A 916944-nucleotide genomic window follows, 5' to 3' on the forward strand; every position below is an offset into this window, starting at 1 on the left:
AACCAGTGGCCTATTTCATGAGGGCAACTTCAACACCAACCACACCAACAAATAAAATAAAGGATGTCGAGATTGTAAGGCTTTTGATTTTTTTCTCCCCCTACACCATGTGGATTGAACCCGAAGCCAATTGACGCATGCGCTTTTGAATTTACCTGACACCAATACGCCGCTGCCCACAACAAAAGACAGAACAAGGCTTTATCCCCCCCCCGAATTAAAAACTAAACAAAAGAAAGCCCAGCCATCCAACTCCAAATGTACCTAAAAGAGAAGTCCCCTGCCCCAGTCATCAATGTTGTACATGTACATGTATTTTTTTCAGACTGACAACAAGTTAGCGGCTGATGAACGTAGGGATATGTATTTCATATGAGACACTGGGATAGGTGCCATTCCAAGTCAAGTCCTCCCCACTTCTAAGTCTCTATGCGTGTCTTAGTTTGCTCTCGCCAACACACATTTGAAACAGAGAAGACAATTTACTGACGATGAAAAATTGATATCAGATAATGTTTTATTCACGTCTTCTATGAACCGCAAAATAAAACCAAATTACTGCAGCACTGGAAAAGTGATTTTTATCAAGTTTGATGAAATTTCTGCCACGACAAAATGTATATTAAAAATCGACAATCAATCAAACATAGAGCTAGTGTCTTGTTAGAAGTATCTGAGGAATCAACAGATATATATTTGGGATGTTGTGCAACGTTTGAACAAGACGTAAAATTTTATTTGGCATTTTTCTAAATACTTTCTATAAGTAAACAACTGTTAAAAGACTATTACGATTGGTACATTGGAAAACATCGGTTGCTAGGGTGTTAGTTCTTGCCAATAAATGCACAGCAGTAAAGACACTTATTCTAATCAATCAAAAGGGAACGAAATTATCTTAATACATTCATCTTTTAGATTTTATAAGAGGTGCGCCGGGAATGTTGGCGAGTACGCAAGCGCTGTGACCATCTACTCTGGTGCCCAGACTACATCCCGGGGTCAACGTACAGCATGCGGTTGGGGGTCCCTGGACCTTCGTTTATTATCACGCAAGGTGTTGCATCGGTCAAAATTCGCTCTTTGACTTTGGACGCGGGGACGTCGTTACCCAGGTGAATTGCCGCCACTCCTGCCAATAAATGCAAGAAACTTTCTTCGGTGAGTATTTCTAAACCTAAACCAGGCCATCACGGTATAACGCCACCTTCTAGACCGGTTACATGTATTAAACGTCTGTGCCGGCAGAGCTACAGTACTCTGGCTAACATGGCTAACGATCCCTTCGTTGGAATGGGACCAATTTTTTTAGCTAAAGGGTGTTACTTAATCACAGCCGATTTCGAACACAATACAGTATCAACAGTCCCAGTTTGACTGGTACACGAAGTAACCAGCTCAACACTGCGGTACCTCTCTCGAATATGGTTTCGTAAAGACAGATCTGGTCCTAATATGAATGCATTCCGGCAGTCATATCACCAGCAACCATGGCCAGACTGCTGAATGGTCGACCGTTTCAAAAACGTTTGACTCGTTCCACCCCATTTGTGCTTCTATTTGAATTTGAATCCACTTTATTCCACTCTTAGAATACAACTGAAATTCCACACCAGCTTATTTGTTTAGCTTATCCATTCATCGAGTCACAATTCTCGTTCGAAACCAGATGTGTACATTTTTATCACAGGGAAACAATTTCTCTTACTTGACCGTGTTTTGTCGGTCTGTCTTTTTTCCCTTCAAATTATCTAGAGTGATAGCTTAAAGTGACATCTTATTTGTCTAACTGTAATCATTGCATCACTGGAGAGGTAAATTTCATTTTACTTTTCAAGAGTCCTTATTTCACTGCTTTGAAATAGATAAGGTTCAGATAAATTAACGTAAAACGAAAGTGTCATTAATAAGAATACATAGACGTGTAATAAGGGTGTTTCACAATAGTGCGCCACCAATTTGTCGACCCAATGCGCGTTTGGAAAGGGTCGACAGATTTGGCGCGTTGTGATTGGCCAACGCGTTGCAAACTCTTGAAGGCGTAGGATTAAAGTGCATCAGCTGGTTGAAATAGTTTTGAAATAATTTTGGGGACACTTACTTTGTTCAACATTAGTTTTGAGAACGCTCCCGTGCAGATTATACACGCCGATCATAAGTGAAAAATCACATTTATTCATACAGTGGTAAAATGTTTTGAGCATGCGTACAAACATACCAGCACGTCATCTGCCAGACTGTCTTGAAAGGTAAAAAGGGCTGGTTTTCTTTGGATTGGATGGCAACTTACGCTGTTCGGTGCAGTCGCCACGGAATCAGTTTCTCGGTTATAGTGTTTTGGTCAGGGTGTGAAATAAATATGTCATAATGCTTTTTGGTGTGAGATAGGGTCTTTGCCCTACGTACCTGCAACGAAAGCCGCCGATACGGCTGTTCCGTACGAAAGCGTGTAATCGTCGTCTCCGTCATCCGTCTGTTGTCGGATGGCCGTCTTGATCCTTGTCCCCGGAGCGAGAATGTCGACACACGTGCCATAGTAGGACGACGGTGCCTTGTGGTCCAGCGCGTTCGTATCAGCGACGTTGATTACCTGTCGAACGACGACAGAACAACATTGATGTACTGTATCTAAATCTTGCTCAGAATGTTTTCCCAGAATGTCGGCGGTATTCACATCAGAGTGCTGAATTTACCCCATTTCACTTCAACTTGATATTTTCATAGGCATACTACTTATATATGGTACACGGTGTGGTGTCAAACATCTTAATATCATAAACGTGATATGCGAGTTTTATAAACAAAGAATAGTGTGCTTCACCTGGATTTTTGGGGTGGTGGTTAAGGTTTACGAAGATAGTTTGCAATAAAATGAAAAAAAAATTTCCTGTATAGTCATTGGTTTATATCGAAGAATCTGTCTCTTTACACCGAAATATCCCCCATTCAAGACCTCCGTCAGGACAAGGTTTGTAAGACCACGATTACTACTCACGCTGTGAGTTCGGCCCGGCGACAAGGCGCAAGCATCAGACCCGGTCTCCGACACGGTGCCGGCGGCAGTCACGACCACGCAGCCCTCGTTGGGGTTAGAGAAGAGAGATTGGGTCAGGGCCTCTGCCTTCAGGTCCACGCTGACCGACTTGGGGAGGGTGTGGCCAAGCAAGACGACACAAGGCGTCCGACCGTGATCCTTCACCCACTGCATGCCTAATCGATAATGCAGGGCAAGATGGGGAAAGTTGGTGGTGAAATGTCACCCGGGCGAACGTACCGTGAAGTCAACAAAAAGCCTTCAGACCCCGAAACGTGTACCATTCTTAATTTCTTTGCAACGGGACTCAATTCAAGGCCCTGGGTGAAGGTTTTGCCGATTTTATGAAATCTTTAAATGGTTTGAAGCGTGGAGGGTCTACTGAATTAAGGAGTTGTAACAAAATAAAGCAAATCATGAAAATTTAGTGGCCGACCTGAGAAACTATGAAGGCTGGACATTTGGACACTTTCATTTGGCCTCTTTGGATGAGGGTTTCTACATTATATAGGACCCTCTCACGGGTCATGTTTGCAGAGGCGTATCCAACAGGGGATCCCCCCACGTTGTTTTAAAACAAAGAATACTTCATACGTGAGTGGGGAGGAAAGTGATCGGTACATTTATTTGTCAAATACTAGCACCAAAACCTTAAGAAAATAAAACCACCTAATAAAAGCAAGGATCTCGGGACCGTGAATAAGGCGTTTGATTATTTTCCCAACATCGTCTTTAATGAGCCCGAAGTTGCATTCGCTTTTGAATCCCCCCCCCCGAAATCAAAAGCTGGATACGCCGCAGCAGGTTTGGGGAGGTCTGCTTGAACCATTCGGGGCGATTGGAAGCGGACTTACCGGCAATGAAGTTCATCTGGTTCAGGTCCGTGTCGCAGTCGGTCACCCTCACACCAAAGACGTGCGCAGCCTTGGCCACCCCGACGCGCTTACCGGCCACTACACTTGCGACGGTCGTACCGTCCTTCTGAGGGCAATCGTTGCCCTAAGTGAAAAGGTTTTAAAAAGGTTGTGTCAGAGCTGGCGAGTTCCTTGAATCTTTGGATGCAAAGGGCAAAGGCAATCTGGTTTGGGGGCTGTCTCTGATATCCTGAGGCCGTTTTAAGACCAGGAATACTACTACCTACCGGCTGCCCAAGGACGTCATGAACCATCCTCGCTCGGCATTCTAGTTCGTCATGAAGCAGAGCAATGCTAGCATCCACCACGTAAACATTCACTGCGAACCCATCGCCTGGAATTACATTGAGAAAAACTATGTTAGTTCTCATTTTTTTTCTCTTAAACATCAACGTTTATATGTCACTATCTTCCTTGTTTTTCCCCCTTCAGTCTATACATACAACAATTCTTAAAATAACTGGAAAACCTAACTGATATGCAATTTTATCTGATAATGAACGCGCTGGGAGAAATGCCGTTAAATGGGCAGAAAGGATCATAACATGGAACTTCAGATTGAGAGTATGAGCATACACAGTTGATGTCAGTGTTCAGTAATTACAGATCGCACCTTACAAATTCGTCGCACAGGTCTGATTTCGACGAGGACAGGTTTAAAGCTGTTGACACTTTAAGCAGTACGCGCCATTTGAAAAAAAAGAGAGGGATTTTACCGGCAAAAGTCATATTGTAGTCTCGATCCGGTCCTATCTGGTTGATGCGATCTAGGCCATAGTAACCGTCGTCATCAACCCTATCTTGACGCTCGGCATTCTCCGGAATCGGTTTGCTTGTGTGCGCCGCGTCCCCTCTCATCCGCGTCTCTTCTTCCACGAACTGCACCGATGGATGGTAGCGTACCTGCCGGAATGAAATCAGGTTCGGGAAACAGATCGATGCATTCAGTAGACTGGATTGAAACGAGTTGAATTAAATGTGATGCCGATATTGGACGCAGAGCGTCCTCAAACCGGCATTTCCCGGTCCCAAGCTCGATAAGCGACTACCGCGTGAAGGATTTTCGATAACTGTATTAAAAAACACCCAAATTTCGAGATTTAAACAAAAAATGATTTTACTTTGAAAAACCTATTGGCACTACCACCAAATTATACATTAAAGTATGAATCGTTATTCGTTTTGTTTTTACCGTGTCTAGAGATTTGTAGTCTAATTCCAACAGGAATAGCTTCAAGTCTGTACCATCAATCTCGTCTAAAACCTTAATGTGACCGAAGCCGGTTCCCTCCTGTTCATTGCGATCGTTTTCAGCCGCCATCTCCAGCCTGAAGTTGTTCATGGCATCTTTGCTGTTGCCCTGTTGATAAAAAGACAGAGTCTCCGTAGAACTAAGTATAGGGACTACAGGTATATGGCTTCCACTTACACACGAAAAGTGAGTTTTGTGCGCTTCGTGCTTCGTTTTGTTTTTGGAAAGTCACTCTAAATTACAGTAAAATGGCAAAGGAATTAAATGTAATAACGCACTTAAAAGGGTTATGGGAGCTGGTGCGGTAGATATTTCTATTTTTTTTTTTACAGTACTTAAAATGTTGATAAATCCCCGTATAAAGTTGCACAGAATGATCAGAATTATTACTCACCTCGATTCTAACCAGGTAGTGACTTTTAACGGGATCAAGACTTTCGAACAAAGGAGCCGGGATGCCGCACACTAGCCTAGCTAGCAGGAGAGCGATGAGGCCGTGGACAGACATGATGTTGGGTGACAAACTGCGGGGAAAGAGGTTTACCTCATCGACCAATTAGTGAGCAGGATATACACCACATGACTGAATGAAGACAGCTCAAGAGACTTATGAGCAGGTAAGCGAGTGGACAGACAACGAGGACACAGACGGACATTAAATGCCAAAGGGCATTTCGTGATTGGCAAGTTTCTGTTGAAATGGTAAGAACAGTTGGATAGACAAGCAGAACGGACAAAGATAGGAGTAACACAAAACGTCGGCAATTTGTCCAAAAAAAAAACCAACCAAAACAAATCAAACGAAAACAACACATCCACAGCAACATAAAAATAAACTATAGCATAAACACTGTGCACAGCAACACGCATGCTGTTAATTTTGGAACTCAAAACACAGATCCTCTGGAGGAGTTCAGACAAAGTGAGTTAATTTTTTTAAAAAAGGGTCATACCTCAGAAGTCGACTTAACACTTTGAAAACCTTTCCACAGCGGATGTGAGAATAGAATCTTCCTACACTTTGATTTTATAGTCGAGCAGTGACTCGTGTCGTGGCTACACTACCCCCATATCAAATGCTCGGTATCGCTTTCAGTGAAATGCGTAAAATTCGATATCGCCTCCGTTTGAAATTGAAACGACTGAGATTAGCTTCGATTTTGTTTGACTGATTGAAAAATCAAGAGCTGGCGATGAAAAGATGGAAGGAATGATAGGTCGCTGCCAAGTATCGGTAATCAATCACAAAGATGTTCCAGCTTTTTTCTGCGATTCTTATGACCTTTTCGAACGACGAAAAAATATCTGAAATGAATTGGAGACACTCTATCTGTCATCCGCCGCTGAAGGTTAATCAATCCCATGATAAATTAATGTTGCAAATAATAGTAATATTGCAAGAGATTCAGCAAAGGAAGCACTGTAAAAGCCGTGTCGTTTGACGCACCGATTTTTTTGGGGGGGGGTTCAGGTCGTTTAGATCTAATAAACTTTTTCATTGTTCATGCTGTTGACATATCAGGAGGATATAACTCTCTCACATTTTTTTATTCTGAAGCAGAAATCACAGGTGGGGTGGCTTGAGGTCACGTGACGAGACGTGATCCCCCATGGCTGTTTTGTTTCGCACTCCAAACTCTTGATCCTTGCTTATTTGATGTGTTTGTTTGTTCCCCCCCCCAAAAAAAAACAAAAAAAAAACAGCAGTGCAAAAAACCCACACACACACGCACACAAAATAAAAAATTAGAGGAATTATTTCAACAGGTCTTTCTCTCGGAAAAAAAGTGTTTTCTGGCCCCATAGGAACTCATGATCGATGCGCGTTACTCGCATTTTAAACAAGGAAACAACTTTTGAGGAAAAAAAACTTCGGAGGACTGTTGACCGTATATTGTTCTTATTTATTTGATTAAAACTGAACTCGATAAATTAACAATGCAATTAAAAATGTCCACTTTATGCATTGTTCACTGTTACAAGAGGGTGACCTACTTTGTTCAATTTTAAGTAGAGTAAAATAAAGTGAATTCATATAGCAAATAAATAAGAGTTTGGATTTCTAACAAGGCATTTTTTCCACTGTTAATTGTAAATCACTAAAACAAGGGGACAGGCCTTATTTTAACATGACAAGTGTTATGAGTAAATAAATTGACGACATATTAAATCACTGGAAGGCGAATAATTCTTCAATGCAAAGACACTGCCGACTCCCTGAAAAAAAGATGTGCTTTGAATACTTAAATTTTGCAAAGAACTGTAAATAGGCAGCTCTAGACTGCATTTAATGTCTCTCACGTCATTTGAAAAGTACCTGGTGACATATGCCAGTCTCAGGGAACTCGGGAAATGAACTACTTTGATTTTATTCAGTCTACAATAAATACAACAAAATGCAAGAACACTAAAATATGATAGCAATCATTATGCGAATATACCTTCCACCCAAATGGTTTGCATAAATGCTTTTTCTTGTTTCCCGTAAAGGTTAGAAAAATCTGTCAACTGGAATGCTTGAAATACATTAATGTTCACCAACATTTCAGTCAATCAGTGTCAATGCCTGCCAAAGGAAAAACTTTATAACTGCCCAACTTGTTGGCTTTATTCAAATGAAAGTGGTCCCCAAATCAGCTGATTTACTACAGGTATCTTCACCTAAATCTGGTAACATTAATGAAAATGGCATGCCTGATTTGCAGTGATCTTTGCTTTTGATTTTCAACCCCGTTCTGTTTTTAACTTGTCAGACTTTTAAACACCACAAGTATAACTTGACTTAAGCCACTTGAACTAAGGTTTTAAATGTCCCTTTTACCATAAGATTTTTTTGTCAGGTGTCTTCAAGACTTGTTAATGAAGTCAACAGCCTGTGAACATAGAGCTCAGCATGTGATCACTGTACCTCAGAGGGACAGTGCTGATCCTGTGCTGTGTTGCATAGTCGTTGTATGCAAGCGAGGGATTACGCCGTGGGAACTTTGGGTCAGTTTGGTGATTTCAGAGACCTCCAGATTGAAATTTGTACTCGTAAGTGATAAAAAGTCTCCTTCCAAGCAGAAACAGCATGATGATGGTGATGACCACCATCATGACCAGAGCCCACCTCCCTCCAGAGTTGTCCTCATTTAGTGTCTGGTTTCTCTGGGGGCCTGTCCTGGGTTGTGTCGTCTGGTCCCCACCAGGGGCGGCTGCTGCTGCTGTCACACGCTGTCTCAATTCGGGGGTGGTGGTCCCACCTGGTTGGATGGTAGTGGTACCAGTTGCTTGGGGATCAGTGCTTGGTGATTGGCTTGTTGCTGCCTGGCTGCTCTGCGATTGGCCAGCTGGAGATTGGCTGGCATTTGGAGGTGTCTGATTGGTCCCTTGAGTTGCCGCTGCTGGGTTGGCGGCATTCTGATTGGCCAATAGCTGCTGGTTCATATTCATGAAGTTTGGCGGGTAGCCTGGGAACATGCTAGGCTGAAAGTGCATGCCCAGAGCTGCTGGGTTGAACGCAGCGAAGGGATTTGGGGGTGGAGCTGGATTGATTGCTGGTGGGGCGGTGTTAGCCTGAGCTTGTGGTGCAGCTGCCGATGGGTTACTGGTGGCATTCTCGCTGGGCTTCTTGTCCTCTTCCTTCTGTGATTCCAGAAAGATTCAAAAAGTTTCAGTAATGAAGTGATGGACATATAAAACCAGACCTGGAATGTTATGGTTTAAACCAAGGTTGCTGGAATTAGTGACTCAGATTTGACTGTCCTTGATAGACTGATAGACTCAGGAAAAATCTAGCTTGTTTCGTAAGCCTGACCTACACACAGGTACATAACAGTCCAAAATACTCCACAGCCAGCTTAGACGTTTATAACAGTCTTTCCTGGCACTTTCTGTGTCTATTAAAACCCACTTTTGTCGAACTCTCTCATTTAAAAGTCTTCTACTACGTCAGAGAGCTACTTAGACAAGAGGCTACCACAGGAGCAGCTGAAGAGATCAAAAGCAAGGTTCAGGCATCGCTATTCCGAAGGATTGGCATTTAATGACTTAAGACAGGGGACAGTTGGGTCTCCAAAGACCAGGGGTCTTCTGTTGTCCTGCCTACCTTGAAGCTGATCTGTGAGGCCAGCTTTGCCGCCTCCCGCTGCATCTCCTTGGACTTCTCTGAGGAGGTCTCCTTGGGGAGGATACACTTGTTGGCCTTCTTGCAAGATGGGCACGTCCAGTCTTGGGATCTGGGTTTAAGCAGAAGCCAAGATATGCCGATTGGCCGCCCAAAAACGAACAACTCACCAGAAATGGTGACAAATGGCAAAATAACAAGATTTTTCATGAAAACGGAGCCAGGCGAGATAATGACTGCATGGATCCTCAGTAGATGATCAGGTGAGTTTGTAAGCAATCTGCGTAACCCATTGGGCAGCCATGCAAGGAATTGAAGCACGTGGGAAAAAAAATGAAGGTTGAGCCAGGTGTAACATGTCACTCAGGCTGTTACCATTCTGCTAACGCACAGCGTAAAGTTGTTACACCCGTTGTATATATTAGCATTGTGTATGGAAACCAATAAAAAATGGTTTTATTGTATTAAATGAATAAGGTTAATACAATGTATACTTATTCATGTAAACAACCAAGCATCCACAGGCAGCCATAAATCATCTTTAACTCAGAGCCATGCTCCAGCAAGACAAAATGAGCTTTCAATTCTTACTTCTTGGCCAGTAATTTCCGTTCCTCTGGAGTGTAGTCAAGTGAGCCTATGGCCCCCTCTCCTTTCGTTGGCATAAAGCCGATGATGGCAAGCATGACGGTGCGGACTGGAAATAAGGGGAGAACGGCAGGTCAGGTAACAGTACAATAGTCCTACATAGTTTAGTTTTGTTTTTGTACATGTCTTTTTAAAAGCATTTCTCAGACTGCCAATTGTCAAAAAGCGAAAAACTAATCTAAATTTTATTACTGATTTGGATTAAGAGTTTTAGAATCTTGAATTAGAATCCAAATGTTTGGAGTATTTTATCGTGAATTGAAGGAATGAGGCGTCTTACTACTCCAGGACGGTTGCCAAGTTTCAGGGTGGTGACCGGATATCGACAGGCAAATCTTGGTGCCAACTTCAAATCTACCGGTGGGCTGCAAAAAAGTGTAACAGCAATAATAGTATACTGGGAAGAAAATGCAGGATAACTAAATGTACAAGTCTAAAATTATTATCTATTTAATTATTATTAAAAATCTCACTTTTGTAGCTTAGCATCATTATTCTGTAAGCTGTATACCAGAAATTAAAATAAAAACTACAAGGATGTAAAAAAAAAAAGTTTTCCAGCTTACTGTCAGAAGCATGATGCTAGGTGGCTTCATTGGGTAGTCTGGTGGAAGGGTGATCCTGCCGTGATACACGCCACCCTGGAAATCTGAGTCAGGGGGACCTCGCACAGTGAAATGCCACTCAAACAGATTGTCCTGTATCACAGTGGAAAAAAAAAGAAAACAAAAAGAAAAATAGTCAAGTGCCTAATTATGTAAACACAGTAAAGTGCTAGGTTTCGGGCAATTTGGACATGTTGGAAAAAGTGTCTCCATCATAGAAGTACTCAAGTAGAAACCTAGGATCCAGACTGCAGATAACTATAGCAACTGGTGCTAACACTGTCCATGCCTCCATAAACCAGTAAACCTGGTAAACCGTGGTGTGTCATGCTGCATTACCTCCAGTGGCTGTGCGTAACATTGTTCGGTAGGATCACTCAGTTCCTGAGCTTCTTTCATCAACCGCTTGACAGCTGACATTAACAAAAGAAAAAACACAGATCAAGCCACAATACACAAATATGGTGCAAACTGAACCTACAACTTTTTACCCAGAGGCCTTAAAGTCATTCTTGGCTTTCTTTTCTCGGAAATCTTTAAAGACTTATTGTTGTTATTGTTAGGAAATCCTTATTTAGTTAAAAAGTCCGCGCCGGCGTTTGTGCAATTTCTTACATTTCACTCAAAAAGGGTGACCCTGGCTTGATTTTTTTTCCTCCAGAGTTTCACGACAAAAAAGTCAAATTACCTGGACTCCTCCGAGAGTATTGCCCTTCCATCTTTGTCTTTGAACCGGTTTGTGAGAAAAGTCAAAATGAAATTGTAAACAAGTCAACTTTTACCACTCCCGCAACCCGACTCTCAGTCTGACAATCTGTGAAATTCCACTTCGTTATATCACTCCTGAAGAGGGTACCAGACCCACGTAAGAAATTACATTGACGTGGCCTGTGTGTCAACCTCGTGAGTTACGAACGATCCCAGTACGTTAGAAGAACATGTTTTGGCCTTTATATATTTTAAGCCTGAGAACTGGGAACGAGAATAAAGCCTATCTTAGCAATATGTTGCAGTTCTTGATTGGTCGCCGCACATAACCCGGAAGTAGTAGTACGTTCAAAACAAATGCGACTCACGCGCGGCACATGATGGTGTCTCAGAGTCGGACACTAGTCTAGGATTTGAATCATACCCTTTTGTTTCCAAGCATCGAGATGTCATTTTGGCGGTGTTTCGGGGCGGTCAGTGTTCTAAGGCATGGAGAGACTTGTCGTCAGGTCGTACAACTACCCAGAAGGTGGAAGAAAATGAAGAAAAAATGGGGAGCAGTAAGTGATGTTGCATGACTGACATGACCTAGTCTGATGTCAATTCCATCATGTCCACTTTTATAACTTTTACGCAGAAGTGGGACCTACCTACATTTCATTGACATTATCAATGAAATATGTCCCATTCATTCATCATCTCTCTAAGACATAATATTGTTGAACAATATCAATACTCTGTCTGGAAAGAATATCGACAAGAATATAATATCAAATCAGTGCTCTGAAATATGTGGTTGCTGAGCTTTCGGTAACTGAGTACCTTTTTCAGGGCAAGCAGTCTGCTTACCTTGAAAAAGTTACTCACTTACCGAAAGCTCGGCAATCACATATTTCAAAGCACTAATTTGATATTATAGTCTTGTTGATATTCTGATCACGGTGCTACGCAGGCCTTCCATATTTCTCTGCCTGGAAAGAGGTCCATACACGGACAACACCAATTTTCCCTTAAAATTTTATTACACTAACAGCCATCAGAAATTTAGAACATGTCCTAAAATTTTGTAGAAAGTGAAATTTAGTGAAGAAAATTCTGAAGCATTTACTTTTTTTTTTAAAGACAAGTCTAATAGGTCTGTGCACAGGGACATCAAGTGTTGTCCCTGCACTTGTATGATGAACATGATGACCTCTGTCGTTTTGTCTTTCTATAATAATTTGTTCGAGAAATATTTTGATCGCGTATCACAAATTTTTTAATTCTCTGAGGCAAGTGAGCTAGAAACAGCAAACTGTTCACATGTTTTTTAACTTTTGTTATTTTTCATTTTGATGTTGGAATAGATACAGACGCAGCGGAAAGTGGAGCCCTCGTTCCACGCACTGCGGCATTTTGATGAGAACTACGGTCTCCAGTTTGGCGATGCATGGCCCACCATCCGCCTGGGGCTGCTTTCTCAGCAGAAGTATGGTGTCCTCCTCAACAACTACAGCATCGTGGAGGAAACGGAAGAGTTCCTCAGGAAACTTGGTGCAGAGGAATTTGTTCAGCCAGCTGCCGGTGAATTAGCAAAGATGATGGAGGACACATGGTCATCAGAGGACGTTACTGATTGGAGCACAGAATCCTCAGATGAAGAAAGCCAGAATTTGGACAATTTAGATGTTTCCCAATGTCCCAAAGATGCTGACCAAAATCTTGAGGATCGTCTCGGTCAGATGAGTACTGTAGAGAAGTCTCGTGAGCCAGGGACGCAGTCTCAATCAGATCAGAAGAGTTCATGGGAGGAGAAATACATTGTGATGCCTGGATACGAGGCTAAGATGGAGCTTCTCATGAGCTCAGATGCTGGGAGATACAAAGGGTTAGACTCTGCTCAAGCAGTCCCAGAGATTGACGCAAGGCACGTCCAGAGACCACTGAAAGTCAGTCAGCATCTGAAGTGCTTTGTTTTCAGAAGTGGGAGTGTGGAACGATTCCCGCCATCCAAGCTGGATTCTGGAGGGCTTTTTCTGCAGTATTACACCATGGATGCTGCATCCATCTTGCCAGTGATTGCACTGGATGTTGGACCGGGAGACTTGGTACTAGACATGTGCGCAGCCCCCGGCGGCAAGACACTGGCCATAATGCAGACCATGCTCGCAGGTTGGTGGACTGGCTTAGTTTACCGATCCCCCACTTTTAACAAAGTTTGGAACAGCACCTGTCTCTGCCAGGCTCAAATTGTGTGCTTTGAATCATATGAGTCGCAAAGATGGACATTCAGTTGTCACCACATAGTCATACCCTGCTTTGATTTGGATGAGAGCGGGGCTGGTGTGATACTTAAAGGGGCAATATGTGATGTAAATTGTGCAGCTTTTAATCGTCCTTGCTGGTACATATATTTCAATGTCACCCCCCTGTTATAAATCCACATTTACTTGATAGAAATGGTTTGCAGTACCCTCTGATAAATCTGACTTGGACCAGCTGGCCGAGCCGAGCAAGCTCGGTGGTCGAATGGTTAAGACGTCTGCACTAGTAAGCAGGAGGTTGTAGGTTCGAGTCTCACCTGAACTTGTGAATTTTTTACAAGCGCTCAGATAAACACCCAGTATACAGTGTTATGAGTATGTGTCGGTGTGCAAGGGCAAAAATCCCACATTGGCAATTCTGTCTTAACTTTCTGAAGTAGATGTGTTGTTATGTGACCTTAGGCATTGTAATAAATATCTTGTATTTTTTAGGTGTAATTCTGAATGTTTTGGATGAAATAGTAATTTGGGGGATGGCTATAGACCTGATTAGGAAACAAATATTTTTGTCCGTTTCAAGACATTCTCTGTAAAATTTTCAAGGCTATAGCCCACGTCCCCTCTTGATGTGTATGTTACAAAACCCTTTTTATGAAAGAGAAAGTGTTTAAACCTCATTTCAGTGATTTGCAACTTTTTTTCTGCAAATTTTCAGGTGGTGTGGTTGCCAACGAACCAGAGACTGCTCGGAGACGTCGACTCCTCAACGTCTTGCGTTCCTACACCGGCTTTCACTGGCAGAGGAGCGAAGAACTACGATTCACGGCAGAGGACGGACGCCAGTGGGGCGAGATGGAACCGGATACATATGATAAGGCACGGCAAGGTTGATGATCTCTTGGGCTGCCATTCAGAGAAGCCTCTTGTTTTAATGAAAAAAATCCCCAATGGAAATGATTGACCTCATGAAACAAGTTGTGGCTTGGCAACAGCTGCAGAAAATGGATTGGATCTTATCAAGTCATTTGGGAGTGCTTGCAGGCTGTCCAGGATACCTTCTTAACTTCTCAGAGATCACGGTAATGCATCCATCAGTACAATATCTCCTTGGTTTCTTGCAGGTTTTAGTCGATGTTCCATGCACCACAGATCGGCTGGCGGTCACCAACAACGACAACAGCATCTTTGCTGTCAGGAGGACCAGTGAACGTTGGGGACTTCCCAAACTCCAGACTGAACTTCTGTGGTGAGCGCAGTGTAGTTTCCCACATGAGCAGATTTGATTTCGGGTCTACATTTTGAGAACATTTCTCTGAGCTGTAGTTGAGTGCTTCCAGGCTTTCCAAGCACTCAAGAAGCACACCTTAAGACCCAAGCTGTGTTGACTTACATGTAGTGTGGACAAGGGCTAGGCATGCACAAATGTGATCCTGAGAGTCCTTTGTACTGTATGATTTCAGAGGCGAATTATTTTAACTATCCCCCTTTTCTCAAATGTGTATTTCACTCCATGCAATCTACAACCTCACTTTTCTAATGATATGGTCTCACCTTGGTGGACTTTTGAAAACTGGCTTAATCTAGGTTTACACTACGTTCCCGGTGGTTAAAATGGTCTGTACGTGAGACAATGCCACGGCAGTCACGGTGCGGATGAGAAACCTAGTAGGCTGTAGTAAAAGGTGATGAATGCAGTACAGTGCGTGAGAGGCCGTAACAAGACTTGGAGACGGTCCATAGTGGGACGGGCAAATTTTTGACATTTAAAAATCTGGCCCTGCAACCATGGCAATCACAGACTGTCACGTTTGCCCATCCCATCCCCCGTGTTGTCTCACGTCCATACCGTTTTGTCCACGGTGGCCACCGCAATTGTGATTGCCGTGGCCACCAGGAACATAGTGTAAACCTAACTTAAGAAAATTCCACGGTGCTCTACATTTCGGGCAATCGTGATTGCCGTGGCCGCCTGGAACATACTGTAAACCGAGCTTTAATTGTAGTCTTACACAAGGGAACTGCCAGTTGAAAATACACCAAAGCAGTGTTCAACTACTTATTGGAATGTTTCCTTTTTGTCTTTATTCCCTCGATAAATCAGTGCCGGTCTTAAGGCTGTGAAACCAGGCGGTGATGTTGTCTACTCGACATGCTCGCTTTCACAACAGCAGAATGACGCTGTCGTAGAGAGCGCCCTCTTTCACTGCCAGGCAGAGACGGACATGGAAGTGGTCGTGGTCGAACTGTCACCGCTGGCCCAGTGCTTGGGTCATGTTTTCAAATTCTGCGACCGCGCAAAACACGGACAGCTCGTATTGCCAAACCTGAATAGCAACTTTGGTCCGATGTATTTCTGTAAGCTGTGTCGGCTGAGGTAGCGAAAGGGTGTATTTGGTACATGTTAGCAAATTGTGTCCTGCAAAGAAAGTGATCAAAGAAATTGTGTTTGCAAGTACACCTACAGATGTGTCAGCAACCGTGTCATTTTGAAAGGTTTCTTTGATTTGGACCATTGTTAGTGTGTGAAATATCTTAACTTTGAAATGTGTGTCATTTTTGCAGGGGTTGTGTCAACAATCTGGCATTCCCAAATAATCCGTCCTGAGGCTCTGTTGAATCAGTTCATTCATCGCTTTGTGCTGCCGAGGTAGATGCATTCTGAAGTTTTCTAGGTTCTGCAACTGTCGCTCGTGGCATTTTGTCAAGATGTTGTTAATGTGTTTCAGTATTGCAACCCTTTTTTAACTGGAGCCAATTTATGTTAATTGCTTACTGTTATACATGGATAAACTGATGCTAACACGTTGAACCTCCAGAGCCTCGATTTCATAGGAATTAAACTGAAGATTTACGTTCAGTTTTTTCTTTCCTAGGGCAAGGCACCAATCAAATGCATTAAAAGCAGCAAAATGAACCTCTTGCTGTTTTTTTTTGGGGGGGGGGTTACAAAGGAAAATGTGAAAATTAATTGTGTTGCATTGAAAGATAAAACATGCTTTTTTTGTATTAGAAGTAATCTTAGCTGGTAAGAGAAAATTTTGCCAAATTATGCCAAGGTTAATCCCATGCAGTCAGTTTCGGGAGTCAAACAGTTTTTTTGAAGAGTAATGTGCTATAATTTGTTGAGGTATTCGGAATGATGAAATATGCTTATCTTGCTTCAAGGTATGTTTTGGGGCTATTGGGAGCAATGTCAGTTTTAATAAAAATGCACTTTTCAAATTGAAATATCTTGAAATTCTGTCAAAATGATTCATCTATTTTCAGCCCAAATTTTATGATATGCAATTTTGCTTGAACTTAACACAAACGATATTTATGAGTCCTTTCAGCCTATTCCCAGTGCTCTAGAAGTATTGATGCAAAAATCAAATTTTGTTCAAATGCAAGGCTTACCCTTTACAGATTTATTTAATTCTACTTAAGATTCCAGCTGTATAATAGTCCTGAGAACATCTTCCTCATCATTTGAAGGCATTTTGAAGCAATTTGGAGAAAAGTCAAATTTTGGTCAAAATTTCATCAAAATGCAAGGCTTACCCCTTGCAAATCTGTGTAATTTCAGCCCAAAATTTCTGCAATGTAATTTTTCATGAAACTTGCATAAAAGACGTCTTTTAGTTCTGAGAACATCTTCCTCATCATTTGAAGGCATTTTGAAGCAATTTGGAGAAAAGTCAAATTTTGGTCAAAATTCCATCAAAATGCAAGGCTAACCCCTTGCATATCTAATTAATTTTAGCCCAAAATTTCTGCAATGTAATTTTGCATGAAACTTGCATAAAAGACGTCTTTTAGTTCTGAGAACATCTTCCTCATCATTTGAAGGCATTTTGAAGCAATTTGGAGAAAAGTCAAATTTTGGTCAAAATTTCATCAAAATGCAAGGCTTACCCCTTGCAAATCTGTGTAATTTCAGCTCAAAATTTCTGCAATGTAATTTTTCATGAAACTTGCATAAAAGACGTCTTTTAGTTCTGAGAACATCTTCCTCATCATTTGAAGGCATTTTGAAGCAATTTGGAGAAAAGTCAAATTTTCGTGAAAATTTCATCAAAATGCAAGGCTAACCCCTTGCATATTTAATTAATTTTAGCCCAAAATTTCTGCAATGTAATTTTGCATGAAACTTGCATAAAAGACGTCTTTTAGTTCTGAGAACATCTTCCTCATCATTTGAAGGTATTTTAAAGCAGTTTGGAGAAAAGTCAAATTTTGGTCAAAATTTCATCAAAATGCAAGGCTTACCCCTTGCAAATCTGTGTAATTTCAGCTCAAAATTTCTGCAATGTAATTTTTCATGAAACTTGCATAAAAGACGTCTTTTAGTTCTGAGAACATCTTCCTCATCATTTGAAGGCATTTTGAAGCAATTTGGAGAAAAGTCAAATTTTCGTGAAAATTTCATCAAAATGCAAGGCTAACCCCTTGCATATTTAATTAATTTTAGCCCAAAATTTCTGCAATGTAATTTTGCATGAAACTTGCATAAAAGACGTCTTTTAGTTCTGAGAACATCTTTCTAGTCACTTGCAGGCATTTTGAAGCAATTTGGAGGAAAGTCAAATTTTGGTCAAAATTTTATCAAAATGCAAGGCTTACCCCTTGCATTTTTAAATAATTTTAGCCCAAAATTTCTGCAGTATAATTTTTCATGAAACTGCATAAAAGACATCTTTTAGTTCTGAGAACATCTTCCTCATCATTTGAAGGCATTTTGAAGCAGTTTGGAGAAAAGTCAAATTTTGGTCAAAATTTCATCAAAATGCAAGGCTTACCCCTTGCATATTTCATTAATTTTAGCCCAAAATTTCTGCAGTATAATTTTGCATGAAACTTGCATAAAAGACGTCTTTTAGTTCTGAGAACATCTTCCTCATCATTTGAAGGTATTTTAAAGCAGTTTGGAGAAAAGTCAAATTTTGGTCAAAATTTCATCAAAATGCAAGGCTAACCCCTTGCAAATCTGTGTAATTTCAGGTCAAAATTTCTGCAATGTAATTTTTCATGAAACTTGCATAAAAGACGTCTTTTAGTTCTCAGAACATCTTCCTCATCATTTGAAGGCATTTTGAAGCAGTTTGGAGAAAAAGTCAAATTTTGGTAAAAATTTCATCAAAATGCAAGGCTTACCCCTTGCAAATCTGTGTAATTTCAGCTCAAAATTTCTGCAATGTAATTTTGTCATGAAACTTGCATAAAAGACGTCTTTTAGTTCTGAGAACATCTTCCTCATCATTTGAAGGTATTTTAAAGCAGTTTGGAGAAAAGTCAAATTTTGGTCAAAATTTCATCAAAATGCAAGGCTTACCCCTTGCAAATCTGTGTAATTTCAGCTCAAAATTTCTGCAATGTAATTTTTCATGAAACTTGCATAAAAGACGTCTTTTAGTTCTGAGAACATCTTCCTCATCATTTGAAGGCATTTTGAAGCAATTTGGAGAAAAGTCAAATTTTCGTGAAAATTTCATCAAAATGCAAGGCTAACCCCTTGCATATTTAATTAATTTTAGCCCAAAATTTCTGCAATGTAATTTTGCATGAAACTTGCATAAAAGACGTCTTTTAGTTCTCAGAACATCTTCCTCATCATTTGAAGGCATTTTGAAGCAGTTTGGAGAAAAAGTCAAATTTTGGTGAAAATTTCATCAAAATGCAAGGCTTACCCCTTGCATATTTAATTAATTTTAGCCCAAAATTTCTGCAATGTAATTTTGCATGAAACTTGCATAAAAGACCTCTTTTAGTTCTGAGAACATCTTTCTAGTCACTTGCAGGCATTTTGAAGCAGTTTGGAGAAAAATCAAATTTTGGTCAAAATTTCATCAAAATGCAAGGCTTACCCCTTGCAAATCTGTGTAATTTCAGCTCAAAATTTCTGCAATGTAATTTTTCATGAAACTTGCATAAAAGACGTCTTTTAGTTCTGAGAACATCTTCCTCATCATTTGAAGGCATTTTGAAGCAATTTCGAGAAAAGTCAAATTTCGTCAAAATTTCATCAAAATGCAAGGCTTACCCCTTGCAAATCTGTGTAATTTCAGCCCAAAATTTCTGCAATGTAATTTTTCATGAAACTTGCATAAAAGACGTCTTTTAGTTCTGAGAACATCTTCCTCATCATTTGAAGCTATTTTAAAGCAGTTTGGAGAAAAATCAAATTTTGGTCAAAATTCCATCAAAATGCAAGGCTTACCCCTTGCATATTTTAATTAATTTTAGCCCAAAATTTCTGCAGTATAATTTGGCATGAAACTTGTATAAAAGACGTCTTTTAGCCCTGAGAACATCTTCTTCATCAATTGAAGGCATTTTGAAACAGTTAAGAGAAAAGTCAAATTTTGGTCAAAATTTTACAAAAATGCAAGGCTTACCCCTTGCAAATCTGTGTAATTTCAGCTCAAAATTTCTGCAATGTAATTTTTCATGAAACTCGCATAAAAGACGTCTTTTAGTTCCGAGAACATCTTCCTCATCATTTGAAGGCATTTTGAAGCAATTTGGAGAAAAGTCAAATTTTGTTCAAAATTCTATCACAATGCAAGGCTTATCCCTTGCAAATCTGTGTAAATTTCAGCTTAAAATTTCTGCAATGTAATTTTTCATGAAACTTGCATAAAAGATGTCTTTTAGTTCTGAAAACATCTTCCTCATCATTTGAAGGTATTTTGAAGCAGTTTGGAGAAAAATCAAATTTTGGTCAAAATTCCATCAAAATGCAAGGCTTACCCCTTGCATATTTAATTAATTTTGGCCCAAAATTTCTGCAGTATAATTTGGCATGCCTTGTATAAAAGACGTCTTTTAGCCCTGAGAACATCTTCTTCATCAATTGAAGGCATTTTGAAACAGTTAAGAGAAAAGTCAAATTTTGGTCAAAATTTTACAAAAATGCAAGGCTTACCCCTTGCAAATCTGTGTAATTTCAGCTCAAAATTTCTGCAATGTAATTTTTCATGAAACTTGCATAAAAGACGTCTTTTAGTTCTGAGAACATCTTCCTCATCATTTGAAGGTATTTTAAAGCAGTTTGGAGAAAATCAAATTTTGGTCAAAATTCCATCAAAATGCAAGGCTAACCCCTTGCATATTTAATTAATTTTAGCCCAAAATTTCTGCAATGTATTTTTTCATGAAACTTGCATAAAAGACGTCTTTTAGTTCTGAGAACATCTTCCTCATCATTTGAAGGCATTTTGAAGCAATTTGGAGAAAAGTCAAATTTTGGTCAAAATTTCATCAAAATGCAAGATGCAAATCTGTGTAATTTCAGCTCAAAATTTCTGCAATGTAATTTTTCATGAAACTTGCATAAAAGACGTCTTTTAGTTCTGAGAACATCTTCCTCATCATTTGAAGGTATTTTAAAGCAGTTTGGAGAAAAGTCAAATTTTGGTGAAAATTTCATCACAATGCAAGGCTTACCCCTTGCAAATCTGTGTAATTTCAGCTCAAAATTTCTGCAATGTAATTTTTCATGAAACTTGCATAAAAGACGTCCTTTAGTTCTGAGAACATCTTCATAGTCACTTGCAGGCATTTTGAAGCAGTTTGGAGAAAAATCACATTTTGGTCAAAAATTCCATCAAAATGCAAGGCTAACCCCCTGCAAGTTTAACTTCAGCTGAAAATTTCTTCACAAATAATTTTGCGTCAATCTACATGCATGATGATGGCATCTACTAAAAATAAAAGCCAGTATCTCAGGGGGTTCGATAAATATAAACGTGGATCCTTCAAATATTTTATAATGCTCCTCATGAACTAAAACACACACCTCAAACATAAAGAATAAAGCTTGCCAAGTGCATATAATTTATTCCTTTCACAATAATATATACATAAGGCGACACGACAACTGTATTCAGTTGAAGTACCGTTTGTTCTTGAAGGCAATCTTGACCCATTCACAATCTGAAAACAGAAGTCACTGCTGCTTTGAAAAGGGTAAATGAGATGAAATTTTCAAGTAAAACGGTGAAAGATTTTCCAGGCTTCACCATGTGCTACATCCACATTTCGCCAATTTCTTCTTTAAAAAATCTTAAAATGCCGTAATTGAAAAATCTTCATGGTGTCTTGATTTCTGATTATTCATGGAAGAGATAACACATTCATGTAGCTGGAGACCAATTTCAACTCAAGTCACGGAGCAAGATCGCTCTTGGACTTGGGATAAGCAATCCCAGAAATAATAAGATCAGCAAACATGTCCAGATTGCAGATGGACATTTCAACTAAGTAACTAATTTACACCTATGGAAGAGAGGCACAATTCAAGAAGCAGCATTTTCAAAAGAATGTCTTCAAATATGAATTATCCAGTTGCTAAAGATGAAGCAAAGCTTTGAAGAATGTTAGTTTGGTTTCAACTGCAAAGGTTATGAATGAATGCCTTATCCACTGGCTTATACGGGCATCCAGAGTTAATTCCGTGGTTGTCATTTTTTTTTACTTGGTGGGTAGAAAAAAATTTTCTCTTTCTCCCTTCCCCTCCAAAAAATTCTTATGATCATCATTTTTCTTCTTGGTAGGAAATTCCAGACAGGCTCGGCGGCATAGAAAATGAAGCCAAAATTACAGGTCAGGAAGAAATAAGAACCAGAGAATGAACAACGGATGCACTAAAGCCAGCAACCTAAGATCTGTCAAGGTGCCGGTCACTAGCAGATCCGTTGGAATGCATTGGGAAAAGGAGTGTATATTGCTTTCACGTTGACTTGTCGAACAATATTTACATTCATTTGTTGCACTTTGCCGATCATATCAAGAATTGCCCGTTTACAGCATGGATTTTTTGCCCCATGAGAACTACTGACTGGAGGGAGGAGATGACCGTAGTTTTAATAACATTTTTCTCAAAAACTAAGGGGACTTACATGGACAAGTATCCCCCAAAGGTTAATAAGGTGATTATCCCTGCTCACCAGGCCAATAAATTACTCCTAAACCTTCTTTATCTAAGGGGAAAAAAATGAATCAATGTAAAAACACAAAGCAAACTGGTCTGGTTGCAATATGACCAAAAAAAAAGAGGTCGAGGACATGCAACTTTGGAAGAATTAAAACTTTGGGTTACTGGTCTTTTCAACAGGACAAAAAAGCTTGGAAAAACGTCACTGGTCATGGGGGTAAATCTTTTTCAGCCAGGGCCGAGCCAGGTAGCGCGTGCCGTCAAACTTCTCAAAATAGTCCTCCACGTCGGGGTGTACTATCTGCGATGGAACACACCAGAAGAACAAAAGCTTTACATATTTAATTCATTACAAGCCCATGATTCTATTGTGTAATTCAAGAACCAGAATTAGAAGCCATTACTTCGGTGGCACAACGCTCGTGGACAGGTGGTACGAGCACGTTACATGCATTTTGGCCGATAGGGTGTCGTGATTTATCAAACGCACGCACGCGTGCGTCAAGCTGAAGAATGTGTGTGTGAGTGTGGTGCCACCATAGTAATGGGGTTTAAACGGATTGGTCTATATGAGTGCAAAAAGTATACTTATATAAAAATCAAAGAAGGGAAAAAGGGAACTATACTTGGGTAATAGGACAGCATCATTAGAGTAATCAGGCTTCTGGTAACCAGTACAAATATGAATATTTGGAGATATGATATACAAAAAAAATGTCAAAGTGTTTGCTAATGGGCTCAACAACTCTGAGCCAGAGTCCTGTTGGAAAATATCATTTGTTACCGGCTTATACCCAGCTGTGAGTCCACACACGCAGTGTACACATCCAAACCATTCCATCTACAGATCTTTGCCACTCCGGCTTGAATCCTACTTTGTCATATGAGTTTTTAGATTAATTTGAATGGGCTAACGACAGGACCAGACCACAGCTCCAAAGCATAAATCAGCGGTCATGTGAGACAAGTCCTACCATTCATTTTCGTACGGGATTCCATTCACAGTTCCCCCACAAATTGTTGAAGGAAAAAACACCAAAATAAACAAACAAAGAGCAAAGACTTAAAATGAATGACTGTCGGTAAAAATTCTAAACAACTACAATGTGAACAAAAATGACCAGATTAAAAAAAAATCCGCTGTTAAATGAAGTAAAATGAAAGGCGAAAACAAACACGACAGAGCAATGTTGATAAATACCTTTTCAGCATTAAAAAACAACGATTAAAAAAACAATTCCTGATTCACTCGGTTGTAGGGTGGTCAGGAGAGGAAGTTTGCCATGGTGGTTGGGGGGGATGTATAGTCACCTTTGTATTTCTGATAATCTCTATGTTTTCCTCCACGACGTATGTTGTTTGGACGTCCATCCGGTCTCTTGTGTCCACTAGGACTGAGTAACTGGGCAAATTGCGCCAATGCTGACCACCGAGTAGGGGGAAAAAATTGAACACAAAGAGACCGTGACAGATTGGTGATATAACATGCAAGGAGAAAGGAGGAGGCGGGGCAGACGGTGGGGGGGGTACTGACAACAGATTTCAAATTCCTCCACCGGTGGAAAGGAAGGCAGGAGACCGATGATGAAGGGATACCTCACTGGGAAGAAAGAGAGGCTCGCATTGACTCTGGGCGATGTAGACCACGGCCGGCTCATAGTCTCTAGCATCTGTGAGCACAGCGTAGAATGGCTGCTTAAGCTAGCAGGGAGGTCAAGGGTTAGCAATAGGGTTAGAGATCAGCAAGGGGGCAGAGATCAAAGGGTGGCATTTCAGGTACATGCTGCCCAGGAAGTTGTTCATGTATATAGAATTTGAGAGTGGGAAATATATTCAAACAGCATGAAGACTGAAGTATAAAGGGTGAAAGGTTAGCTGGGGGTTAAAGGTCATGGAGGAATTTAAGGTCATCAAGACAGGTGTTACATGAACACAATCATGACAGCCTCAAAATATTTCTCTAAAGTGGTACTAAATGATCTTTTCCAAAGTTACATAAATTCTGAATTGACTTAGGAAAATCTTTCCACCCACTGAACAGGGGTAAGCTTTCTTCATTTCAGTTTTTTTCTTTTCACTGACAACGAACATGCAGGAGTTTCATCACGAGCCACTGCTCCTGCCAAGGTCAATTGTGAAGATGACTATTCGATTTCTCCATGCTTGGAGGCAACGTACCTTATGATTGCCATGCATTTGCTGAATCCATTCTTTGGGAGCCTGTAAAGATGAGAGAAAACAGTTTTCCTTTGCTAAGTCAGCCTGGCAGTAGAAGATAGCGACCAGAGGACAGATATAGAAAGTGTTTTGCAGCACTTTCTGACATACACAATTTTGAATTTTGAACTTAATTTGGAAAAAATTTTTACCAAAAAATCCATTATAAATTTAAGAGCTCAGATGGCTGAAAATGAATCACTGCATTTGCCTAACTCTGAATCACGAGGAAATAACACCAAAAACATCAGGAAATATGACTGGCAAAAATTGACTGAGAAAAAACAAATAAACAAACACACATCACAAACAAATAAGACATTGATTCTCCTACCTTTGCCGTTTCATCCCATCCCACGATGACCCCTCGGTATCCCCAGACCTTGTGACGGATCACCTGACCAATGCGGTATTTGACCTTTGTTGACCTCGGGCTCCTCGGCTCTGTTGACCCTGTACGAAAAATACATTTAAAAAAAAAAAAAAGAAATATATAAATGAATACAAAATATCACTAAATACTGTGAGTGGATTTCTAATATCGTTTCATCACACATGTATGTGTTCTTCTAGGAGTAAATCTCCTAGGATCCAACAATACCACCTATAACACTCTTCACTCATAAGCGGCGAACCATTCTGTTCACCACGGTTGGCCAACTAATTTTGACATCGTCACCTTCTGTCTTTTACGTCAAGTTGAAATTGACCAAGAACATTCTGAAGCACAGGAGCTCTTGATAAATGACCAGATATCAGTTCAGAGGTGTTTCCCCCCATGGATTAAAGAGAAGTTCACCTGCAAAATATCCACTTTTATCCTTGTAACGAAGCACCTCCACAGCGGGGGACTCTCCCCTGTCTGTGTCATCTTCAGCCGTGGTTGGGTAGGCATACTTCTCAAAGCTTCCTGTCACATACTTGATGGCATTCTCATAGCACTGCTTCCATGTCTTTAACGACAGGACTTTCTTTTTCCATGCCGTTAGTTTGACCATTAAACTAAAAAGAAAAAAAAAACACCTTTGGAATCAAGATGTTGCTTTTCATCTTCTAAATTAACTTCCTTTTTATTGATGAATATTTGCATAATTTAGAGAAGCAGGCCTACTTGAATATTCAACATTTACAGACTGGATCTTTATATTCATCATTTGGGAAAAGTATACTAACATGTACGCCATGACCGTTTTTGTTTTGTATGATATTGTTTTGCTTTGCTTTCCTTTGTTTTTCAGACAGGTTTTTTCAGGTCTACAAACTCTTTAGGTAATTCTTCTCTATGACAATGTAAGCGTAAGCATGAGTTATTCCAGCCCTGACAGACAGACCTCATGAACGAGCATTAAAGGAGGAATTGCTCAAGCCGGGGACATGTCGTAGGGCCTGAGTAACATACGTTTGCAAGTTGTGCGTCCTCTCTGTGTTACTGACTGGCTTCCATTGGGTGATTAGATACTGAATGGGAACAATCAGCAACAGCAACGTCAGCTGGAAGATGGCCGCTCGATTCACGGGCATCGTTTGCAGCTTACAGAAATCTACAAGAATAAAAAAGTGGAACGGAAAGAGTTCCGGATACGGACAACACTGAGTTTTCTTTTAAAATATTAAAATATCACAACAGCCATCAAAAAGGAACAACATGTCCTGAAAAGTGAACCGTAGCTACGAAAATTCTGAAAACACTTAGCCTACGTTTTTTCAAAAAAGGTCTCATAGGTCTGTGCATATAGGGACATCAAGCGTTGGTTGTATCTGGAACTCTTTCCAAGTTGAACAAACCAATACAAAAAACCGTTTGGCTACACTTGCACACTCGCTTGTCTCCTGTCTATAATCATGACAACTGAAAATGAAACTATCCAGCCTGAGGGTGTGAGGCCTTGTTTGTTTCACATGGAGGTAGGGTTTACGGGTTTGCCTACGTTTGCACACATGCCTGCACGTGTTTCTGCTTGCAAGTGGTACACCTGCCTTGATTATTCAAGTTGATACAGCACGAAAAACAATTAACAAGGAAATCAAAAACACCGATCAAACGTCAAATCATAGCGAATTGTTTCCATACCGTAACTTGGTAAGCACATATATCTGCACGTTACGTTCACATGAGTTACGCAAGTAAAATCACATTGAGGTCAACAACAATTTGAACAAACGAGTTCACTAAGATAAGACCAAGCCCAGAGATCGAGACAATTAAACTAGGGGCAGTGGGGCTACAGTACCTCATTTCAGACAGCACTTCCTCTTCTCCACGCTAGCTTCAGCCCTGTTGAAGAACAGTTTGTCATAATCTTATAATTAAATCAAAATTCGGAACACCTAACAACAACATGCACATTTTCTGACGTGGTGTTGATAGCCGTACGTTCAATGAAATAGTGCCACGACGTCTGACCCAGCTCATTTGCATATAACCCCCCTCGCAGTATACACACATCCCACATCCCCCGTTTTATGGAATCCACGAAACGTGACGCATTATTCAAAGCACCCAAAACCGTTGATAATACAATGAATATTTCAATTAAACATGACATAAATATTACCATTTTTATCATTTTAATATCCAGTCAATCAAGTCCAGTAATTCAGAATCCTTCATTAAAGGGGAAATGGGCGGAGCTTGGCAAAAGAAAAAGAGGGACCAAATAAACCTTCTTGTACACGTAGTTTTAACTTTTTCCTAATCAAAATTTTGCTTCACAAATAAAAGATACAATATTTGTAAATGAGATGCGCATAGACACAATCATTGTACTATACATTTCGTTTAATACTTACAACAAAACTTTCCTGTGTCACGGCTAAATTTGGGCACCATTAAAAACCAAAAGTAAAATTCCTTTTAACGCCAGTAATGCTTACCATTGAAGAGATTTTGTTGAAAGCTGTGGTCAAATGAGCATAGACAACATAGAAAAAAAATAATAGGAAAAACAAACGCTAGACAGGTATCACATTTTCTTCATGAAGAAAGAAAGATCACGTCATTTTCTGTCTTTTGTTTTGGCAAGTGGCCAAGAAGATTTCTTGAAGGTGAGTCAATCTCAAACGAATTCTTGTACATTTTAATGCTACCTTAACAAAAGAACTTTATAATAAAAATACAAATTTAGGAAAATAAACTTCAAATGCTGCACAGCTGCAATGGCCATGAGACATTACCTCCAGAACAGTAGAATTTACAAAGTTCATAAAATGTCCCATTTATATTTCACAAACTCTTTTGAAGTAGGTATTTCTTATAATCTTTCCAATGGCCATTGATAAAAACTCACACCCCTTACCCTTAAAATGGAAATAAGTCCCTTTGCATAATTTCAAAGTTATACTAAATATATCACATAGTAAGTACATTCCCATTACAACCATCCACCACATATAAATGCTGAACTACTGCTCTCATGAATATGCATTACACTTTCAACTTTCAATATAAACCACAGATAAGTTTTAAGGTAACATTCAAATGGTTTTCCTGAGCACGTATTGAAATATTCATGGCTTTTAATAACTCTACAATTATCAACAGAATATAAATGACTTGGAACAGTTACATTAAAGAAATATTTGTCCTTCTGTTAAAAGACAATCAACAATTTCCTGCATCTTTGGGGGTACTTGGCACTTTATTTTGTCATCTTAGCAATGTGATGTAGTAAAAGCTGTTAATGATTGGCTACAAATATCAAATAAAACAGTGTTTTTTGGCAAAACCTTCACAAAGGGAAGAATTAAAATCATCTGTCAGACTTGGTCGTGTCTAGAAATATTTTCTCAAAACCCCAAACTGTCCTCTCGAATGGTTGACAGAAATAATCTGACTGGTATCTGACAAATAAAAAAAGATTATCCCAACTCTACAATGCCGTCTGCAATTTTACACACAAGTAACAAACTTCTGTCCAACATGGAAGACACTTCTGGGTTCTGGAGGTGAAATGTCTCTTTTTGGATACATTACCTTGTAGAACTATCGGTAAATAAATGTCAAAAGTAGCTTTGAGAAATTGTTATTCCTTTTTTTAAATGATTCTGTCACCTTGCTGTATCGGACTTTTACTTTTAAAAATTTTCTTCAGTCTTTAACAAAGGCTGATAGGCCTTTTGAGCTAACGACCCCCCAATCACAAGTGTTCAACCCATGGCAGGGCTAAACCTTAGTTACAGCAAGTTCAAACATGGTACACTAACAGAGACAGTGCATCAGTTTTGAGGCCTGCTCCCACAAACCGAGACGTACGTCAGGATTTCATTCCGTGTGGATTCGGATGTTTCTAGATTAAAGATAAGAAGTCTCAAATGACATATTACGCCAGAGCTGAAAAAAAAAATTCCCTATGAGGAGCTGTTTGTCTGTAATGGACTGGCCCCCTCTACTGCTATTTGGCTGTGCCTGCCAGTGCGCGTCACCCTTGCAGTGTATACAGAGACATATATAATGTGATTGCAGTCTTGGGCCAAGACTACACCAGTAGTATCTTTTGGAATTCCTCTAACATGTTAAGTGTGACCAGGTGTTCGCAGTGCAAATGTGCCTTAGTCCTCATTTTGCGAGGGCGAGTCACCGTGTTTAAATTTGTCTCAGAATTAATTACATTTAATAACACGAAGGAAAACCCAAGGGAATTTGTTCACAATTATCTACAATTAGTTACTTTTAAGTATGCGATGCTAATTCTACGAAAATATATAGATTTGGATTTGCAAAAAGGTAGTCACTGGTTTCATGTCTGATGTTGGTGATGCTTCTGTCTGTTTCAAGCTTACCAGTGAAATTTCTACACAAACATTCAACGGTGTAACAGTTACTATCTAATGACTGTATTGTCTCCAACTTGTCGGTAAAACACTCCAGGTTGAATATTCCTACATTTGAGAATTTACATGTCATTACAAGCATAGTTGTACTTCTTGAGTTCATAATATCATTCTGAGTTGTACAAAATCACACATTTTCAAAATAGGAATTTTTGAACATTTTTCATTCATACCTTGGGGAAATTTTTACAAAGGGTATGAATGTGGGAGGATATTTATGTGTGAGACATGGGTACCAAAATGGTGCTCACGTACCAAAATGGTACCCACGTACCAAAATGGTACTCAGGTACCAAAAAGGTACCAAAGTTTTGCTGAAACCCCTTTCTTTGGATTTGAAGGCTATAAAGCAAAAGCAAATTATCTTGGCTGTAATTTTCTTTACAATCAATGTTGGAGCAAGGGAAAGCGCCACACTTTCATCAACATCTGTTAAAAGTGCTCATGATTAAAACAAGTTTCTGTTGAAATTGCACAGATTTTGCATGGGATAGGTCCTAACATGATCCCCAATTACCCCTGGCAATGGACAAATAAATCACCCAGCCAGAAGACTAAATGTGTCCAAACACTAAATTAGACACTTGGGACAATGATTAAATATATCTCAATATGCAGGTGTTTCAAATAGAGATAAAGAAAGCATTCAGCACCTTCAGCCCAACTGAGGTGTAAAATATTGCATGCTGGCCCCTCGATCAGTGGAACCACAATACTGCCCTCAAGGGGTCATGCGCAACCTGAATGCACGCTATGGCACACACCATCAGGGGTACACAGAAAGTTTGTCAACCACACGCATAACACACCTATGTCATTGGTAGATTTCTTCCATCCCTTCACCACTGCAGGAAGCCCTGCTAATACTGCGCAGGTTGTGATGCACTCAGGATATAGCAGAGAGGCGTATTTTATGCAGAAAGACAACTCCATGGATCGTGGCGTTCAAACACTGACGATACAACTAAGAATCTTCCCAATCTATGGATTACACACGTGATGACCTGAATACCTACACACAACTCGACACAGAACGACCTGGTAATACATCTGGCAAATCTAATTCATGGTTCACACAGAACAACTGAGCTGGTTTTTTTTTTTTTTAAACTTTATGTGAATTCTCGATTTCAGACTCGCGGTTTCTTCATACAGCTAGCCCTGAAGTTCTGGTTAGTTGTTACTGCACCAGGAAATGAAGGACTAAACAATGAGGGCGCCATTATACAATCCTCTCGTAGAAAAGAATGTACGCCTGTGCCGAGAGTACCTTGGACTCTTGAACCTCGCTGACATGAGAGTCACTGATGTAGAACCATTTACCCTCTGGGGGTGTGACGCTCCGCTTCGCCGCCGATGCAGGAGCTTGGCTGTCGTGCGAGTTGCAGGACGTGGCGGCCTTGGCGGCCGACTCAGTCCCGCTGTCCTCCCCGTTGGCCAGTCCGTTGGTCTTGTTCCACAGCTCGTTCATGCTGTTCAGGTTGCGTGGGATCTGGTGGATGTACTGCCGCAGGGTGTCGCTGGGTTGCCGCACCTTGACGTAGGCCGTGTAGTGGCCAAAGTGTAACCGCCCGCTGTGCTCCACAATCCCGTACAGAGCGTACAGCACCTGCTGATTGCTGTCACTGTATGGCTGGCAAAAGAGACAAAAATGAGTCCCATTTTTGAACAACAAAATTTGAATGTCACTCAACCAATCACATCACAGATTTACCCATATCTAAGAAAGTCTTCAGAATCCAAGGTAGTCTTTTAACAGAAACTTACTTTACATGATGTGCTGCAGAATGGTGCCAGATCGAGGACGAGCGGGAAGTTGATATGGCGAGTGATCTTACGTAACGAGTATCCAACCTGAAAGTCAGAGCAAACTTGAAGCTAATGTCATCCCGACGACGGAGCCAACTGGACAAGCATGAATGCCACAATAGAACAAACGTTTAAACGTCTACTGACAGTAAGTGGTGAACACGCAAAAATTGAAACTTTGCTAAAACAACATTTCCCAAGCTATTAAAAAAAGATCCAAAAAAGCCCATTACCTTTGTCCAGCAAGTCCAATTCTACATTAAGCTGACATATTTCAATTGACTTAAGATTACATCTCAAATTTACAAATATCTCTAACAGTGCCATGTTTTGCCCATGAAAAAATACCCAACATTTGACAACATGTCATCGGGAGAGGTTAGAATATTAAGATATGTGCCATATATGAACTGCATTCATGTGATCTTCAAGACTCATGGAATAGACTGTATTACAACAACCTGAGGTCAAAGTTGAAAGGTCACTGGCCCAGCAGATACATACCTGTTGGAATCGTTTGAGATGAAGTGTTAAGATTGACGGTGGTTGATGGATAAGAAGCTGCTTGCTGGCATCAGTGTAAACTATTTTCTTCTCTTTATCCTTGACGTCTGAAAATAAGATTTTCAAATCCATCGCTGTTTTAACTTTTCCCATAACTATTTTGGAATTACATACAAATTTGTGACAGGTTTAAAAGGGATGGTCAGTTGACAAATACAGATTTATGCGGAGTTGTTTCATTGCGTTTGTCCTGTTGTTACATTTACAGATGAAATAAAGTCATAAGGTTTGACTCAAGCGCCTACTTGTTGGGAAAATTTGATCTTGATTACCTGCATTCTTGGAACAGTGCTCGCAACCGAATCGGTTCGGTCCCGTCAGCCATTCTGGAGCTGTGAACTGGCTGAGGCAGGACTCCACGGAGCACTCCAGCGACTTGCCCTGGTAGCGTGGGGCCAGGGTTGACATGACGCGGGTGCGGGTGGGGGAGGCGGGAGAGACAGGAGGGGAGAAGTCCTCCTGCTTGGCCAGCCTGACCGGCGTGTAACCGCAGGCGATGCTAGACTTGTTGGCCTCTGAGGTACTCTCAAAGGCATTGGCCTGGCTCTTGGGGTCGGTGGGTACCACGGTGTCCTTAGTACTGCTCGTGCTGTCGCCGGTGCTGCTACCGAGACCGTTGCAGGCTACATGCTCTGGTTGGGTCTGACTGGAGGTTTGGTCATTGAGCTTGGAGGTGCTCCCATAGGAATCTGAGCTGCTGGTGGGACGGACCTTCTCGGATAAGTTCCCGTTGATGTTCTCCAACGAGGTAGCAGCAAGAGCTGTTTTGGTTGGGTTCAGAAGATTGTTTTTGGCATTAGTTTTTTCTTTGAGGGTCATGCCTTTCATTTGGCCAACCAGTTTATCAGTTTCTTCATCTGTGTCGATATCTGGAGGGCTCTGATGGTTCTTAGTCCTGTCTGGATTTGATTCATCTTTTGTGATGCCACTCGCCGATTCCTTGTCTTTGCTAGCCTCTGCTCCAGGCTGCACTGGATTGTTCGCTTTGTTTGAAAGACCATAGGAGGATCCCGTCGTCCGGACGGTCCTGGTGAAGTCAACGCTGCTTTTGCGACCGGGGCGATCAAAGAGTGACGTCTCGCTGTCAGCGTCATTTGAATCTTGGAATGCCTCCTCCTCATCTGATTGGATGGGGGTTCCTTCTGCTCCGCCCTGAATGGCTGAATCTCGCTGGCCACTCTGTGATTTTCGATGCTTCCTCTGTGAATTAAGCAAAAACCCAAAACCATCAGGAAAAATCCCGTTTCTGCAACCATTTTTCTCGCGACATCCCAAGTTCCTCTGTAAACTTTGACCTTCAACTCAACTGTTGACATGGATACGCATCTTACCTTTGCATCCTTTTTGGCCTTTTCCCGTGCCTTCTGAATCTGGTGTTTGCTCATTTTATTCTCAATCTCCTTCAGACCTGTCGCCTGAGCAACTGGTGCTGCAGCTTCAGCACTTTTTTCCAGAAGGGTTGGTTTTTCGGAGGGCCGTGGAGGGGCGGTATTTCTTTTGCCCTGTCAGATTTTGTTCCAGTTAGTAAAAAAAAGTAGAGGACTTGTAAATACGCTCTGTTTTGCATCATACTTATCTACAAAACACCTGACTTGGTTTAAATCTCACATTTTAGTTTCACTGAATAACGTCACCATTCTTTAAGAATCTTCAGGTAAGCTTACATACCTTGGACTCAACTATCGGTAGAGAAAGATCAAGGAATGGCTCCAGTACTTCAGACACCTGTCAAAAAACAAGACATCCCTGTAAGCAATCACCCTTCTTCATTCAACTTTTACAATGAAAACTGTAATTTGGCTAAAACTTCTTGACGGGAGACGTGAAGTTCACAATTGGAATTAGGACCGGGGACACTGGAAGTCAGGCCGTGGTCACAATTTCTGTTATTTCCACAGATTTGCTTTTGGGGGGGGAGGAGTTAGGGGGAAGGGAGGGAGGGGCGGGGCTGTGTCTGGTACACTGGCACTCACCACGTTGCATTCATTGCAGTGGACAGAGCTAAGTAGCTGACCACTGAACACACTGTCCACAAACGTGTGCCTACAGTGCTGGCCGTAGGCTTTGATCTTCTTTTTGGTGGCCTCGTCCAGGTTCTTGACCTTTGACCCCTTGATGTCAAAGTGCGCCAAGATGGCCTCTTGCATCCTCTGACCACAACAAAAATGACAAAACCATAGAATCAGAATGCTGAGAAAGAGATGTCCAAAAATGAATGCACTGGTTCTTAAACATCACTAATTTGCGGAGGCAAGGGGATGCGAAACTGTTTTGGTTCTCAAAAACAGAATAGAAAACAGAGGAATGCAGACCAACTCTCTCAAGTCCGGAAATATAACATTCTGTACCCTCAGAACTTTGAAATGAAAACATTTGTAGGAAATGGCTCAAAACTAAGAACCATTCTCAAAACCACAAACTATCTGCTGAAAATGGAAGTTTTTGTTCCTCATAATGTTTGACCGTTGGCATTATCGAATGCATTCCAACAAGTCGTTAATTTCTAATGGAAGTGTCAGGTTGGCAAAGCCTACCTTGATCTCCTCTGCCCTCATGCCGTCCAGCAGATATCGCAACAGTTCATGACTGTCCTGTTGCTGGTAGCCTTTGAACCGTGAGGCCCTGCAAATGCAAGGACGACAACAACCTGTCACTGTTTGCCCCATTTGTGGTCAGATCCCCCAAGAAAATGAGCTGTAGCCACATTTACAATTCTGTTTTAGTTTGAATGGGAAAGATCAAACCGAGTTGTTTGCTTTGGTGCATCACCCGTTTCAGCATTCCGAGGAAAACTGACATTACAGGCGTGAAAAGTGTTGAGGGTTCAAATTTATTTACATGGTGCAAGTTTATTTCAAAGACTTTTGCGTTCAAAAGTTGCTCTTGTGACTTATGTCCCATTTTGTTAGGTTGGGTAACAACCTGTATCTAGTCACACACCATCTGCTTGGCCTGTCTTTCTACATGGGTCCACACAGTGATGGTCCTCACACACAGTCACACACCCATCTGTTATAGGCGTGTCTTTCTATGGGTCCACACAGTGATGGTCCTGTATCTAGTCACACACCCATCTGTTATTTGCATGTCTTTCTACGCGATTGGCTCAACCAATTACACCTACAAAAAGTAAACACGGGACAACAAAACTGACGCACCAAAAATCTATTTTGATGTTTACGAATCCAAAGACTGTCAATATAAACATGGTTGGGTCACAGTTGGTAACGCACCGTTCATATTCTGTTCTTGCATTTCTTTGATCTCTTTCGGACGAGGAAAAATAATTGGTCTTACTTCTGACAAATCTGATTGAAGAGCCCCCGCGGGTTGATGATGTTACTCTTGCCGGCTTTGTTCATCTCGTCCAGGAAGCTGATGAGCGACGAGGTCAACGACCCCGCAGCTGGAAGACCAACAGTTATCGGGGCCTGCAGCGAACGAAAAGTAAAAACTAGTTTAGTGCACGAAACCTGCCTGCATACGAACCGCAAGATGAGAAGTGTATTGACAAATAAATTATTGACTTTTTCCTTTGGCCTCTGATGATCCCCTAGAGTTTGCTCACCACCGGTTCGCCGAGTTCTTCTGGCTTTTTCGGCGTGTCAAACCAAAAGAGCATCTGGCCAGGAGGACTTGTGTCAAGGGTGACCGACAGGTGCGTGTCCTCGGGGATGCAGACCTCCTTCCCAACGGTCCACTTCTCGTGGAGTAGCTCTCGCAGGCCTTGCGTCTGGGTGATGTTCTTGGGGTTGAACAGGCAAAAAAGAATGCAATGTGGAGGTGCGTTCCATGACCTGAATGTGATAACTTTTTGTGATCTTACTTTACAAAACGGTGAAAGAGTAAAAACTGAAAAAAAAATGTGTACGTTGAGGCTTTTCCATGGATGGAACGTACCTGCATGACGGCATTGAAGAAACAAGTGTTCCCAAGATTGTTTAGACCCTGCCGAAGTGAGAAAAAAAAAGTCAGTACAATTGTTGATGAAAGCCTTTTCTCTTGAATTAACATCAGGGACATCTCGTACAAAATATGGATTTTCAACTCTAAATAGCAGAAACGTCAAACAGCTGATTGACAGTTCAGATTGGGGGAGGGGGGGGCATGCTGAAAGCTTCCAAGATCTGCAGAGTACAATTTGGAACACAAACCTACATCTCTCCTGTGAGTTGTACCTCATATTTACAAGGCACAAACAGATTTCTAGAAGCTTCTGTTACCATGGGACTGACCTTGACTCTCGTTACTCCGTCCACCTTGATATTGTTGGTGCTGGACCCATCGCTGACCGTTGGGCCTTTGGTTGGAGCGGGCTCGCCGTCTGAATCCTTTGATTTCTTCTTGGCTGGAAAGAAGATGGTTCGTTTCAGAGAGTTAGATACTCCTGCAAAAGCAATGGCCATACCGTCAAAGGGAACTGCATTTTCAACAGCAATGGGATTTGTCAAACTGATAAGTATGTTTGAATTTCTGTCTATAGTTTAAGCAATGCTCTACAAACCTAATGACAAACACATGTGCAAAATCAAAATCAAGTCTGCAATATAACAAACTCCGATGAACTGAATTTGATTAATAGAGTATCGAAGCTTGAAGTCATTTGAACCAGGAAGAAGAGCGCGAATGAATGGGGAATGTGCGCATATTGGTTCCCGCGCCTTTGCTTCTTACACATATAATTGTGCGTGTGACGCATTTACTCCAGCACTCTATAGAAACAGACTTTAAGTGTCAGGTAAGAAGTGTCAGTGGATATTGGTACGATTTCACAAATCACTGAAACACAGGAGGCTAAAATGGCTTACTGGAAGGCCACCCATTTTGGAGGATATGCAATGAGTGTTGATCAAACAGAACCAAGACACCAGATGTTGACAGCATAAAACAGTGTTCTCTTCCCTGAAGGGAAGTGCGGCCTGGTAGGGAAGACTTGTGGCTTCTCGTGACCAGAAGGCCAGGGGTTTGACTTGAGCGGCTGGCCATGGGCTGTGGCCTTGGGCAAGCCATTTCATCCTTAATACTGGCCTCTCTCCTCCTGTCGAGTACCAGAGGGTACCAGCACTGGCTGGGGAGTAACCTGTCATGGACTGGTACCCCATACTCTTATTCAAAATTGGCTCAAAAAGAGATTTGTTCCGTCTTTAGAAGAATAATGGGCTGAGGGGGGGGGAAGAGGGAGGAGAAACAGACTGCTGTTGGACATCCAGGGGTGGGAGGGACCCGCTAAGCTCACCGGGCAGCTTGGGGGCGCCCAGTTCCTTGCGGATCCATTCCACACACTCAAGCAGCTTGCGGCTGTCCTCCGGGTAGATGTTCTCATCGCACTTGTAGCACCATACCGCCATGGTGTCCACGCAGAGCGACACGGTGTGGCTGGCGCTCCGAGGGGTCTCATAGTGTTTGAGGGCGTGCTGGTGCTGGGAACCGCGCCCGCAACCCTCCGACAGAAAATACAAGAGATGACTTTTAATTCCATGCCCGATTTTTATTTTGTACAATGCAGAATAGTCAGTGATGACTTTTTTACTTAGCAGAAACAGAGTGTGAACCAGTTTACCTCTGGAACATTATTCCAGAGGTCATGGGCTTGAATCCCATTTCAGCCAATTTTCTCTGTTCAAATGAAGATCAACATAAAGAATACACATAGTTCCCTCAGTTTCATCAAGAAATCGTCACTGAACGTTTCAATGTCACGTTATACCTCAATATATTTAAATACATGCGTATACCAAATGAAAATGAGAATCTCAGTTGAATGCATGGATTTCACCTGGTTTCCACAGAAGAGACATAGCCAGGTGGTGTTGCCATGGTGATCAAGACTGTCCTCACTACAAGCCGCTGAATGCTTGTCTGACGCCCCTTTGTCATTTACACAGGACTGCTCATCAGAATAAAAGAAAGGACAAGAAAAGTGAATAAAGTAATTCTGTAGTTAGCCATGGTTTGGACAGACTGAAGACAGTACCGTATTTTGAAATTGCACGTCGTGAATGGATTCACTGGGATGTTTCAACTCACCACACACTGTCCCAACTTGGAGGACCCGCCGGCTTGCTTGAGCCCTTTCTTTATCCCTGACAAGTTGACGGCCTTGTCCATATGAGCACAAATCTTTGCTGGGAGGCAAAATGGAAAAGCATGCTTTTCAGCATAAGTTGTTCCACTGTGAATCAATTAGGAGATGCTGTTTTCACTCAATCCTGTCTTTTGGAACTTCAAGTGTGTGAGGTTTAGTTGACAGAACTTTGGCCCGGTCGAAGCTCTGTTTGTCTTCAGTAAGCACCTACCTCTCAAGATCTCTTCATCCGACGTGTTGTGGTAGTCATTCTGCTTGGTTTTGTTGCGTTTCTTGGCCATCTCAGCTGATGTGGGGTGCTCCTTCACGCGCATTGAAAAATCCTCAATCTTTGAGCCTCACATCAGAAAATAACTAACGAAACAAATGCAAAAACAAACACAAAAGGAATGCTTTTTAAGCCAAACCCTGAGGGATTATGAAGAGTTGCATGTAGCTGACTGGATGAAGTTGACGTAACTCCCACGGACTTCCGTATTTTGTCCTGAGGACAGGCAAAAAACAAATTTTGACAGCAGTTTTTGTTTTCTTCACAATTCCGAAGCCCCATTTATTCTTTACACACATCTTTAACACTGAGGAACAAGTGCTCTCATTTCCTTTCAAGACAGTGGGTGCAATTGAAATAAAGCCTCAAAGAGCACTGAGGGGTGTCAGTTTCAAAGATTTTTCCTGAGAAAGGGTATAGGCAGGTTTTTAACCTTGGCTGGAAAAGGACAGGCAGAGTTTTTACAAGGTACACTTGATGGTACTGGGTGTGATCAGTCAATCTGCACTATCGGCATCGCTCAATCTAACAGCACAATCTGACGATGTGGCGATAATTCTAACATACTCCTCCGTCGTATACTGGGCCCTGTCCCGATTCATAAGGATTTCTTTCGAAAAGTTTATCCGGGATATCCGGGGGCATAACTTAACTCCTTCGCGCCAGGAGGCGGCTAGACACGCCGTAAAAATTGAGATCCTCAGCCCGCTTTTCAGCTAGTATTCTCAGCCAACGCTCGAGCGAACACGATGAAAGAAGGCAGACCCTGGATCTTGTATATATGGTAATTGGTCTTTGTGCATAGCCCAGAAATGAAAAGACCAAATTTCCATCATGATCACCAGCTTCACAATAGTCCCTACTTTGAAAAGAGGCAACGGGAATGTGGAAGGGTGAGTAGAGCCGCATGCCACCAAACAATCAGCCTTTTCACCGTGTAATTCAAAGCATGCAGAGCACACAGGGCCACAAACCGAGAATTTGCGGTTTGGCAGGTGGCTTTCGTGGCCAAGCGAGGCTGGAATTCTTGGAGTCGGCTTTCGGGAAGAAATTCCCATCGTCAAAGGGTTAACATTCGCTTGATTTTATGAGCTGAAATTGCATCGGTGTGTTCACTACTTACGGTGTAAACCATCCGCTAGGTCACTAATTGCAGAAAACTCATCTTTTCCTCATTTGAGGAAAAAAATGCTGCCTTTTTTGCAGTTTTCCCTCCCCAGACGAATTTGGCTTGACATGTACATTAATACACAGAATCCTTTGTATGGTTAAGTAATGGTACCCTGTACGAGAGCCTGTCTAGTTTGCAACAAGACTTCAGCACCTACGGATCTCGTTCAGATCTGCGAGAGTACCTGTCGATCTAAGTACTCATGAAAGATCACGGCTGTTTTGAGTCACAGTTAATATGCAATGCCCTTGGCTGGTTCCCTGTCAAGTCACACACTGATTACGGCAAATCATTGGTAGTGCAGCTAGCATTCTATGACTTGACATGAAAGGGACGAAACAGTTTAGTGCAAGTGGGACAAATTCGTCCAGAGTAGGAAAACAGCAAAAAACCAAGCAACATCATGTTTTTCCTCCAACATGTCCAAATGAGGAAAAGGCGAGTTTTCTGCAATAAGCAACCTAGGGGATAGTTTACCCCGTAAGTAGTGAACATACCGGTGCAAGTTCAGCTCATAAAATCAAGCGGATGTTTAGTTATGCCCCTGGATACCCCGGATAAAACTTTTCGAAAGAAATCCCTATGAATCGGGACAGGGCCCAGTCTACGACGGAGGAGTATTCGTCAGCAGGCCCTGTTTACCGGTCTAAATTGAAATTGGTCCATAATTTCAATCAAGAGTTTCACAAAGAGAAAGTTGAATGCGCGAATATTTGTATGCGCGAATTTAGGGTAGGCCTACTCCACGATAGGCCAAAGCATTTTCAGAATCTATGGAATGTATGGTCTGACCCTGACGTAGCCCCACTAGTGTGGCAAGGATGGAGCGGGAGTGAGAGTCCGTGCCACACTAGTGCCGGGGCTTACCCTGACGGTGTTTTTCCATTGATGTCCACGCATGGGATTGCACATGTTGCATGGGGTTTATGTTGTAATGTTGGCAGTGACTAAAATTTGCGGTATCCATACTACCACCAAAAAACACCGGAATTGACTTAGAACGAATCAAAACATAGGAAATTGACCAAATATGATATGATGAAAAGCCTTGGGAAAACATGAAGCAACCTACCTGCAATGGAATGACACTCGTTCCATTCGGGTACTCTCGATTCCGACATGTATATTTGTGGAGTCACCGTCTCCCAACTGCTGAACTGGAATCGCTGTGCAAACATTTGGACCGGTACCAGACTCTTCGCCGCTCCCCTCACGCTATAGCACTGTGGGCGGCTTTTTTTTCCGCCTCGTATTTCTCATCAGAAGGGCGCCCTCTATTTAATTCTCACAACAGCGATTTTGAACAAATTTCAACTGGCTTACAAAAATGCTTTAAATTGACTTGCCACAGCGGACCACAGGGATATTCGATCAAAAGCCAATATCAATAAAAAAAAAACAAAAAAAGGGGTGGCGTGTGGGCGGTTTCGAATCACAAGGGCCGCGCCTAAAGAAATCCCCTTTCCTGTCCCCGCCCACCTTCATTCAGGCAGGCCATACCATTAATTAAAGTGGGTAGGAAACTAATGCGGCCGAGGGTGAACTAGTACAACAGCAAGAGAGGGCATTCGAACCAAGTCAAAATGATGACTAGATCTGTAAAACAAGGCAGGAAAAGCTCAAGCTCCAAAAATAAGTGTTTTTTTTCAAGGAACAAATAAACCAACAAGTGATATCTATAATTAAACCAACATTTCTTTACTAAATTACACAAAGTTTCAACTTCTGAAACACAACAAATGTAAAATCCAATAATACGGTAAAAATGAGCTGGACGGAACAGCAAACATCGAATAAGTTTTGTAATTGATTTCAATCAAAACTAAAAGAGTCTCTTCCGACCTGCACGTAAATCTTTACAAAGTAAAACATTAGAAAGAATTTTCTACCTGAAGTGAAATGGAAAATTGTATGCAAAATTTACTAACAGTGATCTAAAAACAATTCATTTTGAGGAAAATAAATAGATTCCAAAATCAGCAAAGTGGACGGAAAGTTATTTTCTGTACACTATTTACAACAAATTTTAGTCAATCATTCATTCATTTTCCACTGAAAGGAATACTGAATGTGTTTTTTTTTTAGGGGGGTCTTTTCCGGAAACACAGAATATTCAAAAGTTGAAAACAATTGACAATTTATTTTCCAAACCACAGTTTAAATTATAAACATGCTACATGTAAGCTTTATGACAAAATCAATAACCATATTATTGCAATTGATTTGCAAATCTCTGAAACAAATCACCATTGAAAAGCTTGGGGTTACTGGCACAGAGAAAGAATTTAAATTTTAACGTGGACAATTTTAGGAAAAAAATATTAATATACATGTACGTATGTGCAAGACATAAGTCAGATTTTTGACTTGTAAATTCGTGGTTCGGGGAAAAGAGGGGTTAAAGCAGCAGAATATGGGCGTTTCTTGCAGGTTGGTCTGCCGTGGTCAGGGGATGAAACTGACCACCCTAATAGGGCCGTATGGTGGCCGCCATCCCCCGGAGCGCCCACTTGCTGGCCGGCACGTTGTCGTGCCGGACATCCATGGTGAAGACGGGCTCACGTGAGCTTATACGCGTTGGGTAGACAGGGCAGTTGAAGGTCTCGGCAGTCTTCTGGGGGTCATTGAGGGCGGGCTTCTCACTCTGCGGCATGCAGAGGACGTGGACAATGGGCAGAGGGGTGGGGCCGTGTCGCGGGGGTGTGTCCTGCAGCTCACCCGTGGTCTTCTCCCAGGTGCAACCCCAGATGTAGATGCCGTACACAAACATGCCCTCCTGGGGCGGGTCTCGCACCTTAACAAGAGGGAGGAACAAACTTGAAATTTCAGTTCGAGTATTAAATTCTAACCGTTGCATGACTGCCGCATCTGTGCCTAATGTGGTCAGTAATTCCAACCCGCTCCCTATACCTTTGGCTTAAAAAGAGTTCAACTCAACTCAAAACAAGTTCAACCAGGAACTAAGCTTCTTAAACTAATAAGAACGGAAGCAGAAGGTGTACAGAAAGGGCTAGATTAATGACTCACGTGATCTTTGTCTCGGGCAGTGATCTCTGTCTGGAAGACAAACGGCTCCACCTGGCTGGTGCTGTTGCCGTAGGAACGGATAGCGTCTTGACGCAGCAAGGCAAGGAGGCTCTTGGGATGGAAAAAGGCTCCTAGCCAGTAGGCTGGGAACTTATCCCGACCCTTGAAAGGGGGAAAATTTGAGAAAGAGAAGCATGTCTGATAATCCATACCACCATCACTAACCTTTAACTGGTTTAAGTGGACATGCTTAACCTGTCTGGCGCGCCTTACCACCTGTTGAAATTAAAGACAGTTGGAGGATGGAACCGGTTGAGGCGGTTTAACTGACCTGTATGATAATCCGCTCCAGATGTTGACAGCGCAGGGATAGGTCGTTCAGGAACTGTCCCAGTGGCCAGTTGATTGGTGGCATGGAGTCGCCGGCCAGGTCACACCAATGAGCTGGGATGCGATGGTGGTAGAGGTCGTCCGCTATGGAGACCAGAGTCTCCGACATCTGGTCACCAAATACTTCAGTGGGCTTCTCTGTTAGAGCCTTCAATTTCTGAGAGTGTGAACAAAGTTGAATTTGTTCCTTCAAGATATGGTTCCAATACTTTTTTTTTAAGATTGGCAACAGGATCTGAGAGAGGGAAGTGAGGGGGGGAAGGGTAGCTTATCAAATCACAGGTGGGTTCCACTAATAGAAAAGATGAACACGTTAAAGGCGCCTATCCATATGTACTTTTTTTAGAGTGCACTGCGTACACAATGCGTTCATGCGTTTCTCTTTCATGGGCACAAAAATTGACTCCATTAACATAACACACATGTGCATGGCCGCCAAAATCACTCCCGGGAGGCGATTTTGACAGATACGCAAAGCAAGTGTTGACGCGCACATGGAAAGGCGCCTTAACACGTCATTTCCCACCAGAAACACACCACAGAAGGTGCAAATGTCCAATTCACCACCAAAGTAATAAACTTTTGAACTGTTTCAAAACAAGAAAAGACCCTTCTTAGCATCTTAAATCTTCTTCATTTCACCAACTCTCATTCAGCAGCCATACTGTAAAATGTTTCTATTCGTTTTACCTGCAGCGATGTTTTGATGTCCACTAGCAGCTTGAGCATGAGGTCGATCTCTCGTAGGATGAAGCGATTAAAGGGCGTGTCCCCACCTGTCTTACGCACCCGCTCAGTTACGTACTCCTGTGCCAACATCCAAAGTGAATATTTAGGAAAAGCATAGAGAAATGCCATTTCGCTATATTTTGCCGGGAAAGCTGTGGCATATCTAAGGAAGTTTAATCTTTTCTTACCCCCTTCAAGAAAGCTGGGAAATCAAGAAAACCGAAACCGTCATTTAAACTCAATCATTCTTGAAACGTTCTGTTCACACTCCTCCTGAAAAATTGCTTGACCTCCATCCCAAGAAAAATCTCAAGTGTGGGTGACCTTGAAGAGCACCCTCGCTTGTCCATGCATGCACGGATCCGATAGCTCACCCTGTTCCAACCCCGGGGGACCTTGTTCAGCATAGTGTGGCAGATCTCCCAGAGTTCCTGTTCCTTCCTGCCGTGCACGGCCGCTATGCTGGCGCTGGCGTATATGCCCATTGCGGCCACGTTGGGATACATGGTGCTCCCGTTCACACTGGCAACCGACGGACCTGTGAGAGAAAACAAGTAGAAGAAGTTATCAGATTTGGCAATATGCGCCAATCAAAACATAACTGGCGTACAAGGCACTAACAGTCACACTGACTGACCCTTCACACACAGAGTATAAGGTTGAATGCTATTACTCACACATACGATGTCACATGTCAGCCATGTTGAGGGTACATGGTGACTCCATTGACACTAGCTAATGACAGAGCCAGGAATGGAAGTCTGAACCACGATTACGATCCAATTAAAACTGTCCGTACTCAATGCACAGATGCAAAATTCCTCAAAATTGACAACTTGGTCAACCCTCCTCCGAGATCTTCCCAGTGAAAACAGATGGTTTCCTCTAGGACCATTCACGGCACTTTATTCTACGGCGAGACACACCCTTTATACACATACCCTTGAAGGGTGTGGCAGGGCGGGGCTGTAGTACGTGGCTGAGTGTCCTGGATGCTGGCATGGAGTCAAGAATGGCATTCAGTCGCGTGTAGATATACTGATCGTCTCCAAGCTGAGTCTGGGAGAAGTATAAACAGAGACGACAGATTCCAGTGATTAGATCCATTGTATTCTTGTTTCGTATTTTTCCGCCTGTATGATTGTGGAACACCTTTACTGTGAGTGTTTTTGAAACGAGAGGATTTGGCTTAGACTTCGGTTGCGATGGCGCCAGTCAGAGCTCAAACATGTGGTTTCCAACGCTGCCTCAAAATGGCTGGAACCAGCGAAACCAAACTTTAAGTCGAGTCCACACGTTTCGAAAACGCTCTATGATGTGAAATTATACTGAATGACTTAAAAGTGTTTATAAGCTCAAATAATGTTGGCTTCCAGAGGTTAAGTCACATCTGTTTGAGTGGGTTTCTCTCCAATCCCAAAAGGCAATCAAACAAAGCTCTTGTTCCTGTGACTCATGTTTGTTTTCCTTTCCACAAGATATCTCAACGAACTTTCTGATGAAGAATTTTCTGATTTTTATTTCCTGGTAGTTCTCAGACAAAACACATAAGAAGCCACGCAGGTGACTCTCTTGGAAGTTAAAAAGGCATTCTGGAAAACACAAACGTGCATCAATCTGGTACTTATGAAAGAAATTATTTTGATAATTAAGACAAGACATCGGGTGGGAAACAGGTCAGAGGATGTGGGAGGTATTAGGTACAGTGAAAATGAAAGGAAGTGACGTTCAGACATGCACTGACAAACAAGACACGAGGTCGATAAAAATATACACTTTGCAAAAATGCTACCAGTGTGAAGCACGCAACATGCAACTCAAAATTTACATCTAAGCTAAATGCATTGAGCTACGTGTGATTTCAAGCTATTTCTGCAGCTGATTTCGACCGAGCTCGGCTCTGCAAACGTTTAAAGATTCATCAAAAATTCAAACACAAAAATTCACCAAAAAAACACAAAAAGGGTAGTTTTTTCCTTGGGGAGGAGAGATGTTTCATTTCTTGTGTCACTGGTTTGTTTAAGAGGACTAAAAGAAGAACAAGACATATTGAATGGGTTAAACGGACCATTGCAAAATAAGCAATGCAAAAATTTGGGCGACAAGGAGCAAAATATTATGTAAAATATCACGAGGAGGAAATGAACATGCCAAAAATGTATTTGTCAAACAGTTAGTCAGTTCACAGCACACTGTTAGAACGATTCGCACACTTTCACAATGACATACATGTACTCATTATTCATGGGCTTACCATCAATCGGCCATCGTCCTATTTAGACACAATGCAATGAAATTACGGCGAAAATAAGAGACAATTATTGCTGATGGGATAATGGTAAGTTAATTAAGTGGCTGTTGGCTTTGTGTGAAAGCTGCAGAGGGCGTTATGAAGCTGAAACGAACTAGCTAGCAGCCATGTCTATCGTCAGTGTGTCCCTGCGAAGACTTAGACCTAGCTCGAGACAACAGATTTGGAAGCAGCCTTAGGCTGTGTCTGAAAGTTACGGGCTGTGGCTAGAATTAACACATGTGGCTATGGAAGCTTCTGGTCTTGCGGCTGCAGCCAACTGCTATAGACATGTGTGTCAATCCTAGCCGCAGCCACTTGATTTGGACACACTCCCCCTCCCTCAGGCTATACTGAGCAAATCACACGCAGTCAGAGCTTATCTTAGGACGAGTGGCTCAACAGCAATTATTCTGTAGCTTTACAATGCCGAAAGTATGCAACCTGCAGACGATGGACTTTTTTTGCTTCTTGACAGGAAATTCTAGCAGCTAAGCCATGCCGTTATTAGAGTTTAGCGGGGTGCATCAGCCTGGGGGGGATGATTTGAAGTGCATTCAAGTAATGAGGTTAAAAACAAACTGTTTCAACACCAATATTTTCAGTAATAAACTATGATACTCTTGACAATATCTCAAATGGTCACAGTCAATTCAAAAATCAAGTATTTCATCTCATTGTGTCACATTACGCACCGTTTACCTTTCTGCCAAAAACAATTTCAAGCATTTACAGAACTTGCACAACTATCAGAAGAGAATCCCAGAACCTTCAAACAAATTGTCTGACCTAAACAATAGTGAAGTTCATCTCCCACAAATACAAATCCTTTTACCTACAAATCCTTTTACCTACAAATCCTTCCCCACATATTCACTAATTCACTCCATATACAGTCATTTCCAAAAGTTTGAAGACCACCCTTAATGTTGTTGGTATTTCTGTCACTGGGCCTGCATTACACTGTTTCACTGAATGAACATGATTTTACAGTGGTGCATGACATCAGTGTAGTGCTATATACCCATTTGAATGAAATTTTTTGCAAAGGCAGGTCTTGTATGACATTTTGTCTGCAAGGCAGCATATTAGACTGTTAACATGTCAAATCATGGAAATGTAGTCAAAAATGTTCAACCAAGGCATCAAGGTTACACATTGGAAATAAACATAAGTTGATTGATTTAAGTTTGGTTTTCCTTCAGGTTAATGCATTTTCGATGGGTGGTCCTAAACTTTTGCAAAGGACTGTATACTGCCCACTTGCAAAATTACTATCAGGCTTTTGAAGAGTAGAATATGTCCTTGATTGCTGGTAGAAGGCACCTACCTCGGTTGACGTGTGGATGTTACAAGCCTCGGGCACATCCAAACTGTGATTGGTCATTGATTCTAGAGCCTGCATAATAGCTGTCAGACGGACGTTGTTGCTGAAAAATGCGGCTGGGATCTTGTAGCGTACTGAAGAAAGATATTAACAGAATTTTACTTTCACATGAAACCATTTCAGTCTAAGAAAACCAAGTCAAAACTTTACTACATAAAGTCAAGCAGTTAATTTATGTTTACCCTTTTAATAACTTGGCCTATTACTATTCTGTCCGAAACTGCACGTAATTTCAGAACTGAGAGATTTACTTCACTGGATCTTTAAAGATGCATCAAACAAATGGAACAGGGTTCTTTTTTTTCAATATGAGAGAGAAAATCTTGAGGGGGAATTTCAGAGGCACAAGAGATCTGCTACAAGGAGAGACCGAGGTCCACTTCTTTTTCTGTGAGATTCTGCCAGCTTACATTTGGTGGCTTCGTACTCCCGCTTGACGGCGTTGGGCCCCACCCAGTAGTCCACCATGGCCGACAGGTTGGCCTGGTCATACTCGTCTGTCACGTGGCTGCCATAGATCAGCTCGGTGATGACGTAGCGCAGGCCGATCCAGGAGATTCCCTTGAGACTCTCACCGTCCAAAGTGGTGTAGTCCTTGAAGGGGGTGGCCGCGATCTGAATGGCCTCCTGGAAGGGGCGACAAGGGAGGTTGAGTGAGGGGCACAGTCAGGCATATTGTTTCTTAACTAAAGACCCGAGAGAACCATGTCTCCCCACAAACAAAACTCAAACTCCAATTTTGTTTTTTCAAGCCAGTAACATGTTGGCAAAATATGGGCACTGTTAAAATCTCAAAAAACTGCCCAGATAAGCTCTGGCAGTTAATAAATAGCCAAAGCCCCAATAATATGTGACTTAATCCTACAAAATCAGTCCAGGGGCCATTTTGAAGCATTTCTGTGTCTTGTTTGCATTAGAAAGAGAGTACTAAGCTCTCTGTTTTGATGTATCACTCACGTCCTGACCAATGTGCCCTTGATGTGGGTGAAAAGGTTGAAGGTTCCTACAGATTTACATTGTGTGACGTTCTATCAAAAACCCCTAAACTCAAACATGGTTCTGGCAATGCACAACTCATTTTAGTATGTTGGATCACATTCATGGAATCACAACTTTTTTCTGTAAGAAGTTTGAGAAATGTTTCAAACTTTTTGCCACTGCAACGCATTACAGTTTGAAAGCTGCGATGACAGTTTCAGAACGTACGCTAATCTCGTTGAAACCAAAGTCCATGGTGTGCGGGTGGTTCCAGCCGGCACGGTTGAAGCGTCCTCGCAGGCGGATGGTGGCGTGAAGCATGGCAAGGTTGTGGAGCAGCGGGGGCCATTCGCTGCGCGAGCTCAGCTTGAGGGTGTCGGTATCGATCAGAGACATGGAGCGCAGCAGGCTGTCCTTCATGATCTGAGGAGAGATCACAGTGTTTGTTAGAAAAATGAAATGTATAGGCCTTGCTGAGGATACAGTCATGCTTATTCTAACCTAGCTCAGTGCTGTTCAAAGGCTTGCGATAAAAATCCTAAACTTACTCGGTCGGGAGTCTAACCCAAGACCTCCTTCTTACTACAACAGACATCTCACCATATTCGGCTTGCCAGGGTTAGCAGGCCGGGTTGAGTCAGATGAGCAGTTGGAACTATGCCACAAATAATCTTACAACGCAATTTAGCATTTCACTTGTGACTTTTCTTGCTGAGGCTGTGGGGTGTGGGTTATCGAAGCCACTGTTGATCAGTATTTGACAATGTTCAGCTCTTATTTTCAGGCCAAAGTCTCAAGGACAATCTCTTCATTAGTAGATGTGGTTCTGAAAAGAACCGGAGGGTACTCTGTTGATACATCTTGGATTTCCTTAAGATGTTCTTGTGTAGTTACTGCGAGGACTTGCAAAGTTTTGGACTACAACGCTGGCTCCGGTCAGGAAAAAAGACAAGAAATCAAACTCACCCGTGGTGAATCAACGACTACTTTGATGGCAAACTGCAGCAGCCGGACGGGAATGGTGGGGGTCATCTTGGCCGAGATCCAGAGACGGAAGTTGGTGTCACCGATCTGGTGCTTATGGCTGCTCTCCTTGAGGACGGTCTCCAAGGTGTTCAGGACGTGGGTGGAATTATGGGCATTCTGCAACAGCACCCAGTGACCCTGTAATAACATGCACAGATGAACAGCTGACAAGTCAGGGCTCCACGCCTCCGAAATGGATAACTGGGCCAAATGTAAATTTTTTTTTTTCATCAAAGTCATAAAGGAACACTTTTGGAAATCAGAAAATCAAATGGATGTTTCACTCTGTTTTAGAATTGCATGAAAACGTCGAGGGCTTGAGCAAACTTGCAATACCACATCACTTGGCTTATGATGTGTGAGAGTGTGCATGATGGCGTGTGTCCATGTCTATGCCAAAATAACTGCAATCTTTAACATGGCCTACAACACTTTGGGGGCACATGTGAGGGGTTGTATGTGGGTGTCTGTCACAAATTACATCATCACTGCTTCTGGCATGACTGTCTGTACCGAGAGTCCTACCTGTCACTTAGATTCAATTCCAATGCAAGTGTATACAGATTTGCAGGTGGGCATATGTGTAAGGATGTATGAGGGTGTTTGTCACCATCTGTGTCGCCCTTACCTCCTGCATGGCAGTCTGTATGGACCTCCTCATGGACCTCTCTTCGTTCTGCTCCGAGTTACTCAATGCCACCACTACTGCCTTGCACTGCTTCTTGGCAGCGTACTCCTGGAACATCCTCTCGGCTAGGTCACCTTCCTTGGTGTAGAGGAGCAGGACCGGGGTCAGGGGGGTACTCTGCTTGACCACGCCCGGCAAGTCCAGAGCAACCTCACCTACGTACCTGGGAGGCAAGGGGGTGTACTTCTGTTGGTTTGCTTTTGCTGGCTCGTATCGTATTTGTTTGGGGGCATTCAGCAGTTTGGGTTTGAGTGAGGAGAAGTTGGTTTTTAGGGGATGAAAGTGGGACTAAGAAAAAGTTAGGAATTGGATTTTCTGAGGCAGTGGCATCAGTTGAGAATGCATATCAGAAGAGTCCACAGATGAGGCAGTGGAATCCACTGATAATGCTTATCAGCAGAGTCCACAGATGAGGCAGTGGAATCCACTGATAATGCATATCAGCAGAGTCCACAGATGAGGCAGTGGAATCCACTGATATTGCTTATCAGCAGAGTCCACAGATGAGGCAGTGGAATCTACTGACAATGTTTATCGGCAGAGTCCACAAATGTAGCAGTGGAATCTGTTGATAATATTAATCAGTGAAGTCCACAAATGCAGCAGTTGAATCCACTGATATTGTGTTAATACCTTGATGATGATCCTCTGATTCTGTGTGGTTGAAGGTGACGACAATGGATGACAGAAACATGTAACATGAATGACATGAGGCAGTGTTAACAAAAGAATCAGAAGTGCTATTTTATTAGATTTTGTTTAAATTCCAATTTGCTAAAATAAAAAGGAAGTTATTCACTGTTGAAAGTCACACACTGCTAAGAGAAATTAAATCCAACGGAAGGAACTTATGACAGATGGCAACTCAGGTGATCAACGAGTGACTTACTTCTTCCCGAGCACTGCATTGACAAAGACAGTCCCGGCTTGCATGATGCGGTCTGGTCGGAACGCCCGCAGCACCATCAGCCTCTGCATGGGATTGTAGATGTCGTCCATCTTCTCGGGCAGGACGGCTGTCTCAGGTGTGTCGTGCTCCCCGAGGGTCCGCCACTGTGTCTCTCGGCCGTCCTTGGGCATGCGGTCAAACATCTCCTGGAACCACTCGTAGTGGATGGCCAGCAACTTCAAAGATGAAAAAAAAAACCTGGCAACATTAACATTCATTTCTGGTGAGTTGGGTTAGTGCAACTGTAAATAGCTTAATAAGCAAAATTTCTCAGCGAAATTTTCTAGGCCAAGGGTCTACTGGTCAAAGAATACACCTATCATTTTGGAACATTATTCATGAAAGTTTTACGACGCCAGTTCAAATGTAACTTTTTAAACATACTTCAGGTAATGAAAGGTAAGCAGAAGAAAATTAAGTGATTGTTTTTAGGAGCTACAGCTGTTGCATTCTCAGTTCGAAACGAACAGGGAAAGAATATTTGGACTCGTGAAAATCTCACAGGCTCGACTTTTACGAAAGCGGCGGCACACCTGCAAGTTGTGGAACTGTTCATCCAGCATCCAATCAAATGGCTTCTTGGCCTGGGCGATGCGGTGGTCCGGCGCCACCATGTGGCCGAGGGCAGTCATGATGGAGGAGCCCAGCTGCGGGGAGATGACAAATTCGCGCTCGCCGGGACCGACGTTCCCCAGTGAGTCCTCAACCTAAAAAGGTTCGGGTTGGCAACAGGAAATGTGTCAGTAGGCACTTCGCAGTAATGTGACCAACAACCATGACAACTGCTGTAGGCTAAGTTTAAACGTAACACAGGAATTTAAATCAATGAAATGGGATTCAAGGAATCAGCCTACTTTTTGTCTTAAGGAAAGTGACTCTGGTCTACTCACCTCCATGGCTAGTAGGAGAGCGTAGATCATCCTGTCTCTCTCAAGCAGTGATCTAGCAGTGGCCTGGAAGGCATTATATGTCAGACGCTCCACCACAGCTTTCACTGCAGCCCTGTTAAAAATATTAATGAAACTCAATGAGTGGTCTCCAATCAAGCAGTGGAAGTGTCCGATCTGATCTTCAAAGCTAGGCTTGGGGATGGTGGGACATAGACATTAGACTTTCATTTTAACGAGGACTGTTTCCCATCTGGTTAACTTTGAGTACAAAGAAAATTATTGAAGATAGCAATAGTGCAAAGGTTTAAACATAAGGGTAATTCCAGAAATTTGGGGTCCATTTTGTTTTGTGTCCCTGTCACATCTGATATACGATTTTTTAACTTCAGAACGCATTTTCTTATTTCCAAGAGTGATGATTTAATGCAAACTACCTGCCAAACAAACAGTAATAGTTTGAAATCAATTCCGGTGATATTTCCGTGTCAAATAACAAAGGTCAGATGTAACAGGCACACAAAAAGTCACACTTTTGAACCCCTAATTTCTGGAATTGCCCATTATGTGACAACCCAGGATGTGCTAAGTGCATGACAAAGTATATTAATTAAAATTGGGAGGTGTGTACAGACACTCTTTGAAAAGTTTGATTAGAAATCAGAGGGGCTTTCACAGACGATGTAACCTCAAGCCAAAGGGTCTACTTGTCCAACCATAGGCGTCTGGTTCTTCTCTCCACTTACGACTGAAAGGTTTCAAGTTCATGTATTACAAGCTCTTTTTGGGGGGTCAATAAATACAACCCTTTTCATTTCAATCTCAAAAATCATTTCACAGACTGGGTGCATTTTCGGCTTCATCCGGTGCAAACACTGCAAAGAATGGATGATGAAAAGCTGAGTGCAACGGCACTGTGCTTGTGATGGACAGAAGGATATTAAGGAAAGAATACAGTTCGGCCAAGTTATCACAACCAGGCGGTTGGCTGATGAAATGTTCAATGGCAGTGACAGGTGCAAGTCAGTATGAGAGACGGGCAAGAAATTGATTGTCATTCAACCTTTGGAATTACTACTCACGTTCTGGACAGCCATAGCATAGGATGAAGATAAGCATGAAAAAGAGGCAAGCATGCATTTCAACAGGTATATTAACAAACAGGACAAAAGAAGTCTCATGCAAGATACAAGTGGAAAGTAAATAAGATGCTTACAGAGTTTGCCAATGCATGAAAAAAGTTGATCTGTCATCGCCATCAAAAGTTGTCAAAAACTTTAGACAGAGTGTGACAATACGAAAGTACTTCCACATTAAAGATTCTACTTCTTTAAAATTTGTCCATCTTTGGCATAACAATGCAGCATTGTTCTCCTTTAATCACTGTCCACCTCACCTTTCCGAGTGCTTGATTGAAGAGTCATACACGTCCAGGAACTGTTGCCACGATGTCTGGTACATGGGGTTGATCTCGACGACGGAGCGAGCGGCGTCAAAGCAGACGGCGCCCCGCTTGGCGATGGAGCGATACCCCTCCCGCGCATTGTGAATGGCCTTCTCAGACATCTGCACTCTGTCTTGGCTATTGAAAAAAAAGAGGGGAAATCCACGATGAACTTACTCTCCAAGAAAAAAAACAAAAGCTCTTCAAATCCAGAGTGTCATTGTTCCCTCAACTTTTCTGTTTCTGTCACACAGTAAGCCTCCAACAAAAACATTCTACCAACCATCTTTCATTCTATCTGTCATCTTTCAGAATATCTAGACTAAGCCAGTAGAAAGTACACATTTTGCACTCTGGAATTTAAAAAACGTGGCTCCTGGATAACTGAGAACTTAAAAACTTGGACAGTCTGTCAGCACAGCCCTCAAGATTTTGCAGTCAGTTGTGAGGCTAACCTTTCTAATGTTTCATCGTAGTGCTTCTTGAGCTCAGCCAGTTTCTTGGTGGTGGCCAGGTCGTTCAACAGTCGGGTGTCTGAGGCCAGGCAGTCCAACATCTGCTGTTCCAGCTCATTCAGTCTCTTTAGGTTAAAGATCTTCTCCTGATTAAAAGGGAAAAAAAACCAGCAGTCAATTTTTGGGATTCATCTCATCTCCTCTTGATCAACAATTCCTTTCAGACGCTGCTACTGATCTCAACATATTCCGCAGCATGATAGTAATTTCCTTCACTTACCTGAGCATGTTAATATCCTACTAGATCCTGTCTTTCTTTCCTGATCCTAATGAGTTTCACGGAATGACTTCCTAAATGCTATAGTGTGGAACAATCTGCTTTTCCTAAAAAGGAATTTTCCCTTGCCATAATACCATCCAAATACAACCGGGCCTTCCTATGGTACGGTATAGGATAATTCTCCTTACCTCATTAGCCATGACACTGTCCTCAGCTAACCTGGGTATAGAGTACTGTGGGATAATCTAATTATCCTATATAGGATGGTTTCATAATACCTTAATGGCCACAATGCCGTCCTCACCCACCATAGCTCTACTATGGCAGAGTATAGGACAATGCAGTTTTCCTATACAGAATGGTCCCCCTTAAATTATTGGCCACAATGCCGTCCTCACCCACCATAGCTCTCCTATGGCAGAGTATAGGACAATGCAGTTTTCCTATATAGAATGGTCCCCCTTAAATTATTGGCCACAATGCCGTCCTCACCCACCATAGCTCTCCTATGGCAGAGTACAGGACAATGCAGTTTTCCTATATAGAATGGTCCCCCTTAAATTATTGGCCACAATGCCGTCCTCACCCACCATAGCTCTCCTATGGCAGAGTACAAGAAAATCCAATTTTCCTATATGGGATGGTTTCCCCCTTTACCTTATTAGCCACGATGCCATCCTCATCCAGCCTGGCCTTTTCCAGTGCCATGAAGCGGTCCAGCAGCTCCTCCTCACAGTCTTCCCTGGTCTGGTAAAAGTTCATGACACTGGTGTAGGCGGCTAGGCTGTGGGGGATGCGCTGGGGGATCTCTGTAGTGTGCAGGTAGACCCGGAAGTTGGGATGGCACTCCACCTCGTGGTCAGCGACCTAAGAGAAGTGTAGGAATGAGTGATTGTACAGGAAGTACAGGAATGGAATAATATAGGAATAAGTGATTGTATAGGAGGACAGGAATGGAGAAGCATAGGAATGAGTACTCGTATAGGAAGTATAGGAATGGAGAAGAACAGGAATGAGTGATTGTATAAGAAGTATAAGAATGGAGAAGCATAGGAATGAGTAGTTGTATAGGAAGTATAGGAATGGAGAAGCACAGGAATAAGTGATTGTATAGGAAGTATAGGAATGGATAAGCATAGGAATGAGTGATTGTATACGAAGTATAAGAATGGAGAAGCATAGGAATGAGTAGTTGTATAGGAAGTATAGGAATGGAGAAGCACAGGAATGAGTGATTGTATAGGAAGTATAGGAATGGAGAAGCTCAGGAATGAGTAGTTGTATAGGAAGTATAGGAATGGAGAAGCACAGGAATGAGTGATTGTATAGGAAGTATAGGAATGGATAAGCATAGGAATGAGTGATTGTATAGGAAGTATAGGAATGGAGAAGCATAGGAATGAGTAGTTGTAGAGGAAGTATAGGAATGGAGAAGCACAGGAATGAGTGATTGTATAGGAAGTATAGGAATGGAGAAGAACAGGAATGAGTGATTGTATAGGAATAAATGGAGAAACAATGGAATAAGGAATTGTATGGGAACTCATGAAGTACAGAAATGGAGAAGTATAGGAATGAGTAACTGTATCAAAGGCATATAAGAATAGAAAACTACAGGTATCAATGATTTTATGGGATGTGCACACACCATGGCCTTCTAATGTTAGGAAGGTGACTTTTCATTTGTATTTTTTTCCCCACTGAGCATGGCCATTTCCACTGTTCAAATACTGGCGAACTAGGCACCACGTAGGTAAACATTGGTCAGCATTCACATGCAAAGCCTCATTTCAGCAAGCACAATTGAGTTACAAGGTCAAAGTGCTTTCTCTTGTGTCACCCACCTGCCGTGAGTGAATGAACCTATGGCCATGACAGTTCTTGATGATGAAACCTTCAACTCTTTGGTAGGTAGTGTCCAAAAAATTGTTAAAACGAGACAAGTTGTCTTTAGGTCAAATTCTATAAATAATGCACACTGATGAAGGGTCAACTTTTCTTCCTCCATATCTCAACACGAAACTTGACAGATGCCGGGCTCACCATCATCTTGAAGGGAGCCTTGGCGTTCATGAAGGCCATGCGGCCCCGCAGCAGGCGAGTGAAGCGCTGGTCATGGGCCAGGGTCTTGGCATCGCAGTCCATGATGACTAGAGGGGTGCCTTCGGTCAGACACGTCTCCAGCTGGGATCGTAGCTCCTACAGGAAAGACACGCAGGGTAGTGTTGAGAATCACTTAAAGTTTAAGCATGAGGATTGGATTGATTCTCAAAAACGGCACTTATTTGACCTACCCTTGCCTGGTTCTGAAGGTTTATTTACTGTCAAGGGCATTTCTAGAGGGTTGGAGTTCTCTACACCCTCAAAATTTACCTAGACCCTACTTACCAAAAAGCTGTCTTTCTCCCGTTTCATAAACACTCCTCAAAAATTCATTGATACAGACAAGCTAATTTCAAATTTAACAAAATCCAAAATCCAAAATATTCTAAATGCTCAGTGTTCCCCAAACCAAATATAGACACACTCTAAATTTACCAAAGTTTTCAGCATTTGCCCTACACTGTTCAAAATTGTCAAAAACAGGAATTTCCTAATCAAAATTTAAAGTAATGTATATACTTCTTTTTAACATCACTTGTGGTTGAGAACTTACATGATACTTGACCAGCAAGACCCTGCCACTCAGGTAGCACTTGAGCCAGTCGATGACGCGGCTGGTCGGGTCGCAGAGCAGCGTCCAGGCCGAGCTGCTCAGCTCTTGGAGGATGAAGCAAGCATTGTTGAGGGAGTTTGGAGTGGAGGGGAGGTTCAGGATGCGCAGCGACTCGATGTCAACCTTGAGGGGATGAAGAAGAGGAGGGATTATGACGAAAGGGATTAGAGAGAGTTTGAAAGAAAATCTACTCAGTCAAGTCCTAGTGGGGAAGTCAGGGATCAGGATAGAGAGGATTTCAAGACCATCTCTAGAATCTTAGATATACTACTCGGAACATAGGAACTACCATTTAATAATCTATACATTTTGTTGCAAGGGGCTTGCCAGTTACAGCATTTCACCTATTTTCCGATGTAAAATTGAAAATTTTATTAAATCACACCACTTGAGAAAGCATTACTTTACAGAGAGCTTCCAAGCAGTCCTGATTACAAAAACGTGCAATCTTTGTTAACTACGGCAGTGCACTCTGTGTGAACGGTGAGGGACACTTCACAAGTTAGTAAGGTAATCTAGCACATCTAACTGCGCACAGGTAACTTAGGACTCCATTCTCAAAGCCCTGAATGGTGATAATAAAGACTTCTTTAGTCAGCAAAGCTACAATACTGGGCTCGCTTCACCTCTGCTAGGCCACCCACCTGGGAGTAGAGGAACTGGATCAGCGGGACGTCAGCAAACAGCTTCTTCTTGGGCACAGGCAGCCCGTGGTGCCCGCACATCACGTTGAAGTACTCTGCCAGCCGGTGGCGCGAGTCCGGGTCCATGCCACCGCAGTAGGTCAGGAAGGCTGCTGCTGAGACGCAGGTGCTAAGCAGCCACTCGTTGATGGCGTTGTCATCGACATAGGCTTGCCAACGCTTAAGCTCCTGCTGCAAGCTAATTGGAGAAACACAAGACATTATAAAAAAACAGAAATATTATTTTAATATTTATTACATTATAATAATAACAGATATATTAATTATAGATATTATTTTTAATTATATTATTGTATAGTGTCTAAAAATTGAAGGTTGGTAATATAAACTGTGTGGTGAAAGTTGGTTTGGAGAGAATAATGAAACTATCCTTGGAAAGTTTATATGTAAGAGGTCCAGTTGGATCAGCAAATGGCAAGTTAGAATGGTAACCATTTGTCAACCACTGATCGATTTTGCCTTGTAACCTGTGCATAAAATATATGGGTACCCAGCAAAACCTAGCAGAGCTTGGCATCAAGTTGTCACTCACTGCCCAAATGTTTGTTGAGCATGGGTCAATTTTCCCTGCATAAAACATATCATGACTACCAGGCATGATTGGCAAGTGGTTGACTAAGGTTCACTGATCTGACCTCCTAATCATGTTGGTGGCAGCCTTGAGTCTCTCATTACTGGCCTGCAGCTCGCTCTCCAGGGCATGCTTGACCACCACGGCTGCGTCAAACTCCTTCTGCAGCTCGGTGACAGCCTGTTGAAGGGCCGGAATGTCCGCCTCTGTGTAGACTGGCTCCTCCTCTTCCTCGGCCTGCTCCTCCCGGGCCAGTGCCTCACGGGCCTCCTGGGTGCAATGAGGAGGGTTGGTCATGGTGAGATTTTTTGGTGTGAGGTTCGGGTTTACTGGGTGAGGTTTGCATGAGGCTTCACAGAGGAGGTATGGAGTATTTCATGCTTCATTTGGTATGTGATAAAGGATCCTTTTTTTAAGGAATTTTTGGAGAAGTATGAAAGTAAAAAGAAAAATTTGTGTTTCATTACACTTCAAACAAACTCTGCAGTTGAAAAATTTGTTTGGGAAAGAAGTTTAACCAAGTATATAGCACACAAAACCTTAAAGAAAATTTGTAAATTTTGAAAGTGCCTTTCATTAAAATTTGTGATATATAATGCTTCTGCTTGCACATTCTCATTTTGTTTGCAACTTGTTTGTTTGCTGTTGCAGCTTCCAAAGAACAAAAACTTATAAGATTAAATATTAACACAGGTGAACATTCCGCCAAAAATTATCTGTACCACTCCAAAAAACAACATGAATGATAAAGTATTAGTGTTTTTATTTATACATCATGATTAAGTAATCAGTACACAGGACGATCATGCAATTTGATAAAACAAAAATTGGAATTAAAAGCTGTTTTCACTCTTAAAATACCAACAAAGGTAAAGTCAAGAAGTTTGCTGAAATTCAAAATTGACAATAGTTAAAACACACGTGTCAATTCCTTAGAGCTAAAGCATGCAGTGTTAAGCAGACTGCCAGCATTAACTTGGCCGAGTACCCCCCACACCACGGTCCTACAGAGAGAAGCTGGCTAAAAAAAATAATAAATAAAAGTAATTTGATACAGCACCCTCTAACAATAATGATCATTGCATATAGACAGGCTGCTCTCCGGATTACTAACAGTGCTAGCAGTCCACAGAATTGCATTATTGGGGTGGGCACCACGCTGAGAGCTCAAGTACATGTACATGCAAAACCTATGGATCCAGCAGTCTCCTGGCTTAGCAATCAGCATGTTAATGCCATCGTCATGGTAACTGGCTTAAGCGGGAATAAAACCAAAGCACTGAGCACTGCCAGGTCTACCAAACCATGAGTGATAATTAATTCCAATGTGGGATTGGGCAGTGCAGTGGACCTTACCAAATTCAGGGATCTCCGAATGATACAACTAGGACCATTTCATCACCCCCCAAATAAAAAACGTTTACGAACACCACAACACAAATTATATGGACACAGCTCATGCACGTACACATACAATGGAAATCTGTCCACAAATAAAAAAAAAAAAAATTAAAAACCACACACTTCGCACGCATCACTGAAAATGACGAAAGAAAACAGCCAAGTATAATTACTCTTCCCACGGTGTAGACGCTTTTCATTCAAATAAAATTTCCAGTCTTCGTTTTCTTTGTTGATTTGACCAACAATAAACATCAGGAGGACAACTGTGTACTGAATTCCTGATAAATTCCAAGGCTGTCAAAGTATAGTATGCTGACTTCTGGGCTACCATCTCCGCTCTACTTGGGTTGGACGTGCCAACCCAACTTCAACAGGAAGGCTGACTGAAACAGGAATTGAACCTTTCACCACTAGAAGGCCATACAGATAGTCTACAAATGGAGCTATCTATCAACACTAAGGTAATCAATTCTGAACATGTCACTGTACTTCTGGACAGAGCACTTGTATTTTAGTCCATGTGTTATAGGTTCAAATCCAATTTAATTTTCATCGATTCCCCTTGTAGGTATAATTTTCAGGTTTATTCAACTGCTGCGTGCGGCCTAGTGCGAAAAGCAAAACCATGGTTTTAAGGCAGAATAGGGTCCGCCTCTTGGTTTGAATTTGAAAGGTTTCAAATAACTGGCATTGTTCATCTGACCGATGACAGTAGGTAAGTTCATGAATATGTATGAGGCAACACAACTGGAAGGTAAAGGGACTAATTGAGATTGTAGGTATGGTAGCATGCATGGATCAGCATTGCACTCATTACAGAGGAGTATATATAGGCACAGGTGGCACACACTGGAATGGGGCACAGGGTGGGGGAGGGGCAAGATAAAAGCAGAGGTGGGGTGAAAGGTCACTTATCCAAACATCTTACCGCATTCCCAGCCTTGGTTTTATTGTCACAGTCAAAACACACCGAGTGTGAGGTTAGGATGGATGGAAAACACAATCAGGAAAAAGAATGTTAAAAAAAACCTCCACAGCTTGACATTTCTACAATGCTTTCTTTAACTTTTAATATTGACAATATAACAGTGCGGAACCATTTTTCTACAAAATTCTGTTTTTCTACAAAAATCAGTCAACAGCACTCTGAAATTTCTCTCAGCTGAATTATGAATTTTTGGCATATAGTCTGCCTCAGGGAAAATTAAAATAAACGGTAACAAATTTGCGACAGAAAAGCATGATATGTGTGGGTAAACAATTGACATTTTGGGTGCTTTAAGCGTTGAAAACTCCCCCAAAGGATGACAGTGCATTGAACAACGAATATTAATTGAGAAGACGAGAAATGTGCAGATGATGAAAAGTGGAGATTGGAATAAGGACACTGACACAGAACTCTGTGAGTGACCAACACTTGCTACAAATACATATTAACATCAAAAGGACAGAGCTGCCACCAATAAGACATTGTGGGTCACTTTGCAAGACCCAATACGGATACTGTGTCTGATCCATTCATAGATAAAACTTTCTTCTAGGTGTTTCTAATACAAAGAAGTCATTATTGACCTTACCAAAGCTGCAGTGTCTAGGAGGTGTCTGAAAGGAATCAGATATTTCTAGGCCTGAGGGTGGAAGAAGGCTAAATGGAAGGAACCAGATGCGTTTTTAAAGAGGAAGTTCCATGCATTACTGCCAATATGTCTCGCGACAACACTCCCTCTGATGTGTTGCATCTACTCACCCTTTCGTCCTGCTCCTTCTGCAAGCGCTCGTTCTCCATCTTCTCCTTCTCCAGCTCGGCCTGCTTCTCCAGGGCGGCTCGCAGGGGCCCGCACTGATGCGAGTACTCCACCAGGGAACAGATGTAGGCCACTAGGTTGCCGGCGTCTTCTGAGCTGTAGCGCACGGCTGCTATGGTGATGCCTCCCGACTCCAGGGAGGAGGGGCTACGGCGGGAGGAGGCAGGAAGCTTGGGTCCTCCTGAAGGTAGATAAAATGATTACGTGTACACTTAATTATCCATCATTTTGATGACAACGGTCAACTGTGCCAGTCAGAGTACCAATAAGAAAGACATCTATCCGTATTCTAAAATACTGGCTATTAATCGCCATTTAAAACGTCATGGGAAAGAGACAGGCATGGGTTGGGGATTAGTTCTCTGAGTGACATCCATTAAGAACTAGATGACAAAGAAGGAACTGGGTCTTTACTGCTCATATCCTCAGAATGCCATCCAGTGCGGACTGCACGACAAACGACAAAGAGAAAGGCGTGGATGAGTTATGTCCACAGAATACCATCAAGTGAGGACGCTCCTAAGGCCACAACTTTGGCACTACCAGGGAAATCTCAACAAGGGAAGCTGCACGGTATTTTGTGCATCGTGGATGCGGATAGAAGTAAGTGAGATCGAAAGTGGAGTAAGTGGAATTAAGATGGACAGATGTCTGTTGATTGACTGAGGAGGAGTTGCCACCTTGGAGGAATGCAAATCTTACCGGGGACTTCGAGGAGTGAGCCCTCGCCCGTCACCCCTTCGCCATCCCCCTTAGGCTTGGGCAGGTAGTGCTCCACATTCATGCGGATGTTGGGGTCCAAGCCGTTCTCCCAGTCCACCCCTTGCAGGATCTCCACAAACTTGGTGGAGTCGTTGAGGATGTTTTGCATCTGTTTCCACTTCTGCTTGTCGGTCAGCTGGTCCTTTGACTCTGCGATTGGTCAATTGATTGGCCAAGTGAGGCAAACGGCATAAAAACAATATACATGTACAGAAAGGCTGAAATTTGCTGAGCTTCTCAAAATGGTCCATATACCAAATCTAATTGGATATTCAAGCAACAAGCTGACAGCTCTCTTTCACGTAGTAAAACACTAAACCTTCAGTTTAAACTTCAGTGGATGACAATTTATGATTTTTCACATTAAAATGACCAGCAGCCTGATTATCATGTGCGGAATAAAATTACAAAGCTCTTTAGTTGAAAAGTCCTTTCCAAAATATGTGACCCCTAGCCTGATCCCACAAACTGAGGATTAAACGGCAACGAGTATGAAGTTGAACAATTCAAATATATCACTCGAACAGAATTGATAATTTCCACAGGGTATACGACTCGGTTGGTGAAATGAGATCTAACTCTCGGATAGGCTGTGTCTGAAATAGGTCTCAAGGGCTATGGCTATGTCTGCTGTCGGCATCTGCCTATGTGCTGACAGTGGCAAAGACCTAGACATAGGCCGTGTCCGAAACGGGCTTCCAGAGCTATGGCTAGGTCTATTGTCTGAGCGTCTCCACGTACTTTCAATGGAGTGAAGACCAAGACCTAGCTCTAGACAACGGATTCGGATGCAGCCTGAGTCCCAGATACACGATTTAGATTCGGACATATTCTGGACACTCTGACATTTCAAACAATTTTGGGGGGGGGGTTTGATAACTCATTTTCCACAGATGTGCCATAAATGACAATGTTCAGATTAAAGGACAGAGCAAGTATCCAAGTTACATCGAGTGTTTGATGTACTTCTATTTTTATATTGCTAAAGACAAAAAAAAAGCATGGAAACATGGACAGTGAATTTGAGGAGTGCAAATTACTGGACTTACTGGACTTGGTGACAACACTCTCTCCTTGGTGGTGACGAGAGACAAGGCAATTCATGCAGGAGGGTGTATCAGTGTCACGGTGCATGAGACGGTGCAGGCAGGAGGGGGAAAATGAGGAGAGGATAGATGAGATGGAGAGATGCGGAGGAAGAAAGAGGATCAGATTCACAGGAGATGGAGAGGGGCAAAGGAAAGCGTGGAAAAAGGGGGAAAATAAAAGGAAGGCGAAAGAAAAGGAACATCAGGGTAGTAAAAAAGAAGTAGATAGACGAGAAGTGGAACGGGAAGTGAAGGAACCCACGAGGTGTGGGAAAACAGGGCAAGATAGGGAGGGTGTCAACAACAGGAAAGGGGAATCAGACAAGATAGGGAAAACAAACGCAGAAAGAAAATTACGATCAGGGAGTGAATCAAGAGTGAATGAGGACGGAGGAAATAAAATAAAAGTGACGAAGAAAAATGAGTCAAAATACAGTATATCGTGCCATGCAGTGTCATGCAAATTGGTGAATGGACTGGAGCCCGTTTTGTACACCTGCTAAGCACAAACATACGGTAAAAAGAATTCCAGGTAACCAACCACAAACATCATGCTAAGTGCTACTCCTCCTGGATGGTTCCCAACTGAATTCTGTAAGCAATTTGCTGATAATTGTTTTCATGCTTAGCATCTCTGCAAAACTGAATCCAGTCCATAGCGGATGTGTGTAAGAATAAGCACTTGATAGTTACGTTCAGCAAAAAATTACACCACAGCTAACTAAAGCATGAATCACTTTGGCTTACAGGCAGTGTATTCCATCTAACCTAACTAATTTTCTAGACTTTTGAACAATTGATAAGCAAGAGACGGTAAATTTTATGACCTTAGGTTCAGCCCTGACTCCAGCTGATTAATTACAGCATTAAATGCTACATCTACAAATGGTCCTTGGTAAAAGGTAACCGACTATAAAACTAAAGCACTAAATGGAATGCTTGATTATATTAAGTACCTTTATTTAGCTACGTTAGAGGATAACACAGATTATACATTTTCAGCATGCAGGGATATTTCATGGCAGGTAGAAGCAACCTTAGCAGCAGATGAGGATGGGTCACTGACCAAATGAACTTTTATTCCTGTAGATAAATTACTTGCATTGTGCTGATGAATTATAAATGACATATGTATGATTATCTTGAGTAAGGGATCCACGCAACCATTGCATGGGAGCTGTAGGCACAGCCATTTTGCAACAGAATGTGCACAAAGGGCTGTGTCCGCATCATGTGGCTATGGCTCATATGTCTATGGGAAGTGGCTCTAGCCAGTAGCCATTGGCAACCATGGGTTCATATTTTTTTTCCTGTCGCAGCCATTAGAGTTGGATGCAGCTTGTAATTACACAAAATTCATGCTCTATGGGCCTTGAGCAGTACCAAGAGAGGGCGGAATAGTAACATTGGCTCCTTTGGTACTAACTGCACATCACTGGTTCACGAACAACTAGGAAACGCAAGCATTGCAGTCACACCACTACCAACAAAATCAATTCTCCTGACCAATGCAGCTCTTTTCAACCGATGAGGGGTGCTTCTACTCGAGGTGGATTCTAGATGCTCTGAATCTCCAAAACCATTAGGGAAACTTCTTCGTGTTTTAATTGTGAGAAGCTGGAATGGACTGCGATGATTGACAGTGTGGAATCAGCGGTCACTGATGACTGGGCATATGAATGAAAACAGCCAATGCGTTTCTTTGCTTCACGTTTGAATTCTCCACCGAATTGCTGTCATTCATGCTGTTTTGGATTTGCACGGGCAGCTTGTTCGGCACAAGAATGACCAGTCAAAAGGTTGTACACTTGCCATAACATGTTAACTGGTAAGCCACTATGCTAACCAAACACGTGCTGCACTTAGACCGCATTTGAGTCACTTGGCTGTAGCTAGATATTACACACTAGACTACAGTAGTGGCTGAAGCCAGTTCCCATAGGGTCATGTGTGACTTCAAGCTGCAGCCAAGTGATTCGGACGCAGCCTGGGCAAGTTGTCTCTGCTGAGCAGCTCCATGAAACCCGGCAACGCATCATAACAGCAGTTACTGACTCATGACTGGGAAGTGATTCAAACAGAGAAAGCAGCACCTGATGTGATCATGTGAAAAGCGGCACCTGACATGATCATGTGACTGAGGGAGGGGCAATGGGGTTTTTCTACCTGAGGAGTAGCCCAAATACTTTGGTGGAGCTGGCCGGGTCTTCCCTGTAACAACAAGACTCGGGTCATGACTTTGTGGTCATCTGAACACAAAACAAAGTTTTCTGTTCTCTCTTTTTGGCAACTGCTTCGGCAAATTTTAGTCAATTAACAAGAGGATTGCAGCCTAGTCCTGAAAATCAAGCTTTAGCCCAATGAACAGGGGACTTACGTCTTTAAACGGCATTTTTCAAGAACTACATTATGAACACAATATTTGAGCCAGACATATGTACATCATCACAAGTAGACAATGTGACATGATGAATGCCAAGTTAAAAATGTTGTTAAAAATGTTCATCGTGTGCCCCCGACACCTGTCTGATCATGATTGTGTTCTCCAGCAGGATATTTTACCACAATTTCTCATCAAGTACATGTCATTGGGTCCCTGAGGGTAAAGCTCTCAAACAATGACCAAGAGAAAAATAAAAGCTAAATTATTCTGAGCTACTCGCTGATGTCAACTTTATCACTCAAACTGGCTTCTTGATAAGAGAAAACGGCTTTTCACTCTAATTAAAAATTACTACAGATCATTTAGTGCTTCTGTTGCCATAAATGGAATGTAGGAAATAACACATGCAAAAACACTCATATGCAAGTTATTTTCCAATTTTCTAAATCATAATTCTTTTAAAGAGAGTGCGACCTAAGAGAAACAAGAAACAAGCCAAACTCAGTGAGGAAAGTCACTCGTGTTCTGAGCATGGGATGGAATTTGCCTGGCTCCAAACCAAAAAAAACAGAAAATTTCAACACAGAAATCAGCAAGGCGTGCTGAGAACAGGTCAAGAAACACACAGGCATGTCACTTTAATAATCTGCAATGTGAAGAGACAGGTTCTTTGTACTCACTGGGCGTGCGGTGGGTCTTGGTCGGGCTCTTGGGACTTGGGGAAGAGAGGGAGGAGTGCCGGCCGGAGAGCACTGAGGCATCCTCGTTGGGCATCTTGGTCTCAGACCGGTCCGAGGGGTTCTGGCCCAGGGGCCGGTTCTTGCCCAACAGGGCCATGACCATCTCCATCACCTGTAGGACTATCTGGGGCGGGTTCTGAAAGGAACGGAGCCGCTCGATGCAGGACCGGTCTACCTTCTCGCGCCAGTGGATAACCTTGAGAGAAGAAAAACAGATACTCGTCAGGTCACCGGGATATTGTTATGCAAGTTTGAACAAAATGAACTTCTTCTCATATTGTTTGGGTGCGGTTTGGACAATCCTGTCGCAAAGTACATGGTTTGTCTCTGTGAAAAAATAACAATGAATTCAATCCATTCTCCAATACAAGCAGCAATTTCAGAGAGTTCCTAAGAAGACAATATGGCTCAGCAAATTTGAGTGTTTTAAGCAACAAAACAGTCGAGAACCACCTGCTAGCAATACACACGACGTGACATGTCATCTGCCAATTTGACTTGGCTAAGTAGGGTTTTTTTTGTGCTAGGCAGAGCTGTGATATCTCTGGCTGACACCCACCTGGTCCCGAGCCTTTTGCAAGACTCCCCGACACTCCGCTACCTTCTTGACAGCCAGCTCCAGGTCCTCCTCAATTGCCATCTTGCGCGACTGCAGGTTCTCCTGCCGCATCCTCTCAAACTCCTTGTCATATTCGTCCCTCTCCTCTGCCAAAAAAACATCCAAAACAATTTATCATGGCTTCAACCTTGAAACCTCCGCCAACACATGTAGTCATGGTGTGAGGCAGCGAAGCATAAGCCATTCAGATGAACGCAATGTCCAAATGTTATGGCTGCGGCTACAAAAATTCCATGTGTCTGTGAAAACCACTAGCCACTTCTCATAGACATGTATGACTTAAACAGAGGGATGCAAAATAAAGCTTGAGATATTACTCAAAGGTATCCTAAAACCCTGTTAAAACCCTATTAAACTTCAAAAATCCTTGAAGTAAACCACATCAGACCACCAGTTTGATTTTGCATTCTGTCAATTTCTTGGTCAGAAGATGAATCATAGCGCCCTCTAGCACTTGTGCAGAAACCCTTTTAGATCAGATTAAATGTGGTGTTCATCTCTGTTCCGTGTAAAGTAATTTCATTTTTATAACCCTCAACGGTTTCTCGGGAAAAAAAAATGAAACTTAAAATAGAAAGCAGTGTATAACCAGTTCAAAGAGAACCCCAAGGGAGATGCACACGAGCGCCCTCTACTGGTCAGGCGCAAGAGCCAACGGACTCACCGGCAGCCAGCAGCTCATCCTCTGTCTCCTCCTCGCTTTCCACCTCATGCATCTGCAGGAAGGCGGTCAGGCTGTTGCCGGCCTCCCCAGCGAACTGGGCCTTGGTCTTCTCCAGAAGGGTGGCCCGCTGGGTCAGCGCAGCCAGCAGGGAGGCCACCCGCCCGCTGGCCCCCTCGTACTCCGCCTGCAGCTGCTTGATGTCCCGCCGCTTGGCCTGGGTGTCCTGCTGGGTGCGGGCCAGGCAGGCCAGGGCTTTCCTGCATCAGGAGGATGGCAATGACACAGGTCTCAATGATTCAAAAGACCAGGAAGCTCCTATAAGCAATGAAAACCCTTGGGCTCATTTTGATATATCTGGCAATATAAATGAATCTGATGTCCAAGCTGTGAAAGAAACTGGAGATTACCGACTTATCCAACAACCAGAATTATAACTCATCACTTTACTGACTCACCAAAAAGTATGTGCACTTCTCAGATAAGTCTGTAAGTGACGTTGAAAACAAAGTATCACCACTACCCTGTAGATAATAATTACCGACATATAGCTGCCCAAACACACTACTGCACGCACTAAGTGCATTAAGGGGAATAAGTCAGCACTTTATGGGCAGTATACTGCCATCTGTGGTGGCTGTTCTATTGATCAGAATTCTTTTATGAAGGGAGTGATCCAAAAGTCTCAGGGGTTAGCTCACCGTAGCTGTCCAACTTTGGCCGTGTTCTCCTTTCCCTTGGTGCTGTAGATGTAACGGAAACAGTCCAAGAACCGTCGGAAGGTGCGGGGACCAATGAAGAGCTCGTGCTTACCGGGCATCTTGGGGTCACGGTGACGTAACTGGAGAAAGTGACGAGAGATGAAAGGATGTGTAAAAGATGGTCACCAGGCTTCCAGAGTTTAAGGTACGTCATGATATTATGTGCTAACAACGAGCAAAGAATATTTTCCAAACATTAAGTTGGGCTTTATTGGACCTGGGCTTCATCCTGGATGGCAGACTTATTTTCCCAAATTGACTGTGGAACTACGTGAAATGTTCTAGATTTTGGCCTCCTACATGGCAACATATACATGAACATATGCATTAGTCACACAAGGTCAGCAGGTTCAAATTCAGAGTGCTAAAGTCTTGAACTCAAACCTCCGGCCAGTGTGGGAGATCAGTCTTGGAGCTGGGCAAATCCCCTAAACCAGACCTTGATAACATCTCCCAACAGCAGCTTACATACAGGGGCCTGCTGAGTTTACATAGATCAGACATCCAAAAGTTCTCTTGGCTGTGGCTATGGCTAGAAATAACACAGGTGCCTATGGGAACCACTGATTAGCGGCTGCAGTGATTTCCCATAGATGCGTACATCACTACAAGCCACAGCCAATTGATTTAGACACTGCCAGAGGGATTTCCCTCATCTGCAGGCAATGGATCACAGCAGCGTTCCCGACGGTGTTTATTTTTTTACCTTGATGCGTTCCTTCATGATGAGCTTGGTGTAGGGCAGGTTGGCCACGTCCAGCGTCTGCACTTTGATGGCCTCCTTCTTGCCGTGAATCTTGAGGGTGGTGATCTGGACGGTCTCGCTGGTGCTCCCCGCCCAGGGGATCTGGTTGCAGTCGTGCAGGATGAAGCTGTGGATGTTGGCCAGGCAGGACACCAGTTTCTCCCTGGACGGTTGAAAGAAATTGGATACCCATTTAGAATGATACAAGAGTGACACAGCGGTTCTTTCCTCACCTTTCACCTGGATCGACATGTGGGTTTTCACTCCCTACTCAACTACACAGATCTTATCCAGAATAATCTTCTAGGGTTTTCATCCCAACCCTAAAAATGTAACTGTTTTCATTGTCTCTTCTCTACATGTTCCTTCAGGCTGGCAAGCTACTGTGCCCAGAGCACTTTTGAGGAGCCTTGATTTCATGGCCAGACTAAGCGTTCTGTGAACAGATCTTTCGCACAAGCCTGGGGCCAATTTCTAAGCACAGAAACGTGCTGAAGCAGTGTGTGAGTCAAGTTTGTCGTCAGAAGCCCACTACCAGTTCATCACTGAACTGGGTAGCTCTATCAAGAGAGAGCCCCACTACTGTCCCGTCTACTGACCGCGTTTCTGCTGTGCTGTCTTTGGCCAGGCTGTGCTTGTGTATGAAGTAGGTGGCCTCGCCGAGCAGGGCGCTATGGGACCAGTCGCACATCCAGTTCATCTGCATGCCTGTCACAAGGCCGGGGTATTCGCTGCAAGAACAAAGCAGACAAGGCTTTGAATAGAGAGGGAATTTAGTACTACCTTTAGAACGTGACCGGAGCAGTTTTCACAAACTTTGTTCATTGCACAGAACTGCTACATGGAGCGGGAATGTGGCTGCACTTGCTTACACCAAGGCTCTATCTTGTAACCATGGAAACTACTCAGCTGTCAAGCTGGAATTAATTCAAGTTGCAAAAAGTTGTGAGCACAGTGCCTTTGTTCAACTTACAGGTGCAAGGGATCATGGGTAATATTGTTCCACAATATGTCATTCACAGTTTGCAACTTGACTATCAAATCAATTATTGCTATTCAATTTAAGTGTAACAACTTGTTTTTCAAAAGAAAAAGATGTTTCATGACATCTTGCAAAGTACCACAAACACAAATTCAAAGACCCCATCTCTGTTTGAACCATCTGGACTTTCGCATCTTACCTGGGGGCAATGCGCAGAAGTTTGTCCGTGGGAGGAACGCAGATAATAATGTGGAGGTTGGTCTTGACTCGAGAGACGAAGAACTTCATGGGATCGATCAGCGTGTTGGGAAAGTGCCGCTTCATGGCCGGTCCGAGGGCCTGAGGAGGGAGAGGAGAGAAGACCAGAATCTAATATCACTCTGGGAAACTAGTTGGCCCAGGGTTCGATTCCCACCTATGTAACATTCAAGATGTTAATAGACACCTCGGTTTAGAGACTAAAATGAATATACACAAATCATGAGCAGGTATATGCATGTGAGACTTCCAACTACATCAAACCACATGCAGTTGAAGGTTGGAATTCAACCCAAGCTGTTGGATAATTTACTAGTGCAGGCCCTTAAAAATTCTTTTAAAATAGGGTCGAAATTTCCACTTGGTGCAAACACCGACTCCTGATTTGACTGAACATTCTGAAATCCAAAAGCAGGAGGTCAAAAACACCAAAACAAACCAACACCCCAAATCTTACATAATTCAGTCCAATATAGCACAAACAAAACCTGAGGCACAATTCTTGCAAACAACTCAACTAGAAAAATCTCCAAACAAAATGATTTACTTATACCAAATCAAGTGATTGGTCATATGTTAGCATTTCTGTAAATCAGCAGCAGTTGACGCTGAACCATAAAACCTGATATCACTGTGACAGTGAGTCACACTTGGCTTTCATTACACAGCTTGACGAATCGCCAACAAATTTACTCTGCAAGTACGCAGCGAATACGTGCTCAGCAATTAAGAAGTGATATGTGTCCATAGCAACACGTGGATATTCACGTCCTACTGCTGTGACGGTATCAGTTATTTACTGGTCACTAATGGCAACGTTTTAGAAAATAAGGAGCCTCGCACGGGCTAGATATAATCAAGACTGATGATCAATAGACGGTTTATTTACTTGCACTCCAGCATCACAAATTGGACTTGGGATCTTCATGGCAAAACAGGTCATATAATTTTTAACATAAAAGGTGACAGCTTGGGGGGAGAATGAGTAAGACGGAAGGAGAGAATCAAAGCCATTTTTAATAAACTACAAATAATGGCTACAATTTACCAGCAAATAATCTAGATGAAACCCAAGTATTGTTGGGGGAGGCGACCTGTCATCACATCATGCAGGTTAATAGGATTTTTAATGGACTCTCTTAATTGCAGTATCAATCACGGCAGGAAATGAGACCGGCATCTTTGATGATGGACGTCAGAGATGCGAGCTTAACTGATGGTACTAAAGACAAGAGCTAATTGTAGTGCAGGTTAATTTCAACCCCGGTTCTGATGATTACACCTCGTTGCCGAACAGAAAGCAATATCATGACACAGAATCTGAGGGGCTGATTGGCATTATTACAGAAGCGCTGCACAGTAAAGTTTTAGCCTAGGAAATTATGCTCCTGTGACATACAGCCCTTGCCCCTCAAAGTCACCTACAGGTTGTAGCAAGGATTGTGGTTTATCTCTTCTATACACCACAAGGGTCGTCGCACGATAACTAGAGCTCTGAAGAGGCTTGTCACAAAGCACTCTACTCAAGAAATTACAGGATGGCTGACGGACTGACTGACTCCTTGGGCCTGTCCCCTTTTGTCGTCGCCCTGCGGACTTGTTTCATCCTCATCCTAGCAATGCTGATCATTGCTGGCAATATTCTCTCCATCGCTGTGACGCGTCGTGTGACCAACTTAGCCGACAGCACCAAGGTTCTGATGATGACGATGGCCGCGTCCGACCTGCTTGTTGGTGTGCAGTCGCTTCTTTCTACCGTCGCTTCGGCGTTGGACAGATGGCCGTTTGGGACGACTGGATGTGCCTTGGCGACCTACAGTCTGAATGTGACCCTAACTATGTCCATATTTTCTCTCAGTTGTCTTAACATTGACCGGTACATTGCCATAGCAAGGCCCTACAGGTTTCCTGTTTGGTGCACCAAGCGACGTGCAGTCATTCTTGTGCTCATTTTATGGATCCTCTCCGTATGTACTTCAATAGCTTCAGAGCTTTATGGAGTGCGGGTTAAGTACTACGCTGCCTCTGCCATTTGTTTTTTTGGAAACAATCCTGACGCCATAAACATGGCCGCACTTCTCATCTTTGACATAATTCCAGTGCTTGTTATGGTGAGCGTTTACTTCCGTATTATTCAGATCAGTCGCCGGCACGAGCTGCGCAACAATCCACACATCGACGGAAACAACGGTCGGGAACACAAAGCCCTGAAGACGTTCCTGGTGGTGACCGTGACGTTTGCGGCTTGCTACACACCCCTCACTCTCATGAAAACCCTGGAAGGTTTGGCCAACTTGACCACTCCAAACTGGCTGGAGTTTCTGACCATGTGGGTGGCGGTCTCCAACAGCGCTTTCAATGTGTTCATCTACTGTCTCTTTAACCTGGCTTACAGACAGACAGCGAAGAGGATCATTCGCCACAGATTCCCATGTTGCACAGTGTCTGCTGTTGAACCGGTGACCATCTAATTGCCATGAAACGGCATGAACTGGCCAAACCATAACCTGAACTGAAGTCTACACAATATGAAGCACTGTGGCATGACCGGATATGCTGAGATTTAGTCACATTATTGAGGGATTTCAGATGAAACCGAAGGTTGCAGCACTGCAAAACAACACAACAACCCATCAATACGCTTCTGCCTTTCAGGGGCAGATCCGGGGGTGGGGGGAATAGGGGCCATGCCCCCTACGAGAAGGAGCCAAGAGAAATATTTTTTTTAAAAAACAGTGAGACACTGGTCCGTTTCATTTCCCTACCTTCAAAATGCATGTAAAAAGGGCCTAAAGAAAGCTTTACACCTCAGACAGGCTATAACAGGTTACAAGATAAATTTCCAAAAATAATTTGCAACCGCCCCCCCAAAAAAATTAGTTTTGGATCCGGCCATCTTGCTTTCTTGCCTCAATGTTCACAGCCACTGGAGAGTACTTCAAACTCAACACTGTACAGTAAAACCTGCGATTTCAAAACAAAAACTTAAGATTTGGAGGCATATAATTGTGCTGTACTGCATTGACGGCATTTATTGTCAGCATGCTACCAGTGGCAACGTTTTAGAAAATAACCAGCCTTGTCAAGGCTAGATATAATCAATAAATGTTACTAGTGGCAACATCTTAGAAAATCACCAGCCTTGTCAAGGCTCAATATAATCAAGACTGACAGCAAAGGCACAGACAGCACAGCACCACAAATTTCACTTTAATGTGGGGTCAAATGGAGGCAAAAACACACGATATGAATAGTACATTTTGTACAAAGTGACAGCTTGGAGAAATCAAGGACAGGATGGCAAGATAATAAAGCAGAATTACTGCTTTATCACCCCTAGTTGGTAGTGGGGGATGGGGGGGACAACTGTTCGTCTCATCACTTGAAATTTTTAATGGAGAACCATAAGTGCGGTATTAATCACTGTAAGAAATGAGCTGAGGTATCACTGATATTGGATGTCACCAGAGTGACCTTAACTGACGGTATTAATGACCAGAGGTAAATGCAGTGCGGGTTCACTGGTCATTTCAATGCCAGCTCTGATGATGCCACGCCGTTGCCAAACCAACAGCAAAATCACGACACAGAATCTGACGGTCTATGTGGAATCAGACAACAAGGATTTGTTGACTTCTGGCTAGTCTCTGAGGGCAGTGTGTTAGAGTTCAACGATGGCTGACGTACTGACCGATTCTTTTGGCCTGTCCCCTTCTCTAATCGCCCTGCGGACTTGCTTCATCCTCATCCTAGCAATGCTGATCATTGCTGGAAATAGCCTCTCCATCGCTGTGACGCGTCGCGTGGCCCACTTAGCCGACAGCACCAAGGTTCTGATGATGGCGCTGGCTGCCTCCGACCTGCTTGTCGGTCTGTTGTCGCTTCTCTCTGCCTTTGCTTCGGGCTTGGACAGATGGCCGTTCGGGACGACTGGATGCTCCTTATTCACCTACAGTTTGAACACGGCTTTCTGCTTGTCCACATTTTCCCTCATCGGTCTCAACCTTGACCGCTACATTGCCATTACCAGGCCTTACAAGTTTCCAGTGTGGTGCACCAAACGGCGCAGTGTTACTCTCGTGTTCATTTTATCAACCCTGTCAGCGTGCACCTCAATATTGTCGCAAAGCTTTGGTGTATCTATTCTATACTACGCTGCCTCGGCTATGTGCTTTTTGGGAAGCAATTCCAACATAGCTAACATGACCGCACTCCTCACCTTTGACATTATTCCGGTACTAGTTATGGTGTACATTTACTTCCGCATCATTCGGATCAGCCGCCGGCATGAACAGCGCGACAATCCGAACAACGACGGAAACAACGGTCGGGATCACAGGGCTCTGAAGACGTTCCTGGCGGTCACCATGACATTTGCCACTTGCTGCATGCCCTTCACACTCATGAAAACCGTGGAAGGTTTTGCAGTCTGGACCAGCCCACACTGGCTCAAATTCCTGACCATGTGGGTGGCGGTCTCCAACAGCGCTTGCAATGTGTTCATCTACTGTCTCTACAACCAGGCCTACCGGCAGATGGCTAAGAAGATCATCTGCCGGAGGCTCCAGTGTTGCAAAATGTCCGCTGTTGAACCAGTGAACATCTAACGGCCAAAAAAAAAAAGGAACTTGGGGCTGGCCAAACCATAAACAAAACTAAATCCCACAAAAGTTACATAACCGATGCAAAGCGTGGATATGTTGAGATTTCCAACTGAACAAAAGGTTTCAAGCCAACGACAGCAACTTGCCAAGACTTCTGTAATCTAGCCTCATTTTGTGCAATGAGTTGAGGGCACTTCAAACTCAATTTTGTAACACTTTCAAGTTAAAAAAAAATTGACAGTGAAGAAGTATTTAAGCTCATCCACAACTCTATAAAAAAAATCAGCCCTTACAGCCTTTGTAAATTAAAGAACCATTTTATATGCTCACAAAGTATTATTGTAAAGCTTATGACAAACCTTGTTTTTTTATTGCTTACTGTTTAGAGATAATATAAATGATGTCTACTAATAAAAGGCTATGAAGTTCAAATTAAAAAATCTTTCCCTCAAAAACACAATAAGATTTTGGATTTTTCAACCCTCTTTTCACATCAGTAAAGTCTAACAAACATTTGTATGCTGTTATTTTCAGAGTACTTTAATAGGCTGTCAGTAAAATATATCAGCCAATTTTTTTTGGAAAATGTGAAATGAGAACTACGCACAGTGCCGTTATTGCTTACTGAGGACTGCCATTAGATGAAACTTGATACAGGTGGCCTTGTGGATCCATGTTGATGCAGGTTTCTTTCAAAGTAAACTTTGGTGTTACTGCACGAGTCACTGCTGAAATAAAACTGTGTGTCGTTGCTGAAAGAGTTACAAGACTGGTCCTCGAATTAATATTGCGTACAGGGCTGTATGTCACACCGGTCCATGTGCTGTTTTGGGTGCAGCTAATAACATCCTCACTTGTGGGGGAAAAAAATAGAGGAACCTGCTCTCGAACCCTGGGCGTTGTTAAGATTGGACTTGAAGATAAATATGGCTGTAAATTGATCATTGTGGTCTAGGAAATTGTATGATTGTAATGTCTGCCTGCCTCGGCCGTGGACTAATAGCAGTAGTTTGAATGAATAGGAAGCTTTTATGTTGTAGTTACGCATGGTAACAAGGGACATCGATAGGTATCAATTGAGTGCCAAGTAGCACCACTTGTCATACCTTAGTGGTGTACTTGGTGAAGGGTGGGGCCTCATCTTGAAATTTGAAGAATGTGTTGAAACAACTTACACATTTTCAACACAGTCTACAGCCAAAAGAACTGAGGACAGTAACTTCAAGAAATTACATGGACTTGTTGATTTCTGTCTAGTCCCTGTGAGGGCAGTGTTGCAATCCAAGGATGGCTGATGAAATGACTGATTCTCTACACCTGTCCCCTTTTTTCATCACCCTGCGGACTTGTTTCGTCATCGTCCTGGCAATGCTGATCATTGCTGGCAATATCCTCTCCGTCGCTGTGACGTGTCGTGTGACCAACTTGGCTGACAGCACCAAGGTTCTCATGACAACATTGGCCATGTTCGACCTGCTCATCGGTCTGCAGGCAATTCTCTATGCCGTCACTTCGGCCTTGGATGATGGCCATTTGGAATGACTGGATGTGCCATAGCTGCCCACTCTATTGAGATGGTCAGCAACATGACCACATATACCATCATTTGACTGAATGTTGACCGGTACCTCGCCGTTACAAGGCCCTACAAGTATCCTGTCTGGTGCACATTTAGTGCACCAGACAGGGCAATCATTCTTGGGCAGGGCAATCATTCTTGTACTCACGCTGATGACTGTAACCATTTCAACCTCGATTACTGAATATAGCTTAGGAGCAGAATCCAAGTATCACCCTGCCTCTGCCTTGTGCTTAATTGACATCACTGATGTCATACACACAATAACCACTGTTTCGTTCAGCACCATACCAATGCTAGTCATGATCTGCATTTACTACCGCATTATTCGGATCAGCCGCCGACACGAGCGGCGAAATAATCAAAACAATGAGGGGCACAACGTCCGAGACAACAAAGCTCTGAAGGCATTTCTGATGGTCACCTTGACGTTTGCCGCTTGCTACACACCGTTTGCAGTGCTACGTAGTGTGGAAGGTTTGGCCGGCTGGAGTAGTCCACACTGGCTGGAGTTCCTGACCATATGGCTGATTGTTGCCAACAGCGCTTGCAACGTGTTCATCTACTGCCTCTACAACCATGCCTATCGTCAGATGGCAAAGAAAATCCTTCAGGAGAGACTCTCGTGTTGCAAAAGTTCTGTCGTTGGACCGGTGAACATCTAATGGAGAAAGAGCAGCATCACTTGGCCCTACCATGAGTAGGACTATTCAAATCCTTCATAAATTAAAGCAGCGTTAACCTCTTCGCTACGGCAACGTTAACCCCTTCGCTACGGCAACGTTAACCCCTTCGCTACGGCAACGTTAACCCCTTCGCTACGGAGGACTGCTACTACCGCACCATTGTGTGAGCATTAGTGCATACCACACATACAGTCTATTCACCATGCAGCTGCTGGTTCAATGGGGCCTGCTGCTGGACAAAGCCCTCCATTCAGGGCATACCACAGCCCAGCAATCGCGGTCAAAATAATCCAGTCGTGAAGGGGTTAAAACTTAGTCACATAACAAGGGGTTTCGAATTTGAACCAATATATATCTGGATCTGCAAAAGAGAAACATGTCAATATGGGCCTGCCTTCTATCCGTGTTGTGCATAGCTGATGGAGGGCGCTGCACAATCAGTTAAAACCTGGATGCCTGGAAACAGGTACTCCACCCATCATCCTTGATTCAAGTCAGCCATCCAAAGCCTACAGGAAGTTAAGGGCAAGTTCACGTACAGTTACAAAATATCACTGTAGACTCACCAAGCCTTTTTCTTTTTTTTTCTTCTGGAGAAATTTGCGGCACAATCTGCAAATGGGACAACTGCGATGGACACTTGGGACAATCGGGTGCGTACTGGCTACTGACTGTTGTCGTCAGCATGGAGACTTTTTCACTCCTTTGTCTTAATGTTGACTGATTTATCGCCGTAACAAGGCCTTACAAGTTTCCTGTCTGGTGCACCAAACGCCAAGCTACAACTCTTACACTTATTCTGTCAATCATTGCTGTTTCTATTACAGTGGCTGCACATGTTACTGAGTCGGATGTATTATCCAGCTTCTGCCCTGTGTGGCTTTGGTAGCACTTTTGATGCCGTTAACGTGGTGGTCCTTGTTGTCTTAAATATTATTCCGGCACTGACCATGACTTGCATTTATTTCCGCATCATTCAGATCAGCCACAAGCATGTACTGCGCAATGCCCCTAACAACCAGACTGAAGGAAATAATGTTCAAGCGAGACAATAAAGGCCATTCAAGGCCTGCGTAAACTCCAGTCCAATTTAATCTACCTTGATAAACAGTGACTTCAGGAAAAATACAGATTTGTTAAACTTAGAAGTAAAGTAAATCAGGCTTTCATTAAAATTCAATCAGTTCCTTAGATAACGGCATGGGCCATTATAACGGCACTGAATCTATGAATAGACGATGAAATTGGCGATGGTGCGCGAACATTCACCGGTGAAGCACACAAAGTATAATTACTGCTTGATGGGAGGTGAATAAGAAAATTGAGCAAGGTTGCTGTTCCAGTCCATCTAGCTCTTTGTACCTTCAAACAAGGGGGCTGATGGCATGATGGAAACACTGACTGCTGAAATTGAATTGAAATGACAAAGATAGTTGGGTTTCCATGGTGATACAGCAGAAGGAGGAAGGGGAAATGATATATTTACACACAATTTTCTCAACCAACCATAATATGCTTCGTCGAGGCAAAGCCAAGTGCAGGCATTCTGTGACAAATCTTTAAAAACCATTCATGACCGACTATGAGAGCAACTAGTTAGCGGTTTGGAGTTGTGGCTGAGAAAAATCATGTTCCTTTTAGGGTTGTTACAGTCAAACTGGCTTTTTTTTTAATAGTGAGGGCCGAACCCTCACTGTCAAATTGAAATCCATCAGAGATCTGCACAAGTTGCAGTGCAATTTCCAACTGAGTAGAAAAGAGTTGAACGGAGACTTCAAGGAACTGAATTTGTTTGACTCCTGTCTTGTCTTCTTAGTGATATTTAAATCAAGAGTCCAAGGATGGCTGACGTACAGACTGATTCTTTTGGCCTGTCCCCTTTTCTCATTGCTCTGCGGACCTGTTTCATTGTTACTGTTGCAACACTGATCATTGCTGGCAATAGCCTCTCCATCGCTGTGACGCGTCGTGTGACCAACTTGGCCGACAGCACCAAAGTTCTGATGATGACGCTGGCCGCGTCTGACCTGCTCATCGGTGTGTTGGCGCTTTTCTCCTCTGTTGCTTCGGCCTTGGGCCGGTGGCCATTCAGTACAATTGGGTGTGCAGTGGCTAGCGACTGTGTCAATATTGCTATCAGCATGACAATATTCTCCCTGATTGGTCTCAATGTTGACCGATACATCGCCGTAACGAGGCCCTATGAGTTTCCTGTCTGGTGCACCGCACGCCGTGTTATCACTCTTGAAGTCATTTTGTTGAGCGTCACCACATCAAGTTTAATAGTAGCCCATGTCACTGGGGTAAGCTTCAAGTACTACCCTGCCTCTGCCTTGTGTTTCTTTGGAAGCAGCTCTGATGCCGTCAACATGGTGGCTCTAGTTGTCTTTGATCTCCTTCCGACGCTGGCCATGACCTGCATTTATTCCCGCATCATTCGGATCAGCCGTCAGCACGAACTGCGCAATGCCCGCAACAACCAGACGGAGGGAAACAACGTCCGAGACAACAAAGCCCTGAAGGCGTTTCTGATGGTCACTCTGACATTTGCTGCTTGCTACACGCCTTTCAATCTCATGCGGACCGTGGAGGGTTTAGCCAACTGGACCAGTCCCCACTGGCTGGAGTTCCTGACCATGTGGCTGACGGCTGCCAACAGCGGTTTCAATGTGTTCATCTACTGTCTCTTCAATGAGGCTTACCGTCAGACAGCGAAGAAGATCATTCACCAGAGACTCCAGTGTTGTATGAAGTCACCTGTTGAACCACTGAATATCTGACTGGGAAATGGAAAAGGCCTCAAGGCCATTCCATAAGCAGACACTAAGACTATCAGACTTCCGAACAGTTGACGAGAAGAGGTTTGTTGGCATATTTTGTAAAAAAAAACCTTAAAAGTCGCATCCTTAATGTGCACAGCCAAGTAGGGACACCACACAATGACTCCCCCAATCAACCTGAACTATCTACACATTAGTGTATGTAATGACTTGTGTTTCGGATTTAAAGGACTAGGGTTTTCCAAATCTGGACGTTATCTGTCTCAAGCTTTGTCTCTGATGATAGAAACCATTCTTAGGCCTACAATGTTTGAGCTACGTGGAAAAATACTTCCACCTGGGGATCAACAGCGTACAGTGTTACGTTTTTCTCACAAAATGTGACTTATTGAACCAAAAAGCCTCCAAAATCAGGGAGGTGAAAAAAATGAAGCCAGCATGGAAAACCCCAGATACAAGTTTTTTCCCTGTCTGAGTGAAGTTGTTGATAATGTATGGGCCAAGGGAATCGCCAGATGATGGATATTATGAATTATCAATTCCCCTCACATTGTTGGACACTGCACAAATTGGCACCAAAGTACAGCTTGTCAAACGGTTTCACTGTGGGTCTGTCAGAATTGCTTGTCGTCACTTTAATTTTATTATCGCTAGTTGGCCGAAATCGTGCAGAGCTTTATGACACCAACAAATTGGCAGTGTAAACATAGCTTGTAATGATGAGTGTTGCAAATAAAACAGTCAGGGTAGCTTAGTCAAGCGATGACTGCATTCAAGGCTTCTTTCTCTCAAGTGCAAGTGTGTTAGTAAACATCCGTCGGGACAATCACACGATTCCCATCAAACGATGCAAGACCTCCGGTCTGAATTCAAGTCACGAGCTGTCCCCAAATGAACTGCAGCGAAAAGAAATCCCACATCATTGTTCACCGCGCATTACTTGTGACTGGGATGGTGATTGGTCTCGTGATGGTCCCAACTTCAATGCTCAAATGCAGAAAGAATTAATAGATTTCAGGTCTGCCGGGGGCTGGTGTCTGGTTGAGGTTGATGGTGGCAGGTAAGTGGTTGGGGATACATCTTATAATCGATGATGATGAATACAATCAAAACGAGGCCAAATCACTCAAATCTACTGAAAGTCTTGTTGACGTACAGCTATAGCCCTTGACCTGATTTCACGGAGTTGTCTCGCCAAAACAGCATATATACAATCTGAGCACAAATAAGCTGGGAGTCACAGGCAATGTAGCAATATATGACACTTTAGCTGGTAACTTGATTTTTTTTCTTTTCTGCAGTGAAAATAATTTGTTTCTTTTGCCAAGCAAAACTTCTCTGTTCATTTGAAACAGTCTTGATGTCTCCCACAAAGAGTCGCAAATGCACCTGGGCGTTCCCGACCTTCTGACCTATGTCACAGGGTCAACTCATTTACATATCTGCACACTTGGAAAAAAGGCTCTCAAACAGACACGCTTAAGGGCTAAGGTAATGAGATGATAAATCAGGCAAACATTAGCGATGTAATTGGCAACAAATATGATTTCTAGAATCAATTATATCACTGTCTTGTCCTTGTAGCTACGTCTGGTGTCTTCCTATCACCCAACTTAACCATTTAGCCCCACTGTGTCTAAAAAAGATCTCTTTATGATTTCCTCGATAGTTTAAAAATTTCTCACCTGAAGAAGTCCGTCTAATTCATCATTGGAGAAGAGGGGTGGGTACTCGCCACAAACGAGCAGACTGTTGATGGCGTCTAGATACACCTCTTCCTTCAAATCCCGGGCCTGTGGTCCGAGCAAAAAAACATACAGGAGATGCAATAACACAGGCCATCAATGGAGAGGCTAAACTTTGGCAGACTATCAATGGAGAGGCTAAACTTTGGCAGACTATCAATGGAGAGGCTAAACTTTGGCAGACTATCAATGGAGAGGCTAAACTTTGAATTAAGAGAATTAAGAGACATTACTGCTCTGATACCACATAGGGCCGTGCCAAATATCCGAATATCCAAATATTCGACTGATTATCCAATATTAGAATTTTTTCCCAATTTGAATATTCGAATGCAAAATTCATGAAATGGAAGGGAGAATATTCTTTGTTTTAAATGAGAAAATTTGTACTTTGGAGACTTGTTTCAAGCAGATACAAATGAAAAATGACAGAAATCTTACAATTCAAAAAGTAAATCATCCATTAAAAATTAAAAAAAAAATTAAATAAAATTTTCAATCGGGCAAGACGTAGTCTTCATCTCTTAAATCTTGCAAAATCATGGCTGGAGATACTCTTAGAAGCTATTATAGTGATTGTAAAGTACAACTGTGTGCATTATTGCAACTGATTTGTAAATGGTGTGTTCATTAACAATCTGTCCGTCAGTACAACTGAATATTCCGTCAAATGAAGATCGAATATTCGAATAGTGAACTATTCAAATTGACTCAGCCCTAATATCAGGCTCACAGAGAGGAGGCCTGAGCCTGTTAAACTTTTTGACCAATAGGGGATGTGACATGCCTAGAAGGAAAGCCCATTTTCAAAATTAATAATGCAAGAAGGAAGGTGATTCCATCGCAGTAATGATCAAGTTAAATCTGTACCTACAGCTTAGCCACAATTCAAGTGCTTGTTACCAATACCCACATGCAGTGCAGTTATGCTCGCTAGACCCTCGTCAAATTTTTGTATAAAAATCTTATCGGTACTGACATTTTGTCATGAGCTGCAACTCTCCCAGCATACATGGTCAATGACAACTCATACAATTATATTGAACAGTTCCCTCAATATTAGTGAGCAATGGATAACCAGAGTCGTGGTCATGCCCTAGGGCTGGTTCCAGAGGGCTGACTACAGGGTCCAAACTATCCATCGTTTAGATGATGTTGCTTGAACTGGAGAGAACTATAATTGTTGCTCAAACTTGCCAGGTGGTATCCCCCAAAATAGTCTGGATTGGGTTGGGTTGGGTTGGACTGGGTTGGGTTGGTTTAGGTTGGGTTGGATTGGCTTAGGTTGGGTTGGATTGGGTTGGGTAAGGTTGTATCGGGTCGAGTTGGATTGGGTTGGGTTGGGTTGGACTGGGTTGGGTTGGTTTAGGTTGGATTGGGTTGGGTTGGTTTAGGTTGGATTGGGTTGGGTTGGGTTGGATTGGGTTGGGCTGGGATGGGTTGGATTAGATTGGGCTGGGTTGAGTTGGATTAGACTGGGCTGGGTTGAGTTGGGGTGGGTTGGGCTGGGCATATGAGGAATGTTACCCACTTACAGTGAACATGAGGGTCAGCATCTTTCCCTCAGTTCCAGCCAGCCTGACGGCCGAGCGCAGACCGTCAAAGAAGTTGTTGCTCCTGGATGTGTCAATGGGATGGATGGGCATGTCGGCAACGTGCAAGGCGAGGTTGACCAGCGTGGTCAAGTGACTACCAATGGCGCCCACCATCAACAGGTTACCACTGTAAAAAAAAATACAACTCACTGTTTACTACTGGGTCGTTTCATGAGTGATGATTCTCTTCACTCAAACTAGCCTCATGTTGGGTAAAACAATCTATTCTTGGACTGCAGTGTTACATAGAGCACAAGTATCTCTCAAATTGCTGGCTACGCTTGTGCGACTATATGAGGCAGGCCTACTTTCATCTTTGCAATCAGTCTTGTGTGGTAATTTAATGAAAGCCTGGAAACAGCATCCACAGTGTGGCTGTGCTGGATGTAGACCAAAGATCCCTCAGAGTGACCCATAATTAGTGTGTCGAGACCCTGCATACAGTTTCTGGCATAAACAAAGCATTATTGTTTACTCACCAAGGATGACTGTGGTTATCTTGGGTTTTGTGAATGAGGCAAAGTTACCACCAGAAATTAATTGAGGTCTACATGTCTTGTGTGCTTTTGGTGACAAATTGCAGGGTCATGTGACCCTATTTACATCTGGTCAGAATAGGGTGGTTCTGTGAAATTTTATGGCATCCAGCACTCCAAACTAGGGAAAAAGTGAGCCTATTACGAGACTGAGGTGTCAAAGAAATATAACCAAGTCTGAATTCTGTCTCTCATTTGAAAGAAAAAAAAATGGTCGCCTCACCCATGGTGGAAGCTGAGCACGCGGTGGATCCTGATCACATGATGGATGATGTCGTCCGACAGCATGATGTTGATGGTGACGTTGCCAAACTCCTCGTTGTAGCGGGTCAGGTGAGAGTGGACACACTGGTGGACCTTGTCCAGCTGCTCCACGGGCTGCAGGACGACCTAAGGAATTCAAGAGAGGGTCCAACTCAGTTGAGGGCGGCCAATGCGGCCCTGGTTTCGAATCCCACCAGAGTCAGTCTGTGAACGTGTTTCTTCTCCCGGGCACTTGGTGATGCCCTGTGTCAAGGGAGAACAGCTTCGCCAGGGTGTGAGTCCCAACTGAAGTTCAGCCTAATGAATTTGTTTCTCACAGAGGCTCAGGGCAAAAACTGACCCTTCCATCAAGTACGACCAGTGAGAAACGGGTCTGAATCTCACCACAGCGAGCGGATAAGTCCTCGTCATATGCTCTCAAACCTTCAAAGAATGCATTGTTACCCTAACTGCTACGAAAAACAGATGGACTGACTTACCCTGACAGATTTCTGAGAGAGAGAAGTGACGGGCCGGACGTAAGTCCTCGGCTCGATGGGGAATGTCACAAAATCCTCATACAGAATATCACCATCAGGGATTTCTGGAAAGTGCTAATGGAAACACATAAAAGGGATATCATGGCATTCAATCTGGGTCCTTCCAAACTGAGGAATAACTGCAATATGTCTTATATTTCTTATGCACTGTCAGCGGTATGGTGACTAGGCATGCATATGGGTCATTCCATGACGTTGGGGCACAATTTGTGACAGTGTCCTTGTTACATGGGAAACTTTAACCGCCTGTCATGACCTTTAGAGTAGGTCATTTACTCTCTAAAAATAACACACACCTCTGTATTCAGCTTAGCAAGATGTATAACAACGTCAATGTGGAATCCACATGCAGGGAAATAGCTGTTTATTTTTATGGAACTCACATAACAATGGACACTGTCACAACTTGTGCCCCAACCTCAAGGAATGACCCGTCTATGAATGGAAAAATGTAAGGGTTCTAGCTTGAGTAGAAGTGTTACCGTTTTGACGATGTCCGCCAGTGTCTGCTCAAACCAGTTGATGTCTGCCGTGCGACAGAGCCGGTCCTGCATGATGCGTCGTACCTCATGCTGCCAGAGTGACGTCACCATGCTGATCTCGCCTCGGGCCTCCTCGGACAGGCGCACAAGGCACTGGGGAGAAAAATGTTTAGAGCATTTGAAGAAGATGTCACAAAATGACTTGCATGGACGAGTTTGCTCCATGGCGACATGGTGAATGCTGCCAACTATAAGATTTTGGTAAGAAATATACCAACTCACGTGAGTCAACATTTGTGATTTTGAACAGTTGGCCAACATATCCAGTCTTTTTTCTCCAAAAGTTGGTTTCCAGACAAAACCAATACCAATAAGTAGTTTGGAGTGAGCCATTGTGTAGCTCTCAAGTGCTGGCTTTAAAGGACTGGTTAGCTCATACCTGGAAGGCCTTGGTGAGATCCCGCAGGGTGAACATGTAGTGGTGCCGGCCAGGCATCAGGGAGGGCCGGAGGACGGCCTGGACCTTCGTCAGCAGCTGGCAGGAGGCGGTCACTATGGCCTCATGCAGCTCCTGGGCTAGGCTCTGGCCGTTGTTCTTGTGCATGTTACCGTCCAGAATGGCGTCCACGATGCCGGTCAGCGTCGAGTCGTGGGGCTCAGGTAGGCTGACCACGGCAAAGTGCCGCTGTGGTCAAAAAACTCAATTTGTTAATCAAAGAAATTTTCTTCTTTGTAAAATTTCAGTGCCAAACTCAAGTTTGCAGTACACATCTCATAAGATCGTAAGGTATGGGACCAGGATTGTAATAGTGTGCAGGATTGAACATTTTAAGGAATTTTTTAAAACAATGACCTTTTTTGCAAGAATCTAACAAACACAATATAAACATGAGTAATTGTCAAACTATTTAATGCAGAAAAAAAATTCAGCAAGCCCCATTTCTGTTTTTTGAATGCAGCATTTACATTGTTCAGCATTTTCAACAAGACTGATCTGAAACAATGAAAAACTCTTAAATCGCTTGTATAAGACAATGCAAGGCATTCCGAACAGGTGTCAATGTGGCAAGATGTGCTTAAGAAAACAAACACCACAAAAGTAAGTGAACAGAGAATTGACATTTGTTAAAATATGAGCAGTTGGGAGGTTTTAGTACACGTTGAGTATGGAGTGTTACTGGAATGATAAACCGTCGCACCGTTCCAGAAATCGTGATCTCCTTTAAACACTAATGACAGACGGACAAAAATTTTGTTTGATGAAAAGAGACGAAAAGTTACCAATAGCCTCTGAGGCATCTTCTTGTTCCCGACGCTAGGGTAGACGTTGCGTGTGTGACCCGACAGTACCACAAGGTCCTGGATGGTACGCCACTCAAATGGCTTCTGCAGCGTGACCAGGACGCGGTCGTCCAGGAGCTGGCGTAGGAGCTCGTTGCAACGCTGCACGCCGTGCTCGTCGGCAGGGGGGAGGTTGAGGTCGTCGATGAAGAGCTGGAGCCGTTTGTTGTCGCGCGCTCCATAGACAAACCCTGATTGGTCAAATTTTATTCATTTATGAAATAACATCCAACAGCGCATTTGGCACCAATTACGGGATGAAGTAATGATTAAAAAGACCATGTAGAAATGTTCAGTTTTAGAGGTGGGAAACCCCAGATAAATCTTCCAGGGAAAACCTACAGAATCAGGCATGGACTCCAAACCCGATCCACATCCTGACCCAGGTCGGATTCGAATTCGGGTCACAAAAGGTGGAAGGCGAGGAAAGAACCACAACACAAACAGGATTGAAAACGGTTCAGAAAGTTAGAAAGCACAGTTACTAAGCTTATTCGGAATGGTAAACAATTTGGGATCAATTGAATTCAGTGACTGAAAAAAAAAAATTCTGAAAATCTTGCTATGAAGTTTAGCAAGTGCTCCATTCTGACTTCACTTTGGTCTCAGTTTGGCTTTGGCTCGGTTCAGTTCTGCGGTTCGTTTTTGTTCGATTGAGATATGCTCCTTCTTTACCTCTGCGATGGTGGATGTTGGTCACAATAAACTGCTGCAGTTGGGAGGCAGTAGACGCGCCAGAGAAGACCAGACGCTTGGTGACTTGATAAGATGGATCTGAAACGGCAAAAATGTCTGGAGATTAAACACTAAACAGAGAGATTTTTTTTTTCACTTCTTTTTTTTCCAACTGCTTGTGCACCATGGTAAAATTCTAGAAGGGGTATACAGAGTACCCAAGTGTGATGCCATTTTGAAGAAGGAAGTGTAGTGCAAACAGCTTGTTGGCTTACTCACTGGTTCTCGCTCTGGTGCTTTTTACAGACATAATTGTGGGTGTCAAACATTCAGATATCATACATCTTGATAGTACTTATGTTATAATCTTTCCTCACACTTATAAAGACCGTTTATTCTGAAGTATGCAGGTGGACTAGACCTTTACCAAACTCTAAATCGGACAGAAATTCAGTCCTTCTACTTAATCTCACCCAGCGTGTTGATGAAGTCGTTGATCATGGCCGTCTTCCCTGAGCCTGGAGGTCCAACCAGGAGGACGTGCATATTGGACAGATTAGCAAACTCCAGAATCACTCGACAGCGAATCTGAAACACAACATTTGAAAAAAAAAAGGGATTTTTTAATCGAATTTCGAATATTTGAATTCTGCCCTCTACCAACACACAGTCAAGGGATAGATTTTGATGTGAAAAATCTCACAAATTTTAATCTTAATTCCTATTTAGGTTGGTTTGGACATACCGTGTCAACTGTTTCCACAAAGATTTCTCCCAGCAGGTCGTGGGTGTCGGACGTATAGGTGACCTCGGGGACGCGAGACAGCCATGGGTCCCATTCGCCGGACTCATCCACGTAGTAGTCAAAGACGGAGATGTCGTGATCGTAGTCGGGCAACCTGAGAAAGAAATCAGGAGAATGATGAAAGTGGTTCAAGTTAACGCAACAAGTCAGTTCACCACAGCAGAACTTGTCCTTTATTTGGGCTTGGCATTACGTTTTCCGTACTCTCGTCAACCTAAGGGTTTTACAGAGGATTTGACCACCAGGCTTTTGCATCAAAGAGGCCACTTTATAACTTCGATTTTTTTCAACTTGCTCACATGAGACGCTGCCATAACCATACATCACGACAACTACTCACGCCGACGTCAGTGTCCGCAGCAAGTCGCTAAAGTTCTTGCGGTCACTGCCTTCCAGGAGCCCGCCGAAGGACCAGATGAGGCAGAAGAGGAAGAGGCGCTCGATGTGCAGCTCGCCGCCAATCTCCACGTGCTCGTTGAGCATGGCCGTCAGCAGGCCCAGACACATCTTGAAGAGACCCACTTCGCAGACTGGAACCAAGGGTCTGGGTATCGCGAGACAATCAAGAATTCCGATGTGAACAATTCGTACATATGCTCGTTTAAATGAGTTCAGCTTTGTGAAATCCTACCAAAATATGTGATCTTGGGGCACAATTTCACATTCATGAATGCCATTGCTCCATGTATGAACTAGCCTTTTGAGTTGTGCAAATGTAAACACTTACAAATACATGTGTGCTTAATTTGGGATTCGCCAGAAAAGAGTTTCAGAGTGGTATTAAAGAAGCATGAATTTTCACACTGAACTTGATCAAGTTGAACGGATGTCTTTTGCAACAACAATCAATTGAAACTTCAATCATCAGTCATCAAATCTGCACAAGTAGAGACAAAACTTATGACTGACGGCTGGAAAAATAAGAAGGTATTTTCTGTCGTTTCTCTTGAGAAAATTGACCAAAGTGGAAGGAGAGAACGTACCTGGTTTCGTACAGGACAAAATTCACGACAGCATCCATGGTCTTGTTGAAGGCTTTCTGTAAACACTGCACAAATACAGGAAATAAAGTATCTCTTCAATCCTAGGTCTGGCTAGATAGGCCTGGCTAGATAGGCCTAGCTAGATAGGCCTGGCTAGATAGGACAGCTGCTTGATAAAACAGTCCAAAGTATCAGATATTCTAATAAAATTATACATTCTTTAGCAGTAAGCTGTGTTGGTGTTTGGAAACGAGGGACAAAGGAACATCTGAGTTGGAAGAAACCTACGTGAACTTCTTGCTGGTTGCGATTCTCCATCCAGGCCTGAGCGATGGGACGCCAGCCCAGAACGTCCTTATCCAAATAGACGATGCCCTGGTAAATCAGGAGAAAAAAAGCATAGAACGATAGATTCTGGCCAATTCAAGAAGGCTTGTGTTAGAAACCTTCAAAAAACAAAAAGTGCCTCATAGTTAGGATTTGGATATTGCCTCCTTTTCCACTCCAAGAATTCGACATGTAAATTAACAAGGTCTTACAGCTCTGGTGACGGTCGCCGGCGAGGCAATGGTCAGGTCGCCGGTCTCAAACACCAGCTTAACGTTGTCGCTCAGGAAGAGCCGGTCACCATTGTGCAGATGCAGGACCTTGTCGTTGTCCAAGACGCTGTTGAAGTTGTCCGCCCAGCTGGGGGTCAGGGGACCGTCTAGGCACAGCCAAGTTGTGCTGACATTCTGAACAGGAAAAACAAAGAAACTTCTAGAGTTATTCTCTTTTTTAAGAGTTGGAATGATGTAATATTGAAACTCATTAAAACTGTCTCCTGCTCACAATCACAGCAAGTTTCTGCCGGTACCCAGGATGTATTTTGCCCACGGCTTACCAGGGAAAAATTGACCAGTGGTCGAGAAATGGTCGCCCCTCGAACATGCCCTTGGCTGCTTGTGTTGAAAATATTTCCAGGCAAAGTAGCTCTTTAAAAATTGGTCCGCTAACGTGGACAGGTTCTCACCCGGTTGGCCTTGCGCCAGATGTTGGTGAAGACGCCGTCCACCCAGTCCCGGTTCTGGTTGAGGTGGCCGAACATGAGGGCCAGGTCGTCCACCACAAGCGGGTTGAGGCGCTGCAGCTTGTGGCTGATGGCCGTGATGCTGCTGGACACCACGCTGCTGCGGGACTGGCGGGAGTGGGCAGGGGCAATGGCCGACAGTGCCTCCACCAAGGTCTGGATGGCGCTGGACTTGCCAGTGCCCGGGCCACCCGCGACGATGATGGCTACAATTCAAGACACAAAAACAACTGTCAAGATGCATTGTGGTTCTTCGCTCATCAAAATGTGGGGTAGTGGTGTTTTGTGCCCCCTCACAAATTCCTGGTGCCCCCCCCACTGAAAAAACAGATGAATGGATATTCAACAAGGCTAAGAAAAACTTGCCCCAAAAAAACCACACCACTGAAAGCTGGTGCCCCCTCCCACAAGATGCTGGTGTCCCCTTTATGCACCCCCACTACTAAAATCCTACCTATGCCACTAACCTGGGGATGTCGTTTTTATTTCATCCCCTTGATGAATTTCATATTAAAAAGACTCATATGAATAGGTATATATAAGAAAGGGCTACGTGAGGATAAATATGACGATAAAGATCTTATTTTTAGGTTCCTTCTTTCTCAAACCTAAGTCCACGGTGAAAGTTTGTGATGGATTTCCAACATCTTAACCACATAACTATCCCCTTTGGAGGGTCTGGTCTAGCTTTTGCAAATTTGAAACTGTTACCAAGAAACCCTCAAGCTAAAACTGTACCTGCCAGCAAGACAAAAATGATACCTATCTATAAACATGTAACTGAGTTCACTTTCCTCTTTGGTTTCATCCGACATGGAAAGCTCACATAACAAAATCTGAAGCGAGGCTCTCCTAATTAAAAACGGCCACACTCAATCCAATCATCCCTGAACATCTTTGACAAAAAGACAAGAACACATGCTCCTCTCCTATCTGAGTATAATTCCCCAGATCCCCCAGAATGTCTCACCGTGGTTGACTTGGGAGACGGAGTACAGCTGCATGACCTTGTTGACCCAGTTGGTGTGGGGCATGATGCCGTTTTCTTGAGCCTTGTCCACCACCATGTGCTCCACGTTCAGGTGGTTGCGGCGCGCCCGGCTAGACTGGGGCGTCGGCGGGCTGCCCATGGCTGTGAAGACATCCTTGACTACGTTGTTGAAGATGTACAGAGCCTGGTGTTGGACAAAACAAAGCACGCAACTGTTAGTTGCTTACCACACGAGAAGCCCACCCGATGCTGAAAGGAACAGAAAATATGAAGGATGGGGACATTGGGAGCTATTTTCTGTCAAAATACTTCATCACTCATGTACCTGCTTCGCTTACTCTATCTGACAAGTACACTTTCAACCAATGAGATGGATTCTGAAAGAATTAAGGGCCTCCTACATGTAGTTTTCACAACTAGTCAGCCATACCACAACACTTCATGTGTAGACTCTATGCTGTAACTCGACAACCAGAATGAGAAGCCATTACTGCGGTGGCACAACGCTCGTGGACAGGTGGTACGCTTGCGTTCCACGCCTCTTTGACCCATAGGGTGTCGTGATTTGCCAAATGTACGCGCGTCAAGCTGAAGACTGTGCGTTTGAGTGCGGGGCCACCGCAGTTATGGCATTGAATCGGATTAGACTATACACAACATAGGTCTGCTTATGGTGTGGAGTTATGAAGTTAGATGACTTTGTGGCAGGAGCAACGGACGGTTCATTCAAGTTTAGGGAAGCCATCAGACGGCTATTACACTCTAAGAATTGCTATGAGCTGTATCAACTTTTGCTTTCTCGTTTCCCACTTGGCCACATTTCAATTCCACTTTAAACTGTAGCACCTGAGCATTTGTGTGAGGACGTTAATAATCAAGCTGATGTTATGTTAGAGTTCATATGGAAGAGATAGGCCGCCTACATTTGCTGGCTGTTCCCTGACCCTAAATCTGAGAGAGACTGGTGCAGCATCTGGGCAAGTTGGTAGTTTTCAGTGGGACATTTAATTCGAGTGAACTCACATCCGGTTTGAGCCTGGGCCCGATGACATTATGCAGAGCCTGAGCGACCACTGCGTGCTCGGCCTTGGCAGCGGGGGTCATTGGATTGGGCACCCCTGGCTTGCGCTGTTGCTTCTCCACGGTCTTCAACATGGCCGCCGAGGCTGTGCAAAGACAAATCAAACTTTATAAGTACAAACCAATGGTTGGAAAGTAAAAGTCAGTCTCGCCATCCTCCAGTTTACCTCAGAGGAAAGTTTCTGGAGTACCATCACACGTTAGCCTTACTGCTCAGAAAAACATTACTATCAGAACGTTGACGTTTACCCTGTCTGACATTTGGCCAAATTTCTTGGAGCTCCTCTGAAGATAATACTGCTAAGCAAATTTTACATGAGCTAAGCAAATCATCTCAAAGCTAGTCGTAAGCGGTACAAATGTCACTCAATATTAGCTGGTAACCTGCTTTTAGCTAAGCAAATCTTCTCTGTCCTTGTCAGTATTTCAGGAAGGATCACGTCTTTGTCCTCAAGCAAGACACATTGCTCTGATTTTGTTCCAAATCGTTAGCAAACTTCCTCAGTGCCAAGTCAGTTACGGATGAGTTTCAAGTAAGAGCTACACATTCACAGAGGATTATGAAATACAACTCATCGCTCATCAACTTTTAAACCAACAAATCTCACGCATTGCACTCCCTGGCTGGACAATGGACCCCTGGGAGCTCGCTCGGGACAGCTCCATCCGCTCCTCCTTGGTCAACTTGCGGCCGAGATGGGCGTGCTGGACAGCCGTGGACAACCCACTGATGCCGAAGAGCTGGTGGTACTCTTTGGACCTAGGAGGAGGTGAGATATTAAGGAAAGTAAGCAAGAGGAAGGAGAGATGACGACAGAAGACAGAGATTTGAAAAGAAATGCAGGCTGTTGGACATTTGATCCTTGCTTTAACGAAACTTTCAAGTTTGCTCAATCAGTGGGTCTTGAAAGACAAATTTTTCTGCAACACATCACTCTTTAACAGACGATTCCAGGCTTCCCTCGTAATGCCAGTCACTGGTTGAAAAATGCCCTGGAATAGGAAGAGCCACTGTCATCTTTGTTGACCAATGAAATTCTCAATCATTCCCAACCAATTACAAGTTCTCCACTATACCAGTTCTTCTAATGCCAGGAGGGTTTTACTTGTTTATCTACAATAATCAGCAAATATTTACAGGGTTGATTTGGAGCACCAGTTGCATGTGCTAGTATCTCTTAAAAGTGAAATGTCTTGATTAGTAAAGATACTTGGCTGATTCTGTGAAGGTGTCGGCACTCAGTATCTAGAATGGCTGTGGATTAATGTCTGAAAACTGCAATCCCGTGTAGTATTACTACGATGTGCAATAAGTTTGTCAAATTGAAGCTACAAAAGGTTAAAATTGAATGCACTCCATCTAAAATCATGTTAATGCTACAGATCAATTAAAACTATGGATATCTTCTGATTCTTTGAAAGTTATCTACAAGTAAAGGCAGGTAAACAATGAAACCATAAGAAGTTTTGTCTGCGAAAACGAAAGGTGGGGTGGGAATTTTTTGTCTCAGGGTTCTGTAACCATGATGGTGAATCACCTGTACTACACTGCCAACAACACAAGCGCCAATTAGAGCATAGGGCTGCAGTCACATGTCTGACCTTTGGCCAATCCACTACAGGAACATGAAGGTCACCCCAGAATTCTAAGTCTCACAGCAAATTAAACAACTATACTCCACTTGACATCAAATTAGACACAACCCCTGTTAAAGGTTTTATTTCTATTTACAATTTTTTTAAAAATTAGAACTCAAATAAAAAGGGGACCTGATACTCCAGTATTGAATAATTCACTGCTGCAAGTGCAGTTGTCTAATCAAGCCATTAATGAAGTAGCAAAGTGATTGGTTGAGAATTGAGAGCCGGGGCCTGGACAGCCAATAGAAAAGGCTGTTAGAATTGTTGGCAGAGAACTTTTACACTAAACATCGCAAGTCGGCGAGTCAAAACAACTTTACCAATGCAACAGGAGGGTCAAAACGTTTGTGGGGAAAAAGTACAAACTACGAAGTCGATTCTACTGAATACATTTGATGAAGCACAGCTTTGGGATTACAACTATTATGTTTCAATGACAGCTCTTTTGTTTCCATGACATTAATCTGAAAGTTACTAAGTGGGAGACAGACACAAAAACTTGCCATGCCTGAAGCCATTTTCAGCACTGAGCCAGCATGAGAAAAAACCACCACTGAAGCAAAACACTTTAGCCTAACTTCCTATGCGTGTTTGTGAGTATCCTTGCTGAATTCTCCAAAATAAACTACAATGCATGAGACTATAAATGATAGGCACTTTGTTCTTGAACAAAACTGAGAATACCAAGAGTTGTGTGACGTCATCTGAGAACAGGCTTCTAGAACTAACGGCTACGTCTACTGTTAGCATGCGTGCATAGATTTGCAAGTGGCAAAGACGTAGAAGTACTCCAGTGACTCTAAAGTCATCAATCTATCACAATCTAACAAACCAGGTGTTAGACTTTGATGGATGTGGGAATGGGTTAGGGTTGAAATATTAGTGTGCGACAGGAAGAGGAGATTTAGTGGCCACATCACTTCATGTCTCGTGCAAGATGCCGAGTCCAAATAAGCTGGCTGCGGCTGGAAATAACGCATGCGTCTATGGGAAGCCGCTAGCCAACGGCTTCCATTGGTGCACGTGTCACTTTAAGTCACAGCCACAACTTTCGGACACGGCTTTGGATGGCCAAAACCCTACCCTTCCACATCGCGCCATTGTCCCACGGCATGCAATAGGACGCTGATCATGTTTTTGATGTTAAACACCGGGTGCTCGTCGGGAGTCCTGGGGGTTGTTATTTGAGGGAGGAGTTTAGGGAATGGAAGAAGGAGGGGGGTAGGAAAAACAAAGGAAGGGGAGGAGCATGCAGGTAGAATTAGAGGGGGGTGAGTAAACAAATAAACAAATTTCATGCAATAGACAACATTTGGGCATTATTTTTGGTTTGATGAATATTTCCAAATAGGTCACTTGGGAGACATTTTGTGGTAAATTTTTCAACATTAGGGAGACATCGGTCATTAGGGAGACATTTCAATGTCTCCCTAATGATCCAACTACCAAAAGGAGGAAAATTTTTACCGTCCACATTTTGAGAGATGATAGATTAGGGTCTGAAAGGAAAACATGCAAAGTTTGGTTAAGATCGGATTGGGAATATTGAATTATGGGACGGTAAAGTTTGAAAAATTTTGTGCATGTTCCTATGGGAATGTCTCCCAAGTGCCCCATTTTCGGTAATAAGAATATTAGCAATAATTATTTTTAATTGTTTTGCAGGTTTGAAAACTGAACGTTCAAATGCTGTTACGCTTGCACGGCCCTTACCAAATAAAATAAATAAATAAACGTTATTTTGGTGGCAAATGAAAGCCGGTATTCCACATTTGATTCTCTGGCAGAGCAATGGTAAGACATTCTGGATGTCTCCAATTCATGTCATCCCACTCTGAAGTCTACTACGTTCCACTGACACTGGATATCAGAGTCGATTCCTTTTCTGGAAACTTACAGCTGCTCCTTGCACTGCTGGGCCACCATCTTGAGCCTGTCGGCGAGCATCCGGGGCGACCGGAAGCCGTAGGCCGCACAGCGCGCCTTGAGAATGAGGGAGAAGTCGGGCATGACCAGGGCCACGGTGCGGAAGAGGAGCTTGATGTCGACAGGGATGCCCTCCGGCGGGGCCGTCTCGTTGTTGACGGTGATGAAGAGGGAGATGCCACTCTTCAGGGTCACCTGGCGGAAGAGGCCATCGAGGCAAGAAATCAATCATTTATGGCTCTTGGACCGTGAGCTTAACCATGAAATGCTTAACAATTTGGTCTTTCTTCATCGGTGCAGGAAATGTGGTGATGATCAGCAACTTTTTGCTGACTACCGATTGATTTTCCCTGGTGACCTAAGCATATAAAATATCCTGAGGACCGGGCAAAATTGACCAATTGTTGACTGACGGGTGCTGACTGAACTTGCGTAAAGCTCATCAATGATGAGAGTTACTTGTAGTGACCTCTGAACCTCACCTCTTCTCCATCTCCCAAGATGCAATGTTTGCTCCGGGATCGCACCGCAGCCATGATGGCATGGACGTGATCCAGCACCATGGCGATGGCGCCGGTCTGCAGCAGCTGGAACTCGTCAAAGCAACCCCAGCAACCATCCTGAGGATGCAGCATAAGACGAGATGAAAATGAAAGACCAATCGAGGGGTTAAAGACAGAAAATAATCTAAACTCCCCAATGCTCAGTTGTAAACCTCGGAATGCTCTTCCGTTCAGAGTAATTAGCCTTTATAAAGCATGGAGGACACAAGAGGGCGCTGTTTGAAGTGCGTAAATTTGAAGCAAACACAAAAGATTGGACCCAAATCAAATAGCGCCCTCCTACTGTGTCCGCCACACTTCAGATAGACTGATGACCGTGTATTGTCTCAGCTGAACATAAGAAGTCCATCTGAAATCCTGTCCGTTAGTAAGCTATACCACAACCATTTAACGCAGCATGGCAAAGATACTGCAGCGTGAACAAGTGGGGTCTTGTTCTCCTAATCAGCGACACCAAAAAGGGGGACACAACTCAAGGGATTTACAACGACAAAACTTCTTTTTTCATCCACTGAAAATCTGGCTTACAGCTTTCCGCACTGCGGTCAGAACAATAAGTACTACGTTACAACTGCTCATCCAAAAAGAATGTTTAACAATGTTAAACAATTCCCGCCCGGGGAACTTTGCCAATCCCTTCCTGCACCCGCCCAAACCCAAAGCATCCCGAAATAGAAACCAATTTTCGGTGCGCACAAAAAGTTAAACTATTACAAATGAAGCAGGTCAGGGTGCTCCACCAGAGGCCCTACGCTGGCGACCCTCCGGATCTGCCGGCAGCTAGAGCTATTCTAGTTGCAACAAAAGCTATATTAACGGTCCGTTACAGAAACCACAAGAACTACGAGGAGTCCAACGTTAGCTTCAAAGCCAATGGGTGCTTGTAATCAATAGAAAGCTTGGGTGTGTGAGACACTGACTAACCAGCTAGTCAGACAGACGGGTGGTAGACTTTCTAGAGTTTCTCAAGCTAGCCCCTAAGCAAAGACTGGATGCAGATGGACAGGTGGGTGGTGCGGGACGTGAGAAGAAAAACAGATGCAACTAGAAATGCAGCAGCGAGCTCTGCAAGTCGTCTTACCATCGCCAGGCCTTGAAGTATCTTCCCAAGCCCTGCGGGGTCACTCTGCCCGGAGCATCCAAACACAGCCAGGTACTGGCCCAGCATGAAGGCAAAGCCTTTGGCCGTCTCTGTCTTGCCCACTCCTGTACCGCCAGTGACCGCGCAGTTCTTGAACTGCCTCATGGCCTAAAATAAAAATCGCATTTTCAAATGTCTGTCTCTGTCAAGTGCTCTTCACTTCAATTTATTGCAAGATGACAAAGCGCCCTAGGCAGTATATGCACCGAGTTCATTACAAGAGCTGCTTATTCACAAGAAATCGTGTTTAGCTAATATATCTGCTAACCATAAATTAGCAGGGTGCCAGTCACAAGCAGTATACTCATCATTCCATTTTGGCTGGTAACCTGCTTCTGCCAAGAAGTCATTATTTTCTGCGTTTAACAAATTTCTGAGCTCAGTAACCATGAGTATTGGGTCCCCGAGGGAATTCAGAATTTTGGACTCACCTGAGCCATGGTGAGAAAACACCTCTCAGTGATAGGGGTGAGCACCAGTGAGGCTTGACCACCATAGAACTCTGAGCCGTAGGTGAAGCGCTCATCCAGCATGTAGATCTGGGGGTCCACACGGCCCGCTGAAAGATGCGTTAACATGTAAAACTCAGAAACAAGTACTCAAAAATTGGGAGCTCACTTAAATAGAGGGAAAATGTTCAGAAAGTTCTGCTCAACCCTAACACCGACCTGTATTGAACATATGAAATGTAGCAAGGAATGGCAAGTGCTCTTCCTCGCAAGCAAATGCTCAAAAATAGTCCTTGCTACAGTTTCTAATTCAAATACACGTGAAAGTTTGAATATGCCAGCGGGTTCAAGGACTAGCCCACGGCCTTGATTTAAGACTACAACAGTCTGACCAAGAGCTTGTACGGTGTGTGTGTGCAAAGGGGTAGCAACAGATGAGGACAGAGAGTCAACCTACCAGTGAGATGGTGGTAGAACCTGACGCAACGCCTCCACTCAAAGTCGCCAATCTCCCTCAGCTTCCGGTTACTCATGTGCTCCAGCGTGTCCCGCAGGTACAGGGATTGCTGCAAGCCAAAATGGTCCAACATTGTACAGGTTTTGCCGAAACCAAAGCATGAGGCAAGCCTCGTGAGGTAACTCTGAGAAGAGGTGAATCTAAGAAAGTGGTTCCTCTGGAGATGTTCCCGGAGATAAATTGAGTAGAATTTTAAAGCAATCAGTCCTTCGACCTCAGCAATCAAAATGGAGCCATGCCCTCATCTAATGTCTACCCGGTTTGGTTAAAACAAGAGGTAGTCCTCATAAGGTTAACCCTATTCTAGGTTACTCTGGAGAAATTACACAGAATAATAGCACATCCTTTAATAATGATCAGACTCTTCAAAACCTCAACCTCCATTAAGATGCCATGTGCTCATTCAAAATGTTCCGGGTTTTGCTATGCCACGAGACTGCCCTCAGGAGGTTAATCTCTCATGAGATCACTCTTTGAGAATTGAAACCAACCAGCACACGGCGTACTCACAGCGATAAGACTCTCCAGTCTCAGCCTCTGCAGCGGCGTCATGCCCTCGTCCAGTGTCTTCCACGTCCCCCTGGTCAGCGCCGCCGACAGCCGGCCCATGGTGGTGCCGAACTTCTTGGCCGTGTTGGCGATGGCCTTGCGGTCATTCCTGATCTCCATGATGCCCAGCTCGCACTCCTTGGTCCAGTACATGAGGAGGCCCAGCCCGGCCACTTGCATGGGAAACTGAGACAAGCACAAAAGTAGAACAACTTATATCCGAGACATCTGAGGTAAGGTTAGGGTAATGGTTTTTGCGTGGTCTTTCACCTCTGTGGTCCTGGGTTCGATTCCAAGCCCGGTCCACATGTGCATTGTGTTTTCAGTCCCTACATGATTCCGTGGGTGTAACCCAGAATATTCTTCTGCGTTTTTTCCTCCCACCACTACTGTCTCCTCTCAACAGGTTTCTTCAGGCTTGCGAGGTACAGTGCCTAGGGCACTTTCGAGGAATCCTTGGTTTCCTTGAAATGCTTAAATAGCTCTGCAGGATAAACTAGACCTGGCAAAATGCCACCCTTGGGCCTTTTTGACAACTGAGATGAGCGGGTCAGTTTCTCACCTTGCCTGCTAGCTCCTCAATGGGTAAGCCCGCCTCCACGTCCTCGATCATCTTACAGACATTGGAGTAGATGGTCTTAGCGATGGATTCCTTCAAGGCATGAAGCCAGATCTCTACACTGTCTTTTAGTGATACCTGGCAAATAAAAGGGGAACACAGCCAACACGTCGATATTAATTTCAGCTGACACGCTCTCCTCGTTTTCGACTTCAAGGGATTAATGAAGACAAGAGAGCAAGTTTCTTTGTGACAGGTCCTTTTTTTTGACGGGGAGAATTAGAGCCAACAGTAAAATGTATTAGTCGTCACGGAAACGGCCAGATAGGATACCCAGCTTGTTTCATCTTCCTCACCTCCTCATCCAACTGCAGCACCTCCGTCTCCTTGGAGACCACGGCCACGGCCTGCAGCAGCAGGTGCTCCGACTGGATCCCACCCCCGGCCCCGCCCACTAGGCTCTCCCCAAGGGTCATCCGGGAGTGGTGCTGGTAGGAGGAGGAGGGGGCGTAGGCTTGGGAGGAGGACTCGGTCCGCAGTGGGGAGTGGTGTCGCTCCCGGGCGCTGTGGTAGGACTTCTCCGGGGAGGAGTTGGCGCTATGAGACAAGGAGAAAGGCAGCTGCTCCAGTCGGATGTCGTAGACGCTGTTGAAAATGCACCTGTGAGGTCGAGAGAAGGGAATTCACGGTCAAGACATATTGCTATGTAATTCTTTTTCAGACAGTGGCAAAGTCCAAATTACTGGCTACAGCTCACAGACACGTGTCTGTGAGAAAAGCGTGAAGCCGCTCTTTGATGGCTTCTGTATGCATGCTGTATCATTTCTAGCCATAGTCAGGTCAATTAAGCCCAGTCCAAGACACCGAACAATGGCAAAAAAATAAACGATGTGCTTGTGGAAGTTACTGGCTAATGCCTGCAGCCGTTTTCCACCGATGCAAGTTTCATTACCCGCCAAAGCCAGGTCATTTTGACACGGCTTGCGAGATATGTCTACAGCCTCTCAAGACAAATTACAGAAGAAACTTTCACTAAAAACTAAAGAATGGCATTTGACTTTTTAAAGCAAGTACGAGTTACGTCATTGTGAACGCAAAAATAAACAACCACATATGTATAGATATACATATACATTGATAAATACACCAGCTAGATTACAGAAGGTAGATTCTTGTAATGCTGATGGTTTTAGAGTCTCCAAGCTTGTCTTACCTGAGATGTGGTCGGACTGACTCGAGGTCAAACGGCCGGCTCAAGATGGCCAGCAGGACAGGGTCGGACAGGAAGTAGAACCTGGGGAAGGCCTGCCTCTTCTTGTCCAAGTAGCCCATCAGCGACTTGAAGCAGATCTCCAGCTCCTCGTAGATGTGTCGCAGGACCACACCCTTGGGTACTTCCCCACCGTAGGTGCACTGCCGAGACAGGAATTTACAACATTTTCTTCTCAGTACAGGGCCGTACTTTACGAAATTGCTTTAAAAAAAAAACCCAGCGGTGAACCAGTCACGGGCAATGTGCAGTGCGCGATGGGAAAATGAACGGTGTATTTATATTTTTCGCTAGTGAACTGCATGCAATTGAAAGATTACATCTGGCTCTGTGTAAAATCCTGACAGTGGCAAAGAGCGTTACGAATCTCATTCATTTGTACTCCGCACACCACATTCGAGGACTAGCTAACATTCTATTAACTGACAAAAACCTGACATCATTCACCTGCAAGACATTCCTGGTGTCGTAGGCTCTCTTCATGATCTTGGTCCAGCTCTTGTCAATCCGGTTGAACCTCTTGGCCTCCTGGGGCAAATCCTTGGCGGTGCGGCCCACGCTGAAGACTGCCTCCAGGTACTGCCAGAGATCCTGCACCTCTAACCACTGCTCAAGGACTTCGGCAACGCCTGCCCAAAAAAACATCAAACGTCAACAGCTACGGATTCACTAGAAAAGAGGGACTTGAACCGTTGGCTTTGTCCGTTAACGAGGGAGGACACTTCGTTCTCGGGCAACAATGTTGGAGAAGGTATGGCCCAGTGGCTAGGGTTTGTAACTGCTGATCATAGGGTTGGGGGTCCGAATCCTACAGGGGGTACCATACTATGACCTTGGGAAAGTTATTTTACCCCTACTTGCCCCTCTCCACCCCAATGTATAAATGGGTACCTGTGACGTCAGACACCAGACATGCGTGCTGGTACCAGCTACTGACTGGTCTGGTGTGATGGAGAATACTATATAACCATGACAACCATGACTGTCCTTCAGAATTGTGCAGCTGCCTATGGCATGGAATCCTGCAGGCTTCTCTACTTCATTTCCAGTACACTGTCCCTTGTGCAAACCCTAACTTCCTATGCCATATGCATTATAAAATGACTACTCGTTATCAAGAGGAAGCAACATTCAATCTGGCTTGGTATATCCACATGGCCAACAGAAGGTGCTGATTTCCCGATGTTTATCCATTTCAACATAAAGACCATCACCATAGGTTTCACAAACAAGCAGAACAAAATATATCGAAGACGAGACACAAAGACAGGTGCTGAGTCAAGAGAAAAGTGACTAGTGCACGACTATAAACATCTCTCACAAAGAAGGACTTGCCCCTGAAAAGACGACGCTAAACAAGACAAAAATTAAGGTGCTTGGGTACTGACTGGTGACATGCGTTGTGCATGGTACATCAACAGATATGCCAAGATTCATGAATGAGAACTTTTTACCAGAAAGAGTGTTTCACTTCGGCTTACGGATGAGAAAAGAACAGATGATGGATTGTTAGTAAGGTAATGAAATTACAAAGTATTACAACATCTGTGGGAAAAATTTGAGTATGTGAAAGCATGAAATAACTTTAAGAGATTAAGAAAAAGAGTTGGTATCATACTTAAAAACTGATTTATACTTCTGTGTTACGAAAACTCTTGTTTCAATGTCGAGGGTAAAAACATGAATTCACATAACAATCCCTTCCTTAGGAATTACACAAATAATGGTAAATAGGAAACAAAACACATGATCAACCTTTCGACCAACTGCAATGTCACCCTCATCCCCACCAATCACATGACCACCTAAAACTGACCAATTGTGTCTTCAGCCTTATGAAAACTGCACACTAACCAATCGCATTTTCCGCCTCGTCACCAATCACGTAACTGCCATCAATGGCCAGCCACACCATCAACTTCCTGACCAATGACTGATCCCGCAGTCAATTTCCCAACCAATCCTGACAGCCCTCACAATCACATTACCTCCCTCCTGACCAATCACAGCCCTCACCTTTGAGCTTCTCTGCCCATCCCGCTGCCTCCTCCCTCAGTGGCCCGATGTACCTGGACGTTAGCATGTTGGCCAGGAGAGCCTGGGCGTTCTCCAGTTGCTCAAGGAGGTGCTCCGAGTTGTCCTTCTCGAGGTAGATGGGGCCACGTTTCTTATACTCCTCAAATGACAGGACCTGAAAGTGTTAAACACAAACTTCTCAAGTACAGAAAAAAACTTGCATCAAATCTGCACAAAACAACAAAAATGACTCCATTTCTGAATATCTATACCCCTCAAACAGCAGATTCGTGATCTAACAAGGGAACTTGGCAACAAGCCATGTCATCCTAAGGAAGAGAAGTAGCACTGTGCAGCACGCTGATGTTCAGGTCTTGTTGCATTCTGCTTACGTCCTTGCGGTTCATATATCCCTGTTAACCGACCTTCATTCTCGCAGTGACCTTGCGGTCGCTCTTGCCCAAGTTCAATCAGCAGCCAGTGGTCGATTTTGCCTGGTAACCTATGCATAAAATACATCCTGGATACTGGGTAAAAATCGCCCAGTGGTTGAGAACTGGTTGGTGGTCTAACTTGTCCCGTGTCGACAGCTTGACTCCTACCTGCTCTGTCCATTCTTCTTCCGTGATGCGCAGCTTGACCTCCAGCTCCTGCTCCTTGCTGGCACAGCGACAGATGTCCTCAATCTCAGCCTGGTGCCTGAAACGACGACAGAGTCAAGACAGTGAGAGAAACCCGAGCCACGCAAAATGAGTTCCAAATTAGAAATCGCCTCAATGCGATGGTATGGACTTACTCGATGAGTCCGATGTCTAGGATGTGAAGCAGCTTGAAGACGTTGGCTTCCAACTGGAAGGAGCTGCCTGTCACAGACATCACTTGAAGCCAGTGACGATTGCGTATCTCCTGCAAGAAACAACAGTCACACAAACATTTCATTTTGCCATCCGTTGAGATCTTGACCGGGACGGAGTTCTGTCTGTAAATGGCCAAGGATGTTAAGAATTCCCTAACAATTGTTCCACAGTATTTTGAAGTGTCTAGTCGTGGTCCTTTTTTTTAATAAACGGAGTGTCATCTCCTTCAGGATGAATTTCCAGTCCTGTCACGCCACACGTTACCTTGGAGGCCAGCTTGTGGAGTATCGGGAAGACGTCCAGGTAGAACTTGATGGAGCTCTTCATCTCGTTGTAGGCGTCCCAGTCCTTGAGCTTGTCCGGAAGATTCTGGCACTCCTCCCAGTAATTCTCCACCTGTCATGGATCACAGTCAAGCACTTAACGGCAAAAAAAATCTGACATTTAAGACAGCAGACGTATACACAAGAGGACATTCTGCCTGGCTGTATAGCCTCACAGAGACATCTGGGCAGATCCGACAATGACTACACGCTGGATGATCAGGGGTAATAATATTATCCCACTGAGCACTTCAATCCTTTCAATGACTGTCCTTTATGAATCAGCTTTTAATGGTAATTTTTATAGCCAAATTGTAAGGAATACGTCTTGCATTCATATATACCTCTCGGTTTGCTTTCTCCAGATCCACGTCAGCCCACAGCTTGTCCCTGAACTGAGAGTCAAAGGCAATAAACTTCTGGAAGAGACCATACAGCAGGCCAAGTAGGTCTAGTTCCTGTAAGAAAAGAAGACAAATTAAACTAAAATGATGCACGGGTCTCAGTCTCAGATTTAATTGAAAACTAATATAGCTGAGCCAATATCAGTTAAGAAAAAAAAAGGAACTGCTAAGCAAACTTTCTAGCAAAGCAAAACACTCTGAATAACTTTTGAGGATTAGAAGAATGAGTGAAAAGTTTGATGCCAAGAGTTTTGAGGCAACTTTTGCAAAACCATTTTTAAAGTTGATCTGAAAAGAGGCAGCTTTAAACCCGGAATACTCAACCAAAAAATGCATGGTGCCGTACACCACCAACATATGTGATTTTCACAACTGTGTATGACGTGGGATTTCTAAAGATAGTACCTCTCCGGTCTTGTCCAGTTCGGGGAAAGGCTTGCAGATGATGCCAAACAGTCTGGAGACCGAGTCCAGGGTCCTGCGCTTGGAGTCGTACAGCTTGAAGATCTCCTGGAACTCGTGAAGTCTGGACACGGCCTCTGCTGGCTGGACACCAGGCACCGCCGGCCCTTGGGAGTCAAAACTGTTACGGAATTGAATGACCTCCACAACAAAGAGCTGGAAGGAGAAAAAGAAGAAAGATAATGAGATTACAGAATTCTGTAACCGGAATATTGGAAGCTAGGGTGTGGATTTTCTTTATAATTCTTTGCAAAACTCTAATCTGAAACTAAATATGGAAAGGAAATGTGGAACGCTAGATTTTCCAGTTTGATTTCTTGATCTCTGAATAACCTGTAGTCTTCCTCTCCATTGCTGATTTCTTCCAAGACAAGGAAAAAAATTCACACTATGACTCCAGGAAGTAAAACCTAAAACAAGTAGGTAGAACCTGCTAAAAGTGCTCCTCGTTACTACGGGTAGGATGAGAGAATGGAACCGTTCCGTAGGAGACACTGCTTCAATCAACTTGTATTATCTTACACTTCTGTTGATGTAAGCCTGACCTTCAAACTGGTCAACTCAGGCAATTGGATGCAATCAGACACAACTACAGCATACCTTGACTTGCTTATCCAGCTCCTGCTCAAACGCCCCCCTGCGTTCCCGCAGCAGTTTGACTCGGCACTGCTCGGCAAGGTCAATGACCTCTTGCCACTTGTCTCTCAGCTGTTCAACCTCCTCCACCTCCGAGCGAGGAAGTCGAAGTTTGTAACTCCTGAAAAAACAATAACAAACAAACAGACAGCGGTGAAGACTGACAGACTGCACAGTTCATGATATAAATGCGAAAAAGAACTTCCTGCCGGCAATGCTGCACCCTGACCTCTGACCCTTGACTTCATCACTCACCTGAGGTCGGCATACATGGTCTCTATGGGTAGGTAGATCTTGTCCACTTTGTTCTCCATGTCTCGGACCTCCTCCAACCAGTTCAGGGTCCCATTCAGCTGGTCCAGGGTTACCACCTCGGCGGTCAGTCTGGCCCGCATGCCATTGCGGTACATAACAGCCTGGTCAAGCCGCCTCTGCAGGGGTCAGTGGAGGATCATTATTATTGAAAGTCAGGAATAAATTGACAGACGATGGAATACGGCACATTTATATCTTTAAAACAAAATGAACAACCAGACCCATTTCTGTAGTTGAGTACTGTGTACATTCTTCATGCGTACACCAATCACAATTACGTAACTATAATTATTTACAATTTATGTTTTGTCTCCACTTTTTGAAGAATCAAAGCAAAGAACAAATTCTTAAACAACAGGTCAATATTATTACTTGAGTCATACAACTTATCTGGATTGTAAAACTTCAAACTAACAATACAAATACACGTAGGGGGACTCGCTGTAAGAAACTGTGATTTCAGTTTAAGTGACAACCTATTTATGGGAATTGCAACAAAAACATTCCTTTGTAACTACTGGCCTAGTGTTTGCAGTAGTACTTGTGGTAAACTGTGAAAAGTACTAATGTAGTACTCAACTGTCAACCTGACCACATCATCAGTCCACAAACAACCCCGGTCAGCAAATATTGTACCTGAGCAATGAACGCTATCATGCCAAACTGTTACTACTCTGTGAAGCCAAGACAGCCATTAATATTTCTTACATGCCACTTCCCAATTCTGACCACAAGAGGGCGCCACACACGCGGAGTCTATACCCACCTTGGCCTCCTCATGCAGCACCTGGGCGTACTGCGTCTTCCACTGCACGGCAAATCCGTACAGGGCATCAGTGATGGGCGCGGTCCCCAGGCAGACCGAGCCCACGGGCAGCACGGCCGGGACCGCCCGGATCTTCTCCTCGATGTGCAAGAGCCGCTCCACTTCTCTCTTGACGGCGAAGGTACCTGGATCACTATCGATAAACTCATAGTAGGCCGCGTACATATCATCCTTCCAGAGGAAATCGTAGAACTTGAAGTGGAAGAGATGCTTGTCGACGACGCGTTGAAGGTCTAAGGTGAAGTAAGTGATGATTGTGAGGTGATGATGACGATGATCAGAAAATTTTGCAATTGATTAGTTGCAGAGAGCTGCTCAGTTATTGAGTGCTCACCAACAGTTTTGTTCATCATTAACTTTTTCTACTCTATTCTCATCAGTGGTAACAAAATTGCCCGACTGAATTTTGTGACTCAGGTCTCATTTTGTTAGAGCAGGCCGAAAACTACTCATTGTGATGGGTAAGTTTTACAAGCAACATGGAAAGCAAACTCAGATGAAAGTTTATCACCTTCAACGACCCCGTCTAGTTTCCTCATGGTGCTCTCGATGGCCGGCTCCTGAACCACTTCGGTCAGGAAGGGTTCCCCGATGTCCCCTCCCGCCCACCAGCAGATCTTGTCGGCCGTGTTCAGGACCACCTCAGCGATGCGGGCCAAGGCAGTCTTGACCGCATCCAGGGTCGGGGAGATGATGATGTTGGGGATGGAGAACTTCACAGCGACCTCAAACCTGAGACGGTTGAGGACAAGCTGATGGTTACTTTCAAGTCATCAATACAGACGTCTTGACTTTCAATTTCAACAGATTCTAATGAAACAAAAATCCATCAGAATTCCAGCTCATTTCTATTCTAAATGTGCTGCTCTACCGTTTTACTAGCTTTCTTAAAGTCACAAATTCTTCAGACTTTTTCGATGGATTCTGATTAAAACAAAATATACATTAGTTCTAATGAGTATGCCAACACTGTCCACTCAGAGAGCACTGAAAAATGTATTTTCTCATCAGCAATGACCCCAAATAGTGTGAGCTGGAAGATGTTATTTGCAGATGAATAGATTGGATTGGCATTCCTGGGTGTCTGTGGATACCAGATTCTACGGTGATGATTATGCAGTGCAGCACATAATATTTTCTTAAGACAAGTATTTGCCTTGAGCAGAAGCACCCCCTCATTGGTTGAAGACAGCCATGCTGGTCGGGAGTGTTCGTTTTGTTGGTAGTGATGAGCACACAACGCGCATTTCGTAGTTGTTCGTGAACCATCGAAGTGACGTTCCTACCAAAGGAGCTCCTGTTGCTAGAAAAATTGCGCCCTCTCTTGGACCAGCTCAGGGCTCATCAAGGCGATTTGGAGGAATGCAATCAGGCAAGGGCTAAAAACGTTAACAGAAATCTGCTGCGCACTTGAAGAATCTTCGGTATTAGGGCTAAGATGTCAGGGCAAATATGAAAACTAGTTTTACTGACCTGAGGTACGTGATCTCATGCGTCTTCTCTGAGGTCCACGACATGTCCGACAGGAAGGACAGTGAGGACGTGGCCCTGCTCAGGGCCGTGCTAGCCCGGCTGTGTCTGCCGCCAGACATCCCTGACCGGCCCGTGCTGGGCCGGCTGCGACTCCTGCCTGGGGTGGAGGGGAGATGGGGGTCGTCCAGCCGGCCGTCTGGGGGCAGTGGGGAGGAGGATCCGGCCAGCTCGCGACTGATGGCCTCGATGATGCCCTCGCAGCCCGCGGCCTCGGCAAGGGTGATTAGAGTACGGCAGATGGAGGACGTGACAGCCTGGTAGACCAACTCCGAGTAGTGGTCTACAGAAAATAGAGAAACAAAATCAATGTTCAGATTGGAGCTTTAAATTGCAATGCTGTACACACAGTCTTGTCAGAGAGTTTGTAAGAAAAAAAACGTACAAGCTTAAAAGTAGAACTCAAGCCCACGACCTTCTGCTTACAAGAGCAGGTGTCTTGGCCACTTTACTGCTCCCAATGCAGGAGTTGGTGGATGATAAATGCTTTCTGAACTATTGTGTTGGTATGTAAAATGAACCTTGTTCTCCGAGGGTAACTTGCGCAATTCTGGCATTCCCGTACTTTGGATTGAATGGTCGCTCACCCCTAAAAATGTAACGTGATAATTACTGAAGGTCCATGCAATGGACATGTATAACATTTTTCTCTGTGTGACTCCGTTTAATCTGAAGGTGAATTGGTTATAGCAAAACTCTGACGCCGGCGAAATGACTCAGAGGAAACGTACAGAGTATGTCACTGATGACGATGTCGTCTCCGGTGTCGCCACTGGACGCCTCGGTCCGGGGGGTCAGGTTGACTGCCTGCTTGCCCGAGTGGCGCCTGGAGCTGGCGCTGAGGCTCTGGCGTGGACTGTGGTGGGAGGGGCTGGTGGCCCGGCCAAGGAGGATGTTGATCAGCTCATGGACAGCCTCCTCGATCTCGGTGGCCAGGTCGTGGAGCTGGGCGCTACGGTCACCGACACTGTCCAACATGGCCTGTGTGAACTCCTCCGGGGGCTGTAAACAAGAAAGAACAGGTGGACGTGAACCGAGACCAATGGAAGGCAAGTTGAGTGCTCTATAAAGCCACTGAGACCAAAACTTGGTGTTTCCTTGACCAACAACAGATGTCAACAGTTTCATTCCAAAGCAACCCCTGACCAGCATCAAAGGACGGGTGTGAAGATGTCGTTTTGCAAAGCAAATGATTCAGAGATGCCGTTTGAGCCTTAGCATGCATCTTACTACACCGCCTTGTGGCTACGGCTTCCATAACGTGTCATTGGCGTTTTGTGTTAAATAGCCACAGCTTCCTAGAGAAAGATCAGCTTGAATGGAAATGGCCACATTTTCTTGTAATCATGTGAGAAATTCTTCAAATCATGAAATGACATTCTGATGAGTCTTACCCATGACCTGCTGAAGGCCAGATCGGTGTCAAAGAGGAAGAGCTCGCTGATCTTCTTGAGCTTGGCGTCTACCTTGGTGTCAATGACGTGATTGACAGTGTCCACCTTGTGCTTCAGTTTGGCATTCGCTGTGAGAAGATAACAGATATTGTTCACCTTCTTGCTTATGACTGGGCTCGCGGCATGGCTTATGAACGAAGTTGCGACTTGGCTTGTGATGGGGCTTGTGACTGGCTTGCGAATGGGTTTGTGATGCGGCTTGTGACAGGGCTTGTGATGTGCCTTGTGACTGGGTTCGCGATGCAGCTTATAAATCGGCTTGTGACGGGGCTGTGATGGTCTCGACCACAAGGCGCTTGCACGACCAACAGAAAATCAAATGACTCACCAGTGTGGACTTGGTGCAGGAATGCATCAATGTTCATGGAGTTCCAAGCCAATGTGGTCAAGCCGGGCTGCAAGGTGACCGTAACGCTGTTGATGTGGGGTTTGAACAGGCTACGGATGGGGTCTCGGATGGAAGCCACGATGTCATGGAACTCCTTCAGGCAGAGCTCTAGGTGGTTGAAGTAGCTCTTGAATCGCTGCTCCTAAAGATCCAAAATGTACCCCAACAAATCTCAAAAACTCATAATGCAAATGGAACACGATATAAAATTGTTTAAAGTTAAATACGCGGCTTTCTGTGACTTAATGAACTTTAATCCCTATTTCTTGCCTACTTTCAGTTATAGAGATGTCCTCTCGGTGATTTTTCTCAAACCTCTTAAAGCAACAAATTGCAGATCCTAGTTAACTTAACAGATCCTGAAAAGAGTTATGGACCAAAGCGCAAAATGACTGGGTAACTTCACTAAGTTGTGTTGTGAAATCATGAAGTCATGTCAGACGAGATCAGTGTGAATGAACTGATCTCAATCTATACCATCAAACCTTACTCCTAATATGGCGTACCTGTTTCAGAACCATCTGGGCTGAGTCTGGTATGTCGATGCCAAGCCGCTTCAACCAGCGGCACTCATGGATCAACTGTAGAACCCTGCAATGAAAATATATCCTTAACGATTTTCTTATTGTAAAAGCATGGCACTGGATAAAAACAATTCTTTTGTCTAGCGGAAAGCACATTCACCCAAAACTTCAGTAAACCTAAATGACAGGTAAAAGCTCAAAGTACCTACCCTTCATCTGCGTTGACCACCACCTGTCCTGTCTCGGGATGGCTGATAAGTAAGGTTGCCCTCAGCCCGGCTTTGGCGTTATCGATGTGCGCCCTCCACTGGGCCAGCCACAGGCTCTCAAATGTCACCAGGGCCGTGGCCACGCGGTTGTAGAACCGCACCACGCGGGAGAAGTCCCGCAGGTGGGTGACGGCCCGGTTGTCGCGAAAGACCTTCATGGGGTCCTCGATGCGCTGGAGGAGCTGGCGGGACCAGGAGATGGCGCCGGCTACCGGCGGGGCGTTGCGGATCATCGGGGGCTCCTCCTATAGAAAATGGGAGGGGAGGACAGGTGATTGTAGAAACGAGTTTCACAGAAAATAAAACCAGGTCTGGTCCAAATGAATGGCTCTGGCTGACGGTAATGCACATGTCTGTGGGAAGTGCCAACAGCCTTAAGGCAGCAACTTTCATAGCCACTCATGTTATATCCAGATGGCTCTGGCTGACGGTAATGCACATGTCTGTGGGAAGTGCCAACAGCCTTAAGGCAGCAGCTTTCAGAGCCACTCATATTATATCCAGCCACAGCCATAACATTCAGATACAGCCAAACGACTTGCGTCAAACACTTGGATCCGGTCATCACTGGCCGAAACTCAGAAAATCTATCTGCACCTTATACTTCTCGTAGATGTTTTTGACCTCCTCCAGATCGGCCTCGTACCAGTTGAAGATGTCCACGTATTTCTCGGCGATGGCTCTCTTCATTCCCTGACGATACGCAACAGGGGTGAACCTGGAACCAAACAGTGCATTTCAGTATGGATGTATTCACGTCAACACCAACAGCTTTAGATGTGTCATCAATAATATGAAAAGTAAACAGAAAAAGCTTATTGTAAACAGAGGCCAATTTTAGAGAAATAACAAAGAGACTTATTAAAACTAATTGCGGAGTTAGGGTCAATTCAGACATCCAAACTGCGAAGCCAACTGACCTCGTGATGACGTCCAACGCCTCGTGTGTCTTCATCCTTCGAAGGAAGACGGCCTGCAGGTAGGCGCAGAGGTACATCTCGATCTGCTGAACGGTGCCGAGGAACTCCTCGTAGGTCTCGCCGAACTTCTCCTTTTCCTTGCCCTCCACGTCCAGCATGACCGCCGTGTCCACGTGGGAGGACAGCAGTTTCTTCATGGTGGCGATGTGGTCCTTGACAATGGAGGAGATGCTGGGGCCTTCGTCATCGGCGTTGTCTGTGCTGTAGAGCTTCCCTGGAAGAAACGCCATGAGGGGAGGGTATTGTATTGGGTCTTTCCATGAATGATTGAGGACGCCGTGCTGGCTGACTAGGTGGCTGGTGCACATTGTGTGAATCACAAAGCCTCACAAAAAGCCACAATCAAACAGGTAATACATACTGTGCATGTGAACGTGCTCAAGGGCCCAGCCAATCACAGGACATGGCACAATGACAGTAACCAATGAGATGTCCAGAGATGGCAGGTCACTGCCTGTCTTTGCCCTGTTAGATCTGAACCCAACTTCATGGAGCTGCAGACCAGGAACAAAATGCTCAGCAGATAATTGTGTTGAGCAAAATTGGCAGGTGAACCAGACTAAAATAATTTACTTTGCAGGGCACTTTGGATGGTAACCTAGTTGAGCTAGCAATATATTTTCTACACTTAGACACTTTCAGTATTTAGTAGCTCCACATATCTGCATCTGGTACCCATATTGATGATGACACTTACTGAGCAGAGCTGCATTGTGAGCAGTGATACCCGTACTGCCGTGGATGAGGTCATGAACTTCGTCTGCGTTGGACGGCACCTCGCTCTCCATGGGATCTTCGGTGTTCTCCTCCTTGCCTCCCTCCTTTGTTCCATGCTCCTCCTCTTCCTCATCCCCACTGAGATTCTCTTCTTCCTCAACAACAGGGAGGATGCCCGGGGCATGAGGGTAGGGGGTCTTGGTGGGACTGACTGGTTTAACGGGCGATTCCAAGGTTGGAGTACCTGAGGAAGAAACGGTGGAAGGTCATGTTAAGTGACTGCCAAATTTATTGTGAAGTTGAACGAGGTCATTAGGACATCATACCACAGAACAGGAATCAGAGAGATTTGCGCTTGTCTGCGAATGTCACATCTTGGCTATGAGCAGATTAGAGGCACCTGGAAACCAAAATTGTTACAAAATTGAATATCTTGATCAAGTTACTATAGAATGATCTTGTGATGATAATAACACTATCACTGGTCCAGCCAATGGTGGTAGAAAGCAGTGTGACGTCTATTGTACGGAGTCACTTTTCTGTGTCAGTTGCTTCAAACCCAAGAAAGTGCTTTCCGCCATTAAAGGGGGCCATTGGGAATGTCCAATGAAATGCTACAGGATTCCTCTGTACATAACTTCTTGGCTGAAACAATTTCTCCTGACCTTTAAACCTCTGAAACTGATCTCTGTTAAGCGTCTGGACTTACTGCTATGCTCTGAGGGATTGGTCCCTCCTCCTCCACCTCCCAGTGCCGCAAGCTCCGCCCCGTCCTCCGTGGCATCGTCGTCGACCACCAGGTCCTCCTTCCGTGGGCGGGGCAGGCCCTCGGTGCTCAGTCCCAGCTTGCTGTACTGCACCAGTGTGTAGATGGCGTCAATCACCTGCCGCAGGCGAGCACAGAAGGACTCCATGTGGCCGAAGATGGACTCCTCGTCGGTGAAGGGAACGCCATGGCCGTGATCAGAGTCACCTAGAAGTGATTTAAACATGCCTGTATAAGTGTTTGGAATGTGAAAAAGATGCCAGGACCTTTGTACACATTCACACGAAAACTGGTTGCGTATACAGTATGCCACACAACTGCAAGACAGTCCAGGCACACTATTCCTTCAAAGTTTGCTTCCATTTCAACTTTCAACACCAAAGCCAGGCTTATCACCCCTAATACTTTGAATACTTCTTCATTTAGAGGCTGTAATCATTGTTAATGGAACGCCCAAAGCCTTGTTTCAAGTTCATTTGCTTCTGATCTAAGTGGGGCACCAGATGAATCACAAATTTCACAGAGGCACTCACCAGCCACCGAGGGTGTCTTGGAGGCCTTCCCCATCAAGGTCAAGGCGCCCCTGGAGTGGGCCCTCACCCTGGAGGTAGGTGCGCCCAGGGAGCTGATGGAGGGGAACTGCATGAGGGTGTGAGCTCCGCCCAGGTTGTCCCGCAGGGTGCGCACGGTGTCCCTATAAACGCTCTGAGAATTCACACAAAAAGAAAAGAGAACGATTGGCTCAAAAGCAGAGGACCAGATTGAAAGGTCAGTGTGCAATATCTGTGCACAAGAGAAGTCCAAGGTCCCATTTCATGGATGTACAATGTAGAAAATCCTACTTAGCAAATTTATGAGCTAAGCAGAAATCAGCTGGGAACCATAACATTTAGGCTGCTGAACTAACATATTCCATGCTTAGCGATTTGCTAATCCACACTCACGTAGAGCTTCAGGCATGCCTTGAGGCGGCCTAGCAGCGTGTCATCCTCAGGGTCAGCCTTCTGGTCCTTCCCCTTCCGCCGTCCAGCCCTGGACCTCCCCTGCTGATCAGTGGAATGGACCCTGCCCTCTATCTCTGTGTAGAACTTGGGCCACAGCAAATCCTCCTGGGAGGGGGTGATTGTCTCAGCCGTGATGTACTCCTTGCAGGCGTTGACAAGCTGATTGGTTATCTACAAACAAGTGGTTGATTGAAAGCTAAGTTGACCAAAGAGTTTACCAAAGTGCATGCTCGTAACACTAACATCACTCATGAATAAATTACCCCCAAAATTTCTGACAACAGTTGCTGATTCAACTTTAAAAGTTTATTTCTTTTTTAAGAGAGTTATGAGAAGAAATCAGAAAAATATCATTAACTGTTGCCTGGAAACCACACACACTTCAAAAACTAACTAAGGGTGGCATTTATGTTTCTTCTGCTCTCCATACCTTGGTGAAGAGCAGCCCCAGATAGCCAGAGCGTGCGTAGAATCTGGAGATGGAATCCATCTGCTTGACGTTATTGGCCAGCCCAGGCAGGGCCGTGTTGATGATGTCGGCCGGCGAGGCGCTGTGGTAGAGGTGCTCGAAATGCCGACGCAGGGCCTCCAAATACTTGACTTTGTCCTTAGTTTCGTTGGCTGCATCAGTGATACTGTGACAAAGAGAAACTACTCATTTTTAAGCTGCAAATGAATAAAATGGCTTAATTTACTCATTACCAACTCCATCCAAAGAAAAAAGTGAAATGCCTGGATTTAAAGATTTGATATGGCAAAAGTAGAACCATCAATATGATAAAAAACAAACCAAAAGTTTCCTAGGTTGAAGGCAACAAGTAAAATTGCGAAGCCAAGAACTAAACAGGAAAACATACCCGTCATGATGGGGGACTTCTTTTGGTAACATCTTGCTGAATAAACTCTCCCTCCCTTCTCTTAAAATATTGCTGACTTGCCATTTAAGCGATTAAAAAACTGAGGGATGCCAACGGCTGGTTGGAGCATTACCTTGCATCGATGGCCTTCCATTTTTTGAGGACTTTGGACTTGGAGGTGATGAGGACCCCGATGACTGTCTTGCACTCCTTCCCCTTCAGCTGCTCCATGATGTTGGACAGCATCCTCTGCCGTCTCCTCCATCGCTCCAGCTCGCTCATGGGGCCTGAGGTGGGATCCATGAACCTGCAACAGAGGAGACCATTTGATTAAAAATATCAGTTTTTAAGGAAAGCGGCCAGTGAGCCTGATCAACTGCTCCTCTCTGAACTTAGATCCATATTCACCTTTCATCCCCACCGTCAGCCAGGGCGTTATCGATGGTGGAGATCCACTCTGTCACTAAGGCCTCATATTCCGTAATGATACTGTGGTCGTAAGACGTCGTCCGATGCTTACTAAATTCCTGGCTCACCATGTTATCCGGACGTCTCAAGACCTGGTGAACATCAACGGAATACTCACATTTAGCCTGTACACTCACAAGTATACTTGTAGTTTGGAACTACATTCTACATTTCAATGCTAGGGCTAAAGGCTTGAATACATCCTGTAAGAGTGAACGATGGCCTTAAAAGACCTTTTATCTGTCAAATGGTAGAGATAAATTGTCATACAAAGTCTGAGAACTCAAGTTTGCCTTGACACATCTTTCCTTGTTTTGGTACAATAACTTTCTTATAGACTGATGTTGGCTCCAGCAATAAACTGTTACTATTAATCAAATTATCAGGGAAAAAAGCTCAATGCCTGTCTATTTACTTCCAAAACAGTTTAAGAAATCAGCACTACAGCTTCACTCTTTCCAGGTCTTGGATACTGCATCTCTTCTAACAGTCTTCTATAACATTAAACTTAGTTTAAACAGCGAACAGCCTCAGACCAAACTGTTTGTGGAATTCTTGGCTTGGCGGTGATATACCCGGCACAGGCCTCATTCAGATGCACATCTAATGGAACAGCTTGTACAACTTGCAGCACAGCACTTGAAAACTTCAAACTCCATTTGCAACACCCAGTTTCCACGAAATTCTAACAAACTGAACAGTCTAGATGAAAACTTTCTTGAAAAACATTTTTGGCGGCAAAATTTGTGCGATGCCCAAACTGATGTCACTGTTTACATGTTGATTCTCCATAGTGTACCGCTAACTCCCAGACTATATTTTCTTGATAGAACAAACGCCAAGCATGCAACAAGCTATGAACACAATGCAACCCTGCATTCGATACGTGCAACATAAAAGACACAGCACATTTGGGATATTTCGCATGACAAGATAGAGGTTGCAAGCCTACATTTTTGATGACCATGGGAAGTGGATTAATAAGACATGCCAAATTGCATGAATAACATGGAAATGTTCAAGTCCAATCTCACGTTCCACTGTATGATTCAAGGTCCCATCCTTCCATAACTCTAGCAGCTCTATTGAAGTCTGAATATTTATACATCTGGATGTTGCCATTTCCAAGGGTATATAGGTGGACGAAAAGTGGAAGATTGGGAGATAAACTACATGAAATCATAGAAAAAAAATGAGACAGGGATAGGATGAGGAATTTCAGAATCATTTCAGCGACAAACAGTGATGACTGGTAGGATTTTCCCACACATCTGGTGAGATCCAATTTGAGAAGAATGACCGGCTACATGAAAGAATCAGGGGGAATAGGCATGCAAAACAACTACAAAAAGGGTCATGCAGCTACGGAAAAATCTACAAATTTCAAATGAATTCTGCTGGAAGAGAAGAGGAATGTGCAGAGTACAAGGCATGCATGGATCAGCGTGCGGTTTGCCCTCACCAAGTCCACTGGAACTTGTCGCCTTTGACTCTGCGATAATTGAAGGGTTAGTAAAATATTAGCAAAGCCATTTTGTTTTAACAAACGATTTTTGTCAATGAAAATATTCAGCATCTAAGTGGGCCCTAGGCCTAGAAATCATCTAGCCCAACACAGGCCCTAACAAGTAAAAATGCACCAATAAAAATCATTGAAATCAATTGAATTGAACAGGCTAACAACTAACATTAGGCTTACACACAATTTGTTAGCCTATTCTTGATTCATGCATGCTATCAAGTATCATAACTTATAACGCGTTGGTGTTATGGAGCACTTTATCAGATTATTGGGCCACATGTATTGTGCCACAACCCATACATTAAGTAGGCATAGGCCTACCTGCTGTCTTCCTGAAGCAGGCACATTAACCGTTTCTGCCAGTGCCCCGGCATATTTCTCCAGGCTATTCAGACACTGCGAGACATTCTCCTCGCTGCACTGGCCCCAGTCCTTCTGTGCTCGAAGCAAAGGCAAGTAAATATCAGACAGCAAGGTGTTGAGGTTGTCCAACACGCTGTGCCGCAGCTCCCCGCAGAAAATGTCCTTCTCCATGTGGACGGGGTCCACGTCGTGGTTGACATGATGGCGGAGGAAATACAGACAGGTCGTGTCCTCGATGTTCACCTCTTTCAACGCGGCCAGGGAGCTCACGACGTGCAGCTGTCTCGTGCTCTGCAGCCCGCTTGGAAAGAGAGAGCTCGTCTGGGGTCTGTCGGAGTAGAAGAAGAGCTTGTTGGGCCCTCCCGTGCCCAAGAATTGGTTGATGAGTTCGAGCGTTTTGGGCTCGCAGAGAAAATCCTCCAACAGCGTTGGGTTGTCGTGAAACCCGCCGATATGGAATGATTCCTGGATCTTCGTAGCGATCCACCAGTGTCTCTCGTCCATTTTGTCTCAATTTTCTCAGCACAGCACGATTTACAAACTCTGAAATAACCCTTCTCGGTAATCCTACTAAAATGCAACAAAATTCTACTTCATGAGCAGCAAAAAATGGAGCTAAATCACGTGTTGTCAGCATGATAAAGTTTTGCGGAGTTGCCGCGGATTTGTTGACAGCGGGCCGCCATTTTGGAAGTGGTCGTCAGGAACTACGAAGTTCCCGGATGTACCAATTAATTACGGGTGTTTCTCGGGCCCATGACATTTCGCCCCATGTTACGTTTCGCCCCATATGAAGTTGCCATTCAAGTGTGTAGACATGCTCAATCTGGGGTGTAATATATTTTGCTCCAACCGATCTAAGTCTTCACCTGAATTTTGCCACTGGAAACATCGCACCAAGTTGTCATGGCCCAACTTCAAATTGTCAAGGCCCGTGCACTAACTTTTCTACGAAGACAAAAACTTTCGTCACTCTTAACGAAATAACCTAGGCCTATATGGAGTAAATGAGGCCGTTACAGTTACATGTAAAGTACAGCTCAAAAATCATAAGATGCCGGATTTTAATGGGTGTAATCCTGCTCTGCGGAATTCGCCCGTCCGATTCGTGTCCAAAAATCATGCCGGGCCCACAACGGGTATGAGAACTATGAAACAAACACAAATTCTGCACAAATGGCCTCAGGAAATGAAGAAGGAAAAGGGCATATTGTAGTCTAAAAAAGAATAACAAATTTCAAGTATAAAGCAATTTGGTCCCGAGTGATCCTGCGAGTCGAATCTTCACACAGACTAGTTGTGTGGAGTGACCTAATTGGAAAGTCGCGCGACGGTACAATGTACTAAACGCGCTATGGATTGGTGCCTCGGAAAATTACCGTGACAAAATTAAGCCAAACAACAAAAATGATGAAAAGCCGGATGGTTGAGAACAGCCAAGATAACGCTACATATTTTTGTTTCAAAATTATTTGAAATGCCCTAGCCAGTGGGTCGATTCTATCAGCACTATAGCTGCATATACGGTGAAATAATTTAAGTGAGACTACGGCGCGGCACAGCTCTAACCAGTTGTCCACATTGTAACGGTTATCGGCATTTACTGGGAATCGAATGTGCAGCAAAAGTTTTGTAGACCAAGCACACCCCCCCCAATAAATCAACAGAGAGTTAGCAAGCTATCAGGGGCAGATCCGGGATTTTCCAAAAGGGTGGCTTGAACTAAGGCAGTAATGGTCAATGCCCGTATGGGTCCGGAGCCATTTTGGATTCTAGGAGCTCTGTGATTCCATTTCAGACAGTGTGCCCTTCGTTTCTCTTCTCCCTCTCTCAATTTCATCTTTTTTATTTTATTTATCTATGTATTTTTTTGCTGAAACGAAAGAACGCACGCTTAACAAGGGATGTAAAGCTACGTGCTTGCACTACAAACACTGGAAATGAGAAGTCATTTGAAATCTGAGATGATTTGGGGGATATATTCATAGCTTGATAAACAGGGGTAATGCTGCAGTTCAATCAAAAACCTCCTTACCAATGAATAACAGATAGCTAGGCAAGGCAGACTGCTTAGTTAACTAAGCGTATAATTAACCACAGTTGGACGTCTTTACATGCATGCTAAGCAAAAAGCACTTTAGCTCAGCCGGACATGCTGGACCTACATTGCCTGCTCTTCTGGAGTCTTGCCGGTCATCTTATACTTGTGTGCAACATAGCGTGCGATGGCGCTTGACTGGACAAGCTTCAGTCCGTCAATCTCTAACGAGGGAATCTGCCTGAATAAAAGATCTCCATCTGAAATAAGAAAGACAACATCTTATGTTATTGATATCAAACGTCTTATTCAAAATAGCCAGATTTAGTTATTTTCTACGTCGCAAGTTGGGCCTAACTCGCTTCAACGTTTGTAATTTATAGATGTAAAAGAACATCAGCTCTATTGCTACTCTGTTATGGACCAATATTAATATGAATAATTACTATGTTGTTTTTCCGATCAAATCAATCATGATACTAAAAGAATGTTTGGCAGAATAATTGAGTCAGGTTGGCGCAGTGTTTCTTTCCTCGCCTTCCACCTCTGGGGGCATGGGTTCGAATCTGGCTCGCTCCACATGTGGATTGGATAATCAGTCATACATACCCGAGTCCGTGGGTTTTTCCCGAAACATGTATGGCGGGGTTTTTCCTCCCACCTCTACAACTGAACATTTCTACATTGTCTTCTTAATTTCCAGTTCATCCTGGGTAACTGGAACCAAATGTGTTGTTGGATGATCAGATATAGATGAAATAAATTAAAAAAAAAAAAAGAAGTGAACTATGGAGCGAAAGAAAGTTCAACAAAACCTGCCAAATATTTCGTTCGATTTGGCCTATAACACTAGGCTTACCATCTAGTAGCTTCTTCATTTGCTCTGGTTCTGATATGAAGTAATCTTCAAACTAAATGGTTGGAAGCAAAGAAGAGAAAATGGTAGACGGTTGAATCTCAGTGTGATGTTAAGAAAACTGCTGAAAAGTTTACACAATGACAATTAAACTGAAACCTTGAAACCGCGTCCGAGTTTCCATGATCATCGTATGTTGTATGCAATACCTCCACTCCTGCAGCTGTTAGGGTTAGTCGGATCACTTCAGCGAGGCCTCGACCCTGGGTGTATGTCAGTTTTGCTTTGGATGCCATCTTTCCACCACGTTAGGAGAACCAAATTGGCGCTCTTTGTACAAAACTGAATCACTCCAAATTCCAACATTTCAGTTCAAGTGGGAGAAGTGCAACTCCTTGTACTTTGATCACAATAAAGTGCATGATTCTACATTTGCAAAAACCTTTTTATAGAGGTTTGCATCAAAATAGCAGAACTTATTTGCAAAATTTTGAAAGGCCATTATATTCCCTAAACACTTAGTTTTCACAATATCACATAAAGTATGACTGAAATTAATGTTATTAATGTGGCCAGTTATTTAAATGTAGTTAACAACCTACCCCAATATTCCAATGTAATTGTCCGCAAGTTAAATAGACCATATAAAGCAATCCACCTTCGACCGCACTCTCGAAAATGTTCTTATCAGTGAAGAGCAGTGACCTTATAACCCTTATCCTATCAAGAGATTGTTTATTTACACTTAATCTTGGACAGAACGTGAAATTTTACTGCGACGGTAGAACGAGAAAAAAGTCATTTTAGGCGAAATCGGCACTTTTTTAACTCGAATGTCCGTTTCCGATGCATATTAGGGATGGAGTTTTACCCAAACAAAATAAGTAATAATGATTTGTTCCTACGTTTCACTCGAAATTTATTCGCCTTCTCAGAGACCTGCACTTTTTAAGTCGGCTCTGTACACTGCTTCCTACCAGTGTATCTTAAGTCTCAATATCGGTCACCCGCTCAACTCACAAACTTTGTTTGGGTGCGCAAAACACACCGGCGCATCCATCGGGGTGGTAGACAAACGTCAAGTACCCGAAGTAAATGTGACCAATTTTGCTTTTTGTTATTTTTTTGTAGGAAGCAGCACCACTATTTCAGAAACGGTTCGACTAGCAACTCCGGGGAGGGGGGGCTTAAGCGCGCGCTACCGTTGAAAGATCGGAAAATCTGGGATGAAGGCTTTACAAAGTTCGGAAAAAAGGCCAAACCACACTGTGTATTTTTGAAAAGGAAAAACTATCCGGCAAAACTAACGGTGGAGGCATGGAGACTAAGTTCAAGAAAAACGTAATCTTTACAGTAAGTTCTACACTTGTAAATCGGAAATAAACATAAATGCGGGGAACAATTTAATGATTAAGGAATCACTTTTTTGTCTACATGCAATCTATCATACATTTTGTGTGCACAAAGCCCATGAAACACAAAATACTCAGGCCTACCGTGATTAAAGTGACACATGTTGTTTATTGTTTAAATATTTCTTAATATGGCACTTGGTATAATGAATTTGATTTCGATGGCACAGGTCTATTAGAAGCGACATTAATTCGTCCAAATTAGTTGTTTGTAATAATAATAATAAGCCAGATTTATACTGCGCACGTATCCACCCTGCTCATGTTCTCCGTGCTCAGAGAACTTGTTCCCCTTATTGATTCACGCGGTACATGTGAAGAACTGGTCGTCGCACATAACTAAATTCTTGACAGGCTTGTACTTCACCCATTTTAAGAACGTCTGTCTTCTGCCAAACGCTTACATCTTTTCCCCTTTTGTTGGCACTGTTGGTTCACAACTCAATGCTCAGCACAAGTCTTTTAGCTGGTAAATTGTTTAAAAAATATACAGACAAATTTATGAAACTCGCGAGGATACACCCATTTGCAGTATAATTCAGTGTGTCCATTGATGACATAAATATGTTAATTACAATGTGAAAACTGACTTTAATTCATATTGTCTGTTATTTTTTACATCACGTCCCAGCGATGCTTAAATCCCAACACTTTGCAAACAGTGGTGGCATAGTCTTCCGTCAGCGAGTGGGAGCTGTCTTCGTTGCAGCCCTTTCAGAAAGGCACTCACCAGGGGCACGAAAGAGATCTTGCTGGTGAAGGTCCGGGGGGGGGAATAGCACCCCAAAATGAAACTTAGCAAAACAGTTTTGTTTTGCATACTCTGTATTTGCTCTTACCATATCTTGCTCATCAGCAATAACAAGGTTTTCAGAGGTATACTTACAGCCACTCTAGGAAACTTAATGCAAAACACAGGAGCGCTGAATAGCTGAGAAAACCGCAAAGACTAGTGGCGTACCTTTCGGGGTGGGGAAGAGCATTATAATTTTTTTCTTCTGGAGGGCGAAAGAGCGCCAACGTTTCAGAAGCGGTGCTACCGGCGCCTTCCTCCTTTGGGGAGGGCTAAAGCGGCGCGAGCTAGCATTTATACATCTTAAAATCTAGGATGAGCTCTACAAGGGTAGGAAAACGGACGATTTGTGTATTTTTGGTAAAGACTAAGATTAACACACACACATTGTTAACGCACTTGTGAAACGGCAGAAATGAACGCTAGAAACAATTTAATAATCATTTTTAAAAGTACAATCTGACATCCATCATCACCCGCCCTGGTCATTTGATGACATGGGGAAGTTAACTACCATTCGAACACCAAACTGTCATTATTAACTGCTATCCAAGGTAGTCATTTCAGTACAGTATAGTAGACTGAACATCTCTTGCCAATTTCCATGTCTAAGCACGCTGTCTGGACTACTGCAGAATCCCCTACTCACATCAGTGGTTACTTTGGATTTCTATGTAGCACGATTTACTCTGATTAAAACCAAACACAATCTAAACATTTCCAAATGAAAATTCGTAAATCACAAAAAGGCGATGAAAAATGAAGTACATCATTAAAAGAGGACCAAATATGAAGAAATTTAATGTGTCACACAGGAAAGCACATAATGATGGGGAAATGTTACTATCTTTACCGATTATTATGAAATATTTTGTTTATTTATGAAGTAATATGAAATAATAAGAAGAGTTAAATGGCATATGCTCAAAAATGCAAATTTTTAGCTGTTTCTTAAAAAGTAAAGTGCTAAAAAGTGTCAAAGAATTTCCTGATTAGCTTAAATATGTAATGCACATCAAAAACAAGGCAAATAAAACAAGCCAATATTTTGGGACAGTATATTTCTAACACAAAGGCTGCCAGTCTTCTCAAAAAGGGTGGCCTCCTTCGCCTGTGCCCCTTTCTATAGGCAAGGCTGATTTAGCCCTTCTTCATCAATCACAGTCCACCTATGATACTGGGGACTACTTCAGTGGCAAGTCTGTACAAGGCAATAAAGGCAATATAAACTTCTTTTGGCAATAAAAGCACTGTCATACGGCTATCCGCCCGGAATTGAAGAGCACCCCCAAGCGGCAAAAGAAAGACACGTGGTAGTACGTTTCCCGAGCGGGTTCTTGTATGCATTCTGCATGTACGCAGAGACCATACATTAAAGAATAAATTTGTTACGCGTACTCAGCGTGCTCCGCGTCAAACGTGCCACTGATCTCCATTATAAATGCCTGCTTACGCAGTGAATATCAAAAAAAAAAATTATAATAATAATAAATAAAATAAACGCCCTCTTTTGTTACGCTCGAAGCGGACAACTGAGAAATATACACATTTTATGCAAATATGTGAAGAAGCGTCAACTGCATATATAATCTACACGTACCTCGTTTCTTGTCGCTTAAGTATATCAATTAGAAAAACAGGGATCCGATATTATACATGTACAAATAAGGACGCACATACACGCAGGGCGGATCCAGGAATTTTTCCCGGGGGGTGTCAGGTCAGAGATTTGGTCTAATGTCTCATTGGCCGGATTTCATCCCAGGGATGCTAACTTCCAGCACTTTGCGAACGGTAGTGACGTAGACATCATCGGGCGGAGGCTGCCGTTGGGGCCCCTTGAGGAAGGTACTCACCCGGGGCAGGGACGAGATCTTGCTGGTGAAGGCCTGGCCGGGGGAAAAAAAACTGCATATTAATATGCCCATGACAGGTAGCATGCCCAACTTGGTAATGTGCCACACAGAGTCATTCAAATGCACAACATATCTGACCATAAAAAGAATTAAACAAGGATTTTGTTCTGAAACTGTCTTCCCTAAAGTCAAAGAAGGGCTGTGAATCATTGACTAATCCAACAATGGTATTATATGAACCAAAGAATTTTAGTGCTTGGGACACATCATGTACTTGCGCTGGTGTAAAGTGACTTTCCAAACACTTACTGCCACACTAGGAAACTTGATGCAAAACTCTGGTGCAATTTCTTGGAGGCACAGGAAAACCTCCAGCCAGCCGATGTCGGCAAGGGAAAGAGACTCACCAACCAGGAAACCAGAGGTGCTCTGTTTGTAAACCTAGAAGCCAGAAAGGAAGTCAACCATTTGGGGGAAAGTCAAAAATATCCATTTGGTCTTATCTGATACACATTTCTCGGTAACATCCTTGTGACTAGGAATTTCATTTGACAACTGCATGTTCTTGTTTTTGCTGTTTCAAGAGGGACTGGCACAAAGCCTCTTCCGTGATTCTGTGAATTTCACAATAAAGAACAGGCACTGTAGTTACAGTGCTAGCTGGTTTATCTATAAAACGATATTAACGACAATATTCACAATTGACTATGTTGAATTTCCAATTAAGAGCTATATGTGTTTAGGGGAAGTCAGAAATTCATCAACCACAAAAAATTCTAGGATGAACCCTGCTACCTTGTCAAAGATGGGAAGGTATCGGTTGTTGGCCTTGCTCTTCGCAAATTCAAACTTCTTTTGCTTGCCCTCTTTGGTCTCTTCGAAGGCAGCAGATGCAAAGCCAACACTGTAGAAATCCCGCGACCCCTCGTACAACATATCGATCCTGAAGTGACAGAAAATATGTGGCAATCCATGGCAAGTTTATAAAGAGTCCTATGCTTCTGTTGCAAAATATCAGTTCTCAAGAAAATGTTCTGACTTGTTTAATGTTTCTTAGGAATGAGATGGGCAAATGGACTTACATTACATGTTCTTCTGGAGTCTTGCCCATCATGTTGTGCTTGTGTGCCACATAGTGAGCGATGGCGCTTGTCTGGACAAGCTTCATTCCATCGATTTCTAACAAAGGAACCTGCATGAACAGAAGATCTCCGTCTGAAACATGAATAAGAGAACCAAAATGACTAGCTTTACAATACCTGTAGAAATCCCTTTTGAATGAAACTAAAAGAATGATGGACCTGTTGTCATATTAAAAAGGGAGTTGTTTTGACATACCATCTCGAAGCTTTTTAATCTGTTGTGGTTCTGTAAGGAAGTAATCTTCAAACTGAAAAACAGAGAGAGAAAACAAAACAGCTTTAAAAATGCAATGAACTTGAATTAATTTACACAAAGTATGAAATATGTTGATGGCAAAGCAAGTAAAAAACTAAAATATTCAAGGATGGATGGAACATTTGCCCATAATTAATTGCATATGAAAAATAATTGGAGAGAAGCTTCTCGGTGCCAGTGACCTTGGTGGAATAATTTCCTTTTCAGAGCGATCCTTCTGCTGAGGCGTGAATTGAAAAAAAAAAAAAGACGATTGACAAATGGCAAGACCAATTGATAGAATACATTTTAAAGATGTGCATTTGCAACATGAACATCACTCCCAGAGTAGCATAACCTCCCCTTCAAGTTTTCATGGCCGGACAAGTCATACCCCCCCACCTTCCCGGTTCATGCAGTTCCTGGCACAATTACACCCCAAGATCACGCCTCATGTCTCTCCCACCTATCTATGTCTGTGATCACAAATTCAGATTTTTAATAATGCCCAGTAAGCTTGGCTGGGTTCGAGTATTAGATTCACTAAGACACAACGTATCGCCTCTTTCAACATTTAGCATGGGTGTAAATACCAGGGCATGGGGGTATATATCCCTCCACTTTTTTGTGGTGAGCCAAAAATTGAAGTGGATTGTGAAGAATTGTTTGGACTTCGTAAAAACCGAACTTTTTCAATATCACTCAAGAACGAGATTCGAGAAAAGAAGTTTAAAAAGCCATCATGCCATTCTGATTTAAGATGTATTCTGCATGAATGTAATGCATATTACAAATGTACATCTACATCATGAACATCACCCCCTATAGTGTCATATGGTTCACCCCCCTCCCTTAAAAATGTTCATTTCCAGGCAAGTCATATGCCCGCACCCTGTCCACAAATCCCTATTCCAACCCTATTATTATTCAATAAGTGTCATCCAGTCACCCCACACGAAGCGTGTTCTAAAAGTTAGTGGGATGTGTCAGAAGATGTCAGGTTGCTAACTGAAGATACAGACACAAACCCCCCAATTTGCGGCACAAATTTACGCCACTGAGTGACGTTTTCACTTAAGACACTGTCGGTGATGGTAAAAAGAGGCGATTTGTAGAGTCCTAGTTAAATTAATAAGAATACTGATACCCTACCTCCACGCCAGCAGCCGCTAGGGTTAGTCGGACCAGTTCCCCTCTACCTCTGCCTCGAAAGTAGGTCAATTTTGCTTTGGTTGCCATGGTTTTCTACCTGTTCAATTCAAGAGTAATTCACAACCCGTTTGAAGTGCCTAGTACCTACGTGCGCTACTACACCTGAATCCTGAATTCTTAAGTGGGGGATGGACCGCGGCCGGCGAGAGAGCCGGGGCGTGAACACGAAGACCGATTGTAGTCCATTTTAATCGAGGGGTGTTTCCTCCGATAGATACCTCATCTGCAATATTTTGATTGTTTATTTTAGCTTGTATCAGACAACTCAGTTTTTTAAACATTAGTTTGAGAAATAAAGGTCATATTATTAAGAAAAAGAAGTTAATGTTTTCAATGTCTCTACAAATACGCAACTGTTGTTGATAGAACACTTGTCCACCCCCATCGTTTTAATGCAATCGTCTAAGTAAATTTAATCAAAGTCATCTTGGCCAGTGTCAAGCACGAGCGCATATTCCTGAACACCCCCAGATCTATTTGCCTTGTCATGTTAAAAATGCTGACTAACATAATAATTGCCTTTTGTCATTCAGATATCATTTTACAGTCGAACCTCATTGGACTTTTCAGATTCACATTGTTTACAGGAACTTTTATTACCAGGAATGACAACAATGAATATCAAAGGGGCCTGACACTTTCCGAATAAGAAGAATATTTTATTAACGGTGGTCTAATTACTGAAGTTCGACAATGTAAATTTTCCATATGGGTGAATTACAGCATCAAGTTCAATTGTGAAACAATACAGTAGATTAGTGAATTCCTAAATTTCACTGGAATTAAGTTGAGTGTCATATCATCGCTTTCCCCCATTTATTATTTCATTTTTCTTTCATGAGACAACTAGCTAAGTCACATGGGTTATCTCCGCTCAGTTCATTTTTCATTTGTGGCTTCCTTATTTTTATCTGGCCGAAGTAACAAAAAAATGAAAACATTTAGCCTAAAATGATTAATCTAAAATAACGCTTTGCTAGCTAACGCCTGTGTCAATTCAACAATAATAATTTCAAACGTTAACCTTCCCAGCCGAACGCTTCACCCCGAAATGTTGGAATTTTGAAGTAGTATCGCGCTGGAAAGTTTTTGCAATGTGCCCCCCCCGGCCCCGAATGCCAATTTAACGCACGTGTTTTACAAGCTTTCGCAATATAGTCTTGTTCCCAGTCTCCCTGAGCGTAATGTGTAATCTTTTTTTGGCAGGAAGTCAGACTTAAACAAAATGGCCGAAACCCAGGCGGATTCGAGCGTCGATCGCGACGGAATGGCACGGAAAAACATGATAAAGAAGGCTAAAAAGTCTTTAAAGAGTACCCCGTCATCAAAGGCTTCTGATACAGGTAATTGGGAATTTCCATGATTGGCTGATTTGAACAGACATCGCTGAAAATTGCACGATCAAAGATGAGCTATTAATTAATTAGGCCTATGACCTGATGACCATGATTACCACGCGTTAATTGAACGCACATGGGTAACAAAATTCTTTTTTGTCAATTCAAAATTGATTCCATCTCATAGTTACAGGGTTTTCAATTGTTTTGGATTCGTGGCTCTGGAAGATTTTTTTAAGGGGAAAAAGTTGGAAATTAAAAATGTCCTTAACCTAACTTGTGAATATGCAGTTGAAACGACTATCGCAGTTTAGAACCAGACAAAGATTTGTCATGGTAAGAATTTCTAGGTCCAAAAAACAGCGACTGCACTTGTGCCCAGAAAAATTGCCTGGTAAATTATACATTGACAAAGAAAATTGTATTAGTTTTTACAGTGCACAGATTCCTATTTCATGTATTTACTGTGTTTGCGAAACAAATATTGTTTCCCGTTTTAAGGAATGACACAGCCTTCATCAGTCACAAAACCCAAATCAGCTGCCAGCAAAGAAGCCAGTCCATCTTCTAACCCTAAGAAGAAAAAGATGAAGAGGAAGTCAGCTCCGGAATATTTCAACAGAGGTAAAGTTTAAATTGTTTTCCCTGCAAGTCAGTCAAAAGACTTCAAAATTGTTTAATTTTATGTCCAACCTTAAACCCTAACGATCCCAACCCAGCCAAATTCCAACACCAGGGTTTGTTGGAATCTGTTGGGATTAGTCCTGCACTGGTATACTGGCTGTGTTGATGTGGGATTTGGCATACGGCAAATAAACAGAGTCCAACTGTTTGTGGGAACAGTTTACCACACAGTATTAAGTATTGCAAGGATGTGGAAGGCTGCCATCACCCTAGGGAGTTATTGCCGTTGTACCAAAATTAGGGGGAACGATAAACTTGTATTCATTTTTAGACTATGTGACAAAATCTGTCTTCTTTTCAGAAGTTAAAATTCCCAAGACATCGAAGGACGGTGAAAATTCTCAGGAGGATGCAGTCATACGAGACGGGGGAACAAAACCAACTTCAGAGCAACACACTGAAAAACAGAAGAAGGAGGAAATGCGGCGCCTGGCAGGAGACAGTAGGGACGATGATGACCCACTTGATAGCAAGGAATGTGATGATGAGGAAGAGCTAGAGTGGGAATCCGACGACGATGATGACACCTTGGAGGATGCTGACGACGACGATGAGGAAACAGACTCAAAGAAAGAGAAGAGAAGAGGAGATGAGAACATAGAGGAAGATGAAAATGACACGGCCAGCGAGGAGCAGACACAAGCAGAGACATCATGTGAGTTTCTATTTTTTTTGTCACTTTTGCTTTATTTTAAGCGAAAATTCTAAGCAAGTGTGGCTGTAAAGAAAACAGTTAATTTGAAGCAGGGAGCTAATTTACTTTTTGGAGGTGTTTTCCTACCTCATTGCAAATAGTGATAGCTGTCGAAATTTTTTTACATGATGAAAATGATGAGAACATTGTCATTCACAGGTGTGAAGAAGTCCTTTCTGACCCAGCAACTTTTGCAACATCCCAGTCTCAAGGCAAATGTTGTGCAATGAATCTTTTGAAAATATATGTAAAAAGAATAGATTCACAAGCTATAACTTTCACAAATCTTTTGGGGAATTCCAGAAATTAGTTGTCCATTTTTTTTTCTGTGTGTCTGTCACATCTCACATATGATTTTGCAAGGTTAGAATACATTTTCTAATTTCCAAGAGTGATGAATTAATGCAAAATACCTGCCAAACAAATAGGAATAGTTTGAAATTAATTTCTGGTGATATGTCTATGTCAAATAACAAAGGTCAGATGCAACAGGGACACAGAAATGTCACACTTTTGGAACTCTAATTTCTAGAATTACCCTTGTACAGAATCTTGACACCCACATTGAGCAGAAGTACCCCACAGTCAATTGAAAGGAGCCATGTTGGTGGAGAGTGTTCAGAGGGTAGCGACCACATCACATGCATTTCATAGTCGTTAGTGAACCAAAGAGTGCAGTTCCCACCAAATGAGCCTCCGTTGCTTGAAAACGTACGCCTTCTCTTGGTTGGTCCCCCTCGGGTCTCATTAGGGACTCTTCTGAGGTGTTCCAATATATATTTGTTTTGGGGAAATTTCTTGCAGTACCAGGCACAAGCACCATTCTGACCGACACCAGCTTCAAGTGCTTGGAGGGCAAGGTGTCGGACCTGACACTGAAAGGCATCCAGGACATGGGCTTCACCCATATGACAGAGATCCAGCACAGGTCCATTCCCTACCTCCTTGATGGCAGGTTAGTCCCCTGGAACCGTTCAGCAGAAAAAACTTTGCTCTTGTGTGTGCTAAATGAATGAACAGTGAGGTTTATAGTTTGGTTTTCTTCTCTGGTACATGTAGTTTTTTTGCAAAGTAAAATTGCTTTTGGCCAAGGAAAGTTGGGCATTTTGACCAATTTATTTTTCAAGTTAATAAGCAAAATTTTGCCAAGCAAAGGAAATATTTGCATTTCAAAAGTGGATTACCAGCCAAAATACAATGCATTCTACATTTCATGGGACCAGTTCCATGCTAATTTTTACTTAGCTCATAAACTGGCTAAGTAGAGTATTCTGCTATCCTGCTCAGCCGCTCTGCAAAGTTAACCACTTTGGTTAAACCTAACAAAGCTGCTCATTTGAAATATTGTTTAGCAAATGGCTTTTTCTTTAATTGCTTTTTGTATTTGTTTCCTCGTCACATGCTACACCTCAACCAATAAAATTGCTTTGGGTTTTCTACCAATCAGGGACTTGCTTGCAGCAGCCAAGACTGGCAGCGGTAAGACCTTGGCATTTCTCATCCCAGCCATTGAGCTCATCTATAAACTCAAGTTCATGCCTCGAAATGGTGAGACACTCTCTTCACTCAGATCTGCCCAGAGTTTCAGTCCAAAAATTTATTCTTTAATTATGTATTCATTAATTCGTCAGTCTGTCTCCCTATTGTATTCAACAATGTGCAGTTTGTATTGACATTTGATAATACCTGCTGAGAAGTGATAATGCCCGCTGGCACCTGGATACGAGACAGTTTAATTGATTCTGATTGGTCAAGAGTCTGTGTGCATATGGCTTGCCACATGCATCAAGTCCACATATAAGGAGATTCTATTGGACAACTTGCAAAAGGAATATACCACAAAATAGGGTGTTGGGAGAAAATGAAAGTGAAATTCTAGAACAGAATCGTTGGAAATCCATCATATAGGTGACCTGTCACCACAAAATGAGCTGAAAGTTGGATTTTTCAAAAATTGAGATATTGTTATTTTTAAATCAGCAGAAAGAGAGCTTTTCAGTGGCATGTACATGGAACACTTAGGGTAAAAGTATGAGGCGACAGTGTGGTATTATTCTGGCAGCTTTGCGTCTTTATTTCTAACATTGTTTCAACATTTTTGACCGGGCACAAATAATGCTTTCATCAAAAATGCTGAGAAAATGATATTTTTAAATATCTGATCCTGCTCACAAAATTGGAATTAAATGGAGGGGTTAATCTTTCAAAATAATTACAAAATGCCAAAGTTGACCTCCCTTAATATTTGACTGTGAACCCTCAAAACAAGATTTTGTCGTGCCAGGACACATATTGTCTTGTTTTGACTCTTTGACTAAAAAGGTACATGTATTTATGAATTGGAATAAATATGTGCTTGGCCAGTCTTCCGTTCAAGATCAGCCAAGCTCGTATTTATTCCCTTATTAACCAACAACAGGTGATGAATGGTAAATCTGACAAATTTGGCCTATTTGAGGAACTTAATCATTCATTTGCTGTTAAAGGGACGACACCGAGACCTTTACTTCCCTCCTTCTTTCCCGTCTGTTTCTAGTAAAATCTCAGATTATGCTGCCACCATTTTCAGCAGATTTTTGGACTGAACTATTGTCACCGTTGTTACTCTTTGTTCTTTGTGTCCCCAAAAGCTGTATTTTACGAATACATTTTATTGTGACACCTTTAAATTCCTCACTTCTACCCTTCTAGTTTTTTCGGGGGGGGGGGGGTATTTTGTTTTCAAAAAGCCTCACTGCACAAAATCATTGTCCTTGATTGGTTGGCAAAGAACCAATCAGAGCCAAGGAATTGCCAAATTTAATAATTCTGTACAAAACAGCTCTTTTATGTTGTGCAACGTGACCACCTAGAAGGCAAGTAGACGAGTGCAGGCTTTTAATACCCAGGGCAATCTCCTGCATCAGCTTATGTCATTAATGCGATGATAAATTAATAAGTGTGGCCAAGTTACCATTTAGGGGTTCAATGCCTTTGTAGGTACGGGGGTCATCATCCTGTCTCCGACCCGAGAGCTGGCCATGCAGACCTACAGCGTCCTGAAGGACTTGCTCAAGCACCACTACCACACCTTTGGCCTGGTCATGGGAGGTACCTGCCGCACGGCTGAGGCCAAGAAGTTGGCCAAAGGGGTCAATGTGTTGGTGGCCACTCCGGGGAGATTGCTAGATCACTTACAGGTAAGCATTGCTGCGACTAGATGCAGCTGAATGTAAATATGAATCAGCGCGTGAATATTGGGTGCGGTTGCTATGACACTGCAGTCAAGGGTCAGTGTTCATGAAGCAGAGAATGTTGCGGGGAAAATTCACGGGCTAAGCAACAATTGGCTGGGAACCAGTCGCAGGTGGTATGCACTGCATCAAAGTTTGGCCAGTAACCTGTTGTGGCTTAGCAGATGCTTTCTGGTGCTAAGCAACTTCATGTGGTCAACAGGTCTATGAATTGGGTGCTGGACTCCCAATGTTAGTCATGCATGACCAGTTGGACAAGAAATGAATACGGCAGAGACTGGTAGGGAACACGCACAGTTTTCCAAGTCACTCTTGTCCAAGAGGTTTTTAATGTGTGTAACAGTATTATTTTTGAAATTTGTTACTATTTTTCTGTTGTTTTTTTTTTCCAGAACACTGAGTCATTCATGTACAAGAATCTCCAGTGTCTGGTTATCGATGAGGCGGATCGTATTCTCGAGGTGGGCTTTGAGCCAGAGATGAAGCAAATCATTCGGTTGCTTCCAAGTAAGTCAGTCCAGTCGTTGGAGAAGGAAATGTCATTTAATGTGCATCAGATTTATGTGGTGTAAGCTCACAGTAATAGCAGTGTTGTCGCCGATTCCTTTTTCGAATTCCAAATACTGAACTGGTATGGAGGGAGCAGACCTAAGAACCTAGACAATGCATTAAAGTGAGATAACAAAATAAAATGATGACTTCAGACCATCACTGTTTAATAAGATTGAGTTTTTATGATGAATTTTGAATACTTTACTCTTTAAAACGTTATCTTACACAACTGTAAGTGTGTAAGTTTTAAATTTTGATTTTATAATCTTCCTTTTGTGCATTACTGTCACGTGTCCACTGCTCTGTAGCTTTATTCCCTTTGAACAAGTTCAATATTTGAGTTCGTTACTCGAAAAGTACTGGATTACAACACTTAGTAATAACATGTAGGGTTGGGGCTTATAGTATCGTCGACATTTTTTTTTCTCAGAGAGCTGAATGTTGCCTGTCCTTTCTTGTGTTTCCTCAGAGAGACGTCAAACGATGCTGTTCTCTGCCACCCAGACCAGAAAGACTGAAGACCTAGCGAGGATATCCCTGAAGAAGGAGCCCATATATGTTGGTGTTGACGACAACAAAGTAACGGCTACAGTAGAGGGCTTAGAACAGGTCAGTTAAAGGGGAATCCTTCTCCTAGATTTGTTTGTTTCAAATTTGGACAATGAGTATCCAAGCCGTTGAAAGTGTTCAATTTTTTTTCTCTTTTTGTTAAATTTTGCGAATGCTTCTGTTGTCAGGGTTACGTGGTGTGTCCTTCAGAGAAGCGTTTCCTTCTCCTCTTCACTTTTTTGAAGAAGAATCGTAACAAGAAGCTGATGGTCTTCTTTTCCTCCTGCATGTCGGTCAAGTACCACAGCGAACTCCTCAACTACATCGACCTGCCCGTCATGGCCATACACGTCAGTTACTTTTCTTGATCCTTCCCAAACCTCAGCATCATCCGTGGGCGTTGTCAGGATTTTTTTCACCCTGGAGGATACTGATTATTTTCCCGGGAGAGGGGAGGGAAGGCTAAGCACATATCTTCTAAGAACTGATAAAGTAATCAATACTGGGAGGGATTGATTTTTAGGTGTTTTCAAGCAAATGTGTGATTTTCATCTCCTGTCATCATTTTTCCCATTTATTGCTTTTTTTTTTTTCTATTTTTCAAATTTTTGTTCCGGGGATGGGGGCAATACCCCCCTTCGCCCCTTCCCCCATGATGCCCAGGGCATCATCTTTTTTGTTGCCTTTTCACCCTTGCATAAGTGAGAGAGGTTTTTGTTTACACGTAATGACAGTTTTAAATGATACTGTGATTTCATTGGCCGACAGAAGTCTGGTATCAGGTCTACAAAAACAACTGATTTCCCAGTGCATCATACGTAGAATTTTGATAGTACATGTGATGGTCATAATGACTGTTTACGATACATGAGCAGTATGATTGTTACCCATGTCCTTCAGGGCAAGAAACCCATTTTGGCAGCAACCATCAACACACATTCAGTCTCTGCCCTCACTGGTGCCCGTACTTCGGGGTTGGGAGAGGCAAGTAGGGGAAAAGTGACTTGCCGGAGATGACAACATGCAACCAGGTGGCGCATTCGAACCTTGGACCCTACAATCGGCAGTCACAAACCCTAACCACTATGCCGCACGCCCTGGTCGGGATTCAATACCAAGTTGCTCGTTTCTTCCACAGGGCAAACAGAAACAGACCAAGCGAACGCAGACCTTCTTCAAGTTCTGCAACGCGGAGAAAGGCATCTTGCTCTGCACCGATGTGGCTGCGAGGGGCTTGGATATACCGGAGGTGGACTGGATCGTGCAGTACGACCCGCCAGACGATCCCAAGGTCAGTGCACGCAGTTAGTTAACCTCTGACCCCCGTCAGGGGACAGGGGCCGTGCTGCATGCCAACCAACATCTCATATCCACTGCTGTATTCAATATCATATCAAAGTATTTGCCGATGTCGAAGAAGCTAGATCAGCTAGTATGCTCCCCAGGGAGCTGAGACGGTTTCAGGAATGCTCAGTTGTTTTGAGCCTAATGTGCCAGGATAATGATAATACAGCACCTTGAGCAGCAGTTGTGATGGATATGTGCGCTCTATAAATATCCTCCATTATTATTATTCGTTTGTATGAGCAATTCTCTATGTACTTAAAATGAATCGGAAAGCAAGTAAATGTCGTCCAAGCAAGCAGCGTATATATTGGCTACAGAGTCAGCAACGCTGTGAACGCAACTATAAATTTTGATTTACTCAATCCAGTTGTGGTTATTACGAGCAACTGTACTGTCTTTTCTGTGTCTCCACGTCCAAGATGGATGCTGTCAAAGATTTAGGTCTCAACATCTTTTTGCCAGAGCTAGGCCTGTGTCGTTGCTATTTGCAAACGCTGACCCCTGTTGATGATGGACTTCATGTAGCTCCAGAGACCCATTTCTGACAGCGCTTTGATGCACACCACTTACAACATTTGTCAAACGTCCGAGTGCATTAGTGCACAGAAACAATTAGTACCTTGGTGCAAATCAGACTGGTAATCAATCTGCCGGCAGCACAGTTCACCAGTGCTCCCTGAGGACAGTGGATTGCAGTAAGGACAATGGAAAGCATCATTTTGTTTTGGGAAGAGCTTTCAGAAATCCTGATAAATTGGCTACATAGTCAAAAAGGGAGGGAAGCCAACAAGATGGGGATGGATGGAAATTTAGAATTGATGTGACTTTGTTTGAAAGCGTTACCCCCCTCAAAAAAAGTGAATGTTGGACTTACTCCTGTTTTACATCTTGTATAAGAGAAGCAAAAAATACCACAGCCAATTGTAGAAAATAAGGGAAAAATTTGCCGTTCTTATTGAATATCAGTTTTGTCACAAGTTTTAATGTAATGCCTTAAAGATGGATGGATGCAGATGGTTATAAAAATGCTACACTGCTCCTTTGACTTACAAAATCAAGGACACTTCTCTAATTCACAGTGGCTCTATCGTTGCATTTAGTTCAAGCTGACATAGGTAAATTTACCAACCTTAATCTATTCGCCCCTTCAATCCATCAAAATGTGTTGGCTAAGTGCCCTGCAAGTAAACCACTGACGCTGTCGCCATGGTCACCCCGACAATCCACTGGACGGCCTGGATTCATAGATGGCATTTATTAGTTTCTGTCAAACAATGCAAAAAGCCAGTTGGCTGAAAGCCTCTTGAGAACCCGTTTTGGAAAGCAGCCAAGAACCGTTGTCAACGTCAAATCACTGCCCACGTAATGAGCAATTTGTGAGGCACAGCAACACCAAGAGTTATTTGTGGCCTTATCATTAACTTTGATATTTAGATGACCACTTTGAGCTGTTTGCTTCTTAGAGCAATAATTGGCGCAAACAAATAAGGTTCAAGGAGGGAAATGATCAGTTGATATTTCGCTCAAGATTTTGGAAATTAAACCGATGCTTGACAGACGTGCATTGAACTTGACGTGTGGAGGTCGTATGCTTAACTGGACAGGTGCAGTGTCAGCGTTAGCTGTTGAAGTCAAACTTGTGTATTTCAGCGTCGGCAGGGACGTTAAAACCAGCACTGAATGCTGGCTTGTATCCAGCAATAATCATCCTGAGCTCAACATTGATCAATATACGCTGGAAACGATGGCTTGGTTCGTAGATCTTGGAACGAATAATGCATCGACAGAAGCATACGGTGACAGTGGCCAGTCACGTGTGGCCATGGGAATCACCATTTGCATTTTGGCAACATTGGGAGTCTTGTTGAATTTTTTACTGAATCCGCTCATGCTGTTGGCTTTACGTCACACCACCAGCATTCAGCCGACAACCAAAATCTTCATGATGTCCCTGACAGTCTCTGATCTCTTCATGGGTGTGATCTGGCTCTTGAGATTACCCGAGTTGTACCTCGGAATGTGGCCCTTGGGCAGTTTTCTCTGCGCGGCGTGCGGGGCAGTGGCTTTCACAACTCGTGGAATGGGCATCTATTCCCTTCTGCTGATAACAGTAGACCGTTACATCGCAATCTCCCACCCGCTCCGCTACCCCACTCTGATGACTGTGTACAGGTCAAAGGTCATTGTCTGCATAAAGTGGTTGGTGGTGACAGCATTCAGCATTTCTGTCTTTGGAATCTACAAACCAAAACACATCATGGAGAAGGGTCCCCTTATGTTATGCATGTGGAGAAATGACTGGCGGATACACCTTTCGATTTTCTGTATTGTTTGTGCACTGTCTGTTGTGTTTGTGCTCTATTTGCATGTTTCTTTGATTGCCCAGCATCAAGTCCGGCGTATTGCCTCTGAAAACCAAGCAGGCAATGGCCTAGGCATGCCCAGGGCCCTGCAACGTATGAACACCCGGTCGACCACCACTGTCGCCATCATCACTGGTACCCTGACCATCACTTGGATACCCATGGTAATTGTCTTGGCAAAGGTGGTTGAAAAGGGGGGAGTCTTAACTTCTGACGACTTCCTGCGAATCAGTCTGGTGGATGTTCTGATGGCACACAACAGCTGGCTGAATGTCGTCATCTACTATCTCCGCAATCGGGACTTACGGCAGGCACTGCATATCTTATTGTCAGATTGGCACAGGCGTATTTGTGGAGAATCACTACCACAGAAATAGGCTCGTGGAAAAAAAAAGGAACAGACTGTTCAACCTATCAAGAAAGGAATTTTTATCACAGTTAATTTTAGCGTTATTTTTAATACACAATGATTACCGAACCTGGAAATATGGATGCTGTGCCCCAGGAGTGAAACAGACACCAGTTGTTTGCCATGCTGTTGTCATGGAAACCATAAATCAAAGATACTGGAAAACAGTTTGAAACTAAAAGCTTCCTGCGAACTGTTTTTGCCGTGACTAATAAGGTGCAGTTGGAAAGCATGGAAAGCATACACATCTGAGACATTGTGGAACAGAGGAACTGATTCTTGGACTTGCATTGGTTGTCGCAGTCCCTCTGTGTGCACTTGCATTGCATATATTCTTGCTTCATGATAGATCTTTAACTTTCACAGACAGCTCTCTTCAGTACACTGTAAACCCATGAGAGTGTAGTGGTAAGTCTCTAGCGATTATAAATACTTTTTGTCATGTCGAGCCCATTTTTTGGGGGAGGGGGCAGTCTGTCATACACTACAAGTCCCGTAGTGAAAGGAGTTAAATCCTTGTCTTCTCTCCAGGAATACATCCATCGAGTGGGCCGCACAGCCAGGGGGTTAGAAGGCAGAGGTCACGCCCTCCTGATCCTGCGACCCCAGGAGCTGGGTTTTCTGAGGTACCTGAAGCAGGCCCGAGTGCCGCTTAGTGAATTTGAGTTTTCCTGGACCAAGATCGCTGATATACAGTCGCAGGTATGCATGTTCAAGTTAATCGTAAGAGAAACAGGAAATGGAGGGAGAAATATTTATGTCGTTGGCATTTGAAAACCAAAAAAAAATGTTTTGGGTCCATTGTTGTAGTTGAGACCACCACAAGTCTAGTCAGAAGTCCTTTCATAAGACCAGTCGCTAGTCATACGATGATCATCAACAAAGGAATGCTTTTGTTCATCTGAATAGCTTGTGACTTGGCACAAGACTGGACGGCATGTGATAGACTTGCAAGAGCTTGTGAGGGTCTCGACTATGCACAACACTCTTTAGGTCATTCGAAGTAGCGTTTCAGAAAATAGTCTTGCATTACACCCTGTACCAAATTCTTGAATGCTTGAAAGTTACGTTGATCGTGATTTTCGGAAACATGTTTGCTCTGGGCAGCTCGAGAAGTTGATTGAGAAGAACTACTACCTCCACCGATCGGCTCAGGAGGCCTACAAGGGCTACGTACGGGCCTATGACTCGCACAGCCTCAAGCAGATCTACGACATCAACACCTTGGATCTGAAGAAAGTTGCTAGGTCCTTTGGGTTTAAGGTTCCACCGGGCGTCGACCTCAGTATCCTTTGATTGTATTGCAGTTTTATTGAGATAGATCCGAGCAGTTCTCTTCTGTTAAAAAATTCCCATCAAACTTTGTTCAAAAACTTATGCTGTTAGTTTGACAAGCAGATGAAGGTTGTATTCCAACACCGACAAAGTTGCGCAGCCATTCAAAGTCACATGAAGTTGCTTTCCTCACTGTCATTCTGGGCAATACTGTGACACTGCTTATGTTTGGAGAAGTAACTATTCAGTATTTTTCATCTGTCCACACAAATTTTCCAGCCAGTACGTAACAGCTTTTAATCAGTTTACCCATTTGATAGCGTCAGTGTGTGCTAGACATGTTTGGATAACGCTATAATCAATGAGCCACTTTGCTATCTTTTTAAGAAAAATTCCACCTTTTGGCAAATATTGCTTCAAGTAAAAACACAGATATAACAATGGCATCCACGAAGCCGAAAAAAAGTGTTCTCCTTAACCACCATATTTGTAGGTATCCACGCGAGCAAGAAAGCCCAGAAGAAGAGGACTGGTTTCACTCCAGCTCAGCTGAGCCAAAAGATGGCCCAGAAGACCAAGATCTACAAGCACATCAGCAACAGCAAAGATAAACGCCAGTTTGCTAGATAGGAGAGAGGAGATCAGAGAGAAGGAATGGAGGGGGGGGGCATGGGCAGATCGTGGTTACCTGGCTTGGACTACAGACACATAATAGCCGGCAGTCACTGAATCCATCCCCTGCCTGTTACAATCCAGGACATCCAAGTTTAGTCAAGTTTGTCTGGTGTACCGATGTTTTAGTTTGTATCAGAATGGTTTTGCTTGTAATAAATGAATTTTGAAGGTTTACTTAGAATTTGAGACTTACAAGTACCTTCAACTTCAAAGAGCCGGTAAGCAAAAATAATATTGCCAAGCAACTTTACACGCTTAGCAGAGTTCAACTGGGAACCAGTGGTAAGTAATATTTACCTTGTGGCATTTTGGCTGGTAACCTGTTCTTACTCGGCAGATATTTTCTGCTTTTAACAAAAAATTGGACTCATACACTCCATATAATCGGACTCGTTGCGTAGCAGGAAAGGCCATGCTGTGTAATTCCCAATGATGACCGAAAACTTGGTAAAACTACAATCATATTCTTTTGTCATCTTATTAAAAATCGGAGATAATTTTTAAAGAAGCTTTTGTGTGTTTTATTTGTTTCCTCCAGTCTGTGTTTTGACCGTCACGACCAAAAATAAGTTTGTTTCTCACAGGGCTGGGTATGTAATACTGGCATTACGTGCGGCAGAAGTGGGGGGGGGCATGGCCCCTCACTTTTTGCAAGACCTATTATGGGGTTGGGCTTAATGGATCGACATGTTAATGGCTTATGCCTGATGGCCTCACAACTGGGCCCCCCCAATTTGTAAACTGTAATGCCACTGTCAGTATTGTCATGGTCAAGATCTTTGCGTGTTAAAGGTTGTTACTGAATTATAGCCGGCGCACTTCCCTGCACAAAGAAATCCCGCACAGATCTAGAGTCTTGGCAGTTTGTCCGGAGCTGCACTTTGTCTTTATTTGTTGTTTGTGTACGTACCAGCTTTGCGACGGCAAGCAGCATTTATCCTGAAGTGCACCCTCAATTTCTTGACCAAGACAACTGTCAGCATTGCATCATTACAAGTGTAAATTTTGCCCAATCAAATTTGCCTCATTTGAATCATTTTTATTATGGCATTTGTACAAAAAGGTATTTTATGAGATCTCATGATCACTCCTTGTGATAAAATAGCGCATTTTGTTTGTTATGAACTTAACCATAACTGTCTAGTTTTGGTCAACTTGTTGGCCAGTCTTAGCCAAATTCATACACAGACTTTGAAAATTGATGTTTTGGCGAGATAAAAATACAATTACAAACAATTTACACACAATTTGCTATGGGAGGACGCTATATTTGCCGATGTTTGATAAATCAAACTGACTATAGGTTACGCGACTAAGCGGGCGCAATCGGTCTATTATTCAAAAACCGAGAAAATGGAGGAATTTGACCAACACCTTGAATGGATGACATGAAGCACGTGGTAAAAATGAAGAAGTGATGAAGGCGCGCAATGGCCCAAGAGCAAACAAATGAGGGCGCCAGACATATACATGTAAACCGTACAGGTGCATTTACGTGTGGAAGTACATGTACAGTGGATTGTCCATGCACCGTACATGTACTCGTACATTGTGGAACCAATTTACGCATGCTCATTCACAGTAGTTGGCCCTTTTGTCCGGAGAAAAACAGTACACGACAACATTCATTTGTGAATACGTGTACGACGATTTGCTGAGGGAATTCTTTGTTCGGGAACTGGATATGGGGCCTTAAACTGCGAGATCCGTGGAAAATAAAGACGTAAGCTTTAAAGATTTGTAGAGTAAAACGAGATCCTTTTTTTTGCTGCTATTCTGCTGGGTTGATGCTCTCTTGCAAATTGCATTTCTTCGTAAGGCTTAACATGCTTAGCCTGCTTTAGTCTGTAATCGTGGAGGTCATCATGATCATGATGATGTGGTTTATTCCTTAATGACATCATGAATCATGGAGGTAGGATGAAGGAATACTCAGTAACATTGGGCCTGTTTGTTTCACACGGATCATGATCTATGATTCACTGACATCAGAACCCATCGAATAGTGCGAACCAGCTTTTGGATCACCGTGGAGGTAGGAAGAGATCACTGATCGCGATCCAGATCTGTGTGAAACAAACAGGCCCATTACTCAACATGCTCAAGCACGAAACCCGTTTTGTCTGTCCATGGCACGATTTACTCATTAAGGAGCATGAATGACGGCATTAAGCCAGTTACGACCTTATCAGTCGCTCTGCAGGTTAGAAGAGGAGTGTAATTTCATGTGCTTGGCTAATAAGCCTTATTGCAAATACTGCATGGATGATTTTACACAATGGTAGATAGGCATTGTGGGAAAGAAAAAGGGACAATGTTTACTCCTTTTACCTTCCCACAATTCCTTTCTACCATTGTGCAAAATCACCTGGATGCAGCATGTGCGAAAAGGCTTAAGGATAGGCCTACTTGTGTCTAAATTTGACATGCTACTTTTCTGTAGGTTAGGGCTATTTGTAGAAATTGTTTTTGAAATGATCCTAGTTCGAGTAACTCCAGTGAACATGCTTGTGAATTTCTGGATGTCAGAAGGGCTCGAGTTACTCAAGCTACCCGTATAATGACTGTAATCAGTCTATGCTGAAGTCACTCTTTGGGTCATTTGGTGAACACCTCAATGAAGCACAGCTGTGTTGTGTTGTGCACTGCACCAACAGTCCCTCACAGAAATATCAGATTGCACTTTTGTGCTGCCCAACAACTGTGCTTCACTGTTTCATGTGCATAATTGTGCAGTAAACCAAATGCAGTGAAGAGGACTGCACAAAAGACCCTGGGTCATTTTGTGCTGGCAACCTACTGTGTACACACTGAACCTGTGCATGTTTGTGGTCCATGTAGAAAATACATGCTCACCAGTGACTGTGGGCATTTGTGCACATTTGTGCTGTAAAACCAAAGTAGGGTTTTGAAAAGGTCAAGATGTCTAGCCCAATTCCTTTAAGATTGTCATGGTCATAGCACTGCAATATTTTTCAGAGTGTACTGTGCGTGCCAACGAGTATCTTTAACATGTGAACATGAAAAGGCCATTTGGAAGGAGTTCCATATACGGATGTCACTTGACACCCTGTGCATAAACCCTGTGAGACTGGTCTTAACATTTCTAAGTGTTTTCTCAGTAAACGACATGGGTTTTTCCCTCCTAAAGAGAACTTTTCTGGACATGTTTTTGCTATCTGATGCTTAATAGGTCACTGTAGGGAATAATTACTGGCTTACGTATATATATGCATGTACATGGAACTCTTCCCATCCATTTGTGTAGAGAATGTTGCACATGCAGCATTTTAAGTTTTGAAACCAAGTTAGAGAGATGAATTTGATCCATAATGATGTTATTAAGGAGTGTCCAGATTCTCTGAATTGGGTCAAGTTATTTTAGAATATTTGATATCATCATTTTTTTTGGTCATCAAAGTGTCAAAGTGATTGATTTGTGATGGTAAAATCCAAATGTCCCATAGGATCTACATTACAGGGGCCACAATTTTTTGATAACCTTTTTGACAAATACACTGGCGTACCCATAACTCAAGTTACTTCAATCTGTTTCCACGAGTAATGTGTCATGTTAAAGGCTGTTATTAGAAAGCTACAGGTGTTCATCCAAATTTGTCCATTTAGGTTTGTTTCCCTTGTCTGGGTCACTCCGAGGTCATCAGGGCTCACCACAGATGAGCATTGGGGTGCGAGCAGCCTCTTCAGGGTCAAACCATTCTATGAGTCCTTTACAATCCGGCCTTGTTTGTGAATAGTTGAGTCAGTGAGTGAACAATGCTGTTTGTTGGGAGAGGAATGCCCTATATTGTATGCAAAATTAAAGCTTTAACAACAGAGAAGGAAAGTGAGTCATGTCATACATGTAGCTTTCTTCTGCATTGTCGAAAGTCCTGCTGATCAAAATGTCTAACTCGGCCATGAGCACATGTACCAGGTATTTGAAGTAATCTTGGTCATTTTCATCGTGTGTCAAGTCCAGAACCTGTTTCATATATAATTGGTAATTTCCAACATGTTCCCAGTGCGGTGGTCGCTTTCACAGCAAAATAACAGGAGAGAGTTTTATGTTATAATTTACATGTTTGCATAGTGTATGTACAATGTACATACATGTACATGTACATATCGGTAGAAATGCCACATCAGAGCAACACTGTTAGTGGTATTGTTGAATTAAAAAAGCTCATCAGGCTGATTCAAAGAATCTGTAGTTTTGGCTTATAATCAATTATTAGTGGCTTCATATCGACATCTCATTCATTAATTAATCATACAGGCAAAGTAGGGTCATGACCCTTTTGACCCTGTATCAGAATCCTTGACCTTTTTTGTTTGAGTCTATTGTGTACATGTATTTGTAACAATTTTGGAAGCCATTTGAATTTCTTAACTTGAGGCATTTTCATTTGCAGTGAAGGGAAAGTACATGCAGCTGCAGCCAAATCAACTGGCTGAGGCTAAGAATAACACATGTCTATGGGAAGTGACTGTGGCCGCTAGCCAGCGGCTACCATAGACTTGTGTTTTTATTTCCAGCTGCAGCCGTAAAATTGGCCGCAGCGTTTGGGAGTCGCAGTGATTAGTGAGGGGTCGCCGACTGCAGAACTTCTCCCATCAATTCTTGCCTCCCTCCTGAGTCTCATTTCTGGTTTCTGTTCCTCCCCAGGCCAATCACCAGGATGTGACTCATGGCAAGCGAGCGTTCCTCTCTCCTCCCTCTGAGCAGACCCTGCGAGTGCCCCCCCTTCCTCCTCCCTCTGAAGGGGTAGCCGAGGAGGCTAGTGGCTTCTGACGTTCTTCTTCCTACCTGACGCCCCCTCACGTCATCCGCGGGTCTGACATCACTACTGTGGTAAGCCAGTCAGGCGTTACTCTGATCTTGCTTATATTGATTACTCATGGTCGTAGTTTGTCATCTTGCCAAGTATCAACCCCCCCCAAGAAATAACCCTCACACACACTAGGAACTTTTTCTTGAAAGTGCCATTACTTCTTGACAAAACAGGAAATTTATCTAGTGTGACCCGTCCCAAAATGTTATTATCATCATTATGAATATTATATCACAATCAAAACAATGCAAAATATAAACAACAGTACGGTAGGACAAGCAAGGGACACATGTCGGGAATGAAGAAATGTTTACTTAAAAACTGTGCCCCGAAGGCCTCCAATGCCATTAGTAAAATAAAACTAACAAACAAACCACACTTTTTAAAGAAATCTTGCACTATTTATGATGTTACATGTAAATCAAAGAAACCGGACTGTATTTACGTGTATCTTCAATATTCTACACCCTCATACATGTGATGACCATTATTCTCAGGGTGCCAAAATGAGTCATGATTCTTCGGAACAAAGAGCCCCGCAAATTGAAACAAAATTACTGAAAAAAAGTGGCCTTAGGATTCATTTTCTAGGATTTGGTATATTCAGGGATTGGCGGATCATGTACATGTATGCGTAGCAATGCATTTTGAGGAAGTGAAACTTGCTGTTTTATACACCTTCTATTTTTGAAGGGGTTGAATGAAATAGGGGCGATGTTAAGTCAATTTCCAGGCTGACTTGTGTGAAGGGCAGGCCCCTGTGGATGGCCTTGGTCTCGGCCATGACATTTGCTCAATAAGCAGCCATAGGAATCCTTGGTAGTGCCCTCAAGAAAAATTCTCTTCACAGCTTGTTCATCGTCAAGAAACTAAGCCTTGCTCTAAGAATGATATTGACGCCTTGGAATTCTGAGCAGTTCTCGTTACCATGCAACACAGCTACTCCATAATGTTGTAGTTGCCCAGTTGTTGTGTAGAGTCGATGTACCGGTCCATGTACATGTACTTTCGAATATGATGGGTACGTGTACGTGGTTATTGCCTATTTCACGCAAGAACAGTATTTTTTGACGTTAGTTGTTTTAAGGATAGCCCGGAACTACATGTATTTAAAATCATTTTAAATTTTTTTGACGATAGTTGTTTTGACGTAAGTTGTTTTAATGATAGCCTGGAACTATTTAAAATCATTCGATCCCCTCCTACAAAAGTAATCAAGTAATGTTTTATTTTGCCAAAAGTTGTAAGCTCAGTACAGAAATAGTGTCCTCATTCATACATGTATCGGGATTGACATTTTGTGGTGAGAAAAATACATGTACCCTTGTATTGAGAGAATGACTTTTGTTGAATGTTTATCTCTTTGCCATTCACATTCTTGACTCAGGTGTATTACATTTTACCAGGTACAAGTAATTTGCACATAAGATGACCTCGTAAAGATCAAGGTGAAGTTAATGTATTTACTGCCCAATATGCATCCCAATGAGAAGGTTCTCTGTGGGCTGCCAGTGCGCATAATCGGCCCTAGAAAGTGAGTCAGGCGTAGTCGCGGCAGAGGCTAATCCACACACCCGAGGAATGTGTGTCTGTGTGTATACACACACACACGGCGTGTGCACCCATCGTTGGCAGCGTTTGATGACACCAGGGTTAGTCACAGGAGGATGAGATGACAGGCAGCCCAGCGCTTTGCAGCATGTAGTCTGATTTCTGTCGCATTGCGCGTCGGGCAAACACTGATGAGTGCAGGCCGGAGAGACTGCAGACAAGCGGGTTTCCTGGATACCTAATGGCTTCTTTGACGTGCGTAGAATTGGGCATGGTCTTTTTATTCCCTTCTCCTCAAAAGTCAACCATGGCTTTGGCTGGTTGAGAAGCATTGTTAAAATCAACTACATGCACTGGTATGTTAACGAAGTTGTGTACAATGTGAGTGAAAAAAGCCAGGTGAGATGCTAGAAAGTGTATCTTTTCATTTGTTGGTAAACAGTAATTTAGCCACTGATCGGTTCTTGATATGTACTGTACATGCTGGATTGTATGCATGTACTGGGCAGGGCTTTGTGTTCACGAGCATGCATATATATGTACATGTACGTACATATACCGAACATATATCAACATGCTTCCAAATGTGAGCTCTGTGTACACATACATGTAGCATTGTAGTACCCTGACTTGTCAAATCTGTATTTCTTAACTGGGGCCGTCGCCGATCTACATGCAAAGAAATGGCATATGTACATACATGTATACTCTGATGCGTTCTGGACAGTTCAAGCCCGGGCAGTGTACATGTTGGGACTTTTAATTAATACAAAAAATAGAGTTAATGCTTAGCGCAGGATGTTTGCACAAATCCAAGAGGCTTTGCCAAAAGATCAAAGGGAATTAATTTGAAAGAGATGCATTATACGGCAACTAATTACTGCAGCTAAATTCCCTGAAAATTCTGACAAATGCGCGGGTATGTGACATGTACATGTTTCAAAGTTTTTCAAAGCGCCTGGTCTTTTGCTGTAATCTATCCCTAGCCATCAAGGTGTCATTTACCTGTACCTGTAAATCACACAGTCAGATCTTGTCAGTTTTGGAAACTCCATCCATTTACAGGTGGGTAATTCCAGAAATTAGGGGTCCATTTGTTTTTTGGTCCCTGTCACATCTGACATATGATTTTGTAAGTTCAGAACACAATTTCCATTTTCCAAGAGTGATGAATTAATGCAAATTACCTGCCAAACAAATAGGAATAGTTTGAAATCAATTCCGGTGATAATTCCATGTCAAATAATAAAGGTCAGACGTAACAGGGACACAAATAGGTCACACTTGTGGACCCCTAATATCTGGAATTACACTTGTAGGTACACGTGGTTAGGGATAGATTTATTATGAGATGATGTTACTGTGGTGGTGGTGCTGCATGCACATGTATTCTTAAATGAGTGTGCATTTGCAAGTCACCGTACGCTGTTGGTTGAGAGGCACGGAATGCTCGCATGCTACCTGTCTACGAACGTGGTGCCACCCCAGTAACAACCTCTCATCTGGTTTGCTGTAGATTACCGTAGGCATGCATTGGACCCAAGCACTGAACTGTTTTGTTTCTTTTCCGTTGTCCCACCACGCAGCAGCCACGACTGCCATGTACGCCGTGCTGGAAAACAACCCGGCGGCCCGCAGCGACTGCACCATCCTGTCCCTGTCCTGGAAGGGCACGGTGCCGGACAGCGAGAAGGACAAGAGCTACACCCGCAAACGGTGCTACACGGAGGGCTGGCTGGCCACTGGGAATGTCAAGGGGATCGTGGGGGTCACCTACACCTGCAGCCATGCCCGCAAGAATGCCGCCACGCCCTCCCGGACCAACTTCAACCTGCGAGGCCACAACAGTGAGGTGAGGATGGCTCTTCTACACCTAAAAACAGGCCAGTTTGTACTTGACGGCAAAAGCAAACACGGGTGAAAAATTATTGCGTCTCACCAAAAATCTGTATCAAGAATTTGCAAAAGTTGAATGCATTTCAGCTGAAATCGGTCTCATTACAAATGTGTCATCAGGCTAAATTTGCCTTGCTGCCACTTTGGCCTGAAGAATGAACTGGCCTGAATCCACATTGTCAGTGAACTATGACCCAATGTTGTCGTGGACCATTTAAGACCATCACATGACCTCCAGTCTGAACTTCTCTGCAAGAAGTTCTGGAAAAACTCGTTTGTCCTGGTCTTGTAACTGGTTCTGTGACCAGTCTCTGATTGGGTCTTGATATACTCGTACACTCCGATCCTCTCTGGAATAACCCCGATGACCATAAAAATTTATAACCTTCCCCTGAAGAGTATGGCGTGGTGTTCAGGCTTCAACTACATTTGTGAGTCCAGTGACATTTGTTGTAGCATCAATCAGGCGTACCTTGCCCTGAAAACCCCAGGCAACATTTGTCTCCGCGATGCAGATTCTAGACTTGGAACGCTCGCGTTGTTAGTGGGCAAATTATCTTTGTTTGCTCTATCATCCGAGCACTGTTTGGCCATTAATTATCTCAGGAACTGCACAGCTTAGGGTTGGTAAGATGTCTACAAATAATTTCAACCGGAGCGGTTTTTCAAGGATCTTTCGGACTTTCCTGTATTGAATTGGGCTATTATGTCATTTGTTTGTGCATCCTGTCTCGACTGTTGGGCTTATCCTGTTCTGAATTCTGTCATGCTGTTGCGAACATAGGCACCTTGTCTAAACCTGTTTTAGTTTAGTTTTAGTTTAAACAAATTGTTTTTTTCATCTCCTGGGCCAATTTCATAGCACTGCTTAAGCAAAACATTTGTTTAAGCGTGAAAAAACCTTGTTTGATAAATCAGGTTACCATCCAAAACTTCTTGTGATGTATATTGTTTTGGAATGGTATTTACCTGTCTTTTGGTTAGCATGACAATCACATGGATATTGAGCTGGTAACCCTTGTTTATTAAGCAAGCTTTTCCATGTTTACATGTAAGCAAATTCTGTGCTTAAACAGCTCCGTGAAATTGGCCCCTGGACATCCAAATCCCTACTTCTATGAATCTGCATATATGCAGATGCTTACCATTAACATAAACACATAGAAATTTCACATTCAGAAAAAATTAACGAAGCACGCATGAAATGTTGGGGGGGGGAAAAAGTTAGTTTCCCTCGATTTAAGAGCTCATTTCACTGATCCATTTTGGATCTACAGGCTGCATGTTGGCTTTTTGTCATGTCCAGTGCTGAGTGCCAGGGCAGGGGTGGAAAAAGAGAAATAAAAAAAAGGAGAAAGATAACGAATGCTGTTCCAAGCAGAAGTACATGCACTCCAAAAGTTTAATAAGTGATGTACAGGGACATGTATATGCACTAATTCAAGAAATGGCTTTATCTGAAATGGACTTTCTTGTCTCTGGCTGTGGCCATGTTCACTCGCATGCTAATAGAATATTAATAAGCCACAGCCTGAAGTTAACCCGATTCTGAGGCAGTCCATTATGCATGTGTCGTGATGATTCACTTCTCGCCCATGACCCACACAGGCATGGGACGAATGACATCCATGTAGACTGTACGTGTAGCTCTCATGCAGTGCAAAGAGAGATGTATCAGCAGTCGGGCGTGAACAAAATTGCCGGCGTGAAATTTCCTCCATTCAGAAAAATTAAGGGCCTCATCTGTCATTTTTTAGCGGTTGAATACGTATTGAGGTAAGCGTTCACAGTGAACGACTTTGAAAACGAAATGTTTTGCTTTCTTTTGAAAATGTGCACAATTCTGATCTGTACATGAACACGTGTTGGTATAAAAAAAATATATGACATTTTCGATGGTAGCTTTTATTGCCCTTTCTCGTACTTTTTTTACACTTCAAGGAACGGACATGAAATGGAAAAAGCTTCTTTCTCTCATTACTTTCTTTACTTTTCTTCAAACGTTTTGTTGGTCGGGGGAGGGGGTCGGAGGATGTGGCCTCTGTTGGTTGGCCAGTGTACCCGTCATACCGTCATACTGTAGTAGTCATGAAAATGTCTTGTGTGGTGTACAGCACAAACGTAACAAAAGGTACTCATGCTATTGGTACGTGTACTCGCAAGTCTTGTGCCCGTAATCCATGATTCTTAAAGACGTCCGTTCACGTTCAAACCCATAGCACAAGAGTTTGTGTACCTGCTTTGCCATGGAAAGACAGTACAGGTTCCTGCCGGTGCATGTAGTCTCACAAATGCTGCGGGGGAAGCTGCGGGGGAAGCCACAGGGGCCAAGAAATTGTGAGGACGTTTATTTGCAGGCAAACAGCGATTTTCATTCAAGTTGGCGCCAAATTAAAGGAAAACAGCTCTCAGCTTGTGCATAAAAGAAACTGCCAAGGAGAGACATCAGCGATTGCGATCCAATTCCGGTGTTTCTTTTGTGACGTCCGTTTCAATCCAGTGTGGCACTGCACGCCTTTGTTGTAACTGCCGCACGTGGATGGAGACAAACAAATTGACGTGTAGGAGAAAAAAATTGCAAAAAAAAAAGGATCACATTGTGTCGCTGGAGGGGAAATTCTCTGGGGGAAAATATGTTGACAACTTGTCTAAACAAAATTGGAGGAAGTGACGATTGCCGTGATAGTCCCTTTTTTCGAAAGGAAGCACCCCTACGCCAACATGGTTTCTAACTTGTTAAAAACACAATAATTCAAATATCCCCTGAGCATGATCGAACATACACACTGTTTTCTGTTCTTCTCTTTTAAAACAAGGCCTCTGTTGGCTTTAATTTCCCCTAAGTCATCCATTCTTTTTTTTATCGGCACAATTTGGTAATAGGTACTGCACTTGTGGGCTGGCTCCGTGCTGCAGTACGCAATTATTTCCATCTAAATTTTACCATATTTTTCCCCTGGCCTTGAAACCAGCTCCACCTGGCCCTTCTCTTTTATGGGTCTGTCTGGCAGCACAGATTGAGAGATTATGGCGGGTAGTTAATCTACCCGCCATAACGACTCTAGGAGCTGAAGGGCTCCTGTTACTGGCCTAACACACACCTGCAGTTCTGAAAGTGCTTGAATACTGCTGGTACATGTACATGTACATATGTGCGTGCCTCACCCGTGAGTCTTTGTTCACAGGTCGATCAAGCAGGTGGCAATTTTTTTACAAAAGTGAAATAGTTTTTGTCATTTAGTCGATACAAGCCTGCAGGGGAGAGTAATTATGGATCAGAAGTGTGGCATGTTTTATGTACGGTTGAAAATGTTGAGAACGACAGGCGACAGGATTGACTGTAGCAGTTTGGCACTGAGATCATATTTGTGTGAGTATCCACTCTCTGACAAAAAGCGAGACCCTCATCGGCAAAGACGAGACAGCCTTGTGGGCAAAATTTCAACTTTGCACACAAGCATCCACATGTCAACAGAACACATACTATATAACTTGTGCTCAGTTTGTCCAAACCCACAAACATTTACCGAGTTTGGACATCCTTTATTTTTCTGTCGTTGGGAAAGGTCAGTGAAAGTACTCATTTTTCTTACACTGTGAGCCGGCCTCTACACTGGATTTCTATTAATGGTTTCCTACACAGTTCCACTTCCTATTGCAATTGATAACCCTCATGCCTGGCAAACTTCTTCCAGAAAAAGGGGGCCTCTAACCCCTGTGTGGACCTAGCCCAGGTTGGACGTTGTCTTCATTTCATTAATGTAGTACGGTCAGGGAGTCCACCTGGGCTAGTGTGGACCCAGCTCAGTCCGTGCAAGGTTTGCGCAGCCTGCATGTAGGACCTACATGTATTCTGTTCACGGGTCCACATTAGCTACACGTACATTTGTGTAAGACTTTGCACACCCGAACCTGTTCCTGCATGTGTTATTTTGCCCATCAAAGGGAAACCATTCCCATGCCATTTCCAAGTAAAGCCCACACCATCTGTCGCTCCTGTGTTGGGCAATGCAAGTACATGTACGTGTATACATTGCTATCACTGGACTGGATATGACTAAAAGATCACACAATGTGTGCCATACATGTACATTCATCATTCCATGAGGTTGGGGCACAATTTGTGACTGTGTCCATTGTTATGTGGGTTCCGTAAAAATGAAAAGTTATTTTCCCTGCATGTGGATTCCAAATTGACATTGTTATACAACTTGCAAGGCTGAATACAGAGGTGTGTGTTATTTTTACAGAGTAAATGAAATACTCTACAGGTCATGACAGGTGGTAATAGTACTCATACTCCTGAAAGAAGATAGTTTCATGCAAAGCTCGCAGTTTACATGTATGTGCTTGCCGGTGCTGCGGAAACTTGAACCAGTGACACAAATCCGTACCTTTGGACTTCCATAAGATGCTGCATGATACGGTATTGATGGGTTTCGGCTAACCGGAGCGAATAAACATCTCCGCAATTTGCTGTGTGTCCCTGAGTGCCTTGGCTGAGTGAGCTCTTGTGTTGTTCGCGTACATGATAGCGGGCAGACAGCATCTGTATGCCGTACATACATGTATGCACTATTGCCGGCCTCCTGTAAATATTGAACCAAGGCCCACGCCGGATGTACACGTTTGCGCGTTAACCCTAACTGTCCTCAATCCTCCAATATCCTCCGAGTGCAGTGGTTTTGGAGAATTGAGGCTGTATGTATCCGGCAAAAACTTGTGGCAGATTTGGAAGGACGCCTTGTGTCAAGGTCTTGGGCCAGACCGTACCGTACCTTGTGTGATACCACACTTGAAATCCTCTGCTTTGCTCCAAGATATCATTTTCTCAGCCTCAACTTATACTGACGGGTACTGCTAGAGGACTTTGTGAAGGCAAAGTTCCGTACATGTGCACACGTAGGTAAACCACGGGAGGGTCAAGTGCAGCAATACGGTGGAATTTATGGACCGTAAACTGTCTCGTGAAAAAATCGGCTCAGTGTTTTTCACGGGTCTAAAAATCAGCAAGCCCGATCTTACTGCGGGATTTTGCAGATCTATGCTTTGGAATGTGCATAAGTACACACAGTACACATGTAATGTTGTACATACATTCACGTATGTTCACTGTACCATTACATGCACTTTTCAGTATACATGCCCATCAGCTTGAAATGCCCGCTAAAGTCAAAGTCCAATGACGGGTGGTATTGTTGTACACAAACAATAAATTATGGTGTAGGCCTATGTAACCCCCAAACTCAGTCTAAAATACTGAATTTAACAGCAAGCTTCTTCATGTATGTACTGGTTGTATGCTTACCGTACTCATACATGCAAGTTTATTAGAACATTATAACAAAGGTTGTACCTAAATTTGTAACGCTGTATGTGCGCTTTGGTCATCTACAGATGTAGGTTCATTAAAAATTGTGAAAAAGAATTGGGTGAACTTGTAAAGCTACTAAAGTGTTTAAAGTATATTAAATGACTTCGTAATTTCTTTTGTCAATGTGTAACGTATCTTTCCAGAGAACGATGGTGCAGGGTGAATTTGGTAAATTTGGTAAATTGGAAGCGTACAGTCAATTAACTCTCCTGGTATTTATAAGGCTTCAGAATTCCAGCTGACTGCGGCAGAAATTTCAGTGAAAATGGCAAAGGTCGCTTTTAGCCAGGCAAACTGAGAGAGACAGTTGGCAAGGGCCCACTCCAGAGGTAGTCCTCTTGCTCTCTGCGTGGTGCTAATCTGCGGGTAATTGAAAAATGCATCACAGACACAAACCTGGACCTTGCAAGTCAATGTGATGTTCGAGTGCATGCAAACGCATTCAGTCCTCTTTTGTCATAAAGTTAACAGGATCAGACAAATTTCTTTGGATTTTGTCATGAAAGGAGTGGGAAAACAAAAGAAAACACAAGAGCTCAAGAAATTGGAATTCTCAAAATTTTGCTCTTTGTAAACAATGTTCTGTTGTAACAGTGTTCTTTAGAACAAGAGTCAACTGTACACGTAGGCCTATGTCCATTATACCTGCAGCCGGTACATGTACTCAGTTTTAATGTGTTTGGGATGCATCCTTTGGGCGTTTATGGAAATGTGTGTAATTGACACCATATGTATCTAGGTGCATGTACGTTTAAAGCACGCACAGTATTTACACACAAACAAAGATGTTGAAAGGACATACGTGTATATTGGTGACAGTCTGCAGCACTTTAGGAGTAAATACACATCCATGTCGCGTTTTCATGAAACAACAAACATAGTGTGGGGGGGGTTTACAGAGCTTTCCCTCTGCAAAAACTTTGAAGAAACAAGAGTTACCCGGTACAAATTACAGTATGACTTTTTTCCCCACTTGTAGCAGCAAAATATGCAGCATGCGAAGATTTGCTGGCGCAGTGCACATAGACACACATGTTAAAAGTGGACTGCGCAACAATTTTACATGTGTCTTTTGAAATTACCCACTAAGCCTACTTACATGTATACTGTACCATCCAGGCCTGTGTATGCACATACTTGTACATGTACTAGCCTACACAACATCGGCTGCAGCGTATGAGTGTATCATTTATGTACATACATTGTACAGTATGTTGCGTATGGATTGTTCATGTATAGGATATTCATCCTCTCCAACATGTCCAATCTAACCTTTCCCTTGCCCGGTTTGTTACCCCCCAGCCATGTAATTCTAACCCTGTATGCAGTAGGCATCTGCAGCCATCCAGCGGTATATCTATATCCCCTACCAATTCCTAACCTAATCAAACAGCGTATAATTCGACACTTATTAGATCTACTGCAATAATTCAGTGCCAGTTTAGAAATCTGCCGGAGAAAAAAATTAAGATGGAGAAGACGGAGAGGGAAAAAACCCGAAAAGAATCTCCCTTCGTCTTTGTCCTGGGGCCAGTCGGCCCTCTCCTGCAACACTCGTCCAGCAATCTCTATCTCTTTAGGACAGGCCCATGACTCTCGAATTGCGGAGCATTGCAGTGTCGTCGCTGAATTGGCCATAGAATCTAATATTCCCATGATGTTCGGTTTCCAGACCATGCGTTCTTCATTTAATTTTGCTCTCGCCGGCCGAGGGCAAGTAAACAGAAACACACTGACATTAGGACACTCAATTTTTTTTTCACTGCCGTCATGTTATTTCAGGAGTCGGCAGTCAAAAAAGTCTCATTGATAATATGTGATTCATCAGGAGAAAGAGAATACTAACCATGTATTTTTTTTTCTGAGCTCGGTTTCCTTCACTCAAGGGCAGAAGAGAAAATTCTGTCTTCCAAATGCAGATTTTGGAGGCCAATATACAAGCATCATTACATACCTGTCCTCACGGAGCTTGCCCTTAATATGAAGTCGCTTGAATATTTAATGTGTCCGTAGAATTACATTGTGATTGACATGTGCAGGAACTCGTATTTAGTTGGAAAAATCACATGACCCTCCCACACAGAAACCATCCAAGTACCGGGAGGGGGGATAATTACTAATTCTTTTCCATGGCAACCAAAAGTTCTGTAGGGAGTGAAGCCACATTAGTGCCATACCCAAGGTAAACCCAAGGGATTTATGGCCATACTGAATTTGAAGTACGTTAATCTCGATAGATGTACTTTAACCCTTTTGCCAAACACAACAGGTTCGAAAACCCTCAGTTGCCATCAAGTATTGATGCTGGGATATTGTCAGCGGGATTTGTGTTGGCTTCTGAACCATGCCGATCCTGAGATGAGAGTCAGTTGCTCCAAATTTTTTTGTTTGTTTGAAAATTATAGCTTCTCCCCTTAAGCCGCCTGGCATTATCATGATCAGGATTGTCTGTGAGAATGATAAATGGAGACTTTGAGTCTTTGTCAGGAAAGGCTCATTCCTTCAATCATTTCTGGGGCACCTGATCCAGGAAATCTTCCAGTACAGTTCTACCCTTCAGCTTTCACAGTTTTCATCAATTTAGTTTCAGGCCCAAATCCTCCTATTTCTTCTCCAATCCGTGGGGTTGGGGTTGATAGGAGATATTTACATCATTTACTTCCCAAATTCATGGAGTGGCTTAAGTTATCAAGGTGCATAACGCAGCAAATCCTTCTGGAAAAGATTTAAAACTCAACAATTTTAAACTTCAAATTCAGGTGTGTGTATGCAAAATCGAGTGAGCTTTTCTCCTTGTCTAACTGTAGATCAGATATGAACAGATGTATGTTAATCGTTGGTGTTACAAGGCATTGACATTAATTCCTAATAGTTCACTTGTGGTAGTTAGTACTTTGCCTTGATCAGGTTTAGATTGATGTGAGACAACTGGAGAAATTCTCAGAAGGGAGAAATAGAAATGATTCTTTCTTTTTTTTTTCGTCTCTCTTGGTTGTTGATTTGCAGGTGGTCCTCGTCCGCTGGAATGAGCCCTTCCAGAAAATGGCAACATGCGACGCCCAGGGTGTGATCTTTGTGTGGATCAAGTACGAGGGCCGCTGGTCCATTGAGCTGGTCAATGACCGTTCCTGCCAGGTAGGCCAAGTCGCAACCATTGCGCCGAGGAGGGGGGGGAGGGAGACTGTTAATAGCATGATGGGGGCGGGGGGGGATATTTATTCATGGTATTCGGTCAGGCTACTGCCAGAAAGAGGGAGAAAGGCAAATGGTAAACATTGACATCCATTTACGAGATGGAATTTAAAGTGCTTATTTAAGGTTGAACAGCCTGTGTGCATACTTTAAAGAGGCACCCGGAACTGTCCGTGGAAACTGTTTTCTTGTGTCGTGTGTGAGTTGGTGAAGGATGACATTGTATGCAAAGTTAAGCAGTGTGGACGTGTCAGTTAACTTGTGCATATTTTGGAGTTGACGTAACCGATGCTGAAGCTTGTTTTGACGTTATCAGGGATTTTTTTAGAAAAATGGTTAAATATGGTAGCATGGGGTTTAACTCAAGTCCCAGCTGTGGTGCACTGGCGTGACTTTTCAAAATAATGGATTTCAGGATTTTTTATCCAACTTTTGGGATTTTTTTTTTAGAGGTTTAGTCTTCTAGATTTTGCCTAAGGCTGAGTCAATTTAAATAATTTACCATTTGAATATTCGACCTTCAATTTGATCAAATATCCGATTATTTGGGTGCACCAACCGGCAGATTGCTGATGAATAATATACAAAATCACTTGTAGAAACACACACAATTGTACGTTATGATCAATATAATAGCTTTCCACATCTAGGAGTATCTCCAGCCACGATTTAGCAAGATTTAAGAGATGAACAAGACTTCTTGCCCTGTTAAAAATTTCTATTCCTTTTAAATTATTTAATGAATAGTTGACTTTTTACATCATAAGATTTCTGACACTTTTCATTTGAATCTGCTAGAAACAAGCCTCCGTAGAGTAACTTTTCTGATTTAAAACAAAAGAAAATTTCCCCATCCTTTTCATGAATTTTGCATTCAAATATTCAAATTAAAAAAATGATATGTTCGAGAATCGATTGAATAGTCGGTTATTTGGATATTCGGCACAGCCGTAGTTTTGCGTTGGTAGCCTAGCAAAAAGAAAAATCGGAGTGACATTGTTGGTACTGTTAACCCCACTGTTGGATGCTTTGCTGACTTCTTTTCCCAATTTCACTCTGATAATCTAACGCTGGTACCTTTGACTGAAGACATTTCTTCTGATTCTTGATATTTGAAAAAGTTGCTGGGGGAAAAAAAGTTCAAATGACAAGTAAAATTCCTGTTTCTGGCTGATTTGGAAACCCCGCTCATTTCTCATGAATCGGAACTAGACATAATTTTGGGGGGAGTACACTACTTATTCATACAAAGAGGCCAGCTTGTAAATTCCGTCATTACAATTCACGCCAGCTGTGTGTGGAGTCACGCAAGACTTGCGCACAGATGCCACGCGCGTGGCCTCTCAGAGTATCTTCTGTTCTGTGGTCACATCTAGAGACAGCAGGAGTTTATTTTCATTTCCCACTGTCCTGAAAACCTGGCCAAGGGATGAAAAAACAAATTTCTGTCCCTGACAGCTGCCGTGGCGTAAACTTGAACGATTGGTGACTCATTCCACACACTCTCTTTTCCTCATTGCTGGTGATCTTGTCAGATTATCGGCAAGCCTGCTGCGTGAAGCAAGTTTTGGCAGGCACGTGTTTGAGTCACCTCAAATCAGTAAGATAGCTTGACGATTTCTTTTTTTTCCCCTTGAATCTCATTTTTCCAGGGACTAAAGATGCATATGGTTGCATCATGATGTTTTGTAACGGGATATTTTCGGTTCGGCAATTTCCTGTGACCGTAGGAGTAGTTGTCAAATGTGCTGTTTCTCGTCAAGACACATGAAAGTGTATTGACGCACCCCATTAGGTAGCCATTTGCATGTACATGTAATTTAAAGTGATCACACAACTGTGCTCGTAGGCATACGGTATTACAAAGTCAATTATGTTTAGTGCAAATGTACATGTACGTTGTATCAAAGGAAACGATGCTGTACAGAATTTTTCCCTTTCCTCCTAGCCAGTCCTTTTAAGAGCAGTCATTCTCTTGGGAATTTTGTTTTAGTTACCGGGATGTTCCGGGACCGGTATATCTAGAATGCGAAATTTTTCAACCGTTTCCCTTGCTGCACAAAAGAGTTATTTGAGGGATCTAAAATGTGGGTCTTGTACTAAGTACATAATATACAGTATAAAGGATGAAAACTTGCATTGCTTCTAGTTTTGACTTCTCTCTGGAGAATGAAACAGTGGGTCATTTGTCAGTCCAATTTTCACCTTTCACACAGATGTCATTCCCACTCTAAATAGAAAGCACTGTCAGGGTTCATCTCCGAAATGTCACAGCTTACCCATTCAGAAAATAATTTCTACTGTGTCAATGCCCTGCCATGTACATGAGTGTACCCATGTACTCAATGATACAGACATTGTTTAATAAATGTGTATATAGATTTGCCTCTACTTGGCCACGGATGCATTTATGGAGAAACGTCTTTACAGTCCCTGCATTGACAAAGGCCCCCCACTGCTAAAAATAAAATGATGGACAGCATTGATCTCCGTCAATTAAAGAACAGATTAGGGTTTGACCGCAGTAGGTGTACATTGTAGATTGTGGTTACCGACTTCCCTCAGGCTGCATCCGAATCTCGTGTCTAGAGCCAGGTCTAGGTCTTCGCTCCATTTGAAATGTATGGAGACACATAGACAATAGACCTAGCCGTAGCTCTGGAAACCCGTTTTGGACACGGACTCAGCTAAGCCAAAGCAGTTGTCATCCTCTTCCAGATTCCCGAATTTCATCCCCCTTGAGCTGTGTTCAGTGCCTCGCCCAGGAAAGTCCCCAACAATACGGATCTCCACTGATACCAGGTATCAGGCTCCGAGTCCCTTCTCTAATGGTGAAATAACACAACTTGAGATGCGCTTGTTTGTAGGTCCCTTAAAGGAATAGCATTGCAGTAGTAGGGCGGTTACCCCCAAAACTGTGGGACTGATCACCCGCACGACGACAAATCCCACAGTTCTTGGGGCAGGAGCAGTGGTGTAACTAGGGCTAAATGTCCGGGGGGGGGAGCTCCCGGGATCCACACATTTTTTCAAGGGGACACCACAAGAATGTAGGCTGCAGCTGCATTTCAGTGGAGATTATTCAAAGATTTCAAATGGGTGTGTGTGTGTGTGGGGGGGGGGGGAAACGGGCATCCGCTTAGGGCTTGTCCCTCTTACCCCGGTAGTTACGTGGACAGACCTGTTACTAAAGATTGATTGCCTGTCACTGGCACTCTTTATTGGCACTTCAGGTGCTTATTCGTGTTTGATAGACACTTGAATGGTCATTGGCATTAGGACATGTACATGTACATCTGCTTACCTGTACAGTGTACCGTGTACTTAAGAAGTTCTTCAAACATGTACATGTACTTTACATGCATGCTACACATGTACACATGAATAGTGTAACTTGTCAGATACGTGCACTGCACATGTACAATTGTACTTGTGCACATGTGCTTATTGATACATTTACCACATGTGCGACATAAATTGCAGACAGCCAGCCTTTCCAGGAAATATCACAGAACAGCATAGGAAGGAATATACATGTACATGTATGCACAGGTGTGAACCAATTTCCTCGGGTCAGCCAATGCTCATTTTCCCATATTTCACCACCTCATCCAATAGCGCAGTGCACACTGGTACACTGTACATGTATGTATGCACTGATGGCCCCAAACAATCGTGGATGTTACACAAAAGAATTAATGACCGTCCACGATTCCCGATACGTCCACGATTGCCAAACGTGTACAAAACATATTAGAGGCCTTCCAAAAAAGTATGAAGAAAAGAGGACAATAGGAACGTCCACGATTGCCCCCCAAAACACGTTTATACATGGATGAATGCGCAGAAGTTACATGTACATTGGACAGTGGGTGATGACACCTGGGAACATTTTTTTTTTTTAAATTTTAAAAACCAGAACTTCAACAGAACTTCCACCAATTCTTTGCCCTTTTTATTAAGCACTCTCAGAATGTGTTCATTAAAAGAGGAAAAGTGATCGTTTTTTCAAAAAAACGCGAGAAGGACATGTACTGGTGTGGTAGTGTACATCCTATAGCTGTTGCGTACACCCCTGTATTGTTGAACAAGGCCCAGTCTGTCTTTTAAAAATTGTCTCAGACAACTTTTGGGGATCCAATTTTCAGTGGCTGGAACCTTTAGTTCATAATATACTGGTAGGAACGTCACTTCCCCAAAGAAGAGATTGTGGTTACAGAGCGTCTGTTCTGCAGTGTTTTTTTCTTCTTTAGAGACTTTTCCTTTAAACTGACAGACTTGTTGACACAGAAAGCGGAGCCGGTGACAGTGCAACATCTTGATCTGTCCCGTTGTTTGTCAGGAAATCATCGCCAGGAGTGGTGGGCATTAACGATACTCCAATTGGTGGCAGTCATATCCCTTGGCTTTCCCACTCACTCCCCCCCCCCCAAAAAAAGGGAGAAAAAAATCAAGGGCTTCATTATCCCCTCACATGTCCCCCATCCGTAGTTCTGCTGCTGCCTGCCGCAGGGCTGCTCCACAAAAAACTAAACAGGAATTCATGACGACGTTAATGACCCGTCGCACGTCATCATGCACACACACGTACATGTACACCAGGGCATTTTTCTCCCGAGTCTGGGCCCAGACAGTCTACGGGTGAATCATGGAAGGCCCAGCGAATCACCATACAAGTAGGCTGCCGCAAAGCTTGCTGTGCTGCCGTGCGCTATCGGCGATCAATTTTCTGCTATCATTGGAACATCAGAAAAGGGAATAATGGCACCTAACAGCAGCCACCACTTGAAAAGAGGTTAATGCTCCATTTCTCTTACCTGAGGCCACCAGATGGTCTGGTTTGACTGGGAATACATACATACATGTAATAAGCATTTTGCGAGTTAAAATTGAATTAAATCTGATACACTGAGTTATTTGTTTGCATTTAAACATAATTTGAATTCTCCAGACTAAAGACACTGTTGCTATACATGAACCTTGTGATTCAGAGCAAGCTTTTGCATGGCAACCACCATCCCTGGAATGGACTGGTTCCTTTGTGCAAATCACGAGGTGTGTCTCTAGTATGGAAAATTCATATTGTTATGTTCGTGTGAATTTAAAGAACTCGGTGTACCAGATTTTTATTCAAATTTAATTTGCAAAAGGCTTATTACACCTCTCCCTCTCCTACTCAGGCTTTGCAGATTTCATGGAGGATTTCTAATTTGATTTTAATTTATGGGATGGCAAAGCTACAGGATTATTATAAGGTGTCATTCTACCTCAGAGTTTGAAAAAGGTGTCTGTGTATTGCATAATTCCTCTGTTTATCCCAAACCTTGGACCTGATATTTCCACCTGAGAAAATGTTTCATCAGGCAGCCTCGATACCCCGGGATTTTTCCCCGCTGCAGAAAGTATACAGTCCGTGTGTACACGTGTATAATATGTCTCTGTATATAACGCAGTGACATTAATTCATCCCTTCATTTCTTAAATCCATTATTTTTACGTCAACTTGTACTGCGCCGTTGATCATTTTAAGGGAACGGTGCATAAGAACTTTTCAATTTTTACTGTTATTATTATACTTGCCAAGATTTCCCTACACATACATGTATGAGTACCTTGTAGGCCACTGCTTTTGTAACAAAATGACTAAGTACATGTATTGTATGCTCAGAAGTAAACTACAATGTAATCAGGTTGAGAGCAGTTTCAAAAGTGTGGTTAAAAATACAGTGCAGTGACCTCAATTTTTGAATGGAAAAAAAAAGATTACTATTATGGAGGCCTCTAAAAGACAGCTGACTAGATGATGAACCTCTCTCATTTGAGCATGCACACATTTATGGTGTTTATACATGTTCCTTGAGTTTCTCTCGCCAAGGTTATGTGGAAGTGAACACAGTGAAGCAGGGTACAGCTGTACCCACAGTGTTGAATGGCAGTGAAGTGCTCTCACCTTGTCGTAATATTACCGCTGGCAGGTGTTCATATGCAGATTTATGTAACCGCAAACTTGACTCTGACATTGGCGCGTCAGTTGCGATGGCGTTATCATACCGGAAGCCTGTGAGGCTCTTCAGATTGTTTCTGTGCCGTTCGCGAGTGCCCGAGAAGTTTTTCTGATCAAATCGGGCTAAAAGGAGGCGAGCACATACACGAATCGGGTCACGAGTGACAGGCGACGGGACCCCTCAGGTGGCTAATTGAATAAGTTATCAAGGGAGGCGTGAACGGCCTTTGCAACAGTGCCCGAGATGGGTCAGCGGAGAAGACGGGCGGGAGGAAAAATCAGACAACCTGGGGAATGTTGTTGCCCTCGGAATGCAGGGACCAGAGGAAACTGGTTCATATGCACGTGCTTCTGACTTAAACCATGAGATAACTGCATGGTTCATTGAGTTTCATTTGTCAGGCCAAGGGGTAAATTGTACGCTTGTGACCTTTCTGCAGCATTTTACATGCCATGTGAGTTTGAGAAAACCCTTGTTGTTCTCATTCACTTCCATCACTGATAGTTTCCCTTAATAATGCAGATACACGGTCATGCGTTGGTTCTTTCTTCCTCTGTGAGGTCACAGAAATTTTTGCCGGTTCCCTCTATCAAAAATTCGATGCGCAGTAAGAACGGCACAAATTTTACCCAACTGGTGCCAAATTAAGCATGACATAACTCTACGAAAAGACTTAATAATAATAATAATAATGTAGATTTATATAGTGCACTTATCTGGGAAAACCGATCGAGGTGCAATTCCATTATTGTTACCCCTGCTCACTGGGCCCGTGAAACATTCTAAATACCATCTCAGCTCCCTGGAGAGTATACAGCTCAATGCTGCCATTTCTGCGCAATGCAGCTAAATCAACCACAATCACCATCTCGGTCCTAACAGGGTACCCAATTACTCCTGGGTGGAGAAAGACAAAGCGCCTTGCCGAAGGGCACAAGCACCATGACCCCAGGCTGGATTCGAACCCGAACCCGATGCTCTTAACCACAAGGCCATGGTACAACCAAGTGCACGGTTGTACTGGGGAAGAAGGTGCAAGGGGGGGGGTATTGAAGACGACGGTGTAGGGTCAAGCACAGTGTCTTTCCTATTAAATGGCAGACTAATCCGAGAGGATGCTGCCACTGCTGTGGCACCGCTCTTGTGCAAATGTCACATGAATTCTTTACGAGTTGCAAGTCTACCGTTGGGCATCTCAGTTGGCTGAACAGGCATTTGATGTGCTTGTGACCGACTCCCAACGTGTAGTAATTACGGTTGATGAGTTACTCAGTACTAAAGCTTGCCTTCCACCTCTGTGGCCCAGGTTTGAATCATGGGCAGCATGTGGATTGGGTTTTCACTCCCTGCTTGATTCCATGGGTTTCCCTTGGACTATTTATCCAGGGTTTTTCTTCCCACCTCCGAAACTAAAAATTTCTTCATTGTCCTAATTGTCAGTTCATCCTGTATTTGCTGCCGAATGCATTGTTGGAGGCACAGAAATAAATAGATAGATAATAACAAAAAATAACAACAGAAAGCTTGAACTGGAATTAGTTTGAAAACTGGCAGCGTCCATGATCGTGAATGAATAACCAAATACAAGGATTAACATCTGTGGGAGAAAGAGCATAACCGTTGACTGGATATTTCCCAGGGATCAAGGCTAAACATGACATGCCAGGTCATAAATTGTTCAACGGGGCACTGAGCTGAAAATGGCCAGGACTGGGGAAAAACAAAAATTAATGAGCAAAGGTCCCCAGTGATGTGCAATCGTGCCATTCACGTGTCTGACTTGCACTACACAGCATTGGGGACAATGGGTCCCCCCCCCCAAAAGTGCATGTTTGTGCCGTGACCTCCACAAACGCTGACTTTGTAAGACTTTAAAGGGTGCACTCCATTATTTCTCTGCATGACTGAACTAAAACACTGTTTTCGTACAAGTACATACAAGTTCATGTACGTAATTGCCATTAATCAGCTGTGCTTGATTTCCTTGGAGAAAAATGCCGAGTGCGTCTGTCTGGGTGGCATGGTGGGTTCCAGTGTCATGAACATATAGCACCCAGGGAGTTCTGGGCTTTGGGAGCTGTGTGTGCTGAAAGGATTTGTAATAGAGCTTTGTATTTTTTACCTGTCTTGGCACAGTTGTATAATTGACAAGTGTCAGCAAAGGCACAGGTGTCACTGGAGCCTGTTTCAGCAAAGGCACAGGTGTGACTGGAGGACGTACAGTAGAACATTGCACCACTTGTACTAAAACAATTACTTTAATACAACCTGCCAGAAAAAAAACAGTGTCCATACAAGTGCTGTGCAGCCCATTAATATAAAACTTTGAACATACAGTTTGTAGATGTGGGCTTACAATCGGTTTATTCAGGCGGATATTACTTTGTGCCTCAGAAACATAAGTCTGCCACCACGGTTCATTTCTTCAGGCAGCTTATATTTTGAACAGTTTTCCTCGCCTTTTTTCTTTAATCGCAGGTGAGCGACTTTGCATGGAGTCACGACGGCCGCATGGCCTTGATATGCTACAAGGACGGCTTTGTCCTGGTGGGATCGGTCACCGGTCAGCGCTACTGGTCATCCATGCTGAACCTGGAGGCCAAGCTGCTGTGTGGGGCCTGGGCACCAGACGACAAGCAGGTAGGTGTCCGGGATGCACACTCCAAAGGCTCCTGCACGTGGCCACTCGAGGGTGCTTTTAAGGATTCCAGAATACCTGTTTGTTGTAACTGGATATTTGCACTCTCTGTCACAGGAACTGTTCCCGAACAAATTGAACATGAAGGGAAGTATTGCATCACCAATGAATTTTGTTCATGTTTTTGTGGATTAACACTTGTAAAATCTTAGTTTAAATACTTTGAACAGAGTGTAAGAGGAAAAAATACAATTTCAGTTTGAAATAAATTAAATCAGTTTACGAAAAATAGAGGGAAGGCAAAAACTTTCATATTTGTAAGACTTTAGTACAAAAATACATTAACTCCCTCTCTCAAATAATTTGGGACATTACATCTTTAAATGAAAAAAGTAGGATTGGCTATGTCTACACTATTGTTGGTGCACAGGTATTGCTTGGCACATCAGATGGACAAATCCTGGTCATGGATATCCATGGAGCCATCGTGACCCAGTGCACGCTGGCCGAGGATCGGCCAATCAAGGCCCTTCTCTGGTCCTCGGAGAAATTCCGTATGATCAACGTCAGCGACAACGAATCAGATGAGAAGCCGGACAAGAAGAAGCGAAAAGGTGAGAATTGATTCCGTGGCTGCGGAGATTCTCGGTGAGATGGGTTATGCATGCGTGTGATCTCCTTGGCTCGTGTCAGAGAGGGGATAGTACCGGATACATGTTTGTTTATTCTTGTACGCGTGATTCATATATATTTCAGGGTCCTTCGGCGAGCAAGGATGGCCTTAAAAGATTAAGAATTAAGTACACTTCGCTTGTATGGCTGAAAAATGGCAGTCGAGTCAATAATGGGATGAAATTTTGAAGCCAACTAATGAGGAAGTAGAGACCTTCAATCAAATAAGGTTTCAGAAGTTCACGAAAAATCTCCCCCCCCACTTTTCAAAACGTTCCAGACATCATTATTATCATTTATTCGGCCATTCAGAGCAGGCACTGGTTGGACAATATTCAACAGACATAAAAATCAGTGGACTAAACCAAAGGACATTACAAATAACAAGAAGAACACATTGACAAATCTGCAGTGCGCGTGTATATTTTTTCCATTTTTTAGATGAGCATATCATACAATGTTTTTGTACACACTTTGCTCGTTTGGTGTACTGTTACATTCAGGTGAGTACGCGTTTGGGTTCAAGCGCACCGTACATACATGCACGCCAGTGCACGTGTAATGGTACTAATTCACCATTGATTCACCAAACCACGACCAAATTTTGGTCAGGCAGTCAGTTTGTTACGGTGGAGCAGGTGACGAAAATTTGATCTTTCTCCAAAGAGTCTTCTTCAGTCTGCCGCCTAATACCTTTGGGATGAGATAATTCCAACTGGAGAGCTGACAAAACTGAAACCTTAGAATCTACATGTATTTCTGAATGTGGTCTGGCCCCAGTCTAATTTAGAGACAAGGAGTAGAGAGAGAAAGTAGAAGGAATGAATGATGTGGCAGTGAATTCGTCATTCACTTTATACTCAAGAATTTTTTGTTCTGAAATTTAGGCTATTAGGTTCCAAGGATTGGAATAGGTTTGCGTGGATAAATTGATAGCATTTTACACCCCCCTCCCAAAAAAAATCATCTTTGGTATTAGGATCATAAATTTTACAAAAGCTTGTCATAAATTTAGGGTGTGTAGGAGTGTTGGCTAATTTTAGTGCATGACACTGCTCAGGATATTTATAGGGGCTGTTATTTGTCGTAGTAAAGCCCCGATTTAAAATTGAATGACGGTCTTCTTTGCGCACATACATTGCCCTCTCTGTCATATGAATTCCCCAAAGATTGCAGCTGATCTTGCCAGTTTCCAACTGCCTTTTGCCTGTAGATGTTCATGCTTATCAAGGGAGAATAGATGTGGGGAAACCTGTCAGATCGTAATTTGTTCCAGTTTGATGGAATGGCTCACATAATGCACGCTCGGCTCCGCATGTTTGCATATAATTGGCAAGACATCGCGTCGTGTGGTGATTGACTGTGCTCGGCACGTACATGTGCAGTATCCTGAAGCCTCGGGGCGTATTTAAACTTTAATGAGGCACTTTGGCTTGTCATTGTCGTGGTGCGGGTGTTCCTGTAAATTTGCCCGTCGGGCGGGGGGGGGGGAGACGGGAAAGCCTGCAGAGAACAGGTTTTGACGTACATGTATTCCCGGATCAGGGCTTTAGGAGCTTGCTCGTCTGGTGAGGGTTGCAGGGCAAATTGTGCATGGCGTACACGTCTGCCGGGGAAGCGTTAATCTTGGATCAGATTCAACTCGGAGGTGATTATATTGAGAGTGTCATTTGTAGGGGAGAGAGAAGAAACAGGTTTCCGATGTATGAAACCAGCATCCACAAAGAAGAACATAGCACTGCTCCTCATTGGAAGGGAATTCAAAGTGACTTTTCATCGAAATTGAAAATTATATGCAAACGATGGATTTTTAAAATAAAGTGTAAAAATGGTAGGAGGCACCTGAAAATAACTTAACGAGACAAAGTTAACTAAAACAAAGGCTTTTTTAATTTAAGCATGAGAAGCCAGTAGGTCTAAAGGTTTGTACATGTACCTTTTGAGATAAACAGTTCTCACTGTGAAACCAGACTTGTTTATCGGAAAGCAAACGACCCTCATCGCATTTGTCCCAGGATTCATTCATCTCAGTTTTGATGAGCTGGTCTTCCATCACCACTGGCAGAAGCCAAAAAAGGTCGGGGGAAAAGGAAATGAGAGCCCATGTGGGAGAGTTGCTCAGTCTTGCCAGTTTACAAGACTGAGACCTGAAGTCCTGAACGTCCCTCCCCCCAAATCAATCCGCTGTGACCTTTGGGCCGCACCGTTGTCATGTGGCAAAGACAAGGTTCTGATTAACTCACAGGAAAGTGCTCGCCCAGGAATGGGCGTTTGCTTTGTTACAAGTGTTGTGCGCTTAAAGTAAAAATGGCCTACAGTAAAGTGAAAAGGGCTGAATGAACGTCGGATAATTGTCTGAGAACTTTCACTGTAGTTCATAACTTGTTGCATTGTACAGTGGAAATAGCAGTAGTCTGGTACTAATCCTCAAATCCTGCTGATATGCTCGGATAAAGTGTACTTCAATATTCCAAGGGGCCGTAGAAGAGGGGACAGAAATTATACAGAGTCATTTCGTGCCAAGAAAACTGGAAACTGAGTGACAAGCTGTATCGGTTCAGGACAGACTTCACATCTGCCTGAGAGAAGGTAAAAGTCAATGCATGTTAAACACCTGCATTGCACTATTATTATTCATGTGACTGTCTCCTTGTCATTTTGGAAGATTACCTGTCTAGAAAGTTAACGGATGCAGGTCAGTCACCCCTAGTTGCAGTCACGTAGTCTGTCAGTCTTTCGGGAAGGCATTTTGCACATCCAGAACGACTCAGTGCCTCACCTACAGGCTGCGTAATCTACTACATGTTGTAATCACCACTATTCACCGACCAATGTCTGCGCCCTGAGTAATGAAACTTCCTGCGGATTTGTGTCTCGCCGTCTTCGTGCCAGCACAAAGTCCTCTCACCCCAAACCTTGCACTTAGTTCTTTCTTAATTCGCCTTGGAGGGAAACTGATTAATTTCCAGAAATGTAATGTTGCCAAGCATGAAAAAAGAAAAAAAAAAGCAAAACAAAAATTCAAAACCTTACAAAAACAGAGGGGGGAAAAGTGCAGATGATGTGCTCTGGACAGCGACTTACGAAGTACTTTTGAGGGAAACTGATTAACTTTCCAGAGTTGTACTTTTGCTGAACATGAAAAAACAAGGGGCATTTCCACGGTGACTCGCATTACATTTTAGTCCATTTTGAAACTTTAATAACCACACATGTACTGAAATGTAGCAGTTCGAAATTCCACTGTCTTTCTACTGCTGTGAGAGCCATACCAGCAATATCTGAAATGAAAAAACAGTTCTAGTAAAATTTAATGACTTTCCTTATGGGTACCATACTTTTACAAAAATGAAAGGCAATTTATGACACCTTGCAAATTATTAAAATATTTAGTACCTACAGGCATGTCCTTGTAATGTGATAGGTGAAGTACATACAAATATGAACATTTCATGAGCTGTCACTGTGTTTCCTTGGATTGTTTGGCACTAGTAAACATGTCTAATGTCGTGGGCCACAAATTATCAAAGGTGACCCTGCAGGCACTTCTGCTGGGTCATGTGGAAAACCGTCAACAACTCTCAAATCACTTTATGTGTGGTTTGTGAAAAAAAATGCTCCTTAACCATTTTACTACAATGCCATACAGCAATACAGGTATTTTCCAAGTGCTACGTGTAATAAGTACACTGGACAGCAAAAGAAACTTGCCACTTCTGTCAAAGGTCACACATAAAAATTCACCTCATAGAAATAAACAATTTTTGTACACAGGTATGCTGCAATACCCCTTACAAATCACATGCCCAAAAGCAAGTGATTGTCTTTATAACAAAGAAGAAATTTGGTCACTGAATCAATCAATTAATATTGTCAACTGTACAAGTTTTAGGCCTAGTACATGTATTTCAAAATGACACTTGAAATGCAGAAAGAGAAAGATAAAACAAAATTAAAAATAAAAAAATAAAAAAAATAAAGAGAACAATCTCAAACTGGATAAAAGTTGGCAAGTACTTTTATTTTCCCAGACCGGCTGACTCCCGAGAAATCTGCTCCTTTGAAATTGATACAGACACTTGCTTCAACTGAAAAATTCCAGAGTGCAGCCTGCCTCTGTGCACGTGCACAGGACTCTCAGAGCAGTCCGACAACCAGACATGGGACATGCGCATGGCTCCGGTGTTATCAAACACTGTCTGGGCTCTGTCAACAAAAACATGGGCTCCTTGTGAAATATGACACACACAGACATGCACGCACAGTATGTACCGTACCGTACTTGTATCTTTATGGTTATTCGCAAACACCAGGATGATTAAGGTGGGGGGGACAAGACTTGGTGTACATGTATGTGTTCACGTGCTGTCTTGTTCTGGCTTTACACTCATCCAAAGCTATGAAAAATTTGCCACACTGTACATGTAGATGAAGACCTGTGTCGTGTTACATGTGCGTGTTTGCCTTCCATTTTTATGCCAGGTATTTTTACATATTCAGTACACTGGCATGTACATGTATTTGTTGAGAATGTATTATTAAATATATTTGGATTAACACGTGTGTGTGTATAGAGCACTTGCAGGCTTGGCACAGACGCACCAGATGGCATTGAATGCACAGTTATAATTTTCCTACAAAGATGGCGCCCTAAGAGAGAGATCTATAAAATAATGTTCATCTGTAACGTAGACAAATGAGGGACTCATCACCTGTCCAACAATACTCCTCGAAAATACAGTCGTAAAGTTTACATTTGAAAGCGAAACTCAGTTGAAGCTTGACCAACTTAACCGGATGAGTTGACAGTCGTCTTATACCAGAAATCTTTTCTAGGTTTTCATAGTTCCATAAAAGTTTGTTCCAGACCAAAGCCGTCTTCGGTCCGGCTGTTACACTACTGGGCCATACATGTACATGTGTTTGAGGTACAATGTACATGTACATGTGTTTGAGGTACAATGTACATGTACATGTGCATGTACACACTGCACAGCTGTTGAATTCTGCTCCATATTACTGCCGACTTGAACCCATCGGTTTTTATCTTTATCCCTTACAAGTTTCTTCCTGCTTGAGAAAATTGAGATTTCCTTCCTTATTGTGTTGGCGAAACAGCACAAAGTGCACTTACTCGTAACCTTATTGGGCCTGGTACAGCAGTAAACAAGAACTCTAATAATTAATGCTATTAAACTGTCCCTATCCATTTGTTTCATTTAGTTGTGTACATGTATTCAAATTTATGCCAAAAGAGAACCTGTAAAATGAATGTCGCTTTCGATCATGTCTCCAGGATACTTTTACTTGTGACTCCAATGTGAACCGTTCTGTTGTGTTATTGTACATTAGGGATGAAACAGTTCAGGCTTATGAATGGAAGTAACACCAAGTAGTGAGCGTAGAACTATCCAGTTGGAGTATTCAGAGAGCAAAATGAAGGCAAACTGCGCTCGACTTTCCTGAAGCCGAGCAGAGTACACTGTTTGTCAAGACCTCCTCTCGCCAGCGGCTCTTCCCAGAGCCGTTACTTCTTCCTGAAAGAGAATGCAACCACAGTGTACATGTACCTGCACAAATATGGAAAATGCGTGCTTAGCAAAAACAGGTCACCAGCCAAAATTTCCTTAGATGCAACATGTATTTGCACTGGTACTCGAACAATTTTGGCGTAGCAGTGTTTCTTCTCAGAACCACACTTACTCATAAAAGGGAATATTGTACATGGTGTAACCGCAAAAAATCCTTAACTGTCGATCCGCCATGCAAACTTTCAAGCGCTACCTAGCAGTGTTTTCTTTGTAGCAGCTGTGTAAAATATTGTCCCCCTAAATCCTTGACGTTGTTCCAGCAAATTTTGCATTTCTCCTCTAGCTATTACGGATTTTGACTTTCTCATTCGCCGTCGAGAGACTTCAGCATGGGCCCTGGCCTGCTGAAGATGGTGTGCATGCTCAGTGCATCACCCTACAATGAAAAAGTCAGACATCCTAAACAGTGAAGCCTCATGTGTGTCCTTGGGTACCGGCACGTATACCAGTGAATAACCTGCGATAAACTTGTGCCCAATTGCATCAGACCTCGTTGTAATTACTTCATTTGGAGAGAAAAAATGAAGGAAATAATTATCCAAGGAGCTTCCTTGGCTCACAGGACAGATTTGGTTTCTGGTCAACCAATTAAAAAACAAGAAAAAACAAACAACACCAAACTAGGAAAATTCTTTGAAACAAGTCTAAAGGTCGTTTTAATCAAAGCCACCTGAGCCCGAGCATTGTTCAAGACCTGCATATGACAGAATTTTTTGGTTACACTGTTACGATCCTGCTACTTAATGTGTCTCTTTCCTTGTCCCCCAATCTCGCCCCTGCAATACATGTACATGGATACAACTATACAAGGATGTATCCAGGGACGTATCCTGGTTCGAAAGCCCTCGTTAAAAAGCAAACAAAAATTTCCCGCTCCCTCAGAAACTAATCACCACTGCTCGGCTGGAATCCAAGATTGCTCTGCAAGGGGCCGTATCGGACAAGGCGAATAGTGGATCAACTGTATTCCAATACCCGGGTCCTGTAATGAGACCTGATTCATGTTTTCCATCAGCGATGGTTGACCAAAAGGTCTGGAATATGTATTTACTGTATCCCTACTTGCAATCTTTAGATAAAATAAATTACCCGGTACTCTCTTTCAAATATTCATCATTGCTGTGAAATGAATTTGCATTCGTTTGCACAGCACTTCCCAGTTCAAAATGATATCACTCTTCGGTACGGTGCACATCAACATTGAGTTCTTCATGTGGGTTTGCTCATTAAAAGTATGACAGAGGACATGTCAGAAGGGATATGAATTTTCTAATGTCTACATGGCCTATCATTGACTGCATATGATGTGTACATACATGTTTCTAATTCATAAATGTAATTACTGTTGGGAATACTTATGTGGGTTATTCCAGAAATTAGGGGTCAATTTTTTTGGTGTCCCTGTCACATCTGACCTATGATTTTGTAAGTTCAGAAGTAATTTTATAATATCCAAGAGTGATGATTGAATGCAAATTACCTGCCAAACAAATAGTAATAGTTTAAAATCAATTCCGATGATATTTCCGTGTCAACTAACAAAGGTCAGATGTAACAGAGACACAAAAATTTCACACATTTGGACCCCTAATTTCTGGAATTACCCATCTATGAATGTGGAAATTATGCATGTAAGTTACAATTCTTTTCTTTTCTTTTGACATCTACCGGTACGTGTACTAGTTCATGTAGGTTCATCCTGATAAGACTTGTCTTCGCAATCACAAAGCAGGGCCCAATTTCACCGCGCTGCCTACCGCAAGCGAAAAATGGGTACTTCCTCCTGCAGCAGAAAATTCTGTGCTCATGGCAAACGTATCTCACGAGTTGGCAAGGATTTTTTTGCTTGTGCGCATGTATACATCCCATAACTAAGGAGTTTGTGCGTAAAGGGTTAGTGCAGAATGGAGATCCTAAGTGCGGAATTCTGCAGTAAGCAGCGCCATGAAATTGGGCCCTGATCTTGCTGTCATAAATCGCTTTAGTTGTTCACAATTTTTGCCAAGTCATAACATAAAACAGTTGGTCTTGATTTTAAGAGCTCCTTTAATGTATGTCTACATGTATATATCCTGATGTTTGTATTTAGTATGATGTCGGCCATGATGCATGCTCAGGTTTCATAAGCTTCTGGTTAGCAACCCGCTACAGAGAAGTTTAAGCAGGAGAATGTTAGCATTGTGTAGAGACATGGGTCCAGAAGCTCAAATACTTGGTCACAGGTTTGAATCCCCTTTTTGTTTTGTTTTTATGAAAGTTTAATTTTTTCCTCTTGTGATTTTCATCAGGAAGTGAGCGCCGGTCACGACTGTGCAAGAAGCGCTGTCCAGTAATGGCTGTGGACCTCGGGGACAGTGAGATTCAGCTGATGAAAGCCTATGATGACCTCACCCCCATCAGCATCAAGACCGAGATGACAGGTCAGAGATTTCTCCCCCCTCCCCCACCAAGCAGATGTTGTGGTCTTGAGCCCTCTTAATACAATGTGCTGCACATTATATTTCAAACATATTCCAAATGATACTCTGGTAAGACAGCCGCACTTAAAAGCTGTGGGTGGGAGGTTAGAATCCTGGGAGACCTCAGTCAGATACTCTGAAATTTGGAGTTTAAAATGAAAACCCCAAGAGTCTATCCTCTTAAATGCCGTTATGGCCTGAATAGTTTAGTAGATTTGTCGTGGTATGGACTTAAGTCAGTACAAAGTTTATGGACAGAACCAAGCAACAAGATGCCAACAGAAAGCAGATCTGAAGACTTGTCACAGCCTAAACTATTAACTTCTTGCGGCTAGGGCTTAATTCACTTTTGAGCCAATGACATTGCTAGGGAGAAATGCAAAGCCACAGACTCCACTCCCATCAGACAACTTTATTAAAGAGAAGATCCGGACTCTCAACAAGGATGAGTTTTAAAGTGATAAAAAAAAATGTTCCAAGATGAATGAGTTAACACAGCCTGTAGCTGCAGTCCTGCCCAAAGGCAGGTGGATTTACCCGGCATCCATCCTTCTCGTTGATTGGCCAAACAGACATCAAGATGGAGTGGAGTAGCTGCGGTGCCTTCCTTGCGGTTGGTGGCGCGCAGCCAGTGGAGAGCATCAGCGCCATTAAGTTCTACAACACCAACGGACACCTACGCTTCACTCTCAACATTCCCTCGCAGGTGAGCGACCTTTGGCTTTTGTTTTTTTTTAAAACTTGGAAGGAGCATTTACAAATGCGAGCACAAGAAATGATGCAGCTCTTGAAAGAGACGGTTAAATGCACTCGATACATTCTGTTCCCCCGGGGTCATGAAAATCCAAGAATAGTTGAAATGTGGTCAGTTCCAAAGCCAGCTGGGGGCATGCACCAACACCGTCCCTGACTCTCTTGCGTGTTTAATTGCTTTGATCAGAGTCATCAGCTCTGTCTTTGCAGTCGAATGAGACTTTCTAGAATTCACCGAGATTTAGGTGCACAAAAACTGTGTTGAAAATAATGTGCCACTTCCATAAAAATAAAATCCTCATTCTTTTCAAGTTGAGCTGTTTTTCAAAAGCCAAGAGGGGCAAGACTTGCTGATGAATGTGTGTCGTTGTTCAGGCATGCAACTTTTCTTTGGACCAGCTGCTTTCCTGTTTTCCGAGCACTGTCGGAATCGTGTGCAGTTTCATGTATTTTGGCCTCACTCTTTGCAAGCCTGCTTGTGGATTTCCTACTTAAATATTTTAGCATTTGGAAGTTCTGTGGTCATCAGGTCTTTTTTTTTCAAACCTTGGGTTCCCCTCCACAGCGCCCCCTGTCGGCGCTGACGTGGGGCCACAATGACCGCCGTCTCTTCGTGGCCTGCGGCGCCATCCTCCACGTGGCCTGGGTGGAGAAGGGCGTGGCACCCCTGCAGGTGCTGTGCCGGGAGGTCATCACAGCGCTGGTCAGCGAGGAGAAGGCAACGGCCAAGCTGCCCCTGCCCGGCCGGCTGCGGACATACACCACAGACCGGCTCTCCCTCACGGTCAAGGTAAGCTTTGGCGTTTGTGACGTTTGTTGAGGATGCATGTGCCTTACATATCACAGCTCTCACAAGGCACGCAGTATCTAACTATCTGTGGTTTAAAACATCGATATCAAATCTTTACACCTCAACATTGGGCTCAAAACATCTGTGTATTGCTGAAACCATCTCAGTTCCCTTGGAAGTACATGTACTGTATGCTTGTCCAACTCCTTAAAAAGCTTAAACACATTGACCCTAACCCCCTAGCCCTTTTTTGCTAGGGACCCTTCTCAATCCTCCAGGATCCTCTAATTTCAGGGGTGAAAAATTTGGATTTTCCCTCATTCCTCCAAAATTTCTTGAAAATGTTACTTGGAGGTATGCCCACTGCCTCAATCCTTCAAAATCGGCAATTCCTGTCATCTTGTTGAGGCAGTGTGAATGGCATTCTTGAGCAGTGCGGTTGGTTCAAAGGAAATATCGGGCTGAATTTATGCATGACTAAGCAAAAACAACACAAGGTCTAACCCACGACCTTAGTGCATAGCATCCTTTGCAATCAACCATGCACTTTCGCCATTCAACTTCAATCCTCCGAAATCCTCCAACAGGGTTATAATGATCTCTGCCCTCAAAGAAACATGTACACCCATTTCACTCCTGGATGGAAAGAGGCACGTCAGGGGTAAAGTGACTTGCCCAAGGTCACAGCATGTAACCAATCTGCCAGGACTCAAACCCCTGATCCTTACTATTGGAAGTTACAGACCCTAACCACCAGGCCGTACTTTCCTCCTCCCCGCCCCCCCATTGATATTTTACTTTGTTTTTTGTTGTCAGAATCCTTGTCAAATGTCAGTTGGATGTCCATTTAGGCTTTTGTTTCTTTTTCAGGAGATTATTGAAATGGGAATGAGTGGCACAGAAATGACCCTCTTAAATTGGGATAGTGATGCAGTTAGTTTGATCTGCATTGGTGTTATTGTCTCGCTCACGGCCCACAAAATCCACGCTGTATGAATATGCCACAGACCAGTTCACAACATTGTGAAAGCCTCAAGATGCTACAGAGACGGTTGCCATGAAGGTTGACTTGATTCGGCTTTTGGTGTGATCAGGAAGTGGCTGACAAAATTTGGAAAGTGTTTCTTGTGGAAACCTGCCTTTTTCAATTTCTTCAAGGGAAGTAGACCTTCAAAGAATATTAATCAAATACAGATTTTACATTCAATGTTTTACATAGAGACACATTATGCAAAAAAACTAGTTCAATGTTGAAAGAGATTCTATTATTACCATAAAAGGCTTCGATGTTGACTAATATTTCCTACAGTCACGAGAGTTTTGGTACCAGCTTAATTATCTTCCTCCCCTCCACCTGATAGCCGTTAGAAACATTCCTCCAACATGGCCATGCGCGATTTTTTTTCATTTCCTCCTTTGTCTGCAGTATAAATGTAATGAGATTTGCTTTTTTGAGATCTGCCGGCCATGCGGAATGATATGCCCCATCATGCTGCTGTTCAGTCTTACAATCCCCCTGTTAATGTGCAATCTTTACACCCGTGCACGACATCCAGCAACCCGTGCAGTGATTAATTTTCCCCAAGCAGTGCCACCCCCTTCCCCACTGCTCTGCAGCTATCGTGTCGGCTGGCCCTGCGTGATCATTAGCCCAGACGGTGTCTTCATTTCCCACCTGTTAACGTCCAATCGTAATTTCCGGTCTTTGAAAGGCAGTCCATCAGGAGGTATTATGGAAGATATGGCCCGAGCTTTAGAAAATTGAATAATGCCTCCCCGGGTGGCCTTTTTTTTAAAAGTGTATTTTGCTGTAATAGTCCGAAATATAAAACAGGTTAATCTCACCCAATCAAACCAGAAACTAACCAGAAGGATATTTACCCTTGGCTTTAAAGCTAGATACCTTTTCTTGAATTATTTAGTTAGCTTTCAAAAAGTCCTGAAAATGCATTCATTGGTAAACATATCACTGGGAGCACAGTCATAGTGTAGTTTTGAACAATCTTGTCAACAAAATAGATCTCTAGAATGTTACATGATTGTGTATTGAGTTCCATGTAGTTGAATAAAATGGCAAAACTGAGAAATAAAAAACACAAACTCACAAACAATCTCTTATAAAGGACGTAAGAAGTTTGCAGGAAATTATGGGGGGGAGAAGATTTGTTTTCATCGACACGATGAGTGATTTTGAAGCTCATGTCTCCACAATCCAGACCTCTTACCGGTTGCTTGGGGAGAAAAACACAACATGCCTGCTGTCAGTCAAGTGAATTACATGTACTGTACTTCCACTTTGAGGACATCTGTTTGCAATCCTCAAGACAAATGTCTGAAAGACAGAGAGCCGACAACCCTCGAGAGAACCATATTAGACTTGTATCTGTGTCGTTCCTCCTCACAGCTTTTAAGATTCAGATTTTTTTTGAGGGGGTGAGGGGATAACACCCAAAAAAGGCTGAAACCTAAGACGGGTTGAGTAGAAAAAAATATCCAGCAATTGATTGGCTCCCTGAGCGGCGGATTTGAGGCCAGCTGAATGGCCCAGGTCCCGAGACGGCGTTGAATGTCTGCCTGTCATGTGTCTTCCATTACTGTGGCTTTTGTACAAAATGTGCATTAGGCACTTGGTCGATGGATTTTTCCTGGTATTATCAGGATGTCCACGAGTTGTACTAGATTAGAAATTCCACTGTAACTGAATTGATTGGGAGAAATTGGAGGAAACTGTAAATGCTTTTTGACAATCCCCCCTCTTTTACCAAGCTGAAAGGAATGTTTTTAGTTTGGGACCAGTGAAATTGTATTTGTAGCATTAAGGAGGAGAGACGTTCCATTCTAGACATTATGGGATGACACTGGATTAACCAGAGTGGCAAAGTTGCTGTCCTCGTGAAAAGGAATGTAATTGAAGGAGAGACAATGAATTGACAATGGTCGGAGAAACTCCCGCGCTAACGAGGCAGGACATGTCATACTACTAGAATGCAATGCTCAGATACATGTACCAAGGCCTCACGTGACTAGTTGTAGCTATAACAGATGTCTAGAATTGTGGCCCAGTAGTGGTGTATCTTTGAGAAGAAGTAATGCCCCCTTCCGAAGAGGTTCTGAAGGAAACAAAAAAGTGGCACTCTTTTACTAATTGTGAGTCATCAGAATGTGTAATCGAAGGAACGTAAAAGGAAGTATTTTTGGTGCATGCTACAAATTTTGATTAGATTGGTAAAGACGGCAGCCAAGACATCCTGATGCATCTTTCAGAAATGGATTTATGAACCACATGGGAACAACCTGTGTGATTATCTTTTTTTCTCGTGAAGCATACTGTGGTACTGTAGTACTTACAGTATGATGCATTCAGACCATCAAAAATGCAGACATCATCAAAGTCGCTTTGTTTTACCCTCTTCCCGAAGCAGTTCAGTGTCAGCAACTTCTGCGGACGAATTCTACAATTTACATTCATGCGTGAAGGCAAGCACTTCAATCGTTGTTTCCAAATTGTCTTTATTTGTGCATATCTTAACATGATTTTTGCATTCATTTTTTTTCTCTCTTTCTTTCTTTGCTCAGGGCTGTATTCCAGATCCAACCAAGCTGAGAGAATTCGGCAGCAGGCCGCCGCCAGGTATGGTGATATGTGGGTTCTCCGTGTTTGTCCTCCTGTGTCATTTTCTGCCTGTCCGTTTGTCCACTTGTCCTTGTGAGGTGAGGGAGTAGATTACAGGTTTCTTGCTAAGGTTTGATTCAACCGATGTAAGTCAACTTTAGCAAAGTATCAAGAACTATCAGCTGTGCTTTAAACACACGAAGTATTCAATTTTATATTGGCCATTTTTTGCCCCTCACTGATGTATATTTATTAACGCTGTATACTAAGTGTTGTCCAAAGGCTTGTGAGAAAAATTTACAAGCTCATCTCTGTTGGAATTGAACCCACAACCTCCCGCTCACTAGTGCAGACATAAAAGATTTCGCTAACTGCACAAAGAGGGATTTGGTGGTCCAGTCAGATTAAAAAGGACCTCCGGGGTGTGCGTGTTTCCCAAGGCAAAAGTTGGGGTCTTTTGATCTCGACACAAAACGCAAAAGTGCCATTGTTTTGCAGGCAACGAACGCCTCCACTGCACCATGATCCGGACTGGTGATGACACCAACCCCAGCAGCTCATGTTACACGCTGTTCCTGGAGTACCTAGGAGGCCTGGTACCACTCCTCAAGGGTCGGAGGGTCAGCAAGCTTAGGCCAGAGTTTGTCATCTACGATCCCAAGGTGTCCCTAGACCAAAAACAAGGTAGACCTTATTTATGAATTTGAAGATTAAAATGAAACAAGTGTGGCTTTTCAAGACTCCATAAATCCAACTATCTGGGTGAAACACCATTGCAGTGTTTCAAGGGTTGAAGGTTCATATCCCTCCTTGGGAAGCACGCTTAGATCAGCCTGACTCTTAAAGATGACATCATAGTCAACTGTAAGAATGAGAAGCTGTACTAACATGGAAAACCTTGACTTTGAAGCTAGTCGCTTGAAACAGAGAAAAAAACTGTCCACCTGTAATATTGATCCTGCTGATTGGAAAAGAGACTCCCTCTGTGGTATTTGCCTTGCCCCTCACTTCTGTGACATACATGTAGATTCTAATTTAAACCAAGCATTTACCATTATAACACTCTAGAACGTATTCGTTTACATTTCTGATTGTATCTGTCAGTTTGCACATGAGGCTGCCTGTCTTTCACTCTTCATTTACGTTCTAATCCCACCCGCGCCTACGTCACATGACCAGTCTTGTTCATTTGATCTTTCCATACAGTCCCGGGCGAGGAGGATGAGCGGTTGCCCCTAGCAACCACCATCATCTCTTCCAGCAGCAGCTCCAGCTCGGAGGACAGTGAGGACGAGACGCTGGCCAGGATGATACGGCGGAATGGCACGTCCAGCGGCAGCCCCCGCCTGAACGCAGAGACGAGCAATGGCGCTGACTTGCCCAGACGGAAGGAGCGGCAGTACAACAGCCTGTTCCTGGACAGTTTACCGGAGGTGGGTCCGGAAGAATAGGTCCTTCTCATTTATGGGCCAGACAGGTGTTTCGTTTGAATTTGAATATTTGCTAGACTCTAGATTGATAGGATTTATGACACTTCATCTTCACCGCTGACACGCTTAAAGGAACAAGCCAAACCCCTCCCAACCTCATGGTCCAGCCCGCCCCCTTCCCGGTTTCATTATTCCACTGATGACTGTGGTAAGTCATTCTTTAAGAGTCTGACCTCTACTGGAACCCTCGTCCTCGTTTTTATTTGGAAGTCTCCCCGAAGACAGACAAAACCATCCCAAAAAGATTGATAAATGGGAGGAGCCATCAACACAGGGCTTGTGGTCAAGACTTAGAGGTCTTAGAGGTCAAGACTCAAGTCCTCCAAATTTCTATATTCATCTTGATAATTACCCAGGTCTTGGTTAAACTCATGTAAGTGACGATTCCCGCTGGGTAAATGGTTGGACCAAGTCTGACGTCCAGCCGGTAATCCCAGCCATGGTTTTACCATCTTTCGTCCCCGTATTGTTCCAGCAAAACCGGCTGGTGGAGGTGACGTCCAACATCTGGGGCACCAAGTTCAAGCTGCACGGCCTGGCCCGCTTCCTGCCGGCCAACCTGGGCCAGGTCCATTACCGGACAAGCCTGCTTCACCTGCAGCCTCGACAGATGACCATTGCGTTGGTCGAGCTGCGGCCTGATGCCAAGCCACGCCGGGATGACGATGAGGACGCTGACTTTGACCCCAACGTCTTTAGCGAGGACGAGGACGAACCGGGAGGTGAGCTGCATAAGATTTGCAGTGCCTTGAAGTCGAGTACTCCACAAGCACTTCAGCATTGCACACTAGTTACCACAAGCACCTCACTAGTACTTTAACTGCTAACAATAGGTCAACAATAATAGCTAGCACAGTTCAGATGAACATTAAGAGTTGGGGGTACTTATGATTTACCTTGTAAGTCCTATGACTAAATAAAGTACTAATTTGCAGCACTTCAGATTAATCCTTTCAAATTTGGTGGCCAATTCTCAATGTCAAATAATGGTGACTGTAAGAAAGCATACTTTCCACATAATTAGACCTGAGAAGTGTTGTGTAGGTGCCTTAGCTTTGAGAGACCGATTTTCTGAATCTCGGAATCTTGTCTTCCCTCAATGCTTTGTATTAGCTTCGTGCATAAAAACCGGCCCTGGAGCTGCAAAGAGTACAATCATTGCTGAGATGGTGTATAGGTGTATCTCTGTAAACATTGACTGTCCATATGAAGAGTAGTGTAGAAATGTTTATTTACCTGCTGCGTTAAAAACGGGTCTACCAGCAGTGCATTTATTTGCCTCTCGATCTAGCGGCCAGACGTATGCGAGTTGGCACAGCCAAGTCGAGGCGTAAACCAGGCCATGTGTCCCCAGGCCTAGTCTCACACCCAACCACTTAACTTCAGCCGTTCATCGTTCACCAGGGAATCTAAATGGTTCACTGTGCTTCCTGTCGGGCCGGTATAATGGACCGCCATCTCCTCTAGTAGAGATTTTTTTTTTGACTCTGCAATCCCAGTGTGTGGTTTCGATACAGCTCCCCCCTTCCTTGATTCATCAGCAATTAAAACAGCCTTCTAGGGTGTGCGACAGGAAGAGAAGTCCATGACCTGTTTGTTTGTCTACCTTCATCACGGATGTTGGGTTTTCTTTGGCCACGCCGTATTATCAAAGTTGCTATTCCTGTGTCCGAAAGATGGATCCTCCCTTGACTAAGCCATTACTCAAAGTAGCATTTAAATTCAGGATTTTCCTACAGAACAGGCAGAGCACACAGTTCTGCAAATCTGCGGATGCTTATTTATCGAGACTTTGAAAATTATGACTGTATTTTTTTTACACATGCTTGATCTCTTTACAGGTGACAAACACTCGTGAGATTTGTAGGCTAATTTATTCAGAACATGTACAAGCACTTTTGATGTGTAAAGACAAGGTACCTCAATTTCTTAGTATTCCTACCATATTCATCAACATGCCCAGAAATAGGCCCTGCTTCCGATGCAGAATTGAATTCCTGGTTCAGCACAATTGCTACAAAATTTCCAAATCCATTTGTCATCCCAGTTTTCCGCCCCCGCTATCTTGGATCGGACTTTGGCAAGGCATTAAGTGGCGCCGCGGGTGCTGCCTCTGTCCCCAAGACCCGTTTTTTTTGTACCCCCCAGATATTTATCGTCTGTCGTTTCTGAGAGACAAGGGCATCTGATGCCACCCTGCATAATTGATGAGCCTCGCACACAGCCGTTTGGTCACCCACGTGAAATTCGCAGGCATCATTTTGTTTGTAGCCAGCATATCATTGCTTTGCGTTTGTTTTAGCTGAGACTTTGATAGTTTTTACACTTGCAATGAGCATGGTGTATTTTTGCACAGCGTTGAAAATAAAAATTTAAGACAGCGATATTAAAGAGGTTATCTGTTAAAGAAAAATTCAGTGGACAACAGTGGAAGAACAAATCACAGAAAATGTTTTTGGGGTTAAATAAGATGCAAGAGTGTAAAACAAAAGATCATATCGATTGTATTAGAATAAATTACAGGGTTTACAGCACAATTCTGAAGAATTCCAATTTTTTGTTTAAATTTTAGAGCCGCCACCTCAACCACCCATGAATAGGGCAGGAGGCCCCGCCCCCATTGCTCCAATGAAATCAACGAATCGTAGTTTCTCAAGTAGCGATCTGGATGTTGCAGACCAGGAACCCCCTCCGCCAGCAATGGAGGTTTCCCAGCCACTGGAGGTGACCAATGAGAACATTTCTTCAACCTCCAAGGTCCAACCGGATCGGGAGCAGTTCATCCGGCAGGGGGCCATCCCCAAACGGCGGACTAGCAACCTCCTCAAGACCTCCCTGGAAGCCACTACCACGGTGGCAGGGAGGACAGGAGCCCTGGATGTGGTGGAGAATGCCCAGATCATCAATGGCACCACGGAGATTGTGGACGGGACGTTGATATCCAGTGAGCCCTGTGACTTTGACGAGCTGCAAACGGACATGCCCCGTTGGGCGGACAGCGCCAGCCAGCTGATCCCCACTGGCGTGGCACAGCACCACCCTCCAACGGATGGAGGCATCGCAAACCAATCTGTGGACCACAAACCACTGCCGATGGAGGTACAAGAGGGAGTCGTGGTTGCAGTGCCCTCAGGCAGAAAACGCGACGTCCCACTACAGGCAGAGAAAGAACCTTCAGTGCAATCTCAACGGAGCCTGAAGCCACGGGAAAACCGGCCACGCTCCAGCTCCAGCCCAAAGAGTATAATGCAAATGGACACCAGGACGAATAGCGGCAGTCCGCAGAATGGCTGTGGGAGGGACAGCAGTCCGTCGGGGTCTGGAAAGTCCCCACAGGAGAAGAGGAAGCGGCCCAAATCCAAAACCCGCAGCCGGAGCGAGAGCAGTGCCGGCACCTCCCCTGGCGGCAGCGGTGCAGTCAAGCAGAGTGATAGCGAGATCGGGCCAGAACCAGAGAAAGCCAAGAAGGCATCCAAGGACCGGCGGACCTCGCTGTGCGGTGGGGGGAGCCCGTCCTGGAGCCGAATGAAATCGCACGCGGGCGCCGTGGACAGCTCGGAGAGTGACGCCGATAATGCCAACAGCAGCGAGGAGACGCCGGCGGCCGGTGGGGGCAGTGCCAAGTCCCGCAGGGCCAAGCTGATGCGGCAGTATGCGGACTGTAAGTCCAAGGTGTTTGTCATGCGCAACAAGGCTCCGCTCTGGAATGAGAGCACCCAGGTCTACCAGCTGGACTTTGGCGGGAGAGTCACCCAGGAGTCTGCCAAGAATTTCCAAGTGGAGCTCCACGGCAAACAGGTGAGTTTCTCCTTTAAAATCCAAACAAGTGTTGGAGAGTACCCTCTTTGTGCTGGAAAAGTACATTTATCAATCAGATGGCAGTCCACTGAAGTCACAATTTCAGAGATTTTCATACTCTCAGCAGTACGCTCTGATCATCTCAAGCTGAGTTCAATCAGTGATCATCCCTTACTTAACTACTGGACACGTGCCTGGTACCCAGGACATATGCTGTGCATAGGTTACCAGGGAAAATTGATCGGTAGTTGACCAAATTTTGCCTCGCATGAAATAGTAGTTTTTTATACTCACAGGAGATACAACCATTAAGTCGCTCTTTTGGGCTCAGCGTCGAGTACTGTCTGCCATTACTGGCATTAACAAAAAAAGTCAGAGTTTTCAGGCAGGGTGTCTCACAATGCTGACAATAATTCTTGTTCGGTTGCGATTCCTGTCCCACCCCAGGTGATGCAGTTTGGGAGAATCGATGGCCACGCCTACACGCTTGACTTCCAGTACCCCTTTGCGGCCCTGCAGGCTTTCGCCGTGGCTCTAGCCAATGTGACTCAGCGTCTGAAGTGAAAAAAAGCAGAGAAAACTTCTACGTAAAGTTTGTTTGCCCAGTGAGAACCAGCCAACCTTACTCCTGACGCCTTCGTAAAGGTCACATCCACTGCCACCCAGTTGGCCCAAAAAGTTGAACGCTGTCACTTTTGTTACCATTCACTGCCTGGTCGCTGTAGCCACAGTCAAAGAATTTTTTTCCCAATAATTTGCAATGCAAAGAATTTTTCACTTATACAGCTCTATACCCTAAAGAATTCTGAGTGGATGAAATAGTGACTCACCTGTGTGACTCACGACCTACAACTCAATTTATTTCTCACAGAGTGTTTATGAGTGCTTCATTAATTAGTATTTAAAATCTCAGTATGTCTGTTGTGGACATGGTGAACTGTAAGTACAAGTTTTGAAATATTGTTTTGCAACAAGTGCATATTTTCTTCACAAAAATGGATTTTTGTCGATGGAGTTAACAATACGTTTGGATTTCTCACAGTGACATTAACTGCATGTATCTTTGAAATGAATAGTTTAGACAATTCATGCAGTTCATGCAGACTTTTGATCCCAGTCATGCTGAAACCAGTAAAACCTGTTGTGATTAAAATGGCTTTGTATTGAGATTATAGATTTCTATAAGATGTCCACTCACCTGGACAGCATTGCAACCACAGTTGTATGTGGTTGGTGTTAGCATTTTGTGCAAGTGTTGTGAGACTTGTACCAAAGTGCCTCGACTACGCACAGTTCCACCTTTTGTCATCAAAATCCTTGATTTTTGTGGTCAGTTGACTCTTGGAATTGTAGAGTTGCCCAGTTTTCTATTCAACAGCAGATTTCATGTTCCTTAGTGAACACAAACAAGCACAAAAAACTGCCCGGCTGAGGAGAAAGTTTGGCCTAGCAACAGCAGGGCACTGGCTAATAGTCCATGTGACCTAGGTATGTCATTCCACGACTGGTCATCAGCAATACTCTGGGGAGCAAGTCAGTCTAGCAATCTTGTTTCTGTTGTGGTCACAGACAGTTATTCTAATATATAATTGAACATTTTCCATTTCTTTCCCCTCCCAAAAGCAAGGAAGAAATCACTTTTAAGCATGTTCCTCACCAAAACAGTTGAACTATTTCTCACTTGTAAGTTTTTGCAAGGCTGAAGGCATTATTTTGAAAGACTTAAATGATTTGTGTGTTTATTTATCACTCAATCCTTATGACAAAATAATCCAGGAATTTAACATTTAATATTTTGCTACGTATAAATAAATGCACTGTCTCACCTTGTTAATACCACACTCCCCAATTTCAGGTGCTGAAAATCTTCACCATCCTTAGGCAAGGCTATCCAATTTTGTCTCGAATTTAATGCAGTGTGTTTAAGAAGTGAGGAAAAAAAACGAGTCTAACGTCTAACCAAAGTGAGCTGTTTGAACTGTCATTCCTATGCAATCTTTGCGCTTGTAAGCTAGTGGACGATTTTCGTGAATTTTTTTTCTTTTTTTGACTTTTGGAGAAGTGGTTGTATAAACATTTGTTATTTATATTCGTCCTTTTCTGAAGGAGGTTGGTTTTGGGTAGAATGAGAGAGTAATTGAAGGTAGTAATGTGGGCCGGGTTAGACAATTCAAATGGGCAGTGTCACTTGACTTGATCGTTACTTCCACTGTAGGGTTAGGTGTCAAAATTCAGGAAGGCACAGTGTTACTTGTTACTGCAAAACAGTTGGAGAAGCACTTGTTTTGAATTCTGTTTTGGTTCATATTCTAATTCTCAAAGTTAGCTTTCTTTTTTTTTTTACATGATATGCATTTGATGCTGTAATTGAGTTGGATTAAAACACTGATCCACTCAAGATCATCTATGGGAACATCCCTGTGACATTTTGAGGTTTTTTAAAATTTCTCCCTTGTCAACATCTGCCTTTCTGAAAAAAAAATGCCCGTATGGACTTGTCCATGTGGACAAGTAGTCGTCAGTCTCAATATTCCAAAGTTCTTCAAATTACCCATAAATCACCTTGCCTTGGGAGAGTAACAGTGAATGCTTCTTATAGGGTGTTGTCTACAAAGGAGCTGGACAGGTTAACATGAACATGGGAAAGAAACGTGATACCAAGGGTACATGTACATTTATGTGCAGATCTGTATGAAAGGTTACTCTGGCTAAGGATGTACAGTGGTTAAATTTCCAGTTTTTCAGTTTATAGTTTGGAATGTATGAGGCATAAAACACAGTGAAGGCTGCCAGTAACTTACCCCAGCGTGAAGGCAGTGTTTCCCCGATGGTTTGGGGTAATTGTTTGATTTGTCCACGCCTTGAGCTCTCTCCTGCCTGTCCCTCGTGTGTTTCGGTGCGGAGGCTCTGACTGGATTGAGACCAAAGACTGTCCCTCTCGAAAGGAAATCCAATTTCATTTTAATGTCGAATCTGACAGGCAAAATTTTTGTTCCGTCCATTTTTGGCTGCAAGAGGGAATAACGACTTTGTAAGAAAATAGTTTGCTCTACTGCTTTATTCAAATTACAGTCTGCCTGCCTATTCACAGCTATAAAATGTTTTGGGGTGTAACAGTTGCAAAAATACGTCAACATTGGAAAGCGCTGCTGATGTGACTTGCGCCCTTTACTGTGTTTTGCGTGGTGAGCTGGTTGAATGCATTACACTTAAAGTGTGTCCAGCAACAAACTCTGTCAAGGACTGGCAAGGACTATTCAACTCGGTCATTTTTACCTACGTGTAGTTTCCATATGCTGCTCAGTGTAAGCTGAAATAGGAAAGAAAGTTTCAGTGCTGCTGGGAAGTATTTTAATTAGTGTTTATTCTCAAGTGTTCGATCGACACTGACCATGTGCTCAAATAACTTGTGTCAAGACGTTGACTGCTTGCATCTGATGAAATACGTGCTGAAGTGTGCTAGAGCTGAAGATCTTGGTTTGCAGCAGCCATGTCTTGTTGTGTGGAGTAATACACATACTTAATTAAAGGAAGCGGAACTTTAAGCTGTAAACATGTCACTATAATTATTGGAGAGGGAAACGCCGAACCGTTTTCTCCTTTTCCGGTACATGCTGTAAGGAAACAGTTTTCATTCACTGCCAAAAACAACAACCAGAAGAACAGAAAGCTTTAGAAAAGGCTGAAGGTCTCTTAGTTACCGAATGCGTACAGTGCCAACGCTAGTTTGACTTCAGTCTTTTGGGACTCGGCATTGAGTGGATTGGAAGAGGGCTGACTATTTTGGAAGTTTAAATAGAAATGGTGCTATGACATGACGCGTTGTACTTAAAACTGATTTGTCCTTTCCATTGAGGGCACTAGTTGGAGGTTGATCTCCATGGGAGTTGATCCGTGACGTGAAGCTGTGTTACATTTAGTGGTGGTAACTTCCTCACACACATTGTTCTAATGTTCCTGGGCATTAATATAATTTCTGATGTACATCGTATATGGCTTATGGATTGTGAGGAGAGTACCATTTAATGGTGTAGGGCTCAAGGTGGAGCCAGTGTTCAAGAATTTTGAAGGGGGGGGGGAATGACGCATGGGAGTTTCAAAATGGAGGAAACATAGAAAATGACCATCACTTTAAGTGATGATGTTCCATCTTGCAATCTTTTTTGCACGGTATTTTGGATCACTCTGAGACCCCCAAGTTTTGTCATAATACAAGTAGCGCCGCCCCTCCTGTAGTGCCAAGTAAACCATCATAAAAGAGAAAGAGTTTTATTTGTCAAAGGCAGCCATTGCATTAAATATCGAGTTTGTTCCAATACACTTTTATTTTTGCTTATTGTAGTCTGTACATACACCGTGCATTTAACTTCAACAAAGACAGAAATTAACCATCTGAAAAGCACAAGTCACGTTATATTGCTTACTGTAATTATCCTCTCATATATTCAAATGCATTACCTGAATGTTATGTGTTATTTATTACTGGTTCATTTAAGCGTCATATCCGAAGCTTGCCTGTATTTTACTGAAATTGCAATAATGGCAGCATAGTTTTATCTAAATTATTGCTTTGAAACAAGCTGTTCCAACTATAGTGTGAAGAAAATTTGCCAGAGTTTGACGTGATGACAATTCTTTGGGTTTCCAGCTTCAGCAGGAAGGTTTTGTGTATTCAGCTTTTTTTTTCCTTTTGAACAATCAGAGACAAACAGACAAACCTGAATGCATGGAGTTTGTGACTTATTTCCTCCAATGATAACAAAAAGTAGGCAGGCCAAGGATATTGTAGTGTTGTAACCAAGACCTTTTTAGAAACCTCACTCAAAATGCTTAGGTAATTGAATGTGAGATTTGAAATGAATATTTCAACCTGAATTAAACTCTTACTCCAAAACATTTCACCAGCTAATTACTCTCTGTGGCCTAACTGACTCAGTATGTTTTTGAAAATTTAAATGATTAAAGTCATTGAGGTTGTTTCAGGTCTCAGAAAGGTCTTGGTTACATCATTTATATGTTGGTATATCTTCAGTATTAATTTTTTTGGTTCTTGCATAGATGTGTGCCAAAAGAGAGCATAATTATGAGCAACTCATTAATGGTGCCATAAGCTGGTACCTAATTGGTTTATTCTGGTTCATAACAGGGATTCAACCAATACAAAGTGTTGGTGCATGGATTTGCTGAACACTTAAATGTTACACAATATTGTAACGAATATTGTTTTTTTTTTTTTTGTGGCATGTGTGCTGTGTTTTCTTTCGACCAGTCAGATGTCGATTTCCAAACTGCCTAATTGTTCAATTTGAATATGTTCTCTGTTGCAGCATTGTGCCCTTGGTGAACTCATGGCCATACTCAACTTGCGTTTATTCCTCTGTGACAAAGGCTTGTGATTGTGTTGAACCAGTGCAGAAAGCCACAGCCACTTGGGAAAAAAAGCAAACAAATATTTCACTCAGTTGTCCCATTAAAAAAATCTTCTGATGTCTTGATTCCTACTCTTAAAAGCCAGTAAATTGTTTTGCTTAGGTATTGATGAAAGAGTTCTTTTTCCATCACAATGTTCCTGTGCTTTTTCCCATTGAAGAGCCCACAGAAAAGGCACCTTAGGCGATGGAAATAATGGACCCCAATTGGGAACTTCCTTCTTTTTTCCTACAGCCCCTGATTATGAAGTCAGGGAAGATGAATTCTGGTGAAGGAGATTGTAGATTAGAGTGAAATCTTCAAAATGCCTAGCTCATTTCAGGTTGAGCAAGCTCTAAATGATCAGTGACCTTACCTTTTTGTATTGTAATTCTACGACAGTGTTGTAGTGAAGACCAATGAAGACCTTAACAAGACCACACAAGACCAACACAAGACCTCTAGTCTGAATTCAAGTCAAGCTATTCAAATGAACTGCAACAAAAGCATTCCTTTGTCATTGTTCACCCTGTTACTTGTGACTTGTCTTGTGCATGGTCTTGTGTCTAGTCTTGTGATGGTCTTGACTACAGCAGTGCTCTATGGTATCTTTGTCCTTAGTGCAGAAGCTTCAAGATTTATGTTCAAGCCGTAACTCTTCTTAAATGGGGAAATTCCACAAAAATTGTATTTTTTTTCCCAGCAATTATTTTTTACAACAGTGTTGCATTTGCTCACAAAATTGCTTTAGTGTCTACAGAAAAGGTTTAACTGGCTTCATAAGAAACTCACTTTCCATTAAGATGTGATTGTGGACACGACTGGAAACTTGAAGTAAAATATTTTACAGAGGTCGTTTGGATATGAAGGTAACAGAAGAGGTAGATGTAAGTGGGTGGGGGCAGGGGTTGATGGGGAGGGCTTTGGTATTTTGAAATTAAATTAAGAATCGTATGCATGGTCCTATGCCTCGTTTCTGTTCCATGTCACATCTCTGTTTTTCCATCTTTATTGTATTCACAGTAAGATATTGTACCTGTAGTCTTGTATATGCCATATCTTAATATGAACTCTGTGGCATTGACATTATAAATTAATTATTGAGTAACTGAATGTCAGAAAAGAGATTTTATATGTCAAGAAATGGGTAATAAAACAGGTGTATTCACACAATGTTGATTGTGATAAAAAAGTAATGAAACCAGATTTCTTACTTGGAAATATGCATTATGAGTCATTTAGTTAGAAGTATGATTCCCCCAGTATCCTTCCCTGACATTCAATGTTCACGATTTACGGCTAGCTTTAAAAATTGAACCTGAATTGTCCTGAACTGTGAACTTTTTCCTTCACTTGACTTTAAACTCCTGTAGTTTTTTCAAACTCTGAAAGTCAGTGAATACACGTACTGTGCTCTTCCATTTGAATAATGAAATACCCGTTTGTGGTCCAGTGAGCAGCTGATTAGAAAAAGACTAGAACTCCAAGATGTCTGTGAACTTGAATTGCACTCCACAGTGAAGGACATCGTTTTGTACAAGTTTCCAGAAAATTCATTATTCCAAACTTTTGAGCCAAAATTAAAATTGTAAAGGCTTCACCGTGGATTTTCTGCCTCAGAACTGCCTCAGAATGATATTTGATGGCCCATAATATGCTCTCAGGACCATGAGACATCATTTACACAAGTTTCAAATGAATTTATTATTCTGAAATGTTGGGCCCAAATCAAAAAGGAATTTGCAAGGGCTTAGCCTGTATTTTGATTATATTTTGGCCAAAAACTGACTTTTTTACAAACCGCTTCAAAATGATTGTTTATGGCCTGTAATGTATTCTTAGGACCAACAGACATTACATTACAAGTTTTAACCAAATTCATGATTTTGAATTTTTGAGCCAAAATCAAATAAATTTGTAAGGGGTTAGCCTTGCATTTCAATTAAATTTTGACCAAAAACTGACCTTTTTGCAAACTGCTTCAAAATGATTGTTTATGGCCTGTAATGTATTCAGAGGACCAACAAACATGATCTTTGCAAGTTTTAACCAAATTCATGATTTTGAATTTTTGAGCCAAAATCAAATAAATTTGTAAGGGGTTAGCCTTGCATTTCAATTAAATTTTGACCAAAAACTGACCTTTTTGCAAACTGCTTCAAAATGATTGTTTATGGCCTGTAATGTATTCTGAGGACCAACAGACATTACATTTACAAGTTTTAACCAAATTCATGATTTTGAATTTTTGAGCCAAAATCAAATAAATTTGTAAGGGGTTAGCCTTGCATTTCAATTAAATTTTCACCCAAAACTGACTTTTTTTGCAAACTGCTTCAAAATGATTGTTGATGGCCTCTAATGTATTCTAAGGACCAACAGACATTATTTATGCAAGTTTCAACCAAATTCATGATTTTGAATTTTTGAGCCAAAATCAAATAAATTTGTAAGGGGTTAGCCTTGCATTTCAATTAAATTTTGACCCAAAACTGACTTTTTTCCAAACTGCTTCAAAATGATGGTTAATGGCCTGTAATGTATTCTAAGGGCCAACAGACATTATTTATGCAAGTTTCAACCAAATTCATGATTTTGAATTTTGAAAATCAAATAAATTTGTTTGCATTTCAATAAATTTTGACCAAAAACTGACTTTTTTCCAAAAGGGCTTCAAATTGATTCTTGATGACTCATAATATGTTCTTGGGGCCAAGAGACATCATTTATGCAAGTTTCAACCAAATTCACGATTTTGAATTTTTGAGCCAAATTTAATAAATTTAAAAGGGTTAGAGTTGCATTTTAATTATGACCCAGATTTGACTTTTCTTGACATCGCTCCAAGGTGCTTTTGAACCACCTTGAATTTATGATGTCTTTGAGGCAACCACTTGCCATAACCACATGTATATGTCAAGACAACTTTTTTTCCTGAAATTTCCCATATCTGGACCAAACTACGAAGTTCCACAAAGACAAGCACAGATGAGAAAACCTCACACCAAATTTACTCTGCATGGAAGTAACAATCTTTTAATAAATATAACTACAACGCTTTTCACCCACGGCATTTGGCTGGGCTTCATAATTACTACATTATCTAAAAGCCTGGCAACTTGTATTTGGGTGGTCTGAAACTACATCTTTCACCTACTTTGGCCATAATACGAACACCTGACATTGTTAAGGAAGCCAAAAGCATATGTGAACTTCACAGACGTTCAGATTAATTTTCTGGGTTGGTTTGGCATGACTGTCTGTTGAATGGGTTGTTTGTTGGGGCTTGGAAGCCATTAATGCTTTGATTATAAAATATTGTATTTAGTTTTTCTTTACTACCTCTGCCTTTTGAAATCTACCTGTGTCAACAATGCACACACGGCAGCGTAAGGCAGACAACTTAGATGTGACCTTAATCACATCCAATCTACATTTGCCACTGTCATTTTTACAATCTGCTTGAATTCTGCAATTAATCAAAACAAGATAAATTGGGCAGAGTACCTCAAGTATCTGGCTGTGGAAGAGGGCTGTGTTTGAGTCAAGCAAATCATTAAGACTGGAAAACTTGATACAGACAAGGAATCCAAATTCAAAACGGAATTAGCTGCATAAGTTCCTCTGGAAGTATTCAAAATGAAAACATTGCCAATAAGATCTTAAACTTTATAAAAATAAATCAAGAAATTCAAAATAATGTCATTTAGCTAAGACTGAAATGATACAATTGCTGGGTGATCTGATGTCTTTTTCCCCCTTGGAAGTGTTTCTAAGCTTCCATTAAAGGTCTTGGAAGTCTCCTTACGACTCTTTACAGAGAGTGCAAAACTCCAAGGAATCTTAACTTTCAAGTAAAGTTACTGCCTTTCTCTTTTCCTCCGTGGGGTAAAATCTTTCAGGCTGGAAATAAGACCAGGAACATTCTTCACACAAATATGCACACAAAGTGAATGTGACACTGCCAAATAAAACTCGGTATCAAGGCAGTAATGAAATGCAATCGACTTCCTGGAGGTTCTGGTATGAATCCTCACCACAGCCTCAGAGGCTCAGCAATAAGGGTGGCGTATTACCAAGACCAGTCACATCCACTGTATGTTGTGGATGTTGGTACCTATCGAGATAACCCCAATTAAAAAAAAAAAAGGAACTTTTAATCAGTTCCTACATAAAGAGGCTTAACCCATGCAGGAGCGAGCTTGTCACATTTTGTTCCATAAATCACATGTTTTTACGACAAAAGTCATCCCCTTTCAAACCAGGAGGAAAAAAAGTCATGTCATTTCTGTGAATTTGCAAGAATAAACTTCAATGAAGTTTTAAAACACATCACAAAGGTAAATATTCAATATCTGTAATTTTAATGAATATTCATAAACTTGAATATTCCTTCAATACATTTAATTAAGCTCATACATATTCAACAAACGCATTGTCTGTGCCCTTAAAACCTTCATCTTTTCCAGCAATCCACTCTCATGAAAATCTACAAAAAAGAGTTCTGTCCCTATTTTATACATGGCTCCCACAATGGCGTCTATTAAATTTGCTCATAACAATAAGAAAAACTGCCTCACCATTTTGAAAAGAAAAGGCAGATGATGAGAAGAAATTTCACGACTGGAAAAATTAACCTGGACGAACCAAGGCGCTTTTGAAGCAGAATAATACTGACAGGCAATGTACAAGCATGTTACAAGAAAAATGGATGTTTTAACAACCCGGGGATGTAACTATTTTTGAGAAGAAAACAGGGAAAGAGGTGACAGAGGTGATGCAGAGTCCATACCATGTTGTCGTCGTACACATGCTCAGTACTTATGCGCATACTCACAGTGGAGTACATATACTCACGCTCATACTGAAGTACTCATACTCATGCTCACTGTGAAGCAATGGCAGTCATACTCACAGTAAAGTATGCGCACTCATACGTTGAAATACTCATTCTCATACTCACGATGATTTACTCGTACTCAAGCAAAGGTACTCATTCTCGTGAAAATGTACTTGACTACAACACTCTTCCATAAATACATTTCAGATGCGACATAGCAAAATAAAGGTATGGGAATATGAGGGGGCCCAATGGGGTAGTTTATATGTTCCCCTCCTACTATTCCACCTCTTGTTCCTTGACATGGTAAGCCCTACCCAAGATGATGCGATCCCGCAGCAGCTTGAAGAGGACATAGTAGTTGCAGAATAGGAGTAAGGAGAGGGAGATGACGTGGTTCCAGTGGGTGTGCATGGCCAGCAGGTACAGCTGGAACAGAATCACCCCGACCTGTAGGCAGAGAAGGCCATTCAGGACCCGCAGCGGCTCGTGGAACATGAACTGAGGGGGGAACCAATTCAAGGTTAGATTCAAAAATTGGCACAGATTGGTGTCGCTGATCATTGTTGGATCTGAGACCACTATAAGACCAGTCACAAGACAATCACAAAACCAAACAAGACCAGTCACAAGACCAGTCATAAGACCAGTCACATGACCATCACAAGATCAGACACAAGACCCATCACAAGTCTGTCACAAGATCAGACACAAGACCATCAAAAGATCAGACACAAGACCAGTAACCAGACCAGTCACAAAACCCGACACAAGACTAGTCAGAAGACCAATCACATAACCATCACAAGATCAGACACAAGACCTGTTACAAGTCTGTCACAAGACCAGACATGAGACCAGTAACAAAACCAGACCTAAGACCAGACATGAGACCAGTAACAAAAGCAGTCCCAAGACCAGACAAAAGGCCAAACACAAGACCTGTCATAAGTGACCGGGTGAACAACGACAAACATTGCTTTGCTGCAGTTTATTTGAATAGCTTGTGATATGACTTCAGACCGGAGGTCTTTGTTAGTCTCATGAGGGTCTTGGATGATCTCAAGGGTTGCAACTGCAACAATCGTATCTAGAATCAGAAAATGGCTCGGTTATTTGAAACTGGGAGTGTCATTGGTCAAGTACATGTTATTACAAGTATTCAGGAGTCATCAGGAAACAATCGTTTGTAATGGAGCTGTTCTCAAAATTGCAAGTTTACATGTTGAACCGTATGTTCTAGTCATCTAAACACATGATTTGAAAAGCATTTTACACTGCCTTTCGTAAACGGACCGCACCGTGTCACCCTGCATTCTTGCACAAAGTTTACATACAGCCGAAGGTTCTCCATTTGGTTAAATGACTGTCTGAGATAATAGTGACTGCTCAGGGTGCATCTTTAAAGATTCCTTAAGGTATGGAAAAGCTTCTAAGGCCAAGCTCTGCAAAGATCAGGTGAGGAAACTGCTGGACCAATGTCTTGACTTACGTAGAATCTGGCATAGGAGCCATCTGATGGAAGCGCCACGTTCTGCTGTCCCATTGCCTTGTAAAGTCCCTTGTTGTACCTCACTAAAACCCCTTGAGGCCAGACAGTTGCGTCAGACCATCTTCAAAATCAATCAAGAATGTATTTATTTATTTATTATTTCCTATAACTAACATCTGACATACCAATATAGTATTCATGAACTTGGCCAAGACTGGTAAGCACGGACAATGGAAGTTGAAAGACAACTTTGTACCAGCCAATCAGAAAAATTTACTATCCGATCACGTTAATTCTATTTAAACTGGCATTGAGTTGGCCAAACAGTGTCTAAACAGCTGTGCTCAGTATAGAGGACTACTGCACAAAGCACAGTAAAGTCTTTTCATATTGGTCACAAAACGACACTTAATTTTATGGTTTACACATTGACTACTAACTATGAGTACACTCGTAGTCACAGGTGTACCGCATTCCGCCACTAGGAGTATATTCGTAGTCACAGGTGTACCGGATTCTGCCACTAGGAGTATACTCGTAGTCACAGGTGTACCGGATTCTGCCACAATGGGTATACTCATAGTCACAGGTGTACCGGATTCCGCCACTAGGAGTATATTCGTAGGAAATGAAAGGCTATTGCAATGTAAACTGAATACACTGAAATCATCACAGAACACAACAAATGCGCTGCTGGCAGTGTGGAGGGCGTACACCTGTAAAATGCTCATGTTCAAACAGACACCTGAAAGGTACCTATAAAATATGCGCGCAAGTGTACAACGCTTGGCAAATGGGAACGCCCCTTTGAAATTATGCGCGGCAGTCAATGTGCAAAACGGCTACAGCTCATGGCCTTCCCACGAGTGCAACAGTCTCCTCCTCCATCACCCCCCCTCCCCGACTTACAAGTGTTGTGGGGTGTTGCTGTACCCGTGGTCCACCTTCTGCCACTTGCCCAAGTGCAGGGAGCAGCGGTGGAGCGTGTCGCAGTAGTATGCTGGCAAGAAGTGGGAGCTGAACATGATGAAGGAGTTGATCCAGACGAAGGCGATCATCAGACACGCCCACCACAGGTCCAGATACATGGATGGCTGCCAAGAATGCGACGTGCATTTTAAAACAGGTTCAGCTTTGGTGACAGAATCTCCAGGTCACCTGCTATGTTTCAAATGACGCTTACACCTTTAATACTATTAAGAACAGGGGTGAGATTGACCAATGATAAAAATAGCTGAAAACAGCTGAAAAAAGCCATAGAGAAGCTGAACAGTGAAAATCTCCTATACTTTTGTACACAGCCAGTGAGGAAAAAAAAAGCTGAAATCCAAAACAAAAGAAGCTGAAATCAGCTAAAAAGCTGAGAAATCTCACCCCTGTAAGTATCCTGAATTTGCAAGAAACCAACCTCTGGCATTGACCCCTTGGCCGGAAAGGGAGCAGTTTGTACCTTACAAAAATCTAGATGTCGATGATTGATTGGGAGAGGGTTATCTTGTTTGAATTGGTGCTTTTGAACCATCCCAAATTTGCCCAAACCCCACCCTGGTCTTGGCGTCTTTGTTGAAGAGAAAGCAAGACTCGCATGAAGGATTCAGCCATTTGGGACTGATTCTGAGAACAACTCTGATTTCTTCAAACCCATGACTTAGCCTCAATGTTCTGTTTTAAGCGGATGCAGCACATATCAAGTGATTTCTCGGCTAAGTGTGATAGCAGAGAAAACATGAGTGAGTCGATTATAATATCTCAACTTGTAGGACCAGTACCCTGAACCATTTTAAAATAAAAAGTAGTCTGACATCTTTATTTTTCAAAAGTATAAAGAAGGGTTGATTTGGTCGATGAACATGATTTTGTAAACTAGTCTTTGCCGGAATTTGTTACGCTTTTTATAAATTTACAAGAGGTTCTCTTCTTTTGTAGCTTTCAAGAAATTGTAAGGTCACTTTTGTCCCCTCCCCATCATAAAAAGGGACCAGAACTGGACTCACTTGTAGAAAACAGATGGGCACAAAGCCTACATAGTAGGCGCAGACCATGGAATTGAATAGCACGCTCTTCATGCGGGTGTTGAAGTCGTACTTGAGGACGTCTGCTTCCTTGCGGACCTCCATGGGCACGTGGGTGCACTTGTGCTGGGTGGACGACTCATGGGCGCAGCCGAGCGAGGGCGAGGGAGAGGACAACGGGGAGGCGGAGACGGACTTGTCGAGGGGGGAGGGAGCCTCGCCCTTTGGCCAGAGCTTGTTGACGACCGTGGCAAAGACCGACTTGTTCAGGTCAAACGTCAAGCCATAAAGCAGGAAGTATGACACCAGACTGAAACAAATAGAAGCAAGATCCATAACTCCATGACATAACTATTTATACATATCATTAAACCCTACCCTAACCAGAATCTTTTAAAATTCACAATGAAATTTTTGGTTTTTTTGCAGGATTTTAGAGGGCAAAGAACACCAGGCCCTCAGAAATTTGTAGGGCTAAGTATTTTATGCATAATTTACTTGTTAATTTCCACTTGTACTTTGAAAAAAAAAAGAAACTCACGGGTATGCTAGGAAGAACAGATTGAGTGGCGAGTTGCTAAGGAACAGTTTCCATAGAGACCAGACAGCCAATCCCAGGACGCTGATGGCGAGAATGAACTTGATGGACTTCACCAGGTAGAACAGGACTGAGAAGACCTTGGCATCCTTGGCAACCTGCCAGAAATTAAATCTTCCCTTATTTTAAGAATTTACAAATACGGTGACAGAGCACAAACCACGACGATCCAAAGCCATTTCGTATAAAAGAATGTGTCTGAATGTCTTGGCTACGACTGATAAAAACACACAGGTCTATGGGAAATGGCTGCAGGTGCTAGCCAATTCTTTAGCTATGACAGACTGCAAGTAACACAGACAGGCAGAATTTATTTGAGAGAACATCTTGGCTTGATTTAGCATCTGTTACTCCTACATCCGGCATCCCTGGCGCGCATCCCTGGCGCCGACAAAAAAACTAACGCGAGCCTGGCAGCAAATTCAACAAAGGGCCAATGGTTCATTAGCTAGTACTATTAAGAGCGAGCATCTCCAGCTGAACAATGTCCAGTACCAACTCAATGTCCTGGCCAGGCCAGGCCGCTCCTGTCCTGTAATGTGATACCTGTGATAATTAACCCTAATCCTCCAGCCTACTTTGGCTAGAAAACCTGCCAGACCTGTAATGTGATACCTGTAATAATTAACCCTAACCCTCCAGCCTACTTTGGCTAGAAACCCTGCCAGACTATCAGACTACATAATTTGTCAAAGTGGCTAGCCTGCCCTGAGTAACAAGATCCAATAGGTCAACTCTCCCCCAAGGCCAAACAGCCTGGGAGCCTGTGGTTGCCAGTCACCCATAAGATCCAACAGCTTCCATGGTCTCAACATGGCCAGTTTGTTTGGCTGCTGTTGATTACCCAGAGCATCAAAGTGCATCAGAATTTTTCCCCTGATGCACTGTGCTGCATCTGGCTGGGTTATAGGGTTAACAACCAGCAATGCATCCGATTTGGAAAGTTGGTCTCTAAAAAGTCAACTGTCATCATCTAACATGTTTTGGATCACAGCAAAGTAAAATAGGGTCTCTGAACACTGTAACTAGTGGGGAGACAATGGGACAGTTGTTGGAATAGTAACCTGACCTCTACAATGAAGCTCCAGACGAGGCGTCTTGTCAGGACGATGATGATGAACATCACCAGGTATGGGTCAATCAAGTACAGATTCTGTCACACAAAATGAAAAGCTGGCTGATTAACAAAAAACTAACAAGAGCAGGCTTAGTTTAAAACTCGAGGAAAAACTTGCATGACCTTGCTGCACCTCAAAGTTGAAGGGCTTTCTTTGAATTGCCCCGACCCACCTTGATCCTCCAAAATCATCCGGGTGGTTTGGGAAGATTTTGGAGGATTCAGGATGAATGATGATTTCAACATTGGAGGATTTTGTTTTGGAGGATTGAGGATGAATGGTGATTGAAGCATGCAGGACTGAGGATGAATAGTGTTTTAAAGGCTGGAGGATTTTGGAGGATTGAGGATGAATGGTGACGGAAGTACTAAAGATCGGTCACATAGTGGTGCACATATGGTCACACATTATACTGTTTACATGTACATGTACCCAAGGACAGTGTGTTCTATTGTTCACCGCTGCTGGTCATAATTTATACAATCCTCAACTGCAGTGTGTTAAAACAAAGGCACATGTCTGCTTTGTTTATTACAAAAGTAAAGCCATTAGCCAACTATGCAGAAAAACAGCTTCAGCCCAGCAACCAACCTGATATGCCCAACCCTCCCCTCCCCCAAAAACCAAAAACACAAAAAACCACAAACTCGAAGTAGGGCCAGGGACAATTTTGGAGGATTGAAGATTCAGGTACCTTTCATTTTGTCATAAGCCCAAAAAATGAAGGATTTTGGAGGATTGAGGATGTACCCTCGTAAAAAGGCCCTAGTGGGTTAGGGATAGAGTTATTTCTCTCCAAACATATCTATTACAAATCTACAGCAAAGGAAAAACATAAATTGTGGTTATTTTTAATTTCTCTTATGTAATAAGGTAGGCCTTTAACTTTGTTGATGTCGATGACTGCATGAGTTTAGTCTGTGATTTGTCCAACTAATCAGTGGCAAGTCTACAGTCTTTGGCAGAGACGATCGTTAAAGACGGAGGTAGTAACTAGTATTGGTGCTCACCACGGCTGTCAGGGATGGGGACATGGGCAGCCACCAGACGGTCTTGTAGATGTTCACATACTGCAGGAAGAGCACGGTCAACAGGTACAGCACTACGGTGACCTCAAAGGTCAGGTTGCCCTCTACGGGCAGGGCTGGGATGACAGGGTGGTGGATGGGAGTGATGGTGATCAGGGTGGCCAGAGGGGTGCTGGTTGGCATGGCACCGGGCCCATTCCTAAATGGAAACGAGTCACAATTGCATCTCACTTATTCTAACTCTCCGGAACAGTTTTAGCTGCTTGAAAGCCATCCTAAATTTAAGATTTATCAAACTGTTTGACATGCTTTCACAGTAGCCAGTCTGCCCATGGCACTCTCTTTAAACACAACCAAATCAAAGTAAAATGTTTCTCACTATAATTCTTTGGAATCTGGATCCCCATTTTAAAAAATTATCATACATGTACTTGCAGAAAGACCATTAATGAGATTATGCATAGGAAAGAAACATGCACACTGATGGATGCCACTAAAGTACAAGGCACTTCTTTGGTTGTGTACAAAGATGTTAAGCCCCCTCGGGAAAATCAACAATAGGATTTTCAAAGTATTTTCTAAGAAAATTGGGAATGATTCTCAGTTTCAGATTCAAGTCTTTTCCAAATGTTCAAATTGGTGCAATAACTAACATAATACACAGACGAAAAAAGGTGGCATCAGGATGTGACATTAAACATGAGTTCCATACAGGAACATGACTTGAATGACACCCTATCATCATGATCAAGCCTGTGTACAAACCCCCCACTGACGTTAGTGACACTGACAGACTGAAACTAGTCTGAAAAATTTTGAGAATTTTCTAAATAACTTCTATCAATTTTTGATAAAAACTGATGTATCACTGCATGGAAAATTAGCAATTACCGTGTATATATGGAACTCTTCCCAAAATTCTGCCCTAACGCTAGTAGTAGAGACAAAACATGTGTCACACAACTGTCAAAATTCAATGCCTGTTTCAATGTTAATGTTACTGACATGACTGACACTACACAGTGAATACTGACCTGTGTCGAATGGTCGTCGTTTGCGCCGAGTTTCCCAGCACATTTGTGGCGTGCATCGGAGGAGGCGGGGCTGTCCGGCTAAGCTGTGGCCTACCAGGACCTCTCCGTCCTCCAGCCATTTTCCTTAGTGAAGGCAGGATGGTGTAAAATTGACAAAACCTTCAAAATAAAACCTTCCGAAATTAACATCTGTCAAGTTTCAAAGAGACTTCCACTACAAAAATCCTCAAAACAAAGTTAAATAGCGCCCTCTTGTGATATTGTGAGGTAAAAAGAAATAACCTTTGACTTTTGAGAATAATTATTTATTCTAAATTAATAGTTTTATCATAATAAACTTTAAAATTTCAATTGTTTCATGCAAAACAGTATAAATTTTATGACAAATATATTTTGGGCGGCAAAATATCACAGAATATTGATTGGTTTCAATAGTAATGACTTAAAGTTTACATATATTTGAGTGGGACTAAACCCGATCAATTTTGATCCCACGAAATTTATTTCACATAGCAACCCACCCAGTCAAGCTGAGAGGTGTGTTGGAATATTTTTCTTCGGCTTCTTTTTGCAAAGCTTCTGTTCTATGCCTCAAAAGCTAGAAGAATTAGATATGACGACATTCAGGGTATGTATAGCTCTTTTGCAAGTTTAACTGTTCACTTTTGTTCAGCAAGGGTAGTATTAGTAGAAAATCTTCAAGTTCAAGCAAAAAGTTTAAAGTAACTTGGGCCTAAATCCGTGTCGTTCAGTACTACAGTCAGTGGCACTGCTATTAAGAAAGGGCGCCCTCAAAGGCAAGGCCTGCCTTAAAATTCGTTTATTGTTACAAATTTTAAATGCTCATGGTTGCATAGGTTGTATTCAACAAACAAAGGAGCAGTTGTACGCCACATCCTTGCTCGAATTTGTTTTTTCCTGCATCTTTGCTGCCCATCCGTTTCTGGTGTTCAACGTTTTTTACAATTTGCTGCAAATATAAAGAACCTTCACTATTATTAATTCAAATATAGGCCTATCCGGTTCGTAAGTGTGACGTCACTTCAGTTTAAACCACGCCTACCGCACATGTGCACTGCACATAGGGTTACATGCATTAACCGCCGTTTACATGGAACCATGGAACCGGAAGTTAACGGGCACCATCAGCGATTGTCCAATGAGAGCTTGCAAGTCGTGACGCGTTTGCCTTTGTGACGAAGTCACTTACAAACCGGATAAACCATTCAAATCAATCTTTTAACAATGTCGTTACAATTAAAATGCATTAAAATGCTTTTATTCAAATTAATAAAAACATGAAATCCTTTAAATGATGCACTCTTACTTGCTTACATTATTCATTGCTATCATGTCTCTTTTTAACACGGCAGCCTGCAGACTCAAAGCGTGAGGAGTTCCGGAAGTACCTGGAGAAAGCTGGGGTGTTGGACACCCTCACCAAGATCCTGGTGTCACTATATGAAGAGCCAGAGAAGCCTAACAATGCCCTGGAGTATCCTTTCTTGAATTTCTCCCTCTTGCAGTTGCAGGAACTTACACAAATGAAGTGTTGATAGTGAAAGGCCATATTGCTTTCAAGGAATTTGCGACACTCTTCTGTATTTTTCTTTACTTTGAGTCATCCCTTGCCATCCTGGTCAGTACCAGATGTGACGAAGTGATTGTCTTTTAATTCATAACTCATCAAAAATTTCCCGTCCTATGGGAACACTGAGATAAAATTCTCTTTGAGAAAGCCATTTGCTGCCAAAAACAGATCCAAGGAAAATGCTATCATTTGGCTCCCAAAAGAAATTGAAATCTCTGCTCTTGAGTAGTTCAGGAGAGGTCATGGACGCAGCAAATTTCCACTGGTGTTTTCATCAGGACTTGGGGGCTATTTTCATATCACCAGATATGCAGTTTTCCCCTTAACTGATGTGATCGCTAGTTTCCTGAAGCAGCACCTGAACGTTGCCGGTCCAGAGACAGCCGACGTGGAGGCGTTGAGACTACAAGTCAGCGAGCTACAACAGAAGGTTGAGCAACTACAGGACGAAAATAAGGAGCTGAGAGCTAAGGTGAGATGCAAGTTGGTGCTCTCCAAAACTGATGCAAAGGAGATTACATACATGGATTAGAGAAGCGTCAAGATGCAGATAGGCCTTTCGTCTACTTTAAAGGATCTGAAAATTAAGTAACTCTGATAGCTAAGAGTCGCCTATAATTTTTTTTTCATCTTACTATCCAGAGTTTCTTGTTTTTGTAAATTAACTATTGCAGTGGAAGCTGATTATTTCAGTTGATTTCACATTCTTGCTGATGGGAAGTCAATGTTCTACCAAATGAACATTGTTTATCTCAAAGATTCCATATGAAAACAAAAGGCTAGGAAGCTGGAAGTCATGGGTTCGACTTCCACCCAAGCATCTTGAAGCTCGTCATATCCGGAAGTGAAACTCGTAACCTTTTCGGCTTTTTTCTCTTCCTCAGCTGCAGCAAGAGAACCCAGATGAGGGGCAGGGTTCAGAGAGCTAGATCCCACATCCCCGAGGCCCCGCTATGTACCCTGACACCATCCACAGCCAGATTCCGCCAATATGCTCACCAGGGCACCGAGTGACTTACACACGCTGTCGTTTGGAGGGCAGCTTACCTTTCACATGTTTACTGCTGAGCATCTTAAGTGATCTGAGACACTAAGTGACTTAAGACTGGAGCCTTTTTCCTATTTAATATCCTGAACAGAATCAGAATCAACAACAAATTGTCCGGGAGCACCCTCGTCCGCCCATGAATGAAGACCCTTTGATTCTCACATGGATTGCCACTTCACTTGAGTCTGCCAATACAGTACCTTTACATTCAAATAAGAGTTGCCACCACTTCATTTTATCAGATATCGCAGGCACCCATGAACTCTGAGAAGCTGTCTGTACAGCTGTATTCATACATCTATGTTAATCTTTAAGATCCCTTGGTAACTCCTGGTGAACAGTGTAAGCTAGTAGTCTTCTGCTTGTAAGGGATCTAGATTTGTTTGCCGTTTTAGTATGAAACCCATCTTCTTCATCTCATTACACTCGTAGGGTTAAATATCTACATGTATAAAAGCTCGATGTTTTCGCCACAAGGTGATAGTTGCTTGTTGAATTTCCAAAGTTCTTAACCATCGTTTTGATACGTGTATGCTGTCTGGTCACAGTTCATAATGTTGTGTATATAATTTTGTGCGACTTCTTGGTTTTTTCCTTTTGAGTAATAAATATATTTGTGTCGTGTTGGTAGGTGTCAAACTTGTGTGACATTAGAAACAATGCATCCCATGCTTACATTGAGAAAATTGAACTATACAAAATTCAAAACAGGTTTTGTTCGTTACGTAGGAGATTTTTCACATTATTCTTTGTGTTTAAAACCTGCACCTCTTCTCCGTTTGTATTAAAAGTGGAAATTGAATAGTTCTCAATTTTGTCTGATTTTATACACTCTCACAATTTCTGACATTTTGGTGGATGGTTGTACTTCATTTACGTAAACAGCTGATGAGACATTCAAAGTTACTATAAAAGCTACAACAGTGCTGGATTTCAGAGTCATTCGGATGGGTAGTATTTTGAAAAGGTGGAGAGAAAAGCTTGTGATGAGCATTTCATGGGGGAGCATTTGAAGTGGGATAGGTGACTTCCTTTTCAGTTCCTGCCAGCAGCAATAATGTGCTCTTGTCAACACTATTCCATGTTCTGAACCAGAGCAGCCATTACAAAGTAGAACGAACCCCTCCAAAATCAACTTTCCGGTTTAGATATACCAAGCAACAGCAGGCTCTTTCTAATGTGTACAACCTGCCTTCCAGACGCGTCATTTGAGGACTGGTACAAGAACAGATTACAACTCCATGTGTCCTTCAACCAAGAACGTGACTGTCTTATTAAAAAATAAAACTGAAAATACGAGCAGGTACGCTATGTCCAAATCCCACCTTAAATGATAAAAGTACTTAATGGAAATATAGCCAGAATGAGCCAAGTACGGACTCCAAAAATGGGATACTTGATTCATTTATGATATTTACAGCAAGTGATTTGAAGAACTTACTTTACGTTTCAAGCCATGATTGAAAGCAAAATGGCAAACAGTTCAGTAGCAGCCAAAGGCCTAAAAATGTCAGTAAATTCTGGGGTATGGTTGGGTCAGTTGGTAGTCCTTCATTTCGATGACCAGTTAAGACTTAAAAAGGCAACTTTTGCAACTTGATGGGGAAACGATACCATCACAGTCCAGAACTTTGCCAAGAGCCTACAAACCAAACCCTGAGACCATCAGTTTTGCTCACTGGGGTATTGGGGGAAAATTTGGAAAGTGGCAGTGACCCTCGTTATTAGCACAAGCATTCATGGGGAGCCAATCACGTTGCAGTTGTTCACTGTAACACTAGTCTTCTGAATGGAATTACAGATCTTGCCTTGTCCAGCCCCACCAGTCTTGTATCTTTTCACTTAAAAACGGTAACAGAATTCAAGGAATTGGTGCTACTGGTCAATGATGAGTTCGTCAATCCCCCAATCCTCATAGCTCCCGTCCGGCAGATACCGTCGGATGATGATGGGGATTTTCCTGGCCTTGAGCTCCTTCATGGCTATCTGCAAGGGGTCTGTTTCTCCTTCCAGCTCCACCATGACTGGCGCATTCATCCTTGAAAGGGTAAAAAAAAAAATGACACATGACACGACCTGAAAAAGATGCATTCAGCCTAGGAAGTCTTGCACGCAGTGGGCTTGTTACAATACGCTCAGTCTTCAAAGAACTTTCTGTTTCTGTCCACTGTCCATCAGCTCTGAAACTTAACCTTGTCCAAATTGGCAGGGGCTTTGGGAATTGGGGGAAGCCCTTCATCTGAAGGGGGCAAGGGGGTTACAAATGAGTTTGGTAACAATGTTCAACGATACAAAGCTCTGTTCTCTCATCTGACTGTAGATCAAAAGTATAGATGTCAAACAGCAGTGTGTAATGCTGCTGTTTCTATGTCCTGCATAAACACATTAAATTCAAGTGAGTTTCTGCTGGATGTCATGCACGCTCAAGCTCTACAACTGGGACAGACAGCATGTCCACGCTTGCGTAAATTTATCTGGAAGCTGGGCTGAAGGAATGTTGAGGTACTGTACATACGCTATTTGCAGCGCCCGTGTGCCAAGCACCCTAGCCCGCTCATATTTGGTCATATAGGGGGTTGTAATCCTCTCAGTCTGTTGCTGTCCCTCCCCGGCTGGTAGAACGTCAATGTTCTCTCCTCCTTCCTCCTGCAGCGCAGGTTGACACAAAGAACACGGCCAATTAGACTCAAGTCGGAACATTTTGTCACCCAACACTCAGAAATACACAATTCTTGCTAAGCACAATTAGCCTCCCTACAATACAATGAACGTGGAATAGTTTTACAAAGTACGTCAAATTGATCAAATTGCAACAGTCACAGAAATTGAACAGAATATTTTATGACTTGGGGGTCCATTTGTAAAAAGAAATTGGTAATAAAACCAAAAACAGGTGCAGAATTTGCAAACTTAAACTTCAATAATTTTCTTTCTCCAAATGAAAAACAATTTTGAAGATGCACTTTCACCTGCATTTCTGCACAATTTTATCCAAATACTACGTTCTACTCTCTCACCTCAACATCTTGCATGTCCTCCAATGGTTCATCATCCACATCGTCCTCGAAGCCATCCTCAAAACTGTAAATATCAAAGTGGTCCGTAGTTAAACAGTAGTCAACCTCCATGTTCAAACACAAACCGTCACAGGCTGGCGGATACTAACGTTGGACCTACTTGGGCATGCCCAGGCCTTACATACGTGTACGTAAGCTAGGTCCCGTCAGTTTTGTGCGAACTTGTCATGCACGCAAAACTGTTTTTACCGCAACCCTATCGCTATCGAATGATTTCCAGCGGAACACGACACTTCGGAAGTGAAAATCCGTACTCAAAAACACACTAACCATTAACCAAATAAAGGAACAAAAGCCTTTTTAGAGAACTTACTTGTCCACATCTCCTTCTTCGTCTGCCATGCTGGTTTTTCTGAGACTATAAAATGGCGCCACCAAGTGATCAAAAATCCACCATAGTAAAACGCAAAAGCTTTGCTGTCGCTCCGAACAGGTTTGCTACCCATCATTGAAAACCCAAAGGTCTGATTTTTTGACAGTATCTCTGACCTGGTAAATTGAGGTATGTCACTGACTCAAGTTCAAGAGCTTTCCTTGGAAAAAAATCCACTGAAACAAGGAAAGTCCTTTGGAGCACGAGGTTTATTATTTTTCTGCAAGAGAGGTTTTTCCTTCCACTCGCTCCCTTTTATTTTTTTTTCTTCATTTTGACATAAAGCCAGAAGCAGTATTGTGTAGGAAGTTTCTGCTGCTTCCCCTATACATTTCCCAATTACTTTTCACCTGGAAAGTGCACAATGACACCCACTTTTGAATTTCCCCGTTTTTACCAGTTTTGGAGGGGGTATACGAAGCCTATTATGTGAGCGTGTATAAAGCATGGGCGAAGATTTCTTGTCACATGTGTGGGGGGGGGGCGATTTCTGGAAGCTCAGCACGGCCTCCATGCATCCCAGGTGAAATCGTGGCGCCAACAAGTGCAGAGTCGGTGGTTCAGGCTACGGGTGTGCACTGCATAAATCAGTCACTTGAAAATATGTGTATGTGTGTGGGTGAGTGGGGGGGTGATTCTTCACGTCAAAGGGGGGGGGGTTCGACCCCTCCCCCATCTCCGCCCATGCGTGAAAGGTTAACCGTCAGAGAAACCTGTTTAAAGAGGACGTGAAGTTAAAACTAGGAAGCAAAGTTCCTCAGTAAAAAACATATCCATCGAAAGCCCTGAAAGGTATCCTTTTCAAAGAACTTATAGAGCAAGCTCTAACAATAGGCTCATTCCATAAAAAAGGACTTAGTAGGCCTACAATCTAATATCGATGACACATTTTCGCCGCCATCCGTTTCTCATCAACCTTAAGGACTACGTGTTGGTTTCATCGATCGCTAAATATTACGAGGTGATGAAAAATTAATAACGAATTACAGATGCGTTTGACCTTGCTTCGACGAGTAATCTTTTTATTAACAATAGGGACGCACATATGTACCGGGAGGGAGTATTGTTTTCCCTCAATGTGCACGAATTGGCGCTTTGTCGGATGACGGACATTTAAAAATAGGACATTTCTGCAGTGGGTGTGTGCTGCATCGTTATCATTTAATCCTTTGCATCTGACAGAAAAGTCCACTAGACCACGTTTGGTCTTCGATGATCAAGCTTCGACACCGGTAGTTTTTGAGTTACATTTGGCGAGGAGTGCACGCGGATGCCTTCATCTTTTTTTCTTCCATACCGAGGTGTTAACGCACATTCGAATTTTTAGTCTGAACGACGCTGTTGGCACATCCACCCGGTAACGTATAATTATAAATCCAAGTCTTAACGTCAGAATTTATTACGAGGATTTCTGTATAACTCATTAAATGCGAGATGCCAAAGTGACATTCGAACACAGATTTTGTTCCTTTGCGTTTATCCTTCACCATTTCCCGTATCTACAAACTTAAGACCAAGAACTGGCATTTTTCTGCATAGGTTTCCTCACTGATATAAGCAGTAATGAATATGGGCGTCCTTTCTGTATCTCTCAGTCGATACCTATCATGCAGTCAACGTGTGCGTTCATCCAGTTCATTTACAGTACATCGTGGCGAATTTCGTGGCGAAAATAAATTAAGCGCACCTGCCTTTAAATGACTATATAGGCTACCTAAACGTTTATATGAACAAAAAACGCCAACTCGTTGGCAATATTTATAAAAAATTATTCCGCAACCATCAGTGTGCCGCAGTAAAATCGATGTTTTTGACGACGCCAGAACATGCTTTCAATCCAGACATATTATGCACGTAATTTGCAAGCTGTGACTCGTTTTATAAAAAAAAATTGAAGCTGAACGCTACGATATTTTTGTCATTGTGATAAATGCTATTAAAGTGACACACATGCTACATTTTGCGAAGTATTTATTTCAGCGCAGCAAGGCACACTAGGCCTACAGCACAGGATAGCAGTGTGCATGATTGACGGTGAGTTGACGGTGAAATGCAACATCCAGATTATGGCGTAGAGAATCCGAATTTCAAGAATCCAAGAGTTTTGAATTAGAAAACTATTATTACGTAATTCTTTTAAATTTTGTTTTCTCGACAGATCACTCGGAAAGTTAAGATGAGTGCGCCCGATTTCATCCATGTCATGCAAGAAGGTCTTGCTCGGATTCTTCGCTGTGGCATATGCCAGGAGAGATTTAACGCGCCCAAGATCCTTCCATGCCACCACACCTTTTGCTCCGAGTGCACGGTCAGGCAGGCCAGCGCTGGCGAGGTCGTCTGCCCCGAATGCATCAGTAGCCATCGGCTCCCGGACGGCGGTGTCGACGGCTTCGGCGACGACACCAAGATCGCTGCCCTGCTGGAGCTGCAGGAGCGCTGGCTGCTCGGCTTCCGGGACAGTCGGCCCGGAGCCGGTACGGACGAGATGAACTCCCTGAAGGCGGAGTTCCACCGGCTCCGGGCCACTGTGGAGGACTTCAACAGGTGCGCGGACCTGTGGGAGCGGGTCCAGCAGTCGACCGACGAGGACATGGCGGGGGTAAACAACGGGAGGCATATCGATGGAGCGGTGGGGCTCCTGCGTAAACGGAGGCGACTCTTACATCAGAAGCTGGACGAGTTCTTGAGGGAGGAGACCTCGTCGATCCAGTCGCGGGTCAAGTGCGACTTCAATCGGGCCAACGAGTACTGCTCGTTCGTGGAGGGCCGGCTGAAGGATTTTGACAAGCAGCCGGCTAGCACGGAGCTAAACCATATGAGAGGACAGTGCGCCGCTATCTCACAGCAGACGAGCCAGTTGCTGAATAACATCTGCGAACAGACTGCCAAGATGCCCTTGAAAATCGTCAAGGCGAGTGACGACATCAGAAGCCCCCAGCCAAGGGCTTTTTATGGTGTCGATGTTGCTGTGCAGGTGTCTACTGATGATGATTTGATGCACAAGTTGGAGCGAGGGCAGAGCCTTCCCCCGATCGGCTACGTGCCACCCCTCAGATCTCGGAGAAACTCTGACGACAGTGACTCGACCATTTGCAGCCGGAAAAGTCTCTTTTCGATTTACGGGGGGAGATTCATCCTGAACCGCAGTAACTGCGACGGCTTCACGTTGAATAAGATACGAGAGTATGGAGACATACACAAGGTGAAAGTGTTCGGAAGGAGTTGGTTTCAGAGCGGGAAGAAGCGGTCAATTTCAGGTCCGGCCGGTTTGGTTGTGGTTCGAGACAGTCTGCTGGCCGTCGCGGACGTAGCCAATGGTTGCGTTCGATTGTGCACCTCGTCAGGTCTGTCACCAAGACGGCTGCTGACGCATGACGGTATGTTTTCCAACTTTGGCAACCCGCAGGCGGTGTGCGTGGATCTGCCGCAACGTCATCTTTACGTCACCGACAAGGACAACGCATGCGTGGTAATCCTCGACATTGACACCGGCGAGGATGTCAACACCATCACGTGCGCGGGGCACAGACCAATCGGCGTCGCCCTTGACTCTGACTCGGCCACCTTGTACATCTGCTGCGAGGACAAGCACGCAGTGGTCATGTTCCGAACTGACGGTACCCTGGTGGGGCAGATCGGGGAGAGGGGACGGGAACCTGGCCAGTTCCTGTATCCGCATTCCCTGGCCATCAGCCCTGATAACCGTCTCTGGGTGACCGATACCAATAACAACCGTATTCAGGTAAATGAAACAAGTGAACAAACATGGAAAACTGGTCAGTCTTGACAAAGTCAAACAGTGTGGCATTTGAAGAGGCAAATGCGGTGGGTATGTTTAAAGAGTTTGATTTCCCTGCAGAATTAACTTTTCTGAGCTTCGGTAAAATGTTCCAGAAATTTACAAGCTTACTGACTCACTGTGCAGGGTTAGTGGTGAGTTAAGCCTATGTTATTAGTAAGAAAATTATGTCAATAATTATTCGCCTTTTCATCGATGCAGGTTTTCACCCTTGCGGGCAAGTTTGTCAAGACCGTCGGCTCGCGTGGCAGCGGGCTGGGACAGCTCAACCATCCAAAGGGCATCACGATCGACGACCGCGGCTTTGTCCTGGTGGCTGACACGGGCAACCAGCGCGTCCAGATCTTCGACTCCGCGGGGAAGTCGCTGCTTGTCTTCGGCAGGGAGGACGGCCCGTCGGCCGGCCCCAGCGTGCAGCAGAGGCCAAGCGCCGGCGGCTCCAAGGTGTCTAGACATCAGGGCGTGGCGGGGCCCGTTGGGGTTGCCTCCTCGAGCTCCAGTGGGGTGAGGGGTAAGGTGTTCGTGAGTTTCCAGGGAGATCCAAGGATCGTTGCGTACTTGGTACAGTATCAAAAATAAACGGGAGTCTTCCTTCACCAATACTTCGGATTTTCAGCAAAGCAATGGCGAACTAACGACAGGCTCCCCTCTACATGTCTCGGACACAAAAGCTGCCTTTCAATAAAACCGACTGAAATCAAGTCTATGGAAAGGCGACGTGACAGCTCTACAAAGTTGGAGTGAAAATTTGAATGATTAATTCTATCCCCATCAAGTGGCGAGTGAATTTTGTCAAATCGTGAAGTTTAAAGATTTAATGTCATCTCTTCCATACAAAAGTAACGTTATGGTGATGGATGGTGCTGATTAGATCTATAGTTTCACATCAAACATCTGATAATTTCGGATGATCTATATTCACCTTAAAGACCCTGCTTTCTTTATATGCGTGTTATTCTTGGTTGCATTTATTGCTACTTAATGTTGTTCGCTTTTGGCAAATAATTATAATCAAATTCCAGTAACACGTTATGAGTTCTAAATACCCAATCTTTCAAAATCCCTTGATTTCAATTAATGTATCAGGTACCGCGCATTGGAAATTGCTTATCAAATTTAAATTAATTTCAGCGTTTCATTAATAAGTTATTGTTTACTTTTAAATAAAAAAAACGCGAAACCTACACTTACGGGAAACCAATCTTTCACGTGACTACAGCTCAGGTTGTTACAGAGACGCATGGAAGGCTGATTTTCGCACAATCTGCGTTTGAAAATGTCCTCATAATTAACACAATCATTATTATTATTACCCTTTTGGCCTCTCGTCACGTGAAATTCGCAAGATGTACAAGACCCGATCACAGGTGAAGAGTATAATGAAATAAAGGCTAGTTTTTCCTTCAAATTTGGACCCTCGTTTGTGATGTTTTATAGAATCATGGTAAGAGCATACTGTTAACGTCTTTAGCACATTTTTATCAGCATATCTGGACATCCTTCATTAACCCTAACAGTCCACAATCCTTCACCTGTTGGAGGATTGAGGACTGTTAGGGTTAATTAATTCGCTTTATAATGGATTTATGCTCAAGATTAATCGAACAATTTGGCTGTGCTGGTTCCCACGGCAAGGCATGCACTACGTCCGTCAGGATGACGTCATCTCACCCACCGAGACTTCAATCCAGTCTGCTGACTTTCACCTCATCTGCCTGAAAAAATAACACAGACATGTCATTGTGGGGCATTCGCGACTGGATTTCATCCCGACACGATCGTCTTGAATTCAAATGATATTTGCCGCGGTGTAAAGTGCTACCCGCGTGAATGGAACCGATACGCACTGGTTGCACTGGGGTGGTGTTCCATTACTTATGGTTGGGGTGCCGTTGTGCAGAGGTTGCTGGGGGCTCGCGGATGTCGGCATGGTGATGGTGCTATGAGCCATGGGTTTCAGCCGCAGCGTGTACATCTTCTCGTAGTAGCCGATGCTGGCCTTGGTGGCCTCCAGAACTTCGGGGGTGACTCGCCTCAAGTCGATCGGCTTCTCCACGTGCTGTTCCAGCCCGGCCGTCCGGAAGGCTCGGTCGTACTGACCAATGATCTTGTTGATGATCATGAGCCGGGTGGAGTAGATCCAGGTCCGCTTCTCCTCCTTGATGGGCCGCCACTTGTCCATGGACGGCGAGAAGGGGATGCCAACGGCATCGCAGTAGGCGTACAGCACCCCTAGCGGGTTGTGCATCAAGTCGTCGGCGTCGATGATGATTGGCTCCTGGCCCAGCTCGTTGGTCACGTGCTGGAACAGGTTGTACATCTCCTCGTAGACCAGCCCCTTCGGGAGGACCTGGCTCAGTTTGAGGTTGAGGAAAGTCCGGGCGAAATACCTCTTCACCAAGGTGTTCATAGACAGGAACACCCGAGCCGGGTGCCTGATGAGGAAAGTGTGACGGTAACCCGCCGGTAACTTGTCAAACTTGCCCTCCACCGAGTAGGCCAGCTCCTTACAGAAGAAGATCTCCTTCTTGGGCTTAGCGCGGGCCTCCATGATCTTCTGTACCCAGGCGTAGGTGTAGTGCGGGTCGCGCACCACGGACTCCAGCACGGGGATCTTGATCTGGTTCTCGGGCCCCAGGTGGCAGGCCGCGGTGTACAGCTCGTGGCAGACCTGCACGCGGTCGCCCAGGGAACTGATGCAGCGCTCGAAGGCCGTGGAGAGGGAACGGGGTGGTGCCCACAGCAGGACCCGCGTAGTCTTGGGCTGGGACTGCTGCCCACCGGCCATGTTGCTCTGGGATGGCGTATCCATCATTGGATGAGGCACATGGCTCCGTTGATTATTCTGAAAGAGGGCAGAAATAATGGTCACAATTGGGAAGCAAAGAGCCGATAATGCCACTTCTCAAGCGGCACCATGGCCAACTTCAGGGCTATACATTTATAACTGACTTTAACGAACTCCCAAAAGCAAGCGCTTCCTTTAGCAATGTGGCATCTACAACAATATTGTCACTGCATACGTCAATCCAATTAACCCCTCAAACTAACCACCAGACCTACATTCGTAAACTCACCCAACGCCACTTACAACCGTACACTCGTAGACGAACCGTCATCCATCTCTGGTGGGCTCAAATATCTCAGAAAAAGATCACAATTTCCCCGATCTACTGCAAAAGCCTGCCATGGATATGTAACCCCCCACGAGATAACTACCGGTAAGGAGATTTATTCCTTCGCTAGTCCAGAAGAGAACGGCATTGTCGTGGTCCTGCTATTTCCAGCTAATACACCGGGGTCAACAAACTTCCAGCCCGTTATTTGTCATGGTAATGTGCGGCTCGCATTTTTTGGCTCACATTTTTTGCTAAAACAGCTGTCCGGGTAGGGTCTCCTTTGCGATGCTTATGCGAAGGCAGAGACAACAGCTCCATGAATTCTGGCTATCTGTCGTCAGATCACACCCAGAGGTTTAACTTACTTTCTCCAAGCCCTCAACCGCAACGCACAGGTGGAACAAAGGGGTGATAACCAGCAATTTCAGAAGTTCTATCACCACCTTGACCAGCCAGTCCCACGCACTCTGGACAATGTCATGACAGCTCGCCAGCATCACTCCGTTTGTCTCGGGAATGTTATGGCGTTTCTATCGCACACGAACATATTTTGACTGCACAGAATTTGCGTAAATACCACAAGACATCCCCTTTTCCGCTCTTGATTACAAGCATTCCAGCAACCAGTCATACCCAATCTCATGGCTGCATCAAACAAAGCGCGAAAATACGTAGCAACAGAAACGGCAGTGTTCTGTATCTAAGCAATGCGCGCGGACAAAACCGCGTCATCACGATGAGAACGTGCATGTTCATAACAGCATCCACTATTTACTGTGCGCCTTTTACGTCACGAGAGAAAAAAATCGAGAAAATCCATCAGTTAAATTCCCCGCGGTGACTTGCTTATTGCTCAATAGTCAATCAAAGAATTCCACATAACGCTGTCTTCGACTTTTATTTCTGTAAGGTTAAACTCGGAGGTAGATTAACCAGCTCAACAGAAGACCAATGGGTCATTAAACCCAGTACAATACTTTAGATTATTCTGTATTCCGATGGGAACACAGCCAATCCCTCTTTTCTTTGTTTAGTTTTCCCACTTTAACTACAAAAAGTGGAGCAAAATTTTGAAACCCACCGATACCAGCTCTTTATAATCTGGATACCGGCCTTATATACCAGTACATCGACAGGATCGATGCTCGGCGCGGTCGTATGTATACTAGGCAAGATATGGGACGGAGGGGTACCCCCCTTACCGGTCCAATCCCTATACACACTCTAGACTATTGTTACCCAACACATCCCCCTTAGAAGTCAGCAAAGAGTTCCTGAGATTCCGATCAAACAATGACCAACACAAAGGCAGGGGGGTTCTCTCCGTCCCATATCTTGCTTCAAATGGTCGTATTCGGCCGTCACGTAGCCCGTACAAGAATATCCTTCATCGGTTTTCAGTGTGTGATACTAAAATTGATTCTAACCCAGACAATATCCGTTCGCCATAGAAATGCACTGTAGCGCAAGCAATCCATCATAATCCAATTAAACTTACCTCGCGTATGAAAAAAAAGTACTGCAAGAAGAGTAAAGTCTACTTGGGTTGGCCAAAATCCCCCCGAAGTTGTAAAGGTATAGCATGCTACTATCTCGCATTCCTCAGTATGATTCTGAACTGAAACAAACCAAACAAAACATGGAGTAGACGTACATGTACATACCTACAACAAGCGAACCATGGCATGTCACTGTCGTGCTCTGCCAAGCCGCTTAAAACACTGCGATGGATTTGGTGGACTTTCTTGAGGGTACCAGGAGATTTTGTCTGAAGATTCACTTGCACGTCGAACAGCACGAGAAAACACAGACACACATCGCAAAAATTAACAGGCTGGAACGACTGACGCGTGAAAAAAAGTAATACATACTGGTGAAAAGGAATCTGTTTCAGATGGGTAAAACAATCTGACGTCACCTCCTGCCACGAATTTTTATTATTTTTTTTCTCATATTCTTTGAAAAACGTCCGCTGGTGGTGAACGGTGAAGGATTGCCGGGCACAACGAGGCAGCTCGCCAATGTAAAAAAATACCAGTAACACCTATTGAAATGAGAAAAAGTTTGGCAGAATAATGTTGCGCAAGAGAAAGGGTTTAAAGATTTTGTTCTGTTAAATCTGTTTTAACGCGCACAGAGCCTTCCAACAGGTGAACCGACTAAAGGCATTTTGCAAACTAGGACGCCCAAATGGACGATTCCTTCATTGCGAAAGCATAATTTTGGAAAATAAAATTTGTAAAAAAAATAAAAACTATTCCAATAAATCTATAAACTTACCTACAATAATTAGATAACACATTACTCGGAAACGCCACGAGAAGGGCCAATAACCGACTAATGTCGATGTAATTTAAAGAAAATGACATTCTCGAGTAGGCCTAACTGTATACAAGTACCACGATGCACGAACAAGCGGTTGTCTATAGTGGAAAATATGGAAAACACGAGGAATGCATTACTTTCAGTTAAATAACATATGCCACGAATTCGCGAAGGTTCAGTAAACCTGACCGACACAACAGTCAGGGCAGCGCGAACTAAAAATATGTACATGTAGAATTCACGGTCCAGTCAAGGTCAGTTATTGAGCTCTTGATGGCGGCGGCCGAAGCCGAGGTAAAGGCTGAATTTTATAGACACAAAGAGCCGAAGGGAGCAATATTCTCGAGGCTATATCAGAATCAAACCCGATTATTATACAGAATAATCAAATGAGATGAGCACGCTGAAGAGACAAAACGTTCGATCGCTGCTCCTTACTGGAACGCATCCCCCACGCGCATGATGATTTCTTCATATCTTTACTTCTTTCTCCGTTTTCAAAATTTTATTTTACGATTTCAACAAGGCAAAAAGATAAGAAAAGGCAATGGTGATGACTCCAGTATCACAAAGAATTCTTAATCGAGAAAGATCGCACAAACAGGAATTCGTAGTTTATTAGTTTGGGGTGAACAGTGCAAAACAACACTAAAACAACAAACAAACAAACAAACAACAGAGCGAATTCAGAATGGTGCTGACACTCTCAACGGCATGACTCAAAATTGCGCATTTTTTATTCCAATGGGCCACCAAAAGCCATAAAAGTCTCAATATACCAGTACATTATGCAAAACAGTATGCTAATGAAGACATCAATATTTATAGCCTATGACTGGAAGTCACGGGCCTCCAAAGAGCTGGGTATGCGTTTGCATCAATTTGGTGGAATCACTGTCTCGCACAACGTATATGAGGGGAAAGATAACCCATGGAAATGTGAAAAATGCTCTCTGGTTTAGAAGGCTGAATTTTAAATGTTGCCAAGTACAATTAGTGATAATATTCAAGCGCTGTGCCTCTCTTGTATAAAAACTTAACTTTAAAATATGAATTATTACCCCATGGCAGAATTTTGACAGATACAGAGAATCTTGTTGCAGTAGCCAAGCCATGGTTAGGGAAAGAAGAGAGCATCTAATACGATGAATCATCAGTAAGAACCATGAAGGACAAATTAACCAAACAGACTAAATGCAATGTGTTTGTCTCGTATAACTAAGGTGAAGATGAATATCAGAATGCTGTGACTATGACATAGATATCCAATTAACCAATGCAAGTAATGATGTCAAAAGTACTTCCCTTTATTATCTGCAATTTGCCATAATTTTTCCGGGTTTGTATTTTTTGAAAAATATGCAAAACTAAACAAGTTAGACACAGATTCCACATTTAGGTTTACTGTCTTTACTGTCTTTAATATTAACATACTCAGGTTTGAGGAAAACAGACATGATTAAAAATCTACTTTTAAAATTTTTAATTTTAAAAATATTTCACTGCTTGGTATGAAGGCAGACGGAATTAGGGACGGATGTGGAATTAATAACAATCAAACTCGGACTCATTTAAAAATCATCTCGCTTTTCAAATGTGTAAAATCTTTGAATAATTACAAAATCAAGGAAAATATACAGGTCAGTTGAACCATATTGATACAAATAGCAACACATACTCGATTGCACGATAAAATTACATTTGACAAAAATACTGAAGCATGTGATTGTGGTCGGGTCCCCGTCCACATCCAGTCAGCGATGAAGACGCTGATGATGAGAATGATGGTGATGATTGCTATGAGGTGTACATGTACTCACGAGACCTCGTTATGAATGACATGAATCAGGTTGTTCACGTTCATTCCAAGCAGGTATCCTCGTAGCAACAAGTAAGCTTTCCGTCACAGCATTCCCCCTGGACCTGAAGAGGAAACAAAGATCTGAGCTCGGATCGAACAGGTAAAGACTACACGCAAATTGATCGGGCACCATCGCGTCCTGTCCTTCTTAAAACCTCAGAGATCTACTTGTATAGGTGCTGTGCGATGGGGTGCTGAGGGTATTATGCGGGTGTGAAAATGACCGTACCTTCGGTGATGTGCTCCAGAAACTGATGCAGGTGCATGAGAAGGGCGCCCTCGCTGGTCTTGATGAGGTCAGTCAAGAGGGCCTCCCCACCCTCACTCAGGAATATCTGCTTAAGGCGGTAGTCCCACACCAGGTTCTTCAACGTCATGACACCTGGCGAGCCAAAAAGAAAGACGGCATTATCGAACAGTGTGGATAACGTTTGGCCCCATTTGTGACCCAACCTAACAGATCACAAAATTACCCAACAGAAGACAAAATTACCTATTAATGTGAGGTCCTGAGACTGTCTGTGATTGCGTAGGAAATCCATCAGTTCTGAGACAACACCAAGAGAAGCCAGCTTCATATGAATGACAGTCTAGAAAGAAACGCAATGAATGTTAAGATTTCAGATACAAATACAACACAGTTTGATGGGAGATCCTTCTTCCCTAAGGTATTGAAAGTTGATAAACTAGTTCGTGACAGTTATACATGGATTACAAACAGAAGCTGCAGATAGTCCTGTGTGGCATACTTGCAAAAGCTTATTAACTGATTTCCAACTGAATGAGCACAAAAATATGGCTTTTCCACATACATCAGTGCAACTCGAAAACTTCATGGATTTGCTGAGCAGAATAACTGCTGATCAAAAATGGATGGAGAACCAGTCTCAAGTGATTTACTCTGCGTAACACTTTGGCCAGTAACCTGTCTTAGCTAGATAATTTTTTTGTGCTGAGCAAATTTCTGTGCTTAGCAGCTTCGTGAAATTGGTACCCGAGGATAAGCAGAAAATTAAAATAATTACCTCGCCGAAGTCCACAAGGTCATACACGAGCAGCAGGCAAGCCCTCCTGGTTTGTGCGTTATCGCTGTTGAGACCCTTCCATGCCTGGTTTCCGCAGGCCTCCAGCAGGTGGATGGCACACTGCCACCCTATTGGCTCGTCTGTGTTGCATGTGAGCTTGTGATTGGTGGAATTCAATGGTGGCTTTGTTTTGAACTTGGCACCTGACGGATATTGATGAAAAGGACTTTTGGATTGGCAGACTGCAATAATTGATTATTGGCAAACTCAACGAGGTTCATACTTGATGTAAACGGGGTCAGGTAAACTTTCAACAATGCTAGGTTCCTCTCCATTAATGACCACCAACCTTTGCTTGTCTTCTTCATCGCCTCTCCGTCGGACCGACCCTTGACCCCAAGAGCATCTCGCACAACATCGGCCGAGCCAGTTGACATTTGACTCAGGACCTGGCTGAGAATCTTGTCTCGCTCTGCCAGTGTTTTGGCCATATCTGATCTGCGTTGGCATGAGTACGGAGGAGGAAATATTTGGGTGTAGTGAGATAAAGAAGTGTGTAATTGTTTAAATAATGAACTTAATTCAATTAATATGGGCGTTTTTCATGATTTTCCGTTTTTAAAATTCTGCAGAAATTCATTACTTCATTTACTGGACGTTTACACCCACACGAATGACAGTCTGGTGGCTACTCTAATCTGACAGGCAACATCTTCTGATGCCCGTGTATTTCAGCCAGGCCTGCTGCCTTGTAAAGAGAGCCCAGATTGTGCGGTGTTGCGTAATTTTCTTTTGTTCTCAAAACTGGAGTAGTTTGCTGCTGGCGTCTTTTTCAATGGGGCCAGATTAGTATGCAGCAGTATTGTAATGCTCAGCACTTCAGCACTGGAGAGCTTTCGTCCGTGGTTGTAATCCTTCATATTGAAGGCCACAAATAGTGGTAGAGTTTTTCAAAAAAAGGATGGATTACCTCCGCTATTGACAACTGAAAAAATGTTCTTCAAGTCCCAGCAGCTAGCTCTTTTGTTCAGAGTGCAATCTTTTGTTACAAGACGCGGCTCCTTTGTCTGATTTCGGGCTCCCAAGCTATGCGTGTAAACATAAGGTACCCCATACCGGATCCCCCGGTGCGAAGTGGTTAAACCGAGCCACAGTTGTTCCTAGAAGTCCGATTCTAGACAATGAACTGTCGACTGAGAACACTGGCAAATACGTAAGACAATTGCCTGTTATTTTTACCTTGATTTGTGTCTGTTTTGTCTCTCCTTAGCCTGAGCTGACTCCCTAAGTTGCTTGATCTCCTCCAGGTGGATGGGCTGAATGACACAGCGCAGACACTCTGCAGCAAGTGCCTGCAATTGTGACAGTTGAAATTAACACAAAAAAAAAAGTGTTTAAGTTTGATGGGTATCAGTGTATGTGTGGCAAATCATGTGTATGTCGTTGTAATACCTGGATATGTGGCACTTGACAAGCTACCCATGGGCCCACTGCCCCGCAAACTCCTTCCTGAAACAGTCTTGTTCTGAATTTTTTCTGGAGTTCCTTTCCCTCTTCCCCTATTGCAGGTCTGTCCTCCTGCTCTCGTTTGGTAACCACTGGTGACATCTTCCGGGCATAACCAGCAGCTCGGACATTCCTTTTAACCTGCAGCTGCTCCCTCTGTTTGCTCGAAGGCACTGCCTTTGCTTGCTCCTTGAAACCACTCTTGTTCAGGTCAAACTTTAGGTCTGGCTCCGGGCCCCGTTTTTTGGCTGATTGAGGTCGTGTCTTGTTTGGTGTAATAGTTTTTGGAGAGTCTCCAGATGCATTGTTTGAGGACTGGTGATGGTAAGAGGACAGTCCTCCATCAGGTGTCCTCGGCTCCTTTTTGTCTCCCCAGGCCATCTTCCACTGATGGACGCTGTTCATTCGCTTTTCCCGCATTTCATTCTCCCGCTGTCGGTGCGTAGTGATGTTCTCAATCTTAAAGCTGCTTGGAAAAGCTTGATCAACTGTTTTTATGTACTGATAGTGGCCGATGGAGGTTTCATCTACAGCTGCTGAATCTCTGTTCCATTTCTGATTTTCCTCAATTTTCGCCTTCACTTCCTTCTCAACTTCGCAGTTCCACAGCTCTGCCGAGCATCTGGCAAACAGGTACACACACTCCATGAGCTGTTTCACAAACTCCAGCTCCTCTGTTCCAGGAAGGGGGTTAGCTTGACTGGGGGGCGACACCATCTGCCACACCTTCATCATGGCCTGCAGGTGCAGCACATCAACGTTCCTCTGTTGTTGCTGAGTATAATGTTCCCCCGGGACAGAGAATAGATGCAGTGTGTAAGTGTTCAGCAGATCCAGGACGCAAAGAGCTCCTTGGTGGAACATGAATGACACAACCTCAGTGCTGAGTTTGTGCACTTTGCCATTTGACCTAGGTAGGAAAATGTACTTAGAAATGACTAACGTTGCAATTTAATCTCCTGCCTATTAGTTGAAACAAGAAATATCAAGTGTCGGCGCAAATGTGTTCATCAACATCATCATCATCTTACCCGTCAACGGACACCCTGGTATTGTGACTTGATGTCCTGTTACGTTGCAAACCGATGGTCATTGTAGCCATGTAACTCAAACAGCACACGGTGTCCGATAGGGTCTTGTAGAAATCTTGGCCAGGCCGAAAGCCAATGGATTTTATCTGTCGGCTTTGGTCCAAGGTGAGCTTGGCTTTTTAAGATGACGAATAATAAAGTCATTTGGTTAGTTTTACTCTTCAATAAGTTGAACAGCTTGTAAAAGCTGTTGTTCGACCTTTGTCAGAGAAAAATCTAAGCAGACTTCCATACTCTTGTAAACCTCCAAGATCATTTAAAATCCCACAAAAGATGTGAAAGGATTCTAAAAGACTGAGGAAGGTGGGGGCCAGCCATTTACCTTTATGGGGACATGTTCCTTTTAAGTTCAAGTATAAAGAATATGCCATTGCTTTCTGTATAAAGGGTGATTTTTGTAGAATTCATATGGGTTATCTGCAACAATGCTAGACACAGAATATCTTACCCTCTTTATGAATTGTCTCCACCAGGATGCTGATGAGCACTCTACTTCCCCTCTCGCATCTCCCGCTTGCCTCCTTCCTCCTTGACATCGAGTGCCCCGCCTCCTCCTTGCCGTGTCTTACTCCACCACCCTCCTGGTCCAGGACTGGCTCTCGGATGAAGGCGGCCTCTGTCTCCAGGGCAACCTCCCTCAGCTGGCTGGTGGTGGCACGCTGGAGCGTTCTGGTCAAAGTGGCTACGCAAAGCTCCCGCAACCTCCTACAATATGGATGAAGATGATACACCAAGTCACAATGATAATGTCGTCTTGATGGGAGTACACTGATGAAGCCACGTAAGGTGTGGATCTGGGGGGGGTTAGGAGGTCAAACCCCCTCCCCTGCTCTGAGACCCCCCAAAAAGGAAAAATTGAAAGGAAAGGGGGAAAAAATAGGAAGATAATGAGACTAATTGAAGTAAAGTGCACCAGCACCATGGCGTGTATAATGTCTCACCATCATTTTTGCTCGTCCATAAAATTGAGACATTAAAAAAATCTCTGGCCTGACCCCCCCCCCGGAAAATTTCTGGATCCGCACCTGCATGTATTAACAATCCCAGGTACTCTGGTGCTGAATTAAATGAACTTTGATATATTTAAAACTGACGTGATAAACAGTTGGACACCTTGGAAAACATATAGTAAATCAAAGCTGTTGAAAGCTATACATCTGCATGGCTAAAATTTTTATACATGGCATCAAAAATGAAATTTTTATATAACGATCGTCACATTTTTCTCATGAAATGTGAAGTAACTTTGAATATGATTCAGACAAAACGAAGAGTTTGTATCTTCTTTTGGGCAGTTAAAAGCAACTTGAGGTAAGGTCATAAGCATTGAATTGAGGTTTGAATGTGGCATCGTATGATGTATTTCAAAACGTTTGTTATTTGACTCTCAGGGTGAAATGCACTGTGGGTCGGTTAATTGATGGCAAGCATATCACATCTAACAAAATATAAAGCCAGGGAGCTCAACCATGAAACAATCAAGTTATTAGCCATTGCTTCACACAAGAAATGAAATGTGAACAAGATGGAATGGTGTCTTTACTTCATAAGGCAAGGTTGATCAGGAATGGTTTCATTCAATATTGGACAAACATTTTCTGCTAATGGACTGTCATTTTTGCTTGGCAGGAAACTTAACCGGACAGAAGGAACAAACATTTCCTGCTAATGGACTGTCATGTTTGCTTGGCAGGAAACTAGACCTGAGGGAAGGAACAAATTACATGATGCAAAAAGTCAAACAATTGTGCTTTCAATGACATCCCTCTCTGGGATGACGAGAGGAGAATTTGAGAATAGTCTCAGGCAGTCTCACGTGCCTCTATCATCACTGTGCTGGTTGCCAAGCAGCTGGCTACAGATCTCTTCAAATCACGTTGACCCTCAACAGCTACGCTGGCCTGCTACCTTGTTAGCTGCCTCGGCTTCCCATATCATCACTTGTTTGCCTACTTGAAGAGAGTACTGTCCGAAACATTAAAAGCTTAGTCTTCGGGCAGAGATGGATAGGCAGCAATCTACTGATGTACATATGTGTACCGAAGCCTGTCTTCAGTACCCAAACTTCAAAGAGTTCAGCATCATTGGTACTTCTTGAGCGTCTTGAAGCAGAGTAGCCACTACAAAAGACAGGAGCTTGAGAATGCTTCATGTGCAAAATAAAATTTTTTAGGCATAGTAAACTCGCCACGTTCAAGCTGCGGAATTAAGGATGACCTCGATACAAGACTTTAATTCAACCTTCGACCTCGTGTCCATGTACCAGAAACAACATTTGCCTCTTGTAATGTTGGCCAATGTTTCATGATACTGACCGAAATTGTGATTTTCACTCTAAACCCTGTTTGTTTGCTGAGTCTATGCCACGTTTGCAACATCCAGCCGGCAAGCAAAGTATTCATGGCATCCCTCATGATCTCTGATCTCTGTACTGGACTCTTTTGGGGCTTGCCGCAAATTATTCAAAATATCACTGGGAAGTGGCCGCTTGGTGAGAGTGCCTGTGTGGCTTACGGTATCTTGAAGTCGGCCCTGATTACCATGGGCATGGAATCCGTGCTGTTCTTGACTACAGATCGCTATGTCGCCATTATGCATCCCTTGCGTTACCAGTCCATTCTGACCAGGCGTCGTTCGCTGGTAGCCATGGCGGGTGTTTGGGTCGTCACTTGTGTAGTATGTGTGCTGCTGTTTGGGATATCGGGAACCGGCAGGCGCATCATTTCTCAGGAGGTCCCGCACTGGTGCGTGGAGGGCAAACGTGTCTTTGAGAATTACGTGGTCTTTGGAATCTATTCCGTGGTGCTCCTCGCCATGTTTGCCATGTACACCCGTATCATAAGGACAGCTCGCAGCCAAGCACGACGTATTGCAGGCAACATCCGGCCAGCCGAAGGGGAGGCTGGGCAAAGACGGCGGACGCGAATCGCGACAAAGTCAACTGTGACAGTGATCATCATAACAGGGACTCTGCCGCTGTGTTGGGTTCCAGACTGCCTGAGGGCACTGTTCAGAACTCTCTTGGGTGATCTATACTGGCCTAATCCAGGCGTTGAAATTCTCATCAACACACTCTTACTCTTAAATGGGGGCTTGAATGTTGTCATTTATTACATCAGAAACAATGATATACGGCGAGCACTGAACCAACAAGTGTCCTTCTGCTGTCAAGTCATGCGCCAACGACTACACCAGTTTGTTTGACAGAAAATAGCAATTGCACATTTGCAAGTTGAAGTCCAAAGGCACAATACGTTCATAGCCAAAGCACAACAGCTGATGTAAGCTTCAGATATCGTCCGGACTAGGAACTCAGTGTTGAGCATGTGCCAATGACAACTCTTGCCACTTAGAAGGAAATCCCTTCTGGGGGTTTCTGGGTGCACAAAGCTATATTAACGAGTGACCACTGGTACGTGCCAGCTAGCACTGCTTGTGCATGCTGATCGCCGAGAAATGTCGTGAGGAAATGCACTGAACAACACTAAGTCACAACATATGAACTCATTTCTTTGAAGTCTGTCAGACCCGAGAAGCTTCAGCCCGACGACAGGGGTCGATCTGAATAGCCTTGGGCACTGACGGCTAAACACTGAACGTACCTGCAATGTGTCGCTCTCAACACCTGGAGAATGCCTCTAAGTTTCCCTTCGTCCAGGAAGGCGGACAGGCCATAGTCGGTACCGCACAGCGCCTGAAAAAACTCTGCCGCTCTGATCTGGACACCACTGAAACAGGATCAACAAAAAATGCACAAAATTAAAATGAACTATTTTGGATAATGTTTAGAGTTTAAGATTGACTTTCCTCTTTAGAGACCCTTAGGCTCCTAAGGAACAATGCAATAGGCATTTCTAAACTTTCCCAACTTACCAACTGTCTTCTTTCAAAGCGACAGCGACGTGCTCCATGATCCGATGCTCTAGCACTCCAGCGACGGTGTGATCTGTGTGCTGTATGAGGCGTCTGAACAGTTCGGTCAGACTCTCCTACAAAGGTACCAAGTTTTTATCGGATTATTTCAATTTGTTAGGAGGATAAGTACCTTCCAGTCAAGATAATATGCAGTAATCATTCACTACAAAAGAGAAAGAAAATATGAACAAGGTATGGGGGTTTATGTTCACCACAGAGCTATTCCGGAGTTCGAAAACATCTCTCTGTTGGTAGGAGACTCTGTATGTGTACATAGACACCTGTGCCGTGGAGGCAATTTTTTTTTTTCACATTTAGAGCTGTCTAAGATTTGTCTCTGATTACTGACCTTCATTGCTGGATATCTCATCCACACCTCCATGATGTCCTCCACGCAGTGGTCCAACAGCAGCACGGCGATCTCGAAGAAGCCCGCCAGGCTGCCGAGCAGCCGGCCCAAGGCGACTTTGGTCTCCAGGGCCTGATTGGCTGATGACAGGGAGCCAATCAGCACTGACAGGCCCCTGGTGATCAGGCCCTCCAGCCAATAGTCAGCAAGCTTTCTATGAGTCACAATCTGTTTGATATCAAATGAGAACAACTGTATATATAACAGTCCAATCATTGGTCGAATGGGGTTCTCTATTAACCAAGTGAAAATGAGGTCATGGTTTTGTGAATTAAATGTTTAAATTCTTTTATTTGAAATTGTTTTACTAAACTGTAACAGCAACTGATTTCTAAAACTTAACTCTTTCACTTTTATGCTCTCTTGTTAAATAAAATGGATAAAAGTTAGATATTGTCTTTATTCAAAACTAAATTAAAGTCACATGAAATCCTTGACCTACTTACATTAACTGAAAAAGTAAATAAATAAATAAAATTTGTTATTACATCAATCAGTCCAGTGCCTAGAGACCACAATATCCCTATACTGACAAAATGGTACAGCCCTTACCTTTTCCAGTACTGCAGCAGCTGCTGAGTGACTGGCAGCTTCCATTTTATCCTGCAGGAGGGTGAGGAGCTGAGGGACAATGTTCATCCGCAGGAGGGCCATGGTGTTGGCTTCGTCAGTGGCCGCCTCCCTCAAGGCAAGGAAAGCAGCCTGCCTCACTTGCTGGCTGGTGCTTCCGGTCAGGCGTACCAGCTAGAGGAACAAGAGGAAAAAAAAAATTAACACCTTTCGGCAAAAATCTGCAAAATATCTATTCCAGAGCAGTTACCATTTCTGTTTGACTCGTTTGTCAAGTGAAAATTATAAATGAGGTCCAATCTGCAAGTGAGCATTCAAATTCTGTGAAGAGGTAGTGACAGCCTAAGTTATTCACTTTGGGCATCCTCAAGGTAAACTCTATCATCAAAAATTGAAAGTACTTTCTTTCGTAAACTTTCGGGACAAAAATTCACAGGATGTATGGATATTTTGGCACAGAAAACACCCCATCTAATTTATGAGTCAATTTATGTAATTTCAATGTTGGGTAAGTTTCAGTGTGATATCAGTTTTAATTCCGAGAAGGGAGGACATTAAATCTCACCTGATACAAATGAGTTTCTGAGACAGCATCGCCACGGCAACAAGCCGCCAAGTTCTTGATAGCATTGAGTCGCCTTGCCGACCCTTTCCTCTCCTCGGTGACCAGCATCCCAATCACAGCAACCAACGAGAAGGCCTCATCATCGCTGTCATCGTCCGAGTCAGATTCTGTATCACTGCATGCCGTGCTGGTTGCGGGGCCAGTACCATTTCTGTAGCGTTGGCCCCGAGATGAGGATAACTCCTCAATGTTGCCGCATGAACAACGCACACTGAGCTTGGACATGAGCGAGGATGAAGTGTGGAGACTGTGTGGTGCGTGCGGATGCGGATTAAGAGATATTTTCTCCAGTTGGTCAAAGACAGCACCAAGCTTGAGGTTGTCCTGGCTGAAGTAATCAAGAAACGAATGTGAAATGCCAATAATCATCATCAAAATGCTATGACACGACCACCTCTTCACCTGTGGCAACATACCACAAATTACCAGATTACTATATGATCAAAGCAAATAGCACATTTATTATTATAAGAGAAATTACCTTCATATTGTCTTAATTGGCAGAAAAGTGACAATGTCTTAATTTGCTGTTAAATGTCGTCACTCTTCAGTTCTAACCACTTTTAGATCAAGTGAATTTTGCACAAACTCGGTCATTTGGAAGTTTTGTTTTATGTCTCATTAGAAATAACAATATTTGGAATGTACACACCTCAAGCTGTCCTTTGGATGGAAAAGGGAGTCATGCTGTCTGGCTGCAGTGGGCTTCTGCAAACGTCTACCTTCCACGGCTCCTGGGGGGTCCATTATCAAGTCATTCTAGATCATCCCTGCTCCTCTACTTGAGCAGCAGGTAGGTGTGAATTGCCTCCGTGATCATGTCCACCATGTCCACAACAACCTGGAAAAAAATCCGGAATCGAAGATACATGGTCTGCAAACTATTGATGGGACTGCTTTCCACCTTTCCTCCACCATGGTCATGATGATATCGTACTGGGGCCCAAGACAAAATCCCAATGCATGAATACATGCTAACGTTGGATAAGAAGTTCACACATAAATTGCTACTTGATTCATGGTCAAAAGAGCATTTATTGTGCAGAGGATACAATATTTAATATGTGCTTGACAAAAATACTACCGATTAAAAGTTAAAATAACCAGACAACCCTTAGCCCTAATCTACCCGGTACCCCGATGCCCTGCCCATCATGCCCACCTCGTTTCGCGTTCGCCCCATGCCATACCTGCACACCACCCAACCTGCAGGCAGATGGGCCCTACCATCTGACCATAGGTCCTTCTAACCTTTCTCAACCAAAAGCACCTTTATCCAGTTCCCACAGCTAAACAATAACTTATATCGGAATAAAGTTATAAACATCTTGATGGAATGACATCAAACGCGGGCTAGGCCTACCTGACTGTGAGATCGAGAAAGGCAACCGCCAACATACACAAACTTGCAAAACTATTTATAGTCTGGTGGCAATTATAACCGTCTTAAACTAACCCTTCAAAGTACAAAGTATACTCCAGTTACCAGATACCAAAATGGCGGACAGGGTGGAGGAGCGAGTGAAGCCTGCGGCAGATAATGAAGGTTGTTATGGCGATTTTGAGCGATAAATATCGAACTGATTACATATAATTTGATAGGAGACATTACTTTCGACAGGTGTATTTTACTTTTAGTTATCTTCATGTCGCAGGCATCAAGAAAAATGGATGTTATGTTGATCGAAATGTTACCAATTTATCGTTCGTATGTTGTATTTTTTTTCCGTGTAGTGTACTCTCAGTCTGAGTAGCCGCACTGGCGGGTGGTGGCGCTGTGCTTTTAAGACTAAAAACAACCAACAAAATCAAAACAAATATCCCATCTCTAAACCACACCTCTGTCTAGGGAACACAAACTTTTCTATCTCCAATGTAATTTTTTCCCCCAAAATTTGGAGGTTACTTTTTTCCTCTTTAGGCATTTTACATTTGAAAACATAGGCCTATCTTTTTAATACATGTCATTAAATGAGTTAAGGTTTGTTTTAGGACTTTTAACGTGGAAAAGGACTGTGAATAAATTTTTATTTACAGGCTGAGGTGAGAAGGATGTACTTGTACGTGTATTATTATTTTATTTTGATTTATCCTGGAACAGAGCATAGGAACATACTCAAGGGCTCTTGAGTATGCTGCACATCAAATGACCGCTTTTTTATATTGCTTGTGTATCATTTGTGATGACCGGCACAGTTTACAGTTCTGCACTGTACGTCAACCTGTGAATCGGTATCCACCCTTGTAACCATTCTTGTATTGCAGGTGAGCATTGGTCACTAATGATGACCGATGGAAGAACCAGGCAAAGTCTGCAAGGGACTTGATTTCACCAGCAAAACCACCTGATCTCATTAGCCTGTTCGGGATCAGGTCAGGTCGCTGCCCTATATTTAGAAACTGGTGGGCGGAGCAACAGGTGCGTATGCAGTAATACATAGTGTCACTAGCACCTTGTCTCAAGTATGCCAGTACTGTGTTTCAACCTCAGGGGTCGAGGACACGGCAAACTGTAAGAAAACGACCGACCCTCACCAGCCCACTGCCAGACCTGAAATAAGTCACAATGTGCCCCCTCCCTCTCTGCCGTCGGGAGAGAAGCGGAAGGCTCCCTCGAGCCCGGACGAAGGAACGCAGAAGAAGGCGAAACCGTTCACAATGAATTTTGGGACGAAGGCAAAAGGAGGAACTGGTGAGATAGAGAAGAATAACGGTGTAAAGTCGGGTGGGAGCACGATGAAGTGTGAAACTGCAAAACCTGTCAAATCAATCTCGTTAAAACTGGCCCAGGTGAGTAGTTTATTCAACCTTGTGTCGTTTTTTCCCGCTCACACATTGTTAGGGTGTCTGTCTTACAGTGTCCAAAATATCCGTCATTTCATATTCTTTACTGATCATCATTTTGTGATCCAACTCTTTTCTGACTGCTTGTCAAGTTTGTGGGATTATGATCGGCTTCAGTTTCTGTTTTTCAGAATACAATTAAATAAGTCAACAGTTGGACTCCACTGTTTGCTTTGTTTATACTGTCAAATTAACATTTGGCTCACCACCAAATACCAAAAGTCTGATTTTGAAAATTGTTAGATATACTAAAAGCATTAATCAATGAATGCCTTCTCATGTGTCAAATGGTGCACCATGTGTCCTTTCGCTCTCATGAGTGGGTGGCACAGCACCCTCTTCAGTGTGCACCAAGCCAGTAGAAGGTTTGCAGTCTTAAGCAAGTGTGCTTCAGTTTTTCAAACTTTTCAGGCTTCTGTTGACAGCCTTCAGGCCCATGAATAAGTCAACTTTTCTCTTGAAGCCCGAGTTACTCAGAAATTAAATGAAATAGTGGTTTGAGATCCAGATTTTTTGTCGGTTATTTATCTATTTTTCTCATGTTAGAAACCCAAGGAGGCTGAACTGAAGGCACCCACCAGCAGGGCTGTTGCCAAAGCCTTTGCAGAGGACAGTGATGTGAGTGACAGTGTTTTTATAAGATAATTTTTTGGCTGTTCATAGTACTTCTCTCCACTGGAAAACAAAATGACAAAAGGACAATATTTGCTCAAGACATCGGAATCTGTATCGCAAACTGCCTTCATAAAAAGCTTGACAATGAAGCTTAGTCTTTAAAAGTATTGGATTGCTGCCTTCAAGAGATGAAAGCATTTGCTACACATTTGTTAAGAATTACCTATCTTGAATCAGTTGCATCATCTTGAAGTGAGATCATCGACACAATTGTCTCTTGCTTTTTGTTCCAGGAAGATGAAGAGGAGATGCCGCCAGAGGCCAAGATGAGAATGAAGAACATTGGCAGGTGAGAAACCATCAGGTTGCCGACTGTTAAAGGAATTCTTCCCATCAACAGGTATCAAGATAAGGTGTTGCGTTGAGTGTGCCAAGAAGCCGTTGGTGATGTACATGGGTGCAGGTCCCAGTATCGGATGCACTTCAGGGGTCCATCGATTCTGCTTGGGCTGCCTAAAAGCCCAAGCTTTGATTGTCAACTGAGGGTGCTGTTACAAATGTTCATTCCATTTTGCAATGCTCAGAGTCTGCTGTAACCCTCCTGGATTGTACAAAATTCATGAGGACGGTCAGAGAACTTTGCAGAATGAAAGATTCTTGCTGAAAATCTGTAAAGAATTAAGGTTGAAGTGCATGCTCATATTTATTTACAAATTCTGGTGCATTTTGGATATGAGTCGAGGAAATGTGAGAGCGTTGAGGACAAAACTGCATTCAAGTCACCTGTTTTACTCAAAACTCACACTCAGCCACACTCAGCAAATTTCACCTGAATACCTCCCACTCAATTAAATTTCTCTTCACCCCTGTTAAAAAAGAAAAACCCTTATTAATGAAACTGGGTTTCTTTAAATGCAGTATCCCTTTTTGCTCCAACATTTTAAACTCATCCAGGGAAACTCCAACCTCAGCAGGCCCCAACTCCTACAACAAGTCCAAGTACGGCTTCAACGACCACGCGCGGGTCTGGAAGAAAAGTGTGGATGCCAAACTTGAGAAACCAAACAAGGACAAGAAGTGAATCAAAGCCAGAGCCATCAAGAAACTATTTATAAAGTCACAGGCTTGTTAGCCAAATCTTTGGAAGGCATGCTCCAGTTTGACTCCACTTAAACTCTGCCTGGAACAGAATTTTTCTGTGCAGAATAAGAAAATAGACACGTCGTCAAACACTTGTCTCCATTAAAATTAACATCTGTAAAAAAAGGACATTTTCCTTCTAGATAGTACATATAATACTCACAGCCTATCGCAATTGTTCCTTGTCGAACAAGAAACAGAAAAAACTTTCATCTTTATCAAAGACCAGACTTGTAAACGATTCAAATTGGGCAGCTGACCTTAGTAAACAAAGGATTAAACTGCTCTTTTAATGGGGCTAATTACTTTGGATTAAAAACCCTAACCCACTTAGGGCCTTTTGCTGGGGCACACCCTCAATCTTCCAAAATCCTCCAGTGGCCCAAGTCCAAAAAATTTATCCTCAATCCTCCAAAATCTGCCGATCTTTGCACTTATTCTGAGAAAGAGAGGTACCCAGCTCCTCCATTCTTCAATATCCTCCGCCAATTCCTGCCATTATGTTGAGGCATGGCGAATGGCTTTCTCAAGCAGTGCTGTCGATTTTGAAGGAATGTCAAGCTGACTTTATGCATGGCTAAGCATAAACCACGCAAGGTCCAACCCAAGACCTTCACACATGGCATCCTTCCCAATCAGCCATACACTTTTGCCACTCGTCCTCAATCTCCAAAATCCTCCAAAACCACCCAAAGGATTTTGGAGGATTTGTTTGGACAGTTTTGTTTCCTTCTGCATGTGTTTTCACAGTAGGTTTTTGTTTACAGAAATGTTTGAAAGCATATAGAAGATGTTAGACAGTGGAGTTTGCAGGTTGAAAAAAGCAAAGCATTTTCATTAGATTAAACTTGAGGAAATCGGTCAGCATGTGAATAAATAGTTCAGGAATTTTAACTTTTTCCCCCTTCGTGCTTGGGCTAAATGCTGCATGTTATTTTTTGTTTAACCAAGATCAGAAAGAAAACATTGGATGGATAAGCGTCTTCTTGAAAACAAACGAAGTGAGGGCAACTTGTGCCAGGGTTTCTGTGCCACAGTGTAGCCTTCACTCAAGCCGTTGGTACACATGCCTCTCACTCTACAAATGAGCGCTGGGATCTTCAAGGCGAAGGCTGAAACATGCCTTCATTTGCTTTCTGTGTAATAGTTGCACGACTAATTTAATTCTGTTGTTGATTTTGTTCAAAATAGGAATTTCCTTTTCTATGCTGTAACATTGAGATGGAAAATTGGATTTGAAAGGGGAATAAAAAGAAATTGTATTATATGTGTAAATAAATTTTAAATGCATGTCAATGTGTCAGTCAATTCTGTACAGTTGCTGTGTCATGAACTGAATCATTGATAGTGATGGATTGTGAATTGAATTGGTAAAGATGGTCGTTTTATTGACCTTACATTAAGTGTAAGAAAGACATGCTAATCATCAGCCCCAACACTTGATAAGCCAAGGTGCATAACCTTGATTTTTGAAACGATGGTTGTGTCTGGTTACAGGGTTAAATCCCTACTCCAGCTCCCTTAACCTCCCGCACACTGTACTGCAGCGAGGGCTAACAGACGCTGGCTTGGTGGCTGGGGGGGTTAGGCACATAGACCATGGCATAGACCAACCCACCCCCTCCCATTTCCGAAAACCAGGAAAATGGTAGTGGCGCCCTTCTAAATTGATCAACTGCGCGGCACCAGTCTACTTCTGCCATGTGCTACTGGAAATTGTACCTCAACAGGAACAAGACGGCACTTGTGGGTTAGCTGTATTTTGTTTCTGTTTCTCAGCTGTAATACCAGTCCAAAATCATGTCAGTCGTTCAGCCAGAGCGAAGAGTTCTTTCTATCCAGAGTCATGTTGTGTCCGGATACGTTGGAAATAAATCGGCGACATTTCCTATGCAGGTATTTCAAGGTTACTCGCAATACTGGCACGGCATCAGTATGACCTGATGACCATGACCGATAGTCTAGTCGTCATCATGGTGGGACATGGCCATGATGGCGGGTACGGCCTACGGCGCGGCGTGTACGGGTGGCCGTGGGTGGGGGAGGCACGGGGGGGCGTTGTGCATGTTGGAGGGTGTTGAGGCCTGAGGAGAGGTGTGTAAATGAGGGTGGGGGTGGAAATAATATAGTAGTGTTAGTACCTGGACCCAGCATTGATCATTTGAATGATTGCTAGTATCATGGTCGTTGCAAGTATGCCGGAATTAGGTGTTAGTACCCCCCGAGACAATTTTTTTGCCAGATGCCAGAACTTAAGGGTTTGTCTCCTGTGGCAGACTCCACAGTTCTGGGAGTATGTCAGCAAGGCAAAGTCATGAATGTGCAAATATTAAAAACACAAATTAGACCGAGCCAATTTTAGCCTAGGTTTAGTCCTACGGGTACTTCAAATAACAAAAATGAACGTTCTGTCATTTATTGCAAAAAATCAAAGAGTAAATAGCATTTCTCATTTTGTTTGAAATGAGCAAAGTGTTTTGACTCACCTTATTACGACCATGTATCCTATAGGCCTTGTATACAACCAAAGGAGACTTTTTTTTAAATTTGTTTTTGTTGTTGCAGGTGCATGGTTATGAGGTTGATACCATCAACTCTGTACAGTTGTGTAACCACACTGGGTACAAGGTTTTCCAAGGTCAGGTGTTGAATGCTAATGAGCTGCGGTGCTTGTCGGATGGTTTGAAGGCAAACGACATCAACCATTACTCACACCTACTTACAGGTATGTGAGTGTGTGTGTGTGCCTACTCTTTATACCCAAAGACTAACCTTCTCATGTGGTGAACTCTCTGTTAAGCTCGACTTGTGTTGGTTTCCAAAAATGCTAAAGTGCGTTTATAAATCCCCCATTCCCTCATCGTTCGTCTCAATTTTGTCCCTCTGATAGGTTATGTAGGGTCCAAGTCCTTCCTCAAAGAAGTTATCGAGGTTGTGAAGGAACTGCGTGAAAAAAATCCCAACATCATCTACGTGTGTGATCCTGTGATGGGGGACAACGGCAAGTTCTACGTTCCGGAGGAGCTGCTTCCAATCTACAGGGATGACCTCTTGCCCTTGGCCAACATGATAACGCCTAACCAGTTTGAGGCAGAGTAAGGCTGTGTTCAAAAGTAATGGCTGCGGCTTTAAATACCACTCTGGCCTATGGGAAGCAGTTGCAGCCGTTAGCCAATTGTTATCATGGGAAACTACCTAAAACCAATCAAGACATTTTGTTGTTTATGACATAGTGGTCAGATTCCTTGAAGATAGGACATGGTTAACCGTGAAGTTGGTTTGTGTACAACAAAGTTACCAGTCTCTCCTGGTTATTTTACCTTAGAGTCAAAGATATGTTTGAAACTACAATCTTGTTTATCTCCATACGTCTTAGGGTCAGATGCCCTGAGGACAAGGATAAATTAAGGCAACACTGAAGATGATGTTTGTGCTCTTTAGGCGCATCTTCTAGAAGCTTAAACTTAAAGAAATCCCAGAGGGTACTTAACTTGAAGAAAGGCTAGGTGTCAGCATGATCCTTTTAAACTCAACTTGTTTTATAAATGAGCTTAATGTCACTGTATCTGCTATTATCTCTGTAATCAGCTCAACAGTTGCTGAAAAGTGAATCAGCGAAAAACCCTTTAGACATGAGCATTCTTTTTCAACTTATGTTTAAAAACAAATTGCTGATTGGCCCGTAGGTAACCCATAGGAAGGATGTTCCTTACAAATTTGCATATTTCCTCCACTATTCCATCACGTTGCTTCCGTTTGCAGGCTTCTAAGTGGCCAGAAGATAACCGACGAGAAGAGTGCTTTGGAAGCAATGCAAGTTTTACACGACAAGGGTATTCGCACCGTGGTACTCAGTAGCATGTCCACAGGCTCAGGGACGCTGGTTTCATATGGAACAACAGTCGTAGGTAAGTTTGAAAAATCCAGGTGTGATATCATGCAGTCCCAGCCCCCAAATTGTATTTGGGTTTGAAGGATTTTGTAGGATTAAGGAGTATGTACAGTGCATTAGATACGAATTGATGGCCTTTGATTAAGGGAGAAGTCGGCACAGTGGTCGTGATGTTTATTTCCTCCTCAGTATTATTGCTGAACGACTTTGAATGTGTATCCTGATGAAGGGATGGGCATCGGCAAGCTGTTTGGATGCTGCAAATGCAGCATCTGGGGGGAAAACTTGATCCAGGAATGGAAATGTTTTGGTTTTGCTCTAGATGGCAAGAGGACAGGCTGCCGTGTGGAGTATCCAGCATTTGATTGTCAGTTCACCGGGACCGGCGACCTCTTTTCTGCTCTGCTCCTTGTCTGGTCGCACAAGTACCACAACGACCTGCAGGTGAGTGTTGGTTCAGCTGTTTATCTCTGCTATTTTGCAGGTTTGCAGTAAATCTCAGAAAGAAACCTTCTCAGAACCTGAACTATAACCCTTCCCGATCCTGTAGGTTTGGGAAGACATTTGCTCTATTGAGGATGATAGCACCCAGGTATTGCTTACAGCAGATCGATTGGGTTTCTGCACTGTGGATATTTTGAAGGTTTCAGGAAAGTTCCCAGCAGTGCCTCAGAGGCAGTGTTTTTGTTGAGACGTACACAAGACCAGTCACAAGCCCAGATACAGGGCCATCAGTGAGTGGACCAGAGTAGAAAGACACGCCAATAACAGATGGGCGTGTGACTAGATACAGGACCATCACTGTGTGGACCCATGTAGAAAGACATGCCCATAACAGATGGGCGTGTGACTAGACACTGGACCGTCACTGTGTGGACCCAAGTAATAGGATGAGCAACGATAAAGGAATGCTTTTGTTGCAATTCATTTCAATAGTTTCCGTCTTTCAATCAGACTGGAGGTCTTCTCATGATCTTGTGGGATTGTGTGATGTCTTGAAGGGGCTTACAAGTCAAGTCTTCTTCATTGTTAGATTTGCTCGATGATTGGAAAACTAACTTGCCATTTTCACTGGCTTTCAAATAAGCGTACGTCCACTTGCTGTCCTTACGTTTCTAGCTGGCCCTCGAGAAGACATTATCAGGCATGCAGGCAGTATTGAAGAGAACCCTTCAAAGCGCACAAGGTAAGGACTTTCTCTGTTGGCCACAGTTTTATCCCAAGTAGGTAAAGGCAACATCATCTTTTGTACACTAGTGCCACAGAAGGTTCCATTCTTGAATATCGGCAGAGTTTGCACATTGAACACTCGCAATCCACTGTTGGTGCAAAGTGTAGACAAACTGTCTGTCTCTGGCATTAACCCACTTGTGCATCTTGGGAGAAGATGCAACAGCTGTTAAAAAATGTCTGTAAATGTTTTATTTTTGATTGACATGTCAGTATTGAAGTTGTTGGAAATCTTCTCTGTAGGTAATTTTTTAAGAGATTTCCTCGTTTTTCACATATTTCTTCACACCGACTTCTGAAAGATACCCCGGATGAACAATATAAAACAATGCTGAAATTTCCTCCCCAGAATTGCAGGTCTCCCCAGGCAAGCACCAACCTCTCTGTCTTTCCCCATATGGCATATAACACTCTTCATAACGTCTGGCTTTTTTTTTCACGGCAGAGCTAGCGGGTCCAGGCAACAAGCCCACTCCCCCGCAGCGAGAGCTGAGAATGGTCCAGAGCAAGAGTGACATTGAAGACCCCAAGCTGTGCATCAAGGCCACGCCCCTTCAGTTTTGACCACAGCAAAAAAACAGAGTAGGGGATCCATAAGAATGGTGCAGTTTTCCATTCCTTCGAAATCTTTTAACCTGACTCAGTTAACTGTATTCAGACGTATAAAGTCTTTGTATAAATTTCAACAGAATCAATTACCGAAAAAACATCCAACACCGGCAGTGGTGCACTTGGAAACACTTGCGTGTACATAGAGCTTCTGTTGATGTGAAGAAATTCATGAGCGGGTTTCTTTAGAGCAAGTCATGTTCTGATACAATCCAAGAATTGAATGGAAAACTAGCTCTAAACCCTCTCAGACCCTTCAAAATCCAGCACAGGGTTTGGAGGATTGTGCAGACAGAAGACAGTAGAGCTCATGCGCTGTTACCCTACCTTGGGTGCTGGGCCTCACAAGTGTCAGATTTTGTCATTGGTTTCCTAAACAGTGACAGATTTTGGAGAATCGGGCAATGTTCAAAGCGAAACTGGATGGTTGGGGGTCAACATTTCCGTGGACGTGTTTGTGACCAAGAGTGAACTTCTGTTTTGTAATCTCTCATTTAACCCCTTCACGATGGGATTATTTTGACTGCGACTGCTGGGCTGTGGTATGCCCTGAATGGAGGGCTTTGTCCAGCAGCAGGCCCCATTGAACCAGCAGCTGCATGGTGAATAGACTGTACATGTGGTGTGCACTAATGCTCACACAATGGTGTGGTAGTAGCAGTCATCCGTAGCGAAGGGTTAATGCTACATCATTGTTACAAGATGTATTAGTCACAAATCAGGCCACTCTCTTTGTATCGCTCAACCTTGGCACAGTTTTTGGACTCCACACCCTAAGTTTGTGCAAACTCGTACCCAACTCGAGTTAACCTGTAGGTCAGATATCGTCACTAGATCCTATCTTTCCAGCTCCGTGCTACACATTGTGGTATGATAATGTGTTTTGCTTTCAACCTCAGGCAGACTGCCACCAACCAGTCAGTCTCAAGGAGGGAATATTTCTTTTCATTTTCAATGCCAAGTGTCCCAAGTCTAGTGACCAAATTATGCCGCACTCTTTATGCATAAAACCAGGGCATGGACCAACCTGACTCTTGAAAAGGCTACATTTTACATACAGTCCTGTGAATTTTAACATTATGACCTCAACTTTAAAAACAGAGCAAACCGAATTTGAGCAGAAAATCTCCAGTTCAAGAATATTTTTTTATTCCACATTAATTGAAATTTCTCACCTGATAACGTTTTATAATTCTTGACATATTAGGTAATAAATGTTTTGTGGCTTTTTAACAAATGTAATTTCAGCACGGTTGTTCAGCCAAAGATAACACTGGGGTGAGATGACCAATGACAAAAATAGCTGAAAACAGCTGAAAAATGCATAAAGAAGCTGAACTGTGAAAATCTCCTTTACTTTTGTACACTGCCAGTGAGGAAAAAAAGCTGAAATCCAAAACAGGAAATGCTAAAATCAACTGAAAAGCTCAGAAATCTCACCGTTGAAGACAAAAATAAAGAACAAGTGAGTCAAAGATAGGTACTAAATTTCACAGGCTTCAAAAGTTATTTGTCTTGACTTCGTACATGGAGTGCATGGCTGTCAGCGTTAGCAACATCTTGGTTTAACAACTTCTGAATTGATTTTTTGTAAGCGATTTCCCCTTTCCATACTTATATACAGTGTTGATTTTACCGTAACCAAACATTTATGCTAAGCAGCTACAGAAAAGTTTGTATCACTTTCTTCTTTCGAGGTACGTGGCTAAGTATTGAATAAATGAAATGTTTTTCTTTTTTGCCTTCTTTTAAAGTTCAGGAAATAACAGGATATTCTGGGCATTTAATAAATTGACTTTTGATTTTATTTTTCTTTTTGAATGGTGATCTTTGAAATTGTATAGAATATGGAGTCTGCACGTTTTAGGATTTCTCTCAACCCTTCAAGGGTATCCAATGTGGAAGTTGGAATTTTAAGAAACATTTTTAACAAATCATTTCCCCTCCATTAGTTATTCCCATTGTAGAAATTAAAAGAAAAATAAAAGTATAATCCCATTGACCCTTTCTTAAAAATCCTGCCATGAGTTGCGGATCAGTGGTAAACTTCACTGCTGAGGAGGCAGTGAACTGAAATCTTGACAATGTTTGTACCCCTCTCCCTCACCCTACCCGAAAAAAAATTCAGCAGTGAACGTGACACATGACATGGTGTCCAGACAGTAGGCTGGTGACGGGTGTTACTTAGATGCCCCATCCCCCATCCACTCTGTACTCTGCGCCGGTCACAAAACTTGCCTGAAACAGAAAAAGTGGAACAAATTGTTACCACCGCCACGAGCTGCACCGACGTCTTGGCCGACACTAGGAAGCCTAGTCGTGTGCTTTTGTTGGGGCACCAGAATGTGTAACTGCTAATTGTATTTCACATGAATCACTGGGCTCACTGCTGCAGGAACAAAATCAAGCTCGCAAGGAATTTTGCGGGAGCAAGTGTAGGGGCTGAGTTGAATGTTCCGAGGGTGGAAGCTCCTATGAATGGGAGGTAACGAGGTGCCGGAATCAAACAACCAAGTTAGTGATGGTTAAAATAATGGGGTCAAGTACTGCATTGAAGCTTACCTCATCCGAGGCTAAAAACAGGGCAATGTTTGCCACTTCTTGGGCTGTCCCCAGTCGGCCCGAAGGCTGGCGACTCAAGAAAAACTTTAGGCTCTGACAGAAAATGGGAGGAACACATCCATGTCAGTATCAGTGCGAAGTATTATGCCTAGAGTCGCAACCCTACTTGACCAGAACTGTCATTTTCTGCGTGGACGTATATATGTTGTTACAGAAACTTCCAATGTTTAAACGATGTTTTTAATTGATTTAAACAAAATCAACGGAAACTGAGTCAGGCTTTATTTGAATGCACTGTATTGGAAAAATTTCAAATTCCAGTCGTAATTTTTATTCTTTCAAGGCATTTTGTCAGTCAGTTGATTAAACAGAAATGGCTGACTGAGTTGAGCCCAGATGGGTGGGTTGGGTTGGGTTGGACACAGCTGTCCCTGGTACATGTACCTTCTCTTCGTCTCCCGAGGCTGCCATCCTTTGCCGCAGCGAGGGTGTGTCTATCGTTCCCGGGGTGATGGAGTTACAGCGAATACCGTCCTTAATGAAGTCGCAGGCAACGGATTTGGTCATCCCTATCACGGCCGCTTTACTGGTCCCATAGATGCAACGATTAACGGTTCCTTACATAGACAAATACACCTGAATTATTTATCTCAAAAATAAAGAAATCTCCAGGTTTTATTTCAACAAGACACCCCTCCAAAAAGTGCAACACTAATAAACAAGAAAAACCAAAGTCAAGATTCATTTTCACATATTCAAATCAATCTAAGCTAGAGTTGACCCAGGGTGAGCACTGCACCAAGGCGTGGGTAGATCCGATGGGGTAGGAGTGGGGACAACAGGAAATGTACCCCCCCCCAATCCTGTGATTCATTAGCATAGCACTACCAACCTTTTATTAGTTTGAATATGACACGTATATACAGTACACATTATACAACCATATCCTATTTTAAACAATTAGTACGGAGGAGCTTAACTACTGCAGTGCCACTGGGTAACGTTAATGGACCAGAACATGAAAAGTACCGATGGCTTGTCAGTGTAGGTTAAGTAAGTCCCTCTTCCCTTTTGCCAGCCCTCTCCAAAGTTTGGTTCTGGATCTGCCTTTACTCCTGGCTTAAAAAAAAAGAAAAAAGTAATGGAAAATTTCAGGATGTTTGGCTTACCTTTGATACTGGAGACTATTGAGGCCATGTTGACTATGCTGCCAGATTTCTTTTCCATCATCTGCATCATTTAAACATGACAAACAAACCACCACTTCAAATACAAATGACATATATACTCTCTGATTTTGTGGAGTTATTTCTCTTTGTGAGTGCTATGTTATTAGTCATGACGCACAAAAAACCACAAAGTTACTGGTGACTTCAACAAGAATGCATTTCGCTGATGGCAGCACCTGACCTTGGGAAGGAAAGCCTTTATCATGTTGAACATGGACTTCACATTCACGTTCATGACGAAGTCAAAATCTTTCTCGGCGGTCTCCAAAATGGTTCCATGGAAGACAAAACTATGGAGAAAAGGAAAGTTCCAAATCCGTAGTTTAAGGCTCCCACAGAAATCAGAAAACCAACTTTCAGAGCTTTGTCCAGGACTTTCCAGGACTAGAATATGACGATTTCCATAATGTTTAATGCCATCAGGCAGAGGAAAGTTATTTTACACATTGAACGAGAAGACGAGAATGACCTGTATCATTCCATTTTTCACATCAAAAGCCGCCCATCAAAATAACCCTTGCATGATCTTGAATTCCATAACGTTTCCCATGACTTATTTTCCTCTGACAAAAGGATTCCAATTCCCCATTTTTTCATGACTTTCTAAGATAACTTTTCCATGACCATGGCTAGCTGATCTCAACAACTGTAACTAGAGGGATTATTGATCATAAAAGGTTAGGTGGTATACTGTTCACAGTGACTACCAAACACAATCAAAATGCCATGCTGTTGGTTGACAGTATCCCAGGCTTACGTAGTTACAACACTGATATTGTTTTTTCCTCTGTTTTTCTTTGTTGGCAAGTTTCTTAGCTCAATCTTGGAAAATATCAGTGCAGAAAAACCTTTTGCCAATTAAGGGCATCATATCTGACATGCACGCATCGGGCTAGTGTTCTCTTTAGTACATGAAATACAGCTGTGTAAATTCTGCTGAAAAGTTAGGTATACCACACACCACGGGATTTGCTTCTGTCGCATGAACCAGTTTTGGCATGGGACACGTCTTCACTCGTAAACAGTTCTTCCCCACAGCTTCAGTAGAACTACAGTTCTCAAACTTGGCAGGCACCTGTTGGTGGCCTCTCCACCTGGACCACTGTTCTAAACCAAGACTAATAAGGACCCTCCCAATTGTCGGTCTCTGGTCAGCACGCGCGTCGATTTTGAACATGGGCGTCAATGTTTTTTTTATTCATTTTTTTCACAAACTTTTCGAAACAGCACCCTCTTTTTCCGCACCGCCTGAATGTTTGCGGCCACAAGTCAGAATGGTAATTTGCTAATTCATGGGTAGCACAAACATTAAGCCATGGGTAGGTTACAAAGTTGCAGCCAGCTGATCAACAACAATGGCGGCATGACGTGCGACATGCTACTACCAGCCTTTGCTCTTTGATTAAATATGCCACTCATTGCCAGTTTTAAAAAGCCACCCCCACCCCCCCAATAAACCCTGCATCCCCGCATCAATTCTGGAACTTTGGTCTGACCAGAGAGCGAGTATATTTTTGGGGGGCCTAAAATAACGTTTTTTCCCTACCCTGCACAGTTGAACAGAATGTCAATGTGACCAATCTCAGCAGCGAGCGCCTTGATGGCTTCATTGTCAGTCACATCCAGCTTGCGGATCTCAATGCCTGAAAATTGCGCAAAACGCATGAGGAAGAATAAATGAAATGGAACGTACGATTTTTTTTCCCTTTCTGAAACATACTGGTTTTCGTTTTACACGAGTATACACCTTCAGCGGTACTCAATGGTTTGAACGATGACTGAATATTAATAGAATTAATGTTCAATATCCAGCGGTGCATCCAGGAATTTTTCCAGGTGAGGTCAGGCCGGTGATTTTTTTAATGTCCCATTTTGCAGACAAGCGCAAAATTTGATGAAATATTTACACATGAAATACTTTGTTTACAATGTATCAGTGTACTTCCTTAAGTTATTTTCTATTATTTTTTTGACCAATTTTGTCTCAAATCTGAGCCTAACACCGATAGTATACAAGACCTCCAGTCTGAATCAGGTCACAATCTATTGCAACAAAAGCATTCCTTTGTCATTGTTCACCCTGTTACTTGTGACTGGTCTTGTGTCTGGTCATGTGATGGTTTTGACTACAACACTGGATGGAATCAATCATAATAAAGATCAGAAATGATGATCATTTGCGTTGTCAAACCTGGCACTCCTTCCAACTCTTTCAGCTTCTCATAATTGATGTCCGTTGCAATAACTCTGGCACCTTCTCTTGCAAATGTCTGCACAAGGTACGATAAACGAAACAACAGCAGAGATGAAGCTGTTTTCTCCAGTTACCCCTGTTAACAGGAAATTCCATCTTCTGTGTTGAAGCAGTTGACGGATTATTGCCCATTTTATTATTTTTTTATTAAATTTTATTCATCTTGTTTTGGGTTTCCCCCCGGGCCCCCAAAAAAGCTCACAGACCTCCCCCATCCCACCACCAACCTTTTGTTCCCTGTTCTCTTAACATTATTTTATCTTATTTTTTCCCAAACATTTATTCTTTGTTGTTTTTCTAAAACAAATTAAGTTCAAATTTCACTGCTTCCCAACTGAGTAATTTAATGACCACAAGCCCATTTGGAAGCTAACTTCACAATTAATAAGTACCACCATATGGAGGCGGTACGGTACCTGGGCCCAGGGTTTACTGGGGCATGCAGACACGTCATGCACAATCCACGTTCATTCATGAGAGCCAGGTCCACGTCCGACGTTCACTATATACCCAGCAAGAAATGAGACCAGGGGTATCCCCCCCCAACATGTCCAATCCCTATACACATTCCAGACTATTGTTACTTAACACATCCCCCCCAAGATGTCTGAAAGGAATTCCCCAGATTCCGGCGAGACAATGAACACAAAGCAGGGGGGTTCTCTCCGTCTCATACCTTGTTGCAATATGTTCAACTAAGTAAACGCACATTACATTTGCAGCATAACAAGTGCTTCGTAAACCGGTGTACCGTGTGGTCGACTGATGTACCACGAATAAGCTAAATATGCTCACATTTCATAAACCGGATGATTAAAGAACATGTCTGGGTGTTTACCTCGGTTGTCGCCCTACCAATGCCTTGGGCAGCTGCTGTAGTGACCGCCACCTTCCCGTCGAGCCTACCCATGTCGCAGCAGAGTCTTAAGTGCAGTGTTGTGCGTCGCGTTGGCACAGGACCGATGTGTGGGCGTAACCAACCCCCAGGGCAGCCACTTCCGCACATTCATGAATCATCACATGCTAGCCCAGGCCATCAGTCAACAGATTAAAGCGCAAAGGTCGGGGCAGATTTTGAACAACATGATAAACATTATGGAAAAACATCAACCTCAAATGATCAACATCTACAGTGCCGGTGGGACCCGCATGATCAGGGGTATGTGGCAGACAAGTCACGGCCGAGAGGCCCTGAAAGTTCAGGTACAATTAAATATGTTAAACTCATCCTCATGAGCCGTTTCTGAATTACTTAATTAGCTGTGGCTTGAAATTACACACGAGCCCCTGATAATGACCGCAACAACTTAATTCACGTCGAGTCAAATGCAATTTCAGACAGCCAAATACATGTGAATTCATACAGCCGTACACAGCATGGTTGTCGATCTTTTCGGCCGGCTATGACCTAATATGTGTTGTTCGCTGTCCTCATAAAGTCACGGTAATGATCAACCATCGGATTGTTCGTGGTTTCTTGACCAAAATAATGCCATTCATCCCATTTTCCACGTTATTTGCACATTTTTCAAAAATTTCAAACTGCTGGTGGCATTCAGTGTTTGAGTGTTAAGGAAGAACTTCAATAAGAGCACTGCATCATCTCCCAGCTCTTTAGTTTTACTGTGTACTTAGTTTTAATCTTAAAATTGGACATGAGTCTGCATCAGTGGCTGCCTTTGAATCGCATTCTGAAACTGCCAAAATACCAGACGAGCCGTTGACCATGCACTGACAAAGCTAGGCTTTTTTTTTGGGGGGGGGGGAAACCAGCTTTGGGGCACCTGTTGTAGGTATATTTATGCTTCGGAGCACGCACATTTTCTAGGCCATGAAAAACATAAGGGGCGTGGCTGGAGAGGGCATAAGCACAGCGTGGACATGCGTCACCTCAAAAGACTTCCCAGCTTAGTCCCTCAGTGGACGGTTCACTATTAATGTACAAGGACCCTCTAGCTCCACTGGGGGACAACAGGAAGTTGGGTGCAGTCTAAAATTTAAGTGATAATTTCTGCCCATGCAGCTCATTAGTATGAAAAGTGTCCACAGTTTTTTTTTTTTAAAGGAGATTATTAAGCCCCCAAAATGGAGATTGTGTAAATATTCGCCAGGATCAATTCTCCGATTCCTTGGGCTTTCATCTGAGCACAGAATAGATTTTAAAAAACGGAGTTGAAAAATGGTCCTAAGTGCCCGCGGAAGCAGAGCCTGGGATGCCATTTGAAAAATGGCTGCCTGCTGACCGCGGAATTATCATATCGGGGGTGAATAATTTAAAATGTAATTGGTCAACTCACACACAAAAAATAAAAAGAAATGGAAAGATTAAGGACAAAACAGTGATTTAATTTGTTTGAGGATCCCCAGAAATGTTGGCTTCAAGTTGCATATTTTTGAGTCCTGAATAATATTGATTTGACGCTGATTTCAAAGTGGCTTGAAATCAATGGACTGCACCCGTAATCCCGCTAGCTGTCATGGCAAGGTGCTGTACGGCTGGCTAGGTGGCGCGCGCTAGAGGGCGGCCGTGTCGTTGCACGTGCGTGCATCAGTCACCCTGCTCACTAGGCAACTCAAAGCTGTGAAGGACGAATTTTGGCGCACTTTGGTAAGCATATTTCCTCCCCAAGTGCTTTCGTTTTTGTCCACACTTTCTATTGAGTGTTTTTTTTTACTTTTTTACCTGGAAGGTTATGTTTTTTGCGAGTGGATTAATTAAGCTACCTGGAAAAGTGATGAACGTCGCGTTTTCACACAAATCTCGTCCGGAAACTGGGCACGACCTGCCCTCTGCCTATATTGGACAGTTACTCTTGTTTATTGATAGCACTAAAGAATAGTGACCTTTTCACTTTGTCTTTCCTTTTAAATAAGGTAAACATTTTCTAAGGAAATTATTTTTCAAAGTACGTCGATCTGGGGGTAGCCCAAGACTGGGTATCCGGTGGTATAAGTCCAATAGACTGGCTCCAGTCTGGGGCTAGTCTAGGAGTATGTATCGCCTGCATTCTCGCATGCACCATGACCATGTGCATTCTGCATGGGTAACTTGGTACTGCTTTCAATTCAAAGGCAGTGTTTTAATGACTTGAAGACATAAATTTAGACCTTTATTTCCATGTCATGATGGCTTTCTACCTCCTTTGCAGTCTCGTAAGGTTTGTGCATGGGGTGTCAATTGGCTTCCGTGTAAAGAACTCTTTCCGAAATTTCATTATTTTGGATTTTATGCTGATGAAAATTACCTCATGCAATGAGCCAAAGGCGTGGGTGGATGAGGTCATTTAAGGCTGAACAGGAGTATTTTATTTAAAACTACATGAATTGCGTACATCACTAATGTTACCACATTCCGGTACACCAGATTCCTGGCTACTTCCTGAACCATCAGTTATCTTCAGGACGCAAAAGTCGACAGCGGTAATATACACTTCAAGTGCAAGATGGAGACTGGTTTCAAAGGTAAGTAGTACACTTTGAAATTTGGTCTGACAATCTAGGCTTCAGAGCCAATACACATCCCATGTATGTTCTAATGAAGTTGCAGTTTTGTCATGATTTGTTCGTATTTCTCTCTGCTCGAATGATGGGGGAGGGGTCCGGGGATTTATTCCCCCCCCCGGTCTGCCAAGAATAGTAAACTACAAAAGAAAAAGCAATAACAGGATGTCTGTTGAACCCCTTCCTTGAATCAACTTGAGCTTGCAGCATTTGCCCCCTGGGTTAGTGTACCCTCTCCACCTGTATCAGGGTACAGATTACATAATGAAATAAAAGACTAAGAGGGTAATTTGAAGTAGTTATTCTTTCCAAGAAATAAAATGAAAGTTCATTCACACAAAGTACATTTGAAATTACAAAACATACCTTTAGTATTTAATGGAGTACATGTTCTTGTTAACAATGTTAAACTCTTGTAACATAAAGTGTAACATAGCATCAACTGTGAAAACTTGTGAAAACATCAAGCAACAGCCAATTATAGACGGACCCATTACGTCCCACCCAATTATAGGACCTGCCAAAAGTGGAGGGGGCATGCTCTCCCCAGTTGGAAAAGTAGGGGGGGGACACTCCTACTTCTATCACCAGTGCATTATTATTATGCATGGCAAATGTTGTACGGATGAATCTTTAGGCATTCCTTGTCAACATGTATTCATTATGATAATGAAATATGCCTTGGCCACATGTGTTTGAATTAGGTTAAGTGACTATTATTAAAACGAAAACAACTGTAACTCTCTCCACACATTCATGTAGAGAGAAATAACTTGCCAGGCTAATACAAGAAGTGTATTAAACAGTTCTAACAAACCTCATTCTTTTTAACACGGCAGTGCATGTGGTTAAACTGTGCCATAATGCATACTTGATATAGTAATAATACATAAAATCATTAAAGACACAGAATGTACTCATGTTACATTTAAGTACACACACAAAGCAATTAGCACCCTCGACATTTTTATTAAGCGGTAGACAGAGCGCCCTCAGCTGTTCAGTTTTAGTTCTGGCAGTGCTCCACGCAGGTGAGAGGCACGATATCAACCTTTGGTTTTTTTAGGGGGGCGGGGGCAAAGTCTGCCCCCAACAGTGACCACTGCATAAGAGAAGGTAGTTCCTTATTCCACTTAGTCTTTACTGTTGTCACTTCCTTTCCTAAAATTTCCCTACCGGTGGTTTGAATGTGTTGAAATTGACCTTATTTCTTCTGATCCCGGGAATGGCGCCTGTTACTGAAGAAGTTTTAGTTGCAGTTAGAAAAGTAAGTTTACCTTGCGTGATACCAGTGATATTCTGTTGTGCATCAGGCCCTGTTACAAGAGGTGCACAGGGCTCGTCCCATGCCTGGAGGCGGTAAATACGAAATTCTACGGGTGCATACTTCTTTGTTGCTCTGACGGTGCCGCTTTCGTCTTACGTGGCACTACGGGCTTCAGTCGCTAGGAGCGGGTTGTTCGTGTTAAACGGATGAGACGTAGTGTGTTTCCCCTCGGTCTGGTGCCGGGAAAGGGCCGTGATCGGACTGGAAGCTGCTCCTCTTTGAGCCGGAGTCCGTTAGCATTGGCTCTGTTCCAAACAAGGGAAGAGAGGGACAGAAAATAATCGTATCTCGTGGATTTTGGTCATGTCTTCCTAGATGAGTTTCCACCGATTTGGTATGATTCTGTAGAAGGATTTTCACATAGATTTTATTCACAGGAAACACTGGATGGTTTCGTTGCGAGTTTGGGGATGGAGCTGCAAGTTATGTGAGATCTTGGGGGGGGTACCTGTGTGATTTTGTTTTCAAGTTCTCATCCAAAGCTTAAATTGATCTAGATTATGACCAGTCAACGGTGCATTGTGATCACGTTTGCAGCACTATAAAGATGCAAATCATCCAAGATAAAAGAGCCTGATTAGCTTGTTCACTTGGGAAAAAAGAAACTGATTTCTGAAGTGCCGATGAAAGTGACAAATGGGTGATGCTGAGTGCAATTTAAGCAATTATGAAATGTGGAAGTGTTTGAGCTAAAGGAAAATTCGTTGAGCCTTGCCTGCGTACCGAGTGCATGCATTTTCGCTCGCTACTTCTCCAAACCGAGCAGTTCCTCACTCGAAAACGAGAGAACAAATATCTTTTTCTTCAAGCTTTGGGATGTACATGTAAAGTTACAGTGCTCTGAGTCACGAGTCCTTGCCGACGAATGTGATGATGTTTCCACGGTAATCCTGGCGACCGTGTTTGTGCAGTTATTCATTTCATGTTCGTGGATGTTAAAACGCCACCTCTGGTTGTTGAAATTAATGTAAAGTGGAACACTCATTGGACAAGAGAGACGACACAACATGAATGGCGGCATGCTTTGCTTGTTAGTACATGTACTATCTTGTGAAGTATCTTGATCATCGTCATGACACGTACAATAAAACAAATAAAATGTCAAGATTTTAGCATTTTTACATCAGACCGTATGTGAATGAACATGGGAGAGGAAATGTCAGGAACGGTACAGAAATGAAATGAACCAACAAAGTCACAGGACAACGTGCTGATTTTGTGAAGGATGGCAGTGTATGCTGGTGAATTACCATGATGAGATGGAAGTGGACGATGTTTGCGCATGCGCAGGTGATACCATGCACTAATGAACTCTTCGCAAACTGCTTGGTGTACCGCTGGTGTGTGACGTCAGACTGTTGACCCGGGACGACCTGTCGCCGGCCGAGCCAGGCGTGAGGCTGGACCGGCCGGTGACGTCGGCCCCCCTCCCAGACGCGATGCTGGCCCGGATGTCCACCATGGAACGCGCCGAGTGCAGGCTGACCATGCTCCCGGATCCGGGCACGGTCAGCTGGCTCGTCCCTCCAGGGGCGTGCCGAAGTGCTGCCGCACCACCACCAACGCCAACCATCCCAAAACTACCGGCCGATTCCTCGTCCAACGACATCGCCCGTTCCCATTTGTGGGAGAGCAGGCCACGGTCCTCCTCTTCGTCGTCTGGTAGGCATATCTCGGCAATCTCCGGCACGCTCAGGCGCTGTTCTGCGGTGCGGATGCTCGTCCTGGCGACCCTCGGGGTCTTGGGCGCGGACGGGCTCTCTGGCTCTTCGTTGATGGAGTAGAGTTTGGTGGTGATGTCTTTACCCACAGTGGTCTCAAAGACAGCCCGCATAAAGCCTTCTTTCCGCAGAAACTTGTCCAGAGCTTTCTTCTGCCACTGTATGTAACGACAGTCCATGTCAGCAGTCACCGTCACCTACCCGCAGAAACACGGAGAAATGAAACGTTATTACAAATCATTTGTCCTTTTGTCTACTTTTGGAAGAAATCTGCCGATGTTCAATTTTTCATTGGAAGACTAAAAAACTTTTAGATACACAGTACTGACCCTCACCTGCCAGCCACATTCCCTTCGTGGCTATCAGATATGGTGAGTTTTGGGATACTTTCTTGATATCTGACTCAAGTTCGGATCCACTGAGGCTGGCGCGTGACTTCGAGTTTTCTTCTTCCAGTTTGATGCCTTGGAGGCTTTTACACTGATTAATATTTTCCTTCCATCAACTCCGAAAGAAAGTTTCTTCATCATCTGCTGTCCACGATTTTTGGAGGTGGATAAGATGGAGTGTTTGGTTTCATGAAGAGAAATGAACAAAACGACAGCTCACGTTGTTAAAGCGAGTATCTTGGGGGCGCTCTAATGAAGTTGAGTACTGACCTCGATTTCAAAAGCCACTTTTTGATTGTGTGTGTTTACCTACTGGGGAAGGAACAAACCCGAAACTGGCCTAGCAATTGGTAAAGTTTGACTCACCTGGAAAGTGGACGGTCCGCAATTGGACCGACAGCCCTGCCATTCCAGCGAGTCCAGGAACTGCGTTGGGTAGATGTGATGTAGAAATTTACCTCGGGCCGTAACTCGCATCCTAATGAAGACAGACATCAAACACCAAAGTTTACATCAGCATATCTTTGAATCGTCTCGCCCGACTTGGCATTTTAGATATTTACATACAAGCAAACCTCTTCCTTTTGTCGTAATGGATTTGGAAACCAAATAACCTTTAATTGTAAGAAGAAAAAACAGCATTATTTTGATAATAACCCCCCCATCAGCTTTTTGCTTAAAAATCTGCATTTAGATTCAAAGGAATAGCGCAAGTAGTGAATTAGAAGAAGGAAAACAAATCAATGTGCAAGTCCTTCTAGTATTTTTGTATTTTTCACGTTGGATCACCAAGTTATGTTTGTTGATTACCGGTAGTTCATTTTCTGTAGTGTACATTTTATGAGAAGATTTTGCATCCCGAAGAAAACCATAATGCCAGCCGTATGCATGCCTTTCATCTGAAAGGCTGCTTGCCTTAAAACGGAATACGTGCTCTTCACAGTAGTGCGCCTTCAAGAGTTTGCAACACTGTCGACCGGGTCGACAGATTTCGCGCACTGTGATTGGTCAATGCGTTGCAAACTCTTGGACACGCACTATTGTGAATCGACCAAATTCAGAGGATGGAATTTCCTGCAGTGCATTTTCCCGTTTGGTGTACTGCGACTTGCACATGCAACAGCCGTTTAATATTGGGAAATTTAATCTTCATGGCATCCCATGAAAATATGGAAAATGAAGTAATGTATGCGAGTTGAGTGCGTCGCTCCTTCAGTAATTAGAGAACAGTATTATATTACCGACCAATGGTGGCGCTGTTTTGGTGCTCCACAATCAACAATGCGGACCGGGAACTTGTTTATTGTTTGTTCAGCATCGTTGTGCAGAAAAAAATAACTTTATGATGTCAGATCAGTGTTCCGTGGTAATTGACGGTTAGAAAGACGCTACTGAGATAACATTGTGAAAATCACTGGAGAACATGCATTGGGACAATTTCCTCATAGAAAGAGACGTGGACATGGGCTTACATTGCTGCGTTAGTGTGAAACCGTGTGAAATTGTTGCATTAATCATGATTAATTATATTTTAGATTTTATTGACCATGCATAGAGTCAATATAACCATTGGGGTGTAATATTTTGGCATGCTGTAATCTTCTTCCAAGACAGGTCAATCATTCAACCTGTAAAGTGAGTCAGGCTTGATTGAAAAAAAGAGTTTGACAGCGGGCCCATTACCTTAAGAGGTTTTGATTTCACACTTTCCTACAGCGCAGCTGCTGCGCGCCAAGAGCAGGCGACCAACGCGGGCCGCTACTAATGCAGGCTGGCCTTAATCGGTGTTAACTTCACGCGTGTTTTCGCCTACGGGATCCGTTTTTCCGCCCGTCGTCAGTATCCATGTTACGGTAATTCACCGGCGAATCTCCCCAGGGGAGAAGCAACACGGAGAGACGACCTCTGCGCCCCCCACACGCACAGTCGGCTCTTTCGACGACACGGTAATGAGCTCGGCTGTTATCACTCGGAGAGCGGACTGATGAAGCGCTATCGGTGTTGACATCATCTTCAATTTAGCCCCCGCTAGAGGGCACTCACAGATAAAAGAAGTTGACCTCTGTGTCTTATCCCTCTCAAATGATATTTACTGTTGGGCATTGCATGGAGGTCTCTAGTACACGACTTTGTACGTCAGTTGTTGATATTTGTCCGATGTTAAAGCTTGCATATCCCTCATAATTTGGAAATGTAATGGCTATGAGAGATCAAAATCCACCCAAGACAAAGACAGAAGACAGTCAAAGAAGCAGTATACAAACGGGATGATATCACTCGTATCTTACATGGCAACACTAACGCATGCATTGTTTTCTGTATTGTGTATAAAATATGGAACAAGGCGAAGGAAAAGGTTGTGTTTCTCTGAAGAGAACATTACATGGAAATTTCTGGAGGAAAGGTGTGATCTATCATGGAGCAAAATTTCATGAGATATACGATTGGAGGATTCGGGATTGTTGGGCTCAATCCTACCTTCCTGATATCAGCAGTGACAGAACCCTATCTGTTCTGGTACGGCCCTCTGTGGCGTAGTGTCCCGTCCGGTCCAGCTCGTAAATGTCGCCGCCACTCTCCAGCATGACGCGGAACTGTTGTCGGGAGACGTTGAAGGGCTTGAAGAGGGCCTCGTAGACCTTCTGGACGTCTTCGTCGAAGGTCACAGGGTAGGTCAGGTAGGTTAGGTAGACGAGGTGGGCCACGTTGGCGAGAAAGGCAGCCAGCTGCCAGGCCAGGCCGTCGGGCCAGCAGAGCGCGGGCCCGGCCCACAGCACGTGGCAGAAGAGGCCCAGCACCAGGCAGACGCGGAGCCAGAGGGCCTGGTAGATGCCCACCGTGGGCGGCACCAGGAACCCGTTGACGATGATGAAGCAGCCGAGTTGGTAGACAGCGTGCTGGGCTTGCTGCCAGCCGTCGCAAGAGATCGGTCCGTTGACCCATCCGTTGGTGCCGTTGTTCAACATTTGCTGAGCCACCATTATTCGGACCCTATCCCTTTAGATTTGAAATACTGTACCATTTAGTGACAGTCCGGTGTACGCAGGGCATCGCACGTCTATCGTTATGGTCTACATTTGAAATATCGCTATAAGTCAAACAATCTGTAAATCTAATAAGATACGTACGGGTTTATCAATGATACAGCAACCCGTCTGCTCATCGTATTGCAAAATCTAAAGATATACGACGATCCTTAAAATGACAACACGCCACGCCACAAATTGTACTTTCCGAGCAGGTGAGTCGTGTGAAGATTGCAGGTATAGCGTTGAGTGACCCACGCCAGAAAGTGCGTCGCTGCTATTTTCTCCAGTCCGAAGTGCTGTCGGGGTACGATAGCACTATTAAACCGCCCGGTGCACACAGTCTGTGGACACGGTTACGTTTCGCCGTGTCTCACTGGGCCCAGTGCGGGCGCTAAGTGTAGTCTACGCTCAGATGACTGAGCGCCTCATTACATAAACACACAGGCATACCTACTGATGTAAAACATAGCCAGACACCCTTCCCTCGGTGGATGTCTTTTTTTTTTACTCTACGTAGCGATATGGATCTAGTCCATCAAGGTATATGACACTTGTCTCCGCGGATGCAGCGATTCAGTGCGTGACTCTGCGAAGAAAGGAATGGCAGTGATGCGAATGGAACGCGGGAACCCTTGATTGTCGGCTGAGGTGAAAGGTCGCGCCAGCCGGTCTGAAGAGGATCCTTGAGTGTCACGATATTGGCCTGATTAGTCTTGTTCTGTTCAATTATTTTCCCCGGGGGGAAAAAAAGCGAAAGATCTTGTCGATACTTTGCCTGCAAGCGCGGTGTTCTGCAACCTTTGTCCCAGCAAATTTGACTGAACATAAAGTCTGGTGCTGATTGATTTTGGCCTTTTTACGTTAGTGTACTTGTGAGAATGTATGAAGCTTGTTCCTTGTTACAAGATGGGACTTTTCAGGAAAGTGTTTCCACCTTTCAGACAACAGTATTTTGTTTATTATTATTATTTTGGTTACAGTGCCTTAACGTGGAGCCAATCTGTGAGGTATTTTACATGCATCCCATAACATAATTTCTTGATTTTAGTGCCTCGTCTTAAGTCATCTTTTAATTAATTCAAACGGTCTCCATCAAATACTACCAACCTCTCATTCGCCTTCACCGTGAGCCGACACTTTTCAAGTCATACCGCAGAACAAACACTACAGAAGCGCTGACAACAATTTGGATGCAAATTGCCTTCCGTATTGAACCCCTCATTTAGGCAATCTCCCGGGCGCGTAACTAACCACCTCTTGTCGAAGTGAGCAGTAATTATACGGAGACCAGGCGCGCCACTGCTTAAATTGGTAGGCACGCGGTTGGGGGGGGGTTCTTACGTGTACCCAACCGGTCCACGCTAATTGGCAGGCAAACAGAACGCGCTGGTCGAATCTGCACCCCATCGTTAATTTGAGCTAAGTGTCCCGAGAGCTACAAGGGTCCCTGTGGCGCCCTGTGATGCACAGCGATCGACGGTCGCTCCTGCGAAATCCATCAAGTGGATTTGAAAGACTAGACCCTGACCCTTTCAACATCTTCAACTGGTTGGAGGATTTTTGCTGAAGAATCTCTTATCACTTGTTTGATTCAAAGAAAGACACAGTTATCTTTCAAAGACGCCAGAACGAAATGATACCGATAAATGTCTACAGGTGAAACTATAAATATTTGTTATTTTCCCTTGGGAATTAAATAAGCAGCATCAAGTGTCTGGCCGTGTGATCGAGACATCTGCAGCTGCTGAAATTGGTTAAATACGTTGGAAAACACCAGCAGTTTGTCAGCCTCAGTTTCTCATTTGTTTTCAGTTTGATGAAGAGGAAATTTAATTTTGAGTTGTGAATGGTTGTCCTTGGTATACAGATGAAATACTCTAGAGAGACCGTTGTCCATACAGAAAAAACTAGAAGCTGGTGGTACTCTGGGTGAACAGTCAAACCTGAAAACCCAGAGAGTATGTAGGGAGATGACGGGATTTATGGACCGAAATCCGCAATAAACCCCCTTAAAACCTGCTCAAAGTGAACACCATCTGGTGACCTGATCTCTTCTGCGGACAGATATTTGGTTGCATTAGTGCACGGTGCCACTGACATGTCAACCATGTCGGAATGTCTACGCGGGTTACATTTCGAGGTGCTGCACTTTGCCTACCAGAAGTCCGTTCATGCTGTTGGCTGAACTTTTCAGCGAGTTCAAGGGGCCCGACTTTTCTTGCGTTGTATCCTGTCATAGCCACAATCGGCTTCCCTGAGACTCACGTGGGGGTTCATTAAACAAGGCACAGTTGTATACCTGTCTGTCGTGTTGGCAGAACTAGAAGCAGATGCATGCAAATGGTTATTTAAGGTGAATATGAACATCTTGCCATTCTAGCATGGTTAATGTACGTCTGCTTCGCGGAGACCATACGTTGGCATGACTCAATGTTCTCAATGTTGTTTGCTTCGGAAAGGAAATGGTAAATGTCCAGTGCAATTTCCTAATGTCAGTTTAGTTTTTTTTTTTTTTTTTTTTACATATTAATAACATTTCTGGTCTTGGTTCTTGGTGTCTCCCTGAGCATTCGAGAGCCACGTCAACCAAAGTCGAGCCAGACCTTTATGATTTGCATAAAGCAATCAACACACTCCTTGGAAGCTTTGCCTGTCATCGGTGCATAATGCATTGACGTGCCCGGCAGAAAAGATAGTCAACAAACCCCGCCAAGAGTATTTGAAGCCCTGCTCGTCCCGAAAGGCTTACCTGTTGGGCCCTACGTCTGCGTTTCCATGGCAACGAGGTAATCATTAATCCCAATGAGAGTCTCACTAAAAAGTAAGGGACCATGTTATACGGCTTATTATTTAGTAATGGCCATTGGCCGGTAGTTTTTAATCTCCAGTTGCAGTGTCGCCGTTTTTATTTACTTCTTTCTAGTCCAAGGTTTTGGTAAAACCGTTCATCCCGGTGCCCGCGGCTGCTGAGGTGTTTGTTCCCATGGTAAATATGATTGACGTCATGCAAATCATTTTCGCCTTTTATCGTCGAATGTCTGACTTGCCCTAAGAATATCCTGCAGAAATTAGTATGTCGCATGAATATCGTAGGCTAGAGTGTTGTATGAAGAGATCTCGAGGCTGCATAGATTTTTGTTTGAGAACAACCCTGATGCGTCTTGCCTGTTTTGTATCTTCAAGTGTAAAGCTGTGTTTCCTCGGCAGCACTTTTTACTCTTATACGTCTTGAATACAATAATTATTACTGTGGTAGATTCAACATCGTCGTGTGACTGCTATTGTAAGCGAGTGACTAACTGGTTTTTTTTTAATGCAAAATTCTAAGATGTAGAATTTTTCCAGTCGACCATGTAAACCTCGGATACTAGACAATTGTTTTTATGTTAACCGCAATAAATTGAGCTTCATGTGCTACTTCTTCTCGTGCTGAGGTGCACGGTTTTCCTTTGCAGTCAAGTCCGGTATTGAAGCTAGTGAATGATTTATCTATTCTTGATGCCGGACTATTTTCACCGTTTCAACTTTAAACATAGATATGGCGTGCTTTGATCCCCCTGGCGAACGTTTGATTGAAGTCCATCTGATTAACTCTCGGAGTTTTTTTTGCGGCGGCAATAAGATTGCGTTCCTGAATCAAAATAACTCGGTGGAGCTCGTCTGCCGGCGTCGTGCGTCGAACCATGAAATATGGGGTTCGAAATGAGGGAGCTCGATTGATGTCGAATCGCGTCTGGTATGTTTTCCAATGGCGCAGATGCGACGTTAATCATGTTTACGGTGAAAGAAAGGATTTTAATTAAGCCGGTCCATGAAACAAAACACGCCAGTGCATATGATGGGAGGTTTTTCAAAATGTTTGCCCAGATTAAAGTGGACAGTTTTTAAACGACCCTTACTGAGCGAATTACTGGAAATTGCGCGTTGTTGTGAAGACGTCTTGGTTGTTTTGAGCATCTACTAAGTCAGTGTAGAAAGAAAACGTGTCTCAAGAAGTCAGAGGAGCCGTTGGGAAATTTGACCGGACTGAATTGTAAACCATAAACAACACAGTTTTCCAGGTAGGCCTATTCTAAATCTGGCCGTGAGGTCTTCCCCATGTATATTATCTTCTAAACTTTAACAACCCAAGGGCCGTACCTCGTTGAAAGACCTTGTTGCAGTGGCATCATTTCCTACGAAAAGAGTTTGTGCTACAGCAGACGTGATGTTGGTAGACGAGGAAATATACCACCTTGGGCATGTTGCTCCTTCTGTGTTGTTCATATTTACTTTTACGAAGCCTTGCTGGGGATTTACTGTAATAAACTGACAATCAAGGTTGGTCCCCCAAAAATAAAAAAATCCTTGAGGTTTAATTTAGTTGATGCTTTCGAATTCTCCTTAGCCCTGAAACTGAAAGACACGCAGTCGCGCTCAACACTCCATATGATGCAAGATTATGGGGCGGAGAGAACCCCCTCCCCGCCTTTGTGTTGGTCACTGTTTAATCGGAATCTAGGGGGATGTGTTAGGTAACAATAGTCTAGAGTGTGTATAGGGATTGGACATGTGGGGGTGTACCCATCGGCCCCATATCGTGCATGGTATCCAACGCGAACTCTAAATCATTACCGCAAATCAGCACACACCCTTCAGTGTGCAGTTTTGTCACTGCTAGAATGTGTATTATTGGTTGGAAAAAACACACACGCATTTCTTAACCCACAAGAGCATGCCATAGACTCGTGCACGTGTAAAAGCTGTTCATATTAAGCTCTTTAAAAAAGGAGAGCATACAGCAGACTGTAATGAAAGGAGCAGACTGTTTTGGGGTTATTTCGCATTCCTCTCACAGCATGCGTCTCAACTGAAGCTCGAAACCTCACCACAAGCGTTTCTTACATTGCCCTTTAATCTCCGATCGCTGATGATTTACCCAAGCTGATTAAATCGCTAAGTTTTCATCTGACAAAGAAGATCGATTCGGTGTGTACTTGAAGTGATACTTGAAGTTAATTATCCTCACAGCCGCGTTGTTTTTCTTATTTCAGTGTTATCCGCTCTTTTTCAATGGAAGCAATATCATTAGTATCAGATCAATTCGCGTAGGCGCGCACGTCCACAGTTGCAAAGACCTATGAAGATTTAGGTGCTTTAAAAAATTCACCGGGAATAATGGCGATGCTCCTGTGGCGAGACGGCAGCTGTGCAGCTGGCCAAAAAATGTCCGGCGTGATGGCATTGAGACTGAGTGACGAGGGGCTATCGCGGGACAGGTACGGCCGATGGAATTTCCTCCGAATCCCGTGCGTGTCTGGAGTTGTCGTCATACTTTAAAGAGGGAACCAGTTTGTCCCGAAGGCTTTTCTAGCTATTTTTGAGAAAATAACGCATTGGAAGAGTGAACTGAAAGGGTTCCGCGCCAGTTTCGAACCCGCATTATCGCTTTGGTATAATGGTTACCAAGGGTCGCGTGTTTTTTTTTCACCGGTGATGTTGAGTCAGTGATCGCATCCACGTGACTCCTCAACACGTGGATTTGTCTCACTGACATCGCCAAGAGGTTTCTGACTTGGCCTTTGAGGAGAGGGGGGGATGTTACTTCGTATATATGACAGTAAATGTCAATGTATTCTGCTGTCGATAGGGTGCTCATATCCCAACATTTGCATGTGTGCTACAGAGTATTCCATGGGGTAATTGCGTTTTTTTACAACCGCGACTTGTGTATGTTTGGACGTTCAAACGACTGTAGATTAATGGTTGTTTCTCCGAATTTAAAGCACTCGGTTGTGTGTTTTTTCCCATTGCGGTGTAGAGAAAGCAGGACCTGTTCGTTCCATGTATTCAAAGACATTCTTGCTGCATCAGAATTTGGGTATATTTTCTTACACTATCCGTCCTTGCCTAAATCAAGACGAGAAGAAATTTAACCAAAGTGCGGTCACTTTAACACTTAGACGAAAACGTTTTTTGCATGAGTGTTTGAAGATACCTTCTTTTTTTTAAAAGTAACCCATAATTATGTGATCAGTTGCTAAATAAGCGGTTGTTGCTGAATAACGTCGTTAAGTACTTTTAAACAAGAAACAGTGTCCAAAATGGCAGACTTTATTTATATTTCTTCTTATTGATATAGTTAATTGAGTTCCCAGTAACGGAAAGACCCGACAAATAGTTCTATATCGACCTGCCGGACCATCTCTCTTGGCGTTCCTAAAGTGCCCATAGAAGCGACCGCTCCTGCGTAGCCCGGCCCGAAAGCGCCTCATATAGCCCCACGAGGTGTTTTCCCAGCTGTTGGTAAAGCGGCACCATCTTTTCCAATACCTCCGTGCGCAGACAGAAAGATTCCTGCGTTAATCATTGCCACCACGCGATTTTGCATCGGGGTAATATCTTCGGGCCGAGGTGTGTTTTTGTAATCGTCTACATTTTTATGGCATACCGCCGGTGAGATTATTTATGTAATGATGATTTATTCAGACTCGTCTCATATTAGGGTAGTCCCTCTACCGTCGTGGCGGGTTGTGAAGGACATAATCGAATTCACTCGTGCTGTACAAATTTGACTTAAGAGTCCGATTTCACGTAGTCCAAACATTACTGCAAGTCGGTAGTCCCGACTCAACTCGACTGCGCACACACGGGTCCGTCTCCTGATTATTGCATCGATTTGGAGTTTGAAATTCAACCTTTAATTGTGACCACGCAGGATATCGATCTTGTGTTATATTCTTTCCTTGTCCTGTGTGGTAGGCGTTGGTCATTGCGGTTCAGTGCTCTCAATCAGGTAGTTCACCCGCGAACAACACTTTCAAATTATCACTATTTTTTCGAAACATCTGCAGTGCTTTTTTTTAATCTTCTGAGATGTTTCGATCAAATTGAATTAATCCATCTCATGCCATTTGCCGCACATCTTCGCCTTCTTGTATGTTTGTTGTTACATTTCTAATTAAAAGCACATTCTAGAAGAGTGTCCTCACATTAATCAACCCAACAGAACCGAGGACACTGCCTTCTGCATACCTGGACCTGTTTATCCGACCTGATCCATTTTCGGTGCTATAACCCCCCAACATCAGTGTAACTCGATCGCAATATGCTGCGTTGCCTTTTCCGTGCGCAGTTGGTTGTTACATCTCACTTCTGCCCTATGCCATATAAATCTTGTTCCCCCTAAATCTCTGTCATCTGTATGTCAAGATTCCAATAATCCAACCGCGGGAATGTGAACTTTTTTTTACGAGCATTCCCCTCAGGAAGTTGAGGAGAGAGCCGTGGGCGGCCTACCGGTTGCAGGCCCCGTCTGTGATGGCAGCGAAGCGTCCATCAGACCAGCAGGGAGAGCTGTCCCTCGTCTCGCTGACTCTGTGATTGGTTTAATGCGTCCCCGGCAAATTGAATTTTTCCTCTCTGAGCCATCTTCGGCTCTCGCGTCGCACCTACACCGCACACCGCGGGGATATAGCTCAGCGCAGCGCGGATCCCGGTATGCTTTTAGCTCCTCTTCCTGTCCGCCTCAGCGTGTTGACTGAGTTGTGTTTTGATTCTAATTTAATGCAGCTCGGAAAAAGTCATTTTAAGGGAACAACTGCTTGGGACAGTCAGAATGTTAACCATCCTGCGTTCTCTTTCAGAGAATTGCTTTTGGATGCACATTCCAGGGATGAATTTAGAGGAAACGTAAGCACAATCCTTGTAGGCCCACACACTGGAGGAAAAATGACACAGAACACGAGAAGACGCATAAAGATAGAATAAGCCTATATCAGTTTCGAACCAGTTTCTGAACATGGACATCCAGAGAACGGTCCCCAAGTACCACATACAGTTAAAGAGGTCTCGGCATCTTTCCATCACAGTCAGTTTCCAAACAATCAAAACTAGTTGCGAATTGGGCATGTGGGACATTAATAAAGCAACGCAGTCTGAGTGTAATGTATCGCGTTTTGTTTCCCTTCTCGACTTCGAGTGCTACAGAGATGCCACTCTCATCATGACACAAACATGGCAGCCTCGGTCAACTATACTGTGCGGATTCAGAGACAGATGTTTCCCTGCAGTTAGGGATCCGATATGTGCACATGTAGTAATCTCCCGCCCGAAGCGACGGCGAACTCTCTCACAAGCCGTCCATTCCTTCCCGGCTTTCCCTTTTCCCGTTGTCGGTTTTAGAAAAGAATCGATCGACGGGACACCCACTGTACGGGTCGTGTGAAAGGGCTTAAGATGTAACCTATAAAACATGTTCTTATCGCAACGACTTCGAAGGAATTGGGGCATGAATTGCAGTCCGCGGACAAAATCACGAAATTTTCGATTCGGGTTAAGAGATTGCAGAGCCATATCAAATCTGAAATACTTCATCCACCGACGACTGTTTAGCTGCGTATCTCTGTCGGCTGCTATAGTGCTGTTGACATTTTTACTCGGCGTCGGCCTAATGTATCGTGTGCTACAGGACAAAGGAACATCTTCAGGTTTTAACGTGGAGCTGTGCATAACAACCAGTGCCCCGCAAGTTATCATAATGGCCTGCACTGCATAAATCTCTTCTCCAAATGGCTCGAGCAAGCCGCCAATTCGGGGTGGTTCGTGTTGCACATTAACCCGCCTTTCACGTCCTGTTTTTGCTCTCGAAGTGAGTGCCTCTCCATTCGTCTCTCCATTCTGAAGTGACACTATCCTGGACTCGTCGACAATCCAGTAACTACGACAGAGTCTTTTGAAACTCTGTTCAGTCTGGACACTTGACAAACATGATGCAAAATTTCCATTCAAATGCAGAAAAATTGAGTGCACTCCCAACTTTGATGTTTTAAATTTCATTGCATTTCACTGGCTTCGACAGTCAATAAAATGCGACAGTACCATGCATTGGTCTTCTACATCAAGGCTGAAAGAACTTACTATTTTTTAAATATTTACTATCGACAGATCGCCTCGGATGTATCACCATTCTGTTTAGGGAAAAATATGACGTAACATGCGCATTTTTAAAAAATGCTTGTGACTGTGGAATGCTTTTGGTGATGAAGCCACGAGCGAACTGGTGTCCATAGGAAACACATTGCAACACGCCCGATGACACCTTTGGTATATGCCCGCTTCATGATATGTTTCTTGTAGGTTTTCCGGGTAATTTCTTGCCTTCAGTTCTAAGCTTTAGTAGGCCTACTCTGACAAAAACATCTTGTTCCAAATGTCAGAGGTCTTGAGGTTGGACTTGACGTCATGTGCATAACGGTGCCAGCGCCAGGTTCACAGACATGCGTGGCTTTGGCAATATCCTTGCCTCTTCTTTTCTAAATATCTTCTAGCCTTTGGGGTTTTGCTTTTACCCAGTATTACCCAATTTTACCCAATGTAAATACTTTTCCAGTGTTAGAGGTCAGGCTGCTTGACGTCTTAACCAATTCCTTCCGTTTCTGTTCGCTAATACAGCGTTCAATGTTGCTATATTTTAATTACCTTTCAGTTTGAATATTTAACTTTTTGGGATCGAAGGGAGAACATGGGTTTATCTCCTCTAATTGTCCGACCCAGAATTACTAGTTTCTATTGTAAACAGAATGAAAGATGTAAACGTGCATGGTTGTTTGCCTTTAAGCTACATTAGTTACGGTAATCTGGCGGCACCGCCGCGGTCGCCCTCGCTCCTTTCCTCTCTGGTCCTTCGCTCGCGAGACAACCAGGTGTTTCAAGAGATCAATCAATCAATCACATTTGCTCCAGGAGAGTTTTTGTCTGAGTGGGCTCTCCGACGGCTCTCCGAATCGAGCGGCACGACCTTCGTGGCGTGCCGTGTCGCGGCGATTGATCCCCCCTCCTCTGATTCTTTGCGCCCGTAGAGATCTCCGTTTGTGGCCACGCGACACGCCAAAGTTTCATTTCGGGAATGCACGCGCTGTTCCGCCGGGAGAGACTAAATTAAGACCGACTCGAGAATTTATTTTCTGATTGCATGAAGGACGGACGTGTTGGAGGTCATGACAGTCAGCAGATGTCATCAAGGTTGATTGCTTGATATCAAATTTTCTGTCTTGGGGTTGTGTGAATGTTGTTTTCAACATTCTTCTCTGTGACAAGAAATAGGTTTCAAAAGTGAATTTAGAACCGCTTTCAATCTGTATGGGCTACTTAAGGATGACATCCCAAGAGCCATTGGAGTTTAGACAGATTTTGTCCCCAGCATGTTTCTCGAGATTGCTGGATTGGCTTTCACGGAAGAAGCAGTTTAACTGTATCTGTTGTCAACAAAGAGAATCTTTCTAAACACATTATTAGTTTAACATCAAATATTTATTCAAAATATCAATGTCGATATTTAAAATCAAACAAACCAAAGATGTATCGTAGTTTAATACGGGATCACGTGGTCAGTGATGATAAAAGGCGTTATATCACATAGTTTGAGGCCAAGCCTAATTTATGAGATAATTGACAATTGAACTAATCATATCGGTTCTCTTCGCACCTTCGCCCATAATTTTGGCCACCAAATCCACCGAATTCACAATTCACGGAGATCTTTCTGACGTTCTTATTGATAGACCTGCATCTCCCTCTGGTATGTATCCGGTTCGTAAGTGACTTCGCGCCAAAGGCGGATGCGCCACGATTTGCAGGCTCTCATTGGACAATCGCTGAAGTTGCGTGTTAAATTCCGGTTCCACGGTTCCATGTAAACGGCGATCAATGCATGTAACCCAAGGTGCATTGCACGTGCGAAGTGTTCGTAGTTTAAACTGAAGTGACGTCACACTTACCAACCGGATACACGCAGTGACTTCCCTATGTGTCGTAATCTTCCCGATTCGAACGACAGAGAGTTAACTATCCCAAACGAAAATAATAGAGATTCAGGCAACATCCCTCAACTTGAAAACCACTTTACTCAACAATACAACCGATTCACCAAACTGGACGGGCACAAAAAGTAGTCCTCAAGAAATTAATGTACAGATATCAGCAGAATCAGGGACAGGTTTTTGACAAATCTTGACCGAGCAACTCTGGGCATGAAATCGCTGCTAAAATGGTTTAACCACGGTACAGTCCGGGACAACCCGCTGCAATACGATTACCACAAAGAAACGAAAGCAGTGCTTATACAAATTAACTCGTGTCCTAATACTGATTATACTCTGTTCATTAAGTGCAACTGAAATAACAAACGTTAAGTCGACTTTCACCGCAGATAAATAAGAAATGTTAATATATTATCCGGACTGTATGTGTAGATAAAATGCCCTTGGCGACCATTGGCGTGTTAATATTTATACAGGTTTAACTGCGCCGCCAGCGAGCATCAGTCTCTTCCATGTAGAGACCATAGTATCAAAGGTGAGGATATCATGTACTCAGTTGTACCCAAACCTTCACTGTTCCACATCAGAGACGACCTGGAGAAGTCGACGATATGGTGCGACTTTCCAATTCCGTTTTGATCGACTAACGCGTCGATTGCGGTGCTGGTAAACACCACGGACGAAGTCGCGTATCAAAGCATCGAAGACTCCTTTGGCTGGCCAGACACAACAATGGAAACAACTCCTTTGTCTCTCAGGTCTTCGGCATCGTCTCGTTATCGCTTGGAATATACTGAGCAAAGATCGACGAAAATAATTGAACATTAGCGAAAGAATGGAGACTTCAACGTTCCATTTGAGAGCATTTTCTAATATGGCACGCATGTATTATATTTGAGTTCAAAACGGCAGCGCCGTCTGTGGACTCAATGAATGAGAAACGTGCGGTGCCTTTCCCTGAGCACTTTGTTTCCTTTCCGTCTGAATACTGTCACAAAGAGTTTTTAATCATTTCATTAAAAGTTTCCCTCTGGGGAGATGTTGGCTTTCAATTTCTAAAGGAATGAAAAACTGTCTTTCGTTCACTTGTTTCTAAGTTTCATGTTAACTTTCTTCCCTTGAAAGGCGTGGTGTTAAATTCCACTGTTGGAAGTGTTGAGTCCGAATGTTTTCGCCTACCGTTGTCGTAGGCTGCATCCTTGGCGTCTGCCCGTGGGCGGGGCTTGGCGAACTCCTGGCCGTAAGGCACCTGCAGGAAGCTGTCCTGGTTCTGGCTGGTCCCCAGGACGGGGATTCCAACCCCACAGGCCCCCATGCCGCCGGCCGCCAGGTGGCCCTGCAGGTCGTGGTTGGGCGACGCCTCCCTGGCCACGCTAGGTAGGCGGAGGTCGGCCCTGGAGCCCCGATGGTTGAGGTTGCGCTCTGTCAGCAGGTACAGCTTCCTAGTGATGTCGGTGCCGATCAGGTTGTTGAAGACCTGCTTCAGGTAGGGCTGCCGCTCCAGGAAGTCCCTCAGGTTGTCTCGCTGCCAGCTCATGTAACGGCAGTACGTGGTGGCTGTTAGGGTCACCTACGAGTTTCACATCAATAGAGGCTTGAGAAGTTTACAGATACACAAAAAATCGATCTGTTCCAGAAATGTTTACCCGCAAACATCTCTCAGATCGCCTCCACCATGCAAAGTTTCAGATCTCACTTATCAGTCGAGGAATCTTAGGCCCTTTACTCAGAGTGATCATAGAGCAAAAGACCTATGTGATCCTGAATAATGCCTACATTGGCCTGGAAACTGACCAAATCAAGTAGTCGTTTCAGCACCTTTATGTTGGAGCTCTCAGGGTTACTTAGGGTTTAACATTGTACAGAAGGAAAACGAGGCCCTTGATAATGTCGCGGAATTGCAGAGGGCAATACTGTATGTCACACCATCCCCGCAATGAAGGGGGTGAGAACATAATCGGCACGGCCACATTGGGCGTCAAAGTTGACCAGATGAAATTACTGAAGCCAATTATGCGTATGGGTGTCATTGTACGTTGTAAGAACGGGGTGTTCATATGCCATGCAGCAGGGAATTAAAATTGCTCTTATCGATGTCGAAGGTCCGAAAAAAAATCCCATGACATTTTTGTTACAAGTTGAGCTGGAACCAAGGCTTTTGTATCTGATGAATTGAGCAGCCCACACGGCTCCGTAAGCCAATCCAATTAAGCGTTGACCGTACTGAACCCATCCCCTGTTTGATTAGATAGAAACATGATACCGATGGACAAGAAGGCAGCACACGCGAAACACAATCTCACGAAGGTAATTGAAAGGAAGAGCGTTCTCTATATCCCCCCAGTGATGACTGAGAGGAAATTTGGGTCCGGAACCAAACCACCGTGCGATGACCTCCTCCCGTTAAGCAACAAACAGAGAAATCAAGCATGGGATTTAAAGCAGCCCCCATCACCTTTCTTGGGTCTTTGGGATGGCGGCCACCCTGCTACCTACGGCGCTTTGATAATAACTCTCTGACCGTTTGGTGATGTTATGCGATGCAGCACTGTGTTGACATTATGCGCGTGTATAGTCGTCCACAATACAGGGATCTGCTCTCAAAAGCTCTGCTCACAGATGTGGATTCATGATCCCTTGATTCTACTGTCAACAGCCGCTCACAAAAACTCTTACATTCATGTACCTCTAAGACGGTGCAGTGACATCGTTAAAACAAAGTAGCATTTGGGTCCGTTGGGACATTCATTCCAGTTGAAATTTCAGCGTCAGAGAACTTCTGATAATCCCTCGCATTAATGTAAGCGAAATGCCTACTCGCTTTGCGCACTCTTCTTTGACGAAACGTGCAGCCCCGCGCACGCATATTTTTGAAGATTGTTTGCATTTTTATTGTAACCATTAGATCACGCTAATATGCGGTACCTTCAGAGGGAAACAGAGTTGTAAACTAAAAATAGAAACTCTTTGGTAATGATACCCGTGACTCGAATAAAGACACCACACCACAGTGTTGACAAAATTAGTGTTGGTAGAGGGATTGTGTTGATATACAGATTTCGCTTGCCGCATAGGGTAGCCTGTAAATTAACTAGGGAAATCAAATTCTTCCTAGAATTTTCTCGCAAACCTTCACCGGCAGAATTGATATGAACTGTAAATTATAAATCACAGTAAGGCAGTTACTGATATCTTGTTCTCTGGGCAACAATAAAGGTTTCAGGTTGGTTGATGTCAGTTCTGGTATTAAGTTCGTATTAGAGTCTCACGTCACTGTTTCAAACAGTCTTTGTGCAATCCTACCAGAGCACTGGGCGTTACAAGCTGGTGTTGGCACTTTGGTTGGCACTGTCAGACGAATGGGTGTGTTACTGCTCCGAGTTCATCGTGAAATGTTAACGTGTATTTCCCCAAACCATGTCACGAGTCAGTCTGTTCCACCGAACGACGGACAAAAACGGCCGGGCCCAGGACAGATGAATGCTCCATGTCACACCATGAAGCGTTATTGGATAGCCCGTAAGGCCAAATGGATTGATGCCCTAGAAATTAATGGCGCGAGACAGAACTTCAATGTCATTTTCCCCCTTGCCAATTACCCTGGTTGGACGGGGCAATTGATCTATGGAATGAGCTGGATTTAGTTGATATATCGGCGAAGATTCCAGAGGAAATCGAGAGAGTATAGCTTCATTTGGTAACAAATGAGGTCTTAGGGTCAGAAGGAGTCCAAGATACTGTAAAGAAAATTGCAAAATATTTTGGAATCCTCAAAATAGTAAAACGACACGATTCCCAAATGTTTATGTAAGGAGCGGTGGGCGTAATATTAGCATTCTCGATACAGTGAAGACAGGTATGAAAAGAAAGTAAACTTGAGTGCATTATGGGTGAAAAAATACAACGAAATCGTAACACTTCTTACACTGATAGATGAGAAAAGCACACCACTCTTATTGTTAGATACCAAGATCGTAACACTTCCTACTGTTGTCTTACCTGGAAGTTTTCCCTGGTCTCGGTCTGACTGAAGGAGTCCCACTCCGGCGAGTCCAGAAACTGTTTCTCCTGGATGTTGTGGAGAAAATCCCCATCGGAAAACACCTTCACTCTGAAACCAAAATAAGACAGGCCAGGAAACAGTCGTCAATTCCTTATCAGTGAACCTCAGCGAATCCATTTTTTCTTAGATGGCACTGCGTGATCCCATGGGTTCTGTAAAAAAAAATTGCCTGGCTTCCTGTGGTTGTTTTTAAAGGGTTAAGTGACAGAAATATTTCTCAAAGTATTTCAAAAGAAAACTACACAAACCAACAACAGGTCCCTCTCGGGAGCGAAACCCGACTAAATGTAATAACAAGACTGTGACGTATGGTAAATCATTCTGTTGTTTACAATATTATATATCGTGTTGTTCACAGCAAAACACCTAGAGTGACTCTGCGTTTTTACCAAAGCTCAGTACCGTTGTCTTCAAAAAAGTAAAGCAATCTTACAACTTTCAAGAGACGGTCACTGTCTTGGGATTCCACGCAAAAAGTACGAGCAATCTGCCATTGGCGCGAATTTCACGACGCAATTTCCGTGTCGAAATAAAATGTGTTTTCGTCTGCCTGTGTGCCACCCGACTGCACGAAATTGCACGGCGCGTGCATCGCCAAAATTCCTGGAGGCTGGTCATGATTTACCATAAAAGGAGGTGTCAACATTTCGGCATTTTGTGCATATGTAGGCAGGGAGAAAGCAGTCGGAAAAAATTTACCGGCAAAGTTATTTGCATGCGAAGAAGAAATTTTGACCTAGCAAGAATTTTAGTGCTTGGAAAAATTCCCTAGGAACAGCGTATGCATGTATTCTGTACAGCCCACCCGAATTCAACCACGCAGTGGTCCACGGGCCTCTCTGACAGCGCTCAGTCTGGTTTTTACCGCGTTGTCAGATTTTCCAATCATGTCTGTTAACAATGGGAAATTTTTCCGTCTGCATATGTCAAAACTACTCATTTTCTAGTTAGCATGGACATTTTGAGAGAAGCTAGAAGTTCGTGTAAGGGCTTCGCACATTTGAGTATTCAAATGTACATGTGCGCCATTTTCACAAATAGTTTTGAACCTTCAGCTTCAGTATAAAGTTTGTATCTCAGTAGGTAGTAGGATTAATGTAAGCGTTCAATTTCGTACTATACCAAGTCTGTGCTTTGTGTATTTTAAGGCACTAGAGAGAGGGAGAGGTATGTTGTGAATTAACATAATTGGCTACTATCCTGCCTTCACAGCATTGCATTATTAGGTATGGACTGTGCTGTTTAAAATCATTTGGATCATTCATAATTATATTACCATTTGTGACGAAGACTGATAATTTTTAGTTGCGCTTTGTCGTCGCCTCTCTTCTGCTTGTGCTTTACTGTCTCGGGAGATTTTTTAGGGGAAATCGTTAGGTGTATCTTCAAAGACCCGATTATGTCCAATCCCACAAAGATCCTTTGAAGTTTCCATGTTCTCATATCGAGATTGGAAATGCATGAGCCGAGAAGAAGGGGTAACAGGTATCATAAACGAAATCAGCCGTGTTTTCGACAGTGCTTGGGTACCAATCTTCTGCCAATAAATCTCACAGGATTTACCTGGGCCTATTTACTGCGTCGGGCGGCTTGAATGTCAGCGCTATACCCGTGTCTCCCTGGTGGACGGAGACACCGTAACGTATAACGGGGCAGGAAATGAGGAGATGGAAATCAACCAGGCTGATCCTGGAGACGAATCCGGACCAAAAAAAAAAGCCCAGGAAATGGATCTCGGACCTGGGACGTGATGCTTGAATGATGACACGAATCAGTGTCGCGGACATTATCGCCTTTCTCGCGGTGCTCCAGTTCTGGCGTGACTCGACCTATTTGAAAGCCGAATATTTATCTAGGCGGGGGAGCCCCTATGTCCAATGAGGTCGGATAATAATGTGCGTATCACACGGTCATCACATTTTTGATTATATTTAAAACCTTCCTGCCTGTCTGACCTATGGGCTGACGTGACACGTGGAGTGGCGAGTCAGAAACCAGACACTCGGTGCAAATAAGCAGTGGCGTTTTGAAAGCAACTGGAGACCAGGTCTTCGTTTGAAGATGGTGCAAGGCATACGATCTTTCATGCCAGCTTATTAAGTGAAACAGACCAGGGATACATATTGTGTCACACTTTATGTGTTCATCGCTCTTGTCAGATCAAATCTGCTCTTTGGCCAATGTGATTTTTTTCTCACAAAACCGCAAGAAAGCTGCACTTGAAGACGGGTTCTTGTCTTTCAGCGTCCAAACCGAGACAAAAAACACGAGATGGAATAAAGATGAACTCAACTTGATCTTTGTCATATACGGAATGTGTTATTTGTTGCTCCTGTCCATGATCGTTTCTTAAGAACATAAAACCCAGATAACTATAGTGTTGATCCTCATCAGTGTATAGTTAGGGGCTTTGTGCAAGTTCAAAAACCTATGAATAAGTTCATTCTCTCGTATATATAAATCGACGTAAAGCATTCGATCCCCTATGCTTGCCTTGGTATCTAAACTAGGCTCCAAACATCATCGGTGTTGAGTGCATTTCAACTTAAGGTTTCATAGTATGGCTAAAAGCTGTTTTCAGGTTTCATGGTTTGGTTAAAAGTTATCGTTATGTTGCTTTGACCATGCATTGACTCAGGTGCAGTGTGTTTCACGGACTTCCTTCCCATTGTAAGCCGAGATCTTTAGAGGTCTCTTGCCCTTAGGTTTCATAAAGCAGGTTCCTTGTAATCTGATCAACCGCGCCTTTAACATCAAGCCTTTCGGAAGAGTCCGATGGCAGAAAGAAGATTCGCTGCTTGGAAGGGCATTTATGAAATGTAGGGCAGTCATTTGTCCAAGGGACGAATGTTTTGTCCGGGGTATAAGTGCTGTGAGGTAATTTGATGTCATTTGAAACTTCCTAGTCTTACCAATGTCTGGGTTGCGAAAGGGCACGTTGAAGTCTCCAGATGAGAATGCTCATAACGTCTTTTGTTGCGATTTTCACTATCTAAAATGTCCTTTGTAATTGGCCAAGTGAAATTCAGTTGGTGACGCCCGCAATATAGATGTGCCCCCAACATTCAGGGTTTTTTTTTCTTATTGATGACGCCTTAATGCATTTTTGGCGCCTGAAAAAAAGTGCGATCACTGGACGGATAGGTTCAAGCTGTACCCGTGACATGTGGCTTGTTTGATAATGCTAATGAAATGTTGGCGTACATAGTGCTGTAGAGAGAAGTACATCTTGTATTATAACTAGCTGTCGTCAGTGATGAATGAACGATTCTTGATGAATGATTTTTGAAGTGTGTGTGTGTTAGCCCGACAAAGACAGAAAACGTGCATGCACGCGATAAACAATGTGGTATTTGTACTGAACGTGATGGCGTCGCTATCGGGACCACTCGTTCCTTAGCGAAACCACGCTGTATTATAATACAACAAGGCTGTGAGGCATTACGGGTACTAGTTAGACTCACTTGCCAAAGATTATGATGGAGAGGCGGTTGCAAGGCGTCCTCCCCTCCTCGGCGTAATGTTCCCCTATCTTCAAGGAGCTGATCTTGCCCAGATTACACAGGTCTCTGTACACTGTTCGGGGCACTTGAAACGGCTTGAATACGGCACTGTAGAGGTCCCTTTCCTCGCGAGTGAACCGTATGGGCCTGACTTGGAAGCCCAGGTACCCAGCGTGGCAGAGATTTAGAAGGCAGAAGACCAGGTTCCACACGAAGATGTCCACGGCGCACGTGTAGAGGAGCCCCCATAGGGACAGCGCAACGAAGCCGAGGCTGAGGAAGGTGTGCATGACGAAGGTGGCGGCGTAGCCGGTGGAGGGGGCCAGGTAGCCCAGAAGGAACAGCAAGGAGGCTACCTGGAAAACGATGCTCTGTATGGGCTCCCACACTGCACATCCGGGTCCCTGCACCGCGGCGGCCGTGGGGCTCGGGACGGGCGTGGTGGAGGCGGCGCCGCCGGCATCCGCCCAATTCCAGACGGCTGTGACCACATGGTTGGGATCCATGGACGGGGTCGGTGGATCAGTCGGCCCGGAGACTTGGATCATGTCGTTCCAAAGTCAGCAGTTGCGCCTTCCCGCTCTGCTTTCCCTGCTACCCAACTGTCTCTCAATCGACGGAGTTACAGCGCCAAACCTGCAGACCAATAAATGACATTACTTTTAACAATGGTTACTAATTAAACATTGAACAAACCACCTCTACTTTCACTGGCCACATGGTATATACCTCTGATGCCAAAAAAGCCGGAACAAGCCTTGCGGGGCATTATGTAATTCGTGTAGCAAACTTGCATGTCGAGTTTATTTGAATATAAAAAAGACCAACTGATTGCTCAAAAGATGTTCCACTATTTCGGCTGGTTGGGTCATGATACATTCTTCTGTAAAGCCCTTTATCAAAGTAGCAATCAGTGTTGTACATAATAAGGTGTGTTCGTTTGACGTCACAGTTGTGTTCTTCTTACAGTTCGCTACAAGAAGTATGGCTGGCCGTTGGTATAAAAGTAAAACAATTCACAAAGTGTTAACGATTTCACGCAGCTACTTGTATTAGTACAGCAGATGATAATGCACGTAGGCCGACTACTAAACACTAAATGAAAGTACTGCCCTAACTAAAGTTAATGGGACAGATGTTCATTTTGATCAAATTTTAGGTAAAATCAACCAAAAGGTGATACTTTTGCAAACTTTAGCCGCTCGTACAAGTTGAAGGCAAAATGAGAGTGGTTTATTTTAAAACTGGTATTTTTCATCATCCTCGAATCGAATGGAAAATGACCTAGCGCAAAACTAAACAATCTTGAAACTTTGAAAGGATACCCTGGTGTGCATTTGTAATTGACATAAACCTTATTTCCTCCGCTATAGAGAATATTAACAACATGTGTGGACCCACATAAACAGACATGCCAGTGGGTGTGTGACTAGATACAGGGCCATCACTGTACCCATAGAAAGACATGCCTATAACAGATGGGTGTGTGTCTAGATACAGGACCATCACTGTATGGACCCATGTAGAAAGACACGCCAATAACAGATGGGTGTGTGACAAGATACGGGACCATCACTGTGTGGACCCATAGAAAGACATGCCTCTAACAGATGGGTGTGTGTCTAGACACAGGGCCATGTTGACCCAAGTGGAAAGACACACCAATAGCAGATGGGTGTGTGACAACATTAATAGAGGACCATCACTGTGTGGACCCAAGTAGAAGGACATGCCAATAACACATTGGTGTATGACTAGATACAGGACCATCACTGTGTGGACCCATGTAGAAAGACACGCTGATAACAGATGGGTGTGTGACTAGACACTGAACCGTCACTGTGTGGACCCATGTAGAAAGACAGGCCAATAACAGATGGGTGTGTGACTAGATACAGGACCATTACTGCGTGGACCCATAGAAAGACCTGCCTATAACATATGGGTGTGTGATTAGACTGAGGACCATCACTGTGTGGACCCATGTAGAAATACTTGTCAATAAAAGATGGGCGTGTGACTAGATACAGGACCATCACTCTGTGGACTCGCAAAGAAAGATATGTCAAAGGGTTTGTGACTACCAGCGCATCCGCGCATTACGATAGCCAGCAATGCCATAATTGGCATGTGTTTTGTCCTTCTGTAGGGAAGAATGGTTGAAAAATTTCTTGCCCCAGGACACTTCCATACCCAATCCATCCATTCCCCTATCACTTGGAAAACATCTTGGAGACGCCCATGTCTAGTGGGGTCGAGGACCGTTTTTACCTCGTACTATCTTTCGCAGTGTTTGGTTTTGATCGGTTGCCGAGCATAATGACGGGTCCCACTCATTATTTCAACCCGTGTGGTTTTTATGACCAAAAACATTCACCATAAAAGACGTGCACGGCCAATCTCAACATTGCGCTGCAAATTACGAATTCCAATCTGACTATCCAGTGAAGCACTGAAATTCATTGAGAGTTGTTTGTTTTCCCGTCTGGTACTTCCCTTAACGGCAGAAGGCACTATAACTGACTCCACATGCTTCGGAAATCACGTTATCGACTCGAGGTTGTTGACGCGCCATTAGCTATCGGCTGGCCGCAGCTGATCTAAGACACGCTTGTTGATGTCAATGCTACTCAGAGACCGGCATTAGGTGCGCGGCAGTCGATTACCCACGCAAATCTTCGCCACTCTTCAGTGGATAAGCGAGAAAATTGAAATCCGGCAGCGGGGCCCTTGTGAACAGAGAGCACCTGGTGCATATTTCTCGCTAGTTTATGAATCAAAAGTTATATACCTGCCACTTCTTAATTGTAAAAATTGCAGTTCACGGACGGAAATGTAATATCCGATGACACATCGTTATTTTTCTTTGTGCAACTTCAGAATGGAGCGAATCGGAGTGCTGGAAAAGAGATAACGTGAATAAAAAATGTGGACTACAGGCTACTGGAAAGTTTTTTTGCCAACTTCGTGCACGATCGCACTTTTCATTTCGATGTTTCATTTTGCGAAAATGCTGGAAGCGATTAAACTGTTCAACGAATCGAGACACCGTTCTACGTCCCTTTCATTATGCTACAGCATGTTGTCGGGCAGTCCTGTGTTTGGGTGTTTATGTTGTAGTATACATTCTTTGTCATCGTGGCGCCGAATGAAGCTGCTTAAAACACCCTTGCAAGTTCTTTGCTATACACCAGTTGACCACAATGTCACTGGCATCGAATTGATCAGATTTATTACGTAATTTTGTTTAATTTAAAAAGATTTCGTCACTGTTGTGATGGAATCTATCTTGGTTGCTGTTCGTTTATTTACTTTCCCTCTTCACCTTCAGCCTCCTCAGCCGGAAAGAGGGATCTTGAACTGAATTTCTTTCTGTTGAAATTTAACCAGCAGATATTGAAACCGATCTCCTTTCAAGAACTTCGAATGCATTTGTCGTAATGTGGACTTTGGTAGAACGTTTTGGCGGCATGTGGGAGTGCTGCGAGGTATAATGGAGAGTGTATCCAAGCAAATTGATGGTCAACGGTGGCTCAGTGTGGACCATTTGTGGATACATAATCACATTCTAGGACCCTTGGTAATAAACCTTGATCTGTTTGCTCTGATGGAGATAGAGCACAAGGTTTCTATAAACTTCAATTTCGTTCATACAACCTCAGTTTTATAGTTTGCCTTGTGAGATTGAAATCTGCTCGTGTGTCGGAGATAGTTTCCAAATGTTTTATGTCTGGATCTAGAGAAAGAGTACCGAAAACACTTTCGGATTTTATCTAAGTTGTTTATACGAAAGCTTAGCCGTTGTAATATGGGCAGCGTGAAGCGAAGTATTTTTTTCTTTTAATTTGTCTGTAGAGGGGAGCAGGATTGTTTGCGAAGTGTCTGTATATGTACCCAATGCAAAGTTTAACTAATAAGACTCCGTGTAGATGTGCGTGTCTGTTCCCCCAGCCGCGCTAGAATTTTCCCAAAGTTTGCTGTCATTATTTACAGCCAACACTTGAGATTGCAATCCAACGGAGGAAATTCCAATCCCGTTCACCCCTCTGGGACCACGCTCAATTTCAAGGGTGACGACTCCGACAGCGACGAGGCAACTGTCGTGTGCCGGGAAGACGTCCCAGCGAGCCGTCAACGCATAACAGAGCCATGAAATGTTTCACATTCAGGACTCTGCGCCCGTTATGATCGCTCGCGTAATGAGGCAAGTCTAATTAGCATCGTTAAACCGTTCAATCACTAGGCTTACTGCGAAACGTAGTTGATATTCATTTCGCAAGAATAATGCATAATACATGAAGAATGCTGTGCATCAGAGATTCTAATTAATGAGCATAGGCCTAATGGAGAAAAATCGTCCATGCTGGTGAGTCAGATATAAATTTCCACAAGACCAAAAGTAAGATCGAAACGGACTTTTTGAAAAAAAGTAGATTTACCATCATGAAAAGTCTATTCTTGCATGTTTAGAAAAGTCTTTTAAAGTGCAAATCAGAAAAAAAAGGTAGAATACAAATTCGTTTGACGTTGCCCTGTTTAAATGGTAATACCCTACCAGAACTGAAAAGTGTAAAGACCACGTACTGGGATGCCTCTCACCATTATGTCAATATTGTGCATTATTGTGTGGGGGGGGAGGGGGAACTGATTACTGTTGCCAGCGTTCAGTTACATAGAACCCTGCTCTAAACAAGGCTGTTTGAGAATCAGGAATACCGGACATAAGTGAAAAAAACACCATACTTGCTGTATTGTATTGTCTCAACTTAGTTCCGTTTCTGCAAAAGGTCGTTCAGTCACGAATATCCTTTGAATCCTTTCAAATGGTATAAAGAATACCGAGTCTTCAGTCACAGACCCGACGGAGTCCGAGACCTGGTCTGACTTTGCTGTATTTCATAATGGAGTTGGATGCGTTAATGAAAGGATAGCCACAGGCTTTCATCTTTGGGAGATGCTTATTTTTTTCTGCGGGACCTTGGCCAAATCTCCTGCATGCGAGCCGTTAAACCGGATCTCCGTGCTCTTCCCTGAAGACCTTTGCTTATAGGGCTATCCCCTTTCTTCTCGGGGAAATAGTGGGTTACATTTTGACTTCGCGCTGATGATTTGTCCTGGCTTGGCTCTCTTCATCTCATTCAAAATATGGAATCAGGCTTCGACCGTTACCATAACTTCAGTGCAACGAGGTTGCCGTGCCCACGGATGAATTTCTGTACATCGCTTGTTCTCTGAGAAGATTCGTGTGATTCTAAGTTTCCATTGCAACGCGTGCAGTGGTCTCTGGGTGTGTTAAAGCAATATTCGCACCCATTTTTCAGACGATGTGACTATGCATCCAATAAAACATGGGCTTTGTGTCATTGACTGTGACACTCACGTGTTTCCCGGTACTCGGAAAGTCGAATATCGCTGGTGAGCGGACTGCAGGTTATTAACATGGCCATTGTCGACTTGGTATTCGTTACAGCACTCTCTAAAGGCAACAGAGTGAAACACTCACCCTTTAAAGGAAATCTAGTCCAAACGAGTGAAAATCCACTCTAAAGAGAGTGAAAACCATTCCAAAAAGGTAGAAAACTACTCAAAGAGAGTGGAAATCACTCTAAAAGAGGAGCTCTGGACTACTCTTATTCGGGTTATCCTTCTCTATTATAATGTCCTTTGAGGAAGGGAACTTTCGCCCTTTAGGATGACTTGTAATCTTTTTAGAGTGGTTTTCACTCGTTTGGAGTATTTTTTATGAGGCACTCGCTCTTACTGAGAATGATTTTCCCCACTCTTTGGCATGTAGAAAGTATTGTTGCTGACTGTCGTCTAAAATGCACGGCTCATTCATCAGTGTACCTGATTACCGACCCAAGCTGCACAAGCGGTTACGTTGTGTGTTTTTGTGTCCAGTGAATTTTAAAAGCTATTACTGGCCTTTCCTGTCACATTCATAAAACATCTTAACGCTAGATTTTTTTCCGCAAGTTTTTGTATGTGTGTGTGCTGATGACTGACCAAGGTTGATAAAAGTTCATCAAAATGGCGTCGTTGAGTCGCCATTTTTAATTTGTCCACCAAATGCCCCTGATCGCCATGATGCCTGTTGGTTCACTTTGGGTAAAACACTGAAGTCATTTGAATGCTTATTTCAGTTTAAGTTGGCATTGCAACACCACACACCGAGCTGATATTATAACGGACATCTTGTACGTACGCACGTTTAGTAAACAATTTTATTTCCATCATTGTGAGCTTGGTTTAAAAGGTCAAGCGCTCGCCTGAAGTGTGACAACTCAAAATACACAGAGGGCGCTTCCATAATGCGCGAAAAATAGTTCCCCCCACGGTCTCAGTGTAGGCATTGTGTGATCATGCTGTATGATTTATACAAGCAGAGAGCAAGGACTATGACACAAGGTATGTAAGGCTGTAGCTACTTATACTTGAAGTATATTTCTTTGTACTTACATAGAGGAGACTTTCGATGTCGTCGAGTAATGATGTTTGTTGAAATATTGACCCTGTTTTACCAGTGACGATGTCGACTCCCTCAGTACGTCGTTTCCCGCCAAAAAGCTTTCCCGCGGTCCAATTGCGTGAAGTGCCCTCTCCACAGCAAAGGCTACACACACGCGTTGCATTCAACTGCTAGTTTGACCATGGAGGAAGCTGAAAAGGTTTCTTGCTTCCCTTTTTCGTCTTATCTCGATACGGATAACAATTCCTTAGCTTGCCCACCGAGCCGCGTGATATTGATGGTGGCCACTGAAACACACGCGGACCAGTTTGCGTTCCAAGAGGTTCGCCATTTGTGCGTCCGTCCGCCAATAGGCGGGCCGTTTACAGCGAATCCGTCGATAAACCGGACGGACCAATGCAAGATCGCGGTACGAATTTGTCAGGCACTGGCCGGTTGCTATGCAGAGCATTTCAGACATGCTCCGTCGATCGAGGCTGATTGCTGAAGACCAACAGCCGTTTAACGAATTACGCCTTCCTTGCTGCGGGGCTGACTCCCGACCGCTAGCTCACATTCTCACATCTCAATTACAACCAGCTTGGTATCTATTATCCAAGTACGGACACAGAAAGGTCAAGAGTCGAACCCTGGGGAGGAGGTAATCTATCTTCTTATTTGTCAGTCTCCATACACATTATACGACATCCGTACCGCATCATGAGATCGTAGAGATGCTCGTGAACAGTGTTGCCTGTCCCAAGTACTTAGGTATGCATAGTCTGTGAAGTGATCTGGGACAGGGCTTACCGTTGATGCCAACAAGTCTATTTTGACATTGGGAACAGTTGCAAGCGATTTGGCCTATACGGCGCTTCGATTCCGCAATACCACACCTTCTGTCGTCAATTCAAGATATTGCGAGTCGATTTGTTTTTGGTTGGTTCATGAACTATAGGTCATTTGCGTTGTCATTAAGATAACTGTAGAAGCTGAATATGTCACTGCACTATGGGAAAAAAAATGAAAATGCAATTGGAGTGGGCAAAAGAGCCCCACTTAAGCTTGGGGGGATCTAAGGAACAACTTTTAATGGGGGCGCCTCACTTATTGCCAATTGATAATTTTAATTACTGCTTGATTGTAAAGAATTGAATTTCGATCGCGAAAGCAATTTGTTCGGCCAGTTCCGGGCGTCATTCTAGCTGAGCACGATAGTAAGCCTCGAGCAGACTTGTTGCAAATAGGTTTTATTTTTGAAAGAGCTTGCGTCTTGTTCCTGTCGTACCGTAATTGCATGCAATGCAGGGGGAAAACTGATGCATAATTGACGTCATAATTATCCTCGGGCAACGTTGCGTTTGTGCGTCACGGAACTTTATAATAAACCGTTAAGATTTCTTACAAGGATTGGCTAACAAAGACCTTCCCGAGCTCTCTAGATGCTGGCAAGAAACATGACCGAAGAGAAATGTGAATTGTTCACCCAATGAGGCTTATTAACGCCTATTATGGACTGTGTTTTTGAAGTTGAAGGGAAAAATACGTGGAAATCTGGTGATAAAAGCCTATAGGTTCGTGATCATGAGAATGGCTCACTACGCCGTTCATGTAAACATCATTTGCATTAAATGGATCTATCCAAGAGAAGCACGTCATTGGGACCTGGGTAACGAAGGGGCCTCGGTGTTTGAAGAGCATCCCAGCCCCCCCTCGAAACCCGTCAGACCGCGGACTTTGGAAGTATTGGAACTGCACGCAAACGGTCGCTCGTGACTTATGCTCGTGCTCAGCCAGAGAGCAGGGCAAATCACCGGGGGGGGGGCTGGTTTCCCGCGCAATTAACGCTCGTCACTCAGATGTCACGGCTCAACCAGTCAGGCTAATGGGATTACATGGCAATCTACCGCCCCGGGAAGCGGAGTTAAAACTTTGAATTATGATTCCTTAGCCTCACCAGAGATTACTGACGATTGCTGGTCTAACAGTTTTCACAATCATTTCCCTCTTCATGATGAATGGTCTTGAGTTGTGTCGCTGTTTCACTTTTGTAGTGGTACTGTGCTTTTCACTGAAGATGGGGCTTAGCACCCTCGCGTCTTCTATTCCTCGCTGTGGTGGCTGGGTTGTCCAAGTGCCACTTTGGCTGTGCATGTCTCGAATAAAGCTGGTGTTTCTTTTTCTTCTGTCTTATTGAAATATTTTTGCGCGGAAACTCTTGAGGCTGACAAAGCCTGCATCGTAATTCTTAAATTAGACAGGAGATAATGTGGTTTAAAATGCACATTTTGTTTGCTCCAAGCGAGGGAATGAAGTTGACCTCTGACTTGGTACAGTGCAGACGCCAGTCAAACTCTGATTATCTCGTTTCTTGGAACCTATAACAACAGATTTAAACATGGTTGAGTTTCTCAGTGGAACGTCATCGCATTTTATGCCGTTATGAATAGAGCATGTACATCTGCGTTCGATATGGCGCTGTGAATTATTTAGGTTTTTTTTTAATACAGAGGGCGCCATACTACGAGAACATCGAGACAATGTTGATTGCAGCTTGGCCCGTTTTGTGAATTTCCCCTTGGATTAGCAGAACTTTGACATTCAACGCATAATTTCTGGGTACGAGGCTTGTTATAAATGTGAGAAGTTAGAGGTAGGCCCAATGTGCGATATCGTAGCTATTTTTCTTTCTGCTGTTTGTAGGGTTTGAACTTCTTTAGAATCCACTGCTTAAGAGCTGTTGTATTTCATTGTTTGGATGTCAGAGGAAAAAGGTCAGGTCACGAAGTGCCTAGTTTCCTGCTCTGCACTCATGATACTGTGCTGCCTGAAAATGAAACAGCACGCCCTCTGTTGTTTCATACTGCTCTCTCATTCTGTGGCCTCTGTCGTCGCAAAACAGACTGCAGGATGGTGTGAAAGTGAGCGCCCTCTCGTGGTAGCATGCTTGTGAACTCAACAGAACTTTAATGTTATTCAGTAGTCCTTTTGCAGAAGCATGGTGCATCAAGCCGATGTATTAATTCAATCATCCGCACGCCCCGATCACGCACCAAAGTATCTGCTCAATTATGCCGTTGCAGTCTCAGATGAGAAAATTATGACTCTAAACGTATTCAACAGTTCTGGACGACGTACGATTGTGGCGTATCCATAGCAACAGCTCGTGGGACAAATATTGACTACTTGCAGTAGCAGACCAATAGTGTAAAAAAGGGTCGATTTGTACCACTTTAAGTCTCGAAATGTGCAGCACTGTGAAGAAGGCCGAGGCCAGATGCTTAATTTTTTTTATTAGTTGCTAAGGTTGTGCATGAAACTAACTCTTTATCATTCAGCCTACCTATACTGCGTCTGCCTGAGATATTAAAATTCATGTTACAGGAGGGCGCACGTAATTGGGCGTTGGACATTGATAGACCGACCTTAGAGTTCAGGCAAACATTTCAAGGGTTTGGCTCAATAGAAAATAACCTAGCTTTGTAGTATTAGAAATAGAAACATGGGAAAGATTTTTGCTATGTGTGTCTTCACTTCCCTTGTTAAAGATCGAAAAACGTTAAAACGTTTAAATAACCACTTTCTAGAAAAATCCAAAAGAGTGCAGATCACGACACGTACTGAGAACGCATCTGTGAAAAGGTGCTCTTTTCCCTGTCAAATATTGAGACTGTGTTGACCTATGGGGCAGCATCAACTCTCTACGTCTGTGATCTCTCCTATAGGCTCATTAGCTCAGGGTATTGAGCCAAGGATGAGCGGACAGAGGCCTCCGATGGAACACCTGTTAGCATTACACACCTATTTTATCCATCTCTAGACTCTTCAGTATGTTGTATTTCCTTTTATTAATGATCATTATTGATTTGCGAGAACAGTAAGCTGCATTTTTGTTTCAACAGAGAATAGTTTCTAAACGTTAGCCACTCATAATGTACAGTCCACATTTTCAGTTGGAACTAAATGGGTTTAAATTCAAAATGGGTAAGAGCACTTTTGGTGATGTTAAACTTACACTTTGTAACGGACACAAATCGAGAATGTTGCATAGGTACAGTTACTTTCTTTGTTCGAAACGAAGCGCACGCGTCATTTTGCATCTGATCCAACATTTGCATATTACACAGAATAACCAATGAGTTGGCACCACGGGTAGTCAAGTGTCATCTCTATTCAGCATATACACGTGTCCGGTTTCCGGACAGGAGTGCTTTGTCGTCCGGGGCTCGTGCAACTCCGTATAATGTAATCAGGCGGGATGCTTGTGTCGAGAACAGCTCGTGCCATTGGGAGCCCACTGTGTGATGATAGGGCGTGAGCAAAAAAAAAAACCGCAGGAATTGTTGAATCCAGGGTCTTGTAAACATTTGAGGTACACGCGCAAGTATATGCGCGTGATACCGGTTGCTGGTACAATGCAGATTGAGCTAGCAGAATCAGTCAGTAGGTCGAGGGATGTGGGGAAATGCAAAATTCTGACTGGAGGTTAAGCTTATCGCAAGCCCATTCTTCGAGAGGAAAGTGTTTGATTAATGCTGCTTTGCAGCTTGTAAACAAGATCTCCTCTATGGACATATCAGATCCCAGTTTATAGACGGCGATGTTTGCAATCACAGAGTAGCTTGCCTCAGAAGGTGTCTCCTTTTGTATTTTTAAGCCGGTATACTGAATTATAAGCATTTATTACTCTGCAAATTATTCCGACCTAAGCAGAACCAAAGCAAACCATGACAGAAGATCGAGAACTTCCTTGTCATGTCCAGGTTCACGGGTCACCTCGCACCTCTCCCGCGAGGCTCGGTCTTCAACTTGACCTGCGATTGATGCCACTCGAATATGCTTCCCATATTCTCTCCGATTGCAATCCCGACGCTATTAATTCGTGCTGTTTGTGGCGGTGCAGGCTTTGCGTCTATAGAAGTACCAACGCACTGCAGGGAATATGATAATTGTTTCCATAAAATTATTCGCTAGGATGTTTTCTCTCCCAACATTTGTCGATTCAGAGAACTGACTTCGGTTAATTCATATTCGGAAATGGTTTGGTTTGGATTTGTTTGTTCACTGTTCTGTGTGGTTATTTGAAAATGCCTGCGTGCATTACTAGGTTGAAGCTAAGTTATAAATTTGAATGTAATTTATTAGGCCATGTTATTAAAATAAGCATTTTTTGTTTTTCCAATGCTTGTCATCGTGTACGTCCATAAATCGGGAATTTTCGTTTTTCATCACCATCCTTGCATTTCATGATTCGCCGAACTCATTACAATGCACAATGTGCCCCTTTGCGTTCGCTCATCTGTCTCCATTTGGGATTCAATATAACGCTCGAGCTTTCTTGCACGCACTACTCGTTGAAAAACCAAGTCCCATCAGCTCGTTCATCAGAAGATGAGCACGTCTACGGTAGAAAGCAAAGCACTTGCGTGGCACAACGCACCCACAATGAATTGACCCATATCGTAAGAGTGCACAGCATTAAACACTGTCCGACGACGATTGCTGGGAACGCTAATAACCATAATAATGTCCATTCCATTTGTATTTAGGACGCGTCTTGTGGTACATTTATCCGTGTAGCCTCAGATCCTTTAGTATTATTTTTGTATTTTTGAAAAGTGGCCCAAACTTCGATTTAGGAATCTTACTGGATTAACCAAAATAGCAAAATAGATCCTAATCCTGCACATTCTTGCAAATCATGGATTTTCATGGGGGTCATTATTTTTAACTCCTGAAATGAATTGTACTACAACAGCATTATGACGCTTAAAACCTGTGCACTTTCTCTGTTTTTTACAATTTCCCTGTTGGATCTCGTGTTTAATTTTTCTTTAAGTCCAAACATACCTGTAATGATTGTAGACGTAGGTTTCTTTTACGAATGATAATTGCGATGGTGTATCGGCAGGGGGGGGGAAGTTTCATAATACGCACAGGTACTTAATATTGCACTAGTCTTGTTACGGGTTAAAGGTGCATCCAGGACAGAGGCGTGAAAGCGCGACGTTATGCCCGCCTCCCGATCCGCTGGTGCACAACATCATCATGAGCAAGTACACAAGATATATGTATCTGAGGGCCGACGCAGTTTACCAGCGACGACGCCCGTCCAACGTCAAGTCCGGGATTCGTGACCGCGCACACGCGCATGCTGCCTGTGCGGGGGTGCCAGCTCACGGTAGGCATGTTACCTCATCACCACCGACTCAGTGGGCTCGACAGCGTTTAAGGAGCGAGCTTACCCCCAGCAAACAGGATTGTGTACGGAGAGGGGAAATCTCCTCCTTGCTCTTTCCCCAACGACAAGTGCTCCTTTGCCAGGAAAGCCCTCGGTCCTTTTCTTGGTATGAATATATACATATTTTTTTGTCCGTCAGTTGGTTCTCGCGGCCAGAAGGTCCCAGCGCTTCTCAGCACTCGTCTTCTTTTTTTCGCCTTTCAGGAAGAATACGCTGGTGCATAGTTTGTGGGTTATTTACCGTTTTGCTCTCCGGGGGCATAGACCTACGCACTGCATATCATCGTGCGCATCAACCAAGCAATTTCATCGTCAGCTGAACAGAGCTTATTTGTATCGATTGCTGAACGCTGACAAGGTGAGCAGTATATTTCTCATGTGGTGTACCGTTACCCTAGATGACAGAATTTTTAGGTATTACTTACAGACCTTGGATGAACTCTATCTTGTTCTGGCCTTTTGTTTTCAATGTCCAGTGTTTAATTTGATCCTTTTTTGTCAAATCAGTTTGTTTGGGTTTAATTTTTGCTATATCTTGATATCCCATTATGCTATTGATTTTCTCAAAGAACATTACTTCGGACGTATTGTTCTTGCTATAAAAATGGACAATGACATCTTTAAAAAAAACTCTACCTAGGTCCCTCTTGTCATAAACCAATTTTGGCTCCGTCTTGATGACGTCGTTTTACCCGTTTTACTTTTATATCGTCGAGATCTTGCCGAATGGCTTCGTGCTTTCGCGTCACATAGCGAATAAAGTCCCAATGACGGGCTGAATTGTGGAGACGTTGAGGTAACGAGATTTAAAAAACCCTGAACACTTAAGAGTCCTTTGGTTATTTCTGATGTATTTAGACCAATGTATTCAAACTCAAGTCTCGATGATGTGTGACAGTTCATTTTGAAATTGGAGGATTCGGGACTGTTAAGTAAGACTTCCCGGGGTTCCGGCAGTCATTTGCCTAAGTGCTACGAATTGTATGAGTGCTGTTTTAAAAAGAAACAATGTAGGTGCGCTGAATGTGGCGTGCAGGAAGACCAGAAGACAAAACCCGGGTCATCCCGAAGAAAGTCTTTTCTAGAAGAGATAAACATAATCACCGCGGTAGATGACGAATACAGAGAAAAAAGATGATCGATGACTCGCGATGTCGTGTTGCTGGTAGCTTCAAGCCTTTTCTGAGAAACGGGATCTTACTATACCTTGGGCTGGAAACACATAACATGTTCTTACAGGCCACGGAAGACTTGAAAAAGAGCTCAATGTTTTGTTCAACTGAAATTGGGACAGCAGTGACCAAGTTCGGTTTTTAATTCACCAAACAGAATGAAATGTCAGCAGCCGAATTTCGCAGAATTAAACTCTTTGTGCAGAAGCTAGGAAACGGCTCCAAATGATCTGTGCTACAGAAAGGCGCAGGTGGCACGATGTCACTTTCTCTTCTTAACGGTAGAAAAACGCGGACGCCAACTAAACCGTTCTGGTCGTGTTTTAAAGGGAAGATCATAGGCGTATTGCTTATTAATGACGTACGGTCGTACGTGGATGATGTAAGCCGCCGAAGTCGCCCAGTTAATTCTCCTCTGAGTATGTTATTAGTCAAGACATCCACTTATCGACAGGACCAACATTATGTGTACCCTCCGTGTCACTGACAGCTGGTTCCAAGACGACGAATCGTTCAAACTAGCATGCGATGTCTTATGAGCGCATTTTCTTAATATCTTGAGACTGAGAGACGCCAGTGGACACCACACTCCCAAACGTGCCGCGCGCGCCCGTAAACTTCAGGGGTGTATTTTGGCGACGTCGAAGCAATAACCAGGAACATGTTAAGGGTGGCCCACAAAAAGGAAGAAACAGAGACGGTTACGTCATCTGACAGGGGCATGCATAAGGAAGCAGATGACACTGTCCATGAACATCAGTTTCACTCAATATTTGGCATGCTTCTCACCAGTGCCGCTCTCTATTTTCACGTAAGTTCTAGAAGAAAGTGTCTCTTTGATTCGCTGCATGTAACAACAAATTTCAAAATGTATAATTCACTTATTTGAGGGGCGACAAAAAATAAACTGTTTATTTTCCGCCATTTTGAGCCGGCGCCGAACCAGCTCCAACCTTCGGTTCTCGTTCGGTTAGAATAATGACGTCACAAGGCACAGCCGAGGTCGCCAAAACACTTAACCAATGACCGAAACTGAAACATGTTCGTGGTTTGGGTTGCCAAAACACGCTCCCGGCTGAACTTAAATGTTAGCCCGTCACGACGCTCTGATGGTCGAAGATGTATTGAAACGTGCGTTTATACAAACTGCGTGTCGTAGTGTTGTCTTCTCGTTCTGGTTGCCTTTGTAGACTTGGCACTAGGGCATCAAGTACTCCGGAGGAATATCAATTTCTTTGAAAGAATGAAATTTGATGTCAAACCAATTACCCCTGTCCTCAGTACATTATCTTGTGGTGCACCCGATCCGACTACCCACCGCTACTTACAAGCGAGGCCTTTGCAGCAAAATAGCCATGCTCTAACTCTGATGCTAATATATTATCGTATGATGCAATACAGTGGCACACTTATAAGTGAGGCTAGTCAGCGTCAAAAAAATTGGGAACCAGAAAGCTCGAACAAGCCTGACTTATAAGTGTGCCTACTGTATTGCATCATACGATAATATATTAGCACCACAGTAAGAGCGTGGCTATTTAGCTGCACATGCCCCACTTTTAAGTAGCGGTGGGTAGTCGGATCGGGTGTGTGATTTCATTAATATTTCCATCAGGTCGATCGGCCTATGTGACCTAAATTGTAGTCGTGGCTTCCGGCTTTGCGCAATCATCCGTTTCTCTCTCCCTCCGTCGGGTTGATGCCAATGAAAACTGTTTATGGCTATACACCAAATAACAAGAACTCAAGTCGCTCTTTATCCTTGCAGATAATGGCCTAGGTGTATTTTCGATCTTGTGCAGGCTCGAACATTCTCAGGGAAGACCGTGTGTCCTAAAAAGGAGGCCCGACTTTCAATTTTCTTCCCCACTTCTGCCAATAAGGTCTGACCCGATTCCAACTTTCCACCGCCCCCTACTTTGATTTCTCGGGCCGTTTTTTCACAGAAATTCCTGTCGGTGCAATGTGGATACCGTGCAAGATATGGGGCCGATGGGTTAACCCCCCCCCCACATGTCCAATCCCTATACACACTCTAGAGTATTGTTACCTAACACATCCCCCTAGAAGTCTGTAAAGAATTCCTGAGATCTCGATCAAACAACGACCAACACAAAAGCGGGGGAGGGGTTCTCTCCGCCCCCGTATCTTGCATCATATGGCAATATGACGCGACAGTACGCAAAGTATAGCTTGCGTGCTGTTTATTGTAATCAAACAACAAGCGAGCAGAAGCTTCGTGAGATCTCCATAGCAATCATCCCGAATGGAAATGTGGTAATTCTCAGTTTCCTCAATGTTTGGACACGCTCGAGCGTAGTTCTTTCATTTCAAGAACGTTTGTCGGATTTCTGCCATCTCCAGACTTAAATTAACGTGCTTGTGGTGTCTTTTACTCTCTCAGGCTGAAAAAAAAGCCAACGCGCGACTTCTTTTTTTCTCGAAATCATGAAATTGTATCATAAATTTCCCCTCCACAAATATCAACTGAACATTAAAAAAAAACCGGGAAGACCCTGGCTCCGGAGTAAGAGTGTTTGGACAGCTGCCGTTCTCGCGGAGCTGCAGTTGTAATTATATCGCAGTGAAGAAGGATACAGTCTGCACGGGGTTGTAACGCGAACCATTAATCGGAGACCAGTACTCGCGCGCTGATTCGATTCTCTCCCGTTTATGGTCTTCTAAAGGTTGTTTGTCATCGGAGCTGCGTTCAGCCGTCAAAATTGCCTCAGAAGTCCGCCACACAAAGCTTCGCACCGTCGCTGACGGTTTGCAGTTAAAAGTATGGTGTAATTATAGGTTAGCGTGACTTACGGTTGTTAATTTCGACTGTTCATTGGCTATGCGTGATTTGTTCATACGGTTTCTTTAATTTTCATAACAAAATCTATGTTCTGAGGTATTTGCCGTCGTCAGATCATGACGAATTCATTTGTTTGCACTAATTTCTTTAAGGCTCGGTCGACGGAGCTGAAAAAAGGAGGTCTTTTCCCTGTAAATGACCGAGCATGTCATGCATTATCTTGCTATCACTCACACGCTTCCCCGCTATGGCTGGGCGCAGACCCACGCCTCTGCGGTTCATGTATAACCGATGATATAGAAATCCAATTATGCCCATCCACCACTCCACCGTTGAGTCACCTATCGCAGCGTTGATTTCACACTAAATAAAAGAAGCACCGTAGACATTACCGCCTCTTGCAGTCATAACGTTATCCTATCGAGTGGTCGGTGACACGTTCGACTTCTCGTAGGCAACACTTCCTCGTTTGAAATACCGTGTAAAAACCTGTACGGAAGTACAGGGACTGACCACAACATAATAACGCACTTAACTGACTTGCCTGGAAAAACCATATGTTGGGGGTTACTTATTGCTTTAAGAGCCTCTTAAATCTGCTCACACCCCAACGTGGCCGAAATAATCATTGGCAAGTGCGCGGTATTATCTGCAAAGCCACCTCATATTGATATGAACATGGCACCCAATCTGTACTGCTGCTAACAAACAGAGAAATGCTCCTGAAACGGGCTTTTACATAGAAATGCCCCAGTTTGTAACGGGGCCGAAAATATATTATGGTATTACCCGCATTACGGAACAGCTTCGGCGTCATTACGAGGGGTCGTGGGGATAGAAGAAGGGGAAAAAAAAGGAAATGTCGTCGAGCTGGCTTGCGAAGCGCATAGGGGGTAAGAAAAGGCCCAATAATGTGGGCATTCTTCTTTCGAATCGGAGAGGGTCTTTTTTTCTGCATTGTCTTTTTTTTCCAGATTCGTTACAGTTTTAAAAGATCAATTTTAAAAGGTTATTATATTTACTACTCAAATTTGTTGCGTTGAAGTATATTTAATTTTAGCACAAAAGCTGATTTCAACAGGTTCTTGATCAGGTATAATAACATTATATATTTCGGCTCGGTTCCAAACAGGGTCTATAAAAGCCTCGTTTGTTAACAGCGGTCGGTAGCTGCATCGGCTGTCAAATACCGCCAGTAGTCCGACAGTTTCAAGTTCACTATTTCCTAAATTGAAACAGTGACAAAAAGTATTTATCCTTAACCCCACACCCTTTGGAAGTATCTTACAAACGTTTCCCTTTTTTCTTACTTCAAAGGTTTGCATACATTCCGAATGTTTTTCACATTATCTGAATATTTCATAATGCGTGGACCTGCTCGCATAATTAAGCTTCTGCGGTGATTTCTCATGTCATTAACTGCGACTCAACAAACATCACTCAGACCCGAGGTTGATCACAGCAATGAGCCCTGTCAACGACGCCGGTCGCCAAAGTACGCACCCTTGTTAACGAATTCAAGTTGTGCGGCGTGGCCGTTGGAGTTTCGAGCCATTGAATGCAAGCACACGTCGCGGCGCGACAGGCTCCGCGGGCAGGATGCTTGTCGGTTCATAAATTATTTGGAAGCGTAGATACATTAATCACGTCGTAACAGACACTCATTCCCCCCCCCTCCGGACTCAGGAAAAAATGTACTTGTGTGGAAGTGGTTGCTTGCCCCTCTAGGCCTAAGCAGCGAGAGGCAAGTCCGTGGTCACACATCAACATCGAAGCTTCTCATGCCAAGACATTTTCACCACATGTTCACATTTTGCGCCCACACACCACGAAACTGATAAAAAAGGTGGGTTTTATATCTCTCCGTGACATTGCTCAAGGTCAGGATCCAAAGTTTGGTTTTCAGTGACCTTCACATTCCGTTTTACGCCTCTGTATACTAAAACCATATTGGATTGGCAAAATTGTTCATATCACACTGCCCCGTTTTTCTATAGCGCGGCTAGAGCACAAGGGATTGTGTGTGATGATTGCTGCGATCACTTGCCCGTAGACTAAATAAAGGCACGCTCTATAATCTGTTCGCCACTGAGGACGGAATGAAGCAAAGGACCTACCACTGAGCACAGGAAAATGAAACATGTAAGCATAATTTACACGACAAACCCGACTTAAAGTGTAATTCTAAGTAATCCTTGCGCATCGAATTTACAACATTAACATCGCCCAAGTCACAGTTACATCAGTGCTATTTCGCAACAAAAGAGCGGAAAAGCCTTTTGAAAACGAGGGAGACTGAAATAATAGTCGACAGAGACGAGAACTTCTCGCTGTTTATAGACGATGGTGTCAGTAACCTGCTATAACTTTTACGTCATTGTAGTCTATGGTGTCTGTTTCTTACAGAGGTGTAACGTTATAGCTGTGAAAATGTGCTCACAAACCCACTGTTTAAATTCAGCAGGATACCAAGATCAAATGGTTCGACTCCAGGGACGGAATGTTTTGTGCGACTTGTACCTAAAGAAAACGGGTGCCTCACTCTCTAGTTTTTTCCGTTTAAGAGGAAAACGGCTCTTCCTGTTTCGCGAGTAATCCAACACCGACATGCAAGCGCATGTTGCCTCATCAGCTGGCGGGGAGAAAAGAAGAGGGAAAGACCGCAGTCAGGAACGCCTTCTTCTGTTACACAATCAATGGAAAGGTGTCTTCTGCGACTCCTTAACGACAGCCAACACCCGTTAGGCAACAAGTACGGGCAGAAGAAATTCTAAGGGCGAATTCCTCTCGTAAATGCCCGTCTGTTTGACGTCTTGAAGAAAGCCCGAGATATTTTTCTGACGTGCACTGGGCATTTCCTGTCATCCTTTCTGTTCTGTACCTTTGGAGCCCGCAGACACCATTCTGGCAAGCTTGTTTATGTAGAGGACGAATTTAAATAGTGACGGGATATCAAACCTCAGTATGTTGGCACTATGTGTACATTCTGCCAAGGAAAATAAGTCTTCCCCCACTGTCACGCGTTCAGTAATGAGACAGTGACAAAATCTTAAATTTGAAAGTTAATGGGCTTCGAGCCGGACCAAGAGAGGGCGCAATTATCTTAGCAACGGAGGGCAAGTTCGGGTGCGAAGTGTAGTTAGGCCAGTAGCCAATGGCTTTTTAACAATGTGCATGAGCTATTAAGTTACACTCGAACGACCCCAGTCGGCCGATTTGTTTATCTCTTTGTTACTCGAAGTTCAGCGTAGGCTGCGATTCTCGTATATAGCGTACAAAGTCACTGAAATCTCGTACAATTTTTTGTATTTGCATGTGAATGGTTCCTCTGTAATGATAAATGAAATATGTTATTGGTAACCAGCGGTGCGACCATACCCCAGGGCCTGGTCCCAAATGGTCGACTAGACAAGTCTGACCACACACCGTTCCAGCGCTGTCAGTCTCTAAGTTACTATAGTCGTCGCTCAAATTTGCAATAATCAATCCGGTAGACTGATGTTTTGTTTTACAGGTTGAAATATGCCGGCAGTGTTGAAAGAAGAAACAAAGCAATCGCATAGACCTATTCACATGTTTACCGCATAAGACGTTTTAGTTTACGGTAGTTGTGATCCGTTTGTTCTCATCATGATCGTCAGTGACATTTTTGCAACGCTCTCAGCTGTCCATAATGTTGTGTAGATCCCACTGCTTCGTGATGCCCGTGACGCGGTAGGTGCATTTTACAAAGACTCGCCCGTGAAGCTAGGTATAAAATTCACTCAGAACTGCTAACAAAAACAGCGGAACGATGCTCATAAATATCGACATATAAATTGTGTGTAGGTTTCCGGAATGCAGTCGGCAAAATTATACTGCATAACTGCATCTGCGCTGCGTAAAAAACAACAACCCCCCCCCAAAATAATGTGGAGTTTTACATTAATCCAGGGTCTACACAGGTCTAAACTCCTTAGGTATTTCTGAAATAGCACTGGAACGTCGCGACATCCGTCTTAGCAGTAGTGTGAAAACCAACATGGACCAGCGCATCGTGGATATCGATGCAAACATTGCTCGTTGCTTTTCAAAGTATAGCATATCGCTATGCATCGGTCTTGGGTGTCAGCCACGCATTAACTTGGGAATACGTGAGCAATGAGTCGAGCGGAGAGGAGCGGGATTTGGAAACTAAGAAGATTACGGGCCTGATTCACCTGTCAGAGACAGTCGGAACTGGCCTTCCACAGTGCACTTGTAGGCCCCTTCGGGTGAGCCTCTGTGAGCATTTTGAATCGCCCTTCGGCGAACGAACTGACGTGTAAAAGCTTTCAACTCGAAGAATCTGTCGGGCAGATATCTCTTTATTTGATCAGCACGGTACGTGCATTGATGCATTGTCATTTCTATATACAGGTCTTAATTATTGTTTGTGGTAATACTAATTTCAAGACATATCTCACAGAATAGGAAACTCAGTCTAGTAAGTCCTTGCTTTATATTTGGTAAGTCGAACGGGGGGGGGTATTGATTACGCCCTCGTGATGTTGCATATTGAATTCTCAATATCCTGATAGTATCCTCTTTGCATGGGCTTTATTTCTCTCTGGTTTGATCATTTACATCCTGCCGACGCTTCAGAGTAATTCATTTGCTAGTTTGTAGGGTTACTATTGTGTCTTTGTTCGGCGTGTGTTGTACGTGTACAAACAAACAATTCCTCGGAAAACTATGAGTCACGTATACCGTGAGCTACAGCTCCTTCACAATGGCGTCTTGTGACATCTCTGTACCAAATAGGATGTAGTCGAGTCGGTGACCATGAACAACGCCGTTGCCATTGGCAACGGCTCGGTGGCAATCAAAGACTTGTTGATGAGAAATTCTTTCCAGATTAGAGACACCTTCGTAAACCCGTCCCTCTCCCGCGCGCTGCATTGGCGCGAACAGGCCAATTAAGACCCTGGCCGATTATTTTTTCAAGGCAGACCCGCCCCCGCGCGCCTGTGTGACGTGCTCTCACTTTTTGTTAATGAAACTTGTTCTCTTACTCGACCGATGTCTGCTTTCGTTTCCCCTCCTTGTTACTGTCACGCACACGCATTATGTATATTGGTTCAGAACGATACGCTCATGTATTGCAGAGAGGCAAGTCTTTTGACGGAGACATACGTGCATGTCAAACAATTCTACTTGTTTACACATTGTTTGCAGTACTGTGTTCTCAGTAGACGCCTTCGGAACTGAGGAACTCTGTAAGTGATCCATTTCCCGCAACATGCACCAAGCGCGTTTGGCGTTCCATTTTGACCTTAATCAGAAAACGATTTATTTTGTTTGAGTCGTATCATTATTAAACTTGATGTTATTGTCAATGATTGATTTTTGAATCGATAACTATTAACGCTAACTTGTCCACAGATGTCATCGAGCAGTATTGAGGTCACCTACTCTGTCATTGTTCCAGTTTTTTGCACTAACGTTGAACACAGTGTTGTCAATTTCGTATTACTTGTTGAATTCACCTTTTCCCCGCGTGTGTGCCCCCAAATCCCCTCTTGTTGCTCATGATTGAAACTGAGTCAGCAGCCTCTCAGAAAAAAAATAAATCATCGGGCAAAACAACCTGGCACATACAGAGTTTAAAATTGCCAAGGAATGACTCGACGTGAAAGTTGTTCATCTACCCCTACAGCCTGCATGTATCTCCCTGAGGCAGTGGCCAACATCCCGCTGATTGTTTTTGGAGAACACTTCTTCCCCTGTCCTGCCTCGGGTGCAGCCCCTACTCGAAGAACACGCTCCCTGTACAGTATAATCCATTTTTATCCCCTCCAGTTAATTCCGGCTGGAAATCGTCGCCGCAGAGAATTGAATAAATCGGAGGTGTCCGATCGACTTTGGGTGATGTTTTGCTGCCCTTTATACAGGGGAGTCATTCTAAAAAAAAAAAAAAAAAAAGGAGGAATGCGAATCGCCACTGTTCTTTAGCTTAAGATAACATAGAAACTTAAGCAGAAATTCATACCAGTTTTTAAATGAAATTTTGTAATCAATTTTGGTGACTTCATATCCATTCGGGGTTGGAAGTTGACCAACGTTAATTGCAACCAACTTTCTTCCACTTTCTTGCTCGTTTCTTCTACGGTGCATCACTATAGTTTGCCTCATGTTTAGAAAAAAATCACCATTCTGTTGGTCTGTCGCAGAACGCCCGAAGACTCCGACACCCACAAACAAGTCCTTTCTGTTTCCTGCAATTTACACCCTTCGTGGAGATAATTTGCTTCAAAAGCCATCGTTGCCCACGTCTAGCATCTTACCTTTACTCCTTGGAGTATAAATCTACGTCAGATTGTTTTTCAGATGACGCACAAACAGCTACAAAGCATTTTAGAGGAAACTTGAAGTTTTTTTACTCCTTGTTTTCTATCGGACAGGTCGGTTGTTTTCCTCTGTGCCTGTTGGCGACATAAGAAAACTTTGCATTCCGCATTTGACAATATGAATAAAACATCCGTAGTTCGTAAAGAAGACCACAAGTTGGCATGAAACGTGAAGTGGCATTCAACCACGTCAAGCGAAAAAAAGTCAACGAAGAGCATAGTCGATGTTTACATCTGTGAGTCGAAGTGTGAACAGGTGCCAATGGAACATAAATATCAATTATCTTATTAATACTTTCACCTCTATTTCTAAGTTGAAATTAAGCTTTTACTTTTTTTTTATACTTGCTTCGAATAATCTTCATGGCAATTTCTTTGGGTCCAATTTCACAGAGCTGCTTAAGCACAAAATTTGCTTAAGCACGAGAAAACCTTGCTTGATAAATCAGGTCACCAGCCAAAACTCGCACGAGAAAACCTTGCTTGATAAATCAGGTCACCAGCCAAAACTCGCATGAGAAAACCTTGCTTGATAAATCGGGTCACCAGCCAAAACTCGCACGAGAAAACCTTGCTTGATAAATCAGGTAACCAGCCAAAACTCGCACGAGAAAACCTTGCTTGATAAATCAGGTAACCAGCCAAAACTCCATGTGATGTATATTGTTTGGGGATTGTATTTAGCTGGGTTTTTTGGTTAGCATGACAATCAGATAGAGTTTGAGCTGGTAACCTGAGTTTATTAGGCAAATTTTTTCCCGTTCAAGCAAATTTTGTGCTTAAAGCAGCCCTATGAAATTGGCCCACTTGTCAGATTGCCTCATCTGTGTCACAAATACTCGGGAAAACAAACTACCACAGTCGTTATTTGTTTGTTGTCATTCCGAAAATTAAAGCAATCAAGAGTTTTGCTTGTGTTTCGCCAGCCTCATAAAAATCCGGTGAATGAACTGGCTATGCTTTTAAACTGCCATTAAAACCCATTAATACATTTTCCGCTTCGTGTTAAGAGCTGTTGGGTTGACGGGACGTTTTGCGTCAGAAGGAAAATCGGCTCTTTACCACTCGGCAGCCACTTCACCCGTGTGAATAATACAGCGGTAACACACCAACTATATCCAAACCACTATTGAAGTGAGACAGGTGGAATTTTTTTATGGTACAGACGTCATATTAAAAAGTTTGGACTCGCAATGCTCTTGTATATCGACTGAAGCCACCGGTGGCCATCTTGCCGTGCCGAATGGATCGTTGGCTTGCGTGCCATATTGTTGTCACGAACGATTTGGTTAATTAATAGTTGGGAGCAAGCCATCTTTGGTCGTATTTGTTTCACACGGATCTGCATCGCGATCAGCGACCCATTGTTGGTTTACGGACACCAAAACCCGCAAAGTGGATGGGTCGAACCAGTGTTAGGATCACTGACCGAAAACAGGCCCCGTGTGTTACTTGGCATTCAGCACGGTAAGCTGGCCGCCGATGGCGTCAATGACCTAAAAGGCCATTGCAAGATTTTTTTATATGACGTCCGTAGTTTAAAGTCGCATCCTTACCGCATAGTGTACATGACCATTTGGCAGAACTACAGGTTAGGTCGGCGTGAAGTTGCAACGGCAGATCCAGGAATATCCATTACCCCGTATTTTTTCTTGGAATTATTGACAACGTGCACTAACAAAAGAGGGCGCTTTCGTGGTCTCATGCAGACATAGGAAGGGGTAATCAGTGGGCCAAAATGTGCTTCAATTTTATTTTCTGTTGACGTTATATCAAATTTAGCCATTATATGAGAGTGTTTTACCCTTGTCGATTTGTTTTCAGCTGTCGTTTTAGATCCATGTAGGTAAGATTGGTTTTACTTAAAATAGGGGCCATTAGGCCTATGGCTTTCTTTGTAAATTATAACGATGGCTTTGGCCTATTCAGGTTCTGATTTTGACCCGTAGCGGCTCTAGGCTTCGCTCTCAGGACGCGTCTTGCGGCTTTGCACCAAGCAAACATTTCGTTTAGCGTTATTCGTCGAACTTCCGCCTCATCTAATTAAGCGGAAACCCCGGAAATGAAATGGCTGGGACTGTTAGATTTGAATTGCACGCTTCAGCTGGGAGAAAGGGAACCGGATTGATCCGGTGCCAGTCTACAGCCTGAGGTTGTCTGGTTCCCCGTCCGCGCTGCATCTTCAAATAGAAGGGACATCCTATACCGCCATACTTTGTTTTCTTGAACGACGGCTGCCGGTACGTACTGTCAATATTATTGATAGAACAGGGAACTACTCTACAGCCAGAGCGCCACTTGATATCGTAAAACTGTAGCCATTAGCTTAACCACCTTAAAAAGCAAAGCTGCCCGTGAAACCAATGAACCTACAGCGTCACTCGCCATTGCTGCGGTGTCGATCAGCAAATGTAACTAGTAAAGGCTTGTTTTCCCCCATCACTTTATGTTTACCCTTAACCCCTCGCCCGTGTCCCCTTCCCAGCACCCTTGAATTGAAATTGCGACGGCCGATTTAATGTTCTGCACACACGGAGTGCCTGCTTGACGTCCTGCCGTCCCGTGTTTGATTATTGCCGCGTAGAAGATGGGAAGATGAGCTCCCCGCCTTGACAAATCATTAACGTTGTGACATTTACACAATGGGCGAGAGATACCGGAGAATAGGGTCTCGACCGGAGACTGGTGAAATCACTGACGCCGTCAAATCAAGCTGAAAAGAAGAAAAAAAAATAGAATCTCCCAATCCAATCAGGGTTCAGCGCTTTCAAAATGTGGTGAAACCGCGGGCGCGCGGTTTTTGGGGAAGGGACCTTGATGGCTGACGGCAAAACCTGTACAGTAACAGAGAGGTAAAATGGAATCTGTTTTGATCAAACCCCGTTTTTTTAAAGCTCTTTTTCTTAATGAACAATATCAGCAATGGTTATCTTTGTGTGTGCAAAACAAGAGAGACTGCTACAAAGCAATGAATGAAAGTCTTCACTGTCTGAACCATTAATTCTAAATGATCACCCCATATAGGTTTTAAATGGAGCCTTTTCCTTCTCTTCGGCGCTCTGATGTTATTTGGAACCGCTGTTAAAATACGCAGCAGAGTAAAGCCTGGTCAAAAGAAATACCTCAAACCTGAATGCAGACGTCCAAATATTTCTGAAAAGATTCGACGGTTCTGTGCTGAGTATGTATATTCAAGAAGCTGTCTCCAGGTGCGTTGGCTAACAAGTCTTGCTGCACTGATTGATCGGTTCATTCCCTCCGAGTCCCTGCATCATTATAGAATGCTCAAATATTAAAGATGCATCGTAGCTGGTCTCATTGTCGTATTCGGCAATATTAAGCTACGGGAATAATCCCCTTGTCTCGAAATCACATAAGGGAGATGAGCTTTTGTACGATACTGATGAGGTCTGGGACTTAGTGGACATATATTAATGCCATCTGTCATTTGCGATGCATTACCAGCCTAGTGACTATGGACACGCTAGATTGCGAAATTTGTGACTGCCTTTTAAATGAATATTTATTCGTCCTTCTCCGCGACACTTGCCTCTTCTTGATGCAAAAAAATTCATAGACGAACCTTTCACTTGTGAATTCGTGCTGCGTGTAAACACTGCGTTTCAGGGGGTGAAGTCAGTGTTCCGTAACTTCTGCCTTTCGGCATTCACAAGGCGTTGACGAGAAACTATTTTCGGAATCTAAATGATTCCACGGCCGTTCGGGCGTTCTCGTGTGTCTTGCTGTCGTGCATTTGCATGATTGCAAAAACAGAGGCCGTTGGCGTTTGCATTTAGAAATGCAGTGTGATACAGTACTTTTGAGACAAATTTAAGGTTGTGTAGCGATGGTTGTTGCAGCAAAATTCCAAACGATTGATGAGACCCCAGTTTTTCTCCAGTTTGGGCTGCCTTTTACACTTATTTTCCCCCTTGTGGATTTCAATGTAGTGAAGGGCATTTGCTTGCGTTTCAGCATACACAAGGGAAATTACCTTTTTAAAGGTTTCCTTCGTAATATGTTAATAAATGCATGTAAACCATGACATCGCTCAACATGGCGGCGCCCGAAGTGTTGTTCACATTCTTTTCATCCGCTCAGCATAAACAATTAAAGCTCAGCACACGTTATGCAGAGCACCCCTAGCGGCCCTCTGACTGTTTTCAGAGCAAGGGTCAGGGTTGCTGCGATAGCACCCCGTTTTCAAAACAGACTAGAACGGCTTCTGTGTTCCCGTTTTGACGTCCACATCTGGGACACCCTACAGATCTGTGCTGCTGAGAGCACGATCAGTCACAAGCTGTCAGGGTGTCGAGCGACACATTGGCCCGCCGAATATGATTTACCAAAGAATTCAGCCGTGTTTCCGTCAGGAGCACTCTCGCGCGTGACGGGCACAGGATATAACCACAGAACCTTGTGAAAACAAACGTGTCAGAACTTCCACCATTTTTGTTTCAGCCGTTAACCACCAACGGTGGCCATTTTCCCTCTTCTAGTCTGTTTTCTTCCTCGTATGGTGCTGCCACCTTGCGTGCCGAGTCGGAAGCCAGACTGAAAAGAGCGGAGCAGTTGTCAAAATATTTGCGCGAAACCTTGCAAAACGTGTAAACCCATTGGTTGACATTTCAGGTTTAATTTGATCACGCGGAGCACGGCCGGTGGAATGCTTTTAGCCGTGAGACAGAGATGAACTTTCTAGCGGTCTGCAATTCCACCGTTGGCAGGGGGGAAATCCAGCCCCGACTCGAGGCCCTGTTTTTATTGCGGTATACTGTGCAATGTTTCTGGTTTTGTGGGTCCGTTGCCCGGAGCCTATAACGTCGACAGTAAAAAATTAATGTCAGTGTTTCGTCGGCAAAAAGGCCTATTGCCTATAATTTTTCATATAGAACTTCTGCGTGTGTGGGTGCGCGGATTAATTCGTCTGGTTCGTGAAAATCAGTTCATCAGTTTTGGAAACAAGAATAGTCAACTTTGTGCACTTTTCACCCGTAGCACGATCTGTGCAAAAGTCCATCCAACAACCGGGCTGCTGTACCAAATTGCCCCCAATTAATAGCGCCCCCAAATCAACACAGATTGGTGGTCCGTGTTTCATATTTCTTTCCTCGCCCAAAACCCAAATCACCCACGAACCGTCTCATCGTGACTGGACCCACAGAATGCCACCGTCTGCTGTTTCCCAAGACGACATCATTATAATACCACGGAAAGACCGACATGCGTACATGCACGAACATTTTTCTGCAGGCTTGCCCATTTTTGAGTTATAATGTGCCTTTAAAATGACCATTTTCATTCACGAGCCTCCATTACAAACACTGCTCTGTGGGGACAACACTAGTGCACATCCGGTGTAGTTTTAACATGAGAAAGTTGATAATGGCAATTAAGACGTGTTCATGATATTGTCAATATTGAATTGATATTGTATTAATCCTTCATTGTTTTCCTCTGTCCGCAAGAGACTTTGCCGATTTACTCGAGGCTGTAGACCCGTTTTTATCCAGAAGACCTCTTTGATTAATATACTCAAGAAACGCCACTTTGGCGATTTGGTTGAGGAAAAAAGACAACGATTAAAAAAAACTATAACTAATTTTCTCGGATTGCATGCTACTGCCCCTGATCACATTTTGCCAGATTCTCCTCAGTTTATAACTAGATAGTACTGAGAATTTAAAGAATAAAGGTAAACATAAGCACGTAATATTTATGGAGCTGTACGGAAGAAAAAAATAGCGATGCACTATAATAATGCAGGCCGGATTGCACGTCACGAAAGGCCTTGGTTGGAAATTTATCTTCCAGAATCAATATTCTTAATGCTGAAAAGATAAGTGGGTGGCTGAGAGTCTCGCTGTGTAATTCAATTCTTAAATCGCCAACCTCTTCGGAGTATAGCAAAAAAGTTTCCGTCTTTTTACATTTAGGTGTGAGTCTGGGCTTTTCTCGGTTGTGTCTTTTTGATTTTTCTGTGGTCAAGTAGAAGTTCTTTTTAATGAATTTTCCAGGTTTTTCTTTTACTTTTTTGTCTCTCTCTCTTTTTTTTGTAATTTTACCAAAAGCAGCCTAGCCGGCTCAGTATTTCGCGAGAAATCTGCAGGTTAGTACATCGTAATTAATATGAATCGAGACTTCTTCGACGACAAAATATAAAAACTACTTCACTTGTTTTCTCATCTGCGATATTCTAGAATTCTAGAATTCATGCGCTCACAAAGCAAATTTACTTTTTGGTCATAATAAGCCTGATTTTTAGGGGACGTATTGTTACTTTCATATTCTCCGGACCAAATGAACGGGAGGTCACGTTCGTTGACAACGTTAAATATGCTTTTCAGCTTTCTCATAAGTAGAGAGACGCTGCGTGGTGCATCATTTACTTTTAAAGGCTGCGCAATCCGGATGGTTGCTTAAGTGCTTCGCTATTTGGTATCCGAGGCAAAAGGGCGAATCCTGCTAAAAACGAAAGGGATGAGGAAGAGTAAAACGTTAATTGGGCAGGTAATTGAATCGACCATGCTGAATTTGTGCCCCGGGGAACCACGCGTTGGAAAGTGCTTAATGTGAGAGGACATCTTGTGACCGTAAATCGGCCCGCTGTGTTTGGGAATTGACAATCATCGTAATGGCCGTACCCGCCCAAACGCAGCAGAGGAAATGAGAGATATACATGCCAGTGTCCAATAATTTTTATTGCATATGGTTACATTAAATAAGATTAATGCTGATTGAAATACAGCGAGGGATTTACTGTTTTTCTAGGAATAGTGTATTTTCACCGACCTACGTCAACGAAAAGCTAAATTCTTGCCAATAAAAGAAGTATCACCAATTCTGCAACTTGGACGAGACAAAATCTGCATAAAAGCTCCTAAAACCAACCAGTTCCATTTCTGAAGAAAGCCAATTTTATTTTTTGGAGCCGTAGTACTTACAAGTCTTTTTGCTTGGGTTTCCTTTTATTCTAATTGTCCCCTAAGGGTGAATTGAAACAATGCACGCAAAGATTCAATCGTTTCTCGTGTCTATCAGTATACCCAAAACTTGATCAAGCTTTTTATAAGTAACTTCAGACGGGCAATATTGCTGCTGGTAGACTCGCCTGAGAATGGGGATAGAGAATGGAAGAAACTCTACCGGAACACAGACGGGGACCACTCAAAACTCACTCAGCAAAGAACTACTTCGCTTCATTATTGGCAAAGTTTGAATAGCTCTGGAGGCTTTGTCAGTATATATCAAGGGGCAATGCTCTGGTATAGGTTCCCTGGACATTCACTTCAATTAGATTTGGACGTACTTCACATCCAGGAACCGATGCAAAATGTCAGTAGTCGATGAGCCACACTTGTGTCTTTGTCTATCTCTCTCCTCTACCGAGGCACCAGAATATCGCATAATTATGAGCTTTGTGGCGCCTCCGAGATCATTAGGCTTAAGTCAGTGAGTGTATTATACCGCTCAGGTTATTATTCCCCGTTCGGCGCCGTCTTTAATACGATTTTTTATACCTCGATTACCTCCGGCGGCCATTGTACCGCGTATAAATTGTCCAATGCACTTTAAGCTAAAAAGGGGGGAAAAACGAGACGCTACCGTTTTCGGGTGCGTGCTTCGGTCCCAACAACCTGGAAAAAAAACTGTCAGCTATGGCAAACAAATATTAATAATGGGGCAGCGTAGCGGCAGAACTAGTTCAAATCGATGGCCGTGAGTCAGTTGGAACTGCTATTGAAAGCGTGTAGAGAAGAACATGACGTCTGGGGCAGACACCGAACTATTTTATTTGAAATAGCATGTCGTTCTTGCAGTATGTCAAGTTTTGTACGGGGTAAAATGTTAACATTATTGTAAATTTGGTAACCAAGTGAAAACGGTCACTGTGCAACTAGTGAAGCGTATAGGCCCACATGTCAACCAGTGATGGTCAGCCGAAATCGTAACCAGGAAATAAAGCGCTCCCTCTCGCCCACGCACAAAGCCCATAGGTTCCCACCCTAAAACTTGTGTGAAGCACGTCTAGAGTAAAAAAAACATTACCCAAAATAAAAAGCTAAGATAATCGTATTTTCTCTCCTTGCCGAATTTGATGCTTTGTCAAAGCCACTACATCGTATACCCAATGAATATTACTATATCCGTCATTCTCCGAATTGAGAGTTGAGTATTCCATGTTTCGTCAATGCCCTGCACCAATTTCTAATGCAAATAGCCTGGCGGGCCCGGGTCCCTAGTTTAGGGTTACCCTTAAAAGCACATCGCGCACCGCCGACTCAAATCGATCCACAATAACTCTGTCGTTAACGTAAGCTGAAGTGGCAGCATTTTAATGTGTCAAGCTCGACCCCACTTGCCTATTCCATTTCAGTCATCTACATTTCGTTCGAAACGCTGTCAATAATTTTGATTCATGTTGCTTTAATGTTGAAGGCATCACTTCGGCATACGCCTATCTTTGCCCACCCCCAAGTCCACAGTAATCCATTAATTTAAATGTAAGAAATTGCAGTGTGACGGATCGGGTTCAGTTCCGCATGAGTAAGACAGATTAACAATTAAACGGTTTGGACTCTTCGATGTCCTCGATGTTAAATCCTGAAGGTGTGGCGTGTGATAATAAGAACATAATGACTCGTGGAAAGTATGATATGTGTGTATGCTCTTACTATGACCAGATGGTAAAAAATGAAATAGTAAAACAGAAATCGTAGAATTAACAGGAAGATCGGTGCGTGCATGTAACCAATACTAAACACCAGTCTTCATTAACCAAGTCAGGGCAATTGATAAGAATGACACAGCTTTTCAATAAAAATGCGGTTATTGCCGGATAGTCGGCAAACAAACTTTACGGTACTCCATTTAGATGGCTGAGCGGGAGACCAAAAGGTTGATTAATGGTTCATTGCTTCTTTCAAAACGGGAAGGGTCCGCGAGTTCTGCGACATTTTAGTCTACCAAACCAATCATGCAAATCACCCAATCCGACTTCCAACCGCTGTTAATATACGAGGCTTTTAAAAGCAAATGCCATGTTCGAAACCAACTAATGATATATTATCACATAATGTGATTTGAGTGCCAAGCTAAGTGAAGTTGAGTCGATTTTTACTTTAAAGTGGGCTTTTCTCCCTTGAATAAAACAGTTTTGAGAAAACAAATTGGCCTTTGGGCGGTAGGCCTAAATTCAAGAACCTTTCCAAAGTGTTTTTTTTCTATATACCGGATTAAAAGGTGAAAAAACGATACCCTTCGAACCACGGATATCCTCAGTACTTATCCTTTCCCTTTTCCCACTGCATTACGTAAGCCAAACCTACTGAACTTCTGCTTGGGTTATTATCTGCCCACAACCTTACATTATATATGCCGAAGCTGTACGTTATAATATATTACCAGTGCGCTTCAGAAGTGGCATTTTGCTTTGAAAGCCTCGCTTATCAACAGCGGTGGATAGACCGATCGGGTGCCTGGTCAAATGCCTCATACCCTTCATTTAGGGGAATTGAGCGTAGAAATGAAAGCAATGGAATTGTAAAAAATTACTACCTGTCTGCTCTGGTGAATGATAGGGCCTATAAAATTCGTGATCAAAATATCTTATTGATTCAAAGACATTTGATAATGAACAGGAGGCTCATTAGCACACATCCTAGGCATATAATAGTCTGGCACCCTTTTTTCGACAGTTTACACAAACTAAAATGGATTTAGGAAACTCTGTCCAAAACGGTCGATTTCTTGTAAATAAAAAGATCACCCGCCGGCCCTCTTGCGTGTAACATGGCCCTTTGTCGTCGTCCTTTTTCACCAGCCACTTTGCAGCCTTTCCTTCACACTTTATCATTTGCACTATAGGCAATCTAATTATCGGTCCTTTTCCCCCCAGTGAAAATTTGGAATAATAAAATGATGACTCGCCGGCAGCTGCAAGAGCGATATACGATAGAGAACAGGAGACATCCCTGAAGATGTCAACTTCATGGTAAAAGAAGAGAGACAGAGAAAGAGAGAGAGAGAGAGAAAAGACACTCGGGTGTCGACAGGATATGGTCCGATCCCGGCCCATAAATTACCGGACGGCCTTCTTTTCTCCTCCGAGTAGCTTACGATAGCGGAAGGCATTTTATCCCAGCACATTTTCAATTAGTCGTTGACGGAGCACTGAAGGAATAAACACGTCGGAGATCTCGAGGAGTAAATATGGGGACAAATTTTATTTGACTCGCATTTTCATTTCCGTCCACTTTTCGCCGAAACCCCGAGGGACAATAGCAGTAGCATGGAATTGCCGTGCCTTATTTATTTGGGAAGTAGCTGTCAAAAATTATATCGGCGTTTTCCGTAATATGTCATTGGAATCTGAGTTCTTTTTTTCTTCTAATGTGCCAACTGATTGACGATATAATCAAGAATGCATGTGCTTGTAATTAGCATCTTGCAGCATCTGCTATAGGCTTATTGTTGCATGTAGGGGGAATGACACTTGGTAAAATAGATTATGCAAGAATAATATTACAAATTCGGCACTGTCTTGAATGCCGACTGGTATTAGCACAGAGTATTTAATTATCAGAAGAATTATATCTGGGGAATTGAGAAATACATATTGCACTTTCATTGTAGTATTCCAGGAAACGTTCGTAATGTTTGGAACATACTTTTTATTTTCAGTGGTTAAAATTAATGTACTGCAAAGAGCATTTTTCCTTGATTATGTCACACGATATTTCGTCAGCCCTTCGTATGAGCTGGAAAGCTGCCAGTTTTGTCGCGTGTTTCCATAAATAACGCCAATCCATGCAACTTTATTGGGTAAAATTCGGCGCAAGATTGGTATATTTGAAGAGAGAAAGGGCGTGGTGCCTCGCGTGTAAGACCTAACGTGCGACACCAGCTGCTTTCTACTGATGAACTACCTCGGTTATCTACTGATGAACTGTCTTGATACATCTTCGTCATCTTTCGAGGAAACTCCTGGGATCTTTGACTCCCTGTCATTCCCCGCCCGGGCGGCGAATGTCTACCTAATCTCCAACTTCCTGCTCTTCGCTGTATTCTTCAGCTCCTTGAGGAAGCCAGAAACCCCCCTCGTCTCATTTACTTGTTAACAGGAAATCGAATTACGTGGGCAGTAAGCCGTTTAGACTATGGCTGGCTCAGAAAGTTGTAATGTAAGCTTACGGTAGCTCATGTACGGAAAAGGTCTTTTGACTAGTGCACACATTTTCTCCTCATGTTAACTTCAAATCATTTTTTACTTGAAGGAGTATCGTTTCTCAGTCCTCCCATACTGCTAAAATAATTTTAATCTGGAAAAAATGTCTATAAACTACTTGATTGAAGGACTGCATTGTTTCTGGCGCTTCGTCATTTGATTTAATACATGATGCTCATTATGTAGAGTTTGCATAGCTGCCATCTTACAGGCCAGTGTTTTTGTTCCACAGGGTATGCTGTCGAACAAAAGAACTGCCGTGTAAGATGGCTGCCATTCACAGCCTGTATCAGAGTCCTCCAAGATTGGAGTGTCGGCTCAGGTGTTTCTCTTCAATAGAGTCTTGAAACCGTTCTCTTTGCATTACAGTAATTGACAGTTGGTAACTTCCTTGAAAGATATTTCTTTTTATAACGTTACGCGGGACGTCCTGGGTCAGGTTCTTAGTGCTAAAACGATATTTGACAGATATTGCCTGTCAAATTAAAGCAAAATAACGTGGACATGATTGATGATGCATAGCGTGAATATCGAGATCATCTGAACTTCACTGAGTAGCAAGAGGTGTTATTTGCGTCCATGCTCGACGGAGTCCGATTTCACTCGTTAGACATGAATATTTCAGGAGCGGAGGAATTTTCTCTTGTTCCCATGCAGGCTACGTGCACTCCCTAAGCCCGAGATTACCCGACTGTGACCATCCTTCACCGGTACAGGTGATGAATGGAAACAGCATGAGGTTACCGGATATCCAGGGCGAGCACTACGGTATACCCCGTTTGAATGGGTTCAAAAGAGGGATGTTGCTTGAATGCCATTAATGCAGAGTTCGAAAGATGATACCTTTCAAGCTGAGTGAGCTTGACGCTTTTTCAGTACATATGTAGATAGAGACATTACTTTGACAATGAGCCCCCGAAACCATCATTGTGCTGAGTTTGTGTCTGTAATGAAACTGACGATATTTTTAACTTAACTGACATTTTTTTAAACTTAAAGAGCCGACGAATCGAACACAATTCATTTTGCTGTGCTTTATTTCAAACGAGTTTGCCCTCAACGGACGTGTGACCACATTTATGCCTGATATTTCTGCGACGGGGCGACCAGTTTCTAGGTTAGCGAAGCAACGAGAAGAGTGGTAGGCGAGACCACGAAAACAACTTGGCGTCGGTGCTCGTGTAATGCAATCTCCCTCCGGTGGGTGGGGGTGGGGCGCACGCACGCAACCGGGGGGGGTAAAGGCCTCAATTCATTTTTGTTTTCATAGCAACATACACGCGACACTCGTGTGGAATGGACTGGTTATACGTCAGCTTCAATTCATCACATCCAATACGCTGTTCTTGGCGACGTTGACTAAATGCTTAGTATTACGAAAGGCTTGCATATCGTACGCACGAGACCATAGATAATGTTTTGCTACTGCTGAGTTCCCGTCTCGTCATGTTTGAACATGATTTTGCACTTCTAAAAGTAATTTTATATCTATACTGTATCTCATTATGTTGGCAGGCAATTTCTCAAACACAATGCCCAAGTAAAGAATGAACTGAAAAAGAAAAAAAGGTAATTTTTTCTGGCGAGAAAGTTGTCCATTATTTCAAATAATTTCCGTTGTCTTTGATTGATACTCAATGACTGCAGTCCCAAGGCGCGGGTGCCAGGCATTTAGTACCTCACTTAATTGAATTTGGATTTGGGATTTCATTACCGATTAGATGCGAATGGGAAATTACTACCTCAAACGTAAAGGACACAAACATTAATCGCCTGGTGTTTTAATTTCCGCAAGTGACAGCCCATTCATCATGGTTTTTTTCATATTTGGAGCCAAGGGTCTCTCTCTTACAATATAGTGTCACGCGTTCTCTGACGTGGCACATTTTTTTTATCTTTTTTGCCTGATTTACACTCAATTTTTGGACATCATCTTTTGCATAGTTTGGACTCAAAAGTTTAACCTGATTTTTTATTGCTCTTGTTTCTCAGGTAATGGAATAAATTTAATATACAGAAGGGCTTTCAAGAACGTCAGCAAAGACTTTTAATAAAAAGCCCAGAAACAAAGAGGGAAAAAGTAGGGGATTCTACAATACCACTTTTTTCAACAATTTATGACTGATAATTTTAAGGGGAAAAAATTACGCTGCCCTTTATTCCTTTAAAATATTACAGAGTGGGACGGAAACAAATACGTTCATTTATCGTTGGAGAGAAATGAAGCATATCGGGTTTTGTTTGATCGGTGATGGAAGTATAATTGGGAAGTCATGGGATTCGCATTCCGGATGTTACAATGGAAGAGATGTAACAAAATTGGACCACCATGAGGGATGTGAGAATAGTAGGGCCATATATACCTACTGCTCGTCGTGGTAAGAGTGTAGATTCGACCAGTGTGGATTCATGCATCTGTTGTCATCGGACCAGGGCTCAACTCTGGTGAAGTAATTACAGCTTCTGTCGGGCTGGAAAGCACTTTCAACCCCACTTTCTCTTTCGTCAAGATTCCCTCTTCATTCCCTCTCAATGCTAAATTCTTAGGCAAATGCTCCACTTCGCCTGTTGTTTCTGCACAAGGGTCTTGGCTTTTTTTGAGATTGCTAATGATGGTAGCCCCCGTACACGTGACTGTGCTTAATTTCGTTGTTTACTGAGATCCTACCCCCGCCATGTTCAGACAGCAATATCCTGGAAAACGTCACACCAGGACTGATCTGCCGGTGCTTGCACCGCCTTGTTTACCTCACCGCCAAATGCGATTGCATCGGAGACTGTGACAGATCGTCTAGTGTTAACAAATTACCAGCATTCGGCCAGAGTTGTTTGCCATGTACGTGCACGAAACAGTACATTCATGACAAAACCATCAATCACTGTTTCCATCTTCTGAATATCAACGATACTGTTTTGTGTTCAATTTGAACCAAACCAGACGTCTCAAAGACATTAGATTCTAACACCCGTGACGATGATTTGTAACGTTTTCAAAAGTGGAAATACTAGTGAACAAAAATAACCCTTTCTATTTTCAACTGTGCACAGTGAACAAAACAAACTGTACAGTTTTCTGTTTGAAACAATCACTTGTACTCTAAACTTGCCTTTTTATACTGACCAAGATTTACCAACTGAGGGCGTGCTGCCGACATGATTGTGATCCCTGAAAGTTTGCAGGAAAGTTTGACATCATGGGGCATTCCCCCTCCCCAGGTCTCCATGGAGTAATTGAAAAATTGCAAGCCGTGGTGTATGCACAGCTGGCAAAATATCCGATGCGTACACGGTGGCTCTGTGATATAGAGTCACTTCAAGTCCTCATACATCACCCCATTTAGGCAAATCTTCGTTGTCTTCTCCACCCGCAGGTCGGCAAACATGGCCTCATCCCTCAAGCTGGTCTGGGTAGCGGTGTTGCTAGCCGCTATGGTGACGTCATGCATGGTCCGAGCTGCCCCCACAGGTGCCCAGGAGCAGGATGTGGAGAAGTTTGAAGAAGCTGTGGTAGAGGCAGAAAAAGGAGGAAACCTTGGGGAAGTGGAGGAAGGTTAGTGTTGATCAGAGGATTTCATTCAAAAGCAGTCTTCTTTTGTGGTTTTCAGTTGCTCACTTTCGGCAAGTCAAAGATTACTATCTGGGCATATTTCAAGACGCCATTTGTACTTCTAAATTTACTTGAGTTTTGTACGTGTCATTTGTACATGTATCCGTGAGATTGGAGCTTTTCCATTTACAAAGGCTCTTCAATGCTTTGAACAGGATATTATTCTTCATCATATTTTGATTATTCAAGTATCAAGAACAAACAAAATGAATGATAAGATTCTATGGTATGTTTATCTTTAAAGCTGTTGAAGATGCATTAGCTGAAGACGAAAAGATAGACAAGGAAGAGATAACTTTAGCCAGAGATGACCAAGATGCCACCCTCAGGGAAGATGAGCAAGAAAAGGAAGAGATAGTGGAGGATGCAATGGATGAGGTCATCAACGAGGGCAAGGAAGATGTCATTGAGGACTTGACAAAAAACATCATCGATGATGACGATTCCTTGGACCCCGATGATGTCATAGTCACGGGGAGCAGCAGCCAGCCAGATGCCAGTGACTACCTGTGGGAACCATCTTACGACAATTCAGAAATCGAGCTCTACCCCTGGTTATTCCACGACCCCCCTAACGACCCAAGTCAGTGGTCCAGCAACTTTGAAATCTTTGATGAGGAGTACCTCCCCTACTATGAATCCAGTTACCAACCTATGAATGAGGCTGAAGACAACCGCCTTGACAACCACCTCAGCTTGAACATACTTCAGGGAGGCTTCAATGGTGTCCCTGGGGAGGAGCTGAATAACAAAGTGGAACAGACGATGGACGAGTTTCTTTGCATGCTGGGGCTGTGCGATGACATCAGAGTCTACCCAGAGGATGAGGAATGGGAGGAGCCCAATGAGATCCGATTCACAGAAGAGGGCATGATGGGCAACAGGATGGAGGAAGAATCAGATGAGAAGGACATCTACCCAGTTGATGCCCAATCTGAAGATCAGAAGGCAGCCACAAACAGCAGTGCGGAGGCTGAGGTTGAGGATACATTGACCTCTCGTGTGAAGCGGGATGGACAGTCGTCACCAGAGGGTGGCAGACACAGGAGCAAGCGTGACCTGTCGTGGGATGAGCTTGAGCAAGATGGTGATTTACTCAGTAAAATCAACTCCCTGGACAGGTTGCAGAAAGAACAGGAGGAGGAGGCTGAGGAGGAGAAAGCCCAGGGTGATCCTAGCTTGACTGCAGCAGACCGCTTTGAGGACCTCTTGCAGTACTTCAAGGATGAGGCTGCCAAGGCAGAGAATGATGGAGAGGAAGAACAGTTCTACCTGGGTGTCCCCGAGCCAGTCCTGAACGAGATCGTTCGAGATACCACAAGGGGCGAGATCCAAAATGTTATTGAAGAGGAGGCCTTGGAGGAAGCAGAGGATTTGGCAGGCATAGAAGATGGGATAGAAGAAGCTGGAGAGTTTGTTGAGGATGATGAGGACTTGGAAGATGGAGATGCTTGGGGCGCATACCTTGTTCCAGGGTCACCGTACATCAAGGACACCCTCAAGTATGATGGATATAAGCGAGATGACGAAAAGGAGGCACTGAAGGTGTATATTGAAAGCTTGCAGAATCTTGAAGGATACCGCAAGAGAGCTGAGCAAAGAGGTAAGTCTTTGAAGTTAAGATAATCTTCCTTTTCCTACCGAGCACTGACAATTTTAGGCTGTTTTTCAGGTGTAGTCAGACAGTATAAAGCTATGCTTTCAAAATATCTTGTGAATAAAATTGATAATAAAATTATTGAATTATTTCTAAATCACAGTATTTTGGTTCATTGTAAAAATGTCATTTTCTAAACAGATGATGATTCAAGATCAGCAGCTAATCTCCTAAGACAGCTTGTTCCCAGAAGCCCTCCTGATGCAGTTCGTTACCCTAAAACTGGTCTGGAGCCATTCTCCCGTGAGAAGTACTTTCCGTTCTTTTCCGGACCCAACGGTATGGCAGATGATGAAGAAATGACAGACGATATCAACCCAGCGACCCTCCTGGAGAAATACAATGAGCTGATGGACTTGTTCAATGCTGAGCTGGAGGAGGCTGTCCTGATCTCGGCCCTCAGGGAGCTTGGGAAGGACCAGCAGCTGTTGGATCAGCTGGCTCAAGAAGAAGCTGAGCAAGACTTGCAGCTGGCTTTGGACGTGAACAACAAGGACATACTGGATCTGGTTGGAATTGGCAGCAGCCGTCCAATAAAGCGGGCTCCACGCGTCATTGACTATAAGGATTTTACTGAGTACCCTCCTGAGCTTCACCGGCGATCCCTGCTGGCTCCCAGCAGTGACCTTAACGCTCTGAGTCAAGAGGACCTGATTAGACTGTACGAGGAGTACATAAACGAGGCCGCTGAGGAGGCCAAGTGGGGTGACTTCATTGACGAGCCGCGGGAGAGGCGGGAGGGAGAAGACAGCCTCCCGGGCCCCCATGGTGCTTACTACGTCCAGGGCCGGATGCTGGGGAGCCTCATGAAGCCGAAGCGGGACTGGAAGCTGTCCAGCAAGGACCTCCCTGCAGGTCCACTCCAGGAGGATTCCGTGGATAACCCCTATATCCTCCTGGATCCATCGGACCTCGGCTATGAGGAGTGGCCAGGTGACTTTGAGATCTTCTTCGACATGCGGGACGGGACTTATGTAGTGTACCCGTATCCTGAACCCCAAGATGCAAGTGTTCTATCCAATGATGCCTTACTAGATGCTCTGGGGTTATCAGGGAGGAACTTTGTCAATGATGCTGCGGGTGATGTGGATGGGGAGACAGGAGATGAGTGGGGAGATTTTATAGATGGGAGGGCTGTCCTGCAGAATGATGTAAGTATCTTTACAGAAGAATATTCATCATTTTCAAACCCCTAAATTCCATCCACAGTGGGCCTCGAGCTTGACCAAGAGAGGGCACTATTTCCTTAGCAACAGAGGCTCCTGTTGCCGGTTCATGAACGACTGCAAATTGCAAGCACTGCAGTCGCATAGCTACCAACAAAATGAATACTGAGCTCCCGACCAACATGGCTCTTTTCAACCCCTTCCAATGTTTCAAACATTTTCTTCTTCCTCTTACAGATTTCTTTATTCTTTTGAGGATAAAGAAATATTCACATGCTCAAAGTACACCTACTGTAACCTCTCTGAACCCGCAACTGAAGATGCAACTTCACGATGAAACTTTAATGTGACATCTTCAACTTGGACTTCAGGCTTAGGTTGAATGTCATTTTTGACATTCTGATGGGGGGTTTAAGCAGTCGTCACGTCAATATATTGACCCCTCAAGCTGAGTTTTTCCCTGGATCTTTATTTACACCCTTCCACACCTACGCAGTGGATTATTGGATCATGGTTCCATCAGAACCAACATGTGGGAGGGGGAGGATCAACTCTAGCCTGAGTTCAACCCCCAGTTATTCCCCGTTGTCAAAATTTGATCAGCCTGCACTTTGGCAAATGGAATCTTATCTCTGGGCAAACTCTAGAAGAGGTTGGAAATGGCCGATGGGCCTGTGACCATCAATCATTCAACATGTTTGGTCAGTGACTCTAATGTCACTCGCTTTGTTTACTTGCCGTTTGAAGAGATATCAGGTTGGACATTTATTGACAGACCAAAGGCCCCGACTTGCCCTATTTTCCGGGCTGAAATTTTTGAAAAGTTTTCATGCTTGTTTTGGAGTGACTTGGAACGTGCTGAAGAATGTAGGCACCAAATTACTGTTGAATATGCATGTACTTGGAGGATCCTGTCCACATTTATTACTGATTAATTTGGTTAATGCAACTGCCCTGAAGTTCTGCATGATCACATTAAAGAAAGGGTCCTATTGTTAAGTTAATGAGGCTCTCCAGTGGCCTGGCCAGGGTTCTCACTGTAAAGGGAACAAGTTGGGTAGCTGGATGTTAAAATGAGGGGGGAGGGGGGGTGAAAGCCCCAGTACTTTCATAATAGTAGTGTTATTTTCTTTGCTTTCTAAATTACCGGGGGGTATAGGGGTCATGCCGCCAAGGGCCCCCTTGCTACACAATTGGGTCACTTAAAAAGGGAATATTCTCCTTCCAAACCCCCCCCCATGAGGTAAGTTACCAATTTTTAGGGTCTAACTGTCTGACACACTTGAGTATTTTTTGGAATGGAAAATAAAATTGCACTTCAGTCCTCTTATGGGTGCGAATTTAATATACTGTATAGTAAATCTGTAGTGTACCATTTCTGAAGATGTTTGATGTTTGAATTTCCAACGAATAGTTTGCTTGTTCACTTTCTGTCTTTCTTTGTTTCTTGGTCAAAAAACGATATCTCAGTTTCATGTTTTTTTCCTACTTCAATTTCCATTCCGTTTACCTTGTCTTTAAACTGGTTCTTGTTCCTGTCTGATTGTGGTTGTGTACTTTCTTTCTTGACTGTATCTCAAGCGTCATTCTGATTATGGTTCCTGCCATTTTTCAAATTCTTGTTCTGTTATTTGCTATTATTTCGTAATTCTAGTCCTTGTTCCCATGCTGTGTTTTTCTTCTCACAATCCTTGCACTTTTCTGTGCTCACTTCGGACTCACTGTTCCCTTCTTCGTTTTTTTTCTGTATACCTCCCCCATCAGCTGAAGAACATTCAGGAGGACATTAACAAGCTGGAGGATTTGCAGATTCTCACGGCGATAGCCCAGGAGCTGCAGAGAGAGGAAGAGGAGGCGGAGGAAGAGGAGGACCTACTCCAGGAGTTACTGGGTGAGTGAAGAGGAAGAAGATGAGAAACGTGGCACAGGGAATCGCCCAAAACAGAGCCCTCGCTCTCGGAGAAAACATCGTCACAAAAGACAGTCAAATGGTTCCCTCCAACCCAAGGTATTTATTGACTGAGAGAATTTCACAGACCATCAATACTTAATGTCCTGGAAACTCAAATAGTATACTGATATGATTGATTATATTGAGATCAACTGTCATCATACAGTTGCTAGTTTAAGTTAATAGTAGATATGATTTTGTTGATTGTTGTAGATCTTGAGCACAGCTTTTTGAACTAAGCACGCACGCTCAGCAAATTATTGTTAATGTTGATGATATATTTATGACTTGACTTGGAAAAAATATAACATTCCGAAAAAGGATTTATTTTTGATGTTCTGTAAACTAAGATGTATAATTTAAGTTGAGTGTTTGGTGCATTTTGGTGAAATGCTATTCTGTGTGCAAGTAGGGTTATGTTTGGGAAAAGGTGCAATATCTTCTTATTGTTTGAATCTAAACAGGAACTGAAGGGCCAGTGCAATACTAGTGCTTCACTTTGAGAAAACAAAGTTAGGACATGAATAACTCGCTGTGTTTGACATAACAGTACTTTGATTTTGAATGTAGCAGTTTTATTTTTGTTTCAAATAGGAGCAGGTCTGATCAGGGTTTGTAGCATTTATTGATTTTTTTTGGGGGGGGGGGCAGGTAGTCAAAGGACTGGGCGGTCATTCACCAAGACCAGACTAAAATGAAACTATTTTGTATGCAGAGTAAATACTGTGATTGTTCTCTCTCCACCTGATGCACCCAAAGATTTGGTGACTTTTCAAGTAATAACTCTGTGGCATTGTTGTTACGACAGGCGTGTTATTGTGAGATGCTATGACTTTTGAAGGAGAAAATGAGTTCAGAAAGGTTTAAATACTGATAGATCGACGACTGATGATGTCTAATCAGTACTTTCATTGGAAACGAAACACCAATGTTAACTTTGTTCCTCATACTTTGATTACTGTGATATCAGAATTGAAGGTTTGAATACAAACACTTATTTTTCTCAAGTTCTCTTGCAGGGCTCAGAAAGAGATTTGATTGAATGGTGACAGCCAGTCGCAGAGTTTCTGGGTATGAGAAATAATGCTTGGCTTTAAATTTGGTTTCATTTTGTAATTCTTTAATTGTTCGCATTTATAGGAATAAACTGCTCTCCTGCAGCATATTGACTCAACGAGGGTGAAGCCCAACTTTCTGGATATCGGTGTGTATTTTAATGGTGGAAAAAAAGAATAACAAAGGTGTGTCTCACACTTGCCTCTCATGCATTTCAGAGCAGTTGGGTGAGAAATCAAGTCTAAAAAAAGTCTAATTTTGGTCAAAATTTCATAAAAATGTAAGGCTAACCCCTTGCAATTTTATGTCAAAATTTTGCAACATGTTTTTTTCTTCAGACATGTATACAAGACGTCTCTTGGTCTTAAGAACACCTTCTTAGTCATCTACAATCGTTTTAAAGAAGTTTGAAGAAAAGTCTAATTTTGGTCAAAATTTCATAAAAATGTAAGGCTAACCCCTTGCAATTTTATTCAATTTTGGGTCAAAATTTTGCAACATGGTTTTTTCTTCAGACATGTATACAAGACATCTCTTGGTCTTTAGAACACCTTCTTAGTCATCTACAATCGTTTTAGAGAAGTTTGAAGAAAAGTCTAATTTTGGTCAAAATTTCATAAAAATGTAAGGCTAACCCCTTGCAATTTTATTCAATTTTAGGTCAAAATTTTGCAACATGGTTTTTTCTTCAGACATGTATACAAGACTTCTCTTGGTCTTTAGAACACATTCTTAGTCATCTACAATTGTTTTAAATAAGTTTGAAGAAAAGTCTAATTTTGGTCAAAATTTCATAAAAATGTAAGGCTAACCCCTTGCAATTTTATTCAATTTTAGGTCAAAATTTTGCAACATGTTTTTTTCTTCAGACATGTATACAAGACATCTCTTGGTCTTTAGAACACCTTCTTAGTCATCTACAATCATTTTAAAGAAGTTTGAAGAAAAGTCTAATTTTGGTCAAAATTTCATAAAAATGTAAGGCTAACCCCTTGCAGTTTTATGTCAAAATTTTGCAACATGTTTTTTTCTTCAGACATGTATACAAGACGTCTTTTGGTCTTAAGAACACCTTCTTAGTCATCTACAATCGTTTTAAAGAAGTTTGAAGAAAAGTCTAATTTTGGTCCAAATTTCATAAAAATGTAAGGCTAACCCCTTGCAATTTTATTCAATTTTAGGTCAAAATTTTGCAACATGGTTTTTTCTTCAGACATGTATACAAGACATCTCTTGGTCTTTAGAACACCTTCTTAGTCATCTACAATCGTTTTAAAGAAGTTTGAAGAAAAGTATAATTTTAGTCAAAATTTAATGAAAATGTAAGGCTAACCCCTTGCAATTTTATTCAATTTTATGTCAAAATTTTGCAACATGTTTTTTTCTTCAGACATGTATACAAGACGTCTCTTGGTCTTAAGAACACCTTCTTAGTCATCTACAATCGTTTTAAAAAAGTTTGAAGAAAAGTCTAATTTTGGTCAAAATTTCATAAAAATGTAAGGCTAACCCCTTGCAATTTTATTCAATTTTGGGTCAAAATTTTGCAACATGGTTTTTTCTTCAGACATGTATACAAGACGTCTCTTGGTCTTAAGAACACCTTCTTAGTCATCTACAATCGTTTTAAAGAAGTTTGAAGAAAAGTCTAATTTTGGTCAAAATTTCATAAAAATGTAAGGCTAACCCCTTGCAATTTTATTCAATTTTGGGTCAAAATTTTGCAACATGGTTTTTTCTTCAGACATGTATACAAGACGTCTCTTGGTCTTTAGAACACCTTCTTAGTCATCTACAATCGTTTTAGAGAAGTTTGAAGAAAAGTCTAATTTTGGTCAAAATTTCATAAAAATGTAAGGCTAACCCCTTGCAATTTTATGTCAAAATTTTGCAACATGTTTTTTTCTTCAGACATGTATACAAGACGTCTCTTGGTCTTTAGAACACATTCTTAGTCATCTACAATTGTTTTAAATAAGTTTGAAGAAAAGTCTAATTTTGGTCAAAATTTCATAAAAATGTAAGGCTAACCCCTTGCAATTTTATTCAATTTTGGGTCAAAATTTTGCAACATGGTTTTTTTCTTCAGACATGTATACAAGACATCTCTTGGTCTTTAGAACACCTTCTTAGTCATCTACAATCGTTTTAGAGAAGTTTGAAGAAAAGTCTAATTTTGGTCAAAATTTCATAAAAATGTAAGGCTAACCCCTTGCAATTTTATTCAATTTTAGGTCAAAATTTTGCAACATGTTTTTTTCTTCAGACATGTATACAAGACGTCTCTTGGTCTTTAGAACACATTCTTAGTCATCTACAATTGTTTTAAATAAGTTTGAAGAAAAGTCTAATTTTGGTCAAAATTTCATAAAAATGTAAGGCTAACCCCTTGCAATTTTATTCAATTTTATGTCAAAATTTTGCAACATGTTTTTTTCTTCAGACATGTATACAAGACGTCTCTTGGTCTTAAGAACACCTTCTTAGTCATCTACAATCGTTTTAAAAAAGTTTGAAGAAAAGTCTAATTTTGGTCAAAATTTCATAAAAATGTAAGGCTAACCCCTTGCAATTTTATTCAATTTTGGGTCAAAATTTTGCAACATGGTTTTTTCTTCAGACATGTATACAAGACGACTCTTGGTCTTAAGAACACCTTCTTAGTCATCTACAATCGTTTTAAAGAAGTTTGAAGAAAAGTCTAATTTTGGTCAAAATTTCATAAAAATGTAAGGCTAACCCCTTGCAATTTTATTCAATTTTAGGTCAAAATTTTGCAACATGTTTTTTTCTTCAGACATGTATACAAGACGTCTCTTGGTCTTTAGAACACCTTCTTATTCATCTACAATCGTTTTAGAGAAGTTTGAAGAAAAGTCTAATTTTGGTCAAAATTTCATAAAAATGTAAGGCTAACCCCTTGCAATTTTATTCAATTTTAGGTCAAAATTTTGCAACATGTTTTTTTCTTCAGACATGTATACAAGACGTCTCTTGGTCTTTAGAACACATTCTTAGTCATCTACAATTGTTTTAAATAAGTTTGAAGAAAAGTCTAATTTTGGTCAAAATTTCATAAAAATGTAAGGCTAACCCCTTGCAATTTTATTCAATTTTGGGTCAAAATTTTGCAACATGTTTTTTTCTTCAGACATGTATACAAGACGTCTCTTGGTCTTTAGAACACATTCTTAGTCATCTACAATTGTTTTAAATAAGTTTGAAGAAAAGTCTAATTTTGGTCAAAATTTCATAAAAATGTAAGGCTAACCCCTTGCAATTTTATTCAATTTTGGGTCAAAATTTTGCAACATGTTTTTTTCTTCAGACATGTATACAAGACGTCTCTTGGTCTTTAGAACACCTTCTTAGTCATCTACAATCGTTTTAAAGAAGTTTGAAGAAAAGTCTAATTTTGGTCAAAATTTCATAAAAATGTAAGGCTAACCCCTTGCAATTTTATTCAATTTTGGGTCAAAATTTTGCAACATGTTTTTTTCTTCAGACATGTATACAAGACATCTCTTGGTCTTTAGAACACCTTCTTATTCATCTACAATCGTTTTAGAGAAGTTTGAAGAAAAGTCTAATTTTGGTCAAAATTTCATAAAAATGTAAGGCTAACCCCTTGCAATTTTATTCAATTTTGGGTCAAAATTTTGCAACATGGTTTTTTTTTCAGACATGTATACAAGACATCTCTTGGTCTTTAGAACACCTTCTTAGTCATCTACAATCGTTTTAGAGAAGTTTGAAGAAAAGTCTAATTTTGGTCCAAATTTCATAAAAATGTAAGGCTAACCCCTTGCAATTTTATGTCAAAATTTTGCAACATGATTTTTTTCTCCTGACGTATACAAGACACCTCTTGGTCTTTAGGACATTTTCCTAAACATCTACAATCATTTTAAAGCAGTTTGAAGAAAAAGCAAGCTGCCCATCTGCAACTTTAATACTGTACCACAAAATTTCAGAAAATGGACGGAATTGTCATAAGATTACGATTCTCGCCCCATGGCCTCTACCAAGACAACACACTGCAAGGCAAGGGGAAAAAAAACGTCAGAAATTGTCACACACTTTTTCTGTTTAGAAATAATATCAACAAAATTGTTCACATGTAGAGAGAGCTTTGTTACCAAACCGACAACTATATCTACGTACTTCTCATCACACAATATGGTCTCTTTTAAATATTCATGACAAAGTCTACATGCAACACATACATTTACATCAAACATACTTCAAAACAGAGTTAAAAAATGTTATCAATATATAAGTCAATTCTTAATTATCATTTTACACAAACCAACTTGTGACGTGTCAAGGTGTCCAATTTAATACTGTAAAATTCTTTGTACCAACGTTTGAGTCGAGTCGGTGATATACAAAACTAAAGATCAGTAATTATTTACAGAATATTACTCAAAGTATATGTATGTTAAAAATCTCACTTATAATACAGTTAATATCTACATTCGTCATCCCTGATAAAGAGGGAAAGACTTGACAAGATTTTTCACTGTAATCTTTGGTATTGGGCAACATACTAAAAAAATACTTTGCGAGATAAATAGATGTTAAATATAGCAGCCATTTTAGAGGGATTTTGCCTCCAGAGACAATAGAGAGTTCCCAATATGACGCTTTTAGCGTCGGTCTGCACACTTCCACGTTTGAAAAGGAGGCTGTATGTGTCAGCTTCAATTCTTAATACGATCAGACGATTGAAAGTAAGGAGTCAAGACACAAAGTACATAACGGTATGTTAAATTCAGACTTTTCAAGCTGCAAATTTTGTGGAAGAGTCTTTCAGGATGACTCGACACGTAAAATCAAAAGAAAAAGTAACAGCAATTTACCGCGAACTAACGAACCTGCGATAGTTCAACACAGAGAGCCTCGGTTTCGATGCGGATATGCGCGCAGACAGCGCTAATGTGAAATCCCTCTATGAATGAATGACTGGTCTCCTCATGCCCATTAAAGATGGGCCGCGTTGAAATCAGGTTTCACCCTAAAAGACCAGGGTTATTTTGGCTCCTCTCACAGCTGGGGGCCCAAGAACTTGCTCGACTTTTTTGAAACTTGGCATGCATGAAAAGAAACTCTTTATCATAACATATTTGAACTTTGAACTCAATCAGACATGTAGCTTAGTTGGTATGGTCATTTGAAATTCAAGGCTACATATGTGCCAACCCGCGTCCATTGAGCACCGCAGTGGGAAGTATACATTTTGGCTGACCCGTCTCGGAAAGATGCGCAACAGCAGTGTGTCTGACATTGCAAAATTGATGTCAAACTGACCGCAAAGAGTTACTCTAAAACTCCTTCAGGCTCAACTCCTGAAAAAAAAAGCATTGTGGAGATATCAGGAAATATGTTGGGGGTTGGATTTCCCCCCTAGCTCTTTTAGGGTTAAAAGAACCATGAACAAATAAGATAAAATGCTGTTTCACCTGTCCAACGAGGAACAGATTCATGACACACACACACTGCAAGACAATAAAAAGCTTCCACCACAGGGATATTTTTCTAAAACAAAACCCAAATTGTAATCTGCTTAGCTGCTCCATAAACAAAGGCCCTTGGCCAAAGGTCGTGGAATCATTCCACAGACACTGTTGCTTAGCAATATCAATGCAGGAACCCAGTGAAAAGCAGTGTGCACCACAGAGGACAACTGGACAGGTTAAACCTGTTCCCACAGGGCAAATATTCTTTCATAAATTGATTGCTGATCAAAATGTCCACGCTTACCAGCTCCTCATTGTCAGCTTCAGATCTGGGACTGAACTTCTCACAGCTCTAGAATGGAGTCAAATAGAAGTTAAATCAATAATTATAGTTCGTGAGGTACGATTTGGTATCTTTATCACTTCATTTGTAGTAGTTCTTCCCGACAGCGTTGTACATCCGCAGGAAGTGCACATGGCCACTGTCAAAGCCCACCATGGCCGTCTGATTGTCTGGCGAGAACGTATAGCAGGTGACCTTGGCCACTTGCAGCATGAATTTGCCGACGGGCTGACCGGTGCCCACTTTGGAGGTGGTCAAGATGCCCTCGGGACCAATGCAGTTCAGCAGGATGCTTTCCAGCTGCTTGTCCAGCGGTTGTCTGGGGTTGATGTAACCGTCTGCTGGCATCACCATCTTGTTATAAGCTCCCTGAATGCAGATGGTCTTCAGGAGTGGTTCCGAGCCGCTGCCAAAGACCTGGACGACAGCCTCGGTGACCTCATCCCCCAGTCTGTGACCGTTGGTCTTCAGGGTGGCACCAGAGACCTTCCGCTGGTAGAACATGATGCACTTGTCCGCAAGGACACCCAGTTGGTGGAACCGGCCCACTGAGTTCTCCAGCTGGTGTTTTCTGAGGACGTTCTGGCGCTGGACGTCCCAGACCAGGAGCTCGGGTGAGCCGTGGTGGTACTCAAGTTTGTCAAAGCGGATGGTGGAGGCCATCATCTGCTCGCTGGTCATCTTGACAGTCAGAGTGACCAGCCGGCTGCATTCGGAATTCAGTGTGGCTGCAGGAACCTGTTGGTATGACAAGAAATTGGAAATACAACAGACTGGCAGATGCCTAAAATGGGACAGTTTCTGACATGTCCTTGAAATTTTAGGTAGGCGGTTTCAAATACGATACAACATCCAAATATAACCCTATAATCAGGCTATGTCCCCAACATCTGGCTGTGGCTTGCAGTATCACAGGCCTCTATAGGGAATGATGCAGCAACTAGCTTGTGGCTTCAGTAAAGCATGCATTTTGTCGGCCACAGCCATTAGATTTGGACCCAGGCTCACGAGGAGGAAGGGAATTCAGTGACAATAATCATCCACATACATTGGGAAGGGGGTAGGGGGTGCAAGGGATGAACCCAACCATTTCAATGAGGGGGGCGGGCACTGGTCCCCCTATGTTGGCAGGTCCCATAAGAGGCGGAGCTTAATGGATTGGTGTATTAATGGCTGACACCTGATGGTCTCAAAGCTGGTCCCCCCCTCCCCTTTGAAAAACTGTTCTGTTGCTGTTGCCCACATACCAGGAAATTAGCACCGTGCTTGAACTCCTTGACGTCCTGGGCGTAGGCCTGGACAGGCGGCAAGATGTCCGGATTCTGCAGCCAGTCCCTCAGGGCCGCGGCTGGCAGGACCTCGTAGAGGTACAGGATGCCTGGACGGTTGGACGTGGTGAAGCAGGAAAGGAGGGCCTGCCGGAAGACGGTGAAGGTGAGGTGTGGGTTCACGTAGGGCAGCAGTCTGAGGACGGAAAGAAAACAGGACATATTAAATCAGTCTGAGGACAGAACGGAAACAGGAAGTTAAAAACAATCAGGACGTGAAGATTAAGTGAGGGTTCACACAAGGCAAGAGTCTGAGGATCGATAGAACATTGGACACTAAAATCGGTCTAAGGGCAGAAAATAACAGGACTTTCCAAAAACTTGAGTATGTGAAGATGAGAAGAGGATTCATTTAAGGTAGCAATCCGAAGACGGAAATACAAAAATCAGTGAGGGGAGAGAGGGAAAACAGGACAATAACAAAAATCAGGACATTAAGATGAGGTATGAGTTTCAAGAGGAAGCAGTCTGGGGACAGCAATCAGAGGACATTAAAATAAGTCTGAGAAAAGAAAAAGGACACTAAGAATTAAGATGTGAGGGTGAGGCAATGATTCCAATAAGAAGCAGTCTAAGCAAACAAAAACAGACATCACGGCAGAGACAGTTGATCTGAATCAAAAATATGTTCATATTCCTGCTTCAATTTACCTGTGTATTCCCTTGATGACCATGTTGTCGGTCCTCAGTGGGGGGCTCTTGAGGTTCCAGATGTCAAAGTCGTTGCCGTTGCAAGAGCCCACGACGAAATTAGCAGATATGCACAACACCTCGCCCGGCTCTGCAAATCACAACATGGTGAACAAAATTACCTGAATTAATCTTAGCTGACAGACAGCTGACACCAGACACGAGCCCAGTTTGGACATACGGACTCCAATTTTTTTTTGGGGGGGGGCCCTACAAGACATTACAGCACTCCACACTGATCGCACTTCCAAAGTGCTCTGATCCATACTCACTGCATGACTCGATGGACTGAAGGTGGTGAGTGACCTTTGGGGGCGTCGTGGTGACACTCCACACCAGGTGATCTTCACTGGGGGAAGAGGACACAGCCAGGCGGCCATCGTCCGAGTAAACACAGCCATCAACAGCTCCGCTGTGATTCTGCAATAAGATGGAAGACATTGGGAAAGTCCCCTTCAGTGCCAGCTAATATGAATATTCATCCATGCTATGAATATTCATGAAGTAACATGTACAGCAATGGTAAGCAGGGAACCAGTCGAAAGCAACAGACATCATGCACCATTTTTGGCTGTTAACCTATGCTTTTGGCTAAGCTGTGGGGGGGGGGAGTTGAATGTTATTCCTACCTCATCCTGTACGGTGATGTGCTTGGTGATACTGGCCGTATCCCAGATCCGGACTGAACAGTCCTGGCTCCCCGTGGCCAGAAGCTGGTCCTCGTTCTGGGTCTCACCAAAGTCTGCTGCAAGCACAGGGCCCTGATGTCCCTGCAAGAGGCACCACTCCACCGTAGGCTGAAGACGAAGGACCTACCCCGTCAGGCAAATAAAAATGGGTGATTATTTACCAGAACATATCTGTCCAGTTTTCAGGGTTGGTAAAGTGTCTTATACTGTAATTCGACCACCAGAATTAGAAGCCATTACTGCAGTGGTGCAACGCTCGTGGACAGGTGGTACAGGCGTGTTCCATGCCTCTTTGACCAAGCTGAAGAACGCGAGTGTGGCGCCACCGCAGTTACAGCGTCTAATCGGATTAGTCTGTAGACAACGGCATGGCATTTTTAGTCTTTGTCTAGTGCCTGACTAAAAAGATAGGTTCAAACTTCTTGCAAGTGTCAAAGCAAAACAACTCCATTGTCGTACCCACAAACATCCAAACTGAGAAAACAAGTGTTTACGAAACGTCTCCACCAATCAGAGCAACCAGAGTGTCCTCTTGTGAAGACCTAAAGTTTACGCAGTAAATACTGAGTACTAGTTAGGACTGAATAAGTCTTTCATTAAAATGAATGACTGTCACAGAGGTGCCTCTAGGTGGTTCTTGTAAAGTCATGTCCAAATCGACTGGCTGCGACTGTAGGGAACACACTAGTCTTTAGGATATGGATTCAGCCACTAGCTAGTGGCTTTTACAGGTTTATAGCCACAGCTGTAACATGTGGACGGGGTCTTGGCTACCCTTGGCCCAATGAAACATCCCCAAGGGGCCTTCAGGACCAAATCTTACCCTCAGGTCATTCTCCCCGCAAAGGGAGGCCACAAAGTCCAAGTTCTTGGAGATGGCGGAGGAACCCGTCTGGCAGGTCAGTGACAGCTTGTGGCCCTGGGCCTTGGTGTTGTTACCCCTGACGGCCCAGCGGTAGGTGCCATTGGGCAGCACGCCCATCAGCCGCTTCCCGTCGCCGGAGAACTGCAGGTTACAGCTATTGAGCTGGGCCTTGAGGTTTTGGGTCTCAAAGTGCTTGGTGTCCTTCACGGTGGGAAAGAAAAACTAGACTATTTACTGAACAAGATGGGTACAGTTTGCAAGTCAAGTTTGAGTGATCTCATTATAGCAAAGTTAGAGGGACCACACAAATTACTTTGTAGCTGAAAAACTAAGAAAAACGTAAGATACAAAGAGAAACTGGGATTCGCAGACTTTGCCCATTTTAATAGGATTTTGTTATCACAGCATTCTTTATATCGAGAGTGGACTGCATATCAATTCTATTTAGCATCTAATCATAACACCTTAAAAAGTTAAACACTTTTGAAGCACTGGGTTCCCTATTTTTTTCCTGGGAGTTGAAAGTACAGTAAAGAATCTTTTAAGAACTACATTTAGAGCAAAAACCAATATAATTGTTCATTTGGTTTAGCTCATGGCAAAATAAAAAAAAATGTTTAAAAGTAGTTTTGAGAAACTTTGCACTCACTGTTTCCTTGGCCATATCCCAGAGGAAGACATCCTTATTGGCAATAGCCAACAACTTTCCACCGGATGCGAAGGATACGGCTTTGGGGCGACACTGAGGTAAACATCAAGAAATGAACCCAAAATGATTCAAAACTGAAAATGTTTCTGAAAGACAGTTGGGTCCAGGTAGGCGGGGGCCATTTTAATTTCAAATACTGAAGATCTCTCGGGGGGAAACCGACCAATCTGGAGTAATTCGGGCATTTTTCAGCAATACCTTGAGTTCTTTTTTCTGCACCAGTTTCCCGTCATTGGTACTGTAGACGTTGAGCCGGCCGAAAGCCACAACATAGATGTGTCGGTTGGTCTTGGGTATGCACACGCTCACTTGCTGCTCCAGCTCTGTGGGTATCTGCAGTACAAACTTACCTACGAGAGAAAAAGGAAACAAAATTCCCTCCATTTGTTCCGTCTTTCTTTGGCCATAACATTGATGGGTGATCCCGACTGCTCTTTCCCAAAGGTTTTCAGCATAGCCACCGACCTACCTTTGGCATGCCCGCCCTGCCCTAGCCCCAGGAAGTTAATGCCGGTCTTCTCCAGGACGGCCAGCCAGTGGCAGTGGGTGGGGAAGGCCATCTTGATGGGGTCGGCCTCGGCCGTGACCTCCAAGGCTCCGCTGGCAACCTGAGGAGAACACAGGCACAGATCACTGGATGGGCTTTAATTTTTGGAAAGTTTGGAAAGATCTAAATATTAGCAATTCCAACAAAACACACTTAAGCTTCCACCACATATGCAAATCCATTCTAGACTTAATCTTAGGACCATAATTCAAAGCAGTTACTGTGATGGTACTGCCTGTAGACATCTGCAACAGGGGTGTACACAACTTGCCGAACTGTGTACAAACTTCAGGTTAATAATGATGAAAGAATTTATATTTTAATTACCGAAAATGGGTCACTTGGGAGACATTCCCATAGGAACGTGCACAAACTTTACTGTCCCATAATTCAATATTCCCTAATCTGATCTGAACCAAACTTTGTAAGTTTTCAATTTAGACCCCAATCTATAATCTCTCAAAATTTGGACTGTAAAACTCGGCCTCCTTCTGGTAGTTGGAGCATTAGGGAGACACTGAAAGGTCTCCCTAATGACCGATGTCTCCCTAAGGTCGAAAAATTTACCACAAAATGTCTCCTAAGTGACCTATTTGGAAATATTTCATAGTGTTTCACATAGTACGTCTCAAAATGCTTCACAAAATGTATTACCAATAATTCATGATTAGTGAGTAAAATGTTTATTAGTACAATATATACAAAATTGTTGAAAATTAAAATCAAGATAGATAAAAATGTTAATGAACTTAGGCGAGTGAAGGACCACAGCAGTAGACCTATTACAGAAGTTATAAAATGAAGATATCAGCTGATTGAAAGAAAACATTGGACACTGTTCCAAGCAATCACTAGGGCCCTGGATGAAACTGGAATGTTGAACGTACCCTCCACACTCGCACCGTGCGGTCGGTGCAGGCCGTGGCAAGATATTTACAGTTAACAGAGAACTGGCAGAGCCTGACCGGCGCCGTGTGGGTCAGGGTCATGATCTCGGCTCGCTTGTTCTGATCCTTGGATAGGTCCAACCAGGTAAACACTGTGGGAACAAACAATAAACAAGTGGAACATTTTGCATTCTTCACTTCTTCTTTTTAAAGATAAATCAAGAACGCGGACTAGGGATTTTTTCGCTTACTGTGTTTCCCTCTCACGGCCAGGTACTCCTTAGCCACTGCTGAGCAGGTAGAGGAGTCAGGCTCATTCAGTGCCTGCTGGCAGATCAGCTCCGGGTGTCTCTGGATGATACTAACGTTGGAGCGTACCATGCGATAGAAGTCCTTCAGCTTGGTGTTCACCGACTCGCTCTTGTCGGCAGACTGTGGAAAACGACGGAGAGAATTGTAAAGTGGATCAGAGGAATTCTCCGGGTTTTTTGCAGGGGGGGGCAGGCAATGGGACACCAAATTTCCACCCTTATAAAAAGTAAATTTATTCGTCTGAGCTGTTTCTGTTTCCTTGAAATGAGATCTGAGTATGACTGACCTCCGCCAACTCCAGAAGAAGTTTGTAGATGCGTCCTGTCCGACATTTTGCCTCTACCCAGGGTATTGAACACATCTCCTGTGACATGAATAAAAAAATCATCCCTACAGTAAGTGGATATCTCATCCATATTCTATAACAACGCTATGAAAGCATGCATAATGCCCGGTTAACCGTCTGGTGCTTTCCTATTCTACCAAGTGACCAATCCAGATACTGGTTATATATAAAATGAACACATAAAGACAAAGATTCCATCTTTTGATTGGTTGAGGGTGCATTGCACAAATCAATGAGGATTCTGGGGAGAAAAATCACTAATAGATGACAGAGAAATTTGCAACGGCAAATATACAAGTTTGGCCATTGCGACAACTCACCATCTCGCATTCCTCCCAGAGGTTGCCCCGTACCAGGTGCCGCGGTAGCTCCGTCAGCTTCCTGAGGTTCCAGTGGATGGTCTTGGGCTTCGTGGTGCTGCTCACATCGGTGAAGGACCGCTGCTGGCAGGCCGAGGCGGAGTTCAGAATCATGGGCTGGGATTGGACGCGGCGGTGGGCCACGGCCAGCTTGCCCGAGTCCTTCTCCGTGTAGGGCTTGGGGGTATCGGCCCATCTATCAAAAACAAAACTCCTCCTGCTGAACTTTCTTTTTATTTGAATTATCTCTAGATGACAAATAAAGGGTTCTTCAGCTCTCAAATGTAGGTGAGAAGACAAGATTATGAGAGATATAAGGCACATGTGTCCATAGGCAAGACACGCTGCTGTTACAAATTGCTTCTCCCTACCCATGAGTACTGGTACCTCTGATATAATATCAAACTGCGGACTTGCCAGGGGGCTAAGATGATTTCAAAAATGACTTGTGGCATCAAAAACAGGCATAAAGACCACGTTGCATCTCGTAAACCAACATTGCAGCGTGTACTTTATGAATACAAATTACTACCTGAGTCTCTGATTCTATCTTGGGGGCACTGTTGGTATGAGCCCCTGCACTTACCGCCCCAAGAAGTACATGGCCAGAGCTTGGTGTAGCAAAGGCCCTGACTCCCCCAGGTACATCTGTCTAGCCGTCTCATAAAACAGCCTGTGATACCAACGGTAGACCACTGAGTTATCCACGCCGCCTTCCACTAAGTAGTCACCTGAAATACCACAAAAATGCCACTCTGATTACAGTGCTGCTAGTGACCACCCCATCAGTCAATAGTTGGATGACAGTGACTGGCACTTCACATGGAAGGTTCATAAATTGGCACTAGAGCCCAAACTGTCAGTCAATATTTGTAGACTGACTGGCAAACATAACATTATCTTCTGAGGTGATACTGTAACCAAAGGAGGGTTTATTTCCCTGGTTGCGAGGGCAAGAACTAGTGCCTTCCTTGTCAGTCAGTAGTGGTATATGGCATGGGTGCCTCACCTAAGTCTAGCCGGAGTCGGGTCCACAGCAACGGGGGCAGCCTCCTGATGGGTGGAATGTGATACTGGAAGACATCGTCTAGCACGACGTCGTCACATGACAGCACATCGATCAGCTCGCTGGCCGACAGACCAGAGGTGGAAGCAGTCAGGTAGCCTAGGGCATGGCGCACAAAGATCTCACCATGTTTGACTTCCAACCTGTCAAAACAGAAATACACTGAAATTCAGGAAACTGATCTGAACTCTAGAATACATATCGGGTCGAAATTGAAAAAAGCAGATTACGTTAACACCTGAAGCACCTTGGCAAGCAGTCACTAGTCTGAAAACAGCTTCTATTGGTGATAAAGTCAGAGACTGGCTGGCATATGTCAAGGTAATGTCTTGGCTTGATGAGCTTTGGGATCATGGTGGGACAAGTTGGAGCAATGACCATTTGTCACCCGTTGGTTGATTTTCTCTGGTAACCTCTGCATAAAAAGTATCCTGACTACCAGTCATAATTGACAAGGGGTTGACAAATGGTAATCGCTTTTCGTAAACTTACTGTTTGAACAGCTGCCTGATGAGGCCTGGTGTGCTGTCCGCCAGACGGCACTCCTCCATCGGCGTGTAAGAACGCCAACGCATGGCGATGTCGCAGGCCAGCCGGGTGAACAGTGGAGTCGGGTCATTGTCATGGTGGGCATTCAGCACCAGACTTTTCTGGTCTGGTTGCAGCCTCCTGCCGGCCTTGTTCAGCATCATATCGATCAGGCTATTCTGGTCCTGCTCGTCTAGTCTCAAGACTTCGAGATAGGACTCCTCATGCTGTGAGAAAAATTACACCATGGAAACACATTACACAGTGACTTGATCTAAAATACATTCATGTTGACAAAACAATCCTGAAAATGTTGATTATCTAAACTCTGTCCATGTTACCTTGACAAGGTTTTTCATGGCGGACAGGGCACCCCCAGCATTGGGTCGGATCGTCACGATGAGATGTACATGCTTGGGCAGGACAGACCTTAGCCAATGGAGGTCGCGACCTTCGTTCTCGTTACTGAGCTGATCCAAGGAATCCAAAAAGATCACTGCAAACAAGACGATAGACGTAGAAAACTTCATTTAATGGTTGAACGCAAAAAACAGTATGGAAAGCACATCGTATCCAATTGCTCTGAAGAAAGAAAGGCAATTGTGCAATAAAAGCAATGTTTCTGTCCTAAAATTATGTCTACTGACTGAAGGGCTTCTCTGCAGTTGCTCTGCCTAGTAGATCATGAAACTTGGCCTCAAGGAGTCTGTACTCAGTCGGCACTGAATCTTGGTCCAAATTCAGGCAGTAACTCAGCTAGAGAAAACGAGAGAGAGAGAACAAAAACCCATAAGCATGAATATCAAGTTACAAAACTCAAGAGAAGCTATGCATTATGAACAGGGTGGGGTGAAAGGTCACAGGGTACCAATGCAAGATGCTTACTTGTAAACAGATGAAGTAGAGCAGATCTCGGATGTTGGAGGAGTGCGGCGTACTGGCAATGAAACGCATCAGATGAACAGGTCTGTAATTCAGAGGTAATTATAAAATGTATACTTCAAAAAAGATGACAAATACTGACTGTCGTCTTAACCCGTTTGTTGAAGGCAATCTCTCCACTTGCGAGGTCTTCTGAGAAAATATGGGACTTGGCTCCAAAAACTAAGAGCTTGGAAGATCTTCTGGCACATTAAAATTTGGCCTGAAAATAGAAGGGCTTCTTTATTACTTTACTGCCCGTAATGCGGGTCCAATAGTTAATCAATACAAGGTGTCATGTGGAGCTAAAATAACCTTGCACACCAGGGGATTCCTGGGATGTAAACCTACCTCCCTATTTCACATCCCTTCCAAGATTCCAGGGATCGACTGATGACCTTGGCCAGCAGAGAGGACTTACCACTGCCCCCACAGCCGTGAACCACAAAGGGCTATAAAGAAGAAACATCAGTAAAATGATTGGAAAACACTTCACTTTACCATCTATCTCACACAACATAACAGGCACGTTAGACTTTGTTTCCTAAATTTTTTTAATATTAAACAGTTTCCGAATAATAAGTCTCAGCGTTTTCAATGAAGTATAAGAAAACCTTTTTGTTTTCGACCGTCAGGAAGGAAAAAATACTCCAGTTCTGAAAAGAGACGGAAAAATGGAAAAAAGAGCCTCCAAACTTGTCAAGGAGGGACGGGCCAATCCAATCAACAGTGACAACAAGGGTCACAGGAAGACAACGGCGAGAAAAGATCATGTGACAAAGGGTCTCACAGCCTTGGGCGGGAGGGTCAAAGACAGGATGTCTGTGGGTACGAGCTTACTCTTTCGCCGTGCGGCCGCTTCAAGTATGCCATCAAGCTCCCGATCAACCTCTCTCGTCCGGCAAAGAAGTCCGCCCGCTCGCGGCAGAAGATGCTGTGACTGATGACCTCGGTGTAAAGAGAATCATCCAAGGCACTCGCTAAGGACAACGCACCTGATATAAACATAAACAAAAAGGGCTTGTTTACAGTCTAGTCAAGTCAGACGAGTTTCTGATTTCATAGACTACAAGATTCTGTCCATTTAGACTATCACAGAAATATGAACCTGATCTCATATTGAAACTTGATCTAAAATAAACTGCGAATGGAAAGGAAAGGCTTGTGTTTTGAATGGGAAACTAAACACTCGTTGAAAAATTGCTGTCTTACCCTGATGGACTGATTTCACGAGGTAATGGCAGAATTGATCCAGAAAATTTCGCAGGTGGTCCTTGTTCCTGTCGTCTTTAAACATGGCCTCTGCGGTCGGCAGAAAGTGGAGGCTATATCTGGAGGGAACATGTCGGATTACAGATCTTCGTTTGAAGAAAAAACACTTTGTACGAGAATAGAGGAATTCTGCAAAGCAGACAATTTAAGCTGGAGCTTGCAGTTGAAGCCGACGTCAGAAAAAAAACACATTAAAAATGATCCTTTGGACTTTTCACACAAGTCTGTCTTGCCAGTTGCTGTTATTTTAAGAAGTATCAGTTTGCAACCAAGATGACTTTTTAAACTGAAAGCATCTGCTTTTCGTTTCAATTCAATTTAATTCCAGTTATATCCTCCTCGTGACAAAATGTAAGTAGTAACAATGTATGAGATAACAGGCCACTGGAGGACGCATGCCATTACACGAAATAAACAAGGCAATACAAAAGAAACGACAAAATACAAACAGGGAAAACATTACATACAAAATGAGCATCAAATGCAAATAATAATGAACGACAGGGCTACAGCATCAAACTAGGACCCTGGAGACTGGGACGCATGAAATCTATTGCATAAGATAACATTTAAGTTTTCGGTTGAAAGTGTTATGCGATTTGATGACTACAGGCATAACATGGCAATCATCGACTGTTCAGGAAAAGTAGCTCAGCTGGATCAAGATCAGGGATGACAAAAGGTCAATGACCTGATAAGGCTAATTCCTCACTGTGAATAAGAGTTGACTTGGTGTGATGAGACAGTCTTTAAATGAAACAAGTGACAAGGATTTCTCACTTCTCAATGCGATCACTGCTGACCGTGTTGGCGATGCTCTCCGACAGGTTGTCCAGCTTCATGGCTGCCTCCGCATCCACCCGTCCCCCGTCCCAGTCAACGTAGCCCGAGGCGCCCTCCGCCCGGAGGCTGAAGCCCGCGAAGGCCCGGCGGAAGAACTGGAAGCGGCAGTGGCCGGCCGGGTGGCTGCCCTGGATGGCCTTGGCAATCTCCCCCTCCGTGATGGAGCGCAGGATCTCCTGCCGCAAGCTGGGGTCCTGGACCACCTGCTTGACGGCAGCAAAGAAGGCCATCCGCATGGTGCAGAACTCTGCCCACCAGCCATCCCTCTGCCTGGCATCCTCGTTATGCTTGGGAAACTTCCAGACAATTGGCTGCATGACGTACTCACAGTCTGTGATTGACACATTCCAGAGTAAAATTCATAAGAAAGAAACTCCTATCACGAGAAAGTTGCACAAGTTGCAAATTTTCATCAACAGATGACTGCCGCCAAAAGCCAGGCTCTAGAATTCGGTAATACAGTACAGTTTTCCACAGGCAGTTCTTTATCAATGCAAAGGAGCTTTCTCAACTTAATACAGAGTAAAACCACCGATTTGAAAAACCTACTACAAGGAGTATTTTGCAAAGATTGAGTAATTATGTTTGATTTAATGACAATGAACAAATGTCAAAATTTCAGAGACTAAAACCAAGACAGGGGGTTCCAAACCATGTGCAGGTACAGTGCACAAATAAAGGGCAAGCTTTCTGAAAGTACACCTTTCTACATGTACAACGGAGGGGTCATCTTTCATATTTCTCACCAACAGAGTTGGTGTCCAGCCGAAACCACTCCTTGAGGAGTCTCAACGCTTCCACCTTCGAGCTGTCTGTCTCCGCTTGGCGTTCGATGTACCCGATGATTGGCTCAAATACGGACTGAGACACGCGGTACGGGATGGGCCGGTACCCGTACTTCTGGCCCAGGATGCACACGAAAAACGGTCCCACGGAATTCTCCCTGGAATCGAAGCCGAAAAGCATGACATGCAGATTTTCAGGATTTTATGATATCTAGCAAGATGCCTTTGTTATCTTAACCAACAGTGACGTCAGTACAGATTTGTTGGTGAGTGTGCAGGAGTATCTGACTAATCATTATCAAAATCACGGCTTGCGCATGTTTGCACAGTCTAAATAAAGGTTAGGTAAGATTATGGATCTGTGCAGTAATAAAACTCGGCTTAAAGTCATAAATGGCATGTGTCCAAGGGCATGTGTCAACAATCACCAAGTTACACACATTCAGATGAAATTTTTGTCTAAACACATGAATTCTGCTTCCTGACATTTGCTGTGAGGAGCTTGGTGACATCAAGTCTAGATTCCAGCTCTGTAAAATTTTAGAATTTACCACACTTTTCTGTTTTAATCTGAGTGAGGAAAAGTCCTACCTGCATCTTTCCACTTCGTCCAGACAGATCTCGCTGGCCTGGTGGGCATCACATACAGTCTGCCGTATCCCCCACCGCATGTCTACAGGATTGAAGGACAGGCCAATCAGCCTGGCGTACTCCCTGACAAACGGATACACGTCCTCCATGAGCAGGTTCCTCTCCAGCTTCATATCGGTAAAGGTAGAGCTGATGAAGACCCAAACCTCCCGGGCGTTGCGCTTGAGGTGCGGCCCGGCTGCCTCCCCCTGCATCACCGAGCGGTAGTCCATCCCGCCGGCCCCAGCCCCTGCCCCGCCCTGCCGTGCCTGGCTCCGCTCCTCCTCCAGTGTCTCCTGGGCCTGAAGGAGGAGCGTCTTCCACGGTTCCCGCTCTCCGCGGCTGTTTTTCCACAGGTGGCCTGCCTGGCCCCCCTGCATGCGCAACACTGCCATGTGGGTGGCTCGGATGTTGCCAAACTTCTGCCACGACTTGTAGCGGCTCTTGGAGGGCACGGGGAGGGCCAGCCCCGTCTGGCCCATGGTCACTGCACCGTTACCCATTACTTCAGTGTCAAGCTTTGCTACAACATCGCTAATCAGTATTCCAGCACAAATAAATCATCCTGTAGATGTTGGAAGGCAACTGCTGTGCAAACTGACTAACAGTCTTCATGACAGCAGATTATTTCCATTGTTAAGCTTCCAATATGCACGCTGCAATGCAGTTCATCTTTAACAAACTTGCAAAAAGATCGGGTCCAGTGGAAGACGGCAAGTACATGTACACACAATCTAGGCAAAAAAAAATAGTGCACCACATTACTCCAGAAAAATTACACTAATATCATGGCACGCTTCCTTCCACTGTTCCAGCACTCGGCATCAAATTTTCTTCAAACACCAAGATAAAATTAATTTCTATAAACGTCATGTTGTCATCTAGATAGCATTGTGGGCCAACAGGTGGACTACAACCCAGGAATGTTGTTTGCAAATTTATCTTGTCTACCCTTCAAAGAGCAAAGTCAATAAAGTAATGGAGAACTATTTGTAAGCACCTACGTAACAGAGATACTACGGAGATACAGTTGCAAACAGCAATACTACAAACACTATTAAAGAAAGTGTTGGACTGCCATTTTCCTTTAATCGCCGTATTTGTTGGCATGGGATTACACTGTATAAGAATCTCCTTTCCTTTGCCCTGGCTAATGCTGTAAATTGTCCAGTGAGGCAGCTGCTGGCAGCAATACTCATGAATAATTCATGATGCGACAATCGGCTGATTATGACCCTGTGACAGTTGTATTGTGGATTGTACGGCTTCGGAGGGGTCAGGATTTAGGAACGTGCATGTACATGTATGGTGTAGTTGCCAGGGGATTTTTCTTGGGGATTAGTTGCGTGATTTGAGCACTGAAGACTCTTTCTTTCGGGGGGGTTGATCCAGAACCATTTTTTGCAGGGGGGGAGAGGAGGGGCAAACTCATTTGTGGGGGCAACAATTTCAGAAATGTTTTCATGTAACCTTGCTTGCTTGTCGAATACCGTATTTTTACTTGTACTAAGCTTTGGAATATGATACTAAACAAAATCTTGGGATTTTAATCTGGGGCAAAAATCAGTTTTTAACATCCAAGTTAATTGTTGGTGAAAATAACCAGGAATTTATTCACTTAAAGAATACCTAAAAACTGGACAGAAATTCCTCAGAGCATTACTTCCTGCTGTAGGCCTATAGTAGCTGGATTCATGGACCCAGACATTGGTGGCACTATTCCTGATAGGCCCAATGCTATTTCTAATATTTTTTGTGACCATCGTATTTGACCTTGATAAATACCGAAAGGGTACTTGTATTAAAAATGAGAATGTGCAGATTTGCAGAATCTACGGACATTACTTAACTTTAAAAACTTTGAATCTGCGGTAATCCTTTTGGCCAAAAATATTTATTCCTACCTCCATGATTCGACCCACAAAATGACATGGCAACGTTCACAGAAATCCCAATTTCAGAAAAATAGGCCTATTACTGAATATACTTAAATGTACCTTGACTTTATTTTTGCATCGTACCTGCGGTACATGTTGGACTAGATTTGCATTAAAGAAGAAAACTGAAATGTGGTTATTATGACTAATTACCTTGCACATTATCAGCTCAAATCCACTGTTGCGGTGAGGGAAGAGGGGTGCTGAGAGCCCCCTAGGGTTGGGAGAAATCCTAATTCACTCCCCTTCCTACAAATTCCAGTTCCACAATATGAGATACAGATATTTGAAATTGCATGTTATTTCTCAGTAAATATTTTAAAGGTCATCGAAACATGCACATAGCTGAGTTTAACATAACTTCCGTTCTGCAAGGTGGGAGATTTAGGCCTGTCATTTGAAAGCAACTTCAAAGCCTTCTAATCAAGGTAAAACATATTGAGATAAAATGGGGCCGAGTACAACTTTGACCTTTACGCACCACAAAAACCATGACCAAAAAAAAATTGTCTTCTGAACGATGTTCTGGCGGCTCCAACGTTTCGTAACACCAATATTAGTTACCATGAAAATACCTGGTGCGTGATTGTACGTACATGTGGGCCTAGCTTTTCTGAGCGAGGCGGTCTAATCACGGAGGAAGGAAGAAGTTAAGTTCCACAAACCACTATTTCCAAACAGCTAACTTACAATTAGCCTATTTAGTAGGCCTACATGTGTACCCAGACTTACCTGGATCGCTACACAATACCGCTAATCACGAACACAATATTCGAACTTGCCAAGTACAAAGCAGCAACTTCATTTCGCCATAAACGACCATGGCACAGCTCTCATATTACTCTACATGCTGCAAACCAGACACCGGTGTTTTCTATGAGCAAACAAACTGAGAATTTCCGCGTTATCGATCTCGTCCTTCTCACGTGTGTATATTTAGTTTCGTGCGTCCTCGGTTTCCAACATGGTGACAAACCTGTTGTACGGCAACGTGGTACTGCGCATGTGCGGATCAATTATTGGCCGGAGTTCTACTGATTTGAGCCACGGCGCGTTATGTAATCGGCTGCTATAATTGGAACATGGCAGCGGGCAATCGTTGCAAGTAAGTCAAGTAACGATTGCAAATTAATCAGTGATTGGTTTTAAAGTGTTGCTTGTCTATTCCTGTCGACTCAGCTAGCAATGGGTGAGCGTATTAGAAATGAGCCATGGCCAAGGGCTCGGGGGGGGAGTGTCGTTGAAGGAGTCACGTCAAATTCGTTGGCTTAAAAGTACCGGTGCTATCAACTTATGCGATACGTGCGTCGGATAACAACCTTGACCGTTTTCTTCTGGATTTGCGACGGGGTGGGAGGGGTTAGGGAGCAAGAGGAGGGGAATATGGATATTTCTCACTCTTTTAGAAAATAGTGTCGAGTAAATTTGTGGCCCATTTCCTTTTTTTGTCCAACCTGACATCACCAATCCCGGACTAATCATTAAAAAAAAAAAGATTCAACAGTCTTGGGGCAATTCTACTGTTTAATTAACTGAGTGAGTCTTTTTCTATGATAAAAGTTCAGCAAATTACTAACAAAATACACACCTCAGTAGTGATTGTCACTCAATTCTTTATTGCAATTCCAAATCCAGGGAAAATATTCTGTCCACAAAAAAGTCCTTACCTAAATTATCAAACTAATCCGATAATAACAATAAAAACTTTTCAGCAGAAATCTGTCATTTCACTTTGTTCATCTGACAGTGCCAACTTAATGCTCGTCTCAATATACCAGACGTTACCAAAAATCTGTGCATTTTTATCACTTGATAAATGAGACGAACATTTTGGCATCTAGGAGTTTTACGTAAACATGACCGATTTCAAAATCACTCGTCTTCAAGTTTTAAAAATGTGCCTAATTTCTTTCAGTGATGTCTAAAGTACTGATAATTGCAGGACCAAGCTACAGTACTAGATAAAGGAAATACATCTACGTGGAAAAACCTCATGCATAATTCACCACAAAAATTTACATATTTGCTTATTCATCAAGACACATTCCATGGGAGAAAATTTCAGACAATGTCTTTTCTTAGCTATCTATTTTCTTTGTAATATTAATTCTGTACGCAAGGAACAAAAATAGCATCCTATACTTCAAAAGTAACATTTTAAAAGATAAGTTAACTTGTTAAAAATTCTGCAACCGAAGTGAATAGATTAAAAATCTTTTTAGTGTCAAATATATGCAATTTGGGTATGAAAGAACTTGACATGGCAAAAAACATACATCTAATTTAGTGCGGTAAAGATGCGGTCAAAGATTGAAGAATTTAAATATCTGAATTGCTCTCAATAAAATAAAGACACCAGCTTTGTCTTTTACAATCACAAAGAAGTAGTGGGTAAGACTGAAATACCCTTTCCAAAAAGTGATAATATGAGGTTGGCAAAACGCTTGTCATATGCCATCTGATTTTCCTTTTTTGATTGGCAAATCAGAGGACGTAGTTCATGGCGGTAAATCAGAAATGATGTAATTTCGTTCTTCAATACTTGTTTCATATTCAGCTCGACCAAACAGTGAATGATGACAATTCTATTTTGTGGCACTTCTTTTGTGGTTTTTTTAGATTTCACCTGTTCTTGCCAAACCCTATAGGCCACCCGATGACACTGCTGAATGCAGAGGGGAAATCTTTACCGTTCAGAGCAGAAACAAATTCAAAAATTGCAAAAACTAAATATAAAGCACACTGTTATTGCCTACATCACTTTTGCAAGCTGCCAAAAAAGTAGCAGTCAATTACATAATCCATTAAAAAACTAAAAAATAAAAGATAAATGTTTTTAAGTTCAAAGGATTTTCTAACAAATTAACAAATTTCTTTGTTCCTGTTGAATCACTGGCAGCCTTGTTTAAGTGTCTTGTTAGTTAAATAGAGAAAAATTAAACATTCAACCCATTTCACAGAAGTGCTTTAAAACTGGTTAAGCAAACCTGGCTTATCTTTAAAACAAAACAAAACCAAAACCAAAAAGTGGGTACCAGGCAATATAATACAGCTTATGATACATCTACTTGACAACCATGCTCAGTTTTGAAGAAATGGCTAAGCAATTCTGTGAAATGGAACACTTTATATTTTCTATCTGACAAACTCCTCATTTAAACAAAAATGATACATTATGCAAATGATACAAACTCGTGCTCATGAAATTTGCATAATTTATCATTTATCTTTGCGCTTTTGTGGAAGAAAGCTATACTTTGTTGAGTAAACGAAACCAGCAGAAGTGCCTTTCACTGTTCTGATGACAATTTATAATTAACTTGATCAGTTTTCTCTTAATTCACTTATCAAAATCTCAGAAATAACAAAATTGGAAGAAGATAAGTCCTCAATTAAGTACTGTAAAAGTGGTAACGATTGAAACTTTTTAGTGTGTCGTGAAGTCACTTTTCTAAGTTGTTATGCAGACTTTATCACTTGTTCATACAAGACACCACAAGATAGACAGACAGATAGATTTTGTTCTTGTTCATGAAATAATTTCCTATGAATACCACATACTCCGCATTTGTGATGAGAGATTGCAACATTCAAATCATGTTTTTCTCAAATCCTAAAGTACTGGATTTTTATACACGGTTGGTGTTTCAAGATTTAAACTTGATTAAAGAACGATTTTGAAGTACTTCAGACATGCTACACTCTTTTAAAGTCAAATTTTTGAGAATTTTTCTTTCATTTAAAGTGCAATTTGAATTGTCCAGGGAACGCTAGCAAAAGTGAGGTTGATATCCTCACAAGTAGAGTTCCTGCATAACTGAAAGAAAGGTTGCATAAACGTTTCTTTAATTAAAACACATTACAGGCCTACCCTACATTATGTACACTACTTGTTAACGAGTTCATTTGGGAACACTGAGCGGCAATAAATACAAACCAGAAAAAAAGTCCTTCACTGAATGCCAACAAGGGATTTCCACAGACCAAATTCGAGCAAAAACTGGAAAAGAGCACATAGTTTTGAATCCCACATTAAAAAAAAACGTACAATTAGTCTATGGTAAAATGGAACAATCGCTAAAGAAAATGTCTTAGGAAAACACATTAATTACATTGGTGCTGGCTTTCCACCCTGTGCACATTTTAAAAGTACTTCCTTAGCAGTCCACAAAAAATTACAGATCAGTGCTACATTCATTTTTTTTCAAAATACAAGTCTTTTTATCTTTTGTTCAGCAGATTTCAGAATTTAGACACGGGTGAGGAAGTAGATATTTTAAATATCTTGTTCATTGTTTTAACCACAGCATTTCACTCAATACATTCATACGATCACTTGATTGTTTGCCGAACTTGGAGTGGTTCTCAGAATGGGTTGCGTAGATCTGACATACATGTAGAAAAGCCAACAATTATTAATATCATTTAGATTAAATTACACTACTTTCTTTAGCAGCATTCTCATTCCGTTGCATATTCAAGTCTTTTCATCTGGGAGAAAAATCAACATGACAACAAAAAAAAAACAAACCCACAGGGCACTTTCTTAGAGCTGCCAAGCTAATCAACTTTAAGTCAAATATCCTGGGTAAAAGATTACAAGATAAAACCAGCCTGCCACACAAATGAGTCTAAATTTAAACCGGAGGCCAACTAACCTGTTGGAACATTTATTTTAATGTGCGACATCTCTGCTGAGATGACCCCATTTTTTTTTTAATACCACCAGAACAATCTCAAAGGCTATTGCTCATATAAATTTCTCTTACGCATTAAATGACCAAAGAAACTGTGTAGCATCAGTTTCCATAAATAGCTGCCAAGTGAATGGATATCGAATGTCGTTTTCCCAAAGTTCAGATCAGGTGAACGTCCACAAATTCACCATTAATCCACTGGTGCTCAAGAGGGTGCCATCTGGAGAGAAGTTAAGACTCTCTCAGTCTTTCATTAAAGTGGCTATGTACAGGATTGTCAAACACTGAGTGTCCACATGGGGGGATTTAAAGATACCACTTTGCTTTTACCAACGATTACCAATTCTGAGAAAAGTTCTGCTCTAGCTCCAACTAGACATCACCCCCCCACCACATTCCACTGATTTGCTCTAGTCTAGTATCCTATGTAGTGCAGCTTGGACTTCAACACAGGGTTGGTTGTGGCCTATTTGTGGCAAGTTGCAAAGTTTCAATCTTTCACAGCTCTTCTGTTCCACACATTTGTCCATGTAAGGTTAGTTTTTTTTCTAATTAGTACATTTCCCAAACACATTCTAGAGTTTTGGTTGGGAGAAACTCTGAGGAGCAGGGCTTTCAATCCCAAACTTGGGGAAGAAAAATTAAAAAAATAAGGAAAATTGCAGCCAAAATGTAAACCTCCAGGTTCGTTTGTCTGTGTCAGTCTTTCCCATCAGCCTTGGGCGCAGTTGGGGCAGACAATGTCCTGGCCGTCCATGACAAAGCACTCGTTGACCAGCGACACTTGGCACTTCTGGCATTTGAAGCAACTGTTGTGCCAGTTGCGATCCTCAAAGCAGACATATGTCGTGCTTCCTTGGCCTACCAATGAGAGAAGTGGGGGGGGGAACAAGAAAAAAAGAGTGAGATTTTCTTCTCCAGAAAATGAACAATCTTGATTTTCCTTTCTCTTAAAAAAAACAACAAGCTTGCTTGAATGTAACAATTCAATATGGCTGGCCAATATTTGAATACTTGATCATCAGCTTGAGTGTCCTTAGGCTGGACACTTTACTGCGATTGCTCCTTTCAACCAAGGAGTACTTATAGGGCCAGAGTTGGGCACTGTTTGAATCAAGTGCATCATCGTGTCCTTAGGCTGGACACTTTACTGCGATTGCTCCTTTCAACCAAGGAGTACCTATAGGGCCAGAGTTGGGTACTGTTTGAATCAAGTGCATCATCGTGTCCTTAAGCTGGACACTTTACTGCGATTGCTCCTTTCAACCAAGGAGTACCTATAGGTCCAGAGTTGGGCACTGTTTGAATCAAGTGCATCATCGTGTCCTTAAGCTGGACACTTTACTGCGATTGCTCCTTTCAACCAAGGAGTACCTATAGGGCCAGAGTTGGGTACTGTTTGAATCAAGTGCATCATCGTGTCCTTAGGCTGGACACTTTACTGCAATTGCTCCTTTCAACCAAGGAGTACCTATAGGGGCAGAGTTGGGTACTGTTTGAATCAAGTGCATCATCGTTCTCTCTGTTTACACCATAACTACTGTGTAAATGCTTCTGAGCCTAAGGGAAAGGCCAATTCTCACTAATTAATAGGAAACCAGACTGTTTCTCCTTTGGTTGAATGCTTGACTACCAGGCATCTTAGTATAGTGCCTGATTTGCCCGAGTTATACCTTGTTGTGGAGGGTTGATATTCATAGGTGATCAATGCTGCCAATGCCAAATAAATGGTACATGTATTCTATAACTGGCTGGCTTTAATTGGAATTGCCAAATTAGGAAATGCTTAAAAAATTAAGTGGTGACTGCCTGTGTTAATAACAGCAGAAAAATGGCATTGAGTTAGTCAAAACCAGAGAGCTACAAAATCTTCATCCAACACTTGGTTTCTGCATCTTTGAAAAGTCACATTCAATCATTAAATTAAAAAAGTGAGGTCCCTCTGAACCACGTGTCCCTGAGCATAATTACTACATTGACTTTTTACACAGCACCAAATAGGAAAACTTGTTTCAAAGTATAGTGCTTAACAGCAACAAAATGTGGGACAAGTTGGATTGCAAATAGCCAAGTCTGCTTTCTATTCTTGATGAGTGCTTTATTTGGTTTGCCTTCAGGTCAACAAATTCATTTTGCTCTTCCACTTTCTGTTTTTGAGCACGGTTTGGAAAGAAACCCTCTTGCAGATGGTGTCTTCAACCCAAGACAGCCCAGCTGCATAGCAATGAACATAGGTTTAAGCTTGCATAGCAGTCTACGGAGTACAACAGTGATAAAAGCAGAAGGTAAAACAGTGGCTTTTGTGCAGCTCTAGTTAAGGATCAAGCGGAGGATCTTGACATTATTAAAGCAGCATAAATCCCAGAAATAAAAAATGGGTTGACAGAAGATGAAAGCTTTTCAGAGCGCTCACATTCTGCAAGCAGCTGAAGACACAAAACCAACTCTATTTGTTTTTAAAGAAAACCTTAATGTCAAAGTTTAACGAACGTCTCTCTTCATATTGACTACATTCCAAACACAAAGTAACCCACTGGTGCCATTTCCATGATACTGTGAATGCATGCACAAATTCTCTTCCTCCCAAAATGTTAATAAACCTCTGGCAGGTGTCTGTGCTCAATACAACATCCAGCATCCCACACTTCCAAAGACAAAGGGCTGTCTGTGTACAAGGCGGCATACACGTACAAGCAGGAAAACACTTCCAAGAACTCTTCTTTTCGAGGGGATAGTTAGGTCCACGGGGGAGTCGACAACAAATTTGGGAAGGGAGTTTCTGGAAAATAGATAACTAGAACACAGGGTTTACTGAACACTTCAATGAACTTTTCTTCCTCCGCGAGCACAAGAAGAAAGCAAGCATATCATATCATCTTACACAGTTAGGGAGGTTGCAGGAGAACAAAGGAGGAAACGGATCACGAGAAAACAGGACTTTTCTGGCTTTGTTGATAACGCCTTTTTCACTTGATTTTTTTCAATATCAAATTAAATTCTTTTTTTTTTCAAAACGGATAAAACTTTCAATACTCAGATTCCCAGATGTTTATCTTTTTAACATGGCATTTATTTCAATATTTATGGGGCTTGAAAAGGGGTAAGGAAATTGTTTGAAAGGACAGGAAGGAGCACCTTCACATTTAGATTGTAATCTTTTGGTCAATGACACCAGACTTCATTTCTTCCAAAAAATGGAAAAAAATGGAAGATGATAGAGCAGTTCTAATGAAAGTTATTTCGATGCGATAAATCAAGGTTTTCCAGAAGAGAAAGACAACTCAGGCTTGAAGTGTGCACAACTACTGCAGTGATATCATGCATTATGTCTTGTCATTTTTTTGTCTAGCATTAATGACTTGTAGGATTGTTATAATCTGTGATCGATGAAAGTGTGATATATCTAATCATGGATACGAGCGTACAACATACATGTAAACTCGCCTCATAAAAGTACCCATGAGGGAGCACGAGCCAACCACTTCTCAACAATGGAAACTGACTGATGTCACCATGGTAACAGCACCCCTAACTGCTGGCCTGCAGTTCCAAAGTGTGATATCCTGTGCCTACCAATCACACCTGTTGTAGCCCTTGTGCCAATGAAAGCTTGTAGGGCATGTATGAGTGAGTTTTGTTTGCCGGTAGAGTATGAAGTCAGAGGTACATCAAGCTAGACATGGCTGGTCTACAATTTGTTGCCGTCTCTTTTTTTACCTGATAATGGTCTTACCAGACTTCATTACTAGAGAGGGTAAAATCTGTGCAATATAAATTCCTAGATTTGTTTTAAATTAAAGGTGGATATTTGGCCACTCCGGGTTACAACTAGTTTGCCTGCGTTCATTGAACGTCTCTGCCTGAAAATAATTCATCCGGGTTGACAATCAGCTTTCAATTTCTGAACAAAATTGCCTCTGCAAGGGCCTACAATTTCATCTGCAAGCTTACCCCCCCCGCCCTTCATCCCGGAGTCAGTCCGATCAGTGCTGAAATAGATTCAGCACAGACGAATAACTTCAGTTTGGTGAACCCTTGGTCACAGTGACAAAGATGACAGCTAAACATGATACAATGATTACATGTACATGTAGACTGTAAACATAATCTGCCATGGATGGAATATGAAACGGAATAGTTGAAGAGCGTCAGGATGATGCAGAGGGCAATTTGACATGAAAACTAACACAAGAACTGCCATGCATGCAACAGAAAGAGTTCAAACAATTTCTACTGGGCTACGGTTTGGGCAGCTGAGTCAAAATTACCACAAAAATCCATTTCAAACATGACGATTTCCCATGACAAAGTCCCTTATTCATTAGAAAAGGCATCCAAACTCATTATACAACTCTCATTTGACTATTGAAATTTGGTCTTCTTTCCGTTTGAGAGCGCCAACACCCTCAAAAGTCCGTAAGTGCATTGTACTCGTTTGAAACTCCTTAACCAATATTCTTCACTCTTCCTCACCTCAAGTTGGTTAGCATTTCCTTATATCTGACCAAAAAGGCACATTCTCTGAATGCTGAATACAGAGATCCTGAATGCCTACCCTCTTCATCATCTGTTTACCCAACTGAACTTTTATTTTTTGTCTTTTCTAATGACCACAGAATGCTTTGTATAGTCAATGGTTCTGGAGTTTATTAAAGCACAGTGCACGGATGGAGCAAAAGTAACAGAGTTTTCCAAACAAAGCCACAACCATAAGGCTGCAATGATTGACACCTCGGTTGATTAATAGGGCTTTTAAGCAACTCAAAGTAGCCGGAAAGGATGAAAACGCAGGAAACGTGGATGAGGGAAAATTAAGGAAAAAAAGGGGGAAAAAAGAGAAAAACTCTGAATGCATGTAGAGCTTCACTCAAAATGCCGTACAGTCCTTACCAGAAGTGGCATCGCCTGAAGCTGCCCCGCCAACTGAAGAAAAAGGGGGAAAAGTCGGTTGGAATTTCTTTAAGGTCGGCCATGCAACATGCATATTCATACCGTAAACCGAGATGAATGGAGGATGCCCAGAGCAATGAGAAATGCACAGATAATGTACATACGTCAAAATGATACATTTATCAGCTAATCACGATGGAGATGATACTGATGTAACGTAAGACACGGAACTCTGTGGAATAACATGAAACAAAACTGCCTGCAAACATGAGGTGGATTCAGCAACACATTTTGCGCCTGTCTATTACAGGAAACAGTTAAAATGTGAACAATACGGCCTCGGTGTGACAAAAGGAGTTTGATATAGTTGGGACGTGGACCCCAGACCTCCCAATTGGTGTTGTGGGGCTCAACCCACGAGCTACAGCTCTCCTGGATCTCCTCGTCTCTCGCTGGTCAATTGGTCAGGCGAGGAGCCAATTAAATGCCACTCAGAACTGACTAATTCTTCAACTCTTACACTCCATGCTGTTTAGTGTTAGGAAGAATATTAGCTTTAATGCACTTTGTCAGACTGACAAGGCTACATGTACCGCATTAATTTTGACATTTAGAAACCCCCCCAGTGAGCCCTGTTTTCAAGACTGACAAGAGGACCACAGTTTCTGAACTAACTTTCTAAATAGCCAGACACTTCAAAGACAAAGACACACCAACAGGAGGAGAGTTATACAAAAGCGGGTCAAGGAATGGGTAAAAGGGTGAAGAAATATAAAACTATGATGATACCCTGCACAAGCGGCAAATTCACTTCACAGTGCCCAGTTCAATCCCATAAACCAATGATTTCAAGGCATTTGGAAAACCTGTTGGGTTTTCCAAATTCTGCAGCTTTTCCTCAATTTCAATTCTTTTCTCCACTCTTCGTTTCGTCTGAAACTTCATAATCAGTTTGGAATGCCTGCTGTTTGAACAAAATGACAAAAGTCTAAAAATAGCCTCATATTCGGCGATTTCATATTTCTGGAGCAGAGAATAGAGGCACGGTGAGCCGAAATATCTTAACTCAGGCAACTAAAATTCAAGAACCAAAGCTTCAAGGAGATGAAGCCAAGATATTGGAAACTGCTCAAGCTGATAAACATTTAGCTGTGTTATGTGGGATTTTAATTATTTTCACATGCGCGGATATACTTGTTACTTGGCTACCACCAATGGTAGGGCTCTGCTATATGCACAAAAGGGAGACCATTTGAAACATTTTGGGCTAGGGAGGACGGCACGCATCCCAGGATACCTAAACACATGACTTTCAATCCTTAGAAGGGGAAGGGAACTTGGGGTTACACAAGAAAAAAGGAGGGTAAAAAAGTGGGCCACTTAACAGGAAAGTGCTCACTGCCACACGGCAAAGCTGGCAAGACAAACTTTGGCCAAACATTGGAACTTTCCCTTGTACTGTTTAACAGACACAGCAGGGCCAGATTTGCCTGGGAATTGAAACACCAGAATGCCGATCCCAAAGCACCACACTTTGGCTTCCAACTTGCATCAGAAAGCGGCAAGGTTAGTCAAGCGAGCGGCACAAAGTAATGCTTTACATGTTTACGGCAAAGACAACTTCCCAGGTCCATTTGGAATGAGCGTCTGTTGCCGACATGGATTCGCCCAGGGTTAGGCACCATTTCAAAATTCTTATCAGGTAGGTGTCGGACAGAACGATCCGACCGATACATTTATTATCAGTTGGCTATCAGGTGAAGTGTTCTCAAGTGGCCAATTCTAACTGATAAATGCCTTTTTATTGCATTACTCCCAAGGCTATGTGGTTTCGGTGGAGCAACACCCCCTCCTCTATTCACTCAACACAAGTCGCTGTTATTATTTACTGATCGGTCAGATGGCCCTGCCCTATAGTCAACTGATAGGAATTTTGAAATGACGACTTAGCTATCTCAACAACAGAATATAGACCAGGGCAAAGTGATTTCTGAAAGAAGAGCTAGATTTTTATGTACGACATCTGAAAGAAAAATGGGAAGAATTTCATTTAGAGATTCAATTAACCACTGAAATGATTGATTTTCCAGGTAGTTTAAATGTAGAGGACTAGGAATGAGATTACCTGCAACACTTTTACCGACTAAGCCCGTAATGTTTGGATACTCACCATGATACAGCAAGCAAAATTAACTTTAAAATAAGCCCAGGCTTTACAGGAAAGCAAGCAGCGAAGGCGTAAGGAAACAAAGGCCGAGAAAAGTCAGAGGCGGGAGGCTAGCCACACCGCATGCCGGTCTCCCGGACCGGAATGAAAATAGACCTTACCGACGATGGGCTTCAGGCAGGCCGAGCACCGGCGGGCAAACTTCTCGCCGTAGCAGTCGGCGCAGTAGCGCTTCTCATCTCGCAGCGTGAAGCGCTGGTTCCAGAGCGACTTGGAGCAGCCCGAACAGCAGAAGCAGTCCCGGTGCCAGGGCTTCTTCTGGTAGGACAGACCGCCGCTGGAGATGATCTGCAGAGGAGCAGGGGAGACGGCGGTCCAACACGGGCTCGGCATTAGGATATTGGTTGTGTGAAGAAAGATGCGTGGGGGGGACAAGCATTTGGGAATGTGTTCAACTCAAATATGTAACCAGTACATTGTTGCTCTTGGAGATTCTCAAAAGGAAACGTACTGCCCTCAAACATCTCATTTAGGTGTCAACCAAGTAGGCTCACACTAACACATCTGTTTTGGGCCTAAAAGCAGGCTTGTCACCAAAGGGGGGAGAGGCCCAGAGGGACCACAGCAAGCCGCTGCCCCCTCCATCAGCAAAAACCATAACCACAACAATGATCTAAGGTTCTTGTGATGCGACCCTCCCCACCCAAGTTGGTAACACCCCCCCCCATGCCCGAAGCTGGCAACTGGGCTAGCCATACGCTCTGGTATTTGGCCTACCTCCATGCTGGCCACGTGGGCAATAGCCTACCTGTCCACAGCCGGTGCACTTGATACCAAAGGTGTCCTCGTAGCATTTGGTGCAGTAGACTGATGAGTCCTTGGGTACAAAGCTGCCGGTGCCAATCTGCTTGTCGCAGACCTTACAGCGGAAGCACTTGTCATGCCACTCTTTGCCTTGGAAGCCGAGTCTCGTCACACCTACAAGAAAGAAGGAGGGAAGAGGATGGTATTGAGACTGGTTTTATGACGACACATTTGGAGCCTCCTTATTACCGAATGGAGTGCCCTCTGCTGGTTTGTTTTTTTTTTCAGAGAGTGGAGGGCAAAAGTGATCTGCTCTTGGCCAAACAGGCTCTCTACTGGAGCTTACTCACATTTTGCTAAATAAGGGCTGATTACATTCAAGGACCATTAAGAGCCAAATCAACGAATCATACTATAGGTGAGGGGTAGCACATTAAACTTATTTCCATCAGAATGTGCCCAAAATAAAGGCACACATTCAATGAGCCCCACACATCTAAATTGGGCAAACACACAGGACTCAATATCAGAGGGCTGTTCAGCAGAAAATCTTGATCCGCAAGTTTACATGCTAAGCAATATTAGAAGGGTGCCGGCCACAAGCAATATACATATTATGACATTTTTGGCTGGTCACCTGTCTTTGCTAAGCATACATTTTCCCCAGCCTAAGCAAATTTCCAAGCCTAACTGCAGTATGAGACTGGCCCCCGGAACGACCCTGCCGTATCCTCAGCTATGCCGGCCGGTGGCTGTGAAAGAAGTTACACAGGAGGGAAAAGAGAATGAATGGGGAGAACAGGGAAGAGAGTTGCAGTACCAGGCTTGAGGATCTCCCCGCAGGCCTGGCACTTGTTAGCCAGGTGCTTCTCATAGCACGTGGAGCAGCACATCTTGTTGTCCCAGTTGCCAAAGGCCTTGTCGGCCAGCGACTCCTTGCAGAAGTGGCAGGTGTAGCGAGTCTCAAAGCAGCTCTCATGGTAGTGCTGATTCTTGAAGGACAAGTCCTTCAGAGAGAAAGGTAGGAGAATTGTATTGAGTTTTGACTTCTAGTTTGAGTTGGCTCTTCAAAATCACTTTTCACACATGACCTGATCTCATGAAATGAGTCTTAGGGCCATCCTTTCAGTAGGTTTGTTTTAGCTTTCATTAGAAAGAGCAGAACAAGTTCTTTGATTTGATGCGTTACTCAGTTTGGACACAGAGCGGGTGAAACATTTTGAGAGTTCGCATTGATTTTACACTGTGTAGGATTCCCCTTACAAGGCCTTGAACTCCAGGCCTGTTGCCTGACCGGAGACTGGGAGGGTTGTCAAATCCAAAAGTGTAACTCTTGGCACTGTGAACACATATTTTTATGGAAAGGGCTATCATAATGTGCTTTGGAGCACAGCATCAAACAAATTCCATGTTTGTCGTGAACCGAAGGATGCATGTAAGACTTGCATAGGCCCCCCTACTTCAGTTTTCAATATTCATTGGCCTGGTATATGAATTCGCTCTTCACTCAGCACCTTGAATCGGGCGCTGGGTGACGGCGAGCGAATGATTTGAACATGATTATTAAAACACTCTCAGAAAATCCCACAAAAAAAGTCAGAAGTTCTAAAAAAAAGTGATACATTCTAGTAAATCATTATTACCTCCACTCACCTCACTAAAAATGGTAAAAAAAGAATATTTTAGGGCACATTTCATTTTGCACTTTGGAAAAGAAATCAGAAAATCGGGCCAAATTAACATGTCATTGGAACTTTGTAGCGGGTATATGAAATCGACATTTATGAATCAAAATATTTGGAGTTTGATTAAATTTCTCCCTTTGTGAAATTGGAGATAAAATGTTGCTCCATACACAAATGTTAGAAGTGAAATTTCGAAGTGCCCATAGGGTCCGCGCCACTTTCCGGTGCGCATTCTCCAATTGTAACGTGAAGCAGCGCACGAACAAGTGTTTTCATTGAGCCTAAACTTTCTTGAGTCCTTGAAAATACCAATTTTAGTGGGCTGGATTAGTGTCCCGAGTCCTCGCTGGATGGGCCATGACGCTGTTCTTTTTTAGACCACTAAAATGATAAATAACATGGATTACACAACCGTAAAAGACAAAAACTAACAGATGTACCACACAATGTTTGAGGGGCGAACGGTACTTACAGGGCCTTTACAAGTCTTTCTGGACTGGTTTCCTTTCCAACACTTGAGTAGAGCCAATGTAAAGGACAACCAATGAAAACTGCCTTGTCCCCGCGTCCGGAACGCTGCGCTGCGCCGGTAGTACGCGTGGCTGGCTGGCCGCGGCGTTGGTCCGGGTTCTGCTGCGCTGCAGGCATGGAGCGGCGTTTAGTTTAGTTCATTATAAACCGCACAGACATTTTCCGCGTGAGAATCAATGTATAAACCGCGGCTTACATTCAGAAAATTGTAGTAGGCCCCTATATTAAAGTTATATATTTCTAACAACCAAAAAAAACCCCACACACACCAATGAACGGAACTTGGAAGCGAGCGGGGGGTCAAACCCCCCGAACCCCTCCAGCCTACGGGCTTGAACTCACTAGTGACTCTGGTAACTTATGAGATGTGGCTCATTTGTTTGGTTGAGTCACACATCTTGAGTGTTTTAAGAATGGTTTCAGAACCCAATGCAAAATGGGTTTTGTGATCCAATACTGTGACTGACTTCATTACGAGTCCCTGCAAGGCCATCTGAAGCCCATCACAAGCCACTGGTCCAGGACCGGAGTCACAAACTATTCAAATAAGCTGTGACCAACAAATTCCTTTGTAATCATCCAACCACTCAAGTTATGACCGGTCTCGAGAAAGGACTTGTGAAAGGACTTGTGTCAGACTCTGGCTACGACACTGCCGCGACCGCAAGCATTACCTTGGAGTCGTGTCCAATTTTCTGGTTGCATTCGGCGCAGGTGTTGGCAAACAGGTCGTTGTAGCAGGGGATGCAGTGGGGGTTGTTTTCCCGTAGGATGTAGCTCATACCGCTCAGCGACTTGTCGCAGTGGTTGCAGCAGAAGTGACCGGGGTGGAAGGAGCCGTCCATGGCACGCACGTACTCTTGGGAGAAGATCAACTAAGACGAGTAAAAAAAGCCACAGAAGAAAACATAAATGATGCATTCAAGACAGTTTGTTTGACTTTGAGTACCTCTGGGTCAAATTTGTTATTTGTTATTATAAAAAGTAAAGACAGGCCACCAGTTAAAACGGTGTGCAATGCACTACTTGGCTGGTTACCAGGTAAGTATTTACTTAGCACATAACATCTTCCATAAATTGGTGGGAGAAAGCTCTTCACACTTAAACCCTAATAGAGGTGTTAAGAGCCACCTCCGATACCTTGTTGCCACGGCAACTATGATGAGGATAGATGGGCCTTCGGAGGCATCAGCTGTTTGAAAATTGCCCAGGGTGTAAAGACAACCAAACGGTGTGCATATCTGCCACTGACCTATCACGTACATGAAATCATTATGCGTCAATGCCACCTTGTCGCTGCTAAATCCTACTGCCATGACCGGAATAAATCTGAAATGTTTATTCACGGTATGCGTAATTTTTTTCCAAGCGCCAAGAACTCTTTATCATATTAAATGAATACTTTGATGGAGATAGTTCACATCTTCAACATTTGGAGCTCAGATGAATTTCAAGGATGAAATTTCAAAGTGCAAACACAGCAAAGCCAACATTTGACTGGAATAGACAGTGGGCATTATGCTGAATGCGACCACTCCCTGTGGGACCAGCGTGCACATCTGGCGTTCGCACATCTGCTGTAATGAAGGGCGAATGTGAAACAGGAATAAAGATACCTCCGCCCACGCATGCAGCGAGGACTTCATGACCATATTGCAGCAGTGGGGCTGGCTTCAATAGTTTTCTGATGCAAACATCCCATTAAAAACCAATCTAAATCCTTCAATGCCAACTTTTTCGCACACCCCAAGTGGTTTGGGTTTTGACAGCAGATGTCTTTCCTTTGTTTAAAAGTTTTCCAAAAAGTCATCCCAGTTTTATTAAAACCTCAATGCCACAAAGCAAAAAAACAACAAACAAGAATTATAATTTGATGATAAAATAATGGAGCAAACACAGGATTCCAAGAGACCAAAATGCTGCGCGGCTATTTTGTCACAATGGCCATATTGATTAACCCTGTCACCCCACAATTTATTCATTTCATTTTATTTTAAAGAACACAGCTCAAATTTGAGCTTCCTGGAGTTGCAATTTCTTTGTTAATTGAAAAGAAAATAAGAGACAGTCTTTCTCTCAATTATTCTAGCAAAACTACCTTGCTGTCGACATTTAACAGCACACTTTTTGCGTAGTCTAGATCTGGGCTTCCACATCAAATACATATATATGAATACCTAGCCTCGGGCCATGCACTATTCCTTCACATGTAAGCTAAACACAGCCTGGCAAATCCTATTATTTACAGTGATTTAACAGCCGCATTTTAAAAATATTACCACCTCAGCGAACAGACAGACAGATGTAACCTTTAGCTGTACTTTCACATTCGTGTTCAATTCGGGAGCAACCGTGCTGCATTTCATTGAAGGTGTGTAGAACCCCATGAAGGTGATTTGAAGCCAGTTTGAGGAAAGGGCATACGAGTTCGTCAAGTTTGTGTCCATAAGCAAGACACTTTATTTCAACTGTGTCTCTCTGTCAAGTAGCAAATGTGTGCCCTGAAGGGCATGGCTGGCTCCCGGGTGGTTGATCACAAACTTCCAATGAGCAAGCAAATCCCGCGACTGAAACCTGCTTGTCAATAGTTCAGACGGGTGAGAAAGTGAGTGTAGGCACATTGGTCAGGGTACACTGACTGGACAGTCTTCTCGTCCAATTAGCCCAATGGTCGATTTCACAACTATCCAGAAAAACTGAGCAATTTAAAAGGCAAACTTGTAGCAGATTTTATCACCAGCCCATTCAAACGTGATTGTTAGCCAAGCAGCTGAAGGTAACGGCGACTGGAAACTGGGTTCCTCAATCAAGCAATAAACTCTTCAAAATTGGGAAGCCAGGCCTCAAGAAAGACTAAACAAAACTCGGCGAACCAACAGTAACTGTTATTATGAGCAATGATGAAGATTTTAATGGGGACAGAATCTTATGTTAGGGAACGTTTCATGATTACAGAAGGCGATATTTACTGCGGTACCGCTGTTTTTTGACGGTACCAGCATTAAGCCCTTTCGGGTAACCAGTACGGTGCCGCTAAAAAAAACAGCGGTACCGCAGTAAATACCGCCTTCAACAATTATGAAATGCTCCCTTACAATGGCACATCACCTGGTTGCAACTGGAATGTTCCACAGCCACATAAATCTCTCTCTTTTTCTCACTTACACTAGAATTAAAATGTCCGATATCCAGGGGTCCAAAAGGGAACAGTACACAGATGGTTTAACCATATACCTGAAGGTTGTATTTCATGAAAATGTGTTTCTATCGGCAAAAGCCTAGCTCAGATTTCTGCTTTCAAACCTAACATTTTCTAAATTCATGTTCTAAAAACAAAACTTGAAAGTAGACAGACATATGGAAATTCCATTTTTGAACTGTCTTATACCTGATGCCCTGAAGCACTATGTCATGACTTGTATTAAGGCGCATGATTTTGCCAGGCAATAGACAAGTAAGCCAAGTACTGCACATTTCTGCTAAGAATGAGGTTACCGGCTAAGCCGTCCTGCTACAGACACTACTGCCATGGTTGGTCCCCTGTATCAACTGCTCATAACTCATTTGTCAAGCAGAGTTGACTGCCCCACAGGAACCAAATGGAGCAAAACAGCCTGTTACTGCCACCTCCATTATGCGGGAACCGACCTACATACCACACTGGGAGGATGACCCCGAAAACAACAACATTGCTGACCTTGACCCCGATGAGACAAAGGTGCACTGGGAAAGCAGGGAGTGGTGTAAAAAAAAAAAAGGTCACACATGCATCCAACTAAAGGAGTTATGTAAATGCAGACGATTGGTATGCCCCGCGTTGGGACAGCTTCCGCTGAAGGCCATGCATATTGCTTTAATCATTTTTTCCTGAATACCGCCACCTTTTCAATTGCTACAAACTTAGTTCAGCTGCCTGGTAGCACCAAGCAAACACTGTCAGTTTCTAAACATTAAAACTGTATGCATATTGACAGATGGGCCGTCCACAAACCACACGCACCCAAAATAACACCAAATTCTGCCCAAGCTATTTCGGGCATAACTTTCACTCATCAAGGTGCAGTATATATGGAGAATCCAGTCAAGGCTGACATGTTTATTGCCAGATCAGCGCAAAATGTTACTGGTAGGTCGAAAGCCCTCGACAGATCTACATGATACATGTAATTGATTCATGCCAAGCTCAGTTGGGGGGGGGAATCAAATGTAACAAAATTCAAAGGTGGGGTGTTGATTAATTACACAATACCAGACGGGCACACATATGTGACCCACTCTGTGAAAATGAGTCTTAAGTTGCCAGAGCCACTTTGGAGTAAAAAGTTCAAAAGAATACTTTTGCACAGTGTAAACCAATAGGGACCCACAGCATTGTTCACCATGGAACATCCACTTTCATCAGGATGCCAAACTGAGTGATGCATCAAAACAAAAAACTCAATTTGCTCTTTCCAATACAAATGAAAACTCAAAAAGTGGCTCTGGCGACTTAACACTCATTTTCATAGAGTGGGTCACATATAACACTGTTCAAGTAAAATAACTATAACTGAGTCCATAGCATCCTGCACTATACTGCCCACACTTGAAGTGAGGTTTGCAAGTGCAGAAAACCCTGGGGTCAAAGAGGATAGGTAAAGGGTTTCAGTCTACCCTCACCCTGAATGTTTCCAATCACGTTCTAGACTCTAGATCTTGATTTGAGGAATTTGGTGACATGGTTGCTGATTTGTGCAATTCTTGAACCAAAATTTTGCCATCAAATTTGTGTCTTACGAATGGCAGACTGGTGCAAACTAAAGGCAGTTTCCAACTGAGATAAGCCAATGTGCCATTGGGGACAGCCTAATGTCACAATCCTTCCAGAGTAGGTTGGATGGGGACGAGATTTTTGTGGGAGGAAATCTCTTTAGTCTCTTCTCCAGACCCCAGTGCCTCAGTGCTACATCTCCTACAAGAGTCCTATCTCCTCCCCCCCCCCCAAGTTGTTGGGCTTCAAGCTTCTCATTAGATCTACTTTAAACCGATAGAGACCAGCTGCTCAGCCAACATACCGAAGTCAATTTCTACACAATCGGAATCACATCTCCCCCCCCCCATCTTATCAACAGAGGGCACAAGTTCCAGAGCCTCACTAAACCAAAAACGGCCAGCCGAAACGGGACGGCTGTTCCCGCTCAACATATTTTTTCCTCGCGGCGGCCCAGGAATTCGGTCTTTTGTCGCTGTCGAGTGCGTCAACCTGCTAAATACAGATACGTCCTACCCAGTATTACTATGACTGTTATCAGAAGTAGAAGAGGAAGCTCTTACCTGCCCACAAGGATGACCCCACTTCCTGGATGCCTGAACACAAAAAAATATTTTTATAGTGCCCGCCAAGGTCAACCATCACCTCAACGAGATAATTTGGAGAGAGCACTCATTCAGTCCACATCCATCCCGCAGTTTTTTTGTTTGGGTATGTAAGGGTCAAAGGCAGAGTCAGGGTATGCGACCTCTCTTTTGTTTATACAGGAGACTTGCCAGGACAGGAAGAGGCCATTTGTTGTTGCTTCGGAGCCAAACCACACCTTTGTTCTATTCGTTTTCATCACAGTGTTGAAGCATTCCCAGTGCTTCACACTCTTTGGGGTTACCCTGTCCTACAACATTATCTGAGAAACTCAAAGAAATAAAAGCACTGTTTCAAGAAATCTGGAAAAAAAGACAAGGCGAGAGAACTTTACTTATGTTTGTTACAAAGTAGATGCGTTTGGAACAGTGACTGCCATTTCATTGTATAACAAGATAGCGCAGGAGAACAAGCAGCACACACAAGACTTCTGTGGAGTAGAAAACTCCAATTTCACAACACTATCTTTTGACAGATGTAACATTCCAGTGGCGAATGATTGATTGTAAATGAAAAAGTTACAACTGTCAGATAAATTTCCATCTTTTTAATCAATAAACTACTGAGAAGTAAAATTGCAAGGCTACTCCTCAGTGACACATTTTTAGGGGACAGACTACAAAAGGTGATTTCCAACTTCCGGGAAGCTTTATGCACGTTCAAAAAGTACAACCACCCAAGACAAGGTACTGGATGATTGTACAACCCTCGGATCTGCACTGGTCTGGTTTGCTCGGCTCAATCTAATTACCCCCTGTTGTAAGTCCATATGTTGAACACATTTGCAGCTGGCCAAACTTAATCTTGGGCTTAAGACTAAACTTGGCATGAAAGAACAACTCACGGCACAGATTTTCTGCTCGTCTGTTATGCACATGTGATAAACCTTTCCGGAAAAGCATACCACAGAGACAAACACTTCCCACTTTTCTCCTCTCAAACAACTATGAACGAGAAAATGAGGCAGTCACTTCCAGAAAAGAAGTGGTTCTCTTTCTGTATGAGAAGGAGGAAGAATCAGCACCATTTCTTTAAGGCCAACAGAAAACTGAAAAGGTCTGCCATCCTGAACAAGAAATCTTTCAAAGAGAAAAATTACTTCTTGGACGGCAACGGGAAACGGTAACATTTTTTCCCGGAGGCCAGTCAAGTCACTGGCAATTTTTGCATTCCCCTCATCCCAATCTGTCTTAATCAGACAGCCAAAACCAACTCTAGAAAGACTTTGAAATCAAATCTCACCATGCCCCCCCCCCAAAAAAAAGGGGGAAAAAAAGCCAGGAGAAATAAAAAGTCACCTCCAGCCCTGCTTGGTACGACTAAACACCAAGTATGCTGGGCACAGCAGGCGCTTGGGCACACGGCCAAATATAGTCAACCTCACTGGCCCAGGCACGTACATCATACAGTATGTACATGTTCATGTACATGTATGCCGCTGCATGGTGTACACCCACACAACCCTCTCTGGAAGACTCAATGTTAAGCACGAGGAATGATGGACTGGTGACCTACCAACAGAGGGGCAGACTCGTCCATTAAACTTGCCAGTTGGATTCGAGAGCTCGGGAGGGAAATGGAGGCACTGTTTGATCACTTGTATTAAAAAAGAGGATACGGCACATTTTCCAGAGAATCAAAGACCTGTACTGTCTGCACTTGGGTAAAACAGAACTTGGGCTATTCTGCTTCGGACAACCCTGGACCCACAAAATTCAGAGAAATTATAAGCAAATGAAGGCCCCGAGTCAATGAAAATCAGAGAAATCACAAAGCTGCAGGTGTGACATATTTTAAGTTTCACGAGTGACAGACCATCCCTGCTTTTGGTGCAAGATATTTTACATACGAATGCTTCTGAATTCTGTAAATTTCATGTGTGCCAAATGTTTTGTTAATTCTATTTTACTGCAAGCAGTCTCTGTCAGCAACTTCCAATATGTGACAGAAACCAAGGAAGAAATCCTCAATATTTCATGTAACCGACGGCCTATATTCTAGGGCAAACTTACAAGGAGGCTAGCTCGTCTCTATCCTCAGACCTTAAATTCTTTCTCTTCATTCAACCAACTTGTAATGAGCCTTTGTACCAAAAAAAAAAAAAAGGTTCTGTTACAAGGACACAACTGCTTTAAATGAAAGGCCCCTGCTGGTATTGGGCAAGGTTAGAGGTACGTGTACCAAAACTGCCTGGATTTAATCCCTGCTGGTTCTTGAGGTGAGGCAGTGGGTTTCCAGTCCACAATCTTCCCCTGCAATGAAAATGCGAAGCATCCTTGGCGGACGTGTTAAGCTTTGGGCCACAATTTTCAACTGGCTTTGAAGGTGATGACGGATGAGTTATTAAAGGTTTTTACCTCAACCGTGCAGCCCGTCATCTAAATCTTTATTCCAGGAATTAAATAAAAAAAAAAAAAAAAAAACGACTTTCCACCTGGGATATTTGTGGCTACATGATGACAGATTCTGATGTTAGGGATATTGGACCCATGGGATGGAATCTGGGTTAATGTTGGCATCTTAAGCATACAGCCTTCTGTCTGAGGAATACAAACAGCATGACGGGAACACATTCTGAGTCCTGTCACGAGTTGTTCAAAATCCCATTCAATGATTTCAACCAATTAGAATACTTTCAGCTGTATGCAAACACTGACCTACCATGCGTGACGTGCTTGTGTTTACATATTATGACACTTAATGAGCTATAGAAAATTGTCCGCATCTTTATGATCAGGAAACACAGTTATAGCTGATTAATTACAAAGACCACATTATCTTAGAATGTTGAGAACTTGACTCAAATATTTAGAAAAAAACACACACAATCATACTCCCACTCGAGATAAAATCCCCACTCCTGATGAAGAAAGTTTTACTGTCTGGCTCCTAATCAAAGTGAGATGAAGATCTGATGTAGGGGGGAGGGGAAATAGGATGACTTTCTTCTTTGCAGATGATAGCATCCTGGCATACGGACCGACAACCACTGTGGAGATGATCGTGGCGCCCCAGGGTGAGAGATAGTGAAGAAATCAACGGCGGTCTGGTGGCCTGAAAACACGTTCGGTTCTGCGGCGATCCTATCTGTGCTAAAAGAGTCATTGCCGGCGCGTGTCAAGGCTGAGGAAGAGACGAGGATCTCCTCTTTGTTTGACTCACGAAAGATGAGAATTTCATTATTGGATGATCTGAAAGGGCAGGCAGGCAGACGGAGCGTTTCGTGCCCCGGGCCAAAAAATGTAAGAAGGAAAACAAGCCAGCAAGCGGGAAAAATTGTTTGAAGGCATTTGGAGGAAGACTAAAATTAATAAGCCCCCTTAGGTTTCGTGTTTTTTATCTCAACAAGATGTTTGTGCATGAACCCCAAAAAAGGTATCTGAAGTACCTTTGTACCTTCGTCTTGATTTTGACCAAGGCGTATCTCCATGATTTTGAATCTTGGCAGCGCAAAATTTATGAGATCAAAAGTTGAAGGGAATTTGGATACAACCACTTTCCCTTCAGTCCACAATTCACAAACGAAATGAGTTCCGTCAGGTCTTAGAAATGGCCTCAGAATTTGGACTTGTCATATGCTGTAAGTTCGGTTGTTGATTTCAGTGCAAAATCTCAAACTGAAAGACTGTATTTCTCAATGAGATACAAGGCAATGCACATCACAAAAGCATTTACACATATCTGAGATTATTACTGACACCTCACCAACAATAACACCTCAAAATTTGGGGGATGGGTGACTTTGTAAAGAGTTCTACACGGGAAGAAACAACACTCTCAAATAAACGTTCCCCTTGAAATGAACAACATCATACCGGCAATTGAATTTCAGATGCAGATTCCGTGCACAATATTGATACATGTAATTCCCCAACGGACGACATTAATTGGATTACTAGCAGAGAAAAAGCGGATAATTGGGTCACAGGCACCCTGGAACTGCCGGACACCAGTTGGAGATGACTACCAGCCGACTTGGCAATGTCTGCATGCCATCCCCGCTCATACAGCCAAATAAACCAACTCCACATGCATCAAATTTTACCACCAAACGGTTCTACTAACTAGACCTTCCCTTTACTCCAGGCACGCTTTAAACAAAAAATAAAAATTGTGCATCAGTCGGGGGGGTTGATACTGCCAGCACAAAACTATGAATGACACGCACGGCTGATTTTTCACAAAACTGAATGTTGATTCAGCATCAGCAACATCTGGGGTTTTATAGCATATTCTATTAAAAAGCTCACAGAACCCTTTCCCTACATGTACCATATATTGCATTCTAAGAGGAAGTAGGCAAAAATACAAATGGATAACATGACAGCCTAGCCATGTCGAGGGAGGGTATTTTATCAGCTGTGGAGTGAGCCTTTTATACGAGGAAGTCAAGATAGCACACTTCAGTTTCAAAATTCGGATAGGTTTGAGTGCAGGTTCGAATCCCCACCAAGCCGAGAAGTACATACATCACTGTGCTTGTTACCAGTCTCTTAATATCACCACTGCTAGCACTGGCATGCATTTTTCTTCTCACAAACTGACTTTTTGGCACCGTGTTTTTCTCTCAGATTTTCTCCAGAGTTGCATTCATGAATCTATAGAAGGGGGGGAGGCAATTCCAAGTTATGTGAGACTTTGTAACAGCATACCGTGCAAAAACAGAAAGGAGGAAATCAGTTGATAATGAAGGGAACAGTTACTGTCTGGGTTTACTAAAAAAATAGTCCATGTGCAATTTGAGGAATCCCTTTGTTTATTCCCCCAAATAAAAAAAAGTTGAAGAACAAGAAAATGCTACAAAATGATAAAGCTAAATATGAAAATGTGTAAGAAAAAAATGGCATACCACATAAGTGCAATGAACATTTATGATAGCCACGGTATCTGAAGATTCCAAGGAGCCATTTTCGGCCAGTGAAAGAGGAATGATATCCTTGTTGTATCACACCGGCACAACGTCAGTTTTATTGCTGTTTGTTTGACCAGGGCAGTCCACAGACTCTCAATATATATTCGCCTTCTACAGACTGGGAAGATAGTTCTTATTTATTGGACATTGGCATCTGGACACCCGACACCGTCTATCAATAGGAGGAACTTCATTCTGCACTTTTGTTATCAAGCTAACAATTTTCCGCTCATCACAGGCCTCAAGTGTGACCGTATATTTTCGCTAAGCAAAACTCTAGAGTGCCTAGCCCACTGCCATTTCATTAAACAGGTACTTCTAAGCAGACTTTAACAATGTGTTGAGCAACAGGAATAGACGTGTAGGCCTACTTTAATTGTTTGGAGCGAGCAAAACATTAAAGTTCTTAACGGTAAAATTTTCACAACCAAAAAACAAACACTTTCTTCAGGAAATACCAAACCCAGATCCGTGATTCCATACGCCCAAACAACAAACATAGCTATCTTGTTTCTATTACTCCGTCTCCCCCTAACATCCTGGAGGGTGACACAGCCTATGAGGGCACTCCAAATGCCCTACACTACCGGAGCCAACTTTCACTCTCGCCCGGTGGCTGCACATTCAAAAATTGCGGACGGTGACACGATGTTCCGTCTGAAACAAGTGAAAACCGGGCTGAAATTCAACACTCGGTTTATTTTCAGTACTCTGATAAAGTTGGAACTCAAGAGCCCCGTCCCTGTGACTTTACATGTAGGGTTTACGTTGTGTCTAGATTCCATTTACAAACAACAGGAAACTGGTTTATCTGCACTGATAGAATCTGTAGCTTCCTCATGAAGGATTCCCAGGAACTTAAGAGTTTCATTTTAGTTCCCTTTTTTAAATTTAGACATAATTGTTCTTCAAACTATAAAAACCTAAAAGCCCTTCCTATTCTGCATATTCTATTGTACAGTTTCCATACAGTGACCAGACCAATTGAGAATCACATAAAATGGTGGTTAAAATGCCTCAAAATAGCTAATAGTTTTAACCTATGAGAAAGGGGAGAACACAGACATTTAGATTTGCCTGTTCAGCATACATCAAGGCCAAAGGCATAATGAATGTGCTTTGAACAACCAGCAACAAAATGTTCATGCTCATGCACAATGTTACTTAATTATCTTCACCACCGACCCCCTACGCAGAGAAGGTATACACCTCGGTCAGACATATTCGAAAATCTTATTAATAAGCAACGTGTGTGTATAAACCAATGCCAAATGTCCTCTAGAATCTTATATTTTAACAGCTGTCCATTAGTGATGCAATACCTTTTGGACAGTGAAATTGTCTCCTTGGACAGATCACTGAGCAAAGGAACCCGGCCTGGTGTTCCTTGCTCCATTAGGCGCACATTATTAGGCAGACGCACACTCTTGGGTTTCTCAGGCCGGATCGCAGACATGCACGGCAATAACTTCAGAAAAAAAGTACAGCAGAGGGTGATCCCGCGGCTGCAAGAGAGCCGCAAGGGGAGAAAGATTTCTATCAGATTTGTAAAGCGCCGAGCCGGGGGTTAAGTGGCTTATCGGCACCATGTTTTTTAATCAAACAAATACAAACTTTCTCGATGCGATTCTGTTTGTAGGGAACTGTATCCCCCAAGGGCCGATCTGCGACTATGAAATTGAAAAGTAGGCACTGTGCTTACACAATTTGGCAGCAACTGCATGGAGTTGATACCATGGAACATTTTTTTAAAGGTAGGGAAGTGTGTTAAGAAACGGCATTTTACTAAATGAATGACACTGACTGGATAAAGGCTGAAGGTGGTCAAGTACTTAAAGAAATCAGCACAGCTGAGCAAGAGGTTGCAGGTTTAATTCCTAGATTAAGTACCAGAAATGCTTGTGGATTAAGTACAAGAAGTGATACTTTCCCGCTCTTAAGCTCTCAGGAAGCATTTGGCACATGTACAGCATTTACAAACTTACATGATGAATGGAAAGCCCTGAATAAGACTTGACATCCCCTGATGGAGCATTAACTGGAGCAAAACACATGTGACAGACAGTGCCTAGTGGAAAGGGTGCTGCGTACTGTGTCTCCAATGTCAGTGTTATAACAACCTTGGAAAAGGTCATGGCGGTGACACTTTTAAACTTTAAGGTGGCCAGTGGCCACAGGCCCCGGCTAGATTCGCCGCCCAGGGTCCTTCAGTGGAGCTGCTGTGAGGAAAAGATGCCCCGCTTGAAAAATGAAAGCGACAAATTGAAAGCGGCAGGCGGCTCAGTAGCATCTTTATCACCAGGACTGACAGGGAGGATGGCCGACCAATTTGTCAGAATGCTGTCACACCAGGGTACCCCCACACAGGGCAGACGGACTGGCAATTAGGTGACAGACCAAGGAACTAACCCTAAATCTTTGCTTCTTCAGACTCGAGGAATTTCACCTGAGTGACTAGGGGCACAGACCTCTCTACTGAAATCCATTTAAGTTTATTACTGCTTGGATTGTTACACATAGTGTCCGCGACCGTGACGATGATGTGGAATGCAAATCATATGCCAGGCTCTCTTACAGAAGACACATGTCTTCCTTTCTTGATCGACACACCCCATTGTTGGAACTCACAATACCAACTACAGTTTATCTATTTTGGTGCCCACAAATAAGGGGCATTTCCATCACAAAGCTACAGCTACTGTTCAGAGAACTGCCCCCTTTAGCTTACAATTTGCCACATAGGAACAGCCACAGTTTTAGTTTCAAACTGACATATTGAGGCCTACCTTCTCTCCGTACCCCTCCAAAATTAAAAGTCACAAAGCTGTCAAAAAGTCTAAAAAAGCACTTCTTGTCCGAGAAAACTTTAACCGCAAGCTTGTACAACTGTCCTGAAGTCAGCCTCTGCAATGCAAGGCCTGCCGGGTGTCGCTTTCATGATCCATGTAAAATGTGTCCCGCTCCTGAATGGACCAACGTCAGGCTGAATGATTCTGTTTTGAAACCTACCACTATTTGTAAGCTGCGGGGCAGGATGTAATTTCACCGGATTTTTTTTTTTTTAAAGGAAAGATTAGGCAACAAAAGAACAAAGAAAATGCTTTGAAGAGGTGTGCTCATATCGAGTGGGATGGGGGACATTAAAGGGAAAAAAGGCAGGCAGAGGTGCCAAAAGGTCAGTGACAGAAAAGGAAACCTTTCACAACTTGTCAAACAGAAACCTTCGGAGTTGAGCACACTTACTCGCTAATGCACTGGCGTTTCATGGACTGGAAACAATTTGGTTTGGATTCTGCCTCTCATTTCCTCTTGCTGAGAAATCCCGTCATTGTGAGTGTGTGTGAAATCACACATTCTGATAACATTAGTCAACGATCATTAAATTCAACTAAAGTCCCTGTGCTGGTTCCTTCGTTTTGGATTTTTTTTATGAACTTCTGGTACACCAAAATCAACATCACACACCTATGTGTGTACGCGATAATCTTGATTATGGGGTAGTAATCAGTAATGTGAGAAGCAAGAGTCCCGTGATTCGGCCACCACATCCTACTGCCCAAGAAAACAACAAATCCACCACGCTGTGTATTTTCATTGAAGGGACAAGTCCATCCAACTCGGGTAGAAAACTGGCACTGTCGGAGGAAAAGCTGCTTTAGTCAATCACGTTTACAAAACTTGAGAGCTGTGGTGCATCAATCAAAACAATATTTTCATTTGCTACTTTCTGGACAACTGCAAGTGGTGGACCGTACCTTTAAAATTCAATTTCTGCTCATTTTCCAATCGCTATAGATGTTCACCGCAAGCCAAAATCTTTAAGCGGAGAAAGAGCTTCTTTTCTTTCACTCTTGTTCCGGCCTCTGAGGCATCGCCTTCATTGAACACATACTGAATCCCCTCCCCTCATCCCTTGCACTCAGCCTGACATACCATACAAGGCTCGCACGCCTAGACGGTTACTACATCCTGTGGTATGCCACGCTTTCTTAACTCCCAGGGTGGTGCAGGTTGGCGAATATTTGGCTGCGTTTTTCCCGTTGTTGTTAGCAAATTGGCCCTCCTCGACACCGGGATGACTGATGAAGTGTTTGGGTTCTGTGAACAGCTTTCAAATCCTTTTTTTTTTATCAACTGTAACGGTTAAACCCACGCATTTGCACAGCAGACAACCATAATAAATGACAGAGTGTCTTTAAACCCACGAAGCATAAAGTTGGGGTTACAGTTGGAACATTTCAGAATCCAGTATGGACGCTGGAAACGCCATCAATGTGACCACCTTCTAGCTGCAAGATAATCATTAATGTTTGGCTGACAACTTAAAACTTGCCTCTCTTGAAAAACCTGACCCAATTGCATGACTGCGCTTTGGTGTATATGTACATCTTTCATTTCTCAACCTGAATTTGAAACATCAGCGGCTTCAGAAGACAAACCCCCTTTCACCTCAGCCTAGGGTTTCATATGCACAAAAGCTGCAACATTGCTTTACAAAAGATGAGCAGACACAAGCCACTTTAACTGCTTCAAAAGGGCTCGTTCAGAATATCCCTTAAAGGACAGCATTATAGGTGGAATCCTCACAAAGCCAGACGCGTTTAAGGTATTTCTGTAATGAGCGACAGGTCTACAGAAAAAAAAAAGACCCATTCAGCTGTCATAGTCAACACAGATCTTTTGTTAGCTAAATGCCAGAGCTGTCTGTACCAGCCCCCTGTGAATGACCCGCTCGTTTTTTCTCCCTTGTTGACAGTCGGCCCGTGTCAACAAGAAGAGCAGTTTATTGACTCACGAGAAAGATGCAAAAGTCAAGTCCAACGTTAACGTGAGGTGACATGAACAGATGGAATGGTTATGTGGTGTCACATAAAAACTGAAAACTTCTCTATGCATGCTGCATGTGACATGTTGCTGGAGCGAACAACGAGGAGGAATTTTTCACATGGAGCTGATGATGTTCTCTGTTTAAGTTGGGGTAAAATTCTCAACTCTCCCCCCCTCCCCTTCCAAAAAAAGTTGGACGGTTTGAAACTGCACAGACTGAAAGAAAAGTCCCTTCCTCAAAACCAGAGAAACAAATCTGGAAACACGCACAGGTGGAAAAATGACTTTTTATCATGGGAAGAGTCAGGGAATGGGAAAATAACTTATACGATCTCTGGAAGTTGATTTCCACGCGACACAATCTTCAGAAAAAGATTGAGATGTGCCAGGACGTCTGGACCTCCTCCGCATTGTTGCTAATGAGCAGACCTCTCTCTACATGCTCCAACAAAACATCTGTCAAAGTGCTCGCCCAATCAACACCACAAGTTCAATGACCCCTTCCCAACAAATCGGTCACACGTTGTCAGGACCCACGGTTCTCACAAGCAAATCTTAAAACTCCTTTTTCTCTTCTCTCCCTCCCAGGTACCACAAAACCAGTTTATTTGTCCAGCGGCCGGTTCCCATGGAAACGTGCCCACCAATTGGTCTGTCCTATATCCTGGATATGATATACGGTGGGCCTTTTCAGCACGTACTACCTGCCCTAGTTATAGAGTTACCGCTTCGCAGTAACATTAACCACATCAAATCCATTAACGTCATGTACATGTATTTGGCATGATCTTCAGACTGGGCAAAGTTCATGTTTGGTCGGTTGGAGAAGAGAACTTGACATGAAGTGTGCATTCTGAAGTTCCATACCTCATAATAATGGCCAACTTTTTATCAAGAAAGCCAACACGAACAAGTTTTGAAAGCTGGTTTTACCAACGCTAGGCTAACACCTTCACTGAAAAAAAAAAAACAAGTGCCGACAGTTACTAAGCACAAGCAGAAATGTATTCTGTCACAGCTACGTCATCGGGTGGGCATTTCCTCTTATATTGCAACGATCCCACTCATCGACAACAGATGACAGGACTGTGTTTTAACTAGTTTAAGCCTGCACACGTTCCCAATAACCTGCAGTTAGTTTGGACCATTTTAACCACTGTAAGCCATTTCCACTACATGTACCTCAGATGGTGACCTTTTTCCGCATTTGGCAGATGGATGTAAAAGAAAACCAAATTAGCATGAGAATTTAATAGTTCGCCAACAAATAATAAAGACGGACAGAAAATCGCATGCTCGATCTAGCTAGAAAAAAAATTCCAAATACGGCACCAAAGTATACTTCTGTCAGCTGTCAAACTTTCAATTGACTCCTTTCATGCGCAGTACAATGTATGATTTAGTGTCTGGCACCTTCAAACTTTTCCAAAAGACGGGGCGGAAAAAAGTGCCACGGCAATACCCTATATCCCTGGAGGTGCGACCCATGAAGTATTCAAACTGTCACTGTGACAACTTTGGGAGAGTATCCTTGATAATGATAACACTGGCAGACTGATTTAAATCAATCAGAGGGATCCTTCCTAATTAGCTGACCCAGTGAGCGCATGGATGTGCCAAGAGGAATGTTTCTCCACACATCTCGCCGTCTCCTTTTGCCAAGGAGGTATAAATACATCGACACTGGGGCTGGATTTATGAAATAATGACAAGAAAACTGCAGTATCTCACGGCCTACCTGTCAAATGGAACAGATGGTTAAGAACCTTGAGTTGTTGCCAGACACTCGGCGCACGCTTCCCGCTGCTGTACAACTCCTCGCTCTGGCCCTCCTACTAAAAAATCGATCGATGAATCGACTGGGCACCAATCACGATGGTGCTCCTTCGACAGCCACCTCCAGAGGAGACATGCATAGACACACATACACACACACGCGCGCCACACAGAGAGAGACAATCCAATGAGAAGCACAGAGACACCAGCACCCTCACAGCCCTCTGCAGTGTTGTTCTCCTAACCCACTTCCGACACGGGCAAACTGGTGGCGTAGACCTGCCCCCGCAAACCCCAACACACACACACACACTCACTCACTCTTCCACGCACAGAACCAGACGCTCTACCAAACCGCCGACTGGCTCAACCTCTGTGTACGTAGTTCCACTCTTTACAGAGCTGCACGCCAGCTTATTGTGATGTGCCTGTGGTGGAATTTCTGCTTGCCAGTTGGTTGGAACAGTGTGAAAAATCTCCAGTATAAAACCTGCACAAGCCCTATGCAGAGGCTAGTCAACTATTTGACATTAAATAGTTGGGTAAGCTTAAAGGTGCACTCTGGGTCGGACAAAAAAAAAAAGTAAACCAATGCTGAAACTGAAAAGATACTCCTTCGGAAGGAAATAAAATCATAGGTTTCACTGAAGGGGATTACAGAGTCAAAAATGTTTTCATAAGGAACAAAAGCTCTTCCAAGCATCACTAAATTTGGGTTAGCAACGTGCCCCTTTGAAATACCAACAGATTTATTTCCTGAGCTACCATAGAATGTGGGCATACCCATCACATTTTTTTTTCCCAGCAGACTGAGTCTGATGCATACCATGTTTAAATGTCAGCCAGGTTTGCGGGTGGCCAAAGGGGGAAAAAAAGAAACATGTTTCCCGAGTCAATAATACACGACTGAAGGGTTGGTAGTCAATGAAGATCCCAAACCAGAAAAGTCATGGAGCTTTGTTATTTGGAACTAACTTACAAGGACACTTTTGGGGTCCTTTTTTGGAACAAACCTTGGTGTTCATTCACGTTTCAAAATGAATTTGGCTGTTAACATTTAATCAAAACCAACTGGCAATTTGAAGCACTTCACTAAAGAGTCAAGTCGACTGTTTACCAATTAGCATTAATTGATAGCAGGATATCAACTGAATTATTCCATTTAAATAAATACCAACAAAAACATTGCAGCAGCATACACAGGAGCTGATTCAAATAATAAAAGCCCTCCAATTTGCACCATGGTCCAGGCCACAAACAGTAGTCCAGTCTCACTGCCCCAAATTGCAGTCTCTCCCCTCTCCCCTCCTTTCACATACCTTGAAGTGTCTACTCTCAAACCAACCTAGATGCAGTGCTTGACCTTGATGAGAATAAGTGCAAGATCAATTTAAAAACAAGAGAGAGGTATTTCTCTTCAACGTTTGTGCCAGGTTGCCTCTTTAAGCTCACCAAAAAAAAGCGCAGTAAAACCATGAAAGCATTCTTGGTACACACAATCAGACACTAACCTAGCAATCTGTGGGTCTTGTTCCCAGGGGTCAATACCTGGATACTTCCTTCCTAATCTTGATATCACCCTGCTCATCACCATCTCCAGTTGCCTGGCAAACTGGGGGAATGGCCCGTTACTAAGTTACATTATCTCTCACATTAAAGGCTCAAGGTACACAAAACGGTCATAACTGTGAAGCCTTTTCTTAGTCCGTCCAATACAGGCTAAAATATGCACCATGAAGTGGACAGTGTAGAGTTCTAGTCAAACAATAAGCAAAACTGTCCATGAATGTGCTATGCAAATTATCTCTCCTTGTTTGTTTGATTTCTAAGCAGAAAAATATTCAGAAAGCTATTCTGTAAAATTCTGTAATCGTAACTGCTCATACAGCAACATCCATCAGACCAAACAATACTTTGTGTTTAACGGTTAAAACAAAGTGTATTCAATGAGCACCGTCATTCGAATGTGGTCCATGCAAACTGGCCCAGCCACTCAACCCCAAATGCTACAATCTCTGTTCAGTTGGTTACATTTTTTCTAGGATTGTACATTAAAAAGAAAACAATTCAAACCACTCCAAAAAGATGGACACATAATTATGGGTGAAGGTTCCACGATCAGGGAATCCACACAATTTATCGTAATCATTTGAACTTGTAGCCAAGACACTATTTGCCTCTTTCTGCATTCGAGTCCTTTACGTCAAAAAGTCTCTGGTTTCTGCTCAGAGCACACGTCACCATAGACCTGCGCGTTGGCATAATAAAAAACTTTATTTGGTATACTATGATGTCCAAAAGCTGCCAAACTTGCTTGATCATCTGGAATCCTGCTACTGCGTAATTTTTACACGTTTTAGACGAGGTACAGTTGAATAATAGGTAGGCCTACAGTAAAAAGGGGTCCTTTGAGGCCCCCCACAGTTAGTTGGACACTCTTTTTTCAGATGATGTTGTTTCCATATATGGGTAATTCCAGAACACCTGACCTTTGTTATTTGACATGGAAATATCAGCGGAATTGATTTCAAGCTATTACTATTTGTTTTGCAGGTAGTTTACATTAATTCATCACTCTTGGAAATTAGAAAAATGTGTTCTGAACTTACAAAATCATACGTCAGATATGACAGGGACAAGAAAAAAATGGACCCCTAATTTTTGGAATAACCCATTATACATTTACATATCTGGGAACCACATAAGCGAGGTGGTCGTATGTCCTGTGTACATCTACAAGCTGAAAAGTGAGGGGGCCAGGCAATTCCAGTGTTGGCAGTGGCGGTAGGTACGCCCAAGTGCAGGTATTGGTACGTGTGCATCATTTCTAGGAGAAAAAAAGTGAGGGCAAAACAAAAAAAAAAAGAAAGAAAAGCCACGTCCTCGTTGCACCACTGTTGGAGCCAGCCACAAACCAGAAACCAGAGACTTTTTTTGGGGGGGGGGGAGAAGCCCTTACTGCCTAAATAAGAAAACCCAACCAGAAGTTCATTCCACTAAAACAAATACCCAATGGCATGACAAACTTGCCAAGCCCAATTCACTCTCTCTCTTCATACTCCGATCCTTTGCAGTGCAGGCAATATTCATTTACGACAGGGACCAAAATCTAATTTGAAGGGATGGAATGCCACGCTGTCGACAATGCTCCCCCCTCCCAACACACCTCACGGGGGTGCCTCGTTCGTTCACAGAGGCACGGAGCAAGCTGAAACCAAAGCCCAACCAGCCCCAAGAGTAATCCGTTTCTATCCTTCAATTTGTTTTTTGGCCTCTTTTGCCCTGAAAGTTGGTGACATTTACGGTATGGTCACCTCGGTCATCATCGCTATTAAAGGGGATCGCACCTGGAGTTCTGAGTAGCCTTTTCAAAGTGTTGGCTTATTGGATTGCGGTTTGCCGATCCAGTTGTGAACTCTTCAACTCCTTGTGGAGCCCGTATCGCAGGAACACCCACGGGCTGAAACTGTCTGACATTCACGGGCCAATATGACTTTTCTTTTTTTTTCAGTCAGTCCAGATTGCAAGAGGTGATTGCATCTCTTCTCAAGAAGAAGTGGATTCAGGAGTCCCTTCCGGATATTTTGCTGATTTATTTTTTACATAACACACTACAGATGAGTGGTCTACTTCGCAAAAAACAAAACTTCCTTCGAGCACTCATGACATTCAGGATTCCACTTCACTTCGGCAGTGATCTAACAAAACAATGCCACCATTTCTGCAGTTCATATCTCTTGCGCCGAAGTTGAACAGTTACTCCAATGGTGGAAATAACTTGAAAACGGTATCAACCTCCACATGTACTGTGTCTTTGGTAGCCTTCAAAATCCCTGCCGATTTTCTCCACTGGTCCTTCCATGCATGAAACTTTCAATCCCTCCCCCCAGATGTTTCCTATTAATAATATTGAATTATCTTTCAGACAATTGGCTGACTCGGCTAATGCTCTTTTACCTTATTATCTCCTGGCAATTGCTGAAGTCCTGCTGGGGCCTACCCTTGCAACCTAATTCACCACGGCGATTATAACCTTAAATTACCAACAATCCGGTTACGTGATTTGGTTTAATCTTATAACTGGTCGGGCTACAAAGTGATGTGTTCTCCTCACAAATTGCTTCAAGAGCTGGAGAACTGTTTAACTAGTACCACTTTGTTTTGTGGAAGTGAATGTTGAATCTTCACATTTCCAAGCTCCTCTGGTCTCCCTGCCACTCTCACTTCTTACCTGCCCGAGATTGTTTTCAAGTCCATCTCAAACAGCTCATCCAAACACACCAAGGCATACCTTCTGGTCTGGGATAAACAGCGTCAGTTTCCCACGGATAGTACCCTGCTCTCCCCAGGAATATATACACAAATTGCGGTTTGGGTAGCTTAAATATTTGGAGTTTGGAAATACAAACAGTGGGTAATGTTGGCACAAAGTGACTCAAAAACCATCCAGTCGTTGAAAAAAAAAAGTGAGTGGGGAGTGGATTTTGGTGTTGTAGAGGAAGTACCCTTTGGAGAATTAAAAAAAAAAAAAAAAGAAGCTATATTTTATACGTTATTCTACTTCAGGGTACGGTTTTGGTCCATAATTGAAACTCGGTGATGCCAAAATTTGTTTGCAACATTTACTGGACATCCATTTCACAGCAGCTTCACATTTAGACATTTAGCAAAACAAAAACTGGGTGTCTAAAGCAACCCTTCATGGTTTTCACAAGATATCCAGAAAATGTCATGGCTAAAAATAAGACGCAAGTTTCTATGAATGATACCAGTGCATAGCTTTTCAAGCTTTCTGAGGCACAGAACAGGGAAGGGTTTTTAAAGGGTGCTACTTGGGATGAACCCGGAGAATGCAAGTTCTGATATCAGGACTCGCTCAATTTTTTCAACTTGCCAACAAGCTTTATCACTGACATAGTCAAATTAATCAATCAATCAAGTAGCTTTTAAACTTAGATTTAACAATAAAAAAAAGCAACTAAAAATGTTCAGAGGGGGAAAGCCTGATGTTTTACTTTATATCACAATAAAGTTATCACAACCGCAGACAGAAAACATAACCCCCCAAAAAAATCCTATTCTTGCTGGTAAAAAAAAAAAAAGTATGATACAGTTGAAACATCTGGGCATGTGACAGACCCATTTGAGCCTGCCTACCTACCAGGCCCGGCCATCCCAGCAAATGGCAATACCTGAGATGTCTCCCTGGCAAGGCTTAGGAGATAAAAAAAATAAAATAGTGGGTTGAGTGATTTAGAATACGAGCAAGCGAGGGAAGAGTGAGAGAGGCAGCCTGTGCCGATCTGAAAAAAAAAGGGAAGGTTGATGAGTTGCAACAGAGTGACAAGAACATATGTCGCATATGTTGGAGAGGGTTAACAAGGGGTAATCATGGAAACAAAATTCCTTTTCCGTTTTGTTGTGTATGCGTTTTGTCAAAAATCTCCTGAAGCTGGCTACAGAAATGATGCCATTTATTGGTGCAGATGCCCTAGTGGCGTTATACCTGCATCAAGTACAGTTTATCACCCCCTTCCAATGAAATCTGAAACCACAAATAGTTGGCTTCTTGGACCCTCCTGTAAATTCAATAACCCAGGGCACTTCAAGACAGGATAATCTGTGCGCAGACTGCCGTTACTGCAAATGCACTGAGAAATTAATCCCCAACACATTTTGTTTCACTTGATGCCAGGGTTGCAGGGCGCCAGTGTCAACAGTCATAATGTGCCATGAGCATTAAACCGGTTCCCCTATATTACATTCATTATCACACCTGGAAAAACTGGTACCTCAGAGAAATAACAACCGCCCCTTCAAAAAGAGACCCCGCCCCCCAAAAGGCGAATGTAAACTGCTCACACACTTCTCTGGTTACACTGGGTCTAGACACAAATACCACTCTCATCAAATTCCTTCTCCTGGGAAAAAGAGTTTAGAAATTCTAAGGAAAGAACACAAATCATTTCTCAGAGGTGCCCGATCCCCTACAAAATGTCTGTCCAAGGCATAAAACACAAACACAAAACAAGCAGGACAAGTGTTCAGACTAATCAGTAGCTGTCCTTCAGGCTGAGGGAAATATTCAGGCTCACTTCCCACTGCCTGAAATGTAACACTTCATGGTGAACCCCAGAACAAACCATCACCTGAATTGCAAAATATTTCTGCTGCGGGTGTATGGAAAATGTGCCATGTCAAAAACCCCAAATTGGTTCATTGTCAAAGCCTCCTCGAAAAAGTAATGACAGGATTTTCAACACAACTCTCAGATGTAAAGAGGACACTGTAGAACTGTACGTATAGAATGTCTAAATGAAGACAGGGGACTTTACACCCTCTCACATGCCTGCATGTCTGACAAAAAACTGTCGCTTTAACAAACTGAGGTGGGGAAGAAATCTGTGAGATGTTCACTTCTGTTTCATTTCCCCCTGTCCAATCACCTTAAATGAAGGGAAAACAGGGGAGGGGTGCAGTCCAGTGGCTAGGGTTTGTGGTTCATGACCAAAGGGTCTGGGGTTCAAATCCAACAGCTGGCCACATGTTGTGCCCTTGGGCAAGCCGTCTCAACTTCACTAGGTTTTGCTTGCCTCTGTATTCGAGAGTGCAAACGGGATAATGCCATCGGCTACAGAAGTGATGGACTGGTATCCCGTTCACGAGGAATGGAAATATTTAGTGTCACTTAGACCCAGGAAAACCAAAGACAAACCTGAAATGCCAGCCTCGTTTTATAACTACACGTATAAAGAACAATACCCAGGTTGACCAAGGCTGACTTAGAAACAAGACTACAAAGCAGCCAGACATGGATAAAACCCTGGATCGTCCGTGAACTATATTGCTCAAAAATTTATCCTTTTTACTCTCCAAGCAGCTCTCCGTAATACTCAGCAGAGAGTAAGCAAAAAACAAAAGAATACCACGTGCCATCCACTTCAGTGAACATGACCACTGACCATGCAGCATCGCACAAGCAGTTCTGACGACAAAAATTCCCGACAATTAAGGACGATTAAAAAAATGGCGGCCCTACTTACTTTTCCTTGCTCAGCTGCGATCCTACGTTTCCCACGCCCACCGGAGCCTGTCCGCGTCACAGGTAGATGAGCAGGAATTCTCTCGGTGGCAGACATTTCACGACACACACACAAATACAAGAAGGCCCAGTCGCAAAAAAAGAAGCAGCCAATAATTCTCTCTGCTCACTGTCAACTACAGTCCCACTGATAAAAAATCCCAGGCTGATGGAGATGAAAAAAAAAACACTTTGCCGCCTCCCGTTGGTAAGCCCCACTTTCCACCGAAAATCTGCTCCCACAGAGAATTCAAATTCCAGCTGGACTGGGAGACCTAAATTTAGTCCAAAATCCTCGCCGGTTGAAACTTGAACCTCCTTCAGTGCCTCTTTAGGGAAGACGCGTGGATCACATCTACTCGTCTCAATGGAAGAAGTCAGGATCTCCTTGTTTTCTGGTTCAGTTCACTGCTTCCCTTCAGATTTACATGTAAACTCCCTGCCGTGTGCCGACACTTGGTACACCCCAAAAAACTGTGTCACCTACACACACACTTCTCTGAAACTTTCTGTGTATCTCTCTATGTATCTGCCTATCTGTCAAAGGGGGCCTTGGGTTCTCTGTCAACAACACCACGTGGCCTGTGCCAGGCAAAAGCAAATAAACCTGGATTCGGTGCCTTGGCAATGACCAGTTGCTTCCCTGCCTGTTCTGTTGGCTCTGCTCTGGCCAGCTCAGCAGCCTTGACAGTCACAGCAAGCTGATCATCTATCACAATAATGGTATTTTTTCATCGGGTAGTTGAGGGGGGATGGGAGAAGTTGCTGAGGGGTCATCATCATTAACTCAGCTTGGCTGGGCTGGACACTGGATTTCTGGACCACCCGGGCTCGGCCAATCAAAAGTCAGGGATACCCTTTTACGGTAATGAGTGAAGCAAACCAGGGGACAAATGAGGCGGCCTGAACTCGACTCTCTCCACTGATCTGGCCCATCCTTGTTCCCAGGGAAAAGCTACTTTCTCCAATCGGACCCCCCTGCACCAGGCCAGCATTCTTACTTGACAGCTGGTGTATACACAAATATGAACTTTTTTTTTTTTTTTGGCTGACTAAAAATATCCCGGACTTCGAGCCACCCGGTTCCCATCAATGCTAACTTATATTGTGAGGGCAAAAAGATAATTATTTCAAGCCACTGAAAATATGGTAACCAAATCATTTTTTTTTTTAATGACTGATGGCTGCAGGTTAGTGTTAAGTACTGGGCTGTACTGAGTAGTGTCTTGAACTCGTTTGGTAAAGATGCGAGAACATTGGTGATAATCTTCACAAGTGCCGCTGCTCCAGCCCACAGATGTTTCTTCTCACAGGAATTCCAACATGACTGTTCTGAGACAATTCTGTTTCTTGTTATCACAGAGGAGAAAAAAATGTCCTTTGAAAGAAAGACTTTGAAAATGTTGATATTTAATGAAGACCGAACTTGCGCTTTTGCAAATATTTGCCAGTTTGAATCTGCTCATCAAATAAAAAAGTACAAAAAGAAATGAATAAATCTCACAAAGAACATGTACAATTAAAGCCAATTCCAAGGTTCAACAAATGCTTAAATGGAAACACACCCTAATAAAGAAAACATTTGTATATGGGTCATTCCAGAAATTAGGGGTCCAAAAGTGTGACATTTTTGTATCCCTGTTGCATTTGACCTTTCTTATATGACATGGAAATATCACCAGAATTGATTTCAAACTGTTAGTATTTGTTTGGCAGGTAATTTGCATTAATTCATCCCACTTTGAAATTAGATAATGTGTTCTGAACTTACAAAATCACATGTCATATGTGACAGGGACACCAAAAAAATGGACCCCTAATTTCTGGAAAAACCGTATGTGCAAAAGGCTATTCATGTATCCGATGAACAGATGTTATTTCAGCTTGTTGCTATAGCACCAAATAAGCCCCACCCCTTGGGGAGAGGACATAATAATGAGATATTCTGATTGGTTGGTGAGACACTCCATAAATTCCTGTGTGACAGTTTCTGATATCAAACACTAATGTGTGGGCAGACAGCTCTGAAGGCAAGTTTCCAAAATCAAATAGTCCACCAATGAGATCAGGACACATTATTCAGGCACGGCACTCATTACTAGACAGACTCCAAGCCACTTTTAACATTCGGGCCTCGACTCCATCAAGAACTGAGATTCGGAAATTTGTAAAACACTTTTGATTGGAACAACAGCTGCAGAATTGTAGAGTTTCACTGTCTGGAGCCAAAAAAAAAAATTGAAATTATGGAGTAGCCATTTGCTATTTTGGGGCGCCGACTCATGTTTCCAAGTCAATTCCTTTGAGGAAGAAAGTCCGAGGGTCTCTGAATCTCTGTGCACATCAAATCAGAGCTCGTAAAACAAATCTAGCTACTTCTTTTCGGGCCGTCAGTTGTAATCCCAGACTGTAATCGACGACATGGACTCTCTCAGGATTCGACCCAGCCACGAATGGCGTGTTTATTATTTCTACTGCAGCAGTTGTTGGGTCAAGCCTTGCGCCAAAGACGAGTTTAATGCTGCGCTAGATTAAAGCACATACATGCATGGGAGGACTGGCACATACTCTTGAAGTGTGTCAATGTTCCTGCTCGCAATGCACCATGGTCAACTTGGGTGAGCTGGTTCCATGACTTGTGCCAAGTGGTCATGCACCATTTACAATGATGGACAGGTGCCAGTCTTGTGGGTGATTCACTTTTTTCAGATGTTTGAACAAAAAAGTTTTAGTGACAAAAATAATGACCGATATTTCATAAGTGGAAAGAAGCCCCGTTTTGGGTTCACCCCCCAAGCCTGAGTATGCCTCCATAAACCTTCATATAAATGTGCATGCAAGTTTCAGCTGCTAGGCACTTACTATGTCTGTATTTTAAGAAAGTCGAGAATATTGTAAACAATCTGTTATTAGAATATTGGCAAAACTTTCCATTAGTTTATAAGCCAGAATGCACATTCCGTCGAAATCTCAGAGCATCTAACTGTACTCATAGCTCCTAACTGTAACTGATCAACAAGTGAAGGAATGTAGAGACTTCCACCTCTGGGTTGGATGACGCTCGATTGGTGAAGCGCTGTTCCACGATTCCACAAGACGGTGGGTTCAAATCCAGATTCAAGCGAGATCAACTGGAAAGTTACTTTATGCATTGCTGCACAAGTTGATCCATACACTGTAGTTACTTCATGCAGGCCTAAAGAACTTCAAATATTCCACCTCAAGGAATTCCTTACAAAGACAAGACACCTCGACGAGAAAGGATGCAACACACCAATACGAGGCCCAAAACACTGACAAAAGTGCATTTCATAAATCACGCTGCCGTGCATTCCTCGTCCTACGCCATAATAACAGCCTAATAAACAAAGTGTCAGGGCCTTGGAAGGGGGCCCGGGGACGATGGACAAGATTAATGAGACAGTTGACACAACGCCTCGTCCTGTCGTTAAGAGAGAGCGAGGGAGCGGAAAAAAATGGTGTTGCAAGTTTTTAACCTTGTGCCCGCCGCTAAAACCTACAAACCAATTACGCTCCAATTTTTTTTCTCTTTTTTTTTCTTAGCTCTAACAAGGAATGCTGTAATTAAATGGTTCACCAGCCAGAAGGTGACCCTAAAACTTCATCGGGGGTAAGAGGTCGAAATGATGAAGAGGAGCAGAGCGAAGATTCATATTCCTTTATCGGGGAGAGGCAAAATTCTTGTATCAAAAGCGTACATGGCACGGTACTAGTGTACTCATGCCGAGAGACGGGACTAATCTGGTGTGTAAGCATCTTTGTAACGCATTGACAAGATTATGGAGTAATCCTAAAAATATCCATTCTTCAATGGTTCCTCTATGATTTGAAAAAAGAAGACATCTGTCTTTTATAATGATAGTAATCTTTCACTTGCATCAATTCTTAAATATTGAATTTTGACCTTAATAAACCTAAAACACCCCAACATCAACAAGGAAACATCAGCAAAGGTTACATCAAAAGACAGTCAAACACCATCTTGAACTAATCGAAACAAAATTTCAGTCGGCCATACACGCTAGGCAATTTCTACACAGCAAATGTTGAATTGCGTGGAATATAAACTCTGGATTTTGCAGAGAATGTTGACCAGGATTAGTTGCTGATGGGAGGTAAGAACTGCAGAGCAGACGTTTGTCAACAGGGGGCAGCAAACGACATCTCAATGGGAAAAGCAAATTCATACCATGCTGGCTACATGGGGTAGACTTGATTCTTGGGTACAACCCTAAAGAGGGCAGCAGATGAATGCATCTTCAAAACAAAAGTCACAAAAATCACAGACAGAAGAGGGCGCCAGACCATTTCGTCAGTATTCTACACCTAAACTTCGAGATATTATTCTTGAACAATCTCCTACAAAAGTAAATGAAGAAATACCATCTAGGAACTAATCCCCTCTCTTATAATCAGGGACACAAGAGGGCGCCAAACGATTTCATCGGTCCACTCTCCATCTACACCTCAAGATACTATTCTTTGACAATCTCCTACAAAAGTAAATGAAGAAATACCATCTAGGAAATAATCCCTTCTCTTATAATCAGGGACACAAGAGGGCGCCAAATGATTTCATCAGTCCATTCTCCATCTACACCTCAAGATACTATTCTTTGACAATCTCATACAAAAGTAAATGAAGAAATGCACTCTAGAAAAAAAGATTTCATAATAAAATCACACCACAAAAGAGGTGTTGCCCACACTTGAACCAAACTTGAAATTCAAATATGACAAAACTTATTTGTTGAAATGGAAAAGAAAACCACAGTTACGCTTCTCCAAAAGTAACCTCACCTCCAGATTCCAAGTGTCAGGACACAACAATGACCAATGATGATTTGTTTTCTCGCCAGTCCCACTGTGCTCATAATTCAATTTCCACTCCCTGCCCACACCCCGTGCAGCCCTACCACTGATGCCATTGGCCAAGTGATCCCCTTCAATTGATATTCATCTTCATAGTTAGCAAGACCTTCAGGAAACAACCTGAGGGATGTCATTAATCACAACGTGGAGGTTGTTTGATGTGACTCAATTCGTACAGTGTACCACAGTAACTCCACAGGCCACTCATGTCTCAAGACTTGGAGACAAAGTTGCCGACTCGAGCATGCCTGGGCAAACCGTCTGCTGCCATCTGTTGTTAGATGGGTGAAAGCTTATGCCCATCCTAACTTTTGTTTGTTTCTTACCATTTTTGGAGAGAAATCTCTTTTTATGATAAAAACCACACTGGAGTATGGACAGACACAGAATGATGTATCTCAACCTCAGAAAGTTAAGGCCTTGATTGATCTGATACTAATTCAAAATTGCATACTTGGGATTCTGGAAGATGAGGGATCTATTAAAGAAAGAGCTCTAGCTCGGAAAGTTCAGCTACAACAATGAGAGGAGAGATTGTGGACTGACCTCATCGCAGGCGATACACCGGGGCAGCACCAGCTCCGCGTAGTGCCGTTCACAGAAGATGTGGCCGTCTTTACAGAAGTAGGCTAAGTCGACCAGTAGTTCGTCGCAGGTGTAGCAGGTGAAGCAGAACGGGTGCCAGCATAGCGAGTCGTCCTCCAGCAGGTCGGCATAGACACCCATGTCGCCAGCCTCGATCTCACCACCGCACTTGAAGCACTCCTGTGGGGGACGGGGGGAAAATCGGCACCGATGAAACAAATGGTCGCCCCTGAATTAGGGCTGTGGTTGAGTCTATGAGGGCTTTGCGTGATAGCCATCTTGTGAAGCAGTTCTTTTGTTCCACAGGGAAACTTCCTTTGAGCTTACCCTATGGAAAGAAAGCCTTCAGCCAAATCAAAAGCTATTCAAAAGAAACGGGGTCAGAGTATTCCTTTGTCACTTTTCATTTTATTACTTGTGACTGGTCTTGTGTCTGGAATTGCAACAGGAGCTGTGACTGGACGTGTGATGCACCAGACTATGGCCCTGCCCTGAACAGACAAAATACGACCTTGGCTGCACCAGCAGAGAAAAAGTTAACCCTTCTCTGTTTGCCCTGTTCTTGCTTGAGCTATGGAACTCAGAAAACAGCACCCCGCCAGCACATCGCACATGAAGCCAGGCATCAGGGCCCATTACATAGAGCCTATAAATAGACGATCTCGCTAATATCGATCTCGCTCAGCAAAAGTCAGCCAAGAACCAGCCACCAGCAACATATCAAGTTGTGGCATTTTGGCTGGTAACCCATTTCTACTGAGCACATAATGCTCTGTGCTTAGCAAATTTGTTCAGCAGCCACTCACCTGATCTTGCTTGAGGTAGTCCTTGACCCGGCCAGTGGCAAAGGCCACCTCGTCTCGCAGCTCTACAAACTGGTAAAAGCACTCGGTGGAGGCGGCGTCCAGGATGTGCCGGCAGAACTCCTCCGCCAGGTCCTGGCGGGGCATCTGCAGGATCAGCTGCCGGTCCCGGTACTTCTGGCCGGCTGTGTGCAGCCGGGGCACCTGGTTGTTGGGAAGGGAATTCATGAAGTCTTCCACCTGCATTGGAAACAGGGAAAACGCACGGTAAGAAAAGTCAGCATAAAATCACCTGTGCACAGTCCCATTCTTCGCTTCAATGAAGCCCCCCAAAAATGAGCTAGAAGGTGTCAAGAGGGATCAGCTCTAACTTTGTTAGCAGTGCAGATTATCAAAGCTTGCATCTCCTCAGTACAAAACAATTCTGCTAAGGTACCTAATGCCGTATCAGATCTGAACTGGCCAGTTGACCTCTAAATGCTTGGTGGTTATGGAATGGAACACCTTCATTCGCTGCAAGTAACTTGTGGATTTGAGGCCCACCCTTTAGCAAACTTATTTTAACTTCTTCTTCACGAGCCCCAGACAACATTAACAAACTGTTTAATAAAAATTCCCCTTGAAAACTGAAGCCAAAATAATGTACCACGAATTTCTTGCACAGTTGAGGGATTTAGACACTCCAGTAAAGATCCCTGCCAGATTCTAAGACAGTTTTTCAGCTGACAAAATTGCCTGCGCTGTAGTCAATTACTTCACAGGTATTTTTCACCGCTCACAGTGAATGAACAGCAACAACAAGGGAATGTCCCTCATCACCATTCATGGAAGTGGCAATTGGCTGACACTGAGACTAGAGTACTTGTGATGTACTTCTGGAGTAATTGTGAAGTACTCAACCACAATAATGGAACCTACTCTCCCAAGGCTGCCTAGTACCTTTGCCGGAGAAAGCCCCTGAGGCACCCACGAGTAGCCCAGGCTCAGGGCCCGCTCTTTGCTGCGGACGAGCTCGTTCTGGTCTTTGGTGTCCACGCCCAGCCGCTCGTGCACCGTCACTAGGTTGTCGTGGATGATGTCGTGGTCATCCCGCTGACAGCCACACGTCGTGCACGTACTCCTGAAGGGAGGAAGAATGTGGGACATGAATATGTAAAATATGCAGAAGGATCATTTGCATACCAGAAGGGATTGTCAATGACCAACACATAATGCAGCGCTTGGTACTAGGTGGCACTGTTTCATATTTTTTCTTAGTAATTTTTACACCAATGCATGTGGGTGTTTTACTTCCCTTCCCTGGATATTAATCTGTTACCTTTAAATTGAATTCAAATTTAAGAGCAGCCTGAATCTATCACTTTCTCTGTTGCCCTTTTCTCCAAGGGTGTCTTCACTTTTCTACAATTCAAGGCAAACTTAAAAAGGATGATCCAGTGGCCCATTCCCTTCTGCCCTCTCCAGCAAAAGAAGTGGACGGATAACCTTTCCCTCTTCGGCAATATTGAGGCAGTCCGTGCTGTCCCAAAAAGTATAACATGTGTACTTGATGCCTAGGAGACTGGGAAGAAAGATTGGATCAAGCATTCAACAGATCATCCCTGTCAGTCGATTGTATCACAGCTGATTGCAGTTTGCCTCATTCCTAGTGACACGGAGGAGCATTTTGTCGGCGGATTTTTCCATTTGCACGCAATTTTAACCTCTTCCCTTCAAAGCGGAGAAAGAGAGCCTTGTAATTTGTCCTTCAACTTGCAGCCTACAATCATGTCCCACGCAGATGTGTTAAATACCAGGTCATACTATTCGGCAACGCAACCACGGAGGGTGAAAGAAAAAAAAATCTTAGACAGGCAGCAAGGACCAAATGTCAGACAGGTCAAGTTCTTTACAACACTACAAGCTGCCGAACCTTTACATTTCAATTAATGAACAGCGGCTCTGTAGCTACGGCTGACAGGCTGTGGGAAATCCATTGGGAAATCTCCAGGGTAAGGCGTTCAGATATTCCCGACTTTTTCTCTGCACGTGAGTGACGACAACGTTATAGCTTTAGGCCAGAGTGCCCTTTTAAACTCATGTCCTCATTCATGCGCCAAGTCTTGTTAGAGGTAGTTGTTTTCCAACTGTGGTTGTGCAAGATTTCCCCGACCTCCCCAAGGCAACAAATTGAAGATGTTTCATGCCGAGTAATGTGCTTTTTGTTACATAGGTATAGTCTGTGCTTTGGAACCTTTCCAAAGCTCACGTCGGGAAACAAAAAAGGAATGATATTATGTTCATCGAATGTGGCATGAGATTTCAAATGTCAAGGTTTAAAAAACTGGACAAAACAGCATTAGACAATCCAGCGGAATGTCTGAGTGGGTCACAGAACAGCCGCATTGACTTGAAAAAACCCCTTTTTTCAGAACCTCCATTTGTTGACTTTGTGTACAAAGTTTGCTATGTTCATGCAAAAGAGCAAAAGTTGAACCAAACTATAACAAGCTAGCTTTCGACAGACTGAGAACAAAAGGGGAAAGACTGAATTTTGTCAGATCCAAACACTGTGACTGTCATTAAAACCACACACAGAGCACGTGTCTTGTGGATGCAGAGCCAGATGCCTCATTGCCAAAAGTATTACAGCGCCCTCATGTGAAAAGCTTGAGCTTGGGAAACTTCTCTGCCAGATAGAATTTTAAAAAATGGCCCTAAATGTACCTGGGAAATGTGGCTCATCTGCACCACGTACGATGAAAAGTGATCAGAATACTTTATTTTGTTATAAGCCAGCAGTATGTTGTCTCCCAGAAAATTCTTTTTTTTTGCTTTTTGCATTCTCTCGACTTTTTTATAACCAAATTAAGACATAAATTGCAGATTTCTGGACATAGTAAGTGCACGCTGAGATTCTTAGCGGGCAGGCAATAACAGAAATGCACACTTACTGCCATTTGAAATAGCCATGGGCGTCGTGGGTAATGGGGGCTCGTGGGTAATGGGGGCTCGTGGGTAATGGGGGCTTGTGGGTAATGGGGGCTCGTGGGTAATGGGGGCTCGTGGGTAATGGGGGCTCGTGGGTAATGGGGGCTCGTGGGTAATGGGGGCTCGTGGGTAATGGGGGCTCAAGAAGAATCCCCCCCCCGCTCCCGAAGAAAACTTTAAAAAATCAAAAATGAAAAAAGTCCAAAAAGATTTTTAATGTGGATTTTTGGTGTGCATGAGTATGTGTATATAATTATTATGCCTTTATTATGTTTTTAAGCTCTCTTTTTTAGTCTATACTTTTCACTGAATTTGAACCTCTTTGTATATGTTAAACTATTAAATGTAAACTGCTTTGTAATTCAGCCAGCAGGCTGCAAGGAGCAGATTTTAACGAACCAATCATAAAAAGATCACAGGCATGAAAATCCATTTGCCAGGGGACAAAAAATCAAAATATACTTCCTTTCACTGTTAATGGTTTATCAGTCTGTTACTGATGAGCACTTTGACCATTCCCTACCCCCTGAAATCCCTTCCCTACCAAAAAAGTGCTTTGTCAACCCCCCCCCCCGGAAAAATTCTAGCAATGGGAAATATCTCCGAATACAGTCAACCCAGCACGTCACCCTTTTCCGGAAGACGTACCCCACCATACTGTTTGAAACATTAATAATACCAAAGATTATCATTTTGACCTACACAGCTCAGATATTCTGACAGTGCCATTACCAACTATTCCTTACACAGAGCCCCCCAAAAATGGCAATTCCTGAACTCGACTTCCTTTCACGTTACCATGGAAAATTTATTTGGTGGCACGTGATGACAGGCGTCGGGTTTTCTGCACTTTACAGATCATGTGCTCGCAACTGACTTCTGACCCCTGACTCCATGAGGTCAGGCTGAGGGATCCGCTCTGTCTAGAGTCGAGTGCAACAAGCAGTCAGACCGGGTCCGGGATGCCTTACTGATGATGCAGATACAGGAGAGCGACAGATGCTTAAGGAAGCTGCGGGGAGGCTCAGAGGCACTTGAAACAAAAGATGGGTCTTATCTTGAAGAGGGCACGGTGTCACAGGGATTTCAGTGATGGTGGGAGAAAGAGGAATTACAGGTGACAATAAAGGAAAACAAGAATAAGAATTGAGGGGGGGAGAATTGTAAGCCACAAAACTCTTGAGCATCTATTTCATCACTCGGCTACAAACAGAATATTTATGACTATTAAGAACCAAGGACCGTTTGTACAAGCGATATCAGCTTTACGCAAGTGGAAAGAACTCTAGAAGAGAACCCCAGGCTATTATGTGGGGCCACAGAGTCAATCCATATGATGGATGGAATTGGATTGGAGCCAGGGGTCATGAAACTGGATGAAGGCAAGGAAAGCACAAGAACACCAACCCGTCTGCCTTGCTGTATGACTCTCCCCAAGGCTAACAAACACGTCCCACCACAAATTCCAAGGGCTACTGGAAACACACTGCAGGTCAGAGGTTACATGCATAAGTTTAAAGGTCGACCATTCAAGGCAGTCACTGGGGAAAACACAACGTGCCACTCCGTCACCGTTACGCCGTTCGCGACTAATCTTGAACACAACCAAATATGAGCAATATGCAAGCAGAGAGCACTTTCAATCTTGTCTGATGTTACAGATGAGAGCTTATCGTAGGAAACCAGTACTCCCAAGGTTTGGTCAACAGGATGTGTATGCTTGCTTTATTGGTTAGATGATCCTGTCAACAATACCTTCTTGTTTCTTGGTTTTCATGTCAGATTATGTTTCAGCCCAGAGGGAAAAAAAATTATCAAACCGGAACTCCAACTACCCACAAATACTTGGTACCCCTTCCAACAAATCTGGTACCTCAGTGGACCTGCTCACACTTCTTCATGTATTCAAATTTTACAACCCTCTGATTTGTTTGCATTAAATCGTTTAAGCTACAATATAAACAGGTGACGGGATCACTGAAGTAAGTGCAGAGAACCAGCTGCAGATGGTGACATCCACGCCAATTTTCTGATCTTTCTATCGTTTACAATCTGCACGATTTCAGGTTTTTCTCCAATTATATTGTGTTGTCCCCCGTCTGTGTCCCTTACATCTTCATTTATGATTTCTGCCGTAGAACTGACGATAAGAGGGTTGGCTTTTTCTTTGCCAATTATTCTTTCTTTTTTTATATTTGCCTTTTCTTTTTTTAAAGACCTTTTTTAAGGTAGGACAGCACTGTATTTGTAAGGCATGGTTTCAAAGCAGCTTGGAGTCCTGAAAACGCTTCTGTGATTTCTACCTTTGCAGAATGTGTTTTACCAACAACCATAAAATCTTAACTCTCCGTACCTATTAACTATGTCACAAAATTTGTTATCATGAAATGAATCGGGATGGGTGGATATTAATTTTGGTGAACGACTTCAATGACATGTGTAGAAACAAGTTATGGAGCGTGGCAACGTCTTGGATTGGGCCCAGGAGAAATACAACGTGCGCCATCTGCTCAACAGGCAAGTCCAGCGTACACGAGCCGCTAATGATCACCCATTACGGTTTTAATTACATTGGATCACGGCAACTGTTAAGCACTTGAGTGACGGAAACATGTGCGCTGGTGACATTTACGCCGCCTCCCCCACAGGCAGCTGTAACCGGTTCCCTGTCATTACCAAATTAAGTATGCAGGGTTTATCCGGTGAAACAATAAACTTTCCGCAACATTCTGGGTAAATTTCCAAACACTATCCACTAACGGGAGGGAAAGGGGGAGAAGGGGTGGACATTTTCGTGACAAGTCCAAGTATTTGTTTTTGTAAAGCTCAAGTTGGGGAACATTGAAGGGGTTCAATTTACCTCAACTTAAAGGTGCTTACAGCCAGACCAAATTTTGAGACAGAGTTGCAGCTTGAGGTGTATTTGGCATTTTGCTCAATCACATTACAATCAGTCATCTACATTTCAATCATGGATTTTTTTTTTTAAAGTGACAAAATTTGGTGAACCACCCATCCCCGATGTTTGCCATCTCCCTAACCAAATGCTGATGAAGATTCAAGGCTTGAAATCCCTCAACAATTGCTCATGGAATGGTGTGCAACAGTGCTAAAAGCGCGCAAACTGTGAGTATCTAAACATGAGTTTGCTGTGAGTAGCGGCATCAACTTCATCATCTTGCTCTTCTTACTTTTGTTGTTTCAATGTCTGGCTTTTTGGATCTCACACGTTTCAGATCTTTCCTTTAACAATGATTCAGGCTGTTCTCATCTCAAGATTTCTCTGTAGTGTGACGAAAAACATCAACCACCCCCCCGTACAAACTGAAATGGGCGAGCCGCAAGAATTGCAAAGTGCTGATTTACGAAGCTGATTCCCCTTCTCCTGTTGGGAATTCTCCACTCAATTAATTTGGAATTAGAACAGACTGATTAAAATCTATACCGTCAATGGCACACGCTGGGAACCTCGCTGTGTGCCATGCAGAGGTTAGGCCCCCCCCCGATCAGGAGCTGCGTTTCCAATAAAACCCGGCATCTAATGAAATTTGTTCAAAAAGTCAGCCTGGTGTGCTGATTTGACTCTTGGGAAAAATGTTGAGGACGCAAATTGGATGTGATGGGTTCATCATGTTGTCAGATCATGAGGGAGAACATTATCAGCCCGTTGCGGGGAAGGGGCCGGCTCTTGTACCGAACTGGACGCTAAGAGAATTGAAAAAATTAGCACCACAAGAGGAGATAGATTGGTTTATACCTGGGAACAAAAGGGGGTTGCAGAGGTAATGGATGCAGAGTAACTCACCCCATGATGGGCCCCCTGGCATTCTAGACTCAAAGTTACCATGTTGAAGAAAACAGACAGGCTGAAAACATGGGAACTTTCTTTAGGACTAAAACAGAATCCAACAGCTAACAGGGGCTGATCCGGATTTGGCCCAAGAGAGAGGTGTAAAAGCAGAGCTCAATTGCCTTTCACACCATGGAGAATTGCAGGCAACCCCAAAGTGTTAATGCTCGAGCCCAGCACATTAGCACTGGACTTTTGACAGTTGCAAAAAAAAGAAGAAAGTGTTCTGAAATAGAATTCACGGCAGGGCCCTGTAGGTACAGTAGAGTGCGTAAGGTACATAGTGAGCATTCTCTTGTGGTAAAAGGTACAATGTGGCAAACATCATCCCGTGAATGTGGTTTTGAAAAAGCACCACAGCTGGTGCACGTACAGGCCCTGCAGTTAATGAGCATGGCCATTAACTTCGCTCCTCACCTGGGCTATCTACACGTGCAATATTAGAAAGGTGATGGCACCATCAAAGGAACAGACCTTGTCACGTAGTTGGGGAGACATTCAAACAAATGCCAGTCCACACCAAAATAGCAGCCCCAGCTACGTGATGTCTAAAGGGACAGCGAGGGGGAAAAAAATCCACCACACATGAGCATGCCTACAGAACAAGATGAATGACGTCCAAAATCAAAGTCCAAAAATGGGTCTCCCACATTCTCAGTCTCCGACTAAAAATACAAGCCGGATGTTTGCGGTCCACAATGACTCGACTTTTTTTGATCAGATGTGAGATGAGGCACTCGGGCCAATTTAAGAAACAGTATCAAAGTCATGTCGCAAATGATGTTCTCCGCAATATCTGTATGTTAGGGTATAACATGTGCAATCTGGAAGACAGATTGGATCGTCATAACGTCTTGATTTCACAGAGACTGTTTGAGCTCATTTTCAAAGGTTGGCTGTCAACAACAATCTCAGATGATGTGCACAGGAACTGTTTGGTGACACCATGATTTTTAGTTTGTGGTCTGGAAGGAAATATGTGATCGGGGAAGAGGAAGATTCTAGGAGCAAAATCTAGAAGGCTTTGCTCGCTGCTGACTTTTCTTTCAATTTGGATAGTTAAGGAGGGATAAAACTTATTTTGATGAACCATCACTGGGTAATTTCGGGGATTTCTAGTATATTTAGCAGGCGTGACTTGACTGCAGGTGGATATTGTTGGATTTCAAGGGCTTTCTAGAGGAAAGCTTTTGAAATCCCCGGCATGCTGGACTGTAGCTGGATTTTTGCTGGATTTCAAAAGCTTTTAAGAGAAAACCAATGTTGCTGAGCTTGTTTTGAAACAGTCCACATTCAAGTGCAACCCTGTGATAAATAAATGAAAAAAAATAAATAAACATAAATAACCACAAGTGTTCTCAGATGTCATCAGCCATCTTGTATTGTAATGGGCTTTATCTTATGAAGTTTGTCCAGGGTGTGAAATTTGCAGGTACTAGAATGTTTGATTTGTTGATCATAGGTTGGGCCCACATTGCTAGATACCAGGCCGGCTCACTTAAAGCAGGGTCCATCAGTTGACATCTCAATTGTCCGTTTCTGGGTTTGGACCATCCCAAAAGATGGTAGTTTCTTCAGATCTTATTTTACTGCCAAAGGAGCCCTCAGAGAAAACTTAGCAGCCCCTTTGCCCAAAGCACGAAGTCGCTGTCATCCTTGTCACAGCAGATTCCCATCTCTGGCAGCCTGTTTACTTTCCAATCCCGCACAGCTGCCCCGACGAAGTTTCCGCTTCATCCTTCAGACAAGGCGGTAACCGAAGGAGTCAGAAGTACATGTACATCTGGCAGATGGGCAGACATGACCACAGTGCGGAGGTGCTTTCTCCACCACCCCTTCCCCTCCCCCATCAATGCCAGGAGAAACTGGGCCAGCTACGTGCTGATTATGGCATCAGTGGCCAATCACTGCAATTATCACTATGGCATTTACGACCCGGCCCCGGCTCAGAGCGACAGGTGCAGTGAGTGCGAATAGGTAACAGAGTTCCACCAGCAGCATGCACAGTGGACACACACACACAGCGACATCAGTACGTTCGCATGCCTCTCGGCCTCACTAATGAACGCTGTTTGGGATGAAGCGGATCCAAAAATGTGGCAAAACACACACAAACACAAGGATAGAAAAACAGAGAATGGTTCAAGTTTCCTTAATGTCTTGAAATGCAACCATGCAGACATCATCTGGGAACAAGGAAAACCACATATGGGTATCATCCAGTGCTTAATGGTGCACTCTGCGGACCAGCACGTCATGCACAATCGACGCTGTAATAAATCACAAGCAACATCCATGAATTTGATTGGAATTTGATTGCAGGGGTTGATGCAAACACAGGGATTACAAAGACAGCCTCTTTGATTCAGATGTCTGGTGTCATTTTACCTTGGCATCCACATTATAGGTGTGCAGACTGCCGAAATGTGGGGCCGAACCATGTGGTGTTTAATTGACACTGAGCGGTGTGGATATTAAACCGTGTGTGTGAAATGAATGCAACGTGGTGTGGAATCAACACTGAGTTGAGATATAATGGTGTGAATTGCCACCAAGTGGAGTTGAATGAATACTGTGTGGTGTGGAATCAACAAGTTGTGGTGTTGAATCAATACCTCGTGGATCTGAACCACAGTGGTGTTGAAATAAACCTGTGCTGTTGCTTTATTACTGTGATATTTTGAATGAATACAGCACGGTGTTAGTAAACACTGTGTGTCACTGAATTTACCTACCCTATGCCGTGTTGAATGAGCATATTTTGGGCTAAAAAAAGTAGTGTGTAGTGTCAAATTGACACTGTTGGTGTGGAAGTAATGCTTTGTGGTGTTGTAATCCACATATTTTGTATGTGGTGTTGAATAAACACTGCACGGCATTAAATTACTGGGCATTACTGGGCACTGTCTATTTTTCTGTCAAATGGCATTTTTGGCGGTGTATTTTTCTCAGTGTTAATCTCATGCTTTTGCCTATTCATCGCCATCTAATTCCTACAGAGAATCTTATTATTCTCTAGCCCAGAGCTAGAAGACTTTACCTTCCCAACCCTTGGCCAGCTTTCGTTTATACTTCACAAGCCATGAATTTTCACACGCCCGTGGGCCCACTTTCCACATGGAATCTAAGTTGGAGAGACAGATTACTTTTATGTCCTGGCAGGCAACTTAAAGCAGGCTTTGAACTTGCCTGTGACACTTTCACTAGTGTTTGCATTCTCAGCTACAGGGAAAAAATGCAAGCCGCGCACTTTACTGCTTGACAAATGGACTACAGCTCAGACACGGTTTGAACCAGTTCTGTATCAACGCTGTCTATTTAAACGAGAAAAAATGGATAAAATGTTGGGAGTTGAAATAACGATTGCTTAAAGCTTCCACCTCAGATCAGATGTCGATAGCAGAGACAGGTTGTTTGCGTACTAACGGCTCCTGCATATTGACAGTGGACACATTTCAATTCCACGGTGATCAACTGCGACACGTGTGTCCCAAGCGACTGTCGTGTGCATGTTTGGAACTGCGAACTTCCACAGACAGGACGGAATGTTATCAAAATGATGATTTACTCGGGGTACTTGGGTTCCACGAATGATTCATTTTGATTGCAGAGAATATCTGGTAACAGTGCATGAAAGAAATGTCATGAAGAGAATCATGAATTTAACAGCAGTGGTCATACTCTGAGAGTGTGGCAACCGTATGCTCATTTTGGCCTGTAATTAACATTAGGAAGCATCGCTTTTTTCACACAATTGCAACACAACTCCAAAAGTTGATAAACAGACTAGCCCTGGCACATATTGCACAAGTTCTGCATCAGATCCGTCTCTCTAACCTCTGAATTACATGTAGACCAAGTTGCTGAGGGTGTGTTCCAGGTTCATCACTGACTACCACAACTCAAGTGCTCAAAAGCTGGTTTCTTTTAAAACAAAACAATTTGGTTCCTCATGGAGGAAGGACCAAGCTTGAAAGACAAAAACCAAACTACATACACACTACAAAATTTAGTACTTTCACAATATTTGAAACCCCAAACTATGTTTCGTGGTATGAAATTCAAAACAGTGGCTCAGAAAACTTCCACTGTGCAGTCTGCTTTCATGACTGCTCACTCCTGTTACCCACAAAGCTCACTTTGGAGTGCCAGCTTCACACATTTACACAGATTGTTTTGGGGGGAAATTGAAAGCGAAATGATCAGCCATCCACTCTGGAAAAAAGTAGGGGCAAATTTCCCCCCTAATTCTGACCGATATCAGGACCATATTCAGAGGCTTTCAATCCATTATACTCCAGCCCACTCTCCGGCCAACAGCGATGATCAGAGCCTTATAGATTAAATTAGAGTTTTAAAAAAAAATTCTGCTGAGGGAAAAATAAACAGACACTTCAGATTAGGGTTCAAAGAGGGGACATCGTATGAAGCTTGTCAGAACCAAGGGTGATTGTACGCTGTGAGTTATTGCCACAATTACGCCAAGAATATGCGGCAGATAAGTCCGTACCAGTGATAAATTTTATTAATCAATTCTGTCTCTTTTTTTCCCCTACCGAACTGAGTGAAGAAGCCGGATGTGGAAAGGCAGCCAGCAGTCTGAAGTGAGAACACACCCAAAGCCAACCACAAAAAACAAAAACAAAAAAACAAAAAACAAAAAACCTCATACTTTTTTGGCACACTTTACAAACAAAATCTATGTGGAAATCCAAAGAAACCAACACAGCTCAAATTTTGATGAGTAATGAAGTTATAAAAACACTTAAATGACATTTTTTCTGAGAACCAGATAAGACTGAATCGAATTCTTCCACATAATGTGCAATTTCACATGACAATTTAGCACCTTCTGGTATGTAATTGCTGGCATTCTTTCCTAAATGACATCAAATTGTGACCTTTTAATAAATCGGCGGTCACAGAAAAAAAATATGTACACTTGCATGCTATTTATTTAGGAGCCTATTTGACAAACCAGCGAATATATGAGGCATTGATGAATTACTGTGTATTAATTTCCGTTTTCCTTAAAGCATGTACTGCTTAATGTCAAGGTAACTAGGAAAAAAGGGCACACGTGTTCCAATAAAATTCCCGTGCTTTTCTTTTAAAAAATTTTCTAAGCTGCAAGTTGATTTCCAAGGGTCTGCATATAATATGTGAGTGACTGGATCTAATTAATTTGATTAAGGAATTTTTTTTCAGTAATTTTGTTTCGATTTGTATATTTGCACATTCGGCTCCCTGTTTTGATGTATCAGTCGGTTTGGCATCCTGATGAACAAGGGCATTGTGTGGGGGAAAAATGTTGGGGGCTCCTTCTGCTTCTCACCGTGCAAGACTCTTTTCAAGGCCTTCAATGCAAATGTGGTTCTGGCAACTTTTGGTTTGTTTTGTTGGGATGGGTCACAGTCTTCCACTGTGGAGACGTGGGCGTTTCTTTAAAGACAGGTGTATGGAGAGGTGCCATGTTAGACTGACAAACTCACCTCCACTTGTGTGGAGTGAAGCCCAGGCATCGATCCCCGCAGCTCAGGCATGGCTGGCCCTTATCCACCTCCTCGTACGGGAAGACCTAAAATGACAAAAATTGAAAAAAAAAATGAAAATGGTCAGAAATTCTCAAACTGAATCACAGTTTTGTGGAGCAAATTTTGGCTTCAAAAATCCTCTTTTTATCCGCTCAAGCCTCTTGAGGAAAACCGCAGCTCATCCGTGTACATGATACAGTGATACAGTTCTGCATGAATGCAAGAGTCAGGAACATGTCAATTCATGACTTCAATGGTCCATCCATCTATCAGAAACTGCAGTCAACGTCCCCCTCTAGGCTGTGATATGGAAAACCTGATGTATTCTAGAAAACCTAATCCGTCAGGGGGTCATACCCCAACATCAGTGTCAGACAGAGACCCCAGGCATAGACACTGATGTCTCCCCCTTCTCCCCCCCAACCAAAACATATGGTACCCGCGCTCCTCAAATGACATTAATATGGCCTGCTCTCAGTCTGTGCCGGCCGCTTGTCAAATCAACAGTATTGCAAATGGGCAAAGGATGAAGGCATATAAATGGGTGGCCTGATGGGGTATCGTACAACATCCAGGAGGGCAAATATGGCAGGGCTGGGCTGGGGGGGGACAGGTAAGAAAATGAAACCTATGATTGGTTGTAGGCCCAATGCCCAACATCTGTTCTCCCTTTTCATGCCTACAGTTAAGATGTACAATGCACCGACTCCGCGAGGTAACAAGCGGACTTTCCAGTGGGAGACTTTGGAGATGATTACTTGTGGCGGATATTAGCAAACTGGTTCCACATCATCAGTTCGGTACTGATTGCATCGCGTTGAGCCTGCACACACTGACTCAAACATGGACTCAAAACAATAGCAAAAGACCGAGCATCTCAGAAGTGTCCCATTGTTTGGGATGTACTGCGGGGCAGACTCTCAGACAACAAGCGAAGGGGTCGTTGAGAAGAACCGTGCAGAAGTGTATGAATTTGTTAATATTCAGTGTGCCCCGCCCCCCACCATCTTGGGAAAGCAACATTCCAAAGGTGATCAGTAGATTCAATACAGAGACAGAGAATGGTGAGGGCACTGTTGTCACAATGAACTCTGAGACATGGTTTGAATTTTAAAAGAATTTCACAAGGGGAGGGGGGTGAACAGGCAGTGGAAACTTGACTACTGTTATCTTGGCTCATGGCCACCATGACCATGTCAGCTACTCCGTGGACATTTCCCGTCCATGGTTTACAAATAGTTCTCACTTCCACACAAGTACGCAAGTGTACTCATCTATGCTTCATGGTAGCATTGTCCTCGGCTGACAGTCAAGGCAGAGAAAATTGCATTTTCGAATGCTCAAGCTGAGCTGGAACAAACTCTCCACCGTCCACGGTGCCTCTCTTACACATTCTCAACATTCTCGCTCAATCTCATGGGTTTTCAGGCACCGAAATGAAGATCCTGATTTGCGAGTTCCAAAGCATGTTCGCCCAAACTTCTGGCTGTAAATAATGACATAGCATGTTGCCCAAGGGCTATGACGAGCCCAACATTCTTCATGAGCCGCACGGTGGTGAGTGGTCGACTGCATATGAATGCGCATGTACGGTGCTCTCAGCTGCCTAACTGCATGCTTTATTCCCTCCAGAGGCAGGTATGAAAGCATTCATCGAACCTTTTTGAAGGCCGGACAAGACAGGGCTCCAAATGCCCTGGTTTCCCCCACAGACCGGGGCCATGTGTGGAACATTCTGCCCCAGATGGCAGGAGTTCAGACTTTGGCCCCGATTTTCAGTTAAGGTCATTGAAAGAGAAACCAGATTCATTGTTTGATTTGCCTTGGTTCACTCCCGATCTTTTGCACAAATTTGTTGTCCTTGAGGACATCTTTAGTCCTGACACTTTAAGGGCACTGCACGTCCTTGTGTGAAGACGTCCTCAGATGTATGAGGACGCCCTTACATACATGTATGTGTGAAGCCATCATGTCTCCAAGTCGTGATCCCATTCCCTTCAGTGTGAAAAAACCTACGTCCATCATACAAGAAGGGAGTTTAAAACTTAGGGGCCCTAAGGTGAATGAACTGATAGGCATTTCTGCCATCCTGTTCAAATCTGTACAACTCTGAACTCTCAACCTCATGTGCATGCCTCTTGCTCCTCTAAACCGAGCAGACGGTTGAACAGCCAACCAAGACGTCATGTGGCAGTGGCACGGCTCATCCCATCTAAACCAAGACCATAAAAAAAAAATTTTGAAATGTGTCCGAGCCCCGGTAATTGGATTACCACCCGCCATATCTCAACGGTCACCACATCCATTGACGATCACCATCGTGTTGAGCTGGGTGACGGCAATATGAGAAAACAAGCGTTTTTTGTTTTGTTTTGTTTTGTTTTGTTTATGAGATGAAAACACAATGCAAAAAAAATACGTATTCTATCCAATAAAGTCTTTTCAAATGTTGGAAACGGAAAGAAAGCAGGAGTTCAGATTAATTATTCTGTACAATCCCAATTTTTCTTGCCAACAAGTGACCTTTTTATACTTCACTTTAATTTCAAAAGGTCAGCGCGGCCTAGTAAGACCCAAAAAAAAATTAGTTGAGCATTTGACTGACAAAATAAAATTCAGACAGAGCTACATTTGTATTTTCAGTTGGCTGGTCATGTTACGAGTGACCGGTATAGGCAATAACCCGACACGGTTTTGAAGCTAGCTCAGTGTACTTCTCCAAAGCTGGTACATCACACAGCTGCTGTAGATGACATTTTCATTAATCACTTGGTGCAAGAATGCTCCCACGTTCACACTGGGACCGACACAGCTCTGGTGGCCAGTGTCCAGTCTGCGTGCCAGAGTGAGGGGCTTTTGAATTTCCCCCTTCAACCCAAAAGCCCTTCGCACCTGAGGGTCAATATTTCATTTCCATAATACACTTAACAGAAGGGTCATCTGATCCAATCCTCTCTCCCCAACAACAAAAATATCTATTATGCCAGGTCTGGAACAGCCTTTTTCCTTTAATTTTATTTCTACATTTTATTGATTGAATTATAAACGGTGTACGGGTACACCCAGGAGTGGCAATGGTGCAGGATGGCTTTGCCTAAATAACACAACCAGTCGTGGCATCCCGTATTTAGGTTTGTAGGGTAGAGGGGCTGGATCTAAGTGTTGAACGTTGCTGGCCTGCCTTAGGCTAGATCAGAACATGGAGAGGCAGCAGCGGTGTGGAAACAATTTACCTCTGCAGAGTTCGCGCCACCACACACGTATTACATTTTGGAGAGGTGAAAAAAAAAATATTTATCCTGTGAAGAAGATGAGGATCAGATGACAGGACTGGCTAGATGACAAATAGGTCAAACGGCCCGAGCCATTAGCCGTCTGGGAAAGGGCTTACATGACCGAGTGATACAAAGCCAACACTGCCAGACTGCAAATGTAACCAGTGTGTAGGTGTCAGATTCCATAATCCTATTTCACCACATGTGGAAAACACCAAACATTTCTATTAAACGTAAATTATGACTGACTTCCTTCTTCTGTCCGCTTTTGGGGGGCTAATGTCCGTCATTGCGAAATGTGAGATAAATACAAATGCTGACATGCATGTAAGGCATCCCTCCAAATAGGAGTGGTTTGTCAACCCCCCCCCCAAAAAAAGCCAGCTGAGGATTTATGCTCCATTTTACAGGCATGCAGGAAACGGACTTCAACAGATGAAGGCTATAAATCTCCATTGTGGGAGACAAGTGTTCCTCCGAGGATTGCAGCTGCAGCAGAGCTCTGGGTGAAGATTGTCCCAATGTCCTGAATCAATGACCTCCTTGATAAACAAAGACCGAAGTTTCAAAAATAATATCGCAATCGTATGGCATGCAGATGCACATGCAAAGCCCAGCGATGAAGAAACATATGAAGGATAAGAAACGTCAGGTTTTTGTTAAAGACATGTCACTTCTTTCCTGGACGATGGAAAGAATCTTGGAATCGATGGAATCTTGTTTAAATCGACACTTTTAGGTACTGAAGCTACTTGTCGTTAGTTTAAAATACTAGCATCAATTCAGGACGACTTATTACCGGGGTTGTTGTTTCCCAAAAAAGTATGTACGGTGTAAACTGCACCGAGAATTATCAAACTGAAACTGAGCAAGTGCTGGAACATATGAACTTTGTAGAACTCAAATACTCTACAGACAAAAACAAAAACAGTTCTACTCTAAGGAATCAATCCACATGATATTTGGGACAGCCAGGCCCTCGTGTCACTTGCCACCCCCTCCTCTTGATGGACAGGGGGTCAGTGACTGGTATTAATCAGGGTTCAGAGGGAGGGGAGAGACAGCCTCCAGCGGAGTATCCCAGTCAACTTCAAGAGTCAACTGTCGGTCAGTCAACAAATCCTGCGAGCTGCCCCTGGCCGTGCGCCAAACTCCACTGTTTGAACACATTATCTCCAAATGCCAAATCTGGAGACGGTACGGGCTCAAACGCCTGTGAACCTTAATATTCCAAACCGATCCCCTCTTCTGTGAGAGGGATGCCACTTGAACAAAGCTTAAAGACAACTTTCTCCCCCTGGAGGGGAACGGGTCGAACATGTAGCTTGAGGGCCCTGAAACCTTGAAAGGACTGGAATGTCAGACATGGATGAATCAGTCTTGTGGTTGACCAAGCAATTCATCTGTGCCCCACCTCCAATGCCATCACATACGCAGGACTCAGTGCTAAAGCATCTCAGACACTTTACCTATGCACTTCCAATCGTTCATGGACACAAGTTGCAAGTTTACAGATTATGTGAGCCGTGTCCAAGCAGGTGTAAGCACATGTAAGTCCATGTAGTCAGTGCATGTATACACAACATTTGTATCAAAAACAAACTGCTTAAAGGCAAACTCATGTCATTATTTTGCAGTCAGCTACAGATCCCAGACAACATTAGACCAGAAAGGCATGCATGTACATACATGTATGCAACACAATTGTAAGTGGCCCAAGATTGCTAAAATAAAATTACATTTGTTTGTGGAGGCCTACAATGACGAAACATTCTTCCAGTGACACTGTGGAGTTTTGCTTTGTTCCACACATGTGCACGCTTTCTCGTGCCGGCTATATATATATATACATATATACACACTACAGAGAGAGGGTGGTGCGGAAAATAACGGCAATGTAGGGCCTGGCAAGTGACTACAGTGTAATGTTAAAAAAAAAAAAGCACTTGGACTTCCGAACTCTTCTCTGTGGTTTCAGGGCTTGACAAATCTAACTCTACAGTCACAAGCAAACAAACCCAATGCATATCACCGTCACAAAGTGAAAGCTCAGACCAAGAAGATGCATTCGAGAGAAACCAAACTAAAAATTCTGATGAGGTTTACTCAGAAGGAGAATGTCTCAAGAAATATTCACTTCCAGCAAGATCCGTGCCTTTCCAGTGTATTGTTCTAGGATGGGTGGGATAAACAACAGCCATTTTGAGTTTCAATTATTGAACTCGAAGGCAGGGGAAACACTTGGATTTAGGTGCCTGAAGTTCCGGAACAGATTTTTAAATGGTTTCTGGGAGGGATTTCTTTCTTACCTTTAATGGACTAGGAATGCCACATGAAGCTGACAATATGAATCCCTGTCATGAGTTATTATTTGGAGCGGGGATAAAAAGCTGCCATCCCTTCAGGACTTCAAAGAATAAGGATTAAGGGGTTTTTCAGAAACCATTTTGGTGACAAGCCTGCAATGCTAACCTCCCATCATTCCAACCCGGCTTTGACTGGCCATAATCCACGCCAGATTTAAGAAAGACTGGGTGGATCACTGTGGTTGCTGAAAGGCCCAGAAAAACAAGGAGAATGACTGGCCAGCAGTGACTTCCGTCAGATAGCATGCTCTTAAAATCGATGATGACAACATGATCATTTTGATGCAGGGTGAGGGATCTGCAATCCAAACTCTACCCCCTCCCCCTCCCAGCTTCAAGGTTGGGGTCGGTGGTGCCAAGAATGCACAGAGAGGTTGCAAAGTAAAAATGGTCCGGAAATGAGAATGTTTCTGACAGTTCTCTTCTTGCCATCTCACATCCCTCGGATTCAGAAACTCAACCAAACACAAAACTGACGACTCTGAACCCTCTTTAAAAAAAAGTTGTGAATCAGACACAGATTTTCGCATTGGAAACAGAAACTGCTTACTTTGATGCAATGCTGCCCAAAATCGGAAGGAAAAAAATCCTGTCCCTGTGACACTGTGACTTAATTGTCGAGGAATGTATGGTCAGCCATCTTTGGTCAGAAAAATACCACGATAATGAATTTCTGGGTGAGTGTGACTTGATTTCAGACCCTCCATCAGTCTTTGAAGGACAACTCAATTGTGATGACATGAAAATGAATTCTGCACACATGCTGAACTGCTGACAGCCAGCTCGTGGGAGGGATACCTGAGTCAAAGGTCTCCTTTAAACCAAAGTCAAACTGACTTCCTTAGAAAAAATATTCTGATTGTTTCAGCCTTTGCACACCCCTACAATATTTTTTATATGACTCTTTTATATGAAAATGTTTATTGGTTTCCCAACACTGGACTTTTGTTATATATTTGCCCTAACAAGATGTTAGACCTAAAAGGAAAAAAACCTCTTTAAGTCAGCCATTCCTGGAGTTCAATCTTTAAGATTCCTTCTCTGAGCAATATGATGAATGATACATGTAAAGCACATCCAAATATCTGCCACCAAGGACAACGCACATAATAGACTAATCTATTTAATCATTAATGCAGGATTCACATCATAAATTGAAACATAATGGTGGCTCCATTGTTTGTTCAGAATTATCCTCAAGGACCAGCTATATTTGTGATGTGCATATTTATTGACGAAGTCAATTAACCCCAAATTCCAGGACAGTAAAAGACTCCTATTCCAAATGTTGTCTGGATTTGCCTCATGCTGAATAGGGAGTCAGATTGCAGGCCGGGACAGTGGAAAATGTGGGGCATTCTGTCCGTTACAAAGTCAGATGTAATTTTCTCGGACTTCTATGCCATGTTCCTGGTCACAAAGAGAACTAAATTAAGCATTTCAACCTTTTCAAAACTAAGATAATCCCCAGCCTTTCATAGGTTTTCAACGATCACCACATACTAAAAAAGAACACTCCCTCTGATTTCTTGTGAACCAAACTATATTTAGATGTATCTGCAATCACTTATTTTGACCCATCAATCACTCATTAACAGCACCACTGTAAACCTGAAGAGTTCATTGACTGACGCACATGTCTGGGGCAGAGTTGGATAGGCCCACAACCAAACTTATGTGGTATTTTCAAGGACCAAATCTTTAGAAAGGTTAGCCGCAGTTGGTTTCAAGTTCGCCATGCTGGTTGGCAACCAAAACATCAGATCTCACTGATTGCAGACGGGACCAAGCTGTTGACAACAATGTCTGCCACTCACTGCTTTGTCATCACCTGGACGCCAGTCCCGAGGCAACAAAGAGGTGTGAATGAACAGATGCCAGGCAGTTACATCGGTTTCATTTCCAAGCCCCTCCCCCCCTTAACCCAGAATGACCAGTTTCTTTTTCTTGAGAGGACAAGGATTCAAACCGCACATGCCACCAAGACAGGGACAGATGGACATGTAGAAACAGAATCTGTGCAGTGTGTACAGAGTTGTTCCCTTTGAGGATGCCCCGGGAAGTTAGGGGCCAGGGCACCCACCAACGAGAACAAATATTGCCTTGAGCAATAGCCTGGTAATGGCAAAAAGTATATCTCCAATTCCTTTGTGTTTCAGTAAACATGTCTTTGTCAGCTTTCTTAACTTTGTTGGAAGAAAGTTTCTGTCAACTCTGTAGGGCTGGTTTTTATGCTTCTAATTCACCTTACATGTACCATAGAGCAAAGAAATAGACACACCTGCCTCAATACAAAATACCGTAACGGCTGAAATCAGATGCTTGAAATGCCAGAATTCTTCCCACAGCTGCAGTTTTTTTTTTTATAGCCTGTAGGTGATACAAGCGAGAGGCAACACATTTTTACAACCGGTGCATACAGGGTTTTAAACTTTTACCTGACTCCAATAAAAGTCAACAGAAGTGACAGTCCCTTCCATTCCCTCCCCACCCCCCTCAGTAACATCCACCCTTCTACCAGCCCACAGACATGGCTAATCAAACCATCACGTACAATCACCATATCAATGCTTGCCAGCTTGAGGAGCATCTGATTGCAATTACCTCGTTTAAACCCTTGTTGGGCAGGCATCCCGCCATTCTTACGTTCCATTATGCCCTCGATCATGGAAATTTACGGAACTCATCTTTAATGGGGGAGGGGATGATTCCTGTCTCCAAACAACTTGGAATTTATTGCCCAGTCAACCTGTTTCTCGTGCGGCTGTAACTTACAGAGATGGATAAGAGACAGAGACTTATGTACATGCAGTGCTCATCATCACTGCGAAGTGCAAAATCTTCTTGGAATCACTCTTGGCCAACATATCCATTCTTAACGATTACACTTGAGGTCCCAAAAGTTCAGCGACAACGTTGCTGTTAAAAATAAGACGCAAACGTGCTCGGAAGTCAGTGCCACGTGTGTAGTATTGAAACTGCTGTGAACTCTAAGGTACCCGAGTTTAACTTTAAGAGCCTCATTTACCTCACCCACAATTACCAAGTACCTGTGCCTTCATTTAAAGTACCTTTCAGGAAAACTCATTCCGGTTTCCGCGCTTGATTTTCCCACTGCTTGTAATTCTTAAGTAACTGAACTGAACTCTGATGTGTGGACTTACATCTAGTGTTCACACTCAGATCAACACTCTTTGAGGCTGACTGTGATAAGGTGAAGACCATTTCTCTTCAAGCTCATCGCAGCAAACCACTCATTCATGGCAATGATTTGTCCGTCCACAGCATCAAATCTTAACGTGGGAGGGTCAATACAGCTGATCGATGGCACTTCATGAAAACTTTCGCCCTACTTTTTGCAGAGTGCTGGTTTACCTGAGTAAACAACCTTCGACCTAAGTTTAATTAAATTTCTAAATGCTTTCAACTAGGCACCCTTCCGATGTTTACACTGGCCACATCCCATCTAAGCAACAAAGTTTTTCAACCCCCACCCTGAAGTTACTGCTAAATTTGATGTTTCACAGTGCGACTGCAACCCTCATGTGATGAATGCTTTCCAAACTACTCAAACTTCCATTTCGTCAAGAATCTGTCCTGTCTTCACTTCCACACCATAACAATAAAACATCTTCAAACACCATGCCTGATTCGGCAATAAAAACGTCTGTGGAAACAACTATTAACTACATCCGCTCTGAGAATTTATAAGCTGCCTGATCTATATACCTTGCTCTTGGAGACCAGCCCTTTCATGCTACACTCAGCCACGTTTGGTGTCCTCGTCTCCAACTTCCAGACAGAGTAAATAATTCCTTTAAGAGGTTTCCCCGGTACCGATGAATCCCCTGGCTCTCAACTCTCAAACTAGTTGAGAGAAAAAAAAAAGTGAGACCGAGACTCCACAGTACACTGCTGCTTGGTGCTGATGACTGCGCATGGGAGGACGTTGTCGGTGATGGTGTGATTGACCGTGCCGACATTTCAAAGCACAGCCACTCTGGGGCGAGCCTGGCTAGCAGTGCAGCCCGAGAGACGGCGGTGGCAAAGGGAGGCAAACACAAGGAATTACGCAGACATGTAAAGGGGGATGTGGCCGTGAGGAGACACCACTGCGGTTAGGGGCTGGCTCCTGTGGGGTGCCAGCAGGTACCGGACTAGTCCAAACTATCTCAGGGGGTGGCACAAAAGCACTTTCATTCTCACCCTCTCAAACCCACCCACCTCACAAACCTCAAGACCATGGTTGGCAAGTCATGATGCCTCAGGACAGCAACAACTCACACAGAAAGTGCAGTGTCATCCACTTCCCGGAAATCTCTGCGAGTTTAAGACTGAAGTTATAACCAATTATAAAAGGCAGATATTTAAATAATTACTGGGCTCTTTCTACATTACACAGTGGTATCTTCTTTCTCCCTTCAAGTCCTCAGCATCATGGATACAATACTCCCTTTTCCCTTAATTCTAAATCGATCATCCTCTTGATTAAAAGCTACTCGGCTTTCAAGGACTGACCGCCAGCCTCCCTATGACCATGATCTATGTGAAGATATATATGGAGGAAGCTGTGGCCTGGCGTCTGTTGCGCCACGCCGGCTCCAGACTATTGATCCGGCGGCCAGACTTTAAGAAAACAAACAGGGGAAGACACGCTTTAATTAAAAGTGGTTTAGGTGGGGCAGTGGATGGGAAGCAATATGGAAGCACCAGTAATGTTACAGCCCACTATGCCCGAGACTGGAGGAGATACAAGGTGAGCAGTGGGAAGGGAGGGGCTAGGTGAAGGGGGAGAACAGGCAATGGTGGTAAATTACATCGTACATCTGCAGGAGAAAAGCATTGGAAATTGATGACAATGTTCTCAACAGCATTCGATCCTCAGCGGTTTTGGATCCAACCCAAACCTGATATAATTAGTATGCCACGTTATCACTGCTGCCTGTTTTTTCCCCGAGTCTCAGCACTTTGGCAGAGATGCAAAAAAGATAAACCCAGAAATGTCCCTGTGAGAGGGATGTCATGAAGAGGAGAGAATGGAGATTCAGATACATACATAAGCAACATAAACTGTATTAAACAGGTTTTGGGCACTGTGCCAGAGCTTGGTAAATTGAAGCTCAATGGCTTTGCCTGCAGCCAAAGGCGTGGTGGGGGCGGACGATTTATTGGTCCAGGATGCCTCCTCATCTCTTTCCAATTTAAATTTGACACCTCTGAGAGATTGCCCACAAATCAGAGAAACTAGAATCAGTGGAGACAGAAGATCTCATTTTACCACACTCAACCCAAATCCCCATGACTGCTTTTCTCCTTGAACAGGAGAGGATTATGGGGTCATAATGGTTGAAGTGTTCCTAGAAAATGTGCCCCCGAGAAATGAAAAGTTTGGGGGGCTGATGAAGTCAAGGTTTTCCCCTGGCAGACCAATATTTGTGGCAAAGCCACATTTTATGCAGCAATCTGAACCCAGCCTCTGGTTTTTTTCTTCTCTCTATCCCTTACCTAACCCCCTCCCATGTTTTTGTGATATCACCTGGCAAACTCATTAGCAGCCTGATGACTGGATGCTGGTCTTCAATGACATCATCAACATGGGCAGACATAATCCATCAAACAGTGTCATTAGTGGATTTCTCCCAGTGCTGTGCTGATGGGATCCTCTGTGGGCCTTGTACTCATAAACAAAAGTGAATGCAGGTCAGTGACCTCAGGGACATGATAGGTTGTGTGAAAAAGTAGGATATTTCGGAGGGGAATACAGATGTACATGTGCTTCATGTGCCAGAGTTGATGGGTTTTGGGGTTTTAATTGGAGAAAGAAGATAGGCATATCCCGTTAACATAAGGTCCAACCACTTCAGCAACATGGAACATTGATCAATCTATCACAGAGTACATGTATTTCACGAGTTTTGCCACATTTTCTATGGTTTTAAATACAAGGGAATGTCTGTGAACTCAAGTTAGCAAGACATGTGATCACTTTAACAAACGAACATACTGCCAAATGCATTTGAAATTCAAGTAACGGCCAGGAGTCTGCCAAGGGTGGTAGAAATCTCATCTCTTCTTTTCTGCGGTTAAAAGCCTTTCTTTTATTATGCTGGATCTGCACTGGCGGTGACAAAATTGAACAAGAAGGCAGACTGATGTTTCTACTTTATTACTTTCTGATATAATCTAGGAAACCATCCTTTTCAACATCACACTTCTGTTTCTGATCAGATGGGAGATAAGCTGTCCCCTTTCTACAAACCCTAGAACAACAAAACCAGAATCTTAAAAGCTGGTCAAAACAGTGGACTGCTCTTTCATTTCCTTCGGATCGCTTCTAATGAAATACAAGGGCCAAACGTCCAAAATGCAGCGGTAGCTTATTCTCTCGTGGAGAGGGGAAAACTGACAGAAGGGAGATCTTGGCAATTTCGATGCCCGCTTCAAAATAAGAAGCCGGGAGGAATAATTGTCCGATGGATGGAGCATCCGACATGTGACATAAAAACAATCGCAGGGTTTCGTTTCAGAATACAGCAACTAATGAGAAAATAATAAGGGCCAATTATTTTTGTTCTCTTCTGACTTGATTTCGGGAGAGGGGGGGCTGGGCTGGGCAGGGCCCGAGAGACTGAATTTGATGGAGCGAGGGGCATAGAAGATCCGACATGCCATGGTTGAATTTCATAATCCTCATCAACTTAATTGCACAGCCGACATCAATACTGAAATATTAACAGACTTCCAAACTGCCTTTTCATGAGCCATCCTTGAAGCTGCAGAATTTAAAGGAAATGACAATGCCGAGGTAGAACACAAGTCACATCGATACAAACTGTACCGTAAAACATCTAGTGATGATGCAATCCAGTGGTGCTTTTACTTAACAAGTGATGAACTCATTAATAATTTCTTCCATGTTATATAAACTTCATTCGACAAATCACTCCAATAAAAGTTTGAAGAAATGGCGACTGTGTGAACATGTTTTCCACCCCTCTAACAAATAAAATTCTAATACTTGAAATGTTTACATCACACTGACACTATAGTCACACAACCCCGTCCTTTCATTTTTAGGTTACTGACTTCACCCGAGCAAACTGGCAACCTTCTCTATGGGGGACCACAGTGAGAGAGTTTGGGCTTTCCTGTAATCCAAGCCAAAAGGAAAACACACAGGGAGCCAACTTCCCAGTATTACTGTCAACTTCCCTCCCACCTCAAGCTGAGATCGCGGGGGGGGGCAAGAACTGTAGAGAAAGTGCCAGTGGTGGTGGTTACATGTACATGCTTCACTTTGATTGAAGACCCACAAGTTTGGCCAATGCTTCCTCTATACATCAGCCATGCAAGCCAATAAGATGACAGGGTACCAAAAGAGTGCCATTTTTGTGTCCCTGCTCTGTGGTGTAATTTGACAAGCAAACATCGCCAAAATTGATTTCAAACTATTTCAATTTGTTTGGCAGTTAAATTTTCATTGATTTTATCACTCTTAGGTAATTAGAGAATGTGATCCGAACTAACACAATCACATGTCAGATGTGGCAGGGACTAGGCCCGTACAACTGGTACGACCAGTCAACTAGTTGCGACTATTTACTGATAGTCGCTATGACTATTGAAATTCACTAGTCACCCAGACCTAGCCAGAGACACACACACAATATTGGACCCCAAATTTAAGGAATGACCCCCTTACCCAAGTTACCCAAAGCATCCTGCCCCCCCACCATTCTGGTTGAGAAGAAAGAAGGGGGTGAAAGGTCACAATGTGGCAGCTGGCCATGGCTTACACCACAACTATTTATGGACTGAAGGAGCCCATCTGAAAGTTAAATGCACTAGTTAAGTCTGGGTCAATTTACGATAATGTGCAGCTTTTATTAAAACGGTTCCAACTTCTGTTATCTGCAGTTCTGATTCCATTTTTTTTTCCCAACGGAGAAGCACGTAAGTCGTATTAAACATCTGAACCAAATTCATTTGTCATGAAAGACTAGGCCGTCTGATTCTGTCACAAATCTCCCCCACCCGCATCCCTCCAAAAGCGCAACCCACACATAAGTTTCTGGTTTTAATCCTGATCCCAGACTGGTTTACTTTTCATACAAGGAAGTAGCCCTCTGCACTCCCCAATTCATAAAATGCACCTGGAAATCTTGAACTGAATTGGTGGGTGGGTGGGTGGGGAGAAATAGCATTAGTCACAGTTGGAGAGAATATTCTTTCTCACAGAGCACAACAATACACGGCTCATCAAAGTGCCACTTTCCTAGCCATTTCAGAGTATCTTTGCGGTGACAGTCTGAACATCACCATTTAAAGACCGGACTGTCTTCAATGACTCATGGATTCACAGAAAGTCCAAGGAGTCCCATCGGAGCTGTGCGTTTTATTGTTCCGTGGGGAGAGAAGATGAAACAAACAGTGTTAAACAAACGAGGCGACTGACGGCCCTTTGCGTTTTAATAAGAATACTTATCTGTACTAAGTACTTCCAGGAGGAAGTTGAACATTGGGGGAGGATTTGTTATTGCGGCAATGGCAAGGAGAAATAAACATGCGCTGCGCCAGAGAAGTGATGACACTCCCCCACTGCCAATCAGCGGGATAACCTGGCATCTTAAGAGCTTCAGCTGTGTTGCAACAAGTACTTCAAAATCCAACACTCGTTACAATTATTTCCGAAGAAACAAAACTTGACTAATGATACCTTTGAAAGTTAATATGCAACAGAAAATGCATGCGAGGGAAAAACCGCTTCGCTTAAAAAAAAAAAAAAGCAAAATTGATATTTCTTGGTGTGTTTTTGTGACCACTGCTGTTCACTAATAATCCAGCTACAGTGCCGGGAAAAATGTCCACTTGAAATGCAGGCGTTTTCAGACTTTTGGGCAACGTCTTGGGGTAGATTTTGGCTCTGTCCGATATTACTTGGCTGCACTGAGCTTCATATTACCCACAACTCTATGGGAACTGGCTGCAGCCGCGACCCCATAGACTTGTGCGTATTTTCAAGCCACAGCCAAGTTGTTCAGACATGGCCTTACAAGTGCTACTTTCAAATGAGTTCTGAGTTTTTCTGAGTTGACTCTTTTAGTTTTGAGTTGACTGCTTGCAAAGTCATCTTCAAACACGAAGAGAAAAGAAACCCTCCCTCATAACGCCCATGGATGCTGCACGATAGAGGCGAGTGCTGATAGGCAGACTTGGAATCCCCTAACAGTACTGAGATGGGTCAGCTGCAACAACTGGATCACTGAGATTAGAAGGTGGGTGGTTGTGGGGGGGGGCAGGGGAACAGCGTGTACAGTGATGTTTTTTTGAAGGCGAGTATTGGGTAACATCAGGACCCCGTTTTAGGTCCTCTAAGGGAAGGGTGTTCTAGACTTTTTGTTTAACTTTTCCAAGGATCAGTTTTTACAATTTGGGTTGTTTTTTTTTTGGCGGGGTTGTTTTTTGGGGGGGCTGGATACACTGTGCAAAGACAATTGATAATGATTCATTCGTTCCTCCCTTTTTTTTGTTAGAGGAATTAAACTAATCAGTCATTTGTGATCTTTGTGGAGTTAAGTATCAAAAAGCTCCGCTGCATGCGAGAAAAAGAGGGCTTTACTCTGAGAAAAGCAATTTAATGCCATTTGTGTGCGCAGCCCGAGAGAGGCCACGCATGCTGAGGAGAGGGAGGTGTAATTGAAAGTAGGCCTTCAGATCATGAGACCCAAAACTGGGGCAGGGGTCAAACCATGTGACAACTGGAGCAGAAAGACAAGTGTTCTATTAGACATGCCCCCGTGGTTACAAAGTAATAATCCCCTCATGGCCAAGTCAAGTCACACGAGGGCACCCCAGGCGAGCAGTGGCAAACACTCCCCGAGTATGAAGGAAGGCAGCGTGAACACAAGTACTTGAAACATTAATGGGCTTATCTTGTCTCGCCGAGAAAGCGTTGGAATGAGACCAAGCCGCATGCCACTGCTCTTGGCGTAGCTGTTTACTTATTCAGGACGCACAGAGGAGATGAATTCTTCATGAGCTGCACTTGCACCTCAAGGCCATCAAATCTTTACAAAATATACACATCACCTTGTGACAATTCTCCCAAGTCAAAATCATGACCAGCACTGCTAGAGTCAACGGGACTTACCAACAAGAAAGGAAAAGAAAAGACAGAAGGGAAATATTCCGATTAATAAAACTTGCCGCCTCTAGCGAGCACAATGAAATACAACCTGTGCCAATAGAAGCCATCATTAGACAGCCAGCTAGGTTTCAAATCAATTCAATGCCACTCAGAACATCACCATGCTCAACGTCTCAGTAATTGCACCGAAAAGCCATTATGTACATGTATGCTACGAAGGAGTCTAACATTGCATGCAGCCAGTCTTGGAACCTAGCTGCAGGGTTTGTAAACGGAATGAAAACCAATATCGAACATATCCACTGTATCATTTCAATGGCGGTACGTGTATAGCTCCGAGTCTGAGTGGGAACACAAAAAAGGGATGAGCGTTGAATCCATTCTAGCTTGACAGCTTCCAGGTATGTGCAGGCATATGTGACACTAAATACACGTGATATCCTCGTTTGAATGTAGCAAAGGGGAAAAAAAATTTGCCAACTTCCCAACTGATGTGTCGCTGTCTTATTTCCCCGAAGGGTACCGAAGAAATGCTGGGCCGGAATGTCTAATCGAGCGAGCCAACGACCTCGGTGAAACCACTGTTCAGAAGCGAGGAGAAAGCCGTAGATGACGATATGATGCTCAGAAACAGAGCGGTGATGGGGGGAAGCCGGTGTTGTAAGCCTCTAGGTGGCTCGCACGAGGAAATATCCCCACTTCGGATGGCTTTGTCGGCGAGGCTTTTTCGGTTGTGGCTCATGGGCCGTGGGCAGATATGCCACTTATTGGTAAGAGGAGGTGGCTGTTGGGGGGTGGGTGGGGGGTTGGGAAGGGTGTCAGTGACCATCTTCGTCAATTTGTTAGCGAATAGGATAAGGAACACGAAGTAACATAACAAGTGCATGGTTTGGGGCATGAGGAGGTTGGGTCAATAACCTTGTGTACATTTGAACGTCGTCGAATGTGCAGACTGGAGAATGTGAGATGTGACACACATGTAGCTCACGTACTGCCAGTTGCTTGTGGGCGTGTAGTTTAACCAACTGCCATACACATACGTACAATGCAACACCAACTACATGTAGGATGTAAAAACAAGGCAGCAGTTTAAAGGAGGGCTGAGGTCACCGACCCCCAGCATATATATTTGCTGTTACTCATACCATGCAGCCAGGCCAGAGGCATGTAAGACACAGGTATACGTGTAATGCCACCAAGAATGACAGCCTCTATGGCAAAGCTTGGCTGTCCATTCGAATCATCCGACAAAAATGCTGCATTGGACCAAATGTGGGAGGTCAAAGGTCCGGAGAAAAGGGGTGGGGAGAGGTGAAAACAGGGTGGAGTAGCAGAAAGGGGGATGCAATGATGGCGCCCTCAAATGGACGGTTTTGTAAAAGCTAGTTGGTGTGCATCAAAGTCAAGCCCGTCTTCCGACTTAACATTAGGCCTAATGCACTTGATGTGAATCACGCGTCAACATCGAAAGCCAAAATGGAAAACATCTCAAAACAATACATCAGTCCCTTATGTCTGAAGTCTGTCTCAAAGTTTCCCCAAGTGAACGGAGAACGTAGCCTATTGAAGTCAGTGAATTTCAAAGCCATTACTTGGTGAAACGTACCATAGACATTTCAGTGTCTGAGGATAACCTGATTGACATCACTCTGAACCTTGGTGAAAACAATGTTCTGGATGCTGCGGGGGGAGAGCTGTTCCCAGCAATGCAGCAAAACAGGCTTGACTTGTTTGCTCGGCCATCCCATCACCTTTTTTAAAATCTAAGAGTCACAAAATGTTGTGCAAATTTACTCCTTCACAACAAAGGACTCAGCTCCCAGGCATCTTGAAAACACAATTCACGTTCAATGGTTCGAGGTTTTTTTCTTTGGTCATTCCATTTCCACTGACATTTTTCCCCCAAGGTCTTTGCCTTACGCAATTAGAAAAAAAAAAAAAGCTCGAACTCAGAAAAAAAGAAGCGTGCAGGCCCATCTGAGTGAGTATCCAGCCTTGAGACACGTTAATGTCTCCATTTATCTTGTTGACAAAATCTACTTTATGCCTGCGCTTACCCTTCGGGATGCCTTCTTTAGATCAAGAAAATTTTACGCTACATTCATGCCACAAAATTTCAGAACAGACTAATGAACGTTTTTATCAAACTCTACACCCTAAACCAGAATACAGCTTCAAAAAGACAGACCAAACCTCAAAACCCGGTGGTATATCTTACGATGTGCATGGACACATATGCATATCAAATTTGTCCAAAGCCTACTGCATTTCTCGCACTGGCCCAAACCAACGTGAACGTACCCCAGTCTTGAGAGGGGGAAATTTCCAAGTTTCCAACCCCCTCCCCTCCCCTTAATGGACTAAATGCTTCTTACAGACGGCGAAAGATAAACTGTCGCCCAAACCTCGGAGATCAATATGTGGCCTAATTCCCTCACTACATTCAAATCACAAAGACACGGATGTTTCCTCTAGGCCAAAATCACCCGTCTTAAAAAAAAAAAAAAACAGCAAAAAGAAAAACGATGAGATCAATCAAAAGAAACCGCTTGACGAGCGAGGATTTCTACCAGTTACGCAAACAGAGCGGTTCGGTCGATCGACTGCCGGCAGGGATTTGTAAGCATTCGAGATCGAAACTGTAGAACAATTTTAGTGATTGTGTTTTGAGGGGGGAAACTCTATTCGAAATTTTCATCCCCGAGGGTCGGAGTTCTGACCAAAGTGCACCGCAGGCAGGCACTGGGGCACAACATATCCACATAGCCCGTTTATGTTTTTAATGCAATTTAGAAGGGGGGAGGTCATTGTGTACAGGTTCCGCTTACAGTGTACTGAGACAGTTTGCGTCCATGTGCTTGCCAGTGGGGAACTGCTATCTGTACTATGGCAACATTCTTTGGCAGTGGCGGCTGCTGATAGAATTAAAAGCTGTATATGGAATTCATCCACGCCCAAATTTTGCAGGGGCCTATGGTATCAATCAGAAAATGAGGAGACACATTTGATGACGAAGGCAGAGACACACCAATGAGGGGACACGTTTGGCGACGAATCTTCACAGGCTGTCATTTACCAGTTTATCCTTTGGCTGGAACAAAGTATCCCGTTCGGGAAATACCGACAAACACGACAAGTACTGTGACAGGCTTGTAAATGTATCTGCATCACCCCCCAATTAGAGTTCCAGATTGCTGTTCTGCATGTATTGTGGGTGACACAATGTAAACTCTTGTCCTGATCATGGACAGTGATCAGGGTTTCAAGTGCTTTCCACTTTCAAACATTTTGGACAAGCTCTCAAAATCGTCCCCCCCCCATCCTCAACTGGGTGTACCGCTCTTCCAGACACGTGTTTGACAAATTTGGTGAGGGGCAATCAGTCAGCCGAGTTTGAGAGTATGAAAAAGGGGTTACAATAAACAGTAGGGGGGAAAAAAGGGCAGGTGCTTCTGTTCCAAGACCAAGATATCTGTCGATTGTTCTTGATGTAGAAAATACACCGTATACAGTGATTTTTATCATACATGTATTTATGCAAATATTGATGCGGTTGGCAGGGACCTCACACTACTGAGGTAACATATAACTTGTATGCAAGTCATCCAAGCTAGAATGCAAGTTACATATTAAATGCTATACAGGTTTGCATGGTAGCCATCTTGCAGGGCAGTTCTTTTGTTCCACTGGGAAACCTCTCTGTGCATAACCTGTGGACCAAAAGCACTGGCCCGTAAGATGGCTACACTGCAACGCCTCTGCGTGGCAGTTGTTGAATATCAACCCTTGCCACCTGGAGTTACAGAAATGAATAAAATGAAACGAATTCTGGAGACAGACGAAGAAAGTTTTAGTCATGACACCCGAAGGTTCATGTAGCAAGGACACCGGATACACACAGAGAGGAAAACACCCCAGACTACAGGTGAAAATTACAGAGGGATGGATGAAAAAAATCGAGCTATTCAGACCCAGCAGAAACAGATGGCAAAATCAAATGAATCACAACTGGGTAGTGCTGTCAGAAATCAATTCCGAGTCCCCTTTTTGCCTCTGACCAGCCGGCCTTGGGGGTTGGCGATAATGTTTGGCTTGTAGCTGGATGTGTGAAAAGTAATTTCAAAAATGGTAGTGTCTCCATATCAACCTTCAGTCTTGGGATGAAATGAGTTTTTAATGACTTTTTTAAGTAACTGCTGCTTGAAAAGCACCAGTTGATTACACATGTAGATTGAAAGTACGATCGATGAACACGTTGCTCTCTTAAAATTGTTCATTTTGAGTGAAGCACAGTACTCCTCTTTGTTGTTAAAAAAGGAGCAATCAGAAACAATTGCTGTAAGTCTGAACCAATCTGTACAAGCTGTGCATATATGTACAATGTAGATTTGTGTAAAATGGCATTGCTAATTAAATATTCATTTGTGACAACTTATATTCCTTGCTCTGCACAAAACGTGGATGTCAACTGGAAGAACGGAAACCGAATTTGTTATTTTTTGACTGTCTGGAGACTGATTCAATCCGACTGGTATTTTAATTTTGATTCAGACTTGGCAAAAAGCCCAGCACGCAACATGAAACTCTAGATTCACGGCATCTGGATTTTCAGCCCTTACAGACACAAAAATACTTTTTTTTTTTAGTAACAGGTAATGGCGATCATAAGTCTTGTAGAGCAAAACAAATTTACTCCGTAAATGGACAGAACAGTCACCGGGAAATCATGGAACTACATATACATCTCCTGTGAGCTACCAAACTGACAAGACCATCAGCCTGGTAAACCCTGGCAGACATTAAAAACTGCCCCAAGATCACTTTTCAGCCTGAAGAAAGAGGTTTCCTTCTCCTACCCAAGGAGAAAACATTGAAGATCACCTTACCAAATTTAAAGGGTCATTACTACCGGGGTGCCCTTACGACACCCTTGGGGGGGTTGGGCATCAATCACTGTGGACAACAGATGATGTCATCGTGTCAATGCTCTGACCTACATCTGGCATCCCGGGAATAGACAGGAATAGACCGGGAGAACACCACTGTGTGGGCAAGTGACCGAGTCAGGAGGAGAGTCAACTTGGCAAGAAGAGTCCGCCAGGGAGATTTACCTGCATCTGATCATAGAGCTGATGTGCTTTCAAACCAATTATGACCAGATCCCCTTCAATTCCTTATAAGGCCATTTCTGTCCACGATATTTCTATTTTCCTTTGCGTTAGAGAGAGCGAACCCTGATCTTGCAATTGTTCACTGCACGGGTGAAAAATGTTGTGGGTTCCATATTCCCATTGATTTTACATTAACTCAAAACGGGCTTGGGCGAATTACAACTCATTAAAGGCGGGTGACATTTTTACATCAATCACAGTTGAACTTTTTGTGCATCTCACAACTCAGCTTATGAACTGTAGAACTTCCTGCTGAGCTCTCTGATTCCCGGGTCAAAGTGCCAAAATCTCACAATTCTTGAGGACAGAGTAATGACCAGAGGCCTGGCTCCTGACCTAACATTAGTAATGTTAAACCTGGGAGAACAGCAGGATTGGGATTCATAGATCAGGGCTTTTGCCATGCTATTAAATCAAGAACACGAACAAAACAAAGCAAAACTGTACAAAAAACAAACAAAACACAGAAATTTACAGGAGACCTGTTTATAAGTTCGTTCAAATCAAAAGAGCCACCAACTTTTCACCCAGATGGAGCCCTTTAAGTCTTTGTGCCTACATTTCTGCTATGCTCCATTTTAATCTAACTTGATTGGCTCAGGAGGCTGGCACCAGACCGGTAATCATACATCGTCATCGGTCGGATGACGATTACCACTAAACGGATTACTCCCATTTTTTCCTCATTTTCCTTTTCTCCTTCCAAGACAAAACATCAGCCGGGCGAGCTTAATAATGCCAGAAGACTCAATCTGATGTAGCCCTTGGGGTGGTTCCTAATAGCCCGTGGTCAGAGCTGAATACAAAGCGATCTGAATTCGATACTGCGGAGAAGGGGCGCAAGAACAGACTTCAAATTAAGGGCGCCTTAATGACTTTCGGGGCTTTCCATTTTCGGATGCAAGATGGATCACAGGGTAGGTGCTGAGTGCAGCAAGCAAATGAGGGGGAAACTTTTCAAGATGTTTAGTCCAACATTTTAGCGATCAACGGTAAGCATTGTGCGTGCGCATGTCCAGTCTTTGCATGACGAGCTCACGAAGTGACTTTTTAACGAGCAGTACCAAGCAATCAACAAGTCATGGAGTGGTGTGCACACTGCATGTACTAACCTGCAATGGCCACAAGAGGGGGTGAGAGCAGTGGGCAGCATACACAGCCAGGAACAAGGAATTTTCACAAGAGTCTCTATGTGCCACCCTGGAAGCCGGCAGATAATGACCAGGGCCATTCTCGGCTTCTTGCGGGGGGGAGCAGACTGACGCGGGTATGACAGACATCTTCACATTTGTGAATAAGAAGTGAGACGAGCAGTGCACTGCACTCTTCATATATTTTGATCGAGAGCTGTGAAAAGAAACATCGCAGGGAAGCAACAGGCATTGGTGGGTGTATCGTGCCGTCTGCACAGGATGAGAAGATCTAGGGAACTATTACAACTCTGCTCACAGAAACTTGCTGGAAAAAAGCAGATGCAGATTCTGAAATGCACCCGCCCAACAAATAGACGTATGTACAATCCCGGGCATGCCATTTGCCGGCAAATGTTCAGAGCGGGTTGGTAATTAATAATAAATAAATAACAGTTTATTCATTTATAAAGTGCAAACTTCATGCAGATATGTTCAAATGCGTTGTACAATGAAGATATTGTCGAGCCAATGGCATACAAAGGTGCCTCGGGTGGCCACAGATATTCAGAGGGTTTTGCAATTAATGATAAATAATTAATGACTGACTCACTTAAAAAGCACCAATTTCATACAGATATGTTCAAATGCGCTGTACAATGAAGACATTAAACACAGTCAAGCCGATTACAAGGGCGCTTCAGGCAGCCACCACTGAAACAACCCACATCCACCTACATGTATGGAAAGGAGACAGTAAGAAGCAGTTAAAGATTTAGAGGTGGCAGGAAAGCCCCAGAGAAGAAATGTCTGGGTAAAACCCACGGAATCAGGTAGGAACTAAAAACCCAATCCACATGTGGACCGAGCCGGGAATCTATGTAAGTCTGTGTTCAAGAGCACTGTGAGAAAATTTAAATGGTCCCATGATGTCCGTGTGTCCGTTACTGGTGGTAGGATTAGATATTGTTCTATCAAGACATGGCTGTTGCTTTTTTTTTTTTCTCAATTTCATTAAATTGCATTTCCATTTTAAAAAGGCATGGGAAAATACAATAGGCACATTTAGGCCCATGTTTTTGCCTGACTTCAAACCAAGAAACAATCATCTCCCATGTCCACCTTTTCCAGATCGTCTGTAGATCTTCATCATGCGAAATCCCTTCTACAGACTCCAGGCTCTATTCTTACAGTTGTTTGTACTGAAAATAGCGGTGGCTCACCGGATGCTTTTACTAGTTTTCTCACAAGATTCAAGTAAAACACGCAACATAGTGCCTTGCACTTTTGGGGTTCAAAGAACAGCTACAGGCAGGAATGTGTCCATCCCTTCAACTTGTGAACCTTCAACAAATTTCAATGCATATTTCTGAAAGCGGTGGCTATTTCTTTCTACAACTGGTTGTGTGAATAGGTAGAGACATTTGGTTAACAATCCTGTGAATAGAAAAAAAAATGACAAAACCAGTGTTCCATGAGCAAATCATTTTCCTAAAAAAAAGTCTGCCGCTTTGAGCAAATGCCAAAATTCAGTTGCTAATTACATTACGTTCCACAATTTGGGATATTCAAAGAAAGCAGATGCCATTTTGTAATCCAATTTTGGACCAGGAATTCTCTTTGGGATACAGATACCAATTAAGCAGAAAGCTTTACTGCCTGAAGCGCAACTCATCATTCGCAATTCTGCATCCAGATAGTCCACAGCTGTAGTTTTAATACAATTGCCTTTTCGAGCAAGAATGAAAACAGTTATCAATATCATTTAAGATTCCAAAGTTGCATTGAATAACATGAAATGTTTTGGTATTGTTTACTCTCACCTTTAGTATAATCTAAGACTGAATATCATCAATTAAACTTGGCCAAGGCAGCACCAGCTGTACAGACTTAATACTCAAAACACACTTTACTCTCCCCACGACCAACAACTTACAGTTATAATGTAAATTGATTCTGCTTTATTCAATCTGGCTCTCCACTGGGCCCGGTCTATTATCAAAGAAAACAACATCACGGCGATTGGGAGCATCTTGAAAGGCAAATCCAATGCACTCAGTCCTTAGGAAAAAAAAAGAAGAAATGCAGCAATTGTCAAGTACCCTGTATACCCTATTAAGCACGGGTGATACACAATCCCTTTTCGGTTCTCGTATTCTCTGGCAGCTGCACGTTTGCCAAACCCGTGTCCACTCACAGGAGGAAGAGGGGAACCTTGTCTGCTAACAGGAGAAAAAACGGGGAGTGGAATGGAGCCCTTCTGCAATCTGACACGTAGGGTTATGACTGTCCATCCAACTGTCTCATTGCTACATTGACTCGAGTCAATACGGCCCGATCTCTTCACCTCGTCAATAAACCATTCAAGAGGCTGCTGGGTCATCGCGATGTGCAAATGAGGGCGGCATAATGGCCGTGCGTTTTCCTTATCTCAAGCCGAAAGCATCGCGCACGAAGGTTTCCGCTGTGTGCCAACAAGTACAGCTTTTAGTGAGGTTGAAAGGGGACCAATAACACGAGTGTGTTGAAACATTTCCGTTTTTTTTTTTTAAATACATTCAGCCGCCACGAGGGACTGCTTCTGTGCAATTCCGTTTATTTGTCCATCCAACAGTGGCAAAGTCTTCTCTATCCCAACTTCAGGTGTGCATTCATTCTCACAACTGTTCTAACTTCATTCAAGCCATGCAGTGAAACTTTACCACCCACCACCGGATGCACCCCTTGTTTTTCCCCGCTTTTGATAAGTTTGTCACTCCGACGCATGAACAAAACAAAGTTCTGTCAGTGAGTACTGGTATATTTGAAAATGCCCGCCACTAAAAAGTCTGGCAAGCAAAGTTACCGTTTGAATTTGGGGTAACCAATACAAGGGTTAAAACTAATCCCCCCCCACCTCTTCCCCTTGGTGCATAGACAAGTTTGAAGGCAGCTCAGCCTCCCCAACCAGAGTGCAGAGTTTCCAGCCCTAACCCGATTACACAGGGGCTGCATATCAACTTCCTCATCAGCATTTGGACAGGGGATAATCCTATTACAGTACCAGCCCATTGGTTATTATTGACACATGGGGATCTGTGGTTAATGTGATGGATTTCCCAACCTCACAATGGGGCACAGGTTGTAAAAAAAAAAAAATCCACAACTGTTTCAGGTGACCTCAGTTGGGGTCAGGCTGGTTTCTTTTGGGGGGGGGGTGTTCGAGAATAAGCTGAACCATGCAGAAGGGAGAATACAGCCGTTTAATGAATGAATAGAAGAGTTTGAGTACATGAACTTTATTGAATTGCTCCAGAGGGACAAATTACATGTAGTTACAGCCTAAGCATTGGGATTGTTATTGACACTAAAGCTTTCAGTTCTTACAGCAGGTTCTGAGCTAGCTGTCCCTGGCTTTTAATACTCAAGGATGTTTGGCTGACTGGTCTACAAGGCCGCTGGCAGACTGAGAGACCTTGATGGTAATTCCTAAGCCTTCAAAGAATGAGGAAAGGAGGAGTTTTACATGCAAAGCTTTGAGTCTGTGGTAAACAAGCACAGTTCCGCACAAGACGGCAAACTTGCCAAATGTATTTTTATGGCAATTTATATTTACTGAGCACTTGATGTTCAATACAGTGTTTAACTCCATGTGGGAATTTTAAGGGAATTTATTTTAGGACACGATGTCAGTTCAAACATTCTGTCCGTTCACAGACGTGAGCAAAACATGGAATGGTGAATGAATGCCTACACCGTGTCACTGTCAATCCGTCTATTGGTTTTCTCCACAGCTCCATTTGACAACATACAAACCAAATGTTACCGGCCCTAGAAAAATGGGTAATAAGTCGCCAGATTCAGGTTACGAGTTTTTGATATGGTTGGATTCTGTACATCAAAAGCTACAATTTGATATATGAATAACCCCTGTAGTGTGCTGGGTTCCGGAGATATATAGATATTTGTCTATCCACATTTTCAGATTCAATAAAAGCACTTGTCGAGAAAAAGCTCAGAAAGTGTAGCACTTGAAAACACAATGCTATGTAGAATTTCCAACTGAATGATCCATTTTTCATCTTTATTCATCAGTATCCATGTTTGTAGTCACAAATTCTGAAAATAAAAATGTTATAGACGCTATTAAAGAAAAAAACACAAAATCACATTTTGAAGACATTTTGCCCTCTCCAAATAGAACAGGCCATGACATGTTTTGGCATTGCCTGACTTATTACCCTTTTTTGCAGAGCGGGTCACAAATTACATAGCACAGGCTCTTTACTGGTTGACTATCTAGGCCCTACATTGTACATAAAAAAACTGAAGGACATCAGCGACTGCGGTTCCCTAATTTGCTGCTAAAGGAGCTCAATTGTTGGATTCAGGGTATATCTGTGCTGCTTTTTCTTCCGGCAACTCCTGTAATCTAGTAATCACACATGATGACGATCTTTGCCACTCCTTTATTTTTCCTTCCACCATTTGATGGGGCTAAATTCGGCAATAACGACGCTTTAATTTCATTTTGCTCCTGCATGCTGCAAGACAGCTGTCGTCCCGGAACTGAAACGCCTATGGTTCCAATGGGGCTGACGAGCACACCCGAACATTCCCTGGACAGGTAGCTTGAGACGAGAACATAAATTTAATTTATCATAAGTCGCCTGCCCCACTTAGCAACACCTGCTCACGCGATTTGCAGCAAGCTACAACGGATCAACAAAAACATGTAACGAATACGATGATTATTTTATTCGGCACTGGTGTGGATTTTTCTCCTCTCGATTCGGCCATATGGCTTTGTCAGAATTCAAGTGGCACCAATACTGTCCAGGAACGAATTCCAAGATCAAAATGAGTGTTAGTACTTCAGTCTGGTTTGGATCCCGGAGGATTTATGACCAGCTGCCTCCAAAAGGCAACTGCACTTTACTGTTGGTTTATCCATGGGCCTCTGCATCACCATGTCTTGTGCACAGATTCATCCAAATCAAATCAAACACTGTACTGTCCAGGGACCAGGGATGTAAAACCTCACACAAGAGGTTGTGTATTATGACAGACGGAGAAACAAATCTGACAAATATGTCAGATTTCCGCCAGGGTAAACACCAGTTTATTCGCTAGTGGAAACAATGACTGTATGGACATTTTGGCTTTTTGCACACCAGACCACAATCCATGCTAAAAAAAAACTCCTACCTACCTCAGAGCTGCTAAATGCAAATTTACATCAATTCCATGCTAAGCACATTCATGAGTTCAGCAGAAAACAGAACAGGCAGTCCCAAGCGGAACACCTCACCAGTCACAAAAAAGTGAGTTTCCCAACAAGTTTTGAGTTCTGTACTAATGAAATCGAATCCTTGTTCTGCAGGGTTTTGTATTCAAGGCTTCCTGGTCGGCGTACAGAATGTAAATGAACAATGGAGAGATTTAAGGGACTGTGTTATATAAAATGTCCTGGTAGTTAGGTTACCTAATCATGCAATAAAAATGTCCAAAAAAAGAACTAACTTCTGACTTTTATGGACCACTTGCTCATATCAACTGTTGATGCTTCCTGTCCTCAACAATGTGTACAATGTAGCTGCCTATATGAACCAGCAGGTTATCCTTCATTCCGAGTTCTTCATGACAGGTACATGTACACCTGTCCATAATCATGCCACTGACCACCTACACTAAACCTCTTCTTCAGCAGCTGTCCTTTCAAAAACCTGGGATCTATTGTCAACAGCATGCTGGCAACTACTTGGATTGCATTATGCAGTGACCAGAGCTACCGGCATCCACTTGGACCATCACTGAAATGGACTTAAAGAGCTGAGATGCTGAAGGGTGGGACCCCTAATTCTAATTGCTTAAATTCTCCCCAGGGGGGACGGACAGTGATGGAGGAGCCAGGGTCCAGCCTGGCTAGAGCCTGGTGACATCGGGAGTAGCAGGGGGGTTAGGGCTGGGAGGGAGTGCTCCACGAAGGGATGAAGCCAACAGTTTCCGGGGTTGGGTGCTGACTTCAGGGGACTGCCACTTTGGTAGGCTTCAGATTGGTTTGGGAGCTCTGTTACCTCATCAATCAGTCTCTTTGTGCTGGCCAGCTCAGGCTGTGGCTGTACTCTGTGATTGTCAATATTGAAGGCACCTAGTACCTATGACTGCAGGCCAGTTAACAGACTTTATTCACGGGGCAGGCCATGTTGAGTTTGAAAGCAAGGTTAATTCTTCGTTTTTGAATGTTGAGAGTACAAATGTAGCAATAAAATGAAATTTCGTGACAAATTTACACCAGTCTACTCTGATAAATAATTTCAAATTTATGATTGAATACATACAATTGTACACTGCCAAATAACGAAAAATTATTGAAAAGGAGGCTTGGAACGCACGGAAGTATAAAACAGTCTGGTGCCATCCTTATCAACAGTGTGCAATATGTAAAACAGATTTGGGGAAGAAGATCAAAAATGGCCTCCACGTGAATAGGGTCTATAGGCCCCAAGCTGCCCATCACAATTTGCAGGCTGTCATATTTACTTCTATTAGAGCATTCTGTGGCACATGGACTGGATGGCTTGTAAAAAAAAGAGTGGAGTGTAGGCGTCCATTTCCAAAATGATGATGGGCTACAAGACTGTTTTAGGGTGATCATCTCTGCATCTTCAACAGTCATCGGTTAAGCCACTAAAAAGTGAAAGGAAAATGAAAGATGAAGAAATAAGCATTCCTGTGGTGTGCAACTTAAACTCCTGAGAAACCTTGTATTTTCCTTGTATTTTTTTTTTAAGTGCGAGGATTATCACTGCTGTCTCTGGTAGCTTATTTACTTGTCTGCAACCCTGTGGAAGCCAGTGGCTAGTGGCCGTAGTCATTCCTCATTGACCTATATTCATCCTAGCCACAGCCAAGTTATTCCAAGGCAGCAACACACTGCCAGGTTGTCTGCACATGTAGTACCCAAGGGTTACGCTGGGATGCTAGCCACAAGAAAAGACAACTAGGCTAGTTCATGATGTGCAGGGCTACATGTACAACAGCAGGCTGCCGATTGTGGATTTTCCAGTCTGCACACCTTGCCCTTTCATCGCTGAGGTCATGTGGAACTGGGAACAATGACCCGGACGATCAGCAGGAAAAAAAAAGGACCTAGGGGTATAAAAGTATGTTCACAGTGATAGACTGCTCTCCCCAAACTCTACATGTACAGCAACATGTCTCTATTGGGAGCCCAGCTGGCTTTGCGCCTGACTGGGGCCAATTTCATAGTGTTGCTTCATTAAGCCAAAAATTTGTTTAAGCATGAAAAAACCTTGCTTGACAAATCAGGGGTCAATTTCATAGAGATGCTTAAGCACAGAATTTGCTGAAGCACAAAAAACCTTGCTCAATAAACAAAAGTTTAATACCGGCTTGAACTTATGGGATTGTCATGCTAAGGCCCAGGATGGTTTTTTTTTATTTACATTTGGGGGGGGTGGTGTTGGCTTTTTAAGACTGGCAACGGACACGGAAGTGAGTAACATATTTAATCAAAGAGCAAAGGCTAGTAGTAGCACGTCATGCCGCTATTGTTGTTGATCAGTTGGCTGCAACTTTGTAACTTGCCCATGGTCTACTTTGTGAGTTCGACATCAACATTAAGCAGTCATAATGGATCTATCACCAGGTACCAGCTACCCACAAATTAGTCTGGTTCCTTGAACAAATTGCCCTTCCAACTTATGGACTTGTGGCTGGAAATCAGTTTTTAAAATGTTGAGAAAAAAATGGAAAAACAAAACATTGACGCGCATGTTCAAAATCGAAGCGCATGCTGACCTGAGACTGACTATATTTTTTTTTTGGCCTAACCAACAGACAGGTAAATACCATTCCAAAACAACATACATTACAAGAAGTTTTGGCTGGTAACCTGATTTGTCAAGCGAGGTTTTTTCACACTTAAACAAATTTTTTGCTTAAGCAACACTATGACATTGGCCCCAGGTTACCAGCCAAAACTTCTTGTAATGTATATTGTTTGGGAATGGTGTTTACCTGTCTTTGGTTAGCATGACGATCACATAGAGTTCAAGCAGGTAACCTTTGCTTATTAAGCAAAGTTTTTTTGTGCTTAAGCAGCTCTATGAAAATGGCCCCAGTAAGTTCAAACATGATTGATATCGCAGTCCTTGCTTTCACTTGGGAATGGACACAGACTGGTTGGTAAAGGGCCCAATTGCTGCTTTCCTTAAAGGTGTCTGATTTGCCAAAGCAGCTATCATAAACTCATAATGGCTCCCCACACCAGGGTGATTAGCCAAACTTTGTTCTCCTCCCAAGCACCATCTTGATCTCAAGCTGTAGGCCTACTGAAGTTTCATTCAAGCCTTTCAATATTCAAACCAAAAGGAAGTTAAACTTTGACCTCAGGCTGAGGGAGCTGATGTTTCCAAAAGCAGAAACACTCAGTGGCAAGTGTGAACATTGTACCGTGGAGAAGTGCTTCAGTGGCAACCAAATTTTCCAGTCAAAGATGAGAGAACTGGGCGGAAGAGATGGGGTTTTTATCTGAAAGGCAGAAAATATAGCTGAGTTCTCTGCCATCATTGGGCCGACACAGTCCTCACTGAGGAACATCATTGAGGAAGACTAACTGCATACAGGTTTGGCCCCCAAAATGAGCAACAAATCTACATGCTGGATAAAAAAAAAATTGGCAAACAGTCAGTTCACTCGAAGACAACAAGAGCAAACATCTTAACAATCATCTTGTGGCAAGTAATGTAACGGTGGCAGCATCCTCAGTGGGGTACCCCCCAAGACAGTTCAAACAATGTCATCCAGTTCGAACAACTGCCTGTAAGTCTTTTTTCTCCAGGCCTGTTTCCTTGAAGCGGAAGATTCGTAGGTCTATCTGTCTCCCAGCAAATCATCCACTGGATGATGGATCTTTGAGATGAGAGGGAAGCGATGGATTGGTTTACAGAATCATAACCTCTGAGGAGATGAGTTCTCATGAATAGATAATGAATGTCATCCCCTCAGGGAACCCTGTTGGCATTTTTGGTGATGTGCGTGAAACCGTAACGAAATCGGGTGAGAAAAATAGCACGTTTTCTTATGTCAACTTGTCATTAATCTTTTGGGTTGTGCAATTTTGGAGGTATTCAACCTAGAGATCTAGGAGAGTGGTACCCTTTACTGGCAAGCTTCTGACAAGATTTAAAGTGCAGGCAGAAGCTATTAAGCCATCACTGCCCCTTGTTGTCTCTAAGTACTTGAGTCCAAAGAACAGGCCTCAAATTTTCCGACGGCCATGACGGCCATGGCCGTCGGAGCCCTCCCATTTGGCCATGATGCCTCCGAAAAGTGAGCGTGTTTCACCGCCAAGATGGTAGTGCCCTTTTTTTCTCTTGGCCGTAGTGCCTTACACGTGCATATCGACTGCCCCTGTTCAGCGAGGTACATGGAAAGCGGCATGGAAGCGGCATACATATATCGTTCCATGATCGCTCACATTTGACTGGAACACCGCACCGTGCCACCCAAACGTATGGCATGCATGCATATACAGGGCTTGAGTGCACTGTGAGTATAATGGGGATATTGTACACTCAGCCTAGCCTGCCGCGCACCGGCGGCTCGACCAGCTCTATCCATGCACACTGCACGATCGCAAAGCGCGTCACAGGTGACACCCGCCGGCCTATCCAATGACTTAACATAACAGTGCATGCCCGAGCCAAGCAGTTTAAAGTACCATGCAATAATGTTAGTCTAGAACAAGCACTCATCAATGTGTACGCGCGTTAACGGTATATCGAGAGCTCCACATTTTTATGCACATGGGACAATTGTATGGTCGTGGCAGTATTTTAACTAACACTGAAATGTAGTGTTTGCAGTTTCGTGCCACGTGCCGTGCGTGATCCGAACTATACATACATGACATCGGTCCATCGGGACTACCCTGATTAATTCTCACGTACATTCTTGTGCGCAAAATCACCGGCCCAACCAGTTTTTGTGGTACGCAAAATGCCGAGGAAAGAACGGCTGCAGTCAAAACAGGCCGAAGCTTTTCAACACTCAGTTGCTAATTCGGCACTTATCACAGACCTGTTCAGGTATTATGCGTATCCTACTTGTTCCTAGACCTGAATGAATATTGATTTTCTTGCAATATAAAAAAAAATCGGGACGGCATCAATGCCCAAAACTTTGGTACACTGATGGCATTAATGCCCTCACGTTTGGCATTACTGCCCTTTATTTCAGCCAGTCCACCAATGCCAAATGGCAGTGCCCTAAAAAACAAAAAAGAAATTTGAGTCCTGAATGAATATATTATCAGCTTGCCACAGCAGAAATTACCGGAGTGTGTAAATCAGCGGAGAATTATCACGAGCAAATTTCAATCCAATGCCACTTTACGTTGCTTGTTCTTTGCCAACCAAGGCAGTTCCGCACTCAGCAAAGCTGAGTTGTAACAAACTCGTAAAAAAAACCTGTCCCTGAACTGTCCTACCCCGGCTAATTATAAACACTTCTCACACTGAGATTTAGGAGGAAAATATACATCCTTCTGGCCTCTGCAAAGCACAAGTACACAGCATGGCACAGATTATATTGCAGGACATCCTACGGAAGAATGTTCACTTCCTGCAAAAAAAGACGGTTTCATTTGCTTAATTTGTGACTTTGATTTATGACAAAGAGTTCAAATCCAAATTAAAGACAGATTGAGCTTCGGGTGAAAAAATAAACTTAACTTGTCTGATGGACCCAATATTGCTATATTTTAGGATATGCATGTATACACTGACTTGAAATGAGCAAGGTGCATCTTCTCGTAGCTTTGGGTGAGCAACAATCAGTCCGAGTGTTGCCATCCTTGTGTTATTGAAATGTTCGAGCACATCGTCCCTGTTAGCAACACAAAAGTATCCCTGCGGCGGCCACCCAAGTACTTCATCTCAATCACGCCTTCGCCATGGCAATTTCCGCTGACACTATGACACGCCTGAGGACCGCAGCAACATGCCAACAAAAACCACTGGAACACAGAAAACTGTAATCCAGTTGAACAATGATGAGGGGAGGTCAGCATGCGATGCAACCTGGCAACTCCTCGAGGTGCGGATGCCCCCCGGAGAGCCCAGAACGAGTTGCTCGGAGAGGAAGGATCACTGCACTGCTTCTCACTCCGGTTTCAGTGATCGAAGTCATCTTCTCGAGGATCACTGAGATGATTCAACTCAATGGAAAGGGCACAGGATCTCCAATGTGTAACATTCACAAATTGCACATCCCTATTTCAAGCTCATTTCGTGCGCATATTGCTCCAGTGTTGACGGACAAAGAAAACATCAGGAAAAAACTTCAGCCATGGTTCTCCTACGGTCGATGACAAGTGAGGGGCAAAACGCACTGATTGGCTGATTCTGAAGACTGTATTCAATAGAAAAGGGAAAGAATCCTTCCACCCCTCCCCCCCAAAAAAGACTAAATTTGAGATATTAGGGTGACCATCAAATGTGGAAAAAGTCTGAATTAGACACCCCCAAATAAATGTTCTAGAAATCACTACTGAAGTTGAAAAATATCAAAGGGATTTTTGTTTCATTCATAGCAAAATACAAACTTTGGGGACAAAGGATGCACATTTTGGCAAATTTCTTCCCATCAGTCAAATTTTGAAATGAACAGCCTTAGCGACACTGGCTGGTAAACAAATAAACAAAACGCTAACTTTATCGGTGCATCAGCTCTGCTTCCGAAGCAACTGCTTCTGAAAGGTTTTGTCTCTTAAATTCTCTTCTACCTTCTGAACCTCTGGGAATCGGAATTCCATCTTAGCATCTGGAATGATTCTGCTCCTGAAACTGCAAGGCTCCTGATGGACGACTGACCAATTGACCGGTTAATCGAGCACAAGACCACCGCCTCTAATTACCGGCCTAATCCCGGTCGAAATTTCCTCGGGGAAATGATGGTCATCTCTGACGGCGCCGGCGAGTGGGATGAAGGGGCCGTAATGGGACAGAGCAACCAGGTAACAGAATTTACTCATCTTGGAGGTCCTGTAATCCCACGGCACGAGATGGTATTAATGAGCAGAGGAAGTGGATCTTACCAACGATGACTACCATGACAGGTTGAGTACGAAATGCCCACGTTAGTTGAGAGGTCAAACTGCTGAAGTGTCATCCAGAAAAAATGGATTTAGTGAGTTGACAACAAGTCAAGTGACAAGTGGTCGATTTGATGAAGCAAAGGCTGGGCTTTCAGAATCATGCGAAATGAACTGGTTGTGAATTGGGAAGGGAAAGATCCAATCGGGCAGAGATGCTCATTCTCACCAGCTGGAGTAAGTTCTCTCTTGACTGTCGAATTTTAGAAAACAGGGACTGCGTGAATAAAATTTTGATGATTGAGCAAAGTGGCAACAGCTCCCAGAAAAAAATGTGCCTCGCTATTATTGCCAACGAGAGAACAGCTCACTGCATGTACGCTGCTCTCCACACAGTGTCAGCTTTTACAAGCTAAGACCCTAAATTGCCTGGTTAGTGGTTATCAAGGAAAATGCACTTCCGGGAGTGAACATGTAATGTTGCACGCTCACCATGCCAAGCAGGGAGTAAAATAGTTTCCACACCCCAACAACAGAAGAGGTGAGGGGGAAATTGGCATGTCAACCAGTGATGAAGAGGCTGACGTGGACTTAAGAACCCCATCATGTTTGCTACACACATGCACTTTCCAGATGACCCAACATGTATTTGAGCAGGTACTGCATTTTCACCTGTTCCCGTTTTTATGATGTGTCCAAAACCTGCAGGAGGAAAACAACCCTGACACCCGGTAATTTTTGCAGGTGTTTGCATGCATCTCCCCTAATCTTCGCAGGGGGTGCAAAAAACAGAAACATCTGGGGACTAAGGGGAGCTCCTCTTGAAGGCAATAACAAGTGCTCACTTGACAAAGGGAGCTGAAGAGAAACGGGAGCACACTTGCCACCTTCGAAGATCGACGCACTATTGATGCAATTTTTAATTATAACTGTGGAGCACTGTTGGGAGAGAGTCTACCCATCTAACTGGTCAAATTCCCAACTGCCAACCTTTTCAAGTGAAGGAATGCTTGCACAGAGTCTCTTCAGGCTGATTTGGGAACAAACTTTATGATATGATGGTTTCACACTTGTGATTGAAAAGGAAAGAAAAATGTGTAATTTCGGAGGCATTGAACCAACTTTCAAATCATTTCAGTTGGTGAATTATTCACCATTGACATACGCTTTGCTGACCTCTTTTTCAAAATTTGGAAGTCAACAATGACTTTTTCAAAACATATTTCTTGGTGCCACGTCAACAACGTGAAAAAAAAAACCACTATTGCCCGATGTCCCTCCGAGTCAGGCCATCCTGAGCCACTTCAAACTGCCGTACTTGGCCCAAATCCATCCCACGGTGAAACACAATATTTAGCCCTTTAACGATGCGGAGAAGATCTCAACGACGCATCACACACCCGACCATGTTATTGCCAAGTCTTTCCCAAAGCGGCACCTCAATCCGGGCCCGTCCATTACTGGTAATGGGGACTCATCGGGGTAGATGAGCTCCTGACGCCATGCATCAGACAAGTTTTGTTGCTGCCATACATTTCATATCAAGGCAGCAGCATCGGATTCTTGTTCCAAAATAATTCTGAATCATAAGCTCTGGCGAAGAACATGGCAGGAACACACTTCTTGTACTCAGTTCAATGAAACTTACGGGCAAAAAAAATCTTTGATAGATTGAAATTTGACTAGAGGCAAAATGAGTTAACAGTAAACACAGGCAATAGGTGGAAAAAAAGATTACACCATGTGCTGATTTATCGATCCTTTCTCACTGCTCTCCACATGCTAAACATGAATCACGTAAAATGCAGAACGCAAATCTGGGTTTTTGCTAAGCAAATCCAAGGCATGCTTACCACAATTCTGTGCACAGCAGCTTGGTGAAATCATGGTGAAATTAGCACCATCTCCCCAAGGCAAGCCATCCTAAAATAACATCCACAACATGGTCTCCTTTTTTTCCCCCACCATGCACAGATTGGCTGACAGCTATGCACTCGAGGTGCCACTCGAATTAGCATGAGCTCAGAACGGCTTCACCTGAAGGAGAGAGAGTCTGGCTGCTCAGATTGATAACAGTTCCAGACACAGAGACTTTTCTCTCCAAGGTTTTGCCTCTTCAAAGGACAATCCTAGCACCTGCTTTTCTCAAAAGAGTTGTCATCTAAAAGGCAACAGATGCCACGATCCTCCTTCAGCTTCAGACAGACTCGCTGATAAACTCTGTACTTGATGAGGAAGTTACAAGTTGTATATGAAGTCATAAAAAACTTGTCAAGCAGAAATTACAGGGTACTTTTCCAAAGGATAACAATGCATGTATGAAATGTGCACTCAAAAGACTTCCCTTTTCAAAATCACTGAAGCCCTTTAAATATCAGTGTGAAGTATCCTTTGAGAGTCGGGGAGACAAGCCACTGAAAAAAAGGAAAAATTTCTTTGCAGATCCAGGGAGACGAGAGTTATCCATTTCATCGTCTGTGACTTTGCAAAAATCAAGGTATCCATTGCAAAATCGGCAATAACATCTGCAAGTTGGATACTTGGGACATCCCACTGAACCTTAGCCTGATATCTTTGAACATTTTTTACACATACACATGAATGCCTCGAGACCGCCCTTCCAGTCAATCAACCCACTATAACATGAACCAACTGATGCAGAGTGAATCTCGGAGATCAAATCAATATGAGCAGAAAGGCTTAAAAAAGAACGACAATCTTCAGCGACTTATTTCAATGAATCGTGCCTTTCCGAATGCTTCTTAATGATTACAACACGGCTTATTCCTTTCCAATTTCAAACCAGAATGGCCCAACCAGTGGTCAAAAAAGATAAAATTTAAAGCACTACGTTCCTGTTTCTTTCGAGTAATATTTGACGGCTAAAATGACAACGTAAACACCTTGGTGATTAAAAAAGAGAAGACTGCGGCACATCACGAACTGACCATCCCGAATTCTGATGACACCTTCTCAATCTTGCTCTGACAGATTCACGAGTGCAAAATTAATCATTCCTCTTGCCTTCGCACACATCATATCCCCCCCATAAAAAAAAAGAACGAACGACAGAAGAAAGGCAAAATTGTTTCGTCACAGTGCTCTTTCATTTAAGAATTGATAGGTACACCGCAGGTGACCGCAGGACCTTTTCTGTTGGACCGTCTCTGATTTGTGTCATGCGGCAAAGTCTTAATTTCAGACACAAGGCGCCCAGGGCTGAACAACGCACAGGGAAGTCGTGACGAATCTGTGAGTGAGAGAGCGTGCTTCTGTCAGAGGGGGGCACAAACAATGACGAATGGAGAGCAAAATGCGACAGTGAAAAGGTTTTTTTTAGAAAGCACAAGGCTTTGGTTACTTTCAATTCAAAGAACTGGCTTGCTATTGAAGTCCTAATGAGACAGAAACCAGTGATGGGCAGCGATATTGACAAACCTGGAAAAATTTAATGAAAGTTAATATTCAATTATTCAGATACCTTTTCTCTATATGATAAGTCTGCTGCATCACCAGAATTAATCCACATTTCCCATTAGTGGTATTAATTTCTTTAAGGGAGAAACAAACATAGACACTGTACATCAAGAGAGGGAGATGAAAGCATCACATGTCGGCATTAAAAGAAACTGCTAAGAAGCAAGTAACAGGCACAAAATGCCAGGACAAGGGGGGGAAGTATGCTACTCCCCCGGGGGAAGGAGTCACTGGCTGGCCGGGGAGCAAATTGAGCCAAATTGAATGGGGGTGAGGGTTGGTGGCTTAACCACCCGGGCATACACCTCATGGGCATGATGCAGCAACCGATACACCTTGCCAGCCTTTGCTTTTGCACATCCTGTGATTCTTTGGCTCCGTGCAACAACCAAAGAGGGCATTCCCGTCGGTTTCTTTGTTCCAAGACCCAAGATGGGACACTCTCCTGGCATCAGTGACAATGCATGAAAAAAAGGAAAAAAAATTGATGAGTGGGCAACGCAAGGTCATGGGCCAATTTCACTGAATCCTAAGCAGGGAAATTTGGTCGGCAAAGAAAATAAAAAATTATACAGGTTCCCTGCCCAAATGCTATGGAATGCATATCGCTCTTGACTGGTTCCCAGCTAATTTTTTGCTTAGTTTCCAAAGGTGCTGAACCACAAAAAGCAGAGCTGTCTTGTACTTTTTGCCTCTTTTCTGCATAGCTCAAGAAGCTGTCGACCCTGATCAATCAGTCTTACTTTCTCTCCCATCAATCAGTCTTACTTCTCCCTTTATCACTGTGAGGTTCACAATCAGATTTGGAAGGCCTTTATGGAAACTACTATAAATATCAACCCTTGGAGAACATGGCGAGGCTATAATGCCAAGGATCTAACTCCTATATGGGCACATGTATGCATCTTTCCAATCTGCGTCTCCGGTGGGTGTGATATTCTGATAAGCTGATCTCAACATCCTCTAGAAGATGATGAGGGGAGGAATCCATCAGGAGAGGGAGGCAGGCAAGGGACAGAGGGAACGCTAGCCTCAGGTGCCCCTGCTGGGCCGAAGCTGTGCCCTGGCAAACAAAACCTAACCAACTCAATTTGCCCTCTCGGTGTGCGATTACAGGAATGTTATACAGCATCCGAATCCACCGGAGAGAATGCTCACACGTGCATGGCACGTCAGGGCGAGAGCAGTGTTTCCATCATTTTTAAGCTCATCGGGGAAACGATGAACAGACTCCAACCTCAGTGCCTTCTGAATCTGCCAGAGATGTGCTGTCATTCACACTTCCACTTAACACCACGGATTGTTGCACATTCCAGAGCTGTGAAATTTATGAGCAGAGGTGCTCTCCATCTCATAACAGGAAAATAAACCAAATCTGGTTTTCACAATACAAGTGAATCTGACAAAACAGTGATGAACTAACCTTCTACCCCATTCACTTTCTCTCTCATGAAAAAGGTAGCAAAGGGAAATAATTTGATAGAAAGCTGGGCACGTCTTAGCACCGCAATGCCAACTAACCTTGCTGAGCGCTGCCAATGGATGGCAGATTAATTCCCTTAATGTGATTAATCATCTACGCGCTGATCCTGCGAACGACATGGAAACAACACAAGCCAAAATACAATTAGCCTGAGTTCAAGGGGGGTGGACGTGTGTGATAATGTGGCGTGCCCACGGAGCCTGGCCACATCTTGTATATTGTGGGAGGAGCGAGTGGGTAGAGCTGGGTGGATATGGGTGACAGGGTGTTTTGTGGGTGGTAAGACTGGGCAACTTTAAAAATAGGCTCAGAAATGTCAGGGTAACGTCATGAGATTTTGATAAAGGCATGATGGGATAGACTGGCGTGTTCACCACAGAGGGACATATGTGCACGGATGGGTATGCAAATACCAAGAAATATAGATATAAGGGAAAATGTCAAGGTAAGCCTTATGGATCTGCAGGCAGCAGAAGGTACCGTTGGTTGCTTAATCAGACAGAAATGGAGAAACCGGCAAGGTTGCAGGATTAGGTCGAGCAGCTGATGTCGACGTGTTGTGCCAAGTGGCACATCATTTGTGTCGTCGATAGGAGGAGGGTGATTGTTTGTGTACGAATGGATAAAAAAAAGGGGGGGTACGGTACAAGTGGGTGATGCTGAAGCTGCATAGAAAAACCGCAACATGCAGGGAACTAGGATAAAAGCTGTGGGAGGAAGTAGGGGGATACGGTGACATGGCGTGCTGAAAGATCAAATACAAGTGCACAGGAAAAGGAAGCTGTGATGGGGGGGGGGAATGAAATTGGAGAACTATGGCGGTGAAAACAGGTGTGAGGGCTACTGGTGGAGGAAAACTGGGGAGTTTGGAAATTGGGATGCACTGTATGTGATTTTGTTTGTTTGGAACTACTAATAACAAATGCAAAGTAATAATTAGGGGGTATGTTTAGCACTACAGTACTCGACAGGATTATTTCTCATATTTTCATAAATATATATTACAGAGTTTCACACTCCGTACAAAGTGAATGGTCTTTTTTTTTTACTGCATTAGCCTCAGGCATTTTAAGATATCTCATGCAACTACCCTTACAAAAAATCCACCCTAATCTGAAGGGTCATATACTTGGTGACGTGCTCAACGGGCTTATGACATCCCAGCCATGGACTCCATGACCAGTCTGAATTGGGCCTTAATAAGACGCGGACAGCGGACAAAAGGAGGAGGGTGGGTGATGAACATGATGGGCCTGGACAGGGTCGTAATAACCGCACCAGACCTGGTGCAGTCTGATTCTTAGCTGGCTCCCCGCACCAGGCCAACTGAGGAAATTGCACGTGCGCCGCTGATTTCCGTTTCCATCTCAGCACAACAGGGGGCTGCCGTGAAAGGCCTTCCCATTTCATAACCGCTCTTGCTATTTTTCCGAACCGCTCACTCTATGTGCTGATTATAACGGAATAACGGATCAACGCTTCTGTCACGTATAACGGAGTCACAGATCAATGCTTCCGTCAGGTAATTGAGGCCAGGGAAATAAAAAAACAAGGAAAAAGGGTCCCGCTGACGAGGATGGTGATGAGGATGATGAAGATGATGATCGGATTAAGGATTGGTTACAGAGAGCAAAAAGAGGCCAGGCGTGCAGAGAGGTGACGGTGTTTGTGCGTGCGGACATGATGAAATATTCCAATTAACATTTGGTTCGGGCAGAGATCATTTCCAGATGGGAATAAAAGGGTGGAACAGCAGATACAAATTGCTTTTCAAGATGTGGTGCGTATTCCCATTAACGTAAAGGTCTGACGTGAGCTTGATTCAAGATTCAGGTATTAGGGGGAAAAAAAGAATCATTTCTTGGTTCACAGCCCTTTCAAAAAAACACATTGCATGTGATGGCATTACTTCTCATAATACCGCAATTTGATTGGTTTTCAACAAACCTTTTTTCAATCAAGTTCAAACTGATCAAGAATTTCCATCTCTTCTCCACACTTAGCCTCAATGTGCTGACCACTCCGACATAAAAAAGAAAAACACCTCACATCATGCATGTTGATCTCACGATGCTTAGTCCTGCTCCAAAAACACCACGGGACCCGGCATTAAGCCCTTCGGAAAATACCTCCGAGCTGCACAGGGCATCATCAACAGCCCATGCTCTCTCTGGCTACGAACGAACGTGAATTCAATCCCTCCCCCCATCCCCTAACACACACCACTTGTTTTCCCCTTAATACTCCTGCAAGATCGGTCAGGCAAAGGTTGGACGATCCCCATGTCGCCTACTGCCCTTGCCTAGATTGATGCGTGGGGACAGGGAATGCGTCCGCACTATTATCTGCACATCAGCATTCTAGTAGATGCTTAGACTCTGTGACTACATTTTTACAGCAGCGATAAGAGGGGACTGGAAATTAGCGAGGTATGAGTCTGGACATCTTGGTGTAGATGTGATAGTATAACGAGAAAGAGGAAAGCATTCACTGGATTTAATTATTGGTTTGTAAAGATTTTATTATTTCTTAAGGATACAAAAATGTCGTCCAACCACTGTCAAGTTTTGCATTGGAGTCTTCTTGGACCAAACAGAAAAAAGAAGAAAAAAATTCCTGGAAACTCACACTGCGGTGCTTAAAAGTGCGGACATCTCATTTCTGGGATGCTGGGGCCAGTTGAACACCAATGTGAGGATCCTTCCTTGCCCCTTTTGCATAATCTGGGTCATCTGAGAGAGCTACCTCCTCACCCCTTGCCCTATCCTATACAGCTTTTTTGCCGGCATTTGGCCGGTCGTTTTGATATCGACCCCCTTCTCCTGAGCGGCCGTCACGCTTTGTGACCTCCCTGCTCTATCTGCTTCATCTGAGCGATGAGTACGTGAGGGAAGGGATACAATGGCTCTGTTGACCCCGGTACTTCCCCTGGCGCCGGTGACCGGGGAAAAAAGAGAAAAGGGCGCGCTCGACTCGGTTGCCGCGAGATGCAATTTGTACGCCCGAATGGCTGATGATACGTCGGGGCAATGCAAGAGCCATTTCGTCACTTGTCCGCTGTGGGGATGAGGCTACCTGGAAAGGGTTATAAAGTGAGCTCTGAAATGGTGACAAGACTGGAGGAAAAACAGGTTTACAATTAGAAGAGTTTGACAGAAATGATGTTGAGAGAAGTGTGGTGAGACAGAGGAGTGCTGGGGGGGAGGTGGAACAAATGAACAGTTCCGATGAGAGGATGATCCTTTTCTCCCTATTTTGTCTTATGAATCTGCATCCTTCATTTTGAAATTTTAAAAAGAAGAACCATCGTCAAGTATCTTTAGAATTCAAGTGCCAGTAATACTGCCAGTGGATGCCAGCATGCAGCAACTCGAAGGAATTCAGTGCACTTTCAAGAGTTCTTTTTATCAGATGAACAATTTCCGAGAGCCTCTCAACGTTCATCCGAGCTGCTGGAGGAGAGACGTGAGGAGGTGGTGCAGATGGAGCTTATTACCGAGGCCGTGGTTCCTCGCTGCCACAATTCAAGGGTCTAAATCGGTTCACTCTTAAGAGGGAGGGTTGTTGGACATTAATGTAACGAGGAGATAATCTGTATATATTGGTCACATTAAGACGGTGGTATATCTGACATGGGGGTGGGGTGGGCGAAGTTGCTCAGAGACTTTGCCCCCTGAATCCAAGACTTGGATGCCCTACTGCACAAACTGCTGTGGCACTGACAAATGATGGAGACTGTGAAAGGGCAGATGTGTATTAGTATAAAGGTACATGATCCTTTCTCTCAGGGGACTCGACAGCGGCCTTGCACAAATCTGCAGATTCAAGAATATTGCCACGCTCGTCATGAGCCCACTGGCCACTGTCACAGCTGCAGGCTGGCTCGAAGACACAGAAGCAGGGCTCCTCATATAAAGGGGTTCTTGAGAAGAAAGTCCAATACCTGTCTCCTTTCCACAATACACCCAACACTACAGACCCGGGTAACATGCAGATTTTGAGAATGTGAAGGATTAATTCATTTCTGTTCTTTTCTTTTCAAAACACCATCCCTTGGTTATAAGCAGTCACTTGTGTCGGGGTCCCAGAAGGCACACCCGACACACTAATAAATTTAGGTCAGTGCATCACAAAGGGCACCCGACTATCTCGGCTCCCAACATGACCGCCAGCCAGATAAAAGGCTTTTGCCGCAACCAGTACCGAGTAAATAGTCCTGCAGTATCTGAAAAGAAATCATCCCACAGAATCGTCCAAAAAACGGCCAATGTAAACAACAAAAATCAGGGCGTTTCAGCCTTTCCAGGGCAGGAAATCAGGTGGCTGGCTGTGAAATTGGTCCAGAGACGCGCTATCACCTGCCACAGACTTTTTTTTTTTCATTTGGGAAACTTCTGCAAGCCACCTCCCTCCTGTTTTTCTTTTCCCCAGATGTTCAACGAAGCATTAACTCCTATCTATGCCAAGTGTTTATAATTTATACAGGATAACCCCCGCTGATTTCCATCCCTCCCCAAAAGAGCCAGAGAACCACCTGCACCGTATCGATTCTTGCACCATTTAGTTTTTGTTTATCTCCAAGACAGCCAGGCAAACATTCCAGGGTCTATCTCTTTTGGGGGGGGGATGCATCGGGAGTAACATTATGCAGTGGGCATCTGGCATTAAAGTAGGCCAATGTGTACGCCTCTGTAGCAGCCTCGTTAATTTTGTTTTGTTTTTTTTATAAATACCTGCTTTGAAGCACTTCCTTTCATATGCTCTTTGGCAAAACTGGGTTGGAATACTACCTTTGCTCAATTTGATTACGGGCCTCTCTCAGGACGGGGATAATTGTTCTGAGAAGAAACACTTTTACAAGGTTTCAAGAGTGGATGCGCAGTTGTCTGCTGGAGAACAAAGACTCATCTACAAAGATGCTGTATACATTAGCTCAGAAAGGACAGCCATGAGAAACCTCTGGGGCCGATTCACCCACAAACTGAACACAGGCCGCTGGCAAGAATGGTCACAGGGGTGGGGTAGAATATGACTCAGGACTGAGGTTTACCGAGGTTCTGAGTAGCCCATTCTTTCAGTTTAACTACACGCTCAGTTAAAGGACGATACAAGTGCAGAGAAGGCGCAATTAAAATCTATCTGTCGCGACAGTGCCTCTTGGGAGAAAAAAATTCAGATCTTGAAGAACCAATGCAAGATATTTTGAGCATTAGTTTAATATAGATGAACACTGGGAAAGAATTTTTAATAAATGAGGGAAGGGGGAAAAAAAGGAAGAAAAAAAAAAGAACAAGACCGCTCATCATAAATCCGAGCAAAAAATGTGCAGAACATCATTCAATATTATTGCTTGTGTCCAACAAACAAACCTTCATCGGAGGATCGCACATCACAAACCTTGTCTCATTTCCCAGGAAATATGCAACTGACCTTATAAGTTCCCAACTCACCCACCACCCCCCCCCAATCAATAATTTGTATTTCAGGGCAATAAAAAGCGGCACGTACACTCCACAGACATCAGCAAGTGGGGGGAAGGGGGCTTCATCGATTGCTTCTAATGAAACTGTACATGTATGCATTGAAGTTTGCTGTTATGCCGTAATTTTTCCCCTTTTTTTTTCCAATAGGCAGCGCACTGTCTGTATGCAAACAACCTGTTGTGAAAGCTCATTTTTTGGTTAAAGAGAGATCAAAATCCGCTTTCTCTTGAGAACTGAAATTGTTTATTCAGTTCTTTCACCCGACCTACTTCACCCTATAGTCAGCCTTTCAGCCGATACTATATTATATATATATAAAAAAGACCTTTTTCTGCATATGAAGCAATTTTAGTTTGGAGTTAATCCCAGCAAACAGCTAGCAAACCTGTTACTTTAAAGAATGATCAGTTATCCACCATTAACTATCAGCGCTCACTCCGGTTGATGAATCACGAAAATATGGCGTCTCCCCCGCAGGTGGCGGAGAAAACAAACACCAAATAATCAACTGAGTGCTACTGTAATACTTTGCTCTGACTTCACAGCAATCAATCATTCACCAATAAACAGTCAAAACTAATTGGAGTCTCCCATCCCAATGACGCTTTTTTTTTTCCTAACAGGTGGGAGGGAGAAACAGAGTCGTCCAGAGAGCTACAGAGCTCAAAGAAGACACTCCCATATTGCTACCTCTCCTGACAGGTTTCCGCACACAATGGTCGTAATTGATACATCTACACCACTCCACGTTACATGTACATTTGCTGAACAGTACCGAACTGGAATGTTCCCATTTGTTACACTCAGAACTCATGCACTGCACTAAAACCAAATTACTTTAGCCTCCCCGTTGTGGAGATTGATTGATTACGCGGGGAATGTGCAGAAACCCGGTAAAAACAAACAGACACTGTTCAAACAAAAGGCGCGCTCTCTCAGCCCAAGTCCTCGGCGAAAAATGTCTGGTGGGAATGAAACACAGTCGATGACGAATTCTAACAAGTTTCATGTTGTCAGTGAACATCTCTGCCTGTCTCAAGCAAACCAATCCCAATGGCATTTTCTGGATTGATTTTTTTAACCGTCCTCAACTCAAGGTCGTAATACGTCCAACTTTAAAGGCTGTGTATCTCAGTACAGGCAAGCGGTGAAAAAAAAATATATATACATGAAAGGGTTTGCTTCCTTACCTGACGGTAGGAGGGAAAAATGGTAAATATTGACACAGCATCCGAGGATGTTACCGAGATGGAGGAGGAGGGATGATCGGCGACAGGCAAGAAGGCCGGACGGCAGATGTTTCGTCAGAAGACGGCAAAGATGACAGGTCGGATGAGAAGCCGGCGAAAAGATGTGAGAAGTGGAGAGTGGACAGGAGCGAATGACAGCAAGAAAGTGAAAGGAGGATAGTTAAGGATAGTGGAATTTGAAAAGTGAAAGACAGGCACAGAAAGAGGAAAGGGAGATGATAGGACAAAAATCAGGGTGGAGATGTGAGGGAATGGGAGAAAAACAGAAAAAAAAATTGTAAAATTCGTTCAACATAATTCAACTTGATTATTACGCTACGTGTAGATACATGTATGGACAAAATGTCAAAGACATGAACACTTCCAAAATACAAACTCTTGCACAACTGAGAACAAATAAGAATTTCACCGTCTGACACAGTGAATGACAGACAAGAGTGAACAATTTCAAACTAACTGGATACATATTAAAGGGGAAGTACATATGTACCATGCACATTGTACATGTACACCAAAAGGCTGGTTTATGGTCATTCTATAGTATTCTCTCAGGGTAATGAACTGGAACCATTCCATGTACAACCTCTCATGTATGTATCCATCCTCAGCTGAAGTGCGCCCTCACTGGCAAAAGAAAGACAGACGGTACTATGTTTTCCAACCGGGTTCTAGCACGTGTCCGGCGTGCACGCGAAGACCACGCATTCTAGACTAAAATCGTTGCGCATACTCTGCGTGCTCCGCGTCAAACATGCATAAACTTGCACACCTATGTGGTGAGTACCAAAGGACTGTCAATTTCATTTGAAAACACGCCCTCTTTGGTTCCTGCTCGGAGCGGATACTGTATATATATATATTTGATGGTGGAGTTTGTGAGCAGAACGTGAGTGATCCTAACATGACACATATTTCCTGCATACTGAGGATATTTTGCACAATCACCATTGATTAGCTTGTGCACTACTCTGTCGTGCAATATTTCCAGTAGACCCCCCCAAAGAAATAATAAAACTATCGATTCACATCTACAGTCTTGGCCAAATCTCACTGGGCCCACCACCCCCGGGCCTCCTCTCAATGTTGGGTCTCAGTGCGTCTCAATGCCCAGTCTGCGTTCCAGCTCGAGATGACAACACTGACTGGGGGGGACGGAACGGGGAACCGGGAGAGTGGGGGACCAGGGAAGGATATGGCCATTGACACATGTCCCAACAATTTTTGGCCAGGATTGTAGGCTTACACTTTGGGCCTACACAACTTTGCAGTTCCTAATTAGTATAGCACTCTGTGCTTGTTTTCCTCGGCATGTTAAAGCCTCCCGTGATCTGTTCAAACAAGACAGCACGTCTACACCGACTACAAACACAGTCATCACAGCTGCCCAACCCAATGATGGCTGACGATAATGCCTCCCAAACACAGCCCCCCCCACCCCAGCCTGCAAGCAAGACACTGGTGCAGGACACTTTGCCGCGCCAAGCCACAAAATCGAGGGCGATCATTTCCACCCCGGATTTGTTTTCTTTTTTCATCCGTATCTTCTTTTGGCTTCTGTTTTTGTTCTCGTTCAGTGAATGGGTAAAGGAGGTAGTGTCCAAGCTATCCAGAGAGGCCATTATGGGATGATATTAAAAGCTACTCCGTGACCTTAGCTGAAGGGTGCAAATTCACAAGAGACGGGCATTTTCCAAATTCCTATTGAATACACTGCACGAATCCCGTCTCTGTCCCCAGAAACTCTGAACCGCCTGAAGTCATTTCACCTCCTTCAATAACATCAGGCCACAGTGAATTCATTCAGTGCGATGAAGCCCTTAATGCCACACTGCCATATACACATACTGAAAAAATTCCCGCACTGTGGCACACTCTAATTGCAGTCTATGAGATAGCTACGAGCAGGTCTACCTTTAACTTCACTGTTGTTTTTTTTAACAATCTCAACCCACACAACGAACATATCTGTATTTCCTCTCCCAACATCCAAGCCAGTTTCCTATGTTAAAGCGCATGTGATCTGCATGCACACCTCAACCATCCCCTGGATAGCAAAACAACCCCTGTAAGCCGACAGCTCCCCCGACAAAACCCTACACCTGACCCCTGAGAGAAAGAGCAGGGGGGGGGAGACGGACAGAAGTGCACGCATCAAACTGACAACAGAGGAGAGCATCTGCCGAGAATGCATCAAAAGACAGCCCCACTGCATGAACGCTCATCTGTTCTAGTTTGAGCCATCTTTAAACTTGGCTTGCTCATTTTGTCCCCTTGCATTTAAGTGCTGCCGGCTAAACTTGACAGTGCCAGCACATTACTGTTTAGTCACTTTAGCCAATTGCGTCTGGAATCAATTGCCCGTGCTCGCAAAGTGTTACAAGGGCGGCAATATTGCCCCGATGATTCTCCTTGATGTCTGGCAAGCGTTTGCCCGAGCACATTGATGCTCAACTCACTTTTTTTTGTCTGCGTAAAGGGACTTTAAAGGGTGGCAGAGGCACGACAGAATCAACCACGGGACAACGCATCGCATGTGGAGGCAATCGTAGGCAAGGTGTGCATGATGCATACATCTGGACGTGAATTGATGTACATTCCAAACTCTTCATTTTAGTTATCAGCACGGCGGTTTGTAAATATGTCTGAAGTGAAAGTTTCCAAACCCTGAGGCCAAAAGCAATGTCTGCCCCTAATAACTAGGCCAAAGGGATTGAGACGAAGAGAATGAAGTCCAAGACTTGGTAAGAACTGCCGCATGGCCACAGCCTGTTAAGATCCAGCTGGAAAAGACATGTACAGCTTATTTGGAAACTAACAAGGGATTGAGGAGACTGAAATTATTTCCTGTGTGCATGGTTAACCCTTTGCCAAAAAAAAAAAAGTTGCTGCTTGGTTTTTAAAAAAAATCCCTCTGGTGTTCATGCGCAGATCTAATAAATGAATGCACTGCCCTGAACTGATCAGGACATGCCCCCCAGTGCAGTGAACCTCACCCAAATCCTGTGTAAACCAGCCAGTAATGACAGGACCCAAGGACCCTCTTTAGTATGCAAAATGTGTTAAACTCAATAATGTCCGGCATATAAATTGCATTACCGCAAGGTATGCGGTAAACTGACCAGCAGAAATCCTGCTTCTGATCAAAGCTTCATAATTCGCTTGGGTCTGTTCTAATACTCGACGGCTTACTATACAACACATCCAGTGCAGAGAAAACTGCCCCAAACCATGCATATTAAATTTACCAGCACAACTGTATTCTTTCCTCCGGGTAAGCCAATCGATGTACAGCACTGACCACGGCTTATTCCAACAATTTATGTCATTTCTTCCTCGTTGGGAAAATCAAGGGCAATGAACCATTTAATACTTTAAAACTGTTGCTGAAGGTATGTTTCGTATCCATGACAGGTGAAAATCTAAGAGAATCGCTGAAGGCTGATGACAGAATTTAGAAAGGTGACAAAATGCACACTTGTAAAGGATGGCAGTGGAACTGGCGGTTTGGAACATCAGGCAAAATGGCAAGCAGTATGAGTAATCAATTTTCAACAGAATGTGCACAAAAAGTATGGCTGCTGCATATATCAGCTGAGAGGCAGTCACAGGAGACAATATTCCGATGAACAATTTTGGCGGGTAACCAGTTCATTTTGAGCACACATCTTCTTTGCTGAGTGAACCTCTGTGCTTACAGAATTAAGAATTTGGTCCCGAACAATGAATGCATACATAACATTAACAAAGTACCCTGTGCGCACTAGTGCTGCCTAGGTCACCATTACACTGTATATACAGAATACGCTGGGTCACTAATTTGGCAGAGCACTGGAACGGCAGTTCGAGGGTCTACAGTTCAAGTCCAGGCTTTACCTCTTCATCATCAAACAAGAGATTGCAAAGCAAGCCTCATTACTTGGATCACTACCAAGTTGAACATTTTGGAGGGCTGGAGCTGGCAATACTACTTCACATATAACCCTCATCTGTCAACCGTGCAGGCGTGTACAATGGCGGTTTGGCCAAATTTAATTAACTCAGCTTTTTTCGAGTGGCCATTCAAACAGAACGATGCCGGCCCGATCATTCATCTATTGACATTTAATTATGACGGCAATTGTAACACCGTTATTAGCCTCCATTTCAGTCTGAGGGGGGGATGAATCACGCTCCAGCTTGTTTTTTTTCCCCTACGGGAAAGGATGACTTCAATTATGGGCTTTTCTTTCCTTTTTTAAAAACCCATCTCTTGATCTTGAGTGATTACTCCAATGATGAATTTAAAAGAAGTAAAATGCCTCTGACAAATGATGGATAGGATTTATGTTAGTTCAATTTAGGAGGATACACGGTCAGTGAATGCATCTGTGTGGAGGAATCTGACACGAATAATGTACTTTTAAAGTTCTTGCCTTTTTAAAAATAATGACCACAGATGGGTTGTCACTTTCTGCTACGTCTCACAACTGCAACACGTACGTGTACATCCCGCCTCATTCCTAACACAGGTTCAATGGAACCTTTAATTTCAAATGATCTTCCCAGCCCTGTTTGCTGTTGTCATCAGTGGATCCAATAATGTTTTCCTGTGAAGCCCCTAACACATCCCCGGCCGCCAGGGAAATTAGCACTTTTCCCACCTTTCCTCGACTCTTCATGTTGTGGGGGGGGGATATGTTCCCAGTGCAGGCAGCGAAAAGCTGCGTGCATGTACGGTAAAATGGGGTCGGGGTAGGGTAAGGTTGTGTCCGCACAATCACGAGGCATTTTCATGGTTTGTGCCACAGCATAGGGCAAATGATCAAAGACGCAGATGTGGATATAAAAGAGGGAGAAAGTACAGTGCACCAAAGATGTTTCTCGCCTCGCTGAGATCTCTAAATCCAGAGAATGTGCCATTTCACCCTTATCCAGGCTGGGGCAAATGAAGAGGCAGGATGGGGAGTTGCCTTCCTTGGGAAACAGAATACTTTCTCAAAGCTTTTTGCAACCATTTAATTTGATGATAGGGAGGCATTTTTAAAATGACATACACTGAATTCATTTCCCAAAGGAAAAGGATTGAATAAAATTAACCTTAAGTATTCAATACCTCCCAAAGTGACCACTAGATAGAAACATTATGGCCTAGATATTCCATATTCTTTTTCAAACCTTTTGGTTATTATTATGATTTAGCATGGTTCTACAGCACCTTCCATGCACTGAACAAGGCGACCTTTGTGAAACCTGGCATTCAGCAACCAAAGAAATGACCACCATTTGTTATCTTGCACTTCTGTGCCTCTGGGGAATAACCAGTGGCTGACTCTCCAGTCTCCTTCAAAATTGCTCTGTTAAATGGGTTGACACATCTCCAGGCTTGCCTATTTATTGGTTTCCCCAAGTGGGCAGGGGGGGTGGGAAACTAGGATGAGAGAGCTCCTGTGGTCAGCTCCGTAAGGATGTGCAGAGTTGACAGGTGAGTTGTGGTCGAAATGACAAATAACTGGAGATTTACAAGGGGAAGAAAAGTACAGCCCACAGAGAAAGGTGCCGGAGTTTCCAGTCTACAGCATCTGAACTGATGGACAAGATTATGAATACCTTGTGTACATGTACATCATGGTCCTTGCCTCCCTCCCCCCATTAAAAAAACATGATGTACACATGTGAAAATGTCATTCCATCTGGAACACTGGTCCCAAAGACATCAATGTTTAATTTAATGACAAAGATGACGCTGACAAAGACAGCCGAGGACGGTTTTTCTTTCCAAGTATAAAGTAAATGCCAAGACCAATTGAGTGCGCTCAACAAGAACTGACTGCCTGCAAAAAAAAAATTCCAACTAATCCACCTTCCCATAAAATGTCTTCAATGATTAATACCAGTCTACATGTTGACTAGCAATTGTAATTTTAGTACTGCCAAGCAATAATTCAGATGTAGCTCCCCCGCTAGACTTCCTGCACTTAATATCTGATTTATTTCACGTTACAATTTATTACCCAACCAACAACGTACATGTACAGTCTATGCATGAGCACTGCAGGACAAAGGTCCAACAGTGCCAGTCTTTCGAGAAAAAAAAAAAAACAACTGCAATGATTATGGGCAAAGTAAACAAGGGAAGTTATAACTGCCCAACTATGGGTGATCTTTGTCACTCTGTTTGCGCAGTGCCAAACGTGTGTTCCCCATAATTCCAATAGTTGTCTGGGCCGCCTGTCCGATTTAATTTACAACTGTACGTGATGGCGCCGCATACGTGTGGTGCGTCTGGTGTGTACCTCCGGCCACAATCACATAATTGGAACTGGGAAAGTGCCTTACATTTCTGTTCAAAAGCGTACACAAACACGGCGTGAACGCTTCGGCCTGGGATATGACACGTTTGATGAATCCCAACCCCCCTCCCCTAAAATAGAAAGCTGTACTTTGTGATGATATTTTCAATGAATATACATACATTTTTACTGGTACAAGTACACAAACAACTGCAGTCACTGATACTCTCTGTCAGAATGAAACTGGGGTTCTAGGATACAACTTTTCATTCAGGTAGGGCTTGTCTCAAACTGTAACTGCTTCTTACTGTCTCCCCTTTACTGATGTTGGTGAATGTGGGTCGTTTGGCGGCTGCCTGAGGCGCCCTTGTATGCCATTGGCTCAACCATGCATTCATTGTTCCACGCTTAATGTCTTCATTGTACAGCGCATTTGAACATATCCATATGAAATTTGCGCTTCATAAATGAATAAATCATTATTATTATTATTATTGTCACTGTCTGATTTCCACACATTTTAATATTAAAATGTCACTTTTATCAACATTTTGATGCTGTTCTTACATTCTAATCTAATCCCAATGAATTCTGGCACTTTGCACACCTCCCCCCCCCGGTCCAGCTATGCTCATGTCAGACAGACTTGTCCTAAGGAAACATTTCCAGATAAAAACAAATGTCAAAACTCCAATCGATCAATCCCTAAAAAGTACAGAAAAAAATAAATCTATGATATAAATCGGATTATCAATGTACATAACGTCCCCCCTTCCCTTTTCCAAGGCTGCTCCCTATATCATATTCCATCAGTGACACTGTTTCCTCCATGACCCTCTCTCGCTAATTAAGAGTCCATTACCGAACAATTTCCCATAAATCCAAGGGTATCCAGGCGACTTCCAAGGTTGGGTGTTGGAGAGAGGAGTGGGTCGGCCGTATCAAATTAGGCCTAATTGGCAAATGGAGGACAACGGGGGAACAGTGCAGGAGATGTACACAAATTTCACACTGACAGAAATACTAATTAATACCATTATCCTATGCATCGCGTATGAAATGTACTGGAGTGAATTTGTAGGAGGGTATTGCTTTTTCACAGACAACTGCAGATCGTCCATTTGGCAAAAGGTCTGTTGAGGCCAAGTTTAGACTGTGACTCTGAAAGGTGTAGGCCTACATGTGCGTGTATGTACTTGTGCTATGATTTACGACACCACCATTTTCACCCTTGACCTTTAAATGTGCCGTATACTTTCCTAACATATTGGACTGGGGGCTCCATGCAATACTGATGGCAAAGACTTCAATTTCACGGAGTCATTTGGAGCACCGAAACGTTCATTGTCGCTGTGAAATTGTGCTGGCAGTACAAGTAGGACGTACATGTAGGTATCTCTCTCTCTCGTGAGTGGGTGCCATTCCACTGAAAAGAAATGGGGCAGTCGACATTCTGTGTAGTTTCAGCGAAGTGTCCCACATGTTGGCAGGTGTAATACTCATGTCCTCCTTGGCACAGGGCAATGTTGGGGAACCGGCTGAGTTTACTGGATGCAGAAAAACTGATTCACAGAGAAGGGCTATGAGGGAATTTATGCATTCTTTTGCACAATGTCTCGTCTCCCAACTTGTTTTTTTTTTTGTTCTCTCGCTCTCCTTTTGAACATCTTTGTTGCCGCCGCTCCTCAACAAACCTGATCGATTGGCCTCTTCATCAACTCTTGAAGTTTCATAAAACCTTTCAAACAATTATTGCTGCTGGACCTTGAAGAAGGTCAACTCTTTTGCATGTAAATTGAATTCCACAGTCCAACTGACTCCCATTACAGGGAAAAACAGAACAAACTGTATGCCCTTGCCCATGTTTAAAGAAATGTTATTAAATTACTCTCCACCAAGACATTGTTAAGCGTTTGGCCAGTGCCATATCCGTTTTGTGTGCCACAGAATTTGTAGCAAATATAAACATGTATGGCAAAACATACATTTCAACATTTGGGGTTATTTGGTAAGAACAAAATTTCACTTAAATTTTAATGATGGTTGAATTGGTGTCGTTGGTCCACCTGCACAGTAAACTATACCCCAAAGATTAAAAAGGTGGCAGAATGAAGATTTTTAATTTTATTCTTTGTTCTAATTTATACATATACTCTACATTACATCGTTCCATTCACATGAATTTCAAATTATTTACTCTTGAAGGTTGGTGAACACGCTGCGAATAGTTTTAAAATTTTTGAAATTGCATCTTTGGTAATCAATACAAAAAAGCGGTATACCTACTCAGAGCAGGTTTCACCACAAAAGTAACAAACACAAAATAAAATACATGTACCGGTAATATCTTAACAAAAATAGTTTTCCCGGAACTTGAATTGTCCTGGTTGAGCCCCTGTCCTCAGTCCAAACATGAGGTGTAGTATGGGGATAAAACTCAGACAGGGTGGCACACATGGTGCCAGGCATGGTGACAACAAGACAGCTGATCAATTAGACAACATCCTATGGTAGGGATTCTCTCAGATTTTAATCAACCGTGAAATAACATTACCCGGGTGAATATCATTCTGGTGAAATCCAAGCCAGCACCACAAACAGTCTCGAGCTTGGCATATGCCATCGCAAATATAACAAGGGCTGCATTTCTTTGTCATCCCTTGGGTACCGAATGAATTTTGATATTGACCGACTTTGGTCGTCCGTTGAAATCTGCGCTCTTTTCCGGCGCGTGCCACTGTTGTAATGCTTGTGTTCCTGAGCTCGATGTATACTTGTTACTGCGACTGTGCCCTGTTGTGGCTTCCTACAGAGAGAAATGGGTATCAGATTTTTTGCTTCTAATCTGCCGGCACCATTGTCTCAGGCTTTGCGACAGCCTTGGGATTTGTTAACGACAGACAACAGCTCCGACCAGACAGCGTGGGATTGAATAATCAATTGGTTTCAACCTTGAGACTGAAGATACACAATGTGTGGGGAATATTCCAAAGGGAACTTTTTTGTCTCTCTCTCTGAAAATGATGACAAAAATGTTATTCATTTCTGGTTTTTAGAAAAAGAAAATACTGTGGAAGGTTTTAGAGTCTCCCAAAAGCTTTATAAAAGGGGCAACGGTTCCAAGGAGTTGCTACAGCAGAAGCTAAAGGAATTAGAACTAGGCATCCTACACCATGAGCTATTCAGGCTCATAACAATCTGGAAGGGGGAGTTTTGTGAGTTAGAAGGGTCTGGAGAAGCAAAAGTGGCCTGTCAAGGCTCTGCCACCCAAAGGTCCCTCAAACAACCCTAACCCTGAGCATCAGCGCCTCAATGTAATACACGGGTGCGCAGGAATTCCCTTCGGTGATGTAGCGCTTGCAGACCTATTCACCCCATTGCTTTTACAAGCCCTTTGTTTATCAAAGTTTTCATAAACCTTTCCCCGCTTCCTTTCCTGCAGGGGATGTATGTTTATGGAGGCCAAACTCCACGATCTGTGAGGCGAGACCTCCGCCACCCATGGGGTAGCACACAAAGCTATCCATCATATTGGACTGACAGCTCAGCAAGTGGCTCCTGACGACCAATGGGCATCTCTGCCCCTGAACACAAGAGGATGTTCACCAGCAAGTTCACATGCATCACAAACCACTTGACAGGTGCTACGATTTTCCATGGAAACGGTACATTCCTATGACACTAAATTATGGAAAACATACTGTAAGAGAGCAGCGGTACATGCAGGTACATTGTAGAACAGGCCAAGCAGCAGAGAAAATAAAAGTCGACTGATGTGACTCAATTAAAATAAATAAAAGTGCTGAACTGATTAAAAAAAAAGTACCAACGGCTACTCAAGTTTCAGCTAAGGCAGATATTTCCTTACAATTTTACAGTACATCATATTACATCGTGTCACAGAAAGTGTACTTTGAAAAATAACCCATTTGTCACTTAAGTTCTCCCATTTTACTGCAGTAGCTTGTACTTTCAAAGTTATAAAAGAGTAATTCTATATTGTGCGGCGAAAATTGTCTCGGGTCAACATTAATTCACTCACGGAAAACAGGCCGACATCCGGAGGATACGCCAACCATCCCCCTCCCGTATCTCCCCCCCCCCGATTTGCGTATATTAAATTTCGACTGGGGAGGCACTGTATTTTCCAATTAACTTCTCGCTCCACTGATGTCTAACTAATTAAATTTTGATGTGCCAGTTTGTCCGTGTATCTGTGCAGTCCCGGTGCCTTGCAAGTTTCATATAAACCTCCAGGGCCATCTTTAACTCTCCCCCGTCCCCCGCCACTGACGACGACGACGCCGCACTCCGCATCATTCTCTCCAAGGCTTGGATGAAGCCAAGGAAGAGAGGGGACCTACCGATGTCTCTCTACAGTTTTTATTTTTCTAAGCGTTGGGCTTGGTAAACAATCTCCCCAAACTCCGTCCAAATGTTTCATTTCCTTCAAACAGATGGACAGACATTCGACTGTAAACAAAGGCTTCTCCCACAAAAGCCTGTAAGTGGTTCCACTTGAGAAAGTCGTGGGCAGGCTCTACGACAAGATTTCCAGACCTGTGATTTGCTCTCCACTTGAATGTTGTGCTGGGATCGGCTACTTCCATGCACATGTATGTGATATGATAACAATCTGGCCGAATGATGCAGATGGAAACTCGGTGATCAAACAACACATTGAAGCATGGTCTGCTTGGCTGTGGGTCCCTTGGCCAATTATGTTATTCCACCTTTGGAATAAGCCGATCTCCAGCCGGAACCGTTTCAGTGGGAATGTTGATACATACATGATCCGTGGGTTCAATTTCATCTTGTTTCATTGCGTTACCATTGATTTTTTTCCTTCCGGTCTGTCCCAGAAGATGTGTGCTCTGCCGATATGTGGGAGAATAAAATGAATTATTGGGGAAGAAACCCAGAGATAATTCTTTTCCCGAGGAACACGATAGAAATGCTTTTCTTTCTTTTTTTTTGAGTTAACTCATGTCTTGGGCTGGGACACGGCTACGTAGAGGAGAAAAAGACGGAAACAAATTGTCGGGAGGATGCAGAAAAGAACACAAATAATGCTGTCCCAGGACTGACATTTCTCAGTGAGATTAACAAAAATTTGAGACAAAATCAAATTCCGTGATGAAATGACAAAAGTTCATCGCACGTTGTGAAGGTGGAAGAACATCACCTACTTTATATTTATTCAGCAATCCATATACACTGTATGGTGGAGGGTGTACATGTACATGTACAGTACACTGCACGTGTGTTGTTCAAGTGCCTTTCAAAAGATGGGAGACGTAGCCTCCGGCACCCACTTTCTGGTTCCAACAAATCTAGATAGCAGGTTGGGACACTAGAACATCCACAATGCACACTCCCAGATCTGACAGTTGTCACAATGACAGAGTTATGCTGTAACAGGACCCACCATCCTTGCAGTTATCACCCCTAACCCCGCCAGGTGAATGGGGACCGACTTCTGTCAAAATAACCAGCGATCCCTTCCATCCTACGTTCTTTCAGGTTGGACTCCCACTGGCGTCTGATTGTGACTCACTCCTTTAGGGACCATTTGTGAGGGCACCCACTCCATGGGCAATTCAGATTGGAGAGCATCGCAGGTGTTTGCTTTACCTAGCCAGACAGGGGACTATTTGGTAGAGCACCCAGCCCAAACACGTATAAGAATGTGTGGTAGCAGGCAGGGTGCGTAAAAAAAGTACAGTGAGATACTACGAAGGTGAAGCACATGTAGGGCCTACATGTATGTTCTGTAGTCACCTGCGGTACTGTACAGTATATTAATTATGCAAATGAACAACATTCAGGAGTAAGAATTCTGACCCAAAATGTTTCCGTACAGAGGTTAAAATCTTCAGTGCCTGAGGGCTACATGTTCTGAAAGCCTACTTGTGTTTTGTCTTTTACAAAGGTATACAAGTTCATTTGGCAGTTCACATTTTTGGTGACTGAAGGAAAGTATTGCATCATTTTAAGCAATCATTTAATTACAAAATGGGAGATAACTCTCTGAGAATGGGGAGTTGTGGGATTCTGGTACTGGGAAAATCATCTGCAGATCTGAACTTTGAGTTCATTGAAAGTTTGACCTCACTTGATTATATGATCAATTTACATTCACATTTTAAACATTCTTTACTCCAATTCTTTGCACCATTTTTTCTTGAGTTAGTGATTTTACAAAGTTTAAGTTCTGCTTCTACAAATGACAACCTAGAAATGAAATTTAGCACAAAGACAGGTTTGCAATCTTTGCAAGGCTAAACTAAAACCTAAACTGTTCTCTCCTTTTTGCCTCTATTCCTGAATGGCTCATGCCCTGAATGCCTTCTCTCCACAACAGCTGCCAACCAATCCCTGCCATGCATTCAAGAGTGTAAGAAAAACCACTTGTTACCCATGACACAAAAGGCACTCACAGACTTTGAATGGACTTTGAATGAACTGGGTACCAGATGAACAACACTGCTGGCAAAGTACAAGTAATTAACACATGACAAACAAGCGACTCACAAGCTTTCATAAACCAAAGTGCAACCAGATAGTTGACAAGTGTACCTGTTCCACTCTTTTTGAGGCAATGCAGGTGTCAGAGCTACACTTTGACGGGGTTGTTTTGGGCCAGACAGTCACATTAGGGTGGCAAGTGTGAAGCGGATCAATATGCAAATAGGTCTTAACTCTTTTGAGGAGAGGGAACACTAATACTAGTGATGACAAAGTACCAACATGGGGGGGCGGGTCATCTTTCAAGAGGACCTCCTTCCTCAATGAGGATTCAATACATGCAACACCAAAACGTCAGTTCACACCAAATTATTCCAATGAGAACTTTTATTGAATTTCCTGTACAAAATGCCTGCAGGAGCGCTGTGCATAATTTGCCACTGATGCTAACAGACATGCTCAAATAAACTTGCGTACCAGCACATGTTCAGCAGGGAGTGCACAAAATATCTCTGTTTCACACATTTTTTTCACGCCACTAAGGTTTGGTTTTTCCCTGGCAAAAAAACTGCCCCAGGTGATATAAATTCCACAGCTGAATCGAACAGAGGCGACATTTTAACCATCTCAATGAAGACCAATTCGACTTTTCGCTGAAAGCTGTGAGGTGAAGTACAATGCACACGTTCAGCTGCCATCCACTATTTTCCTACCTCTTCCTACTGCGGATATTCTCAAGCCAGCTTTCTATGTACATATATACTCGCCATTTCCAATAAGTACTGAAGGGTATGCAGCTGCCCACTGAACTGTAACAAAATGGTCCACAAAAATGGTATACAGCTGCACCACACTGAATGAATATTGTGTAGGTTTGAATAATGAAATGCGGCGTGCCACAAAATCAACCTCAGCACTTAGAGCACTATACACATCCAATGAGGCAGTAGCCGAGTCATTGATACATTTCACACAGGGCTTGTATTTCATTTCTACCCACACCCTCTCCTGATCTCTCTCTAGTCACCTGTATTACATGTGAGTCTAGTGTACACTGGGTGGAGAACGGCCCAAAAGAGGAATGGCAAACCTGTTGTGAGACTGTCTGTCACTACTGGTATGCCAAGTTTGGCCCCCTATGTTTTCAATTTTTTTGATGGGGAGGGCGCAAAAGTTTTCACAGATGGAGCAGTTCTGATTTTGAGTCTTGGGTGACAATTTATCGATCTCCATCTGTGTGGAGAGGAACGAGGGCTCCTGTGAGTTGAGGAACAGTCTCAATATTGACAAAACTCTTCCACTTGACACTTTCCCGGGAATGGTACATATATGTGTTTAAGTTCTTGAGTCAACAAGCGAGACATCATCGTGAAGTGCTTGAAGACCAAGCAATCCTCCACGGAAATCTGGAGCTATTTAAGCCTTAACCAGGTCTTGAGTTGGTGCATCTCAGATGTGACAGACCAGGAGAAAATGCGACATTCCAAAAACGGTTTTAGATCAATAACTGTGTGAAAAAAAAAACTGCTGTTGTTTAAAAAGAACGGGGAGAATGGCAGGAAGGGGGATGGCAAGGTCTGCTGCATCTACCTAGCCCCCCCTCTCCCGGAACCTCCGCTAAGCCCCTGAGTTTTTCCTTATACCATCCTAATAAATACAAAATTGACACAATTTCAAACCAAATGCGGAGTTACTTTAAGCAAATCATATTGTGCCAGAGTTGCTGCACCTCGACAACATCTTCTTCAACATCTTCAACAAACTCCGTCAGAAAATTCTGAATGCTCTCCACAAATTGATTGTCAGGTTGAAAACTTTCAATGAAAAATTCACATTCATTTCCATACCATAAGTACAAGCACAGAATACGCGAAGAAATAAAATAAACAAATGGTCTGACGTAATTTTTTTGAGTGCACATGGAGTTACGTCTTACTCTGCATAGTGAGTGACAACTCCCGCTCCCTTGGCCCCAAATCCAGCCCCGCTGCCAGCTTCGGGCACTGGAGGGGCCACAATATCGGGGGGGGGGGAAGTCACATCACACGAGCAACAGACAATTGATGCTTATGGTTTTTGCCAATTGGGTCCAGTTGCTTGCCATGGGTGCCAGGCCCCTCCAGACCCCATCTTAGAATTGGGCCAGCTCACATCCCGCTTCAAAGGAGGAGAATTTTCTCCGTTGTCAGTAAGTTACTGTTTGAAATTCGATCCCAACCTTCTCCGACTGTATTCTTGCAAACCCAGCCATATGTGCAAGTTCAGTGCTACCAACAGAACACAGCTCTCATTAATCATGATGACTCCAGCGGCCTGCTCACAAAATTTTCACAAATGAGCTGGAACATTCCTGAAATATACGTAGACCCACCGACGACCCACTCTTGACAACACAGGAACAGGCAGCATTCTTGCAGTCATGATTACGGCGACCCTAACGTTTACAGGCCGTATTTCTTCTAACAGCGTGAATGAACCATTCCGAGGGGAGATTCAAGCAGAGGACGGCGGGGCATTCAAACCACGTTCCTGTTGTCCCAGTTAAAATGACCCTGGGGAACTGGACAAGCGGTTGATACGATTAAAGCGGTGCCGTTTCACAATTAGCCTGCCCATCTTTCGGAATTTATCGGAATATTCGAATCTTTCGGGCCCACATGGGAAAGTGGTACCATGCACCTGCATGTATGCGCAAAAATGACACGGCCTAGTTATACCAATTTACTTGGTATGTGCACGTGACGTGTTTCTCCAGAGCTCTGTAACGCCACCACATGAAGGTGTCACACTAAATACACATGTACATGTACATCTACGTGCACACATGTATTCCCCAGTTCAGGCTCTACAGTACCTCCATTGTTACTTCACACGTCTTTGTGAAACCACATGCAGACGTGACAATTTAATGTTCTCACACACTATGAACAGCATGCATTCGGTGCCGCAGTACCCTGAGGCCGAACACAGCTCTACCTGAAGTCCCTACTGTGGCCTACAAAGCAGAAAGACGCACAGAGAATTTGAGGCGAGCTACTCGATGCATTATTCATGATGACAGTACTGGGCAGATAACACAAGCTTCCAGGCAAGTTGGAGAGGGGGAACAAGAGTGGTGGTGGGGGGAGGGGAGGAAGAACGGGGAAGGGGGAAGAACAGGAGTGGCTCAAATGGATGGCATAATTCTTGCTGACGTCATTACTGTGAGGTGGGGGTCAACGGGGTGCGGGGACACCGTAAATCTGTCTTTGGGGGAATCAAGTGCAGAAATGGTCCATTTGCTGCCAACGGTGGAATGTTGAGTTCACATTCGTGTGGGGAACTTTCCCTCACTGGTTGGTGCAATCGGGTTCGTCACAACATACATGTATGTGTACCTGTACACGACACTGGGCACGTGCTCGTCTTCCCCAAGGGCCGACGATCCATGAACAATGTGCGATACTGTTACTCGCCGCTGATAATTTGAGACTGCGTGAATACACAAAGAAACCTTCCCCGCTCCCACAAAAAAAAAAGCTCACTGGATTAGTTCTTGATGATAAACAAAATTCTGTCAAGGGTTTGCTCGTTCATGACATGATTAAAAAAAAAGATGCAGGTACTGTGAGCTACATGTACTTGAGCAGATAGAATTATTATCATTATTGCTATTATTAATTTCTGATCATGTCAAGGGTCGTGAACAAGACCTTAAGGCCCTTCTAAAATCACTCCCCCGATAAAATATTAGATTAAACTTAAAACAGGAAACACTGTACATATACTGAAAGCTAAAACAAATAAAACTATGCAAAACAACACGAAAAACGTAACCCAATGTAATCAGCTGGTCTTTTTGGGCATAACACAGCCAATAAATGTTCCGTTATGGTAAAAATGGGAATGCGTGGTAAATTGACACGAAGGAAGGTCACAGTAAGTTTCTGCGTGCCCGGGAAAGAAAAAGTCCAATGGAAACACGCCTTAGGAATACACAGAACACATTTGTGAAAAACAGGAAAAAGATGCAAAAGAGCAGTACTTTCACAAACAGTATCCACGGGGAATTTTCCAAGTAACTACGTAAAATGTCCATTAAGTGTTTACAGGCATCACAAATCAACCACTCTGGTTTTTACAACTAACAGCTGTGCAGGTCTGTGGGAAACTGACACAGAGTTTTTATGACAGTCCAAATGGAGCTCGGAGTTGAAGAATCCTCTCTGAAGGCTAAGATCCCCAGAGGTGAGATTTCATGGTCTTGGGTGTTTAGCCAATACTGCCAGCTCAGTGCCAAATGAGAATGATTTGTGGAGTTCCTCAATGGCCAGCCAGTCCAAGGTATTGCTGGCATTACCAGCCTGGCCCAAATAGACCTGCTCCAGTTTCACTTTTACGATGGCCATCAAGTTCGGTCCATCGGCACACACTGCTTACGCTCACTGGGTATCTGTACCGCATATTTACAACATCTGCTCGGTTTTCGGCTGGTACAATGTCCCACACGACACATCATGCCAATATTTGTTACGCATCTCTTACGAGGCATGCCTCAGCTCTTCCTGCTTGTTCAAAACACTCTCACGCACGTTTTCGGGACAGATCGAGATTTTAAGCAAGGTTTCTTTTCCAGACTTACACAGGCTTCAGGACAGGAAATGTTTTTAAATGCCCTTGCGTGGGATACAAATTGCTGGAAAAGTTCCGTGTTCCTTCTGACTACTTTTGTGCGTGAAGTCAAACTTAAATGCACAATGCTGGTTACAGACACACTAAGTGCATCTCTCAGCCAATGAAACTTAAGAGTAGAACCCATTTAGTTGAAAACTGGTACATTTTTACAGACACTTTCGGTAGTTTGTCCACAATGTGCACTTATCTCGGCTACAAATGCTAAGATTCTGTGCACATTTTTTCTCAAAATTGGTGAAGTGAACTAAAGGTGAACCACTGGCAAAGACAAGCTAGTGTTTGCTTGCAATTCATCCATTTTGGGCTCTGCTGCGGCAGCGACATAGTGTTGTGCTAAGTACCGGCTTCCATGGTAACAGAGAAAAGATTACAGCATATTTCCTGCTACTGGTGCGACAAGTGTACACACGGGAGGAGGACAGGATGAGGAAAATGGGACACTGCTTGTGAGTGGGTGACATTAATTGGCCAGTCAGCCTCAGAATGTGTGACAATCAAATTCAAACACCAGCAACATGTTTAGACTGTTTGTCTTCCTGGCCCTACATGTGTTTGGTGCCTCTTCTCAGAAAGTGCCGGGCTTGCGGTCTGACCTCTGCCACCTCCTGACTATCAAGACCCACAGCAAATATGTCCTGGGGCTGCGGGGGGGAAACTTGAGTATTTTTTTCCTTTTGTCTGGGCAGGAAGAATAGGTGATGGGACTGAACAAAAAGACAATTTGAAACCAGTAAACATATTTTGAAACATGTTTTCAATTGCACCGACTTCCTATCAAGCCAGGAAATGATGAGAGGTTAACCTCCGATAAAAGTGTGTGACAAATTTTTTTTCAGCTGCAAACTTTTACACACCGACAAATACCTACTGCGGCTACTTCTCACAATCTCATCAAGTCTGCCAATTCATAAAACAGACAGTCTAATGTCTGATAAAAACACATCTGATTTTGCCCTGCTAAGAGAGTGGTCAAACCAACAGACATTAAAAGGGACCTACACCGTCAGCACAAGGCACAGTGTACAGGTACTCCTCAGATAGATGTGCACATGGACTTGTGACAACAGACTCCTTCACAATGTCTGCTCCAGTCCCATCAAAAGTGAGCATTGCAAACAAAAATTGTTTTCACTGGCGTAGACAACAGTGGCTTAGAGTGTTACTTTTACCATTTCTGTTCCTTCAAGTACGCGTAATCAGCTCTCGGCAGCATTCATGTGCGATGTTGGCCGGCTTGTGTCATGAACAAGGGCCAAGACAGCCCGTGGCCATAATGCTCAAAGACGCACCGCAGCACTTATGCGGTCCAAGCACGTTAAACTGCACTGGCAGAAGTACCGGCACAACACAGAACACACCCCGGTCCATTACGGGTTACCAGAAAGTGGTGCCCTACAAACCTACATGTAACTAGTAAACCAAACACCACTTTGGGCCAGCCAACATCAAGGGGAAAACATTCCCCACGGGAGGGGAGCCCATAGCACTGTCTACACCGGTGCTTTTTTAAATGTGCTCTAAATATACGGCCATCATGCGTTCATAATATTTTTCCCCTCTTCCCCAGGGGGTATCATGTCGGTTCATTTCCTTCCTTCCAGTGCAAAGTTCAATGAGTGTGTGTGTGTGTAACACTCAGACGTTGGCCGGCTGATGTCGGCAGCGTCGAGTCTTCCTCTCGGTTTGTGCACACACATTAGGCAGGTGCAGTGGGAGGCTCAAACCAATAGTAACTTCCTGCCAGTGGCAGGATGAGGGAGCGGGAAGGGGGCGATGGTGAGGAGGGTTTCTGCGACTGTACGGGTAGGAGCGGTACACGCCTCATCAAACTTGGGAGCAGATGACGTGGGGAGGGGTCCTGAGATCGCACTGCCCACTGATGGGGAAAAGGAGTTGGGTGATTGGAGGACAGTGCCAAGCAGACAGGAATCATTAGACCACAAAATCTCTAGACGAGGGCAAGGGTCATTTAACCCCTTCTTCTTTTTCAGAAATTGCATAATTCAGAAGTTAAATCCAGTCCTCTTGCAACTGAGCCATGGCACAACTGTTTGAAAAAGTACATCTGCAAAAGGACTCAAACGTGAACACTTGGTATGTTTTCTATGTAAATGCCCTCAAATCTCCTATCCATTTTCAAAAGCCTGAATTTGCTCCCTCTAACCAAAACCATGGGGCAAAGACGAAGCCAACTGAAATTTACACACTCGAACAGGTACAGATATGGACGAAGATCTTCACTCTGAACTGCCTAGACCCCTGTCCCTATGTTACTCCATGATAAGGGAATATAAAATATGGAAACAAAGTCAAAGGCAGCATGGCATGTGCTCCTTGTGGGAATTGTCATTTGTTTTAACCTGCAACTGTATGTAATGTACATCTGCACCGAAAGAAAATGTTGTTTGTTCACACTGATTAAGAAATCTTAAAGTTATGCTCATGTACATGTAACGCAGGCATGAATTTATGCTTGATCGTGTTACCATGCAGTACATTCAGGTGTGAACATGTTGTTAACAAGTAAAAAGCCTTTGAATGGCCAAAAAGTACAAATTGATGCCATTTACACAAGTGCTCGTCAGTCTAGGCCAGGACAGAGGCCGACTGTCACCGGCTGCAAGGGCGCTCCCTTTAACGTCACCAGACGGTGATGTATCCTCTCAGACTCCCACCTCTGGACACGGCTCAGTGCATTCTCATTAGCCAGGTAGAAGGAAGGTATATTGAGAAAAGAGAGAGAGAGGAAGAGGAAGGCGGCAGGTTCCAGGAGATTGCACAACGATGGGGAAATAGATACCACAGTTCTGATTAGCCAAGGAGGACCGACTACGAATTTGATTCCAGGGCTGGGGGGGGGGAGAGATTGTAGTGATTTGTTTGACAGATGTTACAGACGAGGAACGGTTTTCCTGGCATGCAGGTCAGAATATCCAAGCTCGTTTCTGGTCCTACATTTCTTTATTAACCTTAATTTTCCACACAGTTATGTTCTATAAATCTTTCAGGAATACGCATCAAGGAATGATGAATTCAGGGGGTAGAAGTTAACTACTGTGTGAACAGTCAACTACGTGTAAACTTGGTGAGAGGTAAAAACTCTTGAAAAGCGCATCCAACGAAGAGGAATGTTTCCCCAAAATGTGAAGGCACAGGTCAACTCCAGCCACACTTTGGCCATTTTGTCTGCTCATTCTCTGTCACTGGAGGAATTTCATAATCCAGTGACACTCTACACAGATTGCAACACATTCCGAAGGACATGAATTCACATAACTTTGCCATGGGCACTTTGTGGTCTGAAATGATGGTCTGGTCACTTGGAGTTCAGTGCACTCTCTGCAAATGGGGACCCTGCTGTAGCCACATTAAAACAGCTATCACCTACTCACTTTCACCTTTGTCTGCATCCATCCAAGCGGTCGAACCTTGGGTAAGCAGTCATCAATAATCGGCAGTCCAGGCTGTTTTTCTCTCAAGGTACCCTGAAGGTAAGAGCTACAAATGTCTAATGAATTCCTCTGCCAACAGCAACTCCAAAAGGGTAACCTTCATTTTCAGCCAATTCCGAAAAGTGGCTTTGGGGGACCAACGATACGCTAGTCCCCCCTGAAGATGACTCAGATCTCCCTCCATTAGATGGCCAAATTATCGGGGAAAGGGTCGTTCATGGCGACAGTCGGGGCTTTCATAAAGACGGTCAATAAACTGTAAGTGGAAGTTCACGGAGGAAAAAAAATACTCCTGGACGGCTCCTTAAATGGTATTAATTTTTGCTAAAAAGGCTTTGGGTCGACAACCAAGGTTGACACTATAATTTGCCCTACTTAAGCAAATCAGCCAGTCCTTCAGAAGGAAAAACGCCCTCTAATTAATTCTGTTTTAGAAGAGACAGCTGGTTTTACTTGAAATTGCTCACTGCTCAGTGAGGCAACAAGAAGTAACAGGATTCTCCTCCTAAATTCAAATTATAAAGGTTACAGAGATGGATTAATCCATCAGGAAGATTTTCTTATCAAGAATCTTGTTACAGTCAGGGAGGAATCCTTTCGTTCATCAACTTTTACATGAGGTGAATTTGGTTTTGGAGATTAAACTTCACAATATGTAATTATGAAATCGTACTAATGTACTGCCATCGGTTCATGGAATTAGCTGCAAGAAATCAATTTAATAGTGATCTGGTTGGTCATCTGGTTGGTCAAAAGGCTTCATGAGCCATTAATCCCACCGACACATGTAAACACCAAGCTTGACCATAAACTTTTTCTCACACTAGACCTCCATGTGTGTGTACATTTTTCAGTTAGCTTTTTCAGAGGATTCCTCCAAAAATTCATCAACCTCGTGAAATGTTCAGTTGCTTGAATCTCCGTGGTAAGAATGTCATCTTGGTGACGTACACGTACATGTACCAGTAGTCTACAATTTTAAGCGGGGGGGATCATCTACTGAAGCAATGAGGCACGGGGGCGCTCAAAACATCATCACATCATATGCTTCCAGGCCTACTCAGAAGAAAGAGAGGGGTATCAGCTCTAACCATCTAGGCTCTTCTAGCTGGGATACACCCTCAATCATTCAAACTGCCCCTGTGAACAAAGATTGGATGCAGCCTCAGTCCTCCAACATCCTCTGATATTTCTGGAATATGCTGTGTGGAAGGGTGCTCACTGCCTCAATCCTTCAAAATCCTCTGGCAATTCATCTGATTATGTTGAGGCCGTGTGAATGGTATCCTGGAACAGTATGGAGGATTTCACATATGATGTGGGCAGAAATTTATGCATGGCTGAACATGAACAACACAAGGTCTAACCCACAACAATGCAATTTTGCCATGCAGCCTCAATCTTCCAAAATCCTCCAAAACTGCCCGGAGGATTTTGAAGGATTGAGGAAAGTGTTCAGATATCTAGCAGGCTTCATATGGAAAAGCAGTGCCAACAAATGGTCGTCAGGCACTGACGAAAAACCGGCGCCAACAAATGGTAGTCAGGAAATGACGAAAAACCAGCGCCAACAAATGGTAGTCGGGCACTGACTACCATGTATGTACTACCCATGTATTCAACCCAGCAAAATTGACGAAAGAATGAGCGACGATGGTCCAAAGGGTGGATTACAAGCCAAAAAGCAGGATCACAAATCAAAACCAGACTCTGACGTCAGAAATTTGTCAACAACGGGCACTCCTTGGTGAATGTTTGTACTGGAGTGGCTGTTATCACAGTTCCTTTCAGTCTGAACTTTATCCTCACCAGACACACATTACTGTTTATTATTGCCATGGGAATCTCAAGTTTGCACTCACAGTAACCCCAACCAGCTATATAGCGAGGTCAAGTTCTCCTTAATGTTAGATATGAATGACAATCATTACCAGAATAACTCACCCCCAACCTTTACAACATGCATCAAGGAACAATCAAACTATAATTTAAATCAACCATGCCTGATCCTGCTGTTCAGAACCACGGGGCATCAATTATTTTGTGGCAATCTTCAGAGCTGAAATCATGAGATGACTAGAGCTTCTTCATTTGATTCCTGTTCGTCAGAGTAACAATAATAGGTTTAATAATTAATGCCAGTTTGTGGGGGGAAAACCTGACTGTGTACAAGTACATTGTACGTGTATTTGACCAGTCCTTGGTAGCGGTTTTGTTGACAAGGACAGGTTTTAATCATTTCAACTGAATGATGGTAGTGGACTCAAGGCTGTTTCATATGGATTACTCACAAATGTATGTGTAAAAAAATGTTCACAGTCTTGAAGCATTCACGGGAAACATGTAAATTTGATGCAAGCATGATGACAGTTCTGTTGGTTGATATTCATACAGTTCCACAAAACTATCCCAGGAGAAATTTCTGCATCCTCCCATTTTTTCCCAGCCCGACCATATCTAATCAACTCAAAAAGGACTCGCACGACAAAGCCAACAGAAGTGCCACTGGCCAAAACAAAAAAAAAACAATAAAAAATGAAAATAAAAAAATATGATTGTTACAAATGTTGTTCACAGCAGCATATATATTCGATAACTGACTCAAAAATACTTTCAAATTTCCCATCACCAGAATCCTTCTTGTAATGAGACATTTGATACTGCTACCTGTACACAGTAGGCCTATCTCATTCCCAGCCGTACAATTCCACTGATTCCAGAGGGCTGCTTTAGTAGTCTCAATACAAGACGTGTTGCTTCATAATTCTTAACTCTCAAGCATCACAAGATGAGAACTCATCACTGTTAAGAAGTTCTCACGAGGCCAAGATTTCAATGCATGCATCTTTGAGACTGTCCGTGGTTTTTCTTTTGTGTGTGTGTTTTTTTTGTAAGAAATACTGAAAGAAACCATCAAAGTACATGAATGCTAACATGTACATACTTACCTAGAGTGCGGCTACGAAAAACAAAAACAACTGACTCGTACGCAATTTGTAAAGCAGCTGAATACATGTAAATGAACACACATTCACCTTTTTTGACTAAATTAATCATGTTCAGTCAACCCAAGCCCAAGCTGGGAAGCGGCTAGCATGCAGAGATGCAAGGAGGGAAGGAGCTTGCGAGGCGTAAAGAATGCCTAAGTGAAGAGATCCAGCGACTACACGTGTTTATGAGAGGCGGCATCTCTGAGCAATCTCACAGCCTGGGCTGTAATAATCCTCTTACCGTGCAGATATTGCTCCCGGCGAGAGCACCGCACCGCCGATTGCTAGCCAGGAGGGGTGGAGAGAGAGGAAGAGGGGCTCTTAGCAGTTGTTATGGAGTGGATTAAAAAAATGGGGGGGGGGAGCTACGGAGCCGGAGATTGTTCAGGTTTGGCAGCAATTGTGGTCGTGCTCAGATGTGTTAGATTTCGAAGGTATCATTGGCAATTATGCCTCTACTGACTGACACATTCAAACTGGGAGTAGAAATCTGGTCGCAAGAAAGTTTGCGTCGTCCATTGCCCACTGGAAATGCAAAGCGAATGGAGATGGAACACAAACTTGAACCGATAGTACATGCAACTCACAAACTTGCCTTTTTTATATTTAATTACCAACAAGGCAGTTACCAGAATAGTGGGAATACTAAACTTTGATGGCATGACCCAACCTTGGCGTCCAAGCAAGATGTGTATACATACACTATTTGTAGTTGTCCAAATACATGCCATCTCTCTTTTTAAAAGGCAACACTTCTACGCATGGCGCTAGGAGTGATGGGGTAATTTAGAAGTATGCATTAGTCATTTTTGAGTGCGTCTTTGCACTAAAGTAGCCCCTGGTTCAACTCCAACCAACGTCACTGCAACAAAGGCTTTTTCGATTCCTATGTACATGTGGGTAATTCCAGAAATTAGGGGTCCAAAAGTGTGACATATCTGTGTTCTGTTACATCTGACCTTTCTTACATGACATGGAAATATCACCAAAATGATTTCAAACTGCTACTATTTCCTTGGCAGGTAATTTGCATTAATTCATCACTCTTGGAAATTGGAAAATGTGTCCTGAACTTACAAACTCATATGTCAGATGTGACAGGGACACACACAAAATGGACCCCTAATTTCTGGAATCACCCACATACAAAAGATGGGTTTGTCCCCCTCCCAAGCAATAACCAGATTCTCTATTCTCTTCCTTGTCCGTTCGCTGTCCCAAAACGAGACCCTGAATGACAGAAGTTGCTGTTCTTCGCTTAACTTTATCACAATAGCTGGACGCTACAGACGTCTCACAAGATTTCTGTTAAGAAGGTTGCCATGTGTACAAAAACACACTACATGTATGTGACACTTCACCGTTTGATACATTTCACTCAAAGTTACATGTCACTCAGTTAACAACATTCTATGTCATTACTGGTACTGAAAATTATTCAGTAATTCCAGTCTGACGGACCTTCTGTTTTTCACAGCCCACAAATGAGATTGTTAGATTTACCCGAAATGCCCATAAACGACACTGTAAATAGCGTAACACACGTCATTTGTGGTACCTTCTGCACATTTCAAACCCACGCAGCCCATTAAAAAGTCCCACACACTCCCATGAAACTGAAAATCGGGGAAGCATTAAAGTTTATACTCAAATGTAAGCTAATAAGGGGTAACATGCACTCCCCGCGCATGGCTCTGTATTTATTCAAGTCGCTGTTACAACAAACACTTCGTGACATGGTCGGATCAGTTCCCGGCTGGCGTTTTACTGCATGTACACATACGTAGGCTCCTACAAATGCTCAGCATAGCCGAATATCCACAAGAACAGCTGTGCTGCAAAAGTGAATGGTTAACGTGCAATAGCTGGACTTGGCCTTGCATGTATATGCCACAAGTTCGTTACTAATTATTACCGTCCCCACATGCCCACAGAACAGACAAAAGGTCGTTAATGTTCCATTCTCTTCAGCAGTATCAAACAGCTGTGGGCACAAAAGAAGTACATAATATCTATTCCAGTGTACGTGTGTATGTTAGTGTATGAGCATCGTTAACGAGTAACAGTTCAGGTGCATGACCACACATGTAATTTACACTCTGGGATATTTATCTTGGTACTAAAATTACCTAATATTTAAATATATATATTTTTTTCATTTGAGGTTTTCATGAACCTTGCCCTTTTCCTTCAAGAAATAACCTGAAGAATTAAAATGCCATATCAATTTATAGGTGAAGCAGAATATTACTACACCACTTTGTGGGTTGAGCAAAGAGCCCCAGGGAGTATAAATTTAGAAGTGTTTTCAACATGAATTTGAAAAGTTCAACGATTTCATTCTCTCCCCACAAAACGTTTTCCATGGCTGTTGTCAGACAGGCAAAATAAAACTACAAAAAGTGGCAGCATACTGCATTCTTTCCCTAACTGGTGCAAGAAATGTTAGGCAAAACTAGAAAGTATTGAGTTAAAATATGGCTGCGTCCTTTTGTTAATGTAGACTGCTGGACAGAGCTTTATGGTTTGACACGTGTACCTTTCTTGCAGCTCTGAAGTACGTCTGGATGACCGCACTCAAACGTTTCACAAAGTATAACTGCGGCCTTCCCTACCAGCAACATTCGACATGAAATAGGGAATTTTAATTTGAAAATTTTGACCTTCAATAAAGTGTATACTAAGTGCCATCATGTGGTTGCATCTTGCATGTTTGTCAACACTGGCACTGAAACAATGCCACTTAATTTAAATTGCATAATATTTCACTTTCATTTAGTGATCCATGGCTGCGGGAACTGTTTTTTTGAGGACATATGTCTAAACTAGCACTTGGTCTGAATGTGATCTCATGAACACAAAGTCACTATGAAAATGTATAAGCATTGAACCAACGACTGGTTGAGGTAAAACTTGCCCCCAAACAGTCACTGCACATGCTCATTTGCAGTGCTGGCAGAAAAGTGATAGCGTTTCAATACCAGAGTGGTCAAAAAATTAAAATTTTTGATTTGAACATTTAGAAAAGACATAAATGTATATGCATCCCACTAATTTTTCGCTGCAGTGATCTTAACAGCTTTCTTCAACTTTCAAGCAATAAAATGTCCTAAAAGTCACCTGAAAGGTATCCAGGACAAGCAAGAAAACACTGGGGATTGTAAATTTGGGGACCCTGTTCCTATATTAAACAGAAGGGAGAGTTACATTTTAACTTTTGAATTGACCTTGATAGATGACTGTGACATCATGCTCGATAACTGTAGGGTTAATATTGTCAACAAAGGGCAGGGGTTTGAGTTTCAAGGGAAATTTTGAGGGGAAACTGTGTTTTAACACGTGCCACATGGTGAATTCAAATTTGCGTGGTTAGTTTATCAGTAAAAAAGTCATATTTTCTCACAATTTACAATTCCCCCCCCCCAAAAAAGGTCAGTGCAATAAAGTGAGTGTTGCCTTTCTTTTTAGGGGGGACTTAACCGGTTTTGCAAGATCGAATCCCCCATAGCCTAAGGTTTGTGCACAAGATGTCCAGCAGCATCCGTGTACAGCTTTCTTTCCCTTGAGTTTCTGATCTCTGAGTTTCCTCATCAAACTGACAGTTTGCAGGACGGATGAATGTATCAAAATCTCTCCATAAGTTGGAGTTTACACTGCTACTTATGCTTATGCCACCGACTGTTTACTTTGCCTCATGATGTATGGTCGGGACTAGTGTTGCCGGTGTTCAGTCAACAGTGACTAGAACTCGACCTCAGAAAGAAGCGGCTTCTCCTAAAACTAAACCAAACTGCATCTAAATACCTTTGCATCAGTGAGCTGCAAATCTAATATCAAACCAAAAGGTGGCAAACTTACCTTTTTCTTGCGCCGCTTAGTCGCCGGAAATCTGTCTGCAAACGATGAGGATTGAAAACTGCCGCCTCCGTCTGCCATGTTGGTTCCTAAGGGGAAACTTGGCCTCTGTCTCGGGGATACACACTCGCGAACAACGGCGTGTCGCTCTCTACCGGTACCAAGAACACTTTTTAACCAATAATATTCCACAGACCGATGTCAGTCGGTCGCTTAAACTTTTGCTATTTCGGCAGGTTATCTCTCCTGAAAGTTACCAGAGTCGAAACAGACTGTTCGACAAATTCCATTTGCCCGGCACAGGCACTTAAGTCGTAGAAATCAGGGATTTTTCCGAGATAAATTCCGTTTGGAAGTGAGAGTCTGACGTCCGACGTGGCGCTCCGTCCGACCACCAGACGCGCGCTGAGCACAAAACTCACTGACGCGTGTATCTCTACACAATTCCGGAAATAATATAGGACGAGCACCCCTAGTATCACTTTGCCAACAACCTGTTAAAGAAGTGATGATCGTCTAAACTAGTGACGTTTTGCCAGTCGAAGAAAAGACACAATCACGAATCTATAAGTTAATTCAGTCGTTTTACCGAGTATCAAGTAAATAAATAGATCGACAGGCTTTGGGTTGGTTGACAGTAGCGTCGTACAGGTGAAACTGTACTACATTTAATTGATAGCTACATCGCGGACTTCCACGATGTGGCATGCATGGTACGTTCGGTGACAGGTGTGTTGGGAGAGTTTCACAAGAGGGCGCACTGCAAGTTTATGTTGAATCAGTCATTTTTATTTGAAACGTGACAGGTTTGTTTCGATCTAATGCTCATGTACCACATGACCCTAAAGCCTATTCAGTTTCATTATTTTGAAGCAGAATTGAAAGTTATCATAATTATATCACTTGTTAATTATGTGGATAATAGATCTGACTAAATTATTGTAAACCGGTACCCGAGTTTTAACCGCAACATATCCCAATGTACTAGTAGGCTGTTGGTTTGCAAAAATAATGTTAGGAAAATCCTCAGAGATCATGAAACATTATAGGATGTTTCGTCTTCACCAATGAAAACTACATTTCTTGTGCCGTGGAAAGTGATTAAAAGTCATAGAAAATATATTGTGCCAATGTTACGCCATGTCGCACTGTTCACCGCCATTTTGCACTATTTCTCTGTTTTTAGAAAAAAAATTGTATTCGTCTTGCACACCTTTAATTTATTCAGTCTTTCCGATTTTACCTTTTGCACAAGGGCAAAACGCGCGCATTCGAAAACGGGACGCGGGCATTCACAATCTCCTGACGTTGCGCGTGTTCTAAGGCAACACAAGGCAAGCCCCCACCAGCGAAATTCCCAACAAAATTTGGTTGAAGACATAGTTTACAACTTTGAAAGTGATAAGCCACGAGCTTTTTGATTTTGAAGGGTGGCAACAAGCACAATCGACTGAAAATGCCTCTAAAGGCCTTGACGTCCTCTCCAGCCAAACTCTGTCGTGGACTACGGCGGGCCAGCGATCCGAATCCCGGGCGCAAGACACAAAGGAGGTTGAAGAAGAGTTCCTTCGAGAAGAATTTCGACGAGGAACTTCTCCAGTTCGTGCACCGCAGCCCTGCCAACTTGTCGGGGGAGGGAACCAGGGAGGCGAGGGCGCCAACCCCCTCGCTCCCTTACAGCAAGGATTTCGGAAGCTTCGATCTGACGCTATGTCTGGCGGGGGACGGCCGCTGTGTGGTGCTCGTGGAGTACGAGCACAGGGTCTTCATCAATGGACGACAGGTGGGTGGGTGACAGATTGCTCAATTCGACGCGGGTGGGGAATGCGGAAATTGTTAACTTATCGTCACGCTTTCCAAAAATCAAGGCATTTTCCAAATTCAAATTTACTAGTAGACCGTTCATAATTAAACCGTTCACAATCTCTTCTTGTTGTCCAAAGTACTCGCAATTTGTTAATCTTTTTAAACTCCATATCACGGTTAACATATATGTACTGGTTGAAACAACATGATTCTATACAGATCTACATTCAAGATAGTGGAATGGTAGTTGACCGGTCGGGCCGACCGAATGCCCAGTTTCAAGGGTACTACGACCGCGCCATCGCAGCCAAGAAATGCCTCAGGGGAAAAGGTTCCAGAAATGGCGGAAAACGACGGGTAAGTTCCACTCCCCTGTATAAACATATGAGCGAAATTGTGGGGAAGAGAAATCAAAGAAATGTCCAAAGGTTGGTCAATTTTTCGATTGATTCGCGGCAGTTAACTTTTTATCACATTCAGTTTTATGCTCTGACATAAACGGCCCGGGGTGATGGTCGGGGGATGCATGTTTGGGGACTTTCGGCCAAGGATATCAAGTTCATGCAAGACCCTTTTATCACAACATTTTTTGTTATAATTTGTAGACACGACATGCGCGTGACATCAGCATTCAACGAGAAGAAATGACGACCAGTTATGACCGGGATGGCGGAGGGAATGACCAACGAGAGATGCTGGAAAGGAACTGCGGGTAGGTTACCTTTGCTACCAGTATAATCAAATCAGTGCTCTGAAACATGAGATTGCCGAGCTTTCGTTAACCGAGTACCTTCTTCAGGGCAAGCAGATTCAGTTCTGAGCACTGATTTGATATTATATTCTTGTCGATATTCTGATCACGGTGCTACGCGGCCCTTCCATACCTTTGCTTCCAGTGTTTGCCTTGCTGGTCACACGTGACAAAGTACCAAACTTACCTTACGCCATTTCTTGGGCTTTTATATATCCTAAACCAGTGAGCTTAAAGACATCGAGCACTGCTTCTAAAAACTTCTTGTCAAAAAGTTAAATTCTGTGGGAAAAGGAAGAGAAACCGCAAGTTTATGTTATAAATAAAACCAATCGGACTAGTTTGCCCCCATGTTTGAAAACACTGTCGTCAAAAGTGACAGCACTCAACGCTCGTGTTTACTGATGATGTCAATTTTTAGTATGTCATTTTGGTGAAAACAATTAAATTGGCGGTTTGAGTGAGGCGTTTCATTGTGACGTCACTTTTCTGCACATTTACCAAAGGCAGTTGACGTTTAATTTAATGTAGTGTCGCTATCCGCCCGCAGCTGAAGTGCACCCCCAATCGGCGAAAGAAAGACAGCTGGTTACAAGCGTGTTCTTGCACGCATTCTGCCTGTACGCAAGGACCACACACGCCGGAATAAATTAGTTACGCGTACTCAGCGTGCTCCGCGTCAAACGCGCGTATACTGTGCGCCTCCTGGCTCACCTACGTGGTGAGTACCCAAAAAGGCCCTCTTTTGTTCCGATTGTATTGTGTATGTTTTCCTTTAAAAAATTTACTACGGTTTTGTCTTCCATGCAGTGTCACATTTGAATCGGAGTTAATTGAGTTGGAGGCAGCGTTTGGTCGAATCATTGCCCGTTTGTGTAAAATTATCCTTGACGTCATCGGTCACGAGACCACAGACACGGAGAGTACCGACTCAGACGATCTTTCTGACAACGGCCAACGCAGGGACCGGCTGCAGACAACACTGGATAGACTCTCCGACCAGTTCCACTCCGTCATCGAGCTGAGCTCCAGCCTGAAAGCTCAGCACGAATCAGCCGAGGCCGTTCAAAACATGTGGCTGGCAGACGATGGCGCTTGTCTGTTGAGCGGCGGGGACACGACGGGCCAAATGGAACGAGACACCAATGAGATTGACACGGTGCAAGATATCGCTTGCGAGAAGAGTCTTCCCCACTCGTGTGTTTACGTCCCCAAGCCCCATCAGCTGTGGGAAGAGAACCAGGCGCTAAGAAAGGATATCCGAACCCTCGAAATTGAACTCCAGCAACTGGAGCTACTTCACAAGAAAGTCGAAGATCAGTTCTTTGACGCCGAGACTGAGCGTGTTGATGCCCAGAACCAGGTAGCCGCATTTATCGCGGAAAATGAAGCTCTGAAGAAGCAGTTGGACCGGATGACGAGTAGGATTAAGGGTGGAAAGTGTGATGCAGACAGTGTATCAGAAGGCAGCGCTACCAACTTGCTGAGCCGGTTCGCCAGGAAATTGTCCGGCTCATCGAGACAGACTTCGCCGCCAAAGAAGGCCGCTTCGCCACCCTGCTCATCGTCAGACGAGCACAGCAATGACGTACTCAAATTAGAGGCTGCACATTTCCAGAATGAGAAAGAACCAAACGTACTGAAGGAATTTGAGGCACTGGACAGGCAACATAACCTCCGCTCAGAAATGAAACGCCTCCGACAAGTCTACAGGAGCATGGAGGAGGACATGGAGAAGTTAGGAGAAGAGAACAGGTCACTGCGCGTGAGGGTGATGAAGATGGAGCGGGAGAGGAAAGAAATGAAGGAAAAAATCCGAGACACGGACAGCATTTTGGAAGGAAGAAACAGGGAGATCGAACAGCTGGATAGCGTCAACTCCAAACTTGACGCCAAGTGCGCCCTCCTGACTTCTGAAAAGGCATCCTTGGGAACGGAGCTTGTAAGGGTCAACGCTGTCTATGCGGAAACCAGCAGCAGGTTGAAGACGCTCGAGAGGGAGTTGGTGGAGCTGGAAAATAAACACAAGGAGGCAGAGACAGAGAAGCAGCAGTGTCTGGACAAGCTCGACCTGCTGAACCAGTCCCATCTGGAAGAGTGCAACAGAACCACCAAGCTCATGAAGGAGAAGACTTCCATTGAAGGTCAACTGAGCAGGTTGAGACGAGAACATGGGGATGTTGCCGCCGAGTTGGACAAGCTCAGGGTGGAGAATGCCGCCAACGCCAAAGGCCGGCTTCAGGCAGAGAAGGAGGCCGGAAGACTGGAGTTGGAGCTTCAGGAGGCTGAGAGATCCCGGACGGAGTTGGCTGAAAACTTGCTCCATCTTCGCCGGAATCTGGCCAAGTCAGAGACCAACTGCAAGTCCCTGGAGAGGGAGGGCGGAGAAATGAAGAACAAATGCAGCAAGTTGGAGGCCGAAGCTGCTGAGTTGCGGTCCAAGTCGGAGGAGTTGTACCTGGGCAACCGGATGCTCGAGGAGGAGAATTCCTGCCTGAAGGAGATGAACCGGGAGCTGCAGAGGGAGAATGCCGAAATGCAGGACACCGTGGCCTCTCTGACGGACGCCAATGCCGGCATCCGGGCCAAGATGAGGCAGTGGAACCGGGACAACATCAGCATGGAGAACAAGATGAAGAAGCTCATCCGGGCCAAAGCTGAGCTGCACGGCGTCATCAGGCAGCTGAACACGGTCCACTCAGACATCGAGAGCCGCTTCGAGAAGTTGGACAGCGAGTATGCCGACTTCGAGTCGCGGCTCACCAAGGGAGCGAAGGCTCCTACGACTAGTGAGGAGGACCAGGCTGCTGTTCTTGAGGAAGACATCCAGAGAGAATACGAGCAGCTGAAGAAGCAACTTCAAGACCAAGCAGGACAGGGGAAAGCAGGTGGAGAGAAGCTGGAAGGTCGGAGGTCAAAGATTGAGGTTCAAAGAAGGTCTTCCTCTAAGGGAGTTGACAACTTGAAGAATGAAGTTGCACAACTAGAGAAAGAAATACTCAGAGAGGCAGGAAATTCAGGAGGGCTGAAAGGCAGTCCCCGTCTTGGGAATGATGTGACTTTTGTGTCAGCCTGTAGCGACTTGGAATCGGAGGAACCAGGACTGTGGTGGGACGACATGGGCGAACTAAATACCTCAGTCACATCGGGAAATGAGGATACAACGGTCCGAAAGTAGAATGCCACTGCAAATGTCAGTTTAGGTCCAAATTAAAGAATAGTCTGTGGAGATGTCTGGGGGAAGTCTGAAATTATAAAACTTTCCAAGAGACAAGATGTCAAGGGGAGGGACTGTTCGTTACCAGTGTTTGAGGGGACCCGGGCTTAAGGCCGTGAATCACACTGTATTTTTTAAACAGAAAACATTCCGTAGAGTAGCACAATTGATATCTCGATGGAGTGTCCTTTAATTTAAAACAGGGATTTATGATCGTATCCCCTGACTTCTTATGCCTTTGTTATTTGAGCTTGTGAACTTCAAAGTTTATATAGGTACGCTCTCATATTTCTGCTCTGCTTAAATCGATTATGTAACAGTGCCACACCTTTTTATGAAAAGGACTGCCTGAGGGAAATTTGAATAAAACAATCAGATACCACTTCCAAGCTTGGACTCTCGAGTGCTTTTATCATTCTGATCATCCTTTTGGTCTTCTAAACGTTTATATTGTTTGGTGATTCCAGCTTTTGTTACATCTCAGTCTGTTGGTTCGTCTTTGTTTTGTTTTTGTCCTTGTTTTGTGTTGTTTTACTTTGACTGTATTGTACCGTAGTTGCCTTTCTTTCATGTATAATCTGTCATCTGTATTTATGGCATTTCTGTATAAGACTTTGTCTTCTGAATATGCCTCCATATATGCCCCCTTTTATTTCAATGTCTTATGGTCTTATTCAATTTTCACTCTTGTAGTCAAAAATCTTTCATTTATTGACCTTGTGTAAAATTTGATATATAATACATTACAATTTGGAAATAAATGTTGAGTCAAAACCCCTTAAAGTAACAATAAAAGAGAACTGGATATCTTGTTTCTGTATTAAGTTGTTTCTACACCTTCAAGCGAGTTCCCATTCTAGATTTTTTTAATTTCAAACATAGTTTCGTGCTTATCTTTATCAGAGAGTGAAGTAAAAAGCGAACCGCGAATGCGATTGGTACTGTACGCATGAGAAGTTCGCGCCAAGGGTACGACAATCAAGATCTGTGCATGGGTATGACAAAATAATAGCGCCCTCTCTTGTTCAGCCTGTATTTCCTAGCAACACAGCCGTGCGACAACAAGATGGCTGCTTCGTAAACTTTTCGAAGCAAAACCAGTGACTGTGGTGACACTTTTAAACGAGGTTTTCGGAAAGTTATTCCTTTTTAAAAATGTCGAAGAAGAGAGCAAAGAGTGGTGGGTCTGCAGGCGTATCCAGATGGGATTCAGGAATTGTTCAAGCGCCCTTTGAAGAGGTAAATATTGGCTAGGCCAAAATATTGTCACCTGATTGTCGTCTGCGTTAACTTAAATTGGCTTTTTTCGAGTTCAACATGTTTCAGGCTGTTTTTACATCGGTTGTGCAAACTCCGACTATCACTAGTGACTAGCACAGTCAAAATGCGCACTGTTGACTTTTTGTGTTAATTTTTCTGTAAGGAAAACTGGAAGGCAAGCATTACTTTTATTGTGGGTCAACGTTTGGAAGACTACGAACACACCAAGGTCCTCTGCACCGCTGTACATTCTGGTCTCCGAAAACTCTTCAGTGTCATTTCCAAAGACCTTCTCTCTCAAGAGGTAGGATTATTGTAATTTTGTTTTGGCAGTGGATATTAAACCAGCAACAGCAAAAAGTCTGTAAAGGTATTCTGCCAGTAGGCCTAGTCCCTTCTGATTGGTCCAAATCCATGACGTATTTATTGCCGGCAATGAAATGCCTGGACCGAGTCGCAAGCACGCACTGGGCAGCAATAAATACGTCATGAATTTGGACCAGTCAGAAAGGACTACCGGCAGAATAGGGTTACAGAATTTTTGCCATTGCCGGTTTAATATCCACTGCCTTTTCTTTTGCTCCAAAGTCACTAAACAATGGACTGGACCACTTTGCAATAGGCCTACAGTTAGCCCCGGCCTTAAAACATTGAATCCCACATTGACATTTTAGAAATTCTTTCAAGTTGATTGAGCCTGAGAAATCAATATCTCCACCCACATAAGCATACCCAATTACAAGTTTGTAAGAAAATCATTTTCCTATTGTTGGGCACATTTCAAAGGAGTTCATTGTGTACTTTGAAAAATGAAACTCAGAAAATTTGTAAAACTTTGTAGGCCTAGCAAGTAACTAAACTCAAGAGTTTGAATTGGGAATATTGAATATTGCCTCTAGTGCCTTGCCAGTAGCAAGGCACTAGAGGCAAAAAAATCAAGGTAAGCCACGTAAGTGGCCACGCCCCTCTAGAGTATATCAGCAACCACCAGTAGGCCTATAGCTATTTGGAAAAAAAATGTGCTCTCTTGTTTGGATTAATGAAAGACAGAAAGGTAAAAAAATGATGTGTTCCATTGTCCTGCGGTCCTCTGCAAGGAGTATATAAAGAGGACTTCCAGCAAACGTTGTGGACAGATTTGAGTTTGGTATACGCCACAATGCGAAAGGGTTGAACTGATGAGACTCTGCCTCTTGCTTTTTCCGCCTAGGTTCAAGAGCTAGGCAATGCCAAGACCAAGAAGCCCAAAGATGTTCCCGCGTTTTCGGAAATCTGCGAGGCAGTCAAGCCCCACCTGGACAACAACGAAGACGTGCCGATGCCTCTGCTGGCCAAGCTGCTGAAATGGAAGCTGCTGGCCATCAAGCAGAAGGACATGAAGAGACGCGAGGATGAGAGGAAGGTCAGGGAGGGGCATTTCTGGGTAGCTGGGTCCATCACAGGTCCCCTGACGTCCATGCAGATCCATCCACAAGTCCATTATGAGTCAACCAGCCTCAACCCACAAGCTTTTCAAAATAAACTGTAACTAAAGCATTCCCTTTGTCATTGTCACCCTGTTACTTGTGAGAATTAAGACTTGTGAACTGGACTTGTGAAAGGACTTGTGATTGACCCAGTTAACAACACTGGTTCTCAGGCGCAATTTTGCATTTTTGTCGGAGAGTCACCTTAAGGCTGTGATCCTAGATCCTAATGCTGTGATCCCAATGGCTGTTATTCTAACGTGCAAAACAAAGCCAAACCACTTTCACTCTGTAGCCAAAAAAGTCCGAACTTTCTACTCAGCATAGACGTGGTCGCGAGTAGTTCACCACCCCAAGTATGATGTCCTTACTCAAACTTTGAAGTCATCCCAAGTTGGACCTCTCCACGAAGAAAATATTAAACAATTGTTTTGGCATTGGGCTCGCAGGCTGCTGATGGAAAGGACGGCAAAGACAAGAAAGGAGGCAAAGACAAGCGGGCCAGGAGCAAGTCCCCCGTCAAGGGCAAAGGCAAGAACAAGTCGCCCGAGATCCCCTCGCCCAAGAAGGAGAGCAAGTTGAAGAAGAGAGGCGAGGAAGAGGACAACAACAAATACATCGGTATGGAAAAGAACAACACCGCTATCTTGTGCTGAGCAGATACCTCTTGCTAAGCGAAGGTCGGCCAGGTGCCAGTCACTATCTGCATATTTCGTACCAGAAGTTGGCTGGTGGTGCAATTTGTCGCTAAGCGTATATTTTTGCTGTGCTCAGCATTTTTTGTGCACGGCGGCTTCCTGACATTAAACCAGAGTTGAACCCCAAATCTTTAGACGGTGTTATCCCGCGATACTTCAGCACTCCACACACTGATTTTGTAGAGCTGTCTTAGTGTTGAAATTCACCGAGTGATAGTCCAAACGCTCAATTGAATTCTCTGGCATGCATGTATTTCTTGAGCATGTTCCAGTTTGCATGCTTTCATCCTTGTGTGCAGTGGGTGGGACGTGGTGGGTCCCTACTGAAAATGTCCAATGCATTCACCTATTGAGACCAATTCACTTACCCATTGGATCCAATTAATACTCATTGGATCTAATTCACATACCAATTGGATCCAATTAATACTCATTGGATCTAATTCACATACCCATTGGATCCAATCAATACTCATTGGATCTAATTCACCTACCAATTGGATCCAATTAATACTCATTGGATCTAATTCACATACCAATTGGATCCAATTAATACTCATTGGATCTAATTCACATACCAATTGGATCCAATTATTACTCATTGGATCTAATTCACATACCCATTGGATCCAATGCAATTACCCATTCAATATCAATTCCAAACCCAATTGCTTGTGCTTGGAATCAATTGGAAACCAATTGGGTTCAATTGGTTTGAATAGTAAATTTAGACTTTTTCTCAGTTAGACCATTTCAAACCAATTGACACCATTGAATGCCATTTCAAACCAATCGGGTCCCATTTGAAAAATCCATTTGATGGGGGAAACAAGCTGAAAGCAAACCAATTGGAACCAGTTGCGTCCCATTTGAAATATCCAATTGATCGAGGAAAACAAACAGAGTGAAAGTATACCAATTGGAACCATTTGATTCCCATTTGAAATTCCAAATGATTGGGGAAAATAAACAGCAAAGATAAAAATGCCAATTGAAACCAATTGGCATCCCATTTGAAATCTCCAATTGATGGGGGAAAAAAATCGGAGAGAAAACATACTAACTGAAACCAATTGAGCACCAATTGATTGCCAATTGGACCTAATTCATTCCAATTAAATCCAATTCAAAATCAATTGGTTTGAATAGGCCATTTTTAGTAGGGGTTGGTCTATTCGTAAAAAATCGTGCCCCAACCTTGTTTTACTCAAAGATGACGAGCCAGATGATGGTCCTCAGCACTATGTCGTCATTGAGGGGTTTGACCGAGCCCCCCTGCTTGCCCTCCTTTGTGACCTTGGGGTCAATGTGGACAGCATCATCAAGGTGGGGTCGGAGGACTATGAGAGGTTTGCTCGGCTGAAGGCGCAGGAGGAGGAAGAGGAAGAAGAGGAGAAGCCGCCCGAAGGTCAGTTGGGGTCAGAGGTCAGAGCTAGGGTCAGGTTGGGTCAGAGGCTTGGTCGATGTGACCCTAGTGGCATCATACTTGGTTTAAAAGTTGGGCATGTTGAAAGGTCAGTAATAGAGTCAAAAGATGCACCAATTTGGGTCAGTTGGGGTCAGAGGTTGAGTTAGTTGAAAACAGTGATTACACAAGATTTGGCCAGTTGTGAATCAAAAGTTGAGGCATTTGAGGTCAATTGGAGTCAAAGATAAACTATGTTGATATGGGGATTGGGTTAGGCCAAAGATTTGGTTGGTTTTAATTCAAAGTTTGACCCATGGTTGGATTAATATGAGTCAAACTCAGGAAATCATATCAGATTTTAAAAAATATGTTAAAACTATACCTCAGAGAAATTGAAAAGTGTTGAAATTGGTATGCATCCACAGTGGTTGAGGCTGAGAGGGTCAAGCGAGAGAAGGCCGTCCAGAGACTAGAGACCTTCTGGCAACAGCACGAGCCCTTGCTACGCAGTGCACCAAAGGAGTCTAAACTCCATGACATAGCCCGGCTTGCATACACCGTCAAGAGCAAGATTATACCGGAGGACATGGAGGACAATGAACTCAGGGTGAGAAGGGCTGGAATTGCTGGGAAGATTTGTTTCCAGAAGGGTGACCTGGCAGCTGAAACAAAGTCTGCCAGGTTGAAAAGAGGCACAAACGGTTGTACCCCAGAGTTTAGAGGTTGAAATTGTCTGCAGGCTCAACATATCTGTTGGTTTCATGATGACGGCGTATCAAGCAAGGATTAACTAACTTTATTGGGAAAGTTCCACGGAGCATTGACAGTTATACATCAGTTTGAGTCACTTGTTCCGTCTGCTACTTGAATTGATTGTGTCCGTGTTATTCCCAGAACAGTAGGTAGCACTTGATGCTGTTTTGCCCGTAGTCATCTCTAAAGGTTGCTCTTACATGTAGTTCAGGGATAAACAATGAGCTTCCGTCCCTTGTAGACAGTCATTCTCTTCCAAGCACCTGTTGAGTGTGTTCTCTTGTCATGGCGCCCTCCCTTGCAGACCGAGTTTGGCACAGCTTTGTTTGAGGACATCGCCTGCATGATGTACGACTTGCTGGACTCCAAGCGACAGTTCCTTAACTACCTGGACAACATGAAGCTGATCCAGATTCCCTCGGCCTCCAAACCAGCCATGCCACCAGCAAGTAAGTCCCCAGTCAAGTCACATCTCTGATCTCAAGTACTACTTGGTACTTTAATTAGGGTTGAGTCATTAAAAGAACCTCAACAGTGTACGTTTCAATGCACCATTGACAGATGTACCGATTTTTCTTAATGGAAAAAAGTATTCCAGCAAGCAAAGCTTTACTTTTTAAGGTTGTTCTCAGTTGGGCCAGTGTGTGATCGCCATTTTAATGAGCAGTTTTTCAGTTTAAGATCATACAAATTCCCCAGTTCTGAGATGGCAAAATTCTGTTTTAGGATTTCCGGGCAGTCAAGCAGTTATTATAACACATTTATGTATTTCAGGTTGGTTCAATGGAACTTTTCTTGTCTTCTGTTGCTTTGCTGGGTTCGAATCCTACCTGGTCTGGCAAGTGGATTGAGTTGTCAGTCCCTTTCTGGATGGTATAGGTTTCCTGTGAATACTGCTTTTTGGTTTTCTTCGGACCTCTAAAAATGGTCTAATTTTCTTCAGGCTAGTACCGTGCTCTGTTTCAAGAAACCTCGGTTCCACCGGAGAGGATTCAAATAAATGTAATACTCTCTCAATTCACAGTGTCGGAAGTCCACTCTGGGGCCTCGCTGACCACATCAGGGGCAGGAGCCCTGACCGCGGGGGCACCGACAGACCTGCAGGGGCTAGGGGGACTGGAGCAGAAACCCCCACTCCCTGAGGTGGACATGCGATACTACAGCGAGCTGATGGACAGTTTGCCCCACGAGAGCGTCAGCGTGCCCATCATCATGCACTGCATGCTGGAACAGGTGGGTGGGAGAAGTTGTAGCCATGTCTGAATCAACTGGCTGTGGCTTAGGAGTAATGCACATGTCTATGGGAATTGACTGTAGCCGTTACTCATTGGCTTCCACTTACAGGCTGTTTCCTGGCCCTGCCCACAGCTGCTGAACACTGAAATTTGCTAAGCGCACAATAAATTATCTATGGGTTGCCAGGCTTTTGACCGGTTCACTGCTGTATTGGCTGACAACACAAATATTCCAAGCATATTCCGTTTCTTTTTCAGCATTGCGAGTTGTAGAATACCCCCTGAATGTTCCTTTCCTGTTTCTGCACAGATCACGGCCACGGAGGAAGACAAGCTGCCCCCGAGTGAGAAGGCCCAGACGCCTAGAGATGACGGCCTGGATCCCAGCCTGGCCGCCCACATCGAGGGCATGACTGCCAAGCTGCACATGTCGGCAAAGGAGAAAGAGGTAGACACTTCCAGACTACTAGTACCTAGAAGCATTGTGTACATTACTGGGTGTTGACCTCATGCACTGTGGTCCGAAGCAAGATTTGCATTTATAAAAATAGCCTCCTCATTGTGAGTCCCGTTGGGTATCTCTCATCTGTCCATTTCATGTTGACAAAGCTGAAGGGGCATAGGCTGTTCCACTTTGTATCAAACTTTAACTTGAATTTTCTTTTTTCTTCCTGCAAAGAATCTAGACAACAGCTTTAACAGTCTGGCCTCCAAGACTTCCCCATCCACTGTCAACGGAGCCAATAACGGCACCCCTCACTTCTACCGCTACGGGGACGCCATCGCTCGCCGTCTGCACCACCTCCGGGCCTTGAACGGCTTCAACCCTTTGGAGGCGGAGCTGGCTATGATGGACTACATCCCCGTGGCCAAACTGAGGGAGTTTCCCCGCCCCTGCCCGGCCGTGCTGAAGCAGAGAGCCGCCCGCCTTCAGGTTGGGTTGACAATCCATCAAGCTTTTTTAAAGGAAAATGCAACCAAGAAAAAAAATACACAGAGCCAGAGATGTTGAAGCAATGTTTCGGTCAGCTGTCTGAGCTCTGTAGCTCCGAGACGTGCAAGTTTGGAAAGTGTTGATAGTTGTAAAGTATTGCCTTCAGGAACAGTTTACCAGCTGAAAAGTGCATTGAAGCCAACACAAATATATGTGAACCAGTGGCTTCTCCAAAACGTGCCTCTTCAAATACCGCACAAAACAGCACAGGTGAACCAATCTTGAGGCTTCTCTGGTTGTGAAAATACAGACTGACAGAAAGTCAAACAACCTGAACAATGTAAAATAAAAAAAAATCTCTCAATTGTCGCAGGAGTTGCTCCAGCACTGCGCCAGCGGAGCCGTCGACCAGGCCGAAGTGGACCACGCCTTTCGGCAATTCGTCTTCGAGAGCCTGAAGCTGCGGGGGACTGACGCTGACGGGCTGGTCCTCAGAAGCGAGACCGAGGACAGCAAGGTCATATGGGACGACCCCTACCCTCTGTTTGTCAGTAAAGAGGACGACAGCACCAGGCAGGGCCAGACAATTGAGATCCCAATTCCCCCTGCAGTAATTGATGGTAAGGGAGTATTGTCTCCACACACGTGGTACTTTAGCCACGTCCAAATTGTCATGGCTGTGGCTAGAAATATAATGCACATCAATATGAGCCATTGTCTAGTGGCTGCAGCCACTTCCCGTAGTCATGTGTGTCTTTTCTAGCCATAGCCAGTCGATTCAAACAAGGCCTTCCTGCATGTTGTTGTCTACTTGAAAAGCTTTTAGGGGCAATGCATATGGCATTGTTTTTTTCGCTTGCTGTAGGGAATACTTGGCCATCATAATCAGTGAAAATCACAGTTTTCCAAATTTTCTCTCCAAGTACTTTCAGAAATCTGGTGTCAGGACCCAAATAAAGAACAGATTAAAAAACTCCCAGGTCTGTGAATTTAATGCTTCTTATGTGGTGTTTTTTTGTTTTCACGCAGCTAACCAGCTGCCATCAGACAAGCCCTGTTCCAAACCGGGTTCGGCCAAGAGCACGCAGAGCGATCAGACGTCCGGAGGCATCTTGAAGAATGAGCCCGCCGCTTCCAAATCGCGCCAGGGGTCCGCCTCCAGCGCCAAGTCTGCCAGGAGTACAGGTAGAGTGGGTGTTAGGGGGAGTAGCCATACCTCTTGCCGTTTCAACCAATCACAGCCACAATGGCTTTTATGGCTCTGTCGTCTCCTACTTAGGTGTTCCTCTTGACTTTCCTGTATGTCAAACATTATTGGGTTTAAGAAGTGAGAGGTTTTAATTATATACCTGCACGATGTGCCAGGCATTCTGGGATATCCTGGACGCAGGATTGAACGGGTTTAATGAAATTTGGGAAGGGACCTGTGAAAAACTTTGACTGAAGGGAAAATAATCTGTAGCATTTTAGTTCTTGTAAACATTTGCTCCATTGTTGTAGGTTTAATGGCATATATGGTCGTCTAGTGTCTTTTATGCAAATACGGGAAAGCATAACAATACCATTAGAGAAGTAACTAAAGCTCTGACTGTCTACCCTATGAAATATTTAATGAGGAAAAACAGCGGTCAGGATCAGACATTGGATATGGATTTGTGCAAACCTGAATTAATGAACTCCTCTTCAGATTCATGCCAAGATTTGTCCACATTTGTAGAACTACTTACGAATCGGCGCTCTTTTCTGTATCCTAGGAAATGAGGTTTCTTTGTTTTTTTCTTTCATTTCTGTTGCAATACATTTATATCTTTACATTTTTTGCACCTGTTTGTGTGGAAATGAAGGAGATTTTTCTTCACAGCAAGATGCAGAAGGTATTTTGTGATTAATGATTGACCTTTCTGGTAGATGTGTCCCTGTGTATCTGTACGTGCATGGATCAGCATTTAACGAGATGCATGAACGTAAAATGGAATGCCAGGCGGTGGTTTCAGAGAAATGTTGAGGGATTTCAAACATAGATTTCGGTCATCTTGGGTAATCTCACGGCAGACATTATTTAACAGAGATGGAATTTTGTGTTGGCAAGAGCTACACCCTAAAAGCATATGGCTAAACCAATAGCCCCTATGTAGAACCACACTGACATTTTTTCCTTTGACCATGTGTCACTCAATTCCACATACTTGTTTCAGACATAGAGCACAGATGTCATGTAACAGTCTAGCTTACTGGCTATGCCTTAGTGTAGTGTAAGTCTGTACTTTCAGTCACTAGATGAGTATTTCACTCATAACCCTGCATGCATCGTAAAGCGCATTGACAAATGGACAGGGAATTTATAATAATATCAATTTCAAATAATTAGATCATATAATTATAGATATCAATATTATCAGGTGTACAGTATCTCACAGTATGTGCAATTCAATGGAGCCGATATACTATCATTATCCCTGCCCATTGGGCTCACAACGTCTGAGCATTCCTGACACCTGATCTGAGCCCCCTGGGGAGTATACTGCCCGATGCTGCCATTGCAAACAAGGCACAAACGGCTAAACATAACCGGGTCTGCCCTCACAGGTACCCATCTACTCCTGGGTGGAGAGAGGCACTTGGGGGTAAAGTGACTGGCCCAGGATCGCAACATGCCGCCACAAGCTGGATTCGAACCCCCCGACCCCATGATCAGAAGCTACAAACCCTAACCACTAGGCCACATGCCCATTTTATGAATTTATGTGTCAAACTGACTGCATGCCTCATAGCCTATAGCATCCGGTGCTTCATTTGGCACGAACAAAACAAACAAGAACCAATCCATCATATCAGAGCGCATGTTAGATTCATGTACTGAATTCTGTGAAATCTTTGAGCCAAGTGTACAAATAACCAGACGAAGCTCTGAAGTGAAAGATTTTTTTGGCCTGCAGTCCACTTTGAGAAAGACGCCTCAGGCAAACCAGTCCTGCCGGCTGCCAAGGAAGCCCAGCCTGCCTCCTCCTCCCAGCCCACCTCGGAGAACTCCCTCTCCCTGGAGCTCCCCGGAGCTGCCAAGAGTCAGAGGTCGCGACCGGGGTCGGCCGGCAGTACCATCGGGGTGCAGGACATTGGGGAGAGGCAGCAACGGAACCTGGACGAGTGGCGCTACGCCGAGTATTTGGAGCCCAGTGTTCTCTTACAGGTGAAGTTAAAAAAAAAAATGGACTTTTATTTTCTTACTTTAATGCCTCCGCGCAGTGACTGTTGAGGGTGCTATTCAGCTTACAACGTGGGGACACTGGAGCAGACATGCCTCATGGAATGAGAATAGCTGACACGTTGATTTACAATGTTATAGATTTACTGGTTGTTCACTAGGATGAATACCTTCTAGCCAGATTTTGTCACGTTGATACTCTCGTGAAAGGCAGAATTTTGTATTGTTACCTGTCTTTAAGCAGAATGTTTATCACACTTCACTAACATAGAGAGATTACTTGAATTGTATAGGTCTTGCAAGAAGCTCGTGAGGTGTACCCCTACATGGATACCTATTACCACAAGAGGGACCATTCGCTCCTGGTGGTCCTGCACAATCCCATGGGACCTAATCTCATGAACCACGAACCGTGGAGTACCAAGTTGCACTCCAATGTTGGCTTCAGGTGGGTTCCTAGGAATTTTAATTGGCAATGATAATATGATAGGGTGCTGAGAGGCCAGTCTTAGAGGTCTAGAGGCCAGCCTCGAGGCCAGTCTCAAGGCTGGTTTTTCTTGGCCTCGGCCTCGGAGACTCTGGCCTCGAACTCAGCCTTGGCCTTGAAGGTTGTGGACTGGACTCCAACACTGTGAGAGACCTAGTAGACAATGGCCATCTCCAAAACAGCCTTCCAGTGCTGTAGGTATGTCGAAGTCCAGTCTCCTTCGGTTTCCACTAGACGAAGACCCAGAAGTAGTTATAGACAACAGATTCGGATGCAGCCTTAGATTTAAGGCGGTATCGACTTTGTGCATGAACGAGTGAGGGCATTGTGCTACTTTGCAACCACTTTCCTTTGGGCTGATGCCATTGGCCAGCATTTGCATATGCTGGTCATCAGCACGTAGGGATGAGGGGGTGACAGGTGAATGTTAAATGTGATGATTATTTGACCCATTGGATATTCTGGGTTTTTTTGGCTGACTAGGAACTACATGGAGCACGTGGCCGATTACGTCAAGGACTGGACGGCCGAGGAGGAAGACAAGTACCAGGCTGAGGTGCGGCGCAAGGAGCTGGAAGCCATGAGGGCGGCGGCCGCGGCTACCCCTTCGCCGTCGGTCTCCAGGCCCTCCAGCGGCAAGAGCCGTGCCCGGTCCGGGTCACCCAAAAAGTCCCGCTCCAAGTCGCCGAAAGGTCAGTTTTTGCAGTTTTTGCACATTTTGTGAACAATCGTAGCTGTTTTGAGATTGTTTTAGAATGAGCAATAAATGAAGACAAACACCTTCCAGTGGGGGTAACTATAGGGTGGGGAGGCATGCGCCCTCCCCCAAGTAGAAGTACCCCTCCCCCTCTGTTTGAAATTTTGAAAGGTACACAACCAACATGCAAGCCACAGTAATTTGCTTCCAGGGTTCCCTTGGAAAAATGCGTGCACCTCTGATTCCCCCTCCCAAAAAAATGTCACCCAAGACATGCTGGTTGCTAACTTCAGAGAAAAGGAGGGGAGAATCTTTGTTTTACAGTTTTCTGAAGGAAGTGATAAACACACCAATTTGTTGAAAGAGGAGCAATTTTTTAATGTGTGATGCAGGTTTAATACCTTGTCTTGATGGTATGCCACACATTTTCACTCAAAAGGGGGGCAGTGTCTCAGAACTTTGTGTATTTCTCCAAATCTCATGCACAGGCAAACGCAGTGTCAGCCCCACCCACTCGGTGGACAACCTGGACCCCAACAGTGGCAGCTTCATGCGGCCCAACTCCATGAAGGCCTGGAAGTTGGAGCAAGACAAGATCCGCGAGGAGGAGGAGAAGAAACGGCTGGAGAAGGAGAAGAAGGGTCGACCCAGGTCAGTCCACCGGTGGAAAGTTGTCTCAAAATGAGCCCCGGGCGGGACCAAGAGAGGGCGCAATTATTCTAGCAAGGGAAGCTCCTTTGGTTACAAACAAAATGAATACTCGAACTCACCAACACGGGTCTTTTCAACCGATGAGGGGGTGCTCCTACTGAAGGTCAATTGTCTTGAGAAATCAGACGTTTCCCCCAGAGTGTTAGGCCAAGGTTCAAATCTCATTCCGGGTGATATGCGAGACGGAGTTGACCATCTCTACGTGATTTTGTGTATCTTCTCTGGAATACAGTCATTGGGCCCTCCTCCGTACCCCTATTACTTTAAAATAGCCTCTTTTCTGAAAAAATATAACCTCCGTTGATACCATCAAGAGCTGCAACAGAAATATCTTGTGCAAATCTGATCATGTTCTCCAAATTTTCTAAGGTGGGAATTCTTCAAACAGATTTTTTCGATTACGCGTACTTTCAGGTCTCGTTCCCGCTCCGGCTCACCCAAGAAAGAGGACCGAGAGAAGAAGGACGACAAGAAGGACAAGCGGGCCGTCTCCCCATCCAAGGAGAGCGGCCGCAACAGCAAGAAAGGGACCAAAGGGGATAAGGGTGGGGGAGGAGCCGAAGAAGAGAAGGGGGAGGAAGGGGCGACGGAGGAACCCAAGGAGCCAGAGAGGGAATACCCGGTAAAGGATAAAGGGACTACTTCTGTGGAGTGCTTGCTTTTTTTTTAAAATGAAATCTCAGCTTCGGATGTTAACCCCTTCGCTACGGAGGACTGCTACTACCGCACCTTTGTGTGAGGATTAGTGCATACCACACATGCAGTCTATTCACCATGCAGCTGCTGGTTCAATGTGGGCCTGCTGCTGGACAGAGCTTTGCATACTGGGCATACCGCAGCCCAGCAGTCACGGTCAAAAGAATCCCGCCGCGAAGGGGTTAACTGTTGAACCACATGAAAAATTCCGACCTCATGCCAGACAAGTGGTTGCTGATGTGGCAGAAAAGAGGTCCGTGTTGTTCTTATTCATTCCCAACTTGACGCGTCCTGTCCCTGGCAAAGAGGAGACGGGTTGGTGGTGAAGATGGCAACGTCAGAGCTTCTGATGCCGTTTTGTCGTGCCCTGTTGAAATTATTCTACCCTCACTGAGGTCCGAGTGGCCCACATTTGGAGCTAGTTCACAAATGTCGGCTAGAAGAGGTCTCTCCCTTCTAAAATCTTCTAAAAGATGATCCTGAATGCTCTTTAATTCCTCTTCGTTTGTTCCAGTTTGTTGGCTACGATGTGGGCAACGATCTGATTCATGCCAGCGGTTTCGTCACGACGCTGCTCCCCTGCGATGGAGGTCAGATACGCACGGAGAAGACTGAATTTGTTGACGGTAAGCCGTAGCAGAAGACAATTCACTTTCAAGAATTTGGGCCACAATAACCAAATTCAGCCAAGTAAACCCCCCCCTACTTTCCATGACAAATTGTCAACGGTAGCATCTCCATTCAAATTTTGTTTAGTTTTGTGAAAACTTGCTGAAGATTCCCAGAGATTTCTTCAAACTTTCTTGTCTCAAATTTTCCTGAAACTCAGATTCTCAAATTCCATTTCTTTTTTTGAAGAGCAATAAGGCGGACTTTTCACAATCTTCACGCAAACCTGCTTTGATCTCAGCTCTGTTGCGCCATTTCAATTCCGTTCTCTTCACAGGCCCAACTTTTGTGAAGACCTCCGTCCTGAAGGACGGCCACATGTTTGTGATTCACATGCTAAACCCGCGGGCAGTCAGCGAGGATGAACTAGCACCCAAAACAAGCCCAGAGGAGGCGATGGTCGAGAAGGCTGAGCACGAGACCCAGGAGAAGGACCAAGGTGAGCAAAAGCACCAGACGCAACTTGCTTAGCAAGCAGAACAGGTTACCAGCCAAGCAAGTGTACGCAATCAGTATCACACTTGACTGGTTGCCCTGCTGACTTGGCTTGAATTGGGGATTTGGTGTAAGCATTATTTACTGATGATTTCATAAAAGTTGATATTGAAGGTGATATTGGGTGAAGTTTCCATGCAACTTTCTGTTACTTTGTTTCAGGGGATTTATAGAAATATCGCAATGTTATAGATAATGTCATAGCTCGATTCCTTCATATGTCCTTTTACAAATTCCTCCATTTACAAATTTGTCAAAAGAAACAGGATTAATAGTGACAAAGCATTGCACTTGTCGCAACTCGTTTGAATTCTTTGCGTCTTGGGCTCACAAGCACCAGATGTCTTGTGATGGACTTACGATGGACTCGACTACTTTGTACCGCATGTAAAAATGGCATTGTGATGAACAATCTACCCCTTCTCCAGCCCCCGTCGCCAAGGAAACCAACCTCCTGAAGGACTTGATGGATGAGGACGGTGCCGATAGCTTGGCCAGCGAGGCCCTATCGATCAAGTCCGGGTCGATGAGTGGGTCACAGTATGCCGAATCGCGCGATGGTCAGTCGTGTGTGACCAAAAAAAGCTGATTGCAGTTGCTTTGCTGCCTGTGTTCTGCTTTTCCTTTTTCTTCCTCCAAGATTAACCCTTACACTTTAATGCACTCTAATGGCGTGCTAAAAAATCACGGTGTGTGACAATTTCTACACAGTTTGGACTGCTCAATTAATAAAGCGAGTTTAAGCTACCGTAACCAAAAATGCTCCAGTTACATGTAGAAGGCTTGCTGGTATCTTTTTTTTTTTCGTGAAGAAAGTCTTTCCTCTTTAATAATCTGGAGGCATTGTGGGAAATATGTACTTTACACTTCCAACATAATTCTAACGTATGCCACTGCCCAGACATGGTTCCACTGGGGTTCAGGAGGCATGTCTCATGTCTTGAAATGTCTTTTGAGAGAAAGTTTTCTATAAGTCCAAAGTTTAATAGGCTTTATTTTCCATCAAGAATTTGATTTTCTTTTTAGACAGCGTTTTGTTTTGGCTAGGCCACGCTGGTGTGGGAGTACTTGATCTTTTACTTTGTCGTGCAGAATTTTGCTCCGTGATTACACACTAGGTGCCCTCAGCTCATCAGAAATGCCCCTTATGATTTCCTCCGTCAACTTTACTTGGAGATTGTCAGTATTTCCTGGTTCCTTGAGTTTGATCGTCTTCACTTGGCTGCCGAGGCAGAATCTAAGATGTAGTGTTAAGAAGCTATTCCTTGCACTGTTTGTGGATCTCATCACAGCTTTGAAAATCATCGATGTTCCTATTAATGTATGCCTTGTGCTGTTACATACTAATCTTACAGACTGGAAAACTAGCTTTCTAGGTTGGTTGGATTGATTGTAAGCAGTTGTCATGGTGAGAACTGGACTTTTTCTGTTGCCATGGAGATCCTCATCAGTAACCTCATCAGCATGGTTTCCAAAGTTGAATCATTTTTAACAATTGCTGAACAAAACGTAGCTGAAATGTATAAAAATTATGAAAAACGAGGCACTGATATAAGACAAAATTTATACTTGACATATTTCAAAGAGAAAAAGAGTTGGGCGACATTTGTTGTAATTCTCATTTCCGTTGGTTGCACACCCGCGTAGGAGACTCGCCAACCAAGGGTGTGACCCAGCAGCAACAGGACGCTCCATTGGACAGCACCAAGGCACCTGAACCCGCAGAAGAAAAACCTGGACCTATCAGCAGCTTTGGCTCATTCACGGCCACCCTCAGCGACGGCATGGTGTTTGCCCTGAGCAACTACGGCAGCAAGGGAGTTCCTTTTGGAGCTGGTAATGTCAAAGATCTTTATGGTTCCTGGATTGATTTTTATCTTTATGGCTAGTGTTTTTAGAGATTTCAAATTTGATCCATTGAGAAAGCAATCAGTGAAATCAGAAATTCATTGCCTTGAATCATTGTTGAAAGTCTGTGTGTGTGAGCCAAAAAAAACAAATTTCTGACAGAAAAATGTTCTTAACCCCTTCACGCCGGGATTCTTTTGACCGTGACTGCTGGGCTGTGGTATGCCCTGAATGGAGGGCTTTGTCCAGCAGCAGGCCCCATTGAACCAGCAGCTGCATGGTGAATAGACTGTATGTGTGGTATGCACTAATCCACACACAAAGCCACGGCTGTGGACGGTTCCCAGGATGAAGGGGTTAAAGATCACAGTCACATTATGAAGTAACAGCCGTTGTAACAGGAAGTTGTACAAATGTATTAGTTACAAATCTCCAAATATGGAGCCCAGTGGTTGACTTCACTTCCAGAGTTTCACTTCTGGACCTTTTTTTTTTCCCTTTCCATTGAATAATAACCACAATTCCTGACGATAATTTCCCCAGAAGAACCGAAGCAAGAGGTGGAGATCTACGTGCCCCCGCCCACCAGTCCATCTCCACCCCCGACCATCTCCTCCCCCAAGGGCACCAGGGCGGGGTCGGGTAAAAAGGGAAAGAAACAACAGCAGCAACAGCAGCAGCAAGAAGCGGAGAGACAGGCCCAGCTGCAGCTAGAGCAACAGCAGAAGGAGGTAGGCACGCCGTGTAATCTGGTCGCACGTGCGACGCGACCCAACCCTCAAAAGAACGAGTCCCAAGTCACCAGAGGCACCTTTCAGTCAGAGACCCTTAATAAGATCTTGTGTAATGAAAAATCAGTCGGGACCCTGGAGGCTTTTCGCATTCATGGTGCCCATTTTCGTCAGGAAGCCAGATCGACTGAGTGATACCTTAAAACAAAAGGCTCGGCTTGCTTTCTCTAATTCAGACTGAAATGAAATGACTGAAGCCTTAAGGTTCTTTCTGTAGGATTCAATAACATTTGGTATTTGCTAAGCCCCATGGGTGTCTTCTGAAGCATCGGCCAGTGTTTCTTTGTTGAAAAGTAGTGTTCAGTGTTCTCCAGATCTACTGATCAAACTGGCCGCGTCATTTTTGTTTTCAGTTTCACTCTGGAGATTACAATATGGAATGCTCCACATCAGTTTATGACCAGCAAACAACAACATTGTATGCTCAGAATGCCTCACTCGCCGCGAAGTTTCCCAGCAATAAGTCTCGTTATCTCATGATCGTCCCCTACCCAGACTTTAGACAGACGTCGTCAGGTTGTCCCTTTTCCGTTGTCCAATCTTTCAGGAGGAGGAGAGAAAGAGGAGAGCGATGGAGGAAGCCTTGAAGAAGGCCCAGGAACCGAAGGAGCCCCCCTTCCAGCAGCTCTTTGTCTCCTGCCCGGACGGTCTCCATGTCAACTACCTCCTGGAGAAGGATGCCGGTAAGACCAGCAGCCTGCAGGAACTCTGTAGACAAACTTGCTAAGCGGGGAAGATTTCCGCTAATAGCAAAAGACCGGTTCCCAGCCACTGTTTTGTACAGTGTCTATACTTATCACTGGTTCTCCGTTAACTTGTTGCTCGGCACATCAATTTACTACATTGGTAATTTTCCTGTTTACCAGCAATAGGAGATTTTAATAGGCTTACTCTAAACTGAATGGACCTGTAACACGTAGGTACCTGCTAAGAACTAAAGAATATAGACTTATGTCGATCGTCTTCATTAAGGTGCATGGCAAACAGTACAATTTCATTTGAGGGTGTAACCGGTCTTTGCATACATGACTCCCAATGAAGTCAGGGCCCCCTTTGGTGCAACTCACGGTTCTGTCTATATCATCGGTTGAATTTTTACACATTCTGTCCCCCCCCCGAGTTGAAACTCCTTGATTCGATTCAGCTCCGTTCTGCTGTGCCACAGTACAGAATCGCCCGGTTGACTGATGAGGCCAGGGCTCAAGATGAAATAAATGACTGACAACAAAGTTGAACAGTTTGTAGCAATCACACAAGTCGCACGACCCCACTGCTTCACTTTGAAATGAATAAATAGTTTCCCTTCTTCCCCGGATTATCGCAGGGGTCGTGATGGCTGATTCTAAGTCCACAGGCCGGCTCCTGGTCCGGCAGTGCTACCCCTACAAGACCTCGGGGCGGCAGGAGTGCGAGTCGGCCCGCCAGGTGCCGGCCATGCAGGAGAGGTCGCGGCTCATCACCAGCGACGGTAGCGTCATCAAGATGATGAAGGACGGAAATGTGCAGGTAGAGAAATCTGGTTGACAGCGACGGCGTGCACGGATATTTGGGCAGGTTTGCGCTTCGCCTCGTGCAGAGCCAATCAGATACCGCAGAAAAAAACTAAACTAAACTTTGCTTTTATGCAAAGCGTCAGGGCCTTAATAGTCAGGCCCATCATAAGCCCAGTCACAAGTCCTTTCTCGAGTCCAGTCACCTGCCCAATTAAAAGCAACTCGGTGAAGATCGACAAAGGAATGTTTTGGTCACAACTGGTTTGTATAGTTTGTGACTTTAGACTGAATGACTAGCAATGGACGTGCAGTGACTAAAGCCCCACAAGGTATCACTCCTCTGTAGACGGCATCGAACATTGTAATACATCCAAAAAATTTCTTTTATCTGTACTGTTTGTGAAGGTTAATTCCATAGTTATGATCAGATTGGTTTTTATTTTCCAACTAAACATGGATACCAGGTGTTGTTTGCGGATGGTGCAGTCAGTGTCAGCCAGGGACCCTCCTCCAGACACTCCTCCTTAAGCCGCGCCCACAGCCGAGAACCTTCCCCGCAGCGCGGCGGCAGCGCCATCAGTACGCAGGTGTCTGACGCTGCGGTAAAAAAAGGTAAGGCTGCGATTTGTCCCTCTCGCCTCGACAAAGATTGAGAGGAGAGGAAGTGGTTGTGTTCACAAGCACCACAGAAAATTCGTAACCAAAAAATGTCAAATTATGTAAAATTGTGCTTTCTGGGATCGCAACACCCACTGTTAACAAAAGGGGAGATATTAAAAAAATAAGAAACGATTCAAGAAAGTACCTCAAGCTCTGCTTTCATTTTAAAATTGAAAACAAAAATTGTAAAAACTTACTGGAGCAGATGCCTATGACGTGTGCTTGCCTACGGTTTCAGACAAATTTTTGCCATGAGCACAGCAAACTGGTGTCAGATTCTGTTCTGGTTCCCAAAAATAACGGCAGCAAGTCAAAAGCAGTTTTCATCACATGAAATTTTTAGCGTGTATCGAAGCTTTTGGTTCCTAGTGAAACACCTCCTGTGTGCGCAGGCTGGATATCACAGAGTTGTAGCAGAAATGATTGTGCAACAAATGTACGTGCTCGGCAGAAATCAGCCGGTCCAGTCACCAACATTATGTAGCACTCTGCTGAGAACCTTTATAAACCAACCCCAGGTCTTGAATTCAAACTCGTAATTGTGGGGTTACTTATTGGGGTCAGGGTCTGTCCGAGGACCGCCCAGCAAGTCTGGCACGGCAGTAGCCGGAGAGAAACCAGCTGATGATCTCCCAGACCCTGGTGCCACCGAAGACCCTGGTGCAATCAGCGAGTGGGTGACCACGGCTAGGGACGGCGCCCGCATCGGCACGCGGGCGGACGGCAGCACATACGAGCTGAAGGCCTGCATGATGTACTCTGCCACAGACCCCATGACCTACGAGGTGAGTCACAGTTAGGCCACAGAGGTTTCATGCATGGAGTGGGCCATCGTCCACTGACAAGCAGACAGGTTGGGCTGACACTTCCGTTGCCACCACTTCTATGGGTCCACCACCCATACTATAATGTATTTCTTGCCATAAACATGCCAACAAGTGAGACCAGCACTCTGGCACCTTCCACCATTGTCGCCCCTATGAGCCCCGAGCGAGACCAAGAGAGGGCGCCGTTTTCCTAGCAACAGAGGCTCCTATGGTGGGAACCGAACTTCGCTGGTTCCCAAACCACTGTGAAATGCGCGTGTCGTGGTCACATCACTACCAACAAAATGAACTCTCCCCACAAGCATAGCTCTTTTCAACTGCAGAGGGGGTACTTCTGTTCCTGCTTTAGGCAGATGGAGCATTGCCATCAGAGCCTTTAAGTGAATCAAAGCCAAAGAATTTTTTGACTAGTGATTCTTGATTTTCGGTTAATTTCATTTCGATTTTCGCAACTCAGGTGATGAGCACCAGGGAGGACCGTGTGGTGATCCTACAGCGGCCCGACGGAAGCCGCATCATTGACCACAACGAGGGCACACGGATCACCACCTACTACAACCGAGTGGAGCTGGTTGATGACTTTGACGAACATGCTGAGACAGGTATGGGGCCGGGGAATCTCTAGCTCTTGGTGAGATTAGACCGATTGAAACTACTTTTTGGTAATGAAATCAAGGATTCTTCAAAAACTTTCAGAAGAATGTAGCTAATTACAAGTCCGAAGAAACCTGTTTAGAGAAGATACTTGGTTGAAGTGATTAGAGGAAAACCCTATATCAGTATTCTGGGGACCCATGAGGTACATTTTTGCAATGAAATTCCAATGCCAATCTTGACCTTGGTGGGATTCGAACCCCAGTCACTAAAGTTGAAGGCGAAGAAAGCACCGGTGTATTATCCTGACTCCCCTATTGAAGAATTCTTATGGATTCATGCTTAGGTTTTTTCTGTTTCGACAGGTGAAGAACCATCGCCCAGATTTAAGCTCGTCAAACACTACAAGGTCGAGTGCCCCGGCTATGCCACTGTTATATTCAACAGTGAGGATAGTCTGGCGACCACGATCTTTGGCAGTGGTACAGAGATTATAAGCATCCCTAATGGCTCGTACGAGGTTCTGCATCATGAGGGCGGCCGTGTGACCGTCAAGAGCGAGGGGACTGTTGAGTATATCCCGGCTGTCGCGAGAGATCATCGCGAATCCAAGGCCTACACCATGAGGCACCAGAACCCACTGGTTTTCGAGATGCAGGATCTGTATGGGAATTGCTTTGTGGTCCGCTCGACTGGGGAGACAAAGGTTGTTAGGTCTGCCAGCTGCAACGAGGATATGGACGAGATGGGTGTCAACAAAGATTACTGTCACCACCTGCCGAAGTTCTTTGTGATCAACGAGGACGGAAGTGGGGTAGAACTGCTCCGGGGTGAGGACATCGAGGGATATCTCGAACAGGCAAGCCTTGATCCCAACACCGCCATCTTGACCGATCCGCTGCCCGACCACCCCGACGTCAATGGCATCACTGTCATGCGGCCCTACGTGACCGGCCTCAGCAAGGCGTGGCTGACGACCCTGGACGAGCCCAACATCGTCCCCCCCAACCTGTGCTCCCGGGACTTTGCCAGGTTCCCGCCCCGTGAGCTCAAGCACCCTGGCCCTAAGTTTGGCACCGACGTGGGCAAGGGGCTGGCGGTCGGCTCGCGGCTCCCTGTCCTGCGCAGCCCCCCAGTGCCCGTATGTCCCAGCAAGCTGGAGATCCGGCAGATCATCGAGTACAAGCCCATCAGCGAGGAGCTGCGGCAGAAGATGAGGTTGGGGCTGGAGGCGTATGCCAAGGAGATGCAGAGTAAGGACCAGCAGTGGGCAGAGCAAGAGCTTAAGGAGCCGAGAGATGAAGCCGAGAAAGTCAAGGCGGGAGAGCTCCTGGCCAGCATCTTGGCACAGGTAAGAGACAAACTTTCACATCCAAACTCACAACCCAGAATGCTCGAAAAACTGAACTTGCCCACAAAAACTTGGAATCAGACAACCATAACGGAATTTCATGGGTCTCAAGGCTCAGACATATCCTAGAACTTCCAATTTGAACATGGAGTGACCCTCATGGAGATCCATTGGTGCTGTCAGTATCTTTCCCAACTTGGATGGGCTGACCTCAAGGTAACATGCAACACGCTGATTGCTCATAATGTACATGTATTTCTACTGAAAAACAGTGGTACTTCCAGAAGAAATGTTCTAAGCATCTCTCTCTGGAGTGCTTAATCCCTGAGTGGAACAAAGCCTGCATTAATGATGGGCCCCTTTCAATTATACAAACACCTGCCGGGAAACCCTCGTAATCAACTTGCCAGTCCACTATCTTCAGCATCTTCTCTTGCTGTGCTGTAACTCTTTGGTTACTGTTGCTTTTTAGGATGAGCAAGATGTGGCTGCCCCGATGGACTCGGCAGCAGACAATGCTCCTCAGCAAGTATCGAAGAGTGTCATATCGACGACCAAGCCCCGAGCTGTGACCAGCGGCGAAGAGGCAAAGGCGCTGTACGAGAAGGCGACCGCCCCGGCTCCCCAACCCCCACCGCCCAAGCCCAAGAACAAGTACACACAGGAGGACTGGGACAGGGTCAAGTACGTACCCGTCAGACTGTCGGCTGTGTTCAAATCAACTGGCTGCGGCTGAGAATCATGCACGTGCCTATGGGGAGTCATTGCAGCCGTTAAGCCAGTGGCTTCCATAAGCTTGCCTGTTATTTCCAGCCACAGCCACAACTTTGGACGTTCAATGTTTATATACAAGGCTCAAGTTCGATGTTGGGCATCACATACTCTCATAGCGCCCTCGCTTGCCTCTCATGGGTCAGTCTCATGGTACCCTCACTGTTTGACAGTGCACATAGTCACTAGGATCAGTACACTGTTTGGCAGTATCTAATTGGAACCCTACTGAAAATGTCCAATTCATTCACCTATTGAGACCAGTTCACTTACCCGTTGGATCCAATTCACAAACCAATTCAATAACCAATTCCAAACCAATTACTTTTGCTTGGAATCCATTGGAATCCAATGGGGTTCAATTGGTTTGAATAGTAAATTCAGACCATTTCTCAGTTAGACCATTTCAAACCAATTGACACCATTTGAATGCCAATTCATAATCCAATTGTAACCAACCGAAAAACCATTTGAAACCATTTCAATACTAATTCAAACCAATTGAGTCCTATTTGAAAAATCCATTTGATGGGGGAAACAAGCTGAAACAAACCAATTGGAACCATTTGATTTCCATTTGAAATTCCAATGGATTGGGGAAAATAAACAGCAAAGATAAAAATGCTAATTGAAATCAATTGGCGTCGCGGTTGAAATCTCCAATTGATGGGGGAAAACAAATGGAAGAGAAAACATACCAACTAAACCAATTGAGCACCAGTTGATTGCCAATTGGGCCCAATTCATTCCAATTAAATCCAATTCAAAAATCAATTGGCTTGAATAGACCATTTTTAGTAGGGAAGCTATGTATCAGCCAAATAGCGCCCTCAACAAGAAAGGGGAAGGTGCGGTCTATAGTTGATACGTAACAATGACAACTATAAACCTTGGAGGCAGTTTACATAACTTTTATTTGGAAAGCAATCGAATTTCTGCATTTGAGTTGGTCAGCCTAGACCTTGAACTTGAGCGTAATAATCTTGAATCTTCCAAGAGTGGAAGGAAGTCTTTGAGAGGTGTTACAGACAATGTGATACTGGCAGAGTGCTGTCAAATCGTGGGCGCATGAAATTAGAACGTTTGCAGTCTGTGGGTGAACTTTTGCTTCTCATCAGGAGAGAACTTGCTGAGGAGCTAACCCTGCGCAAGGCCCTGCGTAACCACGAGGTGCCGCCCTACTTCCAGAGCGCCGGGGGAGAGAGCTTCCTCCTGAGCCAGGCCGCGTCTGCCGGGGCCGGCAGCAAGGCTCCGGACATGGAGGTGCTGACAAAGGACCTGGCCCAAGCCACCAGACAGGGGGAAGGAGGGACGCAGCCGCCGCGGACCGCATTCAGTCTGCCCAGCACGCCGTCCGAGTCACCAGCCAGTCAACAGCAAGGTACGGCGGCATGCTGGGACCATCTCCCTGAATGTAATGGATATTACTATGAAACAAACATCTCACAAACCCCTATCATTAAAATTTGCTAGAAACACCAGTCAGAAAAAAAGTCCTTATTTTCACATATTTTCATGTGATGTAGTTATCCCTTGTTGCTAATGCCATGATTCAATCTTACAGCTGGTCCAGATTCGTCTAGACAGAGTGATCCATCGGAAAGCACATCCCCTCGGAAACAACCCTCGCCTTCCAACCCAACCATCAGCGGTAGGTTGGTTTCAGTGGCATATCTAAGTCTTGAGTTTTGGGGGGGATTTTTCCCTCAAAATGATCGTCCAATTTTTTTCATCAATATACAAATCTTTAACCCCCCTCCAAGTAAATTTCTAGAATGCTGGCACTTTCAAATCCTAAAACTTAAAAAAAAAAAAAACACCATGGGGGGGGGGGAAGGAACTTCTCCCCCATGCCCAACTGGATACATCACTGGCTGGTCTACCCCTCTGCAGTGCAGAAATACTGTCACTGGACATTGGAAAGACCAAGAGGTAGGAAACGTTGGGGAAGGGAACTTCAAGCAAAGGATAGTCGTAATTATATTGACATTGGACTTCAGGATGGTTAGAATTCAGCCTCGTTTTTAAATTTGTGAGATTTTCTCCCCCACCCCCTTTGTTTCAGTTCCTATATCGTCCTCTAGTCCAGCCGACGTCCGCCCGACCAATCCAACCCCTGCTCATGCCGGGGGTCAGGGAACACCCACCCCTCTGCGTCCCAACAACCCGACGCCGGCCCACGCCTCACAGCAACAAGTGCCTACAGCAAGGCCAGGTCTGTCTCAAGCAGAAAGCCTCCCTCTTAAAAACAGCCAATTTTATGGAGTTCTTAGAGCACAGAAGTTTACTCTGAAAACATATCTGCTTAGGTTACCAGCTGAAAATGTAATACTGTGTGTATTGCTTCTCAGTGGTTTCCAGCCGAAATGTGCTAAGCTCTATATTATCTGTTTCATAATTTGTTTGAATTTGGGCAGCAGAGAACCAATCACATGTACCATGTAACACGTGGCAATATAGCCGGTAACCTTTTTTTGTTTTGCCCTCGCAGCTTTCTGTTTCTTTCACCAAATCTGTGATACTGGCTAATTCTGCAGTACCAGGATTTGGTTTCTTTTCCAAATTAATTCTCCGCCTTGAAGAACAGAAAAGGTGATCGTTTTCTGATACCATTTTCAGGTAATCCTACCCCAGGAGGCAACACCGACAACGCCAACAACCAGAATGCAGTGCTTCCCAGCGAGACGCCCTCAAGCTACGCGTCGTTCCCCAACCACCCATCCACCATTCCCGAGCACGCCGACGAAGGCGCCTACACGGACCGCTCAGGCTACACTGGTGAGTTGCCGGATTCCAATTCCACCACACGGTCAAGTCTCATTGCTCGACAAGATTTATTCATGTACACGCTGTTTTGCTTTACAGACGGGAACAGTGTCAGTGGCAACAACCAGGACGAGGGCCGGCATTCCTCCAGCCAGCCTGACGGCAATGGGACGGGGATGGAAGGCGATGCTGGCATCCCGTCGGCCAACAGTGACCTGGTGCTGACCAAGAGCTTGCTGGTAGATGTCAACGGGGAACCCAGGAAGGAGAGCGTACGGCTGCCAGCGGCCATCTTGGGACAGAAGCCTGGCATGGTGCCCAATGAACACGTGGGTCCTCAATAGACTGGGATCTTTATCCTGGTTTTGTTGTTTTGTTAAGTACTCCACTGGTACCTCACCTTATACCTTAGTATCTTACTTATCATTCTTGGTTTGCGGCTGCTTGTTGCAACACATGGGTCCTCAATAGACTGGGATCTTTATCCTGGTTTTGTTGTTTTGTTAAGTACTCCACTAGTACCTCACCTTACCTTAGTACCTTACTTATCATTCTTGGTTTGTGGCCGCTTGTTGCAAGCCATTTTTTAACTTTATATGAAGGTTAATTCAAAGAGCTCCAGATAGTTCTTGCTCAGCAAATGCAGGCTACCAGTGAAAACCACATACTATTATCTATTGCTTGTGGCTGGTTTCCTCCAAATGTTCTCTTTGTGTGATTGATCATTTCCCCTCCCCCCACCAGTTCCAGGTTCTGGAAGACCCCGTCCGGCGCAAGGTCAACACCTCCTCCATTGCCGGGGCGGAGGCCAAGGGCATTGCCCCTCTCTCCAAGATGCGGGGGTTTGAGCTGGTGCCGGGCGAGGTGCACTTTGGCACGCTGCGGGAGGGCTGCACCTACGCCTTCAGCGTCCACCTGAAGAACTGTGGCATCGACACCTGCCGCTACAAGGTGAAGCAGCCCCCACCCGCGACAGGCCTTCAAGTTGTCTACACCCCGGGGCCCGTGAGTACCTCCTCACCTCGTGTCTGGTTGCAGATGTCACTTGTGGGTTAGAGTTGTGATTAGTACCATAATACCTTACGCTTGACTGACATGTAAGGTACTTGCTTCGTATTTCCATTTTGGATCCAACTGGATCCGTTCGAGTCCATCACAAGTCCCTGCAAGTCCCCGTAAGTCCCTCGCAAGTCCATCACAAGTCATCCAGTCTTAAGCCAATTCAAAAGCTGTTCAAATGAGCTGTGACAAAAGTGTTCTTCTGTCATTGTTCACCCTGTTACTTATGACTGGCCTCGTGAAGGGACTTGTGACAGGACTTGTGACTGGACTTGTGACTGGAATTGTGAAGGGAATTGAATACAATACTGACTGGATCTTTCCAGTCAGTATTGCTGAATGCTGCCTTTTGAATGGAAAGCAGAACTATTCTTGATCATTGTAAACTCCTGCAACATTGTCTTTCCTGTGGTGAAGTACCACGGCGAAGTGCGGAGCACTGAGAGTAGTGTTGAAAGGGAATGAACCAGTTGGATATATCAAAAAGGCAGCATCACTCAGTGTCACGTCAGCTCAGACACATCCAGCGCGCGTGAGTCGGCTTACAGCCACGCTGATAAGGCCTACCTCACGCGTGTGTATTCCAGAAAGACCTACAATGTTCAATAGGTACATTCTAGCCTTCTAGAGTGACCTCAGTCCAGAGTACATTTGTGGTGAAACATTTTAATCATCAGTCAAATTTTTAATAGTTACGGCAGTTTAAAGGTAACTGAACATTTATGGAATGAAGCACCCTGTCTTAACAAATTTGTCAAAGCAGATCACTAGGGTTTATGCTTGCTTGGGTCGTCATTCTCAATCAGGTATCAGCCGGAATGAAGGCCGTTCTGGAGCTGCAGCTCTACGCCATCGCAGTCGGCGTGACGGGGGACAGCGGCCAAGGTTCCATCGGTCATCATGTGGAGATCATCACCGAGATGGAGCAGCTCTACCTCCCGGTCACTGCAAATATCCTTTCTTGTTGTTTCACTCTGAAACTTTTCTTCCCTCAGGTGCTAAATGACAGGTGCCAAATGACAACTGACATGTGTTACTGCACATTGTAATGGGTTTTGCCCGGGTATTAAACACTGACACTTTTTGTTGCGTCTGATTCCTTGACCGGGCACACATATCCTAACGGCCAATGAGTACGATGAACGGTGCCACACCCAGGGCACGCCCCGCGTCCCAGCCGGCGTCCGCCTGATATCGGCTCGCCCTCCGTCCCGCGAGGGAATCATCAGGCCCAGGAAGACGCAACAGCCAGGTGAGTTTACCCCCTCCCCTCCTTTCCCAAAAGAAAACTGTCCAAGGAGGAAGACACCAGCATGGTGCCTTGCTTCAACAAACGGTGATATGGAGTGGGCTTCACAGTTAGACTAGTTCCCCCCTACATTTTTGTCAGGAAGAACACTTTCGGGGACTGACATTGGAATTTGAGTGTTCGGCAGGCCACCTTTTGTCAACATGATTTGATTATAATTGTGTTCTGAAAGCTTGGGTGAGAAAATAATGTACATGTTTACTCAGATGGGACTCGAACCCGGAACCTCCTCATTAAGTGCAAATGTCTGGCACTGATTTCATAGATTTGGTAGCTGATCAACATCCACCCTGACAACAGGTATCTGGGTTTAATATCTGCACGAAGACCACATTGAAAGGCAATTACCTTGTTCCTTGAATGCTCCAGTTTGGTCCTTTGGCCAACTGAGAGCACTGTTGCCGATTTCCCCGACTGATGACATAAATGTCGTTTCTGCATCTGTTAGGAACCACGCTCGAAGCCGACTCACAGCTGGTCCAGTGATTGCGTTGTCCCACCGTCAAGACGTTCTGGTTCATGGTTTGCCTCTGGATAATCTGATGAAATCTTATCTGGACCAATCTGATGATTGCACGGTTGCATTCCAGTCATGCCAATTCCTCTTGCGTGGACAAGTGCTTTTCTGAATAATCCAGTGTCTTTTTCAATCCAGGAATGGCCTTTGACACATCTGTTCTAATATTACAATGTTTATCATTCTGAATTCTACATATACACTTGAAAATCTCATATTCTATTATTCTGAATTCTCTCAAATATACATGAACTTCTGTCAACAAGGTCTTATATTAGACACACACAAAAAACTTATTCATATGTATAAATAATAAGCACTTTCATGCTTTGGAATACCTGTACATTTGTTAACATTGGCATTATAGATTAAAGACCACTAGAAGTCTCTGAAGAACTAGAAAATGTTGCCTAGGTGTGAATTTTTGGTTGAAAAATTCTTGTAAAAATCAATTATCAATCTCTGTATTTTAAGGTGAAATGTATATAAGTTGACATTACCGAATTTATTACTGTTGAAATTTTGTCATCACTTATGGTATGGTATGCAGTGCTAATTCTCATCCGTCCAACCGTAAGGGCATTTTTATTAAAGTGATTTGAATTGAGGAAAATGAATTCATTATTGAAACTACATTCACTCTTGTTTGCCTGTGAATAAAACTGTTCCTTGCTTTTCCCCTTCTGCAGAGAGACCAAACTTGTGAATTTTCTTAGTAGTGAAAAGGGTATATTTCTTATTTTTACCAAATGGTGGCAATGTAATTTTGCGTAAAATTTTCATAGACGGTGTCTTGAGAGGGATTCAAACAAGACATTTTGGTCACAGTTGAATAAATCATTCCTCCTGGTCCTAAGAGCATATAACTGGCCATCAACAATTATTTTGAAGCAGTTTAGAAGAAAGTCAATTTTTGGTCAAAAATTCAAAATCATGAATTTGCTTGAATTTTCCATAAACAATGTCTCTTGATCCCAAGAACATATTACGGGCCATCAACAATCTATTTGAGCCCTCTTGAAAAAAATTAGTAAATTTGGGGTTAAAATTTAATTAAAATGCAAGGCTAACCCCTTGCAAATTTGTTTAATTAATTTTTGGCTAAAAACTTCAAAATCATGAAATGCGCTTGAAACTTGCATAAATGAAGTCTCTTGGTCTTGAACATATCACGGACCATCAACAATCGTTTTAAAGTTGTTTGGAATAAAGTCTCTAGTCGGTCAAAGTTTAATTAAAATGCAAGGCTAACCCCTTGCGAATTTACTCAAGTTTGGCTCAAAAGTTTAAAATCTGCTTCAAACTTGCATAAATGACGTTTCTTGGTCCTTAGAACATGTTACGGGCCACCAGCAATCATTTCGAAGCAGTTTGACAAAAGTCAATCGTTGGTCAAAATTTGATTAAAATACAAGGCTAAGAAGGATTTGGGCGCACGGCTGCCAAGTTTGGCAAGGATTCGGCAAGCACGCCCAGTATTTCGGGCAAGCATACCCTGTGCTCTTCAGTTGGGCAGACGTACCCATTTTGGCAAGCTGCAGAAATTCTAGTGTAAGCATCATGAATACAAAGGAAATAAAACAGCGGCTAGGAAATCTATGCCAAAAAAATCAAACCTCCGTCTCCATTGCAAGACTGTTTTGTGTGTTATCCGAGAATAATAGAACAATAAAATGTATCTATCTGAAACAATTGTGACCATTTATTTGGATAGTATTCTTAAAAAGTCATCAAAGAAAGTTCACACGGCACAGTGGTTTCCCAAATGAATGTGACGGGATGTTTTACAGAAATTTCCTCTGCAATTGACCTTTAAAAACTCATTTGAAAACCATTGGGGTAGGAAGACTATTGTTAACAACACGTTCTCTCATTCGCTAATGATATAAACCTTCAGTGTTGGTGTTATGGGAGCAGCTATTCTTCAGTTTCAGCCCCAGTGGACTGCTCAAACATGCCAAAATAACGCTTCCAACATCATTATCTTTGAGAAAGTTGATAAAACTTGGCATTTTGGCAAGGGCGTGGCACTCCATTTCACGAGGGGCGCGGTCCACGTAGAGTTTCTTGCATCTGCATGGTACAGTCCCCCATACTGGCTGTTAAAAAGTATATATAACTTGAACATGCCAAGTTTTTGTTTTCGATATCAAAAACTTGTGGATGGTTAAAAAACAATTCACTGACTTTTCTGAAAGTGGAGGATTATGTTTACCGCGCCATGCATCTTTTCGTCAATTGCACACAATTTCATTTCCCTCTCAGTCATTTTAAATTGACAAACATGCATGAAATTTGCAGGGTTGGAAGGTTACATGAAATAAAAATAAAAAGAACCCTTAAAAAATCAGTCGTAAACTGTTATCCATGATATTTCCAGGACGAATCGAATACTGGCCAGAGCTTACGCCTTTTATATATGTAGTTAAAGACACTTTCCTTTCTGTGATCGCGCCGGTACTCTACACCCAGGGGGCGCTGTTCGTAATCCAGATGTAAATCTTACGTGTGTGATATTAAGATTTCCATTTTATTTTCTCTTTGTAAAATTTATCATTCAAAGCTGTGGGTTATAATCCAATAAATTAAAAATGAATGATTAAATAAATAAATAAAATTATTGGCCTATTGAAACTTTTATTCTGCAAACAGAGTTACCCACTCCATCGAATTTCAACTGCGCAATGATTGGTTTCCGCAGCAATGCACTCAAAATAAGAGTGATTTCAGGAACGGGAACCAGTGTAATTGCATGACAATAACCTCAACACGTGGGGTGACGCGCGCATTCGTAAATTCGCGGGCATCGAGGAAGGAGCTTTACTCCCAGCCATCTTGACATCCAAAGTAAGTCCGCTGTTTTTGAGCCTGGAATGGTGCAGTTTTGACCCTCCATAGGTGGAAGCAGCATGTTACTGTTGTAAAATGTAAACTGAAATAATTATGGATAATTATGGTTCGAAACACCGTTTGTTTTTCAGCACGAAATGAAATTTCGACTATGACTCGTTCACTTCGTTTCATAGGCCAAATTTGGTGGGGGGGGGTGAGTTCCATGTATCGTGTGTGGACATCACTAATTGTCCCTTGCAGTAGATTATTAGCTATTTAGAAAGTGATGTAATGTCTTTAAAACGTCACATTTAGCTGTGAAAATAGTGGAGCATTTTATTTGGAAACGCTCGATTTTCCAGACCAGTCTACATGGGCTATGAGGTTTGCGACAGGGTGTCAAGCATGTCTAGTGATGTCTGGATATGGACCTCTTGAATTTCCAAGTTTTCTCTCAAAGTCGTCCAAAAAATGGCTCTTTAACCCTTTGTGTAAAAACAAGACTTCCTAAGGAAGCAAAGGTAATTTGGGAAGTTTATGGCTGTAAATTTTTGCAAGAGTTCTTTATACCAGCGCCAGTAATTATTCCCTACAGTGTCCTATTAGCCGACAGTAAGCAAAAACATGTCCAGCAAAGTTCAAGTTAGCAGGGAAAAAAAACAGAAAACATAGAAAATACTTAGAAATTTTCAGACCAGTCTCATAGGGTTTGTGCACAGGGTGTCGAGTGGCGTCTGAATATAGAACTCTTTCCAAGAAAATCATTTTGTGGCCCATAATATTGACGGAGTATACACATCCTGCAAAATTTATGCATTAAAACAAGATACAAATGTGTACAGTGAAGTTTCGAAGTCGGGCTTACTGTTAATTTTCAGTTGTGACAATACAAATGCAAAAGAAAGCATAGTTCGTATAGCTGCAAAGTCCAAGGTCAGATATGCACTTCCCAAGTGTAAGTCTTCTTTGTACCCAAAGGGTTGAAGAGCCACTTCTTGGAGGACTTTGGGAAAAATGTGAAATTTTGATGTTTTTGGCAGTTGAATTAGGCCTACCTGTGGAGTCCAAAAATGGAAAGGATTGGCCCAAATTTTACCGAGCCTCTCAAGGTCTGGAAAGCTATGATGAAGCTGTGAAGTGTAAGATTAAATGGTATGCTGTGTAAAATTCTGTCGCAGAGTCTTTTAATGAGAGCTGCCGAGGCTTGGGAAAAAAATGACAAAAAGGTTTGGAAAGAGTTCCATGTACAGATGCCACTTGACACCCTGTGCACAAACGCTATGGGACTGGCCTGAAAAATTCAAAGTATTTTCTAAGTAAACGATTTGGGCTTTCCCCTCCTAAAGTGAACTTTTCTGGACATGTTTTTGCTTTCTGACTGCTAATAGGTCACTGTAGGGAATAATGACTGGTGTCTGTGAACTCTTCCCGACATTACATTGCGGTTTTGTTTTTTCAGATGATCCTCTGTACACCTTGATTTGAATCAGCAAGAAAGGCTGGAACAAATGCCTGCACAAACAGCTCTCAGGAAGAATGGAGCAGTGAAGATGTTTGAATCAGCAAGGAAGGCTGGAACCAACACTCGCACATACAGCTCTCAGGGAGAATGGAGCAATGAAGATGTTTGAATCAGCAAGGAAGGCTGGAACCAACACTCGCACATACAGCTCTCAGGGAGAATGGAGCAGTGAAGATGTTTGAATCAGCAAGGAAGGCTGGAACCAACACTCGCACATACAGCTCACAGGAAGAATGGAGCAGTGAAGATGAATGCATACTGAACTGGAAGTGAAACAATTGACCTAGAGTGATATAAGATTGAGTATCAATGGACTTGCCTTCCCTTCAAGTATCCGCTGTGTAGAGTAGATTGAACCTAATGTGCTATTTCTGAAATGCAACCTAAATGTACATTTTAATGTGCATTCCTATTTTAACTAGTCACTGTGCATACTAAGCTAGTAAACAGCATTTCCAGATCATTTCCTCATAGCCATGCATGCGAACCTGGACTAACCCCCAACCTCCATCAATAATAATGACCCCTTTAACCACTAACCATTTACCATACAAACCTCAACCCTTGACCGGGGTTCTTTTCAGAACCACACATTAACCACAACCTGCATGGTGCTACGGCACAAACCCCCAGCCATTAACAAATAACCTGTAACCTTAAACCATAACCCATTACTTAACCAATGACCAATTTCCTAATTAAACTGAGGAACGTGATCTGTCAAAATGCTGAAAAAGACTGAAAAATTACTTTCTGATTATTTACGTCATTGCACATGATGCGCTCTTTTGTATTAAAAAAATAAACAAAGCATTTCTTGAACTCGTTTGAAATACAAAAATTGCAAAAAAGTTATCACAAAAATCACTGAAAATGCCTCCAAATTGGCAATTTCCACAGTCCAGTTTCTTTTAAGTCCAACTTTGGCCCCCAATGAGAACTGTGCAGGTTCCCTGGATAAATGAAGGCATAGTTCTCTACAAACAATGGAGATCAACATTGACCTCTGCAGCAGTGGACTCTCAATCTTGACTTTGACTTTGAGAATTATCAAAAAGTAGGGATTTCATGGACATACGATACCAGCTGCAATGTTGGAAAGGAGACTAATAGATCTCTTGGAGAAAATGAAAGGACAGTGGGAAGGAAGAGACCTCAAGGATGCTGAGTGACGTATTGGAAAGAAAACGATTCGATATCCGGAATCAGTCCTGCAGAGGCTATTCTCTCTCAACCTTAAGGAATATCCAGACAGGTGAGTACGACTTGCTAGTTTACAAATATTACTCATGTGATAGCACTTCCCCCACAGATTCTGTGTTTTGAGTGGCCTAGTCACGTGTGGCATTTGCCATTGCTGTCTTAACCTTACACAGCCCTAAAGAGCCACACGTGATAGAAATGCTTACACCAGTAACGAGCAAGGAATCATGACCACAGGGATATTATGTGCTAGTATGCGTAATGGAGTGTACGGCACATTTTGCATACTCTTCTTCCGGGCTACGTTGTAACTTAATCTATTTCGTGAGGAGGAAGTTTGATTATTAAGTGCTGGTAAATTTTCAACCCATATCTCTCTTAAATAGACATACTTTTAACATAATTATGGCAATCAGTCACAGGTTAAATCAAACGTAATCTGTGGTGGAAGTGTTGTGAAACAAATACTGACTGCTTTATCATGTGGCGCAGTAAAAATTATCTGAAGGTGATCGAGTGTCATTTCCCAAGGTGAAGTGGTCAGTATTTATATCATAATTTGGTGAATGAAATAAAATAAGATGGTTTTTATCAGACTTTTTGCAACCTAGTTTCTATTCACACAGAAAAAAATTGCCGTTAAGTTCGGTTTCTAGTGCTAAATATTTGACCCCTCAAAGATCTTATGAGCACCTGACGAAAATTGACAGAAAAAGATTTTTGAAAATTCTGTATCTAGATATCTCGGCGTGTTGTTCCTTGTTAACATTTACAGGTGCTTTAAGCACGCACAATGTGCCCTATGCTTGCGTGTATGAAACGCTGGCGTTGTACCATTGAGATGGTGTTTTTCCGAAGTGGGTAAGTTTCACGCTTTCTAATTAATGTATTGATGTCAAATAAAGTAAAAGAAACTTTTCTTTTATAGAAACCACACTCTACTGTGACGAGTGAGCTGAACAGCGGAGATGAAGAAATGAAGGTTTGGTATCAGGTAAGTTACCACCTAAAACTTCCTTTCAAACCAATTCAACCATCACACCATATGGTGTCCTTTGACCCTCTAAATTTCACATTGTTCAATTTTGCATGATTTTGTTTCAGCATCTGCTCAGAAGGTGTGACCGTCAAAGAAGAGGCCGGGGGACAAGATTGCATGTTCACTAAGTGAGGTAACCGCCAAACACCCTGTTTTACAACTATAGCCTTGGTTTCCCAAGTGGGAAAATTTCTTAAAGTCCTAAGAGGACCCAAATCTTCCAATTTGAATATGATTTTAAAGTAAAAGGAACTCTCTTCATTTCTGTAGGAACCACACTCTACTACGACGAGTGAGCTGAAACAGTGGAGACGAGGACAGTGAAGGTTTGGTACAAGGTAAGGTACCACCAAAAAACTTTTTTTAAAAAAACTAATTCAACCATCACACCATATGGTGCCCTTTGACGCTTCAAATTTCTCATTGTTTGATGAATTGTGTTTTATTTTGTTTCAGCATCTGCTCAGAAGGTGTGACCGTCCGAGTAGAGGCCGGGGGACAAGATTGCATGTTCACTAAGGTGAGGTAACCATTTTTTTTGCAGCTGTGAACATGCACAAGACCCCCCAGATTGCAGGATTCATCCAATTTGAAGAAGGGGATTGTTGATGAAAATGGTACAACAGGAGAGAGCCGTCCCAAGTAGAGGCCGGGGAATTCACAGCTTACATGTTCATAAGGTGAGGTAACCACCAAAAAGCCTGTTTTACAACTATACAGCCTTGATTTCCCAAGTACACGAGTTTCTTGCGTTCTAATGAATGTCTGATAAAGTAAAAGGAATTCTTTTCATTTCCATAGGAACCACACTCTACTATGACAAGTGAACTGAACAGTGAAGATGAAGAAAATGAAAGTTTGTACAAAGGTAAGTTGTCAGAAACCCTGTTTTTAAAATTCCTTGATTTCCCACGTGGGTAAATTTCTTACTGTCTTATTTATGTCTGATAAAGTCAAAGGAATTCTTTTCATTTTTATAGGAACCACTCTCTACTTTGACGAGTGAGCTGAAACAGTGGAGATAAGAAAAATAAAAGGTAAATTATCACTAAAGGTGATTTAACTTAAAAATTTTAATTTAGAAATTAAAATTTTACTAGCAGACCATATAGTGTTCTTTCACCCTTCAAATTTCTCATTGGTTGATTACGTTTGCTGGATTTTGTTTCAGCATCTGCTCAGAAGGTTTGACCGTCCCAGTTGAGGCCGGGGGACAAGATTGCATGTTCACTAAAGTGAGGTAACCATTTTTTTGCAGCTGTGAACATGCACAAGACCCCCCAGATTGCAGGATTCATCCGATTTGAAGAAGAGGATTGTTGATGAAAATGGTACAACAGGAGAGAGCCGTCCCAAGTAGAGGCCAGGGAATTCACAACTTGCATGTTCATAAGGTGAGGTAACCACCAAAAAGCCTGTTTTACAAGTATGTCCCCCATTTCTTAAGTGGGTGGGTTTCTTTCTTTCTTATTAATGTCTGACAAATTCAAAGGAATTCTTTTCGTTTCCATAGGAACCACAGTCTACTTTGACGAGTGAGCTGAACAGTGGAGATGAAGAAAATGAAAGTTTGGCTAAGGTAAGTTAACACCCCCCAATTTTTACAAACAAATTCAACCATTACATCATTTAGCCTTTTTACCGTTCAAAGTTTTCATTGATTAATTTTTAACTTGATTTTGTTCCAGCATCTGCTCAGAAGGTGTGACTGTCCGAGTAGAGGCCGGGGGACAAGATTGCATGTTCACTAAGGTGAGGTAACCATTTCTTACAGGCGTGAACATGCACAAGACCCCCGGATCGCAGGATTTATCCGATTTGGACAATGGGATTGCTGGTGAATATGTTACGACAGATCATCCCAAGTAGAGGCCAGGGAATTCACAACTTGCATGTTCATAAGGTGAGGTTACCACCAAAAAGCCTGTTTTACAAGTATGTCCTCGATTTCTTAAGTGGGTGGGTTTCTTTTTAATGTCTGATAGAGTAAAAGGAATTCTTTTTCATCTCCATAGGAACCACACTCTAGTATGACGAGTGAGCTGAAACAGTGGAGACGAGGACAGTGAAGGTTTGGTACAAGGTAAGGTACCACCAAAAAACTTTTTTTTAAAACTAATTCAACCATCACAGCATATGGTGTCCTTTGACGCTTCAAATTTCTCATTGTTTGATGAATTGTGTTTGATTTTGTTTCAGCACTGCTCAGAAGATGTGACCGTCCCAGAAGAGGCCGGGGGACAAGATTGCATGTTCACTAAGGTGAGGTAACCATTTTTTTGCAGCTGTGAACATGCACAAGACCCCCCCAGATTGCAGGATTCATCCGATTTGAAGAAGAGGATTGTTGATGAAAATGGTACAACAGGAGAGGGCCATCCCAAGTAGAGGCCGGGGAATTCACAGCTTACATGTTCATAAGGTGAGGTAACCACCAAAAAGCCTGTTTTACAACTATACAGCCTTGATTTCCCAAGTACACGAGTTTCTTGCGTTCTAATGAATGTCTGATAAAGTAAAAGGAATTCTTTTCATTTCCATAGGAACCACACTCTACTGTGACAAGTGAACTGAACAGTGAAGATGAAGAAAATGAAAGTTTGTACAAAGGTAAGTTGTCAGAAACCCTGTTTCTAAAATTCCTTGATTTCCCACGTGGATAAATTTCTTACTGTCTTATTTATGTCTGATAAAGTCAAAGGAATTCTTTTCATTTTTATAGGAACCACTCTCTACTTTGACGAGTGAGCTGAAACAGTGGAGATAAGAAAAATAAAAGGTAAATTATCACTAAAGGTGATTTAACTTAAAAATTTTATTTTAAAAATTAAAATTTTACTAGCAGACCATATAGTGTTCTTTCACCCTTCAAATTTCTCATTGGTTGATTACGTTTGCTGGATTTTGTTTCAGCATCTGCTCAGAAGGTGTGACCGTCCCAGTTGAGGCCGGGGGACAAGATTGCATGTTCACTAAGGTGAGGTAACCATTTTTTTGCAGCTGTGAACATGCACAAGACCCCCCAGATTGCAGGATTCAACCGATTTGAAGAAGAGGATTGTTGATGAAAACGGTACAACCGGAGAGGGCCATCCGAAGTAGAGGCCGGGGAATTCACAGCTAACATGTTCATAAGGTGAGGTAACCACCAAAAAGCCTGTTTTACAACTATACAGCCTTGATTTCCCAAGTACATAAGTTTCTTGCGCTCTAATGAATGTCTGATAAAGTAAAAGAAATTCTTTTCATTTCCATAGGAACCACACTCTACTATGACAAGCGAACTGAACAGTGAAGATGAAGAAAATGAAAGTTTGTACAAAGGTAAGTTGTCAGAAACCCTGTTTCTAAAATTCCTTGATTTCCCACGTGGGTAAATTTCTTACTGTCTTATTTATGTCTGATAAAGTCAAAGGAATTCTTTTCATTTTTATAGGAACCACTCTCTACTTTGACGAGTGAGCTGAAACAGTGGAGATAAGAAAAATAAAAGGTAAATTATCACTAAAGGTCATTTAACTTAAAAATTTTATTTTAAAAATTAAAATTTTACTAGCAGACCATATAGTGTTCTTTCACCCTTCAAATTTCTCATTGGTTGATTACGTTTGCTGGATTTTGTTTCAGCATCTGCTCAGAAGGTTTGACCGTCCCAGTTGAGGCCGGGGGACAAGATTGCATGTTCACTAAGGTGAGGTAACCATTTTTTTGCAGCTGTGAACATGCACAAGACCCCCCAGATTGCAGGATTCAACCGATTTGAAGAAGAGGATTGTTGATGAAAATGGTACAACAGGAGAGGGCCATCCGAAGTAGAGGCCGGGGAATTCACAACTTGCATGTTCATAAGGTGAGGTTACCACCAAAAAGCCTGTTTTACAAGTATGTCCTCGATTTCTTAAGTGGGTGGGTTTCTTTTTTATGTCTGATAGAGTAAAAGGAATTCTTTTTCATCTCCATAGGAACCACGTTCTACTATGACCAGTGAGCTGAAACAGTGAAGATGAAGAAATGAAGGTTTGGTACAAGGTAAGTTACCACTGAAAAGCTTGTTTTACAAAATTTCCTGGATTTCTCAAGTGGTTAAATTTCTTACTCTCCAGTTAATGTCTGATAAGGTAAAAGGAATTCTTTTCGTTTCCATAGGAACCACAGTCTACTTTGACGAGTGAGCTGAATAGTGGAGATGAAGAAGATGAAGGTTTGGTATAATGTAAGTTGTCAATAAAAATCCTGTTTTACGAATACTTAATTTCCCAAGTGGGTAAATTTCTTACTTTCTAAATAATATCTGATAGAGTAAAAGGAATTCTTTTCGTTTCCATAGGAACCACACTCTACTTTGACGAGTGAGCTGAACAGTGGAGATGAAGAAAATGAAAGTTTGGCTAAGGTAAGTTAACACCCCCCCGATTTTTTTTATCAAACAAATTCAACCATTACACCATTTAGCCTTTTTACTGTTCAAAGTTTTCATTGATTAATTTTGCTTGATTTTGTTTCAGCATCTGCTCAGAAGGTGTGACTGTCCGAGTAGAGGCCGGGGGACAAGATTGCATGTTCACTAAGGTGAGGTAACCATTTCTTACAGGCGTGAACATGCACAAGACCCCCGGATCGCAGGATTTATCCGATTTGGACAATGGGATCGCTGATGAATATGTTACGACAGATCATCCCAAGTAGAGGCCGGGGAATTCACGAATTGCATGTTCAAAAGGTGAGGTAACCATTTCTTACAGGCGTGAACATGCACAAGAACCCCGGATCATGGCAACCAGGCCTGGTAAAGTAACCCTTCATTTTCATATCCAAGCAAACTTGAAACGCTCTTGTTCAAGTTTGCTTCTGAACCATCCAGGGGAAATTTCTTGAAATCACTTTTTGAGCATTTTTCCAAATTTTGTTGGTAGTTTGACACTTTTGCTCGAAAAAAGTTGGAGAAAAATGGTTGGCTATAATTGGTTTATTAAAATTGACCTTGAAAACACTGTGCAGGATTGAAATTTAATTTTCTGATGTTGGCCCAAAATTCCTTGTCAGTTTAGTGTTTTCCCAGAATGGTTCAGCTGCATGCTGTGATTGTGCGGTGGTGGGTTATGTGTTGTGATTGTGCGGGGTGGTGGTCTCTCACAGGTCATCGGCTCAAATTGAGCATAGTTCCTGCAAGTCCAACTCTATAATAAGGACTATGGGATCAGCTCTATCCCGATGTCCTCAAGACGGGTGACGGGATCTTCTATATCCCTATATCCCCAACGCAAGACCAGCGGGACTGTGGGATCTGCTATATCCCTATGTCCGTCCGGGGGCGGATCTTGGGTGGCAATAAAAAGGGGGGACAACTATGACTCGGCTCCTTGGGGAGCTTGCCTGTTCAGATTATCTGAAGCTTAATATGCCATAGTTTTCTCTTTGAGAGAATTGTATGTATAATTGTCGTGGCAACGGCATCAGCTATCTTAATGGGGTCTATGAAAATGAATTAAAAATTAATGGTCCACTCAGAGAAATTGTGTAGAGAAAGGTTAGGGAACTTGCCCCTGGATCCGTCCCTGCTGCAAGGCTCCACCAGCGGTCATCTGTAGGGCTTAGGTAACTCCCCTTCAGGGACTTTTTTCTTAGTAGTGAAACCTGAAAGTTTCACTATAGGGTTTTTTTTCCTTTAGGCTCAGTTGGATCTGTTATATCCCTCTGAGAAGTGCAGAGGCTATGGGATCTCCTATATCCCGATGTCGTTAGGGCTTAGGTGGGTGCGGAGATCGATAAACTTGGAACTCGCTCCAGTTGGAGTCCTGGGGGGTTTCAATGCGAGTTGTGCGGAAGGGGCTAGGCAATTCGTGAGTCTAGCCCTACCAACGTTTCTGCTAGCCAAAAAAGATGCAGGTAGTTGTGTCCCTCGCGTTGAGGGCCGCGGACCTTTTCCATAGGGGCGTGGCCCTGTTATCATTGGGGTTAGCAAGACGCTGGTACGTCCTCTCACCTACCCGGGGGTGAGGGGGCGCGCGTGAGTAGGCAAGGGCACTCTCCTTCGGGAGGGCGGACCGGACAGTGGCAGATGGTGCCCCTGCGGCCACAGGGTAGTACCAGTCTGTCCAGCGATGGGCCCGCTAATTGCCGAAAGCGTGCGGGGCTGGTATCCTGGGACCTTCACGTGGTGGCCCTGTTTTCACTAACCTTACCAGGATAATCACTTTACTGCAGCTTCAAAGGTTAGCATGCAACTGTACTCAACAAAGCCCTTTCATAGACAGCTTTGTTTATTAACGTTTATCGTTTCTGCCGGTTATTGTTTTTTTTTCATCTTCAAGAGCATGCAAAGTCTTTTGACTCCCAATACCCCCCTGAAGAGTGAAAGTTCAGCGTCACACTTCAACATCAATCACTGCCTGCCTTGTTGCATGAGACTGCTAATAAAAAAGTTCACAACTTATTCAAAAGTTCCAACAATTTCAGTCCACAGAAAAAGAGACTTGAAGGTTAAGATTGGTTCTCAAATTGGAGCGTCTACATTTTCAAATATCTTATGTGGAACCATAGTCCAGATGCAAGTTGAAGCAAGAACGTGTGCTAAAATTGAAATGCATTTCACTTTTTAATAGAGGGATCCCAATACAACGCTTTTAGAGTAGACCTGCGCACTTCCGCGTTTGAAAACGAGGCTGTATGTGTCAGCTTCAATTCTTAATATGATCAGACAATTGAAAGTAAGGAGTCAAGACACAAAATACATAATGGTATGTTAAATGCAGACTTTTCAGGCTGCAAATTTTTGTGGAAGAGTCTTTCAGGATGACTCGACACGTAAAATCAAAAGAAAAAATAACGACAATTGACCGCGCACTAACGTACCTGCAATGGTCGTGTATCTTGTGCAGTGGGCATGGTTTAAACTGAAGTGGCGTCACACTTACGAACCAGATACTCCATGTACTGTGTCGACTCCGCGGGCGCGCGCAACGAAGTTCAACACAGAGAGCCTCGGTTTCGATGCAGATATGCGCAGACGGCGCTAATGTGTAATCCATCTTTAGTTTCTTTTTTTTCATTTTGAAGCGATACCCTAGGGACACGACGATGAAGTCCTTTACCGAGCATACTGATAACTGCAACTAGATTGATGGCGTCTTCTTTCCCCATCTCCCTAAAAAAACCTCAATAATTATGCCTCTTACTGCCCTCGTTTTGTTGATTGCAGATTCAGATTTGCACATATCTTGTGTTGTGTTGTACTTCAAGCCACAGCCAGGTGATTCAGACACGACCTTATCCGAAATTGAGAACCCGCAGGGCTTGAAGTTACCTTTCATTCACCAAATGCTTTTGTAATACATTTTAAGCCCTTTTTATCATTTTTTTATTTTAAGCTCTACTTATTGGGTAGTTTTTTTCTTGATAGGATTTAATTTGTGATGATTCTGATGACGGTCCCCTCGACCCGAGGAGGCCTTCTTGAACTTGTTGACCGAGAAACGAAAGAGCAACCTCCTCAAGTAAGCAACTTTGAAATGAAGTCTCTTCATGTTACATGACTTGTTACCCATGACTGGCTGATGCTGTTTCATTTTATAAGTAAGGGTGAAATGGTTGCACATGAGCAATACAGGTGCCACACCTGTGCTTCTTCACAGCTGTCGGTGCTGTTTTCTGTGCAGTGTTTATTGAATATGTTGGCAAAGCAAAACTGAAAAACCTGTGATTGCTTTCGGCTTGATTTGAAAATAAATTTTTTTTTAAAAATATGGCACCTTGCTGAGAAAACTCTTCCTTGGAAAGTGAGCCTGTTTTTTTGTGGTGTATTGATTAGGAAGCTGAACTGCATGGAGGAGAAACATTCTGGGTCTTTGCATAAGAACAGCCATGACATCGGCAGCAGCGAGGAGAGGCTTGGCCGGTGGGCAGCGCCAGAGCACCAGTTGAGACAGGGATGGATGCGGAGGAAACACAAGGGATTTGAGCAGTTGAAGATGAGAGAGGACGCAAGACGTGCAATGACCACAAGCTGCATCACGACGATAGGTACAGATAGAGGACATGGTCATGGCATCAAGAAAGAGAGGACATCTCAAGATCCTGGGAGAAGCCAAAATGGTTATGGGCAGCAGCGATACGATAGTTCTGACGAAGACAGATGCACTTGATCCAAACCCGCCAGACAGGATTGCAATAGGGATTCCTACGAACATCATCCATCAAAACATGTCCGTGATGAGCACTACCACAGGAGCTCTTGAGAAGATCATCACTCCAGTGACAGGGACATGCCATAAATAAAAGATGAGAAAGACAGAAGGGATGACAGAGGACAGGGGACATAGCGAAAGACTCTCCGACAGGAAGGACAGATACACAGGCAGCAAAAAGGAAAGGAGATAACAGACGCAGTTGCAAGAGAGAAAGAGACATGATGCCCCCCCAAAAAAATGTACAGTGTCAAAATACTCGGGGGCAAATGAATAATAATACTTCTGTTTGCAGTGACTTGCGATTGTATGTTTGTGTTGGATGAAGAACTTGTTTGGAGGGAAACGTCTGTGCAGTATGCCTCAACAGCCCCCCCTTTCTTAAACAAGCTGGTATTTGAATGCCAGCATTTTGACATTGGAGATGGAGACATTGGTGATTTATACCTGTAAATGAAGACTTTGACACATGCACTTTACCACTTTCTGGGAAATGTCTCATTTCCTGGAAGTCCTGCTTTTGGGGATATCAGTTGTTATTCTTTTTGCCTTTTAGAGGTGTTTGCCTTCAAGTCATTTTACATGTATTTGGTAGAACTACAGACTTATACTATAGTTAAATGCAATTTATCAGTCTAAAGAGTTATTTGAAGACCAGAAATGGTGTTACTTTTAATCTCCTCTTGACAACAGAACCAGCTATTTGTTAGAACCAATGTCTATATTTTGCATCGAAACAATTGATTCAAAATCTTTTTTGACAAAACTTGAGTTAAACAGCAAGTGCTATATCGTGCAATTTTGTTTTAAATTTTGGGTGAATATTTTATCAAAATTATAACTGAAGTTTTAATCTGAATTTTATCTTGAAGTACATTTCTGTGCTCTTTTAGGAGAAGTCCCCTTTTGTCAAAATTTTAACTTTATCAAGAGGTGTCAGGAAACATGAAATTCATGAAAGAAAGTCACTAACCCCATAACCCCCTTACTGAATCCCCGGCGGCCACCATCACACAAGGCTAACTCCTTGTCGTTGCAATTGTTGGTGAAAATGGTCTAAATTCCATCAAAATTATCTAGAACGTGAAATTTATCTCAAAATACATTTCTGAGGTGTTAACGAAAAAAACTGAGTTTTGTAGGAAATTTTAAAATGGAAGGCTATCCCCTTTATTTTGTTTCAATTTTTGGTGGAAATGGTCATCTATTTTATCACCTCAAGATGAAATGCATTATGCTCGGCAGACACACAGTTTGCTGCCAAGCACTCGGCTGTTTGTTACCGTGGTAGAGTAAACATGTTGCGAAAAATGCAAACACCTGACCACCGACGTGTATGATTTTTGGTATCAGGCCAAGGAGGTTCACAGCTATAGCAGTAACATGCAAGGGGGGTGCACGCTGAATTCCCACTGGGCAAGGCCACTTTGGCATAGCCTTCCGAAGCCGCTGCATCTCAACATTAAATCCCCATGCATCGCCAGCTCCCCTTCGCCTCCATAAACTAGTGAGGAATACATTTACATTAGGTAGTAGGAATTGGCTGGGAGCGAAGGGCAGGTGCATCATTTCAAGTACAGTGATACACAAGTGAAATTTTGATGTATATTGAAACTACATTTAACATGTTTACCTCTAATTTGTTGAGTTTAACTTTGGAAAGATATGCCAGGCACCCTCGTTCTGGTAGGGCTTATTCCAACCGTGCATGCTAGTGGCCGGTGGGAAAAAAACGGCCCTTTCTTTAATGCATTTTAGTATTTTAGACATGTGGCATAGTGATTATATGACAGAATGGTTGTATAATGACATTACAGGATTATAAACATCATTGGGCAAGCACCTACTTGTTCTGGTGGTGCTAGTGCTATTAAAGTTAACTCGGTTTGCAATGGCCCGAAAGCATGCCAAGGATTTGGACCCATAGCTGCCAAGCTTGGCAAGTATTTACCATACCTGCACTGTGTTATTTGAGTTTGGGCAAGTGTTTCCGCTTTTCGGTAAAACTGCAGAAGTTCTGATTACAAATGAAATAAAAACAGCAGCGAGGAAACGTCAGCCAAGAAGTCAAACCTTTGTTTCGCAGACCGTTTTGTGTCGTATGAGAATACTTAAGATGTGAGGCTTACCCCTTGCAAGTTTATTTAATTGTGGACTTTGCTTTAAACTTGCAAAAATGATGTCTCTTGGTCCCTAAAACGAATGGTCGGTCATCAATGATCGTTTTGATGCACTTTTGAAAAAGTCAATTTTTGGTCAAAATGTAAGGCTAACCCCTTGCAAATTTATCCAATTTTGGCTCAAAAGTTCAAATCATGAATTTGAAACTTGTAGAAATGATGTGTCTTGGTCCCAAGAGCATATTTTAGGTCATGAATGGTCATTTTGAAGCACTTTGTAAAAAGTCAATTTTGGGCCAAATTTTAATCAAAATGTAAGGCTAACCCCTTGCAAATTTATCCAATTTTGTCTCAAAAGTTCAAAATCATGAATTTGCTTGAAACTTGTAAAAATGATGTCTCTTGGTCTCAAAAGCATATTATGGGTCATCAACGATCATTTTGAAGCACTTTGTAAAAAGTCAATTTTTGGCCAAATTCTAATCAAAATGTAAGGCTAACCCCTTGCAAATTTATCCAATTTTGGCTCAAAAGTTCAAATCATAAATTTGCTTGAAACTTGTAAAAATGATGTCTCTTGGTCTCAAAAGCATATTATGGGTCATCAACGATCATTTTGAAGCACTTTGAAAAAAGTCAATTTTTGGCCAAATTCTAATCAAAATGTAAGGCTAACCCCTTGCAAATTTATCCAATTTTGGCTCAAAAGTTCAAATCATAAATTTGCTTGAAACTTGTAGAAAGGATGTCTCTTGGTCCCAAGAGCATATTTTAGGTCACGAATGATCATTTTGAAGCACTTTGTAAAAAGTCAATTTTGGGCCAAATTTTAATCAAAATGTAAGGCTAACCCCTTGCAAATTTATCCAATTTTGTCTCAAAAGTTCAAAATCATGAATTTGCTTGAAACTTGTAAAAATGATGTCTCTTGGTCCCAAAAGCATATTATGGGTCATCAACGATCATTTTGAAGCACTTTGAAAAAAGTCAATTTTTGGCCAAATTCTAATCAAAATGTAAGGCTAACCCCTTGCAAATTTATCCAATTTTGGCTCAAAAGTTCAAATCATAAATTTGCTTGAAACTTGTAAAAATGATGTCTCTTGGTCTCAAAAGCATATTATGGGTCATCAACGATCATTTTGAAGCACTTTGAAAAAAGTCAATTTTTGGCCAAATTCTAATCAAAATGTAAGGCTAACCCCTTGCAAATTTATCCAATTTTGGCTCAAAAGTTCAAATCATAAATTTGCTTGAAACTTGTAGAAAGGATGTCTCTTGGTCCCAAGAGCATATTTTAGGTCACGAATGATCATTTTGAAGCACTTTGTAAAAAGTCAATTTTGGGCCAAATTTTAATCAAAATGTAAGGCTAACCCCTTGCAAATTTATCCAATTTTGTCTCAAAAGTTCAAAATCATGAATTTGCTTGAAACTTGTAAAAATGATGTCTCTTGGTCCCAAAAGCATATTATGGGTCATCAACGATCATTTTGAAGCACTTTGAAAAAAGTCAATTTTTGGCCAAATTCTAATCAAAATGTAAGGCTAACCCCTTGCAAATTTATCCAATTTTGGCTCAAAAGTTCAAATCATAAATTTGCTTGAAACTTGTAAAAATGATGTCTCTTGGTCTCAAAAGCATATTATGGGTCATCAACGATCATTTTGAAGCACTTTGAAAAAAGTCAATTTTTGGCCAAATTCTAATCAAAATGTAAGGCTAACCCCTTGCAAATTTATCCAATTTTGGCTCAAAAGTTCAAATCATAAATTTGCTTGAAACTTGTAGAAAGGATGTCTCTTGGTCCCAAGAGCATATTTTAGGTCACGAATGATCATTTTGAAGCACTTTGTAAAAAGTCAATTTTGGGCCAAATTTTAATCAAAATGTAAGGCTAACCCCTTGCAAATTTATCCAATTTTGTCTCAAAAGTTCAAAATCATGAATTTGCTTGAAACTTGTAAAAATGATGTCTCTTGGTCTCAAAAGCATATTATGGGTCATCAACGATCATTTTGAAGCACTTTGTAAAAAGTCAATTTTTGGCCAAATTCTAATCAAAATGTAAGGCTAACCCCTTGCAAATTTATCCAATTTTGGCTCAAAAGTTCAAATCATAAATTTGCTTGAAACTTGTAAAAATGATGTCTCTTGGTCTCAAAAGCATATTATGGGTCATCAACGATCATTTTGAAGCACTTTGAAAAAAGTCAATTTTTGGCCAAATTCTAATCAAAATGTAAGGCTAACCCCTTGCAAATTTATCCAATTTTGGCTCAAAAGTTCAAATCATAAATTTGCTTGAAACTTGTAGAAAGGATGTCTCTTGGTCCCAAGAGCATATTTTAGGTCATGAATGATCATTTTAAAGCACTTTGTAAAAAGTCAATTTTGGGCCAAATTTTAATCAAAATGTAAGGCTAACCCCTTGCAAATTTATCCAATTTTGTCTCAAAAGTTCAAAATCATGAATTTGCTTGAAACTTGTAAAAATGATGTCTCTTGGTCCCAAAAGCATATTATGGGTCATCAACGATCATTTTGAAGCACTTTGAAAAAAGTCAATTTTTGGCCAAATTCTAATCAAAATGTAAGGCTAACCCCTTGCAAATTTATCCAATTTTGGCTCAAAAGTTCAAATCATAAATTTGCTTGAAACTTGTAAAAATGATGTCTCTTGGTCTCAAAAGCATATTATGGGTCATCAACGATCATTTTGAAGCACTTTGAAAAAAGTCAATTTTTGGCCAAATTCTAATCAAAATGTAAGGCTAACCCCTTACAAATTTATCCAATTTTGGCTCAAAAGTTCAAAATCATAAATTTGCTTGAAACTTGTAAAAATGATGTCTCTTGATCCTAAGAGCTTATTTTAGGTCATGAATGATCATTTTGAAGCACTTTGTAAAAAGTCAATTTTGGGCCAAATTTTAATCAAAATGTAAGGCTAACCCCTTGCAAATTTATCCAATTTTGGCTCAAAGTTCAAAATCATGAATTTGCTTGAAACTTGTAGAAATGATGTCTCTTGGTCCCAAAAGCACATAATGGGTCATGAATGATCATTTTGAAGCACTTTGGAAAAAAGTCAATTTCTGCTCAAAATGTAAGGCTAACCCCTTGCAAATTTATCCAATTTTGTCTCAAAAGTTCAAATCATAAATTTGCTTGAAACTTGTAGAAATGATGTCTCTTGGTCCCAAAAGCATATTTTAGGTCATGAATGGTCATTTTGAAGCACTTTGTAAAAAGTCAATTTTGGGCCAAATTTTAATCAAAATGTAAGGCTAACCCCTTGCAAATTTATCCAATTTTGTCTCAAAAGTTCAAATCAGAAATTTGCTTGAAACTTGTAGAAATGATGTCTCTTGGTCCCAAAAGCATATTTTAGGTCATGAATGGTCATTTTGAAGCACTTTGTAAAAAGTCAATTTTGGGCCAAATTTTAATCAAAATGTAAGGCTAACCCCTTGCAAATTTATCCAATATTGTCTCAAAAGTTCAAAATCATGAATTTGCTTGAAACTTGTAGAAATGATGTGTCTTGGTCCCAAGAGCATATTTTAGGTCACGAATGATCATTTTGAAGCACTTTGTAAAAAGTCAATTTTGGGCCAAATTTTAATCAAAATGTAAGGCTAACCCCTTGCAAATTTATCCAATTTTGGCTCAAAAGTTCAAAATCATGAATTTGCTTGAAACTTGTAAAAATGATGTCTCTTGGTCCCAAAAGCATATAATGGGTCATCAACGATCATTTTGAAGCACTTTGAAAAAAGTCAATTTTTGGCCAAATTCTAATCAAAATGTAAGGCTAACCCCTTGCAAATTTATCCAATTTTGGCTCAAAAGTTCAAATCATAAATTTGCTTGAAACTTGTAAAAATGATGTCTCTTGATCCTAAGAGCTTATTTTAGGTCATGAATGATCATTTTGAAGCACTTTGTAAAAAGTCAATTTTGGGCCAAATTTTAATCAAAATGTAAGGCTAACCCCTTACAAATTTATCCAATTTTGGCTCAAAAGTTCAAAATCATGAATTTGCTTGAAACTTGTAGAAATGATGTCTCTTGGTCCCAAAAGCACATAATGGGTCATGAATGATCATTTTGAAGCACTTTGGAAAAAAGTCAATTTCTGCTCAAAATGTAAGGCTAACCCCTTGCAAATTTATCCAATTTTGTCTCAAAAGTTCAAAATCATGAATTTGCTTGAAACTTGTAAAAATGATGTCTCTTGGTCCCAAAAGCATATTATGGGTCATCAACGATCATTTTGAAGCACTTTGAAAAAAGTCAATTTTTGGCCAAATTCTAATCAAAATGTAAGGCTAACCCCTTGCAAATTTATCCAATTTTGGCTCAAAAGTTCAAATCATAAATTTGCTTGAAACTTGTAAAAATGATGTCTCTTGGTCTCAAAAGCATATTATGGGTCATCAACGATCATTTTGAAGCACTTTGAAAAAAGTCAATTTTTGGCCAAATTCTAATCAATATGTAAGGCTAACCCCTTACACATTTATCCAATTTTGGCTCAAAAGTTCAAAATCATAAATTTGCTTGAAACTTGTAAAAATGATGTCTCTTGATCCTAAGAGCTTATTTTAGGTCATGAATGATCATTTTGAAGCACTTTGTAAAAAGTCAATTTTGGGCCAAATTTTAATCAAAATGTAAGGCTAACCCCTTGCAAATTTATCCAATTTTGTCTCAAAAGTTCAAATCATAAATTTGCTTGAAACTTGTAGAAATGATGTCTCTTGGTCCCAAAAGCATATTTTAGGTCATGAATGGTCATTTTGAAGCACTTTGTAAAAAGTCAATTTTGGGCCAAATTTTAATCAAAATGTAAGGCTAACCCCTTGCAAATTTATCCAATTTTGTCTCAAAAGTTCAAATCAGAAATTTGCTTGAAACTTGTAGAAATGATGTCTCTTGGTCCCAAAAGCATATTTTAGGTCATGAATGGTCATTTTGAAGCACTTTGTAAAAAGTCAATTTTGGGCCAAATTTTAATCAAAATGTAAGGCTAACCCCTTGCAAATTTATCCAATATTGTCTCAAAAGTTCAAAATCATGAATTTGCTTGAAACTTGTAGAAATGATGTGTCTTGGTCCCAAGAGCATATTTTAGGTCACGAATGATCATTTTGAAGCACTTTGTAAAAAGTCAATTTTGGGCCAAATTTTAATCAAAATGTAAGGCTAACCCCTTGCAAATTTATCCAATTTTGGCTCAAAAGTTCAAAATCATGAATTTGCTTGAAACTTGTAAAAATGATGTCTCTTGGTCCCAAAAGCATATAATGGGTCATCAACGATCATTTTGAAGCACTTTGAAAAAAGTCAATTTTTGGCCAAATTCTAATCAAAATGTAAGGCTAACCCCTTGCAAATTTATCCAATTTTGGCTCAAAAGTTCAAATCATAAATTTGCTTGAAACTTGTAAAAATGATGTCTCTTGATCCTAAGAGCTTATTTTAGGTCATGAATGATCATTTTGAAGCACTTTGTAAAAAGTCAATTTTGGGCCAAATTTTAATCAAAATGTAAGGCTAACCCCTTACAAATTTATCCAATTTTGGCTCAAAAGTTCAAAATCATGAATTTGCTTGAAACTTGTAGAAATGATGTCTCTTGGTCCCAAAAGCACATAATGGGTCATGAATGATCATTTTGAAGCACTCTGGAAAAAAGTCAATTTCTGCTCAAAATGTAAGGCTAACCCCTTGCAAATTTATCCAATTTTGTCTCAAAAGTTCAAAATCATGAATTTATTTGAAACTTGTAAAGACGATGTCTCTTGGTCTCAAAAGCATATTATGGGTCATCAACGATCATTTTGAAGCACTTTGAAAAAAGTCAATTTTGGGCCAAATTTTGATCAAAATGTAAGGCTAACCCCTTACAAATTTATCCAATTTTGTCTCAAAAGCTCAAAATCATGATTTTGCTTGAAACTTGTAAAAATGATGTATCTTGGTCTCAAAAGCATATTATGGGTCATCAACGATCATTTTGAAGCACTTTGAAAAAAGTCAATTTTGGGCCAAATTTTGATCAAAATGTAAGGCTAACCCCTTGCAAATTTATCAAAATTTGGCTCAAAAGTTCAAAATCATGAATTGGCTTGAACCTTGTAAAAATGATGTCTCTTGGTTCCAAGAGCATATTTTGGGTAATGATCATTTTGAAGCAATTTTGAAAAAAGTAAATCTTTGGCCATCAATGTAAGGGGTTACCACCCCTTGCAAATTTAGTTAATTTGGCTGAAAAGATCAAAATCATGAATTTGCATGAATGACGTCTGTTCATCTTTAGAACACATAGTGGGCCATAAATAATGAATTTAAAGCAGTTTGGAAATTAAATCAAATTTAATTAAAATGCAAGACTAACCCCTTGCAAATTTATTTAATTCTTAATGAGAATTTTTGCTTATAATTTTACTTAAAATTTGCATACAAGACAGCTGTTAGTCCCTTGGACCACATTTCTAGATGCTTACAAGCATTTTGGAGGAAAAATGAAACTGTCCAAAATTTGAAATGGCAGGCTGACCCTTGAGAAGTTATTCATTTCAGTCGTGCTAAAAATTATCCTTGTGTGAAACTTGAAAGACACCTCTTAGTCCATGGAACACATTTACAGAAGCACTTTGGTGGGGTACGGAAAAACTCAAATTCTGGCTAATGTTTTACTGAATATAAAAAATAACCAAATCATACATCTTGGTATAATTGCCATTAAAAATAAGTAATTTACAAAGTAAATCTTACTTTGTTCTACTTTTGTATCAGTTTTAACTTTTTGTAGTCAACTTTTGCACTTTTTTATACACCATTGGGACTTACAAACATGCAGTTCTGACTTAAAATACACAAGATAGAAAGCCCAATCCCAAACTATGGGTATCACTTAAATTACTGTTGGTTTTACGACATTTCACTACCTCAAACTTATATTCCAGAAAAAGAATTCAACAGTATTGCCTTGACAAAGATATCCTACTACACTGTACAGAATTTTGTAGAAGGTTTATATATGCAAACCCGAATTGCCCACGTCCCTTACCAAATCAACTATGACTGTACTCTTACATTATTCCACTTTGATTCAGTTTAATCAGAAGAACTTTTAATAAACATTTTAACTCTGACTGGAACAACTATTTCCAACTTGGCAAGTGTCACTGAGCAGAAACAATTTAAACAAATGCAGTCTTCATAATCATTATCTTTGTGCGATCAAAATGAAATGCGCCCTCTATTGGAATATGCGCGAAACAAACTGTGGAAACGGCATTAATTTTGGGTCATGAATTACCGCACGGCATCCCTGGATAGCAGGCAGTAAGACCGATCACTGCTTGCATTTGAGATTTTTTTCCGTTGGGATGTGCGTGCATTTCTATAGGTTTCCAATCCTGCATCTTGAATAAACAAGCTGTCACGGAACAAAACTCCGTAGTCATAAATCTTGAACTTGAACAAAAAAACTCTGGAAAAAACTGGTGAGAGCTGAGCATGCATAAATCTGTGCATTTGACTGTGACAGTTGACTGCTAGAGGGCGCCCTTGCATGAAGTCTTGTACCCCCGGGTCCTCTCTGCAGTCCCTATCTTTACAGCTTGATGTTCTCCATGGCTTTCCTCAGCCCGTCTGCCCGGATCTCCTCCTCCATGGCCCCTACCTCGTCGGCGAAGCCGGCCGTCTCCTTGGTCAGTTTGCCCAGGAGGTTACCCACCTTGACCAGGTCGGGCCGGTGGTGGGATAGCTTGAACTGCAGCGGGTGGAAGTCCAGCGACTCCAGCAGGCGGACCATGTGGCCGGTTGCATTCTGGCTGTTCAGGAAAGAGACGAAGACTAGCTTGGCCGGGTAGACCTCCTCGTAGTACTTCTTGAAAAGAGTGTGGAAGCTGATGGATGTATGGCGTAAACAAATCGTTAATCTTGATTTCAAACTTGGCAGGCTTAAAGACTGATAAGAAGAAATTTTAGGAATGACAACGAAAAAAAAAAGAAAAAGAGAAAATATCTTTGCAAAAACAAACGCTGTTTCGGAAAATTGCCAAAGACGTCAGACGAAGCAGTAATTGGAAGAGTTTCCTTAAGGAGCTAATTTTGGAAGTTTTAAGGAAGCAATCACGGTACTCACTAGAGGAATCCGCCATTCACTCTGACGGTGCCGTTCTCTTCCTCGTCCGTGACCATGATGAATGTCTTGATGACCTTCTTCTCCTCGTAGTACCGCAGGAGACTGGCTGCAGGCACGGTGCTGCCCTCAGTGTTCAGCGTCGAAGCCAAATGGAGAACCTTTCCATAAAAATTGAACAAAAGTGATCGGTACGTTCTGGCTTGAACTTGGATCATGCTCCATTTCGTAAAGCTGATAACTAACGTTTGGATGAGAAAATAAATTCCAAAAGTACTCTCTCACAAACCAGTAATAAAAATCATTTTACGCAACAGCTCCGAAGTATATGTGAAAGACGTCGACTTTCTTATCCACACAATATCCTAATACACCTTTACAGCTTTGCCCCCTTACGTTGCTCAATTTATAAATTTCAATTCTCCTCTTCGATGATGCCAAATAAGTAAGCCCAAATTTGTTAGGCTAAATCAGGAATTATTTCTCCGAGGAAAGGCAAAGGAGAAAGTAGAGAGGATGATGAAGCCAATTGCAAATATCCATCTGACCCTCCGTGGCACAGTTGGACCCCTGTCTCTCTTGCGGCACAAAGAACATCCCGTTCTAGAACCGCAAGGGGAGCAGATTTAACAATCACTGAACCTACCTCCTCAATGGTCTGGGGAATTTTGTCTGGCACGGTGTTGCGGTTGCTGAAGAAGGAGAGTTCGGCCTTGGCGATGGCGGTCAGCAGACTGGCGATGATGGTGCTGGTCTTGATGGCCGTGCCCATGGAGGGTGACCGGTCACCAATCACGGCCACTGGTGAGTCGACTGTCAATCTGCCAGAAACAGCAAGAAAAAAAAAAAATTATCAGTGTGCTTTGGAGTTTGTGACCAAAATGTGGAAATGCAAAATGACACACAGTTCACGGACTCTCGCCTCTCTAAACTGAATGAAAGTCAAAACTCAAAAACTTTGCCAACCGCAATTAAAATTTGTGCACCTACAGTAACAACATGGTGTCCAATGTTTACAAAAGAGAGATCCTAGTTCACTGTCCGAAGAATTGTCATTTCTTACTTAGTCTGTTTCAGTATTTTCTCGGCCATCGAGATGAGTCGTTCAAACAGCTCTGTTGTCTCCTCCTTCTTGGCGGCATCACCTAAGCGTAGACAGAGCAAAAGACAAGAAAACGGCATCAGTTTCACCATTACCATTTGCCTTGGGGTGACATGGTACTTGCTTGCATATGTTTGTACTCCTCAGGCATGCAGTGATCAATGTGATCAAATCACATTACATCAAATCACATCAAATCAAATCAAATTGTATCAAATCACATCAAATCAAATTGTATCAAATCACATCAAATCAAATTGTATCAAATCATATCAAATCAAATCAAATTGTATCAAATCAAACTGCATCAAATCAAATCATACTGTATCAAATCAATTGAAATCAATCAAATGCAATCATGCCGTATCACATCTCACATTCAATCAGATCATATCATACTGCGCTGGATCTCAATCAGTATCAAATTCAACACTGCCACTGAATCAAGCTTGATTGCTTACGGGTTCGCAGCTCCTTGATGACCAGTAGACGTTCCATGAGCTTCCCGTACGGGAGGTCAATGACCTCGCCAGCCCTCAGCCGCTCTGCGATGACGCGATCCACCTCAGGACAAGTCAAGTCCTCATAGTTCCTGTGAACATTGAGTGAAAGGAGGTTTCTGGCATCAGTTACAATTTCGTCATTCACTCATCCTGGGTTTCAGTCTTGGCATATGTCGGAAAACGATTTGTCATTTTTCGAAATTTAAAGGAGTTTTTAAACATGGAAAGGTACCGAGGAATTCTGTCAATCTGCCACGGTGGCTATTATTCTCCCTGGCTGTTATTTTTCTAATGCGTAACTGTCACAAATACCGAAGCCAGGATGATCGCCAACTTAAAACCAAAATCCTGTTTATTAAAGTTGTTGTCTCACCACAGGAGGGCAGTCAGGTGTTTCTCCGCTTTGGCGATGCGCTCTTTCGACTCGTTGGTCAGTTTGATCTTGTGGGACTTGAAGAATGTATAGGGGATGTCCACGGAGGCAATCAGCTGGTTGGCTTTCTCATCGTCCAGGTCTTTGCACTTGGCCACAATAGAGTCCTCGGGAGCTGGCGCACCGTAGCAATAGGGAAGGAACCAGGGTACCTGAAAGTCCTACAATAACAAGAAGGGCAATATTGGTGAAACTTTGGAAAAAAGAAGCAACTTGACTAACTAACAGTGACCAACTCTGGCCAATGGTATATCCCACATGGCAAACAGAATCCAATCAAATCAAAATCAGAATCAAATTGAATCACACTGAATCAGAATCAAAATCAGAAGAACCTTGACAACGTTATCGATTGTTGTACGAAAGCGACCTCATAGTATACGGCCCTTCCAAACAAAATGATATTTCAAAGAATGGTGCGCACCGTCTTAGGATTGAAATGCACCAAGTCAGCTAGTTTCTTCCAGGGTTCTTGTGGAAAGTGCAGGGCATAGAACTCAAGGTCCTGGGGCGGGATGGTCCTCACCCAACGATGGATGTGGCGGCAGACGGCTCCACTCAAAGACCCAACCTGGGAAAACAATTGAAGACATTTCATCACTTCTGATTCCAAATTCCAACTTGGGTTGTCAAGTCTGGAGCAGATCACGCGGCCTAGCCATTCTGGTTCATGAATCAAGATCAAAGGGTCAGAGATTTGAATCCAGCCGCTGGTCACAATATGTGGCCTTAGGCAAGACACCCCACCCCCTATTCCTCTTTCTCTACCAAGGAGTATAACTGAACATCAGTGTCAGGTAGGGAGCAGCCTTTGATGGACCGGCATCCCATCCAGGGGAGGAATAAAAACATTTTCAGTAATTTTGTGGCACGGAAACCAGAGATAAACATCGTTTTGAAGGGCCACAATGGGGGGGAGCGGTTTCAAGTCTTACCGAGGGCTTGATGGCGCTGAGGTTGTGGATGGTTGTCTTCATCTTGGCCACCTTCTGCGCCTTGTACTTGGGCTGCATCTGAAGCCGTTTTAGTTTCTTCTCCCACTCCCGCATCTTGCGGCCAGAGTCCAGCAGGGTGGCGGCCTTCAGCACCTCCACCAGGCCGAACGCCTTGCGCTGGGCCAGCAGGCAGTCGGCCAGGTCATGGTCCTTTCGGGCCCAGGCTGCAGCCAGGGCGCGAGCCTTGGCACCTAGGAAGGGGAAACAGTGAGGGGAAATGTGGGTTCAGCAAAGTTTGCAAAGAACTTTGCAACCGCTCGGCTACAGTCTCCTAGGAATGAATAGGGGCCGTTAGCAGAATATCAAGTGCATATCAATTAGGCTGTAGATGCTGTACAATTTCTCTCGTCCAATGCAAATTCTTACTTTGCAGGACCTCAGTTCCAGTCTTTTGGAGCACCAGCAAGGTGGCAATGTACTTGGTGCGGTCCTTCTCCTGGGCATTGAAATGCTTCTCGAAGGATACCTCCGAGGTGAAGAGAGTAGGCAGATCGGCCATCACCTGGTGACGGAGAGAACGAATCAACTCCTAACTTGGAGATACTCAGAATAACAGAATATCTTTGCTGGCTTTCCTCTCTGACCACAAGAATATTTCTGTGAATGTTGACCCTAATTTGACTTTGAGAGTGACCAAAATAAAATTATGGATTCAAGTTGGTTCAGTGATAGAAATGGTACTATATTAGTATAAACAATGGATTTTTACTGTTTCACTCAATGCTACAGCAAGTTAATCCAAGCAGTTTTTAAATTGGCCGCTGACAACATTTATTTTCTCAGTTAGAAATTTTCAGAAATTGTGTCTAAACTCTTTTCCATGAATAATTAATTGGGAATTACTCCTTCTCCCTTCCATTAGCCATTGCAAAGAGAACTTTCAAAATGAACTCTTACATCCTCGGTGAAAAGCCTAACTTCATCCGCTGCCTTCAACTCATAGTCCTCAGGTTTGCTCTGCGGGACAGTGTTGCCTGTCCGCCTTCGCCTGTAATGTGAGCGTCGTGGCCTTGGCATTCTTCAGCAAAGTACGTTGCGTCCCTTTTGGGCAAGAAAAATAAGGACTGGCTGAAACAAGAAAACCTGTGCCAAACATAAAAAGCACAACCCTGACTTGATCTCAATTTTCGTTGTTTATTAAAGTCATAGGCTTAATTAATAGGCCTGGTTCATCTAAACCAGCTTCATGGAAAGCATTGAAAACGGTCAACTTTCTAATAAAAAAAGAAAAAATGAAAGAGATATATACAATTTACCGAGTTCAAATGGGAACACAAATTAAAAATGCCTTAAAAAAGACATCCATACATGGACATGACACCACTCGACATCCTGTGAACAAACCCCAATGAGCCAAAAATCTGTTTAAGTAAACGCTTCAACATTGTCACTGCTAAATTTAACTTTTCATGACATGATATCACTTTCTGATGGCTTATAAGCCACTGCAACTTTGCATGGGAAACTAAGTGATGTCAGTAGGCCTTTATGGAACTTAAGTTTTACCATGCCTAAAGGCTTACCGATAGTTATGACCTACTTCACTTAGCTACCACTAAATTCCTCTGTTGGTCCAACATGTTAAAATTAACATGAAAAATCACTAAAAAAAAAAACCAAAACAAATAAAAACTCACCAAAAATGTTCAAATCAGTTGAACACTTCTGCTTGTTGTGTGCACACTTTTCAGCTTTTTTTCCCCTGCAAACTTCAAATGTTGACGGGTGTCTGACGTATGTTTGCAATTGTAGGGTACGCTGAGCGCACCAAGTGTCCCGGGATATTTCACCCGGTATCTTTCGTCTGAAGTCCCCACGAGTTTTCCGCTGTCTAACGGGACATCCAGACGGACGCTGTTTATATGCAGCTAAGCTCTGATTGCACAGGCAAGTGCAAAGGCATTCTTGACGGCAGTTTGGGCTTGCAGATGATTTAATCATGAAAACCAGTCCAGGGCAGCGCTTCTTGTTAGCATACGAGTGGTTAGTCATCTTCCTTCGAACTTCGAAGTGTCATGCTTTGTGTTTTTTTTTCATCTGACCTCAGCCAAATTGCCCAGTACGTTCCCCTGTGGTCTTCTAGCCTACGTGCATTGTTTAGGAAAAGCGGAACCCGTCTACCTAGAACTAGCCGCGTTCTCAGTCGCAATGTTGTGCAACATGTAAACAACTCATTTCGCAGCACTTGCAAGAATTTCCGGCGCTAGCGCTATCCATGACGTAAAACCCTAGACAGAATGATGACATAAGTGGAAATCTTCTTCCAGAAAGAATTTCCTGAAACAAAAGCTGCCCAGCTGCGTGCCAAAGCATCTTAAAGTTTTCGCTGCTTCAGCAGTATCGCCGAAATTGCATGTTTTCCCCGAGGATTTTTCAATCATCTTGCAGGAATAACCATTTCTTCCTGAACCACGTAGCTGTGACGGTGTGCGATGCAAAGTTCACACATTGAAACCTTCTCCTAATTAATTCTAGAGGATTTCTATCTATTGTTTCCCACCTGTGATATTTGTCTTATATTAAAATTTTGTCAGTTTTTGAAATGTTTTTATAATGTTCTTAATTTCCTGAAGTTTCACATTACTCCGCTGAACAGCTTTCCTAAACCAAGTTTCAGGAATTGTAGAAATGGAGAGAAAGGTTTTTCAGTGATAATTTGTGAAAGAGAAAAAATGTAATTCACAAACAGTTTGAATTTCCAAGTACAAAAGTCACTGCCCAGCTCTCGAATGCCCAAACGAGTGAAAAATCCTGAAAAATTTAACAAAATCATCCTTGATTTGAACACTGAATAAACACAGTCTTCAATAGGAAATAAGCAAATTTCAATAACTAGTTTTTTTATTGCAAAACCAAAGTAAAATTCATTACTTTAATTCTGTACACAAAATGCATATATAATTTATACAATTTTATACAAAAAACAATTACAGTTGCCAAAAAGTAAAAATAAATATAACTGTCATTTTTTTCCTACGGTGGGGCGGCAATGGTGAAAAATAAAGTCCATTCAACTTTCTGAACATGGTTTTTCAGTTAATAAAAAACTGATTTTTTTTCGATTTCACAATGGGGCATACATCTTTGAGAATTCAACATATGTGTAATTCTATAAATTAAGGGTCCGGATGCGTGACATATCTGGTGTCCAAGTTACCCTTGACTTGGAAATGTTATTTAAACCGACTTCAAACTATAGTCATTTTATTTGGCAGGTAATTTGCATTATGACTCGTGGAAATTAAAGAATGTGTGTTCTGAACTAACAAAGCAATACATCCAGTTGTGACAGGGTGAAAAAAATTGGACCCTAATTTATATAATTACCTCTTTATAAAGCCGATTTGTAAATCAAAGGTCATGCGATGAGACATTTTGCCTACGACAAGAAAGATTAAAAATTACTAAATAAAATCTCTGCCCCAGCTCCAATTTTGGGTCAGACAATACACGTACATATCTTAATTTATTGCATGATTTTTCATACTCAATGTACATAATTCACTGGCTAGTGATGGACGATTTGGAGACAAAATGCCTTAAAAAACAAAAACTCACTGATAGAATTTGGCACAGTAATCGCTACAAACATGCAACGAAGGAAAAGAGTCAACAATGGGAATTTGGACGCAATGTATTCGACTGCCTATTGTCTATGGACCAAATTATGAGATCCACGGGCAAACGCCTCTAATGAATGCTCAAATTTGAATTGTCTAAACAAAATATGCCATCGTCGTGTGTGTGGGAATGCTTCATGCCAGCAACCTAAAAACTTTTGAGCCCCGAGCGGGACCGAGAGAGGGCGCAATTTGCCTAGCAACAGAGGGCTCCTTTGGTGGAAATGGCACTTCACTGGTTCACCAATGACTATGAGATGCACGGTTGTTACGATTGCGTGGCTACCAACAAAATGAACACTCCCCACCAACATGGCTCTTTTCAACCAATGAGCGGGGGTTCTTCTGCTCAAGGTGGACAGGACCGGCCCATATTTCAACCGCTGTTAACGACGAAGTGGATTTTGGTATCTCTTACCTAATGACGGAAGGTCTCCAAAGGAGTCAAATAACATAGGAACAGTGTCTTTGTCTAGGGAATTCAAAATTTAAAATGTGTTCCACATGTGGAATGCATGTACAACATTTGGAATGTGTACGGCGTTTGGGAAAAGCTAGGGAGGTTGATTTTAAATTTGACTTGCGCAGAGAACAGGTCGCCTCCAAATTGCTTAAAATGCAGACAGCTTACCCTCAGTGTTGGACTTGGTTCCCCTCAGATCTTTCCTTTCCTTATCACTGATTTGAAAAAGTGACCAAACGTAACCTCTTTGAGGGTACACTGTGTGACGTCTCTACCGACTGTCTGCACTCGGTATGAAATCCAGAAGGTCGAAGGTCAAAGAGCATCTGTAATAGCAAGGGGAGGGGGGGTGGGAATGCGATAGCAAAATCTTGGGATCGGAGTCGAGTATGACGCCTGACGTAGGAAGAGCAGAGCTCTGCATCAATACTCGGTGGACGCCTCCACAATGACTGAACTGTCAGAGCAATGTTATTTTTCAGATTGCAGCCTGGTCTTGTGTCCACAAGCAAGGCGATTGATCTGGCTTGCCTCTCTTTGTGCAGCCACTCGCTGAGAGACTGCTTCCAGACTGGGCTGGGTACTGACCCCCGATTGTCAGAAAGAGTTGAGATGCCTGTAGCAGCTTTATTTCATCCAAACCAATTTTCCAGTATGCTAGCTCTGTAAATCTCAGCAATAAAGCGATACTGGCTTCGTTTAAAAAAAAAAAAAATCAACAATCTTTGTCACTGTGACTTTGGTAGTGGTCGGTTTGCTCCTCACTTAACACAGAGAAAGCCTCGGACGTTGAACAGGAACGTCTCCAGCCTGCTCAGGAATTGCACTTTGTTCTTGCGGGACATCTGGAGTGGCTCGTCGGCCGGCGTCAGTTTGCTGAAGGCTTCAGCCAAGCGCTGGCAAATGGCCGGATCTGATTGGCTGCCCAGCAGGACGTTGACAAGCTCTGTATACTTGGCCTGTTGAGAGTAAAAAATGAAAACAAAGATATGTTGTCATCCTTTTCACCTGTTAAATAAACAAATCTGGGAATGATTCAAATGAAGCAAACTGAAGTAGATTAAAATATGACATTGATAAACTGACATAGAAAAAGCTTCTTGCGAATTCAATTTGAATAAAATCTGATACACAGAGTCTCTGATTGCACATAATTATGACAATTTGAATTCCCCAGTCTAAAGCCACTGTTGCCATACCTCGTGATTTGGAGCTTTCAAGCTTTTGCACAGCAAGCAACATCTCTGGAATGGACTAGTTCCTTTGTGCCCTTCAAGGTTCAAGGTGTCTCTTGTGTAACTAAGCAAAAGCTTGCCCCGAATCAAGAGGTATAGCAACAGTGGTTTTACTATGGAGAATTCAAATTATTATTTTCACATGAATATAAAGAACTCGGTGTATCAGATTTTCTTCAAATTCAATTCGCAAAAGACTCATTGGAAGGCTAAGCAAACTGTCTTCACACGGTCTTGTTACCATAATAATCAAGCATGCAGCGTTTGACTTGTTTATGCTGTCAACATGCCGTAATCTGGCGCCCTCAGCTGTTCTCGCTCAGACCCAACACCTACCTGATGACAGCATATTAGAGAGTAAAAAGCCTCAGCTGCCGACGATATCAACTCCATGTCGAAGGTCTGCATCAAAACTATCTTGAAGACCACCTGAGCAGTGATGAGACATGCACAGTCGTGAATGCATTTGTGTAAAGTGAATGACAAATGACACCCTTCAGCCAATCTGCTTATATGAGAAAAACGTTATAGAAATCAACTGACGGTGACCGGCTACACAGTCGACCTTGGCGAGTAATTCCGACAGATACAGTGGAAGATTCATAGTTACACTACGGAAAAGATCTGCCTTGAGTGGTTTAAAGATGGTTTCTGAGAAGACACAGACAAGAGTGCTTAGTAAAGTTTAGGTGCTTAACCCCTTCATCCTGGGAACCGTCAACAGCCGCGGCTTTGTGCGAGGATGAGTGCATACCACACATACAGTCTATTCACCATGCAGCGGCTGGTTCAATGGGGCCTGCTGCTGGACAAAGCCCTCCATTCAGGGCATACCGCAGCCCAGAAGTCGCGGTCAAAAGAATCCTGGCGTGAAGGGGTTAAGCAAAACTCGCAATGCACATCACATGGCATCTAGGCCAATAACCGTTTTTTTTTTGCTAAGCGGAGAACTCTTTGGCGATCAGCAGCTCCACTCACCTCGGTGAAATGCCTCATGGCCTGGAAGAGGGCGCCCTCCGTCATCTGGTTCTCCACGCAGTGGCCGGCCAGTGTGGCCAGCCCGTCCAGGCACATCTTGGTCACGTCCGCGCCGTACTCTGTCAGGCCCACCTCCAGTGAGGCCATGAAGTTGTTGAAGAGAGACTCGGCCAGCAGGCAGATCTTGTCCGGGAAGAGCTCGCAGATGAATGTGATGAGCTTGAAGTATTCCGAACACAGGATCGGAAACTGGACAAATAGTATATAGCGTATTGTGTTATTGTGTGCTGTGATACAAAAAAATTTCAGCGTGCAGATGAAATAATTGGTAGCAAGGATAGCAAGGACCTGTGACTGGTCCAAATATGTGTAGCGTACTTACTTTCAGAAGGTTGGCGTTCATGAGTGGTACCACAATGTTTAAGCCGTGGAGGACGATGTCTGAGGACTCAATGGCATTGTTGACGTCCTCTGTATGTGCAAACCAAACAACACACTTTTCATAAGTAGCAGTAGAGTGCTCCAATGACATAGGACAATGTCAGAGGGTTTTGCGGACAACTGTCCTCAGACTACTTGATGCCCTCACATTATCCTGTAGCCTCAGTATACATCGAGGCCTAATCAAAAGCAAACTTTAAATTCTTGGACCAGCAAAGATCACTGCATGAATTCTAAACCATATTCTCTGAACATGTGGAAATCTGGGCCATTTCTAGAATCTGCAACAGTTGTAAGCTGTTCTTTCAACTCGTATTCACAGGGTTAAAAAAGTGCTGGCCTGGTTGTTTTATTTGACAAGTCTTGCGTTACGTGTGTTCACTACCTCAAGGATTGGGATTGAATCTACCTATGTGCCTACCGTCATCCAGAAAGACAAACATGTCCCTTGAGAAGAGACTCGAGAGCAGCTCCATCATAAGAGACAGGTCTCGGTACTGTTCCTCCTCGGCTAAGACCCCCAGGTTGGTCCTGCCAAGGTTGACTTCAGAGTAGGCCTGCAGTAAGGCCAGTGACACCTCATACATCTTGACAGACTCAGCCTGCAACAATGAACATACGAACATACAAGGTATGAAACATTTTTCAGTGGCAACTCAAACGATACTCTCATTTCAGTTTGAATAACACTGGTAGTTTTTTTATTTTTGGACCACGGATGGGTGTGAGGAGACTAGACAAATGACTTGAGAAAGGCCAGTCTAATCGCTATTTTCTTTCTCTGCGAAACGAGCCTACAGTAGAGATGAAGCCCTTGGATCCTAATGTCCCCAGATCAAGACGTCCTCGGGTTGCTGAGTCATCTCACCTGGGTGAGGAAACAGAGCTGGTGCATGGCCACCTCCACAAAGACCTCCAGCACCTGTTCCACCACCTCCGGGTAGTTTCGGTAGATGCGCAGGAGCGAGACGCCGTCCCGGAGCATGGGCAGGCAGAAGGTGAAGAGGTCGCTGGCCCGGTTGACCTGCGTCCCCAGGACCACGCCCCGCAGCAGGCACAGGAGGTGAGCCACCTGGGCCTGGACCTCAGCTACTAGAGCCCGCCCGGCGAAGTCCTCACGGTGAAGGAGCTCCCGGAAGGCACTCTGGACAGGGTTCAGAATCTGAAGACAGCGGAGAGAGAGAGAGAAAGAAAAAATAAACCCAATTGGCCGAGTTGAACAACACTGAAATAGGTTGGAATGCTACATACTTGTATGTGGATGGATCTCACAAAAAGAGTCTTAAGGTCTGAGCTCTTTGGTCTAATGTGCCTCTATTTGGCATCTTCATGCAAACAGACAATATGTGATACAAACTGTTGAGGGTTCCTCCTAACTGACATCGTACAAGATTCTCAAGAAGACCTTCAACTCAAAAGTGGCTCTGATGAATTGGCTGGTTGTTAAAGTAATGTAAAACACATGAAACAGATTTTGAAACTTTCCTGTGTTTTAACCGTAAAGTTGTACGATTTGAGATTGAAAAAAAAAAAAGGAGTCAGTAACGACAAAAATGCCCCGTTGTTGCTGTGACATCATTGGCAAGAAAACACACAGCCTTCCCAACCTTAATGTTCTCCCCATGTACAATGAATGTATCTCTAGTGGAAAAAAAAAGGCTCAAATTTCTCAAGATTATGAGCGACTACTCCAATGTGGTATTTTTTTTAAGCAGACCTCATTCTCAAAGCGCTGCCTCTCGGCTGTATTGTCCGGTATGCAGGAGCCGGCCATGACCAGGGCTTGCATGAGGCTGGACCGGACGTCCAGCGGCAGGGTGTCCAGCTTGGAGGGCTTGGAGGAGTGAAGCTTGGCCAGGACCCAGTAGCTGTCGCACTGTGTGGCTGGAATTGCCCTGGAACGAGAGCCAAAAATAAAAAACAAAAACGACTCATCGATTCGATTCATATCCGTTGGGCGTCAACTTTGATGAACATAACTGGGGTTTGAACCTTGGACCACCCTGATACTGGACTTCAGCTCCACAAAAGAGCTATTTAACTCAATGTTGGTAGAATTCACCCCATTCACAATTTGAAAAAAGACTGTCAGAAGGCAAAATTTGGGCACAAAAAGAAATTTACTGGGGTGGAAGCTCCAGCCACCCCCTCGTCCTCTTCTTTAAATCTGCACCTCTGGACTCACTTGTCCTTTCGGTTGACCAGGGCCACCATCAGGTCGATGGTGTCCTTGGCCAGTTCATGCTCTGACGACCACACCAGGAGATTGGTCACCACCTTCTGCAGGAGGAAGTTGACTGTCCACTGACCACTGGGGGAATCCTGGCCAAAGACGGCGTTGATTGGAAGACTTATCTAGAGAACCCGAAATAGAACAGACAACCTGTTAAATAGTAAGGGCCAACAGGCTAGCATGTTTGTTTCAACATCTTCTTTGGTACCGGGTCATTTAAAAATGCCACTTACAAATCTTCAGTGGATTTATACTCCAAATTGTTTTCGGTTCCCAAGTTCTTTTCTGACTACAACCATGCCTGTGATCAATTGTATCAACATTTGAATACATATTTAAAGTTAAGAATGGACTTAATGGCACTGAGCGTGCACTGTTGGGGGCACCAGCCAACTTTCTTGTGAGACCCATGTATTGCCAATGCCTGGTGCTCTAAAACTGGTTCAGTAAATGTTTAGTAACATTTGATTGAAAGATTGTTCCAAAAGATGGATACCTTCACCCAATTGCAACTCCCACATTATTTGCCATTAGTGGGCCCGTAAGAAAACCATTCAAGACAGTCATCTAATAAATGACTCAGCGTTCATCTTAGACTCCTGTTTTCTCACCTCTGAGTAATACTTCTCATGCAGCAGTAGGTATGGTATGAGCCATCGTCTCAAACACCAGACGGTGCTCCTTCCAACCTGGGGGCTGAGGACTTCGGCAAAATCTGACGACGCTTGCCTCTCGACTTCTGCTAATCGTAAGATGGCTGCTATTAATCTGGACAAGGCAGGACGGGGGGGGGGAATTCAACAGAGTTAAAATTTTGAAAACTCACTGAAAAAAAAAATTGACTTATTGATATTGCCAATCGTGACGACTTCAAAAACCAAAGCACAATGTCGACGAGTGTTTGCGCTGAAAAACTAGCAGGGACAACAAAAACGCACAGAAGGGAAATATCAATGTGCAGAAGTGATGTACTTCCACTCTGTGAAGGTGTGTTTGAATGACGTGGCTATGGCTTACGATAACACACACGTCTATGGGAGGTGGATGAAGCCCCAAGCCGCTGACTTCCATAAGGTCATGTGTTACTGAAAGCCGCTGCCGTGTAATTGGGATGCAGTCCTAAAATTACTTTGGACTGCCAGAATGCCTCTGCCCTGTTAAGTACTAAACTTGAGTTTTGTCACGCACAAATGGTTTAGCCAGAGCTGTAGACAGTAGCGCCAACTTCAAACTTTGGATCCAAAATGGCTGTTCGTTAAGTATGCAGTATTGATGCTAACAATGCCCATTTTGGTTCCAACAATTGAGACACTCATGTCGCAACTCCTTCTAGAAACAGCCCTGGAGCAAGCTGGTACAACAGTAAGCCTGTCCTTACCTGACGACTCTATCTACTTTCTCGTCATCTATGATTGGTTGAGCTATATCGGCCGAGGACGTCCAGAAGCGCAGCATCTTCTGCACGTCCACATTGCACGCTTGGCTGATGGAATACTGCATGATCTCGGCAGGGATCATGGGCGTTTCCCCCTTGGACTCATTGGCCAAGATGAACCCTGCTCCGAGGTTGAAAGAAATAACGAACAACAACCTCAAGGCAAATGACACCTGCTTTTCAAAACATTTATTGATGTCTTTTGAAAATTGCTTTATGACCACTGCTGGAATGTTCAGCAATGGAGGGATATAAGGTTAAATCTTCAAGCCTAGAAAATATCTTGAGACATAGAAAACCTTGCAAGCACTCCATTTACTCAGAACTTTCATTTCGCATAAACTAGGCAGATACTGACCGTCAGTTTTTCCAAAACAGAACACAACTACACCACAGCATATGTGTGCTGACCAAGAAATGCTTTGAGCCACTTGGAAGTAAAGTCACAGTCACGAACAAGCAACAGAGGGTGACATTAGATGCAAAACGTGCTGGGCCATGGTCAGTTTTTTTTGTTTGCTGTTGATCGCGGTCAAATAAACCACCAAACGCTGTTGATCGCGGTCAAATAAACCACCAAACGTTCCGTGTCATCCACTTTTTAAATGACCATTCAAAACAAATGAACCACCTTGCACCATGTTTCCAGGAGGAACACTTCAACTTGACTTTTCAACTATTCGAAGAAAGTTTGGGGGAAAACTGCACCTGTGATGAGGAGCAGCCAGTGCAGGTCCTCAAAGAGACAATGCAGTCGCTTCATGTCCAGGTCCAGGTTGTGGCTGGACGTGGCTCCCGTCCTGTGGTGCTGCAACCTCATCAGGTGGGACTGTAGACTGGTGACCCTGTCCTCCAGAATCCTGTACACACAAAAAAAAGAAAATTGGTGCCAAAAAACTTGTCCGATTCTTTGATCCACTGGAGAGAAGAGTTATCTCCAGTTAGATACAAAATACCGCACCAATGCAGAAGATAGCATGCTCAAGATATTTGAAAACCATTACGTGGCCACTTTTGATCGGCCCCTTTTCTAATTTTCACAGATGTGTAAATGTTACTTAATATATTGTTGCTTTCCAACCCAAAAAACTGATTGACCTAACTTGGGGAAGAAATGCTGCTCCAGATTGGATTCAGGGGAAGGTTAAAGGGTTGCCCCCCAACCACTTACTTTGACAGAAGAGGAATGCTGTGCTCCGGTACGGCCCGCCCCAAGACGCCGATGCAGCTCAGTTGCTCCTCAAACAGCTCCCGATCATCCTCCTCCACCTCGTTGATGTCTTCTTCGTCGTCGCTCGTCTCTCCGTCTTCTCTCTGTGGGAGGAGGGAAGATCTGTAGAGTTACAATTGAAGTCTACAGCTTCGTACATTTACTGTGAGTGAGAGCGGCGCAGAGGGTCGCATCTTTCGGATGATAAATACGATATTGCGACTCTGAATCTACAGAAAAGAGAAGGCTTTGGTGCTTACACGTCAGTTGCCTCTCATAGTCTGTTTAATGTCGCAGAACTGTAACTTAAATCGAGTAAAGGTTTTTGTATGATGCCCATGCCCCATAATGGTGACACAATAACCACACAAAAGTCAGTCAAATGGAATCACCTCAAATCAGAATAAAATCAAATGGAATCAAATCAATTCAAAATAAAATTAAAAAATCATCATACCAGATTGCGGAGGCCATCCGGTGCCCCCAGGTGACACTGAAGGTACAGGTTGAAGATCTGGGAGGCATGAGGCTTGAAGTAGCCGTCAGGAAATTTGGAGGAGTTTTCCAACAGGCTGATCCAACATTCCAAGAGCTTATCATAAGCCTCCATGTACTGCTGGTCGTCCTTGTGCATCTAGGGAGAAAATGAGAAAGGTGAGGAAAACGCACAAGAAAGTTACAGTCCCGGCTTGCTAAAAAAAAGGGTGCATTTCCATTTATTGAACCTGCATGTATATACCATTAAACACAGGTTACTGTGTTGGAAATCAGCTTCCATACTGGCAAGAGCCATTTGACGGGCCAAGGCCTCCTGTACAGAGATTTGTAAACAGCGCCCTCGGGAGGCCACAAAGCCAGAGACCTATCAAGGTCACTCAGTGAGACACCAATCAGAGTAGTAGTCCACTCTGGCAATGTTCTATTTCTTTAGAACCGACCTTAATCCATGACTGCGGTGTTGATCCCCAGAACTGCAGGGTTGGACGTCCGCGAGACGTCGCGAGAGCCCGGCAAACGTGGAACCCCACAGTTCTGGGGGTATGCAGTGTTCATCCTGTGCGGCTGGTCCAATACTCTCCTGATTTCAAGCTGTAATCCTGCTTTATTCATCGCAGGAATTTTTTTTTTGGTCTCAATTTCAAGTCTAGGCACCTCAATGCTGCCACCCTGTGACAGTGACAGAATGTAAGACTACTGACAGAGGGTGCTGAAAATGGGGGCCCTAAAAACAGGACAGATTCTGCTTTCTTAGGGACTTGGGACACTGAAAAGAAAGGCCATTCTGTGGAACAGGTGATTCTGAGGCAAGCAAATGAGGCCTTTTTTGTGGGGAGGGCACCTGGGTGCAGTACTGATGCTAAAATTCCCCAGGAAAACTTCCCCGAAACTGGTGAATTTTAGTGGTCACTGCCCCCAAACTGAGCGTGTAAAACACTTGAGGCACATAATAGGTATACCTTGAGTAAAACAATCAGGAAACGTTAGCAAAATCAAACAATCTCTGATACTTTTATCGCCCAACAATCCGGCTTTTATTCAGGGTGTAGTGCAGGTTTAAACCCAGTATCATTTTCAAGGCGAGTCGGTTAGCTGATCAATCTCCCTCCATCACTGCGTAGCGGCCTTGAGGGCCCAGACTATTACATCTGTACCAGTGCCAAGCTCAGGTCATCCCCTCAGAAATGGCCAAGGGGCAAACTTGGCAAACACTGGTCTCCATTGTACCTCCTCGTGTTGGCGTCCCTCCCCTTCAGCTTGAGACAAGTGTTTGTTTATGGAGGAGAGTTTAGCCAGGAACTGAACGCCAGAGTTGCTTCAGGGACCATGGGTAATTGAAAAGACTGAAATTGGTAATCCATGTAGGTTCTTGGACCCTCTCCTTGTTGGTGTCCATTTATAACAAGGGGTCTGTTTTTTTTGCGGAGTTGGCTCATGGTTGAGGTGAGGAAGAATGATGTGTAACTTGGCTTTGAGTGTTACTTTCATTTGAGTATTTTCTTTCAAGGCTCTGTTAAATATACCTTCTTGGTTAATATCACCACAGTCGTGTTGAAGTTTTGTTTTCAGGTTTTGCACATGCGAACATAAACTGTTCCGAAGTGAGTTAGTCTTATTCTACCGTCTTTCCTGTCCAACTGTCGCAGAGAGGATTATTACCGGAGAAAGATTGCTGTTTATAAAGACTAAATTTCCTGCTGTAAGTTAGTTCTGCTTCAACTGCAAGGTTTGGACAGGTACAAGTTATTATCCATTGCACATCAACCTGTCAACAACACACTGCTTGCATTTTCTCCATGTCTAAAAAATCTTCGAAAACGCTGCATCTTTAACCGGTGAACCTGCTGGCTTTTGCCTTTCAGTACGCTTTACTGGGGTCACGACACAAGCTCCTTGCATCTCTCTTCCCCAACCGGGAAATACAACCCCAGTATATTAATCCTGACAGGATGATTGGACTGGTAAACTCCCTCAGAGATTGGACAGTTGCTGAGCATCAGCTATTACTAGCAGACTGCTTGCAGTGGTCACATCGCTCGCGTAAAGTGATCACCATGAGTTTTCTTCTCAAAACATACCTTCTCATGTTGGTTTGTTCTCATGTGGCTACAGCATCCATTTAAGTACCGAGGGACAGTGTTGTCGATGCCAGTAAGTATTCAATATTTCAACAAAATTGATAACAGGCAAAACACAACAACGAAACCTGAGTTTAGAAAAGGCCTATAAGCTTTTACTGCGATGTTAAATTTGGAAATCAAAATGGAAAAATGTTTTGAGAATGTTGTAAGAATTTGATTCACTTGCTGAGCAGGCTCTACGTTATTGCCCTCTCGTCATGAAGACATTTGAAGTTGGGGGCGCTTCACACAAAGTGCTTTTTCTCAACAGTAATAGGCAGACAGGTTTATTTCTCTCGTTAACCCAATCATGAAAAAAATAAATCTACCTTCCCCCTTTTTCCTAAGCATGTTGACCAATCCAACAGTGCCTTGATTACACTTTCAAGCAGCCAGGAAGCAGTGGCAGAAAAGCAAAAAAGAACCCAGGATCATTTCCTGTGCCCTGGGGTCAGAATCGGGCCAGCGATTAAGACAGAGCTTTCTGGAATAGCTCCAGCAGGCCACACTTCATCAATGTCTTAGCTCAGAATTTTTAAGAGCCCAAGGTTGCCTGACCTAGTCCCCCCCCCTCCTCTTTTTTGTTATTAGGAAGCAATCACGACAATAAAACCAAGAACAAGGGGTGCATTCATGGGCCCTGGGTGTAAAAATTGGAAGAGGGACAGAGAGGAATTAAGTCCGTTTCATGACCAAAACAGGATGGGGACCCGTCTAAAAAGGTGTTCATTCGTCAATGCCAAGAGGTGCGTGTGAGCAAGTGGCAAAAATGCATGGAAAGGAAGGAAAGGAGGCTTTTCAGACATTTGCTTATCGCAGATCCTCATGTGCCAAGTGTTATTGTGGATGAAGACATCCATTGCATCGGCACTTTTCAATGTCAAGTCATGCTTTGATGTAAGACTTTGTTTTGGTTTGGTGGATGGCAATGTTGGAATTGCTTTATGCTCATAGCTTTTGGAAAGCTCGTAAAAATAGGGAAATTTTGCAAGCTTACTGGGGGTGGAACTTCAACCCAATGAGGAATAAGAACCAGTCTGTGCCAAATTGCCAAATTAGGAACAGGGCAAATCACACAAAATTGCGCTCATTGAAAGAAACTGGCCCAAGTTGTGACCTATTGGCACTTCCTGAAAAGTGACACCCGAAATTGAAAAACCAAGACTCAACTTCTCACCATCACAGTATGCTGTAGCCTCGGGTCCGGTGCCCATTCTCCAGTGTTACAATAACATATGGTCAATGGATCTATAAAGAATCTGACCAGGTGCTTGACTGGTACAATTTCGGAACTGCAAGATTAGGGACGAAATAGCAAAAACATGTTTGGGCTCTCCACTGCTAAAGTCACTAAACAACCAGCGCCGTTCTAATTTCGGCCCACGGACTAATCTCCACCAATTTCTTTCCCATCTTCCGAAGCGTGGCTGACATTTTGGGGGGAAAAATGCAAAGAATGAATCGCTGCGGCTGAATTATACAAAAAAGGTCCGACAGCATCACAGAGGGAACGATGGCCCATGCACACGGCCAACTGCAATCCAGAGAGCGAAAGACCAGAACAGCCAAATCGATGGAAGAGTCGCTGAACTGAACTCGTGTCAATCAGGGACCCGATGCTGCAGAAGAAACATACCTCAACCATGGTTCCACACACAAGCATACTTGAACGCTGCTACATTACAATGAATGATCGCACAAACGCACACATTTAGTTTTCACATGTGCACTGTGAGAACACGGCGAGAATAGCCATGTGACAGGCACACATATTGTGAGGACACGGTGACGTGAACATATGCTGGAAAAATGGTACTAACCTTAGACCAAACAGTAAAGTCAATGCCCAGTTCATTTGAAATTGGATATTAAGGTGGTTTAATTTCCCTAAAGCCCAAAAGACTTGGGCCATTTTCTACACAAATTGCTTCCCAATCATCTTGGGCAACTGTTGCCAGGCAGTTTACAAATTGAAGGCCATCTAAACTGCAACTGTGAATAGTTGAGAATTGAAACCAGGCGACCCGATGAAAGGTATCACATGTCCACTATTAAGATCCCAGTCCTGGGCAATGTAGGCTACCCTGAATTGTAGAAATCCTTCCTCGCTCTGCATACCAAAGAATCATTAGATTTAGATAAATTTCTGTGCCAGTGACAAAGATCTTCTCATGTCCAAATTGAATTTCTTTGAAAAAAGAAAGGAGCCGGCAAGACCTCACCAGAACCTCTTCCCAAATTGAGATTTAATTGGCCGTGAAATTGTACCAAAATGCTTGATTACACATCAGGCTAACAAAAAACAAATAGAATCAGTAAAACAATTCCCCTACCCAGACACACATACCCCCAACGAAAACCCACACACATCCCAGAGGATTAAGTCTGTGAAATTAGGCCAGCAATTATTAAAGTCAAGTGTTTACTTCAACACAAAATGAAGTGGACTATTGGTAACACAAGCGCCTACCGGCCCGGCGGCGACCTCTTCTCTGAGTGACCCCCCTAGGCCTAGACAGGTCAAGAGGTCAGCTCAGAAAGTAGAACTAGAGCAGATGAGTTTTCTGGAAAAGGAAGGGAATGTGAAGAATGATCAGAGTAAACAAGGTCGGAAGTTGTTGGTTGCATTAGTTCGCTGAGTGTTTGGAGAACGAAGGAGTCTATTTTTCTCAATCTTCTTAAATTTCAATTATTTGTAGCTAAGTCTACATTAATTTGAATGAGCTCAAAATGTCGTCTGCTATCTGTGAGGAAATAAGATTGTGGAAATAAGATTGTGGGGAAGTGTCTTCTGTTTGTGTTTCTCGAACACCACTGGAAATGTGAGATTGCTGGCGACACTCGGTGGCAGCGTCCGGGGGGGGGAAGAAACGGTGCTATTTCTTCAGGATAGAGGACGAGTGTCCTCAGGTAAGGAGATCCAGAAGAATGAGACATGGACAACGTCTGGCTTTTCCGGTTTTCTTTAATTAGGCCACACAAAATCACAAATTCTAGATAAAATCAAATCCTTGTAAAATAATTGCAAACAAAAATAAATAAATTTTACGACATACACAATTATTAGATGTTTACGGATTTCTGCAAATGGTGTACATGGGCAAGACAAAGTAATTCCCAACTCACCCAACACTTGTTGGCTTCACGCCTTAATGTTTGTTGTGGTGTCAGGTACCTGAGGCCTGAACCGTCCACATAGTTTCGGCCAAGGTGCACTTGCTCTCAGTGGTAATGAAAAGAGAGCATTTGAGTAGGGCACCCCCTAGGGCTCAACATTGAAAAATAATTAATGCGGAAAAAGCACTGGCTGAACTACAGACGGAAGAAATGTGAGGTTTTCTCCAAGAATCCACAATGCTACACTGCCACACACAGACATGGAGATAGACAGAGAAATGAAAACCCATCAAGCACAAGGACAAACACTGAAGCAGACACAGGTTTCCAAACCTCCACCCCCCCCAGGAAAGTACAGTACTCTGGGACTGGGATTGGGATGATTTGTTACTTTTTTAGAGAGAAGCAGGATCTTGCTTTGTATTTAACAACCTTGGTGATAGTCCACTTGAGATGGTAGGGGTCACAGGTACTCCCTAGGTTAGGGTTAGGGGCTGGCCTTGTCAAAATACACCAAGTGGGCTCCTAACGCTCCATCGATCCCTAGGGGTTAACAAAACAGGGTCACTGGTGGGGAGGCTGACAGTAGTGGCAATAAAACAGTTGGACGATGATCAGGGCAGCGCTATCTTCAATAGTAATGTAAACAGGAGGCTGGGATGTCTGGTTTTTATGGGGGCATATAAGAGGGGGGAGAATGGAGCAGTGGAGGAAGTCTGCCTTCCCTTGGTGGGTGGGCCGAGAGGGCAGCATGGTGACATCATGCTGCATGCTGTGCAGAATCACAGAGCTCACAGCTCATTGGCACCTGGCTACTTGGCATTCTCCTCTGTTCTGTGGTAATTGTCAGGGCGGTGGGCCTGTGGCCCAAGATATCACAGGACCCTCCATCAGAATTACCACCAATTTCTGTCAACTCTGACCTCGGCTTCCACTTTGGCTGGCGGGAAGTTTCTAGCCTTGGGACAACAGGTATTAAAGCCAAGATTTCAGTGCCAAGCCAAGTAAAATATCTCTGTTTAAGTTGTATCTGAAAATACATGCAGAGCAGGGACCTAAAAATCGTGCAGCCGGAGTTGAACCCCAACACGAATATGGAGGATTTGGGAACTGGCAACGAGCCGACGCTGGACCCTTTGATTTTAATCATGCACAGGCTGAGCCTTCCAGAATGCAGGGAGGACCATGTTTCATTCCTCCATGCACAATGTTAACAGCAACTGAGGTAATCTCATTCTCAAGTTTTTCCCGTACCTCCCTTGGCCTTTCTGAGGGGAGAGGCTACATGTTAGGGCTTTCACAAATGAAATACTCAAGGCAGGACTTTCTCTACTTTATTTAAAACCCACAAAGGTATCTTGGGGGAGGGGGATATTGCCTACGTTGGTCCCCTTCAAACTGTATGGGTGATCTGTGCCAATGCAATCTCTGGAGCAATTTTACAATGATTGGACTTCGCAACGCATTTACAGACCACAGAAGTAAAGATCAACATACATGTACAATGTACACTATCACAGGCATACTAGGAGATGCCTTCACGCTCACTGGGTCCTTGCTAGCTTCATGCTATCACCGTCAAATCATGAATGGGCAAGGTCCTGGGTGTCCCAAGCCTTGACAAGATAACTCCTCTGGGGGAAGACCCAACCTAGCTGAGGGCCCCCCAGGGAGGCCAGTTAATTAGCCACTGATTGGTCACAGAGTAGGAAGTCTGATGACACAATTATCAGGAGACCTCTCAAGAGGGTTGTAAGATGATACAATGGAGGGGGGGAAGAGATAGGGGGTCAGTGTGGGTGGTAAATTTCAAAAAAGACAAATGGCAAATGCTTTGATCAAGGAAAAAACAAAAAACATCACTACAAACCATGGAAGAATAAAACCAATACATCAAAAATCTACTGATGCTAAAAAAAAAATGCCTGGGCTGGCCACGGAGCAGGGCAAATTTTTAAAAGTGATACCCCGAGGTACTTTCTGAGTCCATGGAGACCTGAAGTTTTCACTGCACCCAAGGTAAGCAATGTAAATTCATGTACATGTAAAAATTGATTCACCAGTGTTGAAAATTTATGTAAAATGGAGGATTTGTCAAGTTTGTACAAACAAATAGTTTAATTTTGCCTGTCCCCATGAGAGATGGATTGGTGGCTAGATGAGGATAATATTGCGTCTGGTGACCTCTCTGTGGGTAGAGATTCTACCTTGACAAAAACAACTGATGGGGTCAGGACTCTGACTTGCAGCACGACAGGTCCCGGCGTGGCCCTCCACCCAAAAATGAACCTTCGGATGCCACCACCTCCCTAAATCTACCCAACCGACCACGCCTCTTCAAAGAGGATATGAACAACAGGAAACACTTAGAAAACTTATACCTCACCATTGGGGAATCTTCCCCCCAAGAGACTCGTGCCGAAAAAGAAAAAAAAAAGAAAGAAAAAATTGAAAAACTCAAACCGCTTTTAGGAAGTTGTAATGAAATGGGCTTCCTGAAGCATAAACTGACTCAATCTGCCGCTGTTACTTGCAGGGCTTATGTTGGTTTTTTAATTTATTCATTTAAGCAGAGCAAATTAAAGTTTCCTTCTCGGGGATGATTGATTTTCAGAGGTGTTCGAGGGACCCCAACTGGTATGATTCACACAGAGCAATCTCAGATTTGGCGTCCTGACCAGCTGTGCATGATGCGGTGCCATTGAAGAGCACTGGAGAGCACTGAACCAGTATTTCAGTTTTGGAAGAAAAAACTTGTTTTGTGATCGGGTCCTACTAGCAATCTTGCTCCGCAAACAGAGGAAGTAGGAAAAAAAAAACTACATCAGAAATACTGTAAACGGGTGGCACATTTGAAAAATCTGACCTCATCTTTCCCATGATCAACTCATCATCCAGGGCTTCAACGTCAACTGAGAATCATTTCTGCATGTTTTAAGTGAAGGACCAAATGAAAATCCTCCCAAATTTGGCTTGGTACGAAGCAATCTGTTGCTTCTAAGTAAATGGTGCAGTGCCTGACCCATGGGATCTCAACTTAGAGGGACTGAAATTCACAGAATAGGAAGTCACAGCGAGTTTGGAGGTACAACAAACACCACAGCTTCTCTCTTCCACAGAAAACACGCACAGGCCACTGACAGACTCAATCGGCATGGCAGAACAAGGCCATCAAGTCCTATTTGCTTCCTTAATCTCTTGGCCATGTTTTGGAAACAGCTGTTAATGAGGTGTTTTAAACTCTGGTAAACAGCTCAACCAGGAAACCAGACATAGTTATTTCCTCCTTGGGATGATTTATGGCTCCTTATCTGGCCGGTTGTTTTGGCAGCTCTGACTTGCTTTGGGAAATAATAATGTCCTTTTCCTTTCAAAACATTTGAGCAGAAGCCCATTAAAAAGGATATATTCAAGGTTAAAGATGCATCGACAGAAAATTCAGCGGTGGAGACAAAAAAGCGAGCCATATACATGTAAAAACTCAACCAACTGAAACTTTGATATTGAGGTAACTGTGGTCTGCTCAACCTTGCAAAACGAATAAAACAGATTCTATGCAGGCTGATACTTGCCCAAGTGTGCACCTCCCATAACAAGTCTGTGCACATTCCGATGAAAATTACAGTGAGTTCAACATGGGTGAATTTTGCCCGGTATATTTTGTTACCAAGGTTACCGAGGAAAATCGACCGCTGTTCAATGGATCATCGTCGCTCAAACTTTTCCCCAAGTTGTGGGTCCTTTGTATCGAATACACAACCAGCTCGTCCACCTGAATGTGCTCATCGCTATTCAGGCCATCAAAAGTATCAAACTTGGACTTCAATCTCAAAGTAATTGACAGTCACCGGTTGCACTGTGCATGCTCAAGTAGTCAAAATAAGAAAGCAGTTCAGCGTGAGTAGACTTGAGTTCACATAATAGGGCAAGAGAGACCAGATTTCACAGGAGTCAAAATTTCATATGACATCAGTTTCCAGTCGAGGTGTTAATTTGTGTTTCTGACTTTTCTGTGAGAGAAAAAAAATTTTTAGCAAGACTAGTGACGGCCCCTTTAAAATTCGCGCCCCGTTATCTAATACCACTCCAGTCTCTCTCCCAGGATGTCATTTTATACCCCTAATGTCATGCCCCTTGATTTACGACTTGTCTGGTTGAAAACCAATAATCATCAAATTACTCGCCACTGTCCTTGTGAAGAAATGAAAAAAAAAGAGGAAAGAATAAAGTGTCTGGTAAAGTGATCAACCCGGTAAACATTGGCTCATGGTGATATTTGTGATGTCAGGGAGTGAGAATTGCCAATTTGGATTGAATCTGGGTATGACAGTTTCAAATGGGGAAGATTTTTCTCTTGAAGGTAAAGCTTACTTTGGACTACACAACCAATGATTGAATCAGAGATGAATCAATCAAACAAGGCACAAAATGGAACAAACTTTCCACCTGATTCACATTCAGAGAAGCAAAGCAAGTTTATAAAACCTGGAATCAGAACTTCCCATCCAATCCAAATCCAACGCGAAGGAACAGCTTTAACGTTGTGATATGACACAACAACGGAAGAACCAACAGTTGACTCCCTACCAAAATCCTGATGATATCAGGGACGAATGGACAACACCCAACCGAAAAGGAGGAAGTGTGATTAAAAAATCATCGGAACACAAATAAGCTCCGTGCCCGACGGGGGATCTCGGGATCTCGCCCTAGCCGACAGACCTTGTACAACCGACCCAAATGTCCCGCTGATGCCAGATAATGAAACTGTGCAGTGGTGCACATCTAGTAGAAGGAAAACATACTCAAAGTATACTGCTGACAAAACAGGACTCTGTTTTCAATTTTTATGGCTGGGAATTACGTTTCCAATTTTATAAGTGCCCGTTACGAGTCTGTGGACCTTATGCACAATGGAAGTAATACCATGAGTTTGAACTGGTCAACTATTCCTGACGAGTCTGGAATTCAGCTTTCCCCCGACTCCTCTGAATTCTCTTTTCGTCTTTGTGAATGATTCTACTAGGATAGTTTATCAGGTCACTGTAGTAAGTATTGTCTGTTTTTACTCCGAATGTACTGAAATTCACCGAAAATTCACAAAATTTTAACCCTGACAGTACTCAATCCTCCAACAGGTGAAGGATTGAGGAGTGTTAGGGTTAAGGTTGAAAATCCATGTAATTGTGCATTTCCAGGAAGCTTTAAGTCCAGAGTTTGATTTTAATGCCAAAAACACAAAACTGCTGGATTACTATTCCATCGCGGATTTGTTCAGTTTTTGGAAAAGTCCCAGGGACCAACAAACAGTACATTTCTCCCTCAATTGGGGCCAATTACATCATTGGGAAAAGTGAACAAAGTTTGGATTTTACATTCTTATGTATAAAATGTAAGTGATGAATGGGTCAGAATAAAAAATTTGTCAGTTTACACAAAAATGACAGGTGGCATGCTGTTGGTGAACCACAGAGTAACCTATGCGCACAGCAGTCTGAAGATACTGTACATGTACCTCGCACATATAACTCTGTGATGAAAGGTGAAATGACCAGACATGTACCATGCTAATATCCATTCCTTTTAAATTAACCTAACATCTCCTTTCTGCATCAAACAACCATTCTGTAGAGGACATCTTTTCCCATTCTCAATTTCTGAGCATCAAGAGAAATGCATTGAGGGGGATTCAGAACAGTTCCAAGACTCCATCCTAGATTGACAGCTCAAATTGAAATCACCCCTGAAACTTCACACCTATGGTACGGTCCAGCAGAAAAAGTTGCCAGGCCCCACCCCCCTGGCATCCAGCAGTGATAATGATGAATGGACCCTGTGTGCTCCCAGCGTGGCTAATGGCTATCATGCGGTCAGGGCTCCTCCCACTGAGCTGTCCGTCACTGACATTTCACAGGCAGGGGGTGTGTGGGTTGACACTGCTTTGGTGCACAAACTCATGCTGTGCATTCTCTATGCGGGAACAAACTGCACTGTACACCGCAGTCCATCATCAGTGTAGCGGTTAGCCTTTCTTGGATAACCACAAACCAAAGCATTTCTGGTCACTTCACCATTAGAAATAAAAAAGCTACTTGAAGGCTACTTGAAAAGCAAGACCAGCAGCTGAAAATTGGACTGCACTTTGTGACTGAACTCCGATGTCAGATCTCCTCAACTTGCTGCAGGGTTTTGAGGTGAACAACCGACCAAACTCAAGGACAGCTAGCTCCATCCCCTCGGATTTTTAAAAACATTTGTCGGTGGAAAGGATTTGCTGTTTCCTCATCAAGCCTGCCATTAGGAGAAAGGGGAGATTACTTGAGTAAGCTTTGGCTGGCAGAGAGGTAGTCTCATTTACCCAGGCCAGGGGTACTGACAGACTCGGCACCCTCAAGTTTTCCCAAAGATGCCGGAATTTACTTGCTGGTGAAAAGAAAAGGGTTGAGCTGATTATTTTCTTGACATCAGTGGGCAGTGATATCACCACAGTGTACTTGGGAAATGGAGGCGACGTTCATTTGGGCTCTGGTTGTGACCTTGGTTTGTGGCGGGGCTCACGTTGGGGCTAATCCCTTCAGGGTTGAGCCCCAGAACACCAACGCTGCGCTGGGAGAAACGGTGGTCCTGCCCTGCATTCTCCGCAACACCACCCTGTCGCACTGCAACGTCTTCTGGTACCGCTCCGACCAGCAGGTCTACATTAGCCGCAACCGACGCATTATCGACCGCTTGTCCCCGGACGTCCGTGAACGCTATTCTATCCTCGGGAATCGGTCCAGTGGTGTCTACTCGCTGCAGATTCAGGACGTGGCGGAGGCAGACGCCGGCGAGTACCAGTGTACGTGCTTCCCGCGATCTCACGCCAACTCCTACCTCTCCCCGCCCGCGGCGATCTACATTGTCATCAGGCCCCCCCCCGAGTACCCCATTTGTCGCCTGCGGGAGGGGACAGGTCCTCTGATGGTTGGACAGCGAGTGTCATTTGTGTGCGAGGCCAATGGTGGGCGGCCCTCGGTTGCCCTGCAGTGGATGCAGGGGCGGGAGAACCTGGTGGCCGACTTCACCTTCAACCCCCACTCCATCAGCGTCTACCACAAGACGCTGGCACTGGAGGACAGCGAGGAGATCCTGACCTGCGTGGCTTCGGGGCTGGCGCTGAAGAGCCCCCGCAACTGTACCGTTGGTCCCCTCAGCATCGTCTCCCCACTCCAAATCCAGACGCAGAAGATCGTCGCCAAGCATGGCGGGCGCGAGGACCCGCGTGTCGTGTTCACTTGCAACTCAAATATGAACCTTACCGGGTTGGTTGCCATGTACAATTATACGTGGTATGCGAATGGTGCTCGGATTACCACGTCAACCCCAGGCTTCATTCTTGGAAACGACGGCACATCCGTCCAGGTGACGGACTTATCGCTGTTCTCCCAGAACATCCACATTGTGTGCGCGGCCCATGGAATGCAGGGCTCCCTCGGCAACGTCAGCACTTTTCTGGACATGGACAGCATCGTTGGCTTCCCGACCATCTCTCATGCCGGACATCCCAAAACTGACCCACCAAACAAAGGCATCGTCTCTGTGGCAGGAAATCAGCATCTCGACGTCCGGCCCTTCGTCTACCTGATACTCGGTGCCTTTATTCTCATGACGACCATGATCGCAATTGTGGTCTGCACACCGCGGACGTGCTGCCACCCCAAGTCTGGCTCCCGCCTGCGGCGCCGCGACTCCAAGTTCACCACCATGCACTACGTACAGCAGCCCACCGGTTCCCCAGCCCGGGCCATCGCTCACCAAGAATCCCTCAACTTGTATGAGTCCACTGCAGACAGCGACACCGAAAGCATGCAGCAGGGCGCCACCCTAACAGCACCCTCATTAACCCAGCAACAGCAGCAGCAGAAACAGCAAGTCCAAGCCACCCTACACGTGGTCGTCCACTCCGGGAACAATTCCTCTAATCAGCACCAGACGCTGACCCGCGGCAACTCGGGCACCCTAGCCGACGACCAGTCCTCCATCTACCAGGAGGTGCCCCCCACCCCTCCCCCACTGCCGCCTCACTCTTCCCACACTCTCCGACTCCACCCACCCAAGACCCCCTCCGGCGCCCTGCGCACCCAAACCTGGGGTCACTCGTCCTGCAAGGCCAACGCGTTCAACTTTGAGCAAGTCCCTGCCGACCTCATGCACTACGACCACCTCCGAGGCCACCGAGGCTGCTATGTCCAGACCCTTCCCATGAGGCCCTCCCGACCCGCCCTCCACCAGAAGTTTCTGCACACCCCGCAGTACGCGGAGTTGAACAAGTTCAACCATAAAGGGACGGTGGAGGGCCTGTATGAGAACGTGCCGGTACCCACACACCACGGACGAAGTCTGTCTCTTAATGGATACTGAACATGAGACGCATTTGTAAATAAACTTAACTTTAAAATACACATGTAGATGCATCGGTATCGATCGGTACATGTGTCTTGTATATTTCCCCGTACATAGTCACGAACGAAAAGTTACTTAGTTTCAAACATTTTTCACATCTTTATATGACAGACACGTACAGCAGAGAATTTATCGCAGATAGTAACTGACCGAAATTTGTCATCTGTATGTTAATCACAAAAACTGTAAGAACAGTTAGAAAAGAATTGTACACTGCAGTGCCCTCGCCAGAGTCACATAGAACTCTCTCTTGGACAAGAGTTAGGGTCCAATTTCTTGTCTGAAACCAACAGTAGAACTTTGACAGGTGGAAAGGACAATTTTTAGAAAAAGAACGAGCTTACAGTTACCCCAGTACTGAACCAACACGTATATGTACATGCCTGTTGAAATCACTAACTATTCTGTGAGAATGTTTTCAACACTGTACTGCTTTTAACTTAAACGGTAACGAACATGTACGTGTCATGACTTGTTCTGAGCCAAGTATCATCTCATCCATTTGCCGTTATACTTTAAACAGGCCTTGGTTTTCAGACTGTGTGAACCCTGATCTAAAATTTGGCTAAAATTCAACATTTGGTCTTGCAGTATTTCCACCAAGCCATGGCTGTGGCTACCACTTGGGTTGGAGGTTTGTTGACAAAACTTTAAAAATGCGACGGGTTTACAAAAGTCTTGAGTAAGGACACACTTTGAGAAATCTCCTAAAGTGGGACTTGAGGAACACATTTATGCACATTCTTGATAGTGGCAAGTCCTGACCAGGGGTGAGATTGACCAAGGAAAAAAAAATAGCTGAAAACAGTTGAAAAAGGCATAAAGAAGCTAAACTGTGAAAATCTCCTTTACTTTTGTACACAGCCAGTGAGAAAAAAAAAGCTGAAATTCAAAACAAAAGAAGCTGAAATCAGCTGAAAAGCTGAGAAATCTCACCCCTGGTCCTGACCCAAGTTGGTGATTTTGACCTTCCTTTGTAAGACCGGGACACAAATGTGGGATGGAGAGTTTACCATATTGCTCTGATTTGTACACCTTTTAAAAAGAAAAGTGTATTCTCAAGTTTGCATGCAGTGCATGACAGTTAGAACACATAGGTTTCTTTACACAATAAGTGACACCATTCTCAGGGCCTGGAATTTCATTTTCTTTTGTGCAAGGGCACTTAATCCTTTGCAAAGGGGCAAATAAACAACCTGAAAATGCCTGCAGGCCATGCCTTGGGAAACTGTGGCCTCCAGGCTCAACTGTGGAACCAGGACCAAACTCTAACATTTGACTGTAAAGACACTTTCATATCAGCAAGTAATCTTTTTTGTTGTTAGTGACTTGTTTTCTGTGACTGTGCATAGGTAAAAAAGTATGTACAGTAACACTTTTTATCTATTAATTGTAATAAATTAAGAGTCAAGGAAAGCAGAAAAACAACTGAAAACAAAATGAACGTCTTGATTAATTCTGATTTTTAAAGATGCTAATCTCAGCGGCAAAAAATTAGCAGCAAGATATTTGGACAAAAACTTGGCTGCCAATGGTGCATGCACTGGGCTTGTTTTCAGACTGATGCTTGTTTTGGAAACAGCGTGATAAATACTTCTGCCAGTCATATGATGGCATAAAAAGGTCACCAGGCTTTTCAAGCCTTTTCCAACGGTCAGGTGACATGTAAGTTTTACTCTGTAAATGCACCTGGTGAAAAATGAATGTTGCTACGTGAATACAACATGTACGTGTATTAAAAAAAAATTTTCTGGATTTCATTTGATGCGTCACATGACACGAGAAAGAGGTTTCCTGTACATTTGTGTACCGTTACATGTCCATGCACTAGTAGGCCTACATTGCTCGGTCTGTGTTCCTGGGGAACAGTGACACAAAACATGTACATGTACCAAAACAAGAAACTTGTATAGTATCCATGTACATGTACTTAGTTCTAATCTGAATGAAAAAAATATGAACAAGCTCCGTTTGGGAGTTGTCAATCGACAAAAATGCCATATTTGTGGGGGGAAGGGGTGGAGGAAGGAAGGTGAAGTCAACCAGTGTCAGAAATGGTCACGGTCATTAAATGTTCATGGAGAGATCTGTCCCCCCCCTAGAAACTGCATTACTACTGTACAGTTGTGTTTGGGTTGGCTACTGGTTTTAGAGGTCGTGTTGAAGGTTTCCGCACCATCCAGGTTTATTTGCTCAAGAGGTGTGAAGGCTAGAAAACATGCGTGTCCGATCATGCACAATCTGATGTGTTTTTCAATGAGGAACATGGCCGCTCATGTTGTTGTTTTTGGACAGTGCAACAAATTCCTCCCGACTTCACTGGCCGACACAGAATTTGTGAAAAGAATCTCATTCTGAAGTTCCGCCAAACCTCATCACGACTTCCAACAAGCTTTCCATGAGCCCAGTTCAGGTAATCTTCCAAAACAATGCAAAATAATTCTGTCAGCGGTCTGCCTTAACCGTTGATGTGTGCAAACCAAACTTTCAGGATCTGGGAACAAGACCCAACAACAAGAAAGGGGGGGGGGGTGTTTCCCAGATAATCACTGCCTAATATGTACTAATCTTCAGCACTTTAACGACTTACAGAAAAGCTTTGAGTTGATGCTGGGATTCGGGGAAGAAGGGGGCTGCAAAACCAGAAAAAAGAAAGATTTAGGAGGGATTATTAATGAAAAAAAGAAAAAAGGTCAATGCCACTGACCTCTTAGAAGATAACTACACGCAACACTGAAACATCTTGCATGACTTTGGTAATGTCACATGATTGAACATTATCCCCCATCCGTCAGTCTCGGAAAAGTTTCATTAACCCCTCTTCACGGAGTGGATCAATTTCCTGTTGTCTCGGTTATAATTAACCGAGGGATGCGCGCTGAAAAGAGATGGACCACGAATTTACCCTGCTCTGTGTGGAATAGCACGCTGTTCGTCAACTACGTGTTCTCGCATTTCTTTGATTTCTTGTGTAGGGATATCTGAAGCCTGCATTTGCTCTGCCTCCCCCTTCCGACATCTGTTTCCTGTTAAGTCCTGTAACTCGAAGCGAGATTGAATCCCAAACTCATTCTGCACGCTCCAGCGGAGCGTGGTCTTTCCTGGTGCAGAAATTTCGGACACTTTTTTTCTTCTATGCGTCGTTCAGAACTGATCGGCAATTCCAGCAGGAACGGTGGCACAAAAAATAGGACAGAGTAACACCAACTTTTACTGATCATATTTCGGTCCCTCACAGACGGCAAGGAGTAACTCTTTGACTTGCATTTCAACAATCCTGTCCATCTCGTCCTATACAGCAACCCTTTAAAACTCTGACTGGGGCTCGGAACATCAAAACAAAGATGTCGGAAGAGCTCAATTAAAATGTCTGCAAAATAGAAAAACAGGCTATGTTTTTGGTCGCCCATCTTCATAACTTGACAAAAACTCTGCTGGAATTCGTGGAAGGGAAAAAAAACAGGGAAAGCAATACTGGACAAATGAAATAACATGATTTTTTTCCAAGGTCGTGAGTGTATACAAAAATATCTCGTGACTTCAATCAGAGAAAAAATTTAAATGACCTGGACAACTGTAACACCACACAGGCATGCTGACAACATTTCCAAATTTGATCACTTGATTGCAATTTCAGACAAGAAAAAAAAATCTCCAACTCTGTTAGTCAGAGCACCTAAGTTGAACCCCCCCAAAAGTACACAGTGACTCTTTGGGGAAAATCAAATAAAACTGGAAAACTGGAAGAACAGTTCACCCCCCCTCCCCGAGAAAGACAAAAACAGCATAAATTCTCCCGGTCCGATTGATGGTAATACAAGCCGTCAAAATGCCTAGGTGTTTAAAGAGACATTCTCAACCTGATAAGAAATCCATGCAAGGCTTTGCCAGGAATGCCATCAATTTCAACTTATCTCTTTCCAACTCTCTCCTTCTGCCCCTCTCCCACCCTCTAAGTTTGCTGGGCCGAGGCTGGTCAAGTTTACAGGCCTGCAGGGCCCCATGATAAACCCATTCATGTGCAGCAAAGTCCGCCTCGCCTCAGGGCAGAAGCGGTGAAAATTATTCCAGCCCGCAGTCAGGTTCTATTTTGGGACTGTTCAAAAGCCGGAAAGCTCTTCTGGGAGGGATGGAAAAATTTTCGGTCACATTCAATGACAGTGTGAAAGAAATGCTCTTATAGATCACAATTCATGTGAGTAAATACTCTAGAAAGATCTTCATTAGATTTCAGAATCACAAGAACTCCAGCCCTGACAGTGAAAATGCCCAAGGTCGAGGTTGCACGTAAATTCAAGTGCTGTCGTTGTAGCTGACTTCTACCAAATGTTATAGATGCCGTTAGTACATGTATGATGGCCTGCACATGTGGAAGGCCCATAGGGCTACCCGTCCATGGATTTTATTAACATCTGGCCCTCACTAACAACGCAAAAAACAACCCTACTAATTCCGACCAAAACGAGCACACTTCTGGCGATTCCCAATTCTCTTCCACTTGTATCGCTGTCGGGAGAGAAACAACTCTTGGCATGCCAGTTACACAATCCTGAATTTCAATCTGTCAGGTGACTGTTCAAGGGGATTTGAGACAACGATCAACAATGTCTCGGCTGGCCAGCATTCAAGGGACAATTTCTCTACTTAGTAAATTCCAAACCGAGCAGTAGGAAAAAAAAGTTGCACCTTAACAAATATGTAACCAAAGTAGCTGTTATTCAACGTGTGTGTAGTCCCAACGACGATGATACTGATGGCCACTCGTGTTTTTCTTCCAAGAATGGATTTCTGTTGGAAAATATTCCACATTCCCTCCTTTCATTTCCACGTGCCCAAATTAACCTGCACTTCCCAATAAGCGCTAGGGGTTGGAGCTCTTTCTTCTCTTCTCCTAATTCTTGGTTTCTGACACTTCCACAGGGTTGGAAACCCTTGAACTCTCTCTCTCTCTCTCTCTCTGCAACACTGACTAAGCGTTAGAATCTGGTTCATGCTGATGAGAGAGCTGCTGTTTCGGCGCCGACACGCCGACAACTTAACTCAGCGGGCGAGAAGGAGGGGGAAGGTGTTTTTTTTAACTCTCAAGTGGTATCGCTGACTTGAAATGAGCCCTACGTTTGATGAAATCTGCAATTCACCTTTGGAAATAAATCCAAATGTGTGTGAGTGTGCAGTGGGTGGACAAGTGCAGAAATGTTCGGTTGACGCAAAAAAGAGGCAAGTGTTTCAACACAATAATTCCGGACTCGGGACTTGCTGGAAGTGTGAGCATGAAAATGACGCATGGGCCCTATGATCGTGCATCATCACTGCAGCTCAACTTCTGGATTTGTTGTCCTGTTGGCATGGTAACAAAGGAAGAAACGAGGGGGAAATGAAACAAAAGATCCTTTATCGCACTTCAAGTCAAGGGACTCTCTCACCCTTTGCAATAAGGCCAGAAAAGTAAAACCCACTCTGATCTGGAATTTCCAATTCCCAATCCGTCCCTCCCCACAGAAGAAAAAGTGGGGAATGCGCCAGTTGAGGCCTCTGCACAGCTGAACCGTGCTGTGTTGCTTCTTCAGTATGTCCTAGGGAACAAACTCCCCAAAGAACGCAGGCAACAAAGACCGACATTCACAAGAACAATCCAGCAACAAGCAAAGAATGACTGCGGATGGGACAATCCCATTTATTGTCAAGAGTTATTTGACACTGTAGGTGTATATATCTTTTGACGCAGATGTAGGTGAAATTTCTCCCCTGGGAGTTGCAGCATCTGCCACTGGAACATTCGTCACAGCGTCTGACGGGATGTAGTCCATCATGTTAGCCAAGAACCCTCTGGAATCTGGGTTACCTCAACACTGTGCGATAGCCAAATGGTACCCAAAGTACAGAGAGATCATTCTGATGGATTTGTAGTAGTTTGGTACTTGGGTTGGATGAAGAAAGTGAAACTTTTCAGTATTACAACATGCGGAACTGAAATGTAGTTAGCAAATGCATGACATTACATGCATATTTCAATCAGAATCTCGGACCGGCCTTCCACAGCGTTCAGCTAAAATAGAAAATGCATGACCATTCGCATTCGTAGCATCTGGCTTCAAAGGAGCAAGGAGCACCCCTAAAATCTGGATCTTTCTGCCTTGGCCCTTACCCACCATAGGACTGCGAGTTCAATCCTATAACCCCCATTATCCGGTAATCTTCTTAAAACAAACCAGCAGAAAGCCCTTGATCCTGACACTCCAATCCCTTCCATTTGTCTTTCAAGCCATGAAATGGTGGCCTTGGGTAGAAGTGACAGCCACATGCATGAAAAAAAAAAACCACAAAAAAACCAACCCTGAAATCACCCAGTACTGCTGTTCTCTGAAAACATGCGCGAAAGTTCACACAAAGAATTTTGGGGGTCTATATGCTTCAGCAGGGCAACCAATAACTGAAGACTGGCCTTCACTTGGCTGTCTTAATCCTCCATGGCTTTCAAAACCACTAAAAACAGTTCTTGTAATTTTTCCACGTCTGAGATGACACAGAATCCCAGCTCACTGAATTAGAATTTCTTGTCAACATTGCAGAATTTGGAAAAAGAATAGGTTTGCAAACTAAGGCCCAAAAGCGGAGATGCTAGCCAAAATTTTGAAAGTGTCTGCAGTCCCCCTTCCAACAAAAAAGAGCACCTTGAACCTCAAGACATACACTGTAACCTTTTCAAGGAAAACCAGACTTTTCTTTAACTTTTTAAACCAAAAGTGCCAATTTTTGGCACAGGTCGAGTGAAATATATTTATTGTTTCCTTTTCCTGTAACCATAAAATATCAATAACAGGCATGCAACTTGGACTTTGAAAAAAACAGGAATTTCCAATCTTGACAAGACTTTGTACAGTGTCGTTCCATTTTTTTTCAATGTCATGAGTGTGAGGTGAAAAACGAGGAAATCAGCTGATCCGGGGTAAAGTTATATTCATGCCTGAAATAAAGAACTCATTTTCAAGTGAAGTTCACTGATGCTTCTTGGTTTAAAAGTGGAACACTCTTACAAGTACCCCTCCTTATTTTAATCCGATCCCAGCAAATTTCCCAATTATAATATTGGACACCTGTGTCTCTTCAAGGGTTTCAACGGTCAAAACTGTTTGACACCTGTTCTGTGACAAGTCGACCTCCCATGGGTCCAAACATTAGCCAGAACAAATCAATTCAGACAAGTCGGCCCGAATTTCTGGGATTTTTTGTCTGGCTATGCAAATATTTTTGCTGGGCCCATGCCAAGCCCTTTTTCTGTGGAGGGTTGCTGGACAGGGTCAGGAAACAAAGGCCTCTCTAAAAAGACAAAGTGGAACTTCAAGTGACCCAAGGGTCCAAACATATGTACATGCACGTTAGTTCCTTGAAAAAAGTATTCAGGTGTCTTTAATATTGAAATTTGAAGTTCAAATCCACAAACTCTACAATTTTATAACATTGGGTCACTGTGTGGCTGAACCCAACTTTATAACATAACATTATGTACATGGTATTTACATCCAAGAAAGTCCTTTGTCGGTACTGTTGTCAATATGTCAACAGCAATCCAATTTTGGGTGCTGACTGTTTAACTGACTTTTCTTTGAGTAGCAGCGGAAAAGATTTGGGACTTGCAACATTACTGAGGTTAGAACAAAGGGCGTGTGCACTGGAAATGGGGGTCACACTTTGGTCCTTTTTGGGGGGGGGACCCCCTTTTGCAGTGTAAAAGGAGGAACCTGTAATCCGTGGCTTTATAATGTTATATTGTAAGGTTAATAGTTGGGGAAGCTTTCGGGTGATATGAATTGGTTGGCTGGTACCCTACCCTAGGCTGGTAAACCCCATAAAAGGGCATAGGAAAACTGACTTTAATCTGGAAATACAGAACATTAATTAAAACAAAAGAAAATAGGTACAAGTGCCCGTAAAATTCTAGGTTTACTCTCCTTGACCTAAATGTTTGGCTGACCCTCTTAGCTGAAGGACTTCAAATAAACCTACATGTTAAAGACCTATCAAGACAACCCTTATTAAAGGTTGGTCAGCTCAGATATGGGGGCAGAGGCAAACCTTGACTGACCCTCAATAACCCAGCTCAGAATAGGGGTTCTTTTGTGGAACAGGGACGGTGCAAGGTTCCTTTTGTTGGACCAAGAGTTTTTTTTTCTCTTTTTTTGACAGAGCTAGTCACCAGGAGAGTGACGCAGTAGGTGTGGTGTTGAAAGTTTGGTAAAGAAATTTAATTAAGAAGGGATAAAGTTATAGACTTGCTTCGAACATTGCAAAACTCTGGCGAAAAATCAGCTACATTTGTTCCTTACATTTATTTGTGGGGATTAAAGGAGACTGATTTTTTTTCTGTGACTTGATATCTGAACTTTCAGGAACTTTATAAAACGGTTAACACCCCTGGACACCCTAGACAAAAACTGACGAGATTATTTAATCACATATAATTTCATTTTTATAACTCCAGTAGAGAGATAGTTTTGCAATGTTTTATGTCAATATCAGAATAAAAACAGTGGAAAATGCACTGGAACAATGGTAAAAAAACGTCAAAAAGGTTCACTCCATAATTTTTTTTTCCTAATCAGAAACACAGAATCCAAGTTTCCTCACCTCATCCCTGATTTGTGTAAGGAAAAAAAATTCAGGGCCTAAAAGTTGACCTCAGGCAAAGTCATCCATCAGCTCCTTCAGACTGCCTCTTAAACTTAAAAGAAAAAAAAACCCTAGCAGGCTCTCCAGGGCCAGAAGCCTGACAAATTAGGGACAGGAACAACCCTGGGCTTTGTTCCCTGGGCTGGGGGGAAGGGGGGGGCCCTAACAACTCTCCCAGGACAAGTAGAATTAACAAATGTTTAGGTGCTCCTGCACTTGATGACACTGTCGTAACTTATGATGCTGTCTAAACAATCAGAGGTGGTCTCTTCAATTTTATGTAAGTGGGAAATCGGAAGGTTCTTTGTTGGGTTGTAACCTTGTGTCCTGCGTGACCTTCGGAGTTGGTCTGGCCCCAGCCATGAATCTGCAGTAATTGCTCCAGGACATGAAAATATAAGGGTGTCCTACCATAGTCCTCCAATGTGGGACTTAACGATATGATTATTCGGCCGACAGTGGCAGATTTGATCAGGTAGAATGGTCTGGTATTGACAATATTGCAAGGCAGTGCCTGTTTCTAGAGTGGGCATCCGGGGTACGAGACCAAAAAGCAACTCTTTCAAATCCAAGAGCCAGTGGGTAAATGTAGATCGACGTATGAAATGTGGTTGATGAATTGAACGATGAATGACAAATGGGGTAACGCATTCCCTACCCCTGCCTTCATGTTATTCCCACCCTATTAGCCCATCCGCAAAGTTACTGGCAAGAAGGATACTTGGCTACCAGCAACCAGTCCTCCAGACTCAAGGAGAGAGTAAAATTCTTCATCATCGACATGACACGCTCAAAACCTGAGAGCAAAAATCCATCTGTCTGAAATTCTGAATTGGCCGACCTTCCACACAAATACAGACCAAGATTGGTAATAAACGGAAATTTAAACCCTGTTGGCCTTTTAGCTCAGCAAACCAAAGGTGAACTGAGCAATCTTTGTACCAATGCCCCGTCCCAAATTAACCACAATTCAAAAACCCACTGCCCTTCTGAACCAACCCCCTCCTCCCAATTTAATCGTCTTATTTAATTTTTGTCAAACAATATTGAAAAAGCCAGTCTTGACCTATCCCACTTGGCCCCTAGACTAAATCCTTCCACATCTGCCGGTCAGTAACCGGGGTCGTATTTTTTTTTTTTAAACCAGAAAGAAGAAAGAAATCACAGAAGGTTTTACGTTTCAAACTTGAGAGGGAAAAAATCTGATTGATGTCACACAATATTTCCTGTGCTACACGGGTGATTGCTGGCTTTACAGTCAACTGCTGCTTCCAGATGGCTGTCATTCTCAGGCAAAAAGAGAAGCTCTTTCACTTAACGTGCCTGTATTTCCCTGGCAGATTATTAACGGCACGTTTTCGGTTTGAACAAGTAATACTAATAGCCATTGTCACAGGACGGGGATTTTTTTTATTGGAACTATATAAAGATTCTAATATGATATGCAAAGGCAGTACTGCTTCTAAGTTTAATAGTTTTTTTTGGAAGTACCACAAATTAGTTTGTAATTTCTGGATTAAAAGTAATAAATGATCATGTCTTGAGGCTGACGAAAGATCTTTGATGTGGTTTTCAGAGGCACATTTTAAGCCCAAATTCAAACTGAAATAGATCTGGAGGTCAGAATTAAGAATGAGTAGGCCTACTCTGTCACAAACTGAAAAGATGCATAGAATACGCTTGTAGGCCTACAGTATAAACTTCTCCCTCATGAATTCAAAGAAAGAAAATATGAAGAGCAGATAAAAACGATGTGTGATCCTGTTGAGAGGTGAAAAGTACCTTGAATAGGCAAATACTACCCGAGAAATCAACTAATATAAATCAAGTCCTCTAAATATTTAGAAAAAACCATCTCGGGCCCTCCACTCGTTTACACCTGCAAAACCTCTCCCCCCTCCAAAAAAAAAGAACCCTCCAACCTTACCGCTTCTCACAACTGCATCAGAAGACAATTAAAGTAAATAAAGAAAAAAGTGACGACTTGGACGACACATTTACAGCATTCTATTAATCCAGATGAAAGTCCCTACCAAACCTGCAATTCCATTCTTGTGTGATTTATCGCTTTGGGTCCATAAAACCAAATAAAAAAGAAAAGTAATCAAATCTTTGCTTGTTAACTTGGGTAAGTGAACTTGCCCCGGCTAAAATATCCAGTCCACCCCGGGACGACCGTGATCTTTTTGACGTTCTCGGGGTTGTCTCGAGAAGATGGAAAAGGAGGATGGGAAGAGAGTCTGGGAATTACTGACATGCCGGGCATAACCAGGCCTGCTCTTATCATCTGGACTCTATCAGACGAAATACATCCGGGGTGGCTATCATAAATGCCTCCTCGAGACCAGCAAGTACTTGCACGACGACGCTGCTGGCAAAGAGGAGTACCCATGCTGCATAAATACGAATTCCAGGTGTTGTAGGCAAAGCATCATTGCACCAGCCCTCTCAAAAAAGACCTCTTGCGAAGTTGCGAAGTACATATGCATGTACTACTCTGCAGGACTACATGCATCTGAATTCTGATGGTTATTTTCAAAGATCTAACGTGAATTAACAACCATATGTACTAAGAAACAATATCACGTGCCAAAACTAAGGTCTGGTTGGTAAATCATGATTTTACCGACCTCTCAAAAAAGTCCTCATGCATTGCATGCATACATGCATTATTCAGCAGGCCTACAAATAACTGTATTTAAACTTATCTGATTGTCATTAAAAAATTTGTACCAGACAGGTAGGACCAAATACACTAAGATACAGCAGGCTAGAGTATTTATACATGAGTGTACCGTCCTGACCTTTCCTTACCGATACAGTAATTTTTGTCCAAATTCAACTTTAAATATATCAAGTTGGCAACGGCGAGTTTTAAATCCCATCGGTACAAACGTGTTTTAGAACTTCTTGTTTATGTCTGTGGGTTTGCTAGAACAAGCCTTGTGATTGGTCAGACTGTGCAAGATTGGTGATGTAATGGGCTTTCCAAATATGGTAATACTCCAGACTGCACAGTACTTGTCACAAAAAGTAAGACTCCATCCAAAAACAACATTTTTGGTTTCTGCTTATGTATTGGATCGTCCGCTGTGATGGTGCCGATATGGGACAGGGGTAGCTTCACTTGTGATGAGTCAAATCAGTTCTTCGCAATGACATTTTGCCACAAAGTACAACAGCCAGAATGAGCCACGTGAAAGAGGCAAACATTTATATTTGCGCCTGAAAAATTATTTAGAAACACACTGTTCAAGACAAACGGCCGCAAAATCTTTCATTCTTTGGACTAAATTTCAACAAAATGTAACAAATATACCATTTGTTTATACCTCGTACTCTGAAGTACTAAAAAAATCAGAACTTCAATAAAAGAATGAAACTGCATTGGATGTATATTTGGTTGGTGTGTTGTAGAATTGGATCTAACATTGTAAATTACAATAACATGGAACAGCGCCCTCGCTTGACAACTGCAATGAGTAAAAAAGTTCTGGAGACAGAACAGCTGTGATACCTATAATCCGCTGCTCCCAACTTGAATGAAAATGTTACGACGTAGAAATTCTAGACACGTTTTCTTCTGAAAGGAAAAATCACTCAGTACTACAATGGTGGTATTTATCTATTACGAAAAGGAAGAACGGAAAAAGTAGCACTTACGGCTTCTTCTAATGCCGCTTTCCTCCCGAAGAGGCAGGTCAGGGAAGACACGCAGGTGACGAAGGACGTCAAGAGGTCGGAGGGGATGGCTAGGAGTGCCGAGGGAGGGAACCGGGTGACCAGACTGTTGAAGATGGTGGCTATGCTGATGGCTTCGTGGTCTTGCAGAGCAGTGCTGGACCCGGGGAAAAAAAAATTATTTAATTAAAAAAAAAAAGATGTTTTCTAGTAGTGCTCTCGCCCAGAATCAAAACTCAACCCTGACCCTTGAAGTTAACTACGCCGTCCTTCAAAATCTACTGCGATCTTTTTGAGGATTTAGCAAGATTGAGAAAGGCACGGAAAAAAAGGAAAAAACGTTCAGGTCCGCGCCACAGTGAGAATTTTGGAGCATTCCGGAGGGTCCCTTGCTAGAACGCCACGGCAGATCAGGTTGAGGGGTTTCCAGACTTTTTTGTCAAACCGTTGTGACCCTGAAGTGCTGAACACGGAACCACACACCACACTTGCGGTTTCGTATTTAAATTAAGTTGGTGTGACGGTGAAAAGAATTTCTTTGCATACAGCGTACATTTTTAGTCAGAAAACTAGAGTTCAAATATACCGACCTAAAAGTGTGACGTGATTTGGAAAAACCCATCGGACGTTGCAGAACTTGTTTTAGAGATAATGGCAAACAGTCTTCTTTTTTGTGGGACAGTTTAAGATTTTGTTATCAATTAGTTAACCCTAACAGTCCCAAATCCTCCAATTTCAATACGATTTAAAATACACCCTTGGGGGTTAGGGTTCACATTCAAATTCTTCTTGTTTGATGCAATAACAGCTGTAATTTGCAATCGTTCAGTCACTCAATTTCGTGTGATCTCATTAAAATTTTCTACACAGAAGTTTAAAGCTGGATTTCTCAACGTGAGGTCAGCCGGCTTTTACAATTTTTTAATGAGAGCACAACTCCCGTCACAGATAATCTAAAATATGAATTAAACTGTTCGAAAAGCACCATGGTGTCCTCGTTAATTTAATGGACATAACATTAAAACGACAAGTTTCACAAACTGAGGGATTTTTCCAGCTGAGGTCACATGTAGTAAAGCTTGAGCCCCAGTGCAAGCCAGGGAGACGCTGAGCGGAAAACCTTGCCAATGTAAGTTCTGAGCTGAGTTCAGAGAACCAGTTTCACCTAAGTATACTTGGTATGGCAATTTGGCCGGTAACCTATTTCTGTGAAGAATTTTAGGTTAAGCGCTCAGCACACATCTGCGCAATCTTACCTGTTCAGCATCTGCAGGAGGCACTGGACGTAGTGGGAGAGATACTCGGCTGTTACCTTGTCCGAGCTCAGGACCGGCCCGCTCAGCGACGCCAGCTGGGCCAGGCACTGCAGGGCGTGGTGGCACATCTCCACGTTCTGTCGGACCTTGCTGTGGAGCTGGTGGAAAAGACGGACGGGAAAGATACGTCCAATTCAACACTTCTGTAGTGCCACGGACAAACTGTTACTTGATTATCGAGTTGCTCAGTGCCGAGTCAGCATCCAGCATCGAGCAGCTTCGTGATCAAATGTCATTTACGTATCATTACTGCATTCTTTACATAATCACTTCTCCACATTGGCTTACTTTGAAGAACAGCTCCAGCAATCCCTTATCGAGGAGGACATCCTTCCAGCTAGCGTCGGGTTTGAGGGGGGGCGCCTGAAGGGCCTCAAAGATGCCGATCCGCCTTCTAGTAGGTGTTTCTCAGAGTTAAAGAACAATGGTGTGAATAAAAGAGACGCTGCCAATAAATTAAGACCCGCCCACAACGAACCCCTCCCCAAAAGAGACTCCACCTACAAAAAGAATTCCTTCACAAAAAGACCCTTCCCTCAAAAATACTTTACTAGAAAATGACCTCACCCATGCAAAAGACCACACTAACAAAAGGACTCCATCCACAAAAAGACCACGTCCGCAAAAAAAGACCCTGCCCTGATGCATAGGGGGTTTTACAAACCGTGGCTGGGCCTCTGTCTTCACCTTCAAGCACGAGTTTCAAGAATTTCTAAACCCCCTAGGTTGAGAACCAAAAACTCAGAACAACTCCACCTTCTGCTGCAGATTCATCAACTTGTCCAATTTGAGGCCAAATTGGATCTTCATTCGGTTCCGACGGCAAATGCTTGAAAGTACAGTCATTTGCAAAAGTTTAGGACCATCCATACACAGTGCATTAACCTGAAGGAAAACCAAACTTAAATCAATCAATCATGGCAACTTAGGTTTATTTTCAATGTGTAACCTTGGTGCCTTGGTTGAACATTTTTGACTACATTTCCTTGATTTGACATGTTAGCACTCTAATATTCAGTGTGCCCTCCCATATTTCTGATTACTTAGACTAGCTTTTTTACCCATGCTGCCTTAAGACACAATGTCATTCAAGACCTGCCTTCGCAAAACAATTCATTCAAATGGGTACATAGCGCTACGCTGATGCTATGCACCACTGTTAAAAAACATGTTCAGTAATTATTCAGTGACACAATGTAATGCAGGTCCAGTGACAGAAATACCAACAACATTAAAGGTGGTCTTCAAACTTTTATAAATGACTGTAACTGCAGAGCTGAAGGTGAAGATGGAGACGGATGGGAAGTCGCCGCGTGGGAAAAGGCCAAAACATGGGAGGGGGTGAGGAAATAAAGGATATGTCTGACAAGCATGAAATCCCAACTGAGAACTTGTTCCGCTATCGACAGGAACCGGCTACACACGGTGGTGGCTTCCTGGCCCAAGGCGGCATGGTTGGCCTCAAACTGGTGAAGGACTTGGACAGCAAAGAGGAAGACTCGCTTCAGATCTTTGACCTGGGGTCGGAGGGTTTAAGCGCAACAAACATTTTTATCAGTAAGGTTTGGAAACTTAAACGGTGGCTGGTTCAAAGTACGGACATTTGCGATGACGCCATGGGAAAATGAGATCTCACACGATACGAAGGTTGTTCCTTCTGGTGAAGAAAATTGGAAATACTGATCCAAAAATTGAAATTTATCATTCCAACTGTAATTCTACACGGAGGATCTAGTATTGTACTTTGCTTGTGTCAGTACTCAAATAATTATTTCTAAGTTCTTTCCTCTACTTGGAATTCATTTTCTCTTTGTCTAGCATGGTAAAAATCCAACTCATATGTGAGCATGTGCTTTCCCTGACTTTCCGATTTCGACGTGAAAAATCCCTTCCCTTGCTGGTGGCATCTCTTCCAATACCCCTACCTCAAACAGTCGCTTGCAGTCGTTGTGGAACTCCCAGCTGAGCCCGATGGCGCTGGTGCGGCTGGAGCTGGAGTACTCGTTCAGCAGAGCGGTCAGCATGGAGCAGGCCATCAGTTGCTGACCGACATAATGCCAAGACAAATCAAAAGGTATCAATGACACTCTGGTGTTATTGTTCCTTGTTCGGCCCAAATCGCATGTAGATTTTGTCCATGATTTTTTTTGGGGGGGGGAGGGGTAACTATGTGTTATTGTGTCGGGATTATGTGGCTATGACAACCATGCTCAGATTCAGAGTGAAGGTTAAAAACCAATGATGGATCGGGGGGGGGGGTAAAAGGGGCCACGCCCCCCCCCAAAGGAGCCTCCCAATTATTTGGTTAATTTTGTTTCCCTTCCAGCCTTCAAAAAGCATGTAAAAATCTCAGAGAGACCATTAAAGAATACATGAAGAGATTTTCAAACATTTTGGCCCATTTCTCCTCCGAAATTTTGGTCTTGATCTGTCCTTGTGTAAAGAGACTTCGATAAGAGTCTCTCCTCATACAAGGCCACCACATCCAGTCTTCCTCGATTCATTTTTATGAGAATGGCCCGCAGCACCCAAAAAGGGGCGGGGAAATGTCTCCGTGTGAAAGTGGTACAAACCAACCATGGAGAGATTTGATAGATGGGTTTAATAAATTCAAACCTCACGCATCTTTTTGATTTTGTAAGACACAGAAAAGATTTGCACAACTAAGGTGTCAAAGCTGCTGGAATTTTATGCTTGGATTTGGACAAAACAAACTTGGGTGGTCAAAGTGGCCTACTGACAGATGCCCAGAATGACCTGGTGCCCTGGCACGCGGGCGAGATTGGAGGAAAATTAAAAATCCAGGAAATAATCACGCCACGTTTTGCGGGCCCCACGGCAGTGTATGTTTTATGGTGCTTATTTGTGTTAGCCGGAAGGCACCCTTTAACATCCCCATTACTTATATTCTACGTCAAGTCTGTGTGGAAAAAGTTCAGTGATAAACTTGGGATGTTACAGATTATTAAAACAGTTTGTTTGAAAAATCCTGAAATCAGGAAAATCCTGTTGAAAAAATCCTGAAATCGGGAAAAATCCTGACAAATCTCACTCCACTGGCCAGTGCTGCAGTAGAGACCACCACAAGACCAGACACAAGACCATCGCAACACCAGCCACAAGACCATCACAAGACCAGACACAAGACCAGACACAAGACCAGACACAAGACCAGACACAAGACCATCACAAGACCAGACACAAGACCAGACACAAGACCGGACACAAGACCATCACAAGACCAGCCACAAGACCATCACAAGACCAGATACAAGACCAGACACAAGACCATCACAAGACCAGACACAAGACCATCACAAGACCAGACACAAGACCAGACACAAGACCAGTCACAAGACCAGACACAAGACCAGACACAAGACCAGACACAAGACCATCACAAGACCAGACACAAGACCAGACACAAGACCAGACACAAGACCATCACAAGACCAGACACAAGACCAGACACAAGACCAGACACAAGACCAGACACAAGACCAGTCACAAGACCATGCACAAGACCAGCCACAAGACCATCACAAGACCAGACACAAGACCAGACACAAGACCGGACACAAGACCATCACAAGACCAGACACAAGACCAGACACAAGACCAGCCACAAGACCATCACAAGACCAGACACAAGACCAGACACAAGACCGGACACAAGACCATCACAAGACCAGACACAAGACCAGACACAAGACCACGCACAAGACCACGCACAAGATAATTTGCAAGTAACAGGGTGAACAATGACAAAGGAATGCTTTTGTTACAGTTCATTTGAATAGCTTGACTTGTATTCAGACTGAAGGTCATGTGAAAGTCTTAAGTGGTCTCGACCCCAACACTGCTACTGGTTATGGCATCATGCTGGACTTCGTCAGGTCTCGCCCTTTCAGACTTTTTGTAATTTTTTTTTACCAGTTGTGGTTGGCCGCTCGCGATCATCTGGGACACGTCGGTAAAGAGAGCATCCCGTCCGGTATCCTTCATGTCCATGGTTCCCCGCTTGAAGATGACAGCCACGGCCTGAAGAATCTGCTCACGGACGTAGTTTGGAAGCCTGAAAAACAGAACATTCAAAGCAGAAGAAGAACATCAGACTTGAAGCGAATATCAAGTATCATCAGACCTCAAGGTTCCATTTCAAAACTTGATGCCAAAGCAGATTTTCGGTCTCTGTTGGGTTCCAGTCCATATTTTCTGGTCCACAAAGACTTAAACAAAAGTCCTCGGAGTCAGGAAACCCATGAGGGTGATACCAACTTTGTTTTCTCAAACATCACTCAAGTCTTGGATTAGAGTCTTTAGTACATGATGTTAACTTCAAGGTTGTAAGCAAACTGAGGTAACAGCTCCAGGTCTCAAGTTTTGGGGAAAAAGAGTCCTCCTCGTGACACTATCTTGCTGGATATTCAAGGTCCCAAGCTGAACACTTGACACTTGCCACCATCATTCTCAAGTTAAACCACCTGTGTTGGGCTATATGTAGATGTTGGGACCTTCTTAAAAGAAGTCCGTTCTCAGTTTCAAGTCTAACATCTGACAGCCAGTGAGCCTCTGCTCTCCAGAAAAAAAAAAAAAACCAAAAACCTTTTTCCAGGAAACCAAAAGGGTGCTCTTTAGGCAACAATCCCATAATCCTTTGATTCAGTCCTTCAACCAACCAGTCCTCTAATCAAACCTGAAGACAATTTTCACACACCCTAAGGGGTGAGGGTTAATAGTGTCAGATGCATGCAGACTCACTTTAATTCCCCAGGTGCATGGAAGTTCTGCCATGGAACACACAGACCTTACTTCCTCCATGTATCATCTCTGTCTTCATGTTTCTTAGACTGTACAAGTCCGAGCACAAAACTAATCTGTCACAAATTCCAGCACACATGAAACACTTCAAACAAACCACCACAAGTACATCCAATGCTACCGAAGACCTACCTCCACTTCAGATTTATCTGTCCATAACAACACAAGTCTCAGAATGTGCGCCAGTGGTGTGAAGCTTTGAATGTGAACATCAGCAATTTCGCAACAAACCGAGGTTGTCGTCTGAGAGCGAGTGATGTCACCACGCACGGCCTGCCAAATATCAGCCCCTGCGGGGGCAACCGCCCAGCACCCCCAAGTCTGAGTAGGCAGTAACAAATGTGGGCACCGCATGTTCTTTCGCCTTCCTAGCTCTATTGTACGGCACATACATGTGGGTTATATATATTTTAATGCCATTTTTCCTCTTTCTTTTCTCAGGTTTTTTTTTTTTTTTTTTTGAGCATCCGTGTCGGCGGCGGACATCAATGTGCACGTAGCATGATTCACTTCCTCGATTCTGATTGGATAACAATGGCAGAATGCCCGCCGGGCGGCGGGGTTACTCGAAGGAGTCTGTGCGGAACGCTGCTTTGCTGGGATGACAGGGGAACAGAAAATGAAAGACTGACAGACTCCACAGCTGTCTCTCCCTTGCCTGGACAAGTGCTACCATGACATGTCTGTAGATCTCACTCTCTTTGTTCAACAAATCTTGAAATTTCTATTTACAATCTGTTTAACAAAGTCTTGTAAGCACCTTGGCCACTTCATAGGATGAATGAAAACGGAACACATCTTTTAAAGAACAAAAAATCATGCTCATTTTACCGACAGCAGGTAATATTTCCTCTGTCTCTTGAAAATGACGGCATTACAGCATATTGCAGCATATTACAGCATAAATGATAACCCATTTTTCAAACTAAGAATCAATTGTATCATCTTCACAATGTATCTAATTGAATCACTTCAAAATCTTTGAAATCTGCTCTACCTGCTCCTTTTCTAGGTCATGTTTAAACTTACTTTCGGTGCCATTTTTCTGGGGAAAGGGTTTAGGGGACGGTTTCTATGACTTGGAACCTGTTAGTATACGACTCATGCTTTCAGGACGGAATACCTGTGATGACACGCAAGCTCTTTACTAATGCCACCAAAAAACATAAGCAGGTCAGAAAAAAACTACAACCATCCGTCTGAGTTTTTGGGCCTCACATACCCACGCACACAAGGGGAAAAACTGAGGCATAATCGGCCAAATGTGGGCCGCCGTTCCCCGGGGGGAAGGTTCACTTCCTGTTCCAGTTTGTTCCGTGGATTATGCGAGGGGGGGGGGTTAGGGGTGGGGGAGAGGGAGAAAAAGAGAGGAAGGCAGCGCAGTCTGGCATCAATCTTCCCCTTGTAACTGTCAAGTCTGGATTCCTGGTTGCGGCTTACCACCAGACACTCTACGTGTTGCGGGGGGCATATGCCCCCCCCGGGACATTCCCGACAACTTTTCTTCTTTACTTCTACTTGCACGCAAGTGCCCACTGCATTGTCACGGCAGACTGGCACTCGTTTATGGTGGTGTTTCTCAAGTTTCATGTCTGGTATCCTGTGCCCAATGCTGCTGGTACCCAGCCTTCAGGTTTTTCTGTGTCATTGTTTTTACTGTCCTATCCACTCGCCTCATTCCCACTAGTCTGGAACAGACGATGGGTTACAAACTCAAACTCAAAACAACCTAATTCATAACCAGATGAAACCACTTTATTCCTTGGGACAGAAAACATTTCTGTGGGTCTCTCAAAAACAAAACAAAAACAAACCCCCACAATCAGGTTTGCTTATCTCAAAAAACTAAACAGACAGACAAACAAACACCCTAACAAACAAGCTCACAACAAAGAAAGAAAGAAACAAAGAAACAAAACACAGGGGAGGGGAGGAAGCAGATGGGGCATACTTGGAAGATTGAGCTTTGGTTCTCTTGGGAGGTTCAAAACTCCTTTCCACCCTTGTTTGGAGCATTTTGTCACATTTTGAGTACTGTCATCCCCGGGGGGTTAACTGCTTGGCATATTCAAGGAGGAAAGTGTTGGGGGGTTCGAACCCCTTCCCATACTCACTTTGCATTCTGCATGACGTACTTGAGGAGGAATGTCTGCATGGATTCAATCTCCTTCCGGTTCAGCAGCAACCACTCCCGCACTGCTGCCTCCTTGATGGTGGATGCCGCCTGGAACAGCACGTAGTCTGCCTTGCTGTGCTCTGTTGGACAAAAAAATAAAAAGCCGACGAGGGGGAGAATTGGCGAGAATGCATGAGAGAAGACGAGAATCCGTGAGGCACCGAGAGAACAACTTCACTCATATGCGCCAGACAAAACAAGAACAGGCTAAATAGGGGCGATTTGCAACACTGCCTAACCGTCGTTAGCGGACACCAATCAAAAGTTTGCACTGCATTGCAGGAAAAAAGCTGACCATCTTTTGCAACCACAATCTCGCTACTCTCCCCTTATCACTAATCACATTGACTTCACTCACTAAACACCTTCCACTTTGTGGTACGTGTAGCCAGTAAAGCATCATACAGTTTACACTGATGTTCTGTGAGCTACAAATGGATTTGTTTTGGGATAAATGTCGGGTCGTTCTGTACTGCCAATACTTTCTGTTTGAGAGATTATGAAACAGAATGAGAGCTGAGCCCTTGCTGGAACTCTGCCAGATGAAACAGCATGAAATAGAGTGAGGTGGCGAAAGAGATACTTAAAGTTGGCCTTAATACCGAGCTCTGCAAAATATGGGGGGGGGTGGCAAGCACGATGTATTCAAATTGAATTTGAAAACTGTGCTAGGATACATCTGGGTCCCATTTCCTGCCGACAGACAATGGACATCGGAGTGAAACGCAAAAACACGGGGAAGTTGAAATTTCCAGAACATGTGCTGGTGCGTGAGTGAGTGATTTGACTTTGGAACAAGTGTTGTATTAGCCGTGAACCACATTACGGCAAATCCAAGGACTAAAAGTCAAGAATTGTGAGTCAAGCTTAATCCACAAGAAGACTGGAAGTCACAATGGAGGCTTCTGTTTTTGTCTAGGCAAAGTTGTTTTCCTTTGTCTGCAAATTTTCTTGACTAAACATAATCCAGTAACCTCTGCCCCCTTGAAAAACAAAAAACCGCAAGCCTCTGGAAGTTCTCAATTACAGAGATTTGGAGAATGTGTTTTAAAGTTGTGACCGGTTTGTGATGTTCAAAAACCAATGTAGTTTTTTTTAGCGCGTACTGGACTGTTTGAACAATGCTTCTGTTTTAAGACGATTCATTCGACACACCAACATGCCAACTTCTGTTGAAATCTTTTTCCCCGTCTGGGCCAAATGTCAAAGAAAGGTTAAAACTCTGCCTTACATTTTTGGTCAGCAAATTAATGTACTCAGCACATATATGCTGGGTACCAGTCATAATTGATGACACTGTACATCAAAAAGGTTGGTTGCCAATGAAGTTCTACACTCAGTGAATTTCTGTGCTTAGCTGTTCCTTAAAGTTAGCCCACAACCACATTTTAAAATATTCTTATTCAGCAGCATTTGCAGGAGAAGTCTCCAGATCAGGCAATGAGCCACTTTGGTATTTCAACAGCACATGCCCAAAATGAAGCGTATCTGAGGTCATTCAGATGTGTGCGTGAGATCTGCCCATCCAGCGTGGCCCTACGCAGACTCGCACGCACGCTTTGTTCCTCGAGTGACCTTGCTCTTTTGATTGAAATACCAATCTGACTCATTGGTTCACCACCTCCCACTCCGATACCAACCTAGAATGTGTCTGCAGGCCGCAAAGGGAGCCTTCGACTTCCTGAAGGCCAAGATGACGTGCTCGGCAGACTGACGTTGTTCCTTGCTTACCAAGGCGGGCGGGGCCTTTGAGAAAAAGAGAAAGAAAAGCAAGTCAAGGGCTTTCAACGATCTACTTAAAAAAAAGAAATGATCACAATTTTGGACGAAGCTTAGCTTCTTCAGGTACTTGATAAAGCTACATGTACGTGGACAATTCCAGAAACTAGGGGGTCCTTTTTTTTCGTGTCCCTGTCAAATCTGACATATGATTTTGTAAGTTCAGAACACATTTTCTAATTTCCAAGAGTGATGAATTAATGCAAAGTACCTGCCAAACAAATACTAATAGTTTGAAATCAATTCCGGTGACATTTCCACGCCAAAATAACAAATGTCAGATAAAACAGGGACACAAAAATGTCACACTTTAGGAGCCCTAATTTCTGGAATTACCCACTTATAAATGTCGTTTGAGGCTCAACTTTTTCACAGCATCTGGTGGTAAGGGTTCAAAGCTGCCATACCCTCCACTGGATTGGCTGATCAAAGATCAGGCCATCTCATTTCGGCTCCTCATTCATTCTGACAACACACCCATGTCCCTTTCATGAACGTATAAAAATAGATAAAGGTTAGATTGGCCATTGTCCTTTTCCTACACATGGCTTTGAGAGAGGGAGGAGATAGCAGACAGGGTTTGCTTTATTAAAGGATGAAAAAGATGACAGTCATTTTTTTTTTATCTACGAATAAAATATCTGCCTTTCTCCTCCTGGCAAAATTTGTGAAACTCTCACCGCTTGGTGCTAAATGAGCCCATGCTCTGGATGGAAATCGCATCTAGCTAGATGCGATGCTGATGATGCTAAACTTTATTTCTGGACTTCATTTCTCCCTTTTGCGACAGGAAAGTAGTACCGTAAAATCCCACTTGTCAGAGAGTTGTGGTTTCATACTATGACTGCTACACTCCTGCTTCTTGCCCTTGAAGCTACTGGTCTTGCTGTCACTGTCTCTAGGGTATGCTTTTACCAGTTGTCAAGACTCTACCAGCGACAGCAAAAGGACGGCAGATAATTACAAGCGTCAAGCACAGGGCCTGTTTATTTCACATGGATCTGGATTGCAACCAGTGATCCCAGAGCTGGTTCCTGCTGTCCATCAGGCGGATTTAGGTGTCAGTGAACCAACGACAGATCATGAACTGCATCTGCGTGAAGCGAACAGGCCCACAGGCTGTAGTGCTGATTCTCACTGCCAACTGGACAGCGCTGTATCTCGCATCATCAGCATGCAGTGCCCCAAAGCACCTGTCTTTCAAGAAGCCAGGAGGTGGTTCACGGATGAATTACTTTTCTATTAAGGCTAATGAGTATTCTTCAATTATGCTGTCCTTTGCTGAGGGTGTCTTTGATTTTTGTTCAGCGGACCCTCTGGTATGAAGTCAGGTGAACTCAGACTTCAGGTCGGCCTCAGTGGAGGCATCCTGATTCCAGAATATCAAATGCTGTTCTTGGCTAAATGAAGACGCTCCGCAACAGTACATTAAACTACAGCCTATTAAACTTGTTTAAAAGCCAGCACGAGCAACACAATTCACAGCCGCAGCCAGCAGTGTTTGAACCTTAGAGGGGGAAATCCACCAAGGCTGAGACCTTCAGCAGAAGGGAGTGGAGGAGATCAAACTCCAAAAAATCTGACACAGCCAAGCCAGTCCAGAACAGAAAGCAGAACGGATCAGACCATGGGACAAACAGGAAGGCAAACGCCTTCAGCAACAGACAGCAGAATAGAAGAAATCGCATTTCAAGAAACCCATCACGGCAAAGATCATCCAGCCCCGAAAGCAGAACAGGTCCAACTGCAGGGCATCCAAAGAAGTTAGGACCTTCTGCAGCGGGCAGCAGGGAGGTCAAGATAATCTAAAAGTGGCCAGCACTGGCTACAATCCATCGACGCCAAGATGAGCCACATCAGCCCCAAAAACAGCCTGAACCGCTCGAAACTGACAAACTCCACAATACTGCTACACCAAAAAGCTGACAGAGCACAGTAAAGACATCTAATTCCACCTCTGTCAAGATACATGGATCTCAAAACAGCAGCAGAGCAAACTAATGGAAGAACTACTGATTCAAAAAAAAAACAAACCAACTCAACTCTGACTGGGACAGCGAAATCCCCCCCTGCAAAAACCCTATGACCCTGATGCATCAATATTTTCCCTGCAAATTTGTAAAATCTCTGTAAAAGGGGCACTGAAGCTAAATGCCAATATTCATTCATCAAAAACTTTTGACAATCAGAACATACACCGCACACACACCCACGTATGCCTCGTACACGGATCTCAATGTAAATCAGTGTGAATTGTGTACCACACACACGAGCACTGAGAAAGAGAAAGTCAAGCAACTCTGCTCGTAAAATCTGCCACACGTACTCCTGCTGGAATGTGAGTGTACGAACAGAGGTATTTCTTTATGCAGCGGGGGTGTCGCTGCTTGAAGTATCGGCACATTCCGGACCCGTGCTTCTGTTTACAAAAGTGTACAGTACATGTACACTGCATGCTTAGTGCGGACATATACGAAGCACATTCAGAGCAAGCACGGAATCGACATCGAAGCTGCTAAGCATTGCAACGTCTGTGCATCAATTCTACTAGATTTTAAGACAGCCGATCAGGGTGGCATGACATCGAAATATGCTTTCAATAGGTTTGCAAGCATCTGAAACCAAGGATTTTTGGGGTTTTTTTTACAGGCTTATGGATGTTTATGGAAAAAGGACACGACGGCAAAGCTAAATATAGGGCAAGGCAAAACTGGCCGTGAGGACAGAGATTTTTTGCGGGGCACCTCGGCAAGTGAGAAGGGCAACTGGCCGTCGTTGCTACATTCATTTCACGGCCTGACTTTCTGTTGGCTGCTATGTCTCTGATGGGAAAATTAGTGATGCGTATGGAATTGTATCCAAAGGGATATATCAAAATGGTCTGCTGTATATTGAGAAATACGAGCACAGTACAATTCCAGCATGAGCACCAGACTCAAATGTGCACGCAGTAGTTAAGAATAATGGTGAAACTAGTGAAACAAGGAGGAATGACACACTTCTATAAATAAATTTACAATCAGGGGGCCTAGCACCCCCATTAGCATAGGTAAGAGTTGGCCTATACTCCAACAACTACAATACTACAGAGGGTTTGCATGGCTGCCATCTTGCAGGCCAGTGCTTTTGTTCCACAGGGTATGCACAAGGGAGGTTTCCCCATGGAACAAAAGAACTGCCCTGCAAGATGGCTACCACACAAAGCCAGCGGCCATGTGCAAAGACAAAGTCTACAGGGAACCATCGTGGAATTGTTCTCAGTTTTTCTTTTCTCACCCCTCCCTTTTAAAAAAAAAACAGCGACAAAAATTCTGTAACACAGGACGTTAAGAGAGCGATGGTGTCAAGACGGAAGATTCTTCCTCAGTATTATTGGAAAAAAAGCAATAAGTAGATCAGCACTGGAAACAATATGGAAAGAAGTCTATATGAAGGCTACAATTTTTTCTCTACAGTTACTTACATGTAGATGTATTTTTTTTTGGTTGCCATCTGAAAGCAAAAAAGTCCTTAAAACTCAAATTCTGCTGTGAAAATATTGAGGTATTCAAGTGCTCAGGAAACAGAATTTATTTCAGACCAGTCTCACAGCATTTGTGCACAGGGTGCCAAGTGACATGCATCTGTATGAAATTCTTTCCAAACAGTGAAATTTTGAAATATTAAATTAAGGCCTGCTGAACAGTAGTACTGTTAGGAAAATGGGGACCCCAAGCTGGGGATCCCCAGGTTTTTTTTGTCAATTTAATCTTGTAAAACTGGTCAGTCCCCCAAAACTAAAAGCAACCATCTCTTTATTGCACTGAACCTATTTTTTTGGAATTTTAAATGGCAAATTGTGAGAAAATGTGACTTTCTTACTACTAAACCAGACATGTAAATTTAAATCCACCACACATGTATGTCATGTGTTAAAACACTCACATTTCCCGTCATAATTTCCCTCAAAACTCAAAACCCTGCCCTCTTTTCACAACATCCACAGTGCAGTTTAATTGAGTATAATGTCATCATCATCTATTATTTAAGGTGAATCTAAAAGTTAAACTGTAGGTTTCCCTTCTTCACGTATTATTCTTGCAGTCGGACACCCGGCAACCTCTGTACATTGTTAAATAGTAGAAAGAGTAAGGTTGCCCCTTTGCCATGTTTTAAAAGTCCACACCGACGTGAGAGTAGGAACAGGTCCCCAACATTCCCAAGGATTTTCCCCACTGACTTACATGTGAATGCTATTCAATCTCCTCTAAATCCAGACGGGATGATGAATAACAGCCACCACTAATCAGTCAAGGACGAGAAACAAGGCCAAGTGTCCTCATGCTGACCAAGAGAACATGTATGTAGGCCTAGGCCTATCGTCTGGCTAACCATGCTAACGTTCCTTATCCATGTGTAATCAAGTTAGGCCTACCATTATTACCATTCATCAAAACAGGCTGATACTACTCATGCCAGTTAATTGCGAAATATAAACACGTGCGAAAAATTGCGAAAACCGCACTAGTAGAACATACCCGAACCCCCCAAACTCCACAAGGGTTGAACTTCATATTTCGTTCAATTTTCGGACGCCTAAACTTAAAAATCTGCAATCTAACTCCTATTTTTCTTACCATTATCAACTGCGCCGCGTGTTCCAGGTCGCTCAAGAAAGCCGCCATCTTGCTGAATGGGTGTTAAACAGAGGATGGTGGCGCTCTATTATTTCATTGACCAAACTTTTGTACTTGCGCATTATTTAAAGAGCGGGTGCACTGGTGCACTATAGAAAAACCCCACCCTTGACGATAATTGCAAGAATCTGAAGTGAAATGTTTATCACTCTACAAAACAGTGTTTAATGGTGGCTGTCACATCATTGTAGAAAGCAAACTTAAGTGGATACTATCAACTTAAATCAGTCCCTAACATCCCGTGCAGTTTTCGGGGTAAAACATCAGCAGGGGGAACTTGCTGAACTATCGTAAAATTTTGGCCAGAATCCTGCCCCCCCCCACCTTTAAGGTCTGAAGCATGAGTTCCCCCAAATAAACCAATCCGGACTATTGTGAACAGGAAAAAGAAACAGAAACAATATGAAAAGTTACCCAAAATACATGGGCAGTTCAGTCTAAAATCTTCTGCCCAAGCTCTGATTTACCGTCGGATCTTGCTGAAGATCAATAAAAAAACTAGTGCAACAAGACTAAACACATCGTTTTCCAGACACCAAAAAACAAAACATTCCCTTGGCATTACTTCCTTTATTTCACAATCCTTTCCTACGATGTAAATATAATCATTTTAAAAATCTTGTAAATACAATATTTCACAAATTAACTGTCAAGTTGGTAAAACTGGTTGCTTAACAGTAATCCCTGGAAATCCATACAAAAAATTAAACAAAAACCACCAACATGACCAAGATAAAAATTCTGAAAAAAACAAAACAGAAATATATTTGCAACTTGGCACTTGAGCAGTCCCATCTTTACCAAGTTGCCAGTTGGTAGCATAGTCAGGTCGTGTCTGATCTTCATTGTGGCTATGACTTCGATATTCTGCAACAAGCCAGGTTGAGATGAATATCCACTAGCCGCAGCCGCAGCCGCAGCCACAGCCGCAATGTCTCATTGCTGGGGCTAGTATTATCATACAAGTCCACTGCAAACGGCTACAGCAGCCAGTCACTGGGTGCATGTTATTTTCTAGCCACAGCCCTGGCATGAGGACACAACTACAGGCTTTCAAGCACTATCAAACAGTTTACACACTAAGCCACTGTTAAGCAGGGCCGGACTAAAGCCTTCCACAGGCTCTAGGCACCAGTCTTCCATACGGCTCCACTCAGTCGTATGCACCAGCACCAATTTCATAGCACTTGTAAGTGCTGGAGCCTCACCTTTCACGCTGATGCTAAGCTGCAGTGAAGAGTTATGCAGCTACTTTAAAGCTTTTCAAAAATCGAAACCTCAAAGAGAGAACTAGTTTCTTTGTAGACCTTTAAATCTTTAATAGACACCCTTTTTTTTTCGTAGGGCCTAGGCGTTCCATGATCTGGCCTGCTACCAAAGACAGCCACAGAGTTCTCAATCAGCCTCTTTTCTGAACCACTTTGGACTCCATCTGTACTCAGTAACTATTCTACTAGGTACTTGGCAAATGCCACTCTTTAAAAACGCCAAGTAAGCAAATTACGAAAACAATGTAAACAATATGCAGCAAATTAGATACCAAACTGTCATCACCCATCCCCAAATATAAACAGGTACATAATCAATTACGCATCACTTGCATTGATCTGTCAATGAATAGTCTCATCTTTAAAATATATTAAATTTACAAATTATGGCAATTTTAGATGCAACATCAGACATCTTTGTGGTGGATATTTTTACGAAGTTGATTTCGTTGTATACACATTTCATGTTATTTTACTTTAGAACAACTCCATGTCACCACTTTGGGAGGGGGGTGCTTCGATACTGTTAAAGGCCCCTGGGATGATCAGTAAATTCCCCTCTTTCAAAATGGTTGAAAACAACAGACCCTAGTTTAATTCTTGTTTTCATTTAGGCAGCATTCCCCCCCCCATTTCCTTAAACTCACCACTCCACAGATTCTGAACCAAACTTTTCTTGTGTAACTAGATCCCCTCTTTCAACTCTAAAGTGGCAAGTATGGACTGAAAATTTAGCATTATTGCTCCCCCCTTCGTGGTGAAGTTCACCACCTCACCACAAAGGGGGAGCAAATGCACTAAGAATTCTCCACTGAAAAAAAACACCGCTCTACATCAAAGAATTACTGCCAAGTTTATCCCCTGTGGTACCATTTAAAATGGTGTTACTGGACACCAATTGAGCAGGAATACAAAAGAATACTGGAAAATGTGCTCAATTTCTCTCAGGGGATATACAACAGAGACTTGGGAATTATGCGAATTAAAAAAAACAGTAACTCAAATCTGAATAAAAAACTGATCCATTTCCATCATATTGGCTGAACTAGGACACAATTGTTATGAAAATGCCTTAGTGTAAATATTGTTACAGTAGAAAAAGGTTTGGCAAAGCGTGGTTTGTGGAAGTTGTAATCCTTCAGCGTATAAAACTCAATTGCATAATTATACAAATGGTCGTGGATGCTGAAACATTCCAAACAAGTGGAGTGGATGAACTGAAGAGATGCATTGTGGGATATGTTATGAAGAGGTGATTTTCACATGTTCAAAGGCCTGTGACCCCGTTTTCTCAAGAGCAATCTCATCCACTTGGAGTTACATGCATTCTAACTGTGAGAGGAAGTCTTGGAACCCCACATATACATCATAGTTTGTCATTCACATCTTGCGTCATCGTTCCATGGATGATGAACTGAGACAGGCAATTTTTTTTAAGTCACAACATCAAAAGCTTCAATTTTTCATTTCTCTCTGAAAAGTGTATACAATGTAAGATAGAGTGGTCCCTTTCTTCTGCCAATACTGTGTTATCTGACCCTCTCTTCTGCCAATACTGTGTTATCTCACCCACATTGTAATTTTGTAAAAACACGAGTCACATGATAGTATGTAAAAGGTCAAAACTTCAAGGTCAAATGTTACTTCTAGGGATACAGAACAAACAGACCCCAACTGTTTGCATCAAAATCACAGTGGCATCACAGGGTACACGATCTGCATGCATAATTTGGTTGCTACAAACTCCTGAGAGATAGCACAATTAAAACAAACAATGCCTGCTGTCGGCGACCGACCTCATCAAAGTCTCTTGGGTTGCAAGGATTCCACGCACATCCCATCCTTGTCCACGAGCCGGAGCTTGGAGACGTCTGGATAGGTGGGCCAGTCTGGGTAGATCCTGGTGGAGTCCGTGCCTAGGTGGGCGATCAGCATACGGTTCATCTTGCCAAAACTGTGCAAAGGCGATAAGGAAAAAAAAAGCAAAATAAGAAAACAAAAAAAATCTGAACAAAAACAAAGGGTGTTTAGTAAAACTGACGCCTATATGTTGTGGTCCAGACCTCTTTACACCAGCACAAGACCTCAAGTCTGAATTCAAGTCGCAAGCTATTCAAATGAACTGCAACAAAAGCATTCCTTTCTCATTATTCACCCTGTTCTTGTGACGAGTCTTATGAATGATCTTGAGCATGGTCTTGTGTCTGGTCTTGTGAAAGGTCTCTTGATGGTCTCGACTACAACACTGCTATAGTTTCAAGATTAATAATGACTGTTTCTTGCTTGAGGCAACTGATAAAAGAGAGACAGATTAAGGAAGGAATAATATCCTCTTCTGAACACTGGCAACTCATAAATTGAACTTAAATACTCCCCTTTTGAAGGAGCATGTTTTGGGATTAATAACGTGGTCCCTCAAGCAAAACTCTCGCAAAAGAATACGACATAATGCTGATGTAAAATAAGAGTCAATTACAATATTTGGGAGCCCCTTTATTGCTTTTCTTTTCCTGTTGGGCTTAAACATATTGTTAGACATTTCACCCAGGATCAAATTATTTAGACACATGTGATGAGGTCAGGCATGAACTTTGTGAAGGCACGGCTACTTATGATCTGTTGGGCATAAAACAGATTCCCTGAGGTCAGGTCATTGCTTGGATCACTTCCAGTTTCGCACCGCCGCCTGATTTTTTAAGCTCAGCATGTAACTGTTAGGCAGTATTTCATGCTTTGGGAAAGCCAGGCCTATATTTCACTGCATTTTTTCGCTTAAAGTTTTGGCTCCTTTGTGTGGCCATTCTCAGCCTCAAGTGCACAATGTTTGTGCTCTGTGCTAAAAGGTTCAAACCTAGAAACTGAACACACACTGAAGCATGTGGGAAACATGCATGGGTGCTGTGGCCAGCAACGGCTTGCTAACAATTCTAATTCTAATGATGATCTGGACACAATTGTTGTAAAGTGTCTTGCTTAAGAACATAATCTTTATTGAGTCCCCAAAATATGCATTAATCTCTTGTACCCTCCAACAGCTTAAAAACTGCTCAGCAAAGAAAAAAATGGTGAATGTCTAGTCATGCAGTGAATGGTAGGATGGCGGGTCTAACTTGATGAGTGATTGAAAAATTGAATGATTTGTTTGGTTTTACCAAGAACTACTTACAATTTTTAGAAGGCCTTGGTGGAGTGATTGGTACGTAAGCCGTTGGATAGATCTCTAAATCTGGAAAGGAAGTGGTTATGATTGTTCTTTTTTTTGTGTGTATGGAGTTTGGGTTTATAGATATTTTTAATCAGTCATCTGTGAGGACTGGAGGGGATTTATTTCTGAAATGATTCTGTGATGCCCCATGCAGGTGACATTGTGATTGGGATGGATGAAACTGACAGAGAGGCAGGTGTCATGCGATGGGGGTGGTGGTTGGGTGTGAGGAAGGGTAGCAGTTGGGTGTGGGGGAGGGATTGTGGTGTGGGAAAGGTTAGAGGCTACGTGGGTGAGGGGTAACTGCTGGATATGAGGGTGGTGGCTGGTTGTGAGGAGGGGTGGTGACTTGGAGTGGAGAGGGGTGGCAGTTGGGCGTGGGAAGAGTTGGCCACTGGATGTGGGCTGGGGTGGGTGTGCGGAAGGGTGGTGATTGGGTGTGAAGAGGGGTGGTGGTTGGGTGTGGGAAGGGGTGGGCACTGGATGTGGGCAGGGGTGGGTCTGGGGAAGGGTGGTGGTTGGGTGTGGGAAGAGTTGGCCACTGGATGTGGGCTGGGGTGGGTGTGTGAAAGGGTGGTGATTGGGTGTGGGGAGGGGTGGTGGTTGGGTGTGGGAAGGGTTGGCTGCTCAGTGGGTGGAGGGTTGAGGGCTGGGTTGGGGAGGGGTGGTGGTTGTCAATAGTGTAGGAAATCCGTCATTGTTTTCGAGGGTTGGGGGAGCGGACTACCACTGGGGACAAATGTGCATCAGGGATGAGCAATACAATACCAACGCACGTTAATTTGGTCCATGTTTGAAAAGACGCCTGTAGCGCACTGTGCCAATTTCGGGAACAAAAGCAAATTACGTAACACTGCACAATCTGGGCTCTTTTTACAAGGCGGCACGCCGGGCTGAAATACTTGGGTGTCAATAGATATTGTCTGTCAGATTAGAGTAGCCACCAGACAGTCATTCATGTGGGTGTAAACATCCAGTAAATGAAGTTTTGAATTTGTGAAGAATTTTGAAAATGGAAAATCTTGAAATTCCCCCGGGAATACATCATGCAACTTCAAATGAAACCCGGCAGCGTATGGTCAATATGTTTACATTCATGACTGTGTCAAAACAGAAAGTGACGAGATGTTGAAGTGCTGAAGTGTTAGTAAATACCTACGAGGCAACTATTTGTTAAGAAATCCCTAATCCTGATCGGAGTTATAAAACAGCTGTGTCCGCATGCGTTGGGTATAGCTAAAAGTATTAGCATTACATGAGTCTACGGGAAGTGGCTAAGCTAATGCCATCCATGGGCTGACATGCTTCTGTCAGCCACAGCCCAAACATTTCTGATGCCGTGATATGAGGAATACGTAACGCGACGGTCCCACTTTCAGGGCAATTATGGGTACCCCAGACTGGCATTACACCTGGAGGCATTCCGGGGAGAAATTTGTTCTTTTTCCTGTCACAAATGAAACTTTTCTGACTGGCACTAATTGTCATATGCAAGAATGGCAAAATGCTCATTAACTGTGTTTTTGGTGGAAAGCAGCGTCAGTGCTCTTATCTGTCAGAAAATACCATGGAAAGAACCAAAGCACCAAACTTTCATGATCCTTATGATGTGAATCCTTGCAATTATATTGAAGGCCTGTCAACTCAGAAGCAGCTCCGGCGACTTGCACCTCACTTTGAAGTCAGGGCGAAGAGCCACTTTTGAAGCCGTAGTCACTGTTATTATGATACGGCCATTTGTGGCTTTTGGGGGGATTTGGAGGGGTGGTTAGGATGTTTGCTGTCTACTTACTTGTCTCCCGTTAGATCCAGCAGGAATTTCCAGTAGGCTGGTCGGATGTTGTGTGGCTCATATGCTCCCTGCAAAGTGCAAGAAAAAAAAACCAAACAAATAAAATGAAATAACACTCCATGTAGTGACTCTCCAATCTTTCATCGGCTAGATTTTCTCGCCGACGACCATGGCTAAGGCATAGCAGAGTCAAGTGCGAAATGCTCCCGACTTACCGCATGTAGTACGGTTGCCGTGGACAGTGCGTAGACGATGGACTGGGCATGAGGAATGACGGGAATGACGCCCTGCTGTTGGCCTTTGATTAGAAGGCTCTGCCAAAAAAGAAAAAAAAAAGTCAAATTCCAAATCGAAACCACTGCAACCAATACTAACAAGAATGTCATTCATGCTTACTCTCCAAACCCTTCTCCCACCCTCCCCCCCGAAAAAACATTATGTACAATGATCAGTAAAGCCCAGTCACCATTACTTACATGGGAAACTGAATCTCAAATGTGTTCAAATGACGGGCATGCACTTGGACTTGGACAAAAAAGGAGGACATTCTAATCTTTACAAGACACTCTACAGCGGTTTTTCCGTTTTCAATGGCATGAGTGTGAAGTGAGAAACAAGAAAGTCAAGCTGATCCGAGGAAAAGTTGCATGCCTGAAACGGTCTAGGAGTTTGCTATTGCGATCCTTTGAGCTTAGTTTCTGGCAAGCACAGGGCATTTGCTCACAAACAATGCCAACACAGATTGGCTGACGTACAGGGGCCATTTTCATAGAGCTGCTTACGCACAAAATTTGCTTAAGCACGAGAAAACCTTGCTTGATAAATCAGGTAACCAGCCAAAACTCGCACGAGAAAACCTTGCTTGATCAATCAGGTAACCAGCCAAAACTCCATGTGATGCATATTGTTTTGGAATCATATTTAGCCGTCTTTTAGTTAGCATGACAATCAGATAGAGTTTGAGCTGGTAACCTTTGTGTTATAAAGCAAGGGTTTTTCACGCTTAGGCGGATTTTGTGCTTAAGCAGCTCTATGAAATTGGCCCCAGATGGCACATCATTTACTGAATTTTTTTTCAAGCTGTGTTGTTGAGGAACTGGAATGATCTTCAAGAGCAAACAAGTCACTGGAGTCTGGAAATGTTGTGTCAGACTGACGCATAGAGTACTGTGATAGCAAAGCGACAAGATTTTCACTGACCTCAATGATCTTGGAAGCAAAATACAGTGATATGGTTGTGCTACGATAGAAGATACTAGACACACCAGCCGCTCCGCCTACAAAAGTACCGGAAGTACAGATTAGTCAGGAGGCCAATCTAAGAATGGTTGCTAAAACTATCAATCGCCATGTTTTGCTGGGGCAAAACTGAAAAATGAGAAGGAAACCAAACTGACTCGAGGGGTTTACTGAAAATGAAATAAACAGGCTTGGAATAAAGTTGAATCTTATACACACTTACAAGGCTTGGAACACTAGCGACAAACATATTTCTTGTGAACATTTTAGTTTCATCAAACATGAAACTTGAGAGATCAAAGATGTTATTTCTGACAAAAAAATGAAAATTGAAATTCAAAGAGAAATTTCATCCTCTGAACTTTTGAGTGGGCTATTTTATGGCTGGGCACTGTGTGACTTACATCACCTTTTTCCTGGGGCAGGTCAAAAATGATCAATAAATTATCAGTATTAACAATTTCTGATATGATGCAGAGGATCTCACCAGCTATTAATGCATGCAGAGGGCTGTCCTTGTTTCGGAGCCAACGTAAAAGGCAGCTGAGGCTCTAGAAAGACACAAAAAAAGCAAGGAATTTACCACACAAGGTGCCCATATGCATTTGCTTTGTCCAGGTTACTTTTTATCTACACGATCCACTTTGCTAATACTGTCCACACTTTGGGCGCGACATCTCTGCAGTGTACAATATTGTATCTGCAAGCCATGCGAATACAAATCAACTTTAAATAAATTCAAAGGGAAAATTCTTAATGATTTGCCTGCACCTGAAACATGTAACACTACTGAATCCTTGATGCCATTAGGGGCTTGTGCTATCACGAATATCATCAGGCAATGCCCACGTGCAGATGTTTGACTTCATCCCACGCCACCCTGCGGTTACATATATCAAGATTTGTACTTTGGTGACAGCACTGCATTGTGAAACTGCCCAAAATTCTTAGTAAGAGAAAGACAGACTTACTCGGAAGATTCCCACAAAGAGACTGAGAAAGAGTGCCAGGCCGAAGTTGTCTTGGCGTACCAGGGCCTGGACGAGAAGCCCGGGCCTGGTTGTCACCCTGGGCAGGGCTCTCAAGAGGTTCAGGGCTGCCTGTACGGCGTAGCCCACGGCAAACTTGCGAATACTGGCCTGAAGTAGGGAATACAGAGTTCCATGTTTTAGGGTACCCTGAATCCTTGCACTCTGACAGCCTACGGGGATGGCGAGGCTGTGGTGAAGTTGAAACCGTCACGAGGCCAGGCACAAGTGACAGAGAACTGAATTTCATTGGAATAGATGATGATTTCGATTTCAGGCCAGAGGTCTTGTGACGGTCTTACGATTTTCTTGTGAGATCTTGTGATGGTTCTGAAGGGGACCTGACTACAATTTTGTGTGTGGGGGGGGGGAAGGTTGGACTGGGTGCAGGGTGAGGTGGGGGTACATTCTCGAGTCAATTCCTGATACCTGCCTAGGCTCCTCCATAGAAAAAGAGGCTCAAAATGATCTCCTTCTGGACCTCATTCGGGCACACAAGTGAATACCACCTCACAAAACCAACTAAGCTCAACTGGATAATGCCGATAAGATTCCGAAAACACGACCTACCTGTAAGACATAATACATACAGCTAGACTGGTGCTGGCATAGTCGGTGTTTATGGAGAGACTTGAGCCTGTGGCCAAACACGAGGAGTAATAATTGTTAGCATACAGGTGCCTCTGCAACGGTGAGGAAATGAGAGGTGGGGTCCAGCCGATGGGGAAACTCCCTTGAGTTTATGGTGATCCTGGACAAGTAGGCGTACTGGGCAAGTCGGCCAAATGCGACAGTGTGGCTCTTGAGCCTCACAAAATTTTCCTCAAGTACATGTACAGCTCCGAGTTCCTGGAAGAGTTAGCCCGGGAAGCTTTTCGTTTTCAGTCAGAAAGAGCAGGGCACTATTGAAGTGTTTGGAACAGTATGTTGGTGCGGATCAAAATAATCTGATTACCAATTAACAAGTTGTAGGCACTTGCTGTTGAGTGTCTCTCGGAGAGCTGACAGGAATGTCTGCCTCTGCAGTGTCGGCGAAACCTCGCGCGGGGAACCTTTCTCGTTGCCGGTGACCTGCAGCCGGACTTCGTCTGGTTGAAGCTCCGCTGGCATTTCCTGGACTCCAACCAGCAACCTGAAGACAACCGTATACAGCGACTGTAAAAAACGAGCCCACGTCCAACAAAAACTACCAAAAGCCATCATCAACTTTTGCCTGATTTTGAAAGATGTAGGCCTGCAGAGCCTCAGAACTTGATTGCCCACCTTTTGTTGCCAGTACCAAAAATCTTGCCATTTGGTGACGGCAATGGGTTGGATTATAAAAGATTTGGGACTGTTCTGAGGGAAAAATTGTGGAGAAAACGATCCATCTTGCAAACAGTTTTGCAAATGAAATTAATGAAGAAAGGACCGACTTTCGTGCTTAGCTGCTTGAATGACTGAGGATCAACTGATTGATTCCCTGCCACACATTTTGCACAGTTCAATTTTTCTCAGGAATTAACCGATACAATTCTTGAGAAAAGACGGGAATGGTGGAAAAAACACTTTACTTACTTCAGTGCCGAGAGTGAGTCTCTCTTCAGCATGTTGCCATATCTGCAACAGGAAAAATAAATTCAAGTCAAGGAATTTAGAAGAACCTCACATGGGGTCAAGTTGAATTAACACATATACACAGTCTGCAGTACCTATTGTTTAATACTCTGGAGGATTGGCCAATCAAAGGACTTAACTGTTCCTACAAATATTGATGCCAACCAATGAAATCACAGGAGCTATAAACTGATGCATGCCCCCATTCAAATGGTTGCCAGTCCATTGATCATTATCAGCCAATGGTTAAGGCAACAGTGAACCTATGAGTGAACTATGTACAAAGATTACATTTAGGGTCCAGCTGGTGGCATTTCGGGCAGGCAGGTTCAGTGCACTATTTCACAGCATTTCCCCAGCTCCGGCCGTGGCACAGTGGGGGTGCATGCTGGGAACAATTAGGAGTAGGGTGGCACAAACCAACAAACCATGCTGTGCCTCCAAAGAGGGCGACCAAACTGTCTCTTGGCGAGCGATAATAACAAGTTGTTCTCTTCGCCACATGTTTCTTAATCCAATTCCCCAGCTATCTGCACGGTGCTCCTTGACTTCTGAAAAATTCCACCCCTGTCGATACAAGGGGACTCATTTGCAAAGGTCATTCGTTGAATTTTGAAGTTCAGGGTCCAATTTCCAGGAGCTGGTGAGCGGAAATATCTGCTTAGCAAATTTTTTTTGCATTGAGCAAATGGGCACTGGTTATAGGCTACACACATCAAAAGACATTTTAGTCAGTTACCTGTTTTTTGCTAAGCGAAACATCTGTGTTTAGCAATAATATGTGCTCACCAGCTTGCAGGAAATTGGTCCCGAACAATGAACCTTTAAAGTGGTTGTCTATAAGTGCCTGTTTCCACCAAGACGGCCGTAGAAGATGACAATGGCCAGCCACTGTGGACCACCGATTCTTTCCTGACCTACAAATGTCGTACGAGATCCACACACACACCTATATATGGGCCGGCTGTTTCTTTGCGGGTAAACGCCTTTGATTGGGCCCACTGTGTTGCCAAATTGGCTGCGGACCACAAACACAAGCACATCTGGCGTATATCCTGGCTTAAGCTCCTTGAGCCAGCCACAATGTCAAGTGGTTTTTCTTGACGGGCTGCTCTTAACTTCACTGCCGTCCCCTGCTGCAGTTGGAGGGTGCACAACTCGACTTGCTCGGCAGCCTGAACGAACACTCTATCTGGCATCTAGCTTTCAGTTTCCAGAGGCAGGATTGAAGGTATGCATAACATGTGCTGATTATAGAAATGCTTTCTGGAAAGCTTTTTTAAAAGTCTCCTTTTCGTCTTCACGCAAGTTACGGCTGAAACTGATCCTCTCGTGGAATAACTTAGAGGCAGAGAAAGGACTTTTCTACATCATTCACGCAACCCATGCTGCTTTGAAACGGGGCAACAGAACCCATGAATAGGGCACATATTCTTGTTGACTGTAACACTGTTCCCTGACAACACTCTGTCTGGTCTTCAACTACGTAAGTGTGAGACACCATGGATTACTCTTCACCCACTGTTCTGTCACTCAGCTGGAAATTTACAAGATTGTCCGGCTCCGATTGAAAATTGTCACTGACAAAACCAGCAGCATGCTTCCTCAAGAAACTAAATAGCCCAGTACCATACAGGGCAACTGTCATATATTCTAAATTCTATTTCTGTATATCAGACAGGACAATTTATAGTCCCAGATGCAACCAACGATGCACCTCTCTGGAGGGACTCTTCTTGTGGCAACAGTGTTGGTTGTGACGTTCTCTGTCGACCAAGCCGCGGCTGTCAACTACTGCCCTCCTGTCTGGACCCAGTACCAGCTCAAGGCCGGTAGCTTCTGCTACCGTCTCTTCGGCCAGGCCAAGACCTGGCGAGAGGCGGAGGCCACCTGCCGGCGGTACACCATCTGCGAGGGGGCGGGGACTGGGGTGAGGATAGGGACGGAGATGGATGGAAAGATGGAAGAAGAATCTGGAGTTGAGGAAGGAACTCAGACGAGGACAGAGATGAAAACAGAGATGGAGACCAGGAAGGAGACCGCTCATCTTGTTTCCATCGGCTCGGCCGAGGAGGAAGACTTTGTTAGTTCCTACTGGAAGGAGATGCAAGGACCATTTGAAGGTGCGGCAGGCAGAGTGATAGATGCCCAACTTTATTTCCTTTCCATGTGAATGAAAGAAAGCCATGTCAACTTCCTCATTTTGGGTGAAAGAAATCTGATAACTGTTCATCACAGCTTAATGATGCATTTCATGTTTGGTCAGTTTCTTTTAACTTTTGTGTCTGTTACTTTTCAGGGGAACAGGGCATTTGGTTGGGCAACCACAGAGCCACGTCTGGGGATCTGTGGGCGTGGCTGGACAAGCTACGGGGACTACGGGCACCCTATGAGAACTGGGAGGCTGACACTGACCAAGGGCCGGCGGGCAACTGTAGCATGCAGGTAGCCTCTCAGTTCACTTGGCCCAGGTGGCGACAAGCCCACTGTACGTCCAAGCAGTTTTTTATCTGTAAGATGCACGCCTTGTAATATGGGTGATTCACAATGCAGCGTACCACCAAGAGGTTGTCATGGAGAGGCCCTTTCACAGTGCATTATGGGATAAATAGTTGACAAAGTCTCATTCACTAACTGTGCTGTGCTCAGAAAACGTGAATTTTTAAAAAAAATATTTGTTTCTCTCGGTTGAAAATTTGAAAATTACTGCGAATGGGTGTTGGGTAGTCAAAATGATGCTTTTGTGTGGTGCAGGGAAAGTCTCAATCAAGCAAATAAATGTATCCCCGAATTACGTACCAAGTGCGCTTAATCATGGCAGCGTGTTGACAGTAAACTTGAAAAGTGGCCTTTCTGGGGCAAACTCTTGATGGTGTGCTGTGTTTCTCCTGAACCTCTGCAACGGATTCTTGCTTTCAAGAACTTACAGAGTGATTCTACAATGCTTCAGCGAGTCACCTGTATGCCTATCTAACTGATGCACCAAAACTAGGAATCTGTATACTGTTTGATGTAGATTAGGGCAGACGGCGGTACACCCAATCCATAAAGTTTGGCATAATTCTTAGTTTGGCGTCATTCTTCACAATTTTAGCTTATGGACATGTACACGTAAATCAAGATATGCTAAACTAATAAATGAATCCAGCTAACGAGGGAAGATAGTTTTTATCTAATACTAGTATTGAAAACAGAATATGCCCAATTCGTTCTTTAACAATACTAGTCCATTCTGAACAGGACAGTTGTGGCTATGACTTCAGATTTTGTAATTAGGGCATTTTGGTAGGCATCCATAACCACAGACAACATTGTCCATTTTAGACTTGGCTTTTTAGAAAAGTTTACTGGAGAGCACAGATTTCTCATCAACAGAGGGCAGCAAACATGATGTCTGGACCTAGGTCAAGAAGCTCTGCCATTATAAATACACAGGGACCCACCAACAATAGAAATACAGTAGCTGTAGGTCTGGAAGCTCATTTCAGACATGGCCAAATATTCTTTTATTCTGCCGGCCAGCAGAGGGCACTACTCAAATTGTCCACCATGAGAGTTTTTTACATTAAGTTGAAGACACACTTGAGGTGTTAAAAAGGACTATCAAATTGTTGCATTCTGTTCAGGCAGAATTCTGTCCCTAAATTACCTGTGATTCCAAACTAATTTGAAGGAGTATGTAGCTATTTCTACAAAAATAGATATGGTCAGAATAACAGCAGAAAAAAATTATTGGAACAACGCTGGTAATGTAGATGTATGTCAACCAGCTTTTTATTTGAACTGAAAATCATGTTGTTAAGGAATCAAATACTTTTGTTTTAATGACACCTACATGTATAAACTAATTAAAAATATCTTAAAAGTTTTGGCAACTGCAATCGTGACATTTTTCTTCTCTGGAACACGCAATTCGAAAATATTCGTAATTTGGTTTTAAGAACAAAGTCATTGAAGACATGCAAAGCTGACCCACTCAAATACATAAAGTCCCGCGGCAACGATTGAAGGAAAAAAGAACAAGAAATTTGAGATTTGCATCTTTCGTTGCATCGAAATTGGAGTTACATTCCATGCTCGCACACCTCCAACGACAATATGACAGGATTATAACACTGTCGTCCGCCAAATCATGGCAGGATTAGACGCTCACCAACTGGGTCGTTGCACATTGTCTTGACATCCCCCTCTGTCCCTCCGTCGGGTCTTTGTTTCTCCTCATCTCTTCTCCCATGTATCTCCATATCTTCCCCGCCCCAGAGAATGCACCCATTTCAACCTATTTACCCTCCCCCCCTCCTCAGGGCATACAGCTGAAACTTGGACTGGTACGGACGCTCCAGTCATTCGGACCTGGTCTTGATATTGAGGGGGTGAGTGTGGCCTGGGGGAATATTGAGGGGAGTACCAGTCCCGTGTGTGAAAGAGATCCAATCTTGGGCACCGTCGCTGCATAAGCACGAAGCAGTCCTGAAGGGCGGCAGATAAGTGGCGGTTCCAAAAAAATTACAAACCTTCGTACCTCCTTGGAGGGGTTTTAGAGGACAGACTCAAAGCCCGGGCACAAAGAAAGATCAACAACGCCAAGAGACCACCAAATTAATTACCAGGGTGGTACTTACAAACGTATGTGATGACTCACATTTCTGGCCTGAAATCATGCAGCCCCCAATTGGTTTTTTTTTTGTTTAATACACTTCCCAACATAGTTCCCTTCTTGCTTCGAACAATCATTTTTACACACTCACAGACAGGCGCACCCTGAAAGCAACACCCCTAACAAAAGGCCACATTTTCACCTAGAGGTACTGCCCCAGTTTTTCTTTTTTTTTTTCTTCTCCCACCTTTTCATCATGCATCCAGGGCACTGGGGGAAATAAAAGGTCATTTGAATAAGAATAGGGCTGTAAATTGAACCCAGGGGGGACTGCTGGAGAGGTTGCAGACAGACTTAATTGGTCCTGGTATGGGGGAGGGGGGGCTTAAGTTACAGGTGTATTAAAACTTGGTGAGCGACACTAAAAGACCATATGCCTGTTTTGTACAGTGATGTGGGAACAAGGGAAGTTTTTGAGAAGGCAAACGGGAAGGATTCCTGGCTCCTTCGAAATAGAAATGACAGGTTCTGGCTGTTACAACATGAGGTTATTCCAGAGGGTGAAATAACTTGTACAATTGCGTGGATGTGATCAGTTTTTGATGTCATTTATCACGGTCAGTTGTACTGTAATTTGCAGTGTCGTCCACTTTTGTGCAAAGAAGTAAGGTGAACGGTTGGAAAGTGTGTGATGTCTGACGCCAGTTTCGTCCTCATACATTCCAACCCAAAATATAATCCTGCAAGGGAAACCAATTCTAAGTTCTCTCCCCTAAGCGTTGAATTTGTATACGTGTACTTAATAATCTGGCTCAAGTGCTGTCAAGAGCACCACTCAAGTCCTGTGTTTATCTCCAAACAGGATTAACCAAGTATATAGGGAAACTCCACCACTTCAGCCTCACTCTGTGAAACATTATCAAGGAAGTACATGACAAAACATGTTGTTGCTACACATTTCCACATCTGAATGGCACTCCCAATTTTTTTTTTCCCAAGAGACAACCAACTGTCCTTCAGGATGAATTTCGGATGGCAAAACAATGAAAAAACCTAATTACAGGGGCGTTTTAATGCGTCTTGATTTTATCGAGTTTGTCCGCCTCGCTCGGCATTCACCGGCCCCGTCTAATCCTGCATCCCATTCGTTTTCCAATATGTGGATTGGGGGTCTGCCCATTGTGCGTGCTGACGCCGCCACCGCAAGTGGACAGTTAATTTAGCATCTTTTGATTCGGGCAAACCGATATTCTCTCTCTGCTGGGCTGTTTAAATGTCTGGTACTGCTCTTTCCCTTCCCCCCCCCCCCCATCAAGGGAAACAGCCTCTAGCGGAAATCAATTTGCCAGTGTGGGCTGCCAGGGGATAATTCTTAATCCTATTAGTGGGCTTTGGCCGGCTGTTAATTTGCCTTTTCAGAGCAGACAACACTTCTCAGCCTCTTGTAGAGACTGGTGATCTCGGAGCCTTCGGATGTGACACCTTCAACACTGAGCTCGCCTCCACACTTTTTTGCTACACCTGCAAGACCATGTGCGCTCTATGCATTTCCAGCGGCATAGGAATCAAGCTTGATCAAAATTCTTCCGAGGCTCAGCTGAGATGAGCAACAGCAAATGTAACTAAGAAAAAACAAATGTGACTAGGAGAAGATACATTTTTTCAATTGATTTCTATCTCGTATCTTTTACTCGAGTATTCCACCAACTTAACCGTCACACAAAAACGGTCATTTCATTGAAGTTTACTGCAAGTGCGAAACTGCTCACAGCATGACGTAACAAAGCATAGGATATGTTCTTTGCACTCTCATAAAATCTGTACCATGTCTACAGCTAATTACTAGACCTAATATACAAAGAATTTAGTCTTACCTGAAGAGGAAGAGTGCTACGGCAGAAGACACACTGAACAGTATGACCTGAGGGAAAATGTAAGGGACATTAACCCACCATTATATGGGCAGTCAAGAAGCCAAAATGAGGATTTAGCCAGTGTTTAAAAAAAAGGGGCGTTGGAATTGGCCTGCAAGTAAAAAAAAAAGCATCTAAGTTGATGAGTTTTTCCCTCAACATAACAAACAGGAAAGAGAGGTTAGAAACTAGCCTGGAGGATATCTGGAAAACGTCCAATCAGCTCCATGGCCAAAACCTTGATCCAAGACAAATGTCTCTTAGGAGTATTGTAATTGTAGTAACACCAATTAAATCACAACCTTAAGGATAATGAGGTATCTCATTGTTTAATTCCTTGTTTGTCAGTCTGTTGGGGTTGTTTGTTTGTTTGTTTGATTGTTTGTTTGTTTACTTACTCCCTTGATTATCTTTGTTATCTGAATATAGTACCAATATACCACTATGAACAGCTAAACCTTGGCAGTGAGACTGACATACGAAATTTCTTGATCAACATCAATGCAAGTTGTGACACTGACTAGGGTGACAAGACTTCAGTCCAATACATTGTACATGGGTAGATTAAGGTGTTTGGGGGGTGGGGCTCGGAAGGGAAGGGTGGGGTCATGAACTACAACCATCAGGTCAAACACTAACACACTGTAACATCCCTTGAAGTGGCACAGGGAACAGGGATCTGTCTTGACAGATGCCATTTCGTTCTGGAGCAAAACCCAGTGGGGGATGTAGGGAATGAGCCATCTCCGGGACAAACAAACATGGCTTGTCCAGATTATAGTGTCTCCAGGCAAGGCCGATGTGGGAACCAGGGAAAGATTAGAGATCTTGATTGGTCAGCTGGGGACAGGTGTCCTTGTCTGTTGAGGCCCTTGTTTTGCAGCACTGGAATGTCTTGTAACACCACTCTTGTGCATCAGAACGTCAGGTGCAAAAACCCCCCAATGCATACAAAAAGCATAATTCAGACCGGGAAGAGCACTTCTATCATTTGAATCAAACTAAATGTAACTACAGACTGCATTCATATGTTGGCCATCTTAACTGAAAATGAGGTAAAAGTTTTCACTTTGGGAACCCAGAGGTGATGAAATAAAAGTTCATACAAATTCCTGCCAGTTCTTGTTTAGATAAATTCAGATTTGTGATGAATCATATCAAAATGTTTTAACCAAATAAAACAAGCGAAAGTGAGGTTTGGAATACAAAATAGTCTGGCACCACTGCATTTAAAAGATTATGTTGAATGTGACAGGGAACAAGATAAATGGCTTCCCTGGGAATAAGGTCACAGGCCCGTAAGTAGGCCCGGAATTGCCTGCGGGGATTGGATAATGATTTTTTTGTTATCAAATTCTCTGCTATGAGAGCATTCATGGCAGATGAACTAGATGGTTTGTGAACCAGGAGGATGGAATCTACCAGAAGAATTGCCAGCTTGTGTTTCTGAAAATATCGGATAAAACAGAGTTTAATTTTGCTCTACTTCGCAATGGCATAATTTTTTTTCAAAATGGCAATGTGCCTCATTACTGTTTTGAGGGTCAATCATCTCTGGAGAGAAATATCTTCAACGTGATTGGTTCAGCCACTGAAAACTGGAAGGAAAATTAAAAATGAGGAATCGAGCTTTAATTTGACATGTATCTTGAACACCCAGGAACCACCTATTTTTCCTTGATTTTTTGAAGTGGGGATATTTATTACTGTTGTCCATGGCTGCTTATTTACTGGTCTGCAACCGGAAGGTCCATTGTGCCAAGGGCATCCGCCACCCAAAAATTGCTACATGCGCACCCTGCCTTTTTTTTTTGAAACTGAGTCCTATTGAAGCAGTGTAACTGCACCAAGGATTATGAAATGGAACACAAATTGGCCAGTGGTACAGAGGTAATTGGGCTTGGCAGATTCCTTTGAAGGACAGATGGGCTAGGCTGACATGTTGCCTGTGGCTATGAGACATGGAAGCTGTCACTTGATGTGCAGCCTGGACTGAAATGCACCCTGCTGCTGTTTTATGCTTCAAAACATGAAACATTTTCAAACAAGAAATTGTAGTAATTATTTGGTGGAAAAAGAACTATACTTTCCTCAACTTTCTCTTGACAAAATTATGAATATAGGACATTTTTAAATCTGTGAATATTTTGTAACCTTTTCCGTTCATCTTAGGCATAGATGCTTACTAGATTTCTTGACAAAACACAAATTAGCCTATGAAACTAATTCTAGGACAACCAATTCTGGTACAAGGTTGCTGACAGAATAAATTCTTTGCCGGTTGAAAAGAAAGTCCATTTCATTGTCCGTAAAAGTTCTCATTTGTAACATTGTGAAATCTCTTACTTATGAGAACTGGATGTGATCCCGTTGCCATGGTAACTTACCTCACCATATTTGATTGGTTTGACCCAGCCCCTGGACAGGAAGATGTTGATCAAAAGCTCAATTGCCTAAACAAACAAATACAAAGAACAGAATAACAAGTAACAAAAGAAAAAAAAGCATCAGAGAAAAACTCTGATTTTTGTACTATTTACGCCATGACCCAACATAGTGACTACAACTTCTCGGCAAAACTGAATATATATTCCTCCCAAAAGATATTGAGAATAAAAGCAGGTCACTTTGTTTCAGAAGCACAGAAAACTGTCGGATATTTTATTTCAACTCACCAGCGTCACCATGTACAAAGCCAAAGGAGCTCTCCTGAAACACACACAAAACAAAATTCTAATAGCAAAGTTCGGAACTATTGACAGCTATACGATTTGTAAGCCTTGCCCTGTTGAACAACTCCACAGAAGAGTGTAACCTACCAGTTCTCAATCCTCCAATTTCAATATGATTTTACTTGCACTCTAGGGGGTTAGGGTTAATTGAACCTAATTACCAACCCCACATTAAAAAATGATGGGAATTTAAAAGACGGTTCCATGGGCCTGCAGAGCAGACTGGCTTCCGAGTTACTAACAAAAACAATACCCCCCCAAAAAACCCTTTTATTTGTCGCAATATTTTCCTCAATTAAGCGCATCCAATCTGTTCTGACATCTCCAAAAAGATCCAATGAAACTAACCAAGGATCTCAGTAACCCACCTGCTTTTCTTCTCCATGGATATGGCCACTGCCGAGGCTACGCAAGCAGGCCCCCAAACAAACCACCTGAAGAAACGGCCGAGCACCTGTCTGGAGATACAGACGCACGATGTGACAACATGAATTTAGTGTTTCCAGCAAGCACACCGCCCGGTGCACGGCCCTGATCCCAAGGCTGCTGCAGCTGGGTCAAGTTTGGGTGCCAACGATACTTTGACCAGTAGCCGAGTGCTTAACCACGTGCCTGCACAATTCAGTTACACTCAACGACCCTGGTTGGTCCATCCTTTTAATATCTCATCATTACTTACATTTCACTGGCAGCTGCGATTCTCGCAGTGTACATGGTCACTGAAATATCGTACAATTATTGTGATTGGTTCCTTCCATAATGATCAATGAAATCAGCTATTGATAACCAGCGGAATGACCATGCACCAGGGTCTGGTACCAAATGGTCGACCAGACAGTCCAAATCATTTGGGCTGTGTTAGTCAAACAATGGTTGACTATAGTTGTCACTCAAACTTGCCCCAAGAAAAACCTTCCTTGGTAACCGATTGTTCTTAATTGTAAAAATAATGTCAAATAACAAAGGTCAGATGAAACAGGGACTGTCACACTTTTTGACCCCTAATTTCTACCCAAACCTCATCAAAAGTGCCCATGAACCAGAGCACTCAAAATGCCCTGCCCTCCTCTTGCTGGCCCAAAGGGTGCCATGTATATCAAGTCCATAGAATGACAAACATCAAATCGTCGAGTGCCTGGAAGTAGATCGTAAGCGCTTATGACCTTTTGCCGGGAAGCATAATCACTGAAACAAAAAAATTTTTCCGGCAAAAAGGACGTATGTATGCAACTGTTTTACTTAGATGAAAAATAAAGATTTCTTTGCAAAAAGTTAAAAAGTTCCCAAGTCGTTAAATAAGTTGTTCAAAGGTTGGTTTTTGCACAGCCTGTGTTGATTAGTAGTAAATTTCACCCGTTTTTACTTAAAAAAGACAGTGTGTTTCTTACACCCTTTTACTGGGAACATTTTTTCTGCTGTGATCATGCGTCCCAGCAAAAGGGCGTAAGTGCACTTATGACCTTTTGCTGGGCACGCGATGAAATAGCAATAAAAGTAATGTTCTGTGTGAAAATAACTTTGGTATTGTGACAAGGTACACGTTATGCCATTACAATTTCCTGACCCTTGATGTTGGTCTTAATAAATATAAGGAATGGAGGACTGTTTTAAGGCTTCCTGAAACAAACGTAACAGACTTAGGGTTACGGTTGCTTGCTATTCAAACTGGGTGCTGCTTTTTTAATACCTGAAGGCACATATTGAAGAAATGAACACGATGGCGTTGCAGGCCAAAAAGTTGGAGGAGCGCAGAACGTCCACTAAGAGATGCCGTAGACTGGGGATGCCCTTGTGGAAGATGAGGGATGAAACCTTTTAGGGGAAAGAAGAAAGGGGAACCTTAATTTTGGTTGGGGAGTTAGGAATACTTCTAAAACAGTACAGTTTTATAAACATCACAGACAGACATGTGCAACATGCTACAGAAAAGTTTCGGCTATTCCGACTGTAAAGACTTGATGAGCTTAGAGAGATGATGAGAATTTGCAGAGAACTTTGCTTACTCAACCAGGGAAGACTACCAGCGGCACTTGAATTAAAATGTCATCGTAATCTACAGTGTGACAGCTTGACCAATGACAGCGTGGCTCCTATCTTTTTCTTCTTCTGTCCCTTTTGCCCTCAAATGAAAGCCGCGCTGTAATTTGTCACTGGGATTGTGATGCATGCAACCCATTACAGGGTGGCTTTCATTGCAGGGCGAGACATGCCAGAGGGGCAGTAAAACAAGAAGGTAGGGAGGAGAGAAATCTGTTTTTTACTAGCTTCCCTTCCCACAATGCCTTTCCTCAGTTGTGCAAAATCAGCCATGCGGTATTAGCGATAAGGCCAATGTCCCTAATTACGGACTGTTCATGCAAAATTAATAACTAATGATTCAGAAATTGTTCCCATACCTGTGAACACTGACAACAAAGGCCTAGTACTGGCTTATAAGAAGCACTGAATTAATTCGTGAACTGGGCGAAGCGCACGTCTAACGTTATTAATCAGGCACGCCGACCAAACAAGTTGCCAGACACATTTTTGTCATCAGACTCACCGTGTAAAATATCAGATACGTTCGGAAAGAATACCGCCAGCTGGCCTTCGCAATGTCCCAAGATGCCCCAATACAGGAAGGGTTCCAACAATGGCACATCTCGTAGCAAGAGCAAACTTGCCAGAGCTTGCTAGGGGCCACCATCTTGTATTTTACAACTAGACTGGTACCCTGCCCCCGAACGTCGACACATGTGCATTGCACACGCACTGTAGCGCGTACATGCTACGTGTAAGAACACTAGGGCCCTTTTCCAATACTCAATTCGGCTCCGTCGGAGGCTTCAACTGTGTTTTTTTACTACCTGACTTTGAAGCTGTAAGCGCACTAATTAGTCTAATAGTGCCACAAAATATCAAATAAGATGTAAGAGAGCAAGAACTTACAGTAATCCAATTTGATTTAAACGCTTCAGGCCCACAATCGGGGATTGGTTTCGGGGACGCATCCTGAGACGGAGACGAATTGAGAATTGGAAAACGGCCTAGGCCTACTGTACTATACCGGGACAGCGGGGTTGACAGAAATTTTACGTAAACAGCATGATCTTTGAATCTGGTCACACCACCACCATGACGTGATCGATTTGTATTGTCTCTAGTCCTAACTCAATGATCCATGCGTAAATTTTTTTTTCGTTCACAAAAACTGGCCTCTTTTTGATTTCGCGTGTAAAGTTTATCTTGGGTAGACAATAGCTTTTCTTTTGGTTCAAATGAACATCTTCATGTATACTCCTTATCATCAGTGTGTGCGGGGGGCGGAGTATATTTTGATTTATTTTAGCATTCAGAGGTTGGATCACAGTTGGCTCAGTTTGTTTCGCTCAGTTTGTTTCGCTCGCTGAGAGTTTTTAAACACTTTAAAACGAAATCATTTGTGACGACGGCCGTCATAGTTTGTGATCCACTTATGTGGCAAAAACGTCGACGGCAGCATCACAAGAGAAAGTTCTTGTGGGCTCGGTTCTTTTTTCTCATACAAGTTTGTACTTGAACTTGACTAGGATGTGGCTTAGATTTGTTAAATACCGCCCTCACTTGCCGGTGCCTTTAAAAAGAAATTTTCGCGCACCGTGTTGTTTAATATGTTTGAGTTGAACCTTCACCGGAGCTTCAGTTTATTTGGCTTTAATTATCACATTGCTACAGAGGGGGGGGGGAGGCATTGTCACGGTCATTGCTTAATTTTGACAGCTGTGCCAGCGCCCGAACCTCGTGCGGTTGCATTAGATCTCCTAATCCCTTCACGCGGAGAACCCACTGCTAGTTATCTGTACTTGTTCAACCTTATCACTGCCCAGACTACTGACATCGCTGCTAAGAACATCAGCGAGTAATAAATTAGTTTCAAAATGCCAAGCCAGCTCAGAGCTTCGTAGGCCACGAAGATTTCCCGCTTTGGCGTTAGGGAGCCCGTCGTTTTGCCGGTTAGATGATGACGCTCTTGGACAACCTGTGACAGAGGCACGATAAGTAGAAACTAACCGTTAATACTTGTTACTGTTAGTCGTCACGTTGTTGGTAAACTTGTCACTGTTTAATGTAAAGTGTTTCTTGCATGAATGTGGTTGTTGTCGCTGCACTATCAGTACTGAATGTGTGAAAATTATGAGTCGTCTCTATTCAGTGGGATCTTAAATTCCATAATGTCCGTGGTGAACATTCACCAAATTTTCAAGCTGTGAGGTTCTTTTGGTTCCATTTTGTTGTTCGATAAAATATTAGCAACCCGTGCGCAAGGAGGACCTTGGGCCTTTCTTATTATCCTGAAAATTGGAGACCAGTGACCCCCACCGAACCACTGAATGTAACTTTAGAAATCTTTCATTCTGTCCTTTTATTAGAAAATTACCAGGCACGTCTAATCGTTAATTTTATAGGAATAATGCTATGGGCCAGTAGAAGGAATAAACAATGCGCGTCTGTGCACTGGCATGGTGTGTATAGGCGTGGAGCAAGGAACAGACGGATATGTCAATCCGCCCATTCCACTTTTCATTGGGTAGCAGCGCCCTCATTAATGTAAACCGGTTTCAGTGACTTGGCCTTTCATAGGCAAGGTCAGCGACCGATGGCGCTCACCTTCTGTCGGTGTAAATTTACACTGTAGTATGGAACGCCTCCTTAACATTCCAAATTAGAATTGAAACCACATGCAGTGCCATGTTTTTTTGTACATCTTTCTCCCTTTTTTCGGCCTGTATACGAAAAAACAAAAATTGAAAAAGGGATAAGCGTAAATTTTGTCTCCAAACAACTGTAAACTTTTAAATTCCTGCAAACCGAAGCAACGCGCGAGCAGACTAAAACTTGAACGCACGTGTACTCGAACCCATGGCAATTAAGATCATTCTGACAACCCAATGTGACTGTAACACATTTAATGGTCTGCAGGGGACGTTCATAACTATATATTGGTGAAATTTATGGTTCTTTACCGGCCCTTGATGCAACATTTCAAAAATATTGATTGTTTACATGGAACCTCTTATTGCCCACTGGCATAAATGCCAAGAATTGGCGCATAAATACGTCAAGAGGAGAGCGCGAAGCGGCCTCGGCTTGGGCCGATGAAAAACCTGATCTGTCTATTTCTCTCGTCGTGATTTGTGGAGTGGTAAATAATCGGAATCCTATCGCCTTAATGGGCCTGTCAAAAGATAGGCGGTCGCCCCGCAACATGTACAGAATGTCGAGCGCTCTTGAACGTGACCCCGCCCCACCCATCGGCCTAGCGGAGGTCAGCCACCGGGTCAAGTGACGCATTCCGCTGAGGTCTTATGTTCTCTCCGAAAATACGATAGTTGAGCTGTTTATTTATGAACGGTGCTTGCTTATGATTCCGCTGTTTTTTCCCCTCTCGTGTCGCCGTTTCTTCCAGTACGACTTCTTTCCGGAGGAGGCGGCGTCTTTGAGAGGCTATCTCCCCGTGACCTTTGACACGTCACGTGGTGCCGGGAGCCTTGGCGCTTCGGTGGTCCGTCAATGTTCTATCGGTGGCCGACATTTTCCAAACAAGGTTGACAGGAGGAGGAAAATATTTATCGCTGTCAAAATGGACTTGACATACTTTTCCCTCTTGACAATCCTCTCCGTTGTCTAGTCCTTTTGTCATCGACCGGCGCACAGTTCTTGTGACTGTATTTCAGTCATTCTGCGGTTTGGGTGTCGCCCGTGGCACTGCCGTTGTCGTAATCTCCATCGTCACTCCCAGTAACGGCGGCATGGCCACTGCCATCTTTTCCTTTGTCATCACTGTTATTACACCGGCCGTTGTCACCATATCGCTATCAGTATCACGATCAACACACAGCGACCCTCAAGATCACCTACGGTACTTGCGTCATCAATATTGCACATCGCAAGTGTTCCAGAACATTAGTTTTCAAATGCCTCCAGCAGCAGCAGTAGCGTCATCCCAACATCGTGACCTCAACGCTCACCTCCTTCGGCACCATCGCCACGATCACTACCCATCATCACCATCATTCTCCTCCTAATTCACATCCCCTCCATACACGCCATGGACTCGGATTCTGCGCTCCACATTTTATTCCAACCTCCGTCCTTCCCCGTCCCTTGTTCTCCCCGTCACCCTATACAAGCCAATCTAAAATTGCTGTCAAAAGAGGGACCAGGCCACGCTCCGCGCCACTGATTTACTGCGCTACAAACCAAATAAGTTTAATGCCCGTGTAATCACGGTAATTCAAAACCAGCAAGAACATCGTCACGAAGCGAGAGATGACACCAAGTTACTCGGCAATCGCTTGGCAACGACCAAAAAAGTGGCCATCTACCCGCCCGAAAGCGTCAGCACCGTTCGAGCGCGCGTGTATTAATGTTAATGTCGTCCCAAACAGCATGATGAATAGAACATTCTTTTTTGCCTATAATTAAATCACCCACTAAATAGAAGGATTCGTGCGGAGATATTTTCTTGCTGATTCTAGTCTGGTGGGAAAAAACCACAGGAATTTTCCCACAGTTGACGTGATTCAATGTCGCTCCGGGTTGAACGCCAACTTGTTCCTGGGCAAAGGTTCATCTTATGCCCTGCCCTCTCCGCGCGCGCTCGCTCGATCCAGAATACCCGAAATTGGAGTGTCACGCGGAAAATGATGGATAGCCGCGTAGACTAATAAACATGGCCGCCTCATTGGCATCGCTGGGGCCGAAAAGGAGAAGTTCATTCGAAGAGGGACGTGTACAAATAAATGGTCGGGGGTCTTGTTATCGCATTGCCGTTCGTGCGTATCTACCGAAGCCGGAATGCGTCTCAAATTTGGGGGGGGGGGTTGGAGAAAAATGTTTAGAAAGACACCGGAGTCTGTGCGGAATAACAAAGTCGTGGATGTTTGTGTTGGTAGGAGTGAATGTATCACTGGCTGGCCGTCGTGTGAATGCGGTTTGGAAATTGAAAAAACTGCGTTTCCAAGTTGCATGGACAGACGTTGGCACTGATTTTGACGGCTGCGACATAAAAATTACAAAAATCTTGCAATGCAGACATTTTGTTCGAATTTTATAGATTTTTTCATCATGTACGTGTCCCCATCACAGGCGAATTTTGGCCTTCTAAATACACGAATCGGCCATCAAATTTCACGTGTGCTCAAGGCATGCACAGGTCATTGTTGCATTGTTGCAAGATTGACTACTTTGGTTATTGGCGTTATTAATAAACGGATTAAACTTTTTTTCAGTGGTTCCTTGCCACGATAAAGAAGCCATCACCGAGTACCAGCTGCAGGGGGGTCTGTAGCCTTTCAAGTCACATTGCGAGACCAAACTGGTCAAGTCCGAGTCCGTAGGAGAGAAAAGGAAACTTGCAACTGACTTTAATTTAACCGCACGAATTATGTTAAGATACATAACAATACATGCCTGTTTTCCGGCCCTTTCAGGCCTTAGCATAACCACCCACAGTGTGCGAGGCAAATCTGGCAAAACCGTCCTCGCTCGCAGAACACCAAGTTTTAACTCGAACCCCTTCGAATGTCCCCTTTGAACTTCAGCAAGTCACTTAAATCCGATCGAACACATGTTCCCTTCAGACTTTGAGTCTCTCTATATACTATACCTGAGCTTTTTTAGTGATGGCGGACAGAACTGACATGAATAACCATAATCTCACCCCCCCCCCCCGCGTGCAAGGGCATATCACGTATCACGAATCTTCTCTACTGTGAGCCCGGGCTATAACCCTGGCGCATGTGAGCACGCAACCAATTTTGTGCCGCAGACGAAGCAAAATCAATCTTGGAGACCGTCTCTACTTAAGTGCCGTATTCTTCTACACGTTCTTTTTTCACCAGCAATCAATCGCAGACGTGAGTGTGGCTCAGCGCATTATGTTCTCCACCCATGGCCTAATGGCCCGTGGTTCGATCGTGCTATATGGGTACCCGTGCTTGCTCATAAGTTATGAAATTCGCGTTTGCGATCGCGTCCTTAGCGAGCATACAAAAAACCATGGTGTTAAAGGAGGTTTTCGCAAGCAATACGCGTTTAACGACTTCGCCACGGCTGGCAGTAACACCAAGTTGGAAATGATACATCCACTTCCTAGCAGCTTCCATGGGCCAGCCTGTTATTTAGAGTCACAGGTAAGAACATTATACACAGACGCAGTACTTTGGGGAAAGAAGGAGTCTTTCTAACATGAAAAGGTGAAGCGGGGAGGCTATCCGCCTTGAGGAGAAGCACGCCCTCATTGGTTCAAAAGAGCCATGTTGGCCAGGGGTGTTAATTTTGTTGGCAGCGATGCGACCGTAACGCGTGCATTTCATAGTCATTCGTGAACCAGCGAAGTTTGGTTCCTGCCAAGGGAGCTTCTGTTGCTAGGAAATTACGACCTTTCTTGATCCAGCTCGGGCTTATGAATTTTTCGTGTTGGAATAATTGCGTATTTAAACTAGTACGCGCCATCGCAACCCATATGAGGATAATACTTTAGAATTCATGAGAAAAATTATTCGTAAAATCCAGTATGATCCCAAGTATTTGCTTCTCTGATCTGCGCATGTAACATGATTGAAAAGAAGTTGAAAGAATTTCCTGCATACATGGAATTCCCAACTATAGCCACGGTGAAACTGGCTTGCGTACAAAATGCATGTTTTGAGAATTGGAGGCCTACGGTTCTCCCTTTACATATTGGTCAAAACGTTCGTTCGCCATTGTTAGCAATATTATAATATTATAATGCGCATTTCTACTGTATCTATTTTTATAATGGTGCATATGAAGGGCTTCTTTTTTTCTTGGACTGGTGCCAGGACGGATTTATCAGTGTTATCAGATTGTCAATGCGATTTGTCACTGTCCTATTTTCACTCCGCAACCGCTTCAAATCGGGGGAAGTGGGCCCCACGGAGCCGAAAATATTGCGTGTGTCTAGCATAAGACGACCCTGCAGCGAAGTTAGGCTGAAATTTGGGTTAATTTATGCCATTATGTTTACAAATTGAAGTTCCTAGTGTAGTTCTCGTGCATTGCGCGCGCCGGACATCGACCAGTTGCCGCGCGAGTGTTCCCGTTCCCCCTGGGTACGAGATCGATTGTTATCTTCCATCTCGTACCTCACGTTTAATGTATAATATTAAAGGCCCAAATCGCTCGCGGGTTCGGGAATTCGCGCGCGAGTGTGTGTACGATCCTGCAACGATGAAACTGATCTTATTTGTTTTGCGTAAAAGACCGTCTGCAGGATGCAGCGTGTCGTGCGGCGCAGGCTGCCAATACCCGTCTCCCCCCCCCCGCCAGCTCCCCAGGCAGCCTGGAGACCGAGAGGAGTATCTTGTCTGACAACCATCTGGGGCCGGTGACGGGGAGGATAATGTCCGGGGAGTTGCCGCGAGGCCGAATACGATTTGGCGGGAATGATAGCGCAATGATACGGGAGGTATAGACAGTGCTCAGAGGGCGGCTCAGATTGCCCGATTGTTTTCGGGTTTGCAGCGTACTGTGTCTGCTTTTAAGAGGATGCTAGTCTCAAGAGTACACCGAAGAACTCTTGCGAGAAGAAACTGAATATGAGGTGTATGCTAATTGCAACACATCCTACTCTAGGGTACTTGTTCATTGAAGAGCATTGTTTGTTCGGTTTTGGTGATTGAGATTTGGTATATGGCAGATATAGCCTGGTGCCAGGATGAGGTTAGTCGAAGTATGCGCGTCTCAGTTATCGTCGTCTGTGCCAAGAAGTCTAGGGCCGATACCAAGCAGTAGTAAATCCCTACACGAGTGGTACTTACATATAAACAGTTCTAATCATTGATGTTTGGGTGTTTGTAAAGTATTTTGGTTGCAAAACGTAAACTTATGACAAAGTTAGCTGGTACACCATTATTAAATTTTATCATGATTACTATGGTAAATGTTTTTATGGTACAAGCCAGAGCTAAAGTCTCTCATTCATGGCATGTAGTCTCGCATTATTAACGTTGGAAAGTACACTTTCGTCCGGCCTGAAAGCCGATTTTGCGATGGCACCCGACAGAACTTATCATTCTGGCTAAAAGGTATGCTGTCCATGCATGAGTACCATGACTCACTGCCGGTGTTGCTAAATTATGCCGGCTCTTTCCGCACATCCGCTCATGTTCAGCTCACATCACACCCGACACTCCGAGATGATCGTGAGTTTCATGAAAAAAAGTGTACCAAAATTGTTCGGGAGACTAATGTAGACGGCCCCCTCTTCAAAAGCGACCACACACTCATTAAAAAACGTCCCGGTGTTGATGCAGAACTGCCCCCGATGATATATACAACCCCCCTCCTACCGTTCCTATAATTTGTTAAATTGGACGCGCCTTGATTAATGAGACCCCGGTACCTGCACGTGCGCGCTACAGGGTGATTTGTATTATTAGGTAGTTCATCAATTCAGATTGCTATCCGGGGAAGCTCTACCCTGGTGCGGGCGGGCCGGGCGTGCGGGGCGCATTGCTCTTTGGTGTCTCTGTTTCTGCCCTCTCCACTCACCCCATCTTTTTGTGTCCCTTGTAGAGGAGTGCACATCTTATCAATCAACCTGAAGTTGGGCAATTCTCCCTGGTTCTGACGGAGGGGCTTTTTGCGCCCGATGAATCATCACTCACTCTTTTTCAGCACGGAGCGGGCCGCGCGCGAAAATGGAAAGTCATCGCGTGTTTTAAAAAAACGCAGTGTTGTTTTGGCCCCTTTGGTGGCGAGAAAGACCTCATCGATAACGTGTTGTGCGGTGACATTTTGACAAATCGGTGGCCATTGGCTGCAAAATCTGTTGGCGTTTTTGTTTACCCGATATTGCAAAAAGCTAAAGACTCTTTGTCCTGGATAAAATGAAGCCAACTTGAGCCTCAACCACGAATGTATACGTACGCCCCACGTCTGGTTTGTTATGTGGACGTCTTGCATTGGCCTTTGTGTATTTTTGGCTCATTTAATAGCTTTTAGATGAAACGCAAAACATCAATAATTTCAGCTGTACGTTAAAAGGTAATTATATTCTTTCACAAATACAGTGTCCGCGCCATCCGTGGTTACGTAAGAGTATGAAGACTCTTAATCCTCAGTCCGTCCTTAGTCAGAAATTCCAGAAACAGTTGGATAACTGAGGTTTTAAAGTTTTATCCACCCTGAGTAATTACCACGGGCAAGTGGCAATGGCAACGCCACAAACACAGATGAATAACCAGCAAGTATGATTTGAATCAAGTTGAGCTCCTTCGCTGTTTGCGAAGAAAGAGTATTCAATCATGGCTTTCTGCGGGTTTGTTTTGCTTTCTCAATTTTTCAAAGCGGCCTTTGATGACTTACGCTTAATTCTGCACAGCCAGGCACACACTGATTACATTAAACGCAGGCAGAAGACACACACAGGTATCGAACTACTGGGGGAAAAGACTGAACGCGATTCAAGGCCACTCTCTTTGATTTCATATCCAACAAGCAAACCTCCCAGATTTGATTAGGCACGGGCGGGCAGGACGGGACAGAGGAGGGACGGGACTAGACTTTAAAGTGTGGCAGATGCTCCACAAGATTGCTCCACGATCACTCTTTTTTCCCCCTCTCTTTCCCCCTCCCGGAGCCCTCCCTGATGAGAGCCTGGGAGAAGGATGATGACGCGGTGAGATATCTCATGTGAGTCACCACGAACGCGCAGGGGATACCGCGGGGCGCGCCGAATCGCACGGTGGGCCCGCTGCACGCGGCAGCTCGGCTTTTTAAGTGCATTAGCCTCGACAAGCTCGTGTACTTTGGCTTATGCCATCTCCCCCCCCCTGTACTGTGCGTGTGTGTGCCTCGAAATCGCCCGGGGCACAGGAGCCACATATCGAATTAGTTCTCGGCGATGTTGCTACTCGATCGCTTCATCCCGAGTTTCATCTTGCTCCTCCCTAAATTGCTGGAGGCAGTTTTTTTTCTTTCTCTCTCCCTTTTCATCTTCTCTCACCACCTTCTCTAAATTCCTCATTCCTCGTGCATGCTTTGACTTCTTGTCGGTTTTGCCTACACGCTCACACACATCCGTTCCGGGGCGGTGCAATGATGTTTGCGGTTGATGGGACTGTAAGCCCGCTGAAGTTACACGTTGACTTGTCAAAACTGTCACTTCAGCCCGAGCAAATAGTTCCATCTGTCCATGCTCGCTGTGGACGAGCAGCCGTACCGTCATCGAGACGGTTTAACATTACGAACCGGCCCCGATACCGATCCGTCTATAACTGATTTCAAGGGGTGATGTAACTCCCCCCACGATGCGGCAGATTGAAAATGACAGCCGTGGCTAATGAGAATCAATCAGACACTTGAAGCTGATGAGATCCATGTGAATCATGTTTGTCATATAATAAGCCACATTTGCCAAACCGAATAGTCGAAACAGATAAATAATATCGATTAGGTACGTTGCCATGCACACATTAGTCCTCGCACATACCCGTGTGACACTGCGTTTTAATAACAAAACGAAAGCCCACATCTGACCAGAAATTGAGAATCGTTATCCAAGATGTGCGATGGCAAATAGCGAATTAAAGATGATCGAATCAGTAATTAGGATAGAATGATAGCTTTCAATTAATTCCTCCGAAAGGTCAATGATGTGGTGACTGGGTGATGTTGTTGACGATTACATGGTGGGCAAGTCACGTAATCACGGAATTTCTGAGCCAGGTTCTTTTGGTTTTGAAGCTTCAGTTGACCTAGCTTTACCCCAAACCAAGCGTAGATAATTATGCCACGACATGGGTGACATGTTGCTTTGAAAAACATACTCAAATACGGGCGATTCACTGTAGTGCGCCTCCAAGAGTTTGCAACGCGTTGGCGAATCACAACGCACCAAATCTGCCGACCCTTTCCTTCTTGGAGGCACACTATTGTGAATCGCCCGTATTGACAATAATCAGAATCAGAATCGCCAAACTGAAAAAAAATTCCAACTAATCACCAGTGTTGTAAGGATTGCGGAAACAAAACGGGGCTTTGGTACTGTGCAGTTGCAGCAGGCATATGGCGATTATGTCCTTGCCTCGGCGATCTAAAAATAAGCGCAGAATTCATCATCTAGCCACTCAAGTTTCGCATTTCCGTGCCACGGTATGGAGGGCACTATTTTAATCGGAAAGCGATCGTGACAAATTACGGGGCGCTGACTTGTGTAAAATATCCGGCAATTAATCCAAGCTCGCGCTTTTTTTTTCACTAAGGGTATATATCGACAGTAAAATGTATACCGAAGAATGCATAACGCACGTACGCGCATTGCAAATCCCCGAAGGCGTACAGCGTGCATATTGCATGCATGCATAAATATTTCACTTCGCTGTTCATCGCCCGCGCGCAGAGTTTCTCGCAGGGCCTACAGCTTCGGGTCTTAATTTTGTTCCAGTCAAGCAAGGTTTCTCTGTGCCTTGTTTCATCGCTCCCGGTACAGACGGAACAGAGTTTCTTGAAATAAAGGGCTGGTATAATATTACAGCTTTTTGACGGTGTGGTTCACTGCAGTTTGCATAAGATTTTGACTTTTACATGAATATCTATCTACTGCATGGTTGTTGGGTATCCTGTGAAAATGCAAATTGTTGTGAGAAATGAGTCAGGTATCAGACTCACTCGGGAAAGCAGATACCAGACCAAAACTGCTGTGCATTATTCATGGTTATACATGGCGACGGAGGCATTGTTGTAAGTACCGAAAAATACGAAACCCCGGCTCCTTTGACAGTCCAAATTGAATAATTGGCCCAATTGCGAACCCGGCAGGCGACCGTTCAGGAGCACATGGTGATATATTTCGCGCGGCCGGGAGTCGCTGGCATCAAGAGCGCGGTGACAGTGATACGAGTTGGCACCGGCGAGGGAGGAGCGCCCGTACTTCTTTCCCCCCCCCCCCCCGCTGGAAGGCATATCGTCCTCCGATGTTTGATGTTCTTCGTTGATATAGCCTTATGAAGTCATGGCAGAGTCAGTGTTGGGCTCGAATCCACGGTGTGAGGATTGGGTCTTAAGCCCCTCCTTGGATCTATCCTTGAATCACTTGTCTGAGGTTCCTACCATAACTGATCTTTGTTGTCTTCTGCTGCAAAGTAAAGAGCCTCTTTTGCCAAATAAGTTATAAATAGAACAAAATGTTTAAGAGCTCAACTGTCGATCGCTAAAAGTGAAACAAAATGGCAGGCCTACAGAATCGACCACTCCCAGCATGTTCAAAATATCAATGTCGTTCAAACTGAAGTTTACAGACACATAAACCGATATTGTTGAGTCTGGTAAGGTATTCCAGAATGGACACCCGCGAAAAGAATTGGACAAATATAGAGCGCCACTGAATATGCGTTTATATGCCTCTGGCTGTCTGCATTACAGCCGTGTATTACCGGAATGCCGAGTCTGTATCGTTTGCACTTGAATTTTAATGAACAGAGCGGGTTAGAGACCACAGAGAAAGAACACGAGGGCATAAGTTTACGCGGGAACACGACTCATGCATACATGTGTTTTACATTATCGTGGAAATCATTCCGGTGAACTCTCGAGATGGAAAAGTGTACATGACCCCATGCAGCGTATCCTCGGGACATTATGCATGTCTTTTTTTTTCGACAACCTGTCAAATGAAATTCCGATTGACTGATAGTTTGATTGACGGGTCTCTTGTTACGTGACGCTTAACAGCACGGGGCCTTGCTTGCATTGCGGTGTGTGAAAGGTGGGGGGGGCGTCCCGGCACCGTAGACTGGATTGGGTCCTACCATCCGGTAAATATGAAATATGCCGGGCGATTTGGTGCGGCCGAGCGGCCGCGCGTGAAAAGCGCGCGAAGCGAACGAAGCGGAAACACCCATAATTTTTTTTTGCTCTCCTCGCTCCACGAACCTCCCCAATCACACCGCGTTTAATACCCATATGGTCTTCTCTCGCCAGCTGCTTTTTTGACCGCCCGTCTCTTGCGCTGACCCATGTGTCTTGTGCATGTGCATTAACGGGTCGATACTCCGCTTAAATAAAAAAAAAAAACACTAGAACGGCTGCGACAAAGTCTAAATCTATCAAGAAGTAAAGCTTAAGTTCGCTCTTTTTTATTACCTCAAATTTTACCTGTTCAGAGAGAGAGAGAGAGAAAAATAATTTTGATTTCAGTGTGATATGTCGATTCGTGCATGCAGAGAGGGGAAAAAAAGGTGATTCGAAAGTGCAGATTACGGCCTGTGGTAGCCCACGGTTCATGGACTGCAGACTAAAGTTGATTACGACCGAGCGCAGCGAGGCGCATGATTCGTCTCCACCGTCCGTATTGTCAAGCTGTCGGGGTACAGACCTCGACCCGCGCGCTGGCTGGGCCTTCATTAAAACTCGCTCGCGCGCCCCCCGGAGGTGCACTTGTACTTTTCCCGCGTGTACAATACAATGCCTGGCGCTAGCGCCGCGGCCCGACCGGCAGGGCCCGAATCGGTTGGGTAACAAATTTGAACGGGGGAGGGGGTGGGTTGCCAACATGACGCGCACTTGGCATGAGGGTGGGGAGGGAGGGTGGTATTGTGATCAGTATAATTTCATCTCGACCGACCTTCCTGCCCGCTCCTATTCGTCACCGCGTGACGAGTAATAAAAATCTCAGGCGAACCTCCGCGTGTTCTCCGCTCGCACGCCGGCGCTCTAAGCAAAATGTCTAGTCAATTATTGAAAACTTCCAAATCCATTAAAATAACAAAAAAAAGGATAAAAAAAGGAGAGTGTGCGACCGACACTTAATATTCAACCGATAGCGGCAAAAAAAATGGCGGAAAGACACGCCAACGGTTCCGGACCGTCGCATTAAATTGAGCACAGTGCTCCACAAAGCATGTCGTTAAAATTCAACACATTTATAGGCACATAACACAAAATAACAAACGCAGAGATACCAAAAGGACAAAAGGCGACAGAGGACAGTGTCAACTATGAGGTATTTAAAAGACCTTTGGATATTGCACGAACGTGCACTGAGCAAGGCTGTACAACTGTTCGCGTTGCCCTCGTGTGGTCGTTGTTGCCTGTAATATACAAACTGAAGTGCTCGACTGAACCCATTTATGCCATCATGTTGTAATTAATTGCCTTGTACTGCAACGATTGGACTCATGTCATTGTGTTGTGCGCACGCACTCGATGATTATGATTTTGAAGTTGGGCAATATTACCTAAACTTTGACCCTGACCACTTCATCTGGAACACTTATGCGCCCCCCCTTCCGTTATCTGTTGTTATCGCGCGTATACCCACTGTCCCCCGATTAATCTGTTTGCAGCTGAAACACACAAACTTTACCTAACAGAAAGAAGCCCCGAAACACAATGGCTGCGCGCGATGAATGGGTCCTGGGGTATGATTATGATTTAGGGTCATTGAATTGTCAAAATCTTATCATTTCGGGCGATAAAAATCACCCGCTGGCTGCTGGTTCATGGTTGAAGTAGGAGCGCGGGTGATCGTCGCAGCGTGTAGTGTGCACTGGCAGTGCTCCGCCGACTCCATCTCTCAGACGAGCGTTCTTGTGCCGATCCTTTTGCGCAGGGGTGCATGAAAATCGGGGCCAAAATCAGGCTACTGGGTCCTTCTGCCGAAATGGATTCAACAGCGGATTGGAATTTGGCCACGGTTCGTCGAGAAGTTTGTCAGCGTGATACCAGTAAATTTTTTTCGGGTAAATTTCGAATAAAAACGATTGATTTAATTAGTTGGTTAAGAATGCCACAACGTATTCATCACTGCGCTGCCAATGCGTAGACTTATGTGTCCTACGCCTTAAATGACAAGTCCACATTGTTGAACTTATCTCTGAATCATTTTGACAGGGACGGAGGAAAAAGACTGGTGCCTTGCATTTGGACACGAGCAGCGCTGCAACACTCAAACGTGGTCCCATACTGGGACCACGACAACGGTCAAGTATAGGCGAAGCAGCCAGTTGGAGTTGCGGGAAAAAAAATGTTGGGGCCTGTTTGTTTAATGCGTTTTTCCAGTTGACACAAAAATCCCACCGAAATCCCGGCTCTTATCTCGGGTTATTGCCGGATATTGGCTTTGCTCAAAAGGTACGTGAGAAAATGCTGGGGAAACCGGGCACCGAAGAAGCGGCAGAGACGAGAGAGGGCACCGAGGGGCCGCCGGGGCTCTAATTTTGCCCTGTTTCGCGTCACATGAAACCGACGTTACAGACCCGCGGAACAAATGGGGCAAGGTGACGGAGGTTCTTTTGGGGGACGAAGTGGTGAAGGACGACCGAATTCCTAATTGGTCATTTTGTCTGTCGGCTGAGAGGGGTGACTGCCACCTTTCGACTCTGTGGCCAGCTCTGGTGGTACCCAATTTATTCGTCAGTTATGGCATTAGTGCCTTTTTTTCCTTCTCTTGAAAATGTCCTCGATAAATTTATGATATCGATAAAGTACATAATGTCCATGTCATAAGTCCTTTGTATACTTGGGGGGGGGGCGGGGCAGAAGAAAAGAAGGCAAGGTTTAGAGTTCATGCTTTTTTTCTGGCCCCAAAGAATACCGAACGGTATTCTGGCAATGCCAATGGCTTGTTTTAGCGCTGATGGGGGAACGCATGCGCACTCGCTCGTTGACGTTGACGGCAGCGTTGGAGCCAAGACTTTGATCCTCAAGGCCAAGGCTTTGACCTTCAAGCCTTAACGCTGAGGCCCCAAGAATCAAGCCTTCAGGCAGCCTAAAGACTCAGCAGCAAGGTACTACATCACTGGTACACGGATTACTGTTGGCTCACTGGCCTCCCATTTTCCTTTCGCTATCAGGGCACGCCCCTAAAGGAGGAAGCTGCCCTGAGCAGTAATTAATCATTGGTGCATTTGGAAGGTACGGCGAGCAGGGGATAGTGGCGAGGCTCAGCTCTCGCTGGGCCCCCATCTTGTAGAATAGATCCGAAGCTTCATTCAAGGGCTTCATTCAACGTGGAAGGTGATATTACAGTTATCACATCCTCAGTGCAACATAACTTGACGCAAACCAGCGAATTGTGCCTTATACGTGCACTGCCCTAAATTCAGGCGACATTGAAAACAGTGTAAAATCAACAAAGTTCACAGCTCCAGTGCGGGCATCCGAAGTCCCTGAGGCCTCTCCGACAAAACACATTTCATTTGATTTTTCAAATTTTAGTAGGCTAACCAATTAAACTTTTGATATCCGCCCAAAACAAACACCCCTCTAAAGTGAACGTTTCCAAGTCTTCACAGCAGCCATTTTTCAAATGACATCCATCGACTTTCTCAGGTTCTTCTGAAAATATTCCAATGACATTTTTGTCCACTTTGTTCCCGGATAGGAGCGCAGGGCTTGTATCTGATCCTGGGCTATACCTATACAATCCCACAACTTTTCGGCCCACACAGATTCCCTTTTTCGAAAGAAACTGCGGGGGTACTTATCAAGCGCCTCGGCCCGGCGGAGGATTTTCCTTGAACTTGGACGGTGTACCCTTATGGTTAGGATGAAGAGCCCTCAATCGTGCCAGCATAGGGCGAATACGTTTTCAGTTTGTCCACAAAAGCTGCGACATTTTACTTGACGATTCGGTATGTTTACTGTGACATAGAGATTGCAAAAGTAGGTCAGGTCATTCCACCCGTTCCATTGATTAAGACAAAACAACGTCGTGGGTCCCGCTATCGTGACGAACGAACCCGCCTTCAAAAGTCATACACCTCTTCAGTGTCGTCCCAACCCCCCTTCTCCCACTTCCCACGGGAGTCCCCTAGCTTGCAATAATTAGCACAAAGAGCCCTAGTCCCGAAGATCCATCACTGATGCCGGTGCAGAATTTCTCGGGACTCACTCTCCGAGTTTCAAGGGGAGACCCTAAGAACAACACGCCCGGGGAACATTCCAGACACGTCGAGCGGACCTGTCAAAAAAAAAAAAAAAAACAACACGAGACAGCCGACACTGCATGGCCAATGCTACGGAGAAGCTTCGTCTACAGCATACAAAAATTAATAATTTGCTTGTTGAATCCAAATAATGTGGAGAGCTGTCCTGAAGCAATCGCTTATATTATTCAGTTTGCCCTGGGCACAAATTGATGTCGATGATGAACGTGCCAAGGGAACAATGTGTAGAATCTAAGGTAGGGCAATGACGGTACCGATGAACCAGTATATTTCCCAGTTGTATTCAGTGTGACACCTAATTGTTTGTAGTCTTTCTTGCTTTTTGACGCCATGTTTGAAACCTCTAAATCCCGCGGTTTAGGTTAAGGCACGACTACAAAGAACCTCGAACACGGGCAGGATTCAAACTCATTACACAGGATATTATGGGTTAGGTTGTCGGGTCGACAATAAAAAGCGGCCGCTCGAAAACCTAAAAGTTAATTAATTTAGTTTTTTTTTAAACCCTGTCCGACGTGTATTACAACACTGTATACTGAGTGTTTGCCCCTGAAGGCAGTGAAAAAACAAACAAACCACAAGCGTACTCGGGTGGGACTCAAACCCACGACCTCCTGCTTACTAGTGCAGACGTCTTAACCACTCGACCAGGGGAAAAAAATTCAAATTAATTAACATCTCCCCGGCACAAATCCGTCCTTGGAAACAACTAGAGGTTGTTGGAAGCCCGTGGGTTGGGTTGACGTCATAGTTTGCCGCCCTCTGTTGATCAGAAGAAACCAACCCTAGCACTCCCTCTCCGGGATTGTAACGGTGATTGGCCGCTTGTGTCCAACCCGGGGGGGTTCATCTCCTACCAATTTCCGCCGGTGTTCGACTGCACATTCCACAATCATTACATCTCCACTGACCTTCGAGTCGCAAACTCGTTGTGTGAGTTTCTGAGATGTCCACTGGTTTCTTTTAATAACATTATGAGAAGTCTTTCCAAATGTCGAGCATTCGCAGATAAGATTGTCGTCAATAAATTTCAGCAAGTCGTAGACGGGCACCGTCGCAGCCTGGCAGTAATCACAGTCTTTTAGACGCCGCGCTGTCTGTAGCACCAGCGAACAGCACCAACACCAGGAGTGCGACATGCACCTGGCGTGGAAACGAGCCACTCCAATTATGCATCCGATCAAGATGGATGGCCATCTCATTAATTGACTAATTGGTGCCGTTCGTTATTATCTGGCGACCAGCAGGAAGAGAATGGGCACTCGCCAACGCTCATCACGTTGTAATTAATAACACTCGTTGCGCGATGTGGAAGTGATTGCTCTTAGTCTTATCAAGCTGGACGGCAGGTTAGCCTTCGAATTATGGCGCGGCCATTTTGATATCGATGTTCTTTGTACATGTTTCTGTCCTTTGGCACCATCCCCGAAAGTCGTTTACTTCTCGTGTGCTGCATCTTGCTTTGGTTTTTTTCAGGTCCGGTATCCACGAGGCCTATGTTGCTAATCACAAAAACATGCAATTTCTTTGTTTCGTACAGACCCATACAGCCTTGCATACTTTCAAGATATATATTTCATCATATGTTGTCAAGTGGTAGGTTTTTCTCGTCCAAGATATGTTATGGCCCGGGGGTTAGGACACCAAACATGGTAAAATATCTGGCACCTGGGATCAAAGTAGTGAAACAAAATGGCCGCTTTGACGGGGCCCATCATCTGCGATGGTAATTAATACGAGATTGGAAAAGTTACAGTTCGTCGGGTGAGTGCTATAAGGTTGTTATGGCAGTAAGGTCGTTATGGCGACCTTATACCAATGATGATTTTGAAAATGATTTTAGGGTCCTATTATAAGCATGAAAACATTTTTATAAAGAAACAGATAACGTTTCACATTATTTCATTGATAAAAATCATTTTGGAGGACTGTTTCTCAAATCTTCACCAGGACTTTGCTTGTATTTCAAGTTTAAAAACAAATTCATTAACGACCCTTTAGTGCGAATATTTTGTTAATGACCTGATAGTACTAATAGAACGAGTTGTGGTTGAGCAAAGCCTGAAATGAAGCAGCTTTACTAAGACTGAGCAGAGATGGGGGAAGGGGACGAATTTAAGGAATCGAATTTAAAATGAACATTTTCTCGTTTCTTGCCCCCACAAGTAACAAAGGCCAGTTGACCTCAATCTGTTTTCGTGCGTGGTTTGCATGCAAAGTGCGCAGAATCCCCCCGGAAGCACGAAGCCCGCGAATTACCAACGTATAAACCAGTAAGGCTAGTGGAGCCGCGCAAGATGAGGACTGGACATTGTCATACACTGAGCCCATCAAGTGGAACAGCCAACAGACTGGTGCGGCAACAGTTTGTCGGCTGCTAATAATTCGCTGCTCGCACTTCGGGGCCCTTTTTTTTAACCTCTTCTCCGGCATGAAAATCGCCCCGACTAATTCAAACAGGCCGTCTCTCTTTCTTTTTTTTCCTCTTTTTTCGAGAGCGCCTGAAGTGCTGGGAGAACTATTTAGCCCGTTCCATTATGCCTGTCACCTCCCATCATAAAAAACCACTCCGGTTTTGACAGGTATATCCTGAGTCTGCGGGTTGAACGGCCGCGGAAGGGAGCGGCCAGAACAACAGAAGAAACTTGGCCCAGTTTGCCATGCAGAGCCCGGTGACGGACGGCCCAAGGCCATGGCCGGGGCGAGCCGACTCAGAAACGGTCGCTCGGTTCTGGCCGGGCTTTTGACAGGCCCGGGATAGAAAAATCGATTCTAAACGACAAGGTTGGTGTGATCCTTTTGCGATACCCAGATGGGGCAAAGTTCCCGATCATGATAATCCCGTTTTGCTTGTCTGGAAGGAAAGTAGGCCCTACTCAATGTACAATATCTTTTGTGCATAATTAAACACAAAGACGCTATCAAAAATTGGAATTATCCAAACGAGACATCAAAGGGAATACCACCAGTGCGGCCTGCTGATCTTTTCATTCAGAATTACAGGACCGAAGCAATTATCTGGTCTTTTCAAAAGTTAATTGAATAACCGATCGTGACGCATAGCTTTGCTTTTTTTTACTCAGTCAGACTGATACATAAAGGGAAAACCGCTTTCGACAGTGATGTGTTTCTCGGAACATATGAAATGAATTTGACCTTCATTGAAAATCATCTGACAACAAAGTACCATTGCAGTGTGAGTCATGGGCCATACCGAGATCTTTCCTAACAGAAAGCTGCATCTTGATGATAAAAACGAGGTTGCGAACGACAGTTTCCGCCGACAGCCGAAACACGTATCGGTTCGCTTGTGAAACGTTCTGACGCCCAATCAGTAAAAATGAGTACCGAGTGTGCTCCCAATCACACGCAGGGTGTGCTATGAAATACCTACTCCCGCACAATTTAGGCTGACCACGATGCTGGACTCTCACCTTCGTCCGAAATATCGTAAATCTCCTTGAAATGACATCAAGGCAGCAGCGCCATCATTTATCCGAAGAATCCTGAAAAATTTTTTTAAAAAGAGCACTTTAAGTTTTAACCGAAATGGCAAGTAAAAAAAAGGTTCTCAAATTTGGAGAAGCAGTTCACTGTTGAACAAATTTATTCCTAATTTAAGTTAACGAAATGTACCATTTATTTCTTCCCTTACTACGTAAACTTGATCCATCAGATTTTCATTATAAATGGATCGGCCACAGCATACCGTGTTCTTTCTAGTTTATGGCTCTGTTATCAAAAAGGGATGACGAATTTGTACGACTTGAGCTACGGCCACAGGTCGATGGAAATGGGTCCAAAGGTGGCCCCGCAACATGTACAAAGGTTGAGGGAGTGGAGGAGGTCAGTAATTAGTATACAAAACGGACAGTGGTGAACGAAGGGGGTTTGGGAGCCTTTGCTGGTCAGAGAGAGGCGATGTCTATCATCGGGGTCGTGAGAAAACGAGCGAGTTGAATACGAATTACGAGATCGACATTCCCTCTTCCATAAATCAATGCAAATACACGCATTTCAGACATCAGCAGGACATTCGGTAACACCTATGGAACCTTGCAGGAAATAGTAACCAAACTATAATAGTCACAGAAAAGGAGGGACACTGGTAGCCATCTTGCGAGGCAGTTCTTTTGTTCCACAGGGAAACCTCCTTTATGTATACCCTGTGGCCTACAAAATGGCAGCCATGCAAACCCTCTATTTTGTCTTTTTTGTCACGAGTCGGTGCAGTGACCGTGCGAAACATGTTAGATTAAGGTAAATAGGGTGGCGGTTGGAACAAAGTCAGGAACTCACGACAAGCCCCCTTTAAGGCAGAATGACTGCCGTGGATGTCTTCATCTGACATTAGGTATGAATGCTTCGTGGAGCGAGAGAATTAGCAACGCGGTGGGCCGCCAATATGAACGATTCCCCCGTGGAACTCATCACCAATGGACTCTGCCCTATACCAACCGCTGGCGTTCATAACCAGGCTTGTTCCCGAATGCTACGGACAGCCCCGGTCAGAGCACCCCGTAAATCATGGCCACAGAGCCACGGCAGAGGCCTCTCTGGAACAGTGCCCCACGACGCGCATTTCTTTAACACGGCTCAGTCTGCCTGTCATCACGGCCACAGAAGGCAAAAGAGAGAGAGAAAATGAGGCCATAAAAGTTAAATATTGGTCTCGGCTCTTTAGCTCTGTCAAAGCAAAGTGACAGCGTTTAAAATTTATTGGAACGCGGGACATGCGTGTTTTATGGGGGAATGCTGATGTTTCTGTGGTGGATTGTGGGTGCTTGTGTTTTGGTCAGCTGGTATTGAATGACTGCACTGCCATTGGTCAGTGAAGAAAATCTTTAAATGCGGTTTGAAGAATGCTGAAAAATACTCAGGATTTGTTCGCGTCTTATGGTTGGAGATAGGAACAAACAAATTCCGGGAATCGACTGCCCTACTTGTAAAAAACTCCCCTGTTTTGTTCAGCTTAAAAAGAGTTAAAGCTTTCAGATTTCACGGAGTGTTTTACTGTTGAAACGTAGAAAAAAAGAAGCAAAGTGTGTTTCCGAAAGGTGTGATCCTTTCGTCTCTCTTAATTCTTCAGGGCATTGGCGGTGGGATTTCCTAGTTTTTGAAGCGGTGTAAGCCCAATCTCCCGCCTCCCCGTCTCGTCTTCCCCCCTCCCTAGCCCTGCTAAAGTGGCCCATCTCACACCTCGGCCAAATTATCCTCATGAAGATTTAATGACTTTCCTTTTCTTCTCCATTTTTTTTTTGTGCAGGAGACTTGCCACTTCTTTTTTTCTCCCTCTTCTCTCACTCCTTTATCTACTTAATGGTCAGGCTCCCGCCTGGTGAAAACCTGCAGACTTTGTCACCTCTGTCCGCACCGTGTGAAGTTGGGGACTTGTGCTAAGTACCCAAGAGGATCTCGGAAAGGGGTCCATTATGTCTACGCAGCACCGCAGACACACACCCACACAAAGAACCCAAGGCAAGAGGTGTTCCGCCAAGGCTCCCTTGACGGGGGTGTGAAAAAGAGGCCCCCTTTTGCAGCTCCCTTTTCCTTTGTAAAAAAGGCGATTCAATAGGGCGGTAATTACATTAAAACAAGCCGGTCTTTGGCTGAAAGGGAGTCCGGCGCCGGTTATGACAAGGGGGGATTTGTCACGGGTCTTCCCTTGAAAGGATTAGACTTACAGCCGGGGATCATCTCGTCGGATGGGAATTATCGTTCGAGGCTATCGATTTTCTGTTCCTTCCGTTTAGCCATTCTCCGAAGAAGAGTGTTTGTGTTCACGTGAATGTTGTATAAGAGAAAACTCTTTTCCTTCATTCTTGGCTCACTCTTTTCAGCGGAGCTAGTCTTGAGTACAGCCAGCATGGCCGGGGAAACTAGGTGTGTATTTCTGGACGGTGAACCCAAATGGACATTAATTTTTCTGCAAACTTAGTCTACTTCTTCATCTGCCTCCCCGATAGAATCGATCATCGGCCTCAGACGACGCGTCAAAGTGTCAATCATGACGTTACGACTGCTCTGAGCTGAGGACGACTCGATCTGCAACGCTGTACGGAGGACTCAAAATTCATCGATTCGAATGCAAGAAAAATCGAATCAATCTTTGAAAAAAGGACTGATGCCGGTTGTCAAGGCGTACTCGAAGGTAAGGTTTGGTTACTTTCCGTAAACCCAGAATATTACTTCTTTAATATAACTTAGTCAAAAAGGTTAATTAACGAGTTTTTCGATTGAAATGTAAGATTTTTCACGTTTGAAACATGGTTTCAAACCGTCCGCGATTCGAAGAACCGAGTCTGCCCTATGTTGTGGTCGGGTTCCTCCAGTTAGCTAAATACTACGAACACATCATTTTGTCAGCACGAAAAAGGGTACCATAGGCTACAGTAAGACAGAATCAGCATTCTAAAACGGCATGTTATGGTTTTACGACAACTTTGCGTCTGGTTAGCCAGCATCTGATTTTTGTCTTAAACAAAACTGCGCACGATATGGAGTATCAAGACAGACCTTTCCCGCAAGGAAACATAACTCCCAACGTATTCACGCATCGTTGACGGAAATTCGCGGCGTCTGTCAAAACTGTCCCGTGCGTGCCAAGGGAGGTGCACTGCACCCTTGACTTTACACTGCCAACCTGTGAAAAAAAAAATCCCTAACAACAAGTGTAATCACCCGTGCCTCTCGGAAAGTTCGCTCCCGTTCACTCCAGCGGATTTGACGCCCTTCACTAGATGTATGTTTTTTGGCTCGACCGTTTTTTGTTGCTCGATGTGCGGGCATTACATGCAAAGCCCGCTCTTGCGGAAGAACACTTCCGCATTAGTGCGACCCCTGAATACACACGACCTAAAGCCAATCAAGACAGGCTACAAAAATAATAACAACAAGAAGAAATATTCGCTAATGCCCGTCCCGTCTTGTCCAAATTTACACTTTATTTTGTTAGGAGTGCAATAGTTTTATTTTCCTTTCTGCCTCCCTCCTGCGTTCTTTTTCTTCCCTGTTTACCTTGTTGGAAAGCATATTACAGGACCTCTGACCAGAATAAACACAACTGGTCGCTCGGTCTTGGCAAAGCCTTCTCCGCATCGCGTTTATGGCGGCGGTGGAAGGACCACCGGTTGAACCCCGGTGACAAATTCAGTGATTAGCTCTGCCGGGTCATTCTACTTTTTCTCCTCAGCGTGCGTGTGTGTGACGAGAATGCACGGCCTGGATTGTTTGCGGAAGCCGCGTTATTTTTGCAGGCGCGTTTTCTGCGCCGTGAAGTTTTTTTTTAAGGGGGAGCAAAGGGTGGGTGTTAAGAAGTGGGTGACTGAGTCAGACCAGGGGGAGAGGGTGTGTGCCAGAGCATATTGGATGATACAGTCATTGTTCAGAGGAGAAAGGCAGAGCCGGGTTACAAAGGGAACCAAAATGACGTCGGACTATACTGAAACTCTATTGTGATGCGGCAAGAGTTGTAACATTACATAGCACACCTGACCAAGTAAAAATAATACATAATTATGCACATAAGCCTGGGTGTTACATCACAGAGCCAAGGCGACTAGTACACAGGAGACTTTTGTTCCTGATTATCTGCGCCTAAGTGCGTCACTGGAACACATGTGCCGAAGGCGAAAATGCAAAGCCCACGAGATGTATTTGGCGCTCGTTTCAAGATTGTCCGTGTGTGTGTGTGTCCAACGGCTACATCTCTTACAACTCCAAGCACGCTCCAAGTCACGCCCCGTGTTAAACGCCTCCCTGGCCCCCTCACAGCTGGTAGACCCCTGATAATTCTGCCGGGTTGTCGGGTAATTAGCCACGCTAATGGGCCCCACAAATCAAATTAAACCGCGCCGGCCTAATTTCTGACGCAATTTACAGGCCGTGGTCGCGACCAATTAGCGCCCGGCACTCTGCGTCCGCGCCGCGAAATCAGCTTAAGGCGGATCTACGACAGTTTCGGGGGGGGGGGGTCACAGGCTTTCTTGACCCGAGACAACTTTCGGGCGGTCGAGCATGCACATTGAGTATTCTGTAGGATATGGGGATGAGCCTGGAAAACACCGGTTATCCCAAAAAAAGTTGCAATGAATGGAGAACGGGAGTGAAATTTGACAGGTCAACGCAATCGCAAGGGGCTGTGTTGTTCTTCAAGGCTTTAGGCGGGCCGGGGCTTAACACTTTCACACCCGGACAAGGGACCTCAATGGGGGAGGAGGGAGGGGGGAATCTGTGGTCCCATTTGCGGTGCCTGGGCCTGGTCTGAGCTTCGGGGTAAACTCACTTGCCCAATTATCCCCTCCCCCCGTGATTATGTGTCACAAAAGTCCCATTATATCGAACGGGGCAGGCACAGAGAGCCGAGAGGTGATTTTTTCCCCTGGCCATGTGTAAACCCACCTTCTTTATATATTTTTTTTGGTTTACAATGTGTACTATACTCCATGGGATACAGGGTCTCAAGAGAAGAATGTGCCCTCTATGACATACGATACGACAATCGAGCAGATGCATGACACGCTGCCGATCGTTCGTTGAAAGGGGGGGGGCGCCAAACTAAAGAAAAACATCCATCCAAAGTTTGCTTTTTTTGGCCTGGCGTGTCCCATTTGGAGCTTTTCCTTCTCGCTGAACTTTTGTTCATTTGTTTCCTGGTTCGATACATCGTAAAACTCGCAGTCGGTCTCAGCCCTGGCGCCCCAGGGAATCGTCTGCTTGTCGTGGCTAGTTGTGGTGAGCCCGGATTGAGGCCATCTTCCACCATACGGCAGCATGCATTTCTTGCTTCATTAATCGAGTATAACCTCGTATTTGTAGAAATTCCGAGGGACCGGTGTGGAAACGACAGTTATTGTGAGTGTGACATTCAAAGAATATACATGTAGTCTCAGATGGGCTTAATTGTCTCGACGAACGAAAGCTATGCGGGCGATTCACAATTGTGCGTCTCCAAGAGTTTGCAACAAAGTTGGCCATCACAACTCGCGAAAGCTTTTCAACCGGCATTTGGTCGACAGATTTCGCGCATCGTGATTGGCCAACGCATTGCAAACTCTCGGAGGCGCACTTATGTAAATCGCCCGCATTGAAGAGAGGAGAATAACTTGAAATTAGTTACTTTGAATTGAAAAAAATGTAAAAGAAATTCTGAGTAAAAAGGGTACGCCAAAATGGATGTTGTGGCGGACTCTGGCTGACGTCACAGGCGAGATTGATTTCTCCTTTCACAAAAGAAAACAGCCCAGGGAAAAGTGCTAGTAGGGGTGCGCACTGCGATCAGAGCTAGCTATTTGCACACAGAAGTTGAACAGGATAGAGCGCGGCTCGGCATCGACACGTCAAGTGACCGCTGCTTTCAAAGGCCCCAGACCTCTTCAGTTTAAAATTTCACCTGGCGTTGGTAATTGCAGAAATCCAATCTCGGTGCGATACCCAATACTTGACATGGGGGCTCCCCCAAGTCCGCCTTCCACGCCAGCCGGGCGAAAATCCAATTACAGAGCCGGGGATCCCGTGTCATGGCTACGGCGCGAGGCGGAGTCGGGCGTTGCGGTATGCGCGGCAACTATTTGACTTGCGGACTCCATTTTCTTCCTTTCTTCCCCCCCCCCCCCCGACGACCCTTTTGCTCGCGAGATTTTGTGGCCATGAATACAGATAACGCATTCACTGGCGGTGTTGATGCAATAAACAGCGTCCACTTGGATGAGCCGGATAGTGTTTGCAGTTGGGATTTCATAACAAGCAATATAGACTTGCACAAGTCGGACCAAATATTGAAAAAGTGTCTTTGGTGGGCAGATTATGAAAATCAGAATTGTGTTACAAGGTATTGTTGAGCCCGCCTAAGGTATATCATGGGTATAGGGAACTTAAGGGTGATATTAAATGACAACACATGTCTTCGCGTATGTGTACAGCCTTGTAGTTGAGTTTCTTTTGAAATCCTGACTTTCTTCATGGAACCAGCCTATAGCAAGAGAAGAACAGTCAGGCCTATTACGATAAAACGTTATCACGACGCAGGTCGTTTGAAAGCCCGCTCTGATCCCTACACAAAAAAAATTACCAGATTGTCACTAAGCCTGCCCATCCATCTCCTTGTGCCGGTGCATTGTAAACGACTGATTGAAATGTGTAAATTCCCGCGCAAAGTTTGGCACTTTCTTCGTACGAGTACAAAATGTTAGCATCACGGGAGCGCATATTCAGACAGAATAATATAGCAACATTTTTGCGCGCTTTTGTGCAGGAAATTACGGCTATACCACTAAAAACCAAACGGCCTCTTTAATGGCGACATCAGGGAAGAATAAAATAAACAATACAGCAAGTGAAGCGAACATTTCTGGCAATGTTTTTTTTTTTTAGTAGTCTTGGGTTTGGAGGGGGGCTTGTATAGTCTCGGTTTAATAATAGCTGGCGACGGCTGCATAAATAATTGCCCGAGGCCGGGTGTTTTACACGGATATAATGCGCTGCCAAAGTTACAAGCGGAGGGCTCTGCGTGGCTAACCCGACCTGGCCCGGCCTCGTCACGTCTCCAAACCGCTGATAAGTCCGCCTCCGCCGCTTGGAGCACACACTTTACCCGAAGCAATCGTCCCCTCTCTTCTGTTATGTACTACCACAGAGCGAGGAACATTCGCCCAACGGTGTACAACAGAAATTACCACCTTAAAGGGACGAGTCGCGCTCTGTAATTTGTAGTTCATATCGTATGCTCACAATCATTTTTATTCGATTTGATTGATTAAAAACTACACGTCATTGCCGAACTTGATTTGATTTCTTCAAGCCGAATGGAGACATTTTTCACAAGTACAATTACTTCAATGTTAATTGATATCGAATTATTAAACTGACAGTGTGCAGAATAATTGAAAAGTATTAAGATTGAGAAAATATTTAAAAAAAAATTGCAAAAGGAAAGGTGGTCACCTATCTAGAATGAGCACCGTAGAAGAAACTTACAACAGCGAAACCAACAGCATGCATTGTACTAACCATTCGCCACATCCTAATGTAAGATAGAGTACATACAAGCCGGTTCACATTGATGCATTAAATCAATGTACCATGGGGATGCTTCAGTCGAGTATTTAGTGGCTACGGATTCGTGTCTTTGTCATGACCGCTTCACTGTGATTAGATCTAGCCATGACAGCATACTATCCGTTTCGGACAAGGCCTTGCATCTAAGATGGCGGATCGACGGGATTCGTTGGAAATGTATATATGACGTCACGGACATACCGGCCGTATCTCATCCACGCGGGGTTATCTTTCATTTCACTCAACGGTCCCTTATCTCCTTTGTGGAATTTCCGCGTTGAGGGCCCACGGCTAATCAGAGTCACGACGCAACATATCATTAGCGGGAGAAGTGAGTGCTTGGCTCTTTAAACTTGAAAAGTGAAGAAAACAAACAAACAAAAAATGTTTTTTACTTCGAAGTCGTTAACACCTCATGAACTTCAATAACTGCTCATCCCTATACGTCGAAGCGTGGCAGTTGCTACATGTATTGAGCTAACGTCGGCAATGGTAAGCTACCACGTGGGGTTGTAGCATGTCGTCTAATTTCCAACCTCGTGTCCCCAAAAGGCCCCGTTTTGTCTCTAAAGCATGGCCTCCGCTTGAAGCCAGGTACATGTATATCGACCGACCACAAGAGCTTTTACTCCGCCATTCTAATTTCACACTAATGCCTCTCCCAAGCTCGCCCGAACTCTTCGCATTAGGCTGCGGCTGTGTTGTTGTTGTTTTTTTGTAGGGAGATCCCTCTAGGGCAGATCTGGCGTGGAGAAATTTGGGTATTTGGTTCTCTCTCTTTTCGGGGCAGAGGAGAATTTATTTTTTCAGACCGTGGAGCGCGCCTGCGGTCGTTTTTCTGACATGTTGATATAACCGTGTCTAAACGTATTTGTACATGTACATTCTTTGATATATATTTAGGCGCGTGCATGACATTTTTTGGGCATGCGAAAGGTACATCATGTTTTGCGCTCGTCTGCGGCGCGCCGTGGACAGACTCGAAGGTGCGGTTACGCAGTTCCATTCCTTAATGTCGTCCCAGTTTTTAGGGGAAAACGACCTTCTTCTATGTTTCCACTGGGCTCCCGATAGGTTATCCTTTCACTGCGCTACTGCAGCCGATTCGAATCAAAACATGAATCAAACATGAACTTGTTGGGAAGTGATCGTGTCATTTTAAGCGGAATAACGAACTTGAGAAACTAGTTTGTGCCTTCTAAAGTTGGACGAAAGAGGGCTGCACGGGAAAAACGGGCGTAGGGTCTTCACCGCTCATGTTTTTCATGCATTATATATTCTTGCTGTGTTGCTAGTATTCAGTGCAATATTCTTCAGATAACCATTTCTTTTCAGAATAAATTTATACTAACAGTCTGATGTGACGAGATTATTTTGCTTTTAACAGTGGTAACACCGAGACAGAAACAATTTCCCAAGGAGTTAAGGTCCTCTGTGGGCTGTACTAATAAACCCAGAACAATTCAGAGAACAGAAAACTGACGGCGTAGAAAAACCCCGCCAACTGGCTTTGACCCGTGGAACATCGCGCCGTCCGGTCAACCCTTGTTACGGTACATGCGATAATCTGTAGCAACACCCCCCGTGCGTCCAAGACCGTCAAAACCACATTTATCACTGAGCAGGGAATGGGGCTATTTGCCTCTCAAGTGTCCACTAATGTCGCCGGCTCATTACTCCATTGTGTTGACGGTTCTTGAATGGGGGCCGACGAACCGCCCCGCCCCTTTTACGGGCCAACCATTCCTCTGTTCAACTCTTGTCAAACCAAAGAGGACGTGGGGCCTGTTTTATTGGTATTATGCCGGCATCCTTACGAGTTTCAAGTGTTATCCACCCACGATAGCATTCCCGTCTCTTTCTTTTCTCCCGCCGTAGCTGCGGTCTCTTTCGCTTCACCTGCTCTCCGTTATGCTCAGTCCACCCATGCAGTAAGCTCCCCCTTATAATCCAATCAATAAACTCCTTCTTTTTGGGGGGAGGGAACCCTGCACCAGTCCGGTGTTTTTCTGCAGCTTATAGTTCGGTCTGTTCATCCTCACTTTCTCTTTGCGATGCAATTAAAGTGGGAACAAAAGAGTGCACATCGCCTTCCATTTTTTTTCTTCGTTTCCTCGGGGCCGTTATCCGTGAGGTTTCCCTCCATTGCCGGCTTCCTGTGCCTGGCGGGGGGAATACGGACGCCCCGGCACATCCCCCGACCATTATCCCGGGTCACGTTCGGTTTTCCCTGGAACAAACGGGATCTTATGAGAAGGGGGAAAAAAAGAGAGCATGAATGATGAAGAAAACATCATTTCGATCCAGACAGCTTTCCTCTTTTTTGGGGCAGTCTCTTCTCTTCCTTTTTTTTTCGAGGTGTTGTCCGGAACGTGTCATCTTCCCCCGGGGGTGCATTCCCACTTTCAACTTATCCATGTTTTATGAAGAGGGACGGGGGAGAGAAAAAAACCCCCACCGTCGCCGGACGAAAGTTGCCCGAGCAATTATTGCTCATAATGAGGTGCGAACTACCCCGTTGTGTGATAAAGCGTTCGCCCATTCACGGCACGACAATGATAACTAAAGTGGGTTTTTTTTTTGTCGAGGAGACAAGCTCAAAAAGAGTTTCTTAAAGACAACCCAGGAAGGGGGGATAAACACCTGCAGGTTGTACCGAACCCCAATCCGTATGCATAGCCAGCAGATTCGGCGATGAGCCTCCTGCATGGAAAGTACATCGCAGGGGGATAACACTTTAAAGTAGAGACCACTTTACAGTCAAGATCGTGTTATGAGGACGATGGTCTCAATGTCATATTTATGTATGTCGTATACAGCACGGATTATTGATTAAAAAAAGACAGAGGGAAAAGGTACGATGGGAAAAAAGAGCCAATCACAACGCACACAGCTGTGACGTCACACTACAGAAACAGTGAAAAGTAGAAACTGAATTTCACGTAACATCAATGGCTGATTAGAATTAGCCAATAACAACCCTTTAGAGTGCCTTGACGCCAAATAGCGATGGATGGTGGACGAGTTCATGAAGTCATCACTCGGGCGTACACATTTGTCCAATTTGTTCGACATCTTGTATCAGATGTTAAAAAAACAACAAAACACGTATGATGGTGAATACTTACAAAAAAAAAGACGGTTTTGTTTTTCAAGAAAATCCCACAGCCATGGCGGATAACGATATTACGCTATCACAAAACGTCCGTTTCGTGTGAATGAATAGGAGAACAGATGACTACCCCAGCCACCAACGTGTCAGGCGTTAAAAGGAGGAAATTAAGGAACATGTGTGTGGTATTCTGGAGGTGTTTTCTGGTCATAATAGCGACAGCCAGGGCAAACAACCATAGGGGAAACGGGTGCCTTCATTATCAGCTGTCTGCAGGCTCAGCACCAGAGCGGGCCTTTGCACAAGGAACGCCGTATCCCTTCACCCAGTCTCTAAAGAACCAATTTTGGTGACGATAATTAATGTGTGAAATGGAAAAAGGAAGAAGAAAGGATCTGTGGGTTTTTTTTGTTGTTGTTGCTAGGGTCAAACTTGACAATAATAGATACAAGAATGCACTTTTCGCGGGAAGCGTCATTGATTCGCGAGAGCACTCTTGAGAAAGGTTTATCAGAAAATTTAAACACGCAAAAAATCTCCTTGCGCCGTATGAATTTGGCGAAAAGTGGAAAATATCAGTAATTCTTTGGCTGTAAATGGGTTGGCAATTACGTCAGAGTTTCATTTCCCCAAAATACGTTTTAAACTCTCAAATAGGGCGTGGCAAAAATTGGACCTTGTTGAGAAATAGATGACTACCGGCGGTGGTTTGCCGGTGCCAACGATTCATAACCTTCATTGAGTGACAGAACTTAAGTTGAAGTAACCCGTCAGATACATGTAATGCAATAAATGCACCGTTGACATGCATAAATACGTCTAAGTCAGTCTGGTGTACGCCCTCGCCCATGAAATCTTATTAATGTTAAACATGGACCGATGATGACAAAATTCCGTCAACGTCCTTCCCCTGTGTTCCATATGGATGGATTTTTTTCCAGAGGAAAGCCCAGGCTTAGGCCGTGCTGCACGCGTGTTAATTGTTAACGAAATTCATTAGTGGGCCTGCGGAGCGCATATTTGTCCAGGGCGACACCGGGCGATAGCTCGCCTCGCCTCGCCTCCACCGTGGCCCCGAGACGGTGCTAGACTCAACAGGAATGCGTTTCATGCGGTGATATTAATTACCGGCGCACTATAGCGCCGGCCATCCATCACTGTTGCCCTGCACTTCCGTCTTGTCCTCCCAACGTGGGTTGGGTAGGAACCCGCGTGGATCATTGTGGTCTACGGTGCCAATGCGAGTGAGAATATAATTATCGCCCCCTGAGGCTTGCATAGATTTCAAATTTAAGAAATGCGAGTAATTCCGAGGTGTTACTATTCAAAATCAACCTTTCAGTTACGGGAGTATACGGTATAGGCCTACTCTCTTGTTTTAATTACTGTCCATTTCACCCGCTTTCAAGCCCGCGAGGAGATAGATTTTCAAAACCTTGAAAATCCTTACTTGCATAGGGTAAAAGTATCAATAACACAGGCCGTTTCTCACATTTTGACAGAAGTCGATACTTGTCATGTCGATTAGTAAAGGTATCGAAACTGGGATTATGTGTGCGCACCAGTTATATTTCTAAAAGTATTTCGGTTGCTGAACTCAGTACAGATAATTTCCAGTTTAACTCTCAGAGAGCCGTGGCCCCCTTGACATTTTCTACTGCATACTTTCAACTCATTCCTTCCACGCTCCAAACCTTCCTGGATATTTTCAGTAACAATTGGACACTTCTTTTGTGGAAATCAGACAAGCCGTTCTCGCGCAATGCGCATTTTTCTGAGATAACTTATCCAAACTTCCACAGGCCCTACTTTTTTCCAGTGCGAGCTCGATGCACGGAAGCCGTGAAGGACATGAATTTCCAATGACCACAACATCAAAACCCAGTGTGATATTTAACGATCGGTCACCGTGTTAATGGAGTTCTTGGGGACGGAATCCCCCCCCCCTCCCGGCTGTGACATAGTCCAAAATAACCCGGCTCTGGATGACGGATAAGATGTGAAAGAACCGTTTCTTTTTCGTTAACCGGTACGTGGTGTATGCGCGTCTTTTTCGAGAAGCGTCAGTGGGATTCGGAACGTCGAGAATTTAAAAATTCAACGATGCTCGAGACAATTACACTGAACAGACTGATAGTGTGAACTTACAGAAGTGAATCACTGTAACCTTTGTCAGCGTAAAGGCAACATCTTTCGTAGGGTCTATAATGTCTAAAACACCCGTGTCATTACGCTTGTATTTCGGTGTACGACCGGGCTCACGAACTGCGTCTCCCAGTCTAGCCAGCCCAAGCAGTGCTGGTGGCTTTCCCCGCCGGGAGTTTTTTTTTTAAACCGCTTGTCCCGAGTACTTCTACGGGACCCCTCGCTGGGTCCGGCTATTAACTTGATTGGCCGCGCCGGGCGCGGCGGGGCCGCTTAATTCGCAATCACACAACATTTAAAGAGCCCCACGGCGGGTGTATGAGGCTTGTTAAAGCGGGTGGCATTTTTTACGACCAATTAAGGAGGTCATGGTCGATCGGTTGTCCCAGCAACCGGCGAGGCTGTATCCAGCCACGTGACTAGGGTACATTTCTGGGTCTGGAAATTGTCTTTTACATATCGTCCGGACCTCGCCAGATTTTGAACATTCCGTACACTTGGTGGACCTCTGTTTTACCGGTGCAGGATGTGCGAAGTTGGAACAAATCTCCCGTAACAAAATCTTAAAGCGGCGCCCATTCCTATGAACAGAACTCTTACGAAGTTTGTCAGAACCTAATGTGTTTTATCAATCAAAATCTCAAAGCCCCCTTTTCAGTTTGGGAAACTTGAATTCTTTTATGACATTCCCCATAGTAAACTTTTGACTTATGTTTTTCTTTGTACTAATTTTTACTTATGTAGATGTAATTTCCAGACTCAAATTCCTTCCTTTTTTGGGCTGGGATTATTTTTACAAACTCAGTATGATATAGAATATAAGATTGCTATGAAAAAACAAACCCATAGTCTGGATTATACAAAATGGAAATTTCAAGTCTAATTCTGTAGATCCTACGCAATCGTTTCAAATGTACATGTATAGTGACCATTTTTCTCTTCAAATACCGTTATACAACCCACGTCACACGGTGGTTCGGACAGTAATTTGTAGGCGCACATGTAGACACAACAAACTACGAAGTTAATATGGGCACTTTCTTCCATTTTAATACGTCGTGGAGAAAAAAAGGCAGATACTGTAACTGCCCCCTGGAACCGATTTAGGGTCAAGAATGGAATGGAAAATGTATACTTGAAATTTAATGACCTTGGTTAGTATTGTGTTTGGAAATAGACAGTCGGTAATAGCTACTAGATCAGATAAAAACTGGGCAACTCTTGTTTCGGATTGGATAGGCAGTTGGCATCTCGATTAGCTGTGGGGAAATTGCCAACCCGCAGGGCAACATTTGGTCCGCTCTGATGCCAACCCCGGGTGAATTTGCGACGCGACGAAGCTACAGAGTTCCAGCTGGAACATGTCTGCAGAGCGTTCTTGATTTCCAACTTTTGCTCTGTGTTGTACAACACAGGAGACAAGAAGTCACCAGCAGGTTCAGCTTTGATACAAAACTCTGCGCCGTGACATTTCTTTGGCTCTCGTCCCATTCACCGCCGAACGACAAGTAGTCCCCACAACCCCAGGAACCGAAGCTATACGAAGTTGCCTGCATTCTTCAACACGGCGACGCGACAAAATAATTGATGTCCGTTTCGCTGACAGCCTTGTGTTCTGACATGTTTACGACTTTTCTCAAGAAAGTGAATCTGTCGAGGGGGGAACCATCACTTGAGGCCTAATATCGGGAATTGGAATTTTTGGCACCGACCCGCAATGATGCAAAGGTCGTTGGTACGCTCGCGTCCTTTCGTCCAGTGCAATCCGAACAAGGAGGAATATCCCAGTTTGCTCGTTCAAAATTATGACAAATATTGTGTCAGTGTGGTATGCGGCCCGGCGAACCGGAATTAGCGATGGAATCATTTAATTATACACACCACATGGGGACACACTTGTATACACACATGAATTATGAGCCATCGGGATGGTGTTTACACGAGCATTTCGGGGGTCCAAAGGTGACATCCAGACCGAGCCCGTCCCATCTCGTCGTCTCATTATTAAAGGACGGTCGGGTAAATACCGGGGTGCCTTATCAAAGGCATATAAGGTTTCGTGGGAAAATAAAAAAAAATGTTTTCGTATTATCCCTGGCCAGGTTTTATCTTTCAGCAAAGGTTTGCGGCACGCCGTCAAACCAAACAACCTGCCAATCATACCAGGAGCTGGGACCCCGTGGGTCGACCGGCCCGGCTGGCCCGTAGTCTTGACTGATGAGTCTGCTTTGTAAAGTTAAAAAAAAAAAAAAAGAACGGTGACAAGTCGGACACCAATAACGAGATGAACTGGTCATGTCTCCCTCTCCTTGGTCGAAACAACGTTCCCGTTCATCGTCTGTGGTTTCGCCATCTTTCTCGTCCTTCTTCTGAGCCTATTTCAATTCGTGTAAATGTTCATCGGCCAAGTTTTTTCTCTCTCTTTCTAGCTCTTTTTTCCATCTTCCGAAATGTCATCGGTTCACCATGATGGATGGTGCTTAAATCCGGCCATTCGTCTTCATTAGCGCGTGTGGTGGTACCCGTGTGGGGGAGGTACAGAAATGGAACACCGAAAGCCCCCCCTCGGAGGCCAAACGACAAGTTTTCGAATGAACATCACATTTTGGGGGGGAAAAGAGGAAACAAACGTTGCTCATCTCAAATTCGTCAATGTGGCCTTCTGCAGGATAAGACTTCGGCCTAAAGTATATAGGCCTGTCGCCAACACATTCATTTGGGCGAAGGCTTAATTGTTTTCACAACCAGGCTGCAGCCTGTTTCAACCCGCACACCGATTTTCCTGACGACGAAGGGCGCACGCTGTCCAAAATCTTTGAGCCTTTACCAGTGCCCTTCGGAGCCTCATTCACTTACAAAAAAAATTATGTGCTGTCGTAGACCGTCGTCACGCTGGTGCATGCGCCATGCAAACCATGAAAAAAGGCTCTGAACACGTTTCGTTTGTCCAAAGCCAACAGTGACAAAGTCTCGAATGGGGCCTGCAAAAATAGCACTTCGCTATTATTGTTTTACAATTCCATCAAAACAAACTTAACTGGCGGTGTTTAATTAATACGCTGGACTTTACGCCGCGCGTGTGACTACATTCGACGAAAAACAAAATGGTCTACAAGACGAAACCAACTGAACTTGGAGTCACCCTCCTTCGGCGTTTATTCTCGAACTGTACAATACTCCGCTCAGATAGCATGAATTATGATCAACAATCAAACTGGAAACGGCTTCCCTTTCCCGGACAATCGTTGAGTGTTTTTTGGCCTTTAATCTGATAAGTGTAGATCCGGACCTCACAAATGTGTACACGTGACTGTTTACTTGTCAAGAGTGGATACACGTGTGGACACACGGAACAAAGAGACTACAATAAAAAAAATGATTTCGGTTTGCCGCATGAAACGGGATACCTGAAGAATGACAGGATTGACACCAGTGGCGCCCTCTGTTAACAGATGCCTAAGACACAACTATTTATAGAAAAGGGGGTTTTAGCGCACCTTATTATGAACAGATTTACTGCGGTTTGGAGATAAGATCGGTTTCTCAGGCGTGAAATGCTACTCATTTTCCAGAAATGGCACATCGACATTTCTGCTTATAAATGTCTAACTATGTCCGGCAGAGGGCGCTTTAAGCAAGCACGCTATCGATTAAAATCGAGGGGAAAAAAAAAGAACTCGACAATTCGCGCGGTTAATAACGCAATAATACTTGATGTGATTTACGGCCGATGGGGGCCGGAGGTAATTTCCGTTAGGAAGCTTTTATTGCTGTCTCCTATCTCTGTCTCTCTCTTTCTCTTGTCGCTGTGTACAGGCAGGGCGTCCGGTAGGTCTGGTTCCCGCCGCGTGCAGCCCAGGACTCGCGAGGCGTGTCAGCCGGCGAGTTGACAGATGCCTTCATTACACGGCACGACGCCCCACGGCGTACGCCGTTTAGGGATGTTCTTTAATGGCGAAGACAGTTTTACAACCTTGCTCGAGTCTCTGCAAAATGCCCGGCTTCATCTCCATTATGCATGATCACAGTTACATATAGCAACATCACTCCACAGATCAGTCCGGCTGATGGCATAAAACGGCAGTCAAGAGTTTCAACCGAATGCGTAAATATGCAGCTGGGTATGGGCATCAGTAGCGCTGACGGAAACAGCATAAAAAGGTGATACATCGGCCGAATCGACAATACGGGCGTTTCACAAAAGTGCGCCTCCAAGAGTTTTCAACGTGTTGACCAATCACGATGCGCGAAGTCTGTCGACCCAATGCACGTTTAGAAAGGGTTGACAGAGTTCGCGCGCTGCAATTGGCCAACGCGTTGCAAACTCTTGGAGGGAAATTCTCATAAATCGCCCGTATTAGGTAAGGGGTGGTCCCATCAGATCAATATAAATTACTGAAAAAAAACTTGCTATGTTGCAAATTGCAACATGGCCACACAAAATTAAAACATACTTTACCCAAATCAGAGGTGAGGATAGTCAAATCAGATCAATGTTAAGTACTCGGGGAAAAAAACTTCGCAGCATGGCTACACAAAATGAAGACGTACTTCAGTACACATGTACCACAACCTCTAGCTCTACAAGCAATCAGTGACCCCCCCCTCAAAAAGTCTGACGTGGTTGTAACTTTGCACCATTATACTACCCGCCTGTCAAGCTTGTTTCACTCGTTAAAAGTCATGTTTAGTCCCGTCGCTTCATTATGTATGACAAAACACTTGTGGTGTAAAACCACCCAGCATTGCTACTCGTTCCGCTCTCCCTTGATGCTGGTAAACATTAGCGTAGCCTTCATATCGTGCATGTTCACTTGTAATCGCACTTTGCCCCTTGATTCCACTGTTGTGGTATCGAAACTCTCTTGTGATATCAAACCGATCATTGCTGGTGTCAATAATAAAGCAGCGCTGCATTTAAAGGTTGTGGGTCTGCTTTTTTTTTCAGCGCCTCCTACATACAGTCCCACTGTTAGATCTTGTTCGGTCGAGATGTGTCCTCAGCACAGCGAAGAAATTATGGAAACCAGACTGCAGCGTGTCAGGGAAAAGAAGCCTCTGCCACTTACAGCAGCGACACATTTACGGCCATAAATCTTTCGTGAGGCATTCATCGAGCGCGAGTTATGGGCCCGCCGCTGATAACCGTAATTGAGCGCTAACTGCATAATGTGTGTACGGGGCCCCGGCCACCGGGCCGTCCGTGTAAATATTGGGCGACAAAACCAGAGAACTTGAAAACTGGGCAATTGGAAAACGGCACTTAGTAGCGATTACAACATGTCCAAAAATCAGTTTTGCACTTGAGAGCGGGGAAATTGATGGCTTCGGCAATATCCACTCCCATGAATGGGAAATACATAAATAAAATAATGCACACTGAGGGTGGAAAAACGGACCGGGGGGGGGAAGATTGTCAATAACCTTCATGATTTACGTTCGGAACCTCTCTAGCGTTGTGATTTTTTAAAAAACTCTTTGGTCGTACAAGCTGATAAAACGAAATAATGGGGTTTTGATGGAGTGTGGCCAGATTCCTGTCTGCCACTTCGAATTCGTGTCATTGTCAACCCCATCAACGTCAAACCGATGTTTTCTGTTGTCGTTATCAACACCATTTGCATTGTGCAGTGAGTTATAACATGATCCAACAGTTCAGGGGCTTGTCAGAAAGTTTCACAAGAGTTGAAGGAAACCTCAGCCTGTGTGTTGCCCCGGGCATTTTTTGGCGCGCACAGCATCTAGGCAGCTGTGTGGTAAGTTTTGGATGATGGAAAAAAAAATGGGGCTATGTTGGCGTTACGGCATTATGGAGTGGGACTAATTCCGGTGATATATCAGCGAATCGTGGCTGCAATCCGGGCCGTCGAGTTGGAGTTCCAGGCCCCCTTAACTCAGCAGTTGTTAAAAAAGACGGGACGAAATAATCGCGCATTATGCCCAGGAAGGGAAAATACAGCTAGTAAGGGGGGAAAATAAGTGAATTATTAGCAAAGGAGTGTGCACTTTTTTTTAGACCGGTGTGCTATATTATTCATGAACCGAGTGCGGTGAGCCAATGGCGCGCCGACTGTGCCTGCCTCTTTCTCCGGCTACCCCAGGCCCCCGTGGCTTACACGGGGTCACTCTCGCCCGTCACTCGGCGCAGCGGATTATCGATGAGTGGGCGGAGCTTCGGTGGAAAAACAAAGCTGGCGATTGGGGCAGCGGGTAGCCGACGATAAAATAGCGGGTCGCAGGGACGTGCCTACGTACTGGTGCGGCGCAGTACAACAGCGAGGGGGTATTTGTGTGTGTGTGTTGTTGGCGCTGGCACAAAAGGTTTGATTGACGGGTTGTTATCGACTAGGCGACGGGAGTATGTTTAATCAGTGGTGCTTTTTGGAGATTGGGTGCAGTAGGTCTACCCGCGATCACCTCACTAACATCATACCTCGCGCACCGCTCGTCGTGCCCTGTGTAGTCGCTAGCTCGAGCTTCTTTCATATACTCGCATAGTTTCGAGGCACATCGGCAGGCAGTCAGTCCGGAGATTTGTGATCAATGTGCCATGTGAAGTGTTCGTGCGGAGATCATAGTCTACCCGTCTGCGTTCTCACACGTGAACTTGTAAATCACTCATCGGGCGGACCTCAACAATTTTCTCTTTTTTTTCTCTCTCTTTCCATAGGATTTTTGACTGTTCCGTCGTACACAGCCGAGGGGCGCTCTGCTGATGTGCTCAACTGCGGTTCTTCACCATAATGAAAGCTGTGTATCGCAGCCGCTGTGACCGCTAGAGTTTGTGCTGAGAACTCGATCTCTCGATTTTTTTTCCATATCGCGGTGGTGCTGTTCGTCGTATTGATCGGTATACTGTAGCCGTTTCATTCCCTGCGCACACTGTCATGCAGGTTGGCTGAAGGACTCAGTACATGTACTACACCGTGCACCGTCAACACGCACACCGTGCTGTGATACTGTGGGGAGTTCTGTGTGTTAGTGTAAGCAGAACGAAGGTCGACACCGATAAGCTTCGAGGACTCTTTTTTTCTCTCTCTGTCTACACACACGGAGGCGGAAAAATGTAGCGCAGAGTGGCACATTACTACGTGAAAACATTGAGCTGATGACAGTGGAAGGCCCTCCAGGGATCTGGACAATTCAACTCATTCTGCCCACCACATATACAGCGGAGCTTCTAGGACTGGATTTTTTCTTCTCTTTCTCTGCCCGTGCGTCTTGGATTTGTTACACTGACCACTGTGGGATTATGGCCTGCCAGCGCGAGGAGGGACGTCACCGTGGCGGCCGGGTGGATTCGGGCCGCGGTGACCCCGGTGCGGAGGGCCGACTCACCGGTGGTCGCGGTGGGGCGATCCCCGCGAGACTTCCGTTGCCGTGGACGGTGTTTACGCTTCTGGCGGTGCTGGTGGTGTTGCTGGCGACGGGTCCACCGTGTGCCCGGGGGCAGGATCACTTCGACGAGTTCAACCCGAAGCCGCAGCAGTGCATCCCCATCACCATTAAGCTGTGCAAAGACGTGGGCTACAACGTGACTCGCATGCCCAACCTGGTGGGCCACGAGCTGCAGCAGGACGCCGAGCTTCAGCTGCAGACCTTCACGCCGCTCATCCAGTATGGCTGTTCCGCCAACCTCCGCTTTTTCCTCTGCTCCGTCTACGTGCCCCTCTGCACCGAGAAGGTGGACATCCCCATCGGCGCCTGCCGGGGTATGTGCGAGCGGGTCAAGAACAAGTGCGAGCCGGTGCTGAAGGAGTTCGGCTTCATGTGGCCGGCCAGCCTCAACTGCTCCAAGTTCCCCCCACAGAACGACGCTCGGACCATGTGCATGGAGGCGCCGGAGCCGGACTCCGACCCAGGGGACCGGCCTGACAGGGGGCACGGAGGGGGTGGCATGCGCCCGATCCCCACCCTGCCCACCGCGGGTCCCAGCGAGCGGGACTGCCAGCACAAGCGGTCCCCGTATAAGTGGCATTACGTCAAGCGGAACGAGGAGTGCGCTCTCCGCTGCGACCAGAACCTCCTCTTCAACTCCAACGAGAAACACTTCGCTCAGATCTGGATGGCCATCTGGGCCAGCATGTGCTTCCTGTCCACCACCCTGACCGTGCTGACCTTTGCCATCGACCCCTCCCGGTTCCGCTACCCGGAGCGGCCCATCATCTTCCTGGCCATCTGCTACAGCGTCTACAGCATCGCCTACGTAGTGCGCCTGGTGGCCGGCTACGCAAAGATCGCCTGCGACGAGGACGGCGAGACCAGCTTCTTGATCAGCGAGGGCCTGGAGAACACCGGCTGCGCCGTGACTTTCCTCCTTCTCTACTTCTTCGGGATGGCCAGCTCCATTTGGTGGGTGTTCCTCACCTTCACCTGGTTCCTGGCCGCCGGGCTGAAGTGGGGCCACGAGGCCATCCAGATGCACAGCACCTACTTCCACTTGGCGGCCTGGGGGATCCCCTTCGTCAAGACCGTAATCGTGCTCATCATGCGGGTGGTGGACGCCGACGAGCTCACGGGAATGTGCTACGTGGGCAACCAGAACCTAGACGCCCTGACGGGCTTCGTGCTGGCCCCCTTGTTCACCTACTTGGTCCTGGGCACCCTGTTCCTCCTGGCCGGCTTCGTCTCGCTCTTCAAGATCCGCTCCGTCATGAAGAACGACGGCACCAAGACGGACAAGCTGGAGCGGCTGATGGTCAAGATCGGCCTCTTCTCGGTGCTCTACACCGTGCCGGCCACCATTGTGGTGGCCTGCCACTTCTACGAGCGCTCCAATCGGACGGTCTGGATTTTGCTGGGACTCACCCCCAATGTGGAGGTATACATGCTGAAAATATTCATGTCGCTGGTGGTGGGGGTCACCAGCGGCATGTGGATTTGGTCGGCCAAGACCTTGCTGTCGTGGCGGCGATTCACGAACAGTTTATTCCCGACCATCTGTGGAGGAAAAGCGGGCAACGTCTACGTGGGACCAGGTGGGAACGAGACAGCCGTGTAATATTTCTCATTTAACAACAAAACAAGAAGCTTTAAACCAAAACAAATCCTTATTTGCTACTTTGTAAGTTATTATAAATATAGACGGTTTTATATATATTATTATTGTTATTAATAGAGATCCAACTCAATGCTAGCCAAACCATGCCTGTACCTGATAGCGAACTGTACTGTTGACCATAAGGTTCTATGGTTTAACCATGGCTAGGTCTGGGTCGTGTTTTGTACGGTATATTTATACAACTTGTTCCTCTGTTTGTCGGTAATTATATCTTTTTCAAAAAGACCAAGGAGGTTCCATTCGCTCAAGACTCTTCGGTGGTCCTTCACTCGGCTCACAATCAATCCCCAACTCTCTCTCTTTCAAAGTCAAAAAGGTATTAAGCAGTCTTTCCCTCTCTTGTGAGCGGACAATAGCCGGTGCGGACCCGGGAGTAAATACCGTTAAATGTGCCCCGGCCCGGGCATTGTTGTCCCGGGCCGCGGCCCCGGTATTGTCTTGCTCTGCCCTCCTGCTCCTCCGTCGTCCGAGTGAAGGGACCCGAAAGAGTGAAGCGAGTCGGAACAAATTAACATCAGTCTCTCCAACGGTCAATAGAAAGGGCATAGCAGATCCCCTGGCCACGGGACGCTAGCTGTCAAGTGCCCGTTCTAATCAGTCAGCTATCCTGCCCGCGTTGAGCCACTTATATCTACAGGTATAGGTTTTAACGTGCGGCCAATTCCACGAAATTATTAAACCCTTCAATTCCTTTTTTCCTGCCAGAACACAAAGCAAATAGAAACCATTTCAGTAACTCAGGCAAGCAAATGAGCTCGACTTCTTTTACTTTCGGTTATTAAACAATCCTAATTGAAAATCCGTAAATGTACAACTACAGGGCATCCGCTGCAACCTGTTCAATACACCGCTGTGCCATTGTGCGGATCCGCCCAACGTGTTACTGGAACTTACTCCAACTCGAACTTTAGAGCTGCTCTTTGGGTTTTTGAAAGAAATTTGGTTGCGATTTAATAAGGATAATGAACGGCCCTGAAAACTTTGTAAACTTTTTTTCACCTCCCCAGGTTTCAGGATTTATCACGAATTTCTGATTTGTAACTTGAGGGCTGTGATTTTTGTTCGGTTTCAATGTTTTCAGAACTGTGCTCAATTCCCGTTCATTTCTTTTGGAACAGAAACATTGCGGAAAGAGTTTGGGGCTCAACATGAATGTCGGATCAAATGGTTGGTATACCGGCGCATGTATAGGGTGCATTTTCGCTTCAGTTAGGAACAAAGGACATTATGTTGGTTTGCTTAAACGTTTTGTTTTAAAACCAATGCTACGTTGAAGTCATGAACCAATGACGTGTGAACCTGATTCAAATCAATGTGTGGCGCCATTTTCTCTAAGCCCCTTCCTCCTCAACATGAAGACACTCTCTGAACGTGACTGAAGAAATCTACTTGTTGGAGACTGACACTTGCCATTCTGAACAATGTTACTCGATTAAATATTAGTCGAAAATGCACCATGACAACGGTGCTCGTGCCTGTCGGGAGTTTCCTCGCAAGAATCTCTAGAAACCATTTTTTTGGGGGATTGATGATAATGATGACAAATCAATGCCCCAATTCAAAGGCACCTGCCGATATTAGAAGAGAGCAAATCTGGCGTCAAGAATGCCACACATTTATACTGGAATTGGAAAGGGTTTCGATGAGGCATGCTGACATGAACGAGAAGGTAAATTTTCTAGATTCTAGATGTGTTTTTTCTCTTTTTCCCTCCCAGATGTATCAATGCACTGGAAAACAATGGTTTGTGTGCCTCGGGTTTAGCTGTTTAGGCTCCAAACTGTCTCAAAGCCATCCCTCCTGTACCGAACTTTAAACTGAACTAGAGAGTTCAAACCTTGATGGGACTTTACAAGTTTTTGTTAACCGTTTTTGTCTTTAAGGTTCAATGTTGTTACTAAGTAACGTTCTCGTTTTACTTCCAAATTAAATTGTATATTGTTAAGTCCCAGTTATTCGAATACTAATACAAAATGTTGAACCCTGTTCCAGATGGTTTATTTTTTTGTTAAGCTTTTAAGAGAGTTACCGGCTTATGCACCTGCTAATTTGATCCCTGAATAAGGCCGTGCTAAGATATTTAATGATTTGACTTTATGGTAAGCAAGACAGAACAGATCACGAAAAGTTGGCTTCAGGATCAATTGTGAAGGAAATTATTGTACTTTCTGAAGCACCAAGGCGTCAGAAATATTTGCTAAGCAAGAACAGGTTACCAGTCATTCTGCCACACGCAATGTACGCCTGCTTGTGATTGGTGCCCGGCAGATTTTTTTGCTGAGCAATTTTTGTGCTACAGGTCATTTGAAATTTGCCCTATGGCAACACAGGCCTGGTGACCTGTTCATGTCGAGTGTAATTGACTTTGCGTGGTCAACGAATTAAGGTTACCAGCACCGAAAATTTGTGTTTTCATGTGTCATTCAAGGTGTGCTTCTCCGACCTGTAATCGACAACTTTCAAATTGCCACATGCAGTTCTTATTACCCCAGACCTCTGACACTGTATCGTGATTCCTACCTTGTTTAGTTTTAACATGAGAATGCATTATGCATCTGTTCCTAGAACTTTTTTTTGGGGGGGGGATGGGAACTCACGAAACCGTTCTTTGCGAATGATCGAAAGAACCGTGGATCTCTCTGGTGATGAGCTGTTCTGAACTTGTGGAAATCAATAAACGTCAAGGCACGCTTTCTTTGAATTACAGTTTGTCAAAATGCCACTCATGTTTTTATAGTTCTCTTCAAGGGAAACTTTACGCTAGGTCCAAGCAGTACGCTGGGGCTCGCGTTGCATGGAAGTCGTTGTGTGAATCGGGTTATGCACATAATTTTTACGATATTTCGATCTTGCAGGTGATATTTGTCAACTAAGATTTTGTAAGCCGCCTCTGACAGCGTAACTTATTGTTAATCTACATTTACTCGGCCGTTGCTTTATGAAAAGACCTTCTTAATGCAAACTCACAGAATACCAAAAGGCCCGTCAAATATTATAAAGGTTCACTGAAGCTGATGAGAGATGTTTTTGGTTTCTCTGATGATCTATTCTCCAAAACACGCCACGCTTTCCACCAAACACTGCATAATGGTTATAGAGACGGGCCTTACTTAATCTATTTATTCAGAATCGGTCCCGCCTTCGTGTTTGCCTCCCTATGGTATAATGAGATCGGTGTTGACGGTTCGGTCAACACAGCCCGCACTTTCGGGCTATATGCGTGCAGTTTCATAATCATTTCGAAAACGTCTTTGCCCTTCGTCCGGAGAGCCGGCGATAATCTTGTGTGCCAGTCAGGGCATACCCGAATCGCCAGGCCGTCACCCCGTCGGCCAGGTATGCACAGCTGGCTCTACTGCTGTGCTGTATACGTGCCCACTGTCCAGCTCAAATTCAAAACAAGACTCTTTATTTTGCTCTGCTGCTATTGCGCGACATTAATACAATGGTCGCCCCCTTCGCGCCATCTTTCGCGCGCCGTGCCCGCTCCGTACACAAGACGGTCCCTTGGCTGTGCGCGCTGTTTGAACAAGAGATTGCTAATTTATAAGTTCGTGTGTGTACTTTGTGATTAAAGCCCAACAAAGGGGGGGGGCGCGTTGACCTGACCAACCCGCTACATAGTGTGGAATGGTGCAAATATTGAAGGCGGGATGATTTGAGAGAGAGAAAGAAAAACCCTCAACCACTTCATAAGTGGGGCTCGCTATTACTAGTACTTGAAGAGACCTCATGCCTGCCGGATTTCCATCCCTTCAATCTGCGCCAATAAACGCCATTCGCGCCCCACGGGCGTCGCTCAGAATTGATCGTGTTTGAAAGGTGGGGGTCAAAGATCAAATTGGGGAAACTTTTTTTTTTCTCTGCGCTTTCTTTCTCTTGTTGAAGGGGGGGGTGGACGGTTTCGGTACACGGCGTCGTGTACAGCGAGTGTGTGTATTGACTCGCATGCGGCGGTCGAATAAAATTTCCATAAAGCATTATCGCGCAGCCACCTGCTGTCACTTCAAAGCCGTGAATTTTTATGGGAATGTTGACCGACAGCCCCCCTGAAAAACCTTTGTCATTTTTTGAGGAACTAGACTTATTTTTTTGGGGGGGGGTATCATTGAATCGTAGTAAATTATTATTGTTTTATAGGTGTATTCAAACTCTTATGTTGTTTTGAACGGGATTATATTTCCTCGAGTGATCTTTAAATGTCCATTTATTGTTTCCATCCACCGCATTTTATGCGACATGTCTAAGCCAGACCTCTAAGTTACGGAAGCGTATTGCTGCCAACGCGAAAACATTATTTTACCTCGTTTAAACGAATTAGTTATCTCATTTAAACGACTTAGTTATCGCGTTGAAACGAGATGCTTAGCCGTTTAAACAAGATAGCTTTGTCGTTTAAATGAGATGATAAGTCGTTTAAACGAAATAAATTTTTTTCGCGTTGGCAGCAACACGCTTCGGTACTAGGCAGACAAAGTGATATATATGTTAAAAAAAACTAGCAATGTACAGCACTCCCCTGAACAGAATTGGTTGGGGCAAAATCACAGGACTTGGATACAGTTTCAGCCCAAAAACATCGGGTGGAATTTCGGGTATACTGTTGTCCCTAAAACATCGGTTTGGGGAGAGGGGAAAAGTAAAATGAGACCAAATCGCCTTGAAACTGTGAGAAGCTTAAAATAACAATGCCCGAACGGGAGACGGGCAAACTTTGACAGTACAACCGCTACGAAGAGGGGAAAAATAGTCCGGTGATAAAAAGCGCCTGTGCTCCGGGGCAGTCTGGTGAAAGTGGGGCCTTTTATCCCCCCCCCCGTCGCATTGAACAGAGGTCTGGTATGCTATGGGGACAAAAAGCAGTGCTAGGGGGGACGTGCGATTTCCCACAACACCGAGAACGGGACTCGGAGCGCTCCGGGGCCCGCTTGCAAGCCTGCTGACAACTCGGTCTTGGAAATTTGAGTTTCGTTTGCCCACGGTTTGCCGGAGGTTTTTTTTTTTTTTTTTCAACCATTTTGTTCTGGTGCGGTCGGCGATGCTTGTGCATTATGATAGCACACCACGGCCAGATTTCCAATCAGAGCAACGGGAGATTTGGGCGATACGATCTCCCTCAACCGTCCAGCAAGAATTTCCAGAGAAACATTTTTTTTTTTGGAGGGAAAGGGGGGGGGATCGACTGGGAATCAGCTGCCGCCAGATTTCTCTGACCGACTCATTTTTTTCCCCCTTCTCCCGACGACTTTCCCTTCTTGGCTACGGGGCGAGAGCCATGTTATTTTTGGCCGTCCATGCGTGATTATCGCGGGGGACATGTTTGGACAGTGCGTGTTCTGGCTTGGTGACGGAAATGTGTTCCGACAGCTCGCGGTGTAATGAGCCCTCCCGACGCCATCTTGGATTTCGTTTAACAAAGGAAGATTGGAACGACTCAAAAATACGGAGAGAGCGGCTAGCGGATGTTGACAGCTGGGCTCGTATAGAGCAGCAGCAGCATAAGTCATACAGTTGTGCATGTATAATACATGTGTAACTTGCATATTCCGCGTTACTGTAAAAAAAAACCATGAATTTTGGGAAGCCAGGCAATGCGTCCTCTGACATATATTTCTCCGTGCAGGTACTGAAGTGAGTCTGTGATCTTAATAGGAGGTTGGTTTATTTTTAATTTTCTGGAGTTGGGCATGCAGATCTCGCTATCAGATCCATTTTCACGAATAATTTCAGACATTAGGCAGAGTGCCGGGCAGCTCATACCAGCAAAACTCTCAGGAACTAGTTAACGCCCACATATCACTTAGTCTAAATTCGCTGGTGCCCATCCTTTCCAACTGATGAAGTTCCACAGTGTGGCGAGAAAAATTAACCAATCAGAAATGCCTGTGCGTGCGTTCCCTCATGCCTTGTTTTAGTCTAGTTCCCAGGCCCGACGACCCCCTACGACTCGGGAGTCCTGGGCAAGGAACCAGGCAGAAATGTCGAGGGGATTCTCCCAAGAGTCCGAAATCAGACTGTCACAGCAATAAGCGGATTACGGCAGATAACATTTCTTGCTGGAGCATGAAAAAAAGGTAGAAAGGGAGGAGGGATAGTCTAATCGGCTTAAACCGACGAGTGTGTTCGCACGGCATCTGAGCCGACCCAGATGCACCAAAACGCAGGCATAGAAAAATAATTATTACAGACATAGCACGCCAGACCCACCAGACGTGACTAATATACATATATGTATATTAAGAATCGAGATATTTATCTCCGTGCTGAGGGGAACTGTCACTTCGTGTTGGGGGAAATTGCTTTTGAATTTTTTTTTTGTATGTGTGCGTGTGGCGGTGAGGATTGTACCGTTGTTACGAGTCGGCCAGACATCCTGAGCGTGTGGATGTGGAATAAGACTCGTTCGGTCGATTGGGCGACCTACATCATGTGCACGTTAATGGACTCGCTTTTGGAGACTAGCGCTCAAAGAATCAAAACCATCTCAAGCCAACATGAACAACTGATGTGTGTCGTGTGCTAAAGAGAGAGAGAGAGAGAAAAAAAGAAGAAATGAAATGAAAAATACGAAAGGCGGTACATCAAAGACAATATTTGTAGGTTGCACGCTAGCGCATCGGCCCTTGTGCTTAGGCATAGTAACCACTGTGGGAAAAAGGGGGGCAAATATCGAAATCAAATCAAGAGAGACCGGCATAATAAAGTGTCTCCAGCACCATGCTGTAAAGGGAATTTGGGAAACAAATGATATACCGACCGTGCTTTATGTTGTCGACATTTTATTGAGGAAATTCTGCGGGATTTTTTGAGGTAGCGTTTCTTTAAAAGAGGGAACCAGGCCGTCGTTTATATTTTTGAGATAAGAACTTTGTTGGAAATTTTCTCCAACTGAAAGACATGACTTGAGGAGAAAGAAATGAACCTTCCATCAGCATTTCTATCGCGCGATGGCATTTCGTACATGAAGCTCAACTTCCATCTTTGAAACTCGAAATAAGCGAACTGCCAAAAACTGCAAATCAACCCGAGACCTACTGAAGTAGTGCAGGGACCTTTGCAAGCTGGAAATCAGCGACTGTCAGCCGCTGTCATATCCTCGGAAATGCATATTGCTGACCTCGCCGGTCCCAACGGACACCGAATAGAAAGCAACTCGTCACCCGTCCGACATCCTATCCTCGCCCGCTGGCCCTGCCCGTCTTTTTTCGGTCTGTCCCGGGTGAATGCAACTTCATCAAGACCCTTGGGCTTCCGTGCCGTAGTTATTTTGGCCTCCCTCCCTGAATACTCCTTGATGTCGACTAGGTGAATAGGGGGGCACAAGAGGGCAGCGACACCGCGGAGTTGGCACACGGGGGATTTGAGCAACAAAAGACGGCGTGGCTGAGGAGACGAGACAAGGTAAGAAGAGGGATGACACGGAAATAGCCGGCCCTTTATACTTGGGAGAAGGGGGGGAGGGGTAAATGGAAATGAAAAAAAGGGGGCTCTTTTGTGCGAAGAGGGACGAGGGGAGAGGGCCTTAAAATAATTGCCCAGTTTGGCCAGCCGTGAAGTGACCTGGCAGGCTGTGCTTGATGGAGTGAAAACTGCTACACCTCCCCAGACTTTGAGACGATCCTTTGATTTGTTTCCGACGGCCGTTAACAGGGAGATTTGTTTGACCGCAATTGTCAATTCGACCACATGGGATTGGAACGGCACTTATATAGTGCGCTTATACCCGGGTGTAGATCTAGTCTATCTGGGATCAACCTGTGACCTGTGACTGACATACATGTTTTGAAATTCTCCCCTCGCTTTGAAATTGTATGCATAATGGTACGAACGGAGAATACTCGACAAAATAACGCTCACCCACATTTTAAAACGTGACACAATTGTTCAAATCGTCACACTCCTTTCAAACGAGCAGCGCCTGAACAAATTCATCCAAGATCATTTCCACTGTCACAATGTGTTGGCGAGAAACAGTGTCCACGAAACAGCCGCCTGGTCTTGTCATCAATAGAGGCGCCCCGTTGAGAAGATGTACACGTATAATCAATTGGTAATTTCCTCAGAGATTAGAGGACGAGGAGAGGAGAAAAGGAGAGGACGAGGAAAGAAGAATGGACCGGGGGGGGATACCGACACACAGTTGCATTGACTGGGCGCTATGGATTGGTATACCCGCTGCGTGGTCCATCACCGGGGAGTACAGGCGCACATATCATGTGCACTGCTTTCGAATTTCAAGTTTGGAAAGGAAAGATTGGAACAGCTTCGCTTTTTATCCCGAAATTGCCTACATTTCCCCTCGAGTTCGGTGCTCCTAAAGTCTGTAACGCTGGAACTTCAATATACTTATTAAAATTCTTGTGTCCTTGAGCAAACCACTTTGTCACAATTGCTTACTCTTTAACGAGTAAACAGATTTATATATATATATATATATATATATATATGAGTGACCTATGAAGCATGTACACAGAGTTCCATGGCATGGTGAGCAGGGGTAATCAGGAGCGCGGTAAAGGCGTCACATTTTCTCGACACGAGTGTCCGTTATTACTCACCGCCACTAGGCAGGGATTGTTAATGGTGTCGTCTTATCAACGGTAACATTCGCGTTTGTTCCCTGTCTGAAAATGTTGGCACTGCTCATATGTCTCAGATTTCAATGCAAGTGGGACGGCAACATCCGTTTCCAACGGGGTCGTAAATTCCATTATTCCGACGAAAGGTGAAGCGTGCCACATGCAAAGGCATTTTAGGACGAAGAGCAGCTACCTTTTTCCCGCAGAAGATGGGACTGGTTTGGGGCGCTTTCAAGCGGAACAATCGCGGTTTACCTCGCGTGTCTTTAAATACGGAAAATGTATGCTGTTCGTCTACGTTCAGCAGCCGGCTTTTGGGTTCAGTTGTGTGGCGAGGGGAGGGAGATCCGATAAAAAAAACTCATGTCACACAGTACCGATAACCCCTCGGCGTCAGAAATGTATTTTCCCGGCCTTGTGAAAGCCTCATCAACGTTTTTACGCGCGCCGCAACACTCCTGCCGCAGACATCTTGGCGGGTGAAAATTAGCCCTTTTCGCGTCAAGTCCCAAAGTGCTGCTTCCGGTTGGCCACGCGCCCCTGCATCACAGACGTGGCCGCCGATGCCCACCTACAGATCTCTCCCATTAAACAGTCAATTAACAAAACCGCCCCAAATTGTCCTCGGAAAATGAGAAAAAATATTCAAATCCCCTGCGCCATTTATAATCTCACCAGGATGTTTTTTTTTGTTTTCGCCGTCGAGCTAGCAAGGGAGGGTGGGTTGCATTCATTTATTTATTCATTAATTTCGCAAATTCTCGGCACATTTTCCAGCGAGATGGATTGGGGCAGTCGTAAGCAAACACGCGGCCCTTGACTGCCTGGCGCCGCGTCTACAGCTCCAACGATATCCCGAATGATAAAAAGTGATTCCGAGACTCGGTTATTGTATTTGCCCAAGACTTGGACAAATAAATGCAGGACTGTGACTTGAATAATAGAAGAGGCGGGTTAATGTATAAAGAAAATAAAACAGTCCGAGTGAACGGGCGAATCGCAAAGGATTTCGTAATTATACGGAACCGATAAGGCGCGGGTGAGGAGTTGACGCTCGGGCGCAGGACGGGGTGAAATGTTATTTTTCCTGGCCAGAGTTTGGCGTCCGAGGGCGGAATCGCCTGATCTAGAGAGAAAGAGATGACTCACAAGACGCATGACTTCTCGTTAAAGGTTGGCAGCAGCCTCAGCTCTCCTCCGAGGCTGACACCGAACTTCTGCCTCCTTCAAGACGGATCACTTCTTTTTATCCCCACGAGTGGGTCTAAACGCCAACATGTCTCGTGGGCGCGTGCAGTACAGGGGCGATCTACTTTGGGATCGTGGTTACGGTTTCTATCCCCCTTTGCGCACCATCTGAAGAGAGCGCAACGCACATCCATCTGACAAGCATGACGACTTTTCACTGTTTGGCGCCCGTTTTCCCCTCTGCACCCTACAGCTCAGAACTTTCGGGGGTGAAGAACAGGTCATTCGTATAAGTGGACTGACTCCTTGCTAGGGGCGCAGGGTTTGCTCAGGGAGATTCGTTTTTTAAGCCGGGACTGGTAGCCATTATTATTGCACACGGAAGCTATGGTGTTGGGGACTTATGCCATTGCGAAAAGAAATTCACCAAACTAGTTGATCCCAAATGAGGGTACACATATTGGCATAACGGTTACTTGCCACGGCTGGCTTCTTTAATTTACAGCACCCAGACTGCTGAAGCAAAGCCGTCACGATTGCCAATGCCAGCATAAAATCTTTCAACTGTCTCCGCGAATCAAAAATACCTCCTCGTCTTTCCAAATCCCAAGGTCTGTTTTTAAAGAGGGTACGCGAAATTGGGTTCTGAAACATACACAGCGTCGCGTCGAGTTGGCGGCGAACCGGCCGGTACCGGTATGCTGCCAAGAGAGAGAACGAGTTGGGTGACTTTAAAGCGAGATGCCAACAGATCGGTGTGTCGTCGTGTAGCCGTGGGCTCCGTTTCCCATCGATTTGGCCATGTTTCCTTGATGTTGGCCAAGCCTGCTGAAACGAACACCAGCCATGTAATCAATTACCGGTCGGGCGTGAAAGGAGGTCGCCAGGAAAATGAAAGGAGGGGGGAGAGGGAGTCAGCATCGCTGGTGTCCAACAAGGGTGTGATATACCAGCTTCATGCCGTTTGGCGCAGAAACTAAGCTAGTCGGTACAGGATGGTGGTTTATAAATTCAGGGCACCAGCTAACATCGCCATAGCCCAGTCGTGTTATTTCCACAATATGCAGCAAAAACGGGCGCTCGGTACAACATCAGCAACATTCATGTCAACATTTGCAGTCATGGAAATGCCGTCTATGGTACATCATCCCCTTTTCTGCAGGTTGACGCGATGCACTCCGACGAATATTACTTCCCAATATGAACTTGAATATACATAAAAGGTACCGAGCATCCACACTATGTACAGTTATATCTGGTACCACTACCTTTGCAAGTACATAATGCGTACAGTCATTAAAGCACCAGCTAATTTCAGTGCAATTATGAACTGCACGTAGTATCGCCAATGTCATGTTTACTGCGTGGTACCCAGACGTACTCACACAATGCCCATGCGTTCCTTAGTGGTGAAGCCTCACCAGTGCAACAGTGACAGTGCCTAGGTGTTGCGCGTGCAGGTCGGGTCTCGAGAACACCAGGTTAATAATGTACGTATTTTGTTCCGTGTGAAATGCTGCAAAATATGTCATTAGAACTTCTTGTCCAAACCATCGGTCACAGTTACAAGACAAATATAATCCGATAAGTAATTTTTACGAAATTATTAACTGATAGGGAACATGACAGTAATTGGATTCCAAAAAAATATAAATCTAAGGAACAAAATATAACCGGAAAGTGGCTTATATAAGCTGAATTCAATGGCTTATGCATAGCGATGCCAGGGTCTTGCTTCCTGTCAATCTACTCCTACGCCATCTTGGTAATCCAATGTTCCTTGGGTTATCAACAGCTTCCGTAGTCTCTCATACGTCATGACAGCCCAAAGGGAAGCCATGTAACGGGCTTCTTGCGTGGCCTTGCCAAACTCGTTCTAAACACGAATTGCAAACTGACTGAAACGCCCGGCCTTTGTTTCCGCTTTCGTCCGGTGTGTTTTAAACTTTTATCACGGTTTATTCAAACTAAGGAGGAATTAAACAAAGTCTCAATGCCGTTAAAAAACCTCAAGAAATGGGGGCTGCAACAGCCACTGATGTCGCTTATTCCTAGTCTGCTTTCGTATTTGTTTCCCCACCAAAACTGGACTGTCACAATCGTATAGTACCCAGAAGGTAAACATTGTAAAACGTACGTGAATAGCGCTACGTACATGTACATGTAGGTATCTCTCTGCACAGAAAATGAATACCCTTTGCTTTGAATTACAGACCGAAATTTTTCTGTTGCAATGCAGCCGAATACACACACTGACATCACGACGACTTGTACGGGAGGTTATCTTAGACAAGGCAGAAAACCAGAGTCATCCTTGACAAGTTGCATCCCCAAGACGGTGCAGTAACCATCCGACAGCAAAGCGCTGCTCCATGAACACACCAAGGACTACTTGGTAGACGCCCCGCCACAGAAAACAAGCTCCTTTCATCTTCCGCTCGAACGGGCCCGAAACCCAATCTTGCCGGGGTATGTAGCCTCTTACGTAAAAAAAGAAAATTGGCGGTGTGGTCTCTCCTCCCCGAGGTAGTCCAAACAACACGGGGAATGTTTAGGCTCCAGTCTGCTGTGAAACACGCCGTATAAACCGCAGATAAGCTTACACTAATGAGGAGGAGGGGTACACGCCTCCTTTTAGTGTAGACGGCGGCATGTATGGAGCGCCAAAACTTACCGAAATTCGGGCTTCTGTTTCAGCGAATGTTAGGCAGCAAGGACAAGGCTTGTCACAAAATATTGGTAACGGTTCTGTTTACCGCTGTCTCTTTGTAATTGGTGAAATTCTGCAAGAGGTATCACTCGGCTTTGATACGTTGGCAGCTAAGCTAGGACACTGTGCATGCTTTCGACAGGAAGTTCAGGGCCGTGTGCTCGACCACCGTTGTCCTTGCAGGCGTTCCATACAAGTTTTCGTCGGTGGAGGACCGACGCAGGAAAAAAAAACCCAAGAAAGATCATCTTACGGCTCAGCTACTCATGCGTGAGCGGTGATGATCACTCGCCATTCAGCTTAAAGGACTTCCCTGTTTTGTAGCCACACTGGAGCGGGACTGAGAGGAACGAAAACAGAACAATGAGAAACCCCACTCCAGGGGCAAAGAGCGGACAAGAGGAACCTGCCACTTCGAGCTCGGTTTAACGGGGATGATATTAGCAGACCCGGGGAGCGCAGGAGGGCAGCGGGGGAAACCTGTTCATGATGCACCGGCGTCTAAACCCCTTTCTTACTGATAAGAAATTTATACAGTTCGGTTGGGCTGTCGCCAACAATGCCTATCAGGGATGGTCATCGTCAAAGAGGGCAGGAGAAGGCCAAAGTGGGTGGCACTTGCACGCCCACTGAACACAGCCGTCAAGCACAAACTGTTCAGAGGTGCGTGCGCGTTTTACATACAAGCCATCAGTTTCAAATGGGCCGGTATATGGTCGTGTGCGCGAATTGGTTTTGGTTTTGTATTGAACACAGCACGCTGGGTATATCAGACTTGAACAGAGGCTACAATCACCGCTCTGTCGGAAGTGAAGTCTTGCATTTCAACACGGGAAGCTTCCATGAGGCGTGTGAACTAGTCTCCTCCCAAAACTGGCTATAAAACCATTTCCCAAGAGAGCGTACATTCTGTCTTTCGACTGATGTGCAATGGACAGCATCGCTGGCCGTATACCAGGCAGATGGCTGGCCGCATTGCACAGGATGAAAGTTCTCGTGACTTCACTGAAAGCTAATCAAATAACAAAATAGCCAGAACAAACTTGGCAAAGACTGTCGAGAAGCAATATTCTTTTTATTACTTTATAATCAACTGTATTTTAGCTGGCATAAAATAACTTTTGTAACGGAGAATTTTTCTGTGCTGAGGTTGTTTTTTAAACACGAAAAAACAAACTAACTAACCAAAAAACCCAAAATGGCCCCCAGGATAGGCTTCTGTTTGAAAAACGAGGGAGAAAAAAAAATCATGTCTTCGATAGAAAGAGCTTTGAGATGGCACCAGTACAACGCCGATCATTATGCACCGAGGAAATCCACTTCCCCACGGCCGATGATTGATCGAACGAGGCCCCGACAGCCGTCATGTTTTACGGTCCACACTTGAACTTTGCCTCCATTGGGGGAGAGCGGGGCCCCCTCGGTCGGGGAAAAAAATCATCATGTCGCAGAATTTAAGTTAAGTTGGCCCAATGAGACATTTATTACCGCGTCAACTTATCAGGATTATAACATGATAGTCGTGGCTGTAGCGCAGTTGTAAATATCTCCCTTGCTTTGGTGCATGGGAACGGTTCGTTTGCCGCTCACAGCTTTTTTTATGGTCAATCTGCGCCCGATATTCGCTTTCTCGTCTCGTCTGTGACTTGCGGGGAGGCCAAGGTGTACGTGATATTGCCGCTTGCTTGGTATGGTACGCGCGAGACACAGTCGACTGGCTCCCGGAACGGGTTGATTTCCAAGTGTTTCATTTCGATTCGAGGCAGCGAACAGACTGTGATGATGAAAGCGAAAGAAGCGTGTTCTATTTTGTGGATGTGTCCCTGTTCCCACCTTTTGAAATAAAATGACCGTAAGAGGGCGTCGGTGGACGTGGATCCGTGGAATTCCGTGACAACGTCAAGACCCAAAGGTCAATTGCCAGTCCCTCTCCCGATGAGGAAAATCTTTGCATTGCAAATTAACAACTGAAAAAAAAATTGGATACAAAACTTTTAGAAATCGCATCAAAAACCCTGTATGATCAATCATCTTGCATTACATTGCCACTTTCTAAGAAAAAACAATTGTGGAAAGCTAAATAGGCGATTCCAGTGAGAAGATTTGTTTTCATATTCAACCTGACCAAGCGACACATGGCGATTTTCCCCATACGTTATCTGTTACCATGAACGAAGGCTACCCGGTTGTACGGTATACCTTTAACACGTCTCGAATGTCGTAAGGCGAGCCACCGAAGTGATGTTTCAATCGTGTTTTTTTCTCTCTCTCTCTGATGGCAGGCTGGCTTTTCAAAGTTGTAAGAATCTCGACGCCAGTGAGATGTTCTCGAGTCGAGGGGGCCGTGGGATAGTCAACCGGCTGAGTTGAAGGGTGCTAACCGACCCTTGCGCGCCACCTTGGAACTCGGGCGCTCTCCCTTTCGAGTGTGCGCGACCATATGCGACGAGTCATCGACCCTTGGAAAAAAGTACCATCGAAACAGGCTGCAGAAGGGAGAGTTTCACAGAACCCTCCGGGCCCTGTCAAGAAATCAGCAAGAGAAAGAGAGACTTTCAAATAGCCAGAGAAGAGAGAGGTAAAAAAAAGAAACCAAAACAATCTGGATAGCGCTGAGCAGCCACGGAGGATTCGGCTCATGTTTCGTAAATAGCACGTTTTCCAAAAGGAAAACCGATCTTTCAAAATGGCCGCCCTTAGGGTGATTGCGGGCAACGGTGCAACTCTGTCTCTCTCGCAGCGTTCAGCACGCCCTGTCCCGGTAGCTGTGGATTCTGTTCCCTGGCGGTCGATGTTTTGGTGAGCATGACCGAAAACAACTCTCGCAAGACAGGCTGTGGAAACTTCTTTTGAAGAGGAGGATTTAAGCCATCATGTTCCCTGGGTCAGGTTTAGCCTCCTCCTTATGGGGCAGGATTGGGTTTTTTTAAGCAGCGCGGGCGCCCGTCAAGGGTATCGAATATCCCCAGACTGATTTTGCGGCAGGTCGAGACTCTCGTCTCGGGAAAGTTTTAGAATCGAGAAATTCAAGAGAGAAAGAGAGAGAGAGAGTGAGGATCTTCTAATGAAACGAAACGAGAGATGAAAAATTTCGCCGGAGGTAAACGATACCACATGTTATTGGTGAGGCTACTGTTGTGAACGGAAAACCATACTGCGAAGGGAAAGATTTATGGCATCTTGAATTCTTGGTGTAATATTTCATGTCAGACAAGAAGGCTTCCTGCAAACGGTTTGCTCCTCATAATCAACGACACAGTTTTTAATATCAAATGTTGGCACCGACGCCACGAGTAATAACGGGGGTGCGCACTGTCGAGCGTCAATACAGAGCGATTATGATTGACGTTTCCTGACAAGCCAACGGTCGCCGGTCTGTCAGAGTAAAGCTTGGCAGTCGCTGGTATAAAACCGAAGACCAACTTTTTTTTATAGTTGTCAGAGGAATTCGAGACAGTGCAATAGCTTTGGTGAAATGTTCATGGAGAGTGCCATAAGTGGAACGAGTTGACCTTTGCCAGATTGCTTGGTACCCGCCATGCACCGAGTCGGTTCTTTTTTTTTTTCACCCTGTGATGACCGGACACCACTTAAAAAGTGCATCCTGCTCAAGCAGGGGTCTTTCGTTAAGACTGCTGGGGCACACAAAAATGTAACTGGATCCGTTCAAATGGGCATAAACAAGGCATGTAAGGAGCGCTTCATAGGCAAGTAATGAGTGATTTACTGACCAAACTTTGTGGGATGCATGCCGAGGTCACACCGAGGTCAGTGAGTATGCGCACTGCTGACAGTTGTTGCTTGCAAAGTTGCTTGCAAAGAAAAAGACTTTTGTCCATACATGAAAAACGTATCACCGTCGAAATTCTTTTCGTCTCTCGCAGTTTTAATAGCGAGTTCTGTTTATTTGAAATCAGTTGGTAAGAACATGCATTTACAAAGATGGGAGTTTGAAAATGTTGAATTTCCGTGGTCAATCAAATAACGGCTGCTTACCCCAGAATACCACACACGTATTCACCTTTCAAAGCGTGCTTTTACCGGAGCTGTGAAAATCGGCAAGCCCCATAATTACCCCTTCTTTGTTCTCGGAACAAATTCACATCTTTTCAACTGCAGGACCAGCGACAGCCAGCCCCGTCAACACCCGGGGCGGGCGGGGAGAAGCAAATCCCTCCGATGAATAAGACCAGTTGGGCCCGGCACTCCGCACCAAGCTCCCGCGTGTTTACTTAGGCCTGCCGGGATAGAGCCGGTCTTTAACCGGAGACGCTGGCCCAGAAATAACACACCGCACTGTACATACACAGTGCACGATGGCCGGCATCGTCGAGGAGACATTTTTTTATGTGTGTGTGTGTGTGAGCTGAGTTTCCCGCTGGCCAAATTATGTCGTCTGCATAATGATGTTTTTTGAGCAAGGAATTATGGGAAGGAGGCAGGGGTTTTCGATTTCCACGGCTGCTCCTGCGCGCTGTATGACATCTGAGCGTGTTGCATTTAAAGCTGCACTTTTTCGATGTGCTGCTTCGGCCATCGACACTATCAAGTTCAACTTCAAGGGGATTTCAGGAGATCGAGGTGACATAAACCACTGCTGGACTGTGAGGCATCAGTGAGGAATGTTGTCAGTTTAGGAACAGAATTGCACCACGAAGGTGACATTCACAATGAAAACAACTCAATGTAACGTGTCTATAAATATCGCCAACCACACGTGATCCAACAAAATGGGAGGCACAATAACGGTCAAAGTGGGGGGGGGGGCCGCGTGTGAGAAAATGTGCGAAGAGCAAACACACGAACCCGAGGCTTGCCAGAGGTAAATAACCCGCGCGCCATTTCCCTGGAGAACTGAGATCAGAGGACCGACACGTGTAAATGAATAGGAGGGGGAAATCTGTTGGCCAAACAACGCTTGAAAGAAGTTTCACCGGCCAAGTTCGTGTCAAGAAAATAGATGGTTAGTCCACTTCACTTGAGTGGAGGAGAAAAATGTTGAGACCTCCCGATAAAAGACTTATGGTAACCATTTGCTGTAATTCTCCTGAAGAAAAGTTGACATCTTTCGCCCATCCACCCAGACAACTCGGCAGCAACGCGGGGATTCAAAACAGTTCAGGGAATATGGAAGCACGGGGCGTGGAAAACAGACGTGTTTGATGTCTCTGGGAATTTCAAGTAGAACTCGACGGGCAAAAATGGCGGGAATGCAGGTATCAGATTGAGGTCCACAACGGCACTTTCGCTCTGTGTGTCACACGCAGCATTGCGTATGTACGGGGTTATCTGGCAGGTTTGATTGCAGCCGGTAATGCTAGCTGTTCCCTAGTATCTCTCTGCATTCCGAACCCGTCATGTCATCCACCTTATCGCGACAGACGTCCTTTCTCGTTGGTCAGCGGGGCGAGGCTGGCCCGGCCCGCCGGCCTAATCGGACCGGGGGTCGGGTTGCTGCCTCTTGGCCGGCGGGCCGATGGGTCTGGGGATACTCGGTGATTAGTTTTTAAATCGGTCATTACGGGAATCGCAGCCGGAGTCGTCGCCGGGTGTTAGTCCTCAATCGGCGGTGCAAGCTGCTGGGCCCTTGACAGGTCTGTCAATCCCAACGACTATGCAACCTCCGAGAAAGAAAATAATAGGAGAAACCATTGACCCCTTTGGCTTCTGGGACGCCCTCTCGTGGTTTTAAGCCTTTGAACCAAACATCCAGGGCTCATAAGGTCTTAATATAATAATTAATTGCATCATCGTTCCGAAATCGGTATGAAACTTTGTTATAAACCTTTCAGCGGTATGAGAGTAAACCAATATGGCCGTTTCATAATAGTGCGCCACCAAGAGTTTGCAACGCGTTGGCCAATCACAGTGCGCGAAATTTGTCGCCCAAATGTGCGTTTGAAAAGGCTCGCAAATTTTCTGTTGTTATGATTAGCCAATGCGTTCCAACCTCTTGGTGGCGCACTATTGTGAATCGCCTGTATTAAAAGCTTGGCTGCCATCCCCGAAGATGAGAAAGTAGGCCTACGTTTGGGAAGAAGTTTTCAAGATCACACTATGGGCCTCGAGTTTGACCAACGGAGGGCGCACTTCTCAAAGAAACCGTGACTCCGCTTGCGGTACTCAATACGTTTCGCTGGTTATCGAAGGCGTTTTATCACTAATTTATTGCACGATATACCAGGTAATGCAAGACGGCGATCGATTGAGTACTGCTGATCGCCTGTTCAACCGTTGAAGGGGTACTTCTAGTGGAGGCAGACAGAAGGTGCTACGGACGATACAAACATGAAAGTCGTAAAGAAAAACCATCTAATTTCATACTCTAACATTCTAATAACAAAGAAAGGAAAGAAGAAAGAGTAAAGCTACCAAACGTGTCATTACCAGTCTTGGGGAACAGGGTAAACGGCATTAACATTAATTGGCCCACCCACATGGATTTCGCTGTGGCTGGGGACCAGCAAAACTCACGGTTAGTCGTTCTTTCGCACGCACGCCGGTACCTGAACGTGAACTCCCGAACCAGAAAACCATATTCTTTTTTTCTACGCAAAATGATGAATGGCCTGTGTTCAGGCACCTTCGTGTGCCACCGATAGTTGTGTCCCCTACCTCGTTGGATAACAGAGGTCAAATTTCAAGCATCTCGCCCCTAAAAGCACATCACTCAAGGTAAAATAATTGTCGGGCGGGAAAATGGGGTCCTTGCGCAAGCTGACCGATGCAGAAATTTCCCCTGCTGGCTTCCTTTACGCAAAACGCGCACTTTTTACGTGCCCACGCCCAGTTTGACAAATCGACTGGAACCGAGCCAAAAAACAGAACACTCGAGGCCGAACATGTAGGCATCATTAGATGGGTAAGAGAGTCCCAATTTCCCCCTTTTCTGCAGCGAACCTTTCTCCTTTTCTTCGTTGTTATTTAAGCAGCTCTGATGCGAGGGCAGAACGGCCACGATGATGGTGTGCACAAAGAAAATATCCCCTGCACTCTTAAATTAACCATAATGCAATGCGCGAGCCCGCCTGACCTCCGTCCCAACACCGGTTTCCGGAAACAATGCGTCTCATAAATAATAATCAGAAATAATGTGCAAAAGAGCCCCCAAGCGACGGATTATTTTTATGCCAGAGATACAAGATATTGGAAGAGGCGAGATAGATTTTTTACTTTGTTAAAGAGACGACCGCACCAGCACACACGAGATTCGACTGACACTAGGACAGGATACTAGTCTTGGGCATCTGCCATATTAGGAGACAAGGTTCATACATGTAATATGAAACGTCACATTTTAGTTGGCCGCCTCGAGATCCATTTACCAGCCCCAATATCCTACAGCAAGCAGTTGTCATGTATTCGGCTATTCATAATGAAGTTCCCGGCCATCAATGATTCAGGTGCCGCAAGCGTTCTCTCGTGTCGGGGACAGCAGCTGCGCGTTATCGATTCCAAAACAATGTTCTCCTTGGTGTCATTTGTTTCCTCCCTCCGGCACGAAGAAGAAGAAAATGTTCAGTCGTCTTGGTTACGTGGGGATGACAAGGCCGGATATTGATGAAAATGAGCAATAGAACAATACGCCGCTCTTCAAGGGAAAGGTTGGACAACGCGATAGTGGGAAGGCAATCATGTTGGGTTTTTTTTAGCGGAATTACTGCACTCACCAAGACAAGAAGTAAAACACATCGTAAGATCATTCCATACACCACTTGCGAGAGAGTAATTGATCACAGTGAAGAACAGGCAGAAATGCAATTCATTTCCTTGATGGTGTTGTTCCAATGACGTCACACTTTACAAACGATCTGTGCAAGACCGGTTGGGGCGCTGGACCATAGCCACTCAATACGTACAGAGTTTAGGTAATGTTTCCCTAGCTCACACAAACCTTGCTATCTGTCTACAAATCTAAGACATGGGATACCAGGGAAAGGTCGGTCTTATGGAATGCTCCTATCAGGCACACCGTATGTACATGTACAATTAACCTTCAAGCCACATGATTGCTACGAACACATAACGAAAATATATACACAGTATAGGGTGATTTACCAACGTACAACCAGTCCTCTTGGTAAGGTTTATCAAAATGTGCTCTCATAGCACTTAATGTAGGGCACAATCGCGACGATTCACCGTCGCTGGGCACTGGTATTGTAAGGCTTCTCCCCCCCGCATTTTCAGCGGCCAAAAGTTCGATAGTGCAGTCGAAGGCAAACTGGCTCAGGAATGCCATAAGGGTCTCCTCTCTTGGAATGCAAATTCCGAGAGTTAGGTACATGTAGAATTGCCGACTTTTGGGCATGGCAACTGTCCAACCTGTGCAGCAACTTAGGTGCAGCGCGCACATTTTGTGCTGCGGATCAAATGGGCTATAAATGAATCGAAATGGTCCGTTCGGCAGATATTTTTTTGCCGAAAACAAGGCTCACTGATCTCTTCTGGTGAGTACCTCCTGGAAAAAATTGTTGCTGTATCGGCTTGCTTGTTCCAATACACGCACACACGACTGTTGCATTCCTTGTGCATACACAGTGCTTCGCAAAAAAAAGTTCGCTGGACACCAAGTAAGTAGAGATACACATCGCCAATTTGCTAAGCAAGATGTTGACAGTGCTTAGTGCGATTCCGTCTCCGCAGCCCAGTGAAAGGTGCCCAATGAACACCACAGGCGGCATGCTTGACAAGCCACTGAGGAACAACGTACATGTGTATACATGCACATGTACATACATGAACATGTACACATGAGCTTCGTGGCTGGTTAACGAGCTGGCGAGAACTGACAGTGTCTGGCAGACAACAGCGGCTGTCCTCGCCGTCCTCAAATCGATGAGGGTGAGACGACTCCCCCGATTGTCCCCTGCACCACATTAATCTTTCCCGGCGTGTCAAACCGGAGGGAGACGGGGCAAAATGAAGTGGCGGGCCCATTATATCATTGTCGGCGCGTGGTGGTGGTAATGCAGGGGGAAACGGGGAGCTAAAGCTTTAAAGGTATTGTTTGCGGAGTTGGCGTGAAAATGGATCGCTCTCCTTCTTCCGTGCACTGCAACGACCTCGACTACGGGGTATTTTAAGTTGCAGGTGCGTGGTGGCTAGCTGACTCTAATAAATGTGGTGGGTGCCTCTTATTTGTGATAATGTAAGGCTGGGAAGTTTTGTCCCGAAGGTATCAATATTTGTAGCATCCCTTATTGCAGCCGACAAATGGTTCCGCACTCCACAAGGGTCCTGGGCATGAAGGAGAATTTGTCACAGTCTTTTTGTGCTGATTGATGGGAACTGGAAACAGAAGATGTTGTCCGTGCTGCAATCCCCTCTCTTTCGGATCTAACCCGATAATTATCCGTGTCCACTGGTACTTTATGGTGGGGGGATTTATACAGTAAAGTGAGCCTACTGATGGCTCTACGCTCATCCACAGATTTCCGTCCCAGGTTTTCAGTCATTAAACACCTTTTCTGGTCGAAAATCTTTGCATACAAATCTTGCCACCCTTCGCTGGACTGCTTCTACCCCGTGTTTTTGTGATCTTGATGATACGGATCCCAGACACTAGCACAATATTCCAGCTTGGGTCGGCTAGGATTTTGTGGGCAATCTCCGTCACCTTTGGAGAGCACTGGGAATTCGGGGGCTCGCCGACTAGACACAGCGATTTTTGAAACTAACGTCACAATATTGACACTGTCTGAGAATCGGCTTGGTGAGAGCACTCCTTCCTCCATGGTGAGAGTATGTATTAAACCAGCTAGCCACAGTTACATTTCAGAAAAAGAACTGCACGTGTTTTTTTCTTCTAAGAAAGTAGGGAATCCGAAGTCACCGACGACTCAGTGTATCAGAATCACCTCTCAAGTTTGCTTACAACACAATGGTCATCACTTACTGGTCGGGAAAACAGTTTCTTTTTTTCTTCTTTTATTTAAAAAAAAACCGCGCCAGAGCAAAAAAGGCAACCCGGTTTTTAAAATCTGTCTGTGTTTCATAATAGTGAAATGATCGGTCAAAAGTGTGGTACCACACTGCTGCTCTAAGTTTCACAGCTCGCCATTATCGTGTGATGTAGACATTTTATGTATGCACTCTTAGCACGGCTTTGTGTTTAGATTATGACTTATCTCACATGATTTATGAGCAGGTCGGTTGCGATTGGCCCTGACAGGCCCGGTGCACCTCATCAGAACCAATCAAACAGCCACTCTCATGACATCCTCTGCGTGAACGCGATATCTTCAAGTCCACGCGGTGAGCTCTCACTCGTGCTGGCACTGTGGCAGGATTGGAGCGTACGCATGGCAACCTATAGCTATTGTGGGTACTTTGAGTTTATTTCTTGGTTGTATGAAAGAGCTACAGCGTCCGATGTTGTTTTTAGTGTCGCCAAACACAAACCGCAAACGCTCACAACAGCAGTTGTTATTTGCGCATGTACCTCAAATCCACTGGTGGCTGTCTTAACGATAGAGGGCGTCATTCCATTTTAAAAGAACCCAATATACTGCTGCCTATATTATGGCAAAATTCACACAATAAACATTATTATTGACTAGGAAGCCTTTTTTGATCACGTTTTTCGAATCTATCTCATTCAATGTAATGTGTCAAATAGGGGTGGTGCCAGACTAGTTGGGGCTTCATTCCTGGCTTCATTTTTTTTCATGTTGCTTCAAACTTTTAGAGTTAACAAATCACAACTTTTAAATTATTCATCGTCGTAAATACAATCATTCTGTAATGAAATCTTATGTCATCACTTTCATTTTATTCTCAGGTTTCCAAAATGATGAGGTTACCCTCGCTTTCAACCCAATATGGCCGACTTGTGAGAGAGATCAATTCTAAGTGCATTCCACGCGCGTAGCAAAGGGATCAACTCCCCCCCCCATTTGGGAACAAACAAACACAGAAATAATTTCCGTGCATTCCTTCCAGAAAGTTAACCTCCCTGGTTGCACGACGATTACTAAAATTAGCATCACAAACAAAAGGGAGAACAAAACAAACAAAACAAAACAACAAAAACATGGAGAATAACGCAGCGGCAATTTCCAATTCATTTCTGCATTCTTCACGGCAGGAATATTCATTACCTCTCGCCAACGGAGGAAGGCGAGCTGTTTGAAAATCAGAGGTGTCATTCAGAGCCAGCCCCTCCAACGCACGCCCGTATAATTTATGGCCGATGCGATATTAAGCCATTAAATAACGATCATAAATGCGTCAGCGAGTGTGTGTCATGGGTTCTGTCGTTTGGACGCGGACGGTACATCATTCATGTACATGTACAAAAACAACTGCGCCGGCGCAGACGGGTACAGAGAGCGAGCGAATCAGTACACCCTGGCCGCTTTTTTCAAGATTTGTTGGTTATTGTACGCTGCACGTGGTGTGATAATTACGACGGACAGCTGGACAAGTTTAGGAGTGGGAGAAAATCCAAAAAAACTACCACTACCACCATGCAGTTTACACGAGTTGAAATCTGCCATGACCGCTGGACAGCCAGACCTTAATTACAGCGAGGGGATATTCTCAAGGGCTGGTGGGGGCTGGAGACTCGATCTCACCCGGATGGTGCGGCCGGGCGGGAAGAGACAGAAACGGGACCAGGCGGGGGTCACGTTCTTTACCGAGTAAACACTTCAAGTTTTCCTATCTGATCGATAACCTCTATAAACCCATAGAAATAAACCATCCATCACGCACGAAAATATACACACATACGCCGGAGTTTTTGTTTCGAGGGAGATATTATGGTCGACTCGAGTGGCGCTTTGTCCGTCATTTTTTGAGTGTCCCAAAACCACGCGGTTGCACTTTCGTGTATTGCCGAGCAGCGAAAATCAGCTGAACTTGCCGAGCAGACTTGACATGTACTCTTGTGATGCACTGTTGATTCAGAAATGGACACTTTTTTAAAACATGACCCATTTCAGTTAACCCATTTCTGGCACAATTGTGCTTTTTTTTTAAAGGGCGATTCAGCATAAATAGCGTTTGCCATACAGAAAGGGGACATTTAGCTGTTCTTTTGATCTGACATGTTTTACCGAGATGGGAATGGCGGCACTGAACTCGATCTTTCGTTCCAAATTTGAACTCTTCGAACTCGACGACTCTGTACTTTTTTGAAGGTCAACAATACATCCAAGGATCAAGAAAAGACACGGCAACAGAATGACCGCAGGTGGCGCTATACGACCGTTTCGCCAAGAGTGACGAAGGTTGGTAAATTGCCCACCGAATGCGCCCTTTTCTCCATTTCCAGAATATACATGATGACGGGGGGGAGGGAACTAGTCTGGTCTTCGACAGACTATTTCGATGTTTTACCTGGCCGTTTTAGACGATGAGTAACGTGAGTAAACAACGCTGCTCCGACAGACAGACATGACTTCATTGATCGACAGGGGACTGTGGCCTAGTTCGTGTCCCACTCCGATTTGGGGTTATCAAGCATGCGCCCCCAAAACTAAACCGGTCCGGTCCACAGTTTTATCGAGTGGAGCTCTTCCCGGATGTGTGGAGGAGCGCTCCATTGTGAGCACTAGCGTCGCAATCTCTCGCGCCCAATTCAATCAATGGCGTGGCTAAAGTGCACGATATTGCCGATTTCGAACTTTTGTCGGTGTACATAAACCATTGTCAGTGGGCACGCCGCCCTTTGGGCGGGCACTCTCGACAGACGACGATTTTACAGTTGAAAACAGACTTAACTCGAGAGATCGTTAATATATCTTCCAGCATTGTCTCTTGTATTGTTGGCCCAAGTTTTCAACACATTAAATACTTACTGTCCCTTGAATTGACATTCTCTAGAAAAGGTTTTTTCTTGCACAACGTCTTTATGCAAGAAAAAGCCATAAAAACGCTCTGTTCATTTCAAATTACTTGCGATAGAAAAATAACAATTACAAATTCCATACCACAACTCGTTAACATTACCAAAAAAAATAATAATAAAATAAAAAATAAAAAAAATGAAAACGACACCACGAATTGTTTTTTTCCCTTCCCGTCAAAGTGAACCGTGTTTAGCCCCATCAGTCATCGGCAGTTAATTACTTCATAAATCAGTCGGTATTTATTTTAATGCTTGCCAGAAAAAAATATGACTCGTCCCTTCAGCCGAGCACAGCGGGGATTTTTTTTTTTGGACGGCCAATGACAGACGACGTAAACATCAACTGATATATGCGCCCATTTTTGCAATTGGCGATGTCAAGCGGACAATGGTCGGCTGGTTTACAGATATCAGTCGGTACTCTCGGCCTAACGAAGGAGGGAAAAGGGGCCGTAAATTCCTGCGAGGTTTCAGGCATCAAGCCCTCACGAGGCCAAATTGAAACACCGTCAAATAAGTTACTAAATTCCAAACGGTAAGAAAAATAACAAAGATTCCTGTACTGAGCAGCAATCGAAATCCACACCTTCCTTCTAAAACAAAAAAAACGGGATTCATCATGTACATTCTTGTACGGTACATTTTGACGCAAACTAAACAGAAGTACGACCGACAAATAGCGCTTTCCATAGGTTCTAGTTAGCAACAAGTAACCCCCCCCCACATCAGCATCTTATTATTCCTGTACGACTCAGTTATCCCTTTTAATACTGTCAAACATTCCAAAGCTATTTTTAACTTGAAAGAAAAGACAGCACAGAAGTGCACTGACTTTTTCGACAGCCCGAACGTGGCTGAGTTTTTAGAAGGGGGCATGCCTGGCCGACCATTGAAGGTATTGTGTCTTGAACTGAAAAACCACATTTTATGTAGCCCTAACTGACGAATTAGAGCGCAAAATGCGGGAAATCTCGCTTGAGTGGGGCATCATTAGGATTAAAGAGGTATTGCGATTGTTGAAATTCTTCCGTATCTACAATGAAGTCTATCTTCTTGATAACTTCGCACGCGCAGGAAGCAAACAGAACGGGTACTTCGTTGGGCAATGTACAACGCTGGATATTGATGTTAATTTTACGCAAAATTAACTGGGACTATCAAACGCTCGTACAGATCCATTAGAATGATATGAATGGTTCTTATCTCGCGCATTTATCTTGATCAGAAACTTGACCGGGAAATAATGTGCGCCAGTTGGGGGGATGATTTATCGTTGGGCTTTTGTAATGTCTGCATGCGTGAACACACGTGCGGACTGGCATGTTGGGAAGGAGTCCCCCCCCCCCACACGCATCGCTATTGTCCAGTCGAGATGGCTCGCGAGGTGTCGGAGGGAGTTACGCGGCAAGAGCGGGGCGGGTTAATGATTGGTGGAGAGACGGCGCTGTGCTCTCGGCCGGTTGGAGTTCGGAGAGACGGGCGATGCATCAGTCCAGAATGGCTAGATTTGGAGGGGAAAGTGATGAGTGTATGCGTGTAAAGTCTTCGATTAAAGTACTATTCGGGAGCTTCAGTCGTTGAACAGGCCTAACCCAGACCTCACTCGTGGCTTGCTTTGGAATGCACGGAGCACATAAAGAAATTCAAGGGAACGAGTTATAGAGGAAGACTAAGATATCAGTCCTTGTCAGCTGGGACAGAAGGGGGGAAGGCACAAAACTGCACCGCCCTCTACCGGTCAAGGATTGATTATCTCTGGTTCCGCACAGAAAAGGACCTCTCTGTACACCACCATATCAAATTAAGCAGGCGAACAAACGCCCTCAACCAACCCTACGCAAAGGGGATAAGTTTATCGCGTGCATGTGGAAGAAATAATCAGTACTAGGTGGACACGCTATTTTAAGCCCAGAGGGGCGGGCATCTGCTTTTAAATTTTTACAAGAGCTCCGTGGGCCTGTGAAGTGCAGAGCTGTATATGGAGACAGTAGCGCAAACTTCAGACTTTGGAACCAAAATGGTTGTGTATTGTGTATGTAGTGCATGACAGCGTGAAGCTGTTGTGTGGTAAGTGTCCGTGTGCACTGACACACAATCCACCATTTTGGTTCCAACAATTTGAGACACTCATGTCGCCACCCTCCTCCATAAACAGCTCCGGTGAAATGCGGTTCACGAAAGTCTTTTTTCCCCGAGTTCTTCTGGTTTTGCTGCGTCGGTGGTGTGCACAGTGTTGGAAAACGGAGGAAAAGTGGTGGGTCGATGGAACCCTTACAACTGATAATTAATGCTGTAAACTTCTGAAATAAATTCTAGTGATCAACAGTATTATGAAATAAATAAGATATCCAATTTTACTTTAATAAATAATTGGCGGTGACTACAATGGTAACTCGATCCGGATCCCAGTAATATAGGACACTGTGTTTTGACAAGAATAGGGGTACATTCAACCTGCTGTCGATCGGGCAAAAAAAAAAAAATTCTTCAAGTTTAACCAATGAAATTCGATCCAGTGAGTCGGTTAAACATATACTACTCTAGAAATAAACAATGGTTCTTTGAAAAACAACAACAACAAATGTGTATAAATAGAAGTTTGAACTGGGTTTGTGACGGAAAGGGAGCGCTGACCTTATGATTTACTCCACATCGCAGCCTTTCAGGCGGAAACTTCATGATTTATAAATTGCACGGCGTACATCATGGTGCAGGCTGTAGTGTACGCTACGGTCCCCGAGTGTCGGACCAGAAGGGCCGTGCCAAATTAGGTCCGTACAATATTAACCGCTCCGAATTGGTGTTAAGTGCTGGCCAGGTTAATGATTAAAGGGGCACTCCAGGCGGCGTGAAATCCAAATGAACTGGAGCGGGGACTGCTGGCGACAAATGGGCTGCCGCTTCAAAATCAATGCTGGACGTGCTGCCAGTAACAATTAAAACCTAAAAAAAAAAAACGGCAGTCGCGAGATGTTGGCGCCGGACTTTTCTTTCTAAGGAGAGGGGTTGGGTGCATGGGTTTGCCGAGCGAAATTAACCAAACGGGAAGATGTCGATAAAGTCAACGGAAACTGTCTGTTGGGAAAACACTGATGGGGAGAGGGAAGAGTCGGAAATAAAAAGCCGTCTTGGATGAGGTCGTGTTCATGAGGAGCACATTAAAATGCTGACGAGTAACTTTTTTTTCGCCGTGAGTGATGAGTGACAATTCCAGGGGGGGGGGGATTTTCCTTTTTTAGGGGGGGTTCAGACTTCACGTCTTCATCAGCATCAACAGCAACGCGACGCTATACGCGTTCGCGACAGGCCTGACAAATATTGTCAACACAATTTTCAACTCTCGCTCGTTTTTTTTTTCCCTCCTCGACCAAAATATTATCATGCAGCTGTTTAACCTACTTTTTTTTAATACTGGGGGATGACTACGGAAACTCCTCAAGTCCTGTCGACTCGTATTGATTGTTGGCCTAGTTACAGAAGCCAGCAATATGGTTGATCCGGTTCGGTGACATAATCCAAAAGTGGGCCAATGGATTTTTTGGAGTTGCCTGGAAATATCGGCATAATCTATGCATGTTAACACCACACACCACACAACCAATGAGAGGGGTTAAGATGGCTCCGTCTACAACAGAATGTACCGGTAACTAGAGAAAAAAATCGGAGAGCTCAACAGATTAAAAAAAGGTTATATATCTGTGCCATTAAATTCACCCCCTGAGCCTCACACAATGGCTTAAAATGGAAAAGTGGAATTCCGATTTCACGCCCTTAGTGCCTGCGTTTTTCTGGTTTTCCTGAAAGAGTGCGCTTTCTGAAATGCTAGAGTTCCGTGTAAGAAACTGGTTACATGTAGTTCTAAAAACTAAACTCTTTTTTTTTTGCAATGATAAATGCAGTCGAAAGGACAGCGTATCCGCTGCCAAATCAAAATCCTTGCCATCAATGTTGCAATTACACAAAGTTCCATTTATACTAAGTTCCAACTATACAGAGGTTCCCCTCGTAACCTCGTGAGGGAACCCCGGTTCTTCTAAGAACCACACACACTCACAAAAGAGAAATGTATCCACATGGTGTCACCGCAAACTTGTCGATACCTCGTAACCAAGTTCCGGTTATAAACAAATTCCAAGTGATGCACATTTGCAGACCGGTTCGGGGAACACAAGCACATGCTTTAGTATTTTGACCTGGGACAGGTTTCAACCAATAAGATCTCAACTTCAGGTTGGGACTACTAATATTGACAAATCAGAACGAGCTATCAATTTGGCTGATCCACACACACGTCGTGCTCTCACAGTGTATCAACTGAAAAAAAGTCACTTCCCAACACGACAAAAACGTTCCGTGCACGACCCCCCCCCCAAAAAAAACCCATGATCGACTGTCGACACAAAAAACAAATCCAAATTGAGTCCAAAGTTCCAAACAAACGTCAAAGTTACGAACGAATAAAAACCAGTTCAACCGTATGGAACATTGTCCCTTCTGGCCCACACACGATAAAAACTCGCTCGCTCGTCAAAAGTGCTTAAGTTACCCCCACTGAATCATCTGTCAAGCTGCTGACAATGATTGCTTTAAGCTTCGGCTGTCATCGGCCGTATTATCTTCACAACTCATGCATGTCTTTCTCTGCTATCAAAATACATTTGAGACGCGCTCACCTGAAAAATAATCAGTTCCTTATCAGGATCAACTGTTTCCTCAATACAAATATTCCTCTACTCTCTAATACCCTTAATTGGGAAATGAGATATGGGGATTTTGAGTTCCGGAATTACGGTACATGAATATTTTTATCAATAATAATATCATGACAATCCTGCAAGGGTCGAAGAAAGGTTGGCAGGACTTTTTTTAATTCCCAGCAAACCCACCGACAGTTATTATTCCATCCGCGAGCCCCCGTGAGAGCAGCGCCATTATCTCTGGCGGCCGTGAGGATGACATTACCATGGCAACACTGTTTTCGTCCCCTCCTCACCGACGGGGAGGACTTTGCATCCCCGTTCGAGAAAAATGAAAAAAAAAAGTGGTTAATTTTGAGGGCATGATTGCCGCGGGCTGTGCACCTTTGGACTTTGGCAAACAAGAAATCGATCGCCCCCTTGGCTCAGACTCCTTATAACGGTAACTGCATGCGCTCAGTCCTACTCTCTCCACAAAAATGATGCATGTTGATGGACAAAACCATTTATAAAAACAGATATGACAAAAACGGTGAGATTTTTCACTCGGAGAAAAATATATTCTTGTCTGCATTTTACAATGAAGTATGGTTACATAAGCACCAAAAAAAAAAAGAAAACAAAAAGAGAGACGGACACTGTCGTGGCTTGCCACTAACACGCTACATAGTTTCGAGGCCCAATTAGATATCCATTCCCATTTAAAAATTTCTTCATGACAATTCTTGTTTCACATTGACACGGATAATATAATTAACGTAATGTTCGTGTCTGTCTCCTCTCCACTCATACAACTTGCAATTGTTAGAATGGCTGGCAACACTGAATGGCGCCCTCTGTTGTCAACTCAATGCAACAATCCTACTGCCACAGCTATTAGTAACTGTACCGGCACCTCTCAAGTTACTATTGAAGACAAAGAGCGCCCTCTGTAGATCAACACTGACAGGGGATTCTGATTGTCCTGTTATTGCTCTGCTAGCTTTTCTCAGTCTGTCTCTACTCCAAGAATTCAAATAGATGTCATTTTTTTGGGGTAGTTTTCGGCGGCCGCACATTCCGCCCTGCATCAGGGCACGGTATCCAAACAATTTAAGTTGATTGAATACTCTGAGGGGCTCAGGCAACGAGCAGAATACTAGAATATACCACTGTCTCTTGTGACCACAAATCCGCTGTTCAAATTTCTAAATTATTCCACGTTTCCCGCGCACTTTGTCCTCGCGCTGTTTTTGCGAGAAGGATTTCTCCGTAGAGTCGCTGGTTTCAAATATTGAAATATACATTGTGGATGCAAGCTTCATCAAGTCTGGCTCACAAGGAATTTCCAGGTTCAAATAATCAGATCAATGTGTAACATCCGGTTGGCCCATTCAAAGGGCCATCCAAATCACGTTGATTGATGTAGCTACTTTTATCATCATTGAGAAAGCCTAAGGTAGATGAATTATGGAAGTGTCCATCGTGAAGGTGCTGTACTGGACAGGGCATGCTATGTTGCCACACAGGGGACGAGAGATGATCTGACGCCAGGCCAGCTGACAAGCACTGGTTCCCGAACCCCGTTGGCGACCTAGTGACTGGGATGGCCCTTTAAATGAGAGCGCCCTCAACGGGGAAAGTGCTGCTCACCTTCCCGATCCCGTCACTGGGCTGGGGGAGGGGGGTGTTGCCTGTGTTCAGTCGGCGTGCAGGCTCTTCATGTACTGCGGGGTGTACGATCGTCGTTTCTCCGCGGGACTGCCCACAGGCTGCTGAAGCCGGGAACCAAAAAAAAAAAAAGAGACAGGAAGAAATTCTATCAAATTCCTCAAACAGTTAGTGGTAAGATCAAGAAGTAATCCCGGCCCTATCAATTCCTCACATATCCGACATCTTTATCGAGTAATGGATGGGGGGGGGAATGCTTCAGTGTTACAGCCAGCCATGTTTTAGTGCTGGGACAATTCAGTAATGGCGAATGGAAGGAATGAAGCGACCGGAGTCTCGCAGGTTATGGCTGGGGGCCCAGGGACCTACTTAAGGATACGCTAGATCACTTTTTCAGTGAGTTTTTCTTCCCAAATTGATTATGAGTTCCAATTTTTAAAAACTTCTTCCAGGTAAAAGCATGAAATTTTCATGGTGACTACTGTTTTTTCTGGGATTTTTAAGGATTTTTGTGCCCGTCGGTGGGCTCTTTCATCAAGCTTCGTGACGGACAGCAGAATGCTGGGGTGAAGGTCCCCGACTGGCGCCGACCAGCCCAACTGGCATAGCTTTAACACTGGAATGCTTCAACTTTGAATCAAAACACCGTATCATAGATGTCCGAATTTTCTTGAGGAGGGGAGTGCACCCTTTATTTCCTGTAAGCGAGATACGTTCCTGTTCACATGAGCCATGGGGTGCCACTTAAGTGGCATTACGTAGAATCCTTTTATTCAATTAATAAGACAAAGGGGGAGGGGTGGGGCAGATGGCAGCATGCCAGAGGGTGATGGATGGGTCACGTGCGATCATCAGCATCACCACTTACGACAACGGGAGGGTGGTGGTGGAGGTGACCAGACGGAGGGGGGCTTAGGGGGGTCACCACGGGTGGAAGGGTGGTGCACACACCTGGCTAGAATCCCTGGAGAAGAACCGCCGTTCGATCACCTGCAGAAGACGGGAGGTGGAGAGAGCAGGGAAGATTGGGGCGATGAGAACTGGGAGTGTGCGCGTGTGACAAAGGGGATCGCTCTTCTCCATAAGCTACGTGCATGGATCATTGAGGGCGCCGTGATGCCTGAGCACCCTGATTTAGCATGCCAACGTCGAGGGCGGCAGGCAAACAGAATAGTCTGCATACTGATACAGCATAAAACCTTCAGGTGCATAGCCATTTTGGGTGGAGCTTGGCTTTGTCTATGACTCTGGCTGTGGGCTCAAACATTGGCCGACAACGGCATGTATGCCCGTTTGAGCCACTAGCTACTAACTGCAGCTTCTGCCCATAGACATGCATGCTACGCCTAGCTGCAGCCAGTTGATTTTGACATGGCTGACTGACTTTGAAGATTTCAACACGGGCCAGGTTTTCATCACAGGAACACAAAACTATACAATAAGAAGCCAAAACTGGAAGTCTTTTCTTCTGATCTGAACATTAAAAGGTCTGTCAATGGCAACAAGGCAAAAACCCCAAACTGAGCACTGAGTTAGACCTGTTGCTTTTTCGCTACACCAAGATGCAATGCTGTTGCAAGTCTCTAAACAGTGATTACAAAAAAACTCACAAACTCAATCCTTTTGATAATGAGACAGGTGAGTTTCTCAAACCACCACACCGACCAATCAAACTGAGCGTTACCGGTCACATGCTTGCTGACCAAAAGCAAACCATCCAATCAAACATTGTGCAACTCGGAGCCAGTCAAGAAAGGGACGGTCAGTAACTTCTTTCACACACAAGCTCACTCCAATGGGGAAAATAAAACATCAATTTCAGGGTCGAAATCTAAGTTTTTAAAAATGTACCAGTTTCATATCAGATGTAAGATTATTATGGGCAAGCAGGTGGAAAATAAACGAACGACCCCAAGATGCTCTGTTAAGGCGTGTGAGGGGAAGGAAAGTGCCCTAAAGCAATTTGAAATCAGGCGAACAGAAACTGCGTGCGAGAATTAAAACAAGGACAGTTTCTCTAACAAGCACAGCAAACTGCTTAAAGATAGCACGGTGTTTAGACGAAAAGACTAGTAACGAAGAGGTGGGAGCGACTTACAAACCTTCTGGGGAGAGTCTTTGGCGGGGTTAGAGTAGAAGCGACGGTGTATCACCTACGAGGGGACGGGAGGGGGGAGACGAGGGGTTACAGGAATGACAGGAAGTTAAGCGGAAGGTTCAGCGAGAGCAGACAGGGAGGGAGGGACAGCAAAGGTGTAGAGGAGAGAGAAAGCAGACGGGAAAAGGAGGTAAGCGTGGAAACTGTCAGAGGCAGCCGAGTTGATCATTTCTGAATTGGAACGCTGGAGCCGTATTGAAGAGTTTAACCACTTCGTGCCGGGGGGACTCCGGGATCGGAGACGTATGGTTTATATGGGCGGCAGGGGTCTCCGAACTCGGACAAAGGAAACAGGGCCCTGTAACGAAAGACCGTACTCCGAACAAAAGACCAGGCTGCTGGGCATTACCGCCATTTTTCACTCTCAAAAGTGGTCATAATTCAGCCTTCTTTCGAAACCGTATACCAGGGTTTGGGGCATTGAGAGCGATTACCACGGGGGACAAGAGCGCCCCACTACTGCAGCCATGAGCCACACAGCACCGCTGCACGCTAATCTGGCCCCTGTTGAAAAGAGGTCAGCAGTGCACTAAGCCAGGTTCGTGAACAAAAGACAGTTATACAACACCGCACAATCTGGGCTCTGTTTACAAGGCTGCTGGCCTGGCTGAAATACTCGGGCGTCAATGAAGGTCACCTGTCAACTTAGAGAAGTGCCTAAAAATTACTTGGTGCGGCTATAAACGACCGTTAAACGAAATGATGAATTTTTGAAGGATTTTGAAAACGGAAAAAATGATAGTCATGCCAGCCCAGCATCATCAACATTGAAAAATGCCCCGGCATGAAGTGGTTAATGCGTCAAGGTGTGCGTTCAGATCTTTCAAAATCAACTCTAGGGTCTTGCTTCATTTTGTTGAATTCAGAAGTGTTTGGAGCCACACCGCCGATTTTTCTTTTTTTCGTCAACTTTTTTGCCCTTCAGAATCTGTCAGGAGGTTTTGAAAGGTTTATTTTGCAGGACTGTGGAAATGCCCTGCAAATGTTACTCCATACATGGGCACAGCATCCCTTCAAAATTGGACATTGTATGTCACATTTGATTTCGGCGCAATGGTAGTGTTTGGAGGAATTGAGGATGGCTCCTCAAAATGCTTTACATGGGAAGTTAGAGTTCATCATGGATTATTTTTGGTAAGGTGGCAAGTATGTATCAGTTTTGGGGAAGCAAGCTGCCAGAAAATGCTTAAGGAACTTACCTTGTCAAAGAACCTGCTTAGTTTGACAGCATTTGTGGAACCCGGCGCCACGTGCCTTGCCTGTGTGGAGTCCTGAGAGCAAGAAATACTTCATTTATTGGCCAAGCTATCGTTATTGCCTACAGTCATCTCTCTACTCGCTACACTCTGGCATCGATTGCTGAACTGGGCGATTTCACTCACCAGATTGATTTCGTCCGCCCCGCACTCTTCAGCGATGACCGACGTCTGTAGTTTACCCTGCCTGGACGAGTCCAGCAGGTCATGCTTCGTGCCCACAACCAGGACTGGAATGTGGCTACCCGCGAACTGCTCAGGGTCATACTCGCTGCACGAGTCAAACATAAAAGTAACGCAACAAATTGAGAACCACTAATACACCGACTAAAGGACATCCAACAATTTTAATTTGGAACTATTCTGGGCTCCACTTCACAACTCTGTTACACATGGGATCGTGGCCCCTAGATTCCCCATTCCCTGCTACCAGAACTAGCATAGAATTTTTGCGCTTTGTTAACCCTCCTTTGGTTTTACAGCACAGATGTGCACAAATGCCCACAGTCGCTGGTGAGCATGTAGTCTCTATATGGAACTCAAACATGCACAGGTTCAGTGTGTACACAGTTGGTTGCCAGCACAAAATGACCCAGGGTCTTTTGTGCAGTCCTCTTCACTGCATTTGGTTTACTGCACAATTATACACATGAAACAGTAAAGCACAGTTATTGGGCAGCACAAAAGTGCAATCTGATATTCCTGCGAGGGACTGTTGGTGCAGTGCACAAAACGAAACAGCTGTGCTTCTTTGAGGTTTTCACCAAATGACCCAAAGAGTGACTTCAGCATAGGAGGGTTATACTATGCAACTGCAGAATCTGTAGTGATGGGATTTAGGCACAAGTGTTATCCAAAATCTTTTGCCAAGTCTTGAAACACGTTTATAAAGTGAGTCTAAACTTAACATATCTGAATTATGGTAGGCAGAGCCAAGGACTTTGGCCCGGTCACCTCAAAATGCCGCAGGTCAAATAAGAAGGAACGCTTGCCCTGAATTATTTTATCTACATGAAAAAAAAGAGGCGTTGTCGAGAGAGATTACCTGGTACTTGATCGGCTCTTGGTGGAGCCGTACGTCGACCCCCTGTTCAGCACCTCGCTCAGCCACAGCCGGAGGTTGGCGTGGGATTTTCTGTTTGTCAGATCGTGCACCAGGATGATTCCTGTAAAACAGTCATCCAAATCAGTGCTGGGACTAAGTCGAACCGTTTTCGCAAATGCACCAAACTTGAGGTACTTTTTTTTTTTCAGCCATTCATTTTGTTGATTACGCTCTTTTTGCAAAACTTTCTCTTTTTGAGATTATTCCAGCGATGCCTTTACCTTCAAATCTTCCTAAATTGTCCCCAAATTACAAATCAGCTCAGGAGTGAATCCATCACTGGTACTCTCACAAAAATCATGACATCGTGCCTTGAGCAAAATGATGTCAAACCCCCCCCCTGCATGACTAAATCTTTTGAAATCCATCAAAACCTGATGTAAGATTGTGTAGAATTTGGAGTTGGGGGAAACTTGCCGTTGACGGGATTGTAGAAGATGTGCCTGCTATTCGCATGGTTGACTGACCCTCCGATGTCCCAACATTCCACAAAGTAACTCTTCTGCGCCGGCGTGCCCTCTTTATACTCCTGAATCTGTGATACAATTTATTCCAAAAAGAGTTCCACACATGGACATCACTGGACACTGTGTACAAACCCTATGAACCTGGTCTGAAACTTCTCTGAAAAGTGTTTTCTAAGTGAATGGTTCAATATTTTCCCTGCTAAATTTGACTCTTTAGGACATGTTACGGCCATTTAGGACAAGTTACGGCCATCTAATGGCTGACAGGCCTAGTATGAGGAAAATCAGTGAGGTCTACATGTGTATATGGAACTCTTTTCTGAATTCCTTTTTTTTTTACTGAATGTAAAAACTTTATCAGGTATCTTTTGAGAAAAAATAATAAACTGCATGGACTGGGAAAGGAGCATCTTGAGGTACGTCATCTCCTCACCTTGACATCTACCGTGGCTCCTATCGTCCAGCCTGGACTCGGGTTAGGGCGACCTCGACATATGAGGTGAACTAGGGAAGACTTGCCTACACCTGCAGAGAATGATTAACGCAGCAACTGCTTGTGAATAATTGTTAACAAGAAACAACAAACACTAGTAACTTAAATGATAGGCATTAGATTGGGGGCAGGAACTGAGCCATGGCATGGGGGGGTGGAAGATCTGTTTTAATATTTATTTTAATTTTTACACTCAACCTCCCAGAAAGTCCAGGATTCCACCAGACAGTTTCATTAGATAGGAAGCAACAAGCAAGCTTGGAGCCAAGCCACTGGCTGCTAATGTCGGGATTTGGTCACTAATCGAACTCTTTCTCGCACATTTTGAGTTAGTACTACTAAAACACTAGCATGACTAGTGTAGGCTTTGGCATGGCCTAGCCTACGTGTAGCAGGAACTGCATTAGCGCCCTCATGGCTCAATCACGCGTTAGTCTAGTTTTTGTGAACGGATTGTGAGCACTGCGGGGCCAATTTAGAGGTAAATGTAAACCCAAAATGACGATTTTTTGTTTCAAAAAGAGTCTAATGTAAGTGTACCACTAGTGCTTACTAAGTGTTGGGAACTTTCTTTCAAAATAACAGAATATCTCACCCGAATCGCCCACGACAACAACACGAACTTTCTCCAGGTCGATGGTGGCCATTTTGTCATGTTGTGCAGCACGTCGGTATGCATGGGTCCCAGACGTTTATCTTTGCCTTTGACACTTTGCAAGCGGGCACCAGTCTATTAAGAGGAAAACATAAAAAACATTCACATCGCCGGCGCGGTGTTCCCTAATCAAGTCCGTGGTAGTGTAAGTACCAATTACAGATCGCCTTTAAAACACTTGGTCATGATCAGTCGCCATGGTGGAAGCCACATTTCTTGTTCAAGCGTGAGGCCTTTTTCTCAGTGTTAATTTCAACAAAGGCTTCTCACATCGAGATTTCGCATGTTTCCGATGTATCCACGGTCATGATGGTGTCACTGTCAGTGTCCGTCCCAATCTGGGAACAGTGGTAAAATCTGTCAGTCAAATAAAGAAATGAAAAGAAAAAAGGTTCACCTGCTGTCTTTACATTTTGTCAATAGCCTCACAACTTGACGAAGTAGACAACGACTGAGCTAAGTTTGAACATGAATCCATCTGTATTGTCGTCTGTTACTGAGCCCTCGGTTTTAACCGAGGTCCCTAATGAACTCAAGCGTCTGGCACGGTACATCACCCGCGGCTTCTACACCATTGAGCATGCTCTGATCGTGGACATCCTTGTGCGTAATCCCATCGTGAAGGTTGGTATTTAAAAATAAAATATGCGTTTACTTTGTTCCCCGTCTTCCGTCTGTTGGTCACGCACAGAAAAATCATCAGATATTTACTGACCACAAGACTGCAAGCTTTACACATTTCAAAGGGCCTTTTGAAAACTGTTTTTCTATCTTGCACCCTCTACCTCGGATGTGTAGGAGGATGACATGGCCGACCTCCTCAAGTTTGACAAGAAACAGCTTCGCATCTTCATCAACAGGCTCAAGAACGACAAACTGATCAAGCAGACAATGCGAGTGGAGACACAGCCAGATGGACGGACCAACCGACACAACTACTACTTCATTAACTATAAGGTGCCCGGACCATCCTAAGTACTTCAAACATTTTTTCAGGGCTCACAAGCATTTCGGGGCATTTTGGAAAATGTCTTGGGCATCAAAAGGGATTTTTTTCTGTTTCCTTTTAATTTCAGCCCCAAATCCAGACCGTGTGTAAAATCATGGAAAATCTCCACCTGAAACAGGATTTTTTAAATGAAAATGCAAGTTGCAAACAATTTGCAGTGGATGAATTTAGGATTTCTGATACGCTTTGTAGTATAGCAGTAAATTGAACAATATTTTGTTGCACATTTCATAAATTGAATATTCTGTAATGGAATAATTTTGACAACCACTTCAATGAAAAGGGAATGATTTTGAGTGAGACATTCAAAAGATTTTTCAGCAATTTTCAAAAATTAACACTATACAATAAGAGACTTTGAACATTCAAATTTCATTTGTAAAATTGCTGCAGGTTGTTGAAAAACCCAATATGTAATTGACCCCGTGTTCTCAGGCCACTCTCCCTTCTTTTGCCGTCACAGGTCTTTGTGGACGTGGTCAAGTACAAGCTGGATCGGATGCGGCAGAAGATTGAAAGCAAGGAGCGCGACTCCACCTGCAAGGCGCTCTTCAAGTGCCCCCAGTGCCACAAGGAATACAATGAGTTTGACGCCGGCAACCTGATTGACGTGCTCACGGGCCAGCTGCACTGCACGTTTTGTGGGACAGAAGTAGGTGCAGGGATGAATGAAGTTATTGCTGCAAAATGCCTTGCTTATGGACACAAAGCACAGACATTGTAATATGTTTGCTGCACTGTGGAGAGTTTTGCTGACCCGGTTACCAGTCTTGTGACCATTTGGTTTGTACTGCTTTCTTGTCGCTGTTTCACGGTATTGTTGAGCTATAGAGCACACCAGTTTCTTCTTTCAGCTCACATCCAGACTTTTGAGGTTTCCATTCAAGTTCATTTTGTGACTGGTAATCGGCCCCTTTGAAAGATCCCCAAATACTAGGATCAAGCACACCCTCGTGCTCAGAAAGAATGGTTATTGCAGAAACATGTCTTGCTTATGGACACAAGCAAGGAAGTGCCAAAAATTGTAATACGTGTACAGTGCCAGATTTGCATCACCGACGTGAATGCTCGCATACAAAGTCTGTTTGAAACCAGATAATAAGAATGGTGGGTCTAAAATTGATGCGCACTGCATGATGAAGCGAAGTTACCTCCCACTGATATCAAATGCAGAACTTTGCTTCATGCCCCGCCTCCTTTTCTTGAAACAGGTGCAAGAGGATGAAAGTGCCGTGCCCGAGAAGGACACCTACATGCAGATAGCCCTCTTCAACGAGCAAATGAAACCGATCTTTGATCTGCTCAAGTCAGTCGAACACATCCAGCTATCAAAGACGCTCCTGGAGCCGACACCCTCTGCTGCCAATGAAAACAAGAAGTAGGTATCCCTTTTTGCAACTGTCTCTTTGGAGACCTGGTTCATTAAAACTTACAGTTCTTTGGATTTTTTGTGAGTGGCAATCGATGTTACATTTTGGGGCCAATTGTTTTGGTAATTATTTGAATTTTCAGACCAAGCGCTGGCAGAAGTGGGAGTGCCAGTGGGAGTGGTCCACACAGCACGTGGAGCGGCGACTCGTCGCGGAATCTTGGCTTTGAGATGTACGACCAGCAGATCACCATCAACGTTGGTGAGGAGACGAAGAGGGAGCAGGCCGCCAAGGCCCCCGCCCGGGAACGCCCTGTCTGGCTGGTGGAGAGCACCGTTGAGGGTGCTGTGGCGGAAACGCCAAGCGGCGCCGCCCAGAACCGCAGCCCGGCGGGGGCTGGGCCCTCGGCAAGACCGTCCACCAAGAACAAAGAGTCGGAGGAGATCATTCGGGCGCTGCTGGCCCACGAGCGGAAGTCGGGCACGGGGGCAGTCGTCCCCGGCGAGGACAATAGCGATGCGGAGAGTGACGCCAGTGGCTCCGACGACGACTTCCCGGGGGCGTCCACCTCGGCCCCGATCACGCACACCGTGGAGATGGACAGCGGGGAGGAGGACGAAGACGAAGAAGACGTGATGGTGTCGGTGGCAGGCCGCATGGTCCCCTTCCAAGACATTACCGACGAACTCGTCGCTCAGATGACACCAAGCGAGAAGGAAGCCTACATCAAAATTGGACAAGAGGCCTACGCAGCAATGTACGAGTGAAACGCTTTGAACCATGTGAAATCTCCACCACAGAAGTGACAGTACCCCCTTATCTTTAAAACGTGCAGATAACTACCTTGATCAATTCATGTTCACTCGGCGTGCTTGTATCATGGTGAGTGTCGAAATATCAACCCAGTGCGATCGTTCAAGTAAGCCCTATCCAGTGGGGTTTTGAAGAAATCCAAACTCATGCAGTGTGAGTGACTGCATTGCTTCTGGCCATGCACGTACGCATTCCTACTTGGGTCTTTTACCCAGCTCCAAATCCCAATTGTTCAACCAAGGCATTTGACAAATCCACAAAAAAGGACAACCGTACACAACAGCAATGTCATTTGACGATTTATTTTTTTTCCTCTTTGAATTTTACCCGGCGCATATCCGTGCTTTTTTCAAAACAGTTGAGAATTTTCCTAATGGACAAATCACATTCTTACTCACTGCACACGTAATACTTAACTCAAATTAAAAAAAACAAGAACCCAAATACAAAATCTGCCTCATAAATTTTATGCTCTACACGGGAAAACATGACAGCCATGTTTCCCTGTGCGTATACTGAATGAAAAAAAACAAAACCATCAGCGAGATAGTGTACAAGCCAATGTTTATGTACACCGACCATTTTGTCAAATCCTGGGATCATCTGTGGCCTTGGGCTTCGTGATACCCCATCCGCGCTTTTGGGGGATCCTGGGTTTCAATTTGGCCCCAACTGCTCGCATGTACATGAATGAGCCTAAAACTCATCAGAATGGATACTCGGGTCGGCACAGCACCCGCTTGTCTGAGCTGCAGTTGCTGCCACAGCCAGGTTTGAAAATATCGCGAAACAATTTCACAGGTACTGTCAACAATACATTCATAAATACCTAAGCCAGTTTAATCATTCCTGTTGGCGAGAGCCCATCACATGACCAGTCTTCAATGGTAGGATAAGTGTTTTCTGCCTGTATGCCACCTCGCGCAGTATAGCGCAAGGCGTGTGCTTATCTCCACATCCTGAGAAGAATATACCATTACACAGCGAGAAGGGTGTTTGATAAATACGAAGTAAACTTGTTGACCAAAGTTTTTATGTTTAAGCTACTGACAGTGCATAACAAGCTTTGATACATCTAACAACACTGAACAAATTTTTTCTGGGGGGCGGGCAAAGTGGGAAGTCTAGTTCTAATCGTCATCTTGGTCCATTGGGCCTTGCTTCGGAGGTTTGGGACCGCCAGCCGGCTTGGCCATGATTATCTGAAGTGAAAAGAAGGACGACAACAATGAGAGAAAAAAAGGGCAAAATAACTGAAACCGATCGTTGAAAGCTTGTTACTTGTTAAAATCTGCATGATACAGTCCAACCACACCGGTTTCCGAGATTCCCAATTCTAAGGGCTTCATTTCAGATTTTTAAGATTTTCGGTTTTAAGAATTTTTTTTTCACCCCTGGTCCATTTCGTTCCTGGTCAGTGGTCATCTCACCTGATCTACTCGTAGAACTGTGACGGCCGCGCTGGTGGCCAACTTGATACCCCAGTACTTGGTCAGATAAGCGTCCAGTATGTTGGCTTCCAGCATGTCTTTGATCTCGGCTCCTTCGGCCTATTCAAAAAAGGAAGAAGAAAGAAACCAACAGTAAATTGACACTGAACATAATTCTGAAATAGAATAAGTCCTCAGCCATCCACTTGCGCCGTGTGCTGCTTTACTACCGAGACCAGCCAATCACTCGGATGACAATGAGAAATGCTTACAGTCCCTAGGGACCGATGAAATGGCAGGACCTGGCAAGGCTGTTATCTGTCCTCTCCCATCAAGGTTAGGTTTCCCAGTCTCGGACTGTGTCCAAATTCAACCAATGCGGCAGAGAGTAACACGGGACCCTATGGAAGCCGCTAATAATGGAAGTCACTGGCTAGCGGCTGTGGCTATTTCCCATGCTTCATCTTAACCACCTGTTACATGGCTCACATGGAGGGCAGCATTGACCCACACTGTTCCAGTTTTCGTGTTTTACCTCGACGTCGAATCCGGCATTCTGCTGGCCCTCCTGGTGGGCGGCATACAGCTTGGACAGCACTTCCGTAGCCTTGACCCCGGCATTCTCCGATAGCGCCCTGGGGATGGCCTCAAAAGCTTGCGAGTACTGCTTGATGGCGTACTGGGCCAGGCCTGGGATGGTCTCGCCGTAGGAGGCTAGCCGCTTGGCCAGCTCGATCTCGGTGGCACCGCCTCCTGGAACCAACCGCGCATCCTGTGAAAGTTTGTGGAAAATATTCAGTAATTTTAAGTTTGCTCCTTTTTAGAAGTAAGACCACGGCTACCAAGAGGTCCACAGCAGATAAAATGCCAGTGCTCAGAGTGTATTTTTCATTTAAGTACTGTAAAAATGATTTGCTACACAGGATTGTGAACTACAGACCAGTACAAGTAGCTGATGCCGATACCTTTGATAGAGCCTTGAATGTGTTGACTCCGTCATCAACTGCGCGTTCAATGTCATCCATCAGGTTTTCAGTAGACCCTCGGATCACCACAGTGGAGACATTGCTCTCCTCGTTATCTTCAGTGACAGAGAGATTAATACAAGTGTGAGCATTTTTATTTTAACTCTACACCCAGAGGGGTACACAGACTCTTGAAGGGACATCTACAACAGGTGCCCTTCAACATCATTGAAATGACACTGGGAAATCCTTGCAACATCCCTTGGGATGATAATTGCCTTATCTTGTCCAATCATCTGGGCCATACATGAGATCTGTGCCTACGAGTGCATGTCAGTTCAACGAGTGTGGGTCTTTAGCGAGCAATGACTGACGAGTTCTCTCCCAAAGACAATGATTACGCGACTCTCGGATATTTCTTTCTGGTTCAGGAAGTTGCCAAACTGGGATGATTAGAGCTGCTGAAAATCAAACACTTCTGGTTCAAAAAAAAACATGAGATCCGGAAAAAATTTGGAAAGCAAGCTCCTGCTAAGTGATTTGGAGAAGGACCTGTCTCACATCTCTGGGCCTTCTCGAATATTACGGGCAAATGCAGAAAGGGTTGTAGCAACTTGGGTGTAAATCCCCATGCCAATCAATCAAGAACACTGACCTTGTTTGAAAATGGTGACGGGTGTGTCCCCGACCTCGGCGATGAAGACGTGGTCGCAGTGGCCCATCTCCTGGGTGGTAGGGGGGGTCAGGCGGGGCAGGGCGGTGGCCGACACCACCCGACCCAGGCGACGCAGGTCCCACTTGGAGCCCAGCCGCACTGCCATGATGTTGTACTTGTTGAGGAAGTGCAGCGCCATGTCGCCGATCTTTCCCCCGGCTACCACCACGTTGATGCCGGCCTCGGCCAGGGACTTGATTTGCTATACGGCAAGATGTGAAATAAAAACCAAAGGTTTTTGCAATCGGCCAAATTTTGGAGAGACTATTTATTATCTATATCAAGCAAGCTGTAGTCGACTCCATCAGAAGTCCTTGTAAGTCCGTCTGTACCTTCTCCAGTTTAACACTAAAGTCAGAAGCGAATTCAAATGGACTGCGACAAAAGCGTACATGTAAACACTCTTGGTCCTGTTACTTGTGACCTGTCTTGTAAATTGAGACTGGGCCTTGTGAAAGGACTTGTGGTGGACTCGCCTACGTGTGCACCACTCACAACACAAAAAAATTTGTTTTAACCTTTCGCCGGGAAATGAAAATTCAGTTAACGGTTTCCTCAACGGCCTTTCTTAATGAACAGTTACTTGGTACAATTCCATTTTTAAAGTCACTCCAATTCTGTAAAAAAAATTTAATGGTTTGAGGGTTTCCTTCGTTTTGTATTAACAAACAACAGGTATAAATATGGCGGTCAACAACTCCAATAACCCAAGAACCACCCCGGCGTCTTTGACTGGGCACTGGACCAAATCCATCAAAATCAACACTCCCTGTGCAATAAACGTTTCTTGCAAAGAGGCCCACCGCTTGCATGATCTTGATCTTTGTTGATGGACCGCTTACATGACGTCATCAGTCCTCATGCCGTGACAACGTGCACTGAATGCCCCGGCCGTGCTTCAGGCCTCCTGGACCGAGTCAAGAAAAATCCACCAAAAAAGATGGAAACGGATTTTGAGGGCTTTGGGTTAGTTTGGGATGATGTGCTCGACAAGGCTGCATTAGTACGCCATTTCGCGGCTTTACAGTAAAATTGTGTACGGGAATCGTGCAATAAACCTGACCTCTTCTAACGAGTTCTCCTCCCCTTTGCTGTAGTTCAACAGTTCGTTGGCTGTCTTGATCAGCACTGTCCCCTGAGACACAAAAAATGAGAGGCAAGACAGTCAAGTCGGGTTTGTTAGCCTATCTCAGAGTTACACAGAGGGCGGCTGTCAGCACCTCTCGGGAAATCAGGCAATGTCCACTCACTTTGGTCTCGGTGTGTGAGGTGTCGACGGGGCAGGAGTAGAGGGCGATCTTGGCGTTGTCCACTTTGGACAGCGTCCCCTCCACCTGCTTCTTAAACACCATGCCTTGGACGACGCTCGAGCTCAACACCCCAGACCCCTGCAAGGTTAAACCAAAAAGGCGAGAAAACAGCATTTAGATGCTGAAACGATGCCAGAGCTCAAGGGATGGAATATTTGAAAAATTTATTTCTAAAAGAGCTACTTCAAGATCAAGCGATACTACACTTTCGACAATGCTTGATGGAATAATTTCCTAATTGGGATACTTACAAGGATTTTGGTCGTCCGAACGTTATCCACATTAAATGTCTTAGTTTTTGACTGAACCGCAACTATAAAAGAAAAAAAAGGGAAAGCTAAATTTAACGACATATTTAACCCCTTCGCGCCGGTAATTCCTTTGACCGTGACTGCTGGGCTGTGGTATGCCCTGAATGGAGGGCTTTGTCCATCAGCAGGTCCCATTGAACCAGCAGCTGCATGGTGAATAGACCGTATGTGTGGTATGCACTAATCCTCACACAAAGCCGTGGCTCTTGCCGTCTCCCGGAGCGAAGGGGTTAAAACAAAGGTTGTACCACAGCTTTAATTTATTCATATACGGGTAAATTATCTGAGTACAGGTGATTCCATTTTTCATGTATTCTCAAATGAGATGCCAAAACTTTGGCTCCAAATTTCCACCACCTTGCGATTTTTTGAGGAGTGATCTTCTGACGTCAAGGTGATACCTCCCAGATTTCCTACTCCCGGGCATGCAACTTGGACTTTGACCAAAAAGACGAGGAAATTCCAATCTTTGCAAGACTTTGTTGGCATGAGAGTGGCCTGAAAAATGTGGAAATCAACTAATCCGTGGGAAAGCTGAATGTCTGTACTCACCGCAGGCTTTCGCGATGAGACCGGCGAAGAAGTCTTCATTGCCGTACTGCTTGCTCATGACGGCAGTCCTGATGGCTCGCGACACTTCGGCCTCATCTTTCAGGTCTTTCAGAGATCCACAAGACAGCTCTGGGAGAGAGGGGGGGTGGAATCAATATTTCCATCATGAACTCACCATCTGGACAAAAATTCTCTTCTCCAAACTGTTCAACTTCCAACACTTAAAACTTTAATTCATTTCACTGAGAGAACAAAGCTTAATGCCATAAGGCCTGAAGATGGGATACGACCGTTCCAATTGTTCTTAATGTGTTTCCGTAAGTTCTTTTTCCTTAAGTATAGAAAAATTCACAAATGTTGAAGGCCTGTATATGACTTTTCTGGTTTGACTCTTCCAACTGTTTGAATCTTGACATTCCAGAAGGCAAAGGTCTCCTTTACTTTGCCTTCCTGGAGATCTTCATTTGCTTTTCCAGAAGTAGAAAGCTGAATTTCATACAAAATCTTCCATGATCTCTGCAAACACGCGGCTGCTGTCGACTCACATGTATGCTTCAACTCACCTGGAAGTACCTCCAGTGCCTTCTTGCAGGCTTGCTCATAACCTTCGATGACTTCTGTTGGGGACAAACCCTGAGGATGAAACAAAAGAAACCATCCTGACTTAACTGTTATCTATACTGGCCAGGAACATTCGGGCCAGTGATTGGGACGCCGTGCCAAGCTCAGGTGCACTCTGCTCTTGCTCTCTCGGGCTCCTCAGAAGACAGACTTTAGAGCAGAACTTTATCAGACAGCTAGTGCTGAAACTTTTTCCCAAAAGTGAAAAGCAGTGCTGTGGAGAAGTTTTTAAAATCGTTTAGTGAGGGGTACACTTGATGTTACTGCTGGAGCTAAACTGGTCCAGTAAACTGAAATTATTTGAACAACAGCTCCAGTTATTTCGCAGAGCTTGAATTGATGGAGTTGTAGAGCGCAGAAATATGCTGATCACAAAAAAAGTTGCTTAACAACGACTGCCAACTGGACGAGATTTCAAATTATATTGGTTGCAACTGGTCCTCGACTTGTTTTTGCTTAGCATATAAACTTGCCAAGCTGAATTTTCTGTTGAGCAAGACTGTGAAATTGGCTCAGTCCAGCAATTTCTATGCAAAATACCTCAAAGGCCTTAGAGACAGAAATTCGGCTGGTCGGTCTGTCTTACCATGCGCAGCAGGTCTTCGGCGTACTCCAGGAGGGCACCAGCAAAGACCAGGACGAAGTTGGTGCCGTCCCCGATCTCTTGCTCCTGCTGCTGGGAGGCAAGCACCAGCATCCTGGCGGCAGGGTGCTGCACCTGAAGGTGGTGAGGGGACACGGCAACCAGAATAAATGGACTTCTGCATGATTGTCCGTCAGTTGAACACTCAAACCCTAGTTTAGCTACAGAGCTAGCATAGAGGGTCAAACCCTGTTGCTATTAAGAATGAGTTGTGGGCTTCAAAATCATTTCATTGGTACCATATTAGTTTGGCTACCGGATGGGCATGTGGGTAAATGTTTGTCAAGACTTGCTATCAATTTCACGATTTGTCCAACATCCTGTGACTTTGTAGCTCTGGCGTACACTGACTGATTTTGTTATGATGGTGTCAGTTGAAATGTTTATCTCTTAATAATGTTGGGAATAAGTTGATCCGTGCGATTGGTCATTCTTGTCACACAATTTGTTGATAAATTCAGCCATCATTTGAGATCTTTTGTCACTCACGGTTGCTGAAGACTGGTTTAAAGGAAAGGAAAGTCTGCGATTTGCAACAGGACTGACCGAACAGGACTGACCGATAACACGACACAATTGGCCAATCATATACACTGACCGACTGCACCCAGCATTAACACTATGCAAAACTCTCTCTTCACAAACAAATGTTAATGCAATTCAGCGAGCCTGAGCAGCCTACCTCCAGTTCTCTGATGATGGTGGCCGCATCGTTGGTGACAAACAACTTCTCGATGTGGTTGATGACCATCTTGTTCATGCCGTTGGGGCCATATGCTGACCGGGTGGTCTTGGCCAGGTCCTTGCACGCCTTGATGTTGCGGTACACAGCCTCCTCTAAGCCATGGTAGTGCTGGTGGCGAGGAGAAGGGAAATCAAACGGTGGCACATTAGAAACTATGAGCGGCAAACCACCAAAAAAATTGACTTTCAGTGACACTATAAAAAAAGAACAGTATGGAGTCATGAACGTTTTTGAAATATTCTAGCCCAAACTACCTCTGTTTTTTCTTTTTTTATCATGTTTTGCAATGACTGGCCACCACGGAGCATGCAGCATCCGATTATCACATTCTTAGTGCTTTGACCCCTTCACGCCGGGAGGCGGCTAACTTGAGATCCTCAGCCCGCTTTTCAGTTATTATTCTCGGCCCACACTCGAGCGAACACGGTGAAAGAAGGCAGACCCTGGCTCTTGTATATATGGTAATTGGTCTTTGTGCGTAGCCCAGAACTGAAAAGACAAAATTTGCATCATAATCACCAGCTTCACAATAGTCCCCACTTTGAAAAGCGGCAATAGGAATGTGGAAGGGTGAGTAGAGCCGCATGCCACCGAACAATCAGCCCTGTCACCGTGTAATTCGAAGCGTGCAGAGCACGCAGGGCAACAAACCGAGAATTTGCGGTTTGGCAGGTGGCCTTTGTGGCCAAGCGAGGCTGGAATTCTTGGAGTCGGCTTTCGGGAAGAAATTCCCGTCGCCAAGGGATTAAGCATGTTTGGCCTATATTTTAACCAAACACTGTCAGTTAATTAGTTGATACAGCATAATTCTTTAATAATAAAATGGCACTCTAAACTTGCTTAACCCTTACCATCCCCAACCGCACAGAATAAACAATAGTAAAGTGTTTAATTTTGTGGGGATAGGTCTGGCAGGCCCATAACAGCTGGCTTTTGCATTGGGTTTGGCATACCTCAGAAAAACAAAGTCCAACAGCCTCCATGCACAAAGTCCCCTATGGGTGTTTAACTTTGTGTGAATGGGGAAGGTTAGGGCCAGCAACCCTTGGGGGGTTAGGGTTAAGTCAAGTTGATACGTTCATCAGGTTCAGACATTGTCGGATATAAGACCAGCAGACTAGGATAAAATTAACTAACAGACCCAAAGTTGACGGAACTCCAGCGGGTTGGACTTAACAATAGGCCTTTCTACAAACATACTCACCACAGACTACATGTACCTTAGTATAGAAGTAGTTTTGAAAAATGAAGAGGCGACTTCAAAATTCTATGGTTACGGTAGTGCACAATTACCATCGGTAATCTGAAAGCTTTTAATTTCCCGTTACCCTTGTGGTACTGTGGTGGGACAGTCAGTATTAAAGCACTATGCACGCTACAGCGTAAAGTGCATGTACTGGGATCGTGCCCCACACCTGATGGAATTTTTTTCCGTCTTCATTTTCTACATTTTCTCAATCAGCTCACAAATTTTCATAATACAAGCTTTTCCTTTCCTTTTTGGCAGGATTCATACCCCTGGGGTATTTTTTTTTACAGGAAATAAAGTCCAAGATCCATTCATTGTAGACTGGTCCGGTTCCTGTTTCTAATAAGCTCGACTGGAGCAAGAAAGTAGACAGAAACCTGTCTAAACTCCCGTAACAACCACTGCATTTAACAAATGAACTGATGTCTGGCCAATGAAGAGGGGCCAATTTCGCTTCTAAAACTGGACCTTCTTCCCAACTAAATTGGGACCCCATTGGAAATAAGTTGCAAAACTTTCATGGGCTATCCCTGGTTTTTCCTAACTGTGAGGCAATACTACCCCCAGAACTGTTGGGCCCGATGTCCGCTCCGCTCCCACGTAATACCAAATAAATTTAATCCCATCCAATCCAAAAACAGGTGCGCAAAGTGCTGGTTCCCACCGCAAATGCTGAGAATGAGTGGAGTGTAGCAACCAGTCTATTCGTACCGCGGCGACCGTACACGTACGAGACCTCATGCATCCAAAAAACATTGATGTTGCACGATTTCTTAAAGTTAGTTCATAGAACTTAGTATCTTGTCTAGATATTTTCTATGTTCCTGAGTTTAAGTTTAGGTTGTTTTGCTCGTACTTGAAGCGAGCATGTTTCCACAAAATGTCCTACCACGGCATACTGAGGTTTATCCGATCGCCTGGGCACAGCTGTCTGGATGTAACGACAATTACCACAAGTTGTCTACAGGATTGTGTATCATTTTGAAATGAACTTGAAGAGGATGAGAAACAAACCCGATGCTAGTCCAACCATATCATGTTATAATTCACCATGGACAACGCAGTCAACATTAATTTAGTGGATGCCGTAGAGTTGTCTAGTATGGGCCTACATCACAGTACATGTATGTCATTTGTGGAATTTCTCTCTTTCCACCATTTTTTGAAGAGGTTTGTATTTGTAACACACTCGAGCACGGACGGGGCAAAGTGGAAATGGGGCGAAATGGAGATGGGGCGAAGTGGTTGGAACGACGTGGAAATGGGGCGAAGTGACTGTAAAGTAGGCCTAATGGCTTTTCATAGCTGTAGGCCTGAAGCGCCTAGTAATTAGACACAGTATTTACTCACTTTTGCACCGTCTTTCAGCATCTGCCCGATGCCGGGCGCGTTGGGTACTCTCATAGCCATCTTTGGCGGGTGTCACTTGTCAGAGAGTTTCGTTCAATACAAATAAATTAATGTAGAAATTTCTAGAAACCCCGCATAAAGTGCATACAACATGTGCGCCCTGTCTGGCTGACTAACGATAGGCGATCAGACAACGTGCGCTAGAATGCCGATTTAGAAATTTACACCCATTCGAGAATAAAGCTCGAATCTCTACCAAAGAGGGCGTGCTTGTCTCTGCATTTTCAGAGCTGTGCATTTCTACCACTTTCTCCCAAATATAAATAAATTTAAATGACAAAAAAAAGCAGTTCGCAACTACAAGTTAATTATTATTCATGAATGAATTTATGCTGCCTTTACATTGGCAAAATTTTGATCATGAAAAGATAAGCACAAGACCATCTCGACCGTAGAAAGAGTTGGGCGAATTTGTGCCAAGATTGTTTTTCTGACGACTTGGAAAGCTGTGCAACAAATGCGCAGAACTTGACGCTCACATTTACAGAAGCGCAAACTTATATCTACTTTTCTGCGTTCATATAAGATTATTTTTTTTCAAGTCTGGAAAATTTTTCTACAAATTTCTGATCTGGTCAACTTTTCCCAAGCGTGCATCCGACAGAGGACGCGAGCGCGACAGCAAAAGGCAGCGCGTGTAGCGCCGCCAACGGTAGCAAAGACGCTTGACCTTAGATCTAACGAAAATACCACGAAGCCGTCATTGGCAGATGTGATCGAGATGGGAAAAGATGAGCTGAATATTCGGGATGTTTACAGGTAATCTGCGGTCTTTAACATTGCGTTGCGATTCTTTGCTGTGTTTGGTCTTTATAGTAACTAACTGTGGTAATAGTGTCCTGAAAAACACCCGAAAAATGAGACATTAAGGGGGTAATAAACGCAAGACGTTTTGTGCTGGCCACTCGATCGTGTTATGCGATCAGCAGGTAGTTTTTGCCCGGCGATAGTGCAAGTGGTTTGGTGATGGATTGCTTGCACATCGTGACCTAGGGACCCTGGTAGGGTGAAACTTTTCGGAAAGAGTTCCATACGGACGCCGCTTGACACTCTGTGGACAGACCCTCTGAGACCGGTCTGAAACATTCCAAGTGTATTCTAATTTCTACTTGAATACCTCACTATTTTTACTGCTAAATTTGACTTTTTAGGCCATGTTATTGCTTGGGGGAAAATTTGTGGCGTCCGTGTGTGGAATTCTTACAATTTCTCTTGGCTGTCAGGTCTCTGTAGGTTTTGCCCTAAAACATGCAATCTTCTTTTCAGTTTAGATGTTGAGAACTAGGCAAGTCACTGATTGATGAGCTGGTTAACTAGGCCTACCTCTTGTCGTGCGAGTATTCTTGTTCTTGTATCTTGACTACAGTGACAACCGAGACCAAAACTCTCTTAAATTTACATGATTTATTATTTCTCTTTATATCAAACACACACAGAAATCATTGTTTTATCATTGCTATAACAAAATTGAGCAACCATTATCTTTGGACAGATGGAAGAGTGTTCACTGTATATAAACTTTCTGTGATATTTTACAGAATTTACTGATTAACAGTCGCTTTTGCATATTGTTTTGCCACAAAGATATTAGTCATGCAAGAAATGAATGATTAAAACAAAGTAAAATAAAAGCTACATTTCCAAAATGAGGAATGTTTTGATGACTTGGTTTTTAAAGAGTTCATTTTATATTCGGGTGAAATAACTTGCTCATAACTTGTTTTCTTGTCGTTCGTTAGTCAGAAATGCAATTCACTCAATTACTCTCAAGCGAGGCATTCGTCTATTACACAGTGCAATATGATTGGCATGAATGTAGCAACCCAAACCTTGTTCTCTTGAGTTTTGGGCCTTTTTTCTGTAAAGTATTATTATTTTTTTTTAAATTACATGAACTTCCAAGACTGGCTTGGAAGTAGACGTACTCTCAATCCGGTCTTGTACTTTTATTGCGCATGTAAATTACTTGAATCACATGCAAATCCGAAAGGTTGAAGCAAACTGCATTTGAAGTGAAACCCCAGTTGTTGGAAATATTGGAGAATTCTGTTGCCCATAATGTAACACCAGTAACGATGTCTTTTTCTCTGGTGGCCAAATTCGCATTAATGTGACTATACGTTTTTGATATAAGTCTGTGAACAGCTCCAGTCTTGCTGTGACATCTCTGGCGGCCGCTACGGACGTTGCAGGGAGCAAATAATCCTTTTTGTGCTGCGCGGATTAACAACATCAAATTTGCATATGGCCTCCTTGTGGCCTTTTAAGACTCGGACATGGCATGAGCTGTGACGTCTGTAAACAATTAAGCTTATTAAGGATCAGGGTACACTGTGGTGTTTTTTTGTTTTGTTTTTTTTTCCTCCCTTGGTTCCTGCGTCACTACCACGGAATGAACTTCATTCATGTCGTGCGTCAGCACTGTGAGTTGTTTTGATGCTGAACGCTGTGGAGTGGATTCTAATTAATGAATCGTTATGCTCGTTAGCCCGACAAGTGATCTTGTTCTTTGAACAACTTAGCTAGTCAGCGACAGCTTCAAGCCTTTTTTTTTTTTTTTTCAACAGAGAAACCACCGAGATGTGCCGGTCATAGGCTTCTCCATCTGTTCCGGTTGGAGGGCTAACATCAGTGCCGTACGTGGCGTGTGTGGATAGAGATGGCTAGTTTCTGGATCACTTTTTGCAGAATGGTGCCCGGTTAAAAAATCTGAGAGGATTCCTGGCAATGAGGTCGACTGTGCAACAGCGGCTTGACAAAGTCCTCACCGATGGAGTGACCCTGTACATGCTGCCTTGTGGAGCATCGTGGGAAACATCAGGGTGTGTGGGTCCTCACTGGCCAACTTTCAAACCATTTGTGGCAAATGGGTTTTTAATTAAAATGAGGGTGCAGCGTGCTTGATTGGCAGGAGTTGCGGCGCTGTACATGGGGTTGCTGACAGCAGAAACTGCCATGACCACAACCAGCAGCAGCAGCGGCAGCAACGAAACGGCAGGGATGTCTAACGCGACCACAATAAGTACCGCCCCACTTACCACGCCGGCCTACCAGCAGCGTCTGCCAGTCGGTGCCATTGTGGTCCTGACGGCACTCATGGTCCTGATGATCGTAATCAGTGCCCTGGGGAACAGCATCGTCTGCCTGATTGTCTACCAGAAGCCTGCCATGCGCTCGGCCATCAACCTGCTGTTGGCCAACCTGGCCTTTGCCGACATCATGGTTGCGCTGCTGTGCATGCCCTTTGCGCTGGTGACCCTGGTGGCTGGCGACTGGCTCCTGGGGCCGGCCATGTGCCAAATCACGGCCTTCCTCTACCTCTTCTTCGTCATGGAGGCCACATTCATCCTGGCCACCATCTCCGTGGACCGCTACTTCATCATCGTCCGGCGGAAGGACAAGCTGAACCCCCACAGGGCCAAGATACTAATAGGTCTGTCCTGGCTGACCAGCGCTGTGGTGGCGTTCCCGCCCCTGGTCGGCTGGGCTCGCTTTGGGTACGTGCCGGGCCATGTGCAATGCCAATTCAAGCCCCCTGCCAGCCCCGCGGACACAGCCTACATCTTCTGCCTCTACCTGGCCATCTTCTACGTCCCCTGCGCCGCCATGTCCTTCTCCTACTTGTTCATTCTCAACACGGTGCGCCGGAACTCGCTGCGGATCCAGAACCACCCGGAGTCGCTCAGCATCAGCCAGGCCAGCAAACTGGGCCTGACCAGCCTGCCGCGCCCCTCCCGCGTCAATGTGGACATGAGCTTCAAGACGCGGGCCTTCACCACCATCCTCCTACTCTTCATCGTCTTTATCGTCTGCTGGGCGCCCTCGGCCGTCAGCGTCTACGTGGAGCTCTTCTCCGCGTCGAGCCAGATCAATCCCGTGGGCAAGGCATTCATCCTGTGGCTCACCTACCTGAACTCCGCCTTCAACCCCATCATCTACTGCTGGCGGATCAAGAAGTTCCGTGAGGCTTGTCGCGAACTGGCCCCCAAGACGTTCCGGCTTTTGCCCAAGCTGCCAGGACGGACACGTCGTCGGATACGACCCAGTGCAATGTACGAGTGCAATGAACAATCCTCAGTTTGACAGATGCAGAAAAAAAGTTTCTATTTAAAAGAAAAATTGTGAAAGATGCCAATTCAAACTCCTTAAGATTTATTTATTTTGGTGGTTAAGAACGTTCATTATATTTTTACTTAGAAAGCATTAGTCTCTTGAAATTACATACACAGATTCATTGCCATGCTTGTGTATTTTGTCTCAAAGTTCTTGGTAAAACTTAAGAGTTTATTTTTTTTGTCATGTGTTTCAATTCTGTGTGGTAGCAGTAGATTTATATCAAGTCATAAAAAATGTGTTTGTAAGCTGCAGTTAACATGCATCAGTATTGATTTACTTTTTTGTTGAAGCCCAGGATGTATTTGAAATATTAAAACCGTAAACCAAGTAGAATATTATATTTAACAAAAATATAAAACAAATTTTTAACCTTTGTCGGAGATGCACACAATATGCTGTTTGGATGACCAAGTTCAGTGTGACGTAAAGAAAAATGTTTCAGGAGACTTTGATTTTCATCTTGAAGTTAGAACGTGTTGAACAATCGGTCATGTTGGTAATGTATGCATGAACAAGATTTTTGTCGTTCTAGGAACCCTTACCCTCAACGATCCTCAGAAATCTGTCAGGAGATTTTTTGCCAGATTTTTTAATAGGATTCAGGAAGGTAGGGCCCAGCAACCGACAGTGGACATGTGGTTTGATTATCCCTGTCCTGCGCAGCGGTGGAAATTTGCCAGAAAAATCATATTTCCCGGAGAATTTGATACAGGCCAGGAGTGCAAATGATTATGATGTACTGCAGAACAGTGCTCAGATAAAGTTCCCAGTCAAATGAGGGGAAAACTGAAAAAAAGAGTATTTAACGTGTCACTGAATCGAGAGAGCAAAGTGGTAAAGGTGTAAGACTCAGCATTTGGGTCAGTTTGCTCTCATATTCATCAGCAAGATGTGGAAAAAACTCTAGAAATTTGCAAAATTCATAATATTGAAAGAATCAACAGATTGAACAAACAACTGGTACGCGACTTCTCATTTTGCACACTCGTGACTAGTCAGTTTATATTTTGTGAACCTACACTGAAAAAAATATGTTTATTGTTGCATAATTTATTGTCACAGTTCCTCGAATTCTAAAAGGTCATTGAAGCGAGACGGGATGCCCCGTCCCCCGAGTACAATCATCTTTTTTTTTTTGGTGACGAGGCAGCCGATGTCGCCTGTGCCTTGAAAAATTTAATGAAACAAGAAAACCAAGGTATTTGGAAGGTGTATGTACCTGATCGATCTTTGGTGCCGGGAAGTACTCTTATCCTAGCAACGTACATGTTCAGCGATATCCAAGCACTTAATAATGAACCCGCCCGACATTGAAATTCTATATTTCATTCCTTTTGGTTTCTGTTCATGTCTCTATCTTTTTTTTACTTGTACGTAAATTAGTTACATAACTATTTGCTTGAAGCTTTGTTGCATGGATGCCTTCGCGAATCGATCCATACTCATATTAACATTTTGCAGAAGATCCGTTAATATACATGTAAATCGCCAGATTAATAATAGATCCAAAGACGGATCCAGATTCATGGGGGGAGGGAATTTGGCGAGGGTATTTTTAGGTAACCTGATGGCTGAGGCTACATTTTGAAAAACACATTCCAGATTTTAACAGAGTCACGGTGTTCTTCAGTGACAGAATACAAAGCCATTTTGTCTGGTATCCACAGAAAGTCTTGAGTTATTTGAGAAAGTGTGCTTGAGATGCGCCTATTTATTGAAACCATTTTAATGTAAATTTATGTCAAGACTTCAGCCGGACAGACAAAAATTTAATTTTGGTGAAAAATGAAGAAAAAAAAACGGTTGTAAAGCATGACGTGCAAAATTCAAGGTAGCTGTCTGTTCAAATATCATAAGGAAACAGTTTAAAGGAATAGAGAACCCAGCGGGATCTCATATCAATTTCACAATTTACATTCAAATTGATGACTGCTAAACGCAGTGAGTGGTACAACGTAAACTGTACATAATGCAAGTCTGTCGTGGACCCTTGCATGTCCGATAGCGTATACGATCTCGGCCTCATGCGGAGACCGTCTCTCTTTATGATTGTGCAATATGTGTGCGGAAGCGGAAATTAGTCTCGGTGATTCTGTGGGATTTTATTCTTCTGCATGCGACATTTATTATTGGAAAACTCATTCTCGATGTTGTAACTTGCTTTCAATTTATTTTTCTGAGGAGATGTTTGAATAGTGGACGACGCATTGCACAGCATGGCATGCGTTAAAAAGGGTCTGTTGCACAGTGCTGCATGTGACCAAGTTTGACCAGTATTGCGGTTTTTCTTACTGTTGTTAAAACAAAATCTTTCAATTTGATCCAGTCAGATGTTTAGCTTCATGGCCTAATGTTCATCGCAGTAGCGGTTCTTATTTCACCATTTATAACAATAAACGGGAATGCTCTTTTATCTTTGTATAGTACACCTTAAACCATCGCAAATGGACATTTTTTCTTCTCATTTTGGCACTAGTTCTGAAGAAAATCTGAAGTTCGAGCTATAGCTACTGAACCACGAGCACCGTACACCAACCGAAAGATTTCAGATTTCAATCCGAAACTGAAGCCTGGCACATTGGTACAAGATCGTTTGTTGTGTGATCGAAACCGTTAACACTTCACGGCTCGGTGTGTTTATGCACGCAGTGATCGTTTTGCAGTTCAGCCAAATCCATGTCACAAGTGCCACGTGATATTCCGAACCTTGTGAAATGCCTCTCTCTTTTTTTGTAAATCTCATTATAATGCGCCCTACCGCTTGTACGCGACCAGAGTCTGTTCCAATTTTTTGTGCTCTAGAGCATGCACAATACCGGCAACGAGGCAACAATTTGGGGACTACACATTTCATACTACACCCACATTATTACTGCGGACAAGAGTATACAAGCCGGGTGATGAATGGGTTCTGCGTGCATAGTAACACGCAATTAGCAGGCCCATAGTACCCGTGCCATGCGCGCCGTGTTACCAGATATTTACCCCTAGTTACAGCGCCCGACAACCTGCAAAAACCACTTCTCCGTGTGTGTAATAATTTACTGGTATCGTCTCCGCATCCGCTGAAGAAAAAGTCGAACAGTGAATAAAAAAATGCATTAGGCCTACGCAACTTCGAAAACTCGGTTTAATAGTAGGCTACATTCTGCGGTGCATAAATCAAGCGGTGTTATTGCAGTGCTGTGTTTATTTCTTTTTCTTGATATTTTTCGTTTTAGTATGGGCGATTCACAATAGTGCGCCACCAGGAGTTTGCAATGCGTTGGCCAATCACAATGTGCGAATTCTGTCGACCCAATGCGCGTTCGGAAAGGGTCGACAAATTTCGCGCGTTGTGATTGGCCAACGCGTTGCAGACTCTTGGGGGCGTACTAATGTGAATCGCCCGTATTAAAGTGCATTTTCGAAGCTTGGTCTACAGTATTTATCATCATCGTCATTATTGTGTCTGATATTTTTGTATGTTTCGCTCCTTTTTTTCCCCCAAAACGCAAGGACGACGGCGATCTCAAAGGGGATTGTTTCCAATCGGTGTTTGAAGAGCCATATTGAATACCCCCTCTGTAATGCATCTCTCACTCTGCATTTTGCATAATCACTGGCTACATGCACATTTTGTGGTGTGTTATGTATGGTGACTCATGTCTTCGAAAATCATACCGTTTATAAAGGACTTGAAGACTCTTGACAGGCTCATTTTTTTCAATCGTCGCTGCTCACATTCTTGCGTAGGAGGGAGAGTAAAAGAAAAAAAATCACTCTTATTTCATTAGTTTCCTTTCATTGTGTTGTGTGCTGTTTCTGGTGTTTCCTGTTTTCTAGGATTTCCTTTTAAGTTTACAGTCTTCTGTTGCGTAAAAAAACAAAATCTGACCAAAAAAGATAAATGGATTGCATAAGATGAAATATAACGAGATGGAGAGAGAAAAAGAAAATGTTTGTATCGTTCTTAGTTTTTTGTCACGTATAAACCTAAAATCTCACCAGAGGAAAAATTAAATTCATATTTTACAATGTAAGAAATGTATAGAGAGCGTACACAGAGCTGCAAAATAGAGTAGGCCTAACCCCAAAAGAAAATGGTGAGAAAATTGAGCCTGAGTTCGCCTGCGTCAATATTTGGCAAACCCGCGCAAGTCACGTTTCCCCGTACAGTCGTCATTCCTATGGGTAAGCAATTATTTTGTTTTTTTTTCATCGGCGAAATGTCACTACGCGAGCTCTGGGCCGGCATTATTGCGGTTTCTACGGGTCAAGTCAAAACTCCCCGGGCACATTTGTGTGCGAGTGCCGCAGCCGACTCGTAGGCCCCTAAATCAAACAGGAATTCGGGCATTTGCCGAAAATGAAACGTCCATTCGGACGGGTTATTTATCTCCAGATCAGAAAACACTGATCCGTTAGGAGCTGCTTGAAAAGTCATCTTGTACGTGTAGTCGAAAAGGCTTGCACTGTCTAACTCGGGATAGATTTGGGCGTCACTAATGAACATGGTATGACTTCAAAATAAGTGGCATATTTTGCTGCACAGTTTGGGTGGGTGTCTCAAACGGTAGCCGTAATAAATTTTCCTCAAACACAATTTTTCTGCAACTTCGTACCTTTTTCAGTACACTCTCATTTGGTTAAATACACTGAAGAGTGCAGTTGTTTAACCCTTACCCCTTTGGTGCATGTAAAATCATATTGAAATCGGCAGATTTGGGACTGTTAGGGCTATTATAGACCTGTTTCACCCACGTGACTGGATTGGGCTGAATGTAAACACCACCACCACGTGTGGACTGCCTTGGCCACTGTGATCGCATAATATTCCTACGGGCAGCTTCAACCACGTGCAAACGCAATGTGCGAACGCTGCACACTTGCTTTTAATAGGTAAATTACCATCACAACACTATCCACTCATTACCATCACAACACATGGCGGTCCAACATGATTGTGACATCACAGGAAAAGTAGACTTTTTTCCTGTGATGTCATGATCGTGCTAGGCCTATGATGTGTTGTGATGGTAATGAGTGCATAGTGTTGTCGTGGTAATCTATCTATTCAAGATAAACTAGTCAAAGACTTTTTTTGTGTGTAAAAACCAATGTAACATTTAAGCTTTCTTCCTAGATGACATCACAGTTCTACTCATGAATATGGAAATAATCATTAGTATAAAATCCCAAAAGGCAGCAAATTGAATTGATTGCAGCTATCCTTTAAATCTAAAGCTCTCTGTAAAAATCAACTTTCAACGATCAAGGAACATCGAAATGTTAAAGAGTGTTCCGTGCGTTTCGTGTGGTTGATCAACATCATGAGTCACTCTGGAAATTTCCAGACAACGGAGACCTCCGTTGACCGACGTAAATACATTCCAGAAATATGCGATCCATCTCGGAAGTATGTGGGCCACTTGGAAGCTATAGAGAGAGCACGATGCTGCGTGATGGAAGCTTCAGTCGGTTGGAAATGAATAACCGGTAAATTTAAAGCGCGTTTTCAGAAATTGTATAATTATATGCAGAAAACTGCGATGGAAAGACATTTAGTGCTTGCAAAAGAATGTCCTTTGGAATGGAAATTTGCCCCAGTTTCAGGCCGAAAGCGGTGAAATCCTGGTTGTTGCTACACGGCAGTATTTGCTGTAAAAATCTCAACTCGACCTTCATCATTTTTACATGATGCACGATTGTAATGGAAGATCAGTTCACTTCTATTCATGAAATTTGGCTCATATTAGTTTCCTTTAATAGGAAAGAACTGTATTGTCACAATTTAGACAAAAGAACCGAGACTTATGTCAAGGTGCTTTGAAATGAAAAGTGTTCACACAAGCCTGAACCATTTCTGACATCTTTCTATGTATACTAAAGCTTTTTTGTTAATATGATTATCCCTAAACTGTCATCACGATTCGACAGATCATGAAGTTTTAATGAAGTGCATTTACAATGACTGAGTCCAGTCCTCCGCAGATAAAAAGGCATTGCTTTTATGGAGCGGGGTATATTTTAAAGTTTCATTTGCTGTTAGTATGTTGTGGACGCGTATAGTGGGGGTTTCACAATAGTGCGCCTCCAAGAGTTTTCAACGCGTTGGCCAATCACAATGCGCGAAATCTCTCAACCCAACGCGCGTTCAGAAAGGGTCGCCTGATTTCGCGCGTTGTGATTGGCCAACAAGCTGCAAAACCTTGGAGGCGCACTATTGCGAATCGCCCGAGTTAGCGGCTCGTGACGAAGTGGGTGTTTCTGCCGCACCGTTGGCCAGTAAATCCCAGGGGACCGTGGGATTGGCTGTTGAACATCCCCACTTTTTCGTGGTGAGAATTGTAAAGAATATTTCAGACTTCCAAATAACCGATATGTATTCAATAGCAGTCAAAGAGGGAGAACAATTTTTTTAAAGCCAGAATGGCACATCTAATATGCCATTCTCTTGTAAGAGTCCGGATTCCAACGCGTTACAGATGCGCACCTGCATCTTGAACAGCGCCCTCAAGTGTTATGTGATATAAACCCCTCCACTTCGCTTTTCAAATGTCCCATGGTGGGCACGTCACCCCCCGTCCCCCAATACCCGGCACAAATTGACGCCATGTGCATGCAGTACGAGCAGGCCTGATAACCGCAGGTTTTATCAGGCCACATGCGCCGTGCAATATGGCAGGCAGTTTTGTGTCACATTGCGTGGCCAAACACGGTCAACTGAACCTGACGGCATTGCAACTGTCCCGCTCCGAGTATCTCTGAGTTTGTACAAACTGCCGAGGCTTAGTACAGTAACCTTGTAGATAGCCTACGTGCATAATTGTACCAAAAAGGGAATTCATCGCCTCAAAAAGATTGTTATGTCACTTTTCGTGTGCACTGCAACTCTTTTTCGTCGATTCCAGTGGATATACTCACCCGCTCTATTTTACAAGATCGGATGGGATCCAAAGAGTATGCATTACAGTGCGATGGTATTGAAGGACGTGTAGACCCTCAACGTTTTCCAAGATCTCCTGAACTGATTGCCTAATCCCGCCACATTCGGAAAAATAACCATCAACATGGCAATGGTTGCCAAGCAACTAGTCATAAAACCAAAACGCCTGTCGCCGTTCGACGAGGCTAATGGAGTAGCCTGGCATTCGTTGATGCCTTCCTTCCAACACGGGTCAACGTCCTTAAGTTGATGGTTCCCTGCCCTAATATTCCGTTGTATGTCCATTGTTAGGACAAGTAACCAACATAGCCAAAAATGACGTCGTGTCGGGATACTGCTCTTCTTATGTAACAGGACGCTTCGGTTGCATGGTTCTTTAAAAGTCAGCGTCATTCATGAAGTCCTACGAAGGTGACATAAAACATTCAAAATATCACCGAGAGAAAAAGAATAAAAACAGTTTTCGCAATTACGTGACATTAGGAGATTTTCATACGCTCAACATTCCCGCGCGCACAGTACCAAGAAATCAATGGGTTCAGAAATTTCTGACAGAATTCTGTACATCTAAAACTTTTCTTTCGAAATACAACTGGAGCATTTTGTTCTGGGAAGTCAGACCAAAAAAAAAAATAAATAAATAAATAAATAAATAAAAGTGAAGCGATTAAACACACACGGCCTATCGAGGACAGATTTTTAAACACGAGATGACTGTACCGAGGACAAACATTCAGTTGTGTCTGCCCATAGAAGACAATATTGTAGCCGCATGCATCTGGTTTATAAATGTCACATCGCATGAAATACTGCACAGGCCACGGGAGCAGCTTACTACTACGATGTGGCACGGAAGGGGCGTGCATTTCAGCCATGACTACGTACAGTACACTGTTGCTGTGATCGAGCGCTGGCATTTTTAGCTCTTAATTCCAAACAGGCACGTAGCCATGGTTTGGGTTTTCCCGTTGCGAAACAGAATGTGCGTCCCCTACGGGATCGTTTGTATCCAGCTGGGGCCAATTTCATAGAGCTGCTTAAGGACAAAATTTGCTTAAGCGTGAAAAAAACCTTACTTGACAAAGCAGCTTAGCAGCCCAAACTCCATGTGATGTGTATTATTTTGGAATGGTATTCACCTGTCTTTTGGTTAGCATGACAATCACATAGATTTTGAGCTGGTAACCTTCGTTTTTTAAGCAAGTTTTTTTTTTTGCGCTAAAGCAAATTTTGTGCCAAAGCAGCTCTATGAAATTGGCCCCACAACTGAAGGTTATGACGACACTAGTAAAAGAATCGATTAGGGAATTCGGTTCAACATCATTTAAAGCATGGAGGTAGGAAAAGACTTTCCCTACCTCCATGTTTAAAGTTTCCACGTCCATTTTCCGATCGTCCCGGTTTTTGCGTGCATTATCAAGTTTGCTTTCCCGGTTTTGTTTCAAAATACTCATCAGTCCTGTTGCATATTGCTACTCTGCATTCCCTGGTCTACGATACTTCAAAAACAGAAGAAACTCTGTTGAAATGCAAATAAACATTACACATACATTTTGAGAGATTTGTATTACCTGATCAAACCACTCAGCCTTGGTCTCGCCTGGTACTCGAGGAACGGGTGACCAGCTATAGCAGGCTTCGGTGTATTCAAATCAAATACAAGCCGGTGTCATTTCGGAATTACAAAAATGAATGATGTATGAATTTTTTGTTTGTGTTGTGAAGTAATGAGGGGAGATGTTGGGAGCTTCACAGCTGTCCCAGCCACCTTTCAAGTTTTTCATCGATATTCTTTAAGTGCGATTTTCTGTGACAGATTTCCTATCGTCCTATGTCCCAAAATCTGTTCCATGCAAATGCAAACTGATGTGCGTGAGATATTGACTGTGTTGTGTTTAATGGGAAATTGGTGAAATGTTTACACGAAGACAACTTGCTAGTGTTGGTAGGCCTAACTCCGAAGATAATTTTACAAAGTCCAATAACCACCAGTGACATTTCCGCATATAGGGCTGCTTACATCCAGCCCACGCCGTGTGCATGTCTACTTCAAGTTCACAGCCAGTTTATACAATCAACAGAAACTGACAACGACACAAGTTTCTCGCGAAGAAGATTCTAGACTTGGCTGTAATCGTCAGATTATCTTTTTTCTCGTGCCCAATGCATCAGACTCGCGTTTTAAAGCACGGACAGACCATGTCCTTAAGTGGAAATCCTCGGCTGCTTTGCCCCTGCGACATACCGCCGAGGCAGAATGCTTGTCAGGCTGCTCTGCTGACATCAACGCGGTAAAATTACCTTCACCCGCCACTCACGCATACCTTACACCATATTAGGAACAGCCCCGCCCACCTCGTGCGCCTAGGCCAATTGCGAGGCCAGATCGATCAATTAGACAAATATGCGGCCCAGGCAGGCCAGCCAATCAGCGGCGGCCCTCGAAAAAGCTTTAAATGGTTTTACATGTCCGTGCGGTGCGTCTGCTCTTTGGAATCGGAAAAGTTTCTCGCTGCGGACAAGTACCGATCGTCGTTCCCCACTCCTTCATTCGCCGTCGATACGAGCGCTCGGGAGCTTCACCGGAAAATTACTGGTGTTGAAGCTGTTTTGCAACATTTACTTTTGGAATTCTTTGAGAAGCCAAAACTTCCCTCAAAATGGCAAACGTAGGCCCAGCGTACGGAGACATGTTGGCAAGGAAAAAGAAGGTTGGTGCGAAGTTTGTTTTCATTTCGTGTGATTCTTGTTTGAAAGAGATAACTTTGTTGATCAATCATCCAGCGGCTATCAAACAATAACAACATTTATACATATGTAAACGTTGAAAGGAGTTGTCATTAAATTAATCGCCGGAATCCTTCAGTTAAAGAAGTTTACCCTTGAAAGAATAATTATTCAGCACGAGTTTTGCACTGAAGTGACTTTTAGAAAATTTACATGAACACTGTTCGAAAGTGGACTCTACTGAAAATTTTGGGATTCTTTGTTCAACAGTTTATATCATTTTCTTTCGAATTGTGTCGACTTGTCGGCATATCAGTATCAATACGAGTATTTCGCATTCGACTTAATCTGTACACAGTTTCTGTGCCCGTAAATATCCGTAAAAGGGTAGATTTCAAATAAGATGGCGAATATTGAAACCAAATTTTAAAACTGTTATATTTTACGACAAAAAATAGATCTCATCGAGCAAGCCAACTCCCCTAATGCTGGAAATTCGTTTCCAATATCATTGACTATTTGGGTTAAATTCGCTCTGACGAAACAAGGACGGGGTCATTCGATACTAATTGAAAATATTTACTATATACCGGAAACTAAAATCGTTTAATTTGAGTTGTGGGTAAATTTTATTAACTTTAGTAGATGTTCACATTTAGAGTTGTTTTGTACCACCCCCCCACCGCCCCACGTCAAATTAGCGTTCGGGCTGAATCGGCCCCGACACTCCGTCCTCGCAACAGCTGTAGATTCCTGGCATTCTTTGGTGCGTGAACGTTCCCATATTTGTTGTGGGAGCTTGCTTGTAATTGTCCGGATTGTGGCATGGGCGCCACAACCCCTGTGGTCTAGGCTCGGACCAACACGAACCATGCGTATCTTCGCACATTATGTGGTGTCTGTGATTCTTTTTGTGTAGGACTGCGGGCTGACACCGCAGCCTACATGATGAATGGATGACTTCAACCCCGTTATGAACAAGCAATGGTTTTATTTGAATATCGGTTGCAATCATAGTTGGATACAATTATTACGTTTTGTGAGCACGATGCCGGAGGGTTTTTTGGTTCGTCGAAATATTGTCCGTAGCATCAAACCCAATGACATCTTGCGCTAAGTTCCCTCACAAAATGACCATTGGCCTTAACAATTACAAAGAAACATTACAGGCCAGAGTTATCAATCCAATCCTGATTTACCTCATAGTCGTAGGTATCGGCGTCCAGTTCCCCCGGTGCGGTCCGTCGAAAGTGGCATTTGATCGCCTGATGAGCTACCGGCCCGTTTGGTGCTCAATCATGTGGATAATTTCGGGAATTTCCACCGTCGGGTTCCCTTCTTCAGAGCTAGCTCGGCACGTATGTTCACCCTTCCACTGAGGTTTGTGCGCATGCGCTAAAATTCGGCAAAGTCGAGGTCACTTTCTGTTGCTCGTTAATGGCGACGCCAGCCAGCAAATGACAACGCCCAAATCTATCTGCGGAGATCTTCCGCACAGTGTTAAACGTTTGCTGAATTTATACCAGAGAAATATAATCAGGCTTCAGATTTCATTTTGGGATGTGTTTCTTGTTAATCCAAAATGACATTTGGGAGAAAATGGGGTGAAAGATGTCCGTGTACGCATGGAGGCTCCTTCCTCCATGGTGTACGTTACATTTCTGAACGCAAAAAAAAGGGTATTTTAAACTTGAAAATTTGAATTGTTCTCCAGTTGGTCCACACATGCTGCATATCCTGATTACTGACAGGGTGTTTGAAAAAGGTTACCATGTTATGTTTAAGCTAAAGCGAATTGTCCTTTGTTAGTTTCATCAATTTCAATCAGTTTGGCTCCCTGTCGACTGGTCGGCCATGGTTTACGTGTGCGCATGTGCAAGTTCGTGTACACATGGTCATGTACTCCATCCACGCACGTAACTAGTACGGAAAAATGATTCTCGTGCAAGATAATAAATTCGCAAATACTGCCCGTGTTTTTATTACACCCTAATACACACGGCACTTTAGTTTGTTTGTTTGGATAAACTGGAGAAGTTGTTTTAAAATGGAAAAGACCATAGATTTATTTTCTTTCCTATCTGATTGTGTTTATTTTTTGTGTAAAAATCACTTGTTTCAAATTTTGTGCAGCTGAGTTCATATAATGCGGTGGTTTAATGTTGTCTAATCCAGTTTTAGTTATCAGGTTATCTTCGTGAACGTTACTTGTTTGTGTTTTGTTGAAAAATAATTATGATCTTCATCCGCGAAAAGAAATGCCGGAACGATGTTCGACGTCGCCTGCCTACATCCACAGTAAATTGATCGACTACGCATGCGCTAGCTCTAAACAAAGTGGTGCACAAGGGCAGGGGAGTGAACATATGCGTCGGCAGGGCGTGGTATGGAATTCCGGCTCTAATACCCTGAAATACCTTCAAGTCAAAAGGAATGTGGTCTTAGCCGATTCCTGCGACTTTTGTTTTGTCTACATCCGGGTTTGCTGGCCTACTATGACGTCATTCAGACTACTTACAGAGCAGCAAAAAACAACCCTAATAGTGACGCCACGAGGTCGTCTTTATTGCATCAAGTGTGTCCCTTTCTCAGATTGTGTCAGTTCCTTCCTGGAAACAGTCACGAAAAGGACACAGGAAGTAGGCCTAATCAACACTAAACATGATTTGTAATCATTACTTTGCACTGGTCAGATACTGTGAAGTTGTGCGCAGGTCCACTGAACCTGTTTGCTGCCACCAATCAGTTGTTTTGCGTGCAGGCTTTCTACAGAACCAAACTTATTAAATCTTTTTTGTTATTGAAAACAAAAGTTTTTGTAAAAATTTCAACTTATGACATTAAGCCGCCTGCCCCCCTTAAATTAAGGTCAATGGGTGCTGGGATTTCAGGCGCGACTGGTATTATTGGCGTCGCAGGACGGACGATCCCAACGCGTGCCGTTTGTCACACGCCTCTTCCCTCCTCTTCTTCTTGGGGTCGAAGAGTTACATTCTACGACGTGGCAGTTCAGCCGCAGCTCGAACTGCGACTTGCAAGCAAACATCGCGGTCAAGATTCCCCGCTGCTCGACACCTCTTCAGCTGTCGGTTGGAGGAATCTCTGGAATGGGGGGCAACTCTGACTCAGCCTGGTGTAGTTTAAATGCCATTTTTAGAAGAAGACGAAGAAGCCACTCACAGAGTTCAACTGCTACACTGGCGCCGTCGAAAAAAAACAGCGCAATAACTTCGTCGTAACAATTTCACTTACTTGTATTGGCTTCTGCCAATTTGACACTGGTGACCAAGCTAGGGAACCGTTTTTCGTAGAACAGGAGAAAACACAAATATCAGCATGAACCGGAAAACCAGGTCGCACACCAGCTGGGCAAAGATTCAACTCAAATCGCAGTCATCTTGATAATTCTGTTCCAAGTGAGTGGGCCGGGCGCGCGTGATTACAGCCGGCCAGAAAGAGAGAGAGAGAGAGAGACAGAGCTGGCTGGGCCAGCCAGAAAACGGCATCGCATACCGCAAAACGTACCTTGTCAAACAAACAGGCCATCAATCTCAGGCCAATTAAAATGGATCCCACCCAGTTGTCATCTCTGCATATTTTTTCCCTCGTTGTGCCACTGGCTCAAAGAGAAGGGCTTTTCTCGAATCAACTGGCTTCGACTGGGAGTTACATATGCATCTATATACGTAGCCGTAGTCGCTAACCAATGGCCACAGTGTGCCCATGTTAAGCCTCATCCGTAACTTAAGAACGCAGCCACACTCTTAGCGACTCATTATTTATATTCAATGAATCCAGTTTATATCGATTTAAACGAATGGACAGAAAATCATGAAATATCTTTTAAGTTGCTCGAGTCATAAATCGATATAGATTTTACAAGAGCTTAATCGAAGTCTGCTAATCATTCCCAATGATGAAAATTATCACGTGCTTTAACCTAGCAAAAACAAGTTTCACCTTCGTGAAGTTGACAGCCATTTGAAGCCAAATCGAGTCGAAAGATCTTTTAAATGCCCTGTAGGAATTAAAATTTGCCAATTTGATGCTTCTCCCTGCAAAAATAAGTTGTTTCCCCGTGGCACCGCCACATTCGAGTTAAAATTGTCTAAATCAGGCATGGAGTGAGAATTATTGACAACCAATTACCAATTATGTCTCTTTTTTTTAAACGCCAATAACCGCATACCAAGCCAGGAACATCTTTCAAGACGTACGTCCGAGTTCGTTCCCGGTCTCCACCAGTATCGACACCGATACCTGAAGATGCTATGCAAGGCATGTTGAGCGTCGCCTAGCCTGGGCCCCAGACAGTGCGCTACTGTCAGGGACGGACCCAGCCGCCGCGCCATATATAGGCAAACAATCCAGCGCTGTGCGGGCTTTTGGCGACCGCCCAGCCGCGACTGATCGGGTGCTGGTCCGAGATAAAATTGGGGGCGCGTGGTGGTTTCTGCCTGGCTACCTTCCACAACCAACGGCGTGGCCTTAAATTGAAAGACTCTGTCTTCTGTGACATAATAGTAATGAATTTGGATAAGATGGATCGGAGAAAGTGTTGGTGTTTTCTCTAGGGTCACATGTCATCATACGATTGTTGACGATTTCTCTCACTGTGATTTAACTGTTCTCGTCATTGACCGCGACAATTCTGTTCATGGTCAATCTTGATACAGTAGCCAACGATGGGAACGGTATGCATGAACAAAGTTTTTAAAAAGTGGCTCCTATTTTTTTTAAATAAAATGTTCGGATTTCAAATCACACGTTGCCACAAATTAAAAAGTCAAGTCCAGGATTCTACTGCGTGCACTGCTTGGAATAAAACAGAAGATCTCTTGATTTCCACTTCTGACGTCTAAAAATAAAAAGCTCTTGGAAAAGTCTTTGAGCATTTCGAGAAATTCGGCATTCTTGGAATATTTACATGACTTGGAGCTTTTGTCTTCCAAGGGATAAAACGTCTACTTGAAACATTCTTCGAGGGTCCAATTCGAATAATTCCCATTTGCCAAAGGAATAAAAAATTTAAACATTCTCTTTTTCAGATCGAGGGTAAGAGAGATGCCCAACAGGAACATGACATGATGATATTCATCCAGGAGAGGACCGGGTCAAATGACATTGACGTAGACAACATTGAATGCCTGAAGGACGGGAAGATTCTCTGCGAGTAAGAGAAATTTCAATTTCTTGGTCCCTGGGGAAAAACAGACATGGTACTCGAAACAAAGAAACTGTCGAAGCCCTCTTCGAGAGAGAAGTTTCAAGTGCATTTCTCTGGATTTCCATAACTCAGAGATGCGGGGGCTCCGGATTTCCATGCAGGTTAAAAGAGCCGAGCTATTTTGGCCCATCTCACAGCCGGCTGGGGTGGATTCCGCTCCCCAGTACTCGAATTTTTTAAGACTTGATGTGCATGTAAAAGCACTCATGATCAATACACACGTGAAGTTTGAACTCAATGAGATTTACAGTTTTGTTGATACAGTCATTTGAAGTTCATGGCTACATGCGTGCCAGCCCGCGTGCACTGAGCACCGCAGTAGAAAAAGTATATATTTTTGGTTGATCTGTCTCAGAAAACTGCGCATTGCGCAAGAACGGTATGTCCAATTTTCACCAATATGGTATCAAAATGACCGCAAAGAGTTACTCTAAAAATTGCTAAAGGCTCAGCTCCTGGAAAAAATGCACTGCGGCGATATCGGGAAAAATGTTAAGGGCTGCCCACCGGCTCTTTTAGGGTCAAGTTTACATCTCTTCCCATACAGCCCCAAGTAACGTATGACGTGGCATGTGTCCATGATGACGTCACCGCAGAGTCATCAATAAATTCTGGATCTGTCTCAAAACAAGATCACGGCCACTGCTCACCCCCCCCCAAAAAAAGCCGATCAAATGGTAATAAAGGGAGGCTAAGCTTGATAACAAATTTGAGAAACAGGTGCACTGTCAAAATTCAAGACATCACAAAATGTCGATTTCTTATACGCGTACCTTAAAGCAGGTTGAAAGCACCGCCAAAGATTTTCTGACTTTTAGAACTAAGTGCTTAGGAAAAGATAAGTTTGATCCAGGAATACCCAACAAGGATTCTAATTTCACAAGAATGTTTACAAAGCCCACTCATCCATCGGCATCTTCACACGGACTACTTTTCAACGATCCTCCTTGTTTTACAGATTAATAAATGGTATCATCGACAACAAAGTGAAGTGCGACCAGGGAAATGCCCCTTTCAAAATGGTAAGTCTGAAACTCTTCGTTGCTTTTGGGGAAAAGTGAAGATATGGGTATCCGGGCCAAACCATACAGGCATGTTTTGCGCCCCCTTTTTCTTGACAATACCTGAAACAACGTTTCCACTTGAGTTGGATTGGTGAATGTACAATCTCCAGCTGTCCGAAAAGGTCAGTTTTTTTTTCGGTGCGCAGCCTACCCCGAAACTTTTGGGATTAAGAAAGTGTCGAAGTAACATTCGGCATTGTTTCATATCACCACCAAATTCACTGCAGGATTGCTGTCGTTATTACCCATTACATACATCTTGTCGAGTATCCTTTTCTTGCGGATGATAAGTAATGTAGAGATGGTTGAGACGGGTTCCACGAGAGTGCGCCTCCAAGAGTTTGCAACGCGTTGACCAACCATAAAACGCAAAATCTGTCTATCCTTTCTAAACGCACCTTGGGTCGACAGATTTTGCGCACTTTGATTGGTCAACGCGTTGCAAACTCTAGGAGGCACAATTTCGTGAATCGCCCGTCACTGTATTACCACATCCCCTGGTAACCCTTAAACCGCAACTGCGTTGCTATAACCACCACAACACCACCCTGCAGGCGACTGACACCGGCCTAGACTGGTCCCCTCCCCGTACGTTATCTCCAGACGTCTCACAGACGTTTCTATAGAGGTAATGATTCCGGGGGAATCCTGAGGAAATTAGCCTATTCCCACAATGTTACACTGCTACGTCACAAACTTTCGAAGTCTTTCTAGAATGGATTGCCGTTATTTCTTTTGAGTCATTTCCGCATACAACACAACTTTCAGACATATTTACCTGCATTTTAGGGGTAACCACTTCCGTAATTACAGAGGAAAAAACTTTTCCGATGTTTTCCAGGGAGTCACGTGTTCAGCTGTCACGCGCACGAAAGGTTGTATTAAGTAAACACCATCTCTATAAAAAATTTTAAAAATGCGAGTTCAACCGACCAACCACAAACCCTGCAGACGTACGCGACGCCTGCTAGCTACTCTATATAACAGGGACGGGGACCAGTCTACCACCGGTCACCCTTCGTCCTTTGTAAACATCCTGCTCACCACCCCTCGTCTCACCATTCCCTCTCCACCCACTGTCACTTCCTTCCGCCCACAACCGACACCCTCTCCACCACACACAAGCCACCACTATCACCACAACCACCACTACGAATTGTCTCTGAAACTCCTTCATCCCACAGAGAGCAAACGTGGAGTCTTTCATCGAGGGATGCAAACGGTTCGGTCTCAAAGAGCAGGAACTCTTCCAAGTGAACGACCTGTTTGAGGGCAAGAATCTTCCACAGTTCACACAGTGCATCTACGCCATCGGCCGCAAAGTAAGTACACGTACGCCCCCTCTCGGTCGATCTCACGCTTTCATGTCTCATCTCACTTTTGCACTCAGCCTCTCCATGCACGCTTCTGTCCAACCCTTCCAAAAGTCTGACCGTTTCATAAACTCTGCATCCACGCATAGCCTCTCTCGGTAGTCCCTGTGTGCAGTGCATCCAATTATCAACCTGAAATGAGGCTGCATCCGAATCTCTTGTCTAGAGCTAGGTCTGGGTCTTCGCTCCATTGGAATTGCGTGGAGACGCGCAGACAGTAGCTCTGGAAGCCAATGTCGGACACGGCCTTCTTCCAAAGCTACGGCTCTCCACAGCCGGTATGTGCCCACATTAGGGGCCAATTTTGTAAACTGTGAAGACCTTGACCCGGATCTATAGACGCACGATTCGCACGAGAGTTCTCTCCCGACTTCCTAATATGGCAGTTACTGACGGCTGCTTACGCGCCATGAGCAACCTTGTCCCCTGCATTTAGAGTGTTCCTTTTGATACGACTTTGTTTTGGCACGTCATCCGCTGAAAAAAATGTAGCCGTGCCCCAATCTTCGAGTCACAAATTTCCCAGTTTGATTCTATTCACGTGACACTACCACATCAAGTTTTCCTGTCCCTATTTCCCTCTAGCAATCTATGTACTTTTGGAGCCGTCGGCATGCTTACACATTACACGTATTAACCGCCATGGTTCTAACACTGCATGGACTGTTTTAATCTTTCAAGACAATGTCACGTGCAAAAAAGTCATAAACGGCAAATGATAAGGTGCACGTTGAAGACTAACCGCTGAAAATGTTGCTAGCCAAAATGAGCGTAAAGAGCTTTAAGACAGAGCTCCATGCGCAATTTAATAAGCATATTCTGATTTTCATTATATCGCTGGTTGGCAATAACCAAGGCTAGTCCTCAGAAGCTCCGAGGACCTCATGTGCGAGGACACTGTCCCCAGAGGTTCGAAGGAGTCCTCGTACATGCGAGGTCCTCACATATATCATTTCAGGTCTTCAGTGACAGTTACTGACCACACTCCCCCATCTTACATCTTCCTGCTGTTCTCTCTACTTGCCTTTTCTCCTTTCCAGTCGTGTTGCTTCAATCTTCCATCTGTGTGTTCGTCTTCCATCATCTATCTGTCAACATGTCTTTCTTCTCCTCTAACCTCCACTCATTCTTTCTATCCATCTTCCCTCAGACTGTTCTCAACGTCCGCTGTGACTTGTAACATAGCTGCTTCACCCTATCAGTGGCTCATTCACCAGGGGGGGGGGTTCACCAGAGTTTTTGTGTGTGACGGGGGGGGGGGCACTCCACATATCCACACAAGAGGCACTGCGCGTCCAAAGCATGAAAAGACGTTTTGAGGAAAAGCTCGCCCTGCAGCTTCACTGACCATTTTGTTTAAAAGTTTGGGCACATTCATCGGATTTCAAATTATATATCTGCCTTCATCCTAACGAACTCAATCCCACCAAAACTGGACTGATGCCTTAAAGGGGAAAGAGGTTGAAGAAGAGATAAAGGGATGCAATCCACAACAGCTCTGGTGATACCTGTTTGGTACAGTGTCCTCCCTCCGCACTGCTTCTCATTAGCTAAGCATCTCTGTCAACACCATCTGAACTCTTTTTCTCGATCGTCTTCCCTGAGTCCGTCAGGGGCGGATGTCGACTAACCAGCACTCCTCAACACCTCCACACAGCCAAATCGCCAACAAAAATAATGCTTCACATTCGACGCTGAAACCAATCAGTTTTTTTTCTCTCTCTCTCCTGGTGGGGTTTTACAGTTGCAGATGGATCCCTGCTACTGCGGACCCATCCTGGGCCCCAAGCAGGCCGCAGAGAACAAGAGGCACTTCTCCCAGGAGCAGCTGGACGCCGGCAAGCACATCCACTCGCTGCAGATGGGCTCCAACAAGGGGGCCACTCAGGCCGGCCAGAACTTTGGGGCGCCCAGACAAATCATAAACTAAACCAAAAACTTGTCACACAGTAGAGAGATGTTAGTACGGAACTGTTGTCTCTGTCTTGCCCCAAGGGCAGTTTGTATTTGGCATGAATGCAAACATGCAATCCATAATGTCAGTAAATATCCTCATTTTGGCTACAAATTTGAACGTACATTTTCCCAACTTCGACGAATTTGGCACGGAGTACCTTGAGATGTGAAATCCACTGTCACAATTCAATCTTGTGCGGAGCGTAATCTGGCGCCTGCCTTACAAGTCTCCTTTTAATATCGGCTCAACTCAATCCCCCCCCCCCAAATGTTTGCAGCTGGAACTTTTCACAATCTACTCCCACAATCTACCAGCATGCAAAGTCAAATTGCACGATTGGATTTGGACTGAAACTTTCACAAGGGAAACAGACAACATGCCCAGAACTACTGGGTAGCTTTTGAAAAGATCAGGGAAGGTCTGAATTGAGAAATGATACAGCATCATGTTAATATAATTTCAAAGATGGATTTGCGCCGGGGAGATGTAAATCAATGTTAGATTTTTGCCCTACCCACCGTGTGTTTTAACACTGTATACTCAGTGTATGCCCCCAAAGGCTTTTGAAAAAAAACACAAGCGTACTCGGATGGGACTCGAACCCACGACCTCCTGCTTACTAATGTAGACGTCTTAAACACTCGACCACCGAGCTTGTTCGAATCTGATTCGAACCAGCCAGCCGAAACGGCAAGCTCGGTGGTCGAGTGGTTAAGACGTCTGCACTAGTAAGCAAGAGGTCGTGGGTTCGAGTCCCACCCGAGTACTCTTGTGGTTTTTTCACAAGCCTTCGGAGGCATACACTGAGTATACAGTGTTTAAAATACACGTCGGGCAGAGCAAAAATCTGACATTAATATTAATATCATCTTAATAAACTTAAGGGGAAAAACAAACTTAAACTTTGGAGGAAACGTATCGACAATTTGTAAAGCCGCAAGCGGTTTCTCCAAATAGCTGTACTGACACAAATGCGACAGCATCCTTTCAAAATCCTTTTTCATTGTGCTTTAAAAACAATTTCTTGTTTTAACAAGTAAATGTGTCTTTTGTTTCAGGCCAAGACCCACGTCAGCTGTTCATAGCTTTTTAATTTTTAGGTGTAAGTTGGTCATATAACGTTTGATTTCTGCCGAATGAAACCCAACCGAAAAAAGGGGTGGACAGACAGAACAGAGAAGGGCTCACAGATATGGTACACCGAAGTCAATCCATATGCTAAACAAACGAACCAAACTGAAATTGAAGTCCAACCTCTTTGACTACGGCCTTTTCCAACCAATCGCATCTATGTTCGAAGGATGCTTATAACATTGGGGAAGCTAAAACAGTACAATTCATCTCTAACGACAGCCCCTATCTTTACTGTCTGTTCCCTCTCCGAAATAGTTCGGTCCAGTCTGCCGCAATTTTTTTTCATTCTCTCTTCTTTTTTTTTTTAATAATGGCTAGAGAAGTCAGTTTATTGAGCTTTAAAGTGAGTTTTTAATGATTTTAACTGTTGGGGAAAGCTTCCGAAAGACACACTCCCCCACCTTCCAGTAAAATTGGAACATTACCAACGATTAAATTAAAAATAATTGGAGTATGGACTTGTCAATCAGCGACACAAAGAGAAACACAATCGAAAATGTGTTTCAGAGGCCAACCTCTTTGATGGAAAGAATCAGTAACATATCTACAGACAAATGCAATGTACCATTGCTGTCGTTTATGAAAATGTTTGAAATATTTTGGCCGCAAAGAGCTCAACACACTGTCAGTTTTATTTTTCCATTTTCAGGACTTCAAGTCTTATTGCATTTTACTGAAAACGTTTTTTTTTTTCTCTCTCTCTCTTTCCTGATGGGATTTTACAGTTGCAGATGGATCCCTGCTACTGTGGCCCCATCCTGGGCCCCAAGCAGGCCTGCGGGGAAAAGCGCGAGTGGACCCAGGAGCAGCTGGACGCCGGCAAGCACATCCACTCGCTGCAGATGGGCTCCAACAAGGGGGCCACCCAGGCCGGCCAGAACTTCGGGGCGCCCAGACAAATCATCAACTAGATGCAATTTTCGCTCAGTAGCAGGGACGTCAGTAGAGTATCGCTTTCTTGATCTAATGCTTTGATAAAGGCCAGTTCGTGTTTGGCATGACAGGGAACGCAGACCAACGAGCTGCCATGTCTCAGCGAATATCCTCGCTGCCAAGTCGCAACAGATTTCATCTCTTGGCAAATTTGGCAGGGAACACCTTATGATGTCAAATGAAGCTCACTTTCAGGTTCAATCTTGTGCCGAGCATGAGCCGGTCTTATACGACCCACCTTCAAATTTTCTGCTGAAACCTGCCTTTAATCTCCATTCAAATGCAATCACGTAAAAGACAAAACGACGGCTCAAAAATTTTAGAACAGAAAAGTAACATCAATTTAAGCAATCGTTCGATTTCACTTTTTAGATTTGCTGTACTGAGCCTGTGAATTTTATTAATTTTTTTTCTGAGGGAAAAATGGAGAGGAGGGGAACGTGAAGTTTACTTTCAAAGAAAAAGCAGTTTTTTTCTTATTCCTAAATTTAGCTATGTTGTTATGCTTAGGATGCATGTAAAAAAAGGAAATGACACTGCAGACAATGATGAAACAACATCACAGTTAATGTTGAAGACTCTTGTAAAGTTTCATCGGGCACTGCTAATGTTCCAGACGTACTCGGTTTTTTTCGCGACGTAAAGATCGCCACTTTTTCGTCGCCAAAACAGGATCAAAAGTTGGAAGTGAGAAGGAGTCGATCAGTTGCCAGTATCTTGTGAGCTTTGCTAGTCAAGTTTAGGTATTTTGATGCACTTCGTAGAGCAGTGTGGATTGCCTCGATTTTGGACAAATCACTTGCCTCCTCACCGATCATTTGCCACTCCTGACTGGCTTGCGAAATAAAAAAAGAGTTGGTTCCACCCTAGCATGATAGGACGTACTTTACAGTCAATCACTTCCTTTAATACCGAACGAGACATAGGACAGCAAGGCGAGCACATTTTTTGGCTTTAGATAAGTGTGAGGTAAGTTCATCATTACTGACGAAACGGGACCTCATTGCGCGTAAAAGAAACAACGAAAAATGGGGGGGAGTTGGGAATTTGGAATGACGCTCACTCGGACAATAAGTACAAGCTAAGGCTTTCCAGTCTTAGCTGAAGATGTCTGTAAGGACACAATGTCGCTTTCTTCAGCTGTGATGAATTAACCTTAAAGCTAGCACGAAACATGCATTTACAGTTTCCTTCCCATCACATAACCGGCAATACATAACAAATATGTGTATATATATAACAAGAATAACATTGATTTGATAGACTTCTGAGGCTACACGTGTAGAATTTTTCGGTTATGTCTGAAAAATAAAAGTAGGGCAAAAAGCACCTTAGTGAGTTCAAAGCACGGTATGGAGTACACAGCACGCAGTTTTTTTCAAAAATTTTTTGGTTTTTGGTAGTATTTATTGCTCGCTTACACGTTGCCATGGCACTGATGCAATATTAACGACTTGCAGGAAATTAGAAGTTGATATCTGCTTTTTTTTTCCCCCCTCTTCTGTCTGGGTACCGACTTGTATTATAGTCTTGAGGTAAATTTATAACAAGGAGATAAAAGGCCATAATCAATATTTATTAGTCGCTGTGTTCTAAGGTTGAGGTATTATGTACAGTCGCTAATCCTTTCATTGCATGCCTTCCTCTGTATATGATTATGCTTGTAGCAGTCGGCAACTTGGCTATTCAAGATCCGTGTCTCATTTTCGCTCGCAATAAAATATCTCGCTCTTTTAAAAAAAAAAAAGCATAAGGCAGAGGCGTCGCGAGGTGAGTTATTACTGTTGCTGGTCACGTGGTCTGTTTCATTATGATTTGGGGACATTTTTGGGGGGGGATGGGGTGTTGGGGGAGTGCTTGGTGGAATATGTGGAGAAAGTGTGTCGATGGAGTTTCCTCTTTCAGGTGGAAAGCTGGGGACAAGTTTGTACGGATGGAATGTTGGGGGGAGGGGGGAAAGGGCTTGAGAATTACTTGGCAGCAATTTAAATTCCTATTTTCCCACATGTATGATTTTTTTGGAAATGAGACAGAATGAGCATCACTTCTTTAAGGAATGTCTTCCGCGAATCACTCTGTGATTTTTATGCCAATACCTCCTGGGAAAAAAAAGAGATGAGTCCGATGAACTCACTCCAAAATCTGAAAGAACGTTGACCCATTTACACCTTTCGCCGTGGATAGATGAAAGGAATACAGTCCTACTACAAATTTTTATTGACCAAAGGGATTATTTACAAACCAAAATGTCTTCGGATTTTAAGCGAGACATTCTCAGGCAAAGTTTGATGAGTGGAAAACTTTACAGTCACAGAACAGTTCTTTGCAGAGACCCTCTCAGTTGGAATGTTGATGTGATAGGTTCTCTTGCATTTTAGTGGATTTTTAAAACCCATATTTACCGATGATCAGGGAAAAAACTTAACATAAAATCCACTGAGTAAAACGGATGTGTAATGACAAAAAATGCAAAAATTGTCCCTATTGATGCACGGACAATGAGAGCTTTTTTTGGCTTTGAAGAACAACTTGTTAGGGAATACTGTAAGGTAGTCTCCCAATTGGCAGGCTATGGCTAGGTGTGGTGCACGCATTAATGGGGAGTGGTTGCAGCCTCTAGCCCAGTGGCTTCTGCATGTGCACATGTCATTTTGAGCCGCAGCCCGTGCAACGTTGCAATCGATACACAATATTCAAAGTTACAGCAAGCAAATGAAAGGACGGACTGTGACCATGACTGAAACGGTAGTCTCCACAAATAGGCTGCATCCAGGCACGTGAATAAAATGTCTTCGTACCTGCTTTACTGAACGGAGACGGCTGGCGACGTCTTTGGCGGCTGGAGGGAGGTTAGTCTGGACGGCGTGGGCAAGGCAGCAAAAGTGATGCTGAACTCGTAGGGATCTTTGCCAGTCGTGTCGAACTTCAGTCTCTCCTCTGTGGCAATCGAGGAGAAAAAATAATCTGCAATTTCTGCAGTCTTGGTAACCAAAAACAGAGATCTGCTGGTGCTCTGGTGTTCAATGAGGCTTTGAAAAAACGAGAAATTGATTCATCACGGTTAGCAATCCAGTAAACACACTGGTGGATATGCTAGAAATTTAAACTTACCAACATATTTCTCGGAGCCCGAACTTGTGGCCAATTCCTTCCATGATGTCAAATAACTGTGGATGAAAATGAACGTGATTTTAAAATTGCACAAAACAAGGAAAAAACAAACCGAAAACTCTGGCCCCGTTGACCACTCAATTTTTTGGGGAACTTAAAGAAAAGGTGGTTTTTGTTTTATTCCATGATGGCACATTTCATACAAGGAAATGTTCAGCCTCATGTGAACACATGTGAAAGGGGAAAGTTGAGATTTGAAGCACGAGAAGTCACTTAACAGTGGGATGAACATTTTTCAGATGTCGCGCCCAACAGGAATGTTTCCTGAAGTAAACAAGTCGAAGCTGGCGTGGCAGGAATGTCTCACAAGAAAATACCAACCCTGGACTTTGTATCAACCACCGTTGGAGTGACTTATGTAGGGTCCAATTTAATATTTGGCGAGGGATGAAACAGGTTTCCCACAGAAATCTGAAAAACCGAACTCTAGGACTTCTACCAGACTCTCCAGAAGTACGCATTATTTCAAGTTTACTGGACCAAGCTGAACCAGAAGAGGATGCAATTTTCCTAGCAATGCAGGCTCCTTCGGTCGGAACTGCGCTTTGCTGGTTCCCAAACGACTATGAAATGCACATGTTACGGTCACGTCGCTACCAGCAAAACGAACACTCCTGACAAACCTGGCTCTGTTCAACCCATGAGGGGGTGCTTCTGCTCAAGGCAGATAGCCAAGCAAATAAAACCTGGCTACTCACTCATCAAAGTTTAGGCCACTGGTCCACTCCAGGAGTTCGTCCACCTCCCACTCCTCCACGACCTCCGACCCCTGGCTCTCGATAGCCGCCACCATACCTGCTGCGGCACCCTCGACCAGCGACTTGGTGTCCGAGTCTTCGGTCTTGGCCTGAAGCATACCCTCCCGGTACCTAAAAAAGTTTCAAGATTCAGTTATCTTTCTGGCATTTTCTTTCTAATATTTACCAAAACGTAATTTAATTTTCTGACAGACTTTGAAAAGAATGTTTAAGTTTTTGACCTCTCCAATATCATGGGGGTAAAATACTTCACTGAGCTGACAGGAAAAGAACTGTAAATTAGCACAGGAAATATTTGCCGAGCAAGAACAAGTTACCAGCCAAAAACGTCATGCGACACATACTGCCTTTTAACTGGTTCCCTGATAAATTTCCCTGAGCTTAGAAATGTGGCGAGCTTGCGATACGTTTGTGATGACCTTGCGATGGTCTTGTGATTGTCTTGAGATGGACCTGTAATGGGCCTGTGATTTGACTTGCGATCGACTGCAATGGTCTTGGGACTGGCTTACGACGCACTTGTGATAATAAGCTTGTGACTGACTTGTGATTTGACTTTGGAAGTTCTCATGAGCACATGTGATGGTCTTGTGATGGGCTCGGCTTCCCTAATAGTCCATCGTCCGTTAGAGTTCTCAACTCACATCTTCTTCATCCATTCCACCTTCCGCTGTTTCTTCTTTCTCTCCACGTCTTGCTTCCTCTGTAGCTTGGTGTGGGGGAAGTCCACCTTCCTGCTACTGCTCTCCCAAGTCACGGGGTCTTGCTCGGGTCGTAGGAGCAACTGTAATAGGACCAGCATTTGTAGAGCTCCATAATTTATTTTGACAAATGGATAACTACGGGTTGCTGAGAACAAGACTAAGCCGATGTCCCATAGGTTGTGGCAATGGCTGGCAATACCATGTGATGTTTATGGGAGGCTTGGCTGGTGGATGCAGCCACTTGCCATCGAAATGGCGTTATTTTGAGCCATAGCTAACTGATTTGGATACGGACGGACGTAAGCATATGTGAGTGTATACAATGTCCCAATCGATGGACGTCACGAATCTGAGGACGAGCTGGAGTGAGGACCATTTGTCCAATGGTCCGTTTTGCCTGGTACCTAAAAATGGCCTGACCATTGCTCAAGCTTGGCCCGAGTTACCGAGTGAGTAGCTGAGTGATTAAGTGAGTCACCGATGGCACAAAAACCAAACTCACTCTGTCTGAGACCAGACGCCACCCGTTGTTCTCAATCCTTTGGTACCAGCCCTCTCTCTCGCCTTCTCTGGCCCCACTGCCATCCTTCAGGTGGTGGTTGTGGACGTCTCGGGCCGCACGCCGCTTGGCGGCGGCCGCCGTGTAATCCTTGGGGCTGTTGGCGCACATGTCCACCACATTGCGGTGGGTGAAGATCTTGTAGTAAATATTGGGTGGGAATCTCTCCTGAGGAGGAGGTGGAATAAAACAAGATGAAAGATGTCGACGCAACGTCAGAAAATACGGTCGTTTTCCAAATATTTGATTAATACCGATCCCACCTTCAGCCTTGCCCGTTATTTACCAGCCCCCCACCACTCTGGAATTTTGAAGCTCGATAAAAAGTCACGTTTTTTTTAAAGAGAAGAATTAGAAGGCATGATACAAATCCCAAGAGATAATTTCATTCACTCTCAAGCGTTATGAGCCTAAAAAGGGTTTCGAGGTCAGAGATCTGTCAGAGCCTAAAACAAAGACCAAGCCTAGATTGTGAATCGTTGTCAAGGCAAATAGAAGGCACTCACGCCAGCGAGTCTGAATTTGATGTGGATCCCCGCTGCGGCATCCAGGAGCTGCGCTTCCTTGGGGTTGATGCAGCGAAGCATCATGCTGGGGTCGCCACGGCAACGGAAGTTGATGAGGTCCCGGTAGTAACGATATACCTGCACGTCCTGCAGGAGAAAATAAACTTTTTTTTCAAGAAGAACTTTCCTTTGAAGCGCCAGATCAAACATTTCATTGAACTTGACTGGAGAATTTTTGTTTACACTGTTTCGCTTGAAAAAATGACCTTTTCTCTGTCAGTGATTTGCCAGTGTTTATAAATATGTGGGCAGCGCGTTTCAATGATTGTAGAAGTTTCAACAAATATTTGCTATTTATCAAACTTGGATTATGCCTATCGACAACTTTTGTGAATATGTTTCAAAAGTTTTTCAACAGCCACGCCAAAATTTTGACCTTTTTAGGCACAGGCACAGACGTAGCAACAAAGTGCTTGAGAAAAAGCACGAATGTCGGTATTAGGATTCTCAAGATTTAGAGACTCTAAGGGGATCTGGGGTAGGATAAACTCTTACAATGTGCCTCCTCCAAGCTCGCTGTATCATCTTGGCCGCTTCCTTGGGGTCCAAGGGGTACGGTCGCGCTTTCCTCTTCTTCTTCTTGGGCTGCATGCGGACGGCCACGTGGGGCACCGAGGCACGGCTGGACTCGGGGGAGAGCGAGATGGTGACCGACCGCACCCCTTGGGGCGCCGCTGATAGCTGTGGCCCGGGCCCCCCTGTGCTGACCACCGACCGCTGGCGTCGGATCCGGTGCCACCAGTTCTGGATGTAGTGGGCGCAGAACTCCTCAAAACTGGGTGGAGCAAAAGCAGGGCGAGGTATTAAAGTGACTTCAGCACCTGAGACTCCAACGAGTATCAACCGGGCCCCGCTATTTTTATGCTCTTTAATGTTCGAGGTCAAGCTCAGTTTCCATGTGATCAGGAACATTTTACAAAACAAATGACTCGACAGCACGAGGAAGTGTAGAAAATGCTTACGAGATGATATCTTGCTCTCCTTTTGCCTTCTTACGCAGGTAATACTTTTCATAGTATCCCTCGAGTCGCTGCCGAGCACTGAGAGTTTTAACAGTCGACACCTTACTTTGGATGGACTCCTAAAGGGGGAAAAATAGAAAGATGAGGACGGTAAAACAATGGGAAAGGAAAAAGTGGTACGAGTCGTTGCTAATTTACAAAGACAAACCATTTAAAGACATTATAGGATTCTTTCAAAATTTATCACTTGCAAATCTGTTATTTTTCTCAATCTCCTTTATTAATGTTGGTTATTCATAACAATGAACCCATTTGAGCAAAATATGACTGTTTTAAAAAAAGGTTTCAGATTTTCAGTTTCATGTTAAAGAGATTTAATCAATTTTGGTTTTCGGTATTTCAAGCATTATTTAGGTAAAATTGGGCCATTTCGCAAAACAGCAGTTGCCATGCCAACTGCACCTTGGATGGGACCGTCGTGACCTTTGACCTCGACTTCTCGGGGGATTTGGAAGGTGTGGTCCCGACGTCTCGCAGCCCTTGCTCGCTGTGGACAAAGCGGCTGCCAGTCTGATGGACCTGGATACTGACCGTTGGGTTCAAGATTTCGTAGAGCCGACATCTGTAAAGCAGCATCGATTCAAGGCATCACAATTAAACAGGGATGCGAGTAGCCACTTAAAACCAAAGCTGGAAACAGCTGGCAAAAGGCTGAAATGTAAGAAGTCCCCACAGTTTGTACACAGCAGGTGCACAAAAAAGCTGGAATTCAGGGCCAACATCGAAACAAAAAAAGCTGAAATCGGCTAAAAAGCTGAATTCTCACACCCCCGACTAAAGGTTTGATGATATCTCATCTCAGCTAACTTCCTTCTCCCAAGCCCGCCCCCCTTTTTTTTTGGGGGGGGGGTTACATGCATGTATGCAAGTTTACACAAGTGTACACAAAAGACTCAAAAACAGAAGAAAAACCCTTCTATTTTTTCACTTGGCCTATTCATCATAATAATCTACCTTGTCCAGTAGCCCCTCCATACTCGTTGTAGTTCGATGGCGGCTGCAGAGCTCCGTTCTGGCGACGGTTTCTTCAGACGGATCAGAGCTTGCCGAGACTGTTTGCCCGCTGCAGCCAACTTCAGCTCTCGGAGGGCATCCTCCTCACCTGTTTATTTGGAATTTGTCCCAAAGATTCCAAGTCACACTCAAATTTGAAAATGCTATGTGAAAAGACACGGACGACATCTCAATGATACCTTGAAGAAATCTCTTTCTGTTGGGCATGCAAAAGGTGTCTCACGTTCATTGCTTCTGCTAGCATGGCCCCTGCTAAAATTGAACAATTGGACAGAGTGGACATCTGGGACTCTTGCAAAATGGCGGGTAGCAACCACACCGTGCCGATGAAAACTGCGACCGTGGCCAAGTACGCGTGCACCAGCCAGTCAGAGGATCCGGAAAACAATCATTTCTTTGGTCAGAGTATACACGTATGCTCGTTGCAGCTGTTTCCATCGGCGCAGTGTGGTTGCTAGCCAGCATTTTGCAAAACTACCTGATGTCCGCAACGCCCATATATTCTGAAAGTTGCACCATGGTTACACAGCTCACGAAAACGAACATGATTTAAAAATTAATACGTTGTACCAACCATGAGGTATAATTTGAGTGCAGGAATTTAACACGCAAGAAAACGAATGTTTCTTACCTGGAAAGTGCACATTCTTCAGCAATTTATGTGCTCCTCTCTTCGTCAACATTTTCCAAACCTACGAACAGAATTTTAGACGGAACAAAATTATAAACGAACCATTTTCCCACCCCATGCCATGGCATATGCCAACCTGCCAAACCATTGTATCAGTTTAAATGTGAATCGTTGTCAAGTTGTATCCAGGGTAAACTACCTCTGTTTGGCACGACTTTTTGCGATAACTACACTTTCATCAATCACACCTGATGAACAATAAAGTCACAGACGATTAATCGTAAGATTCATAACGTTCAATTTAAAAAAGGGCGTTCAAAACACTTACAGAATGCAGTCTTTGCTGTTTTTACTTAATAGTTTTTACGCTTGTTGTGTCGAGGTTAATTTGTTGGCAAAATCTTGCCACATGGGGGCGCCAGTCATTGTTGGCTCAATTTACCGATAATGTTGACAGGCCTTTATACTCGGGCTTGCAAACTTGAGCTTCAAGTTAGAAGATAGCTCCTTTTTTGCCCTTATGTGAATTGGTCATTGTTTCTTCAAGGACAAAAGGGCGACAGATTGGGTCGTATTAATATTCGAGAGGTCAAGCGAACTTATGTACACAATTTTGATCTATCACTGACAAAAGGTGCACATAACACAGTCACGTGTACCGCGGCTGCGCGTGTAGTCTCCTGCCAACGCACACAAAGTTGATGACGCGTGCGTAGAATGGACGCAGCGTCTGCCTATTCCACAGTTTAGGAATTACAGATCAAACTTCACGATCTCGAATCAACTCTGTGATTTTTCAGGACGGAAAACAAGCGAAGAGATTTTAAAACGCTCTCTTTATGGAGAGCTTTGACGCTTCCATATCGGTCCCAGTGATCAGCTGTCCCTCCTCCCCAGAACCCTCCGATGAGCTCGAAGAAGTCTACCAAGGACTGACAGTGGAGAGTATCCACTGTGCGCTGGCGGAGGTAGGGAAATGTCGAACATCATTCCATCATCAAATTTCGTATTATTTGGGATGGTTTTCAGCAGCCTTCACTTCTTAACATCATGACCCAAATTGCACCAAGAGTTATAACAATGTTCTGTATGTAAAATCGCTAGGAAATCGGTAAGGTACGCCCTTTTAAAGTTGCTTCCCCTTTTTACAACTTCTGTTTCTTAAAAAGAATGGAGGAGAGGTATTTAAATTTTGTGGATTCGCATCTTAGCCCTGTTGGGTTCCTTTTGAACTATCGCCAATGGTGACAAAGACGGGTCTCTAACGTGGGCTAACTCTAGCCTCATTTCTAATGTCCAGCTTTTCTTCGACCAGTCAATTCCCTTTCAGTTTTTTTCTAATTATTTTTATTTTATTTATTTTTTTTTGCTTTATGAGCTAACAGACAAAAGTACCGGACTAACTGTGACGAGTTTTGCTAAGATAACCAAATTAAAGAACACGATGCTAATTTTCGTGACACAGCGAGAGGATTCCGACAAGTCGCCGCCCCTAGAGCGCTCGGCGTCCTTCCCCGATCGTACCCTGGCCAATCACAACTTCTCTGGCCGGCGCCAGCAGCGGGGCAGCAGCGAAGACAGCTTCGACGAGACCAGCACCAGCACGCTCACCCCTCCCCCGAGCATCTCCCCCGATCCTCCCCCTTCCAGCCCCCCGAACCCGGCGGCAGCTACGCCCACTGGCATCACCCAGACCGAGATGAGGATGCCCTCGCCCGACAGGATGTACCTGGACATGGTCGGCGACCTGGAGGTCATGATGGACATTGCTAAGAGCATGCACGAGTTAGCCCGCCATACCAAGTGAGAAATACCGCCTCCCGAACCCATCTATAGGTTACTCTACTATCTTATTTCGTACCGCGTCTTGATATTCGAAAAATACAAGCCAGCTCTTCAAGCAGAAAAAGCAATGTTTTTGTTCGGCAAGGATGGGATGACACAAGAAACTATTTTTGTCGCAAGTTATCAAATCATCAAAATTTATGTTATGCACTGAACGAGCGCCATAACATAAATCCTTTGCAACAAACTAAATCATTCATCCGTCTGCCCAATTTTTCTCTACCCTAAAGATCCCTGCTCCATGCGGCCTACGAACGGGTGGACCTCGGCGACCCGCGTGTCCGGAATCTGGGCATGGCCGGGGTGCTGAAGGACCTGCGGCTGGAGAGCGCCCACTCGGTGGTGGACGGCCAGCGGGCCCAGCTGCGCTACGAGAAGGTGCTAGCGGACGTGCGGCGGCTGCGGCGGTGCCTACGCAACCTGGGCTTCTGGCGCCTGGGTGGAGCGTCGCTGTCCACGGCGGGGCCGCCTGTCCCCCCACCGGCCCCAGACACGACGTGGGGCCTGCCGCACCATTCGTACCTATCCCACGACATTCCATAGAGCCCGAACATGACTGATAAAGATATTCAATTCAGTGACTGCAACTTCCTTACAAACTGTAATTAAATGTTTGCGATAAACACATGAGGTGCTATCTTGTCCATTTTTGTCTTGCCTGGATTCTCTCTTCGTGTAAAGTTGGTCAAAATGTCTCCGGCTTACTGTTATTTGAGTATCTCGATTTTCTGTACTAAACACCAAGCAACATCAAAGCAGCAGAGGGCGCCCAAATGATATGGGAGATTTCTTTAAGATGGGGTCTCGGACCTCGATGTGATGCAGCTTCGATTTTTGGGGGGCTGTATAATGTCATCATTCTTGCTCATATCTAGTAGGCTTTTATTACAGGCCAAAGGAGAGTCTCAATACTCTACTGTTTAGGTTTAGTGAAAGAGGAGGTATTTTTCAATGATTGATACAATGCGTGGGGAGAAAGACGGAAGCGGAATTAGCCATTCATCGGCCGAAAAAGTCGATCAAACCATTCGAACCTATTTGTGGGATGTTTTGTACTTCATATGTACATGTACATGTATATGCAAAGTCATTCACCACGGTACAGTTTGGGAACACGGCCTGACTAAAACATGCAGAACCTGGCCCGATGTATTAAATGGCTGCCCCCACAAACACGAAATTGAAAAGAGGTTTCAAACTAACCTCCCCCTAACCCCGTCCGAGTGGGGCCCTCGGGCGCTTCCGACCGACCCTTACTTGCGCCCTTGCACGGGCGACAGCGGTGGGGAGAAGGTCGGCTTTCCACGCCCGATGACCTAAAGTATTTGCTACGAATTTAAAAACTACCATCTTCTTGTCATAAAAAGGATTTCGTTGCCGGAATATCCATAACCTTTGATCAAGGCGCCCGAGGCAAAGTGGATAGTCGCTCAAGAGCGAGGAGCTGGCGGAGACTAGTTTACACACCAATCCAACGCACGAAGAAAGACTACTGCATGCGCATGCATAGTTAATTTCGGGCTTGCATGCAGTTCGTCGTGTGGTCTTGACTATCCACTTCGCCGCGGGCGCCTTGATCAAAGGCTAGAATATCCATGGCACGCGTCCTCTAATTTATTACACACGCATAACTGATGCATACTAAAGGTGTGCTTGTTTCGGATTCGTTCTGGAAATTTGTCTAGTCATGTGCACTGTCTCGTTTTACGTAGTCTTGGTTGTTGCTGAATTCAAGGAGACTGGAATTTATGGAGACTACTTAAAGAGGCTGCCACAATGCATAAACGCACGCCATCACACCTTCGAGTGCAATTAATGCGATATAAAGCCGATCTTGAAAATAAGAGGAAAGAATACAGATTGTTACGTTAATCCTTATTTTTTTAACTAAAGAAAGGTCATATCTTGAATTTGTTGCTTGGGCTGCCCCTTTAAGTTATTGTGCTTTTGAACCTTGACACACAGTTGTAAACACACATTATGAACACCGATCAATACGCGTACGACAACGAATATGGGCAAATCACCGTACATTATAATAATATTCAATCCATTGTATGGTTACAAATGCTCACTGTACATGTACATGTACACGTGCAGCTAGCTCATGTGCACGGCATGTGGACGGTTTCTGCGCGGGCCCTGCAGTGTAAAATGTTAAATGTAATTGTACTGTCTGAAGGTTGTGTCATTTCGACTTGTTTTATGATGTTCTTGACCTTGTGTCATTTTGGTTTTTTGTTTGAAAAAAAAAGGAATGTACATTGTAAAATTTTCGACAGAATGGAAATTGGGTCTAGGTAATGACTTATGACATGCAAAACGAAACATGGTTGCGACTACTAAATTCTTAGACAAATTGCTATACTTCTGGTTCGGGGTCACTAAAATTCGGTGCGGTCGCACAAGCTCTGAAGGTTATGTCTTTTTCCCCAAAAAATTTGTCGCACGGTGTTCACTTCGATGGTTTATCAACCGGCCCCCGCAAACACGGAATCGAAGAGAGCAGGATTGAAACTGACCTCGCTCCAGATTCCGTCCGAGTGGGGGCCCTCGGGCGCTTCCGACCGACCCATACTTGCGCCCTTGCACGAGGCGACAGCGGTGTGGAGAAAGGTCGGCTTTCCACGCCCGATGGCCGGAGAGAAGAAAAAAGACTGAAGAGGTTGTCGAGGCTGTCATCTCGGCCAAGTTTGCCCCACCCGTCGAGGTGGAGGAAGAACCCGACGGGGTGAGGCGCGCCTCGGTGACGAAATCGGGGGTAGCAGCCCCCGAGGCTGTTTCCGCCGGTGCCCTGGTCGGATCAGACCACGCCGACGGTGAACCCGCATGGTACAGGAAAGTTACGAGCCTGATGGGGGGAAACACGGTGACATGGAAATGGCCGTGCCGCACTGGACCCTAGGAGAGCGACTCGTGTGTGTGTGTGTACCGCGGTTCTTCGGCCGTCTTTGGTGGCGCTTTAACGGCGCGGGCGTTGCAGGTCCGTGTGCTATAAATTAAGTTCGAATTGTCTCCCGTGGAGATGCCCCTTGCAAGGCCTTTTATAGGTCCACCTCCATGGTCGAGTCACAGGGTGCAACGCAGGAAGCTTGCGCAAACGGGTCGAATGAATCACATAGAAATTTCCAGAACCGTTCACCGGCTGGGTGGGCCGGAATCACACAGGTCACGTGTTCAAATGAAATCATTGCCTGTTGTGTGCGGAGGAGGCTGATGCACAGTGGTGGCGCCAGAGCTCGGTAGCTTGGCTGTGCAAGTCACGGTGGGGCTAGGCAGAATCGCATGGGCGCAAATAAATCTTCATCTTCCTGGGTTATGATGCGGGGTCGAAACACGAAAAAGATAATTGCCCTGTCGTAATATGTGACAAAATTTTTGCGGGAGCAAGCGGCTTTTCAGACACCACGCCAGTGCTGATGCATCAACGATGATGCAACCTTGTGTAAACATCAACGGGGGCAATTTTAAACACGACCCTTTGCATAGTACACTACCAAAAATATTACAGGAATATGTTGATGTCATGACTTTTATGGAATGTTACCTCTTCAAGAGGTATCGAGGTTGTGTCAGACTCATTGCAGGTGAAGTTCATTGTTTTTCAAGCAATATTTGAACGTGAAATCATGCGTAGTCTATTCCTTCGTCCATGCTTTTATCAGCTGCACCCAAGAGTATCCAAATGGCCACACAGAGTTCTGCTTTGGATGGATAGTTTATAAAGACTTTAAGATAATCATGTTCCTTTAATATTATTGAGGTGTGTATGAACGTCTGATTTCACCGAAATAGTGGGAATAAATAAGTCAGTTTATCTTCTCTGTGTAGAGGACAAACGTTCATGCACATGTGTATGATACATGTAAAACCTACGTCCGCTCAACTGAAAGTTATTTGTACCTGCAGGTGCAATGAATATAAAGTCAATCTTACAAATATGGGAAAAGAATATAGACTGTACAGATCTTAAGCTTTTTCATCAACGAGAGAAAGGTTTTATTTTTATCTTGAATTGGTTGCTTGGGCTGCCTCTTTAAGTTTTTTATATCGTGCATACCTCTGAACCTTGACACGAACGTTCCGCGTACGACAAAGGACATGGACGAATCACCATACGTTATAATAATGTTCAATCCATTGTTTACATGCGCTCACAGTACATGTACAGTTTATGGCATGTGGGCGGTATGTGCGCAGGTCCCATAGTATAGACAGTTCCTTGAATATTGTCTGAAGGTTGTATGAAGATATGTTGTAAAAAAGATTCGACAGGATGGAAACTGGGTCTATAGGTATTTAGCGAACTCAAGACATGTACATGTATACCAAATACATATTTCATGTGGTTGCAAATACCGAGATTCTTGGACAGAATTGCTACACTTTGGGTTAGGGGTCGTTGATGAGGAACTGAATTCGTACACCGGGATTTTATAAAATAGCCGTGTTGTCAAGAAGGCTTTGAAGAATATGTCTTTTTCCCCTGAAATTTGTCGCACAGCGTTCGTTACTTCGATGGATTATCAGCCGGCCCCCACAAACACGGAATCGAAGAGAGCAGGATGGAAACTGACCTCCCTCCAAATTCCGTCCTAGTGGGGGCCCGGGGAAACCTCCGACCAGCCTCAGACTTGCACCCTTAGACGGGTGACAGCGGTGTGGATGGATGCTGGTCTTTGGTCGCCCTAGGCCGCAAGGGACAGTGAGAGAAGATGACAAGAAGACACCACGACTGCAACATGGCCAGCTCCCCCCGTCAGGTAGGAGAGAGGCAGGCGGCACGAGTCGAGGTCCCCAAGCCGAAGGAAAAGTGCCGGTTGCCCGTATGGGGTCGATTGGCGTCCGGGGACTCGCGTCCATCAGAGCGTCTCAAACCACCGGCGTTGGACCATACCGACCGGGAGTCTTTGGAGCACGACCACCACGGAAAGTGACCGTGCCGCACCGGGGGTCGACTCCCGGTGTCTCTTGGGGAGGTCCTTCCTCTGTCGGTGCATTTCTTAGGCCGCGATTCAGGGCGGCGACAGCGAGGGCTGAGTGTTCCCGATGCTAACAAACTCGATGGGACCCACTGACGAGTATGCAACCGACTGCTCCTTTTATACCTCTACTGTAGCCTGACGAATAGCGTTAATAAATTAACCGTGCTCGAACGAATTTTCTAGAAGGCAGGTGAACGTGGCACAAACCATTCAGAGGTCAATTTCTAACTTCGACAGACTTAAAACCAGTTGTCCTAATGGTGAATAAAACAAACGAACCAATAATTGTAATCTTCCTCAGAGCATTAGGAGCTTTTTTTTCAAATAAGGTGACCATGAAAACTCGTCAAACTGATAAAAAGGAATAGAATTTAAAAGAAAAAATCGGTTTTGGTTAATGGCTGAAATGAATGTGGATGCTATCCTTTTCTCATTTCTTACTGTACTATATGCCTACACAGACAAACCAAGCGAAATAATATTCTACCCAATTTTTGCACGCAGAGGGGTATCCAGCAAGAGGGCGGGGGCAACTCCCCCACGGATTTTTTTAAAACAAAGAATACTCTATGGGAGAGAAAGAAAGAAATTGGTATATTAATTTATCAAATATTAGCACAAAACCCCAAAGAAAAGAACACCAGCAAATAAAAAAAAAAGGATGTCGGGACAGTAAGGCTTTGGATTTTATCTCCCCTAACATCATATAGAATGAGCCTGAAGCCGCAGTGGCTTTTGAATTATCCCCCCCCACAAAAAAGCTGGATACGCCTCTGCTTTCACGTGGTAGATGAAGGACAACTCATGCTTTAATCGAGTTGAATGATGTAATCCGCGTATGGAATTGCCGTGAGGAATGCTACAAACTTTATACGAGTCATCACTCATTTGTGGAGTTTTGAAACTGCTAATGTGAGCGTAAATATTTCTGCTTGAGCGATAGAGATATCTAAACTTTGTCACCTGGGTTGCACCTTTTAATTTTGCCCAGCTTGAACCTTGCCATGTTGATGAATGAGTCATCTTTACGGTGTTGACCATGAACATAAATGTACATTGTGCACTATTTTGATTGTACTTGTAATAATCGTGGTTCAGTGTGATGGTATGTTTTATCCGGTACGTTAAATACACTGTTTGTATCATGCCTTATTACACTGCGCCACTTTTGGCCAGTAAAAAATGAAATCAAGGCTATTAGCTGCTATTTTGAGGGGAACTCAGTCGTACTGGAAAATATTCTGTGTAAAAGGATGGGTGCATTATGTATCGGGTTGCATCTGCGATTTTCTTGTATTGTTGATATTTATTGATCAATTCCCAGCCTTTTAGACGCTATGTTCAACACCCCTTCCGATTAGAGACAATACTTTGTATCCTGTGACGTATTCAAGTATCAAAGGCTCAGAGTAGATAATTAAGGAGAACGGGCATTATTCCAGTTTTCTTTAATACAGCTCTAAGAAAAAAAAGTTTGTCTGAAAGAGAAGGACGGTGGGGCCTGAATGTCAACGCAGGATGGATCGGCATGTAACTGCATGCTGACGGTGGATAATCAGCCGGCCCCCACAAACACGGAATCGAAGAGAGCAGGATGGAAGCTGATCTCCCTCCAAATCCCGTCCTAGTGGGGGCCCGGGGAAACCTCCGACCAGCCCCTAGACTTGCACCCTTAGAAGGGTGACAGCGGTGTGGATGGATGCTGGTCTTTGGTCGTCCCAGGCCGAAAGGGACAGTGAGAGAATATGACAAGAAGACACCACGATCGCAACACGGCCAGCCCTCCCCCCTCAGGTAGGAGAGAGGTAGGCGGCACGACCCGAGGTCCCCAAGTCGAAGGAAAAGTGCCGGTTGCCCGTATCTATCTATGGTCGATTGGCGTCCGGGGACTCACGTCCATCAGAGCGTCTCAAACCACCGGCGTTGGACCATACCGACCGGGACTCTTTGGAGCACGGCCACCACGGAAAGTGACCGTGCCGCACCGGGGGTCGACTCCCGGTGTCTCTTGGGGAGGTCCTTCCTCTGTCGGTGCAATTCTTAGGCCGCGATTCAGGGCGGCGACAGCGAGGGCTGAGTGAACCCGGTGCTAACAAACTCGACGAGTGCCACTGACGAATCTCAGATGCGCCTTCCCTTTAATAAACTCGCGAAGCTTCATGCCTAGGCGTGGCAAAGAATGATTAACGCACAAGCGAAGTTTCTAGAACGTCTGTCAACGTGGCGCTACGTTAGTAGCGCGACATGAAGGTCAACTTTAACGTGTCATTTCCTGCCTAAATGTCAACGAAACATTGCAGAATATTCCTCAATGAGCCCCACCACAACAGGCTTTCACTGCAACCATGCTCAAATAATGTGACGAGTGTGTTGAACATAAAATAACTTGATTTGCAACATGCCAAATTGTCAAAACAAATTCAAGTTTTCCTCAACGTTACGTAAATGCCTTCTCATTATTCAAACGACAAAACACAGTGTTTCGTTTGTCTGTACATAACACATTACAGAAAATACACACAAAGGCCAATAAAGTCTCCGGTTTCTGGTCAGGGGCTGGCCCCAAAAAATTTTCCCCTCATTTTTCCCCCCAGATATGATCTACGTATAAAGGCGCCTTTCTATACGCAAAGCGTTGCATATCCATCAAAAACGCTCCCGAGGCGATTTTAACGGTCGAACGCAACGCACACGTGTGTAATGGGAGTGGATTTTTGTGTCCGTGAAAGTGAAACGCATGAACGCATCGCAAATACGCAACCAAAAAAGGTAGGTGTACATACGGAAAGGGGCCTTTAGCCTCACACACAGGACAATCACATCTTTGAGTTTGTTTCTGCATTCAATTGGGGACCCTGAACAATTGAGGACAATAAGGTCCCCGATTGACAGAGGGTTCCCGATTGACAACTGTGTACAAAACATATGGGTGGTCTTCTAAAAAAGTTAAAGTACAAACAAAAGAGGAACAATAGGGGGTCCCCAGTTGCAGGCAAATACACACTTGTGTGTATGTGCCGTTGCTGTCATGTTTCCGTCTGCCCTATTTTCATACTAAGGATATTATGTATACAGATGATGGGAATCATTTATGAATACGTACGTAGTTCATCGATGAACAGTTCATTGCGTGATTGGAAGTTTATTTTGCGGGAAAAGTACATGTCAAACTTTGTAACAAAACACCGGGGCAAAACCACGCACGCAGAAAAAAAACACTAGAAATCCGAGCTTGGTGTGGATTACTGTTGACTGATCGACAAAAATAGACATGAAAGCCATGACGTAATGCATTATTTATGGTAAAGTGTAAGGAACATATGAAGTCCACGTGTACATGGTACACGACCATTGCACAGATCATGCATGATAAAATTATCTTAATACAGCGCGTCTAGAAAATTCTCTGTGACTCATAGTCAGGTGCGTGGGCTGGACTGCGCCCCTATAAAAGGCGCACGTCCAACGACATCTTCATACGCTCACTAAAAACCCCTCGAACATCACAGCACACTCGCGGAGCGGAATGTAATGACAAGGACGTTCCGTTTGTCCTGGTCGTCAAAGTGGTGACCCTTTGACGGCCGAAGAACACCCGTGCATAAAAATCACTGTGTCTGCAACATGAGCAAACACGTCGGCGTTTTCGTCACGCCGGTGCGTCCTCGCAAACCACGGTGTTTCCGTACCGGGTTGCTCACCGCCAGCGGTTGGGCTTCATTATGGGAGCATTTCCCCGTGAAGTCTGACTAGATCAGGGCACTGGCAAATAGCTTCCGTCAACACAGTCGCGACCGTACGGCTGTTATGACAACCTACTACCAACCATGGAGGAACGAGTTCTTCTCCTATGCTTACAAACCAAATTTTTGAAACGGCCCCCGAGCGCTGAAGACCGACTGTCTTCAACAGAGAGGTCGGTTGGAATCTTCGAGGGCCCCCACTTGGACGGGGTTTGGAGGGAGGTCACTTTTTGAAAAACCTGCTCTCTTCGATTCCGTGTTTGTGGGGGCCACCATTCTGAACACCGGCGTGGATGATGGCTACTTCAGACAAGATTCACATATTCTGAAACGTAGATTAAGGAATGCTGAGTTAGTTGGTGGTTACAGTGAATAACACTTAATGCAAGAATCCACAGGCAGCATTCCCACAATGCGTTACAGTACCCACACCTTAAAATCATATTCCACTCAACCCTGGAGCTGTAAACAGAAAGACAGTTTTTCACTGGTCATTAATTGACCAACAAATTTACAGTTCGTAAGTCTAGGCTAGAACAAACAAATTCGACCAACAGCTTATTTCACCGGAGAGGGCACTTAAAACGGACGATATAGATGGCATCACTCGCTACACATAAATGTGGATATTCGGACAACCGCCATTTTCCCCGGTGATATCGAAACCGAAGTTTAAATGTGACCCAATTTTGGATATGTAGATACTTTAAACTTTTCCCACTTATCCACGGACTCTTTACCCGGAAAGATATGGGACGGAGGGGTACCGCCCTACAAGTCACGTCCAAACCCTGAAGACACTATAGACTATTGTTACCTTACACATCCCTCCTCGGTGTCTAAAAAGAATTCCCAAAATTCTGGTAAAACAGTGACTATTCCGGGGGGGTCTCTCAGTCCCACATCTTGCTCCAACTGTCCTCTCTATGTGTGTGTTTATTTCTTTTGGGGGGTGAGGTCATCAGACATCAGCCGTTTAAACCATGGAGGAATAAAACATTCCTCCATCTTTAAACTAGCCCGATGTGGGGGGGGTGTCCCATAACCCACAGTAGAAACCCCCGCTTCTGCCGCCGGCGCCAGCGCGTGAATCCCTAGATCTTCGCTCCACGCCAACGTCACTGGAAATGTTAATATATGTTCGTGCTATAATAAAGACATGCACCTATAGTCAGGCTCTTACATTAACAGGCCAATACCAAAATGTTTCCTTCCTCCATGGTTTATCTGATAATGTGATAATCGCCTGTCAGAGTCACTCTTATCCTATTTCATCCAGTAGAAGACGATTCTCCCGGAAAATTCTCGCGACCGATGAAAGCAGTGGGAATTGGTAAACTGTCTGAGGTGCTTCATTATGAATACGTACCGGTAATAATTATCCATAGAAAATTTAACATTTTGCACCAGCCTTCGTCAGCAAAACTAATTTGATATTTTTGGCAGGCAAGGTATAGTCCAAATTTTGTAAAATAAATCGTGCTCAATTAAGGCCGAGCGCCAAAAAGACAACACAAAAATCTATTCAAAACTTGGCAACGAGATTACGTGTGATGACATAAGCCGACAGGGGCCCAGTTTTTCCTCCATGAAGCAATGCACTGACGTCATGCAGAAAGTACATGTACACGTACATGTACATGTACATTGTGTACATTCACCGCGCAGCCTCAATAATGAGATGCACGCGTACAATGTGAAGTCCACGTGTACATGAGCCTTGCCAGCATACAGGCAAATAATGCCAAAACATCTGGAACCTTCTGTGTGATTTCTGGAGCAATTCACCCACAGTCTAGTCAGATGTGCGCTGGCGCATGCCGTATATAAAGGTGCACGTCCCACGTTATCATCAGTGGGTCGCTTCGAAGTCAACAGCACACCTTGTAACGCAGCGTTTGTCCTGGTCGTCAAAATTGTCATCATGACGGCCGAAAAGGCACCCGTATAGAGTCCTAGCGTCCAGTGCGGCATGGCCGCTTCCACGCGGCCGTGCATCCAGACTCACCCCTTTTCCGTACCGGGTGTTCACCGCCAGGATGGTTGGACGACTTCTCGGGGGACCAATTTCCCCGTGAAGATCGGACTTCCGATAGGGCACTGGCGGACAGCTTCGGGGACTGCTTCTCCGATTCTGTCGACGCAGCGCGCTTCAACGTCGGTGATCTTTCCCAAACACCGACGGTGGGGCAACACGACTGTGACGACAATCTCAAATCCCTTCTCGTCTTTTTCTCCTCTTTCTATGGCCCCGAGAGCCGAAGACCGACTCTCTTCCACACCGCTGTCGCCCGTGCAAGGCGCAAAGTCTGAGGTTGGTTGGAAGCCTCTGGGGCCCCCACTTGGACGGGGTTTGGAGGGAGGTCAGTTTTGAAAAACCTGCTCTCTTCAATTCCGTGTTTGCGGGGGCCGCCATTTTGAACATCACTGGAGAAGATTCCGCACCTGCTGAGGATTCAAGTGATTAGGAAATGCTGAATTTGTCCCTTACAATCGAGAACATAAAATGAAGATTTTCAAGGTGGAATTCCTCGAATGGTTTCCATCAAGCAAGCTCTAAATTGCACCGAACAATCCCACGTAACACTACAGCTACCAACAGACGAACATTCCATTCTTCATGTATTTTGACTTCAATTATCTCCGCAAATTTCAAGGTTATAATAGTCTAGCTATTTTTAATTAAGGAAACAGAAAATTCAACCAGCTTTTATCTCCCAAAGGTGCAGGCTCTCGCTATCAATGGCTATGTAATGTATAATTCAGGGATCGCCATTTTCCCCTTAATATCGAAGCCGCGGGAAACTGCAACTCAATTAAATTTGGTTTTGCTGACCCTCAACCTTTCCGGCAATGCCACCCCAACATTGCCCATATGAGTACTTTTTTAGGAAACGCGTTCCGACGAGCAGAGCTGAACAATGCTTGCATACTAAACAGCGCCGGCGCGTGACTCACAATCAATCAGCACATATTTCCGCCGAGGCAGCACATGCATTTTGCTGAGTAGACACGTTAGATTAACATTTCGAAATCTCGTGAAACTCGCGGAACAAAATTCTGCCCGCCAGGACAATAAATTTGGGAGGGGGGGGTACCCAGGGTGCACACATTTTATCAAGGGGTCACCACAACAAAATAAGGGACATTATTCAAAGCTTTCAAAGCTAATGGGGGGGGGGCACAGGCATCAACTAGGGGGCGTACCCGGTGTAGTTACGCCACTGCCCTGTCAATCATGTCTTAAAATATGAAGCTATTTGAATTACGTTTTGATCAATATAAAACTTCACTGAAGAAGTGCATTTTTGTGAAACCATATTCAGGATTGATCGATGTCACAAAATAAGAGCAAGAAGTGATTCAAGCTATAAATCAAATTTCTAGTGTTTTTTTTTACATGATGATAAAGGCCCTAACATCTCATTTGCGGCCCGGACGGTTTTGGATGGCCTCTATGTACAAAAGTGTGTATAGCCACAATGAAAACACTGTGACGACTGGAAAATATACTATCACATTGAATGACGTCACTCACTGTCCACAAGGCTATTACAAAAGCGTCCAAAAATAGACTGCTGACACCGCAGTTCGTAAACGTATTAAAGGCGATTCCATGGAGAGTTTTGTTTAGGTTTCTACAGTGACACTGGCAGCAGCGGACGAAGCCGAAAAGCCGGCCGACTTCTGAGTCGGTTTGGAGGCCGAATCTGTGGTGAAGCGGTGGATACCTCACCATCATGTCGTCTACTTCGCAACCACTTCTGAGAGCCGAGGACAAATGGAAATAATACTTCGCTTCCGGGGCTGCTTTTGAGTAGCCCCACAAGCTCCGCCAGCGCTCCTGGCGACCCCTTAGGGCCAGACTCCGGCTTGGGGGGCCGACTATCGCCCGTAGACGGCCGCGCAGTCACCGCTTCGCACGGTGCTAGCGGTGGGAGGTGTCGGATCCCCAGGCCCCCACTTGTACAGTTTCTGGGGCGAGGAAAGGTGTGCATTCCTGGCCTAATTGCTGGGTATGACACATCCTTATTTGATAAAACTCGCACCGATTCTGTATTTGCGGGGGATATTTGTTGGCAACTCGACCAGACTAGAAGCGACGTATACTGGTAATACAACTAGCAACCATCCACAAACACGGTTGAACACTCTGCCGCAAGGCTGCTGTTACTCAAGCGCAACGGAATGTGAAGTTCTTTCCCAGTCTTTCATTTTGAAGCCAGATGACCAATCATTTATTAATATAAATGCGTCAAAAGACAAAATATACAGTAGTTGTAATTTAACAAGGTTTGTCGTCAACAAACCGTGCATTTACTTGTTTATTTAAATCTTGTCCTAATCTACTCTCACTTTCTAAAGTTGAAAAAAATCTCTTAACTTAAAAAAAATATCTGTTTGCTACAGAGAAACTTCACAGTTTCCAGTCTGAAATTCGATGGCTGGGGCCATCAACTGTCTGAAGGTTGAATTTTCTTTATATCGATGATTTCCACTGCTTTTATGCAGGGCTGAGGGTGTGTGGGGTGTGTCTTAGTTTTAAAAAACACACGGGGGGAGGGCCTAACCCCACAAATCGACAGTCCAGGAATAACTGACAATGCTAGGTACTTCTGGGGAAATATCAGTCTCTCGGTTTCCCTTTGCTTCATGAAAAAGCTATTGCACACATTATCAAATACACGCACTGTAATGTCATCGCTTTGTACAAATTATGTTGGCCACGATGAGACATTCCTTGATGTTCTCAAGATTTTCTGTTTATATCGATCGATCATCTTTGCACAGATTTGTAAGTTACGGTTGTTTGTCTATGTACACTTATCTAACTAACTTAAATACTATTAAAAATGTGCATAATAACAAAACACAAGATTGCAACTTATGCTACATGTGTAGATTTACAGAAAAATAAATTATGTGAGGGTATTTGGCATGGAGCTAAAACTTGTTTAGTAATGTTTCCATTGATAGGAATCCAAACAATAATGCTCAACAGAAAATACATTCAATTCAAAGGAAGAGATAATCATATGCCCCCTCCCCCCCAAAAAAAATTGAAGAGCTAAATTGTGCTAACTTGAAGTGCTAAATTGTGTCCTGATCTCAAAACTGCCCTTTATATAAAATGTCCGTTTCAGAAGCCCCTTGTAGAAACCCCCCTTCCAAAAAAACCAAGGCAGTAAGAAACAGTTGTTTTCCAACAATACAGTGTGTTTTGGGGTGGTCTTTCTAGTACATTTAGGTGCTTGGATCTAGGCAACAAGCCGCGGGGATCAGCACTCACTGGGGAAAGAATGGGTCCTGGACGCCGATTTCCTGCCAGGATAATTGTTCGGGATGTGACTAAGGGTACGTGTGTTGCGATGGTAGTTTCGGAAGAAAACTGCAAGCGTTGTGACGCACGGACAAATGCGGGTGGGGACAAACTTTTAATCATCAGTTTGTCTGTGAAGCTTGGGACTTGGAACAAGACTGGATGGCTTGTGGTGAACGTGACTACAGTATGGCTCCAACCGTCACGTGGAAAAACGTGGCACCGCGTCTGGTCTGACGGTGCAGCAAAACTTGATGCCTGACATCACAGATAAGGGCGTGAAAGAGGCCTCAAAAAACACCTCCTCAGATTTCACTGTGTGCCCTCCTCGCACCATCCAACACGCCTATCTCAAAGGCACAGACGCAGCATGCCTCAACATTTATAAAAACTGATGTCAATCAAAACGATGTTTCCCACAAACACTGACCTCAAAACATATTCATAGTGAATGCTGAATAAGATGGATTGGATGTACATGATCTCATTAATTGTGATTTTGGTACATTTTTTCAATTACTGCGGAATATAAAGTCAACAGAACTATCGTGAAATAACACATGAAGACTCTTGTAGAATGAAGCTCTAGGAATACTGGGGATTTTTTTTCAGGTTGAAAATATATTTCAACTATGTCAGTATTTATAAACCAGTGTCTCCAAAACATCAGAAGGGGAACAATCCGTGACTGCAACCTGCCATGATTCATGAAAACACAGTTTTTTTAAACGCTATAAATGGTATGACGTCTCCTCGTCCAGATTGGCTGTCGTGGTCTTCGCCTCGTGAATATCAATCATCTGTTTGGTCCACAATGCCGTCGGCCGTAGCACTGTCTGGTGCCCCGCTCTCATCAGTGAAGAGCTGCTTGAGGTTCTGCAGGGTGAGGGTGCCTGTCTCTCCCTCCATGCTGTCCAAGCTGTCGCTGCGGTTGGGGAAAAATGTGGGCGTGTCTGAATATTACCTTTCTGTGCACGGCTGGAAATCACATGTGCGCCTACGGATTCCGCAAGGCACAGGTGGCAACCGATAACAAAATCCGAAAGTTGGGGGGGGGGAAAGACAAACCTACCTGGTGTGGTTGGCCTGCAAGAAGGCGTGCAGTCTCTCTTCGATGGTGTCCCTGACCAGAAAGCGGTGAACAACCGTCGGCCTGTCGATGAAACAAGACCAGAAATTGCAAGTCAGCAACGAAGATACCCGACATCAATGCTCGTACTGGTCTGTGTTACGATGACGTGAACCAAAATTCTTTACCACAGACAAAAATCAATAAGGGTAGCACGACACGTCCAGGATGTGACGCGTCACTTAAGCAGTAGGACGTACCTGTGAAGAGTCCACAAAATTCTGGTACGGAGTCCCCTTATCTGTGATAAAGAATTCTGGTTCACACTAGAAGATAGTGTTTGTTACGGGTTGTACAACAGTGTTTATATACCCACATATAACACTGCATTTCTGTATCAATTTCTTGCCTGCTTTCCATTTTCCTTGGTTCCATGTCTTTTTTTTTCCCACCAAAAATCTTGGGGAAAAATTATGGCCAATCCCCCCCACCCCCGGTGAGAAGTGGAAGAGGGATAGTTTGTTTTATGGCGATACTGTAACTTAAAAGGTCATGTCTGACAATGGATGACCTCAGTTCTGAACTTGAAAATCTCACTTTGTTTGGCCAATCCGGTGCACCCGGCCCACGGCCTGTAGCTCGCTGGCCGGGTTGAGTATGGGCTCCACCAGAAGCACGTGAGTAGCCTCGATGATGTTGAGTCCTTTGCTGCCGCTGTGAACGGGGAGCAGGAGGGCGGTGACTCCGTCTTCCTGCTTGAAGTCCATCAGGTTTTCCTGCAAGGGAGAGACGGGCGAATGCAACGGCAAATTAGTCTGAGCCCAGAAGTTTAGCTGGGAAGAATAATTAAGGAAAAGATATGAGAAAACAGATTTGCTGTGGAGAGAGCTCGTCTATCACTTCTGCAAGACCGCACATGGGTTTCAAAAGAGAGGTCTGGTATCTAGTCTCATTTCCATGCATTCCCTCTCTTAGGTGCCACAAGACTACTGAATGGTCCATCTTTTCGAAAGCGGGACGAGTGTTAGTGTTTTCTGACAAGCCAGACATTCGTACGCTGCCTCTAAACCTTACAATCTAAGCCTTACTTTAAACTGGCGTTCACCACGGGAACCGATGCTACGGAACTCCACATGATTGTCTTTCAGTGCCTTGGCGATGACCGTCAACACGTCCACCCACTGTACAGGACATATAAAAGGAGCAAATTATAAGTCAAAAATGTGGAGTATCTCGTAACGGGGGCCGGAAGTGTAAAACTCTTCAAGTTGTAATCCTGTAAACTTCGGAAGTAGTCTCGGCAAGGAGTTTCACAGTAGCAAACCAAAGCTGGCAAAAATATGGTTCTCACAGGTGGATGGTGGTGTCTTGGAGCAAATAGTTTGTGACTTGATTTCACGAAGGCCAATCCGTTGCTACTCACCGTCGAGAATACGATGGCTTTCACGTTGGGGTCTTGCTCTTGGAGCTGAAGGAGGGTTCGAACCACCGCTTCTACTTTGGTTGAAAAGCCTCCCTAAAATTGTAGAAAAATTGCATTAAAAATTTAAATTAAAAAAAAATCCCTCCTACTCATTCTCGACATCATTTCTCTTGATTATCCAGCTGTATTCAGCTATACTCGGGGGCTGTAGCACTCAAACTCGCACTTACGTCTTCTGAGTTCCACTTTTGATATTGCATTCACGAAAACATATCCTGACAACAACTCAGGCATCACAGGACCCAGGATTTAACAACTGCTTAAGAATGTTTCCATACAAGCAAACATTTCTCACCTACCCGTGGAACACTCAAAGCAAAAAGGGCCATCATTTTCTGTTGCAACTGACTCTTTGCGGAAGTTATTAAAACTCAGAAGGGCACGCCAGTAACATTTCCCCCCCTACCTTCACAGGAATGGCGCAGTCCTCTGGCTGATCGGTCGGCTGCGTGCTGACATAGGAGATTTCCTGGAGGGAGGCCACCGCCCGACAGATTGCGCAGCGCAGGGTCTTGCGCTGCCCGCCGCGGTGGACCCGCATCATGTCCATACAGCTGTTGCAGAAGGAATGACCACAGGGCAGGACAGTCCACTGTGCGGGCGAGGATTGAAATTGTCAAAATACCGCCACGTCAGTAACCCGCGCCGCAGAACGACCGGTCAATATTCTTTCTGTGATGATCTGTGGTTGAAAGGTCTGTTGTAGGAATGACAGCGTCCTAGTTTCCCTTGATACTGCAACGGCTTTGCAGTAAAAATTCAAATTTTAAGATGTTTTTAAGGATTCTAATGATTATGGTGGTATCCGCCCTGGCCTGAAGTGCACCCCAATTGGCGAAAGAAAGACAGGTGGTTACAAGCGGTTTCTTGCACGCGCTCTGCGTGTACGCAAAGACCATACATGCCGGAGTAAATTACTTACACGTACTCAGCGTGCTCCGCGTCAACGCGCATATATACTTGCACGCCTCATGGCGCACCTATGCGGTGAGTACCAAAAAAAACACCACGCCCTCTTTTGTTCCGCTCGGAGCGGATTAAACTGGGATGGGTAACTTTTGGTTGTGTGACTTCCACAAGAATTTTCCTAAAAGGTGTGCCTAAATTCCAGTGTCTCTTTCTGGGGTGTTTCTGCCTTTACAAGGCCTTCATATCCAGTGTATCTCTTCCTGCTTGTCAATAAACCCCGTCTAAGGTTTTTTTTCACGACGATTTCCCTCACAGAAGCCACAAACATCACATTTCTAAACCAGCATTTCCTCCGCTTTTTCCACTAAGTTTTCAAATTTCCGTAATTCTGACAGCTTTGAATAGGATCTTCTGTGATCTCACCGGACAGCTTTAATGACTTCTTTGAAGTCTCCCACAGTTTCCAAGGTGATTTATTTTCATCACATTGGTGCCTAGAGGAAGCCGTCATTGGTTCCTACCTGTTTTCCAAGCTCTCTCACACATATGGGACAAGGTTCCGGGTTGTTGCCCTCCGGCAGATCCGACTGAGCCTGAGCCAAGCTCTTCAGATAAACCAGCTGGCCCAACTTCCTCTTCAACTCAGACTGTGCCAGGGCCCGATCGCTGAGGAGTTTCAGTCTCTGCTGATCCAACTACATGAGAGTAACAAATTTAAATTTGATGATATTGTCTTTGTTTAAGCCGCGAGTAAAACTCAAGATTTTGGCTGTGTCCAGGAGTCAGCTGCGGCTGATGGTGACACAGAAGCCTAGGGGAAGTGGCTTTGTCCGCTAGCCACTGGCTTCTATAGGTAGGTTTGTTATTGCTGCTTGCTGCCTTATGCCAAGTCACACTGATGTCCAAGAGAACACAAAGTAAGGCTACGGCTCAAGTGCCGCTTTCAATATTGAATCAACTGCAGTCTTCTCACCACCACTGCATCGACTAGGATATGGAGGCATTCTGGATGACTGAGAAGAGGTGTGATTGTGGGCAGGAAAAGAGAAATCAAAAAGACATCCAACAGAAGGGTTGTGACAATGAGAACATTAAAAATCTGTGGCTATTCAAGGTGTTCAGTAGAATAACAGACAAGTTGCTGTGGTTGCGTAAATCATGCACTTTTTTTGAATTTGCAAAACGGAAAAAAGAAGCCAAACTTGAAAGATTAAAGCCTTTGAATATCTGGAATCCTGGAACTCTAGAAAAATCTTGGGAAATTGCATCCCTGCATTACAAGGTGCGCCGTGCTCAGGCCAATAACAGGTCCAACACCTGTAAACTTTTACAGAGGCCAATTCAAGAATGCTCGGGACGGGCATGCAACTGTTGTACTGCTCCAGCGACATCTTCACTTCAGACTGTTTAGTTAGCTGGCATTGCGTACCTGTCCGGGTTCGATGACGTTGGCCTCGGCGGTGATTTCTTCCGGTTCGTGGGCCTCGCGGAGACGCAGACGCGTGGTAGCCATCTTCAGCTCGTCCCAGGCTGCCACGCGCTCACACAGCATTGTCCAGGTCGCCCGCAGGCTCTACAGAGAAAGGTCAACTCACTAAGTTCCTACTTGGTCGAGCCGACGAGTACAATGCTACTTGGTAAGGGCTGAGTAAACATTAGCCACTGGCTTAGACCTGGTCGGGAGCAGAATTTGGAGGTTTCTAACTCTCCACTTTGTCGCCAACTCTGCTTGAATTTTGACCTCCCCTACAATTTGGGAATTTCTTTTTTAGCCCAAGGTGAAGTCATGCTTTGGAAGAGGAACGCCAAATTACACCCAAAGAGGTGCACAGTTTCATTCAGCATGAATACCGAAGGCCTCCACGGCAGCAGCCACGTCAGACACCAAGCCTGAGAGATTGACAAAAACCATGCTTTGGACCCCTCCCCCATCTACGCACCACACTCTCAGCTGGTCTGCTGCTCTGGCCGAAAAGACTGTGAAGACCGAGAGAGGGGAAAGAGAGGGGGGACGATCCGAAACAGTCCGTAACCCCCCCCCCCGGGTCAAAGAGTGGGAGGGTGGATATCGTTCCACTCCGCAGACCCGGGGATCCCGGTTAAAAGCTCCCGCTGTCCTCTGGCCTACCTTGAACTCTTTCTTCTGCACCTCCATCATCTCGATGTGCGCCCCGCCTTCCTCCAGGACCTCCCGGTCTCCCCCGTGTTGCCTCAGGGAAGCTAAGAGGGCTCTCAGGATCCTCTCCGTCTCGCTGGCCGCCCAGGACCCCTGGACTCGGGGTCCGGTTGCCTCCGATTCGTCCTCGTCTGCCTCGGAGAGGACCTCCCTGAGGAAAGATGAAAAGCCATCGAAAACTCGAAAGCATTTCTTTCTAAAAAGGAAAATAACAGTCATTGTACTTCTGAACGTCACATTCAGGAGATGTCGTTTACCTTTGTTTAATGGAGAACAAGCAAGTCTCGTATTCTACGAAAAAGTTATGAACCGTGCAGAAAGTACACCTGCGGAAAGAAAATACAAAGATCTTATGATTGACATTACACCGAGAATTTTCTGGCTTTTGGTTTTCATACAGCAAGGCCTGTCCACATGATGCCATTATCTTCCAAACCTGACCTTTGACACCTCACTGTCACTGACCTCTTCCAAATAGCTATGCCAGACGGTGACTTAACGTTAGGATATACATGGCTTAAACACTCTTGGTATGGTTGCAGGTGCTCCCATATCAGCGTAGAACATGATTTCCTGGGTTACATCAAGTTAAAACAATTCATCACAGACGTGAGCACTACAAAATGTACCTTTTCAATGTTTACTGTTTGTAACATCCAACTTTGTTAACAACATAATTCAAGAATCAGCCTACTCACAAATGGGAGGATTTACAAATTTTAGTAATTTATAAATTGTGAAGGTCTTTCTAATAGTTACTTCAAAATACAACTTAATATTGTATTTTCGAGCAAGATTTGCCTGTTTTTAGGTTTCCCGCCAAAAGGTCGCAAGTGACAATCCGTCGCCTCGTTGACCAGCTCCTGGGTGACGTCCATGTTGAGTTGCTCCATGCCGGCCAGCACACGTTTGTAAGCGTTGTCCAGGTCGTCCAGCTTGTTGACCATGACCATCTGTAAGCCGTGGAGTGTTGAAAAACTGGAGGGGGGCAAGGGGTCGATTTCGGATAACATAATAAGCCAGGTGTCAAAATATATGAGTACGGGATTCCTTAGAGGTTCTCTGAAAAGTACTGAATGCGCAAGATGTTTATTTACATGGGAATTTTTTCCCGAATCTAGCAGTATCCAACAAACTGTTTTCATCGATGCCACATTCATGAACAAAATCAAGTCCAAAATTAAAGTACAGAGGACTTTAAAAAGTTGCACAAACGACGCCTGACGTCTGTACAAGTAAGCAGGAAGCCATGGGCTCAAATCCGAAGCAAGTTTGTGAATTTTTTTCTGTTATCAAAGTTCAAGGAAAAACAACGAGCGCACGATGTTGAACAAATTTAATGGCAAATATTGCGTATTTCGGATTTACATCTCCAAATTAAATTCAGTCGACAACTGCCAGGAACGACATCGAGGCTTCAAATCCATATTAAGTCTGCAAAATCCTTACTGATTGGCCACGCTCATGCTGTCCATGTGCGTAGTGGACATCAGCGTGTCCTTGACCTTGTCGACAAAGTCCTCTTCGACGCCCACGTAGCGCAGCCACTGCAGGCCATCCAGCCACCATGGGGTACGGGGAGACAGCTAACACACATAAAAAAAACAACACAATGTGAATAATAATGTATTCAAAGTTCAAATGGACTGATCCAGTAAGCCCCGCCCACTGGGCACGTTCCACTTAGCCTCCAATGCCATACTACACGTTTCAGCCGTGAGCATCGCGCGCGCGGACGCATGCATGTCAGACTTTTGCGTACACCCGGCCGGACACAAATCATGGCTGTGATTGGTCAGAAAACAAAGGGGTGGGGGCTTACTGGATCGGTCTATTTCACACAAATTGCATTCAAATGTATTACACAGTGAAGACGTGGAACTATGCTTGTTTCAGCCAAAAACAAACAGGGGTGCCTCGGGTAGTCATCACGTGACCCACGCATGCCCCCGGAGCACAGCCAGAGATTGTATCAAAGTGTGGATTTTTTTTGGGGGGGGAGGGGGCAGAAAAACCAGAGAACCCGGAGAACACCCTCAGGGCACAGGAAGGAGCTAATGGACATCTTCTACTCACATGTGGCCTGAACCAGGAACTGAACCCAGGACCACAGTAGTGAGAGGCGGGTGCTTCATATGTTAGCCACGCGTGCCATCTCAAACAGAACAGAGGCTTGTAAATAATCAGAACAGCTCACTTTGAAAAGCTCTGCTATTTTGCTGAGTATTTTGCCAGGTAGCCGACACTCTCCACCTTGTCAGCGAAGATTTGGAGTGGAATAAGTTGGAAGGGTGTCCATTTGCTTATCAAAGATTTTCTTGCCATCCTTTCGACTTTCTTACTTGCTCTATACACCTGTGTCAATGCTCATGCAGTATTCAGCGGGCATTATTTAACCTTAACAGTCCCACATGCTACAAAGTACTACTTAGTAGTAAAATGTAGTACTCAGCCCTGTCGCTTGTAAGAGGACATGACATTATTATTCTCTGAAGCCATAAAATACAATCGAGAAGACAATGTACCATACAGTGCTGTGGCACTATGAATGCATGGTTTCATTGTTCTCTGTACAAGTAATAATGGAAGTAACCTAGCCACAAGTAGTAATTTGTAGCGCTAGGTCCTTCAGGCTCAGAGTGTTACGTAGTATTTTGTAGTACTGAGTACTCTAAGCCAAACAATGCCAGGTACTATTAGGGTTAAAGCAAATTACAGAAATGACCCGGAGAGGGAAGTAGATCAAGATTCACGGGCGTCAGTTGTTTCATTGCCCTGCCTTGGGGAAGACTTTACTCGTTACCTTAGGTTTGAGCTCTGCAATCTTTTCTTGGAGTGGCCGCAGACTGACTATGCTGGACTGGAGAGCTGCCTCGGCCTTGGCGAGATAGGCATCTCTGATCTCCTGCACCTGTTGAAGCAGCAGTTCACTCATCCAGTTCAACTGACATGGAACTTCGTTACGTACAACCTACGTTGACTCCATGAGTGTTAAGACAAACCGATATTGTAACACGGAGAACATGTCGTTCTGCAGGCCGGAAAACGTTGGACCCATCTCTACAATTCAAGATCTTTCCAACCCATCTGTGGGACTCACAGACTGCAAATGGGAGTACAGCATTTGAACTTCATTCATTTGTAAGATGAAGGAGTTTGAATCCCAATACAGTTTAGGGTGAATATCTTTAGAACAATCTACCACGGGCATGGCTTGGTGCTTAATCAGGCAACTTAATAGGAGTATCATCAGTCTCGACAACTGACAAATAGATTTCCGTTTAAGTATTCATACCAGTCGGCTTTTCTATAATTTGACATAAGGCCGGTTCACACTTTAGGTGAATGCAAAGTGAATTCCACTTTGCGGCAAAATTTTGCTCGAGATGAAATGTGTCCAACTTTTACAAAATTGCAACGGAAATATTTGATCGGACGTCACAAAGTCGTGCTCGCTTTCGCTGACACGTACCCAAGGATTTGGGTACATATCAGTAACACATATAGGTCCGTGAGGTACCTGTTGTTCGAGGTCCCCGTCTCGGAGGGTTGGCACCAGACCGTCTGGCTTCAGCTGGATCAGCTGGTTAAGGTTGTGCGTGGCGTGCAAGCGTTGTAGGGAGTCCGTCTTCAGCCGGTCCTTGTGCTCCTCCGCCGAGCGCAGAATCTCGCGGTAGTCCTGGATGGCATCTAGGATCTGGTGAAATAGGGTGAAAGTTGCTCATCTTCTTCTGACTGGTTTTGGTCTCTCTTCGCGCAGCCTTCTTCCCTTAACTTCAAGAAACCGTGAAGGAATTCTGTCCCTCTCTATCAATATCAACACAGGGATTTTGGTACGCCAACCTTAAACAGGAGGTGGGTCTTCTGAGCCAATGTAAAGCAGGAAGTTGTTGATATGTTTCTGGCAAAGAATTTCTGGCAAACTCTTCCACACTTCATACTCTGGGAGAGAGGAGAGATCTGCGTCTCCCTCGAACGAGCGGGGGGGTGGTCTGATCGGGAACAACTCACCTCGCCCTTGATGATGCAGACTGCCGCCAGGCCATTCAGGGCGCACACCAGCTGCCGGTGGGCCTCCTCCGACTCCAGCCTGGCCTTGAGGGTCAGGGAGGCCAGCAGCTCTGCCATGCTCAGGGTGGTGCGCTGCATGCTGATGAACTCGCCACGGACGGCCTGCGGGTGACAGCAGGCCTGCCGGAGCCTCAGTAAAGGGTTCATCAGCTGTGGCAAAGAAAGCAGGAAAACACTGTCGTGGTTAACGCGTCCTAAATGTCAATTTTGGCACAGGCTACTGTTTATTAGCCTCCAATCAGCGGCTGATTTATGTCAAACTGAGCCCAGTTTAGGGCCAAATACATCACAAGTACTTTTTCTTTATTGCTGGTGTTTTCACAAGCACTTACGTGACTAACAATGAGTGAACAAGGACAAAGGAACGTCTCTGTTATAGTTGACAGCTAGCGGCTGAAATTCAGACTAGGGAACCAGTTAATATTTGTAAGGTATTCAAGTAAAACATTGGTCAAGTCTACAGACAAATCCATTGACCTTTCACTGGACACTCCCGATGGCCCCCTTAAATGGCGGAGAGCACTGTGTTGGGCTGTGTGTAGAGAACAGTGGCTCCATACAACAGTTATCACAAAGCTCCCTGCCATTGGCGGGGGCCACTGTGAATGACCAATGGCGGCATTACCACTTGCCACCGGATTCGTCTATGTTAGGCTATTACTCGGCGTACCCGGTGGACCGTGTCGCGAGCCAGGGTGCTTAGGCGCGTCCGGATGTCCACTTTCATCCGGCCGGCCGCCTCCAGGAAGTCCTTGGAGCAGTCCTCCTGCTTGCGCTTGTAGAAGTGGGTCTCGATGGGCGAGAACTGGAGCCAGTGAGTCCGCTCTGTCTGAGCGGGGATGTTGATCTGGGGGATGCACATCAAATTGGTTTTGGTTAAGAGTCACAATCGCACAATTTGCATTCGTGACCAATCCAACAATGTGAGACGGAATCCAATAGCCTCTTTTTGAGTTGAAAAATTCCAACGAAACGTGCACAAGTAAATGCGACCCACTCTGTGAAAATGAGTCTTCAGTTGCCAGAGCCACTTTTTGAGTTTTCATTTGTATTGGAAAGAGCAAATTGAATTTTTTGTTTTGATGTATCACTCAGTTTGGCATCCTGATGAAAGTGGATACTCCATGGTGAAAAGTGCTGTGGGTTCCTGTTGATTTACAGTGTGCAAAATTATTCTAAAGGACTTTTGACTCCAAAGTAGCTCTGGTGACTTAAGACTCATTTTCACAGAGTGGGTCACAAATTCACAAATACCTCAGACAGTCTCCCCATTCAACAGCATGCAACTTGACCGTGTATTAACATTTAAAAATGCCCGATGAGATGAGATAATGCCTACTGGATAAAAATTGGTCTGGCATATGGACACGAGACAGTTTACTCCATCCCTATTGGTCAAGAGTCTGCTTGTGAGGCATTACATAGTAACCAGAACGCGCCACGTGGGCGCCAAGTCCATATATGGAGATTCTCAGCACAAGGAATATACCATACTATGGACAGGGGGTGTTTGGGAAAATGAAAGTAAAATTCTAGAACAAATTAATTGAAAAGCTATCACATATTGACTTCTTTGACTCTGAGTAAAAAAGGTATTTATGAATGGGAATAAATATGCACTTGGCCAGTCTTAAACTATCGTTTAAGACCAGCTTAGGAGAATGAACGCTGACAATGCCCAGCATTAGTCACATCCAGTCTCCTGAGCCAGTCTTAAACGCACGCTTAAGACCAGCCAAGCACGTAATTATTCCCTTATTAATAAGAGCCCTCAACATTTCTAACTGACATGATGCTATTTTCATCAGGACGGTGATCTGAAAGATACATGATGACAAAGGGCTCAGTTTGAAATTTACTGAAAACCAAATGGCCTTAGGACACCATGCAGGGGTGCTCATCGCATTTTGTCAATTTCTGCTTGTCTGATTCTGACATTCCATGCCGAGTAAAGGCCTGAGTTTTGAGAGAATGAATGGCTTCTTCCTGGCAGTCAACTCACAAATGCATTACTTGAAATGTACCTGATGGATGACGTCTTTCTTAGCGCTGCGCCAAAGCACCTCCGCCAAGGCCTTCTCCATTGGCTCCTGGTTGCCATGGAGATAGGGATAGTACAGCATGTTGTCCCACCAGCTTCTCACCCAGTAAGGCTCCACGCCCAGAAAGAGGAACAAACCGTACAGATCTGGGGATTATCAAAAGACAAAATGGTTGTCCAGCTGACAACTTATTCAAGTTGCGTACGTGCTAGTTTTCACGAGCTAACCAACTTGGTTGCTGTAGTTGAGTTCCTGACAAGTCCCTTCACAAGACAATTTACAATTAACAGCGTGAACAGTGACAAAGGAATGTTTCTGTCTCAGTTAACTTGAAAAGCTTGTGACGTGGATCCAGACTGGATGGCCCATGATGGACTTGTGAAGGGCTTGCAGGGAAACGCGATGGACTTGGCTACAACGCTAATCACCTGTTTTCCCACCAAATATGGGATTGCATACTCACTGTCCAAGTCCTTCTGAATGGGGGTACCAGTGACGCACCACCGGTTCACAGCTGTCAGACGCAGGGCCATCTCAGCGACCTACGAGCAAAAGCAGAATCATAAGTACGGGCACAATAAATCTGATTAACTTCCTACTTTTATTCTTGGTTCTGGCACCTTCAGGTATTTTTCCATTACGGTTTGTACTTAATAAATTGCTAGCCTGTCAGGAAACTTGTCCATGCAGCCTTCTTCACTTCCCCTTTAAGTTGTCAACGTTACTTTGGTGACAATGAGTTGTAGCTCGTTACCTTAGCTGTTGGACACTCTACCATCTGGGCTTCGTCAAGACAGACCCTCCACCATTCCACAGCGGGTAAGGGGCTAGGGACGGCCATGTAACGCTTGGCATGCCGCAACCGTCTTCCAGTCTCACCTTATGAAAAAAAAAAAAAAAAAAAATTGGATTTTGAAAATGTCAGAAGTTATAATGATCTGTGTTTGTAGACAGAAGTGGGTGCATGTCACGGACATAAATTTATCTAATTACATTCAGTGTTGGACCTCACTGTCGTTGGACCTTACTGTTTGTGTGCGGCAGATCGACGTAGTTCAGTTCCGTCCGTAGTGTGTTGTAGGTCGTGATGACGATGTCATGCTTGGCTAGCATCCAAGGCTGGAAGAAGCCGTGCTTCTTTACGCCGTTATACACCTTCAGGACAAGTTTAAATGATAAACGGTAAGAAAAACCATGACTGATAACGCTGTGATGAATAAACGATTTACGAGTAACTTTCTGGAGAAAGTTGGTTGGCCGAGATAATGGACGGGCTCCTTACCAGTACGTTGAGGGTCTGGGACTGTATGTGTCTGTTGATCTCGTCGATCCACTGATGGCAGATGGTTGTAGGGGATACGATCAAAGTAGCTCCAGACGGCACTGCAGGCTACACATGAAGAAATCCAATCAAATCAAGATTTTGAGGGTATGAAATATACCACCAGATTGTATGGGCAAGGATTTCTAGAAGTTCCGCAAAAAAAGTTGTTCAAGAAAAGTTCTTGCAGAAATAAGACATCTGCAAACTTCTACCTACTTGTACAACATTTACATTTTATCACAAATTATAGTCACGAGTCTTTAAGGCGTGTTATCACAAGTCAATCACTAGTCATCCACAAGTCGGCAGGTCTCTGAGCTCAAGTCAAGTCACTAGCTACTAGAAAGAACCATGACAAAGGTATCTGTTTCTGTCCTTCGTTACTGTTCATCTACTGTCATTGTGACCAAACCGTTGACATGACAGGTTGGCGGACTTGTCAGCGACTGGATTACAACTCTTGAAGACAAAATGCCCACCTGCTCCATGCAGCACATCGGACAGAGGTAGCCCTTGCTCCCCAAGAACTCCTTGCTGTAGTTCACGCATCGGCTGTGCTGCCAACCCCCGCACTGCCGGCACTGGATGCTGCGCTCTGGGTCCAGCTCTCCCTCCCGCACCCCGCAGATGCACTCGAAGCGGAACTTGGGCGGCTCTCGGCTCGCCGGCCTCAGGTAGGGGTTCGGGGGCGGTCTCCTGGGGGCTGCCTTCTTTTTGGGTTTCTTCAACGGTTTGCTGGCGTCTCCTCCAACTTCTGCAGAGGTGGTTGCTGCTGTACTCTGCTGATCTGATGGAGGCGATGTCTCAGATGGCTGTCCTGGACCGGCACACTCATCCTCCGAAGCTGCATGTACGGACTGGTCTGTGTTCTTTGCCATCGGAGGTTCTACGTTCTCAGGTACACATGGGTTTCCATCTTCGCCTTTCACATGTATCTCTGCACTGTCCAGGTCCAGAGTGAGTCTCGTCTCTGCCGTTTCTAAAATTTTGGACACCAGTGCTCTCTGTTGGGACATCGGATGCTTGCTTCCTGAAGGCATGCCATCTAAAAGCACAGCTGAACTGACAGGCCCTGGTTTGATAAAGTCCTCAGTCTGGAGACGTTTTGCTTCCATTGAGGTAGTTGATAACTGATCGGGACCACCTGTGTCCTCGGTCTTAGTTACAGATGCTGATATTTGTTCTTTTCTTCTGGGCTGAGCCTCGGGGTTAGCGATGCTTAACACAGACGAAGTTCTCTCTGCATGCATCCCTGAGCTGGAATCTACCGTTCTAAGGCTGCAAGTTTCCTGAGAATGCTGTGACATATCAGGCTGTGAAGCAATTACACCCGAGTCGGAAAACGCAGCCTTTCCTTCATCAGACGGATGAAGAGGACCTTCCAACTTAGTCTCTGCCTGCAGCAAGGTTCCTACTGTACTTTGATCCATTGGCCCTGGACCTGTACTGGTGCTTCCGGCTTTGGCTTTTACGGCGCTACCTTCTTGTGCAACCCTACCGGCAACCTCCCGCAATTCCTCTCGAAGAGCTGCATTTGACAAACACTCGGTGTCCGATGTTCCTGCCTCGGATACGCATCGACTGGAGTTCGAAGGCTTGTCATCTACAACTGTGAGAGCACAGGTGGGATGTGGACCCCCCTCTTTGTCGTTGGCCTCACTCGGGGTGGGTGCGGCCTGATACCTCGGGTGGGCGAGGATGCAAGCCAGAACCTCCACCGTCTTGCCCAAGCCCATCTCGTCGGCCAGGATGCCTCCTGGGAAGGGGGGCAGCTGGGTGAAGCGCTGCCTGGTGAATCTGACAGGGCATATAAAACAAGACAGTCGGGTACAGGGGTAATTGGGAGGAGCGGGTGACCGTAGCGGTTCTTTCCTCGCTTTGCACCAATGAGGCCCGGGTTTGAGGCCCGGCTTGGCCCAGGCTTTAAGTGCATTTGGTTTCCAGTCCATACTCGCTCTCGCAGGTTTTCTCCGGATACTCCGGTTTCCTCCTGCCTCTAAAACTGGACCTTCTTCCTAACTCCGTAATGTGATGTTGATTAATAAAGTGTATGAATAAACCTACAGATATTGTCGCAAATAGCCTGAGATGCTGAAAGCACCTTTAAAACAAAACAACAACAACAACAACAACAGGGGTAATTCCAGAAATTAGGGGTCCATTTTATTCGTGTCCCTGTCACTTCTGACATATGATTTTGTAAATTCAGAACACATTTTGTTATTGCAAGAGTGACAAATTAATGCAAATTGCCTGCAAACAAATAGTAATAATTTGAAATAAATTCTGGTGATATTTCGATGTCAGATAGCAAAGGTCAGATGTAACAGGGACACCAAAATGTCACCCTTTTGGACCCCTAATTTCTGGAATTACCCACAGGGCAAATGTCTTGAGGCAAACATCTTCAAGTTCTGGATTTTCTTGAACAGGTGACAATCAGCAGGCAGGCAAAGTGAGACTGTTGGTAGAATTCATGGCAGGTTACTCCCTTATCAAACTCCCTGTACCCTCTGACAAAACAGCTCACAACTCCAACAGACCAGCACAAATTTTAGAGTAATGCATTGTTTGAGTGACATGGTTAATTGTAATAGAGAAGCTAAGTAAACCTCGGCAAAAATTACATAAAATACAGGGTAGAAGTATCTTACAGTTTATCAGCCGCTTTTTCAAGTATGTACACTTTAGTCCCAACCCCCTAGGCTCCTGCACTAGAAAGCATACTGAACCTCACCAAATCCGACAGGTTCATGTACTTGTCTATGTACTTGTTCATGCAGGTTACTGTACCAAACCTGATCAACTCCAACAGAATGAGCCCGTTGGAGTTTGAGTGATATGGTATGGATGGGTCTATGCAGTATAGGATGACTTGCACTGAACAGTACCAAACCTGACAAAATCAAGCATAGTCCAACAATTGGTACAGCAAGCCAGACACTGCACACAATGACTCCTGTGTGTCCCAACTCACACAGAATCCAACACCATCTCCCTGGGCCTTTCATCCCAAGTCTCATCAAATTCAACAAGTTCATCATCATCAAGCTGCCAAAACCTCACCAAACCTGCTGTCGGAGTACGGCAGGTTTTGGGGCAGTTAGGGTATACTGACTAGAAACAAATGTCGGTATAAAAAATGAAAATCTGTCGATTCTTGTTCAGATTACAAAGGAGTAACAAGGTTTTGCAACTCACTGGCCGCTGTGGTAATTGTAAAACAGAGTCTGGTCAGCCAGCTGCAGCTCTGACCACATGCAGTGCAGCCTCCCACTCTCTCTGGTTCCAAGCTCCGCCCCCTCCTTCTCGTCCTTCCTCTCCCTGAACCCTTCCTTCTGCAGCATCCAGCTGACCGCCTGCCGCTGGTACTCCCGCAGCGTGGGCACCAGGCAGGGGTGCTGCAGCTGGATTGTCAGGGCAATGGCGTGGTTGCCTCTTTCCGCGTGGCGGCGGCGCACGGCGTCAAAGAGCTGGTTGAAGTCGTGCCGTTTGGAGGTCGGAACCTGGCGTGGAGCTGTGTAGAACGGAGAATGACTCTCTTTGGCAAGTGTCGCAAAGAAGCTTGGGGCATTTTACGGGGTATCCCATCTCATCGAGCAAAACTCTTCACAGAAAAAAGTTCCAAGTTCTGTGGTTCTCTTGTACTTGAAAAACTGTGCATCTATTTTATTTCTGTAGTTTCCTTATTACATTTGCAACTACTCAAAGTTTCAAAACCCTTCAAAGTCTTTCAAAACCTTGGCTTGGATTTTGAAAGATCAGGGAAGGAAAGCTGCAATGTGCTGTTGAATGTACATGTATAACGCAGAGTGGAGGATTTTGGAGTTTTCGGGAAGTATTCTAGCAAACTTGCCCAGGGAGGAAGACACATACATTTACATGGGAAGAAGCTACAGCCAGTCACAGCTGCAGCCACTAGCCAGTGGCTACCAAAGGCCCATGTGCTATCTCCAGCTGTAGCCATAACTTTCGAATGTGGCCACTGACAAGTAATGGCCTTTGCACATACCTGGTGCCTGGAACCCGTGCAGCCAGTGCATCAGGTTCTGCATGTGATACGCGAAGTCCAGCCGTCTGACCGGCTCTGAGGCAAACTTGGGTACGGCTAACGCCGGCCGCAAGAGGCAGATGGACAGAGACAGCCGACCAGTCTTTGAATCGTAGCCGTGACGGATTAGTTTCACCTGCAACATGAGACAAAAAGGAGTTTTTGTGGCTGTTTTCAACAAACTACGGAGCCGTGATCTGTCTGTGTTTATTGTTTGTTATTTGTTGAGTAGGGCCGAGTCTGCTTGAACAATTTGCTGTTCGAATATTTGACCTTCAATTCATTTGAATATCCGAATATTCAGTCTTACCAACTGGCAGATTGACAGACCATTTACAAAATTGGTTGCAATAATGCACGCAGTTGTACATTACAATCAGTATAATAGCTTCTCACATCTAGGAGTATCTCCAGCCACGATTTAGCAAGATTTAAGAGATGAACAATACTTCTTGCCCTGTTGAAAATTTCTATTCCTTTTAACTTGTTTAATGAATAATTTACTTGTTGAGGTGTTGTATGATTTCTGTTGCTTTCATTTGAATCTGCTTGAAACAAGCCTCCACAGTGCAATTTTTCTCATTTAAAACAAAAGAAAATTCTCCCTTCCTTTTTATGAATCTTGCATTCAAATAGTCAAATTTGGAAAACAATATTCGAATATTCGGCACAGCCCTATTGTTAAGTAAATTAGTGTAGACACATAGCTCGGTAAGTGTCAAGAAATACAAGGAATATTGGAACCTTGGGGCCTTGGTATATTTTCTCCATTTCTGTACGCCAAATTTATAAACGTACTGAGTTTAACAACATCCGGTCTGAGAACTGCTACCTGCAATTTAGGAGAATAATCTTTGAAAGTCTCGGTCTTACACCTAGTATTGTTTGCAGCAATAACTGAGAATAGTTAATACACTTCCACTTGTACACATATCAAAAATGATAATTCGAGATTTCTTATGTACCGTAGCTGTGTCAGTCATCTGTTGGCCTTTTGTTTGATGCCTCGGGAACTCACCTTTGACTTATGATGGTGGCAGACGTGTTCTACACTGTCCAAACATGAGACGGGCGGTTCGTTCAGCACAGCTGCCTTGAGACAGAAGTACACCCTTGACGATAAACCGTTCGGCGCATTCTCCACGTTATCTGGCGCGTAGTCGAACACCAGATAATGCGGCCCGACGGAGCTGATAAACAGCGAACAGCGCCCTCTGGGGATCTGCTTGGGGAGAGCATCAGGCACTAGGTCATCGCATCCCTCACCTTCAGAATTAACGGCAGATATTTCAAGGCTCGTCGTCGGCTCCGATTGCTTGGACAGACGGTGGGGAGCTAGACCGAGCGCGATCTGGCCCAAGCGGCAGGCCAGGTCCCCCTGGGGGCAGTGTTCGTGAATGGTGATACTGTAGTCAGCCCTCTCCCACAGGGTCTGGTACTCTGACGGCGTGATGTGGTGGGGCGGAGCCTGTATCTATAGATGTAAACAAAGCCACTTTTAAATTGAAAAACTGTTTCCCAATTCAGAACACAGATTGCATAGACATCGTTCAGTATTGAACATGCAGTTTGCATGTAAACTGCGAATACCGGCATTGTGATTAAATGGCTTGTCAAATAGCATTTATCATTTCTTACCTCCAGGGGATATCTTTAACTGGTCATGACAGAACTCAGATTTCTTACAAATCCTTTATCCTTTGATGTGACTCATGAAATGCTGTTTAACGTAGCTCAAATGGCCCGATATAACAGAAATGAAACGTGGAAAGTTTGAAAGCACACCTTGGATTTGGCACTGACTGGGTCTCCAATGCTCTCTGAGCTTCTCGGTCCACAAGCAACATCCAAGACTGTCTCTGGGGCATCTGATGGCATTGTGACGGTGCCGCCGTGGCTGGTGGATGCTCCTGGCTGCTTGCCATCGTTCATGTCCCACGACAGCAGCCAACGTTTGGACGGGTTCAACTGGACTGGGGCTTTGCCCTTTCTCTTCGACATTGTGATCTCAAGGTGGGGGGGGGTGGGATCAGTCTCTGGGATGAGAATTGCCAGTCTGACGAATGACAAATCTGCAGAGGATGTAGGGATGTCAACAAGAAACCTTGAGGAAATGAAACTTCTTCCCCTTTTTAGACACAAAATGTCCGACTTTTGAGGAGACCAGGCGGAGGAGAAACGGGCAGAAGACGAATCTTCAACAAACGACGTCACGGACTATCACAATGTAGTCACTTTCATTGATGCTGCCCTGCTATAAACCAATACCTACAAGAGTCCAATTTAAGACCAAATGTTCTTATAAGCATGGACACGATGGAGATCCAACTTACCATGCAAGAGAGTACCCTAAAACTACAAGGCTCACAGTTCTGCAATGCGCCCAAGAATGTTCATACACTGTAGGAGCATATGCAGCAACAAAGCACTAGTTCTATAAAATTCTAGGGGTTAACACAAGAGATGCTTTCTTTCAGTCCCTCTCACAAAAAGAAACTGGACTCAGTGTCTGCACTATTGCTTCAGACAGAGTTCCTGGCTGGACATAAACTAAGTTTCCCCCTACAGTGGTCAATCAGCCGTGTGATACCAAGACCTACAAAGTTAAGGAATAGCGTTTCGTACTTGGACTTCATTGGATATATATCCTTTACATGACTCTTTTGCGACTGTTCTGAAAAACCTCTCAGTAGTTTCTAAGTAAATGCTTTGATATTTTCCCTGCTAAATCTGGCCTTATGAAAGTTGAGGGCACGTCATTGCTCTCTGATGGCTGACATACATGTACACGATGTACCACTCGGCGCTGTTGGCATGCCAGTGGGGAAAAATGAGTGATGTCTGAATAAAACAACTCTTCCAAAAGTCAAAGCAGGGTAAATGCTCAAGCATTTACTTTAGGCTAGATTACTTAGAATTTTTCACTTAAGGTTTGAGCACGCATAGGCATGACAGTCTGAGTGACATGGGACAGGCATGTTGACGTACGTACAGGCATGACAGGTGTCACACAACATTTCAAGGCATGTCCATCATATCAGTGTATGGAACTCTTTCTATTTTTATAGAAAGGCTACGAGGTATTCTGACTATTAAGCATTTTCTGCACAATTTTATCGGTTTCTAGTTCTACAGACCTACCTAACTTAGATTATAAGTTAGTGTTTAGCCATGCCTAGCAGTCATGCCATGGTCATGCTAACCTGAATGATGCGCGCACACAAATGCCAATTCTACGCAGCTCGTCAACCACCGAACGAACAACAACAGAAAAAAATATACTAACGTCAACTACCGGTAGCAAGAGACAAAGGAAGACATTTCACGCATTATATGAAGGTTTTTTTTTCGAGGCGAACTCGCGATTCGCCTCCATCTCCAAGCACAAGAGGCTTGATGCATGCGCGACACAAACGGCGAACTAGCAAGTGAATTTAACGAACGGTACCTGATTCACTAAGTAGACATAACAGAACTTGAGTGGATGGGCACCAGCCTGAAGTAGTTGAAGGTGTCAACGGCTGTTTCATGTAATACCACGAGGTATCCGACTATCAATTTCCTCCCCCGGTCAAAGAACCGTAACTACCTATTACAGCCAAAATGTGGACCAAGAAATCCTCCAGATCTGAACAAAGTTATAGCATTGAGACAATTCCCAACCATATTTTAATCCACCACTGGAAATTATGGATGAATTTATGAGTTACATACAACACAAAACTAGGCTTGTCTGAAAAATTGAAGGTTTGGTTTGGCACAAAGGCCCTTCTTGGGGTCAGTGATTAAATAGATGAAAAAAAGGTAGTTTTGGGCACAGGGATTCCAATTTTACCATTGGAAACCACATCCCAGAACAGTCCTGCAATGCAGCAGGGGCTGGTTACCAAATCATTAGACAAGGAAAGGGTCACTGAACACAGTTCATATATATCTTGAAATGTGACGTCCATCACATCTTTTTATTTCTGTAACCATCAAAATCATTTTTATGTTATCAAACAGTTGTGAGGCAGATAAAAACCATGCATTTTTATATTTCTAACTGAAAAAAATTATCTCGTAAAACTGTGTGTTTTTCCGCTCCAGTTACAGGAATATGTTTTTAACAAGACTTGATATTTGGTGTTTATTTCACAGAATGTTGTCTTCCAGATGTATAAATTAGAATCCGAAAGGTGGACTTGCCAAAAAAAGTGTTAAAGTAACCCTGCGTTCCATAGAAAACAGAACACACTAACTGTATCCTTTTTGAAGTCTCTTGGCCTGACCGGTTTGACATTTGAACTTTCCACAGGTTGTTGAAATAAATTGGAGCCTGAAAACCCAGCTTTTGATCGCCAGGTGTCGGTGGCACTGTGGTCATCTCAGTTCTGGTCATTTTGGTCACTGAAGGGTTTCACGAAGACATGTAGTCTGTCCTTGATGATGTCCAACTGGCTCTCTGTCCAGAGATGTCTGTCCATTTGAGCCTCGGCTGTTTTCAGAAAGCTTGTCGGTGTGGCTGCTGCTGACGATGGCTCTTCCTGTAAAGATGTTGGTAAACTCCACAACCTGGGCAAAGTAACAAAAAATGACAAAGTACTGGACTTTTGTCTTCTGTGGCTTCAAAACTGAGTACAGAATGAAAGCAATTACCTGATAATGATATAAATATGTGACTAGTTGGTGTGTGAGTTCTGGGCGGATAGAACCGGTTGAGGCCAGTTCTTTGGTTCTGGCTCACAGCCAATCAATACTAGTACAGAAAAGCAGATAGTTACTTGGAGTTGCCTCTTGTGCTGCTGCATTGTGGGAAGTTGAGCACCAGGGAGTTGGGGTCATCCGGTTGCCCCGGTAACGACCCTATGGGAAACTTGGACCAATCGACCTGAGCTGTGGAATTTTGAAAAGAGAAAAAAGTATGCGACAGGCTGTGAGCAAAGCTTGCTTCGTCCACATCAGTAGTGTATGTGATTTGCGAGGTTTTCTTTGGGTTGGAAATGTGGATGCTAATGTGTGAAGTCATACCTGTGCTTGTGGACCAGGGCTGAAAATTATCCCTTTCCTTAAGGATTGGGACTGAAGTACTACCGCTCTCTGAAACTTCCATCTTGTCCCCGAAGCCCAACTGCTCATTGCTCAATTGGCTCTTGCAAGGAAAATGTCCCCCCTCTGATCTGGGAATGTCCTCTGCAGTGTAAACCCCCTTGACTTCATCAACGCCACCATTGGGTGTTAGTGACACAGGCTCTTGAGATTCCAGGGCTTTGCAGTAGGTGGATGCCAGATGCCTCATGTTGGCCTGGGCTTGCTTGGACATTACGGAGTTCATGTTTGGCAAGATGCTGACAAAAACAAAAGAAAAAAAAGAAACAAGAACAAAATAGGTGAAGGAATGTATTTCAGACCATTTAATAAAAAATGTTTTTCATAAAAATGGTCTAAGCACACTCTAAGTACTTTCTAGACAGAATAAGTGAAAACAGATGCGCTGTGTGAAAATCCACTGCAGCCTTTGGAAAAAAGGCAAAGAAAGGTTAGCGGTTGTTTCATATTCATAAATTTTGTCCAAAATGTGAAAACTTCAAACCCTTGTATTAAGGAAATCGAGGGAACACCATCTCAATAATTTTGCCATTTTCAAATTGCGGAAATGTACAGATTCGAGTCTGAAGACTTACTATCGCAGCAGTTCCACGGTGAATGTGTTGGGTTGATGGAAGCACTCGTCACAGAGATCGCTCCACGGGAGTTCAAGGCTGTCCTTGAAGAGCCCCACATATGCCCTGTACGATTTCTTATCGATGGCTGCGGGGAAAAAATATTGAGAAGAGATGTGTGTTCAAAAAAAGTGCAACTCAACCTGAGAAAATGAGTTGCAAGTCGCCAGGGGCATGTTTGAGTAAAAAGGTCTTTGGATAAAAAGCTTGCACAAAGTAAACTAATAGGAATTCAACAGTTTTCACCCAAGCGATGTCATCATTTATTCATTCTGTTACTAGTGACTGGGCCTGTGAGAGACCTGAAAACAGCACAGCAAAGTAAAGCGTCTAACACACACGGAAATCTTACTGCATGCCATTATGATCTGCATGGCCCATCCCACCAGATAGGTCGCCTCTTGACTCTCGGTGGTCCTGAATTTACCCAGCTCCCTGATGATGGACTGCAGCAGCAGGGGGGTGAGCTCCAGTGAATGTAAGAGCATCAGCAGGGGCCTCCAGAACTGGCAGACCGTGCGGTGGATGCAAATGATGCCCCTGGTGATTGCAAAGCCTACAAGACAAAAGCAACCGGCAAAAGTCAGAGGAGGTACTGTCAGAAAGACTTATGTCTCTGTCCTTGCGGACAAACTTGTGGACATGTTGCAAATCCCTGGAAATAAAAACTGCCAGAGAGTATGGGGTGACCTTCTCTGGGGGGGGGAACAAAATCCTCTAGCTCACCTTCTCTTAAGTTCAGGGCTTGAAGCTGCTCTGAGGTGGGTACCAGGTAGCCATCTTGCAAGAGAAGTGAAATTAAGAGGTACCTAAAAGGAAAAGCAGTAAAGAAATCTTGATAAACACTGAGCCAAAGATTGTTTTCTAAATTTCCATTATTCGTGAAAGACTTACACAGCAAGAGCAGATAATACCAGAATAGATGTTAGAGGAAAAGAGATACAGGAAGGTTTCAGGGTATTTTTGGAAAGTTGGATGGAAGCTCCAATGGCCATACCTTGCTTCTGGGTCTGCAAAGCATTGCTCCAAATTGCACAAGATTTCTCGGACGTCATCACTTTCACCGAGGCAACCACTCTGCACATTCTGCCAAGGAGACATTGTAATTTTTCCCTTCATTTTTTTAAAAATTCATAAGATGACCGCTGCATAAAATGCCATGATGTATTGGAATACTGGAAGTATTTAAAGTTCAACTGCTTGTATTCTTTAAAGGACATGGTTTAAGCTTTAGGTGCTTGAGTGAGCAAATCTAGCATTTCTTTGAGAATTTGTAAAAAACCAAGAAACCAATCTTTGGCATGATTACCTGGAACTGTGCTTGTTGGTAAGCAATGATTAGTTTCTTGATATCATCTGAAAGCAGGAAAATTTGAAAGATGCTTAGTGTGACGAGCACATGATCTTTCACATTATAGATTTACTAAAAAAGTGACACAAAATTAATAATGCAATTGTGAGAAAAAAGGAATTCCAAAGTTACAGCCACACCAGATTAGCCGACAATGCAATTATATCCTTCTCAAAAGAAGAATCAAAGTTAATTTACATTTCTCTGTATTAATTCCAAGGCCGATTGTCGGTCATTAGCTTACCTATTTACATTAAGCATGTCACAATTTCTTTTCTTCCTAATGTGTTTAATGCGCAAAACAGCATCCAGTCCATACCTTCAACGCCGTTAATGTTTGGAGGATACACAATATCCTTCTCCTCAATTGGAGAGTCTTGTGCTTCACTCCTGCACTGCTTCTCCCAGAAATTCTCCCTGAGCCAGGCCAGGCCGGTCCGGGCGGCACGTCGGAGGGTGGCCAGCGGGGGCAGGTGCTTGTGGGTCGCATCGTGACGTAGCTCCACCAACCACTCTGGAAGCCCTATCTAAAAAACAAGACTTCGTGTTTGTGGTCGGTTCCCAATTTTACGGAAACACTTTAGTAAAATGTAATACTTAGGAAGAAAAAAAAGGAAAAATTGTGGTGCTATCTGTTCCCCAAACTACCCAATTTTTGATAACATGACTTTAATTTCTTTTGGGGGAGGGAGGGAATTTTGGAAATTCTGTTTTATTTTGAATGTGGCGCAAACAGGTTGAACAGACTTCTTTATGCATGCAATAAGTACCCTTTAAAGTGTTGTTCATTTTATGGAAACCAATGCCAGACAACCTCCCTTGCTGTTGATATTCTGAACAAGCTAGTTCACTGAATCTGTATACAAAAGTGCAAAATAATTGTTTCCCTAGTTATGCCTTCCAGGCTGACAAAATTTCTGTGCTTGGCACAAAAAAAACACCTTGACTGCAGAATTTTACAGGAAAAGCCTGCCAATCTCTCCTTCTTAAAAAGAACTAAAATTATTCATTTCTTCACTGTAAGTTGAAGCTTGTATCAACTCACAGTATTTTTGTTTCATAACAGTGGTTGAATCTGAGTAATTTAACCAAGGTTCTTTGCGACGATGCCTGAAGAAGTTATAATTTATTTAACTGAACTCTTACCTCTTTTGCAAGTGAAACTACAGGCTGTGACTGTGCTTTAGTTTGTAGGAATCCTGTTATTAAGTTAACAAATCTGCAAAAGAATGAAATTCACTGAGCTAAAACCATTTTTTTTCACAGAAGGTTGTCATTGTAACTGGTAAAGAATTACTGAACATCTTCAAAAAAATGAGCCAATGTGTATCACGTCTTTCTGTGACCAGTAAGTTATAAGATCAGTTTGAACTTTTTTGCAATCGAGCCTCGTCAAACTCTTACCGGATGACAGCCATGCAGTAGATAAGCTGTAAGCGACTTGGCTCTGTCTCATTCTCGTCCATTAACGTTGCTTCTACAAGGGTGGCTGTACATTCAATAGCAACCGACATCTTGTCAGCTAATCTGCGAGTCATGGAAGTGGAACAAACTCAAAAGATGTGAAAATCTGTTAACTTTACAAAAGTTCAAAACCCTATTAGAATTAGAAGCAGAAAGTCGGTGTACAAGTGAAACAGTTTGGAAACGGGAACTGCGTACTGAATCTCAGAGCCAGGGTATATGACAATTCAAGCATGTCAATACACGTGATGTAAGCATGCCACTTGATGTGACAACTACACAGGCCTAAAATCTGAACACACGTGTAACTCTGTGCTGAAAATGTCGGGTGCAATCAGTTGATTTGCATGATTGCTCCATTTTTGCGCAATCTGTCAATCAAATTTTTTGTCAGTCTGGTTGTCCAATTTGGAGGGATTGTATATTTCAAGGGCCTTCACCACCAGGAAGCAAAAACATGCCCAGAGAATAAGTTCACTTTAGAAGGGAAAATACCTGGTCGTTTACTAAGAAAACACCTTTTCCAATTCAAAATGCCTGTGTTGGGTAATAACCAGATGAGACACAAACATAACAACTGTGTGGTTGTAGGTTGTAGTTTGTTGCCAGGCTATAGAACAGCGTGCTAACTTACTGAAATAAAGGTAATGAACACTGGTTGTCAGGTTGCGCGACCAGCACTGACCAGCCGATCACGCGATCATGCTTTGCAATAGCAATGTTTAGGCCTATTAATTAAATTTTTCCAACATCATAAACATGACAAATAATTTTCATGCATGACGTGATATCGACATGTCATCTGGCCTGGCCCTAGGCTTTGTTTGAGGCTATTCATTGGCCACGTGCTGAATTCAGGAATTTGATTCAACCGATCGCGCATTCCTCCGTAACCATGGCACAACCAATACCAGGTAAATTCATACCGGCATTTCCATGCATTTATTTTTCCTAGACCATCATGCTTCCTTTCAGCACTGACATCGTACAGGCACTCATAAACGTCCTCAAATTCCCGTTTATTTTTCCAGCCAACCACTCGTGTTTGGTACTTCATGGGCGCCGCCATATTTATTAATCATCAAAGGCACTATTAGACTCTTACCAAATTAGAAGTTTGCTGCATGCCAAGAATTTGTTAATAAATAAATGTAAAGAGACATTTATTACATTTTAAATGAAAAAACAGGTATAAATGTTTTATTATGTGTTTTAGTGATGTAAATGGTAATAAATGAATGTGAAAAATTTAAATGATAAGTTTTGCGTGACTCCAAACCGGAATTCCACCTAGGCCAAAACAAAACCACAGCTGATCACTTTGCGGGAGCATATCACAAATGTCACAAGAGCTTGCCGTCTCGCGTTTCACGTGCTCAAAGGTGAATGGTTTAAAGTTAAGCCGAGGCCTATCGTCATTCTCACAGTTTAATCATTGCGATCCGCTTTTGGATATCAATCGAACTTTTTTTGCTGATAGGATAGAATCCTGGAGGTAATGAAATAGACATAAATGGTGAATTCAGTCCTGGTGAGTACTCCTACTACTAACTTTGAGCATGGAGGAAGGCTTGTGTCCTTCCTTCGTGCATTGACAAATAGAAATATTTCTCCATGGTCCTAGGCATATAAATTGTTTCGAAAATAAACAAAAAATTGGTAACCAGGGTCACCTTTTAAAAAAGTAGGTATCTTGCTACAAGAAACTGCTATTACTATACAGTTTGAAATATGAAGTCAGGAAGGTTTTTTTTCTATGTGGAAGTACAAACAATAGTTTGCCCACACCCAACATTGGGCATGTTGGGTGTGGGCCTCACTCGTCACGCCTCACTGGCCTTTATTGAGGCGAACAATACAACTTATGTGGGTTTGTTTTCATCCAACCGGTGTGTACTTGGACCCAGGAATGTAATATTTATGCTGTTCTGATTTCCTTCTAAACTTGTTTTCTGTCAACTTAATGTACATTTTTGCGTTGACTCTAGTCATTTCAAGTGATCAGTTTGCAGTGTAATTATTTGTGTCTAGAGGTCTAGTATTTACGTGCACACTACATATCTGTGTTGGTTTCCAGAAGAGGTCTTCTTGGTTGTAAGTCATTCATTTCCTGCTTTCAAATGGCAGTTCTGTGTCAGCACAGGTTGGTCTGCACTCATTTCCTCCTTTCCGGGAGTGTGGTTGGTTTCAGTTTGGAGCAAAGTTTTCTTCTCTTTTTTCAGTGTCAACATTGTGGTGAGCGGCACATCGCGCTGGCGTGATGGGGGCTGTGCTTGGGAAGAGGAAAAGGAAGAAGGAAGCGGACAGAACACGTTCATTGCAGACTTCCGTGAAGCCGTTGGAGAAGGTAGGACGAGCACGGAAATGTGGAAAACATTGGGTACTGTATTTTGACTCCTGTAATAATTGATCTCTGGGAAAAAATAGTGTAGGAAAGAGTTCCATTTATATACGTCACTTATTTTGGCCCTACAGTGGTGAACTGCCATCATGTGTGGTGATAACATGTCCACAAAAGGTCAAATTTAGAAGGGAAATATTGAAATATTTTCTCAAAAACGCTTGGATTTTTTTCAGACCAGGCACATAAGGTTTGTGCACAGGATATCAAGTGATGCCCATGCATGCAACTCTTACTGTAGTGTTTGTTATACGTATTCTGCTAATCTACTTTCGTGATCCGCTGATGAAACATTAGTTAACTCAGAGAGTTTGAATTCTTGTCGTTATTGTCCCGATGCTTGGTCATGAAATTTAACTGCAGCACTGTGAAGATGTCGGAGTGATTTGCAGTTTACCGTCGAAGGAGCCGGAAACCCCTGAACAGGCAGTGATGGACCAGTGCTGGAAAGAGATAGAAGCGCAGTGCGAGGACCACGTCAGCATAATCTACCCAACCAGCGGTCTGAATTCCTCGGGCTGGAGAGCCGTGCGCCTCTTCGTCTCGTCAACATTCCAGGACTTCTACAACGAACGAGAGGTCCTCGTGAAGAAAGTAAGAAGAAAAGAAAGGTTTGAGTCTCTCAGGGTCCTTCGGTATTAGCAATCCCAGAAAATAAGAACTACATTCTTATTTTTATTCTAATTGTACTATTCAGCATTGGCGCTTTCAAAATCCAACAAATGAAAAATGGTTCTCTTTACTGCCAATAGAGTCTTTCTTTTTTACGTCACAATTGTGGTTTTCCTGCAAGTGGCTGCTTAAGGTATGAATGGCTGTCGGCACAAACGTAACAGCGTAACTCGCAAAGTGGTCAAAATCCCACACAGCTACCAGAACACCAGAAAGTAATGCACTCACCTCCAAGTAATAAATGAAAATACAACCCTCTTTAACATTAATGAGACACAAATTTGAGGAGAGACTGATTTTTCTGCAAACTTTTGGCCGCCCGTAGAAATTGTAGGCAAAATGAGAGTGGGGTGTTTCCCTTATGCCCCCAATATGGACAAAAAAACTGAATCAACGAGTCATGTTTTATAATGATTGGTCTCAAACCCTACACCTCACCAAGTTTTCTTGTTTCCACCTCTCAAAAAAAAATGACCAGGTTTTTCCAGAGCTGCGTGAGTGGTGCGAATCCCTCCGTCTCCACCTGGTGGAATGCGACCTGCGATGGGGCGTGCCCAAGAACCCCACCACCCGCACCGTGGTAACCACCTGCATGGAGGAGATCGTACGTTGCCACGCCGACGCCGACGGAGAAGGGTTCTTCCTCAACATGCTGGGGGACAGGTGATCGTTTGGAATTCTCGACCTCAGTGCATGCATTTGTGCCCTTTCTGTTGAAAACTGGTTCTATTCCCCGTGGAACCTTGCTTGTTAGGAAAAACGGGTGCCTCACTTGGTAAATTTTCTGGAAGGAGTGTATATGTAAATTTGTCAGAGATTAGAGTTAGCATAAGACCGTCAAGACTTTTTATTCAATCCACAATTTTTTGGTTAAAAGAGGAATTCTTGGCGCAAATCCTAGGGTCCGCTGATGTATCAATATTAATCAATTATTGAATATCAATCCAAAATTGATAACCCTGATATGTCCAATCTTTAATAGTATCAAATATTAAAAAACTTGACATTGGGATACCGAAAATATCAAAACAAGTCAGATTACAAAAAAATTTATTCTCCACTTTGAGTAAATTTGCTTCTGAATAGCAGGAAATTGTGCCCATTAAGAAAAATCAAGACGTCCCAAAATCATACTGAGCATTCGATACACGTGGTATACTCAATATTGGATTTCTAACGTATCGATTATTGAAAACTTTGATATCGACGGACCCTACCAAATCCCGCAATTAAATTTCCCTTTTTTTCCCCCCCACTTCCCAGATATGGATGGATACCACCCAAAGAGGAAGTCCCAAATGACATCGCGGAGGAATATAAATGGGTGCATTCCACCTCCATCACTCACATGGAGATCCTCTTGGGGGCGTATCGCTCACGCAACCCAAACGCTGCTTTCTTTGTGCGAGACAGCTCTGGCTTTACAGAAATGATCCCCCTGGAAAACCAGAAACAGTTTGTGGAGCCGACGGAGGTGGGGAAGCTTCAGCTCAAGGTTCGGGTCCCTGTTTGTTTTTCGGCATTGGAGAGCTTGGGAAATTTCTGCGAGCCAACAGATTTATGCTGGCATGGGTTTAACTGGAGCAAGATGTTCAGGAAAAGTTTGCGGTCGCGCCATGCGAAAACATCTCCTTTGTCAGTGTGTTTGATTCTGAAAAGAACCGAAGGGTACTCAACGTTTTGGACAGTATGCTCTGTCAGTTGTCAGGAGACTGCAGAGGTTCCGGTGGTGAAGCAGCCAGCTGAAGCAAAACGTTGGCAGTTATATCTAACCGTTTTCTTTCATCTTTAGGAGTTGAAATCCAGGCTTCAGCAGCGCTTTCCTGGCCAGGTTTTTCCCTATTCTTGTGAACTAGATGATGACACGCAGGACTCAAAGGTGAGGCCTTCCCCAAACTGTCCAGAATTCAGTGTTCTGTGTCAGTTGGATGAAATTGCATTCTGGCGGGGTTTCGGTCTGCCTCAAGCAGAGCCACCCCCTCATCGGTTGAAAAGAGCCATGTTGGTTAGTAGTATTCATTTTGTTGGTAGCGATGTGACTGCAGTGCTTGCATTTCCTAGTCGTTCGTGAACCAGCAATTGGCAGTTAGTGCCAGTTAGGACCCTCTGTTGCGAAGGAAATAGCGCCCTCCCGAGGTCCAGCTTGAGGCCCGTAGGATAAAACAATTCCACAATGTACAGGTTAGATAAAAGATAAACTTCCGCCCTCTCATCCCAATTCTGAAGGTTAAGCTCAAAGGCCTGGATGAGTTTGGGAGGCAAGTTCTGGAGTTTTTTAAGAAGGCCATCGAGAAGAAGTTTCCTCCAAGTGACAGCGTTGCTCCTACTCCGGAGAAGCTAGGTAAAGGTTTTGAAGAACAATTTTATTGTTCATTACCATTGCTGGAGGCACCGTCAGCGTGCAAATAGCCAATTATAAAAGACGATAAGAATGGAAGATAATGGACAAATCAATGAAGTTTTTCTCATTAAAAAATGTGGGGAGATAGGTTGCAGTGTATTATGACCAAACAGGTTGAATGTAGTTAAGAAGCATAAACCGTGAATTGGTCCTTTTTTGAAATGTGGTCAATGTTTGTGAATTCACACCTGACGTGTTTCACGTTAGTTTACCCTTTCCCATCATATTTGACCAGCCTCATCTAATGTAGCAGGTTTTTTTTTTTTCACAGAGCAAGAACAACACGACATTTACATGGAGCAAAAGGGCAAGCTGGTGTTTGGCCGGGACGGCGAAATCGGCAGGATGATGGACTTGGCGAGAGGCGTCCCCGGGGATGCCGAGACCGAGGCGGGGGAAGAGCGCCACCACATGGTGGTGGTAGCAGATCCCGGAGAGGGCAAGTCCAGCCTCATGGCGCGCTTTGTGATGGAAGCGAAGAAGGTAATGGGGCGGGGGAAGGGGCGTGGCGACTTCAGAGAGGGGTGGCTGACCAGTCTGATTTACCCGTGAAAGACAAGCACAGTATTTTCTGTGGTACTGCTTTACGAGACTGCACTGTCCAAGGTACCACAAAGCAATGCAAGCAGAAGGGGCTGTCTTCAGTGTTTGTGTTTATGTGAGAACTCACGTTTTATTTAAAATGCTGACTTTGCGCCGGTTTTTGTAATGTGTCGTCGTTTCTCTCAGTTATTAAAAAAATTATAAGGCATATCATTGCACATGTTACTTGGCAGCAATTTGGTTCCTGTTCACTAAATCTCTTTTTGTCATGTTGTCACTGAGCACTTTTTACTGCATTTTGTCTTTTGCCTTCTAATCTTTACAGGCCGGTTTTGCAGTCTTCTACCACTTTGTTGGCTGCACGGCTGAATCCAACTTGCCTTCCAGCATCCTGAAAAGGCTGGGTAAGTTTACAGGAAGTCCGTCTCTAATCCTTTTTGTGATAACACGTTATAAACATCAGGGTAACGGTGCTAATGTCACTTGCCCCTGTTCAGTGCATTTTGTCGTACAAGTCTGACACACCCCAGATATCACGGTGGGCAGTTCAGTGATTTTTGTCGCCAGCCAATGTGATAGAACTTAGAAAATAAGCTGGACTGGTGTCCGACATTTCAATTTTATTATTTTCGTCAGCAATGAAAAAAAATGTCATCTGATTATTTTCTCTCAAATCACACTTGTGAGGGAATACATCTCACTTCTCTACGTACATCCGATGAGGAATAACACCCTCAGAATTGCTTCAAAAATTGTGTATTCAAATCAGTGCCAACTTTTTTTTCTTAGCCATGAAGTTACATAACTTCAACCTCGTCGTCGCCATCAGAATGTCTCAATATCTGACCTCTTTTAACTTTGAACCTCACAGTTGACAAACTGGAAGAGCTGTACCCAGACGTGTGTGCATACACCCCTGAGAAAGAGGAGGACGCCTCGAAGGCCAAGAAGACGGTCGATGAGGTGAATGCCCTCAAGATGGCAGCTTACCTCAAGACTCTTGAAGAAGCCGGCACCCAGTTCCTCATTGTTGTCGATGCTGTCAACCAGGTAGGTTTCTTTGAAGGTAATTTTTGGCGCCTCTTTTATTAATTGAAAAGAGTCTTGTCAATGTTTCTATTCCTCGTCGATTTGTTAACTCTATTAACCTCCTCAGATCACTATAAATCCACGAAAAGTTTTTGGAGGATTTTATAACAGAAATCCGAGTATTATTCACCCTCTTTTGGTTTGCTTTTTCATTTTGGTGTTTGACCTTTATCGTCTGAACCTACGTTTTAGTTCCAGTCCTCTGCTTTTCCTTCTGATGATCTTGTTTGTTTCCTCTCCAAATTCCTTGCGCAGATGATGAAGGAAGACAATCGCTATGGCTGGCTCCCCTCGACGTTAGCCGGTAACCTGCGGTGCGTGGTGAGCACCACCAGGGAAGACCGCACCCTGGAGGAGCTGCGACAGCGCTGCCCGGATGCCACCGAGCTGACCCTGACTGCCCTAGGGGTCACGGCTAGGAAGGAGATCGTCACCAACTACTTCAAGAGATACAACAAGGTGAGACGGCCTTCGAATTCCCCATCTGGTAGATTTTAAGGTGTAGTCCCAAAAGAGGGATACATTCAGCCCATAGACCTCTGTCACGGGGCAGCCATCTTGTTTTTTTTAACCATTTAAACCAATTTAACGAAACTAAGGCTGGAAGGGAAAATAGTCTGCTCCCTTTTATCAGTAGGGGAAGTTGTATTACTATTGCCAAAGGGGCTACAGGACACAAGACAAACATGGCAGCATCGTGAAAAAGGTCCATAGTGCTTGTACTGTATTGGGTTTCTGTGTATCTTTTCACTTGTGAATCGAAAGCACAGAGCTATGGGGTAGCTTTGGGAAGTCAGGCCAGGCAAAATGTATTCGTTCGCTGTCTGGCCTACACTTACCGCTCCGAGGAATTGTTGGATTCTTGAACTCTGCAGACATTGGATTCAGAGCAGCTTGACCTCCTCACGGGCTCGGAGGGGGCCAGGAACGCCCTGTGGCTGTCGCTGAGCTGCGAGGAACTCCGCGTCTTCGGCGTCTTTGAGCAGGTGACAGACCGGATCCGGGAGTTGCCCGACTCGCTGGAAGGCCTCATTGAGATCATCTTGGCCCGGCTGGTGAGCGACGACGAAACTGGAATGGTTCAGAAGGTATAGTCAACGAGCCCATACCAGAGAGTGGCTTGCTTCCTCCCAGGGTTGTGATTTAGTCCATAGATGTTTCTTGTTTGTTCTTGTTTCTTGTATTAAGGAAAGAAGAAATTCAGTCAATGGCATATGGAATATTCCATTTCAGTTGGCTTTGCCTTCTGCAATGGAACATTCCATGTATGAATTTCTTTATTAGACTATTGCACTCCTTAACATTATCGGTAAGCTACAGTCAACCCAGAAGATGAAATATTGATGTTTTGCAGCCGGTTTCTGTCTGGTTCTTGACCTCTGTCCGACCTCTCCTCCAGATGCTGCACTACCTCCAGTGCGTTCCCGAAGGCCTCAAAGAAACGGAGCTTCAAGCCCTTCTGGGAGACATCGACGGTGAAGCATGCACGCCCGCACCGGCGCTACACTGGGCCATGGCTCGACGCACTCTCAAGCCATTTTTGAGGAACTCCGGGGCCTACGGTCAAGTGGAACGACTGCAGTTCTTCCACTTGGCCCTGAACAAGGTAAGGGTTATCTTGGATTTGGAGTATATATTTGAAACTGTACAGTTCTGGAACTAAAGGCCCGACAAATTTGGAGATCCGAATGGAGTTAGATAGCTCAGTTGCTTCACAAGCTCGGTTTGTGTGGAGGTTACATGGTCAAATTCTGTTTGGCTCAATTTCCGTTGCTCAACCCAAATTTCCTCAAGAAATGAAAGGTGTTAAGAGTAGCAACGATTGGACACTTTGCAGTATGTGAAGTCAGTTTGGATAGGCAAGTCAACCAAATAAAGCTTCCCTTGTAACAAGGTGGAAGATGGCAGCTTAAAATTTCCTCCCAGTGGCTTCTGGTTTTCACCCTTCTGGTGGCATTTCATACAGGCTGTCCAGAAACGGCTGTCGGAAGATTACGACCTGAAGAAAAAGTGCCACCGGGAGCTGGCCGACTACTACCAATATCACTGTCACGACGAGGCAGCAGTGATTAATCAGCTGGCTCGTCAGCTCACCCAGGCCAGGGAAGGCCAGCGATTGGTCGGTTTCTTTCGCACGGACAAGCGCAGCACCCACGTCAACAAGATCGAGAGATCAAGACTGCTCAAGGTATCTCTCTATTTTTTTCTGCAGGCCGTTCATGCGTAACATAATTCATTGATGAAAATGCCAAATGCCTACACTTCAGATCCACAAATTTGCTCAAACATCAGTTTATCACTTGAAAAAAATTCCCTGCTTGGAGTTTCTTTGAATGAGACCGGGTTTGAATGTTCCCCAACTTCAATTGCCAGGAGTTCCGCTGCACTAACATGACCAAGTCGGACTTCCCGGGATGCACCAAGTTTGGTTTCTGCCAGTTCTGCAAGAACGCCCGGAGCAAGCTGGATCCCAACTCTTACTTTCAGAACAAGGACTGCTGTGCCATATGCGGAGAAAGGATAGCATTCCCAGGCCCCAAAACTGCCAAAGGTACCTTGAATTGATACCTTGAATTGAAGCAATAAGATAGCATCTTAAGCCCTGATCGGAGCAAGGCGTTTTTAATGTTATTGCTGGTGTTGATTTTAATTCAGTTTTGGGGCTTTGAGCCAGATCAAGAGAGGGCGCTATTTCTTAGCAATGGAGGCTCCTTTGATCGGGACTGAACTTTGTTGGTTCACGAATGACTAGGAAATGCACAAATCACGATCCCATTGCTACAAACAAAATGAACACTTCTGACCAACAGCAACATGGCTCTTTTCAACCAGTGTGGGGGTGCTTTTGCTGGAGGCAAGTGGCATATTTTTAAAGAGTACCCCAAACAGATCAACATTATACATTCAGGTGTTGTCTCACTAATCTCTTTAACCTAAGCATGATAATGATCACATCAATTAGTCAAAAATAATGCACCAGACTGATACACTTTACCCCTTACTAATTGATTAAATTCTTCAAATCATCTTTAATCCTCTCAGCCTACTGGTGTCCCTTCCACAAACCATCGTTTCCTGCCTTTGGTGCCAAGTACAACTGCTATGCCTGTCAGAAGTCCATCAACCAGCGCGACACGCCGCCCCTGGCCTACCTCTGCCAGTTCTGTGACCCTGGCCACATTGAACGCTGCTGTAAACTGGTTCCTTGAGGAGCATTGCTCCCTGAAATCACCGAAAGATAGCGCAGCTTTGATAAGACACTAAGCATGTGCTACTGGAAAGTGGGGGACATCATCAGCATCCATTCTCCTGAGCTGGTCTTAAAGGAGCCGGTCTTGTACAGAAGTTCAAAACTGTCCTAGCACATGTTTATTCCCATTTATAAATACCTTTTGAGTCACAAAATCAGACCAAGTTTTGCAAAATTATAAATTTCCAGCAATGTTGTTCAAAATGTTTTACTTTCACCCCTTTAGTTAATTAAGGTTAAAGATCTCACAAGTGAATTACACACTGACGTTTATTTTGAGCAATATCTTCTTGCCTTGGTGCAAAAATTAGTGGACCATCAAATTATGCCGCTTTTTTATAATATCTTTTTAATTTCCTCATTCTTGAGGGCGCTTTTTTGTGATGTCACTTCAGGCATTCCGTGGATATGCAATCTCATGGCACCTTCCCTCTTCTGCAGGTACACGCACACACTTCTGAAATTCCTTAGGCCTTAGATTTACAAGACAAGTTTCGTTGATGGACATGGATTCTTTGATATTTTTTTTGTATTACCAAGTACAATTTCAGGTTATCTGGACCACATTCCTTTCAGGTTATAAAAACTTGCCTTTTGACCAAAATTTTGAAATTGAAAACAGTTAAAGTTTTTATTGCAATTTTGTAGTTTTATATATTAGTCTATAAATTTAGACAAAGTTGTGAGGCGTATATTTTTATGTCGTTGAATATGTCTTTAGCTTTAATAGGAATCATATATTTTTCAAGATGCATATTCATGTATAACACTACATTTTTAGTGCGTCAGGTATATTTTGTGAAATTATATTACATTAATTATACATGTATGTACTTATTATATTTGATCAAATTTAGAGAGAATTCGGGGATCATGTGTATTTGTATGTGCTAATGTTTTAGAATGTCTGTATTTCTTGGATGCCAGTAGAGTGCATTAGAACGCAATATGAATCAAATCAACCGAAATAAGAATTATGCCGTTGTCAGACACAGTGACAAGATACTTTTTTAATAAAATTGAATTGTGGAATTGTTTTGAAGAAAAAAGTCTTGGAAGTTGTGATATTTGTATCGACGGTCAGTAAGTCATTTCTTGATATTGTCTGTCTTTTTCCCAGTCATTTCAATGAATTTAATTTGCTTTGTTCACGCGTTACCGGATCGTTCCTCAGTGGTTAATTTGGGGCTGTTTGTGTGGAGAAGTTACTAAGTGTCTTGTGCGCTCATGTGTTCTTATTCCTCCGTGTGCAAGGTACAGACCACTAATTAAAAATGATCTTTGGTACAAGTAAGATGTCCAAGAGGTCTTGTAATGCTTAATTTCCAGTCAAAAGAACACTGAGCGTAATCAGGAGGCGCCTTTCTTTCGGCGCGGCGTGGACGAAAAACTTTCGGAAGTATATTCGAATATGTAAATTAGCCATCCTCGTATGCAAAGAAACTGAATAGTGTATTATGATGCTCTCCAAAAAAAAAAAAGGAACTAATTCAAATGATCTTAATAGATAAAATATAATAAACATTTATTTTGTATTTTATTTCAATGGGAAGACTTTTTAAAATTTTTATATCAAGTTGAAACAATGGGCGAGGTTTGGTGAACGAGTTTAAACATGGCTGCCTCCATTTGTCAGAGAACTGTGACATTTTTCCAGCGAAAATTACCAGTTTTCTTTCCTTACAGAGGATTTTTTTCAGATAGGAAGCTTAATCTGGCTGTCAATCATTATGAGGAAAATAAAAATACTTTTAATGCCTCTGATCAGTGTGCACCTATAAAGAAATCGACGATGACTGGCTGTCGTGCCTGCAGTAACGTTTCATATCAGCGTGCGCCTGTGGCGACTGCTGGTAAAAAGAGGGCGGAGTTCAGTGACAAGTTAGAAGGCGGTCCTTCTCTGCAGGATTTCATTATAGCTTCAAACCAAACAGAAGATGTCTCAAGTGGTGAGGACCTCATTCCAGAGACGGTTCCTTATCTTCAGAGGAGTTCAACTGAAGCAGTGAACCGAAAAGGTAAAAAAAGGCCGAATTTTAGGCCTAGGCCTTATTCAGTTCATGATGATTAATGAAGATCTGCAGAATCGGCTTGGCTATATATGCATAGCCTTAGGGAATATATAGTCATGATAGTAGAGTCCCTTACGTGGTGCACTTACACGCTCATTTGACTTACCTCGCACAGCGTTGCCAAACCTTTTTCTTGAAAAACTTAAAACTCATTTGGATATAAACTGGTACCTTCATGATACATGGCATTGAACCCTAGTTTGTGACCATTTTCAGTATCATGAAATTTTGTTTGAAATCCAAAACTTGTGGCATCTGGAAATTGGGCTTAAATTCAGCTGAGTGTTCCCTAATGTGGCACACTTGAAGTTGAACATTTACAAAATCCTTAGTTAGAAGCTGATAAATTCTTATAAAGCATCATTACTTCCACTCAATTACCCATCCTCAAGATTGTCAGAAAATCCTTTTCCTGTTTTGGGCACATATTAAAAGAAGAGTTCATTTGTATGTCGGAAAAAATACCGGAAAATCAGGCAAATGTGCCACATTAGGGTATATATCATGGGAATATACTGTAGGCCCATAATACGGGCCTGTCATTAAAGTTATATCTTTAATCTTTTTTTTCTAAGCTGCTCCGCAAATCATACATGTACTTTCTTCTGTCTGAGGAGAGGATGGGTTGCGGGATGGGCGTTTGGCTGTTCAGGGTGGAGATTTGGCGGGATGGAATGGGTTTGTGGTACCTGCACATGGAGGATGAGGTGGGGATTTGTAAGTGTGGGGTGGGGATATGTGGGGGTGAGTGGAGTTGGGCGGTGATGACAGTTGATTAAGGATTTATCATGCATTCATCATCAAGTGTATGCGTGGATTTGATTGAATACTTCAATATTTGATATAGAAAGAATTCCATGTACGGATGCCGCTTGACACCCTGTGCACAAACCCTATGAAAGCTTTAATGTTCTCCAAGGCCATGCCTCAATATTTCCACTGCTAAATTTGACTTTTTAGCACATTTGATTGCTTTCAGATAGCTAATGGGCTGCTGCAGGGAGAATTAGTCCTGTCTGTATACAGGGAATTCTCTCCTTTGATACATGTCACACAAATTGATCACAAAATAGGGAACTAATGTGTAGCAACCAGAGTTGCTGACTCAAGTCATGTGACTTGGACTCGAGTCGCTATTTCTGTGACTTGTGACTTGACTTGTAAATACTGTACCAGCTTTGACTTGTGACTTGACTTGAACTTGCAAAAAATGACTTGTTACCCCCCTATTTTCTTGTAACTTATAACTCCGTAAGTTGACGCCGGGTTCTTTTTGCTTATTAGGCCTACAGCTGGACAAAATAATGTGCAGCTTGACTTGTACTTTGGACAAAGAGACTTGTGACTTGACTTGTGTTTAGACCAAATGACTTGTGATTTGACTTGACATGCCCTGTGACCAAATGACTTGTGACTCGACTTGGACTTACAAAAAATGACTTGCTGCCACCTCTTGTAGCAACAGACAGAAAAAATGCAGTCTCACGTGTTAAGTTACTATTTTGCGTAAAAATGTCACAGCAGTTCGTGACAGCATCACTGTTGTAGGATAGTTTTGTTGTGAATTGTTTTTGTATGCGGTACAGTTTTTTTCCTTAGATGCTTTTAAGCCACTGTAACATAGAGGAATGTCTTTTGTGACAAATGCTGAAAGAACAGGAATAATTGATTAAAGACAGAAAAATATTTTGGAGATTTCGCAAGAACTTGTTTGTTGATGTACATACCTGTGTAAAGTAATGTGTGAAATTCTGTCAAAAAGTGGTTGCCAATTGCTGAGTCTTACATTTTGCCCAGACTTCCTTGAACAGATTGTAGCAATGTAATTAGTCAGACAGATGCGATTGATGTGAGGCAGGAGACTGCACATGGTTGTTTACATGGAGGAACTCATGAGTTGATTCCAAGTCATCTTAAAGCTAATCAAATCAATCGATTTTTAAAAAGAAATCTTTTGCTTAAGCGCTGTAATTAGATTCTGCCTTTCAATTCTTAAAATTTGTTGGACTGCGTTCGTTCCTGCGACTTGACGTCGTGGAATGTGAAATGCTAAAAATTTATTATTAGGAGTATTGATTTTTTTTCCTCCAGTGTATTTTGAGACTTACGGTTGTCAGATGAATGTGAATGACACCGAGATTGCATGGGCCATCTTACAAGAGAAAGGCTTTCAGAAAGTGGACAATGTCTTAAAGGTACGTAAATCATTCCCATCGATAATTATCGGCAGATATAGTGTCTGAGAAGTAATGTTTATTGTTTATTATTTATGTATGTTTATGTTTATGTAAGTAAGTTTTTGTACCGTGCATTGCATGATTCAGATTAGTTGGATATTGATATTGAAAAAAAAAGTTTGAAACAAAACAAACCCAACTTGTTGCTAAATAAGTGCACTTGGTGTAGTTCTTGTCAGGAAACTTTATGTACATGTATCTTTGTCATTGGAAAGTTTGCTTGAATACGGGAGATTCACAATAGTGCGCCTCCAAGATTTTGCAAGGCGTTAGCCAATCACAATGCGCAAAATCTGTCGACCCTATGCGCATTTGGAAAGGGGTTGACAGATTTTGTGCGTTGTGATTGGCCAATGTGTTGCAAACTCTTGGTGGCGCACTACTGTGAATCACCCATGTCAAGCAACCCCTGCCCATTGCATGCGTAGAAAACAGGATACATTTTCATTTAAAAATTACAGTATTGTGGTCTCTTTAAGCAAACTAAAATCTGTATTTGTTTATTTGTGTGGTGGATTGGAAGGAAACTATTCTCATTTTTTTGTTACACATCAACATTTGTCATTCAGGCGGATGTTATCTTGGCTGTCACGTGTGCCATCCGGGAGAATGCGGAGCAGAAAATCTGGAACCGACTGGAGTACTTCCAAGCGCTGAAGAGACGGCGGCGGAAAAACCAGCCCCCTCTGAAAGTAGGCCTCTTGGGTAAGATACTAAGAATCCAGAAATACCACTTCAGACATCCTGCAGAACTTTCCAAAATCTGAAATGCTCTATTATTCACTGAAAATTCAAATACATTCTTTGCACAGAGGTGTCATAGTATACGTGTAATACAACAAGTTACCTTGTAAGCATTCCTTTTGACCTTGAGTGATAGTTATGGGAAAGATAATGATGGTAATCCTTTGATAAGGCCAAAACAAAACTAATCACTCTGGACCCTGTGTGCACGTGGTATGCGGCACTTGCCACATGCGCTTCAAGTCCATATAAGGAGATTCTTCTGGACTGCTTGCACAAGGAATATACTATAGAATGGACGGGGGCTTTGGGGGAAATGAAAGTAAAATTCATGAACAAAATCCGCAGAAATTTATCGTATATTGATTTCCTTTGACTCTGGGTAAAATGGTATTTATGAGTGGGAATAAGTATGTGTTTGGTTGGTCTTAAACTGATGTTTAAGACCCGCTCAGGAGAATGCCCTTGAGAGGTTGGGTGGCACTTACATGTATTTCAAATGAAACAAACAGCACTTCAAAGGGTACTCCATGGAGTTGTGGGCGTAAATAAGTCTACTGAACCACTTTGAGCCACATTCAATCAAAATAGGTACCTTTTTCTTACTTTTCATTGTCCAATTTCTCATTTTCTCACAATCCAAGCACAAAAATTTAAGGGTTGTGCCGTCAAAGTAGGGAAACAGGAAGCACAGTAAATAAATTTTTTTGGCTAACGTAAACTGAGTAACCCTTTCCATCAATGTCTACTGAATAAACTACATGTAGATCCATTTGAGATCTTTGCTGATCAGGTTTTACCTCTCCCAGTACACTCTGTGGCGAGGGTAAAGACATGAGAAAAATCTCAAATAGCAAGGAGTTAACATCCAGCAGTGTTTTCACGTGTCGCCGTTCTGTCCTCCTTTCTGTGTATCAGGCTGTATGGCTGAGCGGCTGAAGAAGGAGATTTTGGAGCGAAGCAAGATAGTGGACATCGTGGCTGGTCCCGACGCCTACCGAGACCTACCCAGGCTGCTCTCCGTGGCCCACTCGGGGCAGGCCGCCATCAACGTCATGCTATCCATGGACGAGACGTACGCCGACGTCGTGCCCGTCCGACTGAGTCAGGATTCTAAGTCAGCGTTCATGTGAGTGCCGGATCTGCACTTTATATGATTGTTCAGTTAAAACTTATTAAGCCATTTCTGAGTCACTGATGGAGTTTTCCATACACCAGTTTCATTTCTTAACTTTTCGCTTATTGCTTTGAGGTCAGTGAATTTTTGGGGAAGCTCACGCCCAGTATCGCACCGATTATTCTGTGCCAAACATCAAGCTTCACTTGCCGCAGTGCGGAGCCAAAAGTTAGAATATATTGATTCGAATCTAGCATGCAGGGCCCTTTGGAGACTCGTTTCTTTTCCTCACATTTGTTGGATGTTTGGCCGACGTCAAGGACAATTTACAGCCATCCTCGGTAAATGATAAAATTTACGGGGAGGTCTGAAGTTCAGCAAGGACACTGTGTTGGCACTTCAGCATCACGAGGGAATATCAAATTAGTGTACAATGTACCTCCCCCCCCAGACTTTAACTCGGACTCATCTACAAGGCCACGTCAGGGGACACCTGTCATCTGGCTAGTATGCCGCGGGAGTCTCCCGACAATCTCTGTCTCCTCAACAATCAGAAGTTTTTGAGTGACTGGAAAAAAAGGTCTCAGGGCTGTGGCGCGACGTGCAAACTGTGTAATTCAATTAGCAATAAATGCGAATTAAATTGAACATGCCAGCCTTCAAAAAACCTCATGGAAAAGTGTCAATGCTGTCATGCCCAAAGAGACTGTAATTGTGAAAGGGCATGTTTGACGGCATTCCTCTCGGCCTTTTCATTTTTTTCAATTCTTTCAGAGCACCTCTGGTTCACAAAGGATTTCATTGTCTGGGAATTTGCCAGCATGTTCTCAGTTAGAAAAACGAACATTGAGATATTCGTATTCAGTTGATAAACAAATTATACAGAGCATTGTATCTCTGTTCAGGCCAAAAAAAAACCTGATCGAAAGAAACACCAGGCAGATGGTAACCACAAGAAAATATGATCACAGCACATACAATGTAGCTTCACATTTGGTTGAGACTGCGTCGTTATGAAAGACAAATCAAATCCTGTCCTCTTGGCTGACAAGGACGTGTCTTTTCTAAAAAGCTCAATGAAAATAATATCTGAAACTACACCCATGCTAAGGTTTTAGTGACAGCCCCTGTAACCAAATTGCCACGAAGGGTGAAATATTCATTTCATCAAAATCATTATCAAAGTTGATCTTCATCATGTATTTGATCTTGTATCGTTTTTCACTGTGAAATGACCTGAAATGGACGCGCTTGTATGTCAGTCTTAACCGTCTCAATGTTCTGCAAGTTACATGTCATGTGATACTGTTACCCCCGATCCACAGGCTTAAAGTATTCTTGTATGCATTTCTTAGGCAACGATTTCAATCACAGTGGGCAGCCGTAGGCATTCAATCATGCGTGAAAAGCAAAATGGCTGGCCGCACGTGACACTCGCCTGTACAGTAGTCTGCAGAAGATATTCAAGTGCCTCGTTGAAGGATACAAGCAACCGTGCACTCAACGTCTAGACCACAAGTGTGCCCGCACTTCACCTTGACACATGCTGTATCGATTCCCTCCCAAACGCATGACTGAACTCCTCCCTGGAGATCTTGGGTACTTTTTATTGTAATTTTTTTTTCTGTCGTCGTAGTTCTATCATGCGAGGGTGTGATAACATGTGCAGCTACTGCATCGTCCCGTTTACACGAGGCAGAGAGCGGAGCCGGCCCATTACCTCCATCCTAGAGGAAGTCAGGATTCTCTCTGATCAGGTGGGCAGAGCATCACAGTGCAGCCCACTTAGGTCCTGCCTCTGTGGGTTCCGTGTACACAGACAACCCCCTCACGAGGAAAACGACAAAAAATTCGGGCTGGCACCAGACCGACCTGGTCCAAGCACTGACCCTGTGAATATGAACCTGTTCAGATAGTGTGTAATCTGTTCCTTATCCGATACTTACAAGTGTTCCACACATTTCAGTCACGAAGGACCTAAATCTGCCCAAAGGCATAGTTTCAGTGTCGTAGTCCAGGTCATCACAAGTCCCTGCAAGTCCATTTTAAATTGATCCAGTCTCAAGCTACATGTAAGTCACAAACAAACTGTGTCACAAGGATTCCTCTGTCGTTGTACACCCTGTTACATGGTCTTCCGAAAGGACTTGCAACTGGACTTGTAAAGGGAATTGTGATGGACTCAGCCACAAGTGTGCTGTTTTTTGCATGAGCTCAGTATGGTACAGTGTTCCTTGTTGAATTTGGTATCCCAATTTCGTGAAACTGGTGAGCAAGGAGTGCTGCCCATGGGTCACTGCAGTGCTGAGATGGGTGGATTCAAGAACTATGCCAGCCAAGTGGCCCTGGAAATTAAGGTTAATTAGGCCAGCTTTCTTTTATTACGTGAACCAGGAAATCCAGACAACTCTGAATAATGCAGTATTAAAATTTTTTGGAAAAAAGACACCAATTTCAATATTTTTCTTCGCCAGCCCTGGATAAGTTACTAAGTTACTTACTTTGAAGTTTTGTTTTTAATTTTTTTCTGTCCTGCATTCTTGCAGAAGTTCGCAATCCAGTAAATCCTTTTCCAAGGTTTTTTTTTTGGGGGGGAGACAGTTAAGAGGATGGAAGGGGTGGGGCTAATAGCACCATTCTTGGAGGAGGAATTGCATGTTGACATTGTCTTCCTTGCAGGGAGTGAAGGAAGTGACGCTGCTCGGCCAGAACGTCAACAGCTACCGGGACACCTCTGAGGCGATGCACTACGGGTCGGATGCAGCCCCCGAAGCTGCCACCTCCGATGGCTCCGCCCACGATGGCTCCACTCGTCTGGCCAGGGGCTTCCGCACCATCTACAAGCCCAAGCAGGGCGGGCGGCGCTTCGCCGACCTTCTGGCCCGTGTCGCACAGGTGGACGCGGAGATGCGGGTGAGGTTTACCTCCCCGCACCCGAAGGACTTCCCGGACGAGGTGCTGCACGTGATCCGCGACTGCCCCAATGTCTGCAAGCAGGTGCACCTGCCAGCTCAGAGTGGCAACACAGAGGTCCTGAAGAGGATGCGTAGAGGGTAAGAGAGATTGAATTGAAGGACACAGAGGAGCTTAGATCAGAGGCACGTTATAATTGATTGAGAGGAACAGGTTGGAGACAACAGTTAATCACAAGCCAATCTCAAGTCAATCACAAGTCAATCAAAACCCATTCACGAGCCCATCGCAAGTTGATCACAAGCCAATCACAAGTCAATCAAAAGCCAATCACAAGTCTATCACAAGTCGATCACAATCTAATCACAAGTCAAACACAAGCTGACTGACGAGTTGATCATATTTCCAATGTGAATGGATCCCAAGCCGACGACAAGTCAGTTACATGCCAGTCGTATGTCAATCACAAATGAGTCACAAGTCTATAACAGGTCAATCAGAAGTCCAACTCAAGTCTCATTACTTACAATCAAGTCTAGTTAGTGATTCATGTGAACTCTGACTTCCTCTTTCAATTTCTTTTTTACTGTGCCTCTCTTGTAACTTGCCGCCTTCTGACATCTGATTTGGCTTTGTGATTTTCTCAGTTGTATTTTGGAAATTTGTCGTTGGTTGCAGGTCCCTTTTTGACAACTACATGCCTTAATCTTTTCAGTGCAGTGTATTTTTTAAAACGTTGATTCAATTTTATACTTTAACCCTGGAGGAAATTTTTGGAGATAAGTTGCCTTCACATTTGAGCAACAGCGTACTCAAATGTTCTGTTATATCTTCCAGCTACACAAGAGAGGCTTACCTGGATTTAGTGGATCACATCCGGAGCACCATTCCGCAGGTATCCCTTGGCAGCGACTTCATCACAGGGTTTTGTGGCGAGACAGAAATGGAACACGAAGACACCTTATCGTTGCTGCGATCTGTCCGCTACAACTACGCCTTCCTCTTCGCCTACAGCATGAGAAAGGTGAGAAATCAACACAGTGGCATCATTTCCTATTTTTCTGTCTCATACTTTCAAATCGGATGTTTCATTTCTTTATGGCAGGCAGGTTGGCTTTTCCCGGTTGGCTGCATTATTACATCTGTTCGGAAATCATCAGGGCCTCAAAACAACTTCAAAACTTTCTCCTGTTTGCAGAAAACCCACGCCTATCACCGGCTCCAGGACGACGTGCCGGAGGAGGTGAAGCAGAGACGGCTGCGGGAGGTCATAGCGCTGTGCCGGGACGGCATGGGGGAGGCCAACGCGGCCCAGCTGGGCCAGCGACAGCTGGTGCTCATCGAAGGGGTGAGTCATTTAAAAACTATTTGGCCATGGCCGAGAATGACACTGGTGTCTGTGGGAAAGTGGGTCTCGGCTGCTAGCTAGTTGGCCCCCATGGGCTGACTTGCAAGGGTGGAAGAGGAGAAGGGGGAATGGGGCCAACGGGGCCTGTGGCCCCCCCCCAAAAAAGGAGCCCAAAAATTAGTCTCGAAAAGAATGAGAGAAAGGCAGTTTTTCTGGGCTTATTTCATATCCCCCCCTCCCAAAAGTGAGTGAAAAGGCCCCAATATACAGCCCCACCCCTCAGAAAGGTCGTAAAAGGTTACTTGAAAAATTGCCTTTTTTTTAACCATCCAAAAACAAGTTCCTCCATCCCCCGAAAAGTTGATTCAGGATCCGCCCTTGTTGTTCCTGGCTATGGTCAAGTGATTCAAATGTGGCCTAAGACTGATTAGTAGATCCACTTGTAGAACTTTTTATTTTAGATGTTTCTCACCACTTGTGATAAATGTCAATTACAAATCAGATGCGATTCAAATAGGTATGAACAGCGACAAAGGATGCCTTCATCTAATTTTGCATACATGTAGCTTGTGTCTTAACTTCAGATGTATTGACCAGTGTTGACTTGTAATGGGCTTGTAAGGGACGCTGCCATGACACGACCGAGTTCAGGCACATCTGTGAAAATATGGCATGCTTTGAAGATGTTAATAAGCAAACCTGTTTTATAAGGGCTCCGTAACAGAAGTACTGTGTCAGTGTTTACATGTAGGGAGTCAGGATGGTGTAGTGGCTCTTTCCTCGCCTTCCACCTCTGCGACTCGGGTTGGAATCCCACCTAGGTCAGCAGGTGGATTGGGTTTTCAGTCCCTGCCTGATTCCAAGGGTTTTTTCCTGGACTATTTATCCAGGGTTTTCTTCCCACCTCTAAAACTGAACATTTCTTCACTGTCTTCTTAAATTGTCACTTCATCCTGTAATTGGCACTAAATGCGTTGTTGGATAAATGGATATAAATAAATAAATAAAATGTGTATTTGTTTTCTCTTGATACTTTCAAACAAAGTGAACATAGACTGTACAGATAGCTGCATTTGAATGTGAAGGTGTCCTGGTTCCCTTTTTCCCTTTACGTTTGACTCTCCACAGTCCAGACTGTTTGAGCATAACGAGGAGCAGGTGGCAATCTTACCAGTTGGAGAAGGAAATCAGGACATTATGACCTCACTGTGAAAGCACTAGCATTGAAAAAAGAAAGGTAGCACTTGGCGAAAAGTCAGGAAAAAAAAATTAATAATCTGCAGTACGTGCTCCTGTCCCGAGTAAAGCGAAATTGAATCTGGCGCCTAGTCTGAAGGGCTCGGAGAAACTTGTTGGGCCCCTTGGTTGAATTTTGCCCCGGCATCAGGTGTTGGGAGATGCTCGCTCTGTCCTCTAATGCGCCCCAGAATGGTTTTCTGGCCCTCATTATATGCCTCATTGGCTGGCTCGAGCTAGTTGGCCGCCCTGTCACAGCTGTGCTTCCCGTCTGCAGATTGAATCGCCTAGCCGTCCGGCAGTGATGACGGATAATTGGGGTCGTAGAACTAAGGAAAAAGGAGAGGTTATGTGCGATGAAGGCTCTGTGCACACACTCTGCAGAGGATGCTATTTGGCCTCACAGCAAGGTAGAGTGAACAGGACTTTAAACTGAGTGGTCTGGATCCGTTTTTGATTGGCTGTCTAGATTTTATAATTGATGCACACTAGGGGAAGGAGGAGATCGCCGGATGCTATTACCTCGAGGGTGACTATGAGATGGCTGGCTTGATGATCACCGTCCAAGCAAAATAAGCGTGGAATTTTCCCACTTGCAAGCGCAGAATGCGGAGTGACATTAAGGCCTGTGCAGGTGTTGAAGTTTCTCAATGGGACATGTTTTCTGAAACATATTTCACATCCGGGGCGGAAAATGCTGATAGCAATGAGAAATAGAAAAGTGATTAAATTGCATATGACATGCTCTCTGTGACCAACCTTTTAATGGGTATTTTATGTTGTTGCTTCACTGGTAGTCATGGAGTGTTCCATGAAGAGGACCATCTTATTGAGAGCGTTCATGATTAGGAGCAGGTATTCGTCTGCTGTGCAATCTGTGTTCTCCATTTTACCCCTCGGCCCAAATCCGACAGTGAACGAGGCTCAGCAAGCACGCTCTCTGTGGTTTCGTCCTGTGGTGCCTCTTTTTCACATCAGCTGCACGTGCTTTGTTTACTTTGGCCCTGGCCTAGTTAAACTTTTACAGGTCCAGTGACATATTTGTGCTGCCGGTTGTGCAGTTTAGTAGATTTTACCCGGTATTCTGGCCTGGAGTGAACCAGTTTTTGACACCATTTTAATTCAGGTATTTAGAACTTGTGGTTAGTGTATAACAATTTCTTGCAGTCTTGGGTTTCCCGGCCTGAATTATTTTTCAGTGTAGTCAAGACTGTCAGAAGACCAGTAACAAAATCATTCACAAGACCAATTGTCAGCAAAATGGCGAATAGTGGATGCTTTTGTTGCAGATCCTTTCAACACGCTTGTGACTTGATGTCAGAGAAGATCTTTTATCATTTTTATCATGAAGTGTCTGGTAATGAAACCAAGGATTCTTCAAATGCACCTCAGGCACTGCAGCTCGCAAGCCTAAAGAAACCTGTAGAGAAGAGACAGTGAGAAGCAGTTACAGTTTTAGAGGTGGGAGGAAAACCCTTGAGGAATTTTTTGGGTAAATTCCATGGAATCAGGTAGGGACTGAAAACCCAATTCATCTGTGGACTGTGCCGGGATTCGAACCTTGATCGCAGAGGTGGAAGGCAAGGAAAGAACCACAAGAAAAGAAATTCTGCATTAGCAAATATATGTGCTGAGCAGAATCAGCAGAGAACCAATTATGATTTTCAATGTGCACCACATGATATGTTAGCTGGTGACCCTATTTTCTACTAAGCAAAAATGTTTTTGTTCTGAGCAAAATTTGACTCCTGAAGTGATGACAAATGTCACCATGTTGAAAATGCCTGGTTAGTTCTTGGTTTTTGCCGACACAAACACGAGCGTCGATGGGAGCGAAGCGCTCACCAGCAACAAAATGAACACCATTAACAGTGGATGGGACCGAAATTAATTTTTTTTTTAAGTTTCGAGTTAATTGGTAATTTTCAGTTTCTATCTCTTTGTTTTCATCTCTTTGTTTTGGGGCTTTTTTGTGTCTTTTTTGCCATTTTGTTTTCTAATTTTTCAGTGGGGGAGGGAAGTCCTGCCTCCACCCATCCTGACTCCCATCTGCGTAAACTACGTTTACAAGGACACGTGTGAAAAAAAAATATGGAGCAAGCGGCACTTTGGCCAGAGAGACAAATGTCACGCAGGAGACCACTTAACCAACCTTTCATCGATAATGTTTACGCTCACCCTGTCATTAGGCCAATTGCATTTGCATTCCTCCGTATCTTGGGCCCACGGGTTGAGAGCAGCTTTTAATGAAATCAAGACAGTCCAAATGGGACATGTAATTCTGTTATCAGACCTCAGTGCAGATGCCAGGCCGTTAGTGTTTCATTCACTCATACGGGCTTTGACGTTGCAAGTGGTCGGAATTTTTGAAGCGGCTCACTGGATGGCAGATGCGTAGTGAATTTTGCACCGGCGCCGTGTTTACCTTGATTGCACATGTCTTTGATTAAAAATTGTCCTTCCTGGAACATAATTTGCAACTTTAATAAACTGCCACAAGGCTGTGCAGTCAATTTATCAGCCGAGATTGATCCTTTTTTTACATGAGGAAAACCTGTTAATTTAAATTGCTCCTCCTACGAAAACCATGGAGGATTTCCGAGGGAAATGGATGGACTGTGAGCACAGTTTAATCCATTAACATAGATTTCCTTTCCCTCGAGTGATAAATGCTGTCTTACACCTGTGGGAAATTATTTGCCCCAAACCTGTATGCGATCGTTGAAGGGGAAGATTGTCAGAAAAGGCATCGGGCCGTGATGAATGACTGTGTACATGCAGTCAGAGTGATTCCATCACAGCTGCAAGGTGTCAGAGAAGCTAAGACCTCCCTCAGCCCATGGGATCTACTGTAATTGCTATAATGCAAGAAGCTGTTAGTGAGAATATGGTGTGGACCGTGCCTTACGCACTGATGAGGGAGGTTGAGGACTTCCGAAATCGTCTAATGTACCGAGGGGTTAGACTTGCAGTCGGAAAAGCTGTCACATGCAACACTACATTTTATAACCATTGGTAGGGTTTCTGTGAACTCCTTGGATTTCCTTTAAAACAGATCCATTGGTAAGACTTCAGACAAAGTCTGTAAAATGCATTGAAAATTTTTAGTCAACCATAACCTTCCAAGATCCATCAAATCCAACTGGATTTTTTTAGGATTCTGCAGGACTGAGGAAGGCTCACCCCCGCCACTTTTAATCAAGTTCACAAAATATGCTTTTCGTTTCCTACCCAGTGAATGGTTTTCAGGATTCCAGAAGGCTCTAAGCAAAAACAAATCCCTTAGGAGTAATTTGGGTTCATTCATGATGCATTTGTATGTAACTGAACCGATTACTGAAAATTATAGGAGCTGCATGAACTGATATCTCATCTCACTCCTGCCACTGAACTTGACCACTGCAGGACAAGAAAGTATGAGTTTAAAGGACCTTTCCCAGCTGAGTGTTTAACCAACAGATGAAAGCAATTATTCATTTTGGCATGTGTTTGTAAATGTGTACGGCCAGGTTCTAACCCTCAAAGCTGCAAAAGCCGTCAGAAGTGACAGAATCCTGGAAAAGGAGGATTTCCATTCTAACTCGATGAACCAAGAAACCCCGAAATCAAATTACCTCTGCCAGCACTTGATGGTTGCTGAGTTCACTTGTGAACAAGGAAACCAATGAATACAATGACCTCGTTACCATCCCTGAATGGTTGGCAGGGCTAGGGCACTGTCCTTTGTTCATTGATGCCTCGCTTTAGTAAGTTTCTGTTTTGATTTCGAGGGACATCTTATCAACCCTCATTATTTGCCTCTGAACATGGCGCCTTTCGATAATAGTCATTAGACCTTGATATACAATTTCCCTTTCCTGTAGCATCTGTGTGTGGGATTCTTTTGGGACCTTGCATTAGATTCAGTTGTGGAATATGATCATGTTTCAGGAAGTTATTTTTTTTATTTGGTGTTACTGGCTCGGTGTTGGAGACTGGCTTGGTGTTGGTTAGGTCTTGCTTTGTCTGGAGTCGGTTAGCTAAAATTCTTTGTTCATAGTTTTGGTACCTCACAGCGTTTTTCCTACAAAAAGACTTCCGTTTGCTGACACAGTGTTTGCAGAAACATCTGTACTTAATAAAAAGTGTGATTGATGCTTACGTAGGACTTTCCATCGTACGAATAATGTCATAGTTCTTTACAATAATTACGCCAATCGTCAAGCAATACCCGTGGGCAGGGGATATTTAGGTATACATATTGTCTCTGCCCCCGCAGATATGCACTAATACACATGGGTGGAGAGAGTCAAGAAGGGGTGAAGTGACTAGCCCAGGGTCAGAACATGTTACCAGTTGCAGAATTCGAACCCCAGACCTTCTGATCGGTAGTCACAAACCCTAGCTGCTAGGCCACATGCCTGTAACTAAAGACCAAACCGAACCCAACCAAGCCAGGAAAACAAATCTGAAATACGAAACCTGGAAGAAAAAAACACCAGGAAAGAAAAGGCAGCATCCAGGATTATTGGACTTAATTTGTTTTGTATTTTTTCTAAATGTTTATGTTGCAAGGTTTAAGATTGTATGAAACCAACTTGAAGAAAAAAATGGCCTTGTTTAGACCTTTAAGTTTCTGGGAGTTTAAATTAGTATTTTTCATTGATTTGTTTTCTGAAAGAAAAAATGCCCCCCAGCAATTGATACCTGTGAGTGTGTATGCGATTGTAAATTTGTTTGAAGTGGAATTTCTTTGCTAGGATTTCCCATTGTCCACTGTCAATCGACATTGATTTCTAAATTTACTCGAAGGAGGAAAGCAAAAGAATGGAACTCTGTGAAGTCTTGAAATGCAATAGAAGTCTGTTGTAATACGGCTTTGCCCAGCAGTGCAACGAAACATAAAAGGTCATGGTTTGCGCTCGGGGTGCAGCAGATGACTAGCTGTGCTGTTTGTGATGAAATCACTGTCAAAAGTGTAGTCGATAATAGTGTTGTTATGGCGATGAATAAACGTGGACACACGCATAGTTTCCTGGGGTTTTTTGGCTTCAAACTAATTGAAAATGTGGCTGGCAATAGACCTATTCTTCATCTCACTCTCGGCAAAGGCCGACAGGATATGAAGCAGGGGGCAGCGTGCGGACTTATGATCAGACGACACAATGCGTTCATTTTGCCGTGATGAATGACGGCCATATTGACGTCCCTTTGCATTGGATATGTGTTCATTGTATCTTGCATTTCAACATCAACTTATAAGACATTTTTTGTGTGGTTTTTTATTTCCTTTTTTTCAATTTCAGTATTTTCCGTCACATTCAGTACCTTTCCCCCCCCCCTCATTTTATTTCTGATTACATGCACTGGATCATCAACTTTCACTTTGTGAATGGTTTGTAAATAGTTACAGTGGGCACAGTGGAGGAGCTGACTTGCCATTTCTTGGCAAATTGACGTCGGAAGCACCACGAGACATTTGGCCTGGCAGCCTGATTTTGTGCACAGGTTTAGAGCCGATTTTGAGTGCCGAGCGGTTCCTGCAAACTGATCTCAGGATGACAGAAATCTTGCCTGTAGACCAACGAATATTGTAGAGGCTCTGCCTGTCGACTCAATTGAAAGACTTAAAAACTCCACTTCCATGCTCCTCGCATGCCCCAGAGCAGGGCCTCTGTAGCCTGCATTGTAATCCTTCATTTGATCCAGTTTTGGATTGCGACAATTGAGGAAATCGAGCCAGTTAAATACCCGATAAACCAAATGAAATGCCTCAGCCTAGTGATGTTTGTGTGGAAGGCAAACCACTTTACACTTGAAAAATCTAAAACTGGTTTAGAACACGTTGGGAAAATTTGTACAAAGTTTTTGTTTGTTGTTTGCCTAATTTTGTAATACTTTTTTGTGAGGGGAGTGAGGCTGGGGTGATGGCTCTTTGGACACCTTCCACCTCTGCGACCCGGGTTAGAATCCCACCTATATCAGCATGTGGATTGGGTTTTCAGTCCCTGCCTGATTCTGTGGGTTTTCCCGGGAATATTTATCCGGGCTTTTCCTCCCACCTCTAAAACTGAACATTTTTCATTGTTTTCTTAATTGTCACTTCATCCGATAATTGGCGCTGAATGCGCTGTGGGATGCAGAGAGATAAATGAAATGGGATAAAATGAAATATTTTTCTCTTCTTTTCTCTTTCAGGTCAGTAAGAGGTCTGACAAGGATCTTGTGGGACGAAATGATGGCAATATTAAAGTTGTCCTTCCCGATACCAAAGTTCTGAACTGCCTGAAGAGCGATGCCTCCGATTCCTCGCCAATGAAACCAGGCGACTACGTCGCAGTCCATGTAAGCCACGCTCTGTTTTCATTACTTCTGGAGGGGGTGGGCCAATCCGCATCGAGCAGGAGCACCCCCTCATTGGTTGAAAAGAGCCGTGTTGGTCAGGAGTGTTCAATTTGTTGGTAGCGATGCGACCGTGACGCGTGCATTTCCTAGTCATTCGTGAACCAGCAAAGTTCAATTTCGACCAAAGGAGCCTCCGTTGCTAAGAAAATAGCGCCCTCTCTTGGTGGAGCTCGAGGCCCATGCCTGAATGAAAATCTTTTTGTTCCATTGTCCACTGCTGTGTATTCAGATTGTGCACACAGTGGTAATTTTGATGACTGTTGTGTTGCAATGAAAGATCAACAGTTGTGTGTTGGTTAATAATTTTCATGGGGGGCTGATGGAGGTCATTCCCCCGAGAATGCCATTTTCTCAGTGCTTGTTTTCTTTCATCTCGTATTTCCTCTTTCAACTGTTGGGAGCATCAGATTACCACCCTGCTTCCACAAAACGTACCAGCAATATTCAGGCCAGTGTATACCAAGCAGAGGCATGTAAAATGATTGTCTACGCTAATTGGAACTCGGTCTTGTGAATTGACCACCTGTGGCGAATTCATCAGCGGGAGTCATCAGCATAAAAAATGGAATAGGATGTTCGGAGTTTCAAAGTACCTCAAGCATTTCTGAGTAGAGGCAGACCTGTCCGCAGTGCTGTTTGTAAATGTTGAATTTGGTTTTTATGTACTTTTGACTCTTTTTATAATGATTTTTGAGGCCTGAAATGTTATCAGCTTGTAATTTCATTGCAAACTTTCTATTTTCACAAATGCTGGTACACCAGCGCCCCACACGATACACTTGAATCCACCTTTACGATCGACTGTTGAGAGATTGCTTTTGGATAATCGTTGTTTGTCCTGGACAGATCGACAGCTGCAACTCCCAGGTTCTGAAGGGAACGCCTCTGTACCACACCACGCTGAAGGAGTTCCACCGCACGGAGGACGTGTCAGCAGTGGGAACTTACAGCTGACCTCCCGAGGTGGCTTACCCGGTCATCAAACGATCACTTCATGGCCCACATTGTTGTTTTTAATCGAGCATATGCACAACCCAAACTGAGACACATCACCTCCCACAAGATGTACCCCCTACCTCCAAATCAAAGACCTGTAAAATGGCATACCTTGGTTATAAAAATTAGACAGAGGTTTAGAAAAAGGAGGGTGGTGCTAAGTCCTTCAGGAGAGGAGGGGAATGAAAAGTTTCTTGTTCTGCACGTCAGCCATCCTCAATTCCGTCAGCCACCAGCCATCTTCCATTTTTGAAAGTCATCACACAATTTTAGTTTTTCCACCCGGTTTGCGTGAGAGATCTGAGTGATGAGCACTCGTCATTTTGTTTGCGGGCATTAAAATCCTCCCCCTCTTCTTTGAAAAGTAAAAAAAAAATTGATCACATCATGGTCAGGAAATGTAGGTCAGTAGTCTCGATGGAAAAATGATTATAACTTTGGAAAACCCCGCAAAGTAGGTTTAGTCATCGGTGCAAGTACGAGCATCGCTTTGCCAGCTTCGATTTCATGGTCCAATGTTTATGTTATTTACCCAAGCGTACCAGCATCTTTCCACCACCATACTCCGCGTTTTACCGTCTGTTTTTTGGTTTGACTTCATCCCGACAAGGGGGCATGTATATGCCTCATTTTGGTATGTCTCGTGCTGGTTTGTCTAAAAGTGTAGAATTTCCGCCTGAGAGGGTGTTGAATTTCCTGCCCAAATAAATATCCACCTTTTTACTGCAGCTCGGCTGCCACACGCTTGTTCCATCGGAGACTCTAACCTGAGCGTCCAAAGGTCCCTCTTGTGCCAACACCATAAATTTTACGGCTCTATAAATCCTTCCTTCCGAACCAAACAGTGGCAAATGTTTTTATTAGGGTGTGCGAATATGACCCAAAGTGCGAAGTTGATAAATATTGCTGCCGATATTTTTTTTCGTCGAGAAGGAGGGAAGGGGGGGGGCTCGGGTCACCCCAGCAGTCTGCCTAGACACAGGAAACATCATCTTCGTAAAATGGAGGGAAATGTCCCCACTTGGTATACATTGTATTTTTATTTGTCTGTGTTCTTGCTTCCCATAGTCGATGATCTTGTGCTTGTTCAGCTGTCCCAACTCCTGTTTCTTCCCTAGACATGGCGTGGAGTGGGCCTCGGCATTCACCCACTGTCAGACCCTACGCAGCTGAAACAATAGCCGAGCAACCGTGAACCGCATATCTGATCTTGAGGTTTACGAATTTTATACAGCATCCAGTGTTGTAGATTTAATGAGTTTAGGAGATCGTTTTTTTTTCTAGATGACTGGCACCGGGTTTTTTTATCACAAAGAAAAGACTACAGTGATATTGGAGCTCATCAAATGTAAATGTTACGATATTTACAATTGACTCCAAACATATTTGTCGTTCTGCTGTGCCCGAAGGCCTGCGGCTGCCGCATGGTGCACGTTACTCGGTTGCCGCTGTCGAGGATTCAGTATGGAAATTAAAGTCCTTGTAGATTTTCGCAAAGTTGATAAGTAAAATTAAACAATGGAAGTCAGCTCGGTTCATTGAAGCTTGAGAAAAAATGGGGGATCTAGGTAATAAATGCTGGTTGGTTACGTCCAAATACAAGTACTCCGTGTAAGAGAGGGACAGAGTCCGGATATCAGGAGAGCGCTGCGTGACGGTCGGACGGTGGGACAACACTCGGGAAGTGGAAAGGTAGTCTCGCAGACCCTTTTAGTCATTTTTTTGTGTCAACACGAGTGCACGCGCTCCCCTCTCGACTTCACGGTTATTAATTGTCAGATGAATCGAGAGAACCCGGCGGGCCTGGAGAGTACATTTCCGGGGGGAGGGTGCGAGCTGAGAATAGTTTGGCGGCTCAGCAGGGTGGTCGGGAGGGATGGAGAAATATGCGGGGGTTTTGTTCCAACTATCACCGGTTATCAGGAATCCTCGGGAAAATGTTAGCGAGCGGTGAATTGCTACCTCGTCAGAAGGCAACATACTGTCCGTAGACTCGATGCAGAGAAGGTTTAATGTTTGCCCATGTTGGTTTTGTTTGTCTAGTATAAAATCTCATGTTTGCCCAACAAACTAGTGTTTGCTTTGACTTTACAGTCACCGCGTGGACTGAGGATCAAACTGTGATTGGCTCATTAATTCCACCAATCAGTGCACGTGTACCGTAAACGTCGACTCGGAGTGTCCACACCAGTGGTGGAATTTAACTGGCATGCCCTGGCCCAGGGTCTGCGAGATTTATCGCCTCGGTCTCTCGCCCAGGGTCCCGTCCGTAGAGATGTTCAGGGTAATAGTAAACGTACACGGAGTGAATGCGCTCCTCATCTCAAGTACTGGACGTAATTTGAGACTGCCAGCAGATTCGATTGTACACCAAACCTTGTGTCCATACTGGTTTTATTGCGTCAGCCGTGTTTGCTATCTGTGTGTGCTTTGCGTGGTTGTCCGATAGGGGGTCTTATTGACCTTAGCCTCGCGTCATCCTTTAATGCTGGTGGCACGATGATGGCGGCCGTAATAATTGAAGGCGTGCTTTCTCGAGCGTGGCCTGAAATTATGGTAGCCCTTTGAATTATGAATGAAACTTTACTCTCGAATTAATGCAAAACTGGTCGACCATTGTGCCTGTGGTGGAGCATTTTGACCTTGGAGCTATGAAACGATAATTTCCCTTTGGTACTGAAGCCGGTTCTCGATGAACATTTTAACTTCAAGGGGCTTCGTTCACAGTTTTGTCGTTTAATGTCGCCCCAACCCATGGCTGTATTTTTTTTTATGTCAAACAAGCAATCAGCGAGAGGCAGCATTTCAGGCCAAGTCTGCGCCACAGAAGAGGGAACTTTGATTGAAAAATTAAGAACAGTATTGACCGTTATAGTAGTTCACTTTGACATTTTGACGAGGAACGTGACCGAATAAAAACGAGTGACTGCTTGTTTGTTCCTTCAGCACTGCTCGTGTCTGTGATTTCTCTCTCTTTCCTGGTCTCAAGTACACGTAGTTTTCAAGAGGGCAGTAAAGGTCAATGATTTAAACGAGGAAACCATAATCGGTGAAAGTCGTCGCCCAGCCTGGAGATCCCAAACGCACAGAGACGAAAAGAATTGATCAAGAAGCCAGCGAAATTTGCCCCTCAGCCCAATCTGGAACCCAACCTCTGCCCAGATGTTTTATTCTCCCATTGCATGGGAAAAAAATTCAATAAAACAACTTCATTTTCATTCTGTGAAAAAGTACACGAATCAGTCAGTTGTCCATTCAGTCCCGCCCCGACCGAAACAGGGGGAAAACAAAATCAAGTAATAATCCTTTCAAAGATTACTATATACCGAATTCAAAGCCAGTGTTGTTACTCCGAGTACGGACAGACATAACGCTGGTGGTTAAATTAATACGGTGTTGACAGTCTTTCGTACATTTCTACTCGAAGGATTTGCTCGTAAAATCCATATCGTCTCCTCCCACTTTACGACTAAAAACTTTAGGACCTCGTATAAACCTGGTAAGCACGCCACGGATCCATTAGCGACGTCTCTTTCTATTCCTGGTATAACACCCACCGTTTCCGAGGCGCGTCGTTGTAATCCATCACACTTTTTGTATTCGCGATGGAGATTCGAAATCGGTCGTTTTCGTTTTCCCCGAGAACGCCATTGCGACAGTGACATTTATGGCCACTGTAAAAAACAACACTCAGACTATAACGCGACCCATCAATCGCCGACGAAGGACATTAACGGATTGTAAACATGCACGCGGCCGTCGAAAGGCTTCAGGGCCAATATGAAGGGTAATTTTCTGAAGGGTAATAATAATTATTATTCAATTATTATTTTTTCTACTTGCGATGTCTTTGACAGCAACCTTTTCAATATCTGCAACAGAGTCGCCGGAAAAGATTAAAAAATGCGTCCAATCTTCACTTGAATATAAGACAATAAGAAGTAGATCAAGGAAAAAGGACGCTCGTGTCTGTAGACGGATTTTATACTTGCGGGAAAAACTCCACGCAGTGAACTCGACAGATCCGACTGTAGTGTTGTCGTTTCGGGGGCAGATCCAGGTTTGACTTGATAGGGGGTGTCCACCATGAGGGGGGCCGGGGATTGACAGTCACTTGTTATTGTTTTCGTGCTGTCTTTCCTTTCATTTCTCCTTTCGAGGGGTAGGGGGATTAAAACCTCCTACACCACAGATCACCATCGTCCATAGATCCAGCAGTGGATGTTGTAACCGCATATGGAAACATCGAATGTTTCTAATCATCGAATATGTGCGGTCAACTTCTAGTAGTCACGATGGTGAAATAATGTTTTTGTCGCTTTACTTTCCCTCTTTACACTTTTGGGTTGCAATTGTTTCTGTTCACATGAAAGTTTGTTTTCGTGACCGATAGGCCTATGTGTCTTTTTTTCCATTCTTGAAGACTGTGAAATTTTCCTCTCAAAAAAAATTCATAATTTTTTTGTTCAAGTGATATATGAGAGCTGTAAATGAAATATGCTCCAACCTGTCCAAATGTTTTCCGTGCAGATGAGAAGTGTGTGACATTTAACAAATGGTGCGTTGACTGCAAAGCACTTTTTTAGTTTTTAATTTTAATCATCCAGGAGGAATTTCAAGAAAATAAACACCGGTCACTTTGTTTGCCGGAAGATAAACCAGCCTGTGCATTAATTGAGCGGTTGTCAGTGTAATAGAGTGGACCGAAAAAAATTCCTCCAAGGGACTCGCATGCATGGCGATGCGTGCATCTGATTTTGTGCATGCGGTCGCGCGTCAGAAAGAACGGGCGTGACTTCCAAACGCCCGTTAAAGACTTCAGTTTTCGAAATGTGCCAGACATTGTTTTTCAGAGTCTGCGGCAAATATTTCCATTGAAGCATTTGACAAATCGAGCTTAGTCATAACTACTTCATGACGCGTGCCCTGTGAGCTCCCAGAGTGTCCACCAATAAGACGGCACGCCATACATTGTTACCCTAAACCTGGACATAAATACCCGTACGCGTGCGCGTTCCATCCTGTCACGGTCAGTCAATTTACTTAACGTGTAGAGTCCCGCGACCCCCTTTCTTCGGCATGCAAAACACTCTCATAAATTAAACGCATACTTCAAACAACCCAAGACAGGAGACGGACTTCAGGCATACGCAAACGTCGTTGGCTGGTTGATTTGCCTCAGTGTGTGCAGATACAATCTTTATTTTGCAATCACCTACACTGTTCGTTTTAAGTGGTGTTTATTACAGAGACCTCCTGAAGGCGTACACCTAATTATTATAAACTAATATAACCAAACGGGCAAAGGCCTACATGACTGTACATGTACATTGCTTTTGCATCCTAATGGGGAATGGACTTACAGCAACCCCAGTAATGATCAGACTCGTGTATTTTAATACCACGCGAACTGCATTAATTGTTTACGTGAACTGTACGTGCATCCCATCCAAGGAATAGCGGTTGGTGCTCGCAGTTTTTCGCTGACCGTGTCTCACGGACCGGAACTATATGATGTCAGTCGTCTTGTCACTTCACTGCTGTCCTTGACAGTATAGGGTAACATTTGTCCCGTGCTTGAACAATTGGGGGCGCTTTAAACCTAGCGGGAACAGAGCCGCTTATAGAGAGTTGCGACATGAGTGTCTCAATTGTTTGGAACCAAAATGGTGGATTTTGGTTGCAGACAACAGCTGTACGCTGTTCTGCACACAATCGTCATGGACAACCATTTTGGTTCCAAAGTCTGAAGTCGGCGCTATACTCTCTATACAGCTCTGAGTGGCGAACACTCCTGCGAAGGTGATATTCCGCTGGTTCGCGCGTCGTTCAGTCTAGCGTTGGCGTCTTCAAGTTGGCGGCTACCAAGAAAGTGCAGCTGCAGTCCTTATCGAGGGACTGAGTGCTGGGGAATGTATTTTTTGCTATAAAGCTGAAGGGTCAAGCAGGTTTGAAGCAATACCGGTAGAAATAGGGTGTTACGCACATGTACGAGCAAAGCAGGTATCAAGTGTATGGGGTCACTGTGCTCCCGACCTTTGAATTGATTTAGCGTCCAGGCTTTCTGCTTCTAACCCCCGCATGATCTCAAGCGGCCCTTGACGTCGAGCACACCGTGAACACGATCCCCGGCTGGCACGGTTTACATGTATTGTGGGCCTACAAAAGTACTGGGACTTTTTTTCTTATCGAGGACCTGTGTGCACCGATCCAGGTGTAATAGGACCCGTCGTCGTGACTCGTCGTGCGTGCTTTGGTGTCGGTTTATGGAACGGAAAGAACAGTCTATGCGCACTGTACCCCAAGTTCAAGATCGAGATTCGTGCGGCAAGAAATCAAATTCGCTTGATGTGTTAATTTTCCCCGTCCTGCTTTGCTCTTTGCTTTGATTTCATGTAAGAAATCTGGCAAAGTTAAATTGATATCTGATCGGACTCCCCCCGAGAGAGAGAGAGAGAGAGAGAGAGTTTTGCCGCTGCAAACGTGTATGGCTTCCCCTCTTCTCTGCTTGAAAAAGTTCCCTAGCGCAGGTAGCTTCAATAGAAATCGGTCGGATCAGAAGGTCAAGCAGAAAGCACGAGCATGCCCCAACAGATGGTTTATGCGTTTAACTGAAGGTCATCCGTAGAAAACTGTCCGTTCATTGACTGTCTTGTACGCACACCTAGTGTCGCCACGTATGATCACTGTGTCCGTTTGCTACATTGTCTGTTACTCTCTTGTGAATGATTTCACAAGCAGGGGCCAATTTCATAGAGCTGTTTAAGCACAGAATTTGCTTAAGCGCGGAAAAACTTGCTTAATAAACAACGGTTACCAGCTCGAAATGTGTGATTGTCATGCTAACCAAAAGACAGGTAAATACCATTCCAAAAAGAATTTACATTACATGGAGTTTTGGCTGGTAACCTGATTTGTCAAGCGAGGTTTTTTTACGCTTAAGCAAATTTTGTGCTTAAGCAGTTCTATGAAATTGGCCCCTGATTTCAATGGCACTCGAATAATATTACTCCATTGCACCCAAGGTTATCGTAACATTGAATCGTCACTTTAAACTTGTATATTTACTCACATCCACATCAACACGCTTCTTTGGTCGAACGCACTGTAAAGTCCTCAGACCAGCTGACTTAACTGCTATAGTTTCAACTTAGTACCATGGCAAAGTTGTCGCTTCTGCAATCGTGAAAAGCTTGAACTAAATTTGCTTCCAAAGTACTGTTTCAGGAAATTACCACGAACTGTAGGCTCAGTGCTATTATGCCGCCCAAGCAAGCGAAGCCAGCCTGTCTCACCAAGCTTGTCCGAATTACTCGGCTGCGGCCCAAAATGGCACGTGTGCCTATAGAAGCCGCTGCATTCAGCGGCTGCCATTTCCAATAGACCCCTGTCACGGGGCAGCCATCTTGCCGTTTTTCTACCATCCAAATTAGTGTAACCAAACCGAAGCCGGAAGGAAAAGTAGTCTGCTCCCTTTTATCAAGATGTGCAGTTGTATCACTTTTTGCCAGTAGGTCTACAGGTAACAAGATAAACATGGCAACATCGTGATAAAGGTGTGTAGACCTGTGTGCTGTTGCTAGTCGTAACTCAGTCGTAACTAGCTCGTAAGTCATTTGGACACGGCTTGAAACAAGTATAGCTACACTCATCAACTCGATAAAATAAAGTGGTTTTGGTATCATTAGTACAGTCAGACAGTATAATTTCAGATAGCACTAATCGTGAACATGGCGTTAAATACTATGTAATACCAATCCGAAAGTTGGGCCTACAAGCTGTTGAAACTTTGTCTATATGTTGAAAAGATACGTTATCAAATACACCCGGTTTTGCTGCCATTTTAAATGGCTCGGGCATGCCAATCAGGCGCAAGCGTCAGAGACAACATGGAACCTGTATTTCATCTCATGCAAATTGCCACAATTCAAATTAACAACTGCCTTTAAAAGTCAACATTAAAACAAGTAAAGAAGCACGGAAACTCGGCTCTCTTTCTTGAGGTCTTATACAGTGACATTTGTGTTGGTCGGACCCTTGTTTGAATACGTGGGTCGACGGGTGTAAACACACTCGTCTCTCTGTCAGCTACCTTGTTCAAACATAATACTTTCGGAACAGGGTGTTCCGTGGCGCAATACGTATTTAAAAATTAAAAGAAATAAAAATTGGAGTTCAATTGAAGCCAGCAGCTTATATTACGATGTTTGTGCATGGTACAATCCTGTTTCACATTTAATCCTTGATACCAATAACCTAGAGACAGCAAGTCAGGCCAACATTATGATCGTAGATGCTGAGCATGCGCGGTCAGAGGACTTTGTCACGTGTGCGACATGGACCAATGCGGCACAGGCCGTGGCAACACCAACTAGCTTGTGGTCTGGAGTGCCACAACACGTGCGTCCGTTGAAAGGGGCTTCCACTAGTTAGCCAGTGGCGTCCACAGACTCGCGTTCTTTCCACTCGCAGCCACAACTTTCTAGACACAGCTCCCATTTGGTACCGTAGCTGCGCCGACTTGAATTAACACCATGCATTGTAATCTCGATTTCACTGTATACAGTCTGGTGTCCAGACGTCAGTTCGGATAAATTCTGCTTGCCTGTCGTTTAAAACCGGGTGCACAACGGCAAAACTCATAAATTTCTGCGTGAAGCTATCAGTCTAGTTTTAAAGGGAATTCTATTCGCACATTCACATTGAAACTGCCCATTATGTCTGACATGGATAGGAAACATCGATACTAATTCACGCTTTTTTCCCAAAGCGCTTCACAAAACGCAGCCCAAGCAGCGCTGCGTTCAGTAGACCAGCATTTTTAAAACAGTCCACGTTGAAAAAAGTGAAACTAGTATATTATATAAAATTCAGCCTATAATGTAATTCGACCACCAGAATTAGAAGCCATTCCTGCGGGGGCACAACGCTCGTGGACAGGTGGTACGCGCGCGTTACGTGTCTCTTCGACCAATGGGGTGTCGTGATTTGCCAAATGTACGCGCGCGTCAAGCTGAAGAATGTGCGTGCGAGTGCGGTGCCACCGCAGTTAGGGCGTCTAATCGGATTTGTCTATAATCTCTGTTTGTCACCCTTTAGTGGCATGCACGCTGACAGATTTGTTGTTTGACCAACTGAAATGAACATTTTGGTTTATCTAAGTTCGTAATCTGCAGTAGAACATATGTACAAAATACTGTTATGGGTTGCATAGCCCGTATGCTTTTTTTGTTAATATAAATCCTGTCTTGGCAAATATAAACAAATGTACACCCAAAACAGTACTTAAAAAATCTGTAATATCGTGTTGTATTACAGTGAACACGACTGAATAATGGTATGTACATTGTTCACGTAATCATAATATATTATTGCATTTACCGTGGGCCTCGTGGTTAATTTTAATTCTAATGACGTCACTGTTTCAAGCCGGAAATCAATTAACAGAGAAGAATATTAGGTTACATGGACACTTTAGGTCTGTGTGATAATCAGTAAGTGATCTAAACAAAAGTTGGTATGTACTTCTCGTGCAACTGTTGCTAGTTTGTGAGTCGCCATGTAAATAAAATCGACATGTTTAACCGGTACGGGGCTAGTCGAACGTGGCGAGGGTTGGATGGTTAATTAAGCCGGTACACAGCCGGCTAAAACCGCCACAGGGCCATGCAATCCGGGGGGCGGGTTGCTTGGGTTCACCCCCGGTTAAACTTGGCTTTGTGATCTGACTTTACAGTTACAGCGCCGGTTGCCAACAAGCTGTTTACTTCCTCCAAAATACTGATTACAGTGTTTAAAGACGTGGGAAAAAAACAGAACTAACCCGACAATCACTTTTCCCATTCACCTTTTGAACTACTCTTGGTCATACTTAATTTTGTAAACAATTTAATCTTGCCCGCAGTCGAGCAAAGTCCTTCGTGCGAGATATCGTGTTTTTATCAGTTGACAACATACTGTACAAACACGTGTACTGCAATTATCAGTGTAGCTTTCGTTATAACTTGTAACCACTTAAACTCTGTGTGCTGTTTATATTATTTACAAACACTAAAACTTCAAAAAAAGGTTGTGACTGTACTGAGGAACCTATACGAAATTTAGCTTGGACGGGGGTTCACATGTGGGTGTCGCATTCGACCACATCTGGACTGAAGAAGACCTTAGTTTCTTTTACGGACGGCGAGGGCTTACCGGGGCCTCTGACGACCTTATCAAGTGAGGTGATGCCATTGGGCCGGGCGGTGTCACGTGACCCTTGTCTGCTATTCGATGGGTCGACCTTGTTGGTCCCTCTCAGCCTGTCCATGACGCCGCCGGCGCTCGACGCCTTGCTGCTGTTGCTGCTCTTGTTGCTGTTGTCGGAGCTGCTCCGGAGGCGGTCCTCCCGGGCCTCGTTCAGGTTGACATCGTTGGTCGACTCGCCCCCGGGGGCCGCGGGCAGGTACGTGCCCGTCTCGCTCACATAGTTTGGGTTCGAGTGGACCTCGGTGTGGCCCGAGGACGAGGTCTGGAACTGCAGACCGCGGGCCGACGACGTCTTGGTGTTGGCGCGCAGCCGGGTCTGCGTGAAAATGTTCATCTCGTCCTCGTCCACGAAGTACAGCGCGTAGATCTTGACCGCAAAGAGGCAGGTCAGGGTGACCGTGGCGTTGATGATGAGGCCGGCCGAGTAGTAGCTGGCCTGGTAGTAGGGCTCCTTGGAGGTGAAGTAGATGGGCGAGAAGGTAACGTAGACGACCAGCGTGCAGAAGCTGCAGAAGGTGATGAAGCGGGTCTCGTTGTAGTTCTCGGGCAGCTTGCGCGTCATGAAGGCGAAGACACAGCACACGATGATGAGTGCCACATTCCACACCATGACACCCACCGTCTCCACGATGTTCATCAGACAGGTGACCTGAAGAACGTTCTCCCTCTCGTTGGGCAGCTTCAGGATGACGCTGGGCGGGTCAACGATCAGCCACACCACGGTCCACACCACCTGCGGTGAAGATAATTATATCAGATCATTTCGTTAACCCTTATGATGGAGAACAAACGACTCGAGGTCACACTTAATGCCACTCGACCTTTCACGGACATCGGCCATTCTCAAGGCCGTTGGGGGTCTGAGAATCAAATACAATTCTCGATGTAACCTGTGTTTCCACGAGCCACGCCAAGATTTCACTGATCATGTTCATTTATTTACCACATGAAAGATCCGGTACATGACAGAATAAACACTCCCCGATCTACCTGGATTATTTACCTTCAACCTTTTGGGGGGACAGCAATGGCATGTTTGAGCAGATCTTAAGTAACGATTTGGTAAGAAAATTGTTACTCACCGCGAGTGAGGAGACGGACAGCGATAAGACAACTTGGAACATGGAGCCGATGTAGTTGGGCCTCTTGGCCGACTTCTTAGAAGCCCGGAAGATGCGGAAGAGACGGATGGTCTTCGTCGCTATAGAGGCGTAGATGAGGGACGGTGCTATACTGGGCCCAAAACGGCGGAGGATGCAGACAAACGTAGACGGGGCGATGGAGAAGACTATGGCCGTGACGTAGGACAGGAGGATGCCAACGAAGATGATGTAGCTCAGCTCCCGACTGGAGGCCTTGATGAGTGGCATCTCCTGGTTGTGGATGTACACGGCCAGGACGAAGAGGGTGGCCAGGATGCACACGCAGGCCACGGTGATGATGGCGATGGCCCAGGCCTGCTCGCCGAGCACGAAGTCGTTGGGGATGTCCACGCAAACGGTCTGGTCGGGGTTGGGCCAGGCGAACTTACCCTCGTCCACGTCGATGCAGGACTGGCACTTGGTGCCGTTGTCCACCACGATCTCGGACGTCTCGCAGGCTGTGCACGTCCAGCAGCACAGGTTGTCCGGGATGCGGTTGATCTTCTCCCCCGGCTTGCACGGGTTGCTGCAAACTGACCGCGGTATCCCCGTGGAGGGATCCACCGACGCGCCGTCCCAGAGGTACCAAGGCAGCCCTGGGTCTATCTTGAGACTCGGGACGTCCTTGTCCGTCGACTGTTTCCACTCCCCTACTCGGTGGAAGCTGTACTCGCCGGACGTCTTGTTCATCTGCAAGTGGTTGACGGCGTACCGGCCGTACATGTTGCCCTCTTTGGTGAAGCTTATCCATCCGTTTGCTAGGCTCTGGAATTCCGTGTTCAGCAGGTGTTGGTGCAGGACGTCCCCGTCAATGGCCGCCATGTTTGGGCAGAGCCCTTGTTCTGTGTTGGGGCAGAGGTCGCGGCGCATGCTCTCCAAGGCATGGGCAAAAGTGAAGACCGAGTCCATGACCAGCGTCTCGTGAGCGACCTTGCCGTCGTCGGCAAGGCTGATTAGCCCTGGGTCGTCGCAGCTCGGTGCCCCCGTGCCGTTCGTCGAACAGTCGGTGTACTCCTCCAGGAACTCTCGCAACCACGGGTTCCTGCTCGAAGTATTCAGAGAATGAAAGTAGTCATCGAATTCATTCAGCCTCTTAGACAGCGGAGATAACGTGAACGCCCCTGCGGTGGTAGAAACAAATTAAGGGATAGTTTAGAATCAGACCGCGGACACAAATGGGTTGAATATTAGAAATACGATGTAGGTTACTGTGGTCGCTTGTTTGATTATTGCCCATAAATCTATCAGACAGGGGAACGAGCTCGTTGGAGCCATTTTAAAGTTGTTTGTTTTGAGGATTGTTTTTTCTCGCTCAGGGGCTGTGGGGGAAAACGATTTGCACCTGAGTCGCTTGACTCACGTTCAGTTTTTGCAAACGTTTCGGGTGCACCAAACGCTGGCCTTCGTCTACTCTGGACACAGCCTCAATACATGGGCGCGTCCGAAACAGATACTTCGCGGCTACGGCTCAGTTCCGTTTTGCAATTTGGGGAAGAGCCATAGTGGTCGACAACTTATGCCCGCGTCCGACACGAAATGTTTCAACAAACGGAACAAAAGAACTGCGCTCTAAGATGGCTACCACGCAAAGCCTCTGTAGTTCTTTCGCTTGAAACCCAACGCCCATACGCTGATGGAAGGGACAAATGCACGGCATACTTTTTGTGGAGCACTCATTGGACAGAGGTCATTTTAACAATAACATGGGTCGACACTTTAACGTTCACATGACACATGCCCACTGAAAGTACGTGCGTGGACAGCAGGTAACCCACAATGCTTTGCGCGTCCATCGCTGTGAGGTATTCCTTCCACGAAAAGTCTGTGAGTGTGAATGTCCCCCAGCGCCCAGTAGGGCAGTGGGGACGAGCAAAGATAGAGTGTGTGAAGGACTCTTGTGTCACTGTCCTTGTGACCCCTCAGGGAGAGGTCAAATCATTTACATATTGACACTCACACAAGATAATACGCTCTGCGAATTGCACTTCAAGCCTCTGCTGCACTGGAAAACAGGAATCGTCATTGAAGGCGCATGGCAACGATTTTTAGGATCCCCGAAAGCGATGCCTGATTAATGCAGGCATACGAAAATTGTATGTGGTGATGTAGCAGGCGGCTCGTCTCTTCTGTTACAAATCTTGATAGTGGCACTTAACTACTCAAATATAACCAGAAAAGAAAAAATACATCTTTGAAAAGGAGCTGTTTACGTTGTGCTTTTGAAACAAGTGCTTTGAACAAGATAGACATAGTTTGCTATTGGTGTTCATTTTGTTTGACGCACCGATTAAGATAAGAGTTGCACAAAAGCAAAACAAAACAAAACAAAACAAACCAATACTACAATGTGTATGAATTCATAATCAACATGCAGTTCTCGTAAGCATAATGCAGAGTGACAGTGATGCCCCTTGCTTTGATTGTATCTGGGGACAAGTCGATAAATAATGCCTTTTTGATGCGCGAGATGCGTTCGGCACAGGAGAGCAAGCAGGCAGATGTTGAGCTTTGGTCCCCCCCCGCAGGCCTCCTCCAAAACCTCCTCCCTTTGTTTGTTTACACAACATGCTTCAGTGATAGGCAACGTCGTTATCCGCAAATGGCGCTAGTCAGAACATATAAAGCAAGGTCAGAGCAGCCTTATGGCCGTAATAAGCACGCAAGTGTTTTTTTTCTCTCTCTCTCTCTCTTCCATAACTGCCGACGGTGCTCTGAGAACAAAGTGCCCTTTTTATATCAGTTTCTGATGGAAACGTATTTTCCTTCCTATGTGTAAACTCAAACATTCTGGGGCGTAATGAATGTCAAACCCACATAATTAGGGTCAATTTCTGGATTGCTTCACCGTGTGAACCGATAAATTGGTTAAAAGGATCGTCGCCGGCATAATTTTATAACAGTGTTTTGCTGCTGTAAATTTTGTAAAAATAACTAAAAGGTGTTCATTTCTGCTTATTTTGACGACTTCAGTGTTTATATCGTTCCTCTGCTAACAGATTTAAGTGGAAAAATCACCATTGCGTCTGCACGCTTCTTAAAACACTACGGTGTTAAATCAATACCTTATTGATAAACGAGTTGATAGATTGAGTTTTGTGCAGATCGCTTGGTGCTATTGCAGTGTAGCATTTAGTTCTTGCAGTATAGAGGCTTTGCGTGATAGCCATCTTGCAGGGCAGTTGTTTTGTTCCACAGGGAAACCTCCTTTGTGCCTACCCTGTGGAACAAAGCACTGGTCTGCAAGTTGGCAGCAGTGGAAACCCTCTATACATTTCCTGTGTTACAAATTATTGTAGATACCCCTGTAAGAACACTCAATTTGAGGGGTATTTTGTTTGGAGATCAATGCCCCAAAGAAAACCTGCCGCATTTCTTCATTGATTTCTCTAAGTTACCGTCATCGAGGTGGTTAGAAAGAGCTCAGAACTGAACCGTTGGGTGTGTGTAACCGTATGCAATCTTTTTGCATGTATACGACCAGTGAATTCACTGAAGCTTGTGTTGTCCGCCTTGAGCAGAATCACCCCCTCGTCGGGTGAAAAGAGCCATGCTGGTCGGGAGTGTTTGTTTTGTCGGTAGCGATGCGCACGCAACGTATGCATCTCATAGTCGTTCGTGAACCAGCGAAGTAAAGTTTGTACCAAGGAGCCTCCGTTGCTAGGAAAATCGCGCCCTCTCTTGGTCCAGCGCGGGACCCATTGGCTGAGTAGACTCCATCCAATGTGGCGTCTCGACCAGCCTCTATGTGCGTGGCGGTTTTGGTCGTAGAGAGGTTTGTCATTTTGTTCCCCTCCCCCGTTCCCTCGTCGCCATTGCTAGCGCTCACCTGCACTGAGAAATGAAACAGCGGTGATTTGGCGCGACTATCTGGCTGAAACACTTCAAGTAGCCTGGCCACAATACACAGGGAGTGATTAATAGGGGACTAAATGCGGCTTCTTCTTCTTCTTTTTAAAAAGAGGAGACAAGTTCGTGCACGATCTACGCTGCGGTTGCTGTAGAAACGCGAAGCAGTGATGAATCGTCCACACTTGAGTTGCTTTTAGCAGAGAATGTTGACGGTCGGAGCTCAGGCCAAGAGACCTCCAACAATAGGCAGACCTGTCGCCCTTATTGATGTACATGCACAGAGTTTGCCATGCGGAAAGCGAGGAAATCTGAAGTGGTTCGATATTAAGACCGGTTTAGTGGACGAGTCCGGAGAGTGAGGAGTATAGAACTAACGTCACCAGGGTCCTCTACGGACATTCGTCTCAAACGTTGAAGTTGGGTACATGGTTGCAACTGCCTAGAAACCATTGCACACAGTGGCATTTCTGGCGACGCTGTTGACAGAGACCAAGATGGAAAGAAATTCCCGGATGTGATCAGGGAGGTTGCACATTGAGACCAGTAATGCAGGCCAATATATATATACACACACACACACCAAGTTCGATAATTTCTGTAGATTTTTCCCTCTCCTGTGACATATAAGTGACCTATCTTTAACCCCTCTTGTTCCGTTCAGGGTATCTTTAGCATTTACTGCCCTTGAAAAGCTGAATCAAACTTCATTTTAATGCTCACGTAAAATTCCTCACTCGTACTGTAATTTGCCCAAACCTATTAGGTTACATATATTACTGTGTTCTGTTATCCAATTTGTAGTTTGCGTCAACAGCTATTGTGCTTTGCAAGGCGAGAGAATGCCATTTAAAAGGGGGCTCATTTAATCTTATCTCGTCACGTTGTATATTGTGATAACATTTCGAGATTTCTTTTGTCGCGGGTTCTTTGGCCGGCGAGTTTGAACAGACTGGGGAACAACGCATAGCCAGAGCTGCAGCGCTCTGTACGGAAACAATTCGCAGAGCAAGAAGACATGGCACGTAATTTTGGCCTTTGGTGGAGGGGCATTAAGTGCTTCATTTTTGAACACCCTACTTTTTTACACTTTTGCTGGCGTTTGTTTCGAAGGTTTTCCACAAATTGGAGTTGTTTCCGGACCGTCTTCAACAACAACGAAAGACGTACTTTGCAAATACATTTTCATGAGGAAATTCCATATAAAATTCCATATAAAAATAAAGAAACGTGCCGATAAATTCTTACAGGGAAAAAAAGAAATTAAATTCCAATTTCATTATTGCTGGTATTGAATCGTCAGTATAGCACCATGTAATCTTTGGTTATAAATGTTTTGAATGTTGCTTTGCATTGTTTTCCTGCAGTACATTCCCGAATTATTTACAGTACTGGTGGAAACAAAAAATGTTTTCCACGATTGTTGATTGTTTAGGTTTTAAAAATGGGATCCGTTGGCAGGTTTTTTGATGAGAATTTTACCCTGTTTGATCATTATTTACCGACGGTGATTTCTTCAAAGCCGGCGATAGCGTCATTTCCGTAGTTTCCCCAGCCGTCGCTGCCGACCCAGACAAAGCGCCTTTCGGCACCGACCCGCTGGGCCGCGCCAAAGACCTTCCTCGCCAGCTCGATGTCCAAGAAGAGCACCACGACCACCGAGTCTGTGTTCCGCTGCAGCACCAGCAGGTCCAGGATGAGCGTGTCCAGCTCTTCCAGCTCGGCGAAGGGCGACACGGTCCGGTAACTGGACGCGGAGGTACAGATGTTCCCCTCGGCGCTCCGCCGCTGGAACTCCTGCTGACCGTTGTGGCCGTAGACCTCGTCGGAGCTGATGAAGGTGACGTAGGTCCAGTTGAACTCCACCAGGAGGTCGACGATGGCCTGCACCTGGTAGATGTCGGGGCTGACGGTCCGCAAGAAGTACGGGTAGCGGTTCTTGTTGCTGAGGACGTCGCTGGTGGACAGGTAGCTCACCTGGGGCATCCGGTACAGGCCCAGCAGGATCGCCGCCTGCTCGCTACAGCTGCTCCGGCGAGCGCCCACCACGCCGACCATCGGCTTGCCCGGCTCGGCGCACCTGTTGCAGGGGATGAAATTGAGGCTGCCGCGGAGGGTCTCCGAGACCGAGTAGAAGGTGTCTCGGATGTGGTAGCCGAGGTGGATGCCGGGTAAGATGGAGTGGTTCCTGTTGATCCAGTCGATGGCGTACACCATGGCCTCAACCTCTCTCAAGGCCTGCACAGACCGAAGCGGGGTGCACGCCCGATCGTCGGAGAGATTGGTAAAATGAAGAGGAATAAGACCCCCCACGATCAGGTCGCCATCCTCCACGTAGCTTATGTCCGGGTGAACACAGGCACTGGCTGGCCCGGAACGACCCCAAACTACCAAAAGGCTCGCCGCCAACAAGCTCAACAGCGAACGAAGAGGAAGTCGGCAAAGCATGGTGCTAAACGTTTGGATGCTCCGTGCCAAAATTCTGCCCGATCGCTGAGTCGTGGAACGTCCGAGTGCGTGTGGCGCGACAGAGCTAGTTTAAGGCAGTTGGCGAGTTTGGCCTGGTAATTACAGTCAGGTTTTTAATGAGGTCCTTCAAAGATTGACCCACTGGCTTAAAGTCGATCCAGAATTCGGCCTCATCTCACGATTCCCGAAGCGCCCCGAGTGAATAATTTATCGATTTCTGTGCTCATACAAGGAAACTCGATCGTCCGCGGGTTGGACTTTGATATATTCTACATTTAATAGATTATGCCGGCTAAAAGCTTCAGGTCGCATCGAAAGGGAGAGTGATCACGCGGTGAAGCTGTCATAATGTCAGCTCTTCCAAGAGAAGGAATCAATTCGAAAAGATAAATTTTCTTCTGGGTGTTCCTCGTTTAGAAAAGGGGAAGTGAGTATCGTTTTGTTCACGAGTGGGGTCGGCTGTACATGTAGTTAGCGTCCGACACCCGGAAGTCATTTACAAGAGACGCTGAAATGGAGCGCGACGCATCATCACGCGCCAGTCATCGTCACAAGCTACCCCCCTGAAACCTTTCAATCTCGGCTGCTGGATTGTTGCCAAGTTGGGCATTGTTTTTAGCAGCTTAAGTACCGCAATACACATATGAGGTTTGTGAATTAAAGGCTAACTGCATTGTTGCCAAGTTATGCCAACATCGAGGCAGTTTTATTAGGTCCATGAACTGTAACAAAATGTTTCGCTTTCTTGCGATGAGGGGTTTTACAAGCCAGCGCTAAACAGAACTGTGTTTCGTAAGTGTTCAAAGAAAACCCGTGTTCAGTTTCTGTCTAACAAAACTTTGTTTTCCGCTAGCTGGGAAAAACAACCTAACACAACTTTGTTTTCCGCCAGCCGGAAAATAAAACAACCTAATAAACTTTTTTTTTTTACGCTAGCTGGAAAAATCAACACTAAACAGATCTAGAATCACAATAATAAATCTCCCTAAAAGCAAATTAATAGGAAACTAAAAAGAACTGCCGCATCTGCTTTGCTGGCAAAATGATTTCGCACTCAGAATGGAAAACTCAGTACTAGAATCCTTCAGAAATCGTGTATATAGTTTGCCATAGAGTAAGCATGTGGGTTCATGGTTTGTTTATCCCGTTGAGGGATTTACACACCTCACTGTGTAGATATCTCTAAAGATCCTACGCACCTCCTAAAGAACCTGTATCCGAGTTAGTGGATTTTGTAGGATTTTTTCCCAACAGATTCCTACTGGGTTGGGTGTTTGAATAATTTCTTTTGCTTTTGCGTTGCAATATGGATTTTACTGGTCACACCAAAAACGCACATTATTTTGTCCATCGATGCGTTTGTGGTAATCCTTGCAGGTGAATCCTTGACTTATCTGGATCTGTTTGCACCATGGAAAAAGGAGAATGCCACAGCGCGACTCGTCCTAACAAAATAGACGGAATCTTCTTGCATGTTCTGGTGGATAGATATCAGATGTTGTCGCGTGTACGTATCACGTACCAATTACATTGTTTCCCGAAACCAGTGAAGGTCACTGAGAAGGAAATGTACGCGCGTCAGGCCAGCTTTCGTTATCGGCAAAACAGACATCTGCTCTGATTTCGAATTACGAATGCCGATGTTAAGGAAACAACAGCACACCACTGCGTGTGTTACACACAACAACTCTTGCCAATATGAAAGCTGTGCCATGCATTGGCCCGTTCACTGTTTGGACGAAAGCCAACAGACACGCAAAAGTTGATCAAATGTTCGTGCTATTCAAATAATTATTTGAAACCATTTCGAGTCGAGCGAATGTCACTGCAAAATGTTTCGCGACGTCAACTTTGTTTTTTGCATCCTCCTGAAGTTATGGACCGGCCGTCATCTAAACGGGTAAAAATTCGTGCGTGACTTCGTTATCTCGTCTTGATTTTGATGGTAACTTGAAAGCAACATTTAATGCTAAAAGTTTGCTTGTGGAACCAAGCGGTACGCGCGCTAATAACAGAGGCGCTGGTGCTAGGTAAATTTTTGTCAGCTCTCATTGGTCAACCACTGACTCGGGCAGTGCACAGTACGTGCATGTGCATGATACTTTTAAACAGAACATGGCGGCTGGTTACCCACGGCACTTTGCACCAACTTCAGAAACGTGAAGGGAACCAGTTTAGTTTTTAACACACCCCCCTCCGCCACTCCCCCCCTTTAATGTCCGTGTTCGGGGACCTGGCGCTTGATAAGGCAGATTAATATTCCCTTTCCTCACACCGTCCATATCTGTCGCATGACGAGACCAGACATATTTGCGTTTCCTTCCTTCGTAACCCCACAATCCCGGGATGGACTTTCGTTATCTTAATGACGTACACACCATAAATAACAGGCTAAATTGACTGCATCTCTTGACGATTACTTTCTGCTCATGTTGGGATTTTTTTTTCTTTGAGAACATTGGCACTCGTGCGTGAAAACATTCGTGGTTGTCCCTTGAAAGGGGAAACTCGAGTGAAGTTCGTTCGTGTCACCCGAAGGCGCGAACTTTGTGGGAGACGTGGACTTAAGTTCAAGCCGCGCGGCTGGAAATATCTTGACGAAGCTTCAAGCCAAAACGATTGTTTGAAAGGCCTACTTGCGATTTCGCGCTTGTTCAACCGCGGGCTCTGAGCGTATATGCAGCTGCGTGCAAATGCGAACATGCTGTAGAGGCATGGCACGCACGTTTCCAATTAGAGGGGATCTTTGCAGGTGTTAATGATGCGTTACCTAGCAACAACGTCCGGGGCAGAATCCTGGAGAGGTTAGAGAGTGCCGAGACGTCATGCGGAGTCGGCAGAGTATGCTCTTTTAAGTGTCGCAAAAGCACATTCGGATGTTGTTTACATGTCAATGTCATTGGCGTATGCTGCGTTTTGACATTTTGGCCATAGGTCCTCATCGTATGCTCTCTCTTTGCACATGACGCTTGCGGTAAAAGTGATTACATCGTCTATGTTGAAGACACATACTCTGTGTAATCCTTATACGGCACTCTTTGAAATCTGTTTGGAAACACGACTATCTTGGTCACAGTGCCTTGTAGCAGTTATGTCTTCGTCGGGTAGTTGGTAATAGCATCACGTGACCCTTTTGTGTATATTCCTAGTATCCATTTCTGTTCACGTGACCTGTTCATGTGGCTAATTGTTCACCTGACTGCTTGCAATAGAGTCATCCCCATGGTGTCCTTAGCCACCGTGTTCAACCGATGAAGATGCATTGTAGCAGGTCTGAAGCTCTGCGCGCTGATATCGCCTGACATCTGATAAGAGAAAAAAATGCTGAACTGCAGCGCCCATAACAGCCCGTCCTTCCCCCGTCTTGTCAACTGCCATTCAAGTAGCGATTTAAGCTCTTCCCTCGATTCTTTGACTTTATCGACTTTTATCTTGCCGTGGTCCCTCACGGCCCGTTGCACTTCCACTGGGCATGCTAACAGCCTAACAGCCGTACACCGTGCAAAAATACCATCGCCCTTGCCTGTCCAAATCAGTTGTGACATGAAGTCAGTTCATTTACTATCTACAGCAGCCGGTGTTCAGAGTTTTTCCCCTCTTGCGAACTTGACAACATCGAACGCGCAACGGATTATTGCTAAAAGCAGCGCCCTGTCCGCCCAGGGGAAAGATCGTGGACACGGGCCGGCTGTTTCGCTGAGACTCAGTGCGGGCATTCTCAAAGTGACGTGCCATCGCCGTGCCTCGATGACGCGCCTGATCGTATCGGCGTTTATCCACAGTGCTGGGGGCGGTTGTTGTGGTTGAGTTTCGCGATGGAAAAAGGAAAGGGGTTCCCCCTGGGGAACGGAACGAGTAATGTGTACGGAGGGGAGATACGACAAAAATCGTCTAAGTTGGCAGGGGAGACCGAAGCCGAAGCACATATAGATCAGGCGCGAGTCAGGCCCGTGCATTGATATACACTGTAATGCATTTCAAACTCTGGGACCTGCCATCGAGTCCCACTCAGGTCGATGCGATGTGTAGGGTTTTCAGATCTTGTCTGATTCAGTTGGCTCCCCGTAGAAAATCATTCCAGACTTCCACCCCTGACACCGAAACAGTCTTCTCTGTCTTTTTTATAGGTTTCCTCAGGTCTCTAGGTAACAAGTGCCCATGCACTTTTCAGCAACCCCTGGTTTTATTGTACCAGAAAAACGATGACACATAAATCAAACTACATGTACTAAAAAAAATCCTACTCTCTTGAAATAGATGCAGTTATGTGGCAAGGATCAAATTGTCAGGGGTCACGGGGGCGGCTTATCTTAAGGTAGCCACGGGGACACCAGACTTTGAGGGGCCCTCCGCCGGGGCCATATTCGTTCCGTAGAAAGTTTCCGCTGCATGTAATTGGGAGTGCGGTGCTAAGTGGATTGCCACGGCAGAGTTTGAACTTCCAAGTAAAATGGATGTTGAAACGCACGGGATTCATTTGGAAAATAACCCGATCGAGTGCGTTTTAGAACGGCATTTTGTTTAGGATTATTCTATCTCTGAAACAATAGCATGGAAGACAGAACGCCGTCATGTTGTCATTGAATGCTGTCTCAGCAAATAAGCTTTTGGGATTAATGATTCCCTCAGTTTATGGAACAATTAAAAGCTCCATAAGCCGTTCAGCATGTTTTTAAGTACGGTGAGAGGGTGGCAGATGGATGCGCATTGAAATGCCTGGACGACTCGATCGTTTCTCGTGGGGAATATACTATGTAAATTGTCAACGCGATACCTCGTTGGAGGCCGGCAATTTGACCCCTAATGGTGCTCTGAAATGCAGTGACACTTTCTATATAGTGCCTTTTGCTGTGTGCTTTTGAGTAGCTAAATATCTCGTTGCTAGAATGGCAAATCCATTCGTAACGCTTTTGTATTGTAAAGACCAAACTGTTGTTTTTTTGATGAATAACAAACGACCCCGAACGCACGTCACAATCTGAATTTACTTTGGAGGGGAATATATTATCTCTGTATGAAGCTTTGTTAAAAAAAATCTTATTGCATTGTGTATGGTTCTTTTATGCTTCGTTTATATTTTCTTGAAATTCACAACATGGGAAGCAACGAGAAGGGCTTTTAATGAAAACAAAAACAAGTGCGTTGTTAATGGGCCGTGCATATTTGGCGTGCCGGAAGCCTCCAGCGAACCGAGAATGCCCGATCGATGTTGCACTTGCAGATCGGCATTTGGCATTCACATCCGCTCAAAGTAGCAAGGAGGCAAAGTCCACTTTGATATCGGAATCGCCTTCTGTAGCGACTTATCTCACGCCCTTGCAATACCAAGAGATAGCAATAGATGTAGCCAGAGCATGAAGTTAAAATGACCTCTGCCTATAATGTTATTTAACATGACACAGAAAAGGGATTATAGTGAGTCAATACTGTGCACCGATTTGGACGAATCCGAAATTTGTAAGCGTTTTCCTCATTAACAGTAGCACTTGTATTAGGCTACCAAAATTAGCGTTAATATAAACTTGGGGTAAGTTCGATCAGCGACAAATTGTCAACCAATCGTCGATTTTGACTGGTAACCTATGCTCGAAATATATACTGGGCACCAGGCAAAATGGACCAGTGGTTAAAGAATTGCCGCTGATCGAACTTTGCCTATGGTACGATGAGCGACATTATGTACATGTACAGTGCATGGTTCAAGTATCACACTCATCAGAGCCATATATCGCTACTTGGCCTCGTGTCTGCGAACAAGGAGTGGAAGATCCTGCGTCCAGCAGCCACGTTTGGAGGGGCCGACACACCACCTTGTGCACTTGGTTATAACCGCGGTGGCGCCGCACTCACACGCACATTCTTCAGCTTGACGCGCGCGTGCATTTGACAAATTACGACACCCTATCCGGTTCGTAAGTGACTTCGTCACAAAGGCGGACGCGCGACGATTTGCAGGCTCTCATTGGAAAATCGTTGAAGTTGTGGGTTGACTTCCGGTTCCATGGTTCCATGTAAACGGCGATCAAAGCATGTAACCCTAGGGCCCTATGAGCAGTGCTCGTGGGCAGTGGGCGTGGTTTAAACTGAAGTGACGTCACACTTACGAACCGGATTGGTCAAAGAGACATGTAACGCGCGTGTACCACCTGTCCACGAGCGTTGTGCCACCGCCGTAATGGCTTCTCATTCCGGTTGTAGAATTACACTGTACAATCTAATCTGGGTCCAGGACAAACTGGAGTGGAAAGGGGTAGAGGTTTTCTGCTTGTTTGACTACTTTGATTTCTCAAAGGTCTAAATTAAAAAGTAGCGAAAAATGACGTTAATGCAAGCGAGGACGTAGCGTGTATACTAATAGTTTGTCTAATTTTGATTTTTTAAAGGTCTAAATTATAAAGTACCGAAAAATTACGTTAATGTATGCAAGGACAAAGCGCGTAAGCCTACAATTAGTTTTTCTAATTTTGATTTCTCAAAGGCCTGATTTATAAAGTTACGAAAAAATTACATTAATGCAACGAAGGACGAAGCGCGTACAATTAGGTTTTTCTAATTTTGATTTATCAAAGGTACGACTTATATATATTAAGTTGCGAAAATTGACGTGAATGCAAGGGAAGGACGTAGCACGAGCGAGGGAGGCCTAGGGAAATACAATGCTGAAGGACACTTCGAGAAAATATTGCGGCAGTTAGTATGACATGATTTGGAGGTCCCTCAAAGTTTACGTGTAATCGCACGACACGTTTCACAATATCGTGAGTGGAACTGGTAAGTCAAAAATATAAAGGGTATTGTGCGCAAGGGCACCCTTGTCGGTGGCATATAAGGAGAGATGGGCCGGCGCTGCAATGCCATTGGTTGCTGTGCGAGGTCAATCGGTAACAGCGATACGCGTGCGCCGGGCCTGCCCTATTTCAATGCGGTCATAATTGGGTGCGTTCGATTAGCTTCCCTGAATACACCAGTGTTACACGGAAGGGAAGCCTCGAAATGGGGGTAATCGAACGCTGCAGTGTACTTGCCAATGCAAAAAGGTCAAGTCCCCGCCACGTTCCATCATGTACGTCCATGCACGAACAGTCCATCCGTGACGTCATTACACTCGGGCAGCCTCCAGAGACCCGCTCGCCAGCAGGGGTAGTAGTGGCTGACACCAGGGCGGGCACGAGGATCACGTGATGGCTAAACGAACGCTCTCGTGTAAGTTTGACTTACACGTGTAAGCTAATCGAACGCATCCAATGATACCGATTCGCTCGCGTGAAATTTTGTTCCCGAATGACCTGGTCTTTGACATCCCGCACTGGCTCATTACCTATGCAGAGCGCGCCGTCATGGCAATACACGTGAAGTGCAATGCAATAAACAGAATGAGAAGCCATTACTGTGGTGGCACAACGCTCGTGGACAGGTGGTACGCGCGCGTTACATGCCTCTCCGACCAATAGGGTGTCGTGATTTGCCAAACGCACGCGCGCGTCAAGCTGAAGAATGTGCGTGTGAGTGCGGTGCCACCGCAGTTAGGGCGTCAAGTTGACTTGGTCTATAGCCATGCAAACCAAGACGATTTCACATTACATAGTATTCGTATTTGCTGTCATATTTCCGAGCCTCGAGCTACTCCATAACTTTAAAGACATTCTTTTATCCGCCTTGAGCAGAAGCACCCCCTCATCAGTTAAAAGAGCCATGTTGGTCGGGAGTGTTCATTTTGTTGGTAGCCACGCAACCGTAACGCGTGCATTGCAAAGTGGTTTGTGAACCAGCGAAGTGCAGTTCCGAACCCAGGAGGCTCTGTAACTAGGAAAAGTGTGCCCTCTCCCCTCCCGCTCCTGGCGGATAACGTACCCTTTGGAGCAATGTTTGACTAGCATACACAGCGCTTTGAGCCACTTCGTATGGTATTGCCTCGTATGGCTCAGGGAGGGAACCTTGTGATAACCTCGTTATAGTCAATTTGCTCGCTCGTTACAGAACATTGTCCGTTCATCTATTTGACAAACCACCGGTAACCTCGTTACCCGCAAGAGCTAATCGATGCCATGAATTATTACTAAGCCATCTGGTACCAGACGGTCTGCTGGGAATTTTCTGAGCCATATATTCCCAGAATTCTCTTCATATCCTGTCGCACTAATTGTGCTGTAGTTTCCCCATCATTTCCGCTTATGGCTCTGTAGCCCACGTGCAGCGCACAATGAAGCAACTTCTTACGCACTTTATAGAGGTTATTCACGGCAGCCGTCTTCCTGGTCAGCGCTTTTGCGAGGGGAATATGCACAACAGGTCTACTCATGTGTATCCCTATGGAGCAAAAACAATGACCAGGAAGATGGCTGCCGTGCCGTAGACCTGCTGACTGCGAAAATCGCATATCCAGCGATGGATTCGCAGGTACACCTGTGCGCGGAATTTACGTTCTTTCCTCCACCAATATTTGCGCACCAAAAAGCTTTCTTGATGTACGAGTGTGTGGATTGTTTTCAACATTAAGCTGCTTGTCTGCATTTTAGTCACATCTTGAATTCTGAGATTTAACCTTTAGCCGTGACCATCGATAGGGGCGATGGTTCCCTCGCTCCATGGGTTAATCGAATCTCTTTGGTCAGTTTATGTCCAAAGATTATACGGCATCCATATTGTTATGGCGTGGAGAAAACCATTGTCAACAAGTCAACTTAAATGAAATACGACCGGGGGGGGGGAACAGGGTTCGCAGATACTCGAGTGGTGTTAGAGCTCGGTATTCATCGCTGTGATAGGTTATTTTCCATCTTTCACGACAGTCACCGTGGCGGCATTTTGGACCGATTTACAGCGAACTTAGCAACGATCGATGGCGCCCGGTCTTAATGAACGCCCAGCCGTGCAAATAAGGCTCGTCCGTTTCTGAAGTCTCGTTAAGCGTATGAAGCAGGGTTTGTTATTGTTAGTCTTCAATAAGGCACAGTCGTCAAGCGCTGTCAGCAAAGACGAGGTCAGGAGGTACAGCAAAACCTCGATACACCTTTTTACTCCAGAGAGTAGTCTCTTGAACTCATTAAGCCGTTTTCTTTTGGAGGGAGATGTTGAAATGTAGGATTTACTAAAAGCAAGGGCTGGAATATAAATGCAGCAGTCAGTCGCCCTCGTTTCCCGAGTTTGCGTCTTGAATGACCTTGTTAGAAGGGCGTGTATTGCCCAGAGTGTACGTAGCAAGCCGGCATGATTATATATGTACATACATTAACCCTTCAAGGTGGCAGCAAAACGCCTGACCTTTGAGGGACCCAGCTTCTCCCTGAAGAAAATATCGGCCTTGCAAAATTGCTTCTAGATTATTTACCTAATTATGGGGATAATTTTTTTTTGGTGAAAATGTTTACTACTGCAAATTCCATCTTTGGAAATCTCCATTGTGGCTCTACCCGCGCTTTTATTGGCGGCAGGACAAATCAAATTTTACGACAGGTGTTTTTACCCACCTTTTGTATTTTCTTAAGTGATGGGGTACTCTTGCCAAACGTCACCCGGTGTTCACCCCTGACAGATTTTTTCAAAGACACAATCTGTCCAGACAGGAGAGTAAAAATGATTCACTCGTGCGGAGAAAAAAAATTGACAGATTGCTCGATAGATTGTGGCTAACGTTGTCATGAATATCACATAAAATATTTCTGCTGAGGCATTTCGAAAAAAGCAACACACAATCTGACATATTCATCGACCCCGTCACCCGGCGGAATTTGTCAAAATAAACCCCAAGTCGCCCGGCAGAGCAAACGCCCATTTTCATAATTCTGTCAACGCCGCGCCACATCGCTCCGCCGACAAAAAAACAAAAAACCACAACGCTTTCCCGTCATCGGCAATTCAGTGGGCCATTTGAAAGACACGATTGTTTACGTAATCTTAAAAATAAAGCCATTAATCTTAGACTATACTGCACATCTCACGCCAAGACAAGCAGTCTAAACTAACTCTTATCAAAATATTGGCAAATATCTTCGTAGGAGTCAGATTGAAAACGCATCAGCCCTGGTCACTTTATTAGGAAGAACAAACTCTGCGGGTTATAGATGTGGCAAGAATAACTTCAGTGATTTCAAAATGCTATTTGTCTATTTGCGAAGTATTAGATTTTTTTCAACGCAAACTATTTTCCGTAAATGAGGCAGTTTTGTATGATCTTTTTTGTTTTGTTTGTTTTTTCTCCATTTATTCAGCGTACTGTCGACAAGTTTTCCACCGGGACTGACATAAACGAGATCAGCATGAAATCCATCCAGCACACCCGAATAATAGCGGTGCGCCGTTCTTTGCTACCTCTATAATGAAGTTAGCCTTGCGGTTGGCTTATTAAGTGTGCTTTATTGTCCGGCAGTCTGTGTTTCTCGAGCTGTAATAGACTGTTAATGCAATCAGAAAACCTAGTCGAACACCGCCCGCCACGTGCCGAACCAAGCCGGCTCCCCTCTCTGGTCACGGCCGACTACAAGCGGCCGTCCTCCTGTCTGCCTCAACTGCCCAGTTTAAATTGAATCAAAGTCACCGCTCTGAGCTGCATAATGCCATGGCCAACTCGAAGCAACATCGCCGTCGATCAATGAAACCGGGGGCGCTCCTCGATTTATTCTTCTCTCCATCGATATTTTTCGTTTGAACTGAAATTCAGACTCGCGAGCCAATTGATGCAAAGCATGAATCCATGCGCAGAATCCATGCAATTTCCGTTCCTATGAGTTGTTTAAATTTTGGTATCGACATAAACGATTGAGTATCACACGACATACAAACTTTGTCATTATTTTTCCGTCTACTTTCAAATATAGAACTACTCTTAATCAGCGTGCTTTTAACATAAAATGAAGGCCGCATGGCACCCAGTCGATTCTTTCCATTCTCCCCTTGTCAAGCTGTCGCATTTCCTTGACCATAATATGCCCAGTGATTATGAAACAAAGCCATTAAGCGGTCGCGCGTGTTATGCATAGCGCTCTATTAATAAACTGATTCAATCCCACTGTCTTGAACAGTGGGAATATAAAACCTAGCCTTGCCGTACGCGCTGAGCTATCAAGAGGCTCATAATGGTATTGCCATTAGCGAAGTTCGATCAGCGACGGTCAGTCAACCATTGGTCGATTTTACCTGGTACTCAGGATTTAATATGTGCAGTGATTACCAGGGAGAATCGATCAGTGGTCGATAAAGTGGTCCCCGATCGAACTTGGCCATTGAACGTCATTCGGAGGGGAAATATGTTTGGATCCTTTCAACGACCCCGGATGCCTACAGCTTCTGGCCCCAAATGGCTCGTTTTACACCAGTGCAACTTGTATTCTTAAAACGGAGGTATACGTGTATCTGTTTACTTCTTTTGGTATCTTTGACAATGGATGAATGTCTTCGCTGTGTAAGTAAATGTCCAAAGTGTGACGTCATTTTGAACCAGCAAGTGTAGTGCAAATGAACGGAGTACGCAGGCGTGTTGGTTCATGCGCTAGCTCTCGCGCTCATGCCTCTAACACCATTGATCCCCATTATATAGTCTATATAATGGAGATCAATGGGTGCGTTCAATTAGCTTCCCTGAACACACCAGTGTTACACGCAAGGGAAGCCTCGAAATGAGGCTAATCGAACGCTGCAGTATATTTGCCAAGGCATTCTGGGAAAAAGGTCAAGTCCCCGCCACGTTCCATCATGTACGTCCATGCACGAAGAGTCCATCCGTGACATCATTACACTCGAGCAGCCTACAGAGACCCGCTCGCCAGCTGGGGTAGTGGTGGCTGACACCAGAGCAGGCACGAAAGATCACGTGATGGCTAAACGAACGCTCTCGTGCAAGTTTGACTTACACGTGTAAGCTAATCGAACGCACCCAATGTGTCTAACACACATAACATGTGTGCGTGACGTATTCACTTCGGTATTCCATCCGGTTCGTAAGTGACTTCGTCGCAAAGGCGGACGCACCACGATTAGGAGGCTCCCATGGCACAATCGCTGAAGTTGCGCGTTATTTTCCATTTCCATGTAAACGGCGATCAGTGCATGTAACTCTGTGTTCAGTGCATGTGCAGTGGGCGTGGTTTAAACTGAAGTGACGTCACACATACGAACCGGATAGAGTACCGAAGTGTGACGTTATTAAGAACCAGAAAGTGAAGTGCAAACAAGTGGAATGCGCGCGCGTTGTTTCACGCGCTGGTTCTCACGCTAAATGAGCACCGAAGTGTGACGTCACTGTGAACCAGAAAGTGCAGTGCAAACGAATGGAGTTCGCGCGCGTGTTGGTTCACACGCTGGTTCTCGCGCTAAAGCCTTTTACACACTAATTGTGCATGTGATGTGTTCTCGTCGGTACCGGTGAGTACAGAAGTGAAACGTCACACGCACAGTTACGTGTGTCAAAGGCATTAGCGAGAGAACCAGCGCGTTAACCAACACGCGCGCACTCCATTCATTTCTACTTCACTTTCTGGTTCTTGATAACGTCACACTTCAGTACTCTATCCGGTTAGTAAGTGTGACGTCACTTCATTTTAAACCACGACCGCTGCACACGTGCACTGCACATTGCACTGCACTGGAGATTTTTAGCAGATTTTTGTTTTTAATTGGGGGGTTGCTTGGCGGTATCGATGCATAGCATTATTAGAAACACTCGTTTTTTTCTGCCTTAAGTGTCCCCACCCTGGTTACCTTTGTTTGCAGTAAAACAGAAACACGCCACTTGCAGTGTTAACAACAACGCTCGCACTTTGGCAAACCAGTTTAAATCAATACGATAAATTCTTCTATAGCGGCGCGGTTGACACTTCAGACGGGGGGAGGCGTTAACGTCGGCACAGGCAACTTTCCGTGTTTACTCTTCTCGCCACGTTAAAGGCTACCCCAGTCAACAAAAAAACCTGAACGGAAATAAACGACTCGGTGCTTTTGCCTGCTTTAAACTCTCTCGCTATACTGCGCTGACCGTCATTTTCTTGCTTCGTGAGTTTCAGTGACGAATGTGTAGTTTTTATTAGCGCAAGCCGGCAAGCTTTTTATAGGCAGTTTATCAACGCCCTCTGGTCACGCTGCTGTTCGGTACTGTCTTCTCTGGAATGATAAATGCACACGCAGAAACTTGCCGATTCCTAAATACAGTAACAATGCCCCCCCAAGAAACTGATCAGGGCGCTCCGAAAGATAAGCTTAACATCGCGGCCTACTCTGTGTGTGGTTTTTTTGCATTGTTTGCTTGAACTTTGTTGTAAATCACTTTACATATTGGGGAAGCAATATTGTGTAAATCACTTTGAATAAAATTAGCCAAAACTATACTCCTGCTGAGACTGTACTTGACCATTGTACGGGTCATAATGACCTCTAACCTCAGCTGGTCAAGGGTAAGAGATCAACACTCGGTTGGTATCAGTTGAAAGCCATTGTGTGACGAAAATTGCACCGCCTGTCAAGCTGGCTTTCCGCTTATATTTGGGAAGAGCGAGTTAATCAAATTATACGTCTCCGAAACTGGACTTGAAAGATTTTTCATCCTAGTTATGTCCCCAAAACTTAGCCATACTCTTTTTTTTTTAAAGAAGTTTGACGAATTTCATGCGTTATGGTACAGATGACGTCGAATTTCTGTTTTATTTGTCGTGTAGGTAACATCTGCGGTGTGCAGGTGGGCCCATGGGCAGGTGACTGCACTGAGTACTATCCGAGAAAGCGCGGACGAAGTCTAGGAACTCGTCTTCCCGCGTGACAGGGGGGGTATGGGTGTCGGGCAATGTGTGGGTTTTGTTTGATCACTCAGCTCTATCAGCAAACCTAGAAAGCAAGTGTTATCGCTGTGCTGACAACTTGATGAAGTGGGTTGAAGGATACCACAGAGAGAGAGAGAAAAAAGGATGCGGTGATTGCTCTTACGTAAACAATTGACACGTACTTAGAAAACATGTCTTACACGCAGACGCAAATGCACCGACCACAGATTTAGTAGCGTTTTTATCCACAGGGGAAAGACGTGATACTGTGTCACTTGTATTACACTCGTTCCTTTCTTGTCATACTGGAATGCGATACTTTCTTGTTACCAAGTAAACCGATCAGCCAAAAAAGGTTGACGTGGAACTGATATTTTCACCCACAATTGCCAAGCAATTCAGTTTGTGCACGGTCAATTAGACGCTGCGCGCGCCAACTTTGTGGGCAGCGACGCCCGAAGGCTTATTTTCATCGATTCCATTTGACGGTCCACAGCGACATAAAGATCTCTTCTGTCGCTGTTTCTAACGGTCGCGATTTGCAACGTTCTCAGCATTTTGCCCTCGTTTGGCACAATCTTAATCGAATTTTACCAACCATTCAATTAGCCTTTTTACTTGCAGCCTAAAAATAAAGCCCACAGGGATGAGTGGCGTTTCAGTACTGTTTAGTAATTGAGTTGTTATGGAGTTGAAATCTTTATATCTTGTTCATCTGTCCTGTTGGCTACGGGGGGGGGGTATTCCCACGAGTCAGTGTCATAGTTTCATAATATTAGTGTCGTTTAAGTGTCATAGGATGTTTTTGAGGCCACTGCCCTTAGATATTTCGACCTATGCCTGTGTGAAACAAGTTTGAAGCGAATTAATCTGTGACAAGTAATGGTTAGATAACTCCTCGAAAGCACCAGTGTTCATCGTGTCCATACATATTAAGAGTGGTATTTATTTTTTGAGAATTCTGTTGCTCTATGGTTCAACCCACCTATTTAGTTAAGGTCTAAGGACTTTGAGGGAAGGGTTCCACAGGTGTCCCCGGTTTGTATCTTTTGATAGTTCTGTTGTATTTCGTGTCAACTTGAAAATCTGAGCTATTAATCCGCTGTCATGATATAATCTGGTGAATATGATTTAAGCATTGACAAGCTTACCGACTGTAGCGTTGAGGTAATCCTTGACGGCGTCGTCTCCGTAGTTTCCCCAACCGTCGCTCCCAATCCAGATGAACCGCCGGTTGGCTTCCGCTTTAGTGGCCGCCCGGAAAATGTCTTCAGCCATTTCGAGTTGGACGAAGAGGATGACGACCACCGCGTGGCTGCTGGTCTGAAGCGTCAGCAGCTCGACCACCAGGTCGTCGAAGGTTTCGTCTGTGGCGTACAGAGAGACGGTGCGGGTGATAGCGATGCAGACGCCGAGCTTTTGCGCCGTCGTCCGGAAGGCCTGCTGGGCGCTCTTGCCGTACGTGTCGTCTGAATTGATGAAGGAAACGTAATTCCAGCCGTACTCCTCGATCAGATCGGCTATGGCCTCGACCTGGTAGCTGTCGGGCCCAACCGTCCTCAGGAAGTACGGGTAGCGAAGGACGTTGGAGAGTTCGTCGCTGGTGGACAGGTAGCTGACCTGTGGGATGTGGTACAGGCCGAGGAGGATCGCCGCCTGGACACTGGAGCCGCTGCGCTGCGCGCCGACCACGCCGACGATGGGAGGCTCGGTGTCCGGACAGAGCTCCTCGGATCTCAGCAGCGAGCAGTTGCCGTCCCAACGCTGGGGCGGGATGAAATTCAAGCAGTCCCGCAGTGTCACGGCGTTGGAGGAGCAGGTGTCGTAGATCTCGAAGCCCAAGTCAATCCCCGGCAACAAGCTGGAGTTCCGGTTGATCGTGTCAACGGCAAAGACCATGGCTTCCAGGCGCTTCAGGGCTCCAATGGTTCGGAGCGGCCCGCACTGCTGGTTTGTCTCGTCGTACTTGTGGAGGGGGACCAGACCGCCCAGGTTGAGGTCGCCCCGGCAAGTGTAGTGGATCCCGCTGTAGGTGCCCACCTGGGCGACTTGGTCGACCAGCAGGACAATGACGAGGATGGCGGGCAAGGCACGGGGTGGGCCAGAGAGGCGGGTGGCGGTGACAACCCCCCGGAGTACCATCTTGGTCAGATCTGGTGTGGTAGGTGAAGAATCAATACGTGAGCTGTCATCGTCGTTGCACCACAGCCTACCAACGGATCCCAAGGGGAGAAATACCTGCTGCCAATGTCATCAGCGTCATCGCTGTAGCCTCCTGTGGATGAGAGAGACGAGAAATGTATACATCGCCATTCAATCATCACATCCACTACGAGTCTTCAGCCATCCATTTTCTCCCATGAGTGTCCCTGATCTACAGTGATGATCTGACGCTAACGTTTGTAGTGACTCAGCGGTATGCCCGATTGATGATAGCGTATTAATTGCATGCCACCGCTACACGCACTCTTCTGAGTTGATAGTGAGCCAGTCGTGCTGCGAAGACAATTATGTGTACCGGCGTTGGTGTCGGCGACCGGCAAACTCAGTGTTACTGAAGAAGGTGTATTCACGGATAAACGTCTTCCTTTGAACTCTTTTTTTTTTTCAAATCCATCAGACAACTGTGTGCCATCAAAAGGGTGACAGTCGCATATGGCCGCGTCCAGATGGGCAGTCATATGATGTAACAATTGTTCATCGAGAAGGCATGCTCGGTGTGCCGTGACAATGTACTAAGCTGCACCGGCCATTAAGCTTAGCGTATGCAAATAGAAGAGTTTGGACAGCTATAGCACATCTAATAACGTGCCCTGAACTTTGGTCCATTTTTAAGATAACCACGTTGATTATACACGTCCCGCAATGTGCACACAGGGCACTCTTGTCAGGAAAGATTATACTTAGGTGTACTTACCCGGGTTTGATGTTTACTTGTCGTGGATGGGATCTTACACCAGCCCAGCAAAGCTGTTAGTTTGCATCGCTGGTGATTAGAAGAAGACAAATCACCACAGCAGAAGATTCCAAGTTCAGCGCCGACTGGAGGGTAATCATTAACTACAGATTCGAAACTTTTGGCGCGTGAAGGTCAATGTTGTCGCTGCCCGTCACGCGCTGTCATGCAGCAATCTTCTCGTGTACCCCTCCAGTCACTGGATGATACATGGCGAAAATTCTGTTCGATGTCTCTGGTTTATATATACAATGTAGTTGTCTCCGAGGCGGTGTCCTTTGTATTCCTAGACCGGGCACGTGGGAACGGGGATCCTTGTAGTGGGCCTTTGTTCGGACTGCACTGGGACGGATGCGATCGTTTGTGAGAAGTTCCCGAATATCGCTGGTGGCAGTTCCGGGCGACTACCTTGTATGTGACGCGGTCACTCACTCGGTAGCGGGCGCTGGTGTGTTTTTTTTGTCTTCTCTATAGGGCGGGCAAGTGACTCGAGAGTGGTAGGGAATCTTGAATTGACTCGCCACGCTTCGCCTATCACGTGGCGTGGGCTTGCTTGCTGCGCGGACAGCTGCGTTTCTGCGTCGGTCGACAGCGGACTGAAGGGGTCGTGCAATGATTGGTTGATATCGAGATGATTGGCAGTCAGAAAAAAATGAATGCCCCGAGAAAAGCTCACCCCCTCTGTACTGAGTCACTCAGAGGAACGCATCAGTAGAGATTATTTAGCTCCCGCTAGAAAAACAAGAAGGAAACAAAACACTAGACAAGGGGGGGGGGGGAATCGAGGAGTTTAAAAGAAGAAAAGACATTGAAATGATTATTTAAAGCCTGGGGGTTAATCACTGACGGCACCTTGAGCCGATGCTGCCTCAAAATGGCGACTGGATGCGGTCCATCAGGCAGGGCAGTGTAAAGGACGACAAAATGTGTACTATGGTGTTCGCGTTGAATTATAGCCCTGGGTGTTAACCGTATATGGTCACAGGTTATGTTGAGGAGAAGCGACGAAAAGGTGGAAATTCTTTGGTTCGGAGGGCGAGGTTGCGGATCCGACTCAAACCACGCCCTTCCCTCCACCGGTATCCATTGTGCAAGCCTGGAGCTGTTAATGGCTCCGTGGTACAAAAGAACCAAAGTTTTCACCGATGCTTTGAGCCGTGAGACGAATTCCATCCGTTATCCAGGTTTGGCTATAGCCGTTAATTGTGCACCCGTCTTCAGCTAGGTGTACAACTTTTTTTCATTCACATGCCACGGTGTAACTATATCTCGAGTCGTTAACAGAGGCATAGGGTTGGCACCCTCGGTGGACCGTAGGGAGCGCGCACGCTGTCTTCATAATCTCGCACTCAAGTCGAAGTGGGCTTGCATGTATAAGGTAGCTGCGGAAATATGATAGATTCAAGTTATCCAGTGCCATCGATACGACTGTACAGAGTTGGGGACTTTTTGTACCACCAGCTAGCAAGCACCATGAAAGCAAGTAATTGGGAATCGCAGCTCACTGTCTCTTCAGATGAAGACCTCGTTTACTACTTTGGAATTCTCGTCGAAATTTCTAGATCACTGTAGGAGATTATTTCGTTGGAAAATACATGCATTTTGAAAGATTAATTGGGAAGTATTAATAGGTAGGTTGTGGTTGTTATCAATAATTGTTAAAAATGCTTACTTTGATAACAGAGGAAGAGTTAAAACGGACGTTAAACTCAAAGTAAATTGGCAAAAAGCACATTTTAAAAAGAGAAATTCAGGAAAAATACAAACGTTTTACGTGTCAATTAATATGTAAGTATGAATGAGTAAAATGACGAACAATGCTGAAATAAAAATACAGAATGGCAGGAGACTGTATAAAAATGAACAAGACGCATTTTGCCAGCTGGCCCGAATACCGCCCTCATTTGACTGATTTAGTACAATACAGTCGCATGTAAAGCGTTTCGGCACAACATCGGAATGAGTTGTTCCGCGTAAATCAGTGAAACCTCAAAGCAGTCCGCAGTCGGCCGCAAGCTGAGTGGTCTCCTACCTTTGTGGTTTTTTAGCCATGCGAAATTCAGGAATGTTTTTCCTGATAAACATCAAGGAAACGCTTTTATTTGGACACGATCGGCTTATATTCAAACACGTAGAATATAGTGACATTATATTGTCGCCAAAACCATATCGTTAATCTTTCGTCGACATTTTCTCCAGCATTTCTCCAAGTTTTTCCAATAATCCCATAAACGAGAAAAGAGATTCAACCTTGTTAACTTTCGTATCAATTTTCGTTTCCCCTTGTTATTCGGTTCTTGTCCCTCCCTTTCTAATTCTTTATTGTGCATCCCGTACCGGCGGGGGGTTAAATTCAAGCAAAGGGAGCAAATTTGAAAAATGGCTTTAATATTGGATTTGGGAATGGCCTTCAAGCATAGAGCTAATTGGTTTGGATCGTGGAATGAATTCGAAGGAAAATTGAGACATGGGAAAGAAAGGAGTTTTCATTCAAATTTGAAATTTCCCCCGGTGATAAAAAAAATTAAGATCCGGTCCAAGTTGATTAGTTTTCTAGGGTCATTGGACAGGCAGCAAATTGGGTGTTGACGGGAGTTGGTTATCAGTGTTTGCCAAAATGAGCTTGATGAAATCGTTAAAGGGTCACCGATCTTTGCTGGAAACCGTAAGGTTTAATGTTGGTCAGCGTGCGTTAGCAACCACCGGAGCCGTTTGTCGAAAGAGTTGCGACATTAGTGTCGCCGTTGTTGGAAGCAAACTTTGTAGGTGTATGCGCCAGTTCACCTGGACAAATAGAAACATTACTGCTGCACTGCACGTTCTACTGCACACATTATGAACGGCCATTTTGTTTTCAAAGTTTGAACTTGAAGCTGTCGCTACTCTCACAACACCCCTGGTTGCAGGCCAATAAACAGGCGGAAAACTGCTTGAAGAACCCATGAACTTGAAGATTTGTAGGAAAGACAGATTAAGGCGGGCAAAGAGAATACCAGCTCGCGTCTGAGTGAGATTTGGAAGAAATTGGTGCCTGGGAACGGTCCATTTTTCGAGAAGTGTAGGCATCAATATTTCCAAATGGCGGGGGGCTTAATTCTCGACTGCTTTTTAAGGGTCACCTTCCTTTAGGGGTCACAACATGGCTTTGTTTACGACATTGTAGGAAAGAATGACCAACGATGGCCTGAGCTTTGAAAGTCTTTTTAGGTATTTTTCTCATAGTATAGTGCGTGCCACATTATTCTGAAAAAATATGCGACGGTGAACTGCTAAGCTTGTCTGGTTCCCGGTCCCGTGCCTCAGAACTGTGTTTGCGGCAGCAGTTCATAGTCCTAATTACCATGCAACCAACAGGACTCCTGTTGCCTCTTGTGCATTGCGCTCCACACTGAGGCTGTTGAGAACGCACTTCGCTGGAAACTCTCATTAATTTTCCGTCACTGGCATGCTCCTGTGACAAACATCTCTACATTTTCATTAGATAATGGGATTGCGTGGCAAACAAGCTATGTAGTTTAGGCAGTACCCTGTGTGGCAAGTGAAGGAGTCAAACATCAAATAACTTCTTTTTTTTAGATTGTTTCCCAAGAATCGGTCATATTAAAACTGATGGGTGCACAGTATGCCAGAATTACCTCAAGTGATACAAAATTGAAGCTTAAAGTGAAGTCCAGAATACAGGTTTAAGTATCCAAACCATACAAAGTGTAAGTCCAGTCGTTTGGCAAGTGCCCAGCCGGCCGGTGAAGGTATTAATTAAGTGTCGTATTTAAGTTTCACGGCATAGTTTCTTGAAAGAGATTCAAAAACTTAGAAAATAGAAATATTTGTTTGATTGCATGTCCCTTATACAATGTCATGTATTAGTTTGCATCGATGATGTATCGATTCATGAGGTTTTTAATCTCCTAACTTGGCCTGAGATTTAATATGAATCTCTAAGCGGGATGTTTGGGTTTTCATGTTTCGTGGACCTCCGCTAGGCTTCGTGCGTTCACCTCCGCTTGGGGATGGTCAGAACCAACATGGCGTGTAGCAAGATCGTACATAGAAGTTGCAGATAAACCCACTATCTACTACAAAGGCAATGGTGTACTTTTCGATGTCGAGATGTAGGCCTCACCTGGGCCAGTGATGGCCCAGTCAGTATAGTGTCGCTGTGTTGCAACCACAACCGCCGCAAGATCAAGGATCACAGGAGCTCTGAAACCATACTGGGCACAATGCTGTGTAGGTCAAGCTGTGAACGAAATATACGTCTATCCTGGGGCACATTTTGCCATTTTACCAGGACGGGCGATGAATTAGCCCCATTCTTTGCCAGTCAACAACAAGCACAATATCATTGCCAAGAGCCCCAACGTGGCGCTTCGGGTCGAGAGTCGTAAATCGTCACGCTCCGCGAGGTTGTGCGAACGAGGCACTCAATCATAACCGGCGGCATAAAAGCCAAGCGATGTGTTGTGTCTGTGTCACGGCTGATTTGCTCGGTAAAAATGAAGAATTTTTAAAGTCTGGACAGATCCGAGCTAGACGAAGGCCATGCAGTGAACAACTTCACGGAGAAGCAATCGCGCTCATGTACAGGCCTAGAATTAGTCAAGTGATTATATGCGCTTGCGCAGTTGAAATCGTGACAAACAGACACAAACTTTCTTTCACCGACATGACATTACGATGAACGTTTTCGTCATTCTCATAGCATCATGGGATTTGATTAAAACAGGCCATTTTGCTTGTGCATAACATGAACTGAACGAGGCAAACAAACCTTTGGAAGCTTATAAGAAACATAACCCCCATGTCTCGTTTTGAAAGGCACCTGTCACTGTGGGCAGTTCCTAGGCCTATGTGCAAGTATCCCATGGCAGAAAAATAAACGAGACTGCTCAAAGCAGATGAGTGACCTTCAAAGCCTATTTTTATCGGACAATAGGCTAATGCATCGAGTCCCTTTCCGATAAACACCCGAAATATGAGGCACAATACGTGGGCTGCCTAGTGTGTATGCATACCTTTCCAGTTTGGCTTTGTTAAGAGAATGAATCGGTGTTCTGTCAGTGGAATCCAGTCTGAGAATACCGTTCGAGCATCCACACTGAACACATCAACGGAGTACAAAGCACAAATCCAGTCGAACTGCAACTTGACAGCGAGATAAGGCAAGTAACCCACAGGGGCTTCTTTCTGAAGAAATCAAACAATTGAGAAATAGTACAATACCCAGATTGCGTGTATAGCCTTACCTCCGTTTTTTATGAGCTTCTAAATTTTGATAATCAACTTGCGAATCAATGTGAATTTTTACCGGCCATTTCTCTTTTTGAAAAGGGTTGAAGTTGAAACTTTTAGACTGTAGTTGTCTTTGTGTTCACAACGCACACGGTGTCGACATGTCCGCAGCCTGTCAAGAAAGCCACTTTCCTTCATTTGTTTTAGCAGCTTTCCTCCATTTTTCAGCAGGAGCACGGAAGCGACAATGAAGGGTTACACCTATCTGATTCTGGCTATTTGCCTCAGCTGTGCCATTGCCGTGTCAATTCCCAAAGGTAGGATTGAGAAGCAAACCAGTTTCCAAGAACAACAGAGCAGCAAAAACGAGATACCGCAGAGCAAACGATGAGCGCCAGGGCTTCTCGTTGTAGCAGACTTCATGATCCATGGGATTTTGTTGAAGTTAGAATGATTTATTGTTTTTGTCGACTCCAGTCAGTGTCTGTGCAGTGTTTCAACTTACATCTTTTTTTTTAAGCTAGAGTTAGTCCCAATTAAGTTGCGTACTTAAACAAAATTCTAAGCCAGAGTTTGGTTTTCTTGCTTATTTTGAACGAACATCCAATCTCATCTAATCTCTCTAGAGAGATCTACGGTGGATCAGCTTCTGGTGGAGCTGCGTGAATTACTGGAGGAGAACCTGGCACTCGAGGAGCGTGGTAAGATTTCCTTTTAGGTCACAAGTGATGAAATGTTATAATGTCTCCTTAGTGCCATCTTAATGGATGCATTTTCTCTACAACACCACAGCCAGTTTCGACTGGGCATGAGCAAAACTCAATTTGGTGATTTATTTTTAGTTCGGCGCAAGAGTGTCGGAGCTGATAGGTGCAAAGAAGTCTGTGTGCACGGGGTGGTCACGCCCTAATCCAAATTCTGCATTTTGATTCGCTCAGCATGACCCATCAGGACCGTGGGTGACACAACAGGAGGGCGCTACTTTGTCTGAGCGGAAGCTTTTGTCAGTTTCTCCAAATTTACCGCAGCCATATAAACACCCAAGCCACCATAACCGCATAACCGTGACTTTAAAAAGCGTGGGCAAGCAGTGGGCGAAACGATGATTGGCAGCGCGTTCAGTGCAAAATCTGCGTGACGCACTTAGATTGCATTTATTTGTTTACATTATGATCTATATGAAAGGCACTCCCGTTTTTACTCTTTTGTACCGTTATCTCTTCTTCTCAAATGTTGCAACCGCACTGTTTCGCATCTGCATGGGCCAGATTAAGTAAAGAAAGGGTTTTTTTCCACAACCGGAAAATGGCTTCATAGCGTTTTATAGCTGGAATTCTTCAATTGTGTGTGTAAATTCCCTATACCGAGGGGGGACTTTGCCCACACTTTTGGATTCAGTCGGGTGCCGTCTCGGCTACGGTTCCCCGCCGTTGTCTTAAATGTCTGTCTATGTGTTTATATGTCAGTGAAATTTACCCACCCAAATAGCGCCCTCCTGTGTCCGCCATGCTCCAGATAGGCCAGATGAAAGTGAAAGTGTCGCGCAGAAGTTTGAACACCAAAGCCACATTAAGAAGGGGCTGTTCGCAGTTTCTGAATTGGTGACTTACTACGAAACGAGAACGTTGCTTTAGTCCCGTGTACCCTCCGACATTTTTGTGCGCGTGCGCAATTGAAATGTTGACCTGACGTGTTTACCCCCGATACTTCAACTCTAATTTCTTCTATTTTCCTCCTTAATGAAGGGGACACTTACAGCCCAACCAAAAAATGTCCAAGAGGCTACTATTGCTAGCGACGAACGTCTCGAGCTTACAGCGGCGTGTGCAAACCACTACCTAAAAACTTATCCCCAGTATACGACGCCCCGACAAAGTCATCAGATGATGTATGTTAATGAAATTTGGCAGTGCCATAGAGGCAGACATACTGATCATCTGTGTGAAATTATATGTAAATAAATTATGTCTCTGCATAATTATGACTCATTAATTATTCATGATACCAACTTTTTACCTTCTTTGGATTGTCGGGCGATTTTATTGCATTTTCCACATCAAAGATGCTGTATGGATTGTACATATTCAGAAGAAATGAAACCAGAGATGCTGTGAGCTGTATACAGTAATATGCACAAGCTAATTAAACAATTAATAGACCTTCCCCAAAGCAAGAGACTTCCTGGCAAAAGGAAACCACTCTGCCCTTTGTACGATGTACTTTAGTGTACAAAGTCAATTGTAAATTTCACATCATACTTCACCCTGCCTCCTAAAATTCTTCACTGAGAGAACACCACGTCTAATTTTCCTAAATTTGGTGTCAAGATGAGGCTAATATTTGCAAAAAAATTGTCATAAAGTATTAGCACGCAGCAATTAATCCCGGAGATGCTATAAGCAAAAATCAACGGGGGGGAGCGGATTTTGCCCCCCGGCTCTTTGAGGGTTAAACCTTTAAACAACGAAAGCACACAGTAACGTTGGTGACATTCGTATCGAAGAGACCGGATAAGCCCGATGCTGTAGAAAGAATGCAAACTATACTTTTGACGCATTTGCAACATTTGACATTAGCTCCAACTGAGTTGCATAAGGTTTTCAACTTTTTTTTAAAATTCCCACCACACTTGACTTGTTGAAGTTCCCGACGCCTGGATAGAGTCAAAGCAACCCAATAGTTTTGTCAGTTATAATCAAATGAGATGATGATGCCTCATGTTTTGTTTGATCACATCATCCATTCCTTAGAAAATATCCTCCCAACCTCCCTTGGCACATTGTACTGTTATCCTATAGATGTTTAATTAAGATTACATTCTGTCAAAAACTGTTTTAACGCTCGGGTTACTCTGAATAAAAGTGAATCTAATACAAACGCTGTGTGTGATTTTTTTCTTCTAATTTTTGATTTCATGATAATGGAATATTGCGCGACACAAGTTTGCCTCATATGAAAACCAAAGATGGAATTCATCCGACTTTATGTATAGTGTCGGGTTGACCTTTGTGGTCGCGACTGGGAGACTGTAGATGATCACGTTTGCATATGCAAAGAATGGTCAAGCTCGGTGTAGCAATAATTGATTGGAGAACAAACCACGTAAGCGAGTTGGCGTACTGTCCGCGCTCAGTGATAGGACAGACTTCGTTCACTGTTCTAGAACGACCACGGAACCGATGGGTGCGTTCGATTGGGGGCGTGAGTGATGTGTCGAACCTTCAAGACTGCAGGGAGGAGGTTAAACTCATTTAACTCGTAGAAATATAGTCGACGGGACTCATTGTCGCGTATTTGGTTGAGGGGTTGGAATACCAAACTGGCTCATTCCAGCGGTCAGGATGTCGTGAGAGGGAGAACCGAAAAAGTTTGCATTGTTCTGTAGCCTCTCCCGTTTTTTTTTGGGGGGGGGTTGAATATTTCCAGAGCCATAAATCAAATGCACGAAATAGCCTAGACTGCTGAAACATGGTTATGAGAAATACACTCTTTATTTTGTACGTTGCCAGCCAGCGGAACTCTGTACCAAAGAAAGTATAAGCAGCGCCGCATTGTACCTTTCGGCTAGCTCTCGGCTGAACGCATTCCTGTCCGGACTGCGCCAAACATCAATCTTCGAACAACGAACTGTCTGTTTTCGAAAATAAAAAACCTTTGAAAACCTAACACAAGCAAGTGCCCTACTTTGGAATGTATCCCTCAAAGCCCCGACTTCCAAAAAAGAAAGAACTGACAGAAATCTTCGTTCTTCCCCGTTCACCTGCCAAAAGTATAAAATCGGCCTAAATAGGTCGAAGCGTAACCTGGAAAGATCGCGTGCTGACCAAGAAACTCCTTTGAACGTAAAGTTTTAAAAGAAAAAGGACGGACAAAGTCGAGAGTGTTTTGTCCCGGTCAGACAACAACGATTGTGAGTGCCCTGATAAAAAAAAACACGAAGTTTGCGCCGTTTTCGTGTAGGGCCCGTCGCATAAGGTCAGTATTAAAAATTTTCGAACAAAATGGGTGACGGCATTTTGCCAACAAAACTTGCAGCTTTGAAGTCGAGGCCGAGACGGATCGGAAACCATAATGCTTCAGGACAGTAGAAATTAGCGGCCTTATACTGTCTACAATAATTGTGCCTATAAAGTTGATTGCAGATAGGAAACATCAGGCTTGCCAAACGTCCTTGCCCTTAAGGAAAACGTTACACAATAGCATCCATTTGTCTACGGGATACTCGGACGTTTTGCAGTTGTGGTAAGGGGCTAAAAGTAGTGTGGTTAAATCTGCTGTGGATTGAGCATTGTCAGTCTCATTTGGAAATATGCGCCCCATCGGCGCGTGTAAAGTTTACCCAGCTAGAAAACTATTTTTTTTAAAAAAAGAATTTAGCGACGGCGCTATCTACAACAGTCACCATTGACACCGGAGTCTTTGGCCAAAACTTGGTCTTTTGTATTGAGTTTTAATTGTTGGGCAGATTGTAAATTATTCATGATCAGTGTTACGTTGCTTGCGTGCGCAACGATTTACCAAAATAAAAATAGCGCCAAGTAGGCCTAGATTAAGTGAAATTAATAAATGGATTGGTACAAGTTTACCAGGCTAAAAATGCATGCTTTTTTCACTCTGTCTTGAAAACTTGTCACATCAAAAGTACTGTACTGCGTGAGCTATACGCATCATACAATGCACTGTAATAACTCTGGTTTTAAATTAACACATTTTGGTATTATCAGATGACCGCACCACAGGGTGTTACTTTAACACTGCTGGTATTACTTTGTACATCTATAAGTGTTACAGTGCACTGGAGGGTACTAAAAGCAACACCAACTCGCACCAAAATTTTTAACACCGTTGAAAAGTTTTGGTGTAGTCCTTTGAGCACAATATCATTGCCAGGAGCCCGAACGCGGCGCTTAAGGCCCCTCTTATCGTTCATGATCAGTGTTAGAAATGGATTCATACTTTGTATTCTAATAAACAATATTAAAGGCATTCTACCAGTTTATGTCACTAGAGTGTTGTACGTGCAATGGATGTACCTTATAAAGGGGAGAAATTAATGAAATTTAATTGGTTGTAAGAAATGCACTCCTTAGATTTGTTAAGTGGTCCAAAAGTTGGTGTTTCACCTACTGTATCTTTGAAGAATACTGTACGGGCGTTTAACAAGAGTGCGCCTCCGAGAGTTTGCAACGCGTTGGCTAATCACAACGCGCGAAATCTGTCGACCCAATGCGCGTCTGGAAAGAGTCGACCGGGTTGACAGATTTCGTGTATTGAGATTGGCCAACGCGTTGCAAACTCTTGCAGGTGCATTGTTGTAAATCGCCCGTATAGTGTAATTCGACTACCAGAATGAGAAGCCATTACTGTGGTGGCATAACGCTCGTGGACAGGTGGTACGCGCGCGTTACATGCCTCTCCGACCAATGGGGTGTCGTGATTTGCTAAATGCACGCGCGCGTCAAGCTGAAGAATGTGCGTGTGAGTGCGGTGCCACCGCAGTTAGGGCGTCTAATCGGGTTAGTCTATTGTTCTGACTCTTGGTAGCCATCTTGCAGGGCAGTTCTTTTGCTCCACAGGGAAATCTTATTTGAACTCAGAGCAAAAAGCCCTGGCCTCTCTGCCTGCTGCAACGGGGTTGATAGCATTTCGATACTCCCCGATGTAGGTGGGGGTCATTTGGGCCCTTGACGGTCCAATATCGTACCGGTATCTCTGTGTTAGATTCAAAACAGCCGCAGATGTCATACCTCGGTGAACTTTGAAACCACACGAAACAAGCATCTATCATCGGGCACAACTTTGTCATTGATATACATGTATAATGTTGAGCCATAAATTATAAGCTGTCCTTTACGGACGGTTTTCAAAGAGCACCAGGAATCACTCTTTACCAAGTGAGACAAAAACGAATTTTTCCAAAACGTATCCTCGATCGAGCAAGCAAAGGGACTCGAAGCAGAGTCAAATTCGGGCAATTGTACTGCTTTGTTTGGTACTGGGTAGAAAAGAAATGGAAGCTTTGGCGAGAAAAAAGCAACCACCTTGTTCAGATGTATGCTTTGGTGTAAGCATAGGCTGATACGGGGTCCCCCAAGCTCGGTTTGTTCAAAGGTATATTGTGCGCTCGTTTTATTCAGTCTTTGTCCGGACAGAAGTAAACAACAGTGGCAGAGTACCTGTCTAGTTCTGGTCCTTTGCCTTGGCTTCGCCTTCGCCATGACGATTCGCAAAGGTTGAGCACTTTGTTTTCACTTCATATTGTCATTCTTTGTACCCAAAAATATTTTCACCTGGGGTTCACGAATCTGTTTATGACATCCGAAATGTGACCCACTCTGTGAAAATTAGTCTTAAGTCGCCAAAGTCACTTTGGAGAAAATAGAATAATTTGGCACAGTGTAAATCAATAGGAACCCACAGCATTTGTCACCATGGAGAATCCACATTCACGAAGTGAGTCACAAATATCTTGGGGACAATATAAATTTTAGAGAATAACATTAATGTACACGTATCGACTACTATTAAGAGCATGAATATATTGGGGTTAAGTGTTTCAGTAACATTTCCCGGCAACCAAGGGCACACTTTCCCTGACGTCGCTTTGGGCGTACACCGTGGATTTATAAGAAATGGAGGTAAAGATAGGAAACCCCAAAATGCCGTAAGTTGAAAACAATTTTGTGCCTGAAGTTTCCCCATTGTCCAGCTGTCATGTACCCGACCAACATTAACCATTAGCATGCAGATTTGAGGGAATTCAATCGCCCTGGAAATTGGTGGTGTTGCAATCCGAAAATGTCCAAACTGTCTGCAAATATAAATCACGAAAACAAACTAACATAGAATCAACAAAATCAAACAAAAAAAGTGGTTTATTGGCGAGTAGATTAAACAGGAAAAGGGAATCCATGCAGTTCTCTCGCCTGACTTCACGTAAAACAAAGGCTGTTCCATGCCACATGCAACAGTCGTGTAATGCAGATCATCAGATGGCGACTGGTAACTCCTAAAAAGTAGGTTTATTATTTTTTATTTTTCAACTAGACATCAATCATGCGAGGGCTGAAGAATAGCCATGCTGTTACTCATGACACGAAAATATCAATGAAGCTTGCCTTGTCCCCCCCCCGGCTAGACATACGGGAAAAAGAAAATCACCGTAGCGTGCTTTTCCGGCCATAGTCCGTGTGCGGGTGCAATTGTAGTGCGGTCGCCTGTCGATGCCGGGAGTGAGTCCCGCGTATATCAAGGCCTGATTTCGCGAAGTGGGAACATATCATTGAAGTGAGATCGACGGAGCTGACGTCCTGGATTGAGTGCGAATCATTTTTACAGTTTGTTCAAGCTCGTGAAGGTACGCGTATATAGCCAAGGCCTATTTATACTATAGCTTCTTTGTGCTGTACATTTGTTAAAAACAGAGAGTATAAAATATATATATATTTTTCAGATCTGGGGAAAAAAATCATTGCCGAAAATACCAGACAAACAATCTTTTCAGAATCAGGTTTATACTAATCTTTTCAAATTAGTTTTGATAAAAATTAATTACTCGTTTGAACGTCCCTCTTTATTTGCAGAAATATAAGCTACAATGAGGGGTTACAGCTGTCTGATTCTGGTCCTTTGCCTGACCGGCGCCTTTGCCATGGCAGTTCGCCAAAGTAAGTAAATGCGGAGTTAGTTAGTTTGCAGTGTTCTAATTAACACTTTCATGTGCCTCCTAGAATGGTCAAGCTTCTGGAGAAAACACTGTTTAATGTTACATAGGCATGTAAAAGATAAAACTTCACCAGATCTAACATAATTACTTTTGTCTTTTCTTTCACCTGCTTAGAGAGATCGTTTGAAGATTGGAATGACTATCGTGAACACAGCGGTAGGTACACAACACGACTTTCTTCAAATTTCGATTTTAAAACGAAAAATTCTCAGACTTAAATGAGTGTCGCTATTCCTTCATTCCCCCATCTCGCCAAACTCATTTCAAGGGTAAGGTGGTACTTCCTCCTTGAAAATAAATTCAAGGGAGTTCAAAAGCCAATCTCAAAATCACAAGTTAGATGGTCACGATTCGACAGGGTTCTAATCATCCACTCCAATTTTAGACAAAACGTCCGCGTGCTTGAAGTGGTCTACCTGGCAATGTCACTTGCATTACTTTTATGAAAACGCTTACCATTTTGAAAACAACCTTTCAGTGATTCCTGGTTAAAAGGCTTCTTTTTCCACAATTCTGAATTTCTTCACCTTGGTTAAGAGAGAGCACTCCGCGATGAGATAGTGGAAAAACTTGACGAGTACCTGGCCCAACGTCAGGGTAAGTATGCATTTCAGTATTTAGTTCCACCTGTTGTCTCAAAAAATAAATCAAATAGAACTAAATCGAAAAGTAAATCTTATGGCCTTGGCCATGGACTTTCTTCGAGGCAAATGTAGGATGAGCAAGCAGGTTTGACTAAACAGGGCTGGTACGTTGGCGCGATTACATGTTGTAAACAGAGCTACAAGCTGAACCCTTCCGTCATACCATGATTGTCATTTCACAGAGATCAAAGGGTGCAACCGGGACAATCCTTGCCCGCCAGGTTTGACCTGTGTTCTGACCGGCCCCCGAATTCGCACCTGCATTGTCCGGTATTAGACTATGATTGCAGTCGACGGGGTCCTTTCAACTAGACGTCAGTGGCAAGTTCGAGAGATACTAGAATTAATCTGGCATAAGGCAAATCGTCATGAAAGGCACATGCGCTCTTGAGTTTGTGATTCGAGCAGAGAGAGTCATGGCCAAAAGTTATAAATAGCTTTTTTTAAAAATCATTTTGCGGTGTATATTATTAGGACGTGGTGGCAAGGAACACTGTTTGGCTTTACTTTCATGCAAGATCTTTATGATTTTTCGGGGATTTTTGGTTTTGTTCACATCAATCATTGTTAGTGTCGGTGTTTACGAATCATTCAGGGTTGCATTATTTTTCGTTTTTGTAGCAATAAAATTAATACTCAAGTTTCTTGCATTCGGGCCAATTCGACCCGGCTGTCAGGGGAAGAAGTTTTTCGCAGACGTAGTTTATAGAATGTTAAAACGACAGTACACTCATCTTGAATGCGTTCTGTCTCGACAGTCTTTAATTATTTACCCCGGGAACCACATGGGCTGAAATACTAAACCAACTCCGTTTAAACATTTCCTTACCTTGATTCACCGTTAATCTACCATTTAAACCTTTAAACAACGAAAGCACTCAGTAACGTTGGTGACATTCGTATCGAAGAGACCGGATAAGTCCGATGCCGCAGAAAGAATGCAAACTATTCTTTTGACGCATTTGCAACATTTGACATTAGCTCCAACTGAGTTGCATAAAGGTTTTCAGCTTTTTGAAATTCCCGCCACATTTGACTTGTTCAAGATCCCGACTTCTGCATAGAGTGAAGGCCGCTAAATAGTGTTTTTTTTTCAATCTGGGCGTTTCACAATAGTGCGCCTCCAAAAAGGGTTGACAGATTTCGCACGTTGTGATTGGCCAACGCGTCGCAAACTCTTGGAGGCGCACTATTATGAATCGCCCGTATTATGATAAACTCAAAAGATGATGATGTCTCTATCGATGATTGCTGTTGTTTTGTTACACCATCCATTCCTAAAATATCGCTACGAACCCCCCTTTGCACATTGTACTATTATTTTAGATGCTTTATTAAGATTACATTCTGTCAAAAAAAAGTGTTTTAAAGCTCAGGTTACTCCGAATAAAGTGAATGTAATGCAAATACCGTATATGATTTTGTCTAATTCTTGATTACATGATAATTGAATAGGACCTATTGCGCGACATAAGTTTGCTTCGTGTATGAAAATCAAAGATGGAATTCATGTGAAGTGTCGGGTTGACATATTGTGGTCGGGACAGGGAGACGGTGGGGAGAAGGTTAAACTCATGTAACTCTCAGAAATATAGTCGACCGCATCCTCTTTCTCGGATAATTTTGTTGTTGGAATACCGAACTGGCTAAATTGCAGCGGTCAGGATGGCGTGAGAGGAAGAACCGAAGATAGTTTACATTTTCCACAACCTCTGCCATTGTTTTCGTTATTTTGTTTTCCAAATCCCATAACGCAACTGCATGATAAGGACTGCCCAAACATGACCGGGAGAAATGCACTTCTGACCGGTAGGGTGCCAGCCAGCTAAACTCTGTACCAAAGGCGGGCTTGTTGAAGTTGAACCGACACTGTACTATTCAGCGAGCTCTCTACCAAAAGCATTCCTGTCCGTGCTACAGCAAACATCAATCTTCGAACAACGAACTGTCCGGTCAGTTCTCGAAAATAAAAAAGCCTTAAAAAACTGCAAAGAGCCTAACACAAGCAACTGCCCTACTTTGGAATGTGTCCCTCAAACTTTGGAATGTATCCCCCTAAAGCCCCGACTTTCAAAATTCGTCTTCACACACTCTCGCCAAAAGTATAAAATCGGCTTAAATATTTGAAGCAAACGTGGAAAGGTCGCCTGCTGCCCCAGAAACTTTACTTTGAACGTAAAGTTTTCAAAGAGAAGGACCGACGAAATTGACAGCGTTTTATTCCGGCCAGACGACGATTGTGAGTGCCCTGATGAGAACGAATTTCGCGCCGTTAAGGTGTCGGACCCATGGCATAAAGTCAGTAAAATCATCGAACAAAATGGGTGACGGCATTTTGCCAACCAAACTTGCAGCTTTGAAGTCGAGGCCGAGACGGATCGGAAACCATAATGCTTCAGGACAGTAGAAATTAGCGGCCTCATACTGTCTACAATAATTGTGCCTTATAAAGTTGATTGCAGATAGGCAACATCAGGCATGCCAAACGTGATTGCCCTTAGAAGAAACCAAGGCGAAGCCTTAGCAATCTAACAGCATTCGTTTTTCTACGTGATACTCGGATGTTTAGCAAATATAGTAAGGGACTAAAAGTAGTGTGGTGAAATCATTAGTGGATTGAGCATTGTTATAGTTTGACTCCTTAGAAGTAGCGCGCCCCATCGTGTGTAAAAGGCTCGCTTACCCAGCTAGAAAACTATTTTTGAAAAGAATTTACGATGAGGGCGCTATATACAACAGTCACCATCGACATCGGAGTCTTTGGCCAAAATTTGTCCTTTGTAGCTCGGGTGGGGATGGTGTAAAGTTTCCGTAAACGATAATACATCACGTAAAACGTGGTCTCTTTGATGAAAAATTGTACTCAGTTTTAATTGTTGGGCAGATTATAAATGATTCATGATTAGTGTGGCGTTGCTTCCGTGTGCAAAGATTTACCAGAATAAAAATAGCGCCAAGTAGATTAAGTGAAATTAACAAATGGATTGGTACACATCAACCCCCCCCCCATTGTCACATCCTAAGTGTTTCCTTCCTCAAAAGCTTCGATACTGTAAACCGTTGTTTGGAAATATTCCCAAATATCTGACATTATTACGTTCTAGTGCCCCAGATAACGCGTGAGCTATATAGGCCTACATTATACAATACTGCATGACATGACTGCACTATAAAGGGACGATAATTTGAGGGCATGTAAATAAAAAAAACCTCAAAAGAAAGTATGGAACAAATGAAAAAAGTTTTATAAAATAGGAAGTTACAAACAAACAAACCAGGTTACAGCATTCTGTTTTTCTTCAAAGGGCATGTCTTCTAACTAATAATACGTTTCGTAATTTTGGCCTTTTTCAAAATCTGAAGATTGAAAATCTGAAAAAAAAAGCCTGCAAGAAAGTTGAGTGGTGCGCATGGATAGCTAATTCTTCCATGCGGCAAACAAAAGATACTGACATACATACGATGTGGAAACAAGTTAATAACATGAATTAATATGCACAATCGTGTGTTCAAAATCAAATGAATAATTCGAAGGGTGATATTTTGCAAAGTCATCTCAAAACTAATTCAATTACCTTTCTGTGCTTAATTTTAAGTACCTCTCTGTGTTTGAAAGTGCTAATCGTTTATTACGAATCAACTTTACTAATTTACAAAGAAGTGTCTGTGGATGTATTAGACCTGCGTGCGAGCCTCTTTGATAGTCGACTCAGTGAGTACTGACCACTTTATAACACGAAAAAAAATTGGAACACGTTGTTCTGACCTTTTTTTAAAAGGAAATTTACATGATGACTCTTGGTTAAAGGAAGTGCTACTAAAATTCTGATTCAGTTGGCCTTGATGTCTGCTGTCGATGCCTCCTTATGGTGCGGCACGCCCGCCTTTGATGTTATCGATCTCACGGGAAAGCTGTGCCAACGCGCACTGGGAGCAGAAAGCTGCCGTGCAACAGTCGTTGATCAGTGTCCCCTGGAAATCGGAAAAATATGTCACGAGAATGTTGCTACGTTTCAGTATGTTTCTGTGACTTTCGTACATTAAGGTTGGTCGAATTGACGCTCTCACGCCACTGTTTCGATTCACGCAAAAAATATTAGCTCAAAGGCCGAGCTATCCGCTTTGACCGGAAGCACCCCCTCATCGGTTGAAAAGACCCATGTTGGTGGGGAGTGCTCATTAGCAATGAAGCCTTGAAGCTTGTTGTTTGTGAACTGGCGGATTCAGTTTCCATCAAAGGAACCTGCGTTGCTACGAAAATTGCATCTTCTCTTGGTCCAGTTCGAGGGTAATTACCACGGTTACCGGCATCCGTAAAGTGAAAACAATTTAAACATGCGCAATTATAACACTCTTATGCCCACTCCCTATTGGACCGTTGCCTGCACGTGACACAGTCTTGGGACTGCGCACACTCCATGATCTTAGAGTCAAGGCTTCTGCCCCACCACAGCCTGAATTTACCAATCTCGGTGTTTGTGGCTGAGCATTGCCACAACGAGATCTAACGTCAGCGGTGGCAATGTAATCCGTGCCGAGCGGAACCAAGAGAGGGCGCAATTTCCCAAGCAACAGAGGCGCCTTTGGTTGGAACTGCACTTCTCTGGTTCGCGACCGACTACGAAATGCATGGTTTGCGGTGGCGATACTTCAAACGGCGGGAACATTCCCCACTCTGTACCGTATCGACATTAATTAAAGGGCTGGGAACTAGCTGTTTATCGGATAATTATTATGAAAAAGGACACAGGTTTAATTAACAATAGAGCCGCATACCTGAATGTTATGACGCCCACGGATGTGCGCCCTCATCACCATGGTGCCGTTTGGCACGCAGATGGGCGTGCAACAGTTCTCGCCCATCTTGGTGGCCACGTGGCACTCGTAGCAGGGGAAAAAGAAGAAGGCGCACAGACCTGCGAATGAAATGGGTCCCATTTCGAAGAGCTCAGAAATTATTAGAGTATTGATCATAACACACCTTCAAACGTCCGGTCCGTACAAACATACTCTTGTGGATGGATTCCATGGTTCTTGTCGCAACTAACCTTTAAAAATCTGTAGCACCAACAGAGATTTGTTGAAGTCTTGCGGGAGAAACAGTCAGACACACCGAGGGTCTTTCCTTCTCTTGCGTTTGTTTATGGTTGGACGATGAACGGTCTTCCAATCTTTTCTTTTCAAGCAAGTACTTCTTTTTGAACTGGTTAACTTTTTATAGAAATTGATTACTTTGTCGAGAATTGCCTTCATGCAAACGCCGTACGTATTGAAGATGAGATCCTAAAATGCTTCCCAATGGATGTAGTATCATCAACTCTAACACCCTAAGGTGTATGTAATTCGGAGGATTCGGGATTGTTAGGGACAGAAAAACTTACATCCAGCACAATCCTCGAAGCAGCCGCAGAGAGGCGTAGACCAGTCACGTGGTATGCCACGGGGGTACAGAAAGCTGTTTTGCCCCAACTGGATGACGTGGGGAACGAAAAAAAAATTGCGTGTTAGTGTGTTAGTGTTCTTGCGAACCCCAAGTCGTTAATGGTGCTTTGAGACGAACAATTTCCTACTTTACGAGAAAGACGCATAATACAGAAGAGTTGCTCGTAGTATACTGTACTGGGTGCTTTTAAAATTGCTTGTTAACGGCTGGAGTGCTCAATGTCTTCTCTTAACTCCTATACGTTAAGTGCACTCTGGCCCTTGAGCCTCTACACGCTTGAGTTTTCAACCCTTAGGCCCAAAAGGGCGTGTGAAAAAACAGACATGGAAACTGGAGGATTTTCATACGACTGAACTATGCCGAGATTGGTGCTGTGAGGATGCCTACGTTTATGATGGTAGTGGTCGGCTGATTGGTAACCACGGTTGCCGCCGGCGTGGGTGCCATGTGCAGTGCCACATCGGTATGGCTGTAGGCCATGGGTTCTTTCATTATCACACCGGCCGGCTCCATTGGCTTGCCTCAGTGTCTTTGGTAATTGCTGCGGTAAAAGTAACACAAGAAAACTTGGTCGAAGTGGAATGTTTTCCGGATTTAGCATAAAAACGAAGGAATGTTTTAGTCTTTGAACATAAAGATTATTACGTGTTGGGGGCAATTATAAGGTTCCCTAAAATGTCCCTTTGTAACTGATTTCTTTTTCAATGTTATAATGCGGAAAAAGTTTTAAATTATCAAAAACGGTTTTTCTCACCCATCACTCGTTAATCCTTAATTCCTCCTCAAAAACAGAAAAGAAAAGAAACACAATTAACTGGCATGAACAGGCAAACAAAAGCGATGAGCGGGGTGAATAAAAGTGTGAGATAAAATCTAACCAGTCAGACTACTTTGTTTCAGGGCTCGGCTTTGAATGAAAATTGAAAATTGTCAGTACACAATTTTTAATCGATCTGAACGAAACAAAGTCTGTGCTTTAGTCTGGTCTAAAAACTACCGTGGAGAATGAAGCCTCTTGTGTTGGACTCAATATTTGGATTCTTCAGGGAGTGTGCGTCTTTAGTGCGCTACATGTTTGAACAGGAATTGAATGTGCCACTCGAAATTTAAGTACACAAAAATATCACTGATTTGTGGTGGTTCCAACGCCTGCAAATGCGACAATAAGGGTAAACATTCTGGCCACGGGGGAGTGGCTTATGAGCACATTGTATTCCGAGGTCAAGTCAATGCTGATGGCGGCCTAGTTATCGAATTTCTGTGTCTACTGCCAGCGGCAGCTTCAACGTCGGACTCCAAAACTGTGAACTTGTTGACACGCGTACATCCCTCGAGTTATAATTATACGTACGTTCAACTCGTCAGGGACAAACTGACACCTGCGCGTAGCTGAGATCATAGGGGGTTATGTGGTTTAAGTCACAAAACGAAGCCTGAACGTCGGCCGATCGAGGCACCGAAATCCACTACCCACCACACGAGGAAACCTTGAACCTGCTATTCCGTGCGCGATCCCTTGTCAGTTTGCGATGGCTTCTATAGTGGTATTTACAAAAGCCTTTGTCACCCAGAGGGTACATTGCTGTGAACATCAACAAGGACAATAAAACTCCATTTCTCGGTTTGAAGTAAGGGGATCGGAGTTATTTCTGCAAGCAAGTACCGTACATTAAAATATCGCGCAGTGTGAATCTCGTTCCTGCTTAGGTCAGGGAGCAATTGCAGATTTTACAGGGCAAATAACGCACAAAACCGAAGCAAACGAAATTTCACGAGGCCTTGGTGGACCAGTTGTGGTCATGTCAGTAAGTTAATGTCGATTGTTTGGTGCCAACTGGTTAATGTAGGCTTACATTTAACAAATGACATTACAGAAAACGGTAGAAATAAACCACATTCACAAGCCCAAATGTCAACGACATGTTGCTTCACTCGTGATTTGGGGATACTTACATACAAAGTCGTATTTTAACCCTTTTTAATTGAGGAAGTGTATTTTTTGTTAAATATCGGAAACAAATCATTCCAACTCATACGAATCACATTTGTCTGGCATATATTTTTCCCTGCAGGTTTGTTCAAACTCTGCTCAAAAACTTGCAACTTGATTTGTTTCAAATATCCTAAGAACCGCCATCTTCACCCGGAAGCTTCAGATCACATGGGTTTAGACATCACAGTGCGTTGCGCATGGTTTTACATTAATTTTGTTTCAATTTTTCTCTCAAAGTTCTCACGCTGAGCTCTCGTTTAATAAAACAAGTAGAGTTTTTATACAGTTTCCATCAAAGAACAACGGACGGCTGCAAACCTCACTGGCAAATTCAGTCTCGGTGTACATTTTTGAAACACATGGAAATGGGGGAAAAAAACTTCAGTTGTCACACAGGTCTGCTTCAAATGGACAACACCACAAGATATTGATGTCTTAAGCTTCAATTAAACATTTGGATTCCTTTGAGATGTGCCGACTGGGCATGCTCAGTACTCACCCAGATGCGAGAACGCGTTGAGCTTCCTTGAGGCTCCGCTGAGTCCTTTTAGCCAACCGGTTAGGTGTATTCACGCGAGCAGACAAGATGGCGCTGAACAGAAACTAATGCGCAACACGGTTTCCCGAGACTGCATGTTTAAGCTGCGGCCGAAACGGTCTTCCAGAGTTACGGCTATGTCTGCGCTCGGCGTACCTCCCGCATATTTTCAATTGACGCAGACCTAGACCTAGCTCGAGGTAACTGTTTCCGACGCAGCCTCATACTCCTCTGTCGAGAGACCTCCGTGTAGCAACGAGGCACATGTTGCATAATTAGCGCTTGCGTGGACCAATGGGGAAGTGGGAAAGTCCCACATTCTGACCTCAGTTTGTTGACAATGGATGCAGAACAGAGAGTGTAAGGGGGAGGGGAGGTTAACAGTCATTTGTTGAGGCCAATAAAGTTGGATATTCTCAGACCAAACAATCTCAACTATTCAGAGAGGTCTTTAGCTCCAATAGCCACCCTGGTCACGTGATAAAAAGTCATATTTTGCACATTGAACTCCACTTTCGCAAAACTGTCAATAAAATTAATGTTTAACTAACAGTGTGCCCACGCCATCCCTAAAAATGAAAGGGGGCATTACGCTGTACTGCAGTCAATTATGTTGTGGTACGGCACGGAAGCAGTTCAGGTAAACTTTAAGCCTTTTTTTCGCCCCAGTCCTAGACGGGTTGCATAAGGTCATGCAAGTGTTTATTAGTAAGTGGATCTGTCCATAAGTCAGCCGATCAAATAGAGAGCCAATAACTCTCTGCATCTACATACGCCGTCCTCTAGAAAGTTCAACCTTGAGGTTGAAGTTAATAAGGCGCATGTGAAGCAGGGGAAGCAAAAAAATAAAACAAAAAACAAGAAACAAAAACAAACAAACAAAATGCGAGTTAAAAGGTCCGATCTTGGAGATGGTTGAAGGAAATGCATACCCTAGGCCCTGGAGACGACTTCTGATGGCGCAGTGATGATGTCTACAACAGGAAAGGGTATTCCAGAGCCGGACTGCAGTTGGCGCGAAGGAGAACTTGTCGGTGTCTTTGGAGGAATTGGTTATGAGAGGCCGGTGCCTGGATGGATGGTTAGTATAGCCTGGTGTCTGTCACAGGATTCGAGAACTGATTTATGATAATTGCAATGATATTAAGGGATTTTTTTACAAACAGGTCTTTATGACTGCTTCACTTCTGGACAGGCTTTGTAGCATTGCAGTACTTTTAGCTTTCGGTTTGTTGGTACTACAATGTCTACCCCCCCCCCGTTTTCGCTCTTACCCAATTGACATCGAAGATATAGCGACACTAATCTTTGGTTGATATGGGCTCGATGATCGTGATTCCTTTTAACAATCCCCAGTAGAGAGCTTGTATGTGAAAGTTATATCAGGTATGAATGTTCGTTAACTCGTTATATATTGTGTATTGAGCACCTAATGTTCGCGAAATTGGAAGTTAATCGCTACTTTGCAAGCTCTAAAAACATAAATAATAATAATACAAACTTACTTCGCTAAGCTAGGAGGAGAGATATCTTCAACCTCGTTCCTCAGGTGCAACTTCGAAACCTCGTCCAATTAGACGCTGGTTGGAGGATCATGAGCTGTTGGGCCTTACTGCTAAAATTGAAAGCCAGAATTGCATTCCCGGGAAAGGAGCCTGGAAGTGTACAAAATGATAAGCCTACAAACGGTAATTTATTATGAGCGCCCTTTTATTGTGGCTGGCGTACCTCAAAATAGGCTTAATAAGTGATATAGGCCAACATGTATATGGAACTCGTTCTCTCTTATGTTCTTTCCCCGTGCATGGTTGAGCAAGATATTTCTAGTGTGCCAATTTGTTTAAATGCACTCTTGTGCTGGCTGGCTGGCCGGACTGGCGCGGAGTTTAGTTTCTATGGTTCAAGTTATACACAACACGCAGAGGAAACCTGACTTGCCCTGAGTCACAAAGGCTTTAAATGTGGAGGTTTTGTTTTCAAAAGGAGGTAAAGTCCGAAATTCCATCAGCAGCCTCCACGAGGCGTGACGACTACTGGTTCGACAATAAAGCCATTTTCTAGGATAGTACATGAAAATGACATGTAGTGCATCCCATAGTGCACGGTCGTGGTTGGACACACCACAGATCATGTCTGCAGACCTAGACATGATAAAAGCAAGTCTCATTTTTGTACAGTGCGCCACCAAGAGGCAAGACATTTTTGTTGGTGACTCGATGGTGATCATGCGTGCTAGTGCTATCTGATTCGTTACATATTTACTAAATACTTGTTCATTGAACCGTGGAGGTTGTGTCCTTCGTCCATGATTGAACGTGTGTAGAATTTTGTTATTGTCGCCGCACATGATACTGGATCGAACCTGCCTTGCTGCAACTTGTTTTCCTTCCTCTGTGGTCAGTTTGTGTGACATTGTCAAAGCCGGGAATTCGTGACATGTGAGTAGATTTTTTGGGGGGAGAGAATGTAGCCTGCTTTTCTGACAGCAAATGTCGGGAAATAGGCCTAGTGTATAATGACAAACGTCACAATCACATGCCGCCAATCACACGCAATCATTACGTGACCATGTACATTTACACGTACGGTCTGAAATGAAAGTACTGAGTACAAGCTGACTTGCATAAAACGTTTAGCTAGCTCTGCTGAGTGGAGCGTTGGTGGTATGGTATTCCTCTTTTTCGATTTTGGACTGACTGATTAAAATTAATTAAGTCCAAACTTCAAAAAAGAGGACTAAAACTAGGTAATGCTCCACACAGTATTACTACTAGAGGTGGGCCTAACATTATACCCTATTAAAAGAAAATTCAGGCATGAGGACTTTGGTCAAGTACTTGTACAGTAAGTTACTGAAAAAACATGTTGCTTTTATTAACGTTTGATGATGGTGAGTATAAATAAAGCTCATATTCCTCAACATGCGCTTAAATACATCATCACGTAGCCGGTCACAGACAAGTGTCAGTGTCGTTGAGGTCGTTTCTGTCCTGGCAAGTACACGTACATGAACATGCACTGTGTTTAGGCCATCGTTATAGAATGCTTGATTATGTTGAAATAGTAGGTTGTAATGGAGGGACAGCTATCCCAGTGTGATGTGCAGCTTCTTCATGTACTTAGGCCTACTGGTACTCTCATCCTCACTGAATTGGGCAGTGGAAATTTGACCTTTAACTGGTCTGGATACAGTACATGTACATTGTACACACATAGGTTTTGTTGTTGTATGGGGCAGCGCGAACACCCGGGAGTTTCACAAAAATACAGGTAGCAACCACACCGCGGCCGGTCGGAAAAAACTGCAACGAGCGCGTGTAGGTACAGATCAAAGAAAAGATTGTATAACCCGCTCCTCGGACTGGCTGGTGCGTGCGTACGTCGCCAAGGTCACTGTTTTCACCGGCGTAGTACCTGTCATTTTGCGAGAATCCCGGATGTCCGCGCTGCCCTATTGACATAACCTGCACAGTGTTTTGGGGTACAGGCAGGCCTACTAGGACTTCAGCTTGTACTACCAGAAACCAGTTTCGTCTGGTTCCATGCTCGCATATTTAGCGATACGTGTACATTTCCGCTGTGAATTTGTATTTGCAAGATGGAATTCAGACCTATATGTACCAGTAATGGGAGATAATGTTGCATCCTGCCTTCACTGTTTTTTTCATCGTACATGTATATCATCTCAAAACGGTCAGCAGAAATGCTGAAAAGACGTCCACCTGGGACTGAGAAAAATTTCCAAGTTTGTTAGGAAAAATTTAGAAACTTTTCTTGATTCCTTCCGGACTTTGTACATAACTGCTGAAGTGGAGTTAGTATGCAACATTCTCTTTAGAAAAAAATCCTTCAGAGCCATGGCTCACACAATGAAAAAGAACATAGGTCTATCCTGCAATTTACATGTATCTCAAGATTTGGTTAAATATTGCAACTATGTTAGCAGGGGAATTTGTAGTATTCGCTCCGTGTTGACTGTTTAAAAAAAATGTGACCAGAAGTAAACAGATGACCATTTCCTCGTTAAAAGGTACCGGTAGGCCAATTTTTTTTCAGTCATATTACTTTATTTGGACCCTTAAAATCAGAAAATGATTATTGACTGAACAGCATGTAAATTATGGTTTAAGGTAATGTTAAAGTTCAAATATGTAGTGCAATTCTTCCTGCACAAGCTGGGCAAATGGGAAAAACATAGCCTCTTACAATTTCCTGCAATTCAGTTGTACCAGACAAAAATAGACCCATCTTCAAAGATGTCACCAAAGCAAACAAGCAATTCAGGCAATCAGGGGGTGCCAAAAAGTGGCGCAGCACCTGTACTTCCAGAGGCTGGTGAATTATTTTCCGTCGTTTGATGCACCATGGCACATGTAGTTCTTAGGATTTTTTTCCAGGCCAAGCCGAGTTGGGTCACGCAGGAGGTAGACTGATTTTCATGATCATTTGGCACAGAATAATGGTTAATCTCCTGTGGCAAATGGTCACAAATCCCAGTTGTGATTGAAACTACACGTAGGATGAACTGAATGTGACTTGCGTCCATGACGGTATAGTTGCCAGGTCTCTTTATATTGCCTCTTACTCTTTGAAAACCGATGAGACTTGACAATAGGTGGCGTAATTAGGGAACCAACCTGGTAACCATAGATACAGTCACAGAAGTTACAGTTTATTACATCCAGACATAATATCTTTACTCCTCTCCCCCCCAAAAAAAATCCCAAACATGTACAGATGAAAGAAATACAAAGGCTTTTTGCAATACATTTATTAAATTTCAAAGTCTTACAAATAAAGTTAACTGTACAAAGCAGCAAGTTTGGACACATGGCAGATTCTTACAAATAACCTGCACAGAAAAAATATGTTTGTTAAAACAAAGAAGAACTTGTACGGGTATGTGCAGTATACTTGAAAAATATTATCACTGTGTAGAACATGTTTCCAGTAGTTTGTGTTAGCCTCTCTCTCAAGATCAGCTTGACTTGAGTCTGCATTTGAGTTGGGTCAAGTAAACAATAAGGTTTCTCATTCCCAGTCATTTCTTTTTAGTCTGCCAGCCTTCTCTTTAAAAAAAAAAACTTTTTCACACATTTATGTCAAAGTTGCAATATATTACATTTTGACATACATGAATGTATTTATTTCTCATGCATGTATGCATGTAAATGCAGCTAAACTTTTTTTTTAATTTTTTGTTTTGCAAGTGTAAAACTTCTAAGGTTAGGTTGAAGCTCCTTTTAGATAGACACAGAAGTACATGTACATGTACCAACAAAAAGTACCCAAAAGATCCATCGGCGTCATCTTGACAAAATCCAGGAAGCTGTCAGGTGCACTGTTCAGTGCGATAGGGTCTGTGTATGGACAAGGGGTTGTGTACACATGTACATGTACATGTACATAAGGTATGCATGCTTGTCATTGGTGGTGGGAGAAGATAGGCCACCATGATAGCTCCAACAGGCATAGTGCCCCACGTCACTCATGGTCACGTTGGTGATGTTTAATTTCATGGTGTACTCACGCTCATCAAAGGACACAGATAACCGTGATTTGTCCACTCGTTCGTTCGGTAATGCAGTGTGACAGGTAGCCAAGGTACTACTCAGTGTGATAGGGTCTGTGTATGGACAAGAGAGGGAGCGTTTTTGGCAGACAGTCTCCCTACGGGAGACAAAGGGGTTGTGTACACATGTACATGTGTACATGTACATAAGGTATGCATGCTTGTCATTGGTGGTGGGAGGGGGAGGGGACCAGGGAGGGACCAGTGGTCCCACTTTTTGGACTGGGGTTTAATGGATTGGTCTATTAATGGTTGATGCCTGATGGCATGATTGTCTCATGGCTGGATCCACTCCCCCCCCCCCACATACACACATTGAAAATCATTCTACCGTCATTGATGCTTGTTCTTGTCTCGCAGAGCAGAGGCTGGAAATCTGGCAGAAGTACGGTGTACATGTACAATGTACCTGTGCTGTAGTGTCTTCCACAGTTGTGCCACCACTGGCAGCGGAGCCATCCTCTCAGTTTTTCATTTTTTAGGGTGTGCTTGTTCACACGTGTAGGAATGAAAAGGGCCCGCACATGCACATATGATACATGGGAGGTAGAAGCATGATACATGTACAGTGTCCTGCTCAAGGACACAATACAGGTGAAGTACAGTACAGTGTACATGTACCTGTATGTCTTGTCACATGTAATTCTCAGTGAGGATCAGATCCCCCATTCTCTGGGCCAGAGAACCCCTAAGTGCACCCTCTTCTTAAAAGTGAAATGTAGTTCTGTCATAATTACACAAGTGGCTAGTTTACCGTTGGATTATCCACAGTTCAAAAGTTTTGCCGCTCCGTCAGTTCAAGTTGTGTGATGAGTGTCTTCTTCTCTCGTCTGATGTGCCAGATGTGAAAGACAACAGACACTATCGCCAGGAACGCAATGACGTAAATTGTGACAATTCCGGCGTAGTTGAGGATCTTGTTGTCCGTCTGGGGAGTTCTTGTCGTCACTGTGCAGTGTGTCACATTTGACGCAAACGAGTTGGTGTTTGCGCAGTTGACGATCGTCACCGGTTTGCTTGTGGCATTCATGGCACTGTTCGAAGCGAAGCATCTCACTTTCAGTCCGTCGTCCCGCCGGGTGATGTTGCTGATGTGAAGATACCGTCCCGACTGGAGGACCTGGTAGCGACCCTGCGTGGTTGTGACATCCAGCCATTCTGGTTCAGTGCCATTGGTGAAGTTTGCGGGGTATAGAAGTGACCACATGTGACGGGTCGTGGCAGGAATGGACTGGGTGTGGCAGAGGAACTTCAGTGCGATGCCGTTGTTGCCAGCGGAAGTCGGGAGTAACACCACCCTGACGGTCAGGTGGATTTGGAGTGGGTAGACAGAACACTGCGGTCCCGTGCTTAGGCTGTTCCCTGCGATGCACATGAATGGTTTGTAGTTGTCAGTGTCTCTCAGAACATGCGTCTGTTGGGAGCTCATCCCGGGATGAACGGTGTTGGTGATTTTCACCTTGCTGGACGTCTCCCAGTGCCACGTCAGTTTAGTTGGCACGGTCGCATTCATGGGAACGCGACAGTCCAAAGTGACGGTATCACCAACTTTAGGATCGCTAGGCGATGACGAACATTGCGGGGTTGGCGGATTCACCACTCTCAGGCGACCACATGAAGATAGGCCACCATGAAAGCTCCAACAGGCATAGTGCCCCACGTCACTCATGGTCACGTTGGTGATGTTTAATTTCATGGTGTACTCACGCTCATCAAAGGACACAGATAACCGTGACTTGTCCACTCGTTCGTTCGGTAATGCAGTGTGACAGGTAGCCAAGGTACTACTTGCAGCGCAGCTCTGTCTGGACTGAACCCAGTAAACACTCTCACAGTCCGGCAGCTCGGCAAAGGTACACTCAAACGATGCTGTGCCACCTACCTCAACAGTCGTATCTCGCGGCTCCTTTGTGAACTTGGTTTGTGCACTGAGAAGTCTGCATTGCAGTGCCATGAGACACATATGCAGAAGTACCAATTGGATTGCCATACCGGTACTTTACATGTACTCACCAGGTACTCACTGAGCTACATGTATGTCGTGTGGAAAACGTAGCAGCTTTGAAGCTGTAGCAATCTTGACTGTGTGGAAACTTATTTACACTTACATGTACCTATCTTTTTCTAGCAGTGTAAAGTACATGTGTGTAACTGGAGTCCCGTGTTTAAGTGTATCTCTGCAGTCACCAGTCATAGCAGGATTCCAGTAGTGACATGGTTTCCTGGTTCCTGCTTGGTTACACTGTCAAGGTTAAATCAGGCTTGGCCCACAGTCTTGACACATTTCCTTCCTCTGGGAGTACCAGTTTGCTTGAGTGGCTTGTATCTGTATAAATTTGGAACCGACGCCGGCTGCTTCAAGTGGCCAAGTTTCTGCAGAACTTAAATTTGTCAGAAAACAAACCTTGAGACAGACGAAAGAGATTTGGTTTGGAACATGTTTGCAAAATTGAGACCAATTTTATTGTCAGTTTCATTGTTAACATGGTAAACAGATGCCAAATAAAACACTACATTGTATGCTTCGTTTTCTCAAGCCTCGCTTCGGAATTTTGTATATTATTAACAGTCACCACCATCTCTTAACTCCATAGTTGGGTTTTGTTTGTCCCTGAACCAATCCTGTCACTGTCTGTGGTCACTTCCTCTGAGTTGATTTACAACTGGAGTTTACATTGTGGGAAATGATTTTTCCGTGGAGTGCAGGGAGCGGAATTCTTGGCTTGAGCTCCATCTCAAGGTCTGTGGTTTGTTCTGCAGACATGTGCGTAGTGTAGCGGGTTGATGTTTACATACAGCAAAATGAAATGACTACATGTACCCGCGCATGTACAACGCTGACTTCTCATTTCCTGCGCAGAGAAGATTTGACACCGGCTGGTGCAGACACATTGAATTCTTGCACATTTTTTTACCGGTCAAATGCACAGGTAAAATGGAACAAATTCCGAGTGATGTTAGCAAGTGGAACATGTGTAACTTAACCGTGTGTTTTTTTGTCAATGTTCGCCTCAGCAAAATTCATTTGCAGTGCCCTTTGCATTGTTAATACTGTCAAAACAAAATGCTCAATTACTGATTATTGTACTGTACATATGCTTAGTTTCTTGGCGTATCGACTTTGTTGACGCAATGCGAATACGAACACAGACATACGTGTACATGTACAGTGCGTATGTGTACAATGTACATGTAGCCATCCTAAAGCCATAAAGAAATTGTAAGCTTTTATTTCACTTTTTCTCTTCACTTTGTTCAAGAAATTATACGCACATGTACATGTAGTTATTTGGTACAGCTCTGTGGTTTAAGTCCAGTCTGAAGGCGTTGCGGTACATTTTTTGTAGGGGGGGAGACATTTTGCTAGTAACTTCTTCCCCAATTAAACTAAATTCCAATTTTTGGAGAGTCCTCAGTTGCCGTGGTTTCCCAGAGAAGCAGATGGCAGGTTTTTGTAAGTAATATTTGTGTCCCTGGATTACTGGTACCAAGAAATGCGACATGAAATAAAATCGCATAAAAGTGTGATAATCATAACCAAAGCACAAAGAGTTATGTACAGTGACATCATGTAGAGATGTATGAAACTGCAATTTGACAAGATCAAAAGCACATTCAATGTGAGCCAGACATTCTTGTGCCTAAAATGGTTCCTGATTTTCTTGGCCTAGGATGGGCATTGTATGTCATTAAACCACTTGACGCCGGATGACGTGTAAACTCACATAATTGTCGTTTGTTCCATGGGGGACATGTACTCTTGTACAAGAATTCTTTTTTTATTTCTGCGGTTGACGTTGTAATTCGTCGTGCATTGTTGGGTCAAAGTGCAATTGCAAGGTTAAAGAATTTGTGGGTAAAACGAACCCACCCCCAGCAGCTTTTTCAGGTAAGAAAATCCGATGCTGACTGGCTGTACTTATGTAAACACAATCTACACATCTTTGTGTCAGTTTGGAAATGAAAATCACATTGAGGATGCCCTTGCTGTAGATCTGCAGAAAGGCCCAAGGAACAAAAACATGTAAAAAAAAATAAAGATTCTCTTGACAAGCATGGAGGTACACATCCGTACAAGTACGTACATGTACATGTTGGCCTTTGTATGGGCCGACTAGGGTTCAAATGATACAATGTACATGGCACACAGCACCCCTATTACATGCAACAGCGCCTTCAGTGCGAACTCAGCAGTGTGTGCCTAAAGATGTATTATTTGTTAAGCCAGCAAAATCAAATTTCCAGGCGAGCTGTCAAATAGACGGCAATTCATCTCGAGGTCAGCTTGTTATTTTGACAAGGGTTCTCTTGCGAGGTCATTGTACATAACATGGGTGGGGCGGCCATGGAATTGGCAGAATTTCCGTTGCACTGCAGAGGTGTGAATATGTACATGTATTATCAGATCACGTGATAAATTGTGTAATTCTGCACCGAAAAGTTTGAAAGGGAGTGCATTCGATCGTATAGAAGCTCCTTGTGCGGGTACATGTTGCTCTGTAGATGTATGTAAGTATTAGTCTGAAGGATACAGTGTGTTACAGGTGCATACTCTTGTTTATGAGGTTTGTGTCGTGAGATGGCAGCTTGGCTGTGATTGGGATCTTCCATTATAAAAATCTAAAAACGCTTTACAAGAGAATCGTAAAACATGCAATAAGAACCAAGTATCAGTTAATTAGTAAACATAAGATAAAACCTTACGAAATCTTAAATACATCAATTCAAAATCACAATCATTTACATTATTCAAAGAGTAAAACTTATTCATCATGTTCACATGTACAGTGTACATGTGTACAGAAGAAAATATCCATCATGTCCATGTGGTCACCGTGTAGCTGTTGACGGGAAGACGAGCAATTGAAACAGTGCAGAAATGCAGTGCACAGCTGTTGAGTGCACTCCTCACATCCGATACTCGATGTGGACATTGGCAGAAGGGGGAGGGGTACATGTACATGTATCTAAGGGCAGATACAGGAAGTTTCCAGGGGGGTCAGGCCGGAAATTTTGTTTATGGTCTCATTTTTTTGCGGACAAGCGGAAATGGTAATGAAACATTACATGATGTACACCCCTCGTTTACAATGATATTGGTGCACGTACTTGAGTTATTTTTATTATTTTCCCAATTTTGTTTGTTTTTTGGGTGTTTTTTGAAGAGTTTCCGTCCCCTCTGGATCTGCTCCTGGTAACTTTTTTGACTGGCAGGAATGCCCTCCCCCCACTTCTGGCAGGTCCAACGACTGACCCCCCCTTCACTTTGATAATTGTGCCACAGTTGTTGCATAAAGAAGAATGTCAAATGACGACCTGCAAACATCCCGCAGATTTGTTGAGTTTAATTGTCCTTTGTCTCTTGCAGTTCATGCTCGTCCTTTAGGACGGCAACACTTCACTGATCGTGTACGTTGTCCCGTCAGACAACTAGATACCAGCATGCTGAGCTCAGGAGGCGGCTTGCAGGTGCCCAAGCCCCAGTTTCCCTCCCTCAACTCCCCCCAGCGTGCCGCCGGCGGCGGCGGCGGTAATGCCTCCTCCAATGGCACCCGGAAGGTGGCCCTGGCCCCGGGCCACTCCCTGATGGACTGGATCCGGCTGGGGCAGAGGGAGGGCCGCAAGCTGAACGGGGTGGGTGGGCAGGTCAGGCACGTCAGCGTGGACGAGCTGGCCCGGCACAACAAAGTGGACGACGCCTGGATGAGCATCAGAGGTGAGGTCAGCCATAATCCTAAATGGTAGCCGATCTATGCAGTTTGCACTCTGCCTAGAGGTACAGGTGGTAAAGGACGGATTGCACGCTCCCCATATTGCATACTTGTATAGTGTGGAGCACACACCTCCAATTTTCGTCTGAATCTGCACATACACCTATCAACTTCCTGTTACAAATGTACTCCAGCATAGGGACATAGCAAATATTGCTCGGAACGTTCTTCAAATGTTTGCATTCATTGCCATTTCTAATTTTGAGGGGTTACATAATTATATGCATGCACAAAGCATACGCAACATGCTTGGACGTAACTTCTGCATCAGCCCTGCAGCAAGCAAGCTTGCAGACACCGAGTGATGCTTTTAAGTTTTTTTTTGCTCGCCCAAAAGTGTTTTCTTCAGCCGTGACGCCAGTCTGATTTCCTTATAGGCATAATAGTATCTGCCCGACTGGGGTTCCACTCTTTTTGCAGGCAAGGTGTACAACGTCACGCCTTACATGAGCTTCCATCCCGGGGGAGAAGACGAGATGATGCGAGGGGTCGGTGGAGACGGAACAGGCTTGTTCGACGATGTGAGTCTTCCTCGTGTGCTCAGTTACAATCATGACAACATCGTCACGAAGTTTATGTACATGTAGATGAGAAACTACAGAGTGCATAGAGTTAGATAGACTTGATCTATTTGGCTACTCGACTAGGGACCAAGAGATACCAAGTCTAACTGTGGGGGCATTATTGAATGAAGGTTTTTTGACGGACCTGCAAGGGAGACAGTGCAGTGTAGGTCGTAGAGCATGTAAAGTTTAAGAGTGTTTGTGGCTTCAAATACGGTACAAGGGACGAGTGAGTTACCATCATGAAGGTTTTACATTTCTGCCTTGCCTTGAGCACTGCAACTCGTTCTTCATGTGTATCAGCGTGGAGGCTGTAGAACTGGGTTGGGACCATAGAGTAGATTTGATAAAGATCGACGTCGATTTTAATGTCAAAACTGACAGGTCAAAATTTTGTTCGACCCATTTGTCACTGCCAAAAGAGACGACAACTTTGTAAGAACTCAGAATATTCCACTTGTGTGCTCAAGTCACAACCTGCAAACCTGTTGACAAGTGTGAAATGTTTCTTGGTGTTGGATCACTTGCAAATGTTCAGTAATGACAATCAGAATTCAATATTCAAGGACGATCAGGAATTTGCATATATACATGTACACATACATGTACATGTTCTTACTCATGTAGACAACAAAAAGCACTTTGATACATGAAACAATTTTATAAGAAAGCAAAACAACCATCTGAAAGACAGCATTGACCGTATTCCAATGCAAAACCCAGGCCCTTTCAATTCCTTGTTTATCCACCGAGAAGGGGTATTGTGTAATTTTAGCCACTAAAGGGCCAGATATGCAAGTAAGCAAAATTTGTCGAGCCTTTCCAAAGGCGCATTGGGTCGACTAGATTTCGCGCATTGTGATTGGCTAACGTGTTACAAATTCATAGGGGGCACTCTTGTGAATCGTCCGTATTGAAGCCTGACAAGTGATCACTGTCCCATGAGAATCATACCCGCGGGTAATGGTAGGGTGCTCGTTTTGGTTCTTGTAGGTTCACCAGTGGGTGAATGTGGAGTCCATGCTGGAGAAATGCTACGTTGGTCCCCTGAAAAAGAGCATTGACCTCAGCAAGCCAAGCAGCAAAGGTACGTGTAGTTCAATAAGTCCTTCCCTTGACATGAACTTTGTGCACAAGTGCGCCCTCTCTGGTGAGGAAAAGGAAAGGTTGCGCCAATAAGAAATGCTCCAAATTCTGCAGTGCCGAGCTGTAAGGTAGAGGAATTTTCACTCCATCAGAAGAAAAGCTTAGAAGGGAAGCTGACGTAAAGGAACAGTTGTCGGGTATTCCTCAGAATGCTTTAAATTGCACCACCTCCAAAAAATCCGCACCTGTTGATGATTTATCGATTGATTGAAATGATTTCTTTGACAATTGGATTCTTTTGTCGATTGCGTAGGTGTTATAAAGAGAATGGGGGAATTGAGGGCCCCGTCGGCGTCAACACTTGCACCCCCAGCTCCAGTCAATACAGGTTAGGAATAGAGGGTTTGCGTGGTTGCCATGTTGCTGGCCAGTGCTCTTTTTCCACAGGGTATGCACAAAGGAGGTTTCCATGTGGAACAAAACAACTGCCCCGCAAGATGGCTACCTCTGAAGTCAGTTACCGTTCACAGTCCCTGAGAAATCCTGTGGAAACCTTGTCAAATTGTGTGACCATGGCTAGCAAGAGCACACGTGTCTATGGGCATTGGATGTAGCCATTAGCTGGCGGCTCCTCCAGATGTGCATGATGTGGCTAGCCATAGCCAAGTCATTCGGGCTCAGTCTTAAAATACACATTTAACTTACTTGCATCACACTCCACAGTCCTGAGTGGGGTTTCTTTTTATTCCACACATTTTCTGAAGCCCTAGTTCTAAAGCAGCATCGCAGTTTATGTGTTTTTCCAAAGTTCAGTCATATCGGCCATGTTATGAAATATCTTTGTGTCAACTGTTGAAAATAAATTTGGAATTAAATTTCAAAATAAATATAAATATCTTTAACTTTTTGTTTTACAACAAACTTAGGAAATTTGCCTTCATTGGCTCATCTTCTGGGAACTTTTATCATCCCCGATCACTATCAGTAGTTCCTCTCTGAACAAGCTGCCATCTTCTCTCTCTCTCTCTGTTACACTCTTTATTTCTAGGAACTCAACCCGCCTCTGTAGATTTGGAACCTCTTGATAGCCAGAAGCCTAAGGCAAGGTAAGTGGGCTGTGGACTCTCTGCATGACTGAACGAGGGCGCTGTACGGTCAGGTCTAATAACAAGGGCAAGCGATTTGCATTTTCAAGCCACCGGCCAAGTCGGAGTCAACTGGCCGTTGCTTACAGACCTTGATCTGCTTTTGTTTTGGTTTAATTTCAGGTATGACTGGTACCAGAATAGTGGAAAGATAACCGTCACAATTTATGCAAAATGCAAGGTAAGAACATCACAAACCAAGGAATTAGAGACTCAGGAATTTCTAGACAGGGTCGGCGGCATAGAAAAGGTGTCTTCTCTCATTCGGAGCCAAAAATAAGGGAAATAAGAACCACGCAATTAAGAACGGATGCCCTGAGCTTGCAGGTTTAGAGTTCTGAGATGCCTCTCGGGTAGCATCTTTTTGTTTTACTCGGGATCAAATTTGGATTCAGGTTTAGTTCTGATGTCCCTCTTTCCCGCCAGTGTGTGTCCACAGAGCATTTGGTGATTGACAGGGAGCATCGTGACCTGCGGGTGACCCTGTTCCTAGACGATCATGTCTACACGGTGCATGTCGGTGAGTTCTTGTCTCATTCTCAACTCGTACTCGTACCTTCTCCCGGAATAGAGTACCAAAGTGAACATGTCACGCACTCAATTTTGCTTGTGAGAGACGTTAGCGCGAGAACCAGCGCGAGGACCAACACACGCGCGCACTCCACCCATTTGCACAACGCTCCCCCGTCAAAATGACGTCGCACTTCAGTATTCCATACCAGTATTCCGAACAAGTCTTTGCAAAGTATTTCCTACTGTCATTGCCTTAAACCCTAACCTTTAGTTGATGTAATCCATCAACTAATAATACATTAATCTTTGCCACTGTGAACATTTTTGTTCCAGATTTGTTCGAGGATGTGACAAGTAACTACGAAGGTCAGTAGATGACTCTGAAAGCTTCCATTTCTCACAGTATTTGTTCCTTTTGTTAGGGACAGCATCAAAAATACAGAGACCGTTCGCACGCGTACGAACGCCAGGAACGCATTCTTTTGTTCAAGCTTCTCCACTTTGCACGCGTGAGAACGGCCCTCCCGTTCCCTTGCGTTCCTCTACAACAAAAGACCTGTCACGGTCTGTGCACACAGCAAGATGTTGTGGCCCCCATGGTGGCATAAAACCTATGTGAAGAAAATGTGAAGTCCCCGAAACAAGAATGGTGTTTTAACAACCCTCCATGGATAGGAAATAAAATTCTCCGTGAACAGCGGATGGCGGGGAAAATTAAATGTTGTGTCACTCTTCTGCTTAAGACATTTCTTTTTAATTCTCTGATGTAGAGTACTTAAACGCTGCATTCCACAAAGTAATACTTTGCTTATCAGCAAAAAGATATACATTGTATAAAGTTTTGAGAGGGGGGGGTGGTGTGTTTGTTATGGAGTAGAAAGATCTTTCCAGCCTTTGAGGTTAGCCGATCGCGCCATTATTTATTTTCGGTATGTGGAGCCTGCCAATACTGAACTTGAAGAAAAAACATTAAGCGCTTACAATGTCAGCACTCTTTGCACTAGAATTAGGGGAAGAATTTTGAGCCCTGCCGATCGCATTATGTTTCATTCCAGGTTGTATCCCTCCCTATCAGAGCGCATTATCGCCTTCACAAATTTATTCTACCATTGCAGAGTTCTGTCATTGAGATCTAGGCGAAAACATTTCAGCCCCAACTGGCTGCTCTTTTTGGAGATGTTTAATCTTTAGTTTTAAGGACCTCCAGCAAAAAGAATATTCCTGCCTTTGCACATTTAAAAAACAATCTAAGGATACTTGTGCTTCACAGATTTTAAGGGTCGGAATTTATGTTTAATAGCAACTTTTCAGTCTGCCGTTAAGCGTTTGGTCAACACACACAAATAACTCTGGGACTGCGCAAGTGTATCCTACCAATGGCTGTTTTACTTGTAAAGAATCAACTTAGTAATTGGCTGAGGATGTACGATCGCTGTATCTGCCCCGAACGGCATCTTCACAGAGAGCCTGCATGACCCAAATACTTAAAAAGATACATTGTGTCTAATGGAACAATAGAGCTGTCAATCACTCCTCAGAAGATTTATTTTCCTGCAGAGCTGGGGTGGATTTATTCTAGAATTTTTTTATCTTCCGGATTTGCCGAGACACTTTTTTATTTTTCACTTGCTCAACCGCCCAGTTATTTTATTTGGAGCACCCAACTCTCGGCATTTCTCCAAGGTTTTTTTTCTGTACCAAGGCTCTTTTTTATTCGGAGGACCAAACCCGCCAAAAATATTAATTCTTCCCTCCCCGGTATTTATTTTTTTATCCAAACTTAGACCAGGTCTAGTTTTAAAATTTTTCCCGGCACCTCTGCTTTTTTTATTCGGAGCAACCAACCCGCCAAGAATATTAATTCTTCCCTCCACAGCATTTCTTTTCTATCCAAATCTTGACCACTTGTGGTTTTTATTTTTTCCCGGCACCACTGTATATTTTATTCAGAGCATCCATCCGAGCCATCAAAACATGTTCATTCTTTCCTCCTCGGCATTTATTTTCTATCCAAACCTCGACCACTTGTGTTTATTTTTTTCCCGGAACCGCTGCATGTTTTTTCGGATCATCCATCCTAACCCATCAAATATGTTCATTTTTTCCTCTTTGGCATTTATTTTCTATCCACACCTTGACCACTTGTGCTTTTTATTTTTTCCCGGCACTGCTGCATTTTTTTTCTGAGCATCTATCCCAACCCATCAAATATATAAATTCTTTCCTCTTTGGCGTTTTTCTGTCCAAACCAAGACGACGCGTGGTTTTTATTTTTTCCTGTACCTGTTCACATTTTTTCTTATTCCAAGCACCCAACCCATCAAAATATATTTCATTGCTCCTCGACTTTTTTTTTTAATCAAAACTTTGACCGGGTTGTATTTTATTAAGAATGTATAAAATGTGGGAAGTCGGTATATCAAAGGGACAACATGAGCATTTTCTAAGAGGAAGGAAAAAAATCTTATGGGACCAAACACTGTTAACACTTATTTAGCCAAGACTCAAGAACAGCTGGTATGCCTGTTCTTCGCATCTTTGTTGTGACGCTGCTGTTCTCGCACGCAGAGGAACGGCCAATTAACATAACAATACTCTCTGAATCACACAAGCATGTGAACGGGCAGGAACGCATTCCGAAGTGCTCTTCGGAACGGGGGTGAACGGGAAGGCGTGCAGAACGGAAGGGAACGCGTGCGGACGCGTGCAAACGGTCTCTGTATTTTTGATCCCGTCCCTTATCTGTATGACAGATAATACCTTTCTGTTGTCATACCTGAAGGATCGAACTGTAATCATTAAACCTTTCTAGATCCTTCAGAAGCAACCCGAGACTCTAGAAAATTTTGCATGATCCCCACGTGCAAGTTCAGAAACAAAGAAATTGTTGTATAAAATTAGGGGTTTCAAGTGATTTACAAGTCCGTGATTTTAGGGTCAGTTGAGTTTTGTCGTTTTTGTCATCTCGGTGAAGTAGTGAAGAGCAAAGGTCAATTGAGCAGTGCTTGAATTGGTCTAATTTTAGTCTGATACCTTCTTCCTTCAAGGTATCAGAGTGATTGCTGGTCCTATTCACCGGGTCATCTTTGTTGTCAACAAGAAAAATCCAGAGGTCAAGTGGGCTTCCCTGGGAAAAGCTCTCGAGGGAAACAACTCCTTAGTCCCAAGAATTGACAAAGGTAATCATACACCTGTCAATACATTTGATTTAAAAAATGAACCCTGATTTCATAAGAGCTTTCTAACACGTCTGAAGTGTGAAAGTTTTTTCTGACTTTTCCTGTTTTGGGTTTCATTGACAGTAATGATTTGTATGCATTATGTTATTTATTTATTTGTTCTAGAGCCAGTGTTTCGACGTTGTAAGGTTGTTAGCTGTCAACCTTTGACTCATGACATCAAGCTTTTTGGTCTTGAGTTGCCCGCGGGTTGTCGGATGTGTCTGCCTATGGGTTATCACGTCCACCTCCGAGTCCGTGCTGATGGTAAGCCATAGAGTGTTGTCAGTAAATGCCCTTCGAGCCAGTTTGGGTGTTTCAAAAAGGCAAGGTCATGCGTGAATAAAGCCACTGATGTCCCGTCGGCTGAAACATGTCCAGGCTTATGGCTTTGCTGATGGGCCGACCTTGCAGGCAGGTTTCGGTGCTCTTGAAAGACCCATGGTGCACTTGATTTTGAGCATTTAATTTGCTGTTGAAATGACTTGCTAGAGAAGTTGCAAAGTTTTGCAAACTAAACTTTGACAGCCGGACTGCTTGAAGAACTGGTTTATTATTGAAGTCAATCGATGGATTCATGCATGGAATTCATTGATAAGGTAGTGGAGTAAATCTGTAGAGTTTATTATGAAAGGTGTTTTTTTTTTTCTTGGAGGTAATGAGCTCAGCCGTCCTTATACAGCCATAACACCATCCGTACTTGCATATAGCCAGCCGTCACTTGAGGCAACAGGCCGGGTCATCCATCTCATGATCAAGATCTACCCCAGCGGCCAACTGACACAGTGCCTGGCGCGACTCGTGGTTGGCGACACCGTCGATGTCAGCGACTACGAAGGGAGCTTCGTGGACTCCCGCCTCCAACAGGCCGACCGTCTGACCCTGGTGGCGGCCGGCACGGGGTTCACCCCGATGGTGAAGCTGCTTCAGTGGAGTCTGGGAGAGCAGCGGCAGAGACCCAAGTAAGGCTTCGTCCAAAAAGTCATGGCTGTGGCTAGCTGTTGTTGGAGACTTGGAAGAAACCACCAGCCAGCAGCTGTAGCCACAGCTCACGGATGCAAAGGGCATTGCAAGATGTTTTACCGGGATGGGGGGGGGGGTAAAGCCAAGCACTCATCGGCAGCAAACTGAGACTGACACCAAAGGAGTGAGGGGGCGAATACCGAGATACTTTTCAAGCACATTCGTGCTTTTATCCAGGGTTTTTTTTTTGGTTTTAATTTCTACCCCTTAGTCTTTTATTTGTTTTGTGCCTTTATTTTTCCGCCCACTTGTGTCGTTGGGAAACCTTTTGCAGACCACTTTTTTATTATTTTAACGTGAAGCCTGATTTGTTTTGTCGTTTGTGCTCTTCAGACGCGTCAAGCTAATTTTCTTCAACAAGACGGAGGCGGACATACCCTGGAGGGACGACCTGGCCAAACTTGCCGAGACCAGGCGGCACAGCCTCGAGGTGGTTCACGTCCTGTCGGAGCCCGACCAGGGATGGGCGGGGCCCAAGGGGCGGATCCGGGAGGAGCTGGTGGAGGATTTGTTCTGGCGGCCCGCCCGGCACCCCAACGAGAGATTCCTGACCTGTATATGTGGCCCCACGCCCTTCACCCAACTTGCCTTCAAGTAAGACCGAAGACCACCTCGGTCTTGCCATCAACGTTTTCTCCTTCTGTTACGGCAAAAACTCTGTTGTTTCTATTTCAACCAAGTTTACACCAAACTGACATCAAATCCCACCCCCTGATTATTCAAGCATCAGTTTTCTAGAACACAGCCATGATGTAAAATTTTTCTCAGTCCATTTCCACACCTCAGCATATGTTTTCATAAAGGTTCGGAAATGAAGTTCTCCAAAAGTTTTTCCGTGGGCTGTTGATCACCCCCCAACCTGTACCCCCAGTTTGGCAAATCAAGGGAGCAGTTTTTAGATCATCATAATCATCACTATCATCCTGCCCCTTTCCTCTCTTCAGCCGTTCCCCCGCTGAATAAGTTTCAGGGTCATTTCCCGTTGATTTAATAAACGCCTGACGTTCTCACACTTCCTAGGTTGTCCAAGGCCCATGGGTACACAGACGAGATGATCCATGTCTTCGCTGCCTGACGAGGTCTTATCCATCATAGCTTGTCCCAGCCTCAGCCTGTGATAACCCCCGGGTCTAGCCCTCGGTCAGTAGTAGTGACGGTCCGTTGAGGGCTGCAGGTAAATCCTCCAGATAGTTTGCATCCCCCAAGAGTGGGCGGGGGAAGGAAGGAGGGAGGGAGGGGGGGCCTACCCAATACATACTCTGATAGCTTGAAAACATCACACCCCTTGTGCATTTTGCCATGGATCACGGAGCTTATTAGCTGCATGACTATGGATGTCCCGTGTACTTTGCCAATTGTCGAGCCGTCGATAATTCTGCCCAAATGGGGATGAAGGCCCAAGTGAAGTTTTTATACGTATTCAGACCCATTTCCATCAATTGTTGAAATAGCTTGTATTGTGCCCTTATTGTTACCTTTGCAAAACTAAACAACGAAAATGGTCCGTCTGTTTAAAAGAGACAAGTGATGAGGATTTATGAAGCAAACCTTTTCATTTTGTAGTTCTTAAAATCCAGTATGAAGACACTGGAAGAGTTTGTAGTGACCAGAAATGAGTGACTGGAGAAAGTACTTGTATTCCACTGTTTTACCTCTGGGATTATTAAAGAAACATTTCTAAAATTTCATCCTTTTCACTCCAAAACTCAGCTTAACCAAAGGGAGTGAAGAATTGTTTATATTTTTTATTACGAGTATACATGTAATATATCATGTAGTTAATGCCTAGACCGATTTTAAGTGTGTTGCACTATTGTGAAAGATGTGTTATTTTATGAAAACTGTTAATAGTTGTAATTTTGACTGAAAAGGTCTTGAGTTGATGCTTGACAGTAGTCCTGTCCAGTCTGTGGTGGCGTACTTTTTATCAGCACCGGCCTTGTTCCTGTCAAATTGTCATTTAATATTCGACAATGTGAAGCATCTTCGAAATTCTGTCCAGGTGCTTTATGAAGTGTGAAAATCCTCCTATAACATGTATAAGGGCTCAGAAGAATTTTTAGAGTGAGGCCCTGTCCAACTTACACGTATGTGGCTACAGCTTGACATCACACATGACCGTATGGAGAATGGCTGCAGCCAGAGCCATACTCATGCCTAATTTCAAGCTGCAGCCAAGTCATTTGGGGAGGGGCAAAGCACCTGTCAGCAACAAACTGATGAAGTCTTAAGAGTTATACAGTAGTGTGTGCAGGGGGGGGGGTTAATTTTAAATTGGGGGGGAATTGGGTCAAGCATATTGGTGATTTTCATCCCCAGTCATCTCTTTTTTCCACATTTCTTTTGCACTTATTTCTCTCTCATATTTCTTTCTTCATTTTTTTTTTGGGGGGGGGTTGGGGGAAGCTCCCCCTCTCCCGTGGCAATGCCCATGTGTATGGGTCTTTCATCCAGTATAGCAAATGAAAAGCACCGGTCGTTCGACATTCTTCGAGACGAAATTGGAAGAATATGGTTTTCAAATATTTCTGAAATTTGTGTCTCTTTTAGTTGTACCCGTGTTTGACTCTCACAGATTTATTGGTTATTGTGGATTCAAGTGAAATAAAGTATATAATATTTTAATAACAATCATTATTTTTGAACGATTAACCCTGAATAGCCCACCTGCTATTAAGTGACTTTGACACGAATTTATTCACTTATTGCTTGTTCCTTCGTCTTGCCTTAGTCGAGGACCGTTTTGTGAATTTTGTGTTTGTTTTGCGTAAAGTATTTAATGCCACTGAGTTGAGGCCTTTTTAATTGTGATGTGTTTCATCGTGGATAGATTTCTACCCTAATCCACTCCAAGCGGAACAAAAGAGGGCGTGCTTTTGGTACTCACCGCCAAGACGCGCCATGAGGCGCGCAATTATGCGCGTTTGACGCGGAGCATGCTAAGTACGCGTAAGTAATTTATGTTGGCACGTATGGTCCTTGCGTAAACGCAGAACGTGTGCAAGAACCCGTATGTAACCACCCGTCTTTCTTTTGCCGATTGGGGGCGCACTTCAGCTCGGGGCGGATAGGGATATAGGCAAACAAGCTGTGGTTTTAAGGTACTGAAAAAGATTTTTCGGCGCCTGCGAACTTGATAAGCGTGTGATCAAGAATTCCTTTTGGTTTTTCTTTTTCCGCCGTTTGCATTCGCATGTCAACCAGTTAATCACACAGAGCTGCCATCGCCTGAACTCAATAATGAAACCTAATCCGACCGACGTGTGGCGACCGCGCTGCCCTCGTCGTGTGTGTGGTAGGCCCAAGTTGCGGCGGTGACTTGTGCGTTGGATAGAGGTCTTGTTGACGCACAAAGGTTTGTAGACTTTGGCTTCGCCGATGTGAATCTTAGTTGGGGTTGAAGGTCAACGACTCACGTGCACTGTGACTAGATTATAAACCTTTGCTTTGTTATCACGAGGAAGCACGGGCACAATTTTCATTGAGGCATCACTGTGACTGGTAGTAGATCTGTCGCTGCTCGGTACCACAATTAGTCAGTAAAAAAGTTTTGAGTTCGAGGGATCACTGAAATCGCCGACAGACAACGGAATTTAGTTACCATTAGCAGAGCAGTGCGGCGGAATGCGTACCGAGAAATCGCCTCTTGTCCAGGCCGAGACACCTTCGTCAGTCACGCCATCCGTAAATTCAGTTAATTCAAAGCATGCCGAGTGGGTACCAGAACCTTCGCTACCCGCGTCGGATGCCGCCACGCAGTCGCGGCGCCGTCACTGGAAGAACGTCCTTACCATCTGCCTAGCCTGGCTGTTTAATTTCACCGCCGTGGCGTCGTTCCAGAACCTACAGAGCAGTTTGAACCCCCAGGAGGGTCTGGGCGTGGCCTCCATCGCTGCTCTTTACGCCGGCAGTATCGTCTCTGGCTTCTACGCCCCCTTGGTCGTGAAGGCCCTTGGCCCTAAACGGACCATCCTCCTCTGCATGAGCTGTTACAGCGTCTACACGGCGAGTAATTTCTACCCGCGATTCTACACTCTCATCCCGGCGGGGACTTTGATGGGGCTGGTGTCTAACCCCATGTGGACCTCGGAGGGCACCTACCTCGCCACGTCTGCGGCCAGCTACGCCAGCCTGGCCGGTCTGCCGACCGAAGTCGTCATCAACCGGTTCAACGGCATCTTCTACTTCTTCTTCCAGAGCGCCCAGATCAGCGGGAATCTCATCGCGTCCCTGGTCCTGTACCCCAACACCACGGGGATGTTGCCGGACGCCAACCTGTCCCAGTACTGCGGCGTCCACTCCTGCGGCGCCTTCGTCGATCCGGCCGGCCCACCGCCCAGACCGGCCCAGACCACGCTGTACACCCTCTTCTCCGTCTACCTCGCCTGCAACGTCGTCGGCGTGGTCCTTATCTTGATCTTTCTGGACCGGTTGGACGCGAGCGCCGCTCTGACCCAGTCAGGCTCGGCTTGCGGCAGGATGACTGCCACTCTCCGCCTGGCGTTGAAGGACCGACGGATGCTCTTGTTCCTTCCGCTGATGATCTACAGCGGAGTTCAGAAAGGGTTCATAGCGGACGACTTCACAAAGGTGATGAATTCAACAATATGTTATTTAAGGGTATACCACTTTGATTTCTATCTTTAAAACAGTTACTTCGTTGACTAAAAATTTTCGATGGTCTTACAAAACGCAATGATGAGGGCGTTCACATTTTGATACCCGAGTGCCTTCTTCCTCTTACACAAGGCTCGTTGCAATAATGATTTACTGGTCAGACATGTACCGAAAGTTACCGTGGAAACCGATGATGAAAAGAGTAATTTTTGAGAGAGGAAGTGGCTTTTGTGTCGTCTCCCCCCCCCCATTTATTTCAGGCCTTTGTGACTTGCACTCAAGGCATCCACTACGTGGGTTTCGTCATGATGACGTACGGCGTCACGGACGCCTTGTGCTGCCTGGTGCTGACGCGGCTCCAGAGGTACGTGGGCAGGGTCATGCTCTTCACAGCTGGGGCGTGCGCCGACTTGGTCTTCGTTTCTGTGATGTGGTTCGTCTGGCCCCCACAGCACCACAACCTCTGGGCACTGTTCCTCGCAGCCGGCGTCTGGGGATTCGGGGACTCGGTGTGGCAGACGCAGATTGCGTGTAAGCTCTCTGTTCAGCATCATACACATCTCATTTCTTAGTGCAGTCGAACGCCTTGAATAGGACCGGTTAACACAACTTTCTGCTTGTGACAAGGAGTTTTTAAGGTCCCAATCCTTTGTTCTTCATTATGTTCATTCCTGGTAATACAAGAGTCCTGATTAAACAAGGGAATCTGCTAAACTAGAAAGACCCCTTTTTCAATGAGGTTCGAGTGTTGTACGGAAATCAGTCAAGGTTCTATGCATAGACGAGGCCTATTTGGACTAACAAGCCTTTGGGGTGTTAAATTTGAAAAAAAAAATTGGTATACTGAGTCATCTGATTGCACTTAAGCATAAAAAGTTGAATTCCCCAGACTAAAGACACTGTTGCCATACCTCGTGATTCGTGGCAAGCCTTTGCATAGCGACCATCATCTCTGGAATGGACTGGTTCCTTTATGCCCTTCTTATCCATTGAGAACAGTGTATTGCTGCAAGGCGTCTCCTGTGTAAAACAAAAGCTTGCCCCGAATCAGGAGGTATATAGCAACAGTGTCTTTAGTATGGAGCATTCAAATTATGTTCATATTTGAACAGTGCAACTCAGTGTTCCAGAATTTATTCAAATTTAACTCGCAAAAGGCTTATTGCAACAGCTGCCGATATTTGGCGACTTGGTTTGGGCAAATAGAAAGACTTTGAACGTTGAAAACAGGTACTTTCTGAAATACAATGCTACAACATCTGAAGATACCAATTTACCGACAACTTGCGGTACGTTCGAACATAAAGGAAGGATTCGGAACAATGCAGAATACATGTACATGTACAAGACTGTGAAAAAACGTTAAAATTATATAACCTGACACTATTCCAGTTGGTAACCGAGAGTCGAATTGTTTCTTTTCTCCTTGTAGCCTTGCTGGGCGTCACATTCACCGAGAATCTAGCTCCTGCCTACGCGAATTTTCGCCTCTGCCAGGCCGTGGGGAACGGCGTCATGTTTGCCGTGTCTACCTCGCCGTCTGTCTGCGTCCATCACAAGATCGTCGGACTGGCGGGTCTTCTGGTCGTGTCGCTGGTCTTCTACTATGCATTGGAATGCATGATCAGGTGGAGCAAGGAAGAGGGTCCGCCCGAGGAAATAGTGAAATAATGTGCATCTCTTCAACAGTTGATTTGAATTCGTCATTAATTTTACGATAGAAGAAATGTGGGCACATGAAATCGAGCTTTGGTCTTGCAGTCTCGAGTACTTATAGAAAGACCATCATTACGGTGCTCGTGTAGGGGAACAGGGTTTTAAAGATGGGCGCCATTTGAGTAAGCGATACCCCCGCGCAGTTTACGGTAACGCTTGGGCACAGGCTCACCAGGTGCACGTGCCTTCCGTGGCGCCTGCGCCTGTGCATTAATGTGCATTGCGCAGGCGTATCGATTGCTCAAATGGCGCCTGTGCGATTACAACGTTTTACTTGTATTTACGGTGAAGTTCGCCATCTTGCACCGCTTCGCGGCGCTATGTGATCTTTCGTTCTGGCCCAGAAATTCACGTTTTGGAAGATAATAGGCATCCTACCTGAATACTGGTGGTAAGCTTGTAGATTATACCTTCAGATAAAGAGCTGATTATTGAATTCACTGCTAAGTGGCCCAAAGAGTGTTTTTTCCCTTGTAATCGTTTTTGAGACCGGCTTAGATAGGGCAATCTTGTGCGCACATGAAAAATCACGATTGTAAAATCTTTTTACAGAGTACTAAAAATCTTGCTTCGATCAGAAACTAAAAGCAAAAACGATTTAGTGGGATATCCGGAAGAAAACAACTGAACAAAGACAGAAAACCTGAGAGAAAATTATCATAATCGCACCCCTGTACGTTTTCAGTGGCCGGCTCATCACTTCTTGCCGCCAAAGCCATTTGTGCGCATGCGAGCCTAATTATGTCGAGCAAACGACAACGGTACATGCATTTTTTTTTTAATCCCTGGGCGCGAACTCTGCACTGTTGGAGCATGCGCGTGGTCAGAGCAATCGTTGTGCGCCGCCCGATATTTATCACGCGCAACACTGAACATAAAGCCCAATCCTTTCTCCTCTCCATGGCCACATGCGGTGAGTTCATCAACACCGCTAGGTTAAGCTGATAACCCATCCCTCGGGTTTAAAGCCTCTCCACGTGTGAAAACTTTAAAGGACTTTTTTTTCCAAACCAAAGGTAAAATGCTATTTTTAGCGACCTTTGTTTATAATTAAGACGAGGTAAAAGTGAATTTTGGATTTAACCATGTATTTAAGAGACCCTAATTCTTTTAATCAAGGTGTAAGTGATGTTTATGAAAAATCTAATAGATCCCGTGCGTATGACGTCACGTTAGAGGGCATTTCTTTCTCCAGTCTGGGATAGGCTCGAGTAAATCTTTTTGTGTATTCATTATCATTAAATCTAAATAAAACAAAAACGTGTCCTCTGGGAGGGCGCTCCACACAGGCCCTCTATTCATTAGCCCTCATTGACTATGCTCTGAGATTTATAGGGTGAAAGAGCCGTCGGCATTTTACTAAAACTCCAAAACTGAAGGAAATCGGCTAAACACGTCCCAAGATAAGATGTTTAATTTGAAGATCGAGGATTGTGTCGACACTGAGATTATGTTAGGTTATGATATGTTTCTGGCCAATTTTCAGCTGCCGTAATTCGGCAGGAGATTCTGCAGGGTCATGCAACTCCTGTTAACAACATAAAAATGCATGTCAGTTTAAACATTTTCCAGTTTTTATATATGCCTCTGTGACCGCTGCAAGGTTTTCTTCTATAATATGGTTTATTACATTTTGCCGTTTTGCAGCCATACGGCTGAATTACACAGTCATTACAAAACAATCGTTTTATACATTTAGAAACATCAAAACGGGAACATCACTGAAATCATCTTGTATAACTACAGTGATACATATACATTAAAAACATGCAATCAATCTTATATCAATCAAAAAAACAAGTATCAAAATGACATAGCAAAAAGAAACATCATCAAGAAGTACACCGACATCCACAGACATGAATATAGAACATACCGGATAACTAAACACAAGGAAGGGGGGGGGAAGTAGGATTTTACATATATGTAAGTTTGGTGGCCAGGCAATGTCCCTTTAAAGTAACGTTAACCCTGGAATGCTTGGCCCGGGCAGAACTTCATCAAACAACGAGCAGCTGGTTTCAATTGAGCAAGCTCTACAAGGACATGGTCGGTGGTCCAAAGTTAACAAAAGACAGATTTCATATGAATGAAGATATGGGATGTAGAGTACCCCCACCTTTGTGTTGGTCACTGTTTATCAGAATCTCAGGAACTATACAGACATCTGGGGGATGTGTTTATAGGTTACAATCGTCTTGAGTGTGTATAGGGATTGGACATGTATACATGTATAAGGGGGGGTACCCTTCAGTCGCTCTCACAGCTTGTTGGGTATTACAGATTTGACTTCTCCTCGATGCACGTTTGATGCAAACCATGGGACAGAGAGAACCCCCCCCCGGCCTTTGTGTTGGTCATTGTTATACTGGTATCACAGGAATTCTTTTCAGACATCTGGAGGGGTGTGTTAAGTAACAATAGGCTGGAGTGTGTATAGGGATTGGACTTGTTGGGGGGGGGGTTACCTTTCTGTCTGGTCTCTGTCGTGCCTGGTATATCGATGCTGATTAACCAACGAGTGATGGCAGGTGAATGTGTGGACAAGTATTTACAGTAATAAGATCCGTTATATCTCTGTGCAGACCCGATAGACCCGACAACTGCGTCTGCAACCCTGTATAAGTGTGGGATGCAGCTGGTCATAGGTTCGCATTTTGCTTCCGATAGGTTACCGGAACATTCAGTGGCGTAACTTGGGCTAAATCGTCCGGGGGGACCCAGGGTGCACACTTTTTCTCAAAGGGGTACCACAAGAAAATATGCTGTAACTACATATGAAACGCAATGGAGATTATTCACATATTTTAAGGGGGCAAAGGGGGAGCACAGGCATCCGCTGGAGGGGCACGCCCCCGACCTAGTTTACGCCACTCTGTGAGGGGAAATCGTGTGCAGCGAGAGGGAACAGACTGGAATTAAGTCTAGTGTGAATAGGACAAGTGGTAAAAAGCTTTTTTGGGGGGGAGAACATAGAGCCTATTCAGTACATCATTGGCGCACACGAAGGGCGTACGTAGCGCAGAGGCATTTTGTTAGCTGCATGATGCTGGTGGCCCTTCCAGTCGTCGATATGTCTTCACTGCAGGCGAAGGTACCAAGCAAGCACGGCGATGTGTTCCTACAGGGCGTGTGGTGGACCGATTTAGTGACAGAGCAAGCCTTAAGCGCTGTGAAAAAGTTCGATGTGAGAGACGATGACGTGTGGATCGCAACATGGCCCAAAGCAGGTACGGTAGGAAACTCCTTAGTGATGCCATCACTGTGAAACTCCCTCCTCTGGTTGATTGTCGTTTATTTTTACTTGACAACACCCATACAGATTACAAAATGATCACACGCAAGCAGCGGAATTGACTCAAAATAAAAGGAACTACATATAACTCCAGAGCATTGTCGAGGATAGCACAAAAGAAGCTATAAGACGCTTATTTCCACTGCGGTCCTCTCTATGTAATGACCTTTGAACGGGATTTCCACCGTCAGGATATCAAAGCGTCAAAAAGCGGGGATTGTTTGGTCCATGCTGCAGCGAGTAAGTTTGGTCCCGTCTACCCATTTTTTTCGCCCATCCCAATCCAGCTTTTACAGCGCGCCGGTTTTGCTTGATCCTGAGTAACATGCCTTCCAATAAGCCAGTTGAGAGTTAAATTTGAATAAATTCTCCCTGGTACACTCGGGTTCTTTTAATACAGTTGAACTTGTAGTTTGAAATCTCCGTCCTAAATAAGGCACTTGCTAACACTGACACTGATTCGGGGCGAGCTTTTGCGTAGTTCGTAAGAGATACCTCCGCTCGTCGCCCAAGCGCCGGACCAGCCTGTGCTGGGAAGGGAAGGGAGACGCCATCTGGGCGCACTGAAATACAACAATATATACAACAGTATGTATCGATACATACACAGCCGATAGTGTATTCGTCGTGCACGGTGTTACCAGATCGTGTACATGTACAAGCACATGGCTATGTTCATGCACTCCCACGTGACTTGCGCACGTCTATTCTCCATAATGCACCCACCATTTGATAGTTTGATTTTCCATATGTTTTGATGGTTGCTGGCCGACTCCCTTGGTAGCATAGCAAGCCCATACGGGAACCGAATAGGTCCAAGGTCCCGTGTGGGGGCCCCAAGGATTCTGCACCCAAGAGTCATATGGGTTCAACAATGGGCCAGGCCAGATAACGTTTCCAAGTTTTACATTTAATTCCTCAATCCGTAACATAAAAGTGATCGAGCATGTGTATTGAAAAGGCTGGTATTTTCAAACCCATGCTATTTCTAGATGCAGAATCCGTCGGGGGCCCCCATGTGGGACTCATATGTTCGCCCACTTGGGCCTCCGTGATACTCATATGGGCCATTCGTTACACGGGCAGAATATGGGCAAACCCATATGGTCATATTTCATGGGATGTATATGGGACCGAGATGGGTCAGTGGCATATATGGGTACAATATGGGCAAGTCCATGTGGGCATTACATGGGGCCCATATGGAACAGCAGCATATGGGCAAACTCATAATGGGCCTTACGTGGGGGCCCAGATGGAACAGCAGCATATGGGCAAATCCATAATAGGCCTTACGTGGGGCCCAGATGGAACAGCAGTATATGGGCAAATCCATAATGGGCCTTAAGTGGGGTCCAGGTGGAAAAGCAGTATATGGACACTTATAAAGTACGTGGGCAGAATATGGGCAAGTCCATCATTATGGGTATTACATCTTGAGATTTACATGGGGGCCATGCAGTCTGGCTTTAAAGACGTGTAGTCTATGAACGCCGCATGGGGTGCAGATGCAAACCGGAACAGACAATGGATAAATCTCTATCACGTTTGTCAGAAGTATCCAGTCATCTCAGTTGTCTTGGAACTTGAGTGTGTACATGTACATTGCACAAGAGGAGCTGGCTTTGTGGAGAGCTTGGGATAGAATGTGATCCCCGTGATGAATAAGGAGGCCTGAAACAATACAAAAGAACCTTTTAATTTATATATGAATAATTTGTTGAAATGGAGCTGTGGGATTTTCAAGGTAAGGCGAGTGCATGAAAAGTAAGATAATGAGTACTTCGGAATACATGTACGATGCATTAGTAAGAGGAAATGTATGACCGCTGAAGAGCCTAGATGTCAAATTAAGTTTTATTCAATGAAATGTTCATGTCTGTAACAAATATCTTGGAAAATGCATGAAAATGTATAACTGAATCAACACCTAACGTAATACTTGTACGATATCAACACCTCCACAAAAAAAGTTAACATTGAAAACACAGCCTTCCTGTCATGCCGAAAAACGGGAAAAGTGGGAAGATCTTGGACCGTAATACACTCCCATGTGAACTTCACTGAGAACAGGAAACTTGACCATGTAAACTCGACATTTTATCATTGAAAATAAGTCAACATCACAACTCAGAAGTGGCTTTAATTTGTGCGCATGAAATAAATCCTTTACTGGTTGGTCATTCCTAAGAGCAATTATGAATAAATGTACAGAATCACGCTGAATAAATTATACCAATGCCCTAGCGAATCATAAACCAACGCACATTTTATCACCAATCATTTGTGCTTTTTAAATTTTGTGACAAAAGGCTAAATGTAAACCCAATACATGTACTAAGCCTATTACATGTGAAGTTTTAGCCTGGCCTGGCTGGCACGTGCATCATATGCACAACTGCAAATGTGACAAGGTTGTAGGTAATACAGATTTCATGAAAGTTTTGTTTTGCATTCTGTTGGCTTTTTGTATTTAAAGCCATTAAGTGAACAAATCTGACCTGAATCGAAATACTGGCACAGGTTAGCCAATTTTTTTTTACCCTGATCAACAAGTTTGCTTTAAACAAAAATCGTGATATTCGAATACAAAACAGTTAATAAGCATGGAGGGGTTTACATGAAACGCACACGTTTCTGAACATGTAGCATTTTGTCAATGACGTGCCTGGCCGGCAACTTGCTTGGACATGGCTATGATAGTGGAACGTGCAGGCTGGTACGAGAAGTGCACGTACTGTACATGTGGAAACTACATGCCAAGAACTTGAAGCACAACACAGTGAACAGGTGCATCGACGATTGCTTGATCTCTGTTCCTTCCTTAATTCAGATTGAGTGTCCAACAATCCACAACGACGCCCCTCGACAAGACTCCCTCTTTAGTGCATAAGGCATGCAACCTCACAGGTTAATGAGTCCAATGTCACATGCAAAAACGAAAGATTTAACCCAGAGATTTGCCAAAGCGCTCTACGAACATGTACCGTCCGGGTCGAACGATGTACATGTAGGCCTTAAGATAAATTCAAACGTACAGGGCTGCGTACCACAGACATAGACCGCCGCAGGTCCTATTAAAAAAAAGGGGGTTTTTGCGTTGCTCTCGACTAAGATCAAAACGCTATACGCCATACTTTGTATTATTCAGACCATAACCGGCTTGCGCCCACATAGTGTCCCCCGAACGATGCGCAGAGCATTGTGGGTAAATTTCTGCCAGGCGCGCAAGCTCGCTCAATGTGTTACACAAGCGGCTTCTTTTTCAGCCTCATTGCTGAATATTCTCACTACACTTTACTCGTCCATCCAAAATTGATCAAGATAACCATTTGAAATAAATCGCCAAAAGATACGTGATCAGTGATACTTAGACAATAAATTACGACACTGTGGTTGTACTAAGGCCATTTTCTGAATTTAGCCGACAATTTGCTCGTGCCAAAGCATTGCCATTGGCGAACCAAAAAAATTAAATAACGCTTCGTTAACAGGAAAAGATAACCTCGCGGTCGCAGGTCGTGCACAATGTAGCCAATCACAGTCCAAAGCCTTCAGCCCTTCCCAGCGCCTGAACAGGGCGCAAGGCGACGAGCAAAAAGACACTGTGCACTAATTGAAACACTGTTTCAATGGATACGAAGGGCCCAAGGAACCAGTCCGTTCCAAAGATGGTGGTCGCTATGCAAACGCTTGTCCCGAATCACGAGGTATGGCAACAGTGTCTTTAGTTTGGGGAATTATTTATTTATTTTTTTTGCAATTGATGTGCAAACAGATACAGTCTACTCATTCAAGTGAGAATTTCTGCCCAGCTCATCGGCAATAAAAAAAGCCTTTCACAGTTTCTTTTAAAGGAAATTATTTTGCCCCCATATGGTAAGATTTGTATAAATCTTTGTCAGGATTAACTCCTGGTTCTTTGGGCTTCCATTGGAGAGCAGAATGGATAAATGACACGGTTGAAAAATGGTTCTAAAAGTGCCCGAGAAAAAAACTTGAGAAATGGCCGCATGCCGCCTTCGGGAAAAGTCACTTTTCTGGTAGTGACTTTGTTTTGTCCGAATAATTAAAAATGTAGACTTATAGGTTAATCCACAAAAAGTGGAACAAATTTAAAGATCAGGGACAAGACAATCGACCCTTGCGTTCAGACGGGGTCAGAGGCTATTCTTTGTTATTTTAATTTAGTTAGAATGAAAGCACTAAAGGTTTACTCAGCCTATCCCAGAGGAAGTAAGAAATGCCATCTGACGTGACGTCATACGCAAGGGGTCTATAATATAATTTTTGCTTGAGAAACCCCAGAGATGTTGGTATGCATGCTATTGAGTCCTGGGGTTTGAGTTGGTGGATTGCACCACTGGATATCTATGAACCCCGAGCTGGACCGACAGAGGGCGCCATTTTCCCAGCAACAGAGGCTCCTTTTGTGGGAACTGCACTTCGCTGATTCACAAAAGACTACGAAACGCGCGCGTTCCGGTGGGGTGAACTCTCCCCACCAACATGCCTCTTTCCAACTTATATATGAGGAGTCGCTTCTGCTAAAGCGGTTGTAGTGTTGTAAGCATGCGCACAAAGTTTTCCGCCATTGTCTCTGTAAATTACTGCTTACTTACTAGATGCCAGCAATTATTTCCGTTTTCTCTTCTCACTTGTCGTTTTGGGCATGTGTTTTCATGGTTTGAACCTCTTGTGTATACCAATGAAATCAGTATTTCTTTAATTTATTTTTTACTTTCAAGAAACAGTTTTCGATAAGGAAGGGGGTTTGCGAAGAGGAAAAACAAGGCTCAAATATAGCCTTTTTCGACTCGATAGTAATAGGGGATACCGCCCTTCTGAAAATAAACATGAATAATTCTGGTTTGACAATTTTCAGGTACCCATTGGGTCGCTGAAATCTGTCACCTCATCTTTAATAATGGCGATGTGGATAAGGTTGATAGAGCGCAGCAGCCGATGCCATTGGAGTTTGACGTCAGACCAGGTGACAGTAGACTCCCCCGCTACAAGGCTGCGCCATCTTGGAAGTCGCCTCGCGTTCTGGTCACCCACGTTCCCAAGAGATTCCTCCCTGACCAACTGCTGGGGGGCAAAGGAAAGGTAGGTGTGTACGAGGTTGGCAAGCACCGAGACTACCTAAACACTCTGGGCTCCGAAAACCTTTGGGTCTCATAATAGTACATGTGTTTGGCTCACAAGTCCTGTTGTGCCGACCTCCTCAACAGGCCTAACTGCTTGACGTAACGAGGCTGTACACATGTAACGAGGCTGTCTGCGATTTAATAAGCAAAATACTTACCAAGGGACAGATCTACCTTTGAGGAAACAGGGGGGAGGGTTGGTGCCTTGCTAAGGGGATCCACCACAAATCGACGTAATTGTTTAACAACAGATGGATGGATGCACTGCGCAATCCTCGTCCGGGATTTTTTTTGGTAGGCCTACTCATTTGCCGTCATTTCGCTGGTAGTTCCATTTTTTCTGCAGCTGGGGGGGGGGGGGGGGGCTTGCGACCCCCCAACTCATCCCGCCTCTGTTACCCCTAAAGTGTCTGCGTCTTCTTTGGCCGCTTCTTGAATGGTACTACTTCTTGATGATTCATTTACAGTGAATGACAACACTAGTTAATAAATGTGTCCTTCCACAGGAATCGACCAAACACTACCTATCAGTTTAGGGTTGGGCATGCGTACACTACAGCTACAGACGGGCAGCACATGACCCATAAACAGCTTGAATTTCATCCTTCCATTGACGTTCACCTCCATGAATAGAATGACTGTCCTCTTAAAACAAGTAGGCTTCGCCTTCAACGGTGCAAATGTCATTTTTCCATCCCTAGAAAGTCCTGCCAACAACAACGAAATCGAAGCAGATTTTGCGAAGCCTCGAGCATGAGACAGCCGCCATTTTCAAATACCCCAACCAGCCAGCAGCACTCAATCACGTACAAAATTCGCGGGGTAACACTAAAAAAAGAAAATGTTTAAAAATATACCGACCAGTTCCAAATAAACTTCATTTTAGTATCAGTAGAGAGCTAAAATGTTCAAAATTGTCTCACAAGTTCAAACGAAGTGAGTATCCAAGCGATTTGGCTAAACTGGTGAAGTTTGTCCAGCTATAGCCAACCGCCATTGCAGCAAAACTGCATGTTCCGAGACATGAGATGACCTTCAGGTAGTTGGATTATCGTATGAACGGGGATATACTTCGATCGGACCAAGTGACTTCGGGGTTTTTGACAAGACGACCACCCTCAAAGAAAACGTAAATTTTTCTGCCATTTTTTTGTTTATTTGGTCGAAATCAGGAATTGTTAAGAAGCATGAATATCTGTGACGTCATCTTTGAGTCAAGGGATCGTCAGCAGAGGCATTTTTTTTGAGACTTCCGCGTTTTTTTGTAGGTACGGGCCGGTGGGGGGTTGAAAGGTTACCTCAAAGTGCAAGAAGATTGAGGATCCACCAATTTTTGGAGTTTGGATGAAAAAAGTAAAGATTTCGCATTTTTCTGATTTTATTTTTTAAACTGAAATTCAAATACCGCAATCTTTTTTTTAGTAAAAAGTAAATTTTACTCATTATTGGGGAATATTAAAACAATACGATAAATAAGCACCACACAAATTTTTCGGAGACATTCATTCATAAATTTCATGATGCAAATTTTTCAATTACAGCACGCGCGAGCAAAATCTCTTTTCGCAGGGCGCCCTCTCTTGATTTTCATTGGATTTGAGTTTGTACATGGACTATGGCGCGCGGAGGGCCGTGACTGGTATGATGCACGTTGCATGCACTCATGGTTTTTATGCTGCTGTGCCGAAATGGCTCTGCCAAGTCCTTTGAATTCAATTACAATAGCTCTATATCTGAAAAAGCCAGGGCAGGACCCAAGCAAGGTTTAAAACAGCTGTTGCCGGAATTCAATACAGGCCTACCTACACATGACACTATACTGTTGTGAGCGTGATTGATCGAAAAATGACAGTAAACTATGTGCTTCGAGATGACATGAAAATATAAAGTCTATCAAAGTTGGATAATTGGTTATCGGTTGTGAACGTGCGAAAAACACGCAAGCGGACATAGAAAACAAAATGGCGTCCACTTTGCAATTGTCGCAACATGCGCAAGCGGCATCAAGCGTTTTCCTCTGAGAAGCAAATTGACTTTCCACAGTACTGAATGAAACAAACGCACATTGCCCAACACTTAAGCCATTCTGGTCCTTACCTCCTCCGATGAAGTGATAGCGACGATGTTTTGGTACCGAAAGAGATACACTTGTATAAAAACTCAGATGCATGGCATTTGTGAAATACCTGTATTTCTGTAGATAAAGGGCTTCAAAATGTGTTTGTGTGCAGTGAGCTGCAAACTTATTTTCCGAAAAGGGACTTCGTCTTCTGCCTTTAGTGGGAGCACCCCCTCATCGGTTGAAAAGAGCCATGATATGTTAGTGGGAGTGTGACAGCATGGCGGACATTCCATAGTCGTTTGTGAACGACAAGTGCACTTCCGACCAAATGAGCCTCCCTCGCTGGGAAAATTGTGCCCATTCTTGGTCCAGCTCGAGGCTCAAACGAAGCATAAAAATACATTGTATTACTACACATATCACAATGAATTGTACAGTGCCATGAAGCAAGAATTAAAGGCGAAAAAAAAACCAAAAAACGAACGTCAACTGTCGTGCTGCACTATCGCAAAATTAAGAATGCTGAGTTTGAAGTTGCTCAATATTGTCAGCCAGGTGAAGACCAAACGAATTTGCTTCCTTCCCTGTCTAGGTGATCACTGTCATCCGGAATCTCAAGGATTCGCTGGTTTCCTATCACCACTTCATCAAAGGGATGAACCCGGAATCTACCCAGACCTTCGATGAGAGCTTGCAGAACTATCTGTACTCAGAAAAGGGTATGCATACATCATTCCACTTTTTTATTCCCAAGTGACTCAGCCCCCCCCCCAAAAAAACCCCAGCGAATCAGGAGGTTTGGAAACAAGGGTCAATTTTAATAGTATGTGACTGAAACCACGCCCACTATAATAATGATGTCTGTATACGGTGAGGCAATGGAACGACAAGAAGCAGAATTGATTGCAAGACTCAGCTGGCCTAATTAGCCAATGGACGCTCGTGATCAGTCGATCGTGCGCGTGTACGTCGCTCAGTCTGTCAACACTTGGGACCTGCGTGGCTTGCCTCCGAAAATATCCTCTTCGGAAAAAAAACTGGATGGGTTTATTTACTAAATGTCGCGAACTTGAAGACAGACTTTCGTGCCGCGCATGTTATTGCTGGTCACTGTCTCCTTTCTCCTCTTGTAGTCCACTTCACGCCCTGGTTCGATCACGTGGCCGAGTACTGGTCTGAGCGGCACAGCCAGCAGTACCTCCTTCTGAAGTACGAGGACATGAAGGCGGTAGGTCAGCCTTTAAGTGTACCTATTCGGTGTACATACTTCGGATCTTTCAGTGGCGTTCTTGGTGTCCACCCACTTTTTTCACAACGTTTTTTGGATGATTCTACATGACAGGACACGCACGGAGCCGTTACTCAGATCGCCAACTTCCTAGGCCGCGTCCTGTCGGACGAGGTGATCGACAAGATCGTCGGCCTGGTTACTGTGGAGAGCATGAAGGAGCGGTTCAACGTTGCTGGAGAGCTGGCAGCGCCAGGAATAGGGAAGAAAGGCAAAGTTGGCGCGCCAAACCTCATTCGAAAAGGTCGGTAAAATATTGCATCATTAATTTCCTGCGACCTCGACATGCATTCTGGGTGTACTAATTATTCCAATATGCTTGTATTTTTCACATCCTTTTCCAGGCGTTGTTGGCGATTGGAAGACCACTTTTACTGTTGCTCAGAACGAGGCGTTTGACAAATACTACCAGGAAAAGATGGCAGATTCGCATCTGAAAGTGGATTTCTTTTAAGCAGTGACGAAAAAACTTCTTGAAGTGGAGTGGGAATAGCACAAGAAAGATTCTAAAGTTTAATGTAAGTTTTGCTGAATCCAGAACCCATCAAAGACTTAATTCATTGGTCCGCTTTACTGAAACTGAAAGCGAGTTTGTCTTCCTTTTTTGAAAATATATCGAGAGTAGAAACCAATTAGCACCTGTCTATTATGATAAATTTTACATGTTTGGTAAAATTACAACAATGAATGATTTATCAAATAGCCTCCGCAGCGGTAATTAAAGGGACCATGTCATAGAAATTTTTCACAAAGTTTTTATATTGAAACCCTTGAAATTGAACATTCGGGTTTCACTTAACCTTATTTTAAATTATCGTTTTACTAATTGACCCCATATTTTGGAGCTTTTCTGGTTTTTATCATGATAGCATTTGCATATTCATAAGCAAAAGTATGACGTCCTCCAAGGCACTGAACCTCAGTGTTAAACTGATTTGTGCACAAAGAATGTCGTACATTTCATTTCCATTGGTAATTTTTTATAGTGTATTAAAGTATATGGCAATATGCCAGTGAGCAACCTTTTCTTCAAAATGTTTTTGAATATGTGCAGTTCACAATTTGAACAAGAAAGCATGCAAACTGAGCAGTGTCTTCCTGGATTTACATCGCGGCAAAGACGCCCTCACTTGTCCGAAAATGCTCAGTCAGTTTTGAACTGATGTTTAAATAGTGCACTTTTCAGTTCACTTAACTAAAAAAAAAATTCCATACAGATTCCATCATTGAAAGAGGAGTACAGACATACACAAAAAGTGGTTCTAAGATAAATAAGACCGTATTGATCCTTTAAGTGCGATAAAAGACACGGGAATGCCAGATCAAACGCAGTGGCGCATTCACGAGTCAAGCGGGGGGGGGGGGGTAGACGATGGTATGGCCTGTAACAATCAAAGATAGAATTTACCATCAGGACTACTTATATTCCTGGGGGGAATGGACAAAATGGGGCACTTCAAACAGCTTTGTTTTGCCATCGAGCGTATAAATGAATCCTCTGAAGTTTCACCAGACACTCCTGATGGCCCCCTTGAATGGCGCTAAGCATTGTGTTGGGTTTTGCACAGAGCGACTGCTACGAAATAGTGGCTCCGCACAATCGCTATCACAATGCTTACTAGCATTAAAGGGGTGCGCCACTGCAAATAACAAGTGATAGTCACCGGAATCGTCTATACCAGGAATTAATTTCAGGTTATGGGCTTTACGACTATATTTAGGGGTGATCATCTCTGGATAGAATCATGTTTAAGAGTAACTGGTTAAACCACTCAAAATTTAAGGGAATAAAAAAGATGAAGAAATGAGCTTTCTTCTGATGTGTGGGGAAAGTTGTAGAAAATTAGTGTGTCGAAGAAAATTTATTGCAGTCATTATTTAAAATTAAGATGCAGTGAACTGTGGTCTATACTGAATCGTATACATGTACGTTGTACATGGACTTTGAGTCTCTGTGCAGGTTTAACTCGAGCGTAATTCTGAGTCTTTTAATGTAACAGCACTTTGTTTCTGATACCGACTCGAATCGAGTCTATTGTGATATTTGTTCAGCGATAACAAGACTTCGCACTTCCGACTATTCTGCACTGTCATGGGACTGCATACGTGTACGTGTACGCGATCCCTATCGTCAATATGTCTTCACCGCAGGCGAAGCTACCGATCAAGGAAGGTGATGTGTACTTGCGGGGCGTGTGGTGGAGCGATTTAGTGACAGAGCAAGCTTTGAATACTATTAAAACTTTCAATGTGAGAGACGATGACGTGTGGATCGCAACATGGCCCAAAGCAGGTACGGTATTAAACCCCCCTCATTATACAATTGCAAATTTCTAAATCGGTAGGCCTATTGACCTTTGCACTTGACGTCTATACTGTTAACATATGGCGGGAATTTGTTCCTTGCAGAGAATAATAGAAGTCCCGTTTACCAACTTTGTCACCTCAACCTTGAGTGCTTTAACAACGTCCCGATTTGGCTTTATCAATGTCCCGACGAATTCATATCAAAGCGTCCACTGAATTCCTGCGCAGTGTTCAACGCGTACGGCAAACTCACACCCGGCCCAGTCACGATGGCGCTGACAATTACATTTTACATTTTGCCCTCTTTCTCTGGAGGGGACACGAAGTTGATTTTTGGTCTTGTAAGAAACATTGGCCAAGGTGGACCATCAGTTCACCAGGTTTGGTCACCTGAAATGGTACAAGCCGGCGTTACAATCTTTGAACTATTCGTAATATGGCCCGGGAACCATGTGCACACAGTTAGCCGCCCTATAGTCTTTATACATTCCTGCTTGCTGGACACCCGCATCGCAGTATGACTTCTCACTTTTGCGATCTGAAATTATTTTGCACATTTTATGGTAGGCCTATTTAAAGTCTCTTCTGATGTATAAAGGTGCAGTCATTTATACTTTTAAATTTCTTCGAAAAGGTATCGTTCTGGGAAAGGGGGATTTGCGAGGAGAAACAAAAATGGGAAAAGTTACCCTTTTTTCCGACTTCGTACATATAAAAGGAGATCTCGGCCTTTTGAATAATAAAATTAACAATAGTGTTTTTACAATTTTCAGGTACTCATTGGGTCGCTGAAATCTGTCACCTCATCTTTAATCATGGCGAGGTGGATAAGGTTGATAGAGCGCAGCAGCCGATGCCATTGGAGTTTGACGTCAGACCAGGTGACAATAGACTCCCCCGCTACAAGGCCGCGCCATCTTGGAAGTCGCCTCGCGTTCTGGTCACCCACGTTCCCAAGAGATTCCTCCCTGACCAACTGCTGGGGGGCAAAGGAAAGGTAGGTGTGTACGAGGTTGGCAAGCACCGAGACTACCTAAACACTGTGGGCTCCGAGAACCTTTGGGCCTCGGAATGGTATAATTTCACTGTTTGACTTACACAAGTATTTTGAAACTGCCACAAACCCCGTTTGCCAAACTCCTAAAAAACTGCTTGATATAACATGGTTGTATGCACAAATGATGCCGTACATTTTTGTGTGTTATGCTGCAGCGATTGATCGGAATATGAAAGAAAACAACAGTGCTTCGAGGTGACTCGATAACAAATTTAAAAAATGATCTCTCAAAGTTGAACGACAGATCATCGGTTCCGTGCGTGCGTAAACTTGCATAGACCTATATATGGGGACTTAGGAAACAAAATGGCGGCTAATTTGCAGTTGTCACTACATGCGCAAACACCCACAAGTAGTTGCATCAACGAGGCAATGACCCGTACATTGCCCTGCAGCGAAGTTTTTTTTTTCTAGATATTCCACACAGCCATTGAAATTCGGGAATCTCGTTAAAATAATAATGGTTGTATATTTGTGATATGAAATTCAGATCTTTTGACCCCTCCTTTTTTACGTTGAGTCCGCCAGTGAATTGATCCCAAAAGGTTTTAAAACAGAGATGGTAATATAACTCGGATATATGGCATTATTTTGGAAATTATTTCAATAGACGGGCTTCATAGTGTGTTTGTGTGTGCAATGAGCTGTTTTCCATTTTTCTGAAAGGGGGGTCCTAATATGGAGCACAAAAACATTACCAGACATGTTCTCAATTCTCGTGCTGTGCTATGGGTGTCGAGCTGGACTCAGTGAGGGCGCTGTTTTCTCAGCAACGGCGGCTCCTTTAGTTGGAATTGAACTTTGCCGGTTCACGAACGACTAGGAAATGCACGCATCACGGATGCATCGCTACCATTTAAACGAACACTTCCGACCAACGCAGCTCTGTTCAATCTTTAAATAGGCGCTTCTGCTCGAGGCGCGGATTGCCAAATTAAAATTGCCGAGTTTAAAGTTGTTTTAAGTTTGCAGCGAAGTGACGACCAAATGAAGTTTGCTTCCTTCCTTCCTTATCCAGGTGATCACTGTCATCCGAAATCTCAAGGATTCGCTGGTTTCCTATCACCACTTTGCCAAAGGGATGAACCCGGAATCCACTCAGACCTTCGACGAGAGCTTGCAAAACTATCTGTACTCAGAAAAAGGTATGCGTAGATCATTTTACCTCTTTACTGGCAAATGATTACAAATACCAACGAATCAGGAGGTTTGGAAACAATTTACCGCGTAGCTTAAACCACGCCCACTATTACTGTCTACGGCGAGGCTATAGACCAGTTCGCTAATAAATTCTAATTTATGCGTGCATGCGCACTAATGCAATTGGAGGCAACAAACTTGAGCGGCCCATTGAATACGTACAGGGGCACAAATTTCAACGTCATTTTCTCCTAGCTTCCGCAGTTTTTCCCCTTCTGTCTTCGGAAATCCTCTAAAATCATTATATTGTTAGAGAACAATAGTGAACAACATTGTAAGTCTACAGAACCACTGGACCCGAATGTATTTCAATGTTGGCGTATTAGCCAACGTGTGCTCGTAATCAGTCAATTGTGCACGTTTATGGTGGAGTCACGTACACTTCCAACCCTTGGGATCTACGTGGCTTGCCTCCGGAAATACCCCCCTCAGAAAAACCCGATAGAGGTTTATTTGCTAAATGTCGAACTTGAAGACAGACTTTCCTGCTGCTCGGAGTTTCACTGGCCACTGCGACCTAGACCTTCAATGCGTCTGTTTTAAAAGAGGTTTGCGGTAGCACCATGCAAGGATATCTCTTTTAGTCAGGAGACCCCCTGACGACGCATAGGGCATACTGTCTGAAACGTTGGGTACCCTCCGGATTTTTTCCAGAACCGCTCAATACTCAAAAGAGATGTTTTTGCATGGCGCTATTGCAAACCTCTTCCTTAACTTGCCGCTTCACCATGGAAAGCTTCAAAACTCATTCGTCTCTCGTTTCGTTTTTAAACATTTTAGTCCACTTCTCGCCTTGGTTCGATCACGTGGCCGAGTACTGGTCTGAGCGGCACAGCCAGCAGTACCTCCTTCTGAAGTACGAGGACATGAAGGCGGTAGGTCAGCCATTTTGCGTATTACCTGTTCAGTGTATACTTACGTTAGGGCGGGTCCTTTACTGGAGTTCATTGCGTGAACCCACGCAAGTTTTCTGGATGATTTCTACAGGACACGCGAGGGGCTGTTATTCAGATCGCCGACTTCTTAGGCCGCGTCCTGTCAGACGAGGTGATCGACAAGATTGTCGGCCTGGTGACCGTCAAGAGCATGAAGGAGCGGTACAACGTTGCCGGAGAGCTGGCAGCACCAGGAACAGGGATGGCAGGCAAAGTTGGCGCACCCAACCTCATGCGAAAAGGTTAGCAAATATTGCATCATTAATTTCCTGTGACCTCGATATGCATTCTGGGGTGTATTAATTATTCTAATGTGCTTGTATTTTTCACATCCTATTCCAGGTGTTGTTGGCGATTGGAAGACCACTTTTACTGTTGCTCAGAACGAGGCGTTTGACAAATACTACCAGGAAAAGATGGCAGATTCGGATCTGAAAGTGGATTTCTCTTAACTAGTGACAAAACAGTGTTGTGAAATGGAGGGGGAAAGCATTTTTCGAAAGATTCTAAAGCTGAATGTATCTTTGGCCAACAGGAACTGCCTCATTCAATCCAAGCTGAATCTAGAACCCGTCAAAGACTTTATTCATGGGTCCTCGGCATAGGGAATTTACGCACAGTTGAAGAATTCCATTCATAATATTCAATGAAGCTATTTTTCGATTGTAAAAATGGGATTCAAAACAATGCGGTTGCAACATTTGAAAAGAAGAGATCTGCCCCTATTGTAAAGGTTGCGGTGTCAAACTTCAAGCTCAGCGAGATATTGCGTCGGTCGTGTAAACAATTGATTAGCCAGTTACTACCAGGCTTTGGCTTTGAGGTAAGGTTGTAGACTAAGAGTCGTCCAAAAATGGTGGAGTTTTGCGCTGCCGAAGTTATGTCTATACGGATTCACGAGTCAATATTTTTTTCGACTAGAGGAAAAGTTAGAAGCTATGGCCCAGCTTACATCGGCCTCACACACGTTATTTTGATCCTGCCGATACTTGACTAAGGCTGGAGGACTGACACTATCCTCCCCTTTCCGATGAGCTAGAAAACAAGAACAAACCGGAAATGAAAATAAAAGGAAATTCATTTGTGAAAAATGATTCTGAATATTTGAATGGATGCTTTTCTCAAATCATCGAAATCTCTACGCTGCGTTTCTGGTAGTTGCGAAACAGAATGCCTCCTCTAAATGAGATTTCCTTTTGATTTCGAGGACAGTGAAATTAAACAAATTCCCCCCGCCATAAAAACAGCACCAAGTTTTATATGAAATACCAATAAAGGTACTCTCCATCATTTGTACATTACGTTCCTTTTAGGTAACAAAATTTACTTAAAATCTAAAGCAGGGTGACTGTAGAACAAACCTGATGAGGTTTCAGCTCTGTGAATTCTGTATATTCCAGGAAAACTCAAAATTGTGAGACTTTTATTTTAAATCAAAAGTTACTGAGTGACTGAATTCAAGCTGAATTCAGCGTCTGGGACACTTTCTTGCATTTAGCTACGTTACATCACATACGGAATTGATTAATAATGGTAAAGTGCTTGCGCAGCCTTAAAATTAATTGCAATTTTCCAAAAATGTTTATCCTTAGACGCATCGTTCGAAATGGCTTTCTTTTATTTGTGTTTTCCTCAAAAAGACAACGTGCCAGAAAGACTCATTTCACCGGAAGTTTTCATCAATAATTTTGTCAGCTGCTTTTCAGAAAACTACAAATCGACGGACTCTTAGTCCAACTGAAATGCCGCCACTGAACTGCACGCGAACTGTGAATATTTACCTTTAATGTTGTTTCAAGATCTATGCTATAAATATTTCTATGCCATGTTCTGCAAATTGTACAAGGTACATGCACATAGTCAATTGTGTATGAGTTCGCCGCATTTCAGTTATAATAGGCCTACTGTAACAATTGCAGTGACAAAGGTCAATGATAGTACATATTGCTTCTCCCAATGCTGTTTTGTGTCTTCATTACAGCCGCACTGTACGTGTTTGGCGATACCGGAACGTGCAAATGCTAGCGGGAGAGATAACAGATATGAATCAAGTCTACTGTAACATTGGACGGTGGTAAAATTGAGGCCGAAACTTGGTAAGGCCTACACTACATCGTCCTCGGTGTGGTGTGCATGACCGTACCTTCACTCGTCGGAGCGATCCTAGTTGCCAAAATGCCTTTATTTCAGGCGAAAAGACCTGTCGACATGGGTGAAGTGTGTCTCAAGGGCGTGTGGTGGCCCACGTTAGTGACCGAGCGATCTTTGGAAGGCATTAAGAATTTCGATGTAAAAGACGATGACGTGTGGATCGCAACGTGGCCAAAAGCAGGTACGGTAGGCGCCTGATATGGTGTTCTATAGCCGCCCAAATTGCGTCGCGTCGTCCAGTCGCCCCGACGCTACGGTGCGACGCTACAACGGCTCCGTCGCGTCGTGGCGTCGCCTCCTTACTAATATTACTTTTACACTGTCTTTAATGTGTTGCATTGCGCCGTGGCGTCGCACCATGCCGTCGCGTCGTGTTATTTCTTGATACCGTCGCGTCGTGCCGGCTCGTCGTGCCGTCACATCGTGCCGTCGTGACGTCACGTATATTCCTTCGTATTAACCTTGGCATTTGACTTCACCGTTAGCATATCCAGGCGTTAACAAAGGATGGTAATGCATTAAAATGGTATGCGAGTACGTATTAGGATCAACATATTGTGTGGCGGTCACTGGGCATAAAAACGGGAAAAGCGAATTAGGTCGAGCTGGCTTAAGTATTGCAGTGAATGGGGTATTCAGCCGTTTGGATACCTAAGGAACTTTTTGCCAGACTGTTCCTGTTAGGGAAGAGAAGATTTCAACGGTTAATCAGTTAACTGCCCAAGTTTTTAGAACCTTGTACCGGTACACTTTGGGTATAAGAACGTTAATTTCAACGCATATATCAACTTCAGCCTCGCTTATTAGCGTGGCGTGCATATTATGGCACAGTGTGATAATTTCCGGCAGGCTTGGAACATGGCGTTTTGCTTGCAAAGGCTCAACAGCGATGGGTGGTCGGATTGCGTTGGATCGCACTGAAAGATACGGACCTGCCTATACACGGTTACAAATTGGTACACAGCACGACCTTCGCCCTAAACCTCCACTGTTGGGATATCCCCGACGGTCAGGAGCATTTGAATCACACGGGTCTGTAAATCCCGTCTGTATCGATTATTGCCGATTACTGTTCTCGTGTTGGCACTTTTGCCCGCTTTGCGCGTTGTCTGGCTCTACAGAGTTTCTCTTAAGCCTCATACGAGGATGCTTAAAAATAAGTCAGTTTCCTTAAAAAATAAACTTTTGTCGAAATGAGGAATTTGTGAGGAGGAAAAACTGCAAAAAATTTAGTCATTTGTGGATTTTAGGTATATGGGGTTTTGTCCTTTTGAAAATAAAACCAGTGATTGTATTTTGATTATTTTCAGGTACTCATTGGGTTTTTGAAATCTGTCAACTTATCTTGAATAATGGCGATGTGGATAAAGTTGACAGAGAGCAGCAGCCACTGCCAATGGAGTTTGATGTCATGCCGGGTGACAACGCAATCCCCCGCTACAAGGCAGCGCGATCTTGGAAGTCGCCTCGCGTTGTGATCACACACGTTCCCAAGAGACTCCTCCCTGAACAACTGCTCGGAGGCAAAGGAAAGGTACGTGTGTACAAGGCTGATGAGCACCGAGGGTAAAGGTGGCTTTTCTATTTGTTGGGATTTCGCCACACGATCAAAACGTTACTCCCGTTAGACAACTTTAAGATTTAGGGTCTCCCCTTGACGCCCTAAAAATTCAGGCCAAGTTGCTTGTATCTTCATTCCATTTTCCCATGAGCCGGTAAATATGCTACAATCTCTCTTCCCCGAATCTTCCCCCATTAACTGCTCAGCCAATAACATGATCGTTCGTTTGAAGCTCCAGTAATTGACAGCAAATTTAAGACACAGCGCTTCAAGTAGGTGGGGTGACAAAATGACCCTCTATCAAAGTTGGACGGTTCATCATTCAGTTCTGAGCATGCGTAAAACACGAAGCCACACTTTGGAAACAAAATGGCTGTCGATCTGCAGTTGTCCCAAAATGTGTTGTGAAGCGTTTGCGTTGGAGAGGCAACTTTTGATATCAGCAACTGAAATGAGACACATGCAATGCAGATAAGCCTTTTTAGGCTTAGTCCTTGCTGGTCCTTGTCCTTGCCTGCCTTATCATCGCTATAAAGTATCCCACATAACCGAAAATTATTTGAGAGCCTCATCAATACGAACGCTTTGTTTCCCTAAATTAATTCAGAGAGGCAGAGCTGCCATCACGAAAAATCAGAGCCGTATGCGTTTGCAGTACATGTATCAACTGTTGGTCTCCCAGATAGATGAGTTTTAGAAATGACCGACTTCTGAATTTTTCTTGAGAACCGCACCTTGTTAAAGCCCCTAAACTCGTTGCATATAAAAAATTCAATTGGTTTCATTCCTGATTCAGGTGATCACTGTCATCCGAAATCTCAAGGATTCGATTGTTTCTTTCCACCACTTTACCAAAGGGATGGACCCGGAATCCTCTCTGACTTTCGAAGAGAGCCTCCATAATTATCTGTATTCGGATAAAGGTACACTACATCGTTTCGCCCCCTTCTTTACCCCGAATTAACTGCTTAAATCAACGAAATACGAAGTTCGGAAAAAGGGTCAATGTAGCGTTCAACTCTGGAAAGTGAGGTAAAGTGCAAAGTCCGCGTACCAGACAAGGGGCGCTTGTATAGTTGGAGGATCGTGCTATTGTGTGACAGAGTCATTTTTTCCTCCAACGTTTTGGATCTGTATGCCGTGCCTCGGATAATATTCTCCGTGGAAACACCCGATAAAGGTTTACATGGAAGGGTTTGAATGTCGAACTTAAAGACAGACCTCTGTGCCGCTCTTGTTCTTACTCGCTACTGCAAGCTTCACCTCTAATGTTTTCCCTCTATCTCCTTAAACATTTTATAGTCCAGTACTTGCCTTGGTTCGATTACGTGGCTGAGTTTTGGTCTGAGCGGCACAGCGAGAATTATCTGCTTCTGAAGTACGAGAAAATGAAAGAGGTATGATGCCCATTTTGGTGCAGTTGTTCAGTGTACATGGAAACATTCGATTTAAATGAGTCTACCCCCATTGTTCACTGCATCAGTCTAAGCTTTTACGCACTTTTACGGTTGACTTTCGCAGGACACGCGTGGAGCTGTTATTCAGATCGCCGACTTCTTAGGCCGCGCCCTGTCGGACAATGTGGTCGACAAGATTGTCGGCCTGGTGACCGTGAAGAGCATGAAGCAGCGGTACAACGTTGCTGGAGAGCTAGCAGCGCCTGGAACAGGGATGGAAGGCAAAGTTGGCGCCCCCAACCTCATGCGAAAAGGTTAATACCAAAATAACGTCGCATGCTTTGCTGAATATAGATAGGTGCATTACATGTTGTAAATATTATTGAGATCTGCTTATATTTTTACCACACATTTCAGGCATTGTTGGAGATTGGAAGAACACTTTTACCGTTGCTCAAAACGAGAGGTTTGACGAATACTACCGAGAAAAGATGGCTGGTTTAGATCTAAATCTCGACCTCCTTTAGAGACCGACAAAAACTTCGTCTGGTAGAGCTGTGGAGATAAGGAAACCAGAATGATTACACTTTTGAAGGACACGTTCGACTAAGAGCAAAAGCTTACCACGGTAACCTCTGTTTTAGATAAAAGCACACTAGTACTTCACTGGTTGCATTGATTTTTGGAGGTCAAATATTTGAGTTTTGAAACCGTATTGGCTATGTAGTTGTTTCTTCAGTCCTTTTTTATTCGTGTGAAAGAAAAATACACAGATGTAGCTTTCGATTATTGTCGGTATTGTATGAAAATTTTCACTACGACGTAATCATAAGGACTCATTCGACTAATATAGGACATTCTGTACGTACATGTCTCAGTCCGTCTGCTGCAGGGACTTATTATAGCGTTATCTGGTTCCCGACCCAGCCGGCGCGCTCGATACTGCGCCCATCGGAAGTGCCGATGTTACCAGCACAGACAGCAACCACTCAAAATGGCATAAATGTCCAGGTAATAATTGTGCAGTTGTTGGCAAAAGCGCCTAAAGACACAAATGGTGGTTGCGTTTGTACTGACTACCGAATATCATAACATACTTGTTTGCTGTCTATCTCATCCAATCATTTCCATTTTGCGATTTTTTTCCACGAAAAACAAGAAAAATAAAGAATTCCAAAGGCAAAATTACGAGCGCAGCGACACGCGACGGTCGCAATCGTGAATCGTACGTGAACAACGCTCCGAAGGTCAACCGGAAGTTTCCTGGAGTGTGCCGGCAACTCCGACCGACGGAACATGGAAACACCACGCGTCGGCGCAATGAGCGGTGCGCCCACTGGAGTTGGCAGTCCATCGTTTTTTCCCTCCAGGTCTATGCTTTATCATAGACTGAGAGTAATCTATAGGCAGCAGTTCTGTCTCGTGCCGTTAATTGCCAACCAGTCATTTCATGGTTGGTTCAGATTCGACCAATATATAAAACATAGCACTTGTATAACCAGGGGCGGTGTATGTGTACGGGGCGTGCGTTGGCCAGAGGGAGCTACTGAATAATCTGTGAATGCCTTTAAACATTTCGATGTGAGAGACGATGGCGTGTAGATCAGAACATGGCCAAAACAGGTGGGATTTTCCTTTATGTTTCGTTCAAGCATGGAGAAGTAAAAGACAAAGGTATGCAACCCTTTCTTTTTCATGACCTTTCCACGTGACCTCCACTGTTAGCCAACCAGATTTATTTGGATCTCGCGAAAATCCAAACACACGACTTCTGAATTTTCCTGAGAGCCGCTCTCACCTTGTGAAAGAGAGGCAATAAAACTCGTTTGCGTATAGAGGTTGTGCCTAGCTGTTGTCTCTACGGTGTCCCAGATGCTACTTTTGTTATTTTAATTTTAGTCACAACGAATGCACGGAAGGTTTACCCGAGCCTAACCCGGTGACAGCATTTGTCCCCCGAGGACACGTTAACGCATAACCACCACAGTCGCTGCTCAGAGGTATATGTATAGGTCCTCGGTCAGTAAAAGGGGGCGGATAAATTTTTTCCCGATTTTTTTTTTCACCCAGATTAACATTACTACTCCCAGGTGGTACTACCATTTATTTCAAAGCTGGTGCTTTCATACCCTTTAATTAAAAAATCCTAGAGGAAAGCGTTACTTTGTGCAATGAATAATGGACAATAAAATGTAGTTAGGAAATATAATTGCAATAAAAGAGGATTTTGAAATTGAGAGTTTTAACGTTGGAATCATTTGACAAGCAAAACAGTCGCCGACAGATTTAGTGGCCGTAAAGGAAGTCAGCTTGCCATGTTCAGAGAATACTAGCAATGCAGGATATCACGTATGGTGCAAAAACTGACGATGTTGTCGTGTGTATTTGTCAACCCTCTGTTCTAGGCCATGCGATTTCCAACTCATGCCGCTACAGCGTGCGTAGAGCGGGCCTCGGGAGATAGCGTTCGTTATTAGGCGAACTTGTGCACCAGTGTGAAGAAAGTGGTGAATTTTCGGGAAAGAAACTTAGCCTTGAAAATCTATAGAAGGAAACTCGAGACTTGCCCGCCATTATGCTGCAAAGGACTTTGTGAACCTATTCACTGTACAGTTTACCTTGATTGTTGTTTTAAGATCTATTTTTAGAATATCTGTACACACAGGCACGTCGGTTGTTCTAACACTGTATATATAACGTACATGTACATGTACAGTACTAAAGTTCATAGCCGCACTATTTGTGCTTTTTGAGCTGATAGTGCGTAGGCTACCGCGAAATGTAACAGACTTGAATCAAGACTACTTCGAAATTTGTACAGTGATAAAATCTTCGGCAAAAACAAGGCGAGGCCTATACTGCAGAGTCATTGGTGTGCATGGCTATACCTTAATTGTCGAGCGATCCCAGTTGCCAAAATGCCTTTGCAGGCGAAAATTCCAGCCGGCATGGGCGAGGTCTGCCTACAGGGCGTGTGGTGGCCCGATTTTGTGAGCGAGCAGGCCTTGGAGGCCATTAAGAATTTCGATGTGAGAGATAATGACGTGTGGATCGCAACGTGGCCGAAAGCAGGTAGGAACCCCCTTCATGATTTATAGTACAAGAACTCTTCCTTGTAATTATTTTTGCACGTGCCTTGAACTATTAAGCTAAGGCGTTAAAGGAATGTGTTTGCAGGGAATAATTTCAACCAAATTAAAACCTATTATCATTATCCCAAATCTGCTTTGAGTAGTCTCCCAATAAGCCTTTTGCGAGTTAAATTTGAAAAAACCTGGTACACCGACTTCTTTAAATTCACGTGAACAAAACGATTCGAAATCTTCATACTAAAGACACTGTTGTCATACCTCATAATTCTGGGCAAGCTTTTCCTTAGTTACACAAGAGACACCTCGCACCAATTCTCTGTTTTCAATGGATAAGAAAGACACAAAGGAACCAGTCCATTCCAGATATGGTGGTCGCTATGCCAAAGTTTACCTAGAATCACGACGTATAGAAACAGCGTAGTCTGGGGAATTAAAATTCTTATGTTAATGTGCAATCAGATAACTCGGTATACCAGATTTTATTCAAATTGAACTCGCAAAAGGCTTGTTTTGTTTCAGCGTCCCGACTAACGCTTTTCAAAGTCTTCATTCCGGTGCAGTCTACAACGTGGCATCCTGAATATCCCACTAAGGGTAGGCCTGAACAAGTGTATATTGTGTGCTCATATTCTGTAAGAGCTGGTAATATGGAGATTGCACACGTGACCTGACTACCCACTGCCTTTGCTTTTCAAGCAAAATTCCGCTTTCAAAGCGTACCGGTAATATATTACAGAAGGCATGCGAATACGTAATAGGCTCAAGATATCATGTGGCGGTCGTAAGGTGAAAGGGTATTAGGTTGAGTTGGCTGCCGTGGCACAGTGAGTAAGAATAAGAAGTGTCCGTAGTTTGGAGGGTATTTCAAATCTGCTTCCTGCTAGAAAGATTAACGATTAAAGGTAATTTAATCAAGTTTTCACTCATTATTGTTGTTCATAACGCTCATTTTAAAACTTGTTTTAGACTTCAGCGTCACTTAGTAACTTGGAGTGCACATCACAATGACATGCTTGGAACATAGCATTTTGCTTTAAATTGCTCATTTGACAATGTCGGGTATTCGGATCGGTTGGGTCTACAACTTGCGGCAAAAGAAAACTGGAGGAGCCTATACATGGCACAAGCTAGTACGTGTTTACAACCTTTGCACTAAACTTCTATTGGTAAGATATCACTGACCATCATAGCACACTTTTGTATCTGTATACCACAGTTGAGTTGCTGGATGCCTATTCTAATGTCGGGAATTGGTCTTTTGCTCTCTTTGTACGTTGCCTAGTTCAAAAAATCCGAAGGCGTCTTCTGTGCCAGAATTCAGTAGGGAATTTGTAAGGAGAAAAATTTACAGAAATGTAGTTCTTTTGAAAGTACAGTTTAGTTGTTGGGTTTTTACAATTTTCAGGTACTCATTGGGTTGCTGAAATCTGTCACCTTATCTTTAATCATGGCGATGTGGATGAGGTTGATAGAGCGCAGCAGCCGATGCCGTTGGAGTTTGACGTCATCCCTGGTGAGAACAGAATCGCCCGCTACAAGGCTGCGCCATCTTGGAAGTCACCTCGCGTTCTGGTCACCCACGTCCCCAAGAGATTTCTTCCTAACCAGTTGCTCGGGGGCAAAGGAAAGGTATGTGTGTACGAGGTTGATTAGCATAGAGAGCACTGAAATGTGGTTGTGTATATAGCTTGTTCGGATGTTTCGGATTTCACCGCACGATCAAAATGTTATTCCCTCTAGTGATCTAATGCTGTTGGCTCTGAGTCTCGCTTGGCGCCCATAAACCTTTGGGCCTTCAAGTGTCGTGGAGCCTTCATTCAAATTTCCCCAGGGGCTGGTGAAAATGCTACAACCCAAACGAATTCCGCTTTCACTGCTTTGCCAATAACATGATCTTTTGTTTAAATTTCCAGCAACTAAAAAAATTATACTGTTAAACTACAGCGTTTTCGGGTGACACGAGAAAGTTACCGCTTGTCAAAGTTGAATGCCTGGCAAAAAGTAACAATGTTTGCTTCATGATTCAGGTGATCTCTGTCATCCGTAATCTCAAGGACTCGCTGGTTTCCTATTACCACTTTCTCAAAGGGAACCGGGTAAACACTTTAACCTTCGATGAGAGCCTGCAACAGTATCTGTACTCGGAAAAAGGTATGCAAGATCTTTTCACCCCTTTTCTCTTAAATGGTACTCAAAAAAAACCAACGCAAGGGTCAATTTAGTGTGCAACTTAAACCACGCCCACTATAACATGACTGTATACAGTGAGGCCATGAAACCAGTGGAGCTGGAAGTGGTGCCAAGTTGGCATGTTAGCCAGTGAGTGACCGCAGCCAGTCGATTGTGCGTGTGTATGACACAGTATTAAACGTACTCTTCCAACCCTTGGGATCTGAGTGACTTGCCTCCGAAAATATCCTTGGAAGAATCGCCCAGCAGAGGTTTAGCTGGATGCCGTACTTAAGGTAGACTTTGTAATGCGTGCGCTTCCACTGACGACTGCAGGCTATCTCTTCTTAAACATTTTAGCCCACTTCACGCCTTGGTTCGATCACGTGGCCGAGTACTGGTCTGAGCGGCACAGCCAGCAGTACCTCCTTCTGAAGTACGAGGACATGAAGGCGGTAGGTCAGCCATGTTGAGTACATGTTCGATGTGTGGGAAAGCACTGCGATAAACATGCATATTAAAGTGATACTATGCCGTTTACTGCATTGATCCACACAAGCTTTCACGCAGTTTTGGGGGGCTTGATTTCCACAGGACACGCGTGGAGCTGTCATTCAGATCGCCGACTTTTTAGGCCGCGTCCTTTCGGATGAGGTGATCGACAACATTGTCGGCTTGGTTACCGTGAAGAGCATGAAGGAGCGGTACAACGTTGCTGGAGAGCTGGCGGCGCCAGGGACAGGGATGGCAGGCAAAGTTGGCGCGCCCAACCTCATGCGAAAAGGTAGATACTAAATGTTTCATCACTTGCTGAAACGTGATACATGTACATGCATAGGCCTATGTCATGTAGGCCCATGCATTTTGCGGTATAAGGAACTACTGACCGTGCTCATGACTTTTGCAACACATTGCAGGTATTGTTGGAGATTGGAAGAACACCTTTACTGTTGCACAAAACGAGAAGTTTGACGAATACTACCGAGAAAAGATGGCTGGTTTGAATCTAAAACTGGACTTCTTGTAAGACGAAAAAAGTCGTCCGATAGAGCTGTCGACTGAAGGAAACAGAATATTTCCATTTTTGAAGCACACGTTCGACCAAAAGCTAGAGTTTACCGCAGCACCACCACTGTTTTACTATTAATCAGTTTTGGTAATGACACCAAGGATTCCTCAAAAACGCCGAGGCACTGTTGCTCACAAGAAACCTGTAGAGAGGAGACAATGAGAAGCAGTTATAAATTTAGAGGAGGGAGGAAAACCCCAAATAACATTCTGCTAAAAACCCCAGGAAACCAGGTAGGGACAGAAAACCCAATATGGACTGAGCCAGGATTCGAACCCGGACCTCAGAGGTGGAAGGCAAGGAAAGCGGAACCACTACACCAACCTGACAACCTTGTGTAACTGCTCCAGTATTTGTATACGTACGTGTACATGTTGGTTCACGCGCTGGCTTTCGCGCTAATGTCTTTTTTATAATAGCCTAGATATGCACATTTGTGCACGTGACTTATTCATGTCGATACACTCAGTATGCACAGACGAGGTCAACTTCCAGATAAAAGATGGGTGGCAAATTTACCTTTAAGATGATATTTCTTCCTTTATCAATGAAACGCGTGATTTTGTCGAATGAACAACACTTCATCCAGATCGGTATAAGGCCCTTCTCACAGCACTGATATAATTGTTGTTTTGTATTACGGCAAAAATGATTACTGATTTTGTGCAGTGAGTATTCTGAAACGAATTTAGAAACGTCAGTTCGGGTCTTCTTTCTTTTTTGTTATATTCACGTTCTGGAGTCCTGTTTGCTATTTTTCTGACTGCATCGTGATTTTTCTTACTCACAAAACAGCCGTCATGCAGTATTTTACTATTCACCCTTTGACACAGGTGCTTTTGCAGAGCTCCTTCTAATTTAAGCGTAAAGGAGTCAGGGTCGTAATCGCGTTCGCGTACGATTTGATCGACCAGACAGGTGCATCCCACTGATACAATGGATAGGCAGCTCAGCAATAACTGCCTATGAGTGAATAAGCCTATTGCGAGTTCAATTTGAAAACATTTGGTACACTTCGCTTATTTCACATAAACATAACAATTCGAATTCCCCAGACTAAAGACACCGTTGCTATACCTCGTGATTGGGGGTAAACTTTTGCGTAGCGACCACCATCTCTGGAATGGACAGGTTGCTTTGTACCCTCCTTATCTATTGAAAGTAGTGTATTGATGCAAGGCGTCTCGTGTGTAACTAAGCATTTTGAGAACTTGGTGTGCCAGATTTTATTTAAAGCTTACTCACAAATGGCCTATTGAAGTGACCACGCGGCCATCTTAGCCTGAATATTCAATACAATGGCCTCCGACCTCAGTTCATTCAAAGTGCATTCATGCACAGCGCTAAAGCCGGTGACTTGGAAAATGCCATTGTATTGACTGGCCTAAGACGGCCGCGCAGTCCCTTCATGTATCCAGTGTATAGAGATCAGTGGTGCAGCCTCAGCGCTCCCTAGGCTTTGTATCTAAAGGAGCCGGGATCAAATTCAAGTACATGTAAAAATCTGTCCGAAAATTCATGTACGCAGTCTTGTGCCATGTGGTAATACCCACCCCTAAATGATGAGGAAAGGTGTTCTCCAACAACCTGCACATAGTCAGAGAGGTAGGTAGTGAACATTCTGACAAATTTCCACTGTCTTATCAAACGGGGCGGATGGCAATAGGAGGAAGTCGCCTGGCATAGACTATACCCAGCAAGAAATGAGACCGAGGAGTACCCCCCCCCAACATGTCCAATCCCTTTACACATTCCAGACTATTGTTACTTAACACATTCCCCCAAGATGTCTGAAAGGAATTCCCCAGATTCCTGCGAGACAATGACCAACACAAAGCATGGGGGTTCTCTCCGTCTCACACCTTGCTGCCTTGCTGTCTATGACATATGTCAGGAAATCGTGTTCAGTGAACATCATGAATACTTTAAAAATCGATATTATGATTTCCAATGATCGTCCATCCGGACGATCGTTTGAGAAAGTTTTGAAATTTCTGTTTTCTCGAAGATGACAGCATTCCGGTCAGAAACATTTCACCGATTGTCTGACACTGTTATTTCTTACAGTCAAATATCTAAAGGTATTTGGACAAACGTGAACTTTATCAGGCAGAAACTAATATGCCTGGTATTTTCATGTTCGAGCATGTTAACAACCTTCTTCCCCTATGAGCCCTACGTTGCACCAAGAGAGGGCGCACTTTTCAGGCTCTTTAGGTCAGAACTATACTTCGATGATTCACAAAGGACTATTAATAAATTCACACGTTTACGACACGTCACTGCCAGTAGAATAAATCTCCAACCCTCAACATGGCTCGTTTCAACCGATGAGGGGGTGCTTTCACTGTTTCATTCTGTTCACATCCACGGCACTAGAACTTGTCACTATCTGTTTGTTTTGCCCCTTGCACTGAAGTCTTATTCACTCAAATACGCTGCTCTTCAGTGTTCGCCGACTTTCGAATATTTTAAGTCACAAAATAAATTTCAGGCAAAATAAATTGCAGCTTAAAAATGTATCGCCTCGGGACGTTGGGTGGGGGATGCTGGTCACTAAAAGGCTCAATTGGTGGTCACTCACGGTAGTTGGCACAGTGATTTAATGCCTTAATACCTTAACATGTTAGTAGCTCCGGAGTGAAGTGCCGGTCACTTTTGCTTGAGCAGCCGTGGTGTTTGCTTGGCAAGGAGATAAGTGTGTCTTTGTTGCAAAATTTGTTAATTTTGTGGTGTTTGCTAATTGTTAAGTGTGGTAGTCACATGAGGGCGCTATTCATGTTGTCCATGAATCTCTCGGGGTGCACCCTGGTAATTAGGCCCTAAATATGTCCGCCGAGCTCATTAATAAAAGTTATACACTCAAAATATTCTATATTAGAGAGTCCTGAGAGCCATGAAATTGAGGAATTGGAGAAATATGGCACTGAACCCCTGGCCCGGACTCTGGGCATCAAATCTGAGTAATTTGGGTGCAGTTGGGTCCGAAAATGGCACTATTTGGCCGTTTTGCAGAGGGATGGTTTTTCAAAATGGCAACTTTTCTGGGCAGGGACATTTTCTTCATTTTAGGGGTGGTGTGCTTCTGGTGAAAATTTCTCAAAAATTCATTGGTCAACCCCCCGAAAATTGAAAGGAAAATGAAAGGGGACATGTCGTTCATCGTATTTCTGTGCAGCCTGGACACCTGTGAGAGTTGTGATTATTTTTAAAATTATTGCAAAGTGTGGGGATTTATCATTGCAGTCTATGGGAATTTACTTGTAGTGGTGCACCCCTCGGTACGTTGCCGTAGAGTAATCTTGGTGTTTTGGGCATGCTATGCGGACACGAGAGATAGTGCCAGGTTTAATAATGCATTCATTTATAAAATGTTAATGTCTTGGTTACGTCGGTTACAGATAAATGCAAATAGGTAGATATTTAATAGTTCAGATCGATTAATAGAGGGATTAAATTGCGATCAGTTAAGCTCCGGTGCCCATGAATATACGTGTAAATTGGTCGTTTGCGCCACAACCTTGGATCGCTTCCAAAACTTCTTGACAACTTTGTAGTCGTCAGGTTCAAGGCCTGGAATGGTCCTGTGGATTTACATCGACTGGTGATTTACATGTATATAGCGAGTTATATAATAGCTAATATAAGGTCATAAAAGTGGCTGTATGTAGCAGGGTGCAAGTTGAATGTCAAATTTGCAGTGTGGTGTGCACTTACGTGTACCTCAACCTTTGTTATTGTACATGTTCATGCACAATATATTATGCATGTACATGTTACATCGTAAGTTACATGTAACACCAACAATGCTCTTCATTGATCATGGAAATTGGTAT

General features: G+C 43.9%; 55 protein-coding genes, 4 long non-coding RNA genes and 1 pseudogene across 120 annotated transcripts; 33 read left to right on the forward strand and 27 right to left on the reverse strand.

Annotated features, from left to right (window-relative positions):
- Window positions 1-499: 499 nt before the first annotated feature.
- LOC110974568 (uncharacterized) lies at window positions 500-5718 on the reverse strand. Its single transcript, XM_022226307.2, has 8 exons — window positions 5595-5718; window positions 5141-5308; window positions 4665-4851; window positions 4176-4282; window positions 3889-4033; window positions 2996-3210; window positions 2407-2590; window positions 500-1132 (listed from the first exon to the last, which is right to left on the reverse strand). The coding sequence occupies exons 1-8, from the start codon at window positions 5706-5708 to the stop codon at window positions 990-992; spliced, it is 1263 nt and encodes a 420-aa protein (XP_022081999.2). The 5' UTR covers window positions 5709-5718; the 3' UTR covers window positions 500-989.
- On the forward strand, window positions 5677-16737 carry nsun4 (NOP2/Sun RNA methyltransferase 4). Of its 2 annotated transcripts, none has more exons than XM_022226306.2 (5): window positions 5677-5817; window positions 12613-13417; window positions 14225-14385; window positions 14631-14755; window positions 15611-16737. In XM_022226306.2, exons 1-5 carry the CDS (start codon window positions 5788-5790, stop codon window positions 15885-15887), a joined length of 1398 nt encoding a protein of 465 aa, XP_022081998.2. In that variant the 5' UTR covers window positions 5677-5787; the 3' UTR covers window positions 15888-16737. The 2 variants fall into 2 exon arrangements, with proteins under 2 accessions (XP_022081998.2, XP_022081997.2); XM_022226305.2 differs by lacking the exon at window positions 5677-5817 and adding an exon at window positions 11372-11826.
- Window positions 7072-11374, reverse strand: ube2j1 (ubiquitin conjugating enzyme E2 J1). Its single transcript, XM_022226308.2, has 7 exons — window positions 11247-11374; window positions 10898-10971; window positions 10520-10651; window positions 10234-10318; window positions 9897-10002; window positions 9288-9417; window positions 7072-8824 (listed from the first exon to the last, which is right to left on the reverse strand). Exons 1-7 carry the CDS (start codon window positions 11275-11277, stop codon window positions 8204-8206), a joined length of 1179 nt encoding a protein of 392 aa, XP_022082000.1. The 5' UTR covers window positions 11278-11374; the 3' UTR covers window positions 7072-8203.
- Window positions 16738-21301: 4564 nt separating the features above from the next.
- Window positions 21302-27035, reverse strand: LOC110974630 (uncharacterized). 4 transcript variants are annotated; one of them, XR_015427900.1, is made up of 8 exons: window positions 26872-27033; window positions 26040-26181; window positions 25440-25642; window positions 24975-25093; window positions 24602-24643; window positions 23735-23845; window positions 22389-22724; window positions 21302-22327 (listed from the first exon to the last, which is right to left on the reverse strand). XR_015427900.1 is itself a non-coding variant. In XM_087146970.1 (7 exons), exons 2-7 carry the CDS (start codon window positions 26159-26161, stop codon window positions 22626-22628), a joined length of 690 nt encoding a protein of 229 aa, XP_087003096.1. In that variant the 5' UTR covers window positions 26162-26181; window positions 26872-27035; the 3' UTR covers window positions 21302-22625. The 4 variants fall into 4 exon arrangements, 3 of the variants coding, with proteins under 3 accessions (XP_087003096.1, XP_022082118.2, XP_087003097.1); XM_087146970.1 differs by lacking the exon at window positions 23735-23845 and adding an exon at window positions 24020-24124 and having other exon boundaries at window positions 21302-22724; window positions 26872-27035; XM_022226426.2 differs by having other exon boundaries at window positions 21302-22724.
- Window positions 27036-27398: 363 nt separating this feature from the next.
- On the reverse strand, window positions 27399-40921 carry LOC110974382 (ubiquitin carboxyl-terminal hydrolase 16-like). The gene is made up of 17 exons (XM_022225980.2): window positions 40440-40921; window positions 38140-38282; window positions 37871-37968; window positions 37620-37730; window positions 37080-37284; window positions 36079-36191; window positions 35744-35791; window positions 35412-35588; window positions 35141-35274; window positions 34378-34465; window positions 33817-33993; window positions 33512-33568; window positions 33175-33345; window positions 32116-33043; window positions 31784-31890; window positions 31238-31324; window positions 27399-31103 (listed from the first exon to the last, which is right to left on the reverse strand). Exons 2-17 carry the CDS (start codon window positions 38240-38242, stop codon window positions 30693-30695), a joined length of 3015 nt encoding a protein of 1004 aa, XP_022081672.2. The 5' UTR covers window positions 38243-38282; window positions 40440-40921; the 3' UTR covers window positions 27399-30692.
- A 123-nt stretch (window positions 40922-41044) lies between these two features.
- LOC110974393 (dynein axonemal heavy chain 5-like) lies at window positions 41045-117838 on the reverse strand. Of its 11 annotated transcripts, XM_087146958.1 has the most exons (91): window positions 117105-117838; window positions 116724-116753; window positions 115202-115353; window positions 114927-115100; window positions 114367-114571; window positions 113877-114107; window positions 113466-113637; window positions 112876-113139; window positions 112147-112410; window positions 111390-111663; window positions 111067-111187; window positions 110410-110714; window positions 110183-110267; window positions 109617-109818; window positions 109229-109356; window positions 108566-108836; window positions 107778-108117; window positions 106816-107036; window positions 106245-106537; window positions 105419-105594; window positions 105128-105284; window positions 104471-104683; window positions 104006-104119; window positions 103603-103734; window positions 103278-103387; window positions 103084-103180; window positions 102482-102656; window positions 100913-101094; window positions 100409-100608; window positions 99552-99855; window positions 99199-99333; window positions 98598-98822; window positions 98028-98136; window positions 97553-97680; window positions 97062-97229; window positions 95900-96037; window positions 95389-95612; window positions 94575-94661; window positions 92459-92610; window positions 91794-91936; window positions 90750-90954; window positions 89723-89985; window positions 89250-89444; window positions 88999-89085; window positions 88711-88775; window positions 88068-88271; window positions 87668-87821; window positions 87396-87510; window positions 86923-87021; window positions 86188-86438; window positions 85346-85591; window positions 84907-85059; window positions 84365-84478; window positions 83845-84011; window positions 83026-83212; window positions 81431-81538; window positions 70038-70177; window positions 69456-69587; window positions 68818-69019; window positions 68052-68191; window positions 67354-67610; window positions 66630-66775; window positions 66011-66266; window positions 65114-65158; window positions 62909-62932; window positions 61800-62009; window positions 61040-61278; window positions 60221-60232; window positions 57953-58158; window positions 57258-57495; window positions 56554-56736; window positions 55941-56096; window positions 54555-54764; window positions 53618-53763; window positions 53115-53300; window positions 51722-51833; window positions 51365-51538; window positions 50772-51007; window positions 50516-50536; window positions 49823-50045; window positions 49135-49332; window positions 48397-48591; window positions 47601-47817; window positions 47134-47264; window positions 45768-45785; window positions 44455-44572; window positions 43888-44051; window positions 43475-43591; window positions 42726-42941; window positions 42395-42556; window positions 41045-42161 (listed from the first exon to the last, which is right to left on the reverse strand). In XM_087146958.1, the coding sequence occupies exons 1-91, from the start codon at window positions 117648-117650 to the stop codon at window positions 41835-41837; spliced, it is 16017 nt and encodes a 5338-aa protein (XP_087003084.1). In that variant the 5' UTR covers window positions 117651-117838; the 3' UTR covers window positions 41045-41834. The 11 variants fall into 11 exon arrangements, with proteins under 11 accessions (XP_087003084.1, XP_087003089.1, XP_087003094.1 ...); XM_087146963.1 differs by lacking the exon at window positions 116724-116753; XM_087146968.1 differs by lacking the exon at window positions 94575-94661.
- LOC147796588 (beta-2 adrenergic receptor-like) lies at window positions 71101-72577 on the forward strand. The gene has a single exon (XM_087146661.1). The coding sequence runs from the start codon at window positions 71635-71637 to the stop codon at window positions 72565-72567; it is 933 nt and encodes a 310-aa protein (XP_087002787.1). The 5' UTR covers window positions 71101-71634; the 3' UTR covers window positions 72568-72577.
- On the forward strand, window positions 73768-75454 carry LOC147796589 (beta-3 adrenergic receptor-like). Its single transcript, XM_087146660.1, has one exon. The coding sequence runs from the start codon at window positions 73771-73773 to the stop codon at window positions 74701-74703; it is 933 nt and encodes a 310-aa protein (XP_087002786.1). The 5' UTR covers window positions 73768-73770; the 3' UTR covers window positions 74704-75454.
- LOC110974395 (beta-3 adrenergic receptor-like) lies at window positions 75988-76944 on the forward strand (annotated as a pseudogene).
- LOC110974394 (trace amine-associated receptor 13c-like) lies at window positions 78807-79745 on the forward strand. The gene has a single exon (XM_022225995.2). It carries the CDS (start codon window positions 78807-78809, stop codon window positions 79743-79745), a length of 939 nt encoding a protein of 312 aa, XP_022081687.2.
- A 1469-nt stretch (window positions 117839-119307) lies between the features above and the next one.
- Window positions 119308-120405, reverse strand: LOC147796590 (glutathione S-transferase A2-like). The gene is made up of 3 exons (XM_087146850.1): window positions 120250-120405; window positions 120044-120095; window positions 119308-119444 (listed from the first exon to the last, which is right to left on the reverse strand). Exons 1-3 carry the CDS (start codon window positions 120334-120336, stop codon window positions 119308-119310), a joined length of 276 nt encoding a protein of 91 aa, XP_087002976.1. The 5' UTR covers window positions 120337-120405.
- A 2256-nt stretch (window positions 120406-122661) lies between these two features.
- On the reverse strand, window positions 122662-126834 carry LOC110974392 (glutathione S-transferase A4-like). The gene is made up of 6 exons (XM_087146933.1): window positions 126631-126834; window positions 125440-125491; window positions 125184-125316; window positions 124897-125044; window positions 124411-124542; window positions 122662-124134 (listed from the first exon to the last, which is right to left on the reverse strand). Exons 1-6 carry the CDS (start codon window positions 126715-126717, stop codon window positions 123988-123990), a joined length of 699 nt encoding a protein of 232 aa, XP_087003059.1. The 5' UTR covers window positions 126718-126834; the 3' UTR covers window positions 122662-123987.
- Window positions 126835-127905: 1071 nt separating this feature from the next.
- On the forward strand, window positions 127906-140316 carry ddx18 (DEAD-box helicase 18). The gene is made up of 13 exons (XM_022226436.2): window positions 127906-128033; window positions 128529-128651; window positions 129013-129366; window positions 130210-130360; window positions 130853-130953; window positions 132385-132584; window positions 133031-133145; window positions 133660-133799; window positions 133928-134089; window positions 134878-135030; window positions 138390-138560; window positions 138966-139143; window positions 139627-140316. Exons 1-13 carry the CDS (start codon window positions 127916-127918, stop codon window positions 139761-139763), a joined length of 2103 nt encoding a protein of 700 aa, XP_022082128.2. The 5' UTR covers window positions 127906-127915; the 3' UTR covers window positions 139764-140316.
- On the forward strand, window positions 135037-138376 carry LOC147796591 (adenosine receptor A2b-like). Its single transcript, XM_087146828.1, has one exon. The coding sequence runs from the start codon at window positions 136633-136635 to the stop codon at window positions 137824-137826; it is 1194 nt and encodes a 397-aa protein (XP_087002954.1). The 5' UTR covers window positions 135037-136632; the 3' UTR covers window positions 137827-138376.
- A 997-nt stretch (window positions 140317-141313) lies between the features above and the next one.
- Window positions 141314-191075, forward strand: tulp4 (TUB like protein 4). 7 transcript variants are annotated; one of them, XM_022226135.2, is made up of 15 exons: window positions 141314-141531; window positions 144478-144663; window positions 147781-148046; window positions 156471-156599; window positions 165140-165301; window positions 165730-165913; window positions 173851-173982; window positions 174594-174727; window positions 175340-175564; window positions 179141-179195; window positions 179676-179861; window positions 180384-180610; window positions 181143-181389; window positions 183240-184465; window positions 184913-191075. In XM_022226135.2, the coding sequence occupies exons 3-15, from the start codon at window positions 147795-147797 to the stop codon at window positions 185027-185029; spliced, it is 3276 nt and encodes a 1091-aa protein (XP_022081827.2). In that variant the 5' UTR covers window positions 141314-141531; window positions 144478-144663; window positions 147781-147794; the 3' UTR covers window positions 185030-191075. The 7 variants fall into 7 exon arrangements, with proteins under 7 accessions (XP_022081827.2, XP_087002696.1, XP_022081828.2 ...); XM_087146570.1 differs by having other exon boundaries at window positions 147784-148046; XM_022226136.2 differs by lacking the exon at window positions 141314-141531 and adding an exon at window positions 142123-143745.
- Window positions 191076-192883: 1808 nt separating this feature from the next.
- On the reverse strand, window positions 192884-202246 carry LOC110974612 (transmembrane protein 39A-like). Its single transcript, XM_022226398.2, has 8 exons — window positions 201997-202246; window positions 200945-201161; window positions 199886-199969; window positions 198760-198914; window positions 198201-198528; window positions 197116-197300; window positions 196207-196327; window positions 192884-195215 (listed from the first exon to the last, which is right to left on the reverse strand). The coding sequence occupies exons 1-8, from the start codon at window positions 202113-202115 to the stop codon at window positions 194994-194996; spliced, it is 1431 nt and encodes a 476-aa protein (XP_022082090.2). The 5' UTR covers window positions 202116-202246; the 3' UTR covers window positions 192884-194993.
- Window positions 202247-202469: 223 nt separating this feature from the next.
- Window positions 202470-205437, forward strand: LOC110974502 (c-Myc-binding protein-like). Its single transcript, XM_022226191.2, has 4 exons — window positions 202470-202624; window positions 203370-203491; window positions 203930-204059; window positions 204472-205437. Exons 1-4 carry the CDS (start codon window positions 202583-202585, stop codon window positions 204514-204516), a joined length of 339 nt encoding a protein of 112 aa, XP_022081883.1. The 5' UTR covers window positions 202470-202582; the 3' UTR covers window positions 204517-205437.
- Window positions 205438-205881: 444 nt separating this feature from the next.
- On the reverse strand, window positions 205882-208344 carry polr2f (RNA polymerase II subunit F). Of its 2 annotated transcripts, XM_022226190.2 has the most exons (4): window positions 208026-208344; window positions 207653-207716; window positions 207151-207281; window positions 205882-206673 (listed from the first exon to the last, which is right to left on the reverse strand). In XM_022226190.2, exons 1-4 carry the CDS (start codon window positions 208052-208054, stop codon window positions 206511-206513), a joined length of 387 nt encoding a protein of 128 aa, XP_022081882.1. In that variant the 5' UTR covers window positions 208055-208344; the 3' UTR covers window positions 205882-206510. The 2 variants fall into 2 exon arrangements, with proteins under 2 accessions (XP_022081882.1, XP_087002793.1); XM_087146667.1 differs by lacking the exon at window positions 208026-208344 and having other exon boundaries at window positions 207151-207389.
- Window positions 208345-209267: 923 nt separating this feature from the next.
- Window positions 209268-213292, forward strand: LOC110974499 (uncharacterized). Its single transcript, XM_022226184.2, has 3 exons — window positions 209268-209442; window positions 210244-211827; window positions 212086-213292. Exons 2-3 carry the CDS (start codon window positions 210262-210264, stop codon window positions 212461-212463), a joined length of 1944 nt encoding a protein of 647 aa, XP_022081876.1. The 5' UTR covers window positions 209268-209442; window positions 210244-210261; the 3' UTR covers window positions 212464-213292.
- On the reverse strand, window positions 212685-216798 carry LOC110974500 (uncharacterized). 6 transcript variants are annotated; one of them, XM_022226186.2, is made up of 3 exons: window positions 215369-215676; window positions 213732-214729; window positions 212685-213599 (listed from the first exon to the last, which is right to left on the reverse strand). In XM_022226186.2, the coding sequence occupies exons 1-3, from the start codon at window positions 215498-215500 to the stop codon at window positions 213587-213589; spliced, it is 1143 nt and encodes a 380-aa protein (XP_022081878.1). In that variant the 5' UTR covers window positions 215501-215676; the 3' UTR covers window positions 212685-213586. The 6 variants fall into 6 exon arrangements, with proteins under 6 accessions (XP_022081878.1, XP_022081881.1, XP_022081880.1 ...); XM_022226189.2 differs by lacking the exons at window positions 212685-213599; window positions 215369-215676 and adding an exon at window positions 216668-216798 and having other exon boundaries at window positions 213606-214729; XM_022226188.2 differs by lacking the exons at window positions 212685-213599; window positions 215369-215676 and adding an exon at window positions 216502-216661 and having other exon boundaries at window positions 213606-214729.
- Window positions 216799-218020: 1222 nt separating this feature from the next.
- LOC110974531 (uncharacterized) lies at window positions 218021-229812 on the reverse strand. 2 transcript variants are annotated; one of them, XM_022226249.2, is made up of 16 exons: window positions 229694-229812; window positions 228983-229171; window positions 228271-228658; window positions 227688-227879; window positions 227076-227303; window positions 226685-226800; window positions 226414-226539; window positions 223260-223516; window positions 222752-222926; window positions 221667-222630; window positions 221454-221566; window positions 220564-220712; window positions 220215-220417; window positions 219683-219779; window positions 219419-219571; window positions 218021-219251 (listed from the first exon to the last, which is right to left on the reverse strand). In XM_022226249.2, the coding sequence occupies exons 2-16, from the start codon at window positions 229075-229077 to the stop codon at window positions 219232-219234; spliced, it is 3276 nt and encodes a 1091-aa protein (XP_022081941.2). In that variant the 5' UTR covers window positions 229078-229171; window positions 229694-229812; the 3' UTR covers window positions 218021-219231. The 2 variants fall into 2 exon arrangements, with proteins under 2 accessions (XP_022081941.2, XP_022081942.2); XM_022226250.2 differs by lacking the exon at window positions 229694-229812 and adding an exon at window positions 229582-229691.
- Window positions 229791-234215, forward strand: LOC110974533 (uncharacterized). Its single transcript, XM_022226252.2, has 5 exons — window positions 229791-229876; window positions 230822-231120; window positions 231721-231792; window positions 232083-232138; window positions 232744-234215. Exons 1-5 carry the CDS (start codon window positions 229828-229830, stop codon window positions 232868-232870), a joined length of 603 nt encoding a protein of 200 aa, XP_022081944.2. The 5' UTR covers window positions 229791-229827; the 3' UTR covers window positions 232871-234215.
- Window positions 234216-234635: 420 nt separating this feature from the next.
- LOC110974491 (pyridoxal kinase-like) lies at window positions 234636-240467 on the forward strand. Its single transcript, XM_022226172.2, has 7 exons — window positions 234636-234825; window positions 235495-235654; window positions 235820-236024; window positions 236692-236837; window positions 237144-237265; window positions 237941-238007; window positions 238497-240467. The coding sequence occupies exons 1-7, from the start codon at window positions 234730-234732 to the stop codon at window positions 238613-238615; spliced, it is 915 nt and encodes a 304-aa protein (XP_022081864.1). The 5' UTR covers window positions 234636-234729; the 3' UTR covers window positions 238616-240467.
- Window positions 239788-245724, reverse strand: bdh2 (3-hydroxybutyrate dehydrogenase 2). Its single transcript, XM_022226171.2, has 8 exons — window positions 245544-245724; window positions 244643-244721; window positions 243998-244094; window positions 242633-242741; window positions 242392-242452; window positions 241667-241839; window positions 241223-241315; window positions 239788-240898 (listed from the first exon to the last, which is right to left on the reverse strand). Exons 1-8 carry the CDS (start codon window positions 245709-245711, stop codon window positions 240845-240847), a joined length of 834 nt encoding a protein of 277 aa, XP_022081863.1. The 5' UTR covers window positions 245712-245724; the 3' UTR covers window positions 239788-240844.
- A 1525-nt stretch (window positions 245725-247249) lies between these two features.
- Window positions 247250-316851, forward strand: LOC110974585 (uncharacterized). 3 transcript variants are annotated; one of them, XM_087146664.1, is made up of 7 exons: window positions 247250-247313; window positions 248070-248167; window positions 285931-286084; window positions 310668-310846; window positions 311148-312506; window positions 312702-313711; window positions 315491-316851. In XM_087146664.1, exons 4-7 carry the CDS (start codon window positions 310678-310680, stop codon window positions 315623-315625), a joined length of 2673 nt encoding a protein of 890 aa, XP_087002790.1. In that variant the 5' UTR covers window positions 247250-247313; window positions 248070-248167; window positions 285931-286084; window positions 310668-310677; the 3' UTR covers window positions 315626-316851. The 3 variants fall into 3 exon arrangements, with proteins under 3 accessions (XP_087002790.1, XP_087002791.1, XP_022082025.2); XM_087146665.1 differs by lacking the exon at window positions 247250-247313 and having other exon boundaries at window positions 248066-248167; XM_022226333.2 differs by lacking the exons at window positions 247250-247313; window positions 248070-248167 and adding an exon at window positions 285613-285832.
- LOC110974489 (popeye domain-containing protein 3-like) lies at window positions 248549-255274 on the reverse strand. 2 transcript variants are annotated; one of them, XR_002597589.2, is made up of 4 exons: window positions 254122-255274; window positions 252010-252121; window positions 250784-251451; window positions 248549-249778 (listed from the first exon to the last, which is right to left on the reverse strand). XR_002597589.2 is itself a non-coding variant. In XM_022226169.2 (4 exons), the coding sequence occupies exons 1-4, from the start codon at window positions 254622-254624 to the stop codon at window positions 249672-249674; spliced, it is 1305 nt and encodes a 434-aa protein (XP_022081861.1). In that variant the 5' UTR covers window positions 254625-255273; the 3' UTR covers window positions 248549-249671. The 2 variants fall into 2 exon arrangements, 1 of the variants encoding a protein (XP_022081861.1); XM_022226169.2 differs by having other exon boundaries at window positions 250869-251451; window positions 254122-255273.
- Window positions 264941-280251, reverse strand: popdc3 (popeye domain containing 3). Its single transcript, XM_022226470.2, has 5 exons — window positions 279497-280251; window positions 272999-273673; window positions 269471-269582; window positions 266651-267041; window positions 264941-266264 (listed from the first exon to the last, which is right to left on the reverse strand). Exons 2-5 carry the CDS (start codon window positions 273583-273585, stop codon window positions 266248-266250), a joined length of 1107 nt encoding a protein of 368 aa, XP_022082162.1. The 5' UTR covers window positions 273586-273673; window positions 279497-280251; the 3' UTR covers window positions 264941-266247.
- Window positions 316852-317156: 305 nt separating the features above from the next.
- Window positions 317157-338221, reverse strand: LOC110974653 (telomerase protein component 1-like). 2 transcript variants are annotated; one of them, XR_015427841.1, is made up of 27 exons: window positions 337982-338221; window positions 335274-336046; window positions 334644-334840; window positions 333835-334228; window positions 332995-333113; window positions 332623-332777; window positions 332134-332234; window positions 331747-331828; window positions 331509-331617; window positions 331203-331357; window positions 330826-331088; window positions 330277-330476; window positions 329854-329998; window positions 329229-329463; window positions 328849-328926; window positions 328502-328682; window positions 328251-328402; window positions 327286-327424; window positions 327015-327166; window positions 326757-326849; window positions 326066-326308; window positions 325183-325365; window positions 324826-324973; window positions 324515-324644; window positions 323783-323999; window positions 322497-323273; window positions 317157-322081 (listed from the first exon to the last, which is right to left on the reverse strand). XR_015427841.1 is itself a non-coding variant. In XM_022226459.2 (26 exons), the coding sequence occupies exons 2-26, from the start codon at window positions 335813-335815 to the stop codon at window positions 322617-322619; spliced, it is 5070 nt and encodes a 1689-aa protein (XP_022082151.2). In that variant the 5' UTR covers window positions 335816-336046; window positions 337982-338221; the 3' UTR covers window positions 317157-322616. The 2 variants fall into 2 exon arrangements, 1 of the variants encoding a protein (XP_022082151.2); XM_022226459.2 differs by having other exon boundaries at window positions 317157-323273.
- Window positions 338222-338842: 621 nt separating this feature from the next.
- On the reverse strand, window positions 338843-468939 carry LOC110974602 (four and a half LIM domains protein 3-like). Of its 4 annotated transcripts, XM_087146416.1 has the most exons (12): window positions 468243-468939; window positions 466924-466995; window positions 394608-394693; window positions 383235-383415; window positions 382299-382535; window positions 381454-381672; window positions 352698-352898; window positions 350628-350814; window positions 349812-349981; window positions 349165-349351; window positions 346837-346869; window positions 338843-342807 (listed from the first exon to the last, which is right to left on the reverse strand). In XM_087146416.1, exons 1-12 carry the CDS (start codon window positions 468318-468320, stop codon window positions 342659-342661), a joined length of 1800 nt encoding a protein of 599 aa, XP_087002542.1. In that variant the 5' UTR covers window positions 468321-468939; the 3' UTR covers window positions 338843-342658. The 4 variants fall into 4 exon arrangements, with proteins under 4 accessions (XP_087002542.1, XP_087002543.1, XP_022082069.1 ...); XM_087146417.1 differs by lacking the exon at window positions 346837-346869; XM_022226377.2 differs by lacking the exon at window positions 466924-466995 and having other exon boundaries at window positions 468243-468937.
- A 608-nt stretch (window positions 468940-469547) lies between these two features.
- LOC110974601 (uncharacterized) lies at window positions 469548-474402 on the forward strand. Its single transcript, XM_022226376.2, has 4 exons — window positions 469548-470022; window positions 470265-470402; window positions 470651-470757; window positions 471607-474402. Exons 1-4 carry the CDS (start codon window positions 469696-469698, stop codon window positions 473972-473974), a joined length of 2940 nt encoding a protein of 979 aa, XP_022082068.2. The 5' UTR covers window positions 469548-469695; the 3' UTR covers window positions 473975-474402.
- Window positions 474403-475037: 635 nt separating this feature from the next.
- Window positions 475038-503398, forward strand: LOC110974600 (sperm-associated antigen 17-like). Of its 3 annotated transcripts, none has more exons than XM_087146683.1 (38): window positions 475038-475252; window positions 475437-475577; window positions 476484-476675; window positions 477189-477360; window positions 478651-478845; window positions 479271-479452; window positions 479903-480047; window positions 480623-480831; window positions 481144-481281; window positions 481513-481767; window positions 482141-482387; window positions 482797-482952; window positions 484704-484954; window positions 485263-485417; window positions 485940-486148; window positions 486642-486804; window positions 487279-487486; window positions 488075-488186; window positions 488507-488668; window positions 489153-489284; window positions 490372-490560; window positions 491116-491303; window positions 491911-492046; window positions 492688-492869; window positions 493321-493468; window positions 494081-494301; window positions 494801-494945; window positions 495303-496288; window positions 496761-496972; window positions 498178-498440; window positions 498624-498710; window positions 499125-499274; window positions 499679-499837; window positions 499925-500154; window positions 500570-500830; window positions 501691-501835; window positions 501999-502136; window positions 502642-503398. In XM_087146683.1, the coding sequence occupies exons 1-38, from the start codon at window positions 475169-475171 to the stop codon at window positions 502677-502679; spliced, it is 7386 nt and encodes a 2461-aa protein (XP_087002809.1). In that variant the 5' UTR covers window positions 475038-475168; the 3' UTR covers window positions 502680-503398. The 3 variants fall into 3 exon arrangements, with proteins under 3 accessions (XP_087002809.1, XP_087002810.1, XP_087002811.1); XM_087146684.1 differs by having other exon boundaries at window positions 491119-491303; XM_087146685.1 differs by lacking the exon at window positions 489153-489284 and having other exon boundaries at window positions 475039-475252.
- Window positions 503399-507899: 4501 nt separating this feature from the next.
- LOC110974609 (uncharacterized) lies at window positions 507900-509975 on the forward strand. The gene is made up of 5 exons (XR_002597606.2): window positions 507900-508319; window positions 509196-509261; window positions 509372-509439; window positions 509577-509644; window positions 509763-509975. It is a non-coding gene; the product is annotated as an uncharacterized LOC110974609 (long non-coding RNA).
- Window positions 509976-515441: 5466 nt separating this feature from the next.
- Window positions 515442-519561, forward strand: LOC110974669 (uncharacterized). The gene is made up of 3 exons (XR_002597612.2): window positions 515442-515518; window positions 516706-516799; window positions 517114-519561. It is a non-coding gene; the product is annotated as an uncharacterized LOC110974669 (long non-coding RNA).
- A 6427-nt stretch (window positions 519562-525988) lies between these two features.
- LOC110974636 (uncharacterized) lies at window positions 525989-532683 on the reverse strand. The gene is made up of 11 exons (XM_022226437.2): window positions 532442-532683; window positions 531702-531845; window positions 531171-531306; window positions 530745-530995; window positions 530234-530380; window positions 529750-529970; window positions 529335-529465; window positions 528835-528916; window positions 528418-528592; window positions 527775-527932; window positions 525989-527535 (listed from the first exon to the last, which is right to left on the reverse strand). The coding sequence occupies exons 2-11, from the start codon at window positions 531819-531821 to the stop codon at window positions 527241-527243; spliced, it is 1716 nt and encodes a 571-aa protein (XP_022082129.2). The 5' UTR covers window positions 531822-531845; window positions 532442-532683; the 3' UTR covers window positions 525989-527240.
- Window positions 532684-533627: 944 nt separating this feature from the next.
- Window positions 533628-583709, reverse strand: xpo4 (exportin 4). Of its 2 annotated transcripts, none has more exons than XM_022226209.2 (22): window positions 583653-583709; window positions 578898-579003; window positions 577196-577337; window positions 574194-574335; window positions 572186-572302; window positions 571621-571777; window positions 570549-570661; window positions 570201-570358; window positions 568927-569101; window positions 542877-543053; window positions 542381-542523; window positions 541918-542069; window positions 541153-541330; window positions 540386-540542; window positions 539727-539896; window positions 539259-539436; window positions 538410-538703; window positions 537963-538143; window positions 537483-537571; window positions 537101-537349; window positions 536459-536551; window positions 533628-535846 (listed from the first exon to the last, which is right to left on the reverse strand). In XM_022226209.2, the coding sequence occupies exons 1-22, from the start codon at window positions 583698-583700 to the stop codon at window positions 535649-535651; spliced, it is 3417 nt and encodes a 1138-aa protein (XP_022081901.1). In that variant the 5' UTR covers window positions 583701-583709; the 3' UTR covers window positions 533628-535648. The 2 variants fall into 2 exon arrangements, with proteins under 2 accessions (XP_022081901.1, XP_022081900.1); XM_022226208.2 differs by having other exon boundaries at window positions 537951-538143.
- On the forward strand, window positions 554124-558024 carry LOC110974511 (tyrosine-protein phosphatase non-receptor type substrate 1-like). The gene has a single exon (XM_022226210.2). It carries the CDS (start codon window positions 554656-554658, stop codon window positions 556552-556554), a length of 1899 nt encoding a protein of 632 aa, XP_022081902.2. The 5' UTR covers window positions 554124-554655; the 3' UTR covers window positions 556555-558024.
- Window positions 583710-584262: 553 nt separating the features above from the next.
- On the reverse strand, window positions 584263-605768 carry LOC110974657 (transmembrane protein 135-like). The gene is made up of 15 exons (XM_022226463.2): window positions 605625-605768; window positions 604770-604894; window positions 603451-603540; window positions 603026-603059; window positions 602738-602803; window positions 600312-600358; window positions 593802-593843; window positions 593200-593376; window positions 592815-592881; window positions 592188-592355; window positions 591704-591767; window positions 591178-591254; window positions 590193-590291; window positions 589978-590045; window positions 584263-586934 (listed from the first exon to the last, which is right to left on the reverse strand). Exons 1-15 carry the CDS (start codon window positions 605766-605768, stop codon window positions 586781-586783), a joined length of 1422 nt encoding a protein of 473 aa, XP_022082155.1. The 3' UTR covers window positions 584263-586780.
- On the forward strand, window positions 594933-596387 carry LOC147796592 (snaclec GPIB-binding protein subunit beta-like). The gene is made up of 4 exons (XM_087146700.1): window positions 594933-595071; window positions 595518-595770; window positions 595867-595963; window positions 596140-596387. The coding sequence occupies exons 2-4, from the start codon at window positions 595540-595542 to the stop codon at window positions 596370-596372; spliced, it is 561 nt and encodes a 186-aa protein (XP_087002826.1). The 5' UTR covers window positions 594933-595071; window positions 595518-595539; the 3' UTR covers window positions 596373-596387.
- A 1250-nt stretch (window positions 605769-607018) lies between the features above and the next one.
- LOC110974391 (rab-like protein 3) lies at window positions 607019-685341 on the reverse strand. 11 transcript variants are annotated; one of them, XR_015427847.1, is made up of 11 exons: window positions 685145-685340; window positions 684490-684581; window positions 684007-684124; window positions 683530-683650; window positions 682611-682755; window positions 682428-682499; window positions 681173-681223; window positions 680022-680060; window positions 679053-679174; window positions 625452-625523; window positions 607019-607079 (listed from the first exon to the last, which is right to left on the reverse strand). XR_015427847.1 is itself a non-coding variant. In XM_087146695.1 (10 exons), the coding sequence occupies exons 1-9, from the start codon at window positions 685194-685196 to the stop codon at window positions 679100-679102; spliced, it is 765 nt and encodes a 254-aa protein (XP_087002821.1). In that variant the 5' UTR covers window positions 685197-685340; the 3' UTR covers window positions 660905-662389; window positions 679053-679099. The 11 variants fall into 11 exon arrangements, 6 of the variants coding, with proteins under 6 accessions (XP_087002821.1, XP_087002822.1, XP_087002820.1 ...); XR_015427846.1 differs by lacking the exon at window positions 607019-607079 and adding an exon at window positions 607780-607824; XR_015427848.1 differs by lacking the exons at window positions 607019-607079; window positions 625452-625523 and adding exons at window positions 660912-661834; window positions 662067-662389.
- fzd4 (frizzled class receptor 4) lies at window positions 627851-650091 on the forward strand. Its single transcript, XM_022226462.2, has 2 exons — window positions 627851-628168; window positions 645000-650091. Exon 2 carries the CDS (start codon window positions 645438-645440, stop codon window positions 647328-647330), a length of 1893 nt encoding a protein of 630 aa, XP_022082154.2. The 5' UTR covers window positions 627851-628168; window positions 645000-645437; the 3' UTR covers window positions 647331-650091.
- gtf2e1 (general transcription factor IIE subunit 1) lies at window positions 684946-688847 on the forward strand. Of its 4 annotated transcripts, none has more exons than XM_022226402.2 (6): window positions 684946-685030; window positions 685628-685828; window positions 686003-686161; window positions 686677-686865; window positions 687425-687591; window positions 687726-688847. In XM_022226402.2, the coding sequence occupies exons 2-6, from the start codon at window positions 685673-685675 to the stop codon at window positions 688348-688350; spliced, it is 1296 nt and encodes a 431-aa protein (XP_022082094.2). In that variant the 5' UTR covers window positions 684946-685030; window positions 685628-685672; the 3' UTR covers window positions 688351-688847. The 4 variants fall into 4 exon arrangements, with proteins under 4 accessions (XP_022082094.2, XP_087002819.1, XP_022082095.2 ...); XM_087146693.1 differs by lacking the exon at window positions 684946-685030 and adding an exon at window positions 685058-685079; XM_022226403.2 differs by lacking the exon at window positions 684946-685030 and adding an exon at window positions 685208-685349.
- cct8 (chaperonin containing TCP1 subunit 8) lies at window positions 688683-698517 on the reverse strand. The gene is made up of 13 exons (XM_022226399.2): window positions 698288-698517; window positions 695626-695796; window positions 694887-695018; window positions 694243-694312; window positions 693680-693808; window positions 693068-693129; window positions 692757-692894; window positions 692570-692641; window positions 691447-691708; window positions 690792-690907; window positions 690362-690598; window positions 689827-689946; window positions 688683-689598 (listed from the first exon to the last, which is right to left on the reverse strand). Exons 1-13 carry the CDS (start codon window positions 698345-698347, stop codon window positions 689527-689529), a joined length of 1641 nt encoding a protein of 546 aa, XP_022082091.2. The 5' UTR covers window positions 698348-698517; the 3' UTR covers window positions 688683-689526.
- A 481-nt stretch (window positions 698518-698998) lies between these two features.
- LOC110974616 (high-affinity lysophosphatidic acid receptor-like) lies at window positions 698999-704898 on the forward strand. The gene is made up of 2 exons (XM_022226404.2): window positions 698999-699106; window positions 700915-704898. The coding sequence occupies exon 2, from the start codon at window positions 701276-701278 to the stop codon at window positions 702428-702430; it is 1155 nt and encodes a 384-aa protein (XP_022082096.2). The 5' UTR covers window positions 698999-699106; window positions 700915-701275; the 3' UTR covers window positions 702431-704898.
- Window positions 704899-711870: 6972 nt separating this feature from the next.
- Window positions 711871-725559, forward strand: LOC110974390 (myophilin-like). 2 transcript variants are annotated; one of them, XM_087146281.1, is made up of 7 exons: window positions 711871-712102; window positions 717167-717291; window positions 718304-718367; window positions 719594-719731; window positions 721527-721741; window positions 722798-722841; window positions 723599-723823. In XM_087146281.1, the coding sequence occupies exons 1-5, from the start codon at window positions 712052-712054 to the stop codon at window positions 721710-721712; spliced, it is 564 nt and encodes a 187-aa protein (XP_087002407.1). In that variant the 5' UTR covers window positions 711871-712051; the 3' UTR covers window positions 721713-721741; window positions 722798-722841; window positions 723599-723823. The 2 variants fall into 2 exon arrangements, with proteins under 2 accessions (XP_087002407.1, XP_087002406.1); XM_087146280.1 differs by lacking the exons at window positions 721527-721741; window positions 722798-722841 and having other exon boundaries at window positions 711874-712102; window positions 723599-725559.
- On the reverse strand, window positions 725189-732657 carry c11orf65 (chromosome 11 open reading frame 65). Its single transcript, XM_022226401.2, has 12 exons — window positions 732560-732657; window positions 732232-732292; window positions 731541-731688; window positions 730989-731148; window positions 730527-730645; window positions 730060-730339; window positions 729505-729651; window positions 728942-729166; window positions 728380-728519; window positions 727676-727846; window positions 726918-726973; window positions 725189-726743 (listed from the first exon to the last, which is right to left on the reverse strand). Exons 2-12 carry the CDS (start codon window positions 732281-732283, stop codon window positions 726610-726612), a joined length of 1632 nt encoding a protein of 543 aa, XP_022082093.2. The 5' UTR covers window positions 732284-732292; window positions 732560-732657; the 3' UTR covers window positions 725189-726609.
- A 288-nt stretch (window positions 732658-732945) lies between these two features.
- Window positions 732946-734703, forward strand: LOC110974563 (uncharacterized). 2 transcript variants are annotated; one of them, XM_022226300.2, is made up of 3 exons: window positions 732946-733199; window positions 733697-734034; window positions 734307-734703. In XM_022226300.2, the coding sequence occupies exons 1-3, from the start codon at window positions 733071-733073 to the stop codon at window positions 734617-734619; spliced, it is 780 nt and encodes a 259-aa protein (XP_022081992.1). In that variant the 5' UTR covers window positions 732946-733070; the 3' UTR covers window positions 734620-734703. The 2 variants fall into 2 exon arrangements, with proteins under 2 accessions (XP_022081992.1, XP_087002405.1); XM_087146279.1 differs by having other exon boundaries at window positions 733109-733199; window positions 733617-734034.
- Window positions 734704-747013: 12310 nt separating this feature from the next.
- On the reverse strand, window positions 747014-768682 carry shprh (SNF2 histone linker PHD RING helicase). 3 transcript variants are annotated; one of them, XM_087146276.1, is made up of 27 exons: window positions 768536-768682; window positions 767035-767321; window positions 766268-766723; window positions 765211-765385; window positions 764400-764715; window positions 761678-762995; window positions 761157-761264; window positions 760903-761029; window positions 760629-760753; window positions 760338-760416; window positions 759857-760020; window positions 758503-758679; window positions 757773-757982; window positions 757282-757458; window positions 756565-756672; window positions 755211-755347; window positions 754563-754739; window positions 754019-754087; window positions 753714-753912; window positions 753015-753158; window positions 752107-752280; window positions 751083-751268; window positions 750617-750709; window positions 750282-750374; window positions 749791-749969; window positions 749197-749277; window positions 747014-749049 (listed from the first exon to the last, which is right to left on the reverse strand). In XM_087146276.1, exons 2-27 carry the CDS (start codon window positions 767248-767250, stop codon window positions 748917-748919), a joined length of 5421 nt encoding a protein of 1806 aa, XP_087002402.1. In that variant the 5' UTR covers window positions 767251-767321; window positions 768536-768682; the 3' UTR covers window positions 747014-748916. The 3 variants fall into 3 exon arrangements, with proteins under 3 accessions (XP_087002402.1, XP_087002403.1, XP_087002404.1); XM_087146277.1 differs by having other exon boundaries at window positions 768453-768678; XM_087146278.1 differs by lacking the exons at window positions 747014-749049; window positions 749197-749277 and having other exon boundaries at window positions 749787-749969.
- Window positions 768683-769176: 494 nt separating this feature from the next.
- LOC110974363 (ribosomal biogenesis protein LAS1L-like) lies at window positions 769177-774841 on the reverse strand. The gene is made up of 12 exons (XM_022225942.2): window positions 774693-774841; window positions 773707-773829; window positions 773449-773521; window positions 772622-772829; window positions 772261-772307; window positions 771949-772037; window positions 771678-771760; window positions 771304-771507; window positions 770913-771039; window positions 770260-770576; window positions 770013-770124; window positions 769177-769803 (listed from the first exon to the last, which is right to left on the reverse strand). Exons 1-12 carry the CDS (start codon window positions 774833-774835, stop codon window positions 769617-769619), a joined length of 1713 nt encoding a protein of 570 aa, XP_022081634.2. The 5' UTR covers window positions 774836-774841; the 3' UTR covers window positions 769177-769616.
- Window positions 774842-775051: 210 nt separating this feature from the next.
- LOC110974497 (telomerase protein component 1-like) lies at window positions 775052-784726 on the forward strand. Of its 3 annotated transcripts, none has more exons than XM_087146830.1 (16): window positions 775052-775148; window positions 775989-776113; window positions 776531-776761; window positions 777318-777502; window positions 778103-778334; window positions 778632-778718; window positions 779066-779180; window positions 779512-779723; window positions 780109-780187; window positions 780655-780833; window positions 781128-781331; window positions 781748-781960; window positions 782272-782478; window positions 782839-783060; window positions 783246-783423; window positions 783915-784726. In XM_087146830.1, the coding sequence occupies exons 2-16, from the start codon at window positions 776027-776029 to the stop codon at window positions 784079-784081; spliced, it is 2598 nt and encodes an 865-aa protein (XP_087002956.1). In that variant the 5' UTR covers window positions 775052-775148; window positions 775989-776026; the 3' UTR covers window positions 784082-784726. The 3 variants fall into 3 exon arrangements, with proteins under 3 accessions (XP_087002956.1, XP_022081872.2, XP_087002955.1); XM_022226180.2 differs by having other exon boundaries at window positions 775062-775297; XM_087146829.1 differs by having other exon boundaries at window positions 775062-775261.
- A 1007-nt stretch (window positions 784727-785733) lies between these two features.
- Window positions 785734-806114, forward strand: cdk5rap1 (CDK5 regulatory subunit associated protein 1). The gene is made up of 10 exons (XM_022226183.2): window positions 785734-786140; window positions 788286-788389; window positions 789001-789136; window positions 790094-790304; window positions 791929-792049; window positions 792972-793345; window positions 794043-794229; window positions 794404-794553; window positions 801967-802113; window positions 803020-806114. The coding sequence occupies exons 1-10, from the start codon at window positions 785738-785740 to the stop codon at window positions 803125-803127; spliced, it is 1941 nt and encodes a 646-aa protein (XP_022081875.2). The 5' UTR covers window positions 785734-785737; the 3' UTR covers window positions 803128-806114.
- Window positions 806115-808326: 2212 nt separating this feature from the next.
- On the reverse strand, window positions 808327-838068 carry LOC110974631 (metabotropic glutamate receptor 3-like). Of its 3 annotated transcripts, XM_022226428.2 has the most exons (4): window positions 837537-838068; window positions 835771-836894; window positions 814500-815680; window positions 808327-814150 (listed from the first exon to the last, which is right to left on the reverse strand). In XM_022226428.2, the coding sequence occupies exons 2-4, from the start codon at window positions 836759-836761 to the stop codon at window positions 813287-813289; spliced, it is 3036 nt and encodes a 1011-aa protein (XP_022082120.2). In that variant the 5' UTR covers window positions 836762-836894; window positions 837537-838068; the 3' UTR covers window positions 808327-813286. The 3 variants fall into 3 exon arrangements, with proteins under 3 accessions (XP_022082120.2, XP_087002623.1, XP_022082121.2); XM_087146497.1 differs by lacking the exon at window positions 837537-838068 and having other exon boundaries at window positions 835771-837514; XM_022226429.2 differs by lacking the exons at window positions 835771-836894; window positions 837537-838068 and adding an exon at window positions 819908-821297.
- A 4484-nt stretch (window positions 838069-842552) lies between these two features.
- On the forward strand, window positions 842553-845687 carry LOC110974564 (uncharacterized). 2 transcript variants are annotated; one of them, XR_015427897.1, is made up of 4 exons: window positions 842553-842737; window positions 843039-843124; window positions 843434-843508; window positions 844553-845687. It is a non-coding gene; the product is annotated as an uncharacterized LOC110974564 (long non-coding RNA). The 2 variants fall into 2 exon arrangements; XR_002597605.2 differs by having other exon boundaries at window positions 842555-842737; window positions 843036-843124.
- Window positions 845688-850004: 4317 nt separating this feature from the next.
- Window positions 850005-852757, forward strand: LOC110974377 (uncharacterized). Its single transcript, XR_015427868.1, has 5 exons — window positions 850005-850164; window positions 850391-850474; window positions 850648-850689; window positions 851071-851130; window positions 851360-852757. It is a non-coding gene; the product is annotated as an uncharacterized LOC110974377 (long non-coding RNA).
- A 1261-nt stretch (window positions 852758-854018) lies between these two features.
- LOC110974654 (placenta-specific gene 8 protein-like) lies at window positions 854019-859270 on the reverse strand. Its single transcript, XM_022226460.2, has 5 exons — window positions 859113-859270; window positions 857008-857161; window positions 856559-856646; window positions 855954-856093; window positions 854019-855149 (listed from the first exon to the last, which is right to left on the reverse strand). The coding sequence occupies exons 2-5, from the start codon at window positions 857131-857133 to the stop codon at window positions 855042-855044; spliced, it is 462 nt and encodes a 153-aa protein (XP_022082152.1). The 5' UTR covers window positions 857134-857161; window positions 859113-859270; the 3' UTR covers window positions 854019-855041.
- Window positions 859271-861400: 2130 nt separating this feature from the next.
- cyb5r4 (cytochrome b5 reductase 4) lies at window positions 861401-880673 on the forward strand. Of its 3 annotated transcripts, none has more exons than XM_022226394.2 (14): window positions 861401-861589; window positions 870092-870439; window positions 870915-871015; window positions 872051-872144; window positions 872457-872531; window positions 873192-873249; window positions 873412-873469; window positions 873715-873808; window positions 874135-874167; window positions 876849-876980; window positions 877146-877286; window positions 877675-877981; window positions 878376-878636; window positions 879063-880673. In XM_022226394.2, exons 2-14 carry the CDS (start codon window positions 870166-870168, stop codon window positions 879115-879117), a joined length of 1683 nt encoding a protein of 560 aa, XP_022082086.2. In that variant the 5' UTR covers window positions 861401-861589; window positions 870092-870165; the 3' UTR covers window positions 879118-880673. The 3 variants fall into 3 exon arrangements, with proteins under 3 accessions (XP_022082086.2, XP_087002828.1, XP_022082087.2); XM_087146702.1 differs by lacking the exon at window positions 861401-861589 and adding an exon at window positions 867441-867463; XM_022226395.2 differs by lacking the exon at window positions 861401-861589 and adding an exon at window positions 869113-869232.
- On the reverse strand, window positions 864953-866936 carry LOC110974389 (cell adhesion molecule 2-like). The gene has a single exon (XM_022225989.2). It carries the CDS (start codon window positions 866711-866713, stop codon window positions 865496-865498), a length of 1218 nt encoding a protein of 405 aa, XP_022081681.2. The 5' UTR covers window positions 866714-866936; the 3' UTR covers window positions 864953-865495.
- A 145-nt stretch (window positions 880674-880818) lies between the features above and the next one.
- Window positions 880819-885661, forward strand: LOC110974575 (N-acetylglucosamine transporter UNC93A-like). The gene is made up of 3 exons (XM_022226317.2): window positions 880819-882632; window positions 882920-883190; window positions 884092-885661. The coding sequence occupies exons 1-3, from the start codon at window positions 881667-881669 to the stop codon at window positions 884328-884330; spliced, it is 1476 nt and encodes a 491-aa protein (XP_022082009.1). The 5' UTR covers window positions 880819-881666; the 3' UTR covers window positions 884331-885661.
- A 1687-nt stretch (window positions 885662-887348) lies between these two features.
- On the forward strand, window positions 887349-897846 carry LOC110974443 (sulfotransferase 1A1-like). Its single transcript, XM_087146980.1, has 6 exons — window positions 887349-887605; window positions 892556-892779; window positions 895475-895601; window positions 896016-896110; window positions 896225-896414; window positions 896515-897846. Exons 1-6 carry the CDS (start codon window positions 887419-887421, stop codon window positions 896622-896624), a joined length of 933 nt encoding a protein of 310 aa, XP_087003106.1. The 5' UTR covers window positions 887349-887418; the 3' UTR covers window positions 896625-897846.
- Window positions 897847-898239: 393 nt separating this feature from the next.
- On the forward strand, window positions 898240-908626 carry LOC147796593 (uncharacterized). The gene is made up of 12 exons (XM_087146851.1): window positions 898240-898463; window positions 899251-899474; window positions 900553-900679; window positions 901515-901609; window positions 901722-901911; window positions 902012-902119; window positions 903771-904001; window positions 905131-905354; window positions 906178-906304; window positions 906684-906778; window positions 906903-907092; window positions 907196-908626. The coding sequence occupies exons 1-12, from the start codon at window positions 898307-898309 to the stop codon at window positions 907303-907305; spliced, it is 1878 nt and encodes a 625-aa protein (XP_087002977.1). The 5' UTR covers window positions 898240-898306; the 3' UTR covers window positions 907306-908626.
- Window positions 908627-909621: 995 nt separating this feature from the next.
- Window positions 909622-913808, forward strand: LOC110974446 (sulfotransferase 1A1-like). The gene is made up of 6 exons (XM_022226082.2): window positions 909622-909850; window positions 911276-911499; window positions 911898-912021; window positions 912400-912494; window positions 912634-912823; window positions 912957-913808. Exons 1-6 carry the CDS (start codon window positions 909697-909699, stop codon window positions 913064-913066), a joined length of 897 nt encoding a protein of 298 aa, XP_022081774.2. The 5' UTR covers window positions 909622-909696; the 3' UTR covers window positions 913067-913808.
- Window positions 913809-916944: the final 3136 nt, after the last annotated feature.

This window comes from Acanthaster planci, linkage group LG15 (assembly GCF_054643075.1).
Source record: "Acanthaster planci isolate LZ-2023a linkage group LG15, COTS_SCS, whole genome shotgun sequence".
NCBI lineage: Eukaryota > Metazoa > Echinodermata > Asteroidea > Valvatida > Acanthasteridae > Acanthaster > Acanthaster planci.

Coding starts and splice junctions, on each gene's coding strand:
- LOC110974563 (XM_022226300.2), top strand. CDS start 733,071: ATGGAGAGCTTTGACGCTTCCATATCGGTCCCAGTGATCAGCTGTCCC. Junction 733,200..733,696: donor TCCACTGTGCGCTGGCGGAG/GTAGGGAAATGT, acceptor TTCGTGACACAG/CGAGAGGATTCCGACAAGTC. Junction 734,035..734,306: donor GAGTTAGCCCGCCATACCAA/GTGAGAAATACC, acceptor TCTACCCTAAAG/ATCCCTGCTCCATGCGGCCT.
- gtf2e1 (XM_022226402.2), top strand. CDS start 685,673: ATGAATCCATCTGTATTGTCGTCTGTTACTGAGCCCTCGGTTTTAACC. Junction 686,866..687,424: donor GCACGTTTTGTGGGACAGAA/GTAGGTGCAGGG, acceptor TTCTTGAAACAG/GTGCAAGAGGATGAAAGTGC. Junction 687,592..687,725: donor GCTGCCAATGAAAACAAGAA/GTAGGTATCCCT, acceptor TTGAATTTTCAG/ACCAAGCGCTGGCAGAAGTG.
- LOC110974601 (XM_022226376.2), top strand. CDS start 469,696: ATGCCTCTAAAGGCCTTGACGTCCTCTCCAGCCAAACTCTGTCGTGGA. Junction 470,023..470,264: donor TCTTCATCAATGGACGACAG/GTGGGTGGGTGA, acceptor GATTCTATACAG/ATCTACATTCAAGATAGTGG. Junction 470,758..471,606: donor ATGCTGGAAAGGAACTGCGG/GTAGGTTACCTT, acceptor TCTTCCATGCAG/TGTCACATTTGAATCGGAGT.
- c11orf65 (XM_022226401.2), bottom strand. CDS start 732,283: ATGTTGACGAAGAGAGGAGCACATAAATTGCTGAAGAATGTGCACTTT. Junction 731,149..731,540: donor TGGAGGGGCTACTGGACAAG/GTAGATTATTAT, acceptor GCTGCTTTACAG/ATGTCGGCTCTACGAAATCT. Junction 726,974..727,675: donor AGTGGCCTAAACTTTGATGA/GTGAGTAGCCAG, acceptor TTTCATCCACAG/TTATTTGACATCATGGAAGG.
- LOC110974533 (XM_022226252.2), top strand. CDS start 229,828: ATGGCGGACAGGGTGGAGGAGCGAGTGAAGCCTGCGGCAGATAATGAA. Junction 229,877..230,821: donor GCCTGCGGCAGATAATGAAG/GTTGTTATGGCG, acceptor TTTCAACCTCAG/GGGTCGAGGACACGGCAAAC. Junction 232,139..232,743: donor AGAATGAAGAACATTGGCAG/GTGAGAAACCAT, acceptor AAACTCATCCAG/GGAAACTCCAACCTCAGCAG.
- LOC110974616 (XM_022226404.2), top strand. CDS start 701,276: ATGGGGTTGCTGACAGCAGAAACTGCCATGACCACAACCAGCAGCAGC.
- LOC110974497 (XM_087146830.1), top strand. CDS start 776,027: ATGGGGGCTGTGCTTGGGAAGAGGAAAAGGAAGAAGGAAGCGGACAGA. Junction 780,834..781,127: donor TTGTCGATGCTGTCAACCAG/GTAGGTTTCTTT, acceptor TTCCTTGCGCAG/ATGATGAAGGAAGACAATCG. Junction 781,332..781,747: donor ACTTCAAGAGATACAACAAG/GTGAGACGGCCT, acceptor TGAACTCTGCAG/ACATTGGATTCAGAGCAGCT.
- LOC110974653 (XM_022226459.2), bottom strand. CDS start 335,815: ATGGGTAACGGTGCAGTGACCATGGGCCAGACGGGGCTGGCCCTCCCC. Junction 331,618..331,746: donor TCTACTTCATCTGTTTACAA/GTAAGCATCTTG, acceptor CGTTTTCTCTAG/CTGAGTTACTGCCTGAATTT. Junction 327,425..328,250: donor GCACGGTGCGAGTGTGGAGG/GTACGTTCAACA, acceptor TGTTCTCCTCAG/GTTGCCAGCGGAGCCTTGGA.
- fzd4 (XM_022226462.2), top strand. CDS start 645,438: ATGACAGTGGAAGGCCCTCCAGGGATCTGGACAATTCAACTCATTCTG.
- LOC110974394 (XM_022225995.2), top strand. CDS start 78,807: ATGGCTGACGTACAGACTGATTCTTTTGGCCTGTCCCCTTTTCTCATT.
- LOC110974631 (XM_022226428.2), bottom strand. CDS start 836,761: ATGGTACTCCGGGGGGTTGTCACCGCCACCCGCCTCTCTGGCCCACCC. Junction 815,681..835,770: donor TTACCTCAACGCTACAGTCG/GTAAGCTTGTCA, acceptor CTACCACCGCAG/GGGCGTTCACGTTATCTCCG. Junction 814,151..814,499: donor TGTCCGTCTCCTCACTCGCG/GTGAGTAACAAT, acceptor TCTTCACCGCAG/GTGGTGTGGACCGTGGTGTG.
- LOC147796591 (XM_087146828.1), top strand. CDS start 136,633: ATGCTTGACAGACGTGCATTGAACTTGACGTGTGGAGGTCGTATGCTT.
- popdc3 (XM_022226470.2), bottom strand. CDS start 273,585: ATGATCCAAGTCTCCGGGCCGACTGATCCACCGACCCCGTCCATGGAT. Junction 269,583..272,998: donor TCCATCATAATCTTTGGCAA/GTGAGTCTAACT, acceptor TTTTGGTTTCAG/AGTGAAGGTGTTTTCCGATG. Junction 267,042..269,470: donor AGACCAGGGAAAACTTCCAG/GTAAGACAACAG, acceptor TGAAACTCGTAG/GTGACCCTAACAGCCACCAC.
- LOC110974531 (XM_022226249.2), bottom strand. CDS start 229,077: ATGGACCCCCCAGGAGCCGTGGAAGGTAGACGTTTGCAGAAGCCCACT. Junction 222,631..222,751: donor ACCAGGGTGTCCGTTGACGG/GTAAGATGATGA, acceptor TTTCCTACCTAG/GTCAAATGGCAAAGTGCACA. Junction 220,713..221,453: donor CAAAACAGACACAAATCAAG/GTAAAAATAACA, acceptor ATGCCAACGCAG/ATCAGATATGGCCAAAACAC.
- LOC110974389 (XM_022225989.2), bottom strand. CDS start 866,713: ATGGCAATCCAATTGGTACTTCTGCATATGTGTCTCATGGCACTGCAA.
- LOC110974612 (XM_022226398.2), bottom strand. CDS start 202,115: ATGGCTGGAGGACGGAGAGGTCCTGGTAGGCCACAGCTTAGCCGGACA. Junction 201,162..201,996: donor ACGACGACCATTCGACACAG/GTCAGTATTCAC, acceptor GTTTCCATTTAG/GAATGGGCCCGGTGCCATGC. Junction 198,915..199,885: donor TCTGGAGCTTCATTGTAGAG/GTCAGGTTACTA, acceptor AATTTCTGGCAG/GTTGCCAAGGATGCCAAGGT.
- shprh (XM_087146276.1), bottom strand. CDS start 767,250: ATGTCGAAGAGAAAGGGCAAAGCCCCAGTCCAGTTGAACCCGTCCAAA. Junction 760,417..760,628: donor TAGAGTGTCCAACAGCTAAG/GTAACGAGCTAC, acceptor TTTTGCTCGTAG/GTCGCTGAGATGGCCCTGCG. Junction 757,983..758,502: donor CTCGCGACACGGTCCACCGG/GTACGCCGAGTA, acceptor TCTTTGCCACAG/CTGATGAACCCTTTACTGAG.
- LOC110974393 (XM_087146958.1), bottom strand. CDS start 117,650: ATGGACGAGAGACACTGGTGGATCGCTACGAAGATCCAGGAATCATTC. Junction 47,818..48,396: donor TTGGTTTCAACGAGATTAGC/GTACGTTCTGAA, acceptor CGCCCCTTCCAG/GAGGCCATTCAGATCGCGGC. Junction 47,265..47,600: donor GGAGTACGAAGCCACCAAAT/GTAAGCTGGCAG, acceptor ATCTTTCTTCAG/TACGCTACAAGATCCCAGCC.
- LOC110974602 (XM_087146416.1), bottom strand. CDS start 468,320: ATGGCAGACGGAGGCGGCAGTTTTCAATCCTCATCGTTTGCAGACAGA. Junction 394,694..466,923: donor ACTTCAGAGCTGCAAGAAAG/GTACACGTGTCA, acceptor TTGTCATTTTAG/GTCTTCCCGTACGAGGAGGT. Junction 346,870..349,164: donor CTGCCTGAAGCCCATCGTCG/GTAAGGTCTATT, acceptor CTTTTTCTTCAG/TTGGCGGGGCAGCTTCAGGC.
- nsun4 (XM_022226305.2), top strand. CDS start 11,713: ATGTCATTTTGGCGGTGTTTCGGGGCGGTCAGTGTTCTAAGGCATGGA. Junction 13,418..14,224: donor AATGCAGACCATGCTCGCAG/GTTGGTGGACTG, acceptor GCAAATTTTCAG/GTGGTGTGGTTGCCAACGAA. Junction 14,756..15,610: donor CTCCAGACTGAACTTCTGTG/GTGAGCGCAGTG, acceptor TCGATAAATCAG/TGCCGGTCTTAAGGCTGTGA.
- LOC110974500 (XM_022226185.2), bottom strand. CDS start 215,500: ATGCTGGCGAGCTGTCATGACATTGTCCAGAGTGCGTGGGACTGGCTG. Junction 214,730..215,368: donor CGGTTGAGGGCTTGGAGAAA/GTAAGTTAAACC, acceptor GCCCTCTTTCAG/AATAATCAACGGAGCCATGT.
- LOC110974391 (XM_087146695.1), bottom strand. CDS start 685,196: ATGGCCACCATCGACCTGGAGAAAGTTCGTGTTGTTGTCGTGGGCGAT. Junction 681,224..682,427: donor TAAGCAGGTTCTTTGACAAG/GTAAGTTCCTTA, acceptor GTCCCCTCGTAG/GTGATACACCGTCGCTTCTA. Junction 680,061..681,172: donor CCAAAGACTCTCCCCAGAAG/GTTTGTAAGTCG, acceptor CGTCTTCTGCAG/GTGATCGAACGGCGGTTCTT.
- LOC110974502 (XM_022226191.2), top strand. CDS start 202,583: ATGCCTCAAAAGCTAGAAGAATTAGATATGACGACATTCAGG. Junction 202,625..203,369: donor TAGATATGACGACATTCAGG/GTATGTATAGCT, acceptor TTAACACGGCAG/CCTGCAGACTCAAAGCGTGA. Junction 203,492..203,929: donor AAGCCTAACAATGCCCTGGA/GTATCCTTTCTT, acceptor TGTGATCGCTAG/TTTCCTGAAGCAGCACCTGA.
- cct8 (XM_022226399.2), bottom strand. CDS start 698,347: ATGGCTATGAGAGTACCCAACGCGCCCGGCATCGGGCAGATGCTGAAA. Junction 695,019..695,625: donor CCATCATCAGAGAACTGGAG/GTAGGCTGCTCA, acceptor CACCACCTTCAG/GTGCAGCACCCTGCCGCCAG. Junction 689,947..690,361: donor ATGCCGGATTCGACGTCGAG/GTAAAACACGAA, acceptor TTTTTTGAATAG/GCCGAAGGAGCCGAGATCAA.
- LOC147796590 (XM_087146850.1), bottom strand. CDS start 120,336: ATGGCATCCAAAGCAAAACTGACATACACCCAGGGTCGAGGCCTCGCT. Junction 120,096..120,249: donor TAACAGCTGCAGGAGTGGAG/GTATTGCATACA, acceptor CCAACCATTTAG/TTTGAAGATTACTTCATATC. Junction 119,445..120,043: donor AATGAAGAAGCTACTAGATG/GTAAGCCTAGTG, acceptor TTCTTATTTCAG/ATGGAGATCTTTTATTCAGG.
- tulp4 (XM_022226135.2), top strand. CDS start 147,795: ATGTACGCCGTGCTGGAAAACAACCCGGCGGCCCGCAGCGACTGCACC. Junction 148,047..156,470: donor TGCGAGGCCACAACAGTGAG/GTGAGGATGGCT, acceptor GTTGATTTGCAG/GTGGTCCTCGTCCGCTGGAA. Junction 179,862..180,383: donor GTCCCTAGACCAAAAACAAG/GTAGACCTTATT, acceptor CTTTCCATACAG/TCCCGGGCGAGGAGGATGAG.
- LOC110974392 (XM_087146933.1), bottom strand. CDS start 126,717: ATGGCAACCAAAGCAAAATTGACCTACTTTCGAGGCAGAGGTAGAGGG. Junction 125,317..125,439: donor GATTAAAAAGCTTCGAGATG/GTATGTCAAAAC, acceptor TTCATGTTTCAG/ACGGAGATCTTCTGTTCATG. Junction 125,045..125,183: donor ACTCCAGAAGAACATGTAAT/GTAAGTCCATTT, acceptor CTGTCACTTCAG/GATCGATATGTTGTACGAGG.
- ube2j1 (XM_022226308.2), bottom strand. CDS start 11,277: ATGGAAGGGCAATACTCTCGGAGGAGTCCAG. Junction 10,319..10,519: donor CTAGCATCATGCTTCTGACA/GTAAGCTGGAAA, acceptor ACTTTTTTGCAG/CCCACCGGTAGATTTGAAGT. Junction 10,003..10,233: donor TTGGCAACCGTCCTGGAGTA/GTAAGACGCCTC, acceptor CCTTATTTCCAG/TCCGCACCGTCATGCTTGCC.
- cyb5r4 (XM_022226394.2), top strand. CDS start 870,166: ATGCTGAGCTCAGGAGGCGGCTTGCAGGTGCCCAAGCCCCAGTTTCCC. Junction 872,145..872,456: donor CAGCAAGCCAAGCAGCAAAG/GTACGTGTAGTT, acceptor TCGATTGCGTAG/GTGTTATAAAGAGAATGGGG. Junction 877,982..878,375: donor GAGCAGCGGCAGAGACCCAA/GTAAGGCTTCGT, acceptor TGTGCTCTTCAG/ACGCGTCAAGCTAATTTTCT.
- polr2f (XM_022226190.2), bottom strand. CDS start 208,054: ATGGCAGACGAAGAAGGAGATGTGGACAA. Junction 207,717..208,025: donor GAAGAAGGAGATGTGGACAA/GTAAGTTCTCTA, acceptor TGATATTTACAG/TTTTGAGGATGGCTTCGAGG. Junction 207,282..207,652: donor AGGACATGCAAGATGTTGAG/GTGAGAGAGTAG, acceptor CCTGCGCTGCAG/GAGGAAGGAGGAGAGAACAT.
- LOC110974382 (XM_022225980.2), bottom strand. CDS start 38,242: ATGCGCGTGAAGGAGCACCCCACATCAGCTGAGATGGCCAAGAAACGC. Junction 34,466..35,140: donor TTCAATCAGATTTGTCAGAA/GTAAGACCAATT, acceptor TTGCATTTGCAG/GGCCTCACGGTTCAAAGGCT. Junction 33,044..33,174: donor AGGCCAAAAAGGATGCAAAG/GTAAGATGCGTA, acceptor CTTAATTCACAG/AGGAAGCATCGAAAATCACA.
- LOC147796589 (XM_087146660.1), top strand. CDS start 73,771: ATGGCTGACGTACTGACCGATTCTTTTGGCCTGTCCCCTTCTCTAATC.
- LOC110974390 (XM_087146281.1), top strand. CDS start 712,052: ATGGCAAACGTAGGCCCAGCGTACGGAGACATGTTGGCAAGGAAAAAG. Junction 712,103..717,166: donor TGTTGGCAAGGAAAAAGAAG/GTTGGTGCGAAG, acceptor TCTCTTTTTCAG/ATCGAGGGTAAGAGAGATGC. Junction 718,368..719,593: donor GAAATGCCCCTTTCAAAATG/GTAAGTCTGAAA, acceptor TTCATCCCACAG/AGAGCAAACGTGGAGTCTTT.
- LOC147796593 (XM_087146851.1), top strand. CDS start 898,307: ATGTCTTCACCGCAGGCGAAGCTACCGATCAAGGAAGGTGATGTGTAC. Junction 901,610..901,721: donor AGTACGAGGACATGAAGGCG/GTAGGTCAGCCA, acceptor TGATTTCTACAG/GACACGCGAGGGGCTGTTAT. Junction 905,355..906,177: donor TGCTCGGAGGCAAAGGAAAG/GTACGTGTGTAC, acceptor TTCCTGATTCAG/GTGATCACTGTCATCCGAAA.
- LOC110974446 (XM_022226082.2), top strand. CDS start 909,697: ATGCCTTTGCAGGCGAAAATTCCAGCCGGCATGGGCGAGGTCTGCCTA. Junction 912,495..912,633: donor AGTACGAGGACATGAAGGCG/GTAGGTCAGCCA, acceptor TGATTTCCACAG/GACACGCGTGGAGCTGTCAT. Junction 912,824..912,956: donor GCCCAACCTCATGCGAAAAG/GTAGATACTAAA, acceptor AACACATTGCAG/GTATTGTTGGAGATTGGAAG.
- LOC110974568 (XM_022226307.2), bottom strand. CDS start 5,708: ATGTCTGTCCACGGCCTCATCGCTCTCCTGCTAGCTAGGCTAGTGTGC. Junction 2,591..2,995: donor CGCCGGGCCGAACTCACAGC/GTGAGTAGTAAT, acceptor GTCGTTCGACAG/GTAATCAACGTCGCTGATAC. Junction 1,133..2,406: donor ATCGGCGGCTTTCGTTGCAG/GTACGTAGGGCA, acceptor ATTTATTGGCAG/GAGTGGCGGCAATTCACCTG.
- LOC110974499 (XM_022226184.2), top strand. CDS start 210,262: ATGAGTGCGCCCGATTTCATCCATGTCATGCAAGAAGGTCTTGCTCGG. Junction 211,828..212,085: donor CCAATAACAACCGTATTCAG/GTAAATGAAACA, acceptor TCATCGATGCAG/GTTTTCACCCTTGCGGGCAA.
- LOC110974443 (XM_087146980.1), top strand. CDS start 887,419: ATGATGCTGGTGGCCCTTCCAGTCGTCGATATGTCTTCACTGCAGGCG. Junction 887,606..892,555: donor CGCAACATGGCCCAAAGCAG/GTACGGTAGGAA, acceptor GACAATTTTCAG/GTACCCATTGGGTCGCTGAA. Junction 896,415..896,514: donor GCCAAACCTCATTCGAAAAG/GTCGGTAAAATA, acceptor ATCCTTTTCCAG/GCGTTGTTGGCGATTGGAAG.
- LOC147796592 (XM_087146700.1), top strand. CDS start 595,540: ATGCAACCAACGATGCACCTCTCTGGAGGGACTCTTCTTGTGGCAACA. Junction 595,771..595,866: donor GCGAGGGGGCGGGGACTGGG/GTGAGGATAGGG, acceptor ACAGAGATGGAG/ACCAGGAAGGAGACCGCTCA. Junction 595,964..596,139: donor GATGCAAGGACCATTTGAAG/GTGCGGCAGGCA, acceptor GTTACTTTTCAG/GGGAACAGGGCATTTGGTTG.
- LOC110974575 (XM_022226317.2), top strand. CDS start 881,667: ATGCGTACCGAGAAATCGCCTCTTGTCCAGGCCGAGACACCTTCGTCA. Junction 882,633..882,919: donor TAGCGGACGACTTCACAAAG/GTGATGAATTCA, acceptor CATTTATTTCAG/GCCTTTGTGACTTGCACTCA. Junction 883,191..884,091: donor GTGGCAGACGCAGATTGCGT/GTAAGCTCTCTG, acceptor TTCTCCTTGTAG/CCTTGCTGGGCGTCACATTC.
- LOC110974600 (XM_087146683.1), top strand. CDS start 475,169: ATGTCGAAGAAGAGAGCAAAGAGTGGTGGGTCTGCAGGCGTATCCAGA. Junction 478,846..479,270: donor AGAGGAGAAGCCGCCCGAAG/GTCAGTTGGGGT, acceptor ATGCATCCACAG/TGGTTGAGGCTGAGAGGGTC. Junction 494,302..494,800: donor CAGACCCCATGACCTACGAG/GTGAGTCACAGT, acceptor TTCGCAACTCAG/GTGATGAGCACCAGGGAGGA.
- LOC110974630 (XM_022226426.2), bottom strand. CDS start 26,161: ATGCCCGTGAATCGAGCGGCCATCTTCCAGCTGACGTTGCTGTTGCTG. Junction 24,644..24,974: donor GATGGGATGAAACGGCAAAG/GTAGGAGAATCA, acceptor TCATCTTTACAG/GCTCCCAAAGAATGGATTCA. Junction 22,725..23,734: donor AGATTATCAGAAATACAAAG/GTGACTATACAT, acceptor GTTCCATCGCAG/ATAGTACACCCCGACGTGGA.
- LOC110974489 (XM_022226169.2), bottom strand. CDS start 254,624: ATGGTGGCTCAGCAAATGTTGAACAACGGCACCAACGGATGGGTCAAC. Junction 252,122..254,121: donor TCACTGCTGATATCAGGAAG/GTAGGATTGAGC, acceptor TGTCTTCATTAG/GATGCGAGTTACGGCCCGAG. Junction 249,779..250,868: donor TCTGACGTCACACACCAGCG/GTACACCAAGCA, acceptor TGTTTGGAACAG/AGCCAATGCTAACGGACTCC.
- LOC110974511 (XM_022226210.2), top strand. CDS start 554,656: ATGGAGGCGACGTTCATTTGGGCTCTGGTTGTGACCTTGGTTTGTGGC.
- ddx18 (XM_022226436.2), top strand. CDS start 127,916: ATGGCCGAAACCCAGGCGGATTCGAGCGTCGATCGCGACGGAATGGCA. Junction 132,585..133,030: donor GATTGCTAGATCACTTACAG/GTAAGCATTGCT, acceptor TTTTTTTTCCAG/AACACTGAGTCATTCATGTA. Junction 139,144..139,626: donor TCCACCGGGCGTCGACCTCA/GTATCCTTTGAT, acceptor CCATATTTGTAG/GTATCCACGCGAGCAAGAAA.
- LOC110974657 (XM_022226463.2), bottom strand. CDS start 605,768: ATGGTGGCCCCTAGCAAGCTCTGGCAAGTTTGCTCTTGCTACGAGATG. Junction 593,844..600,311: donor GTAGCACTCTTCCTCTTCAG/GTAAGACTAAAT, acceptor TTCCTGTTGCAG/ATATGGCAACATGCTGAAGA. Junction 591,255..591,703: donor TCTGCATGCATTAATAGCTG/GTGAGATCCTCT, acceptor GTACTTTTGTAG/GCGGAGCGGCTGGTGTGTCT.
- LOC110974491 (XM_022226172.2), top strand. CDS start 234,730: ATGTCAGTCGTTCAGCCAGAGCGAAGAGTTCTTTCTATCCAGAGTCAT. Junction 235,655..235,819: donor TTACTCACACCTACTTACAG/GTATGTGAGTGT, acceptor TCCCTCTGATAG/GTTATGTAGGGTCCAAGTCC. Junction 237,266..237,940: donor AGTACCACAACGACCTGCAG/GTGAGTGTTGGT, acceptor TTACGTTTCTAG/CTGGCCCTCGAGAAGACATT.
- cdk5rap1 (XM_022226183.2), top strand. CDS start 785,738: ATGGCTGCCTCCATTTGTCAGAGAACTGTGACATTTTTCCAGCGAAAA. Junction 786,141..788,285: donor TGAAGCAGTGAACCGAAAAG/GTAAAAAAAGGC, acceptor TTTTTCCTCCAG/TGTATTTTGAGACTTACGGT. Junction 793,346..794,042: donor CTGAAGAGGATGCGTAGAGG/GTAAGAGAGATT, acceptor TATATCTTCCAG/CTACACAAGAGAGGCTTACC.
- LOC110974363 (XM_022225942.2), bottom strand. CDS start 774,835: ATGGCGGCGCCCATGAAGTACCAAACACGAGTGGTTGGCTGGAAAAAT. Junction 772,308..772,621: donor AAACATTAACGGCGTTGAAG/GTATGGACTGGA, acceptor TCCTGCTTTCAG/ATGATATCAAGAAACTAATC. Junction 770,125..770,259: donor GCCCTGGTCCACAAGCACAG/GTATGACTTCAC, acceptor AAAATTCCACAG/CTCAGGTCGATTGGTCCAAG.
- LOC110974585 (XM_087146664.1), top strand. CDS start 310,678: ATGGCCTCATCCCTCAAGCTGGTCTGGGTAGCGGTGTTGCTAGCCGCT. Junction 310,847..311,147: donor CCTTGGGGAAGTGGAGGAAG/GTTAGTGTTGAT, acceptor TTATCTTTAAAG/CTGTTGAAGATGCATTAGCT. Junction 313,712..315,490: donor GGGCTGTCCTGCAGAATGAT/GTAAGTATCTTT, acceptor CTCCCCCATCAG/CTGAAGAACATTCAGGAGGA.
- LOC110974636 (XM_022226437.2), bottom strand. CDS start 531,821: ATGCCAAGGCCACGACGCTCACATTACAGGCGAAGGCGGACAGGCAAC. Junction 527,933..528,417: donor TTCCCCAGACCATTGAGGAG/GTAGGTTCAGTG, acceptor TTTTATGGAAAG/GTTCTCCATTTGGCTTCGAC. Junction 527,536..527,774: donor GTGAATGGCGGATTCCTCTA/GTGAGTACCGTG, acceptor TACATCCATCAG/CTTCCACACTCTTTTCAAGA.
- bdh2 (XM_022226171.2), bottom strand. CDS start 245,711: ATGTGCGGAAGTGGCTGCCCTGGGGGTTGGTTACGCCCACACATCGGT. Junction 241,840..242,391: donor AATAGTCTCCAGTATCAAAG/GTAAGCCAAACA, acceptor TGTCTATGTAAG/GAACCGTTAATCGTTGCATC. Junction 241,316..241,666: donor CCTCGGGAGACGAAGAGAAG/GTACATGTACCA, acceptor ATTTTCTGTCAG/AGCCTAAAGTTTTTCTTGAG.
- LOC147796588 (XM_087146661.1), top strand. CDS start 71,635: ATGGCTGACGGACTGACTGACTCCTTGGGCCTGTCCCCTTTTGTCGTC.
- LOC110974654 (XM_022226460.2), bottom strand. CDS start 857,133: ATGGAGCCGGCCGGTGTGATAATGAAAGAACCCATGGCCTACAGCCAT. Junction 856,094..856,558: donor CTTCGAGGATTGTGCTGGAT/GTAAGTTTTTCT, acceptor TTTCATTCGCAG/GTCTGTGCGCCTTCTTCTTT. Junction 855,150..855,953: donor GTGGGCGTCATAACATTCAG/GTATGCGGCTCT, acceptor TCCGATTTCCAG/GGGACACTGATCAACGACTG.
- xpo4 (XM_022226208.2), bottom strand. CDS start 583,700: ATGGCGGCTTTCTTGAGCGACCTGGAACACGCGGCGCAGTTGATAATG. Junction 577,338..578,897: donor GGCCTGCAGACACATTCTAG/GTTGGTATCGGA, acceptor TTTGTCCAACAG/AGCACAGCAAGGCAGACTAC. Junction 539,897..540,385: donor ATGAGAAGTATTACTCAGAG/GTGAGAAAACAG, acceptor CGGGTTCTCTAG/ATAAGTCTTCCAATCAACGC.